This window comes from Triplophysa dalaica, chromosome 16 (assembly GCF_015846415.1).
Source record: "Triplophysa dalaica isolate WHDGS20190420 chromosome 16, ASM1584641v1, whole genome shotgun sequence".
NCBI classification, from domain to species: domain Eukaryota; kingdom Metazoa; phylum Chordata; class Actinopteri; order Cypriniformes; family Nemacheilidae; genus Triplophysa; species Triplophysa dalaica.
In genome coordinates this window covers 12271505-13105833 of record NC_079557.1, presented here as the reverse complement: position 1 = coordinate 13105833, position 834329 = coordinate 12271505, and the positions used below count along the sequence as shown (strand labels likewise).

Here is an 834329-nt window from a genome sequence, read left to right as displayed (position 1 = left end):
CTGTTTGAAGTTAATTAACAAAAGTTGAACTAGTAGTGTAAAGTGTGATAATGAAGCAAATACACAAGCTAGAATGCATTATAGCTGAACTGTATATCAGGATTCAGGTAATCTAATTTGCATCCAGATCAGGACCTCTGTGAGACTAAATTGTCTAACCCATATAGAAAAGGTGACGCAGTCCCATTCAGTTCCACTGTAGAAAATGAAGCCCAAATGTTAGAGATATGGCCGCTGACATCACTTAGAGCCATAGTTTGCGCACTAGTGATAGTGAGGTGGAGCCGCGGTATGTAGGTCCCACCCATATTCCCTGATGACGAAGAAATTATGTAACCACACCCCTTTTTATAACATCTAACTAAGAAAACCAAACTTATTTGAGAAACGAACACTTGAACATACATAAGCACAAGTACTAATGTAAAAAAAGATATTTGGCAAAAATACATTTTTAACTGCAATTGAATTTTTGAGTTTCCTCTTAGCATACATTGAGAGGGCAGGGTTTATGACATATTGCATCCAGCCACCAGGGGCGATCAAGTCCGCCTGGTGAAAACTGATAAGAGCAAAACTCCAGTTTTCTTAAAATATATTTTTTAAATCCTTCAGTTATGCATAGCTATAGCAACTTTTTCCTCATTGCTTTGGACATATTTTAACATCGTTGTGGCAAATTCTTTAAATTCACAGTTGTCTTTGGATGTTCAGTGCTCTTTAAAAAACATTTCTTGAATGTTCTAGCATTGTCACGTAAAATCTTACTCACGTACACTGCACTGTTAAACTAGTACACGAACAGACATAATGTGATGTTTGAGGAAGAAAGTTAATGTGATGCCATGTAAAGTAATGTATGAAATTTGCACTATATAAAGTTTCTTAATAATGCATTTCTCATAAAAATACAGTCAAACATGAAAAGCCACAGTCGGCAAAGATAACAGGGGCTTGAATTCTCAGATATCTAGGGCTGGAAGGAATCTTAAACAAGGTAAAAATCTTACCGTTTTAGTATTTCAAGGATAAACGTTGGTTGAGTGATGTTCCCTTGTGAGACTGTGTTAAAGTACCACACGCTACAATTATTTTAGCTTGAACTGAAATATTAACACTGGGTTTGTGCAAAAAGGAATCTATAATTTCATTATTGCACTCATGAAATAAGATCCTCCCGATGAATTAAACGGAGAAATGGCTTGCCGAGCTACAAGTAGCAGACACCGGGGGAATCTCCTGTTTTTCATCTGACATTCTGTCTTACTGTCTCATCAGCAGTTCTTCTCTAACATTTAATAGGAATAGTTCTGCAATCATGTGGAGTGAATTAGTGAGCGTGTCACCAGCGGACCATTGAAGACACATTATACAGTAAAGCTCGTGCTGGGCCCTGGAACGGGACCAAACTCATTACGGAGAGGAGAGGACAGTCTTAGCTCCAGGATGAAGGGAAGCAGTCTCATTCACACAAGCGTTGCTAATGAATGGCTGACGTGGGCCCGGCCCGCTTCATTGGCTTGTGAGTGTGACTTGTAGAGGTTTGTTTCATAAACATGCAATGCCCAAAAACGAAACGGCAGAGATGACCTGTCCCGTCTGCTCTTCCTCAACCCAGACAGGGAATCGGTGGTTTAGTAGCAGTGGTTGAAGAAAAGAGGGTGGGTGGCATGGGTTTGTTTGGGGTGTGTAGGGTTTGTTTTGTGTCCAAGGGCACTCTTTGTTTCTGTGTCATCACCCCTTAACCCCTGCCAGCTGTTTACGCTGCGGTTGTCCTTTCAGATCATTCTGAATCATTAGTCAACTAGTAGCTAATCCTGGAGCTCTCGTAGGAAGTGTTTCCACTTCACTGAAACATCCCCCAGAAGATGAAGAAGGGCAAGTTTGCTAAGGTTACTTATTTTTGTTTTAGGTTAAAGTGGAAATTCTGTCATCATTTACTCACCCTCAAGTTGTTCCAAATCTGTATACATTTCTTTGTTCTGATGAACACAGAAACATATTTGGAAGAATGCTTGTAACCAAACAGTTCTTGGCCACCATTGGGTACCATGGTGCATAGACTTACCGAAAGTGCCCCAGACCTGTTTGCCTGCAACATTCTTCAAGATCTTCTTTTGTGTTCAACAGAACAAATACATTTATAAAGCAATATTTCCAACTATGGTAGTCAATGGTGGCCAAGGAGTGTTTGGTTACAAGCATTCTTCCAAATATCTTTCTGTGTTCATCAGAACAAAGAAATGTGGACAGTTTTTGAACAACTTGAGCTTTTTTGGGTGAACTATCCTTTTAATGTTTTTACTCTTGCTCATCTGACATTATTTCATATTATATATTGCTTCACAAATTTGTAGTTCATTACAAAATTAAGTTCTCTCATATCTCATATTGTGAACTACAAAGCTATGAATTTAGCGTAAATATAAACTATTGTACCAGTGCCGGTGCACCCCAAAGGCTTCTTCATTGTTGTATTATTAGGTTGCAGTAGTAAATGTTGCATCCTCAGAGTCTTGATAAAGCACAGCCTGTTTGTCGAGTCACACAGGCAGACAGAGAGCATGTGGCAGAAAAGCATTTGACTTTGATGAGGAGAAGGTCAGAGCCGAATCAACGACCGCTCATGCAGCAGAAAAAAGGGTGTCATGGAAGACCAGCTATATCCGCTTAACATTAATGCGCTTCCTGCATGGAAATGCTTATTGCCATTCTCTTTGAGAGTCTGAAAATGGTGATAACATTTTTATTGTCCAAATTAGAAATTTAATTTAAAAAGTAGGATCAAAAGACTCAATTTCTATAGCTCAGCAGCAGAAGTAATCCTTCATGGCGTCACGTGGCTCTGTGGCACCAGGGACTTGCCCTTACTTTGAGCTCAATCGAGACGTGACCGTCCTCTTCATAACTCATACTTTCATTCATCACTTTCCTCGTTTATTTCTCGCAACACTTTTATACAGACTTTCACACAAAGAACGGCTGCATTAAATCTTATGTATGACTATTATTATTTTGTTGAGTCTATAGAGCCTGTTGGTCTTATTCACTAGCTAAGGGCATGCATATGGATGTTTTGAGGCAGAACTTATGAGTCATTCATTTTCCATTTACACTTCTAAATTTAAAAAGAAATTCATGAACCAAATTAAACATCACATACAAAGAAGTGAAATATGTTAAAGCTGCAGTCCTTTTGCCTCTATATTGCCATCTGTGTTTAAAACGATATTGCAGGATTTCGAACGCCTTATGACCTGTGAATGCGGCAAAAACTGTTTCCATTGCAGTTTTGTGAAATATTTCTTTATTGAATTGCCCCACAAAACACATGCGAGCGTAAGAACAGTTGCGGTATGGGAGATTATGACAAGTTTTCATTGGGAGTATTTTCAATTAGCGCAATTCATGTGAACGCAACTACTGACTTTATATGTACATGGTCCATAATAGTTTTTTGTTTATTTTTAACCACATGGATTGCAGATTTAAGCTTGAATGAAAATTGTTTGTATAAACAAACTGTTTTTGTGTGAAAATGTCTGCGCACATTAGAATGAACACGCTGTAATTATATTAGGGAATAAGACCCGTTGATTTCACTGTGGTTACTTATGTAGCTCAGTGAAGCGTGCTTGGTGTAGCATGCACACGGTGGAGCGTTGAAAATATTAAAATGTGTTTGGGTAAAGTAGAAGGATCAGGAGAGAGAGGTCACACCGAAGCAGATCTGTAATCAAAGCACATTACCTGCCTAATTAACCTTCGAGTCTACAAGAGATCTTCCCAAGAGAAGAGAGACTGACCTTCACATTTACATACATACAGGCATATATGTGCTCGTGCACAGTTATGTTGATATGTTTACATTTGACAGTGTGCTGATAACCACCCAGATGAATATAAATAAGGTCTCAGCTTTTCTATAACAGAACGATAGAACAATCCCTAGGCTTTGTTGAAGGTTTGCTCTAATCTTCATTGTTTTGTCGGCTTACCTGTAGATTATTTCATCTGGTTAATGAGAGAGCGAGGAACACAAGCGGTCAGCAGTGTGAGGACACGATTGAGCCGGGCTCTGCAGTGTTGGATGTTGGGGATTGTGTGGACACAGCCTGTGGGATCAGCAGCCCATCAGCTCAGGAACTGCCGCCAGCAGCAGCCCGAGTTAATGAGCGGAGATAAATTAACAGGCTGGCCGTAAATCAGCTTTATTGGACAAACTCCAACCGTTACAAAGGATTTGTTTTGCAATAACTTTAGCAAGATGAGACAATTGAGCAAGTCTAGGATGGAAGTGATTGAGTCTAAATGCGAAGTAAATGTAGTGTTTTCAATCCGTCGTTAAAATTACTCCATGGTGAGGTTGGGTCGATACCAAAATGTTGCCTTAGGTACGATTGCAGTGTCTGATAGCTCGCTGTTGATGCTTAACTGTGACTGTTAAAATAAGACTGGGAGGACATTTAAATGTATTGATTCAGTGTCAATGGTTCACCATAAATGCATTTTTTTATGTAGTTGACAAATCAGCAGTTCATTCGATGCTTGTAAAATATTCACTCCAGTGAGTAGTTTTTTGACTATTACGAAAATGCAATCTAATCTAATATACTATAATGCAATATATTATATTTCATAAATATGTGTTCAGAGGTGTAAAAAAGACCTTACATAATGAAGTGTTATGTTTTTGTTACCTTAGAATGAACAATTTCTATCTATATGCACAGCGGGTCCCCAAGGAATTCACTATGTTGTTTCCACAGCGGCCCTAAACGCACAAACTGCTCTACAGAGCGTATGTCATAAATACTGTTATCTCCTTCAGGAAAAAAGGCGAAAATGTGATGACATCTTAGTGCCGTGTCAGCCATCGTAGTTCTTTGAAGAAGAGGGAAGAGGAGTGGAGTGAACCGTTGGTTGCAATTCGCAACTTCACCACTAGATGCTGCTAAAATCTCCCAAATTGCTCCTTTAAATTCTGTATGCATGAATATTTGCATTTTTGAGTGGAAGACTTGTTTCCCTTTAAAGATGAGTCACAATGGAGCAATCACAAGTCCTTAGATTCACTGCTTCGGTCGCATCACACACAAAAAGAAATGTTAGACTTAATGACCTTCCCACAGACTCACTTAAACTTCAACCCTCTAATTCCCACTCCTCATGCGCGCCGACTCGACAAGATTCTCCCTCTTATATTGATGAGCAAATATGTGCCTTATTGATGTAGATCAGTCCCACAAACAGGCAACAGAGCTTTGGTATTCTGCGCTGCATGCCGTGTTAGGTTTCCTAATGCGTCTACAGGATGGAGAGAAGCTGGCTAATCAGAAATCAGACATTCGCACCATGCAGGGTTGTTTGTGTTAATGACATCTGTAAACTGTGCCTCTTGCTTCTCAGAGCATCGGCATCGCCATCCAGCCCGGATCTGTACTCTCTCTGCGGCGAACGCAGCGGTCGGGTAGCGTGAAACTAAATGGGCTGTAAATTATGAGCCGTCTGTCAGGTAATGACGGGGCTATGTGGGACATTCGCCGCAATTACGACGGATATGGAGAAGTGGAGGGCCGCTGTCGGCTCATTAACGTATACCAGAAATCTGTGGGCCACCACGTGTACACCGCTTGTCCCTGTGACCTCAGCGGGTTGGGGCACTTTTTCTTGGAGCTGTAAGATGAAGGCGTGGTCGGTATTGCAATGGGCGTAAAGTCGAAAACACAGTTACAGGGTCATGAGCTTTCTTTTTGATAGTCATATATGAGAATCGCTCAATCTGTTGTCATTTTTAGTCCCTGTAAAATAAATGGATCACGTCCGCTTGCCGCTAGACCGTGGCTCTGACTGATTTTTCAAGGGTAGGAATGAAGCATTGCATTCATCTGATCTCAATGAACTGGGAATACAACAGGAATAGAGCAGGTAATGGAGAAAGCCGAGCTGATTGCTGTCCTAAATCATGTATGACTGTCCAATTGATCATCTTTCCTGAAATAACAGCCTGCTGATGAGAGAGAGAGAAAGATCGCTGAGAAATGCCTACCTCAGTGTAATCTCACAGTGAAGACATAATGCTCTCTCTCTTTTTTTACGGCATCAGATATGAACCCAGATCTGACTAACCATTTGTTATGATCAGGCTGTAGTTTAGGACGGTGCTGTTGGCTTCGCTTCATCCCTTAGATATTGGCTTTTTATCACTGTGCCTGATGAGTTGTGCAACCCTGATGTACAGTACACGGAAAATAATGGAATAATTCACCTGAATGTGAAGATTCTTCCTTTACTCGCCCTCATGTCGTCCAGAGTCTGTATATTGTAGTTTTCTCAAAGATATTTATTTGACAATCTGTTCTTTTACATTGAAAGCAGTATTCCTGTTTAGCCACAACGTGTGTATTAGACAATGCAGGAGTTTATTATATTTGTTTATAATCTTTGCAGTAACGTTTTATTATATATGTAGCAGTGCTAGTGCTGGGACGATATATTGTGGTTCTAGTGCTGTAGTACTCGAGTCCGGATTCGGACTCGAGACGTTTTTTTATGGTCACGGACTTGTCTTGGACCCGTTGGTATTTGCACTCGGACTTGTCTTGGACTTTGTCATTGGTCTCGACAAATGTTCTAGTCGGTCTCATTCGAGTCCAGCAATATATGTTTTATTTTCTCCTTCAAAACAAAACATCAATCAATATTGTGATCCAAAAACGAATGATTCGAAAACTGTTGCGGACTCTCGACTCAAGAACGAGAGCTGTGCTCGCTCATAAGTTCTCTGTCTCTTTCTTGACTGTCTCCATTGGACTCGGTCTTAACCTAGACTCAAACATCTCTGGACTTGGACTTGACTTGGACTCGAACCTCTTTGAACTCGGTCTTGACTCGGTCGCGACTAATCCTGTTCTAGGACTCGACAACATTGGACTTGACTACAGCCCTACGGTCAACACTAATGAAACCTGTTTAGGGCGATTCTGAAATCGAACAAATTCTTCGATTTTGTGTTTATGCTCTGCTCTTCTGTGAACGACCGCTCTTTGATCAGTGGGAAGTACTGCTCGAACGAAAATCACTTCGAGATTGTTTATAACGTGCATGTGTAAGAGCAACACTGGTCAAACATCATCATTATAAATATATTTCATTACCATGAAAATACCTAAAAAGGTTTGAAGAACAGCGGTAGAATGTGACCATTGGCATTTCCTGTAACAATAGCTGTGTTCCAATTCGGGTGCTACGTGCTTAGAAGGCTGCATTTCAAGACCGAATGCGTCAGCAGCGCGACTGAACGCTTGTATGGCTGTCACATTTCGAAGGCCTGTGTTTTTTTTTTTCCACACTGGCTTCACTACATTGGAAAATGCTATCAGAATCCTGTGCTTGCGTGGAAAAAGTTATATCCATAAATGTAAAGTTATAGGTTCTAATCCTAATATTATTGTTTTTTGCTCTGAGTAAAAAAGGTTTGCCGAAACCCTTTATAAAAAAAAAAGTGTTAAAACACAAAAAATATTAGATATAATTGTTAGATCACCAGATGAACAGAAATATGTTTTATTGATTCCTTTCTACCCCCTTACTCTGCTAAAAAATAAGTACTCTTTATAATTTTTATTATTATTATTTTTCATTTAAATTTATGATTTACGTTTTTTTCTTTTCTGTGTATTATGTTTACAAATGTATTGTTATAGATAATATTGAAATAAATCCCTTGTATTATTTTCAATATCAATAACATGTGTAAATCTCTCTTCTTCTGTGTCCCAGATTCAGAGTATCAGCTCGAGGGCGCCCTCTGGCTTCGGATGTGACGTCATTTTACCGAATTCATTGAGAAACTGAGCATATTGATGGATCAACACCAAACGCGAACAATTGTGTTCCACGCACGTTATTACTCTCGGGAAAAGTTCATTATGTTCACGTGAGTGACGCCATCTGACAAATATTTTCAACCTTCACGGAAGATGAGTTTCGCATCTACACGCGTCTTTGCATTGACTTTGTATGTAATTTACTCGCGTTAAACGTGTAATTCGCATTTGGTGTGAACTCAGTGTAAGAATTGCATGATATATCGTCCCAGTCCACTAACATCAAATTTGCTATGTGTGGAGTGGGTTTGTTTGACATAATTAATGTCATTGTTTTTGTATGCCACTAACCAAATCTGAGCTCTTTGGCATTTGATGGGGCAGATTAGGGCTGCACAATTAATTGTTATAACATATTTATAAACAGTTATAAAGCAACAAAATAATTGTGATTATTAATTGTGATTATTAATTGTGATTATCATTTTAAAAGACACAATTCACAGTTAATCTTCACAATCCCTTAAACTTCAGGATTTAACGTGGATTTAAAATGTTTTTGAGTGTATAGACTGTGGTCACTAAGAAGTGTCATTGTATGTAAATGATCAAAGTTAGGATCTTTTTCTTGTGTGAAAAAACAAAAAGAATAACTTTAAAGTAATGTTTCTTTTTTAGATATTCCTTTAAATAATGTAACAAAAGGTTTTGGGCCTTTGTGCAGCAATTTGATATAAAAAAGTGATTTACGATCTTATCCTAATGGAGCAAATGAGCTGGACTCTTTATCAGCGATGGCCATCTCGCTGTGGAATCATCATCCAATCATTATTGCTTATCTGATTCCTCTGCTCTGCTCATTTTATGCTCATTTCTGGTTCAACATCAATCTGTGAAGCTTTCATTTGGGCTGTGTTCTGTCCGTCAGAGAGCCCATGCTGTTTCTAAATTAGTCCATCGCACATTTCTCTGACAGAAGTGGGACATGGAGATTTTGCTGCGCTACATAAATAGTTTTGTTGCTTTCATAACCTCTAAAAAACTTGTTTGTGACAGCTGAGCCTATAATGTGATTTTTAAAGAAAGGAAAAAAATCTAAATGATTCATCCATGAGAGAACTGTCACTTCAATCATTGGATCGTGGGTCCTAGTGCTTGGATTTAAATCAGACTGTGCCTGAGGTCTTCTTACCTTTGCCAGATTTCCATGCTCAGTAATCAGAAGCATTGCTGATGTCCGCTGCATAGCCACCAGTTTATTTCAGCTCAGAATATCCCCTCAAGCCAGCATGTGTTTGGCAAAGCCAGCGTTAGACCCCAGGCTCTGAGCAAACTCTGGAAAATAAAATAAAACTGAATTAACCTTCCACCTCGGTGGGTAAAATTTGGTGGTCGGGTTGCATCTGCTTTGTTTGTAATGAAGTCAAGTCTAAAACAGTGGGGATCTTGCTTCATTTCTCATTGTTTAAAGTAGCTTCTATGGTAAGCAGCATTTTGCTTTTTTAGGTCAGCAGTCTGGAGTCTGTATTCTTTGTGGGGTAATTTCAGCCATGTCACGGAGACGCTGTGTGTTTCGTTGCGAAAAGAAAGCCTCTTTGTTTGCCCTGCCAAAAGATGAGACAACTAAAAACAAATGGTTAGGTTTTATTTGCAACACTGTTACAGAAAAGTACAATCCGAATGTTCAAGTTTGTGCAGCCCATTTCACCGACGATTGCTTCATGAACCTGGGAGAAAGATTAAGACCGTCTATAAGTGAAAGCTTTGGTTAAAAAGTGGGGCCATTCCAACCGTTAAAACTTCGCAAGGACAGTCTGGCAATTCAGATTCGCAGCCTGTAAGTATATTTTCATTGTAAAAGACTTTGTCGTGTGTTTGTGATCTGCAAATGCAGTTATGCCCGCGTCGTGAAAAAGACAACATACACCCTAATAATCAGTAATAATGTTCCAACTAGAGGCAACAAATGTTGTGTTTGTGTTGGCGTAACACTGGTTTATAAAGAAGGGCCAAAGCACTCACGTTATTTATTATGTTCCCATTCCCTGTTGTAATGCAAGCTTGTTTCTTTCTCACACAAACTCTGTATGATGTATATGGTTGTTTGTTTATAGTCTATATTACGTCGTATATAAAAGGTAAAACAGTTAGCTGTAGTTTTTAACTATTTAACATAATATTTTTTTTAATAAAACCTTACCAATCCTTTACATCCTGCTCAAGGCGGCCTGGACAAGTTGATGTATTCATTTTCTGTATCAGATTCGGGCTCGAATGAAATAAGGAAGTACCGATGACATTTTATCACCTGTAAGTACAATCGCTTGGGAACCTGATGTTCCGAATATGGTATGAGACGTTACATTTCCGTCACACATTTGCAGTTGCAAGTTTGGTATCTATGTAAAGCTTAGATAGAATTTCCGCTTTTGAGTTTATCTACTAGAAAACGTTAAAACAAACCTGTTTATTCCTAGAAACGGCCTGCTTCAGCACCTCTGATGGACTAATTCATAGGCATTTCTCAATATTTCGTTTTTTTGCACCCTCAGATTCAAGATTTTCAAATAGTTGTTTCTCAGCCAAATATCGTTGTATCCTAACAAATCTCAGGATAACCTTATGGCTGGTTTTGTGGTCCAGGGTCACATTTGCACAATAATTATGCATAAAAGTAATAAAGCACTGTCAAAGGCATGCCAAACCAATGGGGGGGGTAGTAATCCTAACCTTAAAGCCATGTTGGCCAATCAGAAGCCTGAAAAAGAGATAATAGCGCACACTCCGATGTCACAAAAACCTCTGGCCTTACTACAACACTGCAACCGGGGTTTCTGAAAATCCTTACACTGGCAGGTTTTTTTTTTTTCAAGTTTGGTTTCAGTGACCAGATACTGCATTTGCATGTGTCAAACAGCCAAACCGCTTTGAAAAACTTGTGGTTTTGAAATGACTCGTGTTCGTGAGGACATGGCCTTAGTGTGGTCTTAGACTTCCAAAAAATGTATAGGCCTCTGTAAGGACTCCGCCCGAATCCAATTATTTTGTTTTCACACCTCATTTCCATCTTTTATATTTCTGTCAGAAGTCTTGTTTTAGGGTCCCTTACAGTAAATTTGTTTGCGGTCCTGCTGAAGTCAGGGCCGAACGGACATGTGACTGAGTGTGTCTGTGGTAAATGAGCTCCTTGGCAGCACAGAAGGATTATGTCGCTTTCCTCTTTGGCCTCGTGTCAGTGCATTACTGCCGGAGAGACAGATGTGCTTTCTGCAGGGCGGCTCATCAACATGAAAGACCGCCATGCCGAGAACCTCCCGTCAGTGACCCCCGCAGCCCATCGCTCTCGCCCAGCCTTCTCCCGGCCCGGTTAAACGGACCATAGACCGAATGCGTGCGGGGTTACTGAAGGATCCCTCTGATTGGTGCTTTACCCCAGAGAGGACTAATTGAGCTCTTGCTGCTGGACATTTAATATGCTTAACAAGCTGAGGTGAGGCTGTCTGATGAATGCGTGCCAGCGCGCTTTGGTTAACGACTCTTGTTCCAAAGTAATGAGCAGGGTTAGCTCCGACGTAACCCCCGCGGGAAAGTTACAGAGATGAATGCCGGATGGGTCTGCGTGTACGTGGCTGTCTGCGAGCGCGTATACGTCTGCGTTGTGGCACACACACTGACAGATTAAGAAAATGTATGGGCTGATAGATAAGTGGGGGCTCTTTTGGACATGGTGCCGGGAATCAGAGTTATCTATCTGAAGTGCATTTGCTGAGACCATTTGTACCATCTGGATTAGATCACGCTTTTTAAGAGACTTTACGAACCTATGTCTATTTAGCCGGGAAGATTAGTCAGGAAGACTGTTGTGTTAAAGCATATGTGTTTTTAGAGACGAGTTCTATATATTTGGCCGGTTAAACCACTCTAGCTATCAATGGGATGGTAAAGTGCATCGACACCCAATTTTTGTGCGTCCTGCTAAACTTTTCCAAGTCGACCATCATCCTTCAAAACGCACCGCCAAATTGGACACTTCACACACACTTTCACCTCCTTGATAATAATTGCCACCCAGCTCGCTCGGGTTCATGGTGGCGGCACAGAACAGATGGGCCCTTCACCACGGCTCCTCGATGACTCTCATATCGGGCATTTGGAAATTACCTATTCACAAGTCTAACGGAGCCCAAGTAGGTCTCTGGTTAAATGGAGGCTTTCCGTAGTGTGCTTTGTTCTCCCACAAGCTGGCCTGAATTCAGCGGGACAGTGCCTAGATGATATCAGAACATCATTAGTCCATCAAAAGAGGCTTTAATATGACAAAGAACCTCAGTGTGAATGACGTTTGATGTTCCTAATTCGCAGATCAGCTCTGGATCCGAGTAATAGGGGCATAGGAGTTGGGATTTATCATGGCATGCCTTTGCTCTGTTAAATTTCGGATTTATTCGCTGAAATAGCATAATGCATGATGTTAATCAGAATTCCTTTCTGTTATTGAAACCGAGCACGATTGTTCTCTCCGCCCTTGTTGACTTTTGTCGAAAGTGCTGCGTTGCTGTAAATTTAATGAATCTCTAATTGTTCTGCCGAGCGATTTGGCACGCTGGCCTTGTGCTTCTGGATGATGCATTTTTACTGATTTTGACAGGTCGTCAACATTGTGAACTTCATCTCGGTTCGAATCGAAGCTCCATTGTGAGTCTTTTATGTAGAGGGTGTATTCATGTCAGGCTGAAAGAGGAAAAGACTGAAAGAGGGCGTCTTGTCAGACCCCATATTTAATCTACCCGCGGCTTTGGCTGTTAACCGAAGCCGTTAAACAGAACCGCACCACAGACTAAATCACTTCCTCGCAAGACGCAACACCAAATTGAATCGCTTTCATTGTAATTGCGGCGGCGTCGGCACGATGGAGTGAAAAAACAGGAAGCAAGCATTGCTCGTGTGCTGATGTAACTTTCTTTTCACCGATGTGCTGACGACACATTTTAATAGCTTTAAATAGTTAGCAGTAAGAAAAAACTGTTCAGGATTGCATCACGTGGACCGAAGTTACATCGTCTGTGGCGAAGGTGAGAAGATCGTTCCTGAAGCGGTAATCTAGATTCCCCGCTTAAGATTTATTTTTTTATGGCAGCCGGATGAATGTAGAATCGGAAATGGCCGCGGCTCGCTGTGTAAGGTAGAGAGACATCTGCGTATGATGGAGCTCCCGGTGTGAACGAAATGAAAGTTTGGGTAATGTAGTTATCTTCTGACAACATGCTTTGTCAGACCGCATTCACCGCCGTAAACTGCAGAGGTGGTCTGGATGCATGGGGCAGGTGAACTGATAGGTGGGCCGGGAGATATGACTCAAAGGAACAATGTCATACATTAGGATTAAAAGACACCATCTCGGATAGCTGTCGTGTCTTTGCTTCTCGCTTTATTCCTCGCCTTTCTGCGGTCAGAAGTCAGCGGGTGGGGGTGGAATGATATCTTGTTTACTTCCTGACAGTGGTGCGCTGAAAGAAAAATGAATAGTATGACAACAACGTTTGTGTGGAAGACGACTCCCTCCCACAGACCAGTCCACCTCACACGGCTCCTTGAGCCATTCAGACCTGCCAATTTAGCTGAGAAAATTGCCAAAAGTGCCTAGAAATATTGGGGTGTCCAAGAAATGGGAAACTGTTGCACGGGGTGTGATTTGTGGATGGATGTGGGTCATTTTTAAGGGGGAGAGCATTGCAGATAGCTTAATTTGTGAGGTAAAGCACTCCACGAGGACCTGATCAAATGTGAGGAGAGACAGTGGAGAGATTACTGGATACCTGCGTGGAACAAATGCTCTCTCTGTGGTCTGCAATTCTGTGACAAAACACTGAGACTTATGTACTGATAAAATGCTCTCTTGAGACTGTGGTTAAAAGGGCACAAACACAAAGATTGTTGTGTCTGTCTTTGGCATACCATTGTGTAAACTTGTGTGTTGTTTATAGGCTCCTGTAGTATATGCAACTGCAGCCACAGGACTCTAAGTACACAACATATGAATTACTTTTATTTATTTATTTATTTATTATCTATCACAACTTTGTGTAAATAAAACTCATTCTACCTGGTAGTACCAAATATACTCTAAATGTACAACCATGAATACAGTAAATGTGTTCCTGTGTAGCTCAGTTGGTAGAGCATTGCGCTTACAACGCAAGGTTGTGGATTCAATCCCAGGGAACAAACGCGGATAATAAAGACATTTGTAGACTAAATGTGCTGTAAGTAACTTTGGATAAATGCCAAATGCATAAATGTAAAATGTAAATGTTACAAAATGTTGTGTTATTCTTATCTCAGTGCTGGGTCAAAAACGACAAACCCAGCTGTTGGGTAATATTAACCCAGAAAATGGTTCAATTTTACCCAACCAATATGTTAAAACAACCCAGCATTAAGGGTTCATTTAACCCAGCGGTTGGGTTTGTCCCAACGCTGGGTAGAAAATAATCAAATTTGTTTGACCAACGCATGTATTTATAGTTATACCTTTAAAGAGTATATTTGGCAGCAATAAGTAGGTTGAATTTTATTTTCACAAACGTACAACAATTTCTGTCAGTAATGGCTGCGCTGCCAAATTATACACACAGTTTATATTACAAATCTTATGTATAGTTCAAGTTTGTGTTCATATCCAAATAGGACAGTGGGTCTTAAACTTTTTCATAAAGGCCCTCTTTTTGTAGGGTGCATCGCTTTGTGGCCCCCAAAATAAAGACCTATTCCTAAACTTAGAATTTTAATTTACATGTATGCATTACATTTACATTTACGCATTTGGCATTTGATTTTTATCCATTGCATTATCCTATACATTTATACTTAGGTGTATAAAATCGAATTTAGGCGTAACCCAATGCGCTTACGACTGAGCTACAGGAAAGCCAATAAACATTCAATTATACAATGCTGGTGTAACACTTCGTCAGAGAAGTAATGATTCCACTCAGAGAGTTGGAGTGCAAAGGGTGGATTTAAATGAGTCCAGGTATATAAAGTACTATAAAGATCACTTGGGTAAACATCAAAGTAATAATCCAACAAATAACATCCACGGAATAGCTTGGTGTAAAAATCGACAAGGAGAATTCAAGTAACAGTGTAGAACAGACTGAATACAACTACACTGGACAAAAAACATGACAAAAGGATGAGTATATATAGAGTCCATCAGATGGGGTTCAGGTGGAGTGTAATGAAAGTCAGGTGCGTGGTGATCAATGATGGCAGAGGGGTGCAGTGCATGATGGGTAATGTGGTCCTGGTGTTAAAAGTCCGGTTATTGAGAACAGATGTTGCTGGTAGATGGCTCTGGTGTGTGGGGCGTGGTCGTCGAAAAGAGAGAGGATGTTACAGCTGGAACATTAGTTCTTTTGGTTGTTGGTATTCTGAGATTTGATTTGATTTGATGATACATTTCTTTCTTTCATAAAATGACACGGAAACTGGGGCCTCCCGGATCCATCTTGGGGCCCCTTAGGGTGCCACGGCCCCCAGTTTGAGAACCACTAAAATAGGCTACTTTACACAAAAAGATTATGGCTACATTTTCTGTTGTTTTTAGACTTTTAAATTCAACTCTTTATTCTCAGTCAAAGGTTTTACAGTTTCTGCTCAACTAAATTGGCTTTTTAGAGAGCAATATCATTTTGAATGCATTATTCACTTGACAGCTTTTGTCATGTAATTATCTAGCCTGTTGAAAGAAAAACAGAAGGCCAGGACAGTTTACAAGGGAGATTGCCTAGCTGTATTTTCATTTTTTGAACATTTATACTCCTGCGACCTGTAAATTACTTAATTTCCTATTTGAGTGCGGCTCCGTTCTTACGATATTTACTTTACATTAAAAGACATTTGTTTTGAGCTTAAGAGTGAGTTCAACCATTTTCCATTACATTTGAAAAAAAAATGTGTTATACTCTTTGACTCACTTTGCTAAAAGTTTGATACTTTTAGTACTACTAAGAGGTGCCAGAGGTGGATTACGATATACACTGAAGATCCGATGTGCTGAACTATGGTCTATTTTATGCTCAAGGAAAAAAACGACTTTATAGCATGTTCCTATAAAAATGTTGAATTTCACACCTACCTTCCTTTAATATTTCACTGCCTGTGGACTTCAGCAACTTTGCAACGATGGCGAGGTGTGATGTGTTAAACTCTTTCCCCTCCACCTATCCTTAGTAATTCATGGTCGGATTTAGGACCTTTCTAGGTTTAATTGCGCCCCATTAATCAGACAGACGGTGTGAAATTGATCTAAATAAAGCTAATGATGTCATGCTTTGACCATAAACAAGGGCAGACGGCTCGCGCGTAAAGCTGTCTGGCCACCGTATCTTTCTGAAATTAGTCATGCGCAGCCATGGAGGAAAACTGCACCCAAATATTTTATTTTGGGTGGGCAGAAATTAAACATGGTAATAAAATCATTATTTCCCATAACTGACGTCTTTGATGAAGCAGAGTCTTTCACACATTTTTGGGCCGATTGCATTGCCAAAACATGGTCTCTCTGACTAAAAGTATCTGTCCTTGCACATATACACAAATGCGGTGTTGGGAGATTATGCATTTCTCGATTATATCTTTTATTATAGTAAACTGCGTGATGAATGACTGGACATTTGCCAGTGCTGCGCTAATGATCTCCAAGCCATAATTGCTCTAATTGCTTCATTCATAAATAAGTTCTCCCGCCGTTGCAAGCTATCATTCACATATATGGTTTTATGATTGAATCTTGTCAAGCGGCAATGTTAACCAGCAGAGGGGCTCCATCTCTGCTTTAAAATGTTCAAGGCCCTGACCCGAGCCATTCGGAGATATTAAAAAGAAATGAATTCCCTTTTGTCTCAATAAATCTTCTATTCCCATTTACCACCGCTCCTTTAATTCACAGGTCCCATCTCTCAGCCTACATTTGTAATGCTTGAGCTCATACTGACCTTCTCACAAACACATCCTGACTTTCATTCAGCAAGGAATAAATCTGCACACTTTGCATGTGCTGTCTTTTAAACCAGTGACTCAGCAAGAGGCTTGTGTTGATGCTGTAAACTATTATTACGCCCGAACTATTTACACTTCACGGGGCTGGTTTTATGGCGTACCCGCAGGTATAGATTTAATGAGCACGTTCAGCGTGTGATTTTACATTTTCTACTTGGTGACATTGTGACAGTAAACAAAAGCCCCGATCTTTTCGATAGTCGCATTGGAAAGAGGCCTTGAGAGAAATTAATGTGGAATTGTAAAGCGTAGATGTTTAAGATGACTAGAAGGCCAAATAAACCTAAGTTAATTTGTTATTCAGCTATCCCACATGACTTTTAAAGGAACCTCTCAACTTCGAATGAGATCTCAGGGTATAAATGTCAGCCCTTTAGTCCTCTTCATTTTAAGAATGTTATAACAATAGCGAACACTCCTCTGGAGGTGCTGTCTTAAATTACCCATCCATTCCCATAATCCTTTGGGGTTGACTCTGAATTGCTTACTTTAAGAGTTAATTTAGGACAGGAACAGTTGCAAGCTTGGCGTATTCTGTGCACCGAGGAACATTTCAATTAACGTGAATATAACAGAGTAAGTCGACTCTTTTGGGTGTGCTTAGAAGTGCAGGTGGCTCTTCTTTTCATATTTACATTGCAGTAAGAAAAGTGAGCGTGCTGGGCGTTCAGTGTCGTGGTACAGTATATTAAGTGTGTGAGGCTTGTGCCGGAGTTCGGTAATACGGTACACAACGGTTGTAAAAATCATGGTAGTGTTACTGCGGGCGCTTCAAATCACACGCACTCAGATGTAAACAGCCTCAAGTTGAGATGAACGGCGGAAGGCGGTGCTGTGCCTAGTAAAACCTAATGTGAAATATGAGTTATGCCACTTCTCATATTTACGTGTTTCTGAATACTATGTAAAAACACAATGCCAAACTAAAACGTATTCTATGGATTATTGCCATGTGCATTCCTGACAGTTGAAGAGTTAGCTGGGTCCTCTAGCTATGTTAAAGTTTGCGTAATTTAACAAATAAAATATAGTAATCCACCAATAGCATGTTATTTAGTTAAAAGGGATGTAACGGTACATGTATTCGTACCGAACCGTCATAGAATACATTTCCAAATATTGTCATCATTCCTATGCCCTACTCCCTTTGAAGTTATGCCATTTAAATAGCAACATCTGCTGACAGACATAATGATTCGTTGTCACAGGAATCGCTTACTTTGCCAAGTACATTCCAAGCGTCTACCTAATGGCATGCCCTGCACACTACAAAGTCTAAACTACAAGGTCTCTGTCCTTCGAAGGGAGTAGGGCATAGGAATATAACTTCATTTTGCGGGAATACGCGTACCGTTACACCCCTAGTAGTTAATAATGGCAGTGTGGAAGAACAATTATTAACATTTCAAGTTGAAGCTGGAACTCAACACTATTGTATCTTGCCACAGAGTGCTGATTCTAAATCTCTTTTAAACTATATTAGCTATCCTATTGCTTGCTATCTGGGAAAAAAACATGAATTAGCACCGTACTGACACTGACAGGTGATTATTTGTAGTGTGTAGTGACGTGACAGTAAAATGACCATTTTAAACGTCAAGCCATGAATATAATGTTACATTTTTATTTTACTATGTGTGTTGAATACACTGTTGTACAGCAAAAGCGAGTACAAGTACAGCATCTTTACCTTAATCATCACTATTACATGTGTTCCTCCTTTGCAAAAACCTTGTACGGATATATTTATCATATTTCATTAAACACCTGAGAAATTATGAGTAAGCTTTAGTTTTCATTTATGTCTTATTATTGGTTGATATTTGTAAAAGTTATTAAACTTGTTGTTGACACTATAACACTGAAGTTTGCTTATGTTTTCGACCTATTTTTGTAATGCATTTAATCACAGTCATAATACCATAATAAAAGCTTCATCAATTACCGCAACATAAAAATGTATCACCGGCACAAGCCTAGGGAGATGCTTTAGGCTCTTACTCTGGGTTGTCGGCATGGGCAGTTTTGCAGAGTAAGGCAATTTATTTAGCTTGAATACATAAAGGTCATAAGCCTGACAGCTTTTCCCTGACTTAGGACACTGGCCATTTTTGCTCACATAAACACACGTTTTCTCTTCACGAGCCATTCCTTTTACACCTACATGTACATGTACACATGTATGATTTTTAAAGATGCATTTATCTAAATATATGGACCATGCATTCAGCGTACACATTCTGGGAAAATTTGCATTCATTGGGGAATGAAACCATTTCCCTATATTGATGGCCGTAAAACTTTATTGTCCTTATTAATTTATGCTCTTCTAAATTCTGACTATTGTGATGGATTAAATAGTATATGGTTAGATGACATATACAGTACATGTGTCCTATGGTGTTATCAAACAAAAATATTAGAATAGAAACTGTTGATAAATTGTTTAAATTATTTATGTGCAATAAGAGAGATTTAGCTTCATTCTTAGTTTTTTTTTTCAAACATTTTGCTGTCACACCACATTCACGGTTTATTTGTCAAGTACCCATATTTAAATAAACATGAGAAAAGCAAATTCTGATGCTTATAATGTTTATTTAATAACAGGCACACAGGCTTTGGACAAAATAAGAGCACAAAAAGGGCTTGGTCTCATTTCTTACATTGCCGTGTATTTTAACAAAGATTAACAGATCTTACTAACAGACACATCAGTAACTTTACAAATAACATGATGCTGCCATTTATTACCCACATTGGCTTATTTAGATGAAAGTGAAAAGCATTTTGACCCAACTCTGGAAAAAAATGTATTTCTCCGTTAATACTTATTTATGACATTAATTATTTCATCTTTCTTCATCATTTAAATTTCTTCATCTTTCACCTGAAAAAAGGGATCCAAATATTTATTGGGGGACACGTTATGACCCTGTTGCTGAGTAGATACTGAACTATGTTGTCTCATGCATTTCCCTCTATTTCTGTGTATTTTCAAAATTGAATAGTTTGTTATCTAGTTGACTAGTCGGTATGACCGCTTAGGGTCACGTTCACAAGGTAGTTTCTTAAGTTAAGATGCTGCTGCGCACAAGCTACAATAGAATAACTGACAGATTCAGCAAATAAATAAGTAAAGCTAAGCAAATAAAATTTTAGTGTGCAACCCTATCATCGGCTTAAAAAAGAGACCTAAAGATTATGCGTACCAGGAACATTGCGTACAGCAGGCAATTTGAAGTCTGACAGTAATTGTTTTGAAATATATTGTTGAAGGTGGTGAATTTGTTATGAAAATGGTGTTTTGATGGCTTTAGTGGCAGTGCTGTAAAGGGAATGAATGTAGAGACGCAGCATCTCTGAGAGGGTTTTAGTGTACGCTGACAGTTTACTGTGCTAAAAACCTTTCAGAGAAGTTATGTCTCTTAATTTATTCCCTTTAGAGCGTGACCGCTGAAAATACAGAATTTATAAACAAATGAAATGTATGTAAACTCTTACTGACCGTCTAGTTTTTGACGACTAGTCTACCATCTTGACCTTTCTCTGCTTTCTCTTTCTCAATGATTTTCACAATCGTGACTATCTGTTCCAAAGAGGATTTTTACTATTACATTAATTTATATAGGTATATGCAATTACCTTTTGAATATTAAATCCTCATACTGCATAAAGTTCACATGAATAATCTGTTTCACTTCACACCACGATCAGCAAAGCATTCAATATGAAGTCATTGTCAGGTAGACATGCCCTATTATGCAAAGGTTAAAGGTCTCGTATCTTTGTCTCATGATAGGAAACCTATTGTGTGTGTCTTTCTCTGTATCTTTTTATAAGGACTGACTCTACATGATCGCTTGGTTCAAGGTGGATTTCCACAAAAGGCAGCTCACAAAAGAGAAGAAAAGCTCTGATACTCTTTATTATAGACCAGAGTCTTTCTCAAGATATCATAGGAACTAAAGGTCCACAGCCCAGCTGACATTTCACCTGGCCCTTGAAATTCAGCTTTCTGAGAGTGCGTAGACGCAGTCACAATCTGAACCAGACCTCCACATCGGAATAAGGGTGGATGACAAACCATCTTCTTCCACTGTCCTTTTTCGTCTATTCCGTATAAACTGCAATTTTTTGCTCTCAACTGCATTGCTTTGAGTAGTCTCATAGACATTAAGTCTCTGGAGTAATAGGGAATGTGATGAAACGGAGGGAAATTGCTGTAGATTAGCATACCTGTGTGAGCAGTGGCACCTGGGTGCATCTGGAGTTCCTCCGAGATGAGATGAAGGGCTAATGGAAGCTCATCCTCACAGTAGGTGTACATATGTAAGTGAAGATGTAAGAGGATAGAGGGCTTTGCTCTTGAGAACGAGAAGAACTTAATCTGAAGCATTTTCCCTCCTCAGGAGAGGAAGACAAAGATAAGGTATCACAGAGAATAAGGAGAGGAAGCGAGTGAGAGAGTCAAAATAGAGCTGCCAATAAGTCTCAGTGGGGGAGCTGGGAAGACTTTGCACCTTTCACTATAATGATGTGTCTTTCTCACTTTTGTCTCTTATAGTGTCTTAACTAGTAAGTTTTACTGTTCCAGTTTTGTTTTCAACTTCACGCAGCACTAAAAGGAGATGCCGTATGTGTTAAAGGAATAGTTCAGCCAAAAATGTAAAATATGTGACCATTAGATTTGATTTGTTATACATTTAAATTCATTGAGTCATTGGAACTCAAAATGGAGATTTTCAGTGAGGAAAAACAAATGTAGGTTTGACAGGTTCAGTGTGTTTGATGTAGTGCTTCTCAAAGTATTGGTTGGCTGTTGTAATGCTGCAGGTGGGGCGTGGCAAAACTAAATGAAAACTGTCAATCATTTCCATTAAAGGCCCCATTTCCCCCCCCCTGTTTTTGAAGCTTTGATTTTTTTGGGGGTGTTTAACAATGGATGTTCATGTTTCTAGTGTCAAAAAAACCTTTATATTTAACATATTTCAAGTCTATTGTCCATCGCAGTCTCTCTTCTTACGAAAAGACTGGATTTCTTTCGGTTTCTTCAAAGTACCGCCTTCCGAAACGCTCTTATTGGTGAAGCTGACCCGGTAGTGATTGATTCCCTCCTTAGAGGTGTGACGATGTCCCCCCCATACCATATCAGCGAGTGTTGTGATTGGTCAATCCCCCTCTCAGTGCACGTGAATTCATAAGCTTTGGCTTTAAGCAATAAACAGTAACAATGGCTTCATCACTTAAAAACATGCCGACTGATCAAAGTGTAACAGAGTGAGGTCTGCTTGTGCATACACAAACGTCGACGTTTTTTTTCTACTATGGCGAGGGAAATGACACCAGACCAAAGTTGGATGATAAAACAATCAGAATCACTAGGAGACTGCAAGCAGGACTTCAGAGGACGTTTCATAGAAGTGTTTTAGAGGTATGCGCACACACACACACAATATCAGTGTATTACAGAGAACAGCTTTCACAGCCGATGTTAAAGTCATGGAAGCTTTTATTTGACCGCTGGTTATCTTAGAATGTGTGTAGCTGAATTCTTATTACCAGTTGTAGAAGTGGGAAGAAAGTGAAAGTAGTTTAGCGAATAGCTCTGTCAAATCTTTACAATCTCTGATAACCAAACACTACTCCAGCGTCTCTTCCTCTTCTCTTAGGAAGACCTCTGCCCTTTTTTGGTGTATTCCTGTGGAGGAGGTTATTAAAAGCACTCGGAATGGTGACATCATGCACCCGGGAAGTAGAGGGCTGTTGTCCGATCCAGCCGTTCTCTGTAGTACTTGAAATGCGAATTATGTTAAAGACAATATCTCTCTTGGCACTGAACTTTGAGCTTTATCAATTTGCCGGTATTATTTATGCTCCTACAGCAATATTACACAATAACTAAAGGTTGAAAAATGGGATCGCGGGGAACGTACTGTGATTTTTACATCAAAAACTGACTATATAGCTTCTGTTTCACACGTTGATGTCATTTGTATGTAGTATGCAATAGAATACAAATACAACACATTTATTATTGTCTTACCTTAATCAAAATATTTACACGCACGTTTGTGGTAACCCACAAAAAAACATACCGTAGCATACTATAGTATTTGCTATTTTAGCATAATTACCGTAGTATGGACTGTACAATTAATCATATTTAATTGTAATCATCAATTTTGGCTTTTAACGATTACAAAAACTTAATACTGAGATGAAATGAATATTGTGCAACATTCAATTTTTCTAGGATCTACAGTGTTGCAACTATTTTTTACAGTTTTGTTTGTCAGCTAAATTCAAGTTATAAAGACAAGTTATTTTTGTTTTCAAAAATCATAGAGTTATTACATTAAAGATCCAGTGTATAATCTTTTGGAGTATTTATAGACAGAAATGCAATATAATCGACATAACTGTGTTCAGAGGTGTATAAAGACTTTACATAAGGAATGGTTATGTTTTTATTCTCATCGAATAAGCTATTTGTATCTACATACATCACGGGTCCCTTGCATGGAATCAACCATGTTGTTCTTACAGTAACCTAAACGGACAAACTGCTCTACGTGTTCCGTAAATATGTCATCTCCTTCAGAAAATAAGTGAAAACGTGACGCCATCTTAGGTCTGTGTCAGCCACTCTAGTGCTTTGAAAGGGAGAGGTGAGCGGTTGGAGTGAGCCGTTGGTTGCAATTCTCATCCTCACCGCTAGATGGCGCGACATTTCATATACTGGACCATTTAAATAGTCATGACCTCAATATTATCGGAAACTAATAGTGATCATGATTTTTTAATCATCATGCACGCCCTACTATAGTGTTTACTCTATAGTATCAATTGAAGTAAAGCGATATACTGTAGTACACTTTAATTTATACTAGGGTAGCCTGAAGTTCAAAAACACTAATATCTTGGAATTTCCTATTTTTTTTCCTTTGGGGGCTTTATCTCTTCCCAAGTTTGAGATTTGTTTAAAGTAAGGTTTGTCATTTGATTTTTACCAAATGAGTTGGAAACATTTTAAAAAGTAAACGTTTTTAAAAGACCATTTATAATATGTCTGACACTAGTCTCAGGACTTACACGATTCGTTGAGCCATAATTACGTGTGTTGCAGTAGATAGACGTGCCATTGAACCTATGTTGTGATGATGCTTTTTGGGTGAAAATCAGCTCACTAATGCTTTGCCTGAGATGGAGAAAATATTATTGAATAAAATACATCCTGCAACTTTAATTAAACCCAGCCAACCCCTAAAACACAGAAACGCATGCACACACACACACACACACACACACACACACACACACACACACACACACACACACACATACACACACACCCCTTATCAGACGTTGGTAATAAAACAAGCGAGGGAAGGTGGGCCAAACCGCAATGTGTTGTGCTGATAAATGTGAGGTGTGGGCAGCACTGTTCTGAAGTCAGTGGTCCGACTCCTCTGCTGCTCTGAGCCGAGCCGTCCTACATTGAATTACACTGAACTGAAGTGTCTCGCGCTGGGCTGGGCTAAACCGCCTGCCCCTGCACAGTCACAAACAGAGAGAGAGAATGAGTCAGAATAGAGAAGGCTCGTTTCACTCTGCTGAATGTCTCTGAGCTGACAGCACCAAAGCCGAGACCACTTTTAACCTGTTGGATGATGAGCGCTTGCAATTCCTGACTCATGCCACTAGTGTTCCGCGGGCATCATTTTTAAACATTACTCACGCTTAGCGGCTACACGCTGGCTTATCTCGGGCTTTTGTGACGCTACGCAACTTTTGCTTAAACTTTGTTTTGTTTTGGAAAGTGAGGTCTTTCTGAGGGGTTGTTTGCCGTCTGGGTCTAGATGATTTGTCTTTACATCCTAAAGAAAGTGTTTAATGAGATGCAAGGGTGATAAATGTGATGGATGTCTGTGCTAGACTGGGATGTGTCGCCTGTGGCCACACTCTTACATCACTCAGTCGGGAGTCCGTGGCCACCGCCTGTGGATTTATATTTCTCCTTCATTTGTTCTGTGACAAATTTCTGTTTGAACTTGTGTCCCCCTGCAGGGCGATACTAATCACTCACAAGTACATCCCACCCTCTGTCAGCATCTTCTGGCGTCTTGTCTCATGTGCGTGTTAGTGAGCTCCACATGGGGATGTGCACCTTTTGATAAAGAGATGCTTTTAGAGTAACAGATGTTTGCTTTCAATTTGAATGTGAGGATATGTGTTTAGATCATTTTGCGGTGTTGAAATGAACTTTTGGGGGAACTGGTATAAGTTAAGAGAGAGTTTGATTGAAATTATTGAGCAGTACATGAGAAGAGGGAGTTTAGTTCTACAGTTGGTAAATCTGGTCCCTGCTGGGACGGCTCTTCTCTGAGTTAGTGTCGCCTATTTATTCTCTTCACAGTTAGAAAAGGAAAATCAATCACTGCAGAATTCTGGGTTATAACAGCTTGAATGAATTGTAAGTGTTATTTATTCAGTGCACATCTCTGCAGGGGATATTATTATCCATTTTGGTCTGAACAATATTTTTTTTTCAATATTTATCTTTGTGTTGTATAGAAATGTCTTTCTTCAATAGGCATATTGCTTCCTGTGAAAAAAGGAATTATTTCACCTGCTGGGTTTTGACAGGAAACAAACAAACAGGACAAATGCTAGGTTGCAGGTTAGTATATTTGTTAGTGATTGATTTAGTTCATGGAGAGACACAGAAACACCCTAAATAAATAAACAATCTCTCTAGACCCTAAACAAATTATATAACATTCTCATTTACCTTTTTCTTAATAGTTTTTGTTTGTAAGTGTTATAGAAAATCACAGACAGAAATCGCAGATTCCATGCATTGAAAAAGGCAAATAATTTAGTAGGAATTTAGTATTTTATTAACCAGAAAGTAGTGCTGAACCGCTATACTGCAAAAAATGACTTTCTTACAGAGTATCTTTGTCTTGTTTTCCAGTACAAATGTCAAAAATTCTTGAATCAAGATGCATTTCCTTGATGAGCAAAATGACCTTAGACATTAAGTCTTGTTTTTAGACAAAAAATATGAAATTCCAGTGAATTTGTGCCCTATGCAAATATAAAACATTTGGCAATGGGGTAAAATAATCTTGAATTTAGTGACTAAGAAAAATGTCAACCTTAATTCAAGATTCTTTTTCTTACCCCATTGACAGATTTCTTTTTGCTTGTTTTAAGCAAAAATTCACCGAAATTTAAAATAAATGGCCTGATAAAAGATCAGTATATCCAAATGGGCTAAGTTTATTAAATATTTTTTTAAGAAATACAAAGACCGGATGTAATAAGATTCATTAAAAGGAAGGAAGGAGGCGGGAACCGGCAAACATTTAAACATTTAATAAAGTAATATAACAGACGGCGGCCCCTCACGGACGACCGCCGGCGAACAAAACATAAATACAAATCACGAGAACATAAATATAAACTTAACATATGTTCGGGCCCGGTCCTCTCTCTTCGACGGTCCGGTCGCTCGTTCCTTTTATATGCTCCTACGTGATTCGAGCCCGGTGGGCGCACAGCTGGCGCTCATTCACAATTACTCACCGGACTCGAACCACGGTCTCGCCCCGCCTACTCTACTACACCGGACCTCTTGGAAATTTAATTGAATACCCATATATAGTATGCGGAAAAAGGAAGATGAGTCATGAATAGTATGTCCGAAACCTCAGTATCCAAAAACCAGTAGGCGAGAAATAACAGGATGGTCTACTACTTCCGCCGATATTCGTGAGTATGAATCGGATGGACACTTCTATACATGATGCCAAAGGAGCTGAGCAATGGTCAAATTTCGAATAAATATAGCATAAACTTTAAGGCAGAGGTCCTTTTAAATATTAGTGCCCAAAAATATATTACTTGTGATTAAATTATGTTTTTATCAACGCTCACGTGTATGTTGTTGCCACAAAAAATGGCTTACGCATTATAGTATGTCTGAAATGTATTCATTCTACTCCCACTATTTAGAACGTACTGTTTTAATTGCCAATAGGTTCTTATTCAAATTCAGTGCGTACTGTCACAGAATGCAGTTTCGGAAGCAGCGACATTAAAAATGACTTTGCGGCAACCTGTCAAAGTAAAAGTCTGGTTTTCTTAAAGGGATAGTTCTGTGAAAAATCTAAATAACCCCATGTTTTACCCTCAAGGCATCCTAGGTGTATATGACCTCCTTCTTTCAGACGAATACAGTGGGAGTTATAATACCATTTATCCTGGCACTTCCAAGCTTTTGAATGGGGGATGAGGCATATGACTCATGTGTGTCGCAAGTTCTGGTGATGAACACGGCAGCACAGAGATGACAGCAAAAAAAAACACCAGTCAAGAAATACAAAGGGGAACTTACAACACGCCTGCATCATTTGTTTGAACGCCACCCAAAAATGAAGTTTTTACCAAAAGTTTTAGTACTCTAACAGCAAATATTTCAATATTTGGTGGTTCAATTACCCATGTGTGGTCTCTCTTCAAGTTTTTAAAGCATTTATTTAATTTTTAGTGCATGATTTAGTGCATATAGTCAGGTAAGTGCCATTTTCAGGATGGTCACATCCATAAAAGTACAAATTTTTCATAAATAGGCATATGGAAATTAAAAGAAATAAACTATTTAATGTTCTGTGAAGAGACATCCCATCTGCATTTGTTGGCTATTATTGCTCAGGTTTGTGTATTATAATTGAGAGAAATTCTTCAAAGTTTGTTGTCCCACAAAAACCTTATCCATCTTTTGTTCCATCCATAACGCATGTTTGTTTGTCCTTTTTAAAATAGAAAACTTGTGCATAGAGTGATATTTTTCTTATTTTTAAACTCCATCAACAAAGATTCTATAAAATATAAACAAATGTTTCAGTATATTGGTAACATATACTTTCACTTTTTGTTTTTATATTACATCCATAAGGTAAAACGTCATGTCCATTATGCTGGAATTGCCAAGTTCAGACATTCATTTTATTCAGAAGTTTATTTTAGTTTAAGGTACATTTTAATGGCAAATACAACTTCCAGTGTTATTTTACCACACTTGCAAATTAGATTCAAATCTGGAAAAAAATGCAAAATTAGAAGAAAAAAAATCTAAGATAACAAAGTGTATACAAAACAAGCAAGATTTTCTTTTACATTTGCTTTTCTAAAGCAACCTACATACTGTACACAACTGTATACAGCTTCCTGGGAATTGAATCTATAATCTTGTTGTTGGTGCCAGTTGAGCTACAAAAGCACAGAACAGAGATGTTTTTTTCTTGTGATTATGTCTGTCACACAGTCGTGGAAATCCAAGGTTATATTTCTTTAAAAGATCCTTTAACAATTTCAGGGAGTTATTGTGATTGAGAGGTCCAGTAACCTCTGAAGACTGCTGTGGCTGTACTGACAGTCTCAGTTCATCCCTGCTTCAGTCCACCTGCAGACGCAAAGTTTTCTGCTTTAAAGACTTTATCCTCCTGCCACACATGGTTTCACATGAAAGACATAAGCTGAAGTGGGATCTTTGCTTATTGACTCTTCTTTTAACTCATGCCATCAATATGTCTAGACTAAAACCCTCATTTTAAATGTAACTGCCACACAATCATACGTCTTATCTTTTGCCTCTTACCCTGAGCATCCTTTGTTTGATATATTTCCAGCACTCGGAATACTCAGTTGGCACTAGTAGTGATTGAGGTTTAGTATGAGTTTTTTTAACGGTGGCTCTTCATAAGGTTCATCTCCACCGTTGACCTGGAGTCAGAGATTAGCAGGGATATCATTCCAGACACAGAGTTTCTTCCATTAGCTTTGAGTCCCAGGGGACTTTGGGGGCTGAGTGTTAAGATAAAGATGAATTCTCTTGTGGTCTGTGTGTTATACAGCACGGAAAAAACAGCTGTTTCAGTGGAGACGGTAACCATGACAACCATTTTGGATAGTGATGTGTCCTTTATTTTCAAGTATGGCACTTACGGGAAAGTTAAACATACTGTGACAATATTGTGTTTGGCTTGTTGTCATGATTGAAGACCCCTTGTGTTTCATGATTGGAAGATCACTTGTGTGAGTATGTTGCGTATTATGCTTGTTTTAATCATTTGTAATCTTTTGACAAGTGCTGTCTGTGTGTATCTAAAAATCCCCTTTTCATAATTGGTACTGTACGTTTTATAGGTTTCTTGCTAATAGACCATTTAATCATTGAATTTATTGTTGATCAATTCCGTGCAAATGTAAACCTTAAAGGTTTTACCAAAATCCGTAGATAATTTTTTTTGATGGGGTGTAAATACCCACACACGATCTCTGTCTAAATAATTTTCAGCTGTTTTTTTTTAGAATTGTCACATACATAACAAAGATATGTCACATCTGTAACCCTGTTACTTTCTCATAAATGTGCACACAACATATAATTAAGTATTTTGTTCCAAGAATAACATAGTTACTGAATATTCCTTCTCCATAAGTTTGTTATAATATTTTATGGGTTGTACATTTTAGATTTCTTACAAAGCATGCTGTTTCACATCCATAATGCATGTTTTCCTCATCTAAAATAGAAAACTTTTTTAGGTATTTTTTAGATGACTGGACTCTCTCAAATGCAAGACATTTTCCCCGCTTTGACATTGACACATTTTGATATGTTCTTAATTCTTTCGTTCTATAGTGATCCTGAAAGCAGAAAACCTATTGTGGCCTATCCATTCTCATGAGAGTTGTAAAGCTTATGACTTTGTAAAGTCCTGAAAGATGAACTGAATTGAATGTGCAGGATTGCTTGACTTCATACTGAGGGGAATGATGATTTGAATCTGGAAGAAAAACGATTGTATTCAAAGTACACAGCAGCAGTAATGAAGAGCAGAGAATGAGATTTGAACGAGTGATGCTGATCAAATGTGCGCAGGTCGTTGATCAAAACTGTTTCAAGATGAAATTGTCTTTAGACATCCAAACACCTGTTTCCACCTGTGAGGAACGTTAAGACAAACAGCACGAGTCCATTACACAACTGTCTATAAAATACCGCACGGCAGAATTGTTTTGACAGGTTGTGTTTTATTATATATTGGGCTGATGTATTATTTCTCAGTGAAACAGGTGTTGATTTTACAATGACAGTAAGGTTTTATAAGCATTTCTGAAAAATAACGTCAACATTTGGCTTTGGCAAACTAATCTGCCGTTATAAAGAGACTCAAGGCAAAAGTGATGAATTCACATCATTTTATAAATAAGAAAAGCCGAAAAGCCAGCGGCAGTGTATGTGTGTCGCTTACCGTCGTAAATCTTGAACATAGCAAGCCTTCAAAAGTTACAACATAAACTTTCTAAGTGTTCAAAGACATTTTAAAGTCCACATGCTGGGCTTATGTTTATTATTAGTGTGTATGGTGTAATTCATAGTCTTCTAGTATCTCTGTTTACCCAGGTACTTACATTTTTATTAGATACTTTCATTTAGGGATAGCTGATGTAAGCTTAGTTGTGCAAGAGAAGTCATTTAGCCACAAAGAACAGTTCCATATATAGTGGTTCCCTTTTTTTATATATATATTATACTATCTGGTCCCAGGGACCTCTTTAAACAAGAGATATATTAATATAAGATTAAAAACCCTAGCAAACCTTAGCTACTGCTATTGTAGCTCTGACGGTAAAGCCTGTTCCGCTAGACCCCGCCAAGCTCATGGTTTTAATTGCTAGGGAACTTAAAAAAAATGTTTACCTTAATGCTGAGATCACATCAAACGGGAAGTAAGCGATAGATGTAAACTCGCGGCAGGCGATGCGAATGCTGCGAATCTGGCTGCGCGATTGACCCACGCAAGTTGAAAAATTTCATTGCCACCTATGGTTTGACAGGTCAACACTAGATTCTGACATTTTTCTGGGAATCCCGCGGGTCACTGGAATCCTGCAGGATGCGAAACAAAATCACTATTAATCACAGGATTGAAATGGGACAGGAAAACAATTCCGCAGGAGTCGCCAGGATTGGGAATCGCTTTGCGCAGCAGAAAACCAGGCGCATTTGACAGCATTTAAGCTGAGGACCTATCATACGATGCTTTATATAAAGACAAGTACAATGTCGCGTCGCGGTGGAATCACGCACCAAACGGTTGATCAGCAGACTGTACCACAAGTATCCCAAATTTAAGATGGCTTTCAGTTCAATAAAACAAAAGTATATTTTGGATGTCTACTTAACTCAGGTGGGCACTAGGAATGCTGTGATCTGTATTGGATTTTTAACTGTGACTGACAGATTCGGGTCGAAAAAACACATCAAGGCAGTGGGAGGGAATGATAGTCATTCTTTTGGGCGCGGGATGGGACAGGATTTCCCCCCAGTTTTGTAGCGGATTGGAATGGGACAGGATTTTTTTGTGGGAATGGGATCTCATGTTAATCTTAATTACCTTTAGAGTAGTATTACATCCCTCATGTCTTCAAAGAGTCTTTAGTTTAAAAGATAATTCAGATTCAGATAAAAAACAGATATAGCTTTACCGCTTCTTTCTGAAAACAGTCTAGCTCCTGGAGGTTTGCCGTAGGCGGGGGCCTAAAGTGTTACTTGCACCCCATCATCACATTATCCCTGAATAACTTTTAATTAACATTGCATCGTGTTGTTTATATTATATGCAGTAACGTGCTATTTGCCAACAGACACGAACATTTGATACAGTTTGACTCACCACCGCCTGCTGTTCTGACACGTAAACGGGATCTTTTAGTTTCAAACGAACTGCAGCTTCGAACTGGGCCTTGATTATAAAACATTTATCACCGAAATGCTCGGAACAAACATACTCTTGCACAACTTTCTTAAACGTATTGTATACGAACCCTGAAGGAGTGTGTTTAGCACAGAAAACAGACTTTTTTTACTTATTTGAGAATCCAACTCATTAACAGTGTAAATAAGTCAGAATGCATGATATGGCATCAAAATACATAAGTGTCTTTGAAATACATAAACTGTGAATGTGTTTTGTTTAGTTTTTTAGTTAGAAAAAAAAGTGTTAGAAAAAAGTATTAAAGTGCATCTTTAATAAATGAACACAAAGGGATTCCTATATGTCAAATACTGAGTCCCACTGTACAGTTTTTTTTAGGGTGTAATTTCCATTACGTCCTTCAACTAATTGTACTGAAAATACAAATACAAAAAAGCTCATTACACATGTATAGAATGTGGTGAAAGTTGATGAGGTTGGCCGGAAGTTAATTAGTAAAGGGAGCCGTTCTCTGTGCTTCCATAATTTTGGGAGTCATTCTCAAGACGGACGTAAGACGCAGCCCCGCCTCTCTGCTCCTCCGCTAAGTCCTCTATGTGGACAACATTTTTGCGCTGTTTAATTCGATTTATTGAGTTTAATTCAGCACACTTGTTTTATATGGACCACTGGGCGGACCCTGCATCATTCGCCCTGACGGCATGTTAATTGCTCGAGCTTTAACTGGACGTTGCTCCGTAATTGCATCAGCGTCCAGAGCTTTCATTTTGACATGCCTCTTATTTATTACACGGCCCTGCCCCGTGCTTGTATTGAGTGTTCTGAGCCACACGGAATCCATCAAGACCTTATTGCCGGTCAGGCCGGCATTTGTTTATCATTGTCCGCGGGGCGGTCCGGGCCATCGGCGGGATCATGCGCCCGATTGCGGCTTTGACCTTGTTAAGGGTATTATTGCTTCATTGACTGTATCGTAAATGGCAGACCTCTCATGTTTTCTCCCTCCGGCACAGGCTTTGGTCCTGAAGTCTCTGTTCTATTTTCCCGTCACCCTGATGATATTGACTTTATTTTCCATTACTTTTAACTTAGGCGGGGCTGTAAAACAGAAAGCCTTTCCTAATCAAATGTATCTGATTGGTGTACTGCCGAACAGGTTTGTTTTATGGTCGCTTTTAGATCAAGGCGGAGAGGAGGAGCAGAAATGATTGCTCTGCTTATGTTTAAAAACGGCCCGAAAATGACATTTCTTTGATCCAACCTGCTGCCTTTTAGTTGAAAGCCGGTCGATTTAATATGAAAAATTGAGCAGTCTCTTTGAAGAGAATGTTTTTCTGTTTTGTGTGCGATGCAAAGCTCTTAAGTATTGTTTTTGTCTGCTTTAATATCAACAAACAGCAAAAAAATGTTTTTTTATATTAATAGTGTTTGTTGAGGCAGGCTTCATCAATATTACCTCTCAGGGTTATTCGGGCTAGGCCTGCATATTAAGCTTCAGCACTTAAACAACTCAGGATGTTTGCTTTGTAGACCATTTAAAATGAAGATGATTAGATATGTTTATTAGCCAATCATAGGAGTCTAGTAATATAAATACGCTACACAAGTTCTTGCTTCAGTTTGCAGTAGTGAAACATTCACAAGTGTTGTATGGCATATAAAATCCCCCTTTAAATTTGCTCTATTTTCCCTTCTGTCAGGATCTAGGACTTGTTTCAGTCTCCAGCCACTGGATGTCACTGTCTCCTTGTTTGGTGTTCCCTAGTGTTATTGTTTTCACCTGTTCCCCATTTGTCCCCTGTGTATTTAAGTTGGTCCTTGTTCCCTGTCTCGTTGCTCAGTCTTTGACGTTTTGTAGCCAAGTTCCCTAGTCTCGAGTGTTGTGTCTTCATGTGCTGTTGCTTTTTGGAGTTCTTTGAGAACATCATCATTATTATTTTTCGATCTACCTCTACGGAGTTGTTTAAGTTACCCGTTTATCCATTTTTGTTTTTATCTGGATTACCAGTATTTTTTAGTTAAGGTTCTTTATAAGAACCTTATTCTTATTTTTTTGCTTGACCTCTTCGGAGTTGTTTTTGTTACCCTTCTTACCTGTGCCTCAAGGATTAAAAGGATCTGCTTTACTTTGCTTCCCAAACATCTGTGTGTGCGTCCCTCATTGGGTTCACCATTCCTCAGTGGCTTTGGTGGTTAGTGTTCACTCACTACACGGGAGACCCGAGTTCGAGTCCCGGCCCTGACAGAAAGACTGAGCCAAAATGGACCCAGGGACGCCCACGGCTCGAGACCTGCTACCTACCATTGCTCAGCACGAGAGCACTGTCCAACGCCATGAAGCGACACTTGGTCAATTGGAGACTGTGATGGAGAAGCATTCCCAACTACTGGCGGATCTCACCTCATCCATGCGACAGCTCTTCGACAAACTGGTTCCTACTACGGAAGCCTCTTTCACTGCCAGCCCGGCTTCTATAACCAGCTCTCAAGTGCCAGCTCCACAGGCTGAGCCTCGTTTACCCCCTCCTCAGCGGTTTGCTGGGGATTCTGCAGCCTGTCGGGGGTTCCTCACCCAGTGCTCTCTTACCTTCGAGCTCCAGCCATCTTCATTTCCCTCGGATCGGGCCAGGATTGCTTATTTGATGACCCTCTTGTCCGGTAAGGCTCTGGCCTGGGCTTCGGCCGTGTGGGAGGCACAAACTAAGTTTTGCTCTAGCTACTCGGCTTTTGAGAATGAGTTCAGGAGAGTTTTTGACCATCCTGCTAGCGGACGAGAAGCGGCAAAGCGGCTGCTGGTTCTCCATCAGGGCAGTCGCAGTGCTGCTGACTACGCCATCGAGTTTCGAACCATCGCTGCAGAGAGTGGCTGGAACCAAGAGGCTCTGGTGACCTGTTTTATAAATGGACTTTCCGAGACTCTACAGGATGAGCTTGCCCCACGTGACCCAACCGGCGATCTTGAGGCTCTCTTCGACTTAGTGATCCGGCTGGATAATCGTATGAGAGAGAGGAGTCAGAAACATCTCCGCCCAAGTCGATTATTTAGTTCGGACCAGGTAGTACACTCACCACCACTCGCGGATCCTACGGAGCCCATGCAATTGGGTAGCACCCGTATCTCTTCGACTGAACGTGACCGCCGCATGAGAGAGCGTGCCTGTCTCTACTGTGGTCAACATGGACACTTCAGAGAGGCATGTCCGGAACTTTCGGGAAACGCCCGCTCCCGAGCCGAGAGAAGGAGACTATCTCGGGAGTAGGCTATATTCACTCTCCTTCAAACTCAGGACTGTTCTTACCCGTCAACCTCACTTGGAGCGACCAGAAACGCCAGGTAAAGGCCCTAGTGGATTCGGGTGCTGCGGGCAACTTTATGGATCTAAACTTTGCCAGGGAGCTTAAGATTCCTAACAAGCTCCTTCCTTCACCTGTGGTCGTTACGGCGGTGGATGGGAGACCCCTGGGCCCTGGGAGAGTCACTCACCTCACTATCCCACTCACCCTGTCCATTCACCAGCACCAGGAGGAGTTATGTCTCCACCTGATAAAGTCACCCGAGTTTCCGGTCATCCTGGGATACCCCTGGCTCCTCAAGCACAACCCCATTTTGGACTGGATCTCAGGCACGGTTTCGGACTGGGGTCCCAATTGTAAAACCTCTTGCTTCTCTTACGTCACTTCTGCTTCTGATCTCGAGTCCCTAGACCTGTCTCAAGTCCCGAGTCATTATCATGACCTCAAGATGGTCTTCAGTAAGAGAAAGGCCAATACTTTACCACCCCACCGTCCTTATGATTGTGCCATTGAGCTTCTTCCAGACACCTGTCCTCCCCGTGGTCGCATCTTTTCACTGACTTCTCCTGAAAGAGAGGCGATGAACTCTTACATTGAGGAGGGTCTGGCTACTGGTATCATCCGCCCTTCAACTTCCCCAGCTGGCGCTGGATTCTTTTTCGTGGGAAAGAAGGACGGTGGGTTGCGTCCCTGCATTGATTACCGGGGACTTAACAGGATTACCATTCGGAATCGATACCCTCTGCCACTCATGACCACAGCTTTCGAGCTTCTGCAGGGAGCTTCCATTTTTACTAAACTGGATCTACGCAACGCTTATCATCTTGTGCGGATCAAACAGGGTGACGAATGGAAGACTGCCTTCAACACGCCTACAGGGCATTATGAATACAGAGTGATGCCGTTCGGGCTTACTAATGCTCCTGCCGTGTTTCAGGCCCTTATCAATGACGTTTTAAGAGAGATGCTTAACCTGTTCGTGTTTGTCTATCTAGACGACATTCTGATTTTTTCGAGTTCTCCAGAGGAGCACATTGTCCATGTGCGTAGAGTTCTAAGCCGTCTATTAGAGCATCATCTGTATGTCAAGCCGGAGAAATGTGAGTTTCATACCGCTCAAGTCCAGTTCCTGGGGTACATTGTCAAGCCGGCTCACATTCAGATGGATCCTCGGAAGGTTGGGGCGGTTAAGGATTGGCCTGCTCCCACATCAGTTAAGGAGACACAGAGGTTCCTGGGCTTTGCTAACTTTTATCGTCGGTTCATCCGTAACTTCAGCTCCGTGGTGGCTCCATTGACTGCCCTTACCAAGGGAGGAAATGTTAGATTCCGCTGGGGTCCTGAGGCGGAGGGGGCTTTCAAGGAACTTAAACACAGATTCACATCAGCACCCATCCTCACCCTCCCTGATCCTGACAAGCCTTTTGTTGTGGAGGTGGACGCCTCAGACGTAGGCGTAGGAGCCATACTCTCCCAGAAAGGCAAGGACAATAAACTTCACCCTTGTTCATTCTTCTCTCGTCGTCTCTTTCCGGCGGAGAGGAACTATCATGTGGGAGACAGGGAGCTATTGGCCGTTAAGTTGGCGCTGGAGGAGTGGAGGCACTGGCTCGAGGGTGCTAAGCACCCGTTCCAAGTTCACACCGACCATAAGAACCTGGAATATATTCAGCAGGCCAAGCGTCTTAACTCCCGACAGGCACGCTGGTCATTGTTTTTTAACCGCTTCCAGTTTACTCTGTCCTATCGTCCAGGTTCCAAGAACCTCAAGCCGGATGCTCTGTCCAGAGTGTATGCTAGCACCCACCAAGAGGGATTAGTGACACCCATAATTCCTGGCTCCAAGATTGTGGCTGCTTTACGGTGGGAGATTGAGGGGTTGGTCAAGCAGGCCCAGAACCAAGAACCAGACCCAGGAGGAGGTCCGGCCAATCGCCTGTTTGTACCCAAAAGAGCTCGGGCTCAGGTTCTCCAGTGGGGTCACTCCTCTCGCCTGACCTGTCACCCAGGAACTAATCGCACTCTCGAGTTCCTCCAGAGGAGGTTTTGGTGGCCTACCATAAAGCAAGATGTTAAGGGTTTTGTCAGCGCTTGTGCTCCCTGTAATCAGGGGAAGGTTACGCACCAGGCACCGCATGGCCTGCTACACCCTTTACCCATCCCCAAGAGGCCCTGGTCCCACCTCTCTATGGACTTTGTTACCGGTCTTCCTCCGTCCCAAGGCAACACAACTATTATGGTGATTGTGGACAGGTTCTCCAAAGCTGCAAGGTTCATTCCTTTACCCAAGTTGCCTTCTGCCCGAGAGACCGCGGAGTTGATCAGCACTCACGTCTTCCGAATATTTGGTATCCCACTGGATATCGTTTCGGACCGAGGTCCTCAGTTCTCCTCCCGCTTCTGGCGGGCATTCTGCCGCCTATTCGGAGTTGCTGTAAGCCTTTCATCAGGCTTCCACCCAGAGTCCAACGGTCAGACGGAGAGGGTTAACCAGGATCTAGAGACTATGTTGAGGTGTATGACCACTAAGAATCCTTCTTCCTGGGCTGAATACATCATGTGGGCTGAATATGCCCATAACACCTTGCGTAACTCTGCAACAGGCGTCTCCCCTTTCGAGTGCCAATTCGGCTATCCTCCCGCTCTGTTCCCTGACCAAGAGGCTGATGTTGGGGTTCCCTCTGCCCAGAGATTTGTTCGACGCTGTCGCCAGACGTGGTCTAGAGCCTGTCAGGGACTACTCAAGGCAGTCAAGCAATACCAGAGGCAGGCAAACCGCAGGCGCCGTCTTGCCCCGAGTCTTCGACAGGGACAAAAAGTATGGCTCTCGACTAAGAACCTTCCCCTCAGAGTCGAGTCCCGGAAATTGGCCCAAAGATTCATTGGGCCCTTCAAAATTGCTAGGAGAGTAAACCCAGTTACTTACCGGCTACACTTACCTAGGTCTCTCCGTATTAATCCCACATTCCATGTCTCTCTCCTCAAACCTGTTCTGTGTTCTCCATTCTCTCCCCCAGATAAACCTCCACCTCCGCCACGCATTGTTGGGGGACAGCCGGCGTATACGGTCCACCGCATACTGGACTCACGCAGGGTTAAGAGGTCCATACAGTACCTGGTCGACTGGGAAGGGTATGGTCCCGAGGAGCGTTCCTGGGTTCCGGCTAGAGGTATCCTGGACCCCGATCTCATGAGGGATTTCAACGCTCTGAGGAAGGGTCAGGCTGAGAAGAACTTCAGGAGCCGTTCCTAGGAGAGGGGGCCCTGTCAGGATCTAGGACTTGTTTCAGTCTCCAGCCACTGGATGTCACTGTCTCCTTGTTTGGTGTTCCCTAGTGTTATTGTTTTCACCTGTTCCCCATTTGTCCCCTGTGTATTTAAGTTGGTCCTTGTTCCCTGTCTCGTTGCTCAGTCTTTGACGTTTTGTAGCCAAGTTCCCTAGTCTCGAGTGTTGTGTCTTCATGTGCTGTTGCTTTTTGGAGTTCTTTGAGAACATCATCATTATTATTTTTCGATCTACCTCTACGGAGTTGTTTAAGTTACCCGTTTATCCATTTTTGTTTTTATCTGGATTACCAGTATTTTTTAGTTAAGGTTCTTTATAAGAACCTTATTCTTATTTTTTTGCTTGACCTCTTCGGAGTTGTTTTTGTTACCCTTCTTACCTGTGCCTCAAGGATTAAAAGGATCAACTTTACTTTGCTTCCCAAACATCTGTGTGTGCGTCCCTCATTGGGTTCACCATTCCTCAGTGGCTTTGGTGGTTAGTGTTCACTCACTACACGGGAGACCCGAGTTCGAGTCCCGGCCCTGACACCTTCATGATCTATTTCTTTCTAGTCCTCACCTGTGATATGTAGAGTGAAAGTGAATTTCTTTTTACTGCAGGGATTCTCTCTTACACAAATAGAGCTCATTCAGCACCCTGGACAGCTCCTTCATCTCAACAGTGCATTAAACAGACCAGGCTTCATAGTACACATGAGTCACAACCCAGACATACACATCGCAATTAAGGGACCCCATCCCCTGCCCCCTCCCAAAAAGCTTGTAGTGAGTTATAGGCTAAATTGGCACCCAGCAAGGGAAGAGGCGGAATCGATTCCCAGAAATCAGCAGAATCCGAGTTGGCCTATTGAGTGCACTCATCTGTTTTCTTGACATAATTGTTCCTTTCTTGTTACTTTATGTTTTAATCAATCAGCTATGAGCAAAATGCCAATTACAATGTCTATTGATACAACCAACACAAAAAGCATGAATTATTGGACGTTACATTACCGCAAATTGCCATTAAAGCTCCTTTATTTCTGGGAGGGGAATAATGGATAATAATCAGGAAAGAACATATGATGGATTGAGCTGTATTTCTTGTTTAATTGCACCTAACAAACTCGTGAGGGAGCGGGGCAGGCCGACTCATTAATGCATTCTCTCCCATCATACTTTAAAGTGCTCCATTCATCGCAAGAAAGTCCATTGTGATGTTTTAAACAACCCAATGGAATAATGCCCAGCAATTTGAAATTAGCCATTATATTGGCCGGTTTGTTATTTTAATTACTGTATGAACATTGCCAATGGACAGATTATGAGCGTGGTTTTGTTAATAGCCAAATAAGCCAAATAATCATTTTGATAAGCTTGCAAAAGCAGCCTAATGAATTAGGTTTTAGGCATAGTGTGTATCCCTGGTGTAGTAAATAGGGTAAGATGTGCCAAATAGCTTCTTGTTTGTCTTTGTATACTTTTTAGCTACATTAAGAAAAAGAAAAGAGAAATAAGCTACTTTATGATGACATACAACAAATGCTCAGTATAAAAATCAAAGAAGAAAGTTCAACATGAACCAGCGTGACTTGAGCTTTATTAAAGGGAGTTTTTTGTAACTTTGAGGACAGTCAGAGCTGATCATCTAACTTTTGGAAGTTATAGGTTCTGACAATCGACATGTCTTACATTTGATGTAAGTTGCATGTGCACACTAATGAAATCAGGGATCAGAGAAGTATCATTCAGCTGTCATTTAATAAAGTCATTTTCTTCTGGGCTATGTGTTGAAGACAGATGGTGCAGCTTCCAGACATGAGCGATGAACAATGGGCTGTCTGGTGCTCATTAATTAGCTGATCTCAATCAAATCTTTTAGTTTACCCATATGTTCTACAGTGCTCTAGTATATTCAGCTGTAATTCTGGGAGCCCACTGTGCACTCCGAGCCTTGTGTCTGCCAACTTTGATTCAAGGCCTCAGGGGGGATGGGAGACTCATAGAGAATGTTTGATTAATTGCATGCATTGCATACATTAGGTTTTATGTTAGTAATGGAGCTATGTTTTGGTATAAAGGGCATGTAAAAGATTCAGTTCAGTCAGTTGTGAAAGCTTGGGTCATTTTTTGAAGTTTGTTTTTATATGAAGCGGTAATTGAATGTTGTTATGTGACAAATTATACAAACATTAGTTAGTTAAGGTTAGAATATAAGCACAGTGCATGATGTTGTGGTCAGCATGTTGGGTTGAAGCCTGACCTCTTTCATAAACGAATATCTTAAACAGTTGAGCCTTTCTAAATAAAAAATGTCCGATAAAGATGGCTGTTTCTGTGTATGTATGTATTTATATACACTAACACCTACTAGTATGTCTAAGTGTACATTTGAGAAGAAACAGAGAAATATAATTTCTTTGAGGTTTGAACTAGCCGAAATAGCCTAAATAGTCTGGTATTATACCACTTAAATAGTTTTGTATTTTAATGAATGAAATCACAATGATTAAATGATTAAATTATACAAGAGTGAGGAATTTGGTGAGAATGAGAAAAATATTTTTTAAATACTTTTAGTTGAAGTATTGAATGGACAATGGTGTATTACTGCAGTTTTTAACCTGTGGAAGTTTGGACTTTAAATTCTTTCAGATGGTCCGTTTTAGTATGGATACCACATTTGTAATGTAATTGGCAAGTGAAGTATTTTTAACGTCACCTATATAATGTCATATTCTCAGAATGCTGCGTTCCTCAACCACTTCTTTTGATTGGAACATAACAGCCACTTCATCAACATGAGCTGCTGGTGAGTGCCAGAGATTACCCACAGGAAAATCCCACTGAGCCTTAACTAGCAATCAATTTTCCTGATTTTACTCTGACGTGAGCAGCGATAAGCGTTTGTTGGCACCGCTTGCACTAACATGAGAATAACACGTTGAGTGAGATGAGGAAGATGCAGGTTGCTCATCCTTGAAGCGTGCACGCATTACACAGACACACATTACACATACAGTATGGTCGTTTCTTCAACTATGGATGCTTTGGACTAATTTCTGTCAAATCTCAAAAACAATCTCTATTTCCAAAGATATTTTTCTATTAACATGTGGTTTCTGAACTAAACAAATGTCTTTTGTTCACGCATACATTTGCAACAATCTCAGTCAAGATATTTTTATTTGCTCTTAGGGAATGTAAAACGAGATTTGAATTTTTTTAGTACATTTTCAAGAATTTATTTCAACGTCCGTTTCAGAGAAAAAACACGAAAAAGGCTGGATTATTTTCACATTAGCATTTGGTCAAAAAGGGACGTACATAATCGTGGGGTTAAATGAACCGAGCAATTGGTTTATTTTTGATCCTACAATGGGTTAATATAACCCAGCATAGGTTTAATTTACAATTAAAGGGATGGGTTTTATCCCCTTTTTGACCCAATGTTGGGTTGAAAATAATAGGGATGCACAGATACCATTTTTTAAAGACAGAGCATGAGTACCGATATTTTTTTCTGGTACTCGCCGATACCTTAAACCGATGCCTGTATAATGTATAATTATGTTAATAAACTAGTATCTTACTGATATTTTTTTCTTTTGTTTTTAGACCTACTTAAATTTAAGTACTATTTTTAAATTAAGTTACATTTTTATTATAAGTAGCACGATTTTACTAGCACATTTACTTCAGTTTCCTTAGGTAAACAATATACTCTGTGGTCGAATTATACCAGACTAAAACTGGACTTTTATTTTGACGGGACGCCGCAAAGAGCATTTGTTTGTTGACCGGACTTTTATTTTGATGGATCGCCGCGAATTGCATTTGTTTTAAATCATAGGGCTCTATGTATGTCATGTGAAGTATCGGTCAATGGTATCGGTGTGTCATTACGAGTACGAGTACATGAGCTTGGTATTGGTGCATCCCTAAGATTAACCTTTCATTTTTAGAGTGTGGGTTATTTTCAACCCAAAGTTGGGTCAAAAAAGGGATGAACCCAACTGTTGGGTTAAATTAACCCAGATTTTTTTTATATTGGATCAAACAATGGGTTGAAAAAACCCAGCATTATGAGTTGAAAAAATGTACTTTTTTTAAGATACTGTGTACTATAACCTTCATAAATGAAAGGGTTAAATATTTGTTTAATTTATTTTTGATATAAATTAAAATTTTAAGGTATATTTTAGGCTTTTTATTGCTTTAACTTTTTGAGTATACACAGGAAAGTACAGGGCAAAGATTGGGGAGCTGAATGTGCCCTGGACCTTAAGTCAGGATTCATACTTGGGTCGGTGGAGGCAAAGTTGTGCCATGTTTTGGTTTCTTTTTTACTTAAATAGACCATGACATTTCTAATAGTTTTTCTTGTTAATGAAAAATGTTGATTAAGTGAAAATTGTTTGTTAGACTATAATAATGTGCTTATTGAAACACCCATACTGTATGAAGTATGTGTAAGTCACTTTAGTGCTGTGGTTTGCATGTTGCCTGCGACTGCACGTGATGGAGGGGAGAAGCGGCACTGACAGGTGCTGTATATGTGATTACTGCCATCTCTGCTTGATTGCTGTTTAACCTGTAGGTCAAGCACAGAGGAGCCTTCACTCACATTTACTTTCCCCACGAGGCCTGTGCTTTCATTAAAATTACTTTCTTGGATCTTTGTCCCTTATTTCCATACTGTCATCTGACCGCGCTGTGTTTGAGTACAGGTGCCATTCATTTATTGATTGATTTATTGCGTGAGAAATTAAACGGGCGCCTAGGGACTTTCATAGCCAAAATGTAATGATGTTATGTTGGCTGTGGTTTTCTTCAGTGGTGCCAGCGTTTCAATTCTGGATTTATATGGACTGTTGCTTTGGGATATAAGATTTGTTTGTTCCGGGAAGCTGATAGGGCAGCAGAAGGGTGGTAGAGATGTGGCAGCTGCTCTTTGAGTGCTTTGAGACTTTCAAACCAAGCTTATCTCCATCTACTCTCATGAGATCCAATGCTTCACACCAGTATTATTTTATGAGGTGATGTTTTCTCTTTTCTCATGTTGGTCAAATCCCTATTCCCATGATGCTCGGTGGCCAGTGGTAGACTTGAAGCTGATGCTTTTGGCTTCAGAAATCAGAAAGTCTGTCAAAGGTTTACTCCGAAGGTTGCTTCTTGACACACATTTATATAACTTTTGGTGAATATTCTCAACAAAAACAGTGCTGTTTCCTTCCTGTCTCTGTTTGATTTCTTCCAATCATGTTTAAATAATGTTCCTCCGGGACATTTGTTCTCAAGTAAATCGTTTTGCTGGCTATTCAACTTTGTGAGGTTCACTGTGATTTTTAGAGATCTTTTAATAGCATTGTCTTGTTTTAGCACTTATTGAGTTTGGTAAGAAATAAATTGTCTCCAGTGACGGTATGAGTTTGATTCCAATTGGGAAAACACAAGCTGGTAAAATGTGTCTGGTACATTGTCACTGTCCTTCAGAAACCTGAGATTTCCAGATTCACAGTTTTTCAGGGATTGAAAGAAAAACTGTACTTTTAAATGATTAAATAGTCAAAGTTGACAAGGAGTTGTAAATATTGTTGTGGTAAGAAATGTGCAAAACCCAGTGACAAACAATAATGGCTAATAATAATGATATATGGTACAAAAATAAATGAAAATCACGACAATTGGAGATACAAGGTTTCAGAAGGATATTGGTTTGGATAAAATGGATGCCCTGATGAACTGCATACATTTTAGGATGAAACATTTATTGTTTTACTCTTTTAATAATTTTATTATATTATCAAAACTGCAAAAAATAAAAACAAAACTTAAAAAATGAGATTATATTTATAATCACATAAAAAAAGTTAATTCATGAAATTTTTGGTTTAATTTTCAGCAATTTTGTTGTGTTCTTTTGTCATTATTATTTATATGTTATTTTTATGTTGCTATAAAACTTAAAAAATAATTATGTTAGTTTTTGTATATTTTCAGTTAATGTTTTGGTTACTCTTTGAAATAAGGTGCTATTTGTTTACAATTAGTTTATGCATTGGCTAACATAAATTCACACTTAACAATACTTCTATAGCATTTATCAATATTAATTCATGTATATTTCAGCATTTACTAATACATTTTTAAAATCAAATGTTGTCACTGTTAACATTAGTTAAGGCAACATGAACTAACATGAATAACTGTATAGACATAAACTAACATTAACAAGCATTAATAAATGCTGAAAAAATCTTCATTGTTAGCTAGTGTTAGCTAATGCATTTTTTAATGTTAACTAATAACACCTTACTGTAAACTGTTACCAATATTTTTATTTTTAACCAATTATTATTATTTCATTTTATGTCTGAGGCTACATTTCTAATATTTTTATTTATGCCAATTTATTTGATTTAAATAAAGCTTTTAATAGTTTTAGTTTCAGTTAAGTATAATAACCTGTTGTTTTCTTTAATTATTCTCCTTTTCTAAACTTATTGAAAGCAGTATTGCTTACATTTGATCAGTAACAGTGCTGCGCTAAACAGTGTTATCTCTCCTCTTTCTGTGGCCGAACTGTCAAAAGAGTGAATCACAGTAACACTCTCTGTGTATCGTCATCATAGTAAACAAACTCGAGACAAGACAAATAGACTGAGCTACAGAAATGGAGGCAAGCGAGTAAAGGGAATTTGAGTGAGGACAGCGTGATCAGGGACGGAGCGAGAGAGAAAGGGGTCTAAAGAAAAGGTCAGCGTGCGTTGTGTCACACAGGGCGGAGTACGCCTGAGCACAGGGTTTTACTCAGATTAATCTGTCGCATGGTGACAGTGCTACTTTAAAAAGGTCACTCATGGCAAGAGGACGTGGGTGCAGGCCACTGAAATGTATCGAATCTGACCGCTCGCTGGCTGGGCTTCAGGTAGTTAGTGCACCATAAAGGTCAAATTTGCTTTGGCACTCTCAAGAAATGACCGCTCGGCGGGTGTTTGGCTTATTCTTGTGCTCACTCCTCTGACAGACTCAGACACAAGTTTGTTTTAGCTCTGAAAAGACTTTTAGAGTGCCTCTTGTTATGATGATAGAAAATTGACAAGTTTGTCGAGACAATTTGAGCAGAGTAATAGGTCAGTTGGACAGACAAAAGCTTTATTTAACCTGTCTAAAGGCCATTTACTGCAGTTATTGCTCAGTTTGTATCATTCAGCAGTACCAGCAGTTGTTACCACACCCTGGCACAGGGTGGAGGGACAGCTAAACAGTCAACGTGAAATATATTCATATATTTTGAGGGTATAATACATAATAAGAAGTAGTAATAACAAGTGGTTACTAAACTTTACACTTTACACTATACAGAATGTAAAAAAATGTTTTTATCCACAGTCCTATAATGTTATCTCATAATATGAAAACATTAAAGCAGTCTTAACTCTTGAAACAATTTCAGATATAAGTTTCTTTTTTGTGCTGCTAGTGGGCCAAAAATGACACAACTTACTTTTTTCTTATTTACTGAACATGTTAATTCCCAGTTTTCTCCTGTCCCCCTTTTGTCATAAATTTGTGATTGAGATTTCTCTTGCCTTCTGGATGATGCTTCTTGACTCATCATGACCAGAAACAATCTGGTTATACAGGAGATTGACCATCATAGGTTTCGCCTGTGAACTGGAATCCAAACTTGCTTTTGGTTTATTCCAGGATGATCTCAAACTCCTCCTTGTTTGAGATGGGTGGGAGCTCTGCATCCACCTGTCAAAGAAGTTCAAGGAGAACTTTTGAGGAACCCAGCACTTTTCATCCTCTTTACATGGACTAATATAATTTCCCACTGACCAACCCAGTCCTCGGGGTATCTTGAGTCATGGACACACGGTCCCCTTGGGCCAACATCAAATTCTTGTTCCCACCTCTCCTCAATAATCCATTCATCAATTTGTTTTTCATTCCATTATACCAAACGTGGAAAGCTTGACTGGCATCATAGGCTTGTTTTAAGTTTGTATGAAGATCTGCACACTTTGTAAAAATAACACATTCATATAAGGGCAACATGTTAATGCTTTAAAGCTAAATAATGTGAAAAGTCATCGTACCTGGGCAGTTTTAGAGAAGGTGTCAGTTGTTTTTGAAAGAGATAAATCGTTCAAACAAGTAGAGAAAGCTCTTAAAGCTATTTAAAAGTCAAAAATGTTTCAAATACTTTTATTATGAAAGTAATAAGATAATTACATTTAATTGTTTCTTCTGATGCTGTTTGGAGAAACTCAACACAACGTGTAATTTTTTAACCAAATAATCTTTTGAAATTGAATCAAATAATCCACATTTTGATAACTCAATAAAATCATAGGTTCCACCTGAAATGCAATATTGTCTTGTGCAATTGTTTTCTTTTGATCTCAGCATTCATGAATGTAAACTATACAATACTGTCTGTCAAAAAATGTTGCTGTTGAAAGTCCATACATGTGGCCTATGCAAAGCAAAATTTAGAAAACAAAATGTTAATATTACATTGTTCATAATAGCATATAATATCATCATTTCAAATAGCATAAGAGATATTTATCTTCGTTGTTATTTTTATTACATTTTTGCCGCGACACTACAGGACAAATCTGCATATTAGTCTGTCAACTACTCTTATTTTTATAGCATTGTAAAAAAAGGAAATCAACAATGAATGGCAATCTTGTTCTTTTTAAAGCATGTTGTCATTGTCTTCATAGTATGAATTCATTAAAATTACAATGCTTAATTTGACGTATTTTAAGTACATATATATATAGAAATGCAGAAGAATGATTTCCTGGAAATCAAATGACTTTTCCTCATAGTAAACCAACTGAGGCCTAACATTCTTAGTGATAAAAGCCAGGAGAAAATACTGATGAATTAAAAAGTGAAGCCATCTGCCTGTTGGTCAGCTAAGTGCTTTTTCTACATTCTCTCTTGTTTTCCATTATTTGTTGTGGGGTAAAAAGCTCTGGAGAGGGAAAAAACCCAGCGCCCAGGACTGAAAATGTAGCATAACGTGACTGTGAAGTAGCAGCACAGGTATGTTTAAACATTTAAAGGCCAACAGAGCTCAGGATGGACCATTAAGAACGTCCATTTGGACCTCCTGTTTAACATGGTAGATTGTATGCAAGAACAACCATGTTTACCAAGATTGAATCTTACCATGTACTACTTTGAGCTTTTTGTTCTGCTTTTGTTAACTTTAAAACATCTCTTTTAGTGTCTAACCACTTAGTTATTCATTTACATTAGTATTTTAAACTTGACAAAACTCATACACTCATGAGATGGAGGTCTAGTGGGTTAAACCACTGAACTGGTAAATCAAAGGTTGCTGGTTCGATCCCAGCAGCCACCACCAGTGTGTCCTTGAGCAAGACACTTTACTCCATGTTGCTCCAGGGGGATTGTCCCTGTAATAAGTGCACTGTAAATCACTTTGGATAAAAGCGTCTGCCAAATGACTAAATGTAAATGTAAATACACACACTGCATGAAATGTCATTTTTATGATCTTGTGTTATGTACTCTTTAAAACAATTGGCTCAAAGTTTAGTTAATATACTGTATTCACCAGCAATATTAATCTCTGCTAGATCTTAGATATTTCATTTGTGCTTTCATTTATTCTAACTTCTAACCCACTTGCATCCTCCCTGTAGAGTTGTTTTTAAAGTTAAGGCAGGTATGAGGCCAAGTCTGTTATTTAAACACACAATGTTAAAGTGTTTGGCCCTTATCTCTTTTAAAAGTGTAGAGAAAGCAGAAAAACAAAGATCTCAGGACACAGGGGAGCATGACTGGCAGAGAAACTGGAGGGATCTGTATATATAAGAGCCTTGTTTCTGTTAAACAGCACAGAGGAGGCAGCCAGATATGACTGAAGCTAGACACAAGGTCCGGCTGGGTTTCACCCTCACCTGCATACTGAACAAGAGGGAGAGAAATAGAGAGGGACAGAGAGCACAAGAGACGTGAGGTGAAAAGAAACACAAAGGGAGATGTTTGTTCCGTTTTCCTGAGGTGATCTCTGTGGACATTTAGGCCTACAGTATTTACACAGTTGAGACAAGACTGTTTTCTTCTGATGAAATCTTCTTTATTGACATCAGTCTGATATGCTGTAACTCATTATCATTCACCTATATGTTAATAAAGCCATCAACAAAGGGGAGACCATTTTAGTTCTTAGCTCTTCTATATTGAAGTTTCTGGTATCCTGTTTGATAGGAGAAGTAGACCCTAAAAATTACAATTCTCTCATTTTTTTATCTGTATATGTTGGAGACTCATTTGATATTTAATTCCAGTTTAAAACAATCTGGACTGAAATTTGAGCCTTTACAATGAACGAAAAATAAAATTGTTAAACTGTTATTTAGTATTCTTACTACTAATTTTTATTTTGATAATCAATTAATCTAACAATTATTAGAACGATTATACTGTTTGCTTTAGTTCGGCTTTGTTGGCACCCACGCTGCGTCCAAAATCACCTACTTCCATACTAAATAGTAACTATGAGTCATAAATAGTATGTTCGAAACCTCAGTATTCAAAAAACAGTTTGCGAAAAATACCTGGAGGGTCAACTCTACTACTTCCGCCAAGATTCATGAGTGTGGATCGGATGGATACTTCTCTATCCCATGATGCCACGGGAGCTGAGCAACAAATTTCAAAAGTAAATCATATAAATATAGTGGAAAACTTGAAAGCGGAGGTCCGTTTCAAAGTAAGTGTCAATAAATACATTTCTTATGACTAAATTATGTTTTTATCAAAGGTCAAAGGTTGTTTTTTAATCCTTCATAGGACAAAGAGAGAATCCTCCGTGCATTTACCATAATCTAAGATGTTACGCTCAAAATCGAATGGAATTTGGCTAATGGCCTTACTAATGTTAAATCTGATGCAACACACACCGGATCATAACAAAGTATGATTGAATGCAAACAAATGCTAATGAGTAAACTTCCTTTTGAGTTCCATACAATTGTACTCTCTTTGGAATGACACAAGGTTGAATAAACAATGACAGACTTGTACTTTTTTGTGAACTGTAACGTTGAACCTCTTTATCTTCTCAAGTATACTCACCTGCAGGCCCTTCTGAAGCACCTGAAGGGAGCTCCATTTTTAGACTGTTTAACATCTTCAAATGAGAAAACACGAGCATGACTCTCAATTGATTCTTCCTCATCCATCTCTCTCACTTTCTGACAAACTCAAGTCATCTTGAAGAAGTTCAACACCTAGTTGTTCTTTACCATGTGTCTCTCTCTTTCTCTCTCTGTCTCGTTCTTTCTTTCTCTCTTTTCTGAGCAGGGCACTTGTGCTATTGACTTATCCCCAAAGCCAGTGAGACTGGATCAATTTGCTGAACTTTATCCTATTATTAAAGCTGGCCTGAGGGTAAGAGAGAGCGAAAGAGAGAGATAGCGAATGAGAGGGAGGGCTAGATGCTCTTTAAAAAGCATTAAGCAAAGAGACATAGTCTCATTATGAAATGGCTTCAGCGCTTCCCTCATCGCATAGATAAAGAGGCCCAATGGAGAATTTGCCTTTCCAATTGTGTTATTTAAATGCGAGATGACGGGGCTTTGGCGGCGTAAACAGGGCATCTTTAATAAGCGTGTACAGGACTGGTGATAGAGACAATTGCGCGAGGTATGAAAACCACTTCATCAATGCCACATTTGGGCAGAATTCAATTTCAGACGCTGTCCGTGCTCCTCCTTATCAGCTCCGCTCAGCAGCCGCCTGCGTGTCAGATAGCGATAGCAATAATATTGTAAAAACCAAAGGACGTCCATAGAGGGAAACACAAGAGTTACATAGAGCGCAAAAACAGAGGCGGGATAGGCCGGGAGTGCTGTGGGATGTGACATTCGCTCTCAGCGCTGTCATGGAATGATGGATCGCGTTTCTCTCCCATCCGTGTCTACCTCTTCATATTTACATTGAGGGCTCTCGAGGGAATCCCGCTTTAAGCAGCGGCCCCGGCAAAGCAAACAAACAGGTCTTTGTGACATTCTGATCGGACTTGGAATGACGTGCATTGGATGGGGTGGTACGCGCGCTCTCTCGTGTGCAGTTTGTTTTCCGAACCCCGTGTTTGAGTGTGGCAGCTGAATCGATCTGTGTGGTTGTGTTTGCGGTTGGAGACACTGTTGCCGGAGTGGTTTGTGTTATTGAAATCCTCTTTTAGAGCTTATTTATTTAGTATTTGAATCAAAACTGTGTTTATTTCAAACGTACGAGCTTTGCGTTTAGCACGTCGCTTTTCTGTTCATTCCCGTCTACCACACGCATTCTCCCGTCTCTCTTTTCTAGGGCAAAATGTCTTTAATGCTGATATAGCAGCTGCATATTAAGCAGCACAAAGCAGCATTCTGCAGCAACAGATGTAATATTGACCTGATGAATAGAGATTGATGAGAGGAGCTTTGTGCCCCTGTGTGAGAGAGAGAGACAAAGAAAGGTGGCTGCTGCTTGATGTCCCCGCTCTGTATTGCTTTGAATGTTAGGTAGTGATGTTTCAGGCCCGCAGGCTTTCTTCCACATTTGTGGAATGTCACCGAAACAGCCGCTTACGGTGAGTGACAACTGCATCTGAGAGAAGCACTTATGAAAGCTGTTTTATCATAAAACAAGCCTGATTTTATCCTTGACTGGCCATCAGTCACCTTGACAAGGAGCTTTTTGAATTCACAAGTCTCTTCAGTCGTCAGATCAGATTGGAGTTTAAGATTGTCTTTTGAACAGCTCTCATTTTCTTTAATGGCATCAAGAGCCATGGATAGAATCTTGAGTCGGATTGGTTGGATTTTAGCTTAAAGTGACAGTTTACCCCAAAATAAAAAGAATCACCCTCGAGTTGTTCCAAATCTGTAGAAATGTATTCGTTCTGATGAACACAGGGAAATATTTGGAAGAATGCTTGTAACTGAACAGTTCTTGGCCACTCTTCTTGACTACCAGCAACCATAGTAGGAAAAATGACAATGGTAGTCAAGTGCTTCAGAACTGTTTGATTTCCTACATTTCAAGATATCTTTCACAGTTTCACATTTCAGAACAAATACATTTATACAAAGAAATTTACAAATCAAACCTACTATGGTAGTCAATGGAACTGAAGACAGAGTTTACAATTTTGAGAGAACTGTTCCTTTAAGTCAAAGGTTTACTAAAAATGTGCAACTTTCATGATATATTCTAAGTTTTGAGCAAGAATAAAATTGAGGTTATTCTGCAAAAACATGCCGTCCTCTTCTATAGTGCTCATGTCTTTTAAACCCACTTCAAACACATATTACATATTCAAATGTTAAAGGGACCACAGTCATAACGGTCATCCTAACATCACTATAATTGAAAAAAATAATGAGTTTGAAACATTTCAATAGCATGAACGACAGCCGTTTGAGTTTGAGCTTTGACTTTCCTGTCACTGCTATTTACTCAAAGAAAAAGCAGGAAAAAGTTGTGACATTCTCTTACTATCTTGAATATTTTCCTGGAATGCATCGGTTCTTGATGAAATGGTGGTTATCGAAATGTCATAATGTTATGACAAAAAATTAGCACCGACCATTTGCCGAATAGAAAGAAAGCACTTTGCCTCGAAATATTCACAATGCTTCCTCTCCTGTTTGATAGAATTGGTTATTGTTCCTTTTTTAGACTCTCGCCATAATGTTATTTCTTTTCTCTCTGCCGCTGAAAAAATCCACATAGTTTTTTCTTTTTCATATAAATCAGTGAACAGAAAAGCCAGTGATTAGGACCAGAGCAGCACTGAAGCTACTTCAAATATTTCTTCAGAAGAATGAAACAATTTGTGCTCCTATTCAGGCCCACACAAATGGAAGCGATTAATAGCGCCACTCCTCATCCTGGGAAGATTAGTTATTCCATGTTGCCTTTTTGATTTGTTGCTGGGCTACCTGCAAATGCTTCTTAATTGGCTAAAAATCGTATTATACTTGTAGAAGCAGATGTTCTGAATGGCCTTGGTTCAACAAAAATTCCAAATTAATGTATTTTCTGGGTTACGGTTCTACTATTCTTTCCTATTTAAGGTTCATTTGTTTTGCTTAAATAATTTGGGAAGATCATTTTTTTGTGAATTTTTTGTTCCAATACAATTTGTTTTTACGTTCTTTTAAGAAACGTACAAAAATATTTAAAGGGATAGTTCATCCAAAAATGAAAAATCTGTCATCATTTACTCACCCTCAGGTTGTTTCAAACCTGTGTACATTTATTTGTTCCAAAGATCGTAGAGAAAGATATTTGGAAGAACGTTAGCAATTTTCAGTCATGGGACATCATTCACTGCCATAGTTGGAAAAACATATTGTATTTTTTTGTTCTGTTGAACACATAATGAGATATTTTGAAGAATTCCCGAACACCTTTGACTACAATTTAATTCTTCCTACTATGGTAGTCCTGGAACTGAAAGTTCTTCCAAATATCTTTCTCTGTGTTCCTCAGAACAAAGTCATTCATACAGGTATGAAATTACATAAGCGTGAGTAAATGATGACAGAATTTTCATTTTTGGGTGAACTATCCCTTTAAGTACAAACACTAAGACTATACAGATAACTGCATTCAGATCGCTGCCTAAAATTCAGTCTACTGAAGTATTGGCTTCTTGAACAGGTGCTTTCATTCCCAATCTCACTAGCCAATGAGAGTAAAGTGCTGTTATATCCCAGACTCCCCCCTGCACATGAGGTTTGTGCGGGACAAGTGAACGCATACTTGAGGAATACAAATAAAAACTCTGAAAGCGCAAACAAAAATTCTAGCGGTATATTAAAAAAACATGATTTGCAAAAACCAAGCATAGAAAGCTACGAAGAAAGAATGCAGTATATTGTAAATAGAATGTTTTTGTTTCTATACATTTGTATTCATTTCTTAAAAGTTTGTATTCATATTAATTGGCAGAAAATAATCCTGTATTTTAGCTTTGTACCTAATTCATGCTTTTATTCAGTGTCATTTATATCTATTTCAGCTTCTTGTAGCTAAATGTTACACATAGGCTTTATCAAGGCACCTTTACATCCTTTAATGGGTTTGAGGATTTTTTATCTAATTCTTAATTCTTTCTTGCAGGGATCTGAAATAAGACACCTGAGACTTTTAACACGTCTCATTGATTTCCTTCCACATGTGTTAAGAGCGTCCTTGCGACACTCATTTACTGTAAAGTGACTGATTCTTATCTACAGCCAATAAGCTATTATCACAGCTGAGCTGGAGAGAGAAAATCTATCCAATTTATTCCCTTAGATTTTAGAGAGAAGGGCCGAAGGTGCCGAAAGAAAATGAAGAAGGAAAGAGAAACAGGCCCTTGTGATTTTGAAAGTATAAGAGGAGAATAAATTATGTTTACGTTCATATTTCAAGGCCTTGTGAAATTGTGAGATAAGTGCAGTTATCTTTCCTATGTTGACCTGCTAGTTGGTTTTAAGGTGGGGACGTACATTTTATTTTGGAGAACATTTGTGTGGACCAAAATCTGTGCAGTGCAAGATGAGTCATCATAAAATGTTGACTTTGCCAGCTGATTTTGGTGTAAAACATTGCTTCTGTTAAATCCCTTTGAAAGCACAACTAGATGAACATAAAACCGGGAGTACTTGAGAGCACTCATTTAACTGCAGTTTCACTCCAGGCCTTGAATACCGTCCGGAGAATCACATCCCGGGGATGAATGACTCATGTGCAAAACCATGCATGTTAGTATTCATGATGAAATGCTTTTGGGAGCATTTGTTTTGCAATAGACGCATCATTTCTTAACTGTGTGGTGTAATTTATTGATGAGGATTAGTGCTGAGAAATATCTCCTAAACATTGCCATCTGCTGGACAGCTCTACGCAGTACAGTTCTTAAAGATGAAGTAAGCCGAGTTCACAGTAAACGCTGTGCTCCGCAGAAATGTGTAATACTTCTACCAATGCACTTTTTCTGCTTAAGATTGTTTTTAATGGCACGCCGCGGACCGTTTCTTTACACTTACCCAGAATGCTTTGGTTTTTGGGGTTTATTCTTCATCAAAATAATAAATGAGAGTAGCTTTTCGGGGGTATTGATTGCATGCTTTTATGGTATTACATCTTCAGAGCGGCTCAGGTTGAATGGAGAAAAAACAAATCGGTTTGGGGAAATGAGTGTAAGCAATATCCTCACCGAGCCTGTTAGCTGGATTGGTGAGGTGCCCGAGGGCCCAATCTGATGGCGGCAGCTTCGCCTCTCATTCAACAACACAAATCCAGAGAAGAGAACCGCGGCTCCCATAAGCTGTGAGGAGCCACACAGGATGAAGAACCGTTTGTAGGTAGTTTTAAGTATGGAGATACTACATATATCTGCATGATATAATGTATACAGAGGCCTACACTAAGTCAGCACCTGTAAGGATATCAGCGTCTTGCATGTTTGTTCATAAACTGTTTTGACTGATTCTGCGCTTTCAACATCAGGATCTAGTATTCTATAGAAATATACAATTTTACCCCGAAATGAATGCAAAGATGAAAAATATGCATGTACTGTCTGGGCATATGTACAATATGTAATCAAAATACATGCATAATGTTTCTGGTCCTGCATAACCAGATAAAAGCTCTGCGGATTTCTGTGTTTTCTCTAGTTATATTTTGAAGCAGTTCGGAGTTAACATCATTTAAATAAAAGGCGAAATCATTTCGAATCACTTTGTCTAATTAGTTAATGCTTTCTGCAAAGTAGGGTGTAGTACTCTTTGCTTCCACCAACATATTTGACCATATTTAAATCCATTCTGCTGAATCTTCCGTTCAGCAGAGAGAATATGAGAAATATATGTATATACTTGGCTGTCATATCTTAATTGCATATATTCATTTGAATACCACAATATTACACTGATTTACACAGTGAGGAGCTTGTAATACCTTTTGATTAACTAATAAGCTAATTACCGTTCACTTTGTAGCTTTTAATCAACGTTTTATGATCAAATTAAGTGCTGAGCACTCTCGAACATGATGAAAATGCACAATATGAGGTGCAATGTGGAAGTTTCAGGTAAACAAACTCATTAATAGAGTCTCATCCCCCGGCTGCTTTCAGAAAGGGAGGTCATACAGGTGACCAGTCAGACTCTCCCGAAGGACCGCTTGCTTTTTTGCAACAGCTGGTCAGTTAATTGGCTGAGGAATCTCTTCCTCCGTCCCATCTCAACTGGAGTTTATGCGTGTTATCTTTATCATTGAGTTAATGGGACCGGCACGTTTTTTTTTGTGTGAACGATACGCTATTTTGGCTGCTGTTTGGTTTATTAACTTCCTCGTTCCTTTGAGACTAGGAGTATTCTTTCTGAGTAAAGCTGAGTAAATGGACAACAAGTCCCATATCTCTTTTTCCGATATGAGCAGTAATTGGACACGATGCCATAATATGAAATCTCTGGTCCTCCTACAAAAAGGAGGGACTCATTAAAAGTCTTTTTTTGGGTCACCGTGAGGATTTAATTGGCACAAGGTTGTTATTCGTTGGGCATCTAAACCAACTAGAACCTTTCATAATTAGGTGACTTTAAAAGAATACACTTTTTGAGATGATTTACTGAACACTACCTGGACAAAGGTGTTGGGAGACCCTGCTGTAATGAAAATGGTTATGTTTTATGTTATTCCATTCAAAACAAATATTGATGCTGCACCATATTAAATAATTTTATTTCTATCTTGTTACGACAGTTTTGGAAGAGCATTGTTCTGATCTAAAAATGTCTGCACCCCTGTGTACAAGTCTTTGATGGGTTTAGTTAATGAGTGTTTGGCTCAAAGGTGTTCAGGTGGTATCAGGTCTGGACTTTATGCAAAACTTCTTCCACATTTAAGTTGACTGAATCACTCATTTCTTTTCAACCTTTCTTTGTGCACTGCATTGTCATGCTGGAATAGAAAAGGCACCTGACCGAAGTCTTGATGTTATATTGAAAGCGCAACATTCCCTCAGTGGTTCTCAAACTGGGGGGCCCAAGATATTTTACATTTACATTTTAGGCATTTGGCAGACGCTTTTATCCAAAGCGACATACATTGCTTTATCCTATACATTTTACATAGGTATTTGCAATCCCCTGGGATCGAACCCACAACCTTGCGTTATTAACGCAATGCTCTAACCACTGATCTACAGGAAAGCGGGTGGATGGATCCACGGGGTTCACAGAATTTATGGCATTTAATAAAATATACAATTGTATCATAGATTTTATGCAATCAAACCCCAGAGAAGACGTTCCAACATTGTTTAACTCAATATGTTTTTTGGTTTAATTAAAATTGTAAGTTTAAGATCGAAGTCTTTATTTAGGGGTCCGAAAAGCGATGCACTCTACACAAAGGGGGACCTTTCAAAAAAATAAAGTTTGAGAACCGCTGCTCTTGAATATCATTATATGTTGTGACATTAAGATTTGTGCTCACAGAAATGACTGAAATAGTCAAACCTGTTCATTATAAGTTGGCTTTCCAATTCTTTTGTCTGTATAGCATATGTGACGCTGTACAAAATAGTTCAAGTCCTGCTATGTTTCATAGGGGCTCCAAGAGACACATTTGGGTTGTAAAGGTGCATGGTGTTCATTAAAAGGAAGCGATGGTAGGAATTTATTTTATCAGTATGGAAAATGCTGCGTTCATAGCAGATCTGTCCCCAAAACACACACAACCGCATTCCCTTTAGTATGCTGGTAACTTGCAGTACAGGCCATTTGAATGCCTTTCCAAAAAGCTTTTATGCCCTTTCCTCATAATGAACACAGATTTGTTACTTGATCTGAGTCAGGAGCTTTTTCAAGATAAAGCTCAAATGCAAGGTAAATGTATTTGCAGTGGTTCAGTGTACAGGGCTGAGTTTCTCTCAAGGAGATACTTGATTGTAGTGAATGGTTCTTTATGGCCAGCCTATGTGATGTGAGAGGAAGTATAAGAAAACAAGACCATTTAGAGAAAATGAATGGAAAAAGTGGTGACAGTGTAACAGAAAGTCATTTGTTTCAAGATTTAAGAGCCGATCAACAATTTCCTCCTTACATTACATTGTATTTTTGTTTGTAGTCCTGCTATACTGTGTGCTCCTTTGTAGGTTGGATAAAGCTGAACAAAATGAACTCATGCTACTTTTTCTTTAGATATATGAACATGTTTTGGGGGTTTGGTCTGTACAATTCATTGAATAGATTTTGTGTTTCATCGTCTAGTTATTCTTCTGTGGAATACAAAGGATATTTTGAGAAATGTCTCTGTGGTTTTGTGTCCATACAATGCAAGTCAATGGGGGCCAATTAAAGTCCGAGATTACAAAAGATTCTGCAGAGGTGTTGACTGAAGGATTTCACGGTTAAAGATTTAAAAGATGGTCGGTCAAATTATGCCGTGTTGCAGGTTTGTGAAGGGTGATGCTGCCCCTGAGGACAATAGTTCCCCCTGTAACTTAAGTCCTAGTGTAATAATAAATGACAGTTCCTATTTTCATGAAAAATTGCAGTGTGAGTGTGAATCCATTTGCCCTCATAACCTTCAGTTAAAATCTGAATATGCACTTCTGCCTCCTAGTGACTAGATCCATCTCAAATGACGTAAGTTATATGGCTTGGGCGGAGCATCCGTTAAAGGGGTGATAGGACACTCCTAAAACGAATGTTATCGTTTATTTTAGATGTAATGTAATGTGTATACACAATTTAAGGTAAAAAAAATGCTGTGTTTTCCACATACCGTGCATGTTTGTATCTCCTCTTTGCCCCGCCTCTCTGAAACATGCAGATTTTTTTACAAACCTCATCACTCTGAAAAGCGAGGTGTGCTATGATTGGCCAGTTAACCAGTGCGTAGAGATTGGTCGAATACTGCAAGCGTGTGATGGAAATGTAATGCGTCTTACCATATTTGGAACATCAGGTTCCAAAACAATTGTACTGACAGGTATGCCCACCTCACTTGCATATACATTTGGGCGGTATTAGTCAAATTATTCCACAAACTGACGTAGGTTTGCGGGGGTGTGGTTACATGAGGCGTTTCAGGCAGGTCTGGGTGATCATTCGCTTTCAGATAGAATGCATCTTTTGTTCCGACACTTTCATTTTTGCAATTTACGTGTCTAATACATGCATAGGCAACTTATAACACACCAAAGACACAGAAAAACACGTATTCGCACCATATGACCCCTTTAACACCTCCACTTCAACTGTCAGTCTACTCTCAGTTCCATTTCAAAATTCAACGGCTGTTTTTATACTTTTAATCAAATCACAGTGAAAACGTCCACCATTTTTTCTCATTCGAAATTCCATTTCACTTTGAAATGCGTCACTTTTTTTTTCTTTAACTCTCGTCTCACCTGGCCAATCTGTATTGCTCTTACTGTCTTTGTTGACCATGAGGGGGGTTGTGCTGTCTGACACCCCTTTAGGGGAAGGCAGAAGAGACAGAAATAGCGATAGACACATTCGATAGAAAGCCATTTCGACCCATATGCTCTTCTCACTACTGCTCCCGTGAGACCAGACAGCTGACGTTACTCGTATTAAAGAAAAATACAGTTTTGTGTGGCTCGCTCTTCACAGCCAAAGGTCAATACTATACTGGTGGAACCGAAACACTCCATTACACGTGATGTCATTTCTGCTGTAACTTTTGTCTTACAGTAGTGTTGAAATGCTGATATTCATTCTTACACAGTTATTTCATTTGTAAAGTTGGTCATTTAAATGGTAGTTTTTAGATGGATAATGATTTTAAGTTTTAATTTCCGTGGTGGTTATTTGTTATCAGTTGCTTTCTGCTTTACGTTCTGCGCTTGACATGGAAATGACTGTGTTTACTGGCTTAACATGGTAATGAAACCCAATTAATTTAATTTGTTGGTACATTACTGTAAATGCATGTTTATTTGTTGTTTTCACAAACTCAAAAGTCAAAATAATTTCCTGAAGTGATCAACATTTATGTCAATAGAGCTTAATTTGTATTGAAGCTGTGTTTTATTGAGCCTCTTATTATAGTAGGTTACAGAAATATGCTTTACTGAAAAATATATGTAAAATACCGTACTTCCTACTGTAGACGGCTGAAAAAATCTTGACCAACTCATTCATTCATTGTACTGGGGTCTTGATACATACCTTATGAGGTCAAAACCTCGAGTCAAATAAATCAGAGCGTGACTGGATCGCTCCATATTTGTGTGTGCCTGCCGCGTGTTTACATTTAAAACAACTATCCTCCACACATGCAAAAGCCGCAAATCGCCCCTCAAAGCCTACAGGGTAGGTTTATCATTGAGGTGATCAACATGATTCATGACTGATTCCAGACCGATTTCTGGTGGCAGAAATAAAGGATGTTGAATCGGTTTGCTCTAGAGGGGAACTGGCGAGTACCCAATGGCAAATTCTCTCCAGCCAAGCTGGATCCATAAATCGCCCATTTACGATTAGCGACCCCAATATCTGTCACAGCAGTAGAATAATGGCCTTTCAAATGAAAATATCAAGTATTTTATTGAAATAAGAAAATGTCCCCAGGTCCTCCTACAGCAAATGAAATTATGCATGACCTCTTCATTATTGTGTTTAATAAGTGATCCTGGACTCCACCGCTCTCTTGAAGAAAACGACGGAGAAGAATGCAGGAATGCTACGTGTTATCACTATCACATGTACACAAATAGCGAATAATCAGAGTTTAACCATGTGAGACAGCTGCATTTTATTAGCAAACATAATCTGAATCATTAATAAATATTCATCTCTCAACAGGTATTGCTATGACTTTGTGAAACCTATTTATTGCCTTTTGACAGATCGCTTTAATGTTTCCTAATTTCAAAGTCACTTTGGATCTGCTAAATGTAAATAATTATTAAATATGTTAAAGATGAATTTTCAATACAAAACATTACAAAAATTCTTGTTTCATATGTATATATATTTTTTTTTCTTAAAGAGAAGCACAGGGCTGCATATGAATATTGTATTTCTTTTGTTGGGTTAAACAAGATTGTAATAAATCTCCATAAAATGGAAGGAAGGAGTCGGGAACCGGAAAACATTTACAAACATTTAATAAAGTAATAAAGCATAAATATAAATACAAACATAACACAAGTTCGGGCCCGGTCCTCTCTCTTCGACGGTCCGGTCGCTCGTTCCTTTTATATGCTCCCATCTCCTACGTGATTCGAGGCCGGTGTGTGCACAGCTGGCGCTAATTCACAATTACTCACCGGACTCGATCCACGGTCTCGCCCCGCCTACTCTACTACAAAGATATTTTAGTTTTGTGCTCAATCTTTATTCAAACTTTAGCAACAAACCACCTTGACTCAAGTTTTGCAGTCCAGTGCTGTTGCTGACAAATTGAGATGCATTGAGAATCATTTTGGAATCAGCTCCTTGACTCCTTGAATCAATTCGAATCACCCCTTGTTTACCTCTCTCTCTCTCTCACTGTTACAAGGGCAGTCAAAAAAAAGAGTAATACGAATGCCCAAAAAGGCATCAGTAATACATGCCTCTCATTGGTATTCATTGGCCCAGGGAATGTGAGATGGGCATCAGAGTTTTCATTTAATCAGGTTCTTATGGGGGGTCAGAAACCGCTCCTCTTTGTGCAGGAGCTGAGGGGGTGCAGACTGTCAGAGGAGATTACTAGGGGATTGGCATGGCGGCAGAGCCAAGGAGGAATGGAACCTGGAGCTGAGTTAAGTAATTGGATTCTTGTTCGGTAAATGAGTGTATGTGGGATTGTGTGTGTGTCCAATGATACTCATTTGAGTGTTGCGTGTAGAGGGAGATACATGTCATAACCCTTTATTAAAGTGCACACTTGTGCACATCTATGTCCTGGTTTGCTAAATAACACATGACTGTATGCACGCTTGTCACCTCTGGCGATTGTCAAGTACACTATCACACAATCCTGGGCCTCACAAATCTTGTGATTGGTTTCACAGGAGAACTAGATTTGGAAATGCCAGTGCTTTAGGCTGGAAAAGTTAATAGGGTTAAATGGTGTTAAAGGTTTAGGTAAGCTTATATTTTAGACTTGGATATTTTGATCCAGTGCAGTTTTTTTCGGTTTTAGCAGACATTCATCTTTAGATTTGGTTAAGTTTTGGTAACGGTGAAGCATGACTCGTGGGATTGATTCTCATGCAAAGACGGATAATGTATATCTCAAACAGAGTGTTAGTTGCTTTGGAATTAAAGTGTTTAGATTTGTCGTCAGCAAGCTTAAAGTTGCGCAGCTGGTGGTGAACTATTGCAGCATCTGGCTTTGGAATCTGTGTGCACCCTGCTGTCGAGAGAGCATTTTGGCACACATCAGCATGACAGCACAAGTCAGATTGCATTTCTACCCAGCATGCACCTGACGCCGATCACTTGCGATCAGTTCTGAACAGAAGCAGCAGGATCACAAGCATCTTAATCAATGTCTAAAAGGGAGAGTGTCAAAATCACATGAACCACGACTAGTCGACATCAAGCTTAAAATGTCACGTCAGAGTTTTTATGTCGACTAAATCGTGCAACTCCTAGTTCGAATCCAAGGTGTAAATTCAATCAGGTAATCCCATGATGCAATATCAAGCAATATCCAGTGTACAACCGATTTACATTCATGGCTAGCCATCCATTGTTTGGCTCGCAGTGAATGAATTTGCTTGCTTTGCCAGAAGTGTCTGATTTTCCTCGTTGTACTTTGGTCCTTCAAGTGGATTATATTAGATACTTCATGTGAGGGTTTGAAAATGGGGCTTTTGGGGGCCATTTCAGATGCAACCAAATTTTTGAATGTTTCCAAGTAAACCACAAAAATGTGCATATGTCAGTGATGTCATGCAAACTACATTTCTAAAGCCAGACAGCAATGGTGCACTACAGGACTGTATTTATGCTACTCAAAAAATGTATTACTATCCAGGAAAAAGTATATTTACTGCACTATTACAACCAGCGAAATTCTGAACACACACAGTATGCCGGCTTGGGTACTAAAAAGAACATTTGGGTGAAACTTGGCGTGGTATTTCCTTCCACATTTACATTGCCAACTACTGGCCTGGCATGCACAATGCAGCATATTAGAACATGGATCATTTTGACATTATCATGTGTACGTGAAACTTTTCAGAAACAATATTACAATATTCTGCAAACATACTCTAAACTAACTTCTGCAGATCTGTTTTTGCGACCTTTCACCTTTAAAGGGACAGTTCGTCCAAAAAGGAAAATTCTGTCATCATTTATCCAGCGCCTAGTTGTTCCAAAATGGTCAAAATTTAGCTATTCTGCTGAACACTAATATTTTGAACAATGTTTGTATCCTTCCAGTTCTGGGGCACTGTTGACTTCCATAGTAGTGGCAAAACTACTATTCCAGTTAATGTTGCCCCAGAACTGTTTAGTTTCCCATATTATTCAAAATATCCGAACTCTCCCCGTAAAGCCGTTAAGGCCGAATAAAAATGTCAATATATTGCTCGCCTCCCAGGCTCTGTATATATGCTATACTTTAATCCTTGATTCCCGATTCTGTAAGATTCTCTTATTCTGCTGCTGTAATACACCACAGAATGGGATTGTTTGACAGTAAGGTAACATTTGTCTCGAGAGAGAGAGCAGAGAACAGATCTGCTGTGCTTACACCAGTAAAGAATGCAATATTCAGTCACCATTACAGAGAACTCTAGAGACTCTCCCAGTTGAAGCTCTCAAGGTAGCATCTCCGATTTACCCAGTCAGCCGCGACGAGCAGATTGTCCTTCATTTATTGTCTGCCCTGTCTTTCGTTTCCCTCTCATTCTCTCTCTCTCCGGCTCATATATAACCCCCTTTCCACTGCACACACCTCCGTGTCCCTGCATCAGCAGCCTTGAGGAGGTAAATGGTGTGAAGCTGACTTTTGGCTCCATCCGTCTCCTGGGCCCGTGTGCCCTGTGTGTGTGGCGGAGCAGGGTGGGGTAGATGGGATGGCAGCTTCGCCAAGATGAATCACCTCCACTCGCCTACAATGGATTCATCTGGTTGCTCCATTTCCAAAAGCACTGGGGGGGACGCGGTCTGACGTCTATTAGTCGGTTGGGGGGAACAGATGTGATGTATAAAGCCTGTTTTTCTTTCTCTTTTCTCTCCTAATGAATTAGAGCAGTTGGTGTGTTAATCTGCAAAAAATCACATCCGTGATGCAGAAAAGCCGTACAAAAAGACCTGTTGTCAATTAGGACGACTCTCTTTTTATATTTTCTCTCGCTTAGATGCAAATTACTGTACAGCTATGGCTCTGATTGGACGGAACGTGCATCTCACTCCCTCCCCTGCCTGCATCCCCCATTAGATATATGAGCATCATTTTTCAAACTAAATTGAGCCCTCTTGGAAGCAGTCTGCCAATTCTCTTCTTTGTCTGAAAATTGTTCGAATATTCGGCAGAGTCTTCCAGATGGCTGATTGCCTAACATTCACATTTTCTACCCTTTTTTCCCCCTTCCTCTCGTCGGATGCTGCCAACTGGTGTGAAGGGGGCTGTCTCTCCTCTATAGTCAGCTATTAAGAACTAAATCTCGCATTGTACGACTCTTTCTAACAGATGGTAACCCTTCTACCCCTTGCCAAATTCAGCGCTGCAAATAAGCACGTGTGTGTGAGCGTGTTTGTCCGGACGAGCAGGGAAACGAAGGGTGTGAGGAAAGAGAGAGCACGGATTTTATTCTATGCTCGAGACTGTTTATGACGTCTGTTCTAGTCGAAACGCTTCCATGCAATTCTTTGGCAAATTTTTCACTTCTGAATACTGAAGCGAACGCCATATCGATGACTGTTTCAAAACACGCCAATGGACTGTCATTGATTTTTGCATTTTTTTAAAGGCCTGAGCTTTAGTAGAGCTCTCAATTGTCTAAAAACTGATATTGTTTTGTGCATACTGTGTTTGTATGGAAGGCAATGTTCTTTTGCGATTATTCAGCCTGCTTTGCTTCACGGTTGAACGGCGAGTCACGGACAAACCCTTTAACTTAGCTGACCCGTTGTCTGCTTCATTACCTTTAATGTCACACTGCTGTTATATATGATGCGCTCGTTCTGGTTTCCATCTGTGTGGGTCCGGTCAGGGCTGACAGATGTTTCTGGCCTCTGGTGCGAGTGTCAGGGTGATGCCTGCTGCAGATGTTAACTGGTCTGGGATCTGGGGAAATAAGGAAGAGACGTCACTGCCTTCGGGCCACCTAACTATAACTAATGTATCTATGTGACAGTCTGGACGGTTTCATCTCATCTTTGATCAGGTCTGGTTAGGTCTCGACTTAAATCTCTTCATCTCGTGCTGCATGTCTCTGAAGCCTCTTTCAGGTCTTGAAAATAATTACTGTTTTCACCACTATAGTAAGTTCCAATAATATGAGGTTTCATTGGATATGTTTGAAGATTATGTGTGTAAATTTGCTGTAGTTTCACTGTTAAAATACTTTGTCCATCCTAGGTTTCTGTAGTAGCCCTTAGAATCAGGGCTTGAATTTTGGCGTTGGGATTGCACATTATATATATAATTCTGTACAAAATCAAGTGTATTTGCTTCATCTTTATTGAAATTTTAAAACAAAACCTCAGACACGAACTATGAAGTGAACACATAAAATAATCAGTTTTTATAAGTTCCATCAATAGTTTATTTTTTAAGAAAATGCTGTCTTTCATGTCATATTTTTTCATTTTTTGTGACTTCTTAACAATAATTTAGTTTGCAAAGTTTTGATAGATGTACAGCATGAACTGGAAATACACATTTTTCTCCCCTACACAACCGTTAAACCCTTATGTTACCCATGTAAGTGAGGACTTTCCCCCAGTTTAAAAAACAAATTCCAGGCCCTGCTTAAGAGCTTTTATTGTTTAAACTTTCTGTAGTCCTACCCAGTTTTGTCTTTTGAGTTTGACACATTGGAGAAAATAAGCAAAATAAACGCAATAAACCCTATGTCAAACAGGTTTTAGTTGGAATGGTCTGTGATTGACAGATATGTTTGGAAAACATCCTTTAAAGGGACAGTTCACCCAAAAAGATGTCAACATTTACAGGTCGTTCCAAACCTGTATTCATTTCTTTGTTTTGCTAATCACAAAGGAAGAAATTCTTCCAAATATCTATATTAGCGTATCGCAGAACAAACAATTCTTGCCATGACTGGAACTATTTGCTTTTTTTCAATTCGTGATTGTGTTCGTTGCAAATAAATAAATTCCTGTTTTAAGAAAATATTTAGAAAGAACATATAAAGTTCACATATATCTGTTGTACTCCACAACATTCTTTCATGTTCAAGTGATTTCAAAGACAGTGAATCAGCAGAATCTTTACAAAAAACCTGCTTTAAAAGAACCTGTTCTAATCTAATCTAAGCTACGGTAGTTCAAGACACCTTATGTAGAAAATACAAAGCTATAAGAAAGAAATACAAACAAAACTCACAACCAAACATGATGCTGACCTTATTAGAGTCGTTCAAATAAATAAACTCTTTGTTGTCTACACGCTGATTTGAATAGACTGTTGAAGTATGTTTTCTCCATTTATTTCTGCTCTCTCTCAGAATCACTTCTCCACAGAAGTGGCTCCAGTGGGGACGGGGACAGCTGGAGTGGCCTGTAGTCAAAGTGAAATTGTATTTCTGTGCCGTTCATGATTTAAAAAGACGAGCTGTTTCAGCACAGGTGAGGGGTGTAATTGAATAGCGATGAGGAGTGACAAGCTTTGGCAGCTTTCTAAATAACCCTTTGCAGGCCCATCTCTCCTATCATACCTGTATAAATCCACAGCAGTGGCCACTGATAGTCAGAATTTAACACCGGTGTCCTTAACTCCATCAATAACACACTCTCTCATTCATTCTTTCACAGAAATACCCATATTTACAATTTCATAGATATTTATGTACTCGCTCAATCACTGTTTATTCATTAATTCACTGAGTTTATTCATTCATTAATAGACCAACCTTGATATTTAGTATACAGCATCAATATGTTGTGTTCAGTTACATATGCGTAATGTGCTAAAGTGTATACCTGTGTTTTCTTTTGTTGTGTATTGTATAGAAATACATGCATGTTGTGGCATTGTTGCGTTTTGAGATGTTTGAGTTCGGTTCTGTTCAAAGCGAAACTGATAAATGTAGCGTGTGACCGCCACACTAAATAAAGTTATTCATTCCCTGTTCTTTTTTTTTTCTTTTCATTTCTTCTTTCATCCTTCGTTCTTAAAGTTAGTGCCTTGTTTATTTTGCGTGGTAATCAAACTCTGTGAGCTTCTTTTTTGTTTCTGAGAAAAGAAATGGAAACGTAGATTGCGTGCTCTGAGCACTGACCTCCATACGCTGTAATCACAGGAGCTAATGTGACACACAAAAACACACAAACACACACACACACTAAACCAAAAAAAACAGAAACGGAGAAGGAGAGGGAAAACAAAAATTTCATTAAATGTTTTATATAGGGGTATGCGTGTGTGTTTGTGTAAGCACCTTCATCTGGTCAGTAGTCAGTGAGGAATGCATCACTGGGTCATTAAGCATCCCTCTGCTTTTTCTATAAAGAGTGTGATGCTGTTTTATACGGCCATTGGAGCTGAACCTCACAGTCACATCCATAAAGGACAAACATTCAAAGTTACACAAAGCAATTCCAGCCACCGGGGAAGCGAAGAGCCCTATAAAAAACCTCCTGCTGAAATTAGGATTTGCACCTTTGCCCGACTGTCCTTGATTTGTCCTTCAGAAAATACTTGACTAATGAATTAAAGATGATACAGAAAGATTGCAGGTGGCACTTCCATATTAATGCCTTGTTTGACAAAGAAATCTCATTTGGCAGCACACGTCCGTAATTTCAACCTCGTATTAACATGAACTTGAAAAGCTGTGATAAAAGCTTGAATGCCTTGAGTAGCTTCAATGCCTCTAAAGTGCCGGTTAAGCAACAATTTAAAGTACTGTAATTAAACTACCATCTTATTTATTTTTTATTTTCCAAGACAAAGTAAATATCTGTCAAAGTCTAACAGATATCATTTGGCATACAATACACCCTCGGGCACACAGTCTCATATGGTGGCGTTTTTGTTTCAAACTGCATTATAAATTCAATCACAAACCGCAAGATTGAATGTGTAAGCAAAGTTTTGATGAACTGAAGTATGATGAAACACCTGGATAAGCTGGATCTGATGTGATGCACTCTCTAGCAAACAATGCTTGGCGAGCCAGACAGGGTGCAAGAGTATCAGAGTATACATTATGAAAACCCTAATCCATAATCTGTGGTGTTCTGGTGTTGCATGAATATACAATTTTACAAACGCTTTGTTCAAAGATAATGCGCTTTCATGTTCATTGGCTAAATTGGTAAATTTCTTACAAATCATGAGAGGATTCACTTTTTCATACTTGAGGACTTTATTTATGACGGCTCGACTTTCAAGCTGATTTCAGGAACCAATTTTCCATGTAGTGGGGAGAAAATAAAAACAGTTGTGTGGTGGCACTGCCTGTGTAGAGGGAAGGCTAATGGTAATTTGTATATCATGCTGGTGAGAACAGAAATCATTGATCTTAACTCTTAAATATTCAACAGTTCTGTGATAAGGAGAGTCGGAGACGAATAAAGAACGCTTTGAAGTTCTCTGGCCTATTTCAACAGCTACAGTAAAAGTGATTGAGCGGTCAGAAATCAAAGCCCTCCTCATTATTATTAAACAGACGTTTCTGAAACTTTTTTGCGCCCTGTTTATGACACATAGGTGAACAACAACCACAAAATGTGTCACAGTTATAAAAAGGCATATGTGGTAAAGGATTCAAAGCACTATCTCACTTGGATGATCCAATTTGGCACTCTTTATCCACTTTTTTAATCTGACACACCTGCTTTATCTTGAAGTTCAAATGAAAATAAAGGTGCTTAAATGGTTCTTCACAGCGATGCCATAGTAGAACCATTTTTGGTTCCACAAAGAACCATTCAGTGAAAGGTTCTTTAAAGAACCATCTCTTTCTTACCTTATCTGAAGAACCTTTTTTCGCCACAAAGAACCTTCTGTGAAACAGAAAGATTCTTCAGATGGTAAAGTTTCTTTAAGGAACAGAAAGGTTCTTTAATCTATGGCATCGAAGAACCTTTTGAGGGACCTATTTTAAAGATTGTACATTAGTAACATCAGCTCTGTCTCAGATTGGATGCTGGATCCTTTTGAAGACTACGACTTTAAAGTTCAATTTCCGAGTCTAAAATTGGACTTAATTATTATCCCAACAATTTCAAAGTTTCTTGCACCCTTTATTTAAAAAAGTGTGATTTAAAAGTTTTCAATAGCTTTGAAATTGCTATAATTTTACCAGCTACTTATACCGTATATCTCTATGGCCAGTAAGGGTCAGTTGTGGTCTATTGGTTAGAGAGTTGGAGTTGTAGCCAGAAGGGCGCTGGTTCAATTCTCAGTTCCACCAGCAAATGACTGAAGTGCCCTTGAGCAAGGCACCTTACCCCTGATTGCTCTGCAGTGATAGCTGCCCACTGCACCCTACTTGTAAGTCGCTTTGGATAAAAGCGTCTGCCAAATGAATAAATGTAATGTAAATGTGGATGCAATAACTAGAAAAAGATTTAATGTATTGTAATTATTTCATTTCAGCATGTGTTGAATCTTATCAGAAACAAATCTCAAGAATCGCATCTTCTCCCAACAGCAATTTGAAAGACTGAGAGAATGCAAAGACGCGTGAAATTTGTAAAAAATCTTTTGTTGTTTAAACATGAATTTGAACATTTCTTTCCAGTATATAAGTCTGCAAACATTGTATCTTTTTATTTACCAGTTTGTCCAGTTTTCATTTTCTGCAAATGTTTTTACTTGGGACTTGGGAGAATGTTGTCACTGAATGAAACCAAAATTTACTTTAACATTTACCTATACATATTAAATTCAGAAAAAATGTACATTTGTATATTCATTTACATGAGGCTTGAAGAACTCAAACATACAGTACACTATGTTTAGTGTATATGAGTAAAAACATTAAATAAATGTAAATAGGATTATACTAGTAAGACACCTGGGTGACATGCATCACTTAGTTTGCGTCATGTAAATAAAATGCAGAATGGACAGCCAGATGTTTGCCGCGTGCAGAATTAATTCATAATCTGAATCAATCTTTTTTCACCGCTGTGGTTGACAGAATTTTATCCATTCATATCCAGAGCCTCCATCTCTGTCATTCCATTCCCAAGCGTTTTTCAATCTGATTGACATGCGCATACCAGACGCACAAGCAATTGTGTACATTAATTAACCGCTTGATGCCGTGCTTTATTTTGTGGGGTTTTAACCCAAATCAATGGGTCACGACAAAGGCATTTAATTGCCGATAAGGAAGAAACAACACGCCTTTAATGTCGCATCGTAAATTATTCTTGTTTGCCTCCTCGGATCGGAGCAAACAAGTGCCTTTGTTGCCCCTTTCTTTTAATTTTTCTGTATTCTTTCTGGTTGAAAGAGACTGCCGGGCAGATTGAGCAGTAAATTAAATTAATGTAGGCCATTCCTCAATCATTTTTCATTCCTTCAGAATGATTAAAGCTGATGTAAGAAGTTCATTAAAACAGAAAACATTGGACTCATTAAAAAGCCATTAAAACTACCGTGCCGCCATGATTTATCCCATCAGTTGGGAGGGGGGTAGAGTGACATGGAAGCGGGAACGGGAGAGGGGAGGAGAAAGCTCTATCTGAGCTTCCTAATTTGGAGCTTTTGGTCACAGGTGTTTATGTGCCTCGTGATGATCCAGATACGCAGTGGACTGTAATGTAACAGGCTGAATAACTGATCCAAGATCAGCTCTCGGCGTATGTTTGTGTTATTGTGATCACTCTGGGTCTCATTTGGTGTGGACCGGGCTCCTGTGCTGTTAGCAACCCATAATGAGAGGCTTTATTACCCGTCATGAGCGAATCAACAGTGCCGCCTCCATGCTTTTATTAGAAATCCTTCCCTCTTCACCAGGGGCCGCTGGCATTTACTGCTTTAAATGTCATAGGAGCTGATATGAGGGTTGGTGGGAGGGGATGAGGGTATCTCGGGTCATTAGTCACAGTGATGGGTTAGGTGAACTCTGTGCTCTATCCGTTCCAGCCCAAGCTTTGAGGTGCGGCAGCATGAGCTCTGTGAGAGACGCCAGCACCCAGAAACTTAGAGCAGTCATATTTTTGCGACCTTTTTTTGTCTTTTATCTGCTTCGATCAAAGCCAAGCCATACCGAACGTTACATCAGCCATTGAGCTAAGAAATGTTAACAAACACAATTGCAGCCCGTCTCAGAGTTACTCCTCTTGAGGGAGCTCTTTTTGAACTAAACCCTTGAAGTGATCGCGAATGATGAAAGAAAAGAACACAAGCAAGCTATGAAGTTTTATTGTTAGATAAGTTCTAGATATGTAATCGATATTCAGGAAGATTTAAACCACCGTTATGAGGAATTCCATACAAATGTCGACCATAACTATGAAAGAAAAGTTTTAACCACACTGATAGCTGTCAGTATTTGGTGGTTTTTAATACCCATGTGTTTTTTTTCCATCCATAATCAGGTAATTGCGGCTTTCAGAATTGTTAAATCCATAACTGTCCATATTCTTCATGAATGGTCACATGAATATTAAAATAATAAAAAAAATGTTGTTCTCTGAAGAGTTGCCCCATCTCTATTTGTTGGGTATTATTGCTCCTGGTATGTGCATTTTTTCACATAAGTCCTACAAATAGGGTTGCCAACTTTGTCACTATGAAATACGGAATGAAATTTGACCTGTGCGGCAGTGCTGATTAGCATATGCGTGATGTCATTGCGTCGTATTTGCGTTTACTCTATAAATGGTTACATACCGTACTGTACAGTATTTGAACATTTTAGCACAACTCAATGCACAATAAAGCCGTTCTCATTGACATATTTTCTGTTCATGGTTTCTGTCACGGATCGGCAAGGTTGAACCCAATTGCAGGCAGATAGGACAAGGCAGATGAAGGGGTTAACAGATTTATTAAACAATAACAAGACTATAAAACACAAAGCAAAACCCACGCGGGGGAAAACAGGACCGAAATATATAAACTTTAACAGGAAACACTGACTAACTAAGACTACAAAACAAATACTGGAAACAAACACTTGACTAAACTTACTAAACGCGGGAGACAGGAACAAGGCAAGACGAGGGCATGAAACATACAAGAACTTCCACAGCTTACAGGCAAGGTAAGACCAAAGGTAAACATCAGGTATAACAAACAATGAACGCGCACCAGACAAAGAAACATGAGGACTCTTTATAGGGAGGGTAATTAACACAAACTAGGGAACAGGAGGGTAGGAAACGATGACGCGACTCGGGGAGAGTATGGAAGGCCATAAGTGTCAAGACCATTATGGAAGGCCATAAGTGTCAAAACCATCTCTCCCCACAAGAAACAGAGGATTCTGTATGATTCCACCTCTAAACCAAGAAATACCTGACAAGGAGAGGTGGAACCATGACAGTTTCAGACATAAATTAATAAAATAGTATGCTACGAGTCCGTCTAGGTAACAAACTATGTGAATATGTACAGGTCAAACTTCATTCAAGTCTCTATGCGCTTTTCTGTTAAAAATGTATGTGTATACTGCAAGACTGCTTTGTGCGCGCCTCTGTGTGTGTGTGTGTGTGTGTGACACAGAGGTCTGATGGAGCGTATGAGTGACAGATGCATGCTTTGCAGATACAGAAACAAAGACCCATTTACTTAATGTAAACTGATGCCTGTCAGGGGGCTGTGATTAGATGAAAGGCGTCTGTAATATCATTCTCAAGCGTCTTGATCACCACCGCTGCTGTTGCTTCAATCTGCTGAGTGGTCAATAAACTGGGATGGGAAGTCATGTACGGGACAAATCAGGCAGGCTCAATATATGGGACGGTTGGCAACTCTACCTACAAAGTGCTGTATGTAGTCTTTTTGGTCACATCTATAACACGTCTATATTTCCCTCATCTTAAATTGAAGGTATTTGATATTTTTCTGATGTCTAGACCCTACCATCATGGGTTTGGGGAGTGTTTATATTTCCAGTTTTTGCTGCAAATGTCACATCCATAATGCTGGAATTGCCCTACTATTGGTTTTGGTCACACACCCCTGATGTGTTTGTACAGTAGTTGTTTAGATAGGGGAGAACGGCTCATTCATTAAAAAACACCCATTCTCATGCAAATGTTACAAACATAGGTGCGGTTAATTTTACTGTAACACTTTTTATCTATATAATAGGGGTGGATATTGTGTGTACATCTGTCTGTAATAGTCAGATATCCACACATCTAACCGTCTTTCTATTATAGATCAATTATAGATATGCGGTATATGAACCAGAAAGGTTTCTAGTCTTAAAGGGACATTTCACCCATCATTTACTCCGCCTCAAGTTGTTCCAAACGTGTATACAAATCTTTGTTTTGTGGAACACAAATAGAGATATTTGGAAGCATGTTAACTATGATTTAGAAGTTAACATTCATTGACTGCCATAGTAGAAAAAAAATCTTTAGATTAGATATTTTGAAGAATTATTTACTTAAAATGTTTCAATCATTTAATGGAGTATTTTAATGTTTTATTCTAAAATCAGTTTTTTAATGTTTTATCAGTGAAATCAGTTAAACAGTATTTTACATACCTGTTGTTGTTATTATTACACATTTCAACAAATAACAGCAAACTTTATTACATTTAATTATTATAATTCTTTCAAAATGACCAATAAATTACAACACAGAGTTTCCAAAACATATTATTGTTATACATTTAAGCTTTTACATTTGCATTACATTTGGATAAACGCATAACATTTATTTGCAGTTTCCCCTGTGATGGAATGAATTACCAGCATCCACCCGAACAGCTCAAAACATACCCGTTCCACATATATTTGACTGACCAATAACTCTATCTGTCTAAAAAATAATTGTTGTTCATTCTCTCATTTGCTTACTGCAGCTTTAATCCTCCTAGTAGCATGGCCTTGTAAACTAACGGAACTGTTTAGCGTGTTGACAAAAAAGGTTTATATGCTCTCCCACTTGTAAGTCGCTTTGGATAAAAGTGTCTGCCAAATGAATAAATGTAAATATAAATGTGTGTAACTTTTTTTAATGGGAACAACTTGTATACAGTACCCTGGTAAACATCTTTCAGTAACCTCCCTGCAATTCCCTCGTTTGGGAAAGTCTTACTTGGGTAAATAAAATCTGGACTTCACTGTGAATGTAAAACGTGAATGCTTATGCTGTGAAACGCCAAATTCCACATCACAGAAGTAAAAATGGGTCATTTCATGTTCATTTTAACACCGGGTTTCTACAAAAGCAATAAAAGAAGTTCAAGGTGTTTCCGATGAACAGTGTCTGCAGGAACCAATCTTTTCCCTTCCCAGCTGTTGTTCAGAGTAACTGTCCATGTATTGTTGCTGAAAAACAAGCCCCATTGAGAAAGCTTGAAAAATGCCTGAACTAGAATAAGAGAGTTTATAGACTTCTATATAAGTTGTTGTTGTATCCACAAACAAACGGTCCACTCACAACCCTGCACTCGCTGGCATAAAAATCTGTCATTAAATAATTGAATGAAAGTTTTTTTCTATTCATCTTAAAACATTCAAGAGACCATTCAAGGAGAAAGCCAGCAGCTAACAAAACCAAGACCGATTGCTAACAATTCAATTCAGTTTCAAGTGGACGAGACATTTTGGATCGGCTTGAAATAATGCTTCAGAACATTCTCCATGTCTGTGTCCTTACTTTCCTTTCAACCCATAAATCTGATATCCCGTCAGTCTCTTTGACTAATTCGAACCTTCCTGCTCTATTTTTCTCCCATTCCTGTCCTCTTTCACTTTATTTCCTCACAGTTGCGTGTCACAGAGAAAGTTTGCAACAAAGAAGCACCCTCTTATTATTCATTCTGATTCTTTATAGGTTAGCCTGTCAGTTCAATGAATATTTTAATATTCATCGCATCCTTTGAAAACCAGAAGGAAATGCAGCGTCTTGCCGCCATCGAATATTCACTGTGCGCGCGAGGGCTGAGATTCAGACTGCGTTTTTTCTTTACTCCCGCTTGTTATCTCAGACACATCCCTCACCTTTGTCTTTGAACGCACACTTAAACACGTACCAAACAGATGGAAATTCACGCAAATCAAACGTACGTGGTCAGGCACAGATACCATCGCGCGCAGGATCTCGGCCCGCGTTACTGAAAGGGAATCGGGAATTGTGAGGAGCACGGCCCGCGAGACTCTTCTCTTATGCAAAACAGGCCTTGTGTAAAGTAGTGTAATTGCATGTGATGCGGCCAAGTGGCCAGTCTGACAGGGAGAAGCCGTTGATGTATTGGTAGCTGGTTAAGCTTGTTAGCGGTGGTGTGCCGACCAGCGGAGGGGAAAGAGACAGGGAATCGGGAACAATCAGAGAGAATAGATTATGAAGGCAGCAATGTGGAGCTAAGTGTATCTCTCTCTTGTTGCTGCCATGAAACAGGAAATGGAGGGTGGCACTGACATTATTTCATTAATTACTTCTCAGTTTGTCTTTGTGATGACAGAACATCCCCCTGTACCCCAACTCTCTTTCTGAGCCGTAAGGGCGATATCCATTGGCAAGTACTATCTGTACTTGCATTGCCTTTGTCTCCATTCAATAGAAGGGAATGGGTACCGCTGTTGTTCAGTTACCAACATTCTTTAAAATATCTTTATTTGTGTCCTGCAGAAGGAAAGTCATTCAGGTTTGAAATGACATGAGGGTGAGTAAATGCTGACGGATTTCAAATGTTTGGGCGTTTAGGGAAAATCTGATATTGTGACATTGTGAACACACCAATCGTTTCTAATCCAGTTCCACAATGTGGGATTGTGGGAAGAAGTGCAAAATTGAACTCTAGTTAGTCCAAAGTAGAGTTTTTCTCAAGTACCCTTTGAGGATACCTTTCTATTGTGGGTTTCTTGGTGTGTGAGTGATAATGTGTGAGCAGTTTTGTATTTTGCTGGTGGTAAAGAGTTGTGTGTAGCCAGGGGCAGCAGAGCATGTCCAGTCTGTCAGGGTCCACAGCAGACAGTGGGAGAAAAAGTGGTCAACACCAGGGAGAACAGCTGCAGTCTCCACAGCTAGGCTATGCCTGAGTGGGTCAGACCATTGGTTGCACGGCCCCCTGCTCTCCAGGGCCCGACACAAGGCCAGCACACTCCCAGAACCCCAATGAAGCAGCCTGACAAGCAGCCTCTAGCCCCACATGAATAAGTCAGAACTGCCCTTGCCAATCAATCTATCAGTCAGTCAAGCAGAGGAACTGAATGCATTGCACACACCCCCTAGTACACAGAATCTAAGAACACAGGCCCTTCTTATTCAGGATGTATTAACCATATGAAATCTGCTCCTGCTGTAATGGGAATACTCTTCTATGTTCACATCATTGTATCAGAAATCAAAACATGCACTGCAACAACTGTTTTAAAGCTTATAGGAATAGTTTCCACAACAATGAAAAACTTGTCATCATTTACTCAAGTTGTTCCAAAACTGTATAAAATTCTTTGTTCTGCTGAACACAAAAGGAGATATTTTGAAGAATGTGGGGAACTTAACAGTTCTGGGGCACTATTGACTACAGTTGTTGTTTCCCACTACTAGGAGAATTTTACAACGAAATTTACACAGGATTGGAAGAACGTGAGGTTAAGTAAATTATGACAGAATAAAATTTTTTGGGTGAACAATCCCTTTTTGGGTCTGTTAGATTTTTTACTTGATTTTTGTCATTGTTTTTAGGGGGAGGCATTGCCTGAGAAGAGAACTTTAATTGACAGAAGAGATCATTTCCTCTGTGATTGGTGAGTCCATTTTTTCTTAGGCTGTGTTCACATATGCCATGCTTGGTTCGATTAAATCAAATTCTGGTTCGATTGCTCTGTTTTTGCGGTTTAATTGTGCAAGCGTGAACGCTGTCACCCCAACCCCGGTGTGGACTTATCAACCAAACCCCTGTGTGGTTCGATTGAAATATGAACACAACACAGACCAAAGTCATCGTACCAAACCAAAAACAGGAAGTGATAACATTATAGCCAAAAATCAAAGGATTTGGTCAAATAAAAGAAATGTTAATTAGATCTGCACTTGCACATGTAACAGAATAATTCCTGGCGATGTTTTGACTGCTTTAAACACTTCATGAGGTCTCGTCGAGATACTGGCTTGCTAAAAATACCCTCATATGCACAGGCTCACACTGAGCATGTATAACCCAGAACACAGCATTGTTTTGAAAGTCCTGTAAATTCCGTTTTAAAATGTAAATCATAAAAGCTGTCCAATCACGTTGCGACTTTACACGTAAGCTGTTAGGTTCGACATCTTTAGGTTCGCTGTTAAAATTCTAGTCTGAACACGAAGCAAACCAGTACTACATTTTATTTTTGGTCCGGACCAAAATAACCAAAAGAACTGGACTACAAATATGAATGCACCCTTAACGCTACTTTATTCTCAAATTTAAATTTGTGAGGTTCTTTTTGAGATGTTCAAAATTGCATGTCGTCACAGCCTAGATTTCTGTTACCTGATGTTTAAAAAATAAAAACATTTTATTATCAGAGATAATCTTGCCCACAAAAGCTCCCTGAATAGGTTTATCAGCACGCGTGGACATGTCCTCGTCAATGCGTTTGTGATTGAATGTTTACTACATTTCTTCAAGTTCAAGTCATATTTGCTTGATATGTCAAGCCGCATTGGAATATGCTTAAAACTACCACAGATAATTTGCAATGTCTATATCTTGTCAAATTGTTTTGATAATATGTTTTCGGGAATAGGCATTTCGTGGCATTTTATGCATATCTAAACTCCTTAATTTCAGGCCTTGTAGACGTCAAATATCATATGGCATTGGATTGAATATTTGCCTTGTACACATGGACATTGTCATGTGTGAAGAGAAGGGCCCTGCAGAAACTCTTGCTGTAAAATTAGAAGCACACAAATCTCTAGAATTTCTTATATTCTGTAGCTTAAGTACCGAAGTAGTTAAACCTATCATTAGAAGGGGGCTTCTTGAAATTTTTGTCCATACAGTGTTAAGTATATTGACTGTTAATAGCATATTAAGAATATTTGAGTATGCACTGATGACTGTATGGTAGAGACATGTTGCCTAGAACATACCACTATCCACAATTCCTGAAAACCAAATTTAGAGAACAAAACAGATTATCTGTATAAAGACCCCTATTCCAAAATTCCTCAAAAGGTCGCATAGAAAGACGTCACAGCGACCATCATACCAGCTGACAGCTAAAATGATTATGGGTCACTTCTGAACCTTGAGGTCACTTGTCGAAATAGTATAAAAATAATGTTGGGCGAAAAACATGATGACATACATTTTCACACCTTGCCTTCCTGTCAAGTTTTGAGAGCATGAATAATTAATGAGGATGAATAGATTGATCATGCATTATTGATGTCAATGCCTGCTTCTTGCTCTCCGTGCAGCAGTGCCAGATGATCCTCTCCCTCCTTAGGTAAACTCTCATTCTGTGCCAATGAGTCTCTTTGCAGGTTGCCAAAAATGTATTCTTAAAACAAACATTCTGAGGCATGAAGTCAGATGAAATATGAGGCTGTAGGAGAAGTCTAGTGAAATTCCTTCAACACGGCGACTCCTTGCCAGGGGTGTGTGAGAAATGCAGGTTCTTATTCGGGTTCAGGGGACTAAGTGGAAATATTTTGATTTTGCATTATTTAAAAGAAAATGCTTATTTTTAGTGAGTGTCTTCTTTTATCCAGTATAAATATATACTTGTTTTCAAAAAACACTTAAAAAAGGGACACTTTGGTATCTAGTACCCTTTAACAATATATAGGAACGTGTTTCTGGTTTTGTGCTGATAACAGGGTATTAAACCTGATCGATGGTGCTCTTATTACACCAATAAAACAGTGGTTATGTATTACAAAGATTAGTACGTTTTTAGGGATCATGATGACAAACTTCCATCCAAGCACACACGCTCACAAAATATAACAACACAAGCATCTCCTTTTCTCCAGCATTTGTTCCATATGTAAGCACTACACATTGAAGCGGAGCGAGAACATCTTACAGCCGCTGCGCTTGTTCCCCAAATCCCGTCTAAGAGGCAATGAAACATTAATCAGCAAATTGTGCATTACCTTTGTAATTAACATTCAAGAGAGTTTAACTTTGTTATGTTTCATTAGTTTATATGCAAATAATTTTGAGCGATTGCCTCGATTGGTTTGGGAGCACAGTGATATATTGGCCTGGCAAAGGGAATTGCAAGGAGAGAGGCACGTTTGAGTGCGTGTCGCTGAGTGTGGCTGTGTGCCGTGATAAATGGTCACACCTACCACCCCGTCCCATACCGCCATTTTAGAGCATTTTACACCAACTCTTTAAATGCGGAGAGGCATGTTAACCTTAGCCCCGCTCGACGCACGGCCGCTTCTCGTCACGGTACATCAACCTGAAATATATCTGTGTCTTAAACGGCCCACGTGTTTGCCTTTAAATTTGAGTTGTTTATGAACCTGTATTTATGAGTAGCAAATCACAGGCCCTCAGTGCATCTCTGCGGCCGGCTCCATCTGTGTGTTAGCATTTGTTTGTGATGAGCTTTTGCACTGTGAGTAATGTTTACTAAGCTGAGTGGGCAGCAGATTGCGAAAATGCATCATTAGACTGTTATTACTGGGTGGGAACTACATGTGGTGGCTCGGGCACCCTGCGTACCCTCTTTATCACTGAATCATCATCTCCCGTTCTAACATTTCTTCAATATTATAAGATCTAAGGCCTCAGGATTTTCTGCATGGGAGAGTCCTCATTGGATATCTTTTTTGGTGTGAATGTTTTTGTTTAAGACTTTGTCTGTAAATCTAGCCATTGAGCTAACCCTCTTCTAGTTTTGTCATTTGTTATGCATTCAAAAATGATGCCAGCCCTTTTTGAAAGACATATTCATCTGGGTCAGGCCGTGGCGTGTCTTTCATTCATAATTCAGTCCGTTACGAGCCATCGATGTGATTGGATGGGATGTGTGTCGAGATTTGCGTGTCTGGACAACTCAGTCGCACTTGTGTAAGAGAAACACCATGCTGTTTCATAAACGCCTGTTTATTTCACAAAAAACGTAATAATGAGTCTTTTTCCTAAGCAGTAAAGTCTTTATTCAGTTCTTGAAAAAAGCCTCCAGGTTCTGTAAGTTCTGTGGTTTCCCAGCATGCTCTGCACATTTGTGTTCTTCCGGAGCATGGCTCAGCGGTGTTGAGTTTTGTCACTTGACACTTGAATCTCATGCATGACTTATTTTGTTAACACATCGACAACTGCAGGCAACTATAAGTGATGGTTCTGTTATGATGTTTAGATATTGTCGTAATATTCTATTATTTGTAATGTTCTTGAATTTACATTTAGATTTATTTATCTAGCAGATGCAAAAATTGGAAATGAGAGAACATTAAATTAATAGTTCAGCCAAAAATACAAATTCTGACTACAATAGTACAAAAACGTCTATTCAAAAGTGCCCCAGAACTTTTTCCTTTCCTACATTCTTCAAAATATCTTCTCACAAAGATCTGTTTACAAAATGATGACTCTGGTAGTTAATGGGTTTAAATTATTTCTCTTTGTTCATCAGAACAAAGAAATGTATACAGATTTGGTACAACTTGAGGCTGAGAAAAGGAAGACCCTGAACTGTTCATTTCACAAAGTTTGTCACAAAAAATGAAGTAAGACTACCTAAAAATATCAGTAAATGATACTTGTCACTTAATCCTTTGGTTTCTTACAGTAGGCTATTTAGATTTGGGGGGTTCTTTTTTATATTGTCGAAGTATGACTGAAACCTTGTTTATCCACGACAACCGCTTTATAGAAAATGCATAAACACAACAATAATAAAACACTTGTTTTTTAGTTTTATTCGTTAAAGGTTTGCGAAACTCACCGACAAACATGTAGGATGACCTTAGTGATGTTTTATAAACAGAAATAATGGAGATAAGAGGTTTTCGTCTGACAGTGATGTCATTCTTTCCTGTTTATCAGCTCGCCATTTCCTAATGTAGATACTCCATAATGCCCCACTCCCATGTCCGCCTGATCTATGCCCTGTCTGTGTGCTTCAGCCTGACACAAATGCAGTATCTTTAAATGACAACTGCCAATATGTCTCCTCTACATGATCCATATGACGGCTTTGAGGAAAAGTGCCTTTCCATCAGTCGCTTAGTAAATGAGTTGCCACTGACCCATGACAGTTTTCCGATATGCAAAATTTATGCAATTATTTATTTACTTTTCACCTATCGCCAGCTCGACCGCTCGATGTGCTGGAACAGAATCAAAATGGCCATTTTTCTGACCGTTCATTTATCAGTCCTATTAAGAGTAGTGCCATTTCGTACTTTGGGCTTCTTGAGACGAACCCACTCACAGGTTTGGACTTTTAATACATATAAGTGCTTTTAAAGTGTCTGAACCCCCCCCCCCCCTCAGGTGAAAGTTTTTCCTAATTACACAAAGAAAAGTCTCAGCTTGGGTTTTAATTAGTTTAATGACCGTATATCTCTTGATTAGCGTGTGAGAAGGTCAGTGATAACTTATAACAGCATAATGAGATTGCAATATAACGCTGATTTTGCAGCAGTGGTAACGTACTGTTTAGATTCCTGCTCGACAGACGATTGGTAAGGAACAGTTCGGTAAGAGGTTGCCTCAGGACATCTTTTATTCAAATTAGAGAAAAACAGTGCAAACACTGTGGGGCATTTACAGTTTTATTATTCATAATGAAATTCTTATTAAGCAGCTGGCTTTCTCAGCTCCCTGCAAAGCTTGATTTAGTCGTTTCTTTTCTTATTCAGGACGTCCAGACAGCTCTGTTTTAATTACGATGCAGATGTTGGAAGGCGTATGAGCATCTTTACTCACCCCATCTCTGGAGAATCGGGGGCAGAATTTGCTGTTTGTAAATAGTTTATTTCTTTTTAATGGTGTTTTTCTATTTTCATGTGTTTTGTGGGGAAAAGCTGCAAAGTTGTGATAGAGAAAACAGATGGTTCTTGTTTTCGTCGAAGTTTTAATAAAGCAATGAACCCCATGAAGCCGGGGTTAACAGTGAATTTAAAATAGCTAAGGGGGATTGTAAGTACAACGCGACGTGCCCTTATCTGATCTAAATTCAATGGAAACAACACATTAAACGGCTTTTATAAAACTCTTTTTCTATATACTGTACCTGCCAATGTGTCATCAAATAAACGCACAGCTACAACATGTAAGGATTTTGATTAAAATAATATAAGCAGAAAGGTGCATTGCCACTGTAATACTGATGTAATGCGGTCACAGATGAATAATTCATTTACACCAATTTCAAACACAACTCAACCAATCAGAATCAAGGACTGAACTGTTTTTATAATCAAGCATTTAAAAAAATGCTAATTTTACAAAAAAAAAGAGAATTGTTTTCAAATCTCTTGCTTTCCAAACGTAGGGTTATACAAGACTGTGGACGGTCAGCAGTCAGGTGTCTTTATCACATTTACATGCGATGACTGAGACCATGGCTACATTAATATGTTTTCATATTAAAAACGCTCTTTGTCCAAACTCAAGTTTTCAAGCGTTGTCCTAGTTCTTCCCATCCACACTCAAACATATTAAAAATGCTGACATTCATGTACCGCGCATGAGTAAAATGTTAGACACTTAAACCTGTGACATTTCTGTCGGACATTTATTTACTTTATGCCTGATTATGTTGTGGCAATGTGGAGCAAAGTTAAAAGGCGAAAGTGAAACTATCCTCGTGCTCCGCTGCAAACCAATAACTGCGAGTAAATAAAAATTATTATATTTGTAGTAGAGTAGGCGGGGCGAGACCGTGGTTCGAGTCACGTAGGAGATTGGGAGCATATAAAAGGAACGAGCGACCGGACCGTCGAAGAGAGAGGACCGGACCCGAACATGTTTTATGTTTGTATTTGTATTTATATTTATGTTTTGTTCGTCGGCGGTCGTCCGTGAGGGGCCGCCGGCTGTTATATTACTTTATTAAATGTTTTGAATGTCTTCCGGTTCCCGACTCCTTCCTTCCCTTTTATGGAGATTTATTACATATATATTATTAAATATTTCTCTTTAAATGCCATCTAAAGTATGCACAAACTAACATTAACGGTATCAAGTGTTACATGTCGAAATTCACGTCATGGTTTTTAAAAGTCTCTGTTTTCCTCATCCCTTCTACAATCGTTTTCAAATGTATCCAATTTGAGTGCGTCTTCAAAAAGCTCAGTTTTCATGGACAAAAACAGTGTCTTGGTGTAGACGAACGGCCAAAACTGTGAGATAAAAGATGCTTTTTTAAGCAAAAACACATTAGTGTTGACTGGGCATTGGATCTCCACTGCAAGCTCAGGGAACTGCTGTGGGCGCTGCTCTCTGGGATCAACAATTGATCTGTGCAAGATCAGTAATTAAGAGCTTTAGAGTAATTAAACCCAGAACAAAATCAGGGTCAAGAGGCCTCATGAGAGAAGTGATCTAAACAACACCAGAGATTGACTGAAAGCTAGCGCACCATTTTTGAGCTAACTCACGCTTTTAATTGATTTTTGAATGATTAAACAGTTTTATTAATGTTTGATAAATGGTTTTTATATTCGCCATCTTCATTACATCATCCCTTATCTTGGATTAAATGTTTAAACTGATCTTGTTGAAGTGCATTCTGGGATTGCATTGCTGCCTGAGAAATTGGCATACTAATCAAGTTGCCTTTAGCAACCTTAACAACCATTGCTTAAGGGCAATAAAATGCTACCACCATAGACACTCAAGGGGTTTTGGAACGATGCTTATATCCCAGTGGGATACTGTGGTTGGCAGTCTGCACTTAAAGAGCGATAATCAATGAGCCGGAGGGTTACAGAAGGATACTGCAATTTACCAAACCCCAATTTACCATAATCCAACACTTCAGTGCATTCACTAATTAAAATTTAAACCAAAATTTCATAATAGAGATATCTCACGCAGAGGTTTTTAGCCATGATTAAGAAAATTAAAGTGTGTTTAATTTGATTAAGTGAGAACATAAACACTAGCCATCTGTTAGACTCTCTCCGGAGATTTCGTGCTACAGGAGGGAAGGATTTGCCCCCAGGATAATGTCTGCAGGGACTGCGCCGGTTAATGGCCCTTCAGAAAAATGGAAACTATTAAGCACATCTCTGAAATCAGACAGTTATTACTTTTGCACTGGTCAGGTTGCCCGGCGTAGAAACATGTTCTTATTGGTTTTTAAGGAGCCTTTCGGCCTCTTGTGTTGGCAAGGTTATTAGTTTTCTATTAAAGTGATAGTTCACCCAAACAAAAAATTCTGTCATCATTTAATTACCCGCTTGTCATTTAAACTTATATGATTTTCTTTCTTTGGTAAGAAAGAAAGTCATACAGGTTTGAAATGACAAGAGGATGAGTAAATGATGACAGAAGCTTGTTCTCTTTTAAGGTGTGTATTTTTATAAAGGTTGCTTTTATATTTTTTCTAAGAAATGCAAATCTAAAAAAAAAACTACAGAAGTCTGTTTTAAAAACTCTTGCTCTCTCTTAAGCGTTGTAACAACCTCTTTATAGGGTTGTAAATCTCTTCAATAAAGAAAAATCTGCACCTTTAATTTCAACATTTAAAGTATTAAATCCATTTCGGACAATGAGATAATAACCATTAATATTAGTTTGCAGTAATTTATCCGTCACACAGAATTGTAATCTGCAATTGTTTTCGAGTCTTATTTGCATAATTCAGTCATGCCTGTCCTATGTTAGGAGGCCTATTCTTGTTTATTCAATCAGAATTGAATAAATAACTCCCATCATGTTTGAGAGCAATTATGTCTTTGTCGCAAACAAATAAATTTGCTTAGCTTTTGCCAACAGATATTTCAGAAGTGTGTGACAGATGTCAAACAGTCAGTCGTTTTCATTAATAATTCCTATTTCCAATCCGCATTCGCTATGAAACGTTTTATTTACAGAAGCACTGCGCCTTTAAGAGTTTGCCGTTTACATAAACATATGACACTGCAACTTGAGGTTTTTTTTTCTCATCTTTATCTTAATATCATAACCATATGAGATTGATTTTTATCAAAGACAGGTCCATCAATTATTCTTTCTCATTACCTCAGATGAAAGGCAGTTTTTCATTTCGGGCAGCTTGCCGATCTGCTGGGAATGTTTACTTTGTTGTAGCTTGTTTTCTTCCTTCATAACCTGACTAAACCTTCAAGGCTCAGTTGCTTCTTGAGTCCATCTGGAGTTGTGGAATTAATAACGTCGGAGGTCGTTCGAGAGGATTGCATTTTTTGGATTGGGATTTGAGTTTTTGATGTGATTGATAGAAATGTGGTTTTCTTGTGATGGCTGTTCATGTGGCCTGTGACGTTTGACTTCTGTGACGTACCAACAAAAATCACCTCACCATATCTCTTCTCTGAATAACTTCACAAAATGGCCTCGGATTAGGTTCAAGGACTTCAGATTCAGCAAAAGAGGTGTCAGAACCAATAGCGTCATTCAGAATGATTACCATTGTTTTGTCTTCACGTTCTTTTAATTTCCCCTGTTTTCCCCAGAAAGAATGTCTGTTTTGTCGTTGGCCATAGATGGAGAGTAATCTGGGTGCAATTTGAGCAGTGTGGAGCACAGGTGAAGCAGGAATGGCAGGTTTGTCTGAATGGTTTGTGGGTAATGGTGGTTAACTGGTTGTGAGGTGATTTGCTCAGAGTGGCTGATTTGGGAGCTTGGTGCCGGTCGTCGTCGGGGCTGTCAGAGTGATGGTTAGCGGTGTCAGAGTTAATGCGAGGCCGTCCAAGCAGAGCGAGTAACGCCGGTCTCTCTACAGACCGGTGTCTGTCACAGCTGGGGAGCGTCCTGTCAGCCCATCAAATCTGTCCCGGCCTGATAAACACAGACCAACAGCTCAGCCATTTACGATCACCCAGCCTGCCTGTGGAAAATTGAATAGTTGTGCTTGTTTATTTATTCATGCAGGAATAATACAGCTTTTATTAAAAGAGGAAAAACAATGTATGACCTCTTGTTTGAGGTAAAAAATCAGTCACGTTCAGGTAGAAAGGGTGATTTTGCCTCTTTTCTCACTTATTTAAATGATGACTCTGTGAAAATTGTAAAGTTCTCTTTAAAAAATAGATGCCGTGCAATTCTGTCCTCAATTTGACAACTTAAATATGTTTGTTTATTGAAGATAATACAGTCATACAGTCTTTCTTTATAATTTTTCGCTTATGCAAGTATACATCACGACTGCGACATATATTTTGCTTCTCAAAACTAGAGACAAGAGATAGTTCAGTGTAAGGTTATTTTTTATTGGATAATTAACATAAAATAAAAGTCTTAATTTATTAACCCTTATGTCATTCCAAACTGCATGACTTTTCTTTTTAAGCAGAACACAAAGATATTTTGAAGAATGTTGGGAGCCGAACGACATGGGCCCCCATTGACTTCCATTGTGTGGACACAAAAACCACTGACACATTTCTAAAAATATCTTATTTTTTGGGTTCCACAGAATAGTCATACACATGTTTTGAATGACATGAGGCTGAATAAATGACATCAATTTTAACCTTTAAGCTTAAGTTATATAGTTGATGAATGGTTCACAGTTACAACTTTTTTGTATTTAGCTTTGGATGTTAGTGTGTTGCAGCATTTCTGTGTCTTCAATTTTGTTATTACTAACCGGACTCTACCTTTTCATTTAACATCCGTTGGTGAAGAGAAAGAATGAGAATGGTGGAGCTACACCTTATTATAGCCATTTGTTTTTTAATATTGCAAAAGTCCATTCCTTTATTTCAGACCCTGCGAAATGGGGAATTCATCAATTGGCGAATATGCATTTGAAGCTTTAGTACAATTAAATGTACTCCAAGGATTCTTCAAGCAGCCCCTCGCACCTTGACAAATGTTCCCGTTCATTTTCCTTGTATTTATCTCCCTCCTTCTTTTTCTCTGTGCAGAGAGATGAATGAATGCAAACCAAAACCATCTATACATGAAACGTTCCTGTACATTATATATGACCCCGGTGTTGCTGTTAATTCATACTTCCCTGCAATTAATTACCTCTCAAAATTTCTCGAGCTCCTATAATACACTTAATGTTTAGGTAATGAAACGTTCACGTTAATGGATGAGGCCAGGAATACAATGAAAGCACATCAACAATGTTACTAAACAGTAAAGAAAATCGGATTATGAAATTATTCATTCCCATAGACAAGCTGCCACATGTCCTCTAACAAGCACAAACGGTAAACAATAAAGATTTATTTGACTCCAAATCCATAAATGCAATTAATAGCATATCATTTATCCACCATTTTAAATGTAGTCTTTAGGGCACGGCCTTTGTTCACAAGCTGTCCGTCACAGCTCATAAAGAGAAACATGACAGTGTCTCCCTCCATCAGTCCTGGAGAACGAGCGGTCCCTCATAACACTGAAATATGATCTCACTAAGTGTGTCAGAAGCTCAAGCGGCTAGGCTTTTGCTTTTCGTGCTCAGTGACCTCGCATTTTTCATTGCCATATCTGTGCTGTTATGGCCCCGAATAACGCTGACCGTGTCTCTTTTGTCTATTAGCTAAAGTGTTGTGGCTGCTGAGGAGCTGAAGGGGGTCTTAAAGTGTCTACTAAGTGCAGGACACACTCATGCATCACTGGAGTGCTCCCCAACGCAGAATGCGCTCAGGTCTCACGTACATCCTGTAGGAAAGCTTATAGCGCCACAGATGTGCGATTCTTTTCGCTTTGTTCTGTGTAAAGTGGCGTCTTCGGCCCTGTTGGTATACTTTGGTCGAGAGCAATGAATTTAGAGGCGTTTGGGAGTATTATCGTTAAATGGATCTTCAAGGACGAGCCACGGTTCTCAGCAAACTTTTAATAACATTTCATTTTTAAATGAAATATGAAAGTAAGAGCTCCATTTTCAGGTGACATTTCGCTTTTGGTGCGTTTGGCGTTTACACTCATTTAATAAAAGCTACAAGGACAGTGAGGCCATTACCGTGTCCCACACCGAGTGCTCCTGAGCAAGGTGTTTTCTTTTTGTGAAATTGCTCAAAATTTCTATAATCTTTGAGCGGTGAAGTGACTTATAAAATGAGGATTGATGTGTCCATTTGTATCGAGGCGGTCTGGTCTGGTGGAGAGGTGCGTCTACCTCCTCCGCCTTTAATGCGACACAATGCTTCAGTATGATTCAAACAGATTTAGAATTACGCAAATTGGCTCAACTGTTGAAATCATAACTTTCTTCGTGCACTTTTCGCCATAACTGCGAAGGTTAAGGTTACGGCCATGAGATTGTGTTGAGTTTTTACTTCAGGACAGAGAATCAGTCCGGTGGATAATCATTTATATCTGAAGGCGCTGTCTGCGAGATTGTTTGTGAATGCTGCGTTCTGTTTAGATGTGTAGCATTGTAGTTTGTTGCATGAGTCACAGTACTGAGGAGGAACGGATAGAAACGGGTGTTTCAGCAAGAGTAGCCGTACGTTATGAAGAGCAGAGGAGCACCTTGTGAGACTTCATTTATCTTCAGGTGTGACAGGAAGAGAAGACATTTATTATGTGGAACAGTGGAATTAAACATGAGAGTGAGATGAAAAAGTGGTATAATTTTAGAAGGTATCTTTCAACCTGTAATTTTAGCCACCTTCAAGGGCCTCTCCATCTCCCTTTTGCATATTCTGGCTCTTCGGATAGGTTTAGAGCTCTGTCTTTCGGCATTGTTTAAGTTGGCCGCATTGTAATTTATTCATATTTAAAAAACTTGTTTGTAATGCAATGCGCTTAAATGTACAGTAGACCTATTTTAAAATATGTTATTGAACTAAATGGAAAGATGTTACTATTCAACCTGTCTGGTTTACAAAAAGCTGTACTATATGTGTTATTACCTCTGGTAAAGTGCAGGGGAACTTAAAGGACAGTTCACCCAAAAATGAAAATTCTGTCATCATTTATTCACCCTTGAGTTGTCCCAAATCTGTATAAATGTCTTTGTTCTGATGACCACAGAGAAAGATATTGATACGAATGCCTGTAACCAAACCGTTATTGAGCACCATTGACTACTATGAGGAACAATTGCTTATACAATCTTTGTTCTGTTGAACTCACAAGAAGATATTTTGAAGAATGTAGGAAAGCTTTGTCTGTAGTCATCAGGGCAAAGACATTTGTACATATTTGGATCAACTTGAGGGTGAGTATAAATGATGACAACATATTTATTTTTGGATGAACTGTTCCTTTAACATTTAATGTGTTATGATTTAATATAGAAAACAGTAAATCGCAACAAAATGACTGAGTTTTCACAGGCAGGGTCACATATCATCACATTGTATTAAACCATATAATGAGAATAACTATTGGAGCAGACAAAATGGCTGGTGGAGTGAATGTGAGATGGAGAGCTGGGCTGATTGATGATTTGAATCAGGTCTTCACCGTCACCTTTGGTCCTCACCTGCGACCTGGGTAGCCTGACCATGAGGTTGGTGCGCAGGCTAGTGTCATTATCTCATAAGAAAACAGCTGTCAAGATTAAAAGGAGCTCGTAGGAGGGAATTTGTGGGCCCAGGTTCAGAGGTGGAATAGACAATAACCATGGCCTTGTGTGATGTTTACTTTATCGGCTGTGCACAGGTGGTCCGTGTTTCTGCCTCTGGATGGGCCCAGGAGCAGATAAGAGTCGTAATAATGCCAAGTAGAAATAACACGGGCCACAGAGGGAGGACATATTCGCATACACACCACCATGTCATCCTCACTATTGTTGTAGATCATACATTCTGTGATTGCTTTCCAACCTTACGGATATTGTTTGTTTACAGTCCCTCTGTGGGATGGGAATAAGGTAAATATCATGCATTACTTCCCGCGTCTTATTCCACAGAAGAAAGTTAAATATGGTGGCATCAGGGGCTTTTTGGAATGGAAATGGCAATGTCTTTTTAAAGAGAGAATAATATTATTTTATTATTGCTTTTGCGCTGCCACTAAAGCCGCATCGTGCATGGAGTGTAATTGAAACTATTTTTAAAGTCTGATTTGAGTGATAAAACAGGTGAGCGGTTGCAATATGTGCCACAGCCGTGCGTGCTATATTGAGTTACATCGAAAGGTTAAACGTTGACAAGAGTAACAAGGAATTTCAGTCTTTGATTGTAGAAAACAGTTACACACTGTTTATGCCCGTGACCTGCATTTTCACCGCAATCTATCATTGGTAATAGTTTATATTGGCAAATGCATGAGATGCTGACGCAGAGGGAAAACAATGCTTCAAACCGCATGCCAAGCTAATTGCCACATCTTATATAACGCCCTTTGTGAGTCACATTGAAAGCATATTTCTTCTCTTAGTGCAACATCTTTAAATTTCTGTCTGTTGCTGTGAGGACTGGAATCAGGGTGGCATGCGATGATGCTGCCAGCAAGGTCATGTTGCCAGATGTTTGGCAGTTCTTCCTGAGGCCAAACAGGAGATAGGTTTTAGCCTCAGTCCATGGTTTCACATTCAGCTGTCTCACCAAATAGGGATACAGAAATAATGCCATGTTTCTAATTAGATATTCCTGCCCCAAACTTACACTGGGTAATAGTAGTTAGCAGAGATCCATCGATATATCGGCAAATAATCGCTATTGGTCCATAAAAGCAATTTGAAAAAATCCAATAATCAGGGTTTATATGTTCTATCAATCAAAAGAGGACCGGAAAATGCAATGAATTTGTGATCCGTGTGTAGAAAATGTTAAGATACATCACCAGTTTGATGTTCAATATTAATAGTCATTATATGAATTAATAACATTCAGAAATGTTAATTTTACCCTTCAGAATCGGCATCGGCAGATATTACTCTGAATAATCCACTATCGGTAGGTGGAGAAATTTAGTACCGATGTGTACTCTATGCCAGCAATTTCCAAACTTTTTCATTCCAGGACCCACCTAAACAGTTATAATCTATCTTGAGACCCACCAAAATATCTTTAAATGGAAATATGAAAATATACCTTCATCCTCTATAAGTAGAAGAGTTTTTATTAAATAATAGATAATACAGTTTCAGCTACAATACCTAACCATCTAATGGTATCAAAAGCTAAAATATCAAAGCTATTGTTATTGACATTCATTAAGTGGACTAAAGTGTATTTTTGTGTGTAATTCCAAAACCAAGTGAGTTTCCACGACCCATCTCATGCCACTGTGCGACCCACAAGTGGGTCCGGACCCACAGTTTGAAAACCCCGGCTCTATGCAGTACAATAAAATAGTGAACTGTATTTAAGTCACATACAGAAGCGATAGTTATGACACGTTGATATATTACATTCATTTATTTTGCTATTTTAACTACTTAATCAGATATGTTTTCTATTTGATTTGAAATGATTATTTTTGTTCTGATAATGCAGAACGAGTGGGCATATTTTATACGTATGCTGCCAATCAAACTAGTTGTTGTGATGTGTAACTTGTACAGACACCTACGCACAATATCAGCCAAAAGAATTATCTTTTTATTTTAAGTTATGGCATATTTATCGTATTAAACAAACAACTATTGATAAGTTATGATTACAGTTTTAAAAACTTTTAAAAGATTTAAGACATACAGTATATGTGTGTTGTTATATATATTTGTAATATCTAATAGAGAAGAGGGGTTTTAGAGTTTATAGTTGAACTTCTGAAAAAAGACTGAATGGATTACTTTACATTCAGTTATAATGTGTATTTCAATCTCATAATATTCTTTACCTGTTTAAGTCTTTTAAATTCATGACCTTGTATAATTTGCAATACAAATAGGCACTTTCAGGGGAAGATGTGATAATCAAGTCAGGATAATATTTCCATAAAGCCACATTCACACATACACACACATACTGTATAGTACATACGCAGTAATTATCATGTCAATGGGAAAGCATTGTTTTAATAGCTTCTGGTGAAATGGGCTGAATAAAACGGGCAACTTTCTTCCCTGAATCCCTCCCTTGATATTAATTAATGCTGAATTTCAATTATGTTCCTGCATTTAACGAATAACGGCTTTTACTAAAGGTGCTTGGCAGTTTGTGTCCATTAGGATGCCCCTCTGCATTCATCTCATTCAGCTTTTTTCTGTTTATTGCTCTGGTTTATTAGAGACTTTCGCCTACATGTTTTATATTTCACTCCATCACTGCATCCATATTGCTCTAATTCCCTCTTTTCTCTTGATCGTCTCATTTTTACCACTTCCCTCTCTCACTGCTCTCTGGTGGGGTTTTCAGTGAAGTGTATTTGCATCCTAATAAGGGTTGAATGTTCAGTGACTCCATTGTTTAAGGTCTTTGCAATTACTCCACCATTACCATTCATAGGATGCATTGCCCTCAGCTGCCTTTCTTTAAGATCTATACAGTCATCCTCAAATGCCTCATGTAAGACTCAAGTTTTCGCTTTGAACTGCTTTGTGTCGCTCCTTTTTTATTCACATTCTGTTGCTATGACTTACCTTTTCTTTTTTATCTAACATCTTGTTTTCATTTTAAAAATGAATGAAATTTCATCACAATTTTGATTTGTCAGAAATGTCTTGATGATTTCAGGAGGCCCTTACTTCTTCAGGATGGCTTTATCTATGCTTGTTTGTGAATGCGAGATTGGAAGGAGGTGAGTGGTATTGATATTGATTATAGATTTTTAATCACAAATTACTTTATTGCATTCCCAGAAATACTTATGATTTTTTCATTCTCTTTCGGCTTTTGAGAGTACATGTGAATATACAGTACAGTACTGTACAGTAGCCCCAATAACATATAATTATAAATACATATATTATAATTATACATATTACAGTTTAAATAATAGTAGTAGTAGTAGTAATAATAATAACAATAATATATTAAGTAAAATAAAAAAGTACAATTCTGTGGCACTGAGCTCGGTAGAAGTAATGAGTTTTTTCCACTATTATCATTTAAAATTCTCTGTTCTTGTGGAAAAAACATTCTGAATCTGTGCCAGCTTTTTCCTTGACTGACTGTAGTTTGGTTGTGTTAACCAAGTGTAATTTTCATAAACAGGAGTATAAAGGAGAATAATAAATGAACAAAGTATTTATTTACTGAGGCTATAGCTATTATTGCAGCTGGTCCACTCTTGATGCTTCACTACGTTCCTGGCGTCATGTGGGCTTCATGTCAGGGACAAGATAAAAAGCCATAATTTATTCTGGGGAGACTGAATATGTTTCAGGCTGGAATTGTTGCCATAAGGTGAGTAAATAAATCATTGTGGAGAAATATTAAAACTCAGAGCTTTTCCCCTATGGCATCCTCTCCGCTCGCTTCTGATGTCTAAGTCAACACGCTTCTCGCGTCTATAATTTTCCGCTCTCTCACTTTTTCTCGTGCAAGCAACAATTTACAACCTCACGCGAACAATGAATATATGAATGCTGTGAAATTTTCATCGTCTTTGGAAAATTGATGCCAATTAAACATCAAATGGATATTCCGTTACGTGCTGTGTTTACCTCCTTCCCTCTCTCGCTTTATCTGTTTTTATGTTACTTTCACTCTTCCTGAGCTCCAACAAGCCCTCTTAGTGCTTTACTTTCGTATCCTGTAATATATATTCATAATGTATAGTTGCCGAGGGCACAGTGCAATTCAATACATTAAATACAAACAACTGTACACACGTACTTATGGTGTGATGCAGGAAGTGTCAGATGCCAGCTGGTTGGTTTTAAATAATGCAAGGTTAAACAATAGTCCGACGCCACAAGTTTTATTGTCGCATGTCAGCGTGCAAATCAAAGCTTTACAGTATGACTCTGCATTAGAACTTTTGATAGTGATAAAAATCTGATGAATCTCTACTCACCCCATGAATTTTAAGGCATGGTTTAGTCAAAAGTCAGCTGTATTAACTTAAGAGATTCAACTGAGAGAGAGATTAGAGATCCAGAATACGTTCTAAAAGTGATGCTAACGATATCGTTCTCTATCGATAAAGCTGAAATGTGAACTATTCTCCTAAATTAAAAACGATTTTTAAAACTTTATTTTTTATAATCATTGATACAATGTGAAATCCCCTTAAATGTGCAGTTTGTAACTATTTTGCATGAAATATCTTGTATTTAACTACTAGGCCAGTGTTATATATTTTGTTAAGCTGAGTACTTACAATATCTCAAATGTTTCAAACTACTTGTAAATTGTGATAAAATTGCCATTCTAAACAGTGACACGGGGCTGTGCAGTCGCCTGTCAATGGCGTCACGCGGTTCCCGTTGTTACCACCTTTACTGACGTAGAAATTGCATGACAACAGTGCCACGGACGCTTTATAATAGTGATAGTCAACAAATTTCGGTAACACTTTACGATAAAGTGCATTAGCTAACATCACCGTAAAGTGGGCGATGTGGTGATAGTTTTTAGTATTTTTCAATCTTTGTTAATATTGTGAATGTCAATTCAGTTGTTCATTTGAGTTAACTGTGCTTAAACTAATGTTAACGGTTAGTTTCATAATTGCATTATTTACAAATACATTTTTAAATAGTTAGTTCATGTTAGCTAATGCATTAACACATGTTAATAAAATAAACCTTATTGTAAAGTGTTGCCAGATTTTCATTGAAAGTATGTATTAATAAGAGTTCATAAATGATACAGAAGCTCAGTCTTGAGAAGCTTAATAAAATAAAAGGTGATAAAATATCGTTAAAATATTGAGGAGGTAACTTGCTCTTGTATTTTACATACTCTACCTCTAACTCCTGCTGTTATATCAACTGTGCACTATGAATTGATCACTTGTCATTTTTATTAAATTGTTTTAGATAGATCCTGATCTCTAATGGAAATAAGAGTTGGGGAGAGACCCAAGACCAGAGCGCAATGTGTATCTCACTCTTAAACACATCCGTCAGACTTTTATCCGTGCATTTGATATTTCTAATTCAGTCTACATGAGAGAGATTCGATTCAGCTGGGACTGCAGTCAGCAAACCTCATTCACATTAATTGTCTGACCTTATGAGGCCTAGGCTTATGTCACAGCATTTACATAAATTCATAACACATCTTAAGTCTTTTTCTAACAGTCTACTCATATATGTCCAAGGACTCCTAATAAGGATGTATTAGTTATTAACACATTGTTTGTGTTGCACTATTTAACACATTATTCATATTATTGGTCATTTTGTGTTGATTTTGTAAAAGGAACAACAAAACTTGAGGTAAAAGTAACACAACATTTTGAACGCAACCATTTTAGAGTAAACCCACCACATTTGTACACGATAAGTACTGAATAATGTACTGTATGTTTCGATGACTTTCCATTAGTGATTTAGAATAACATCACAATATGCCTCACATTTGCATACAGTGATTAATAATTAAATTCATGTAATTACCTAATGACAGCGATAATTGAAAAATGAGAAAACTGTCGTCCTTTGCCCTGATTTATGCCCCAATGGTAAAATATGTTTGCTCTACACGCAGATTTAAGCACATTCTGCTGCTTTGGGCAGAAATAACTAACCTGCTTCATCGAGCTCAATAAGGTTCCCTTGAAGCTCTCGTGTATTCATTCAAGCTTAGCAACAGCATATTCATTAGCGTAAACCATATTGGCTAAACAGGCGGAAGAAGCGGTCTCCTCTGAATCAATGGCAGATGTGAATATTCATTTAGACGCATCAGGCCCTCCCCAAATGCGTCTTCGGCGCGGGCGCGTACTCTGCACATTCCAAGGGTCTCATTTTCTGGCTCCTCAGTCTTTTAGCAGTGGGGATTACTCTGAAGCAGTGCTTAAATTGATCCATTAAGTGGGTTATTGATCAGGCTGCGGGACCCAAGGGGCCGCTTCGTTGGGCTCCCTCAAGTCTGAATAAGTTCGCAGAGACACTGAATCATATGGATGGAATCTAATTGAATGTGCGCGAGTATTGGTGCAAACGCTTGAAAATGACATTAGCTCGTGCGGACAGCCCTTTGCTGAGCCGATGTACTGAATGAGAGATTGAGTTCATCTTCACCTGCCAATTTAAAGCTTGGAGAGGGAGGCATGAAAAGTGTATTAAAAAATAAGGATGTGTATATTATACAGGTATACAAATGCTCCTGCCAACTCGTTGGCTGAAGCAATGCTGGGGAACACATCAAGCTTTTTTATGACCGGGTATCAAGTTGTCATTGCTGGAATGGAGTGGCTCAGAGATGCCGTATTTTTGTAGGCTAACCCAGAAGTAAGTGCCGCGCTGGTTCTCTCGACCGAAAGCCAATACATTTTCCCTATAGACTTTTGGAAGATCGCAAAAAATAAGATCTTTGATTAACTAATGTTCATGATGTTTACATGTTTTGTCTATCAAGATCATCTTTACAGTTACAGTAATAACTCTGTGAACGAATCCCCAACAATGATTTTAGACATTTGTGCCCATGTTGCATTTTTTGTGAGATTTATAATGATGTCCTGACGTATAACGTCAATGCCGAAGCAAGTACTTGTTTTAAGCAACTTGTTAGCAACCGCCTTTTTCAAGATACAATAAAGGTTTGAAAAATAACAAGCAGGTTATACAGTAACTGTGTCATAACATAACAGACTAAAACGTGAAGGTACTTATAGGTTTTGTTATATCAGGCGATTTACCAGAAACACATTCAGAAAGCCATAGACTTTGGGACGATGGAACCGGAAGTCTTAAAATGCTAACTAGCTTCTGGGGTTTGCATACAAACATACGTCATCTCTGCGGTACTCAATTGGAGACATTTTTCACATGGGAAAACTTAAACACATCAGACTTGTATAACACATTTTTTTTATCATCTCTTTATTGAACTGGCATCAGAGGGCAGTGCAGAACATCAAAAACATCAGTCATGAATCAGTACATGCATTATGTCCGGTTGCATGTATTCTGATGGATATCAAACATATGGCAGGCTTTGTCAATAGTGACAGAATCTCAGCATGTGAGAATAAACATGTGCAGTGTGATTGATGGGCCGTGTTTGGCCTCACACTGATTTTACTTGTTCTGGTGTGTTCAGTTCTGTGTATCTTTGAATAAACATTTAAACATCCATCCACACCAAGAATGAAATGAAACTTCAAAACCAATTGGCGGCTCACAGCGATAATTCTAGTGTATAAATGATTATGCTATTCAAAATGTCTGTATGCTTTGCTTTCAGTCATTGCCTCATATTTGTTGCTATAATATTTAGATTGTCAAATTTATACAATTAGATTCAAATGTATTTCTGTAGCATTGTTGCAAAGCATCTTTTATGCTATAGGTACAATTGAGAGATTATGAAATTCATAAAAATATAGTACATGGTGCTATAAAATTACTAAATCGATGACAAATACATCAAATTAAAGCCTCTTTAAGAGATAGAAATTCCTGTCATTTCATTTGAAGTCATGTATTTACATCATTACTTTATGTATCAAAACAGCATATGACTGACACATTTAGTCAGATAGCATTATAGTTATTGGTGAGTTTAATGTTTTTTAGTTTGTGTTTCTTTTTATTCATGTTTTTAAGGCAGTTTTAGGTTGTTTTGTGTCAGTCAGAAATATCAGCTTACAATTTCAATCATTTCATTTTGCCATTATTTGTTTTAATGCGTTGAGATTTTTGTTTGGACGGGAGTCTGACCTCATAAAACTGAGACAAACTATATCCAGAAGAACCGTGGCAATGTTTCTATAATGCTTGAAGAAACCTTTGTTCAAACTTACCTGAAAACTATGTGCAAGTCTATCTAGAACAAAAGCTGCTTTACACGCAAAGGGTGGACACAAAATATTGATTTGATTAAGTGTAAAGAAGTTCATGTTATTGTTCACCCCAAAAAAATGTTTGTCATCATTTATTCAGCCCCTTGTCATTTCAAACCTGCATGGCTTTCTTTCTTGTGCAGAACCCAAAAGAAGATATTTTGAAGAATGTTGATAACTGAACAACAGTGTTACCCATTCACTTCTGTTTTATAGACATAGAACCAAAGCAAGTCAATGGGAACCACTTGTTCTGTGACCACAATATTGTAAAACCGCTTTTGTGTGTGTTTTGCAAGAAAATCAGACAGGTTTAAAATGACAAAGGGTGAGTAACTATCCCTTAATTGATAAAAAAACAATTTGATCTTTTAATGTGAATAAGCCCTCTTATACCACAAATATAGATGACCCATGAATTTCAAGGTGTGTCGGTGGTAGAATAAAACTCCATTAGGCATTGTGTCCTTGAGCAAGGCTCTTAACCTCCAGAGGGACTCTCCCTACAATCACTTTACTACAAGTCACTTCCAATAAAATTTGCTAATAATAAAAATCCCAACCTAGACACCCAATTAGGTGTTGTGTTTTTCCTGTGCAGTGAGGGAAAGCAGCATCGACTGTGGTTTTCTAGCAATATAACACATATTCTGAGTGTGGTTTTGAACGCAGATCTAATAGCCCACTAATAAGAGCACATTCCTCATCCAGAGCATCTCATTAATAGTCTGTTGACAACTGAAATAAATATGAATGCAAATATTGACTTCTCGTATAGATTACAGAAAGACTGCGGAAATCGTACGGTGCTGCTGTGTCTCTAAGTGTGAGCGTGACAGAGATGTCACATTTCTCCGTGATCGTAATGAGCTTCACGTGAGATATTCCAGAGACGAGCTAAAGCAAAGCTGACAGAAATCCCATCAACCTGTCCGAAACAGTCAGCCCTGTAATTTAGTTTAGTCACCTTGTGTGTACTTACATTCGAGTGTTTTGTGTTTGTACACGACTGAGTAAATGTGTGCATATTGGAGTCTGTTTACACGTGTAGTTTTGTGTGATGTTTGTGTCTGTAGTGTGTTGTTGTGCAACCGAGCTTGTGTATCTGATCCTGTTGAGACCGCAGAGAGACACACACCAGGCTGAGGGAACAATAGAGACAGTGAGAATACAGCAGGATTACTCGGAGGCTGTTGCTTCACGCCGTACATTGCCACGAGGAAATACGTGTTTGTGTGAGAGTAGCACACACACAACCCCCTACAATCCCTTTGCTGTTTCCATATGTTATATTCAGCTTTGTAGTTAGAAATTGAGTTTTCGTACTCGTTTGTATGTCATTTTGGAGTGTATGGGTCAAATATTGTGCTTTCCTAATATCATAAAGTTTTTAGGCTTATATATTTTCAGATTAGATTCATGTTGAAACCTGAATTTTCATATATATACACTACACTAAGTTATGTCTGGGGCCATATTTGTACAATATTTGATTTGAATCAGGTTAGATTTCAAGTAGCCTGTAGATTTAATGTTTAACCATTGAGATTCATACAAGTACAAAAGTTATGACCTTTCAGGTATGGTACAAAATGGAGAAAACATAAATTGGTTAAAGGTTAATAGTTTGCCCAAAAATGCCATCATTAACACGCTCTCATGTAATTTCATACCTGTATAAATTACTTTCTTCTGTTGAAGACAGGAAAGATATTCAGACTGAATAATGTTTAGGAGAAGAATCTTAGCAATTTCCAGTTCTGACTACCATAGTAGGGAAAATGAAATGGTATTTAAAGATTGGGTTTCATGCATTCTGACTTCTTTACACTGTTGAACGTGCTGGCTTCTCATGCTTAACATGGTCAACTTGTTAAAAAACGAGTTGGACGTGTGATGTAGTATTTCTGTACTTGGTACACTTCCCCAGCACGACAACTTGTTTAGGAAAGTGACGACACAGAAATTCAGAATTATAAAAACTTTCCGAAATATTCCTTTTATTGGCCATTTTCCCGGAGAAGCACGGCAAGGGGAAAGAAAGAGCTATGAGCCAACCGACGAGTGAGACCCACTTATCATCAAGGTTATCTGCGCTGCGTCAAGATGTGCAGCGCCGCAGGTTGTACTCTTGCGATAGTGAAGTTTAGGTGTGTCTGTTCACAGCATTTCAGTGATGGGTGTTATATAAACGGATATAACGCTGGATTTGTAGATCATTTTAAATTGATTGATGGTGCGGTCTCAGTGGACATGAACTGCACACAGTAAGTCATACGTCTGTGTTTTGTTGAGAATCAGCGTTTATGTGCATAATGTACAAAACACAAAGGGATTAATGTGATGATGTGTTGCTTGCTCATGCTGTAGTTCCGTCCCACTCCCCGCCTCTAGCAGCTCATGTTTGTCCGGAAATAATCGAACAGCTGTATCTCGCTTTTATGAATTTGATCAAACTAAATACTCGAAGATACGACGTATGCAATACTACTGTATAGGCACTCGAGGTTCTTGAGTGTCTATAAAAAGGATCTCAAAATCATTTCTCTCTCAAAATCCTCTCTCTAAACAAATATGTTAAATAAATAAAAAAATTGTGTTATAAAATGTTAATACATTGTGTCTATTAATCACTATTTTTGTCATTTGTTAAATAAATAAAAGGACAACACCAAGTTAACACAAAATGTTGTGTCCTTAACAAGACAGAGAGATGTTTTCAGTTTTGGACAAATTGTGTGGTTTTTAACAGCAGTTTTTTGAGTGTGCTAATAACTGCCACAGATAACTCGCTTGAAGCTTATACTTGCAAAAAAAACATAGTGATGATTTGTAAGGGCCAGTGGATCCGTTTTAGCAGGGAAGACTGGGAATAGACAAAAGTTTGAGTTATAATGGTAAGACTTCAGCCTTTTATCCCATACACAGAGCTTAGTGGGCCATTAGCATGGCTGGGTTCTCTCATCATCTGTTATTGAGCTAAATGTGCTTAGAACTGATACCACTATGGGTCAAGTGAAGCAGTATAACCATGATCTATCTGGCAGCTCAAGTCAAAGCAAGCCGGTAATAAGCTACTCATTAAACCAATGATTTATGAACCAATGAGTTATTTAACCAAACAAATCTCGCAATGCAACATTACGTCACTTCGCATCACGTAACCCATTATGCCGCACCATAACTTTTCTGCAGCCTGTGCCGTTTGTCCATCAATGACATAAGTAAATCAAGTGCAGAAACGGAAGACGTCTATGAAAACGATCTCTTTGACGGTTGTTGTCCACCAAACACGGCGGGATCAGTACCTTACAGCTGAGCTGAAGCAGATCAGTCAAACCTCACGAACAGAATGTGTCTTAAGGATAGAGTTCCTAATTGACGTGGCGAGGTTGCCGTGGAGATCCGTTTCCCCCGAGCGATGTTCCAGACGGGTTCTGACCGCGTGCTATCTCTTTCATAGGCGTGCACGGTTAAACGCGGACACAGAGACATTCTGGATATCCGAGGGCAGGATATTATTATGATCGCGGGAATTTGAGCGGGGAGAGAAAATAAAAAACAAAACATCAAAAAGCTGCTTACAAAGTGTCCAGGTTGGCAGAGTCGCCCACCACAGCGGCTTTCATCCGGTAAAATAATAGGGCTGTAGACCTTTTCAAAAGACATTGTTTCAGATAATGACAAGGTAGGGACGATCATGGGAAGCTTTAAAACCCCCTTCATCTCTGAAACATGACAGCTTCTTAAAAAAAAAGCTGGGAGGTGTTGTGTATCTCCCAAGATGGTGGTGGGATTGAAGAATGCATAATTTATTAAAGAGCATATAGTTTATCTTCCTGCTGTATTGATATTGTTTCTTTTCTCTAATGCACTATATTTTTCGTTTGCTGTATTTTGTTGATCTCGGGTTTCTCCTCCTAATTAGAAGACGTGAGAAGAGTAAATGGCAACTTTTAATTGGCAGATTCGCTCGCGGCTCATTTGAGAAGCCTATATTTATCACTGTAAAAACAATCACCTCCATGCATGCTTATTTGATATAACACAACGGCAACCTCACCTACTTTTGATTGGACGAAAATAGGTTCGGCAGAAGTTAAAATGTTGACAAGTTTTGCACTTGAATTTTACGTTGACTTGTTACATGCAAGGCTAGTTAATGTATTGGCGGCATGTTTTCAATGAAAAAGGCACCGTTTCCCAGCATGCTTTAGTGGCAGGTCAAACCCGAGCGCCACAAATAGGGCTTGTCTGCCGATGGCCTTGTGAAGCTAGGATTGAATACGCTCCTAAGTACCTCATTCAGAAGCTGTTTATCCTGTTGCTAATGCAAAAATTAAGCCGACCTGAAAGGAAAAACAGATTTGTATTCATCGCGTGTCAGCTGGCAACCTAGTCATCATTGTCAAATCAAAATCAATTTGTGCATTTCTGTTGTCGCTTTAGGTCATTGAAAGCGTGTGCTTATGTGGGTGTGCATGAATTCAACACGCAAGCTGCGTTGTGATATACGAATACGTATGTCCCATAACATAGTTTTGCATGCATCTAGATGTCACTTTGATGTTCCACAGATGCTGCTGATCTAGTTCTACTTTTCAGCTTTGAAGTGTTTGCTTTGATACAGTATACTTGTCTCTAAAAATCACACATGCATCTTCCCACGTACCAAACTGCATCTCAGATTCAGCTAATAATGCCAAACGAGTGTTTTCTAGTTCACCCAACGATGGAAACTCTGTCCTCATTACCCAGAGTCCTCCGCAAAGTTTTACACAGACGTCCTGTTGAAACCAAAGCCTGCTGGTGATGGATCGCACGTGGAGGTTGTGGTTCTTCTCCGTCTTGACAAATATCCCATGTCATCTAATGATTTCAGATGCGTGAATTTCGGGGCGGGAAAATAAGAGCAATAAACCAGATCTATTCGAAAATTCTTCTCAACGCAAGCGTACCATCTCAGCTATTCTTTGGGAACACGCGGGACAAGAGGAAGACATAGAGGCGGCAATTATTTTGCGCGCAGAGAAGCTTCATAACTCAATAAGAACATAGCTGTGAATGATTTATTCTGCGGTTGCACAGGAGTACGGGCATAAATCAGCCGACTCACCTGTCCTCTTCGCTTATTTATGGGCTCTGTTATTTATAGGGCATGCTGTGGGGTAATCAATATACTTTATTTTAATTACATTTTACTCCTCGGCACCCTGTGTCCAGCAGCACATTTTATGTTGAAAACATTCATTAACATGTGGAGAGCTGAGGGATTGAGAAGTCAGCCTTTGGTCTGATTGAGAGAGGTCAGACAGGTACGAGAATAATTCTTTCGGGTTGTAGATGAAAGGTTGAATAAATGCCATGGGTGTGGTGTTGATGGACGTATTGCTTTGGTCCCAGAGCAGTCCAGATTCAAAGTCAGTCGTAATTTTTGCAATTAGCCTTGAGAATGTCTGAGCCTTTATATGTCACGATTTATACACGTCTCCACACGAAAACCGAGGCAGTTGTGTGTCGTTTTATTTGGCTTTGAGGACTCCGCCATCTCAAGCTTTCAGCTTTAACACACAGGAATCTTGCGATTTCATCCAGAAAACAAGATCAGCAAAGGGTAATCTGATCTCTTGCAGTTAAAGAGATTTGTTTCTCTGTTGTCACCTTCATCTACAGCTGTGGAAACCTCAGCGTGTGGCTCTCATCCAGACCGATAGCGATCTAATCTCCTCTTAAAGCAATGCAGTTCCTGAGGGATGTCTCCCACCTTTTGAAGGCCCAAAATACAGCGCCGGATGAGCGGCATTTGTACGCCGGTAGGCGTGTTTGTTAGGACTCCTGATATTTGCACAGAAGAGATTATTCCAAAAAGCAGGCGATGTCTTGTTTATTGTTTGAATGGTAGAGGAGGGGGGCGTCTCATTCCAATGCCAGAAGAATTTACATGGAACTGTCCACTGTGCCAGTCTTATCCAGGACTTTACACCCAGAACGAAGAAGAGTGGCCTGCCAGAACCTGGCAGAGCCAAACATGCCGTGGCAGAATTTCAGGACCGCCACTTTATTCTTTTTGATGTGACTGCCATCTCCCCCCAGCCCAACCCCCCACATTATGTCCCTTCTAGAAATGTGTGGAGCCGTTGTCCAAGAAAGATGGCAGACTTTGTTGTTACATGTTCCTAGTTGCTTTTTTGGAAAGGTTGGGTTTTTCAACGGAGAGATGTGCCAGGATAATAACCAAACTACATTTTGGATTACATGCATGGCAACGATATCTAAGCTGCAGTTGACAGAGTGAGTAGTCTGTCATAGAAGCAGCTGGAATTTTGGTACGTATTGGTTTGTCACTGTTTATTATAATGTAAATTCATTATTTTGTAAAGAAATGTTATTTAGTGTCCAAAGAGGATGTTAGGAGGGGGTCAAATTTGGACAATATTTGACATGCTCCCTCGGTTAGAATAAACTGCCATTACATGAGACAGAATGGACAAAACACCAAAGTATTAATGTATTTATTGATCAAAATGTTTTGGCAAAAGGCAAAATACCATGGATCACGAATATTCAGTTTTATTCAAATGTGCAAAAATGCAAAAAAACAGAAACCTCCTTACCTACAGTTTTATCTGTTATCAATATGTGTCAATCCTCTCTGCTTATATTGTGTAGTCATTGAACTGTGTGATTATAAAATTTGCACGTGTTGTATGTAGTTTTTTGCCAATCTTCTTTAAATTCTTCTTAAAGCTAAGCATCAGTTTGTTCTTCAAACACACCAATGCAACATGCATACAAAACGTCTTATATAAAATATTTGAAAGAAGTGCGTAGATGTAGGTTTTCCAGAATTAGACATTACCTTTGGCCACCACTGCATTGATTCTGTATAAATTCCTAATGTAACGCATTTAATAGGGACATTTTTCTTTACCCAACTATTTTATTTTATATGTCTGCTAAAAAGCTTGTACTGATATTTTTACACAAGGTTAAATGTATGGCTAAACTATGATAGCCAAGTACACACCATCTTACGGGTAAATCTAAAGGGTATGAACTTGTCATTTGTCATACATTTCAAGTTCTTTTTAAAAATGGAGCCGTGTTTTTCATTTACACTTGAGATATTGCACATTGGCCCAAGCACTGCCATTGGCAGAAAGGCCCTGTCAGACACTCCCATTAAAGTATATCACCAAAGGAAACAATCATTCTTGGGAGGCTGGACGTCTCTCTGGGGCAGAAGCAGAAGGCCTATCATTCACCATAGGTGTGTTATTATTATTGACCTGTCTGCTGTACCATAGATGGGTTTGTTTGGACTGGAATATTGATAACCTACCAACAGACTTAATCTGATTGGGGGGCTTTGGAAGTTCATGAAATGTTCTGACTTGATTTTATTCAACGTTTTGTTAAATGATTGTATTTATTTGATTCGATGATCATTTTGGACTTTTTTTTCAATGAGATTACAGCAATGTTGAGTAAGTAGAGTAAATATACAGTGAATAGAAAAATGAATAGAAGTGTCTATAACATTCAAAAGAGGACAGAGAAAAATCTTTATTGTTAAATTCATCCGTTTTTTCAGTTTTTCACATTCAGTCAATTCTGCACTGACAGTGACAATCTTGACAATATACCTTCAGGCACAAAGAAGAATTGTCCAGTACAGTATAAGAAGAATATTTTGACAATGAATAGTGTCAACTGTAGTTAATCGGCATTTTTGAATTATATAAATTGCTTAATATTATATCAAATGATCTTATAGCTTCTTCGAATGGTTGAAAGGAAACTAAGAATGGAACTTTTGTGACTTGTGTAATATCATGGGAGAATTGTGCCATTTGGCAAAGGTGTTAAATTTTAGTGAGGGGAACAGGGAACATTTTTAGCTGCTTGGCACAATTCTTCTTGGTACACTTTTTTATTATACAGTAAATGAGAAATGTACATTTTTATTTCGAAAGAGAATAACAGAAAGGATAATATATCAAGAAAGCTGTATATCTATTATTCAGAAAGGTATACAATATATTTTTAATAATATTTTTAAACCAAGGTTTGAATATGCATATCGCTTAGCAGATTTAATACCACCCGATGTAAGGTTTGTGCCACAGCTGCCCTAAACAAATAGTATTGGGATTATCAAAATCATTTATGTTTTTGTGATGTAAGCTCTGTAGTTACAGTAGTATTTGTGAAAATTACTGTTTTAAAGCAAGGAAGAAATAATAGTAAAGGAGTTTATTATTTTATTGTTCAGATGCCCAATTACAGTCAATAACAAAAGAGATTGTGGAAAAGTACATAAAAACAATTCCAAGAAGAATGCAAGGTCAAAGGAGGCCATGCAAAATATAATTTGTTTTGTTGTGTGAATAAACACTATTAAGTTGATTCATTTTGTTATTTGTCTAAGAAATTAGGTTTTTGACTGGTAACAAAAAATAATTCTGAGAGGGTGAAATATATTTGTGAAGCACTTTACGACCGGGTTTCACAGACAAGGCTTAGCTTAAACCAAGTTTTGAGTTAGGCCTAAGTTAAAATAGGATTTTTAATTCACTTATATTAAAATGCCTTTATATAAAAATATTACTGTTGTGCATCTTTAGACAAACATAGGGCTGCAGCTATCGATTATTTTAGTAATCAAGTATTCTACTGATTCTTCCATCGATTAATCAGGTATTCGTATAATAAATACTTTTTCTTTATTAAAGAGCAATAATAATAATCTTAAAATGAACAACTATTTTGTATTCTTTTTAGAAAAAATACTTATTTATTGCTGAAATTGCTCACATTAATATCTGTGAAAAGTTAACCTATTTAATACATTACATTGTTATATTACATTCAAAATGCAATATAATACAAATGTATAAATAAGAAACATTAATAAAACAAGAAAGAATAATTTCAAAGGTAAGCAACTAACTTCATCTTATGCATGATGCATTTAGTTTATCTAATTTTTAGTTTCTTAATTTTTATATAGTATATTTGTCTACATAAAATACTGTGTTAACCGGACATTTATTTTGGCAGGTTGTCGGAAGACGCTTATTTTTTAGTATGTCTGTTTCTTCACTCAAATTTTTTTGTGAAATAATCTCAGAGCAACTCTGGAGATGAAGTTCATGTGTTAATGTCCTCATAAAGCGCAGACGGAATCAAATTCATGAGCATCACGCATAGCAAGTTAAACTGTGCAGTTCATTCACTCAGACACGCAGAACAGCCAGATGGCATGTTTAAAGAACAGGATTTGGCATCCATTAGTCCACATCTAGTTTCATGGACTCAATGCAGCCGGAAAACAAGTTTCACTCGCAAAATAGACTAAAACGAAGTAAAACAGAAGTTCACCATTTCAATAAGCTATCACTTACTTATCAGCATCAGATATTTGTGTAAGCGTGTGAACAGACTAAAATGCGTGTGTCTCACGGTGGATGTGTGAGACTTAAGAGCCTTGTCACATGTATAGAGTTTAGCGGGCTGTGCTTTAGACAGTAATAATGGTCTATGGGGAAACGCAGTGCTCCGTGTGTACTGTAGTTAAATGGATTAAGCAAAGCTTCAAGGCAACAAAAATTGCCTCAATGATTTTTTGTATTCAAATTACTTGAGTAACTCAAGGAATCGTTTCAGCCCTAAAACAATGGCAATGATATATTTTAAAGAGTAAGTTTAAAGGTTTTTGCAAGTGTCCTAATGTTGTATTAGAGTCCCCAACAACATGTTCAAATGCATCGAAGGTAAAAAACGGTGCTATTTTCTTAAAATATGCATGTAGTATCTATCCATTTACCACAGTTCTTATCTCAGGAAGGTTTTTGTAAACAAAGACGCTGTAATTGTATTAAAATGGCATCAGTATTACCATATCACATGTACTCCATCTATCTTCTTAAACCACTCATACAATTTTTTTCTATTGATCTTTTTTCGTCATAGCTTTTGGAGAACAACAACGGCTCTATCCAAAAGTTGATCAATTCTTTGATCATACAGAGAGGAGTAACAGAACAAGTTAGCGAGAGCTTCCAAAGATAATGCACCCACCTTTACAATATAGAATTATATAGTGCTGCAGTCCGTTTTTAAAATAATGACAAGAAAACCGTTTTGTTTGAAGGGGATTGTGACCACAGCTAAACTTTGCACACTTGACAAAACCATAATGTGAGACATGTTAGCAAAGTGCTACCGTGACTAAACGATAAAGGGATACAGTTTGTACAATACTACGACACGTAGAATGACAACAGTCTACCGCCACATTATAAAGTAAGTGTTGGATTATTAAAACTGTAACACTGTTAAACATTAAACAATTACGTTATATTGTAAACACTCAATTTAACATGTACACAAAACCTATTTATCATACTACTTACAGGCGCTTGTTGACCCAAATAAAGTTGCTATTGACTTGTCTTTCAGTCTCAAGCAGCTGGCAAATCCCACGTTGAACTCGGCAAAGTTTGAGAAGCAATTGTTGGTAAAATGACGAGCACATTACACAAGGTTGGAATTGGAATAACCCATCCTTACACATCGTCATCGTTTGGCAGCGAAAACTAAGTACATTCAAGGCACAAATCATTGCATCTCCTCGACATGTTGTATACGCAATACTACCTGCAGTGCTATTGGGCAGGTCAAAGTATTCCTGTTTCGCGGGAAGGCGGGAATTGTGCTGATGCGTTACACGGTGACGTATCGATGTTACACTCAAAAGATTCGAAAGCCTTACGATTTGTTTGGGCAGTTCGGAGTCGACTCCTTACTTTGGAAGCCAATATCTTAATTTATCATGGACTTTTTGGATTATCAATTTTGCAGATTGTTAAAATTGAAGGAAAGCTACGTTAGACACTGTGATGCCGGTAATTTTATGAGATTCATGAAACCTGCTCTTTATGTTAGGGCAATTTATTTTCAGATAAAACAGCTCAAACTTTCATTTTAGTGTGGGACTAGTTGTAAACCTTGTCTGTGAAACCAGGCATATATTTGTTTATGCTTCAATAAAGAATTTTTTATAAATTATATTGCATACATAGATTTAGACAAACCTGATGACTTGGCAAACAGCTGCCTTTATTTCACGTTGTTCATGTTTTTGTGTTGCAGTTGTCCAGGGACAGCATAGTAAGCTAAAGGCTGAAGTATAGTTCCCTTTTTACGCGTACGCGAGGCAAAGCGTACAATGCGGGTGACGCAAATTTAGTCATGCGCGCACTACAAGAATTTTGTTACCTGGCGTTTTACATATTTTTATTGAAAAAACAAAGAGAGTAACAAAGGAGTTTCATAGAAAATCGTAATATATATATATAAATATATATATATATATATATATATATATATATATATATATATAAACCATCCATAACATCCCCCATACACACACGCGCCCACAGCATCCAAATATTTAAAGCTAGGATCGATACATTTTTATTACAAAACCATAACATGTATCAATCAGTAGTGAGAGAGATGTCAAGGTTTGGTTAGTTTCAAAGAAATCTACAAAAAGTTCCCATATGTTATAGTACTCTTTTAGTTTGCCCTTTATACTTTAGGTTATTTCTTTTCAATGTGATACAGTGTGATAAATCTTTGAACCAATGATCAATGGATGGGCCTTCTATATTCTTCCAATAACATGTTTTGAAGCGTCTTGTAAGAATAAAACAGATATCAATCATTCAAATGTGATAACTTGGTAATGATAAATTTACCGGGATTAAGCCAAGAGCACATAGTTCAGGAGTCATTGGGACTGGTTTTGAGATGACATTCTGGGCTCAAGCATATATATGATTCCATTCTGAGTCCAAAAGGTCATATCTCAAATCTACTCCCCAAGCAGCCCTCTTGAATTCAGAGGATTCTTTGGAGCTATTGACAAATTTAAAGTAAAACCGTGAAATTTGGTTTGTGCTTACATTCTTATAAAACATAGCCTTTACTAGTTCTGTTGGCAAAGGTCAAGTTAATGAAAAATTTTACTTGGTCTGAATATAACTGCGAATTTGTAAATATTTGAAAAAAGGTGTCTCTGGGAGTCCAATTTTTTTTAAAGATCTGTAAAAGACATTAATATGTCTCCCTCAAATAAATCCCCCATCTTACGAATGCCTTTAAATGCCCACTTATTGACTCCTGGGTCATTTTTCCCTGGTCTAAAATCCCCCTCCCAACGTGCACTGAACATCATTCCATACTACTAAACTATTTCTGACAAAGAGATTTTTTGTAGCCTTTTTTAGATTCTTAAATTATTCAGAATACAAAAACATATCCATCAAATATCTTTTGCAACCATTGATTCTATTTCTACCCAGGGTAATAATGTTTGCGTTGAAAACCAATAGGTGAGTCTAGCTAACTGGGCTGACCAATAATACCACTGTAAATTGGCCAATTGTAAACCTCCTCTATCATAAGGAAGGTGTAGTACTGTTAGGCGAAGCCTTACACGTCTATTATTCCAAATTAATTCAGTTTTTTTATCATTTTAGAGAAAAACCCTAATGGAGGAGAAAGTGGGAATGTTTGAAATAAGTACAGAAATTTGGGGAGGATATCCATTTTTATTATATTTATGCAGCCAATCAGTGAGATTGGCACGGAGTACAATCTGTCCATGGATTTGTTATGACTGGGTTATAATTGGCAGGGACTAAACTTTAAATTGTCGGAGTGATAACTATGCCTAGATATTTAAAGCCATTGATTGCATTGTAAAATGGATGCCTAATCGGTGATTGGTTCCTTTCTTGGCTATTTAAATACAATATTGATGATTTGGTATTATTTACTTTATAACCAGAGAACTTTCCAAATCTATCAATCAATTTGAGTAATGGTGGTACAGATCTCTCAAGATTTGTCAGGAAAAGAATAGTGTCGTCTGCGTATAATGCTATTCAATGGTCACGATCATTTATTCTTATGCCATTGATAGAGGGGTTACTTCTAACCGCAATTGCTAAAGGTTCTAATGCTAGAATAAAGAGCATTGGCGACAAAGGGCATCCTTGGTTTGGTTTGGTTTATTTCTTATATAGCACATTTCTGCTGCCACTAGGACAGCTCAAAGTGCTGTACATTACATCCAATATTCAAACAAACAAAAAGAATCCTTGTCTGTGCCTCTATATTTTTGAAAGGTCTTGATGTTGTATTATTGGTCCTAACTTCAGCAGTTGGTTTAAAATATAAAATATCGATCCAGCGCATAAATGGATCTCCAAAGCCAAAATGAGCCAAAACCTCATTCGTATACAGCCATTCATGCATAATTTTGCTTGAGTGCGTTCGGTTGTACGCATATGCTCGCACACACGTAAAAAAAATAAGTATGCCACAGGTTTAAGGAATAAACTTAATCGGTATAAACTGCAGTTCTCACAAATGAACAGGTGAGGCAGTATTGAACCAATAATACTAAAACCACCCATCAACTCTTTGTGTACTTTGCAGCTGCTTAGTATTCAAACAAACATCTGACAGCGGATAAAGTGGATGTTTGTAGAGGATTTACAGTACCAGGGCTGACCTAAAAAAGTTTTTCACTGTTTAGATCTTATGTTGAGTAGTCTGCAGTCACTTTTTTTGTCTTTTTGTGTCGGTTCAGTTTTACTGCGCTGTTTGTTGCGATTTACTTCATAGATTAACAATCTGCACCTCGTTCGTACAGCACATGAGGTGGTGTGCCTGAAAATCAAGGGCCTACTTTGCATTTCAGCAGTGGGTCGTAAAAAAGCGCTGAGTGTTTTCTACGTGATCTCCTGCAGAGTTGCCATAAAGAGAGTGATATTTAATAAGACTCCTTGCTTTGAAGAACTTATGCGTTTGTCGGCAGCAATGTTGTAACAACATTGCACATTATTTTAAATGCTCTTTGTTTCCTTTTAGCTTTGCCAAACAATCCAATAACTGTCTAAGGGATGCGAGACAGAAATGAGCGAATACCTAATCTTTCAAACCTACAAAATGAATTGACTGTTTTATCGTTTGCACTGACAAGTTAAGGAGGATTTTGCTACCTGAATCTGCAGATTCCCTTGGGATTCTCACTTAACCAACCAAATGTGGAAAGATCTCAGTGTTAAAAAGGGTGTTGTGTGGCTTTGAATACTTTAAGCTAAATCTTCTGTCATGCCTGTGCAAAACTGTAATAAAGCAACAGAAAATGCTTCGGTTTGCAGCAAAATTCTTCAATGCTTTATCCATGAAATGATTCTTTCCAATGACATGAATTCATTCCCCGATGGCTTTTTTGTTTGCCCGGCCTGGATCCTGACCTCTACGTTACGGTTGTGGATACAGTTGAGGAACGCATCAATGTCTTCCCGACATGAGCACTGTGACCCCATTGACCTCTGGAGGCGACCAATGAGCTGCTCATCACTCGTGGCGAGACCTCTGCCGCTCCAGTTATTACAGTGTGCGTCGCTTTCACCTTTACCCGCACATTCCCTCTCGTCTCGAATCGCTCACCTGGAAAAGCCAAGTGAATTCCTTCTTTCTTTGCTACATCTTCTTGCAGTCCCAGACTGCCCTTTCTCCAAGCAATCATTAAGGATAAAAACACATTCACTGTCATTCGCTGACAGTCTTTTGTACTCTTGAGTTTATAAATGTGAACAATAAGGTTTCGGAAACTGAATTCATCTTAACTGAGTGGTATTTTTCCCAGAGGCCAAGAGTACCACCACAACGTCATCTCCAATAGTCCACGTCCTTCTCCTTTCAATCGTCGCCTCTGGAGGACAGATGATGTCGGCTTATTCGAGGTAGCTATTTTTCTCGGGCTAACCGTTTTGCCCTCAGCTTCTTTGAGAAAAGCTATTTGATACTGACGCTTTTTCACTATTCCCTGTTCTAATGCTCAGAGTGATCTTTGAGCAGCCGGCCGTGAGATCTCATCTGCAGACGTGGCCTCGGTCGTATCATCTCGCACATGTTACCGTTCGCATAAACTTCTTTTGTCGCCATTATTTTAGCCCTTCCACAAATCAAAAGTCTTGCCACGGTTTAATTGCTTGAAGGTCAATGACAATGATGTGACAACTTATTAGAAACCGCATCTGATGGCACTGATTTCATAGCCGACTTTTCTTCGCCACTTGGTTTCCAGGCAATTACAAAGCGTGCTATTTATTAATTTCATGGTTCACGGAGCATCAGACACTATAAATAGGTGAGGGTGGTTGTGAAATCCCTCACAATGTTAGAGGCTGCTATTGATTTTTTTGCAAAGATCCAAAAGCTTTGAAATAAAAAATGATCCTGTATGAGGTACCTGAGTTTGTGTTCACTTATATACAGTGGGTGTAAAGCTAATACATTTGTAAACCTCATCAAATTGCTCAAAATACCTCATCCAAGTAAACAAATTACATTTTGTAAAACTAACACATTCAAACGTATGTTCATCTTTTATCTTTGATTTGCAATTCATTCTAACCAGGAGGTAATTTACAGTAAGTGGATGTAAGTTCATAAAGATTTCCTAGCAAAGTTTCTACCTGTGTAGTTTTATAAACTATGATTCTGTGTTTTACAAAGTTTAACAACAACTAGAAAGTGTCTGAAAAGTGTCTTTATATAGAACAACATACTGTACGGAGAATTGTTTCTCATGATCTTAAAAAAAAACATTTAAACTTAAAGACATATGTGTAACTGTTTTAAATTAGGTTTATTGACTATATAGTTGCGCCAGCATATTATTTTCATTGCAAAAATAACACAGTTTTTATGGATGAAATGAATTTCTTGGGTCATAAAGAAGAAAGCTGCCAATAAGAGCTCTATTCTTAAAATTCACATCACTTGGTTTGATACTTATCAAAGAAACGTTGGTGAAATAAAACATTATTATACTATTATTATACTAACTATAAAAATTATTGAAGCTCCCCATGAGACTGTACAGATAATGCTAAAATAAGTTTTGGATATTTTGAAAGTATCCTCAGTTTATAGTTTTATATTTGGATATCTTTAACTTGTAAAACACTTCTTGTAAAAAATCACTTGTTTTGATACTTGTCAAACTAACGCGTCTGCTTGAAACGATTATTTTTAGATAAAAGTCCCAGATAGCACAGACATTTCTCTGCTAAAGATCTGTAGATCTGCTGTGTAAAAACACCTGACAAAAAAGGCAGTTTACATACATTCTATACAGACATCTTCTATATGTCTATACGACATCTCTCAGGAGACGTTCTAGAGACATTGCAAGGAGCACACAATAAAAAAAAATGCAATTGTATATGCATACATGAATTATTTTAAGCTCTCTTCATCACATGTTGCTAGAATTGTTTTTATAATAGTAGTCTTACTGCATCCAATGCAATCTAGCATTTATTTGTTTTTAGGTGTGACTAAGTGTCCTTACACTACATATAGTGGATATGCTTTTTTATAAGTTTGTATAGGAAACCTAATTTCCTTTTTGCTTTTAATAAAATTACATCCGGATTAGATTTTCCTCTGAGAACACAGAGATGGAGATTTTCAATATAAAGTCTTCAAAACACATGGCACAGCACCTGGACCGGCAGGTGTTGCAGCCTCGTGTCCCATTATTGTTCTTTTATCTCCTGGAGAAATGTCATTCTGAAGTCATTCTCCTACACTCACAAACACATAAGAAGATCTTTTTCAATGTTATTTTTTTTAGCTTTTCTGACGACGTTCCAAAACCTAGACGGAGATGCCGTGTGTTCATGCCAAAAAGAGAGGGGTGCTGCTTGAAACCATTTGCATAGATAGTAATTAATTACACCTTGTCAAAAAATGAGTCAGCCATGTTTGAAAACAATCCAAATGAATTAGACTAATAAAGACAAAACCATCAGCCAAAAAAGAGCTTCTAGGCGTAATGTACAGCCTGGAGACAATCTGCTCCCGCTGCTTTACCTTCCAAAGACTACTGACAACTTTGTTGCTGCATATGTGGGGGTGCAGGGTCACTCCATTATTTCGAAATGTTTGGTATTAATTATTTTGAGAGCAAGAAGCTGTGCTATTTACTGGTACTCTAACGGAGAAACACGACTAAATATGTTCCAGGACGTCTGCTTTCGGCTCAATTTAGTTGAATGTCATGACTGTTATAATGGTGATGATTTTTTTCCCAATCCTTCCTTTTCTCTACAATAACACTGCTTTTATTTTCTTTATGCATTCAGCAGTATCTCTCCATGCAGATAGTTTAAACAGATCGTCCGTAGTTCTTGTATCAGGGTGTAAATAACCCGGGTCCAATCCATCTATTGAAGTCCGGGTCCAGATTTAATAGGTGTGTTTGTTATTGGAGATGGGACAGTCGTTACTGCAGCCAGCCTGAGACTGAATAGTTGGCTGCGTTTATGGTCAGAAGACCCAATGAACTTTATGAGACCAGCTAGTCTTCTCTGGCGCCTGAAATATCATGTTTGTTTATCTCCAGAGAGAATTTATTTTGCTGATCCATTGCTTTGCGCTTGTGTGAGGGCTGAAAGGATTCGATTTTCCTCTTATTTATTTGCTTCATTTTTTCCTTCTTTGTGGACGGGAGCTTCTCTCAAGAGAAAAACATCTCCTCCAGCTGAGGTCTCCTGTGAAATGAGATTAGAGAGGGCGTTGTATAATCGGAGCATTGTCTCTTAACCTAGCTTGATCCGTAAACCCCACAATACCTCAAAGAGATGTTTCAACATGAACACAAAGTTTATTTAGAAGTCATAATACCATTTAAGCCCACTTTATGCTATTATTGGGACACTCATAATGGTTTCTAGCAATTCATGTTTCCCTCTGTCTCTCTCCACCTCCAATGTGACTGCAACAAAATATGTTGTGTTAAAGCTTAATGCTTGAGATTTGCCTGGTTATTTCAGTCACTGGTGGTAGATGCTCTGACTGCTAAACCCCCCAAAAAACATATTTTTTGAAAAATAACATTGTACAATGTATATTTTTTATTTATGTTGTTATAATTACAAACCCGATTCCAAAAAAGTTTGGACACTGTACAAATTGTGAATAAAAACAGACTGCAAAGATGTGGAAGTTTCAATTTTCAATATTTTATTCAGAATACAACATAGAGGACATATCAAATGTTTAAACTGAGAAAATGTATCATTTTAAGGGAAAATAAGTTGCTTCATGGCATCAACACATCTCAAAAAGGTGGCATAAGGCCATGTTTACCACTGTGTGGCTCTTCTTTTTATAACAGTCTGCAAACATCTGGGGACTGAGGAGACAAATTGCTCATGTTTAGGAATAGGAATATTGTCCCATTCTTGTCTAATACAGGCTTCTAGTTGCTCAACTGTCTTAGGTCTTCTTTGTCGCATCTTCATCTTTATGATGCGGCAAATGTTTTCGGCCTTGACCATTACGCACAGAGATTGTTCCAGATTCTCTGAATCTTTGGATGATATTATGCACTGTAGATGATGATAACTTCAAACTCTTTGCAATTTTTCGCTGAGAAACTCCTTTCTGATATTGCTCCACTATTTTTCGCCGCAGCATTGGGGGAATTGGTGATCCTCTGCCGATCTTGACTTCTGAGAGACACTGCCACTCTGAGAGGCTCTTTTTTTACCCAATCATGTTGCCATTTGACCTAATAAGTTACAAATTGGTCCTCCAGCTGTACCTTATATGTACACTTAACTTTTCCGGCCTCTTATTGCTACCTGTCCCAACCTTTTTGGAATGTGTAGCTCTCATGAAATCCAAAATGAGCCCATATTTGGCATTACATTTCAAAATGTCTCACTTTCAACATTTGATATGTTATATATATTCTATTGTGAATAAAATATAAGTTTATGAGATTTTTAAATGATTCCATTCCTATTTTACTCACAATTTGTACAGTGTCCCAACTTTTTTGGAATCGGGTTTGTATATAGTATATACAAAATATAGCAGAGTGCCTGCAACCCCTTCAGCCATGATTTATTCACAATACAGCACTAGCCTCACATACCTTATTGCTTTTATAAAACAATTACCACAAAATTCCAATATTAAAGGCAAAAAGTGTATCAATGCAACTTTCAAAGCCTAATCATAATGCTCTATCGATGATAGAAATGTGAACGCCATGCACTGCCCTCACTAATAGCTATGCTCAATATGGCTGCTCTGGAAAAGCATGTCCCGCCTTCCAGTAAGACTGACGATTCTTTTGGGGTTCTCTACACAGACTGGCGAGGTCCTTGCCAGCTTGTGCATTCACAGTGACCTCAGCGATTGTTAGCGCAATTTGAGCTCTAAAAACAAGAGTTACAGTACAGTTGATGTCAGGTTTAATTGTTCAGTGGAAATATGTTATTTAATTCATTTCAGAAATAGCTGTCTTTTCCCATTCAAGTAAATAGGACTGTTGTCGTGCTTTGATTAAAACAGAGCCGTTGAGAGAGAGAGTCGTATCTGTTGACTCTATTGGAACAGTTTTTTCACAGCAATGGTAGTTCATGAAACATCTCAATAGTTCCTGCAGGTTATTAGGTGTATTTAGCTACGGCTAAACAGAACAATTGAGATAAACTTTTAACACATTTAAAGAAGTTATTCATTTAATGAATAAAACAATTAAAGAAAACAAAACATAGCTTCCTGGAACTATCTGAAGGCTTCATGAATCACGTGAAGCTTGTAAAATTTGAACTTCCATTGTGTCTCTTTGAACTCTCTCTCCCAATGGCTCTGGATTAAAATAGCTGCCCGGAGATGTTGCAGACTTTGTTTTTTTCTTAAAGAAAACACAGCTTTTGACCAATCAGAATCAAGGACTGGAACTAACCGTTTTATTAATATTAAGTTGATGTCTGTTTAATGTATTAAATGAAGTTCTCCTGTCATGCTGTTAATAGCCATTCAACACTGTTGTGATGCTATTTTATCCTACAGCTTAAGAGTGGTCACATGACATTCATGGCTCAAGTGTGAAACATGTCAACTCTGTACTTTAAAGTAATTTTTTTCACAAAAATATTTTGAAGAACGTTGTTATACAATAGAAGTGAATGGGGGCCAGTGCTGTTCAGTTACCTACTTGCTTCAAAACATCTTCTTTTGTGTTCTGCGGAAGAAAGGAAGTCCTAAAGTTTTGAAATTATTTTTTTAAAGCTGAATAGATACTCAGATATACTGTGCTGTTCAGGGAAATTTCATTGTGGGGATAAAAACACTGCAGCTCATCTGCTGTGGAAAATCTATTTCTACTAATCATAAAAGTTTATGACTTGAGACTTAGTTGATTTGATGTGACCTGCAGTTCATTAAGTCTGACATTGACTACACGTAATAGTGTGTGTGTAGGGCTTTTGTGCCCCTGTCTGACTGTCACTTAATGAAAGAAGGACTTAACTAAAAGAACTAAAGAATAAAGCAGACCGGATTCAGCAGTTATCATGCAAATAGAAATCCTTCTTTTCCCCAGGTAATCCTCTCAGCTCTGTAGAGCTCTGAGATTGCTCTGCTATCCTAATATGCCTCTAGAAACCGGCCGCACTATTTCACAGGGATACCAGAATGGCCACTTCACACCTCTCTGCTGTTTTTTATTTCTTTTTTTATGAATTTGATGTGCAATCAAGCTGACGGACGCCCTAGTGGTGCGACAGCTAATGGAGAGCCCTTTAAATCAAGAGAAAGAGGCTCTCGTTCTCTGCAGAACGTCTCCAGAGATCACCATCACCTTAGGATTACATCTGCATCACATGATCTCCGGTGCCTTGAATTTATGCTTCATATCTGACAGGAAACCTGAAGCTAAAGAAAAAACATGATGAGATTCAAAAGATTTATTTTTCTGCATGGCAACCATATTATTTTTTCTGTTCTGTTTGATAGTCCTTCAGCTCACACGTAGCTTATCTCAGTGCTGTGTGATAAACTCAAGCAGGTCTTTAATACCTGTAGTGCATTCTTATTCATTTCATTTTGGAACCCCTGGAATACTTGATTTGAAATATGCCATCTCTATTATTATTATTATTATTATTATTGATGTTTATAATAATAATAACATAAATCAATAATAATATTAATGGTAATTATAATTATAATAAAAATTAATATTGTTATTATTATTATACTGATTTTTATCTTATTATATATTGAAGAGGAATTTATATCTATATTACGAGGTGGCCAATTCAGATCAATTTGACAATATGAATCATATTAAAATGTGCAATTATTTTGGAAAAAGTAATACTGAAGCCGCTCTCCACCCCCCCAAACTCGTCTTTGATCTCTTCCCTTTGAAATGTTATGTAACTTGGCTTATCCGACACCCTCTCTCAAAAAACCCAATGTTAGATGTGGTTGGATGTAACCGGTAAACACATTATACCCAAATAATCATAATATCTGTTTCGATTTGCATCTTTCCGCGGATTGCTGGAGCTGCGATATTCTCTGATTTCATTTTTATTTCCTTCCGTAATGCCTGTATTTAAGAGTTTTCTAGGCAAACACGTATAGCCGCTAGTCAACGGCTTAACGGCTTGATTTTAATTTTAAATGACCACTTACCCCTTACCTGACCTTCACACAGAAAGAGCCCATGAGTTTTGTCTAGCCAAGATGAGATTCCGAATACTCACAAACAAACTTTAAAGGCTCTGCATGTCTCTGTGTAGGTTTGTATTCATGGCATCCAGAGAGAAGAAATCCGGTTCATGTCCTTGAGGGCAATAGTCCAGCTGTTTTATGGGGCTTCATGCACTCAGCTCTGCCATTATACGTGACTATCTCCGTTTAGTTGGTAATTAGTCAGAGTGATTGAGAGGGAAAAGGAGAAGCATTTTCCTTCATCTCAAAAAAGTTAACTAGCATGGCAGGATGCAGTTTTATTATTATTCTGTTCCTCCATTGTTGAGGAACAGAACATCTGACAGATATTGGAGAACTTGTTATTTGGTAGCAAAAGCAAAAGAAGCATCTGCATTTAAAAATTTACTTCAAGGTTACAAATGCCTTTGATGGTACACATTGATTATAAGTCTATTGATAATAATTGTAATGTTTTGTTGATATTGACATTTTCTGTTGAAGCACAAAGTTTTGTCTCTCTGATTTTAAATAAATAAAAGTCAAGTCAGCTTACCCTTTTATGTACAATATACAATGTTTCAAAGCAGCTTCACACATATAAACAGTTACATGTTCTATGTTTTCTACGTTTTATATGAATTCACTGTGAAATACTGTATAGACCACTTTGCACGATGTTAAGCAAGTTGTACTTCCGTTTTATGTTTTTATTTACTTATTATTAGTTTTTTAAATCAAACATATATAATTCAATCTTAGAGATACAGTATATGTCTATCAGTTTAAATTGGTTGTGAATATATGTTTGTGTAATTGAAAATAAGAGGTTCTTCTGGACCAGCGTTGAACCAGCGATGTTTACGTCATCCGAAGAGGTCAATATGTGTGTAAAGCTGCTTTGCAACAATGCAAAACTGTGAAAGGTGCTATAGAAATCCATTTTTGGATTGCATAAAATAGTTAAGTGGTTTTGGTCTCAATAGGATTTAGTTACTTAACTGCCATAAACCATGGTAATGAGATATAGATTAATATAGATATTTTATTAAGCAAATCTGGAGATGATCACATTCATGCTCACATGAAACTTTATGAAAGTCACAAAAGTCTTAGTGTGGGGAGATACTCAAATTCAATGACACTTTAACCAAAGCCCAGTTTTTGAAGGGGTAATATTATTTTATATATTAATCTTAATAACATCCTGGTTGTGTTTTTTTTAGCTGGTTTAGCCAGGAATGACTTGCCTGAACATTCTCAATGCTTCCATTCATATAAATAATCTTCAAGATGAATCTTGTTTTAATGCAAGCCTGGTATCTTTTTCCAGGGTATTGGTGGGTTATGTTTATCTATTGTGATTCGCTTAAAAGGACTAGTTGTTATAATCCCACTATTTCAGCAGAGTTGAATTGCCCAATAGGACATATCCCACGCCTTATGCAGGGGGGAAGCAGTCAAGAATATGAATCAAGGAAAGGAGGTCTGAGGTTCCACTATTAGCCTTGTAGTGGAATTGGAAACAAAGTTCCCCCACTTCCACCGGGAACACTTTCGCTGTCCATCCCCGATCTTCAGCCTCCGCTGCCAAATTTGATGGACTTTTCCGTGACCGTTGGTATGGGCTCACCCTTTATTCAGAACCTGACATAGGTAAGCCTGCCCTTGACAATAGAAAAACTGCTGGATTTGCTAGGTTTGACATCAATTCGTCCCCAACTAATGTTCTCCTGGAGCTTATCCAGCATTTGCTTTCTACATGCTTCGGTTGTTGTGATGTTTGTCATGTCATCCATGTAAGCCCTGATTTGTAGTAAGTGCAACCCATTTTTCAAACGCTCTCCTCCAACCACCCAACTCGATGCTCTGATTAATATCTCCATTGCCATTGTGAAAGCCAGTGGTGAAATTGTGCAACCTGCCATTATGCCAACCTCCAGCTGTTGTCACCTGGTGGTACTATCCTGTGCTTTCTGTGGCTGACTAGTCTTTGGGTTGCTGACGGCTGGCAAGTTTATGCCTGGTTGGGCTTCGTCGGGGGTTCTGATACCCTGTGGGCCACCCTGTGGGCTATCCGTAGTTTCTGTCCTGTTGTACCAACTTCTGCTGTACCGATCTCTTGGTTCTTTGTCATTTCCATTCTGAGGTCAGTTGCCATGTGATCCACCGATGAGTGACATGTTTAATAAAAACATGTACTAAAGCCTGAAACTTCTATAAATTGTATAGTGTATAACACCTATAAAATAATTGTATTCATTTTATAAAATCTGTATTTTTACTTGATGATTTCTATATGCTTCTATATGCCTTAATGTTGATAAATTCATGATCTTAAATTTTTACATTCAGAAATAAAATATTAATGTTTCATTGGCAGTCAAGGTCTGTATCATTTTATCCAACAGAATGATGTTCAGGCGGTGAATCTCCTCCCATTAATATCACCTGCCTCCAAACTTCATGTTTCAATAGGAAATGTAAAGTGTAATATAATGCAAAAAGTTTCCTAGTTTTAAGTTATAGTTTTATATTAAGTGTAAATGTCTTTAAAACCTCAGCTCAGCCTATTCATGAATCGCCATAAAAGGACCAAGTGAATTGTTAGAGACAGGTGGAATTTCATTATTATATTTATATAGTGACTATATTATAATGAACTTCAGTAATAAATGTCCATAAAGTTGATGCTGATCATTGCCTTTTTTAAATGAATGCTTCACTGAGAAATAAACACGATGGCTCTGTATGTGATTTAGCTCAAGGTTTAGAGCAGTAATTCCTAACACCATGTCTACACCAGAGTAGACACGGTGGACGGCTTTATGTCCTCAATGTTATTGTTCTTTAAAATGTGAAGATGAAAGCAAAGACATTTCAATCCATCAAGTGTCAGTCATCAGGAATTAATCTAGTTTTTTTTATGCGGCTCAAATTAAAGTCTGAATGTAGCTTCCAATCTTATATCACAATGAATTAGAAATGATGTGCTAAGAAAGAGATAAATATAACAAGATATGAAAAAAATGATCAGAGCTCTGGTTACTGCAGAGAGCGACTGCATTGTGAAATGTCCTTTAATAGAATCTGTAATTACGGTGTGAATGTCATGCTCATGCTTACAGTACCTTATAATGCCTTATTTTATCACTGAAAAACAAATGAAAGATTTACCTGCTACATGTGAACATACTGTAATTCTATATACAGTTAAATGCATTAATTTTAGTAAAGGTTAGAATGGTTAACCAGTCAGTCTTGTTTGAAGTATGTCTGGAGGGCACATGTCATCCTCTTTCATAAAAATTATTTAATTGACCAACTCCGTATGACAGACTAATTAATAATACTCTGGTGGAAAAGTGACTTCCTGAAATCTTGTAAAATGCTGGCAGGTTGTGCCCTTCTTTTGATTCCTCTAATTATATTGAATTTGCCCCATGTAAAAAAGGAAGACCTTGTGTTTTGAATGGTTGTTAGTTTAAAGAGATAGTTCACCCGAAAATTCTGTCCTTTATTCACCCTCAAATTGTTCCAAACCTTTTTTAATTTCTTAGTTCTGTTGAACACAAATAAATATATATGGAAGAATGTTAGCAGTTTTGAGGAACAATTGACTGCCATATTAAAACATTTATATTGTATAAATTGCTTTGTTGTTGAGAAGATATTTTGAAGAATGTAGGAAATGAAACCGTTCTTGGCCACCTCCTGCTATGGTAGTCAATGATGTCTCAGAATTGAAAATTGTCAACATTCTTCTAAATATCTTCCTTTGTGATTTCCACAACAAAGTAATTTATAAAGGCTTGGAACAACTTGAGGGTAGAATCACCAGTCTCGACGTTGGGAAATTGGTAACCCAATACAATGAACCCAATACATTTTTATTTAGATGTTATTTTACCTGACATCATAACCTCTGACAATTCATTTCTTAAATTAAAAATGATTAACTATTTTCAAACTATGTTCAAACTGTAAAAATCGGTTGAACTTGGTTAGAAACCTTATTTTCTAGATTCTAGTGATACATTTCAATGCCGCCTTGAAGCGAAAGCAGTTTCCACCATTTATTTATTCACAGCTGCGCAAGCTTGTTTATTCCACACCAAAGAGTTTGTGTTTATGGTCTAGAGATCTCATAAATTCAGTGCCCTTGGAAGGTGAATAAAGTCCCTCTGGAGTTCTTTGACCTGTTAAGGCCTTTTATTTTGCCCCCCGCTGTTGTTGTGTGCAAAGGCAATTGCATTTTAAGATGCACTTTACATTACAAAGGTGGAATAATGTCCATAGCCTGAAGTACGGTGCTACGAATAACACAGTTATTACGCAGAGCACTGAGAGAGAGCGGACCACAGAGGCCTGTCCCATTTTGCTTTTAAACAGTTCACTACATCTGTCCTAAAATCCAAACGACTTATGCTGACCAAAGTAGGACATGCATTGAAAACTTGATACTCAATAAAATGCAAGGTAATCGGTTATGCAATGAGATTACACCTTTTATTTCGGTATCTAAGTATTCTTGGTCTGAGTTTCTCAGACTGGAGTATTTCAGTGTGCTTGGAGAGTGCTTTCCCTGAGGTCCAGCCGGATTTTATCTGTGCTTGTGATAAATGTGAGCCTCTGTCACAGGTTGGTAGAAAGGAGCCTGTTTACTTGAAAGGAAATTTCTGTCCGAGTAAAGGTCAAGTTCTTTCCCTTCTTCTTCGGGATCCTAGAAGGAAATTGCTTTTGCGTTTGGAGGCGCAACAAGGGAGACGAGAAGAACAGACACACGGCATTCAGAAGGGGGTCTCTGGAGTCTGGGCCAACAATTCAGGCCGCTCCATTGATGTGAAGATCTTAGATATGGGATAGCCATGAGAACTTCACTTTATATCTTGTTTAAAAAAGTGTGATTTGGAAATGTTATTACTCTTTAGTGAGCTGCAAAAATGATAATCGATGTATGCATGCAGAGTTTGCACTGTTCTCTTAAAGGGCCGCAAATCCAGGTGTTTCCTGCTAGTAAAAATAGTGCTATCCCCAGAATGTCTCTGTAAAGTTTCAGCTCAAAATACACCAAATATCGTTCATTATAATATGTTGAACATGGCCATTTGTGGCTGCAATGGAAAATGTGCCGTTTTTGTGTGTGTCTCATTAAATGCAAATGTGCTTCTGCTCCCCTCTCCGTATGCAAAATATGACGTAGAGTGCTTACACATGTGCTTTGGATGACATCAAGACAAGCAATATGGAGGAATGCGCAATAAGGTCTGAAATGCCCTATCCAACCAAAACTTCCTAGCATGTGCGATATATATTTAGCACTGTACAGCACTGGTGATGTATAAAGATTTACTAAATATCAGATGGGATGTTTCGGCTGCTTAGTAGTGTTTTGCGTTTTTACTGTAGCTTTACAGAGATTAAACTAATTGATAGAAAGTGTCTTCGGAAACTTCTGTCTTCTTTATTTGTGATTGATTAAATTAATTGAATGTGTACACCCTGTTGAAAAAACAGCATATGCTGGGTTTGGTATGTTTTGAAGCTAGTTTGACCAGCACATGACCAGCTAAGGATCAGTTTAAACAAGCACATGACCAGCTTAAACCAGCACAAACCAACATCAAAACATACCAAACCAGCATACTTTATGCAGTTTTTTTTATCAGGGCATGCATTGTAGATTTTCCTAGAACAGAAATGATAATACTCTTCATCAGAAACCTGCTTCATGAGCAGGGCTTTTAAATGCAGAAAACATATGCTATTAGTATAAAAGTCTTTGTGAGAGTATAATGCAGACAGATTGACAGGCTGAATGTAGTTTGAAGGGCCTGGGGAATAGGCTAATTGGAATGAATGAAAGATGTGAATTAAGGAAAGTCAGAGAGGTGCCCCTCATCACTTTTCTTTCCAGGAAAGAGCCCGTTTCCTATTGAGGTTAAATTAAGCTGCTTAGCGGGTCGCTATGTGCCATTGGCTCTTTGACCTCCTCTTTCTCGCAAGCTGAGCTAAACTCCACACGCAGATCTTCCAGACCAAAGAAAAAACGCAGTAACAATATAATGTTACCACTTCTCTCCGACTGCTGTACATCTATTTCCAGGATGCTGCCATGTTTTATTGGAAGAATGCCACACCACTCATTTAAAATCATCTAAATCACGATTTCTATCGGACGTCACTGGTCTGCTGGGAGGTTAATTTAGCGCCAGAAAGAAACTTGATGAACCTGTCTTGATGAGCAAATTGATGTTCATTGTGGCTATCACCTGCAGGTCACCGGGGGTCTCCTCTTTTCACACTAATTCTCTGAGGGCCTGGTGTGCTGAAACTCTGGCACAGGAGGTGAGAGACATGCACCGCTGGCTGTGGAGTTGACCTTGCTGTGAAGAAAATAAAGACATGAAGCATTCTGAAAGAAGAGACAAAAGAGTAAAGGCCATAGAAATATATAGGTCTGTAAAAGAGATGGAAAAATCTTCACTCTCACACTGTAATGTTTTCCTACACATGTGATTCACTGAAGAACTGTAGACACATACTTGGAAATCTTTTATGGTGGCATAAAGATGTTAAAACCAATCCATTTATACTATGTACAGCAAGACTCAACAGTTTTGGCCATGCAGACGTCTTGCTTGGCAAACACTTGCAAGGTTATACCTTCACATTTTCTTTTGAGTTCAGCAGTTTTGTTAACATCAGTCTTTGTTTAAACATGGAATAAAAAAAATCTCTTTACAGTATGTGGACAACTAAGTTGACCTTGTTCATAGCTACACTGTAGCTTTATGCTCTTGAGATCACAGAACTGAATGAGTGTTTTTTGTATAAGTTTAGTAAAAACTTCCCAGCGAAGACTTTGAATGAGCTGGTCTGCTCATATTTGCATCGGCTTTGAATGGCATCCATGAGAGGATATAAAACGGCTCGAAAAAAATATTTTTACAAATCGAGCTGAGGTCATCAACCTTCAAGCTAAACATTATATGTGTGGTTTTATTTTATCTGTTGATTTGAATACTTGTCTTACAGTTTTGGATGTAGCCTGTGTAGCCTTGTACGGTGCAGTCTAGTGATAGACTGATATATCGACACTGCTGATATATTGGCTTGATATTAGTGCTGGGCGATATATATATATATATATATATATGGTGATTCAGGCTAATTATACATGTCTATATCGATTTAATGTTTTATGCACTGCTCTTCCATGAACTACGACTTTTTGATCCGTAGGACGTACAGTTTGTCTGCTCGATCAAAAATCACTACGAAATTGAGTCGTTTATAAAGTATTTGAAAAAGCAACACTCGTCTATTCTCATTATCAAAAATCAACTTTATTATCATAAAAAGGTTCGAAACAGTGATAGAATGTGACCACAGGCATTTCCTGAAACTAATTGCACTTCTTTGGTTTCCCATATTCACATTTCCTTCGCAAGAGCACCCTCTGGCTTTTGGATGTTACAGCATTTAACCCTAAGTCATTGAAAAACTGAGAGCAAAAGAAGCGTACAATATATCACCCAGCCATAGTTATTCGGATTTTTTTAATTATCGGCTTACTATTTTTTATAATCAGACAATATTTATTCTGTTAGGCCCCTGTATAGTGCACTAGCAATTTGTTCTTAACTCATTCGCTGCCAGCCTTTTAAAGATTGCGCCCAGATCTACAATCATTAAAAAACGCTAAAACATATACGTTCTAGGTTCTGGGATTCTGTACTTTTTCCCAAAGGTGTGTAATAGCGCCACCTGCTGTACAACAGTACAAACACTGATTGCCGTAATAACTCGTCTTTGGAGGGGGAAGCGTTTTTTTTAATTGACGAGATAACTCGTCAATGGCGGTAAAAGAGTTAAAAAGACCACTCGGATGTAGTCAGCATTAGTAATATAACAACAGTAAAATGAATCATGTGAGGTGGATGAGATACAAATATTGTATGGTAAATACTAATAATACGTTTAAATTCCTATATATTTTATTAATATTTAGTGGAGATGCACTTATACAAAATTTCTCCAACGATACCGATAGTCGATTATTCAGAGTGATATCTGCCAGATACCGATTCTGAAGATTAAATGAATATTTCTTAACTTTTTGAATGTTATTATAATGACTATTAATACTGAACATCAAACTAGTGATGTTTCTTAACAGCATTTTGCTATACACAGAGCACAAATTCATGCATGTTCCATGCATTTGACTGACAGGATATATCAGCCCTGTTCATTGGCTGGTTTGAAACTATCCGCCAATAGCCAATAGAGTGAAAATTTGCTTTTATCGACAGATGCCGATTACTGGCCGATATATTGGTGCATCTCTAATATTAAGCCCTTTTCATGGGTCCAAATCTGTTTTGCTTAGCTACAGTAAATGCTACTAACTAGCCATGTAAAGCACAACATTTTCTCATTTATTTTCAGCATAGTTTATCTGCCTCTTATTGACCCCAGCACTTTTCTGTAATATTGATCATTAAAAAACAAATCTGTCGACAGTCCAAACACATCAAAGGGATAAAAAAACATCCCACAAGCTAAAGAATAAACATGCAAGATACATCCTCTATATGTTCAATTACTGTCATTCATCGGTCATAATGAAACTTATGTTAATCTTCATGCTAAAAGCAGTGGAGGTCACACCTGAGCAGACCCATGTGCTCTCCTTGATTGGAAGGTGAGAAAACAACAGCTCTATTTCGATCTCAAAGTGGTGCTTAGCTGGAGGGGAAGCTTGTCCTGATGGTAAGAGAGAACACCTCCACTTAACCTCGCCAGGGACCACCTGCCTTACTGGAAATGGGCTTCCGGTGGGGGGGCTGGGGGTGCACGCTGATTCCTCTTACCCTTTGAGTGATTCTGTCACCCCCTCAGGGTGTGGCCGCACATCTTTTCCCACTGTGCAACACGCATTCTAGTTTCCAACCCATGTGATGCCATTGCTTCATGTTCCACCTGCACATCCACCTGCAAAAAATGTAATTGAAGTTTGAAGCATTAGGCCGTGGCTCTGACATCACAGAAACTTTTCTTTCCTTTGCTATAGCTTCCATGTTTTGATCTAAATTTATAGAAGGATGCACAGGTACGCCAGCTTTTAAAAGGGAAACCTCTGGCGTGAGGGTCTCGCCACATGGTCCCCAGCAGAAAGGCCAAATCCATGTGAGTTCAGCTGCAGATAGTGAGCCCTGGTGGGGAAGGCTCTTTTTCAAGCTCATCCTGGAGATAAGACCTTCACAACTCAAAGCTCAGAAACAGGATCACTAGATTGAAGCAACTTGAAAGGCAGTTTTCCATACCTTTGCTCTTCAGTACATTCACTTCCATTCTTCTCAATCGAAGGACTTAAATGTCTCCTTCACCTCCGTGAGCTCCTTCACTGAGCCTTAATGCCTGTTCAATGTCATATTGATGAAATATGAGGTTCTATTTAAATCCTAATAAAAATCAGCCCAGTGGGGAAATGTTATTTGTTGCCCTCGTGATGAATTGTATTACTTTGTAGTGGTAGGCCTTGCTTTAATAAGATAATGTTTTGAGACCTTGTTTTCTGATAGCTTGAGTTTCAAATATACCTTTTATTAAATTTTATTTAGTTACATTGTGCCCTTGGGGTCTCTTACAAAGTTGTACCAGAGCTGGGTAATTGTTGATTTCACAGTTTGGGGACTAACAATTGACCTGTTTGGCTGATTTACATTTAGTGTGACTAAAAGCACATTATACTGTGTTGATATTCGTACATGCCTTGTTTACAGCTTAAATTTTTGTCTAATTCTATCTGAATGCACTGGGATCTCATAGGTTTGCGCTCTTTTTTTTCTTACATTACATAACATTGCATTACATCACATCACATCACATCACATCACATATCATTACATTCTATACAGTTTAAAACTATTAAGAGACCACTGCAATTTTTTTGAGTTTTTCGTATTTAACTTAGAAGATGATTTTTAAATTCATTCTGTGAACAAGTGACATCATTTCTGTTTTGTTTTTCCGCGGTTATTTTTGACTTTTATGTTACTTCCTGTTTGTGCCATGTGTGTTGTAGTCTTTTGCAGTTTTTCTTGTTAAAATCCCTGTTAATCCCTGCCTAAGGAGGCAGCATTTCAAGGTAGGAAGGCATGGCGACATGTCCGAATGCAATGTTAGCTTTACTTCCTGTCTCCTGAGATACTTCCATCAGTTTGTTGAAGGTGGGGAATATGATTGGTCGAGAAGGGTCGAGTAAAAAAAAATAATGGCGGCCAAGAATGCGGCTAGAGCACAGTTTTTGTTTAGATAAAGTTTTTACGACTTTTTTTGCATTTCTATCGAGAAATTACTTTGTAGTTTCAAAATATTCTATTAGTTATCGTGCCCTCTGTGTATATGTCAAACAGAATTCCTGCCTCTGAAGGCTGTCTGAATGTTTTTCTCAGAGCTGCCCTCGTGCCTAAACGCTGCCTCTAAAGGCATTGCCCCATGAGACCGCGGGGCAACAAGTCAGCATCCTAAGCTTTCAGACGCAGCCTATATAAGCCCTTGCGTTTCACTTTTTCATTTGTGATTCGTTGTTTCACTTTTCCTATTATATGATGCTTTCGTGAATTACTTATCCTTGTTGCTTTATTCTTTTATTACTTTATGTCTGAAGCATGGCCAACACGATCGTGATCGCCAATTTAAATGTTCTCCGGTCTTACTAATAATGTTACTGGTGCGAAAGCAAATCACACTAAAACAAATAAATAAGATTGTACAAATATACATTAGACACCATGCAAAATTATTACAAATTCATGTGAGAATACCTGTGGAATTGCCACAGTGCTGATTTTGTTTTCAGATTTTTTCGTTCAGCAACATATTGAGGATGACGTGAGGAAAGTGTAAACATTGACAGATCTTTTTGTGTAGCCCTTTTCAGTGCAGACATATGTGGGCCCTTTCCCCATGTCAAGGCTTTTCTTAATTAAGGACGGTAATGGACAGAATTTCTTTTTTTATTGTGGCATACTGGCTCCCATATCCCCAGCTCCTTCCCAAGAGTCCTTTGCTCTGTGTGTGGTAGATACACTAAGGGAGAAACAGATATGAATAGATCTGTATGAATCACACACCGCACAACCCTGCCAATGTCACTGCTGTCATTCCCCGGTAGACTTGCGCGCTAACTAGGTTACCTTGGATCACCGATTCCTCTCTCTTTTATGTTTTACTTTCCTTTAACATCATACATTCCTCTATCGAGCTGTCTAGGGACTAATCAAAGTCGACAAACCCTCACCCGTTTGTGATCAGATCTGCAGGGGCATCAAAGTTCATATTAGTTTAAGATCCGTTGTGGTTATTTTTATCAGCTATCAAATTAAAGCAGAGCAATATTTTACAATGTGCTTCCACCTATGAATACAGAGGAGTCAGACAGCGATAGAGTCCTTCGGGGGGGGGGGGGGGGGGGGTGTTTGCACAAAAAGGATATGAAATCCCTCGTTATCAGCGTCCCCAATGTTTGCAGAGATAAGAAGCCGGACCGCTGTGAGCCCCCCGAAAAAAATCTGCCAAACGCGTCGCAGAGAGCGTCACGTATCTGCGTGCTATTCATCAAGACTCAATGACACGGGAAAATAAGCCGGGTTGACATTACGGATCTGCTTTCTGGACGGTAAAGCCGGCGTGTGTGTATTTGAATACGTGTGAGGTTAGAAGGTCATTCGCCTGACGTGCAGAAAGATGTTTGAAGTCTCCCAGCTGCTGGAATCCGCTGTCATATTACTTTTGCACTGTGATCCTTTCTCCTCCCTTCTCGTCGGTGTCTGACTCCTCCGTAATTGCCTTGTCGAGAATTTGTGGTTCTTCATAAACCGGACGGCTCTTCCCGTGAAAACAGATGTCAGACTCACCGGCCTCCATTAGGCCGGCCTGCGCACAAGGATAACTAATTTCACCAAACCGGCCTCCAGACATCAGGCCTCAGAGCCGGGAAAAGAGTTTAACGGAGAGACAGACAGGAAGACGCTGGGTGTCTAATGACAGGGCAAGATGCCATGCTGTTTCTTTAGCTCACGCCCGTTCCTGTAAACTCCACCGCCAGCGAGCCTGCTCGGAGTGGCGCTTCACTTTAGACACTCATTAAGCTTCTGAATGTCTCTCTCTGTGTCACTGTCCACGAATCCACTGTGGTTACCTGCTGAAGTACTCATAGGATGAACACAGTTTCGCTTTTCTCGAATGTTTGTACTTTTGCCAATTATATCATTGCGCCCTGACATTTTTGCGGGATGTTCTGTTATTATATTTTAAGTTGTAGGTCTTCAGAGGTCATCTAGCAATGATCAAATGATGCCAATCTGTAGGGCAAGACTGAAAAAGAGACGATGTAGGAGGTAATAGGGCCCATTTCTGAAGGAAGCCACGTTTTCATCTTACATTTCCAGACATAATTATTTTCAAGGACTGTGAGTCTTTCTTCGGATTTATTCATCAATAAACTTGCCCATTAAAGCTCTAAGTGGTCTTTGGCTGTTTTCCGAACCTTGTTTATTTCAAGATTGCTATTGCATGCACTGCAGGTTCCAGAGCCTTGGAGACATATGTCTCAGTCCCAAAGATATTTTGAAGAACGGTGATAACCAAACAACATATTTGCTTTCATTGAATAGACACAGAATTTCTAAAAAAAAAATGTTTGTGTTTGACAGAAGAAAGAGTCATATGCAGTTTTGAATGACATTAGTGTAATTAAATGATGGCAGGATCTTATATTTGGGTTAACTTTCCAAACCCTGCTTTTTTGTCATCATTTAAAAATGTTGTTAACCAAACAGTGACGGCAACCATTCGCTTGCATTGGTTTTGTTTCCATACAATAGAAATTAATGGGTGTCGCCTGCTGTTTGGTTATTGATTTACTTCAAAATATCTTCCAATGTGTTCTGCAGAAGAAAGAATTGAGAAGAGGATGAGTAAATAATGAGTCAAATGTTATGTTTGAGTGAACTATTCCTTTAAGGGAGCGTTTAGGACAGGGCATATGATATTTCACCATAAATCTATTTTTATTTTAAAATATTTTGTGTCATCGTAATCAATGAGATAAACAGATATTCAAGACATATTTACACATCACAAGTACCTGCATCCTCACATAATCCTGACCTCATCCCTACCCAGGCCTGTGATTGGCCAAAGGGGTTGTGAAGGGGCAGATTGGTGCAGTGTTGCTGGGGTTAGCATGAGGATGCCACAGCCTCTTACTGGCAGTGTAATCCAGCCCACAAGAGAATCAGTCTCTTCTAATTTTACCCCAATTCACAGTCGTAAGCTTATAGTAATGATTTATAAGGAGAGATTTCACAGGAAATGTCAGTTTGATATCATTTGACTATGAAAACATAACCATTGTATGTACAGAATAACCCATGCAAGAGAACGGATGCCAGTAACCAACTTTCTTCAAAAGAAACCAAATTCTGCTAGGGGAGATTTAGTACCGCAGGATAGAAAAAAACCTTTGGTCAAACAGAGTTTTCGGTTAGAGTAGTGAGGTTATGGAACATCCGAAGCATTGACAGATACACAGTTTTTAAAACTAATCTAAAATGCTGGCTACTATCAGAACAAATTTGCAACCACTAATGACTGTGTTGTAAGTCTCGTGTTTGTTGTATACTGTTTTTATTAATCTTACATTTATGGATATATGTATTGTGATGTTCTGTGTGGCGTATATTTAGTATTGTACGTTATTTTATTTGTTTACCTGCCCAGGGACAGCAGATGTAAATGATCTATTAGCTAACTCTGGTGCATCTACTTTTAACTCTTTCACCGCCATTTAAAAAAAATAAAACGGTTCCCCGCCAAAGACGAGTTTTTAAGGTAATCAGTGTTCGTACTGTTTTACTGCAGGTGGCGCTATTACACACCTTTGGGAAAAAGAACAGAATCCCAGAACCTAGAACGTGTAAATTTTTGCGGTTTTTAATGATTATTCTGAGTCTAATCTGGGCGGAATCTGTGACAAAAAACTTTAATTATCTCAGCTGTTTAATCAAAATGATGCATTTTTGAAGAAACCTTCCCACATCTACGGAGTGATAAAAAACGAACAAATGAAGATAGAAGAATACGTTTTCTTTTGTTTGAAAGCTGAGACTGTGTTTGTCCATATATTCTTAACAGAAAATTTACTGTGAGCCATTAAAGTTGGGTGAAAATGTTTAAAAACGCTGCCGTAGGCTGGCAACGTTTTTTTAAAGAGGCTGACGGCGAATGAGTTAATTGTGCATTGTCCCTGAACAAATAAACAATAAAGTAAAGAAAAGTAAGTAATACAGGTTTGAAATGACAAGAGGGTGAGTAAATGATGACGTAATTTTTATTTTTGAGTGAACTGTCATTTTAAGTATGTAAAGTGACATGTAGTGTAGAGATGGCTTAGGTGCAGAATCAAAGTAGGAAATAAATAGCCAAACGTGCCTGTGGCAAAGAACCAAAACATTTATAAGATGTTAAAAAATCAGCTGGAGAGAAATATGCAATAATTGTGATATGCATTTATGACACTGAAGCTTCTACAGAATGTATGCGAATGTCTGACTAATGCGTAGTCTATGTGGTTGCGAATTCCACCTCATCAATCCATGACCCAGCTATTATTTGCTCCCAAATAGCAATAAAGAAGTAATAAAATCTTTTTCTTCAACAGACCTTATAAGATTGTTATGTATAACTATGAATTGGGTTATGTTACATCCACTCTATCGCTTTTTATTTATCTGCTGATGAAGTGGAGTGAATCAGTGCAGATCATCTCAACTGGTGGGAATTAAGTCCCTACGCTGCTTTGTAGCATTCCTGTGCTTTCCCACAGTCCAATCTCGACAAGACGGTCTGATGTAGACGATAAACTGGGAAACCCGGGACTCGGCCAATCTCCCCTGACCCCCTGCCCTGTTCAAACCAGTGCCAAAAAAGAGATGGACACTGTGTGATCTTTTATTACCCGGCTGACCCGTATGTGTGTGCGAGATTCACATTTACTTCTGGTCTCAGGTGTTGCCTTTACTGTCACATAGCCTTGTAGACATGTTTACCCACAAAAAAACATTGTTGTTCAAGTAGCTTACAGATTCATACTGCTTCCAGAGAAGAAATAGGAAATACTGTAATATTTTTGATTTGTGTTTCAAGCTTGAGTGGATTGTGTTTGAAAAGTGTCAGGTGAGTGTGACCTCACTTTTTTTTGTTCTGCGAGGAGGTCAGTTTCCTTTCCCTCTACTTTAGTATAAAGCTTCAGTTTCAGTACAGCACTGCTTCTCTACTGTTAAATCATATGTTTTGTCTCTCTCGCTCTCTTTTTGTTGTACATCATTGAACAAATGAGCCAATTAACGTTTTGGTGGCTCACTTTCTCTCAGGGGATTAGAACGAAAGCGCTTTGAGGAAGCTGGCAGACAGACAGGTGCTATTGTAGAAGATCATATCACACTCTATTACCTTTCTCTGATATCAGCCTGTGTGTACTTTTCACGGACACCGGTGGAAGTTTGTGTAATGTGAAATAGGAAATGTAATTTTGACTGTTACATACGGTAAGGATCGCTGCAGATCAGATTGAAAGCTTTCTGTGTTGAATAGGATTGGTTGAATGAGCATCTTGGCATATCAGTGATAGTTTGAAGGATGCTGGGAGGATGTTGACGGTCTTCTCTGCAGGATTATCTGTCTGGTACAGGAGTGACAGGGTGCTTCATCCTCCAGATAGTGATGCTGAGGTTCATTCAAACACCTATTGCTCCGGCCTTACATTTTACATCATTCAGTCGGACACACAGCACACGCTGATATATACAGTAAATACAGAAAGGTATAGGTGTTTGTTAAATTATGGGAGTATTTTGTAATGTGGAGCTGGACCTAAAATCTAATTTTAATCTTAGAGGAACCGTTCTCCCCAAAATGAAAATTCTGTCATCATTTACTCACCCTCAAATTGTTACAAATCTGTTAAAATGTCTTTGTTCCGATGAACACAGAGAAAGATATTTGGAAGAATGCTTGTAACCAAACAATTCTTGGCCCCCATTGACTATAGTAGGAAAGATTTCTTTATAAATGTCTTTGTTCTGTTGAACATAAAGGAAGATATTTGGAAGAATGTAGGAAAGCAAACCGTTCTGGTGCACTTTTGACTACCATTGTAATTTTTCTTACTATGGTAGCCTGTTAGGTTACAAACATTCTTTCAAATATCTTTCTCTGTGTTCATCAGAACAAAGAAACGCATACAGATTTGGAACAACTCGAGGGTGAGTAAATGAAGACAGAACTGCTCCTTTAAATGCACTTTCGCAATGCACGTTTCTTAAAATGTGAAAAATGTAACGACAAGTGTGTGATGATAAATAAAGTCAAAACTTTGACAACGTCATGTTAAGTTATTTCATTAGTGTTTTTTCTTAGAAATTTTGGAGTTTTGGACAAACATTGTTTCTTCCCAGCAGTGACAATATAATAAAATTCAACCCCTGGGACATAAAAGTGAGCATAGTTAAAGAAACCCATACAGTCATTCCCACTTTCTGTTGATTATTTCCAAACTAATGAATTCGGTTTGCATGTTATAAGCATTCCCATGATATCATTCTGTAATGAATTACCAGCTGTTGACAGTTGTCTGGAGGGACAGAAGTAATAGAGAAATCCAAGTAATGCCGCGTTTTCGTTACGCCCCTTCAAAGGCAATTTCAATTTTTGCTTTGCCTGAGGTGAAGAATGCTGTGGTATCTCATTCATGAGAGCAACACTGACAATAAGAACCCGCACAACTGTTCATGTCTTTGCTAAGTTTGTAACCATTGATTTTTGACACGTTTGATACAAAGAGACAACATCCACAGAGCGATTTTACTTATTGTGCTGTAGGCCGAACATTGAATGGCCTGAATTGATCAAATTAATAATGTATTCCACAGACGGGATCTCAGTTAAAGTGTTTATTGCCGTTTGTATATTATTTCTGGAAAACATTACTTGCCAGCAATGTTCTAATTCATCAAAACAACATCGACCTTTGCTTTCATTTTATCAGTCTTTCGCTACTTACTCTTTTACCGTTTATCCACGCGCTGATGTCCAGGCACAAAATATTCTAGAGCGTTGATTTTATAACCGTGGTTGATTATAAATGCTCAACACATCTTAATCTTGTAAGCACGTTTAGCCAAACTTGTCCCCTTTGGTCAATTTGTCAGTGTGCCAGTACGGGGAGGAGGGCACCTTGGGGCTGACTGCTGGTCATTTCTCTGTGTCTGACAAGCCTCTCGCTAGACCAGCGAGAAACAAATGTGTTCCGCTCAGCAAGCACCTCTCCACAACCCTGTCATCGGCGCTCATTAGTCAAACGCTGCTTCTCGGCAAATGTGACACCGATCGCTTCCTTCATGTCCACAAGCGGCCTCTCCCACGGGCTTGCTGTTTTTAGAGATCCTCCAGCAGATGCGAGGAGGAAGAACAAAAAAAAATGAACAAAATATCAGATTTCACCTCAGCCGCAGACATTTCATCAAAAATTTTACGGAACACAGATGTCTGAGACGTGAGCACCGAGTCTTTTTAACGGGCCTCTGTATCCCTGTTTGTGAGTCGTACGTGTAAAGTTTGAAGCTGCGCATGCAAATGCGTGCGGTACTGCATTGCTTATTGATGCTTTATCATTTCTACTGATTCTGATTACATTTCTGTGGCGCGGTAAGCCATGATCTAGTAAATCATTTATAGATTTTTTAAAGTAAGATGCAGTTAGGTTTAATGTGCGTTATGCTTGGAGAAAACAACACGCGTCATTCTGCGCCTTATGTGATGCAGTTACGAGTGTATAAATGGCAACGTTTTGAGCTCATAACCAATTCATAGCGCAACCAGATCATTAGCATGATCATTATTCTCTGTTTAAATTATTATAGGAAACATGTTATTGCGGCATCAGTAATGGGACCGTTTCTGCATTCAGGAATTTGTGAACCCCTGTGGATTGCCCATCTTGTCTCATACATCAGCAATATATCATCTGTACGTGAAGTAAATTATTTAAAGATAATCGATTTGCAGTGCATGTGAACCAGTGGGCACGTCAAAGACAGTTTTTGTGTGCTCCTTATTTTTCAGTCATTAAGGGTGGTTTCACATTTAGTTCGATCGCCTGGTCCGAACCCTAGTTCGATGGCTACTCCCTCCCCCTGCCCCCGCTGGACAGCGTTCATATTATTTTAATACCGTTCTTTTGCATCATAAAGCCTGCAGCTGTTTACCCTGTCACTTATAACTACGATGTAAAAGGCGGCGGCAAAATGCATAACATTGATCACTTCACTTTTATACATTTATGTTTTTGAACCGTTAGTTCTGTTTCCAAAGCTTCAATACAAAGCTCCGTCTGTCTTACGAATGTACTGCAAATGCTCTAAAAGTCATTTTATTTTATACATTCTATAAATCACTAGTTAAACTAAAGTTGATATATAAGGGTCACTCTATGCACATGTCAACCTCAAGTTGATTTATCTTTTACCATATTGATAGGTCAGATGGTCATATAGGTCATATGATAGGCCACGAAAATGGTTCAAGACTCAGACTTCAAGCCTCATTGCCAGCTGGGATTGTGGGTGGGTGGAGTGGATGATCAGCGCTCTTCCTCACCTTCAATACCACGGCTGAGGTGAGACCCTTGAGCGAGGCGCCGATCCCCCAACTGCTCCCCGGGTGCGGCAGCAATGGCTGCTCACTGCTCTAGGTGTGTTCACGGTGTGTGTGTTACTCACTGCTGTGTGTGTGCACATGGGTGGGTTAAATGTAGAGCACCAATTCCGAATATGAAACACCATACTTGACCTCACAACACCACTTTCATCCCTTTCAGATGTCAATATTAGGTGGTTTAAATCCCCATGAGAATTTTTTTTATAGTTTTTAAGCATAGTTTTTCACACTCGGTGAATTGTCACATCCGTAGTAACTATTTTAAATTGCTTCTAGTTTGTGCATTTTTATTTAATATAAAAGTTAGTGTTCTTAAAAACCTGCGTCCTTTTTGTTATATCATAACATATTAATTTGCCATGTTTTAAAATAGAACACTCATGCATAGATGATATTTTTCTAAGGTCTGGACTCTATCATCAGGAGTTCAGCGAACTATAAACAGATGGTTCAATATATTAGTAATATCTCTGAGAATTTATATTTCAAGTTTTGATGTGCATGTGTAAATGTGTGTATATTGCACAATGATGTCTCTTTGTTTACTTTCGTGCCCCTTTCGATGTTTCAAAATACAGCATTTTACTCGAACTAAGTAAATAAAATAAGGGGGAGCAAAGAATTTGAGGCTTGATGTCTGTTCACATGTCGAGCAGGCAAACGCGAGCCTGCAGACAAAGTGATGTTGTGCTAATACCATGAATCAGCGATGCAACACTGAGCGTTTAGCTAATTATCAAGGCCCAAGTTAATGACAGGACAGCAGCTGATGATCTCAAACGCGGAGACCTGCTGCGAAACTCAGACACCTTCTATGCCAACGGGGAGATGCAGCGTGCAGACTCCACACTTACACCAGACCGAGGAAGTTTCTGTGGCATTTCTTATCAACTTTGGCCATTATTTTTAAAGATAAAAACCGGCTCATTCATTTAGGCCAGAAGAGAATGAAACATAACAAGGAATGGCCGAGGAGAAAGCGAGCGTTTTAGTGTGTTGTGTCCCAAAGGAGAACCTGAGGAGGTTCTGTGGGTTCTGCTATTGATTTAGCTCAGTCTCAGGTCCTGTTTTCTAGCTCACTGTAATGAGAAGACTAGGGATCAAGACTACAGAGAGGAAAATAACTCTCACAGAAGATAGAATCTATAAAGACAGCCAATTTACACAATTTCTCTGAAAAGAAAGATGGGCGGCCACAGAAAGAAAGTTTTTAGCCGGCAAACTTTTGGAGGGTTCGCCTCGTGACAAACATTGAGAGCTGTGTGGGACCGTGGGATGTATTTCTGTGCTTTTCTTTAAATGAGGCGTCTGTAAATGATCCTTTATCATTAAAGTATGTTCCTCTCAGTGATATATTCCCATTAAATGGATTCGATGATTGTACAAGGAGCTTATGCAAGATTTTTTTCTTCTCAGAATAGATCTGTTACACTTCCACGTGAAAGCTTATCGTCTTGGCAATTCTGCCGAAGTTCGTACACGACTCGTATGTGCTGTGACTTTTGAGGAACGTGCACATTCACACTAACACGCTGAACCAGTACCTAGGGTGCACTTTTAATGCCAAACAAACACATGGCCAAATGTACATGATGCAGCCCAGAACTCTAATAGAGCAAGCTAATTGGAGTTGGCTTTGTGCTCTGCTGATTTCCATCATTAAAATGCAGCTCGCCTTTCCGAGACAGACAAGCCAATGTGGCATTGCACGGAGAAACAGTGGCCAAAGTTAGCATGACAGCTAGTTCTAATGATTCCTCTAGAGGACCCTCAGAGGAAGAGTTAACAATGTGTGTCAGGAGATAAATTGAATGATCTCAATATAAGCAGCTTTAAGCATTATTAAGAATACTTTAAATACATGCACCACAAATATATATAAACACACTCAAAAGTTTAGGGTCACTTTTGAATGCTTATTATTTTTTACACAATCATAGTCAACTCGTAAAACCTGTGGACCTTAAAAAACCTTTACAAATATAAACAAGAATCCTAAACCTACAGGTATTTTGCTTGAGAAAACGTGAGGATCTGTGAAATACTGGAGTAGGTTCCTTTTCTTTTTTAAATACAACAACAGGACCGAATGCATATCCTTTCTCAACATTTTATGCTTTCTATACTTTATTCTTTATATTTTCTCTTTTGGCACATTGGATGGAGTTTTGGTGGGGTGAGTTGAGTTATGTATAAAGGGACGATCTGTTCAAACTTATTTTGTATTTTGTTTGAGTATTTTATTAAAAAACTCAATGAATATATTGTGATTGTTTTGTCTTAAAAATTAATAGTAAATCCCAAATAAAAAAATGTATCAAAGGCATTTTTTAATGTAGTCATTCTTCACTTTTTTATTAACTTCTTTTCTTTTACTGTCTTCTTGAGGTCTCACGTTTTTATTTTTCAATCAGTACTGGAAATGAATGCTTATTGGCTGCTGTTTTTATTCAATTCATCATTCTTTTCAAATATATTTTGCAAAGAAAGAAAACGAAATACACTGTATAAAACTAAAAGATAAAACTATTTGCAGCATGTGTGCTACTTATATGTATTTATAGGTTGTTTGCATCATTTCTCCTGAATTTCAAACGATTTTATTAGCATTTATTTGCTGAAATTTGAAACGGGACACACTGGTAAAAAAATGGATTATGAACATTGCAAAGAAAACAGGTGTATATTCATCTTTAAACAACACAATACTTGTGTTTTTGTGTTTTCCAGGATCAGTTAAAAAAAGAAACATTCCATTCCATTTTCTACCGCTTATCCGAACTACCTCGGGTCACGGGGAGAAAAATAAACATTATGAAATAAATTAGATTTTCTTTCACAACTGTCGTGCGTTTTTACAATGTGCATTGTTCCAAAGCAGCTTTACAGAGCCAATCAGAAAAACAGAAAATCACAGAAAGGTAAAACACAGCACAGTACATGGTGTTTATAGAACAAGCAAGATCATTCTAATAAATAGTATCTAATAAATAAATAAATAGATAGATGCAGTGTCCCGGTGAGGAAGGCAACACTGCCATGCTGTGGCAAGGAACCAAAACTCCTACGATGAGTAATGGAGAAAAAAAACCTCGGGAGAAACCAGGCTCAGCCGGGAGGGCCAGATCTCCTCTGACATGTAATAGCTGCACTCTGTTGGGTGACTTTGTCACTCCTGAGGTTTTTTTCTGTTGAAATTCGACTGAAATCGGATTGAAATGACTGCAATACATGCAGAACTGCTGATTATGGGCAAAAATGGAGATGTCTCTTAATTTATATTTATCTGTATATTAGCTTTATAAATAATCGAGATAGTAACATACGTACAACCTAAGCAATATTCCTGTCTGTTGTATATTCGAGTCCCAATTTCAAATGAGTTTACCAATTCATATCAGATAAACATGAGCACAGCCTATTTGATGTCTGCTTATCTTACGCATGCACACTTCATTTTGCAAGCAAGCGCTTTGAGAGCACCATACAAAACCTTTTCCCTCTCTTTTGTGGCTGAGCAGTGCTGAGTTTATTGTTCAATGGAAGCTCAGAAGGCTGTCATTTGATTGAATTTTGTTGACCTAAGCACACCATGCAGAACACTTATCAACACATGACCAGATCGAGGTTGTCATACATATTGTTGAATCTGATGAGTGGAAGCGGAGCGACACAATGGAGCTCAAATTGAATCTTCTTCCGAGCGCGGTACCAGAGGGCCAGCAGGGAGCCAGGTGGAAGACTTTATAAACTAAACCGTCTGAATGACACGCCGTATATGGCGGACCATATGCTGAAAGCCAAAGACGGGAATGGCTCTGAATATTTGAGAAACCAATTCGGAAAAACAGGGACGTGTACATATTGTGCCTTATAGGCATTTGGAGTGGACAGATGGCTGACAGTGAGTTTCAGTTATACTGTCCTTGACGTTCTTAAATGTGCAGTCATTGCTGGAAGTTGTAAACACACTGACCTCACTGATACTTGTTTTGAGTCTGTTGGTGTGTCAGTTTCACATAGCATCTTAGCTGACGCTTAGTATATTTAAAAACAAGACATGAAATGCTCAGACAACGAATGTAGAAAGCCGCAGCTTTCCCAGAAACTAAACTGTAAATGGCTTACTCCAAATAACCCGGGACAGGATACAGAAAAATCACTTATGTATTATATTACTTGATAAATGTAATTTTTGAAATGCAGGTACGATCATGAGACATGGTAAAGAAAAGAAAAGCAAAGTGAGCGTTCTCCAGGTATTACAGATCTCATGTGAAACTGAACTCTGAGAAACACTGCTGGTGAAACAAGGTAATTTTCTTATTCATGGATTGAGGATAAAACATTTATATTTCCCACTGTGACTGTAATGTTGTTGCACTGAATGTTCGGCCTTGAACAATCTTGTTTGATTCCCTTGTTGTGATATTTGTCCATATACGCGCGTGTTTTATGAGAGCAAAGATTTGTTAACCTGCACTCTGTTTAAACTCAAAGAAATTACAAAATTCCTAAACTGAAGTTCATCAGGCTTGCCAAACAAAAGCAAAAATATCTTGATGTATTATGTTGTAGACAGAGATGTACTGTGGCAGTGCTTCCCAAACTGTGGTTTAGGCTAAATAATTTTTTTTATATTTCGATAAAAACATTACGAATTTGACTGCAAAAAATAACTGAAACCGAGCTTTAGCCTTAACGTTTCTCATTTACTTTGAATGGGTGATCGGTGTGTTGCCTAACTGAATTGTGGGGCAGCCACGTCACTGGTGTTGCTCGGCATAGAAGTTGAAAATGTTTCAACTTTTCAAGCACCAACGCAGGCATGAGCCCTCTACTTCCCGGGTACATGATGTCACTATTCTGAGTGCTTTTGATAACGTTTGCCCAAAGGAAGGAGTAGTTTTTGGTTATCAGAGATTGTAAAGATTTGACAGAGCTATTCGCTAAACTACTTTCACTTTCATCACAGTCCTACAGCTGGTAATAGGAATTCAGCTAAACACATTTTAAGATAACCAACGTTCAAATAAAAGCTAAACATCAGCTGTGAAAGCTGTTCTGTGTAATACACTGATATTGTGTGTGTGTGCACATACCTCTGTCTAAAACACTTCTATGAAACGTCCTCTGAAGTCCTGCTTGCAGTCTCCCAGTGATTCTGATTGTTTTATCATCCAACTCGGTCCAATATAAAAAGGCAAAACGAATGCTTCTGTTATTAGTGATAATATATAAGGTCTGACCCAACAGACCGGTTAGTAGAGTAGTAAAAAACACGGTCAATTCATTTGCACTTAGAGGGGGACCGACCAATCACAACAGCTTGAGGAGCGGAACTCGCTGATATGGTATGGGGGCGACATCTTCACACACACACTCTAAGCAGGGAACCAATCACGACAGACCTGGTCAGCTTTACCAATCGGATGGCGGGACTTTGAAGAACTAGAAGAAATCCACTCGTTTCGTGAGAAGAAAGACAGCGGTGTACGAAAGATTTGAAATATGTGAAATATAAAGTTTTTTTTTTAAACTAGGAACAGGAACATCCATTGTTAAACACCCCAAAAACTCAATCAAAGCTTTGAAAACAGGGAAAAACAAGGCCTTTAATGTGTAACACTGTCAACATTAAAATATATACTTTTTGACAAACACAATTTCTCTTGGTTTAAATGAATTCAGATTACAGTCTCTCTATTTAGCACCAATCAATAACAAAGCTTCTCTGTGGACTTTGCCTCTTTTTAAATAAGCAGAACTAAATCTGCGGCCATCAAGGAACTTATATGTCACTATCAGTATAGCAGTTATTTTGGGGAAAATAATTGAATAGTTGCATTGCTGGCATTAATTTTGTAGCTTGCGCTCCTTAAAACTTCAGTTAGGGGCTACAGTGCTCATAGTAAAAAAAGTTAGTCTAGAGCCCTGCAGTACTAAAATAAATATTGCTTACTATAGTAAATACAGTAAATATTTAATTGTAGTGTGCTATAGTATATTATAATAATTGTACTATATTATATATACTAATATAATAACAATTATGGATGCCTTGAAAATGTTTGGGGAACTCTGTACCATAGTATTACCATGCAATACTTTGAAGCACCGTGTATGAATTTCACTACTATGGTACTTCCGTCATAAAAGTAATAATAATAATAGGAATATTAAGAAAATCGTTCCTCACCTCATTTCACTGTGCAAAATAAAGGACTCATTTTTAAAAGACTGACACCACAGCATTTACGTACTTCTCTGTTTTTAATCTAAGCCGCTTTACTTTAAATCAATATTTTAAACAAATGGATAGGTGTTGAGATGCTTCAGGGAACTAAGGAACATTTAATATCTCACTAAGTGCAAAGATGTGATTAAAAAGAAGAAAAAGGCACTGCTGAAATGATAAAAAAAACCTCCTTCATCCACAGACCTTGGTTCTGTTATGTATTCCCAAGATCATTAATTTCTGCAGAGATCTTTCAGGTTGAGATACATTCTTATGTAGATGGCACCATGTCTCTGGAGAAACGCACACGCACAGTCTCTCTTTCCTCTCACTTGTTCATTCTGTGGCACACCGATGATGGTGCCTTGGGTGACACAGTTTTCATATTTCATCAAGGGCTGCGGACACATATGCAAATTTGTCTCCCTTAGAACACACACGGCTGTGTGAGGGTGTCACTTATTGATGCTGGTGCTTATTTAAAGAGACCATTCCTCACCCTGCACTTTCCATTACATTTCACTTAAACCCACGCTATTTAGGTTAGACTTTTGCCTCCGCTCAGACAGAAAAGTCTGAATTTGTCCCTTGCCTGTATCATTTAAAGCGCTCCCATTCTGTGCAAGGCCAAGGAAGGCAATTTGGACGGAGATTGTGGTTTGGGAAAACAGCAGCGACACTTCGACAGACCTGAATGATGACAACATATTACGGTTTATGATCATCACATGCAATTACAATTCAGTGCCCGAAGGGTAATTTAGCCCGTGGTTAGCCTTTCCAACACTTCTTGTATTGTCCGCATGCCCACTCTACAGCTGTCATGACACAAATGAGCAAATAGTGTTCCAATTTTTGTGTTTTGTGTGGCGTTATGTTACTAGAGGGGAAATTTTCTCTCGTCAATTGCCATCTTGATAGACTTTGATGACAGGGTCTTTGAAGCTTGATCCAAGCAGGCCGCCATTGATGGTGATGTTTGCTTTGGCTGAGGAGGCATGAGCCAAGACGGAGCGTTCGCTTCATGACTTCTTTTCCAATCTAGGAAAAAACGCCTGAAATCATCGGTGCTCTTCACAAAGTCACGTTAAGGTGCTCGACATCTTTCATGCGATACAGGATCGTTTGCATTGGTGGTTAAACGTGACACATGAAAAGCTCGTTTGATCAAAAATGAAAGCGTCTTGATGAGTGTTTCCTCCTCCTCCTGCATTTGCTCTACACTCCCGCATGTTCTTTGGCAGCTTAAGGACCGCAAGATGCTCAAGTTTTCTACAGTTGTAAAGGGTTGAAAGAACGCTGCTTTGAAATAACACTGTCCTCTGAATTCCAGCCTTTAATGACTCTTTAAACATGTTCTTGTGGCTCTTGGACTGCTGCGGGAGGGAACCTGGGCTCTGTTTTATTGGAATAGTTCATCTGAAAATTCTGTCATCGTTTACTCACCCTCATGACGGTCCAGACACATGATTTATGTACATGTAGCATTGAGTTATGACCCTCGGTGATGCAGCCATGAGCCATAAAGAATATGTAGCAATATTTTGCCTTGTGCTTTTGGAATATTGAAATCATAGCTGCATCTTATTACATGTCCGTTGAATTTGATTTGTATTATATTCAATATTTTTATATGTACTTTTAAAAGTTCATATTTTTTTTCCTCTTTTTTGACATAAAGTTTATAAACCTTAGTTGCCAGTGAAAGAAAGTAATAAATTTAATAAGCATGTTTGTAGTAAACATGCGTATGCGTATGTGCGGAAGCATGTAGCCTAGTGTTTCTGTGCAAAGTTACATCAGCAGCTACTGCACAATACCCCACAATACAGTGTTTACTTTTTGTCGCAGGTCATTTTGAAAACAATGTCATGTAAAACTTGAAACATGCCATGTTGTTCCTGTTGTTGATTTGTATACGTACTGTGTGTGAAGTGTCATGTATTACAGGACCAGTATGTAATTTTTTGGAGGTTTTATTGACAGAGATACAGTATAATATACATAACTATGTCTGAAAAGGTGTTTAAAGACCTTACATAATGAAGCGTTATTTTTTTATTACCTTAGAATAAGCTTTTTTATCTACATACATCACGGGTCCCTTGCATGTAATTAGTTATGTTTTGTCAGCCTTTGTAGTGCTTCGGGAGGGGGTAGGGGTGCCATTGGTTGCAATTCACTACCTCACCACTAAATTTTGCAGGCTGGTCCTTTATCTGAGTTCTATTGAGTCACTCTTGACATGTCTTCACCACAAATATCAACGCTTTCATGAAACCTCTGGCACCCTGACAATGAAACACCAACGAGTTTAACTCTTCACCTCTGTGACCCCATTAGGATAGCACAGTCTTGATCATTCCCTGGATTAGGGCCCTGCCTCACCACTACTCTCTGTTGATAACCCACAGCTTGTGTTCACACACTGACGTCATATTTTGCTATTGTTGCCAACAAAGTACACCTTTCATGTATTTTATAGGCAATTATTTTGTTTGCTTTTAGCAGTGGTTGTTTAGTTGTTAGTGTTATAAATGTTTAATCTTAAAGATGTTTCTCCATGTGCCTTTAAAACAAAGTACCAAATTAGGTGCATAGACTGAAATCTTTGCCATTTGTTAAGTTAATACACCTTCTATCTAATATTAAATGCCTTATCTTTCAGTATGCAGTTATACTTTTTTTGTCTTTTTAAATTGTACCCGTTTCAGACACCAGTGGAATATCCACACATGTATGAGGATGTGTTATGTAGCTGTTTTGCATCTCGTTTAGATGGCTAGTTCATTTAAAAAAAAAAAAAATGTATATTCATATTTGTAAAATGCAAAATGTAAGTGAAAGAAGGATGCTGTGACAAAAGTGGGAAAGAAATCATGTGGAAACCGTAATCGCCTCAATGTACTTAAAATTGTCCTAATGGATGCAGTGCAGCAAAGATAGCAGCAGGGGAGGAGGGAAGGTCAACACTCTGCAGGCAAGTGGGTTCAGGCTTCCTGCCCGACAGGACCACTCAAGTGTGAGGCGGAGAGATGGAAATAAACGATAGCATGTGCTCAACAGCATTGAGGCACAGCAGCATCTTCAGTAGCTCTCAGTCCAATTGTGTTCCATTAGACGGATGCACCTGTTATGAGAATAAACACCTTGTTGATTTTATCTGTTATAACATTTACTCTGTGAGTGTGATAAGAACTGCCCTCTGAGGATCAGCTGAGAACAGCTTTTTCAAAATGAAGAGATTATTGCCCTAAATGCATATTTTTTTGACGTGTTGCTGAAATGTTATGATATATGTTTCGTTTTTATAGGTTTTTATTAGTAATGTTGAATATGTGCCAGGCTGCTACGATCAGGTCCGGATTATCCAATGGGCAATTATGGGCACAAGCCCAGGGGGCCAATGCATACCTGAGGCACAAGCAAGGGGAATAAAATTTAACATAACCGCTATATTCATTCTGCCGTGGGCTTCTCTGGCCTGCGCACATGGAGGTGCGCACACAAAACAGAGTTTTTAATTTAGGAAGTCTGTATTTTGATTTAGTCACGTTAACAAGCCTTCTAGTGGGTTTTGTTCATAAGCGATTAGCGACATATCTAGCGATTTCTTGGATAAACCTTAGCTTTTATTCAGTGGAAAAATGTCGCCAGTACTGCCCCGCAAGTGGAGGTCTCTCTTTCCCGGAGCAGGGATCCCTTCTCTGTCATTGTTATCAACTGTTTGGACATATACTGTAAATATGAACACAGTTCATTGGTAAATATGCACATGGTTACCATGACACTTTGTGAAAGAACAGATAGCCGAAATCACAGCTTTTTATGGTGAGTTGTTACAGTGGATGGGGTCGCGTCATGAACTGACAACAGAAGCTGAAAATATGTCAATGAGGACAGCTTTATTAAATATAATAAGTTGAAATACCCTTGCGGTTGACGTACATTTATTTGGAGGTGTTTCCTCACCAATTATAAATTGTATATTGACATAATGTTGATGAGTCATCAGATTAGGCCTTACTTTACCAATATTTAGCCTTCATTATTAGATAATCCAGGAAAATGTCTTAATATTGTTGCTCCTGGTCCAGAAAAGCATTGTTGCAATCATGTGGTTTGATGGAGGATGTGTACAGGTGGTGATATTGTTCTTCAGGTTGTGATCATAGTTTGTAACTTGTCAATGTAATCCTGTATGAGATTGAGGTGTTTCCTACATGTAGTACCCTATAGGCCAATTTAAAACTTTATTGTGCACACATGTGTATGGGGGGATCCATAAAACACTTGTGCTCAGGGGCCTATGAAACCTTAATCTGGGCCCGGCTACGATGAACGCTTCTGAGCTCATTCAGTTAGACGATTTGAAGGAGTAAATCATAAAAGAATATATATAATTTTGAGTAATGTTGTATTCTGTTTCCAGAATTCTGACTACACGCTCATGCACCAAAAATCTGCGCTGAAGCTGACAATTTAGGCTGAAAATCTAAAATATAAAGAAGTAACTATTTTATTATTATTATTATTAATATATATTATTATTAATATAAAAAAACAGGGGGGGGTCACAGAGAATGTTTAAAATCTGTGCTAACTATATTATTATTCATTCTATCTGAGCACTGAGGAAAAAGGTGGGATGCCAAAGGTTTTTGGCATGCTTCGGCATCTCTGGACTTCTCACTTGTACACAAACAATACACTCACATTTCTATACTACAGTATAATCTACACATTTTTGTAATGAACACATTTTTTCTTTTTTGTCACTTTTGCGGATTACTACTATAATCTCTATTAGATTTGAATGCTAAAAGGTCTGATAAACACGTACTTGGTTGAAGACTCCCTTCTTGTCTTATAGAGCGATTCTGTTACATACTAATCCACCAAAGACCAGGACTTTGCAGACTGTCAAAAGTCTACCATTTTTTTCTAATTTAATGGACAGTATCTATTATCCTTATGTGTCTAATGTATTGTAAAGTCTCCACAGGCAGCTTGTCGGCCCTCTGTCGGAGCTTCTGATGTTCTCAACTCTCTTGTCTCTTTATAGTGGTGCTTCTCCTGGCTGAGAGGAAACCATGACACCTGCTTCACAGCAGAGGTGAAGGATCTTACTCTCCTCTCCTCTCTCGCTCTTCAGAACTGTTTTTCCCTGTAGTGTTTACCTCTCATTCGGCTGTGCAATTTTGGCTCAGTCCTGTCAGCATGTGGCCATTATTTTCCACACTGTACACATCTTGTGTTCTCCTAATTGGTATCGTGTCATTCCGTCTGCTCGCCACAGAGGGGCTAAAATGTCACCATCAGCGATTTAAAGAAAAACAATAAAATGAGTTTAAAGAGTAGGTAGCATGAGATCATGAAAATGACATTTGTCTGTTATGTTGCCGTGTTTGAAAGTAAGCTGTCTGCCAAGTTGTAAGTCCGAAGGTGGATAAATAACAAAGTTATTTGCTTGTAAAAATGGGAGTCGACTCTGAATCACACAAACAAGACGTGAACTAGTGCACCCGCATATCTACGTCACTATTCATAGTCCCCGCCTACGTTTTGCTGTGACTTACGCGAAAACTTATCTCTCCTCCCCCAAACACTGTCGCTCGTTCGTGTTGCGTGTGTATCATGTCTAGAGTCTGTGTTCTACGGTGTGAAACTACGTCCGTTTTATTTCAACTACCAAAGGAAGAACGTCTGAGGGAAAAATGGTTACAATTCATTTTTCTAACAATACCAGAGGAGTATAACCCCAGGGTTTAACTGTGCGCGCGTCATTTCACCGAAGATTGGTTTAATAATCTTGGCGCATTCACTGCAGGGTATGTGAAACGACTATCCTTAAAGAGGGGCTAATACCAACTCTATTTGGACCTGTAAGCTCCACCGAATCACAACCTGTAAGTGTGACTATTCATTTTTGTCTTAACTTCAAGAAATATTTTCGTACCTTATGTCCGTGTTAAGCTAATGCATATAACGCTAACATTAGCATGTACTGTTATTTCTGGATTGTTACAGTTTGTTTATCTGGCTATTAACTTTGCATTTTGACACATTTGCAGCACGTGCACCTATATAGAAATATTAATACTACAATCATTTTTCATAACGTCGACTTTCTGAAATTCTCTTCGTACCATGACAACGCACAGTTAAGACGAAATAATAGTATTACTAACGTATTAACAGTATTTTAAGAAAAAAATATTTCATTGATGAGCAAAAGCACAACATGCATGTTGTCACACTGGGAGTTTTTATGACAAGAGTTGTCACTTGCCACTGACAAACATCCTGCTCCAGTCGTGGTGGAGTTTGTTGTGGATTAGCGTCTTCTTCCTCGTCAGACTCGGGCTCAAATTGGTACGGTAAAATCGCCGCCATCTCTAGCTACACATATAATATACATGACATCCAACCACATGTAAACCGTATTCCTGTAATGATGGTAGTGGGGTTCCATTTGCGCCAAATGATGGACGCGTTTGACCAATAACAACAGACTACACCATCTGACCAATCACATGACACAAGGTTAGCGGGTAGCGCGGGGCCTAGACGGATGAATCGCGGAACGAATCATTTGAGAGTCAATCAAGAAGTAAGGTACGAATAACTGCCTATTATTACGACATTAAAGTGTTTAAACACATTGTATTTACATAAACGTGTTGTTGGACACTCAATAAACCAAAGTAGGGCCTAAAAAAACATATGCTAGGTACTCTTTAAGAGAATATTTTGTAGCTTTTTTCTTACTTTTATTATCATAACATGTTAGCTGTCTGTTTGGACATCATAGATATGTAGAATGAATTATCTTTTCCAGAGTCCTAGAAATTCTGGTCCACATTCTTACGAGATTCCTGCGCATGTAAATATTTAAAAGAAACCTGTGCTTGCTTATGAGTGTGTGCAGAGCTTAGCCCAGCACAGATAATGCGTTCTGTCCTCCAGGGAAGCGCGTGGTGATGTACCAGAGCATCTCTAGATCATTTCACAGAGGAAGATGGAAACGGCAGGCTGTTTATTTATTAATGATGCCTTGCATTACACACTCTCTACTCTTGAGGCATTTTTAGTTTTGAACAACACTCATCTGGTGTTATGCAATATGCCGTGTACATCACTGTGAATGTCAGGATGTCAAACTAGATGTTATGCGGTTAACTGGCGGTCTAAATAACAGAAGTGTGCAAAAAAGCATCATACTGGGGTGCTGTTTATAGCAGATGAATATTGAATATTGAAGCCTTGGGCAGAATTAATAGATTTTAGCCATAAGCTGTTTGCTTTAAATTACTTAAAGTGTGTTTTTATATTTATTAGATAAAAAAAAAAAGAAGTGAGAGGCCACTGAGAAGAGGCTTGTTAGTGATTATGGTTTGTTAGTGATTATGAAGTGAAGGAAATGCTTCCTTGAGGTCGAGGATGGTTTTAGAACTACTAATCTCTCATTTTGCAGTCTTTGCTGGGTTGGCATCCCACGACTCTTGGCTCCCCGCTGAGGCCGATCATGCTTCGGGTTAGCATTTCCCACCCAGTTCCCCCTCCACCTGGACCCAGATAACACTCAATAATTTATATCATTGCTTGCTGAACAGACTGCTGTCCTGCTGAGTGATAGCAGGGCGTCAAACCCCCCTCACCAGACTTCCAGTCTTGAGACTCCCACCCCAGCTGTGTGCCTCAGGCCCAGTTTCTCCCAGCCCCGAAGGACCCCAGGGCACCTCCAGCTGTGCCCGAATGCCAGACATACTTACGTTGGACAAAGTTGCATTAGTTACAAGGAAGGATGCCATTGATTTTTGCTTTTGGGCTCTGTCTTCACTGGAGCTCACTAAACTAACACTGATGGAGGCCATATTTTCCGTGATGCCGTAAAGCTTGAAACTGAATTTTTTATTTCTCCGAATATTGGAACTGGTGAAATGCATTTTTGTCGTCTCTGCTCTCATCCATCCCAAGTAATGCTCAGCTTGCTGCCGTGAGCTTATACTCGCATTCAATGACTGGAGCTGCAAATTATTTCAAATTCGACGGATTACATGTCCTGGAATTGAAAGAACAGCCGAATCCTCTGAGACTGTCTGATGTCCCGTGAGGCTTGGCTTGCATTTTTCTCCTCAAGACTGTGCTGCGGTTACCTGCTTATGAACCCAAAATTATCAGTTATCAACACTTTAAGGAAATACAGCGTTGCATTTTTAAACAGCAATTTTCTTTATTATTAAATGCATTTTTGGGGTTCAAGTGCATATTGGGTCAAGGAGTAGTTTACCCCAAAATGAAAATACCTTAATCATTTACTCACACTCATGTTATTCCAAATATGTATAAAGATATTTTGAAGAACGTTGATAGCCAAACAACAGCGGCCGCATTGACTTCCGATGTATTGACACAAAACCAAATGAGACATTTCTCTAAATATCTTCTTTTGTGCTCCACAAAACAAGGAGTCAAACACAGGTTTTAAATGACACGAGGTTTTAGCAAGTGATGACAATTTTTATTTTGGGGTGAACTGTCCCTTTAAGAGTTAAATATACAATAATAAGAATACATGTAGATTTACACGTAGATTTATACTTTTTAATAAAGTGCTGACCTTATTTTTCCAACTTGTTTTCAAAGCACATATCCAGTTTAACTTTGTGTTTTAAAAATGAAGTGAACACAAGCACTCGACCAGATTTGAGCTTCAGATGTGTGAATTGATTGACTGGTTTACATTCAGTCAGTGGAGCAATTATATGCTAGAAATAAGGACGGCAAGTATCTCTTCACGAAATTGTCTGGGTGGTGGAGATGAAACTGGCTGCCAGATGGTACAATGTGGGACAACATATGTGACACAAAATGGAGGGAAAGACATGACTGTGCTCCAATCATCTCACGTCTTGCACCATTTGATTGAATTCTCATTATGATACAGTCGCATAATTGTGTTTTTATCTGATGTTTTAATAGCTCGTGTTGCATGTAATTATGTAGTAATTATCTGTCTCTCTGCGCCCAGTAGAAATGCATAACTGTACTGCAGGTGTCACTTACATTTTGGGTAGATTCCAATCACTCCCACATTTACTTCAATGTTTTTTTATAATGTACAATATACAGAAAGATCCAGATGTCCAAATCCATTTTCACTTCAAGGGGCTGTTTTTTAAGCCACATTAAAATGTTTATCAGTTTATCCCGTCATGTAAATACAATTTCTAATGCTTTTTGTCTAGATATGATGTTGATGGGATAAATAAACAAAAGCCAAACAAAAAATAAAAGAGGTTTAATTTTTCAATTTGTAGCCAAATATGTTATTTTACTCCTCTCATCATTGAGAAGTTTTTTAGCTTTCCATGTTTTTAATGTATTACAGTAGGGGTGCTGTTATGCTTCACGTGGAAGAGCACCGCATCTACAGATCCAAAAAGGGTTTTCTGTGGAATTCTTATTAACTTATTCCGTGTGCTATTTTATTTTATTTTGAAAGGTTGTAAATGAATATTTGATATAATGATGTTTATAAAATATAGTTGATCTAAAGGCATGTACAGTATTTGAACTAATTTACTCTACCAAATTTATATTCTAGCAATAATAAAACACTGGTAATATATGATTTGACCAAGTGAGCATATTGTTTGTGAGGGATGGGCATGAGCATATTGTTTGTGATGGATGGGGATGAGGTTTTTGTTTCCATGGTAACAGATTGGCGGGTCTTGTCACCATGGTTTCGAGTAAATAATATTTTTTGGTTATCAGCTGTAAATATCAAGGTAAGATGTTTTTTTTAATGAAAATATACTATGTCAGTGATTACTACTAAACCACGATTTTCATTTATTGAATGAATCTGAATGAATTCTTTGATAAAAACTTTCTCGGGTCGTTTAATTTTTTTTATTTTCAAGAAATCAAAGTTTAAGACTATATGATCTAATTTCGTTTGATATAGTGTATGCTCATATATTCTGGAGGTATTAAAATTTTGCGAAAATGCTCAAATATTCTGTAGCTGGCTGGCAACTTTTTAAAGATGATGTTGGGGAAAGAATTAAAAAGAAAAACATGAATTCATTTATTTTAATGGTGAAGACTATAGAAATTGATATTTCAAGATGTAATTTTATTTGTAGAATGCTACAAAAATGTGTTTTAAGGAAGTCTATGAAGCTTAAGTTTTAGATAAAGCATTTCGTACTAGATAAACCATCAAAATGATTTTTTTTTTTTTTTGGATAACGATTACGACTTTTCAATCAAATCTAAATAGGCTACCATTGCTTTGTAGACATCTTCCTTGTGTGAACTATATGATCGTCCCCTGACTGAATGAGTCTTGTTTGATCTGTCCGACCTGCAGACCCGACTGGTTAACAGTCTCTCATCGCCCTCCCTCACAGAGAAAGGTCATTAAAAATCTCAGTGTGCTCATAATGCCTTGGAATCTATGCATAGCACAAGCTAATTCTTTGAAGAGGAGACGTACCACAAATCTTTTGATCTTCCTTTGAGTTCATAACCATTTTTATGGCATGTCATACATTTTAAAAGACTCTGGTTGACGCATTGCTGTGGCAACATCAAAGGCATCCTCGCTTTCACTACTTGTAGGCTTCAAATTAGATCAGCGCACGCTTAAATACTCAGAAATGTTGTGCTTTTACAAATAAATCATAAGCTAAAAGCAGACTTCATATATTATGTTTTTGACTCACGCATCCTGTTTCCAAGAACACTGAATCGCTAAAAACACATGTAAACATTTTGACCTTGTAAACCCTGATTCAGCATAGCAGTCATTTGTGGTGCCTGCCGGGATGCTTGCAAATACAGTAGCTATTGAAACTGCTTATTCTTAAAGGTCCAGTGTGAGGTTTTCTCGATGGATTATTAACAGATATGCAATATAATATACATAACTTTGTCTTCAGAGGTGTAAAAAGACCTTGCATAATGAAGCCTTATGTTTTTATTACCTTAGAATGAACTATTTCTATCTACATACACTGTGGGTCCCCTTGCATGGAATTCACCATGTTGTATTTACAGTTAACTTAAACAGAAAATTTGCTCTACGGAGCGTGTAATGTAAATGTGACATCCTTCGAAAAAAGAAACAAAAATGTGAAGACACCTTAGTTCAGTTAAATCTCACTCCAAAGGGAGGTGGTGGTGTGAGCCTCACCGCTAGATGCCGCTAAAATCTACACATTGCACCTTTAAGGTTAGATGTTTGAAAAACTCCTAAACCTAATATTAAATATTCTTCCAGCACCTGTTGCTCTCTATATAGTAGCAAAGAAACATAGTTTTGCATTCCAAAATAGAGACACAGGAAAGCTGTTTTGTGCTGTTCTACATTTGTGTGTGTGCATGTAGGTTATGCACCTGTTGGTCTTGCTGTTTGGGTGAGCTTTATTTTTAATGACCTAATCTGTGTTGACAAGCAAGTAACACTGCCTGCTGAGGCCAATGAAATCATTATATCCCTGTCAGATAAGACAGTAAACACAAGCATTCTCACTGCAGTGGGAAAGAGAATTGTGTATGAGCTCTTGTGGTGGTTTTGTCCGCTCAATACACTTCATAAACACAGATTTAAGGCATAAACCCCGTCCACAACATTAGGATTGAATTGTGGGAAGCATTAAAATCCCCAGCCCAATTACATGGCTGTTCTGTTTTCCTCTTTACAAAGCCTGACAAACTCAAGTCATCTTTATCATAAGCCTTTAACTCATGTCTGAGCTTTGTGACCCTCGAGCCAGCTCCATATATGCTCAGCTGGTTCTAGGCTTGAGCAGCACGGTCCTTTTCTCTAGGATTTTCCTTATTTTTTCCGGTTTGGAGAGGGGCATTCTTTTGCCTCAGGCATCTCAGCGGGCACAGCTGAAATGCCCACAGGGGTACAAAACCGAATGCGGTGTTCTCCTCATTACAACAGAATGGTGGAGTCTACGTAGCAAATGTAGATTTCCTTCTTTTATGAATGAGCAAATGCATTCACGAGCTGACATCCAAAAATATACCTTAGTGGCAATTGTTACTCACCTTTTAATTGTATGATGAACATCCAAAGCTTTTTCTATACCCCTGACTGAACCCTATCCCCCTCAGACTCCAAGCAATTTAATGGAAATGTTCAGTGAAGATGTCAATTTGGAGGCCAACCCTAAAGGATCATGGTGTTAAACGACATAAACATTTATTTTGACTGAATGGTGCTCTGTACACATGCATCGAGATAAACTCCCGAGTAGGGATCTCAGCTTCCGGTTTACTTCTGCATTGCTCAGGTGGGACTTTCTAAAAGGCTTAATATACCTAAACAACATGCGGGGGAAACCACATTTCTGTCAAATATGACTTGCTATTGACATTAGCTGCTGTCAAAAGAACAAGCTCTTATTCAACTGAGTAGATAAGTAATCTCACATTAAGCAATTTCTCCCCCATTGTAGTCCATTAGAAGGAATAACTCGACGTGTCTTAATGCATGGCAAGAACAACCGCGGAAAACCACATTATTAAATTACATTGTTTATCACAAATATCAAACATCAGCCTCATACCAGAAAAGTTATTTGTTCTTAGTTTGTCTCTGCCTTGAGCTGAGCTATTTCTTTATAATGGAACGCTAAAAAACGCGGTTTGGCGGTTGTCTCCAGGTTTTTTTTGCGCAGCTTCTTAAGCATTGAAGTACGGTTAAATGCTGCTGGATCTAAAAGCAATGATGGGTGATTGTTTTTCAAATACATGTTATACTGTAAGCGACTCAAACTCGCAATGCTTTCAGATCAAGCAGCATATCCTAGCGATAACAGGGCTGTGCCTTACGGACAAACTACGCATTAAACTTAATGGACGACTTTGCGATATCAGCTCTAGACAGGTCGATATTTTATGTTATTCGTGATTTATCCCACAGCCATATTGAATTAATACTTTTATACTATGGTCTGTTTAAATACTCAATTCTGATTGGCTGGAAGGTGTGCATTAAAACCCATTATGAAACAGTTCATGTCCTTGATTTTGATTGGCAGAGCCGAGTTCTACGCCAATCTTTCACTTTCACAATGAACTCAAAACTGGATTGACTAGTTAAAAACACAGGCAGTGGCACTAGTTTGGCAAAATCCTTAAATATTATAATCTTGATTTACTTAAGAAGTAGTGTTTCTTGGATTTGAGTCACATGGCTTTTCATGCGCATCCTTTCATTTTTCTTTTCTTTCCTATTTTTCTATCCTATTATTTTTACCATTAACATTCATACCACTCAAATGTACCCTGGTCGTCACTGAGAGTTCAATTGGAGGCTTATAATTTGCCTGTTCCTCCTACTGTGCGTGCATGCTGTAATGTTCCATGCATTAGCACAGGCCTGTAATCAGTTTGCACTTCCGCACAACATGCCTCTGGTCTGCACCAGATCACAGCAGCTCCTTACTGAAGTTTATAAAGTTCAGACAGACTTTTTTTGTTTAGAAGTCAAGCTCACCTGTTGCATGTTGTTCCTAGTGGTTTAAATAAGGAGTTTGTACAGTGTGTGGAATTAGCAAGGATGCTTGTGTTCAGGGCCTAATATTTGCAATTAACATGAATTAAATAAGAATTACCCGGCAGAACTTTATTAGGATCTACAGTTTAATTCACCGATGTAACATATGTTAATAGACCAATGTGACTTGAAAAAGAGATTTTTAGCAAACATGTCTCAGGAAGTATTGATTTCTTTTTTTTTGTATTGACCTTTGGCAAGTGTAGCCAAATTTCAGAACTTTGTTTTTACAGGAAGTGCTTCAAACCGGATATAATGACCCGAGAAAAAGCTTCACTCTCACACATTTTCTCCCTCGTGTCTATAGGCACATTTATTGATCTGGTCAAGTTAGAGCTTTTCCGTAAAAATCCATTTGCCCTTTTCTCAATCACCTCCCTTTTTAAGATTTGACATTCCTCACTGTCAAATGTCAGACCTACGTGAGTAAGAAGGAGAGAGTCAAAGAAAGAGTCGGATCAGTAGAGGACAGAATGATACATAAAACCATAATGAGCGAAGCTTAAATTTTGTTCTTTAATTAAATGAGCGAACCGGCTGCTTTTGATGATGATTTAAGATGATGAGGTGGGATTAAGAAAACAAAGACCACGGCTGTATCGTTTCATTTCAAATGTCTTTTTAAAGGGATACTTCATCGGAAATTAAACTTCTCATCATTTACTCACTCTTGTACCAAACCGGTATCCTCTACTTATTCAATGATATGTTAAAGGGCCAGTTCCCTAAAATATGTATTTACCCTCAAATTCCCAAAAGATGTTTGGAAGAATGCTGGTAAGCCAAACAGTTCTTGGCTACCATTGACTATTATGGTAGGAAAATAATACAGTCAAAAGTGCCCTGTTTGCTTTCCTTCATTATTCAGAATGTCTTGTTTTGAATTCAACATAACAAGAAAACGTATAAAGCATTTTTCATATTATGGTAGTCAATGGTGGCCAAGAATGGTTTGGTTACAAGCATTCTTCAAAATATCTTTCTCACTGTTCGACAGAAGAAAGAAATTCATACAGATTTGGAACAACTCGAAGGTGTGTAAACGAACATATTTTTAAATACCATCATTTTTAGTCTCAGTCACTATTCATGGAAAAAAGATGCAATAAAAGTGAGACTGTCATCCTCTAATATTCTTTCCTACATCTCCTTTTGTGTTGTGTGGAAGACAAAAAGTTTTACGGGTGTGAAATTACATGAGGGTGAGTAAACAATGACAGAATTTTCTTTTTTGGATGTACTGTCTTTTTCATAGCTTCAGTGATGAGCAAGGACAGGTGACAGGATTGCTTGAAACTCTCAGATGATGTATTTGGAGTGAATGGCAGAGGGAACATCAGAAGTCAGATGTTCTCAGCCTCTCGCTCAAAGCTGCTGCCTGAATATATATCGAAGAGAAACAGAAAAAGAGAGAAAAGGAGGAAGAATTTATTTTCCCTCCTGACAGAAAGTAAATGTGGTTGATGTGGTAAACATACACTGTGCTTGTTCAAAAACAAAGACAAAGAAATGGGGGGGGATGATGCTTTTAAAGGTGCTTATATGTCAAACAGTTATCACTTGCATGATGTCATGAGGAATTAAATGCAGTGCCATAAGCAATCAAACATGTTGCTAAAGTGGTGTAAGAAGACATTGACCTGTGCCAGTTGACTTCTCAGAATAGACAGGCATTTGAAATACTTTAAAGCTGTTAGGGAAATGCCAACATTTTCTTTGAGCGTATACACAAAGCCAGCCATTTTCCTCACTTTTCTTTTATTGTAAACCCTTTCATGCATAAATTATGGCAATCTCAGCCATGACTTTTGCTCTTAGGGCATGAAAAAGAAAAATATTTTAAAAAAAAATCCTTGAGTGGACATCTGAAGAGGAAGAGGTGGTGATTCACCTCTTCATGTCATTTCTAACCTATATGATTTTCTTTCTTCTGGAGAGCACAAAACAAGATATTTTGAAGAACGCTGGTGTAGCGATTTTAGCTGCATGTTAAAATAAGGATGAGATTAACTCACCAAAATAAGATTCTCCACCAGATCTATCATACATGAAATGAGTTATTTAAAACGTCAATTTCAGTTAAGGAATTCGTTTAGCTCAAAGGAAAATACGTATAACAATCGTCATTGCGCATACATATTTTACAATCCTGATTAGCAGTATAGTGATAAAAATCCTATATGTATTCGTCCAGCAAATGCATTGATGATTTATACACTAACGTTATCTCATGACTATAAGTAACGTGACTTTACCAAACAGAATTAAGAGCAGAGGTAGCATAGATCGAAACACAGTTTAGGTGACCCGTTTGTGAGCGTGAACACAGAGAACCCATCACAAATGCCTTTGTTTTTTATTAAACTCTACTCTACATGGTAAACATAATGACGACAAACAAATACATGAAACACAAACGCGCAAGGAAGCACAGAGAGAGAGGGAGAGTGAGAATGAGAGAGTTAGAGGACATGGCCGCGAGGCAGGTAAAACATGTCTGAAAACCAATAAAATCATCTTTAACAAAGAGGCACGCTCTTAACGCAGCTACTCTATTGTTAGAGACGGATACTTCCAATCTCGGTGTTGGACCAATATCCGTATGCGTCCAAAGGTCCATGGCCTAATCGGACTCCCAAGCGGGGGTGTCTGTTGGAGTGTCCTCAGCGTCTAATCTTTCCCTTCCAAATCCTAATTCCAAAAGGTATATACCGAAGTGGTGTTGCCATGAAATGCCATGAAAGTGTGTTTGACAGAGAAAGTTCCTTTGTTTCTCATGGCGCCTCATTTGCATAGCTCTGACAGGATGGTCAGTTTGCATTTAATATCTAAACTTAGTTATGGACATATTATGATGCATCCTATGTTTTTATAACATAGCTCATCATATAGGGAATTCAAAGAGGAGTAGTAAAATATGAAACATGCAAGGCATTGAACTGTGAATCATCCCAACGTATGAATACATCAAATGAACCCTAAATCTAAACTTGTATATCTAACAGTTACAGACGAGTGCCAACACACAACCTAGACATTTAGATACATTTAGAGAAAAGGATAGTTTAAATCACATAAGTTCCTATTTGTCAGAGAAGTTTCTCTGGTTAGCCTCAGATGTTAAATTAGAGATGACACAGAAACTTATCACCAATGCTTTGAAGGCTATGAGTCGTAAATATCCTACAGAGAAACAAAATGGTTATCACCCTCTCTGTGAGAGTTTAAAACCTAAAACCAGACCCCATGGAGCCATGTTTGCTATGGTCTTTTGATGACGGTATCTAGAAACCAGGACAAAAGGGAGTGAGGCTTTTCTCAATGTTCCAGTCACAACACTGGTAACCTTACAACTTTGTCCCCATTGACTTCCATTGAATGGACTCAAAACCACTGAGACAATTCTCAAAATTTCTTCTTTTGTGTTTTTCAGTAATTTACAGGTTTGAATGTCATGAGGGTAAATAAACGGAGACATCATATTTGTATTTTTGCGTTAACTATCATTTTATCACAAAGTTGCTGAAGTTCAGAATTAGTTGCTTTTGTAGATCCAATGAAATGGGTTTTTCGGAAAAAGGTTAAAAGTTTCAAGTTCTAAAAATTGTTGCATGTTTTCAAAGTGCATTAAGTCTCAAAACATTTGTAGTGTTGTGACTTGTACTTTCCTGTAGTTGTTTACAATAACCTTATTATAAGGACATTTTCGTTGGGAAATGCTATATGTTAAGTGCTAATTGTCTTGCTGCAGAACACAGTGGATACTCCATAAGTCACTTTCCACACAAATAAGTAATTTTCACAAAACAAGCTTTCCTCTAAACACTCCTGACAATTTAAGTTCAATCCTGAGTGATATTGCTGATATGTGGTCTGTAAATACCTGTTGACAGTAAACATCAGACATATGTTGATGTTTAAATTACTATGTAGACACTTGCGCTCCATTCACAACGGGTTCATGTCACGTCACTGCTTATAAACGATTGCTGTGTTAACATCGTATTTTTCCCCTGGCTGCCTGGCTGCCGGGCTCACGTGGGCATCCTTCAGTATCGGATCTGTGGATGGCATCTCCCTCTGGAGTAGAAGGCGTATATGCATGCAGCCCGGGGGGAAAAACACAGCTCTTAGATCACACCCGAATTCAGCGTTGAGAGGCCCGCTGGGACACGTTGACAGCGGCTAAGCGACTAAGCTGAATGTGCTGAAATGCACAACAGAGAGACGCTTCGTACAGAGAGAAGCGAGTATAGTTTCCAGTTGAGATCAGGTGGTGGTTCTGCTCAATCATTTTGATTGACTAACAAGGACAAACTGGGCAGAGGTGCGAACATCTGCACGCTGCTCCGGTCCTCCGGTGGTCCTGCCCAGTCTGTATTAGTCGGGCCTGACTGACAGGCATGAAGAACTCTGGCCAAAGCTGGCCAATTACAATTACAAGCTAGAGGCACAGGATATAAAAATAAGGGAGGTGCCGGATGATGGGAAAATGAGAAGCCAGGAGAACGTAAAGAAGAAAATAAAGTAGGACAAATAACAACTAAGAACAACTAAAATTTGAGTGTTGTTTTGTATCTCTAGGAAGGTGGTGAAGAAGAAGAGTGAGTGCGGATTGAGTTATCAATGTTTTCGTCTGTTTGCCTGGAAGGGTGTGTTTACATGACAGTGATGCACTGAAACAGAAAAAGTTTTTCCGTTGGTTTCTTGAGGGATTTGAGCACAGATGACAACATTGTTAAACGTTCCACGTTTACACGGATCAGTAGAAATGGCAAAAAACTGCCAAGCCTGTAGTTCCTGAAATGACGTTGTAAAGAAACATAACGGTGTCATTTTTAAATCAGCCAGTCTTTACTGTTTTTGAGGCTTTGATTATGTTTTTTGGATGTTAAACAATGGATGTTCATGTTTCTAATAATAAAAAAATGCTTTATATTTCATATATTTCAAGTCCATTGTTCATTGCTGTCCCTCTTCTAACAGAACAACTGGATTTCTTCTTGTCTATATAAAGTCCCTCCTTTCGAAACGCTATGATTTGTTAAGCTCACCCGTTCTGTCATGATTGGTTCCCCACTTATAGTTTGTGGTGTCCCACCCATACCATATCAGTGAGCTTCCGCTTCTCAGGCTATTGTGATTGGTCGAAGCCCCTCTCACGTGTATTCATAAACTTTGGCTTTGACAGATAAACATTAACAATGGCGTCAACTTCACTTTATCAGTTAAACACATGCAGATCCATCGAAGTGTAACGGAGGTCTGCTAGTGCATGTACAGACGTCAATCTCTGTTATAGATCGCATATTTTTTTCCTACTATGGTGAGGGAAATGACACCGGTCCGAATGGTCTCAGACCGGTTATATTAAATAACACTAATAACAAAAGTGTTAGTTTTTCCTTATTATATTGGACCCGAGTTGGATGATAAAACAAGCAGATTGACCATTAGACATTTTCAGGCAGGACTTCAAAGGACGTTTCATAGAAGTGCTTTAGAGGTAAGCGTGCACTCACACAATATCAGTTTATTACACGGAACAGCTTTCACAGCCGATGTTAAAGTCATTTTATTTGAACGTTGGTTATCTTAAAATGTGTTTAGCTGAATTCTTATAACAAGCTGTTGGACTGTGATGAAAGTGAAAGTAGTTTGGCGCATAGCTCAGTCAAATCTGTACAATCTCTAATAACCAAACACTACTCCAGCGTCTCTTCCTCTTCTCTTAGGAAGGCTTCGCCCCTTTTCTTTGCATATTCCTTTGGGCGGAGATTATTAAAAGCACTCGGAATAGTGACATCATGTACCCGGGAAGTAGAGGGCTGTAGTCCGATCCAGCCGTTCTCTGTAGTACTTGAAATGCTAATTCTGTTAAAGACAATATCTCGCTTGGCACTGAACTTTGAGCTTTATCATTTTGCAGGTTTTATTTATGCCCTAACAGCAACATTTCACACTAACTAAAGGTTGAAAAATGTGACCGTGGGGAACGTGGCCATTTCATTTTTGTTCTTTGTTTTCTAAGGTGTTTGTTTTCAGGCCAAAATGGCCCAAATGTTTTCTTATTAGTTGTTGTTGAAAATAGTGCCGTGCAAATTCCCCCTAATTTGTCAATATGTATTAGCAGTGTATCTGTTAATTTTCCAGTGTATGAATCTTAGTGACATCTAGTGGTTAGGTTGGGATTTCTCTCCCAGAACAAAGATGTCGTCATGAGTTCGCTTCATTGCTGAATGAGATAACGTATTTACGAAATGCTCTCTGTAGAGCAGTTTGTCCATTTAGGGCAACTGTAGATGTGCTTTGAATGTAGATGGAAATAGCTCATTCTAAGGTAATAAAAACACAGAGCTTCATTATGTAAGGTCTTTATACACCTCTGAACCCAGTTATGTATATTATATTGCATTTCTGTCAATAGATCCTCCAAACAATTACAAACATCACTGTTAAAATGAAGTAAATTTTGTCACTTTTTAGAGGACACTTGCATATGAATGAATGGAAATGTAACACACCTAGACAAAAAGCCACCAAAAAAATGTAGGCTCAGGAATAATTAAATATTCAAGGTCATAGAGATTAGAGACTTGGAAGATTGATTATTTTGTTATTTGTCTGACAAAACACCTGAAAGTGTCTTTCAATCTGTACGTCCTTTTATTTCACTCCCCGGTCTGAGCCTGACGCATTCACACATGTTAAATCCAATCACTAAGCTTTGATATGAAGTAAATCCCTCCTCTTTTAAGCTCAAGCGGTTATGTGTGTAGAATCGCATCAGTGGCCTTTTTATTTTGTATTGGCAGAAATGTAAAAAGGAGTTGGACATACACAACTGGTTCTGTGTGCCATTCCTCTTAGTTATTGTAACCAGCTCATGGGTGGATTACTTCAGAAATCAAAAGATCGGCTTAAAAAGAATCACGTCGCAAGCTCGCGCTGGCCCTTGAATGATTCGAGTGCTTGTGTATGTTTGTGTGTGTTAGGAAGAATTCTTCAAATGGTCGTGTTTATCCAAGCTGAACTGTTTAATCAAAGAACAGAAGGAGCAGCTTGTAAACTTTGAATGCAGCTGCGCTCGCCCTTAATCCAGCCACATTAATGCAGCTCAACTACTGTGTGTGTGCGTGTGCAACATCCGTCTGCTCAGCTCCACTGAAGTGTGACCCCTAAAAGATTCTGCAAACTGAAATCCATGCAAATCAAACAGGATGTGAATCATATTAGTAAACCCCACCTGCAGCCAATAAAAAAAAATTGTTGTGGAAAGGTTGAATGTATAATCTTAGATTTAGGACTGGAACAGCACGTCCTACCTGCTTATGTTGACACACAACTTAAAAGTATTTCCCATTTCAAGTTTTTGTCCTAACTACCCAGAGTAGCTACAATAGATTCTGTATTAAAACTTTTCACACAACACTAGAATATTGGCCTATTTTGTTTACATGTGAAGGCTGAATGATTGACAGCTAAGGCCTAGAAAAGATAACAAGAGTGTTTCATAAAAAACCTTCAGGACTGGTTGTAAATGACAGTACTCATGTAATTTGTACATTGCCAAAAAGCATTTGATTTACACTTGTATTACAACTGAATTGTACCTTGTCGTCAATTCAAGTTTCAGGGACATCTAACAAAAAAGTTTTAAAGCTACTATTCCAATATTCTGTGTAATAGAAAAATATCAACAACTATCCGAATTGTCCATATGCAGTAGAAAAATTGCACTTACCATTCAACCGAATCATTCAACACAAAAAATCCTAAAGTATAAAATGATATTGTCGCTGTCCTTCCGAAACCTATGAAAATAGATTAACCGCTGTACTTTTTAAATGATTAAAAAATGTGTTTTCAAAGTCTAAAGGCACTTTTTAATAATTTTTATTGTTTTTATATTTACAAAACCCTGTGACAAACATAAAGGGAGTCTAATAGTAATGTTTTAACGGCGAAATATGGAGATATGAGGTTTCAGAAGGACATCAATGACATATTATTTCAAAATACTACAACAGGAGGAAACATAGTGGTAACACCATATAGGAGTCTAGAAAGGGTTACAGAGCCATTTCAAAGGTTCTTAGGCTTCATCAAACTTTAGTATGAGCCATTATGCCCATACAAGAGTATTCCTAAGCGACAGTCCAGCCAAAATGTACCCAGAGGCATTGTGGCATCTCATCCATGAAGTCTCTGAGGATTCCAGTAAGAACTGCAGGCGTCTATTGCATCAGCTAAGCCCAGTGCTCTTTGCTCTGCAATAAGAAAGTAATGCAAAATGTGCTTTTTTTGTGGAACAAGGTGCAAACCACTGCTCACTTAGAACATGAAATTTCATCTTGCCTGCATCATCTTAGTAAACCTGGGATGATATTGACCTGAGAAATGAATAGCAGTGAAACTTTGCAGAGTGAATGTCTCCATAAATCTGGTGCCGCTTTCCCCCTATAAGAAGATCAAAGCAAAACATGTTGGGATCTGGATTACATGCCGCCATCAAAAGGAGCATGAATTCTGCTGTGTGATCGGTAATTTATAAGGAGAATATCCAAGCATCTGTGTGTTATTGGGTGATGCAGCTGGACAGTGATCCAAAGCACAGAAGCAATTCCACATCTAAACAAGGATAAGTTGGAACCTGAATTGAACCCAATTGAATGGATCCATCATTACCTGAAAATAGAAGTTTATGCCTGAAGACCTACCAATCTGTCTGAGTAAAAGCAGTACTGTGAAGAAGATTAGACCGTGATTCCTCCACAGAGATGTGCAAGGCTCATATCACATCATAGAAAGTGTTTAGTTATTGCTGTTAGGGGTGGTCAAGATGGGGATTAGGTTTGAGGGTGAATTCACGTTTTCAGAGGAATGAAGTGGTTTTATGTTATTGTAACTATTTTGACAGACAGAAGGAAATAAACATTAAAGTGATTAAATGTTAGTTTTCTAGGGTCTCTTGTGCAATATTACATTTTGTCTGAAAACATAAAACCATTCAGTGCTCCAAATAGACAATTGCAGGGAATACGCAGCAAGGCAGAAATACATTTTCACAATACTGTCAGCACTCATTCACTTATATCGTAGGCGGCTACAAAACCAATGCAAGTCAATGGAGACCGTCATTGTTCGGTTACCAACTTTCTTCAAAATAAAATATTTGATCTTCGGCAGATGAGAAAAGCTCTACAGGTTTGAAATAACAAGAGTGTGAGTAAATGATGACAGAACTATCCCTTTAAGGAATGTTTTAATAGAGTTAGCACCGTTTTGTGTTTTAATAGCTTGCTGTAGAATTGCGTTGACAAAGTAATTGAAAATTATTTTTTGCAGTGGCCCAAAATACCAAACTTAAAAAATGTCTTTGTTGTCAAAGTAATAAAAAAATGCAACTTGTTTTTATAAGTTAATGTAAACGTAAATTAAATTTTGCAGTGACTTATACATTTTGTTACAGTGTATTGTGAAGATAAAACCATAATATTATTATTCTTTCATGCATGATACAATATAACACTTTTCCGTTTCAACAGATGTACAAGCGGGTTCAGCTGTATTTGATCAATGTAATTTACATCATTAAAGTCCCAGCAAAATAAAAAATGACAATTCTTATTTTTTTATGGAATATTGCAGCGTTTATAAACTAGACGGCTTGGCCGGAGCATCCATGAACTCCTCCCCTTCAACTGTCAGTCTGGTGCCAGTTTCATTTCAAAATCAAGGCAACAGCTGTTTTTACACATCAGTGAAAAAAACGCAAGCAACATCCATACATTTTCTTCTTTGAAATTCCTTTTCACTCGGAAATGTGTCAGAATACAGAAGCAAATACATTCACAACTTCCGGTTCACGGGGACTTTAAAATGCAAATAGGCAACGTTAACTGTACAGTTGCAAGTCTCAAAATATAACAATCCTGGAATAATTACAGTACTAACTAGGAATGTACCCATAGGGTTTTTTGGGGCGATTCCTGTTTTAACAAACAACTATGGGTTGATTCCGATACCGATATGGGTCAATTGCATACATTACTATAAAATACAAGCTAGTTTTTTCTGCATTCAATTTATTTTACTGAACATGAATTGGATCCATTGAAAATTTTCAGAGAGCAACAACTGTAAAAGTGCCTTAATGTAAATGTAAGGTAAGATAAAAATATAATAAGACACATGACAATCCTCATTTTTTTTTCCAGGTCATTTTTGCTATCCAATATTTATTTTATCAAAACATTAACTCAAATTTGACTAAAATTGGATAATTTATTTAATATATTTAAATAAAGTTTGTGCTGTTGCTATTTACAGTAAGTATTTTGCTCGGAGAAAACAATATTATATTCAGACATCCAGCTCATTCCCTGTGAGTAGACATCAAACTCAATCCAACTCAATCTAAATACTTTAGATTTTTTGCCAAATTACATTTTTCCGTTTGCATTTTTCTGGATTCTGTGTTTTCATTTCTTTTTTGTGTACAACTATGTAAATATAAACCAGTATCTTACATCTTATGTTTTTTTATTTTGTTGTTTTAAGTCTTACATTTAATTACAAGGTTTGTACATTATTTGTAGCAGGTTTGTTATGAGGTTACTGGACTTTTATTTTGACTACGGACTTTAATTATGACGGCTTGCCGCAAAGTTTGACAGCAGCTTCACTCAAATGAAACGGTAAAATGCGCCTGATGTAAAATCTGTTCACGTCCACCAGATGCCAAGTAAGTTGCACAAAACCACACCACTCATTTACACGTAGAACAATCAGATTGCATATTAAACAGCAGCTAAATAATTATTAGTGCTATTCAAAGCACAATTTGAATTTCATAAGCTGTTCAGCGGTACTTCCTGGCGCGTTTGCTAATTCCATCAGTTTTTTCTGCTTCACGGAAATCAAAGGGCCCTAATAAACCATCGGCATCAACCTTTTTCATGCTTTTGCCGATAATGGTGTTAAATCCAATATTTGCAGATACATCGGTGCATCCCTAGTACTAACCCAGGGTACCACATGAACATGAACATAACCCAAGATTATAGTTACCCAGGGTTTCGACTCCCAACAATTTCCAGCACAAAAACCCCAACAGAGTAATTTATCATTTTCCTCACTCTCTGTCTTTCCTTCATTCTGTCTAAGATGAAAATGGTAATTACAGGAACCTGTTCTCGGAATGAAATCCAAGGTTGAGTGCTGGCCAGGGACCCCTTGAATTGTTTGGGCCAGGTGTTGATATTTATAATAATACACAGTGCCCCTATTATAATTGCATCTGCAGACACAATACATATTAATGTGCCAGTTAGCAATCAAGGCAGTGGGGCTCGTCCCGTCTGACGTGATTCAGAGCTGTCAGGAACGCTCACTGTCAGAACCTTCTGTTAGCCCTCCATCTGCCTGCCACCCACCCAACAGCCTGCTAATGCCTGTCCTGCCAGAGAGCAGCCCTGTAAGCACTTCTGAGAACTTCAGCAAGGTCCAAAAAATCAGGGATTTATAGCTGTACTTATATAAAGCCTTCATATACACCGACAGCAAGGATAGAAAACACTTGGGGATCAAACAGAGCAGATAAAAGCAGAATTTCCTCATTCAATTTTGCTTTAAGGGTGTTTACAGGAAAACTCTGTCATTTATTCATCCACACTTGAATATGACACTTTTTTATGTGGAACACAAAAGAAGATATTTCGAGTCAATAGGGTCCAATGTTGTTTGGTAACCAACGTTCTTCAAAATATCTTTTCTGTTATGCAGAAAAAAGTCATTCGGGTTTGCATTTAATTCAGAAAGAGATTCAGTGAGCCCTGACAGTTCTGCTGTCTCATATTCACCTTTTCCTGTAAGTACGGTCTGAAATGATCGCTGCTCGCTCACTTCTGCTGAACGGAAGGAGATTCTTCTAAGGGAAATTCAAACCGCAAGGTTGCACATGTGGCTGCCAATGGCACCTTGAGATGAATGATGATTTTTGTTCTGTTTCTCCCGTCATGTCTTTGGCCACGGTTCAGCGTGTCTGGGTCAGCCCACCCTCAGCCTCCAATCAGAATGCTGGTAGGGCACAAGGCAAGCAGTAGGATTGCTGAAAAGTGACCCACGACCTCTTTCCGGGTGCTCTGCGGTTGCTCTGATAACATGGAGGAAAGGTTGCGGAGGTCTTCGAGTTGTAACGCAGCAGGTTAGAGGAATTCTCCAACCTCAGTGAAACTAACTTTCAGACATAACTCCTAACCCCTGCAAGACTTGACACTGAGAAGAAAGGTTAAAGACATGAATCGTTGTTCAAGTTGATACGACAACAAGATCTTGATTATTCAATCGATAGACGCTCATGCTATTAATTTATGCCAGACGATATTTAGCTCATTCATGTTTAAATCTATTTTATCTCTGGAGAGGTGGTGGATGGGATCATGACCCTATGGGGGTTGCCAGAGGTGAAGGTCTCTGGAGATTTGAACTTATGAACTTATCTTTGTTTTATAATCTTTTTTGAGTCTTCATTTATAGCCATACAGTAGGTTAGACCTATACATAAAATATGCAAGGAACATGAAAGGATGTTTCAAAGCTGAGCTACTTTTAATTGTATTCTAAAATAAAAATATGAAGGTCTTATGGTGCAAAACTGTGAAAAACAGTAATACATGACTAACAGTAGAATAAAATGTGTTCTTAAGAGTTTCTTTAATTTACGTTAGGTGTGCTGTAAGGGGTCACAAGAATTTGCAAACCTATAAAGTTGGTTTAAAACTGTTGTACCACAAGCTTCAAAGGTTTGGACAAAGGGTTTTGCCGGCTAAAAGTGTCACAACAAACCCAAATTCAGCTTTATCTTGATGCAACGCCTTCACACACAATTCTGTTTTTCCAGTCAGATCAAGCGAAAACACAGATAAGATGTCAAGAACATGTCCTCAAGTGTAGTTTTACAGAATAACCAAGTAAGTCAAGCACATCTGTCCATTCATGGGTTTTTGATTGACAGCAGTCAGCATTTACAGTTTTCTAAGCTTCTCCTCTTCCTCTGGCCTTAAACAAGGGAGACTGTAGACAAGGGCCCTTATTATTTCCACAGAAAAAGCACGAGAGGATGATCCAGTTGTTTGCTCTTGTTTGAACAAAGATGCTTTATTTGCTCTCTGATCCCTCTGGAACGCATCAAAGCCCTCAAACTAGCCAAGTGGAACAGTGGTACATGTTTGAGTGATCATTATCACACCCTTCAACCAGAGGCCTAAAAACAGCTCTGTCAGAATTCAGAAGTCCAAAGCCAGAGAAAGAACAAGAGAGCAGGTGCTGTCAGAGCAATGTCACATTTACAATTTAATATTGAATTTTTTCGACGGTACATACACTGCTGGTCAAAGGTTTATGTTTGAAGATGGCTGAAATTAGTTTTATGCGAATATTAACAATATGATTTTGCAAACATGTTGTAGAAAAGGATGACTGAACAGTCATCGTGAACAGCTTCGGGGTCCAAACGCTCAAGTACATTATGCCAAGGCAAACATCAAAGAATGCTAATATACAGTCATGACTTCCTCAAAAATATAGAAAAACCCTGGTCCTAAATGGCCAGTCTCATTTTTTTAACTATCATCAAAATATTTTTGGAGATTCTGAGTGCACCATGCGTTTATTAAAGTTTCGCTTAAACGTGTGATATTTAGAAATAGTGCTCATAAATGGCTATTTAAATAGACACTTAACTTGAAAATAGTGGAGGCTTACAAGATACGTGCATCTTGTAGCATAGATTTAAACTAAAACGTGTTGATAAAATGCCTTCTGTAGTTTTTATGTTTTTAGTTGCATTTATTTGTTATACCATAATAGATGAGTTTACTATTAATCTGTGTGCAAAAGAAATAAAGAATGATTGGTAACACTTTACAAGAGGTTGCATTTGTTAACATTAGTAAATGCATTAGCTAACATGAACTAACTCTTTATAAGCCTTGGTTAATGTTAATGATTGTACTTTAACTACAGTTACAACTTTTTATTAAAGATGCATTTTAGTAGATTGCTAATGTAAATTAAATGGAAAATGTATCATTAAGTTCATGTACACCAATGCAAATCATGTTAAAAAAGCAACTTTACTGTAAAGTTTTCTGAATGAATAAGTGATACTTTTTATGATATTATGATATTACATTTTTGAGATCAACATGTATTTTTCTTACAAAACCATATTGGTGCCATAAGGAATGATAAATATATAGTTCTTTAAGGATCTGAAAAGGACTATGGCCAACCAAAGTGCCTTCCAGATATTGTATCTTTATCTTAATAAATCTCCCTTAAAAAAATATTTTTGCTGTTTTCTTGCTTTTACACTGCAGAATAACCGCCAGTTATCCTGTAGCAATGCTCAGAGCTCCATTTGCCAGGATGGTGATAATTACGGTTTCGCTCAGCCAGTGCCTCATTTTAACTTTGTGCCCTTCAAATCCACGATGTCTATGAAACACGTCAGTTCCTCACCACCTGCTATTATCTGTCATGTGTGATTCATGTTTCATTAGTATACTGCGCAGCTCGAATCTGGATTGTTAAAATGAGTTCAGCTGGTGGAGTCTGAAGCTAGTGGGTCATTGACAGTGAGTGCGCTGCCATGGACACTTTAAATAGTTCTTGGCCTTAACTGTAACCCTGACTTAATTTATGTTTTCATTTACAGCCACTGGTGTGAGTGAACCAAACCGCAGATCACCAGCACAGACAATGGCTCAGACTGGCAGTCGGTGACTGAGCAGTTGTTGGCAAAAATTAGGAACAGGAGGGTCTGTACTGTAGGTGGCCTTTATCTCTGGCACACCTGACATTGTCAAGGTCGTTTATTATCGGGCTGTGTTTTTTGTGGTGCTAGAACACGCTTGTCTCTCCTGGGTTTCCAGAAAAGCACTTTTTGAAATGCTGTGGGGAAGGGCAATTAATTGTGCCGATACTTTTGGTGATTAGACACATCAGTCAATGTCAAGATTATCTGTGTCATCAGCTGATCTAAACAGCTGTAGGCCCGTCTCCTTTGAACGGCTGCAGAATCGGTCGCATCTTTGCTCTTTCTGCTCCACTCCCAATTACTCATACTGATTGAATATATGCAAATCACCGCTGAAATTACAATCCACCTGCATGGCGACCCAGCAGGGATAGAGTGACCTCCCAACAACCTCCAGCTGCCCGACTGTTCTTAAAGATACAGATCTTTGAAGAACTGACGGGCAAAGATTAGTTGGTTGCGTTGTTTGTAGTCATGCATAACTGCCGCACATGATCTGCATTTTGCAGCTTAATCTGGCCAAGACTCACCACCTAGACAGGAAGAGTAATCTAAGTACAAATTGGCACAGGAAGGGTAAGGGTTAAACGTGTCAAATGATTAATCACAAGTTTTTTCGAATGAGGTCATGAAGCAAAGGATAACTTATGATACAATGCAATACACAAATGTTGTGTTTTTCAACCCAGTTTGGTAATTTGACCTAACCATGGTTTTAACCTTCTGGTGCTCCTTGTTAGGGGTCATTTTTTCCTGGTAAAAGTAAAATCAATATTTTTTTTCATTAATATTTCTCTAGTTTTTTTATTTTCTTGGAATTTCTTCTGAACTATTTTCCATTTTTTCCATAATCATTTTAATAATCCTATTCCTGCAGTGTAATATATTGATTTCCTAAGGTATCAGGAATAACATTTTTACTTTTTAGGACCATCCATCCATTATTGATTTTCGTGGTAAAATAGCAAGTCATACAAAAGTCACCCAAGTTTATACTACATTGACAGGTTAAAATTAGTCTGACAGAACATTTTTCTCCCATTCATTTCGACCAAGGACCGCAATGTCTGTTTGGACCACAAATTTAAAGAGATATCTCACATGGTTATTTGAACCACCAAATGTTAAAATCTGAGCTTTCACCATAGTAAAAACATTTTCTATGAATTTTTTCGTGGTAAAGTTGACATTTTCACAAAATTGCCAAATCCAGTTGATAGACCTGGAACTACTTCATAGAGCTACTTCATGCACTGTCAGAAAAAAACATACAAAAAAGCACACATTTTCACCTACAACGTGCATAAAAGTACCTCCCAGGTACATGCTGGTACCAAATATATACATATCTTTACCCAAATATATACATATCTTTACCCAAATATTACATATTACACAACGTCCCAGTGACAACTTTTGTACCTTTTTTCTGACAGTGTTCGTTCGTTTACTGAAGAATAATTGCACCCCTTTGAACATTTGTCAACAAGCATTCAACTGCCCCATGGAAATATATCAGATATATGATGTATGTAGGTGTATGGTATGATATGATCCTTAGTGCAATTTGCTTGCAAAGTCAGCTGAGCAGATTGGAGCAATTTTTTTTTTTTAGAAAGTTTTCTATGCAGTGTTCATCAGACAGTGAACACACTATGAGGGTCCGTGGACCTGCCATCTGAGACTAGACTGAGCTGGAAGCCAACATAGATAAAGAACAGTCAGCTCTCTGTTGTTAGAATGACAAACCAATATTTTATAGAAACAGCATGAACCCAACAGGCAACCTTCTGTCTGATCTCACTTCACCCAGATACTGCTGCCCTTCTGTGAAGTGACCATCTTTGATCTTGTTGCTTTGCTCTCTATCACCTCTCGTCTTATCCTACTCATTCACCCATGTCTTTACCTTCTTGAACCTTCCATTTCTTTAACCCTTCTAATATCTCAGATAAACAATACCACATCGGATAATGCTGTTTTTTTATTTACTGTATCAAATGAAAGACTGTCCTATTGTCTCATTGAGTGGATTGAGTTTTTAAGAACATTAACAAGGTCAAAGACTCCACTGGAGAATAGCGGGCCGGTGTCTCAGTCTGGATCTTGCTGCTTCTGTGCTGGCCTGTATGAGATAGTCTGACGGTTTCAAACTCAGAAAGCCAAGCGTGTTAAGACCGGTAATGCTTTACAGTATACGTCGTCTCCCGCAGGACAGAAAGATAGACGTAGATGTGTAAAGGTTAGCAGGCTGATCTAAGCACCCCTCCTCCTACCTGTATGATGGACAGAGAAACCGTATACATGTCCTTTGTGCACAGATTATCCTTCTCTCAGCCAGAGTGATGCCCCGCTGCTGTCGTGTCCTTCAGTAATGACACACTGGCGTCTGTGTTGTCCTACTTGCTATTGATGTATGAGTTTCTGTAGGTGTACGTCTCATGTGAGGCATTACTAGCATCTTCAACCGTTAGATCTGTGCAAAGCAGCCGTAAGGCACCGTTAGGCCTGTGAAAGTAAGAACAATCTAACGGTATTATGCCGAGAAGCTGGAAAAAGCTTCACTCCTGAATCAGATAAAATGGATCATGCTATAAGTATCTCGTGGGATCTTCTAGATCTTCTTTGCTGCGATGCTTTGTGTTAAGTTCTTAACCTCTTTTTATACTGCATAGACTGACATTGAATTACATTAGGTTACTTCACATACGTTAAAGGAAGAGTTTGTAAATAAATCCAGAACACACAGCTGGTTTAATTGCAAATTTGGTAACACTTTACTTAAAGCCTCTATGTATAATGCATTATAAAGAGCTATTAAAGGGTAAAATGCATTATAATTCTTCATAATGTGTGTTGTAGTGCATTATATGTAGTTGTACAGAATTATAACCTATTTAAAATTTGTAGTGTCAAAATGAATTGCTAAGTGTTATAATGTCTTAACTGTAATAACAATTATAAATAAGACATTACAATGCATTAAAAGGTGCATTACTAAACTGTATTATACATACATGCTTAAGGAAAGTGTTACCGCAAATTTATCTAGGTCAGATGACAGTCAATGAGAGAGAGGGTTTTTAACATCTCCTTGATCATCTGAGGATTTTTTTTCCTGCTGTCATGGATGGACTGACCCCGGCCAGTGTGAGGGACGTGAACTGACCCCGGCTCTATTTGTGTAGTAGAGGAAGACTTTTTAGGCTACCTGAATAGAGACACATTAATCTTATCATGTGGTGGTTCTGTCTCCTTTCAAAGGGTGACTCATCCCTCTTTAAGACCCCATCTCAGCTAGGCAACATTTCAGAATCGATGATTTTTCATTGCTAATAAATAAATGTTGACATAGTGGACGGCCTCGGACAATATAGCACAAATACAAGAACTCGTTCTTCTAGTGCCGCAGTTAATGACAAGCAGGCCGGATTGACAAATGTAGAAAAAACTCTATTGTATAAAACTAAATAGAGTATAAATTGACTGTTTAATTGTCCAAAACTAAAGATGCTCAGAGACCCTATACGCCCCTGTGTATCTAAATATCTACACCTGCTTTAGTGATTTAGGCATCATTTAAAAATAATTTAATTCAGTTTTAGCAGCATACGCTTCAATTAGCATAAATGTAAAAAAAATATTGGTTTGTGTTGTATGTTTTAATCGTGTTTATTAGAAAAAAATTGTAGTAAAATAGCTATTTACATATATTTTGCATTTTAAATCAAATGAAATTGGCTTGTCCAAAACCATATATATAATTGACCCATGCTTTGTTTACAAAAGTAAAATCATATTTATTTACTATTATTTATTTCAATAATATTATTTAGTTTCTGTTACATTCATCACGTTTCCTCACCCATTTCACTGAAAGCGAACTCATTTTCCCTCATAATTGCTTCTTTCTAACCATATGAAGCTGAATATTACAGTAGACACTTTAATGGGGCACCTTTAACATGAATTACTTTACATGGTTGATGGAATTAAATTAGCATCTGATTATGAGGTGCTATTAATCTAATGGGATTGGATGACAGCAGCCTTCAATTCACAGATTCAAATAGTTATGGCATTTCGTGCTAAAGCCAGACCGTCCTTTGCAGTGGGTGCCAGCTTTAAAAGAAGACAGAAATAAATAAGATGCAGTCCTATGTTTTATAAATCAACTGTCTCAAAAAAAAATCTAAATAAATATATCAGTAATCTACAACTGCATTTTAATTTATACACACACACCATATACTCTGGGTGCAACATGCTATAGGATTTCAAAAAGCTATTTTGGGTGGCCTGACTCTTGACCAAGCTCAGTAATAAAAGATATGAAGAGCTCTCTTCCAAAACGCTATAAAGCCATTTGAATAGTTTTCATGAAAAAAAATTTACCTAGACCCATACACTTTGTTAATATTCAATTTATCCTGTTAAAATGGTCTTTTAGCTCAGTCTGAACATGTTAAACAATGATTGTTAAATGAAACAACAATATTGTCGATTATAAATTCAAAGTTTATTTTGATTTTGATTTTTTTCAAAACGCTACAAAATCCATCCTTTTTTACAAACAAATGTTGGTTTATTTTTTAAAAACAAACAAACAAGAGAACATGAAACATATGACATCAGGGACTCATAGTATAAATTAATATAAATCAAATAAATGCAAATGCATGAAATAAATAAATAACAGCCAAATAAAATAAGTAGTAAATATTAAAATAAATATTTTTAATTTCATGTTTCAGTATTTTCCACCACATTCAAGAAATAATTTAAAAATAACGCATACAAATAGCACTAACAAGCGAATTCTGATTGGTCGAGAGGACATATCGCATTTAGGCTAAAAACAGGTTCAGCACCAATAGCGTTTTGGAAAGAAACTGCATCTTGCAGAACATTTTAAACAAGGAAATATAGCGATTTGGCATGAAACATTGATGGAGCAGTGAATAGGTTTAGTACACAGCAAAATGGCAATTTAATTTAATTAAATTTGGCTTTTAATGTGTTTTGGAAAAGAGCTCTTCATATGTTCTCTGAGTTAGTCTTGTTGCTGTCTGAGAAACGATTTTGAGCTTGAAAACCTGCTTTAATGAGAGGCCATAAGACATTTTCATTCTGTGTCCATATTGGGAAAGGCAGACAGCAGCCATTTTTTGAATTCACTCCATCCCTCTTGGCTCTTGTACAATTAAGTATGCCCACGTGATCATGTTATAACATTCGCAGAGATAGTCAGCTATGTTCAGTAGGACTCACAAATAGCACACTGAAACAAAACACTGGGCTTTGGAGAAGACACTTGCACATACAAGAAAGTTTGTCGAGACAATGTTTGAAGGCTAACTGACAAAGCCCATTGTGTACATTTTTGGTCTTGCTTCATATAGTTACTTTACATAATATTTTGTCAGTGTGAAGCGCATGCAGGTTTTGTTAGTCCCGAGTGGATGCTAAGGAAAGAGATAGCTAGGACATTAATGGTTCAGAATTTGTGCAAACTGCTGTCCCACATAAAAAACACATTTAAAAAGCATTCAAGTATTCAAATCTTAGTTGTTTATTAAGATCCTTCTATTATCTATTGATGCCCACAGTATTATATCAGTACATATATATATAATCATCATTCATTGGTTACTTTCAATTGGGAGATGACTGTCCCAACCCTCTAAATTTCAATATATGAAAATATCAAAATAATGTTTGCATTTTTTTCTATTGTTGTTTTAAAAAATCTCTTTTTAATGCTTTTAATAAAGTGAAGTAAGAAATATATATTTTTGGGGGGGAGAGGAAGAATATTCCAAAATTTTTGAAATCATAACATGAGAATTAACTTCACAATTACTAGACATGTGTACCTTTGATATTATTCAATTTGCATACATAAATAATAAAAAAATATGTTTACAACTCTAATAGGCCCTAATAGGTGACAGGCAGACAAATTGTTAGATGGACATTGGTGAAGAGATTGATTCATTTATATATTGATTTTAGGAATAGACCAATGCCGAGTGTTAAAGAGTGAAATGGAGAGAGAGAGAGTGAGTGTGTGTGTGTGCTGAGCTGTGAGATGGGTCTAATGGGGGCTGTCTGCCTGTCTTTCACGTCAAGTAGAGAAAAAGAAAGAGCTGGACTTGCCCGTTCAAAGGGTTCTTTGTTCTTAAATGGCCTTTGATATGTGTTTTTTAATCTCCTTAATTCAGTAATAATTGGACACACCTTCTCTGTAGCCCTGTTGACAGGAGATAACACTGAGATTTATCTAGTGGGAGATTTTTCATGTTCTGGTGTATGTGGATGTGTGATTGACATAAAATCGCTCTCTCTTACTCTCGCTAAGTTATCTGAACCAAGCCTTCATCTCTCACAACTGAAAAGATCAATCACCACTGACCAGCAAAAATGACTCGCGTCACAGTTCTTACAGGCAGCGATATTCCTGGTGTTTTTTAGATCCATTGGGTTCTGTTTAAACCACGTTGTTAGAGCGTAGGATCTGAATTTTCTGAAAAGGAAGCTGTGGATGTGAGACTACAAAAACATTTAATTCTCTCATAAATAAAAAAAATGAAGGCAGAGAGTTTTGAGGTTTATTATGTTCCATCCCAAAGATTTTCCAGGAGTCGGTCCTGTCCCTGTTTTCGGCCTTTTTTCATATCATGAAAGATGTGACTGACAGTAAAGAAAATCCAAAAAAATGCTCGCCTCATGCCTGTAACATAACTTAGACATGTAACAGTAACATCCTTGATACCAGATGTATTAACCAAACTTAGATCGTATGTCTGTCGAATATAAAAAAATATGATATTTAACAGTATGTAAATTGTGGTTCTAAAATCACGGTTACGTCTAGTTCAGATGCTTCTCCAAAGGTGCAGGTGTGTGGATTTATGGGAAATCATCATCATCAATATAGAATATATAAGCGGCTCATCTGTCTTCATGCACAGCCGGCACAGAACACCTGCTGCATCTTTAACTTTTATCTACCTTTACAATTTAACACGCACACGGAATCAAAAATACAAAATTGTTCATGTGGGACCAATATTCATGCAGAAATCTTAAAACCTTTTTTGGGTATATCATGTTAACATACAGTATTTATATTAACAGACAGCAGGTCAGGTCATATTAGTCTCAACCTCAGATGTCACTCTCACGGACCGTTGGCTGGAAGTCTGATGCATAAGGCACACTTTCTTGCAAACACTTTAGCTAGTTCGAAGTCGGCATCTGATTGGTTAAAAATATTTTCCGCAAGACGTGAGTGGCGCGTTTTTTTACCTGGAAACAACACCAAGTCGTATGATCTAAGAAGTAACCTGCCACGTTTGCAGAAGTTTTCCAGGTTCATCGCATTAACTCATAATCGTTGTTGCTTTTAACTTTTGACACGTTCGTCAATGTCAATGTACCGGAAGGTTGCTGTGGGGACATTTCCACACCTCTAAACATGACGTGGCGCAAAACGATTGGTTGCTTTAACCACAGTCATATGGCCTCTCGGGCAGGCATTGGCCAATGAAAGCGACCAAAGCTCCCATACCTTCATTATCAAGGTCTGGCTTCGCCAGACCAGGTCATACACTGTTAACATCTGTATGTGCAGATAGACCTTATGTTCTGATTTGATCATACTATAGCTCAACAGCACAAATGAGTCGATAGAAATAGGATGGACTGCAATGACAGAGGTCAGGAAATGTATAATCCAATCGAGACTATGGGAAGAACAACTTCCATCACATATAGATTGTTTTATTTGAAACTGCCTACCATCTGTTGTCTCTTACTGACAATTCAGATAGATTTTCACTTTAGCTTTGTACACGTGGCTCAAACTATTGAAAGTAATTATTAGTTGTGATTACTGAGTATTTGATTTGACAAAAGAATAGAAATTGACCCTATGTTTGATTGAAATAAATAGTCATTTGATTTTTATCATTTTAGTATAGACATGCATATATTAAGTACGTTTCTCTTTTGTAATTTGTCAAATCAAAAAGCTTCATATAGTGGCGTATTAGTTGTGTCTTTCGAGGGTTGTTATCGGTTACAGACCATCACACCATATCACATTTATTTATACTGACACTATGCACATACAACATGATGGCACACCAGCTATAAATGACTTTTTAATGAACAGACTAAAAATGTATTGTTGGCTCTCTGTTTTATGGACTGAATAATGTTTAATGTTTGATATTGTGTATCATCAATGGTATCATTCCATTTCATTCCAATTTTATTCAAATTATGGTATTAATGTGGATGACTTGGACAGAATAATAAAGAAAAAGTAGACAAAAGATGCAAGAACATGATGAAAACTCCTATACTCTTGAAAAACCTCAGGAGGTTGGTTTATAAAAATGCCAAGAGAACATTTTCACAGCCTCATACATGCATACCAGAGTGTTGTGAATCCTTCCCCCATAACCATCATTACAATTTTGTGTAACGTGTGGCACAGGGGACCATCTGTTGGCTTGAAGGAGACAGGCTTGCCTTTGCGTGTCAGTGAGCCTCGGGTATCCAACGCCCTCTCACCAGTTTGTGATTTGTCCCTCCTCGGACCACTGTTGAACAATTCTCACCGATGCTGACCGGGAGAAATTCAGTAGCTTTATGTTTTAGAGATACTCTTATCCAGATACCTTACTATAAAAATTGGGCCTGTGACTTTTACTTTACTGTACTTTTCTTATCTTAGTTTCATTTGTCATGTTCAACATGAAAGATCTATTTCAATCACCTTGTGTTGAGTAGTCAAAACGTTTCACAATTTTAATCCACCAAGCAACAAAACAATAGGCATTTGAAGTACAAAACGAGAACGCAAAGCCTCATGTTCACACAATGGCAATTTATGGTTCTGGGTGTGCGATGTAGGCAACGCTTGGGTTATTATTTATACTTGTGCGTTGTTGTCCGTGCCAACGTGCAAATATCACATGCCGACTGTAGGCAGTGTCCAGGGGCATGTTGCTGGCAGTATCAAGACAAGCGCCAAAGAAGAGACGGCTTGTTACGTACGCTCTCAGATGTAAACATTTAGCAGTGATAGCTGAAAATAGACGCCTCTTGAATTGTTAAATATTGAACAAATAATTTATGTAGATAATGAATTCAGAAATGCACAAATGCATGAGTAAAATGCAATGATATCGCAGAGGTGCAAGTCAGGCTAGGGTGTAGGGTATGTGTCAGGGTAGGGCATAGGGTGTTTGTCAGGCTAGGGCATAGGGTATGTGTCAGGCTAGTGGGTAGGGTATGTATCAGGCTAGGGCGCAGGGTTTGTGTTGGGTTAGGGCGTAGGGTATGTGTCAGGCTAGTGGGTAGGGTATGTGTCAGGCTAGGGCATAGGGTATGTGTCAGGCTAGGGCGTAAGGTATGTGTCAGGCTAGTGAGTAGGGTATGTATCAGGCTAGGGCGTAGGGAATGTGTCATGCTAGGGCATATGGTATGTGTCAGGCTAGGGTGTAGGGTATCTATCAGGCTAGGGCGTGTAGGGTATGCGGTTCAGCGTAGGCTACTGCATGGTCTGACTCAGCACCATAAATCGCACTTTACTGTAATGCTATGTGCTATTTCACTAGTTAAAACCTAAATGGTTTATTTGCAGACAAAACGAATAGCTGTCGGAGCAAACAATGCATTGTATTTCATTAAGCATCAATAAAACATCTTTTATCAAGCTTATAGTCTTAGCATTTGTTTTTTTTTTAAGGATGTTTAGAGACCTAAAGGGCTGTTCCGTGACATGAATGGTGACGAGTGAAAATATTTGTTGGCATTTTATTTATTTACTTTAGAGCTTTTTGTTAATCTGCACAACTGTGATGTCTTTGAATTAGGTGCTTAATGTGAAAAGAAAACATTAATTAAATTATTCAAGCCCCTCGCTCCTTAAACGAAAGCCCTGGACACTCCAGCTAGCATTTTACTTTGCTCTTATTTAATTATTCTCTTATTTGGCTTGAGCAAAAGTCTTGCACCTCATTAAAATTATTTAATCCACTGTCAATTGCTTGTTAGCCCAAATCAGCAATGACTTTGCATTTACCGGAAACAAGATAAAAGCTTTGCTGTGTTTGTTTTGCTCCAGTCAGATTTAATTACTTCATTTGTATTGTTGGCTTTCGTCTTCTAAATGTCTTTTCGGTGGAGGAAGTTCAATTGTAGAAATTTGCAATGACGCTGAAAATCCGAGCACCACCGGCCGGCTTGTTTTATGACGATTACGGGGATGTATATTGATCTTCTCGATTAAATTACAAAGCGCAGAGGGGAGTGGGGACATATCGGCTAGTCTAAGTTTAAGAATCAAGCTTCATTGATTGTGTCTTTTTATTCACAGACTTCAAAATAAGCTCATTTCGGTCTGTTTCCCACACAGCGTGGTACAGGATTTGAATCGTTTCATATCTTACACGGTTCTGGCTTTGTTCTTATACGCATTGCTGAGCACCTCTCAGGGAATGTTTACACCTGTGTTTTGACGTGCAAACTCTGGATGGGGTATTCACGTCGGCCTTTATAATTAAAGCATGACTTGACTGCTGAGCTAATGTCTTGTGGAAGACAGTAATGAGGAGAGACCTATGATGCATCCCACCTGGTGGCGTTGACGTTCGGTATGTCCCCTTGTGTTCGATGCCACAAGCCAAGTGTTCCATATTTCTCATAAAAACCACAACATATGCAACTGAGGCGTGTTCCACGTTTTCTTTTATTTGTGCCTAGAGCTTGTAAGTCTCAGAATGATATCCGCATAATACATTTTTATGCATTTGGCAGATTCTTCTATCCAAAGTTATGAACATGGACAGTGCAATCGAGGTTTACTTTTCACTTGTGTGTTTGTTACCTGGGGATCGAACCCACAACCTCTGGAACACTCATAACTTATTGAACATCATTGATGAAGGTCCGCTGCATCTGTTGATGGCATTGCCTTGGGTTAGGAGCGTGACATGATAGAGCGGTTTGGCATTTAAGGCTTTCGACGGTATATTGTGGTTCAATCGTAGCGGAGCAGGCACTCAGCTAGGCACTCAAAACTGCATTCGATTCTGCATGACTTCAATTTTACATGCCGTTTCACGACGGCAGATGTAACTCAGTGCGATTGGATGCCTGCAAAGGTGCTCATTATAAAATAGGTAAATTGCAGCTCACACTGCTGCAATAGGTGGAAAGAAGCATTTGCAGCATAAGCAGAAGGTATAATTAGAGTAAACAAGGGTTAAAATAGAATCTTCAAATGTATGCCCTTGTTATGTCATACTAGTAATATAAAATTGACACTTTAGCGACAAATGTACATTCTGAGGTGAATGGCAATAATGAATATGAGGAGATTGGCGGGTGAGGATGCCGGTTATGGGTGTGGATGTCCCGCTGCGATCGTGCTGATGCGACGCGTCTGGTAGGAAGGGTTAAGCCAGTCTTCAGTCTAACTCTCACAGCAGGTCTACGGTGCTCGAGGAGAGCCCATTAAATAAGCAATTAAAAGCAGATAATGAAGGGGCCAGTCGCCAGCAGGGGCTCAGCCTGACTGACTACCTCACCGAGCCAGACAGAGCTTCCAAATGGCTAATGGTGGCCTCCGTCTCCCGGGTCAGACTTAAACACCAGTGAGTGTGAATCAGTGTTTGTGAGTGTATTCCAGAGAGCTTATTCGGTCGGATTCAGGGCTTGCTGAGTGTGCCCTCGGTTTGATAAATGAAACATCTGGTGAGAAGGAAAATGTAATAAGTGTAACGAGTGTGAAACTGCTCTTTTCTAAACGTTCAGTGCTGTGTTTGCCTCAATTATTACAGATTTATTTTATGGCTGTGCTGAATATGATTTACCCTTTTTTGTTTCAGTGGTGTGATATGTTTCCATAATGACTTTGTTGAAATGGCTTGGGTTAAATGGATTATAGATGGTTTCATATGACGCACGCTCCTGGCTCGCAGTTAACTTCTGGTCTGTGTTTGGTTATAATATAGCATTGTATTTAATATTTAATTCATTTTAATATTGATTTATATTCATGTTTTTTGTATGTTAATTTTGTCCAATTAAATTATAACTACTACTTGACTCTTTGCGGAAGATTGTGCCACATAACGGTTATGTTGTTGCAGCTGAAACTGTTTTTATAACGCATGCTGAAGAAAAACATTTACATGACCCCAAATTTGATAACGTTTTGCTTTTAATTTATTTGAACTGTTTACCTAAATAAAAAGCAGTGGTTTTGATAACGATATTTTCATTATGTTGTTTCCTTATTTTTTACCCTTAGTTTATGTATTTGTATCTAAATATATAGTTTATAACATTTTATAGTTGCATTACATACACTTACTCAATTTAACTTTTTTATTTTGCAGAATTTTTCATATTTTTTAATGTGGTAAATTGACAAGTTGGGTGTAAAATTACACGAAAAACATTATTGTTTCTGACACCTTCTGACATTTTTTTATGTATGTACATTTTACAATTTAAAAAGAAAACTTTCTTTAATTCTCTTCATCTGCAACTTTTGTATTTAGACTAAACAAACCTGAACAAATATGTCTATAGTAATGGCACTTTAGACATTTAATTTAATTGGACTGACTCAACATAATTAGATTAGATTGGGTTGGATTTTTATATTAAATTTAATTGATAGTAAAGATGTATTTATTTTGTATATTAGAAATCTATTTTAATGCAGTTGCTTATTTAAGAAAAAGGAAAATCGATGAGATCAATTTTATTCTCAGTCCTTAAATGTTTCACTTTTAAATGAGTAATTCACTTCAAAATAAGGCCCCATTGAGTACCATAGTCATTTTATTCCGACTATATGGAATTCTATAGGGGCTTATTTTAAAGTGAACTTCTCCTTTAATCCTCACTGTAGGTGGGCAAATCAATATCATGTATTTTCTGTAATGACTGGTAGAAGTTCGCTCATGCCTCCTTCATGTATTAATGTTCCCGTATCCCCGGATGACTTCTGCATCGACGTTTTCTTCAGGTGTTTCCAGTAGTGCGCTGCAGTGCTGCGGATCGGCGCAATGCCTCAGGAGACCAGGATCCTACTCAGCAGATAATAAACAGCACATCAGTGCCATGCTAATGAAGACGGATAGAGCACAGTCAGAGCACAAGATTTATTTTCTACAGAGGGTCCAATGTAATTGTTACCTCAATTACAAACGCTAAAGTATAAGAGTGACACGAGTAGCAGAGACACCCCAAGGGTGTGTGGTCTGCGCTCTTAATGTTTTCAGTGATGTCTGTATTGAACTTTCAAGGTGACCATAGCATTGGTATTCGATTGAGGGTGTGGAGAGTTCAGAGAATAAATGGTGGGTGGTCGGCGGGGTCAATGCTGGGTGGAGCTCTCTAAAGCTTTTCTCTTAAGGGTTTGTGGAATGGATATGTAGTGTTAGTGTACACATGGGGTAAATTTGTCTTATAAGCTGGTTGTTTTACATAAATTTCTGTGTAGATTTGGCGAATGCGTGATTTGATGCAGAAAACCAGCATGGCCTTGAAAGATTAGAGACTCTGACCTGTTGCTTTCTGTAGCTTTATGGCATAAAGCGATTTAAACTTTCAACATGAGTCAATATGCAGAAGTCCCTAATTCTGTGGTTGTTCTGTCTTGTGCTTGCATTGACAAAATACAGCCCAACAAGCGTAGTCTGAAGTTACCCTTAAAAAAAGTATACTTTAAGTTTATTTTATTAGGTGTGTAGATGTACATGTTTTATTAATAAATGTAGTGGATACAGTTTATTAATACAAATGTACTCATAGTAAACTATCCTACATTACTACTTACCAAATGATATACTTTAGGTGTAACAGTAGTACATTTCTTTTATGCATTTGGCAGACGACTTTGTATTATTCATTTGTTTCTGACTATGTGCAATCCCATGGGATCGAACCCATGACCTTGGCATTGCTAGTGCCATACTCTAACCACTGAGAAAGTTAACTAGTTTACTACACTTTATTTGTATTACCACTATACTATAAAAGTAAATTTATAGTTAAACTGATAGTTCAATACTTGTAGCACATTTTTAGATAATGAAAGTACACTGTAATCTTGGTGGTCAATGTGGTGAAAGATTTTTTTTTTTATTTATTAAAAGAGTGATACTTAGAAGAAAAAGTACAGTGCATACTTAGAATACTTGATCTTTTAATCAGGATATACTTAAAGCTTCATTTAAGTGCAGGTACAGGCCAAATATATACTTAAACCCTTCTGTGTTTATTAGTCAAGTCAGAGCCGATCCTTCCTATATACACAAACTGTATTTTTATACTATTCAAAGTCTTATTTAGTTAAGTTATGCAATAAATTACTTACAAAACAAGTAGCCTACGGATTTATAGGTTAAGTATTGGTCCACTGTATATCGTTTTTGTATGCATAACTTTCTTTAGAAAACTTTATTTATCATGCTTTATTTTTGTAAGCAAATCACTCATTTGGTAGTAAAAACACAGCCTTTGCGTGCTATAGTTTCTTTTTGACAGCTAGATGGTTCTGGAGCTAAGCGTTTCTTTAGGTTAAGAATTATTAACATGTCAATCAAAACTTGAATTTACTTTCATACTGTCATTGCATTTATACTGTAATTTAGTTTTTTGTAATTTACTCTTCACTTGTTTAAGTGTGTGTAATATGTCTCAAGACATGGAAGGAAGGAGGCGGGAACCGGCAAACATTTAAACAAACATTTATTAAAGTAATAGTAGCCGGCGGCCCCTCACGGCCGACCGCCGGCGAACATAACACAAATACAAATACAAATACAAATACAAATACAAATACAAATACAAATACAAATACAAATACAAACATGTTCGGGCCCGGTCCTCTCTCGTCGTACCTTCTGTCAGCTCGTTCTTTTATGCTTCCGATCTCCACCGTCAGAAATGCGGAGCCGGTGTGCGCACAGCTGATAGCCATTATCACTCACGCCACAGGCCCCGCCCCTTTGTCTGACGGCTCTCGCCACGCCTTCCTCGCTACAGTGTGTTAATTGGTTTATTTTTTATAGTTTATAGTTGTTTATATGTAATTTTAACTATTAGTACAAGGGCCCCCCACAAGTTTGCTTATGGCCCCAGATTCAGATCCAGTCAAGTACTTAAAGGAATAATTCACCCAAAAAATTATATGAATTACTCACTCTCTTGTTGTTTTAAATCTGAATTGAATGAAGGAATGTCTTCGTTTGGTTGAAGACAGAGGAAGATATTTGGAAAAATGCTTGCGACCATAGTAAAAAGTGCCCCATAATTGTTTGCTCTGCCACATTCTTCAAGATATCTTCTTTAGTAATATTTCCTACTATGAGAGTCAATGTGGTCCAAGAACTGTTTGTTTACAAACATTCTTCCAAATGTCTTCTCTGTTCATCAAAACAAAGACATTTTCACAGATTTGGAAAAACTTGAAGGTGAGTAAATGATGACAGAATTTTTAATTTTTGGGTAATCTCTGTTAAATGCAATTTAAGGTATTTTCTGATATAATCTATAGTTCTTAAAAGTACATAAAAACTAGACCGAAAGCATAGTTTATTATTTTATAAAAAAGCGTTATAGCACAATGTAATAGTAATTGTAATCTTCAGTCATGTTAGATGGAAATAAACCCAGAGTAATAAAAATCCACTATATCTTTTTACAGAAAATTATTCTCAAGAATTTAGGTCATACTGTAGATTCAATTCAGTAGTCTTTCTAGAAATATTTTAGAGGTATCTAAAATAAGGCTGTGTAACATTAGCAGAGAAACTTTAAATTCAATGTTACATAAACTATCATTTTGTAATTGTTCTATATATCAAATTTGTTTTACAAATTTTTAAGATAGTAGACATCTAAGATGAAATGTCAGACGCTATATTATATGATTTGAAAACCATTAAATTAAATAATTTTTTGCTATTCATAGCAGAAAAGGTATATTTCTAAATGCCACTCAAAATTGAATGATGAAATTGATACATATAAAGAAAGTGGACATTTAAAATAAAACCATGTCACATCAAATGCCCATATTTCTGCAAACTTCACATTCTTGACTTTTTGACTCTTCTGTTGTGACATTTAAATCTAGTGTGATGAATTGGGTTCTTGCACCAGTTGCCGTCTGTGCTGTGATATATCACACTGTCATCTGCCTGACGCAGGTGAGAAGTCAAACCTTACAGGTCTACAGGACAGTGGAGAACAGGTCCCCAAACTCATTATCAGACCGGCTGAAGTCTCGCACAGGGGTTTTCACCCTGTTTGAAAATGAGGAGATCGACAATATTCGGAAACAAACATAATGGAGGTTGCTGTCTAACGCCACCCCGACGGTTCTCCTCAGAGTCTGAGATGAAATTCACTGTGCCACGTGTCATAGCCCTGATGACTCAGATAGCAGTGTAATGTCAGACTCCTCACGATAAGCTATGTCCTTCTAATGAAAACCATCTTTCTGGTACCCAAGGGGTTCACCATAAGCGACGGCTTCTCCTGGCACGAGCAAGGGCACAAGAAACGCCAGGAACGACGCCAACTTGGCATGTGACTGAGCTTTTTTTACATTTCTGGCAGCCCAAATATAGAAAGACTTCGATTTACTCGGAGACTCTATGAAACGCAATGAACTAAGTCTGCATGGATGTTTCAAAAAGCAAAAAGTTTCCACGTAGCCTGCAGGCAGAGGTGCTCGTGGAAACCGGCTAATTAAAATCGCATAATAAAACTTTCTAAGCAGAGAGATGTTTGACGGTGGATCCAACTCAAATCATTCTTTTTTCATCGCTTCTCTAGCTGGCCCATGTCCAGGTTCATGACAGCATCCTAAAAACAGATCCTGCTTGCTAGCATGTGATATACCAGATTCTTTTCATGTGTTGTCAATATTAACATAAAACCCAGTATTGCATCTTCCTGTGATCTTTCACTGTGCACACACGAGGTGTCCTCGAAGTATGAGACAACATGGATGCCTCAAAAAAAAGAAAACAGCTCAGAATACCTTCTGCAATATCAGCTGCTCACCAATCACCCCGGTGACCTGGTTTTTAAATTTTACACAATTCAATTTATATTTTCTTTGGAAGGTAAAAAGCTTTATTTTTAATGTGAAGAAAAGTAGCATACACTGATAAAAATGTATGGAATTAAAAAGAGTTGAAATATCAGGAATTAACATAAAATAATATTTTATAAAAAATAATTGTTGGTTTTTTTGTCTTGTCATCCCTCTAAAACTGTTTTAAAAACAATCAGTTTTATGACTTTGAAATGAACCTGGTCAGAGCCTTTGAGAAAAAGCGTCACATGATTCAAGGAGCTTTCAGATTGTTCAAGAAAGTTCTATTTTTTTCTTTTAATTCTTTGTCTTTTTTATTCATTAAAGGACCTACGTATTTAAATGTGATCAAAATTTACCTCAATCGGTCTGTTTAGCCACAGCTCCATGTATTAACTTCCGGGAACAAGAGGCTCCATGAACCGCCATTGCTGTGAAAAAACTGTTCCAATGGAGTCAACAGAGTTGATGTGACTCTCTCTTAACGGCTCTGAACCCGGTGTTGTTTCTTTTATTTATTTAACTTAAAATAAACCCAAAATGACTCATAATGTGTTAAAAAATTAATTCATTAAAATGATTATTTAACACATGCTTTTTGAGAATGTACATGCTTTTTTTTTACTTGGACATTAGTCATTCATATACAGTATCTATCAGACATTAAGTATCTGCCATGAATTCTATCTAAAAGCAATTTATGAAAAAAATGTGAAATGTAAAAAAGAGAAATTTGACTTAAGCTGTTGAACCCCACTTCACATGGTGATTTCTCAAAGCACGAGACCCATTAGACCCGCTTTAATCATAATTCATAATTCATCATAAATCTCTTCAAAGTCATCATCTTAAGAAGCATTTCTCTACTTAGTTGATCCACATTCCCTGCATGCTCTCTGTAAGGGTTACAGTTTTAAACAAATGAACATACAAAAAGCTAAATACAAATTACAAAGCAAACAAACACGCAAGTGGCACTAGTAAAGTGAAATGGTATTGTTGAGTTCAAGTAACTAAAAAATTATTTGAGATGTACTCTTGACTTAGTGTGGAGTACTCAGAATTAACTATTACTACAAACTTAAGAATTTCCATTGGATTTATTGCACTGTAAACCCGGACAAGTTTGCAATACTAAATTTTGATTACTGTATAGCTACATACAGTTTTACAACAGTTTAAATATTTAATTTATCCATCATTGGAGTTTTAAGTTCACTAAATTAAATTCTTTATTTCACATTAATATTATTCTTAAAATGCATAAATCAAACACCTTGACCCGTGCAACACAAAATGAGCAAGAGGAGACTGCTCTCAGAACTGCATACACAGACTACGCTCATTGGTAAAAAACACACATGCTTCGCAGACCCTAATCACATGCACCTATCTTTTGAACAGTGGTAACCACAAAACTGAAAAATATGTCAAACTCTTCTAAATATCTGAGAGAAGTGAACATTGAACACTATCAAGTCTTTAACTTTACTAAAAACATATACAATAATCATATTTTTAATGCAGTCTAATCCAGCCTAATGCAGTCTGGCGCAAAGCATGCTTGGAATCTTTTCTGCGTACAGGCAGGGTCTGCTCTCCACTGCCTCTCGCTGGTGTAGTAAAGTAATTGCTTCACTTGCCGCTACTTGCTTGATTTAAGTAAAATATACTAAAGGCGAAAAGTAAGTTGTTTTATTTCCCCTGCAAGTAATCGTAACTTAATAAAAACTAGTAACATTTTTACATCTTGACAACTGAGTAAAGTTAGCAAATAATTTTTAAGTAAGGACAACAATTAGATTTTACATTTGCAGTAAATTATCCATTAAATAGCTAACACACAGTTAGGATAAAGGATTGGATTGCATGACATGTCAAGCGTAATATCTTCTCTGAGCCTCAAAAGAGAAAATGAGAGCAAAGCATTCTGGTCCATTTGACTCTTACGTTTTTCCTTTGCGTCATAGGTTATTCCCATCACGCATTGTCGAACTAGTCATTATTGGACTTTTTAAATACAATTAAGCCTTTATACCATTTTCCAAATGTTTTTGACATCCCATGTCCATTTAATTCACAATTGAAATGAAATGTACTGTACTCGCATGCATTGTGTGTCAAACTCTTTTGAGCAATTTCAAAATAGTGTGTGTGTGTATGCAAGTGTTCTTGTTTGCTAATTTATGAGCTGTTTTTGCTTCCCATCAGCAGCCTGTTACTTGCTCTGGTTCTGATGAGCCATTCTGCGATCGCTCCTCTGCCCTTCGTGGCATAATGAGTGTCTGCCCGATGTCACAGGCCCATTAGATAGATGTAGAGCAATGAGAGGGAACAAGAATTAAAGAGAGAAAGACTTGAAGAGAAGTTGAAAATAACATCAAGTCAAAAGAGAAGCCATTCAACTTGAAATCAAATGCATGGATGTTATTACAAGTGAATGAATCATAAAACCATTACAATTTAAAATTGATCACTTTTATGGTACATTATAAAACATTACACAATGTTAAATATTTAAAAATAAAGAAAAGCATTTTCAAAAGTATGCCATCGTAAGTATAGTGTTAAAAATAAATGACATGCATAACTCAGTATAGACCACTTTGCAAGATGCAAACACATATTTCTTTAAATCTTACATATATAATTAAATCTTAAAGATATTTGTTTAAATATTGTGTTGTTGTATTTTGTTCAAACGTTTCTGTAGGGAAACAAGACGTTCTTCTGGGCCAGCGTTAGACCACCATCCAAAGTGGTCTATAACCCAAAATTCTATAACATGCAGACATAAATGAAAAAATAACAACATAGGCAGAAAATCTGTAATGTTTGATAAAAGTCTACTGACTTAATATAAAAAAAACATGTGTTTCTGTTTCCATCCAACTTTAAAACTTCAGTGTCAACACAGAGATCCCACAGAGAATATAAACCCTCTCAGATCAGACTGAGCTACATTAACACATGAAATATACAGAAGAACATCGTGGTGCTTTTAGCTTTGAACAAGATGGTTCTACATTGTCTAGACAACCATATCTGTGTTTAACAAAAGTCGACAGGACACTATTGTTTTCCTTGGTTTTCATGCTAATGCAGTTGATTTCTGGTATGAACAATGTGGGGCATGAGAAATGTAAGTCTTGACCTGCTAAATTACCACAAATTAATATTCATAACCCTGGGCTTGGTTAGATGAGACTGTGAATTAGACTAGAGAAATCAATGATTAACACATGGGTCAAGCTTTGAGCTGATCCCATCTCTACTTCTGAACAATTTCACATTAGGATACTATGGGATAGAACAGCATGCTTTATTCAGTGTATGCAAATGGCCTCTTCTGGTTTTCTTTTTCTGGCAGTTAAACTGACTTACTCTTCAGTCAAATTATATGGTTCTCATCGATCACAAGTCTTTAAGGGGAACAGATTTAAGGATGCGTGGATGCACATGTTTTCTCTGAAAGATATGTGGGGTGATAGACTCATTTCATTTCCCTCAAGACCACACTCCTCCCCTAGACTCATATTCTGATTACAGTAAATTTTCATACAGTAAATCAGCTGTGCATGTTTTCCTAAATTGTGAAAATGAATGCCTATTTTTCATATGAATGTACATTTGGCATTCAGTCCATTTGTTTTCCTTGACTATTGTTTACTCTTTTTATTCTGTATCTAACAGCCTGTTGCAGTCTTTAGCTTATTAAACATTAGTCAGCGGACAAGATGATTAACCATTATCAACAATTTCAGAGCTGTTCTCTCGACGACAGGTGCAAGGTTTTAATTGACAACTCATTGTCAGAAACTTTATGAGATTGTCTTTAAAGGTCTAATGTGTAATATTTAGCAGGATCTATTGACAGATTTGCAATATAAAATACATGAATATATATTCAGAGGTGTATAAAGAGGTGTATTCAGAGGTGTATTACCTTTATTACCTTAGAATGAGATATTTCTATCTACATACACCGCGGGTTCCTTTGCATGGAATTCTCCACGTTGTTTGTACATTAGCCCTAAACAGAAAAACTGCTCTACAGAGTACGCTTCGTAACTACGTTAATCCTTCGGCAAAGAAACATAAACGTGATGACATATTTCAACCTGCTTCCTTTGGACGCTGCATGCGCAGAGGTAGAGAGTGTGCATATACAGTAGTGGGTTACAATGGTCAGTTGTCATCTTAAAGGTACAGTTCACCTCGAGTTGTTCCAAATCTGTATATATTTCTTTGTTTGATAAACACAGAGAAAAATATTTGGAAGAATGCTTTTAACAAAACAATTTTTGCCCCCAGTGACTACCATAGTAGGAACATATTTTTTTGTTAGTCAAGCATTCTTCCAAATATTTTTCTCTGTGTTCATCACAACAAATAAATGTATACAGATTTGGAATGTGAGGGTGAGTAAATGAAGACTAATGTTTACTTTTTGGGTGAAGTGTCCCTTGACAGCTGTCAAAATCGCATGATCAGCAACTAGTTTGTGTAACCCCATTTCAGTTTTTGCTTCTCTTTGTACCGCTGTACCCCCTAAAGCTAACATGTCATGCTGCTAGAGGTGGATATGAGGCAGAATCCCACACACGGTGCAGTGGTCCATAAGATTGATTACCCAATCTCCCCGTAGCCTCAGTTACACATTTAATAGCCGCTGTTTATGAAGACATGGAGTTTGTGGCTGTACTTTGCAGATGCACAAATCATGTGTGTGCCTTCTTTTTGGTTTATTTCTCTACATGGATTATGACGCTCATTTATTACACGCCTCATTGGAATGCTTGATTCTAATTGGACAGTCGCGACATTTGCAGGTTCGTTATTCCCAGATAACAACCTCTCAAAACTGACAACACACGGTAACCCGGAATCAGCAAATATATAAATAAATGTCTCTAAATAACAAATATGACACTATATTTACAAATGATTAAACCAAAGCCTGTTTGTGACATTTGAACGTCGTTTCTTACCTTAAAACCGCAATTAAACGGCCTTTCTTCGCAGATAGTCTACAATCGGTAAATATTACCTAATGAAATATTTCAATTTCACATTTTATTTCCAATTTTATCTCCTGTGCCAAGAAGCCGTGTAATAAGTGGGATAATGTACAAGGAGCCGGTTGTTATCGCGAAATAAGCAACTGCAGTGTGATACAAGACACACTTTCCGGGCTTATTTACGGATAACAACCGGCGGCCCGTACATTATCCCTTACATGGCAACCATTGAAATGACTGCCCCCTTTCTGCATGTCCTGCCCCTTCCATCTGCTGGCCCTTCATAATGTTGACATATACCATACATGCTTTTCCCCTCTTTTTTTGCAGCTCTGTTTTTGATATATAAGACTTTTAACTGCGTTTGTAATTCATTTAATTACATATGTAGAAAAGAGATTTAATAACTATCACAGGATAGATCGCAGCAAAGTGTTGCTTTACACATTGGTTTAATTGGCACAACGGGATGTGAAAAAACGAATGAAAAAAGGAACAGAATTACTGTATCTGCTCAGAAAGAGTTTGTGGGTCATGGGTTAGTGCTAAATACTGTTTGTGCTTTACTAAATGGGGCATTTTGCAGTGCTTGGCTAAAAGAGTCAGTGGCTTTTCCGAATACCCTGTTCTGTACCGAATCTTGCCAGGACCAACCAGACCGGGATGAAAAAGCCCTCTGACTTCTCCAAAAATATCACAGCTCTGCTGCCAGCACACGACCTTAGATTTTGAACCCGGAGTCATTAGTGAGCTCACTCCTCTGTCCATTTATACCTCCCCGTTCCCTCTGTTTTTCTCTGCCTCACCAATGTTTAACGATGACAGAAGTTTGATATTGAAATCCTCAGCCTGCGCTCAAATTATGTGATCTCATTATTTAGAATCAGACCCACGTTTATTACAGGCTGCTGTATCTCTCAGTAAATATCTGCAAAACAGGCAGCGAACAAGACTGCCAAATCAGACCCCTGAGGATTAGCAGCAGCTCACTCTGAGACAGCAGGTGCACCCAGCACGCTTCTCCAGAGACAATGCTTTGGCAGGACAGTCTTCCTGCTGTGTCCCCTAGTCTGTTGCTCGCTCTCTCTCTCTCTCTCTCTCTCTCTCTTTCTCTCACCTACTCCCTCCTGTTCCAGGACCACCATTCAGCCAGGTGGCTTCAGTAGGAGGACAGTGTGTCACTGCATGTCTGTCTGTTAGAACAGCTGGGTGGAAATGTATATATTTATAAATACACATTTAATATATATCAACAATTTGTACGATAAGAAAATGTGTAATATTACTTGTAGGGGTGTCCTCAATTAAGAATATACAAAGTCAAATCAGAATTCTCACGTCTTGCCAATAGTCGACTGATAATCGAATCAGGCCTGTGTTTGTGCGCGCCCATGCATGTGGACAACACCAGGTGGTTAAGGGTACAGCGCAACATTGATGCACCAAAAAACAATAAAAAATAAATGTACAGAATTTGTTTAGAACATAATATACCTTTATAATATATAAACAAAATAAGCCAGAATCAAGTCACAATGTGCAAAATAAATGTGTTTAGGCATAATGTCTGTGCAAAACATCACGTAACAATGCTGTGCCCTTCAATAGACCAGATCTTGCATCAAAACTATTTTTAATACTAGACCTAGTCGATAAGTTGCGGATAGATGCGATCTTGTGCATTCCCGTCTGTTACGCCACTGCCCATATAACCAAAATGACGTGATCGCCATTGCATAACACCTCTGTGAAGATTCGACTGTGAGATTGGTAGTCGATTCAGGGTCCTCCGATCGAAGCATCGAATCGTCAATGTTATATTTGTTATAATATGCAGGTTATTTATACCGGATATTCATAAATATCACTACATTTCTGTATATGCCATATGAGCTGCTATGTAAACTAGTGTGAATCGGAGTTTATATGCTCTCTCCAGGGTTGTTGCTTACTGCTCATCTCTAGATTAATCCCCGCTGTGTAATATACAGCGCTGATGATGACATTATCTGACATTTCTAAATAAGGCCAACTGTGGACAGTTGTCCAGAATTAATCCGCACAACACAACAGCAAATGGGAAGCTCAGTCCCATGGGCAAAAAAAGCTGTGTGCATGTCTATATATAACCCTGCTCGGATGGGACTAGTTTTCCCTGAGGAGATTTGGTAAATTTATGTTGGTCAGACATACTTTGTGATTTGAATTCTGTCCAAATGTTCTCACACAGCCTTGGTGAAAAGAGCAAATGACTGTTTTGGGGACCTTTAAGAAATCGAGCACCATCCAGATTGGGACGTCTGTGATTTCTGTGTTATTTTAATGTATTATCAGCAACAATGCTGTATTCCGAACAGCAAAAACATTTTTTTAATTTTTTACGTTTGTTTGGCTATTCTTTTAGCAACAGCTAAACATGTGGTTGAAGTACTGATGACATGACGTCTACTTTTAAATGTGAGAATAAATTAAGTATAGAGCTCCAGCAGTCACGTGACATTTTCTGTTGACACCGCTATGCTGGCAGGCAAGAACAGCCGGGAGGGAATATGAAATGAATGGCGCCAGCATGAGTTTCAAGCCAACAGAGTTCACTGCAAACTTTTATTCAAAAGAGATAGACCTGTGCATAGCAGAGTTCGCATTGCGTGACGTCATCCTCAGGAGCTCTATTGACAATTTTATCGGACACACACGCCTGACCCGAAGTTAAGTTCTGGTCTGTGTAATATAACAACTTATATTATATTCAATTAATATTAATATTAATTGATATTAATATTTTTTGTATATTCATTTTACATTAAATCAAATCTACGCAACAGTTAATGATTCTTTGCAGAAGTCTACCGGCCCATATAACATTTGTTTATGCTGTTGCCGCTGAAACTGCCTTATAGTCCATATAGGCCTAGTCCTCCTAGATTTAATACTTAGAATAATATTATATGCAGTTAGAGCTTTTGCAGTGTCAGATTTTTTTTTCTAAACAGTAATCGTAGCTAAAATAATTCACGTTAGCGGTATTATCACTGTATCTATTGCCATGTTTTTTAAAATAAATATGCCATTAGTCAAATTCAGCTTTTTTGTTTGTTTATTTTGGTCAATAAACACACCTAAAAAACAAATGTAGGAAGTTTGTACGACTCTTAAATGAGAAGCTGCATAATTTACGATATGTGTAGATTTAAAACGATTATCATAGTGTTATATCTCGGTTATTGTCAATACGAGTATTTTGTGTCACCCTTACTTAATAATAAAACATAATTGCAAAATAGCAAGAAGCTACCTAAGACTTGATGTTTTTTTCTCTTTGGAAAAGTATATATATTTATATATACATAAATAGAAAAGTGACTAGGTAAGTTTTAAGAATTACTAATGCACATTTTTTCTGCAATGATAGTATGCGAGCATACTTTACCTACAGTCTGATCTAAACTCTGCCAGAACCAGCAATGATATTTCAATTCCCACAGTCTGGGCCATTCATCAGAGTAGATACAAAATTCATTTAAAACTGAGAAAATCTTCTCTTGGGGCATGAAGAAATTGATATTTCCGCAAAATTCTTAAGCTGCACTCTTGAACACCTGACTTGACATGTTATATAGGCGTGCTGCATACGCCGCATGTTTGGAGTCATTTTAAAAGATGAATGTGCGCAGAAATAGATTGAATCTTAGTGGCGCTACAGATTTATATGGTGTGGAGGCCATAGTCTCATTTAAGTGCCATCAATATAGCTTTTATCATGAGAGCAATTAGGTTAGCCCGCTCCTCTGGATTGCCCTATCCTCAATTGCACGATTCCCATGTCCTCTAGCATTTTCAAAAGGTCTGTGTTATATTGAGATCTCGCAGAGCTAAGTGGGCCCTGAGGGGTTAATGTCTATTTCAAATGTGTCTGTAGGCCGGGGTTTATTTTCCATTTTATATAATTAATATCTCTCCGAGCGCTACTATGTTGTTTTGCCCACCAGTATCTTTCCTCACTGCTTAAAACGTTTCCCAATAGATTGAATGTCTTTCATGATTGATGACGGTATCGATTTGAGTCCGCCCATATCCTGATACAGCAGCGGACAAAGCAGACAGATCTATACAGAGAATGGAATGTGATTGTCTCTTTTTAGCCATTGTGAATGTATCAACATAGCTGGCCGTTGGCTCAGTTAAATTAAAGCTTCACCTCTGTGTTTGCAGCCTTCATGATAATGGGGCTGCAATGTTTACCAAGGTTTTGTTTACTTTTGGTCGGACATGAATGAAGAAGAGCTAAGCAACAGTAATACATGATATGCATCTAAAGGGATCCTTCACTCAGATAAAATAACTAGGTTATCATTTAGTCATCCACGTAATGTTCAAAACCTGTATTTGACTATTTTCCTTGTGGAACACAAATCAGATATTATGAGTATGAAATCAATGGGCTCCAATGATGTTTGGTCACTAACATTTTTAAAAATTTTATGTTCTTCTAATTACATGAGGGTGAAGAAATGATTTTTATTTTTTGTTGAACTGTCTCTTTAACGGTGGATGAAGTTATTATTTTGTAAGAAAAGTATACGTTTGTAATTGTTGTAATGCACGTAATCTTTAATATATAGTCTCTATAGACTGTCTTGTTTTCCTTCGGAATACTTGGATGCCCAAATTTGCAAATGTTTAAGCACTTTTTATTGGTTAGGCATTTGCAAGACCCAGTGACAAACATAACGGATGACAAAAAATAATGATTTATCATCAAAAATCTGTTTTGAGAAGGACAGCAGGGATTTACAAAATAACGTATTATGAATTGTTCGTTTGTGTTAACAGTGTTCTGCAAATGATGTAATCAAAAAATGGAAATTAAACATGAATTTGCATTGACTTTAAAGCCCAGAGAGGCCACCACATCTAAAAGTATGTCAACATTGAACAATTGCCACTATAATCACTTATAAACTTATGCTCCACAGTCTGACTAATGTAGTTTTGTTATCCAAACATGACTTACATAACCTGTGACGCAGCACAAGAGCTTCTGAAATCTTGAGAGACTGACATCTGCATTTAGCCGCGCGGCACACACAAACAGATGCACGCGCAACCTTAAACCTCAAAGCCTTGCATATGTCTTTCACAGTTGCATGCGTTTCGCATTTGTCTAGAAAATACAGTATACAGATGATAATGTAGTGTGCACAGCCTGCAAATTGAGTTGCTTTTGTTGCCGTGGTTACATGACAGATAGACGGGAGGAAAGATTTCTTGTCTTATAAGCTCGAGAGACATGTGGCAGAGATAAACATTACTTATCTCTTCTCAGGGCCGATGTTTTTAATCCCCACTGTACATATGCTGGAGGGACAGCGTATGTCTCTATATCAAAACGATACATCTGTGTTTTGTTTTTTATCTTTGGGCTTCTTTCTACGCTCCTCCCGAAAGGCCCAACAAGAGTGCATTTATTGAATTAGCAGCTGGCGGGAACCATTAGGAAGCAATTTCCTGTTCGATATGGCTGCATTAGACTGGGTGGAGAACACAGACATCCTCAGACATCCTCACCTTTGCTAGTCTAGCATTAGCATGCCTGGTTCACTACTAAGGGCACATTCTTCTACTTTTCTTCACCAGATGATGACTGACTAGTATTTTTGTCTCCCTATAAATGCAAACGTAGAAAGTTTCTCGGACAAGTAAACTGGGTCTCACCTAGTCGCCCTGTCCTCAGGACAATGCCTGAAAATAACGATTTCCGCTTTATGAGCGCAATAAATCCAGCAGAAGAGCTAGACGTTAAAAGGTTGAGTGCAGGCCCAGAGGTCATTAGATGAGCAGAAGCTATCAGATCTGGGCTCCCAGACCCTGCGGCTCTGTAGCCTGAGATAAAAGTTGACGGTAATTCGGCATGACCTTCTTCTTCTGTAACCCCTAGCGATAAGGCCATGAGCTAAGAAAGAAGGTTCTGGAGAAGGAGAAATCGAGACGGACAGACAGAGCAGATACTGTTGGGGCGGCCATGGCAGGACATCTGGAGCTGAAGGACTATGTAATGATCTATTACCAGGGGCTGTCAGGTTGCGGGAAACTGGGAAACTGGAGCGGTCTGGCTAGGATGAAAATGACATGCTAATAACAAGGTAGCCGTGAGGTCCTTGTACCTCTTAATAAAAACTGTAACCCGTGTAATAACGTTCAGTTGCTGGGTGACTGTCATTGAAACCTTACAAAAAACATAGATCACAGAGTTCGAATCGAACCGTCTGCCCAAACCGAGGCCAAAACTAATGCATTTGAGGAGATTTGAACGGGTCGACTTTATCATGGCTGACACGCTAACGATAATGAAAAGGCAAAGTCTTTTGAAGTGACCCACTCGGTCCATCACATTGTCCGTTACAGACCATTATAAGTTTAAATGATGTCATTATACCACAAGTGAAGTCATCATTTTAACTTTAGATCCTTTTATCTCAGCATGAGGCTCTCTGTGTAGCCTCAGTGCCAAGTCTGTCACGTTCAGAAGGGGCTCTTGTGTTACCAGCATTGTGCACATTATGCTTCCCAAAATCAAATGAGCTTTCAGGGCAATTTCATTGTGTTCAGACAGCAAACGGAGTGGCGTATAAATAACTTTTAACTCCGAGCATGTGGACAATGGACCGTTAGCTCTCTTAGGGTTCTCCGTCTGTTCCAGTCGCAACGGCTTAATGGCCACCGTGGAGCTTTAATATGCAAACTTATTTAGTTTGGGTTTCTCAAGCAGACTCGCACTGCTTTAGACGTGATAAACTGAGTAAAAATCTGCAAGTCTATCGTCATCAGAGCATCTCTGGAGGTCACTCCATCCTACCACTCATTATATTGTTTCTGTTGAACTCACTCTCTCCATCTCTGCTATTCTTTTAATGAGAATGTTTCCTCCAGAGAAAAATCGCACTCTTGTTGTGGGTTTAGCAATGACCGTTTTCGGTTTTGCTATGTGGGCAGCCTTTGTGTTTTCTGTCGCTGTGAGGCTTCAATCTTACTTAAGCCTCAGGAGTTGTTTTGCTTCGAGTATTTAGCAGAAGTTATTTCAATCTGCCTTCGGTGTGACAAACGCCCTTCGTTTTAACCCTTTCCGCTCAGCGCGTGCTGCATCTCCCGCAAAAGATGTGGCGCATGAAGGGCAGCAGACACGTGCTTATTTTAACGACAGTAGTTCATAAACACAGAGCTGGTAAATAGACACACAACAGTAAACAAAATGCAGCAAGTATTAAAGTATTTGTATCCCTCAGTCTGTTTACTGTTTGTTATAGGTCTCCAACCTTTCTACAATATTTGTGATATTTTATGAATCAGAATGTTTTAATATACATTTAGCTTTAGCATTAGTGATCATCATGTAAACATTTGTGATCCTGTAAAAACCAAGGTTAAAGTCTCATAATCTACTTAATTATTAGATAACAAACATCAAAGATACATTTTTAAGCATTAATTTCAATCTTTAAATGGCATTATTCAGTCAATATTGAAGATATTGTTGTTATTTTCACAGAATATTCTGTCGGATGTTTTTATGTAAAAAACTGTAAAAAGACTTTTGCTGGAATTTCACAAGCAGTGTCACATTTTATGATGAGCAATGTTCTAATTGAGAAATTAGTTAAAGATAGAAGTAGTACTTTGTTTTCTGTTTATGATGAGAGAATTATAATTGTTACATTACAGTTGCTGTTTGTACTGTAAGATCTCAGTAGTTTTTCTTAATTTAGAAAATATGATTTATCAGACTTCTATTAAGAGGACATTCCCCTAAAGCCAAAGAGCCTACATTACATGCAAACTGTGGATATCAAAATATATATAAATGGCCTAATAGAATATCATATATTTTATACAGCATTTTTATTTTCAAAAAACATATTTTCAAAAAACATATACAAAGACCGGACCACTTCGAACTTTAATTGAATACCCCTGCTCTACAGTTTGCTTTGAACTTTACAAAGTCCGAAGTAATTTACAGTATGCCAAGTTATGAGAAGAACAAACATGTATGTAGACAGATTCCTAACATGAAGGTTAATTTGATGAATATTAACAAGTAGCCATTGCCTCTATATCGCCACCTTTGTTTGAAACATAAAATTGCAGGTTATATGCTTATCTTTTGTGGACTGAAGGAGTATCCGTAGAAAAATGAAAATTATATCATGAATTACTCACCCTGTAATCGTTTGACAAGCCGTAAGAAATCCGTTCATTTTCTCAATGCAAATTAAGATAGTTTTTTGGAGATTTCGGACTACCACCCATAGACAGCAGAATGCAACTGACATTCTGCCCTTTGTAAGTCAGTTTTGTTGATGTCTACAGGCGGGAGTCATTTTCATTTTTGGTGGAGCTCCCCTTGAAGATAAATTATGTCATTTTCTGAGAAATCATACCTCAAAAGCTCCATTAAATCATTAGTGTAATCATAAATTATTAACATTTCCAAAATTGGGGTAAGGTTTTGAACTAGGGCTGTGGCACTATTTTATATTTTTCACTATTTGATCTTCATAGCCAAAATGATTAATTATTATGTTTCAGCAATAACTATTAATTTATAATGCTGTGCCTACACTGGACGCGACTGGAGCGATGCGACACAACTAAAAAAACATTACAAACGCATTAGAACCCATTTTAAGGGCACCTGTCGCGCCCTGGGTAAACAAGGTGTAACAGTCAAATGAATCTTTCTTTTTGGTAGTTTGTTTTATCTTTTTTGGCAAATGAATCAGAGAGCGAGAGAGAGACAGATATAGAGATTGAAACCATTCTGGTTCTTTAGGTAAAATTTGAAACAGTGATGAGTTATTTACTCATAAATACTCAAATAAATTATTCATTTTATATGTTATTGATGATCATGTTTTTTTAAATCACGGTTATTGTCCAGACTGTGGTTTTGAATACAGACTTTTATGTACAGTACCTTCTCAGTTAGTCATTTTTGTTTATTTTTAACCAAAGCAAACATGAGACTTTTCAGAGTCAGTCACTTTGTGTGTGCAGTATTTCACTTTTAGATTCGCTATTATTCACTTTAATCGCCCTCAATTTCAGTTAACCAGGCAGAAAATGTGCTAAAAAAGCACTGCGCTGTGAGTATTTAAATCAGTCAATATGTGTGCAATCATTTGGTTCAAGTCATTGTTAGTCAACAATCCCCACAGTATCTGCAGTTAGTCCGAGACCGGAGACGTTTTAACTGTCCTCTGCTTTTCTATAGCTATTTATTTTTGAGATGGAAGAGGACAGAGAAGCACGTGGAGGGCGTTGAAAGTGTCTCCTTAAGAATTTAATAAGAAAGGAGATCTTGATGGATTAGGGGCCCTACCCACATAGGAGACATTCACAGAATGAGGAATGACATAGTGAATTTTTCTCTGCCCACCTCATCCCTGGTGCCTTTGCTTTCAATAGAGGGGGATTAAAGAAGCATACAGTGGAAAGGTTTTTATTTTCCAGTTTTATTAATATTTATATGCATGTGAAACAAACCTGTTCGAGCATCGCTAACCGGTTGGTTTACATCATCCTGCGTGTCGAAAAGATGGAAACACAGGAAGACGATGCGGAACATCCAAAGTGAGCTCAGACGTATGTGGTGTACTATCAAGGTTAAAAATGAATGGGTTTTAGTGTGAATGAATCTGTGTAGGCAGTGAATCGACCCAGTGGGGCCTTGATATTAGACAGTAGAGAGACCAGAAAGAGAGAGTAATCCCTTATAAATAATAGATAACCAAATCCTCTAAAACACAGCCAGCCTTAGCAGCTATGGGTTGGTGATAACAACTCTCACACTGGCTGGGTCAAGCTTCCGTTAATACTCAATTACACCCTGGAAGTAACGTGCCAGAGGTTACCATTGTTTCTGTTATGAGAGCAGGATGGCTACCTCTACAACCAACATTCAGTTCCTCATCCGTGCAGCCGTGTTACTGTGCTGTATGGATGAGAGCTGAACATGTCAGGTCTTTATTTCTTGCGTGAGAGTTTAAAGGAATTCAACTTCAGAAGAAAAAACATTTTGGTTTACATACTGTATTCTCATGTCTCTCTATTATTTTATTGCTTCAGGCAAACAAAAATTATTTAGCAAGTACTTTAGAGATGTTCGAATGCAAGTGGATGATGATTTTCACTGCCAAGCTCCAAAAATGACAAAATAATACCATTTTAGTTTTATAAAAGTTGTGCGACTCACGCACTTCTGTGGAAAGCATTACTCAGTGTAAATGTTCCCATCTAAAAAAGCTCACAAATCTTGTATGTTTGATGTAAGTGGGTCCGTGTAGGTATTGTTAGACTGATTTTCTACGAACTGAGGAGGAGGAGCTGATGACATCAGGGATGGTATTTGGCGGACCAATCAGCGGAAGGGGGCGTTCTTTCCCGCCCACATGTGGAAAAAGAGTATTGAAGCAGTTTATCTGTTTTCTAATCGTGAACATAAACACGAAAAAACAATCCGAACGAACGAAAAACTGCTGTTTTCTCGTTCCTGTTTGTTCAGTTTAAAATAGAAAATCAAACTATCAAGACGTAGCCTACATGGACTTAGTGGTAAACTGCATTGTTTTTCTCATGTCGTACGAAATATTAATATACAGTTGAATAGAATTCTTGTGAATTTCCCTGTGAGAATGTGTTTTTGTACGTGTGAAATTCATGTCGTCCACATAACATAAAAAATTGCACGTTTGTCTGTGAAAATATCATCTTAATATTTTTAGGATTGACCATGTCAAAGATTAAAGTAAATGTTAAGAAATCCAACATGTTTAAAAAAAAATCAATTCAGTAATTTCAGCATTACAAATTGGAAATTTGAGTATAGTACCTTGATATCATATAATTTATCATTTACATTAACGTTACCTTTATCGTCATTTAATGGCAATCAATACTTTGATGCTCGTCATCTCATACATACATTTTAAAACTTTAGATTATACAGACCAGGTATATATGTGACTATTAAATGCACTTTTTTGATTATTATGTTTACAGTTATGCATTTGGGTTACACGTTTTCCTATATAACTTTTGTATTTTGCATTTAAAGGGACATTTCACCAGCAATTTTAAATTCTGTCATTACTCACCCTCAAGTTGTTCCAACTTGTTTAAGTTCTTTGTTCTGTTGAACACAAAGAAAAATATTTGGAGGAATGTTTACAATTTACAGTTTTTAGTTCAGGACATTACAGTGATAATTAAAAGTGCCCCAGAACTGTTTGCTTTCTAAATATTCAAAATATCTCATTTTAAAATACAAAAACATTTTTTTCTACTATGTTAGTGAATGATGTCCCAGAACTGAAAGATGCTAACATTCTTCCAAATGTTTCTTTGTGTTTAACAGAACAAAGAAGCTTAAGCAGGTTTTAAAAATCTGAGTGTGAGTAAATGGTAACAGAATTTTCCTTTTTGGGTAACCTATCCCTTTTAGGTAAACATTTTTTATGCATATGGGTTGGTTTAAAGCAGGAAGTTAAATTCGGACATTTAAGTAGTTTTAACAAACATCCCTGACACTATAACAGAGATAAAAGCAATGGCAGTGGCACTGATATATGTTAAGAGTTCAGTGCAAGCAGTTTTCAGTTCAGACAGCTGAAAGCATTTTAGTCTACATTAAAGGCGTGTCTGGGAAACCCCTTAGCATGCATGTGTTTCCTGGAAATCAAACTCACAACCTTTACTGCAATGCACTGCCATTGAATTACAGAAAAACAGGACCTAGATACTGCTTGTTTGTATAAATCAGTTTGTTCATTGTTTTTCATGCGTCACAGAATAAAGAAAACAATTCAGGTTTGAAATGATCAAATAATAGCTACATTTTGATTTTTAGGTGAACTGTTGCTTTAAAAGCGCCAAATTGGCAGTGTTTAGATGCCATGTTTGAAGAGTGAGCTCTCACCTGTCATTTCTGCTTCTTGATTAGAGTAATTGTACAATCAGAAGTAAATTAGCGGCGGCAGATTCAGAGTCATTAGAATTAATTACATCAACAGCGCTTTAAACCCGACTCGCTGCAGATTCGCCGACTCCAGAGAGCCTGTTTGCGAGAGCCTATGCGTTTGGTCGCTCTCGGGAAATCTCCCTGATGAGAGTTCTTCCGGACGGACACTGCTCTCAGGAGAGCGTATGATGAGATTTGCAATTTAACAAATCTATCAAGCGATCTGCACATGTACGCAAACAGGTTTCCACGCTTGTCCGTCTGTGCACAAAACAGGCGGGAGACTGATGATGCATACGGGCATAATTAAAGACGGCCCTTTACTCTCCGGTGAGGGCTTAATCCGCTTGCCTTCAGGGACTTGCTCTGATGACACTTAACACTGACACAGGATCACAGACAGAACAGGACAAAAGACCAAAAACAGATCTTTAAATACAACCTCTTGTCTTTTGCTTGTGGTCCTTGCACTTTTCAGAAATGCATCAAGGTATTTAGAAGAATTATCATCCCCCGTCTTAAGCTGGCAAACTAATTGTGTGTTTAATTATTTCCCTACAATAGTGCCCCTTTTCCCAGGGAGCCAGTGCCAGTTAAGCCGCTCATAATTGTTGTCAATTTAGCATTGACTATTTAGCAGATTAAGGATTAAATGGAAATGGCACTGAAGACCATCAAGCACTCCCTGCTATTCACAGAGGCCGGTTAACGTAAGGTGTTGTTTTCGACCAAGCAAAGTACAAATCCTTTTATATAGCGCCCTGTAATGCTTCCCCATCATTCTGGGCTTCTTTAATGATGCTCTCTTCTAGCATCAGCAGTTGTAACAGCGGCTCGGCTCTCGCGGTAACCACAGCCGTGATGGATTGCGCTACATGATGTTGAGGTGCTCGCACTTGTTTTATGTGATATATCGGTTGCTACTCGGACAAAAAATGTGTCTCTTTGGGGGACCTCTAACGTTCCATCATTTTACCGCTGACAGATATTCCAAATCGTGTAGGCCTTCACGGGGCGAGCGAGGGGAACGAATCCGAGAGAGTTTCGAGAGCCGCCCACACCTGTTTGGCCTGTAGGAGAAGTTTCAGACTCTCCATTTCATCTCAGTGATCTTATTGAAGCACTGCTATCTCCCCTAAACCTGCTCTGCTTGTCCTCAGGCCAGTACATGTGAACTTCTCCAAACATCCAGCTTTATACATCCTCCGGCCGTGTGAATCCTCTGATCTTACTGTACCAAAAAACACTGCACGACAAACCTCAGACCACACCAAGAGAGGCTCGCTCTCTACACCCCACCAAAATAGCTTACACTCACCGCCTGACATCGATTTTGCTCTTCGTGCTTGAAGTTTGGTGTTTGGTTTTTATTTGGAAGTGAATTATCAAGTCCTGCATTCATCTCATTCAGGTATTGTAGTACAGCACAAAAGCGTGCTGTAATGACTCGATGAGGTCATCAGGATGAATGTTTTATTAGGTGTCGCTGGGTAATGAAAGATGATTCTTTCTTTTGCTTTCGAGCTGCTAAAAGTGGATCATGAAAGACTGTTGAACAGGATCTCTGAATGTTGAGATGATTGCCTTACACCCTAACACTCTTTTATTTTAGTAAAAGAGTGTTAAATTACAGTTTCCTCTCAATGAAAATGTGTCTGTGGTGGAATAAAAGGAATAGTTTGCAAACGCTTAAAATGATTCACACTCCACGCTGGTTTAAGAAATGTACAAAAACAAGACGAATAACGTTCTTCTTTAAATATCCACTTCTGTTTATTCATTGTTTATCTGTACATTAAGTATATTGACGTATTAAGACAGAATGATAAAGTGGGTTTTAAAAAACGAAGTCTGTGTTGCCAAAGAAATAATCAATGCAGCTTCCTTTTAAGTATCTTGGCACATTTCCCTTGGCCCATTAATTACTCATTTAAAATCAGCCATCACTCCATCATTTTCTTGCTTTCTGAGACAGAGGACAGTGACAGGAAGTTATAGAAAGAGGAGATTGATAGAGATTCGTTGCAGGTCGGATTCAAACCCGCATATCCTACAGTATAGAACCAGAACAACACAATTTGTCAAAATAATGTAATGCAATGCAAACATATTCATTAATGCTAGTTTGAGATCAGTGGTCCTCTTTAATGTTGTAAGGCCCCCATTTGAGTAGGGGGAATCCCTTTGTGGCCCCCGGAAGAAAGACTTATGGCCAGATTTACTAAACTTGGCAAGAGCGCAATTTAAAAAAGCGCCGATTGGAGTGGAATTTTCTGTGGCCGATTTACTAACAAAGCTTGTATTAAAATACACAGATGCAGTATCTCGTTCCCATGATAACTTACCAACACGACTAACCAAGAGGATCACAACTTAGTGCAGGGTTTGAGACATGCATTTTGGGGCGCAAATTCCAGTACAATGACGAGCACAAAGCTTAGTTAAATTACGCTGCGTGATTCATTTACTCTCCTCCCATAAAGTCTGCATCTGAAGAGGAAAATCCAACAAATGCAAATGCAATAAGGTCAGTCGCAAAAACAGCTGTTTCCACACCTTTTCAGTGCTAATTTTCGCCAAAAGGGTCTTTAGTAAAAATTGACCCAAAAGAGACATTTGCACTGCTCTGGTAAATCTGCCTCTTAGAATCTTACATTTACATTTATCCAAAGCAACATACAAATGAGGTAAACAATGGAAGCAATTGGAACAAGCTAAGGACAACAAAAGCATAAGCGCAGTAAAACTGGTCTTATATAGCCTACCATAGTATACAAAGCCAAGTTTTTTTTTTAAGGATAGAAGAGTTGAAAAGAGATAGAAGTCAGAACTAATCGGTCAGGTGCTGACGGAAGAGATGTGTTTTCAGACGATTCTTAAAGATTGCTACAGAATCTGCTGATCTTGTAGCTGCGGGCAGATCATTCCACAAATGTGGATCAGATCCAGAAAAGATGATTTTTTCCCTTTTTGGTATGGCACTTCAGGACGTAGACGTTTGTAGAGCGTAGGAACTGGCGGGTACATAAGTCTGTATTAGTGAGTGAAGATATAGGGTGCCGAACAAGTAATGGTCTTGTAGGCCAGGGGCAGAGCTTTGAATTTGATTCGAGTGACTAAAGCGAGCCAATGTTACTGAAGAGAGGATCTTAACCCATCTTGGGTCCAGGGCTGTAGATAGTGGTTTCTATATTTTTTCAAACTTCACTACTACTTCTCCATGGATTCTTTTTTCCTCTCAACATCATGAAAAAATATATATTAAGGTATCTTAGTAAGCATGTCTGCCTGTCCAAAAGTCTGATGCAGTTATTAAATGAAATACATTGGAGGTAATTGAAGCACAAAATTAATGAATTATTACTCCAGAAAAACAGTTTTTTAATGTTTGGTGATGAATTGAAGCACCAAACCTGCAAGCAAAGGAACAATTTATCCTAAAATGTTTGACTCCTGTTTCCATACAATATTTAAACACGCTACACAAAACTCAATAACTCTTTAATTGTAAGAAGGACTGTAAGCCATTGTATTATTCCAGCTCATTTTGTCATTTCGCCTTCCAAGTGTACAGGAACATATGGCTGCCTGATGTTGTTAGCTTGTGAAATCATTTTTTGCCGTGTTTGAACGAATTTAACAAAGTAAGTGTGTATCAAATGAAGTATGAGCATTTAAAGCTCTTGGTACCTGTTGCCATATTGTGTTTACAGCTGTGGTGAAACATCTGGAGTTATGTGTGTATGTGTGATGCCGTGTTGATCCTGTGGACACTGCGATGCAGGAGAGGGGATTTCTTTAGGGAGAAACATCAGATGCTTGCGTTCCATTCGGTACGTGTTTAATATGCGATCCTGCAGCAGGTTCCTGATTAATCGGCCAGAAGAACAGATGTTAGACCAACAGACCAAAATATCTTTTTTCTGAATTTACCAGTAGGCTGGATTGTAGGATGACGGTGGGCATTCTGTATTCTGCCGCAGACTGATAAAAGTAATTCATGCTATGTCATCTATAGCTGCTATAAAAAGAAAATACATTTTAATAAGCCTGAAATCTTGTCTGGCAAAGCTCATATTTATATGATTTATAGAGGCACAATGCTACCTTCTGTCTAGCGTGGTCTTAATCCACACGGATTCTTGCATTTTAGTTGTACATTATTTTGAGTAAAGTCTTCTTGGAAAGCAATGAATCTAATGAGCTATGCATTCCTTCTGTCTCTTAAAGAAACAGTTCACCCCAAAATACAAGTTCACTCATCTTTCATTCCCCCGATATCTTTCCAGACCGGAATAAAAACAGCAACAAGAGATCCAAAATGTTGATGACTTCCCTAGATGCTCTAGAAAGATTGATGCTTTGCACAGAACAGAGCAACAGGAACAATTTTCTAAATGTTTCCTTTCGTGTTTCAAGTAGGATAAGAATTTTAACAGATTTTCCCTACATATGAGGGAATAAATGATGTCAGACTTTTTATTTTCATCTATGCAGATCTAAGCGGTGAGCTCCAAATGAAATGCAGCACTGTAATGCAGCAGCATGCCAAAAGAGGTCATGTGTGTGCTATCACTGTAAGAGCATACGTTATCATCAAGGGGCTTGCTTCAAAGAACACATGTACGTGCTTAAACATACAAAAGCTGACATGTGTTTCACAAACTCGGAGTCTCATACATCATTTTTATTAGATAGGACATATCACAAGGACTCAAATGTTTTTTGATCATTTAAGATAAAAGAGCTTGGTGTTCTCTGAAAACACACTGAAAGTTATCAAACTCAAAACTTCTTACCCAGTTTAAGAAAGACAGTGTAAAGTAGACAAAAGTATTCACACAATAAGGTCCGATAGACTATGTTGTATCGTGGATAGGTCATAGGTGACATCGATAGGCACAAGGCAATACAAAATATTAAGCCTCAAAACAGGTCAATGCAACTTCCATGAAGTAAAATGACAAAGTCTTCCAACACGATAAAGCCATGTTTCAATGCAACTTTTATGGAATAAATCACTTAAAGGCTTCGTTCCGCTGCAAAACAAGCAAACAAACAAACAAACAAAAAAACAGTCCCTGATCGACTGTGAACTGCAACTCAATCTTTGTTAACTTTGCATTTATGTCACGATGGACGGCTAGCCGAGAGTGTACGTCCCTTACAAAAATTACAATTACAACAAAAAACATCGTTCCTGTAGTAAAACTATTTTTATTTAGTTTTGCTAAATGTAATTGATGAACCCAAAAACATGGTTAACACAATTTTACCACCAAAAACATGTGAGGCATCGGTTTTACATTGATAATTGCAATGCATCATGGGATTCGGGCACTATTAAAAACGTATTATCAAAAGTGCACTATATTATGGTATGGGGGCTATTTCGGACACAGTTTTGGTCCACCCAGACATGATCAGTTTGCAGTATATGGGCTATGTAGGAAGAAATAAGTTGACGAATGAAAGTAGAAACTGGTCATGCAAAAATGAATCATTCTTAAAAACACTTCCACATGAAAGTAAAAGAAAGTCTAAATTGACACAAAATGACAGTCGAGTCTAGTGGATAATTTTGGCTGCCTTAATATGTGTGTGTGTGCTGAATAGATTAAATTGAAGGGACTAAAAAGGTCCTGTCCGATTAGTAGATTCTAATTCGGCTCCCTGAGTACAGGAACTCAAAGAGGAAGAGACGAGTCCATCTGTCACAAATAATGAACATTCTCCATACACATTAAACCAGGAAATTACTATATAATGGCACCGGGTGGACCGAGGCACTATTTATGACAAACGTCCATCTTGTCAATTAGCCAGCGCGGATACGCACAGATACACGCATACACACTCGCATGAATAGCATCTCCATGCCAGGTATCTTTTAGATGGGCGCGGGGTTGAAGAGCAGAACATAAGTGGAAATGGTATTAGCACAGAGGAACGTAAAATGCAGAACATTAGGGCTTCAGTGCTGGAGTGTCCCAACTTAAAACCACTCTCAGCTGAGGGACGGAAATAAAGGAAGATGCAAAGGGAATAGATGTGAAGCCGGTCTTTAAGAAGAAGTAGGCAGGGGATCGAGCAGCCTGCACTTGTTTGTGGTAGTCTAAGTGGCAGCTAATGAGATCAGACTGATGCTGTTGCCGATGTCGAGTGGCAGTGCTGGTTAATACTCCCTTACATCACTCCATCCAAACCTCTCTTCTCCGTCCATCTGTCACACACTGCCGAAGGTAGGGAGGTATTCCGATTGAAGCGAACAAAGAGAACCCAGTCCATTGTGGAAAATGCCGTAGTGCATTATGGGTAATCTTTGAGAAGGAGAACTGCTCTTGAAGGATGCATTCAGAATCTGGTGATGTTGAGAGTATAAAAGTGTTTGTGTATTGGAGAAAGAGAGAGAGTATGTTGTATATCTTGCTGCTTAAGGTCTCGCAGAAGTTGTTCTCAATTTTCGCTTTCATCAAATGCAATTTACGAGTGAAGAACATTACAAGGATTTTCGTTCAATTCATTCATACCATGAATTCTGTGGTGAATATACAGTTTATTTATACGCTTTTAGTGGATAAATTAATTAAACTAAGTGTGAAAGTGTGTTTAGTGAAAGTCAAGGTTAGGGTTGGGTGTGGAGTTATACAGGATGAAAACTGACAAGATTCTGTGGAATTTTGGCTGTAACTGTATCCCTTCCAGCTTCAACCCCAAGTGTTCTATTGTGTGACGGAACAAAATATGAAAATAAAATGTTCAGACCTTCATTGTTTGCTGTATCACACCACAGGACACACGAGGGGTTTATTTATACCCATAACAGTCAACACGTGAGAGAAACTACAGAAAGACCAATGAGTTTTATATCAGACGCGGACATGCCTGACCCCCAGTTAGCTTCCGGTTGTGTTTGGCTAGTGTCTAATATACATACTTGTATTTGATTTCATTTGATTTATGTTAATATAAATATTAATTTATTTTATTATTTTATTGTATAATAATTGTGGTAAATAAACAATTTGTTTAATTTTGTTGTTTATTTAATTAGCAATTTGTTGAAAGGATTCTGCAGTTCCGTCACATTTAAACAAACCATATGGTACTTAGACATCTAGTGGTTGACCTTGGTATCGCAGTCTAAATTCAAAATATTGGAGAGACAAATTTAGCTGAATAACGGTTCTTGGCTATGTAACAGTTCTTCTCGGTTTCTTTTGTTGTCAGAAATAATCTTCACGTACTCTATTGTTTGTTTATGTGTACAGGGAGTTAAAGGTACAGTTTGTACGAATTTTGTAGTAAAATATCCAAAAACCACTTGGCCAATGTGATATATATATTTTCAGCTGATTACTTACAATATCTCAAATCATTTCAACTGCTTTTAAATCCAGAGAAAATCGGCATTCTAAACAGTGGACCGGGGCCGTTTAGTCAATGGCGTCATATCCGTGTTACTCTTTGTTACCGCCTTTACTGACGTAGCAACCGTGTGACACGTCATAGACAGATGCGGAAGTAGTTTGTACCGTTGGTCCGTCTAGCATTATTGCAAATAATGTGGGTACGTTCAAAATAACTTTTCCTATGATTTATTTGAACACTTAAATCACACTATCGAATTGGAAAATTACTGTAACATCTATGACTAACAATTTAGTTTTAAACCTTAAATTACTCTGGTCTAATTCATTATAATGAGATAAAATGATTTCATCAAACGAAACATTTATAAAACCTTATTACTTTACCTCTAACATGATTTCTCGTTCCCGTCTGATTGATATATCAGCGGTACCATCAGCGATGGTTAAAGACAACATATCCCATCATTCCACGCTTCTACATCAAGCTATGCGATTGTTTTGTTTTGATTGTGCGCCCTCTAGCGGCGTTTTCTACAAACTGTAACTTTAAGGTGTGGTCACAAAAGTGTGCATGTGCAGTATCATTTGATTATGTTGTTAAGATGAAACCGTTTAAGGTTTGCCAGTTTGTGAGAGTTGCAATGTGGGCAAAAAGATTTTTCAGAAATCTATGTTTCAGATTTTTTATACATAAAATATTCATATATATATTCTATTATATTTTAAACCCTGCATATATGAGAAAACATTTTGATATGCCATTTACTAAAGTTACACCATTGGTTAAAGGACCAAACATGTATGACCTTCATTCTTCTGCAAAACAGACAAAAAAGATATTTTACAGAACATTAGAAACTAAACATTGACCCCTATGGACTTCCATTGTAAGGACACAGAACCTCTGAGACGTCCCTCAAAATTGCTTTTATGTTCCACAGAAGCAAGAGTCACACACTTGAACCACAATGTCTCTTTAAGTGAAGTTGTTTTATATATAGTATATGCTCTGTGCATGCCATTCTTGGAATCCTGGCTTTTTCATATTTCCCTCTAAATGTCAAGATCACTTGATAAGTAGCTTCCGCTTTGTACCCTCTGTAGAATACATGATATGAATTAAAATGTAAAGAATAATCCTGAGCCTGTGCCAAGTGGGTCTGTCACGTTCAAAATAATACTTCATGGTATTTTCAGAGCTCATATGTTTTTTCATTGTGTTTTTCATTAAGTTCACATAACAGCAGACTGAATTGAAACGCCGTATGCACAGCAGAGCAGGTGCAGTTTTGAGTTCTCAAAGTCTAATTTGCTCCAGTTTTAGCAAAGCAGAAGGGAGGAAACAGACAGCCGTCTGTGTTTCCACTGTCTGTCTTACAAGAGAGCAGTGATCAGGGGAGTACAATTCATCCTGGAGGGGGTCCTTCAAAAACATGCTGTACCCATCTTCAGAATGCTAGCCTGGGCTATTCAGAGAAAATGCCAGCCCTTCTAAGATTCGCATTTTCACGCTGAAGGGCCCTTTGGACTCTTAACGCTTCAACCGATGTTTGTCACGCCAAACTGATTTCATACCTCACTCAATTTCAAAGCACTTAGTGAAATTACATGTTTTAAGATGGACGGTGATGACGACAGCGCTGAGCGCGCAGCGGACGTAACAATGCAAAACTTTAATTTCAGACTTTTTAAGCTGATCTTTGAAAGGAAACGATAAACCATCAAAGAGCGTCTGGCTGGATAAACAGCAGCAGGCTTGAGGAGATGAGAGTCCCCGCTGAACAAGGGCTTTTGTATACAGTTTAATATTTCATGAGATCCTTCCGAAAAAATTGTTACTCATTGATCTGTTTGTAACTCAGACATGTCGTATTCCCGCTCTTTAGAAATTCTCCAAATAAACATAAATGATCTGTGGGGTCTTTTAAATTCTAGCATATGGCAAATGTTTAGATGGCAATTTATAATTTGGTTGTATTGTTGAAACTTTATCTTGCCTAGCTACTCATTCTTTAAAGTCCAAATGGAGACATGAGAGAGTATGTTTGATTCCCCCAGCAGCTTTTAAAGTGATAGTTCAGCCAAAAATGAAAATTCTGTCATCATTTACTCACCCTTTGTCATTTAAAACCTTTTTGACTTTCTTCTGCAGAACACAAAATAAGATATTTTAGAGAACGTTAGTAGCTAATCAACAGTGGCACCCATTTAGTTGCATTGGTTTTGTGTATATACAATAGTATAGTAAATGGGTCTATCATATGAGTATCTCCTTTTGTGTTCTGCAGAAAAAAGAAAGTCATACAGGTTTGAAATTTTTGGGTGAAATATGCCTTTAATACAACAACAGAAATCCAACGATAAACCGTTTCGACACACCACATCACTATTTCTTGGAAAAGGACCTATTCCCTAAAAACAAAAGCATCATGCATGGTTGGACTAACAGAGGCAGAAGTGACAGTGTGTTCCTTTACGCATTGACCTTGAAAAAGTCTCCCCAAAAAGGTGTTTCACGGTATTGATGGTCTTAGGGGCTCTGTCCGTAATCCTCTAAGAAAGTGGAGTGGAGCTTTGGACTGATTGGAGATGGACTGATAACATTTTGTGTGTCTTGATGAAGGTACAACACAATGGGAGAAGCTTCACCAGTGTATTGACAAAACGTTAGCGCACAACACAAAGCTTCAGGACACATGAACCAGGGTTTGAATCTCGAGCGAAAAAGGTAATCTTGTAATTGAGTCCATCTCTCCACGACTGTTTTTTTCTTTACTTTAATGTTGGCAACTAATATACAGCAAGTCTTTTATTGGGATAGTTCACCCCTCCGAAATACTTTTTGTTATTTATTATTGACATACATTGACTTCCGTTGTATGGACACAAAACCACTGAGACATTTCTCAAAATATCTTCTTTTGTGTCATATACACACCTCCCGTAATTTCGGAAAATTTGACTTTTCACTTATAATGTAAAAAAAACGGCATTTTGTTTCAGATTTACAATAAAAACTTAATTTTACAGGGAAAATTATATTTTTATGGTTTATTTCTGGCGGACCAGCTGGCCGAAAAAATGTTATATTTAAAGAAAAATGATGTAGTATATTTTAAAAAATGTCACAAAAAGACTGCAAATGTACAAGAAAAACAACATACTTTACAGGAAAAAATAAATATTTTACAGGATATTTTTCACAGTAAGAACCCACGGAAGATTCGTGTTGGGGAGACTTAAAGTACAGAGAATGGGAAACTGAGAAAAAAAGTTACATTTAGCAGATACTGTACGGCACATCTATACAAGTGCTGTTCTACCGTATTTTAATTAATACTTTCATAATTTTACAAGTCTTTATAACATTAAAATACGGTATACGTCACTCCCATATATCCCACTGTGGTACATAGTGCATAAAGCCTGTAACACCAAATCTACAAACATCTATATTCGTTCCGTCTCATTCAAACAGTTTTCCTATCTTTGTCTCTGTAATTTTCTGTCAAACACTAAAACTTCCAACTCTTTTTTTAATGATAATTCTTATCTTCAAATACCCACACCCCCTCTAACTTTCTCTCTCAGTCACTCACTCCCACTACAGCCGCCATCTCTCTCTCTTCCTCATGTAGCAGGAAGACATCTCGCATTCATTATCCTTTGGCCTTGGCTCGTGCTGCTGTCCTCCCTTCTGCACTGCTCAATTACTCTGTCTTCCTGGAGCGTGTGGCGGTGTCAGGCTACTGTAATGACTTTCTGATTATCTGTCTGTCTGTGATGAATGAGATGGAAATGTACCTCTGTGGCCAAACAGGTCTCTGGATCCGTGCCAGGCGGGTACGATAAGGGGCTTTGGGCACAGCCTAACCGACAAACCTATAAATAAAACTATAAATAAAAGCAAAGGCAAAATTAAAAACGGCACATTTTGCAAGTGTTTATTTGTTTATTTGTCTGGTTTCAATGGCTCATCGCTAAGTCATTGTGTTTCAGTAAAAACCAAATTATATTTTTCACATAGTTTTGGATGCTTGAGGCAAGAAAGACAGCGTCACTGTGCTGTCTGACTATGTGCCGAAAGGAAAGGTCAGGTTTTGTGTCAGTGACCCTGTTGTAAATGACATTGACATTAGATGGTAAACCAGAGTGACAGTAATAGGTCACCCAAACAGGTCCGGATACCTGAGAAACGAGCCGAGTCTCATTCGTCACTCAACCCAGACCTCCATTGGTCCCTTGTTCTCCCGCTCTCTTATCTCTCTCTGTCACCCCCTCCCTCCCTCTCTGTGTCTGAGCTCGTCGGCCAAACTCAGAAGCCTTCCTTGTTGCTCATTTACTTTTGCGGCTGCCCAGTGCGGAGACAGTAATGACATTCTGATTGTCTGTCTGCAAATGAGAATGAAATGGGTGTCTGAAGAAATAGCGACACGTGGAGCCATTAATTGTAAATTGGGGGTGGGCTTCAGTGCCTCATCGGACAAACGCTTAGAGGAAACATTCTGGCACTCCGAACGCATGAAATTACACTCCAGGATTTTAATTGACCCCATTCAGGGCATCCAATAAAGATGAAACAATGCAGTAGAAAGCATGGGCACCTTCAAACAATTTCCTTGAAATAAAGGAGTCCCTGTTCCTATTTTAGTGTTGTAAAGCAGTCCCATCCTTTCTCGTTTTATCCAATTGGCAGACCAGTTGCCTTATGTGCAATAAAACTAATTCAGTGACTGTTGCTTTATTGTGTGAATATCTCTCTTTCAACTCAATCCAAGTGTTAAAATAAATAGTCTTGCACTGCTTTGAGATAAGAGATTGTTGGACGCAAATTTGCTACTTGAGAGAAGCTACATGAAGCATTTCGTGTGCACGGTGAAGCAGGATACATGACATCTGGAAATGTAATGACAAATAAATGTTTGCTTAAATCATGCTGTGCAATTCTTCTCTAGTTTCTAAAACAAATGTTTAAAAAAGCATTTGGCTTTCCATAGTGATATTTTTCTTTCATTATGCTCATACAAGTTTCTCTCTTAATGCTAAATATAATTGTATATTTGAAGAGTTTGGTTCTAAAATTATATGGTTTTTTGTAGTGGTGGGCATAGATTAATTTTTTTAATCTAGATTAATCTAGATTAAAATGGCTCATTTGAATTCTGCCGAAGGCATTCAGAATATGTGTGCTACCCAAATAATGACTAAAAGTAAGTCTTTGAGAACGGGTTTCTCAAGCCAGGTGGCGCATTAGACCAGGGGCTCATCTCCTGTTTCCAAAATGCATCACAAACTGCTTGAGAAAGCTGTTCTACTATGATAATTGGTGATGAAAATTAAATGATGTTCAATAAGATGAACTTGCGTTTACTTCCGCATTAGCTAAGGGATGATTTCCGTTTAGGTGGTACTTGAGACTGGAAGAGCTCCTACAGTACATTTACATTTAGTCATTTAGCAGACGCTTTTATCCAAAGCGATTTACAAAGAGTGAGGGAGCAACAAGCGATATGTCATACAGGAGCCATAATACATTAGATCTCAATACAAAGTTACTGGTTTCAACTAAAGTTAGACCACTACCTGTTGAGAGAAAGTTTTTTTTTTTAAACCAATTCCGCATTGCACAAGGTGCAAACAACGTTAGTCTTGTCGATGTTCCTATTGGGAAGCTTCTTAAAAATTTATATTCCCTGAAGCAAACCCGGCGGCTTCATAGCTGCATCCATGTTAGCACGTCACGTTTGATGCGGTAATTTCACAGTAACGTTATGTTGTGTTCAGACCAAACGCGAATGGCGCCTCAAGCGCGAGTGATTTATATGTTAATGAAAAGAGCCAATAGACCTACTTGCTGCGCGAATCGCGCGAATGAAGCCCTGATTATGAGATGATGAGGCGGCGAGAATGAAGCCCTGGTTATGAGATGATGAGGCGGCGAGAATGAAGCCCTGGTTATGAGATGATGAGGCTGCTTCTGCTTCCGCGAATGACACGAATCACGCGAGTTGAAAAATCTCGTTCTCGCCCCGTACAGTGCAGTTAAGCTGGTATACATCCGCGCTAAAATATCAAGGTGAAAGTCATCATAGATTGCGTAGTATAGACCCAGCTCACAACCCAACTTTGAGAATAGATTAACGGCGACATTTTTTTTAACGCGCGATAATAGTCTTACTGCGTTAACGGCGTTAACGCCGTTAACGGCCCACCACTAGTTTTTTGTTATGTCATCATATTTTTATTGTGTTAGTTATTTGTATTGTTTTTAGTTATTATGTCTTAAATCAAAACAAACCAACTGCATTTTTATTGATATCATTTTGGAACCAAACTCTTTTTTTTAAACTCTGTGTGTATTTCTTTATTTTAAACATGAGCTTGAGCTCAGTCTAGTCCACAATAATCAGTCTGTAATCAGCTCTGATACTTGAGCGCTCCACTCGTATTCAATAGAATGTTAATATTCAAATCAATCACTTTAATTAATATTTTTAGGCATTAATGCTCTCAAACTTTAACAGATGTAATTGTCATAGAAGGACTCAAATCCCCATTGGGTTTAATTGCTCTGTTATTAATTCTGACTGGGCGAAAGGCTTGAACATTTGAACAGTACATTAGATGGTCATTTGGCTGGGTCTGCCAATACGTCAAATCCTGACAATGCTTTATTGGAGCCTTCTTTTGTACTTCACTCTCTCGTACAACACACATATAAAGTAGTTGATTTAGTAGTTGGTTTAATTCGGGTACATATTGGCTCGAAGTAGAGATGGTGTTGAGGGACTGATGTTCTGAAAAGCAGAAACAAAACTTAAGTAAGTTTCATAAAATATACATGTTATTCACATACTTCAAACTTCAAACAAACACTTCCCACGAGGGGGACAAAGTAACAAAATTTGAAAGCAAGACTTACTCTAAAATGATAGGAACCAGACTAATTAATAACACAGCATGAAACAAGACTAGGTAATCCAAAGACACGGGCATGAACAACGTGACAAACAAGTGAAGTGATCGAGTACAGAACAGCAGACACAAGGGCATTAAATAGGGGAACTAACAAAGGATAATTAACAATGGACAGGTGTTTGGAATGAAACTCTGATGGAAAGCTAAACAAGAGAACGAGAGGGGCAGGGCCATAGACGAGACCGAAGAGAGCGCATGTTATGTCATGATCACAATAACATGTCTCTCTCTCCACATAAAACAAAAAACAAGAGGTTCTGTCATGATTCTGCCACTAAATCAAGAAAAGCAAGACAAGATTGGACAGAACCATGACAGATGGTGCTGCATTCTGACAATGCTCAGGTCAGAAAGTTTGTGTTTACTTGTACGTAATGCATCTTTTTAATTTTACTTGTCTTATGTCGTTTGTTGTACATCGTGTGCTTGAGGGAAATAGGATTTTAATCCTGGAAGTCGTATATATAATAAAATTGACCATAAAGTTGACATTGGCTAATCGAAAGCTGACGGTCTCGCTCTGCACCCCGGCCAGTGTGTGGTTCCTCTGGTGTTAAGGAGTGGCACTCCGTTGTGCCACAGTATAAATCTCAAGTTTCTTAGTAATTGAATTTTTTTTGTCAGTGATAGTCACAGAAAAACGGATCTAAATGCAACATACTGTAGTAACCCAATTTTCAGTCGCACTTGTGTTTCCTTTTCTGTAGCGGCCAGTCGCGCACAGCCTATTTACAAGGTGTAGGCATGGCAATTGGCGCCGCTTCTCATCTGGTGTGCACTGTTGTTTTAACATTTCAAGTCATATTGAGCAGTTTTTGAAGAAAGGCTCGACTTCCAAATGATATCATTTTAATCAAATTCAAGCATTAAATGCGGTTTTGTTCATGGTGTGTGCAACAGCAATGATGCACAAAGGAATGGGTCCCCTCAATCATTGTGAATGTTGAACTTTAGACAGAAATGTACTTGAAATACCCAGGTCATACATAAAATTAATAAATGATAAAATGTTAACCAAGAGGGCACAGCCTATGCAGAAAGATTTTTATTCTTATCAAATGTACATTACAAGTAACAAAAAAAAGAATACTTAAATATTGACATTTTCCTGTAAACATTTACTCGGCAAACATTTCTGTTCAAGTGTTTAACCATAGTGTAAACACTTTATACCATGGTTATACTATTACTTGGAAACTGCTGATTCCAGCTAATATCAATACAACTACAATTGGTTTGATTGAAGGGTTTAATGGGTAAACTATCCCTTAAAGTGTACAACTAAACTACAAAAACACAACTAACTAACACAATAGCACACAATCAAAAACGGAGTAATCTTTTTTTGCCAATCAACTCATAACTTACAGTACCACCAATACTGCACAATAAAAAATACATATTTCATGGAATTTTACTGTTTTATTCATTGAATTTTAACACGTTTTAGTTTTAGAAAAAAATGCCAATTACACAAGTTGACTGCAAATGTATAAGTTGGGTGTAAAACAACACGAAAAACATGTAATTTTACTTTACATATATTTGTATTTTACTGTATTTTTCTAGCTCCCAACATTGCCGTTTTACATGTATTTTTGTGGTCCAAAAGACCATAATACTACCCATTTAGTAGCCATTGTAGTTCCCATTTAGAGAGCTTCGATAAAAAGGGGGTTGTAGTGGAGGTAAAGTATCAGTGTGTTTGTTAGTGTATTTGTGTTCATCATTGTGTTTGTTGGTGTATGTGTGATGTACCTCATCTGTTTTACCATGTGTAGGCTAGCACACGCCTTGCCCTGTTGTGGAGGGTTGACGGCACAGTGAACCATAGTGGACCCAGGCGATTGGGCCATATGGTGTGGCATGTTGTGTCATTAGTGTAGAAACTTGAAGGGAGCACCAAAGTCTTAATTATCTCCAGACAGCCTGCAACACTCAAACCTGCAGAGAGTAAAAAAGCTCTCAATGCTGCACAGGCGTTAATGCAGGGCGAAGCTATAAAAATGCTAAGTACTTTCTATCTGATATGTTTGATTTAATAGTGTGAATTTAATTAGTTTTGTAAGTATGGGCTGGCAAGCAAGGTTTTTAATTCACCTCACTTATACTCGTTCACCTAATCTTTAGGGGCCTTTCACACTTAAATCCTGATTTATAACTGCAAAATGCAGGTAGCCTCTTTTCAGTTCCTGTGGTATTCTCGGTTGTTTGCAGTATTTTTAATGAATTGTATGCTAAAAACTCTTGTAGCTCTCTTATCAGCCGTTGTTAGTCATTTGTGTATTTGTTTTTCCCACTTAGTACAGGAAAAAACAACATTCATACTGCTATGAACCCAAGACATGAAGCTTTTATAGTCAATATATCTGAATCGTGTTTTGTGTGATACCTGTGACATGACTGTACACTTTGATTGAAATAGTGAGATCGTTTGGCAAATGTTTTTGGATTTTCATTTTGGAAGAAGTGTGAGTTTTGTTTACATTTTTGATGCTCAGGGGGCGGTTGCATGACTAGTCATCCAATTGTTTTTCAAGCCTGGTCATAACTTCTTAAAGTCAGTTACTTACATGTAAAAAGGTAGATTGGTCTAATAAAAATCTAAAAAGTAAGACTTATTAGTCATAACTAATTGGTAGTCAGCAGATGTTAAGACACAGTCTATATGTTTATGGCCCAAGATCATGTTGACATTTTGGGAAGACTTCGAATGCAGCGTCTAAAACACACAACTTCATAGACCAGCATTGCAACCCGTAACCTTGTGAGCAATTTTTCATTCAATCGTTTATTTACTAAAACACACAAACACATTTGAAAAGTATTATAATTAAAATGATAATACACTCCTGTCATCATTTATTTACTTAAGTTTTAAGCTTTTTTTTTTTTTTCAAACCTGTATACATTGAAAACAAAAGATATTTGGAAGAATGTTTAAAGCTTGACATAATAACTCATGAAAGAAGAATAACAAAACAATGTACCAGTTAGAAGTCCTGTAACTTCAGATTTCTGATTAAAAGGATAGTTTACAAAAAAATGATGTCATCATATTTTCATTTTCATGTCATTCAAAAAATATGCATGACTCTTTCTTGTCTGGAACACAAAGTAAAATATTTCAAAAAATGTTTTGGTGTTTTTTTACACATAGAATGGAAGTCAATCTTGTTTGGTTACCAACGTTCTTTAAAAAAATATTTTGTATTCTGCAGAAGAAAGAAACTCATACAGGTTTGACATGACATGAGGGTGAATAAATGATAAAACATAGTTTTAATCTCTTCCTTGCAACTTCAGTTTTCTAGAAAGTCGGCGGCTTTGCCTTATTCTGTTTACATTTCAAAATCTACAAAGTGTATATACTATTTGGGATTTGCTATGAAAAAAATCATTATTTTATTTCATTTTAGTAACATGCATAACAATTGTTCTCATTTATAGCCATTTAATACTCTGTCTTTCTCAGATTTACTTTTACATAGATTTTGCTGAACTGACACCGATATGCATAAACCAATAAAAGTGTGCTTGTGTGGGATTGAGTTTATGTTGCAGAAATATTCTGTATGGATGTGTGCTGTGGATTTCTGTAGTGACTGAAGGCAGTATTGCCCGCGGCGGCCAGAGGTTCAGACTAAATTATGAATGTGTGGGAATCGAGTGCCTGTCTTATTCTGGAAGTTTAAGGAACAGTAACTACTCGTGCTGGAACAAGCTGAAATGAGTGTGCCAGCCAAATTGTGACAGCGTAAAAACATACAAATATAAATGTTTGATCTTCAATTGGCCTTTTTTGATTTTCTAAAGCATGTTCAAGGACAGTAGTGAAGCATTTTAGCAGATTTCTTTTGCAATTATGTTTTCGGCCGTTAAATTTTACCTGTGCTGGTTTCCTAGACAACATGAGTGAAATGAACAGATGTGCGAGGTTGTAATTTGGTGCGTGTGTTGATCATGAGGGTATGTTGGTTGGCGTGGGGCATATGGTGTTTGTATGATCGGATGAAACAGTTACAGCATCTCAGTCTTTCGTGTTTCTCACAGATATAAAAAACACATGGTGATCAGTTGAAACAATAAAAACAATAAAACTGCCTGCTGGGGATGTTGAATTAATCGTCTTTAACAATGGAAAAATAGCATTATGAAGCATTTAGTTCTTAGTTCTGACTGTTGAATGGTCCGTCTATTGACAATAAAAAATGTCAATACAAACTGTCAATATAACAGTATGATACTTGTTAACTGTATCATTTTTCTTTCAACTTAATACGTTTTAGGGACTAGATCTTCTAATGCAAGGGGCACTCAAGATATTTGCTTCATGAAATATTTTTTTTGTGAAAATATTGTATCTGTGTTTCAAATAGACCAGATGTTTCAAAGTGGGTGGTCGTGTTAATATAAGTAATACTGTATGTGTATCATATCAGAATGTTTCAGAAGTTCAAATAAAATAAAAATAGTTTTAATAATAGTATTCTTGAACCAGGGATGAAACTTTATATTCTTTTAGTGTACTTTCACGGCACAGAAAATTCTTTGATTTCTTTATTTGAAAAATGTATTTTTCATGCTATGACCCCATAATAGTTTGTACTTTATCAAAATAAATGATTATATTAAAATTCTTCTCAACAGGAGGCTTTTGAAACTGCCTGCTATAAATCATGTTAAATCTTATTAAATATGGAGGGTCAGCTTTTTCCCCAAGACTCCAGCACTGATTTCTGAGTCAGTATTTCAATGCAGTGATGTCATGGTGACTCTTCATCAGAGTTTTTCATTCACATAATATCTGTTGCAGTCTGAAACAGCAGCTGTTATACACACAACCTGCATCCTGCTGTCTGTTGAATTCCATCTTTCTCTTGTCTGAAATCAGGGCTGTGGCTGAGGGCGTCTTTCTTTTATTCTTTTTACTTCCCATGCTGTAACAAACACACAATAACACAAGGGTCTATTATCACACACACACACACTCGCACATCTAGTACAGACGTTGACGGTAAATATATCGTGCAGAACCTTAAAGCACCAGCTGAAATCAGACACATCCTCAGATTTATGCCATACACAATTTAACTCACTGGGTGTATGATGCATTTGCTTTAAAAACGCTTACCTAGGAGGAAAAATATTGCACATCAAAAATATGATATTTATTCCCAAGCACTCGGAGGTTGGTCTTGTTACGCTGTCATTTGAATCGTTGGATCTATTCATATTCTCACTTTCTGTTTCCTGCACTTTCATTTCCCACATCTACGGATCACTACAAATCAGATTCCGGAAAACAAAACAATACAACCCAGTTTGTTTGCATACATCACAAAGCATAAACATCTCAGTGATGTACAGGATTGTGTTTTAACATTTTACTCCTGTGCAGAGAAATTACTCCAGAAAATGAACTCTGGTTGACAAACAAACAAAACCCTTATGGCACAGCTGTCATGGAGGATCAGCGGAGGAGCCGACTATTCCTGGAGCACTTCAGGAAACAGTAGGAGCACTCGGGACCACTTGCGACACATCAGTGAAGGGGCCATCTCCTTCCATATTTCTTTCTTCCCCTCGTCTCTCTCTTTAGCCCCATTCTTGTGGCTTCCTTCCTCCATCTCATTCTGCTCCCGAACAGTGGGATGCATTTCCACATGAAAGCGGAGGAGGAAAAGGCCGACTGGAGTGTCCTACTCTTCCTCTCTGTTTCCATGGAGATCCAGTATTGTCCAGTTTCCCGATTGGGTGAAGTGGGCTTGTTTGGGATACTTTTCTTTGAACTGGATTACTTTTAAAAGCATCTCATGAATGGAGTCATACAGTTTTTGCTGCTCAAACAGACCATGTTTTCTGGGCCATTCGATCAAATACATTCATTTTTAACGCACAGAATCCTTGAAAACCAAATGATATAATCATTATATTTTTAATAACAATTTGTGCGAAATTACATAAATGCATAATTCCCCATAATTCGTATAATATTTCCCCCTCAAGTATGTACGTCTCCGAATGTACAGAATGCAAAACAAACAAGGCTTTTTATTGAAATTTTATCAAATGTCACAAATGATGTATCGACATATTTTTTGAAAATTATAAATTGGAAAGTAAAACAAACAAACAAACAGAAAAAAATGGGTTTCCATAAACATTTAGCATTTCTAAAAATATTATACAAGCCAATGAACAAAATATGTTCTTTGTTCTTTTTGCTTTGTTATTATGAAGTAATAATTGTTATTATATATAATATTATAATAACTGTTTCCAAATCTTTAAAATACTGCAATTTAAACAGAAATAATACACTATTTGGTTTCTCTTCCCACCTTCTTAAATGAAAACACATACACCCAGCTGTGGCATGAGCGAGTGAATAAATAAATAAATAAATAATGGTTGCTTGCTCAGTCATTTCCATTTCTAAAGTTCTTCAATGTTATTTTTACACGGTAACTTCTATAAAAACGAACTGCTATTCCTACTTTTTTATGCTATCTCTCTCCCTTGTTGTTTCGCTCTCTCTCCCTTACCGTCTCTTGTCTTAACCTTTAACACTGAGTCCAGCCTATTTCTCTCTGTTTGAGGTAGCTGGTTATTAGGAGAGAGGAGGAGCGCAAAGACTTTATGAGGGTTTGGCCAACGATCTGAATATCTAACCTGAACCATTGAGACCACGTAACACCAAAGGTTTTCTCCTCTGACACGTTGCTTTAAAAATACTTGACAACAGAGCACATATTGTCGTAGCTTTTTACTGCGGCTTTCTACTTGGTGATTGAGTTATAACGAGTCTCTATAGAGGCGTTGCAGGAAACCAGACTAAAAAAATAATATGATGAACCGCGGTGTGAATCTATGGACAAAAGCTTGTTAGAAATGAATAAGATTCATATCGCATAATTTACACCTTTTGATAACTACAATGTAAATCTCGTTTTCACACTTGAACTTCCTTTTTAGATGTGTCTGCTCAGATACAGGTGAGAGCAAGCTAACAACCTGGGAAGACTTCTTTTCCTCTGAAGCCTAAATAATTTTCTTCTAAATAGGATGAATTTGTGGTTTATAAAATGAAGGAAAAAGACAGAGCAATTGAATGTGCTAAGTCTCAGTTTCGAGTATCTACATCTAAATGTGGGTGTGACTGAAATGTGGATGATACTTGCATGATATTTACATGTACATGAATGCATTAGACAAGACACTTTAATCCACTGCAACACAACCAGATTATCAGAATTCCTTAAAAAAAGTGCACACTACACAGGTTATATCACTGCATTATTGTCTGCCCCTGGGTGACCTAATATTTCCCGACATTTCATCTAAAGCTATCTGAAACCCGACTCTGGACTCTTTCTGAACAGGTCTGTTCCTCTTCAAACAGCCGTCTTTCTGTCTTATATGTAGTGTGCTCTGAGGTCACTTCAATTCCCATCCATCTCCAAATGTCACTGTTGTTCCCTTGTGTACAGGCTCTTAACTCGCCTTGTTTAGATCTGAAGTTTAGGACACCCAGCATTCACAACATCAATGTAAACTGTGCTAAAAAGAAAATGAAAGCGTTTTCGTATTTGATATATTGCGCCGTAACATCTGTAATAAAGTGTGGCTTAGTCGACTGTGGCTGGAGCTGTTGTTTATATAACTTCTGACATTTAGATGCTTTGTTTTTGCGGGTACTGTTGAGGTCAGCGAAATAACATGAAATGGGAGAATAATACAGAGCCCGCAGAGGCGAGCAGAATGTTTGGAAGAATGTAGAGATGCAGTTAAATTGGGCTCTTGTTGGATGTTTTTGGTACAAGAGAGATGAAGGGTCCAGCTCTGACGGAGTGATTTTATTGAGTAGTGTCAGAAACTTGAAGATGTGTGCATTTGTGTGGATTTTTATTTTTTTGCTTTGATCTTGGCTCTAAACAATGAACCAATCTTCAGTGTAATTAGCTTTTATTGATCCCAGCGACTCTATGTTCACATTGACTTAGTGTTCACTTGCTCTTCACAGATGAAGATGCTCAACCAATATCAGCCACTAATTAAATTCTTCAGGAAATGCTGTTCACCACCTGTTTTATTTTTAATCTGATGGTATTAAATAGGATGCGAAACATCACAGACGCACACGTTCAACAAGGGTCAGTGATGCTTATGGCCAAGCCCTTGAAAACATCTCAGTGCCGTGCAGAGACAAGGTGCTCAAGACTTTGTTATCGCATTCTGGCATTTCGCGGTCGCATTTCGCTTTCTTTTTCAAATCTGTTGTTATTTTCTATTACTTGTATTAATGTTAACAGAAGTAAGTTACTGAATTAGCTTCTGGTAATATTTTAGAAAATCTGCATTTGCAAAACCAACAGCCAGTAGCAAGTGATTATAGCCTGAAAGATTTTGAAGACAAACGTTTTTTGCTTTGAAATAATGTGCAAATGAAACTCGTATTAAGACAGTAATCGTGCTTAATTTAAATTTCATATGGACTTTAATAAAGATCAAATACATTTTTTAAAAGTTTGAGGAGAGTTTGATGTGAAATGCTGTGGCAATGTGTGATATAACACTTTACTACTTGGATCTGTTTTCAAATATATATTTTGCAACTTTTTACCAAAGATCTAAAGAATTATTAATAATCCTTCTGTTTAATATCCTACTTAACTCACACCAATTATTCATTGCATTTCACATCTAAAGTATCAGAAACGTTTTTTGAGGCATGCAAATCAGAAAGATTTTGAAGCCGTAATGACACGCTGAGGTGTTTCAACCGAACTTCTATTTCACTCTACACCTCCCGAGCCTCATCAGAAATAAGTTTCTCATATGAAAGATATTCCTCATCTAGTATCCCAATTTTCCAAACACAAGCGCTGATTTGGAAAGCAGATCAAATCACTCGTAGGAGATGGCGATCAAGCTGTTTTAATCGCTTCCAACAAACCTGACTAAATGATTCGCTATTTCCTTTGATTTTGCTGATGTTCCGGGTGCTTCTGTCTCATTAACGCAAATGATATGCATCTTACATTCTTCACATTGTCAAATGAATAAATTGTCAGCGGCTCTCTCGATTGGCACTGAGACGTCCGACTTAAATGAGAAATTCGGCAAATATTTCGCGTGTCATCTCATGGATACGCAGAATGAAGCTTATAGTCACTTCCCCTTGTCTCTTCTTCACACACACTTTCTCGTGCACTCTCACTCTCCTCTCAATTGGTAATCATAATAATATAGAGGCCCATAATTATAATAGACCTGCTTGTCAGAGATACAGAGCAGATTTCAAAGCTTAAATTATTCACAAGGTAGCCGAACAAACGGATTTTAAACAAAACGCGAGGCTGTGATAAGGGGTGAAAATTACATATTATACTCAATCTCTTGTAAGAATACCAGACTGTCCGAGAATTTTGGGTAGCTAATTCTGCTGAGCTGATCTCTAAAGATTTTTCCATTTCTTTCAGATATTCTTCAAATGTCACAGAATTGTCTCAGTGTATCAACTGCTATCGTTTTGCGGAGAATTTAAGCATTTTGATGCATTGGTGTTTCCTCATTTATTGGCACTCTTTGCCTTAAACTAAATTTAATAGTTAATATCATTTGCCAGTAGATTTTCACGAGTCAAAGAAGTTATGTGTACCTCAGTTTGTTTTTTCTTCCCATCTCTCATTTGTGGGTTCATGCTCTTTGCTGACTTACCAAAACTTTATGGCTGTAGCTGCAGACTTTCGGTTGATTACAAACTCTATAAACTCTGTTTCTCCCCCCCCCCCTTTCTGGGTAAAAAGGGACAAACCCAACCGTTGGGTTATAAATTAAGCCATGCTGGTTTTTTTCATCCCAACATGCTAAGTTTGTTAAACCTATGGTTGGGGCAAACATGAACATTTTCTGGTTTAAGTTGACCCAACTTTGGTTGAAAATAACCCAGCAGTATACCCTTCATGCAGTGTGTACTTAATTTATCAAAGATTAAATCTTTTGTTTTTTTAAATCAGAAACAGCCAAACCTAAAAATACTTAGAAATAAAACAGGTAAGATAGAAAAACCCACATAACAATATCCTTTCAAGTCAGCTTTAGGGCAACAAATAAATAGAAAATAAATGCTGATGAAACTTGATGGGGATTTTAGGATATAATTGACCATGGAACATTTCACATTGCTATACAACATAGAGCTTGTAAGTAATCCCTCTAAAACTGAGACCAATCATCCCTCTAATGTTTCCATCTTGTTCTGTCCAAGCCCACCTGCTCTGGTTAGTGTGTGTAGTTTTGTTGTGAGCAATCTCATTTTGAATGAACTCGGTTTCTGCGCGTCCATAGAGCTGTTCAAACAGATTGAAGTAAAGGTCAACAACATGTGCCGCACAAAACAAGCCAGAGCAATTTGCTTTTCGCTATTATTTAAAGCCAAGCTTTCCTCTGAAAAAAAAACTTTAGACAAAGTGAGAAAAAAGAAGGTGTTTTTTTTATTTTAAGTAAAGGCACAGATAACGTGGACAGCTCTAGGGGGCTACTTTCACACTCACACACTTTGTGAAAACACTCTTGTAGGCTTGTGATTGGTTTCTAGCAGTTTTGTTGCATCCCTGCATGCTCAGGAATTTATTTAAGGCTTTGCTTTCAGCCTTGTGCAATATATTTGTTCATTTCCATGTAACAAGTAAAAATGTTCATTCAGGAGTTGGATTTGATTTTGAAATTGAGAACTAGTTTATGTTTAGGAAACAATTACTTTGCTTCCACTGGAGGCTTTTCCAAATGAATGTAGCTTTCCTGTGCAGCCTTCTACAGAATGATACAAAGATTGTTTGGGACAGTAAGACAAAATTACATGGCAATGTTAATTATAGATATGCTTATAAAACATTAACTACTGAAAGTCTATGTACTGCAGACAGTTAGAAGGATTATTAAGTTTAGGAAAACATCTAACATGGAGCCGAGGAAAAATTAAGAGACCATTTCACAATAATATTCAGGTTTTCTGATTTTACTGTGTAATTTCAATTACATGTTTTTTCTATATGCAATTATTGGAGAAAATTTTAACCTGAAGAAACAGGTCAAAATAACAAAAAAGATATCTGTTTATGTTCATTTTCAAGCAATACAAAAATAATATTGTACATGGATTTAATGGGGTCATATGGCGCCATTCATTTTCTGTGTCTTTGGTGTGTTATAAGTTGCCCTATGCATGTATTAGACACGTAAAATTGCAAAAATGAAAGTGTCGGAACAAAAGATGCATTCTATCTGAAAGCAAGTGCTCACCCAGAGCTGCCTGAAACGCCTCGTGTAACCACACCCCCTCAAATCTACGTCAGTTCGTGGTATAATTTGACTAAGACCTCCCAAATGTAAACACAAGTAAGGTGGGCACATGTCAGTACATTTGCTTTGGAACCTGATGTTCCAAATATGGTAATAGGCGTTACATTTCCGTCACTCGCTTGCAGTATTCGACCAATCACTACGCACTGGTTAACTGGCCAATCATAGCACACCTTGCTTTTCAGAGTGATGAGCTTTGTAATAAATCCTCGCGTTTCAGAGAGGAGGAGCAAAGAGGAGATACAAACATTCGCGGCATGTGGAAAATACAGTGTTTATGAACCTTAAATCATATAAACACATTGCAATACATCTAAAACAAATGATAATATTTGTTTTAACCGTGACATATGAGCCCTTTAAGAAAAGTAAAAAGAAAAGATTTATGTGATAACCTTGATTTTTTTGACAGTCACCGTGTGTCTTGCCATGCATTCAGTCTTTCACATTTACTGTTGGATGACTTTATGTCACTCCCGAGGGTTGATTTTCAACAGACACTGGACTGGAATGGCCACAATACATCTAGACATGCTGATAAAATGTAAATTTAAAATGGTCTCTTATTTTTTACAGTGGCTATATTTGAATATAATATACAGTTTGTACAGTATAAAATCATTACGTCTATACAAAATCCCCATAAATATGGCAACCCAAAGTGTGTGTGTGTTTCGCGTGTGTGCAATGACGTCTGGCAGAACAGTACATGTCCTGAGTTCTACTTTTGATGTGTGTCAGCAGTTCTGATCTGGTTTGTCAGGCATGTTTTACTCTCGCTTCCCAATCTCTTCACCCTGAGGAATATCCCAGCTGCAGTCGTGTGCTGCTTCCTCTCTCCGTTCTTTTTTTTCCCTGATCTCCATCACAGTCTGTCATTCTTTGCTTCTCTCTTTGCCTGTAGACTCTCTCTTGTTGTACTATGCACTTCTATGGTAACCCTGACACAGACATATACTCTAGCAGTTAATAATAGAAATTCAATCATTTTGACAATCCTTTACGTTCATCAGTGTTAGAGCAAGCGAAGACAAATTAAATCTTTTTGCCAAAATGTATATATTGCTTTTGACTATATATGCTATTGACGAAAAGTGAATAATTTAGTGATGTCCATTTACGTTGAAAAATATAAGAGAAATGTATATTTTATTATGTAGTGACTAACATTTGGTTGACCAGGATTGACAAAATAAATCTTCCTGGTGATGCCTGACTTGATCACTAACGTGTAGGCTACGTATAAACTGTAGGCCGTGACTATATTCATAAGACAGTGTAACAAATTTTTGTTTCGCCCTACCTTTATATAGTTCTTGTACAATTCTGTAGTTGTAATTATTGTGGTAATATATATTTTCATGTGGCATCAATGTTTTAGTTAAGTAAAGTTTGAGCTTATTATGCTATATCGGTATATTGCAAATCATTTTTTTTTTATTGTCACTGTCTGAAAACTCTAGAAATTTCTGTCTCACTGGGAAGGTGGGATGAAGTGATGATGGGTGACCACGTCACGAACTTGGTTCCCTTTCTGTCTGTCTCTCGACGTTGTGTCGAGAACGACAGATGGGGTTCGCCCTTGAGAACCAATCAACTCTGACTACTATAGAAAAGGCCAATGAAATTTGGCGAATGAATTTACATTTACATTTAGTCATTTGGCAGACGCTTTTATCCAAAGCGACTTACAGTGCACTTATTACAGGGACAATCCCCCTGGAGCAACATGGAGTAAAGTGTCTTGCTCAAGGACACACTGGTGGTGGCTGCTGGGATCGAACCAGCAACCTTTTGATTTAGCAGTTCAGTGGTTTAATCCACTAGACCACCATCTCCACTGTACCTTGGGCAGAAGAGTAACACCGAGAAAGTCCGCTTTCTTGGTGCACCTGTCTCGCAGGGTGGGTTTTTGGTGACGCCGTCGAGAAATGCGCTCAGCAGTTTTTGACGGTGAAGCAGACAGTGGCAATTAGCCACATTTTTTCCGCGCCGCGACTCGGCACCAGGGAGAACAACATCGGGCCCAGCCACGGCTCTGATCGGACGGTCGTGGTGACGACGGATGCCTCACTGGAGGGGTGGGGTGCAGTGTGCAACGGGCACGCAGTAGCGGGGCGCTGGACGGGCCTTCCCCACCAGGAGCCTAGGAGCACCAAGTGTTATGGGTAACACCGCACTGGTCTAACCGCACATGGCTTCAGAGTTGATGCTCTGGACAGCGACTTCCCCTGAACCATTCCCCTGACAGAGGACCTGCTCTTTCAGGGGAAAGACACATTCTGGCATCCCAGATCAGACCTCTGGAACACCCATGTCTGGTCTCTAGACGAGACGATCCTAGGTTGGCTATGCCCCCTTTACGGCAGAGACCATCACCCAGGATAGGGCCCCATCTACTAGGCGGTTACACGCCTCTAGACGGCACCTCTCGTTCTGGTGTCTCTCTCAACGAGAAAGACCCACTGAGGTGCTCGATCAGGATTGTGTTGTCCTTCTTACGAGAGTGGAGAATAACATCTCCCCTCCGCACTGAATGTGTATGCAGTCGCTATCGCCACTCATCACGACTCAGTGGATGGAAAGTTTCTAGGGCAACACGACCTGGTCACCAGGTTCCTAAGGGGTGCGAGAGGTCAGAATCCGCCTCATCTCCGCTCCATACACTCTTGAGACTCTAACGTGGGTCCAAGAGCCCCTCGGAGGTTCCGATCTTCCTCACCTGACGAGTAAGACGGCCCTCCTGTGGGCGCTCGCTTCCTTCAAGAGGGTAGGGGACCTCCAAGCATTCTCTGTGTCTCCGGATTGCCTTAAATTCCGACCTGGCAAACTATCACGTTATCTTGAGACCCAGGCCCGGATACGTGCCCAATGTTCCCACTTCTCCCTTCCGGGACCAAGTGGTGGACTTGCAGGCACTCCCCATCGGGGAGGAAGACCCAACCCCATCCGTGTTGTGTCCTGGACCGCACACAGAGCTTCAGTAGCTCTGACCAGCTCCTTGTCTGTGTTGGAGGACAGCAGAAGGGGAAGGCTGTCCCCAAGCAGAGGCTGGCGCACTGGGTTGTGGAATCTCAGATTCCCCCATGTCCATTGGCAGTGAAGGCTTACTCCACACTGGGGATAGCCACCTCTGGGGCACTGGCCAGAAGCACCTTTTGTAGCAGACATCTGTAGAGCTGCGGGTTGGGCTACACCCAAACACCTTCGCAAGGGTTAACAACCTGCGCGTAAACACGGTGTCAGCCCACATCCTGCGTGGCAACATGTAGGACTGGCATCCGGGGGGGCGTATGCCTGCAAAAGCACCTTCCCACCCTCCAAGAGGTTGGGTCAGTGTGGTATCTACCTTTTTTTCTTACCCAAACACATGGCTAAGAAACTGGTACCTCACCAACCATCCTTCTTACCCAAACACTGGTTAAGAACAGGCATTCTATCCATCACTAAGCAAGCACCCCCTGGAGGTTGGCTGGGCAGAGCAGCCTTCGCCCTTAGGCCGGGAAACCATATGACCTATCACAGATAGCTCTAACCGGACCTAGTGCTATCGGACGTCTGTAACACCCCTCCGTGGGCTGTTCCGTCTGATGTATCCTCTTGAGAATGGTTCCCTCTCCTGGTAACCCATGACCTTCCCCAGGTTGACCTCCACCTCGCGGTTTACTACTCAGTCTGCACGTTCCATGCGTTCTCCTCCAAGGACGAGACCATACCTATATCCACCATATTCCTCCCCAAGTGTAAGGAAGTTGCTTACCTAGGGTATACCAGAGCCGGACGGCCTCTCACCAGTAGAGAGCTAAGGCCTCCGTCCGTGAAAGGTTACTGGTCAGGGCTGTACCCATGTTTCCCCAAGAAAGCTCTGAAACCCCCCGACCACCACACTGGAAGGTTACAGTCTTGCGAAAGCATCGAGCTGACACGCGCAGGCCTGTTACCGTCGCTTCGCTAGAGATTGTAGTGCGATACAGTGTTGTGGCGTTTTTGCATAGGCAACCCCATCTGTCGTTCTCGACACGACGTCGAGAGACCGACAGAAAGGGAACGTCTTGGTTACGTATGTAACCTCAGTTCCCTGATGGAGGGAACGAGACGTTGTGTCCCTTATGCCACAAACACGTATCGTATTCTGCTGCAGTCATGAGAGGCTCTCAGGCTCTTCAGAACAAGAGGTAAATGAATGCTGCACGCCAGCTTCCTTTATACCGGACATCCGGGGGCGGAGACCGGCATGCAAATTTCATTCCCCAAATTTCATTCCCCAAATTTCATTGGCCTTTTCTATAGTAGTCAGAGTTGATTGGTTCTTAAGGGCGAACCCCACCTGTCGTTCTCGACACAACGTCTCGTTCCCTCCATCAGGGAACTGAGGTTACATACGTAACCACGTTCGTGTAGAACAGTATTAGTCATAAAAGACATAAACGATCAAATATACTTTACTTTTGGACGACTCATTTTTTGTAACTGTTATCTTGAACTGTTGTTCGGAGCTCAATGTTATGTGTTAAGTACCTTTGATGGTAAAAAATTATACTGTGATTTAATCAGCATGTTAAACTTCATAAAGAAACACACCTTTAAAAAAAATCATTGTGTAATACACAATTTTTTGTAAATCAGTTAACACATAATACATAAGATTAGGGACACAAATGCTTATTGTTAAAAATAAAATCAGTACACATTTAATGCCACATTTTAAGAAAAAAAACACTGTCACCCGTCAAAGCTGCCGATATTATATGAGTAAACTAAAATCTTTATACAGTATATACGGCATCTTTGTTTTAGTATTAAAGATAAACAGCCCCAAAGATTTATTAACTGTAAATATACTACTATATGTTTTTACTCTCTCTGATATAGTACTGATTTGTTACTATGTACTGTAAATGCTCTGATGTCTCTTAGCAGAACTCGAGTCCCATCCCCCATGTGGGATTAAGAAAAATAAATCTATAGAACATCTGTGTGTTCCTCACAAGAGGGCATTACTATCGACTTGTGATGTGCTTCAGATACTTATGAAATTACGCTGTTAATTGAGCGTCTGGTAAACCTGATTCTGTGCTGCGCCCTCACAGTGGAAGTCAAGAAGCTCACGGGGGAGATTTTAACATCTGTAAATTATGTATCCGATACTAATATTAAGATTGGCCAATTACCTTGTCACACACTTATTAGTCGCTAAGTTCATAACCTGGCATCTCAGGTGTCCCTCCTTTTCTACATCCCACCCATCCAGCTCGCTCCGACCGCTGCTCGTGTCGTCCCTCCGTGAGCGATGAGCTCCAAGTAAACCTGTCTTAACCTTGACCTGTGTTTCTTCTCATGTCTGTCTGCGGTTGCCGTGGACACAGGGCCACCGAATGTCTGTCAGGTGTCACGGACAGCAGCCAGGTGTGACCTTGGTGTGAGCAGCTGAATATGGAGAGTTCCACACCAGCGGCCTCATCCAGCACAAACACCATCTGACAGCCAGAAGTAGGCCAGAGGTGATGACGTCTACCAAGATGTTGTCTAGGTTTTGGTTTTACCAAAAGGAACGGCCACATTTATTAGGCTTTTGAAAGGCTTTTTATTGGTACTTTTACTAGATGATGTCATATTTGACTGCTCAATGTTTTGAAAGCGCACAGAACCACTGTGTTAACACTTGTAATCTCTTCACTAATGTGGGAGGAAAAAAGTACTTTATGGCATTTTTTGTACCAAAAACTGCACACACTATTATAAAGGCAACATAATTAACTGGTTAGCAAGCTCACTTACTCCACCAGCCCCGGAAGCATTTGACTCTCGGCCGCACCGCAGTTTGACTGGCGCACGTCATGGGTTTAGAGAGAGAAAAACACAAATACGGGTCTCTGTGGACAGAAGGCCTTTGGCAATTACAGGGTCATGTGATTGGGAATGAATAGCACTTTGTGGAGAGGGGGATAGATTGTGAAACGGAACAAAGGGCTTTGAACGACAGTTAGCTGGAAGCAGCAGGTCCCATTCCCTGAGAGATAAGATAGGACGGGAAGTAAAAGGTTCTGTCACTCCGGCTGGCTTTCTGTGTATGGCTTTTAGGGTATAGATAGGGTCGGTCATATTGCTCACAGGTAAACATTTGGAAACACACACACACACACACTGCTCTGTTGTTTACCTGTAAGCCGTATTTGATAAAGCATCAGATTGATCTATTTCTCTCCCTGACAGCATTAATCCATATTATATTGCTGTGCTGTAAACAGAAGATGGCATCAAAATCCTTTGAGTCGTATTCACCTGTCAGTTTACTGATCTTAATAAATGGGTCAAATGGTGATTTTTTTCTTTACAATGTGCTACAGAAGGTTGACAGGAACTCATTCTCTGAATTATTTAAGGATCTTAGAAAAGTTGCACATTAAAACAAAAGTGTTACACTGTCTTTATAAACACTGCTCTTTTTGAAATATTTAAGTGGAGGTTACTTTGTGTACGTGTTTTGAAGTCAATCGTCCATTACCATGAAATCCAAACCGAACGCTCAACTTATAAATCATTATTATAAGTTGTGATTCAGGGAAATTATAAATATATGAACCATAAATAATAATTTTATATGAAAAGCTAAAGGAAAAAGTATGCACGTTTGATTGGGAGTCCTCATCGCTCTCCATTTTCGGATTGTTTCTCTTATCAAATTTTTTGCACTGATCAATTGTTCACTAAATATTGTGATGCATTATAACACCAGGGGCATGTACTATGAGGCCGGTTTAAGTGGCTAGCCAAGTAAGTTTGTAAGTAAGATAAGTTTGCACCAATCCTGGGTTTTAGGTACCTTGAAAGTAGCTCTGTGTTCATTGCAATGGTAACTTATGCTGCACGGCTATGAACTTAACCTTATCTGGAGCTGTTTTGATCTAGATTAGAGATCTCACTCTGAAACTGATCCAATCAGCTGCGAGCAAATTGACATATAATGACACAATTTATTCACAGTACTTATCGCAATGGCTAGTTCTTCCTAATAATGTGTAATATATATTTTTTATAAAATACTATTGTTACTATAGTTAAAAAAATGATTTCCCTTATATTCTCTTTAAATGTATTTTCTGTGCATTTAATGCACTAAAAACAGTAAGTATTTCTTTGTGTTGCATTATTTTCAGCACGTACTTTACTTGTCTGGGATGATTCCTACACATAGGAACAACTGGAATATCATTGTGTTACTTGAACATTTATCTTCTTGGACATTTATCTTCTTAAGAAGTCTTCTTAAATACTTAAGATACATATACATTGACAGGTTACTTTGAGAGCAACTAAATGATCTTATCAGACAGTTTTAAAATGATCAATAAGAATTCAATTTTATGCTGTAATGCTTAGATAATTTTGTGCCAGTGATTTTAGGAAGATAAAGCAAATAAGGAACAGTACAGAGCACTTTAAAGGAATGAAATGTGAACAAGTAAAACTTAAATCTTCAAACTTCTAATTTAGATTCTCTGATCTGACAGGACTAGTTGATGCCCTGTTGGTTAGAGACAGGGGTTATAAATGCCAGAGGTTTCGATGTGGCATTCACATACTGACTTTTATATGACAAGTTCACATACTGACATCTTTTTTACCAGCTGCTCGGTGCCAGAGTTATCTTTTGTGTATTTTATTCATATTTCTTCTGTAACCCATGGAGGTAAATGATTCAGTGTCTGGTGCTTGTTGTGAGACACCAGAGCAAGACCCAGTAACCTAAAATATAAATCTGCCCATTCATATGTGTGCCATAATGAATAGTACAGTACATTTACATTATGTCTTCAGCTCTGACAGAGCACACAGATAGTTTCTCTTTTTGGGTAGTGTTTGGTCTATATTTATTGAAACAGTTTACAAATGTTTTAATTGCTTTAGACACAAATATAAATTAAGTCTTATTCTAAAAATGCACGGAAAATGCATTTAAAAGCACTAAATAAAAATAAAATAAAAAAATAGTAATATGATTGTAAATTCCTTTAGTGACATGATTTTATTTAAGATGTCTCTTGTGCTTATATGCAGTTATGGAATCCACCAGCAGTAGCTTACTGGACCATGCGAACTTCATCTTTTGATTAGACAGGATTAAATCAATGCCCATTTACAGTTGTAAGGTTTTTTCTCTGTTCTGTTTCTTTATCAAAACTGCATCATGGCATTGGTGCTTAATCAAAACAGAAGCATCCATATTGACGCATCTATTAGCAAGAAATGCATTGCGATATTCAGTATTGCTGAATTGATGTTTTAGCACAACCCTATTTAAAGCCTCTTTCCATCTGCCCCTTTTATACCTTGAGCACCTGCCCCATTAAAAGGTCTCTGCACGGCCCTGGTGCTTTACTTACATTTTTGTATTTTAGATTATGTGGTGGAGACATACCAATGGTGCATTTAAAATACTCACATTTTTTACATACTCAGGAAACAGGAACTGTATACAGTAAATAAACATTCACTGGTGTCTAGATTTCATACAGTCAATTTTTAGCTCTTAATCTATGGATTAAATCAGCTGTTTTACAGGAGCCATGGATCAATGATATGAAAGACATCAAAATCAATCAGCCCCGAGACGGTCTTTCTCTGTCTTTTTGATTACCAATGGTGGAATAACATGCACGCCCCACTCCCGCTCGCTCGCAGATGCCTCTCCGACTCTTCCTGGCTGGGAGAGAAATCAATCATAATGCAATGCTTTTGACACGCTCAACGGCGCAGTCTGATTGGCTGCGGCTCATCCAGTGATTTCTCATTACCGTCACGCCGTACAGGACCCCGCGGGCCTCGCGTGACCCCTTTGATTCGGCCGCTGTAAAGCGAACAATCTCGCCTCAGCTCAAACAGCCGTTCTTTCACCAGCATAGCACCCTGCATTGTTTAATGAGAGGGCCTGTGCAGACTACATGTTGGTCCATGTTCGCTTCCTGTTTGTTCTGTTTGGTAGTTGAATAATGAGGGTCTCTGTAAGCAAGTCAGGGTAAATATTCCACGCGTATGGTTCCTTTATGTTCGTTCGTAGTCATTAGTTGACAGCATTGATGATTTAACCTGAATTCTCTTCATGGCCTCCCGTTGGTCCCTTTCTGGATCTCGGCTTTAGTTACCAATCAGACACACAATTGATCTGGACGGGGTCTGGGATCTGTTATAAGCTGATGCAAAACAGTACATCACGCTGTTTCTTTTAGAGAGTATGCATTAAATTGTTCCCGCATGGGTGTTTTCAGGCCCACATGTATATTTGCAATGATTTACAGCCGATTACACTCCTCTCATCACTACCACCAACACTGTGTCCCTGAACTGTCAGCAGCGAGACAAAGATCGAACCTGCAGGTATTTACTCATGTTCTGTGAGACCTTGCACACATGAAGGCTCACATTCTTGCAGCTGTGTTTGTGTGTGTGTGTGTGTAAGTGATAGGAGATATTATTACATAAAGACGATCAGCTATGCAATACAATTTAAACTACAGGCAATTCCTAACAGCAACAAAATGTGTTGTTACACTTAAAGGAACACTTCACCCAAAACTGAAAATTCTGTCTTCATTTATTAACTCTCGAGTTTTTCCAAATCTGTAAAAGTTTCTTTATTTTCCGACGAACACAGAGAAAGACATTTGGAAGAATGTTTGGAACCCAACAGTTCTAAGTCACCATACATAATCTTATTAAAGGCATAGTTCTCCCAAATATGAAACTTCTTTTGTACCTTCCCACATGTATATGACTTTAGTTGAACACTAAAGCAAATCATTTAAAAGTAAAATGCTATGTTATAATCTTATCCAAACCTCTGCTATAATAATGCACATACACATGTTAATGTAATCCATATGACTCCAGTGGGTTCATAAATGTGTTTTGAAGAAATACGATATGTTTGTTAGAGGAAAAGATTCATATTTTTTGATTATTTAGTGATTGTTATGTGATCCCTGTGCTGAATTGAAGTAAGGAGACGTAACCGTAACTTAAAATATTATTACTGTTCAAAACAACACTGGCCCCTATTGACTTCCACTGTATAGACAAAACTTGAGCCATTTCTCGAAACATCTTCTTTTGTGTTCCAAGTGTCATAAAGAGGTTTTGAACCACATTTATAACAATGACAGAATTTTTATTTTTGGTCAAACTAACCTTTTAAGGTGTTTTTGTTTGTATATTTGGAGAACTGAGAACTGAGAGCAAGACACCTGCAGTATACAGTAGCTTTGTATGTATTTACTTGAAAATATTCTTTTAGGACGTTACCACTGTAACTGAGAATATGGTGGAAGGATTTTGGGGGAAAAAATAGTGCACATGGACAACTAGGTCCAACTGTGAGAGTTACAGATCTGATCTGCCTGCGAGTGTTTTTGCCTCCTCTTTCCTCTCCTCATCAGAATCATGTGCTTCATAAAGGACTGAACTCCCATGTGTGCCTTATAGCCCTTAGTCTAGCCACACCAAAGTTCAGTTCTTGGACACAGTTGGCTAATAAAATGTATTCTAGCAGTACGCTCCAGACATAAGACGACTGAGAAACCGGCCTCAGTTTACATTTTGAAATATGCCACCTGTCACAATCTTTGTCCACATGCACTCTTAGTTTTCAGAAACATGTGTTTTTATTGTTGTAATGCTGGCTGCTTTAATTTGTTTGGAATAACTGAAATGATTTTAAGTAAATGTTTATCGAATGTCTCATTTATAATCAAGTTCGCCAAGGGCGAGGTTTTAATTACTTAAAAGCCTAAAGGGAAACATTCACATTCAAAACGAAAATCTATTCAGTCTACAATTACATATACAATTTCAGCTCACACTGAAAAGAAACACGGTAAGAAAAATAAATGTACCATGTCTTTGTGATGGTGGTAGTTATCTTAACTATGTTTGGGTGGCATTTTGAAATCGGTTTGTTGGTTTGTTCTCTGAACACCTCAAGAGCATTTGCACAAGATATTAAATGTGTTCTGAATGCTTTCTGATGCACTTTCATGTGAGCCCGCGTCTCTTTTGCTTGATAATGTGTTTATTATCGCCTGATGTGTGCAGCAGTTTTAGCATCTGATAACCACAGTCTAGCGTCTCTCTGTGATGCTGGCTTTAAGAATGACATTTCAGAAACTATTTGAAAGATCCTAGCAGTAAGTCTGCCGTCAGCGCCGGGTCACTGTGTTCTCCACAATACTGGAGCTTTATGAAATGCAATAACAGGAGTATAGTACACTCCCATGGCGTTTATGTGCACCAACACTTTTGTCTTTTAACAAAGTGTGCCGTATTCTCAACATTTGAAATAAAGATAGAATATAAGGCCGCCCCGTGCTGTAACCCGCATGCCCTCTTTGCAAAACCCTGCTCACGTTGCAAAATCTGATGTCAGCAAACCAAAACATGCAAAATGATTGACAACCGTTTCTTTATTGGCTAAATAAGCGCTGGCTGCATTTACATTTGTTTTTGCTGTTTTCTGAGCCTCCGGCTATCACAGAGACTGGGGCGATTCCTCAGGACACCTGTTTCTGTGATATATGCAAGTTAGTTTGGACAATTTAGGTGCAGTATTCCAAAACAAAATCACTTACTGTGCCTTTAAAATCAGTTGTGTTATTACCTTGTGGGCTTTTACTTCAGCTTTCTTTAGGAGGAGCTGAGCAGCTACCCTCCTGCGTTTCTCATTGCTTCAACAGTAGATGCTTAGACAGACTCAGCGCGCCTGCTCGTGTCCTCAACATTTGTCTTTGTTTAAAGATCTATTTGGACGGGATTTGTTTTATATGGGGTGGTGGGGTAATGTAATAATAAATCCCATCTGAGCGGTGACTGTTCTGTTTTTGCATTCATATACCAGGAAATATCACTGTGCCATTTAGCTGTCATTAAATAACTTGTAGAGGAACCACAGGTTTATTGAGAAGGCAAATGCATATGTGTGCATTGTGCGTGTGGTTTGGAGCCCAGCCACCTTTTCAGAACATTTATTTTTCTATAAAGTTTGATTAAAGGGTTTTGTTGCAATACTGACTGTGGTAGTGAATCACTTTTCTTAGTCTCTTTTAGTCTCTGATGATTCAGGGCCCTGAGGAGAAACGTCACCCAACCATCTGATGTTTCAGACCAACAGACCTCTTCTCCCATTAGCCACACTCTCACGGGTCCCACACACATACACATTGAAGCTATTCTAATAAACAAACAAATATACACACATATGTTTAAATCACATGCAGTGATAATATCACAAACATACAAAAAATACAAAGAGGTCCATAAATCCACGCAGACACTCAGGATTTTAAAACGTAAGGACCCATAAAAATGAGTCCTTTAAGGAAAAGGGGCGATATAAATGGATGACAAAATGAAGTAGCACAAACCTAACCGTTTGCTTGTAAAATAACCTATGCCAAGTTGTTTTAACCCATTGTTGGGTCAAATAGAGACATTTCCTGGATTCATTTAACCCAGCGGTTGGGTTCGTTTCTTTTTGACCCAACGGTTGAAAATATGCAAGCATTTTAAGTGTATATAAAACACACTAAAAAGCCCACTACACTTGTTGACACTGCAGTATATGCCAACTAGAAAGACTTGTCTTGGCAACACAAAACTCACACAGTCACATGACCTAAACGAGACCTTTATATGGACCATTCCAGATCATCACCAGTGTTTCTGACACCCCTATTACCATGGGTTCTTAATGGTGAAAATATGTAACATAAAGAAAAATGCCATACAAATTATGAAAACGCACAATTTTGCATAATTTGTCTGTCACTTGTTAAATAAGACCATGTGAAAAAGATTTTAGGGGCATCTAGCGGCGAGGTTGCGAATTGCAACCAATGGCTTTCAAAGCACTATGGTGGCTGACACAGGGCTAAGGTGACGTCACGTTTTCGCTTCTTTGCTGAAGATGATAATGTATTTACGAAACGCGTTCTGTAATGCAGTTTGTCTGTCTACAGCTTACTGTAGTAACAACATTGCACAAACATTCTATGTAAGTGGACGTGCGGTGTATGTACTGTAGATAGAAATAGCTCATTTTAAGTTAAATAAAAACATAACGCTTCATTATGTAAGGTCTTAATACACCTCTGAAGACACAGTTATGTATATTATATTGCATTTCTATCAATAGATCATTTTTTTGAAAAAAATGTAAATGTCAAGCATACAGTACAATTTAGAACAATGTAAAAGAAGCATTTTTAGTTGTGTTTGTGTTGGTTGGCTTCAGTATGTCCTAGTTTTCAGCCATGAACAAGAGATCCCTACATCAGCTCTGCAGCCGAATGGCAGGCCTGCCCTTAAACCAATCACTGTGTGTGTCAGGCATGTGTGTGACCCAACAGAGAGTTGCCCGAGGGAGAATAGGCTGATGTTCCAGTAGGCTCACACATCTGGGCTTAGTTTCAGCTCTGGGTTGGACATTCAGTGCAGCCCTGGGGGATGAGCTATCTTAACGCTGCGTTACACACACACACCATTGTGCTCGCTGTAGCCCGAAGCGATACCAGGATGGCCTACCTGTGTCCACACATATCCCATCATTCCTCCAGCAGTGGGGGCGGGGTACACAAAGCGAACTTAACAGGCCCACGGTCCAGCTAAACTGCAGAATCCGTCGCTATTTTTATGAGTGCATACTGCTGGATTGATTCTGGCTGGCAGCGTCGCGAGGCCAGACTCCAGCATTTAAAGTAATGTTTGTTTTTCTTTCCACCAGCCCCTGCGTTCCCAAAAACTGCTTTGAGAGTGGGTCGAGCGCAGATTCCCATGGATTTCACAAACTTCGCTCTATTGTGTGTCTTTATGGATGTCTGTACAGGCTTTGAAAAACCAAACGGCTGTTTTGAGCATGTGACGTTTTAAGTTGTCAGGGGAGCTCATAGATCTTTATTGAGTGGGCAAGAAGCGCTCTGCCCAACAAAGATGCAGCAATATAGCAAATAACACTAAGGGGAACTTGCTAAGAATAAATGTCAAGCACATATTGCTTCTCACTTTCGTCTGAAAACGCAATCCCCTGTAAGCTTAAAATCGGCGCGCTGAGAGATCTCACACACTGAAGCGAAAGCCAATTCATCTAGGCGATTTTATCTTTGATGAAAATACTCTTAATAAAAGTCTCATGTTTTTATCTCGCACAGACAATGTAACACTTCTTTCATTTTACTTCAGAGACAGAAAGCAGAAAAGCATTTCTTTTAGACTAACACCGAGCTTTTATTTGAAGCTCCTCAGTTTTCAAGTCAAAATTGTACTGCGCAGCCTCATGCCTATGAAATGTGACTCCTTTATTGCCGACGTTCATCATCTTTCACTTTCTTATCTCTGCACTAGATGAAAAGAATTAGCGAGGCATGAAACAGGTTCACCCATTTTCTATTCTTGCCAAAACGTGCACGCCCAGCAAAACATGCCCACGTTTTCATATCTCCGGGATATTTTACACGCCTGCACGTTCACCTTAAGATCTAAATTGTGTCTACCCTCCATAATTGCATTCAGATTTGCTTCTATTGCAAGAAATATTGTGTCTAATTATGTATTCATGGAAGCCATTAGGAGACGGAAGTGGGCATCTTAATGCATATATTTTAAGACCTAATTTAATGTAAGTGGCCAGATTTATACATTTAGAATAATGAACATCAGCATTCATTAGCTCTCTTTGCGATTCTCCCTCTCTGCATCATTCCAGAAGATATTATCGGTCGCAAAAATGCCACATCATAGGAAAATGCCAGAAAGAGAGATAAAGATGATATCGGCAAGGATGAAGGTACTTTGCATGTCTGAGCGAACATTTGAATATGTTGCGCGGAGGATGAAAGCGCTTCATATTTGATTGCACCATAAAATATTTCCACAAGCCAGAGTTCAGTGCCAAAGACGCCCACCTCAGACAGCAGTGTGTGAGTGAAAGGCATGCAAATTTCCAAAGAGAAAGTAAACAAAGTTTAACCAGCCATTTCTTTGCCTCACCGACGTGATCCCAGTTTCCTTACAAACCTTATACATCATTCGAAGACTAACAATACATTTGGTCCTGGGTATTTGGATATTGCTGATGTTTTGTATACGTTCGGCTTCCAAATCAGTGTGATTCAGAAGTAATGAGCTGTCTAACGTCTGTTCTGTTGTTTTGCGTGCCATCAAGCAGATGATACAACTTCATTCCTTCATCAAGTAGAAAAGTGATATTAGTTGATACTGAGCAAATACATGTTGTTAGTAGTAAGAGCATATGTTATTTAGGCTTAACCAGAATCTTTGCCATAATAACAGACGCATTACACAAAGGCAACCATTTGATGTTTTTAAAAAGACTCAATTTTTTTGTTGTTGAAATGTTCACTTTTTGTTTTCATGGCTATGTTTAACAGTCATGACCCAAATGGAAAGCACGTCTCCAGACCTCTTTATCTATGGGACAGCTCAGCTTGCTAATTTGTCCTACTCTGCCCCGATTTTTCTGAGGCCTTTTAAGCTTGGAATCCAGTGCAGGAATATATAAATATATATACTGGCAAAATTTGGCCTTCAAACACATGCAGTGCTTTTGAGGCTGTCGACGCTGTCCAAGGTGCTGAATCACATGAGACACGTTGTCATTAGAGCTGTCCAAGGTACTGATTCTATAACAGATTTCTCCGTGTGACGTTTGATTTATCTTGCTCTCTGAGTAATACTGGTCCATTATTAAAACTTGGAAAATGTTTTTTTCCCTTATTTACTATTAAAATATTATTTTATATATCCATACGGTGAATAAAAACATTTAATTGTATAATAAAAAAAGTGTAAATTATTTCTAAAAAAAAAGTTCCATTAGAGGTAAAACAGAACACAAAGCAAACATTATACACTACATGAAAAGCTCAGGTGAGCCCTTTATCACTTCTGTATGTCTCCATGTCATGTACCTTTCTTCCAAAACCTGTTCAATGAAATATTACGAAGTGTCACTGAAACCCGATCTGATTATTAAAGAGAATCCATGCGCACATGTAGAAATTGCGTGTGTTTCCCAACTTAGTTACAAAGAGAGAAACCCTTTGAAGTATTTTGATGTTTCTTTGCTTCTCTCTTGCCAGTTTCATAAATAGGTCAGACTCTCTCTGCGTCTGTTCTATTCATCCGGTAGGCATATGGTCTGTATCTTCTTCACAGCGTTCCTCATCCTTACTGAAAATTCTTCCTGCTCCTGTCATATTTGCCTGCTTATTTTATGTCTTTTCCTCTGGAGCTTTCTGTAATCTGTCAACTTTACAAACGTACAAATCTCAGATAAAGTCTAGAGAAGTCTACATAAAATCAAACAGGAAGCATTTGTGTGAGACGGTGCCATGTTTTGAGGGATATAATTTTGTTATTTACCTGAAAGCGTGAGAAAGAATTGCCATTTGAGGTACAATGGTACGCTATTTTCGCCATTAACTGTGTCTGAACTCTATTAGAAGAAAATGAAACCTTTTTCTTCCTCGGATGAGTTCTGTGAAATTTGATACTGGGGTTTTCTTTGCATCTCTATTTTTATTATTTCCACTCTGTTGTGTGAAAGTGATGGCTTGGCTCAAAAAAGAAGGTAATTTATAGGTGTGTTGCGTATCATTTTGGTTATAGATGATTGATTCATTAGGCTGTTTATATGACCATGTTTACTATACAGTAAGCAGCACAAGACCAGCTTACAAACAGAATCTGTGGAATAACACTTACTGTATGTGCATATGTGTGTGAGTAAAATCCTGCCTTTCTTTACACCATCTGCTAGCAGGGCCTCACATCATAGCAGTAGGCAGCTAACTCCATGTAGGCAGGTTATTTGCATCTTCTCGGGCTGTGGATTATTCAGTGTCTGGAGCATTCAGTCCTCCTCTGCACCAGAACTTCAGACACAGCCAAATGACGCACTCATGCCTGACCCACACGGCATGGCAGTGAACCACAAAAACATTTCTACCTATCCAAACTTACCAAGAATTTGTTTTCTAAGTGAAGTAGTATTCGTAAGAAGAAAACAATTTAGACCGGAACTGTGCATCTGGAATTTATTAGATTGTTAAAGGTGGTCAATGCGTAGTGTGTATCAAGAACGTTTTTTTAGTTTGTGTTGAGAGAGCATCTCACACATACAGAACTTAATAGATATGACTGAAATGTTATGCTCTCACCTTGCTTTGATTTGAAACAGTAATCTACTCCGTTCTACGGTAGATGTTTGCTTTAGTGCCGTGTTACTAACCTCTGCTGGTCAGCCTGCCCTGAGCCTGCTTTAGTATCTTTGAAATATTCATTTCTTTTCATGTCTCATGTTTTTCTATTGCAAGTCAAATTAAGGATGTGGCATTTTTAGAAAGCCCCTCTTTGGTGCTGTGGTCTCGTTCCCTCTGTGCACATCTGAGATTGAATGGGACGAGTCACGGCACTCAAATGTTTCCAGACGTAGTGAATTATCAGCGCTTCCTAGTCCGAGGGGAGGTTGTTAGCGTCTCGTCTTCATGCAGAAAGAAATAAATCAGAGGCAGTGAAGACACTTGTGTTACTCCTCAGACACTGGCTTATGCAAACCTTGAGGGAAGAGGCATTAGATTGATTGTTGTAGCTGACTGGGAGTGTAGGAAGTTGTCTGATGAGCAGGATAAATCCTGTTTAAAGAAATTTCCATAATGTCTGGCTCGCCACCAAGTGACTGCCAGGCCTCGTGGGCGATGTTCTTGAGGTCACTGTGCGCTGCTTGATGTGGCACTGGGCCGGGTTGTGGGAAGGAGAGGAAAAGGGGATTGGGTTGTGTTGTTAATTGATAGTCAAAGTAATTTGCAAGCCTACTCATTTCCCATGAGCGGCCGGGCACTGTTTGCCCGTTAAAGGGCCTGGATGTTGGCCACACTCCTTATTCACACACTGATTCTCCTTATTCTGACCTTCTGGAGCTAGTGAAAGCTAAGACCAGCTATTCCCCAAACTTATGCAGAATACTTCTAGTGAAATTAAAACTTTGGAATTGTTTTTATTTTCAGTCACTTGAACCATAATGCCATGAGACTGATTAAACTGTGGACAGTTACATCATGAAAGGCTGATTCAAATGATATGAGCTTAAATTAAAAAAAAGTTAAATTATTAATGTTTTATTTTATTATATTAAAAGTAGTATTTTATTATTTTAAAGTTAAATGTTAATAATAAAGTATTTTTATGATTTACTGCTTTCCACATGTAATAATTTTACATTCAAAGAACATTGTGTAAAAATTTAACCTGAATGTTTAAATCCTAATATTGACTGAATAAGTTTATTTGAGAATTGAAATCAATGTTTGGAAAGCCAACTTTTCATTATTTCGCACAAAAAAACAGAATGTACTGTCAATATTGTCATTCATTTCAGTATATAAAATCATTATAAAAATAGTTTTAATGTATTCATTATGCCTTGTAATGCACCTTATTATGCAATGTAATGTGACGGTCCTGTCCTTCCAGTCCTGAGTATTCGGGCCTTGGGGACAGAGCCGTGTCAATATCATGTCTTGTGTGTGTGTGTTTCGTCTTGTGTGGAGACACGTGGAAGTTTGTTTTGACATTTCGCCGTGTGTCTTCCGTGTAGCTCCGCCCCCTCGTCTCTCTGTCTAGCGTCCCATTAGTGTTTCATCTCCCTCACCTGTCTATTCCTTTTCCGGCTAGTCGCACTCATTGTTAAGTCTTGTCAACTGCCCGTCCCGATCCCTTGTCATTGCTCCTCATTAGTTTCCCCTTATTTAATGTCCCTGATTCCCTTGCTGTTTGTCGGTTCATTGTACTCACTAGTTACTCCGTGTTAATACTTCGTGTTCGTTATTACCTGTTGCTACTTTGTGTCTGGATTACCTTGTTCCTGTTTCCCTTGTGTTTGGATTTATTATTTAGATTATCTTGAATTTTGTTTTGCCCCCTCGTGGGAAGTTTTCTGTTTGTCAGTATTGTTTAGTTTCTTGTTTGCCCCATCGTGGGTTTATTTTTTTGTGTCTTAATAAATATTGTTTAACCCCTTCACTTCTGACTATGTCTGGGTTCTGTCCGACCGGATGTGAAATGTAATGTCTGATGAATAATTATAACTACATTTAGTACATTATAAACATTTAATGTATCACAACACACATTATGAACAATTATAATGCATCATACATATGCATCATTTAATAATCCTTTAAAGTTTTAAATGAAGTGTTACTGTTAATTTCAGTTATAAATGAAAGTTTACTTCTGTATTTCGAAATATCAAGTCATTTTATCTTGGTCTTGATCTATAACTTTGATATCTTTAATATTGGTTACACTTTAGTATAGGGACCAATTCTCACTATTAACTAGTTGCTTATTAGATGCTTATTTTTAGCATATTGGCTGTTTATTTGTACTTATAAAGCACATATTCAACATGACCATATTCTACTTCCCTAATCCTACCCAATAGCTAAGCCTAACAACTACCTTATTTACTATTAATAAGCAACAAATTAGTAGTTTACTGAGGCAAAAGTCATAGTTAATGGTTTATTTATACCGAGAATTGGACCTTAAAATAAAGTGTGACTTAATATTGACTTAGACAACATCAAATATAAAATCACTGTTTAGGAAGTCTAGGGTCAATAATAAAAATTCATTCAGTAGGCCTATTAAAAATCATTTATATCAGTGTTATAAATGAAAATTGTCTTATCGCTTTTCAAATTGATCATTTACAGAGTAAACACACATGTCCTATTTTTGTTTTTATGGCTCTTCTGATGCTTATATCTGAAATTTAGATTTCACAGAAACTTAAGACTGGATTTCACAGACAGGGTCATATAGTATATATTTAAACTGTATGCCATATTTGCCTTTTTTCATCAAAAATATGTATCACTGCCTTTAAATACTTTCCCCTGTATTCACAAATGCTACTGTATGTGATACTACTGGAATTACATGAGATAAAACAGACAAGCAGACACAGACACAAAGAGCATGGGATTTACCTTGTTCACAAACATATCTCACACATTCTCCTTCCTTTTCAATTTCCCTCTTTGATGACTTTACAGCACCAGTGGACGGGGAAATAGAGATGCCCGAGCGCTACGTGTATCTCCTCTGGCAATCTCCGCTGTACTGTAACAATCCCGTCATGTTCCAGAGAGGATTAAATGGGCTTTAATGGCAGACTTGTCTCTGCATTTCCTGGAGAGTGTTTTAATCTGTAGGAAAATCCTTTTCTTTTGAGGATTTATGTCAGATTTTCTTCTACCGTCAATGTTCTGCTTAATGGGGAGTCGGGGAAGTTGGGAGAGCATGTCGGGAAGCAGGTGTTCAGGATAAAGTGTGAGCAGACATCAGAAAGGCAGTTTAGTACAAAAACGACACCCCCCACCCCCACACAGAGTCATTTAAACTCACCTTTACTAGCACGTCTCAGATCTCTTCCTACACTGAGAGGCATTTACAGTAAAGTGACATACTGTACAATAGAACGTTCTCAGCAGATATAGTTTCCAGCGATAACATTTTTATGTACAGTTACCCTTCACACAGGTACAGCAGGACTGTTAAATCACTCCGATCCACTTTAAGTTGATTGACACGTGCACTGTCTTGCAGTTAAAGCACATTACAGTTCGTAAAGCACACCATTGAGGCATGTCCCTTTATGGTATTTTACAATGCAAAACACACCATACTGATAAATCAGGAGGAATAATTCAATATATCTCAAAAGTCAATCAATTTATCCGCCCGCCTCCTGTCATCACAGTGTTTTGACACCATGTTTATTGGCGAGGGTCATAAATAATAAAACAAAACAAACCCACAGTCACGCTGTATGTGTGAATGGCTACAAATACCAAATTATACAAATTGAGGATAGCACAAACCTCTCTGCGCAACTTTGGAGAAACAAAACTGTCTTCATTTACATTTTCATTTAATTTTCTAGTGGCCTGTAGCACCGTGTACAGAATCAATCTTTCTAACTTCATTTCCAATGTATTAGGAAGATGGGCGAGAGAGACAAGGAAATATTGATTGCATCGAATGTTCATTGTGTCTCCTCGCGGATTGCAGACTTCTTATGAATTGAATGAAATTGCAGTTTTTCTTATCATTGCGAAAGAAGAATAAAGCAGAAACAAGAGAGAATGATAATGATAATGCTTATTTCAAGCAAAACCATGACAGGTTCACAGCATGAATTACATCCTGGGAGGATGAAACCCTCCCGGGCAGTTGATGTGACATTGCTGCTGATTCAATGGGTCTCCCTCACTAATAACATGCTTTCCAGTGTTATTACATATGAGTGCAAAACAGATTCTCACGTCTGCTGGATTTACAGGTGCATGTGCACATAGCATTCTTTCTATTCTTGTATTTAATTTCGTTATTCGGTCAGTGACAACATCACTCCCAAATTCCAAATAAAAATATTGTTGTTTAATGAATTATAATTTACTGACATGACTTACTTGCGGTGGAATACAAATACAGTATGTGTGTAAGCATAATAAGTAGTCATGACTCACATTGCTAGAAAAAACGTTGCAGGAGAGTTAACAAGAAACAAGACACGGGACGGCCATATGTTGAGAATTTGCTTGAGAATAGACGGCACTTTACCTGAGCTTCATTTCTAAGGAGCATAAAGAGAGGGGGAGAGGGGCATCTAATGGTGGTTGTATATCAAACAGCTGTCTATCTCCACACTGTCTGATTGATGGGCAAGGACAAGCTTCATTTCCTTGCCAAGCCAAAACATTCAGGAAACTTCATCTTGTTTCAGAAAGCAGTCATGTGCGTGATTTCAGGTAGAAAATTGGACCCATTTCTATGGGAGGAATGAGCACTTGCAGGCACACACATTTTCTCCCTATCATCCTGAAACTCTCAAGAGATGTACAATCTTAATGTCGGACAGCCATCAGTCCAACCAAATAAAAATTCTTTGCTTTATTTCAGATATTCACCAAGCAAAGTATTTTGGTATGCGTGTGTGTATCTGATCGTTCATTCTATATGCTCAGCTAAGGATTTGGGAGTTTTGCAGGGTTGGTCATCAGTCTTATCTCAGACCAATATAAACCTTTATTAGGCCGGACAAATAATTCTGCTGCAAGGAGCAGAAGGCTTGTCCCCATCAACATCGACAAGGATTGAGCAGACTGTGGCTAATGTTACTCTAGTTTACATCGCTTCCATTTTGAAAGACCAGCTTTCTGCAGGCATTCCATGCCCTTGAAAACACTTGAAAGAAGCATTATACTAGACATTAACTGGTCTGTACAAGATGCAAGGCTTTAAGATATTTAAATAGAACAAAATTCCCTAAACCTGCCTGTCTTGAAAGGACTAATATAGACTGATCGAGTGGTAATTGCCTTATTACCTCCCTTTTGTACCATACGTCTGAGTTTCTCATCATGGAGTTTGAACTTGGGCAGCCAGATGGACTGCAACAATAAATGTGAGACAGTTTTTTCAGACCTCAGGCAAGAGATTGATAATAGTGCCAGGATATGCCAGAATATGTAGGCAAAGCTATACGTCATTTTGTGGCCATTATTAGAACAACATGTTCAGGACTAATATCTTTATATCATTCAACCAACATCAGCTTTTGAAATTAATCTTTTACGCGTTGTTAACATTTTTGCATTTAAAGATGATCTACAAGAGTGTTTAAACTCACTCATCTTGCGTCTGAGCTCTGTCTGACATCACAGTCGGCCACGACATGCTGGTGTAATCCATGTGCTCTATTATCCATCAGAAAGCATATGCTGTCAGACTTGTTGGTTTTGGTTTATGACAGCACCTTCAGAGAGTGAGAATGTCATCGCTCTGGTTTGTTTGTGTGTTTGGCGATATATCTGGCGCCAGTGACAAAATAAATGACTGTTTCAGATGAATTCATAGCATCACTGAATTCATTAAGGAAATCCAATCTGGGTGTTTTCTGTATTTCATTCTGGCAACAGCATGCCGCCCGTTTCCCCCTACGCCCAGCCCCCTGCCAGGCAAACAGATTGAAACGCATCGCTTTGAGTTGATTTCCTCCATTAATGTGCTTACCTGCAACTTCAGGTAAATTTCGACTAACTGCAAATCAACATAAATGAAAAGCCTTCAGGCTTGGCATTCAAACTTAAGATTTTTCTCCAAAGCATTTTCAAAGTTGAAATTCTGCAGTTTGTGAGAAGATAAGCTGGACAGGTGAGGTTGGGAGTAGACAACCCCTGCTACGCTGTAACTCTGAATTATGCATGGATGACATACAGACATAAACACATTTTCCAGTCTGCGGATTTTCCCATCTTATCCAAGAATGTCCTATTTCACTGGCCGGAGCGGTTGAACACCCAGCGTGTGCACCAGAGGGCCAAGAGTTGGGGAGAGACGAGATAAGAGGTGAGCGTAATGTCATTGCTCCTCCCCTCCTGGGCTCACCTCTTCTGGGGAAACTTCTATCTACTGTATCCTGTGTATCTGTCCATCTCTTTCGGTCAGCCAGGAACGGTTGTTTTATCAGTGCCTCTACTTTTCCATTTGCTCTCTCCATGGCCCTAGCATTATGCTGCAAAATAGCTCCTTTCCTCTGGCTGGCCTACACACTGGGACGTTTACCCTCCAGTGTTCCTTCCTGCAGATTCCAAAGACCAGCCGATTCAGAACTACCATGGCTTTCATAATTGCAGAGGTTGCAGGACGCTTACCCCGTCCTCTCCCTCATGTACATGTGATGAAATTAATTGAAAAGAAAAGCAAATAGCTGCCCAAGGATCCTGGGTATTGCTATTATTATAATTAACGGATGAAGCTTCGGCCGGTTTTCTCTGTGGCCCATTAGCTTCCGGGCTCGTGTATCTAATGAGGTGCCTTTTATTTGTTATCAACTGTACTGTGAAGGAATCACTCATATGAGGCGAAAGCCGCCGTCGTTTGGGATGTCCCGACCAGAGGCTGACAGGACTCCGATGTGGTCAGGAATAGCCAAGTGAGGAAGGCTTAGTCACGGCATAAAACAGCACAGCAAAATCATGCACTACTGGTAAGAGGTTTACTTAGTTTTTGCTACAGTTAAAAGCTTATACATGATTATGATAGTAATTAAATGTAGTACACTTAAATGTACAGTACATAAAGTGCTCTATGTTCACACACCAATTTTACTTTATTTATAAAAACATAGTCTAAGATTGTTTAAGATAAACTTAGGGGTCCAGTTTATAAAATTTAGCGACATCTAGAGGTGAGGTTGTAAATTGCAACCAACGGCTCACTCCACCCCTCAAGCCCTCCCTTTCAGAGCACTACATGAACATACACATCACTAAAATGTCGTCACATTTTCACTTTTTTCAGAAGAAAATAACGTATATACACAACCCGCTCTGTAGAGCAGTTTGTCCATTTAGGGCTACTGCAGAAACAACATGGTGAATTTCATGTAAGGGGACCCACGCTGTATGTAGATAGAAATTGCTCATTCTAAGGAAATAAACATAACTCTTCATTATGTAAGGTCTTTATACACTTTTGAAGTCATAGTTATATATATTACATTGCATTTCTGACAATAGAATCCAAATGAATTACACACTGTACCTTTAAGAGGATCTAAGTGTAACTGTGTTTTTTTGAGACACCTTAAATTAATTACAAAAAATAAAATAATGAACAGAAAATACTGTATTTATACTATATTCAGTACTAACTTAATGTCCGAGATAGATCACTTTAAGCACACTTATGGAAGTATATTGAGCATAATGAAATAGTGAATTTTGGAGCACTTTTTTACCTGGGGATGTCATTAACATTTCTTCTCTAGTTTGGGTAACATTATGAATCTCACAACTTACCGAAACTCTCAGAAAACCAATTGTAAACATCATGATTACTCACCCCTTGATCCATGTTAGTGGACGAAAGGGCAAGTTTAGTCTTGAAGAAGGCATGGGATATGTCCAGTCATGTGACTCGGGGAAGCAGACTGTGTGTGTGTGTCCAGGGGGATGTGTGCCAGATATAAGCTCTTCATTCATCTTAGCAAAACAGCTGTGAAAGTGCTGAGTAAAAAATTCAATTAAGAGCCAGCTGTGCTGTGAGCCTCACGTCTCTCTTTAGCCAGATTCTTCTCTCATAGGCTCCTATCTCTCGCTCCTTTCTTTCCTATAGCATCCTTCTGGCAATCCGCCTATGCTCCAACACCACCCCCTACTGAGGGAGACTTCCCCCAAACCACAACCCTTTAAATAAATGCCCGGAACCCCCCGCTCACTCCATCCTCTAATTTGTATACATTGCACAAATAATGACTTAAATTAACCCATATAGATTTACATTGATGATCTATGATAGAGAGGATAGATAATCTTTAATCGTAATTTTAAATATGTGTAATAATTGTAACAAGAATCAGAGCCCTTACCCTTTTCAATATGCCAGTGTTTTTGTTTAAAGTTAACTCTAAATCATACCTTAAGTCTATCCCACGATCTCCCAGTACTGCTTTGTAAGCTAATCACTTGTAATTCTATAAGTTCAGGGTTTAATGAGCTAATTTGCATTTAAGGAATTCATCAAAATTGATTAAATAATTAATAGTGCCATACATCTTATTCAGAATGTAACATATGCGGTTTAAGAACAGACACGCACACAAAGCCATGCTGCATGTGATGCAGTGACATCATTAACCCTGAAACCTGCCACTGTTATGGATGATGCAAGCAAAGCAATCAGGATGCGCTCATTGCACATCAAAGCCATCGATAAACCGCTTGTCACCACAAGTAATGACCAGTTGCATGTGCTAAAATGTCTGCTGCTATGGAGGAATAAAGAAAAATAGAATCTGTGTTCACTCTTAAAAATAAAAGGTGCTTCACATTGCCATAGAAGAATCTTTTTAAGGGTTCCAAAAAGAACCATTAACATCCGAAGAACCATTCTGAATCACAAAAGGTTCTTTGTGGCGTTATAAAAAGGTAAGAAAGAAATTGTTATTTAAAGAACCTCTGACTGAATGGTTCTTTGTGGAACCAAACATGGTTCTTATATGGCAACGCTGTGAAGAACCTTTCAAGCACCTCTATTTCTTAGAGTGTTAAACGTTACTGTTTGTCCTGCAAAATACCAACACGGAGGTATTTGCAGCATGTTCCAGTGATTAAGTAATAATGTTCTTTTACAAATACTGTTACCTAATTTGTTGTGTACCAAAATTAGTCTATGGAGAATGAATATAAGCCCATTTTTTTATGCACGCATTACATGAGATGCAAAGTAATGAAGTCATAGCTCATCCAAAAATTAAACTTCTGTCATCCTTTATTCACCCTCACGTTGTTTAAAACCTTCACATGACATGAAATGTTTCAGTGGATTTGTATCATTACAATAGAAGTCAATGGGGTCGAATGTTATTTGGTCAACAACGTTCTTCTTTCATTTTTGTGCTCTGCAGACAAAAGAAAGTCATAAATAGTCAGGTGTGGAATGACATTAGGATGAGTTTATGATGAAAAAGAAAGCAGCTTTAACACTGCTGACAACATTGTTCCTCATTCAAAACCGTTGAGGAAAGTAAATTAACTCTGGCATCTCAGTTGCCTCCTAAAACTGAGCACATTCTGCTCTTCTACAAGCCCGCAGAGGAAACCTTCCGAAATGCTCTGTCCTTTTAATGCATGACCTCATGCTGTTTCTAACAGTCTCATCTGCTTACCTTTTCTCTCTGTGACTCTCTCTCAGATTTGGTGCAAATCTAATAGCAGCAGGTGTGGATTGAGGGGGAGCATTGCATTGCCCTTCTCATTTGGAGTCAGTAGACAAGTCCCCGGCTCATGAATATACTGCGTTCGGAGGTGGAATTGGAATGCAGCTGAGGGATGAAATATTGAACAATCCATACAGTGTGCAATGTTTCATTCCACCTCATAATTTTAGCAATGCATTGATATCGCCTCTGTTGTCTTGCCGAATTTACAAGTTGATATCTTTGTTGAACCTCTTCTGATCTCTGCCGCTGAGTTCTGGCCTGTTCTGGAGCTCTCTCTCCTTTTGCTCTGCCCTGTCTTCACACTAACCTCCAAACAAACACACACACACACGTGGTTTTGAATGCAAACACAGCATGACAATCATGTTTTCCATCTACAGTTCAAAACCAGCGCTTTACATGCAAAAGACAGACATTATATGGCGCCGCAGGCGTGTGGAGTGTTGTGTCTGCTAGAAAAGCAAATAGGATGCTCCCTGACATGAGGTAACTTTTGCGAGTTGTTTGCATGCAAATGAGGAGGGTGTAGGACCAAGTCATCAATAGAAACATAAACGCCTGTTTTTTAGATGAATAATATTTTGTGAGATTTTTTTCTGATGAGCTTTGAATATCTTTGTAGGCCCTATGAATTCACATTTTGTGGTTGTGGCAGGGCCAGCTGGCATCTTTAGTTGTCTCTGGGAAGTCATGGCTCTTTTACTCCTCTTTTTTTACTTTCTCTGAATTATAGGTCTATCAACCGTTTGTGACAAAAGGCAAAGGTGGGTTTGTCTGAGTAAAACGGTCGCAGTCTTGAATTGCTGAACGCTACCATGGATTAGTGCCGCTGAACTTGGTTTGGGGACAAGGAAAACAATTCCATGCTGAGTGGTCTTGGTCAGAAACGGAGAGAATAACCTCATCGAGAATCGCAGCTTGCTACAAAACAGTTTTTTCACTCCCTGGCCTCTATCTTGCAGTTGCAGGTGGGGGGCACAAGCCAACAATACTGAATACATCCTTGCCTTTGTTTCTGTACAAATTTCAAGCTGCAGTACACGCTGTGTCATAACCAAATCACAGGATCACCCGTAGAGTGTAAGAAATGTTTGAAATGCGCATTTCAAAGGCAGCCATGGGGTTTTTCTAACAAGGTGTTCTCAAATAATCAAGCTTTAATGTTTCCGGCCTATAGGGAAATATGCAGTTAGATCTTCGTTTGGCATTGAATAACGGAGAAACACTCAACAATGACTCCCTGGTTAAAGGTTGTAATTGCATCCCATTTTCGTTATGCCCCTTTCTCCTTCTTAGTAGGGAAATGTCATTGTGAGTCCACAAATACGCATTATCAGATCAGACAAATATGACGTTTTTACAGAGAAAAGTTGCCAACATCTCATGTTTTTGTAGTCCAACATACAAATGGTTTTATATGAGACTTGTGTGTTAGTTTCAAATACTGTTCTAATAGGTGTAATACAGTGTTTTAAATAGCATAGAATTTAATAAATCTACCCTCAGCTCCTGTTGTAATTTAATTTAATATATTGTGATCGTTTTTACATGTTTTTTTTTTGTTTAGAATATGCAATAGAAGGTTACCATTGTGACAACTTATTCGATAATTCATTTTTATATTTATTCGAAGAAAACTGCAGGTAGCCTTGGCTATGTGCAAAAATGACTTCAGTTATCATGCGATACACTGGAATAAAAAGTACGACCATGTGCTTTGGCAAACGCTACAACAATCACGTCCAAAATGTAAACGAAATGGCAATTTGCACGCAAGTAATCATAAATGTGCAGATTTATCGATTTTCATGTCAGTATCGGACACTTGATTTTAATTCTCCTCACATCTCCGGCAGGTGCAGGCGCGCGCGGGGCAACTACCTGAAGCGCGAGCAAATCCTCCGTAAGAAAATGAAAGGAACACGTCGTTTCCATTCAGCATCTGTTGGTCAACTCGTAACTCACGTCGACGGCAATATTTATCCGTCCGGACATATGTTTTGAGGTTTCAGCGGCATGTGTCTGAAAGCATGCACGCCGGTGCGGTCTGTTCTCCCTCGGTGTGAATGGTAGCGTCCGATCTCCTTGAGCCCGCCGCGCTCAGACGCGCACATTCAACGCGCGCGCCTCTGTTTGGCTTTAATCAAAGCAAACGCTTGTAGAGCCTCCCGATCTCGCCGTGCTTTATCAAGTGCTCATTTTGAAAACAGCAGGTTCCCGACGGACAGCATCATTGACTCTTCATTCACAGCTGCATCAGGCTTTTAAGCGTTATCCGTTTATTTTAAGTGCGATACATTTAAAGGAATTTTCAGTTGTCTTTAGAAAAGTACCAGTTCGCCGGGTTGGCGTTGGAAAGGGACATAAAAGTTTCCTTCGGGAAATGAACAGGCTGTTCAGCGCAGGTAAGAGCTTACATTTTAATGCCCAGCACTCCGTGCTTTTGCAGTGCACCTCTCCATACATCAATGACTGTGTTTTCACACTTGTGTGAATGCTAGAAAAACAAATAAACAACTGCTGACAAATGCCTCTGATTAAAAAGCTACCCCGGTCTGATCTCCGTGCTGGTAATGTGGATCTGTCGCGCCGGTTTCATCATCCTCTTCCTCATTATTTCTGGCGCTTTGACGGCATGCCAATAGGACGCGTCGTTGTCGGAGGGGGCAGTTGCTGAAACTCTTTACTTGTTTACAATTATCTTTAGAGTCGGGTGTCTAGGTTTGTGTGGATTTACAGAATATAGATGCGTATTTATTTTTGTAAAAAAATCGCAGCGACCTTGTAGTGAGAGAACTGGGCAGTTTATGGGAACCGCATACCGACACTGGCTGCCTGTGAGCTGCGCGGGCGCAACGGTGAATCATCTGACCATCCACTCTTCATCCACAGAATCATCAGCAGTTGCAGAATATGCCAGAAATGGCTATACTGTATCTACAATTAGTGTCATATGCTATATAAGGTCAGGAACGGTATGGCAAGGCTCAGGCTCCTTATTAGTGTTTCTGCAAGGAGAAGCAGATTGTTGTCACAGTGTTTACTGGTTTTGCATTACTAAACTTCTTACCTCCCTCTGATGATGCAGCCTTGATATGTGCCCAGCTGTATCATAACAGGACACTAAGGTAACAGTTCTACCAAAAAGGAAAAAGCTTTATCCTTGGGTTATTTCAATTATTTTTTAGTAGATTTTTTGAGAAGGTTGTGCTCCGTTGCAGTAAAAGTAGTTAGTCAGTGATTAAAAGCACCGTACTAAATAAACAGTTGTCTTAAAATCTGCATGTCATGTCTACTTTCTAAAAACCTATATAACCTACATATATCTAATATATAGAGTGTGTTGTTTTGTATGGAAAAGCGCCTTTCAGAATAACCAGACAAAAATAATGTCATGTAAGTTTGATACAAGGGCTTTTCTTCCCACCCCTCTCTTTTATTTGGATTTCTTCCACCATTTCCCTAGTTCCCATATATGAAAATGAAGACTAAGCTTGTGTTTTGCAGTATATTCACTATATTAAAGAGACGTTTTGTCGGGATGTTTTCTCTTCACCTGCTCTGTTTGGAGTTTGAAGTCGCTGAGCGAATGTGCTTATTGATATATGATTGCTGTGCCGCGTTTAGGAGTGGAGGCGGTCGGACGATAGATGCGAAAGATCAAGAGATGAAGGCTCCCTGTTGGGCCTCAGGCTTTCATCCAGTCCTTCTATCTCTCCTTGTTCATTCCCTCCATCTGATCCCTCTCTCATGTACCATATCTCTCAATTAGAGCTCAAATCTAATGGACACCGAGCAGAGAGATCCGCTAAGGGCAAAGACGTGAGAATGTGCGAGCAGAATGAGTCAAATCTTTTTTCAGTAAGAAACAGACAGTCAATGTGGCATACTGCAATCTTAGTTTGATGCTGTAGGTATGCAAGATTTATAAATACGTTTCTGGGCAAACTACTCCTGCTGTGTATGAATTGTCCACTGTTTTTACGCATTTAACATATTACCACGAACAAGTATGTAAATGACACCAAATTGTTTGAGAATCTCAGTGGTACCTCATGCAGAATAGTTTGCCTACTGTATCATACATCGTATTTTTGGTGTACTTTTTCCATAATACGTGCAGGGACACACATAACATCCGTTGTGCATGCACAGTTCAAGCGGATAAAGACTAGACTGATTATCCCTCAGTCCAGTTGGCACCTGCCAGACATTGTTATCAGCCTCTTGGTACAAGGTATGTGTGTGTGTTTTTAAACCTCAGAGGATATTTGGACGTAAACACTATATGTGTTGGCGAACACACTATGTCCACACTGTCTGAGCGACTAAACGGCTTTAACGCCGGACAGCCGTGCATGTCATACACAATCCCTCAGCCTGGCCCAGTTGGCACGATGTAAATCCAGCCAACGTGTCAAAGCAGGCAGTGAAGAGCCGATCACACTGAACAGCCTCCCTCTCTTGGTTAGCATGGGTGTGTGTGCGGCCTTAACCCCCTTAAGCTCACACACTGGCTCGTTGCCTTCTTTGGGCCGCGAGCAGCCCGCAAACTCCAAAATGAGAGCAGATGCTCCGCTCAACCCGGCTCTGCTGAGCACCTTTGCTGAATGTAAACTCCTTCTGTTTGCATCCCGACTGTACCCTGAAGCCTCGCTTCGTAAGAGCCTCATTTTTCACACTAAGTGCGAAGACATGTTGAAAAACAGCAACAAATGTCCGGCTTGTTCAAATATCCATTTTAGTCTCCTTGTTTGGCTGTGAATGGACGGCCTAACAGACACTAAAGATCCGTGTGCACTGCAGTTGTGTTTTTTGGATTATCTCCACTTTAACCATCTTCGTGGTTTTTATAAGGATTGTTTTAACTTTCTACATACAATCATCTTAGATCATGTGAAGAAAACTGTATATGTAGGATGGATGTAGGAAAGCAAACCGTTCTGGGACACTTTTGACTTTGAAATGTTTCCTACTATGGTAGTTAATGTTGGCCAAGAAGTGTTTGATTCTTCCAAATATCTTTCTCTGTACTCAACAGAAAAAATATATAGTGATCTGGAAAAACTTGAGGGTGAGTAAATGATGACAGAATTTTCATTTTAGGTTGAGCTGTTCCTTTAAGCCTGGTTTTTAAGACTGGATCACAATGAACTACTTCATTTTGGGCATAATAGAGAAATTCAATGCAGTGTGGGCGTTGATGACCGTTACTATTTTCTTAATCATTACAAATGATTTTGACTTTCTTTAAATAGTGTGACTTAAGCCCAGATTTTCATTTGGCAAGCATCTTGGTGGATTTAGTCCATATTTCCAACTTTTCTAAACAGTGGCATCTCATCTGACAAAAAACGAAAATGAAATCAATAAATCTGGTCCGATTACAGACTGTTCATAATGGTTTGTAGTAGCGGCATTGGACGTAATCCTCATATTTTCTTTCGTTATTCATATTTAAATGCTATTATTATTACACCTACATGTGTCTTGTATATTGTTTTACAGTTACATCCAAATAATACACACTTGTTTATAAAAAACTACCGAAATCCCAAATCGCAGACGTTTATGTTTATAATTAGAAACACAAGTGTCATTTGGACATTGCAGAAAAAAACTATGAGTGTCTGCTTCCTTCATTCTTAAGTTTGAATTCTTTAAACTTTTTTACTGTTACCAGGGTTACTGGAACACACAATAGCTTTCTAAAATGTGAGTGTGTGTTGTTATGACGGCAAGTCTTTTTTTTATGCGTACGCAAGGCTTCAGATCTGGGTTAGCGCTGACAGTGTTTATTTATACCCTCCACAGAAAATTTGAGGATGCACAAGAGCATCAGTCTTCATTACTGTCAACATAAGCCTGACCCTTTCCAACCAATTAGGCAAAACTCTGGTTAACGCCTGTGTTTTTTGTTTGTTTGTGCGTGTGTATTGGCTTGGCTGGTGCAACAGAGTCCATTTGCAGTTATAGGAGTGTCTGCATCATTATCATCATGCGGCCCCCCGCTAGTCCTGCGTCTTTCGGCCAGGACCGCCATTTGTGAAGGAGAGCTGGGAATGGGACCAGATAGATGGTAAGGAGGGGTGGCTTGCGTGTTCGAGCAACTGAGATGTGTTAATGAACGCCAGGATGCATGAATGTGTGTGTTTCCATGCGTGGTGGTCAGTGTTTTTTGGCCATTGAGGTGGCATAAGCTGCCAGATTTGAAAATGCGACCTCCCTCGGAAAGTCAGCATAATGCTTATGTGCTGTCATTGAGTGTGTAGAAGGCAACCTGTGTGTTGACACATTAGGTGTGTGGCCTCTCTCCTGTCGAGCACTTTGACAGATGCAGCCTGTGATTCCAGCCCTCAACAGATTAAAAGATTACAGGGTTGGGTGGGGGTGTAAAACAACCCTAATGCACCTAAAACCGCATACACACACAGACAGCTGAGAACATCAGAGCGCTGATGAACAATATTTGTCCTGCCGGTCTGTCACCGTTACCCTTCTCAATATCTCTTAATGATAGGTTAGAACAATGGTGACCGCAGAGCTGACATGCATAGTTTTCACCTCTAGTCAGCCCAGCATTGGGCTCAGGTTGCTGTTGTAAAACTTAACTAGGTAATGGTGTCAAATCCACTACTCGGACAGTAAATCAGAAGCTTAAAAGTTACGGTTCGAAGAAGTTTGGTGGGAGTACACCAGTGGATGGCAATGTTAGTTTGTAAAGGATCACTAGGTGCCAGCGTGCATATAAACTTAAAAAAAAACTTGCACCTTGAGACTCGTTTTCAAAAGTTTGCAAATTCAGTCCCCATGCACAGTTGTTGTGTAAACAAACGGTAAAATACGTTTTTTAGTTGAAAACGGTCTTGTGTAAATGGTCTCATAGGCTGTTTCTCAATATGCGTTCTTCAGCGGTCATGTGTCCTTGTGTTCTCGCTCTACGTCATCACTAACCGTCAAAGTCTGCTTCCAATACTCAAGAACACAAGAACAGAGAACGCATGCAAGTATCCCAATGTGCTCTTGATATCAAGGATGCACTGAATGCAGACTTGCGCGTACCGAACCCGCTTGAAGTCTCATAAGTCATTTCGGCGGGTCCATCCGAGTTCGTTCTTTCGAGGCTGCCTCGCAAAACCCGGTCTCCACGAGAACCCAAGACCATTCTTTGCCTTCTTGGAATTGAGAAACAGCCAGTGTTTCTTTATACCCATAACCCCACTTAAAAAATAATAGAAACATTGCAGAAATTCGAATGGTTTCCTTTCAAATACCATTACGAACCCTTAGATGTTTCTATTGAAACCATTACAAAATTCCTTTTGTTGTTTTGGGCATTTTTCCAATAGGATTTAATGGTGTTCTATTGGTTTATATCTGCCAGATAACATCCCACCAACAGAGTCCATCACATACCAGTTGACACCATTATAGTTTCCATTAAATTCAATGCAATTCCCATTATAACCATTAAATCCATTAGATGTTTTATTGTGTTTTGGACAGGGTTTCATTGTTTTTTATTCAGCAGGTCTCTCAGGGCTCAAAGCATGACGGGAATGCGTTTAGTCTATATGCCAGAATAAAAGCATGCTTTTGTCAAAATTATAATACGTCTATTAAATAGAATGAAAGTGATTCCATAGAATGTCAAACTAGACGTCCAATAAATTATCAATTCTCATACACAGTTTAAGGTGCTGCCAAAATCTCAAAATAGCCATCAATTCAAATCTAACATCCTTTTGATACAATAATATACATCTTGCCCCAATTTTTGTTTTAACAGGAAGTCAGTGAGCGTCTTAAAAGAAACTGTGTTTGATTATTTTCTTTTTTTGTGAGCTGGGTCATAAATATATAACGCATATGTTTTTGTTCATAAACAAGGATTTAAGACCTCAGTAAGCGAGTTCCTGATTGATGGAGGCTCATTGCAAGTGTAAACTCGATGCTGATTTGGCTGTGGCCCAGGATGCTATCTTCAGCCTGTATTGGAGAGGAAGGTCCTGTAGGCATCTGTCACTGGTGCCTGCCCTGTCTAATACCCCTCTCCGTTGGCACTGTGAATTGGTGCTGAGTTACAACTGAGCTTCCCAAAACCATCATCCGCCTGTGATTCCTGGCAATGGCTGTCCTGTTCAGGGGGGTGATGCTGAGGGACTCAACACTCAAATAATGTTCTAAAGGAAGTTATACACCTCTGTTGTATTGCCTGTAGAGGTTATTAGACACATACTTGGATTTAGTTTGGGATAACATGGATTTTTCTAAAATGATATTCAAACCATTCAATCAAACATTTTTATCAAAAATATGACGCACTGTAATGCTTATTGGGGCTTTCTCTCTCTTTCTCTTCCTCATTCTATCTATTGCTGTAACCCCTGCTGTTGTGGGCTTAATATGCAATGCTTCAGGGATAGCACATCACTTTGCATTATGTTGGTACTGGCGTACGTGTTTGTGTTGAAGAAGAGAAGATGAGAGGGGATTGTTGTTACATACATGGGAATGATGTGTGAGTATTTCTTTCACAATGCCTTACTATAGTGTTCGGTTCTGAGCTCTAATAATAATATTAATAGAAAATGACATAGCATCCATGACACATACTATTATAAGGTATTGTTATGAACACAGTTATGGCTTAAAAGCATTAGACATTCAGTAGACTTCCTGCTATACCTTCAGTTATACTGACAACAAGCAGTTTGGACCTATCAACATCCCACAACCCTGTGATGTAAAGGATGACACAGATTTTGTCATTTGTGAGGGAGAATGTGTGTTAGAGGGATAAAGAATAAACAACAATGGAAAATGGCTAAATGGCTAAATGAATAGTGTGAGCAAAGAAGAAGAGAAAGAGAATGGCAGATAGAGGATTTTAGGGCCTTAGATCAGATTACGTCTCATGAGACTTCAGTCAAAAGTAATTAAATAAACTCTAATATTTCTACAGCTGACTGAGTTCTTAATTCATTCGGTTATAAAAGCATTTTTTTAATAGTTCTGTTTAAAGACATAAGTGAAAATTCATTATGTGTAGATCGGGAAAAAGAGGCTGCGCTTTATAAGATATGCATGTTTGCTGATTATCTGAGTGTTATTCATAACTTATTGTGCTTTAAGGCAACTTAATAAATGAAGACAACTTAAAAGTACATTTTCTTATTTTGTTATCTTTATTAACCAGGTGATTTCATTTTTAAACCATCAAGGTCAAGGATGGGAGAAAATCCTAAGGCCATTTTACACAAGGTGCAGAAGGTATTACCATTTGCTGCATCCCAATTCGCTTACTATCCATCCTAAATAGTATTTTAAAATAGAATAAGTATGTCCCAAATCATAGTATGCTGAAATGAGTATTTTCGAGTGCAAGGACACGTTCCCTTGAGTGGTAAAGCACGCAGCAAAATTGTGGCTTTCAATAGAAGAAACAAAGAAACCAAGACTAAAACACGCAATTATTTGCTGAAATTAAAAGCAGCTGGACTCAATGGTGATCCTTACGACTTACAAAGGAACCTGGTGTCTTTGGAGACTGATATGTTGCGCGGAATTGCATTTCATGATACTGCAAGCAGCCATTTCGCTGAGTGTTGCCACTCAAAGGTGTTTTGGTGTGTTGACGGTGGAAAGTCACATAACGTGCATACTCGCATCTCACCGGGAGTAGGTGGAGTTTAGTCTTAAAATGAAGTAAAAGATGCTTTGCTAGTTGAATAAATGTAAGTGTACAGTGCAATTCTCTCGCACAGGAAACTTTTGTGTTGTAAAGATTTCTGGTGTGAACATTGGCTTGGTTACAATCAACAAGGATTATATTGAAAAACCAAGTCCCTTTAGGCAGTGTAATATTTTGATCACATGTTAAACAATAAATAAATGGCTTTTGTTACAGGGGACTGATTCAATAAAACTGTCACCTATAGCCTTTTTATTATTCGTATGCGCTCATTTAGCGTCTGGCATGTTCAACGCCAACATCTGTCTACTGGAGCCTGTTGTTAATAGTTTACTCAGTTCTTTGATCATTTATTTACCATCATGTCATACCAAACCTGTATGGCATTCTTGAACTCTTTAAGATCTATGTGATGCATTCTGAATGGATTTTGGGCAGAAATATACAATTACTTTTCCCTGTTTCATTTCCAGACAAAGTGGGGAATGTTTGTATCGCGGCTGTGACAGGTTGAAAAGCAAAGGATGTGCATTCATTTAAGTGTGCACTTGGTTCCCATTGTTTGCATTTAATCCTTCTTATGCTGACATATAGAATGATAGAAAATGTAATTTTGTTATATCTATAGTCTTCAGCAGGCTGTTTATTGTTTTTATTTGCAGCAGTACAGTAAATGTTTACAAATTTATCTGTATATTCACAATTACAAACAAACCATTATGAAATGTCCTTTGGCCATGAGCGCCGTGGCATCCATCAGTCCACAGTTTACATGGAAGATATTGAGCAGCATTGCCGTTCTCTTTAACAGTTGGTCTCCGGTAGTAATTAGTGAAAAGGGACCCGTTCGAGTCCTAAATAGCTGACACAGAAACCTGGGGTCACAAGTACAGATCTGCAAGGATCTCTTGATAACATTTGCATTCATCAGTCCAGTTTGTGTGATCACTGGGTTTAGGTAAGCTCCAATAAACAATGTTTGTACTGCAAACATTTTTAGACGTTTTACCGCTGTTTCCGTTTCTAACTACTTTGCGCTGCGTGTATATTGAACGATAAATGTGGTGCGAACCTCATGCAGAGAGCAATCTTGCTACTCTCCGCTCCTCACTAATATCATAGAGAAAGAGGAACGAGAGGTCAGGTCCAATGATTTATGATTGCATTGATGCATTCAGGCCCGAAATGATTAATGTCTGCTGGGAACACTTTCAAAGGTAGAAGTTTAACCTCTGTACACTCTCTCCCCAAACATTACACACACGTAGTCCCTTGCTTTCATGCATGTGATCATTTCGGAAAGTTAGAGGAGAAAGATCATACCTTTACCTGGGTGTGTTTTGTATGCGATGACCTTCTCTAGGTCTGTGAATGTGTCCTTGCTTGTGGATAAATGAGTGTGTGCAAGTGTACGTACCCGACGCACTCGGTGTATGTGCGCATTGTTCAGTCTTTTAGTGTGACTAGTTCAGACAATATTGTGTAAACTTGCAGCACAGTTTTTAATCAGAAAAATGTAGCCGTCACTGGTCCTGTTGAAAGATAAGACTTCCTGTTTAAAACGCATGAATCTGTACAGCCATCTAGGATCACAGTTCTTATGAATGCTTCATTAATTATGCACAGATGGTTTGCGCTGCAGTGCTTTATCAGACTGTGAAGGCCACGGTCACTGAGGAGTATTTTTTCTGCATGTTTAAATAGCTTGTATTAATATTTTGTTAATAGATTGTAATCGTTTATATCTTGGCATCTGTGTGAGAGTGGACAGCAGGTGTAATATAGATGTGGTGTATTAATTTCGCTGTATTTGTGTGTGTGTGTGTTGTAGCCTGAATATCAGAGCACAGCTGACATGAAACCTCAGTTTGTGGTCAGTGGACGGAAACAAGCTATTTCTTTCCAAGTAGTAGGACGGTACTATTTCATTACTAGGCTCGACATCATAAATAGACCTATTTATATCAATTCAGAAACATGCACGTATGATGAAAAACATCCATCTTTGTGATCTCTACTGTGATCATTCTTGGTTTTTAATCGTGAGGCTATTTTTCAATATTCAAAAGTATAGTTCACCCAGAAATGCGTGTTTGCATTATTTACTCACCCTCCTGTCATTCCAAACATGTATGACTTTCTTTCTTCTGCAGAACACAAAAGAAGATATTTTAAAGAATGTCGATACCCATACAACATTGATCTACTATGACTTTCACAGCGTGGACAAAACCAATAAGACATTTCTCAAAATATCTACTTTTGTGTTCCACAGAACACAATTGTGAATGACGTTTGTATAAATAATTACAGAATTCTATCCCTTTACGTTTCCATACTTTAGAGAATTAAACATTTGCAGAGCACAGAAAATATCTACTGCTGTAGTATGTATCATGTCTTGTAGTCTTACACTCTTTCTTCAGAACAACTCACTAGCCTCCCCCCGCCCCTACTTGGCACAAGTATTTGTCTCTCATTCCCCTCATTACCAGCAGCATGTAAAAGCTGCCTAAACAAACCTAATTAGCTCATTAAGAACCAGTCTTAACTACCTCCTGGGCTTTGTTCACGTGCAGCAGACTTCAAAATGCTGTGGCTGATTTACTCTTGTAGCAGGAAGACCACGTGATAACTTTGCCGGGTTCACGGTATCTCCGGTTCCATCGTCCCAGCGTCTTACTGTACGATTCTCCAGCACTCTCCCACTGAGAGCCTTCCATTACAGAACACACTGACGTTAAATAGGAGATTGGTATCATTAAATTCACATTAAACAGGCAGTAAAATATTGATATGGAAGTGTGCAGCAGTTTGGTTTTGGTGCAGAAAAGGTAAAGAGCATTTCAAATAGAGTCAGGGATACGCTGCTGAATTTGAATGCTTCTATTACCACTGATGACATAAAGCGGGTAAATTGTTTTTTTCCCTTTATTCTCTAACTCATTGGTTTTCAGTTTGCAGCCAGTGATTGTGATATGGTCCTTTCTTATTTGCTATGGGGAAAAAACTGTTTAACGTTAAGCCAAAAAAGTCCACTTTATTGTTAGAGGGGTGGCCTAGCATTAAGAGTGCTCATGCGGGAGATAGGGGTTCTAATCCGGCCCACTTCAGATTGTCTTCCCCTGTCTTTCAGCTATTTCCTGTTATTTTCACTCTGGAGGAAACTGTTTTACTTTCTTTTAATGGTCACCGGTTTTTGTTTGTTTGACCAATAACAGATACATTGAAGGGAATGTGCATGGGAAAACCTATTTTGAAAGCCTTTTTTATTCTTTTTGCAATTCTGTTCAAATTCTACTGAAGTCGGTTTAGTTGGTGGCCATCTTAGTATTAGACCATATTAGTTTTTTTTTTTTAAACGGCTCCTATCTCTTTAAATGAGGAAATAATAAATATCTCCAAAACTAATAACAGAAAAATGTTCTTTCTCCTTGTTTTCAGTAACAGTTCATGTGTGTTTGACTAGGGGGTTTGTTTTCTTATTAGTTAAACCGATGAAAAGTTCATCGCAACCATCAAAATGCCAAAGAATCTTAAAGGAACAATTCAACCAAAAAAATGTTAATCATTTTCATTTACTCACCCTCATGTTGTTACAAATCTGTATACATTTCTTTGTTCTGATGAACACAGAGAAAGATATCTGTAAGAATGCTTGTAACCAAACAGTTCTTTACCACCGTTGACTAGGAAAAATGACAATGGAAGTCAACAGTGCCCCACAACTGTTTGCTTTCCTACATTCTTTAAAACATCTTTTGTTTTCAACAGAACAAAGAAATTGTTCCTATTATAGTAGTCTCTACAACATTAAGTACAGATGAATCATATCTTTAAACATCAAACACTTTAGTTGCCTGGTTTTTAATGAACTCATTTCATAATTGAAGGTAAGCAGTAAACACAGCATGTGAATGATGTTTTTGTATAATCCAGATTCGCCGCAAAAGCTGTTGTCAGAGTCTGAATCACCTAAAGTGAAAGCTTAGTAAATGTCTGCCAGTTGAGTTTTCCCCTTATGAGCATAAAACATTATAAACTCGGGACTTGAATCTGCAGTACATTTCACACTCTCTTCGTTACTGAGATGAGTTTTAAAGTGTGAAATAAGTAATCCCACAGGCTTCTGAAAATTTGCAGAGATCACAGTTAAACTTTGAAGTTACAGAGCATTTGTGGTGCCTAGCCTATTTTTTCTCAAGTTTAGCTTTAAATGAGAACACACAGACTTTATGATAGATGCAGGTAACATATGCGAAACCGCAAATTTGCAGCACCTATCCTTATCCCACATTACTTGTGAAGGTCAATGAAGTAATTCGGTTAAAAGAAAACAAAAATAATTCAAAATGTAATGAGGGCTTTGTGGTTTATATGTTATTATAAAGCTAATCGGGGAAGTTGCCTTACAGTGATGTACGAGGAGCTTCTAGAAACTACGTAGTTATTGTTCTTTCACATTTCAGGTCACTGCTGTCACCGTTTAACGCTCGGAGATTATCGCTCAGGTGTTAAAAGTGATTTGAGTTATAGTTAGTGATGCACCATCCATCCCACAAATCCTCTTTTGCTGGCTCTACAGGATTTGTTTTTATGGTCAGGCAAACGTCTCTCTTTGGTCTACATTTCCGTACAGAAAAAGATTGATTCCATTAGCAGGTTTTAAGATCTGTTAGAGGAAGAGGAATAATCTCCTCCTTGACAAAAAAACCCCTGTCATATCAATGCAACCCGGCTCAGTCAGTCGGTCATGGAAAAAGATTAAATGTCTTGGCCGATTATAATCTGATCTACCCTAAGGCTGTGCTATTCATATTTAGTGTTTACACAAAACAGATAAACAGTCAATCGCAAAAAGCGCTTTGGCTTTGGGGTTGCATCTTATCAACATTATAAGATTACTTTACCTATATTTTTTAAGCAGGATAGACTACAATGCATTACAGTGTCTGTGTATTTTTGCGCAGAATTCCTCTCTGCCAGTTAGTAGTGTTTAATCCTCAGGATTTTAATTAAGTCAGTTCTATAATTAAATAGGCAGGTGCTAATTTGTCTTAAGTCTTCTGTTATTGGGTCAGGATTTCAATATGTGTTTGTGCCGGTGAGCAGTAAGCTTGTTGTGGGATTGTGGGTTTGTGTCGTATGCGTTTCTCATTGTCTGATCACGGTGTGTTATGTGGTCTGTTTTGCAGTCACTGAGTTATCGAGAGATACGATGGCACTCTTGCTCCGGTTCAATATTTGCACGCGTAGATAGAATATTATAAGTGATGAACCGGCAGACTCCATTTAAAGCAACAGCTAGTCATTTGCACACAAAACAGCCACTTCTGCGAGGTCCCTATTGAATTTACATGCCGATCGATTTCAATATTTGCTGACAGGGATGCTTTTAAATACTTTGTGTCTCATAGCAAGCAGGTCATTTTTGTAGCCCTATAGATTGCACATGAAATGGGTCTTTGTATTGGATGAGTCTACTAGCCTGCCCTGAGCACACCTCTATGTGTGTGTGTGTCGGTGAGAACGATCCCTTAGTGCTATTTTAGCCATAGGGGCACCGACTGACTTTAGTGTCTGTATTGATCTATTACCCCTCGAAAGCCCCTCACATTCTTACCCTGAGCCCGAACAAAATCTCTGTCTCTCTCTCTCTGTTCACCCCAGCCGTCTGCATTCTCAAGGGACAATTTGCTAAACACCACCTTTGCGCGCAATACTTTACGGCGTCATTTTCACGAACCGTTTGCAATATGGCTGGGAAAAACCATGAGCTGAAATCGTGTTTGAATTAAGTGCTTTTTGTGCAAATAAGTCTGCTTATAGGTACAGCATGTTCTATTTTCCTGACACAAATAACACTTCTATTACTATTACTGTTTTCTATTATACATTACATTACACAGTTATGTAAAATAAATGATTTTGCATGTTTTCTATTGATCGTTGAAGTAGTAACTCATTTAATAATGATCAATTGATGGCGAAGTGCGTAATAATCAGGCATATATCCAGAGCCCGACATGTAATTGAGTGCACTTACAGCATTTTAAAGAGCCGATGCAGGTGACTGGCGCGCAGTGGTGGAACAATGCTCTATAGCGTGAGCATGTCATGCATGATGATGATAGTCTGCTGAGTCTTCCAAACAACTGCTGAAGCACTCAGAACCGACTTGCAAAATTGAGAATTGCAGCATGCAAATGTGTGGCCTTGCTTGAGGTGTTTAGTGAATTGAAAGAATGCAGACAGTTTGTGTAATTAAACAACTGTCATGCTGTTGGTTTGTTTGTCTGTTTGGCTCAGCATTGAGTGTAAGTGATATGTTGTTTTAACTTTGCGCTTTAGTGTGTAAGGAGAGCACTTAAGATGCAAACAAAGTGACACCGTGGACCTGGCCTCCTGGAGGAAGTGATGTAGTGACACATCACGCACCTGACCTTCCTGCTGCCGCAGTGAACTGAAATTAAAAATTAATCCATACTGTAAAGTCACCCAAGGTTAATGAATTATAAATAGCTGCTAATCTACACAGAATCGGACTGGAGGAATTCTTAATGCACATCTTTATTAACGGTGTTTTAACACTAGCTGTGACAACTGAGTCGACCCCGCTGTGTTTATTCTCTCCCCTGAATTCACTTTACAGAGACAGCTGATCACCAAAAAAATGAAAATGCATGTTGTAAAATTCTCACAATTCTCAATAGCTTGTATCGGAATAGCCATATGCAATTTTATCAGGAACAAACAATGTGCTTATAAAGTAGTGCGCTTCAAAATGAAAATGTACAGTCTGTCATTTTTTGACATCATTCTGCACCTCAACCTATCATAAGATTCCAGGCTGTTACGTAAATTAACACGGTTTCTTAATTCCAAGAATGCAAAGAACGGTGTTCTGGTGGAGACCGGTCTTGCGAGGAAGTCTCGGAAAAAAAACTTGGATGGATGCACCGCAGTGACTTCTGGGACTTTAAAGGTTCGATGCATCCTTCATATCGAGAACACATCCGGGTACATTTATGCGTTCTCTGTTCTTGTGTTTTGGAACCGGACTTTAACAGTTATTGATGATAATCTGTTTTCCACTCCATCGTTGTCGTGTAAATGTACAGCATTGGAACCACTCAGTGTCTGTTATCTCCAATGTCCTGTTTCAGTAAAACTGTCAACATATAGGAAAAAACCTGTGCATTTCAAGTTTGTTAAATTGGCTCTTTAACATACTTTGTACTGCTGTGTTTGTTGGTGTGGAACCACACTGGTTTATTTTGCTTTGGCATTGGTGTTGTCTACTAACACCATCATTTATTTCAAGAAACAGACCATCATTTCATTGTTCAATGGAAACATAATTTTCCAAAGAGTGGCTGAGACCAGCCAATTGTGCTGATGTTGCTTTTATACTGTTTAATAAATACAAACTTATTGATATCGGACAAAATATGTTGGCATTTTGTTCATTTGTGTGCCACAGAGGAACTTTTTTTTTAATAGATTCCAAAGCTGAATCAAACTGACAGTCTGTCTGGAACGCTATGTAATAATAAGCTTGTTGTCGGGATACTCACTTTCCTCTCATGTTTATTTTGCAGTAATTTCTGGCTGACTGTAATTTATTCTATACGACAGGTTGAATTCAGCTAATCACAGCTTTTTTTGACCCTCAGAGGATGGTAAAAAGGTTTCCCAGTACGCCAATATGAATTTTGCCTATTTATATGTACCTGTATACACTACTGCATAATATTAATCTAGTATGTGGGACTTTTTAGCACCCTCTGTCAAAAAGCTCCCACAAAAGCAATAATAACGTTGAGTCTTGCAGCTAAAAGCAAAATTAGCTGAGAAGAAGTACTAAAATGGGAAAATTACTACTACTCATCAAAATTGACTACGCTCATCTATTTTCATCATTCGCAAAAGGAATTGAAACACTCAGGTATGTTTTCAAGTCAGCCTGGTTCGACACGGCACAATTACAAACTGTTCTTGGCTCGGAAATCTCGGCATGGTTGTGCTAATAGAATAATAATACATTTTATTTTTAATGTGCCTTTCTCACATCCAAAGAGCTACAACAATTTGTAAATACATTAAATATGTAATTAATAAAATAAATTTAATAAAACCCCTTGATATCAGTCAGGTAACAACCCTTCAATATTGTAAGCAATCTTAAAAAGGTCCGTTTTCAGAAGTTCTTAAAGGAGCTTAGTGTGGGAGCGCTACAAAGAATCGGAGGAAGCCCATTCCATAACCTCGGGGCAGCACAAGAAAATGCTCGCTGACCCATAGTTTTTAGTCTCCAACAGGGTTGGTGAAGGGAAAGAGAATTGGCAGAGCGGAGAGAACGAGGAGGGTTAACTAAGTCAGATGCTTAACTAGGAGCCAATAGTTGCAGAGACGTTATAGCTCAGTGTTACCAATGCAGCGCACGGTGCGTTTGTGTTCACATTCTAAAGATTTCCGTTATCAAACCGATCGGCACGGAGTGGAATGATTAAGCAACCAGAACGATTTGTTGCAATGGTGGAAAATCGCTCAATATCAGATTTTCACTACAAAATTATTGTGGCCTAAATAATTCACGATAATGATATTATTGTTATATATGAAATAAACAAAAAAATCATATTTACTTGTAATATTTGTAAGGATGCACTTCCTTTTTTTGTGATACTTTCAAATGTGTGGTACAATACCAATCACATTTATTAATATCACTGTTATTGTCAATACTGCTATATTGGGACACCTCGAATTCTTTCTGGTTTAGTGAGCTCTGCTGCAGCTCTCAGCCTGACGCGATAATCCCTGATGTCCACCTTCACACCCGATCAGCTCAGGACGCTCAGACACGTCCCATCCCGTCCTGAACTACTCAGGTACTGGGCCGCATTAGTGCCAATGTGGCAGGAGAGATCCACACGTACCCATTGCCACAAATGTGTTTGCTTGGTACGAACAGTTCAATGATGTGCTTAGACAACAGCAGAACAGACAGCAGGTTTTGAGCAGCATCGCAGAAGATAAACACAGGTATTCCCATTTTTACGCAGTGCACTGTGAAAGCCTATAAATCTCTTCAGAGCTGTTTAGATTGTTAGGTTTTTATGGATGAACAATGTACTTTGAAAGAACAGTGCGTCAGTGAGAGATTCTCGCCGTCGTAGTATTTCCGAGTTTGTCGGGCTGCGTTCCTAAAGGAGGTTGACAGCTGTGCGTACGAGTCAAGCGCCACATTTAATTCTCCTTGTGTAGCGACAGGAAAGCCTGCAAAGATGACCTTGCCACCATATATTCAGGAACAGATGCGCGACAGAAGGCTCATTGATTCCAGGAGCAATTTATTTATGGCCTTGTATAATATAAGAGTCAAAGAGAGGTCTAAAGAGAGAGAGTCTGTTTAAATGGAATTTGTTTGAATACTGTATACATACTATATGTAATACACCACATGTAAACAACATGAAATTACTGTCTTACTTGTCTTACTACTTGTCTTTTGTCATGATTTAGCAATGCACATTAATATATTTTTTGACTCAATATTGTTCAGTTTATTATAACTAAATCTTAATAATGACTCCAAATATGCTTGTGAGAAATAGTACAAATTTGATAGCTAGTATTATAAATTAACCTTTTTTTCTATTATTCTTAAATAGCCCTGTCTATACTTACCAGTTATAGTGTTTTTTGATCAATTCATACATTTTTTCATCGGAAATTAAACTTTATTCAGATATGTCCAGAGGTCATTTACTTCTTGTTACAAAAGCGGACAGTTTAATTTACCAACGAAGAAGTGAAATACAGTCCATAATCGCAGTCCATTTACATGAAGAATCTAATAGACAAGATTCAGTGCAGCTGTTGATGTGTTTGTGTTAGATTACAGATGCGTGCAAGGTCTCGTGTTGAATAGCTCCAAGTTAGTTCAAGCTTCGGTTTCTGTGTTTAAATAAAACATGCAGTAGTGTGTGACTTCGCTGGATTCAGAGAGAGGCTTTGCAATGCACAATATTGTGCAGTTGATTTAGGAATAAATCTGACTCTATAGGCTTAATGCAGTATGAAGTTAAACAGGGCTGTCAGTAAAAAGCTTGTTTTTGGTTTTGGGCATCATTAAACACTAATGTGTTTTGGTGAGATTTTTCACATTTGAACTGCTTAAATACTGACAATGTATTGACAAAGACACAGGTGGTGGAATCAGTTGATATTGAGCTCTTAAAATGTAAGGATACTGCATAAGAGACAGTTCAGCGGGTTGAGCTGTGTACATTAATCTCTGCCAATCAAGACGGATTTAGACTGTTGACATTTACTTCCAGCTGGAAGCTCTGACCGCGACATCACAGTGCAATGATCTACTGAACCCGCCAAAGTTCACATTCTAAGAAGACATTCTGATTATAAATGTTGTAAAATGAATGAATTCATACTTAAAATTCTTAGTTCAACCTTAAATCAACCTTTTGTAAATCAGATATGCTCAAAAGAATATCTCAAGGAATGCATATTCAAGCACCTGTACAAAACAGCCAGGCGATGAAGGAAATGAAAGCAATTGACAGGCTCACTATATTAAAATGACTGGTTGCTGTTTCACCAACAAACACAAAATATCTGTTTACCCTCGTAGGCCTAATCTTGTTACATCTTTTCATACAAACGCATTAGATTGGCTGTATTGATCTCAAATTACCAGCAAATTAGTAGAAGCGCTGTGAATGTAGGCTGGTAGTTAATCTTTCATTAAGCCTTTGATATATGACCAACGGTAATCAATGTCCATAGAAAATGGACATTCATCTGTCTCATGTTTTTCAGGCAGAGAAACAGAGATAAACTGATAGGGGAATAGGAGAAAATAAAGGCTACATTAATACAGCAGCAAAATACTGCTGTCAGTTCTGTTTTGGAGTGCTGAATAAAGTGTAGTTGAGTTATAAATGAACGTGACAGCCACTTTCTATAACTGTTTATATTCAGTAATTGATGTCCTTACTAGATGTGTGCTGTGTGAACTGAAACATCATAGACAGTTTGGGGCAAGTTACTGTGAAAAAGTAATTTATTACTAGTTACTTATTACATATTCAATAGTGTAATTAGATTACGGTACAAATGATTCTCTCCAAAAATTATTTATGTAATTATTACTTATTTCTTTCTACATCCTATATCAAGCTAGGTGATTCAATGATAGACATGAAACGGCTCTTTTAATTCATTCAAATAAATAAAGTAGTGTTATTAACTGACCAAAGCATTAAAAATATGAGAATTATACATTAAAGCAAGGATTTTATATTACACAAAGTATTTAGTTTAATCACATCAGAAGTAACTTTAATTAAATGACAGAAAAAATAGGAGTAATCCCTTACTTTAGTTTTCAAGGGGAAAATTATTAAATTACAGTAACTTATTACTTAGTAAATAATAACACCCTACACTAATCATAGAGTATGATAGCCTTATATGTTACTCGTTCTCTTTTACAGTCACTAAGAATTCATTACTTTGTTGTTTTACTGGCCCATGTGTTTTATGAATGTGGCTTTCTAACAATCCTTAATTTTGTGTACAATAGAGCCAAATCAATTGTGGGATTCAGGCTGTGCAATTTATCAGAAATTAATCATAATTAATTGCAATAAAGGGCAATAAATCGTTATTAATTGTAATTTTGGCTTCCGGTCACAAAAACAAAATAACAGATATATAACGATTATTGGGTTTTTATTTGCTTCATAGTTTAATTCAAATTCAAAATAAAAGTGAGCAAGCAAAAAGTCAGCAAGCAATTGTTAAATAATTGTGTTCTCAATATTGGCCAGAGTATTTGTGAATATGATTTTAGCAACCTGATCTCCGGGAAATTCTTAACTATTTTGCGAGGTGGCTGATTCATCCGATGTTAATTGAACAAAGACGTACAATTATTAAAAAGCAATACTGAAGCACCACCCCTAACTCTAACGTCACTGGTACGAAAGCAAATCGTACTAAAATGTCAGAATACGATTAGGGCTGAACGATCATGGGTAAAATGATAATCTCGATTATTTTGCCAGTTCAGAAGTTTTGTTTTTAATTTCAATTAAGGATGTTTATTAGGTCTATACTTATCAGCCAATGAATATGTTATAATCTGCTGCCATTGAACTTCTTCAACACCATATTTCAAAGCATGCAAACAATCATCTAAACACTCCACCACAAAAATGAAAATTTTGTGACCTTCAGAATGAAACCTTGCAACTCTATTTTTGATTTCTTGTTTTTTTTAATCCTGTAAATGAGCAGTTTAAAAGATCCTTATCTGGAGTTTTGTGCTTGCTTTTATAACCTTAATATCACAACCATTATGCCTAGTCAGTTGTGGGAAGCATAAATCGGTATAACGATTAAAATACGATTAATTGCGTAGCCATATATGAGATTGTTTCCCTGAGGCTCAGTGGTAAGAGCCTAGAGCTAGCAACGCCAAGGTCATAGGTTCAATCCCAGGAGATTGCATATAGTGAGAAACTATTGTATAGTATAATGCAATGTAAGTCGCTTTGGATAAAAGCATCTGCCAAATGCATAAATGTAATTTGAATCTGCCCAAATTACCCACCTTGTATAATAGTTATGTTTTTAGCCAGCACCCCTGGATTTAAAACATAATATTTACCCCACAGCCTTTTGATAAGACCAAATCCTCTGAATGTGACTGTTTATTAATTTCCCACGGACAATCGCAATTTAATTTCCAAACCGCACAGGGCTTGCATACATCTACAGTAGTAAGATTCGTTGAAAAATAGTATGCTTTCAATATTTTATTGCTTTTTCTTCGATGGAGCAGAATATTATGTGTCTGGTTATACACTCACCTAAAGGATTATTAGGAACACCTGTTCAATTTCTCATTGAGGCAATTATGGTGGTGATGTAATGGTGTGGTGGATGTTTTCTTGGCACACTTTAGACCCTTAGTGCCAATTGGGCATCGTTTAAATGCCACGGCCTACCTGAGCATTGTTTCTGACCATGTCCATCCCTTTCTGACCACCATGTACCCATCCTCTGATGGCTACTTCCAGCAGGATAATGCACCATGTCACAAAGCTCGAATCATTTCAAATTGGTTTCTTGAACATGACAATGAGTTCACTGTACTAAAATGGCCCCCACAGTCACCAGATCTCAACCCAATAGAGCATCTTTGGTATGTGGTGGAACGGGAGCTTCGTGCATCCCACAAATCTCCATCAACTGCAAGATGCTATCCTATCAATATGGGCCAACATTTCTAAAGAATCCTTTCAGCACCTTGTTGAATCAATGCCACGTAGAATTAAGGCAGTTCTGAAGGCGAAAGGGGGTCAAACACAGTATTAGTATGGTGTTCCTAATAATCCTTTAGGTGAGTGTATGTCCTTTTTTTCCGTACGTTGCGCATATCAGGCTTTTGGAACCAGCGCTGTATTATAAAGTGTGCGATTACACATCATAATGTCATGAGCTCTTACAGGACGCTGTATGTTATCAGTTTAAATGTTTTTCTCAGCGAGCTCTTTGTGACAGATGCTTTGGTCTGCTCTTGCGCTGTGCTTTACCTCGCTCACTGTGCATCAAGCATACAGGAGGTGAGAAATGCTAGGGTGCATCAGCAGTTATGTGTTAATGCTCGCGACCTAAAATGAGCCGAACCTGTCCAACAAGGAGACCTGTGATTGCATGTCAAAGCAAGCAGGGGAAAGCCTTACGGGCCTTCTTGCAAAACTTCTCCAAAGCGCTGAAATCTGTCAAATAAACTTCAGTTTAACTTCGTATAGGGGATGCTTTGTTAAGCCCATCTCATTTTGCCATTTTTCTAATTTCTCCGCATATCAATGCCGCCGTGTCTCCCGGAGGGTTAGGGATCCAATCTTCTGACTGCTGAAATCTCATCAGGTGTGGGTCTGCGTGCGCGGTTTGTTCTGTACGTGGAGAGACTCACGCTCCGCTGGGTCTGATGATTTATTAGATGGTGGTGAGCTGATTCCCAGAATGTCTTAAATGAAGTCTTCCGAATTAACCGCTTTCCCATATCTGTGTGAAATCTTCTAATAAGGAGAACGTTTAAAGGTGAGGAGCCTGTCAATCAAACTCTACATTCGTCACATGTGCAAGAATGATTCATTTGTGGCAGATATCCACTATTTAAAGCACTCCTATTACTTAGGATTGTATAGATGCTGTTAAGGTGTCTGGCACACAATAAATCCTGCACATTAACTTCACAGCATTTACTTAGTCGTCTATATTATATTACTTTATATGAACATGAATGACTACACCGATTTTGATCCTCTTCAGTATTTGGGTATATACAGACACCTTGAGTGTCCATTAATATAAATGTATGTTGGGAATGAAAACAGGTCTGTAGAAAGGGCACCCACGTCATTTATTGACCGAGCGACTAATCAATGAATGAATCAAATACATGCAGATCCAACATAAGATCAACATCGCGTTTACACCCGTGTTCGTGCATCTGAAGGGTTTGAGGCTGGACTTTCAGCTGTATGAATATGTAGGAGCTTTCATGAAGGTCAGCCGATCTCTTGAGGTCGTTTTTGATGCATTTACATTGTGTGTAGTGTGTTCTTATTGTTACAACAGCCAAAGACGCTGCTTTTCAGGGACACCCGACAGGAGGCACGGCATATTCTAAGAGTATCATTACTGATTGTGAATAGATGAAGTCGCCTCTTGTTATTCTCCCAAGCTTTCTTCAAAATGCTCAGTGATTTTCTCTGAAGCTGTTCGCTGCAGATGTGTGTTGTTGTCTGAATAGAGGAAACGGAGTTGTTTTTTATGACTGAAACTGGGATGTTGGGAGAGTTCTGTGCTCTTGTTCACGATTGTGTGGAATTTTCCGACTGTGCGAGAAAGGTATCAGAGGGACAGTCTCATTACAGAGAAGGTTGGCAGTGGCAAGAGTGGTGTCATCAATTATGAAGAAGGTGTGTGGTGTGTAAGTGTGGGGCTTATGAATTAAGCAGCATGTGTTTTTTTTTTTGTTTATCCCACAGGATTAGATGTACTGACGGAGGTCAGGTTTTCTCCTGGGGTTTGGGTCACCTGAGTATAAACATCAGAAGGAAAAGCTGTTTGGCTATTGGGACACAGGGGGGACGTGTGTGGGGGGGTTGATCTCTTTCTAAATGCGTGTCTGTTTGCAGTGTGGGGCGAATTTGCAGTTAATAGTGTTGCATTTCAAACTATCCAGGTCATTCTCACGAAACCAATGAAACATCTTGGCAGTAAAGATTTTGATTATAAAGCACATTATTTGGTAACACAAAATTGGTCATAAAATCTACTTATAATACATTATTTTATCATAGGAATTCATTATTTATGTATTTTATAGCTTTCTCAGCTAGAAATTCGTATTAGTCACGCGTCCTGATTTTTGAGAGTTTTGTAATTTATTGTTATTTAAACAGAGTAACATTAAAACATTGGATATTTTAGAAATGTTCTTAAATGACAAAAACTGACAGAAAAATCACGGACAGAATAGTCATGTATATTAAAAATGAAGAAATAATGGTAAAAAGTTTTATTTGAAGCAGCACATCTTCCGATACCTTTCAAATGTGTAAAAGGTTAGCAAATTACTTTTTTATAGTTAAAAGCGTATAATTCTCTTGCTGTGTACAGTTCATTCTCATTACGGTTACAGGAAGTTTTCCACATTTAAAAACTAATAATCATTTTCTGTTAAAATGTAACTCATTACTGTCTTATTATTTATGATTAATAGAACTTGCTTAGGCGTCATGGCTTTACTTTTTGTAGCAAAACACACTATGGGATTGACAATTTTAAAAGGTTACGGTAATGAGAATTTTATTAAACAAATGCTCCAAATTTTTTTAAATGAATGCTTTTAAAAGTGTTATTTCTTGTTTTTAAAGGGGTCGAATGATGCGAAAACATGTTTTTCTGTGTCTTTGGTGTGTTACAAGTTGCCTATGCATGTATTAGACACGTAAAATTGCAAAAATGAAAGTGTCAGAACAACAGATGCATTCTATCTAAAAGCGAATGATCACCCAGACCTGCCTGGAACGCCTTGTGTAACCACACCCCCACAAATCTAGTTGAGGTGGTGGTATGATTTGACGAAGACCGCCCAAACGTATAAGAAAGTAAGGTGGATGTACCTGTAGGTACAATTGCTTTGGAACCTAATGTTCCAAATATGGTAAGAGGCGTTACATTTGTCACACGCTTGCAGTACTTGACCAATCACTACGCACTGGTTAACTGGCCAATCATCGCACGCCTCACTTTTGTAATTTGTAATAAATCTGCACCTTCAGAGAGGCGGGGCAAAGAGGAGACAAATCATGCAAATCATTTTTGAAACTGTAAATTATGGATAACTAATCTACATCCACAATTTGTGAGATCTCTCACTATAGTGTCTCATTTACAAAATGATATGCTACTGTATTCAACACCATTAAAAAGCAGGTGCAATTTTTTTTCAAAGGAGATATTCTGGTAGGTTGTCTATTGATCAGGGTGGTAGTGATTTTTCAGTAATTTGTATGTTGAAAGATTGAGTATAGTCCTAAAATCAAAGGTATACCAGATCACAGTAGTCTGCGGCGTTAGAACCAACCATCAAGATTGGGAACTGCATTGTGCAAATTTCATTCAACACAAATTAAGTGGGTGTATTATGTGCCATTACCTGATTTGCATAATTCCTGTGATGAATTGGGTGTTTAAGCATTGCAGAAGTAAACAGAACTGGAAAATACCAAATGTATTCTTAGCGAATGTTTTTTGTGCGTTTATGTATGCTCACGACACAAACACTCAGAGTAAAAAACAAATGTTAGAAATGATTTATCTTATCTAAAATGCTTTAAATCCTTAAGAATATTGCACTCTCAGGGCCATTTAAGACATAGTTTTTACACGGATGATCCACAACCAGCATATCAAAGCAAAAATGAGTCTCTGCTTTTATGACCCAACTTCCACTTTATCACTCAGTTTATGAAACTCCTTGGTGGTTTCCTTCTTTTCGGCAAGTGTCATGCAAAGTTCATGGCTCATACATTTATACAGCTCCTGACCTTTCCTGATCTGGGTGCCCCATTTACTATTGTTATCCTTCACACACATGTCCCTCACACTCATCAAGATTCGAGCAGAGCTGCTTCGGGTTCTTCCGGATTACGACAGACCTCCAATCTGTTGCGCAAGCGAGATGAAGTCCCTCAGGCAGGGCCCCTATTCCCCGTTGCAGGTTTAATGAGCTCCTATCTGTCTGTATACAATCCAGCAAGAGGGGTTGTTTGTTAGGGTCCCGATGAGATGGGCATTATGGTGTAGACTCTTCTATGGTCTATACCATCCTCACGTTTGTGTAATTGTCTAAAGTCAAGGGGTGATGGCTGGTAAAGGGAGCGGTCTAATTGTTTCACCGTTTAACTGACTGACTCCATCAATATCTATTAGGACTGTGGATTGCAGGTGCAGCTCTGTTTAATTCACTTCTGGTTGGAGTTTTATCTGGCCCGGTGTTATAACATTATCATTCAGCGCAGAGCTTCTGTTTTTTATTCAGACGCTGCTAACACGTCCCTAGCGTATTCAGTCTTCCCCTCTCCATCTTCTGATGAGCTGCTTTTTAGTCTTTTTATCGTCTGTTCGTCCACAGCGAGCCAAATGCCCATCCCGGGTTAGGCCGGGATATACGACACCCTCAACTATAGATGATGTTAGTAGATGTAATCACACTTGTTTGTTAGTCTATACCTACACATCTTCCGGTACTTGTTGATAGATTTTTTATAATAAAGGTTGCAGGTAGATTCGAACATCATGAGAACTTTAGTGTTTGGGGAATAACGTTTTATTCTGTGGTTTGTTAAATAAAAACAATGATATAATGGTCCTTTATCGTCTAGCGAACACTATTGGCATCCTTTATAATATTGAAATGTGATATTTCTAAATGAAACAGAATAATCTACTAGACATTTTTAGGGCCGGATGTAATGAATTGTGAATTGAATGCATTGGGAAACAGCGGATGAAGCCTAAGGAGAAGTTGATTCTGAAGGACGTTTGAGGAGGAATGTTAATGTATGAGAGCATCCCAATGCAACATATTGTAAATGCGTATTATCTATGATAATACCAAATTCAAGTTTAAATCTGTTGTCTTCTCTTATTGTATTATAGCACATTTTGTGTGCTTGTAGGTGCTCTGAGGACTGAACTGAGAAGCAGAGTTCAAACCCGGGGTTGTCATAGCAATCAGAAAGTTCCAGTACTTTCATGTTATTTCACTCCATGTTTAAATTGCCATTTTAAGAGGTTGGGCTTAATGGTGTTCTTTCTCAAACAGACGTCAGACTCGGGAGCTTTATTAATTTACCTTCTGTGGGTATGGAGAGGGTTGCAGACGGACAGTTATTTTATTATAAGCCATGGGTATGAGTAATATAAAAGCAGAAAACACATTATGTCCCCACTCCTGTTACTTTATTTCTTCTCTTTGTTTCTTTTTTCTTTCTTTCTTTCTTTCTTTCTTTCTTTCTTTCTTTCTTTCTTCTTCTTCATCTTTCTTTCTTTCTTTCTTCTTTCTTTCTTTCTTTCTTCTTCTTCATCTTTCTTTCTTTCTTTCTTTCTTTCTTAATTACTTACTTAATTACTTACTTACTTACTTCAGGGTTTTTCCTGGCTCAAAATGAGGCGGAGGTGGCGCCATCCTGATCTTGTACACACACGTACTACTGTACCTTTAAATGGGTTAACTTCTAATAAAATTAGATGGAAATGACAATTATTCAGTTATATAAAACTATTTAAAATATAACGTTACAACCAGAAATGTTATTTTATACAATAAAGCTTTTCTATCATTTTCCACTAACTTTTCATCCCACAATAGCCAATTCCCACTGAAATAACTATTCTTACTAAATGAGAAAAGCTCATTCACATCTTGCATTCTCTGTGGTGCACTTTAAATTATTCAATGATCTCTTATATTCCATATATTAAATGAATCTGTTCAAATGCAATGCATTGTGCGTTCATACCGGCGGACTCGCGGTGTACAGTATACATCGATTCAACGATCCAACTTCACAGCTAAAGATATTACAATGATGGACGTCATGTTCATTTAAGGAATTTCAAGAAATTAAACGTACTTGGATGCCAAACAAACAGCCGTGAAACACAGCTAGCTCTCGATCTGCAACTCTTTTTAGCACCTCAGTGTGCTGATAACGAAACAGCGCCTCCACTGTAATGCCGCAACTGCAGTTACAAATGACAGTCTGTTAAATGCACGCAGCATTTCTTGTGGAGACACCCGACAATTTCTCTATGCAGGAAAAACCCTGTATTTGCGTCCACAGCAGCGGATGATAACGTGATGTTAATTCTAAGGTAACACGCTGCAGTATTACAGTGACGTAGATGAAAAATGAATGTAGATGATCTGCTTCCTGACCGTCTGTAATTCTGACATAAAACCCACGTCACAATTAGCAATATCCAAACAACAATCAGAGGTCTGCCAGAGAAAGCTTATTTTGAATATGAATGACCCTTTATACTGCATGCTTTGGTCCACGTTTCCAAAATGCATTTGCATACACATAAATATATGTTATTTTTATGATATTTAATTTCAGGGGCAAATATTTACAGAGAATAATATTTACTCTGCTTTTGCATGACCTCATCTGACTTTGGTCTGACTAGAAATGCTCACTGGCCCTTTGAAAAGTAAACAAGAATTTATAGAATAATGTCAATAGTTCTGTGCTTTACTTTCTTCCTGTCTGTGTGTTTTTCTGTCTTTCTGTGATTGCCTGCAGTCTTTCCTCCCATCCCATCATCTGTTTGGACCACACCCCCACTGCTCTTCCTGAGATGACAAACCCCTGCAGCTTTTTCTGAAGTTTTGGGGAAATGATGAAACGGTGGAAGTGTTTATAAAGATCAAGACTGTATTTTTTCCTGGGTGTACTCTGGACTGCTCTCATGTTGGTTTGGTTTTGAGTGTAGACAGAGAATGTTGCAGCAAAAGCTCCTAGGCTGTTTTTTCTCTTCAGCCGGAGGATGGAGGGGAGATACTGTGGGTACTGTGAAGCCAAAGACAGTGTGTGTCTTAACTGTGACTCACTAGAGTGCTTTCATTCCCCGTAGGCAGACTCTCTAGTGAACACCATCAAACACATTGGGGCAGGAAATGGACTCCAGACTATAAAATATAAGTAGACCTTCCTGAATGACCTGATGGCGCGGCATCGATAGAGAAACACACTTTCTCTAGACAGACAAAGTTTTTTTTAATGAATACTCTTTTAACAAAAGTTACATTATTTTAAAGCGGTGGAGCTTTAGGATGTTTTCAAAATTTAATCATTTTTTGTAATTTTAGTTTAAAATGTCATTGAAGCAGGCCATCCACTCACAAAAATAAAGTTTTGATATATTTACGGAAGGAAATTTACAAAATATCTTCATGGACCACGAACCTTAGTTAATATCCTCATAATATTTGGCATAAAAGAAAAATCGATAATTTTGTATTTTATGTGTTTTTGGCTTTTACTAAAAGTGTTCCTGTACTACTTAAGACTGGTTATGTGATCCAGGGTCAAATATGTCACACAGTAAAACAGAACTACAAAAAAACAAGAAAATTAAGTTTTCTCATGGATCAGTCTCAAAACCGATGTATGAAAATGCTTCTTGAAAGGTATTTAAAAAGGCCAGCATAATAAGCAGTAGGCTGTTTCATTACCTAAAATTGGTGACACGGCGTCATATTTTGGACCTGTCGGGTAATGCGCCATTAGTTGAATTGAACGGGCAACATCTTTTGTGCCACACATCCTGAAAATGAGCCAAGGCAAACTTTAGCCCCTGTTATGAAGTCTGAGCTGCAGTCGAGCGTGAATATCCTTTCAGTCATTCAATTGGTGAAGTTCAGCTCTCCGCTCCACAAACATCAGTGGCGTGACCTTTAACCGGGGGTTAAAATTCTGTATGCTAATTTATCCAATGCCCCAAAAGTCAGAGCACTTCAGCATTTAAAAAACGGCGGATGACTGACATGGCAAAATGATCCGAATCAGCTTTTTTAATTAAATCGAGTCAAAACACTGCTTAACATCAGGTTTCGGGAGGTGAGGAGAGATATTGACAAGCTCTCCGTAAATGTCACATGCAGACGTGTTTTGATGTTCTATGAATTATAAATGTTTCAGGTTAAATAGTTCATCAGATGCCTCGCACAGGGCGGAGTTAGAGAGAGGGATGGACTGGTATAAATAAAGACCTAGTGATACGGAGAAGGTGCATTAGCATAACGTAAACTGTGTCGATCTCTTCTCCGTTCTGTAGCTTGTCTTTTATTTACCGGTTGTGCCCTGTGGCAGTGCTCGCTCTCCATCAACCCAATTAGAGGAAGCGTGGGTAGCCTGACCCCTGGTTGCTGCCGGGTCACCAGACAAGCAATGAAGAGGCTTCGCTTTGTGTAAGGAGTGGGCTTGCTTGCATGTAGCAGCAAGCCAGCCTTGTTAGTATTGCAGACATTAAAGAGCCTACGCTAGGCAATCTTTGGCAGCGCTACTTTCACTGCCTTTGGGACATGGCTTCATGAATGCTGATACACAGCGGCAGCGTGCAGAGCCGCAGTGAGAGGTTTTGATCACTGTTTCTATAGGTAATGGACTGTCGGCTCTCCGGCTTGACGTGAGATCACAGACTGAATCACTCTGCTCCGTTGATGTTTGTCACAGTTAGTTTGTCTGTTGAAGTCTTGGGCAGATGAAGGCTGTAGATGTGAGAATTTGTATTTAAATGCGAAAGATTTTGCAATCTTGTGGCATATTGTGAGTTTGTTAAAGGTCATTATTAAAGACATGAAATCAGATTGTTTGTTTAATACTTGGTCTTGTTATACATGATATATCAGTGCATATTACTAAGAGAATGAAAAGCTTTATAATTGTTTATTGTAGTTTTTTAACTACATAGCTGTGGCGTGAATGACGAAAGGCTAAAATACACTAAAAGATTTGCTCAGATTTTTCCCAGATTTTCATTCGGGACAGATTTTATTAGTTAGTGTGTTTCTATCTGAAACTTTCAAAAAGTCTGCAAGATTATGATGTGTAGTTCAGATTTTTTTTTATTTTGTAGCGTATTCCAGCCATACGATGCTCAAATATTCCAGGGAAAAGTGAAGTGGTGTGAAAAGTATTTTAAGGCAGTTTTCAGTTATTCTGTATCGGCCATAAATGCCTCTTGTAAAGTAATCCACTCAAATATGGCCAAGGATTGAAAGAATATCAGAATGGTAGTCAGATGGTGGACTGTTATCAAATTTAGTCAACACTTTTTAATATCAAAATACTTAGTATTAGTAACTTTGTACCAAAGCCCGTGACATGCCCACTTCAAACTTGAATAGGATAAACCCATTTTCTTCTTTGTGTGGTTTTAGAATCAATAAACACCACATCTGTACCACATTAACATGAGGACACATGGCACATCTCGCAGACACAAGGATGATCCACACCATAAACAGGAAGCTGTTAGACAGTCTGTTAGTTTGTGTGCCCCAGAGCCCATGAGCCCAGTAAAAGACTGCATCTCATCAAGCCAACATCACTTAGCTGTAAGTGTCCTACCTCACACGAACAAGCATCAAAGAACGCTCTGTATAATATTTCCCACATTCCTCGAATTCATCTGTAGCGGAAGCTGCTACGAATGTTTGTTTATTTCTAGTTGAGTGATGGGACGGCACAGTGCTCGCGGTCTGCTTTGCATGCACGCTGTCACTCAGGGGGAAATAGAACCGGTGACCCGTAAAGCCCAAAGACTCTTAAGAGGAATGTAACTAATGGATGCATCTCAGAGTAAGAATCACTGCAGAGATGCTCACGCAGCCGCCACAGGACAGAGGAATGGCGCGAGAATGAAGTGTGTTATGAACACAGGTGTTATGAAATGGTAAGAGGGGTCAGGAGGTGTAGACAGATGGTACTTCTGTCAGGGTTAAGCTGTTCGTAAAGGCATCTGTAACACTCAGGAGCGCTGTGGAAATGATCGTGTTTGTAACAAACTTAAGAATACCTGTCACACATGATGAATTTATGTAACGAAGAGCTTTTTTGAGGCATATTTCAATGGCATTATTTCACTGCAAAAAATGATTTGAATATTTACAAGTTATTGGTTATACATTATATTGATAACAATACTGATTTATCTGACAGTTGTTTTTTTGATATCTCTCGATCGCTCAACTGCAGTAAAGATAAACCAAGGTTGACTATTGAAACATTCTTTCACAGTTTTGCAGGACGTGAACAACGTTTCCATTTTAATTGTATTTATTTGTATGCACTTTATTTGATATCATGTGTTTGTGTATTTTGAATACCTATATCAAGATAATCATTTAACATTTTGATTCTGATAATTTCCGTTGGTTGTATAGGGTGTGTTTCTGGACCAGTGTTTAGCAAAATGATCTATAAGCCATGGGCTGGTATCATTATGTGTTTGTCTAAGCCAAGTGTGATTAGCATTTGCAAATTGCCGGGAGTTAATTGGTGTAATCGTCACGATTTTCTTAAATGAGTATAATTAAAACTTACACAATGAGCTTGTGTTGTCTAGGTGAGAGGGGATATGCTTTTGGACCACAATAATTTAAACGCGTTATGTTTCTATGCTGTGCAACGAACAGAGGATGTTCTGTTTGAATGGGTTGTGCGTCCGTGCGTTTGTGTATCTTTAAGCATATGTTAATGCAAGCTCTTTGCTTTATAATGTAATTTTGCTTGTTTTATCTGTTCATGAAGATTAATGGCCTTTGTGTGTGTGAGCCAAAGTGCTTTGCTTTCTGAGGACTCGTGTGCTTCTGTGTGCGTGTATCTTTTGCCAGACTGAGTTATTTACTGTAACTGTTTGTAATCGGAGAACTCATTCCAGGAATGGAGCCACATGCGGGCCTTTGTATTAGTGCGCTTCAAGGGCATCTCCTCAAGGATCCTGCTCGGTCGTTCTTTCGGAAATGCCACCGTCACGCACCCCTGAACTGAATTGCATGGCGCCCCCTTTGGTTGAATTGAAAAATGTCGTTCTAATTATGTTAATGGCACGCACAAGCCTAAACATCATGCTGTTTCATTTAAAAGACACACCATCCATGTGGCTTGTTTCGGGTATATTCATGTGTGGGATGGACAAGTGATTGATGCAAAACCACACATTTCCCATGTTTTTTTCTTCCTAAGAGCCAATTCGATCCAATCTGTCAACGTAGCCGTGTTTGTGGAAGTCTTTTGTTCCGTCGGGTATCGTGTTGTTGCTTTCTGTTTCGACTCCGCTATTTCATTTAAGCTATTTATCATTCATCCAAAATCGCCAGGGACGCAGAAGAAAAAGGATGGAGTGAATAAAAGGATGGGGAAAAAGAGCTTCCAGTGGAGGATAACAGGATATAATAGGCCCCTGAAACAAAGCAGCTCATTGATTGTGTAATGAGCTTTTATCTGCTGGTATAATTGCCCTGCTTGTGTTAGCTCATGTTCACTCGCTCTCTGATGAGCAGCTGCCCCGCCTAACGCCGGAGTGCCCTCAACTTTACTTAGAGTTCTTCCGACTGTTACGGACGGGCGAAATGGGTGGTTGTGTGTCTAGATGTGCGAGAGCGTGTGTAGTTGTGTTCGATGGATGATGTTAAATTGAACGTACTACCTCAGAGTATTGTGGTCGAAGACTCCGCCCACCTTAGTTTTCATCGGAAGGGATGGATCGCCTGGTAATCGTGGCACAAAGGTTACCCCTCAAGTCACCACAAAAGGGTTTCCATCACCAGAAATGTGTGAGACCAGACACATTAACTTGTTTTTTTTGTTTTTTATTGTGCTCGGTCCAAAAGGCTAGAAAGACTACTGTAGAAACAGACAAACCTACGTCAGAAATTTGCATCCGACCCAGCCATGATGCTCTCCACTCCTCGGGCCTTTTATTTGCATGACAAAGGCTCCCTTCAATTATTTAACAGGCTGTATTTGATCAACATCGGAGAGCCCGGTGTTCTTGTGCAGGGACAAGCTGGATATTTTCTCTTCATTATTCATGAGGAAAAAGAAAAGACGACGGACTGAGAGAAATGAGCAAGGGAAGAGAGGTGAAGAAGAGATCAGGAACAACAACAATGCAGCCGGGTTCAGTTTCATGTGTATTAAAAGTTTTCCGTTTTTACCTTTGATAAATATTTTAAAGGAGGTGAAACTAAGACGGGACCTTTCTTACTTTAGGGGACCGGCGGTCGGGACGGACACTGTGCTATCTCTGCGTTTATTGAGCCGTGACTCGGATGTTAAGTCATAAAGGTCAAGAGTTCAAACACTTTTGCTGTATTTTTAGTGTTTTAGTGTGAGACATTCTGAGTAAAGCGTGTTAAGATGTGAGGGTTAATGCTAATGTAACTTGAGCATAGCTGCCATGTACTGTGGTCACCACCATGAGCTGATGTGTGTGTGTGTGTGCGCACTTCTCTTCTGCACTACATAAGCTTCACACTGGCATTTTGCCTTTACAAGTCTATAGCCAGTTTAAGGTCATGGCTTTGGACCTGGCTGTTGTTAGAAGTCTTAAGTTTTCTATGGCTCAGATTAGATTGTGATACTTTGCACTCAAAACCAACAATGTTTTGATAAGTAGGGTGGGTAATTTCCGAGAGGCTAACAATAGCAAGCTTTAAGATTCCACCCTTGCCTTAGAGCACTCTTTAAAGATGGATGGATGAAAGGATATGGATGGATGGACTATTGACTCTCTCCCTGCCTGTGGCCTGGCCTCAGGTGAAGTGAAAAGCCCACTGATCCAACACGTCATGCTAACAACTGCACGTCAACCAGAACATGGAACATTAATACTGTGACTTATGACTCCATATATCAGTAGTTTTCCTTGTGTATTATAAGACAGTAAGCAACAATGCCAGACTCTGGGGCAAATACAGGTCTACCAACACCCCTGTCATGTAAAAGAGATGAGTCTGACCATTTTTAATGCCTTATAGACAAGTCATAAATTACAAAGTATCAACAGCTAGTATGTGCTGTACTGTATGTGTGTTCATAATATGTTACCTGTTCATAGTCAGGAGACTTGTTATAGGATGTTACTGTAAAGCAACACTGTACAGTATTTGGAAATTCTGCGATTTGGTACTTTTTGTTAGTCATATGCTTTTCTCAGGGAGCTTGAGTTAATCATGTTGTATTATTTGGCTGGAAACTGCAGTAATAATTGAGAACAACACTTAGAAAAACAAGAATGTTTATATTTTTTTGACCTGCATTTAGGATTTATTTTAATTTCCCTTTTTCTACTTATAACTATTTACTTCCACTATGAAGTCCACACAGAGCTCTTATTATGGTCCCAAGTAGGGCTGGTCTGAATATCAATTTGGTATGCACTTGGTAAAGAAAACGTGACTCGAGAATGAAAACATGAGTGGTAACCACGAGTTATCATCACGCAGTTAACAATGCATCTTATTTTTCTTTGCATTTGTGGGTAAAACACAACAGACTTAAGGGAAGAACTGAAAGCAAGTTACCCGGAAACTTATTGCAAAGACGTGCACAAATGTTTTTTATATGTAATGTTAGCATATATGCTAACGTTAGCTGGTGTAAATTAAACAAACCAGTGCTGCCCAGAACAGATTAGAGAAGTGATAAAGTGAGTTAGTGTGCACATTAAAATATTGAACCATGTGTAACATGCTTGAATGATTAAATAAATGTACTACAGTTTATGTGAGATGTCTTTTTGAAAGATTTATTAGGATCCTCTCTTTTGAAAAAAAAAACAGAATATGCTGGGATAGGTATGTTTTGATGCTGGTTTGACCTTCTTAAACCAGCACATGACCCGCTTAAACTAGCACAAACCAGCATCAAAACATACCAAACCACCTTATGCTGTTTTTTTTCAACAGGGCTTGAATCCAACTACTCAAGCAACACAATGCAGCGCTATATAAGTGTTCAGACGCTTTAGCTCTTCTCTTCAAATTAAAAGCCTATATCGAAATAAGTTAGCGATCCTTATAGAAAAAATATTGAGTTTAAAGTTCTGTCATATCACCCCCTAGTCCCGAGTTTCTTTCACCTCTTGTCTGTGCTGATTTCCATCAATGTCTGCCTCGTCAACCATATCCTTGCCTGAGCAAGCAGCAAGCGTCGTGTGAAGCTCAACAGTTCTCCTCTCTTTGTGCTTTTTGTCATTTACGCTTGAGGAATGGCAGTGGAGCCGTGAGCCACAGGTCTGGAGAAAAGGACAGCTGCATAGCCACGTTCTCCACGGCTGACTCTGTCACCTGCCGAGCGACTGTCAGATCAGCCTGGAGTTAAGGCCCTCCCTGATGTTCATCGCTGGGGATTGTGGGTAATTGGAGGGAATCGCTTCTGTTCCCGCACAGCCGTGGTTGCCTCAGTTCAGAGGCTGACCGCGGGATGCAACACTTTTCTCCTGCAGAAATCTTACATCTAGAAACACTCCAATTTGACAAATCTATGGTTCGGGCCTGAATTTGAATGAGACGCTGCGGCTTTTGTCCTACACTTCTGTTTTTACAAAAATTCTGGCAGAAATCATCTTGCGCTGAGTCACGTATTGGTAATGGATGATATGAACCAAGAGTGCATTAGCACATAGCAGTTGAGAGCATTCTGCACTCCTAAAGAAGCAGAAAAAAATAAATCAAATATTTAGATGGTGATTGGGGTTGTGTAAAGGGCGGGAAGAAGAGATGTATGTGTTTATCAGGGGGTAACTGTACATCAAATTCTAGCAGAGAATGTTGAGGTTGCTCATTCAAAGCCTTGAAGAGTTCTCAGTCAAGCTTCTTGTAACAATTTGGTTAAAAAAATTTGTTTTATGATTGTCCGCCTATAGTAAAAGTTATCAAATGAATGCACCACATCTCAAATAAATTTCTTTACGTAAAAATTCTGTGAGAAATGTTAAAGTGTGTACTGAAATCTAATTTTAAAATGGAACTTTATTCGTTCACAGCGCAGTCTTCTAACTCTCTCTGAGACACATGAGACTAACGTAACCAACCGCGTTCAATGTAATTACTATTGAGCAAAGCTTCTATTTTATCTTTATTGAATCTCCTTTTTTGTCCAAACAAAACAGCTAAAACATAGATGTCCTAATATTATTCTTTTTTCGGTGGACAATATCTCCTTACTTTTTCCTTTCAACAGGATTTATTTTAAAGCCAGAAGAGGATTAGCAAACGTGCCAGAGGATGTTCAAATTGTACGCCATATGTTACAAATGATGATATTTAATTTTCTAATGCGTTTATTTGCTGTTAATGTTTTCTTCTGAAAAATGAGATGTTATTCCATGTTCAGACCGGATTCCATCTGCCGAATAATTTGTGTTTCAGCCAAAAGATACTTTGGAATTAACGGAAATGCTTTTTGGAATGAACAAAAACACATGCTTAAAGGGATGATATGACACTACTGAAACAAATATTATCGTTTGTTTTAGATGTAATGTAATGTGTATACACGATTTAAGGTACAATATCGCTGTATTTTCCACACACCGTGCATGTTTGTATCTCCTCTTTGCCCCCCCTCTCTGAAACACGCAGATTTTTAACAAAGCGAGGTCTGCTATGATTGGCCAGTTTACCATTGCGTAGAGATTGGTTGAATACTGCAAGCATGTGACGGAAATGTAACGGCTCTTACCATATTTGGAACATCATGTTCCAAAGCAATTGCACTGACAGAAACGCCTACCTTGCTTGCGTATACATTTAGGCGGTCTTAGTCAAATCATACCACGAACTGACGTAGACTTGTGGGGGTGTGGTTACACAAGGCGTTGTTATTATTACTCGATCAAAACCTAATATTACTCAATCAAATTCAAACGAAAGTGCTGCTGTACCAAAGATATGGAAAAAGGTTCTTGATGTGTATCAAGTCATCATACATTATAGTCTTCATGAGTCTGAAAGTTATCTAGCTGTTGTTTACCTCACCTTCTGTATGAATTTGTCACCTTTCATTGTAGAATATTTAATAATCAAGGAAATACTCATTCTTGACACTGTTTGTGTACTACTAAGTGATGAACTAAATTAGAGAAAAAGGTTAAACAGATAAGATACACATGGACGAATATAGAGATTGAAACTGAATGGTACATCCTCAGTCATCTAGGTTACTACACATTCCCATTTCCCACAGTGGATAAATAGACAGCTTTGTCAGCTCTGCGGTGCCGTCTTGTTTTCAGGTATGAATAACAGCTAGCTGATATCTTCTCCATTTCTGATATCTCTCTCTGAAATGCCGTCGCACCCCCACCCTCACTGAGTCCTCAGCAGGGGAAGACGGGTGTTATAAAATAGCCTGCTATTCATGCGTGAGAGGGTCTCATTGCGGATCAGCCTTTATCAGCCATTATTTAGTCAGCATGATAATGAGACACAACAATGGATTCTGGTTCTGGGGATCTAACTGGCCTTGTAATAGCTGTGACTGTGCGTTGACATCTTTTTAGAAAAAATTCAAACAACCAGTCAAAACATTTAGCTGCACCATCAGAAGGGCACCGACACGTTTAATGTAAATAGCGTTTAAGGTTACCTCATTGTACAATTAAAACAGAACAAAGCATGTGTTTTGCAATATTTCATGCCGCAGCCAACTGAACCAAAGAGAATTTAAAGATTTTTGTTTATTGGAAAGTTGCATTTCAAACTTGGCAGACTCTCAAGTCTCAAGAGGTGTTATTTTCAACCGTTTTTACACCCGTGAGCCCTTGCCTGAGCTTCACCAGATAAAGGCGGCAGCAATTCTGCCTATGACAGTATGTCGTTATGGCAAAAGATGTGATTTGTAAAATAGCCATTGTCATGTATTGCCTCTTGAGTCCAGTTAACGATTGGTTTCAATGATTTCTTCTATCAGCGTAATCGCCCAGTCTTTATTTTTCAACATGTCCTCAGTCTGATATGCTTTCAACTTCATAATAAAGAGATGACAATCCGGGCTGTACTCTTGTCAAAACCCCAAAAGACAAAGCCCAAGACTCATCTGTACGATCTCAATTTACATTCAGCATAAAGAACCTTTAACTGGGCTTAAGAACAAGTCTGCCTTTTTACATGTAATTGGCTTCACTGTAAAAATGATTTGAATTTAAAAAATGTAGTTAGTTGGTTGCCTTAAAATTTGATGTTTAAATAACTGAAACATATTAGTTAATAGATGGTTTTGATGCAGACTTGTTAAGTTAACTTATATTTTTGAGTTAAATCAACGAAATACTTTAAGGCAGCCATTTAATTTATTTTTTTCAAGTTGAAACAATAAATCATTGACAGAAAAATCGGACACTGTCATTACCCAGTCATTACTGCGTGTTTGGGTGGGACTGTCTGACGGAGATGTTTGGGAAGCAAACAATGCAGAATAAAATAAAAGTATGATTTAACATCACAGAGAGGTCGATCAAACTGCAGACTGAAATCCCAGAGGCCAGTGTTCTGATGTCACAGAACACAATGCACAATGCTCACTATAAGCGTCTAATGGGAGATCTATCTGTGTATGCCTGTCCACCATCAGCCACCTGTGTTGATAAATTTCTCCTTTATCTGACACATTGTGCATTAGTGTCTCGGACTCAGAACTAATGTCATCCATTAGCTTGCTCTCTTCCACACCCACTAACATCCCAGTGCCAAAAGCCGCTTAGCATCCACTTAGATATCCGTGTATTTTTAAGACTGATATCTCAGCATCAAACACATCGTCTTTTTTTGGGTGTGACATGCTTTAAACTCCCATTTTCGTGTTAGAATTCAGCTTGTGTGGTCGAATCACCGGAACGCCGGTGTCAAGTTGCTTTTTTGTCAAAGAAATATGGTGCGACTTGCCTGGTAATAGTTCTGTGCTGTTGTACACAGTGTCTCCTGTTGCATTTATTTTGCCCTGTGCCAGTGTGGCACGTACCAATAACGTACAATAATAACAACATCATCAGAGCCTGTTATCTCTGCATTCCTTCTGTTGCTCGGATGCCCTCGTGTTTCATTCACCTGGTGTCTGAAGACATCTGCTCCTCCATCTCCCTGACACACACATACACACACAGCTCATTCTGTGCCACAACAGCTCATTCTACTCAACTCTACTCTCTTTTCATTCTATTCTATTCTCATTTAATTGTCACTCTATTCTCCTGTCATTCTATTTGCATGTCATTCTCTGTCCATTCTCATTCTGTTCTGTTCTAATTCACTTTCAATTCTCGTTCTATTCTATCTAATCCTTTAACATGTATGTTCTATTCTGTTCTTTTAATTATTTACCCCCCATTATTCTATTTTACTCTACTCTACTCTATTCTACTCTACCCTACTCTAACCTACTCTACCCTACCCTACCCTACCCTACCCTACCCTACCCTACTCTACTCTACTCTACTCTACCCTACTCTACCCTACTCTACCCTACTCTACCCTACCCTACCCTACCCTACCTTACCCTACCCTACCCTACTCTACTCTACTCTACTCTACTCTACTCTTTTATACTCTACACTACCCTACCCTACCTTACCCTACCCTACCCTACTCTACTCTACTCTACTCTACTCCACCTCTACTCTACTCTACCCTACCCCACCCTACCCTACTCCACTCTACTCTACTCTACTCTACTCCACCTCTACTCTACCCTACCTTACCCCACCCTACTCTACTCTACCCTACCCTACCCTACCCTACCCTACCCTACCCTACTCTACTCTACTCCACCTCTACTCTTCCCTACCCTACCCTACCCTACTCCACTCTACTCTACTCTACTCTACTCCACCTCTACTCTACCCTACCTTATCCCACCCTACTCTACTCTACTCTACCCTACCCTACCCTACCCTACTCTACTCTACTCTACTCTACTCTACTCCACCTTGTATTCTGTCGATTTTTCCACACCTCTATTCTATTTATATGTATAATCATGCAGTCCACTACTATACTAAATTCAGTTATGAGAAAACGTGTATGCATTTTTGCAAAGATCTAAATTTATTTGCCTAAATGGATCACAATGGCTCCAGTTTGACTATTTTTTTTTTTTTTACACCAGTAAATAGCACTACAGCGGTGTTTGTTCTGTTCTTTTCTTGTAAGCATAATGTGGCTTAACCCCACTCTACATAGACTTTCAATACTTTCAGGTCGCTTCAATATTACAGGACATAGTGTGTACAGAATTGTTGCTTTTTTTGCATAATTTGTATGCATATTTGGCTCTGTTCCGACTGCAGACGGTTCTTATTTGTTTTCATACATGATCTGTAGGATTGCCTGTCCACACTTTTCTTTGACAGCAATCAATTTGAATCTGTGTTCGATGTAGCAGGCATTTTCCGGCATATCATTGTTTACTATAGTAATTTCCTTAGCCGTCAGCAACATGCCATGTGAGTTTTCCCTATAACTACTAGGAACAGCAAGCTGGCAGTTTGGGGGGAGCTGACCGAAAGCTAGAAGTATGTCCTTTGCTTATTTATGTCAGGCCGCTTGGCCACGGTGCTGAATTCTTGTGTACGAGACAGGAAAATTGACAGAGGAGGGTGTTGCTTTTTCATATGGAATTTTCCCCCACGATTTCGACTTCCAATCAGTATTTGTTAATCCTGCAATATGTGCCAAAATCACACATGTACATATGTTTATGAAACAAAAATAGTTTTCCGCCTCTTTGGTTAGAAAGCACATACTGCGCCTGGTAATCCAGACTTGACCTTCCGTGCACAACTCTCTCATTTCATTTCTGGAAGCATTCATGTTTCATCCCCTGAAAACTACATACTGTGAATATAAAACTGTTCTTGTTCACGTTCGCATGTGTTGAATGCAAGTGTTAGTGTTGCAGGTGCGAAATCAATGAGAACATGATGATGCCGGTTGTTGTGCGTTGATGTTTGCGAAGGCAGAAGATCCACTTTGTCTCAAACCACTTATTACTGAAATGAAAAACAGACATGTTAGATCATGACAGCCGTAAATGTCAAGAGGATAACTACCTTGCATAGACACCACTTGTATGTTTTATTGGCATTCAAGCCAATGTTATTTATATTTCTATGTGTGTGTAGATACGTGGAAAGTGATGTTTTACATATTTAAATACAAAATTTGAAGACAAGTACGGCAGAGCTATTGGCAACATGACTTGCGTCATCGTATATAATGTTTTAATGCTTCATAATTATGATTTAATGCTAATGATTTATTTAGCTTTTGGTGCTCTAAAAATCTCTCTTCAGGTTTAGTTTCTCAATTCCTGTTTTAATGACAATTTTGTTTAAAACTGTGTTTATTTTTTTCTACGAAATATTTATTCAGTTTTTATTTTTTTCAGTTATTCAGTTTTTCATTTCTTATTTTGTTACAATATCAGAACAATTCGACCTTTCATATTCGAGCATGCTACGCAGGTCCTAGTCCAGGCTCTTGTTCTGTCCAGACTGGACTATTGCAATGCGCTACTAGCTGGACATCCTGCTTGCACGACCAAACCTCTACAGATGATCCAGAATGCAGCTGCAAGAGTGGTCTTCAACAAACCGAAGTCATTCTCTTCATTATGTAACATTGGCTCCTTATAGTCGCTCGCATCAAATTCAAGACTCTGCTCTTGGCCTATAAGACCACCACGTTTTCGGCACCCCCTTATCTTCATTCCCTTAAGCAGACTTATGTACCCGCCAGATCCTTACGCTCTGCAAACGAACGGCGTCTCGTGGTGCCATCCCAATAAGGTAAAAAATCGCTGTCACGAACCTTCTCTGGATCGGTTCCACATTTGTGAAATGATCTGCCTGCTGCTACAAGAACAGCAGATTCTGTCGCCATCTTTAAGAATCGGCTGAAAACACATCTCTTCCGTCAGCACCTGACCGATCATTTCTGATTTCTATATATTGTCTAGAATATCTAATAAAAAAAAAACATTCATAGATAAACTTAACTTGGCTCTGTACTCTGTAGGAGGCTTTGTGATAGATGTTTTTATGGCTCTTATGCTTTTTGTTGTCCTAATGTTTGACCCAATTGATCCCATTGTTTACCCACCTTGTAAGTCGCTTTGGATAAAAGCGTCTGCTAAATGACTAAATGTAAATTATAAAGTTTAGGAAATAAATCTGTCTTGAATTTTTGTTATTTGTTTACATTAAAAAACCATACTTCGGAATCCAGTATCATATTGAAATCATTTTTGATTCAATTAAAACTTTTACTTATTTGCTTTTTCAATAGCTTAATAGAACAGTTGTAAGATGGTTTTATTTAACCAGGAGTCACATTAAACACTTATTAACACTTATTCTATAAACAAAGACTATTTGCAAGAACGATTCCTGTTCGCGGCTGATCGATTCCCGGGGGTCCAAACATCTGATGTTTGCACATCTCTACCCCTTTGCTAACAAGACGGGAATTCAAAAAGCGATGTCTGTTGAAGCTCATACTGCCTGCTTTTGACAAATCTGCTCTAATTGCTCTCTAATTAGTATGTTCTTCAAAGTTGCTGAAGGTCACTTGCCGGAATGGGTGAAGATAATTACTGCAGGATGACATGTGCTGCCAGCCACGGGGACGGAGGAAGACTTTATACAAAATGAAAGGAAGCGCGAGGGGATAGAAAGCGATGCTGAGTATATACAATTACACGAAAAGAGAGAGCGATGTGTATTTGTGCATGCACGTTTAATAACCCCAGCATCCCACCTCGGAGGTGAGAATATGAAGCAGCGTTTTCTCAAACGCTCTTCTGAGTCCACTCAAAAGCGCTCGGCTCTGCGGAGACTAATCAGTCTGGCGTAATCACCCTTCAAAATACCTTTGTTTAATTAGTCCATCCTGCCTAGAATCAAAAGCGGGAGGAAAAAATCTTTGCCGTGGAGAAAAAGTGAGAGAAGTTTGCGGAAGAGAAGACCGTGTGTTAAAGTGGTAGAGCAGCGTGTTTAATGTTAGGAGAAAATGTTCTCATCAAACAAGTGATTCTTTTGTGGAGGGTGGCCGATCCCTCAGCGCTCTAACGGCGAGGACGCATCAGACGCTGTTGTTTTGCTTTTTAAACACTTTCGCAATCCCTTTGTTCAGTTTTTTCTTTCATCAGGCCTGTTTAGGATTTTTTAGAGATGTGACTTACGCAAATGCACTCAGGACGCTTGCAAGGACACCTTATTGCTCTGAAGACAATTCACTTGAGATGAAAACATAAACATGATAATCCCAAATTACCACTCTGTATTCTTAAACTGACGAAGGGCAAAGCTAATGAATTCTGGAAAAAAGCAACCAGGCGATTCTTTTCACAACTTGAGGAGTCTCCAGATACATTCATGCAAGTTTATAAGTTAAATAAAAGAAATGAACTAATTAACATATCTGAACAGAGAGAGTATTTCATTAATTGAATACTTTCACAGTTTGTTATGTTCATGTTATTTCCTAACCTTCTTTAAAGGTCCTTTGTATTTTTTTGTATCTATTGACAGAAATGCAATATAATATATAACTATGTTTTCAGAGGTGTATAAAGACCTTACATACTGAAGTGTTATGTTTTAGGTTTCTTTCTATTTAATTTTTATGCCCCTTACATTTGCCATGTTATTTTTTTTTAGTAGCCCTAAACGGAGAAACTGTTCTACAGAGCACGTTTTTGTAAATACAATATCTCCTTCGGCAAAGAATCAAAACCGTGACGACATCGTAGTCCTCTGTCAGCCACCAGAGTGCTTCGAAAGAGAGGAGTGAAGTGAGCCGTTGGTTGCATTTCTCAACCTCACTGCTAGATGCCGCTAAATTTCATAAATGGTACCTTTAATTCACTTAATTTCCGAGAGCTAAGAATTTACACCTTACATTTTCCGTAGAACGTTTTTCTTGATTATTGAGTACATCAGAAGTAAAATTAGTTGCGAGCTGTTTAAAGTTGATTTCAAGAATACCAAATCAATTACTTCAGGATAACATAGATAAGGATTCATCTCAATCTCTCCATAGAGGAGCCATCATCATGTTCTTTCATTGTTCAAGCATACGTCATATGTGTTTAAAAACCCAGCAAAACAACCATGCTCTACGTTTGTACTAAACTAACATCACATTTTTCTTGTGTTTCTGCTTTTCAGCAAAGCATCTTCACAGGAGATAAATTCTTTGCAATCATTTTAGTTTTTGGTTTTCAATTTACCTTCTCAGCATCTCCCTGCATCTCTCACTCTCTCTCACTCTCGCTCGCTCACTCACTCCCGACGTCGTATTGGATTTTCAGTCCATTTGAAATAAATGTAGCCACTGTGTTTTGTTGTAACGAGCTCTGTCGATTGCCTAAATGTAAGTACGCACAATTTACGCCACCAGTTCGGCCATTTGTGGAATGCTTTAACATTACAAACAAATAAAAAAGCACTATCGCCCGCAGGCTCTCGCTGGGAAGTAATGCTGTGAAGTGACTAGTGGATGTGCGTTTAGCATAAAATCCAAAGGGCTCCCATAGAGTGGAACAAGAGGACATTTCCCCCCCTCTCGTTTTCATCAATACGTGCTACGGTGGTGAAGACTAAACTAAACTTCTCTTATCATCTCCTGTACCGTGAAAGACTAAAGTGTCTTGAGCATTATTTTTAAATACTCTACATCCCATATATAACAGTTCTTGCATCTTATTTCTATCGGTCGCTTATTGAATGTATCTATCAATGGCTATTAGTGGGGGATTCAGTGATTTTGACCCGAAGAATTGCGGAGTTCATTTATCAGCCCAGGATAAAACCTCTTCACACCCACTGTCTCGGGCCTCCCTGGAGGTCTTGCTTGTGCTTAACCTTCCACTCTCACCCATGCTGTGTTCACTGTCAACCGCCAGCCGAAGGTCATTTATTTGGCTGAGATGAATGACCGACTACAACTTCTTATATTGCTCAAGTCAGGACAGAAACGCTGGCGTACCAGATATCATTTCATAAATTAAAAAGCAGCTTGGGCTCGGATGCATATATAAGGGATATTGTAGAGTCAGCTGGTCATTATCGCAAAATAAGCCCCGCCAGGGTGATCAGGGCAGTCTTGTATCACACTGAAGGGGCGTATTTTGTCATAATAACTAGCTGACTGTACATTATCCCCCTTATTACACAGCTGCTTTCTAAATAAATGAATGGACCTGAAATATTGATGCGAGTTAAAATTATGTTGTTGTTATTTATGAAGAAAGAGACCACAGAGCCAGTGGTGGTCTGTGAAAGGAAGGCTGAGGACTGCAGAAAATAAAGCTATCATGAAGGCGAACAAAATAACTTAGGTTGTTTATAACAGTAATGTACATAACTTAGATGTATGTAATATAACTTATTTTAATGTGAAATGGCCCAGTCAGGTTTTTTTATTGCTTGAATGCTAGAGGAGGCAGACCCATATAGAAATATGCATCTGAAGCAGGCTAAAGAAAAATGATGACATTTGCCTATATAATTTCAATCCATCATAGTTAGGAATTTTGTAAATAGTGTCTTTAAACTAGTCTCAACTAGTTTCTAGTTTCCCATACGCAAGACAATTTTCTTATATTGAAATAATGTGAAATGCACCACTATCTACGATATAAGGGGACGACAGCAGATTTCTTCCCCATTCTCCACCGCCTGACAGGGAATCACTCTGGCGCACCCTTCATTTCATCCCGAATTTCTTCCTTCCCAAAGATGTCTCTCCTAATGACGCTAAATCTAGCATGCTTAATTGGACCAGTGAACTATGTTATTGGAGCTGGAACCGTATTTCTATTGGCCCCAAAGGCAATTTCAGCCCTGTGACACTAGGGTGGGTGGAGAGGGAGGAATTATGGGAAAGTGTTGGATTGGAGAGAGAGAGAGAGGAATATCGACAGAAACAGGGAATTTCGCAGCGGCTGGATGGGCTGGATGTCAACTCATAAATTGTGTGACACTTGTTTGTGGAGCATGCTCTTCAGCTTGCGACACTGGGGTTTTTATGATTTAAGAAATTATTTACATCATGCGTGTGACACAGCTGGTCGGGATGAAAAGCTTAGCAGGGCCATAGTATCAGCCACGGAGCGTGTTTCTTGGTAACACTTTACAATAAGGTTGTATTTGTTAACATTAGTAAATGCATTAGCTATGAACTAATAGAGTGCAATATCGTTTTTTAGCTTTATTACTTTTTGTTAATGTTAGTTACTGCCAAGACAATTGTTCATGTTAGTTCATTGTACATGAACTCATTTTAACAGTTGTAGCTTTTGATTGTAATATTGTGATGGTAAATGCTAAAATGAATATGAAATAAAAGAAAAATACGTTCTGTAGAAGTATTGTTGGTTCATGTTAGCTTATGCTGTAAAGTGATCGTTCACCCAAAAATAAAAATTCTGTCATATTTTACTCATTTCAAACCTTAACATATCTATGTCTTCTGAAGAACACAAAAGAAGATATTTTGAAGAATGTTTGTAACTGAACGATGGCGTTACCCATTGACTTTTGTGTCCAAACAAAAGGTCAAAGGATACCTGTACTTGTTCGGTTACCAACGTTCTTCAAAATATCTTCTTTTGTTTCTTCAGAAAGAAGTAATTCATGCAGTTTTGACATGACAAGAATGTTGCCAAATGATGACAGAATTTTCATTTTTGGGTGAACTATCCCCGAAACTAATGTTAAGAAATACAGTCTTATTTTAAAATCTTATTCTTAACTTTTCACTACATTTAAACACCCTCTCATACAACTACCACTGGATGTGTCGTCTTAGATGTTTTATTTTGTAGCGAACTGAAACAAATTTGAGCAAATCATATTTCACCTTTTATGTGTCAGACCAGACACCCTCAACAAAGAACATTGTTTGACATTTTATATTATTCATAATATAACATTTCATAAAATGAAAAAGTATATATTTATTTTTAGATGCAAAGAAATATGTTCCATGCTCAAACTATAATGAAATATGTTTCTTTGCAATTTGCAGTGCATTTTTGAGCTATTGCCTTTGAATTTCACAAAAATTGAATATCCAATACTGTGATTGTATGATTTGACATGCATCAAATATTGTAGAAAACAAACCTTCTTTTTTGAATAGTTGAAGGAATGGTCTTCTCCAAAATTAAACGTCTGTCATTATTTACTCGCTCTCAAATTCCAACCCTGTTTTAATTTCTTTATTCTATTGAACACAAAAGAGGATATTTGGAAGAATGTTTGTAACCAAACAGTTCTGGGACACTTTTGACTCCCATACAGTAGAAGGGAAAAAACGAGTATTTGGGAGTCAATAGGGACCCAGAACCATTACAAACATTCTTCAAAATATTTTCCTTTATGTTCATCAGAACAAATACATTTATACAGATTTGGAACAACGTGAGGGTGAGTAAATCAAAACAGATTTCAAATGTTTCTATAATACAGGTTGCAGTGTATGAACATCTTTATAACTCTCTTACCTAAAACTCATAGGGCCCTAGAGTCATCCTGAGCCATGCAGAACTATTTCACATTGATTATAAGTTGTGTTATTATCATACAGGATCCTAAAGTGTCCTCTGTCTTCTTTTGCCAATGGTCCTCTGACCATGCAGCATATTGCACCGTTCCTCCTTCTGTCTTCGAGCCCTCTGGGTTTTGCTGTCCCTCGGCCAGACTAGCCCTCAGTCATCTGTGACTCTTCATCTGATGGACATTAATTGCTTCCCTCCAGACTTGTTTACCGTGGCTCGGCCCTGATTATGATGTCACGTACGCAAGGTTGTGTGGTGACCCGTGGCCCCTGGGCATTCTGGGAAAGCTAGCTTAAACTGCTTATCTGGTGGCCAATCATACTACCTCATGCTTCTCATGCTGCTCTCATTATGTATTAAACCATTTGGATCGTCTCATTGATGTTAATAGCAGTATCCCTAACAAATTGTATTGGATTAGTAGCAAATTCTGTGTTTAAGATGTCAGATTTCATAGCTATGATATGAAGACCAGGACCGTCCTGTTGACATGATGAAGATCAGAGATGAGTCTGCCCACTCGCGACTCTCCCGCTGACATTTCCCACACAGGAAATGTGTCTCACTGGCATTTATTCAGCACAGAGAGGTTTCGGCTCCTGGCCGTGCGTGTCATTTACCCAGGAGGTGTTCAAACAGTGCTTCTGTGGCTTTCCAACATGGTCCGTCCTTCCCCTCTCGTGTCCTGTGATATGAAGATTAAAACCAACAACAGGCCGGAAAAAACAGCTTCATTCGCCCCCGACGCGGCACCTCTGTCAGCGCCCTAATTACTCTGCATCGCCACTCTCTGCGGTGGCATTTATTGCAGATTTGAATAATTTGCTCAGCAGATGGTAAGAATGTCAAGCTGTGACACAGATTTACTAATCTTCCCCGAGATGTGGGTACGAGGTGGTTGACAGTATATTGTTTTAATAATGCCAGGGAGGTGCCGCCGGATGACTTCTAGCCGGTCACTCGTCCGTGGGTCAGTCTGCTCTCCATCAGTGTCAACGTCCAAACGTCTATTTAACCCACATCAAGGTTGCGTGAGGAGAAGACGAAAGATACACCTGTGCTCCTGAAGCCGTCTACGATCTCACCTGGTGCTATTCACATACCTCATCTGCCGCTGTTGCAGGCGTTAGACTTGTCAGCTTTTCTCAAGTTCTGAACTTCTCTTAGGGCCCTAGGCATATGTTTGCACGCCGCATCGAAAGAAGAGTTGGAAGGGCGCTAAGTGTAGATACGTTTCCAGTGCTCAGCGAAGCATCAAACCATCATGGTTATTTAACCCTAAGTGAGCTGCAGGTTAACGTACGTGTTATTTCGCATATGCGTGATACTTTGTGGGTTTAGATGGGAAGTCATTACTCAGAGTCCCAGCAGACCGGTCCCGCCGTTGTCTCTAACCGTGTCCCCCAGCAGCCCGTGCTTAATTACCACCAGCGTTTGCACCTTCACTCCGGCGGCTGCACGCTCGTGACGCACGGTGTCAGCACACCTGCCGCAAATCCCTTTGTTTAAAGGCAGATTAAGAAGCCGAGAGCATGGGTAGGATGTGGATTTTGAGCTTAGTCTAATAAACAGCCACTCTTGTTGAGGAGGATGAGGTGGGGTGGATGAAAGAACAGGGTGGGGGTGCAAGAATTGAGGGAAATGAGAAATTAGAAAACTGTGAACCACAGGGGCAAACTAGCCGAAATGAAAGGACCATTTTTCAAAACAGACTTGAAATGACATCTGTGAGTGTGTTCTCAGCGAGGTTTTTAGTGAACATTCAGAGCATGTAAATTAAAGGTTTCTCCTTGCCGGCAATATTCATTACCTGCAGTGTTTACAGAAGATTTCATGACTAATAGGATAAAAAAATTATATTTCTAATATCAAGCAACAGTTAGTAGCAACAAATAAAAGCTAATGTTTTACACAATATAAATATATTGTATATATATATAAATATATATATACATGTACAGTATATACAGACAGTATATATATATATATATATATTCAATTTACTTAAACAAGTCGGGACAATTTTGATCACAACTTGAATTTTTTTTTTCATTTTCACTACATGAATGATTTGTGTTAACATATTTTTTTATTTAGTTATTTTATATGTTTTTCAGTCAAGAGAAACACTTGGTAGGGTTTAATATTCATTCATCTCTGTTAACTTAATATATATAAAAAAAGGATGTTTTATGTCACATTAACTAAAATATTTTAGTTGTAAAAATATGAAACCACGCACAGAAAATATAACATATTTATCATAGATAAATTGTGCATATTGCATAACTTTATTATTTGCAACCGATGCACAAGTTGGTTGTAAATCCAACACATTATTCTTTCAGTGTAAAGATTTGATCAAATTTATATTAGTGCAAGTAAATCTGTACATATTATAGGATTGATTGCAGTGATGGTGTAAATGTTAATGATACCAGTTATGTTTCCTGAGCCTTTAACCAACACTGTGTAACCTCATATTGAACTAACATTTACATTGCACAGCTAGAGCAAAGACTTTGGCTCCTTTTTTGAAAAATAATATTCCTTTGCCACTGGTGAACAAAATATTCATGTTGAAGAGAACTGAAATAGTTCTGCAGTGAAGCTAAGCAAACAGTCTCTTCTCTTGTGCATGCGGGCGTGATATTCTCACAAGTCAACCCATTTCCAAGGTGATGGTTGTAATATGTTTTAAAATAGAGAGCAGCTTGGCAGTATTTGCCTGATAATAGGAATATCTTTTTTTTCCCAGAAGGTGAAGATATATCGGAAGCTGAGATATAAGAGGACTTCCCCAGAGACCTAGAGAAAGTCATATATACAGTACAGAGAGAGAGGAAATGGAGATAACAGCTTCACCTTTACAGTTTGGCCGTGTTGGATTTAAGTGTTGGACCCAGGAAATGCTCTTTCCTGTCGCTCATAGCTCCATATAGGACTTGATTTATAACCCTTGTCTGGAAGAGGATGCGCTCATTAAAATCTTCATCAAAAGCCACACAATTGTGCTCTGCCATGCCTTGCCATCAAGACTGCGGCACACTTTTAGATCTTTGCTTCTCATCTAAGAGGACACTGATGTCACAAGAAAAAGTTGCAGAAGAAATAAACACTGTCCAAATGTTCATCAGTATGCAATGCATGTTTTAGAAATGTGTCTTTCTGACTTCCTCCCTAAAATAAGAGGAAACAGCTTATGCCATTTCAAGGTTGCGGTTGTCAAGTAAATTATGTCCTGACGAGTGCAAAATAAGCTTTTGGTAAAGACATCTTAGAGGTAGAAGTACAAATAAGGAAAGGACAAAAAAACAATGCACGTGAATGGGAGGCAGTTACAACATTCTTCAAAATATCTTCTCTGGTGTTTGTTGGCCAAAAATTTATATTTGCTCTTGAATACAAGATGACTCATCCTTATTTTTGGATATGTTTGTTTTCCCATAGATGTGCCCATAGTTAATTTTGGCAGCATTTATGAGATGTCTATTGCGTATAGCTGAAACTAAGATTCTTAACACACTTTGCATGCGTCACCTGTATATGATAATTTTGTGAATAATTAAATTATTTCCTCGTGCTGATGCAAGAGACGTGTAATCTAATCACAGCAATGTGTACCTGCGTTGTAACCGGCGTGTGTTGGTTGCAGATAAAAAACCTGTAATTTGTGCATGAAGCAGAGGTCAGTTTTTGCAGCTTTTCTAGGGGCTGTTTTCAGTGATAACAGGTTTTATATACCAGTTGATTCTTCTAAAGTCATGTAAATAAATTTCAAAGAAGGATCATACATTACATCCATCTTACATTTGTTTAAGGAATGCTCTCTGAGATAGATAGACGTACACTTCCTCTTGCAGATTTTCTGAAAGTGATTTTCAGCATTCATTTAGATGACTGAGTATCGGATTAGTGTGTTGGAGGCATCTCCTCATCTGGATACAGGAAGTGATGTGTAGTTATTTAGTGTCACCGACCAGAAGACCAGAAAACTTTTGTTTATTGTTGCTGGTGCATTTAGAGTCAAATGTGACCCAGTCATCTTGTATAAAATATTGCATCCATCTGTTATTTACAGTGAACTACCAACATTTGAAGGGAAAGTGTTTGTTTATGACTTTTTGTTGATAAAAGCTCTCCCAGCTTAAGCGTTTGGTGATCTTTCTGTATTAGCCAGATCTTTCATTCTGAGCTGTCTCCGCTGAGACCAATGTCACATTTAAGCTCTTGCCCTTGAAAGTTCAAGTTAGACAGAAGCTCTTCATCGTGCCAACCTTTTGGCTCAGCCATTTTTCAGATTAATTCACAACCCTGTCATCGTTCTCTAGAAAAGCCTTTAGTTGTGATTTTTTGTCTTAAATATCGTCGCTTGCCTCTCCATTGTGCCATTTTCCTCTCCAAAGCAATGCCTTTTTTCATGTTTGTCTGTGGCTTATGCAAAAATTTACCAAATAAAATACAATGTGACTGTGGCATGTTAAGAGTAGATTTTTTACCTGACCCTCAATGTTGGTTTATCGTTGCGTGAGCACATGTGTTCACTCAAGTGTACTATATGTGTTGCCTTTAACAGACATGTGGGTACACAACGCACACGGCCAAATAAATAATTGTTGGATTGATCGGTTATTGCATCGTGAAAATATCAGGAAGACATTGATATTTTCTCTCCGGTCTCTCTCTCTCTCTCTCTCTCTCTCGGGAGGGATGTATCAGTGGGCTGAGCTCGAGGAGGCAGAATTTGCCCAAACCCCAGAGGTCTTTCTTCTTCTTCACTGCCTGTAATGAATGGAAAGACTGACCTGGTTCTGCTGCAGCCAGTGCTCATATTAACCCGGTTCTACTCCGCGTCATCGTGCATCATCTCACCTCTGTGGTGTTAGAGCAGCCTCAGGCCCCTTCCCTAAACCAGCCCTCCACTCTCGTTCGTGTGATCCACAGTGTCTTTGAATCATAAATCCGTGGTCTGAAGACCCCCGCAGCCCAATGGCTGCTTCGTGCAGGCCTGACAAAAATAACCTTGGCTGACATCACAACAGTGATTTTAAATGCAGGCCTGCTTAAGTGAAGGTCAGATGTGTATATATATTTAAATATGAGTATAAATATGATATGTACTATGATAAACATTCATGTGTTAATTAATGTTGTATTTTAGCCTATTAGGCCATTATACAGTAATCTTTTAATATCAGCTTTTCATCATCAGACACTACAGGTGAATCTACACATTGCAATTTTTTAATGAATGCATATTAAAACCAGTGCCTGATGCACTCTCTGCCCTGCACGTGTGTTTTCCGCAATAAATAATTGGCTGACCTGATTATTTATTTTGCATTTTCAATTATTTTGCAACATTTACAGTACAGCTGGCGGGCGTGCTGTTATGTAATGATCCGTTGCTGTGCAGGAGAATCATCATCTCTACGCCGCGTGCTGGATTGTCCCTGGGGCAGTGGACTTCTCCTCCAATCGAGCTAATGCAGGAGGACCGGCGTGGAGAGCGCTTGTCAGGGGGGAACAGGAGCAGGCCGAGTTTGTTCTGACCGCACTTAGTAAAACAGACAGGCACAGAGGGCCCAGCTAAAGTTCCCCTGTGACTTTCTCCTGCATTGCTTCTGTACAGAGAATGCTCAGGTAGAGCAGAATAATTGTTTGTGAGTGTGTGTGTGTGTGTGTGCCTTGTGTTTGCGTGTGTATGAGGAGGAAGGCTGCCCACAGCTGGACTGGTGTAAGTGAATTGACTTTTAATTACGGTCTAATTACTGTCAACTAGATTTTGCACTGAAATCCTGCACCTATGTGTGAAGTTAGCGCTGCACAGAAAAAGAAAAATGTCAAGAAATTAATTTGATATTTAAAAATAATTATTAAATAAAATTAATAACATATGCATGCCATGATATTTTTCATTTTTTTTATTTCTTGTTTGTTATTATTTGTTGTTTACTTTCTTGTAGATGTGGAGTTATTAATTCTCTGCAGTTATTTAAGGTTATTTATTTAAATCCTGTTATTGGCTCGAATATGAAATTTCAAGAAATTAGTCATTTAAAAAAATATATATATATATTATACAATATACTATTTACGTTATAGTTTTTTTATTAAATTATTTATAAGTTGTTGTTATTTATATTTATTTTCCTGTGGCTGTGGAGTTATTTATCATTTTACAGTTATTTGAAGTTGTTTATTTTAATCAAATTTTTGGCTCAAATAAAAAAGTCAAGAAATTAAAGACATTAAAAAATAATTATAATATTAAATTAATATAATATATCTAAAAAAATTAAAAGTTGTTGTTGTTTTAATTTATTTTTCATGTGGCTGAAGAGCTGTTTATTCTCTACAGTTATTTAAAGTTGTTGTTTAAATCTGGTTATTGGCTCTAATAAAAAACAATGTCAAGGAATTCAAGATATTTTAAAATAATTATAACATAAAAAGCGTATAAAATCCATGTAATATTTATACAATATAATTTATTTATTAAGTCCTTTATTTATTTATTTTCCTGTGGCTGAAGAGTTATTTTTTCTTAACAGTTATTTAAAGTTATTGATTTAAATCCAGTTATTGGTTCAAAAAAAGTAAAAAACAAATAAAATGGCCAAAATGTCATGTGAGTCCTGGGTCTGTGAACCTGCCGAGAAACCGCCTTTGAAAAGAATGCTGATGGATATTCTCCTCCATGTATAAAAGACGTCCTTGGCTCAAGCCAACAGATGAGAGCAGCACAGAGCAAAACTACAGTAGTTACATTTTGTAGGTAAATCACCACATAGCACATAGCTGTCACATAGCACATAGCTGTCTCTGAACAGTTCGGTGGGTATTTAAACCACTGCTTCTGTCAGGGCCTGTTGAGTGGCGGTACTTCTCTGCCTTTGCTAGTTACGGCTTACCGATGCATCTCAACCAGCATGCATTGGATCTCAAATGGATTATTGCTGGTGTTTGTATGTATGAGATGAGATGAGATCGGGTTGGTCTGTGTTTGGGCTCCCTGTTTTCCACGGCACATCAAGGCATCTGTGATTATCCTCTCACGGCCACAGAGGGAGCTTTTGGCACTCTGTCTGTGATAATGAGGGAGAGACTTGTAATGCCCTCAAGTCATTTCCTTACTCCTCCCCCTACTCCTCTCCTCCACCATATCACTCATCCTCAGCATCACGCCTTCACTCCTACACACATCTCACTTCCTGCTTCACTCCTTCATCTGTGATTATGGCTATAATGACAGCTTCTTCTTGTTGATTAGATGTTGTTCTACTTGCAGTATATGAATCCACTATGCTACCATAGTTGCACTAAGGAAGATTTAGCTGTAGGTCATGATGTTGCTGTTTTTCTAATCTGTTGATAGGTGAAGGACTGTGCAGTTGTTGAGACCTCCACCTTGCGGGCTGATCAGATCATTGGGCTGCGGCCATGGACCTGAAAGAACGCCGACACCGCACGTTGACCCACGGCCGATGTGGGAAAGACTTCCAGTTCACCACCTCCACCCTGGACCACGACGAGCGCCGCGTACCAACCCAGAAATCGTACAGCTCCAGCGAGACACTCAAGGCTTTTGACCATGAATCGCGCCTTCATTATGGCGGATGTGTGACTGACCTCGTGCATCATGAAGTGGATGAGTTTACCAGACAAGGAGGTAAAAACATAAAGATCATCACAATTTTTAGAATAGTAATCTTGTTAGCACTGAAAATGTGTTTACACTCTTCAACCGTGTATTTTCATATATACATGTTGTTGCGAGCTGTAAGCGATCAAATGTTATAATGAAATCTAATCACTCTCTTTAGCACTTTTTTGTGCAGTTGGCGAAGTCGCTTGGCAACAGCGAACAATGTACATTTAAGGTAATGAACTATAGTACTCGGTGGAAGAACTTTTATTCAGCAACTGTAAATATTACATTCAATATCTCAACTCTAGGCTGTTTGCAGTTGCCAAGCAACATAGCAGCTTGGCGCATTTTTATAGAAAATGTGATTACAGGTTTGCAGTATCAACAGTTTGACATGGAGTTATTATCGCTGAGTTGGAACTATCCATTTTCAAAAAAATCACCAAGTCAGCCTTTTGCAGTACATTTCTTTAATATTCACAGTGGTCTTACGTATAAACGAAGTACAGGTGGTAAACATTCTCACCATCCAGTCACTTTTTAAGGATAGGGATATGGATTAAGACCCGGTGGGGACTTGATCAACCCTTGTATAGTTGAAGTATAATAATTTGCAATTTAGGGGTTGGGGAGGGTGAAAGGCTGAATAAAAGTGGCTTTGTTCCATGTTCCAAGGACACTGACTTAATTCAGTTCAAGCTGATTTCTACAAATTTGCATCTTTGCATCTTTGCATCTATACTTACATATAGATTTGTAGAAAAAGACGTAGAGATGTAATTTCGAAGATGCATGGATAGATCTCTGCAACCTGATCTCAAATCAGTTTCTTAAATTACAGGAAAAATTCCCGAAAGTTCACACCATGCTGCTTCAAATGTGTCACCCTACTCTCAGCAAACGTTTCCAGGCCTGATGTCACTAATTCACTATAACCTGTTCAGTCTTAGTATGATAGAAGCTTATGATATTTGACCCACATCGTCACCTCAGGCTGTAGACTTGTTGCTGTATAGTTGCAGGAAAAACTCTTGGTGCCTATCCACAGGTACATGCTAAAATAACAGCGGGCATTTCATCAGTACAGATCCAAATAAGAGAGGACCGGCTCACTAGCTCATACCCGGCTGATTGATGTAGCCCTTGTTCAATCCCTGTGTTTTACAATCCTTTAAAATGTATTAGATGATGCTAATAAGTGAAGTCAGACGCGTCACTTGAGGCAGCATAGGAACAAGCAGTAAGGGACGAACAGGATAGCGTGTTCTTTAGAGATGCAGTAGCAACATCTCGCAGTCATAATGAGCTTGCTATTCCGTAGCAGAGCCACGGACGGGTCATCTTTAAAAATGGCAGTGTCAGGCCTGTGAGCCGGTTCGCCATTGATTCTGTTGCCTGAATGGATTTCAACTCGATGTGATTGATCAGAGCCAGACCATGTTTTCAGTCCATAGAGAGAGTGAAAGAGTGCGCAGAGGAAGACAAACCCGTCTCTCTCCGCATTCATCTGTTACCCCTTTTCCACCAAAACAATGCTCAGCCGGGAGAATTGCAACACTCTGTGAGACCTAAACGGTGATGTAATGAAGTAAACCAGAAAATTCTAGTATTTGTTTACTAGTTCTAGTTCTAAATTCTTGTTTAATAGTCTTTTAGGTTTTGCCTTGAAGAAGTGCAACTTCATTAAAATGAATACCTTCCAATGTGAGTTTAATTCATAAAGTCACTTGTGACCTTGCATACGAGATGGATAACTGCTTTTGACGTTGTGGTAATAATCTGTAGATGTTTTTAAAATGACGAATAAAATGTCAGTCTACGTTTATGAAATATTGTTCGTAGTTACATGTTCTTTCTTTTACATGTCGTTTTTAAGATGGATTGTGAATAAAATGGAAACTATGCAGGAAAACAGAACAAAACAAATGCAGGATAAATGTACTTCAACATTTCCAAAAAAAGTTTTTTTATTTAAATGCTAGTTTTGTTTGAATGTTGTCCTGAAAACTTTACTTGCTGTCTCCTAAAGTATTTCATGGTTCTATAGCAGCATGTTGGGTACAGAGCCAATTTTCCTGCCCAGAACGCTGTCAGATTGGCCCGTGGCACCAGAAATGGCACGCTGTCGCTGGAAAAGGGGCATGTTTTTCCCATTGCACTTAGACACTGACAACAGATCTCATGGCTCATGCAGCCCAGGGTGGAGCGGCCCACGGTTCCTCTGGTATGTTTGTTGACTGCTACAGTGTGCAAGAATTATAGGTAGGTGTAGGGAATGGGAGTGAGGGAGGACAGAGAGACAGACTGACAGGCGGGGTGCTGTGGAGAAGCAGAAAGTTGGAGGCCGTTGGATTGATGGCGCTCGGATACTTGAGGTGCTAGCGGCTCACTGACTACAGATACATTCGTGGGAAGTGTTGCCACGGGAGACTAACAGTGTGCAGCGGCCATATGTAACAGCACTCAAAGGGCACTGCCAAATTACGCTCCCTCTCTCCCTCGATTTCCTCGCTTTCTCACATAGTCATCACGGCCCACGTTAACATTCGCGTAGAGAGGAAGAGGAATATTACTTTTCTACTCTTTAAGAGATTCTATTTTCTGTCCGAATGAACAGTTCATTTCGGCTCCGTTTCGTGATTGTGGATACCCAGACACTTTTCAGACACGCAGATCGCAGTTATTTCCCATAATGAACCACACTTATGTTTACATGCTCAGAAAGTATTAAACGTAAGCAAAGGTTAGTAAAACTTGGTTTCCTGCTTTCAACAAAAAGTTATTTTGTTAATGCTTTTATTTAAAGCTCATATGCTTAAGATTAAAAGGTGTATCTTTTTAGTAGAATGCAAAAAAATATCCTAGAATTTGCTGGAGTAAAATGAATCAACATGAATTTTGTCTGTATCAAATATTTAAACAATTTATTATAAATTTGGGCTTTTGGTTGCACGATCAAATAAACTACACAATGTAAAAAAAACATATTTTACTCCCAAAAAACCAAAAATATTTTCACACATTTTCACATTTCCGGGTTGCACTTTATTTTACAGTACGTGTAACCATAGTGTACTTACAGTGTACTTACCTTAGAAAGAACTGGGTAGTATAATGTAACTACATGGTATAAGTTTAGGGTTATTTCCTAGTTTTGACCCAGTTATTAAATTTACTGTAATAAGAACACATGTGTACATGGGAAACAGGACTTTGAAAAAATGTGCTACCCATTTGGATATTTTTACTGGTACACAGAAACTACCAGGTACTTGCATAACATTGTGCTCAAAACAACAGTTTAACATAACGGTTACTAAAAATGAGTCGTCCAAAACTTCGGTAGTGTACATTTGATCGTTTTTGTCTTTTATGAGTAATACTGTCCTCAAGAACCAAGTTCCAGACGTAGTCACCAATCACAGCTTCATCCCACCTTCCCTGTGCTAAAGAAATTTGGAACAGTGACAACTGGAAAAAAAAGTTGTTTATTTGCAGTACACTAATATATTATAATTAATGATAAAAGCAAAAAATGAGTTTGAGCTAAATATATACTAAAACATTGATTCCACATGAAAATAAATATTTTAAGCACCACAGAATTCTAAAAGCACTTTAAAAAGGTTAGGCGAAACAATAATTTGTTGCTATTTATGCACATAAAAAGCAGTTATAAAGATAACATCATAAAACCGTTGCCAATTAAAAAAAACTAACCAATTATGTTTGATTATATACCTCTGTACTTAAATGTGAAGTATCTAGGCCTCTTTTGAGTAATTTTCTTAAGCAGTTTGTCTCTCATTTTAAATTATGGTTAAGTTGTGATTAATATTTATAAGTAGCACTGAAATTTAAGTGAGATAGAACAGAGCAGAACTCTGTTGAATTAAGTTAAATTATCCTAAATTGCATTGCTTTGAATTGACGAGGTGATTCCCAGTATACCTCACTTTGATTAAAATTGATCTGGCCGCTCATTTCAATAAACAGATGTGTTAGACATCTCGGTAATGGCTCCTGTTAGGTGAAAATGAAAACTAAGTTGGGCTCTCAGACGTATGGACGTATTAAGTGTGAGCAGTGGGGCGGTGGATCAAAGGTTTCATCACTCTCTTGTCTGTCTGTGTCCTCACACCCCGCAGGGGCCACATCTGTGTCTACAGAGGCGCATCTGTGTCTAAACAGATCTTCAGTTAAGATACAGTAGGACACACAGCACCATCAATTGCATCTTTTTATTGACATTAGCTTCCCTTAGACCTCTATATTTGAGAGATTAAAATGCTATAATAATAATATAAGATTATTATATTACAGCCATTTTTATATTACGCTTTTTTTTTAATTCTAAAATAATTCAACTTTATTGTGGCTCTCGCATCCTGTTTCATTCTGTTGCAGTCTGTCCCACTGTTTTTCTACATAAGAACGTGTCCTGTCACAACACCCTCTGTAAGAGATGTGTCTAATTGGACTGTGATGAAAATTACATAAACCAATTTAATTATCCATTATAAACTTCCTTATCATTGGCTAGTGATTCAGCTGGCTCACTGACATGTTGGTTTTAAAAACATGTAGATTTGCATATCTCGGGTCACCACAGCCTTTAGTTTCTAAACTAATAAGTTTCATGTCAGGGGCTTAAGTGATCCTACAAGGGTGTTTGTTTCAATCCATCTTGATCCTGGATTTGTGTGCTGATTCTTGTTTGGAACGTCACAGGCTGTGCTGTGGATTTCAGAGGGCCGTGCTTTAGCGCCTAACACCTAATTCCTATTTTATGAGAATACAAAAAAGGTGAAAGCTTGTGTGCGGTATTCAGAGTAGACGAAAGGAATCTAATCAGATTCTGTTTAGCAGTCCCTCTACAGTCAAGTTTGTTGGTGCCATCATGCTCAACTTTTTCCCTAGCTACGTCAGTTCTATTGCATCCCTCTCTTATCATCCCACAGCTGCAGTTTTGATGTGGAATTAGCTGTCAAGTCACACATTTCATGTATTATTTTATTTTGTTGATGCTGTGCTTTGTTGGTGTATCGCAATAAATCTGGGCAAGGAAAGATCAAGGGGAGAACAAAGAACCTGGCGTGTATTAAAAATAAATGACTCCGAGATTAAATGTATCTCTCTCTCTCTCGCTTCCTTCTCGTCACATTCTATTTCTTATTGCTCCAAACCCTCGAAGACTCTCGCAAACACCCTGAAACCGGTTTCACATCAACTTTGAGACATCCAAGAGTTGCTTGTTTGCTCATTGATGGTTTGGGAATTGGTTTCAAGTGTCCCTGAAGCCTCCAGAAGCGTCTTGTTAAATCATACAAGCAAAGCACGGGGCACAGCAGTTCATTACCGAGGGAAGCTCTGTGTATTTCAGCCAAACCCAAAAACAACAGAGACACTTACAACACATTAAAGGTGGACAAAGTAATTTTATCCTCATTAAAAAAGTTTAAACCCTCTAGAAAGAAGAAATACTTTTTGGACGCGCAATAGATGCCATAACATATTATATTGTTATTATATATATTATATATACTCCTTCAGCGACGACTATACCTTCGGTACTTGGGACTGATTGCCTCGCCATCGAAAAGCATATGCAGGGGATTCGACCTCCTGCTCAGCCATTTTGCTATCCAGCAGCGCCTGTATTTTCCCTCTAACCATCCGGATCTCCAACTTCCTGCGGCATTGTAAAGCCGCGCCATACTTTATACTATGTTAGTATAATACTAATTGTTAATAATACGTGTAAAACTGTTCAGACAACATATGAATTAATTGGCTAAAATTTGATTAATGTTAAATGTATAAATCTGAACTGAAACATTTTCAGTTTAAATTTATTTGTACTAAAGTCACAGAATACTTCACAATGCCCAGTAAGTGAAATATAGGAAACTGTAAGGAAAAAAACTCAATATAAAGATAAAAAAGAAAATATTTATCAAAGTATGCATGTAACAATAAAAAGGATAAACACAAAAAAACTAAATATGAATAGTTCTAAAAGAAACAGTAATAATGTTTGGTAGACTTCAAAAGTTTTTGCTTTGCTTGTTTCTTTCACTGTGATTTTCGGTGGACCCCTTTTCAGTTTGAAAACCCCTGATTTCCGAGACAACTGCAAATAAATAAATACTAAGTGCACCTTTTAAACAACTCCTCAACAATGTGAACAGTCTCCATTCACTGCTGATGTTAGCTTCAATATGACATCAGGCTTACCAATGATTGCATTAACATATCCCTTAATCTTTTAAGAATTTAATATGGCATTTCTTGGTGAAAGCCTTTAATCTGTTTTGGAATCTCCCAAAGCAAATGCACATTATGATCCAAGCCAACATTCTCCGATTAAGTTATCCTGATAACCCTGACAGCAATATCTCTCAGTATATACTGTACCTACATATATACTTCCTCCTATTTTATATTGGACTCAACAACAGGGGGGGACACAGGTCATCTGAGGACTGGAGCTTGTACTCTGGTTGTTCTGGATCAGTTTAAATGGAAACAGGTGGTTTCTCAGGTGTCAGTTCCTGGCTATAAGGCAAAAATACTCTGAACTGCGGTTCTCCTATGAAATGATTCTTTCCTGACACTAAAACCTAGTTCAACTACATTAGAATAGCTTAAAGGATTGGCACGAGGGCCATGAAGTGCTTGAAGTGGCTAATAGCCTTGCTGGCGCGATGGGTGGCTGAGGCGGTTAATGGGGGAGCTTACAACAGCACAAGTGCGTTGTATCTGAAAGGCAAGACGCAGTGGGCAGTCTGAGCCCCGGCGGCCATTAAGGGGTCAGTTGGTGCTTAACAGCATTTGTGATGTCCAGATTAAACTCACGGTTTGGACAGCTACGTCACCTTTTCTGACACCAGCCCGCCAAGCACCGCGTAATTGCAGATGGCATTCCCCATTAATGTCTCTCTGGCTGTTGTTTTGTCTCTCTGTATGTTTTTTTTATGTTAGTACAGCATTATATGGTTAAATTTGGTTTTGTTTAATAAGCTACTAGGCTGTTTAGCACATCATATTTAACTCCATTCCGTCTTCTAAAACATCCCACTTTTTATAAGCAGCGGCTGGAGACTCTCCAGAGATTGTACGGTATATCTCATGGTTTGTCAGAGGTTAAAACAGCCTGTGTCACATTCTGTAGTGAGTAGCGTAATGGGAAATGCACAGGGTCTCATAAATTTGAGATAGATTTTGGTGTTCTCCTTTATCTCTCGTTTGATGAATAAATGTAAGCGGAGACGTTATGCGTGTGTAATTGAGTGCCAAACGCAGACAGATGCGTCGATAAAGTTGTCACCACAAATTTAAACACTGTAAACCAGATGCAACCAATGGGGGCGTAGTGAGACCCCAACTCAAGCATAATGAGAAAACAGCATTCGTCTCCGTCTTATCACTCCCCGAGGCTTGATCTGCTTCCGTCAGGTCTTCAGACATGTCAGTGGTGGAGTCTTCTGCAAAACGAATGATGTTGTAAATATCAAGAGCTTTGTCAGGTGCTTTATGAGAGGTAAAATGGCTCCCCGGGGGTCAGAGCTATTTCTGCCACCCAATTAAAAGGTGTTGAGTGGCCGTGCCGAGCAGGTGGCTCACATGGGGCAGGGCGTTTGACACTGAGGGCCCTGTTCTTGCTTAGCTGTTCACTCTGTGTCCCTGCATTAATGGAGGCCTTAATGATGTGCTATGCATCCTGGGAACAAAGTATGCTGCGAAAACTCACCGGACACCCACTGCTAAGCGTAAACCTTCTCAATTAACAGCCTGCCTTACTGAGACCACCAATGATAACACACCACCTACAGTGCCAACACATTTCATGCAGAATCTGATGTCACATGGACAGGTAGGAGGATTTGAATCAGACAGTGGGTTGAATGCGATGCTAAAACATTCACTTTTAATATCACTGCGATGCTCTGTATCTCCTGAGACTTTTTGAAGTTAACTTAACACATTATTTGAACTATACCATTCCTGAACTGTCTCTTATATACACTACAGTTCCCATACAGCAACTTGTAAAGGCCCATTATTTTACATGTTGTGATTTTCCCTCCGCATACAAATTATCTGATTTCTGTTGCTAGATTATTTGTAACTAGTGCTTGGATTTCAAAACTAAACCTTTAGACCTTTATAAGTAAATTTAGTTTGTATAGATGAGTACAGTTCTTGGACAATGCAATACACAAACACAAAAGTTTGTAATTGGTTGTTTTAACTAAACTATATTTCCATAACTTCCTTTGCTGTCACAGGGGTGAAACATATTAGTACCTCAAAGGCACATATTGGGACCTCTAAAAGTTTGCTGTCAGGTTTTGCACTGTACCATTTTTTGAAAGTTAAGTACAGCTTTCTTTCATAAAAGTCTGGGTAAAGATAATGCTGAGAATTGTTTCTAAACACATTATGGATGTTATTGTAACACAAATGCATTGAAACACATTGCAAAGATTGTGGAGTTAAATTGTTAAACAGTTTTTCACCAATTCTCTGTTCACGATTTTCTGGGTGGGGCTAAACGGTGGATCGATGACGCAATGGAGCGGCCGAGCATTCATGGCGCCTCCCCTATCATTGGGGTGCCAAGCGTCAGGCATCTTATCAATCACAAGCTTAGGGTTGCAAGCTCTCATGCTTTCAGGCTCTCTCATTCTCTCACTCTGCCCAACTAAACAAATCTCATACCAACTAACAAGCAAACAGTAGCACAGATGCGAATGAACGGAGGGGAATAGCTCGAACGGAAGGTCGATCACTGCTTGAGATCGCGACGTGCTTCAATGATTTATCTATTGATGAATATCACTCGCATTGACTCACGTGTGTTTGAATTCAAATCCTCCATAAAAATCTTCACATATAGCTTACTGGGTACTCGGGGTGATCGATGCGAGTGCTTTTACACGGAGTTTAAAGGTATAGTTCATCCCAAAAAAAAATTCTTTACTCATCCTCATGGGATTTATAGCCTTTATTACTCTTTTCTTTGGCAAACTAAACAAAAAGATACTTTGAAGAACATTGGTACCCAAACCACCTTGGAGCTCTTCCATTGTATTTCTCAAAATTATCATATTTTTTTTTCAAAGAAGAAAGAGTCATTAACATGTTTTGAAAGATATGAGTACATTTATTATTTTAGGTGAACTATACCTTTAAACAGTAATGTGTAGCACAGGGAAAGTCGACATCCCATGGAGAGCATTGAAACTCCGGTCCGTGATGGAAAATCTGTATCTCTATCAAATGCAGGTGTAGTAGTCATGGGTGGATGATGGAGAACCCAACTGCGTCTCCATAGCAATGTAATTATAGAGCACTACATTAACAAGATGCTTGGAGAGCACAATACAGTGAAGGTGTCGAACGGGAGGCAAATCTAAACGCGTGCTGATTGATTGAAGGTGTCAGTGTTGTGTATGTGTGTGTGTGTGTGTGGTGGTGTGTGTGCACGAGCTGATCTTGAGATGTGGAGCTCAGAGAGCAAACAGACCTGTGTGTGAATATCTGGAGGGATGCAGAGCCAGCTGTGTCATTTCATTAATGGCACCACAATACTCCTCATAGCACCATACCATGCCTGAAACCCAGCAGGCTGACCTTGATTTATGTCCTTTCCCTACACCTCTCCTTTCTAAATCATCTCAAGCTTTTTTTGTCCTCATATTCACTGTATTAGCCTCTCTCTTTTCAGTTCTCATCTCTTCTTTTTAGGAATTTGTCATTCTGTCTTCTTTAATGTTTTGTTTGTGCTTCAGGTTTAGTTCGTGCCCTGCTCAATATCATCATTTCTGGCTGTCCTCAGTATTTTCGGTTTTCAAATTTTTTTGTAATTGACAGCATACAGTTGCCCTTAAGCAAAAGACATCTTTGTAATTGCTTTAAACAAGCTTATCTTAAGGTCATTCTTATGTGGCTGATCTAATAGAAATTTGCAAACAGCAGCTGCAAGATTGGATGAAGTAGTATGAAGTGAATTGCACAAAAACATATGATGAACATAAAATAAGCCCCTCCCCTAAACCTAACTAACACTTGCATGGAAGAAGATCGTACCAAAATATGAATAAGATCATTCGAATTCATATGAATTAGCCGAGTGAGCGTTCGTAAAATAATTACAAATTGGCATGAGATTGATATATAAATTAAGTTTGACATTGTGTTTTTATTAAATCAAAATTAAATACAGTTTTAAATACATTTTAAAATATAATTTTGGCATCTAGTGGTGAGGTTATGAATTGCAACCGACCGCTCACTCCACCCCTCCCCGTCCCTACTGAAGCAGTTGGCATCCCGAGAAAGGATTAAAACGTTTTCGCTTCTTTCCAAAATGAGATAACTTATTTACACACCTTCTGTAATACAGTTTGTCTGTTTAGGTCTACTGTAGAAACAACATTGCGACATTGCTCCAACATTCCATGTAAGGGGACCCGTCGTGTGTATAGTGGATAGAAATAGCTCATTTTAAGGTAATAAAAACATAACGCTTCATTATGTTAGGTCCTTATAAACCTCGGAACACATAGTTATGTATACATTATTATATTGCATAATTGTCAGTAGATCCTCCAAAAAATGATACACTGGTCCTTTCAATCAAATTAAAACCCTATTTTTATAATTTTTGTTTGTATTTTAGTTTCTATCCAAAATGGCACATTTGCTTAAGGCTAAAGCTTTCTTAAGTTTGTCCACCGTTGTGTTTTTTTGTGGTCTATTTGTACAATACTTTTTGGGGCCGCTCTATGTTATGTCTTCTATTTTTCATTGAAAAAGTACAGATTTGACTCCACTAACATTACTCGCCCAAAACTTTTTCCTTTGAAAATGGGTAAAGTTTTAATTTGCAGAGTGACAAATTTAAATAATATTCTGCCATCGGTCTTGTTCCATCACTGGTTCCCATCGAGCTTCATTTCCTCGGCACATGCCTCCAGTAACAATAATAACCATCAGCCCGCAGAACATGAACAAACATGTAGCATAAAGACACTGTCTGGAGCAGGTCCATTAAACGTCACCATCAGTAGCAAGATGTGGGGGGTAATAGAGAGACCACAGAGAGGCTTGGCGATCTGAATGCAAAAATCACATCCTTCCCCCTGTTGAAGCGGAGGTCTTTTTATATTACTCAAACGGCCAATCAGCCCCCTCTCTCCACCCCTCAGGAAAGTCAAATGCTTCTTTCATGAGTCTGATGAAGCATAATGACCAGAGGACAATTTCCACTCCTGGGGCCTAAAATGGGATTTGAGTCAGTCCTCAGCGGTGTGCAAGGCCAGTAAATTACCTCAGCGTGTGTTCGGGCACAAGCAAAAGGCTTTAACGCAAAGAACATAGACCGAAACGTACCTCCAGCTAGGAGACAAGCACTGTACGTCAAATTAGACCTCCAAAAGCCCCTTTTCTGTTTCTATACGCAACTTCCCTCTAGACTTCAGAATCACTGAAATTATAGGAGCAGAGGTGGTTCTGAACTTTTTTGAATGACGTGTTGGATTAATTTGGTACGTGCTTATAAAATGTAGAGAGAGTAAAAGAAGTTGTTATAAAACTGGCAACTCGTGGCAACTTTTCATTTTATGATAGATGCATGGTACAATAATAATATTAAATAAATGATAATAAATAAATTAAAGAACAAGTAATTAATAATAAGTTATTGGTAATTAAAAAAAAAATATTATTATTAATAATAATAATAATAATAATAAAACAGCAAGCATTTAAAAATAGTGCCATATTAATATCATCACACTTGAAACAATGCTTGTCCTATCACATTAAAGGACATTTGTCGAAAAAAAACTGAACCAGCTCCAACACTCGACATAAGATACATTCAGCCGTTACTTCAGAGGCGACGACATCCTTTAAATAACAGCATGTACCGAGAACACAAATATGCACAGATGGCCGTATACTCGGCTGCACATATGTGAAATGCGAACGTGCACACACCCAAACTGTGTTAATCGCTATGATAATGTTGCACTTTTTTCCTCCCAAATGGTTCACCTTCTCTGCCGGGTTTTATTGCACTTATTTACATTGAAATTACCATTAGGCAGATGTTCAGAAAGATACTGTACGTATAAAAGAGTGCACATGAAATGCTGTAAGATTTAGAGCTGGTGTTAATATTGTATATTTTATATATAAACGTACCAAGCCATTAAAACTTATACAAGCACTAAGCTACGAGTTTCTACGTAAGAAATTGTGCACCCTTGAATGGCCCTGCAGGTAGGCTACTCATAGTCCAGATGGAAGATAGCAACTGACTCATTTAATGATGGGCCTTTTTAGATGGTCGTAGTGAAGCGTCTATTTCAAAGTGATCCTGGTTGACATTATGATCATAACATTGCATTTAGGCATACTGTACAGGGAAAGAGAGTGAGTACAAAAAGAAACACTCAGAGTTCAAGAGAATACAGAGCGTGGCGACTCTTACTGCAGTCCCTGTCAGGAGAGGTGAAGGGAATCGTGGGCATGAAGGCAGAAGCATGATTCCTGTACAGAGGAGCTTATGAGAGATAGGAAGAAAACAGCAAGGTCTAAATGATCAGATTTAATGAAAAGCGCATTACTGAACCCTTCCTGTAATTGAGTAACGGGCAGTAAGGACACACAGGAGATCAGGAGCAAACTCTTTTGCCGTCAGAGCTGATGAGAAAAAGAGGACGAGAGCCTGCCATTCCCATCTGTGCATCTAAACATATGAAGTGTAGACGAGTGAGAATGACATGTTGCCACTCTGAGTTTCTCAGAAATGAAACATGAAGGTGCTTTATTTCTGAGAACTTTCAGAAGAACAAATTTGTGAGGGTGGGAATTTTTTGTTGGTCTCTCACAGTGTGAACGACCATTTCCTGTGGGCTTTTACACAGGCTTTGAACATGTTTTTGGGATAGGAAGGAACATTACCCAGTTTGAAAAGAGATGCCTGTTCTTTGGGTTTACCGTGGTATTTTCTCCATCTGGCTGTACTATGAATTTGTAAACATGTAAAGAGAACAAGATGGTCGATTTCTTCACAGTCTACAGATCTCCTTGGGAATCAGACATGAGGCATGTTCGTCTCATGCATATGACACTGCTTCTTAGCAGAAGAACTCCAACAAATGTAAAATAAGAATATTTCATATATATTTTTTAAGAAAGGAAACGCTGGATTGAATTGATTTATTTGGCAGTTCTCCTTGTATCTCTGTGAGATACAAGGAGGAAGGAAATGGATATTGTTATGATTTACATCTAAGCTGTTTCCACAAGTCAGGTCGTTTATTTAAATCATACAAACATTCATTCTCGATGATAACGGATTTATATGTTTCAGTGTTATTTATCTTTTGTTAATAATCTTTAAGAAGCGACTGTTAGTCTTAATTCAAACTCACAACACATATATTCTCTTTAAACACTTCAGCCACACTTAAAAAGTATGCAACATATCAAACTATATATATATATAAACTGTATAAGACGAATAAAATGTATTTATGTCATCAATGTAATGCAATCGTAATAATATGATTTAAGTGTGGCTTAGGGATAGCTCAGCAAAATGAATGTTCTAAAATTAACCCTGTCATTCCAAGCCTTTATCGCTTTCTTTTGCAGAAGACACACGTTCGTAAACAAACAACATTGGCCCCTATTGAGTTCCATTGCATGAACACAAAACCACGAAGACATTTCTCAAAATATCTTTATTTTGTTCTCCACAGAAGAAAGAGTCAAATACAGGTTGAATAAATGATGACAGAATATTTAGTATTGGTTGAACTATCCCTTTAAGTGTCCTAATATAATTTGGGACCACCTTGTGTTATATTTTTCTTGATAGATGAGCAACATATTTGTCATGTCGCATATCGTTCACAGCTGCATACTCTCACACGCAGACTAAACAACAATAACATTTTATTTTTTATTTTTTCTGCTTCTGTGAATAGAAATAAATTGTAAAGTTGGAATATGTGTTTGTCAGGTGGTGGAAAAAATGTAACAAGTAGACAACGCAGATGTTTTTCCGAAGTGATAAATGTTGAATTATAATTATAGATGCGAGTGTTTTGGGTATTAAAGGTGGCGTATTGTGTTGTTATCCTCACAGAGTACATGGATCTCTCACCGTTCCTGAGCTACTTCATGTCAGGTACAGTACGGTCTGACTAGACTTATAGCAGTGCTTGTGTTTGACTTACTAGTACCCTAGAAAAAACATCAATGTTGTTTTCAGCTCTGCACTCTTAGTTGTAGACGTGTCCAGTTCTCCCTTAGTTCTTAGTTTCATCTTAAAGTTGAAAAGAAAAGCTTTAAATTGTGTCTACTATAATGAAAAGTGTTTCATGTCCGTCTACCACATAGTTAAGATTAAAGCGACTCTATGAAGGTCTCTCTTAGCAGTATCGATCCCCGGCGCTGTGAAGATTCCTGTCTTAAAGAGCGTTAATGAATGAAATTGCTTCTTCATTTTCTGCTGATTGGAGGGCATGCATTGACTCTTTTAATTACTGTAGAGAAGAAATTGGTTGCGCACGCTTTATCCTTTAATTGTTTTTCCCCCACCCTGGCCTTAATTGGGACTCCGTTGTGTTTATCGATTCACTTTGATGTGCTTTGAATTTGAATGGCGTGCAAAATATATATTACTTAACCGAGGGGAGCTGTCCGGCTCGCTCTGAACGTGGTCTGCCGTGTGTGCGGTAGTTTTATGCGTGTTTGATTTTACTCACGTCCTGAGTCACAGTAGGAAGGAAATTTCACAGCAGGTAAGAGCATCAGGATAAAATAGACCCCTTAGCTTTGCACCATACATGGCCGAGGGCCAGAGCTGACGTCCACTGATTTGCTCCATAAAACCTCCGACTCCTGCTGCCCTCCCTTGCTTTATTGGTCTTTGCCTTAATACAGTTTGAATGTGCTCTCCGGTCTTTCTCCTATAAACCTTGTGATGAACTTCTGTGTGCTTCATGGTAAGAGAACGGCTGAAGCCAAAAGCTTAATCACATCAGGGCCTAATTTTCAGCATGAAAAGATTTTAAAATGAAACAATCCATCTTTTTGAAGTCTTTTAACCCGTGTTTGAAATATTACACTTTCAGATATTTATGATTTAGTTAGTTAGTTAGTTTGAATAAAGAATGAAAGACAAAATATCACACTGGATCTGATTTAAATGGGTTTAATGCAGAATTTGACAAGGAAATTATATTTTGGTGGTTGATGGTAGCAAAGGGCTTGAGTCTAAAAAATTTATCATGGATACGGAGTAGAGCGAACATTTAGCTTTGAGTAATATCAATGAGTAATCTTATTTTCAGGTCAAATTGTCAGTTTCTGTTTTAGTGTTCATTTACACTTCATTACATGCAGTGGAGTCCTAAAGTTTGACACCACTGCTGACACCACTTTATTTTTTATCATTTATGAAGCTAAAGCTTAATGTTTAGTAATGACATCACACACCTTCACTAAAAAGAGCTCCACACGTTTTCCAGGTAAAACTAAAAGATGCATGCACTGAAAAAAACATACTTTAAACTAACTTAATAAAATTAGGACATTGGTACCACACAACATAAATTTAATGTCTCTACTCAAATTCTTAATGTATGATGAACTAAACTGAACTGAGTAAACATAAACAACCATGTAGAAATAATGTCCAAAAAACTTGAATCTTGAAGTTCATCCTACTAAAAGTATTTAAATATAAATAACATGTTTCCATTTTAATGTTACTTTGTTAGTTTAAGGTTAGATATTTTATGATATAGCAGTTATTTTTAATACATACTTAATAAGCTTAATATAGTTCTTATTGTTAGGAGTTAGCCAGAAGTTGTTTTTTTATTTAAAATCTAGTTAGCCGGTCCTCGACCCAGCACATGCTCTACACTTTACCTCAATTGAAAATATCCCCATTTCATCATTTTGAAAAATGTTTTTATAAAATAAAACATTTTATTGCTACTTTTACTCTCTCTTTTCAGACCCGTGCAAAGCATGATGGGAATTGGAAATTTTGTTCCTAGAATCCATAACGCTACTTTAGTACAATTCAATTAATTTATCTATATGTAAAATAATTGTGTTGTGTTAACTTGATTCATTTAACTAAATTGAAAAGCATCAAATATCATTTGGATCTACTTGTTTGAAACATGTTCATTTAAAATGTGAACATTTAGTCAAGCCAAAGCATTACTGTTTTTAGGCCATTTAACACAATGCAATTGTGTTTGAACATAAAACCTAGATCAATGGTGTTAAAACAAAATGAATTGTTTAAATAAAGTGAAAATTATTGCACATTTTTTTTGAGTTTATCATCCCAGCATGATTTCTTAATGTTTCATACAGCTTTTTTAATAATTTAACATAAACAAGAAAATCTGGTCTTTTGTTAATTTCAGAACTTTCTGCCTATTTCAAGTTTTATATTTGACATAGAGGTCACTGTGGACAGCAACAGTATCTCTTCAAACAAAAGCAAATTACATAATGTCCACACAAGTATCTCTACCTTTTTTTTTATGTGTAAAAAGTTTTACATATCCTAAAATAAATTTAAAAAATCCTGATTTATGTTCTCCTAAATATATACATGAAAGGGTCAAAGTGGTCTTCCACTTTAAAAAACCCACTGTACAAAGATTACAGACCACCTTGTTGACTGGATAATAGAACGGAGAGAATTCATTAGATTACAGACATAACACGTTAGACTACTAGTACATAGATGTTTGATTTATGTGCCTTGTTAGTTATAACATATTAGATCTGTGTAGCTTGTGTGCATCTTAGTTGCCTCAATAACATCTCTCAGGTCATTTTAAGCGTAAGCATGGACAATTAACTCTTTTTGTTTTATTTTTATTGCCTTAGGGAACTTTACTTTAGCCGAGTTGGGCATTTGCGAACCGACCCCCCATCAGAACGCATACTGTCCAGAGCTTGGCCTCCTGCAACGCGGTTACTCTTTAAGCGCCGGCTCCGATGTGGACTCCGACCCGGAGGGCCCTATCTCACCAGAGCGAGCCATCCAGCTGTGGGAGGGCCACGGCATCAAATCCCGCCGCAGTTCTGGCCTTTCCAGCAGAGAGAACTCCGCCCTCACCCTGACAGACTCTGAGAACGAGAACAAGTCTGATGACGAATCAGGTGAGAGAGAAACTGTCAGAGAGAGGGAGTGTGAGAAATAGCAAAACGAGAGTAAGAATATGTTATAAGAGTGTATTTAGCGTGTGAGATGTGTGAAAGAACAGATGCCAAAAATGTGCAACATGTGATAACAAATTCACATTTTCATTCGCTTCATTTAGAGCTGAATGCATTTCAGAGCCCTTTCGAGTACCTCTTGCCTGTTTTCTTACTCTCGCTGGGCAAAAGAATCGCTCCCCAGCGACCCAAACCACAAACAAAAGTCAAAAAGCAGCGCTTAAGTGAAACCTGTGTTTAAAAATGCGTATTAATAGACGTCGTTCAGCATGACATGTCACAACCAATTAAAACGAAAAAGATCGTAAACACGTATGCTTTTTTGAAATGTAAAAGAGCGCACGTTGGTAAAACGATAACACTGTTGCTTCTCTCCCTCTCGCGTTTCCACACATCTGTCTGCATGAATGTTATTGTTGACGACTAAATTCCCTCTCGGTAGCTTTTTGGCAGCGATTCTGCAACACATTCTTCAATTCTACATTTCCTTGTTAATTCGGTGGCGTCTGAAACCTTTGCATAGTTTGTTGGAAGTGTCAAAAAAGGTTAATGACGACAAAAACCCTTCTAATTAATTGAGTTCTCACAGTATCAGAACTCAAACAGATCTGTCAGCCGTGAATTCGAACATCGCACAATCCCGCTCTGACAATTTATCAAACTACTCAACAGCTATTAAACACACAAAGAAACACCTTGGAAGGCAGTCGTCTTCAGCTCGCTAGCTGATAATTGCCTCGCAGATAATTGCAGCGCTAATCTCCCAGCCGCTGTTTCTTAGCGCCGTTTATAAATGTTTTTTCACATTTGCTAGACGGGATCTACGTGGGTCTGGAATGCACCGGTCGTCAGATCACATGACAGCAGTGGACGCTAGACAGTATCTTAATAGTCTCTAAAAATAGTTTTCCCACAGTTTTCGAGTCCTGGTTACAGTAGAAGCAGAAGTAGATACAAAACTTGGGTATTTGACAAATAAACGGTACATGTGTCCTATGGTGTGACAAAACATTTGAAAAACAAACTGTTATAACATATTATTTTATATAATTAATGTTGAAATTCATATTATAAAGTATTATAAGAGAGATTTATTTTCATTTGTTGCTTTCACACCAATGGGAACATTTATGGTATATTTGTCAACTACCCAGTTATGTGTTATCCAATCATTTCAATTTACCATGATGACTTAACTTCATTGACAATGAAAAACATTTAGGATGATCTATAACTATTTACCCGTTGGCTAATTCGTACATTCATACACTAAGAATCATACGAAAACAAACAAATATTATAAGCAACACCGAAGCCCCGCCCCTAATGTCACTGGCGGGAAAGCAATAGATCGTATGAATTTCATATTTTTTTCTAAATTACCCACTTCGTAAAATAGTAACGATTTTGCCGTGGTATTGTTTTGGAGTATCAGGGAGGTTTACTTACATTGCAAGTGTGTATCAGATTTAATGTAATATTCAACAGAATGATTTTCTTTTGTAATCAACTTTGTCACAAATGTTGCAAGTGCATAACCTGTCAACATTCTTTTAAGCATATTCTTCTTCATCTCATAAATTAAGTTTTCACATAAGTTTAATTTCTTTTTTAGTTTTAATAAATGTGTAAAATAACAATGGAAAACAGCGTTGCATGCACCAACCATAATACTCCAATGCATAATGAGTAGTGCTAATTATTTTCTTGTGATATGCTGCTAACATGAAAATCCAGATAGAGTGTGATTGATACATCATAGAGTCTGTGCTTGAGGAAAAGTCAAGCTTTCTTGTAGTTGAATGAACTGAATTAGGAGCTGAAATTGAGGCAGGATATTGCTTTCAGGGGATGTGTTCTCGCAAGGAAGAAAAGCGTACTTTCAAAATAGAAGCAAGGAAATCTGTCATTTTTGTCTATACACTTCTAACAGACTTTGAAGCGTAACCTCTGTCATCTGCCTTTCTTTTTTGTGTGTGTGTTTGGGGATGCGCTTCAATATCTTTGGCTCTCTCATCTTCATCTATTGGCTCTTTGTATAGATGTGTCAGAAGCGCCAATCACTCTGAAAGACAGGTGTCACTCACAGAGGGAGAGTGAATGGGGTCAGGGGGAAATTTTCATCCATTATCGCAATCCGTCTGTCTATACCCAAATACTCTCCCAGGCTTAAAGGCGGCTTTCAAAGTCTACTGCCCGCTTCCACTGAAAACAGCCATTTGTACTGTTGAGAACTTAGCTTCAGACACGAGTGTACCAGTCAATCTCTGCTTGGGCAGACAGTCAGAGGTTAGTGAGATATAAATAGGCCACTTGAACATATAACATACCTTTATCATCTAACCGGTATGACTTTCTTCTGCAGAACACAGAAAAGATACTTTAAAGAACGCTGGTAACCAAACAACACTGTCCCCCATTAACTTCCATTGTATGAACACTAAAACCACAGATTTCAACACAATTTTAAAATGAATAAAATAAATAAATAAAAAACGTTTTTTTGGGTGAACTATCCCTTTAAGACCATAATTTGAATTCTGTTTCTTGATAAAATCTTACATGTGGGTTGAAAAGGACTTGGAGGTTGTAACAGTTACTGGTTAAGCCGCATTTAGTCGTATCGCTGTGGATTCTTAGTTTGCAACATTATTTTGAGAAGGCGTTAGGTCCATAATGGTTTCATGCAGATGTCTGCTATTACTCAGTTGTGTAGGATTGTTTTCTTTTGGGACGGCTAAAAATATTAGAAACGTCATTAAGAACATACTGTATGTGATTTCAAGGGGGGCAGATGAAACAACATTTACATGAGTCTCAAAATGAAAAACAACCGAACCGTTCCTGAACATATGGAGAGAGTTCTGGGTCAGTATTATATAAAATATGTGACAGTCATATATATATAGGTTTTAGTTGCTTGTGCATCTGTGCCACATGCTGTGTGGGAATAGGAATTATGGGAATCACGCTAGTACCGTTTTAAAAATATTCTGGTGCTGTGTGTATTTGAAGTCAGTTCACTTCAGAAGAGCAGAATGAAAGTCAATAATAAATTCAAGTGTGTAATTCCCTCAGAGGCAGATAAAATAAACCCCTCATTCGACACTTGCTGCTTATCGATGATCTCTTTTTGTGGAACTTTCTACGCCTCAGTTCTTTTAGATATAAGGTGAGGTGCACAGGGACTTTGGTAATGAGCCTGTTCTCCTGGTAATTGTCCCATTAAGCAGTCTCTGTGACTGAAAGGTCCCTCAATTTGACAGAATGATTAATACCCAGACCCAAAAAATCACTGATCTTTACTCGTCTGAAGGCTCGTTTTTACCCTACACGGGTGCCGACATTTTGTGCCATTCAGTAACTTGAGTGTATATTGACATTTAAGAAGGTGCTGAGTAGTAGCTAGCTGTCCTGACAGGGATGGTGACGTTTGTCATTCGCTGCGCTCTGCGGTGTTTGTTTGCATAGGTATTTGTCCTCCAGCCAGATAAGAAATTATCTCATCATTCTGTTGCAGCCCCATGCGAATTGCATTTGGCAGCGGTTCGGCGATCAGCGTTTCGCGTCACGTTCGGTAAACAAAGCCACCTTGGCGCCCCTGCTGCGAGAGGAGCGGGCGGCTTTTGTCTGCAGGATTATTTGTATTCTTCCACACTGATCTGCGTCACTAACCGTTCATGAAGCTTTCTTGGGGACTGTGTTGGGGATATTTCCTTCTTTTGGTTTGGTCATTTTCTTTCATAAATAAGATAATTGAGTTCAACGCTTCAATATATTTATTTTTTCTATCTGAGCGAAAGTTCATGAGACATTTAACGTGCAGTACTCTAACTCGACTTCAACATTCAGCAGGGAATTATGGGAATTGACCATTTTAATTTATTACTACTACAGCCGCCTTTTCTTTTTCCAATCAACTCTATTAACTGATGATGAATCATCCTTTGGTTAATATGAGATGCAGAGGCGGACTCGCTTTATACCAACAAGATTTAACAAAACCAGTTGCGCCCCCAACACAGACGTGTAGCTGCAGAGATTATGGCAAAGATTATGTTATGAACGAGACTCTGTGCGAATAAAAGAAATCAATCCTGTAATGTGAGCATCAGGAGAGGTCTCATTAATGAGGAAGAAAAGAGCTTCAGTAGAAGAAGAGAGAAATCAAAGTTGCATGCTGGGATATTCATATCTAAAAGAGGAGATTGAAATTATTTGATACTTGCTGAAATGAGTGACTGCATGTGGGCTGTAGGAGTTCCGTACAGATGCATGAAAAAGTTTGTGCTTGTATGCAGGATGTGTTTGATGGATATTTCACAATTTCTAATGGAAAGCTGAAAGAGGGATATTGAGGATTTACATGCTGACCGGTGGGAGAGCTGTGGGATTTTATCTGAATATATGTCTTGAGATAATGTTTTGAAGAAATGTTCACACAAACTTGAAAATAAATTGTAATTCACTGTATGTTCAGTCTATTGAAGGCAATACTCAGTTATCTCGGTGTGGCTCCAGAAAGGACATGAAACTTCAAAAAATGTGTCCATATGGCTTGGACTATGTGAAATGTCTGAACTTTTCCAAAGAAAACGTATGCACTGGAAGAGAGTGAAATTTACATTTACTGACAATAGCTTTCAAATCACGTCAGGTTATATGTAAATAACATCATTAAATGCCATTGGCTCTCATGTGGCATGACTAATTTTGATCATAAATCAAACTTTAAGATTTTTTCGATTCTCATTTTGTGTTTAATGGAATGAATAAAAGCATGCAGGTTTTGAAAGACATTAGGATGAGAACTTTGCACTTAATTTTCCTGTCAGGTGAACCCAAAGCGAATGTTTCATTAGACAGCTGAGGGCACTCAATGAAACATATTGTCTGAATTGTCAGAATAACAATTATTTCTGTCCGTCTATCTCACTTATCTAATATTTGGCTAATGAAAGAACCACTCTCAGTCAAGTGCCAACTGCTTGCATAAACGTGTTCAGTTCATTTTTTCCTCACTTAACTGTCTATTGGCATTTACAGATGTTTACGTTATGTTGCTCTGAATCATAACAAGAAGTCAATAAACAACATTCAGATTTTCGCATAGTTGACATTAAATTGGATAATATTATTTGAGAATGATTCAGCTTTCTGTCAGGATTGTGTTTAGCGGTGAGCTTAAGTAAAAGCCTTCAGTGATATTACACAAAGGTCGTATCGACCTTTTCCACAGAAATTGTTAAAGAGAGAAATGTCATATAGTGACTTGATGAAAGATAAACACAACCACGCACGTTCAATAATACATTTGCACTTTACAGTTAAAGTGTCAGATAGTAAAACCACATTACCTACTTAGATACCATCGTGATAAGCAGTTGCAAATTCATGTGCTTTGATTTATTCTAAGGTAAGGGAGGGGCAGTCTACCGTTATCTTAGTTAAAATTATTGCATTTTTTATATTTACCAAAAGGGTTCAACGTGCATGAACAATATATATGTAGATACAATAGACTTATGTTATTTATTATTTTCAAATAATGATCAGAAAAAATAAGAGATGACGCTTTCCTGTATTTCAGAGGCTTTGGATAAAAGCATCTGCCAAATGTATAAATGTAAATGTAAGTGAGACGAACTGCAGCGCTTTTGTTCTCAAACGTTACTAGGCAGACATGCTAGTAAAGTTCCCTAAACCATCCTTTTTTGGGGGGTAAAATAGGGCATCAGTACAATTCTGCAGCAGCATCCACAACCTACATTTAAACAACATTGATCTCAGGACAGAATGATTAAAACATGCTTCCTGTAGAACTTTAGTGTCAATCTTGCCATATTTATTGCATTTCAGATTTAGTTAATGAAACACACTCAGACCGACTGGAGAGCCCTTTACGTGCGTGAATCAATCAGGTCCTATATAAAATTTGAGTTTTACGGGCCCTTCTCATCTCGATGCGCTGTGGAATTTTCTGCCTCGCAGACACTACAATATATATCATAAGGGGAGTGAAGGAGGAGTTTTATTGAGCTTTGTGACCTTTCAGAGACATATAGGACGTTTGTCTGTCACTTTGTGTGTGTGCTTGGCTGATTGTTGTTTACTGTGTCGACTGTGTTGGTTCTAATGTCATCTTTAAGTGCTCTATTTGTGGAGTGCACGTGTTATGGATCTTACAATCTGAAAAGACGCTTTCATCTCCTTACTGTGTTTTGCTTTATTTGAAAATGTGCAGATAATCAACACGTCTCTGCTTTATGGACTTTAAACGCCACTTCTCATTTTCCGTCTCTGTATTTATCTTAAAAATAGACCCGTGGACATTCATACATAGATGCTGAATCCTGCAGAGTTATTTTGTTGGAGGGAACAAAATAATAGCGGTTTTAAAGGCCAATTTACTCACGCGATCCCCAAGAACGACAATTTCCGTCCCTATCTGAACAGTATGTGGCCTCTGCCACACCTGCATCAGTGCAGTCAGGAATGATTGTGAATGCCACGTCGTATAAAGAGTTTTATTGTTATAAATAATGCTGGATTTTGTGTCTTCACTATACCGCAGCGTCTCACGTGCCCTCTTTCTCTTCATCTCTTTCTTTTTTCCGTATTTGCAGAATACACCGACAGTCTGTGTTAATGTGTCAGACATGATCAGGACACTATAGAAACAGAAGTTTGATTGTGGGAGTGCGGCGTTCAGCTGCTGAGGCTGATTACTTACTGGAACATTTGATGTCTACAATGTGCTCTAATTCGCTGTTGTAATGGAAGTCATCAGCACTAATTCTCAGCTTTGATTTTCCACAAAAGATGATGATTTAGCATCGCCAGGGGTTCCTCCGACACCTGATGTTCTCTTCTCAGGCTTGAAAGCAATTTTTATTATTATTTTTGAGTACACATTTATTACAGTAGTCCATTTATTTCTGTTTCTGTGGTCATTTATTTGACTTTTTCCTATAATTTACTCCGAACATAATAGCAGAGGACTGTCTTTATGAACAAGTGCTGATAATGAGAGATAACGGTTCCATGTTACTTTTAAACTCTTACATTGAGTTAGCTTTAAGGTTACTTGGCAGCTGCTTGGTAACAGCACTAGCCAACAATGGAGTGGTGCAGGGATGACGTATTCTTGGAGGCCAACACGAAAGTTTACGCTACACTTGTTCCCTCGATGGAAAGCCTATGTTTTGCAAAAAATAAGATCTGTGATTAAGATAGGGTTATGATATTTACATGTTTGGGCTATCCAGGTAATCAATAATCAGGGAATGAATATACATTTTTTGAGATTTGTGTTCATGTTGCATTATTTGTGAGATTTATGTGCACGATGATGTCTAGCTTTCCTGTTTTTAGCAACCGCCATTTTCAAGACACGATAAAGCTTTAAAAAAATGACAAGCAGTTATAACTGGTGTGTTTTATGTAATGTGAAAATATTCAGAGGTTTGTTACCAACAAAACTTGTTTCGGGAGATTTACCTAAACCAAACGAAAAAAAAAAACCTAGACTGGGGTGATAGAACCGGAAGTGCTAAAATGCTAACTCACTTCCGGGGTTTACAAAAATACGACATCTCTGAGGTACTCTACGTAAGTACAAGTATTTGTTTCAAAGACCTGTATAGCCCACTGTGTTTGGCTTTTTTCTTATATATATTTTCTTATATAAGGTTAACATGGAATAACAATAAACACAATTTCTGCAGCATTTATTAATCTTAGTTTTAGCACTTACTAGTGCATTATTACATCAAAAGTTTAAACTGTTATCATTAGTTAATGCACAATGAACTACATGAACAATTCTATGGACGTACTAGTACCAAATATAAATAAATGTTCATTTTAAGTTCATGTTAGCTAATGCATTTACTCATGTTAACAAACACAACCTTATCATAGAGTGTTACTATATACTACATTTTTGTAACATGCATTTGTATAATATGCATAATATGATTAGGGACCTTGTAATGTGAATAACAATAAATTAGATTCTGATTCTGGACTTTTTCCATAACACTCAAAGAACAAACCTTATCAACACCTTCCATGTTTTATTCATTTAGTATACTGACACACAGTACTTTCAGTACTTCTGATCCCTGCTACAGTACATCTTCAAACAGTCTTGTCAATTCAGATTCAGTGTCAGAGCGCTGTGCAGTAGTAAAGGCAGGCCCCCGGGGGCTTCAGCCAATACGCTTCGTGTTTGGGGCTAAATTGATTTGATTGAGTTTGCTAGTGACAATGTATAGTGTGAAGGACTTGGTAATGTTGTTAGAGAATTAGTGCCCCATGATGAATTGTGCTACAGAGCAGGTCTGACAGGCCCGTGGTGGTTTACTTTTTGCTGCGTAGTTTATACTCATTTAAACAGCAAGGTCTGTTTCTCTTTCTTTTCATCTGCCGTGTGACAGCGCAACTCACTGTTGAATGGTAAGAAGATGAAACTTAGCTGCCGCTTGTTTTTATAGGGCTAATCGGGTATTGAGTTCCCTGCCTTCACTTTGGGCTTTTTGGAATTTCATTTTCCGGATATTGTCAGCTTCTGTATTTCCACTGGGTTGCAGATGAAGCCAGATTGGAGGGAGGCCAAATTCTCCTTTCTTCAGAGTCAACAAGCAGCGGTCCGCAGAGTGTTCCCTATAACAGAGCAATAACAGCAGACGGGGCAAATCTACGATTGCATACAACTTTATTTCTGACTCAATAAAGACAGAAGACACAATGTTCGAGCTTGTTGCGCTGGAGATATTAAACACGCAGAGCTCTTTTTGTAAATGTGTTGGCTCGGGCTGACATCATTTAGTGAAGGGGAATATTGATCCCATCTGCCATCGCTTACCTCAGTCACTTCATAAAGAATCAGATGACCGGGGAGGGACTAATGGGTGTGGCATCTTCCTACTCTTTTCTCCATTTCTTTGCCTCCCAATGGGTTTGATCGGCAGGCCGGCCATACCTCTCCAGAGATGCTAGAGTATCTCTCTGGTCTAGGCTAGCTGTTATTACAAACCTTCCCCACAATTCACAGCTAGATACCATTTCAGTATGACATGCTTTATAAATGCACAATTCCTTCAGCTAAATTATGCCCGGGAAGACCGTCCGTACCAAGTTGTAATCGAAGACACTGAAAAAAGGAAACAAGATTATTGATTATTTGAAGTGAACATGACAAGGATTGTAAGCAAAACATAGACAGTACTACATATAATTGGGATATGAAAGACGAAACTGCATGACCGTCGCCAGTGTTATGATATGTTTTCAATTAGAGCAATTTTACTCTTTACAGGATGTCAGGATGATGCAGAACAAATCTTACTAAAGGTCAAAGCTACCTTTCATTTGTTAAAGGTTCACACAGCACGTTCTGAAGATGTTTTTTTTCAGAATCTTTATTTAAGTGGAAAAAGGAAAAGCATATCGGATTAAAGGAGTTTATGTTTAAAGCATGGCTATACATTTCGAAATACTTTTTAATAAAAGGCCAAGGTTAGTTTAATTACTGTGTAAACGAGTTTATTTATTTATTAAATCACAAATGTTAAAATTTCAAAAACTGTTATTGTTCTCATTATTATGAATATATTTTTCGGCAAAAATAAAGAAGTATTATACACAGGCATTGTAGTAATAGTAGCTTGTTTATTATTCATAGTAAGTTTGTCATAATATTTACAAGCTTATGCAACTAATTCTTAAAAATGGTTTCTTTCGAATGGTTCAGTTGAGGTTAGATCATGCATTGCATTGCTGGCCACTACAGAATAATAATTTAAAGATACCTGGACTTTATGATTTCTGTTGTTATGTCCCTGTATAAATATATTAAAATGACACCTTATTTGAATAATTTAATGCTGGAATTAATGCAAAGAATGTTGAGACGTTCAAAAATGGATCAAGCCGAGTTGCAAGTTATTTCACAAGTGATATAGCTTATAAGTATTATTTGTGGCGAGCAGAGAGTTTTCCGCTATGGTGTCTGGTCTCAGTGGTGGCAGTGTGCACATGAGAGCAGGTTTCTTATTCGTCCTCCAGCGGAGCGGTGGGCCACACCCTCACCTTCGTCCTTTAAACCATCCTGTTTCTAATAAATGTGCAAATCGCGTCTGTTTGTGAACCCAGGAGTTTTATGCTTGTCAAGGTTACTCCATGGCCATGTTGACGGGAGCTTCAGGTGAGAGAGAAAGAGAGAGAGAGAACGAAAAAGACATCTGTTCCTCAGAGACAAAAGAGGTATGTTTTCTTTTCTCCCGCTGTGTGAGAGTGGACGCAATTGCTTGTAATAAATACACACTTCCAACGGAATTGCGCCGCACATCAGAGGAAATAAAAGTGACCTTGACGCCGCTCAGATTAATTTTCTCTTCCCATCAACCTGTGAGTCGACTGTCTCTAGCCTGGGTTAGTTATCAGTGGCATGGAAATATTAGTTAATTTCTGTCAATGTGGCCCACGATGACAACAATGCCGGGTGAATAGGACTCTATCCTCCAGGTAGCAACTGCACTCTCCATCTCAGCACATTCAAGGCCCATTACAAATTCCAATTATTGCTCTCTAAGCCATGCAGATCTCTGGAAGCTTCTACGTCTCGTGGTCTGATTTGCTTTGTGGCCCCTTATGATTATATCCACGGGAGCCATAACAGTAGTAAAATATTACCCAACATTTTTTCAAAACGTGCTGACTCCAACAACACGCAGCTAATTGAGGATTTACTCACCAATAATGACTTATCATACTCGGCTCAGCACAGTGCTGATGTAGGCAGGCTCATTTAGCAAGCCAGAGTTTACCACTTAATGAAGTCTGAAAATGTCAGACGTAGAGGGAAAGAGGACAAGGGGTTGCATATGGATCCGGCCGCTCGAAATCACCTCGCTGCGGTGTCCCTTGTGTATTTTTTATATTTTTTTTAACAGTCCTCATTTGCACATTTTCTTGATGAGCAATTCGGAAAATTGTGTAGTGGTACTGTTTTTATATATGTGTTTGCCAGGTCAGTGGGTTAAGTATGTATCATAACAGTTCTCCGATCATAAAGAATGAAGTGTAATGTATAGCTCTTTTTCTAGTTTCGGGTTTGCTGAACGCTTTACAGTCAGTTTGGTACCTGCCATCACATTGCTGTGGGATCTACTGAGAGCTGTCAATCAGCCTTACTTTTGCCCGACAGCTGCCACACATCGTGATGCGGGGTCGTCCCTGGATTGTTGTGTGTTTTTTTTAAATATATGCTGTTTATCTGCAGTCTGTCTGGCGCCTAGGTGATGCGTTCGGGTAATCTTATGGATTTGTTCTTGTATCTCTCCAGCCGGCTAAGGTGATGTTTGTTGAGCTCAGGTGAAATATCTCTACGATAGGGTTGGGAATAGAGAATTGTTTATATGATATTAATATATTTATATTTTTTGGAACAGATTTCTTCTTGGTTGTGTTGATTTACATTTTGGAGAACATAGTGTACTCATAGTTGGGCAGAATGTGTTTGTTTTGTGGTGCTATTTTGTACTACTTTTCCGTAAGAATCATTAATGAAATGGTTAAGGTAGCACAATCATTAAGTGAAATCTTAAATCAAAGCCAGAATCGCTAAATCCTTTACAATTCCCATCTCCACTCATCAGGCACCTGTTGTGTCCCACAGGGGTCAGTTCTTGGCCCCCTTCTACTCTTCATCTGCATGCATTCCACTAATTGAGATTATACACAAAAGAGGGATACATTTCCACAGATATGCTGACAATAAACAGCTGTACTCCCAGATCATCCCTGGTAGCAGAAAACCTCAACAGACCTCCATAAATCGGCATTGAAGCTGTAATCATAACTTGTACCTGTTTTTCACTTTATTGCAGCGTATTGCACAAGTATTCTTAATCTTGTATATTTTCTTCTCTGTTTAGGACACAAAGATAGATTGTGTCACACAATGAAATGTACTTTACATGCTAATTGTATATATTAATAAGAGTACAGTAAAGTATGTACTGTCTGTCATTAAAATATGTTACCCAGTGTGTGAAATCCAAAGTATGAAAAAACAAGCATCAAACTTTAAACATTATTTTATTTTAAATCTGTGACATGATATAGTTTTTTTTTACATTTTGTAGGATGATTTTATGTAGAAATCAATAAATCACAAAATGACTTCAGCAGGGTTTTCACAGACTGGGTCACATATATAGCCCGTTAAAGGTGTATATTTTCAGAAACTGTTTGGTATGTTTTTAATCTGTCTTTGCTTTACATACCGTGATGGTAGCTATTGTTCTGTTAGGGTGGCATAGACGAATGGTGGTAGGGATGCTCTAATTGTTTCTTGTGACAGGTTCAGGTTGCTGTCTGGTTTTCGGTCTCATCCGCTTTATAGTGGATGCAGCCGCTTCCCTTTTCTCAGTGTACAACTAAAAAATAAGTCTGACCCCACTACAAGGGTCACCCTGCTTTTTTCACCCATACTAACATATTTTCTATTTTTCTTCATTGTGTCTTTCTGACTAACCTCCTTAAAAATCACAGTTCCTTCCTGAGCCTTGAGCCAAACAGCAACGTTGAATGTATTCAATTATGAGGCCGATCCAAGAATGGTTTGGGTTAAATTAGTAGCTTTGTTCAGTCTAGGGCTTGAACGACTCTCGCAGTCAGAGTCCAGGCACATCATGCCCTGGCTCCATTTGCAATACCGCTGCGGCCTGTGTTACGAGATGTGCCTTGAGTAATGTTCTCATCTGCTGGAAATAACACAACTAATAGTGAGATGGAACCAGGCCCTGCCGTTCCTATTACCAGAATATGGCAGGAAGTGAGAGAAGATACACGGCTGATGCAAATTAGGAAGAGAGAGAAACTTGTCAGACTTAGTCACTGCTCCCCAAAATTATTCTAATCTTTTTACTGAGCTGAGACCACAGGAGAGCTCGACAACACGCAGGCATGTGGCACACAGCTTCATTCTGTACAGTTTTGAGAAATGAACACAAGACAGTCCTACTCATGTAGTTTTCCGTCTGACTGCTTTAATAAATTGTGTTTGTGCTTTCTGTTTTCATGCATGATCTTGTCGTTTCGTCTTTTTCATTCATCCTGTTCCGTATTGTCTTTCTTTTTCCCCCATAATGCCACTAAAGCATACCTAGATGATGATATGGATGATATTGACGACCCCTTTGGTGATATTCCATTCAGTAAGTTACATTTAACCTCAACCCCTGTCAATGTTTAAAACATTAGAAATTGATTATTTTGCCGCAACCAGTGTTTAAATCGTGTCATAGTTTCTCTAAAGCATTAGAACTAACACATGAATCATTATAATGAATTCTCACTGCTGATACAAATTGTCCAGAGTATCTAGAATATATTATAATTTTGTAATCAGCTACAATTGTCTATTTTTTACAATTGTGACTTGATTAGTTTGACCTCGACGGAGTGATGAAATTGACATTTTCTGTGGCTGTTCCATTTAAAGTACTACCCAGTTTTACCTATTAAAATAAAAATGTTGACTTTGTTATAACCAGACTCTTAAGGGAAACATGTAGATAATTACAGTAAGTATATAAAAACATAAGTTTGTCATTTAAAGATGAAGAACCGTGCTGTGAGCTTCATTCTGTAAAAATACACAATATATGGCACATTTAGATTCTTCTAACGGAACATCAATGACTTACTACTGATTACAGGTGAATAAATGAAGAGGATTGGCATTATTTTAGGGCAACACAATCCCTTTCTCTATTTAACAAAGGGGTTCTCTTATTTTTATCAGGGGTCTGGGATCTTTGGTTCCCCTCTCAATTTAAACACTGGTCCTAGATAGAGTTCAATACCCTGTCCTTGAAAAACGTATTTCTTCTGTGTTTTATGTTGTCTTGTGTTTGTGGGTTGTGGCCTATAAAATGTTAGGTCATTTCTTGTCACCTCTAATAACTTCGTCCCCCTGTTCCTGTTTATTTTACTCACATTATCTACTCAGCTAACAAAGTCGAAATGTTCCCTTTTGAAAATATATATCATTGTACTTTGCACAATATTTGTTACAGTTTTGAGTTGCTCACTAGTTTATTTAATCTCTCTCGAATTGCTTTCCATGGACACTACGCAAGGCATCCGAACACTCTTTCCTGGCTTTCTCAAAGGTACAAGCAGGACTAAAGTAGTTTGTGATTGGTAGTTAGAGATGAGTTTGTTGCGTTTTTTGGAGTTGAAAGTGTTTGATCCATCCGCATGGCACGGCACATCTCGCCACTCTACCACTTACCCTCGGCGATTGTTAATTTCGTTTCCTGTATTTGAAGAAAATTTCCCCACAGGCTTACTTTGCCTTAGATCCAAACCTTATTTGCGTTGTCTTGAAGCATGGATTCATGGGTAATGCCTTCTTATTGAATTTTAAAGTTTTCATTTGTAGCCAATTACGCCGTGACAGCGGGCCGCATTCCGACCGGCTTTCTCTCATTCCGAGCGAAAGACTCCAGACTCCCAAAACAGACTGCTTAAACATATTAGCAAAACTAATCATATCCCTGATCATAAGAACAAGCACCAAGAACTGAAATCCTCCCATGGATAATGGATCAACTCCTTGCATGGACGTGACGTCTAAATATGAATATAAAATGCAGACACTATGATAAGGAATATAAAAGACCCATCAGGCAGCGCTCGGCAGAATCAGACGGGGAAGAGGTGAGATTTCATCTGATCTCAAACAATCACAGGGCTTCAGAAATGGAAAGAAGCGTTTCTAAGGTGACCTTGTGAATGCAAAGCTCATTGGTTGCCATGTGGAGCTGCAAATCAGAGGATTCAAAATAGCATTAGTGGTGAACATTATTACTTATAATCTGTGTTTCTTCTCGCTCTGTTAGTGATGCGGGGTGGTGCTGCTTATGGAGGGAGGGATATTGAAATAAAATACGAACACACAACGAACACATACTCTTAGAGAGCCACACGTATCTGCCCCTGATAGTCGATCAAGACCTAGAAGAACAGAGGACAAGACCCGGTCCAATCAGTGATGCTCACCGGGCCTGATTGATTTGCTCATTTCTCTTGTCGGTCTTTCTTTTGCCTCTTTCTCTCTCTCTGGTCCTGTGGCAGTCTTTCTCAGATTGTGTCTCTTGGAAAGTGTGAGACTTTCAGCCCTCCCTCATCAGAAGCCTCCACATTATGAACTCCATTAATCACTATTCTTTAACAGACTCTGTAACCAATTAGTTTCGGTGTTTGGTGAAAACCAGGATTTTCAGTCCATTTATCACGGGCATTGTATAATTATTAGAACAATTACCTCCTCCTTGTTTCTGTTTTCCATCAGGGGACATGAAGGGCCTACGTCTCCCGGTCCTCAGTCCTAAATGGTTCTGCAGCAAAAGCTTAATTTGGGTATTGCATTTTGATTGTAAGGTGGCAAAGGATAATAATGAGTATTTGTTTCACTTTGGGGCCTTTTAATGCATCTCATTTTGGTTTGTTTTGTAGTTGCCTTGAGGCAGCAGAACTGGAGGATGTTAAATACTGTCACCATTGCACAGGGTGGACATGAGACATAAAACTAGCAGGCTTCAGTTCACTGAACACAAGATTGCTTGAAAATCTATATGTTATGCATTTATGTATATTATGAACATAGTTTGATGTGTATAGAAAATGATCTAGAGTTTATATTGTAGAAATTACAAATTTATATTTATATATTTGAAAAAAAAATATGCTGAATCTCTGAAGTTGCGATGCAGCAGTTTTAATTGGGTGGTGTCAGCCAACTCTTGTCATTATTATCTGCAATGTGTCTCTGACAGTCTAAAAAAGAAACCGTTCGCCCAACAATTTTAATTATTTTTCATTTACTCACCCTCGAGTTTCAAATCTGTATAATTGTATTTGTTCTGATGAACACAGAGAAAGATATTTGGAAGAATGCTTGTAATCAAACAGTTCTTGCATGGCCACCATTGACTACCATAGTAGGAACATTTTATTTGTAAATGTCTTTGTTCTGTTGAACACAAAATAATATATATTGAACAATGTAGGAAAGTATGGTAAAAAGTAAACATTTAGGGGGCACTTTTGACTACTATTGGCATGTTTCCTACTATGAGTTTTCTTCTAAATATATTTTTCTTTAATGGTGGGTGTGGCATCTCAGGCTGCACCAGGCACTCTGAGTTTGGTGTCTACTGTCCTTCTAGACTCCGAAGGACGCCACAGCAGTCACACTGTTAAATAATTACAGCGGTAAAGCCATCTGGCCATCAGTAATCCCAGGTAACAGCTTCAGACAGCTCCCCCTGTCATTATAACATTAGGGTTTTTGCTGTACGGCTAGCATACGTTGCCTTACATTAAGACGTAATATTTTCATGGTGCACTGTAGAACTGTTTGACTTGTGATAGTAGTGGGCTTTTATTCCCAGCTTTGGCATTTAGACTTTCAAGGAGGATTTTTTTTCACACCTACTCTCAGCATTCTTCCTTTCCTTCAATATTGTTCCGTCACATGTTTTTCCGATTCTTGCAGTGAAGTTGATGGCCTGGTTTACTTTAGTTTTGCCAAAATCTTCTGGTTTGTTAATTAACGGGTGTATCAGGGTGTAATGATCACTGTGTCTCACTCTGGCCAATTTGAAATCACTGCAGGAGAGACGAATGAAACTCAAACAAGCAAAAGGGAGGGCTATGTCAGTAGTGGCAATAAGTGATGTTCAACTTTAGAAAAAATTACATATTAACTTTTAATTTGATTATTTAAAAAAATCATTAAAATGTATGCAAGTTGGATTGGTGTGTTTGGAGTTCAAACTGAAGCTCGGTGTCGGAAGGATTTAAGAAGCCTGGCAAAAATAACACATGTGCAAAGTGTTTGATGTAGCTTAAAATATTATTATTATTGTAAGCTTAAAATATTACCACGAGAGGATTCACAAATATTAATAGAAAATACAATTGTAGTCAAAGTATGCATTATTTGCTTTTCTTTCTTGTAAACTTTTTAAATATTAGAATGAAACATGTTGTTTGGCCTATTTTTATTATTTTGTTCAGTAAATTCTATAGAACTTCAATGTTTTGTACATTTTGTACTCCTCATGTGTTGATGGAACTGAGGGTGTAGTTAGCCGTTGGTTGCAATTCGCACTATCACTAAATTTCAAACACTTGGCATTTAAATGCATTTTATTAAGTTTGATATATATTTTTCCTCCATTTAAACACAGTTGAACCTTGTGTGACAGTAATGTTGTCAGTTGTCGGTATACTTTTCCCCCATCTATCTTGCAGAAATTGGGAGATAAAAGGCTTAAACCAGCGGTGCATGTTTGAGACATCCATGAACTATGACTCTTATGGAACACAAAGGGAACGGTATCTGACAGCAACTTCTCAGATGTCAGATACCGTTCCCCCTTAAAACTGAGAGGGAGAAAGGTCTGAATCCATGCATAGCCTCACAAGCTCTGCAGTTGCATGGAGGATGACTGATCTTTGCTTGTAACTCAGAGTTGCTAGGTTCAAAGTGTGGTTTGTGTGATTTTTTTCCCCCTCCATTTAAACACAGGGGAACCTCACGTGACTGTAAGATTCTCAGTTGTCAGAATAGTTTGATGCATGCACATAAGCAACACTGTTTGTCTTATGTACATCTTCATATTAACATAGTCTAAAATTTCACGGGCACAGAAAATGCATGTTATACATATGAGTGTAGTATTGCAAGGGGGTAATTTTGGGGCAGGATCTGTTTTTCCCACTTGCCTTGATTCTACCCCATTAAACTAATGTATGGATGCACAAAAATACAAAAACAAGTGGTTTGATGCATGCACACAAGCAACGCTGTATGTCGCATGTACAATTTCTTCATATTAATATAGACAGACTAATACTTCACGGGCACACAAACTACATGCTATGAATAGTGTAATATGTTGAGGGGTTAATTTTGGGGCAGGATCTGTTCTGCCAACCTGCCTGGATTCTACCCCCTTCTAACTTATACGTGGATGCACGTATAGACAAAAGCAATTACTTTGATGCATGCACTCAAGTAACACTGCATTTCTCATCAAGCATTCATTCATAATGGCACATGTTTCATGTTTACAGCAAGATTCTCAGTTATCAGAATACCTTCCCCAAAACGGGGTAACAATCTAATAAACATATTGTTTTAGGGTTAAGATCATCAGTGTTTGTATGAGTCATGTATGAAAATGCGACTTTTATGGAACACATGTGAGAACCGTTTCTGACAGAAACCTTCTTAACTATCAGGAATGTGTCTTCCCTGTTAATTGAGGGATAGCAAGCTCTAAATTCAAGGGAGCTTTTCGAAGAGTTGCAGTTTTGTGGAGTGGTTATCGGCCGTATGCTTGTGTCTTGGAGGTCCCAGGTTCAAGCACTGTCTTTCTATAGATAGAGATATTTTTTTCTTTTTAAACACGGGAAACCTTATGTGACAGAAACATTTTCAGTTGTCAGATAACATTCCCCCATATATCATGCACAAAGATAAAAGACTGAGAAAAAATAAGAAAATCTTTCTTAGAACATTCTTCTTATGGGGTTAAAAGTCAGCATTGTAATATTGAGGCATGTATGAACTGTGATTCCGACAAGGAATGGTTTTGTATAATTGTTTTTCTCATTTTTAACACAAGGGAACCTTCTGTGACAATAACATTCCAAGTTGTAGGAATACTTTTCCCCATCACTATATCAAGATATTTGCACAAATGTAGAGGTAAAAGGCTGAAAATCTAAGAACACTTTCATTTTGGGGTTAAAAGTCAGCTGGGGAACTGACAGCAAGTTATCAGGTGTCAGAGACCGTTCCCCCTTGAAACTGAGAGACAGCTAGGTCTTAATCCAAACCAACCCTCATGAGGGCTGTAGATGCAGAGCAAATGAGAGGTTTTTTTCTGATGACTCAGAGGTTCTTGGTTCATTGTCTGCTTTTGAGAGATTTTTTCTTTATTTAAACTAAAGCGAAACCTTATGTGACAGTAACTTTTTTAGTTGTCAGAATACCAGTCCCTTGCGAAATATGCTCAAATTTGCACAAATGTAGAGATAAAAGGCTGAAAATCTCGGAAAACTCTTGTTCTATGGTTAAAATTCAACAGCGTAAATTATATGGGTGGCCAACGTATCTTTTCATAGATTATGTGCATACTTCATTTTAATGTGAAAGGTGCACAGGTACTGTACATTACAAATCTCATATTATTGCGTCCTTAAGATTAATCACTTCATTTTTTTCTCATTTTTGTAAGTATGGATAAAAGCATCTGCTAAATGCCTAAATGTTAATGCACACTACGTCTCCTCGCTCTATTCAGTGTTTTTACGCTTCTCGCACTGCTTGTTCTACAAAATGGATTGGAATAGGGCAGTAGTATGTGAAATGTCACAGACCTATTTTAGGGGTTAGAGAAACAGGCCTTTTGCAAAATTCGCCCACTGGCAAAGCATAAAGAAGTTTCTGGTTGTGGCGGTTGATGGCATAATTTAATGTCTACCTCCCTCTCTGGCACAACAATTATTTGTATCTCTGGAAGCTAAGCTAAGCAGTTGTTTTTCTCCAAGTTTTTTTTTAATGCAGTTTTATAAGGCAGTAAGGATTCTGGAATTGTCTTCTAAAGATCCCATTTTGAATTGATCTAATATACCAAATTTACCTCAGCCTTCTAGAATGTTGTTTCTCACAAAGCTGGTTTTGCCAGAACAGGTAAGCGAGTCTGGAGATATTAGCTTCCAGACGGACGCAGAAGAGACATGGCAAGATTATTATTCAGTCCTTGTCTCCTGGAAGACGTTTCTTCTCAGCCCTTAGGCATGATGGGATGCCCACCCCGGTGAGCTGAAGGCCAGCCTCCGTCGGCTCAGTAAGGCCCCCAGCAGGGCTTGGCGGGTGGGCATAACTGGATCAGTGTGACGCTCAGGGATGCAGGCAGGATGGCAGATGTGCCTATTAGTACAGTGAGTACTCCCAGCGGCGTGTCTGACAATCTCCAAGATAGCCATTGCCCTCTTCCTCTCAGGGTGACCAAAGTTGCTCCAGCCTCCTGTTCATTGCCAGGAAAGTTCACGGTTGGCCACCTGAGAACTTTAGGCTTTAGCTTCTACTAAAACTGCCTCCGTTCAATCATAACTCTCAAAAATCGAAACCTTTATTCATCCATCATGCTGCAAAGTGCAGTCCTGCTTAGCATGTTTGTATGTGTGTGTGTTTGCATGTTTCTATGCTTCCCACAGAAGGATTGCTTGTAGCAAAGGTTGGCTTAAGCTTAAGATTTTATCCCCTTTAAAACCCTAAAGACTTTCTGCCTTGCTCCTAAATCCTATCAGTATTCATCCAAGCTGCCACAGTACCCTTTCACACCCAGGGCATCGTATCCTGGCGGGCTCCCCCACGAACCCCCCTGCTGGCCGTGTACCCTCACTGCAGGATAGGGAGGGGGCCCCCTCGTGCCTCCCATTGGTGTTCTAATCCAGATTGATCTGCACGGCACGCGGCCTCATCGATCGAGCCTCTCCAGGCTCTAACAGAGGCCCTGCAGTCTGAGTCTGCGTTGCATCCTGTTGGCAAGCCTGCGCCTGTGTGTGTTTGTTTGTGTCATTATATGTGTCGAGGCGTCCTCAAATTGTTGTACTTCCATTCATTATTCTCTGCATCATTTACCTCTGATCTCTCTCACCTGTGGTCATCCATGGGGTCTCATTTCTCCATGGGTTTAGCTCTGGTTCATCTAAACCCGCCATGACCGGTCAATAAGCTAATCGTTACCTAATTGGATTAAGTGATCTCTGTGACTTAGTATGAAAAAAGATTGTTTCTCTTTGATTAAAGAGGGGATTGTGTGTTCATAGGGGGTGATCGTTTTTATTTCCATGTATGCAGAGATGAAAGCAATAAAGACCTGTATGTGACTTTATTAAATCTTTAATAGTGTCATGCAATGAAAAATGACAAAGAGATTCAGATTTTAGTGATACAAAATCCTTGCTGCTCAAGGGACTGACGATGTTTGGTAACAGATGAGCCAATCATAGGTAACCTCTCCAATACCCCAGCAGACAGTTCCCATGGCAATAGGGCACCTGATGGTTGTGGTTACTCTGGGAAATATCGTAGAACTTATGGTATGACGTTCCCTTGGTGACACATGCATCTTTGGATATAAAAAAATGCATCAACGCTATAATAATTGGCAGCTGACGAATTGAGAGAAATGTGTCCAAAACTTGTCCAAAACAAGGGAGAAACATTTGATCTCGCAACAAAATCACATTGAAAATATTGCGTGAACAAATAAGTCATGTTTTCACTCGCTCTTTAGAAGGCCACAGTGCAGATTTCACCCTGACTGACACAGTACGAGCAGCTTTGGAAAACCAGACAGCAGGAGAATTAAATCACGTGAAGTGACATGGAACTGTGAGTCAAAGAATCCATTTTAATTCTCACCTCCAAACTGGATCTGGTCTTATCCCTGGAGGAGATTTACTGGGCAAGCTACATCCGGTTCAAAATACTTTGTTTGCACATTGAAACAGATGCAAGGCGATATGTATCGACATCAAATCTGAATGCACAATTGATTAAAATGACATTGTCCAGCAGAACAGGTGCAAGCGAGGGTGCCGAAATTCTCATTAAAATAGGCTTTGCTTCAATCGTTAGACTTTAATGGCTGTGATTTGCGTTACAAAAAGTTGCATAATGACAGGATATAAATATATAAATGCAAGTTAACGCCTTTCTTGTTCAATTTACAAGAAGCCATGTTTTGCTGAGGGTGCTAAACACTACAGAAATACAACAGATGATGGATCTAAAACAAGTGAGAACAGAGTATGCAGAACAGAACAATACGGATATCTGCAACAGTGCATTCTATAAACACTCATACGCTGTCTGGGCTTTTTCATCTTTACACTTCTTTATAATTTGCGGTTTTGTACCAAATGTCAATGTGCAGTCCTCTCCAGCATTTCATATGTGCTGTCCCACTGGTCAACTCTGCTGGGATCCAGAGATCTGATAGAGTTTGGATGTTTTTTAAACCAGCTTCCCAACAGGCCCAAACACCTCTGTGTTCTACTTCCTTCCTCAAAACTTCTGTCTTTTAGCATTGCAGGATATCACTATACATTTTTGTGATGCTTGTTTCTATGGTTCAACCTCGATAGGTGGCAACTTTGTGATTTTGCTGCTGGTGTAAATTGTCTATCAGACTGATCAGGGATTATCTCTCTATTTTCCGTCCTCTCCTGCTTCCCTCATTCCCACTCTGTTATTGTTCCAAAAACAAGTTGCCTTGCTGCTTACTGTATACATGGCTGCCGCCTTCTGTTCATCACAAAACATCACAGTTTTCACGTCGGGAACGCATCTATAACGCCTCAGGGCAAATCTTCAACTTTGTCTCGAAGTGTCAGTTAAACTATTGTTCTGGCAACCACAATTCAATCAATTCCAATCCAGGATCAATTGCACATTCCACAGCTCCATCTCGCCAATCCATGAGGCTTGCCTTCCCGTTGGCTCCTTTCTCGGGTCACAATCAATAGGTCGCTCCTCTCAATCCTATCCAAAATGAACGGGATTGCCTGTTCACCTACACGGTTCCTCGACTCTGCTGACCTCTCTATTTTCACAAAGGTGCACCATGTTGCTTTCGCTCTAATTTAGGCCTTGATCCTATTCAACTATTGAAATGTGTTTAAATTGTAAAAGGTTTCCCCCCTCTGAGTTTAAAGACAAGAGGAATAGCCTCGGTCAAACTAATCAGCATTGTAAAGTGTATTTTTAATTTGATTTGTAAAACTTTATAAAGTGTCTTTTGGAAGCACTTAACAGTGTGTTGCTGAAATATTCCAGAAGTTAAAAAGCATTGTGTTCTGTCATATCTTTGTTGCCAAAGCAAACATTCTTGTTAGAAGTTTATTTTAAGGTCCAATTCTCGCCATTAACAAACCATTAACTATGACTTTTGCCTCCATAATCTCCTAAATTGGTGCTTATTAATAGTTAATATGATAGTTGATAGATTTAGGTATTGGGTAGGATTAGGGATATAGAATATGGTCATGCAGAATATGTGTTTTATTTTTTTTAAGTGCTAATAAACAGTCAATATTCTTATAATAAGCATGCTATTAAGCGACTTGTTGATAGTGACAATTGGTCCCTATACTAAAGTGTAACCGAAGTTTGTTTTAGACCCTTTGTCTACAAATGTAAAACTTAATTCAGCTCTTACTTTCTAATGTATGGGTTCAATTTAAGCTAATATCTGTGTTTATGATATCTATCTGTTTGACAATTTAAACTAGTGACCGACCGTTGTGACGCGACATGACATTAACATTAGAAACGCATTAGAACCCATAATAATAGTCCACACTGGATACGATTTAGCACGGCACGACACACCGCACCAGTCAAGTCCAGTGTAGACTAGGTGTTAGAATGCTTTGTAATTCCAGTGTTAATATATTTGGAGCCATAGCCTAAATCCTTACCTTGCAGATCTCATTTTCCTGAATTCCTACAGTGTTTCCCTCACAGACATCAGCCTTTCCAGTCAATGTGGTGTTTCTTTCACTCTCGTTCTTGATGATCCCGTCATTACACCCCCCAACCAACAATCAATGGTTGACTCCAAAGCCCTTGGCTCTGGTTGACCACCTCCACCTCGTTGCCAAATCAATGGATTAGTCCATTCACCTTATATCTAATCAATGAGTCATTCGCCTTTACATTAAAGAGGAATAGCCATCACAGAGGCATCCTTTGGACGCTCCATACTATATGTATAATCACTTCTAATGCACAGTTAATGAAACACTCCTATGAACCAGTTCTTCCTAAATCTACTTTCACTGCCGTTGCTTCCAACGTATAGGATGGGCTGCAGGCCTTTTCTCTAATGCAAGTCAATCTTGCGAAGCTTCCAGATGATGAAAGGTGGAAATAAAGGGGACAATTCATTGTGACCACAGTCAAAGGCAAGTGAAATGGATTTGTGTTTCCATGGTAACAGTAGAAGCTTGGTTCCTGTCACATGACATGGATCATTTGGAGCTGATGAGACACAAGTTATCCATCTCGAGTCCCATCACCTCCTGCTCTCACTCATACACAGCCTCTCACTCCATCATCAGGCCAAACCACTACCAATGTTGTTCAGATGACAACGCATGAAGAGGTTTGTCATCGTGCTCTGTGTGTTTAAGTGTGTGTGTTTGCATACTCAAGTCACCCTGCAGTTTGTGAGTAAGTGTTTAGAGGACAGCAGACCAATATGGACGCAGGCTTGAGAGACGGGGATGGGGATTGATGTGATGATTGTACTGTAGTTGCCGAAGGGTTGTGCTGGCTTTAGGGTCCATTTGCTGCGGGGTTGTTGAACAGCTGTCCACATACAGACCACGATCTGTGCAGTGCTGAAGTACTGCTAACCTCCGGGCGTTCATGGGAGGCGGCCATATTTAGCTTGACACAAATAGAAATTGGACGGTTAGAGACAAGGTTACAGTCCATTTGATGTGTAGTTTTGGAGTTTTTAAAGGCATAGTTTACCATAAAATTAAATTCTGTCATGAATGACTCCCCCGCAACCTGTATAAATGTCTCTGTTCATCACTGACAAACATAGTAGGAAAAATTAAAATGGTAGTCAAAGTTGTTCTTGAACTGTTTGCTTTATTGCATTGTTTCATCAAATTTTGTGTTCAACATAACAAAACAAACAATAAAATATTTTTTCTTACTTCGATAGTCAATGATGTACCAGAAATGTTAGTAGATAGCATTTTTCCAAATAGCTTTATTTGTGTTCAGCAGAACAAAGAAATGTATACAGATTTGGAACAACTTGAGGGCAGGTAAATGACATTTTTGAGTGGAGTATCCCTTTAAGGGGGATAGTTTAGCCAAACATGAAACTTCTTTTATCACTTACTCCCTTTCATGTCATTTTAAACCAGTATGACTATTTTTGCAAAACACAAATAATATTTTGAAAAATGTAAGTAACCAAACAGCTTTAGATTGAGATTTAAAGGCAATTTCTTACATCCACAGCTGTGATTGGCTGTCAGTGGAGAAAAGCCTAGCTATCATCTGAAAATCAGCCTGAAGGGTTCAAACCACAGACAGGATAAAGCAGAGACCAAAAATAATAACTGAGAAATGGATGACGATGAACTTCATTTTTCAAAATTTATTTTAAAAAAAAGTTTACAATGCAGACACCCGTACAATATGTTTTTACCTCCTTGTTTTCTTTGTCAAGCTTCTTTTAAGCTTCTTTAAATACATCAACAGTATATCGCATGTCATTATCCTTTGACCAGTCCTAGCCTTTCTTTAAAATATAGACTTTTTACTTGATAACAAGTATTAAAAGAGGCCAAACAGGAAAGCTGATCTTTGTGAGAAATACAGTGGAGTAGACATACATTGTGTTCATTTAAAAACATCACCTGTGACAGGCTTTTTCAACATTATATTTACAACTGTGGGAAAAGGCTTTTACTGGGTGTGTCTCAAGGGCCGCAGACATGTAACCTGATTCAAATGCACTCTCCTTTAAACCCACAAGGCTTTAGTCTGTCCAGATTGAGGTTTCTGCTATAAGAGATGCCACTGTGACGGACAAATCTGTGTTGACTTATTCCGACTTGTCTGTCTTACTACTATTCAAAATTTTGTTGCATTTCCAAAGTGCATTTTTCTCTCTACTGTGAATTTTGAACCATGTTATTTTAGGTGTTTACTTCCTTTTTTTCCTATTTATTTTTAACTGAACTCATGCTGTGAAATCCACTCTCTCGACTCTATTTCCAAAAAACATAAATGTCATCATTTTCTTACGCATATCCGTATCACTTCCTTTCTTCTGTAGAACAAAAAGTGGGCCGAATTCTGCTCTTTTCTGTACAATAGTATATGCTTACAAGTGATTAACCATTTACATTTTGACCTGTTACTCGCACAAACAATATAAGCGAAAATAAATGATGACATCTCTTTCCTTATTGCAACAAATGTTTAGTTCATATTAATTTTGCCATTTTTACAATTTCCAAATGGTGTCAATAATATCAATTCTATTTTTAATCATTATTTGAACAAAATATCAGAGCGCTGTGGGTGGTGGTTGTGGATGTGACAGACCGTCATATTTGTATTTTATGTGTTTATAGATGAGTGAAGATATACAGGCAGTTTTAGACCAAAGCAATCAAGCATCTCTATCAAAGTCACAATACTGACAGTCATAAAGCTTTCTGAGAGGACTGCTCCGCCCTCACACTTATATTGTGTTGCTTTGTTTTTTGTTGTTGGTCTTTTTTACTGACTTTCAGTTCTGCCCACCCACCTTCACTGAGACAGAACCATCAAAGCTCACAAAGCCCTTTATGAGTACACAGAGAGAGGCTGGATTGTCTCTTATTCTCTTTGTCATTTCGTTCCCTGTGCTGGGATGAGATGAGAAGGAGCAGAAAAGATAGAAGGGCTTGATTTGTGTGTGTGTGTGTTTTGATACAGAAGGCTGGATTTGGCAAAACCATCGCACAAAGACCCTTAACACACATTTACCTTTAGCACACACCGACTCTTATCACACACTGACCCCTACCACATACAGAATCTTATCAGGCAAAGACCCCTGCTTCTCTGACACAACCTTAGACAATCTAAACCCCAAATATTACCCCTGTGGTGTGATGCTTTTGGACACACATAGATACAGTGAGGTAATACAACGTTCGTGATCATTAAGTATAATAGGAAAAGCTTTCAATCTTTTCAAAACCCATGATAAATCCCTGTTTTTTGTGATTTGCCGTTTTTACACATAAACATTTTACATAATCTAAAAAATATCACCTTGATATATTAAATATAGATTGAGCAGGGCCAAGTCAAAGATTGAAATCAATGCCTAGGAAGCCAACTTTCAGTTTTGCATTTATTTATTTAATATTGAACAAAGTGTCTATAAAAATATACATCTCTGTATTTAAAATCATTCATTTCATAATTATAAATGAAAATTTGAATACTGTATCTCCAAATCTATCAAAGCCTATTATCAAAAAAATCTGCGGACTTATTATTCGTCATTTTATAGCTTCAACTTAATCTCATAGTTGCAATTTGAGACTTGAAGGTGGATTTCACAGACAGGGTCACATATTGCAGACCACTTTTTGCTATTCAATTGGCATTAAATAAAATTAAGTCCTTTCCTACTTCATTCTCATATTATCTGTATCACCAGATTATGAACAATATCATTGCGACATGGGGCCCTATTTTAACGATCTGAAACGCAAGTGTCAAAGCGCGAAGCGCAAGTAACTTTGTGGGCGGGTCTCGGCGCTGTTGCTATTTTCCCAGCGGGATAAATGGCTCTTGCGCCCGGTGCAAATCTAAAATGGGTTGGTCTGAAGTAGCTTCATTATTCATAGGTGTGGTTTGGGCGTAACGTGAAATAAACCAATCAGAGCGTCATCCAACATTCCCTTTAAAAGCAGGTGCGCAAGTTCCATTATGGATTGCCATTATTATGGCGTATTTACCAGGCGCACGTTAAACTTAACTGGTAAGTTGAAGACTAATGGTTTTAATGTACTTACATTATAGTAAAGCTGATTTCACAGTTTTTTTTTCAGTCGATTTTTTTTTCCTGGTTCTTGACGGACAAACCAATTTGTCAGATGTCCTTATATACATATATGTCTTGCCACTATTGGGCAAACAGGTCTGATCCTTAATTACTACAATTTGCCTGAATAATTTGTAAGCTAGATTTATGCCTATTTTTTCACATCTTCGTGGCACACCACAATGATTTCCGTCATCTCATGTGTTAATATTTTTTTAACAATTTATGATTTGCAAAAATAACTGTTGCATCTGTGTAGATAACATGAGCAAAGTGTATGCGCGTTGTGCACGCTATACATTATGGTCAAGCATGCGCCCTTAAAATAGCATAATGAACAACGCGCAACGCGCCACTGACTTTAGACTAGTTTTTTTCTGGTCAGTGGCGCAATTGTTTAATGGAACAGCAAAATAGCACCAGGGATTGTTTGCGCCGGAACACGCCTCCTTTTTTGCGCTGAACCGCCCAGGGAGCGCAAGTTCATTCACTAGTTTAGCGACGTGCTTCTGTGGAGGGAAAAGCGCGCTTTGCGCGGGTGCAAAATAGTAATGACACATGCGTCGGTGTACAAAGTCAATTGCGCTGGGTGCAAGATAGGGCCCATGGTCTCTAAGTCTTTGTACTGCAGCGGCCTGTTGTTCAGCTTCTAGAGAAATTCGATTTCATTTGTACTTGTGTTCGTAGATTTGGAATACCAATAGATTCGGATGTCCTTTGCAACCATTGCCGATTACTGTGATAGATCAGCTTGTCTGCCGTATTGGAAAGGTCAAGATCTAAAGCTGAAGATAAACATTCACACGCATTAACAAATATATTGACGCTCGTGAAAACTATAAAACAGGCCCCTGGTGACAGGAAGCGTTTGCATTGGGAGTAAAATAAGATTGGTGTTCGAGACAGTGATGGCATTTGAGCAATTTAGCCTTTTTATCAACATGGCAAAGAGTCTGTTCTTTAAAGTGACAATGATTATCTGCAAAGAAAAGATCTACTCCGTCTTCTCTCTTTTCCCTGCACAGTGATTATTCAGCTCTGCTCTTTGTTTGCCTTTCATTAATATACAAATTCATTGTTTAATTAATGAAATTAGTTTGTACAGATGACTCACTGCTCTATAAGAGAAAGAGAGGAGAGGAAAAGCTAGATATCCACACAGACACAAAGAGAAGTAATTGCTAATAAGCGTGCTTGACTCCGTGAGTTAAGCACTTGTGGAGTGCCTGTCTGTGTGTAGGGTACGACTGCTGCATGGTTTTCGAGAGCGAGCATCCTTATACGCAACATCCCACTCTGGCTTCCATCACATACGCTGATGTTGTGTTCTTTTGTGTGTGTGTGTAATAAGGGGTTATCTCTCAGTAGAGAAGCCCTCATCAATCATGCTGTATAAGTCTATGGTAAAGAGCTGCATGCTGATTGGTCAGTGCTGCTGCGGAGGGGGTCTATGTTTTGCCCTACCAAGATGATTGATAGAGCAGACCGTGTGTGTGTATGTGTGTTGAGGCTGGAGCAAGGGTGTAATGGTGGGTTGAAGGGACAGATTAGGAAATGCGAAGTTTAATGATCCCGTCTGCAGCGCCGTCACTGAGCCAGCTGCATGTCTGCGAGATCTAAAAGAGACATTTCCCTGAGGGAATCTCCTCAGATGAACACACAAACCACCAGCAATGCTGCTGCCGTGCTGGTGCTGCCAGTTTCTTGTCGGGATGTGGAGACATGTGACGTGAGTTCTTAAGTGCATGCTGCGTGTACGTGTGACTTTGCAGTTTCCGTAACATCCTCACTGACAGATACATACATTTCTCAAGCTTTCCAATGATGGGAATTCAGGTACGTGAATTGCGAAGCGATTTCGTCACTTTGGGCTGAATTCAGTGCAAAAACCTGCACTAACCAACTGCTATCCAGTTGCTAACTGTGTTTAAATAGTGGTGTATTTAAAGTCTCTGTAATTGACAACTCTCATATTTTTTATAAATGACTTGTCTGTCCAGTTCATTTATTTTTTAAATAATGTGCCCTCAACCAACCTCTTCACTTCCTGTCATCGGGAATGGCGGGGCTCCAAAGACTGACGGACTCTCTGAAACTGACATTTAAAGTGTAATTCACCCCAAAAATTCAACTGTCAATATTTACTTTATTTCATTTCAAACCTTTATGACTTTCTTTCTTCCACAGAACACACTAGAAGATATTTTGAAAGAACTTGGTAACTGAACAGCACTGGCACCCATTCACCTTAATGGTATGGACATGAAACCAATGCAAGTGAATGGGTTCAAAATATCTTGTTTTGTGTGAGAAAGAAAGTGATTCAGGTTTGACATGACATCACAGTGCATCAATAATGACAGAATATTCATTTTGGGGTGAATTATCGCTTTAATTCTGCCGCCATTTTGTTAGCCTCGCCCAACTTTCAACGATTCAGTCAGTTCTTGATAGGCGAAATCAAGTTCTGCCCTACATTTGTTTTTCTTATTTGAGAAGCTGTTGCACTCGGATATACATCACCATACAAAAAATAACAATAGCTATTTCCGTTTCATAACGATTTTCAAAAGTCGTTATCCTTCAGTTAAACACACACACACACACTTTTCCCTTCTATGAAACGGAGTCATTGTAAACTGTGCCTTTATTACAAAACTTGCTACAGTTTTATTCAAAAAGAGTTGTTGTAGTACACTTTCAATTGATCATGGCAGCAGTAATTCATCAAATGTTAGGGAAGAACGTTGTAGAAAGCACAGTGTTTCAAGCTAATTTTCTGCATTTCAAAAAGCAGATTTGGATTTCTGTCTCAAAGTAGTGGAGTGATCCTGTATAGCCAGCAAATATGGGAGTATGTTCTTGACCCGGCCTGCAAGGACTACAATTACAACAAGGGTTTTGTGGGCGTTTTCACGGTTATCTAGTTTGCATAATTCGCTAAGCGAATCGAGCGCTAAAACAGTGCAGACAGCAAGCACAATTCATTTTATTGTGAATTCCCTCCTGTGTGTTTAAGGGCTTTTCTTTCCAGAAAGCTTTTCGGCAAGGCTGCACGAACCCATTAAACCGAAGGCGTACTATCAGATCAATGCGGCAGAGACCGGTCGTTCTGGCCGAGGAATAGGGTGCTTAACCTGACATCCACAGCTACTCTTCATTAGAGAACCACAGTAATCATTAAGTTTCCTGAGAGTAAAAGACAAGTTTATTGTGTTTCTCTAAACAGTCTAAGAAGTGTCTTATTGTGACTGGTATGAATCTGAGACTTCACGCCTGAACATCTACACGCTTAAAAATGCAGGATTATTTTCAAGCCCGCCTTGGGTCAAAAAGGACAAGCCCAACTTGTTGGGTTGTAAATTTACCTATTCTGGGTTGTTTTAGGTCTGAGAAATCATTTGTAATGGATTATTAATTTACATTTTGGCTTTCAACCAATCCATGAGGTGAAATCTAAATTTTGCACTGTTTTTATACTATTATTTGTTAAATTGTATCCAATTTACTTTAAGTTATTTATCTCTTTATTGACTTTGTTTCCAAAGTCAGAAGTACGAGTGCTCGTGTTATATAATTAACAAAATTAAATAAAAATTAAATAAATGGGCAAAATAATCTTGATTATAATTTTTGTCAGAATCGAGCAGCCCTAGGCTGTTTTAATCCATTTTAAGTAAAATATGAACTTTTTTTGTTAAATTTTGTTTGTAGTTTGTGCCTTTGTGACCTAACACTGGGATGAAGATAACCCAGCATTTTTACTTATTTCAAACCTTTACACTCTTTTCTTATAAAGATATAAAGAAAGTGTGTCTGTTACAGTAAATCGATTTTCTAAAACCATATTCAAATTAATTATCGAAATGTAATGTATTTCTTTCTTCAGAAAAATAATAGTTCTCTCAGCGGCAAAGTTTAATCCATTATTCGTATATGGTGACTAGTGGCTGCTAATCTCTATAGAAAAAAATCACATTGAAACCAATACGAAGATTGAGATAATACAGGATTTCTAAGTAATGGAATGAAAAAGGCAAACTAAATACCATATGGCACGATTTCCTGCAAGTTGTCAAAATATCTTCCCGAGATTTGTTATCTTCACTCTTTATCTATAGCCAGCCAAAATATAGTAACAGATGGACCGAGTTGTAGAGCTTCAGTTTCCTTCTCTACTCGTCTCACCTTAAATCGATATCATCCCTTTATAAGTAGCAAACACATACACAGAAACACAGGATGCCATAGACCAGTCTCCGAGAAGTTGTGTTAAGTGCTTTGCCCAACGGAACCTCACAGTTAATCAGGTCACACAAACACGAATTAACAGACAACACAATGCCGCAGTCTTCCGATCCTCCTCAGACGATTGGCAGCGTTCTGGGATGTTGATGGAGCGCTGGCAGCCGTTCAGCAGACAGCTCAACCTCGCATCAATCGCACACCCACCTATCTCTCTTTCATGCCTCCTTGCGAAAACTCGGTTTGATCTGCCTGACAAAGCGCTCGCGCACACTGACACGTGTAAGAATGAAAGCAATTTAAAGAGAGAAAGTCATGTTTATGCTGTGACACCCTCCGAACAAATATAATGAGCATGTGCGGGGTCAAAGGTCAGGTTTTGCTGCAGGTAAACGTCTATACCGATTTATTCTTACATGCCACGGGGATGTTTCTTCTTTGTGACTGAGCATTGTAAAATGTGCTGAGTAGAAGTATACGTGTGTTTGTCTGCGTTGTGTGAGGTTCGGGAGGAAGGTGGTGGATTGAGACTGAATGGAGTTCACTCATTCTTCCGTCTGTAGCAGTTTCTGTTGGTGGTCAGATCGCTCATTGAGTGTGGGCTGGGACACCATCTGTTAGTCTTTTCTACCGCTGTGACCCTCAAAAGAGCATTTCAGCAGACCGTCAAAAAGCCTTAAAGCAATGATGATGGTCACAAATTATATTATAGACTGTCGTCTAGCAGCAAGGGACAACTGCTGTTTTCATCAATCTGCAGCATGTGAATGACTGAGAGTATGTTTGTGTGTGTGTTTGAGGTTTGCTTATTGGACAGGTAGGCTCTTTGGGGGTCACTGGTGTAACAGACTGTTTCCTAAGCCCCCTGGCTTTCCAATCCACCTGTCCATGTGAAGTGATGAGGGTGAGATGCTGCCTGCTGCACCTGAGACCCTCCTGCACACACACGCATATGAGCAAGCATGAGTACACAAACACATACACACACACACACAAATACATAATGTACATAAATATGCAAATACAGGCTCTGATCCAAAAGCTAGTGAGTTGTCTTCTGTCTATATAGGCAGCTAACTTCTAAAACCATGTTCTTTGTAACCATAATAAAAAAATTAAGAGAACATTCCACATTTTAATTTAATCTGCATTTCTGGATGTATTGGGGCCATTTCAGTTTAGTGTCTGTTGAATTTGAACAAAATCAAACCTCAGAAGTTATATAAAGTCATCCAAATGCAATGTGAAAGATTGACATGACAAGACAAGATGACAACTATGATCAAAATCGAGATCAACACTTAAAAATGATGTGTTTTACTTTTCCTAAATACATGTAAATATAACTGTTGTATTGCTTAAAAGTGAATATCAACTTGATTCCTTTGAAGTATTTGATGTCTGAAATATAAAGAGCATCTTTCCTGTTTTTTTTTCATTTTCTGCAAATAAATGGAAATAGAAACATTTAGAAACAATGTAAACATCATTTTATATAAACAGTAAATAGTAAATAGTAACTTCTGAGAAACTGTAATTCATTTTGAATTTTGAATTTTTTTCCACGGCTGTAAGTGCACAGTGCATATTTATTTTGTACTTATAAACGCATATGCATACACATAAATTTGCTTATAATAGTTGTATATATTAATATTTTAAATAATTAAAATTGTATGTATAATTTAAATGATTTATTTTTATATTTTTCTTCAATAAATGCATCTATATGTATGTGTTTTTAAATACAATATTAATATTCACAGTGCATAGATATTATGTATATAGAGCACAAATTATATATATCATATATATATATAACACAAATTTTGATTCTGGTATTAATCTATAAATAGCCATACTTTTAAAAACTGAAGCTACTCAAGTTAAGTACTTTTAATAATGGCAATGAAAGTAAAAAATAGGAAATGTATACCTGCTGCTGTATACTTTATGTATGTATACTAACTCAAAACCTTGACTCACTTTTTGGAGAAAGACTGTGCTCTGTGTTCATGTCTAATCCAATCTAAACGATTCCATTGTGTAGTGTGTTGTTTTTTGTTGCCACAGAAATCCGAAAGAGAGCATGTGTCCTGTTTTGCTCTCATTTTCATGGTCCTTCATTGGAAATGGTTGTGGAGTGCCCTGGATTCTTGTACTCCTTTATGAGTATTGAAAGCTCTCTCTCTCTCCCTCACACACATACACACACTCTGCCTCACACGCTCTCTCTTAACTTTAATGTTTTAAAGAGCAGAAAATGTGAATTCAAGAGCTTTGTCATTCCTGTCACCATGGTAACCACTCAGAATTTTGTGGGGCCTGTGGTGTTGGTAGTGCTGTTGTCAGTCAGTGGAGTGCATGGAAGGTTGTGCACGGCCGTACTAAACAGACATCGGTTACATCCCAGCATCTCACATGCCTGCTCATCCTTTGCTTCTCTTTTTAGACTTCTGGTTCTTCTGATTTCATTTTCACCCTCTACTCCTCCATCTTTACATTGCAAAATTGGTACGGAGACATCTTTAGCAGAACATATACCGTGAAAAAGTGTGTTTATAGAGATGCAGTGTATAGTAAATGTGCACACCACTTGTTTCACTGCCACTGTAGGTGCCGAAGTTTACATGGTAGAGCATCTTGGTTTCCCTACATGGTTAGAACTATCATGCGGGTGTAGTTGAGGATGATCCACAGTATCTTGTACTGATTGAAATGTTGGACCCACATTAAGATCTGTCACTTAATATTGTTTCTACTCTAGCATGGATCAAAGGCAGGGCTTTTATGCATGTTAGACTTTTATGTAAAATGACATCCTAACAGTGTGTTTGGAGGCAGCAGAGAGCCACATCGGAGTCATCTTAACTCTGCAGGGAAAAGATACTTTTCCACTTGTGTTCTTGCATCTCTCTTTTTCACCCTCTCTCTCACTCTTTCTCTTTCGCTTTCTCTCGGTCTTGTTCTGTTCTGTTTTCACCTTGTCAGAGGACTGGGCTGAGATCTGATCTGTGCATATGCATTATTGATTCAGAACTCTTTCACACTGACCAGAGCTCTCGCCGTCCTTTATCTGCGTCTTTCTCTCTCTCTGCTTGTTTACTCGCTCAGTCATGCTTGATTGCCAGATCCAGACAGACAGTCAGTCAAACAACTTTTAATTGGAGACTGTTTTCTTGAATGAAATGTCAGCCCTCATCAAATAACACAAAAGCCTTAATATAATAATATATAGTAATTTAATAATATAATGTATTCATTATTAAAGCAACAATATGGAATAATTTGAAATATCCCAAAATCACTTGCACAGTGTGATATATTTCATGCAGTTGTGTACTTACACTATCCCAAATGTTCCCAAGAATGTGCAAATCCAGAGAAATTCCTATTTAAAATAATAGCCAGTCCCTTGCGTCCCTTGTATTTGTCGCTTATCAGTGACTTAATATCAACTGCTCCGCACAACCCTCAGTTTCCGGTTGTAGAAACTACGGCAACACGCAAGTACAGAAGTGGTTATACAGCTTCTGGGACAGAGCATCTGTTGTTCTGTTATTATGGATCACGATACCTTTTTGGCGAGTTAAGGAAACCCCAAAAGCATAAGCGTGGGCCAAATGAGACAAGCAGGCTTATGGACAAACGAAGAAATAAAACAAAGATTAATATCGGACTTGAGTTTTCTAAATGGGGAGAGCTTCTCGACCAACTTAGACTTGACAGAGACTCCGCTCTCGCATGTGTTTTAATAGAAAGGTAAGCAATTTGTTTTAAATATACACAAAATACTCATGCACAGATTATTTGAATAGTCATGAATCCAGTTTCCCTATGAAATACAGTATATGTCGCACGAAAATACAGTACCGTTACTTATAAATACTCTGGGTTCGTTCCCATTTACTTTTTAAACAACGACTGTATGATTGTTTTAAACACGTAAAACAGTGTAGGATTACACAACCAAATCAATTGACAAAATCCATTATCAGTCGCGGGCTAACGTAGCATCAAATTAAGCTAATTCATTACGATGACATAAAATAAAATTCATTCATCACCTCGTCCGTGAACATGATGGCCGATCTCCATACGCCTCTCGATGGTGAATACGACATATCTCATAATTTCACTCTCCTACAAAACGTCTTTTAGCTTCACCTTTTGTTGTTGATTCGAAAGTACACCATCTAGCAATCCAAATATTACATATTGTGGCTTTAATTTCCATTTTAGATTATTAAAGAAAAGTTTGTTAGTAGATGTTTATATTTAATGACTTGACATTACATTATTTGTTCAAGAAGAAATTGGTTATGTCATATCAATGTACTGTATCATCTTTAGTTGTACCGTTACAAGTTTTATATAATGTACATGAGACCAACTTTCAGTTTTGAGAGAGAGACAAAGGCTGATCAGGTCAGCTTTACTCATTCTGCATATAACACCACAGTGGTGTGTTATTGACTGTTTCATATCTGTCCGGCAGAAAGTCATCACTCATCGCCTCAATCAGCTGCAACATATGACACATAGATCAATGAAATCCATATTCTTTCCATCTCATAACTGACCTCCTGCCCGGTGCTGCAGGCATCATTGAAGGCCTCTCATCCTCCTCCTTCTCATTTCTCTACATCCCTTTCCTTTCCTCTGCTTTCATATCTCTCCTTCCACAATCCCTGCTGTTCTGCTGTCTCAGACACCTGCGCAGGAGTGACAGCTCTCCCACGCAACGCATCCCAGCCTGCCCTGCCCTGCCCTTTCCTCAATAGTGTTGGAAACCCGGGACTGGTTCTTTTTCATTTATCACACAGTATGCAGTCCACCTCACAAGCAACAGGCTGTCGTGAGCTAATTCTTTGTAATGAAAGTTATTACTGTAATGATTCACTTACTGTTTGAATCGATCAGACCAGGGTCTCATTTATAAAACTTTGCTAAGATTTCCTCCTTAAAGTGTGCGCACGCACAAAAGGAAGATTGAAAAGTTTTCAGGTTTATAAAACCATGCGTACACCAGAACCTGCGCATAAATCTCTTTATAAATCCTTGACAGAGGAGAGTCTGCGTGCATGTATCTCCACCCCAACTCCTCTCCAACATATCCATAAATGGTGCTTGCAACGCCTAATTTAACTATGCATAATGTCATCTGCATATCATTTCCATATGCATATTTCCATTCAAGTGACAGTGCAAGACGATATGAGCCAATGGACTGCTCAACCACCGGATTGCACAATGTCCACGATAACTTCAAAGTGCTGATGCTTGTTCTCGCTAGAAGTGTTTTATATACTGTGCATTAAATATGTTTTGGAACACGAGTTCTACGGTTAAGTTTTAGAGGAATTATAATTCACCTCACCCTCCTCGCTGTCATTTAAACATTAAAACGCGCAACATGCCACAGGAAAGTGTTTAAAAGCAATGTACACTAGAAATATATCTATACTTTTTGTCTAAGTATTGGACGTCATTTGAGTGCTTAACTCCATTTATAAGAGAGAAATATTTATTTTAAATGTGTGTATAAAACAGAAAACAGAGTTAAATTTTTTTGCATGTAATATGAGACTTCACTCACACCAGTAAAAGAGTGCGTACACATGCTTTAGTAGTGAACAATGTTATGGTGAGACAACGCTGATTAAATATTTAGATAAAATTTTGATTTGAGTTGGATTTTACAAGAAGGTGTTTATGAAACAATTATCACTCAGTACAAGCGCAAATAAGTCTGCTGGGTTTAATCTTCATGATAAAGTGGATCTAACGGATGATACTGAGGGAAATTAAATGTGTGAGGCATTAATACTTAAAATAGTTCTCACGCTTTCTGCAAACTGACCAAATCGTCGTTTCTATCGCAACTTCCCGTTGTCTCCAGTATGTGTGTACACATGGGTCAGAGTTTACTTACAGGAGCGCACTTTCTCCAGTCAAGTTTGTTTTTTATAGATCACAACCTTTGCGTGGAAAGTAGCGTACGCGTGTTTACATCCGGACGCAATTTTATAAATGAGACCCCAGTTCTTTTATAAAAATATTCAGAGGTTTACTGACCATTTGGTCACATGCTATTAAATATACAATATACATTCGAAGCAATCGAGTCATCAAAATAAATTGTATTTGTACTTTATTTAAATTCCTTATGATTCCCATCCACAGTCCTCACAGACCAAATTCTCCCTCCCCGACATATCTGTGCTCATCCTCTGAGTGTGTTTTTTCTAATAGCAGAGTCGAGCCAAGGGCCGCCCATGTTTGCCCATGTAACCAAAAGAACAGGAGTGAGCCAAAGATTAGGGAAGATAAAGAGAAGGAGGGCAGAGGTGAGATAAAAGAGCGATGCGGATGAGAGAGCGAGATGAGAGGGTTCTAGAGCAGAGTGGGGAATTGTGGGAGAAGTGAGGAAGAGTGGGCTGCTATTTTTACAGCTCTCTGTAGGGAGCCCCTGCGGCATACTGCTATCCATCTTAACACCGTACACACACTGAGTGAGAGAACGCAGATACTGACTGCCTGCCTCTGTTTGTGTTTGCTCCCTCTCTCTCTTCTCACCCTCTTTACTGCGTCCTGATCCCTCGCACACCACGCATGCCACAGGGTTAAAACTTTTACTCTCTGCTGCGCTCTCATGTTTTTTGCCTATCCTTTTTTATTTTCTCGAGGCTGAATTTATTTCCGGCTTTCTTTGGTGTAGCATGTGAATTTTAATGCGTTTGTTGTCATTCTGTGTTGTGTCTGTTGCACAGTGTTTGTGCGACAGACATGAATGATGGGAGGTGAGCTATTACTGTTCTAAGCTAACTTTAAAGACACTTCAGAAAGATCGAGGTAGATGCTGTTTGCCATCTGGACTCAAAACGCATCTTTCTCCATTGACAGCTTTTCAAAAGTACCTTATTCTGACAATATAGTTATCTTTCAAGAAGCATATAAATAGCAAGTAGTGTAGTTGATATTATACCATTTGGAGCGCACTGATAAATAGTAAAGGGTCTTAAGGGGATAGTACACAAAAATGAATCTCGTGTCATTACGAACCTGCAACTCCTTTTATCACAAAAGATGATATTTTAAGAAATGTCTGAGGGGTTTTGTGTCCATACAATGGAAGTCAACGGGGGATAATATGGTTCGGTTACCAGCTTTCTTCAAAATATCTTCATTTGAGGATGACATCATTGTTAATACATACCTAAACATTCAGTCCTGTCAATCGTCATTAAGAGCGTCCATCCATCCATCCATCCATTTTCTACCGCTTATCCGAACTACCTCGGGTCACAGGGAGCCTGTGCCTATCTCAGGAGTCATCGGGCATCAAAGCAGGATACACCCTGGATGGAGTGCCAACCCATCGCAGGGCACACACACACTCACACACTCACACACTCACACACACACTCCCTACGGACAATTTTTCCAGAGATGCCAATCAACCTACCATGCATGTCTTTGGACCAGGGGAGGAAACCGGAGTACCCGGAGGAAACCGTGAGGCACGGGGAGAACATGCAAACTCCATACACACAAGTCAGAAGCGGGAATCGAACCCCCAACTCATTAAGAGCGTATAAGCGCTAATTCTTCCGGCATCCCTCCTCCTCACCATCCCCTCCTACTTTGCTCTTATTCTTCCTCTATGCAGTTCAATTACGGGAGGTCAAGCTCGGAGCTCGAGCCGGGCCTCGGGTTCGAGCCCCCTTCGAGGACAGCAAGCCAAGTTTGTTTACCATTATCTAGCAAGACTGAATGGGAAGGCGAACTAGTGAATTTTGGGCTGAGAATTTTGACTGTGTCATTGAATTAGTCACCTGGCGAATTACAGCTTCTGGGATTGGTTTAAACACAAAGTGCATCACATTGGAAGGTTTTGGAATGAATTCATTTTTACATTAAGAGGGGGAAACATTTGTTGTCTATTTTGCGATCCCCTTTCTACATCTTTTTTATCAGAGTAATAATACAATAGTTTGGCAGTAGCCCCTCAAGGGCTTTGATTGACCAGAAAGCCAAGTCCAAGTATTTGAATAAAGATTTACAAAGGCTCTGTCTGTACCTTCTGTTATCACTCGATGTTTGTATCCTCCTTGGCATCTACACAAACATCGTTGCTTTGTCTTTTCCTGTCAAAAGAAATTAATCTAGCCATTGCTTACGTTTATTGATCCGGCTGAGATAAGCATTATAATCTATTCAGTTTTCCAAAGAGGCAAATTTAATGAATGATTTCAACCCATGTTTGCCGGCATGTAGGAGGCATGGGGGAAATCAATCGCTATGTTAATGTGCGGCCATGTTCCGGGAAGAATTCCGGGGCCGGTGCCAGGTCGCGAACGGTTAGTGTGTCGTCATTGGAATCAGTGTCTGCATTCTCACCAGGACGGTGAGAGGGTGTTAGGAACTTGTCAAGGCCAAAGCTGAATTTATCATGTTCACCAGGAAATGGAGATGAAACCCTTTATCCACCGTGGCTTTGTGAGGGAGAAGTGTGGATCTGGGAGCATGCCACGAGTGTCTATCTGACCACTGCAGACGCTGCTTAGATCCCTCAGTTATCCCCATCTCTGAACATACTGTGCTTCCTCTTGTCTGTCTGCTGTTGTACACTCATCTTATTAGCCCAGCTTAAAGTCATCCCATTATTAGTCTGGGTCTCTCTATCAGCAGTTCTCATATTTTTGTGTCCCGATATAATCATGATCATGTCGTATTCATAACAAAAGCATATCAATTTAATATTAAAATAGTTACAGTATGTAAAAATATAAATATTAAATTAAAGGATCTTCGCGTAGTTAAGGCATTTTACTATTGATATATAATAGTCATAATATTTTGTATTGTAAATAGTCATAATCTTCATAAAAATAAAGACAAATACATTTATTTTTACAATATTTATTGTGTAAACTATACATATTAAAGAGATTTCTCAGTTAAGTACGATCATGCTATTTCAGTTAAAGCAATTTTACTATTTAAATATAATATTTATAAAATGATCTAGTGTTAATAATAATAATATACTATTCATAATAATAACTACATTTTAATTTAATATATATGTTTTATTATGTTAAATATAAAGTTATTTATTAATATTAAGTAAACAGAAAAGGAAACCGTTCTGAAATACACGTTCATTTTTCAATTCATCTCGTCAATTGTAAATTATCATGCTGCTCTTTTGTGGCATTTACAAACTGATGCTGAATGAACAACACAGATAATGCAGTAAATACAAACACTACATTAGTTTTGTTTTGATTTGATTTAAAGGAGAGAATAAATTATGTTCCTGCGCATGTATGCGATCTGATGAGGAGCTGCAGATAGCTGACATTTCTGATTAGTGGGTTTGTTCATACTTCAGATTTCATTATCACCCCACCACTGACTGATGAACACAGTACTCATCACTCAGTGTTTACCACATGATGTGCTGGCACATAGGTGTAAATATGCAGGCAGTAATAGGCCTGTCTGCATGGAGATATGATGCACTTCAACACCCATGATGACACACGCCAAGCCCCAGAGGGCAGTTATCAGAGCATACCTACTTTATATCGCTCATTTTATGTATGCTGTTTCTGGGAGCAGATTTGACGTGACTTTCACTAAAGGTGTATGAACATGTGTGTGATTTATAGAACGTTAATAAGGCCATTACAGTCACTCAAGCGTGTTGCTTCAATGTTAAAGTGACAGTCTTTTATTATTTTATAGTGTCTTTAGAAGATAGCTCTGACTGTGAAGTCAAATTGAATAAGTCATGTTCAATTGACCACATGTCTGATGAATTCTGTATCAATGTGGTGAGCATCTTTCTATCACATATAGTTATGGCAGAGAAATGATTGTGATTACACAGTGTGACAATTTTTTTATTTTGCCTTTTTTATACAATTCAGTGGTGCAAATTATTGTAGGTAATATTAATTTTCATGTTGCATAAAAGTTTTAGTCTATATACAGTATATATATATATAAACATACAGTATATATATATATATATATAAGAAACAGTAATAAATTTTAAAATATATATGTTTCATATTATTCTTACTAAGAAATATAAATTCAACATGATTGACTTTAAAAAAAAAGATCCATTTTATTTACAGGTACATTATTATTTATTACATTAATTTTATGTTTTAGAATAATACTTTACTTATTAAAACTTACTGGGATTAGTTTTGTAGCTAAACAAACTAAAGTAAATAAAAGTACCCACTGTATTTGCCTGGAATTTTTAAACAAAATATGATTTTATCAACCAGCTTCTTGAAATCTTGAGATGTCTTTTCAAACACTTTTACGGCACTTTTGGGCTGCTTTTTCTTCATTTTTTGTTTCATGTCATCTATTTCAAACATACTTCTTTATTAATCAATTGTGATGACAAAATAAATATGTTGGCACAATTACAGTTTCCACTTTAAGGGATTTTGCATGAAATGTTATCTTCAGTAAATTATTCCCTTTATCCATTTCAAATATAGAAAAAAATCCCCTCAAGTGACCTTAAACTTATGAATAGTAGTCCAACCAATACCCCACAATAACACACTGTCTTCCTTGAGATATTGCTTTATTAAATACCTTGGTGTAGGCTTGTACGCCATAATCTTTTTGAATAGCTTGCCATGTTTTCCGTACCCATGATAAATTCAGGGTAAACAAAAAGCAAGCGTTTTTTAGAAGGAGGGATAATGCTACATGTGGTTACCAAGCCTTGCAATTGAAATGTATGTTTTTAAGTCAGTTTTTGCGCTTAAAGGAAACCTGTATTGCACTCAAGCTGTTGGCAGGGCTTTTGTATGAAAATATGTGTGTTGTCAGGTATGTGCAGGCATTGGACTGCTGTATGAAAGTAAAAGTTATCTAAAAGGAATGACTATGTCTAGAGATGATAAGTACATCTATGTGTAGGTGATGCACAGCAGGAGGTGGGCTCAGAGAAGTCATTTTTTATGTTGTTGAGCGGAGTACGTCAATGCAGGGCTATAGAATTTATCATCAGCTTCACAAAAATCAGAGCAGATGATTGAACGAATGAATGAATGACATGCAACAGGGGTAATACTGTAGCTCTATGAAATATCAAATACATTAAGAAACAATTACACAAATTATGTACGAGGGCCTTTACCCATGTCTTCTGAACCTGTCAACAAAGCTTACACATTTTACAGAACTGCAGTGAGATACTGGTCCAGATCAAATCCAGCAGGTTATTGTATTGATGGCAACCTGATCTCTGGTGGTCCCATGTACTCCAACACACTGATTTAATCACATCTGTCTTTACAATCATTCAAAGTTCCATCTCTGTGATACACTGATTATATAGAGAATATGTTCACACGTAGCAATATGTGACAAACGGCATGCGTGTCCATCTGTGGGGGTTTGGTCTGGAGGAGAGCAGGGGTGGTTGACAGGTCCCAGGTGCCGATGGCTGGGTCTTAACGCCCTAGGGAGTTTGGAGAGTGGCACCTTTCCATGAAATTCAGCTGTTCTTTCGCCATGCCTCAGGCCCAGCGGAGGTCTCTTTGATGGGCGGAGGCAGACACCTGCAGGCCTCGTGCCCCACAGGACCTCTGATGTCTGACTCACTCATTCTGCCAAAATCACTCACCTGACACACCTCAGACTCAACAGTGACATATACATGAATACAAATAAATATGCATTTGGACACACAAACTGAAGTTTTGATAGATGGAGTTAGTTTGTTGCTTGAGACAACTTCTCTTCCCTCATTTCTTGTATCTAGTCTTGCTGTTCATAACAGCATAATAACTTCCATTTCCCCCCCAAAAAATGATTAATTAGGAATTATTGTTTGATCACTGAATTTTTTTAATGTTCTATTTGACTTTGAATTTATTGTCTCCCATTCTTGAAATGTATTTGCTCCATACAGTCATTTAAGAACACGTTTTAACAAAGATTATATATATTTACAAGATGCGCCACTGCTATTACAATGAATGGGAGAAAAGCAACTCTCAATATGGCCGCTCTAGCAAAGAAAGTCTCGCCTTCCAGTAAAAGATCCAATTGGCAATCAATTAAGACTGACGATTCTATGGGGCGGAGCTTATGTGAGGCGCTCGCTAACCTGTGCGCAGTTGCCGAAGCAACTATGAAAATGGTGTTAGTTAGGTTTTTTGTGCAATTTAACCTTAGCAAACCAAAGTTATGTTTCAGTCCCTATTAGGTTTAATCATTGATCAGAAATAAGCTGTTTAATTGTGATTTTTGCTATATCTGCTTTCCACCATTCCACTAGACAGGACTGTTGACTTGCCAAGACGTAGATAGCTGCCCAGAGGTGTTGCAAACATGGCCGCTGAGTGGCACGACTTGCGTTAATGGACTTTGGTTTTACTTGACCGTTTTTGTCTGTTCACGGATAAAATGTACTTACTTATGCACATATACATAGAGAACTTTAACGTGTGTGTCCTGTCAGTTCACACAGAGTGGCCTCACTTTCACACGCCGTTACAAACACCCACATTCTGAGGTCAATCTATCCATCTACTGGCAAAATTGAACATTACTGTATATAAAAGCCAACGCTGGATACAAACCGCTCCATAGGAACGACGGATCAAAAGCCGAGCTGAAAGGACTTGCGGATGAATGCGACAGCTTTGTCACAGCGCACATTCAGCGGCTTCGGCTGCTTTTGTATAGAGCGTGTGGGAGAGATAGACGGCAGAAGATTGATTCAGACCTGTTGCCTCGCACCTATGTGAGGGCCATTGTGGGCATAGGAATGAGAGATGCCTTTTTTGCTTAAACACTTTGATTGAAAGAGAGGGAGCTCCTCTGTCAGTTAGGTGAAAGCCAGTGACTGATCTCTCTTTTGGCTCAGGGCGGAGCCAGCTTTGATTGACGGCCACTTTTCTTTCCTTTACATCTCAATGGCTCTTTATGGCATTCCAAGCTGAAAAGTCTTTGTTGACGTACAAGCTACGTTTCCCGTCTGGTTAGTATTTTATGGACGAGTTGAGGCACCGCGATATCCAGACGTGTCTAATGTCCCACACGCTTGATTTTTTCTTAATCGCAGATGAACAGTTGGGTTGAGTCTACACTAAGTGTCATGGTGGCAGTCCTGTTCTCCTCATCTCCTCTCATGGCACACCCTCATTAGTAAATAACTCATTAGCATGAGGTGATTAATCACTCAAAAGGAAGGGCCTGTGGGTGACAGGCTGCCGAAATGCTGTTTGCTTATGTGTGTGCGTGACTTTCCTTTCGCTTAAGAGCAGCGTTAAGGAGACGAGGGATACAGGTTAATGAAAGAGCAATAAAGGAGGCGTGTTCTTATCTCGCTCAGACAAGATTTTCACCCAAAATTAAAGTTTAATTTGTCTCATCGTCTAGGCGGGTGCCGTCCTTATACCGGAAATTTGTCCTTCTTTCATATCTTATTCGTGTATGACCCCGAGTTGTTCTTTGCTATCTGTTGCGTCACACCAACAAAAAAAAGACACCAAGTTATTTTAAGTTATAGAAATGCCAAGTTTTCATTTTACAAGGGAAATATTTTACTCATCTTGACATTTCAAACCTGCGTGACTTACTTTCTTCTGTAAAACACAAAGGAAGATACTTTGAAGAATGTTGGTATCCAAACAGAGGCAGTACCCATTGACTTGCATTGGTTTTGTGTCCTTACATTAGTTGTGAATGGGTACCGCCATTGTTTGGTTACTAATATTCGTTTAACACTGCAATGTGTAAATTTTTTAGGTTATATCACTTGTTTAGGAAGCACTCTCTCCTTACCCTAGTAAGATTCACTGTTAGTTTATAATAATGATTTACGATTCCGGTGCTCTGGTTGGATTGCGTGGGAAATGTCAAGTTGTTTCGCCTTTAGGGGGTTACGTCATGCACATAAACAGAAAGAATTGTAGCCTGCTAATCGACTGTTGCCAATTGTACGCTTTACGTCAAGTTTTAAATGGCCATTGAACTGGTTTTGTTACACAGGCAACCCAGATTCAATCGTGCGGAGGCAACACAATCTCACAGCAATTTGTGACTTTTTTTCGAGGTGACTTATTTGAAGGAATTTATACAATGCCATTCGTATGTTTTAGTGCTTTTGGTTTCGCAACAGTGAAAATGTTAGGTTTAGGGGTGGGGGTCATAGGGGCTTTAGTATCCTTTTTTCTAATAATAATCTATGTTTAATATGAATTATTTGGCTTATTACCATGTTAGTAGATCATTTTATTTTCGGTGCTGTATAAATACCATGATATATGAATATGGTAATCATTTTAGACTGTCATATAATGTATTAGGGTGCAATGATAATACCATCTCAGACTGTTATTGCGTCAGCTCAGCAGTAATGTTTTGTGTGGGCAGAACAAGTCACTGGCTCTAGTAAAACCATACCGAGCCCTTTTTAAAATGACACTGTGACACACCACACTGACCCCATCCACCTACTGTACATAACTGCTCTTTATTTCCTTTGCTCTTGCAAATTCGCATTTTCTCTCTCTTTTCGTGCTACTTCATTTGCTTGTTCTTCTCCATCAAAGAAACCGTGTATCCCCTACCTCTCCCTCCATCTCCCCAAAGATTAGTAGGTGTATAGAAGAGAGCTATAACCACGAGATGAAGACAGAAGAAGTGAAAGAAGAAGATGGAATGTGAAAGAGGGGGAAGAGCTGTAGGCAGCAGCCAAAGATAGTTGCATAGAAAAATGGATCCCCATGTGGCTCCCTCTCTTTCTCTCCTTGTTAAGGGTAGAAGCTCCATCCAGCTGGTCTGTCCCACTGGTGTCACATCATACACTTCTGCTCCGTGTTGAAGGATCCTCTATTAATTACTCGTAATTTTGCCTCCTCGAATGTCACAGAAGGCCGCCGGTTAATCTATGGCTTTATCTGCAAGACATCATCAGCTTCATCCAAGGCTCTGCGAGCCATATCTGGTTTGCACTTGTAGCAAGCAGAGTTATCCTGTGTGTGCTCTTGGACAGGGTAACTGAACCAGAATGGCAAATGATGAATTTCTGTTACTGCCCTGAAGTCAGTCTTATCTATACGTCACAGGTCAATTGAGTAATTTGCTAGAGAGGGAAATGTGTTTGGTTATGTGAAAGCAAATAGAACTGGAGATCTATGTAGAATGTAGAAATAGTTTCAATCTGTCTCAACGGAGCTTGATAGAGTTCAGCAAGAGTTTGTTGCACGGCTATTGCCACAAAATTGCAATGAACATCAAAATACATAATACGCACATCTACTGCCAACTGTAATTCTTTCATTGCAAAACTAAAATGACTGTCCTGTAAAGTCCTCATTGTTTAAGGGTATTTTAGGCTGATTCCAGGAAAACATTTCTGCTAATTTTAGGCCAAGGGGACTACACTGAAGATGCTAATATATATATTTTTCCATAATCACATTTGTGCTTTTGCAATAAGTTTACTATTATTTTAAAATAAATAAAACATTTGGTAATTCAACTAGTATTATTTACTTTATTATTCATAAATATATGCATTAATGTTCAAAACGTAGGTTTGTTTGTACTGTAATGTATTTATAAAATATTTATTTATAAAAAGATGACAGCTTTTTTGTATTAATACGTTTTAAGTATTGAATGAATTACGCATGTATTTTTAATTAATATTTCACTCACATTTTCCACCATTCGATCTATTTATTTATTGTACTTTATTGTTGAGCTGTAAAAAAGATTTTTCTAGAGGTTACTAGGTTTTGAAACATTGTAATTCTGTATCTATTTTAATGCATATCACCAGCTGTTTGTCTATTTAAGTATTCCTCTCGTGATCACTTGTGCTATAGATGGGATTCCTCCAGTCAAATGTACAAATTGTTTTGACTCAATGGCTGTGTCATTCGTATTATTGTTAAAGACTAGCTTCCCATTGCTATGTGCACATGATGGGCTGCCTCTCATTGTTGCCATGAGGATGCTGTCTTGAGTGACAGGCATGGGGGCCGGTTTGGCGAATAACTACAGCTAACCATCGCATAACTATCAGTCCATCTCCAGCTTCACAATGGCAAATTGTATACACAGAATTGTGAGCATTGACATACAAAAATACCTGTTTATATAATAAAGATTGATGCAATAATAGTCGCTAAACAGATTTTTGTAATCTCTACATATCTATATGTAGGGCAACAGCTACAATTCTTCTTTCTGTCCTTGTTCATGAGTAGAGGCGACCCAGATGTCAAAAGTGCCTAGCGAAGCATTTTGCAAGGTACATGGGTCTCGAGCATCGGCCATCTATTTTCCCCAGGATATTTTTCTTGGTTGATACTTTTTCTGGGTTTTCTTCCCGTCGGCGGCTGGCTCCCCAGGGGCTTCCCAGGAAAGGTTAACTAGTTTTTTCTTAAGCCTTCACGGGAAGACAAATGGCTGTGTTCAACCCACGGGTCCCTTCACTGCCCATCCCATACCTCTTTGAGCTCATTCACATTCACTTCCTCTCACCCTGGGCGAAAGGGAAGAGCAAGCCAGAGATGAATAGAGAGACGAAGGAACAGTGAAAAGGAATGGGTGTGATGTAAACGTGGTGTCATTGGAACTCACAGGATTCTGAGATCTGTTCCACCCTTTATTGTTTGACCTTGTCCCGTTTTGCCTTTATAGGTAAAGATATAATGCGCTTCCGATTGTATTTTTAACCACGTATCACAGGCAGTTTTTGCGCATCTCATAATAATCTTGAGTACCTCTACAGTAGTATTGCATACGTGGTATCTTCTGAGAGTATTTAGTTTGATCAAATTTATAAAAGAGAGATACAGCTGTACGATTATTTCCGGAAAACAGGAGATGCTAGAGGTGGGACTAGTGGGGAGAGTGGGATGGAACTACAACATGAGCAAGCAACACATCATCACATTAATCCCTTCGTGTTTTATACATTATGCACGTACACGCCAATTGCCAACAAAACACAGACGTATGACGCATGCATGTCCGGCATCTTTTAGCATTGGGACCGTGCCATCTATCAGTTTCAAACGATCTCCAAATCCAGTGTTATATCGACAGTTTATATAACATCTTCAGTGAAATGCCGTGAACAAACAAACACACCTTAACTTCACTATCGCAAGTTTACGACCTGCAACGCAACCCATTTTGACGCCGGGCGCAGATAGCCATGACGGTAAGCGTGTCTCACTCGTCGGTGGGCTCGTGGGCGGGCAGGGATCCCTGTGATGACACAAGGATCCAGAATTAGAAAAAAACTTTCCGAAACAAGTTGGAGTGCGGGGGAGTGTATCAAGTACAGAAATACTACATCATACGTCCAACTCGTTTTTTAACAAGTTGACCATGTTAAGCTTGAGACGCCAGCACGTTCAACAGGGTAAAGTCAGAATGCATGAAATAGCATGATAGCTCCGCTTTAGGGCCCATTCACACATAGGACACGAGGATAATAACTATAACTGCAAAGATAGTTTTAAACATTTTTGTAAATTTGAGAGTAAATTTCAAAAACTATAAACATATACACAGAAGCTGGAACAAAACATAGCAATATCCTCCATTGGTTTGGATGCTAATAGTTATTGTTATAGGAAACATGAGTGAGAAGTAGAGTTCCCTGACACTATGGTCAGCCGATTATAAGTTATGTAGGTAATCAAAGGTCAGTAATGCTTCTCAAAGCACTTTCAGAAACAGGTTAAGTGTGCTGTAAGCATGCATGTGTACACGCGTGTGAGCGAGCGTGTGCATCCACATCTGTTTGAAATGATGGATGGGGTGGTCGATGGAGCCGTCAGGCCGATACAGTGTGTGTGTGTGTTTGTGTTTGAGTGTGGCAAGCTCTCAGTATATTTAAGAGGTGTAAGTGCTGTGCTCTTTTTCAGCTCAGCGGGTTGGAAGCCTTTAGGCTGAATAAGTTCCTTTAATACTGCAGGAAGGCTCTGTCTGCATTGATTACAGAGCTCCATACTAAACGTGAACGCCGTCCATCTCTGCTCCTCTGCACACCAGTCACTGCACAGCATCATAGTTCAGGGAAGACACAAAATGCTCTTTTTCTTTTTAGGTCTGCATTTTATTTAGAATTTTTTTCTTCCTGTAGCTCCACTGGTAAGCACTGCAATAGCAAGGTCATGCGTTTGATTTCCAGGGAACACACAAGCTAACACAACATACCCTCCATACTCTGAATGCACTATAAGTTCCTTCGAACAAAAGCATCTGCCAAATGTATAAATGTAATTGCTTTTACTTGAATGTCTTTTGGTCATCTTGGCATCGAATCATTTCTATTCTCTAGCAAGTCGAAATGCATTTCCAATTTTAATTCGATACAGGATTCATCATTCACAACACTTAACATTAATGAAGAGCTGATAAAACACTGTATCTGGATGATAGGTCCTCTCTAATTACTAACACAATGAAAGGGGAGTGTGATACGGGGCGAGCGCAGATGAAGGGACCTGACATCCAGCTGTCGCCACTTTTAGCATTGTGGTCTTCCAAAACTCCTCTTTTCATTAGAGCCCTCAGTGTGTTTATTGCGGTATGTTTGTGTGTGGCCAGATTGCTTATTATATGTACAAGATCCAGTCCCTCCCTACGGCACTGTGAGTCCAAGGAGGGTGTGAGAGAGAGTCATTTGAGTAGATTAGCTTTTTGTCCAATCTGGAAGGGTCAAACGGTTCTAAATATAGAGGCGTTTCAAATATAGCCACTTCTGCGTGTGAGTTTGTGTTTGGCTGATTCAGGGACAGGAAGCGGGAAAGATCTGAAATGAAATGCATTCTTGAGCTGGATGACATCAAATCAGCTCAGCTCATCTGTAACCCTGCCCTCTGTTGGATAGAGCAGGAACTACGGCTGCCCTCCTCTTTCAAATTTCCCATGATTCACTTTGAGTAATTTTTTCATGCATATCTCATGTGTGCAGTGTGACCTTTGAGGTGGTCAGTTTTAAAGTAAACAGTAATTCCAAATTGACCCCATTTATTTTAGTACACATTCTCTGTGCATAATTTATCAGCGCTTATAATTCCAAAGAAAAAATATTTGTCTTTGTAATTTTTCATTAAAATTTAATGACTCCACATTGCCTTTTCCTGCCATTTCACCTTGATCGGAAGGTGAGTAAATGATGACTTCATTTTTGGGTGAACTATCCCTTTAATATGTTGTTTATGCCCACTGTTGGTGGTAACACAGCCTTTTCCAAACCATGACTATTGGTAATGCAGTCATCAGATGTTAATACTAATAGAATAAAAATTCCGACAACAATCACAAATAATGATGATTTAAAGAAGAAATATTACAATTGAGATGTAAATATGCTGTGGTGGGTAAACTTGACCTTCAGCCTGCGTCACAAACCTCTTTAACAGACTGCACACACACATTTTTTTTCTTGTATGTAGTCACATTTTTCACAATTCAGTTAATGCATAAAACAAGTCCAGTTCCACTTGTGTTCCCTTGCTACTCAGAAACTCATCACATTAAGAAACTAAAATGGGTTTGGAAAGCCAATTCATGACGAATTTATCTTTCTGTATTTTCTTTATTCCGACTCTTTCCACTCTGAATGGTATCATAATACCACCACTGAAAACTTAGACCTTCCCAACAGCACTTTTCATTATTTATACATTACACACACGACTGTTTGCTCTGACTATCAATGCAAATAAAAACCATCACAGTGCCAGCGGTTTGGGTTTAGCTCAGCTGTAATTTCGAGTGTGTGCTCAGCGAGAAGTGTTTGTGTGTGGCGTTCAGAAAGCTTGTCTCACTGGATTGTGTATTACAGCACTCCGGCTCAGTATCAGATCATGTTTCCGCGCTCCAGACCCGCGCGACCGCCGGATCCCCAATCTAATATTCACATATCCTGTGTTGTTTGCATGAAAGCGTGGCGGTACAAGGTTATGTATTTTTAGCCGCACGCCGGTGCTTTTTAGTGTGTCGTGTTGTGTCAGCCTGTCAGTATCTTTGACTCTGAAAGCCCTCGTCTCCAAGGGTAGACTTGTGCACGTGGAGAAGTGCAAATCTGTCTGTGATTTTTAAAGGGTGGATATAGAGTCTACTCATAGCTTGACACGTTCCCATCTTGACTAGACTGAAGAACAGGCGCAACCTGTCTTGTTCTTTCTCTCTCGTCTCTCTTTGATGAACATGCTTTGTCACATTCCGTCGATTTGGCCATCAAGCCCCCCTGTTTTCTCACTCCCCCCGTCCTCCCCCTCTTTCTCTCCTCCTTGCTACCCCACGCTCCTGTTCTTCCCCACCTCTCTCTCTCCCTCCCTCTCTTGCTCCGCAGCGATGCTGTATATTTCTTAGAGCTCACAGTCTGTGCGGAGCTACAGTCATGTGCAGATGTAGGATGGAACAGCCCTTCGCATTCTTCTCTCCGCGCTTGCCAAGATGCTGAGAGAATTTTATCGCACATCAGTTTCCTTTCTTCAGCTTTCATCCTCTCATCTGTATCTTCTCCGCTTACCTTGAGACCTTTCCTCAGTGTGCCGGTTCGTGCAGTAGGACGCCGCGCGAAGGTGCCATATGTGCGTAAAGTTGTGCGAGAGAGGGCGTGCAGAGACTGAGAGGGCATAACTGTTCTTCATCTTTGGTTTCGGAAGCCCCACGCCCCCTTCACTCCAGCTGCCTGCCGGGAAGAGAGACTGCCGGGCGAACGCGTCCGACCGCTCGGGCAAGAGTGGAGAGGAGGAGAGACAGAGGGGAAGACACGCGCTTGGAGCGATGCATCACTCAGGCAACACCAGCAGTCGAGCTAAAGCGCTCTCTCAAGAGACCGGTAAGAGATGGAGCACTGCAGAACAGAGAGAGCGTATGTTCGTGTGTGTTTGTTTAAGAGAGCGTACAGGGCTAAACGTACAAGGAAACTACTTTAAAACTCACAGTAGATAACCTCAAAGAGCATCATGTCTGCATATTTGATACAGGAGGCGAGGGATCACAGATAAGAGAGTGAACGTTCATTGGGAAGCTCAGATCTGTTTTCAAACGCTAACGTCTGTGAAACGTCTTTTTAAGGTTGTTTGTGGAAGCGAGTGGCATTTCAGATTGATGTGGGATGACAGCGGATGACATGAGTGACACTTGGGTGACAGCGGCAAATGGATGTGTTGATACGCTTCCACCCTCTCATTTATTTATTCATGCATGTGCGCGCTTCAATATTTACAAGCCTGCAGTTTAGCCTCATTTACCTCCCAGAGTAAACTGCCTAAATTGGCAATTTCGATCAAATTTGCATTTCGCTTGAGAAACAAAGTAAGCGGAATGTTGTTGCTGATGATGAGGGTTTGAGGATTGTTTTTGGGGGGGATGCAACGTCTTAAGGGAATTGCGATATCACAAAGAGTTAACTGGTATACTTGTTGTCTTTGTTTGAAATTTTGATGGTTTTTCGATGAAAGGCAGACAACATTCAGGGATGGAGTGCCTGGGGCAGCTTGTACACAGATATCTTTTTTACAGTTTTACTGACTGAAATGTTTGTGAGATGGTTGGTCAAATAAGGGATGTGAGGAGGACATTGTGGAAAATAGCTTGATTGTGTGATGCTCCGTCATCTGTCTGATTTAATATTCCGATGATCGCAAGTTCCCATGGAGACAGTTTGGATGTGAAGTGTCCTCGGTCATTATCTCGATCTTTGTGAAAAACCTTGACACGTGCGTGTGTTACAATTATCACGTTTTTGTGTGTATTATAAACCACGCTATAATATCATTCATTTTATCAGTTTTCAAATTGGTTTATATAGTTCACCCTTTTTATTTGAGGGTACATGCTCAAAATAAAACATACCCATGTATACTAAAGATAGCTTCACTTTGGTTTTCTTTCATTTGGGCACCATATGTGACTGTCTCAGCAGAGATCCGTGTAAACAGGCCTGACGAGACAGAGAGGTGAAGAATAGCGTGAGAAAGAATAAAGGTGAGAAGTTGATAATAAACCTGATGGTAGATACGTTTCAGTAACTGTATACATCATGGCCCAGGGACTACAAACAGATCAAACTTGTCTTAAATAGAACCATCTGCCAAAATTGGGGTTGTGTGTGTTAGCTTGTTGCTACATAAGTTAACCAGTGCTCAGCCCACGCAAGCACCGGACGAGGACCCTAAATCGCTTCTGAATGACAACAGAGTGCTCATGTGGGATTGCAGAAGTCTTGAACCTGTCTTCGAAAATGGATGGAGTTTAATGGCCCCTGAGTCTGTATGTTTGTTGACAGCTCATTTGATCTGACACAACTGACTGTGACAGTGCAGGAATAATAAAGATGGGGAAAGTTAATTGGGTCTGTTTACCTCGCCGAGGTGGGGCCTGTTTGGGGCGAGGAGGACAGCGTTGCACCCTCCATCAGGAATAGGGCGAGAAAAAGATTTTAATTGAAAATATGGATTCTATTAACCTTGCTGCCCTGGGCTCTCATTATCATCTCATTAGTGCACAGGAAAGGTAAAGAACAAATTCTATTATTGTTGCAATAGGTGATGATTTTTCATTTACAAGGTCTGGAGTGTAAATGCAATCTCGTGCGCTGTGGATTCTCCAACAGCTCAGATTGACAGACACGCTTCTCTCTACAGAGAATATGATGCCTCGCTCCATCTGAGACTAAACATGCACATACAGATGTTGGTAAAAATACATGTGATTTTTGCGTGGTTGGACAGCTTTATTTATATGATACATGGCATGCACATTGCACGGGCACCTGAGTGTATGTTGTCTTGTGCACTTGTGTCAGCGCGGTCATTCTGGACGCATTATCACCCTGGGGCCATGCGCGCGTGCAGGGCATGCTGGGAGGCTTGTGAAGGGGAGAAAAAAGGAGAGGAGACAGCGTACAAGACCCTTGCAGTCAGCTGTATGCTCAGCGGCAGTCAGACCGCCCCGCTCGTCTGAGCCTTTGAAACGCCCCCCACCAAACCCGTCAGAGAAATTGGAGAATTTTAGAGAAAAATATATACCCCGTCATTTTTTCCCTCCTCCAGTTTCTTGCTCTGTTTGACATCCCCTCCAATCCTGCTGCCTGTGCTCTGTTAATCAGACACCAGCCCCTCCTGCTGGAAGCTGAGGGTATTGCACGCAACCTCACGCAGGCACCAGTAGTACAGATGGGTGCGACGTTGTGCATTTAAACCCAGAGCACAGCGTCAGCACATCTGAAACCTCTTTTGTTGACAGAGATGTGTGACGGACTAGATGTATTCGCGTCGCTTTGCTTTTTTTTGTGGTCACTAAACAGAGACAACTCATGTCGTGCTTGATCGTGTAAGGTCTGATCTTCAGATGCTGTCTCTTAAAAACATTAACCATGGATTTACTATAGTCATGTTTTGGGCCGATTGTATACTATTTTATTATCATAGCTTAACTACAAATTACGATTATTTGTTATATAATGGTTATTGTGGAGAGAGACTATTGTAAACGCATTGTTGGTTTTATTAAAAAATATATATGGTTACTTTAAAGTAAGCGTGTGTGAACTACAGTTGGCAGTTTAAAGGAATAGTTCAACCCAAAATAAAAACGATAGCATTTATTCGCCCTTGTGTAAAGAAGAAAGTGACCGGTTTATAATGACGTACTGTCCCTTTAACAAATATATTTGAATGATGTAATTATGTACTCGTTATTATGCATAACACGGATCTTTTTTATTCTGATATTTTTCTACAGTTTTGTTCAGTCTTGAGTATTTTTTCATTGTTGGTCTATGTACAATTGTAGACAATAGACTTTGGCCATTATGTTGCGAGTGCAACTTTTAGAAAGGTGTCCCGAGACCCCCTTGTTCTATCACATTCGGTTTCATTAGGTCAAGCTATTTTTTATGCAAAAAATCTGTGTGCAGTCAGCCTTATTATTTAAGGCTTCCTTAAGACAGACTAGTGAACTAGTCGAATATAAGAAGTGTGTAGTTTTGTGAATTCCTAATGGGGCCAGCGTGATAATGTCCCCTGTGGGCTTGGAGAATAGAGCTTGTGTGTGCGTACGTGTGTGTGTCATGGGTAGGCTAATAAGCATGTGTGTGAGCAGATGGTTGTAAAGCTCTGTCTGATGTGGGTGCTGCTTGATTTCCATCTCAACCTTGTGAAGCCCACACGTCTTCTCTCGTTCTCTCATTCATACCCTTTCTGTGTTTTTCACTCTTTCCGTCTCTTTTCTCCTCTCTCGCCGTTAACCGTCGGTTGTAAACTCAATGATTGACCTTTACACTGACAGAATTTACAGCTTAATCACATCCACTGTAGCCGGCTCTCCTCACGGCCCGTCGATGGTCCGCACTGTTTTGCTGTCTCACTTTTTCAATCTCTGACCTCTTCACACGTTTGCTCATTTTTCAGCACTTTCTATTACCGTAGCTTGTCTTCCATTCAGTCTGAGTGGAGTTGTTTTATTGGGGAGGTTTGGCCTGATCGGTGAGGGCGGCATGTCCTCAATCGCACTGAAAGCGTTTGTTTTTTCACTGCCACAGGAAAAGGGTTATGCATTTTGCCTTCTGTGTCCTTCAGAATGAAGGTCAGTTGGAGATTGAATCCAGCCTGCTGTGTCTCTGTGGAGGTGTCAGGGTGGATGGAGGACAACCTGTGTTGTAATTCAGACGTCTGAGCCTCATTGGATCAAAAGGAGAAAAAAGAGAACGAGAGTGAAAGGCAGAGAGAGGGCGTGCTATGTGTGTGTCACATGTACACACATTTACTTTTTCTAGTAGTTGGACACATCTGAAATGTCACTATGCTTTTGCCTTGTTTGGTTTCTTCTCTTGTCTTGTTTCTTCAGTTGTTTCATTTCTTCTCATTTGTTTCATTTCCTTTTTGGTCGTCTTTGTTAATTTGTTTCAACTCTTGTTTGGTCTCATTTTCTAATTTTTTTCTCGTCTCAGTTTAGCTCATTTAATATTTTGTCTTAATTTCTCTTGTTTAATTTGTTCTCTTATCTTTTTTGTCTCTTGTTTTATTTTTTGTATCGTTGCTCTTTCCTGTCTCATTTTGTCTCTTCTCTTGATTTAGTTCTTACCTGATCTTAATTTTTCTCCTCTATTGTTTCGTGTCTTCTCTTGTTCTATGTAGTTTCTTATCTTATTACATTTATTTCGTCTCATCTCTTCTCATGTTTTGTTTCTTTTCTAGTCTCATCTCTTATTTTGTCTCATCTTCTTTTGTTTTGTTATTTTTCTCATTTCATTTCATCTCATGTCTTATTTGGTCTCTTTGGTTTAGTTGATTCTCGTCTCATTTTGTCTCTTTTCATCTCTTGCTTAATATCAACTCTCATCTCATTTTCTTTCACCTTGTTTTGCCACTTCGTCTCTCTTGTTTAGTTCAGTTTATCTCATCTCATTTAAGCTCGTCTCCTGTTTGGTCTTCTTTTCAGTGTCTATCTTTTCTCACTTCCTTTACTTTTCTTAGTTTGTTTCCACTTCTTTTGCATTCTTTCTAAGCCGTGTTGTGAAGGCGATCTGTTTGGTGTGTGTTCGTTCAAACCTACACTTAGATCCTGATAAGCACTGACACACTGACAAATAGGCACACATTTATAACAGACACGCCTTTCTCCCACAGCAGACAAGAATCTGTCAACACACACTTACTGAGCTTAGTCACAATAACAATGTGCGTGATTAGCCTCGAACACTTGAATTTTAAATGTTTATACCACGATATATGAAGCGGTATGAAACTCTGCCTATGCCCACATAATGTCAGATTTTAAATATGCAGTTGAGTCATATGTGAAAGTGAGGTGACTGTACAGTTAAATGATTATCTCTGTTAAATTCAAATGCCTAATATCCCTTTGTGACACACCGCAGACATGGTCAGTCGCTATAAACTGCATTTGTTCTGTTGTATTCAGATGGTGTTATAGCCTGATGAATGGGGAAAAAATGAACACGGTGACGTCTGGGAGAGACAATCTCTGAAAATTAAGTGCTTAAATCCATCATTGGTTAACTTGTCGTCTCCTTCAGTGTGAATGTTTCCGTACAGTCACATATACTGTATCGCGCTTAAAACAAAGAAAAGTATTTGCAAAATAGTGTGTGTCTATGTGGGTAGTTGACAAATATACTCTACAAGTGTCCTGTGATATAGCAAAAATGTACAAAACAATATTATATTATTTTATATTATTAACATTTATATTTATGATAAAAGAAAAGAAGAGAGATTTCTCTTCATTGTATTTTCCAAAATTTTTGCTGTCACACCATAAGACACATATACCGTTTTTGAAAACTACCCATGTGTGTTTGCATGGGCAGTTTGACCAAAATTCACATAAAATATAATTATTATATTAATAAATTAACTTTAGCAATTAATTAACGATTATAACAAAATTACCACTTAAACCCTCGCCATTAGGTTTATTTTTTCTTTTCTTTTTTCCTTTTTCACATTTTTCCTTTTCCTTCCTTCTTAACTTCTTTCTTTCTTTCTTTCTTTCTTTTCTTTCCATAAATGTAAATGCAAGCACCTCTCATCACATATCAACTTATTATTGTATTTTTATAATATAACTACGTGGATATATTTACCATGGTATTGCTCTTAACCAGTCGATCGATTATATTTAAACCTTTGTGTTTAGTATGACTTATATATAAAGGCATTAATTTTCTCTGCAGTAATTTGGCTGCTGTTTGTGTGCGTGTGTGTGTTTGACTCACTGGCAAGATGGCCAGTTTCACGCATCACTTCCCTGCCTGCTCGCTGAAGCCCTGCCGCCGCACGCGGTGCAGTTACGTGAGCTCGCAAACCACCGTTTCCACACCTCGCCGTGTCCCATGAACCTTCCCTCTCCTTCACCTAATCTCTCCTGCTCTCCCCGGTGATGTAATCTGGTTCCCGCGATTGCTCATGGTCATACATTAAACTCATTGTGTTCCAGATATATCGAGTCTCTCAGGACTACGAGACTCACTACCGCCCTAGCACGGAGAGACAAAGCCCCCCGGCCAGCACTCATTATGCCGTTTTGTGCGGGTATTCAGAACGTCTACCATGTGGTTCAGGCAGCTGATGCCGGGCAAGTCAGTATCGTTGAGCTTCTGTCATTGTTTAATACAGGAAAGCCTCCAGGCATTCGCGGACGCGCCTGACAGCTCGACTGTCAGCACACATCGACCTAAAGATCGCTCTCTGCGACCAGCTGTCAGCGGTGCGGCTTTTCACCCAGACGTGAGCAATTGCGACGAAAGGAAGAAGCTCACCTGATCCCAAACTCGAGAATACACACCTAAATGCAAGCACAGGTGAAAATGACGCTCGGTCGGATCCGTTCCCACTCTGTCTGCCGTTGACGGGGTGAGAGTAGTGAGTGGGGGGAGGTTAACCACCAGCGCTTGTTCCCCCTCTGCTTACTCATCTGACATCCGTATTTTGACTTCAATTTGAGCTCTGCTGTCGAGAAGATATGAGACTGAAGATTGAACGGCGTCTGGCTTGCAAAAAATGTCAATTGAAAGCAAAGAGAGTGCTAATGAGCGAAGGATTCAGGGAATAGATTTTCGCTTTTTATTTTCACCTGAGAAAGATTCTACACAAATATGGTTAAATGTGAGGTTGTCACTATTTGAAGGCTAAATTGTGTCAAGTTACGTTTTTCTATAAATGTTTTACTATCGACAAGTTTCTGTGTAGTTGGGTTTTTTCTAGAATGAAACCCATTGGGTCTTTGTAATGTCCGAACCATAGCATCTAAAGTCTGTGTGTGTGTTTGGTGGACAGATGCCAGTGAAGGGAGATCTGTGTAAAATTGTGTATTGAGTTATTATCCGAGTTGAATATAATGACAGGGAGAGAGGCGGTGGCAATGTGACCTTGCCCTGGGGACGATAACAGCATGAAATCCAGCCTCCTGCATCTGTGTGTGTGTTTGGCTCTGAGGTATGGCAGTCAGTTAAATGGGCAAAGAGGCTTGGAGATGAGGGGGCAGTGTGGCATTTTCATCCATCATCCTTGATCACCCTGTGACGGCACCTTTCAACACTGAGCGCATCTGGCATTCCACGCATACACACACTCATGCCGTACTGCATTAATATTGTATGTACTTACATTTGTGTAATTTGTGCATTTTCACTTACAAGTGATGTCGTGCTTGTGTCGTGGAAGTTTTGCCCTTTCGGGATATTTCATCCAAACACAAAAAATATATATATCATTGTTTATCCATCAACATGTCATTCAAAAGCTGTAAAGGTCTTTTTCTTCTATAGAGCACAACATATTTGGAGAAATGTATTTTTTTGTGTCCATATAATGGAAGTCATTAAGAAGGATAGGTGTTGCATGGTTATCAACGTTCATCAAAATATCCTCTTTAGTTATCTGCTGAATGTAGAAATTATGTCACACTTGAACTTATGTAAGTGCATTTAATTAATTTGCATTTACTGTAATAAAAAAATCAAGCCAGATGGAAGTTGCAAATATATAATAATACACCATTTTTTTAGAACAGACTAATCATTTCAAACTGATCATTGCTAATATATAACCTAAAAAACGCTGTTTTATAAAATTATTTTGCCTAAGAAAGTGTGTTTGTGCTATATATTAAAGGTTAACGTTATAAACTGTTCAAAAACTTTCCAGGGTGACTGCATTTGCAAAGTTTGGTACTGTTTGTGAGCATTATATGCGTCTGTCAGTCTCATCGAGCGCATGGATTGCACTGAAGTAACACTGGGCCGTTCTTGGCCCCGTGCCATCAGCAGCAGCGTGCTTTTAGCATTCTTTGCGCTGTCTCCAGATTGGTATTGATCTGCCATCCGCTCCATTCATTGCCAATTCTCTCGGCAGCGCACGCCAATACACCTGCCCCTGCATACACACACGTACATATTGGCACACTGTATTAACAGGTGTGTTCACAGGTTTATTCACATGCGTAGAACTAAGCACTCCATCGCATTCAATAAACAACATTTAAGAGTTTGTAGGATCCGGGAGCTTTGTTTTCCAAGTGATGTTTCCTGCGGATCGGAGATACGCTCTCTCCTTGCTGCACTTTCTTAAACCTGGCAGGTGTGGACACAGATGGTCTACTGGCTTATCGAATATCAACACAAAAAAAGGAAGAAAAACCTTTTCTGTTCCTAAAGTGCTGCCGTGGGGGAAGGGGACGAGTTCTTTTCTACGTTTTGTCCTCCCAGGAGTCCATGTGTGGGCCTGGTGCACCGTCTCACCGTGCCAGAGTTGAGGGTTTGTCAATGACAGGGCTTTGAATTTCTAACAGATCAATGGGTAGAAGCAAAGGCTTGAGCCAGTGGCTTTCTCTGGAAGAAAGTCCATTTCCCCCCTTTTCTTCGCTATTGTGACGGCCCAACACCCCGCTGTCCACATTACGCCACACACACACCACCTACCTCTGCTAGGTTTTGCTGCGTTTGCTCTGCCAGTGTGTGCGCTGCAGCAGTTTTCTATGAGTGGCCCCGCTGGTAAGTGCTGTCAAAGCCAGAGGAAGTGCAGTCCGGCTCTGCGAGACATGAATTCGGGCAGCGCCGCTCCCCGCCAGTTCCATGCAGGAGTGCAGCTCTCGGACTTTGATTTGGAGTGCTTGTGAAGGATGTGAAGGCTGATCTCAGACCTGTGCGTGCTGCTTGACACAATGCGGGAGCAACCGTTGAGCTTGAATAGTGAAATATTGAGCAGTTTGAAATACATTACATTATGAAAGTCAACGGCAAACAAACAAAAAAATAAAGTTTAAAAACAATGAATCAAATTTCGTTGCTTTTTTTTAATTAATTTTTTCATTAGTCAGTGATTGGAAATCTACAGCAAATTTACATACATGTGATCCAAGTTATTGCCAATTGATACAAGAGTAACTTTTGACCTTGTGGACATTTTGGTTCCCATGAGAATAACAGTTTATAAATCAAACTAAATGGTGTTTATTTAAAAATGTAAAAATGCAGAAACATTTGTGTGTTTACATCTATGAAAATTCCACATAAAACATGGAAACCCGTCATGTGTGTGCACGTGTGTGAGTTTTCTTCAGCTATTCAGAGAGATCACAGACCTCCTTCTATAGAATACTAATGAGAATATCTATCAGTAGTCGTGCTGTATATTACGGAGGAAATCATACTGTCAGACAAAATCCATTCCATTTGAGTGTCTGGAATGTATTGTATCATGTGTCCCTGTAATATCATGCATACGGTTCATGACCTGCATTTTTACCGTTGCATCAAAGGCCATTTACATGCAGGATTGCAGAATTGTCTGTTTGGTAGAATCATATTTATGTCTGCATGCATGTGTGTGTTGTTATGCGGACCGTCTGCTAGCACATGGTATACGTGTTATCAGTCTTGGTGAAAGCATATCGCTATCATTTGCATATCCTACGTCTCTAGCATTCGCTCTCTTTCTCTCTCTCTCTCTCTCTCTCTCTCTCTCTCTCTCTGTGAGGACGTGGGCTGAAGGATTAAGAATGTAATGCCAGCTAATCCTGCAGGTAGACTCCCCGACTTCACCTAGATCACCCTTCCTCTAGTGGGGTGCGCAGCAGAGAGGAACAGGGACATAGAGAGAAAGAAGAAGAAAGTAAAGGCACATGATTGAAATGACCAACGCAGAGTTTTGTCAGCAAAAATGTGACAGTCATATTTTTAGAAATCGTATACTATACAAACATTCTGTGCAGATTCTTCTGTTTGTCTAATTTAATACAAATATTTCATCATTGACAGTTATATTATGAGCATAACATTTAATATATATTCAAATAAAGAACATGAAAAATGTGTTGACAAAATTCCACAACTGTGTGAAAAACATAAGCTTTGTTATTTTATCATCCAGTGTTTTTTTTTTGCATAATAATTTTTTTTTATTTTTTATTTTTAATGTGGCCTTTATTTTTGACAAGACAGGAGAGGGAGAGACAGGATGTAATACAGGGAGGAGAGAGTGCGCCTTGGGATCGGGAAAGGACTACGAGTCCACACAACCACTGCTTGGGCGTGTTATTTTTTGCGTAAATATTTATTTCTATTACTTCAGATGTAAATACGATTTTACTTCCCACATTTTCAATATGATCCAGAACACTATACATCCAATGCAATCCTGTTTACATTAACATGCATTCCTAATAAAACAAAAAGCATAAAGGAGAGAGAGAGAGAGAGAGGGAGAGAGAGAGAGAGAGAGATGAAAGGAGATAGAGTTGTGGGTGGGTGGAAGGAGCTCAATGTGTAGGTGAGTGTGGTACAGAGGCTCGGGGCATTAGCGCTCTGGGCCGACTGTGGCTATCGATCTCAGGCAGGTCAGCTGATAGGGATGAATCATTCTCCTGCTGTCTCATTAAACACCGCCTGCTCTGCCCTCCACACCAGTACTCCTCTCTGCTCCTCTCTTCTCCTCCTCTCCTTCACAATTCTTCATCTTGATTTCTTTTTCCACATTTAATCCTAGTTAAAAACATTCCCTGCGGACACTGTTTACTGGTAAATGAACCTTTAGACCTGAGATAATGTTGCTGTTTTTAGTTTCTATAACAGCTTTGTTTCAAGTCAGAAGTGGATATGGAGATCTGTATCTTTTTGGTCAAAAGATTAGTGAAGCACAAGAGAGATTAGTTGTGTAAGTGCCAAAAGTGGGGTACGATTGGCGTGAAAGACACAGAGATTTGTGTAAAGGGGTTGACCTCGAGGAAAACCTGGAAATATCGAAATTAATAATGTTCATTTACTGGCCTGGAACCGTCATAAAAAACAGTTTTTTTTTAAATATAAGTCTCTCATGTTGATATTTAGGCATCTTTGACTTAAGGTTTAGTTGTAAATGTTTTTTCCTTATGTGTAGCACATTTTAAATAATCATAAAAAAAAGGTAATCATACAGAAAAGTCAGAAAAGATAAAAAACTATTTTGGAAAATTCGTAGATATTCATGGTAAACTGTGACTGGTATAAATTCAGTTATTACTTAAATGTCTTGTAAATTATGTCAATAGGATTGTGGACTAAGTGAAAAATGTGCCATGCTGTACAGTATATGATGTTATATGATGTCAGAGAACAAGACTAAACTTTAACCCATAGAGTTGATTTTACATTTCTCTCTAATTTCCTGTAAATTCTAAACATTTAGTTTTTCTAGTGAGCTGTAAGAATTTCAGCCTCCACAGTGAATGTTGGAAATACCAATATCCCAATATTAGTTTTGCCACCAGACATATGCTTTCCATTCCTAGCTTCCTATTCCACAAGCACATTCATCCCGTTGATTTCTGGGAAATTGAGTCTTCCTTTTTACCCCTCTATGTTTTTCAGACTTGTAGCCAATAGACTGCAATGTTTTCATGCCAACTTGCTTTAGTTCAGCAGAAATATCTATTACGATCATGGTACCAGACCTTAATAGGTTGTTGTATGTGACGGGGGACGGATGAAAGAAGTTGTTGAATACAAGTTTATTAGTTTTTTTAGAACCGTCTACAAGAATCTCCCCCTCTCCATCCTTGACATTCCCAGAGAAGACTGTCCCTAGGGGACGGCTGATAGAATCAATGTTAGGGTTGATTAGATCTGAGTGAAGACAGAGTTTATCTGACAAACATATTATTTGTTTTGGTCTGTAATCCTGCTTTAAGGCTGTCTAACAAGGAGCTCCGCTTGATTTAAAAGCAAACAAATATACGTATGCTTTTATGGAGATGATGGGTTGTGGATGGGTGTTTGGACATGATGAAGAGCTCTTAATGGCTCTCGGATATATTGATGAGCCGAGAAGTGTGTAAACTAGTGCAACTGGCAGGCTATATCTTTGTAATATCCCCCCTCCTAACAGAGAGAATATTAATGCCCCACGCTTCTCTACCGCATGCATCTGCTCACTTCCCGCTCCTTTTACAGTTTGCGAAGATGGCAACTGCATACCTGGGTGTGTGTTTAAGGTTAGATTTATATGTCTGGTTAGCTCTCGGGAGCCTTTTTGCCTGGGGGGTGGTTTTCAGGGCTTTTAGATATATGCCACAAGACCCTCGAACAAGAGCATCCTTCAGCCTCCAAGCTCTCTCTTTGCTTCCCTGCCGACTATGCCTTGCAAGGCTGCGATAAACCGTTAGAGCTAAGTCATGTTGCTAGTGATCAATGTTGAAACAGACGTCTCCTGGTGTACCCAACTCTCTACAGTCATTAGGAAATCTGTTTGAAGGCGATGCTCAGCGGGCCCCGTGGGAATAGACAGCTCTCTCAGATATTACACCTATAGAAAGTGGTTTTGATCTTCAAACGATGCTAGCTGGTTTTTATCAGATCCGTTTAAGAGTTTCTTTCTCTTAACTGCCGCAGAAAGAAAGTGCGCCGCAGTCTTTGTGTTATTGTTGTAATTAGTCATAATGTTTTTCATTCGTTTGAGCCCTAAAGAACGAGAGAGATTTTGTCTGGTTAATTACAATGCCCAAAACGTTTTCTGCTTGGCTGGTGAAATGAGGTTGAGGTACAGAGAGCACATCATTAAACTTGTGAACTGTAGACGTTCCGTGGATGAAAATTGAAGTCTCAGAAGAGAAGAGTAGGGCATGTCAAGAACATCTTCAAAAGAGTTTTTGAGTGAAATGACTCATTTCTGATTATTTTGTGCATTTCTTACTTGTGATTTCTGAAACGTTTAGTTGTTTGGTTTGATTTGTTTTGTTTAGGTCGGTGGGATTTTGTCCTCTATTTTAACAATTAAGTTAGGAGAGGCTTTTATCCAAAGCATCCAAAGCAACCATATTATGGTTTTAAATGAAAGATGCCATAGCAGAACCTTTGTCTTTGAACGGTCCCTTAAAGAACCTTAAAGGGGTGCTGCAACGATGTGTCATGCATTCTGTCTTCTTTACAATGTTAAACGTGCTGTCTTCTCATGCTTAACATGGTCAGCTTGTCGAAAAAACGAGTTGGGCGTATTGCTAAAAGATGCTGGACATGAACCGCATGTGGTGAGTGAAACTGATGTCTGTGTTTTTGTTGACATGTGCTTTAGTTAAGCCTACCCCTCTCCCCCACGCACGCCGTATGATTTCGAAAGTAATCGTACAGCTGTATCTATCTTTGATAAATGTGATCAAACAAAATTATCTTCGTAGATACGATGTATGCAGTACTACTCTATAGCTACTCATGATGAATATGAGACCCCGTGTGTTAGGGCTGCATTACTGTCAGATAACATATCTGTTTCACAAATGCTTATTTGTAGTTGAAAAAAGTTATTTAGACTATAATAAATTAAAAAGGGTTCTTATAAGAAGCTTTGATCGAATGGATTGAATGGGAACCAAATTGTTAATTCTGTGGCATCGCTGTCAAGAACCTTTACTAGCACCATGTTTTTACATTTACAAATTTGCCACACACTTTTTGACTCTAAAGTGGTAGTAATCTATGCATTTCTTTTATCAGTATGTGTGTTCCCTGGGAATGAATCCATGACCCTTTGTCTTACTAACACAATGCTGTATCAAATGATGAGCTACGGGAACAAACATTCATTCAAATATAAAATAAATCACAGTCAGAGTAATTCTAAGGCGGCAATGACATGAAAAGTGCTCCAATCCAAAATAACAAGATTGTTTGGACAATATTGAAGTGTTTTATTGTTTTTATAATTGTTTTGTGCGTTAACGAGATTCAATTCTCAACTCAGTGATGAGGTGTGCTTTGGATTTTATCATCCGCTGTGCAAATCGCTACGTTAGCTCGGAACAGTAATTGCACACCTCTTTTTAAGGAATGCCAAACACGTCAGACGTCTGCAGCAGTGGGCTTTGTCCGTCAAGTGTCAATCCGAGCCAAATGCGATTTGTGCGTTATTCCAGCGCGCAGCGCTCTTTATTTACAAGGAAATCTTGTTACCTCCGTCTGGCTGTTAATCAGAGGTGTAAGGTTTGTGGAGTTATTTCTCACTCTCTCGTGACTCTCAAGGTGCTCTATCTGCTCTTGAAACTATTACACAGACGTGAAGGCGAGAGCAAATGTGAAAGCAGGTGTAATATGAATTCTGTGCAAAGGCAGGGAGGCAGGAAATGAATGTGACGAGATGAGAAGACGGCACCGCTTTGTTACGGATCTCAATTAGAGCCGATTGCAATGGGAGAGCTCCAAGTATTGATCTCGAAAGCATAGCTTTCTGAAAGATTCGAACCAGCAAATGTCGTTCGGTGGAACCTTGCTATTTGAAACCTAAATCTTGTTTCCCTGCTCCTGATTTATTAAAGCAGTCATGCGGGGGACATGAGGCAAAAACACAAAAAACACAATTTCAAGTGTTATTTTAGCTCATTTTAAACTGAACAGCAAATAAGTGTTGACATTAATACATGCATAAATAAATATATAAACACAAAGGCCGCGGTATCAAAGGTTGCTGCTGTTGTTATTGTTGTTTGCGGTTTTCCGAGCACTTGACGAGAAACTCATTTCAAAGTGTTCGCCTCCTCAGCATCTGGGTCAACTGAAGGCAGGAGTAATCCAGACAAACAGGACATCACAGGCTGGGTGAAAATAGATTATTGATCTGAGGCCGGGACTAAACCGTTCTGACAGCAACTCTCCTGTTTGTTTCACCACATTCACTTCTGCTTGTCTGCGTGTGCCGCAGGAAGCTCAGCCCACCCCGGTGCGTGGAGTCTGATGGGGCTGGTTCGGGTACCAGGCCGGTTAAATGTGCCGTGTTAGTGGTGATGGGTCAGTTATTGAGCCGGTTTGAGGTAAACATCTCAGAAGAGCCGAAACCACAGCTGTGGTCAGCTGGAGCAAGAATTGATTCACCAATGCATCAGGATTCTTTCTCGAACGGTTGCGGATCGATTCTCAAAAACTTAATAACTGGAATTTTGAATTATTAATAATTCTGTTTATTGAAAGAGATCCGCGTGGCAAATAGTTAGATATACAAAGGGACAGTATGCGGTGTTCAGCAATGCGAAATCAGCACGTGGGCATGTGTACTGAGGACTTAAATTGTAAAGCACAAAAAAAATAAAATATTATCATGATATCTATAGATTTTCTATTTTATGTTTTCTCTTTTTTTTGCCAGTGAATCACACTCAGAATATGAGTGGAGACAGAAACATCAGATTTGTCAGTTTTTTTTTCTGTCCCCGTCTAAGTTTTACAACCCCATACCTTTGGAAAAAAACTGTCGTTGACAGTTGTTTTGGAACCTAACCAAAACTCTCATACTCCTCGTAAATTGGACAACATGCACGTTTTAAAGCATGTTACATTAGATATTTTGGAGAGTCATCATCATTGTTTGAAGAGGGAGAACTGCATGCCAGAAAACAGAAGTGGTTTACCGCCGTCATGGAATACGACTGGTAATTAGAAGGAGAGACTGTAGAAGAGATGTGTGGCCTCATCGAGAAGCCTGGCTAATCAGAACGGCTGGCGTGGAGATCCAGAGGCAGGCCTTCACCGTCTCTTGAGCGCTAATGAGAACGCCAAGGAGAGCGGTAGATCAAGGCCGACTTTCTTCCCGTCATCCTTAGACTAGTTAGTGGTGGAGATGGAAATCCTGGAGAAGCTTTTCTCGTGGCGTGTCTGAGATGGGACTGTTTGCCTTGACAGCATAATGGTGGCGAAAGGCGGTAAGTTCTGGCACGTTGAGTAGAGAGTGTGTTGTTGGAATCGGTGACAGACACGTTGATGTGTTTGTGCTCTGATGCTGAATTGAGCTTCCAAGCAGCTGAAAATGTAAATCACTGCCAATTTTTGCACCAAACATGAAGCTTTGATGCTATTTATTAGTTGCTAGCTTGTGTTTGGCATATGTTGTATAAAAAATGAAATCAGGGCCTTTTAACTCATTCCCCGCCAGGCCTTCTAAAAAAAATGTTTCCAGCCTACGGCAGCGTTTTTTCAACATTTTCACCCAACTTTAATGGCTCAGAGTAAATTTTCTGTTAAGAATATATGGACAAACACAGTCTCATCTTTTAAACAAAAGAAACCGTATTCTTCTATCTTCATTTGTTCGTTTTTTATCACTCCGTAGATGTGGGTAGGTTTCTTCAAAAATGCATCATTTTGATTAAACAGCTGAGATAATGAACGTTTTTTGTCAAAGATTCCGCCCAGATTACACTCAGAATAATCATTAAAAACCGCTAAAATTTACACGTTCTAGGTTCTGGGATTCTGTACTTTTTCCCTGAGCTGTGTAATATCGCCACCTGCTGTAAAACAGTACAAAAACTGATTTTTTTAAATGACGAGATAACTCGTCAATGGCTGTCAAAGGGTTAACCTCTTACCTCTGAGCTACAGGAAAGCTTAGCTTTCTTAGCTACAGTTCCTCATTTCCTAAACCTTTCCGTTATTCATCTTTTACTTTTTGCTCTTCACTTCCTCCATTTGCTCTCCTCTCCTGGTGAGCTTTTTTTCCGGTCTACTTTTAGAGCTTTTAGTGTTTCTCCAGAGAGTTCTTCAGCCTGCTTGCTGGTCCTGCTTTTGAGCCTACGGGACAAACACACACACACACACTGGAAAACACCCACACGACTGCTACCTTCACGCACCGCTGTCTCCATCTGACTGCTCACTGCTTCTCCAGGGGTCACACAGTAGACTCTTTCAAAGTCATACAGGAGATCTGCAGCGGTTCAAGTGTCATATCTGATTACTGGTTAGCGTTTTCATCTTTTGAAAACATCAGGTATGGAGCCGTAGGCACTGATTTCTGCCTTTATTCAAAAGTGCATGGGACGTTTACACCGGGAGGAAGCTTTGATATCCCAGCTCAGAATGTTCTGACCAAGTGCTGAATAATTGATGAATGAGTTCCTGCACAGCGTACTCTAAGAGTCTTTCTGAATCTGACGCTTTTTTATCCCACTAAATGTGATCAGAGCCTTTTGTACAAGTTTCGGGGTTAGAGATGGAGGTATAGATGAAATAATAGAGGCCCTGGAGCACATGGGCAGATCGAGATTTTGCCTTGTCTTGGGTAAGAACTTTTGGAAGTTATAGACTTTATTTAGGGTAGACATTATTTTTATTTAATGATAATGAGAACAATGATGTGAATGCGTTTGGTTGAATAGGTCGAATAGGTCTTGGGTGACATTTTATTTAAAAAAAATATCTTATACCAATAAGTATTATTTTATATTTAAATTAGTTTTCTACGATGTTTTTAACTCCAAGGTACAAAACAGCAACACTTTAAATACATTGTACATCGTCTCTTCAAAGTTTTGATTCCATTCACATTAAATGGTGTCTGTTCTGAGTAAAGTCTGTCTCCTGACTTCGTATGCTTAAAACAACATGAAAGTGAAATTACATTTAACAATTTTCTGAGCAAAACTAATTATTCAGTGAGAAACACTGTAATATATTGCAGCGTTTATTTTTATCCTTTAAAATTGTATTATCTCATATCTCAGTATCTCATATCTCAATTATTGGATGCTAATATTGTCTCAAATAATGTTTCTCTGCCCACACAGCCGTGCTTACACCGAAAGATTTTTTCAGAGGCAAATTATGAGGAACAAAAGAAAATATTTTACAAATCTTTTTTTAGAATAGCATGCACAGATGAATAATAAGACCAGGGACGTTTAATTTAGTAGGAAATTAAATAAGGTTCATTACAGGCCTTAATTGCATGCAGTCTTTAATCGTGCACTTGATGATTTAAGTGTATGCTTGGTGCTTCGCCACTGAGAGAAGTGTGCTGGGCTCCGAAATGGAGAGAAGACCTTTTTCTCTTGTTCCTTCTGAATCTGGAACAGACCACAGCCAGATCCACCTGCTCGGCCCACTTCTGCGCTTCTCTGCTGACACGATGCTTTGTTCTTATGCATCAGCACAATGCTAACCAAGATAAGAAACACCTCGGTAGCATCACCGGGGCTAAATGTCTTATTATGTCAGATTTACAAATTCCTTTCTCTGGGGTATAAAATGACCTACATAATTACAAACCATCGAAATAATAAAATAACAGAAATGGCCCAGTTCTTTCAACCGCCTCTCCTGGTTTTTCTCTTTTGGTGTTTTTTTTTTTTTTGCAGTCTGGTGAATTATGAGACTGTCGTACCCTAGGAGTAGTAAGGCTCAGGAGGTTGTTGTTAGATTGATCTAAAGCTTCACATACACAGTAAACCTCTCACACACAGGTGGAGGACCTTAGCCGCCCTCTCGGTATGCTCATATCTCACCTTCTCCTGGTAATTAATAATTGAGGAGCTCATCTTCAGTTGCTGTATGTTTACGGTCATGACCTGATCTTTCAATACCTTCACAGATATTCTCATGGTGAAGGCATGTGGTGGTCCATCGATGTTGTGGGCTTTTTTAGACAACCTTAAAGAAGGAATGGGAGTTCTTTATAATATTTAGGGTCATGTATTTACGCAAAGTATTATTTTGCTATTAATTATGACATTGTGTAGGTTCTTAATGCAGGTACTTATTTAACATCTTTCGAAGGAATTCTGGAGAATATGTGCATAATGATATTATACCTTGTAAGGCTAGCACAAAAACATTTGAAATCATGTATGGGGGCATTTTCCTTGAATTGAAGGTCCACAACATTTTCCGTTTTGAGCATCAAATGACCTTCCTGAAACATTTCCCTGTCCCACCGTAAGGCGAAAATGAGAACAGACTATCCATCAAAACACTGGGAGAGCTACTGTACTGTATGACATGTGTCTCGACATGTGAACATCTGATGTTAAAATACTAACCCCCCTTCACAAGCCTCCATTGGCCAATCAGTCAAATCGATCACTTACGTTTTTTCTGGCCAGACCATTGGCTTAGTAAGAAATTGACCTTTATTTTTTCAGTCAGGCAATATAACAGCAGGCCCCATGACAGGCTGAGCCGTGCGCCTCTGCGGCTGTAAAGAGCAGATATGGACAGGAATAGACATCAGAAACATGCTATCCTCCCAGGGCAAGCTCAGAACGCTTCTTATCTGTGCAGATAGTAGAGAAAAACAAGCTCTTCCACAAACCTGCAGTTAAATGCACAAGTCTCCGGTTTAAACCACATATCGGTCTCATGATTGTCACTTGCTTCTCAGGATTTTTTTGTGTTTTTGCTTGCGTGGCATGACACATAATAGTTCATTTATATGACTCGATCATTTTTAGACTGTCATTGTAGGTGAGGTTAAAGTAAAAAATCGAAAGATATACATAACATAGGTGAATAATAAATCAGTAGCAGGAGATGAGGAGATGGTGTAGGTTTGGTACTATGATAAAATGAAAGATTGAATCATTTAATCTGTGGGATCAGACAGATGGTGGTTTATTTACTGTAAAATCGGAGATGTATCCGTATAATTTTATTGAAGATCTTTTATTCTCTCATTTTATTCAGTCATAAAATGCAAATGTGTCTGTTTTATGTGTGGACACTTTGTTCTTGCGGCTGCTGTGTGTTTCTGCGCTGTGTTTGCTGAGGAAGACCTGTTTTACATGCACATATTCATGTCGACGCCTAGATTAACAAGTTACAGCGTTCACACTGTCCGTGTGAGCAATGAAGCACTGCCTTACAGAAGCGCCATTAAGTTTTGCGTTGCATTTGAAGTTTAAAATCAGAATTTAAAAGATATTTATTTATAAAGCATTATGAAAATGGACTTAACTATTTCTAAGTAAATAAAAAGATGTGTTTTGGGCTTGATGTACGGTACGTTATACATGCAGTGACAGGAAGGACACTGCTTTCAGACTATTTGAGCTGTTTGTATGGAGACTGTACTTTGTGTTGGGATCTTTTCCCGTGCTGCAATTACCATTTAAATGCACTTGTTTAATATTTCACTATATACATCAAATAAGTATTCAATTCACTTTGACTTTACATGTCGATCAGAATGTTAAAGGCCAGCATCTACAGTATACATAACTGTTGTTTGTCATTTCATTACAGACAACGTTACATGGTGCTCTTTTGTACTTCTTCTGCAATTTGACAGAGAACAAGAGATAAATGAATGTGACTCACTATTGAGCACAAAAAGTGTTTTGATTTTTCGAATAACTACAAAGGAGCGCATGCTTCTATTTGTGTTTATTCCTGTAATACATAAACCAGCAATGAGGCCATTCGCACAGTTTTCGCAGTTGTTATGCTTTAGGACATGATGTGAAGCTACAGAAAAAGCATATTGAAAAATATTTTTTTATCCATTTTATGCCGCGAATTACTTAAAAAAAATTATAAATTATTTTGTTGAGAATTAACATTATTATATCATCGAACAATCTGTAACTTACCTTTTTTATCATCACTGTAATATAATATAATGTATGAATAAGATATTTATGATTAAACGCAAGGGCTCGCCTAAACAAAATTCTGTTGCAGCTCCTTCTTGGTGGGCCAGTCTCTCGCTCTCTTTCTATCCCCTGGTTTTTTTTCTATCTTTCCTGTGAAAAACAGATCAAGATGGATGTCAGGCAATGGACATGGCATGTATTGATTCATCTGGTCAATCTCACTGGAAAGAGAGATTTTCTGTCTGAAAGGGGTAAACACTTCAAAAAAGGGAAAAGATCTCCACTGTTTTTGTTTTTTTGTTAGTTCATTAAAACGAAAGAAAGAAAAACACTCCTGCCATGAACGCTGTAAATGTTAAAAAGGCCTTCTTAATTACGCTGCCTTCTAAGCCAAATTGTAAAGTGGCATCACACATATCTTTCATGGAGGAAGCAATCCCAGTATGCATTGCGATGAGCTAAGTGCAAAGATAAATCTGAAAAGGCAGGCGAGACAAATGTTACTCACAAATCAATCTATGTTTGTATAAGAAAAAATAAGTCAAATAGTTTTTTTTTCCTTTTTTCACTGTGCTATTTTTTATTCTTATGCTTGTGATATCTTAGAAGGCAGTTGCCTGTGTAGGCTGTAGGCTGCGAGTAGCTCTCTTAGTTTTGGAACACAGCTGATCTCAAGTGTGTGTGGGCATGTGTGTGTGTTTGAATCTCTGAGCTCTGAGACTGCGGCTGCACAGACGAGAATCAAGCTTTGAACATTCCATTATTTAACAGCATTTGAACACGGTGACCTTGAGACGAAACCCATCCGAAGGGAATGATTGCGCGAGCTTCACAGTACTGCGTCTTCTCCGAACGACACAAGCCACATCAAACATTCCCCTCAGGCCGGGGTCTGCATCTCTCTGTCGGTTAAAGCCATCATTTACATCAGCTTGGTTAAAGTGGAGGTCGTGGATAAAGCCTTTCTTCACTCTTTCTCCAGTTTTCGTCTCTTTTTCTCTCTGATATGCATTGAGTCTATAGACGGTGAATGCAAATGTCCCTCGTGTGTCTGGATAATTATTAATCACAATTAGTCAGGCAATGTGAAGCGAGGCGGAGAGTTCTTTCTCTAAATGTTCGATAAAGTGCTGCAGAATTTAAGCCTGCCTTAAGCATTGAAGTCAAATTTCTGTTATTTCTTCGCCACCCTTATGTTGATGTTAACCCATATGATGTCATCAGTCTTCTGTGGAAAGTTTTTTTTTTTCATAGCTGATACAAAACAAAATGTTCACAATGCAAAATGGACACAACGAGAGCTGGCCTGAGACCTGTTCCTTTGGCTTAGAATGTTGATAATTATCATCTGCGCTCCCTCATGTATAATTAATTGGCACTTAAAAAGCGAGGTTCGTGCATTTAAACCTGCGGGGAGCGCTGGGTCCTGCTGTGTCAGTCTCTTTCTCTCGCCATAGTGCATTCCTGTGTTACTCTCCCTCTGCTAAAAACACAGAATAATTGCGTTCACTCTAATAGCTTAGGTAATGTTGACAGTACATAAATCCTGCCACCAAAATAGCGTGTCATTTATCATCTGATTTGGCATGTTTTTTCTTGGCTGCACAGCTACAAGCTCATCTCTCTTACCTGCAGACTCTTGATCCATCCCAGCCGGAGTCTGGACTCATGTTGTGGATATTTCCCAGCAGCCCAAGCTCTTACTTCTAGATGCACTTTCTTCAAATAGGATACTAAATGGCCATTAAAAAAAGTATAATTATTTTGTTAATATATATATATATATATATACATATAATATGATAAATATAAGTATTTGTAGCGAATGCAACATTGTGCTAACTTTTAGGAAATGTGGATTGTTGATATGAGGATATCATTACTTTATTATTTCGTTTTTATTTTATGTAATTTAAATAATTTTTGTTTTATATAATTTTACTTAAACTTTACTATAATGAAACCTTGTTTTTGCGAATTTAAAAAATAAAAAATACAGTGCAAACCCCTAAATTATTAGGCAAAATCTGAAACAATGAAAAATATTATTTTAGAATCAAATTATTTTAGAATTTTAAGATTAATGGTAGTTTTCACTTTAATGTGCTGAATAAGAGTTTAGTTCATGACAACATTATTTTGGACTTAATTTATGATTTTAATAGCTGTTGCAGTTGCAGGACACATAGATGTGAATTAGTGTTTTTTGTTGTGTTAATTTGCTGTTAATTTTGTTAAACAGTAGTTTATAGACCCTATATTTTTCACAGCCCAAAATATAAGACTTGTGCCAAATGCTTCAAAGAGTAATGGGCCTCCTGTGTATGGAATCTCTAACTCTCTCTCTCTCTCTCTCTCTCTTTCTGTGTCCAGCACACTTCTCCATACATGTCAGTGGTCTCATTTAAACAGCTTCATCTGCGTGTCTGCTGTAGAAACTCATCCCTGCCCTTTGTCTCGCCCGTGAGGCTGCGTGCCCGAGATTAGGCAGAGAGTGTTGGAGAGAGATACAGAGAGACAGGGACCTCGGCTCGCAGGCCTGCTTGTTATCCCACCGTGGACTTTTCCGTACCGAAGCACACCATTAGCTCCAGCACATGTGCTGCGGTATGACAGGTGTCAGGGAAGCGGGCTGACATGGGCTCAGCTCGTCCGTCCATCCATCTTACAATGGAGGAGAAGCGAACGTGATGTAGTTTTACCTCTAGACCGAAGAAGAACTAGAAATGGTGGTAGACAGCTGCTATATGGCCCGTCAGCCATCAAGACTTATTAATGGCATTTTTGGCACTAACAGATTACAGCATCAATGCAGATGTCTCTGATTTGAATCTTAAATGGAGAGAGAAAGTGAGGGAGAGAGAGGGGTTAAATGTGGGGGGTTAGTGAGCTGTGCGTTATAAAGTGGAAGAGGAAAAGACAAATAGAAAGAGAGAGAGCTGACACTGATTCCCCTGCCAGCTTCTTTCGCTGAATACCAAGAACTCTCTCAATAATTCATTAGGCAGCCATGGAGCCATAAACGAAGCAGTTATCACTGGCATAGGGACAAGCGCGGTCCCTTTCTCAAAGACTGCCTGTTATCTATCACTCAGCATTACGTTACAGTACTGTTAGACAACACTTCTCCATTAAAGTGTTTGTGTGTGTGTGTTTATTCAAGGCCTAAACATTAAACAAATTCTCAATGCTAAATATTCTGTTCACGGCAGAGGAGAGACCTGTAACTTCTATGTTAGGGAAAGTATGTGATGTGACCTTTAATCTGAATGTCGTGCACAGCGTGTTGCAAAATCAATTAAATGTACACTTTACAAAGAAGTTGTTTTGTGTCAACATAAAATGTCATTTGCAAATATAAACAAACAATACACAACAAGACTTTAGCAATCGTTGTTTGGTCATTTCGGTATTTACTGATGCATATTTAATGTATCAAACTGTTACAGTTATTTAATGCACAATGAACTACAATTGTTCACATGTATTATTACAATTTTGTAATTGTGTATCAGTGACATCGTGATTTATCTTAAAGGGATAGTTCACCCAAAAATGAAAGCTTTGTCGTGATTTACTTACCCTCAAGTTGTTCCAAACCTGTGTACATTTTTTAGTTTGGTTGACATTTCTGGGGCACCATTGACTGCCATTGTAGAAATATTTTTTGAATCATTTCTTTGTTCTGTTGAACACAAAAGAAGACATTTTGTAGAATTTGGGAAAATTAACTGTTCTGGGGAACCCTTGACAAGCATTTTAATGGAGGTAAAGGTGCCCCAGAAAGTTCAGTTTGCCTGCAGGTTTGGAACAGCTTGAGGTTGAGTAATTCATGACAGAATTTTCATTTTCGGGTGAACTGTCCCTTTAAGGACCCCTGGACGTTAGGTTAATTATGTAATTCAATATTTTAAGTTTTTCCTAAGAGTATAATCAAAATCAGAAAACACCACAGATGTGTGGTTTACACCCTCACTCCAACATCCTTTTTGTGTCTTACCTGTTGTTGATGGTATTCACTCAGAAGCGTGACAGAACCACGCAGCACGGACCAATTACCCGCCCGACACACTACAGACATAGACATACTTCTCAGGAATCACTTGAGGTGTAAGAATAAGCCTATTTGAACAACACCACTCAGACTTAAGAACCTGAGCACTTTGGAAAGTTACTATCTCAAAGTTATTAAAAATAAAACAATGCACTGAGATAGAAAATGTAATGTTTTGTATAGTCAGACACTAGGTGCACCAGCCGTCAATCTGGTTAAAGTGGTGCCACCCAGGCACTTACGCGGCCTCGCCCGGGTTCGAGCAAAGGCGGTCTGCCATTCTGATGGTGGTGGTTGGGGTTCCTTCCATTGATTTCCCACCCCTCACTGTTCTCCGTGGACTTCTCATGGGCTAATTGGCTCACATCTGTTGGAGGTGTGCTCTCGATCATAGCGCATCAAGGGCAGCCGACATCAATCTCTTTAGACATGAAACTAGGTTTAGACATTCCAGCCTTAATCAATCAGAGAGCTGGCCGACACAGACACGCTGTCTGCACCATACACACACAGGCATGCACGACTGTGTTCTCCCTAGCTAAGCACTGTTGGAAAGCTCCTGGGTATTTTACAGAGATTAAACAGTAAGTAGCCGCAGGTGCACGTCGGCTCTAAAGGGCTGTTGATCGGGTCTTGCCGTAGCCGAGGGTCCACGGGGGTCAGCCCTGGAGGACAGAATACTGGAGCAGGTTTTATCAGAGTTCCTGTAAAGCGCTGAAGGTGCGCGAGGACTTGTGTGCATGTTGTTTTATAGCTGCGACTTTGCTAAATGCATTTCAAGAAAAATGAGAAGTGCATAGCAAGTGAGATGTAAGTGGAAAAACTAGGTTTAGTAAGTGTGTGTGTCTGTGCTTTTATGCATGTGTCTACATTAGGAATTGTTTCTTTTAAAAAGTTATTAACCTGTCCGACCCTGAGGATGTTCTTCCTAAATGCGCTCTGTCTCTCATTTGTTAGGCTTATGCTGTGTTACATAAAAAGTTGGATGTGGTATATATTCCTACCTCATATTGCTCGCCAAATATACTGTACAGTGCCTAACAAATTTATTAGACCACATGTCAAAATATATTTTAATTTAGTAGGCAAATAACAAACAAATAGATGAGAAAAAAACAATGTGCTTTTGTATCTTTGGCCTTGATGTGTTATGTACTTTGTCTCTGTTGTCGTTGACTGTAATTGGGCATCTGATTAAAAAAGAATAAAGTGCTTTACACTTTTTTCCTGCGGTTTTTGTAAATTTGAAAAATTAATGTATATCAAGAATAATAACATTTTTGCTTTATATGACTAAAGAGCTTACACATACTAGTTAATTAACAATTAAAGAAACATAAAAAGTGATTTTGATATGGGTTATGGTGGTTTAATAAGTTTGTTAAAGGGACAGTTCACCCAAAAATTATAATTCTGTCATCATTTGCTAACCCTTGAGTTTTTAAAGTCTATATTAATTGGGAACAAAGACATTTATAAAGCATTTTTTTCTACTATGGTATAAATAAATAAATATAGATAGCTTAGATTAGATTAGTTAGCCTTCTTTTATTCACACAGTCTGCCTTTGTGACACATTAGGAAGATATGATTTACCTTAAGCGTTAGATGGCTTTCTCACATATACTGTATATAATATATAGCTTAGCTTACAAACAAAGCTAACGTTCTTCCTAGACTAACACCGCCTGCTTGAGATCTTTCAGGGCTTTCATGTCAAACGAAAGCACCTTTTACAAAAGACTTTGTCATATAACTCCCACACACACGATCTTCCCAGAATTTAGACAAACCTTGGCCTTTTCTTCGTATCCCCCCATCACACTATCATTCATATTACGCCCCGCTGCAAACACCCCACTGGGCGAAATCATTGATCTCTGCCCCCCACGCTGTTGTCCCTGTCCTCTGTAATTCTTCAAGTTCATTTCATTATCATATCATCTCTTTGGCAGTCTTCTGCTTTCCTGTTGTCTTTGGCTCTCACTGGTTGTCCGTACGCCTGGGGGTTTACTTTTCCCACACTGATTGTAGCGCGCGCACGTGTGTGTCCTCTAAAACTGACAAACAATTTCAAGAAACCCATAATGCTTTGTTTGAAGGAGGAGGAAATGGCTGGGATGGCTTGTTTTATTCTATTCTGGTTTACCGTGTTTCTCGTGTCACCATGAGCGCGGAGATTATTTGTTTGCTGTAGAGTGTTATTTTAAATCACACACAATTCGATTAGAATTCAGGAGATAGTGGGAAAAAATGGGTTAGGTGTCATTGTTTGGGTCTTTAATGGTGTCAGACTGAATAATTGATGGAGAGAGAAACTGATGTGATCTGACAGGTGCTGGTTTCTTGAACGACTGTCTTGAGACAAGGTTTGTCTTTTTCTCAGATATTTTGTGTTGTTGAATATGCATACGTATACCCATTACATTAGGTTTTCTGTTATATAAATATTTGCTCTATTCCACAACCTAGTTAGCTGCCTACAGAGACAGTATTTTTAGAGCCATCCTTGAGGTGAGAGCAATTTGAATATTTATTTTTCATTGTAATTTTACTCTAAAAATACTGCATAGACGGTTTCAATGGACGCACAAGCCTGGCCCGGAGTTAACTTCAGGTCTGTTTGTTGATCGGTCTGGTTAGTGGCCTGGTCTGGTTAATTTTTTATTTATATTAATATTCATTTATATTTTATTTTATAAGAATTGTATTAAATAAACAATTTGTCGCATGGGTTGTATAGCTTTTTCACATTAGCGCTTCTTTTACTGGCAAACCAAAATAATACTGGCAAGACATACTTTTAACTTGCTAGCTAATGTAATTTACTTTTTTTCTTCTTCTTGTTTTTAGAAATAATCTAGAGGGACTTTGTTGATGTAGTTGCTTTGAAATCGTCTATAATTAAATACTAAAAAAGCACAACTACAAAATTCTTCAGTGTAAATAAAAAATAGAAATATATGTATGTCTTCATGTGAAATGCTATTTTAGTGTCGCATTGAGCCAATGACGAGCGTTTCAAATTGATCTCACAAGGTTACACATGACAGTTAGCCTGCTGCCTTAGAAGACAGCTACCTCGAAGGCAACTAAGAGACTTATTACTCAGTCAATGTTTCAGAGTTTTACAGTATATTAGAGTAATTGAAATGTGAAGGCAGTGGCTCTGTTCCAAAACTGAAATAGCATCCTTTGGGAGTGTTCATCTGTATGACATCAAATGTGTGTCATTTAATTGAGGTCTGTAAACAAAGACGGAGCTTTTCTTTATTGCAGTAATCTGAAGGGAGGCACTCCGTTTTACTCATCCTGACTTTGACGGAGTGGAAGTTATTCTCGTTCTCCTCAACGCTCCCTCTACTCCTGTCAACTTTCTTTTTTCCTTCAGAATGTGGGTTTTTAGGATGTAGTGGGATTTAGAGAGGGGACCGCGAGAATGTGACGGACACCGGCGTCGTGATTGGATCTGGCTTCTCCCTAAAATGCACGACAGGCACGGTCCCTCCGGCTCCTGTGAGACGTGTGCACTTGATTTCGTGAGAGGAGGACTTTCTATATCAACATCCGGCCTATAAAAATGCCATTGGTCCGATCCCATCTGATAGTCTTTATAATGTGACTAATTAATCTTAAAGCAAATGACCTCATCTCAATATTGATTGGCTAATGACACCAGGAGTCAGCCGCAGCTTTTAGGGAAAAACAAGATGAGGAGAAACACAAAATGTTTATGCATGTAGTAATCTTAACAGATGTAGATTTTATTATACAAAGTATTAACAAAATTTATATTTATATTTTTAAACACTACTTTAAAGTATGGGTGTCACATTGTCACTTGTTTGTCAAGGTCAAAATATTTTAAAATTATAATATTATTACAAAATCAATTTATTGTGGTAATTAAAAAATTTTGGCCAATAAATCACGTTTAAAATTCAAGTAAGAGAGTTTGTAATCACTGTAGCTCCCAAGGCAAACTTTTAACGGAGTGCTGAATTATTTCTGGGATCATATGTATCATAAATATGTTTTCACATATAATCCCGGCTATATATTGTGACACACCTACTTTAAAATGTCATTGAATATGATAAATATCAACAGGGACTAACTGGACCACTGGACCAGACTTCCCACATATTGGATACACTATAACACTTTTTTATATACTTTTTTTAAATAATGACACATAACCATGGAGATCCTCAGACAGGTGTAGTCAATCCTTGGCATCCCTACCACCCTAATAAGCCGTGCCAGCATCCGCTCATTACCATCCTCAACAGGACCATGGCTGGCGTCTCTATGAGAACGGGATGAGGATGCTGTCCTCAAACTCATGTAGGATGGTGAACACAATGACCTCGTCTGCCTGATTAGAGAAAGCGACTACGGTGCCGCTCACGATTTCTCCCGAGCATTATTGTTGTCTCCATCTCTTCTCTCTCTATATAATGATGTGGCATAGCTGTGGCTGGGGGTTTTAATTAAAGTGCCACCGCTGGTGAGGGCAAATCACGTCTCATCTCATCAGCACTGCAGTCTTGCACCTCTCAATGTCACCCGGCTCCGCTCACGCTCAATGACAACATCATGTTTGTATGTGTGCTTAAGTTGAGTTAGTTAACTGAAACATGGCTGTTGAATTACGCCTTACTGATTTGACATGGGGTAATATTGCGTGTGACCGTGAAATAAAAACAGTGAAACATTACATTTAAGTTTATTTAATTTGAAAAACCTAATATTGTTTTTAGAAATCACTTTAAAGTAGCCTTTGTGTAAAAAAATCGTTAATGTACATTTAAATAAACACACATACAAATGAACATTAAAATTAAAGGAAATATGTAACGATTTAAATAAATCAATAATTGATGAATAACTAACTATATAAATCAACAAATAAAATAACTAATTAGTCAAATATAATTCAATAAATCAATCAATCAATAATTCAACAAATTAATATATAATTAGTTTCAAAAAATTACATAAATAAATAATAATAATGAATTAAATGTATAAATGTATTGTCTAACAAAATTATTTCACGTATAAGTCAATGTTTCTTTAACTTAAAACAATCTTAATAACATTTTTATGCTTATTTTTCTGCCTCAACATGCTGTGTTTACTATTTTGTGCCATTTTATATATTTGTCTCCACAAAGTCCATTATCAGCTACCTCTACTTCAGACATCGCAAATGTTCTAAATTCATTTAATTCACAATCAAGCCCAATTTTTTGGCGCTCCGCCACTGAAACTTATCAAGTTGGCTGATAGAAACTATAAGCGAAGAGGATGTTTGCTCTTCATGACAAGGCAAGCTGTGTGAATCTAGCAATGGAGAAATGCACAAAACCCGCACGAGTGCTGATTCTGCATGGCATACTGTAAGTCATTAACTGTACATAACATAAATAACGGCCCGCCTACTAGTCGAGTGCTCTAGATGACTAATAAAAATGAGTACATGTGCAAACTGTAGTAATCAATGTTATTAATGAAAGTTATTATACCGTATAGCCCGGCTAATTAACGATTCGTCTGCATCTTCCGTTCGATTCCCGTATTAACAGCTCAGCGTGTTTCTAAATACCCTTCCTTCCCCTCATTTCCTCATCCTGCATAATCACTCGTATATTCCAAACAGAATCTATAAAGGTAGACTCATTCTCGCACGAGAGCCGCTCTAACCCAAACAAAGCTGAAAGCGGCGGGCCTAGCTGAAGACTAAACAGATGATGGATGGGACAAGCTGTGAAAGCAATGGGCTCTCGTGTGTCTCTGGCGGTTTGTAATTGCAGGAGAAAAAGGATGCTCAGCAGCCCATAGTATCGCCCTAATGGGATTATTCCCCAGCCATCCTCGACGAGAGGGAGAGAGAAGCTGTAATCCAATTCTCTTACTGTATGTCATTGAAAATCAGCCGCTGGATAGCATACGTATACATACATTACGTCACGTGTTGGAATTGTTTTCTCTCCGCTGTGTACACATTTTATTTCTGCTGCCTGTTTCCGCATCATTGCATGCCTTTACATTTCAGTGTCGTGCATGTTTGTGTGTGTCTACAGGTGTTTTTTAGAGGCGTCTCATGCGCTGTGCTATTACTATTTTTCCATTATTTCAAATATGTATCAATAATCGCGATAAAGACTTAAAACGATCTACATTAAGTATGAACAATAAGACCATAGTTCTGCTAATCAATCTGCAGTTTCAGTGGTCCCTTTGTTGACCGTTTTCAGTTGATCATGGTTACATTCAGTCCACAATTGACTCATGTGTTTAATTTCGACCCCTTCACAACTAATCTCTTTGATTTATTCATTAAATACCATCTGCACATTCTGTTTTAGCACATGTTTGCGAGCGATTTTTATATTTCCCAACAATAGATCTATTGTATGAGTTGAACTTCATACATGAACAGTCGTTGTACAATAACTGGGCTCAGCAGTTTGTTCTTCAGCGAGAACCTCTCAGAGGAGCGTAGAGCATTAGGCATCTTCATTTGAATTCATATCAGCTATTCTGACCATCATGCGGCAAATATATTAAATATATTTGAATACACGCGCGGCTTGAATGCACACACCATGGATCAGAGATTTGTGTGTGGGCTTAGAGGTGTCAGTGGTTAAGATGCGACTGTCTCATCATTCCAGACACTAAATCCCTTTAAGTGTGTCTGACAAAGAGCAAAGTCTGTCCATTTTTTATTCTGGCTTTTCTTTTTCAGAATACCAGTCTCTCTCTGTTAACAATGACAATGCGGAGTGCGCTTAAGCTATGAATCTCCTTTGCGCTGATAGAAAATGAATGCGGAGACTCTTAAAATTCAGTTAGAATGATGCTGACACGCTTCTGGCTGCAGGTAATGCTGTATCATTGTCATTAAATCTGGTTTTATCTGTGCTGTAGGGCCAGAAATGAAGGCATTTATTGGAAGTTACTTGATTGCAGTCTTCAATCTCTTTTGTTTTTAATTTTGCGAGAAAAAGAGAGAAACGCTGTGTCTTTGGAATGCGTTCCTGTTGCAGCATCCAGATGGGTATAGCTGTGAGCGAGGAAGAGAGAGACAGACAGGACGAGATTGAAACGGGGACAGAAAAGGTCTTCCACAGCCAAATGAAACCTAATGAAGAGCGACAGCTTCTTTATAGACTCGCAATACAGACACAATGAGCATGAGAACGTTTCGAGCAGCATCCTCCATTACATTACCCAGCAGCCATCGCTGTAGGTGCAGGACCAACTGAAGAGAGCCAAACTATCCGGATCTTGTCTTTCAATTCATTGTCAGCTTTTCGTCTAATCTCGCTGACAGAATAATAATTGTCGTAGTGAGGTTTCTTCTTCATGGAAGTGTGCCGCTGACAGCAGCGTTGGGAAAATGCTCATCAAAGGTTAAAACGCGCGCAGGGAATGGATATCTCAGCAAATTCACTTGCTGATGTTTCTGTTTGGCGTGAGTTTTAATCTATGATAAGCATTTCTCAGTTGCAGAATGTCTTTGAAAGTCTGTGATGTGTTTATGATTCGTAAGATTTGAAAAAGAGTTTGTATGCGGAAATGCTTCTGATCATAAAACGATGAATGGTGAGTGTGCATGACATATTTCTGGCACAGCTTTCTGCTTATAATTGTATTATATCTGTCCATACCGGCAAAGAGAAATGATATCGCGGTATCATTAACTTCTGCTACGGTATTTCACAGGAAGCATGACCTGAAACGTGCAGGATCACATGAGCTCAAATGTGTTCACCTCTTTTATTAATTGCTGCATCACATCCCGCTCATTTCAACAAAGTTAAAACTTTCCCATCTTTGCTAAATCCAGACGTACCCACATCGCACCCAAAGGCCAGAAATTGCCAGCTTTAAAGGAATGACTTCATTCGCTCTGATGCTTTCAATGCAAACTGGGCTTTACTGGAAGACCCATCGAGTTCAGCACAAAAACCGCCGCATTTCCATCGCTGCCGAGACACACACTAATCCAGAGAGCTTTGTGTTTTCCAAGACGCGGGGGGTTATAGTTCATTAAGCCGTATGGGTCCTGAGAGAGACTCTGGCCCTCTCTCTGCAAAAGACACCCAGGCTATTAACGCACCAGAGGACAGGATGAGTTCTCCTCCATTAGCTTAGCATGGCTAATGACTCCCATTCATCCACTGTTTATGTAAAATGGAGCTCTTTTAGAGGCGGCATGCACCATCAAAACAGCTGGCGAGATATTAAGCGTGGAGCTGTGGAGTCAGAACATGGATGAATGTGAGTCTGGGCGAGTCACGGTTGGGAAATCGTTCACAATGAGTGTGGCTGCGGTTCGCGGCGGGAGACCGCGGCACAGAAACGCTGCCTTCGATCTCAGCAGAAAGGCAGCGAGTCAGTAAGCACAAAATATCCCTCAACCCACGTAAAATGCGAAACGAGGTATTCAGCAAGAAGAGTGGAGAGAGAGAGAGAGAGAGAGAGAGAGAGAGAGAGATAGAGAGAGATAGAGAGAGAGAGAGAGGGGATGAAAATGTTGAAGAGAGGAAAACGGATAGATTAGCTCAGCTGTACGGTGTGGAAATCGCTTTCTGTGCTGCGAGGGACAAAACAGGAGAATGTCTGTCCTCAGACTGCACAAACTCTCCCAACGGCACTCAAAAGTAATAAAATGGTTATATTTAATTTGATTGTTGATTGTGGTTTTCATTGGTTTTCACAACATTTAATTAAAAAGTCAACTGAAATACTAACCAAGTTTGAATAAATTGAATAAAGTTAGACATCTCAAACTAACTCCGCTGATTCTCTGGCAATAGCGTACATTTGCGTACTTTTGTATTTTAGCTAACAATTAACCACAAGTATGGTTTTGGTTTACAGTGCAAGAAAGAAAAGACACATTTCATGATTCACATTGAAACAAGACAACAACATGTTGTTGAACATTCCCATGAAAAACAACAACACATTACATCAACATTCACACAGAAACACAACCTTAGATCAAAATTCACTGTAACACACAACAACACAACATCGACATTCACTGAAGTACACAACAAAATAACATTACATCAGCATTCATACTGAAAAATACAACAACACAACATTACATCAACATTCACTGAAACACACAACAACACAAAATTACATCAACTTTCACTGAAACACTCAACAAAAAAACATTACATCAACATTCACACTGAAACACAATAACAACATGTCATCATTCACATTGAAACACAACAACAACACGTTAACATTCCCACAAAAAAAAACCACTACACTACATCAACATTTACACTGAAACACAACAACAACATGTCATCATTCACATTGAAACACAACAACAACATGTCATCATTCACATTGAAACACAACAACAACATGTTAACATTTCCACAAAAAAAAAAAAACATTACATCAACATTCACTGAAACACACAACAACGTAACATCAACATCAACATTCACTCTGAAACACACAACAACACAACATTACATCAACATCCACACTGAAACACACTACAACATTACATAAACATTCACACTGAAACACACCACTACACAACATTACATTAACATTCACACTGAAACACACAACAACACAACATTACATAAACATTCACACTGAAACACACCACTACACAACATTACATTAACACCGAAACATACTGCAACACAACATTACATCACATCAACATTCAGACTAAAACTCACAACAAGACAACAGATAACACAGCGTCGAGATATTCACTCATAAGCACAAGCTCCCTCAACAACATCTTTTCAATCTCAGCATAACAGAACATTAAACACCAACAACTCTTTTTCATCAAATGCACAGAAAATAACTCAAAATAATTTGAACAATAACTCTCCACATTCAGTGCCGTGCAAAGCATGCTGGGAACAAGACATCCAGAATGAAAGAACAGAAATGATTCATGTTTCTCAACACAAACGTTGATGATTGCAGACAATTTACAATTAATTTGTCAAAAAAAAAATCTTGCCGTATTAACTCGTTTGAATTACGTAAATTAAATAACATTCCTGGATTCCGATTTGCAATCCAACTCTGAGAATGGATTCTGTCTTTGTGTGTGTTAAGAGAGTGTTTGAGTGTTAGGTTGCGTGCTAATTATGTGACCTTTCTTACGTGTCTTTTTGTAAGGTGAGGAAAAGAGAGGGAGAAGTGCTGAAATTAGAGTATGTGTGCGTTTGTGTACATGTACACGGTTTTCACAGTGTGCGCCTCAGAGTGAGAGGGAGATGATATAGTGCTGATCAGGTTCCTACGGTGGCGCCTGCACCTCGCAAGGATAGGAAACGGTACAGAGGACATATACAGGCAGAGAGGAAACAAGAAAGGAAAGCAGATGGAGGAGAGGACAGATGGGATGAAAGAGAAAAGGAAATGAAGGAAAGACTGAGAAGACCTGATGAGAGGTGGAGATGTGATGAAGAATGTGGGTTAGGTGCAGTTTGTACTCCTGCAAACAAAATGCACAGCCGTGTTTTAGACTAAGATGTGACATTCAATTAAAAGAACAGATGTTCTTCTTTTTCACATCTTTTCCTTTTTTAAGATTATTTTTGTGCATTGTTTGACAAGGAATAAGAAGTTTTAAGAAAGGAAGAAATGGCGAGATGTCACAAGGAGATGGCGCAAGCCAGATATGAACCTGCATCTTCCACCTGAGAAGCACAACCCAACATATATTTTTTTTACAATTTAAGAACCCAGATGTGACAGTGGTTTATAGAGAATCTATATTATTCAGGGCAAGTCTGAGTATCAGTGTGTTTACCCTGAATGTTTCTATAGTGACCTATACCAGGGTTGTGGAGTTTTGGGTTAGTTCAGTAACATGCTTCAACTTCTGGACCTGCCAAAATCTCCCTATGTGTCCTATTGTTTACTTTATTAATCAGTGTTTTAATTTCTTGTGAAGCCCTGCGAGGTTAATTAACGTCAGTGTCGGCATGGTTCCTCTCAGCGTGTCCACGGAGAGCAGAGCTCGATGCAGAACCGTCAGCTGGAGACGTGAGCGTCTGACATATATAAAGAATGCGTTCATGTGTGTCTGTCTGTACATTGTAGATAACATTTGTCTGTTCTGCTCTGATTGTCGCCCACATCAGTGAGGTATCCTCATCAACAGAAACTCAGACGATGAGGAAAACTTTTTGGTATACAAAATACGGAAAAATCTCAACCTGCATTTCAAGCCTACAAAACTAAGTTAAATAAATTGTGAGGTTGATGGGCTAGTTTATTTTGTTTTATACTGTATATTACATAAACTATCAATACGAAAAATAAAAAGTTATATATAATTGCAAATCTTTTTCCTTATGTGCCACCAAGTGGCAAGACCTGAGAAATGTTAAATCATTTAAATTATTTAAATCATAGAAGTTAACATTTAAATGATTTGTTATCAAGTGAAAACTCATTTTAAATAGTAAAACTTTATAACCCTTCACCAAGACCGATAAAGTGAGCAAACTGTGGTATTATCATTAACAGAAACTCTTACGAAAATGTAAAAGTTTTTTGTAAACAAAATAAAACAAAAATAAAAACTTTAAGACGGAAAAATCTCCAATTTATATAGATAACTGCAAAATGTTTTTCCTTTTATGCCACCCAGTTATAATACCAGCAAGACCTGAGAAATGTTAAATTAAAATGATTTAAAACATAGAAGTCGACATTTAAATGCTTTGTTATCAAGTGAAAACGAACAAAAACTCATTATAAATAGTAAAACTTTAATAATCTTTCACCAAGACCGATACAGATCTTTACAGATTTTCTTACGAAAATGTAAAAGTTTTTTGTAAACGAAAAAAAAAAACTTTAAAACGGAAAAATCTCCATATGCATTTCAAGCCTACAAAACTAAATTAAATTAAATTTAGGTTAATGGGTTAGTTTATTTTGCTGTATATATTACATAAAATATTAATAAATAAATAAATAAAATAATATATATATTTGCAATTTATATAGATAATTGCAAGACTTTTTTCCTTTTGTGCCACCCAGATATAATACCAGCAAGACCTGAGAAAAGTTAAATCATTCAAATGAATTAAAAAATAGAAGTTAACATTTAAGTGAAAACTAACTGATTTAAAGATTAAACCTTTAATAACCCTTCCCCAAGTCTGATAAAGTGATCAAACTGATGAAAAGGATTGTCTAAGTTGTTTGTGTACGTGGAAGACCGTTTTGCAGGCTTACCGTTCTGCTTCGCAGATGAGTTTGTGATGTCTGCTGTAGTCCGCTTCCAAACGGCCTGATTAAAGACACAGCCGATGGGATGGAGCCCTACTGATGCCCCAATGAAAGAGACAGATGTGTGTTTTATGAACATCGTATAATGAAATGCAAAACTTAAACAATCCTTTTCTTGACTGATTTGCTGCATTAAGTATGTAAATGTAAAAAAAGAAGTCATTTGCTCATCACAATGTCCAAAACAATTTTCTGCTTGGCTCCCCTCTGCGAGTGCACGGGGCTGGGTGCTAACTGATCGAGATTGCATTCTGCATGAATCTCTGCGGAGAGAAAGACAGTCGGAGAGAGAGACACAGCACCACTGACACATGGGAAAACATCCACCTCTCTCTTTTCCTTGTCCCTTCTTCATATAATGCTATCAGTATTGACTGTTATTAGGAGCAGTATTAGAGTGTTACAATGACTAATGTTGATGGAAAAGAGGGAGAGACGGGTGCAGAAATGTGAAATGGTTCCATATAACAGAGCATGACAGAGGAACGGGAGATGCAGATTGAAGGAGAGCTAAAAAGAGCAATACAGAGAGGAGAGAATGAGAGAATGAGGTGGAATAGAAAATGAAGTGTGTGTTATATAATTCTGTACAGGTGTCTAGCATCTTTTATCAAGTATAGGTGTGAAACTACAAGTCGTGATCGAATAATAACTGAAAAGGTAGAAAAATTAAGCTTGAGATCGCTTTAATATTCCAATAATTTCTCTTAAAACATCAATTAGATTAAAGGGAATATTGCTTGTGTGTCCTATAGAAAACGACCCAAAACCCCCTCAAAGATCTCCATCAGAGTTTTGAAGGAGTAGTTAACCTTCAAATTTACATGACCTCTTGTCAATTCAAACCTGTATGACTCTTTCTTCTGCAGAACACAAAAGATATTTGGAAAAATGTTAGTAACAGAACAGCACAGCCCCCCATTGCATTGTAACCAATGCATGTTAACAGCATTCTTCAAAATATCTTCTTTTGTGATCTGTTGAGGAAAGAAAGTTTCTCAACAATTTTACAAACAGAGCTCAGATTTGCCAAGTTTGATTATATGAATATCATTTCTCATCATTTCTCCTCATCACATATACACAAATTCAGATTATTTTACCTTTACAATCCACACTTATTTGACCGTTGTACACTGTCCCCAATGTATTTGAACAGTTGTATCATAAATGTACACTGTTTCAAGGAACAGTTCTCACGTAAAAGATTTTCTCATCATTTATGCATGCTATATGGACAACATGTATGACTATTGTACAGAGATGCGGAGCAGGATTTTGGACCAATGAGATTTCAGTATCTGTCCGAAAAATAGAAAGCAAGCAACTGACAAAATGTGTTATTCTGCATTGCTGACAGCAACAGCTGGTTAGTAAAAACTGATGGAAACATGGAAGAGACGTGCTTTATCTATTGATTCATTCATGTTTTTCACATCACAGCTGGTTAGGGAATGATGAAATATCGTACAGAACTTGATTATCTGGGTCTGTTTGTGTGTTCCACAGTCATTCTTTTAATACTTGTTTATTACCTGTGTGAGGTCGTGTCGCTTGACATCCAAGTTTTCGATTGAGTCGCTCAATTCAGAGGTGAGCTCAATTTCAACTTCATTTGTATTTGCCGTTGTGTCAGATTGTAATTGTTATCTGTGGATTCCAGCATCCTCTTCACCCCCTCCACTGACTCACGCGTGTGTTTGTCTATCAACACTGGGCTTTGATTTTGTTTAAGGTGCTGCCCAATTCCTCTGTTTAACAGATGTTAAGATGGAGATCCTGTGAATTGGTCCAGGGTGGATGAAAGTCCATTAACTGCTGAAAACGCATCCCAGTGATGTCCTGACCGCTGTCTGTCACTCCCAATTAAATCTGACGCCAAGTAGAGAATCCGAGTCGAGCTCTCCGCCGATGGGAATCTGGAGATTATTCTATTCATAGCTTTGTTAAATGTCCCAAAACGCCTCAGATTTCTTTCATCTCTCTCTTTGTCCAACCGTCTTCCTGTCTTCTCGGATAACTTTGTAGTCTTATCTTTCTCTTTTCTATGGTGAAGCTGGGTATGTATTCCCAGCTAAGAAAAGCTGCGTTGATCTTAACCGGCTTTGCCTCATAGCCGTTTAAAGCGTGTCATTTTTTTAATAAGCAGATTTAAGGCGATCGGCATATTGGTGTCGTGAATACAGCTGAGCCTTAGTGGAGGACGATTCAAAGAAGAATCCATTTGTCACTGAATTAGTGCTTATTAGCAGAGTTTGGGCATGCTGTATCATAATTGGACACATTTTGATATGTTTCCTCCAGCTGGGTGCTGGAATCTTGGCACAGGGAGCGGAAGATGCGAGCAGAGGGGCCGAGGTGGGTAAAGGGGCGGTGGAGAGTACCATATAAGTCCCTTTGTTGATTTAACTGGAAGCAACTTTTGGCTCACAGCATCCGCTGGGAAGGTCACACGTTCTTTTAGAGCCATATGAGATGCACATAGAAAAATCAAACAGGGATACAAAGACGTGGCGAGTAAAATGCCCGTTCTGCAGCATGCAGCTGGATCATCAGCGCAACCTAATGAAGGTAGAGGCATCCCACTGGTTTTATACCGCCAGTCTCACACGAGGGAATGCCAATTAAGTGCTCCCTCCTCTTTTGGTACACACACGCATGCCCAAATCGCGCACAATGAAGGATGCAGAGACAGAGGCATGCGGGGGGAGATGTTCGGCAAGCCCTGGAAAGATGTCAAGATCCTGTCAGTATGGAAGCTTCAGCATGAGGAGGATGAGAAAGCTCTCTTTCTCCTCAGCTCCTCCCTTTCTTCGTCTGTAGCGTGTGGATTATTTTGAACAGCAACTGCGTCTTCGGGTGGCGTCACCTGCCTGCAGTTAGTGTGAGGAAGAATGTTTGACTATATGACATTCAAATCTGGTGCAAATTGCAACATATTCTGACTATGAACAAGAAACTGTGATTGTATGGCTTACAGAATGTGCTAGTCAGGGACAGACAAGCACGAAAAATGTATTTTCTTAGACACCTCAAACATGGAAATATAACACAAAGTGTGTTTAGACTTGCAAGACTGAATGTAGACTTCTGCTGTCAGATATACGGTATAAGTTGAAAGCTTGTTACTAAGTACCTTTAAAAATCTCAGAATGCCTTGAAAATATTGTCAGACATTTACCCCGACAATTTCGACAAATTCGCTCATTAGTTATTTTGCAAATGTGTTTTTTAAGGCAGACTGGTGTGTTTTTTTTAAGGAACATTGCCAGAAAATGTTGTCAGTTCTGGTTATTTCAACCAGAAACTTTGTAAGCGATGTGCATCAGTTGGTCAACAGATGAACCATGCATGTGTTTGGGGGGTGTTATCTGAGGCCGAATAAAACGGACAAAGTTTTAACCAGGAAATTTGTTGAGGCATAGAGACAAAATATACAGAGTTCTCTCTCTTCCCTCGCACACCCCCTCACACTTAGCACTTAGTTTAATGTACGGGGTCCATACCTTGTGAGTACTGAAGCACAGGTCTCTTAAGTGCTTTAATCGTTGTATCTTCTACATCAGGTCACAACCGGGTGTGAATGTGAAGTTGGTCTTCAGTTTTCTTTCTCACGCGGAGAGATCGAGACATGCAGATATGCAACGTGAAAATGGGATGTTGATACATTGCATAAAAGAGACATGGCAAAAAAAAAAGGGGATCTCTGAAAACCTTGAGGTGGAATTGTCACAAAACATAACGTGACTGGCTACCTCAAAACAGATAAAAAAATGCCTGAATACTACAGAGCGGGGCATTACATACAGGTTTTATTGCATTTTTTATGATCTTTTTTAATACATAAAGTTGCAACAGAGTTTGAGAGCCAGTAATGATCATTTTTATTGTACGAAGATAAGCTTTGATATGTTGATAACTGTTTGTGTTTCACATGGGAAAAGACATGCGAGTTTGTGGGAGGGTAGACGATGAAACCCTTATGAAAATGAACCATGTATTTTTGTGGTACGAGTGTAGTAAAACCATGGTCAATTTTCGTAAGGGAAACATGTGCAGCGTAAAGCAAATGTTCTGCGGAAGGTACATTCAATGGGAATAACCCTTTTAGATGTGGAATATTTTATATTTAATATAAAGCATTTAAGACACATTGTTTTTAATCTACAATAATCATGCCATTTATAATCAAGGATTATTAATATATATGTATATGTTATATACTGTACATACTGTATGTACATACATACGTATTTACATACACACATACTGTACATATATATGAAGAGCTCTTTTCCAAAACGCATTAAACGCCAAATTTAATTAAATTAAATTGCCATTTTGCTGTGTACTAAACCTATTCACTGCTCCATCAATGTTCCATTTCAAATCGCTATATTTCCTTGTTTAAAATGTTCTGCAAGATGCAGTTTCTTTCCAAAACGCTATAAGTACCGAATCTGTTTTTAGCCTAAATGTGATATGTCCTCTCGACCAATCAGAATTCGCTCGTTAGTGGTATTTGTATGTGTTATTTTTTAATTATTTGTTATATGTGGTGGAAAATATTGAAACATGAAATTGAAAATATTTTTTTTTATTTTACTATTTAGTTTGTTACTATTTATTTTATTTGGCTGTTATTTATTTCATGCATTTGCATTTATTTGATTTATATTAATTTATAGTATGAGTCCCTGATGTCATATGTTTCATGTTCTCTTGTTTGTCTGTTTTTAAAAAGAAATAAAAGGATGGATTTGTAGCGTTTTGAAAAAAAAACTAAAATTAAATTAAAATTTATAATCGACAATATTATTGTTTCATTTAACAATCATTGTTAAACATGTTCAGACTGAGCCAACAGACCATTTTAACAGGATAAATTGAATATTAACTAAATGTATGGGTCTAGGTAAAAAAAGGTAATTTTCATGAAAACTATTAAAATGGATTTATAGTGTTTTGGAAAAGAGCACTTCATATATATATACACTGTATATATACACACACACACAGTATATATATATTAAGCTAGTTCAAAATCGACTCAAAACTCTGAAGCGGCTTCTTTGAAAAAGCATGACTTCAAAGACCCTTTGCAAATGGTATATGCAGGAACTGGACCCGAGGGAAGAGAGAGCGAGAGAGAGAGAGCGAGAGAGAGAGAGAGAGAGAGGGAGAGAGAGTGGGAGTTCCTCTAGCTTCTCACTCTTAGCTGAAGTGTCTTTGAGCAGACAGTAAAACTGAAAAACTGATAGCACCACAGTCTCGTAGTGCACAGTATATGAATGAATGAATGAAATAAATAAACAGACATTCTGACAGGCACATTGTTTTGCAATCATGAAGCGATGAAAGAAAGCTGACTTGCAGTATGGAGACAGGAGAAGGTAAGATACTCTTTACTGTATATATGATGTCATCATCTGTCAACATCACTGGTCATTTGCTTTATGGTCACAGCAGGGATTTTGCTTTGGTGGAACTTTGTATGTATTGATTGTGAAAGTGAGGTTTGTGATGGAGGATTGTGGGGGATGAAGTCCCTTGAAGAATATTGAGTTATCGCTCTGAACTGTTTGGTTTTCGCAAGGTCAAAGACGGGCTTTGGTGGCGTGAATGCTGTTCAGAACTGGCCGATATATTGTAGAGATTCGGTGTGCAGGTGCATTTGTTAAGCACCCTATCTACTCAATATACACAGCCATCTGTTCGGGATGTGTGTGTGCGTTTATGAGGGCGCGAGCATGCCTCTTTGTGTATGCGTAGGCATTCACGCGATCATGTGTGTGTGTGTGTGTTTACAAGGGCATGTTATCTGTTTCTTTATTAAGGACATTGTGATTTTGTGTATGTTTTTGTTATCAGGGCAATATTATAAAAAAGATCAATGTAGAGTACCTGGAAATACAAATACACTTTATATGCATCTGTATACAGTATAGAAGGTATGATGCAGTAATACATATTATCAACTTCACATTTTACCATAGTTTAAAGTAAAGTGTTTTTAGAAAGCAATTCTGTTTTTCCAAACAGGTTTCCCAAAGATTTTATTTTAATAACACGCTTTATAATGGAACACAAAGACTTCATTCTGTTTGTAATTTCTGTGAAAGCTCTATTAACATCAGTCACATTTATTTATGTGCATTAAGTGAACAACATAATGTTTACAGGTAAAATGACTTCATTAATAATACAAAGGGAACATAATGAAACATTCGAGCAAAAAACAAGCGCACCTGCACTTTACAGTTTTTGCACACATCACAACATCTCACACGTTTCGCTGCATAATGAAACATAATTATTTTTCAAAGACTGCATCCTCTTCTTTTCCAGACTTCGAAAGCCACGACATCCTCTCGCATCATGAAGATCTTGTGTATTTGCTCTTCTGACCATAAGATATCAGTGTGCGCATATTCAAACTTGTAATTAGCAGATGCGTGCTGTCGTCACAGGTGGTTCTGATGAGAACTACAGCTTCGCCTGTGCTCACCCAGGTCCAATCACATGTAGTTAATGAGCTGACGGGGTTAGTTACCACTAGGTTAATGACGCACATTAATATGTTGCTAATATACCCCAGGTCATACAGTAATTAAAAATCTCATTTTCAATCGAGCATGGAAAGCACAGACTCTCCTTCATCTTAAATGATTTAGTATAGACCGTGCGAGAGAGCGATTTGTGTCGATTATGGTTTCATTCGTCATTCGCGCGATCATTTGTTTGATGTCAGTGTTTCTAACATAGCCTGAGTGGTGAGCTGTGTGTGTGATGTAATGTCAGGTGTCACGCTGGAGATGTTGCATCAGGTGTTTAGGGTTTCTCTCAGCACTCCAGCACAGGGACACACGCTCTCCTTAGGGTCAGCTGATGCAAAGGCTTGATGAATTTGCCTCATTGTAGCACTCATGCGCAGCGTGTGTGTGTGTGTTTGTATGTAAGAGGTGGTGTTTTTCTACCTCACAGTACATCTCTCATATGGTCTCCTTCACATCTATAAATATTACTCATTTGCATCTGTTGTTCACACTTAAATGATGTAAAGATTGCATACATGACGCAAACAAAATGTTGCCATGATATGCATAGTTTCCATAAGCATATATATATAAATAAAATTTACTGTACATATACATACAGTATACAGTCAATACAATTTACTTTCTTCACTGGTTCATTGTACAGTGGCTGCATTAGAAAACACATTTTTTCTGATGTGGCATCGGGGAGGGAAGATGCTTCACAACTAATTTCAGCAAAGACAAAGATATTAAATGATTAAAGCACTCCTAAATTCAAATGTCCTGATTATTTACTCACCCAAATGTCATCCAAGTGGTTCGTTATTTTTTTCAGTCAAAAAGAAATGAAGGTTTTTGAGGAAAACATTTGAGGATTCAACAGGGGTCCAACAAGTCCAATTTGCAGTTTCAATTCATTTTCTAAAAAAAAAAAACGACGAATGCTAGATCTGAATAAACACTTTACGTATAATGTAAAAAATTTGATTTTACAGTTTGATTTCACAGATTGTACACACATTTTTGAAATAAAGTAAAAATGCACAGTTAGAAAATATACAAGCCTGGTGTTTAATAACATAAAAAGCTTGTAACAGTTAAAAAAGACTTTTGATGTTAACAAAAAGTTATATTACAGTATTTTTTGGCCGCCCCAGCTGCTGAAATTATTTTCAGTTTTTTAACAGAGGAGTCATGTGACGTAGGCACAAGGATTGGGTTAACAATCAGGAAATTGGAGCTCTGGAGTGACTTATCATAGAAATAAGAATATGCCTACCCAGACAAACAAGCAAGTATTCGGTGATACTTGAGATTTTAGTGATTTTGGAGGCAGGCTGTTACCTTGATAGAAGAGGAATCTTTTTTATCCCCTCATGCCTTGATCTTCAGTGCAGGTGAGAGGTTTTTAAAAACTACACAATCGAGGAGGTGAAGGAAGAGATGAAGAGATGTTTGGAGGTGAGGAGATGAGAAGGATGGAAAGAAAACTTTTCTGCGTTACAACTGTGCTAAAAATAGAGTTTCGTCGAACAGAGTCGGAGACATCAAAGAGCGTTTTGCTGGAATATAATTAGCAATACGTCTACTTTCACACCAAACAGCTGATTTGCGTGAGGAGAACCGTATGTGCCTCTTTGTACGCCTAGATACAGAGCATGTGTTGTTTCAGAAGTGCTGTTGTTTGTCACTGGCTGCTATAGCTTTATTGTGCTATTTGTCTGTGTGGGAGTTCTTAAGGCTTTTGAAGGTCTGTTATAGGGATGTGCTGCTAACAAACACAATGATTTTCATCTTGACTAGCTACACTGTTGGTTGGAAGAGTGAATGTAGTGTCTGGAAAGGCTCCGTCAAATGCTCAGGGTCATACCTGTAGCTGCCATCTCTCATTTTCCATGCTCATGCTAGCTACACCAGGGGCTGGAGGTTGATTATCAGAGAATGTACATATTTATAAAATGTATAATATGTAAGATGTATGTCCTAACTAGACATAACATGACATCGTTTTTATGGTATTTCGAGTTTTTGTCGCAACCAGCTACTACTGCGATGCACTACGAGAGACTGTGGATTCTGTTCCAACGTTTTTTAGGGAAACACGGTGTAAACAGATTTGGATACATGTCTGTGAAATGTACAAAATGTTTAGCAAGGTTATTCTTAAAACATATATATTCATTAAAGTTTACCATAAGCGTTTGTGAATTGTCCTTTTGACACAGAATTTTCTTTTGGCATGAAGGTCAAAACCTAATAGAGCTCATTTCTAATATTTTTGCACTGAATTTATATGAATCATCTTTGCCCCTTTAACATTTATTTAACCATCTATAGCCGTTTTCTACTTTGCTTTCTGCAAAAGCCACATATCATTTTTTTATGTGTTTATACCGCTGAGTGTCATGGCAATGGCAAAGCACATTTCAATGCAAGCATTTCACACCTACAACACCAAAGGCTAAACCTTTTTCAAAAAGTTGCCTAGAACTTTGACACCGGTCTTTATCTGCCTTGCGATGAAATGCGAATATGTTAGCTTTACAACCTTTTAAAACTCACATTTTTTCCAAAACGTTCATGCTTTTCTTTACTGCATTGGAAGCAGTGTTATTTCCTTCCAGACATGCAAATCTTGTTTGGGTTTTCAGAACTTTTCAAATCAGCCAAACACTTAAAACTTCTCTGCATTGCAGACACTGTGTTTTCCTTAAGAAAATAATGATTTAGTTTTCAGGTCTGTCTTTTGAATATTTTTTTATAGGTAATGCTGGTTAACAGGGTTTAAGCTTTCGGCAGAAACATTAGATAAGCACTTGTTATCTGGATGTAATGGATTGACTTTGAATTAATGTAACGCTCTGCAATCACCAGCAAAAAGTGTGAAGTTTATCCTAAAAATGCTCTCGTGTCCATCTGGGCGATATGTAAAGCAACCGACATAGTGTTTTGTTTTTGTTTAATCTAAAAAAAATCCACTTTAATAATGGGTGTGTCTCCTTAGACTGTGCCCTCCAGCCAATTAGATTAGAACTGGCCAAATCAAGAAAATGATTTCCAGCTTAGTAAGCAATGTGAAACAACATGCACGGGATGGCAACACGGTACTAACATCACGCAACATCTTTTGGGTGGTAACATCAATAGGTCCTATCTAACCTTAAGGTTCTGCTTATGTGTCAGCTCGACACTTCGTGAATTTCTTCCTTGAATGAAATTTTCTAGTGCACGTCAGCGTAAAAGTTTCCTTTTTCGTGGGCAAACAAGGTTGACGTTGTGTCCTTACATTTTCAAAATTGATATTACTTTTTAATGCACTCTTTAAAAGCTTTCTTGTCTTGCCTTGTAAATAAAGAAGTGTAGTATAGCTCAGGGATGTGTATGGATGCCAAAAAGCTTTTTATGAATATTGTAGGACTTGTGCTGGGAATGACAGAACAAGTACTAGTGCGTTCTGCTTTTGTTTATATTTACAGAGAAATAACTTATTTTTCATATTTATTTACTCAGTTATAGTCTCAGCATACCACATTAGACTGCAGATTAGTTTTTAGTAAACTTGATATTTTTTCAACATTCTATTTAATGTTTACATATTGTATAGGCGTTTAATAAGTTCACAGTTGGTTTGTTGTGTTTTTTGTGAATTACTGCTAAATAAGTTTTTTGTGTGAATTACTGCTTAATAGACTTTTTGAGTGAATGTCTTTGTTATCTGACCTTGATTGTGCTGAACAAGGCTACAGATGGTTGTCTTGTCTTTTTGTAATTTGCTACTAGTGTGCATGATGCAATGTTGTGCAAGGCTAAATATCAACGTTCCAGTTAAAATCACAGGTAAAGTCCTGCAAATGTGTTAAATTGTTAGTCTTTATGTGGACAGGTGGTGGGGTTTCTGTGTGATGGATGTTATTTCTTCGTTCCGTAAGGGAAACGTGCTGAATCCATAAGACTGTCATCAATCCACATAGACAACATGGATGTAATTTATATGGAAATAGCGTTGTCAATTAGGCAGTGTAATCTGACAACGTGCTGTGTTTGTGTGTGTGGCTGCTACTGAATCCTGATCATCTTCTCAACACACGTCGGCTGACAGAGCAGGACGCGCTAACACATGCGATCGGTTGAAGAGGTGTTTTAATCAGTGAACGTGGATCAAAGTGCAGTGACCTGCGTAGAGCGATGCAGTACATGACCAGAAGAGTAAATCAGCATAGCATTGAATAGATGATGAATTGCTATCATTATAGAGCATTTAGGATGCTGACATGTTAAAAAAGCAAACAAACAAAAAGGCATTTAAGCGTAAAAGCATGCATTTGGAATACCCTTTAACTGAATGCATTACTTCCTGGATGATCGCAGCCACTCAAGTGCATGAAAATGGAATCTAAATGGCCTGACTTAAGCATCCTGATTCAACCACGTTTACTTGACCTGAGGGGCTCTTAAAGAAATAAAAAGTACTGTATATATTTGTCTTTATGTGCTTGCCCTTGCTGCACTGTATGTTACTCTTAACTTGCTTATACAGTTAGATGGGAGGAGCCTTGTTAGTTTATGCTAAATATCTATGCCTTGAAAAGGTAGCATCTAAAAAAAAAATTATTCACCCTCATGTCATTTCAAAACTGTATGAACTTGAATCATCAGCAGACAAAGATGTTTTACAGAACTTTGATAACCAGGGCCCCATTGACTTCCATTGCATGGACACAACTTTTGAGACACTCCTCAAAAATGTTTACAGAAAAAAGAGTCACAAACAGGAAACGACAAATGAGTGAATAAATGATGGCAGAATTTGTATTTTTGGGTGAACTTATGTACATTTAATATTTACATTTTGGGAATCAAAAATGTAAAAAATCTAAAATACACACAAGAGGGATAAAAACAGAATACAGGTTTGTAACAACATGATGGTGGGTAAATGCTGGCAACATTTTTATTTTTGGACAAGGTTTTTTATTAAAGAGCAGGTTTTGCCAGTCAAACTAAAAGCCTCTCAGAGCCTGTAGCTCAGCTTTCTGCAACTTGAAGGGTCCTTGGAGTGACTTTACCGTGATGGACACAAAGCTAAATCAGATACACATATAGAGGAATAATAACAAAAGTGAAGCTGGAGTTGCCATAGACGCGCACCCGAAGTCTACAAATTCCATTAAAGTTTGGTCTTTCGGCTGATCCTCCATTTAAAGTGCTGAAGAGCCGGGCTGGTGTGATCCATGTGCGACTTACGCGGAAGGGTCTGACTTGCATTTCCTGAAGTTATTCTCAGACAGCTCGAGAAAAAAGAGCATGATTATAAAGGAGCTCTCAGCTAAAGAGAATACTGGCTTGAAGTGAAACATCAAAGGGTTATTCAAGGGGAAAAACGCAAATGTAAAAGCCACCCTTAAGCCAAGAAATGAGAACTTTCCTAATTGTGAAACGTTGACATTTTATGCTTCTGGCAGGTGAGTGAATGAGGATCAGGAGAATAGGATTGTGTGTTAGCTTGTGCCAGTGCTAGTTAGTGCGTGTGTGTCATTATCAACATCATTGCTCTTCCATTAGCATTGGCTGTCTTTGAAAATGGGCGTGAGTGTTTTGACAGGCCCGACTGAGCTTAGTGGTTGTAAATATTAGGATCCTGTCAGTGTTTTCGACATGACACGACACTAGAATGAGAAAATGGAGCCAATGCACAGCAATCTCTTCCCAACATTTACTGGTAGAGGTGGAAAGGGGGCCAGGGGCAGCCATTTTAACATCACCGGACATAAGATGGCTTCCTGCCCGGATCACGGCAGAGACGCGCAGGCGTGACAGTTGACTGATGATATCTGTCTCTCAAATTCCTATCATATTCCCTCTATATTATCAAGTGGTTTGTGGAGTTCAGCTGTCATGATATCAAAACCCAAGTTGTCGACCTCAGTATCAGTTATACTGCATGATTTTCAATACCAAATTCAGGAAAAACAAAACTCACAGGCTGATGAACAAACTTAAGTCACTTTGTCAAGTTTTCAAATTCAAGGTCAAATTCACACCAGTTTGCCAATTCCTAAAATTGAAATTGAGATTTTAACATTGAAGTTGTTTTTTAAATTGTATTGTTGATTTCGTATCAAAATGCCGGTATGTTCAACGTGCCTGCTGAGAAGTCTATTATCCCATCTACTTTTCTATTTGTTTTCTCACACACCTGTGTGCTTTTCCGTGTATTCCGTTTCCTGAGGTGTAATCCAGCTCATTTTCCTCCCCGTCTCTCTCTTGAATGCAGGTGCTGCCGGTTGAGGTGCGTTCTTGATGAAAATAGAGGAAGCGAGAGAGCAAGAGCGAGAGAATAAAGGGAGAAATGATGAATGGCTCTCATTAGGGTGGTAATTTGTCACTTTCCATCTCACTGGGCTCCAGCTGTCTCATCCTGAGCTTTTTGGCCTCTTTGGCTCGCCATCTCCTCGCCGGCCAGATGGGCGGAGAGATGATGTGCCGCGCCCCATGTGCTAGCTAGACGCAGTCCACGCTGTTAGGGTACGTCCGCGAACGTGTTTTTGTGAGTTTCTGCGTGTGCCGACAGAACTTTCTCAGTCAGCGGCATGTCTGATTCCATCCCACAAGGCAACGGAGTGATTTTCACAAAATTGTATTACATTACATAATGCGATTTTCTGAGCGCTCACACCCAGAGGCTCCAACAAGTGATGGAAAGTTAGACTCAGCAGCAAATAAAAAAACACAAGACCTTAAACTTTATGAACAATGAGGCGTGTGAAATCAAGCGTCACAAAGCACTTTCGTGTAGTCTGTCCACGGACGGTAACTTTCACAAATCAAATTTTGCCGATATGGAGCAAAGCCAGAAGCAACAGAGGTGGTGAAATGCTGGCTCATGAGTGACTCAATCCAAAGTGCAGCAGACAGCTCTTTTTATGGAAGTCTTACCATATGCCTTACTGACAGTGATGGGAAAAAAGTTGACGCTCAATGGGGTTTGTAAACTCATTCCATTAAAATTGTATTGAGTAATTGTTGAGATATGTTTTTCTGTGTGATTTAATGTAGGCCTGCATCACAGTTGTGAACCTTTTATATGTAATAAAACGCTTTAGTTCACCCATAGACTTAAAAACTATGTAAAACTAATTCAAATGGTGAAATACACCCATTCCGTCTTTCTTTCGAAGCACTATAGCGGCTCTCACAACATTCCATGTAAGGGGACCCGTGTTGTATGTAGATAGAAATAGCTCATTCTAAGGTTATAAAACATAACACTTCATTATATGAGGTCTTTATACACATATAAAGACATAGTTATGTATATAATATGTGACCCTGGACAACAAAACCAGTCTAATGGGTCAAAATTGAGATTTTTACATAATCTGAAAGCCGAATAAATATGATGTGTGAGGTGCTACTTAAGACTGGTTTCGTGATCCAGGGTCACATATTGCATTTCTATATAATTCTGATTACAGCAGTTCTTTAAAGTTGCAGTCAGTAATTTCTGAGCCACTTGCTAAATCAAACAGTGTCAGAACAATAATGACTTTCCAAACTATTTGCGCTTTTGATTTGATAAACAGAGAGTCCTCCAATTTAGAAACCAGAAGTTGCTATATCACACCGCTCCTTGATAAGTCAGTCAATGGCTTACTTTTAAACTGGGATGCCGGAACGTTTTTAAACATTGAAAAAATGTGTTTAACTACATCCTTCAAGGTCGTGATAGACTGTCATGGTCAAATCAGGGACATTCAAGGTCAATCAGTATTTCCACACAATAGAACTACTGTCCCAGAGAGATAAAGGGAATTCAGGAAGGACAGCAAAGGAGAAGAATCATCTAGAGGAACAGGTGCCCCCCCAGCCCCCTTATAACGAGCCTTTGTTCTAATAACACAAAGCAATTTATACTGACCTTTATAGAAATTTAGTAAAAATAAATTACAATAGTTAAAAAATGCCCCTGAGCCTAATTGCAAAGGAGATTAAGTTTTCTATAATTGCTTTTGGCCACCTAATGCAATTTTTTCCTTTTTTGTAATTAAAGTGGTTTTAAAATGTAATAACCCCCAACACACACATGCACACACACACACACACACACACATGCAAACTTCAAATGTCCAGTGCCATAAATACTCTCATTATTGAAGCAATGGTCCGTTGAAAATGGTGTCATGTTTTTGTGTGATGAACATTATATGTGCTTGTTAAAATTAGTGCAAGGACGATAAACATTGTGACTTATATATTTATTTAAACATATAAAACATTGTTGTCTTTACCGTTCTGATGTAGGCATCTCGCGGTAGTCTATTTCTCTCATATCTAATGTTTGAAGAGGGCACTTGTGCAACTATCCAGAATTCCACCTGCTGTTGTGTCTTTGGATGCATGTCTGCATTTTTATGCGCATATTCTCGGTCTATCTCTTTAGCTCATCAGGGTCCACCACACTTAACCTCTCGCTCATTCATCTGCATATTCGCTGAGCTTTTCAGAGTGTTTATTCGTCTCCTCTGTGCAGAGAAGATCCTTTCCCACTCTCGCTTTCCGTTCACCGTACCCAGATCCAGATGCCATGGAAGCATGGAGTGCTTTTTCGGGAAATAATGAGTTGTAATTTATTCACCCTTGAGTCTTTCCATGTCGGTTGTTTTTCTGTGGAGCTTAAAACAGTTCTCCAGGAAGTTTTACTTATGTTTCAGATCTCTGGACCAACATGATGGTAAAACATTTTAGACTAATATAGATTTTTTTCAATAGCTGATACACAAGGGCGTGAGGTGCTCTGTATTTATGCGCTGGTTTTGCTTTGAGGTGTATTGGTCACTTTAAGCACAGCGACTTGACTCGACACGCACTCGGTATTGGTGAATGACCGCATACTGACAAAGAAGTCACATGGAGAGTGAGGAAAGCGTGTGCGGGTGTGTTTGAAGAGAAAAGTTGACTCACATGGGCTCAATAGGCTTCTTGCCTTCAAGGTCTTTTTTACAAAAGCACTTCTTCAACATTTCTCCATTCCTGCTAACAGGCAGTCAGGGTTTAAAACGATGAAAGGATGATGAAAGTCTGGCTCCGTGTGTTTGCGCATGATAATCTCAATATGTACCCGAATGGCTTTTTGAAGGAACTCGTAAAAGAGAAATTGCACAGTCTGCGTTTGATCCCAATTAAAATGATGGTCAATGCGTCGCCGTTTCGTTTTACTGATATGAATCTTAAAAGGCCGCAGCTCGCACGCCTGCCGGTCTGATCACAATGCGGTATGATTGTAGCCAGCGTGGCATTTTTCCCTCAGTGCCGTCTTTTCCGGAGTAATTAAGGCAGGTAATAGTCTTCTAATTCCTTTATGAGATCTCACTGCACAAGCTTCTTTAACAGACGTTTGCAAGTTTACCTCCAATGTCAAGGTAATTAGCCGAAAACTCAAATGCATTTAAAACCAACGTGTTGCACCAGCTTGTCTCTTGTGCATTTGTACAGAGCCAAAAAATACATGAGATTCATAACTGAAGACTGAAGGAATATGATTCTATTGTGGAATCCTGGTGGGAAATCACATATGATATGTCTGGTTAATTTGATGAAGTGAGAGCACATTTGTGTGTAAGCGTACTAATGCAAAGCTCCCATGGTGTAGAGTTTTAATGGATAAAACTGTTATATGCAGCATGTGCTTCTGCACACACATGGATGTTTAGCACGTTGTGATGCTGTCAAAGCCAAATTGACTTTCATCCGCTGTGTCCTTCAGGAGAGGACTTCCACAAACTTACATTTAGATCTGACTTCATTTTGGTGTGGAGCACCCATTTTTCTGATCCAGTCAATTCCCTATGGAGAAATCCTAAAAAATGTTATCGTACTTTTTTCTTGTTAAATATCCTATTTCATTTGACTGATGGAAGTAAAATGGGTTGTTAAAACAGTGTTTGTTGAAACTCTCTAGACTTCCAGTGCACCAGCATTCACCACGTCTGGCATATGATTATAAGAACAACTGTTATATAAGAGTGTGTTTATATGTTGTGTGTTTGGAACATGTCTGTTTAATGATGTCTGCCCATACGTCAATGTCGCATGATCATAACATGTTTGTCTCCTTTTATCTGTCCATTCTTCAGGTCGTCCCCTCCCTCCCTCCACTGCCTCCTCCAGCCTCCTACCCCCTGCACCATCTCCACCTCCTGCCCCCCTTCATCCAGCCCCGCCTACCATAAGGGAGTGTCAGGTGCCCCTGCTGGACAGCAGCTCCTCCCACACCATGCTGGAGCCCCACCCAGAGGACCAAATCTCCCCCAACTCATACCTGCTCCGGGCTCAGCAGTCCACCGGTAAGCCCCTCCCACTCATGTCTCATTGGTTGATGGTCTTCATCATCTTTTCATTATTTGCTGTGTCTCACTTAGTTTGTCTGCTGTTTTGTCCACAGTATGTTGAAAGTAGAAAATATGGGTGAAATAACAATTGTATGGATGATCGGAATATTTAATTTGTGGTACACAGCTGTATTGAATGTGATGTTAGACCAATGATAGTTTAGTATGGGTGGAGCTACACACAGAATATATATAATCGGTTTTATCGGACAAACGTGCTGGGCCCGAAGTTAGCCTCCAATCTGTGTTTGGTTATACCATAACAAATTATTTTATACTTCTATTAATATTTTTGGGGATTTTAACTGTATGGAATTAAAACTACTCAACAGTTATTGATTCTTTGCGGAGGTCTACCGAAAGTGAAGTTTGGGCCACAAATAGAAACCGTCATCAAAGCAAGTGAACAAAATGTATTGATGCTTCTAGCTTGCCGTGGTTTCAGAACAAAATCTCACCGTTTGAAATTTTATTGCTTCACGCCTGGTTAGGACGGATTGTTAGTCGTTGTCCCTGAAAAAGGTTATTATTTTTAAAAGAAAGAGAGGATATTTATGACTAATAAAGACCAAGGTGACAACAAATGGATTTTTGTCCCAGTACTTGACACATTCATTTTAGATTTCAGACAAAGAAAGAAAAAAGTATCGCTTTCCCACAAGGACGTTTCATAGGCAGACATGCTGATTTATGTTATGGTGACTTATTACACTTTCACAGGTTGTGTAAAAATTCCTTTACTCTATATCATTGCCTAGACTGAGCAGATTGTGCGTCTGAGCTGCCCTGGTACAGCTGTGCTCATTCAAAGTAATTAATGCTCTCTCCACGTGCCGCACGGAGTCCTCCAAACTTTGCCCCGCATTCAAATCTGCAATCCAGGGGATATATTTAGCGGAGAAGAGGGAAAAAAGTTGTTAATGTAATTTCGGCTGGAATATAATCTATTGTTAATGGCATTAGCCTCTCCTTTGATCTGCTATAAATCTTTATTACGGCTGATCAGGGGCCCGGGTTCAGGAGCAACGCGATTATAAACCTTTTAAAATGACATTACATCATGCCTCTAATTGGTTTACTGTTTGGTGCAGCAACATCAATCATTTGCAGACTAACCACGCTGTAAATAAATTCACTCCAACACTGCCAGCACCACGCTTCTGGGAAGACTCACCAAAAGGATTATGGATGAGAGAAGTTCAAAAATACGAGAGGATATAGAAGCGCCAGTGGTGACAAGGTGACCGCTAATAGCTTTATTTCGCCTGTTAGTATTCTCGGTATTTCTCTCTTCACATCTGGGTTGATGTGAAATTGATGTTTAAATGCTGAGAATAAACATTTATTACAACCCTCCAGATACGTTACATTTTATGCAGTACAGCAACAGTAACGCCAATGATACTAATAGCACAGTTATTTAAAAGTATTTACAATTATCTTACAACTGTTGTTTTATTTATTTAGTTTTCCTGTTGCATTGTATTAAACTTAAAAGTATGTATTAATTTTGTGTCCTAATCATGCTCCAGTTTCATTGTTTGATGGAGACATTTTCTGCATTCTAATGAGCTACAGGGGAGAAAACTTTCCTAGTTTTACAAATTTTGCAAGCATTGTATTCTGAATGTATCATATTTTGGAAAACAACTGCTTTGGAAATTACAGACGAGCAAATCATTCTTCTTCATTCATATTCTTTGCAAGTTTGTCATATAGTTTGCATTTCCTTGATCCGATGACACATTCAGCTGTGAGGAATTTCAAAGCTTGTAATTAGCCTGAAAATAAACCACTAAATAATTGGCTTATTATCATGTTGCCTTGAGCTTAGAATTTGTTTCAGAGAGTCTGAGTATGTTGTTTCAGCGTCTCGGTGTGGTGTATTGAGTTTGCGTGTGTGTTTGTTTGAGACCCCGTCCAATTAAACATCCTGTGATCTTGTTGAGAGTGATCTCTGCGCATGAAATCTCTGGCCAATATACGGAGTCTAAAAGACGTGCATTAAAAGAAGCGTACTTTTGAGTACGTATTTTAGTTTGTAGATGCTTTTATGTGGACAAAAAAATATATATATTTTATTGTGCTCTTAATATGGTTCACTTGTAACATCTCTCAGTGAATTGAATCGTTTGTTGTGTTTTATTGCTGGTCTGTGCTCCAGTGGGCTATCGTGCACAGCTGGCCTACATCTCTGCCAGTGGGTTGTGATGACATTGGTGACATGCACGGTGCCACAGCCGTTGCTTGAGCTATAGCAGCTGTCATTGTGGACCTGTGACTGACAGCCTGTGTTAGCCTGCATACAGAGAGCTCATTCAGCAATATAATGAGACATGTCCTATCAAAACTTGAATGCGTGTTAAAAATTAATTCATAGATGTTGAAACATCTGTGTGTGTAATGAACATTCCAGTGCCCTTGTGATGGCCAAAGGATATAATAGTGTGCAAGATAAATCTTGTTGTAATCCTGATCTAATATATAATATATTTGCAAAATTGCAGCTGTGCTTGATAGAAAATGATACACTGTTGTGTTCCAATAGAGAAAAGACATACAAGTTTCGAGTTAGCTAAACAATCGGTGGAAGGTGTAACCCAAATGAGACACAAAATAGAAATAAAAAGCCACCGTGCTACTTTCAGGAGGATCAAATATGCATAAATACATTTACCCACTTGAAAAAAATTAAATTGCTTAAACATCACACGGTTACACCTCTAGTGTATGCTTTATACTGTAACACTTGGTAACGTATGACATAACAGATACAATAAGTGTTTAAAATGTGTTTTAAAAAATTGTACTGTACAAACTGAACTGTTATTGTGTAAGTAGTGTAAAATATGGTAACAATCATTCATGAGAACTAAATCTGATTACAAAAAGTAATCGGGATGCTAAAGTAAGAAAATATACTGTATGTAGGCTTACTTGTTAATTTTTTAGGTATCTTCGGATGTACTTAATATTTTATGAAGTACTGCCTACAAAAGTTAATGTTAAACAGTGATGCCCAAATGCATTTTACCAAAGACACCTGTTAGAAAGATTCGCACAGCTATATTACGATGTGTTGGTGTTTGCGTCACCTTCCATTCATTATAAATGGAGATCGTCCTCTATTTTTAGCAGCTTCCAAAGTCACATACTCCTGGCAGTGAAATCAGCCGTAGATCCTAATGTAATGAATGTTTAATCACTGTGTGCTTTGAAGAAACTCTGTTGAAACAATTTCGATGGGACTGGATGCCCCTTTAAAGCTAATGTTATTCTGTTTTGCGGCAGTAATTAAAGACGTGCTGTTGCATAATTGTTTTATTTTTTTGGAGTTGTTGTTTCTGTATCAGAGTATTTATGCCTGCGTACCCAGTACAGAGAAGCGCGCGCTTGCGTGCTCGCGTGGGTGGGTTTCAGAGTGGGATTTCAAAAGCCTGTTTATTTTCAGCTTGATTTGATGACTCTTCTCTCAGACTGTTATTATTGCTCATTAGAGGACGGGATTGGGCCAAAGAGACTGAATGTGAGGGAAATGTCTAGTTGCGCACAGCTCGCTAACACATTTACTTGTGTTACCCACCAACCAAGCCGTGTTTAATTAAACCTCCCTCAAGGATAAACGTCGAGGATACGGAGTTAAACAGCACGACCCCTGTCCCTTCTCTATGTGCAGGCGTCTGAATGTGTCTTTAAGTAAACTGAGAGATGTTTAGTGAAGAACGACATTGTGAATGTAGTGAATCGTTTAATTGAATCAGACTTTCCACAGTCGGTGAACCGGTTTTCAAAGACAAAAGTTTTGCTAATTTGTTTTAAGTGACCATTTTGAGGAAACTGTGAACAGTTTAGTTTCGGCTAGACGCCCCCCTTTTAAATGCTAATTTTATTTGGTTTCACAGTAGTAATTAGGGACATACTGTTGCTTAATTGTTTATTTTAATTGTTTTTGTGTTTGCGAGTAAAAGAGAGTAAAATAAATGAAGAGGATGCAAGCAACATTAGAATTAACAACATAACATTAAAGCTAAAGTGTGAAATTTCTGTGCAAGTAGCATCACTACCTGGATCATAAAAATAGTGTTTTTTAAAACAACTTTCCCTGTTTTTTTATTGGTTGGACAACAGGCCACGCCCCAAACTGCATTGATTCAACCAATGTTTTTGTGCACAACAGTGTTTCGAAGGACACCTAGAAATGGCAGAGTTATTAATGTCTGCGGATTAAACTTGGATAAAAGAAAGAAACAAAGACACACTTCATCTATAAAAGAACCGGAGTGATTCAGTTACAAATTGCATGGGTCGGTATTGTTCTTTACAACTGTGAAAGTAAGACACAATGCTAGAGTCGCAGGCAGTGAGGGTTAAGAATATTGTTGTTGTAAGAACTGTGGCCGCTCGTGGAAGAGCCTCAGAAAAAATAAAGCGAGCAGAAACAAGAGGGAATCGTGTCTCACCGCTTATTGCTGCTCTTGACCGTGGCTGCTGAGCCGGGCATCTTTTCACAGCATCCGACACTTGCGCTGAACCACAGAAAATGTCAATAAACATTTTTTCAAAAGCCGGGCCTCGAAAACAAACATGGTGGCTTTGTGTTTCCTTCTGCCAGTGGGCCTCCGGAGCTCAACTGTGAAACTAATGCAGTGTACAGAAAGCCAACTCCATCCTGCTCAGCATCTCTGCTCGACTCTGCCCAGCACAGGCACTGTCCCAGGAAGAGCAGGGGGTGGCTTTAAGTGCTAACCTTAGGCAGGCCGGACTGGGATCTGCTTTTAAGAGGGAGCTGAACCGTGCAGATTTGGATCTTTGCCAAACTAGATGACTGCCATGCTGTGCTTTTGAGACTGGCACCAAACTCCAGTATGTTTTCAAGAAGTATTTTCAGACACAGTCCTCGGTGCACTGATGTACTTAAGTTGTAGGGGGTGTACATGTTTCCAGCATGCATTTAGTTGTGAGCTAATGCGTTGCTCTCTCAGCCCAAGCTAATGTGAACGTGTTGGCACGCAGCCCTTCTGACCGGGAGTACTGTCAGATCGCATTACCGCTTGCGAGTAAAAGTGTGTTTTGTGCATTTGGAAGCAAGATGTTTACTATCTGTCCTGCTTTATAAATGATGTTTTTATTGATCGGATTATCCATGCCATTTTTTTAATTCTGTTTACTTTGATATGCTATTAATGATGGTAAAAACAAATGCACTTTCGAAAATTGAAGGGATAGTTCGCACAAAAATTCAAACTTTCCCAAATTTACTCTTTCCAAACATGTATGACTTTGCATAAGAAAGATTCATATTATGAATATTTTATAAATCATATACAGGCTAAACAAATAATAACAGGAGTTTAACATTTTCGGTGAACTATCCTTTAAATGGGTTTACAGGGTTTAAAAGCTATTGTTTTTAGTGGCCGATCAACATGGGCTTTAAAGTTCCAGTGTTTGAAATTGAGCACCATCTAGCGGTGAGGTTGTGAATTGCAACCAATGGCTCACTCCACCCCTCTCTTTCGAAGCATTATGGTGGCTGACACAGGACTAAGATTTCGTCATGTTTTCACTTTGCAGAAGGAGATAACCTACGGTGTATGTAGGTAGAAATAGCTCATGCTTCATTATGTTAGGGTTTTATACATCTCTGAAGACATAGTGATGTATATTATATTTAATTTTTCTAAAGAGATCCTTCAAATAATTACACGCACTAGCTTTAATATTTGCATTAAGTATATCTGGAATGCAGTTTAATGATTGCAAATCAAATGTATTAATATAAGTCAATTTTTGACTTCATAAATATGACTAAAACACTTGAAAACATGAATTTGAAGTATTCATTGAAAATAATGTAAATTTTGGAGATGCAACATCTAATCTGCCGTTAAGAAACCTTAATTTCAGATGACCCAAATATGAACTGATTTGTCTGTCCATCACTTTTTGTGTGATGGTTGTTGTTGTCTTCATAGAAACTTTTTTAGTAACAGACCCATTGCAACGCTGATGCAATAAAATGGTAAAACATAAACAGCGTTGTAAAATTTTAGTTGCACAATGCAAAACCTCTCTAGGTGATTATATGCTGAAAGTACCTCCATCTTCCACTTTATTGCCGTTCTCTGCTGCATACGAGTAACCGGCAGCCCACAATCCGCCAGCCCTGAGCTGGGATGTGCTGTATATTACATCCAGCATCGCTGCAGTCTGCCGAGAGTTGACTCCTGGCACTCTCTGTGGTGAGAGAAAACCACCTTGTTATCAGCTAAAATTGGCGGGGTGTAGGGGGTGATATGGGGGTAGGAAAGGTCTCAGTGGCTGTTTCCTAATTATACTTCTCTATTTATTCACAAGCGTTTTCCGGTGATATCACACTCGCTTATACCTCCTGCAGTCTGGGGCCTCTCTCTGAACTCCTTTATCATCTCAAATTGACGTTTATGGTTTCACTCCGATTGTTTCCCAAGGTTTCTATGGCTAACGTCCAGCGGCTTCTATCAGTTTGTGTTGTCTGGCTACAGGGTGGATGATGTGTGGATGCTGTTGTTGGTTTAGTTGTAGCCAGAGGTGTTAAAAGCGGATCTTGATACACTTAAAAGCAGTTTTAATGGAACAAATTGTGAGCACCGCAGTCAAATTGTTTGTCTTAGCCATTGAGTTTTATAAAACATTCACGGACAAAGAACCCAGATTGTGCCGCTAAAATAAACCTTCAATTAGTCATTCCAAAAATAAGTGTTTCAGTGTGTGTATAAATCTGTCAGTGTCCTAGAGTAAAGGAGACATCGGGGAGTGAAAAGGACAGCGATTACTGTGCGCTGCGGGTGTGAATTTTTACCCACACACACACACTGAGTTTCAACACAGCTATTTCACAGTCGGCTCGGGATAAAAGCTGATGATGCGTGCCGAGGTTTACGAATGAAGAATGCTTCTCATGAATATGAAAACAACCTTTTCATCAGTCTAGGAACGGCTGACGGGGAGACTACACTGTTTCGCCTCTGTCAGGAGTGACTTTTCATTCCTTGTTTTCCCAAGCTTTCGAATTTTTAACACGTTTTCGTGCTTGGTTATGCAGTTTAAAGCACATTCGTGAAAAATCAGTGAAATAAATGCTGTGTTATATAACCTTGAATGAGGACAGACATGCGTACGGTAGGAACTTGTGATCCACAAGTCTTGTCACCAGGGAGTGGCTGGAGCTGTAGTTTGTCTTCGTTGGCTAGTCTTGCTTTGAATGGTTTATCAGGAAACACGCAACAAAACACAAAACAGTGATCGTTCCTTATCTAGCATGACAAAGAGAAAGTGTCATCATCTGTGATAAGAGTTACTTAAATTCTCCTTAGAGACGCCGGATAAGGCTGCGCGGAGCTCTCGTGGCTCGGTTGTGTATTTATATTGCGAGTTCGCTTATAAATGAGATTAAAGTGTTGAGCCAGTTTTTAAGCTAGTGTTAAAGTGGCCTCGTGCACAAACTCACTGTGTCGGAAAAGCTTCTTTAAAACTGTAGATTAACAAACTACACGCTACTCATAATCTACAGTATTTAAATTACTGCCAAGGTACACTTTTAGAAATGTAGGTACAGTAGCTATACTACAAGCTTATATTAAAAAAATGTCATTCCAATCCTGTTTGACTTTCTTTCTTCTGCGGAACACAAAATAAGATATTATTATTATTACAGACAACTTTGGTCCCCATTGACTTCCATTTTATGGACACAAAACCACAGAGACATTTCTCAAAATATCTCCTCTTGTGTAACACAGAACAAATAGTCATATACAGTTTTTGAACGACATCATTTTCTATTATTATTAATTAATTATGCCTTTCAATGACTAGTATTGAAGTATTTCGTTAGTTACTCCTCGACACTGAAACTTAAAATAAAAAAATACTATACAACTTTAGTATCTAAGACCATCTGTGCATCGCTAAGACTTTCTGGGTTTTAATTATTTTGCTGCCCGTAAATGCTTCTGCCTTCAATGCATGTCCATGCATTCATTTCTGTGCTTGTGTATGCTTGTGTTTGTGTACACATCTCAGGAGAGTATTTGTGTGTGTATTGGCAGATGTTAAGCATCTCTCTCTGGTTATGAGGTCATCCCCTTCCCCGCGCGGAACATGTGTACACTGCCCGCTCTCAACCCGCACCTGGGCCCAAATCAGGCCGCATGGCCCGGATTCACTCTTATAGCAGCATGCTGACGAGGACTTTTACTTCAGCCACAGGGAACGTACCTCTAGAGAAGAGAATGCATTCATCTTGTGGCCCCAGACAGCCATATATATAGTGTTCTAAACTAAAGCACCCTTTAACAGAAGTTAACAATGTCCAGACCTATTTCCAGCACACCGTATAGAGCTAATGAGTGACAGGAACTGAACTAAATTTCCCCTTAGCGCTGCAGAATTACTTTTATATTTATGTAGAGCATGTTTGAATGGTTGAGTGTGGAAATAGCCTGTAGAGTCAGACAAATCGGTCTAATCTGGTTCTCGAGGTGATTCAATGATCCTGTTGCAGTTAAAGGGAAGGTTTTACGCAAAAATGGAAATTCTTTCATCATTTACTTTCTCTTCATCTCAAATCTTTGACTTTGCAGAACACAAATATTTTTAAGAATTTTGGTAACCAAACCACATTGGCTTCCGTTGACTGAGACATTTCTCAAAACATATTTTTTTGTTTGACAAAAGATAGTCATGTACAGTTTTGAGTTTATATTTTGGGTGAACTAATCCTTTAACAAATAGGTAGTGTTGGCCAAATGTTTTTTTGTTGCTTTGAATAAAAGTGAATGAATGACTATATGTGAAAGATGTGAAAGATAATCATTTTCGATCTATTCCTAAATTATCGTATGACTGTGGAAGACCTACAATAATTAAATATCTTAGTCTCATGAACATTTAATCCAGTGATTAAAACGTCTTCCCGGAAACAATTTTGGTAGCAACCTGATACAGTCGATATGATTTTGATTTCTAACAACAAATTGAGGATCTGTGCATCGTGACACCTGACTCCAATTTTACAAACAACAGCCATTTAGATTTTGGGTAGTTTTGTGTGGGGTATGCATTAGATGGTCCATTAATGTTCCATCGGTGTGCCAACTGGGTGACCATGAAACTTGAAAAAATGGTTGTTGGAAACGTAGATTGAGTGGGTTTTATGGTGCGAAGATGTGTTTAGATAAAAACAGCGGAGATGCACTGAGACTCGTCCATTTCCTCAGCTTTCCTCCGCTTCACTGAGCAACACTCGCTGATCTCAGATCAGAGCCGGGGTCGTCAGAGCGTGTCACCCACACACAGAGCCATTGCGCTCGGATCGGTCCTGCGTGATCTCGCCCCGTCTCGCTCACCCGATTTAGACATGAGGTCAGAACCCCATCACCCACCCCATTGAGCCCGATCGCACAGGATCACACCCAATTCCCAGCATTCAGAGATGGGCTCTGCGCTTATTCCATGTTTGATCTGGCAATGTTTCTATTGTAATGCAGCGAGAAATAGCAGATTACACGCCCCGCCTGTTCAAGGCCAGCGCTGATCCACTTTACTTACACGCATTCTTATACACACACAGTTGATCCGTTTTCTTTTGGATGGATTTCGATTCTAACAGCACGCTCTTGATGTTTTGTTTGTCATAAACTTTCAGAACATCTTTCATGAATTTAATCCCCCTTTCTGTCTCTTTCTCTCGCGCACTCTCTGTCACTTTTACACATCCTTATCTTGTAGTCCTTGGCACAATCATTTTAAAAATGTTTAAAAGACAACAACAGGATAAATGTAAAGGGAGGGGAGATGCTTTGTATTTGCTGTAACAGATTTAACCTCTTTCAGAGAAAATACTGACTTAGACCGGGCCAGACAGACGGAAAACAGAAAAATCTGTGGCATCGTCACTGTTGAATAAGAGCTCGCTACAAACCTCTTTATTTTTCTGTACAAAAAAAGAAATTAATCTTATTGCATAGCCAAAGGGCACATCCTATTAGGATTGAAAATGAACAATTATATTTATTAAATATTTTCTACAGAATTAATACCAGAGGCTGAGATATTTTAATGGTAGCAGTCAACCATTTGCAAAACAACACAGCTATGACTGTACTTTAACACTACTTAAGTAAAGACTGATGGACATTTATATTCATTCATTTGGCAGAGACTTTTATCATACAATTTATAGTTTATTTAAGATGGGCAATTCCAGCGCTATAGATGTGAAGTTTTCTGTCAAAGCTTGAATTCTCAGTGAAGGTATTTTATTCCCAATATATTGTATCATCTGTATAGATATCAGAAAAATATCGGTCTGTGTACAAGTTTTCTATTTAAAAAAGAGAAAATATCATGTGTTATGAATGTAACACTTAAGGACGCACATTTTTGAGATTTGGTAGGAAATTTGTGAATTGAAAATTGTACGAACCAGAGGCAATAATACACAACAAATGGAAAAGGGATGGCTTTTCATGGACCACAAAAAACGTTTCTGTGTTTCCTGTAAATCAATTTGACATCAGAGGCTATAAGATATGTAATTCGTAGTCTTTCAAATAAAGACATTGGTGTAATGTTGCACAGTCTGATCACACCAACCTCATATCTTCCAATTCACCTTGTATCAAATGTAAAGGATTGAAAATATGTCCCAGCATGTACTTCAGGGTATAGTAGCATTACATTAGAATCAGATAAGTGTTTATTTCCTGGGCTGATTCATGTATGTATTAACTTACCTGTTGGCCCTACATCTGCTCTCGCTGATGATAGCGATAGACAGGAGATCAGCTTGTGAAACTCGCTTTCTGGCAACCGTCATGGATCAACAAGCTCGAGATAGGCAGCCTGAGAAAATGGTTTTGAGTGCTGCCGGGTTGGAAACTTGGTTTGCAAGCTTCATCTTTATTGCATTACTCTGTGTATCGTGGGAAAACATTATTAGTAACATGTTTGATGCTTCTTGCTTGGTCTCCTGCTCTCGTCTGATAAGAGAAATAGATTTGACATGATAGAGAGATTTGTTTTCTTTTCAGTTTATAATTACATAGCAGGTAACTCACTAGTGCCCCGGGTTACCTCTTACAAAGGAGCCCCAAAGTTATAGGCTGCAGCCTGGTGTTCTGTACGTGGACATGGTTGTGGTGTAAAATAAAATATATATTGGGCATCACATTGAGGTAAACCGTGTCAATTAAGGCTGGTGGATACACAGCATCCTGCAACGCCAAAACAGACTTAAAGAAGAATACACAAGCTTCCATTCTGCCGTGTGTCTTAACAAGCTGTGTGGCTGAGTGTTTTTCGGGGCTTCCTGCCGACATTCGTCTCTGAATTCGGCAAGAAAGAATAACAAAACACAAACAGCTTTGGCAGGCTGTCATAACTGAGAACGTCCTCCTTTCCTGATTTGATGTTGAGTGTGATTGCACGTCACCTTCGCACCGCTGTTATTGCGTTCGCGTTTCCTGCATCGCTGAGCACGGCGGTATTGACGTATTTTTGACATTGACAAACAAAATTGATTGACGGCCTGATACAGGACCGCCTGTAGGATTTTGATGTTATGCTTGGAAAAATTTTTTGGGACTACGTCCCCTAATAATAATACTTTGTTTTTTAAAAGTTACACTACTTCAAAAATAAACGTGAATATTACAAGAAAATATCTTTATAGCCAAATGTAAACATATTTTATATACATGTATTTGTTCTCACAAAATAGAAATTATATATATATATATTTACATATAAATACCGTGTACATATATATGTATATGAAGAAAAAAATATTTACAATGTACAGTATAGTTTGTTAAAATGTTGTTCAGGCAGGGGTGCCACAGACCTAATTTTTGTTAATTTTATTCCTTATCTTTCCCCAGGAGCTCCAAACCATCACAGTCAGTCAACCCTGCGGCCACCCATCCCTCCACCACACAACCACCATACGTTGTCTCACCACCAGTCCTCCGCCAACTCCCTGAACCGCAACACGCTGGGCGGCAACACACTGGGTGGTCGACGCAACCACATTCACGCCCCTCCGACTGCCCCAGGCGATGGACCCACCACACCCGAGTCAGTGCAGCTGCAGGACAGCTGGGTGCTCAACAGCAATGTCCCCTTGGAGACCAGGTCAGTGGTGACCTTCAAAACACCCATTTACACAAGATAATAAATGACAGCTTTGGGTTCATGGAGTGTTATTGTCATAGTAAAAGAGCATCTGCATTCCTCACAGTAAGGAGCATTTAAATAGCCGGGTGTATTCAAGTTCTGACAAAACTCTTCTCTGTAGTTCCTCCAGGGAACAAGATTATTGAAAGCGATGTGCGAGAAATCTTGTCTTTATCCTAAGTGGTGTCTATATTAAAAATCTAAACGATTTTTAGGTTGGTTAGAAGCAATTGAGGTGTTTTGATAGAGCTAATCATTTGAAAACAATGAATTTTTGCCCATTTTCAAGACTTATTTCTCGAAGTTGGGAATGCTTTTAGTTTATTTTTGCATCTTTTGAGGGGAAACCTTTCATCTTCATGTTGTATCTACATGACTTTTTAAAAATAATTACCATTGGTCACCCTTTATGTTAGTCTTCATGCAAACATTTAATTATTTTAAATATTTATTAATAACTATGATAATAATAATAACCGAAGAGTTGATTTGTAAAGACTGTTTAAAAACATTCTCAAATGTTTTTTCATTGTGCATTCAAAGTAATATCAAACTTAAGTTGTGTTGTTTTGAATAAGTAATAATAACTCAGAAAATACAACTAACTAACACAATAAAACATAATAAAACATGAAGAAAACGTACTGTTTTTGCAACTTAATTCTTCATGTAATTAATTAAAAGTGATATAAAGTACAATTTCCTGTAAAGTACCAGTTTTGGAGCTACATTTATGCTAGTGACTCACCAAAATAGCTCTATTTTGGGCCAAAAATGGCATTATCGGTTTCCGCCAAACGGAGGGCTGAAATAAAAGCTGAAATATCTGTCGCATCCACCTCGCTCTTCACTGCTCCCGCTCACTCGCGCTCTGCAATCCAGTGATCACGTAAGCCCACCATAACAAAGGCTAAAACTAATAAATATAACAAGAAAAGCTCAAAACCAGCGGACAGAAAATGGCACGCAAGCTCTGTGTGATGCTCGACTGTGTGTTTGCCATTATGTTTCTTTATTGCCCGAGATCACGAGCATTGATTGGTGTGCGTTTTAAAGCCGAGCTGTAAAAGCAACAGACTCTTCACATATAGACACAAATGATCAGCGGAACGATCTGTAAGGAACTGATGAAGTATCTCACCTGGACTGTCATCTGGCAGCTCCTCTTAAGCCTGATAACATGAACAGACTCGCTGCCCCTCTGTTGTTCTCATTAAAATGATTGTTAACCATATATTTACTCGTCGTATAAGCAAGAGCTGTTGAGTTTGACTATAACTTGTTATGCATATAATAATTCTAGAAGGTTTAGACGATTGGTAAGAAAACATTTTTTTGATTGTGTTGCAATGACAAAGGAAGATTAATATATTTAGGATTGTTTTAAAATATGTTCTCTCTCTATTTTGTGGTTTTAGTGCGTGTATTAAATACAATTATACAAAAGCTATTTTAAACAAGTTTTTTTATTTTTATGAATTTTCGGTTTTCGACCAAGTGCATCCTTAATTTTCGGTATCATCCAAGAATTTTTATTTCGGTGCACCAAAGTAGTTTCTACCCAGAGACGATAAGCAAGAGTGATATTGTTTTTATACAACAGTTAGAACTTCATTCAAACAAATTTAAGGCAGTGGTTTGTTTTCTTTAAAACAAAAATACTTTGAAAAGAAGCTAATGAACATGCTTTGCATGCCACCGATAATGCAGACGTAAATGACGTATATACAGTATAGTCAATAGTCATGTAGTCTATTAAATTATAGGAACAAACCAATAGTTTTGTGTGTGATTTTGATGTAAAACTATGTAAAGCATTCACATGTGTTATAGTTTTTGCATTCTAAGGATTTCTCTCAAATGCAACAGTTCTTTAATAGAAAGACACACATTCCCTACGGCTCGATTCTTTTTCATCCTCTCTCTGTTCCTTTTCTTTTTAATATGCTTCCCCTGCTGGGCAGAGGGTCACCACCTCTGTTCCCAGATCAGAGAACCTGCGTACCGCATTCACAATTCATGAGGCTGCGTTGCATGTTTAATTCACCAGGACAGGTCTCAGACCTGTAGGAAGCGCAGGTTCCCGACTTGCTGCAATTAAAGGCTGTCCTGTATGTCAGCCACGGCCTTCCAGAATGCATTGGGGCTGCTGGGGTCTCCGTGTGCAGGATTCAGTTCAGGGTCGACCTGTGATGAGCATGCACATTCACAACATGCCTGTGACCTCCAGCTTTGACTGTCAGTCACTGTGATAAAGAGCTAGTGTGCAGAAGAATGATATATCAGAGAATCTGTACCTCGCAGTAAAATTGTATCAGCGTGTTATGTATGTCACTTGTTTAATGCATGCCACATTACACACAATTTGTCAAATTCAGTTAGTCATTCACACGTTTCTGTGTTTTTAATTTAGTTAACGCTACATCTCATAATGTGTTTTATTATTTATTTTATTGTCAATTCTGGAGTAGCCCTAAAGTGAAGCCGCAAGCATTCTGCACGAAATTTCTGATGCTCAGGTGTGTTAAAAATGGGCCCCTTTTACCGCAGCCATCAGGAGGACCCAGCAGCACTAAGCCCGCCATCTGCCGAGACGGCCCACTCTCCCCACACCAATCCAAACCTCACCAAGCCAGGAAGCCAGCTCAAACTCTGGCCCCTCTCCCCGTTCCCCTGCTAGCAGGCCCCGCCCCACTCTCTGCAGCTTTTTAATTGGGGTTCTGTCAATGCAGATGGGCCACCTGTCACACACACGCATACACACATGTAATTCACAAACTCATTTCCAATAGATTCAGATTCATTAACTGTGTTACTCATCGCATTTGTGGAGGCTTTGAAGTGTGATCGCGTGATGTAGGGACCTCACGGGTACAGATTGGATGGCCAGCAGACCACACAGGCTTTCTGCTGGCATGGCCCACCACCGCACACACCATTCCTGGGCAACAGGCGAGCCTTCTCAGCAGAATCCTGCAGGTGCCTGTTTACTTCGCTTCATGGTAACCACAGAAACAGGAATGGATGTATGGGCTACAACAGAATATAGCCGAGAATATGATCCCTTTAAGTACATAACATAGGATCTGAAATAAAATCGAATATGGCGTTAAAGAAACTAGCTCCAGTAAATTTGGATATGGAACATTGAATAGTTGAATATTTTAGATCACAGGTGTTCTCGGCTTTGTAAATACAACACAATGTCACAGGAATAGGAAGAGGTTCAGACTGCAGTGGCTCATCTCCTCTTGCCTTTGGGTCAGACAGCACCAAGCCACTGCACTAAAGTTAATAGACTTGTTTTTCCTGTATCAACAGAAACACAGAAGGCGCTTTCACATCCGGATTGCCCCGTTTTTGCAAAACATTTTTCAAAACAAACTTTTTTTTTAAATCATAGAGAGAGAGAGAGAGAGAAGAGAGAGAGAGAGCTTGGAGGGCAATCTCCATCACTTTGATGGGTGTCTTGTGGTGAAGCCAAATTTCTCTATCTTTCTCTTATTGCTCTGAGCTCTCTCGTCAGAAGAAGGAGTTATTGTCTTCTCTTTTGAACTGCACTTTTTAAGTTACTTTGTTGTTGATACACAAGTTAATTTGGTGACTGGTAAAGTATGAATTGCACAGTTAATTCAGAGTAAGGATTGGGATTTAAAAGGGGTTTATTGTCCTACTGTTTAAGGTCTTATTGTCAGGGGCAGGCAGGTGTGGGTAGAGGCCATTTGTCTACCCTAATAGAAATTCAGTTAAATTTTCTTTTTAGCTTGGATTTTATTATATATGTTTTCTTAAATAGATTTTTGTCTGTTAATAGAATGAAAAGGCTGTAAGTAGGGGTGTGAAGAGATCTGATTGGTCTGGCAAGAACGAATATCCTTCTGCAACTGGCACGATGGAGATCTGGGCTCGAAATTGCGACCATTATAGTCCCATATTCTCCCTTACATTTAACCTGTGCAACCTCAAAATATATTTGGGAGCGTTTGTGCGAGTGCACATTTTGTTGTGGTGCGACTTGGTTGCATTACTGTTCAGAACTGTACAGCTAATAATTGCACAAAGTATGTCATTCATAAAGACAACTTGATTTATCATCCCGCAGCACTACTTTCCCACCGTTTATCTTTGTAAACACGCGCTAGACAGACGGTTTCAACATTCGCAAGCGTCTTTTGCGTCTGCAGTCTCGTGCATTTTGTGTTTTTGAGGTGAATTAGAGAATATTTTCCTCTATATATTTCTACTTGAGGATTTCTTAAAAAAAAAAAAAAATCTGGTCTCGTTCTCGAAAACTCAGTCTTGTGTGTCGTCACACACCCCTAGCTCTAAGCTAGTATGTGTGCCCCTGATAATTAATATTACAATATTGTTTTACATACAGTATAATAATATCATAATTTAGTGAGATGGACATCATAACAATTTCTGAATTTCTGGTAACCATTTACAATAAAGTTGCATTTATTAATGCATTAGCTACATGAACTAACAATGAGCAATACCTGTATAGCACTTATTAGTCAAAGTTTGTGTTCATATCAGCATTTGTTCATAATACAAAAAAAACTGTTAATATTACACTTGAAAAAATACATTTTTTAGGGATTTTCACATATAATGTAAAAACCTGTTATTTACTGTTTTTCTTACAGACTTCTCACAAATTTTTAAAATACGTTAAAACATTTTATTATACATGAAAAGCTTCTGTTTTAAGGTACTCCACTGGCGACACAGCTACCAGAAAATTTATTTTTTTTACAGTGAAAAAATTACAGTCAAAATTGCAGAAAAAAGACTGCTTATGTACAAGAAGTCATGACATCTTACGGGAAGTTAACGCAAAAAGTGAACTAACATGAACAATTGGATTGACACTGACTAAAATTAACAGGAATTAATACATGCTGAAAAACTATATTGTTTGTTTGTTCGAAGCATTACTAAAGTAGTACCCAGTTTCTTATTGTTTGTTCAAATAGTCTTAATTGTCCTTAAACCTTAAAGAATTGTTCGTAAATCTTCTCTGTGAACATAAAATCTTTGGGGATTTATATGACTGTCTGGACAGTCCTGTGGCTTTCAAAAAGAGTGAAGAACATGACATTTAAAAGCAAATAACACATTTCTTTCCTGTTTCGAATTTGGGGTCAAGCCTATTTTTGTTGAGGTGGGTGACTTTTAAAAGGGATTAGATTGATTATCCGGAATATTCCCCATATAGATTAACACCCTGAGCCAGTCAGACAGGATCACACTGTGTGTGTGAATGTGTGTCCTTTATGTAAATTCTGTTATTTTATAGGTCAGGTCTTCCCAGGTCTTTGAAGTAGAAAACCGAACCTTTCTCTGAGAGGAACAGGCACAGCTGCCAGTAGCGAAAGATTGATTGCCTAAGTATGCAGTTGTCAGACAGGTAAAGGAGAGAGAGAAGCAGAGACCCGGAGAGGAGGGAAAGGGGAGGATCTTGGAGATTGCTTTGGCTGAAAAAGAGAGAGAAATATAAAAACATGGAGGAGGGTGGAATCGGTTTTTGGTGGCATAAATGACTGAAGATAGCCCTGGTCCTGCGAAGGCTTATTTCCAATCATGGAGTGAGGCCTCTTCACCAGCTGATGCCTGCTTCAATTTCATTCTCATCTCAGGACGCCGAGAGCCGCTCTTTTCGCCTCCTATTCACACTCACACACACTCAAATTAGATTCCCGAGCCACACTGGAGACATGCTTTCACATGCACAGTATGCCGTAAATGTGTTTGGAGGCGTGTGCTGCGGTTAAAGCCCTGCTGGTGTTAGCTCTAATGCGTGTTTGAAGCAGGGACCTGGGTCAGGTCTTTAGTGGGGTTAACGTTTGACATAAGATTGAATTTGGTTATCCGCCTGTGCAGTTTTTGAGATTTAATTTGACTTGAAATGTGAAATGTGTACACATCAGTGTTTCCTGCGGTGCTTTTTCACAGCACCACAAAGTTTGCCATTTATATTGAATGTGATGAGATAAACAAGAGTCAAAACCTACTGGCTGCATTCAGAAACATACAGGGTTACTTTTGTAGTACAGTTCATGAGAAAATCACTTCTTTTAGGGAAATCTTGCAAAATAAATCACAAACCTGAGCATCGTCCCATAAATCCTTCACTGAATGAACTCACAGAATCCATCAGGGTGCTTATCGAATTATCATCTGACTCACTTACCAAACCACAAATCATTACTTTCAGTTACGTCTGACTCGAAATGAGGAAAGATCTGTTTAGTTGTATTGTATAAAGAATCTTAAATTCTAAAATCAAAGTTTTTACCCAACAGGACGTGATAGAGAGCCTAAATAAGTTCTGTAGAAACGTTTGTCTTTCCACAATTGATTTCCGCACATTCTGCATCATTTTATTCTCACCACATATATTTTTATATTATTGTCAATGTTTACTTGAACTGTGTAGTAATGATCACTCCTCGAAACTGTGCATGTAACATTCAGTTTCTTCTTTTGATTGGCTGTGATTGTTTCACCGGACACAATGAGGAGTGCTTGATACAAGAAACTGACATTATTTTGTGTTGCTAACCTTAAAACTTCAAGAGGAAAACATTTAACTTAAAAAAAATATATTTTCACCTACATTGACAGATTGCCCGCCAAAAACTTCCTAGTAAATTGCGATGAGTCTTTATCGCACATTTCCTTGCAGGCAGTCCTGCTGTGTTTTCCTTAAGAAATGCAAATCTGAAAAAATGTGCAAGGAGAAAGAGAGGGAAGCAAACCTATAGAAAGAGTTTAGTTTACAAATGTTGCTTTTAAAGCACAGTGAAAGAAAGAAAATTGGCCAGAAAAGTGAATCGTTCGGATTCCCAAGCACATGCTGAAACCGACCCGAGCACTGCAACTCTGCAATCTCTCTCTTCCTGTTCTCCGCACGCTATTCTCTTCCATCCCTATTTTTCTTTCACTCCCAGACTTCATCAGCAGTTGCCAAGGTATCGGTGTGGGGCAGATTTAAATTCTCAGCTGCGTTCCGGGGCCAATTTGTTATCCTAACGGGAGCCAATCAGAATACAGGTGCCCGCAGCTCACCGAAGATTTATGGGCCCTCTCTCCGCTCATGCCGCACGCAGATCAAATTCTGGATATGGCGCAGCAATCCCAGCAAACATAATTAGAAAACTTTTGGAGACCTTTGTTTTGGTATTTAGAGTACCCATTGCCTGTGAATGGAGCTGTGAGAGATTGCAGGAGAGAGACGGAGATTGTGAAGCAAAGTTTAACGAAGCAAGACAAAGTGACGTGGGTTTTGGGTCGTAGGTGCCTGGTCACAAATACTTGCAAATAGAGACACCAAAACTCATAATCCAGAAACAGTGGGGTGTTTTACCTCCATCGGTTGTATATTTAGGCCGCACGTAGAGTACCTGACTTGACGGGTGCCCATTTTGGTTATTTAAAGTGGGGAACTGATCTATATAATGAGGTTGTCGATCAGAGGCGTGTGGGCAGGGAGCTTGAGATCAGACAGTTAAATTGAGGGATAGAAAATGGAAAGTTAAAAATGAATAAATAAACACTGGTTTCTGACACTAACTACATGTTTGGCGATGAGGTGTCTTCTGGGGCTGTCACAACTAATGAGTGGCAAGGGCCGTTTTGAGGATTGCATATTTAGCAGGGCTCAATGACATATACTTGCAGGGAGAGAGTACACACACCTGTCTGAACGAGACGGGTCATTAATCCGAACCTTCAAAATATGGACACGATGACCTTAGTGATGAGAAGAATAAAGTGTAAAATCTGCTATTCTTATTCTGATCTTCTATAGTCTTGTCACTTTATCTCCACTTGTCTCCTCTGGTCTCATCTTCTCACATCTCTCTCTCTGTCTTCCCCTCACTTCCTGTCTCCCAGTAAATAAGTCATGTTCCTCTGTCGAGTCATTATGTCGCTTGCTTTACAGTCCCTGCGGACTTTTAAAAGTGCAAAGCTGCTATTGTCCCCAGACTGCCCCCTGCATAACCTCACCCCGTCAGCACTCCTGTTTTTGGTATCCGTCTGGCCTCTCTTTATTACCTGTCCACCCCCTGGTCTGGTCTCTCTCTCTTTCTCTCTCGCACGCTCTCTCAACATCCCAGTTGGCTACAACTCATCCCCTTCCTTCCCAAACAATGCTCGACATAAATCACTGTCAATTAAGCACGGCGTGTAAATCAAGCATTTTAATTTCATTCCACAATTAAGCCACTCCATATACATTCAGCTTCCCGAGATGAAATGAGCTTTCAAAACAGATTCATCCGGCGAGTTCCGCTTCAACCCGAACGCACGCTCTTCCGAAATGACCTTAATTAATTTCCCTCCACCGCCCCTGTCAGCTGGCAAATTAGTGGCTGCAACCTTCTGCGTGGGTAAAAATGATTTGGCATTTAAGTGACTGACTTGACCTTGCGAGTCGACCGACTTCAGACGCAGGCGGAATGACACGGAGGCGGCCCAGCTGTATTTTTAGTCATGCACTATTGCTTCCGTCCTGTCACTCTGCCGTTCACTGTAGGCCTGATTACTGCCTACCTGTAACCTGGCTTACCTTTACAGTGCATTCACGGCGCACCTGTCAGCCAGACGAGGAGGATGGCAACGAGAGTTCAGATACAGGCACGGAGCTGGATGTGGGCGCGCTTTCTGTGTGGCATCACACCATCAATTGGAGAAATGAGAAGGGCTGAGATGGAGAGAAAGTGTAAATACGAAGGAATGCGAGATTTCGCTTTTTTGCACTGTTGACCGAGCCTCACAGTTCATGCACACGATTATTCAAGCAGTGTGTGTTTGTGCACAACTGTGTGTGCGTGCGTGTGTGCAAGGAAGGCCTTAGGCGGAGATGTCACCCTCAGCGGGGAAAAAACAGCTTTGTTATGTAAAGTCATGGTGTGGAATCCTCCGTGTGGCCTCCATTCATTATTGCGCTGCATTATTATCATTCATTACCATGTATTACGTTCATCAACCTCCTCTCACCCGCTCTGTCTCTCCCTTAGTGGCTGGTGTGAAGGACAGATCATTTTAGACAGATCTTCAAACATTTTGTACCGTTTATGGGTCTAATTTTTTCATAAAGCTTCCTGCCACAAACACAAAATTTGGGGCATAGACTTGTAGGACGACAGGAAACTAAATTTTTTGTTTGTTTGTTTGTTTCGTGGGTAAATGTATATACAGTTGTCGACAAAATTGATGTTGGGGGACATATTTGTACATAATTTGTTTTAAAATCAGCAATAGGTTTGATTAAACCATCAGAATGGTGTATTGTATACAGAATGGACAAACCTAAACTTTTAAGGTGTTTTTTTTTTGCACAAAAAAAAGAGTTTTTAGGGTTTTATTTGAATTTCTCTACAGTTTTATTTGTTATTTATATTAATTTATCCTCGGCATTGCCTTTAAAAACTTTGCACAATTTGTTGTGAACTTTTTGCCAAGCCTCCTTAAAATAAATCTTCTCAAAGCTGAGCTTCTGTCTATACTCAACACACCAATGCATTTTTAATACATCTTTAATAAAATATTAGAATAAAGAGCTAAGATGTCAATTGTTCAAAGTTGGACATCTCTTTCGGCCACCACTATATATACACTAAAGGCCGGTGGTTAAAATAAGTTAGTTGACCTCTGAATCCCCATCGGGTTTGATTCTGAGGGTTCAGTCTGTCTATCCAGTAACAGGTGTAGAATGATACAGGGATGTGTGGGGATAGACAGATAAAAGATGGTGGCTAACGGAAGGGCTGGAGCACAACGGAACAAAAATCAGCTCTGGAAATGGAATCCACCGCTGGAACGTGTCCAGAGATATTGGAAGGCATCTTGTGGAAAGAGGCTATTAGAGATCAGAGGAGTGAGCAGCCCGTGGACGTTCCCCTCGTAGGTTATGAGGAGCGGATGTATCTGGGGGGCAGGGTGTGGGGTCCGGACTAAAGAAAAACCTCTCAGACTGATCCTTGACCGCAGAAAAGCTCTCAGGCTCTTAATCCGGACTGCATCAGTCTTAATAGAGAACAGGAGCTGATAAAACATGGCAAACCCTGTGACCCCATGCTAATCGCAATGCCAACATGACCGCAGCCAATCCATTTTACACTACATCTCTTTTTGAACTGCTTCCTCGCTCTTGGCGCAACCGGGTCCCGTGTGAGTCGAAAGCACTCATTTGCGGGGCAGGATAACCCAGCGTGGGGCTCGCGGCAGTAATTAACTGCTAAATTATTTAAGTACAATGCTAAATTGTACAAGTTTCATCAATAATCTATTGTAGCATTAAGGCTTTGTTTGCAAAGAAAACTGCTAATGAGAGTGCGGAAAAAAGTGAGGCATACTAGTAAAACCAGTGTGACTTTAGAGTGTTGCAGAATGACATCAGTTCTCAAAAGTCCAGTGTGACATTTTTTGGAGGATCTAGAAATGCAATATAGTATACATAACTATGTGTTCAGAGCAGAGGTGGGTTGTGTAGCAAAAATCTTTACTCAAGCAGAAGTACAAGAAACTAGAGAAATTGTTACACAACGGAAAGGAACAGTCTCTATTATTAAAGTAAAAAAGCATTCAATGATAAAAACTACTTAAGTAGCTGTAGTGGAGTAGGCGGGCGAGACCGTGGTTCGAGACCGGTGAGTAATTGTGAATGAGCTCCAGCTGTGCGCACACCGGGCTCGAATCACGTAGGAGATCGGGAGCATATAAGAGAACGAGCGACCGGACTGTCGAAGAGAGAGGACTGGGCCCAAACATGTTTTACGTTTGTATGTGTATTTATGTTTTGTTCGGGGCCGCCGGCTGTTTTTATTTATATTAAATGTTTAAATGTTTTCCGGTTCCCGTCTCCTTCCATATCTTGAATATTGTTACAGTAGCTAGTAACTTAGTTACTTTGTATCTGATTATATAGGCCTGCTATTTATAGAATTAATATTAACGCGAATATTTGTATATTACATTTGAATTATCATAAGCGGATATCTTTGCAATATACACACAGAGACTAAAGAATAGACAAACACAGAAGAGACATGCATTTCTATAAATTTAATCTAGTCCTGATGTCAATGTAGTTTACACAACTTATTTAGACGATGGAACACTTGTGTCACGTGTGTTGTGAAATGCTCTTGTAAACAAACAGTAAACAGTGAACCACACGCCCATCAGGTTTTCTTCCTTTTGTTCTTCAAATGTATATTTCTGCAAGCCCACATCTCTGTGTCAGACAGGTAACGTGCATGTTGCTGTGTCTGACAAACAGGTCGCGCGGGTGCGCGCATATTGAAGGCATTTATCATCGGTGGGAAACAACATGACACATTTGCAGTTTTGATTGTATAGATATAGATTCATATCCACTTCATCCAACGCCCTTTGTGTTCTGCGTGTTCTTAAGTTTGAGCTATGAGTAGAACGGGGTGGAGTGAGCCGTTGGTTGCAATTCGAAGCCTCACGGCTAGATGGCGCAAAATTTTACATAATGGACCTTTAAAGGTGAAGTGTCTCAGTTATTTTATCGCGCACACACTTAGATGAAAAGTATTTTTTTTCCAAATCATGCAGTTCCAAACCTGTATAATCTTTTTCTATATTGAGGGCAATAACAACCTAAAATTGATTAATTTCCTCGCACAAAGCGAGTGTTTGCTCATCTATTGAACTGCTTTTACATTTTGGAACTTGACAGCCCAAGGTCGATGCATGTATGAGTAGTATAAACTCTGAAAAACTCTGAAATTTGTATTTGTAATGACTCAAGCTGATAGTTGTTTTAGAGTGAACTTCGCCTTTAAAATACTTTGCCCTTTCTAGTTAAATGTTACGTCAACTAAACATTTTATAGACTCCGCACACGACAGTGTGGAACCTGCTGTGCTTATTTTTCTACTTTTTAACTCAAGTATCTTTAGTTTGAAGAATGACCTGTTTGACCTAACAAAGGTAGACCATTCTATTTGGTCTCAATAGTGACTTCCCACGTCATCTTTATTGATGAACTAGCGGGCCGTGAAAGTAATTGTTAAAAATGACATCACGTATAATGTTTCTTACATCTATTTCTTTCCGAATTTTACACCAAAGTGAAAATACATAAAACCGGAAATCCCGCCAGGCTGTTGTTACATGGCTCTGTGGTCTAAGGACCACATTTAAGATGTTTTCGCAAGCTTAATGCTGAGCGATTATCATTGTGTATTCTCTGTCTCTCTGTAGTCTCAGTGGCTAGGCTGGATATTAACAAATCACGTCCTGTTTGTCTGCGCCAGGAGTCCGTTTTATGCGCCTGTAATGATTAATCTCACTCTGAAGTACAGAGCAATATCCTCCTGTCTGTATTTTTCTTTTCATCAGCCCTCGTCTGCTCGACGGAAATGACCCCACGCCAGATGACTGAGGCGCTTGCGTATGGTCTCGGTGAAGTGTATCGCTGTATGCGTGTGTTGTACCTGAGAAGAGCGGAGGCTCTTGAATTATTGAGTGACTTTGTTGTGTAAGTGTCCCTCGGCGGGTCGGTACGGGCCTGCGGTGCCATGTGTCTGCGTGCCATATGTCCATTGCTCCACACTGAGGCGCTGCATATACTGTCCTTCACCCCAAACAACCGCCTTCGGTCAACACACAACATAAACACTCACATGTACATTACAGCGGGCACTGTTAGGGGGCATGTAGAGAGATATTTGTGTCACAATGTAACAAAAAAAGAATATCTTTATTTATAATTTGTTTTACTAAAATCTCACGTTTCTCTGTTTCTTAGGCATTTCCTGTTTAAGACGTCATCAGGGACCACGCCCCTCTTTAGCAGCTCATCGCCGGGATACCCCCTGACCTCCGGCACAGTATATTCGCCCCCGCCGAGGCTCTTACCCCGAAACACCTTCTCCAGAAGTGCCTTCAAGCTGAAGAAACCCTCCAAGTACTGCAGCTGGAAATGCGCCGCCCTGTCGGCGATCGCCGCCGCCGCCCTGCTGGCCATTCTGCTGTCATACTTCATTGGTAAAACATCTCTCTTTGCTTGTGTAGTTCATTTTGTGAAGTTAGCGTTGACTGAAGCACCTCACAGTACATAATGTTAGGGAATTCAAATCCTCCTCTAGAGGTTTTGCATCATCGCTATTTAATATCATTTAAGAAAGCAGTTAAGGCAATATGGTGTGTGCCTGTGTGTTTGCAAACACTGATTCAGGGATAGCAATGAGCAGATAATTTAATGCTGCATAGAGATTAAGTAGGTTATTCATCATTAGACTGTGTGTGTCTTTGTGTTTGTGCGCGTCGTCCAGATGCTGCTCATTATTGAATATGCCTGAGGAAAAATGTAGAAATGTTACCTGATTTCACTTGATCTGTGAATAGGACTCACTGATGATGCCGTTACTATTGTCTGAATTATTAATGCAACATCTTGCCTTGCAATCTAACTGGCTTTAACCTGCGTTTATCTACAAATGGGGTTTTGGTTGTATAAGTATAAATACTAGGGCTCTCAATTTAGTGAATATAACAAATTCTCATTCTGTTCATTGCACCAGCGGAGACAATTTTGTAGCCAGGCTTTCGGTCCTTAGTAAATGACGGAGATGAAGGCTCTTTTAATGACTACCTAATTTATAAATTCAATGACTAGCAGAGCTTTAACAAAGTAATTTGCAGTTGTTGGAACTGAATTATCCAGTAAACCCAATTGATCCACCATTGATGGTGTCAACTGTTTTAGTCCAGACCACCTTAACTGAGATCAACACAAGTCCAAGACCTTGAGGGGAAGAGACCAAGACAAGACTAAGAGCAAGGCAGGTCGAGTCCGAGTCAAGACCAAAACCTGAACTCCAAAACTTCATCTAAAAGACCCACATAACTCTAAAAAGTTATAATTACAGAATCATGCGTTCTATTCAATCTGTGTAATGCTCAGAAACACAAAAAAAAGATTAGATTTGGTCGCGGTTTGTTTGGGAATAGCCAAAATCGAACAAAAACTTTTTGGTTATTGTGCCTAAAATGTGAGTAATTTATCAACTTTTATTGAGTCTGAGAACAAGACTGAGACCAAAGACAGTCGAGACTGAGACAAGACCATCAAAAAATGTTCTAAAGACCAAGACCGGTTCTCAAGTACTCAACAATAGTGTCAACCGTATGCAAAAAAATCAACAGTAAGTCGAATTAAAAAAAATATTCCATAGATATTGTTGTTATTAATTATTTAAGTTTATTTTCAGTCCTTGAAAATAACCCTTAAAAACCTATATCGACCTAAAGACAAAGCAGGTGTTTAATTGTGAAGGACACTTAAAATGCAAAGCACTGCCCGTGAGTCCTTAACCCCAAGCTGCGTCCATGAAGGACACCGTTGAGGGTGTTATTATTTTCAATAAAGGCTCTCTCACCTCTCTTTGTGAGTGCACGCGTATGTCACTTACTCGATAATGGAGAAGCGGTGGCCTTCTTCTTACACCTCGCGGTACATCGTAAGGACCCCCGATGGAGAAACGAAATGAGTCCTTCACACTGGATGAGTTTAATACTTAGTGTGTGAACAGCATGAAAACGAAATAAGACAAAAATGTACGCTGTCATTGAAAATAAGCGTGAAAGGAGTGAGACGATTACAGATAAAGATAGAGACAGAAAAAGTGCACACAGTACAGTAGGGAGACAAAAGCATGCACGGTGAAAGAGTTTTGGCATTCCGTGGCCTCCATTAGAAGTACACCTGGGCTGGGGAGTTTCGCTCTGGCAGAATGCCTCGATCCCCTCTGTGTCTCTATTTAAAAGCCCCAAGCAAGGGGCAGATGTGTCACGCGGACTCGCGCTGCCCCTTGTCTCTCTGGAGACCTTGCTCAACAGATGGGGCGGTCAGCAAGTGCACGATTCAGCACAAACGTCCTTGTTCTTCCCGCATGCCCCGCCGTACGTGTATTCAGCTATGCGTCTAGCTTTCTCGTGTCCTTCAATGGTTCATGCTCCTTTGTGCTGTCTGAAACTCCGGCCCTGAAGAGGTTGTTTACCCTTAACTTGTGTAACTTTCTGTCTTCTGCAGAACACGATTTAAGATATTTTATAGAACACAACCAACACTAACTCCCTTTGACAAACATTGCTCAAAATATGGTCTTGTGTTTTACACGGAAAAAAGAGTCATATACAGGTTTTGAACAACATGAGAGTGATGACAGAATGATTATTTTTGGGTGAACTATCCCTTTAAGATGCCAGGGTGCATTTGGTCAAAATCACAGAGACATCCACTTATTGAAGTCAGGGGATGATGTTGTTTTGAAATACCGACGCATAGAATTGCTCCATATTGCTTTAAAGATGGAGAGAGGATTAAATTTTTCCTCACTTCACTCGAACCTTTCCCTTCTTGGGAGGATCCTTTCAATAAATGTGCATTTATTTTTATGAAGGTAATTCCACCCGTACTGTCAGCGATATTCAGTGGAGGTCTTTGCTGGAAACTGGCCCGGCTTAAGCTCTCTGAGAGAGTGTTTATGTACATTCGCATTGTGTGTGTGTGTATCAGTGTGTCCACAAAAACAGATAAATGTGCCACTGCAGCAGTTTCCTGAACACAGACGTGGCCGCTGGTCCGCTGAGAGCTTCCCGATCTCCCTGGGAATGAAGGGAAAGGGGATCATGTGCGCAGAGGAGGGAATGAACAAGTTATTTTTATTTCCTCATCTTTTACTGAGGCCCTGAAAGACTTCCGTTCTCTATGGGGATGGATAACTGTCCCAGAACTGCACCGTAGGCTCTGAAAGCCCAAATTTAACGGCAGAGTAGTGTCGTAAATGCTAATACCACGAAGAGAAGAGAGGAGAGAAAAGCGCATGATATCACTCTCGTCACCGTGTTGTGAAGCTGCCATAGAAGGGATGGGGTTGCTAGGATACATGTGAGCGGTCCTGATGCAAAAGAGAAACAGGTCTGTCATCATATGTTGTGGAGAAGACAAACGCTCAGCCGCTCCCTGGCGGTCTGGTCTACGTTAAAGTCTCCTTGATTCAATGGCCCAGAGTGATCAAAGAGCAAGGGATCGAGGGAAAGAGGACAGGGCAGATGGAATGTGTAACTGAGATAACAAGGTTTAGACTCCACCAGACTACATGCTGATTCCACAGGCTGTGGTCTGGATGGCTCAGAGCCCGGCAAGAAAGCCAACATCGAATCAGCAACGGGAAATCAAGGACTTCTTAATATCATTTACTTATAGAGCATACTTACACATAATTTCATTTGTTCGATAATAAAGTAGGACATATTTTAGAGTTAGGGCCATTCTAAATACCCAATCATCTCTGTTTGTTGATATTATCAGTTGCGGGATGAGTGTGGATATGGTTGGTACTATAGTGGATCCTTAGAGGATGAATAAAAATGTTAAAATTGGATGATTCTGACATGTCCGTGGTGAAATATGTGTTGGTCCAGAAACAGCATTTCTTTTTTGTACCTGTGGATTAGAAGGTAGGCAAGGGTTTAGACTATTAATGTTTGAAAGAATCTTGAAACAAGGAATCTTGTAAAATCACACAATACATAAAAAGAGCTGCACAAAAAAATCTAACACAGGAGTGTCCTTGAGCTGGGAAAGTGTGTGTGCGATAGTGAGGGGTGTGTGCATTCTGTGTCACCTCTGTGTTTTTGCGGATATAGAGGCAGAGCCATACATCAGTGGAGACAGGCTGTGTGGTGAGTGTCATAGAACTAGACAGAAGACAAATTTGCGCACTCTCTCTTTCTCTTTCTCTCTCTCTCTCTCTCTCTCTCTCTCTCTCTCTCTCTCTCTCTCTCTCTCTCTCTCTCTCTCTCTCTCTCTCTCTTTCTCTCTCTCTCTCTCTCTGTTCTTCCTCACCGTATTTTTAGCAGCATCATCACTTCTCTCCATTGCCCACCAATGACTCACATGCTCATCGCCACTCTGGGCCGTTGACCTTCACGCCAGTCGATGCGTGCACCTCCATCCATAACGCACTGCTGTCTGAAGCTTTATTGAGTAATCACAGTCGCTTACTCTAACCGCATACCGCAGTGTTGTGCCGGTCAGTGGAGTCAGGGAGTGTCCTCCCAACCAATAAAAACTTCCTGCTCCCTGCTACAGTTTTCATAGTCCTACAGGATGATATTTACAAAAAAATATTTACAGCATATTTTTGAGTGAAACATATTTTCCCCGGCGATTGTATGCATAAGGATCTTACTAAGTTGTGATTTTTGACATTAATCGATATTGGTCGCAATGAATTTCTGCTCTATGTCTCTATGTTATTAGTCATCATATGAGCTAATAACATTCAGAAAAATAAGAAATATTAATTTGATCTTTAGAATGGGTATTGGCAGATATTACTCTAAATAATCAAATACTGGTATCGGTGGAGAAATTTAGAATCGGTGCATCTCTAGATAATATTATGGTTATATTACCCACATTGTCTTATTTACGTCAAAAGATAAGTCATTTTTGAGTTAAAGAAAGTTATTACATTTGGATGCACTACCATCACTGGAATACAATCTTAACTGTACCATCTGGACTCAAAAGGATCTTTGTCCAGTGTTAGTCATTCACACGTGGCAGTGAATTCAGATGAAATACATTATTTACATTTAATGAGATTACAGCAGATGTTTTATAATTATTATTTGGAGGCCTGTCAAAAGCACAAAAATTTAATTTAGTTAATTTACTCTTCAAAATAAAGTGCCTTAAAAGGTTCTTCACAGCGATGCAATAGAAGAACCATTTGTGTTTCCACAAAGAACTGTTCATTCAAGGGTTCCTTAAAGAACCATCTCTTCTCGCCTTTTTATCATATAAAGAACCTTTTTCACCACAAAGAACCTTTTGTGAATCCGAAAAGTGGTCAAAAGTTCTTTATGAAACCATTTAGACCAAAATGGTTCTTCAATGGCAAAGTGAAGCACCTTTATTTTTAAGAGTGTACTGTATGTGTTTATTCTTGCACATTACAGGTTTCAAAATTGTTGTAAAATACTGTCGTCCTGACTCTGGAGTGACCTTAGCATGTCATCGTACGGTAGTCATGAGGGACATGGAGACAATGAGAGAAAGGGGACGATGAACTTTGACACAATGCCAACAAATGGCATGTATAGAACAGGAAGCATATGGCGGTTACGGTATCTCTGGTTCGGGAGCAGCAGGAGATGTAGTCTGGAAGCTGGTGACTCTCGGCAGACTGTGGTAGGTCAAGAAAAGTCACACCAAGGGTACGAGAACACAAGTTCACTTCGAGAGGAGAAGTGAGAGCGCGTTCAAGTCACAGCCTGTGGATCTTTCTAAAAAGTTAAGGTGCGGCTTTCGACTTTCACCTTCTCCTCTGCCAGTCTTCGTCCTTGTCAGTTTTGATTGATGTGTTTAATTTCTGGCACGGTGGTCAGCTCCGGTGTTAATATAAGCAGCAGGCACTGGTCTGTCAGTAGACGTCCCACAATGCTCTGACCGACCCGGCTCTGTCCATCGCTAGGCGTCTAACAGCTGTCTATCGCTTCTTTATATGTCTGTCCCAGCGTCTGTTCCTGTCAAACAAAGATCGGGCCAGGTTTTTCTGTTAAAAAAACTATTTGATCTATATTTCTGACCTTCAACAGATCAAGGTTCCTCAGAACAAAGACAAACCAAAGTCGTCCGCGATGACCCCAACAACCCACAAAGAATGAGCCTCTTAAAGGTATTAGATTGATTTTACCTCGCAATCGCAAACTTGATAATAAGCAACGAGATTTGAGGAGGTCACATTCGCTGATGTCTGTTATCGATGATGCCACATGTGGCGAGTCTGTGAGTCAGATGTGAGCTTTTGTAAACTGGGAGGAAAGAAACAAACATACGCACGCACGGCAAGCAAAGATAAATATTTTAACGTTGTGACGCAGTACAAGCATACCCCCAAACTGCACACACATAATCACAAACGTCAGCTGATCTCACTAGAAATGATGTCCAACAGTAGGATATAAATGATGAAAATACATAAAGACGTGCTGACGTACTGGAGACAGACCTGATCAGAATGTTTAAGAGAGACAGCTGAAGCGGGACAGACAGATATGAAGAGAATAAGAAAGGCGGCCATAATGAAGATGGAGAGGCGGTTCGGGTGTGTCTATCTCTGTGTGTCATTGATCTAGCTCGTGATTTCAGCTGCCTCTCATTTCCTGTCGCTAATGTGAATGGATGAGCCTCTAGGCACAACATACACTCACATACACGACGCACGACGCACAACCACAATCTACTCTCTGTTTGTCTTGATAAGCGGGTTTGCAAAATCCATTCCTCGTCCCATTCCTGCACTCTGATCTGAGCTTTATTATGGGATGGGTTTGTATTTCTCATAACGGCTATTTTTGTCTGCGTGTTTTACATGAATACTGAACAAACTGCTGAATCCGATGCAAATTGTCAAGAACATATCAGTCATATTGTGCATCAGAACCAAAACAACAAAATTTGTCTGTTCTTTGTTCTAATTTCCTTACTGCAGGTATTAACGCGTCAATAAGCACTTCTGATTTACTTAAAGGAGCAATGTGGATTTTTTAGCAGCATCTAGTGGTGAGGTTGCGAAATGCAACGAACAGCTCACTCCATCCCTTCCTTTTGAAACACTACGATGCCTCTTGCAGGACAAAAATGTCACACTGTTTTCACTTCTTTGCCGAAGGAAAGAATATATTTTTGAAACGGGCTCTTGACCGAAACAACATGGCGAATGGGGACCCGTGCTGTATATACTGTACCTGTAGAAATAGCTCATTCTAAGGTGATAAAAACATAACGCTTCATTATGTAAGGTCTTTATACACCATTGAAGACATATAGTTGTGTGTATTTTATTGCATTTCTGTCAGTAGATCCTCCTAAGTATCCCACACAGCATCATACACTTAAATACTGTAGACTTCATAAATGTGCATTAAAAACTTTAACTTTAATGAGAACGTAATGAAGATCACAATTTAGACTAGTACACTCGTATATAAATTAACAGTGGTTTTACTAGATATAAAACTGAAAAATTATGGTTACTATTATGTAAAACCATAGTATCCACAAATTAACCAGGGATTGACTACAGTAACCATAATTTAACCATATTTTGTGTTTTTCCATGGTCACACATGTTTTTCATGGTTAACGGTGGTTACAGAAATGAAAATCAATATGTCTGGAAACCATGATTACTACAGTTTTAACGTAGTAAAACCATAATTACATTTTGTGAGGTTAGTCATTTTAGAAAAGACTTATAATAGTTCTAATAAAATAAAAAATTATGGAGTGGTGCAATGTGAGCTTGATTTTCTTTGCAACATAGACCACTTGTAAACCAAAATGTAAACCTTGTCCAACACTGGTCTAGAAGAACTTCCTGTTTTTGTTTTTTAACACTGCACAAACGTTTAAAGAGAATACAACCAACAGAACATTTATTAATAAATTAAAATCTAAAACAAACGTCTTGAATATTTTGTTATATACGTAAGATTTAAAAGAAATTAAGCCGGAAATGCTTCTAGACCAGTTTTAAAATCTTGTGGCAATGTGGTCCAGCATATTTTACTGTATGAAAGATTTTGTGCATTCTCAACAAAAGGACGAGGGACGAACATCCTGTTACTCTAACTATTGTAGTGTAGGCAGTGAGCTTTAGAGGTACTGTGTGTGTTTGTGTGTGTTAGTTTGTGTGTGAGTGTGTCTTCACTCATTAACTGTGTGTTTGAACTCGTCCCCTATCCCAAGGGAAAAAGACCAAGACTCTAATGAAGCGCAAGCCCACACATACACACGCTTACGCAATGCCTATGGGGGTATCCTTGTGCTTTGTAGTTGAACTTCAAAGGCCTTTGACCTGGGTACTCGTTTGTTGTGACTTTACCCTGCACCATCACCATGTCCAGCTCCATAAACACACAAACAGGCCATTTCACACAGACACACACTTTTAAACACCCTTCTGATCTCACACAACTGAACTATTATTGTAGAAATGAGGTCTGCAGGGATGTCATCTATGTCCGTGAGCCTGATATAAGCAGGCGGTTGGGCCCTGGGCACCACATTTATCTCATAACATAATGATAATAGATTGTATATTTCCCTCGCTCTTTAGAAATTCAAGAATTTGATGTACTGCCTAAACATATTTTAACTATCACAATGTAACACATGTTTAGCGGCTAGTCGTGTGTCGTGAATGACAATCGTTCTGTTACAAAACTAAGTGCCAACAATGTAAAAACAATGCAGCCATTTCAATTTACTTTTTTACATTTTGTCCAGCGGATGTAAATGATGAAAATAAGTTTTAAAATAAGTTTTACTTTTATTACTGAAGGAATTACATCAGCTTTCGCTTTAGATTTTTTTCAATGAGCCAACTGCAGTGCATTCTGGGATTGCCAGCTCTGCTAAGGGTGCATATGTGATGCTGCTTTGAAATTTGGCTAATACGAGTTGTCTTAGAAGGCAGCATAATTAATATGACTAATTAATCTTTTGGAGCAGTCTGTGTGTCGAAAGCGTTGTCGGGAGCCTGGGGTCCTCCGTAGGCAGATCAATAGGATTTGGAGCAGAGCAAATGACAACCCTGCGGTGTGTGAAGGTTGTCCAATCAAAGCAGAGTTTTTTAACGTATAAAAGTCATAAGGTAAAAGCACAAACAACCTGTTTAACTCAAAAACGGAGAGAAAGAAACAAACAGTGCAAAATAAAACTTGTAACCTTAAAATGAAATAAAGTGAAATGAGACGAAGAAAAACATAAATGTTTCATTCTGTCGGGAACTGAGAAAAATAAAAAGGTAAAAGAGAGACCGATTTAGAGTTTGAGCAAAAAACAAAGATGCTAAGCTACCATGTCAGTGCTTCAGATGTGGGAAGGAGCTTGCAAGTTTTTCCTTTTTGTGTGGCGAGATTCGTAAACCAATTACAAACACCATCCAGGATAGTCACCGCTTACAATTAGTATCCTTATTGAGGTCAGTCTAGTTAATTTAGTGGTAAATTAGAACAGTTAATATGCGTTTATTATGGAGGCCAAGGGAGACCGCGAAAATAAGGTAAGGGAAAATTACCTTTTAAGTAATATGAGGTCTCCTTTGCGCTATAATTATGGCTGTGTAATTGTGTGATGTGCTGAATGAGGAGGTGTGAGTGGATGGAGTGTTTGCATGTCCTGCTTTTTGCATGTGTTGTAGTGTGTTGAGAGGTAAGGTGACCCAAGAGTGTCACACACATACTGCTTGAAGTGGGGTTTCTTTGAGAGAGAGAGAGAGAGAGAACTCAAAAAATATCACATTAACAAAACTTGTTAAACAAGCCAATGTGTGAATTTCATCTAATCTCAAACCAGGGCCACCAGACCAGTGGCTGTTTGTTTAAAGAGGACAAAACTTGGAATTTTTGAGGTCCTACTTTGGTTTATGGAGTGTCCAACGACAAGTTTATGTAGAAGGTGTAAAAGCACTATTATTTTATAATAATAGGCAGTTATTCTTACTAGTGCTGGGCGATATATATCGCGATTCAGGCTTATTATACATGTCTAAATCGATTCTGAAAAGCAACACTCGTCTATCATCATTACTATAAATCAACTTTATTATCATGAAAATTCCCGAAAAGAAGAACAGCGTTTGAAGAACAGCGATAGAATGTGACCACAGGCATTTCCTGGAACTAATTGCTCTTCTTCGGTTTCCGCACAGAGTTTCTGCACAAGAGCGCCCTCTGGCTTTCGGATGTGGCGGCATTTAACCTTAAAAATTGAGAAACTGAGAGCATAAGAATCGTACGATATATCGCCCAGCCCGAATTCTTACCTTACTTTTTGACTGACTCTTTCCGTGATTCATCTATCTAATCCCCTCCTAGTCTGATGCGATGGTCAGATGGTCTAGCCTGCTGTGATTGGTCTACTGCGAATGAGGCTCACGAGCCACAGTGTTTGGGGGTGACGAGTGAAGTTTTCGCGGGCCGTCCTAGCAAAACGTAGTCGGGGACTATATGTAGTGACGTTAATCCGCGGCGCTTTGCGAATCGGACTAGGGACGACTCGTTTGTGTGATTCAGAGTCGACTCCCTTTTTCCAAGCCAATAACTTTGTTATTCATTCACCTTCGGATTAACAACTTGGCAGACCGCTTACCTTCAAACACGGCAACATTACACACTGTGTGAAATGTTGTTTTCATGATCTCATGTTATGTACTCTTTAAGAAAATATAAAGATTCGTTATCCACTCACTGTAAATGAGAGGTTCTAAAATAGTGTCCATGTGAGCATATATCTGATCTCGGAGGTGGTTGTTATTTATAGGTGTATGTTGGAATGAGGTTGGACCTGGGTGTCCACTCGCATGTGACTTACTTCCCGCTCGGCCCAGAAACAGCTCAGCCCACACCGGTATAGTACACAAGCATATGGGTCTGCTCTACCAGAGAGAAACCTGCCACCTGCTTATAACGGTGTGTACATGTGTGTGGTCACAGAGGTCTAATCGGTGATGACAGGTGCAGCCGAATCATAGAGGGTCATTCTGCCAACCCTACCTCAATATGCACATGCAGTCTTTCATTCTCTCTCTCCGTGTCCTTTTCTCTGTCTCTCACTCATGCTCTCAAATAAACACACAAATGTTGCCAGGAGCTACCTCCAGGATTCACTCACGTACCTTTGCACAACCTCAAACCTGGATTTCAGAAGACCGTCTTCACATGTCTCTCTCCCACCTCGCTCACAGACTCACATGATTCTCTCTCCTCCTGTCTTTTCATCGCTCCCCGGTCCACTTTCTCTCTGTTCCTCACTTCCGCTGGCTCTGTTTATCCCTCTCTTCTCTGTCCAAGGTGACCTTGTGGCAGGACTGTTGGCATGTGAGCCTGTAAAGCATTTTGAATTCTGGAACATTCCAACAGCTGCCACTGTACAACCATGGTACAGACAAGCCAACACACACATGAGAAGAAACATCTGTTTACCCCATACCTCATCTATGAAGCATCTTTGTAAACTACAAGAATCCGTACAGACGTTTAGAGATTTTTCAAATGCACTTGCAAAAATATTGGTTTTCCCAACAATTCTCTACCATTTGCTGTTGGTCAAACAATACGATCTGGTTTAGATGTGAACGCACCGGAGTCTTTTGATATACTCAGTGTTTAAAGGGATATTTCACCCAAAAATGAAAATTCTGTCATCGTTTACTTTCTGGGTTTTTTCCCCAGCCCGTACTGCACCACTTTATCTATTTTTACAACCCGCCCGCACCCGCGACCATTAAATAGACATACTTGGCATTGTGTTGTTAATGAAAACAGGCTTTATTTGAGCCTAAAAGCGCTTGGAAACAGCCATTAGATTGCATCGCCCTGTAAACTGGCAACAACATACGCTTATGAACCATAGAAACTTGCACTTCACGTTGTTGTTTCCTGCTGCATCTATTTCTGAGAACCGGTCCCAAACATTAGATTTAGCAGCTTGGGCTTCTTTTCTTTTAATGATATTTAATATAAGCAATAGGGAATTGCATGCAACATACATGTTTTTTATTTATTTTGTATTTATTGACCCGTCGCAACCCGACCCTCGGGTTATGAGACGACCCGTGCATCACTACTTCTCTTCCCTCTTGTCATTTCAAACCTATATGACTTTTATAACAGAGCAATGGCAGTACCCATTCACTTCTGTTGTATGGACACAAAACCAATGCAAGTCAGCGGTTACCACCAGTGTTCAGTAACCAACATTCTTCAAAATGTCTAACAACATTTTTCAAAACCATATTCATGTAACAGGTAACTATAATAGCCTAATTGTTTTATATTTGGCAGAATAGCTGCAGGACACACCAGCTTTCCTGTAGCTCAGTGGTAAGAGCATTGCGTTCGATCCCAGGGGATTACAAATACCTATGTATAAATGTATAGGATAGAGCAATGTAAGTCGCTTTGGATAAAAGCGTCTGCCAAATGCCTAAATGTAAATGTAAATGTAATATTGTTGAGCATTTTAGAGTTAGATTTTATCTGATCACTCATAATCTATTCAATTTTAAAAAGTCTCAGACATTTAAAATATGAAAGTGCAGCGAGCTTAATAAACACAACATTATTGTCCTTTGTTGTGGGTGCTCAATAGTTATAGTTATCTTTCTTGGTTTGAATGGCCTTTACACTTTCTTGCAAAATGAATTTACGATTGGCTTCTATAGTTGTCTTTGCTTGTAATGCAGAATAGGGAAAAAATATTTTACAGCAAAAAAAACTGCTCACGCTTTAAATGTGTTCACAAGCAGGAGACAGTTTCCATCAGTTTGCACATTTGAATTATATATCAACACGTACCTATTATGCATTGATTTATGCATTTTTAATCATCCACATTTTCACGTGAGCCCTTCTGTGAAGATTCATCAAAAGAAGAATGTGCGCGTGCATGTGCTAGGTGTGTGTGTTTAATGCTGTTAGCAGGCACCTTTGTTCTGGAATTGCCTAATCTGCACACACGCAGCAGCTTGATGTGGTGCACAATGCTGGTACACAGTTTGTTCATGAAGGCAGAAAAGAAAATCACATCCTATGCTAAAACAACCGTTCATTTTGGGTGCCAACGCTAGTGACTGCCGAGCAAGTCGTCGTCTTCCCCTCTTTTCTTTCTCTCACCCTCTCTAGACTTGTCTCATTTTGTTTCGTGTTGAACACCCAACATTAATGCTATTGGGTTTTAACTCAACATTGCCATCTACTGTTGCACGCTACTACACCAGTGGATCTCGTCTGGTGGGTCACTGCCAAAAATAGGTCACATTACTTTACTGTTAGAGCAGGTAAATCCAGTGCTAAATCCAGTAATACACTGCAACTGAGCGTATTATCACAAATAGCTACGGCAGCAAAATAAATGAGCCTATCGGCTGTTAAAATTGTGGAGAAAATGCTTTTCTTGTTCGTCAAAAGGCTGTGTGCCTAAACTCTAAAATGTTTTAATGCAAATGTTTTCTTTCACTAAATAGACGGGTTGCCTGCAGGGTAAAAAATAGTTTAGTACATTCATTTTAACACATTCAATTTACACAAATATATGTTAATATAAAACATTAATCTAATATAATAAAACTTACATTCATGCTTGTTTTAATCATTTATGATTCATTTTACATTTATACAAAACAAATATTTTTACCCTTTGTTGGGTTAGAGCTCAAATCTGTGTCCTCAAGTAAAACCAGCCAGCCAAAAATCTCTGATGCAAAACACACACTTGTAATGGAAAGCAAAAATCCAAAGAGAGCAAACATTGTCTGAGCTGCAGTTAATCTGTCTGGGTCTCGTCTGTACTAATTGTAATTCGCTGATTCGTTTTCTAATCATTTCATCGATTGCAAAATAAGCATTTAGTCTCTATCGGCGAGCACCATCGGAACAAAGAGGCAGATGAAGAGATAGCACGAAGGGCAGGAGGTTGAGCAAGATGACACACAGTAGAGAGCGAGGTGAAGGAGCAGATTGAAAAACACGGAGACGGGGAGAGAAAAGCTCTCACATTGTTTTCTCCAGACCGTCTGAAACAAATAAAATAGCTGACAGAGACGGCAGAGACTCGCAGAGTGTCAGCGCTTTCCTTTAACTGAGAGAGGGAAAGAGAGAGAGAGAGAGAGACCGTTTCTGTGCGCAGGCGGAGGGGAGATGGAATTTGACAGAAGAGAAAATTGATTTTCTGGGATGAGATTTAGGTGTGATAGGCAAGCAGAGGGAAGGTGAGGAGAGGGGCGGAGTCACTTACACTAACAGACAGTAGCATCCTGTGCATCAGGGCCACAAGATGCAGAGACAGTGAGAGAGAGAGAGAGAGAGAGAGAGAGGGTGAGACAGATAAAGTGGGACAAGACCACAAACCAAAAAATAAAACCATGCCACAGGCACGAAATTCATAAAAACATGCTACTTTTTTAGGTATCTTACATGTATTTGTGTAAAAACTGCTTATCGTGTGTATATGTACATACCTGCACATTCCCGCTATAGATGAAGAGATTAGCACCGGAGCTGAAGAAATGCAACAGAGTAACACAACTCCTCTATAAACTTAATTCACTTACAGCCTCCTCCTGTGGCTCTGACTACTGAAGCAGCACCGCTGCGGTCTCATCTGCCTCAGATGACTCACAATCTCACACAATATCAGCCCGTCTCTACTGCCACTGCGAAGAACAGTCGACGCAGACACACAGGAGCGAGAGATAAAGAAGCAGATCCAGCAATCAGCCAGAGACATTACACAGAGCTTCTTCCCTCCCGCGGCACCTCTGGAGTTAGGCAGACTAAGCGCTCTCCTTTCTTCTCCTGCCGATAAAAGTTTCCAGGCAGAAGCAGAAAGGACCCGGGTCGGGAAGAGATTCAGCTGACAAACCGCACACGGGCCTCTGAGCAAGCGAACCAAAATAAGCTACGCAGGCAGGGAAAGCACAACAGCCCAGAAAACAAAGAGGAAAGAAATCCATTCGCTTTTCAGCTGTCACTCAGACAGATGCCGAATCACGCCAGCTGCACATGAAAGGAGCAAATGTTGTGTGAGTTCTGGTGGGTCTTGAATCTGCGTTTGTTAACTTTTTTCGAACCTGGGCAAGTAAATCCTGGAGACGTGGGTCTCGTCGAATGATTTATTTCTTTATTGGCTGTACATCACTTTTTTTACGGCTCTTGTGATTAACGGTATGAATAAAGCACACACAGTACAGTCGAGTTGTGTAATTTTGTTGAATTACCAATTAGATTTGTAATTCATTCCTGAATGCCTGCAGGAGTGCATTTTGTAACACTTTCTGTGAATTTTGTATTTATAGAAAACAAATGTATAATGCCTTAAACATTTAATGGATTTTATCTTTAAATATTATTATTAGATTATGAGGTTCTCAGCTGGTTTCGGTTTAAAAGCAAGGCTTTACATCATGACAACCCATCAATATAGATATAAAATGTAATCAAATGAAACAGTATTAGAGTATGTTATACATTATCAAAAACATCACAAACCTTATGAGTTTGATTTGTAAATATTAAATTAAGTGAGAGCTAGGGATGTCACAATATTATTAATATTGTGTACGTCTCAATATTATCATGGTCACATGACTGTGTGAAATGATAGGTCTTTCAGGGCCTAACATAGAGAATGTTAGAAAAATGTATAGATGATACCTTTGACAAGGTCCAACTGGTGAAATTATTATAATTTATAAAAGGTATTTTTAGGTCATTTGACCCATCTTATACTAGAACTCATACCTCTATGCAACAGTTATGATTAGAGGATAGAGAAAAGAGGATGCTTACGGCACGTTTCCAAGTCATCATTTGTTATTTTAAATATTACTATAAATATCGCACCGTGGACGTTATCATACAGTGAGATTTTGGTATTGTTACATCCCTAGTGACAACATGTGTGCACTCTTCAGCTGTTATAGTTCCTGATACACTCCAATTTTAATAATATTATTTATGCACTGAAAAATATACTTTATTTCTGTCTTCTAAGGCAAAGATGTTGAGCATTTTTACATTTAGTTGTTAGTGTTAGACCTATTAACAATTTTCATTCTACCGTAACTGTCACACAGTTTTAGCAACATACAGGACAGTCCTGCTTCCCATTCAACCTGTTATTCACAATATGTTCTTGATCTTTGGAGTAGTGTTCATCATACTCTTTAAAAGTTTACTTTATTATTATAATTTTAACTTTTATAATGTTGTTATATGTTGTCATGTGTTGGTGTTTCTTGGTGTTTGTTGGATCAGTGTGAATCAGCCCTAAGAAACAGCTTTTCAACAGTTGATATATATTTGTACTAAACACACACATGCTTTTATGACGTATATCAGCCTGAAGATCAGATACATTTCTTATGAGTGACAGATGGCCTGTCAGTCAGTCAACATCAATCAGTCATGCAATCAATAAAAATGACTCGACTGCCTGCATTTTTAGAGACAAAATAAACCACTTCATCTTAATGCCTCTTCTTGTCTCTACTGGGTTTACCAGATCAATATCGTTTTGGTTTTAGCATTTTGTTTCAATTTAAATCGTTGTGCTCTCCTCGTGAATGCCGTAGTCCCTCACAATAAAGCAAAGCTGCATTTGCATCTCAAACCTTTTTTTCCTTTCCTGTCTACCTTTCTTCTCCCATATGTCTGCACTGTTTACACTTCTCTTCTTTCTTTTCTTTTCTGTCTTTCTTTCTCTCTCAGCCATGAATCTGTTGGGGCTAAACTGGCAGCTGAAACCAGTGGTTGGTCCCTTGCTCAACAACGGCTTGGGAGCCGGGCTGCCCAGCAACAGTGACGTAGCAACAGCGCCCTCTGGAGGCAGAGGTGAGCAGCACAGCCTCACAGCACGCTGCAGTCGTCTTTTTAATGAGGTCGTGGGGATTGTGACAGCATAACACACGCAGAGGTTGTGCTGAAACCTCCACTGCGCCGTATATCAATTTGTTTCAAGCTTGTACTCATTTTGATTTGTGTTTAGTAATTTGCTTCTTGGTCGGGCACCGAGGTCCCTTCACGCAGCACATTTATGCCCACACACTCTTTGACTGTTTTCATGACCGACAAGGGACATTATTCTCTGGGCTTCATTTCTGCAGCTGTCTGACAAGTCATAAGAAACCAAGTTACATTGTGATTAGGTAGAGAAGCAAGTCATTGTGCATTGGTGGAGTTGGGAAGGTGACTATTTTTTATAAATAGCATAAAAATTATATAAAACCATTATTATAAACGTTTATTATGTGGCATTGATGCCACGTTGACTTTATTTGGTGCACCTGTTATACAATGCAGTTTTTAATTGAAAACAAAAAACTTTGAATGCGTTTTAGCTGTTCGTTTAGACGGAAACTGCATTTTGGGGGACTGAAAGCGCAAACATTTGAAAACGGGTCTCAACGTGCAACTTTTTGATAACGCCGCCGTTTTCCTTTCCATGTAAAATGCCAGAGGGAAGTTCCAGAAAACGATGACGTCACACGCATGCGTATAGCCAAAACCATATGCCGGCTTCCCGTACTGTGAGCTCTCGCTGCTCGTCTATATATTAACGTTTCCTGAGCAAAATGTGTATTTTCTGCACCAATAAGACCAGCGGTGATGCACTTTTTACATTCGCCAGACAGTAATCACACATCTACGTCGTCTCAATGGTATTAAAAATCACTTTATATCTGTTTCCTGTAACCGTGTAAATGCAGACCATTTTGATAACGCTGTCATGTGTACGTGAAACTTTATTAAATTCTAGTAGTGTTGATCATTTTTTTCCTTTTTTGTTTAGATTGTGGGTCTGTATTAGATGTTAGACTTCCTCCGTAACACATTAAAGCACGCAATTCTCGGTAGAATTAAAATGGATCACACAGATCATATCACCGATGGAGTGACTCGCACAAATCAGATAACTTCTCACGCTGCGAAGATAGCGGCTCTTAGCTGTATATATCAAATAGAATTGGGGATCTTAGCACGTGTCACCAAAAAAATTGAACGCCTGACAGTTAGTTAATAATTCTACGTATGTTGCCTTTAATCATTTTATACTGGGGGTTGAACTAGCCAGTTTCCCACTGGAATCTACTCCCTTTGAAGCAAAATACACATAAAGCTCAACATCAGAGAGATGTAGATTTCAGCAGCAACATAGGAGCATTAAAAGAGCAAATGCTATATATCTGGTTTGGTGTTGATGAATGGGTACTTGAGCTGCTATACTGCACATTTGGGTATTTCGTGCATACCCCAGAAACGGCACGAGTGATTGTAATATATTCTGAGGAGATCCTTGCAGTTCAATCTCTGCACAAATCTAATCTCACAGAATTAGCACCTCCTCATAACCCACTGATAACACCGATGTCTCCAGACACACCAGTGAGGATCAAATCAAACTCTTGAACATTGCAAGCACACATTCTCAGATTCACATACAATCCTTTGTCCGTTCAACCATCTCTCGCACACTTACGTATTCGCAGGAAGTGGCCTACAAACAAATCCTGTCTGTTTTCCCCATTTCCCGCTCAGTGCTGTGTAGGAATGTCTTCCTCTGTGATTACATGTAGATTATATGGAGTGATAGTTTTCTGCGTTTGTGGGTGCGTCAGTACTAGGGAAAGATCGTGGGTTTTGAAAATGCTCTTCAGCTCAAGTGCTCCAATCTCAAACCCTCAGCATGGTCATGTCAGCTTTCCTTCCAGCTACACTTGAGGCCTCATTTATAAAATGTTGCGTAGAAACCGTCATACATTTGATTTTACGATAATTTCTTAAAGTGCGTATGTGTGATTCATAGAACGAATGTACACACAGCGAAAATGTGTATGCCACTCAAACAGATGTGAAATCTATAAATCGCAAGTGATCGTGGAATTGCGCGCAGCTGAACCGTTTCAGATTTCCGTCTTTTAATGATGTTTGAATGATGTCACTGATATATGAGAGAGCACCTGTCAACGTCCAAATCCTAAACATGCGGCCGGAAAGGTACAAAGAGTTTTCCACGTCAAAGACCGTATTGATAAATATGTTTTTTGCGTATGCATGCTTTACGATCACATCTGTGCGTACACACGTTTTACAAATGAGGCATCTGCTCTCTCTCTTTCTCATATAAACACATAATTTATTCTAAATAACTGTGAGATTTCATTAATCATATGCTGACATGCCACAATAAGGCTATCAGGCATAAATACACATAATAAGAGTCGTGTTGTTGCCTTGTCTGGTTATTTTATTCTTTCCCGTCATCTTTTACGGAGTCTTTGTGTCTATCTGTTGTTATTGTTCGCCATTGTGTTGAGACGCTCTTATCTGAGCTTTTGTGGTGTGATTTGTTGGTCTGATCTGTGAAATGATTCGGCGGGCAGCTCGCGTTAGCTTATGATTGGCTCAGTCGGATTCTGTTTTGGTACTTGATGCTGTGGTTAGACACTCAAATTCATGTGCCCTCTATCTCCACATTCTGTTTCCCCACGCGAAATGAAGCCGAACTGTTGCTTCAGCACAAGTCTGATCGCTCGCTCCCTTAGGAAATTCTTATCCGCCCTCCTCCGCTTGCTATTTTCCATCCGTAGTTTCTCTTCTTCTTGGCCTGACTGTTTTGTATTAATGAGAGTAGCTATTTCATCTCCTGTTGCTGCTGCTCTGTCCTGATTGTGTTTTCATTGTTCTTTATAGCCTCACCATTTTTCACAGGTTTTCTCCATCGGCTGCGGTCTCCAGTGTAGATCTGACCTGATTATATGGAGCTGTGTGTTCACGTGTGTGTGTGTATGTGAATCTGTTGCTCGCCACCTCCATTTACACCGGGCCGTCGCCGCCAGCTATAAGTAAGAGATAGGGAGAATTTTAAAAGAAGGGAGGGATAGAGTGAGAAGGAGAGGAACCATGGATCTTCAGTTAAATGAAAAGTGGATAACAGCTTGTGCGATTATGTTGGTAAACAGGATGGTGGTGTTGACATGCGGTATGAGCCGGAGCCCGAGGGTGGAGAATACACGAAATCTCACAATAGAAGAGATTTTGTCCTTTAGTTTGAGAGACCATAAACAGGAGAGAGAGAGAGAGAGAGAGCAGTGGGGAAAGTATAAAATCAACAGGTTTTCCAAACTATTAAAATTAACTTTCTTAAGATTTCAATGGTCCTAATGTTACATCAGTAGATGCTACATTAAGTTTGATGTCAATGAAAACATGACTGTTGGGTGTATACTCCCAAATGTTTTGTTATTTTTTAACCCAGCATGCATCAAAAAGGCCAAAAATTTAATTGCCACATGCTTTGTTGTTTTAACCAAAAATGTTGGTCTGTTTTAACCTATTGTTGGGTCAAATAATAATTTTCTGGGTTCATTTGACCCAACTGTTGGGTTCGTTCCCTTTTGACCCAACGTCGGTGTGAAAAGAACCCGGCATTAGACAGACGGTCCTTTCAGTTTGTACTGTTGTATATCCTGCTGTGGATGGTCCAGTTGATGAAACATTGAAAACAAATCTTTTCAGAATAATTCAAGTGGACATAAAAGATGCATTTTAAAAATATGACAGTGTCTTATTTAAAGGCCTGAACATCTATTCCTCACAGTGTGATTTCATTTGAATGAACATTGCGTCCACTTAAAGATACATGTTTTTTTAGATAGCATATTGGTTTCTGGGGTTTCTAAAGCACAAGCTTATAAATCGTTTTCTAAAGAACTGTATAAATAAAAAGTCAGTCTATCTGAATCATCATTTTTGGTGTCAACATAAAATCAGTATTCACCATGTTTACTATTGTAGTCCTATTGACCCTGATTGTGTTTTGTCTTGTCATGCATGATACAAAAAGTAATTGTTTGTCTTTCTAATCTGTCATTAAAACGTGGTATTTCTCAACTTTTTGGTAACATGACCAATTCCACTTATAGAACCTTTCCCGAAGTATCAAAACTTTCTCAGACCTTTTTATGATCTATTCAGTTCCCAGTGCATTAAATAAAATTCTATTGAATGTTTTTATCAAACATCTGATTACATTGTAAGTCTCCCTAGAAAAACTTTAATACCAAAGAGGTGGCGTATAAGGCCTCACAGACATTTAAACATTTAAAACACGTGTTCCTGCAGAGCTCAGCTTGTTCCACCCTGACTCTGAACAAACCACCATTAACTTTTCATCTTTGTAACGTATTCTTTAGTTCTTTCGCCGGCCTCATTGTAAAAAGCACACTCAGATATTCAACAAAGAAAACCTTATTCTCTCTCTCTCCGGCTCTCTCCTGTCTGCCGTGATACGCTCCCAGCTTTCTTCACGCTGGATGGATACGGTGAGGTTATGGGCAAAAGGAAACAACATTTGTGTTTTTCAGCCTTCATCAGATGGCAGGCTATGATAAGTGTCACCCGGAGAGAAAGCATATTTGCACTGCCTCCTTTTGTTTTCTATTTTCAAAGCGACTACTTCTGAATCTATAAACAAGGGCCAGTTGCAACACAGCGGAGGTGAGAGATTGATTTTGGTCTCATGCTTTCCTCTCTTTCTCAGGGCCCTGGGCAGCTCGTAACAGCAGCATAGATACGGGAAGTTTGGAGGTGGGCAGACGTGTGACCCAGGAGGTGCCACCGGGGGTGTTTTGGAGGTCTCTGCTGCATCTCAACCAGCCTCAGTTTCTCAAGTTCAACATCTCCTTGGGCAAGGATGCCCTGTTTGGGGTATACATCCGCAAGGGACTGCCTCCGTCCCATGCACAGGTGTGTGCGCCCGCCCCATTTCGAAAGAGCCCGCTCTGTGATGTTCTTTTGGAAAAATCATCTTTCATCACAAGCGCGGATCAATCAGTCATTGCAAAAACATTTTAGAAGTCAGCAGGTGTTCGATAAAATCATTTTTAGAGCTTCAAAGTATCTGTGTGTTTGATATATATGAACACTGTCAAACCACTTGAAATGCCTGTAAACCATTTTTCTTCTCTTTCTATGTATCTCTTTCTGAAGTATGACTATATGGAGCGTCTGGATGGAAAGGAGAAATGGAGTGTAGTGGAGTCTCCCCGTGAGAGGCGCAGTATTCAGACCGTGGTTCTGAATGAGGCGATATTTGTACAGTATCTGGACCCTGGCACATGGCATCTGGCTTTTTACAACGACGGCAAGGAGAAGGAATCGGTCTCTTTTAGCACAGCTGTACTGGGTCAGTTACTCGGATTCACACTGCTTATTCCCTACTAAAAGGGAAAGGTCACCCAAAAAATGTTTTTCTCATTTACTCACCCTCACGTCATTCCAAACCCGTATGACTTTATTTAATCGGCATGATACAAAAAAATAGGGCTATCAAAAGATGAATTGCGATTAATCGCATCCAGAATAAAAGTTTGTGATAACAACATATACAGTATGTCTATGTACTGTGCATATTAATTACATACATACACATGTATACATATTTAGGAAATACTTACTGTATATATTTTGAAGGACGCTTAAGCCCCCATTGACTTCTATTGTATGGACACAAACCACAGCGTCATTTCTTGAAATATCTACTTTTGTGTTTTACATAAGAAAGAGGAATATGCAGGGTGAATAAATGCTGTCAGAATTTTTTTTCGTTTTTGCTTTCATACACACTTGCTATATTATTGAAGCGCATTTTTATACTGAACGCAAGGCTATAAATTCAGATGCATAACATATAGGAATACAGAAGATCGTACAGTAACTGTATACTAGGGAGAACATTGTGGTTTGAGACACTCATAAAGTATCTTAAAGCTCAATGTCCTATCCAAAGCTATTTTTACAATCCAAAATAAATATATTTACACAGATTTACGATTGCACATTCAAATATTGCATACAGGAGTTCTCGGTTCATTAGTTCATAAAGAAAAAGAAAAAATGGGTTAATCTGTTTTGATTGAAAAGAATATATATACTCTTTTTACCAGTCACCACGAATGAATTAATGAAATGAAGGATATCTATTAATGCAGAATTATTTAAAATCATATGATTATTCTCTTGAAATGAATGAAGCACCTTTTGGCTTTGTTCTATGAATATCACATGCATGAATTCTAGGAATAGGTGGTGGCTCGCCAATTAACCTTGTGCTAATCTACTGTGATATGGCCTAGTTTTACTGCCGTGATAATACTCATGGCTAATGAAATGACGTGTGACGCTGTTTGAATTGGTTGTATCAATAATGACCAGAGCCTGCAGGCTTCCCACAGAGAAACTGAGAGACAGCGAGAGAGGGTGAGGGAGGAAGGCAACAGCGGAGGAGAAGATAACATGAGAGTTTGGTTCTCTGACGCTTGCTGTGGTTGTTATAGCTGTCATTACCATCAAAGAGGCCTTTTTTAGAAATGTTTCGTTTCTTTCACAGACTCTGTGCAGGAGTGTCCCCGAAACTGTCATGGTAACGGAGAGTGTGTGTCAGGAGTGTGTCACTGTTTCCCTGGTTTCCATGGAATGGACTGCTCGAAAGGTACGAGACACTCCAATTACACCCCACTCTCTGTTATACAGCGAGAGAGAGAAAGAGAGCTTCACTGCTGGAAAACAACTTAAACTAGACTAAACTGGTCTCGTCTGGCTGGTCTGTTTGCTGGTTTAGGAGGGGTTTCTTTGACTTCTTAGTTGCCTCGACCCAGAAGGGAGCTAGACCCGTGTAAACCAGTTAACCTGGGTAGACTGGGTTAGGTTTTTTTAAGGAGGGAAAAAAATCCATACAATATGTCACACTGGACAACAAAACCAGTCATGATGGTCAATTTGTCGAAATTGAGACTTATAGATCATTTGAAAGCTGAATAAATAAGCTTTCCATTGATGTATGGTTTGTTAGGATAGGACAATATCTGGCCGTTTTAACACATCTATCGGCTTACCGCTGTAATGACATTGTGAAGAGTAGAAAAAGCTGAAAGCAGAAGTTTTAAGCTTTACATAAATAGCAAACTTGATAGGGTTATTCCCAAAGAGAGGGCAGCAGCAAGTTAGTAGACGTGTTTCCGGACAGTTTTGTTCCCGATTTTGCTGCATCAACAAAGTTTTGATGTATTTACGGTAGGAAATTAAAAAATATCTTCATGCAACTTGATCTTTATTTAATCTCCTAATGATTCTTGGCATAACAGAAAATTCAATCATTTTGACCAACACAATATACTGTTGGCTATTGCACCGCATATACCCGTGCTACATATGACTGGTTTTGTGGTCCAGGGTCACATATTAATAGTAGAAAAATCTAAAGGAATATTTTAACTAGGGTGGGCATGGACGAGTGGATTGCAAATGAGCTCCAGACACATTGACACACGAGGGTGACGCTCTTCTCCTAAACATCAGTAATGCTTCAGATTACAGTGTACCAAATCATTAAAGGTGCCTTAAACTATACAGTTATGGTATGTATGACCTACTATTCTAAACAACAACCTTTTGGGAGAAAGTTAGCGTGAACAAACTACAATATTTGTAATACCTATGTACCCATAAATAGAAGCTACTGTGGATATGTAACTACAGGATATTTTATTATTTAGACAAACAGGAAATATGGTGCTACAAACTCACAGAAAGCTTAAGAGTACAGACAGGTCCAAAGACATGAGGGTAAGAACACATAGATAGAGAGAGGAGAGCTAAGGGGAAACAGCACTGAATTGTTCCCAGTGTGGCGGCAGCGGTGGGATTCTGAGAGCTGAACACATCAAAGATGTGTTAATCTAACAGTCCCAGCGGCTCTTATAGCCCAAGAGTCCAGATACCCGGCGGACCAGTGTGTGTGTGCGACCTAGCTATACATTCAGGGACAAACTGATGAAAACATTTGCAACCTTTTACAAACATCTTCTGTTTGAATGAAAACATGTTTTGATATAATCTTATTATTACTCCATGAATTTGTTCACACTTTACATTTACATTTAGTCATTTAGCAGACGCTTCTATCCAAAGCGACTTACAAGTTGGGTAAACAATGGAAGCAATTGGGTCAAACATTAGAACAACAAAAAGCATAAGAGCAATAAAAACATGCCTCACAAAGCCTACTACAGTGTACACAGCCAAGTTTAATTTATCTAAGCATATTTTTTTATTAGATATTGTAGAAAAGATATAGAAATCAGAAACGATCAGTCAGGTGCATTTTATGTCTCATCAAGGTGCGGTTTAGTTCAGATAGAAAATTGTGTATTACTGGCAGTCTCTCTTTCTCTCTCTCTCTCTTACTTTTTCTCCCTATTTCAGAGGCCTAAGGATGATGAATGACATCTCATACAAACCAATATCTCCCATTGTTCACCTGGGAAGCTTAATGATTAATAGTTTCGTTACCTCAGCGTTAAATTACATTTTCTTCTATTACAGTTTTCTCCAACCTATCACAGCTGTCCGCTAGTGCTGACCCTGTGGGTTAGATTCTGTATACATTAAAGGGACCCATGCATAGCATACATAAGGGCTAAGAGTGGTCGAATATAATCTTAAAGGTCTTTTAATGCCATTTCGTATGCGTCACATGCAAATGTAAGCAGCTCATCACATTCTCTCTGTTTCCTCCGAAGCGGCGTGTCCGGTGCTCTGCAGTGGAAACGGTCAGTATGATAAGGGATCGTGTATCTGCTATAGTGGATGGAAAGGTCCAGAATGTGATGTTCCCGTCAGCCAGTGTATCGACCCGCAGTGTGGTGGTCATGGCACGTGCACAGAGGGCACGTGTGTCTGCTCCCTGGGCTACAAAGGAGAGAGCTGCGCTGAGGGTGAGTGTGTGTGAGACAGTGCAGCTTTGTGTAGACATTTTTGATGTTTTAATAATACCCTTTGTGGTTGTAATTGCTATATTTTGTCCCTGGGGCTATTTACTGTAAAAACACAAACAAACACATATTAAGACTGTTGATTTTTGGGATGCAGTGCAAGTCTTTACTTTGGCCTGCATTTGATAGGAATGGGAGTTACCCTGGCAGGGTGGTTTGTGACTGTTATATACATGATCAGATGATCACACATTGTTTGGTTGTGTATGTGTGCGTGGTCTGTACAAATAAAAATAAATAATAAACCCAGTACAAATAAGATTAATATAATTTGATAAAAGGACTAATAAACAATATACAGTAAATGTTTACGACTTCATTTGTGAAAATAATCTGTGTGCAAAAAAAATCTGTTTGTTATGTGCAAATTCTATTGCAGTAATATAAACGTCAAAATTTGCTGGAGCATAATTAAATGGATTGTAATCCGCTTGTTTAAGCATTAATAATTGTGCTTACAAAACGTGAAATGCTTTCTATAATTAAATTCTCAGGACTTTTTATCTGGAAATGACTTGCTTGCGCGCAAACTTCAGAATTCAATGTTAAACACCTCGCCAGTGTTTTTACATCAACTCTGTATCACTTAAAAGATCCGTAAGGGAGCATTAGTGAAGCTGAACAAGTCTTTCATACAGACTGTCTCCCCATTCTCTTGTTGGACTTAACAGCCTTCCACAAAAACACCTCCCAGATAAGAGGAAAGGCCGGAAAATATATTGATTCAGGTGTTGAGAACAATGGCTTCAGTCTTGATTCATTTTCTGTGCTCTGTAAAGTTCAGCAGCTTTTAGGAAAGTGACTGACGGTGAGGGAGATGGGAGAAACCCAGAAGAATCCCAGGTGTCTGAAGATGCAAAGGGAGGAGACAAAAAAAGAATAAAGACAGAAGACAAACGCTGAAGGCAAAGAGAACACAAAGAGAGAAAAAGCGTACAAACATAGAAATAAGTTGAAGGAAAGAAGTGTTTTAGAAAGACAAGAGAAATTGGCAGAGATAAAAGAATAAGCTGCAGTGACAGCTAAACAAACAAACAAATAAAACAACAAACTCTTTGCATATTAATTTTGTCTAATCTTAAATTTGCAATCTAGTCAATAATAAAGTTCATATAGATATTTTGAAACAGTTCACCCAAAACTAATAACAAAAAAAATATGTTGACTTTGTGTTGTTGAGAATTTTATTGATGCTGTTTTTTACACACAGTCATAACATAAAATACACATTTTGAGGCGCCAATGGTCCTGCGGGCCACAATAAACATCCACACCTTCCACCCCATATAGCTTCAGCCCTGGGAGTCAATAGAGAGACCCTCCATGACACAAAACATGTGTGTGTGTGTGTGTGTTAAAAGAGAAAGATCATTTTAATCAGGCATGAGTCAAGCCATCTCAGAACACAAGGTCAGCACTTCTGCTTTTTTCATTTTTTCCTGCCGTTCTACGATTTGTCAAATCAGATATTCATCACAGCAGAGTCACTCTAACAATTTACCTGAAGTGCCGGTGACACAAAAATCGATATCCGTGACGTGCCGTTTCTGCAGCATAAACAGAAGTTGACGCGAATGACTTTATGCGCGTGCTGGGAAGGGTTCCGACGGTTCTGGCCGAGGGTGACTGAGAGTGGGGTGTCAGGCGGGCCGCCTCAGGGCCGAGTAATTTGTCAAATGGCTTTCTCGCGCTTTCCCGGGCCAGATCTCTCCTTCGCACGGCGGTCAATATCAATTTTTTCGAAGCGTCCCGGAACATACGGGTCAAAGTCAAAAAGAGGACCGGTGGAAAGGGGAGGCAGAGAGAGATGCTGAGAAAATGAGGGGGGTGGGTGGTTGAGAGGTGAGTGTGAAAGGCTCTAGACAGGGAGCTGCCATTCTCACACCACCAAGTGGGATATTGATTTGTTATGTGCAGATGAAAGATAGTATGTGCTTGGCTTTTTTAATCCTTCTGCACACAGTAACAGTATGAATCTGGGTATCTTTTTAAGCTGTTACATCTCAAAGACTACTTGCAATACATTCCTAGCTATGTGCGCAAATATGTGTCTTTATTATTAATATTCGTAACAAAAAAATCCATCAAACATGACTTCTTGTTTACAGTTGACTGCCTGGATCCGACCTGCTCCAATAACGGGATCTGTGTGAATGGAGAGTGCCACTGTAAGCCGGGCTGGGGCGGACCCAATTGTGAGCTGCCCAGAGCTCAGTGCCCGGATCAGTGCCACGGTCATGGGGCTTTTATCCCTGACACAGGCCTATGTAGCTGCGACCCCAACTGGATGGGCCCTGACTGTTCTGTTGGTCAGTCTACACATTAAACTGAATCACTGGAATACATAAAATATTGTATAAATCTTTTTAACATGTGCTTGCTCTCTCTTTCAGAGGTTTGCTCGGTCGACTGTGGGACGCATGGCGTGTGCATGGGCGGTTCGTGCCGTTGTGAGGAGGGATGGACGGGGGCAGCGTGTGATCTGCGCGTGTGTAACCCACTCTGCGTGAAGCACGGCACCTGTAAGGATGGAAAGTGCGAGTGCGAGCAGGGCTGGAACGGAGAACACTGCACCATGGGTAGGCAAACATCCAATCTTGATCCAGGCACTGATCTTCCTTCCCCATACATCTGCCATAACACCAAATGCATCGATAATGTGCCTGATCTACTTCTAATATTCTCATAAATGTTATGCTATTGTGTCCAAGAGAGGGTGTTTCTAATCCAGGAATGTCTTAAAGTCCCCCTGTAATCGATAATTTGAACCCTTAAAACTCAACTGTTGACAATCAAAATAACATTTAAATGTTTTTTTATTGTAAAAATAATTTGTCGTGCCTTGAATGTAACTCTACACCTCAGTTTCATTAAGTATATGCAGATCCAGAATATGCAAATTAGCCCCGCCTCCACTTCATCGCACTTGGCATTTCCAGGCGCTGCTAAACCTAAAAGTGAAACTGAGACCTGACACAGCAGAGCAGTGATTATTTTATCCCAAATCTATGCACCATCTTTCCATAATTATGCCTCAAACTGCTGATCCATGTGGTCATATGTGTTAAATTGATGTGATCGGTTAAAGGTTTGTGGCATTGTGAACCGAAGCAGTCAAACTGCTTTTTTATTAAGAAAATACTCAGCAATGGTTTAAAATGATAGACTTGGAATTTGTTTATCGTAAAGCACAATAAAAACAACAAACAAACATATAAATAACACAAACACATTATTTTCACCACAGGACGTCTTCAAACTACTTTTTATCAACTATCATTGCTGAGGGAGTTGGTTTGAGGTAATCATGTGTGGGTTAGGATCTCGAAACAGATTTTTTTGCAGTTGTCTTTGGGTAGTGGTTGTAGGTTTAGGTTATGGTTGGCATCATTTGTGGCTTATAGCAGAATGCTTATAGAGTTGCTGAATAGACAAACCTTGGTTAAGGTGATTTTTTCTGTACTGATCCATCATTATAGGGTGTATTTTAAATTAGATTAGATATTTTGAGATTAAAATCTCTTTATAGAATCACATACAGAAAGGTTTAGAGTTCAACTGATAATATGCATGAGTCCAATTAGACGATGTAAATTTAAGAGCATGACTGCGGCCCCTACATTTACATTAAGCTACATTTACATATTTACACTAACTGATCTTAGTTAATCACCTCAAAAATACACCTGTTGGTTTATATTAAAAGCACATTTATGTGCAGACTATATTTAGCTAGTTCGAGATCTGTTGTTGTGGTATTACATTAAGTCATTTAAAAAACACTTTCATCCAAATTGACTTACATATGAAGATCATTATTTGCAATTTCTCACTGCCAAGTTCTAAGAGTAAGCCAGAACAAAAAAGAAAGAAATGCTTTCATTTAGATTTTTTTTAAACTAATAAATAGGAAGAGCTTGTATTGTGATATTATAGATGTCAACATCAGATATTACTTCAAACACATAAACCAGAGCCGAAGGGCATTAAATATTGTTTGGAGCCTTAATATAGTTAGAGGAAGTTCTTAGTTTTATTATTTAATTCTTTATATTTTATTCCTTAAATGACTTACGTCTTTAAATGTATTAAAAGTTTACCTCTCGATGTGTTACTATTAACTTCAGGGAACTATTGAGAGGCTCCATGAACAGCCATTGCTGTGAAAAAAACTGGCCAATTGGAGTCAACGGAGTTGACGCGACTCTCTCTCTCAACGGCTCTGACAAAACCAGCATTTTTAAAAAATCTGAGCATCTATCGCTGACCTACAAAACCTATGGACCAACAACGGTGAATCAAATGCGAGTGAGGTTGTCCCGAGAGGAACGCTGACTTTTTTTCGAAAAACAGAAAGCACACAGACTTCAACATGTATGCATCCAACACACCAAAGCATACCTGAGTAGAGCCAACCGCAAACTCCCTTAAAGTCATGTGACATGCATGCTGCCATCTTTGCTGACAGGAAATAATGCCAGGCCAGCCATCCACAAATATAATAAATGTATATTCAAACGTATTCTATAACCATCGAAAGTAAAAAGATGCTGTCTGCCCCCTGTCATCCCCAGCCACACTCATCCCAGCATCGCTGTTTAGGAAAGCGTAGGAGATGATGATGTCACAAACAGGTATGAGGACGTGTGTGTGTGGGGGGTTATTGAGGTGATCCTGTGAGCAGATTGAGAATAGACTTAGTCGCGTTTGATCACGCCTCTGACGGCGACGGCAGGTGTGTGGGATGCTGGGTAATGAACAGTCCTCGTGAAGGAGCGGCAGCTGATGAAAGGTGGATGTGTCTCCACCCTGCGCAGTCACACTTCTGTTTGGCCTTGAGTTCTCCATCTCAAAAATAGACTCAGAAGCTGAGTTTTCTTGTCTCTCATCATCTGTGAATGTGCGTGTCTGTGTGAGCATGTTTGTCTGTCTGTCACTCCAAAGATGACACAAGCGACAAAGACTACGGCATGCATAAAGAGCTCTGCCTTTAATCCTTTTCCCCGATGTGCGCCAAGACTGGAAGTCTGTCTGGTTATTGTCATCTAACCCTCTCTGTAGACAAAAAGCCTTTTAAACGGCTTCCATCTTTTTTTAGTTTTCATCTTTTGTTGCTCAGAAGTTTTCTGTTTTAATATGACTGATTCAAATGAAGAAAAAACTGCCAAGGTGTATAAATGTGTCTGTCTGTTGTGACACCTTTTTTGTTCCCTCTGCATGTCCTCTCTGATGCAGACTTGTGGGATGGGAGTATTGAAGGTATTGTACCTCGTCGTACTGTGACTAGTGCTAGTTGAACTTTAGTCTGGTTGTGAGCAATCCCCCTGATAGCTTTGCTGCATAGAGACTGTGTGCTTCTGTTTGTAGAGTAGCCGTGGTGGAGTAGAATGTCATGCTGTGTAGATTCATAGTGCTAGTCTGTGTTTCCAAACATCTGTGTTGAGTATTCTTGTTGTCAGACGTCTCTCTAACTAGAACTCCACAACTGCACCAAAGATGTCTGATATCTGTGCCATCTGGCATTTTGGTACCCCAACCTGGAACCTTTTGAATACCAGCTTCTAATAATAACATAAGTAAAAATGTGTTCATACACGATTATTAATAGCATGTTTTCACTCGATTTTTACAGTAAACACTGCTTTGTGTCCAAATCTCAGTAAAAAAAAATAATCAAAGCATTAAGTCAGCAAATAGAGCAATAATATTGGCTGGGAACTGGCAGGCTCCTTCCTTTTACCTGTGATCATTTCTGTGATTGTATGAAAGCATGCTGCAGATGAACAGAATACAGTATTTATGTGCACATGGCCAGGGCTGGAATTTGTTTGTGCCGTTTTATTGCCATAGAACCATAGCACCATAACCTTATTACAGACACAATCCACCTGGACCAATGTGAGGTTAAGTGCCGCGCTCAAGGGCACAATGCCAATGGCTCTTGACCGGCTCTTAGCGAGGATTGGAACCTGCAAACCTGCAGTTAATAGCCTTGAGCTTTAACCATTACAATACACCACCCCAATTCCCATAAACTGCTCTTGGCTGGGGCAAGAATGTGAGGATAAGTATGATGGAAATGCATCCCATTCAAAAGGCTAAAGTTTCAGCTATACCTCAAAGACTGTTGGTGTCACAGAGGCGCATCATCTTATTCCCGATTTCCCTCAAGTCTGCCTAAAATAAAGAGCTCAATTAAAGAGGACAATGCAGAGTGGAGACAAAGATCACATTAGATCTTAACCACGAGTATTTATAATTTCTTTAATATTACTATTATTTATTTATTTATTTTTAACCAAGGATATTGATTCATTTTTTATTATTATTTTATTATTTTAACCAAGGATTTTTATTTTATATTACTTTTAAATATGGTATTTATTTATTTAATTTAATTTAATTTGTATTATTTTTAACCAATGGTATTCATTTATTTATTTATTTAATATTATGATTATTTTATTATTTTAACTAGGGTATTACTTAATTAATTAATTTAAAATTATTTTGTGTTTAGTTATTATTTTTTTAACCAATGGTATTTTCTTTCTCTATTTAATATTGTTATTATTATTTCAACCAAGGCTGTTTATTTGTTTAGCATTATTATGATTCAATTATTTTTAATAAGGGTATTTTTTTATTCATTTTTTAAGGGACACCAGTGGCAGTTCTAGATTAATTGATGCACTCTGTAAGATGTGACCAAAGAAAAAGTATGCACTTTGTAATTATTTAGTAGTGTCACATGTTTTTATAGTGTCACATGTACATTTTTTTTCTTGGTAGTGTTAAGTGTGCAAAAAACATCAAGCTCTTTTTGTGTTCCAAAAGGGGAAAAGTTATAAATGAGGGTCGCTAGACAAAATATAATTGTTAAGCAACTGATTAAGTAAAAGTTACATTTTTAAGAACAAACGTAAACATGTTAACATGTGTATGTATACCAAAGCAGTTTTACACACTGTTTTTCCCCAAATTAATAATGTAAGTCAAGGAAGTTCCAATCAAAAGCCACCTGTGTTCAGTGTGAATGGGCAAAACGCCTTAGGGACATGGGTCATTACTGTTAGTAAAAGGGATCAAGAGAGAGTCGATCCTGAGATAAATGTGAAATTTCATGAGCCGTTGGTGCAGACTGGGAGGGTCATGAGGAACGAGCTGTGTTTTTACTGTGCATATTTTGGCACGGAGGGCGTGTGCCACAGGAGGCATGGTAATGACTTTGTCTCACGACCCGCGTGAGCTCCATTAGGTTGAATACCAATGGAGAGCTTGGGTTTGCGGGGGGAGCGGTAATGACACGTTTAACTGTAGGGTTCACAGTGATCACGTGTCTGTGCATAGTATCAAACCATAGCTGCATTCAGATAAAACTTACGCTTTTAATCTTCAATTGGTTCAAATGACTCCAAGAGAATGTTTGCTGGATGCATTGACTTTGTATGCTAGCGTATCTTGGGTGGATGTGGGGTGCACTTGATCAAACGCATGATTGGCTTGTGAGTGGAAACTACGCCCACCCTGACTGAAAAAGCATACAAGATAAATGCAACAAAAGCTTTGAATGCAGAAGCTTTTTTAATAGTTATTCAATCTTGTATCTCCCTTATAAATAAAAAATCCAAAGAAATCAACAATTATTAATGGTTTGTAAAAAAGTATTGGCTTAAACAAAATTTCTTTGACTTTTCACGTCTCAGAGAGAAAGGAGAATTTTGTGTAGTGTAGTAGTGTAGTTACATTTTAGTAAAGATTATCTGCTGTCACATGGGAAGGCTGAAGTTAGGATGTTAAGATAGGATGTTATATGACTTACTTGTAGTATGTGGAATAATGGAGCTGAGGAAAGTCCAGACAGAGGGCGTTTTATAGGTGTTCACTCTCTGTGGGATTTCAGCTGGCTCTTCCTAAAGCGAGTTTGCAGGATTTACGAATCTAACCTTTATTTTATGACCTTTAAAGGTGAGAGGGCTGCTGGCCAGTGGATGGGAGAGTTAGGTGGAGGATTGCCTTTTTCTTTTACACATTCTGTCTCTCCTAATACCTCATCATACGATATCAATCATTATCTTTCTTTCTTTCTTTTTTCTATCTTTCTTTCTTTCTTTCTGTGCATTTACTTTCTCTTCGCCAATCCATCTGTCTCTTTCTATCCATATCTCTATCCATCTCTGTTGCTATATGCAGTGTGCTCCTTTCTCCATTTCACCTTTGGCGTCTCTCTCTCTTACCGTGTGTGCTGACCCATAACTCGAGGCAATCTCAGGTCCCTTTTAAGTAGATTACAATAGAGTCAACCTGCATTACTTTAGCCAGGTTCCTTAATAGTTTGTGAAATACCACTTTATTCTAGTTAGTGTGCAGAGAATCGACTGGCCTTTGGCGTGAGAGAGCGGCCGCTCTCGCTGCTGCCCAATGACGAAGATCAATGATCAAAATAGATTTTGTTCTCCTGGCGTTTCATAAGTATTCGGCTGCTTAAAATGGCAGCTTTATTTAAAAGGCAATCATTGCTAAGTGACTTTTCTTTCGGCTCAATACCGTGTGACAATCGATGCATAGCAGGTTGTTAATGTGGCATCTGAAGGACCCCAGACATTGAGAATTACATTAATTAAAGCAACATTAGATTTGAGACACAGTGGCTCACTGCGTCCCGGTGCTTGCGAGGTTTTTACACCTCTCTGATGGAGGCCGTGCCATTTTCACTCATTTGAAGCGTCACCTGCAATGGGTCAGCTGCCACTAACTTCCAAAAGGCTGTTTTCACGGTAACCATCATTTAGGCTATGACACACTTACAAATGTGTTAACCATTGGCAATCACGTTCTGATACATTAGTGAAGGTTTCTGATGACACTGGGTGAGGTCACACTCGAAGCAAAAAGACAGGAAGGGACGATGGCAAGAAGGTCACCTGTCACGGTCACCCGTGCCGCCTCACTGGCCATCAGTGATGATTTTGAACAGAAAAGAACTTGACTTCAAGGTAGGGCCATTAGCTCAGCAGGAAGTGAAATCACTGCGGCTGTTAAGAGTCCCCGCTGAGAGCTGCCGCCACGCACAGCGACTCTTCCGATTGTTCTGCGACTATGTAAATAGTCTTGAAATTGCCGGGAATATTGGCTAGTGAGCCTTTTCATCTCTCTTTTTGCGTTTGTTTGGTAGTTTCGGTGTCTGCCCCCACCCGAGAACTTGCTCAAAGAAATCACATCAGTCTTGTTTTGAAAGATCTTTCTCAAAACTGTTGTGACAAGGTTGTTTTCTGCTTCTGTCTTTCACGAAGGCTGTTTATCCCCCAACTGCATACATTAAACACCCCCACGCGCACACATCACTCTGACAACCTACGATACGTTTACCAAAGCATTTCTGTTTCTCGTTCAAAATGTCTTTCAGATGCGTATACCTCTAAATCTCACTCACATTGTGTTTATACTCCAAGGTCTCTGGTTCCCTCTCGCACACACAGACCTAAGGAGGCGTCCTAATCGAGTCTGCAGACTCCGGTCTCTCGTAACCGCATTCTTACATGCGAGAGCAGTGCTCTTTATCCAGCCAAATCAAATCAGCTACTGTAAATGAACAGCCTGAGAGTTGATCTGCTCTTAACATATATCCCCTCCTGAATGGATGAGTTCACATAAATTCATTTGCTACAAACAGTTGCTATCAGTGGACAATACTGTACGATAACTTCATTGCTTTCAGAGATTTGAGATGTGAATGGTGTTTTTTTCCCCATTGAGCGCATTGGAGGCAGGTGCGTCTGTGTGTGGTTGTGTGCAATAATGGATAAAAGTCTGAAAGCATTTTAACACAAGTAACGTTTGATTTCATTATTCACGTTCATTCATTACAAAAGTCGGTTTGTTGTATCTGTTTATGTAAATAATGTTTTGTGTTCAGTCTCAGAGATGTTTGTATAGAAATAGACACGTTTACCAAATAAGCAAAAGATCTGTCTTTCTTTTCAACAATAGGTTAGTGAGAGTATGTAGTCTGTGTATATATTGTGATTATATTTCCAATGGGATTTGTGTTGTTTTGCAACAAAACGTGCTGTTTAAAATTCCTGGTTTGTTATTTTTATGTTATATTGCAACATACAGTACATTTACTGTATATTATTATTATTATATGAATAAATAGCACTTGATATATGTGTGTGTGTGTGTGTGTGTGTGTGTGCATGTACGTATGTATATATGTCTGTACGTATACACATACTGTGTATAGTAAAGTGCTATATGGGATCCTGGATCACAAAACCTTAATTCTTGAGTAGCACGGGAACATTTTAAGTAAAAGACAAAAATACATTGTATGGGTCAAAATTATTGATTTTACTTTTATGCCAAAAATCATTAGGATATTAAGTAAAGATCATGTTTCTTGAAGATATTTTGTAAATTTCCTACATAAAATATATAAAAAGTTTCTTTTTGTGAGTGGATGGCCTGCCACAGTGCCCCTGATTAACAAAGGCAATTTTCTCAATATTAAGATTTTTTTTGCACTCTCAGATTCCTGAGTTTTAAACTGTTGTATCTCAGCCAGATATTGTCCTATTCTAACAACTCATACATCAATATAAATCTAATTTATTCAGCTTTCAGATAATGTAAAAAATATTTACCTGATATTTAACCATATTTTGTTGTCCAGGGTCACTTATATTCATGTTCAATAATAATAAGAATAAGAATTTATATGAATATGCCAACATGGTGCTTATTTCACGTTTAATATTCGCTGAATGCAAACAATGATCATTATGATCATGACAGTTAATTTGTCAAAGATTAAATAGACATTTCAATTTAATTCCTCTAAAACATTCAAATAATTTGTAACGCTTCAAACTGTTGAAATTAATTAGACTTATCAGATTTTGGGATCTAATCAGTAACAGAAGCTAATGGTTTGTTTGATAGATTCCTCTCTCGCTCACTCTTGAATCTGTCAGGGTCTCTGGAATCAGTGGTTTTGTGTTTTCTGCAGATGGCTGTCCTAACCGCTGTAATGGAAACGGACAGTGTCTGCAGGGTCAGAACAGCTGGCACTGCGAGTGCAAAACTGGATGGAGAGGCAACGGCTGCAACGTTGCTATGGAGACTTCATGTGCTGACAACAAGGACAATGAAGGCGGTGAGATTTTCTATTGTCTACTTGGTGGGAACTTTGTTTGTGATAAAGATATACCAAAAGCCACAATATATAATCGGCCTTTGCTACAACATTAACATATTCATTCCAAAATATAAAGACCATTTCCTAACAGAATTCCTAAAAGAGACTACAGGCTTATCTGTAGTTGTTTCTGCATGTTAAGATGGGATCAGATTTTTTTTTAAGATCAAACAAATTACACACAGCAGCTTTACTGTTCCCCATATTTCAGCGAAACGTGTGTTCGCATTTCACTCTCTGACAGGGTTAGGATGACACTCGAATACACCATTCTCACCCAAAGTGGCACAACATCTTGCTGTCTGTTTACCCCCGTCTGCGATTGACTTGCATAATTTATAGCAATCAGTTTGAGTACGTTTCAGTTTAAACGTTTGAGTATTATAGCTATTCTCAGAACATAACTGGAGCTGAACTGTTGACTTTCGTCTGAACTGATGAATTAAAAGGAAGCACATCAGATGCTCTGCAGTAAGCGATTTTATTCAAAGCCCCAAGGTAAGAAAAGAACATTTTGAACCCCATGGTAAATGAATAGTTGAAGAAAAGCTGAAATTCAGATCCACCCTCATTGTGTTCAAAACGTGTAATAACGCTTTGATAAAAAAGAAAGGAAACTGTTGAACGAGAAGGCGTTTCATCAGAGGGGTAGATGAAAAGAAGATCTTCTGCCGGCTCAGACAGCTCTGATTGATTGTGCGCTATTATAATATGACATTACTCATCATATTTCTGTGTCCTGTCTTTTAGATGGTTTAACTGACTGTATGGATCCAGACTGCTGTATCCAAAGCCCATGCCAGAACAGTCCACTCTGTAGAGGGTCCAGGGACCCCTTACAGGTCATCCAGCAGGGGCAGCACCCCGAGCAGAAAGTCCGTTCCTTCTATGACCGTGTCAAGATGTTAGTGGGCCGGGACAGCACACACATAATACCTGCTGACAACCCTTTCAACGCAAGGTAGCTCAATCTGCTTTAGTTTGCTAGGACTGTAAAACAAATCGTTTCTGAAATCCTGAGGTTCGCTGTTTGAAATAAAGAAAGTGTTCTCGACTCTGCACAAGTGGAAATGTAACTGGTTACTCTCTTCTCTCTATGTTGATAATCATTGGATGGGTTACTGCTGCCATGATCATTCGAAAAAAAGATGTTCTGTTTATCATCAGTTTTAATGCACAATTGTACAGGCACACACATTTTGTGAGTAATGTTGTGTACACACCAAAAGTGAAGTATTGCATTCCTTGCTCTAGATCAGTGGTTCTTAAATGGGGATACGGGTACCCCCAGGGGTACTGCCGGGGTACTGCCGGGGGTACGTGAGAGAAACTGACATTTAGGAATAAATAATGAAAATCAATAAATTATGATAATAGTATTTTTATATGAAATCAGGACTACACAAAGATGCATAAAACAATGAATAAATTCAGATATAATAAAGGTTTGTCTCTCATTTCACTGTATTTTAAAGTAAAATGTTGATTAAAAAGGGTACGTAAACCAAAAAAGTTTGAGAACCACTGCTTTAGATTATTCGCAGGATTATTCGTATTTCGTAATCACTTGAGCGAATAAACACATCACGCAACGGGATGTCTTTGTGCTTTCGGACGTATCAAATCATACATATGTTCTTCGCCCGGATTTCCCACATTTTAGTTCAAATCTTTCAATGCGAATATTGCGTGAGTGCTGCAATCGTATGATCCAATCGTATCGCCCATTTCGCACCAAATGTGTTACGAAATTGCCGCGTATGTGTGATATCGTCTCAGGCGCGTCTTCCACCCAAGTTGAACATTTTTATCTTTGCAAATTTACCCTCACAAATAATCAAATTCTGGTGTGTACACAGCATAATGCTCATAATCTGTAGTTCGAATAAAGTGTATTTGCTCTAAAATAAATGACACTAACTTAATTTAAATCCACATGACACTGTACTATTCTAGCGCTTATTTTGGTAGATTTTGCACCTGCTTCAAAACTGCTGGTGTAAGATGCAGGTGTTTACCACACATCCGTTCAAAGTCATTTTGGTGACATTTCTAAAAAGGCCGCTGGAGTACAGACATGGCACCTGCTGAATGGACATCGAGTGCTTGTAGTAATACTGCCAGATTTGTGTTCTTTCACAACCCTGAGCTATTTTGAGCTATCGATTGCTGTCAGTGGCGCTTCAGCATGTTTCACTGTCTTTTTTTAAGACCTACTGATTTGTTGACTAATGAAAATTTTATGGTCTGTTTTTGTTGTCAAAGTGGATTTGTTGGTTATAAGATGCCTGACGTCTTGTTTGCTTGTTTCCGTCAGCCTGGCATCGCTGATCAGGGGTCAGGTGGTGACTACAGATGGAACCCCACTTGTGGGAGTTAACGTTTCATTTGTCAAATACCCCCAGTATGGCTACACCCTTACACGTCAGGACGGGACGTAAGTAAATATAACGTTAACCCCATCAGCCATGCAACACACAACCCCTCTTAGATGTTTAAATACCAGCTTGTTTTGTGACTTTTTCGTTTGCATAAGCTTCTAGTGATTGTAGGAGCTACATACTAACTGAGCAAGTCTTTATAAGATTCATTTGAAGTCGGGTTAATTCAGTCTTTCCATTAAAATGACTGCAATCTATCAAAACAATGAATTATTCCTCCCAGCGAAATGGCATTTATAATAGTTAAAGCATTCACGATCTAATAGCGCTATCAATAACGCAAATACACATTTGTTTTTATTCGCTCTGTTTGACTTTCTGCCTCCATCTCGCTCTGTTTTCATTAGGTTTGACCTCATTGCCAACGGTGGAGCCTCTCTCACCTTGCGCTTCGAGCGCGCTCCATTTTTGAGCCAAGAGCGCACGGTGTGGCTGCCGTGGAACATTTTCTACGCCATGGACACTCTGATGTTAAAGACGGAGGAGAACACGATCCCCAGCTGTGACCTCAGCGGCTTCGTGAGGCCTGATCCCGTGGTGGTGGCTTCACCCCTCTCCTCTTTCTTCAGTTCCAGACCAGGAGAGAGATCTATCATTCCAGAGACTCAGGTGAAAGATGAGACCCTCGGTTCTTGAGCACAAAGACCTCCATTACTGTAATGACCACCTTGACGCATTTCGCAGTGATGGGATTCTTTAATTAGAATTTTATAACACTTCTGTTAATTTGTTACGTTCACTTTTTATTTCTGCTCACTTCAACATCTCAAATTTGCATTCGTTTTTTCGTCGCTTTTTTTGTTCCATAACCTCTTTGTCTTTGATAATTTGTCATTCTTTTTTTCTGTGGTCTTTTAGTAAATTGTTTGATAGGTCATTAACCTGATAGCAATCACAGGTCAACCCTCATCTACCATCCTCACTCTAATTATCATATTTCCATTTTTTTCATCTTCGTAAGCCTTTCATCTACCTTATGACCTTCCTCGCTGATTTCTTCTTCTTTGAAAGTACCTTTATGATCTAAGAGAGAGTTTTAAACTCAAAGACTTATTGGAGCACATTTGCACATCGTAACACTTGTATGAATCAATTAAATAACTAAATAAATAATAAACTAAATTGAATCTACTTTTACAACTTAAATACATTTACACATACTGAACATTTACATTATAAAACTACGATATAAAACAACACACAATCCTAAAAGTTTTAAGTTATACCATAATGTTTACATCGAGCTCTGGAAAGAAATTCAATTATAATTTATGTTTTTACTGCTACTATATTTTTTAAACTATTTATAAGTATGAGTTTAGGTAAAATTATTATTTAATGAAATTAAATGGTTCTGTTTCATTCTGGGAATTACTGACAACATTTCTCCCAAGTCTAAACATGTTGTTTTTTATTTGCAGAAGATAAAAAAATTAAAAGATGCGATAAACATGCATTGTATCCAAATTTCGAATACTGCAAATAAGGTTTTTTTTGCAAAGAAAACAAGTTCATATTTTTTTAACAACAGTATTACAGTCTTTGCGTGTATTTAAGAGTGAAAAGATTGTATTTGTAAAATAACCCTGATTTTTAATCACATTTTCATGCGTCTTGGCATGCACTCAGTATTTCACATTGCTTTTGGATGACTTTGTCACTCCTGAGGTTTGCTTTTGTTGGAAGTCAACAAACACTTTTGAAATGCTGTTTAAAAGCAAATTACGAATGTTCTCGTATTTTTCCCCAGAGTTGTATACTAAGGCTTTGTAAATCAATCTTAAAAGCATTATTCCGTATCCACCAGGTTCTACACGAGCAGATTGAGATTCCCGGCACCAGTCTGAAACTCTGTCACCTAAGCTCACGTACAGCAGGTTACCGTTCCTTGCTCAAGATCACCATGACCCAGGCCGTAGTGCCTCTCAGCCTGGTCAAAGTGCACCTGATGGTTGCCGTGGAGGGTCACCTCTTCCAGAAGTGGTTCCATGCGTCACCCAACCTTGCCTACACCTTCATCTGGGACAAGACCGATGCGTACGGCCAGCGTGTCTACGGTCTGTCTGATGCAGTTGGTAAGCTCACAAAAAGAGTAATTTTGTTAACATTGTTGGAACTCTGCATTCAGGACCGGAATTATTTATTTATAAATAGCTTTTATACAAGCACAGCGGTTAAACGGGTATTGTTAATAGATCCTCGCATTTATTGCGTCTCCGCTGAGAGATCACAGTAAGAGTTAGCACATCACATGGGATTATCACTCATTCGTGTAAACGTAGGACCCAGGGATGCTATCTGCATTTAGGAAGCATTCAGCCTCACCCTCCGTGTCAGAGACCCCCACAGCTACATTGCGGTTTGCCTTACAAGAAGGAAAATGCTGAGAAGAGCACTCTGTCTATACATTTATGCATTCGTTTACCCACAATGCCTCTTGTACCGTACACAGCCATACATGTTCACCTGCCTCATTGGTATATCTCTGTATGCATTTATGGTAGTTGATTCATGAAGTTCTGTTCGGCATTTTTGCGAGTCGCATTGACCCTGCAGCAGCCACCCAGATCACACAGTTGTGTTTGAGAAGTGAGAGCTAGAATTGTGTCCAGCCGCGGGGTGTCTGAACAGATCATGTTCACACTTTTCAGAGGTGCTCTGTGGTTGTGTGAATACACCCGAGATTGTGATTTGTGAAGGCTTGCCGATATCCTGATATATCCTATTGTACTTCTGCCCAGCGGTCCACAAAACTGGGAAAAGAAAAGTTGTGTTTTAGGGTCACATCTAGACCCAGATCTGAACAGTTTTTGAGGAAAATCTGTTGAATAGATTGAAAGTTGCTAGTCTTTGGAGGCTTGCATCTTTCACTGTTGCTTCACAGAGTTTGTGTGTGGGTTTCATGAACCGCTGAATTTTTATCGTTTCTCTAAATTTCCCCGCTTTTAATTGAGCCTGTGGTTTTCAAATAAATATTTATATGCTGCCTCACTATTTCCCAGCTAGACTCCTCATCCAATCTGCTTCATTGTATGTAAATTAATCATTCCTAATATTGGCCTGTCATGTAGTTAATTAAACGTTGTTTTGATGCATTTTGTGTACTCTCTCTTTTCCTCGATTTAATTTCTCGTGCTCTCTCTCTGTCCCTAAGTCTCTGTGGGATATGAATATGAATCATGTCCCAGTCTGGTGCTGTGGGAGAAGAGGACGGCTATGCTACAGGGCTATGAGCTGGAACCTTCCAATCTGGGCGGCTGGTCTCTGGACAAACACCATATACTCAACTTGCGCAGTGGTATGAACCTCATGATCTTATATTGTATATACTAGTAAAGCATTTGCATATTACACATCACCCGTATAATGTACAAGGGGTGTGTTTTTCCATCTTTGTATATTATCTAGTGTATCTAGCCATAAGGTTGCGATTTGCCACCACTAGCTCACTCCACCGTTCACCCATCCCTTTCGAAGCACTGGGGTGGCTGACACAGGACAAAGATGTCGTCACATTTTCGCTTTTTTGCAGAAGGAAATAACGCATTTACGAAAAGTGCTCTCTAGAGCAGTTTGACTGTTTAGGGCTATTGTAGAAACAACATGGTGAATTCCATGCAAGGGGACCCGCACTGTCTTTTGATAGAAATAGCTAATTCTAAGGTATTAAAAACATTACGCTTCATTATGGAAGGTCTTTATACACCTCTGAACACAGTTATGTATATTATATTGAAAAAATGACACATTGGACCTTTTAGTTTAGGAGTGAGGCTTCTTCTTTCTATAGTTTAATAAATGTATGTTTTTGTATGATTCACAATTTGTAGTCATGTTGTATTGTTGTCTTTTCCTGTGAGATTTTGTTTGATGTTTGATGTGCTACATATGCCAACACACACCATTATGTCACTGTTATGTCAAAAGTTGCAGCTTATTAAAATACGGCCGCCCACATTATATAGTATCAATAAGCGGGTTTCCATCACTCTGGTTTTATTCATATTTTGAAGTTTCGCATCAGAAACGAGCAATGGAAACGCTATATTTCAAATTAAAAAGCCTTTTTTACGTGCGCTTGAGGTGGATTTTTCATCCACAAAAGCACCATTTATTGTGTTTCGTAATCGTCTGCTTGCGCAAGTATTCATTTATATGAAAATTATTATATTCAGTAGCTTCACTTACTTTCTTACTGATATTTAGTGGGAGTTTATTAGGAAGTGACGGTTGACTATTTGGATGGGAACGGTGCTTATTCGCAAATGTTTTATGCGATGTTCCAATTTTGCGCATAAGCTAAATTCACAACTTTGGATGGAAACACGGTTAATGACAGTTAAGTATTTACATAAAAACAGTTACAACATAATCAATGCTTCATTTCAAAAGCAAGAAGGTAAGCCAATCATAAAAAGCTTATTTATATTTAGATGAAGCAAAACACCCTGAAGACTGAGGGTGTCTTTTTTCCCATGACTGAATCGGTACGTTTAGCGCAAGAGTAACACGATTATTGAACTGTCCAAAAGTGTCATCTTTAAACACTTACATCTGGCTATATTCTAATGATAATACATTATTTACAAATATTTGAAAATTATGAATGATTATACTGACTTGAAATTAGATTTTTTGATATTGATTAAATACTTAAAACGGGTTTGGAAGACGAGAATGAGGTTGGGAATATGTCACAAACCCCCTCCCAGACGTCTGAAGATGTGATCCCTGGCTGCTTTTAGTTTGAGACTGTCATTCTGACAAATATTTTAACGTAATAGCCCTGTGTGCCATTACTTTAAAAACAAGCTCATAAATGGGTCAGATAAACTGCTTTCACTGAAATGGCACTTCGCATTAAACAGATATTGTCTTTGTGTTATTTTGTCTGACACAGGCATTCTTCATAAGGGCAGTGGTGAGAACATATTCGTGTCCCAGCAGCCGCCCATCATCACAAGCATCATGGGTAACGGGCGTCGCCGCAGCATCTCGTGCCCGAGCTGTAATGGCCTGGCTGATGGAAATAAGCTGTTGGCACCTGTAGCCTTGGCAGCGGGCATCGATGGCAGCCTTTACGTCGGAGACTTGAATTTCATCCGTAGAGTTTATCCCAATCTCAACACCACGCGCATACTGGAACTTAGGTAACTTAAGTCATAAATCAAATGTACAGAACATGCAATTTCATTATTTTTCCCTACATCATTTCTGTTGTGATTTCTATTGTAATTCTTTACCCTTCCTTTACATCCTACAGAAATAAGGATTTTCGACACAGGTAAGCCTTTAATTTCATTTGCTGCTCACGTTTAATTCTTTAGTTTGGTTATCCATTTTATAGTACAAAAGCAGCTAATTGTGTGTATGCATCACTGACTTCTCGATGATCTTATTTTTCATAGTAACAACCCGACTCATAAGTACTTCCTGGCTGTGGATCCAGTCTCTGGGGCTCTGTTCATCTCTGACACAAATTCTCGGAGAATCTACAAGGTGCGATCGCTTACTGCGGGCAGACTGCTAGCAGACAATGCAGAGGTGGTTGCGGGCACGGGAGAGCAATGTCTGCCCTTTGACGAGAGGTGCGGCGATGGGGGCAAAGCCATAGAAGCCACTCTCATGAGCCCTAAAGGTGAGATGCTGTAAACACTGAAAAATGGGTTTAATTGAGTCTGAGTGTTGTTTCATTGATTATCTCCTTCATGTCACAATAATGTATTTGCCCCGTCTTACACTCATACGAGCCAGGCTGAGGTGAAGAAACATTTCTTTAGGCTGTCTTTACATCTTTTTCTTTGTAGCAATGACACCTTACATGGATAAAAAGAGCCGTACCCTTCAGCTGCTTCGACAATCACAGAGAACATTCAACCTTAAGCTATTAATTAATTTCTAAATGTGCTATGGGGAGAACAAGTCTCTGGCTTTGGCTATTGGGGTCTCTTGGTATTCTCTCTCTACCTCTCTATCTTTAACTCTCTATGATAATTTTACTTAATGTGCTGGCTCTTTTAACTCTAGGATGTTACAATCAGGATTATACAGCTTTTGTTATCAGGACAGACCCTTACTAGCTTATAATACAAATAAGATGAAATTCATTATATTGGAATAGAAATATAGAATATATGTGACTATTTTACAAAAGACTTTTACATGGGAATGATTTAAACTGACTTACATTTGACTTCGAGGGACCTTGTAGAAAAAATTTAGAAATCTTGTAGAATCGATTTTTTTTTCATCACAATAAAACATTCGAAACCGTTGAATATTACATTTGTATAACAATTTAACAATTTCTAAACTTAAATCCTTAAAATCTTAGCTTTTTCTGATGGACCTTTTTGCAAGATGTAAATAAAGGTCCAAAAGCACTTCCTGATTTAGTTTTTTACACAAACAAAATACAAACAAACAGAACAGGACTGAATCCTAATGCTGAACAAACATATGACTTTATTATATCACCATGGAAAAGAAATATATTTTAAATTAACTATTTAAAGGGAAGTGCTTTTGTAAAATAATTTTTGCATCAGTCTGTGAATTACTAAGAATAGCTCTGCCAAATTTCAAAATAAAAGTATTGTTTCTATTTGCCGAAAATGAATACTGGAGAAACAGGTCAAAACAACAGAAAAAGACGCTCTGTATTTTTCAGACCTCAAATACTGCAAAGAAAACAAGTTCATATTCACTTTTATGCAATACAACTGGAATATCTCATATTTAGGAAAAGTTTGAAAATTATTTTTTATGTGATAACCTTGATTTGTTTTCATGTGTCTTGTCATGCTGTCTCTCTCCTGAGGTGACAGAGGCTTCATTTTGTCCACAGCTCTATAAGCAAGTAAAAACACAAAGTGTTTCTGGACCTTGGTCTTGCTAAACAAACATCTTTAAGACGTAGACATGTGAAAAAACGGAAACAGGAAGTGCACGAGTAAGGAAGAGATGAAGGTTTTGAAGTAAAAATCCAGGTTTGGTTGAAGAAAAAAGTAGCCAGTCTGACACCAAACTGTCAAATGTGTCACATTGTCACATTTTCTGTGTGTGACGTTGTGTTTGAGCGTGGGGAAAGCGAGTAGAGAGGTGGCAGACTACACAGCCCTCATTAATGAATCCCGGGTGACTTTACACCGTGAAAAGACTCCGTCAAATAAACTCAGTCTTCCCCCTTGTGCTATTTGTCTCTGTGTTTTCGTTCAAACCCCTCTCTCTGTCACACTCCTACACAGGTCCGAGAGCAAGCAGCTTCCTGTCAGCCCTTAGAAATATGCTCCTCTGCTCTGTCTTCTATCTCTGATAGAGGATTGACACTGGAGTGACGTTTGATGGACGGGTTTTATTTGCTAGGCTATATAGGACAGGGGCTTGAGAGAGAATTGCGAGTTGAGCGGAGCCTGAAGATAAACTTAGACCGGGTTGAAACTAGATCAAACATTGAACTGGCTCTGATCATTAAGAACTCTTGTTGTAGAGTGATTTACCAAAGTCTGACAGTCTGACACAAAAAAGGTTTGTGAATCACTACAACTTTGCGACTCTTCACCTTCTCTTGTTTGTTTTGCTTTTTGCAGGTATTGCTGTGGATAAGAATGGGCTTATGTACTTTGTGGATGCCACCATGATCAGGAAAGTGGATCAGAACGGCATCATCTCTACTCTGCTTGGAGCCAATGACCTCACCGCCGTACGTCCATTGAGCTGTGACTCCAGCATGGATGTCAGTCAGGTCAGACAACACATAGAAATATGAAGTGGAAGGGTTCAAGTAGGGCTGGGCGATATATATCGCAATTCACGCTAAGTGTACATGTCTAAATCGATTCTAAATTCGATTCTGTGTTTTATGCACAGCTCTTTCGTGAACTACGGCTCTTTGATCAGAAGGAAGTACTGCTCGATCTAAAATCACTACGAGATTGAGTCGTTTATAATGTGCATTTAAAAAAGCAACACTCGTCAAACATCATCACCATAAATGTACTTAATTATCATGAAAAAATACCTGAATAGGTTTGAAGAACAATGATAGAATATGACCATTGGCATTTCCTGGAACCAATCGTTCTTCTTCTGTTTCCGATATTCGACTTTGGATTTCAGGTGTGGTAGCATTTCACCGTAATTCATTGAGAAACTGAGAGCACAAGAATCGCATGATATATCGCCCAGCCCTAGGTTAAAGGAATAGTAAATTCATACATTACCAGCACAATCTCATTGCAAAAACTTAACTATTTTACGATGTGGCTAATTTGTATGAATTTGCATGATATCATTCGTAACATTTCGTATGATTTGCTTTCATGCCACTGACGTTAGGTTTAGGGACGGGATTAGCGTGGGGCTATAGTTTTGGGGGTTTTCTAGTATCGTACGTTTTTGATTTATTATAAACATATGATTTTACACAAATTACCACCTTGGGGGATAGTTTTGAATACCTGTGTGATCACAGGGGCCGGTTGCATAAACTGCTTAGACTAGTATTAGATGTTAGTCATCTATTTTGTTTCTGGTCAAACCTTCTTTAAATCAGATACATAAAAGAAGGTGGATTGGGCTAATTGAAATATGAAAAAGTAAGACTGATAGTCCTTACTAATTGACAATCAGTGAAACTAGTTGTTAAGACTGTGTTAACTTAGCGCCTACGTTTATGCAACTGGGCCCAGGTTTACATCATACAAGCATACTGTATCTTTTATATTGTATACATTTTCCTGTTTCAATTATGTTGTGATATAAAACTATGCTACTTAAGCAAATTTAGCGTAATGTAGTCACGCAGAATGTGTGAAACGTACTCTTGGCATTTTTTAACCACTTTTTTTAAAGTGTATTGAAATAACCATCTATGCTGGGCTCTTATTGGCCATTTATTAAATAACAGTTTACTTTGCACAAGTTTGCACAATAATTTTTTTCCCCGAAGTATAACACTAAGTTAAAATTTTAAAGCCTTTGTTTTTAAGTGAAACTTTTTTCAAGATCATGGGAAATGTTTTAGTTGAGTGACCCTAACATTTAGTATGTACTGTGACTGTGTTTTGCATTTTTGTAAATTAATACCATTTTGTGCTCATTTTCTAAACTATTTGTTTACAAAAAAACTGCTCATGAACTGGTCAAGAGTCGTAAGAACTATTTGGTACTTTAATGGTCCTTGTGCATCCTTAAATCCATTATAATGGCATGAAAAAAGAACTTCCAGTGTACATTATTAGGAATGTTGTGTGTGTGTCATATAAGGTTGGGAAAGAAATTTTCATTCAGGTGAACTATTCCTTTAGTTTACTAAGTACTCATCTGACTCTTTTAAGAAAACCCTCAGATGTGATTCAGACATACACGTATTCATATTACATGTTATGTAGAATATTACAAATCGTCTGATGAATCAGCAACATTTATTTCAATTTGCTTCATTTGTCTTCCAGGTGCGGTTAGAGTGGCCCACAGACTTGGCAGTAAACCCCATGGACAACTCTCTGTACGTGCTAGAAAACAATGTTATCCTGCGCATCACAGAAAACCACCAAGTCAGTGTCATTGCTGGACGGCCCATGCACTGCCAAGTGCCTGGCATTGACTATTCCCTCAGCAAACTGGCCATCCACTCAGCCCTGGAGAGTGCCACGGCTATTGCCATCTCCCACACTGGTGTGCTTTACATTTCCGAGACGGACGAAAAGAAGATCAATCGCGTTCGGCAAGTTAGCACCAACGGAGAGATGTCACTGCTGGCTGGCGCAGCATCCGAATGCGACTGCAAAAACGACGTCAACTGCAACTGCTTCGCAGGAGATGATGGTTACGCTACGGACGCCAACCTCAACTCACCCATGTCTTTGGCAGTCTCACCGGACGGCACGCTGTTCATCGCTGATCTCAATAACATTAGGATCCGCACCGTGCGTACAAACCATCCGGGGCCTTCGGTGCTGGGGCGGTATGAGGTTGCATCGCCTCAGGAACAAGAACTGTATGTGTTTAATGAGGAGGGTCTCCATCTACAGACCATCAGTTTAGTAACAGGTCTGCCGCTCTACAACTTCAGCTACGGCCCAGATGGAGAGCTGTCCACAGTTGTGGATAACTGCAATAATACCGTGAAGGTGCGAAGGGACGGAGCCGGGCAGGGTGGAGCGGGGTTGCTCAGACTTGTCCTTCAGCCTGAGAATCAGGTGGTTACGCTGGGATTGGATCCTGCAGGCAGTCTACGCTCTGTCTCTGCTCTTAACCAGGAAATAGTTCTCCTTGGTTATAATGGTAACACTGGACTATTGGCCACCAATGCTGATGAGACGGGCTGGACTACATTTTATGAGTAAGTTGCTTTGTTTGTGGTTTGTGATGTGCAGTCAAGGTTTCGTCTATGCATTAGGGGATGTATACACGAAGGCATTTCTGCTGGCGTAAGGCGTGTTTTTTTAATTGTTTCCAATGGAAACATCGGGTTTTCTGAAATCCCCAGCAGCTGGCTTTCTTTACTGCACACTCGGTTTGAAATAAAAAAACACCATTCAAGCGCCCGCAACTGCCATTTTCAGCCAGCCCCTGCCGTTTTTAGTCGTGAAAAGCACCTCGTAGGTTCTGGAGCCTTTACACTTAAAATAAGATACAGTATGTCTGATATTGTCTCAACCTGTAAATCTTGTGCACCACAGAGCTCAGGTGTAGTCATGATGCATTCCATTTGACCTCGAAAGGTGGACTAACAATAAGATGACATAAAGCTCTTGAAAAAAAAATAGACCATTTTTGCCTTTAATCTGCATTTCTATAATGTGTGTTTTGTGGCAATTCCAGTCGAGTGTCTGTTGAAATCAAACAGAAACAAACCTCAGTAGTGACATAAAGTCAGTCAACAGCAATGTGAAAGACTGAGAGAATGCCAAGATGCATAAAATATGGGATCAAAAAAACTCAGGTTTATAATGTTTTAACCAAGTTAGTCCTAATGTTGTTTTGTAGTATATAATGTCAGTGCTTCAATAAATTGTCAGAAAGAATCAGGGTTGCCAAATTTCTGGTTTTCCCACAATTTTTAATCAAGTTAATCTAAATGCAGTTTTATAGTTTCTAAAATAATTATTAAACAAGTTTTTTTCTCTTTCTTTATATTAAACTCTTGCCATGAACATAGCCATAGAAACTAGCGTAGCATAAAAAAAGAAAAGAAAGTCAAGGTTTTTCCATCTTAAAGAAATGTATGTTAAATACCCTCATTTTTATTTTGTAAACACAATTTTGAATAAAAAAATACAATCATTTTAGAGTGAACACCTTTTTACCCAAAGCTGTATGGCCTCCAGGGATATTATATATTTAATATTCAACATGAACTTGAAATTAATTGCTGAATGAACATTCACTATGTCAAAACTGTTTAGCAAATGTTTATACATACAGAAATCTACAGTAAAACATTCAAATTGAGCATTTTATCCGAAGTGTCTCACAGTGCATTACCTGAGGTACATCTTGTAAGTACATGTGTTTGAATGGCACACAGAGTAAATCCTTCTCTTTCCTGCAGAGATTAGTTCCGACCCCGCTGTAACACACCTGCCTGTAATTTTCAAGGGACGTAAGGATATTCATTACATTTTAAGGTGTATGTGATTAGAGTTGGAACGCTCTGCAGGAAAGCAGATCTCTAAGAACAGGATGCTCCTGAGAACTGAGCATTCCCAACACAGACAGAGTGTGACAGATCTGTGACAGACTCCAGATATGCTCCCTAATGTAATGTTACAGAGAGGAAGAGAGAGACAGGGATGAAGCTGAACCTATATTAGGTGATTCACTGCTGGAGACATCACCAGACCTTCCAGTCTTATTCCTCTATTTTCCTTCACTGTGTTCGGAACATGTGTCAGATAAAAGTTCTCATCTGTTAGTACACGACTCATGTTAAATACTGCATATTTCATTAACACATTAATGAAATGAAAACTGCATGATGCCTGAGAGAATTTATATGTAGTTATGTGAAGTGGAAATTGTGAACCTATGAGTCATCTACTTTCTTGAGATGTTTTTCGATGTAATAACTGTGATTTCTCTCATTCTTTTCCTTTATTAACTCTAAAATGGACTTCCTAACATTTATTGCAATTATATTTCAGGTATGACAGTGAAGGAAGACTAACCAATGTGACATACCCCACGGGAATGGTAACAAGTCTGCACAGAGAGATTGAAAAATCCATCAACATTGACATTGAGAGCTCCAACAGAGACGATGATGTCACGGTTATCACTAATCTTTCATCAGTAGAAGCATCGTATACTGTTGTGCAAGGTATGTCTGCTATATGTGATATGCATTCGCTAAAAATAAATTTAAACCCACAATATTAATTTTAGGAGTAGATTTGAGGCCATATTATTGGAATTCATAAGGAAATGAAATACTTTTAGAAATGATTTGCAGAGTTAAGTGTTGTTTTCAAAATTTTAGATACATTATGTAATGTATGTCAGTGCTCAAATGCATTGCCGCGGTTAGTTTTTATTACACAGCTTAAAAGTGGAAGGATTTTATTATCAGCAGACATTTTTTTGGTATTTATGAAAACAGACTGTGTTTATGAGAACTTCTATTTAGTTATTTAAAAAAATTAATTGTGTTTAAACATTACAGGGTCTGTAAAATATGTAGTTTCTTTATAAACGGTTTTATCGGACGCATATGATCAGAGAAATAATCATAACCCTACAGCACGTAAATATTTACTGTCTATCATCTCCCTTCAACCATAAACCCCACCATCCCAAAGCTTATTTTGTCTGTTAGTAAGAAAAGACACACAGAGAGAGAGAGAGAGAGAGAGATACTGGAGTGATTGTTTTCTCCTTCCATGGCATACAAAACTAAAAAGACAGACTTCAATACAACCAAACATAACACAGGGAAGGCAAAGTCTGGATGAATTACAAATGATTGAGTCCAGGGAGAATTTCCTTCAGAACTTTTACTGTAGCTATACCTTCCCCAGCCTGTGCTGATAACAGCTGCTTTAGATGGATCCTTGACATACTAATGGAGTTTATTATATATACAGTAAACATAATGCTGCAACACATTTTTAAAAGCATTTACTTATAAATAATAAACCATATTGTCTCTGTATGAATGCATTCTGCTCAAATTAGTTTCACGGGTTGTAATTTATTTATAATGGATGTTCTGAGGCATAATGAATGTATGTGCTCCGAAACAAAAGCATTCAAGGTTTCAAATCATTTGTTATAAACAAAGCGCTGCTCTTGTTATCTTTTATGATCAAAAGAAAGACAGCAAGACTGTTCTAGAGCTGATAAATGCCCTACAGCCATTTCAGGAGATCAAAATAAATCAGGTTTCTGCCATTAAATATGTTGCGCCTAATATTTAATCGTCATTATATGTCACTCTACTGCCCCCTGCAGATCAAGTACGGAACAGTTACCAGCTGTGTAACAACGGCACGCTAAGAGTTATGTACGCCAATGGGATGGGCATCAGCTACCACACAGAGCCGCATATCCTGGCAGGATCAGTGAGTCCCACCATCGGCCGCAGGAACATCACCCTACCCACCGACAACGGTCTAAATTCTATAGAGTGGAGGCTACGGAAAGAGATCAGCAAGGGGAAGGTCACCGTGTTTGGAAGGAAACTACGGGTACGCACACATTCTTAAATGACTAAATAAGATCATTGATGCAATACATTATTCATCACTTACTAAACTAAGTAGAGGCGATTTCAAACTAAATGTTGATGCAATTCGCAGGCACACGGGCGCAACCTGCTGTCCATAGACTTTGACAGGAACACAAGAACAGAGAAGATCTACGACGACCACAGGAAGTTCACATTGAGGATCACGTACGATGCGCAGGGCAGACCGGCGATTTGGCAGCCCAGCAGCAGCCTCGCGGTGGTCAATGTGTCGTATTCCAGTACAGGCCAGCTGGTGGGTCTGCACAGAGGAAGTATGAGTGAGAGAACAGAGTTTGACACGCAGGGCCGAATACTCTCGCGATCTTTTGTTGACGGAAAGGTGTGGAGCTACAGTTACCTTGACAAGGTGCGTTCAGTTTCCACTCTTTCTTGATTATAAGGTTTATAGACTTCTGATTTAAAGTGACAGTTCAATCATCATTTATTCACCCTCATGTCGTTCAAAACCTGTTTATGACTCTTTTTCTGTGGAACACTAAAGGAGATATTTTGAGAAATGTCAGTGGTTTTATGTCCATACAAGGAAAGTCAACGCGGGCTAATGTTGTTTGGTTACCAACATTCTTCTTTTGTGTTCTCCAGTAGAAAGAACGTCATAGAGGTTTGAAATAACATGAGGCTGTGTACTATCCCTTTAATGGTGTTTGCTTACAACTGTAAACATTAAAAGTGTTGTAATGATCTGCATATGTTATTAGATTAGCTATTAAAATGAATTATGTGGTGTTACATGATTCATTTTCAATAGGCCCAAGCATGTTAAAATAATGCTCAATTTAACATAAAAGAATGTATTTTATACAAAAACAGTCACATTCACAAATCTATTCCAGTATAATTGAATTTCCAAACATTTAATGCAATAATCCTGATAAATGGTTTTGGTTCATATTGTGACAGCTTTCTAAAATGTTGTTGGTAATATATAATTGTGACCATGATGTCTGAAAATATTTCTCTCTACAGTCCATGGTGCTGCTCCTGCAGAGTCAGAGACAATACATCTTTGAGTTTGACGCATCTAACCACATCACAGCTGTCACCATGCCCAGCGTTGCCCGTCACACCATGTTCACGCACGTCTCCATCGGCTACATCCGCAACACCTATAACCCACCAGAGAGCAATGCGTCCATCATCTACGACTTCAGTGAGGATGGACGCCCCCAGGCCACCTTTTTCCTTGGTACCGGCCGCCGTGTTCTCTACAAGTACGGCAAGCTGGCCAAGCTATCCGAGATCTTGTACGACAGCACGGCGATCACCTTCGGCTACGACGAGACAGCCGGCGTGCTAAAAATGGTCAACTTGCAGAGCGGCGGCTTCTCTTGCACTATCCGGTATCGTAAAATGGGTCCGCTGATCGACAAACAGATCTACCGCTTCTCAGAGGAAGGCATGGTCAACGCACGCTTCGACTACACTTACCACGACAACAGTTTCCGGATCGCCAGCATGAAGCCGGTGATCAGCGAGACTCCGTTGCCTGTGGATCTGTACCGCTACGATGAGATCTCCGGGAAAATCGAGCACTTTGGAAAGTTTGGAGTCATCTATTATGACATCAATCAGATAATCACCACAGCTGTAATGACTCTCAGCAAGCATTTCGACGCTCACGGACGTATCAAGGAAGTGCAGTACGAGATCTTCCGCTCTCTCATGTACTGGATGACGGTGCAATATGACAACATGGGCAGAGTAATCAAACGGGAGCTCAAGATTGGGCCGTACGCCAACACCACACAGTATCGCTACGAGTACGACGGTGACGGACAACTCAGTGGCGTCAAGGTCAACGACTGGTCCACGTGGCGCTACAGCTATGACTTAAATGGCAACCTTCATCTGCTCAATCCCGGTAACAGCGCCCGACTCATGCCACTCCGCTACGACCTACGAGACCGCATCACGCGTCTAGGTGATGTGCAGTACCGTCTGGACGAAGATGGCTACCTCAGCCAAAGGGGCGGCGATGTCTTTGACTACAATTCTAAAGGCCAGCTGGTGCGTGCTTACAGCCGTGTAGCCGGAGGATGGAGCGTGCAGTATCGTTATGATGGACTCGGACGCAGAGTGTCTTCTAAGAACAGCCTGGGTCAACACCTCCAGTTCTTTTATGCCGACCTGAACCACCCGACTCGGGTCACACATGTGTTCAACCACTCCAGCTCGGAAATCAGCTCTTTGTACTATGACCTGCAGGGCCATCTGTTTGCCATGGAAGTAAGTAGTGGGGAAGAGTACTACATAGCGTCTGACAACACGGGGACCCCGCTGGCTGTCTTTAGCAGCAACGGGCAAATGATCAAACAGGTGCAGTACACCGCTTATGGGGAGGTGTACCATGACTCCAACCCTGAATTCCAGCTGGTCATCGGCTTCACCGGAGGACTTTATGACTCCCTAACCAAGCTGGTGCATTTCACACAGAGAGATTACGATGTTTTAGCAGCCAGGTGGACATCCCCCGATTATACCATGTGGCAGAAGATTGGCAAAGATTTGGCACCCTTTAACTTGTACATGTTTAAGAACAACAACCCTCTCAGTGACATGCTGGATGTGAAGAATTATGTCACAGGTGAGATTTTAGAACTGGATTGCTTAGTGGCTTTGACTCTAAATGAATGAATCCCTCTATAATCTAAAATCACAGCCTAAATTCACATTTGTACATTTGATTCACAGATGTGAAGAGCTGGCTGGTGATGTTTGGCTTCCAGCTGAGCAACATCATCCCAGGTTTTCCCAGACACACGCTCTATTTTGTGGATCCACCATATGAGCTGCTTGCCAGTCAAGAAAGTGAAAATGGGCAGGTGAGTCAACATTGGTGGTTGTGTTGGTTTGTTTTCAACAAACCTTTATTGAACAAAAACCTTTGTTTTTTAAAGTTGTATATTTAAAAATATTTTCTTCCGTGAACATACAACAAATCTGCCTACTACTGTATACTGTACCAGGGATACATAGAAAGCAGAAAAAAATCGTTACTGGTGGGGAGTCTATGTGTCATAAATGGGAGAAAATCTTGCCAGTAATGAGAAAGTGTCAAATTAAGTTCAGAAAATAAACTAGGGGTGTCACATTATACCAATATTGTAAATATCCTTGATATTAAACACCATGACTATCGTATTAATTCTACACGTATAAGGGGTGGTTCCCCGGACAGGGATTTGCTTAAATCAGGACTAGGCCTTAGTAAAATTAGGCCATTTTGAGAAAAAAAGGCACTTATGTATTTTAAAATATGTCCTTGTTAGCATTTTTTCAGTTCAACATTTATTTTAGTCCAGGAAACCGACCCATAACACTGTAAATAATTCAGGACCTGTTAAAAACTCTCTCTCTTTGCCTCCTTACACTAATATTTTGATTGTAAATCAGAAATTTTACTGATTATTGAGCTCTTTAAAATCGATGTTGTGATAATATTGTTATTGTAAACAATTTTGGACCGTATAATCCTGTAGTGAAAATCTAATATCATGACATCCCTAAAAAAAAAAAACAGTATATGCTTAAAACTGCTCAAATTTTAGATCTAGACCGACATTTTGTGGTTTAGAGAAAATGAAAAACGTTCACCTATACCTACATATTTTCCACTATAAATGGCCCTTAATTTGTATTTATTCTTTTACTGCAGTTGATAACTGGAGTTCAGCAGGAAGCTGAACGGCATAACCAAGCTTTCATGGCTTTGGAGGGACAGCTTCTTGACAAGAAGCGCAGAAGCAAACAGGAAAAAGCAGGCCACTGGTTTGGCACAAGTACCCCCATCATTGGAAGAGGAATGATGCTGGCGATCAAAGAAGGCCGTGTGGTCACAGGGGTCTCGAGCATGGCCAGCGATGACAGCAGGAAGGTGGCTCTGGTGCTTAATAATGCCATCTACTTAGACGGTACACATTATACGCAGGATGGCTGCGACTGCCATTTCTTTGTTAAGATAGGCTCGCCCGACAGCGACCTCCTAGCTTTGGGACTCACCAACGGGCGTAAGGCGCTGGAAAGCGGGCTCAACGTGACAGTCAGCGGTCGCTCACGACGTGGGGTCACTGTTGAGTTCCGGGTTCCAGCACTGTCTCTGAGCGTGCGCTACGGGTTGGCGGCGGACGTGCTGGATGAGGAGAGAGGCCGGCTGCTGGAGCTGGCAAGGCAGCGGGCGCTGTCAGGTGCCTGGCTGCGAGAGCAGCAGCGGGCACGAGATAATAAAGAGGGAAGCCGCTTGTGGACTGAAGGAGAGAGACAGCAGCTTCTTTCAACGGGAAAAGTGCAGGGTTACGATGGGTACTATATTTTACCCGTGGAACAATATCCTGAACTTGCTGACAGTAGTTTCAATATTCAGTTCCTGAGACAGAATGAGATGGGGAAAAGGTAACAGTCCAAATCTTTCGTGGCCCCATTTTTTTTCTTTGTCCTCTCTCTCTCTACTCTTTACTCTTTTTCTTTCACTAGCTCTGTCTTTTCTTTTTTCCCTCTCTTTTCTCTTTTGTTTCCATTATCTCCTATACCCACGGAGATTTATTGAACTAATAAGGGAAACTCACTGAACGCTGCAGGGACTTATAAAAGAAGAACTCCCAAAAAACTTTGTCAATACTGCCTGTGGCAAAAAATAACAATTTGAAAGACATTGTCTTTGTTGTTGAACAATGGACGTCAAAAAAGCACTGATAGACTAAAAAACAAAAAGCAACTGTTGCTCAAATAAGAAGAATCCCCTTTTTAAAAAGGAAGAGATATTTTTACCCGTATTTTTTGGGTTACCGAGAGGATGTTGGTGCCAGATGGTACCCTCGTAATTGTACGTGTTCGGATTGGAGCGATGCTGCGAGTCTGCTGGAGAGGCCCAGTCTCAACTTCAGAACTGAAGAACAACATCTGTTAAGAGAGATATCAGTCTCAGGCCTCACATTCTTCATAACTGAACTGTCAGTTACCACAGCAGCAAATCCCTTCATTTACAAGCAAGAAAATTGCAAGTTGATGTGATGAGAACACTGCAGTCAAACATAGTTTGTTTCATCACTGATAGAAGAGTACTTACATTGTATCAGATAACAGTGAAGTTCAGGGTGTGCTTTAGATGCGATAGTTTTGTATGTCCCAGTCGCATTAGTCACCATGACCTTCTCCAGGGCACTTCTGTATAGAAATATCAGAAAAAATACAGATTTTCAGATTGAGCGGTTACTAGTGTCATAAATTATTTATTTTTACTTAGGTTATTTTTGTTTTTATCATTCATAGTACTCTATGACAATCATGAAGGAGTCACCACTTTTAGCTACAAAGAAGAACATTGATGTTTGAGTTTATTTTCCTTTGTAAAATATGTAATAATTTTTCATTTTTGTATTCATTTTGATTTGCTCCTAAGCAAATTATAGTCATACACAGAAATAATTTATGTAAAGGTGTTTTAAAATGGTTTATACTTTAAATAAAGTTTAAAACTGTGAAACTTGTTTTTCAGAAAATATCTGTATGTACAGTGTATAGATTTACCTTTATGCAGCACAGTAGAATATTGTTCATAATATCAACTTTTATATTTCTAACAGAAGGTGGCTTGTTATGTGCAAATCAGCAGCTGGTATTAAAAACACTAGACTTTTGCGACACTCAAATATCACATATAAATAATATCAATACCCCGTTCGTTGTTCTGTTTGATTGTTTAGTTTTGTTTTAATGCAGAGCAATTGCTGTACTAGAACCCAAATCATAGAAATGGATTCTTTTCACTGTGAAGAGACTCATTATGGATGTCATGATGTACCAAATCAGTATTGAGGGATGATTCTTACTAAAGTGAGACTCTTCTGAGACCTTACCAATAAATAGTTTACTTCATGTGAGTCCTAGTAGTCTCATGATTTTTTTTTAATATGCAATCATACCTGTACTGTCTATGTGTCTGTCTGTCTATCTATCTATTTATATAGTTCAATATAATAGCATTGTGCATGTGTGTAAATAATAGGCCTGTGATTATTTATTAGTTTACTTAACCCAAATAAGCGATACGATTTTTAAAAGATGTACAAAATAAGATTTAAAAATGTAAACAAATTCAGCACGCTAAAGGTGATCTTTTAAATTGAAACTACGGGTCTTTTATTTTGAATCTGCCAGAGAAGACACTCCGCGCGACCACGCCTACACTTCTAGATAGCCAATAGGAAATGCTTTAAAAACTTGAATGACAAGGAAGTGAAGGTGCGAGCCGAGCCACCAAAACAATTCATCACACACATACAGTAGTTGAGCATACTAACTTCAACATGGCAAGCAGCGGTAAGTTTGTCATTTTTTTACTAACACTTGCGGTTAGATACGGACTGGTGTAAAACAGCTCCTGTTATTAGATTTGACAATACGTCTATTATATGACAGAGAATTATGTTATCGTCATTCTCTCTTTTGTAGTCACGGTGACGATCCCCAGGTGTAACTCAAACGTTACCTGTAACAAACATGTCTCTGTGTTTGTTGTAACTACGTGAGTGTTTCGTTGCATTGCTTATATTTTGCTTATTTACTTAATGTATAACAGAATGCATGCACCTGTTTTACTTGATAATCTAAATCTATGCAATTAAAACGAAAATATGTATCTATATACTATGTAAAGAGTTGTCAAGTGGTGACGTCACCATGACTTGCAGAATTGAAACGTGTTTATTACATTATATATATTTTAATGAGTATTACAATAGTATTGTATATGGTAACGAGACATTAAAAACATATAATGTAAACCTTACACTTCTTAAATAGCTTTAACAAGATAGCATTTATGAATAACAAAATAATTCGATTTAAGTTCAAAGGAATAATATTAATAATAATGAGCTTTAATAATAATAAGCACGTTGGAGTGGTAAAACATAAGACATATAAATATTCTAAATTATTATGTCATTTATTATGGATGCGTCTTGTATATGCATATTTAAGGTCATTAGATAGTATTTTTGCTAGACAGGAATGTTGTCTTAACAATAACAACTTGATTGGCCTCATGTACCGATTCCTGTTTGCTATAGATAAGGAGATATCTTACAGTGATCTCAAAACTCTCTTGAAGAAGGGTTCAGGAATTGTTGTGGATGTACGCTCCAAAGATGAAGTAGACAAAGGCCGTATTTCAGGTTCCATCCACATCCCAGGTCAGAGGGAAACTAAATAATCTATACTGTGGATAACTTATCCAAAACATTATATTTGAATAATCTTGGGTTCTTCTATTTAACACAGTGGAAAATGTGGAAAGTGACATGTCCCTGGATTCAGCTGAGTTCAAGTCTAAGTTTGGTGTAGCTAAGCCTTCTTTGGACTCCTCGGAACTGATTTTCCACTGTCAGCTGGGAAGACGTGGAGCTGCTGCCACAGAGAAAGCCAGAAGCCTGGGGTTCAAGAAGTAAGCCATCTTAGAACCATTGCATAGCATTTTTGCAAAATGTAACTTGACCATATTTCTCTTCATCTGTCTTCAGTTCGCGTAACTATGCTGGAGGCTACAAGGAGTGGTCAGAAAAGGAGGGCAAATGACCATCTTCAAACTCAGACATTCCAGTTTCAGCTTGAGATTACAAAACCATCCTACTGTAAACTTAAACACTGTCTTATCTGTTTAGTAACCATAGTGTTTTATTTGTGACATATGGATCCCATTTCACACCTTGAACCTATCAAAAGTCCCTTTTAAACTCCAATTTTTTTTATTAATGTTTATACATGTCTATTATATTAAAGTTGACAAATTAAACAAATGCTTTTCGTGTCCAGGCTTTTTAAGAGTGTTTAAAGACTTTTATCTTTTATAGCGCATCCATCCATCCACTTCACATCCACAAAACCTTGCGTGACGCGACTTACATGCTCCTGAATAATGGACAAATACGTTGATCTCTGTCAGTCATTCGGGTAATATAAAGGTGTACATCACCCAGAAATGAAAGAATGTAAATGTGTAATGTTTGTAAACTTAGCTTTATTAGAGTTTGAATTACATGCGTGTGTTTAATAAATCGGTCGATCGGGTTGACTAGTGCCTGAATTAGATCTGCATATTAATGTTATACTTTAATGTATGTTTAGTGTACCCCTCTGGGTGGGGCCGTTGCTCCATGCGGCCTCAAGATTGAAGACAGACCGGGAAAGACGGAGAAAAGTCTACCGTTTAATCCAGCGACAGTTAGTAAGCGTCAATTTGTTATTCCACGATCATCACTTAATTTTGGTTGTATGTAACACAATCTCAAACAACAGATGACGAAGATTGGTAGCGGCACACGTGTCAAATGCACCTATGTGTACCCGGCTAAACTCAAAGAGATGATCCGATTTGCCTTTCCCGATGACATTTGTAACTACCCGGATCCCTGCCACGAAAATGTAAGATGCCCTTGTGTTCCTTCGGTCTTACCAGTTTATTATCAAAGGAATTGGAGTAACATGAGGCTTCCTGCTTGTTTTAGGTTGTTGTCATCACTATTGATGATCTGAAGAGGATGGAGCTCGCTTGATCCCCAGTGGAACTGAAATTAAAGTGCAGTTACATTTGCATGCGTGCACGTTTCCATATTAATGTTAATACGAATGCAACCGTGTAACTTCTGCAGTTGTTCGAAGCAGTGTGTTTTAAAAAGTTCATATCTGAGCCGCATGATTTGTCATTGTGTAACGTAAACTTAAACTACAAATCCCAGAATCCATTGCTACTCGCAAAACTGCACGGTTTGCAGGGAATAGTGCGTAAGGTAGCATTTGTAATCAACGTTTGGTTGTATTCATTGTAATTTGGAAAGCGTTCTGAATAAAGTAAAGTCTTAACGTGTGTTATTTCGGGTAATTGTCCTGTGGGTTACCATGGCAACGTACACAACCCACACAAACCCTCAGCGGTGAGGTTATTTGCTTCACACAACACAACCTATTTCATCATTTCAGGTATATGCATATACATATATTTTAATAGATTGCTAGTTTTGATGATTGAATAACCATCATATGCATTTAAACTGGGTACTGAGGGGTTATGCACAGTTCTTGGAGCTGGTTTGCATGCTTTCAGTGGCATTGCCACAAGTTTTTCTTTAATTCTACATACGGCCTTTTATTTACTAGTGCCGTAGAAATACTTTGATTGACTTTGGAAAATGGCTCCAGAGGGAAAATCCGACATGGAAAGGGTTGGTCTCTTTAAGGAATTGGGCTACATCTCCATAGGGGACAAATATACATCTACTAACCGTAAGTGTGATTAATATATTAACACAATAATACAAATGTTGGTGCATTGATGTAGAGCACGAGGAACTGCGAACAGACCGGCTATTGCTAATTAGCCTGATATTAAAAAATAATAAATTATTACGGTTTCTACACAGAAACTTCACAAACGTTATGTTAAACTTATTTTGAGGAAAATGATCCTACAAAATGTATTTCTGTAGCAACAATAGGCTACCGGTCAATATTGTGTAAGGTGGACGATACGTCGAGACGATACGTAAAGCTAAGACAAAATAGTGAATATTACGTCTTTCTAATCACTTCCTTTGTTGGCGAAAAGGCCCATTTAATGAATCAGCTTACAAGCACAAGCAGATGTTATCAGGAGGAACAAAAGCAAAGTGCGCGCTGCAGACGGGATACTTCGACACGCAGTTTAAGCGCATCTTTGAGAGAGAGGCGCTTACAGACCGCATCAAAATAGAGAGACAATACAGGATACAACAAACCAAACAGAACCTAGCCAAGGCCTTTCTGCCCAGCAATGGAGAGAAGAAAACGTGAGTCGTTTTATTTCTGTGGTATTAACGGTCTCATGTTTTATTAGCCTATGCTATAGCACTGGAACTGTGTTTTTGGTTTGTGAATAGGATATGAATGATGGTATTATCCTAAAACCTGGGATTTCGTCATATTGCTTAATAGTAAATTCATAACGTTACATTGAAGTACAGTCAAAAAAACTGTCATTGAAATACGATTAATAATGAACACTAGTTTACTTTGGTTTGTAGATCGGGGGTGGGCAACTATTATGGGACATTTGGAGGTCCTATTCAAGCAATGAGCGCCTTAAAGGTTCCAAGGAGACCACACAAATCACCCGGGAAGAATTTCTACACCAATCCACCTAAGAAGGGAAGTGGTTATGGGTAGGCCATTGTCATCATCCTTTAATAAAGTTTGCCTTGGTTTTGCTGTTAGGCATTAATACTCTGTACCTGTTTTTTACAGCTATCCTGATGTCACCCTCTCCAAAATGATCTTCTATTCCTCAGACCCCTATGATCGTGCAAAAGAGATGCTAAAGGTATTTTTATTTTTAGATTTCAACATAAATCAGTTTTAAATTGTACTTTTAATTAAGATAAGCACATTGTGAGAAACTGACAGGATAAGTCTATGCAAGCAGAGTGTAATCTATTTCTCTAATGAGAGAGGTCATTTGTTTACCAGCGTGAGATTCTGGCACACAAATCCAGGCTGAAAGGGGGACCATTTCGTTTGAACCTTCATCCGAGCGAGTGCTTTGATGGCAACCCATACAAATCTGACAAACCTCTACCACCTCCAAAGAAGCCTGAGGAGAAGAAGCATTTTGCAGTGCCTTTTAAAGCAAGTTCACCAAGTAAAAAGGCATGTATTGTACCTAAAAGTAGATGTCTGGATATGTTGGCATTCAGGTATAAGAAAAGATGAATGACAATTTCCTGATTTCTTTCTGCAGACTGGAGGTATGAAAGCAGGAACGTTTGACTCATACCCCACCTACTCTGCAGAACCCTATGTCACCAGAAAGACCAAATCAGCGATGACAAATAAGGAAGGAAAGATATTTAACCCCTCCCCTGGCCCAAAGAGCACGCCGGTCAAGAGCATCATCAACCTTAATGTCAACAGGTACACAAAGCTGTCACATCCCTAACGGAATTGTCACATCCATAAAGGTCCATATTCCTCATAAATAAGCATGAGAAATTAAAACATAGTGACTATTTTATTTTTTATAAAGAGCCACCCCTTCCCCATTTGTTGGGTATAATTGCTTCTGGTTTGTACAGTTCAGAAATCTTACACAAACGTGCATCCTTTTTTCGTCACATAAATAATACATCAACTTCACCTGTTTCAATTTTAAAATTGAAAACTCGTGCATAGACTGATATTTTCCTGATGTCTGGACTCATCAGGGGTTTAGTAAAATGGTTCAATAGATTGTTGTTGCACGGTTCAATATATAGGTAATAATTATCTAAAATCATTTGCTAACAAATGTTAAGACTTTCTTTTCATCTTTTATTTGACAGGGTTGTCAATTCAACAAACTACAATCAAATCCCCTCTGTGATGGCATATTAAAAATTTTGGGTGATTATAAAATAATTATTTCAATAAAACAGATTTTGAAATCGAATGTCTTTTTTATAAAACACAATCTTATAATAAATGCTTATTTATTTAGAGAATAATTTAAACCCAAAGAGATTAGGTTATGTTGAAGTATTCTTCAGTGTAGGTGCCTGATATGTGATGCATTATGTACGACGAGAAACTTGGTTGCTCAATTCTTTTCAATTAAATGGATTTAAGCTTTGAGAATCACTGTCTTGTATTCCCCTGATAAACCTACATCCCCTTTGAAGTTTGGATATGAGCCATGTCCTTTACTCAAATATGCGATTAATGGAAAAAGAAGAATTAAGAATATTCTAATATTAGCTGTAAATAACATGGGTCATGGGAGTCTAAGCTGTGGGATACACTGTAACTAGGTCGTGTCCCTCGGGTGGGCACATTCTCATCCGAGCGTGGGTTTCACAGTACATCTGTCCCTCCACAAAGAAGTAGCCCTTCTGCTTCAAGTTCAAACCGCAGTCTGAACACACGAAACAGGCGGGATGGCGGTACTTGTCCCGGGCTTTCACAACAGCTCCACTGTCAACCAAATGTCGAAAAACTTGTTAGAACACAATGTTGAATAATTTTGGTGATAACCGGTAAAACGGTTACCCAAAGAAGACATCAGTTCTGGTGCTGAGTGTTGTACTCACACAATGCCGGTACCACATTTATCACAGAGAGGCAGCTTCTGTAGTGAGGCTGTGGCTGCTTGGGGCTTTGTTACTGGGGCCTTTACACTTCTAGTCACCATAGGCTTTGTGCCTAGCAGAAAAACAACAGTCTCAAACCACTGGGGATGTGAAACGCTTTCTCAAGTAGATGCAGCTGATTCCCGGGGATTTAAAGCACAGCAGGCTTTGATTTACGTCATTAGGATGACTGCTGTGAAAAATACTGAAGCCCATGAGAAATCCAACTGAGCCTGCAACACTTTCACTTAACAAGTAAACTGATAAATTGTGCGAGAATTTTATATCTGGGGTCTGAATTAGTGCTGTGAGATTTACTTTACATCTCGTGAACACAATATTATCGCCTTCTAAATACTCTGGTGTCCATGATAAAGGCAACTCACCATCACTCTCCACATAATCCTGGAGAGCCTTAAAAGAGCCTGACTGACGTGGTTCATGTGGTTGCTCTTGGTCCTCCTGGAGCATTCGGTACACGTGAGACTCCTCAATGGATTGCAGGGTTTTAGGGCTGGAAATAGATATGTAATGGAAACTCAGAGATGTTCATCAGGTGATACCAGTTATGCCATGTACTAAACATTACATACAGGTATGTGTTTTAACATCGCAGTATCTGTTTTAACATCGCCTATAAAAATCTTTAGTTTACCAAAACAATCACCTATGCAATGACTTCCCAGAAATATATTTTTGACAACTGAACGACGACATCAATAATAAATGAGCTGAAATTGTTTGATCTAATATTTTTAACTATTTAAATCCCCCATCAGTTCTTGTTTTTCGTCCTCATATCATTTCAAGATCTTATGCATTATGAACAAAACATTTTTGTTGTCGTTCTATTCATTTAAATGATTTTTTTTTTAAATTACATTATTACATTGTTTCTAATACACAACATTACAAGCGATGTTTAGTAAAGTGGAGTGATGTTTTGTCTTGATTACTTAATTGTGTAAGTAAAGAAAAATTTAGGGTTTACAGTGTAGTAAATCCTGTTAGACACACAAAAAAAATCACTTTTGTTAGTATGAAAAGAATTAAAGTTTGTAAATTGAAAGAGCATTAAATCACTACGTCCGTGAGGTTCAACTTCAACAGTTTTTTCCAGTTTTTTTATGAATGTTTTTGAACGTAATAACTGATATTTAGGCATTTTTAATAATGCAAAGTCACCTAAAATGTCACCTACAATAATATAAAACAATTGTACAATCTGATATCACATTATATCTGAATAATAAAGCATAACTTTACTGCATGTAGGACCATGGTCCTTAAAAGTGAAAAAGTGAAAAAGTAATAATATTGAAACTGATTTCACATGAATACATTATAATTATGTAATAATATTTATACAATAATATTACACATTTTTTTAAATAATGGAAGTAATGAAATAATACCGTACATACAGTAGAGCATAATTTATTATTTAACCTGGAATATTCTTTCAATCTATAATGACCTTCTTAAGATGCTCGTTACTGTACATTGTTTAGTCATGGTGTAAGGGAAGTGTGTTGTAAACAACGCTCTGGTTACCTGGGAGATACCTGCCTGACTACAGCGGACATCTGAGCCTGCTGGAGTGTATTTGAGACATTGTCTGCTGAGTATAATGCAATAGGGGTGTTGTACTGAGCAGAAAGAACCAGGGTCTCATTTTTGCTGGGGTCAGCAACTGCATTACACACAGCTGATGGCACCTGAACTACATTTCCCATCAACCTCTGCGATGTACTGTATTTGGAGTTGTGTGTGTTAAAGGCAGATGAACCAAACCAGAAAGCAAAATACAAAGCGGTTGACCACATTGAGGGCAGGTGTGATCACAGAGATGGACAAACAAGACAGGAGAATAAAGAAGTTGTTTAGAAACATACAAAACCAAACTGTTTAATGATATCACTGTCATTTGTACTGTATATAATTTAGTTGTTTCTTTATGAAAATCATATGACTTCTTGTGATGAAGTGATATTTGACTAAGTGCTTTTGTCTAATAACCTGCTTTGGCTTGCAGATTTGAAGGGCTTTGGTCGGACATTAAACTTGTGTTCGAAGTAATCGATGTCCTGTAAGACATAAAAGTGATGGGGTTAATAGACATTTAGTGGTGAAAGCTAAATCTCAGAAATCCTCCGAAAACTAACACTGCAGCCCCAGATGTCAATATTTCTTCTGCTGTAGAGTGAAGCAGTGACGTGTTCTGAAATCCTATGGAGTCTATCAAAGGGTTTAATACTTATGTCTGCTTACGTCCAAAGTTAAACCGATGTACTGTTTAACATGTATATTTTATATCTGGGCTGCAGGCTTGACTTGTGAGGACTTCTGGAGAGTGTGTGTTAGTTGTAAGTGGCCAGACAGTGTACAGCAAGCACAGGGAAGTATTTTAGTCGTGTCCATACGGTTGGGGGATCCAAGCTGGCACTCACCCCTCTTGTTTTTCATGCACCAGACCTCGGATCTGTCCTTGCAGGGCATCCTGGATGTTACCTGGAGAGTAGAGGCCTATGGGTGTGTTGTAGGTGGAACTCACCACCTGCTTTTGGTCATCCAGACTGGCGGCAGCCACAAAGGGCTGTGCTCTTCTGTTATGACCTGTACCAATAGGTTTAAACTCCTGCATATGGACAGATGGACACACTACACACTGTGGTTAAAGCAACACGCACACTGAATTTGTATACCGCATTCTTTGAATACGTCCCTTCTTACATAAAGCCATGCTGCTCACAGTTTTAAACTTGGCATGGCTGACTGTTTGTGAAGCAGCGACATTTAGCGATTTTAGAGTTTGCCCAAAACATATATTTTGCCTCATATTTTTTAAACTACTTTCAATCTTTTTTTATTTTTTAAATAGAGTTATTTCTTGTGCAAATAAACTCTTCAAGTATTATTTATATTGTTCATTGTGAAGTGTTGTAACAAGAAATGTAATTTCTTATTTTGGGGTAAACTAGCCCTAAGGTAAGAAAGAACATAGCCATTTAAAGAAATCTATGTTTGTTCAGGTTTTCTAAAATAGCATGTGAAATTATTGTAAAAAATGTAATATCCAGTTGGCTTTATTTAATTCAAGTGTTTTGATGGACAACAACAGCTCCATATTTGGTCAAACAAGGCAGCTTTGCACAACCATGAAACATGCCTCATGCGCCGAAAATGTCTATTCATGTTCTTGCTACATTAATATTATAAGCAGAAAGAAAGAAAATTAGCGCTACCCGTATGTCATTTTTTCCTCTGTTACACTTACTTGCTTTTCTGACTCCAGATTGATTTTGAAAGGGTGCGCTTGGCCCTCTTCCATAACTTGAGGTGACCAGAGTTTCGTTTCTGGCCTGCAACACATTTAATACACACTCAGACAGAATGCACACAATGGACAATCATCAAAAGATCTAAGAGCAGTAATATTGGTAATTGATGTGCACCAGGCCCCTGACCTTGTCTAGAAAGTAATGACAACGGCCAGGAATGTATTAGCCAGATGCTTTATTGCAGGATAATTATCAACGAGGAAAGAAAGAGACATTCAGCGTGTTCACCATTGTACTCTGTGAGCACTGGTGGACATTTTCATAGAAAGGGGTAACACAAATTCTTATAGGACTTAAGCTGACAGTCCTTCCCCCTGGCTGTAACCTATAAAGCATGTGAGAGACCATGATATAAAGTTGTTGAAAGACGCTGTTTGTAACAGTATCCACATCTGTTAAAAAGCGTATGGTACCTCTCTAGCTTGAGGACAAGCTGATTGGTGGAGTCTTTAATCTTGTTCTGAGCTTCGGCATGAGTCATACTCTCTGTCGACGCTCCCTGGATGGCCAAAATGATGTCACCCGGGCACAGATTGACCAGTGATGCCTTACTGCCGGGTGTCACCTGAAATCAAGAACCTTTTTAGTGCCTGTTCCAAAGTAAGGCCGTGTTCAGACTTAACTTCTTTTCTGCAGCTGTTAGCGTCTGTTTTATATTATAATCCTATGGAGTAAACCGTGTTTTAAAAAAACGCCCTGAACAGTGTTCTGCCAATTTAAGATACCCTGTCAAATTTTGCTTCCTCCATACAAAACAGGACTAATGATTGGTCGAGAAGGTTCAAGCTGAAAAAAATAAATGGTGGCCGAAAATGCCGTTGAAGCATAGTTTTGTATAAATGTAAGTCTAATTTTCACTTTCAATGACTTCTGGTTGCATTTCTAGCGAGAAATTTGTTTTTAAATATGAGATTAGTTATTGCAAAGACACTCTCTTATAATTCAAATATACTTGGGTACGCTGCCTATCTCTGGGCTGCTTTCGTGCACAGTCGCTGCCTCCGAAGTCATGGCGTTGAGCTGCATTTGTAACCAAACTACTTTTTTTACTAAAAAAGCGCCATTGTCAACTGTTTCTTGTCAAAATGGGAGTGTAGTATGATGACTTCTTTACTCAGTGAAAGAAATTGGGGAAACCAAAAATTGGGGATTTCAATGCACTGTATGAAGGCCAAGAACCACCCGATGCGAAACCTCTGCAAAGTGCATTCAAATCCTTTAATGCAAGGCTAGATGTGGATTTTCTCGCTTATACCATGGTCCTTTGCCAAGTTAAAGCTTTTATTGATATTTAAAGTGTAATTTTAAAATGACAATTATTTTACCAGTTCAAACTGACCAGAGCTACCGGTTTTAAATGGTTTTAATGCACACCTTCCAGCCAATCAGAATCAAGTATTCAAACATACCATAGTGTATAATCAGCATGATGTAATGCATTTTATTTAAATTGAAGTGTCATTTTCCTGATTTTTAACCCACTTTGTATTTCTACAATGTAAATGTTTACATATACGTGTTATCTTGACTATCGGATAATGCAAAACAACACCCTGTGTGCCGATGCATTTCTGTTGACAAAATAAAGTGGTATTTCTCATTCTAGGTACGAAAGACTAAACATTGTTCATTTACATATACTACTGACATTGCAATAATACAAAGTGAGCTAAAAACCTGTGGTTACTGTTGAAATCATTGTCTTGTATATAGTTTACTAAATGGTAATTAAAATCAAGTAACATTGGCCTAAATTTATTAGAAATATTGACTCGGCAATAACCTAAAATTTAAATTAAGGTGTTTATGTTTAAATATAAACATAAATAAATAAAACAAAAACACAACAAAATGGATAAAAATGTTGCTAAAAGTAACATAAAATATATATATAAAAATAAAAGCAATAAACCGGAAATAAAAATGAATTCTGAAATAAAACTTCAATTATAGCAGCATAAAAAATCAAACAATCGAATAATAAAACAACAAAAACTCATAACAAAAGTGATAAAATATTAATAAAACTGCAAACAAAACTTCAACTTTAAAGTAATTTAACCTATATAGCAACTTAAAAATGAACAAATAAAGCATAAAACAATAAAAAGGAAAAAAGTAATCTACAATAAACATAAACAAAAATATAAAATTAACGTAATTCAAAATATTAATAGATCTACAGTAGAACTGCAAAAAATAATAACTGAAAATATATCCTGAACAAAGTAAAGAAATGCTGCTATTAAAGCGAGTTACCCCCTGTGTAATTCAGAAGACACCAATTTTTGAGGTCTGATTTTGTACTTAAAAAATATTAAAGATGCCACAATTTCGTGTAAAACCACTAACCAGTTTAGATATAAATAGCAAGAGAGACGACTAAATAAATTGGCTTTTAGTTACAGTCAGTGACCCATTTTGAAGTGGACTATAAATAGTTCAGCGTTGGATGTCAGTCAGGACTCCGTATTGCCCTCCAGGAGAACACAGTCAGGCCTATTGGTGGCTTGATGATCTGACCGCTCTGGCATTCACCCTGTTGCCCGGTGTTTCTCTCCCTCGCCTCCCTTCAGCCTCTCTTTCATTAATGGGGCTGACATCATCTCTAATCCTCTCATCTTTGGCAGACTCATTTTCTTAGGTCTCCCCCCAGCCCATTTATCTCATCACCTCGTCCTGCTTTACCTGTCTCCTGGCTCAGCTGCCCCGTTATACCATATCATTACACCACTGACCCTTATCTCCAACTTAATTCTGCCTCTTGAGAAGGGAAGATTTATTCCGAGTCAAGTCATGCCAGTTATTTAAGACCAGAGTGTTTAGTTTACCATCATCAGTGTTAATACCAAAGACTTGCAATGTTTTATTCCAAACTCATGATTTATTGAATGATGAAGCAAGCGGTGATTAAATCTCTGTTTCCTTTCCTGTCGGCTCTCTCGCTTTGTGTACACAGCGGAACTATCTCATTTGTCCACCTGAATCTTCTGAAGCAAACTCCAGAAAAATATCAGATGTGATGTCATAACAATAAAAGTCTTTGGTCTTTGGCCATTTTTAAGGTAACAAATGAAAGATGGTGCTTTGTTTTGCCTGGAGACGACTGTTATGGTTGTAACTGCAGAAACAAAGGGTGAATAAAAAGAAACAACAGATTGTTCCCTCGACGCTGCTCAAGGAAATAGGTTGTGCTTGACTCACTAAAAAAAGACAATAAAATAGAATCTGTTTAGTAGAAACAAAAAATAAGAGCCATGAAGGAAAACATTGAGTTGCTTGTATCTTGAGTTTTTGCCTTAAACCGAAACATGAGCATGACATACCAAACACACTTTTTTTAAGGATATGCAGCACCTGTGCAGTTGAACAGATGAATCCACAAGGCACGGCAAACTCAACAGCCTTTACCACAAGAGAAGCTTGTAAGGACACGATGAACATTAGACACTTATGTTGTTAGCAACATCAGATGGATACGTCAACTCCAGACATTTAAAGATGATAGAGTAATGCATGCTGTGCTCGGTTTAAAGGGAAAGTTTCGTTGTCAACGGTGGCCAAGAACTGTTTGGTAACAATATAATTTAAGTTTTAATATTTGTCTACTCATAAATATGACCATCTCTGTAAGCCTTCAAGTATTTGCGGAGACTAACATTGCCTAAATAAGAAACTCAGGGTTCATGGTGTGAGAAGAGAGCTGTCTTGCAGGCATCAGAACATGCATGATTGCAGATGGCGGTTATACAACATTAGTCTTCGGTATTTCTGTTTTTGAAGACATGATGCTCAAGGGTATATATAACTGTTGGGTTCTTGCACACGCGTACAGCAAAATTAGAAACATACTTGTTCTAATCCATTTCAATTATTTTATTGTTTTAGTTTGAAATCAAATCCAGATAATTGTCATTTTCATTTGAATGTTCCAGGAAAAGAATAGCTAGGAATGTTGAATACCGGTTTATTTTGAGTTACATCATTGCATTTAAATTAGATCTTGAATCTATTTTTTCCTTTGAACATGATCTCCTTTTACTGTGGTGAATTCATTCACCGTGTTGATTTAGTACCAACAAGTTAAATGGTATTTAGGACGTTTTTCACATAAATATTTCACGTATATTTATACATTATATACAGTAATCCTTTAGTGTTATACCTCAGCAGTACACAGTGTGTTACCTGTTGTTCTGCTTCTAATAAGAGACTGTAAAGACAGACAAGTTTTATGAGGATGTGTGCTTTCTCTTCTGCATTATTTGGGGTAATTTATGGTGAGTGTCAGAACTGGCTATCCGCTAAGAACGTACTTTAATGTCAAGATCAAAGAAACGCCGATCAAGGATGAAACTGAGCTACTAATCATAGCAGTACATTCCATGCATGAGAATGCTTCGGTTCCCCTGAGCAAAGAAAATAGTCTAACACACACCTGAATAAAAGATTTGACAGAACGAAGCTGCTTGTCATTGATCCCAGTCTGCTTTTAGGAGATAAAGTTTGCAAGATCTTTATGTAGAATTCATTTTATTGGGTTAAGGCCTTACTTCTGTATGAAAAAAAATATTTTGTTGCTTAGCTGGAACTGTCTTTCGTCACAAGGCATGTGATGAAGATAAGGTACCAATGACTTTATGAAGACCTCCATTCTTCTCCAAGCCTATAAAGTTTCTTATATGGAACAAGTGAAGAACAACTTTCATATTCCATCCAAGCAAGTCATACAGATTCAGCTATTTGAGAATAAGAAATTAATTTCTTATTAATGGGTGAAGTATCCCTTTGAAATAGAGACATTTTGTCAATTCATCTCACACATGTCAATGAGTGCTCAGTTAACCTTTAACCTGCTCTGTTACCACAAATTCCAGGACTTCATCATCTGTTAGAAGTATTGTTGGCCCAGAAGCTTTACGATCATTCAGACAACAGGTGTTGGGATCCGCTCTGGAGCCGAGTCTTATGCGTGTGTGTTTCAGTGTCCTTTTTCTGTACTTGTGTTAGTGAGTGTAACAGAATGCTTTGCCGTGAGCAAAGTATACATTTTAGGAACTGTTGTAATATACATCCATATTCACGATGAGTCAGTTAAACACTATAATGTGAAGCTAGCTTGTATCAGCTGTTAAAATATCTGGGAAAATGTATCACTTTGGCAAAGTATTAGAAAAAGTGAAGCTGACGTCACGCCCTATGTTGCAGTGGCGCCGCCATCTTTGGAGGATCATACTCCGATGCTATTATTGATATGTTTAATATTTGGAGAAATCGTGAAAGAACCAGAGGCTTTTCCTGAATGAGTCTGTGTAATGCTATTGCAGTTTTAAACACAGTTAGACCGATCTACCGTAGTTAGATTTCCGTATCAAATTGAACTCACTAGCATCGATTCTCCCAAGTTGGCACAACATTCAACGTGCTGTGGATTAACAAGCTCTACATAATATATGTGAATATAATTAAAGTTATATCATGAATATATATAGTATAAATGGGAGAATCAGTTGATGATTTTGAAACATCCTTTAGCTTATACAGTGCAATGTTTCCAACTTTTTACCAACCCATCCTCATCGACAGTTTTTATACTGGATGTAAATTAAAGGAGCAATGTGGAGAGGTTGCAACCACGGCTCACTCCAACCCTCCCTTTCGAAGCACTACGGCAGCTGACACAGGACAAAGGTGTCATCGCATTTTCTCTTCTTTGCCGAATGAGATTACGTATTTACGAAATGCACTCTGTAGAGCAGTATATGTAGATAGAAATAGCTCATTCTAAGGTAATAAAAACATACACTTCATTACGTAAGGTCTGTATACACCTCTGAAGACACAGTTAGGCATATTATATTGCATTTGTGTCAATAGATCCTCCAACAAACTACACACTGGACCTTTAATTACATTACATTGCCTCTGATTAGAATTATTCTCTTTTAGTCAAAAACACACAAGTGTATAAATTCGCTAAATAGCTTAATTTATTTAGACAATTGAATAATTAAGGGGGCAATCGTGGAGAAACTTTATTAAGAAAGTAACAGTGTTTCACCAAAATTAAATCCCATTATGTCAATTTTTGGTTTCACGCAAAAGCTAAATCAAATTTCTTTAACTACCCCTAGAACCTGTTTAAGGACCCCCTGATGTTCTAATTGGAAGTCACTGATTTGTCCAAAATTAAATTTCATTTAAACCTCTTTTTGTTTCGAAGCCCCACCAGCGCAAATCACAAAAGTGGATAAAAACGGGATAAATGTAACTAAGATTAAAACTCTGTTGGGAAATAAGCCACAGATGTTTCTAAAAATGAACTTCTGGCTCTACAAATATTTCTCCAAAATCTTTCTCACTAGAGTCCTCCGTCATATAAGGTCATGGGAATGTTTTGCTCATTTTTTTAAATGATCATCCCACTAGTTTTTCTCATGCCCACTAGTTACCCAGCACATCAAAGGCTTCATTATCTCTCAATGGAATGTGTGAAGTAATACAGTCTGCTGTAGCCAAAGGCTTTCACCTACCCGAGTTATAGTCAGCGGCTGGTTGAAGTCCTTGCCTCCAGAAAGCCGAAATCCCCAAGGGGCTGGACCGTCCAGCACCACGTTCTGTGGCATCTTTATCTTTTCTTTAGACGCTTTCTTTAAACTCGATTCTTCAGTACTGTCTTTTATTTGTCGGCTAGTGAAATACAGAACAATCAGCTCTACCCCAGACGAATCACTCTCTCAGCCACGATTGGAAGCAAGCGTCTGTCTCCGAATCCCTTTTAAGCGTGAGTGTGGGCTAAGGAGAGTGAATGAAAGAAAGCCGATGCCAGAATGCCACACCTCTCAGAGTGAGCTCATAGGGTAGACTAAGAAACTGAGGGTTCACTCTGAAACATGCCCATCCTCCCTTTCCTAACACACGGATCCAACCTTACCCCCTGATGATTCATCTTTTTTCCCATAAGGCTTAGCACGTCGATAACCAAAATGATCCGTCATGATCCCCATCACCCCGTCATCGCCCTGTCTGGTGTCTAGATTTTTCGCTTCTTACGCTGGCCAAACACCTGTGTCTAAGTGAGAAGAGTTGTCTGTCGTGAACTTATGGGTGCATGTTGAGTCAGAGCCTTTGGTGCTGATAAGCAGATTTTCAAGTATTTACAGAGTGCAATAACAAAACCGTATGGTGTCGTATTGTCGTAACAATATGGCTTGTGTTGCTCTTCTAAACGTCTCTCAGGAATGTAAACCATTTCTGTTGCACAGCCACATAAGGAAACGTTGTTTACTCATTGTACTTTCATTTCAACTGGTAAATCTTCACTATTGTTATCACAAAGATTGTTGTTCTCTACGTGTAAAATATTTTTTATTTTCCCCAGCTAGGTGTCACCGAGTTACAGTGCACATATTTTATTTAGTAGCCAATGCATTGAATTTGATTAAAACTTCCATCACATACATGGCGTAAGTTTGAAATCCACAGAGAAGGACATTCTGTGTGTGGTACTGGAGTGGCCTGGATGCTCTTTATAGATTTAAAGGCCAAACATTCTAGCTTGAGAGCACTTGTATTGTAGGGTTGAACAACTCCTTGTTTGGTGTGCTAGGGAAGAGCAGCTGTTTGTCTTGGTCTGCTCAGAAACCCTGACACCAGAAAAAACATCTTGTCTAACTCAAGCTGTCATATTATTTTCTCATAAGAGAGCCAAAATGATAGTCAAACCAAAAATTGTTCAGACACTAGATATCATGTTCGATATTTTTGGTCCAGGGTCCGGATTCACAAAACTGTTTTTAAGACAATATTTAAGATAAATCATAGGTAGTTCCTAAGAATGTTCGATTCTCAAACATTTCTTAAAACGTTACTCAAATATTTTCTCAATATTTTTGTCGTAGAATAAAATAATATGATTACACTCACTCGCTCATGTGGTAACTGTATATGTTTATCTATACAATCAACTATGTGTGTAACAAGCACATCGCATTCTTATATAGAGCTTGTCAATCGACGTCACGTCGTGTTGAATGTTGCACCATCTAGGGAGGATGGAGTGTTTTGTTTTCTAGTTTGATTAGGAATCACTGGTAGGTCGGTCTTGCTGTGTTTAAAACTGCAATAGAATTACGTAGAGTCGTTCAAGAAAAGGTTCTTTTACTTTCGATTTCTCCACATATCAAACAAAACAAGTAACGGTACATATCAAAACAATAATAGCAATGGAGTTATATCCTCCCAAGATGGCGGCGCAACTGCAACATGCAACATAAGGCGAGACGTGACGTCAGCTTCACATTTTCTATAGCCTATATACAATATATTAGCATTTGATGTGTTAAACGCCACGATCGCATGTTAGCTAGTTAGTTAGAGTAGCATTAAATAAGTATTATATTACTTTCTATATTACTATATTACTTATTATAATACTTTTTGTGTTTTACTACAACATAATTCTTGTGACCCTCTCGGTTACGATTCACTTTGTTCTAGAATAATGTAAAAAACACTCCTAACTTTTTTCTTGGTGTGTAATTTTTGGGATGATCTATTGATAGAAATGCTATATAATATACATATGTCTTCAGAGGTGTATAAAGAGCTTACACAATGAAACATTATGTTTTATTATCTTAGAATGAGCTTTTTCTATCTACACACACTGTGGGTCTTCTTGCATGTAATTCGTCATGTTCTGACAGCCTTGGTAGTGTTTCCAAAGGGAGGGGTGTAGTGAGAGGTTAGTTGCAAATTCGCAACCTTGCCGCTAGATATCATTGACTGGACCTTTAAATTAGATTTTAAGAAAAAACATGGCAGAGGAATGTTTTGTGAATCCGGCCCATGTTAAATTATGTAAAACCCCGCCATCCAGTGACACGAGCTAAACCGACCAATGGTGACAGGACGTGGGCATCTCTAGTGACTCGACAAAGTTGAGATATGCTCAAAGCCATTTTAAGGAAAGCATGCAACCTTTAGCCAAAAGGGTGTAACCGCTAATGCTAACGCCGGTACACAGGAAAGGAGACCAGAGGCAGTTTCGTCTGAATGGATGTCAATGCGCTTCACACCATATAAACCGCTTTTGTGAGGAAAACAGTTATTCATTTAAGGAATCGATTCCTTGTCCATACCATTAATGTTCAACATATTTCAAACCAAACAATACGATTAAATTAGTAACGATATGTCGATTTTACTATGATAAAAATATACTTTTTTTAGTGAAGGCAGAGTAGCGAATGTTGCGACAGGCAGGAATCACTTACGACATTATCATAAAATTAAACGATGGCTGTCAGTTTCAGAAATTATGAGAACGCTTGAATTGTAATAACAAAAATTGCATGTATGCATTTGACGCTGATGGAGTTTTATGACAAAAGGACATGAGTAATGTGACATATTATATTGCATATTTGTTGTTGAATGCAAATATGATGTTTCAATAAATACTTTGAGAATCTCTGATATGCTCAACGTAATGCAAATGATCAGCGACTTCAGGGAGCGACTACCAATAGGAGTAGAGCAGAGGAGCTCATGTCAGCCATCTCTCGTCTGTTACATTTATGCATTTGGCAAAGCGACTTACATTGCATTATACTATACATTTGTTTCTTATTATGTGCAATCCCTGGGATCGAACCCATGACATTGGCAGCGCTCAGTGCTCTATCCACTGAGCTACAGGAAAGCTATGTTACTAAACGTTTTGTTTATAATGTTAAAAGCTATAGTGCCTTAACAACCTCGTAGCAAGAGACTGGCTGGGACACAGTCGCTTGTGTCTGAACGCAGCTCAAGTGAGCATGTCAAAATAAAGAAAACTGTGACCCATAAAAATATGTCAATTTTGATGAGTTCTTTATGATTCTGAGGAACAAAAAATAAGATATTTGAAGAAATGCCTCCGAGGTTTTGTGTCACTATGCCATGGAGATGAATGGTGGCCACTGTTGTTCGGTTCCCAATTTTTTTTCAAATGTCTTTTGTGTCATACAGGTTTATGATGACATGAGGGTGAAGAAATTATGACATCATTTTCATGCTTCGGGTAAACTATCCCTTAAAACCAGTGGCAAAACAAAACACAATAAAGTTTGTACAGTAGGTAGTGTACAGTGAATTTGCTTTATAAAAACAAAGCACATAGTCTAGACAGAAACCCCTTCCTCCCCATGAGTGCTCTGGATGAGAAACTGGCACTGCACCGACTGTTTATTGTGTTGCCATAGCAACAGGAGGGACAACTCCATGACAGTGTGTCTGTTTATAGACTGGGACAGTCTGCAGGGACTAGTTTGTCTAGTAGGAGTATATGTGATCTGAAAATCCATGGTTATCTTTACACTAGAGTGTGCTTTCCATTAAGTCTTCTTTATGACAAAAATATACATACTAGGAGGAAAAACCATAATCTGGTGAAAACATTAGTTCAGACAGATTTTATTTATGCAGTATTCCAAACAGAGAGAAAAGGCAACGATTTAAAAAAAATCATCGATCATATGCTTGCCTTTATCAGTTAGTTTTGAATATAACAAGAGGCAATGGTTTAGGACTTCTCTCCAGGAAGAGCTTGGTACGCTTTGCAGACAGAGTATTGCATCACTGAAGTACGTACTGACCGCTGTGCTTTTATTACAGAAATTATCAGTTTCAACCCATCCAGGAACCATCAAACACTTTTAGCACTTTAAACCCTGTTGAAGCTCTGTTGAAAACAACCCAGCAGATTTAAGTACTAAACATATCACAGTGATCTGTATATTATAAACATTCATTTCCTGACACGTCACGTTAAAATGTTTAAACCATGACACCGTACACAAGATATTTGGTAAAATGATGCACCAGGAACAGTCCTCAAACTCTTTCTGATAACCTAGTGCTTAGAATGGAAGACTGGGATGCTTTAACAGAACCAGTTTAGAAATCAATGGTTAAGGACGCAGGTTGAATGTTTTGTGTATGCCCACACACATCATTGTAGACGAATGAATGTGGCCGGCTGAAAGTTTCACACATGATCAGTTCTTTATGAAACAACATGCGCAAGATGCACATTTAAGAATACTGACAACACAGCAACAGCCTAATATTACCTAAAATACATCGATTGCTGGTTCGTGCTTCTATTGACTGACACGTTTACAGTTCTTGTACGGACCCAAATATAACGTGATGAAGCTTTCAATTTTGCATGTTTTAAAATGTATAAGTGATGAAACGTAGGCAAAGCTTAGTTGTTATACGAACAAAAACATGGAAAAATATATTAAGTTTATCATAATGAAGAAGTTTGCTGAATGATAAGATAAACACAATAGATTTAAGTGTTTCATTTCATTAATAAGAACCAGTCTGAATATCTGGAAGGTGACATACAAAATGTACTTATGACATCACATGCTCCTCTCATTGGCCATAAACAGATTACAGACTGAAAACCAAGAGTGATGTGCAAGGTCACCCAACACAAAGTTATTTGAAGGCAGTAGAGACTCAAAAAGATTGAAATTGAAAGTTAAAGCACCTACTTTTGCAAAATGCCTTTTGCTAGGGAAACTGCATTCTAAAACCGATTTTGATTGAAAATACAAAAATATTTTTCTGATCTGTAAAATCCTTCAAATGCTCAAAGGAATGTCTGGAGGAAGAAAGTAGAGCCCTAGAAAATGGGAGGCCATTCTCCACCCATGAGATCACGTACTGAAAGATACATGTTAGCGGGAACATACCTGTAACATTCAGTGTGTCTGGCACAAACATGACATTGCAATACTGTTCAATCTAGATGAGATCATACATCGGGGCAGAAGAAGAACATTCCTCACCTACTGTATCTTACTCTTCCAATGAAACAAAAACGCCTTAATAAATAAATGATAAATAGGGCACTTGATTGATCATGTTAAAATTCATCAGCTTTTCGAAAAGGTTAACATACTGTTTTTTTCAGCTAATGTTAAACATGTAGGCAACCAAACATTTTAAAGCCATTAATGAAATTCCTTTTTAACACAATGCTTCCAGATTTGAATCATTTGCACACTGGAAACAAGTAACATGGTGCCATAACCCCTTTAAATGTCACTGGCTTCTGCTTCTTCCGTTAGCCCATCAGGTTGATGACCGGAATAAGTCGTCCTAAATCCAGCAGTTAGCCACAGGTGTCATTCTCCATCACTCTTCTGTAGATGTCTGTCCATCAGAGATGTGTGATAGATGGGTCAATTCAGAGGCGGTTCACATAGTTTCCAGGAAAGGTTCCAAAAAACTTGGTTCTTCTGGATGTCCCTTAAAATGTTTCAATATAAAATATCACCACTATGCATTCGTGACCATGCCTAAAAAAATAAGCTAAAGTATTTTTTCTTGTGATTGACTGTTTTCAACATAAAATATATTTATTACATTATGTTGAATGATTTTGTAAAAATATAACCTTGATATCTTCAATATTGACCTAGTAAGGCCATGTCAAAGATTGAAATCATTGTGACACCAGATGAAAATTCTGACATAATAAATTAGAAACATCAAAATTTGATTTACAAGCATTGAAGTGATAGTTCCCCCAAAAATGAAAATTGTCATAATTTTCCTCACTCTCTTCTCATTTCAAACTTCAGCAGAACACAAAAGAAGATGTTTTGAAGAATGTTGGTAATTAAACGACAATGGTTTTCAATACAATTCAAGTAGTTGGGAACTGTCATTCTTCAAAATATCTTCTGTTTTGTTCTGCAGAAGAAAAACGTCAGACAGGTTTAAAATGAACTATCACTTCAATGCTTGTAATAAAAATTTTATGTTTCTAATTTCAGAATATGAGACTTTAGCCAGTATTAGACAGTTACTGTCACATTTATGTCCAATCAATCTAACCATCTATCCTGTAATAGTGTAACATAGCAGATTTTCTTTGGAGTACAGCTCCAGCTAGTGGCAAGTAATGGAACTTCACTTAAACAGTCCAGTAAAAGAGAGTATCCAGTCTTACCCACAAACCATCCGTCATCACACTTCTCCATGACGTCAACAATATCTCCCTCCTTGAGTTCCAGCTCATCCTCATTTCGTGGTGTATAGGTATACAGTGCTTGAAATCTGCAAGACAAGCGATTTCTGTAACAAAACTTCAGTGCATAAAGTATAACAACTAAATCACATTTTGAGGATGTGTAACACATTTAGAAAAAGTGAACCGCATGAAAAATGAGTTACTCACGGTTCTCCTACACCTTGAAGAGGATCATGAACATATGCTTGTCTTTGAGACTGAAAAATAGAAAACAGGAAAGCACATTTTAAATGTTTCTGTCTTAGGTTTCACTGTATGTTCATCTGATAGGAGCAGCCGCAAAACCTCACAAAAAATCATTAATGCAAAGCCTCAAGCCAGACCTGGATCCACTGTATATCTGAACTTATCAGGTCTGATCAAGCACACCTTAACACTATTAACTCATTAAAAAGTGCAACTGTTAGTTTTCTGCTTGATCATATGAAATACGTTTGAGATCCAGGACTACCGGGGCAAAGAAAATCTCGGTTTCTAAGCCCTTAACCAACATACTGTATTACACAATATGTCTGCTTTAAAGGGACAGGTCACCCTAAAATAAAAACTCTGTCATCACACCGTCGAGTTTTTTCAAATCTGTATACATTTCTTGTTCTGATGAACACAGAGAAAGATATTTGGAAGAATGCTTGTAACCAAACATCTCTTGGCCACCACTGAAAACCATAGTAGGAAAAATGAAAATGCTAGTTAAAAGTGCCCCAGAAGTGTTTGGTTTCCTACATTCTCTAAAACATATATTTTTCATGTTCAACAGAACAAAGAAATGTATACAGATTTGAAACAACTCGAGGGCGAGGTAATGATTACAGAATTTTCCTATTTGGGTGACCTGTCCCTTTAAGGACTTCGAAACAAATGCCTGAAATTCTGGAAACGAGGACTGTACTCCCCTTCTTTGGAAGGAAATGAGGGGAATAGGTGGCTTGCCTGGCCCTGGGGAGTACACCTTGTTTAAGCTGTGTACACAGAAGAAATCATTGGGACATTCCCATGAGTTATCAAAGCACGCTCTGAACACACGGCTTAACCAATACTGCGCGAAAAAGCCAGTCTCTTCTGCTGGTTTGAGCCACAAAACGCTATCCAGCACACATACTGAACGTCTGCAGAGATCCACTGTTCCAGATCCAAAGGTCATGCAGAAAAACCAGTTTAAGCACACATTTATTGAAACATGCAGAATCCAACCTGTGTTAGGTATTAAATGTTATTTCCTCAACTGTACAACGTGCCGATACAAACAAACAAGGCCGACAAAGTGTTAGAAGTATCCCTCATAGGGCTGCACGATCATGAGTAAAATGATTATCACGATATTTTGCTCAACATTTTAATCGCGATTATTTTGTCAGTTCGGAACTTTTGTACTATACTTTAAAGCCAATGAAGGTCATAATCTGCTGCCATTGAACTTCTTCTACACCATATTTCAAAGCACACAATCAATCATCTTAACACTCTTTTTAACAAGTTTAACAATTTGTGACCCTGCGGAATGTAATGAAACGTTGCTACTCCATTTTTTATTTCTTGTTGTATTACTATTGGTCACACCCCCAAATTGTGGGTTTTGCAAAGAAGTATTAAATTAGTAGAAATGCAGTGACATTTTGGCAGTTTAAAAGATAAGAGGTTTGCGATGATTTTCTGACCTTATCGGGAGTTTTGTGCTTGCTTTTAAAACATTAATATCATAACGTTTATGTAAAATTAATTGTGGCAATCGTTATCACGATTTAGATGCGATTAATCGTGCAGCCCTAATCCCTCATATATTACACAGTATTGGATACGGTACAGATGAAATGAATTGTATAGAGTACAATAATGTCAACATATCATACGCATACAATAAGTAAACAAAATGTCTCGTATCATGCCCTTCAATAGTTATTTCTAGGTCTTGTATTGCAAAAAAGTAACATTGCGAATTCCAAGGTGAAATTCATTGGATGACATGATTTGTGTAGGGATACTTTGAAAAGCCTAAAAACAATTTCTCTCGAGTCAATGAGCCATTAACACACAAGGTGCACATATTCCCTACCCTATGAGATGATGAAAAGTTTAGACCTCTAACAGGCGATCCGCAGGACCTCCTAGACATCACAGGGCTACGAGGGGGCTTACCGACAACCGCAACATCACGCCTTAACACAGGCTGAAAGAACCACAACCAGGAGACTCTTAAATGGGGTTTTATGAAATCAATGTACACACATTTTTCAAAAAAAAAAAAAAAACTATAAAAATATTAACATGAATGAGTGGACCTGGCATCAAATTTAAGAATTTTCTTTAGACTATTAGTGCATGAAGACAATTGTGCATCTGTCTAATTGTTTCTCATTATGTATCAGTTGCTCCAGCCAAGCATCCATTACACGAGCTCTGTTTATTATGATGTTATTTGTACCATTCTTCCAGGAAAAAGCCTATAAATATCCTTTTAAGGGTCATGTGATTATGGGTAGTGCAATTACTGTAAAAGGGGAGGATTGGAATCAGGGTGGTGGGAGTTGGAGGATTCATTATTATTTAATCATGGATATATTTGCTTAAATTACTCCAGCTTTCTATCTGAACATAACAATTTCCTATATGGCAGACAAACGTTCATTTATTTACAGAATGAGTTCATTATGCTTAGAAAAATATCTATTGGTAATGTATACTGCAACAATGATGCACTCAGATACACATAAACGTTACATAGGTCACATAACCTGAAAATGTTAGAAGCTAGTAAGAATAGAGGGGGGTAAGATTGGAATGGGGACGTGTCACTAACAAGCACCTTGTCATTACCTTGACCTTTTGGGAACGAAAATCCTGTCGAGAGGACAGTTTTGCAGAGAGAGGGGGAGACTGTGACACCCCAGGCAATAGTGGGGTGGAACGTGGGGAGGGGGGAGAGTATTTAGCTGATGTGGGGTGTATAAACGGCAACGACATCTGTGAAGACAAGGGAGAGAGATGTGGAAAGGCATTTTGGGAAACTTTACCCTGCTTATATAAACATATAGGCTGGTCTACGGGGCACTTTTCACGAATAGGGTACAACGCTGATCCTTTGAATGCTAAAAAGGTCGATTGTAGTGAGCTAATGTAAAAACAGAGATAATGAGACTACAGTATATATTAGTCTGTAAATCATGCTACAGGTTTCAAATATTTTATTTATTTATTGTTTATGTTTGAATGCTTTTTTATTTCGTTTTAGGTAGTTTATTAGATTTTTTTTCTTTTTGTGTCAATTTTAAGGAATGTAATATTTTCTAAATGGGGAAATATTGTACTTTAAAAAGCTTAACCATAATTTTTGATAATTAAAATTAGTTCATAACTAGTCTTTACCATGTAAATATTAATTTAATAGATTGTCAGAATCCTTACTTTGTTGTATGATTAATTCATCATTGTCTTATTTTTAAACATTTTGAGAATCTATTCAATTCACACTGAATAAATTGTAACCACATTGTGAACCTACTAATTATTGATGAATTTCAATTGTTTATAAGCATAATAAAGCAAAAATTACAAATAAATCTTTAAACTTGACAAAAATATTTATATTATTTCCATTTTTAGATGTAAGTTTTTTTGAAAATCAAGGAATGTTTTTGTAATTTAAATGTTTTTACTTTTTATAATACAAAATTAATTCATGAATCGTCTTAAACAGAATATGAATTTAATAAATTCAAAATTCTTACATTGTAGCATAACTAAATAATGTTTATCATACAATAATATAAGAATTTTAAGAATCTACTCAATTCATATTGAATACGTTGTAAATCCATGGTAAACATACTAATTATTGATAATTTTACATTTATTTTAATTACCAAAATAATGAGCAAACATGATAAAGCACAACATAACAAAAAAATCATATTCTTTAAACTTGACACAAAAATAAATGTAATCACATTATTTTCAGTTTAAAGTTCAACATTCATGTTTGTCAAGTTTAAGGAATGTTGACTATTTGAGATGTTATGCTTGCACACAGTTTTTCAATAGATTCTCAAAATTCTTACATTTTTTTGTCAATTGAATAATACAGTCAAAAAAACATGCAGTATACAATCTTTCTCATAAACATAAATGGGATATGTGCTTCAAATCCTTTAAAAAGAAAGTCCCGGAAGTGTAACATATTCGTGAAATGCACCACTGATGCTTTTGAAAATGTAGATATTATAATACAGTTTGGAGTTATCACCCCACAATGAGCTCTACCTCAAAATCTGACCACTCATTGTGGTCAGATAATACTGGACTAAATGTATTTGATGTCAGGGACTGGCTGTTGTCATCATTTGTGTCCTCCTCTATAAACAATTTAGGTAACTTTTCTGTAATTTCTGGTTCCTGGTGATAAAATCCCTCCTCTTCTACAAGCGCCCCCTTTGACTGGCTGGCTTTAATGATGGACACTAACTCCTCGCACAGGTCATCCTCAGTGTCTTTTAGAAACAGGGTGTCTTTGTGAGACACGTGTTTCTCAAAAACAGCTAGGTCAACAGGACTGCACAGTTTAGGAGAATCTGTCTTGCCTGATTCGTGGTGCTCTTTGCTTTCCGAGAGCTGCAGTTCTTTCAGCGTTAAATCAGATTTTTGGATGGGCAGAATCTCTATGACACTGCTAGACCTGGGGCTGTAGTCGAATGTGGATGAGGTGGGGGAAGGCGTGATTGAGGCAGAAGTGAGGTAAGGTTGAGGTGATGGGCTGGGATCAGGAGACATGTAGGACTTTGGGGAGGAGATGGGAATGAAGTGGCCCTCTTTGAGCGATGGAGTGGAGATGTGGGGGGTGAGGGCTGGAGAGCGGCCCAGCATGGACAATGCAGGTGAGAGGGAAATGGCAGAATCCAGCACTTCAAAATCTAGCTGGAAGTTGGAAGGGAAGGGAGGAGGTGTTGGGGCAGGAGTTCCTGAAGGAGACAGACCCAGAGTGAGGGCCAGCCACTCGCTGGTGATGGCCTGAAGGTGCGCTGCTTTCTGTGGGCTGGGTGAGGATGATGAAAGCGGACGGAGAGTTGGGGATGGAGGGCTGTAGAGGGTACGTGCAGATGATAGCTTGAAAGAGAGAGACAGAAATACAGAGTGACAGTGGAGATACAAACTGAAAAACAAGAGAACGGAAAGATAATGAAAGGGACAGATGGAAACATGAAAGATTTGACCGTTTCGAAATACCCCCTCGAAAACAAGGTTTTAAAGCAATAATTCAAGCAAAAATGCAAATTCTGTCATCATCTAGTCAAAATCAAAGCCTGTACGACACTCTTTCTTCCATAGGAGCGCAAGAATATATGTTCTGCAGAAGATCTAACTGTTCATCATTTAAGTACTGTGAAAAATACCTTTTTGACTCCAGGCCCCCAATTTGTATTCACCAATATTGAAAGGCCCCCCTCCAATTTGTTCCCAAAACAGTTTTATATATAAAATAATATAATATACACTAAAAACTTGATTTATTATAAAAATGGTCAAATAATAATATTTGCTTTGTGTTCCATTATGGAAAAAAAACAATACCGGTTCGGAAACAACATGTTGATATAAAAAAACTGAAAGATTTGCAGCAAACTGTAACCCATTTTTTAATTGACAAATGGCGTGCATTTCATGTGGTCTGCACCCTGAATGCACTGCAATCCTACAAATGAACTTGCTACAATGTCTTATAAAAGCATGCGTATAAATATTTTTAGAATAACGTAAGAAAAAGTGTCAGTTAATTTCTGACAAAAAAATTCGTACAAATAATGCACAGCAAGCTGGCCTTCCTACGGGAGATTGGTATGAGTGTGATTAATCTAATTTAATCCTGCTGAACCCATCGCATGTGAGCAACTTTATCTTACACAACATGTCAAAAGTAATCTAAAGATGACATAGGTGATCTATTTTGACTGTTGGACAGTTGCCCTCCAAGCCAGGATTAATTTTGTCTTTGCCACCTTGTTGGCAATGATGTTACTGCTAATGAACTCTGGCAATATGATATAAATAAAAGCTTTTACAGTCTTGACACCATTGTATTTAGCAGTTGATAGACTTAACTAGATCAAAGTCAAAATCTCATAATACTTAAAATCCAGAGATCACTCCCTACTGTGATCAACACCTGAGCTTTACAACTGTAATATGTAATGTATTTTAGATTTTGTTGTGGGTGAAAACATACCCTACTGTGCAGTCTGTCATTGGGGTTGCTGGCGGGTATACTGGGCCCAGGAGGTTGACCGGTACTTTGTACTGAAGACTTCTTAGTAACATCCACATAAGACATCGGAAAAATCCCTTGTTTGTTTGTACCCAGGATCTTGCCCTCATACCAGTTCTGATCCACTTGACGCAAGAGAATGACACGCTCACCCTGAAGAACATTAACGGTGAAATTTTCAAACATCACGAGAAAGGCATGTCAGTGTCATTTCTTCAATCCAAAAATGAAATGTGGTTGGGGCTATAAAGCACAGTGACAAAAGATACTAGGAGACCATCAAGATGTTATGTGAGTTTATCACATTTAGGACTAAATGCATTGTAGAACACTATCCTTAAATGGTAAAAACAAGAACAACAATAATAGGAAGCTGCTTAAAGTATTTATTGATCAGTATCTATGATGTCATTACTGAGAAAAGAAGAGTTTTACTTTTCTTAATGAAAGCTCCACATTAGTGTCAGCATTGAAGTTGTAGCGAGCGACTGCTTCTCCGATTTCGTTGCTCTGGGCTGGAGGAGGGGGTCTCGCTGGGTGATGTCTCTCTGAAGGAGAGATTTTCTGAACAGACACAAAAACAGAAGAGGAACAGTGAACAAATTCCATTAGAAGATAGTCAATTACTTTCCAGAAAAAGATACAAAACCGCTTAAGTCTTAATCTGTACTCAAAAATATAACTCAGTGAAAATTATCATTTGTTTCGCCAAAACAATATGGAAATAATATGAATATAATATGAATATGTAAAAACATGGAGATTCCTTCCTCCGCAATGAATTTCCTTCACTTTTTGATGAGCATCCCAAGGTGAGACCTGAAAAACCGAGGTGATAAAATACTAAAAGGATAATTTAGCAAGTTCTAGACATATGCTGGTAACTTATAGATGCTAGAAGTTTTGATTTCTTTTGGATGCTTTTAGTTATCACACAATTTATATGGTTAAAATGATGTCCCAGTGAAATAAAAAATAACAATTCTTATTTCTTCATGAAATATTGCAGTAAATAGCTTATCAATGTGGGTCATTTTCTTTTTAAATTCATGCACCCTCATAATCATAATCTGAAAATGCACTTCCCCCCTGACAACTAGACAGCTTGGCTGGAGCATCTGTTAACTCCTCCCCTTCAACTGTCAGTCCGCTGCCAGTTTCATTTAAAGTTCAATGCAACAGCTGTTTTTACACATCCAATCAATTTGCATCTAAAAACGCAAGCCACGCCCACAAAATTTATCCTTGGAAATTCCTTTTCACTCGGAAGTGTGTCGGAATACGGAGGTTAAAATGATCGCAAGTTCCGATTCAAGGAGACTTTAATCTTGGAGAAACTATTCAATATTATCATTCTAAACTGTAGATAAAATCTAAATAAAGAATACGTGTTTCAAAACTTTTGAATGGTAGGGGTTATTATAATTCATTTTAAAGGAGTACAAACCTCCACATATGAGATGGGAAAGATTCCCACATGTCCACGGTACTCTCCTTCATACCAGTTATTATCTACTTGCCGGGTGATGTACACAGTCTCGCCTTTCATAAACGTCAGCTCTCTAGATGAAAAAGCAAATTGGCCATACTATATATATTGTGGAAGCATGAAATTACCCAATACGAAAAATATAACAAGATTTTCCCAAAGCTGTTCATACTTGGCTGTCTGTGCTTTGAAGTCATATGTTGCTCTTGCTGGCAGTTTCTGTTGGGTAAACAAGACCGAGAAATCAAACTCATTTCATCTCAGCATGTAATAAAGTTGATTTATTAAATACAGATCAAATGTTTGTGGTTTTACAACAGAGTAATCACCTCTCTGATGTCAGGGGTCTGTCTCCTGCTTTGTGGTATGTGGCTGCCCACATCAGGATAGCAAAATCCTCTATATGTGTCCTGGTCTGGAAACAAGACACAATTGAATAGATTTACCCACAAGCCTCACAGAGGATCAACACTGTTTCATGCACAGGAACATGGATGGGGTTGATGAAAGAGAAGCGCAACAAAATAAATGAAAAGTAATTAAACAAAATATAAACATAATAACCAACATACTGAATAGTAGCAAGAATGACTTAAACCTGATATCTAGTTTTTTTAAATCTCAGTAGTTATGTTACAATACACCCACCCTTCAGACAGATCCCTAGTAAAGTGTATTTATGTTAGACTCCAAATGGTGAGCTGGCAGTTGTGCGGGCAAGCCCTCAGAAGGGTCTTCATTTATAAACTCAGTGAGCTATGCAAAGACATACAGAACTATGTATTTGACACGAGCTATCGAATGACTAAAGATTATCACAATAAAAAGACTTCCTTCGCTCAAACAAATAAAACTAAAGCCTCAGGTACTGCACCTGTCAAGTCTGAGACAGAAAGCTGTGTAAGCGCTCATAAGAGAGTATGTTTATGCCCAAGCCAATAAAATCTGAAATCTGTTTTTAGACTGCATGCTTCAGCTGCCAAAGTCATATGTCCAAAGCTATTTATGTAGCCAGAAACTTTACAAAGTTCTCTCTTTGTGCGGAGCTCACACCAGGCTGAAAGCTTACGTTAGACTTAACCACAAAAAAAATCCAAAAACGTGACAAAAATATACAAAATGATATGAAATAATTAGCAAGCGTGGGGACAAATCACAAAGAAAAAAACAGATGCCATTCCTCAGAATGTAATAATTCGTTCCTCTAAGCAAGCACATTCACAAACACAGATGGAACGGAGCAATGGCGGTGAAGCAGATGGAGGGACGGTGGAACGAGAACTCAAACACAGGGGACAGCAGGGGATTTGGGACACCAGAGAAGGATGAAGAGGTTCCACCTTCATAGCAGTATTCAGAGTTGTGGTTCCTCTGGTTGTTGTTGCGGTCTGTAGGGTTGTGAGAGGCACTATGGGACAGCCGCGAACACTCGGCTGTGTGGATGCACTGATCGGGCATGGCGTCCGGCTGTGGGTGGTTTGAGCCATCCGTAGGGCTGATTCTACCCAGAACGTAGAGGGAGGAATTCCGTTCAGGAATGTCGGGAAGCAACTCCGCCAGCAACCTATGGAGGATGCTGTTATCCGCCAGGCTGCCCCTGCGCTTCTCAGCGCGTATGTGGTCGTAGATGTCTTTCAAGGCAGAATCTAAAGCCTCGTGCATGCAGCTCCTATAGTTGGGGAATTGGGAAAAAGGTGACAGGCTCTTCCTGCGGAAAGGCACTGGGCTCACCAGGAAGGCAAGTTTGCTGAGTCCGAACTCGGATTCTTCCAGTCGTAATTGTTGCGTTCGATTTTGCTTGGCCCTCTCGTGCTTAATCATGGTGGTGAAGCGTGTGTAAGATGCCGGGCAGCGACCCTTGCAGGAGCTTACGAGCTGCCGTTGATAATGATGATGGTGCCCTGATCCACAGATGCTCTCGGAGGAGTGGAATGAACCGAGATCAAAGTCCCTTTCACTGCAATAAGACGAGCCTTCTATGTGGATGAAGTCGTTGAGGTCGGACTCGACGGCATCCTGTTCGCTATCCGAACAGTCATGATGCACGGCAGATTTGTTTAAGTGGTCACTGGTCACTTCGATGTGGATTGGCACGTGATTGTTCATCTTGAGGTATTGAGGTCGCCCTTCGGGGGGGTTCCTGGCGGGTGGCTCTTCATCCAGTAATGACTCAATTGAGATGCTACGCTTGGGACTGTAGGTTCTTTTGAAAGAACATGTGGTCAGGCATTCGCCGCCAAGATTTGGCATGGATTTGGATTTCTGGATCAGACTCTCAAATTGAGAAATCCGGTTATGCACCATGTCTCTAGGCACCTCCTCGTTGCAGTCATTGGAGTCAAACGCTCTATCCCTACGTTGTTCGCTTTCATACTTATGGATCCTGGATTTGACTGAACAGATCACGGTGGAGTTGATCAGCTCTTGCCGGTTGATGTGATGCATCTTCTTGTAGAGTTTGAGGAAGCCTGGTGCATCATGGGCCGAGCGGTGCCTGATCCTCTCTCTACGTTCTTCAGGCTCCCTGATGTCACCACATTCCTCCAGTTCCCCGTTATGCAAAAGTGACCCTGTGCTCTCTGAACGTGTCTGTACTTTTTCTCTCCCTTGACCTTCAGACAGGAGATCATCACAGCTCCAGGACTTAAGTTTGGGAGATGCCTCCTCAGTGCTTATCCAGTTTTCGTGGACTGTTTGCCAACCATCCGGAAGGCTTGAGAAGTCCTCTGAGATGGGTATAGCTGTGAAATTTTCGTTTTGCTGTTTGCTTTGATATGTGGATTCTGAGGTAGCATAGTTTGGACTTTGACAGTTTATATGTGCTGAGTGCATATTGGTTACATCCCCACCTTAGATATCCAGCACAAGCAGCATGTTAAAAAAGAGATATGAGAAGACATTAAAAGGTAATTGACCGACAGAGGAGAAAAGTCAGGATCTTTATACTAAGAATCCATGGAAGAAAACCGGGATCTTGATCAACAAGCCCTCTCTGCATAAAGCGGCAGCAATTGAAATGCAACACTACACTGAGAAGCGATTTAAACACTAAATAATTCATCCAACTTTAGTCATGCAAAAGGAAACCCGTTTAAAATTCTGCCCGGCACTGCGAGGAGCAAAACAAGTATCGTCTGGGAATTTTCCCTGTTACCAATTTTTCAAAATAAAGTAAAGTGTGTCTGCTTCTCCGATGTATACCTTTAGTTCTGGTGGAGGCAGGGGAGCTGGGGCTGGTGAGGGGGGTCCTCTGGGCGCTGCTGCTCCTGGACGGCTCTGGGGGTCTGACAGAACCCTGTGTGGAGCCCACATTACTCTGGGTCCTGGGCTGAGAGGATACAGGTTCAGATTGCCGTCTTCTCTTGTTATCACTTGCAGAGCTGAGGAGTTTAAATGAAGTAAAGACTGAAGAAAAGCGATCATGTATATAGACTAAAATGAATGCGAATAGCGAAATATTCTGGATTACTACAAATAAATATCTGTTTTTTGTGGCATGCTGCTAAATTATAATAAACTGTCAGTTAAATGAATCAAAACTTGAAGCAATTACTTTAATGCACTTCTTGTTGGTGATGATGTATGATAACCAGACATTTTTACATTTACATGTATGCATATCCTAAGCAACATTACATTTGTTTCTGGGAATGTGCAATCGCTGGGATCGAACCCGTGACCTTGTATTGCCTCTGATTCAAACCCTTGACTTTGGTCAAGCTTAGATCAATTGAAATGGGCACACAACTGAAGGGTCAGTGAGGAGGGCGAGTGTTTTTTTATTTCTACCTCACAAGAATAAGGTTATTCCATCTGTTTCACCCTAAACTCACTCACAACAAGCTTTACAAGTAACAAACAACAACCAAAAATGTACAGACAATAAAATATGGATTAATACTGTCACCGCATTAGCCAACTAAACTTCGAACCCTATGGCATTAAATTAGAGAAGGCACATTTTTTTTATTATTTTATTTTTTCAGTTAAAGAGCTCAGTTGAACAAAAATGATTAGGACCAAATTGAATGAACAACACAAGTGGTTACTCCACACGGCATGCCAATAATCCGCTAAAATGACCTTGAGACCAGTTGGTTTCATGCAATTGCAAAAAAAACCAGAAAAGTGATCAGCATCATTTGCTAGCAGATTTGTCTAAATTGTTTTTGGGGTCGGTGTACAGTAGACCTGCATTCAGTGAACAAGTGTGGGTGGGTGGACCAACTGTACCTTATTGGCCTTTCAAGGCTCCTTTCTTTGGAAGGCTGATAAATAGAGGTCTGAAACAGATGAAGAACAAAGAATCAAGTTCTTCCTTAAATTCCACAATTGCAACACATCTTCAGCATTTCCAATCAATCACATCCGACAATGATCCAAAATCTGTGAAAGTCCTAAATGCCGTGTCACTGACAGCCCCGGCCAGTCCCAAGACGGCTAGATGTGTCAGACCACTTACAAGCGTTTCTATGTCGAACAAAGCGGGGAATTCCTTGTACGCGTTGCTGGAGTAGATAATCATCTTTCTGTTTGTTAAAGCTCCGAGCGGTGTTTTGTGGAGCAGCTCTTCAGACCAGCAGCAGACACCCCTATCGTTTTTTTAACCCTCTTTAAAAGTAGCCCAAGCATGCAGTACCAGGAATGCCATCCCAGTGTGACACATTTACATTCAGTAAACATAAATACAGCTCTGAGTGGGGCTGCAAAGCCTCTGTAATCATTTTTAGAAGTTCTCTGTTTGGATTTACAGCATTCCTCAAACCATAACTGTACACATTGTGAGCTAAGTTCTCTTCTTTACTTTCACAGGTCTGTAGTAAAGTTTTTGTATCTTGTGGTAAATCTATTATAACATTTCAGCTCGTGCACTTATAAAATGTAACGCAGAGAGAAAAATGGTTTGGAGTCGGAGTATCCTCACAGGGCAGCATGCCGTGGACATGGTCAGCAATGAATACAAACAAAGTAACTGTCAGTAGTGATTTTGAGTATTTCAGCAAAGGCAATGAGAATGATGGTCTGTCAAAGTGTCAGTTAGCTATATTTACAATGACAGAAAAAAGCTCAAGAGTGAAACAGGATATGTAATGTGACACTGGAGCGCTGTAGATGTCCATAGATCCTTCACCTACTACATACATAAATCTACAGGGTGACAGAGGAAGTGTGTACTGTCACAGGATGAAATGTATTAAAAAAGAGAAGCAGTTATTATGTCAAACAAACGAAAGATTTAATGTTATAGTCAGTGTATTAGGACAGTGGTTCTCAAACTGGGGGCCGTGGTGGATCCAGGGGGGACTAAGATTTTTGTGGGACAAAAGAGCTAACCCCCCCACGAGGAAAGAGACAAGTAACAAACACTACTTTAAAAATGTATTTTAAAGTTGGCATGAAATGGAAGTAGCGATTGACTTTTTTTCTATATCGTTATATATATACACGAGTGTAACAACTTCTGATAAGAGAAAAAACTAAACGGTGGGACTTGATTTCATTCATGTATCTGAACATTGAAAGTTGGGTGTTGGGCGTTGAAATGGAGTCAGATTTGTAAGCCAGTTTGCAATCAGTCAGTCGCTGAAGAACTGCCCTCGCGCCATTCCTCATGACCAGAAGTGAAGAGAGGACGTTTCGAGGGGGGAGGAGGTTAACTCTTTTGATTAAAGATTACAAGTGCAAATGAATAAAAAACATAACGATATGTGCACTGATAAATAATTTATATATAAATACTGCAACACTGTGTAAAACAATGAGAAATATCATTTTTAATTTCATGCCGACTTTAAATTGTCCCAACAAAGAATTGAACCGAACAAAAGAGTCAATGTATCTATTTGCGTATAATGAATAAGATGTGAATATGTTGACTGGACAAACTCAGTCAACATGTTTGTTTAACTACATTAAACAAAAGCTTTGAAAGTCCCAGCATGCGTATTTATATATATATAAATATTTAGTGCTTGCTAAATTTATGCCGTTGTTGTTGTTAGCTGTGTGTTGTATTTAGAGTTGTTTTTTAATGAATGATGTTTAACGATCAATGTTTTGACTGATGAAATTGCATTTAACGCAACGTGTTGTGTTTAAGCAGATCAATGTTTTCAGCCTCTCTAAAGTTGAGGATGTGTATAATCTAATCATATAACAAAGTTAAATAAAAACACAGTTTCAGTTGGGTGAATTAAAATATCTGCATTGCTTACACAAACAAATGCCATTACATGTCCACAATTTATTTTAACAGTGTTAAGTAATTATTTCCTAAACACGTTTATCACAATCCACTGCAAAACTACAGAGGAAGGATGTCATCAGAAACAACGGAAAACAGGGTTTAAAACTGTTTAACATTACGTTCAAGATGCAAAATGCCTGCAGTGATCATAACTGTTTTACATAAATATATATACACATACATATCGCTGCTAGTTTTCTAAAAAACCTGAAATCTCCATATTTTGTGTTTTTTTGTTGTTGTTGCAATAAATCATTATTATTAGTCACTCTTTTTACCATGTCTACACTATTGAATTCCTTATAGTGATAGTTCACCCAAATTTTGTGTTCTGTCATCATTTATTTACCCTCTTATGAATTTCTTTCTACCGTAGAACACAAAATAATATATTTTGAAGAAAGTTCCGGAACAGCGCTTGGCCCCCATTCACTTTTATTGTATGGACACAAAACCAATGCAAGTGAAGAGGGCCAGTTACCAACATTCTTAAAAATATATTTTTCGGTGTTATGCGGAAGAAAGTCATACAGGTTTGAAATGACAAGAGGGTGAGTAATTTTTTATTTTATTTTTATTTTTTATTTTTGGAGTTTAAAGAATCTAATGATGTCACCAATGAGCAGGTGTGTCCATTGAGGCAAACTCGGTCATCAGAATAGGTCTCGTCATTAGCGTTTCCCTTAATCTATTCATTTACCTCTGGTGGGGTCTGAGGAGAGCTCTCTGGGTTGTAATCGAGACGTTTTTTCGGAGGCTTCAGTGGGATAGCGCAGGAGGTGGCGCAGAGATGAAGGGAGATTGACAACCAGGGAGAAAATAAAGTTACATGACTGAGTAAAAGAATGCTGGGAAGACCACTAACCAAAGTAAAACACACCAAGCACACCCGTAACACAACCTACAGCACGCCGAGGCTCACGTATCACTACACTAAAGCTAGTGTTACAAACACCTTGCAAAAAGTGTAATAAATGCCAAAAACGTTGCTTTTAAATACAGCAAAGAATGAAAGTCATGCAACTTAATCCCACACCACATTTAATATCAAAAACTGTAGATTAATGTTAAACCAGGCACAATGCTAAAATGCTGCTGGAAAGGAGCAAAGCTCCTTAAATTGAAACACAGAACCTGAAACACAGTGTGTTAAACGTACGAGCCGACAGCACGTATCTGACCTTTCCAACCTCACACCAAAAGCAAGCGGCATGCTAGCAGCGCCAAACCAAAAACACGCAACTAACCACACTTACCGGCCGCCCAAACTCCAGCTCAGCAAAGAACTTATACCACGGCTCATTCTCTAAGTCTAAGTCCTCTGGCTTTAAGTTACTCGTCTGGTGAAGAGAATGAAAATCGATGAAAAAACTGATGGAAGAAGTGTTGGAAAAAGTAGCCATGGTAGGTGAAAGATTATAGACATCAAAATGAATTAGGAAATTGTTGTTGTGAAGAAGGCATTGATAGTAGTGTCGATGCATGATTCTCTTCTGTCCAGCAGAGGGCAGGAGTACACCACGCATTCTCAATGCAGAAAGACAAACCGCTCCAGCTGATGCAAACTAGTTTCACTAACCTTATAAGTGACCTTGACCACATTACACTGTCAATTTATCTGTTCTCTTTCACTGAGTCGGTCAAGCTCTGTCAAGCATTACAGCTCGATTTTAGCAGAATACAGTGAACCAATATCAATGAGCTTCAACTGCTGTTGGCTGACGATGAATTGTCTATTAAATAAATGCGATTATGCCCTTTAATTGTCTGTTTAAAAGGCTTTAACAGTAATAACGATTAATTATAATTTTTTTATTCAACGTAACTAGTAACATTCCCTATACAGTGACCTTAACAGAAAAGATTGTCTAAACAGAAGAAACTGAGATATGAGGATGATGTCGTCTTGCTGTGTAGATGCAGCAAATCTGGAATCACTTTAATAAAACTCAAATGATGAAGAGATCTCATTCGAACGTAACAGTGAGTGTAGATCAAGGACGGTGGATGTAAAATGCTGCAGATTTTCTAAGGATTAACAATAATTGCGTTATCTGAAATAATTGCGTTTGTCAAATAATTCCGATGAGACGATTATTTAATAATCATGACAGTTCTACTGTCATGTAAATTGTAAATACAATTCTATTTATGTAGAAAAACATCCATGGGTGGTTGCATCACTGACAGAGTTGAATGCATGAAGCTTTGCTGACATTGTGTACTGTGCAACTGACAGTGCTAAATTAGTAACGCCCGGTTCACAATCTGTCTCTACCCATAAGGCCATGGGGCATTAATTCTAAAATCAATATTTGGCTTGAAATTCTAAATACAAACATTGTGCAAAAAAGCCTCATACCCTATGTAACATCACTGAAAGTTTATGTTCTTTTAGCTGACTTGAAACAAGCCAAATAGGCTATATCTATATTTCTTAACTCTCGTAATGTATTTGACCTATTCTCATTTCGTCCAGAGTTTTACAGAAAAATACCATAAACTGAAACCGTTCACTGGTTACTTACCACTCTTTCCTGCTCTAAAACAGAAGACTTCCCAGGCTCATAGTCAAAAATACTCCTTGGCTCCGCTCTGTATTTCCGCGTGTCCACCTTTCTATCCGGAGGCTCCCAGTCATTGCTGGAAAAAAATAATAATATTAAAACTGTCCGAGACAAGATCAAAGCTGGAAAATCAAATCAGAAAATCCTTAAAGTAAAGAATAGTTTTATAAGACCGGATAGATGGTTGTTACATGTCAGGTGTGCTTCTGCCCCTTTGTATGTCCCTGTCTTTGGCTCTGTGCTGTGTTGATGTTAAAGTTGGCAGAGGAGAGCCCACGGGCGTTCTGAAAGCGTATATGCCGTTATCAGAGACGCTCTGGGTGATGGGCCGGTAGGTGCTGGATTTAGGTGCAGGATGAGCCTGAACTGGATTAGGTGGGCCATGTTTATCTGACAAACATAATATAATATTATAACTGTTTTCAAATATATTGAGAAATATATTTTTGCATAACAAGAAAGAATGATTCATTATTTATTTGTTTGTTTGTTTCACTTATCGAGTGTTTGTACTCATAATAGATTTAGAATAGTTTCTTTACACAAGTTACATCATGTTGCTTTTGTATAAAGTGAAACGAACCGAAACATTTTTTAGCAGTAGTTGTACCAGTATTTGTAACGGGATCACTGGCAGTACGGGACCCACACAACTCAGCAAAACTCTCTGCAACAAAACAAGAAAATCTGTAAGAAGCAAGATTATTTAAAATACATAATGAGATGCAAAAGAATGGGTTGATTCTTTGACTCCTGTAATCTTTTATGCTTTCCCCTCGACAGTCTTTTTCCAGTAATGATGCTGCTATAATCCACAGCCGTTTTTATTGCTACACATTTTTAGTTGCCCTTCTCGGCAAAGAACTACACCCCGAGGCACACAGAAAATGAAAGCTCTTCATCTTGTCTGACATTATTGCAGCAATGGATATTGTACAGTCTATTCCAAGTTGCAATTACAAAATATTTTTTTCCGTTTTATGCACTCTTGAGATGTCACCTGGTAATAACAAACGAATAAACAACATGCATAGTAAATGCATGAACGTGCCAATAATAAAATATTTGATTAGTTTTTCTCCCAATGCTCTTTTGTTATTTCTTTATATTCCTTGTGTTTACAGCATCATTTAAAATAGCATAAATTAAATATATAAAATATAAAGTCTTACCTGGTTTAGGCACCACATGAATCTGTTTAAACATGGTCTTGTACCAGTCTTTTGGCCTGTCAACAGTCTAAAGCAACAAACAAATAGGATTTTTTGATTACGGGCCTTGCAGGTGCTTAAAGATTAAGATACCAAGGTCCAAAAGCATATTTTACAAACAAATACAAAGCAAAATGTGTTTGGTGACATTGAATCTAAAACGCTGTAAGCAAAAGACTGCAAAAATGCTGATGCAATCTGCCTCACTATGTGACACATCACTGTCTGTAAGCCCATCAATGATGCTGAGCACAGCTGCCTCTGTTTCCCTCAGGCTAAATAAAACCCAGTGTGGGAAACTGCAATTTAAAGCACAAATCAAAACAGCCAGTCCCATGTGACTGAGACCGAATAAAGATTAATTCAAGAACTGCCTATTATAGGTGTGTACTTCCCACGATGTGTCCAGTGCAACAGAACCAGAGGGACATCGTAAGAAATATACCATTTAAAAACATCTGAACATCATAATTTCAAGTAGATTTCAGTAGTTTTTAATATATAGCATGATATACAAGATATTTATTTTTTGGTAAATAAATAAATTAACAAACCTAGCATTTAAAAATATGCATACTTACATTGTTCACTCCTAGTTATAAGATTACAGAGTACAAAGTCTTAAAACACTGGTAAGACTTGTTTAGCACAAGTATGCTTTAAATAAAAAGACTACATTAAATGTTTGAAATACTACCAAAGCTTGTGTTAGTTACAATACTTATAACAAACGAGTAGCATCCCATAACAGCTGTCACCTACCGTTCGTATTGCGAATGGGATCCCGGATTCATCCACAGGACCGATTCCAGAAAAGATAGGAGCTTTCCCCGTTGTTGCTTTTCTGTCAGTCTGTGGAGCTCGAGAAGGGAAAGTGGGTTCCACGTTGGTGTAAATCGGAGTGCTGGATTCAGAGGCTGACGGGAGGAAACAAGGGTCAGGTTGGGGTGTGAGACTTTTGAGTAATTCCCCTGTCACTACCCAACATTCCCATGTCAGTCGCTGGAAAATACAGCCAGGTCAGGGATAGAGCGGCAATGCAGAGTGTAACTCCAAATCAGAAGCATCCATAAATAATTTGATCAGATTTAAAGAGGAAGCAAAGTCAGCAGCTGGGTTCAGCTGTACAGGCTTTTTGGGGGAAAACAGGAATACGGTCTGTAACTATGTGACAAAGGCCAACCTCACACACGTGCACAGACGCTCTAATCCCAGTCGCTCAGCTCCTCCCTCACCCCTGATTCAGATTTGAGTTTAATCTCCCACACTTGCCACTTGGGATTAGAGAAATCGCTACACTACGCACATTCAGAGGCCGAGGGCTAGATACACATAGCTTCACAAACAATGAGGAACGGCCATGGTTTCTTAGCCATTTATGTTTCATTAGAGCTTGAGTGTGACCTATCAGAAACCAGGAGTCCTAAATGCTTACAGCTGCATTGTGGGGCATATTAACTATAGGACCCCAGGTGGAACTGAATGGGAAGAATGACATAAACATCAATAATGCCCGTCAATGTGCTAGAGTATTTAATCTTGTGATTCAAGACCAACATTGAGCATTATTGAAGGTTTAATGTTGTTAAATAGTCTATGGCTGTGGTTATATTAGTTGCAAACGAGATTTATTTGGTTGTTTTGTATGACAAAACACAAAAAAAAAAAAACACAAGAATAGCAACACACACGAGCACCGGACAAGCATCAGTACTCACCAGTGCTTCGGGTTTGCTGCATTGCTGTAATGCTGGGGCTCAGTGAGGGAGGAGGGGGGTATGTCGAGGGGGAAAATGGTCTTTGGAGGTGACTAAGAGGACTTGCTGGTACACTCAGACCACCGTTCACAGTCATCTGGCTCTGCGTAACAAAAAAGAGATGATAATCAAATTCAAACTATGTTTTATTTACAAGACAGAATTTGATTTTAACAAGGAATTTTCTTTTAGGACAGATAAAAAATTGTTAGTATCAAAGCTGTACAAAAGTACAAAAAGGGACATCACAAGAACATGTCAACATGATAACGGTAATGTTAGAGAAGGAGTGTCAACAGTCCATTGCATCCTTTAACCCACAGTTTTTAATAAAGAAAGTGTGTTAGAGTAAAATGCTCAGAACTGTTACAACAATATCAAGAGATATACTCTGAAAGAGCCATGAATGTCCTCCTGAAGAATAAATGAGAAGAGGTGATGTTAGTTTTGTTATCATTACAGATGCTCCAAAGCGAAGAAACGGCAATGCCGGTAAATATGAATAAAAATGAAGAAGTGACACCCGAGTCTGTTGATCCGGCAAGAGAAAAATGCACAGAAGAATGAAACCAAAGTGGAAGTTATAAAGACTTAAGAAAGCCAGCAGAAAAGCGTCAAAAGGGTTTCAGATAAATCATTTCTGCGATTAAAGGGGACATATCATAGTATCTGGATTTTTTCTTACTCTTAAAATAAAAATAAGACTAGGTGTGGTCGATTATGTTTTTTTATTGTGACAAATCATAGACCAATATATCATAACTGGATCGCAATTGAAACTGGTCATGCAAACATATCCAGCTTTTGAAAAAAAGTCACTGTATGGCACAAGAAATCTTTGGGTAACATTTAAAGTTGCCCTTTATTAAAAAAAAACATCAGTGCCTAAGAAAGTGTAGAATATGGCCCCTTTAAAGAATGTCTGAGCTAAGAATCCATAAGAGAGCTGAAAGGTAAAACAGAAAGAAAAGGAGTGTTGAACCGCTGAATAGTTACATTAAAGTTGCCAGTTGCAGGAGAGTAAATCCTCATGCTTTCTGTGGCAGCACTCATCGGGCTGAAAGTTGGAGAGGGGGTACGAGAACCTCCCTCTGTGCCAAATCCACATGCCCTCAACTCCTCCAGTACTGCGGTGGATGTTTCACTCTGAGTGCGGGAAGAGCAGCGACTCTGCCCCAGCAGAAGCTCTGAGCCCGGTGAGGGAGGGCCTGAAGGGGGGGTCTTGAGTTGAAGGTCAGGAACTTTGCAGCTGATGAAATCAGGGGAGACTTGAGGCCGATAGGTAAGTGACTGAGATGTTCCGGAACAGTTTTGTTTGAGAAAGACAGGCACCTCAGGCTGGATGACAGAGGAGAGATTGGCACATGAGACTGAGCAGTTGGCACTATGTGTGTGGTGAAACAGCTGACGGCGATGCGTTAGAGATGATGGAGGTGATGTGTTATAGTAGGGGTTCTCAATCTTTTTGACTCCAAGGCTCTCCTCCCACTCAAAATTTGTACCTAATATATTTTTATATCAAAAGTTTTTATTAATTACAAAATTCCCAAATAATAAGAAATTTTGTTTTTAAAAATTTATTTCAATACTCATTTATAATCTTGCACTTTTGGTCATCTTGAGGCCCTCTTAAAAGCCAGATGGGGTCCCCTAGTGGGCCATGCCCCCGTCCCCCTGTTGAGAACACTGTGTTATAGGAATGATATTAAAGTGCTACACAAAAAGGTGTGCCAAATATCTCAAACAGAGGTTATGATGTGGTGACCGTTCTGATTGGTGCATTACGATTTTTGTAATGAATAATAACCATGCAACCAATTTCAGTGTAGCTTTCCTGACTCATCTCTCTATGGCTTCATCTTAGAAACTATAATATTTATTTTACAGTCACTTGAAAAAAAATTTAAAAGTAGAATCTATTATCATTGAATTCTGGGGCTAAGAGGGAGCTAGTGCCCCCCGCACTGTGCCCCCCCAAAATTTTCCTTCCAAAATTACAATGACAATTCAAAAATATATATATTACATTTTTATTTTATGTATTATCTATTAAACAATAATATGTCAAATTAATCACAGGAAAGTGACAAAATTATGCATGCGGTTAACAATGAGAGCATTACTAGAAAAATTGTAGCCCGACCACAATAAGTAATTGCCCTCCAGTCCAGCTAGCCTAGTACCAGCCAGACTGATTGTAACTGATTTTTGATTAAAGAAATAACCAAAATCCAATTCAATGGTAAAATCTGACCTTGACCACCTGTATGTGCATTAGCAAAATGGTGAAACCACATTAGTCATGTTTCTAATGCACAGCATGGAATCGCAGAGATGTTATTACACTAATGCACATGGGATTATAAAATCATAACAGGTACCACTGATGGAACTGTAGATGGCAGTGAAGGACAGGGACGGGATCTGCTAACCAGGAGCTCCATCCTTTTAGGAGGGGTGGGGGGTCTTAAAGACAGTGCCTGTGCGTGCCGTCCTGATACCTGAGGCCTGGGGTTAATACGTGTGGTGAGGGAAGCTACGTGTACCCCCGGGTGCCTAGACGGAAAGTGCAGGTAGATCTGCTGTGCTTGTGAAGAGCGCAAGGTTTGGTCCTCTGTGGACATCAGTCCGAGAGAATGGTCATTATGCTCTTGTGCCTGATTAAGAAAAGTTTTGGAGGTTAAATACAGAACCTTCTTCGATATAGTTTCTGATATTGCGCTGTGAATAAGTGAGTGTGTGGATGTGGTTGCCTTGAAGAATGAACTCTGTAAAAAAGTGAAAAGAAGTTGGCCAGTTTGTTCTGGGATGTGTGTAAGGGCACAATATTTTGCTGTATGAGCAGCATCAGTGTGCAACTTAAAGGAGCTAGACATTTGAGCGTAAGAACAAACACACAAAGTAGGAAGAAATGTAAAAAAAATATGAGAACCTAGAAATTCTGTGCGTCAATAAAAAAAATGTACATCGACATGATACAATCCTGAGTAAAAGTACTTTGTTAAAAATGAAGATGACATAAAAAACATTATTATCATTCAGTACAGTTTTAACATTATACTGACAGAACTGCATTGCACTTAGCCTTCGTTTGCTAGAAAGGGTGTGACAGGTACATTTAAAAATGTCATTAATAAAATCTGTCAGATGGAATTCCACAGTCTTTCCTGTGGAAGGAAAAGCTCCATAAACAGAGAGGAAAGGAAAAACAAATGTGCGAAGTAAACATAGCAGAACGTACCGGCGTGGGAGACTTTTTATCCTGAAAGTTGAGCCGGACACTCCTGTAGCCTTTAGCTGCAAGAGAGGAAGAGCACAGGTCACCGTTTCTCAGACCATCACCGGTGCTGCTGGACTTCCACAAATCTAACACAACATACACAAAACACATGATGTGCAGTCTAAAAACATATATTTTGTTCATTTAACAAATACTTGAACATAACTATTATAATGTATAGTCAATATTGCAAATAAAACCAGGGTATTAGTTTTCCGGATTGGGTTTGTTTGTATATAGAAAAAATTAAGAGACCATTTTCTGAATTTACTGTTTGGGGGAAGAAAAATATTTTGTGAACTACTTGCTCTCAAGAATTTCTCTCAAATTTCAAATCAAAATATTTATATTTGCAGAAAATGAAAATTGGAGAAACAGGTCAAAAAAACAGATGCGTAAATATTCCAAAGAAAGCTATTTCATATTTACTTTTAAGTAGTATAACAGCAATATTTTTACATGTTTTTAGAAAAAGTTAAAAATTATTTTTTGTGTGACCTTGATTTTTATCACAGTTTTTGTGTGTCTTGTCATGGTGTCAGTCTTTCACATTAATGTTGGATGACTTTATGTCACTCCTGAGGTTAGAGTTTGTTCAAATTCAACAGACACTGTACTGGAATAGCCACAATACATCAAGAAATGGCCATTAACTAAAAAAAATTGTGGTCTCTAACTTTCCTTGTATATTTGTATATTTTGTAGTAACCGGCTGCTAAATAAATAAATAGACAGTTATAATTTGAGTTATAATTATATTGTTACTCCAGAGGAACGAGACTATGTAGAGAAAAAAAAAACTACAACAGGTAAATCTGGGACAACATTTAGTTACTGTATACAGTTTAGTGACCATTATTTTAAAACATTTGACCACAGAATGACACAACTGTCCATCAAGAATTCAGTATCCCGATGTGCAATAACTATTTATAACCAGCCATATTTATTTATCATTGAAAAACTGTGCTTTTGCTTACCTGAATCTTTTTCCTGTGATTCAGAGTCTATGCAGAGGTAAAACATGAGATAAACATTTGTTAAACAGTAGCAAAGGCTTTATTTGCACAGTGTACTGAACGCATATCAAAATGCACGCAAGTATAAAATTCACAAAGCAGAGGTCACATGATTCCTTTGTGGATCTTTTTGACTTTTTAACCTTTAGAAGGAATTCATTTATGTTTGGTGAACTGTTTACTGCATACATTTCATTCTTAATTTATTCCACAACACTGCCTCAATGGTAAAAGCCAGATATGAATAGAAATGAGACATATTAGTAAAGTGTTAGTAAGATACAAGACAGCATTGGTAAAGTCTGACAGGTGAAGGTGAAATTCATAGAGAACCAAAGGCACATATTATAAAAACACACAATTGACACGAGTCAAGATTCAATCCTGCTAATTTCTTTTGTGAATAATTTCAAGTTTGTTTAACACAAAAAACACTTGCTTATTAACAGCAGTAGCAAATGAACTGTGCTTTCACTTCTATCTTCAATGGAAAGTGTTTGCTTGGTGTGCTCGCACCTCGCCTGCCCGCTGTGTAATTATACAATGGAGAATATGTGTGTGTGAGGTCATAGTCCAAGAGACCGCTTAAACAAAAAGGGTCACCCAAGAGGAAACAGTGCCGAGAGGAGATGGAGGGGAAAAAAGCCTCAAGTATACAATTGTTGCCATGGAAGTGTACAACTATGGCAACAATCTGGCCAGTATGAGCTGCTTTACCCCTTTTTAACCAAAGGAAAAGAGTTCCAGCACTCTACTACAACATTCCTTTAGGAGCTGCTTGAGTCAGAGAAAGTATGGGATGGTGAGCAAGAGTACAACAAAAGAAAGGAAGAGAGAGACGTACAGTGCAGCACAATAAAACACAGATGTGGCGTGAGTGACGTTGAGTGCAGTGAAGAGGAATTCCTGCCGGCAGTGTTTGAGTCAATACACTGACACATTGCAAACCAACAGCAATACTTTCAGATTAGCTTAAATGCCCCACTGCTCTGAATATAATGTTAATGACAAACAACCAAACATAAATGGGTCAATGATGTGCTCTGCATTTGTAAACAAAATTGTAGATCTATTGAAAATACATTAAATATAATATAAAATATAAAAAAATTACTTGCAAAAGAAAACAGCACACATTTTCTATCATATTGCTTCCTTTTAATTGCTGAATATAAAATGATGTTGGTGTCCCTGATATTATATCTAAAAATCTTTAAAAAATAAATAAGCGTTTCATAATATTGAAGAATAATGTAATATGACTTAACATAGTAAATAATGCAATATGCAATGTGATACAATCATGCTTAAGTTTGTAAGTTTCAAAATTATAAAAAAAACTTACAACTTGAAAATAAATAAATGAGTAGCAATTTATTGCAAATAATAATAATAATTATTATAATTGGTAGTAGTATTAGCATTAGTACATAAAAAAACAATTAAACATTAACAATGAAAATGTATGAATTCATTACCCTTCTGATTTGCATACTGCAAAATGCACATTTTCATTTATTATCATTTATTAAAGTGATAAATCAAAGTAAAAACATGAAAGAAATTTGGCATAATGTTCAGTTATGACTTTTATTTAAAATGTAACTTATTAGACTACTGACCGAATCAGAAACACTTGGTAAACTTTTATTTCTAATTTATAATGAATTGAATTATTTGCTAAGCAATTTCCTTCTGTCTGTGATCAGTGATCTGTATTTATGATCTGTCCTCATTACGGCTTTGATACCTGCGAGTGTGTACAGGTTTGGTGAGCTCTGGATTCTCTTCATGGGGGTAAGAGTGAGTGAAAGCGAGGCGCTTTTGCGGATATATCCTCCACTGTCTGTGAAAAGCACAGTGGCACATTCTGACACACAAATGCACATGCATCAGCACAGCTGCAGGGTAAGATGACTTTAATGATGTGACACATGCAACACAACAGCAACACAAATAGCAGCGCAAAAAAAATATATCGTATTTGTTTAGCATGCAGGTGATTTTAAACATAACGTTTATAATAAACAGATTCAGGTCTGAAAAAAACATTTTATAAACTGCTGCATTTCAAGCACATTAAATTGTATTATTAGTAATATGTACATGATGTTCTCTGATATTCTTCTAATGACAAGAACCCCCCTGTCTATACAATCTATCTCAAGTTTGGCCTGAAAATGTTTCTAAGAAGGGTTGGCACTCAAGATATACTGGGTGCAATGTTGGTACAGACATAGCCTGACAGGTTTCCTAATAAGTCACTAACTGCTATACCTCTGGATGTCAATACGACAGTCTGGACATTAGTGTTTGTCAGACTTCCAGGGTTTTCAGCGAAAGTCAGCCAAGAAAGAGAAACACCCCCTGCACAGCTTTTCCCAGAATCCCTGAGATGAATACAAAATCACATTCTCTGTGCACCATAAACAAGTCTATTCGTGTGAAGACGGTGAAAAAAAAAGAGATGGAGAAAAGCACTTAATCACTGACTCTTTTCTGCCTCGTAAAACTTGTTCAGAGTCAGTATTGTGAACATTATTTTCTGTTTCTTGGTGGGTAACGTTCCTTCCGATTTTTGCCGAGCAGAACACGTTGCTAGTGGGGCAGACACCCTTATTAACCAAAATAAATTATTTGAAATTAATTCAAAATTCATACATAAGAATAAATATAAAATGAAAAATAAAAAATACAATCATTCGAGTAGACTGCTATTTTTTTGTCATTTTTTCAACCATTTAAAATAAGAATAATTCAACCTCACCTCTGTTCATGTTGAAGATCTCTGTATCTTGTGGTGTCTTGATGTCATACAGTCCTGTAAAAGCATATCATTAAGAATCTGTCATCAATCCATGTTCCTGGGCGAATAAAACATAGATTTATGTCTACGCACTAAGATGGTAGTGTGATATTGGCGTCCCATCTCTTCACGGTACGAGAGCATGCTGGCGAGTGTCTAATGCGGCTGGTTAACATCCCTCTCGGGATATGGGGCCCTGGTGTGAAAGGTGATACAAGCCCTGCGTTTCACGCAGCATGGTATCAAAATACACACCATAAATACACATATATTCACTCACATTCTTATATCTTATACATTTCCACTTTTGGTGTGTTAAAGCTTAACGGCTCCCTGCGAGTAATGTACTGCATTCACACACTAGCAGGGGGGTATTGTAACAAATTAAACCCTGTTTACTTTGACCTAGATAACTAATTTTTTCAGTGATGGATTAACAGCCCATGTGACCCTATTCTTAAAATATCTCACTTATTTTAGCACGAGCTGAATATTTCAAGAATGGTCTATGATAGGAACTCGGTCATTTAATTACATTATTACATTACTCAACTCTGTTCTAGCACCAGGGTGGTGCGAATATTCATGATAGGAGACACTGCGAGTGCATTTTCATGTCCAAGACCCATGTCTGAGTGTCACGACAGACACGTGCGTCTATTTTTTTACGTATAGACCACCCTGTCATTCAAATGGCAAAGCGCGCTTTACCTGAGACCATGGCATGCCATGAATTTACAGGTCGTGACAAGTGAGAGGCACTCATGGGAGTAAATTCGATGGATGTTAAATCTCTTTCGGCAAAGAAGCAATAATCCGACGACATCTTTGTGCTGTGAGAGGTACCGTAGTGCTTCGAAAGGGAGGGGTGAAGTGAGCCATTGGTTGCAATTCCCAACCTCACCTCTAGATGCAGCTAAAATCTTCACATTGCAACTTTTAAGGTAAATTAAAACACAAATTTTGTAAATTCGTAACGTAAAAATGAAGAACCGACAGACATGAAAAACAGTGTTGTTTACCAACACAGTATCACGAGTAATACATATTTAGTCACTGTCTTTTAATCCTCATCCCTTAATAAAACATTGGATCAAATACTACTGCTCCCTGCTGTGACTGAGGTCATCCCCAAAATAAATCTTCAGACACCATGGTCAATAAATCTGGTTAAAAAACACAGGGGCCTGTGACACCACTGGACTTAGGTAAATCACAAGTTGTAATGACCTGTCAGCAGTAAATGAGGAAAAGATTATGATATTAAATTTCAAGGGTGCAGACTTGCGGCGACAGAACAGCTGGAGGGAAAGAGAGCTGGACTTTCGCCGAAGCAGTGGTCACAGCTTTCCATTTATATTCATGACCTGGGCTTACACTGGTCATTTATTTATCTATAGGATCATTAGGAATCGTCCTGCCTGGGGAAATGTCATGGCCAGCCGAGCCAATAGGCCAAACTCATTACCATACCATCAATAATTCAATGTGGTCATCAAATACATAGTTCCACCATGAATGTGCCAAGAGGAACACACACTAAACATGAAGGCTTCCAAACCTCACTGTAGAGGGATCATAAATGAAAATATGCAAGCATGTGTATCTGCATAGCTAACAGAATAACATCGCAGTCGGCTGCCTTGACAAGGTGTATTACAACAAGATAAAATAGTTGAAAATAATGAAGATCAGGAAATTAATTTTCACCTAGATATAAGTTTGACTGGATGACTGATGTGGCATGTTCGTCTTATATTTAAGATATAATAAGCTTTACATTTTAAAACCCGGCTTACATAAAAACAAAATGCGTTTGCATCATTTGTTTCGATGTTCCCATTGCTAAGCCATTAAAATATTCATTATTGACATACAGTCATATTTCAATTTTAAAGGTCCAGTGTGTAATTTTTCCGACGGTCTATAGACAGCAATGCAATATAATATACATAACTGTATCTTCATAGGTGTATGAAGACCTTACATAATAAAGCATTATGTTTTATTACATTTATAATGAGCTTTTTCTATCTACATACACCACAGGTCACCTTGCATGGAATTCACCATTTTGGTTCTACAGTAGCCCTAAACAGACAAACTGCTCTGTGTGTCTCGGAAATATGTTATTGACTTCGGGGAAAAAAGCGGAAAACATGACAACATCTTAATCCTGTGTCAGCCACCATAGTGCTACGAAATGGAGGGCAGAGGCGTGGAGTGAGCAGTTGGTTGCAATTCTCAACGTCACCACTAGATGCCACTAAATTTCACACAGTGATCCTTTAACAAACATATTTATATAGGGATTGGAGCGGAAATAAAACATTGTGAATAATTTTAGCTCATTTTCAGGCCAACTGCAGTTCCACCACATTCAAGACTCCTGTATTTAGCACATGGTGAACTATTCATGTTAATACATTTAACAGTACATAAGTGTACTGTTTGTTCAAACAGGGTCCCATGGGGATAAGTGTTGTTCTGTTTGGATGGCTTATTTATAGTGTGATTTGTCAGACTTCGGAGTAGGAAAGGGAGAGAAACCCATTCTCACCTCATAAGGTTTAAGCTTAAATGTCTGTTACAACAAGTGATTTCTGAAACCATGTCATGCATCTCTACGTACTGCTCAAGTAGCAGAACAGAAAAAAATAAGTACAGCTATGCTGTCAACTCACAGTAAAAAGAGAACTCTAAAAAGAGAATACTGTTTTCATGTATTCCGGTTTTAACATTCATGTTTACTTGGAATGAATTATTCAAATGGCCAGCAGAGTAATGTTTAAAAAAGCTATCATTCGCGGTCTTCAAAGAGTCTCTGCGAGCTCTTTTTATGCGCTATTTATACAAAGATTATTCAAATATACAGATATATTCATGCAGAAATCAACTAACAACAAAAAGGTTTTTAACCGAAGGCCTTTATTTTTATTTATTTTTTCACCAGAAGTGTTTGTGAAACAATAGACTTGTTTAAAATTAAAGGGATGCATTTGTCTATATTCAGAATTAAACATGGTTTTGTCATTATTTCAGTCATTTCTGCAAAAATAATCGCAAGAAATCTTAAAATATTCATAATTTTTTCACAGAGCTTTTATGTTCTGGGTATAACCAGCATAATGCAATAACAGTGATAACATCTGCAAAAAAGGGTTATCAGGGGTCTCCTTATAATGATTATTGAATGAGTACACTAAGGCTTCTGCTTTCCTGCTGGTAAAAACCAAAACATCCAAATAACAGACTCTATCTTATCCCCAAAGAGAAAAACATTAATGTGCTGGACATGCTGCTTGCCAAAAAAGGAAGAATAAAGGATTTCCACACAGCCTATTTATGAGCATTTAAACCAAGACACAACAAGCTCTACGTTCTCTCAAATGTGAACATCTAAATAAAAATGACATCAAGACCTGCACATAAGAAAGTTTGTTGCTGTGCTTTCTCTGACATGTAACATATCCCACACATATTTTCTAAACCCTCAGATAACTGCTTAAATTGCTCCCATGTGTTTTAACAATTTCATTGCTATATATAGCCAACCTCCTTATAAAATATGTTAAATAATATCTGATATTAAGCTTCTGAGATTGACCAAAAAGAAAATGGTATAAAAATATTTTAAATGAACTACAAACTAGAAATTGTGCAATTTACTCATTAAATGAATACAATTGTTTTTTAAATAATAATGTGATGTTAAAATTTAGGTCCAGAGACCTGTATTCATATTTTGTAGTAGGGTTTTTAACATCTGATTAATTTATGCTCAAAGCAACATCTTTCCGTAATGTCTTTATCTGCCAAGTATTGGCTAAATCATCTTTATTTTGAGTTTTTTTATATTGATGGATTTATACACATGTCATTGAATTAATTTAATTAAAATTGGTTAGTCATCAACATCCTGAATTTCTTTAATAATTAACATGATGGAATTCAAATGAGTAGAAAATATCATACATCAAAACCTTCAGCTTGAAAACTCCTCAAAATGTAATAACCCTGATCCTCCATACAAATAATGTAAACAACTACATTATCCAATCCATATGTATCATAGTAACCCTGACAATGGCAATAATTAAACAATTTTATTTTTGAAACTTGAGCTTTTGGTTCATGCCACTAAGAGTGTCACAATCCAAATACGGCACAATCCATTTCTGATCGGGACTGCAAGTCTACATGTTCTCCAAAGAGGTTAAATGACAGTGTAAAGTGCCTAGCACATGATCTTACCACAAGAGAAGGGATTGAGTTAAAAGAGCCCCTTGTGATTCAGAATGTTCGTGCCAATAAAGCGTTAGCGTTCCCTGGCACACACTTGAGGGTGTGAGTTGTTAGAAATAGGCCCAAGCTGGGAGTCGATGGGAAGAGAATATGGGGACATCTGCTAAAATCTGTGTGTGACCGCTGTCGTCCAGATGTTTGAATCAGCAGGTGCCCCTGGGGGTCATGTGACAAACACATTGGTCGGCAACGTCTTTGTCGGTCGCGTAACATTAACGCGGCAAAAGTTTGATAACTCCATCGTCAAAACAATCTTCAACAGCCACACAAAGGGTTCAGAGTTTACGAGCTTCCTGGAAGAGAAATGTTTGGCTACAGCAGTTATTTTAGTTTTGTCCTCCTTTATGGCATCAAGGCACGGCAATTTTTGAAGATAAGATTTGACAACGGTAAAACGCTGATGGCAGAAATCTCAGATAAGAATATTCGAAGGGAGCCTATAGCCAAGCAAAGGATTTCAAAACATCTTTGTGTAGACAATCAGACATCACAACAACAACAAAAAAACAACAACAGAGGTTGTGACAAAACATTACCCAGTTAAACACAGCTATTATTTTCTTTTGTGATTTTTGGGATCTATACAAGACCTAGAAGGCCTTCCTCCCTCCTAATGTGTAAAATAACCTAAAAACAAAATGTCAACAGTTTTAAAAGTTTTTATAACCTAAAATCTACATTACAGCTATTTGTGAATAATATACAGCATACCACTCAGAAAAACAATGCAATTTTCAGTAACCAAGTATCCATTCTGGTCCCACAGACCTGCAGACCACCAATGCTGTGGCAAACAACAAGACATATGAATGATATCAAGATATAGCTTTGCATAACAGTTTACTGTTTCATGTCAGATTTGTCATACAGAACCCCTCTTAGAAGTTTCCAAACATTGTCTTACTTCCTTATTTGGTTAAGCTTTCACCTGTGGTCTCTTAAGCATGCTTTATCTTTTCTAAATGTGTGGTCTGATGAAGCACACATGAGCTGATATCTAAACACAAAAATATCCCAGCCGCCATGATAAGATTATTTCTTAACAACAGAGAACTCTTTTTTCGATTCATTCACAGGAAAGAAGCAATGAGATGCTTTTAGAGGTCCTCATACCGCACACACACCACGTCCAGCGACCGAGACAGAGACACCAAACATAGAGCCACGATAAGCAGCCAGCTCTCTGCCTGCCAGCCCCTAATTTCAATCGCAATCTGACAAATATCTAAATGGGCTGACATTTACAAAACAAGTTGGACTCATTCCTCCTACAGAAGCACTCCCCTGGGTTGAAGATCCGTCTGCTAATTAGGTGTTTAACCTCCGGAGGCTCCCAAAGTGTCAGTCTGTTAAGAATACGAGATGAGAAGATCTCTGGCATGATGCTGCCATGTGTATGGAATCAAAGATATTGACACATAATTCAAAACAATCCGATTAGCACAGGCACCTGATATCAAAGAAAGGTTAACCGAGCCTTGAAACTTATTGCATTTTACGAGTTAATCCTTCGTGTTATTTCAACATTCTTCAAACAGAGCTAAACAACAAATTAGCTCGAAATACATTTCTGAGAAGATCTAAAGGGATTATGGATTTTGATTCACGAAATTCAACAACGATCCCATTCAACAGGTTTTACAACGTAACGAGGAGTTAAAAAGTATGACTAGGGTACAGTTTCAGGAAACGGGGATCGGGCACTCCTTTTTTCTACAAAGTTAAAAATACCACAGTCACGAAAGAACCCTCCCCCATAACAAAAACAGGAGCTGTCGAGTTTGCCAGGCTGCCTCCTGTAAGACATCTTTATGGGAGCGTGTTTTGCTACAGTAGGGATATCTCACCGAATCGCAACCTATCTGCTACAATTCTACTCTTTAGCATTTTGTGAGCATAAACATGACTGAAGTGTGATGCCTGTTCATTTGTTATTAAAGGGATAGTTTGCCCAAAAATGAAAAATTCTGCTCACCCTCAAGCTGTTCCAAACCTGTATAAAATGTCTTTGTTTTGATGAACACAAAGAAAGATATTTTGAAGAATCTAGAAAAACAAACAGTTCATTTGACAATCACTTTAATGGTAGTCAACGGTGCCCCAGAAATCTCTGTTGCTAACAATTTTCAAATTATCTTTCGTGTTCAACGGAACAAAGAAATTAAAAAAGGTTTGGAAGAACTTGAGGGTTGACTAATTCATGACAGAATTTTCTTTTTTGGTTGAACTACCCCTTTAACTGAAACGAAAAAAAGAACATAAGGTCACGCTGAAAGGATGGACATGGTCTTGATGGACAGTTAATCAATGGATGCCTTACATTACAGGGCAAAATGCAATTTAGCTGAAATTAATAAATGTTGTCAGAGTGATGGCAGACTGCAACAAAGGCTCTTTTTAAGTATGACGCAAATGTCTTATTGCAAACCTTTAATGAGGAACTCCAACACAAGAATGTTTGAGAACGTTACTTAATGTATTCTGTACAGTGAACAGCATTTTAAACAGCAGCGCTACAACGTACAGTATACAAATATCTAATGTTCAAGTGTACCAAATGTGAAACAAAACTCCGCCCTGACCTGTTATTATGACACATTAAAAGCTTGTTTGATAGGCTTTGTAAGGTTGACAAGACCCCCACAGTAAAATTCTTAAAATATCTTATATTGTGTTCCTCAGAAAAATACCTGTTTAAAGGGAGGTCCCCCCAAAATATATATTTTTTCTCTTTCTGTTCCAAGAAATATATTTGGAAGAATGCTTGTAACCAAATCGTTTTTAGCCACCACTAACATAATAAGAAAAAATACAATGATAGTCAAAAGTGCCCCACAACTGTTTGCTTTCCTACATTCTTCAAAATATCTTCTTCTGTGTTCAACAGAACAAAGAAATTTACAAACAGTTTTTTCCTACCATGGCCAAGAACGCTTTGGTTACAAGCATTCTTTCAAATATCTTTCTCTGTGTTCATCGAAAAAAAGACTCATACAAACTTAGAACAACTTGAGGGCGAGGAAATGAAGACAGAATTTTTTATATCTTTAAGGTTTTTTCCATTGTATACTGTTAAAACACTGAGATGAGTTAACGCAGAAAAAGCACTGTTATAGCATGTTTATCGTGGACTATAATACAAAAACTCCATCAAAAAATACACTGACAACCCCAAACACCGTTTAAAAGCTAAAAACAAATCCTCACCAGGCATTAGGACTGAAGGCAGGCGCTGGGTCCGAGCTGCAGTCAGCAAACGTCCACACTTCTGTGGTCAGCCCAGAGGATCCGCTGCGATTCAGGGTAAAAGTCCCAGACTGCAGCCGGTTTCTGGAGGTAAAAGATGTAAGAAAGTGAGAGGCAAGCCCCCTCTCTGAGCAAGTGCTGCAGTTCGATCTATTTTCAGATGGAGACATGCACGTCTGCAGGCTGGAAAGTTACTCCATGCCTCTGGGGAAAAGTGACAACATATACAGATCTGTGCATATAAAGATCCACACAAGTGGTCAAACTCCCTGCCTATGCAAGGACACCACACTAAACCATGTTAAATGGAAAGGTTTAGAATAACCTCATACATTTGAGAGCCAGACATGTTTTATATAAAAATATCTTTGTTCATTTTAACCCGTTTTTGGTAGTCTCGTTCATGCACATATTAACAGATGCACCATTCTTACTTCAAACACACTTAAGATGTACATTTCGGTCATTCAAGCCATGATGCTGCCACTATTTTTGTCTCGGGAGCTTTTTGCAGATGACAGTTCTCATTTATCAGTGTGGCCAAACTTCAAGTTTCAGGCGAAATGAGTTATTGTGAATTCACGCTGCTACATTACAGAGACAAATTAACCACTCAGCATAACACGAAACAAATGAACTGTGTTAATCCCTCAAGGTGACAAAGGAGGTGCCAACGGAATTTCGCTCTTTCAGTTCTAAAGAGATGTTTTGTTTTTTCCTCCCTCTTTTGTCACAAACATTAAAGGCCACATTGGGACAAATTTCACACTTGATTACCCCGCAAAGAGTTTTGGACCGATACTCACTTTTATTTCTAACAGCAAGCAAGTGACAGCCATACAGAGGGTCTGACACCTTCTAACCTGTCTCCCCCTGGCAGCCCCTCCTTCCACGAGAGATGCCGTCACCCGGGAGCTCAGAGAATGTGCAGAGACTGAAGGTGTCAGCACAAACCTGAGCCAAAGAAAACCACCCAGTGAATATAACATCACTCTAGATGTCTCAGGCGTTACATCGACTGAAGTCTTTAAACTGTATCTGTGAGGACGGTATCAGGTCATGAGCCACAAGTTAACTTTATTTAACTTTATTTATCCAAGTATGTCCCAGTAGTCTTACATTCATTTATACAACATAAGAAAAATAACTGGAATCTCATATCTCAACTCACGATCAAGATTTTATGCTATCCATTTTGACTTGATAGCTCTGTACTCTCACTTTGTGACATGACATTGTCTTGTTTGTGTCATTTCTTAATTTCGCTTTAGGAATAACAGGACAGCCCTATGAGACGATGTTGATAGTGATCCTCTACAACAAAATTCCTGCTGCCAGAACATAAAAAGGTAAATGAATAGTAACAAAGTCTGCCAAGAATGAGCTTATAAATGACAACATGAACATACCTATAAGATGTTAAGCGCGGGTTCATTTACTGTGGCATACAAAACACAGTAATGTGTGCAGCTCGGAAAATAATAGCTCTTGAGGTTTTAATGAATTCAGCCCTTCAAGCTAATCGGAAAAAGCCATTTTGATTTCAATAATACAGGAAGAACAGTCAGAGGAATGGTTATGAATGAATGGTTTCAAGGATTTGCGGGGTTATTTGAAAGCTTTAGATGTTACAGAAAACAAAACTTTCAACACAGACATCAAAGACCAATTTAACAGTATGTGAGGCAACGCTTTATTTTTCTTTCATTTTTTTGTGATACAAACAACCATTCTCAGAATGCATCACTACTTAAGAAAACAAGGTTTAATTTTGCACTATTAGACATAGAAATGACAAATGTGACACTGGCCTACAAAACCAGTCTTATAGCACGGGAACATTTGTAGTAATAGCCAAAAATACATTATATGGGTGAAAATTTACGATTCTTCTTTTATGCCAAAAATCATTAGGAAGATATTAAGTAAAGACCATGTTCCATGAAGATATTTTGTAAATTTCCTACGATAAATATAACAAAAACTTGTGGATGCATCAAGCTCGCAAACAAAAACACGCTGCTGCCCGCTCTTTGAGAATTACCCACTTAAGTTTGGTATCTATGTAAAGTTTAGAATGTCATCTTCTGATTAACAACTTCAAAGCCATTTTTCTCAACGTTTTAATTTGTTGCACCCTCAGATTCCAGAGTTTTAAATAGTTGAATCTTGGCCAAATGTTGCCATATTCTAACAAACCATTCATCAATGGAAAGCTTATTTATTTAGCTTTCAGATGATCCAAAAGTCTCAAAACATTGCCCCTTAAAGTGACAGTTCACCCATAAAAAAACATTCTGTCATCATTTACTCACCCTCTTCTCATTTTTGTTGTTCAGGGTCACACTTTTTCTTTTCTTGTTAACTGATAACATGTTGGTAAACTTTTGGACAACTGGAAAAACCTAGCATTCGGTTCAGTTCAAATATCATACTGCTGAATCATGAACGTTGAACCATAAAATTCCCCTTATTTCACCTGATATACAGTATGTAGAACAATGTTTGCAAGATCTGCAGATAAACAAAATATATAAGTCAACTGCCTAATAAACCTACACTTGGAATTTTCAACATTCAATTCCATCATATCATTAGTTTTATTGAAAAAGCACCAATAACATTCTACAAAATTTTCCATTCTTTTCCATACTAACCAGTGTTAAAGATGAACATAGCGGTTAGTCAAATTACAACAGAATTTGAATAATAAAGTATAAAGAATAAGAAGCGTGTTGTTTATCTGAAACCGAAAATAGAACAACATGTAAAGAAAATGTTTATCTACCATATTATAAAAAACCCTGTGCACCATTATATAGATGACAATATCACGATGTGCGCTTTGCCTAGCACATCGACTATATTACGTGGTACACATCTTTCATGACCTCACTGACCTTGCGACCGCTCTAGCACATCAAATCATGTGACACATTAATGACAGTCGCACAGCAACCACTGACAGAGGGTTCATGTTAAGCTCCAGTGAACGTGGACGCGACGTCTTACTACTTGAATCATTAAAAACATCCTGTGTTACAAAATAAGAGCTTCTACATCTGTTAGCACAATATTTTGTGGGTCTGTCTGTCACTTTTTGACACTGTATCTTCCAGGCTTCCACACGAGTCTGTAGATGACCAGACATTAACATCAAACCAGCTCAATTTTGTATAATAGCATTGGGTATTGTACTGCTCATTTTCTAATATAAATGCACTATTAAGCGTATTGTTCAAAGCAACAACCAAACGGCTACACTTGCTAACATTAGCAAGGTAAATTCGTAGGATCGACAGACAGGTAACATACATACGATTAAAAATGTAAACTGAATAAATCGTCTGCCAAATGCATGTGTATTTTCCCTGCGGTCGTACTTTCCTTACCTCATATATGTTCTGCTACCCCGAAGACTCTTAAATGTCCCAATACATTATTGTCCCGCGAAGCGAAATAGCACACGTGTGTATACATCAAAAACATGAATCCCTCCTCGCGCCACTTCTCTCGCTCAGCTGCGCAACAACAACAGCGTTGCTATGGCCGCCAGTCTCAATATTCAGAATCAGATTGAACAGACCCGCTTTCTCGATTTAAGAGATGAAAACACGGATCAATAATGAGGCATGCCGACCCCCCTCTTGATACACTTGTTTTGGGTCGACAGAAGTAAAGGACTCTCATTGGTTTGGAGAAGATCCTGGTAGTCATAGCAACAGCCAACAGAGAGCATGCTTTATCATGGGATGGTAATGAATAGCGCAGTACCCCTCCCTTGTGGTGGATATTTACTGAGGAATGTTTCCTGGAGGTATACACTAAGTTAACTCCGTGGGATGATGCTCAGTGGAAGCTCATTGTGGAAATGACAATAGACCTTTCATTGAAGTGACAATGCTTTCAGTAATTGTGTGTTTTGGCTCACTGTGCAAGAAAATTACGTTTTATAATTTCTAAATAAATCAGAAAACATCACCGATAAAGGGATTAAAGTTCACTTAAATTAAATCAAAAGGTTGTTTTTAAGTAGGTAAGTGGGGACGCTTCACCCAAACATAAAAAATCTGTCAATCTGTTGTTACAAATCTGTATACATTTCCTTGTTTTTATGAGAAGAGAGAATTATATTTGGAAGAATGCTTGTAACCAAACAGCTCTTGGCCACTATTGACTACCATAGTAGGGAAGATTACAATGGTATAAGGGCCCAAGAACTGTTCGTTCCTCTACATTCTTTCAAGTGTCTTTCTCAGATGTTTATTTTTGGGCCAGCTGTTCCTTTACAAACAAGTGTACTAGAAGGAATTGACAACATAAGATAAAACATTAAAATTTTGCTCTGGCCAATACAGAGAAAAAGATTTTTGAGACATTAATTTGTACTTCAGTGTACAGGCTATGAAATAAATTAAACATTGTACTGGCAAGGGAGGAGGCACCCAATATGTCTCGCCGTAACTTTTTGTTTCTGCAAAAATGATGTCAATGAATCGAACAAAGTCACACATTTGAAGGCACTTCTGGGGATTTATAAACATCAATTATTTTTAGCACATGCTACTATTTTTTTAAACATTCTACTTATAATGTACAATTTAATTATGAAAAATTAACCCATACCACCCATAAATCACGGTATAATTAACATGCCTTCATGTACATTCGTTGACGGTTGGTTGTCTAAAATTGCCATGGTATAGTTCATTTTTTGGGTAAATATGTCAAACAGGTGCACAGTGACACAGAACATTAACATAAATTGCAATGATACCTTTGATAATGTACTGCCAGGCAGGTCACCTTGTAGACATGCCACATGTTTCATCAAGTACCATTTTGGGGGTTCCTTGTCCCTGCTGGATTTCTTGAGCCTGTCAGACATTCGCTCACACATCTAAATTTAACCAGCAAACTGTCAACTCCCACTACATGTTTCACTTTGTCACCTTCAAGAGACCAGGCAGGGCCTGATAGTAAAATGAAGTGGAAGATAATCAGTAATGCTATATTTCCATAACAAAATGTTCATCATATCAATGGACAATGTTTTGAACATTAACATATCACATTAAAATCACACCATAAAATAGCATGTTTTTATATCACTTTTCAAAACCGATCGCCCTGTGATTGTGACACAATAACTATCTATAGTTTTGTGCAGGTCACAGCAACCAAGCAGAATATCATTGAAGATCATGTGCAGGAGACAATTCAGTGGCTATATTCAGCTCTTAAGGATTGCTGACAATGACATTCCACTTTTGATCATCTTTTTCACATGGAAATATTTCATTTATTTGGGGTTTTATTTCATACACACCGCTAAGCTTAAATTGATTAGGTAAATCTTATCAAAGCAAACAAATTCAAACAACTACATATACTGTGTAAACATATATTGTCATGCAATGCTCTGGAGTAACCATTAAAAAAAATATATCCAAATAATATACTGTATCTGATATCTGTGAATTTTGAATGCATGGTTATTTACGACACGATTACAACATTTTTAAAAAAATAAGGTAATAATAATTTGAAAGAGGAGCTAAGACCTGACATAAATGACCCTCACATCTGTTTTATTTACCCCTTAGGTCAGAAATATAGAAATAGGATTTTGAGGAGCGCTGACACTGCCCCCTACTGGTAAAGTCTATGTAACAGACAATTCAAAAGTTCACCTGCCCATCCAGTCTTAACAAAAATAATGAAGGAAAGCAAATTTGAAGGAGAGATGGAATAAAATCATGCATCATAATCAAGAAGAGTTCGACTGGAGGAGGAGGATGCCAAAAATTGTCTGAGATTGCTGGGTTACCTGCTTACAGTATATAGACGTGTGATGACTAACTTCGCATCGCTTAATCGCATCGCCACCAATCTGAAAAACCCTTAAGAGTTAGATCAGCAGACGCTCTAACAAAGCATCAACATCCCATTCTATTCAGTTTTCAAGTATCGTTGCCCCTAATTCAGTATTCTTCTGACAAAGCACTGAAGCATTACGTAAATTGAGGCTGAGGATATTTTTCTGTTTCCATCACTTTTCTATCACTAGGATTTCCTAGCCCTGAATCTAACAGCTTCACGCCTATGTATAAATTATGTGTCTGCATCGAACATCTTGTCAGTGAACGAGTAAAAATCTATTTAACAACCGCAGTGCAATCCAAATAACATAAATCACTCTAATAGATCTATAGAGGAATTCATAGTATATTCAACAGATTAAAGAGACTGTGATCGTAACAATTTGTGGCAGTGAGACAGGAAAACCATAAAACCCCAGAGGATGCTTTAGGAATGTCAAAACGCTTTGTAAAGATTCCTCATGAGGACAGTCGTCATGAACATGACCCCAAAGCGAAAGCAACTGAGAGATGGAAAGCAGTACAAGCTACAACACTGACTTATCAGCAAACATATCCATCAGAATTCTTTTCATTGTTCTCTAAATGATCTAGTGAGTAAAGGTTTCCTCATCAACGGTACCCCTTCCCCCCTGCAACAGAGCTCTGTTAGCCCTGTGATTGATGCGGGGGGATAGTCTTACCTATGAACAGAGAATCCTCTGTCCACTTATAGATGCTTCCATGTTCCTCTTCCTTTGTTACCCTGCTCACACACCCACTCTGGCTGTAATTAAAATCTGGCCCTACACAATGACTCAAGACAGGTGAGGGACTACTCCGGAGCCACAGGCTAGGAAAAGCAGGTCATACCTGCATACACACCTATACACAATACCCACCAACCCCACCAAGGCCGCGAGTTCACAGGAAACTAAAACCAGTGAAATCTCCTGTAATGGAATACCATGAGGTTCTGAGGTTTCACAGACACGTTGCTGCTCAGCATTCTTCAAGAAATGTAGGAAAACTGCTGTATTTCAAATGACCTCAAAATAATAACATTTGAAATGCATGTAACATGTTTATATGATGACAAAAAGTGCTGATGCAAACAAGTCTTAACAAAAAATAGTTTTCGGACCTTGTTCAGAGGAATTGCAAATTGCACATTGCAACGTTGTACTTTGTTTCCTTTGTTCAGAGTGGTTTGGTGTCACAACAAGGTAAGCGAACGTGCTACTGTGGTAGAAGAAAAGACGAGGCAACAAGTAGCCTAGGATATTGCTTTTGCCGTTTGCTCCAACCACACCACTATCAGTCCCATCATCCAATGCGTTCTATACGGCCAAAGAAACCAGTGCTGGCTCACCTTCGAAAAGTCGCTCTATACGTGGGGATTATAAAAAAAACTATCTTTTCTTTTTTTTAAAGAAAATAAACAGGATAAAATAATAGAGGCTATATTAACAAGGGTAAACTGTGACATTAAGGAAACGACCTGTTCAAAATTGTTAAAACGCTGTTTAACTCCAGTTTTAGCTCATAGCAATATTTTCTCATTTAAAGATGGTTCCTGCTCTAAAAACAAGACCTTCAACTCAGAGTAAACATTCAGGGTCATTTAAAGATGAATTGTGTTTAGTTTTTACTTAAATTTTAACCATATTGGCTTGAATTTGGATATTTTCAGTTTTCATATTTTAGTTTAACTTTAATTTAAATAACTGCTATTAATTTTTATTGTTGTTCAATATACATTTATTTTAAGTTGATCATTTTAGTGTCTAACTTAATTTGCTTTATTTCTTAGTTAGATAGTTAAAATACTATCTGGGCCTGTATTTTATTCGATTTCATTTTAAATCAGTGTTTTCACAGTTTTAGTTTATGATAGTTACCCTGCCTTAAAGTAGAATATTGTTGATAAAGGATCAGTTAAGAATGTCAAATGTCAAAAATGGATTAAGACAAAGCAAATAACTGGATAAGAACTGAATAACTTGAAACTGAATTTGAACTCCTGCAACTTTTTTATGTAAATGTGTGTGATGTATTTGTGATTCTTCTGATATGTCTTACATTAATACAGGTAAGAGTTTACGGGGTGTTATGTAATGTTAGTTTTCTCTGAATAAGTAAAGCTTATTCAGAGAAAGAGAGAGACTTGTCTTTGTTTTCATTTAACTCCTTAAAAGTTTACTTGAAATCTCACTACTTACATTTATTCATTTGGCAGACGCTTTTATCCAAAGCGACTTACAAGTACGAGAACATATAAACATTTTGTCAACACGCTAAACAGTATCAACTAATCTAAAAACTGAATGAAAAACACTGTTGTTCAACAATAAAAGGCACATTACCTTCAACTGAAGGCATTTGAGCTCTGTGTAGCAGTGTGGATGTTTCACTTGCTTCTAGCGCAGAGAAAAGCACAACTTCATTAACAAAGCTTTTGTCTCCTACGTCCTCCACATGAGAGTTCATGTCATCCACAGCTGTTTTCCATCACATATGTACCGTCACTCATAGACCGTCTGGAATATTCTTCTATTGCTCCGGGTTATCCTACAGAGTCTCGTCAATTTAATCCAATCAAAATCATTTGTCTCTTTATTTCTCCTCAGCTGCCAGATTGTCTCCTCTTCGTGCTTGACCTTCCACTGCAGATGTAGATTCAACGAGATGCCACAGATTCAGCCAAACTTGCTCAGTCAGAGCTCATGTTTATCCAGGTTAACACACGCGCACGGCTTCCAGCGATGGAACAAGCATTCTTTGCATCTCACGTTTAACAAATACTATAAGCTGCCTGGGCTTAGTACGTCATTTGGCCAATGGGAGCTCAGAAGCTGTGGAGGAGGCGAGGTAATCGGCATTAAATTAAAACAGATGGAGATGACAGAATGCACGAGGACAGGTTATTAGCAGTGGTAGTGAGCTGCTCAGTGGCTACGGGTGGCAGTAATCCATTTTGCCCATCCTTTGCTTCAGTCACTTTAGCATAATACCTGCCCCCTTATCCTGTAAGGTTATTTCTGGTGTGGTTTATTTCTGTTTTAAAGGCTTGACCGATGAGAATCAGTCATCTTTGTTTGTTTAGTAAAAGGGGAAATTGAGAACACAATAAACTGTTTTTGATATAAGGTTTTATGCAAATTCAGGCAAAGTCCTTACCTTTCGTTACAATAATTAATTTATAAATTATATTAAACATATATTCATATATATATATATATATATATATATATATATATATATATATATATTAAGGTAAAATGTATTAATTTATTTTGAATACTTATGACAAGACTAAATGTACTTCAAACGACATCAATCACAATCCCAGTGACGCCTATCTGTGTCATCAATCCCAAAACATGCATAAGTGGAAAGTGAATCTGTCAGGTCTGATTGGACTGTAGACATTCCTCCTGTGACTACTGAAAAGTCTTAACAAAGACGTAATGCTCGGGCTGGCGGCACCTTAAGCATGAAGCACAGTGTGAATGGAGGGTGACCGGGCTGCTTGAGTTATGGGCGTCTCACTTTCAACATGACCTTTCAGTTCCTCTCATCACGGGCCCTCCCAAGATGACGCCAGCTATTCATCTCTCCACCTCCCAGGATTCACAGCCCTCCGACCTGATGACCCTGACCACACAGTATCCTCTTGCACTATTTATACACACTTTTCATAAATAAACTTGCCACCGAAGCACCTTAAGCGCAAAGGCTCAACGTGCTGGCACTGATATGTGACTCTATGAATCACTAAATTAATGATTTTAGATTTTTTCTTAAATATAACTTTATAACACCAGTATATTAATATATCTAACTTCCACAAAAGAAAGGTGACTGCTTAGTGTTAAAGCTGATTTATTTATTTACTTGCTGACACGTTTATAAGGTAAAACGAGATGATACTAGTGTGCAACAATTTAACATGTCTTTAACTTTAGTGTTTGGTATTCTTTGCCTGCAGGTGCCAGGACTGTCTTGTATTCAATGGTGGCACAGTATGCTGTACTGTGGCTCCACCTTGTGTTTAATGTGAAAATTGCTACCGTATGACATTGTTCTCATCGTATTTGGAAGTTTTGATTGTATATATCTGCACACTGCAGGTTTGATTTAGATTGATTGGTCATGCAATCATTTCAATTAACCGATGGACTACTTACACGGTCTTCCGCGTTCTCCTCGATGCTGCTCCATCATTTCCGGTAATAGCATTCAGCATCTACATGCTATTTTTAGGGCGGTCACTTAATTGAATACAATAAATCCTGTTTGTGACGTTAACGTGCTTTAATGTGAGTGTTTATAACCGATCTTAAATTAGCAGAAGTTAACCTCCTAATATATTTTATAAATGTATACTCAACTCCTGAATAATAACGCCATTGGGCCTCATTCATGAAACAATTGTAAATATATGATACATTTCGAGTAATTTGCGCGTAAAACAGACCTACCCCAAAACTTTCATCCTGGTTTCACAAATACTTCGTAAACGTAAGATCTCATTTTAAAACGTGTGTACGATAATGAGTTGCAATCATTCGTTAACAGGGCGCGCACGCACGGTCACTCACAATTAGCATAATCCCCGCCTATGAATTACAGCTACGCAAATTGCGTATCTAGGAATGCGCTTCATAATCTGGTTTGGCTACATTTTATTGCATGAATGCATAAGAGACTGATATGCTACGCTTACCAATAAATGAATCAATTAAACTGTGTCCACCAAAGCGTTTTAAGCCATTTTAAATAATAATACATGGCGCTCTTCTGAAAACGACCAGTTGGGAGCGCTTGAGAACCCTTGGAGGCACTGCGTGGTTTTCCCGAGATGTCTTGGTTGCTTTGAGTGTAAATATCCGCAACAGTTATCCTACTTATAGTATCTTATTTTAAAGAATATTACTGAATATGAAAATTCAGTATTAATATTGACTTCTACATTGTTGTTTATGATGGTTGGTCAATGTATTGTTTGTCCCGCCTCTTATCCACAGTGATTGGACGGCTGTGTAAAAAAGGACAGCAACGAGCTCTGTGTTTTACCCAGTTAAAAACTAAAAAAATAATAAAAGACAGGGCAAATGAACTCATGAAATATCATTATGATATAAAGTGCATCAAAATGAAGTGTCATCAGTTTGTTAAAAAGAATACAGGACGTTACGTGCGGTGTTACGCACCATTTACACGTGGTATTGAGCAGGTGTACATTTCTTTCGTACCAATGAACAAAAATACGAAGTTTCATGAATCCAAATTATTAAGTTAGAATGACTTTACGAACGTGTTCTGCTCGTGTTTCATGATTGAGACCCATTGCACTCAACAGCAGTACATCACATTCCTTAGTCTCATTAATAGATTATATTTCATAAATTTTACGACAAAAAAATGACACATTGGAACAACGATTGCTAAATGTTCTGTGTATATTTTAAATTAATAAAATGTTCATGCATTTTAAAATAGCAATGTGCAGGTAGAGCAGATTTAATGCCAAATAAATACATTACCTGCGCAAAACTGTGTGTTATTTATCCTTAAACGTTATAATAACACGTTTGACACAGGCCTATAATTATTGACAGAAATGCATTTACTTGCACTTACAGTGATAGCGTTACATTTTTCAATAAAAAAACGAAACAACACACACATATATATATATATATATACGTAATAAATACATTTCATAAAAACGTGTTGCGTGTGTTCGTCGGTTCCCTGTATTCTCACGCATTAATCACTGCAGTATTTGAAGTCTGTAGTTGTCCTCTATGATTCCCTGTAGTCTCATTCAGCCTTCTGTGATGTGCATTAGGTGCTTTAAATATCTACAACGGAGCTGTGTATGCGGAGGAAAAGTCAAACGCCATCGTTCGTTATTTCTTCTTATTTCGCGTAAAATTTATGTACGTAAAAAACGTACGTTTTGGTATCACAATTTACAGGGAGAAACGCCCCTGTCGGATGTACGTCACAAGTCTACGTGCAAGCAGTCCATTCAGTTTTAGCACGCTTTCGATTTATTTATCCCCTGTAAAACACACTGTACAATCTGAACACCACGTTAAAACATGACAGGTGTTATGTTAAAAGGTTACACGCGTTGTCCATAAATGTCACACTTATTCTAGTGAATGTCCAGGATCACTTTTTAATTTAGGCCCTTACTTTTTAGTTAGGCCTAAAAAAAACAAAAAACTTGAAAAAAATCTAATGCATTTATGGTTAAAATTGGTATTGGTCTTGATGGACATTTTAATTGAATTTATTTTGTTGTTTCAGCAGGGTGATGCGTTACTGAATTAAGATCTTAAAGCAGTGTTGGGAACAGGATCTCTCAATGACGGATCCCGTAGTTGTTGAGTGACAGATCGTCACCGGGCAGCCGTAGCGCAGCTCCCATCATCTCCGCGATCTGCTGAACGTACATTAATGCAGGTGGCCTTAGAGCACGTTCATCCAGATCCGAACGCGAAACATCAACATGATTTCTCGGACAAATGTAATCACTATTCTGTCGAACAGTTTCCGCAGGACTCGGAGGGAACACTTGAATGTAAGATAAGACCAGCTCGGGACAATATGAGTCCAGTCAGACAGAGGGATGACACCTTGAAGTAAGCCTCATTTCTACTGTCAAAACTTTTGTTGAATTTTTAGATAACACTGGCCTGATTGGTTAATTATTTTCTTTTCTTTTTTAAAGGAAGTAAAAGCATTTTTGAACTTTGGTAAGATTTTTATTTGGTTGAGAAAGAATGTGATAATATTACATGCGTGGCTATTGTTGAGAAATATTATTATTGGGGGAAATGTAAAGCCACGTTCTTTTATGGCAGGTAAGACCTTCAATATTTAATTGAAGAGTGCTCCGTGCTGCACACTTGGATAACTAATTAATACAAGACTAATGTCATAGAATCAGGGTATAGTCTTTCCCTTGGCACAAGCATATCTAATTGCCCGATCTACACCAGCATTTAGTTACGACTGAAGTCACTTAACAAAGGTGATCTTTGAAAACTGGTGAAACGTTTTTTTTTTACTATCAATGCGCTCTTACAATAGTATATAGCCCATAAAAGAGGCACATGCACTGAAACGTGCTTGACTTGCATACAGTTTAATTTAAACAAATGAATGTTTGTTGTTACTTAAAAAGATGTAGGTTTCTCAGATATAGGCCTACAATCAATACATTTTTCAGTTCATTTATTTATTTCAGCATTTCAATATAAATTCAGTTCATGGTAAACCAACGGCATGGGTTGCCTTTACTGACCCACTTTCAGAACACCAAAACCTGACTTAACTTGCTCAATTAAATGCAATATTTTACTTCTAGCTAGATATGATCCTTTACTTTAAACATTTCTAAACATGAACATTGCTATTTTATTCTTATGCAAAAGATAACAAAAATATATATTTGCTGTAATTAATATTTTGTGTTCTAAGCTTCTCCTGGGAATAGTATAACATTTGACAAGCTTGTAAATGAGTGAAATCAGTGTCTTGTCGTGCTTGCTGCTAAAAGACAGACACTAGAAAGAATGCTTGTCAGTCAGCCGAGCCTTTCTGCTGTCATGCTGCTCATGCATGTTTCATTAGGTCCTGGCTGGTAACCTGGTGAAATTATTTGCTGTTTGCTCGGTGAGTGACACATGAGCCACTACTGATGCTGAGCTTCCTCTTTGACCTCTGCCAGCCATTGAAGGCCTCACGCTGGACTAATTAGTTTTCCCTTTTCTCTGTGCTACGTCTTGTGTGGCAATGGTGTCAGTTAGTGTGTGAAAGAGTTTCTTTCTTTTGCTTGCTCCCCTTTCTTTAAATTATAAGGTCTTTACATTATGATTGAGTTGTGTTCTTTTTTTCATTTACCATTGAAATGTCTTTTGCAAAGATGATGCCTCTGCCTTGGTATGTGTAACATTGTATGACCACAAGGTGGAGTTGCTTGCTTGTGGATCTTGTATATGGTTATCTGTGTGATCATAAGTGCGATTAACATGAAAGACTACAGTGTGTCATGCTGTGCTCTACATAAAAGAATATGCTGTAAGTAAAAAATGATACAATAATGAAAATACTTGTTATATAATGAAGACCCAATATTTCAATTTATAACATTATAATTATGTGATGAATTTAAATTTAGCTTAACCTAAAACCTTAATGATGGCATAAATAAGCCTGTGGATGATTTACGCATCATATGTGCATCAACCTACTCAATGAAGGCATTGTAATCCCTAATGTTGTTTAGGGTGCGTTGTGTGGGTGGCATTCACCTCATCCAGCATAACCTCTTCTGTATTTTCAGACTACTCAGGAGTTTTAGAATTATGGAAACTTTAAGCATGATGTCAATCCTAAAATCTCTTAAGGGTGGTAAAGAATGTTTAACATGACCTCTTATGGCAATTTTATGGTTAACGACTTGTGGGTTGAATTGAGTCAAGCAAGGGAGGGTGGGGAGTTACCTGTTACCTGTGATGTGGCACTGCAGCGTGTCATAACACTCCCTTGATGGAGCTACAGGAAAAATGTAAGCTGTTGGTAGCGATAGAGATTTACAAGTGGATCACAGATAAGACAATTGTACACATGCACAGTGCATTGGGCTTTGGGTGGGTCTCCTCTTTGACCACCCTACCCTCTGTGCTCACGCACTACCCAAAGAGCTACAGGGCAGCGTGCCATCATAGATATCCAGGATTTATGGTAATTGGGTAAGTTATGACATTTTAGCTTCTTTTAAAGAAATCATCCTAACAATTAGTTTGATGTTTTTTATAATTTTAACAGCAAGGTTAGGTATACTTATATGGCTATATATTGGTTATATATTAGTATATGCAGTACATATCGGCTATGTAAATTAAACCTTTGAATAATGCTTCTCTTTATAATTGATTAGTAATATTGTAATATGTCTTGTGTCCCATACATATATTTGTGAGTTTAGAAGACCCAGAGAGACATTTATATAATGCTGAACATTGTCAAACCATCCAAACAAAGCTACATTTTCTGGAAACTAATATATTTTGTGCTTTATTTTACTTTTTAATTTTACTAGCTCTAGATTCTTGTCGTCATAGTAATAAATGTGACACTCCAACAAGACTGTATATTGTCCTTAGATCTTGTACCGTCTAAATTATTCATGACATAATTGGCAGCTGAATTAGAGACAGTTGAGACAATTGAGACAAAGAGTGAAAGCTTGTAGTCAACACCATCCACGTGACCTTCATATGTCTGCTGGGTGCGCTTTTCAAACTAAAGTCAAAAAGGATTTAAGGCATTCATTAGTCTCATAAAGTTTTATCACTTAAAGTTATAAAGGTAACAAAAAGCTTTCATTATAAGACTTAAGATGAGAAATTTATGTCACAATAGTCTAATAAATTGACTTTCGAGACTGTTGTTGACTTATACATTATAGACAAACATTTGCAGCTTTTATAGTCCTACAGATGAGACCATCATTTAGCTCTTAATGTCTCAGACTGTATCAATATTTCTTTTAATTTTATAAAAAACATATTTTTTTATAATTTTTAAGGAAAAAGCTGCTCAAGGAACCCGAAAAAAGCATCGGCTCAGTCGCTACACCATTTACAAGAAGTGTCATCAGGATACCATCCGCTGGCGTCAGGTATAACTTTAATTATAAATTAAAAATAAATGAGACCTCACAGTACTGTGTAATAATGTCTCAGTTCTACATGTGTAGCATCACATCATGTGGCCATTCATCAGCTGGTGGCATTACTCCCATGAGTCACCTGCCATCACGCTCCGGAAGCCCAGCCACTGGTCCTGGTCTCTCCACAGAGCACAGCTCCATCTGCTCATGGAGATATGATGTAATGTTTTTTTCACACACTTCTGACATACTGCATACTTATGTAGGCCTTAATGTTTTTACCGAGTGAGAGATGTTCTTGGAACAGAATCATTTCAATCAACCAATAAGATCTGACCGATACGTTAACAGTTATATTTATTAGGGTTGTCCAAAAATCCAAACTTTAGAATTGGCGGCTATTCAACCCTCTCCCAATGTCCTCATTCCAGCTACGCGTGTACGGTTTCATCTCTGTGTGCAGGACTATGAGCTCGCGAACACGCAGCGTGTGTGTCAGCTGTTTAACTCTGTGGATGAGCTCCTTTATGAGGGAAAAGTCAGCAGCCGCTCAGAGTCCCTGCAGGACGAGTGTCAGGAGTGGAACAGTCGCACCCCTCATCTCAGGTCTCAGAAACATTGAGAGATGAATTTATGTGGCTGATATAACATGATATGTTTAACTTTGCTAAAGTTGCATTCCTAACCGCAGAATTTTAGGCAACCAGCTGGAGCCTCCAAAACAGGAGGGGGTTGAGTACATATTCAGAGAAGAAAGCAGTGCCAGAACTTCATTCGTCCCTTTAGCCTCCTACCTGGCCGAGAGAGAGGATCACAGCGAGTAAGCACGTCAGCTGCCAGACTGTTCTCTCTACCAGCATCAGATAGATTAACCAAAAGACACACGGAACTGATCAACTATTGTTTTTGCTTCTTGCAATAAGCATGACGTTTTTTATTGTTTTTCAAGAGGTTTCTGAGAAGCATGAGTGAACTCTGAAACACTGAAGTGTTGATGAGAGCTTTGAAAGGCTGTCTGGCTGCTTCAGTCTCTGCTCGAGACGGTGAACAGTGAGGTCTGGCTGACTCAGGGCCATAAAGCTTTTCAAAAGTGTTTGTGTCTAAAAAACCTTGATTTATTTTATTGCTGCAGTCTGTTTTTGAAACATTTTAATTTAAAATGTTCTGTGTCATAAATACAGTACATTACAAATACATTATCGACTAATAATAATCAGACATTCTAGGAAAATATGTCTTTCACACTGATACTTAACTGATCTTACCGAGGAGTGGTTTTAGTTGCTGAACTTCTGAACTTTTTCAAGTCGGCCTTATCCTACAAATTTTAAGATAACAATTTTTTTTTATCTCTTGATTAATGGACTCGCATATCGATTGCTTTGTGGCTTTTTTTACTTGACTGCACTTATCTATTGTTTTGATATATCTACTGAAGCCTAACATCCATTATACAATTGATATGATACATAATAAGTCAGACCCTCAAGGATGAAGCCTCTCACATGAATAAAAATTTGCAGTTTGTTATTCGGAGCAATGGGAAGTTAAAGCACTGAACATGCCCGCAGGTTGTGCATTTGTCAGTCTGGCCGGATATGGTAGAAATTAGCTTTTTCTCTTATGTTCTCTCTCCATTTCGATATCTCTCTCTTTATCTACCTTCAGGCTGTATGTAACAGGCCACGGTCTGGCCCCAGGCTTTTGGTGTGAGCAGTCCATCCTGAGCCTAAGTTCTCCGCTCTCTGAACGTTCAGAGGAGGTGTATGACGCAGAGGGCAGTATAGAGGAGTTTTTGGCTTATGATGGAAAAGAAATGTAGGTTGCATGATGTCTTACCCATAGCCAAATACATCTTTACATACAGCTTCGTAGACCATTTTAAAATGATTTACTAATATTAAAAAAAGCAATTACTATTAATAGGTATGTGTTCAGGAAAAATTTAAAATACAAATATTGTTTCTATTAGCATTTATTTGGAAATGAAAACTGGAGAATCAGGTCAAAATAACTGAAAAGATTCTCTTTTTTCAGACCTTAAATACTGCAAAGAAAATACGTTTTTATTTACTTTTCAGCAATACAACAGTTAAAAAGAATGATGTGCTAACCTGGATTTTTGTCACGGTTTTCATGTGTCTTGTCATCCTGTCAGTCTTTTTAATTGCTGTTGGTTGACTTTGTCACTCCTAAGGTTTGAATTTGTGGAAATTGAGCAGTCACTAGACTGGAATGGCCACAAAACATCTAGAAATGATGATTAAATTAATATTTTAAAAATAGTCTCCTAATTTGTTTTTTGCTGTATTTTTATAAATACTCTATTTTTTGCAACATATTTAAAGGGCACTTGTTTTCAAATATTTAAGGACAAGTCATCTTCTGCTTCTAGGAGTGAATGGGGGGCTCAAATCTGAATTAGTTAGTTTTCAGCTAGTTCTCAAATCTCATTTGGCCAATGAACTGTAAGACTATTCGCATTTAACGTTTCATGACTGATAAAGGCTGTATTCTGTTTTCATTCTCTTAATGTTACTATTGTAATTCACACTGTCTGAGCCCATGTTAAAGTGCATTGTCAAAACCATGTGTAAAGTACACCATATAGTGTACATCCAGTTTAGGAGTGTTATTCGAAATGAAATGGGTATATTGAAACATTTATGTCATTGCATTGATTGTAGAGCAGATGAGGAGGTGAATCAGAGAACACCCAGAGCCTTTAAAAGTGGAATCCCCCCGGTGTCTCCCCATGCATGCCTCCGTGACGCAGTAACAGATGAGCTGTTTGATGATGTATGGAAGGACGTAGTGGGTCTACTGGAAGAGCTCTTACACAAGTACTGGGAAAAACATCTCCCAGGTGTGTCTGCTTTGCTGTTTGTATTGAATGGAGCCGCAACTTTGGAAATGCTTAAAACTGTTTTGGAGTACATCATTTAGTCAATGTTTGTTAGCAATGAGGCTTTACGCTTGTATATTCCTAAATGTTGTAGATTAGTAGGTATAGATTTGGTCTTTCAGGAAAACAGACCCATGTTGCACTTAGGGGTGCATACATTGTTTTTGTCAATAAAATGTGTTGTTCTTTTGACATTAGATGACACTACTCAGAAGAGAAGTTTAGAAAACTCCAGTAAAGAACCTTCCTCTTCCCTTCCGCTTAAAGGACATCCCATTCTGTCATCAAGAGGTTCTAGTAGTAGAACTACACTCCTGTCAACCGGCGGAAATAATATACAGGTGGCAACTTATAAAAATGAGGTGTAATAAACTTTGTGACAAATATGAAGACCTTACTGTTGCTTTGTTCTAATGTTATACATTAGCCATCTCATTTCTTCTTTCAGGACTCAAGTGCCTTCAAGATGAATTTAAATGGTGTCATGACAATCCAAGCAAAGCCTCTGCAGCAGAGATATCAGGGTTTTCCCGAGAGATCCCCGTAAGTCTTCTGCATTTTAGAATGCTTGTACATAAAGCCAATCACACAGGCTTTCTTTTATTGACTCATATCCACACACAAAACAACCCTTAACATATGAACAAAGTATAATGCATCCATAGTTTTTGGCCAGTGTTTTGTAAGCTTTTTCTCAGTTCAATGGGGTCAGTTTAATCAGGAAAACAATAGGGGTTTTCACTATAGATAAATCAACAAATGAAGTGCTACATCGTGATCTGTCTCGATTCCCCTTAAGGTATGACCCAGATGATGGACCGAGCATGTTAATGTGTGTGAAGACTCAAGCTCTAAGAGGGTCGAGTATACTGCTACAAAAACTCACACCCCAGCGCAGACTCCCGAGACTCAACAGCAGGGTTCGGATATACCACAATCTGACGGGAAATGGAAGCCAACCAGGAACTAAACTGTGAGATGTAAAACTGCATAGTTTAAGTACACTAATAGAATATCACTTTTAAATTGACCCACATAGGTGAAAAAACACAATGTGGACAAAGGTATTGGGATGCCCCCTTCCAATAAACATGTATATCTATTCCGATGAAAACAAATATGAATGCTACACTTTACAATACAATACAATATTAAATAATATTGTTTCCGTCTTTGTTGAACCCCTTCAAGTCATTGATGGAATTGGATGATGAGTGTTTGGCTCGAATGTGTTCAGCAGGGTTCAGTTCTAGGCTTTGTGCAGACCAGTCAAGTTCTCACTTGACTGAATCGATGATTTCATTTTGAATATTGCTTTGATTGTCATGTTGGGATTGAAAAGGACCCTGCACAAACTGATGCTTTTAAACTAAACGCACACCATTCTCTATAATTTCATTATATGCTGTAGCATTAAGGTTTGTGCTCATGGAAATGACTAAAGTAGTCAAACCTGTACATTAGAAGGGGGCGTCCCACTTTTTTGGTGTATTTAGTTTTACTTAAAGCGGAGGTAACACACGCCAATCTCATATTAATCTTGAGTATTGCATACTTCATATTAGAGGTCTGCATTCTCGGGGCTCCCGCGGGACCTGTCATGGATTCTTGGAGCGCAGGATTACATTTTTAAACAAAAGACGGTAGCGATCGAACACTTTGGTACTAAGGAAGGGAGCGGGTCTTTGGACAGGTGCCCACTCCCAACATCCTTCTAACTGACCACATGTAGAGCCTGATCTGAGGACTGTGTTATGCATGTGCTGCACGCATGGACCAGTTCTAACTCCGTTTTAAGTTAATTTGACCGCATCAGCCCCTGTCAGAGCGGCATATCTCTGAAGAGTCTTTAGTTTGATCACATTTATAAAAACAGATATTGCCGTATGATTGCCTCCGAAAACAGTCAAGCTCTTGGAGGCGTGCAGTGGGAACTACAATACATCATTGCATTATCCCTGCAGAAGTGTTGATTCACTATAATTTTGGGTTGTTTACATTTTACATGTACGTGCCAATTGCCAACAAAACACAGAAAAATTACTCTGTGTCCCGCCTCTCTTTAGTCCTTTTCCGTGTAATTGGCCAATAAGGGATAAGAACCATGGTACGATAAGGGAATTCAAGTTCGGAAAAAACTTGGCATTGTCAGGACTTTGTCCTTCCTGTTTTTTCAGTTCTCTAACTTCCTGGACAAGGTCATGACAAAACCATGTCTTGTGTTTATGTTTTGTTTTATGTGGAGACACGTGGCGGTATGTTTTGATAGTTTGCCGCGTGTCCTCCTATCTTCCGTGTAGCTCCGCCCCCTTGTTCTCCGTTAGTGTCCCATTAGCGTTTCATCTCCGTCACCTGTCTCCCTTTAATGTTTAGTAGCATCACCTGCCGTCGCTCTTCCTGTGTGTTTATCCCTCGTTAGTGTTTCCCTTCTTAAGCCCTGTGTTTTCCTAGTCTTGTGTCGGTTCATTGTGTGTTATTTTTCATGGTCTCTGTATGTGCGCTTTACTCGTATTTATAGTACACTTGTGGATTACCATTTCGTGTGTATTACCGTTTCGTCTGGATTACCATTTCGATTTTGGACTGCTATTATTTTGGTATTTTCATCCTGTTCGTTTATTATAGAAGTTTGTTACGATCACCTGTCCTGCATTTGGGTTCAGTTTTCACTCACAGTCATTTTGTGACAGCCATAGTCTATCGAACACAGAAATATTACATCGGACTCTTTTTTTGACAAGTTGACCATGTTAAGCATGAGAAGCCAGCACGTTTAAAGAAGTGTGAAGAAGTCATGACATGTTACCCCCGCTTTAAACAAGAGGGTCTATTGCAGCACACGATCCGCATAATGCAACTATTTCAGTATATACAGAATAAATGCAACGTCTTCTGAGATCCTTAATAACAGACAAAGGCCTACTTTTGAAATGCAGACTCCTTTTAAAGAACGCTTGTTAAATTGGTCCCTGAAGGTGCATTGCACCTTTTTAATCGTAACACTTTTAACCTTGTCATCACTCTGAAGAATCACAGATAGCCTTGAGCTCCTGCAGGAGTATCAGGCATGAGAAACACGCAGACTGCTAATTAGAGGTTTCTCGCAGATCTACTGTGAATGAAAGCTTGTCGTCTCCACCCTTGAGTGCCATTCAGAACCACAGGCTGCCTCAGATTCACTCCGAGTCAACCGAGCAAGAACACTGTGGACCTGCCTCAAGACTTCTGCAGGTACAGACATCAGCAGGGTCACTGCAATTCAACAGACTTTTAGTTTTAAAAGTTGTCCTATTCCAATTAGGAGAGAGCCAGTATTTGCTTTCCTGGAGCCAAACACATACGACTCACTTGACTTTGTTAAGATCTTTATAAGTATAGACGTTATTAACTGTTTGGGCAGCAGGGCAGCTGCCTTCAGTTTTAGATGAGGATTTGTTTAAATCCACTGGCACAAAGGTGTCTCAGCATTTCCTGACACACAAACTGCTAGTCATGCAGACTTTGACCACTGTAAACAGAGATAGCTGCTGTTTTAAAATGGGTGAATGTGACAGAGGGTCTACAAACTCTGGTCAACATGACACTAAAAACATGGCTGCCCTTTACTCTTTCGTAGTAAGTTTCAAATACTTGAAACTAATATCTACACACATTTTTAGTGTATGCTTAACATTACTGAAGCATTTGTCTTTGAATGCATGGTCATTTGACATTCTGTCTGTACTCATTTCATATGAAATCAATGCTATTATTTTTTTCTGTGCCTTTTAGCACAGAGGGAGGATCTTGAGAGGTGGTGCAACCAGTACCATGAATCCAATTAACATCCTCCCGCCATTAAGAGAACCCACCCTGTTGCTGGAATCTCTGTCCCGGCCCAATACTACCCACACGTTCAGAGTAATACTCCTTCAGGATGTCTTTCTTCTAGTCAACTCAAACATTCAAATACTGTCTATTTACTCACACTTGTGTCGTTCTAAACCCATCCGTTGTCATTTTTAACAGCTCTTGTCATATAACAACAATATTTAACAGTAATAGGAACTGTAATAACAGTAAAACGTAAGGGTTCTTACTGTTCACACTTAAGAAAAAGTATACTTTTGTGTTTTATAGATAAAATAACTGCATATAAGCTTTGAACAACATGAGGGTGAGTAAACAAAATACTGAAAGAATTTGTGTTTTGTCTCATAAGTTCCTTTATAATGAAGCTTTAAAACGAAATTAAACTAACATTGTAGTATTTGAAGTTCTGCACGGATAACAACGTTTTAAATTGGGTGTTAAAACAACGGAGTCTGTTGTTAATGTCATGTTTTTTTGTTCTGTTCAGTCAGACACGCCCATGAAAAGATCCTTTACTCCTTTGGATTTTGCATGTAACATGAGGACAAGCCGAGGTCCTCTGAAGGGTGGGTGACAAGAACATAATTTAGAAAGGATTTGGCCAATGACAGCCAATATGTTTAAACAATACAACTAAGTTTTGTGAAGCCAACAAAGACCTAGAAGTCTTTCATACCTTTTTCAGTTAAAATGCTTAATGATAAATTAGTGTTTTTTTATTGTTTTATTTTGTTTTGTATTAATTAATCTGTTTTTTATGTTTCTTATTTGATAATATAGACACCTTGAGGCCAACACAAATTTCCCCTTTAGGGGACAATAAGATGTTTCATTTTCATTTTCAACATAACAAGTGCCTTTCAGTTGTTTGTTCAGGGTAAATCAAACTCTTTTTGAGTCCTTTTTGAAGCCTCTGAAAGATTTGTCTGCATGTTTCTTAGGTGATAGCACACCTATGGGAGTGACAGGCTTCAGTATGAGTATCACTTCTTCTACATCGAGCGGATTCCTGGAGTGTTCCACACCCAGCAGGCGACGTTTACCCATCTCCTCCTGTACTGATGGGGAAGGAAGAAACATGCCTCTGCTCAGCTCTATAGGTAAATGTACTGCAGGTTTATTTGTTTTTAATCTAAAATATTTAAGCAGGTTATATTGCATACACAAATATGCAGTATATGTAAAATAAACTGAGTTATAAAGCACACAAGTAGGTGTATATCAATGCACCCCTTATGTTTATTTTCTATAGAATTCCTGAAGTCATGATTAAGGACATGTAGATTCAGCAAATAATGATCCAGAAAGATAAACAATGACTAGGGGGATTTAATTAAAGGAAGATTTTGTTAGTAATAAATAAGAATTGGACATTGTTTGGATTTCGGAGCACATGGGATTTATTAACACATCAAACTAGGCGAAGTGCTAAAGGAATAAGATACACACAAAAATATTTGTTTCCTCTGTAAATGACTAGTACAATCTGCTTTCAGGTGGCCAGAATCATCGGAAACAACTGAGCCGCTTTCCTGTGCACGTGAGAAAGAAATTTCAGCCTGTCATGCCATAACAGAGCAGTTCATTGGATAATTGGATAGAAGTTCATTTATCAAAAGCTGCGAACAGCAGTAACTATATATATAACTGGCCAGAAATTACAATGCAACAGCGCACTGATATGTTATCACAGTCATAACATCAGCTTATTACTGTATATTGTTTACTGCCTGTATTGGCAAGATTTACTACCATTTGTCAAATTTAGACTGTCATGCTTTACATTTATGGACTAGTTTCTGCAATGACTTCAACATCGGGAGCAAACAGGAAAAATGAACTGATCCATCGGGATAGAGCGCTCTTTGTGTTAAATGCCAAACACATTTTGTTAATATATATTTATGTTAAATATACAAAATATGTCAGTGGCCAATAGACTTAATACATAGCAAATGTATTTTTAGTGGGATACTGTTTATCTTATTGATTTGAACTATTAAACTAAATTTGTTTTTTTATTCAAACTCATTTCATTTGGCCTTTCAGTTGCTTGGCAGAGTTATTCGCAATAAAAATATCAATATCAACCTGGTCTCATAGGAAAAACATATATTTAATATATTATGATTAGATTAGCAATTTATCTCAGTAATCAATAGGGTAAAGAATTATAGATAAACTCAGGTGATGATAAAAAGGTATATAAAATAAAAAGTTCATGTTTTCACACTGATATCATCAATATTTTTTCACTGTTATGTAACTGTGGTAAAGCAATCGATGACTAGAATTTATACTCTCTTGCCTTGAAAGATAACCCCCTAACCCCAATGTACTGCACTTTATCTTTACTAAAAAAACTTGGCAGACTAGTTTTATGGGAGTAAGACTTCATTTTGCCAGTGCAATTCACAACACTCACAAATAGACTCTCACATAATTTGCTCATTATCTATTTCAGAATTATGTCCACTTCTGTTAATGTTTCAGCAGGAGGCAATTCAACAGATATCCCGTGTTTGTCCAGGTTATGTATTATAACTCCCTCCATTTGATCAGCCCAGTGTTGTCTGCAATAAGTGGGACAGTGAAGTCTTAAGTTCAACCGGTGCGCTTCACTCAGAGCTTTAGTTTCAGCCACACGAAATGGGCATCTTTTTTGGATTATATGTTCTGGGCGTTATATTTACAACCGTTCTGATACTTCTTCTGGCATCCACTACATTTCATCCATTAAAACGTTACCTGGAAAAATGGAACGAAATGAGGTCGATTCCGGGAATGGCGGGTGCTTATCCAATTATTGGCAACGCACTGCAGTTTAAAACCAATGCTGGCGGTAAGAGTTTTTATGTGTTATTGTTAAGGATTTTATGACATATGAAACAGTCCTATTTCAACATTATAGTAGCATGTTTCTTTTGAAGATTTTTTCAACCAGATTATTCAGGGCACAAATGAAAACAGACACCTTCCTCTTGTAAAGGTTTGGGTGGGTCCAGTCCCCTTTCTGATCCTATATCATGCAGAGAATATTGAGGTGCTTATTCCTCTCCATTATACCCTCGGTTTGTTTTACATTATCTATAGTACATTTTAAAATCTACATTGATGGAATTTATTGTCTTTTCAGGTGGTTCTCAATAATTCTAAGCACATTGACAAGTCATATTCATACAGGTTTCTGCACCCTTGGCTTGGCACAGGCCTGCTAACCAGGTACTATATTGTGGGTTGTAATAAAAAAATACAATTAAACTTCCTGCATGCTTGTATTCTTAGGTTTTAATCTATTCTTAGGTTTGCCGCTACACTGTACAGAAACTGTAATATTTCAGAATATTAATAATATTTGACAGAATTTCAAGAATTTTTTAAATTACAGAAATAAACTGTTAATTCACAAGTTTAGTGTAAAATAACATGAAAAGTAATTTTACTTAAAGGGCTGATTTCTCATAGCCGTTGTTGATTTTCAAATCACCAAAACAGACACACCCCGACCCCCATCTTTCGCTTTCGTCAGCGCTCGGCTCGACCAATGTCTATACTGTGCACCTTACTTCTGATTGGCTACAAGGTTATTTTTGTACTCGGCCCAACTTTGTCTAAACAAGTGTAATTCGGAAATCGGACACCCCGCCTATAAATAAAAAATCATTTCACTTTTTTCTGGCACCCCAGCTGCCAGAATACCGCATTTGTTTACACTGTCAACATCTTGCGAATGAGTAAATTAATAAATGTACATCAATATTATTATTGTCAACTTTTTATCCTCGAGATATTTTCAAAAATAATATACCTAAAATATACATATTCCAAGCTTAATATGCAGAGAAGACAAATATGCCTGGGCTATAGTACCAATGTCTTCTGGCCTGTCCTTGAACTCACCTTTCAACACACTGTGATTATATGATATCTTATCATGTTTGGCTGAAAAATTGATTCAATTCTTAATCAACTTTAAAGCATTATCACTCCATCTGGTTAGTGGTAAAAGCAGTCCAAAAATACTCTTCATTCCAGTAAAATCACAAAATGAAATCCAAATAATTAAACAATAATAGCTGATATATCTGTCACACAAATTCAATTTTAAATTAGTTTTACTTGTCAGCGGAGCAAATTGCTCTGAAACGTCTCACATTATCACAATTATGTTGATATTTAAAGTCAAACAGAAACGTTTCACATGCAGGAGAAGACCACCTGCTAAACTGCCAGATCTCATATCCAAGAGCAGCTTGCACAAACCGCTCTGCACAAAGTCTATCAAAAGCAGTAGTTTGTAATCGACAAGGCTGGACAAAAGGTCACCGGCCATATGTCCAAACACAGTAGAGTCAAAGTAAAGAAATTTAACGTAATCTTATATCCACGTTCACAATAAACCTGCATGGTATTTAAGCTATTTAGGTTTTTCTCTACATTGGAAACAGCACTGGTGAGAAGTGGCGTAACCGGCGTAAAATGCTGACCCCAACCTTCCATTTCTCCATTCTCTCGGACTTTCTGGAAGTGATGAATGAACAAACTGAAATTTTAATACAGAAGATGGAGGAGAATGGAGATGGAGAGCCATTTAACTGCTTTAGCTACATAACACTATGTGCTCTGGACATCATATGTGGTGAGTTCTATTCGGTCTTCCTTGAACATACTATTTATTTATACAGAGTTGCAACAGAATTCCTTATTTCATTTTCAATGATTAAAAATTTCCTACATGCATTCTATTGATACGATATACAAGATATGTGTCTCCTTAACAGAAACTGCAATGGGAAAAAATATCTATGCACAGAGCAATGCTGACTCTGAGTATGTTCAAAGCGTCTATAAGTAAGTTCCATGTTGAAGCGTTTCGCTAATAAACATGGCAGCCATGCTATTCTCTCTCAAAACTGAATGTGTTAATATTCGTCTTGCAGAATGAGCGACATCATCTCCAAGAGACAGAGAGCACCATGGCTGTGGCCAGATTGGATCTACAGAATGCTAGAAGAAGGGAAAGAACAGTCTAGAAGATTGAGGATTCTTCACTACTTTACTGCAAGCGTGAGTAATTCATGTTCTGTCAAAGTAAGTTCGCCTCAGCTAAAGTTGGTCAGTGTTGGGTGGTTTAACAAATGTTCTGGGAGCCAAGGACAAGAAATTGGGACCATCAAACCATCTTAGCTTTTCTGCCTAATAATATGTTTATATTATTCTTATTGAAGTTTCAGTTTTTTTCCTGAAGGTCATCAAGGAGAGAGCAAAGTTAATGACCTCTGACTGTGACAGTGATTCTGAGCAGCGGCCCAGGAAGAGACAAGCCTTTTTGGACATGCTGTTAAAAACTACTGATGAGAATGGAAAGAATCTGAGTCATGCGGATATTCAGGAGGAAGTGGACACCTTTATGTTTGAGGTACAGATAAAACTAGAGAAGAAAGATTGTAAAGAAAACCTTGCACTCGGTAGTTTAAATAAACATTTTTGTATGAATAGTAGTTGCAGGAGGGGAAGACATAATAAATCACTTACTTATATGTTTACTACCGCCATAAACTTCATAAAGCTGAACCTATATTTAAAGCATAATACAATACACATCGACAGGGTCATGACACAACAGCAGCATCAATGAACTGGGCCTTACATCTGATTGGCTCTCATCCTGAGGTCCAGAAGGGGGTGCAGGCAGAACTACAGGAAGTGTTTGGTATTTATTATTATTATCATAAACCATATTGTATCGTATCATATCACACAACATAATATACCTCACCACAACGCACTATACCACATCTTATCATATATCGTACATTATCATATAGAACCGCAAAATACACAACACTACATTTACCGCATCATTACATTTAGTCGTTTAGCAGACGCTTTTATCCAAAGCGACTTACAGGTGGGGTAGGCAATGGAAGCAATTGGGACAGTACAGGTACAACAAAAGCATAAGTGCAATAAAAAAGGAAGACTAGTCTCATATAACCTAACACAGTATACAGAACCATTCATTTATTCATTATTATTATTTTTTCATATACATTATACCACCCAGCATCATGCCACACAAAACTGTATAATACCGCACCGTACCGTACCGTACAATATCATTTAAAGGTGTCATGAACTGCTATTTTTTGTTTTATACTGTTGTATGAGGTCTAATTATGACGTTTAAATGGTTTTTACATGAGAAATCCTTAAAATCAATAAGTAATAGGCTATTTTCTATCCGGGTTTTAAGGCCGACTCGACAAACGCTAGATTTTAATGGGCATTGAAGACTTGGATGTAAACTCCCACTGCTATGATTGGATAACAGTTTGCGTAGTAAACTTAGTTGGACCCTTCTGTGAATTTGGTTAGACTTAAAACGTTAGTTTACACATTATCAGGACATATCAAGCAATCTCTAACAGAGCAAAAGTGATAGATTGTACAAATATGTTTTACTCACATAAGATTGCTGCGCCATTCCTGTCGGATCCAATATTGACGGCACAGCATTGCTTTTTAATTTAAGTCTCTCCGCAAATCCAGCAGTGACCTGGGCCTTGTTCACAAAGGAATCTGCGGTGAAATGAAGCGCACAAACGCTCAATGTTTTACCCACGTGAGCTGAAAAAAACTTCAACCATGCATTACTAATGTCGGAATCCGAAGGAAGGTTATGCAGCGACCGTGTTCTTCCACAACCAGGTACTGCACAGTTTTTGCGGTCTTTAACGGCATGATTATTTTTATGGCATGTAACTTGTGTTACTTCAGTACTGTCATGCGTGAACCAGTGGGCGGGGCTAGAGAAGTAGTAGTCGATATTGTTTTGTGGAGGCGGAGTTCAACCTATCCATAGGTGCATTCCAGGACCTCCCGTTCACTGGTCCTGGTGTCAATAAAAGTTGTGATTTGAGTAATGACGCCGTTTTTAGTTCTGACACTTACAGGATGTTCGCTTGAATACGAGTACCTCTTATATAGCAAACGCTCGGCTTAAAATTGATGTCTTGATTCATGACACCTTTAAGATAGACCATACAATATCTCATACTGTATATCTCAATAAAGGAGATATAGAAAAACAGATAATGCCTCATACACAGATACAGACATGATGATGATTCTGATTGGCAGGTTCATCATTGCGACACGTCGAAGTGGAGGACCTGAAGAAGCTGCGCTACCTGGAGTGCGTCATCAAAGAGAGTCTGCGGATCTTCCCTGCCGTGCCTCTATTTGCACGCAGCCTCTGCGAGACCTGTCACATCAGTAGGTGGCAGCAGTTTGTAATCCCACTAAACGCTGTTCGATGTCACTCTCATTATTTGAGTCTCACTAAAACAGCCGATGTCAAGTCTCCTATTTCCATCTTCCATTTTCAAACATAAGCGACCTAAGTGTTTTATCCTACTCTACGAAAAGTAGCCGGGAGGAAAACAACATGTTTTAGGACAGACCATGCAATAAGTGCATCCATTTATCAATTACAAACTAAGCTTTGCTGTTTGTCTTACATTGGAGAACAGTTGTGCTTCTGGTGCTATTCCCTGAAGCATTCTGAAAGTGATATCATGTGACATACTGTAATATTTATACTGCTTTGGTTGCAGATGGGTTCAAAGTCCCAGAAGGAGTGAATGCTGTTATAATACCATATGCTCTTCACCGGGACCCGCGTTACTTTCCAGAACCTGAGGAATTCAGACCGGAAAGATTCCTGCCAGAGAACAGCAAAGGGAGACATCCATATGCATACATCCCTTTTTCCGCAGGGCCAAGAAACTGCATTGGTGAGAAATAACCTAGAAGAAAATATAGGAATTTGAGCAAAATTTGTCAAAGGATCATTATTGTGGAAAGTGATAAAAAATCATGGCAAACTGTGCAGAAATACCTTAGAACTACACAAAGTACAGTATTTTATAATATGACATAATTTGAACTATTTGTTATGATGTAGTTTCTATATGTTTCCTGGAGCTTTACTTTACCCTCAGCTTGTTTAGCAAGTCTGCTGTATGAGAGATGCTGAGCTGCACTCCCACACTACATCCAGAGTGTTTGGGCCTCTGTCCCAACACTGAGTGAGACAGATTGTGACTCAGCATGTGCTCGCAGGTTCAGGCCACTGGCCACACACAACAATCAGCTTCTAACAAAACAGAAAGAGAGCCGCACACCTTCAGACATAAATTATTTTAGCAATCTTTAGTCATCTCCACTGCCTTCCAGGAATGAAGGCTCATTATAAAAGCCTTATAAAGAAATGAACTTGATGAATTTTCCACTGTCATCTTATTCTCTCTGTATGAATCTTTTGCTGCAGGTCAGCGCTTCGCCCTGATGGAGGAGAAGGTAGTTCTTGCTACGATCTTACGTCATTTTGAGGTAGAGTCATGTCAGAGCCGTGAGGAACTAAGGCCGCTGGGGGAGCTCATTTTGCGTCCCGAGAAGGGGATTTGGATCAAACTGCAAAAACGAACCAAGTGACTCTTGCCACTGTGAAAGAAGAAATGCTATATTAAGTGCTGTAATATTTGTGTTAATAGTTAGAAGCTGACTCAGATGCAATCTGGTGACTATTGCTTTGTCTGCACATATTTTATAGGGAAATGTGTGAAAACTGATGGATTTTAATAAAATGTGTAGAATAGAGTTGAGAGGACTGCACTCTTGCACTCTTTTAAGGGATGGCGGATGTAGAAGGAAGGACATACTCTCAGATTTTAAGTTATTTCACAGGACTTCTGTATGTGAGAAGAAAAGTGGAGGGTTACAAGAGATATAAAACTAACACAGTTGACTGGGACAATGATCAACTGAACTTGAATAATAAAAACACATATAAAGTGAAGACATATTACAGAACAACAATTATATAATTATACCCAACTTATGACATAAATGTAATAAAATTGTTCTCAATTAACATAAAAAGTTAAATAATGTTATTTAAACTTGCATACTGAGTAGATCTTGATCTAATAATAATTAATTTTATAATAATTTAGACATTTGGCAGACGCTTTTATCCAAAGCGACTTACAGTAATCTTGATTTGATTCATCATATGTTTTTCGGTTGACCAGGTAAGTTAACTTACATTTTACATTTACATTTTTAGGCATTTGGCAGACGCTTTTATCCAAACTTACAAACTAGTTGAGAAAGTAAAAAATGTAAACGTTAAGTCGAATGAACAAATTTAGAAGCTTCAAGTTGAGTGTCAACTATCAAGTTGTGTCAAAAATACATCGCCATAACTAAACAGCAAAATTCTTTTTTACGGTGTGTGCATAAGAAAAACTGCATATTCATATTAAATACAGCATCGATTACACTAGAAAGAGAACACAATCTGTAACTTGAATCTAGACTTATTTTAGATGAAATACGATGTACTTAAAGACCCAAAGTAAAGTTTCAAACATAAAGTTTCAATATTTGGCGAATCTCATATTCACGGATCCATTGCAGATATACCAAGCAATAAAGCAACTGGCATTTAAACCCCTCAGGGCTCTCCGTGTTTCTGAGCTCATATCACTGCATGAAAACAAATCTTCCGTACAAGAATTTCCAGACTAAACAGTGCACGATCTGCCATAACCAGAATCATCAGCATCGTACTCGAACACAGAGGTTAAATATAACTGACACCTTTAATCAAACTGACATTAATCTTGATGGGATTTCTCTGGGCTTTCATTTATTGAAAATGTTTTCTTTAATTAAATGAGAATTTGAAATCCCAGTTCTTTTTGTCCCAGTCAACCCAAGTCTGTTTGAAAAAGAAGTGATTGGCTCTTATTAAAGATCCATTAAGCTCAGAAATGGAAAGATGACGAACATCTTGTACGTGTTGTGCTTTCATATTAATTGGGGCAATGATTTTAATTTGTTTGTTTGTTTATCTGGAGCATGAGCAACGATCAACCCCTCGTATTTTACCTCAGGGCAGATGAGACATGGAGAGTTTGCTAATTTTATGCAGTCGCATGAGCAAGTTTAATGAGTTCACAGTCTGTCTTAATGTCCAGTTTTCCAAATGACAGATTCGGATTATCCTAATGTAGTTTCATCTGTAGACGTTTTTTGCTTTTGGGTGACTTCTGACTGTCAGGAAGGTTACAAGTGGATAATACTTCATTCTGTAATTAAACACTGCTCTTGTCTACTCACTTAGAGAGATTTGGGGATGATGGGTATAAGGCGCAGAGCTCCTCCACAGAGAGGCAGTATTGCTCCTGATCATTCCAGGTCTGCCCTGATCGATGCTGGTGAGGGCAGAGCACCAGCCAGCCTGCCAAACTACAGACACACTGTGGCAACCTTATCAAAAATAAACTCGCATTTGATCTCTGGCAGATGAAAACATTGTGACCCCCTAGTATTAAAACACTTGTTAAAATGAGAATGCCTGTACAGTACATGCAATAAATAGCTGTCTATGTGAATGTATACCAACTGATCAAAGACCTGGGCACACAAAACAATGAGACAGTTGACACATTAATTGATTTGAATCGATGCAGGTCAAATTTGGAGATGGTGTAAAAAACAAACATATAACAAGTGATTATTTGAAATGTGAAGTGTATTTGCTAATATTCTTACAGATTGTTAAGCAAACAGTAGAACAAGTTGGATGAAATAAACAGTGAGGTCCGACAGCCTGAGTGAAGGTCCATATTCAAATCTGGAAATTAAAGTTGTTTCCAAAGCAAAGAAAAAGTGTATGGTAAAGATTCTTAACTACTTTATGATTACTAATCAGTTGTAAGCAAATGTATGACATTAAGTAAATATTTTTATATAATGTAATTTTCCTGTCTCTTTTGAAGAACAATAAAATACATTCTTAAATAACTGAGATAGCGTGGACCGTGTTGGTAAATTGTGAATTCCATGCTGCCAGTCAAGCAAATAGACAGATAAGTAAGACAAGTCAGTTTAACTTTATCCTTAAATTGTGATTGATTTTAATGTGAGAAATGTGATATTTAATTAACAACGTAACATGTTGTATTCCCCTGTATCTATTTTGTGTTGAAATAAGTAATTAAATACTTTAATAAATACTGAATAAAATACATTACAAATTCTCGATCAGACAATGAACAGCTGTATCTGAAAGATTTTCAACACTTACGCTTCAATATCTATCTACAGTCTCTTGAGATTGTTGTTTCAGAACTCAGACCTGAAACCCAACATCACTTAATGCAACATTACTGATCACAACAAAGAAAAGATTTAAGGAAACTGACAGATAAACCTTTAAGGAAAAAAACACTTCTCCCTCTGAAAATTCAAGTTTACTCGAAGTCATCGTGCGAAACCAGCATCACTTTCCTCTTAGGAACATATGAAGAGTTTGGTTCCAAAATCCTGTTTAAAAAACCACAATCAAAAATCATGTTTTTATTATGTTCTTCTTAAGTTTTATTGTGTATTAGCTGTGTTTTGTGTTATCATGGCTTAAATCAAAACAAACCAACTGCTGTTTGATTGATAATAATTGGTATGCACATCAAAAAAACATGAATTTTGAAACCAATCTCTCCATATATCATTATTCTAAAACAAATGTTCTGAGGCCTGGACAGGTCAAACAAAAGGATAGGCAAACATAAAGGCTTTCAGAATCAATTTGCAGAGAAAAGAGGAACCTAGGGGGGCATGGTGGCTTAGTGGTTAGCACGTTCGCCTCACACCTCCAGGTTTGGGGGTTCGATTCCAGCTTCCGACTTGTGTGTGTGGAGTTTGCATGTTCTCCCCGTGCCTCGGGGGTTTCCTCCGGGTACTCCGGTTTCCTCCATTGGTCCAAAGACATGCATGGTAGGTTGATTGGCATCTCTAGAAAAAATTGTCCGTAGGGTGTGAGTGAGTGAGTGAGTGTGTGTGCCCTGCGATGGGTTGGCACTCCATCCAGGGTGTATCCTGCCTTGATGCCCGATGACTCCTGAGATAGGCACAGGCTCCCCGTGACCCGAGGTAGTTCGGATGAAGCGGTAGAAAATGGAATGGAAAAAAAGAGGAACCTATTTCTAATCCTTTAACGTTTGTTTTAAACTTATGGAAGCACCTTTCTTTGTTTTCCATTCTTTGAAGTAAACCCACCAAAACGTGTTCTCATGATTTTGGCAATCGAAGCGCTTTAATTAAAACGTTTTCTAGTTTGTGAGTGATTCCGTAGGCAGAGATCTTATTCATAAATTCAGACACTTTTAATTGGTTAAGTGTTAAAAAAGATATGTGGCCGGTAAAAATAAGTGGAAATTAAAGTTCATCAATTAGTGATGAAACTTGTATGTTGTTGAAGTGAAGTACAAAAATGCATTATGTATGTAGGTGTGGATTTGTTGTGAAGGTCATCTTTTAAAAGTAGACTCAATATTAATTGCAATATTAGGAAGCAGTATTATCAGTATTACAGCACTGAACAAACAGTATACAGTGCTAAATCCAATTTTCAAAACCACACATATATACTACATAAAGCACTTGTTTTTTTGTGCCATCATGATGAGGATCAGATTTTTTGTATGCACTGAAAAAAATGATATGCAGTTATTAAAAAACTGTCAAAGGTAAAAAAAAATACATGAATTTTTTTACAGTGTGGTAGCGGCAAAGTCTTTGTTTTATCTTCATTTAATGATTTAGGGTTTGATCATAATCATCCGATCACAGGAAGGCGGATCCCCAAAAACGTATGGGCCAGTAGAATTAGTATTACCCTCACAAACTGCAACCGCCCTGCTAACATCTACAGTAATATATCCAAAATGAATCTTCCCTGCTGTCAACTGCATTGTATTGTATTGTACACATGAATAAAGCCCCTATAAACTTTAATAGCCACTGAAGTGAAATCAACAGTTAACAGTTACAATAGAAGAAATATTATTCAGACGCATAGGTATAGGGAACGTCAGTCTCGGAGTGCCACTGTCCTGCAAATTTTAGCTTCAACCCTGAAAAAAAACTCAGCTGTCTGTTTGGTAATCCTGAAGGCACTTTATTAGCTTGTGCAGGAGTGTTCGATTAGGGTTGGAGCTATAAATCTGCAGTGCATCGCCGATTTGAGAGTCAGTCAAGATGCAAGGCAACAATAACGGCCTGTTATAAGAAAATCAAAGTGTTTTTACACTGTGTACGTAAACTTGATGTTGGACACTCTATAAATGAAAGTAGTATGTTTAAAATCACAAAATACTTACTCTTTATTTTAGTCTGGGACTAGCCCTTAGTCTGTGAAACAGATAATAGAACACAAGTGAAATTGACTCCAGAGATATTTCCATTCCCTTTCTCTCTGGACACTTCAGAAAATCAGTCAGTAATGAGTAAATTCTTGAAGTTGAACAAAAAACATTACATTTTAAAGTGCTTGTATATATGATTTTAAAATATTTAATTTATCCGAATATATTGCAAAATAGTCATTTACAAAAAAGCTAATTTATGGCGTACTGTATTTGCAGTATCTATACTTACTTATCAAGTTAGTACGTTTTCAAGTGTATTGAATCAGCACTAATAAGAGAACTTTCAACTTTTTGCTAAACATCTTCTTAGTATGTTGTGTCTTGTTCAATTATAAATTGTAAAATAGTTACTTTTTGCCGTAAAATTGTGTTGGAATGTCATATGTGTGTGTTTTAATTTTGTTTAATTTCAATTGTTAGTTTACTAGTGTTTTGATCATTCACACTGATGAATGGAAAGCATTGGGACAGGTAAACATTTACACTGCACACATTGTCAACAACCTCTAGATTTTTAAAGATACAGTTACAAAATATATACCAAAGGTACTCACGGCTGTAGAATCCCAGTTTGAGATATTTCAATTATAACTAATTGTAATAATGGTTTAATTTGAGTCCTGCTTAAGTGTTTCATCAATATCTTTAGTCCAATATTAGATCTCTTCAAAAAATGAACCATGTGATCATTCCATTCCATTTTCTACCGCTTATCCGAACTACCTCGGGTCACGGGGGAGCCTGTGCCTATCTCAGGAGTCATCGGGCATCAAGGCAGGATACACCCTGGATGGAGTGCCAACCCATCGCAGGGCACACACACACTCACTCATTCACTCATTCATTCATTCACTCACTCACTCATTCACTCACTCATTCAATCAACCTACCATGCATGTCTTTGGACCAGGGGAGGAAACCGGAGTACCCGGAGGAAACCCCCAAGGCACGGGGAGAACATGCAAACTCCACACACACAAGTCGGAAGCGGGAATCTAACCCCCAACCCTGGAGGCCCCCCAACATGTGATCATGAAGCACTTTAATATATCTTGCAGATACTGATTCGAGCCAGTAATCCAAACCTTTGCTAATTGGTGTGTGACTTTAGGTCACGCTTTCAGAGGCAACCTGGCCTTAGATCCCCCTGGAGCTACATGGTTGCTCTCTATTTCAACCTTAATTTGGTCTTCTGCACTGTTCTTCAACATGAAAGCGAAGGGAAATAGATTTTCTGGAGTCTGGTTTCCATGAGCTGAATATTTATTTTCCCTGAATCCCTTCAACAGCTCCAGGCTTTGGAAGATACCGTTATCAATGTTTTGATTAACCCATTGGCTTCTCATTGGAAAACATCAAGGGCATGTTGTGAAGAGCTGTCAAAATTATTTAAGATAAAATCATTTTCAATTTAATGGGTTATAGTTCACTCCAAAGTTGACATTCTGTCATTATTTCACACTTTTTTTACTTGTATCTTCTGTATAATGCAATAGAAGACGTGGTTGTTAGTGCCTTTATTTCCCATTCACTTTCATTGTATAAAAGAGCAGAGTCAACATTCCTCAAAAGATGATGATATGGGTTTGGAATTACATGAGGGCGAATAAATGATGCAGACTTTTCATTTTTAAAAGATCCGTCTCTTTACTACACAGTCTAAAGTTGGGTTGGCACTCTGACACAGTTAAAGAATCAGAGCTGTAATGAGTTGTGAGCTAACTGTGCTAAATTAAATAAAAGCGCTTCACCTCTATGACACAGAACAAGAGGCTAATAAAGAGCTCATTCCCATAACCAATGATATACTATTAATATGCCCGAGGAACTAAACAGCTCTTCTCATTGGTAGTAGTGTCCTCATTTAGATATATCACAGGCAGATGAATATATAATCCTGTGAAATTTTGTTAAATCACTCATTCGTTCATTCAATTCTCCTCCTGTAACCGTAACATGGTACTACCTTAAGATCATGGGTTTGTTGAGGGAACAAAAACACTTTTAAAAATGATAAATGCACTGCAAAATGTTTTCATTCATTGATGCAATGACTGAAAAATGAATCTCCACATAGCACAGATGAATCTGCGCCAGACGCACCATTCATCAACTAAGTCATGACGATATTCATTATTAAGGACATTACATAGAAAAAGAAAAATGACCTTCAAACACCTCTTTCTACAAGTATGTTACAAAATTGATTTTTGATTGAGTTTAAAAATATGTATTTTTAGTCTGTTAGTTTTCTGTAGAGTGGGTGTTTGCCTTGTGTTAGCCCATATTAAACATGTGTTATTTCAAAACATGCAGTTTGTCACATCAAATCAAAATCACATTATACATACACTACAACACTTAAAAAAAACAGTCTTCAATGATATATCAAAGACACAGCGCTTAACCCCGGTTTTCTTCACTCTAAACCACCCAATCGAAACCTGAGCAGCGCTTACCTCATTTCACAAGATGAGCAGTCACAGAAACTGGATCATTCTATGAGATTTTGCATATAAATTCCAGTAGCTTAGAAGTTCCTCACCAGCGGTCACGCCGCGAGTCTTTACTCTCCTTTCTGATGCTTAGCTTGAACTTTAGCAGATCCTTTTAATATTTCATGCCTAAAATGCAATGGGTTGATGCCACACGTTTGACTGACTAGATACAGTTATTGCATTAATGAGTATGTGACTGTATACAACATAGACTGTAGATGCATAGAGTTTAGCTCATGGTAGAATTTGGGTAAAATAGAATTTCATAGATTTGGGACAATAATGGCTCTTTTGGCGTAAAAAAACTACTGTCCGTATTTACTTAGGATACGCAGTGAAAACCTGATCTCATTAGAAATTGTTACTATTTAAAAAGGTGGCTTATATTTGTATAAATTTATACCTTGTGAATCATTCAAAAACATAAGATTACTAGAATAAAGCATTACTAAAGCCCCACCCCTATCCCTAACACCACCACGCGAAAGCAAATCATACTAAAATGTATGTATGAGATCATACAAATTAATACGAATTAGTAAAATGGTTATGTTATTATAACTGAAGAGGCGTGGACACTGTTTTTGCGACTGACTAGTTTGCGTAGGTCATAATGAGAAGGAGATATTGCGTCTGTTTTTCAATGTTAGTAAATCACTCGTAGAAATTTCCACTAAAATCCGTGCTTTTTTTAATTGGGTTCTCACGCTGTTTTGCCCTGTTGAGTAAATATGGCCACTTGTGTGATGTAATCATTAAAATCTTAAAAAATATTGTTAAAGCACATTCGCTTGGTTCCATAACTTGATGTCTATTATCTGATGACATTTGAAAGATCTTATAGGTAAGATCATGTAAAAATCATATAAGATCAGAGTCATCACCTCTGTTAATGGTAAAGGTCAGGCCCTCTCATAATGCCTCTGGCTTTTCCCTTTCTTTTCTTCACTTCCATAAGCCAAATCATGTTGTTGTATTTGTTGTGTTCAAGAATACGTTACAATCAGTGCTGAATTCACAGAGGGGGACTGTTTTAAATTTTAAAACTACAGATGCAGAAAATGGCACTTCATGCATGTATGACATGTGCGTCGCTTTTGGGAGCTATTTCATATATAAAAGATGGAAATGCACTAGATTTTGGTGTCCCATTCAATTAAAAACAGAATTATGGAATATAATTTGTGCATTTTGTTTAAAAAAGTCCATGGGCCTGAAAGTGCTGATGTTGAAGAAAAACCCTTCAATATAATTCCTATGACTCCATTCGAATAGCATCTCATTTCCATATCTGACATGCAGTTACAAACTGGCTCAGAAACAAGAAACACTATGTTTACTTTCACAGCGTCTGTCATTCAGTCATTTAACACTCCTAAATGCACACTCATTATTATCACTTGCTCTAAATAACTGTTCTGTGGTGGTGACACAAACATGGAGTGCTCTACGTGTTTACAATTATGCAATCTGAAGAAAAAAAGAGACATTTTCCTCCCGCTAGAGAAAGTGGAGAAGTACCAGCTGCACAGACCAATTCAAAGGGAGTATTTATACCAGCAGGGCGGCCCAGCGGAGGTTAACAGCAGCAGCAGAGCCGCAGACAACTGATGGGGAAGGTTACCAGAAGCTTTCGGTTTTTGGAGCTTTGATAACAATACAGAAAAAATGGGGCACACCGCCTGAGAAAATCACAAGGAAGACAGAGAGTGAAGCTGAATAGAAATCTGTTCTTTAGAATAGAAGCCACCCACTTCTCAGCCCACACAGTCGTGCTCTTTAGCTTTTAAAGTGTCTTCAGAGAATTGTAGGAAAGACACGTGGAATGCAATGTCAATGCATATGTGAGCTAAGCAACCTTCTTCTTCTAGGATGTGACAGAACCTGTGAAGAGCAGCTTTGGTGCAGGATCTGCCTGAGTCTATTTCATTTGGCACACTTTATGAAAAAAAGACTTTGCATGAAACGTAAAGGTGCACATCTGGGTTGCGAGCGGACAAATAGATAACTAGAGCATTTTTTTGTGGTTCGATATTTTATGTTTAACACCTGAAGCTTGATCTATTGATTCATCTCTGTCTGCGAGTGTGCTGCTTTTGTCTGGATCTTACATTTGCATCTGCTCCTTGAAAAAAATATAATCCAACGGGTATCTTTCCACACAATATTATATTTCTGTTTTTCCACGTTTGTCAAAATGATGCGGGAAAAAACTGCAAAATAGTGAAGGGAATGTCTATGGACATTCTAAGGAATAAAAGCAGATAGGCTTGCTTGGGGCGAGGTTAACATGAAGGATGCTGCCATGAGGGAGTGGGTGCAGACTGAGGCACAGAGATAACAAACCGCCGAGCAGAGGCTGGATTTGCAGACATGGGGGACCTGAGAGATAAGAAGTGAGATGTGGGGGGTACCTGTTACCAATTGAGTCAGCAGAATAGTGAGCAAAGTGAATGTGTCTAAATTGGATTTTACTGTAGATGGGTCAAAGGGTTAATTAAACACCGGAGATCTAGGGTGCATGAGGACAGATGAAGGAGGCAAGAACCATCTCTAATGTGAACTTAAGAGCAGGTTATTAGACTCATTGCAGATGGCAGATCAGTAAATTCTGTAGATGATATGTCAAATTACAGTACATAGACAAATTTGCCTTATTTGCTTTGTAAATTTGCACAACTTAATGATTACACGTGTGGAATTTACCATAAGATGGAGCTTTGATTATGTTAAAGCTCATGAAATCACTTGACAAGCATAGTTTTCTTTATTGTCTAGTGCATGAATATTTTCACCGACCTTGTAGTTGCTTAAACAGAAAAACAAATTAATTTTATTTTGTAATTCACATTGAAAACTTAAGTCATTGACTGGATTATTATGGTCCACTTCTGGGCCCAGTTGCTTAAATTTACCCGCTTAGTGAAGACAGCATCTTAACAACTCTCCCTGACTAGCAGTTAGTTAGGATTAATCAGTCTTACTTTTCAAGTAAGCCCAATCCACCTTCTTTTATGTAACTGATTTAAAGAAGGTATGGACAGTCTTGAAGAAATAAAATAAATGACTTGTCTAAGCAGTTTATTCAACCGGCCCCTGTTATGCAGACTTCTAAAGGCATTCCTGGTCATACCTATCTTTTTCAAGATCACGTTGGTAAAAGGGTTCCAGATTGTTCTGTTAAAATGTGTGTTTTGGCAGTGTACTCCAACAAGTTTTAATGCAAGTCATTTTACCTTAGCCTGAAATCTGAGCCAACGATTTTCGCCTGCAGCCAAGACATCCATCTAGAGACTTGAGAACACGGATAACACGCATAAAACAGACTGTTTCCATATTAAGTGAATCTAGCCCACTGGGATAAAAACATTCGGTCTAAATATGCCTTTTTAACTACCCACTACAAGAGCCCCCATGGCAAGGATTTGAGATTTTAGTTGCTTGTTTTTCTCTAACAAGATACTGTATATTGCTTGGTTATAAAAACTTTATACTGAAAGCTGGACTTGGGTCTCCAAGCCTCGAGTTGTCCACCTGATTTGGCCCTGTTTTGCGTGAAATCCAATTTTCTCGCTATTGATTCCCTGACAGTGGGTGAGAACTATAAAGAGCCATTCGTCCTAATAATGTTATAATGAGATCCAGTTTTTTCTAGCAGAGGGATGTCACATTGGCATTACCAACAGATGATGGGATGGAAACATCTGCTGACCTTCTCATTAACGTAACGTTCATTTGTAATGTTTGTTTATTTTTGTCATTGTTTGACTTTACTTGCATAGCATCAGTTACTATGTTTATTGATCTAGTGATGAAATTTAGAAGGTACCATTTTTACATCACATAACAATTTATTAACAAATGTTTAACACTTTCAATCTGTTTGAGGTTAGAATCATATTATATGTGATGTTAAATGTGTAAAACAAAGAGAACTTTTCAACAGATGAGTGGGAAAGACTGGGTTGAGGATGTACTGTATTGCGCCAATTGATGCCAGGACGTGTCTAAGATTAGAATAAATCTGTGGGCCTGGAGGGGAGATTTCTGCTTAAGACACTCAACATGACAAAGCTCCTCTCAACACTATCAGACAAATCCTGCCAAAATCCAACACAAGTCCAGAAGTCCTCCACATCACCCAATCAATCGAGAGACTTGCACTTGGAATTATTGAAGTCAACAACGTGTGTTCTGGAGAATTTAATTGTCTTGTGGAAGATAAAATTACTGATGTAAAAAAACATTTAATACAAGTATTGTAGATAAATGGATGGATGGATGAAACGATGTTCTATACCTGTGACGTTATCTGCATGTTTTGGTTGAAGAAATGCCTGTTAACCGGTTTGTTCCACATACCAATCTAATTTATATTATGCTTAAAAGCATTTACGTCAAAAATCATTTTATTTTAAAAGCGTATTTTGTATTTTTGTGCAGTGTATTTACATTTAATTACTCTTCTTCATTCTTTGTCAGTTCTGGTCCCTCTGGGAAATGTTTATCATTGGTTTGTTTCTGTAATATTATTTTGGATTGCCTTGATCAGAGAAATCATTTTCTCATCTCATCACACCTTGACTTTTCTTCCCCTGCAGAACTCAACAGGAGATTAAGCAAGCATCCAGTTGAGTTAAATACAACGTTAATGTATAAAACAATTATAATCAAAGCATTAGTGTCAGCCACAATGTCCTGTTTTAAATGATTTGAGGATGTTGTATTAAATGCCTCACTTTAATACTGGAAAAAATAGTTAAAACACTATTAGGATGGCTGTTTTACTCATCTATTTTCTTCTTTTGCACTCCTTTAAATGTTCATACAACAAATATGTACAGATTTTAATTAGGCTTTAACTCAAATCTTTTCTATCTGGATAGATCAAATTGCAGAAAGTGATCTGAGCTGATAAATTGGCAGCAGAATTAATTTGGCTGCTCACACACTACAGTATCAAAGACTCTCATGCACAAAGAGATGTTTGCGTTCACTAATGACGTGTCTAGAGATAAGAGTTGAAAGCTCAGGAGAGATGAAGAGAGGGAGGTAAATAGAGAAAGCGAGAGGGACTTATACAGTAATTTGAAGGCTGGTCCCTTGGGGCCGATGTACATGAGCACTTGAATCACCTGCAGTGCTGCCTGATGTTGCAACAGAATCGTTTAACAATTGACCAAAATAAAAATAATTGAAATTGAGTTCATATTGACACGTCAACCAACACATCGAGAATAATTTAGAAAACTCTCTATGTGACCCTGGAGCACAAACCAGCCTTAAAGAGTACATAACAGGAGATCATGAAAACGACATTTCATACAGTGTGTAATGTTGCCGTGTTTGAAAGTAAGCAGGCTGCCAAGTTTTAAATGCGAAGGTGAATGAGTAACAGAGTTATTAGCTTGGAAGAAAGGGAATCGACTCTGAATCACGCATACGAGTCATCCCTTGTCCGATTTGCGACCATCGCAAATTATCGTCACAACATATAGTGCCGGCAAACATTTTAATAGGACTGCCCGCAAAAACTTCACTCTTCTACCCCAAGCACTGTAGCTTATGAGCCTCATTCGCAGCAGCAGAATAGACCATCTGACCAATCACATCAGACTAGGCTAGCAGAAAGGAGGGGATTAGACGGATAAGAGAGTCAGTAAGGTAAGAATAACTGTATATTATTACGAAAATAATAGTGTTTTTACAACTTCTGTAAACTTGTGGTCGGACACTCCATAAACAAAAGTAGGACCATAAAATTCTCTAGTTATGCATTCTTTAAGTAGCACAGGTCCATTTTAATAAAAGCTGAAAATACACAGTATGGGTCAAAATTATAATTTTTTTTAAGGCCAAAAATAATTTGGATATTAAATATGGGGTAACATGCTATTTCATGAATTAAGACTTCTTTACTCTGTTAAACATCCTGTCTTCTCATGCTTACCACGGTCAGCTTGTTAAATAATTAGTTGGATGTATGATGTAGTATTTCTGTGATTGATACACTCCCCCAGCACTCCAACTTGTTTCAGAAAGATGTTTAGAAGTCTGGATCCTTATTTCGTAACTGGGATGCTATTCCTTTTATTGGGCAACTCTCCCGGAAAAGCACACCCACGGCAAGGCGAAAGAAATAGCCCGCCTACGTGCAAACCAACATGCGATAGGAAGACCCGCTTATCAAGATTGGCTGCGCTGTGTCGAGATTGGCTGCACTGTGGGCCTGCAACTGCAGCTTGTTACTAGTGAGAGAAGTTTTGTGTTTGTTTGTTCACAGCATTTCAGTGATCAATGTTATAAAAACTTGTACAGCTGCTTTGATGCAATGCAAATTGTAAAAGCGCTATAAAAATAACATTTGAATGACAGTGACTTAATAGGACACAACACATTAGAATGTGCAGGGATCATGTTTGTGAACGATCTTGTGACACGCTAACATCCAAGAAATAGCGCCAGAAAGTAATCACTACATTAACACATTCGGCAACTGTAAAAAATTACACCTGTAATTTCAATCTAACGATTTATACTGAGATCCTATACTAAAAAGAGGATTTTTTTCCTTATTGGCCAGCCAACCAATCACAATCTTTAAAAGACCTTGTCATACACAGCAACGGGGTCAGCCCTGCCTCCTCACTAAAATAAATGTTTTTGTCTTTTCCTTGCACAGATTCGCATTCAGATTCTGAATCGCTTTTAAGATGAGACTCCTACGTAAACATATTTAAGGTAAATGAGGATCTTTCTTAGTGGATTCTAAGAAGCTTTAAGAATACAGGCCCTGATCTTTAAGTAAAGATCATGTTCCATGAAGATATTTTGTAAATTTCAGTAAATATATCAAAACTTTATTTTTGTGAGTGGATGGCCTTCTTCAGTGCCTCTGATTAACAACGTCAAATACAATTTTCTCATATTTTTTGCACCCTTAGATTCCAGAGTTTTAAACGGTTGTATCTCCACCAGATCCAATCCTAACAAAGCTTACATCGATAGAAAGCTTATTTCTTTGGCGTTCAGATGATGTCAATATCTCAATTTTGAAATATTGACCCGTTAGAACTAGTTTTGTTGTCCAGGGTCATATAAGGGTGGAGGTAGGCTTATGGGCTGCTAGTATTAAGGTTGCATGTTTCATCCCATGTAGGTGAATCCGTAAGGTTACACAAATTCATCTCCCACGCTCATCATTGTGTCACCGAGAAAGGTCATTTCTTTTTTTAATGTCACAAACATAAGATTTTTCTGAGGGCATGAGTGAGGTTAACACAGGATGTGTAGCATGACATAAAGCTGCCCTGGCATGTTAACTTCTCTCTCAAACGATAATAATTCATCAATAATAACTGACAGCCCCAGTCTTCATTGTTTTAGTAAATTCCTTTTGTGCTGCTTGGAAGAAACAATCATTTGGAACGACATCTAAGAAACAAATTGACAGAATATTAATTTTTGGATTAACTATAGGCATATCTCCTTTCTGCTCTAACACATGTCTGCAAGATTATTGAGGATTGTTTTCTCTACAATAAATACATTTCACTCAAATTACAAAGCGGGGTCTGCTTCTAACCGCCGCTTTAGCTGTTTTATGTTTCACATTTGCACCTATTAGCTCATTCATTCACCAAACATAAAACCTTGAATATGTCTTACCACGTGTGGATATGTCTTATGTATAACCCTGTGGCCTAACCATGGCTGAAACATGCCTTGGTATATTAATAACATCCCAAGTGACCCCAGAAGGACACGCTATTTGTACTGTATGTGTGAGGTGACTTCACATTTCACCTTAACTTACCTATTACCTCAACTCCATTACTACATGTTCTGAAATAGACAGTTCACCCAAAATTAGAACAATCTGTCATCAATAACTCACCTTCGAGTTGTATAAATTTGTATAAATTTCTTTGTTGTGATGAACACAGAGAAAGACATTTGGAAGAAGGCTTGTAACCAAACTGTTATTGACTGCAACTGAGGAAAAAATTGTCAAACTTGCCCCAGAACGGTTAGCTTTTCTACATTCTTCAAAATATCTTCTTTTGTGTTCAAAAGAACAAAATAAATTCAAAGTATAGTTCCTATGGTAGTTAATTGTTGCTAAGAACTGTTTTCTTACAAGCATTCTTCTAAATATCTCTCTCTCTCTGTGTTCATCAGAACAAAGAAATGTATACAGATTTGAAACAATTTGACGGTGAGTAAATAAAGACAGAATGTAACTAATAAATAGTTAAATACTAACGTTCCTTTAAAGTCTAGTTATAGTGAAAATGAGGATTCCTCTTAATCCTACCCATAACACATAGGAAGCAAAATTTTGCAATTGAAAATGCTTTGGTTAAATGCATCGGTTAAATTCATCAAACCATGAAATGATATCTTACACCATTATCTAATAATCTCATCTGGTGTCTCATCATGAGAGTAGCAAAACTGAGAGTTAAGCTGAGGTGGGCAAAGGCTTAAGCAACTTTTTTAGAGTATTTTTGTTAGGTTCAGTTTCTAGAAATTATTGTTATATTTTGGTAATGGCGAGGTCACAGGGTTATCCACAATGACATGGATCTATAGTCACACCAACTGGGAACAATGACTGCCTGATGAGGATGAAGTAATTTTTAGAAATTCATCGTCAAAGTATATTATTATGGGTAGAATCTGGGTCACGTCCTCCAGAGATAACTGCACTCTTTACAAAATGGCAAATTAGATTGACATATTCATAACCTATAGATATACAGTAAAGTCTTTATATACATCAATTGCAACCCACTGCAATTTTATGTGAAGGCTGTCAGAGGTTACTTAAGTTGAAGAATTGGCTTGAAATGTATAACTCAAGGCAGAATTTAGACTGGCGATTTTCAATTTGGATACATTCGTGATTGTAGTAAAGTATTCCCAGATGTAGATCTGCCTTCATAAAAATATGGAGAGAAAACTTTGTTCATCGTCACGTTAACTGAAAATCTCTCGTAACGTATAATGGAAATATATGCATGTATATGCATAAATATATGCAAATATATACAACATAAGAGAACGTTCAGACACTGTCACAGCTTAACATTGAACTCAGAATATGAGTTTCCTTTGCCATGTTGTGAGCTTTCATCCTGAATCGATTGTTATGAGGTAAAAAGTGTGTCTCAAAATAATTCGACCGAATTCCTGACGAAAAAACCAGTGACAGGAGGTAGAATGTGTTATCTTTTGAAATCGGTATCTTCTTTGAGATTTTTCTTTCAGTAAGCCCAAAGAGACATGCCAGAATATTAGTTGTGAGGAACACAATTTTGAATAATGTTTAAAGCAGCGTTTGCTTAATATTTCCATGTGGAATAAAGACTTCACTCTATTTCTCGCACAAACCTGTACGGTGCGTTCCTGGGTCAGTTTTGGGATGTTCTCATTGCTAGGTTGTGGAAAGGCTTAGATAGCAGATATCTGTTGTACAGCATATCTACCTTGATAATTCACCCAAAAATGAAAATTCTTTCAGAATTTACCCCAGCCCAAATTGTTCCAAATGTGTATACATTACTTTGTTCTGATGAACACGGAGAAAGATATTTGGAAGAATGCTCATAACCAAACAGATCTCAACAACCATTGACTCAAAAAGGACACAATAACACTTCTGGTTAGACCTAAACTACATTTCGTTACACTGTACTTGTATATGTGTAATGACAGAATTTCATTTTGGGTGAAGCATCACTTTAAGTGTGCTCAGCTGCATCTAAATATATTCTGTCAGCTTTTCTCTGTGTTAATTGTTAATGTTAAAACGGCACCCTCAGTTAGAGTTGACTAAAGAGCCTCAGCCCATGCCCAGTGTGATCTGATTTATGAATGAACAGTTTTTTTTATCGGTCAATTAGACTTGAAAAAACATCTGTTAAATCTGATAATAAATTAACTCACAAGTTTTAAACAATGAGCTGTTTTATTTATTCTGTATAGTTACCGACTGATCGTTTTTTAGTCAGTGAACGGATACACACTTACAACACTTTTTAACCAATAACAATTATATTTCAAAACATTAAAAATGTCATAATTGTTACACTCAGAAAAATTGGTTACATTAGACTATCTGTATCACATTAGACTATCTGTAGGAAATAGCTGTAGAAATGTCTGGTAAAATGTAGTTTGCTTCTGATCTGATGCCTAAAATTAGCTCTCCTTCTGGAGAGGGGTACTGTTATGTTTGCAGACTCAGAGATTAATCTGCACTGGGAAAAACTTTGCTGGCAACTTCCCCATCTCACTCGCAACACTGATAAGTCTTGTGGACCCATGAGCCCCGTGAAAGATAATTACAATTGCATGATGGTTGTTCTGATAATGTTGGACTGGAGAGAAACATTCAAACAGACCATGCAAAAGATTCTTTCTGGTGTTGCTGGCTGGAAATATAACCTTACTTTATATTTCTATTTGTAAAGTAATTGTAATTGTTCAACATTCAGAACACTCTGCTCCATGGCATGTGGCTGTACTTTGATTTTGAGATCACAGAATATACAAGTAACAGCATTTTGTTTTGAACTTTTAAATAAAAGTAGGGCCTACTTTTATACTTTAAAAGTAATTATTTTACAGTTTAATCTTTAACCAATTGAAAGGGTCTTATTTGGCCTCTAATCCTGACAGGACCTGCATCTGCCAAGTGAGTGTGGAGTTCCTGCTGTAGTGGAGGATGTGGCCCAAGGGAGGAATACAGTTTTAGGTGCATTAAGGGGATAATACGGTGGCCATTTAGAGCATTTTACTACTGTCAAAGGGAAGGAATGAGAGAAAATATATTTCAATATGAGAAGCAGGAAAATCTCGCCTCCACTATTAAGAAACACAAAACAAATATCTGTTTACTTTACAGAAGAAGGAACTGGGAGTATGTTCAGTGGGCTCATGCGTAAACTAACTGCCTCAAAAAATAAACAGAGGGTATTATTGTTTGCATATTTACATACTGTCAAAGATAATTCACAAGTGGCACAGTCATGTCGAGTCAATACCCTAACATGCCAAAATTACACTTAAACTAGGCAGCTGGGATTCAGCTCCAATGGATCAGGAATTTCAACTAATCTCGGTAACATCCACAATGTGTTCCATGGGATCACATTCCCATGAATTGATGGGGAAAATGTTTTTTCAATATTATGGATGGCATTTGTGATCCCACGCTGTATCTTCGACAAGGCTTTTGCTGCTGCTTTAGCATTGAAATGATTCCTCTAATCCTGTTAGTGCTATAAGTACTCTCCAAACCAAAAGATATAAGCAAATGCTTATAAGACCCTTCCAATGTGCATGGTGCTGAATGGTTATAATATTTTTATCCCAAAAATGGACTTAGGAAGGCAGGGACCCTAATAATTGTTAAGTGTGTGACGGCATTTGATTAGACACATTTATACGGAAAACTAAAGGTGGACTGAAATACTAAAAATGCTTTATGTGTAACGTGAATTTTGGAAGGCTCACAATACCTACTTTTGTACTTTTATTTCTGTCAGCATCTCTGTCATAATATTATGAGCAATGTAATAGATAGACAGCAAGTGTTTAACGTGTTGGGTTCAAAGCGAGGCCTGTTTTTAGTTAAGCTTTGAATAAATACTTAGATAAACATTAATGTATGGAAAATTTGAACAGTCCCTGCTACACGTAATAGGGTTTGAAACATGACAGTGTGAGAAAAATGAAACCTTACTGACCATGCACACATTAATAGACATCTGTAGTGTTACCGAGGCAGTGAAAAAACATACGCAATGGGCATTATACATAAAAAACTAAAGCCAGGTTTCACAGACAAGTCCCAGGCTAAAATGACTGTGTGACCTGTCTTAACTGAATATAACTTGCCCAGAAAATGTCTTAAAATATTTCTGTGCCATTGTTTTGTTTCGAGATGCACACCAGTAATGTTTTCTTTATTTTTATAATGGCGACATTGTGGTGAGGAAGGCGGGACGGATCCCGTGAGGTGGGGGTGATGTGGGGTGAGCGGTGGTTGGAATCACACCGGTCCCGCATATCTCAAGGAGGAAATCGGGAGCATAAGAGGAAGAGCGACTGCTGACGAGAGAGGACCGGGCCCTGACTGTTGAGCTGAATTTGAAATTAAAGAAAAAAAAAAGGACTATTATTTATTCATCATTGTTAAATAAAGAGATTTAAGATCAAAATGAGTGCAGCCTATTGGTTGTGAGCACAAAGTGCAACCTGGAAGAAACAAGGAAGCTGAGTGGCCATTGAAACTGCACATGGCACATATTTGCAGGTGTGTGTGATTACCAGCAAGCAGAGAGATCTTTTGGTAACAGTGGATTGCTTCTTCCACCCAAGTTGGTGGGTTTGGTGGTTGTAAAGCCAAAAGAGAGAAAGATTGTTCAAAGAATGCTGGGAAAGGCCACAATGTGTTCATCAACTTTGAGATGCTACTGGTAGGACAAAGATTAATTTATTTAGAGACTACAAATGTTGTGTATGTTTGGAAGTTGTTTGTTGATGCTAGCAGTTTTAGCATCCAACATGCTAATTGGACATGTGCCATGTGGCATGTGCATTTGCTTTTACATTGATATGTAAACTGTTAATATCTTAACAATGTTGTTTGTACTTTAATATAATTGAATGTACATTGTTCTCAATACTGTGTGTAGTGACTCATATATTTATATATATATATTTATTTATTTATTTCTGTATAGGTTATTAAGCTAACCATCTGAAATTATCATTGAAACGAGTACAAGACCCAATCATTCTTGAGATTTCCAATAAATTGCTTCGACGATGAAGAATAAGATGATTTGAGTTATTCCATGCACCCTCCAGAGTTGATTGAAGCCTTTTGTTTAAGTTTGGGCAGACATTGAGGCAAAGAACCCTGAGAACTTAACACTGACATATGTTTTAAGTTTGTATTTATGTACTTGTTATGTTCTTCTCAACAGAGAGGGCATAATCTTTTTGCAAAATGTGCATCCATGAAGACTAGGTGCAGAATTGTTTATGATGTATTCCTGTGTTGTCTCTTTGAAAAAAAGTTTGTCCCGGGGGTACGTCAAGGACAAACAACAGACACGCTTTCATGAGATTCTTTAGAGTAATGGCTTCTTTTGTGCCACCCTCTTATACATGCAGTGAGATGCAAAGCTCTTTATATTCTCAGTTGCTGACTGAGGAATGACTGTGTCTGCATGCTTTGATGTAGCTCACACTTCATTATAACTGAATCAACATTGCTTGATTGTAAATTTTCCTATAACATGTAATAACAACCTTTTACATTTAATAAAGTAAAAATTCTCCACTCCGAATGACAGTTTATGAATATAATTGTAACAGTTACTGTAAATTTTATGAAGATCTAAACAAATCTACATCTGACCTAAATGTGTTGCGTTTAGTTTGATTCAAGGTTTACCTGAATTCTTGTCATATATCATGAACACATCTGACATAGCTTTTCTATTCCTCACATGACCAGCTCTATTCCTGAAGAGCAGTCGAGCTGGACGGTCAGTGAACTGGTGTCAGCGAGCTGCTTTCAGGACCAAAGAGGGTACAAAAGCATGTTTCATGACTTGAAAAAGTTTGGTTTCTTCTTCTCGACAAGAATATCGTGGTTGTTTTCCTGATCCTGTTGTAGGTGGATTGTAAAATGTAGTACCTCTCTGTATTGTGAGCTGCGCTTTAAAAACATGTTACTGTTGTTTTACAGATTTTATCCATGAAATTGGATACTTCTTCTGTAGATATCTGTCTTAAAAAGAATATTGTGCTTATTTTCCTGATCCTGTTGTTAGTGGATTGAACATCTCTCTGTATAATGAGCTTTTAAAAAACAAAAACAGATTTTTTTTTTATCTACATTTGGAATAGAGGAAAACAATACTGCCTAACCACAAATATTTATGACAATCCTTCCAAACTTGTGTTGTTTTCTAGGAAATGCCTCTATAAACAGAATCTCCCAGATGAAAGAAGCCTGTCTCCGATGAATGGGTTTTGCAGTGAAAAACAAGCTTATTTTTAGCACTCCTGCATATATTTATACATTTATATGAATCAGTTTGTCTTTTGCCCTCAGCGTCTCTGTGCTGCTTTGAGTTACACGTAAAGGCTGAGTGAATGGCAACACATACTTTCTGGGATGAAACGCAATCAGTTGTGACAGGTTAAGGGCGCACGTGAACCAGGAGGAGGTAGATGTGGATGACTGTACTCCAGGGCTTTCACAAACAAAAGGGAAAACGTGACAGGCAGTCAACTCCATTTTGCAGTCGGTGGGTAAAGACTGCTCGTTCAGAATCCAAACATGGTAAATGGGTTCAATGATGATATTAATGCGAGGTGTAAAATTGTTATATTGGTAAAATCTAAAAATGTGGCATAATGACAAATATCATTGTGTGCATTGGATGAGGTCATGAAGGTTACCATGTACTACAGCAGTGCTAAACATCGCCACATCTCAAAGCAAAATCATTTACAGCAATATTATGAATTAAAGCATTAGCATCCCAGGACAGAATGTGATGGGAATTTTTAAATCCCTGAGCATCTGCAGCTTTTGTAATTGCAATGTTTGTGTTAACATACTGTACATTGTGCTCTAATGCATTGTCACAGTTTTATCTTGAGGCAGGACTTTGCTTATCAAAGGAAGAATTTTCATACGGATTGTTCTGGAAGAAAATGTCTTATTTGTTGCAGACCCCAGAGGCCAGATAACAGTGCGAGGTCAGTAAGCTGTGCCCAATAAGTGTGCATGGGTGAACATAGTAAGCTTTCAGCAATGATTTACTGCACTGTTAACACAGGAACAGGTAGGAAAGTATTAATGTACGGGATATTTGAAAAATGTCATTCATGTCTAGGATGTTGTGAATGTGCTTAGCTATTACTGTGTGTGCAAGAATATGACTCATCCATGCAAGACACAACAATAAAGGTGCCTCAAAATGTATTTCGGAGTGATACTGTCATCATTTACTCACCCTCTTAATATTTCCAACCTGTATGACTTTGTCTTGTGTCTGCAGAACACACAAAAAATACATTTGGTGACTGAACCATTCAGAAAAATCAATGAATACCGCCATTGTTTGGGTACCAACATTCTTCAAAATATCTTCTTTTTTTGTTCTGCATAAAACATAGTCACACAGGTTTGAAAAGACATGAGGGTGAATATTTGATGACCGATTTTGTATTTTGGGTTTAATTTTGCGTGAGCTGTCCCTTTAAGTGTGGTGTTTGCATACATTATGTACTAGGCTATGTAAAAAAACGAATTCTAATTCAACCTTCATAAGTGTAAAAGTGTATTCCAATGTCTCTCATGAGTAAACCACAGAGATAAGATACATGCAAGTGGAGAGAAGTGTAAGATAAACAGCAAGTCCACAAACTCAATTACAGATTTTGTTGCAATAATGTTGCTTACAGAATAGATTAGAAAAGAGGAGCATTTGAAGGTGAAAGATCAGACAGGAGTTCTCTGGACTATCTCTGCCCTACTTAGGTGAATACATTGTCGGCTGGGCTCATTACTGGTCGACAGAGAATGATCTCTCGGGGTCAGCCACATGACATGTGCTGTTCGAAGATTGATGAAAGACTGAGGCTGGCCATTTAGCATCCTGGGCTTGTGGTGTTTAATTTCATCCGGATACCGGATCATAATTAAAATTCATTCAAGGACCCTGTACTGAAACACAGGCAGTCTTCAAAATGACATTTTGAACTCCAGATGAGGCACCTGGTGATCTTCTTTGTCCATGTGTAAGATTTGCTGATAATTAGTAAGAATGTTGTGAGACAAGTACAAATAAATAGAAGGATGCTGAAAATGTTTTTTTTTAATCAGAAATAACTGCGAAGGTAATGCCCATTACACTGGAAGTGTTAAAGCGAAGAACTTTGAAAGGCCTCAGAGTTTCAGTTAGGTGCTGCATTTCGAAAGCAAAGTTAAATGCATTATAAACCCGTTTTGTTTACAGTAATATAATTTAAATATCTGCAGCTACAAAAGTGACAATTTCCATTTTCTTTGCAAAGGAGTAATAATTCTTCAGTTTTGCAATGCGCAGTGTCGTAAAATCTTTTGGGTCAGACCCCTTGACCTTCTGTGTGTTTTTAATGTGAAACAACTATGACATACTAAAATGGGTAAAGATTTTGCATAGTACAATGTGTCATTGTAAAAATATAGGGTGACTTGGTTCAGAGTGTTCCTAAAAGCATGTGATATATATCGTGTAATAATGCACCAAAAGAAAAAGTATTTAAATCATTTAAATGTTACTTTATTAATGCACAAAAAAGTAACTTTAATAATGGAGAGCATACCAAGAATGAGGTGTTTGGCTCAATTTGAGTGCCAAATCTCGCACTTATTCACTATTCAACACCATAATATAAGTAGTGGGAGTAGTGCGTTCACATTGAAAATTCGTCTGCACTCTAGTGCACTTGAAGTTCCACTATTCCAAATGAAAATATGAAGTGTGGAACTGTGGACACTTCAACGCACTCAACGGTCGCAGTTTCACTGACGTAGCGCAAGGGAGGCAGGGCTATCATACACCGCTCGAGCATTACTCTGCTGCAGAGTGATAACGCTTCAATCTGATAATGACTAAAGTAATGCTGGGCAAAACAGATCAAAACTAAATTAAATGAACAATGTAAAAGTTGATTTTTATTCCCACGCATTGTGCCATGTGATTGATGTCATTTGCACTTGTCTGGGAAACCGATTAACTTCCAGGTTAGTAGAAAAACCGTTTAGCATTCCATTTGGGACAATATAGCCTCCTAAAATGCATACACTACATGGTTGAGTGCATAGGTTGAGTGCATAGTGCATAGTTTAAGTGCATAGGATATTCTTTAGGACAGAGCTCAAGAATTAAGTGAGTGCTTTTGTGGGGCAGAGCCATTTGTGCTGGTTGATTGGGTTTTGAGGAACAGGTGTGAAGATGTGACAGGGTGCAGGTGATACTGGGAAATTGAGCTTATTTTACAAATGACATTTATGCGCCCTTGAAGGGCCCTCAGTGCAGGGGACGCCATTTGTAGGGGTGTTTGAAATGAAAGTGTACACCTGAATCCCTTCACGAGGAGCGCTTTCAAAAGTCCGTTAGCGAAGGGTACATGCCATGGTCACTTCAAGGAAATGATGCCGTTTGTGATTATTTATATGCAAATATGGTGCGGGATTTTGATGTTACCTACAAATGTAAGTATAATAATTTAGTTTTTATCTGTTTAAGACAATTTTTGTCAGTAATGAATATGATTTAAGATGATAATACAGTATTAGATAATTTAGTTTATAGGAAAATAGGAAAATATATAATATGTTTAATATATATAAAAATAGCTACTTGTTTATAGGTTTCCTTTATCATATACTTCCTTTATTAATACCAAGTGGAGAGAACACTTCACCAAAACTGTGAAATAAGACATAATTACCCAATATTCAACAAGAAGTTTAAAAATGTTGTTTATTTTCAACAAACGAGTGCTTGATTCAGAAAACACCTCAAGTAACATTTGGCAAGTCATTCCTTTTGTGAAGGGAGTTCCAGAAACACACATGAGAGACAGTAATGCCATATACCCTTCAAACAGTTCACTTCAAAGGAGTCAGCCCTTGGAATTAATAGACAGTTGTCACATATTTATGATAAAACAGTAATTTATCAGTCCATGTTTTTAAGTCTCACAGTAGAAAACTTACACCGTAAATGTCTTAGGCATCTAAATGGTTAATTATTATAAGTCAGGAATTTTTCCGTCTTAGTAGAGTATGGAGTGAGTTACGTTCATTCTTATTACAGTAGCGTACATATCAGATCAGCAGACTAATGAGACACCCCAACATATGACATATGTTGTTTATTCTGACATCTAAATGGAGATAAATACAGGCTGTATCTTCTTTAAGTCATGACGCTTTATGTCAAGAAACTGACATGAACAGAACCTAGTTGCAGACAGCTCTTCAACAAAAGATATTTATTTAACATTGACAAAACATAACTCAAAATCCCTCGAGGGGGAAAACAAGAACAAAATAGTATAACATAACAAAACTCAAGACTTAAAACATAACTTAACAGCGAAACAAGGGGCATCAGAACAATACAGGGATGATGATACGCAAACCAGCACTGGACAGCGAACACAAGGGCATTAAATCGGAGAGGAACAAAAGAGGCATAACGAGGGTAACAGATGAAGGGCGTAAACTGATAACGGAAAATTGAATAAGGAAATAAGGGGGCGGGGCTAAGACAAAACACATGGGGCTGTCATGACCCTGTCAGCCTGAACTAGAAAAACAACTACAAAAGGACAGGATCATGACAGCTTTATTTCTATACATTTACACATGTGCCATTACAACAGTGTGAAATACACACTCACCTTCTATAAACTGATTTCAATACGTCGCTATTTTGCCTTAAATAAACATAAACATTGGACAAAAAAAATCTAAATTCACAATTTTAAACATAAATTTGAACTAAAAACGTATGGCGCACCTAATAAGCTTCTTCTAATGCGGTTGTCGTGTTGCATCCAGTGTGGACAGAATGTCAAATTATTATAGTTTCTAATGCGTTCTATAGTCTTTTGTTATGTCGCATCGCATCCATGGTAGACAAGCTGTTACGGCAACAAAAACTGTTTGCGGTGTATGAAACATATTGATCAACCAAGATTTGTAATACTAAACTTGACATTTCTGTTAACTTAAGAAAAAGTTAAATCTACACATCATCATAGCTTTTCTCTTTTAACAAGACAGAGAATGATCTCAGTCCTTAATCTAAAAAGCAAGGAAAATCCAAATCAGCCGGGTTGAACTTGAGAGAGGTTTGGTGGGATTTGTCTTCGCTCAGCCCGTTAATTAAAAACTGAGGCAGATGGATGATTAAAAATAAAAAGCTCATTACTTTAATCCTGAGAATATCACTTAGCTCCAATTAATGTTTATTTAAGCACAAAACCTCTATTTAAAGTGCTGGTATGTTGAATATTTAATGTGCAAACTCATTTCACTTGGAGCAATAACCCTGTCCTTGTGACATCAGCACAAGCCAATGCTGCTGGCCGCATGTCAGATTCCAATCGACCTGAAACTTTACCACGTGTCCCAGAGACACTTGGGGTTAACGTCCATTTTAACACACATGTTACATTGTTCAACTAAACCCAGTCGACGTATATCGCCAGTAGCAATGTTCATTGAGCATGGACGTGTTAAAGGGATATGAACATATACATTTTGTCACTCTGACATTTTGTCATTGATAAATCAGCCCTATAAGTCAAATATTAATAATTTCCTTTCTTTGTCACGTCCCTCTGATCAAAAAAAGATTTTTTGAATGGCTATAAATGGTGCATATTTAAAGTGCCCATTAATTCATGAAGCAGTTTGTCACTTCTGACATCTCATTCTCTTCAACTGATTATCTGGCTTGCTTTATTTGGAAATATGAAAGCCTCATGTGTCATGTGGAAGCATTCTGCTGCCTGGAACTATAAATAACACTGTCATGTTTGCTATTTGAAGAACGTTAATATGGATTATTGAATGATAATAAGATCCTGCTATTTGTGGTCATCAGGATTTTTTCTTATGTAATCACATGGTTTCGCAGCATAACTTACTTTAAGACCAAACTAATCTAACTAAAATAGAGCTCAAAAAAACACTACTTGTATTTGGTCATACCAAATATATGGTACTTGGAAAACAGGTTTGAGTAAAAATGTACGTAAAATAATAATCATTAAAGCAATATTTCATAAATTTGGCAATATTAAAGGGATAATTCATTTCTCACCTTGAGTTGTTCTAAATCTAAATACATTTCTTTGTTCTGATGAACACAGAGAAAGATATTTGTAAGAATGCTTTTAACCAAACCAATGACTACCATAGTAGTAAAAGGACTATTTTAGTAAAAAGTGTCCCAGAACTGTTTGGTTTCCTACATTCTTCAAAATATCTTCTTTTGTCTTCAACTGAACAAAGTAATTTTTGAAGTAATTTCCTTCTATGGTAGTCAATGGGGTCCAAGAACTGTTTGGTTTACAAGCATTCTTATAAATATCCTTCTCTTTGTTCATCAGAACAAAGACATTTATACAGATTTGGAACAATGTGAGGGTGAGTAAATATTTGTGTGACCTGTTCCTTTAAGGGATAGAATTTGACTTTTCAGTTTTGGCATTATTTGCCTAATTTTGCTTCAGTCCCAATCCACTTTCATTGTATGTACGAGAACAGCACAAAAGAAAGTCATGCAGGTTGAAATTATATGATTGTGTAAGTGAATAATGGCATTTTTCTTTTAGGGTCAAGTACACTTTATATAAACTAATGAGTGTGTGAGCACAAAGGTCAGCAGACCATACTGAGAAACGAACCGATTACTGTAAAGAGCACAGCTGGACCAGATCTCCATGTAGGCAAGGTCAATAGGAGTTAAATAGAAGAATAAAGTCAGCCAGCAGATATATAATGTATATAAAGTGTTGAAAAATCTGACTGAAGAACAATATTTGTTTGGGTTTTTATTCTGGCTCCGATTATGTTCAATAGTTGTTGGTTGGCAAAAGATTGCTGGTGTTGAGTGAGTTTAATGCATGCTTCTTCTTCAGCTGGGAACATATTAGCCGACCGTCAGGCATTACACAGTGTTTAATTCTTAGCTGTCGCCTCCAGTGTATTCCTTTCCCTCTCTTTTTCACCCACTTTTGTTCTGTCTCCTGCTTTTCCCTTCACTTCTTTATAATTTACATGTATTTGATCCCGAAGCTTATTCTGATTTAATGAGATAAACCCCGGTGAAAATATTCTCTCAGGTGACAAGCAACAGAGTAAACATTCATCAATTCATGAACATTTGTTTGAACTCCGTCCATAATTACAGTATAAGCATATGGACTGCTTGAAAATAACCGGAAAACTTATAACAGATTTTAAAACAGCTGCTATCCATTCAGTCGTGTACACTGAGATGTTTTTGAAGTCCAATGAACAAACTTTGTAACACTGTGACGTAAGATACTGTCACGGGACGTGTGGTGAGAGAACCCAATTGCAGGCAGACGGTGGTGAGGTTAAACAAAAGACTTTAATATTTAAATAAGAAACAAAGCAAAAACCCACAAGGGGGTAAAAGAAGAACAATGTAAATAAAATAAGGAAAAACGCAGACAAACTGACACTAGACTGAGAACAAAACTCACAGACAGGAACCACAACGCAACGTCTTAGACACTGGATGAGAGGACTGGAACACAGCACCCTTACAATATCTCCAAACTAGCCCTCAAACAGCGAGTACAGAAAGAACATGATACAAGAACAAACGAGCACAGGACAGAGAATGCAAGGTTATTAAATATGCAGAAGAATAAAGGATAATTAACAATAGGCAGGTGTGGGTAATGAAACACTGAAGGGAAGCTAACGAGGAAACGAGAGGGGCGGGGCCATAGAAAAGACACGAGAAAGCACATGCCATGTCAATATATATACACAGCCATGTCTTTCTCACACTAAACACGTGATGCTATCATGGTTCTACCCCAAGGCTGGAAAAGCCAGAACAGAAATGGCAGAACCATGACAGATACAGAATCCAGGCTAACACCGTGTCTAGATTGGACGCGACAGGCTCCCCACGCCGCATCCAGTGTGGCAATATTTGATATTATACTGGGTTCTAAGGAGTTTGTTATGTCTTTTGTCATGACGCACCTGCCACGTCCGGTGTAGATACGGTGTAAGTTGAAGGGTTTGATCCGAATAATAACATAACCTGTTTTAATGGTGACAATTATTTTATATTTCATTTCTATTCATATCTTATTATATATTAATTGCATTCAATTCAATTAAATAAAAATACTCAACAGTTATTGATTCTTTGCTGGGGTCTACCGGAAGTTGGACCACAGTTCGTTTACAAACAATAGAGTGCCAAAAGAAATGGAGAAGAACCATTACTTGGAGGGGTACACTGTAAAAAATGCCTGTGAAATTAACGGTAAAATCCTGTTGTTTTCACACAAAAAACCTGTTATCAGAAAATGTCCGTAAAAACTACGGAGAAACACTGTAAAATTGTCTGTAAAATTAACAGCAAAAATTCCATAGTTTTTACGGAAAAACCCTGTAAGATTCTGTAGTTTTCACAGAGAAAACTGTTGTCAAAAAACGTCCATAAAATACGGTAACACTGTCAAATTCTCTGGGAAATGAACAGTGAAATTCCAAAGTTTTCACAAGGAGTTTTTTTCAACTCCACAAACACTTTTATCACCTTCACTTACAGACACCACTGTCACTTTACTTCTGTTGCACGTCTACAAAAGTTCTTATTGAAAATGAACACAAGTTTACATGTTGATGGTTTTGTTGAGTCACCATTATGGTGATGAGTGTTTGCTTTAGTTGTGGTCTTGACCCTTTGCTTTCCATGTGAAGAAGTCTTTCCACAGTATTGACATCTATGAGTTGAAACACACTGACTCAGGTGGGTGGAAAGCTCAGATAAAGCTAACGCATTATGTTATTTGTGTTGGTGAGTAAATACATGTTCAAGAGTTGAGGTAGTGCTTTAAAGTTACTTGTTGTCCTCATTTATGATATTGAATGAAATTAATTAATATATTGAATGTCTTTAACAGCACATCTAATACATGATAAATGTTCTAGCAGATATCTAGAATATAACAGTTTGTCTCAACAATGGTGACAACAGAAAAAACCCTCTAAAGATAAACGCAATGCATTCTGGGTATCTGTGAATTGATTGGATGAATAAAAACAGGATGTTCCCGTAATTTTACGGTAGTTTGCTGGTAACCACAGCTGCCGGTATTTTTCCGTAAAAACTACGGAATTTGTATTTTCTCTTTTCTTTTCTGATATTAAATGTTATGTGGGTCACCACTATGCTGAAGAGTGGAGTCTGTGTTTAACTCATGGTCAGGCAAAGATATTCTGATGTCATGCTGCATGTTGCTTTGTTTAAAAGTGACTTTAATAATGAATTACAAAGAAGTAAATGTAATGTTATCACTTTTATGCATTTGGACCAAGTTTTAATTTTCTATAAAGAAATGTTGTTAATATAAAAAGCTCAAATGTATTAAGTTCATACACAGTTCGAAGTTTGTGCCCTGAAGTTTTAAACTGCAAAGCTGTTAACATTCTTTTCCTGTATTTTTTACGGAATTTTACTGGTAACCACAGCTGCCGGTATTTTTCCGTAAAAATTACAGAACATTTTTTACAGTGTAGGCAAAAAAAAACACAGACATCAGTGAAACTTATCGTGTGCAGATGATGTCCGATTTCTTTTATTGGTGGAACCGCTCCATCTATCAGTTTCAAACGATCTCAAAATAAAGCGTTATATCCACCATTTATATAACATTCATCACCCAAATGCACCGAACAAACAAACAGAGCTGAACTTTGCGAATGCAGTGCATTTTCTCTCCTGCACACAAGTGAAAGTGACATGTGCGTATGCTCCTTCTGCCGCTCTCCTTGGTTGACGCATTGGTGTGCTGCATGCTTTTCCGGGAGAAATGTCCAATAATGGAAAAGAAAAGTTGTTACGAAACAGATTTTCATGTTCGAAAAAAACTTTCAGAAAGCTATACGAACGCTTGAGGATTGTATCAGGCACAGAAATATAAGTCATACGTCCAACTCGTTTTTTGACATGTTGACCATGTTGAGGATGAGAAGCCTGCATGTTTAACATTGTTAATGTGTGTAACCTCGTTGCATCCCCCATTTAATAAAATGAACATACAACAATATATAGACCGTTTCATCGGACGCGTGCGCGCCTTTTTGTGTTTGGCTAGTGTCTAATAATATAACTATTTGTATTTTATGCAATTTATGTTAATATTCATTTGTTTTATGATTTTACTGTATAATAATTTAATAAATAAACGATTAGTTGAATTTTGTCGTATGTTCTTTTATTAAATAAACAATTTGTTGAATGGGTCCTTTAGTGTGGTCGTATTTAAAGAAATCGTATGCTACATTGACATATAGTGGTCGAGCTTGGTATAACAGTCGAAAATGAAAATATTGGAGAGAAGTTTAGCCAAGTAACGGTTCTTCTCTGTTTCTTTTGATTTGTTATCAGAAACAATCTACAGGCACTCTATTGTTTGTGAATGTGTACGGGGAATTAAGTTGGGGTCACAAAAGAGCTCATGCACAGTAATGTTTGTTTATGTTGCGGAGATGAAACCATTATAGAATTTTCTTCTCTGAATTTTCAATGCTGTTTTATTGCACATCTGGTGAGCCTTTGGCTTTTATGGCCATTAAAGAGCATTTCTCAGTCGCTTTGTTAACATTTTCACATGACATTATATGACTGATTCTTCTTGACGTGCACAGAGTGTAAATCATAATGGCTTACATGTGCTTCAGTTCACTCAGCATGGAACAGCTACATCCTTGTGTAGAGATATTAAATAATTCATCGGCATTGTGTTTACCTATTCAGTAAAAGCACTCAAGTCTGGGTTGTATTTTAGGTCAGGGTTGAAAAAATGAAGAAAACATCTTAATATTTTTATTTGATTCTAACTGTGTGTTCTCTCTGTTTTACAGACAGAATAAGTGTGTTATTACCTGCTGTGCTCACTCTCTCCTTCACTGGAGGAAAGAGACTGTAAAATATCGGCTTTGTAGACTGCAAAGCGCTGTGAAATTATAGAGGATCTGTGGAATGAAGCTCTCCATGAATTGATAGGCTATATTTCATGAATTTAACACTTGTTTTTATAAAAGAGAAATATTGTTGAATTTGAGAAAATGTTTCGAACAACATTTATCCTATTTTGGGATTTTTGATTTTATGGTAAGAAAAATAACTTAATAAAATTGTGGTATTTGGCAACTTATGCTGAGGAGATTTTCAAGGACTGTACTTTGTTATAATTTGTATATTTCGTGTTTATGACTGTCTGAAGAGTTCTGTAATATATTTGCATTTAGTGCAGTTACCAGACTGAAGGAATGTTATTGTTTTCATGGAAATAGTTAAAAGAGGAATTCTGAACACAAGCATTATGAGGAAAGGTAATTTTATTTCACGCCCGTTCGTTGCATTCCAAAATGAGACACTTTAGGGTTTAAGATAAGCGTCATATTTCAAATCCTCGAGAGCCTAACACAACATGACTTTATGAAACCCCTCTCTTTTTAGCCGAACCCAAAATGTAAATTTTGGCAATTCAATTTCATGTTCTGCTCTGGAATATCGAGCCATTGTTACTTCAGGTGTCTTAAAGCCTTCAGGTTGGACTGAGACTCACTGATAGAAGAATCTTGACTCTGCAGAAAGTACACATACACACACAATCAGACATGCGGAACTATACACAACCCTCAACCCTCCCCAACCCCAAGTACCCCCCGCCTAATAAACAGTGGGCTTTATCAAACTGCTGAGTTCTGGACTTGAGTGGGTTTCAGTGTCAAGTCTCTCTGGAGAATCCCATTCATATCAGCTCTGTCAGCCCTGAGGCGAAGACATGTCCACATTGCCCTCAGATACACAGAATTGTGTGACACGTGTTAAGGGCTTCTCTGTGTTTTTCTAGTGCACAGGGAGGAAAACTGGTTTTTAGACATTCTAGAGGATGTACATGTGGTTGACCTCTCTACCAGGAGCAAGTAAATAGTTAACAAAGACCTTACAGTAAGAAATGTCATTTTTCTCTTACAGGATTAGTTTACTTTAAAATTTTATGATAATCAGTCACCCAGATGTCATACAAGCCATCCGTGTGTTTACTTCTTTAAATGCGTTATATGGATAAGAAGCCTGGAAACCTTTCCTCAAAAGCCTCAATTTGTTTTTGACAGAAGAAATAAACACAAAGACATCTTGTGTGACGTGTGGGTGAGGGAATTATCATTATCAAAATTTTATTTTAAAGTGAACTACTCCTTTAAAGAGACAATTTAACCAAAAATGGGCATTTTCATCATTTGCTTACTCTAATGCCATTGCAATCATTTATGACATTCTTTCTTCAGAAGAACACAAAAGAAGATTTCACGAAGAACTTTGGTAACATTGGACCCCATTGACACAAGACCACTGAGACATTTCTCAATATATCTTCATCTGTGTTCCATACAGGTTTTGAAAAACACGTGGGTGAATAAACACTGACATCAATTTTCATTTTTGGATGAACTGTTCCTTTAAGGAACAATTTTAATCTATGACTTGCATAAAATTGGATAATTTAGTTTCGTGGTTTGGTTACCTGAAAACATTTACTGGAGATTTTGTCACAGATAATGGGAACATATAAAGTACACAACTTATCCTGTGTCAACTCTCCCTGCATAACACTTCACATTTCCTTTGGCATGGTGTGCTGTAACCCATCAATCTCAGCCATATAAAGTGGTACCTTTGTATAGCCAGTGAGTTTCATATAGAATTTAATCATGCTATTCTATTTTCTTGTATGTGGAGGTGCTGGGATTTCACCATTTGAAATCCTCCTCTGAGAGTCATCCTGGGATTAAAATGTGTCATTATAAAAAATAGCAATCAAAAAAATTCTCCACAGATGAGGGCGGCTACTCTACAGCTCATCCTTTAAGATCTGAGGATCTGGGGAAATCAGGGGGTGGAGGTACTCAAAGAAAGCCTGATGCCTGATGTCAAGCCAGCGCAATGAGACAAATGTAATTATTTATTGTTTTGCAGATTTAAACGCAGGTTCCGACAAATGTCCAGAAATAACCATCCGTGGGCACGAAAACAGGTCAATGAAGAGTTTATGGTTTGCTTTTGAGTCACGTTCTGAATGGCCCACGTAAGCGCATGTGCAAAACTACGTATGTATGGTTTCAGGGGAAAAGAAAACTTGTCAAAGCTTATTATGTGATGGAATTTGGTAAGCTTGAATAGAGAGGAAGCACATCAATGGGTATTAAGAGCACCACTGGAATTTTCAGATTTCAGAAAAGAATCGCTCTCAGTGGAGGGTGTCCAAAAAACAGACAGGCTTTATTGTGTCTGGTATAGGGGAGTGTTGTATTGTTAAGACAGCCTACATACTGTAATCCTTAAGGGTCCTGTTGATAAACCATTAGCATGTTAGCATAGATTTATGAGACTGAGTTTGTCTTATAATGAGACCTGAATTTCAACCAACATTAAAAGATTATAAAAATGAAAGAGGGACATCCACTTTTTCCATTGAGCGTGCAATCATCTTGCTTTCATTTCAGTTTATTCAAGGGGAGACAACATTTGTTCCATTTTATCCGTTTATTTGTTAACAAGGAAGTGCCACTCATATACAAGTGGTACCTGTTTTCAACTTGGTCTATGATAAGATGTGGACATTGTCTTCTGCTTTCTGTTCATCATTAGATTAGATTTAGATACTGCTTGTTGTCACTCCAGTTGTAACATAATAGAATAACATTATAAATCATTTTTTACAGTTTTATTGAATTCTGTTACGGTACTGTACATGTTCTTTGGGGAATTTTCCCCTTTTGCTCAAAGCCATACAGATGCCATGGTGACCCCGTTAATTTGGTAACATAACATTGCAATTCAAACCTAAATCTGTCATGAGAACTGTCATTTCTTTGAAAAAGCAAATATATATTTTGACAAGTTTGGTTGTTTAAGTAAATCAAACCCAAAAACCATTAAATATATCGCCGCTGTCTTTCTGAAACCTTGTATGTCCATTTTTTGTGATTTAAATGTTTTGCCATAAATCATTATCAGCCACCCTTCATGTTTGTCAGTGGGTTTTGCAAATCCTGAAAAAGTAGGGATGCACCGATAACGATAACTGATAATAATTTAAGATTGGAAGCTGATAACCGATATACAGTATGGCCAGTATAGTATCTAAATATTAATATAAAATTCCCTAAGACTGAATCAAAAGGCAAATAGTGGACTTCTTTTATTTTAAAACATTCAATGCAGAAAACAAGGTTACCGTTAGTTCTCTTTTGTTCCCTGAAAATCATGTACCAAGCCTACTTAACACTAGGTAACGATTATTTTACCATCAGACTTTTGTGGTATCTTTTTTATTTAATACACAAATTATAGATGTTCTTCCAGAGCAACCCAGAAAAATAGCCACGTGTTTAACAGGTCTCAAGACAGAAAGCATTCAGACAGCAGTATAATTCAAACAATTGCTTTTGTTCTTATAAATAACACATTCATAAAAAACTGTCTGTAGTGTAGACAGTACTGTAGTGTATTTTAACTGTGAGCAGCATGCAGCTGAAGAAGTTTAACCACAGGAAATGATTTATGATTTATCAGCTATAACTAAATTTTATTATCAGCCGATACCGATAAGATTAAAAATATCGGTCTGATACCGATATGGCTGATAATTATCGTGCATCCAAACTAAAAAGTATCAAAAGTGCTTGCAATTTTGACAACACAGTATTTCATTAATTAAATTAATTTCCTGAAAAACTTTGCATTTGGACATCAAAGGTTTGATAAGGACAGCGATGATATTTAGCACTCGCTGCACATGAATAAAAATCATTAAATTCAATAGTGGAGCACATCTCAATTCTCTTATTCGTTACCTCGTTCTTCATCAGAAAACATATGTATGAATAAAAACATTTGCATTGTGAACTTGTAAACACAGTGACACGCTATTTGTAATGCATCCTTTATAAAAGCAACAGGTACACCTGTATAAACGATACAAACATTTGTAATAAATACTCTGGAAGCAGCTGCGATGGATATTTGGTAAGTTTTTCTCACAGTGTCCGTCCTTGGGATGTCATACCGTGTCTGCTTTTACTTGGTTGTTGTTTGTCATTAAAGGGGATGGCTTGCTTTTAATTCGTTCCGCAGCATCATTCGAACTCTCCGGGAAGAAAATTCGTGCCGTGCAGAGCGAGACGATAATTTTTTTGTACTCTCTTCTAAAGTTTTGGTTCAGCAGTCCATACACTATGGCATTAAGGCAGCTATTGAAATAGGCCATAAAATAACTAGATACAAAAAACCACTCTGGGATCAGCGGCGCGACCCGATCGGGGTCCAGGGCAACCGCAAGACCGATAAAATTAAGTGGGGCCCAGCACACGGCAAACAGAACAAACACCACAAACATGGTGATGAAATTCCTCACGTCGTGTGGTGTGAGCTTTGGCCTGAACTCGGGTTTGACACGCCTCCTCACCTGAATCACCAAGATCCAGATTCTCAGGTAGCAGTAGGTCACAATCATGATTGGAAGAATGAAATGAAAGAACACGACGGCGATGGTGTACGCCGAACTGGCCGACTGTGCAAACGTACAAGAGTAAACCCTGGGGTCGTACTGCAGGGAGCCTACGTAAAAGTTCGGCACTAACGCGACCACAGTCAGAAGCCAGATTAGAAGAACGTAACATAGGGAGTTCTTGTCGCTGTATAGCTTGTCATACTTGAGACTGTGGCAGATGTAGCAGTAGCGATTGATGGCGATGCCAGTGATGTTAAATATAGATCCAATCACGCTCAGTCCCATCAGAAATCCACCGATTTGGCAGTGGAGGAATCCCAAATTCCATCCATTATGGAAAATGGACACCAGCACCAGTGGATAAGGGTACACGGCTACCACCAGATCAGCTACCGCCAGGCTCACTACGAAAAAGTTTCCTGCAAGAAAGTACAGTTAAGAAAATGTTACTTTAAGCAAATAGGCTTTTCCAAAACATGCATATGTACTGAAAGAATACTGCATAATGTTATATGTAATTCAATATTACGGTAATAGAATCCAGGTTTCCTATGACTGCCTTGCGTTTATCAGACAGAATTCTGCAGATGGCTTTTCAGGTTTTCAGGTCAGCCATCAGATTAGATTTGTATGAAGATTCAGCATGACATTTTTCAACATGTTTCGGCCGATTATATATTCTGTCCTTGTCAGCATGGATGCCAGTATACTTTTACATCATGACCTTTATCACATCTAATTAAATCATATCTTTCCTAAGTCTGTCAGCTGCTTTCACTAATAAAAGGATTTGACTTGCATCTGTTATTGTCACATGGTATTTCACTTGCCATAAACTTTTGGGCCTCATGTTAGAAACAAAACTGTTGTGCCTGAGTATACACTGTAAAAAAATATCTCCTCGTCAGAGCCGATGAGTGGGCAGTGCTCCGACATGTGGCGCAGGGTTGCGCATTGGGCGACCCGAGTTCCATTCCCATCTCTTGGTACTTTCCCGAACCCATCTCCTTGTCTCTCCCACTTCGCATCCTGTCCTCTCTACAACTGAGCTCTACAATTAACGGCAACAAAAATTCGGCTTTAGTATATTTCCCATCTCTAACTCCAAGATATCGTTTGCAACAGCCAATGGTGTTATCTTACTATCATGACACACGCATGCCATTTCCTCTATCTGTTGACTATAGTCAAGACGTGACAATTCTGATTTGACTATGTAAATCCTTAGCCGAGGACTACCCTAAGTAACATTGTAAGAAATGAATGCCATACACCCCTACTAACACAAGCACCACGTTGCAGCACATAGAAAATAACCACTTTACAGAAAGCTGTGAAAACGGAGAGCAATTCAGTTCGCATGAAAGGGCAAACAACGATAACAAATGCCATTTCAGCTAAACCTCAACGTCAAGTGCAAGAGCAACGGCAATAATTACAGACATCGATATTTTCATTGCCGCTGATATGAGGCCATTTTCTTTGATGGAAAATCAGGGATTTTGGCGATTCATCCACACATGGGAGTCAAAGTACGCCATCCCATCAAGCGCACAATTTACTCAAGGTGGTCACGACCCTCTACGAAGAGTGGAAGTTACCTGGAGAAGCAAGCTGCCATAGCAGCAGAGCTCACCAGCCCAGAGATAAGACAGCATGCCCGAAACATTGATACACTGGACACCTGCGACATGGTGAATGCCAAAGACCTTGTGAAGCTTCTGAAAGGTTTAAAGACAGCTAACACGGCTGACCCCCGAAGAGAAGACCCCCGCAGTGGCTCTCATCGTGCCTCTGAAGAACGCGATGGAAGAAAGCATGGCACCAAATGATGATGATTCCCCCACTGTGGCCAAAATCAAGAGAGCAATCCACAGTAATATTTAAGGGAGATACAGCAGGGATGCATACAACTCCCTGATAGAGAGAGCACAGCACTGGACGCAAGTTTCCAGACTCTACCTCAGCTAGAACATAACCAGAGTGAGGCTGTCTTCCAGGGGATACAGAAAATGATGGAACAATTGCTGCAAAATCAGGTATCATTCATTTGAATTGCTTTCCTTTTGTGTGTTTGAGAAATGCTTTCTTCCTTGAAGATTTATGTTATCAAATGTAATGCGTGTGCGTGTGTGTAGATGTGCGTTTAAGAAACATGTCAGCATCAGGGTGTGTTTGTGTTGAAAGGGAGAGGGGACTTGCTTTGCTGCTAATTAAAGCCAGTGTTTCTGTTGTTTAAAGCCCACAGGTGAGAAGATGGAGAGTAAAGAAAAGACATCAGCTCACTATTCCACACATTGGACAGATGGGACTCTCGGAGCTGAGAGTCAGAAGACAGAACCTGCTTACAAGAAGACCGCGCTTGAGGACCTGCTAGGGGATTCTTTCTCTAAGATAGAACAGTCCAGCAAAGGGATTGAGAGCGAAATTTTACTTTGCAGAAGAGAGGCATATATCCCACTCAGTTGCTGCCCCTGAAGTGGTAGAGAGAAAACCTCTCCAAATATCCTTTGCTGTCTCCTCTTGTCAAAGAATATCTTTCCATCCCTGCTACCTCTGTTCCAAGTGAGTGTGTCTTTTTAACTTCAGGAGACATAGTTACTACCCGGAGGTACTACCCTTAAAAAAGAACATGACCATACACTGTAACGAATTGCTGTAAAAACTACAGCGTTATTTTACAGAAGCTGACTGTTTTTTAAATAATACAGAATATTGCTGTAAAGTGCAATGCATTCTGGGGTCACGTGACGGATTAACTCAAATGTACAGAATATTGCTGTAAATTTCAAATCTACAATGGCGGGATGATCTTCAACGGTCGAGATTGGTGTAGTGCGCAAAATGAGTGATTCACACATGTGGTAAGTGATTTATTACGTTTTTTCGATATTTGGTAACTATCATAGTGGTAACTTTATATAGAGGTATCTACATTCGCGTTTCACATTGGTAACCCCGGATTCAGCCTCCATCCGCGGGGACCGAAGGAGTCTTGCGCGGGGTTTCAGCAGCGCCGTCGCGGTAAGATTTCAAACATTCTCCGTCGCTATAGCACCTGAGGACAGAAGTTGTTCATGTTATTTAGAGTTTTTGTACAAATCAGGAGCGAAGTCGGTATGTGACGAGCTACAGTTCATTGTATTAGTAAGTTGACGGTTGTTTTTTTAATGTTGAACATCGCGCACGCCGTAGACTCGGTAAAAGTTACATGCTTCGACAGTTGTGATACCACACTCGGTCGTGATTATTTTCTGGTGTAATTCAAATTTGCAAATGCAGTCATCCGTTAAATCGAGCGCCCAAATTAAAACAAGTCACTAAAGCTTGAGGTAAGTCGTTGTTCACGGAGGATAGCCCGGTAAAGTGATTAATGTACGTAACCATCTAGATATACAGTTTATGTATCGGAGGCCAGATGAGAGCTGTAGCAAAAGACGTTACCGACACCCTCATCGTTAGAGCAGGACTGTCGAACAGATAGGACCGTGGGATGGTGGGAGTGAGACGACCCGTTACAAAATACTAGTGTGACAATTTCTTGACCGTGACATCCCTAACGTTAGTTAGCTTACATTTCTGTATAAGTACGTTTTAAGTGTAAATTAATCTGTGTAATTTGCTTAGAGTTTGTTTGTATAGTCACTTATACTAAAATGTAGTTTAAATGTAAAAAGCTTAAAGATAAAATTGTATAGTAACTATTAACTATTGTCACATGTGGTATTGTTTGTTTTAAGACACACTTTGCCATGCAGGCCACTGGATGCTGACTACTGCAGGTTAGGTTGTGTGTGACTGTGACGTGCTCAGCACAGCTTCATGTCTGGCCTTCCCACTCTGTTCATAGCATGTTACATATTCAATCTTGAGTACCAGGATGGGGCAAGCGTGTATCTTGGAGTCCAATGAAAGGTATTAGTTGAACAACTTCATTACCTGCATTTTATAGATATGTTAATGTTATATACCTGTTAAGACCTTTAAAACAATATTTCTCAACGAGAGATGGATTTTTTTAGGGCAAATTATTTAGAAGTCTCCGCTATTTAACACTAGCAAGCTAATGATTTAATTCATGTGTTTTAATATAATATATTTTGTACATTTAATATATAACATTTTGTTTTTCCTGACTCTTTGTAGATATTAATCCAGAGAGTGGAACAAGAAGAAGCATCATCTAAAATGCCAGGAAACAGAAGAAACAGGTTGCAGTGAACCCACATGTTGCCGCTCTACACAATGATGAATTTTCATTGTAATCGATGAAAAGTAAGAAGCACGCACACACACAGACACACACACACACGCACACACACACATACACACACGCACACAAACACAGAGATCTCATCATTGAATTACATCATATTATTCTCTGACTGTATATGTTGTCCTCTGTTTTTCTCTGACTATAAATTGAATATCTAACATTATTCTCTTGTTTTGTTTCCATAGTTCTAACTACTTGTTGTGCTCTGATGGATCAAGATGTGGACCGTTTTACAGACTCACTTGGGCCTTGTTTTGCAATTTTGTTTCATGATGGTAATGTTGGTTAACGCGTTGTTTAAACATGAATGTTTAAAGAGCCATGTTGGATACTATGAAGTTGAAACTGAATAAAATTATTTCATGTACAACAACGTACACAATTCGTCTGTAATGTATTTTTGTATCAATTACAAATTAAAGTCAAATTAAACACTGTATATCCAGTATGCAAAACGTACTGGAAATACAGTGATTTATGTATTTCTTCTAAATAAAATAAATTAAAATCAAGCAATTTGTTGTAAAAAATACAGCATTATACTGTTGCTATTCAAAATTACAGTTTTTCCTGTATTCTGCAATTACAGTAAATGGCTGTAAATTAAATTACAGTACTGTGGCTGTACAATTTACAGTAACTGGCTGGCAACCCTGCTGCCAGTAGTTTACTGTAAATTTTACAGGATTTTTTTTACAGTGTATCTTAGGCTGTGTAGTTCATCTTTTAGCTCTATTTCATGCTGAAAGAAAAAATGTCAGTATTTCTTTTCACTTCGAGTTTTAAAACAGCACTACTGATGGTTACGGTAATTATGGTTACTGATATTTGTGCGGGGATAGTCGTATTATTTATTTTTATTTATACTGTATATGATTTTTGTGCAATTACTTCCCTGTGAGTTTGTTGCAAAACATTTTGCAGTGTTACTGTTTACTGTTTAAAGCTGCATAGTGCATAATATAATTTATTAAAATAGAAGTTTAATTTGTTTCAGTCTCGTCTCCTTCTCGTGAACCCAGTCTCCTGTTTCGCCTCATGGGATAATGTCTCGCCCCACCACTAGTATCGAATCATCTCTTATCGATACTCTTTTTTTTTTTTTTAAACCTATTTATTTCAGAATTAGAGGCATACAACATCATATAAAAGGTTCAAATGATATTTTTTAATGTATTTTATTTCTGATTTAGAGGTCTCATTTAAAGGTACACATGACTCTGTTTGTGTCTTTCAGGGATTTACCAAACATTGGAAATTAGGTCAGCATGCAACCCATTTGCCTATTTTCTTTATTAGTGAATAACAGTCTCAAAATGTTCTCTTATGTTCCACTAAACATACAGGTAAAGATCAGTATATGCTGACAGAATATACATCTTAAGTTGAACTAACCATTAGCACTCCTTGGGGTGCATAACATTTTTATTTGATCGGAAAACAAGTGTTCTTGTAAATGGACATTGACATGCCCCCCCCCCACAGGGCGTGTGTCATTTGAGGACATATAACATGTTGTATGACCTGAAAACTATTGACATGGCATCTATTCTTCCATCTGTCTACACTGATTTCTGCTAAGTCTACTTGACTTGGCCTCTCAGCTCCAAACCCTGTTGATACGACAGGCAACAAGAACACATAAAGCATCTAGAAATGTTAAAAACACCCACTGGCCTCTCAGTTTGCCTCTTTCAAAGAGGAAAGATTAAAATATTCAGAACATCAATTACATGGACTCAGACTTCTAGCACAGATTTGGAACACTGCACTCAACGACTGCCCTTTTTTACTCATAAACTAGAGAGTTACACACTGCTGTGAAAATGTTGAAATCCTGAAGGATTGCCAAATAAATTGATTCATGATTTAGCAAATTTAGCCTAATGTTAAGAGGAATCAACAGAGCAGAAAATCTTTCCAGAACAGTGAATCTGAATAATTCTTGTGACATCTCAGCATGAGAAGCAGCTTCTCTAATTGAAGCGGTTGTGTTCTTCAAGTCTGAACAGGGAGACTAGCAGACAGGGTAAAATATGAACAGAGGAGGAAGCCCAAGAGGAGCCCTGTAGCGAGGCTCCTTATTCCCTATATACGATTATCCAAACTATACACAGCAATGTTTCTAACGGCAACTCACTTAGTTTACCATTCCAAGTTTTTTAAGTGACTAATAAATTTACTATTTTTAAGACAAACTTCTCTTGAACTTTGCAGAGTATTTGAGGTTGTCAATGTCTAGGGAAAATGAAACTGCTTAATTTCAGCGTTCAAAAACAGAGAAAAATCTTCAAATCATACATTTTCTGTTCGTAAGCCAGAAGGTTTAAAAAACTGTCAACAGGATCTCATGGGAAATTATAGGAATAGAGATTTAAAGTGTATGTGCTTTTAGCTTTTTTGGTAAATATACAATGTAAAGGGACAGTTCACCCAAAAATAAAAATTATGTCATCATACACTCACCTTGAAGTTGTTAAAAAGCTTTAGAGATGTCTTTGTTCTGTTGAACACATAAGAAGATACTTTGAAGTATGTGGGTAAGCAATCAGTTCTGCCGCACCATTGATTATAAACATTCTTTCAAATATCTTTCTTTGTGTTCAGCACAACAAGAAAATGTACATAGGTTTCCAGGTGAGGAAATCCTGACATCCTTATTTTTGAGAAAACTATTCCATTAAAATGTGTGAACATTGTGTTTCAATGATATTTTACGTTTTGAGATTTCATGACAAAATAAATTGTCCAATAAAAAGCCTGGTAATGATTTTAATAGTCTCTTCATTTTCAGAAAAATCTAAATGAATAAATCTGCCCTTGAATAAATCTCTCCCTGGAAAAGGATGTTCCATCTTTTGGTGATTAATGAGAGACTGAGTTTCTTAGGCCACCAATTCAACCATTTATTCAAAATAAATCAACTCAATAAATCAACTCTATTCAACTTGAATAGAATATAAAAGTTCAGTCGACAAGCTCTGTAGCACTCTACAGGCAATAGGACACCATATTACATAAGCAGCGAAAGAGACCACAAAAAAAGAAGAAAGCAAGCAGCACTGGAGTGGAGAATTCCTGGTCAAACTGAATGAGCCTGACTCACACCGTATATCCGAATGATGTCTGTGAATGACCCCTTAAGCCTGGCAGCACTAATTCACCAACAGGATTGTGCTGGATGTGTCTCCATGCAGGGTGCACAAAGATGCAATTACCTTTAACTTTTATCTTAACCTCTGTTAACCTCAAAACTGAGAAATGCCTATTCTGAAAAATAAAGGCACAGCGGAGATTATTTTGCAATTTAAAACTTAAAGGGACAGATCACCCAAAAATTTGAAATTCTGTCATCATTCATTTACATTTAAGCATTTGGCAGACGCTTTTATCCAAAGCGACTTACATTGCTTTATCCTATACATTTTACATAGGTATTTGCAATCCCTGGAATCGAACCCACAACGCAATGCTCTTACCACTGAGCTACAGGAAAGCATTTATTCACTGTCATGTTGTTTAAAACTTGTACATGACTATTTACTCTTAGGAACACAAAAGAAGAAAAATGTGGTTTTGTGTTAACACAGTACAATGGAAGTCAATGTTGTTGTTTTTTTCTCTCTGCAGAAGAAAGAAAGTCATACAGGTTTAGAATGACATGAGGGTGAGTAATGATGAAAAAATAACAATGATGAAAAATGACTGAAGTATTAAAACTGACTAAAACCAAAGTTTATAGATATTAACAAGATAATAATATTATGAATGGGGAAAAGCACATTTGATAAATCATTATCAATTAATAATCAATTCATATTTAAAATCAGTGTAAAGTGTGGTCTCATAAGATTCCAGCAACACTGCATTGGTCCCAGTGGACATTTTAAATTATGTCATGGTTTATTTATTCAGTCAAGATCTGGAAATCAAATATGAAGTTTAAATTGATCTGATTATGTCCAATGGAGTGTGTGCAGTATTTATGTTTAAAGTTAACACAGGAAATTAAAACTCTCACAATTTCAAAAAAAAAAAAAAAAGAATTCTTTAGAATTGTCAAGTCAAATATCTCAGGTGACAGCAGATACACTTTTATCTTGGAGAAAGCATTTTATGAAGGATCCTCTGAGAGTGGAATTTGAAGTTGTAGAGGTTGGCCACACAAATCCAATTCTACAAATCAAAAACTACGACACTTGTGCATTTTTTGTTACAATTGCTGCAGTAAATATGGAGTAAAACACAATCACACGCCTGCACCAAAAGACGTGCCTTCTCAGACGAGTTTTGCACATCCCCAAATCATTGTGTGAGTTCATGCAATGAAAGATGAATGCTTGTCAAATGTTTTCTCACAAATTAAAGGTTTTATTCTTGGACATATTTCTAGCACAAACACAAGAACTTAACTTGTAGTTCTTGAATCTGCTGCTGCGAGTCTCTGACAGTGAATAAAACCTTTAATTTGTGTGAATTTTTTTTCAAGCACCACTCACTCAGAATTCACATACTGCTTTGCAAATGTGCAAAACTCATCTGTGAAATCAAGTCTTTTGGTGCAGGTGTGTGAATGTGTTTTGCCCCATATTAACTCCAGCAATTCAAAAAATGTGAGTGCACGGGTATCTTAGTTTGTGATTTGTAGATTTGGATTTGTGCACTTGCACTGAAGGATTCAAGAAGGTGTAACAGTTGTGTTGTGTTTGCGGGAGAAACAAAAAAACTACAAGTTTGCAACTTCAAATTTTGACTTCAAATTTACTGATACACATGTGTTGCCAACCTCTAGAATTACAAATTCAACTCCCACAGGCACTCAGTTGTTTTGCACCAAAGAAACCTTCATAGCATTTCCATATAAATATAAAATGTCTGAAGAATTAAAACTTACTAAAACCAAAGTTTATAGATATTAACAAGATAATACTACTATGAATGGGGAAAAGTGCATTGCTTTGTGTAGTGCAATAGAGGTATTGCAAATACGGCCCCCTAGTAGGGAGACTTTGCTAAAAGGGACTTCAGTATCACATTTTTTTCATCATTATTCGTTGAAAATAAAGGCTGATATCTTTTTGTCTCCCCTGAAGAGATTCTTCAGATTGCTGTGGAGTTTAGAGAAATATTATGCCTGAATCAATATTTTACTGTTACAGGATCACTGGGGTTTGTGGCCACTGATACTGTTGTCTTCCCAAGCAACCCAACATTTATTTCCTGTATAATTCTGCTTGATAACTTAAGACAACTATAGATGTTCAGTCAGTAGAGTACAGAACTTCAGTACACGGTTTAGGTACAAGAATGCACAAAATTTATTTTCAAATGTGGCAAGTTACAAAAAACATATTTACCACACTGTATCGGTGTTTAAGAGACAGAACCCCGTCAATGATATTTATTTCTAATAATCAACTTTGGAGTCTAAGAAGAGGGTGATATGACATTTGATATTAAAGTCATCTGCCACAGGCACAACCACATAAAGGAAAGCAAATAAAGTAGCAAACCGAATATCAACATATACGTCATTTCGAGGATCTGTTGACAGAAATGCAATATAATACAGTGTTTCCCATACATTTACTTGAGCAGTCCACCCAGGTATATTAATGGCTGCCCAAGTATATTTGGTGTGACATATTGTAATTTTTTATCCATCCCTGATAATAACTGTCTCTGTGATCAACTAGTGGATAAACAGCGCTTCAACGTCCTCTGTCTTTCCTGACTTGTTTGGTGTGAGTGCCGCATGGTCACATGCGCGACTCATCCTCCTCTTCTGTGTTAGCATGCACTCTCTTCCAATGAGCTCCATGTGTGTGTGAGCCCTCTGCCTCTCATCTGAACGTGTAGTTAGCATGTAGTGTATTTAACTGTCACATGCATTTAAAATCAAAGAAGCGTTCATATAACAGCAACACATTGTAGCGAGAAGGGCAAACAGCATAAAGCCGCTCTATAATTTATAGGAAATTATTAGTATAATTATGTTATACTAGTTGATATTCTTATAAAAGAATATTAGGAAAATAAGACTTTTACTATCTGAGCATCCTATGCAAGTCCTAGTCCAGGCTCTTGATCTGCCCAGGCTGGACGACTGCAATGCACTACTTGATGGACTTCTAGCTTGCACAACCAAACCTCTACAGATGATCTCTACGGCTGAAAACACATCTTTTCGGAGTGAGCCGTTGGTTGCAATTCGCAACCTTACCACTAGATATTGCTAAATTTCATTCACTTGACCTATAATATGGGAAGTATTAAGTCTACATTTTTACTGACATTATGTTTTACTCTAATGCAGCACACTATTTACTGAGGTTCAAATAAACAGTTTATACAGTAAAAAAGTAAATGCCAAATTACATGTCTATGATGTACACAAGAACTTGATAAAAATGATAAAGGTCATGTTATACCTCTTGGTTTTAGAAAGAGCATTACCAAAGTTCAGTGCGGTACCAGATGCTTACTGTATGGTACTGGACTGCATGGTTATCGTATTTACAAACCATGGTGTTTACATAGTCTAGCATTCTCTAAACAAAATTCAGATCAAAATCATTTGCAGACAAAACCCAGAAAAACAATTTCCTCATTTTGCCCTCCCTTACTCTACATAGCTATAGTATGGGCCACAGAGTTGGCATAATGTAAAAAATCACAATGTGTCCTATTAGTTTAGTTATAAGTTAATAGATACTGACTCAGATCTCAGACAGAGAGGGAGAGCAAGCGATTTTTCACATGAGTTGGTCTGTAACTGAGCGCACAACATTGCCCATTTATTAGGACAGTGAAACAAACCCAAAGGCAGACCGAGGGCCAAGTCAGGCAGAAGTGAGGAATTGAAGCTTCATTTCCAAAAGCAAAATATAAGTAAGCTTCCTGTGGGGCAATGCAGTATGATAACAAGACCTGAAGTTGAAATAAGGCAATGTGGCCCTTTGCAAACATAGCCTTTTGTGATAACCTCTACCCTAACCCAAACCCTAAACCTAACCTTATTATTTTAATTATTTCAGTGTTTCCTTCATGTACGTTTTAAAATGGCTGCTCTCCACCCAGGTACAAGCAAACATTGGCGTATCATATGCTCGCAATTTGGCGTACGTATTAGACGATAATGCAGAAGCGTGTTATTTATACGCAATCAGGTTGACAGTCACCAGGCTTACGGAATCTGTTACATTAACATTTTAATAAATTATGAAAAATAAATCGCTGACTGGCTATCTGGGATTTCATTATAAAGATAAAGGTTAGGATTGCGGTTTTCTAATGATCGTATATTAGCATATTTTTGTTGTTTGCCTATAGCATATTAGTTAGCGTTTGGACCTTTTTTTTCTATAAATGTGTATGATAAGAATAGAACAAAAAGCGCTAGTGCGCTGGGAACGACTCAAGTTTATTCCCATCTCGGGGAGTCCTTTGCCCGATAATCCTCCACTATATCCACTAGGGAGTTGCACAAACTAGTCGCCTAGTCTGCACGTGGGACGGATCATTCCCACCAATTATGTTATCTCGTACTGATTCCGCATGCATCATTCACAATGTGTCCTGTTTCCGACAGCAACATTCAAAATTTGATCTGATGCCACAAAAGCTTGCAGGTAAAAGTTAGGCCTAACGATACATAGATTTCAGCATATGTGCTTCTGCACACAGATCTTTTAATATTATATGTTTGTACTTGCTGCCCATTTAATAAAACACGAAAGAAACAGAATAAATAAAAATGTTTCTCGTATTGGCTGCTGTCACTGGGGTCCTGCATTGAATGTCGGCTATGATAAAGTGTCATGATAGTCTCAATATACTGACGTTCTTCTAAAGTCTTAGGTCGTCACAAACAAACATAATATATTTTTCTGTTGTTTCATCGATAAATTGACTTGTTGTAAATGTCAGGTAAGTTTGGTCTAAGCACACGCTTCAGATCTGAATAAACGTTAGAGATCCACCTGCTGATCTTTTACTGCATAGCCCTGCAACCATTCAACTCCTCTTCTCCACCTAACCCATTCCTGTCATCTCTCAACTGTTCTATCATAATAAAAGCATATTAAGCCCCAAAAAATGAATAAAGCAAAACTAAAGACATACCCGGCACAAAAACAAATCGTAAAAAAAGTGCACATTAACAAATTAGCTGCATAGTAAAATAGGTAAGAAAGTTAATGCATAAAACAGTTTGTTTTGTTTGATTAACATGAAATTTGAATAAAAATGTTCTAATTTTGGATAAAAAAAGTTAGTCTGCCTCACAATGTTGAAATCTCTGTACAAGAGCTGCTTTAGCAGAAGTTAGTATCACTATCTAAAACCTCAAAGTCGGCATGAAATTAAATCTGTCAGTTCAAATTGATTTACACAGTGTAGCACTATACATTATAAATTATTTATCCAGGCACATCATTATTTTTTTTTATTAATTTGCACTGTAATCTTTAATTAAAAATGTTAACCTCCACCCTCCCCTCAAAACGATATCACTTCACTTCTGGTCATGAGGAATGGTGAGAGGGCGGGACTGCAATGAATGACAGATTACAAACTGGATTACAAATCATCCAACTTTTATTCGATCCAATCAGTCCTCGATGATCAAAATGAAGTCCCGCCCTAAATTTTTTTTTCATTTCAGAAGTTGTTGCACTCGGATAAACGTCACGATATGTAAGAAAAAACGTTTTATTTTGACTTTAAATGGCATTTTGACAGTTTGGGTTAAGCAGTATATGCCTTTTGTGCGTCAATACTGTCATTCATTTCTTGTACTGAATAACACTTTTCAATTTTTGAAATAAATATGATGCATTAACAGCATTGTTTGTTGATATCAACAGTTTTACAGAAATCATTAAGACACTGATAAGCAGCACTTCCAGTCTCAGTATTGCAGGTATTAGTCACTATCCATCTATCCCACTGAATGAACTTTGATCGATACTCATCTAAAAGGTATTTGGAGTTTAGTATGACAGGAAAGATTCTGTCCTCATTCCACCCTTGTGAAAGAGCCCTTCTTTCATTCACGCAGGCTCTGTGAATAACTGGTGAAGGAGAGTTTCTCTTGAATGAACAGTGAACTGCAACTAATAAGACCGCCTTGGGCTCATAAGCAACGTCAGTACAACTACAGAACACTAGTTAGAGACGAGAGCTGGACAAAAGAGCTGGGCTCTATTACACTGTCCCGAGATCTCTTCTCTCGTCCCAATAATGGGACATTAAACTTTCAATACACACAGGGACTATTGATACAGGATGGTTTGTGCTTAAAACACAAACTGTACAAAATATCAAGGGTAGTTGTCATGTATGGCAAGATGATCCAAGTATACTGGCTGTGTTGAAATGAGGCGTACCACACAGCAGGGTATGGTTGGCCTGAATAATCCAAACAGACATTGGTGCCATAGCTCTTTGAGATGGAAGAGCTTAAATAAAACAGATAGAGCACAACGGGGGGGAAGGAACCACTTTGTTTCATTACAGAAGAATAATAAAGAGCGAAAGTGTGTGTGCGTGCGTGCATACGTGTGTGTGCGTGTGAATTACTGTAACTTTGAATATGTAGCATAACGATGGCTCATTAAATATTCCCATGGGTCAGTGCTCTTCACAATAGGCCGTGGGAGGTACCTTGACTGGTGGGAAACATAATGAAGCAAACATCGCAGGAGGCTAATGGAACAACTACTGAGTTAATGTGACACACTAATCAGAGAACGGAGTGCACTGTACTCGATGGGAAGAAGAACATAAAGTAATACTTCACATAAGCCACGCCCCCTTTTGAATCTGAGAAGCAGTGCTTGAACATCAAGTAAAACTAATCCCTTACACTTACTTTTTATTTGCATTAATCCATGTAGGAATGTCAATTTTTTACAACTTCCACTGTTTCAATCAATTTAAACGTATTTTATATCGCTTGTACAATGTGTTTATTTTTCAGTACAATGTGATCCAACGTTATGTTCATTTACAGTGTTGTGTTATTTTTGGCAGATACAACTACAGGTAGTTACAGTAAGTCAATCCTCACTACCTGTGTAATACATAATGGTTAATGCACAACATTTTACATCCAAGTTCTTAAAAAACTCATGACCCAGTGTGTATAAACCAGGCTAAAGTCTCAAAATCTAATGATGGGATAGCAAAATCTGAGATCTTAACAATTGAGCTTGTTTTTTTAGCTGCGTTTTCACAGACTGGGTTTAAAAGCATATCGAAGATTAAAATTCATATTAAAATTCATATTTATGTGATGCCATTTGTCTGCCAAATCAACAAATTATATAGATTTTACGACTTTTACAAGTTTTGTAAATGGTACATATTAAGAGAGTGAGAGAGAGAGAGAGAGAGAGAGAGAGAGCAGATTATAAAATAACTGTGTGAATTAATTAATCAAGTATACAGTAAATGTTTGTGGGAATTTATGAGGGCATAATTTGTATACAATACCCAGTTTAATACACACCTTTACTTAATACCCTTATCAGTTTCACCCTGTGAAAATCGCTTTAGTGTCACACGCTTAAAGAACAACATACTGTAAGGTCTATGTCTCTATTGGCAGAGAAAAGTAACATATGGAACATGACTGGCCGATTCAGTATTGCTTGATGTTGGGCCAATTACCTGAAGCTTCTAAAGATAGAGAAGAGTGTATAGTTTACATACTGTTCCATGTAATATAGCACAACAAAAAAACCCATTGACACATAAGATGCTGAGTAAAAAACAAGCAGTGTGGTTAAATTCATGCTTTATGATCCACCATGTTCATTTATAAACTGTTACAATTTACATTAGTGTTAATGTTAGCTAGTACACATAAACACATGTATTTAATTGAGGAACAGCTTCTTAATACATTGCTACTATAATTTGACAGTATGTGTCGAGACTGTGGTGTACCAAAACGTCCTACATGGGACTTCCTTAAACAAATTCAGGTACAATATATATTTAAAATGCTTTAGTCAAATGATAAAATAATGATAGATCGCAAGTCCCCTTTCTTGCTTTAAATTGGGCACTGGATCCAAAATTCATCTGATGTTTCAACGCGATCTAACATTACTGAAAAAGAGACAATTCTCAAAAAGCTTTAGTCGGTGATTCAATACATCTTTTCTTATTGTGATATAACCTACCTCATATGTTGTGAGGTTTTGGAGAATAACATTAACATAGAATGATAAAAATGCGCTTAAAAGAATACCAAATCAGTTCGACAAAGTTTTGATGTTGGCAATTTGCGCTTGTTCGTGATCCTCATCCTTTTTAATCTCTAAATCGGTGGAAAACATTTGGGAATTGAAAAACTCTTACCTGCGTTTCTTAGTTTCTTGTTTCTGTAGACGGAGAAGATGACCAAGAGGTTCCCCAATATATCAACCACAATGGTGAAGATCAAAAAGCTCCCCAAAGTTGTGGCGACCCACGGAGGGCGATTCAGAGTGACCGCGTAGGGGGTCAGTGAAGAACTGTTCATCAATCGACTGCCATTTATTTTCATTTTATCCACAGTTCAACAATCCTCGCCATAAATCATAGCATTTGATTCCGTTTGTGGCGAGTTATTGCGTTTGCGTAAACGTGCGTAAAATAAAGATCTGTTATCATGGCTTATGGTCCTCGATGCTGCGGACGCGTTCATGATGGGAGCGCAGACATGTGTCCACACTTATATAGCTTTCTGTCTACATCAGAGTGTTGGTATGTAGCATTCGACATCAAGTTAAGTTGTTCTCAGTTGCCCATGGTTAGGGTACTGTGAATTGTTGAAACGCTGCCCCGCTGTGGAAGTGAACGGAACTGGTTATGAATTTGGGTCGTTCGGAGGTTGCTTCTTCATTCAGACTGGCTAAGTGCGTTCTTTAATGTACATTCATGGTCCCCCAACACGATATCTCCAGGTAGTATTAAAGTTAATATAAATGCGCCTATATACATTTATATAATGCATACATATAAGTGTCTCTGTTTCATCTCGAACGTTTAGTTTTTTCTCTTATGGGTTATTTTATGCTCAGCAATGTCTCAGAATATTAAGACTAAAATTACAGTGAGTTTTCTGACTGCCTGACAGGAGTGCGTTGGAGCAGACATAAAAACTATCCCTTAAACAAACTCATCCATAGACCCTCTGCATCTGTCCATGCGTACACAGCCAGATGTATTCGTCATGGAGCAATGTGGTCCAAACACTCTACTTACAACTCGGCTATTCGTTATAGTTTTGAATTTTAGGGCGACTGTCAATCCGTGCGTCTTTAAATAACCCAACACTTAATATATGCAGTTTTGTCTCTATCATACACACTGCACAAAAGTAAAAGATACACATCCCAATGTTTCAGAGGTGTTTTTTGAAACAAGCCTCGAATTTCTACCTCGAACTAGGCTTTAAATGATTACATTTTTAAATTGCATTGACTTAAGAGAAAATAATATTTGTATGATAAAATAATATCATTGTGTAAAAAGGAGCAGTTCTTAAATTACTCAGATGAAATATGAACATAAAACCCAATTAAAACAATTCAAATCAAATCGTTTTATTTCACCACTATACAATCAAGTTGTAGTTATGTCAAATATTGCATAAAGTTTGAAAATATTATTTCATTTTAATACTTGAGCTATTTGATTTTATTTAAAGACTTCAGACTTTAATGAAAAAGTCTTAAAGAAGACCTTAATACTTAAAGACAATAAAGACAATAAATAATTATCACTCCTTCGATGTCAAAAGAAAATGTAGATATTTATTCACATGACACTTTTGCACTCATAATAGATGAAATGTTATTCATGATTAGCTGTTCAACTGCTCATCATACCCTACTGACTTCATTCCTCATACCTTTGTTACCTATTACTCTTGTTACCCTTTTGTTACCTTTCCAGCTTTTGAGCCCAAAACTGTTGTTCTCACAATGTGTCAGTCTGTCAGCGTTAAAATGATTAAAGCATCTAAGATTGCACACCTGACAGTATTTCATTTTGGGATTTCCTTTTTTATCCAGGCCTTTGAGACCAGACGAGTTGAGCGCACTTGAACAAGACACAGGAAAAAATCATCTTATCTGAAATGGAGCAGATTAATGAGTTGGAGCCTGTGAGACAATTTAATGAAGAAGAATCCTATACAATTTTGCATGAGCTCATTCATCAAGAATGGAGATCTTAACATTTATTGACATGTCCCTGACCCTCCTATCAGAACACATTAACACTGGCCGTCTGGCTCTCATTACACCCATGATATTGGTTAGAGGACACAATACAGAGATGAATATTGCAACATCCCATTTATTATCCCATTACTATATTTACAGTATAGGGAAAGAAAGACTAGACCTATATATCTTATCAAATAACTATTTCCAATGTACTATTTCTCTGGGCTATTAGTCTCAATTCTGCAAACAAGGCTGCATTTGGTCACTGCAATGTGACATAGAGTATGTGCAAACAGACTATGCAATTGTGTGAAACAGTCAGCATCAGCTTTAAAAACCTGTCATGATGACACACACAAACAAGCAATCAAATAAACAAAAACAGATGGGCTTAGACTCCCATTTTGTTAATCATTAATAATTAAAAAACATCTCAACTATCAGTTTGTGTCATGCTACAGTAGATACATCAACCTTTTTGTTAAACAGGTGGTCAAAAACAGTTATGAACAGCAGAAGACTATCTTTCTTGAAGAAAAAAATGATGACGTAAATTCAGGTGTACAGTATTGGTTGTGTCTTGTGAGCATTGTTCCTCTCATATTGATGGAGGTCAGACCTCTGAGTTAGCTTCCCTCAAAAGAATAAGTTCTCATAAGTTGATGTATTTGTGTGAGATGGCTTTAATTACATTCTGAACTTTCTCAGTCCAGACACGAGACATTCTCGCTCATATGAAGGGTGTGAGAAAGAAGATCCAGACCCCGTCATCAATAAATCATTCAAGCGTACTATGAGGTAATTCTGAGTCGATGCCTTTGTTGTTGAGAGATATGGAGAGAGAAATGAATTGTAGTTTTTAACATCAGGTTCTGATTGTAAAAATCTTTTTCGTGAGCAATTCCATTCCAACATTACTCGATTGAAGACTTTTTCTAACAAAAAAAACAAAGAATGCTCAGAAATTGTTGTTGTAATGATTTTGAAGTCTATGGAAACTCTCTTATTTGCATCATACGGTTAATGTTGAAATATAATTTTCCAGCCAGTTTATCGCTAATTTATGACTATGAAAGTTTGCGTCGAATAAACATCAGATTGAAAATGGTCAACATGATTACATTTCAAATGATCATGTTGACAAACCTTCGGAGTCTGAAAAAGGGAAACTTGTGATTAGTAAATTACACCGACAGCTTAGACCTTCTAGGGAAATCCTCTAACAGAGACGTCCATGTGAGCACATATAAATAGAAAATGCCCTTACCGGGATGTGAACGTAAGATAATGTTGACGTTTGTGTGCATAAATTGTCCACCTCGGGCATTAAACCAATTTTTGCCAGCAACAGAAATGCTTTAAAGGAACAGACAGCATATTCAGCTTTAATTATACTCATGATTTGTTATGACACAAATATGAGTGAGTCTCAGAGTCACGCTGCTTCAGGTCCCCTGTCTTCACCGAGCATCTGAGAAGTGAATACAACAAGACTAACGCTATGTTCTGTGATGAACCCATCATGCCTCAGGAGCCACCAAAAGACCTTTACTGGGATTTCATGCTGAAATCACAACGACTGATCTACATCTGCTTGAAAATAAACCTTTGTTAGAAACATTGTTAGGTCAAGATAAATGGCATGAAGGAAAGAGGAAGAATTGAGAGCAAATGAGTCTGAAGGGTGTATCGCTTACTAAAAGACTGAAGAAAGAGAGACAAGGTCAAAGGGAAAATGAACAAGTGATAATGAGAGAGAAGACAGCTATAGAGAAAGACGGATGGGGTCAGTATTGAGTGAGAGAGACAGAGAGATGTGACAAAAATGCCAAACAATTGATTGTCTGGTGTCTCTATGAAGAGAGATATGAATGCGTCTATTAAACACAATTGTTGACAGTGTATAATTCATTCATTTGTTTATTTATGCTTTTATTAGTGAAATGTAATATTATTAATGTTAGGTTTATGCTTTTTTAAAAGGACCAGTGAATTTAATGGTACATAGTGAGGTTGCGAATTTCAACCAATGGCTCTTTCCAGCGCTCACTTTTGAAGCATTACATAGGCTGCCACAGGACTAAGATGATGTAATGTTTTCTTTTCTTTCCTAAATGACATAACGTGCTTTGTAAAGTCTGTCCGTTTATTGATACTGTAGGAGCCAGGTAGTTTTATTTTTGAACACATTGTTTCTGTCACTTACGGATGACGGTACCTGGTTGGGTTGGACGATGTAAAATTATATCCTCCGTTCACCTGTGTGAGTTCATGAGAGAGGGGGTGACGTGGGAAGGCTTATTTTTGCTGACCGCTATAATTTGAAATAAATCATGACTTTTGGAAGCATTTATTGGAGGCACAACTTTGTTTGTTTCTTATGCAAATTATAAAAAAAAAAAAGAAGTATTCGGATCCTTGATACAAGCAAGAGCTTCTGACAAGTTAGTTTCCCCTATTTAGCCTCTCTGCGGTGAAATTTGTTTCCTTCCAGATAGTCGCCAATAGATACCGTAGAAACAACATGGCGACACGCCAACAACCTTCCATGTAAGCAAACCCGTGGTGAATGTAGACAATGAATAATTAAGGTAATTATTAAGCATATTGATTCATTAATGTAAGGTCTTTATACACCTCTGAACACATTGTTCTGGATAGTATACTGCATTTCTTTCAATAGATCCTCCAAAAAATTACACATAGCAGCTTTAAAGTAGCTTTATGCCCTCTCTTTCAATACTTATAATACTAAATACTAAAATTACTATAAATACTATAATACTAAATACAAAAAACAAAAACATTACATACAAAATTGTGTGGGCATAAAATTATCTTTGTTTACAAACTAAACAGTTGTATTTTCTTTCATCTTTGCATATGGTTTCAAGGTTTTTACAAGGGTATGTAACTCATGCCCATGTTGGCAGGTGTCTATTTTGGAAGCTTTTACAAAAACATGTATTTGAGCCAAAATCGAGTTTGAGTGGCTGCAAAGCTTATACTTCTATTATTTTGCGATTCTTTTTATTCTCAATTAAAAAGATATTTGCATTTCATTATTTCCATTTACAAAGGTTTACAAGCTTTTTGCGGCTTTTGTGACCCTGTCAAAACAAACTTGCAGCAACACAGTTACACCTAACAAAATATATAGAATCCATCAGACAAAAAGTCATGTAATCGTGTTCTCAGCTAAATTTTTACGTTGAAGGGACGATTGACAAGCGATCGTTCAACGTGACATCTTGGTAGAAGGCCGGGTCATTTTCTCTTTTACTGTAAAGTTAAAATTGCCATATTGGAACAACAACACAAGGATACGCCTGTCTTGGGTGCTATATTTTCTTTGGGTGGTAAACAGAATCGAGCAAGACAGAAAAGAAAGAACACAATAAGTTTTTGAGACTGGAATAAAGCTTGTGTTGTTTATTTATTTATTTGCTTTCCTGGAAAAGGCTCCTGGCAACAATGACTGGAATGAAGAGGTTATTCTACACCCACCCACCCAAACCAAAAATAAAAAGCATGCTTTGAAAGCACTTAATAGAATGCCGACTGCCGTAAGCGCACACACAGTTGAAACAGGGACACCTGACATTTCATCACTTTCCCACCTTCTGTTGAGGCCAGGTGTGATGAGACCACACGCGACGATTAGTCACACTAAACCACCTGCTCCTCTCATTAACATGTTTAATTGAACTTGTACGTGTGTATCTGTGTGTGTTTCTGCGTTTATGATGAGTGTGTGACTCATAAACATCTTGGGGTTGATTTTCCACTATAAGGTGAAGGTAAACCGTTGGTAAACCCACATCTAGATAAGTGGTTCTCAAACAAAGGCCACAGTCACCTTATTATCCAAAACATTATTTATAGCTCTCTCCAGTCGCATTTTCTGCAGACTAAAATATTCTAAAGCTTCCCATACAGTAAGATGTTTGTTATTACAATAATCAAACACTGAATGTAACTTGGTTTTCGGTTGTTTGTTGTGCTCCAGAGAAGGTTTGTTGATGCCACAGTCAATTTGTTTGTGTGTGTGTGTGTGTGTGTGCGTGCGTGCATGCGTGTGTTTCTATTGTTATCAAACCTTTCCAATTCTATTTAACTTTTCTTAAAGCATTAAATAAAAAAATAAGCCTTAGAACGTAGAGGCATCTTGAAGTCGACTAATATATTGAACTCTTCAACAGCACTACAAGATGTGATAAAAGTCTCCTGGGCTTAAAGTGATTTACAATTAAAAATGAAAAGTCTGTCATCATTAACTCACCACAAATTGTTCCATATACAATTCTTTGATCTGTTGAAGACGAAGGAATATTTATTGAAGAATTTGGGAAACTAAACAGTTCTGGGTCACTATTGACTAGCGTAGTATTTTTTTCCCTACTGTGGAAGTAAATAGTGACCAAGAACTGTTTGGCTACAAACATTATTTCAATCATCTTTTTTTATTAATCTAAATGTATAGTTTTTTTAACTTGACTAAACTTAAACCATTTTTAAAGACATTGTTTGTTTTTTTCACGCTATAGATGACAGCTGAAACCCAACCCTGAAGCTTCTCTTCGCACACCTCGTTCAAGCACCCGTCACTGACATTTGAAATTCTATCACATGTAGCTATTATAAGCATGCATGGCTATTCCTCTGTGTGCATTTTGTTATCTGAGAAGTTCACATAGGTGTTGATAAAAACACCAGTGTAAAACGGCTCAGACACTTACAGGTCCAGTGATTTGTTCTTTTCAACCTGTAAATACTTTATTTTATTCCATAAAGATTTACAAAGACAATTTCAAGCCAACTCTATTGTACTGTTGCTCTCTATGTCTGAGAATTACGACACAGCAGCTTTTGGCTTGAATTGGAGCAGAACTACCTGTTTGTTCATGCTAAGAAATCTGAAAACTCAAGTCTTTATCATCACAATATTTGCTAGAAAAGAAAAAAAACATGCTTTCACAAATTGATTTCACAACTGTGATTCAATTTGTGCAGTCCTGTTCCAGTGACCCATTAAAAGAGCAACTATAGAACATTTTATGAATTTGTGTTGTTCATCAAAAAGTTGAGAAGGTCACGTGATGACATCATTACATGACACCAACAGACAAGGTCAACCTGTCACACCCTGACTCTCGCCTCAGGCTTCTGTCAAAACTCATCACAGCATTTTTGTACCGTCGCTTTCACATCCTGTGATTTGTGAGATGTGCAAAAGTGTAGACCTGTGACTTCTCATAAGCATACTATGCACTGCTTTAGGCACTAAAGCAGATCTCAAACAATCACAAAATCATGGGTGAAGAGAATACGACATCTGATTAAATTAAATAGGCTACTCACTTCTCAAATCTGATGTTTCAGGTGTATTTCAATCAAGCAACAATAAATAAGTTCAAAAAGGTTTATAAACCATTATAAAATGTTTTTAATAAATGGAACTGGTCTTTAACAGTACTGATTTTCTTACGTAATAAGATGGCAGGGCAACTTTATTTGAGTATACTGCCCTCTAGCGTTCAACTGTGTGTTTCACTTAAAATGGGTTTAAGTAAAAAAATCCTGAAAATATGATTTTTTAATGGTGTGTTTCATATTTGTTATGTTATATTTCACCCCGGTCTCACAGGTTTTTTAGTCATTGTCACGAACTTTGGAATCTATTCATTCGTTTACGTGGACACGAATATCCCCATTTTTTCGTGTCAATGAGCACGACTCTTTTTAATGTCACTTAGTACGACTTTCTTTTCGTGTCACTCAGCCTTACTTTCAATACACAGACAGCGTGTCTATTTACATTTATATATGTATAACCTGATTTCAAAGAAGTCGTACACATTTTAGAATGTGGCTAACCAACACCACAAAACCTAAAATCACAGCCCCAAAGGTTAATTTTGGTAAAAACGCGAGTTTCACGAGGTGGTAAGACAATGATAAATGGCTCCCTAAACGCCGCCCCTAAACCTAACGTCACAGGGGAGAAGTCAAAACATTCCAATGAGATCGAAATAGGAATTCACACGAATGAGCCTTGTAATATAAGTATGAATCACCATATATGTATAATCATATATGTATAAAAATGAAAGATATTGCATATTAAAATACATTAGATTGAAATTCGTGCTGACTGACACGTAAAAGGGGGAATTCATGTCAGTAATCACGAATTCATAGATTAAAGTTCGTGACAATGATACGAATTCCATGGAGAGTTGTATGATTAACTACCTCTAAAAAGCAGACATGGACATTGAGATTACTGTAGAATATTGTACATTTTTCAAAAAATTCAAAGCAATCAAATGCATTTGTTTCAATTTGAAAATGTTTTAAAAGTTAACTTTTTAGATTTAAATAAAACAGTTTATCGTTTTCGCTTTGCAATAGTAGGAAATCCTTACCGCAAATAACCAAGTCATTACTGCCTTAACGGCCCTTTTGAGGACATCCGCTATTAGCTTCACATCATCAACCTTAGCAAATGCAAAATTTCACAGCTTCATGAAAACTTTAAATATCCCTAATGAGATCATTTGATAGCATTAAACAGCAGGAGAACAGTGTGAACTTTTTGGTGTACCATAAGAGCTTTTTACCCACCATATGGACAATAGATGGCTTTCTTTCTTACCTCATGCTGTTTCTGGACGTACAGTAGAGATATTTGAGTCTTGAGTCTCCAGATAACACCAAAATGACAACAGATGCATAAATGATTGTGTCCAAATAGATAGGACATAAAGTTAAAAAGAACAAACGTCATTCTGCAAAGGGAGAAAAATATATGACATTTAACTCATATGCAAAAAGAAAGTAAGTATTGATTTTATTTTTATTTTCAAATGTATATCTGATTATTGGACTTTTAATCACTTCATCGCAAACTTCACAACTGTACAATTCCCCATAATGTGTCAATGACATTTGTTCACATTCATGTTCACATGGTGAGAAATGATGTATAACAATTCTAAAAGGTGTACTAAGTAATGCCTCATTAAAAATGTGTTTTTTTTCAATGTTTGGAATACTTCTCACTCAGAAGAGATGAAGAGGCCTTAAAAGGCAGTTTTAAATGATAATTCACAATGATCTGACAATGCAACGTCACGACCCTGCTTGCGGGTTATCAATTAGAAGTGTCTGCCGGAAATTGAACAGGTCCTAACATGGGCTGTGAGGCATTCCAACAGCTGCTTCATTGGGTTGCACTTAGTCATGGCTATGATGTTGACTGAAGGATGTGGAGTTTGACATTGCTGTTGGGTGGCTGGTGTGGTACAGTTCTGGTCTGGTATGCTGGTCATAGTACCCTGGAGCAGGCATTTCAGTATCGGAAGGCAGATCTGAAGTGGGTAGAAAGTTCCCAATGTCATCGTCTCTAGGAAAGTAGTCTGTGTCTAGAATGCCTGGAGTGGTGTGCATGGAGGACATCTGCCCAAATTCACACTGGACAAGAGCTTGGCTCCCAGGACTGTAAACATTCTGCATCCAATCTGAGGTGTCCCAGTGATAGTCTGTTTGGGAATTATATTCAATTCTAAGAGTTATACATAAGCAAAACCAAATGAGACTGTACCTGTTTCTATATAGGCTACGGACAGAGGTAAGAACACACATTTCACCTCATATAAATGTTTAAAAAAGTGATGCACCAAAATGTCGCTCCTGAACATGCCATAAGGCATTACTACGGTGCCCGTCTGGTTACCCGTCGGAGAAAAAAAACAAGACCCCCAAATCTGTGGACACACAGCAAACTGTGCCTACTCATGGAATTTAAGCCTCATCCATGACATAAGCAGCAAAAAAGAGGTAGGACCACATACTGACAGTCCAATGGCCAGCCATTCTTAACTTTTTGCATTCCCCTTTTTGAATGGTTTGTTTTAAGTCGGCCATTGGCCAGCCATTTTTAACCGGTTTTCTGTCAAGATCATCCTGAATTTTCGCTATCGGCTTAGAATTTTCCTTTCGGTGCATCACTAGTTCAAATGCTCTCACATCTTTAAGGCTCATTAATCTTTAATGGTGTGAGAGATTTGAGTGCATCTGTTTTAAAGAGCTTGCTTTAACTTCTCCAAAAGTAAGATTAAACATTAAATTCCCCCCAGAGATCAACGACAATGCATCAGAACTAAACTTGTTGCACATTCACATGGAACCATTTATTCTAAAAGTTGTTAAGTGTGACCAAGCTTGCTAAGGCAATGGAGCATGCACAGAGGATAAACAAATAAACAAAAGTGCAGAAATAAAGACCACGGTTCTCAATTGGTAACATGGCTCATGAAAATGATTTCAGACAAACCAGAATAAATGGTATTCTCACATTTTAAGAGTTTTACCATTTTAACTTTAAAATGGGTCACTCTAAAATGTCCATGTGATAATGTTGACAGTTTAAACATTGTATCACGGAAGAGAGTTAGAATTACAAGATTCTTGAAAGCACAAACACAACATGAATGCTGCATATACCTTTATCTCACCGTGCCAATCTATGTTTTGACAGGGTGTATCACTTTGGAGGTTTGAAAGAATAAAGAAAGCAGAGAGGAAAGAAAGAAAGAAAATATCAAAAACTTAATTATTAAATATAGTAAATTCACAGAATCTGACTGTCAGAAAGTGTCAATTATCTTTGTAAATGTTTCTGAATGTACTTTATCAACTTGGTATTTTGTCATATGAGTCTGAAAACGTCTCAACATTAAAATTGTCTCTAATAAGCTTTTTCTATACTTCTATAATTCATTAATGACTGTTGACATGCACACAAACAATATTTAACATAAATATAAACCATAGATTTGCCATAATTGTGTATAACCATATTGCGTTTATAAGAATAAGATAGATGTATGTCTGTTTTCAATAGAATTTTGAACACCTTATTTGGAATATCCACTGTTAAATAATGTATATTTTTTAATTAATTTCAAGTATAGCATAAGCAGATAAACAGTATAATCAGATAGAAAAGTATGTCCGCAATTTAGTTTAATATCACTATGCTGGATACAAGACAGAAAGAGCTGTGGCACAGACAATTATAACGCTCAAATCTATCAAAACTATATATATATTTTTAAATCATCTTCTTTAATTTTGGTCAATATAATGCCTGGCCTTGTATGCTTCTGTTTAGACCCGTGGTCAAATCCAAGGATAGCAAAGATGAAAAAAACAGGACTATTCAACTTACTGTTGTCATCCGTGACATCTGATTGGAGGGACGACACAGACCGCATCCCTCTTCTACCTAGAGAACAGGAAAAACTATCATCCTCCAGTGCCAAATAGGAGGTTGACTAAACAACTTCTTCTAAAAGAATCAATAAATATAAATATATAGCATCTCTTGAAAAGCATCAAGCAAGTTTATTGGCTACACATTTAACCATCATAAATGATCGTAAGGTTTCAAGAAAAACAGAAATCCATTATGATTCAATGACCATCAACTAATGCTTCAGATTTCGCTTACCATCATATTCCTCATCCCAATCTGTTTGATGTCCGTAGTCATTTTGTGAGTGAAGGTGAGAAGCTTTGTGGTGTGGTATGTTAGGAACTACACTGCACACAGCTACAGTCTTCTTAAGACCAAAGAGCGGATCTGACAAGCTGCTAAACTCTCTTTTGTTTCTGACCTCTCCAGGACCGCTGGGCGTGTAGGAGATGGGTCGCACGGGAACCTGCGGTGGGGTATCCACAGAGGAGCCTTGTCGAGCTTGATTGTAAACATTGGACGTCTGAATATAAGAATCATCGGCTCTGTATCTGTCATGACATTGCTCTTTTTTCACAGGTTTGCAAGAGCCTATCAAAGCTAACAATAAGAGCAGTGCCAAAGCAAAAATGGCTGTCAGGAACGCCAGCGTTCCAATCAGCTCTGCGAGCCGTAAATTCCAGGATGAAGACACGATGCGGTTCCTGTCCTCTGTGTCGATCGCACACAGTCTTCCACTAAATCCTGGTAAACAGGAGCAGTTAAAGGAGCCGAGCGTGTTGACACAACGGCCATTGTTTAAGCAAGGGTTGTCCAGACACTCATCGACATCAACCGTGCATCTAAAAAACAAAACAGCTGTCACTAGACACACGCTAGAGATGATATCTGAGATGATATCAGAGTATGATAACATTTAACAAACCTTTCTCCCTTAAATCCCGGCTCACACTCACAAACTGGTCCATCAAGACTGTCAATACATAGTCCACCATTCTGACACGGGTTCTCTTTGCAGTATGGTCCAATTTGACACCTGCGGTCACATAGGCAGCACTTGGTATAATTTCATATAATAAAAATGGGTAACACTTTAGAATAGTGATCCATTATTAATGAATAACTACCAGGATCAAATGAGTAATTAAATATCAAGAATCTAGTAATTAATGTTAATTAACAAGAAGCTATGATTAACAAACTAGTAGGTAATAGCACACAGATGAACGTGGTAGTTCACTTTATTTAAAAAAATTGTCATACTTCCCACAGAACTACTGAGAAGGAACTACTGATTCAGTAATTACTAGATTCTTTATTTAAATTTCTCATTTGTTCCTGTGTAGTTATTCATTAATAAAGGGTCAGTATTCTAAATGTGACTATAATACAAATTGTACTTTGAAAGTGCAGTACCTTTGACCCGAGTACTCGCCCCGACATTCACAGATATAGTTCAAGTTATTTTGAATACAGGTTCCTCCATACAGGCAGGGGTTGGAGTCACAAGGACTGATTTTGACCTCAGAATGAGTCCCAGAGAATAAAGTGTTGCATTTACAGAAGCAACCTTCAAGGGAATATACATTTTTAGATTTTGGGAACCATAAAAATGGCATTTACAGTACCTGATATCTTGAAGTGATAGACATTTGGAAACATTAATTCTGTAAAAAACCCATTTGATTTTCTTCTGTATAACAAAAAAATGATGGTAACCATGAATCCATATGGGGCCCAATTTACCTCCGCCCTGTCTCTTCAAGCAGCTCCCTCCATTGAGGCAAGGATTACTGGAGCAGTCTGGGGATGAGAAGACACAGCCAGGAAACACCCCCACCATGTTCTCTATGGAAGCCCCTAATGGACCATCGGAGTCCAAAGACAGTCTTTGTCCGTTAAACTCCACAGAGTCCATGCAGCCCTGCAGACCGTCTGATAGAGGCAGACTGCGCTTGAGCCTGGCCCTGAGAACATCAGCGTGCCCACCCAGGACCACCTGGTTGCCCAGGTTGGAGCAGTGCAGGGGCCCGGGAGCGGTGCCTGATGCAGAATGAAGCCGATCCAGAATCAGTCTGGCATAGTTACCCTTCACCTCGAGTTCTGCTAGGTGCCACTGCCCATCATTCACAAGTATACTGTGTACAGAAACTGTAGTGAGACCCCAGCCGCAGTCAAACCGGAACTGCAGTCTACCTCCTAATATCTGAAGAACAGACGAAACATATTTATAATCAGATGACAAAAAACAACCAAATAGGGTTTATTTATATTTATATAGTACCTGTAGAATGCTATGGCCTCTTCCTCTGGCAACCATGACTGTTCCTTCTCTTGAGAGAGTTTTTAACTTAAGTTTGAGTTTAAGTTCTCTAGAGTTTTCTCTCAGGCGATAACTAATGTAGCTGGTCTCAGTAAATGTCATTGTAGATCCTCCTGAAAACAGGTAAAAAACAGGAGGTATTGTAGTAATGTTTAAAAATAGATTTAGGTTGCTTTTGTCTGTATTACACACCTTTATAACTAGCAAATATTCACCATGGAAACTAAACTACCTTAATGACATTCACCATTTAAAAAAAGATAAGTAATGCAACCATTTTACATTTATATGAAAAAAGCCGGAAAGAGAAAAGAAAGGTATAAATGTAAGAAGTAAAAGAGAGGAGAGGAAAAGAAAATAGAAAAGAAAATAAATAGAAAGAAAGAGGTAAGAAGAAAATGAATAGAAAGAAAGAAAGAGGTAAGAAGAAAATGAATAGAAAGAAAGAAAGAAAGAGGTAAGAAGAAAATGAATAGAAAGAAAGAAAGAGGTAAGAAGAAAATGAATAGAAAGAAAGAAAGAAAGAGGTAAGAAGAAAATGAATAGAAAGAAAGAAAGAAAGAAAGAGGTAAGAAGAAAATGAATAGAAAGAAAGAAAGAGGTAAGAAGAAAATGAATAGAAAGAAAGAAAGAAAGAAAGAAAGAAAGAGGTAAGAAGAAAATAAATAGAAAGAAAGAAAGAGGTAAGAAGAAAATGAATAGAAAGAAAGAGGTAAGAAGAATATTAATAGAAAGAAAGAAAGAAAGAGGTAAGAAGAAAATGAATAGAAAGAAAGAGGTAAGAAGAATATAAATAGAAAGAAAGAAAGAAAGAGGTAAGAAGAAAATAAATAGAAAGAAAGAAAGAGGTAAGAAGAAAATGAATAGAAAGAAAGAGGTAAGAAGAATATAAATAGAAAGAAAGAAAGAAAGAAAGAGGTAAGAAGAAAATAAATAGAAAGAAAGAAAGAGGTAAGAAGAAAATGAATAGAAAGAAAGAGGTAAGAAGAATATAAATAGAAAGAAAGAAAGAGGTAAGAAGAAAATAAATAGAAAGAAAGAAAGAGGTAAGAAGAAAATGAATAGAAAGAAAGAGGTAAGAAGAAAATAAATAGAAAGAAAGAGGTAAGAAGAATATAAATAGAAAGAAAGAAAGAAAGAGGTAAGAAGAAAATAAATAGAAAGAAAGAGGTAAGAAGAAAATGAATAGAAAGAAAGAAAGAAAGAGGTAAGAAGAAAATGAATAGAAAGAAAGAGGTAAGAAGAATATAAATAGAAAGAAAGAAAGAAAGAAAGAAAGAAAGAAAGAAAGAAAGAGGTAAGAAGAAAATAAATAGAAAGAAAGAAAGAGGTAAGAAGAATATAAATAGAAAGAAAGAAAGAAAGAGGTAAGAAGAAAATGAATAGAAAGAAAGAGGTAAGAAGAATATAAATAGAAAGAAAGAAAGAAAGAAAGAAAGAGGTAAGAAGAAAATAAATAGAAAGAAAGAAATAGGTAAGAAGAAAATGAATAGAAAGAAAGAGGTAAGAAGAATATAAATAGAAAGAAAGAAAGAAAGAGGTAAGAAGAAAATAAATAGAAAGAAAGAAAGAGGTAAGAAGAAAATGAATAGAAAGAAAGAGGTAAGAAGTAAATAAATAGAAAGAAAGAGGTAAGAAGAAAATAAATAGAAAGAAAGAAAGAGGTAAGAAGAAAATGAATAGAAAGAAAGAGGTAAGAAGTAAATAAATAGAAAGAAAGAGGTAAGAAGAAAATAAATAGAAAGAAAGAAAGAGGTAAGAAGAAAATGAATAGAAAGAAAGAGGTAAGAAGAATATAAATAGAAAGAATGAAAGAAAGAAAGAGGTAAGAAGAAAATAAATAGAAAGAAAGAAAGAGGTAAGAAGAAAATGAATAGAAAGAAAGAGGTAAGAAGAATATAAATAGAAAGAAAGAAAGAAAGAAAGAGGTAGGAAGAAAATAAATAGAAAGAAAGAAAGAGGTAAGAAGAAAATAAATAGAAAGAAAGAGGTAAGAAGTAAATAAATAGAAAGAAAGAGGTAAGAAGAAAATAAATAGAAAGAAAGAGGTAAGAAGAAAATAAAAAGAAAGAAAGAGGTAATAAGTAAATAAATAGAAATAAAGAAAGAGGTAAGAAGAAAATAAAAAGAAAGAAAGAAAGAGGTAAGAAGAAAATAAATAGAGAGAAATAGTTAAGAAGAAAATAAATAGAGAGAAATAGTTAAGAAGAAAATAAATAGAAAGAAAGAAAGAGGTAAGAAGTAAATAAATAGAAAGAAAGAAAGAGGTAAGAAGAAAATAAAAAGAAAATAAATAGAAAGAAAGAAAAAAGAAAGAAAAAGAAAGAAAGAAACTGTGACTACCATTCTACATTTTTTGTGAAATTAAAACACCCTTTTTTTATACAACGTGAAAATCATGTGGTTACTAAAGCAGAGATAATGAAATAGCTGAACACATTTATGTCTGAGGACACCACAGAAGATAATTTCTCAGCTGACAGAACTCACTTTTATCTAGTGCTGGATTTACATCTCAAAGAGACTGTCAATCTCCATATTAATTATGGAAATACCCTTGTATCTTTAAATACCTGCACAGCTGCACCTAAAATTGACATCTTATCTGATTATCAAATTACCCATGTATCATTTAAACTTAATGAATGTGTGTTTACACACATTTTACCACTAAACGCTTGATAACTGTCATCCATCAAGTGAGCAGAACACCTGTGCTCAATCCTTGCCTAGTGAAAAATAAATATACTAAAATGTTTTTGAAATACATTTACAATATACTGCAAATACATTTACATCTTATGAACTTAATGAAAATATACTGCTATTGTATTTGTGGTATACTTAATTGGTGTACTTAAAGTCTGCTAAATTGGAACAACTCATTTTGTACTAAATATACTTTAACTGTGCAGAAATAGTGCTGAAGTCCAACTAAAGATACATTAAATTGTATTTGATTGTGCTAAAGTGGAACTATCGCAAGTATGCTGCAGGTCCACTTTAAATATCTTGCATTAAAAAAATCATAAAATTCTTTTCAAAAGTGACATCAGAGCACATTTTTATCTAAACACAGGCTTATATTTAAACTATACTTAGCATGAAATAAATGCATTTATTTATTTTTTTACTTGGGTTTATATGACACTGTATTCTTACATTATAAATATGAATGAAATGTGATGTTAACAGTTACCTGAGCATTTGCCTTTAGCATCACCTGTGCATATACAGCTGTGCTCATCTCCTCCCTCAACAGATACACATTCAAAGCCCTTCGGACAGGGATTATTGAAACAGCTAGTTTTATGCTTTATGCACGTTTTATCTAAAATAATAAGAAAACATGATAATTAGAAATGTCAAAATTTTTCACCTAACAAAGACTATCAGATGGCGTATTGTACCTGTGCACAGACATTCAGCCATGACATGATGTCTGGGTGTGACATAGCTCACAATAGCAGTGCTATATGTAGCCATGCTGGTCTGATTGAGTAGATCCACCCACTTACACGTGCCACCCCGGCACTCCGGGCTCAAGCACCGGCTGTTCAAAACCCTCACCAGATTCAGTCCCGTCATCTTTCTTATCCCTTCCCTGGAAGAGTTAAGCTTCTGAACAACTGCTTCCAGGAAGCTGGCACCAGATCTTCTCGATCTCTCAAAGAACAGAAGAACATCCAGGTCCTCGCTCATTTCTGCAGGCTGCAGACTGATTAACTGCACATCGGCCCGGTGGAATCCCGTGAGGCCGGGGACCGCCCTCTGGAAGTTACTCCAGTGATCCTGGATGAAAATCTCAGCAGCTACGCCAGCAAAGCGCACAGAAACCAGGCCATCCAGCATCTGCTGTGTGACTCGCTGGACGTGCACTGTGACGTTGGCCGAAACTGTGAAACGGCCATCGCTGACGGAGACATTGAGTCGGTAATGACCCACATCTAGGCCTCCACGGGCAAACAATCTGCCATCCGTGGCAACCACATAGAACAAGCTGTTTGACTCCAGACTGAATGTGAGAGTGTCGTATTCATCTTCATCTGTTGCATGGACCCTTCCCAGCATGCCTCCCGAGTATTCGTCTTCCTGGACCACGATGAAAACATCCAGAGACCGTACAGATGGTGGATACACACTCGCTTGAACTACAAGCACATTGACAGATGCGACCGATTTCAATGTGGGCCTTCCATTGTCAGACACCTGAAATTAAAAGAAAACTGAAAACTACAAATCTTAATGTAAGATAGATTTTATGTAGGAAAATATCAAACAAACATGATCCTGAAACTTTAAAAATGACCTTTTATGAAACTTGAATTCATTATTTATTTTTACTTGGGTAACACTTGACCAGTAAGTTGTGTTTGGTAACGTTAGTAAATTTTCAAATGCATTAACTAAAATGCAGGGCTGTAGTCAACTCCACCTTTGTCGAGTTCAAGACAAGGCCGAGTCAAAATGAGACAGTCAGGACAGAGATGGCAAAAAAGACTCCTCTTCAAGACAACATTCCATATTCATAATGATCAAAAAGCTACTTTGCTTTAGGTATAGCAATTTCACCAAAGTCACATAAAGCCGAAGTGCAACTTCAGATTTTAAGTCTTTTTATGGTAGTGTTACTATCACATGCTGGGCTGCCAATGGAAAATCTTCCCGTTCTCAGTTTATTGACTTGTCAGTGTTAACTGCATATAAACAAAATCACTTTTGCAACCGCAATTAATGTTGAAAAAATTTAGAAGTTTCATCAAACCATCATTATTGTGATCATTGTTTACTTTAGTTGGGTTCATGATAATTGTATTTTAACGGTTTTCATTGTCTGTTATATCTGTAATCTTTTTTTTTGATGCAATGAAAACTAAGATCCATTGGGATGAGGTGATAATGATTCAAGTCTGTGTGCAGTTACCTAAGATATTGCTCATGGGTGCATTGTGTTATTGACTTATGAGTATTGTGTGACACTACAGAGTGAGCTTTAAGCAGTGGTATTATGCTTCATTGAATAGACAAAAAATACACAAACAAAAAAACATTAAATTGGCGAATCTATCGGACATCGAGAATCAGTGTATGAAGCAAAACAACTGTGACAATCAACAAGAGAAAGCTTCATTCTGCAAGGCATACTGGGTAACATCATAGTACAAAAGTCATTCATGACTCCCAGCATGCATTGCAGTTCATCTGTTTATCTGAATTAGTTTGATGATTGTCACCATTGTTGAGGTCTGTATGATTGAGTGTTGATGTCAGGAAAACTTTGGGTTCATATAGCACATCTTAGCCTTGTGAACCAGAACACTCAAATCAGTCATCAACTTCATTTAGTATTATTTATCATCTGTTTTAAAGCTTGACACCCATCATAATTAACTTAATGAAAGTCAAGAGTCCAACTAAAGCAAACACATATTCTTCATCAATGGTTTTGTTTTGAAGAAGGAGAAAAATCATTGGATTCAGTCGAGACCAACTAGAACATTTGGCGAGTCCAATGACCAAGTCCGAGTCCGGACTCAATGACTACAGCATTGCTAAAATGAGCAATATAGTTTTCATTAGCCTGTCGTGACACTTGTTCAACACCAGAGGGAGATTTCAACACATAAATGTAATCTTACACATCAAAGTAAAATCAGACGCACATATTTAAATATGAATTAAGGAATTTGTTTTCTTTTGTTTGTTTTGTTTTAATTCACATGCATTTGCCCATCGACTGTATGGTTTAATATAAGTTAGGTTTCCTATAAATTATTTAAAGAAAGCAAACCTGCACTTTGAAAGCGTACTGGCCTCTTACTGGTCCAATGGTCTTAACCAAACCCTGCTGGTCTATACTGAAAGGATTAATATCATCACCCTTTACAATACTAAATGAGAAAGGAGGTCCATTTTGAAGGGAATCATTGTCGGTCACATTGAGCAGTAGCACACTGACCCCTGCAGGAACATTCTCCTGCAAAAGACAGAAAAACATCAAACAGATAAAAGCTTACAGCATCATCTCTTATTCCACTATTCCACATAAAGATTTGCTCTGTTTTGTAGAAAAGTGGAGGACTTGCCTGGATGATGAGACTGTAGTTAGTCTGAGAGAAGACAGGGGGATTATCATTCACATCAGATATGATTATGTTTATTGTAGCGCTGCTGGATTTAGGGGGATTTCCATTGTCAGAAGCCAGCACGGTCAGCGTGTAACTCGCTACCTGAGGAAATATAAACAATAAGCCGGAAAGAAAAACAACTTTGGGAGACATCCTTGGCTTTGTAAGGAATTAGAAACATGGTTGTTAAGACTTCAATTGATTTTTTCGAAGCTCCTAGTTTCAGAGTTGGAAACAATAAGAAACTACTCTCGTTTTGGTTTTAATCAGCATTTTTACATGTATCATGTCTATTTCAGTACAGTTTGTGTTGCATTTTTAAAGAAACAAACCCCAGGGGTGATCACGTCACACAACAGCAATGTGAAAGACAAAGAAACTGCAAAGACACATAATTGGTGTGAAAAACTTTGAACTGAGTTTTGGTCTGATCCTAAAATACATGTAAAAATAATAGTATTGTGACATTTATGAAATGAATATGAACTTGTTTTCTCAGCTGTATGTCTATGCAGTGTTTCAGATCTTCAAAGACCAGTTAGTCCCGTTTCAATATTCAGCAATACAAAACAAACACTATCATTTGGAATGTGGGATAAATTATGTTAGTAATTCACAATATTAAAAAAGGTGAATTTTACTTAAACCTATAAATAATAAATGTAGATTTTTTTTGGAGTTGTCTCTTTTTTTCTGCATATTGGGCACGCTACAGCTGTTTTTTCCTGCAGGGGAGCAGGTTCAACTTAAACCATTTTACCTTTTCTCTGTCCAGCGGTTGGGCCACTCTCAGTTCTCCACTGTCTGCATCTATGATGAATGGACACATCTGGTTGTTGTCTTTAATGGAGTAGTGGATACGGTTGTTTAATGGTCCATCCAAATCATTTGCTAGTACCTAAAAACACAGATCATTACATGTGATAAGATAATATTCGCATCACATTTCTGTTTAAAAGGACAGTCCCAAGTCTCTTTAAAAGATGACCTTTCGCTCCCATCTGTGCTTTAGTGACTACGTGTTTTTTATTTTCTCATGTTTTAATGCGTAATTTCTGTTGTCTGTATAATGGCTAAGAAAAGAAAAATAATGTTCTCGTCATCTTTCTCAACAAGCTCCTTGATTTGAAGTATCATTCTTGTCTTTATGTTAGTCTCAGCCTCAGACGTCATGCCCACAGACCGTTGGCTAAATATTTGGTGCATAAGGCACACTTTTCTGGAAACACTCCAGTATGTTCAAAGTTGTCATCTGATTAGTTGAATTTCACAGAATTTCCGGGAGACGTTTACAACGGTTGCTATAAGAATTCATCACGATCGACTAACCGCTTTTTTCTTAAAAGTATGCGAGGTAATCTGAGATTACAAAAAATCCAAATATTGAGAAAATCGACTTAAAATGTGTCATTAGAGGCTATGTAGCAGGCCGTTGCTAAGAAGAAAGAGGTTTGTTTTAATGCTCTCTGTTGTCTTACCGCTGTAATGAAGTTGTGGAGAGATGAATTCTAAGCTTTACATATACCAAACTTGAGTCGATAATGCGATAATGCAGCAGTGGTAGAGAATTTACTAAATATATTCATGGAACATGGTCTTAACTTGGTATCCTAATGCTTTTTACCATAAAAGAGAAATATATAATTTTGACCTATTCAAAAACACATATGTTTGTTGGCTATTGCTACAATTATCCCTGTGCTACTAATGTCTGGTTTTGAGGTCCAGGGTCACAAATGGGGTTAGGGAATTCAACAAATCTAATTCCAAAAGTATAAGCAACATAAATAGTATGCTTGCCCTAACAACCCATCAAAACAAAACAAAACAGAAAATGACCAGAAAACAGTCAACAGACACATCTAAAAATAGATATTTAGAAGTAAAACATTCAGTTTAACACAAATACAAATGTGTATTTATATTTGACGGATAAAAAATATTTGCATAAGTGTAAAGATAGTGTAAACATATGAAGCTAAAACATAACTGCCCACACCATGGACCATTTGAAAGATAAAAGAGGCTTCAATGCAAACACATGCAAAACTTTTACCGTCAGTACAGTGCTGTCTGGCCCAGCGTCCTCACTGACAGCAACTGAGTAGATGTTCTGGCTGAACTCAGGACTGTTGTCATTGACGTCCAGGAGGTGGACAGTAACAGTAGCCGTGTCACTAAAGGATTGTTTTCCTCCGGCAACAGCCTTCACTGTCAGGTAGTGCTGTGGAGAAACCTCGAAATCCAGTGGCGCCATCACAAAGATGTCACCTGCAACCACAAACATTCACCGGAGTCCCTTAATGCCACGGCAAATGTTATAGTTTTAACTGTCAGATGGAAAAAGTGCATGTGTGTCACCTGTCTGTGAGTTAATGCTGAAAGCTCCTTTCTCGTCGCCGCTGGTGATCGAATAGGTAGCTTGAGATGTAATTACTCCATCTCTGCTTGCAGCAAAGACATTAAGAAGCTTAGTCCCTATCGAGACATCCTCAGGGACGGTGGAAATGTAAGTCCTGTGCTCGAACGCCAGTGGATAGTCATTAGCGTCCAATATGGTCACTACTACAGAGGTGAGAGAGGAGAGTCTATGGGGAGAGCCCCTGTCTGTGGCACGTACCCTCAGCACGTATACCTCCTTCTTCTGTCTGTCCAGAGTCCCTTCTAAACTGACAATCCCTGAACTCTCCTCAATAGAAAACAGACCGCCGGCGGAGTCCTCAAAAGAGTAGTGTACTATACTGTTCATTCCTGGAGATAAAAAACAATAACAAAAAAAACTTTAAAATCAGAATCAGAATCTTGTAAGCACCTTTATTGGTGGAAGCAGGTGTTTTTCATTGGTTTTTGGTGAGAGCAAACAAGTTTAAAAATCTGACATATTCCTGCAAATGTATTCCTAAATACAGTATATACTGTTCACTGGGAGAAACTACTTGTGAAACAGTGAAATTATTCCAGAATACTTTTTCAGCCTCACTGTAAAAAGTTATTTAGCCCATTTAGCTGTTTCAACATATTTTGCATCTACGGTAAGTTGACACTACTTGGAGTATCTAAATTTGTTCACTCAACTTGAATTTTAAGTTATCTTTTTGCATGGACTCATTTGAGTCGAGTTAGTATTTTCAACTGAAAAAGTTGAAAACCCAACAAACATATTTTAAATGTTTGACTCAACAACTGACTTCAAGTCACCTGGACTTACAAAGCATGTAACATAAGTCACCATCAGTTGATCAGGGTTTCCTTGAGTTGGGCTCTTCACCCTTGTTGTTAACATATACAGTATGTGTATTTTTTGGGTGCTGTGTGCTTTCAAGAATCATTTGTTAAGGTAATGCAAATAACAATCTAATCAAGTGGAGTTGGTTGGTGGTTATTGAAGTTGCCATCATCCAGTAGCTTGAGTCAATGATCATATCTAGATTGTGTGCTATGCTGCTGATTATAAGATCAAGGAGTTTATTTGCATTTTGATGTCTAGAAAGATGTCTAGAATAAATTTTTTTTAACTAGAGCAGAGTTTCTCTTACATGGAATACACCCTATTGTTTCTACAGTAGCCCTAATAAATCAACAGACGAATTCAGATATAGGATCAACTGCAATGTAAGCTGGGAATCATGAATGGGTTTTGTACTATGATGCTACCCAGCATGCACTGCAGCATGAAGTTTTCTTCTGTTGATTGTTGAGACTTGTAAACTAATTCTTAATGTCTGTGTTTGTCTAGCTCTGCAGTTTAAGTTTTTATTTGCATCTTATTTTCACTTTTTAACTCTACAAGTCTCTTTTAACTCAGAGTATAATGTTATTTTAGGATCCAGATGAGCTCAGTGAATTTGAATTACCATAACAAATGTAGGCCTACTTTAAAAGCAAACATATTAAAAACAAAGGCTGAAGAACCCAACTTAAGGAAACACTGGTCCACTGGCGTAAATAAATACAACTTAGTCAAAGCAAAAAGATAAATAATTTTTCACAGTGCTCTTTATGAAATGCATCTGCATATGTAGACACTTCAAATAAAAGCTAAATCGAGCGCATCCCTATCTGTAAACAAATGTCTTAGTTCAGGTTTCATATTTCCATATTTCAAAAATCAAAATGTAATGTAAAAATATATCATAATTTTTCCATATTCAGATTGTTTAATTTTTAATAATTCAAAAAAAATCAAACCATGGCAGCTGGTTTAAGCTGGTTCAAGCTGGGCATGTGCTGGTCCTGATCTAGGAGCTAGCTGCTTGGGACCATTTTAGGACCAGCAAATGACCATCTTAATCCCGTTACCTTGCTTTAAAACATACCAAACAAGCATTTGCTGTTTTTTTCAACAGGGTAGGACTCCCAATGTTAGGACTGACATGGCCATCATTTTTATTTTTATATTTAAATTTTTCTTTAAGGTCCAATATGTAATCTTTAAGAGATCTATTGACTGAAATGCAATGTAATATACATAACTATGTCGTTAGAGGTGTATAAAGACCTTACATAATGAAGCATGTTTTTATTACCTTAGAATAAGAATTTTCAGTCCAAACAAAGTGTGGGTCCTCTTAAATGGAATTCACCCTAACGTTTCTACAGTAGCCCTAAACAAACAAACTGCTCTACAGAGTGCGTTTCATAAATACGTGTTATACTTTGTCAACGAAGCCAAAATGTGACGACATCTTAGTTCTGTGTCAGGCATCGTAGTGCTTCGAAAAGGAGTGGTGGAGTGAGCCATTGGTTGCAATCTGCGAATTTACAGCTATATGCTGCTAAATTTTATAACCTGGACCTTTAAATTGACAATTTGAATTTCTTAAAGGACACTTTTAGCCTTAAAGGAGCCGTATGTAACATTGCCACCTAGCGGTTGAGCTTGGTATCGCAGACCGAATTCCAAAATCTGGCGAGGGAATTTTCGGTCACCAGGACCAAAACAAAAACACAAATTCCAACACGGAACGCACATTTCAGAGTGGTCTAACTGGCTAAAGCATTGTTTTTTGGACAAACCAATATGTGAACTTTACGAAAATATTAAGGAATGTTTTGATTTGATACAATAAAATTTATACATACAGCTCCTTTAAGTTAATTCCAGCTGATGTCAATCAGGCTCAGACTTAAATAAGTAAATAAAGTAATTCAAAATGGAGAGAATTTTCAAGGAACAGGCAATACTGAAATGAAATCTGGAGGAAAATTGTTCTCGCAAAGACATCTAGTGTATTTCATGTGACAGTCAAGCAGGTCGTGGGGAACAAAATGCGATTCCCTCTTGTCGCCTTCATCTGCTGTTTATACACAAATGCAATTTGATGGTTGTTCATATGCTCATAAGTGCAATGAGAGTGAACATAGTTGCAGGTGTCACCGGTGGTCCGGTATAATTGCCCCTCACTAATTAACGCCTCTGATATTCATATGATGACAGCAGCAGAGTGAATTCCAGTCAATCACTACCCAATCTCCCCTCCAAGCACCAAACTCCTGCTGATCTTAATTCCAGGCTGGGCTTTAAACAGAGCTGAACGAGAGGAATTAACCAATAACGGTAAGACTTTCACCCGGGCAGTTGTTTATTTCAGTGATTAGTGTCTACAATCATGTTTGGAACAGACGAGCAACAAAATCGTACTTGTGGATCACGTGGATCATAAAAAGTTGGTCTGTGTCTGCGTAATTGCTGTTAATGGAGAGTGGCATATCACCATCTTCCTGTTGGGACTGACAGACAAGCTTAGATGGATACGACGATTGGAATAACAAAAAAATAAAGAAATAAAAATAGCTGAAAAAATGAACCTAGGAGAGCACTCGAGCATATTTGAAGTGTGTTCAACTGAGAACAAATAATTTTTATATTCACAGTGACAATCACAAATGGGGGGACGATTTTAGTCAACTCTTTCACTGAAAGGGACACTACATACATATGGATTGAGAACGAGAGAGAAGAAACACCCCACAGAGCAAATGGTGGCACGGGCTAATAACTACAAACGCATCCACAGCGTTTAATCAAGATTCACCGCTGGAGGCATCTGCCTACTGCTACTGTACCACAAACCAAGCCCATCATTACACAAAAACAAATTCGCAAGATCAGAGAAAAGTGAAGTGATGTGTATGGTATCCCACACAAGTGCCCTAAAAGAACAATAAATAACATGTTAACCCTTGTTCATACCGTTATCTGCATCAAAGGCCTGTGGTCGTGACACGTAGGTCCCAGGTTGTGTATTCTCAAAAAGGCTCACGTGATGTGGGTCGGAGGTGAATTTGGGGGCATTGTCATTAACATCATCCACAGTAACGACCACAGCAGCCTGGCAGAAGCGACCGCCTCCGTCCACTGCACGCACAGTTAGGTTGTACACATCTGTCGTCTCCCTGTCAAGGTTCGCCAGTGTTCTTACGACACCTTTGGGAAAATATAAATTAAACGCATGGTTCACCCAGAAATAATAATAATGTTATTATTTATTAACCCTCATGTCATTAAAAACCTGTATATGGGTCTTGCTTCTGTAGAACACCAAAGAAGATATTTTGAGAAATGTCTTAGTGGTTTTGTGTATATAATGGAAAGTCGATAGGGGCCAAAGCTGATGGGTTACCAACGTTTTTCAAAATATCTTGTTTTGTGTTCTGCAGAAGAAAGAAAGTGGTATAGTTAACAAAAATATAGTTTGAACCCTATATTAAGTGACTCCATCCATCCATCCATTTTCTACCGCTTTATCCGAACTACCTCGGGTCACGGGGATCCTGTGCCTATCTCAGGAGTCATCGGGCATCAAGGCAGGATACACCCTGGATGGAGTGCCAACCCATCGCAGGGCTATTAAGTGACTCGAGTTACATAAAAGTATACACTAAATGGCACTATACTTCTCTGTTAATGTATTGCACCTGTTTTGGAATCGATTGTGAATGATTCGGCTCCACTGCCTCTCAGCTGATATGTGATTTTTGCATTTGACTTAATATCTGCGTCTGTGGCTGAGACTTGAAGAATCTGTGTTCCATGAGTCACATCTTCAGGAACAGTCTGAACATACACATCCTGTGGACACAAGTGAATCACACCCTGCAATTAGGAATGACACCGCAAGCATGCCACAGGTGTAAATCCAAAAATAGTTATATAATGAAATAATCTGTATGCTGCTCAGCTTGAAGCTTCTGTTGAGGCATATGAGAAATATGTGTGTCTTTACCCTTTCACAAACAGGGCTGTTGTCATTTGCATCGAGCACAGTGATTTCTACAGCAGCCTTCGTCACAAAGGTTCCATCGGTGGCCGTGATGTTTAAAAGATAGAAATCTTTCTCCTCCCTGTCTGGGGTCTTCGTGACAGCTACGGCCCAAACACCATCTGTATACTTCACATCAAACAGGCCCTGTGAGTCGCCACCTGAATACATTAAAAAAGAGAAACTTAACTTCAACCTCGTCATGTATATGGGCATATTTAATAAGGATATTACCAGTCGAATCATCATGCATTTAAAGCCGTTTTAAACAGTTTTGGGATTCAAATCTCTGGCGGCATACAAGATACTAATCAGCCAATGTAATGAAACTGAGGCCAGTGATGCTCTGGATATCTCAAATTAGTGTTAGACTAATACACAATTCTCATTTACATATCATAGATTATTCATAACATTCAGAAATTCAGCATGTGTAATTAGCTCTGTCATTTCTTTGCTGACTTCCTAAAGGTTAACAGACACCGTACAAAGCTGTCTTGTTTCCTGTTTCAAGGGCTAATGCAAAGTAAGTGATACAATTATTTTTATATTTTTATATTTTTGTAGTGTTTTTTGGGCTTTATTCCAATATGATTTAACAGTGTCCGTTTGGTGCCCATCTACCAGATGACATCCCACCAATAGAATCCATCGCATTTCATGGTCACCATTATATTTTCCATTAAAATCAACACAATTCCCATTATGAACAATAAATTCATTGAATTTCTTTCATAGGGCTTTTTTCTTTTTGGGGGGCTTTTTTCATCCGAAAAGTGTTCATTTATGTGTTTTTCAGTGTTGAGAAAAATTAACTTTAAACTCCTTTATCTTTGGGATTTAGAAGGATTTGTTGTATTTTTGAGTGTTGTGTTTACTATTTGATGCTTGCGCTGATGGAGGTTAAATTCTGTTAATGTGATAGTTCTCCCAAAATTAAACATTCTGTCACCATTTACTCACCATCATGTCATTTCAAACCTGTTTGACTTTCTTTCTTCCGCAGAACACAAAAAAAGGATATTTCGAATAATGGTGTTAACTTGCACCCATTCACTTGCATTGGTTTTGTGTCCATACAATAGAAGTGAATGGGTGCTAGTTCTGTTCGGTTAACAACTTTCTTCAAGATATCTTTTGTGTTCTGTGGAAGAAAGAAAGTGATACAGATTTAAAATGACATGAGTGAACTATACCTTTAATACTATATATCTACCTACATTGGTTTTATGTACAGTATAGCAGTGACAGTACCTGTGATAAAGCAGTTGAACCTTCTGTTGACCTCCTCACTGTCGGCATCAGTCGAGCTGAGAATAGAGACAACTGTGCCTGGAACGGATTGATCTTCCCTCACAGTGCCTTTAAATACAGCTTTAGTAAATACTGGTGGGTTGTCATTGGTGTCCACAACTGTCACTTCCACAACAGTAGTGCCTGTCAACCGGTGGCCCTGGGCACTGTCTACGGCCACTACTGTGATCAGGTATTCGTTTCTCTTTTCCCTATCCAACTCTTTAAGGGTGGTTATCCAGCCCCTCTCACTGTCCAATGCAAACATGTCCAGGACTTCAGGACTATCCTGGTTTTCATGCAGACTATATGTGACCTGACCGTTCAGCCCGGAATCCAAATCTGAGGCTTTGAGTTGCACAATAGATGTCCCTCCTGGTAGATTTTCAACAATGTAAGACCGGTAGGGGAAGGACTCGAACTGTGGGATGTTGTCATTGACATCTTTAAGATGGATAGTCACATCTATAGTTGAGACTAATTCCATACCCACCTCAACGTCTTGGACCTGCACAGAGAGTTGATACCATTTTGTAGCTTCATAGTCAAGTTTCTTTGCGAGTGTTAGTCTTCCGGTGTTGCTGTCAATGGTAAAGACATCATCTCGGTTACTCTCTAGGGTGCTTCCTCTGACAAGGCTATATATAACAGACTGCTCATCCTTGGCACGGAAGATATCAATCTCAGTTCCAAAAAGTACATCTTCTGAAAGTTCAAGACGGCGAAATGGTTCGATAAACTTTGGCCTTGACGTTTCAGGGGGAAGTATTCTAACTGAAACAGGAGTAACAGATTGCTTTGGTGGGCTTCCAGAATCTTTAGCTTTAACAAAGAATGAATACAGGCTATTTTCCAGACCAATTAGACTTTTCTTTGTGACAATGACACCACTAAAAGGGTGGATTTCAAAGAGGTCTATATCCGAGTCAATAATATAAGTAATGTCAGCATTACGTCCCTCGTCTTCATCTACTGCAGAAATTTTGATCACGGTTGTTCCTCTGAGAGCATCTCCTGGCACAGAACTTTTATATTCCAAAAGCATGAACTTGGGTGTAATGTCATTCACGTCAGAGAGAATTACAACAACGGTGCAAAACCCTAATCTTCCACCACCATCTTTAGCCATTAAACTGATGTTCATCGTTCTCTCTCCTGGCTTTTCTCGGTCTAAGCTCTCTAGTGTGTGAATCTGCCCATCATCATTGACTGTAAATTTTTCCCTGGCAATATCATTCACAATCAAGAATGTCAATTGACCATATATTCCTGCATCTTTGTCAAAGGCTTCGACTTTTAAGACCAACGAGCCAACTGGAGAGTCCTCTTTGAGCTCTATGAGATACTCTTTCTGGGTAAATAATGGGTTGTGGTTATTGTCACCCATTATATTGATTTTAGCTTCAGCGGTTACTCTAAAAACACCATCAGTCACAGACACAATTAGGCTATAGACAGACTCAAGAGACTGTCGGCTAATGCTTGCCATCACAATTTCTCCAGTCGTCGCATCGATGTTAAAATTTTTCTTGTTGTTTCCAGACAAAACAGAGTATTCAAGTAGACCGACAGCGGGGCTATCGACATCAAATGCCCTAACACACATCACAAACTGCCCTGGTTGGGAAATCGTGTGTATGGTGGCATTATAAAGCTGTTGGGAAAACACAGGTGGGTTGTCATTAATATCAGTCACATATATGAACACTCGGACCTCAGAAGAAAGCTGAAACATTCCACGGTCAACAGCTTTTACTATCAGTTCATGCTCCGATTGGGTTTCGTAGTCCAACAGCCCAGTCGTCCAAAGGACTCCACTCTCGCCATCTATTCTGAAATGATCGGAAAGGTTTCCCTCTTTTTCATACAACTGATAAAACAACTCTGCATTACTTTCTGTGTCAGAGTCTATAGCCATCACTTGTAACACAGAGGATCCAATAACAACAGATTCAGAGATGCTGATGTTGTACATAGCAGCTTCAAATCTGGGCTTGTTGTCGTTGACGTCCTGCAAAATGATATCTACAAAAACGTCAGAGTGAGTTCCGGTTAGACAGTCTGTTGCCTGGATGTTCAATCGATATGCAGGATGAGTCTCATAATCCAACAATTGGATGACTTCGATAAGTCCTGAATTAAAGCTAATGGAGAATTGATGGAATGGGTCTCCCCCGGAGATACTGTAGACTGCACAAGGTCCTGCAGACTCATTGGTCACGACCTGAAGTATAGACGTATGTATTTGCACATTCTCTGGGATTTCAACCTTATAAAAAGGTCTTTCGAACACAGGCACTGCTTTGCACACCACTGAAATGAAGACCTCTGCTTCTGAGAACAGAGGTGGATCACCTCCGTCTTTTGCGGTGATGTTGAGAACAAACTTTCCAAGACTGTCTAGTTCAAGAGGTCTCCCGAGAGATATATCTCCAGAGGAGCTAACATGAAAATATTCATAATTTTCTTTCAAATAATATGTAACCTCTGCATTTCTTCCAATATCTCTGTCAACAGCGGTCACCTTCCTGAACACAGAACCGACAGTTTGGCCAATCTGAACAACAACGATGTACGGCTGGTCGACAAAGACAGGAGCATTATCGTTTACATCCTCGACATGCACTCTCACAAGAACCCGAGCGTTTCCATTCAACCTTGACTCCTTTGTGACTTCCACAAAGACGTCAAACAAATCCTGCTCCTCGCGATCAAATGGAACGCCTGTGGAGAAGAGCACTCCGGATGTGCGTCCTATTTCAAACCTGCCGTTGGGGTTGAGAATTGAATAAAACAGTGGCTCGTTGATTCTGTGTCCAACTACCGAGAGGATTGCCAGAGTTTTCCTCTCCGTTGAGGTTTCTTGCACGTAGGCAGTAAACATTTCCTGTGAGAACCTCAGATGTTTATCTTTGTCATCTTTTATTGTGATTTTCACAGTTGCAGAGCCAGTATGTCTTCCATCGGAGACTCGGACCATCAGCCTGTATCTGCTACGCAACCGTGTAGCATTTTGCACAAAAATATCACCTGAAATTGGTTCAAGGAGGAACTTGTTTCCGATGTTACCATCTACAAGTGCAAAACGCAGTTTGGTGCCTGGCAAGGAGTCCTCATCTACAGCGTTTAATGTCATAACTTTAACACCTTTGTAGGTAGGAAGGAGAAGTGTCATCTCATACAAATCCTGAGTGAATTTTGGAGCACAATCGTTTATATTAATGACATAGATCGTCACGTTAGCTGTGCTTTGCGCAAATAACCGTGGTTCCCCGGTGTCATGCACCTGTACTCTGAAGTTGAACACTTTTCTCTGTTCATAATCCAGACTGCTGAGACTTGTGATAGCTCCGGTCCCAGAATCGATTGAAAAATAATTATGAGCGAATGGCTCTATAATCTCATAGACGAGTCTGGCATTCATGTGCTCATCTGCATCTGTTGCAAGAACAACTAGCGGAACATTCTGAGAGGTTAAAACCACACTGCCAACGGTGGCTGATTCACTAATATAGCCAGTAAACTCAGGTTGAGTAAAAACAGGAGCGTTGTCGTTTTCATCTTTTAGAAGAATGTTTACTGTGACACTGCTTGACATTCCAGCCATGTCTGTACCTTGTACAATCAGGGTATATGACGGAAGGGTTTCAAAGTCCAGATTTTTTCGTGTCACAATAGCGCCAGAGTTTGGATTGATGTTGAATGCATGTTTCACGTTTCCTTCTGTGATTTGGTAAAATACGGACGATTGACTGAAAGCTGAGACTAAAGTGACAAAACTGCCATGCGGGTCAGATTCACTGACCTCAGCTGATATTGAATTTAGGGGAAACTTTGGCTTTGCATTATCAGAGATGGTGACTGTGATGTGCACAGATGTAAGCACACTGAGGGGAGGTTCTCCTCTATCTGTCGCTTTTATTAGCAACACATACTGGTCTCTGTATTCACGATCAAGTTCCCTTGCAACTGTTATAATGCCTGATGACTGATCGATGATGAAGGAGTTTCCACGATTTCCTAAAAAATCAGAGGGAGGGATTGATCAATTGCATTTTATTGCACATTTAAAAAAACAAAGGGAGAGAAGAGACATCACAGATTTTTGGCATGATGCAGAGCTATACAAAATATTCAATTACATCAATAAATGACAAGCAAGTGCATTAATAATAATAAATGAATGTTGTACAGTGTCAGTAGAGCTAAAGCAGTACCTGAATCTATACTGTAGAATATTTCAGCATTCATCCCTTTGTCTTTGTCTAAAGCCGTGACTTGTAACACAGATGAAGCAATCGCAGCTGTCTCCAACACACGAGCTGTGTACTGGGGGCTGATGAACCACGGTGCATTGTCATTATTGTCCTCAACATTGATAATCACTCTCACAACATTGCTTTTCACAGGGAAGCCTTGATCCCTAACCTGAAATAACATAACATTAAATACTGTTGTATTCTGTTATTGTTTTTATCAAAGAAGTGTTCATGGCCTTACCATAACAGTGAGGACATGTTTGTGCATGGTTTCATGGTCCAGCTTTTCAGCAGTGTACAAAAATCCTGTCTCGGGGTCAAGACGAAACTTCTTTAGGGCAAAGGTTTCTGTTCTGCTTAACAGTGTGTGATATAATTTATTCTTCTCGTCTTTGTCTGTTGCATCTATTTCCAGTATCTTCATCCCAGGTCGGATTTCCTCTGGAACTGTGATCTCATATTGGTTTTGACCAAACTGAGGTCGATGTTCATTTACGTTAATAACGTGAATTATGACCTGTTTAAAAAGCCCAAAAATACAAATGATTGATTAATTGCTCTATCAACCACAGTGACAGTCAAGTTATCAATATAATGGACATGCTGATGAAACCATTTTGATTAGCTGAACACTTTGGAAACACATTAAAGTGCCTCTTTATCCAAAGTGTTCAAATCCATGTTCTTATATAAATTTCTAAAGTTTTCAGTACTGTCAAGGCTTTTCTGTACAGTAGATCAGTATTTCCCATCTCTGGTCAGAGTCGGAGACTCAGAATGTACTGAAAGTTTCTTTGGATAATGAGGCTGCATGAGTCCTTTCTGTCAACATCCCAATGTATCATCCACAGTTTTGGTTCTTAAAAATAAAGGTGCTTCACAATGCCACAGAGTAACCAGTTTTGGCTTAGTTGTTTCTTAGATTCAAAGAATCTTTAACATCGGAGGAATCTTTATGTCATCTCTTATATTAAAAAGGAATTGTTCTATAGCATGCGTTTGGATGAATGATGATTTGGCGAACCAATTTTTTTTTCTTTGGCATTGCTTTGAAGAAGCTTTAATGCCACCTTTATTGATATAAATTATATATTTTTAACTGCAATTATGTTTACACTTCAAGGAAAACACATTCGCACACATGCAACAAGAACATAAAGATGCCTTGTATAACCTGATCTCATTGTAAATGTAAGGACATTCGTCATTCACACAAACCCAGAAACTGTCCACAAGCCCATTATGATATGACAAACTGTTACATGTGCAATTTCCCAGAGGGCACGATCACCGCAACAAGGGAGTCAAGCTAAAGGCTGAAACAGCTCTCTTTGAAAACACTACTCTCTCTCACACATCACTGTTTGCCTCTAGGTCTGCCAACACTGATGGATGAGTCTCGCACTGTGACCTGATAAGGCTGGCTGGCCCCACTGATACACACAGGTATTGCCCAAGGATAAGTATGTTCACACCATGACAAAAGGACAAAGGAACGCTGTGCATTAAAAAGACAGCAGAGAGCTTAACTCCAGCTCTCAGTATCAGAGTATGGAGGTGCAATGACACATTCCAGCTTGTTGAGTGATGTTTCTTTTTTTAATGAAATTGAACCTGATCTTTTCATGTGGGGGACAAAGGTGTGAAAGTTTTTCAATTTTTAAAAATTTCAGGATGTGAAACACAGAAAGAAAACAAGATTATACCTTTGCTTTCTGTCATTTCAAATTGATTTATACGACTTAGACATTGAAAGAATGGATGTGTAATATCAAGCATCTAAGCAACAAAACAATTATCCTGTCACAATAAAACATGAAGATAGTCTTTGTCAAGGCAAAGATGTGCATGATTCTACTTATCTCTCCATTCATTATTCAACCAATCCAATTCTAAACGCATGCAATTTCTTGGTGAGCACCATTAAAGACAAAACACCTGAGTGCTGATGGATCTTGTCCCATCTGTTGCTTCAACGGTGAGGTTGTAATTCGACTGCTGTTCAGCATCCAGAGCACCAGCAATGATGATAGTGCCACTTGCCATCTCAGCGTCAAACCGGTTGTCAGAAGTTTCACCTGTTAATACCGACATGGACAGGAAATGCATATTCAATTAATCTTTTCTTTTACAAATACGTGGTGTTATTTGCAAAAACATAGCAAACATCTTTAATGAAGAAAATACACTTTGCACAGAATACAGATTTTGAAATGCTCCTGAGATGTGAGAGGAACAATTAAAAAAGCTGTGAGACCTTTTTGCTTGAAAAACAAAAGGTGAGATATCTATTAAACAGCAGATACCTGCTGAACAGTTCAGGTCACAAGCCATCTGCAGAATGTGAAACATCTCTTTAGCAAGTGTGTCTCCTTGTGAAGCAAGAAAAGGAAAATGTTTGAGATAGAAGCAAGCGGAGTAAACAGACATTTGGTGAAGGGCAAGCGGATAAGGTTGGGTTAAAGTAGTGTTGAACAAAGAGCTGAAGCATCGATTTGAATAGAATAATTTTCCATTAAAAAAATATGTTTAAATCAAGACATATGGTAATTACTATTTAAGGCAAGTTGTAGTCAGCTCAACAGATTTTGTAACAGAGCTATTGTCTATATTAACAGTTTGGTCTTTAAGAGTGATGGTGGAGGTTTAGAGATTTAGAGCTTTACCTTTGATTGTAAACCATACTGGAGAGTCAAGAGGCTGTATACTGATGACTCCCACCATATTGGCCACAGGATCACTCTCCATCACAGAGAAAGAGAGGGAGATCTCCTTAAATGCCAACGGTTGTTTAGCCAGCTTAGGCTTTGGAATCCACTCAATGTGCAACCGACAGATGGACGAATGCGAAGGCTGTCCATTGTCTGACGCTTTAATCTGCAAGAGCGCATTGTGAGTGTTTTCTCACTTTTTCAACATGCTTGCATTATTTACCCATTTATTATTATTTCAATATAGGCTATACACACATACAGACACTCTTAACTCTTTCCCCGTTAGCATTTTTTTTATATGGTTGCCAGCAAGCACAGGTATATTAATCTTATGTTTAATAAATGTTTCCTGAATGTGGGAGGTTTTCTTTCTGATCTGTATTAATTGTATTTTGTCTAACACTTCGTTCATATGAGATTGATAGAACGATGATGAAAACATTTTTGGATCTTAAAATGCTTTAAAATGATCTTTAAAATGAGTGTGTGTAACAGCACCCCCTATATTGTATGACAGTGAAAACATGAGCTGACAAACTCATCAAGTCTTGTCACAATTTATGGAAAATCTTGTCAATGGCGGGGAAAGAGTTAACGTATAAAACGTTTTTGAGGGAAGTTCATTCAAAATTCTTCAAAACTCTAAAACAGACATGCCTATTCAGTCTGAATAGCTTCTGAGTAATAGCCATCATTGACTGCAAATGAAAACGTCTGGAATGCACCACCAACTCCGACCGCACCATTTTGAGAATTGAAATGAGCCTACCGTCAGGATATGATACTCGCTGGCTGAAAAAGCTCCTTTGGAGAACACAATCCCAGATTTGGGCTCAATGAAGAATGTCCCATGCTTTTCACTTTCCTCAAAGGTGTATGAGATATCAGAAGAGGGACTCTCATCTCTGTCATATGCAATCATTCGATAAACTGGCTCCGGTTCAACAGCCTCTGGCCGTTCCACCAGCTTGATTTGAAAGATCTTCTCCAAGAACTGAGGGCTGTTGTCATTTTCATCCAATACGTTGACTATTACATGAACCACTGTAGACTTGGGTGGATGGCCATCATCTGAGACAGTGATCTGTTTTAGTGAAAAACAGACCGTGTTTGAGAAACTACTGCACTGTGCAATGGAAAATGAGCATGGAACTGTTGATGCATTTATAACTCAGGAGAAATAATAAAGTTATGTTTCATTTAAGTATCATCTTTAATAAATGTTACTCTTAAATTTGCCGGGTAGAAATACAAAACAAAAAGTTGAGACCATTGTAGACATACAGTTAAAGTTACGTGGATGGCACATGATTTCGCAAAATATCTGATGAGTGGTTTACTGTTTAGTGAATTAATTTTGAGATGTCTGTGTTTTGAGTACAGACATTGGTACTGTATTTTGGCCAACTGTAGCAACGTATGGAACAACGGTTGTATTTTATTTGAAAATGCCACACATGAAATGGATCTTTGAGCAATATAACATTATTTCATTTCACTGTTGTCTTAAAACGTTACTGAGATGAAGATGAACTAGAAACATTACAGGTGGAACTTACTTCAAGAACATGCTCTGCCTGCTGTTCCCTGTCCAGTTTGCGTGATGTTGTTGTCACCAATCCTGTTCGTGAAATGTCAAATTTATAATACAAATTCAATGATATAAAGATTCAAGTTGCACTATCAAAATAAATCCATTCAGGCCTCTGTTGACAGATGAACCTAACCTTTATGATACATTTTGTGCTGTCCTTAGAGAGCGATTCCTTCGTGTGACTAAAACAAAATGACTACAACATGTACATGTTTTGGAAACATTTAAGTTTGGGGAACAGTTCTCTGTCTTAACAAGTTGCCTATTAGCTTGCATATTGCCTGTTTATTATTACTTATAAGGCACATACTAATGCCTCATTCTGCATGACCATATTCTACATCCCCTAATTCCTATCCTGTACCTAAACCTAAATGTTACAACAACCACCTAACACAGTAATAATCAGCAGAAAAGCTTTTATTCATGTGTAAAATTAATTCTGAAGTTAATAGTGAATATATGTTCCCCATAATAAAGTGTTACACATGTTGTGAATGGGTTTAGTTGGTTCAACTGACTATGGAAATACCTTTATTACCAGCAATGTTTAGGCTGAGTGTGGCAGCTGATCAGTTTTGCAGATGAGAAATTAATTGAAGTGTCAAATTAATTAGCTGAATTAATTTCTTGTGCTTCTCAGTGAATATATTTAACCATTCGATGTGAATATCAATTGTGTTAACACAAGAAATAATTCTGAAAAGATCCAACTTTAATCTGAGTCATGCTCATGTTAACATTCATAAATCAATCTAATCTGTTCGGTCAACACAGGGATGTTTAACTTAACCAAATAATTTTTCTAGATAAAGAAAGATGTAATATGCAGTCCAAGCACAAAGAGCTTTCAAGGGAAGCAACTATAAGCATCTAAAAAGGAAGCAGTATCTATGAACATGAAATGAAAAACAAGAATCACGAAGACACAAAATACACTTGCACAAAAACCACAAACACAAAAAACACCATAATGACTAACAATACACACCTGACAGTAAAGACAAAAAACCAATCAATGTTTTTTTGTGTGATTAGTATACATTCATTTGTTTAATATAAATCCACGCCAGAGTTTCACATGGTTTAAATGCTGATAAATGATTAGACTGACTATTATGATCGCTCTTTTTTAAAGTCAGACTTGAAAGGATTTGCTTTAACAGCACACGCTATCATACCTAGATATTTTGAAATCGAAAAAATAAATGTGTGTGAAATTTTCATGTCTGTTTTTAAAATACAAATGCAATAGTGTGGATGTTTCCATACAAAGTATGAACTTACCTGTCTGGGAGTTGATGGCAAAAAATCCCTGTGGATTCCCACTGGTTATTTTAAATGAGAGATTATCACTTGAATTAGTGTCCGGGTCAAATGCCTGGATCTGGATAACGGAGACATCTTTGGGGGAGTTCTCAGATAAAGAAGGGAAATAAACAGGTTCTGATGTCAGCGGAGCGTTATCATTGACATCTTGAACCTCAATGTAGACTTCCACAAATGAGGAAAGCGGCACAATTCCCTGATCCGTAGCGTAGATGGTGAGCCAGTAATGACTGGTGGTCTCACGGTCCAGGATCTCTTGTGTTCTTATAATGCCTATGACAAACAAAAGAAGAAACATGTTGGTCTACATGTTGGGCACTTGAGAGAACAAATGCACCTTAAGCAGACTGAGACAGCACCCATAAAACTGTGTCACATGGTACAGAGAGTTTTGAATTGTAAACATTGAAGTCTAGATTAGGATGAAGTAGAAAAAAGGAACAAGGGAAGACTGACGTAATGCTAATAATATTCTTTTGAAAAGAATTATAGTCAGCTGCAAAAAATATGATCCAGCTGGGAACTGAGAAATAATAAGACAGAGATTTGCATAAAAGATTAAATGTGTAAAAGGGCAGACATTGTATATTAAATATTGAGAGAATAAGTATGTGTGTGTGAAAGAGAAGATGAGATAGCGCTTTTTATTCCTGTGTGTCTCAGCAGTGTCTGCTTTCATGCTGTGGGCTTTCTTCTAAAGGTAACAGTATGACTTCCACAACGCTAGTAAAAGTTGATAAACTGTCCCTTCAGGGTGAAAGTATACTGCATTCTGCTCTTTTCTCTGTCTTTTTTTAATTTTGTATCTCTTGTGTGTCTTTAAAGGAATAGTTCACCCAAAATGTTTAATTCTGTCTTCATTTTCTTGCTGCCGAGTTGTTCCAAATCTGCATAATTTCTTTTTTTTAAAACACAGAGAAATATTTTGGGAAGAATCCTTGTAACCAAACCGTTCTTTTCGACCGTTGATTACCATAAAAATAGCTTTCTTCATTTCTTTGTTCTGTTGAATACAAAATAATATATTTTGAAGAATGTAATGCAAAGAGGTCTGGGACACTTTTGACTACAATTGTCATTTTTCCTACGATGGTAGTCAATGGTGTGCAAGAACTATTTGGTTTCAAGCATTCTTCCAAACATTTTCTCTGTGTTCATCAGAACAAAGAAATTTAAACAGATTTGGAATAACTCGAGGCTCAGATACTGATACAGATAACTATAGTCAATCGTTGTTTTATTATAATTTATATAGTGACTGCCAAAATGTATTTACACGCTTAGTTCACGTTTAAAAGTGTATGAATTTCATTCCTTGGAAAAAAATCCACAAGGACAGTTTGGAAATGTTTACATATCTTGAAGCGATAGTTCACCCATTTATTCACTCTCATGTCATTTAAAACCTGTATATGACTCTTTCTTCTGTGGAGCACAAAAGAAAATATTTAGAGAAATGTCTCTGATATATTTATGAAACCGATATTTACCCAAAACATAGTTCTCAGTTTTGAATAAATTCTCGTGGTCCACACATTCTATTAGGAAAAAAATATCCCAAGACTGATTTGTCATAAAAATGCCCATGAACTGAAAAGGAAATTCATCATCCATATGCCCTGCTCAAGTTCTTACAGACTAAAAAAGGCCTATAGTCAAATGAACATTAAAGTTATATATTTGCATATTTTGACAATCAGAAAGTGTCCAAAACCATTTTTGTTGTAATCTTGTTATCATTTAAACCCTAACAAATATCGCAATTTGGCAATTGTTTTGCTTGATAAGTGTTTTTGTACATTACATTAGATGTATGTATCATTTTTTTATTGTTTTATTTTTTGTATTTACATTCACACTTCTCTTATACATTACGATACTTTTTTCCCAACCATGGCATATAACATGTGACTGACAATTATGGGAACACATCGAAAAAATACAACAACTCACCACTCTCTTCATCAATTGTGAACACTCCAAGGCCAGAACCGTCTCGTATGGAGTAACGCACATCTCCATTCCGACCGCTGTCTTCATCGTGCGCCTTAACCTTCATAACAGACGAGCCAACCGGGGCATCTTCACTCAGAGCTCCCCGGTCCACAAAGAATGGAAAGGCAGGACGGTACAAGTTCTCATTAACATCCACAACCTCCACTTGAATGAAGCAGGATGAAGACAGTGAGTTTGGTTTGCCTCTGTCTTTGGCCTTTACTGTCAAATTATACACTTGCCTTGTTTCAAAATCAAGCGTCTGAGAGAGGTACACGGCTCCAGTCACTTTATTCACATGAAAGCTTTCATCTTCACCATCTGTTAGAGTGTATCTCACCTGTCCGGACGGGCCAAGGTCAGGATCATAAGCTTCTAGCCATATCACTAATGTGCCCACTGGAGTATCTTCTCTCACTCTTACGTGGTAGTCTTGAGGTATACATGCAGGGGCATTGTCATTCACATCCTCTAAATTAATATGCAACAACACTGTCGATAGCATTTTAGGCTCATCGATTGCATTATCAAACCCGGCTACCTTTAAAATAAATGATGGGTTGGTTTCTCTGTCTAACAGACTGCTAACCATTACCACCCCTGTGTCTTCATTTATGGCAAATTTGTCTGTTTTAGTCATAAATGAGTATCTAACCATTCCGTTGAACCCCAAATCTTTATCATTCGCCTCCAGCTGAATGACATCTGTTCCCACAGCGGTATCTTCACTTATATCTACCGAATACTCAAGTTGTAAAAACTCTGGGGTGTTGTCATTGGCGTCATAAACATCAATTTCTAACATGTGAGACGAGGACTTCTGTGGTAAGCCGAGGTCATAAACCGTGATGTTGAGCGTGTAGTGGTCGTTTGTTTCTCTATCAAGCGGTTGGTAAACTTTGAGCCACCCGGTGTCAGATTCAATTGTGAAACAACTATCAAAATCTCCCCCTGAGATAACAAAAAGCAATTTCCCATTGAAGCCAGAGTCTGAATCTGAAGCTCGGAGGAGTGCAATGCTACTCCCTACAGGAAGGTCCTCTTTTATTTGTATCAGACTTGGAGTGGACTCTATAAAGCGTGGAGTGTTGCGGTTAACAGAATGGATGTCTGCGAATTCATCATGTGGTTCCACCCGACTGTGTTGTTTAAAGTGAAAAGGCAGCAAACCTGCCATGGATTTCAATACACCAGTGTCTAAACATTTGGAGCGGACCTGTTTAAGAGCACTTACAATAGTTAGATTTAATAACAGAGGGGTGCTTGATTTTTCCCCATCACTGGCAGTTATTTGTATGCGGTGAAAATACTGTTTTGCTGCTTCGCTATTCCTCAATGACTTTTTAAGTGTCAGCACACCAGAGCTGGAATCCAATTCAAAAAGATTCATGATATTACCAGCATCAATTGTGTACCGCACTACACCTAGATCGTCGGCATCGATGGCGGACACGGCTATAATTTGCTCACCGACTCCAAGAGATCTTGGCACAGTGACGTCGCAATCAATATTCTCAAATTGTGGCGTATTATCATTTAGGTTAGTAAGTGTGATTGAGACAACAGCTTCCGCCTCGCGACGAAAAGGGAAGCCCCAGTCCGAGGCTCGAACTCGTACAGAGAATTTACTTAGCATTGTTTCGTAATCTAAATCTTTGGCGGTGCTTATGACGCCGGTGAAATAATCCATGACAAAAGGTTGTTTGTTTACATTGACAATACTGTAGGTGACATAACCATTTTCTCCATCATCTTCGTCGCTAGCACTCACTGTTAGGATGCTGGTCCCTATGGGCACGTGTTCATCGATGCTTGCATCGTAATAAGACTGTTGAAACTTGGGGGCATTGTTGTTTGTGTCATTTACATTGACGACCACTTTGGTCCTTGCTCGCCTGTCACTCGTGACAACCTCAAATTCATATTGACTAACACGGTCTCCTTTTATAGGACCTGCAGTGGTAATGAGGCCTGTATTTGGATTAATAAGAAATGGATTCTCGTGTTGTTGTATTTTGTACTGCATCAGATATTTGATCTTGGGATATTTTGGTATGACTCTGACCAATGCAACAGGGGAGTGCGGTGGAGAAAACTCACTTATAGTAACTTTGTAAATGCTCTTCTCAAATGTAATATTTTCAACGTATTCGTTGGGAGATCTAACCCTCACAACTATCGCAGAAGAAAATTTTGGTGGATTCCCCATGTCCTTGGCCTGCAAGGTCAGGTTGTACCCAAAATTATAACCCTCCCATTCTACATCCTTGATGGCTTTAATTTTGTATTCTTTACTTCCAGGACTCCTCCTGAAGGTCTCGAACTGCTGGAGTGGATCTCCAGCGACGATGCTCAAAGAAGCAATCTCACCATTTTGCCCTTCATCACAGTCCTCCACAGTCACATATGCATAAGTGGGATCTTTGATTCGGTTTAGTGGAGTTAAGGGGACAGCTGTGATAACAGGTGCATGTTCATTGGCCTGCAGTACGTGCAGCTTTAGCTTCGCTGTGCTACTGCTGCTGCTGCTGCTCCCATAGAGCTTCAAGCCTCTGTCTACAGCCAACACATCCATCTCATAAAGTGCCACCTTTGAGTAATCCAGCTTGCCTGTCAGAGTTATGACCCCGCTGGTAGGATGAATGGAGAACATGTCAGTGTGGTCTTTAAGAGTGAAATAAAACTCTCCATTGGTGCCTGTGTCAGCATCTGAGGCGAAGACTTTGCCAATACTTGTTCGGACGGCTGAGCTTTCAGGTAAAAAAAAACTGTATGTCGTTGGTGAGAAAAGCGGTCTGAGGTCGTTCGTGTCCAGAACTTGCACTTTTACTTGCGTTTGAGTTTCAGCGCCAGTTTGTCTTTCAAAGGCATTTATAGTCAGTAGATAGTGGTCTTTAACTTCCCTGTTAAGAGTGGCAGAATTTCCTCCTCTGGTCCTTATACGCAGGAAACAGAAATAACCCAAAACATAGTTCTCAGCTTTGAATAAATTCTCGTGGTTCCCAGATTCTATCAGGTAAAAAATATCCCAAGACTGATTTGTCATAAAAATGCCCATCTTAGTTTGGGATTCAACAAAGGTTTTTGCTGCTGAGTTTTCATATATAGTAACATCGTAAATGGAATGAGTGAACTGAAAAGGAAATTCATCATCCATATGCTGGGCACATATGCAACTCCACGCAAACAGCACGAGAAGATGGTTAATCCAGGATTTACCCATATTTACCCTGAAACGGGTAATTACAAAGCCAACTGAAAAAGAACAGAGCAACAGGTTGGAAGAGATTATTTGACTAAAGGGTTGAGGATTTTTTTTTTATTATTGAAATCAGATCACAATGAAAATCATTAGACAAGAAAAAAGCGCATATCTTTACTAATAATTCAAATGTTTCAACAAATTTTCATCTTTGATTCATCTTGACTCTTGTTTAATTTATCAATTAATAAACTCGTAAACGCAAGTTTGTTCTTACATTCGCATAAAGTTGATCTTTATTTTAAACCTAATGATGGGCACCTCATAATGACAACGGGCTACTTGTGTACTGTACAGATTTACCCCTGAAGAATCAAAATTGGTAATGCATAACTATAGTATTCTTTCCGGTAACGTCAAACATAAACAATTAAGCACATAGTAAAACAGCTCTGTCTTTATTCTTCATAAGAAGCTTTAGACGTCACTTACCATGACAGCAGAAATATAATCGTCTTCTACAGTTTTGCCAACTTAACGAGCACCATAGACACTCCTCCGCATCACATCTCAATTATTCCCAATAAACAATGCGGTCGGAAAACTCCACATTACCCGGAGACAACACGCGCGCGCTCTGAGTCTGTCAGCGAAGCGGTGCTGCGCGCTCTGACGCGCACTGATGCTCATGCTTATCAAGTGAGTGAGCGCGCTCCATGATGTCACCAGACTAATAAATTCGTCATTGACTACAAGATGCGTTGTTGGTTATCTGATGTGTGAGTGTGGGGTGTGGGAATGTTTGTGGTAAATAGATAATAATGGGTCCCTGGGTGGCATTCAAAATTGTGTTAAGCTATTTTTTGTTTCTCTTTATTAAATAACTTCCAGATTTTCTCCATAATGAAAGACAACAAAAAACTAAGTCCATAGTTGATTTACCTCAGATTTAACTGTATTGGCACTTGCGTTGTAACAGTACAAAGGATACATGCAAGATACAAGCTGTAAACACTGCATTGATTTCACATGAGTGGGTGGTTATGTATTGGATAATTCTTTGAGCAAACGGTGTTGTGTTTCCATCTCAATCTAACATCTTATTTGCATTCGACTTCACAGAAAGACTTCAGCAACTTGCTGTTGTCTGTGTGATCTACACTCTCTCATTGGATGCTAAAGATGAGGGTATGGATAGCTGGAAAATACTGCTGAAGAGAGAAAACGCGCTTATCTTTTGTATGCCCAACCAGATGTCTTTTCCTTTATCTTTATGCAAAATTTTAGAATTGCAAACAGGTGCAACAATTTGTCTATACAATGTTCACAGTAAATGAAGAATTTATTAAAAAACAGAATGACAGTAAAATTGCAGCCATCCTAACACTAAAACCTAAACATCATTCAAACGTTAAAGCGAGAAAATAATGTAGAATGCAGTGCTGTTTAGCTAGTGACAGTGTGAATCTGGGACAGTGAAATAGCGCTGTTGCCACCTTATGTGTGTGGATCCATGACAGACACATCAACTTTTCTGCCTTCTCTCTATTAGCTCTGGTCACAAAGTATGAAACAACCTAACAATAACATTTTGAAGGCATATAATAAACAGGTTTAAGTTTACATCATGTCAGAATTCACAAGGCATATATTCCATTCCATTTTCTACCACTTATCCGAACTACCTCGGGTCACGGGGAGCCTGCGCCTATCTCAGGAGTCATCGGGCATCAAGGCAGGATACACCCTGGATGGAGTGCCAACCCATCGCAGGGCACACACACTCACTCATTCACTCACGCACTCACACCCTACGGACAATTTTTTCCAGAGATGCCAATCAACCTACCATGCATGTCTTTGGACCAGGGGAGGAAACCGGAGTACCCGGAGGAAACCCCGCGAGGCACGGGGAGAACATGCAAACTCCACACACACAATTCGGAAGCGGGAATCGAACCCCCAACCCTGGAGGTGTGAGGCGAATGCAAGGCATATATAAGCAAACATATTTTCTAAACTGTTTATCCTGGAGTTAGAAAGTGGTGCATCTTTGTATAAATATATTTGCATAAATAGGATTGTTTTCAAATGAAGGTAATGTCAATGTGTATTTAAACATAAATGCAAATGTTTTGTTTAAATTAGTTATATTTTGAAAGGTTTGGTTCAAGTTGTCCTCACTGCAACCTTTGAATCTCTCTAGTGTCTTTTAAACACATGGTCAAGTAACATCTCCAACAATGTCAAGGAGGTGATAGGCTATGTTGCATGCAGTAAATTGTTCTTTATTTATGAAAGCATGTCCACTCCATGGGCTTCATCATGACTCAAGACATTATAAGCGTAAAGAAATACATTCAACATACTAATCCTTAATAGAATAAAATTGCATCATGCATCTATGAATACATTAAATATACTAAAATATTAAAGTTGTTTTTTAATTGGTTTAAATCTCATGGACATTGAATTTTGACAACACAAGTCAATCGTCAGATTAGTCACACTAAGGGATTAATTACTATGACTGTCAAATCGCTAGTAAAGACACTTTGCTGTATGTGTATCGGGACACCTTCAAAACGCCAGCAATGAGTATAGAGGGATTTTATGTGTGGATGGTTTTAATTCAGAGCTTTAATTCAAGATGGCACTAAGCATAGCTGTTGGGCTTTCTGGTATTTAATTTATCGTGAGCTCTTGGGAGGTTTGGTTTGACTCGGCGTCTGGTATGTGTGGCACACCTGCAGAGCAAAGATTAGAGAAGATTTATCTGGGGTCTAAAAGGATCCAGTTTGCTATTGATTTGTGGTCAATCTATCATTTAATCTTGCTTACTGCAGCTGCTATTGCTTCTCCTCAGGTAGGGAAGATGTCTCTCCTGTAACAGTCTGCAACAGGAAGTGTTGTATGGCCTTTAGGCGTCATTTCTACACAAAACGATTCTAAACAGATTGTCTGTTTACAGGATGTCACTTGGTGTGGTGTGTTTACCTGACTTGAGATTTCCAGTGCATTCTCCAATATGCTAGAGAAGCATCAACAGGCATTTATATAGTCCATTTTCCAAACCCATGCTTTGGACAATATGAATGGATTTTATTTAATTCTTTGTCCGCAGTGTTGCAATAATACTACTAACTGAGGGCTTTACTATATAGCAAATTGTAAGGAATGTTCTGGACTGTTTTGACATGATTCTCTTCTACTTATATGAACGGGATTTTGAGACATTACCTCTCAAAGTGTTGTCACGGCGTGATTTATGAGTCGTGAGTTATTATCAAGTTCCACATTCAGGGGGCATAAATGTTTTGCATACAATCACTTGTTCAAGCTGAAATACTGAAGATGCATTTGTGAGGTAATTTATCAAAAATGATTTCAGTTGATGTCAGCTTTAACTGTACATTAATAAGCTCCTAAACAAACTAACTACGGACACAAGCTGGGAATATAGATATAGATATGTTGATAGTTTATTCAGACAAATTTCAAAATATCTTCAAAAGGTTTTTCTAGCCTTTACGAATTTCCAACTATTTTAGGAGTTGGCTTTTTCACATGAACTTATTTGATATGAATCATAAAAAAATTTGATAGAAAAAAAGCAAAAATAAAGTCCCACCATTATACTTTATCGTACCTTTCACAAAAAGCAGAGTGTACTAAAGCTGCGTTTACCCCACCAGTGGCTGGCAGTGACAGAGTAACGTGATCTCATTTATTTTAATGGGAGTTTAGCGACTTCAAGCAACAAGTGTGACTGCAGGTGACAGAAAATGACGCAATAAAGTTAAGAAAAGTTATTGAGTGACGTTAGAAGCGAAAACCAGTCAATGGAGTTGTGTCCTCCATCTCTTTTAAGTTACTGAAGAAAGCAAAGGTTAGGTTTCTTATTTGTTGTAAGTTAATTCTGATTCTATGTTATATTTGATGAAAGGATGAATGGGAAAACTTCTGTCTTCATTGACTCACTCTCACGTTGTTCCAAACCTGAATAAATTTCTTTGTTATGCTAAACACAAAGGAAGATATTGGGAAGAATTTTGGCAATTTTCATTTCTGGGGCATCATTCACTACCATAGTAGAATTATTGGTTCTGGGGCACCTTCGACAGCTATTTAAATGTTCTAACTATGGTAGTCAATGATGTCCCGGAACAGAAAAAAGCTGACATTGTTCCAAATATCTTTGTGTTAAGCAGAACAAAGTATTTTATACAGGTTTGGAACAACATTAGGGCGAGTAAATGATCAGAGAAGTTTCATTTTTTGGGTGAGCTATCATTTTAAAATGTAAGATTAACTTGTAGAATAGTAACAAATTGTTTCAACCAAAAGCATCTGGTTCCCCCTCATTGGAAATGCAAGGTATACCTATCAAACTAAATCAGCGGGCTTGAAGAATGTACTCCATCAAACATGTCAGGACACATTTGTCCTTGAACAGGTCTATTAGTCATGCACAATTTAACAAGCAACAATGAGGATGTTAAGTAACCACATCACAGGCCTTTCCCCTCGACGGGTAGCCCTTCACTCACAGCTGTCATGGCAGCTGAGAGACGTTCTAGAGCGCACGGTCCTCTTTACTAATCACTCGCTCGTTGTTGCTTTGAATTGCAGATTAATCAGGCCACTTGTGCATCAGTTCGGATAGGAACGTCTTTGCAATGCCTTTGTATAGAAACAAGATTCGTGTGGCGAGACATTCAGTTGCATGCTTGTGCAATTGTACTTGTAACCTTTGGATGACTTCTTAGTCCTCTTACCCTACGATATTCAAAACTAAACAAGGAACTCACTGACTTTCCTTGGTGCAGTTCAATGCATTCAAAATCACTGAAACGCTTTTGGACTCCATCGGTGAATGCTCCAGCTGCTATGCCAAATGGAGACTCAATCACATGGTCACTGGGGCTTAACCTTCCGTTTTCTCTATTTCCACAGCCTTGCCCTCAATGCCATCTATACGGTCCGGCTATTCATCACCCTGTCACCTGCTACAGCCTGACCCGCTACCCAACTGAACTGGTCCTAATGGACCATCATACTCACCTAACTTCATCCCATTTAGCATGGAGCACAACTCTGCTCTGGCTCGGTCAGAGACGTAATGCTGTATGAAGATGGATTTGTGGGCTCAGCCACGCCTCTGCTGGTTTGTATCTACTCAGCAGTATGATGACAGGAAACATGTGCATGATTTGAGTGGAGTGTGAGTAAAATTGAACGAAACAGGTTTTTTTTACTCTGCAAGAGAGAAGTGCAAGCTTAGTAATAATCAATGTGATTTATGTCACCTGTATACCCTTTAGTGTTTTAGTATGTGGAGACCAGCAAGAGGATAAAGTTTTTCGGTTTGTATTCGAATTAAACCGATTACTTTGTTGTTTTCGCAGTTAATGCTATTTATTGTGCTATAACATTATCTGATGTATTTCTTCCTATACATTCCATTGAATTAATAGAATATCATCCACCCATGGTTGGGTCAAACATGGACATAGGTTAATTTGAGACAACGGTTGGGTTTGTTCCTTTATGACCACTGGGTTGAAAACAACCCAAAATTTCTCAGTATTTATACAATGTTTTTCGATAAAGCACTGTTTAGTAAGCCAGCCCCTTAACTGTACATGGAAACAATGGGATATCATGCACTCAAAAAAATGGTGCTAGCACTTAAAGTGTTTCTTGCCTCGTAATCATAGGGATCCACTTTTAGTTCTATATACTGTTGCACCATATCTTGGTGTTTCAGTGGTTCTTCAACGGTTCTTTGGGATGACCGAGGTGATATATAGCACTGATTCCATATAAAGAACCTGTTAAGAACCTCTGAAGAACCACAGAAGCACCAATATATGGTTCTACATAGCACTAAAAGTGATTTCCCTATGATTATGAGCCAAGAACCACTTTTAGTGCTGTGTGTTCACAAAACTATACAAAAAAAAAAAATATTCCACATTATGTTGAATTTTTTGTGATAGTGTTTATAGTCTGGTTGTCTTGTAGCTCACAAAACGCCCTTTTCCACCAAGGCAGTTGTGGTTTGGAGCCAGAGCCTAGTTCCAAATCGGTTCTTTGTCTTCCCACATCCAAAGCACTAGCTCCGAACCAGAGAAAGTGGTTCTTATCTAGCACCGAAACTTTGCTGGGCTAGAAGTAAGAAATGCTTTGCTGGGCTAGAAGTAAGAAATGCACGGTTTCTCCGTGATTCGCCGTGTTTGGATGTAGATGAACGCTCGCAAAGCCATGAACATCACAAGCAACCGTCATTGTAGGTGGTGCTTACGTTGCTGGAAAAGATGAGATGAAATCAGTGACGTATCACCTCGCTCCCTTGTGGCTCTCTAACCCGTGGAAAAGCAAACCGGTTCTTAGCACGTTCATCAGTGGAACCAGCTCTGAACCAGCAATTGCACTAGCTCCAAACCAGCACCCGGTTCATTCTGGTGAAAAGGGGGTATCAATGTGACAGTATGAGAAAACTCTATTGACTTCAGCAGTTTTCGCTAGTATTGCTAAACAACGTGCTTTGGCTGAAGCTTGCAGAATTGGGGTCTAAGTCTTCCTAACTTCCTCCCAAAGGAAATGTTCTGTCCGCTGTGTGTTTTTTCTTTTTTCTCTGTCTCTGCTACATATGGAGCATTTTCATGTATTTTTATTAGAGACTGATGTAATGCTTCGACATGATGGAATGTGATAACCTGCTAAAGTCTGAGTGATCTTTTTTTGCTGTTGTTGATATGATAAACAATTGATTGCTATTGTTCTTGACTTGCAGATTTACAGGATTGTTGTTCCATCGTGTTAGATGGGCATATTAAATAAAAAGAGTGAGATTATAATTCAAAGCATACATTTAAATAAAAGCTTTTTTGGCATTGAGAAATGCTGGTGTGTGTCTGTATCATTAGGAACTTTGTTTTAGCCTCGAAAGAAATAACAGCACTTACAGCTTTTTGAGGATTAATTTGTAGGAGACAAATAATTTGTTAACACCAGGGGTCAGAATTCATCATTTATCAAAGAATTTCCCTATAATGAACTTACATCTCACTGAAGGTGTTATACCATGGAAGTCATCGTCACATTTATTTTATAACAGTTGAACAGCTTATTTGATTATATAGATAGAAAACAGCATGTCTCATCTCATCTTAAAATAAAGTAATGTGTGAAAATTAAGAAAAATGAATGAGACAACACTGAACAAACTACAATTGAGTTTGTTCAAATGATGTCCACGGGAACATGGCAAAGATTATCTGTCAGTGCAACAGAAACAGTTTTGGATGACTATATTCCCATGCTACAATGCTCATCTATGCACACGCAGCCCTTTCCTCGGAAATGAAGGGGCAGAATAAGTAATGATGCAGACACACCATCTGTCTCTGCGTAAAGGTGCTACACAATAGTAAGCAAGGCACATAAATTCACTCCAACCACCTTATGCGCATTTGCCACCACAGACACAAAAAAATAGCATTTTTATTCCCACAGACCCTAAATTGGTTCAATTTATGCATAGCCACACATTGGCCTGGTTGCACAGACACGGATTATCTAAAGTCAGGACTGGGCCTTAGTTGAATTAAGATATTTATGTTGCTTTCATAAAAATGCCTTTAAATAAATTACTGGTGTGGATCTTGAGACGAAATAATGGCAATGATATATTTTAAGATATTTATGGGCAAGTTATATTCAGTTAAGACAGGTCAGGCATCAATTTTAGTCAGGGACTAGCCTTGTCTGTGAAATCGGGCCATTATGTTTATCAAAAGAACTTGTGTGACTTCTTTGTACTTTCTCCCCTTCAAGTGTAACAAATGTTTCATTTATTTTGCAACATCACAAACACCTCCCAATATAAATACATGTTATTCATCTATGGGGGCCTCGTAATTGCCAAGAATGTAAAAAGAACAAGTAACTATGGCTGACAAAAGTCAGATACTTTTTTTAACAACACATTAAGATGTTGTTTTGAGAGCTCTAATGGGAAGGGGGGAGGAGGTTTTAACTATCAAAACTCTATTAGACCATCTGTTATGAAGTTTTTTAATGTGTTGATCATTATTTCGCAGGCTTTGGCTGGCTTTTTTATTTGTTTATGGATCGCTGGATGCCGGATATTAATGTGATAATCTATTCTAGACGAATGAATCGTGCATTAATCACTTCCACCTGGAAGGGTCAAAACCGTATTTATTCAAATGTTTCATATCTCATAGCAATACATTTGTCTTCATAGCGATGTTGAAAAACAGAGCATGTGGTGCCTCTTCATTAGGTCTCAAATAACTTAATCAAACTGTAATAATGATTCTTTTAGATCTAGGTCAGAAATTGTTTTGGAAGCTACAAGGCATCTTTAAAAATGTAGGTGGGCAGTTTCAGGGTTATGGGTGTGATATTTTCAGTCAAAACTTGAAATTTTAATTCTCAATTTATCCCAATACATTGAACCATCTGTTTACTAAACCCCTGCAGATAGAGTCCCCATTACAAAAATATCATTCTATGCACGAGTTTTCTATTTTAAAAGAGAGAGAAATTATTGCACTTTGAATGTGACAAAAAATGATGCAGGTTTTTGTGAGACAAGACATTTTGTAGGATTCCTGTGAATTAAAACGTTTAAACCAGAAGCAATAATACCCAACAATGGAGAAGGGATGGCTCTTCAAGACCTCACATAGTTATTTTATTTCAATTTTCGTGTGCCCATTTATGGGGAACATAGACCGTTATGGATGTGACAATTCCATTATGGAAGTGACAATTCACTTACCTGACGATTTCAAACTGTACAAAACACAAAAAAAGCTTTAAAAACTTTAAAAGAGACTTCACAAAAGTATATAAAACACCAAATATTGACATCTGGTCAGTATGGTTAAAACCTTTGGAAAAAATATATATATTTGCATGGAATTGCCCAGTTACATTTCAAGGTAAACCAACTAGCCAAGTAGAAATTAACATTTAAATAAATAACATCAGGAAATTATATTTCTTCCGAGTGTCCGTTTTAAGAAAGAAGTTTCACACTCTATTTACCTGGGAACACTTCGCCAGAGCATTCATGTGTCTGAATTATCATCGTTCAGGGTTATATTGGCACATTGACACAATCTGTAACCACATAATATAAAATAAAATCCAAAAACAATTACATGCGCGGATGATTCATAATGTGTTCAGAATTCTAAATAATTACATTACCCCTTCCTTTTCTTCACTTCATTGTGCAGCATTAAATGATAACAATGACACACATTAAAACCAATGTCTTTCTTCCCTCAGTTCAACTATTATCATTAATATTGGCTTATTACTAGTCCCTCTATTTTTTAATTCATAACGGTGGAGCTGTTAATGGCCGTGCCAGCTGTTCTTTTATTTCACTGTAATCTAAAACTGTCTGAGTAATCCATTTTTTATATCATGTCTTTTGTCATCCAGAACTCTGCTAATTAGAAAGCCCATTCCTCATTATAATACAAAATGCACATTCATGAAAGCCCTTCAGATGCATTTCTGTCAAAGACAAAGGTTTTTATTTTTCTGCCCTCTATGATTTCAGAAATGTGGGTTTTCACTGGAACCTTACAAGAGTCATTGCCACTTGGAAAACAATAAACCTAAACACTCCACTAACTTCAGGACCAGTCTGTGGAACTCCAAACATTGATAAATTAAAGCCAACATATCAGAACAACTGAAGGAGCTTTCTGAGGTGAAGATGCAGTGCACTGATAGAAACTTTCATTAAATCTCTGTACATGCATCTTTTGTCACAGCAGAACATTGACAAAGAGCCACAATGATAAAAAATAACTTCCTTTCTATTCTTGTGCCAGCCAGACATCAATTCCTAGTCACTTATGACTTATTAATAAGTGTTAGTATATATTTAACAGTTTTCAATTATGCATTTGGCAGACACTTTAAAGCGTCTTACATTGCCTTATCCTATATATTTGTTTCCAACTATGTGCAATCCCTGGGATTGAACCCACGACCTTGGCGTTGTTACCATGCTCTTCCCACTGAGCTACAGGAAAGCTATATAATATTAATCAAACAAAATGTAAAAATAGCTGTTTTCATGTATTAAGATTCATTAGATGCTTTGCCTTATCTTGACAAAAATAATTTAATCATAGTTCCTGTGTGAACACAGACAGCAGATAAAGCCAAGGACACAGATAAGGTTAATGACAAACTTGATGTCCTATTAGTGCAGTGTTTTCTGACAGACCTTAATAGAAAATGAGTAGCTTAATTTATCGGAAATCATGTTGTAATTAGGTTCTTCATGACTATGAATATTTGTAATGCAATATGTTCTTGATATTGGATTGCACAGGTCACGCTAGCAATTAATGAGTTGGTTATGAGTGTGTCACTCGTTGAACTAAGAGGGAAGCAATTACAACAAAGCAAGATGACATTCACTTGTGTCCATTTCTTACTTTTACACACAGAAAGACGTGTGTGTTATTAGAATCCCAGTTTGCTGCTAATGATTTTTTTAAACGTTGCCAGACTAACACTGAGTTAATTTCCAATCATGTGAGCAAAAGTGTGAAGAAAAAGGTTTTTGCAAAGAAACATCTTTTGGATTTATAATGACTGGTGTAATGACCTCTATGGGGCATGTCACATTCATTGATTGACAGATAATTTAAGGTAGGTACCATAGCAATATAACCACCGCCGGTAACACTGACTAGTTAACTATTCCACGTGACATGACAAATCACATCTAATTCCTGTCTGTAGTTGGTCTAAGCCTCAAAACCACTTCTGATCTCACTAAATCCTATTATTTTAACTAGCTTTAGATTTAACAAGTCCAGGTGGTTGTCCTTTATCATCTTCTTAATGTTTGTGAGCCCTAGATTACTGTTCAGGAACATCTCTATTGACTCTTAGAATGTGTTGATATTTGTGTCTCCCATTTAGACATGTGGCCACAAGCCGGTTTCAGTTTTTACCCAGGTAAGTTGGCATTTGGTTTGAGCAAACTCTGAGTTTTCGGGCTCAAGAAGGTTGATTGGTTTTGAGGGGGTTTCGTCGCCATGGTAACTTAGACCACACGGCATACCTGCTCCGGAGCGGGTTTTATTCTGGGTTAGTTATCGCAAACTAAAACTGGACTAATAAACTCTGAGAAAAGTGACGTATCTGACGCAGTAAAGACACTTTCCATGTATCTCTCGCTCCAATTAAAAAATGTTAAAAGTGATAAGATGTTAAAGTGAAAATCTTTTGCTGCTAAGTGTTCACTTGTATTGTATATTGAGATGTATTGACTATAATTTAAAACACGTTCATATAATTATTATATGAGTTGACAATTAGATTAGTTAATTAACATTAAACAAAGCATTTAAATTTATATAACTATATTCGTATAAAACAAACTTCAATATATAAAGAATTTTAAAGTAATTAAGCATAAATATTAGCTTTTGATCTTATTGTTAACCTATATAAATAATGATTTGATTGATTCTGTGTTGGTGTCAGCAGCTGCCTTCTCATACATTCACTGCAGCCATGTTTATTCCTGCCTTGTAAATGTGTTTAAATTCATGACATTTTTTCATAATGATCTCTTCATCTTCAACAGAAGTGTGAATTGCGCTGATATTCCCGAGTATCAATCAAACTGATGATGCTTTCCATGTTTCGTGTGATTGGCTGTTTGCCGCACGTGTCACACTTTCAAGTGCACCCGCCACACAAACACTGGATCAAACCTGAGTTTGTGAACCTGAGAATGTGTATACCAAGCGTTGTGCTACAACTGAACCTGATTTAATCCAGGTTAGGTTTGTCTGTCAACTCAAAACTTACTCTGCAACTCAGTGTTTGTTCACCTCGCTTCGTGATTTAGGCTTTTACTTACTTATTATGGCCACGTGAACCTTGTATAATCATATTTTGTGTATTATAAATATGCAGTTTCATTCTGAATGTCAGCACTAAGAATTCAAGTGGAAATTTTTAATTTGCAGTTTTGGAGCATTTTATCATGTCAGAGAAACATCTAAGACCCAGGAGACTCTATGATTTAAATGAAAATACTTCAAAACTACAAAGCCATTAGCTCTTGTGCCTCAATTTGGGTATGATTTATTGCTCTGCAAGACAGATGCTTTAATCATTTTCCGCTTTAATAATGAACCATGACTACACTATCACTTATAAATTACTATAAAGAAATAAGCAGCACTATACAACATTGCTTACTAAAGTTGTTATGGTTTAGCAAAATGCATAAGACTGATGATTTGTTTGCAAAATATGTTTAGATTCTCTATTACTGTTGCAACAGAACAGAATGTGCAATATTTCACTAATAACACAAGAAGGTTAGATAAGATTGTTGGGCAAATGTAAACAAAAATACAGCATAAAGATGCGTAGTATATCAAACAAAAGCAAGTTAAGAGCTTTTATCGTCTGTTCCAGACGAGTGCTATCACTGAGTAGTCAGACATGATATACTGTACACGTTTAACATGCAGCCCTCATTGAGCAAGTCAAGCAAACATCCTCTGAAACCAAACATGACGGATGGTTTTGCGTTTCGTTGTGAGTTTTCCTTTCCTTTTCCTTTCCTTGTCTCTATTTATTAATGCTAAGTGACAAGGTGATTTTCAAGGCCACAGATATCGAGAGAAGACTGTAAAAAACTGTAAAAGTCAAATTATTGTTTTACATTGTTTGACATGGTGTAATCTGTCAGAAATGGATAAAACTCCTAAAGGCGTCACATAACCGCTTTCACCTTGAACCACGGACACATTTTCTTTTAGCAACCATTTCGCATTTTACTAACTTAAAATGATTTTACATGCACAATGTCATTATTGTCTCTTCAAACAATTTCTTTTAAGTGTTTCAGGAACTCAAAAGGTAAAACTTTATTTCAATAGACCACTTTCGAAAAGGTAATTATATACAAAAATGATGTATAACTTTTCAACTCTTTGTCAACTACCATACAGTAGACTGTTAGTAGACTGTCTCTCTAATATCTACTAACACTTAACGACATTATGACTATATGACACTCCCTTAATACTGAATGAAAATCCCTTAAAAAGTATGTAATGTTATATTTGTTATATCTTATGAAGTGGTCTATCATGTCTAAAGAGGACTTCATGTAACCACACAATCAGCGGACTGTCATGCAACTAAAAACATAGAGATTGATGTCACAAAGAGAAAAAAAATGGAAAAAGTTCATTTTAAAAGATGATGCATTGCCACAAAGTTTTGTTGTAGATACCAATATGTTCAGCAAAATCTATTAGGGATTTTTCAATAGGATTTTATATGGAATCATATTATATCAATGTATGTTTTTATGTTTCAATGTAGACTTTAGGGTAGTTGACAAATATACCGAACATGTGTCCTATGGTGTGACATAGCAAAAATGTACACATTTTTTTTTATTAAAATGTTTCATATCATACATATTTATAATATATAAGAGCATAAGAGAGATTTATCTTCATTGTTGTTTTTTTCTAACTGTTTGCTCCTCCATATGACATATTATGGTATATTTTCAACTACGCATTAGCTGATATTATTTAAAAAATCAAAGAGGTTAACGTAACTCTACTCATCCAACCTTTTTAGATGTTTGCAGTCTTGAGAGCATTAGAAACGTGGGGTAATTGGAAGACTGCAGGCAAATTAACAAATAAATGTGGCTTTTTGTTCTGAACAGGAAGTACAATATGAACCCAATGCATGTGGGATGAGATCTTTCACATACTGTTTCTGTTTTGATGTAACACCCCATTAGGTAAGTGCAGCCCTGACTCTGAAGATAACTTCTATCAGATGGGATAATCACTAGGAAGTGTTTAATTAATTGAGGATTCTCAGCTGGCTGAGCACCCAGCCTGCTTTTATCTCCTGTTTGTGAAAGGCTCATAACTCAAACTCTTCTCTGTGCTTCATTCACTACTCTGCAGGGCCTGTGCTTGTAATTTTAAGCTCTAGTTCCACAGAAACCTTACTGGTTTTAGAACTCATAGGCTCGGTTTCACATCTTAAACTTAAACTAGGACTAACTCATGGCTGGTGTGCATCTAGAGACAAAACAATGACAATGGCATAATTTTAGATATTTCAGGGCATGTTATTTTCAGTTCAAACAGCTCAAACTTTCATTTTAGTCTGGGACTAGCATTAAACCTTGTCTGTGAAACCGGGCAATAATGAAAAATCTCATAATTTTTGATGCGTAGCTCCAAAACAAAGGCTCCACGTGTCTGTCAACGCTGGGAAAAAAGGTTCTAATGAGTATATGGTATTCAGAAGGATGGACAAAAACATTCAGCATGACTGATAATGATGTCTGTTACTCTATATTTGTAGAAAAATAAAAGCTCTTTAATACGTTGCTGTGAAAAACTAGCCTTGATTTCAAGACCATTATGTATTGTGTGACAAAAAGGAAAGTTTTGATTTATTCGAAAAGGACACAAAAGTTTGTATTCCTTGTGCACTTCACTGGCAGCAATCCCTAGGGCTTGTTGACCGATCAGCCTTAGCTAAAGTCGAAATAGTGTTTGTGGACCCTTTTCCCGAGATTAGCAATGCTCCCTTCTCGGTAATGGGAAACTGAGGCTTGTGCTAGCATGGCCAGTCTGCTAAAATTGGATTAGTTGTGCTGAACAAGCTGATCTGTCACTTTGAGAAAAGACTTTTCATCCCTTGGTAAATGTTCAGAAGGCTGTGTTGTGTTGAAGGCAGTATGTGGTAAGCACCTCATCACTGCCTGAAGTTAAACGTATAGTTGGGCCGCCTCAAATCAATTAAAGAGATATGTGAAATTCCAGTATCTGTTCCAGCATGGGTGAGATCTAGAATTTAAAGGTTTATAGATTTAGTGACCAAATGCTAATTCAGACTGGTTTGATGCTGGCTTGTATGGTAGCGTGTACTTTCTGGTGTAACTGGTTGATCAAGGCTGTTTTCCAGTTAATAACAATCCAAAGACATACTACTGTGGATAGTTGGAATAGCTTCACTGGGACTCTCCTTTATAAAACTGTTCCGAAATTATACTTTTAGTGGGATTATAGTGACTCCTTCTGGAAAGACACAATATTACAACTGCAATATTGTAATCCCATTAATGCTTAGACTGGTTCCTTAAAACTATTTAAAAAAACATTACTATTATAAAACTACTTGGCATTAAAAAAATCTGATCTTTATACTATGTGCAGTACTGCATAGTAATCGGTATAGTAAACTGTATTGGCACTATTACTGTATTTTAATCTTTATTGAGATTGAGATGACCAAATATATATTTTATAAATAGAAAATTCAAATATATATTTGAAAAAAAGGAAACAAATTAAAGGCATAAATAATTTCTGAAAAGATATTGAATGTATTTAGGTTAGGTATGTGGTAAATTTCATTGTAGTAATTATATGTTGTAAATTATTTTTGGGGGACCAAAATACCTTTTATAAATTATTAAGTACATTTTTTAAGTATTAAAATGCCATCGGTAGCCTTGATTTCTGCATAACATTTTACCCAAATCAGCTGCTCCTATGAGGAGCTAAGAGACAGTAAGCTTTTATAAGCTCCAACAAATTTTGGATTTATTTCAAAATCTTCAATCATTTTGTAACAATGTGGATGTATGATGAAGACACCGAACATAACACTGCAAACCATGCTTTCCTGCAGCCAAATAACGTTGTTTACGTGAATGCACTTTAACTTCCTTGTTTGTGTTCGGAGTACAACTAAACCCAGGGGTTGTTCAGCGGTAAAGTGAACTCATATGCAAGCACAAACAAAACACCCATTGCAAAAGTATATTTTTGCTATTTTCATTTTATTTACCTATTAATATTTTTAATTAACAAAACATACCAATCTCTTAACGATTCGCAAATAAATGTATTCTTTCTGTGCACCCCTATCTAGTTTGGTACAGTCCATCGTGAAGTATATTGTCTTCCGTACCGTGAGAGACTCATGGGAAAACTTATTCGAAACAGCAATGAAGCTCAATTTAGTTCGTAACATTGGCTTTATAGTCGTATTACTTTTGTTACAGTGTGCTCAAGGGGTAAGCTTTAATGCAGTTAGATATAACTAGTAACACAATAACTAGTTCTGTTTCATAAAATGTATTATCTTGTTTGGAGAGCTGCTGGTGCCATCTCATCACTGTCTTCATTTGCAGCGTTTTGAGAACTGCAGAACTGGAATGTATCCACCCAAAGGACCAACGTACGTGATTTAACATTATTTATATGTAATAACAAATAAGAAACAACTTTTCTTTCATTGCATATGCTTTGTGATGTGCCCTGCGCTACAGTATATGTTGATATCATAATATGTTGATTTCTTGTGATGTTGATTGAATCTAGGTATAAAGGTAATGTGACGTGGTACACTGTAAATCTTAATTTACCCCCAAACGAGCGGTGGACGCAAGTTATCAAAGATAGAAATACTGAGGTGTGTTACCATGACTTCTTTAGATTTCCATTGGACTTATGATTTCATACTATTTGATTCTTTTGTTGAATTTAAGATGCTTGAAAACATTTGACTGTTTGTGTTAAATAAGACTTGTGATTGATTAAAATTTTGCTTTTCAGTTGATTTCAATGGTACAGAAGATCAAAGACATGGCTAAGGGTTTTTTCCAAGGAAAGCTTATCGATTTAGTGGATGAAGAGCTGGTAAGCAATCAAATGCATTAACATTTACAGCTTTTTTTTAAATCGCACTGAAAGTGCTGTGAATATTTTGATATCACTGTGTTTCTTATATATATATATATATATATGAGAATTCAAAAATACTTTTTTATTGTGCATTCTAATTAATATCAGACTGCATTCGGTTTCTTTTGATTTAAGCCACAGCTAACTTGCACAATGAGACACAACAAAGATATGATAACATAATAAAAAACAAGATTTTTTTAGTTATGTCATCTTGGCACCAAACTCTTCACACATATATATATATAAATCATAAAATAAAATATTTTCTATTTTGCTTTGTAGCCTTTGATTGTGGACACACTTCCATACCCTTTTAATGAAGAGATTAAAGGAATAGCAGAGATTTCTGGTGTCCCTCTTGGTGAGCGTTTCTATTGTGAAACTTCAGTAAATTAAAAGATTTGACTTTTTATTAAATATTTTCCTTGTGTGTCCATCTAGGTGAAATCACGCTCTTTAATATTTTTTATGAGGTTTTCACTGTTTGCACATCACTTGTTGCCGAAGACTTTAAGGGTGAGAAGGTACAAGTAATGTTTACATGCAGTATGAATTAAATGGCTTGTTTTACACATGCTCTTTCTTTCAGGAAATATTTATCATGCCCGGAATTTGGATTTTGGATTGTTTATGGGGTAGGATGTGTTTGTTTATACATATTTGTTGTATTTATTTTACACCGTAGCCATTCCTTGCTATATAAGTAATAACAATGTTTTGCATCTTCTTTAGGTGGGATCTAGAAAATAAAACATGGACTTTAACTGAGAAACTCAAGCCACTTGTCGTAAATGTTAAATTTGAACGGGACAACCAAACAGTCTTTAAATCTACCACATTTGCCGGATATGTTGGAATGCTCACTGGAATTAGACCTGTATGTGTATACAGTAGAAAATACTAAAATATAATACTTCTCTTTGTTTAAAGATGTGCAGATGTTACTGATGATAATTCATTACGGTTGTAGGGTCTGTTGACTTTAACAATGAATGAACGTTTCAACTTTGATGGAGGATACATAGGTAAGACTTTGGACATGCTTATAAACGTTTCTGCTTAAATCTTGAAAGCTTGAATGTTGGAACTACATTACATGATTTCATTTCAAACATGAGCAAAAAAGTAAGCAAGGCTTCTTGATGGTTGACTGGCTAGATAACATTATGAATTCTCACAGGGATCCTGGAATGGATTCTTGGGAAAAGGGATGGAATGTGGATGAGTTTCCTTACTCGTAAAGTCCTAGAAAATGCTACCAGGTGGAATCAACTTGCTACAAAACCCCACAACTTCCCCTATTGTATACATACAGAGGAAAAGATCACACACTTTTCCTTCCTTTTTTTTATGTGTCTTGCAAAATATTTAACCCAACCAAGTAGTAAACCGCTTTATTAACCAGGGAGAATTTGTATAAAGGTGTTGAATTTGTCATGCAACATCGCTCTTTTGTTTACTTATAGTTATGAGGATGCCAAAAACCAGCTGTCTCAGACAAAACTGCTGGCACCAGCTTACTTCATCTTGGGTGGGAACCATACAGGCCAGGGTTGTGTGATAACCAGAACTCGAATAAACACATTAGACATCTGGGAGTGAGTAAATTGTATCGCACAGAAAAATGCTATTTCTGTCTATATAAATTGCTACCAAAAAACTGTTGATGATTTTGCAGACTTGATATAAAGCTTGGGCGATGGTATGTTCTGGAAACGAACTATGATCACTGGGAAAAGCCTTTAGCTGTGGATGACCGCAGAACACCAGTGATGACGTGCATGAATAAAACCACACAAGGGGTATGTGTATGATGTAAAATATATGAATACTTATTATTATTGACTGTTGATTTCAGCATCTGAACTTAAGGAAGCATGGGTAGCAATGCCAAAGTCAAATGTTCAAATAACTTAATGATATTTTCTACAGAAAATGTCTCTGGCAGCAATATATGACGTTCTGTCGACAAAACCAGTCCTTAATAAGGTAAGTGTAGCTTTGAAATGAATCGTCATCAGCCATGGAGTTGTGTTAATGTAGTGATGTCAAAAAATGTTTCCGTTGCCTTTACAGTTGACAACTTACACCTCCCTCATGGAAGTGTCAACTGGAACTTTGGAGTCATATGTCAGAGACTGTCCAAATCCATGCACACCATGGTGATCTGTCACCACTGAATCATCTGTTACTGTCATTGCAGAAATTGTTAGAAATGTGACGATTGCAACTCTACCTCTGATGTATTGTATAACAAACCTCTTTACGTCTGCTTGTTGCATCTGAAATCTCATCATAGCATTACATGTGCCATTGTAACAAGGATACATTTTTCCTTCGTTAAACATATTTTAAATAGAAGTCTCTGTTTTTTTTCTTCATCGAAGTATTCTAAATGTTCCACATGTGGATAAAAAGTTACTGTAAATAATTGCTGTTTTACTTTGATGTTCCAATGAAATCTATTTTTCTGCAAATATTTGGTGATAATTCTGAAAAGAAATTTTGTAGTTTGTCATGACATTTTGAATATGATTGATATTTAGGTAAAAAAATAACAAGTATTGGTCCTTATTTCTAACAGTACTGAAAATGACTAAATATTAGTATTTGGAGTGTTGTCTAAAGAAAGCCAATAAATGTATAAACAAAACCGCTAAGCAATAAAATGCTTTCATTTTGACTTTGCTTTAAATGTTTTTCCTTTGATAAACACCAGACTTCTGTTGAGAAGTTAAAGTGATAATTCACCCAAAAATTTACATTTTGTCATCATTTACTCACCCTCTTCACCTTTTCTTTATGACTTACTTTATTCTGGAGAACACAAAAGAAGATATTTTGAAGAATGTTCTGAACTGGCACCATCCACTTGGATTGGTTTTGTGTCCAAAACCAACAGAATTGTTAAGTTACCAACTTTCATCAAAATATCTTATTTATCAGTGTTTGTATAAAAATACTTTATGATTCTCTCTCTCTCTCTGTTGTATGTCTAGGCAAAACACTTGTCAGGGATGAATGTGATGGGGGTGGTGTACCTTGTGCTTCACACATATTTTCCTCATTTTATTTTATGGGTGTATCAAATCTGCTATTTGAACCTACGGATAAGATGTTCTATCACATGGACTTTTTAATGTTCTTTCCAAACTAACATTTTAGTTTTATTTTTACATATGAATTATACTTCAATTGGACGGTGCCCTAACTTAACTTTAAAACCATTACTAAATTGGAGTGTTTAATAACCTTGTTCAGCAAAGTTTGTAAAATTACGCTGATCTTCTCAACTAGCAGATCCACAATATAGTTTTGTGTTGTTTGTGAGTATTCAATTGTTAGTTGGATCTGTTTGTAGTTATCCACACATCTGTTTTGTTCCGGTATGACTCAGCTCAAAGCAGCGTACATCCAGTAGGAACGTTTATCAAATACCCAGAACAGACCCCACGAGCATTTAAATATGTTGTTAAGTTGAAGTTGTTCTTCACTACATGAACTCAACCGAGGGCTCTGAAAATACTGGATTAACTCCTACACGATTACTAGTTTGGATTACTACCTTCTTTAAATACGTTTTTTTAAATGAGTATAAGTAAAATGTCATTTTTTCTCATCTTTTGGATACTTTTTACTCTTGATTTGTCTGAGTCTGTGAGTTTTAGCTAAAATACACTTTTTGCATCTATTTTGTTTATGTAAATAACATTTGAACACTAAACAAAAGTAAGTAAAAAGTTATGTTATTCTGCATGTGTTTGTGTTTTTGTCTGTTTAGTCACACGAAGGTTGCAAAGAAGAGATAAATCGCCTTCATGCACAGTTGAAAAGCCTGGAACTTCGTGATACAAAGCAACAGCAGCTTATACAACGCCTGTTGAATCTCAATCATAGAGATCAGTCCTCCCTAAATGAGGGCAATTTTTTTGACCTGCGTGACAAACAATACATAGGTTAGAGCTTTCTTATTCTTTTTGTGTATACTGTACGATGTATTTGTCTGACTTTAATGGCACAATGTGGTAGCCTACTAACAAATATCATTCTGTCATATGTAGATTGTGCTCAGATTTTCAAAGATGGTCACACGCAAAGTGGATTTTACATGATTAAACCTTTGACAAGTCCAACCAAGATCCGAGTATGCTGTGATATGTCTGATGGGGGTGGATGGACAATTTTCCAGAGACGTTCAGATGGTAGGCAGTCATTTGAAAGGTATGGCCATTTGTATGAGATGTATATTATTTAAGCAATGAATACCCTAATTTTTCGCTTTAATATTTAGAGATTGGAATGATTACAAAAACGGATTTGGTGACATGCAATCAGCTGATGGAGAGTTCTGGTTAGGAAATGACAATCTGTATTATTTGACATCTCAAGGTCAGTTATTTCTACATATTGTTATATTTCTAGCTTAATTTTTCAGAAATACTTCAAAAATGATGTGCCATTGCCATTTCTTTAAAACACCTTTTGTTTTGCAGATGATTACAATCTAAGAGTCAATCTAGAAGACTTTGAGGGTAACCACCGGTATGCAGTGTACAAAAAGATCAAAGTGGATAACGAACAGGTTTATTTGTCTTAATTGAAATTTTTTTCAAACTGTGACATAAGGATGAATATGCACAAATGTATGAATATTATTTACAGATTGAATTTTTAATCTCTGTATGATGTTTATTGTTTAGTGTTCTAACTATCCCATTTGACATTGTCAGAATCATTACCAGCTACAGTTTGGTGAATACACTGGAAATGCAGGTGATGCTCTCTCTGGCAGTTATCATCCTGAGGTTCAGTGGTGGGCCAGCCACCAAGGAATGAAATTCAGTACACGAGACAGGGATAATGACCGCTACGATCGCAATTGTGCTCAGGAGGACAAGGGTGGCTGGTGGTTTAACAGGTTAGAACGTTAAAAAAAATAGATCCGAAGGTATAAATGCCTGAAATGATTTAAATATAATTTAATTTAATATAATTGTAAAAAATATAGTTGTGGTAACATATTTGTTTCATTCATTATAAAACTAAACGTTTATTTAAAATAAAAAAATTTTAATGCATAACTTTAAATAATAAAGAAAAGCAGATAGTAAGAGCCCTGCAAAAATGAGAACTTATCATGCAAAAACATGCTCTTTCGCTTTTATTCCTCTAGATGTCACTCTGCTAATCTGAATGGATTCTACCACAGAGGTCCGTACAGTGCAGTGACCGATGATGGAATAGTGTGGTACCCATGGCACGGCTGGTGGTACTCTCTCAAAACTGTTCAAATGAAGATCAGACCGGCAAGCTTTGAGCCTAACGATGTATAAGACGTATTGATCTGTCATTGTATTGGTAGGAGTTTTTAAAAGGAGATGCATTTGTGGAGGATGGGAAATAACATTATAATCAAGCTTATTAGTGAACTTCAGTTTCTTTACTATTTACACATCTAGCCAGTGCTCGAATTGAACCAAGTCTTATGGGGGTCCCCTTGATAAGACTTTTTTTGGTGGGGGTTAGTCTCGCAATATACAATTGATACAAAATACACAATAAATTTGATTATTAAATGCATAACTATATACTATGATAATTTAAACAGGCTTACATAGAAGAACAGGCTTCTTTCACTGTCCTGCGCTTAGCGGTCCTCTTAAAGAGAAATTTAAAGAGACATGACAACTGGCCCATAAACAAACTTAATATAAATTATTGTAAATAATTAATTCACAAAATTGACCACATCCATGCATGAATTAAATCACATTGTCATTAAAATTTTTACTCAAATACAAATATCTGATGGACCCCCAAAGTCAATTTTTACTTATTAAGGGGATCCCTAATGCCTCCCGGACCTCCCCAGTCCCCCCCTTCAATTCGAGCACTGCATCTAGCATTCCTTTGGCTCAGTGTTTTGGGTGTGATCACTGGGGATTGCATGTAGTCAGAAACAAATGTATGCAGTGCAACATAAATCGCTTTGGATAAAAGCGTCTGCCAAATGCATAAATGTAAAAGTAGTTAAAAGAGCACCTCACCATGTATTAGCCTACAATAAAGTGTTCAACACATCATTATTGCTGTGTCCTCTAGTGTTTCTCGAACTTCCACGTTTTTTTTTATGTTGATAATGATAGACTCTTTAATAAAACATCAACAAATTAATTTGTTTTCAACAAGGAAAAGGGTAAAAGTAGGCTACCTCGTTGAGCTTATTGAATCTGAACTGAGTAAGCAAATCTTTTCAGTCAAAAATATAAAAAGGATTGATCAATGTTCGCCCTTAAGGATGCTCTGAAATATTTTTTTAAAACATTTTATTTATTATAGAATATACTCATATCAACAGGATAAACACTAAGAAGTAATGACAGAAAACTTTCGCGTTTTGCGTCTCTCACGTGGTGACGTCATTTAAACTGCGCTTGAGCCTCACCTGTGCAATGTGCACGCGCTGCTGTTAACATAAAAAATAGTGAAGCCTGTGGAATCGCGCTTGTTGGTAAGTGAAATGCGCTATTTACATATTTTAAAGTCTTAGACAATGTTTACCTCTTCCCAAAATGCACTTTTTTACTTACTATTTACATTTAATCACTTGTTAGAACAGAGCATTTGATCTGTTTGTCAGAACGTTTGGTGACCACATTGAGGTTCAGCCAGATTTTAAAGGAGCGTTTCTTGAAAAACCATTTAACAAATCTTTTCACACTTACATTTACTGTACAGTCTTAAAAAAAACTACTTTAAATGGTTCTCTGAGGCCATGGAAGAACATTTTGGTTCCATAAAGAACCTTTAACATCTGAAGAACCTTTCTGTTTAAATTAAATGTTATGTTTTTTTCAGATTATAAAATTAAGATGGTTCTTCAAAGAACTTTTGACTGAATGGTTCTTACTGGTACCAAAAATGCTTCTTCCATGTCATCGCTGAAGAAACTTTTAAACACCTTTTTTATTGGGAGTGTATATCACGCAAATGACGAATAATAATACACATTTCATTAGTTACAAGGTTATATTTTACACCTAACGCTACTGAAGGTTTATTCACTCATCTGCTACAACTTTGTTTACCACTTGTGTTATTTATAGAATAAAGTGGCAGAACCCTAGGCCTCTGATATGTTTATGTCAGGTGCAAAAGACAATTTAAAGGCAGAGATCAGGAAATAGATTATGGCTTCGAGGGAGGCATGACCTCATGGGCAACATGAGCTGGGTACAATCAAGTTCCTTGTTCATTTGAAGAGTTGACATGGGTTTGTTGTCGATTTTTGAAAGGAGCTCAGGTTTGATGGGTTTAACTTTGATTATAAATGTTAACATGTCATAAACAAGTATTGATTCTCATTATCTTGTTCAGAATCTGTAGAAAGCTCTAGGGTCAGAACTCAGAAGCTTTGTATTCCACAGTTTTGGTTCTGCTTATAGAACCATTGTTTTTGATGTGCATTGGTAAGGACTTGTATTGTTTGTAAGTGTTACCCTGTGAAACCCAGCTTATGTCATTTACTATTTACTTTTTTCTATGTAAATATAGAAAACCGTTTTCTATATCATTTTATTTTATAATCTTTCACATTGACAAAGTAGGGCCATGTCAACGATAGACATTTATGGTTGAAATCAAACTTGATGGTTGTTCTCGCAACTACATTATGAGACTTTATCCTGGTTTCACAAATCAGTATTTAAAACTATTGATAATTAGCCAATTAAACAAATGGATACCTTAACAATGCTGAACCGGTTGTATTATCTGCTGTTGTAAAAATGTTCATGAGGGTTATAAAATAAATGTTTACAAAGCAGCTCACTACAATGAACTTAAATAAATTACTTAATTAGCAAAATTTGCCCTATATGAATGGATTCTTTCACAGACTAGGTTTAAGACCGGTCCGGGCTAAAATGAAAAATTGAGCTGTTTTAACTGAAAATAAATTGCCCTGACATATCTTTAAATATGCCCTTGTCATTTGTCTTGTCTCAAGATGCACACCAGTAATGTTTATATCTATAAGGCATCTTAATTAAAGCCACTTAAATATCCTAACTAAGGCCTAGTCCTGGCTTAAGCTAAGCCGTGTCTGTGAAACAGGACCATTATGTGCTCAATCTGGGTTTAATTTTACTGAGAATTTGTATAACCTATTTAGAAACTGTAATGCCCAGTTTCCTACACCTAACTGGTGTCTTTTGTCTTTATTAGCCGCGGGAATTACTTTTATATTGAATGTAGCAGCGTTTTGGACTTTTAATGATGGGGCGTCAGGACGTGCATTTCTTAAAGCACAGCAAACCGTTCTTCAATCTATTTATAAATCTGGCCCTCAAAGTAGTTGTAGACCCTGCCCTGACATAGCCCTTCGCGGCAGAAGCAGTACATATCAGTTGGCAATATATCTGTTGTTGGGGGGCCATCCGTTCTTGTCTTGTATTGTACTTTCTGTGTCTCTTGCTTTGTCAGGGGTTTATTCAAATATGTTATATGTGCAGCAGCAGCATTCCCTACATGCACACAGCAGCATGTGGTGGACGTATTGGCAGTAGCAAGTGTCTGTAATTGCTCCGCAGCATCAGTAGCAGCAGCAGCAGCAGCGTAGCAGATCTATTCCGCCAAGACCAAATACATTTATATGTCATGTACAGTAACCCACTAAACCCTCTGATAGTTGTCATGACAGAACTACTATTTCTACTTTAACCGAAAATAGCTGCATTTTCTTTGGATTTTGTTAATAGCATATCGCTAAGAAATGCTGCTATTTACAGAATGCTGTCAACAGAACCTACTGCTTTTTAAACTTTGTGTAAATAGCATCTGTCGCTATTTTCACTTGGTGTAAATAGCATCTATTGAAAAATAGCCGCTGCAGTTTTTTGCAATTAATTAATATTGTGATGTCAACCGGTGGATGGAAAATTTATAAGCTGTGTACATTTCCTGTATTTAGAAAATTTATTTATCAGTTTTTTTGTTTCTATTATTATGTTTAGTTTACTTTAAACTAAAATATTTGCATTTCAATGTATCAGTAGCATGTGTATTTTTTCCAACACAGCATGTATCCAGCATCTCCTGTTCTCTTATTCCTTTAAAATAAATAAATAAATAAATAAAGATATGCCAATAGCTGGCTGCTTAGTAACTGTGAATGCTGCTTTTGGCCTAACGTGCCCTGGCCACTCCCCTCATGTAGTAGGGCTTGTCTGGTTATAGGGCAACCAGTTGCCGTGCTCTGTAAAGTTAGCCTTGAGGCATTATGCATTCAGTCAAGGCCTAGGCTGGAACTTGAACAGCGCTGTACGAGTAGAGGCGTGTTTTAGTATGCTAGGACAGCCCAAAAGCGTGCTGACAGCGACCCGGACTCTGCCACATTCCTATGAGAGAGACCATTGCTGCAAAGCAGGAGATGTATTGAAGATGGCGTTGATGGCTATTGAAGAGCAGAGGGGTTAGTCTTGGCAGTCTTCATATACGCCCACAAGCAGAGTGGTGCGTTTAGTCTGGTGTAGTGTTTACCACAGCACTAATAGGATTGATACTGAGACGTGGAGCTGTGAGTGCTGCAGGAGTCTGAATGGGATTCGCTGAACTGACATAATGTTTTGCATGGTAGGACTTTCTTTTTATGTATTTTTTGGTTCATTAGTTAAATGACATGCCGCTGACTGTATTAAATAATATAATGTTCTTCAGAAGTGTGGGCCAAAAGATATACGTTTTTAATTACTTATTTCACTCGGAGGATGTTTAATACTTGATTTGATATGATACTTGAAATTGATATATTGTACATTGATTTGAGCAATAGACTCGCATGTCTTTGTTTTCCTTGATTTGTATTACAGTAGTGGCTGTGTTATTCAAAGTATAGGTTTGCTTGTGACTTATGCTATGAACTGATAAACCATTAGATACCCCAGCTATGAAAGTATGACATGTAAACCTTTTTTCCAGACTAGGTAACTTTAACCGTGAACAATGACCAAATCACGTGTTGTATGCCATGCAGCCTTTTATGAGAGTGCAACGTATCATTTTTATGTCCCTTTTAAGATGAACTAAAACACTTCATAAATTATTCTCCGACCAGTAGTAAGGTATTAACAGAGGGGCTCTTGTTTCTTAATGCCTAGCGTTTGGATGAGCAGTCAGACTGTAAATGACTAAGCACACTGTTGGTTCCTAAGGTAACCTTTCACATAGTCAGTGAGCCGAGTAAAGATTTCTTGATCTGCCTTGGTAAACACATAAAATATGCGACACTGGACAACAAAACCAGTCTTATGGGTCAAATTTTTCTTATTGAGATGTTTACATAACCTGAAATAAATAAGCTTTCTATTGATGTATGAGTTGTTAGAATAGGACAAGATCTGGCTGAGACACAATCGTTTAAAACCACGAATCTGAAAGTGCAAAAAAAATCTTAATATTGAGAAAATTGCCTTGAAGTTGTTAATAAGGAGCACTGATGCAGGCCATCCACTCACAAAAATAAAGTTTTTATATATTTAAGGTAGGAACTGTACAAAATATCTCCATGGGACATGATCTTTACTTAATATCCTAATGATTTTTGGCATAAAAGAAAAATCAATAATTTTGACCCATACAATGTATTTTTTAAAATGTTCCCGTGCTACTTAAGACTGGTTTTGTGATCCATGGTCACATATATGCCTATCTTAGTAAGAAATGTACTGTAGAGTTCATTCATTATAAACGTGGCTGAAAATGCATGGATTTAGAGTACTTTGTTTGTGAAGGAGCTGCCAGGTGCCATGAATGTTAAAACATTAAACTAATTCAATTTACAGAATTTGAGCTATAAAATGTAAAAGATCTGTCTTATTCCAGTCTGTAGTATATTGCAAGGTAAAGTCACTCAGGGCTTTGACACATTTACCTTGAAAGCATATAATGGTTCTTGAAAGCAGATAATGGTTCTCTTTATGTGAGTTTTGTTGGTGTTTTAAAAGAAGCTGGACAACAGAAAGTTCATCTCTGCATCTACATTAACTGGCCTCTCCACTCATTGTACTTGACAGGAGTGCATTAGAGCATGCAAGTCCCCTCACTCAGCAGAGATAAAGTATGCCATGTCTCATCCACTCCTGCCGAGTAGTGCAATGATGCTGTTAACATGGAGAGACCGAACCAAATTCGATGATTTGTCATTGTTTATTTTCATTTTTATCATAACATTTAATTAACTTGTGTTTTGTATTAAATCAAGACATGTTGTTTAAACTGTAATGGTCATTATATCAATCTGGGTGGTGCATTTCACAAGTTATGGCATGCGTGATAATCCCCTCCAAGTCCTTTGTAATTAAGGTTACACCTCAGACAAGCCCCTTTTTTAAACACAGAGTTATATATGTTCCTGCTAAACACAGCGAGGTGTTTTCACTAGCACTCGGGATTGCTTATCTAAATACATGCTCTCCTGTTGACCTCTCATTTCTCTTAAACTCACAACATGTTACATCTAAGCCACTTGACTGCACTACTGCAGTTCTTATTATTAATTGGCCTGTATTTGACATTTATTTGTGTGCCAGCGTTTTGGCCGTATGTAAATTTTGCTCTTTGAAGTTATTACTTCTGTTACTATTTGAATAAAAAGTGTGTTTTAATAAGCATTTTTTAGATATTATGTTTGGCGGCCCCTCCCATTCAGTTTATATTATGTTATACCTTTTGTTACAACACTGCATCAAGGGGTCTTTTTAATTAATCAATGTTTTTGTGGTAAAATAAAAATAAGGCAGCATGATATGCCAACTTTTATCCTGTGCTGTATAATTTAAAACATGTTTTCGTCCTACCTTGAGGAGGAACAGAATTCGATAAGATGAGACTGTTTAAATTTTAATGAGTTTTTCTAGCAAACACATGAAGAATTTATTGGGGGATTAGTTTCTTATGACATTAAAAGAGTGTCAATGGATTACGTAACATGTCTACTAAAAGATTGCAGTACATTTTTCCCCAATGCAACAACAGGTCCTGCAAATATATAGTGGTTCTGATTTATGTTCTGTGTTTTTTTAGCAGGTACCCAAAGTGAATTAATACTGTATTTTTAGGATGGGTAATATCAATGTAAACTAGATGGCAGAGTGTTTTTTTAGAATTCTGGCATGCATATGTTTAAAACATGTTATTCTCCTTTCAGGGACATTTACTGACAGAGCTTCAATAAAGCCCAATAACTACAGTTCTCAAAACAAAAGCCAGATCAGACACTTCTGATGTAAAACATCTCGACAACAGCAAGGGAATGGAGATCAAGCATAATTCTATGAATCTTACTTTTTCGATTGAGGACAAAAATGGCAATAACATTACTTGCCCCAGTGAGCCCTCTCCCGATTCAATGAGGAGCTTGAGCAGTTTGAGTTGTGGAAGTTCAGACAGTCCTCCGGATGTAGAAATGAAGGATTGCATCAGTGATGCTACCTCTAAAAAAACCTTAAAGATAAGGTACCCTAGCACTTCCGGCAGCTTTAAATGCACTGAAGTTGACTCCTACAAGCCATCAAGACGTGGTTCCGGTGAGAACTGCTGTTCTGTCAGTTCTAGTGAGATGGTGATGAGGAGCAACAGCTTCATCTTACATGATACTGAACAGCCACTTAACATCTCAGTGCTTGGGAAGTCCAGGACCTCCTTGGATATATCTTCTGACATCGGTGTGGTGTCGGGCATGTTACCCGATGTCTGTGAGGGTCTTGGAGAAGAACATCCAGCCAAGCTGTCAACAGGAGAATCCAAGAATAGGGCCTTAGAGTGTACCTTCATTCAACCAGGCGATCAGACCTTTCTCATAGAGGGAGATTTGATTCAATTGCCGGACATCGAGAAACATGAATGTGCAACACCTGTTCATCAGAAATCAAGTAAAGATGTGCAAAAGTTGCCGTGCAACACAGGTGGAGCCAGTCACTCGACTCCTGTGGAAGGGAAAACTGTGCACCTCATGGCTTTGGAGGATTTAGACATCAGCGGGAACGCTCAAACCTCGACTCCGGTTCAGTCTGTAAGTAATAAAACATTTTGCCTTCCACCTCTTTCAGAGTCACCACTTCAAAAAGATGAAGGTGATTCAGTGAGCCCAATGGCTCAGATCATCAATAGGCAGGAATGTGACGCCTCTCCAAAGCCCAAGTCATTGATGGCTAACAGAAGCAAAAAGGTAGAAATCAAAAGGTTTCCCAAGCCTAACTTCAGTAATATAAAGTCTAAAATTATATCCCGTGCCACCAACCCTTTCAAGACGTCAAGTGCACCAAAGACCTCATCAAGCAACATTCTTCAAGCTAATGAAAGTGAGAATTTGGATCTTTCTTCTCAGCGCAAGTCATCACCTAATAAGTCCACCTCTCTGGCAGTCACCAACACCTGTGCTACACCAGCCCGACATGTAAAGAGTTCTGTCGTGGTTAAAAGGACTCGCTCATCCACTTGCCAAGAGAGCGGTCTGGCCTCAAAATCTCGTCCTCGCCGGTGGTCTGAAAGCGCTACCCCTTTCAAAACTGCTACAGATGGCTCGCAAGAAAAAAATCAGAGGGTCAATGGGACCTTGAGCATCTCCGCCACACCACAGACTTTATCTAAAGGAAGTGCTCAGAACAAGGATGGAAAGATCAAACCAGATGGATCCGAGTCGTCTAAAGAAGTTTTTCAAGGGAATGAGTCACTGAAGGTTCGTGGGAAGAACCTGAAAATCAGTTTGATGGTGAGCATGTTTATTTCACCTGATTTCAGCAACTTTCATTTCTTTCATTTTATTGGTATTTGTCCATATACTGTATATTTATACAACCTTGCATAATTTGGGCCATAACAAAAGTACAATTCACAAAAAAGTATAAAGGAAACATATTGTTGTGATGTAATTGCAGTTTTAATTACTGCTGCGAGAGGACAGCAAGCTAATTCTTTGGAAAATGCGTTCCATATGCACATATTGCATCATGTTTACTGAGCTGGAGCGGGGATGGGAATGAAAAAAACTTGGCAGCGACTTCAGAATTCTCATGGGGACTTTATTACAAAAGCTGTTCACATCTTGAGTCTGCCCGAGTTTGAGCGTTGATCCCGCGCTTAAGCTTTTTCATGATCAACACTGCAGTGAGTGTACTGCATGTATGAGAGGGAGTCGCTGAAAGACAACTTCTCTTACAGGCCGTGTCTGCCAAGCTGGCGACAGGAGCGGCAGCATGCGAGTGGAGTAGAGGCAGGCTTGGCCCTCAGCCATCCCCAGCCAGGACGGGAGGAGCCTCTACTGCTCGCATTCCAGGTCCATTCCTTCGGCCTCCTCTCTCGGCTGCGTCTAAGATCAAACTTGGGACAGCAGGAAAAGATGACAGCAATACCTTGGATATGCCTTCACCTAGAGTCCTGCTCTGCACAACTGAGGGTAAGTGCATTTCTTATAGAAGTGGGTTGTCTTTCAGCCATACTTTGAAGTTTATGAGTTATGTATTGTATTGTATTGCATAACATTTTATTATAATAACACAAAAGACACCTGCACTGAGACCAAAGATGAAAAAATAAAAAAGCTGAAGGGGCCTTACCTTCTTATGCTTGATGACCTATGGATTTATTTTTTGTTATGAATAGTGAGCTTATTGTTTTGTGAAATAGATTCTAGGAGGTCATAGCTAGTGGTTAGAGGGATAGTTTACCCCAAAATGAAAATTTTGTCATTATTAACCCCCCTTAAATTGTTCCGAACCTGTATAAAATGATTTGCTCTGCTGAGCAGAAATAGGTAACTTTCACTTCACTTTAGATGTTTACAAGACATTGTAGTTTTTTCTTAATGCACGTTTCCTGGTCACCTACAGGGGTTATACAAAGGCATGTTTACAAATTGTATTTGCATCAACCTACCAAAAAACACTATTTTCTATATTACAAATGTTGTGTTCATTTTCTTGCCTTCAACACAATTCCAGTGACAATGAAACGGAGCATGTACATGTATTATTTTCACAGTATAAATTGCTTTGCTCTTCTTCACATATTGCAGCAAAGAATCATTTGTCGCTTGTTCACTAAAATAGCACAAAATTCACTTTCAGGAGGAGCCCAGTCCAGAACTGGCCAGTTTACAGCGCCATCAACTTTATTAGCCTCCAAACTGCCCATCAAACCCAAAACGCAGGCTAAAACCTCCAGCATTTCTCACACAAATGGACACCCAAAGCAGGGTAAGATTCTTCCTAAAAGATGGTTGAAATTGATATACTCAAATTTTACTTTTTATCTTGAGAGTCCAGGGCTCTAATGATTACAGATTGTGCATTGACATAGATACGATAAACACAAAATCCAATGTGTCTTAAATATAGATGTTTGAGGTTCTACAGTACAGTGGGAGAAAAAAATCACAATGGTAAACATTTACAATACCTTTACTTGTAATAATCGACTGTCCTATTATAAATGGCATTGGTTTGTTCATAGCTTTTGTCCAAGGGTCACTTTATGTCCTATAGAACATGTTACATCATGTGAGCTTTACCAGCTCTGTCTGTGTAGAATTTTAAAAAATATACTTTAGTTACTTTTGCCAGATCAACCCTCATGAAGCTTGACCCACATTCCCTACTAGGTCAGCGTTGCATTAAACCCAAAGCCCAATATTAAATCCTTTCTAAAGCATTCAGTCTAGTTTTGACAAGAAGTTTCAAGTAGGCAGAATAATCGGTTTGATGGGCACAGTTGAGACTTGAAAAAATCGGACAGTTTGTCAGTCTAGACAATTATTCTCCATTACCTATTCAATAGTCTGCTGATCTCATTGGAGGATGGGTTTGTTGTTGTATGGATGGGGTTGCTCAGTCACAGATGTCTGCGAGGCAGGGTTTGTTCCACCTCCGTTCACATGGAGGAATAATGGGAAAGCAGTGCATGTGAAATGATGAGGATCTATCTATGTAATGTTTTTTTTACTTCATTATGTTTAACTTGCTGTGGATGGTCATGTCTGCATATAGAGGGACGTTGACTGATTTCTCAGAGCAGGTTTTTTCCAATTCCTCTCTGAACCACCAGCTAAGTTGTTCTCAGTGTGATGTGACACTTTTTTCATGCCTCCTTATTGGATCATATAGCTTTTGTATTGTTCCTTTGTTGGCTGCTTTTCACACAAAACCTAAGCCACGCTTATGGAGAAGTAAGTAGAAATACTTTATGCTCGAGTGTGGATTTCAACATTTCTTGATGTAATTTATGTGATTTATATTTATGTTCCTCCAAAATTATTTGTTCAGATTCTAAAGTGGTTGTGTTGCTGTTTGTGGTTACAGTAGGATGTTTTTACATTATTATATATGATGTTGCTATGGTAGATAGCAACACTCGAGTCAAACCACGGAGGACTTTGTGTACTCTAGAACACTGTAGAAAATAATCAATTTGTGGGGTTTTTTTTTCAGACCAGGCAGAGACCTCTTTGGGAGCCTTGAGTAAACCTCCATCTAACAGGACCACACTTTTCAGAAGTAAACTACAATCTCCATCTACAAGAAGTGTACCATCAGGTATGAGTCATGCCTTTGATGACTTAAAATACTGCACTTAAATGTCCAACGTGTAGTTTTTTTAACAATCTATTGACAGAAATCCAATATAATATACGTAACTATCCTCGCCACAGCAGGGCAGTGTTGGCCTTCTCACCGGGAGACTGCATTTATTTATTCAATTATTTATTAGATATTATTTATTAGAATGATCTTGCTTGTTCTTTAAACACCATGCACTGTGCTGTGTTTAAGCTTTCTGTGTTTTTCAGTTTTTTTATTTGCTCTTGTAAGCTGCTTTGGAACAATGCACATTGTGAAAAGCGCTATATAAATAAACTTGAATTGAACTTGTCTTTGGAGGTGTATGACCATTTTTATCACATACACCGTGGGTCCCCTTGCATGGAATTCACCATGTTGTTTCTAAAGTAGCCCTAAACTGACAATCTGCTCTACACAGCTGGTTTCGTAAATATGTTGTCTCCTTCAGCAAAGAAGCAAAAACGTGACAACATCTTAGTTGTGTGTCAGCCACCGTAGTGTTTCGAAAGGGATGGTGGAGCTGTTGGTTGCAATTTGCAACCTCACCAGTAGATGCTTTTAATAGCATATCTTTAGCATATTTCATCTCTAAAACGAGTAAAATTGCTAGTACGTATTAGTTCTGTAGAAGAGATGTTTATGTGGATTTAAAATAACACATTTCATAGCGCAGAGAAGTCTGTATTGTCAAAATTAACAGTACATTTTATATGGGAAGTTTAGTTTCATTCGCCAAGAATTTAAAGTGACATTTTGTTTACTTTTGCAGGATGCAAGAACACATCTTTAACAGGTCAAAGTTCAGCGAGGTCTTCAAGCAGTCCTCTGAAAACCCCAACCAAAGCTCGACCAATGAGACCTGTTGTCACTCCAACAGGTAAGACCTTAACATACTGTTCAGTTACAGAAGAGGACCAACAGTAACTGTTATTGTAAATATGAATTTACATTAACCTTTTTGCTCTGTGGAAGTCTCTAAATTAAAAACGAAAAATCCCATTCATACTTTCATTCAGATTCAAGTTGCCAGTTGGTTCAGACTGTGTGGGCTCAGCTGAAATGCCGCATTAGCAATGCAGGATTATTTTATCGCAACCAAGTCAATAACACAGTCAGCCTCTTTCTAGTGTCAAGCCTCCTCCTCTCTGTGTTTAGCTTCTAACCTCAAATGTCATAATTAAGAACGGCTTTCGCATTCCTTTCAGAGATTCAGTGGAAGATTAAAGTCTTCATGCTTGTGTAAATCTAAACTGGTTCAGGTATTGTGTGTCAATAAATTCAATTATCAGTGCTATCCTCTACCTTCAAACAGAATCGCACAGTTCATATAGTGTAATTGGATTGGGCACCAAAGATAACATTTAGACATTTATTACAAACTAACCCATCATATATATATATATATATATATATATATATATATATATATATTAGGGCTGTCAAAAGATTAATCGCATCCAGAATAAAAGTTTGTGTTTACATAATACATGTCTATGTACTGTGCATATTTTGTTTTTATAAATACAAACACATGCACATGTATACATATTTAGCAAATATTTACATGTATTTATTTATATTTACCAATAATTGAAACTATATATAAATGTTTAATTATTTTTAGATTTTTCATAAATACATGCATGTGTATGTGTTAATAAATACAAAATTATTATGCACAGAACACAAATATACATTATGTAAACACAAACTTTTTTCTCGATGCGATTCATCTTTTGACAGCCCAAATATATATATATATTTTTCATAACCTTGTAGTAAATGTTTATTATGCATTCCAACATGTTAAACCAGCATTCAACCTTTGCTTTCTGTGTTTTTTTATTTTTAGTATTTGGCCCACAACCTGAGATGTGTAGGAATGTGTTGTTTGTAAGCAGCATCTCTTAAACATAATTGCATTTCAGACATAACTTTATGTCTTCAGTGGGAAGCTTGTTTTCTTGCTGTTTCTGTGGAAGCTTGGCAGTGCTCTGTTTGTGTCCTCAAAGAAAACTGTTCCCTGCCCAGTTATGACTTGTATTATGGTTTACAGTGATTCTAACACTTTGGGACAAATCACCTTTTCATGCTTCAAGTCAACAATTCTTTAACTCCTTGACTGATTGTACTATCACGTTGATTTGGCGTTCAGGCTTCATTATGCTCTTCATCAAGCGTGACCACATCATGCTGTGAGCTGTTGCATTCGCTCACACCATTTTTAACCCTCCCCCAAGTATGAGGAATAGAAAACGCTGAGAGAGAGATCCTGTGTTACAGCCCACCCACTTCTGTTCTGCTGTTTACTCCCCTCCCATCACCCAGCATCTTGCACCTCCTCAGCAGCAAGCAGAGAGCAGGAGATGCTGAAAGCTCTGATTGATGGATGAATCCTACTGCTCTGCCTCATTTGTCTCTGGGGCCGTGTTGTCAAAACTCCTGCCCCGTTTCAGTCAAAGCAGGTTCCATCGATTAGTTTTTACTAAAGTGTGACTGGAAGACACAGGTTTTTTTTCCTTCCTTCAACACAGTCTTGGTCATTTGTTTGGCAGATGACTCTCGGCCTGTGTGCACACTGAGGCTGCTGTTTGTTCTGCTTGTGAAGAGTTGCTCCTTTTCTTTTTCTTTGGCAAGATGTTTTTCTCTCCTAAATTCTCTCCGTCCATAATTCATGTGAGGCTGACAGCTAAAGGCTTACTCAGAAACCTCCAGTGGCTGTCGGGATGCAGGAGCACTGTGGTGTTTCAGACAGGTGTGTTTCTCCGGTTTTAATATTGTGTTGTTGTGGCTTTTCCTGCATTCTGCACAGATGGTTAAGATGAAATCTGGGTGGCTCTCAGATGCTGTCGGTTCTCATGTGGTGTTGGTTCTATCTTTAGACGTGTGCTTCTCTCTGTGCCAGAGAGTGATATTTGCATATACCCCGTAGATGTCTACAGTCACTCCATTAAAAAACATTTTAAAGAATAAAATCTACGTATCTGCAACAATATTTTATGATGATCACTTGGTAGATGCACTTAATTCATACTTGATTTATTTTTAGTGTGTTAGTACACCCGTCGAGAAACCTAATTCTCCCGTTTCAACCCCCTGCAGGTTATTTAGGGCTGTTTATTCTGTCTGCGGGGTTAATTATATCTTGTAAACATTTAGTCAAGATGAAGTCCCATGTAAACATAATGGAGATTTATTCAGGAAACGCTTCTTTTTCTTGTGACCAAAGAAGGACAGGTAGGGAGTATATCATATTTTCCATAACCATATATCAAATGTAGTCCATATTTATACCGTGATTTATGCAAAGTCCTTGGTTAAGGTTTCGCCTGTTAAAATATCGCTCTAAATATAAATGCATATCAGTGACCGTTATAGCTTTATTGACATCTTGGGAGATGCTTTTAAAGATGACTTATACTGTGTCTGATGCATATTGTTGTATGCACAGATTAAAACCAAATATGTTATTCGATTAAAATCATCTTTATGTATCATTTTTATTGAAATGTTTCATTATTTATTCTGGTGACTTGGATTGTTCAAGGTTATTTCATTGGGCGTTGATTTAGGTAGGCAGTTCTTGAAGTATGAAGTCCCCTAATAAAATAATATATATAAGGCAGGCAGGCGGTTGTTATCTGCAGAACAGTGTGATCAGAACCCAACGTGAATAGAATCATTTGTAAATAGAAGTGTCATATATGTTATTAAAAGACATAGTTATAGTTTAATATAACACTGATATGAAATATAAATGTCAATATGGTTCCCATCTTCCGGGGTACCATGTGTTATTAGTTTTGAGCGGTTGTTTTCTGGGAATATCAGACCTTGGAATTTTGCGGTTGGCCAATCAGAATCAAGTGGAGTGCCGTGTAATGTTTCATACAACCATTTTTTTTCTGGTTAATCTTATTTGTTGGCTGAGCCATTTTTAAGCACTGTCTGGATAAAAGGAATCTATAAAATCACAATCTATTTTTATTTAGCTTTTTTTATCAAATGTCATCAAATAATGTGCTATATAAGGCCTGTCCTGTCTTTTTCATGAGTTTTTTACCAAAACCAATCAAACACTCCTGATTCAACTAATCAAATGATTCAAGATTACATCAATCATGATGGCTTGTAGCTTGTAGATGTATCTGCATATTGACCTGTGAATTAGGAAAAAATGTGTTAACATTTAAAGAGGCCTAAAAGCATACGTTACCCACAGAGACCTCTGGGGGTCACTGGTGGAATTACAACAACACTTGGGTGTATTTGAAATGAGCTGGTTATGTTCTGTCGGTTTATTTTTCTAATATCTGCAGAATGTTTAATAACAAATGTTATTTATAATGATTTATTTGATTTGGTTTGTCAAGAGGTTAATTGAACATAACAGACAATTCAATTCAAGTGTGCCATTCCATGTTAGAAGAATATTCTTACCCAAGATGACCAGCAGAGGGAAGCACACAGATGTTTACCTAGTAATGGCACCTTATGGTTTGAATTACATTGAATCTCTCCTTTTATAATAAGCCACACCAAACTAATGACCTCAATTTGGGCTTCTCAGAAATGCACTGCTAATTCTGAAAGTAATTATATTGAAATAGAAGGAAACTGCTGATAAGTGTAAGACTGCAATATAACTTTATACACAACACCTTGTTTTACACTAAGCTGATGTATACAATGTATGCAACACGACACTTGATTATGGAAGTCAATTTGTGAATAGTGCCGTTTCTAAGTCCTTCATTCTATGTGCAAGGCTAAATAGTTTTGTTTATTTTAAGGGTGGTTACAGTAAGCTAACAGACCTGGAGTGGTTTGTAACTTTGTCTTGAAAGGCGTAGCAGGATGTTGGATAGGAAGAACAATAATATAAACTGCCGGTCCCCCAAAAAACTCACACACACTAATATTTCATTGGACCGCCTTTAGCTTTGGACTCTGTGGTGGCCAATCCATGTGTGAAAATGATGTCTCATGCTCCCTGAACCACTCTTTCACAATTTTAGCCTGATTAAAGGTACAGTGGGTAACAATTTTGCTGTAAAATATCCCACTAGGCCATGTTATATATTTTGTTCAGCTGAGTACTTACAATATCTCAAATGTTTCAAACTAGTTGTAAATTGTGAGAAAATCGCCATTCTAAACAGTGACAATCAATTCTGCATTACCCTTTGTTACCACTTTTACGGATGTAGTTAACGCGCCACAACGGTGTCGTGGACAAATGCGGAAGTTGTGTCTAGCGTCTGGCAAACCACTAGCTTGTTTTAAGCAGTCACTTATTTATGGACCACATATATACGCAACATTTATAAAACTTTATTACTTTACCTCATCCGCCAACAAGTTTTCACTTTCCCCTGTGATTGATGGCCATCAGCGATTGAGTTGAAGACAACAGATCCCATCATTCTATGCTCCTTCACACCGTCATCATCAAGCTACGCCATTGTTGTTGTTTTGATCGTGAGCCCTCTAGTGGCGTTTTTTTACAAACTGTAGCTTTAATCCTTGCATTGTCATCTTGGAATATGCCCATGCCATCAAGGAAGAAAAAACCCATTGATGGAATAACCTGGTCATTTAGTATATTCAGGTAGTCAGCTGAACTCATTCTGTGAGCCCGTAATGATGATGAACCTAGACCTCCAATCCAATGGGATGCTCTTACCTATTTGCTTAGTTAAATCCAGGTGGTGTCTTTTTTTGAAGTGGCAGTGTACTGTATATACGCAATGCATCTGAAGTCAAAGATCAGTTTTTTTAAGTGTTGTCAAAGGCGTGTAAATTTACAGGCAAATTCCAGACAATGGCTGTTGGAAATTTTGACATTTGGATTGAGTTCCCAAGATGGTTGGCATCCAAAGCTCTGTTCAGTGTTTCCACTCTTGTTGATCCTCCGAAAGACCCACGTGGTGCCTAATAGTGTCAAACAGCGCACATTCTATGATATTGGAATGATTCTCTCTCCTCTAAAGGTTTTTTTAGTACGTAAAATATGTTCTAGCAGCATGTCTGTCTTTTATTACCAAGTGCATTTTAAGCTTCAAGCGTTTTTTTTTTGCATTCTTAATGCATGATCTAAGTACAAATCATGAATCAGAGCTGGTCCTTTTTTCATAGGGAGTCTTACAAACTTCTTTAGCAACAGTTCCGGCTAAATGCTCAAAACTGTTTTAAAACTACTTCAACATGGTTTGAACCAAATAAGAATGCATGCTAATAAATACATTAAAACACATCTGTTTTTCTCTTGATAAATATTGTTTGTTTACTGCATTGTTTCTCCTGAATGACTTTGCGGATGTAAACTTAAAGGGATAGTTCAACCAAAAATGAAAATTCTGTCATCTTTTACTCACTTCATTTCAAAACTGTATGACTTTCTTCTGCAGAACACAAAAGGAGGTAACTGAATAACGGGGGTACCCATTGACTTGCATTGGTTTTGTGTCTATACAATAGATATGAATGGATGCCACCATTATCCCTTAAAATATCTTCTTTTGTGGTCTGCAGAAGGAAAGCATACACGTTTGAAATGAAGAGGTTAAGTAAATAATGACAAATTATGACCTTTTTGGGTGAACTATCCCTTTAAAGCTTTAAATGTGTTGACGTTGAAGCGACATTAGAGGAGAAAGGCCTCATGGGGGTTGTGGTCTCACCCCTGTCCTATTAAAGCTGGTATTTCAGAAATGTCCAAGGCTACTTTCATAGAGCTGTTATGTTATGACTCATGTAGGACATGGAGGATTAACAACATTGAGACTTAAGGTATTGCCGTTGGGAAAATAGTCATATTACCCAGAAATGTATAAAGCAAACCCAGATCAGGTCCATGCAACCTTTAGAAGTGTTAATCTTTTTTGGATTGTTAACTTCAGGTACCTATCCGCTAGTCGTAATGGGAACTTTGTTAGGGGGATTCGTGCCATGATGATGCACCGCTGTTATATTTATAAGATGATGTAAATGAAAACCGCAGTGGCATAGCCCTGCTAAAATAAGATGACTCTGATGGCCGGATCTGTGAAGGGGAAGGCATTATCTTCTGATGGGTGAGCTCTTATCGTTCAGCGTTAGATTGCTGATGTTGGAGTCGTCTTTGCTTTGTAGATCGTGTCTACGATCTTGGTGTACAGACATCATCAATTTGTCACATTAGTATGATGCAAACTCTGTTGGGTCGAAGCTCGATGTCTCTTCTCATTCATCTGAAATCACCTTGAATGCTACTTTAAGGAAAATAATGCTGAACGTTGTCACAACGCTGAACGCATGTTCTCTTACAGTTGATAGGAACAAGTCGAAGACAGCGTCACGAAACCTGCAGCCCCCAACAAATGGCCAACCGGACCTGGTACCACCTGAAAGCAAGTCGAGGAGTGTGGAGTACTATAAAGCGCTGTGCGAGAAGAAGAACCAAACCATCCAACAGCTGGAGAACACGGTCCGATCCGACAACCGCAGGTTCGAGGCTATTGCTGTGGTTATAAAGCACCTTTATGCAGAGGTAAGTTGCTATTATAAATATCTGGATTTTGATTGGATAAGCCACATTTTAAGCTGTAATGAGTGTCTACATAGCATGACAACTTCAAACTGTCCCTAGAATAATACAGAAGATATTTTTAATAACTTCTGTGGTTAATTTAAGTCTTAGGTTTGTATTTTGCAAATGGTTGTTAGTATGTTAACACATATGCTTGTGTTTACTGTGTTACAGTTGTTTGTGTATGTATGGTTGTGTTTGAGGACAGGCAGGGTTTGAGCAGCGTCATGTTTAAGCCTAAAGTTTGTTTTGTTGGTTCAACAGATTATAGTTATCTAAGTTTGTATCTTTTGCAGCACCTTCATTATAAACCGGTTCAAATACAAATACAATGATATTTTAGATTCACTCATTAGGACCTTTCAAGCTTTGTTTGTTACACTGTAGTGTAGTTTATCAGTATGACACAACTGCAATAAACAACACAAAAAAACAATGCATATTCCTTGTGGATTTTAAAACTAACTTCTACTGAAGTTGTTATATAGGAGGTTTACTATTCTTGTCTCAGGACGGATTAGTGCCTGACAATTTTAGAAGGCTCTTAGATAAATGGTTATATGAAGGCATACACATCTGTCTATATACTTCACAGTCTTGTAGTTTCTGACCTGTTGAAGTATATGCACCGGCGCGGACAAAATTAGGAGACCATTTCGGAGAATGTTTTTCTGATTTAAAAAATGTGCTATTTACAGACGGTTTCATCTTAACAAGATAAACAAACGTTACTGCACATGAGCACTTTTGTGAGCCCAACTTAATTCCCCGTACACATTCACAAACAATAGAGTGCCTGTAGATTATTTCTGATAAAAATCAAAAGAGACCGAGAAGAACCGTTTCTTGGCTAAACTAGTCTTTCCAATATTTAAAATTTAGACTATAGGTATGTGACTAGGTGAAATTATAATTTTTGTTTCATTCTGGGAACTACTAACAATATTTCTCCCAAGTTTCTAATAAAAAACATTTTAATTTGCATTTATTTACCGAAAATGAAAACTTGAGAAAAACACTGCAACAAAATCAAGTATTCGCTTTTAAGCAGTACAATTTAGGCAATTCAACAGTATGTTGAGGAACATGTTTAGAAAAAGTAAAAAAAAATGTATGTGATAACCTGGATTTATCACAGTTTTTATTAGTCTTGTCATGCTGTCAGTCTTTCACATCACTGTTGGATGACTTTGTCACTCCTGAGATTTTATTTAATTGAAAGACAACAGACTCTGGACTCGAAATGGACACAATACATTTAGAAATGCTTATTTGGAATGGTCTCTTAATTTTTCTTCACGGTTGAATATATTATATACACCTCTTTGTTGACCTAGTAAAATCGATCATAAGAAAAGGACAATAGCAGCTGTTAGTTACTATATATCAGACACTAAAGAACGAGAGCTTTTTGTTTGCGCTTCTTACCATCATACATTTATTTCAGATGTAATTAAGTAAATATGCTGATCTTCTACAGGAGCTGGACAAAGACCAAACTTGAAATATATAATGTTATATATATGTTATTCATGGGTGACTGGGGAAGGTTTTACCCTGTCATATTTACCCAAACATTTCTCTCATGGGAGGAAGTCTTATGATGCTTGGAATGAGGATAAGTAAATAATGATAGAATATTAATTGTTAGGGAGATTAACCTCAATGGTCCAAGGTCACGTCTAATGTTCATAACCGGTTTATTTCACCTTGAAGATATCTGACACCCGTTTGACATTTTAAGGTCACCTAACAGTCCCTCTTCTCATGTTCTTTTTAGTCCAATTAAACGTTTGTTGGCCTGTTTTTTATTCTTTATGACCTAAGACCTAAGATTTGTTGATCATAAAGGTGAGTCTAGTTTGTTTTGGATACCCGGTGTCCTGTACTGGAATCTGGTAAGCATTCATTAGCGGAAAAATGGAGGCCGGGCTTCACCATGTCTGTGTGAGAATGTACCAGCTGCTGTGTTGATATGGTTTGAAGCACACACACATGCCTTGGGAGGAGAGGGTGCTTCATATCACTTGTTTGCAATGAGCTGTCACCGCTGCCATAATTATACTGTAACAGGCTACAAAGTATAATAAAATATATCTTATTGTTATTTATCTTTCATTTTAAAAAAATATGTGTTGTTTTCATAATTGCTTATTGTGTGATTACATGTGATGTTTGTTTCTTGATATAACCGTAGTGTAGTAATGACTGCCTTTCAAACCTAAAATAAAGGAGAAAAATGTAATCGAATTAATGGCTTATTAGGGGGTTTTGTTGTGTGTATGCTTTGAAGAAATCTACAGCCGCAGGAAAAATGGAGACCATTCCAAATTTTCTTTTCAATCATACTTGGTGTGTCATTAATTCAATGAATTCAAAACTCAGGGTTGATAAAGTCATACAACAGCAATGTGAAAGACTGACAACATGACAAGACCCCTGAAAACTGTGGTCAGATCTGTGTTCTTTAAACTGTAATCCAGGTTATCACACGAAAAATATTTTTGATTTTTTTGCTAAAGAAAATAGAGCATCTTTTCAGTTTTTTTTACCCTTTTCTCCAGTTTCATTGTCTACAAAGTAATGCAAAAAGATAAAATAATATTTCTACCAAATTACAAATAAAAATATTAGTAGTTCACAGAGTGAAACCTAAACGAGTAGCTTTAAATAGTACATTTTTAAACCAGAAAAAAACGTCTCTGAAACGGTCTTTTATTGTTTTCTGTGGCTGTATACTTAAATATTCTCCTCCGTTGAAAATTCTTTCATTTACTCTGCTTCATGTCTTTCCAAACCGTTATGACTTACTTTCTTCTACCGAACACAAAAGCTATTTGGAAGAGCGTTGTTAACCAAACAACATTGTATTTCCATTGTACGGACACAAAAACGAACACCTTCCTCAAATTCAGATTCGCGTAATAGGACTAGCTGTTATAATAAGGACCGTTTATTTGCACAATAGGACATTTCCACGCTTTTAGCATGACAGGGGACGCAGTCAAGAATATGAATAGAGGAAAGGAGATCTGAGGTTTCACTGTGTTCGTCGGGTATGCATCCTCTGTGTTTGGGGGATAAAATTATTATAAAAATACACAGCATATTTATACTTACCTGTCCTTGCTATTATCAGAGAGACGCCACATGAGTTGTGTGTACGATCCAACTTTCATCACAACCATTATCCTGGGTGAAAGATGCATTTTGGTGAGGTGCTGCTGACAATGCCCTTTGTATGGGAATGCCCATCATCAGTTGTGCACCTCATACTCATTGGGTGTTTCAGCCCTTTATCATAAGACACCCTCAGCCAAGGAAGGCTGGTTGATCAGACCTGGGTGTGTCGTATTGTTACAAGGACATCTGGCAGCCCGTGTTGTGTCCATCCACCTCAACCACAGCCATTGGCTTCTTCTTTCCGCACCCCAGGCCAGTTCTTGATAATACTTCTCTTGACCTGTCCTCTGAACCCAGTGCTGTTTCAACGACACTTGCTTTTATGATGGCACGGAGGCTTCATACCTCAACGCAACCATAATCGCCAAGCCATTGGCTAAGGCTGTTCTAGCCCCACTGGCACCGTTAAAGGGTTCAAATTGCGCAAATACATGTTTTTCTGTGTCTTCAGTGTGTTATAAGTTGCCCATGCATGTATTAGACACGTAAATTGCCAAAATTTTAGTGTCTGAACTAAAAGCAAATGCTCACGCAGACCTGCCTGAAACGCCTCGTGTAACCACACCCCCACAAAGACTAAGACCGCCCAAATGTATACCCGTGAGTACAATTACCTTGTTTGGAACATCAGGTTCCAAAGCAAGAGGCGTAACGTTTCAGTCACACGCTTGCAGTACTCGAGCAATCGCTACGCACTGGTTAACTGGCCAATCAAAGCACACCTCGCTTTTCAGAGCGATGAGCTTTGTAAAAAATCTGAGGTTGGGCAAAGAGGAGATAGAAACATTTATGGTATGTGGAAAATACAGTGTTTTTCAACCTTATATCATGTATACACATTGCATCACATCTAAAACAAACAATAATATTCGTTTAAACCATATCATATGAACCCTTGAATGCATGATCAGTGCCCCCCCCCCATATGGCATGAGAACGTCTCTTCCTCTGAATTCTGCACAAACTGTACATCTATCCCTCACACCTTTGTTTTAATGGTAATTATGGCATGTCATTTGACTCCAGTGTCTATTGTTCTTCTGTCACTGTATGGGCTTGTAAATATGAATGTTAGCCATATGTGCCATGTCAACGTTCTAGTTAGCATGTAGACACGCTTGTTTTCACAACAGGGGTGGAGCTGAAAGGGCAAGAAATCCCTCATCCCCTGTCCTCTCCTCTCATGTGTGAAGGTCATCGCACACTTTATTCTTGTAACATGCACCATTTTATTAAATGCCACTCAGTCAGCCCCCGCAAGACATTTCATTTTGTTCTGCTCTTTTAGCTTTGCCTGCAGTGTGTGTTTTAAAGTACAGCAGTAACTCTATAGCACACGCACTAGAGAGCCGCCTCCCTGTTGTGCTTCTTTTATACATATTACGGTATCCTTTCAACACTGAGAAGGCACGTGGTTGGGGGAGGCAGCAGCCAATGGGCTTATTCCACTAGTCTGCCTCATGTAGAGGGAGACGGCAGAGAGGGGAGATAGAGGAGGCAGTGGTTCAGGCATCTGGACCGCTGTCCTGCGATCTGGACTGAAGTCACAGAGGCTGCGATCATGGGCTGCTCCGGCAGCAAAGTGTGCCTTAATGCTCCCTGCACTGGACACAGGGTAAACACATTGTCTTCTATGGGAGGGATAAATCGGGATTTGAAATGGGATAGCTGCGGATGCCTGTTGTATGTAAAGCATGCGTCTCTTCACAGAGATGAGGTTAAAGTATTTGTCTAAGGTTTGCTTACATTAATGTTGCGATTTGGTTAATGCTCAATGCTTGTTGTGGTGATGCATATTACGTTGTGGATGGTGATGAGTTGATAACTGGTTGTAGGATGTCGTTCTTCTTATGTTTGCATTGATCTCCGGGGGAAGGGGCAGGTGAGGATATCAGTACTTTGTGTTTGACGTTCTGTGTCTGTTGGTCAGTCTGACAGCATTGCAGCTGCCGGGCTGGCTGTCCTTCACTCGACGGAAGACTCGCCATACATTAGACATGTTTGCTTAAGAGACGTGTTTGTTGATGTCATTCATTTATTTTTCTTAGAAGTAATTCCTTAGTGCTCAGTCGTAATGTGTGTCAAGCACCAACCTGAACTATGAGATAATTCTATGGGCATGCAGATTGCTGTCACTACACTCTTGCAAAACATTTGAGGTTTTTCCTCAAGTGTCCACCACATGATTCTGAGTTAGGAAGTCACATGAAAACCTCACCGTCATTGAAACTATAACATCTTGAATGTTTTACATTGTTTTCTTTAAACATAGCTACCTTACAAGTACAGTGCAATCATTTGTCAGGTAAATAAACCATTCAAACTAAAAACTGTAATATCTCACCCATTCAGTTCTGTGGTTGATAGAAATATTTTGGAGGCTCAACTGAGTGCATCATTCTTACCCGCAGAGGGGATTCCTCATACCTCAACATGACATTAGATTTCACTTCGCACTGTCCGGCACCATCAGAGATTGTGTTTCTTGTGTAATCTGCGCTGGAGTAATATGATGCGTTTGTTGCACTGATACAGTATTTTCCTTGTGTTTTCCTGCAGCATGAGGAGGTGATGAAGCAGCGCAGGGAGCTGTGTCAGGAGCTGAGCACCTTGCGTGAGGAGCTGGGTGAGTGTGACTCATTCCTATAGCACTTGGCTTTAAATGCTGGCAGAATAAAAGGAGAGAGCTGCCAGAATGCCTCTCTGATTAGGTTGTTTGCTGGTCACGGGTGATAGTCTGTGAATTGAACAATGTGTTGGTAGTTTCTTGTAATAACATACACAACTTGTGGTTGTGTTATGCAGTGCTTTGAACAAGTGCGTAAGCATGGATTGTCTAGATTAGGGGGTTTCAAAGTGGGCTCCGAGGACCCCCAGGGGGTCCCAAGGGTCTGTGGAAATGTCTAGAGAATAACTATTTGAAAAGTATGTTATTAATTAGAATTAAGGGATGGTTCACTGCAAAATTACTCAACCTCAAGTTGTTCCAAACCTGCATAAATGTCTTTGTTGAACACAATGAAAGATATTTGTGACCCTGGATCACAAAACCAGTCTTTTGGTAAATGCCCAAAATACATTGTATGGGTCAAAATGATCGATTTTTCTTTTATGCAAAACATCAGAAAATATTTTGTAAATTTCCTACCTAAAAAATATATTAAATCTTTATTTTTGTGAGTGGATTGCTTGCCATATTGCCTCTGATTAACAAATTCAAAGGCGATTTCCTCAATATTGAGATTTTTTTTACCCTCAGATACCAGAGTGTTAAACTGCTGTATCTCCACCAGATATTGTCCTATACTCATCAAAAGAAAACTTGTTTATTCAGCTTTCAGGTGATGTAAAAATCTAAATTTCAGAAAATTTAATTTAGTTTTGTCGGCTTGATCACATTTAAAAAAAACTTAAGCAACTGAGATTTCTGGGGCACCATTGACTTTCATACAGCAGTAAAACAAATATGAATGTTAGTCAAAGGTGCCCCAGAACGGTTTGTTTTACTAAATTCTTCCAAATCTGTTCGATGTGTTAAATCGAACAAAGTCAGTCATACAGGTTTGAAACAACTTGAGGGTGAGTAAATGATTTTCATTTTGGGGTGAAATAAATTATTCAAATTAAATCAGATTCAAATTAAATAATATACACAAATAATACATCTAGCAGTATAATGATAGTGAGAAAAAAAACAAATGATGTAAAATCATTAATGTAAAAATTGGGTGTTTATAAAAGATGAATGCCTTTTACATTATAGGATGAGGGTCCCTTACAGTATGGTCATACTTGGGGGTCTGTGGCATCGAAAAGATTGAAAATGCTTGGTCTAGATTACGCATTCTCTTAACCAACCTTTATGACTTTTCTAGATTACAAGTCTATAGTGTAGACTGTGAGCATTCTCTTAACCAACCTTGTTTTTAAACGGTAGTGTGTTTGAATTCTTCCACCATCACTGAACATGCTTAGCCCCCTGTGAAGCAGACATGGAGGAGGATGTGCTGTCCAAAAGCTCCCTCCTCCTTGATCATGTAAGAGAATTACACTCTTTTCCAGATGGTACCCCCCTCACGAGTGAACTGTCTGCCCTGGAATGTGAAGGACCCTGAGGTCCTTTTCACATCAGTTGATAAGAACAAATAGAGCCTGGGGTTAAATGTCCCTCACAGTCTAGTGGGCAGAATAACTGGTAGCAATGAAGAATTATGAGTCAATATTTGCATACTGTGAGACATACTGTGTGATGCATAGAACATGCTGTTATTTTGTCAAACCAAAAGTCTTATGTTTAGTTTTACTACAAATAGATTAAATACAATTGTATAGCAAAAGCAGCAGAATGTTCCAAAATATAACTTACTACGGTTTTAATGAGCTTCATTTTTTTTCTCTTTTGAACTTGTGAATCTTACACATGACTTTTCTTTTAATATAATCACTTCTTAAGCACATTAGCACATTCCAGCAACTTGACCCCATAAGAAATCCTCAGACCACCACAGAATAGAAGCAGCAAAGAAATATGTTTTAATCTCCCCATAGAATGCTTCATATAATCCTCACAGTTTTTAAGATAATATGAGCACAGTGGTCAGTGTGTCTGCTGTTTTTTTGGCTCACACCCAGATCTCCCTCATAAAACAAAAGTGTCTGTTAACACGGGACAACTGCTCTCTGCCCATGAGGCAAGTGCTTTCTTCACACAAAAGCTGCTAGAACTGTGTAGAATCTATTTAGCTTTTTATTTGACGTGTGACACGGGTTGTTGTATGCAGAATGTTAACTTCATAGCGTCTTGTTGTGCCACTTTTATTAAGCCATTTTTCTTTCATAAGCAAATCATGGGACAAACTCATGTGACAGCCAGGCATGTCAAACACAGCTTTCTGAAATTGGCTTAGTTAAACATCTGTTGTATACGTGCACAATGGTTACAGCTGACTGTCGAGTCATGACCTGTTCTTCTTCTGAGGAGGAAAGCGCATCCATCCTTCTCCCTAACTGTCTGTTTTGTTTCGCTCACATTATTTCGATTATTTATAGGCCTTGTGCCGTGCTGTGCATCATGAATAAAACCTCTAATAGAATTACGCTGTAGGTTTGTGAAATACATCAAGCCATTAGAGCGATCTGGGTCTGGCTCGTATGCTGTGTGTGTGGCTCTGTTACTGTGTCCTGTAAAGCAGATAGTGTAAACTACTGAAGACAAACAGACACTTGAAGATTAGCTTGTAGCTAATTTTATCCAGTAACTCCCCTAAGAGAGACTTCAATATTATCTCAGAAATACAGGATAAGATTACAGGCCAGTAATGGATATGACCCGAGTTTTCCAAAGGAGAATTGATTGCATGAGGCATAAAAAAACGTATTCTGACAAAACCAAACTGAAAAACTGAACTAATTTGTAAGTATTTAATTTACACAAATGTAAAACATTGTTAGGCCATTAATAACTTTTTATAATTATGTACCCACAAACCATTTCTAATTAGTTAACCCTTTCATGCATTATCTCAGGATTATATTCCGGTGTTTTCATTATGTAATAGGGCATTAAAACATATTTTTAAACCATTTTTTTATATTAAGTGGACTTGAGTGGACATCTAAACAGGTAACAGTGTTTTGAATCAATGATGCACTTGTGTTCACTGTAGTGGCTGATGGGCAACTATGTCAGAAAAGCTTAAGCACCAAGAAATGTGTCCTGGACTTTTTGGTGATTTACCGTTTTCTACATAGTCATCCTACATTATGTAAAAGTGAAAATATAGACATTTCATTGTATGAGTTAGCCATGTCAAAGATTGAAATAATAGTGACATTAATGATGAAAATCTTCTAGATTATGAAATTCTAGCCTGGTTTTCACCCGTGAAGGTCCCACATTTTCATAGCTGCCTTCTATTGGGACCTATTTGTTAAACTTCAGGCCTTTCGTGCATTGTCTACATCAAGGGTTCTCAAAACTTTTAAGGCCAGGAACCCGTTATAGGTGAGATAACTTTCCAAGGACCTCCTTAAAATTATACCTTTAACTGAAAGATTTAAGAAGGTGCGCCAGAAAACGCTCAAATAAAAATCATTTTAGAAGTTTAATTACTATGTGGAGCATTGGGATTGTTAGACGAGAATGTTCTTATTTTTAAGAAAACCTTAAATTCGACCAAAATAAAACAAATCACTTATTTTGCCTTTATCTCAAAATTAGACTGCACATTTCCACTCATTATGCACAGGTCATAAAATTATTTCATGGACCCCTTATCAATGGACTGCGGACCCCAGGGGTCCCCGGACCCCACTTTGAGAACCTCTGGTCTACATTATGTCGTCATATGGAGCAAATGGGCCACCGGATTGCACATTCAGAGTACAAAGAAAAGAGCAGCTGTAACATTCATCTCGCCACTTCATGTTTTAACTACAGTGGCACGGTGCCCATGTTCCTCTGCAGTGGGGTGAGCTGTCATGAATGTCGGGCAAAGAGCGAACTGTATGACTCGGTTACAATTGAGAGAGCCCGCTGATGGATTGGGAAACGTCTGTTCATTGCGCCACTTGCGCCAGAAGCATTCAGATCCACAAAGATCTTTCCCTCTGGTTTAATCCGAACTGTAGTTTGACACTTTATTTACAGAACTGCTGGAGATACAGTATCATAGCTGTAGAGACAACTGGAAATCAATGGAGAATACTTTCTGAGTGAATCATAGCCTCGTGTTGGCACGGTGGCAAATGTCTTTCACATTTGTTAGGGTTATTCCACTACAGTGTGGATAAAGCATATCTATATTGTCACAACCACTACATTACAGTAGATATCAGATAACATTAGATGCCCTACTGCTTTCAAATACCTTGAGATTTGGTTTTAAATGGCAAATATCCACTTTTATTAGGTTCACATTTTAAACACAATAATTTAATCATTTGTATCTTAAATTGATCTTAAATTTAATGATATGATCTTTCATAGTGAGTTCAGCTCAGTCATGTGAGCGTCTGGAGGAGGAGAAGGAGGAACTGCGTGGGGCCTTGGATGGTGTTCTGCAGAAGGTTCAGGAGCAGCACCGTTTAGATCTAGCTGACCTGGAGGAGAGGCTGAAGACTTTCTATTCCACTGAGTGGGAGAAGGTCCATCAGACCTATCAGGAAGAGGCTGACAAGTGCAAAGCTCAGATGGAGCAGCAGGTGTGGAGGACACGGAGACATTCTTTTATTCTCGCCAGAGTTCTGACACACATTTTCCTGAATCTGCTTTATATAAATGACTGCAGATGTATTCTGTCATGCAGTATTAATGTTACCTAATATACTTTTGTATTATATTTGTGGGTATGTTCCATTCTATAATGGTGTTTTTCCATAAAGCAATAATGATTTTATTTATGATCTTCTAGCTTGAGGAGTTACGATCAAAACATGAGGATTTGAAGAAAGAACTGGAAGACAGCCATGTAGAGGAGGTGGACAACCTTAAACTTCACTTTGAAGAATCTTTTAAGGGTAAATTAAAATTGAACTCTCGGCACACGTTTCATGTTGTTCTTTCAAGACAAAAATACAAATGTGTAAGATTTTATTGTGATTTATTTAATGTTGTATATTTATAATGTATGTCCATTAAATCAATTGAGTTTTATTTATTATATTAATTCAGAGGTAATTTTATAAACATGTTTCTGATCAGGTGACAGAGAGATCTTCCAATCAGAAATCGGTTTTGTACATTAAAGGAATATTTCACCCCAAAAATGGTCCTCATTGACTTTCCATAGTATTAATAAAAATTACTACGGGGACCATTTTGGGGTGAACTATTCCTTTAAGAACAAAAATAAGAGGAAACATTGATTTATCGAGCATCTTTTTTCTATTTTCTTATATTCTTTTGTGCTTGATATTTCTCAGAGCTCCAACAGTCTCAAGAAAAAGAAATGGAAACACTCAACACAACACTGAAGAAATCAGAGGAAATATTAACTGTAAGCAACAATTCCGGTTCACTTTTTTGCATTGAAATTTCAACATTTGCTTATTTAGTTTCTTGTTTCAACAAACACTTCAATATTAATGTCTGTCTTCAATCAGAATCAAATTCAGGAGCTCATTGCCGAGAATAACAACCTTAAAGATAAACTCAAAGCCGAGGAGATACGAAGAAAAGATCTGGCTGAGAGAACGCAGGTACATGTGTGTTATCAAACACAGTAAACCACTGCTACAATGTTGCACACTTCAACCCACATCATGCAGATTGTGTATTTTCCATGAATGGCAAGTTAATATTAGACAGGCGTCTGATCAAGGTTAAGTAGTTTCCGGAGCTCTCAACATTCTGAAAATACATACAAGGGTGTTCAGATAACAAGCCTGCGTTATACTGCCAAAACCTTCCATAAATAGGACAACAATGCATGATGGGTATCCAGTTCTCACTCACATGCATACATTCAGTCCTAACTCGGATTTCCACTATTACCACACAACCAATCACACCAAAGTCATTCAAATATTGCGGTTATTAATACGTATATTCAAACGTGAGCATGGTTACACACAGCGACAAAAGTACTTTGAGCTTGTACTTTCCTTGATTTCTCTATTTATTTTTTTTCCATTATAAAGGACTCCCACACTCTTTATCTGGAGCAAGAACTCGAAAGCCTGAAAGTGGTGCTGGACATCAAAAACAAGCAGATTCATGAGCACGACAAGAAACTCATGCAGATAGACAAACTGGTGAGATCACTAAACTGGCTGCATGAAGCATTCTGAGGTTTATTTCTAAAGGGCAAACATAAATCTTTCCTGTTTATCGAACTGATTTATTCTCAGATGGATAAGAATGTCAAGCTGGATGAATGTCTTAAGAAGGTGCAACAAGAAAACGAGGACCTCAAAGCCAGAATGGACAAACATGCTGCTTTATCTAGGTACAAAACCTCATGCCTACTTTCATTAACTCTGAAAAGATGCCTCAGGCCTCAAAAATGGCCGTTTTTAATCCATCTGTCTAGTTTATTTCACTTGGGTGTTTTCCCTCGGAGAGATTTCCCTTTGTGTAGCAAAGCCGGTCTTAGAAGCTGATGTAGGACTTCCTGAGCGCCGGAGCTGCCGGCTGTGTTTGACACTTCAATTACTTTCTGGTTATTGTTTGTGCTCTAATAGGTCTTTGTTCTCTGACACTTAGCTTTGGGTTGTAACCATGTACTCCGTTATTTTCATGAGTTCTAGTGTATAACCTTATGACATTTACCTGGGTGTTGTGCTTTATTTCAGACAACTGTCCTCGGATCAGGCGGTTTTGCAGGAATCTCTTCAGAAGGAATCCAAAGTAAACAAACGATTGTCAATGGAAAATGAAGAGCTGCACTGGAAGCTTCACAACGGAGATCTGAGCAGTCCTCGCAAAGTCTCCCCATCTACTTCCCTGACTCTACAGTCCCCGAGGAACTCTGGGATATTCTCCAGCCCTTCCGTCTCACCCAGATAACAGTAGCCTTCAGCTTCCAGGAAGCACCGTCATGGACTTTTAAATGGACAGAGCACTTCCTGCAGTCTGGACCATATCGATGGCTGGAAGCCTGTTCAAATGGAATGAACTTTTTAACTCTTGTAAAGATGAATGACATTAAAGACTATATTGCACAGAAGCACTTACCAATGAGGCCACCTTTGTATTTTTGCCTTTTATGTCTGACTGTGGAGTAAAAAAGGAATCTCAGGGCTTGTAGGTTTCTCACAAGTTTGATGTTTTTTTAAACCTCAGAGTATTTGTCTCTTCCAGGATTTATGTTTTTTTCCGGTGTTTTGCATTTGTTTGTTACTGGTTGTATGAATCTTTGAGGGTCTTTGACAAGTTACAAAGCTTTACTACCAGACGTCTTTAAGTGTGCCTGTGTTTTTCTTGGCCTGGATGCAAATATCCAAGCGTCAGCAAGCCGGTGGTAATTTCCCAGATGCATGTTGTGTTTGGCATCCCTCAAGATTTTTTATTTTTATTGTGGACCTCAGATTCCAGATGAAATTATCATGAACTTTTTAAAGGAGCACTTCATAGATCAACGTATGCTGTGAACTTGATGCAGGTGCCTGTTGCAAAACTATGCTGGTCTGCTTTGCCTGTTTCAAGACTTTTTAATCATCTGCTAAATGTCTTGTCATATCATCGGTGTATGTGCTTTTGCAGAGAATCTGTAAAATGAGCAAGATAAATTAATTCTAAATAATGGATGGAAAAACCTGAATGTCTGTATTAGCAATTAATTCAGGATGATTTATTTCTCCCATCTATGCAGGATGATTTTTTGTCCCATCTAGGCACTCAGATATGCAGTCTAATAATAATAACAATGATATGCTGTAAAATCTAAGCTTTGATATTGAAATGGAATGAGGTCATTATGACTGAAGACTTGTGCTGTTGGGAATCTACGATTTTTCATAACTACTTGAATACGGGTTTTGTATCATTTAGTATGATTGAGCTCTGCGGACAGAACTGAGTGTGCGTCGTATTGTTTTTTTATAAGTGTGTTTATGAAAATGAGACCAAACACAATGTAAATGACCGAGCATGTTCCAGTGGCCTCAAGAGCACCCCCCACTGTCTGAAACCCCCACTGCAGCTTTAAATCCAAGCTAGTAACAAAGACCTTTAAAGATAAAAATAGTTGTTTTCTGTTTTGAAATGTATTATTAAGCTGTGTGAGTGAGTGTTGGTGTGAAACTGAAACTCCTGAAAATATGCAATTAATAAAGTCACATGTTGAAATGCAAAAATTCACATGTTTGTAATTATAAAGTATGCAATAGGCAATATTACGTTTTTTTTATTCTTAGGTCTGCCTCTTTCTAAAGGCGATTTCTACTCCAATTTTATTGTTATCGAATCACTATTCATTTCTGAGGCTACTGTGAGAGGAGAAACATGCTTTGGATGTGATGTACTGAACCAAAATAAGCACTGGGCTCTCTCTACACATTCCACATACGGAGTCCATTAAAGCCGAGCACAAAGTCTTCATGCTTCTCAGTCATATTTCACGGTAACAGAAGGTAGTGTAGAAATTTGCACTTCGAACCGAACACCTTTCACTCTTCAAATTAGTATTTAAAGTTAATGGGAATTTTGAAAGTCAATCAATAAGGTATGAAATATTAAGTAGGCCTACTGCTGTATTGCCACCCCAGAAAGTGCCCCATCAAGAGACATTTAGATTCATAAAAGAAGAATTTTATTTCCATGCCATATTTAACATTTTTTCAAAGTGGTTTTCATACTGCGATGTGAATCGAGCAACAAGAGGCTGAACGGTGTGAGTCCAGCTCATGTCAATAACACCTATGTATCTTTAGTGTGATTTCACCGATGTGGCCACAGATGTCTCTGCGTTCTTATTTTTGGCAGTGCAGATGTACTTTCCAAAGTCAATAGTTTCAGCATCGTCCACAATTAAAACGCTCTGGGAAATGCGTGTGGTGTGGCCCACACCTCTGTTTATCAGCCTCCAGGAGTCTTGAATGATCACCGCCCTCTGGTCCTGACAAACACACATCAACGTTTACAGCAAATGTATGGTTTTGTGTCATGATGTATTAACCCTGGACATTTTATCATCCATCCCTGTTGAAAAAAACTGCATATGCTGGTTTGGTATATGGTGATGCTCGTGTAAGCTGGTAATCTGCTGGTTTGAGATGGTCATGTGCTGGCCAGCATCTAAACTTCCCTAACCCATCATATGCTGTTTTTTCAACGGGGAGATTATTGTTATTGGCATATCATTTGTAATTTGCTTTGGATAAAAGCATTGCTAAATGAAACGCAAAGGTAAATGATCAACTAGACTGTCTCAATCAACCAGATTGTTATCAATTTATTCGTACAATCCCAAGAAAATAAAGTGCTACTTGCCTGGCCAGGGTACCTCCAGCTGAAGCTTACATTCATCTCTGGTTCACCCAGGACTGTGCATGTAAGGTTAAAGATATCTCCTCCGCTCACTGTATTTGAAGATGCCTTGATGGTCGCAAAAGGGGGTCCACTGGGCACTAAGAAAAACAAGTGAAAACAAAAAAGTCAGAGATGCAAAATCCTCAGCATCCACTAGGATGTTCTTCAATCTCCAAATTGCATCAAGAAGTGCAAGATGAACCCCTCATTTGGGTCTTACCCTCCACATAAAGCAGCTGGTACATGGTGGATATTTGCTCTGTGGATTTAGTGGTGCTGTTTGCTTTGCAGTAATAAGCACCCTTGTGTTCTGGACTTGGGGTCTGAATGATAAAACCCTTGGTAGGATTGTATGAGATTTGCGTCCCATCCACTGGGATTTCTTTGGGAGGAACTTCTCTATGCAGTGACACTTTGATTTTAGGGTTGGTCACCCGACAGGGTACCGTGGTGTGCTTGTCAGGACGCAGGTAGGCGATCTCAAAATGGATGGGGGATGGAACAAACAGCTCATCTTTGTCTAGAGAGAAGAGATCAAACATTATATATGTCGTTTTTTTGGTGTATTGTTACAAAGTAAGCTGTATTGTGGTGTAGTTTTAGATGCTGTACCTGTAAAGTATATATAGGTTTTCGAGGTGGTGTCTGCATCCCTCTCACATTCTTCTCCATCACACAGCATCACCCAGCAGCTGTACTCTCCTGTATCAACAGCAGAGGGCGACGTCAGGATCAATTGACTGTATCTGTCATGCTGCTTGATGCTAAAACACAAGAGACAAGTCTTAGATCCGTATTATAGTCTGAATTACGTAACGTAGTGAGTGAGGAAGGATACCTGAGGCGGTTATCATTGTAGGCGTCCAGATATGAAGGATACGCCCAACCAATCTTAGTTCCTTTGCATCTCAGCTCCAGTGTTTTCCCAGGGTTTAATGAAAGGGTCTCACCCAGTCGGAGAAAACGTCCTTTATCGAGAACCTGGGTGAGAATAGATTGGCCTTTGCTCACCGACTCCTTTTCCTTCACTTTTGGGTATCGAACCTTCACCCTCTTTCTTCCGGGTCGTGTGCGGTTCTCACCGGCTTCTTTATTGCGTTTGGTCTGCTGGCACAAACCTGCATAAACAGAAGAAAAGGGGGAAAAACATGTGTTTTGAACTCAAATACAAACTGTGGTATGAAAATGTATAGTATGCTCTTCTACACTTGTTTATGATTATAGATTTTTACATGAAGAACAGAGATTTTGTATTTCTTTGGTGGGCTCTGTGACCCCGTCACCCTTGACAAAGATGTGTGTGAGAGAGAGAGAGAGAGAGAGAGAGAGAGGGGTTCTCTCATCTGGAAAGCAGCTTCATATACTTCAGCTCACAGCTGTACAAACATCATCGCAATGCAGGAAAAATGTCCCCTTTTCTCCATACAAAAATGCACAAAATCTACTTATATAATAAATCAATGAATCGGTTATGTTTAGTGAATTTAAATTAATTTAACTTCATCTAAACAGATTTCTGGCCGATACCGATATGGACGATAATTTATCCTGCATCTCTTTAGACTAATGGTAAAGTCAACAAATATTAAAACAACAAAAATGTATATAAGGGAAATATGTAGTCAATCACACTTCTGCACTATGTTGGCAGTTGGTAAAAACACATTCGCTTCAAACTCTCTGGGAAGAAATTCCTAAATTAGCACGAAATGTATTTTCAGAAATAATTGCAAGCATTTACAGATAATTCTTTAGATCAAGACACATAAACTTGGTCAAACAAATGTTATTTTCATTTAAACTCGCCCTGATTTAATTCGTTCTCTTTATGCTCTGGATTTTTGGCTGTGTCTCACCACACATCTCTCAAAGGGATTTATAGTTTGACTTTCTGAAGGAAGAATAACTAGGCAGAAGAACAAAGAATGATCCGCTCACCATGTTGGACCTCCAGCCAAAGCAGTGCTAGTGCAAAGAAGATACAAAGTCTCATGGTGACTGAAGCGAAGCGTCCCAGCAACACTTACAGGGGTGATCTCGGTTCTCGGGAGGTCTGGAGAACAGTGTAGGAACCCTTCCTCCACTTTCTGAAAAAAAGGAATTTTCCCATCTGCTCACTCCCCCTTTAACATCAGTCTTCACCCCAGTATTCTGGAGTCCTGTATCGCCCTCTAATGGATAAACCCTTCATCACATGTCGGAGCAAAATATTCCTACACTTGACCTCAGAAATTCTCTACTGTTTCTAATTATGTGGTATGGTTTTCTATGCCAATTGCCTTATGCAAAAGATTTGAAACAGATCTCAGAGGTCGCATGTGTTGGAAATACTTAAAACTCTTATGACACATTAGAAGAGATTAGATTTGCTCACACAACAATGCTTTCTTTTTCCTTCATTCAACAGATCCATTAGCCACGAAAACATACTAATGCAAAAGCCTATTTATTTATTTCAGTGTAGAACACTTGGTTAAAAATGGGAAGGAATCTTTTATTATCTTGCATGAAACCATATTGCAATATAATGACAATGGCATAATCAACATGTCCATTACATAAAAAATGTAAATGCATCTGAAACACAATTGATGTACATCTTGAATGTTTGCACAGAAAACATGACTAACAGTTACTTTTCAAGCATCTTTAGACAAGAACTTCAGCAAGTAAAGGGTTATAGTACTACACTTAAAAAATGACAAATAATGTCACCTTTTGGTTGTTAGACAACAGATTGATCTGTTAGTACTAAACATTGTAGGATCCCAAACATTCAGCTCAAGTACAGAAACACATACAACATGAAGAGTTACAGAGTGAAAATAAAAAAGGGGTGTTACAAGAAAACTCTTGTTATGTGAGCAGCTTAGTATCTCTGGCAATAAGATGTAAAATAAGAATTAATAGTTAATCTTAGAAGTAAACACTTAAGATGGTTAAAAAATAAGCTACTGTATGTTGTGAATACATACAATATCAGCAATACATAGCTCTATTGAAATATGCACAATTTTATCCCACAACTACAATTTCTTTTAGTTTATTGAATTGTAACAATCTAAGTAAACTTTAGGTACTGTCAGCGGTATCATAATACTTTTAAATATTGGAAAATACAAATGTGTAAGACTCGGACTTGTTTTAGTATTGTCAGATCATTGAATAAAACATGACACATTTTACACCCCTGTCTCACTATACGTGATATAATCACAGCACATATGAGATCATCCGCACTGAGATATGTTATAAAACATTGTTCAAGATGGCAGTGACTGTAAAGGCAGAGCTGTACACAGAGCTCACGTCTGTCAGCTGGTTGGTGAATGCTGTGAACAACAGTGTGTTTCTGTCTAACATGGACTGGTCTTCTCTGTGCGAGTCACATACTCCTCAGAGCCTTCGCTTGCTGTCAGCTTCTTTTTCTCTGTCACTGCACTGCAGTTCTGTAGATGCCTCTTGCGTTCAGTGCTATGCCACATCCCGTAACCAAAATAGATGATGAAACCTGTGGATTTAAGTTGAGAATGATTTTCGATTTGAGGCCTTCAGTATGATCAGTATATTTTGGGGGGCAAGTTCACTCAAATATAATAAATTTGTCATCATTTATTTAGCCTCGTGTCATTTAAAGACTCAAACAAAAGAAGAAGTTTTGAGAAATGTCTCTGTGGTTTTGTGTCAACCATGCAATGGAAGTCAACGAGGCCAATTTGGTTACCAATGGTCCACAAAAGAAAGTCAAACAGCTTTGGAATGAAATAAGAGTACATTTTCATTTTCGGGGAACTATCATTTAAAATTTCCTCAAATTAAATTAAAGAAAAGAAACAAATATTGTTTTTATTAAAAATAAAAGTTTTAAAAAAAAATCTAAATTAAATAAAAATGTGTGTTTGTTAACTCGCAGTTAGCTCTTACCTATTGCCATCCAGATGGAGAACCGGATCCATGTGTCCCCGCTGAGCTGAACCATGAGATACACGTTGACAAATATACTCAAGATGGGCAAAAAGGGCAACAGAGGAACCTGGAGCGAAAAATACACTTTGCTTCAAACATCTGCTTTACTGCACTAATGAATTAAGCCAGACTGAAGGAGACAAACACAATCAATAGAGGCTCTTTCGGTCGTATCACTCTGTTTGTCGTGGCAGATAAGGAAAACACACGATTGACCCTTCAGAGCACAGAGTGCTTTGCAAACAGAGTGGTTTTATACAGGCTATTACCCTAAAACCCAGCGCTGTATTGGGCAAGACACATCAAACTAAACACTGGCGGCACAGTTGAACCTAATGGCACACTTATTAAAGTGCACCCTAAACTTTGTTTTAATGACTTTTTCTATAAACATACTGTGTACGTACCATAAAGGAAACTTTCTTTTTCGTCTGAGGTTGTCTGTAAACCAAAAGGAAGCACAAAAGGAAGATGAACAATGATGCCGCCAGCAATCCGAGGGCCCAGGGCTCCAAGGCAACAATGGCGTGTCCATAGTATGTGTTGAGTGTGCTTACAACACACACAGCAAGCGCTGCATAGAAAAGTTGAGCATACAGCAGGATGATAAGGGATTTTGAGCAGATTCAGATTTGTCTGCTGACAAAATGAAGGTCGTCACACAAAGCGATCTGCGTTGATACTAACCTATAATGATAACGGCTACATTGACAGCTGCTGAGGTCTGTTCGGTTGGCATCAGTGGAGGGTTGAGCAGAGAGCGCAGGGTTATTCCTCCATCCTTCAACATGTTGAGGTGGGACTCGGATTCAGTCAGTTCAGATTCACCAACTTCTTCCTTTCCTTCCTTGTTTTTGGACTTCTCAAATACTGTATCCGGCTGATATCTGACATATTTTGTAGAATAGAAGTAAAATTCCATAAAATCCATGCAATTCCATCATTCCATACAAATTCTATGAACAAAGAAGTTAAAAATGCAAATATACCCTTGAAATGTAGCCATCGTTTTTAAATTTGATAAAGTTTCAATAAAATCGTACACATTTACAATGCTTATAGTGAAATGAACACTTATGGACTTGTGATCAGAAGGTTGGTTCGATTCCCAGAGCCGGCAGGTAACGATTGAGGTGCCCTTAAGCAAGGCACATTACCCCCACTTGCTCCCCGGGCGATGCAGAGATAGCTGCCCACTGCTCCGGGTGTACGTGTGTTCACGACTTGCTGTGCGTGTGTTCACTACTCTCTGAATGGGTTAAATGCAGTACCTGACAAATAGGTCACTTTCACTAGGTGGCTGAGGTACACACAACCTTCCTAAAGTGCATTCAATAAAACAATTAATCAAAACTTATATTATGCACCTATATCCTCTTTAATTGTTAACAATATTCTGATTTAAAAAAATGATAAATAAACCAAGGAAAAAAAAATTATATTAAATTATAAAGAAATAAAGAGCTCATTTGCAAAAAAGATAACTGTTTTTTCTTTCAGAAATCATGCTTTTATTGTGTTATAATGCTTTGATTGTTTAATTTAGCCATTTCCTTTTAAGTTATTACTTAATAAAAACCCAAATTTAGTTTGATTGATATTACTTGGAATGCATAATATTATTTAAAACTATAAGCTGTTTTTGCAAATTAACTCTTCAAATAAAGGAATAAAAACAAGGTACTGTTCAACTGCGATAGCCACAAACTATAATAATATTTATTAAGAAATTCAGCTGTCATTTGAATGTTTAGTCGTATATTTCATTTATATATGGGAAATAATATTAGAAACATTAACACTCAATATCAGAAAAAAAGCCATGTTTACTAACCTGAGGATAAGAACACATGCAGCTACTAAAGAGTATGCCAGCAAAGTTCCAATAGACATCATGTCTACCAGCGCTTTCAAGTCAAACAGGAAAGCCATGATAGCTGTTAAAAAGAAACAAATGTTGATCATATATAGAAAAGAGTAATTTCAAACATACTTACAGCCATACTTATTCTTACATACTTACAACCAATGAAATTAGAGACGTTTGAAGGGCGCTTGATGACCAAATGATACACTGACATGAGCTGTGCAGTATAGATTATGAGAAGTATATTTAATGAGCTCAAAAGCTTTGATTTATACATTTGAGAGTTTATTTTAGATTTTCAGGCACTTTTTTCAAATGAATGTATGACACAGTCTGTATAAAGAGCCCTTCAGACAGTGAATCATCTGCTAAAAATTCATACGACAAGTCGACACAAATCACACATCATAGACTTCAGAAAGAAGCTGTCTGCACGAATTACTTGTTTTCCAAACAGTGTTCCACAAAAGTATTTAAACACTTAAGCCACATTAATAATGCTTGAATGTGATGCTTTTATAGGTAACAAATTAAAGCTGAACAACATCTGTAAACAAATCATGTTATTCATATCAAATTTTATCTTATCCATTCACATTTTATACAAGTCATTTTTGTATTGAATGCAGTATTCAAATACTTTTTGGGTTACTGTGCTCCATCAGGACATGGATTGCTTATGATTCCTTTGTTTACATTTTAAAATGTTTGATTAATAGACTTTGACTGAAAATTAACACAAAGCCAGACTAAAATACAATTGTAATGTATCAGAGACCGCTGATATAGATCAACTGATTACCATCACATTATAAATAATCTAATGCATTTCTGGATGACTTTAATTTCAGCACATAATTGAATAACATTTTTGTATTCTAAAGAAATGAGCTCCAGATGTGGCCCATGGCTTCATAGACAGGTGACCAAACTTCTCTCACAGCACGGAAGCATTGTACACTAATAAACACACACTGCTTCAAATATAAGCCTAACATGTGTAATGTATAGGGGGTTCTTTATCCAATTTACCCTGCATCCTCATTTCTTGGATGTGCTTCCCCTGTGATTTCTCATTCTTTAGAAGTACTTAGAATCCATAAGCATCCACTGGGGATCCCTGCTAGCATCAAAGTCATCCATAACCAAAGAACCCACTGCACTACCGAGAATCTCTCCCTGCAGGTGTCAGAATATAAAACATCTGCACCTGACACGTGACTTAAGGAACGTGAGTTGTCCCATCCATTTCCACCGAAATTGTTCTACAGTGTCACGTTTGCATGCAATTTTTCAAAGCGATCCCATAGATTTATAGCACCACCACCACAACGACAGCATGCGTCCATCAATGATGTAATCGAGCAGGCACACCGCACCTCCACCAGGTTGACACAAACACAACAACAGGCCACGTTCTCGGTCTTGGCTTACCCGCGGTAGTGCCCGCTGCCATAGTGGCAGCCACTGGCGACTGACGCTTACTCACTTTGGAAAGGAATCGGAACAGTATGCCATCTCGAGCCATGGCAAATAGAATGCGTGGGAGAGGGAACAATGAACCCAACAGGCTAAAGACAAAAAAGGGTCATGGTTCAAACACCTGCAACTCTGGAAGGAAAAGAACATATTAACCACCACCGGCAAATGTGAAGAGCAAATATTTGCCACTTTGCTGGCTGACTGTTTGATTGGTTCTTTAAAGCAATAGATCACCTAAATTGAATACGATTTAAAACATTTACATTAAATTATGTCATCATTTGCTCGCCCTTTAGTTTTTTCTATATTCCTTTTTTCATTCTGTGGCGCTCAAAATGTGATATTTTTTCTAGATTAGAAAATAAAAGGATGTCAAAGTGGTTTTAAACCGTTGTTCATTAGCTTGTGCTTGTACTCTGAACAATGCTAAATAACGTTTAATCGAATCTAACCTGAGGGTGAGCAAACAATAAAACATCCGATAACGATATTTCTGTATGTTCCCATTGTAAAATGTCTCTCCTGACATTCTCACATTTGCCTGGTGGATCACATTGGCAGTTTGCACACTGATCATGCCGCTCACTCTCACCTGCAACTACACCAGAAGTCATTGTGGCAATAAGTGGGGTCATCGTCTTAGGATTGATTTGGGCTAACACTTTGAAAAGCACCCCATCCTGTGCCATAGCATAGATTACACGAGGCATTGGGAAAATGGAGCCCAGCAGACTGCATGTGAAGCAGAAACATCAGCAAAAGCAACTGGTCAATTATTTACATGCATCAGATCTGATCCCAAACGCTTCTTTTTGCTGTCATCATGAAATTTTCTTTTTGAAGTCAACATGAAATCAATATTGATCCTATTTACTTTGTTAGCACACTTGAATTGTGTTACCGTTTAAGAATTTGATTCAATTGTAATATACTGTACATAACTCCACCTTCCACAACATTCTACTACTTGTTCAGGCCTGTTTTATCAACCCCTCAACTTTAATTTGTTCCATATCATGTTTTGATTCGAAATGTGTCACAATAAAAATGGTCGAGTGGTTTTCGTCATGTTGACTTGAAGAAAACTGAGCAATGAGATCAGAGCACTTAAAAATGAATTGAATGGGAACAGATGTAGAAATGAATTATCATTATTTTTCCTGGGAATATTGCACAAGGCGAAACCTTTAATCTCTTCTGTCAGGCTGTATGGTTCTATTAAGACATAGAACCTCCCTGTTGCACAACATTTCTTTGAAGTAAAAGGGTTCTACAGATTAAAAAGCATGGTTCTTTTAAGAACCGTAGACCCCAGAAAGGTTCTTCGGAAAGCCTTTTTCTATTTTTAATAGTGTATGGTGTCCTGTGATATATTTTGTTGAATTGATAGGCCTAATGCAAATACAATATTAAGTTAACACAATATAAATTATTTTTAAAGCCAACCAATATTCTTTATTTAAATGAATTAAATCACCAGGAAAAAATATGTGATCAACACAAACATTTTGTTTGGAAGAGAGCATATATTAAATATATACTATATATATATATCTCTTTCGAACAAATCACCAAATTACTTAGAGATGCACAGCATGCATAAAAATCTGTCCGCCACAACACCGAGAATTTCGCTAAGAATATCCATCAATTACAACGGAATTTACCAACATCCAAAATATAAAAAGGATGAAGTTGTACTATTACTTAAAAGGTACCAACATTCATTTTACTATTGTTTACTGCCACATTTTCGCATGCTAACTCAATATACAATATTTCTTAATATATTGGCCAGCAGAGCAAAGAAGGTTGTTTACCTGGTTGAAAGAGCACAAAGTGATCCAGCTGCCACTACGTATTTTGCAGGTCCCCAGCCCACATATTCAAAAGCCATAGGCAGAGGACTCTTCTCATCCAACAGGTAATAAGGCATCATGAGAGTAAGAGCTGCAGAGACACCGAAGTAGGCGAGGAAGCAAACCAGCAGGGAAACGACTATACCAATTGGAATCGCCCGTTGAGGGTTTTTCACCTCCTCACCTGATCCAAATAAGAAATGATACAAATCATTTGAGACCACTTTTATAGCTTTTGTGTTGCAGTTGAGTGGGGAAAATGATCAGTTCACTTACTACAGTATCAGTACAATTCAAGAAGGGTTTGAAACAACATGTTGAGTAAATGGTGACATACTATCAATTATTCTTCTATTCTAGTCTGTTCTAGTCATATGAGTACAGTCCATAAGTATACAATAGTACTCATGGAAATAACGTTAGATGAAAATGTATCATTTTATAAGTGTGTTTGAATACCTGTGGTTGCAATGCAGTCAAATCCTACAAAGGCATAAAAACATGTGGCAGCGCCAGCCAGCGTCCCACTAAAACCATAAGGCAAAAATCCCCCCACACCATAATCACTGGTCACATTAGCAGTGTATGACATATTCCTGTAATGAGACAATACAAGTACAAAACATATTTTCACATTTTACTTGTAAATTCAAAAAGCTGACATCTTTATTCAGATTTAACAACGAAAGATTATGTTTAAGACCTTGTTACAATGGTGACGTTTATGAGAGATTCTTCTGATAAATTCCAATTGAGTGAATCTCCTTTGACGAATCCAGAGACAATAACAAACATCAGCACAAGCACGTTTACAGCAGTGAAGATTTTGTTGACCCAAGCTGACTCTTTCACCCCAAAAGAGAGAAGACCTGTGAAAGAAATACAAAGACACATTGAATTGAACCATGAAAATCACAAGCTGCGTGATTTTTTAAGACTTAGATACAGTATGCTTTCTATATTGTATCACAGAGATTTACAGTAAATTTGCCTTTTTATATTTTGCTTTATTGTACGGTTCTGTATGTCATTTTTCATATTTTGGTTACTTGGTCAGTGTTGACATGTTTATGGACCCACAGCATTTCGACGTCTTAAATGAATACAGCCATAAAAATGTATGTTACAAATACTTAACAGAAATTATTATTTATGCCAATTACAAGCATATTAGACACAATGGCTTATATGTGTCATGTACCTCTGCTTAATCACAATTATGAGGTGTTATTGATTTTTGAAAAGAATATTCTTAAAACACGTTAAATTTTAAAATGAATGTTTGAGGTTGAAAATACAATTAATATTTTTTTGTACATAAGTTAACTTTTTTGGTTTATTTTTACCTGATAGGAGTAAGATCAGGCAGACTGCAAAAAAATCAGGGTACTCAGCAAGTCCAGGAAAACTCATTTTGAAGTATGCTTTGCAGAACTTCTCAATGTGCCCCCCTATGAGCTCATCAAACGTCCCACTCCAGGCACGAGCCACACTAGAGGTCCCTGTCCCAACATCAATATTAGTTTATACTGAATCTACATCCTGTCAACTGACTCATTTGAATGTACACATTGAAAGTATTCAAGAAGTTTTTGAACATATTCAATATTGATCACAAATATTTGACAATAAATGATTACCTATTACATATGACAGAATAAGATTCCATCCTGTGATGAAGGCCAACAGCTCCCCCACAGTCACATAACTATACAGATAGGCCGAGCCCGTCTTTGGCACCCGCGCACCAAATTCGGCATAGCAAAGGCCGGCCATCACAGAGGCCAGAGCAGCGATGAGGAAAGACACCACGATGCTGGGACCAGAGTTGCCTTTGGCCACCTCCCCAGCGAGCACATAGACCCCGGCCCCCAGTGTGCTTCCGACCCCAAGGGCAATGAGATCAACAGTGGAGAGGCATCGGCACAGCTTTGACTCCTCCAGATTGTCTTGGTCCACATTCTTCCTCCTCACGAGGGATCGACCGAATATGAGGCAGTTTTCCAACATTCTTCCTGTAGCACAAACTGTCCAGAGTTTAAAACAAATAAATAAAAAACACATGCTTTTGGTTTGTTTTCTACTATTAGGAACAAACCAGGTTAAAGTGCATGGTATCTTTTATTACTGTAACAGGGTTAGACAATAAAGATGACCCTCCTGTCCTGGGTCATTGAAAAAGAATTTCTGGCAAATTACGAAATTGTTAATTGCCAGTGATGCGTTTTCACTACATCTTGTGTCTATTGCAAAGTATATTAAGTTTTATATAGGATCTATTTAGTTTTCTATTACAACATTATAGTTGCAAATTAAGCTGCTTTATGTTTAGGCCTATATATCATGTAGATCATCAAACTGGGTTATAGAGGGGTGATTTTATACATGCAAATATATGATTAAAACTGTATAAATTATATTATTTAAAAGTATGAAATGTATTAAATAATATGTCGGAATGAGCAAAAACGACAAAGAATAACTTTTTTCTGTATTATTGAGATTCAATTACTATAAATATTGTCTGATTTGACTAATTCTCATAAAATTGCATATGCACATATAAGGTCATTTTATTACACAGCTTAATTACAATTGGGTTTTTGCCTCTAGTCTAAGCAAAATAAATTCAAAATACACCAAAAGAGTTAATAGAATCGGTCACCAAAGGAGCCAGTGTATGCAAATGAGTTTAAAGAACCACTGTTTTATTCAATAATACCTTTGGCCTTTGTTTTCACATGTCTACAGTTTAAGCATTGCCTAATAAAAACACTGCAAAAGCCCATAGGCAAAATTACATAATACTCATATTTCCTTTTGACAGGCGTAGATAGTTGGCACAGCGTTTATTGGACAACACAATTATTTTATATAAATTAAGTTTGCAGATTACAAATTCATTACAGGAATTTCTTACAAATGTTCTGTAGTGGGTTTATACAAAGCTTATTAAATACACAAATATACTTTTAAATAATTATGCAAAAAACAAAGAAATGTTACTTCATTTAATTAATTTAATATTCCTAAACCGATAATTGCGACTCTTTCACACACAATTTTAACCATAAAATTGCATAAAATGCACTGTCTACCATAAAAAAGAAAAAAATCTGTTTGGCGGCGTTTCATTTTGCATGCTCATTCACAGAGTAAATAAGGTGGTAAGGCTGTCCTGAAAAGCAAAGACGTTGTCCCCATAAAATGACTTCATTGTGCTATGCATCAAACAGATATTTTATTAAAAAAACGTTTAGTGCAGTTTACTAAAGATCTGGGCATTAGCAATATTATGCATATACTGTACTTACTGTGCAACCTGTTAAAAGTCATAGAAGCTGAGAAGGTTAACACGCGTGAAGCAATTTTCATTCTTAATTTAGTGAATGAAGGATACCGTCTTTCGAGCTGCAGTTGTATACGGTACAAATGTAATAGTCATAAATCATGTTTTCTATATTAATCTGCTTTTTGGAAAGTAAGGTATGGTTTATGTAATATTAGCTAATCAACAAGTCACAAAAAACACCGTATTTTCATAAACACAGAGAGTAAAACTTACCAGCTGATGTGAGGCCGGCAGCAGATGAATCACTGTACTGAAAGTAATGCCTTTAAGTTTTCAGTTTTCACCCAAACACACGTATACACGCCCCCCCACACGCAAACACACCCCTCTCAGAGATCTCCACTGATTTCTTTAAAAAGCTCACAGAGATCACAGTCTCAAGTTTGCCCCTTACTTTCATGTAGCTCAAATGACATGTCAGCCCCCGACTTTACTACTTTTACTCTGCACTCCGTCCTGGTTTGTCTTAACTCGTCCTGCCCTGGTGAGGACGGCTGGGGCAGCTGTGCAACCGCCCCAGTCAGGAAGAGAGGGGAGGTACACTGTCACAAAATGCCTTCAAGAACCTGTTATACCAGGTCACTGGGTTTATAAAAAGAAAATGCGCTTGTGTGTTGATAGATGAGAAGAACCATTTTGGTGAATGTTTTTCTGCTTTTAAAAACATGCACATGGCCGAGTAAGTCCCAGCTGCCAGTGCACTTACTGATCACTGATAAATGGTTGAGCAACTGACATTGACAAACATTGAGACAGGTCTGTTTGCCCAGTGTAGTATGGAAGAGTCCCTAAAAGCATGAAAACCGATTGGACAGAGAAGTCAGGGTCTTTAATGGATTATCATTTGCCTTATATATAAGCCCATTCGCACAGATACAAGGTCAATATAACCCTGTTATATTTGAATCACAGTCAAATTTGTATGTTTAATTTAAGTCTGGCTGAATAAGTCTTTTCATCATTACTATCCATTCTGTGCCCTTTCTCTATCTCGAACACTGCGGCGAAAGCAAATGCCACCCATAATGGATGGGCAAAGAAGAACCACCACTGCTAGCATTCATACACTAACCGGGGCAACAGAAGAACAGACTGCTTTACAGATATTCTGGGAATGTTGGTCATTGCATTCGCCTATGCTGGCACACGTCCAGGTAAAGACAGATCTGGCAGAAATCAAAAGAAACGAGAGATCAAAAGTCGGGCATGCTGTTAACATTCTTTCTAAAGGGGCTTTCATCATGTGACGTGCATGTGTAATAGGGCGAGAAACACTGTTACGTAAACTGTGACCACATGTCACCCTAGATTTGAAATTGCATTCAAAATTGCACAGTAGGTACATTTAAATAACAGGCAAACAGCTCATACTCTTGGTTCGAATCTCAGACTTGTGTTTGGGCATAAAATCAAGTCCAAAGAGCAGCTTTAAGCATCTGCCAATGTAGTCCCACACAGCAGAGAGAATGCAGGAGGATGAAAAGAAAAGTGGGGAGAAACTATTCACTTTTGAACTTCACTTTCGAAGCTTCATTTGTGTCTTTTTGCCTCTTAGAAAAGGTAAACACAAACTGTACACCAGATTTGAAAAAGCAAAGTTCCAGTGTTAAAAGAGACTAAGTTATGTATATGCCAATGCACAAAGTAAGCTGTCACTTGAAATGTTTCGATCAATGTCAGTTTTTCACGGTAAACCCCAGATGGTAACACTTTGCAACAGGGTTGTATTTTGTTGGTGTTTTTGTAAATGCTGACATGAACTAACAATGAGCAAAATAGTTTTTCAGCATGTTTTTATCTGTGTTTATGAAAATGTCAATACAATTGTTCATTCATGGTGCATTAACTAATGTTATCAGGCTTATAAGGTTTTATTTAAAAAAAAAAAAAAAAAAAAATTCAGAAATCAACATGAACTAAGATTTATAAATGCTTGAACTATGTTTGTTGTTAGTTTCGGTAATGCATCAATTGATTTTAACAAATACTATCTTGTTACCGGCTCTACTTTGCAAATAAGCTCCAAATGCAATGAGATTTTTTACTCCAACTTTACTCCAGTTTCGTGCAGTGTCATTATACAAACATATGGCCTGCTCTTCTTCTTTATCTGTAAAAACAAATAACTTTTTTACAATGAATGTCACTTGTTGCTTACTTTTGTTTTGATGACGCACCATATGTTTCTGTCTTATAATAAATTACTTAAATAAGAATCTTCAATGCATATATATTAAAGATATAATTTATAACACTGAAATAAACGCATACAGAAAATGACAGGTCTAGACTTGAACGATTCTTTGCTAACTGTCAAAATTGAAAATCTTGACACACCTCATTCATTAAAGGGGTCACATGACACTGCTAGGCGAATATTATTGTTTGTTTTAGATGTAATGCAACATGTATACATGATTTTTAAGGTTCAAAATCGCTGTATTGTCCATATACCGTACATGTTTGCATCTCCTCTTTGCCCCGCCTCGCTGAAACATGCAGATTTTTTACGGGGGCTCATCGCTCTGAAAAGCGAGGTGTGCTTTGATTGGCTAGTCAACCAGTGCATAGTGATTCGTCGAATACTGCAAGCGTGTGACGGAAATGTAACGCCTCTTACCATATTAGGAACATCAGGTACTGACATGTACGCCCACCTTACTTGCATATACATTTGGGAGGTCTTAATCAAATCATATCACAAACTGACGTAGATTTGTGGGAGTTTGGTTACACAAGGCATTTCAGGAAGGTCTGGGAGAGCATTCGCTTTTAGATCGAATGCACCTTTGGTTCCGACACTTTAAAATTTACATGCATGGGCAACCTCCAACACACCAAAGACACCGAAAGACACGTATTCGCGCCATATGAACCCTTTAAATTAAGCATCATCATTGAAAATGGGTTTCTATGACATCACTTAATTTACCAAAGTGATGGACATTGAAGAATTCAGTACAGATTTTTTTATAATAAGAAAGAAATTTTGTCTAATAACATAAAGGCAAAAGAGAGTAAATACTGCCTCAGGACCATTCAAGAACATAAGCTGGCTAACAAAACAAAGCTTTTTATATTGAATACCAATGTGAAGGTTAAATGATGAACATATTGCAAGGTCTGTGTAATGCTGACTTTATTGTAAATCTGCTTACTTTGCTAAGTCTTCATTTTAGCGATTTTGCGAGAAATTGCTCCAAGGTTTTTTTCTTAAATTTTCTGTGTCATCCACACACACAGTTAATAACCATAGCTTAAAAAAATATATACAAATTTAAACATCAATATTAAAAACACGAATGTTGATAAGAACACAATCCAACTGTATTTGCTTCAGGTATCTGAATAAAGCACTTTAGGTCACTCTTATTAGGCTAAATTCGGATCCACCTAGAAATCACCTGATGTTTTTAAAAGGGAATGAGAGACATCATTTTTTAGGCAGTAGTCACATTATGGCAGATTACATTTTATGATATGAAAACAGAACTCTGAAATGCATTTCTAATGCAAAAATGTTTCCCTATTGTTGATTTTAAAAATGTATCAGTAAATGCTGAGATTAACGTGTTTAAATGGTGCATAAATTTTGTTCATTGTTAGTTCATGTAAGCTAATTAATTATCTGAGGTTAACAAATACTACCTTAGCCTATTGTAAAGTTTGACCGGTTTCTCTTTTAACATTAACGTTGTTTGTACTGAACAAAGAATTAATAGCAACTCGCTGGAAAGTCTCACAGATGATTAACAGACTCAAAGATTCACATGACGTCATAGCAGTGTCAATATGTGCTTTGTAGAGGAGCAAGAAAGGTTGAATGGAGACAGACAAAATGACAGCTGCTTATCAGCTGTGAACACAGAACAAGACTCCTCAGAAATAAATTCATATCAAAAATAAATGTTACTGAGAAGATTAATTATGGGATAAATGTTTGTCACACCGCCTATTACAAATGAACCATCCCTTTATTGCTGTCCTTCTACATCAACACCTGTAGGCTACCCAACCTTCAGCATTATTAAATTCATAATGTCAGCCTTGTTTGAATGAATATTACTTAGAGACATACATTATTACAGTTAGGATTGATTCATACTTCCTCAATCACCCTTGTATATTCCTGGCGTAAAATCTATATTTGTTCTCCATTCAAATAAGAATAGTTTATATAACATCTGGAATACTATATAATCTAAACCATAATTTATATTCATACTAATACACTCTATACAAATTCTGCAAAAAAACGAGCAACACACCTAACCCGTCGCCTTTAGGACCCTGCAGCGTTGACAGATGCGGCGAGTCGCAACAAAAATCCGGAGGAGCTACAGTTCAAGGATCCGTATTAACCAGGATTCAAAACCGATCCGCGTTTTTACCATATGCTTTAAAAATTGTTTTTAAAATAGCACAATACCACGCGTTCAGTATGATAATAAGAGTTATACTTATATAGCTGTGCACGCAGTGTCATAGGTGTGGTGGGCAGAGATGGAGCACATCAGAATGCCAAAGGTAAATGTTCAGCATCCATCAAATGATACAAGAGTTCGGCAAATAAAATGCATTATGCTGCCATGTACTTGACAGATCCATTCATTGCTTCCGTGGTCGACAGCAATAATCTGAGATTGCTCACATGTCAACGGATTCATTCATTGGTTGTTTAGTGTCTGTAGTTGAAATAATAATGAAATAATAACATGACCATGATCATCCATTCATTCTCCGATTCAGCTTGTCTGATAGAGATTTCACAGGCCTATCTTTTCAAAAGAATTATTGAGTTTTGATGTTGTGTGCCATTAGAGCTGTTTTCTCAGCTGATTCAAGCATGTGCATCAATTATCACTTCAAGCTAAAGGATGGGCACCTTAAAATGAATAGCTATCAAATCAGATATGTACAGTATATATAGGCACCAATAGACTATGTGGTCAGGTTGAACGGTCACAATTCATTTGTCAAATATAACTCAATATATATCCCTATATAGGCCTATATATTTACATACATATTTTAACTCAGGTGTTTAGAATAGCGCATCACTAATAACTACTACATTTGTGTAGTGACCTTGTTTATGTTTTGTAGGTTGAAAATGTCTGTTTGGTGGACAGAAGCTTCTCTAGAAGGACTCAGATGGGCACTCTTTACCTCACTGCTACTCACAGCATCTTTGTAGGTACAGGATCTGAGCTGTGGGTAAGTGCTTGGTCCATAAAAAAGCTTTGACTCTATTAATATATCATCAGAAATAACTAAGACGCTCAGTAGTCATTGGGTTTTTACAATACTGGTTAAAGATTTATGAAAAATTGAGTTGCTAGTACTACAATGACCATAAGCCTGTGACAAATAGAAATAAGTTAACCACAGACCATAATTTGCTGTTTTAATAAATCAACCCTTATTCGGAAAAGATACACATTGCTGCACTATGCCTTTTAAGAACCTTTTTTTGTCTAAATGGTTCCATAAAGAACTTTTAACATCTGAAGAACTTGTTTTGCAAAAGGTTCTTCAGATTATAAAAAGGGTAGAAAAGAGATGGTTCTGTAAAGAATGGTCATTATTCTATGGCATAACTGGAAAGAACTGTTTAAGCACCTTTATTTTTAAGAATATATATCAAAATCTTTAGAGTTGAAAATCTTCTACATGGTAATATGTTTAGAAGGTTTATTTGGAAGTAATTCTATCAAATAAAAACACCAGATAATCATTTGTCAGTATTTGTTATTATAGGCTACCTTTATTTTCAATTTACATGAACACACCTACAAAATGTTTACTATATATTGAGTTCATGCTGTATAGTAATGTGTGTAATATATATTTCTGCACAGCTTCTGCACAGTTTGGTGTGTAATGTGGTAAAGCAGAAGGCATCTCAGAGTGGGTACCCCTTACAAATCCTCTTCAAGAACTTTCAGATCATACAGTTTATCATTCCTCAAGAGAGTGACTGCCATGATATCTACATCTCACTCTCACGTCTTTCCAGACCAGGTGGGCTTTGCATTATTTCCTAGTTGGATTTTTATATTGTAATCAATAAAAAAATTGTTTTAACACTTAAAAAAATGTGTAATATGAAAAATATGTTTGTCAACTTCCAATAAAGCATGCTGATAATGCAAACAGAGAACTCAAGATAAAAAAATCCTCACACTTTATGGATATATATTAGATGTTTACAGATGCCACCGGCATGCTGCAAATTACTTGATTTTTGTGTACTGTCTCATCTGGGCTGGATAAATAAGTTATCTGTAACGCTTGTCTTTCTCCATTTACTGAGGAATGCATTCTCCATTAGTTTATGCGAACAAGGATGCTCATGGTGGTCTGAATGTGCCTATTTGGCCGTCACACATAACAAAAGGAAGCAGTTAACATGCTCACTTCAACAGTCCTACAGTTCAGTATGTTGTTGTTTACCTGCTGTACTGTCAGATTATTGTTGACATGTTTTTTTCTGTCTTGCAGAAAAATATGAGGAGTTGTATTGTTTTTCTTTCCATCCTAACGTTGACAACTCTGAACGGGTGCGCTCATGGGAGTTTTTAGATCTGAAAGCTGAGTACAATCGAATGGGACTTCCAAATAAACAATGGCATGTCACCCCCATCAACAGAGAGTACACAGTAAGTATGTACCACAAATCTTTACCATAGCTTTATCTTTGATTGAGCTGACAAAGCCAAAATATCAAAAATTAAAATATTATATGAAAATGTTTTTGTTTTGTATAATTTTTATGACACAGGTGTGTGATACTTATCCAGCCGATCTGTTGGTGCCTCAGTCCGTCACTCTACCTGTCATTTTGGGGAGCTCAAAGTTTCGCAGCAGAGGTCGATTTCCCACGTTGTCGTACTACTGCAAGGAAAACCATGTGAGTGTACTTTCACATCTGGCACATTCTCTCTGTGGCTCCAGTATTCATCCGCCACTGTTAATGAGATTTTTGTCCTGCCCAGAGTGAACAGAGTTCTTATTTTAGCTATAAGGTCTTATTTGATTTCTTTGCCAACAGCGTGCACTGTTTCAGCCTGTCACAACAATAACTCTGAGTCGATTAAAAATGAATCTGATTATTTACCACGACAGGAGACTGAATGTTTAATGTGGCATATGCCTGCATTATGAATTACAGCAATAATGGATATTTTAAATGCTTGGTTGAGCTCTTTCTGCACCCTTATTTAAATCTCTTGTTTGAGACATTCATTTCAATGAGGTCAAATATTCCCCTGGGAGTCTCTATGTTTACTTTGGACACATGAATTCAAACCACATGGAGAAACTTCCACATAAGGATCACGGTGGTGGGACGCGAAGGGGTCAGTCTTAGTTTAATATCTCCCACATTTCATGCCATGTTAACCCCAAAATATGATCCAAACGGTCTCTAAAAATGTAATAATGCAAACTTGGCTTTTATGAGGCCAAGGCCAAATTCTCATGAAATGGACCCTAGTCCATTGAGAGGACAGTGCGATCTTCCGTTCCTCGTGTTGAATTTATAGACTGAGCTTGGAAGATAAGACTGGGAATGACTCTGAAGTCCCACATTGCTTGCTTTTCTGCAAGATCAGGAAGAATAAAGGATAAATTAAACCAGCATATTCAAGCTCCTATGATGTCTCCTTTTAGGCCACTATATGTCGGAGCAGTCAACCTCTCTCTGGCTTCAGTGCCCGCTGTCTGGAGGATGAACAAATGCTGCAGGCCATCATGAAGTCTAATCCTGGGAGCCGGTTCATGTATGTTGTGGATACTAGACCCAAGGTCAGTTCATTAAATATTAGAATATAAGGGACCTATAATCAGAATGACATAAGAAAGATGACATTTTATACATTATGCAACATTTTTATACTTATATTCGCAGTTAAACGCAATGGCAAACCGAGCAGCGGGCAAAGGCTATGAAAATGAGGACAACTACTGCAACATCAAATTCCAGTTCATTGGCATTGAAAACATCCATGTGATGAGGAACAGTCAGCAGAAACTGATAGACGGTATTGTTTCACTGGCTTCTCCATCTCATTACAGGACAGTTCACCCAAAAATGAAAATTCTGTCATAATTTACTCAATTCTGTATAAATGTCTTTGTTCTAGTGAACACAGAGAAAGACATTCGGAAGAATGCTTGTAACCAAACAGTTCTTGGATGTCATTGAATACCGTTGTAGGAAAAATTATGTGTAGTCAAAAGTGCTCAAGAACTGTTTGCTTTCCTACATTCTTCAGAATACCTTCTTTTGTGTTTAACATAATAAAGAAATGTAGAAAGAGATTAGATTTGTTTACAAACTATGGTAGTCAATGGTGGCCAAGAACTGGTTACAAGCATTCTTCCAAACATCTTTCTCTATGTTCATTTGAACAAAGACATGTATGCATAAAGAAAAGACCTGGTGACAGCCTGGAGAGACTGTTGACAGGAGGGAATAGACATGGGGGCAGACATGGGCTTGCTACCCATGTCGGCAGGAACCATTACCAGAAGCGTAATGGGTCCACCCATCTGTGGCTACGAAAAACACAAGAGGGGTGCAAGATGTCTTATCGGCGAATCACATGGCAACAGACATCAGAATGGAAATGACGAAAATTCAAGAGATCAGCTCAGTAGAAGTTGGAACAACAGGACAGAAGCTACGGATATGCATTTGGGGCTGAACAAAGGTGACGTCAGAGAAAGGTCTTTAAATCCATCACGGCAGGAAGAAGTGCTTGAGAGAGCTTCGTGAGGGGGCTCGTATTAACCAATACTTCGCAAGAGGTAAGGCAAATCAGTCTGGGGAAGCCCAGTGGCGGGACAGCCACCTCAGCCCACAGGGTATCAGAACCCCTGACGAACCCCAACCAGGCATAAACTTTCCAGCAGTCAGCAACCCGGAGACTACCCACCCAAACAGTAGAAGTAGTAGAAAGGAAAATGGATGGAAGATGACCTCAGATACTGTGGTCTCAATCTGTGAAACAGTTTCAGTAGGACAGTCCTCATAGTTGAGTTGACTGTACCTTGGGAATAGGCCATTAAAGTAGCATTTAAAAAGAAAGAATCTCCGGTATGCCAACTTGAAGATCGGGGATGGACAGCGAAAGTGTTCCCGGTGGAAGTGGGCTGCAAGGGCTTTGTTTCCAATTTCACTACAAGGCTGCTTAAGAAAGTGGGGATCACAGGACGGGTAGATAGGTACCCATAAGTACCCAATGGACGGTAGTCAAAGAACTTGCCACTGTCGCTGAGAGAAGAAGCCACTGGGTGAGGTTGAAACAGAAGGCCGCAATATGGGCTTCCAAGTTACAACGTAATAAAATTGTTCTGTATTATTATGCCGTACGGGACCGGGGGCGCTGAGCTTGCATTAACTGACCCAGTGGTGCTATAACAGCATTAGCCAACAGGTTGGTACGTATGGTGGTGTTTATTTTGGTAATTTGTTGTAATTGTATGCGATACAGATCCATACGACACTGTGCACGCATTAACAGTTTTGGTAATCGGACTCGTGACCAGAAGGTTGCTGGTTCAAATCTCGGGACCGGCAGGTAAGGAATGTGGAGCCTCCAGTGATAGCTGCCCACTGCTTCTGCCAGATGACCTTGTAATAATGCGATCAACCTGCGGTGGGCCTCCCTTGGCTGAGGGTGTCTTGTGATAAAGGGCCGAAACACCCAATGATGCTGAAGTGCATAACTGACTATGTGTCGCATTGATGGGAACCATACAAAGGGCATTATAAGCAGCACCTCACCAAAAGGCATCTATCACTCAGGATAATGTGATGAAATTGGGACACACAACTCATGTGGTGTCTCTCTGATAATAGCAAGGACAGACAAGTATGCTATGTAATTCTTAATTCATTTATGCCCAAACAAAGAGGATGCCTGCCTGACGAACCAGTGAAACCTCCTTTCCTCTATTCTAATTCGTTACTGCTTCCCGCTGCACAAGGTGTGGGAAATGTCCAATTGGGCAATTTAACAGTGCTGAAATTGTGGGATTATAACAACTAGTCATATTAAGCAAATTTGGAACAACTTGTGGGTGAGTTAATGAAGACAGAATTTTCATTTTTGACTGAACTGTTCCTTTGAACAAGAAAATGAATGTCACTATTAAAAAACACTTTATACTGTTAGACCGACTTGAATCACTATATACCTGTGGCAGCACTTCAACTTTTGGACGATTTTCCTATCGTTTTTTTGAGTCTGGAATACCAGGCTTCAGACAACTGATGGTTTTATCCACTGTAATAAAGACGCTCTGCAATAAACTGTGCCACAGGAGGGTTTCCTGCCAAAGCAGATAGTGTTTGTATGGGTAGCTATGAATCCATCTTGCTTTCCTATTTTTATCGACTTAACTATTAGGCACCTTTTAACCCCTATTGAGAAGAAGAGGGCGTGAGAATGATATCTTCCAGTGTGGAAGAAATAATAGTGGTGCTGGGTGTGATAGCATTTTGATCCAGCAAACACTAGGGAGTAATCTGGTTGAATAATCAGAGATTGGCTATCCAGCAGAGACTCTGTATCCACTGAGGCTCTCATCAAAACATGGTCAATTCTTCTTAGAGTAAACTTAGTTTAGCTTCTTATGTGAAGAGCTGGGTTTGTGTATTTAGTCTCATCTGGAGGTTTCTCATAGGACTTCACCAGCTCCTAAATACTCTCTTATCACATTTGCACTGTTTACTTATCAGAGTTTTTTCAGTACTTACAGTAATTGTTTGTGTTGGTTTAAAAGAAAACACTAAATGCTACTAATAGATATACACATTTATTAGATTGTCATAATAATAAATGAGGCATCAGACAGAACTGTCATCAAGGCTGTGATATTTGTGACCCTCAAAAGACAGCCAATTTATCAACCGAGTATGTTTTAGGCAACATAAGTAAATATGCCAAAATAGGGCACTTTTTTTTAAATAAAATTTAACAACTTTCATTGCAGAGCCAAACTAAATATTGAGCTTTAGAGAAGAGGTTGTGTGTGGTGTTCTAAACTAAAAATATATAAAAGTTTTCTTCATATCAGTTCCCTGCTGTAAATTCTAAGTCTGGTTTTCATCATTGTCTCAGATCACAGTGACCCCAGAAAACGTTGGCCACTTAAAAATATTTGTCATTGGTTTGGAAACAAATCATGGAAGTGGCATCCGAACAAATGATGCTAGAGCTTGTCATAGAAGTAACTCCAGATATTTTTCATTACTTTTAAACTGGCCGATCCCGAAGTCATTAAAATAGACTTATGAGGTCAGTTCTAAGTATTCTAACAGAGTAACCGCATGTGTATATCGTCACACTATACTTAATGTTTCATCTTTTAGAACCTAACAAGCATATTTTATAAAAGGTTTTTAATGGAGTATATGCGTACAAGGCGATGGCATACTTCCGCTTTAACCTAAAATGTGTTTAGGAGGCAAACATTTGCGACCCGACAACACTACGGCTGAACATTGCTATATGCCTTTGTCATCATGCCTCGAGGAAGTGCAAATGTTTATTTAACTTTTTTTCATATTTGTGAATGCAGCTTGAAACGGGTACCCTGAACTGAAGAGCTTGTCCTTTTTGGTTGTTCATGTATGATGTAGTTTTGGGATAATTTGACTCACGTTGTTGACCGTAATTCTATTTGCATATTAAAGCGACTGAGTGAAAAACATCACTAGCCGGGTTTCCATAGAAAGTTGCGATGCATTTATTTGAGAAAAATATAAAAATGTATAAATATTCCCATATAATTTAAATTAGTAGTAAAATAAATAAATTGCAAATATTTCCTGAATATATGTATATGTAGGCTATATATACAAATGGATTTAGGTGTATGTTTTATAAATACAAAATTAATATACACAGTACACCGACATATATTATGTAAACACAAACTTTTTGGATACGATTTATCGCAAGTAATTGTGTGACAGCCCTATTTTAAATAAAATGCATATATTTTCTAGTTTACTTTAATTAAATGTCTTAAAATGTAGTTTTAATAGCTATGTTTTGGGGGCTCTTATGGAAGAATATTTGATTTAACCTTCTGAGAATTTGTCTTCAGTTTCTACACTACGTTCTCCATCCATGGCAGAATTTCTCTTGGGTGTTGAAACTTCGGACTGGCTGAAACACATCAAAACAATCTTGGATGCTGGAATCTTTATATCCAAGGTAAATAATGTCTTTGACACTTATACAGTTCATGAATGACTTTTCTGGTACTGACTGCATGTTTTCACACACACAGGCTGTGGCATTTGAGGGTGTCAGTGTGTTAGTTCATTGTTCTGATGGCTGGGATAGAACGGCTCAGGTATGCTCTGTGACCAGTGTACTTCTGGACCCTTACTACAGGACCATCAAGGGACTAATGGTAAACAACTATATTTATGTTTTTCAGCTGTACATATTTGCACTTTAGGTATAAAGCAACTTTGAATTCAGGTGTATTTACTGTAATCAGTATATGATATATTGAATATGTGAATACGTGCATTCCCTGGAAGGTTATTGTTTCAGGACAGCAACTTTCAAGTCATAGAGTTCATAGTGCCAGTGTGGATCTTAATATTATAGTCATAAGGATTGACATTGGATCTCTGCTGGGGAGGTTTCATTCAATTGGAAGGCTCGGGTTTAGACAATCATCTGCTGACCTTCATATGGGGTAAACAAAAGAGAAGCATACCTTGTAGCAAAGATTAGTTCTGTCTGGGAATACCATCTCATTTCCTGACACACTGGAAAGAGAGATACCAACAATAATGGATTATGTGTAGATACCGTTTACAAATAATGTTCTGTTTTGAAGGTCCAATACATCATTTTTGGAGGATCTATCTTTTGGACAGAAACTCAATATAATTTACATAACTATGTCTTCAGAGGTGTATAAAGACCTTAAATAATGAAGCTTTATGTCTTTATTATCTTAGAATGAGCTATTTCTATCTACATACACCACAGGTCCCCTTACGTGGAATTCACTCTCTGCAGAGCGCCTTTCATAAATACATTATCTCCTTCGGCAAAGAAGCGAAATCGTGACATGTTTGTCCTGTGTCAGCCATCATATTGCTTCGAAAGAGATGAGGAGCGGAGGAGTGAACCATTGGTTGCAATTTGCAACCTCACCACTAGATTTCGCTAAATGTCATACACTGGACCTTTAAAGTACTGTACACTAGTGCTTCAGACAGAATAGCTAACATATTGATTTTTTTATGAAGGTTTCCCAAACAGTGAGATAGTGCCACAGGGTCACAGTATTTAAAAATAGTTTACCAAATAGTTGTTTCTATATATTAAACTATCAAAACACCCCTCACCTTTGAGACAAGTAAATACAATTTTGATGTGTAGGTGCTGATTGAGAAAGACTGGGTTTCGTTTGGACACAAGTTTTCGCACAGGTTAGTCGCAGTCATTTAACTGGATAGTGATGTGAATCAGTTAATAGTGCTTGATCTGTTAACAGTCAATACCTGTATGATCATATATTATCTTATTCAGATACAGTCATCTGGATGGAGAAGCCAAAGAGGTGTCACCTGTTATAGATCAATTCCTGGAATGTGTGTGGCAGCTCATGCAGCAGTTTCCATCTTCATTTGAGTACAATGAGAAGTTTCTTATTAGCATCCACAACCACTTCTATTCCTGTCATTATGGCAACTTCATTTGTAACAGCCAAAAGGAGAGAAGAGATCTGTGGTAATTGTCCTTTGTATATCATATGTTGAAAAAATAGGTGTTCTCCACATCTACTAATTTTGTTTTTTCATGCGTCCTTTCTAAAGTATACAGGAGAAAACGCATTCCATATGGTCTCATTTATGGGAAAACAGACTGGACTTTATGAACCCTCTCTTTAGACCCAATCGAACCCAAACAGAGGGACTTTTGAGGCCCAGTACTGCCCCCTTCTGTTTCAAGTATGTCAGTGTTTGTTTATCCGGCATGAAATTAAATCTTTATCTATTTATTTATCATATTCTGGAAACCTTTAATATTTCTCCAAAATCCTTCTCTCTTCTGCTGGTGGCTTTTGATTACCTTATCCATTTTAAAGTCAATTGAGCTACAAATGTGTTTTTTTTCTGTTTGAAATAGTATAGAGTATAAATGGTATTTTATTTGTCTTAAATCACCAGTGTTTATTTTTCTTTATTTCTTCAATGAAAAAAATAATTTGTCTGTTATGTTATCAGATACTGGAAAGGTTTGTATAATCAGTTTGATCGTGAGCTGCACCCACGTCAGTCTGAGCTGGATTGCCTAATGGCTATAAAAGAGGAAACACAGCAACTTGAAGAAGAGCTGGCTCTCTATGAGCAGGTAGACATTATTTACATACGTTCTATTAATGCATTATTTTCATTTATTTATGATAAAGTTTATTCGCCTTGTAGAAACGTGCAAAAGCTCTCTACATGAAAAAGGATATACTGGACAACAGGCAGAAACTTTGGGCTGCACCATCAGATATAAACCGGGCTAGTTCACCTCAGGAATACTTTGGTGGTTTTGAAGGTGCTACTCCAAATGTTTTCGCCCTCCATCAGAAGCAAAATGCAGAGCTTCGCCTGTTTGCAGACAGACCAAAAAATTCAGAGGCTGACAACAGTGATCAAGAATCAGGAGCTGCTGATTTTAGCTGCCATTCTTCTGGTGGGGAGTCTTTGCCGAGTGAGGACAGTGTGAAAGATCCTGACTATGATGAGACTGGCTCCGGCAGAGGATAAACGGATACTGCTTCAAGAAGAGAAAGCTGTATGAAAAGTGTGTATGTGATGAGAAGAATGTGGGTATTTCAGATTATGCAAATATATTTGGCAATGTGGACATGTTTCCCATGTACTATAGAAGCATGTCTTTCTGTCTGAATGTGCATTTTATGTGGACTATCATATATGGAGGTCAATGTTCTATTACATAATATACACATGATTTATATTCATGATTTACAATTGGCTTGAGTTCTTTAAAAAAATAAAAATGTGTGTGTTATACATGATCTCATAAATGTTTTTACTGTTTGTCATGAAATTTATAGATTTAGTAATGTTTTCTTACTTTAAGATATCAAGTATTCTTGGGCGGCATGCATTATTTTAATCTTTATATTCAGTTTTCCTGCATAAGCTTCAAACTTAGATTTCGTTTAGGCTACTTAAAGGGATAGAGATGTCAGTAATAGATCATCCCCCATTTACTAGCATAGTAGGGAAAATATGTGAGTAAATTGAGGATGAGATCTGTTTGGTTACTGACATTCTTCCAAATATCTGTCTTTGTGTTAAGCAGAAAGTATACAATTTTGGAACAATCTGAGTGGGTAAATCATGACACAATTTTCATTTTTGGGTAAACTATCCCTTTAACCAAATTCAACCAAATAAGATCAACTAATTTGAATACGACAAAATAAATGGAAAATAACGCACATAAATATTACATTATATTTAAACAATAACTATTATCTTGGTACTTTAGGAAAATAATGTTCTTGCACAAGTATTGAATGAATACTGGAGATTAATAAAATTAACATTTTAGTTACATTGTAGAGTTACATTTCAGTTTTATTCTCCAATATTCGTCTTGACGTATTAACTACACAACGAAGTGTGTAATGTTGATTTAGACATAAAAAACATGACATGAAAAATATTTCTTGAAATTAAATTGTATAGACTTAAGTTACTATTTTGCCAAGTAAGGCAAAGGATTGCTCCGATTTATTAATCTTTATTATATCATTGGTGGGTGGGGAAACTAAGCAATCGGAGTTATTATATTATCATATTATTAATATATTTCCACTGAATTGAAAATTGTTTCTCCCTATTTTGGCCCACGCGAAGTTCAAAGGTCACGCCTTTTGGCCTTGTGACGTCATGGCTAAGCGCTGTGTGCTGTAGTTTCAGAGGCAGCAGCTTGTTGTTGATATCGCTGTTAGCCCAATAAAACTATATAAAAGTAAATAGCAAGGTCCCAGTCCTTTCTAAACAAGGTGATTGTGTATTACAGAAGCAGTATACGCTTTAAGTGTAACTACCTTGTTTGAGGAAAGGTAAGTCCTGACACGAAAAAGTGAACTTTGATCAGGATGGTAACAGGACAAACTTTTGTGGCTAGGCTAATTGCTAGCACGTTAGCCACTTACATAAATAAACACTCAACCCGACACCAGACATCACTCCTTATAACTTCAATCACACGTTGCAAGATGAATTATTTACACAAGCTGACAACAGGCAAAATTGTAGCACGTTTTCGGAATGGTTTAGTTGTTTAACAGATGTTGTACTAGCTGCTGCTGCTTACCTGTCAGAACACATTCAAGAACCGTATACCACAACAGAAAGAACAGATGGTGGATTATAAACCCACTTTAATGTGCAGAGATGATCAAAAGTTTATGGCACGCGAGTCATCCTCCTACTTATTTTGTTGCCATATTTGAGGTCCAGTTAGCTCGCGACCATTTTGTCTCATCTGGCACTTGTTGTGATGTTTAGTCACTCTCAGATTTTACAAGTAGTTTTTTTTAGTATGGGCTGAGTAGGTCTGAATCAGTGTCATTATAATTCAGTCATGAAGCAAGAATAGCAGATGAGCAAACATGTTTACTATGTGCAGACTGCAAAAGCTGGAAGCATGTGAAATAGTAAGAATTCTTCCTCTGTTAATGATCTTCATTGTAGTGTAATGGCCAGCATCTAATCGACTGGTGTAAAATCATAAATACAGAAATAATGTTCAGAACATCAGTCTACACCATGAGGAAATGATCAAAGCCAGAAACGGTACCTTAAGAATAGATGTTATCTGAAAGTCATAACAACATTAGTTTTGCTTGGAAGTCTTAGCTATTTTGTAAATCAATGTACATACATTCTGTATTGTTTATACTGTATATTGTCTTTTTCGATTAAAATATTCTGTAGTATTTGGATCATGCGCCCACATTTTCTGTTCATCATTACTTTGTATATTGTGAATTGTCAATAAAGTGATTTAGTTTCCTGATACTGTGATTGTGATGTGGTCTTTGTTATTGCAGGCAAAAAGAGGGAGCAAGCGACAATTATTTCATGAGAATATCCCCTGGGGAGTGTTTCTGTGGTTTTGATGCCGTGCACCTGAGAGTGGAACTATGCCCGCAGCCACTGTGGATCATAGCCAAAGAATATGTGAGGTTTGGGGCAGCAACCTGGAAGAGGAGCTTAAAAGGATCCGACAGGTGATCCGGAAGTATAGTTACATCGCAATGGTGAGTTTGGTGAGAGGAATTTTTGGTGGTGAACCGTTTGAATGTGAACTCAGTGCTTGTTTTTCTGCGTTTATAGGACACTGAGTTTCCGGGCGTAGTTGCCAGACCAATCGGAGAGTTTAGAAGTAATGCGGACTACCAGTACCAGCTGCTGCGGTGTAATGTTGACCTGTTAAAGATCATCCAGCTCGGCCTGACATTTATGAACGAACAAGGCGAATACCCACCAGGGACGTCAACGTGGCAGTTTAACTTCAGATTTAACCTCACGTAAGCATCGCAGTTTGTCATTAAAAAGCTGTGGATCCGCTTTCATGTATATACTCTGTTAATGTTAAAGATCTGCTGTATGACAAGATTACTTTTCCTGTCTTCAGGTGGATACGTAACCTTTAATGAGATTCCTTATGAAAACTAGACATTACACAGTGGTACTGTCTTTTGCAGGGAAGACATGTATGCACAGGATTCTATCGAGCTTCTCACTTCATCAGGTATCCAGTTTAAGAAGCACGAGGAGGAGGGTATTGAGACGCTGTACTTTGCAGAGCTACTTATGACCTCAGGTGTGGTGCTTTGTGACGGGGTCAAGTGGCTCTCATTTCATAGGTAATTTTGAAGGATATTCTGTTATTGATCTTTGTACTTAAAAAATTATAACAGCCGTTCAGAATTGACAGAACTGTTTATCCTGTTCTCAAACAGTGGCTATGACTTTGGATACCTGATTAAAATTTTGTCCAATTCGAAGTTGCCAGAGGAAGAGGTGGACTTCTTCGAGATTCTGCGTTTGTTTTTTCCCACCATCTATGATGTAAAATACCTCATGAAGAGCTGTAAAAACCTGAAGGTATTTTGTCATTTGTTTATGATGTGCATGAGGGCGAATACCAGCAATTTGTTTATACTATCAGTTTCTGATTTCCATCGTGTGATGTACAGGGGGGTCTGCAGGAGGTGGCAGAGCAGCTTGAGCTGGAGAGAATCGGACCTCAGCATCAGGCAGGATCTGACTCATTACTCACAGGAATGGCTTTCTTTAAGATGAGAGAGGTACTGGGAAAGCATGTGATGTGTGTCACTTTTTAATAGTTTCTTATGTACCAGCCTAATATGCACGTTTGAAGTCATTGTTTTGTCGAAATTACACAGTTTTGTCATTTGAGCATAAAGTAGAAATGAGTTATTCACTCGCTCACATAGCAAACCTTGAAATGTATTTGATTAGTTCTCTTCTTCATGTTGTATTACGCTCTCATTGCAGATGTTTTTTGAAGATCACATTGATGATGCCAAGTATTGTGGACACTTGTACGGACTGGGTTCAGGCTCATCCTATGTCCAGAATGGCACCGGAAATGCCTACGAGGAGGAGGCCAACAAGCAGCAGTCATGACACAACAAGAATCCCTCACCATAAAGAACCTCATATACAGGGCTTAAAACGTGGGTTTTTAGTTGTTTTTCTTTCATGAGATATTTGATAGGAATTTGCACTTTAAAGCTCCCATCCTACAGATCCTTTGTTGCCTTCTGTGTGTTACATTTTTCACACAATCTTCATCTTTTATGGTTAAAGAGGAACCATTTGGTGTTTTAGTTCTCCCCACAAATCAGCCTTAATATTAAGCTACATTTTATGTTCTTTTTTTTATCGTTAATTTATTACATTTGCTTTCCTCCTGTACTGTTGCGTAGTTCATTGACTAGTTCAGCAAGACCGCGTCCACCGGTCGTCTACAAGAACTGTCGTTCCCTGATCAGAGGAGTACTGATTTCTCGCAGTTTGCAATAGATTAAGACAGATGAAGGATCTCACAGACACAACGGTAAATACAGGCACTTAATTGTAAAGTGAAGCCTCGCACTGATTTTACCCTTTATGTTGGGTTAGCACCGATTTTACCACACAAGTAAATTAAGAGTGATGATGTGTAACTGCCACTATACTACTTCTGTATCAAGATTTTCTTGCCATTTTCATTTTTAAAAGCGATTCGAAGGTTTTGTAGTATTTTAGTATTAAAAAGATCAAAGCCTTTTATTCATTTAAGAAATAATGCCTCTTAATAAATCTTAGTCAACTCAAGTACTCGGTATCAGTGGAATAAGTTTAACTTGTAGTTCTGGTTTTTGAATTGTGCACATTTTGTGCTGTTTGGGTTTTTCTCGTTTTCCTTTTTGTTTATTTGTATTGTATTGCTTTACAATTCTGTGTTGCCTATAGATCTGCTGCATGTACTGAAAAACATTTGGAATAAATGCTGTGTTAACTAATCCAAGCTTTTATAGGTATTTGTATTGCATGAACAGCTCATCTTTTTGTGACTGATAATCGTGGAAGCTCTTAGTCTCTCTCCTCATCTTAATGTACACAGTAAGTAGTATTATGCCATAGAAAGAGTGTTTTTAGAACATTTGGAAATAAAAGCCTTTGATTATTTGTAACGTAGTAGTCTGTTTAGGATTTGCTGTATTAAGGTTGGCTTTCATTCTTTAGGAAACTATGACCCTGGTAACATGGAACAGTCATTTAACACCGAAACAACTCAGTAGCATTTAATAAAATAGCCGTTTATTTTTCACAGATTAATACAATTCATCCAGGCATATCATTCAATTACCTAATCGTACAGATAAGACTACGCAGATAGCTACATGAAGCTACTAACGCAAACACATCCAGCTGAATCTAATGTACTCATAAAAGACAACAAACACATTTCCTACAAACTATACAAATTCTATACAAACTACGAAACGGACAACAACACAGCACAACTTTTGGCATTTTAGAGGTTCTGTTCACACACCTCAGTCAATATGAAGACCACACTAGCTGGTACATTCAAGTACAATTACATGCAATATCAGGAACCAGAAATAAAGCAGAAATATTCATCACGGTATTAAATTTGTTAATATAGCCCTTAGATAAATCAGATGTGATCAGTGAAAAACACATCTTTGAGTTTTGCATTTATTGTGCAAACAGGGTTATGCATAAAACACTAAAAGAATAATCTGATATACTGACATTTATTGACAAATTGTTCACTTTGCTTCAGCAGTATAATAATGTATATGAACGTGGCATACTTTTTTCGATAGCAAAAATGTAAAATAATGTACAGCGTTGCTCAAAGTGCAGATTTTTCTCTTCCCTGTGCGATCAGGTGAAACTTGAATTGTTTTTGTCTGAATATAGTTGAACAGTCCGGTGTAAACGTTTTTGAAGCTCAGTTGGTACAGCATGGCATTTTCCCAAGGAATACACATACTGATAAAATGTTGATCTTAAATATCAAATAAGCATCTAACAACAATTATTGTGTCGTTGTGTTTTGCAAAACCGAGATCAACACATGATCCTCAGAAGTGAAACTGGATGTAAAAAACAGACTGTCATGACATAAAAATGAATGTTAATATGTAGTCAATAAAAAATATATACGTTCATCAGACACACTCCTGCATTTCAATAATGCAAGGACAAAAAAACTTTTAAGCTCTTGGGCTTTTCAGTTTTAACATGTCAAACGTTACAAACTACTATCACATACTGTAGCATGCATAAATGTTCAGGTTTCCCAGACTAACAAAAATGCCACCATCTTTAGCACCACCTACACCAAGACATGTATGCATACGTTTAACAAGTGGGTCTTGCTGGTACATCAATTTCTTGAATGTTCAGCCACTGCTGCCGGTATGTTTAGGCACGTTGAAGATATCTCAACCAAACCGCGTGCAAGGAACACAAGACTCATTGACCCTAAATACATGTATATACACAACCTTGCACCGGTAGCTCTCATGAAAGCTCACAGTTCATTAGGTAGAGAGTGAATAGGCAGCGGTCTGTGCAGGAGCAGCTTACAGTAAGGTAAGAATCTTCTCCGTTCCACTGACAACAGACATCACTAGCACATCTACATTCCTGTAGAAACAGAATTCATGGAGTATTTATTCATTTAGGAAGAAGAAAATAATTAATTCACTACTGGTGAAAAGTTTTGAAACTGCTAAATGTTTCTCATTACCTATGAAAGCTTTTGATCTGACCACATAGTGTATGCTTAAATGTCAAAAATTATGCCAACATGGAAATTTTACTCAATAAAAAATCTTTTTGAAATGAACGGTCTTGAGTTAATAATATAGAAAGAATAGCCAATAGGAGCCTATAATAGATGTTTCATTTAAAGACTAAAGAATGACTTTACTGAAGATGCTAAAATATCACAAGTATAGAATTTTTTGTCACAACATAATTCCCATTGTTTGAACGGCAAATATTCTTCTAAAAATAATTCCCCCCCAAAAATAAAAAATAGAGTGTTTATGGTAGTATATATACTGTAACCCAACCTGTTTAAAAGTTTTGTGAGCTACAAATATTCTTCCTGTTTTTATTTAAAAACACCCAAACCTGTTCATTAAACTGGTCAGCATCCACGCGTTCTTAAGTTTCCTTCTCAATTGTCAAGGCTGGATTGCTTGTACCTGTTAAGAGAATACAGACTTTTCATGACAACAGCTCTGAGAAAACCTAAGTCAAGGCTTATTAAGACTCAAAACTTTGGCAAACATCATCTTGTTTATGATATAAGCTCGCCTGGCATACATCAGGACAATATGTTGGGGATTTGATGCGAGCCAGTAGTGAACCCACATTCATCTCAAACACATGCACCACAAACTGTGCCACGGCTACATCAAATCCTCTCACCTCGGTTGACTCTGTCCTCTGACTGTCCATTACTGAGCAGTTGGTTCTGAGACTCTCTCAAAATCTTGGAAGGAAACGGATGAGATTCTTCAGAACTAGGGGAATAAAAAGGACATGAATGGAAACTCGGATTTCACAGAGAGGGTCAGTTTGAAACGTATTGTAAAATTGTACTGATGTTTAAATCCTGTATCGATCCCGTCTTAATATGTATGTAATAAAACATGAATGATGAAATTACTTTTTATCGTAGCCTATAAATAAATTAATCATACAAGCCATGTACCTTTTGATTGAAGTGTTGTGTACAGTGGATAAAGAGGGTTGCTCGGGGTCTGGGTTCACCAGACACGTGGGGAAAGAACAGCCATCGCCAATACTGCACACAATACAGAGCAAACAGAAATTATTGTACAGCAACAAAAAAAAATCTGTCATACTGAACATAAATACTACCTGGAAAAAACAGGTAGCGGCCAGTATTTCTTCTCATCTCCAAACACTTGACGAAAGTTCCTATTGATTCCTAAACTGAAGCCATTCTTGTCTGTTCCATGTTCGAATGCAGGTGCTCGAAAGGCCTCTGACGGGAAAGATGTTTGGAAAAATTGAAACAACAGTAAACTGTGTACAGATTTCAGAAACACAACTGCTTCACAACTCAGATTTTACATTGGAAACTCAGTTTTGACCTGGCACAATACTAAAAGAGTTTATTATATAGACACTTTTGAGTCTGATGCTCAGATTAATTTAACATTTAGATGTCACATGGGCTATACATCATCATTTACATATCATGCCTCTTAATAATAAACTTGCTTTGTTTGAGTACTGAACGTTGGCACAGTTACGTCTTCCCTCGAGGATTTGCCACAAAGAGCACTTCCAACAATAGACAACCCTAAACACCACCTGCTCCCGATCTGAATCACTGGATGTATCATTTCATCAGGCGGTGTGAATAGAACATGGTATAGATGAGTCCTGCCCACTCACCCAAGGTGGAGCGGTTCTTGCAGACAAGCCAGCAGTGATAGGCAAACAAAAACGCCAGGCTCACTGAGAACGTGGAGGCAGCGAAAAATAAAAACATAATGTGGAACTTGGCTTGAGTGTCAGGGAGGCCCTTCTGTTAGAATTCACATGAGACACAATGTTAATACACAACAAACATGACAATGATGCAGGTCTTGTAGAAATGAATAAATAAACCTACGGGTTTGCTCATCTTTTGGTTTTAAAAGGATTTGTAAACACGCATGTGTTGGACTAAGGAGAACTATAAAAGCTATCTAAGAGGAATCCATTAAATAATACACATTATTAATATCCTACCAAATATTCCATAAGACGTTCATGTGTTTTACCATCAACCTTTCAAAATAAAAGCACACTTGATGAAAACAAAGATCAAAACTGTCATCCGACATAGATCTGGGTGTTTATTAAAGACATCCCTTCTGCATAGACCTAATATAAACCTGAGAGATTAATAATTCATACTTACAGTCCAGAACTGAATGAAATACTGCAAGTCAGTGGCAGTGACGAAGAGGCAATACAACAGAGAATATGCTAAAAACAGCATGAAAAACTTGTAGTTGGAGAAGCCAACACAATTGTTCACCCTGTCAAATGAAATGGACATGTTAGGCTCAGTACATTTGGGTGTTTAAGTTTATTTAGATGCAGTTGCACAGTTACACAATTGTTAGACATTGAAAGTATTTCTACTTCAGCTCTAAAATGGGTTGTGTTGCTGTAGCTCAACCAGAGAATTGTGTTAAAGAAACAGTTCACTTTCAAAATTAAACTTGTGTCATTATTTAAATGCTTTCTTGTCATTTCAAACTTGTATGACTTTCTTTCTTCTGCAGAACACAAAAGAAGATATTTTGAAAAATGTTGGACTTGCATTGGTTTTGTGTCCATACAATAGAAGTCAATGGGGTCCATCTGTTTTTGGTTTCCAACATTTTTTAAATATTTTTTGGGGGGGTTCTGCAGAAGAAAGGGGGTCATTATGGTTTGAGATGACAGAGGGTGAGTAAATGACTGAATTTTAATTTGTGGATGAACTGTCCCTTTAAGATGAAGCAGTGACCTTATTTTTTTTACAGTGGAGCTTGGAAACCTATCCAAATAACGGTCCATATTTTCTAGATATTAAAGATGAAATTATTGATTTTCTGGGTATTATTGGGATATTTCACCCAAAAATCACCTCGTGTAATTTCATACCTGTATAAAGGATTTGTTCTGATGAACACAGAGAAAGATATGTGGAAGAATGTTAGCAATTTCCGGGACATCATTGACTACCATGGTATGAAGAAATAGATGGTAGTCAAAGGTTTCCAAGAACTGTTTGTTTCCCTAAATTCTTCAAAATATCTCATTATGTGTTTAACAGAATAAAAAATACATTTCTTTCCTACAATATGATAGTGGATGATGGCCCAGAACAGAAAATTGCTAACATTCTACCAAATATCTTACTCTGTGTTCATTGGAACAAAGAAATGTATACAGGTTTGAAACAACCGTTAGGTGAGTAAATGATGATTTTCTTTTTTTGATGAACTATCCCTTTAAAGGAATGCTTTTCTTCCCTTATTAGCCTCTACTTAGCTGGTACTGTACATACCACGGGCAATGGTGATCCATCTTTAAAATGCACCTGTAAGACAGTAGAGAGAAGAGCTGTTGAAAATTAACAGCAAAACAACCTTAGATACATGTGTTGTGCTTTAAAAACAGGGGTAAACTCATACTTATTACAGGCCGAGCAATGATGACAACGATCAGGCTTCAGTAGATGGCAGTGATCACAGTAGCGGACAGCTGTATCAAGACAGCTTGTTAAAACATAGATCGATAAAAATCACAGATTGAAAAACAAATGTAATAGTCTTTGTCCATAATTTATACTAAGTTTAATTCTTGGCTGAGTTCACATGTGCCCACCTCCAGACATTGTGCGTGTGTAAATGGGCAAATCCTTAGCGAGTCTCCTCAGGATCTCCTGCTGAGATTCTCTGCGATCTTCGCGCTCTAATAGTTCTTTGTCAGGATGTGACAGGTGGAACTGAGAGGAACAGACAAAAACCAAAACATTTTGATGTTTCTCGCGTGATGAGCGCCACTCGCACTGTACCTAGAGAACCGTCAGCATCAGACATCTGAGAGCAGCGAGGCTGACTGCCAGTCTGAGCCGTGTGTGGTTTCTCTATTACAGTTTGTTTCTCATTTTCTCTTCTTGAAATAATAACCGCCTGTGATGAGACGCTAGTTACACAGAAGATCACATACAATTTACAACCCAAAATGCTGTTCTTTTCAACAAGCATAACCAACAACTTGTCCTAATGGGTGTTATAACGTATATTTACGAATATTACACATAACGGTGTCAGCTGTCAAACATGTTCATTTGGTGTTTACTGTACTGACCACCTGAATTATATGACATAACTACAGGTCAAGATTATTATAGTTTCCTAAATGAAAAGTAATATTATAAAAAAAAGAGTGCTATTCCACCATCGCTCCAGTCCAAACCGTTCTATGCACGGTCTGAAACAGTTACGGTTATGTTTCCACGTGAGCCTGATTCGACACAGCACGACTACAAACTGTTTTCGGCCCCTAATCTTGCTAATAGAATGTGTGCAGAGACATTATGGCTCAGTCTCTTGTGTTCACTCAGTCTCTTGTCTCTCGTGAAGCGTTTGTGTTTACATTCTGAAGATTTCTGTTACCAGAAATCCCGGCTGGCCAGGATCGGCACCGAGTGGAACGATTAAGAAACGAGAACAATTCGGCATGATGGTGGAAAAGCACTCAAAGATTATTTGTTTCTGAATTGCAAACCAACAAAATACAGGACAAAATATTATTTAAAAAACTAGTTTTCTCAACAATAAACTGAAAGACACTAAAACAATTGAAAAGAAATAAATTTAAAATTTAAAAAATAAATAAACTTAAGTTACATTTACATTTAGTCATTTAGCACACGCATAATACAGCAATATAAAAAATAGAGTAAACAACTAAGTAATAAAACATCAAAAGCACATGACGAAATTGCAAAAAATAAAGTTGATCATATAAAAGAATTATAAATAATAATAAAAGAATTATATAAAATAATTTATTATTACTTTAATAATAATAAAATAAAATCTACTTCAAAATATTAATAAAACTACAATAAAACTTACAACTGTAGTCTTAATAAAGAAAAGTAGAGTAACTCACCTCTTTGAGCGGGTTCATCGGATTTGTGAAAATGGTTTGCCAGTATGACCACCCAAACATGATGAAAAGCCCATGAAACAGCAGGAGGTAAACGACTGTAATACAGGTAAACTTATAGTTAAAACTATTTACATATCTTTGACAACAGGCACGTATATCTTTATACATTTTATAACGTGATATTTTTAACTACTAAAACTATTCTGAACTTTTTATGTGGCTTTTGCAGACCCACAACAAAGATTTTATTCTACAAATGTTGTAAAAATGCCCTTCAGTTGAAAGATATTAGTATTTCTATTGTCTTAGGAAAAAGCCGACTTACTTTTCTCTCCCGTGTTCTCTACAGTTTCTGCAGAGGAACGGAGAAAAACATTGGTCATGCTCGATGATTTGATTTCTGAAAGTAGGGCATGCACAGCCTATTATTTTATTAACAGTAGTTCAGTAACTCCTTGTGCACTTATAGAAGGTCAGTGAGAAGCAGATGGTTCTCAGCACAGTTGCACTGATTGCTGTTGCTGGAACCCACTGCAGGGAGACTTTTGATCAGATGCCCAAAATCACATACATGCATCTCTGCAACTGGTACTCAAAAAGAACAACAAAATATACTGTATTTTATCAAATACATGGTGAGGTCTGAGTTGTCCATCAATATTGTTGCGTAATTTCTACAGCACTCAAGTCACCAGATGGAATCACAAAAATAAAAATACATATAATGATATTAATAAATGAAGATGAACAAGTACAAGTGGCAATCATGTTACCTACAGGTCCATCATGTGCACAACCCTTTCATTTACAACAAGAAAAAAACTGTTGACGTTAGTAATTACTAACAATTTCCGTTGTTATAGTTCCTGTATTGACTTTGTCAAATTAACACTGCTGTCTAGGAAACGCCAAGTGAGTTCCTTGCTATATTCAGTGTGCGCCTGCAAGTGCCTACAGTAGAAATAGGGCAGACACAGATTGGTGAGGTTGAGTTTGACAGCTTGGCTGTGAGATTAGCTTTGAGACATAAGGATCAGCAGACACAACATTCATAACAATCTTTGTCTCAGCTGTACGCCACAGGTTGTGCAAAGGCTTATCATTGAAATAAGCCTCTGTTAGCACGACTGTAAAAACTTGCAGAGAGATGCAACAACAACATTCCGAGATAACATCACATTTTAAACGCTTGATGCAGTGTGCCAAATTTGCTCATATAATCCCACTGAACACCCATGGAAACATATCATTTTTGAATCCAGTCATATTTAATGTTGTTAAGTCATTTTTCATTGTGTTATCCTGCAGCCAAGTGCTTTTCTTCTGCACACGATTTTAAGTACAAAGCAAGGGGGGGGGTGGAGGGTTGTAAGCGCGTATCAGGACCAACTGACTGCGGTTCAGCATAAACTGCTATGAAATGCTTGTAGGATCAGCGGTTAGAAGTGTGGTCTCACAAAGAAGCTTTATGTATGTAAACACTTGAACATCATTGATTTTATAAATGGGACAAAATATGGGGCATCCTCATGATCATGACCATTCAAAAGAACAATAAAGCTTCTTTATAGAAGATTTTATGAGAGAAGGACAGCAGATGCAATCAAAGAAGTGAATGTTTCTTAAGTTTCTGTGAATACAAACCTTTGACCCCACTGAAAAGCCACAGTCTATTACAATGATACAGTACAAAATAAAGCAATTTCAGTGTACATGCAACAGGATAAAGCAAGATTACAATAATGTGTCAATGCTGGATTTTAATGTTACACACCATCACATATATCATATGGCACAGAAACATGCCACTTATTATGGTGACACTTTTTTTCCCAAACACATGCAGAGTGCACATAAAGAGAAACAAGAAAGTGAAAGCTGAACTAAATATGAACAAGTTATTAATTTAGTAAACACAGTCCATAAATAATAAAAGATGTTTGTTTTTATTATTGCTATATCTGTCTATTAAGTATATCTCAAGCAAATGAAGCCAAATCAACAACAGAGACATTGCACTAGTAACAGAACCAGACATTTGCAAAAACACAGTCTAGGTGGAGGCAAAGTGTTATTTATTTGCTGTGTTTACGGTAAACTTGCACCCACAGGAAGCTGTCCATGTCGTTTGCGGTCTTACCTATGCAGAGCTGCACTACATACGCGTAGTAAGACCATGCCACGATCAGACAGATGAACAGCACTGGGATCCAGTATAGAACTCTCCAGCAGTCAATGCTGCGCGAACCTGACGGCGCCATCTTTCTATCTGATCGCCAAAAGTGGCCAAAAACGTCAAGTGCGCACTCGCCGACACCTTACTGACGCTTAAACATCTTATGTTCGGTGTGCCGCTGCTGTCTGCGCCTCCATCCTCCCGCTCTCCGGGTCGATCTTGTCTGCGATGTAGCACGACGGTACCGCCCCTTTCTACAAACTTGACATGATGCGGTGAAGGTGCTACACCAAAACTATATTAAGACCTGATGTTGCCATTGCATATGTCAGCAGTGTTTTTTGACAATTGAATAAGTAAATAAGGCTGGTACGGATAACACAACCTGAAGAATATATTATGTTAACATACATACTCTTTTTGAACTGGTTTAGCTGACATAGGCTATACATTCACAGTAAAAACCATAATAAGAACAAATGTGGGTTCTCACTTGTAACCGAAGTTTATGGAAGGCTATGGTTATTATAATAAATCTATACAAATATAAACCATCACAGAATATTATTAGATTTAATGGAAACTGCAAATTATCTACCCACTATGAAAAAGTTCAGGCCTCAACAAAACTTTTTCTAGTGACTTATTACATGGTCATTAAAAAAACACAATTGCAAATTTTCACTTGTGGCATCAGACCTTTTACGCACAAAACTAACTGAGTCAATTGAAAAGTTGTAATGTATTTTCTGGTGGTTGGGAATCGATAGAACTCAATAAATCATATTGAAATAAAGCCCATAATAAAGGACATTTTGTAATGGTTTTATTGGTTAACAGCTGGTGGATCAAAACATTTCTAATGGAAACCAAGAAAAGTATTCCTTGTAAGCCTTGTATAAATAGGCCTACACAGTGAAATGAACAATCATGTGTCAAATGTAACCCAATATTCACTTCATACTTTATAAAAGGTGTTTTAGGGGCACGAGCTAGACACAGATAAAAAAAGATAACACAAAGAATACCCACTGCAATTTTTTTTATTGTGAACTTAAATAATTCATCATGTTAACACTATGCAAAAGACTTTTTATGCAGACAATGGTGATCTGAGAGTACACACTGTAATATGTTTAGCCTAACTTCTTTCAATAATAATATAGAATATAATAAGAATAAATCTAAAATATGGTCAACATTCTGTATAAGGCAAACGTGATATATCATTCCTTTCAGATAGTTAGTGTTCTGCTGCACTGAGCGCTATGTGTGCTTGTTATTTAGGCTTTGCAAGATGTTCCTTCAAGCAGTGCCGTTGTAAGAGGCTCACAGAAAGAGATGTGTACGTGTAGCACATTGTGAGATTACAGAGGAATCAATTATTGTGCATTCATCGCCATCAGACCCTGTGTAAGCTGATCTGGTTGGTGGGCGATGGACATGTTGAGAGAAACTATGTTAGCAATGTGCTCATTGTAAGGAAAGATTATCTGGTTTATAATTCCTAGAGAAACAAATGTGTGCAGCAGCAAAGTAGGGAAAGATACAGACTTTCTTCATTAAACCCAAACAGAACGTTTTCTGTACATCATTTATAGATAAATATATAGAATAAATATAACTTACTATATCAGAACGAACCACATTCTATTTTCAAGAAGCATTATAAAATAAACAGTTTAAAGTAAAAAAAAGTTCTTTTTAAAGTACAATTTAATGGCGATAAAAACGGCATCATTTATCCAAAGATGTATGCAGGACCCATTTGTAAAACCTTTCATAAATAACTTTTTTAATTCATAAAACTCGAATGGCGGTTTCGTAGAAGTGGTATACCCTTTAGTTCATGGCTTTTAAGGAGTTTAAAAATTCCTGACAATTGATAAGAGTAACTACAGGTCATAGAGGTAGCATGTGTTAATCTAATTGGACACAGGTCTGGTAGATAATAGCATTAGGTCACTGAGAGCTTTAATCCAGCTTGAGATTTCTTTACTGTGATGAAAAAGTGAGAGAGAAACACGGACGACTTCTCCTACAAAAAACACAGAAGAACAAGACATCACTGCACACAGTGAAAAACACAAACCTCATGGGAAATATTCAGCATGACATGTATATTCTAAATGTATTATTAATTCAAATTGATATTAAACCGATAGAAACACCTCATGATGCTTGTTTTCTTCATACTGAAGTGGAACTAGTAACCCACAGGAAGTTCAATTGATCCCTTTTTCTAGGTGTTTTTATGATGTCATTTCTTTTTCTTGTGGGTTGGGCACTGTATTCGATTACTATGTTAAGTCTTTATACACTGTGTTAGACTAGTATCTTGTATCTCTTGATAGCACACATTAATTTTACAGAGTAATCTGATGCCAGAGAGAGAACTTTGCCTGAATGCTGAGCAGTGCTAGTGCACAGGTTCGGTATCATTAATTCAGAACTCCCCAGAGCAATAAGATGAAGCAAAACCACTGAAAACCTTCAAACAACTGATACATTTCTTCTCTTATTCAACTGTGAACATACCTATTTGCCCATGAGTTCCTTCTTCATACAGGCTTTAAAGGATGTGAACGTCTCTTCACCTTTGTATCCCTGAGGTCAGAATTGCAATGTAAAAAACAGGTTGTGTACAGCCAGTACACTACTAGCAGAGTGAATGATGGTGACCACTAGGTGGTAGCAAAATTTCAATTATTAGACTCTGACTATAAAATATGACTTAAGTTGAAACACTTAACTACAGTAAAGAACATTAAAAACAATGATAGTTTTTAATTTATACAAATCATGATTAAACAAAAATAACAGCAGTACAATAATAGCAACTAATCTAAAGTTTAACTCTTAAAAATGATCATAGAAGAACCATTGAAACCAAATTTACCAAGGAGCCACGGTGCAGCCGGTCTTTCATAATCCCAATGAACTCCTTGTAGCTGAGATGGTCATCGTGGTCCACGTCAAAGATCTTAAACACAGTGTTGACAAGATGACGTGAGAGCTTCAGTCCGGTGGCCACATAAACTGCACGGCCAAACTCATCTGTGTACAGAAGTGCAAATTACAGACAGTTCATCCCCTAAATCCTCTATGTCGGATCGGAGCAATTGGATTATTTTAAATTGTTTACCTTGTCCAATTGGGCGATTTGCATAGTTGTACATCTGCATGGCAATGGTAAAATCCTCTAAGTTGTTAAGGAACTGAAAGAAGGACCTAAACTCTTCAAAACTGATACCCTGTAAGAGAAGACCCCAAAAAATCTGATCAAAAAGATCTTTTTAGGAGAAAGCTTGAGGCATTAGAACAATATTACAAGACAGATAGTAAGCTTCAAAAAAGTTGAAAGTTAGTTCTTGGCCACCATTGACTATCATAATAGGGAAAATAACAATGGTAGACCACTGTCTGCTGAATGATTAAATGTAAATGTAGTCAAACGTGCACCACAAATGCTTGCTTTACTACATTCTTCAATTTTCAACAAAACAATTACATTTGTCCTACTATGGTAGTCAATGGTGGCCAAGAACTGTTTGGTTACAAGCATTCTTCCAAATATCTGTTCCAATAAGAACGAAGAACTTTTTAGAGATTTGGATCAACTTGATGTTGAGAAAATGAAGGAGAATTTTTATTTTTAGGTGAACTGTTCCTTTAAGTCTGGCCAAGTCAAACAATCAGAGTCCCCATCCCTCCAGCTTCTGTGCCCAAACTATACAATTCAAGCTGTCAACACCTTTGGATTGTTTTGTTTAAGGAGAGGTCAGGTGGCTTGTCGATCTTCTAAAGAAGATTAACCCGATACTTGCATAAATAAAAACAAAGGGGATGTATCCAAAATATCTCACCGCTGTCAGATTACCCAAACAGCAGTTCTTTTGATTTTCACTCATCCATTTCCAGGCACTAGACCCAAGTCTCTCGCAACCAACAACAACCGTTTTACAAATGAACTAATGAGTAATATGTGACGCTTTGCTGCTTTTACAAGTTAAGCTTCACTGCAATATCTTAACTTAAGAAAAAGAACCACTTATATATCAATGGCCATCCACCAACAGCCTCCTCAGGCAACTGAAAAGACTCTAACCTCATAATGTGAGGGTCAATGTGCAAAGAGGAAAACAACCTGAAGCACAAATACATATTCTCCTCACTCCACTTTTAACAACAAGTGTGTTTTGGTGGTGTTTGATTGTTGCACTGATTTGAATAAATTAATTCAGACTGGTTATGAAAAATAAATGAGAGTGTAAAAAAGGAGTGGGATGTTGGAAGGATTATTTACATGGGTTTATGCAATATATATATATATATATATATATATATATATATATATATATTATAAAATATTAAACTCATTCCAATTTACATTTATAATATATTTAAAGGTCCAGTGTATGATATCTAGTGGTGAGATTGCAAAGTGCAACCAACGGTTCACTCCACCGCTCACCACCTCCCTTTCGAAGCACTATGGTGGCTGACACAGAAATGAGATGTTGCCACGTTTCTGCTTCTTTGCCTTAGGTGACAATGTATTCATGAAATAAGTTCTGTAGAGCAGTTTGTCCGTTAAAGGCGACAGTAGAAACAACATGGCGAATTCCATGTAACGGGACCCGTGGTGTTTGTTGATAGAAATCACTCATTCTAAGGTAATAAAAGGATGTCGCTTCATTACGTAAGGTCTCTGAAGACATAGTAGTTATGTATATTATATTGCATTTATGTCAATAGATCCTCCCAAAACTTACACACTGGACCTTTAAATTTCATGCTTTTGTGAACAATGGCCAGTTTACATGTCAATGAATGTTTAAAAAAAATCATATTAAGAGTTTAGATTAAAACTTATTCTAATAGTCAAGTGTAGGTTATATTTTGGTGTTTTTTAAGTTTTTAACAATTAAAATAAAGTTATAGAAACTGCCTAAATAAAAATGTTAAAAGAATAAGCAAAATGTGTTTTAAAATGGTTTCAGATGCCCAGCATCCCAAACGTTTTTTGTGTCAACAAACCACATGCAAACTGGCATTAACACTAAATCTAAATATGGCACCTGTGCTGCTATTTTCTGAGAGGCACAAACCAAATATTGTATTTTCCCGAGTGATGATAATTTTGCGTGTGTCCAAAACCACGTCCGGAGTAAAAGTACCTTCTCGTCTGGTATGCTGTGACGCACATTCTCAAGGTAGCCGGTAATGTTCTCCACCACAGTGTAACGTAGCAGGATACGTGCAAAGTCCTCTTCGCTAATTGTGGTCATTCCCTTGGAATAGCTAAGGAACTCAATCTCAAGGACCTCTGTCTGCAGGTTGTCCATGAATCTGCCGACAGAGCGTGACACAGACACAGTGTTAAGAGGAGATACCATCACCTTCTCAGTGGGGCACTAGTCTGAGTGACTGAACCATCCCAATGTGCTTTGATAAGACACATCCTTACTTTAATACCTCTGGGCATCTTTTAAAGGGCCATGCATTATTAATCACATTAAAAAAGGAAAAGGCAGCCAAGACCACAGTGTTCAGAATAGTTTGTATCCAAGCCCAGAGGGAATCTGATTTTAAGGGGGAATATGCAGACTTTTGAGAATGGATTTACATGATGTAGAATATTTTAAAGTTGAGAGTAGAATGCTGTTATTCAAATTTCTCTATTGGATAAACTCCTTGAGATTCACCGATCTCGATTTCAATGGGATCCTGGTACATAGGTGTCTCAAATCGAAAAGCAAACAAACCAAAAAAATATTAAATTATTGCAATAGATAAAAAATGTTGAATTTCGAGAATGATACATGTTTAGCTTGATTCCCTGTGGGCCTGCTCACATCTAATGTGTATTTCACCTGTAGAATTCATCAAAGTTAAGTTCTCGTTTGCCCTTTCTTCCAAAGAAATGCACTAGCAGAGTTGTTTCGGTGGCATTTTCTGGTTGGTGCTGTGGAAGCAAATAATGACTAACATTATTCAGCTGTGAAAGCACAGGATCATCACTTCTTAAAAACAGTCTGCGGGTTGAATGTGCAAAAACAAAAACACAACAAACAAAACACACACACACAAATAATTGAACAATACATGTTTGATTTAAAGCAAATGTTGATAATAAAAAAAGATAATTAATACAATCATACATTGTACAATTCCAAATGTAGTATCTTTCAACTTGGTGGGCTTTAGCTCTCCTAAATTGTTTGAAGTTAGTTTGTCCTTACATGTTAATATGTTTGATAGAGCATAACCCATCATGGAGCAGCGTTCACATCATCTCATGCCAAGCAGACAGCGGATTGCTCGTGCATAAATCTGCATATCAGTGCCTTCCATTTCAGGATTTATGTCTTTTTTTATTTAGAACATGCTCTCACTGTACCTTATTCATGTTCCTTTTCAGCAACATATCTTTACAAAGACAAGACGCATAATGTATCCGATTTGGTATCTTTTCACACAGGGGCCTAAAGACTAATTTACCAAAAAGGAAAATTCGGTCATCATTTACTCACCGTCTTATCATTTCAATGTATACAAATTAATGTATGACTTTCTTTTTCCGCAGAACACAAAAGAAGATATTTTGAAGAAAGTTGGTATCCTAACAGCACTGGCACCCATATACTTCTATTGTATAAACAGAAAACCAATGAAAGTGAATAGACTGGTTAACAACATTCTTCAAAATATCTTTTTTGTGTTCTGCGGAAGAAAAGAAAGCCACACATGTTTGAAATAACAAGAGGGTGAATAAATGACAATAGAATTTTTGGGTGAACTATAACTTTAATGTTACTGTATAACTACACATGAGAGTTTCATGTACAACCAAACATTAAAGTGTGGCACATAAATCCAAACGTGATCAATTTCATCCAAAAGAAAAAATCTTCTTGAATAAAAATGAGAAAAACTATCCTTTTCGTAAGGCCCTATTTAGTCTAAAAACTTCAAATCTCATATTTACATCTCACTGGAACACGTGAAATGTTGTGAAACAATAATGAATGAAATATGGAATTTCCAAAAAGAAAGTCATACAACAATGAGCTGAACGTCACATACGGGAAGGGGAAGGGGGTGGGCGAAAGAATTACGGGAATGAGAAAACAAATAAACATAGAGGATATTTGTACCTCTGTCAGATCTGAAAAGAGAACTATTCTTGCACCCTGCCTCAGAACATCCCAGAAATGTCTGGGTTCAGACTGAGGCCGGTCTTTTTTAAGCACCTGCGTATCAGAGTTCAAGAAGTCTTTAACATATACCAAAAATGTCAAACTTACACAGAGACACATTAGAAGCATCGTACATGCGAAAAGCATTTGAAGTAATGCAGTACCATGTCAATGTACCAAACACGCATATTTAAAACACTCAATTTACCATGGGGCATATTGTTGTCCTATGTTATGCAGGTTCAGTTGTGTGAAGACCAGAATGTTTTTTTGTGTGGTTTTCTCTTGAATTTACAGAACATATAACTTTTGCTCAAATCCAGAGAACAAGAAAAAACTATCAAAAAGGAAGCCAAGGTAGAAAAGTCAAGTATCATTTCTACATTATTCTGCCACCTCACTGCGATATAAAAGATTTATGATGTATGCTGACTTAGTGCATTTTAATAACTGTGTCTTTATCATTTATTAAATCAACACCGGTTTGTGGTTTACACCGAACGTGACTGACAGCACAGAGTTAAAGAAGCTCTTCTTTCTCTGTTGTTTAATGCTGAGACTGGTTCATTCCTCAACACTAACTCAGAATGACACAAAGCTCTTCATGGTCGAACCATCACAAGATGTAACTCGAAGCCAAATACCACTTTTCAAGCAACTGTAAAAATCAAACATGAGGGTCCGGGTGAACTGTCATTCTTTAGGTGAGGGGCTTTTAACATGAGTCTGCAAGACCGTTTCTAAGCGAGATGTTCCTGACAGTAGACAAGCTACATAAATCATCTGTTTTACTCAAACGATACAATAACAATAGAACTGCGTTTTAGACTGCGTTTGACTGAGCTCCATTAGAGCTGCATTGTCCTTCTTCTCTGGAGGTGAGCCATGCGTGAGGGTCACTCCCTTTCACCCTATCCAAACATCTCATTGTGTAATGTAGCTCTCTGTTCATCGAGGAGAAGCCGAACTCACTGAATGTGACTTTGGGTTTTTAGAGCACTAAACATTAGCAGTTACGCCAGGCATCCACAGTTGCTGATGACTGTTCAAGATTAATGTGTACTATATCCTAATGAAAGATCTCAAACTCATGCATAAGGGTTCTTTAATATGCAGATACATACGTTACTGCTGACGGAACCTTGATATCCGTACAGTTCCACACTCTCACACCGAGAAGATAATGATGGCGTGTCAAATACAGGAAAGAACATTTAATCAAATCATTTAGAATCTGTCATGTTTCACATAAGGACTACAGTGCATTTAGCTCTTTCTTAGCATGAGCGATGTAACAGATTTCATTTTTGTACCCTACAGAAAAATATTCATCCAACCACAATGTGATGGAGATCTTAACATGGGCATCAATCAAATGTTTTTAAATTATGTTTAAATAAAAAGTAGCACATCAGTTGTCATATTGTATTTCAAATTTTATCTATGATAATAAATAAGTAGTCAAATAGTTCCAAGTAGTTGTCATTTTACGCTTACAACCATGAAGTTCTATATTTCTCTTACCAGTTGAGATGAATTTTCAGGATCTCCTCCTCGCTCTTTTTTCTTTTCGTTTTTCTTTCGAAATATTTCCTCAAGCTAAACAACAAAGCAAAAAAAGTTGTCTTAACGTGTAATGGCATGCACATATTATTGATAAACAACATCAAAAACATACCACCATAAATTCCCTCTTATCCACCATTTTATTGCCATCTGCATCAAACATGTTGAAAGCTATTTTGAAACCTGCATGTGGCTCTGTGAGACGAAAAACACATATAAGACACGTATTTGTGTGATTTTCATTTGTTTAAAAAGAATAAAAAATATAGGGCTGTAAAATGATTAATCACGATTAATCGCATACATAATAAAAGTTTGTTTTTACATAATATATGTCGGTGCACTGGGCATATTAATTTTTGTATTTATAAACACATACACCTACATGTATACACATTTAGATGATATAGATGTTTATTATATTTTATATTTTTTGTACATGCAGCCGCGGATTTTTTTTTGAGAATTAATATTATTAAATTAATATTATTGTTTCATTCTGTGAACTATAAACAATATATTTTACCAAACTTTAAATAAAAATATTGTTTCTATTTTCAGAAAATGAAAACTGGAGAAACAGGCTAAAATAACAGAAATGATGCTCTGAATTTTTTCAGACTTCAAATACTGCAATCAAAACTTCAAACCTCAGATACGTTCATATTCACATTCAAACAATACAATAGTAATATGTATTTAGCAAACATTCAGAATTTTTTTCGGTGATGCATTCATTCTCTTGATTTTTATTACAGTTTTCATGTGATTTGACATACTGTCAATCTTTAACATTGCTGCTGAATGACTTGAAGTCACTCCCGAGGTTTGAGTTTCTGGAAATTCAACAGATATTGGACTGGAAAGAACACAATACATATAGAAATGGTCATTGAAAATTTTGAAAAATTGAACATTTGGGATGGTCTCATAATCCCCCCCCCCCCCACACGGGTGTATATGCATGTATGTGTGTGTTTTTATAAATACAAAATAAGATATAACACAGACATTTATTATGCAAACACAAACGTTTTAGCAATTAATCGTTTGACAGCCCTAAAAAAAACTCACATACTCACTTGTCAAAATGCAAAGCAGAAACAGATACTCGGTGTAAGCGATGATGCCTGAAAAACAGCACATGAACATTTCCTTTAAAGAGCTCAATCAAAGCTCCAACATCCTAGAACTTGAGTTCAAAATACATTTTACTATCACATGTCATTTTAAACCAGGCAGCCTTTCTTCTTTTACATTGATAAAATCTAGGAGCATCCCCTTTCTTTGCTCTTGTTTGGTGTTCTCTTTGCGCAAACAAAGCCGTTTAAAGTTAAAGCGCGCTGGCTGGACACAAACCCAAACAGAATTAAAGCAGGCCACTGGGCTCCTGAGTTTCCCTCTGTTTATTTTCCTAGGTGTAAAACATTCTCAAGTGATCTGTAACTGATTGCAGATGCCTGATGTGGGTTTGTTTTGCCTTTTGAGGTCGACTTGTCCTTTGTTGTGTGAGAGGAGAAGAAAAGAGGAACAACTGTCAGGTCGCTGTCTAGGAGAGACTTAGGGAGAATTGTTCCTGCCACTGAAAGCATTCCCAAGCTTTTGTTTGAAAGAGATGATAGTGACTTGGGCACAGATAGTTCAGGAGGGCTACTTTGAGTGCTGTGGGAAAATGACTTTGGAATGCTTGAGGGGGGATAAAGAAAGGTGTGCATGTGTAAAACAAAATATATCCGTAGACGATACATTATCCCATTTCTATCTTACACTGATAATTAAAGTAACAACAAAAAACTGTATTTAATAAGAAAAATACAAAACAGAAGAATCAGACATTTGGACCCACACTGTATGTATTTCAAACATTCACAGGCACAATGCACAGCAAGCTCTCCACATTGAACGTCTATCACAATTCAAACCTTTAAGACCTGTGCATTTAGTCTTTCAGGATCTCAGACAGGTTTCATTACATCCACACACCTTCAGTCTTGCAGAAAGAAGCCCAGCCCATGAGCCCAAACAGTTGTCAGAACACAAAGAATTCCACAGAAACAATTCATATAGAGTGTCAATGATGGAGATGTAATCCAACGCCATTCTTAGAATTCATACTGTCCAGAGTGATATGGGGCTGCAACCGGGACAAGTCTCAACATCGCAAAGTTCAAACAGCTCTTTTTATTTTCTGAAGTAAGCCTTTGTTCGCAGATCAAGCCTCTCTTCTTTTTTTAACCTAAGTGCAGCTTTAACATTTAACAGCCGGATTAAAAGACCAAATCCAGGCACTGGCTCTAGAGAAAAGTTGCACTAAGCAGAGATATCAGTGTTTTAATGTTTTAAGAACACTACAAGGAAAGTACTGTTAGCATCTTGGAAACCCCCCGCATCTTGAGAGGTGATTGTTTCAAAGTGTTTAAGGTAACACTATCACTTTGAAGCTTATCCTTTTTTATTAGACAATATGTCTAAATGGCCTAAGTAAATAAAAAATGATGCTGTTTATGAATTCTTGCAATAGGCAAAAATTGGATTTTAAATTCTGGGTTGTTATAAATACATCGCGTATAATATGAAAACACATTTTCTGAAAGCGTGTCTACAAAGTCAGACCTCAGGGCAATATAGAGCTGGATAATTTCTGGATTAGTTTGTGAATGTGTGTGCACGGCGCACCCTTCTGTTGAGCAGGTGATTGTTTTCTATTCACATCGACATACCACATGTTATGTACTGGTTGGTTTTTTTGTCACTTTCCTATCTGTGCAATTCCAGAGCAAAGTCACAGTAATACCAGACTGATTGAGAGATAAGAGAGAGCATTTACAGCCTGCGAATGAGCTTGAGTTTCACAGTTTCATAACACTGTGTATGTGGGTGGCCTAAGAATCTGCAAAATATAAACTGATCACGGATCCATGTCGCACATCTACATATATGCATTCACATATACAGAATGATATCTAGACGTTTGGCACTTTAAAAGCAGGTACTCTCATAATCCAACTGTACAAAAAGGGATTTCCCTAACAACGAGTAAACAGTGATCGAATGACAAAAGTAAATAATGCTGCTTTACGCAATACATATCACACACATGATATTATGAGGTCTCACCTTTTTCCCGGAGGTTTCTGAAAAAACTTGAAGATCCTTTCCAAACAGGTGGAGTGTCAGCCAGTATCTTGTCTAGATCCTTTTAACATAGAACGCATATTCAGTATGATTCATTTTGAAATATATATACAGTAATGAATATAGCCATTTGAATATTTCACCATACCTGTTTTGTAAGAGATCTCCAAAATCTCTTTTCTATAGAAAACAAAAACAAACATGGTTAAGACCATAGGTCATGTACTGTATAACGTCATGAAAATTAAATGTTCATTAAAAACGAAAATCTTCAAAAACTAACTATATTCGAAATTGTCACCACAGAAGAATTAGTCCTGTAGTTTGAAAAAATTACTTCTAAGGGGAAGGAAAGACTTTATTTATATATTCCATCTGTTTTTGCTTTTCTCAGCAGTTTGGCTATATCTAAAAATAACATGGTTACACTCGCTTTATCTGCAAAAAATACAGGTGAATGTCAAATTTCATATTATATAATTTCACATGTTCATATTTTTAAATAAAAACGTGATTAAATTGAAATGCAATTGCAATGAAATAGAATAAAGGCAAATGTAAAGTGGCAAGTAATAGAACAAATTAAACTGCAAACCTAATGTCTTGATAAAGAAAATCAAAACAACTATCGGTCAAAACAAATCGTCTGTTTATACAATGCACTTAAAGTGTGTTTTACAGCCAGGGCGTAAAACCATAAATATTTCATTCTGACATGCGAATACCAATAAAGACAAGATGGTGATGCAATGTTTGGCCCCCGTATTAGAGTTCACATTTTATTTCTGTCTGCATATTCCAGGAAGTCCAAGTTTCAGATAGCAGCCCACTGCTGGTTGAAATTCAACTCCTATACAAGTATAGCTGTGTTGTAAAAAATACTTATCAATTTTACCATCTGGATCAATCTTGCGTGTGATATGTGTGATTTAAACTTAATATCTTCCATCCATTGTACCTGATACGCATGTCTAGAAGTTGTCTGTCTTGATAGTTTCAGATTTTTGTTACAGAAATGGGGCATACGTGTGATGCTGGTAGATAGCGATGACTATCTACATGCAGGTGTTTTGCGACTACATAAGGTGATTTTATGTCTACAGGTTTGTTTGCTTTTAAGATTAAAGGGGTGTAATACTTCATAGAGGCAAAACCACTATCAAACCTTGTATTTGTTAGTATTCATGATATTTAACCTTAAACAGTATTTTACATTTAAATTCTAAGTTTTGATAATTAAACTTAATTTGTGTTTCTTACTCTTTGGTTCACTCATGGAGATGGACTCAATAAAATCAAGCGGGGTCATGTAGAGCTGTCCATCAAACTCCAGTGAGCTGAAGAGTCTGAATCTGTGTTTATGGGCGGACATGTGCACTTCTTCATCTTCAGCGGATGCAGTGACCTATACACAAATATACACACGTAAAGGACATATAGTGAGAAATATAAAAGAAATGAATGCCATTAATCTCAATAGTGACAGAAACATTCCATGATTGCTGCTCATGACTGAAGATATTGGAAAACATTAACCAATAGATTGTGTTTTTGCCACTTTCCTGTGCACATCCACCAGAAGAAATATTAAAGGCTATACTCCTGTGGCAGGTAGCCAGGCCCACCGGGCACTGTGCAAACACCCTGGGAATGTGTGTCCTGCTAGTTAATACCCTCATCAAGCGTCAACCCGGCTGCCAAGCCGCCGTGTCCAGTTACCTCACCCCTAGATTCCTGCGTCCCAAGTCAAGGTTACGTCCAACCCAAGCAGATAAGAGTAAAAAATAACAGGGACCAGGGAGATTCACAAACAAGACTTATTCAATCGTTTAGATTAATGATCCATCAATCCGGTGGCTTTCAAAAGGCCTGCCTGAAACATTAATACCAAGACCATGATGCTAGAACAGCCATGTCATTGTTTTTCTGAATGTTCAGGGAAAACACTACTGACTAAATTTGCATGCATAGTAAAATAACCCTTGAGCTAAAACCTAAGCCTGCGCTTCTACATTCAACAAAATGCTCAACGTATACAATTTTAGAACATATTTTGTTTTGATATTTCTTTCATCGTGAGTAACACTGTACATCACATGACTGAGGATGAAGAAGAACTGAATTCAGCACCAAACTGGTGGAGAGCGCCTGTGTTGGCGCATCAACTCCACCGAATGAAAATCGTAAACAGAAGGACAACAAAACCAGAATTTTATAAGTGTGATGCTGTGCAACATCGTAACGAAATATAAACGCATACCTCCTCTTTTGCAAGAACAGCTGGAAGCGGAGAAATCCGTGCGCGCAGTCGACCAGCTTTGTTTTCCCGTCGCCAGGTTGAATTGTATTGGTAGTAAACAGCGAATCCGCCGAGAGTAATACACAGTCCAGTCCCGAAACGCTTCAGAAGAGATCTTTCCTTGAATGAAAATCGGTTGTTGATGCAAACGTTTAAAGAATTGAGGGAAGCGGTGAACTTGTTTCGGAGAAATAAAGCCCTACGTACGGCGGCCATCATGACTCTGTCACAGCGGTCAGACTGCGTTCATGCATCGCGAGATGAAATATGCAACCTCAGCCGCGCGTGCATGCTTCTACATGAACACATTAGCAGCTCTATTTCCAGTTATAATTTGTTTCCCTGAACGTCCTTGCGAACTTCATGCCCTACAGGCTTCAAAATGGTAAAATATTGGTCTGAATAAAACTAGGGTGAAGTGTTTCTGCTCTGTTTGTTCTCGCTTTCTCTCAACCCCTTCTTAAAATTACTATGGTAACTATATAGTAACTACAGTAACTAGTACTACAAAAAACATCAGCTGTTTGTTTTAGCAACCACTGACATTGGCCAATAAAAACACATTTATCAGAATGACGGATCAATGCTTATTCGTGCACCATCGGAAGAAGGTCACATATTTATTACGCAACATTTTAATGGTTTACGGCTATTTGCTTTTATAATAAAGACATATATACAAAAACGTTTTCAGTAAACCTGCAGGTCACATGCCGATAATTACTACTGACACACACACGTAAATTAATGCACATGCACATTTTGACTGCACACGAGCAAAAGCGCAAGGCTGGAGCAAACCGATGGCCCCGCCCACACCAGCCACAGCTCTGCACCTGCCCCGCGAGCCCAGCAGCCACTCACTGCGCAAAGCACTTCCCACAACAACACATACCTGCTGCCTCATACCTGCTCCACATTAATTCATGATCATGTCCTTAGAAAGCAACACTGGCCACCATGTGGACAAGCCATGACAGCAGAAATTAAAAGACTTACTTCTTAAGGCTCCTTGAACTTTTTTTGCATTTACTTGTCATTTTTCTTAGCTTCTTTCCCATTGGATAATTTTATATGATCTGCAGGAGTCAACTGTTATTTCACGTGCGCTCAACATGGAACGCGCTTCTACATTATCCGTCGTGACTTGTAGCTTTGGACAACTGGACACCTAAAGTTGACCTGACAGATCCCGACAGAATTGCAGAGTTGCAATGGCAGCTATGGGAGAGATCGGGACGTTTTTACAGAGCCTGGAAGGTTTCGGACAGGTCGGATCACAGTTTTTTTTACCACCTCTAGGAGACAAACTCGGGCTGCTGAACGATCATTTAGTGCCAGCGGAGAGACTGTCACGGAGCGCCTCCGCAGATTTAACGCACTTGAAAGGGATTTTGCGCAGAAGACAGTTGTACTGCAGGACTGGGTTTCACCTTGAAATACTCCCGGATGGCACGGTACAGGGCACGAGAAGGGACCACAGTCGTTTTGGTAATATCCCACTTTATTTATTATAAATTGTTGATTACAATATGCGCTCGCTCTGACATATAAGTCGATTCAATGTAACTGCGTTGCATATCATATTTTTAAGGGTTGGTGGTTAGTGCTACGTTTTTAACTTTCTCACAATATGTGACTTCAAGGGAAATAACCAGAACAATTGATTTATTCTTCTCCAGGTATTTTGGAGTTCATAAGCCTCGCAGTTGGATTAGTAAGCATCCGTGGTGTGGACAGTGGTCTCTACCTTGGAATGAATGATAAAGGCGAGCTTTATGGTTCTGTAAGTATATTATTATTCTCCAGTGTCTTTTTTTAAGTACACATTTCTTCAAATATAAATTTATTTAAATATCTACACATCTTTTGTTTCTCTTTAAGCCCAGTAGATGGCATGACTGGTTTGGTCATTTGACTGTATTTTACGCGTTACGCATTATTCATTACTGATATGCATCACTGTTACTTTAAATGATGTTGTTTGCGTATAACTAAAATACACAAAAATTGTGACACTGTTACATTTGTTTTTTCTCAGGAGACACTCACTGCTGAATGTGTCTTCCGTGAGCAGTTTGAGGAGAACTGGTACAACACATATTCTTCTAATCTCTATAAGCATGGAGAAAGAGGATCACGATATTTTGTGGCTCTCAATAAGGATGGCACGCCACGGGATGGGACTAAGTCAAGGAGACATCAAAAGTTCACACACTTTCTTCCAAGACCGGTGGACCCTGATAAAGTTCCAGAACTTTACAAAGAGGTGCTTGGACATAGCTGAGACTGTTGGGTCATTCCTGCATGAGGAGGAACGATAATAGTTACCCTTGCTACAGCATACAGGCTTTATAGTGACCGTTAGAAGTGGTGGAGATCTGCTTTGGGATGCACAGTACAGAACTGATGGTGAAGAATACAGTCTTGAAAGACTCTCCAAAAGCTGTCCTGGTTGCTAATCACATGTGTGGTTGAAATTGACAAGCAGCAAGACATATCTCTGAAAACCTGAACAGGGGGAGCTGGTGGTTTTTAAATGGTGCTGCTTCAATCTGGAAATATTTGATATGGGTTAAAAAGGACTTGAAGGAACATTGTGATGCTCCGAGATGACAGAACTGGGACACTGAGGAACAGAAGATGTCATCTCACGAGATATTATTTATACAGTTCTTGCTACACATATTTATTGTATGTATTTATTTATTTGAAAATATATATTTTTACATCTAAGGTATTAGACCAAACAGTAGAATGTGCTTTGGAATAGTGGCGAAGCTGTTCTCTATATATCTTTATTATCACTGCTATGATATTATGGAGGGCAAGCGAAATTGTGATTTAACCATTGCAAATGTATGAAGAATGCCGTAACACTCTGTGATGTATACATGTTTGTTTCAAGCACGTCTTTTCAAAAATGGCATACTGCACAGTACATTTTACAGGCCATTAAATCAAGTATTATTAGAAAAAAGCTTGTTTTGTTTGACATATTTTTTAAATCCTGTTTGTGATCCAAATGTCCGAAAGGTTTTCACTTCAGATTACATTTCTGTTCAAGTCTTGATGAGCACCATATCTAAATACAAAACAAAAGCGTCTACTTTTTCGAAGCTGCCATTTAGCCGTGACTCAGGATTGTGCTCATCAGCATCAGTTCTTTAGCGAGACCTTCTCAGGTAACAGCATCACAATGAGTGAAATAAAAACTGACCTTTTCTTTTGGGTCATACCCCAAAGTTGTGAAGAATCTCTGTTGATCTTAATAAATACCGATTAAAATAACAAAGACCCCAAAAATACAGAATACCATTTAAACACAGTTTAAACATTATTTTCTTCAGATTATGTGTTTTTTCTTCAAAGAGAAAGAAAATCTCAGAGTACCTGCATTTTCAAATCAAACCAAGCAAGACACTGAGAAAGACGATATGAGATTGAGCCAAATTTTTGTGAATGGCTGAATGAGCTGGATTTCCACAACAATGACTAAAGAGGCGCATCTCAATACAGTCGCCGAAACTGATGAGAGGATATTTTATGTGGATGCATGAACGTTATGGTCTGTGATCTCAGTATCTCTGTGATGGTGAGCCAGGGTCTGTTAAAAGGGGACTTTACCTTTGACTTTTTGCCAGTGTTACAATGTGGGATTTTCCCCATCTCAAAAGCATATAGCTTGTCAACAACAGCTATATGAGGGTGGAGGGTGAGCGTGAATATATAGTGTATGCTGTATATATAAGCCAAAACAGTATCAACCATTGCTTAGAAACACAGTGAATGGCAGCCAAACACAGACAAGTAAAGTGCTGTTATGTTGAATAACAGCACTCTTGGAAAACCACTTCTTAATCTTATCTTAATCTTGTAATGATACACTAAGCTCACGATTCAATACACAACACTGCACTCACGATACGATAGTATCACAATATTTTGCACGAAATATATATATTTTTTTATTTAAATAGCAAATTTATTTCCAAAACATACATTTCAACAGAACATATAAATTGTTATAGAATTGACAACATTCAAGGTTTGAGCCTCCTATATGTAAAGTAAAACTTTAAACATAATAAAAACTATAAATGCACTCAAAACTAATAATATATACTAAGCCATCAACTGAATTTCACTCATTTTGTTTGTTCCTCGCAAATGTCTTTATAACCATTAGGCCGCCACTTTAATGGATGAGAGTTTGTGTCACAAAACACTCCCTGGCACTTGAAGAACCAATATTTTTCTGTCTGTCTGGATTGAAATAGATGCCTTTGTCTGCCCCTCCAGCAGGTGGGCAGATGCACTTTACAGGTGACACTTAAATCCTTCATCCATAGCCTTTCTCAGCCCTGCTTTATGCACTTAATGGATGAACCCTTATATTCATCACCTCTCTGACGTGGCCTTAAAGAGCTCTCAAGAAACCCTATCAGATAGGTGTGTGAGAGAGAGAGTGTGTGTGGCACAGCTCCACAGACAGGTGTGTAAAGTTAGAGATCTCTCTGCCGGCCTAGTCAGACTCTGCAGGTGTTCCCTCAGCACATGTCAGCATGTCCTGGCTCTCTGATCTTCAAGGCCCTGTGTTTGTCAGCTGTGAATATGGGGCGGGAGCTCGTGCAGGTTCGTGGAAATACACCCTTGGTGGTTTTGTAGTCTGTGTGGATCACAATAGTGCATAATTCATATATTTACAGACATGGGGGAAGCGGTGAAGTGTCACCTGGAGATTTAAATTGTAATCTCGGGGCAGATTTGGGTTTGCATAAGGGTGCCGTCTGCCAATATTTTCAGCAACTGTTTATATAAAGCCTTTATTAAGAAAATTATGTCTTGTCCATACAAGACATCATTTTCTTAATAAAGGCTTTATATAAAGGACAACGCTGCAGGGTTAAGACCTTGCCAAAAGATTTACAATATAATTTAATGTAATTTTAATATTATAGAAACAGGAAAATAATCATTGATATGATAAATATGAAAATATTATGCACTGTAAGGAAATTTGCTGCATTACATTTTTCATGTTTTTACATTATTTCAATGTCAACGGACAGACGTGTTCACTTCCAGTTTGTGTGTATGGTTATAACATAACAATTTATTTCATATTTCATTTATAATAATATTGATTTATATTGATTTATATAAATATTGCATTGTATATTCATTTAATTAAATTACATTAAAACTACTCAACAGTTATTGATTCTTTGGTCTGGCAGGAGTTAAATGTTTGCCACATAAAGTTTGTTTATGTTGCCACTAAAACTGCATATATATGTAAATTATTTTATAGGTATCTAAAGTTTTTATAGAAGGTACAGCAAAAGTTTAAATCACTTGTAAAGGAAATTAATTCTTCTTCGATGAAAAAAAGAATTAATTCAAAATAAAGTAAAATAACAACATAGGTGTCAATGAAGCAGTTAATGATCTCCTATCACACCTCACCATATTGGCATGTCGCCTTCTCTATTTTTTGTTGTATGTGTTACCACACTAGAAGCAGATTATAAAGAAGTGATGTTTTTTATATTGCCCTTTGGCTTTAAAGCTGTCAGCTGCAGTTGAAATGTTGATCTGTTGTTTGCATCTCTATGGAGACAGCAGGAGGCTCACGCAATTAAACTAGTGGGGTTTCTTCTACTTGTATGATATATTGAACAATAGCAAATCCTGAGTATCTAAATGAATGATAGGAATGTCTAACCATCTCTTTGCAAACTAATACACAACAGGCCTAATTTTTTGAACCAACAGAGAGAGAAGTCTTGTTAATTTGAACAAGCACTTAGCCCAAGATACCATAACGATCAATGTCAGAATGGGGAAATTATGAAAATGATCTCAGAAATTTGTCAATGTGTCTTTCTTGGTCCACGTGTATTTCATGTCTTCTGCAAGTTTCCCCCTGCCCACCCCCAGACTTCTACAGAGACCATCTCACATCTGCTGAGCAAACTACTCCAGTTCTCCCAGAGGGGCTCAGATCTGGCCCTCTCCTTGGCCCATGTGTCCACATTATAAAGCCACAAATTAGCTCTTGACATTTGGGCACCATAATTGCTCCTCAAAAGCATGAGGCATCAATTAGGCTCCCGGCGGCGTGACAGCTTATCCCTACAGGACATGTCTGCTCAGGGGACAGAAACTGCTCGCTGTTGAACCAGGATACCCAGATCCATGTTTGGATGGGTCTGTACAGTTATTTAAAAGCAAATTGTTGCAGAGATAGTTTTACTGTATTATTATGAAAGTAAAAGAGTTAAAGAGATTTTAAATCTCACTGTGCTTTTCCTGGTAAAATAAACGTTTGTTATAATAATATGAAATATATGGTCACAAATAATCAAAAGAGAGCGTCACAAGTAATTGAATCATTAAATTATCAGGTAATAATTTTACCCGAACTTAACCTGTATTTATTTCCACGTTAATGCAGAAGAAAAATGCTGAGTGCATTTGAAATAGTGTCATGTCTTCGATTTTTCAGTATTATAGAGTCTGACTGTGGCTTTTCCCACAAAGCTTCTTTGACCTCAAGGGTCAAAACGAAGGTCAGTTGGTTAATTTCCATACTTTCAACCCAAAACATTCTTAAAGCGCTCAGAGTGATTCAATCAGTGGCTGAAACATGCAATAACATCCCTGAGTGTATTGGAAAATCATAAGTGTTTGTTTTATAAACGCAAAAACAAAAATGACTGTGAGATTGAATCAATTCAATTCACAAGAAAAACCTGGAGAGGTAGAATAATAAATAAAGTACCTCTGTCATTCTGTGTTAAAGTTGCAAGAAAAGAATAAAATCAGCCCATCGTTTGGATGTATTTGTAAAGACTTGTAAAGGCAGCAATGCAAAGTTTACAGAGCCCATGAAAGGAATGCGCACTGTACACTGTACGCTTGCGAGCGAAAGTGGAAATGTGCGTTGTTGGCCATTAGTGAGGCGGAAAATTGCTAAGCCATTTGTCATTGTGCTCCTCCGTGTGGAGGTCAATCAATGGATCCTTTCATGACAAGACTGCAGAATTGAATGTTTTTCCTCGGCCTCACCCCTTCACACCTGGACCGCCAGGTAAAACAACAAAACAAGAGAATCGCAAAAGAAAGGAGGGTTTAGCGGTGGACTACTGTGTAGGCCAAAGAAAACTGATAGGTGAGAGGAATTTGTCATGCATCGTGGTACCACGCCAAGTTATTTTCAATCTAAGGAGTTTACATCTTATACACAGTCACTGATCATGAATAGAGAGAAAAAAACTCAAGAGTGACTGAGAAAGATGGTCACAAAATCAACTCACACTTCAATGAAACAAAGACAACATGACACTGTTACCTTGGGAATTTTTTTTTGTTCAGAGTTTTAGTTTGTATTGAAATCTTTGACATTTGGTTGGCCTTGTTTTTTTGGCAGATCTAAACATATATGGAAAAGTTCTCTCATGAGAAACACACGAGAAGCTAAACAAAGAAGATTCATATCTTTAATCAGATTGTTACGTTCATATTAGATTTGCATTGCTTGGTCCAGTGTGTCATTTTTTGGAGGTTCTCTTGACAGAAATGCAATTGAATATACAGAACTATGTCTTCAGAGGGGACCTTACATATACATTTGCCATGTTGTTTCTACAGTAGCCCAAAACGGACAAACTAGTATACAGAGCGGATTTTGTAAATATGTTATCTCCTTTGGCAAAGAAGCGGAAACATGGCGACATCGACTTAGTCCTTCAAAAGGGAGGGATGAGGGGTCGAGTGAGCATTTTGTTGTAATTCGCAAACTCAACTATAATTGCCGGAAAATTTTAAACACTAAACTTTCAGTTAACCAGTACTTATATTTTTTTTAAAAGATCAACAATTCTTTAAAGTATTTTATAGCATGCACAACACGTTTCACTATTTAAAACTTTTGAAAGTGAACGTTTGCCTTAAACCCCAATGGTAACTTTTCATGGATTGCATGTAAATCAGAAAACAATCAAAATAGGCTATTTACTCTTTCCTGGCTCAGCATTAAAACACTGAATTAATCATTCAGATTTAGTTTACTTTTCAGTTGGTTGGTGCAAGTTTTCAGTTTACATGACAAATTGCTTGTTGTCTAAATGCAAATCTCTGTGATTCCATTTAATAACCCCATCAGAACTTATTGACGTCCCTTGAGGAGAAATTATTTCCGCTTGTCAGCCACTTGACAGGATTCCAGTTGCCTAAATCAATAGTCATCTTTGGGCCCTGTGCTTAATTTAGTTATTCAGTGAGAAACCTCATACCTTAAACACTAAACTTAAAGTAGTTTCGATGAGAGATATTGTTAAAGCTCAATGACACATAATGACATCAAATCACCATACATACACACAACAATCAGAGAAGCCAATAAAATACAAATGATGTTTCTATTAAGTGAAATCGCATGTGACGGTCCATGTTGGGTTGACTTCAAAGTGTAACTATCAAAAAGAATAGCCACTTGTCAAAGTGTACACATGCAATTGAAGCACTCTCTTCAGGACAGAGTATTAATCTTAGGACTGAGCACTGCAGGTTCTGACAAGCCATCAGAGGTGTTTGAGAGCACTTTGAGTTATCATAATCAGGTTCGGACGAGATACGGGGTCAGATGTTAAATGATAACATCATGATGACATGATCATTGTCCTTCTGTCTAATAATGAGTCATTCTATTAATAGTTCTGATAATCAGGACACGCTTCTTTATTTGGGTTGTTTAATGAAGATTTTGAAGATGTGCTTTCTAACATTCATATTAATCAAACCTTAATATTGTGTTTTTATAAAGCATGCAAAAGCAGGAATGCTACAACAAAACTGATTCTTCCTTATTTCAAAATGTCTGGTAATATTCCAACATTTCCCAACTTTCTTAAAGGGATAGTTCACCCAAAAATACAAATTCTGTGTTCATTTACTCACCCTCAGATTGTTTCAAACCTGTATAAATTTCTTTGTTCTGTTGAACACAACATATTGGAGGAATGTTAGCAATTTACATTTCTGGGACATCATCAACTACCAAAGTAGAAAAAATATTATGTTGATCACATAATGAGATATCGTGAAGAATTTTTGGGGGGAAAACTGTTCTGGAGCACCTTTGACTACAATTAATTTTTCTTACTAGTAAATGATGCCCCAGAACTGAAAATTGCTAAAATTCTTCGAAATATCTTTCTCTGTGTTCATCAGAACAAAGTAATTTATACAGGTATGAAATAATGTCAGAATTTTCTTTTTTGGGTGAACTATCCCTTTAAAGTGAGAGTTCACACACAAAAAAATCATCTATAATCACTTATTTTGTTGAAAACATGCATGACTCTTTCTTCTTTGGTACACACAACAAACATTTTTTGTCTCAGTGGTTTTGTGTCCATACAATAAAGGAAAATGGGGCCCATTGTTGTTTGGTTACCAACATTCTTCAAAATATCTTCTTCCTTTTTTTAGTGGACAATCCCTTTAAACACATCTAAAAGTAAAACAAAAACACAGATAAGACATATTGAGTTGTAAATTATATATGATGTTACAGAGACTTCAATAAGAAACTTCAACACAACACTAAACTCCCTTCAAAACAATTTAAAGATCTTCTGAAGGATGGAAATCCCCTGGCTCTGGGAGTCCCTTCAGCTCTCGAGGTAGGTTTCAATCAATTGTGCATCAAACATGTCAAATTCAGCTTGGTTGTTTTACAAGAAATGGCTTGTGAAAAAAAATTGCACGACAGTAATAGACCGACTTGTTGAATTTTGCTCAAAAGAGTTACAAGGAGAAAACCGCAGCAGCAACATTACACATAATTTTATGCTGTATCACATTCATCATTCTCATTTTGTTGAGTTAAGACATTTTTATACAACAAAAGATAGCTGATTGATGTAATTTTATTTCTATAAATGGGAACGAGACTAGTCAATTCCAAATCTTAGGCTCTTTCTGACAGACCAACATTGAAATAAATTTGATGTGATTAACCCTTGTGGTATGATGTTCATGCAGCCTCAGGGCTGTGAATTGCATCTGAACGACCAACACCAAAAAATCCAATCAAATGTGCACCGACAGGTTATCAGATGAGCACTTTTGCGTGTACTTTGTAGTTTTTCATCTGTTGTGTGTAATCAGTTCATAACACATTAAAGTGACTGACACAGATCAGAAATCTCTATGTTTGTTTTGGTAAAAATAAAGAAGAAGCATCAACATGGCTATTGTGTGCAAAATAAACTCTTCTAAAAATCTTCTACGCACTATTTTTAATTAAGCGTTTGTCAGATGTAAAAAGAAGATGAAGCTGATGGTGTTTTTTTAGATAGCCACAGCTGCCAAATGACATTTTCAAGAACTGAACAAAATCCAAGTTTGCCATGAAAAACTCAATAAATAAAACCAACAGGATCCATGCTTGTCGGGTTCCTGAGCATGGATTTTTTTCTTGTCTTATCAGGGAGCTCAGGTACAGAAGTTAATCAGTGGAGTACAAAGGGGGCCTTTATTTTGGTGAAACCACTATGTTCTCCAATATCAAAGGCAACACAAGCCACCACAACAAGATGTGGCACAAGGTGATAAGATGTATAGCATCTGACAGGAAGAAGAGTTTCTGAACGGGACCTGGTGAAGTAGAAATGTGAGAGATTCTGATGTGAAAAGGTCATTAGATGGTTCTGGTCAAAACTTTCTAGGGCATTTCCCAGGACAATATGGTAATTACCACTGAAAAAAGTTTTTATATGCTTAATAAATCACATAAGAACATACGTGAACATGTAAACAGCAGCAGCTAACGTACTAAACACATTATTTAAGAAAGGCGATTTAAAAACGATGTGCAATACTTACTTCTTCCGGAGATGAAGCTTGATCGCGAACAGCTGGTATTGATCCACTCTTGAGAATATTTTTTGGCGAAAAACCCATGCTATACTGACAGTCCCAGAGCTTAGATTTTTTAACCTTTCCGGCTACCTAGGGGTCGCATCGACTTGTGGTCGCGTCGTTCGAATGCCCCGGTGGAGACATTTCCAACGAGTCCTTGCTCGTTTCTCTAAGTCTTTTCTGTTGGTTTGTCGATCTGAAAAGAATTAAATTCTTCCCGAACCCGAAGTCATCATCGTCCCGCCCGGGACTTCCGATCGTTATAACTCCGGCCCGCAAGGTTGCAGAGGGACGACCTAGGGCTCGTCGGAAAGGTCTTCTCCCGGCCTACTTTTATGTTCCATTTTGGATCCAACAACAGCACAAATTTGTTGTTTCTTAGACATTTCTGTCGCTGGTCAGTGGCTATATCTGATCTTGCCAGAAAATGGCTGACAGCGTGTCTCTGGCTGAAGGTGGACCTAAGCGCTCATAAGGCGGAGTCTGTGAGTGGTCATGGGCAGGCGTAAATCAATGTGACATCAGATTGTTAGGGGATCCCCAACAGCCTGTTTTGTGTCGCTGTTGTGGTTTAAAGGAGATTACAAAAAGAAGAATATATGGATTTGTATAATTACAGTGTGTTTCTGTATACACCCTGGAGACTCATTTTTTGGTAGATAAACATTTAAAAGTGAATTTTTTGGGATTGGGGCCCTTTAAATTCATCCACATAATAAAATGGATCTCTATTAGGAAATGCTTTTAGACACTACTTCTAAATGTTAAATCGCTCTTCTCTAGTTTATCATTATTACTCAGTAATTTAAAAACAATTTGTTGTATTTTACTTTCTTTGAACTGGACCTGTCTAATTTGGGGTTAAAATGTTATTTCTGTGAAGTGCTTGTAAAAACTTCCTGTCATCTGAATTCAAATTCGGCTCCTGAGACCAATCTGACCCCGGCCGTAATTATCTGGAGGGAAAATTGTCGGGTGGACAGGTACAGATGGAGTTCCCACCGAAATAGGTCTTGTGTAATAGAAAAGCAATAAAGTGACATCCTCTTCCGCCACACAGAGATTTTAAATCAAAAGTCTTTAAACTGGTTAAGTTTCACTAAATCTTTTAATACCCATACTATATAGATCCAGTCGGGATATTGTAATTGATCAAAGGCGAGAGAGAAGCTGAAGAATGCATGTGCCAGCGTTTCCTTACAGAGTAGGGCTTACGATGACCCAGTGCCTTAGATGTTAATTATACTATGGTAATATATGCACACCCCCCTCTGGCCTCTGGCCTTCCATCTCCCTGCAGTGTTCAGATCTTTCTCCTGTCCAAAAAAACCTTTAGTGCATATAGTTCTGTTTTCCTAAAATAAATAAACTTGAGATGATATGGCACATCTTTGACCCTGCTAAATCAACAGACTTTTATGTAATTATTTTATTTTTGAAAAATTAGGAATGGTTACGTATTTGTACCAATCATTCAGTAGCGCTTCTGTTTTTTCTGATCTAATGGGATATAATACTGATCTCAATTGGATATAATAAAGTGAATCAGTATTAGACCGAAGGTGAACCAGTGAATCTTGAAGGGGTCATATGACAGGGATAAAACGAATATTATCATTTGTTTTAGATATAATGTAATGTGTATACACAATTTAAGGTTCAAAATCGCTCTATTTTCCACATACCGTGCATGTTTATATCTCCTCTTTGCCGCACCTCTTTGAAACGTGTGGATTTTAAACAAAGCTCATTGCTCTGAAAAGCGGGGTATGCTGTGATTGGCCAATTAACCAGTGGGTACTGATTGGTCGAATACTGCAAGCGTGTGACAGAAATGTATCTCCTCTTACCATATTTGGAACATCATGCTCCAAAGCAATTTCACTGACAGGTACGCCCACCTTCCTTTCGTATACATTTCGAGGCATTTCAGGCAGATCTGGGTGAACTTTCGCCCACACTTTAATTTGTGCAATTTTACGTGTCTAATAAATGCATGGGAAACTTATAACACACCAAAGATACAGAAAAACACTTGTTCGCACCATATGACCCCTTTAGATTGTAAAAATGTACAGTATATGTGCACGAGTGAACTTCTCTAAACCAAAAGAACCGTGAGTCCCCAAAACACATGCACACTTTTACTGCTGTTTTATCGAAATGCAATCTATATGTACCATGCATTCACATTCATTTATTTTCAGCTGCAATGTTGTGTGGTAATTTATCTACTTGTTAAGTCTGAAGTCACGCTATCGGGTCCAAAAGCTCCATCAGTTGCCATAGACAACAAAAAATACTAAAACAAACTCATGTCGTGCTATAAAACTAAAAACCTTGCTTTATCTCTTATTAATGTCTTAGATTCCATGGGCCTGGACTGGAGACAGTAGTCACTGTGTGTGTGTTTATAAAAGATTAGCTTAAATGAATGATGTGAACAAATAGTGTTTATAAATGGCTCACTTGAAATGAGTGGATGCTTGGACCCATAAACACATTCTTTATGTCACGACTTAAATGTGTACTTTTCTGGAGGATCTATTGACATAAATACCTTATCTTCAGAGGTGTATAAAGACCTTACATAATGAAGCATCATGTTTTCATACCTTAGAATGAACTATTTCTATCTTCATACACCGCAGGTCCCCTTAGATGGAATTCTCCATGTTTTTTCTAAAGTAGCCCTATAAAGACACACATATTTTTTGTTAATATGTTATCTCCTTCGGCAAAGAAGGGGAAATATGCAGACATCTTAGTTTTGTGTCAGCCATAGTGCTTCGTAAGCTAGGGGTGGAGTGAGCCGTTGGTTGCAATTGACAACCTCACCGCTAGATGGTGCAACATTTCACAAACTGGACCTTTAATGCGTAGGGACGTGTAACAACTTGTAATAAAATAGTTTGTTCTCACAGACATTATTCCATTGACAGCCACCTGGGTATCTTTATCCCTGTTACACGATCTGAAAAGACAAAATACTTATTCTACAGTGGTAAAAACAAACAACAGAGTAAAGACAACCTTTGTCGGGAATGAAAAGAATGAAATGAGGACAAATTGCTGTATATTAATAAAAGACTATTGGGTTTGTAGAACAAAAGTAGCCTTGCTATTTTAGGAAGCTGTGACTTAAGCTGACAATTTGATATGAGACAAAAAAATCAGAAAGAAATCTGCAAGCGCTGGTCCCAAAGGACTGTAACTCCATAAATAGTCCAAACACGGTTTGTGAAATAGAACTGGTTTTGAGCCGAACTCTTTTGCAAACATCTCTTCAGAAACATTTTCTTGCAATTCCTAAAAATGTATTGATCTTATGTGCACATCCTGGCTATACAGATATATTTCATGTTTGTTGCAGCTGTGTAAGAATCAGCAGATCAAAGTAGATCTTCATGCACATTAAGGCTTTCTGAGGTTTTTGAAGAGCTGAAGTGGTGCTTAGTCTGACATTCCCCCTGTCACCATCAAACAAAAGCATCTCTCTCTCTTGAGAAAGACCTGTGAGCTCCTAGTTGAGCTTCAGATATGGTGACCAATCACAGCAGTGTACACAATCCATCGCCTGGAGGTAAGAAACAGTAAGGTTTATGTTGTCACTTTTTAGGCATCATATGTTTTTTCTTTTCAGTATTTTGCCTTGCATTCTTGAGCGCTTGTCGAAAAGAAAGAAGTGGAAAAGCATAAAGAGTTTTCTATCCGTGTAAAATTTCTCGCCACAGTGTGACAGTGGGATCATGGGAATACATTCCTTTCCGGCATTAGTCATGTATGTACAGCCCTGTGTGTATGGTCACCATGAAACGTTCACAAGAAAAACAAGCAGGGAATTAAACACGTAGTGATGTCTCGCTGAGAAATCCTATTCTGTCAACAAGAAACTGTTATGCCATGTTCAAGAGCAGCTATAGCAGTGCACTCTGCCGTCGTCTTTGTGCACCTGAGAGCTGAATAATGTCTAAATTACAACTGGAACAAAAGATTCTTTTATACAGGGACCAGTGAGCAGGGATGACAGCTATAATATTGGCCCCACTACATACAGGTAACATTCTCGGAAAGAGGAAATAGCCTTTTTAAGCTTGACATTGACGTCCACTGACATGCAGAACTGATAACATAGGGTTGCTGTGCATTGTGGGATAGGTGAGGGAAACATTAGATGGCATTAATGCTGTGCTATGCGGTGTAGATAAGAGGTAAGAAGACCAAACGTCTTACTGCAAGGAATTCACAAAGTACACTGCAATTAGCTGTTGTAATGCATTTAAGCGGTATACAAAAGGATACCCAACATTTAAAATGAAAGAAAATCTAATAAAGACAGCAAAATATATTTTTTATGGAATATTGGAGAGTTTTTTATAAGTGATTTTTTATTCATGTCCCCT

General features: G+C 38.2%; 19 protein-coding genes and 2 long non-coding RNA genes across 45 annotated transcripts; 12 read left to right on the top strand and 9 right to left on the bottom strand.

Moving 5' to 3' along the window:
• Positions 1-9549: 9549 nt before the first annotated feature.
• Positions 9550-524331, top strand: tenm2a (teneurin transmembrane protein 2a). 3 transcript variants are annotated; one of them, XM_056769445.1, is made up of 31 exons: positions 9550-9666; positions 76297-76358; positions 316153-316446; positions 333373-333648; positions 440141-440350; positions 452320-452572; positions 465411-465649; positions 486786-486991; positions 487235-487430; positions 488634-488735; positions 490825-491019; positions 493185-493385; positions 493470-493655; positions 496312-496335; positions 502088-502234; positions 503027-503237; positions 504594-504713; positions 505065-505326; positions 506525-506792; positions 507872-508015; positions 509618-509867; positions 509981-510001; positions 510126-510355; positions 512307-512461; positions 514173-515062; positions 516867-517042; positions 518173-518408; positions 518520-518816; positions 519437-521054; positions 521162-521292; positions 522126-524331. In XM_056769445.1, the coding sequence occupies exons 3-31, from the start codon at positions 316218-316220 to the stop codon at positions 522861-522863; spliced, it is 8211 nt and encodes a 2736-aa protein (XP_056625423.1). In that variant the 5' UTR covers positions 9550-9666; positions 76297-76358; positions 316153-316217; the 3' UTR covers positions 522864-524331. The 3 variants fall into 3 exon arrangements, with proteins under 3 accessions (XP_056625423.1, XP_056625424.1, XP_056625425.1); XM_056769446.1 differs by lacking the exon at positions 496312-496335; XM_056769447.1 differs by lacking the exons at positions 9550-9666; positions 76297-76358; positions 316153-316446; positions 333373-333648 and adding an exon at positions 386357-386574.
• On the bottom strand, positions 258887-261529 carry LOC130437823 (uncharacterized). Of its 2 annotated transcripts, XR_008909238.1 has the most exons (4): positions 261210-261529; positions 259536-259635; positions 259275-259430; positions 258887-259007 (listed from the first exon to the last, which is right to left on the bottom strand). It is a non-coding gene; the product is annotated as an uncharacterized LOC130437823 (long non-coding RNA). The 2 variants fall into 2 exon arrangements; XR_008909237.1 differs by having other exon boundaries at positions 259275-259630.
• Positions 524332-525512: 1181 nt separating the features above from the next.
• tstd1 (thiosulfate sulfurtransferase like domain containing 1) lies at positions 525513-526042 on the top strand. The gene is made up of 3 exons (XM_056770423.1): positions 525513-525660; positions 525749-525911; positions 525988-526042. Exons 1-3 carry the CDS (start codon positions 525513-525515, stop codon positions 526040-526042), a joined length of 366 nt encoding a protein of 121 aa, XP_056626401.1.
• Positions 526043-529917, top strand: cfap96 (cilia and flagella associated protein 96). The gene is made up of 11 exons (XM_056770205.1): positions 526043-526417; positions 526592-526691; positions 526763-526888; positions 526972-527443; positions 527621-527746; positions 528069-528288; positions 528523-528660; positions 528743-528818; positions 528965-529144; positions 529236-529408; positions 529816-529917. Exons 5-11 carry the CDS (start codon positions 527653-527655, stop codon positions 529865-529867), a joined length of 933 nt encoding a protein of 310 aa, XP_056626183.1. The 5' UTR covers positions 526043-526417; positions 526592-526691; positions 526763-526888; positions 526972-527443; positions 527621-527652; the 3' UTR covers positions 529868-529917.
• On the bottom strand, positions 529487-540824 carry pdlim3b (PDZ and LIM domain 3b). 2 transcript variants are annotated; one of them, XM_056770203.1, is made up of 8 exons: positions 540473-540824; positions 534353-534504; positions 533876-533960; positions 532618-532685; positions 532153-532350; positions 530985-531112; positions 530560-530671; positions 529487-530443 (listed from the first exon to the last, which is right to left on the bottom strand). In XM_056770203.1, exons 1-8 carry the CDS (start codon positions 540563-540565, stop codon positions 530254-530256), a joined length of 1026 nt encoding a protein of 341 aa, XP_056626181.1. In that variant the 5' UTR covers positions 540566-540824; the 3' UTR covers positions 529487-530253. The 2 variants fall into 2 exon arrangements, with proteins under 2 accessions (XP_056626181.1, XP_056626182.1); XM_056770204.1 differs by lacking the exons at positions 532153-532350; positions 532618-532685 and adding an exon at positions 533049-533236 and having other exon boundaries at positions 540473-540818.
• Positions 540825-544381: 3557 nt separating this feature from the next.
• Positions 544382-589960, bottom strand: sorbs2b (sorbin and SH3 domain containing 2b). Of its 11 annotated transcripts, XM_056769358.1 has the most exons (30): positions 584611-584959; positions 581180-581302; positions 573629-573682; positions 572612-572707; positions 570823-570849; positions 569804-569928; positions 568944-569219; positions 567559-567900; positions 566524-566665; positions 565568-565722; positions 564767-564833; positions 564178-564261; positions 563786-563984; positions 563556-563670; positions 562284-562367; positions 561728-561784; positions 559014-559063; positions 557982-558160; positions 556121-557629; positions 555110-555195; positions 554953-554999; positions 554739-554853; positions 553727-553855; positions 553253-553444; positions 551296-552135; positions 549853-549999; positions 549092-549205; positions 547186-547235; positions 546958-547064; positions 544382-546251 (listed from the first exon to the last, which is right to left on the bottom strand). In XM_056769358.1, exons 2-30 carry the CDS (start codon positions 581184-581186, stop codon positions 546190-546192), a joined length of 5457 nt encoding a protein of 1818 aa, XP_056625336.1. In that variant the 5' UTR covers positions 581187-581302; positions 584611-584959; the 3' UTR covers positions 544382-546189. The 11 variants fall into 11 exon arrangements, with proteins under 11 accessions (XP_056625336.1, XP_056625327.1, XP_056625329.1 ...); XM_056769349.1 differs by lacking the exons at positions 556121-557629; positions 584611-584959 and adding an exon at positions 589446-589960 and having other exon boundaries at positions 568944-569330; positions 572612-572731; XM_056769351.1 differs by lacking the exon at positions 556121-557629 and having other exon boundaries at positions 564205-564261; positions 568944-569330; positions 572612-572731; positions 584611-584954.
• A 1287-nt stretch (positions 589961-591247) lies between these two features.
• On the top strand, positions 591248-605594 carry fam149a (family with sequence similarity 149 member A). Its single transcript, XM_056770133.1, has 17 exons — positions 591248-591311; positions 593404-593559; positions 593647-593738; positions 596693-596785; positions 596864-596996; positions 597240-597382; positions 597468-597596; positions 598445-598594; positions 599464-599642; positions 599880-600022; positions 600130-600224; positions 600481-600654; positions 602789-602912; positions 603453-603581; positions 604021-604099; positions 604475-604633; positions 605030-605594. Exons 2-17 carry the CDS (start codon positions 593554-593556, stop codon positions 605104-605106), a joined length of 1905 nt encoding a protein of 634 aa, XP_056626111.1. The 5' UTR covers positions 591248-591311; positions 593404-593553; the 3' UTR covers positions 605107-605594.
• Positions 605595-605954: 360 nt separating this feature from the next.
• On the top strand, positions 605955-612197 carry LOC130437557 (cytochrome P450 4V2). Of its 2 annotated transcripts, none has more exons than XM_056768903.1 (11): positions 605955-606375; positions 606464-606576; positions 606670-606755; positions 607982-608172; positions 608315-608384; positions 608474-608600; positions 608782-608952; positions 609144-609246; positions 610677-610811; positions 611153-611332; positions 611869-612197. In XM_056768903.1, the coding sequence occupies exons 1-11, from the start codon at positions 606183-606185 to the stop codon at positions 612030-612032; spliced, it is 1533 nt and encodes a 510-aa protein (XP_056624881.1). In that variant the 5' UTR covers positions 605955-606182; the 3' UTR covers positions 612033-612197. The 2 variants fall into 2 exon arrangements, with proteins under 2 accessions (XP_056624881.1, XP_056624883.1); XM_056768905.1 differs by having other exon boundaries at positions 606247-606375; positions 606448-606576.
• Positions 612198-646815: 34618 nt separating this feature from the next.
• Positions 646816-664736, bottom strand: mtnr1ab (melatonin receptor 1A b). The gene is made up of 2 exons (XM_056770393.1): positions 664361-664736; positions 646816-649133 (listed from the first exon to the last, which is right to left on the bottom strand). The coding sequence occupies exons 1-2, from the start codon at positions 664545-664547 to the stop codon at positions 648265-648267; spliced, it is 1056 nt and encodes a 351-aa protein (XP_056626371.1). The 5' UTR covers positions 664548-664736; the 3' UTR covers positions 646816-648264.
• LOC130438462 (uncharacterized) lies at positions 650900-652983 on the top strand. Of its 2 annotated transcripts, none has more exons than XR_008909336.1 (3): positions 650900-651578; positions 652473-652629; positions 652861-652983. It is a non-coding gene; the product is annotated as an uncharacterized LOC130438462 (long non-coding RNA). The 2 variants fall into 2 exon arrangements; XR_008909335.1 differs by having other exon boundaries at positions 652455-652629.
• Positions 664737-673156: 8420 nt separating the features above from the next.
• On the bottom strand, positions 673157-707598 carry fat1b (FAT atypical cadherin 1b). Its single transcript, XM_056770422.1, has 27 exons — positions 704334-707598; positions 702339-702653; positions 701017-701078; positions 700227-700541; positions 699410-699620; positions 699050-699115; positions 698682-698821; positions 696985-697260; positions 696702-696912; positions 692446-696504; positions 691156-691352; positions 690848-691001; positions 690123-690356; positions 686291-686680; positions 685986-686200; positions 684690-684827; positions 683888-684031; positions 683593-683778; positions 681212-682010; positions 681001-681132; positions 677763-677914; positions 677225-677684; positions 676895-677048; positions 676404-676514; positions 675734-676320; positions 675452-675508; positions 673157-673760 (listed from the first exon to the last, which is right to left on the bottom strand). The coding sequence occupies exons 1-27, from the start codon at positions 707596-707598 to the stop codon at positions 673456-673458; spliced, it is 13335 nt and encodes a 4444-aa protein (XP_056626400.1). The 3' UTR covers positions 673157-673455.
• Positions 707599-723631: 16033 nt separating this feature from the next.
• On the top strand, positions 723632-727098 carry asah1a (N-acylsphingosine amidohydrolase (acid ceramidase) 1a). Its single transcript, XM_056769743.1, has 14 exons — positions 723632-723742; positions 723860-723906; positions 724050-724140; positions 724284-724367; positions 724698-724776; positions 724857-724931; positions 725005-725050; positions 725148-725292; positions 725386-725440; positions 725596-725677; positions 725882-726013; positions 726094-726217; positions 726348-726404; positions 726492-727098. Exons 1-14 carry the CDS (start codon positions 723674-723676, stop codon positions 726579-726581), a joined length of 1176 nt encoding a protein of 391 aa, XP_056625721.1. The 5' UTR covers positions 723632-723673; the 3' UTR covers positions 726582-727098.
• Positions 727099-727840: 742 nt separating this feature from the next.
• Positions 727841-730501, top strand: fgl1 (fibrinogen-like 1). Its single transcript, XM_056769953.1, has 7 exons — positions 727841-728072; positions 728197-728371; positions 728477-728636; positions 728707-728804; positions 728909-728997; positions 729146-729333; positions 729589-730501. The coding sequence occupies exons 1-7, from the start codon at positions 728004-728006 to the stop codon at positions 729746-729748; spliced, it is 939 nt and encodes a 312-aa protein (XP_056625931.1). The 5' UTR covers positions 727841-728003; the 3' UTR covers positions 729749-730501.
• Positions 730502-733868: 3367 nt separating this feature from the next.
• Positions 733869-762603, top strand: mtus1a (microtubule associated tumor suppressor 1a). 4 transcript variants are annotated; one of them, XM_056770072.1, is made up of 15 exons: positions 733869-734048; positions 736621-738183; positions 738633-738867; positions 739538-739666; positions 740897-741001; positions 741798-741905; positions 748339-748559; positions 754341-754407; positions 758770-758984; positions 759194-759299; positions 759705-759778; positions 759885-759980; positions 760422-760535; positions 760632-760729; positions 761076-762603. In XM_056770072.1, the coding sequence occupies exons 2-15, from the start codon at positions 736726-736728 to the stop codon at positions 761287-761289; spliced, it is 3240 nt and encodes a 1079-aa protein (XP_056626050.1). In that variant the 5' UTR covers positions 733869-734048; positions 736621-736725; the 3' UTR covers positions 761290-762603. The 4 variants fall into 4 exon arrangements, with proteins under 4 accessions (XP_056626050.1, XP_056626051.1, XP_056626052.1 ...); XM_056770073.1 differs by lacking the exons at positions 733869-734048; positions 736621-738183; positions 738633-738867; ... (1 more) ...; positions 740897-741001; positions 741798-741905 and adding an exon at positions 743662-743783; XM_056770074.1 differs by lacking the exons at positions 733869-734048; positions 736621-738183; positions 738633-738867; ... (1 more) ...; positions 740897-741001; positions 741798-741905 and adding an exon at positions 744199-744265.
• A 407-nt stretch (positions 762604-763010) lies between these two features.
• On the bottom strand, positions 763011-765835 carry pdgfrl (platelet-derived growth factor receptor-like). Its single transcript, XM_056769380.1, has 6 exons — positions 765691-765835; positions 764591-764870; positions 764365-764516; positions 763973-764272; positions 763714-763850; positions 763011-763339 (listed from the first exon to the last, which is right to left on the bottom strand). The coding sequence occupies exons 1-6, from the start codon at positions 765743-765745 to the stop codon at positions 763151-763153; spliced, it is 1113 nt and encodes a 370-aa protein (XP_056625358.1). The 5' UTR covers positions 765746-765835; the 3' UTR covers positions 763011-763150.
• A 390-nt stretch (positions 765836-766225) lies between these two features.
• slc7a2 (solute carrier family 7 member 2) lies at positions 766226-776876 on the bottom strand. Of its 3 annotated transcripts, none has more exons than XM_056769378.1 (12): positions 776492-776876; positions 774567-774941; positions 774273-774428; positions 773630-773795; positions 773386-773522; positions 772888-773110; positions 771660-771799; positions 769553-769655; positions 768406-768605; positions 768126-768292; positions 767677-767785; positions 766226-767263 (listed from the first exon to the last, which is right to left on the bottom strand). In XM_056769378.1, exons 2-12 carry the CDS (start codon positions 774934-774936, stop codon positions 767109-767111), a joined length of 1926 nt encoding a protein of 641 aa, XP_056625356.1. In that variant the 5' UTR covers positions 774937-774941; positions 776492-776876; the 3' UTR covers positions 766226-767108. The 3 variants fall into 3 exon arrangements, with proteins under 3 accessions (XP_056625356.1, XP_056625355.1, XP_056625357.1); XM_056769377.1 differs by having other exon boundaries at positions 774567-774953; positions 776492-776873; XM_056769379.1 differs by lacking the exon at positions 771660-771799 and adding an exon at positions 771020-771156 and having other exon boundaries at positions 774567-774953; positions 776492-776869.
• Positions 776877-777227: 351 nt separating this feature from the next.
• On the top strand, positions 777228-791327 carry mtmr7a (myotubularin related protein 7a). 2 transcript variants are annotated; one of them, XM_056769454.1, is made up of 14 exons: positions 777228-777432; positions 781385-781495; positions 782140-782302; positions 782783-782940; positions 783063-783191; positions 783953-784087; positions 784191-784323; positions 788402-788511; positions 788588-788713; positions 789703-789752; positions 789853-790053; positions 790140-790274; positions 790551-790677; positions 790752-791327. In XM_056769454.1, the coding sequence occupies exons 1-14, from the start codon at positions 777292-777294 to the stop codon at positions 791082-791084; spliced, it is 2052 nt and encodes a 683-aa protein (XP_056625432.1). In that variant the 5' UTR covers positions 777228-777291; the 3' UTR covers positions 791085-791327. The 2 variants fall into 2 exon arrangements, with proteins under 2 accessions (XP_056625432.1, XP_056625433.1); XM_056769455.1 differs by lacking the exon at positions 777228-777432 and adding an exon at positions 780606-780805.
• Positions 791328-792258: 931 nt separating this feature from the next.
• On the top strand, positions 792259-795895 carry cnot7 (CCR4-NOT transcription complex, subunit 7). The gene is made up of 7 exons (XM_056769457.1): positions 792259-792415; positions 793409-793618; positions 793695-793888; positions 794066-794227; positions 794324-794468; positions 794561-794671; positions 794883-795895. Exons 2-7 carry the CDS (start codon positions 793502-793504, stop codon positions 795012-795014), a joined length of 861 nt encoding a protein of 286 aa, XP_056625435.1. The 5' UTR covers positions 792259-792415; positions 793409-793501; the 3' UTR covers positions 795015-795895.
• A 276-nt stretch (positions 795896-796171) lies between these two features.
• On the bottom strand, positions 796172-804992 carry zdhhc2 (zinc finger DHHC-type palmitoyltransferase 2). Its single transcript, XM_056769456.1, has 13 exons — positions 804757-804992; positions 802942-802968; positions 802617-802711; positions 801321-801441; positions 801128-801197; positions 801001-801033; positions 799861-799981; positions 799350-799482; positions 798807-798933; positions 798637-798729; positions 798351-798445; positions 798051-798124; positions 796172-797558 (listed from the first exon to the last, which is right to left on the bottom strand). The coding sequence occupies exons 1-12, from the start codon at positions 804875-804877 to the stop codon at positions 798084-798086; spliced, it is 1077 nt and encodes a 358-aa protein (XP_056625434.1). The 5' UTR covers positions 804878-804992; the 3' UTR covers positions 796172-797558; positions 798051-798083.
• An 827-nt stretch (positions 804993-805819) lies between these two features.
• micu3b (mitochondrial calcium uptake family, member 3b) lies at positions 805820-819442 on the bottom strand. Of its 3 annotated transcripts, XM_056770279.1 has the most exons (15): positions 818956-819442; positions 817956-818100; positions 816844-816875; positions 816678-816756; positions 814643-814690; positions 813673-813755; positions 813519-813593; positions 813119-813160; positions 811953-812048; positions 810669-810760; positions 809973-810144; positions 807938-808046; positions 807692-807849; positions 807331-807399; positions 805820-806830 (listed from the first exon to the last, which is right to left on the bottom strand). In XM_056770279.1, exons 1-14 carry the CDS (start codon positions 819211-819213, stop codon positions 807331-807333), a joined length of 1458 nt encoding a protein of 485 aa, XP_056626257.1. In that variant the 5' UTR covers positions 819214-819442; the 3' UTR covers positions 805820-806830. The 3 variants fall into 3 exon arrangements, with proteins under 3 accessions (XP_056626257.1, XP_056626258.1, XP_056626259.1); XM_056770280.1 differs by lacking the exon at positions 811953-812048; XM_056770281.1 differs by lacking the exons at positions 811953-812048; positions 813119-813160.
• A 444-nt stretch (positions 819443-819886) lies between these two features.
• Positions 819887-821889, top strand: fgf20b (fibroblast growth factor 20b). The gene is made up of 3 exons (XM_056770026.1): positions 819887-820485; positions 820677-820780; positions 821036-821889. The coding sequence occupies exons 1-3, from the start codon at positions 820209-820211 to the stop codon at positions 821279-821281; spliced, it is 627 nt and encodes a 208-aa protein (XP_056626004.1). The 5' UTR covers positions 819887-820208; the 3' UTR covers positions 821282-821889.
• The last annotated feature ends 12440 nt before the right edge of the window (positions 821890-834329 follow it).

Excerpts from the sequence above, each read along its gene's own strand:
- tenm2a (XM_056769445.1), top strand. The coding sequence starts at position 316,218 with ATGGACCTGAAAGAACGCCGACACCGCACGTTGACCCACGGCCGATGT. Across the intron at positions 488,736-490,824 it reads TGGAATGGACTGCTCGAAAG|CGGCGTGTCCGGTGCTCTGC; the intron begins GTACGAGACACT and ends TTTCCTCCGAAG. Across the intron at positions 518,409-518,519 it reads TGTTTGGAAGGAAACTACGG|GCACACGGGCGCAACCTGCT; the intron begins GTACGCACACAT and ends TGCAATTCGCAG.
- tstd1 (XM_056770423.1), top strand. The coding sequence starts at position 525,513 with ATGTACCGATTCCTGTTTGCTATAGATAAGGAGATATCTTACAGTGAT. Across the intron at positions 525,661-525,748 it reads AGGTTCCATCCACATCCCAG|TGGAAAATGTGGAAAGTGAC; the intron begins GTCAGAGGGAAA and ends TATTTAACACAG. Across the intron at positions 525,912-525,987 it reads AGAAGCCTGGGGTTCAAGAA|TTCGCGTAACTATGCTGGAG; the intron begins GTAAGCCATCTT and ends ATCTGTCTTCAG.
- cfap96 (XM_056770205.1), top strand. The coding sequence starts at position 527,653 with ATGGCTCCAGAGGGAAAATCCGACATGGAAAGGGTTGGTCTCTTTAAG. Across the intron at positions 528,289-528,522 it reads AGCAATGGAGAGAAGAAAAC|ATCGGGGGTGGGCAACTATT; the intron begins GTGAGTCGTTTT and ends TTTGGTTTGTAG. Across the intron at positions 529,409-529,815 it reads ATCAACCTTAATGTCAACAG|GGTTGTCAATTCAACAAACT; the intron begins GTACACAAAGCT and ends TTTATTTGACAG.
- pdlim3b (XM_056770203.1), bottom strand. The coding sequence starts at position 540,565 with ATGCCACAGAACGTGGTGCTGGACGGTCCAGCCCCTTGGGGATTTCGG. Across the intron at positions 530,672-530,984 it reads GGATTATGTGGAGAGTGATG|GCACAAAGCCTATGGTGACT; the intron begins GTGAGTTGCCTT and ends TTTTTCTGCTAG. Across the intron at positions 530,444-530,559 it reads AAATGTGGTACCGGCATTGT|TGGAGCTGTTGTGAAAGCCC; the intron begins GTGAGTACAACA and ends TTTGGTTGACAG.
- sorbs2b (XM_056769358.1), bottom strand. Across the intron at positions 563,671-563,785 it reads GGCAGAAGCACACCTGACAT|CAATGACTGGGAGCCTCCGG; the intron begins GTAACAACCATC and ends ATTTTTTTCCAG. Across the intron at positions 553,445-553,726 it reads TGGAGCTTTCATTAAGAAAA|GGTGAGCGTGTCATTCTCTT; the intron begins GTAAAACTCTTC and ends AATGTTCTTCAG.
- fam149a (XM_056770133.1), top strand. Across the intron at positions 596,997-597,239 it reads TCTGCTCATGGAGATATGAT|GACTATGAGCTCGCGAACAC; the intron begins GTAATGTTTTTT and ends CTCTGTGTGCAG. Across the intron at positions 600,655-602,788 it reads AGCCAACCAGGAACTAAACT|ATCTACTGTGAATGAAAGCT; the intron begins GTGAGATGTAAA and ends GGTTTCTCGCAG.
- LOC130437557 (XM_056768903.1), top strand. The coding sequence starts at position 606,183 with ATGGGCATCTTTTTTGGATTATATGTTCTGGGCGTTATATTTACAACC. Across the intron at positions 606,577-606,669 it reads ATCATGCAGAGAATATTGAG|GTGGTTCTCAATAATTCTAA; the intron begins GTGCTTATTCCT and ends TTGTCTTTTCAG. Across the intron at positions 610,812-611,152 it reads CTGCGAGACCTGTCACATCA|ATGGGTTCAAAGTCCCAGAA; the intron begins GTAGGTGGCAGC and ends CTTTGGTTGCAG.
- mtnr1ab (XM_056770393.1), bottom strand. The coding sequence starts at position 664,547 with ATGAAAATAAATGGCAGTCGATTGATGAACAGTTCTTCACTGACCCCC. Across the intron at positions 649,134-664,360 it reads CAAGAAACTAAGAAACGCAG|GAAACTTTTTCGTAGTGAGC; the intron begins GTAAGAGTTTTT and ends ACTTTCTTGCAG.
- fat1b (XM_056770422.1), bottom strand. The coding sequence starts at position 707,598 with ATGGGTAAATCCTGGATTAACCATCTTCTCGTGCTGTTTGCGTGGAGT. Across the intron at positions 677,049-677,224 it reads CTTGAAGAGACAGGGCGGAG|GTTGCTTCTGTAAATGCAAC; the intron begins GTAAATTGGGCC and ends ATTCCCTTGAAG. Across the intron at positions 676,321-676,403 it reads CCGGGATTTAAGGGAGAAAG|ATGCACGGTTGATGTCGATG; the intron begins GTTTGTTAAATG and ends TTTGTTTTTTAG.
- asah1a (XM_056769743.1), top strand. The coding sequence starts at position 723,674 with ATGAAGCTCAATTTAGTTCGTAACATTGGCTTTATAGTCGTATTACTT. Across the intron at positions 725,051-725,147 it reads GATTTTGGATTGTTTATGGG|GTGGGATCTAGAAAATAAAA; the intron begins GTAGGATGTGTT and ends CATCTTCTTTAG. Across the intron at positions 726,405-726,491 it reads CAAAACCAGTCCTTAATAAG|TTGACAACTTACACCTCCCT; the intron begins GTAAGTGTAGCT and ends TTGCCTTTACAG.
- fgl1 (XM_056769953.1), top strand. The coding sequence starts at position 728,004 with ATGAGTATAAGTAAAATGTCATTTTTTCTCATCTTTTGGATACTTTTT. Across the intron at positions 728,805-728,908 it reads GTATTATTTGACATCTCAAG|ATGATTACAATCTAAGAGTC; the intron begins GTCAGTTATTTC and ends TTTGTTTTGCAG. Across the intron at positions 728,998-729,145 it reads TCAAAGTGGATAACGAACAG|AATCATTACCAGCTACAGTT; the intron begins GTTTATTTGTCT and ends TGACATTGTCAG.
- mtus1a (XM_056770072.1), top strand. The coding sequence starts at position 736,726 with ATGGAGATCAAGCATAATTCTATGAATCTTACTTTTTCGATTGAGGAC. Across the intron at positions 758,985-759,193 it reads AAGCTCAGATGGAGCAGCAG|CTTGAGGAGTTACGATCAAA; the intron begins GTGTGGAGGACA and ends ATGATCTTCTAG. Across the intron at positions 759,779-759,884 it reads AATCAGAGGAAATATTAACT|AATCAAATTCAGGAGCTCAT; the intron begins GTAAGCAACAAT and ends GTCTTCAATCAG.
- pdgfrl (XM_056769380.1), bottom strand. The coding sequence starts at position 765,745 with ATGAGACTTTGTATCTTCTTTGCACTAGCACTGCTTTGGCTGGAGGTC. Across the intron at positions 764,517-764,590 it reads TACAATGATAACCGCCTCAG|CATCAAGCAGCATGACAGAT; the intron begins GTATCCTTCCTC and ends CTTGTGTTTTAG. Across the intron at positions 764,273-764,364 it reads AACCTATATATACTTTACAG|ACAAAGATGAGCTGTTTGTT; the intron begins GTACAGCATCTA and ends TCTTCTCTCTAG.
- slc7a2 (XM_056769378.1), bottom strand. The coding sequence starts at position 774,936 with ATGTTGGAAAACTGCCTCATATTCGGTCGATCCCTCGTGAGGAGGAAG. Across the intron at positions 768,293-768,405 it reads TGTAGCCGTTATCATTATAG|CGCTTGCTGTGTGTGTTGTA; the intron begins GTTAGTATCAAC and ends TTTTCTATGCAG. Across the intron at positions 767,264-767,676 it reads CTCCATCTGGATGGCAATAG|GTTTCATCATCTATTTTGGT; the intron begins GTAAGAGCTAAC and ends TTAAATCCACAG.
- mtmr7a (XM_056769454.1), top strand. The coding sequence starts at position 777,292 with ATGCCACCCATAATGGATGGGCAAAGAAGAACCACCACTGCTAGCATT. Across the intron at positions 788,714-789,702 it reads GGACCATCAAGGGACTAATG|GTGCTGATTGAGAAAGACTG; the intron begins GTAAACAACTAT and ends TTTGATGTGTAG. Across the intron at positions 790,678-790,751 it reads AGCTGGCTCTCTATGAGCAG|AAACGTGCAAAAGCTCTCTA; the intron begins GTAGACATTATT and ends TTCGCCTTGTAG.
- cnot7 (XM_056769457.1), top strand. The coding sequence starts at position 793,502 with ATGCCCGCAGCCACTGTGGATCATAGCCAAAGAATATGTGAGGTTTGG. Across the intron at positions 793,619-793,694 it reads AGTATAGTTACATCGCAATG|GACACTGAGTTTCCGGGCGT; the intron begins GTGAGTTTGGTG and ends CTGCGTTTATAG. Across the intron at positions 794,672-794,882 it reads CTTTCTTTAAGATGAGAGAG|ATGTTTTTTGAAGATCACAT; the intron begins GTACTGGGAAAG and ends CTCTCATTGCAG.
- zdhhc2 (XM_056769456.1), bottom strand. The coding sequence starts at position 804,877 with ATGGCGCCGTCAGGTTCGCGCAGCATTGACTGCTGGAGAGTTCTATAC. Across the intron at positions 801,442-802,616 it reads CGATGAACCCGCTCAAAGAG|TTCCACCTGTCACATCCTGA; the intron begins GTGAGTTACTCT and ends TGTTCCTCTCAG. Across the intron at positions 798,934-799,349 it reads CAAGAACCGCTCCACCTTGG|AGGCCTTTCGAGCACCTGCA; the intron begins GTGAGTGGGCAG and ends CTTTCCCGTCAG.
- micu3b (XM_056770279.1), bottom strand. The coding sequence starts at position 819,213 with ATGATGGCCGCCGTACGTAGGGCTTTATTTCTCCGAAACAAGTTCACC. Across the intron at positions 816,876-817,955 it reads CTCCATGAGTGAACCAAAGA|AAAAGAGATTTTGGAGATCT; the intron begins GTAAGAAACACA and ends TGTTTTCTATAG. Across the intron at positions 814,691-816,677 it reads CAGAAACCTCCGGGAAAAAG|GCATCATCGCTTACACCGAG; the intron begins GTGAGACCTCAT and ends GCTGTTTTTCAG.
- fgf20b (XM_056770026.1), top strand. The coding sequence starts at position 820,209 with ATGGCAGCTATGGGAGAGATCGGGACGTTTTTACAGAGCCTGGAAGGT. Across the intron at positions 820,486-820,676 it reads AAGGGACCACAGTCGTTTTG|GTATTTTGGAGTTCATAAGC; the intron begins GTAATATCCCAC and ends ATTCTTCTCCAG. Across the intron at positions 820,781-821,035 it reads AAGGCGAGCTTTATGGTTCT|GAGACACTCACTGCTGAATG; the intron begins GTAAGTATATTA and ends GTTTTTTCTCAG.